Source organism: Triturus cristatus, chromosome 1_2 (genome assembly GCF_964204655.1).
Source record: "Triturus cristatus chromosome 1_2, aTriCri1.1, whole genome shotgun sequence".
In the NCBI taxonomy this organism is placed as follows: Eukaryota; Metazoa; Chordata; class Amphibia; order Caudata; family Salamandridae; genus Triturus; species Triturus cristatus.
The window spans coordinates 282,839,532-283,986,442 of record NC_140580.1 but is presented as its reverse complement, the minus strand read 5'-3'; the positions used below and the strand labels follow the sequence as shown (position 1 = coordinate 283,986,442).

General features: G+C 45.7%; 1 protein-coding gene and 1 long non-coding RNA gene across 3 annotated transcripts; one reads left to right on the top strand and one right to left on the bottom strand.

Moving 5' to 3' along the window:
- Nucleotides 1-349,367: 349,367 nt before the first annotated feature.
- On the bottom strand, nt 349,368-371,011 carry LOC146867174 (uncharacterized). Its single transcript, XR_014961094.1, has 3 exons — nt 370,881-371,011; nt 368,934-369,027; nt 349,368-349,504 (listed from the first exon to the last, which is right to left on the bottom strand). It is a non-coding gene; the product is annotated as an uncharacterized LOC146867174 (long non-coding RNA).
- On the top strand, nt 370,743-1,034,873 carry WASHC2C (WASH complex subunit 2C). 2 transcript variants are annotated; one of them, XM_085603764.1, is made up of 30 exons: nt 370,743-371,071; nt 444,718-444,882; nt 455,958-456,023; nt 487,127-487,300; nt 489,038-489,131; nt 503,899-503,960; nt 510,919-510,963; nt 511,820-511,918; nt 513,924-514,014; nt 523,695-523,769; nt 529,496-529,611; nt 550,838-550,904; nt 574,672-574,731; nt 578,686-578,847; nt 604,870-604,976; nt 644,817-644,903; nt 648,070-648,171; nt 649,414-649,536; nt 662,837-662,991; nt 671,229-671,337; nt 709,814-709,993; nt 738,723-738,905; nt 742,149-742,274; nt 768,981-769,082; nt 831,247-831,366; nt 880,535-880,612; nt 885,762-885,974; nt 890,734-891,357; nt 925,917-926,094; nt 1,034,144-1,034,873. In XM_085603764.1, the coding sequence occupies exons 1-30, from the start codon at nt 370,916-370,918 to the stop codon at nt 1,034,281-1,034,283; spliced, it is 4,059 nt and encodes a 1,352-aa protein (XP_085459890.1). In that variant the 5' UTR covers nt 370,743-370,915; the 3' UTR covers nt 1,034,284-1,034,873. The 2 variants fall into 2 exon arrangements, with proteins under 2 accessions (XP_085459890.1, XP_085459893.1); XM_085603767.1 differs by lacking the exon at nt 880,535-880,612.
- The last annotated feature ends 112,038 nt before the right edge of the window (nt 1,034,874-1,146,911 follow it).

Below are 1,146,911 nucleotides of genomic sequence, written 5' to 3'. Positions count from 1 at the left end.
TTTTCTTTCATAAACAATGCTCATTTTTGTATCATGTTGCAGCAGGTCTTTATGTCTGCTACTGTTGCATAGCAAGCTTCCGGTTCTCATCAGAACCGCCATGAAAACAGGCACTGGTGATACTATGATTGTATCAGTTTTGAGGATTGTCCCCAATAAATTGGTTAGATTGCTGCCCCATCACTGCCTTTAAAGAACTAGGCAACTTGAAATACTATGGAAGCTCCGTCTTTCTCAGCATTTTCTTTAGATAGACTTCAATCTACAAATAATTGTAACTGTTTACATTGACCAACCAATTTTTAATGAAATTGTAATGATTAATGTACAGGATTAAAAGTTTAATATTTATACATACTGTCAGCTAGTATGTCAATACCTCTCACTCAATCAATGTTTCTGTTAACCATGACTTTGAAGACAACCATCGTGGCCCTCTTAATCACCGCTACTGGTATTCCACTACCAGCTTTTTCCTTTTTCTTTCTATACTTACTTCTAATGCAACTTTTGTGACAAGTCAAAAATGTATCATATGTAGTAGAATTCATTTTGAATGAAATATTTTTCTATGCAAGCTAAAGAGATATGAACTGAGTTTGCTCCAAACAAATATTCATGGTGCAAAACTCCAAGTGGGTTTGTATACATATGACACAGAGCTTTTGGTGACCTATGACAACAATGAATCGAAATCCAGGTCATAATTTGCAGCTTGCAAGGTAGCAGTGATGGGATGGCTTAAAGCCAACTACCTACAATGTAACTCAGAGAAAATTGAGATCTTGTTGTTTGGTGCCAACTCCTTGTCCGGGTGGTCAGGGGTGTAGTATGTTATATTCATTGCATACATTTGACATGTCTTTAGTCAGCCATTAGATGAAAGCTGTAGAATGTTAGATGTAGAATGTTAGAAGTGTCAGCCGTGAGGTCATAGGATTCTGTGAAGAGATTCAGATGTAAACTGGGTGTTGCTGGATTACCAGTGTCTGGATGGATGGGATTACATTTGGAATAAACTTATCTTGGATCTACCCTTCAGTCTCCTGATCTCTCCTTCTGAGGATTACTTCACTGGCGTAGTCGGCGAGAATTTTCATTTGGAATCCCAACACAAGACACGAACATTATAAGGATTACAATCAGCTTTAAAAGGAATCTTGGTCAGTATTTAACTACTCTATATGCTCTGGTTGGCTGATTTATTTTTTACGACCAAGCTATCTATCTCCGCTTCGGTTTTAATACAAAAGAAGCATAAAGGAAGAATGAAATTTCATGACTGATGGAGTTTAATTATACGACTCGGTATGTTTAATGTTTGCGCGTGTGATTTCTATATCACTTGAGGATTATTCCATGCCCAGAATTGCCTGAAGGAGTGGTTTTATCCGTTAACATTTCCGTCCGAACGAAATTATTTAATTAATAATAAAGAAAGTAACGGACTTCACCTGTCCCGAGAACTGGAATAATCGTGTGCATCTCGTGGAATCAAAGCAGTTGCGGAATTCTCCATTGTTGATCTTCCCGGGAGAGGCTCTTCCGCTCAAGACCATTACGTGGTGATGTCACTGCATACGTGACGGCGTTCGCCCACGTTCCTTCCTGGAAGCTTTCTGGTATCTTAGCAACTAGATACAAGTCAAAAGACGGACTACGTTTTCTCGGAAGTCTTTTGAAGTGTTTTCCTACTACTAAACGCGCCTTATGGATTCCCCGATACGCACGGCTTTTACTTCTGAGTTCTTCAAGTAAGATTTTTAAAAACATTCTAACTTGCGTATCTGGACAGGAATATTCGCCGATACGCACGGCTTTTAATCAAGCAACGAGATACCTCTCAATTGTACATTCTCGTAACCAGTTTCAGCCAAGTTTAAATGATGACAAAGTCTCATTGTATTTCCTTATGAAAACGTGTGCAACAAATTGTTTTTTTTTTTGGGGGGGAATTTGATATTTTGAAGACCCGTGTAGTTTAAATTTCTACCTTTCAGTACTTGCTCACTTAACATATAGAGGCATTTAGTCAATATTTTTTTTTAGTTAACATTTTACTAGCAATTAATACCTACTCTCAACTTCTGCCAAGATGCAAAACGTCACGGCAGCGCCGTTTTTTTTATCTGATCCTGGTGAGCCTAATATAAAATGGAAAAAGTGGAAAGTAGTTTTTGAACGTTATGCTAGGGTGTGTGGTCCTTCACTCAGTGCAGAGAGGAGATCTGCGTTGCTATTGCACTGTTTGGGGTCAGAAGGGCAGGATGTATTTGATCACCTTCCTGAATTATCTCAAGAGGAGGCAAATGGTCTCAATGACTATGAAATTTGCATCAAGAAATTAGATAAACATTACTTGCCAAAAGTAAGTACTATTCTTGAGAGATATACTTTTGCAAAGAGGATGCAAGCAGAAGAAGAAACAGTGGAGGGTTATATAACCATTTTGAGGAAGCTTGCTTCTTCGTGCAAATTTGAGGGTCAAACAGATGAACGCATTCGAGACCAGTTTATGTTCGGATGTAATATAGAGAAGGTAAGAGAGGAATTGTGGTCTCGTGATGAACCAACGCTGGATGAAGTTTTAGTTGTAGCCAAGAGGATAGAACATTCTATCAAATGTGTAGCGGTCTTGAAGAAAGATTCTCCCAATGAATGCAAGGTTCAAGAGGTAAAGAGTAAGGATAAAGGGAACTTCAGAAACAAAGACATATTAAAGAAGGATTTTATCTCAACAAAAGGGAAATTAAGTGAAAGATGGGTTAATGGCAAGTGTTTCAGGTGTGGAAAGTTGGGACACTTAGCCAATAATCCGAAGTGTCCAGCTTTGGGATCACTGTGTTCAAAGTGTAAAAAGAAGGGTCATCTTACCTCTATGTGCAACACTAAATATGTATCTAAAGTAAAAGAGATAAAAGTTGATGATGATGATGAGGTACCCAACTCGGATGAGTATGAATGTGGTCAAATAGTCGTGCAGGTGGTGACTGGAGAAAAGAAAAAAAATTCCCCTTTAGATGATATTCTAGTTGAAGGAAAGAAAACTAGAGTTCTATTTGATTCAGGGGCAAAAATCACAATTGTTTCAAGTGAATTTTATACTAATAATTTGAAAAGCAAGGTAGAGCTTCTAAAACCTGACATAAGACCTCTGGCCTATGGTGGAGAGCCTATCAAATTACATGGATTCTTTGTAGGCTCAATCGAATATAAAGGGAGAATTATTTTAGGTAAAATTTATGTCTCAAGAAAAGGTGATAGTATCATCAGTTGGTTTCATCAGGGTGATCTTGGTGTTTTTCTTGATCCAAACAGTGACCCTCCCATTCAATTAAGGAGCGAAGTGAATTCTATTGAGAGGATTGGGAATGCTGGATTAATTGACAGTCTTAAAAGAGATTATCCAAATGTGTTTGGGGAAAAACTAGGTTGTCTCAAGGGATACAAACATAGGATCATACTCAAAAAAGATTCCGTACCAGTGTGTTGTAAGGTGAGGAGTGTTCCAATTTCTGAGAGAGATGACATGGAGAACGAAATTAAAAAATTAAAAAAGTGTGGCATCATAGAAGAGGTTGAAGGCACTGAATGGTTGGCCCCGGTTGTAGCTGCACGCAAACCTAATGGGGACCTGAGACTTTGCATTGACTTGAGGCAGTTAAATAAGTGTGTGGTGATCGACAAATATCCCCTACCTAATATAAATGAGTTGCTGACTTTGTTAGATGGAGCAAAAGTCTTTAGTACAATTGATTTAACTTCAGCTTATCACCAGATAGAGTTAGAAGAGCCGTGTAGGGACTACACATCTTTCATAACACCATTCGGCACTTTTAGATTCATTCGCATGCCGTTTGGGTTGGTGTCGGCCTCTTCTGTTTTCCAAACATACGTATGGAGAACATACTAAGAGGTCTACCTGGGATCCATGTGTACCAAGACGACATTTTAATTTTCGGCCAAAACACTAATCAACACGACATTAGATTGACATTAGATTGAAATCAGTACTAGGAAAACTTTCTGAGCATAATTTAACCATCAAGGCAGAAAAGTGTAGATTTGGCACCTGTTCCATTGATTATTTGGGACATAATATTACTTGTGATGGTGTAAAACCAAAAAAAAGAGTTAATTAAAACGATTCAAGAAATGAGCTCGCCTTCTAATAAAAGTGAACTCATGAAATTCTTGGGAGTGGTAGAGTATTACTCTAAATTTGTAAGGAACTTCGCTGATGGTGCAGCGAATATGAGGCATTTGCTAAAGAAAGGTGTAGAATTTCAATGGTCAGAAAGCTGTGAGCAAGAGTTTGAGATTATAAAAGAAAAGCTTAAGGATGCACCTTCTCTTGCTAGTTTTGATCCAAGGATCAAACCCATTCTTGTCACTGATGCAAGTGAAAAGGGATTGGGTGCTGTCTTGCAACAACACAGTAAGGATGGCATTCACACTATAATGTGCTTGTCGCGTAGCCTCAAAGACCCTGAGACAAGATATTCTGTGGTAGAACGAGAATCTCTTGCAGTATATTGGGCTATAAAGAAATTGAAGAAATTTCTCTGGGGTACAAGTTTTGAAGTAAGAACTGATCACAAGCCCTTAGTGGAAATATTTACTAAAAAAGGATTGGATTCTATATCTAGTAGGATTACCAGATGGATAATAGGTCTGCAAGAATATAATTTTGAGATGAAATACTTACCGGGGGCTGAGAATCATGTGGCAGATGTATTATCACGCCTTCCGCCTGAAAAATCTAGTGAGGAGGAGGTTTGGGAGGATTCGGAAGAATTGGTTTGTGTCATTGATCAGAATATGATTAGTGAAGAGAGATGGTGTAGTGAAATGGTGATGGACTCTGTTCTAATTGAGGTAATGGATTTACTTAAGAAAGGTTGGAATAGTAACAAACAAGGTTCTGCAGATACAAAGAAATTCTGGACAGTACGTAACGAGTTGTCTGTGGAAAATAATTTATTATTTCGAGGGACAAGATTGATTCCTCCCTGTAGTCTCAGGAAGGAACTCATAGATCTGGTTCATTCCTCGCATGCAGGCATTAGCAAGTCTAAGGAATGGTTGAGAATGTCCTATTGGTGGCCAGGCATGGATATTGAAGTGGAACGAGTTGTTCGTGAGTGTGTGCCTTGTACATTGAGTGATAAGTCTAAAAATGCGCGTGTCCAACCTATGGTTATAAGAAGGCGTCCTGCAAGTCCTTGGCAGGATATTGCTTTAGATATTCTCGGTCCCATTTATTCGAATGGATCTCAGGTGTTCATATTGGTGGTAATTGATATGTTTTCTCGTTGGCCTGTTGTTTTCTTTTTGACAAGCATTACCACAAATCATATCATTAAGTGTTTAAAAGACCTGTTTTCTGAAGAAGGGATCCCTGTTTCTATACTGACAGATAATGGGGCTCAGTTGGTGTCTAGTGAGATGAAAAACTTTCTTGCATCTAAAGGTATTACACATAAAACATGCTCTCTCTACCATCCCGAGGCAAATGGGATGGTGGAGAGATTTAATAGAGTTATTAAAGAAACTATTGGATTATCTAAGTCCATGTCTTTGAATTGGAAAGAGGAGGTGTTGAAGAAAGTGGAAGAGTATAGATTATCGCCTCATTCCACTACTGGGAAGACACCTTTTCTGTTGTTCCGGGGAAGAGTTCCAAATACCATTGTGGAGCCTACATGGGTCAACAAGTATGAAGTGGAAAAAGGGAAGGAAAAGAAATGTGATAATGAAATGATTCAAAAAAGAGAAGAGGAGAAAAGCAATGTGAGGAAACGTTATTTTGATGAGAAGAAAGCTGTAAAAGTGACCAAAGTTAAGGTTGGGGATTTGGTGATGATTAAACGTCCTGGTCTATTGGGTAATGCTGTTTCCAAGTTCATGGAACCTGTGAAGGTTATCAAGTTGTTTAAGAATGCTGTAAAGACTCAAGACCATAGGATTTGGAATTTAAACAGGGTCGTGGTAGTAAAGAGTGGGATGGATACATTCCATCCTGGTGCAGTCGATCCAAGTACATGTGGAAGTGGGAAGATTCGTGCTTCTAATAGGATTTGTAAGAAGCCGTCTTACTTGTTAGATTATGTTTAGAGTATAAGGCAGTATATATTTGTCTGAACTTGGAGTGCATTTCTTCAATATGTATATATTATGATTTGGTGTGTTTGAATGGTATATTTTGGTGTGACGAGGGGAGGTGTGTAGTATGTTATATTCATTGCATACATTTGACATGTCTTTAGTCAGCCATTAGATGAAAGCTGTAGAATGTTAGATGTAGAATGTTAGAAGTGTCAGCCGTGAGGTCATAGGATTCTGTGAAGAGATTCAGATGTAAGCTGGGTGTTGCTGGATTACCAGTGTCTGGATGGATGGGATTTTATTTGGAATAAACTTATCTTGGATCTACCCTTCAGTCTCCTGATCTCTCCTTCTGAGGATTACTTCAAGGGGCCTGGGCAAGTAGTTGAACTTTACTTCCCTTTCCCCAAGGAGGTGACTAAGAACCTAGGGGTGCACATTGAGACACATCTATCCCTCAAATTTCAAATCTCAGCAATGGTTAAAACCTCTTGCTGTAGACTCAGGATGTTAAGAAAATGTCTTAACCTCTTGCCCTGGGAAGCCCAGAAAACACTATTCCAGGCATTGATCCTCTCCAGACTGGACTACGCTAACATTCTTTACCTAGGTTCCTGGACTACCTAATACAGTGACTGCCAATGGTACAGAACATAGGCAATTCGCCTTTTAGTTAAACTCCTCAATCTCCCACTACCGGAACCAATTGCACTGGCTACCCGTGAAAAAAATGATAATTTTGAAAGCACTGACTGGCGCATTCAGCCTTTTACAAGACTGGTTCTAAATACCTGTCTAACAGGATTTTCGAATCCAATCCAAAAATACTTTTGCGTTCACAGTCTGCCCAGTTGCTTGCTGTTTCACACACCAAATGCAAGAAGTGGGGTGGTTCCACCTGCTCTGTGTTGGCAGCCAAGTACTGAAACAAGCTCCCTCCTTCACTCAGATATGTCCTAGAGAAAAACATATTTCAAAAGCAACTGAAAACGCATTTGTTCAAACTGTATGGTGGTTGATGTCCTCCTTTTTTGTCTGTCTGCCTTAGGGCCGGGACACTCTCGTAGTAGCTGCTATTCAACTTAACTTTAAGTCTCTAGTAAATGGTACTACATGTACCCAGGATCTGTAAATTAAATGCTACTAGTGGACTGCAGCACTCTTTGTGCCACCCACTAAAGCAGCCCCGTAAGACCTGTCTCAGGTCTGCCACCACCGCCTGTAATGCAGTTCTAAACTGCTATTTCAACTTGGAAAAATAAACCTTTTGCCAGACTTAAGTCTTCTTTTTTTAAACTCAGAGGTTGCCTCTGAGATAGCCCCTAAGTGCTCATAGGACAGTGTGCATGATGTTAAAGAGTAGGACATATGTACTAAAGTTTTACATATGCTGGTAGGGGAAAAACTCGTAAAGGCGTGTTTCACTTTTGTACGGTTTTCTCTCCCATAGACAAACACTGGGTTACCTTATTGCACTTAATGAAGGGACAGATAGAGAAATTCTTCTTCCACTCACATGAGCTGTAATGTAAAATCCTCTTTAATGGTAAAGTTGGATTTTAAGTTACTCTTCTGAAAATGCCACTTTTAGAAAGTTGGAATTTTTCTTCCTAAACCTAAATGTGCCTTTCTGCCACTGTCCAGGGTCACATGACTGTGAATGGCTCTTGTGTGGCATGTTGTGTATTCCCTATTGACTTGGGGACATAAGGGGCCTAGGTGCGGACGGAGTGGGCCTTTCTGACAGGATGGCTCGGGTGGAGCTGTGCCCTGCCATGGCTACACTTCAAAGGACTCTGCCTGCAGCCCACACAAAGAAACCTTTTTTGGAGTAGGTCAAGGATATTCCCCACACACAAAGGCTGGCACTGGGTATAAAGTGGTTCCGTCAGAACTTCTCATCAGGAGACTCCTGGAACTATGAAAGATTGATAAGAAGAACTGCTCTGCTGTCTGAAGAAGGAAGACAAAACCTGCTTCTCTTGCACCCAGGATTCCCAGCGGTGACTCCAAAGGCCAGTTGGCTGACATTCTGTTTGAGGACCAGGGATACAACAAGCTTCCAGAGGCCTTCCCTGCAACTGCCCTGCTGTCCAGCGCCAACTGGACCTGCCTGAGCCCTGCTGCTGTCCTCTCCTGATCCCCAAGGGGTGCCCCCCCAGGTCCTGGACCCTTGGCTGACATCGGAGTATACTCCTACTACAGCAAAACTACAAGTAAAGTAAAAATCCAGACATTTGGGGCGTTTCACGACTGCAAGCGGACATCTCGCACCAGCAAAGGTCACCGTGAACCCCACTAACTAGACTTTTAGATGGTGACCTGCTCTTTGTGCCAAACAGTGACTATACATGTCAACTGCCAACATGAAGCTCCATCGATGACTGCTCCTCATGCCGACATCAACCTCCTTGCAGCCCCTCCAACACCAAACTCCTGCTGAGGTTCCTTGTATGGACTTGGACTTTGAAAAGATAAAACCTCTACTGGGAGAAACCTGGCCCCTGTCTTCGACCCATGCTTCATCATGTTTGACTAAACTTGTGGCTGTGACTCATTTCAGTGCAACCAGATAACCGCGAGTCGCGCTTTCTGCTTCTAAGTGCTATTCTTACCCAAAACTTAAAGAATTCATAACTCTGGTTCTAATTGTGGGACTTTTGTTGTTTAACTGTAAATGTATTTATTCGAAGTTACTGTATTTTTCTTAGCTTTTCTTGCATTGTTTGTTCACTTTTTTACAGTTTGAGTACTGCATAAATATTTTACACATTGCCTCTAAGTTAAGCCTGATTGCTTTTTGCCAAGCTACCAGAGGGTTAAGCACATGTTTATTTAGTGGCTTTGGTGGTTCATCCTGACAAGGATTGTGTTTTAATACATGAGTGGGACTCACACCCCGTCAACTAATAACCCAATTTCTCACAGACACATTATGGAAATACTTGCAATCTTGCCACACTTTGTCAAGTGTGTGCATATTATTATGTACAACATCATCTCACTTTCACATGTGTATCTCATACAAATATTATTTAAAAAGCCTTGAAAAATAAAGCATTTCACTCGTATATCTGCTTACAGATTTGTCACTACTACATGTGGCGACAGTGGCACAGCAGGATGTTTGGGCCAAGTATAAGGTTATATTTTCATAATTTTATACCCAGGAATAAGATTTTGCAATGCCACGATGCGGTATTTTTTGCAGTTCTTATCTTTGTATGGACAGTACAAGGGTAAGTTCAGCTCCTGCTAGACACTTCTTATTGGAAATACTCATCTTAGGCCTCCTGAAAGACATCCAAGAGCATTCCTTCCTTGGCTTAAAAAATGTTTTTCATGCCAATACCAGATCAACAATGGCTCACTGGTTTAAGACCACTTTGATCCATAGGGTGCTTGGGTTTCTGTTGTGGTTAGATAAGGGTCTGCATCCTATTATGCTTCCTTTAAATCCCCTTGTAGTAGTTTTGACTTATAGAGCAGCTGCTCAGCTGCGAGGACATCTTGCAAACAAATATCAGCTATGGTTGTGCCATAATGATTTCTAGGATAGCTATACTCATAGAAAAGAACCTTAGGTGAAAACGTTTTTGCTTTCCATTTTTGGGGGGTATTTGGGGCAAAAGTAGCAAGGTAGACAGTAGGATACTTTGTGAATTAATTGTATGGCCAACCTGATGGACAACATAGATCTAGCATTTCATAATGATGAAATAGGCCAAAATATTTTGACTACTCCTCGCCTTCTTGAGAAACAATCTGCACAAAGCTCTGACAGTACAGATGACTACAACAAACTGAATGAAATGAAACAATAGCAAGTTAGGGTGTCCCTACATGGCACTATTATAACAGTATTTATGAAGCAAGACTGCACAACAGAAATTTATAGTCACTACAGAACCCTGTATTTTCACTGTAGATAACATTTTCAGAAAGGACTGGTCTCAAATCTCATGGCAGTGTCCTCGTGATCTACTGATCATGATCATAAATACTATAAAATGACTTTCAGGTAAACTTCTGATTGAGATTCAAGCAGTTCAGAATACTATCAATGCAAAAATGTCTTCCACGGCCTTCAAGAAGAAGCTGGAAGAGATTATTAAAACTATATCTGAAAATAGTGAATTTCTGACACAATCAAAATTAATAAACTGAAAAAAGACACTGAAAAAGTATCTCATAAAAACATTTACCCATATACCAGAGATGATTATTAGCTCAATCGGGATTGTCAACCCAAAGAGGACAAAAAATGGTTGCTTTCGCCAATATGAATTGAATTTAAGGTCCGACAACAAGAGTAGTGAAGATGAAAACAATTTGAGATGCAGAACTCAGGACCGAAGATTTCATCCAAGATTTAATCTGCCAGCTCCTATGTGGCCACAAGTACCGTGGCAGTATCCACCCCTATTCTTTCATGACCCTCTGCAATTATTATCTACAAATACACAGAAACCTTTTTAGTGAGAGGAGCCAGAAGAGGTAGCACAAGAAGAAAAGGACAACAAAGAGTCCACTGGGACAAGTCTAATTCTACATACAGGGCTGAAACGGGAAACAACGAGGCTTTAACATGTTGTGACTTAACCACGCACTTTTAAGCACGCATGTTTTTACAACAAATGCCTTTACCAAGCATTTAAGATAAGTTAGGAGGTGTGGTGAGTCTCCCCCATAAATGTATTGTTTTAAATAAATAAACAATGCGTGGTAATGGCATCTGTTGTAAAAACATACAAGTTGTAAACAAATGTGATTAAAAAAATTGTGTGGTTAAGACTTGCAATGTATTTACCAGCGTTGTTCTGTTGTACAACCGGCTAAAACATGTCAAGCAAATGAAGGGTTGAATTTCCCCCCTTTTATTTTTATTTATACCCAAATGGGGACAGGAATAAAGAGTTTGCAAGTCCACCATGAGGTATTTTTAGCAGTTATTATCTCTTTATGGTCAATAGAAGGGTAATTTCACCCCCCTACTAGGTAGTGTTTATTGGAAACTCATCTTAGGTCTACTGAAAGACATCCAAGAGTTCCCTGGCCTTGTCAGGGTCGTAGCCCGTGCCATTGGGCATGAGGAGGAACCTTATGGTAAAGCCTGGCACCAGATTGGCTGGTGAGGGCTACTATCCTTAAATGTTATTTCTTCATGCCAATGCAAGATTAACAATGACCTAATGGTTTTAGACCACTTGATTCGTAGGGTACTTTGGTTTCTGTTGTGATTAGAAAAGGGTCTGTACCCTATGTTGACTCCCTTTCCTCCCCTTGTATTAGTGTTACTACTCAGACTACTGGTCATTTGTTTTGCTGATTCCAGACCAGACAGCCATCTCCATGCGTTTTCATTGCCTCTGGGACCAATAGCAACATAGGAGAATACAAATGAGCAAATAATCAAGGAACCAAAGGAGATAAATGTCATACTTCTCTTCTGGCTCGTTAATATATTGTAATTTGCATTGTGCTATGTTGTATGCACATATATGTTTGAACAACTTGACTTAAGAACCAAGGATGATTTATTGTGTCTTTTCCATATATTTTAATGTGTATGCACACACTTAAGCAGATCTGTACTTTTTATGAGTCACACTGTTACTTGCATTTATATTGGAGGAGAATACACAACAGCAACAGAGACGTTCCCACTCTCATTGTCTGTTATATGCAACCCAAACGAGAATGTTCCATTTGGCTGTCTAAATAATACATTTGGTGTGTTTTTACCCTGATTTATACAAGAGGATTCCATTTTGACACAATGAGCGCCAAGTTGGACATAGAGGGTTATCCTTGTGACACAATACACTTATCAGGTGCAAGATGCACTGGGAAAATCTTGAAATCCTGGCACCCTCTCCATGTGGTCCTATTGCTAGGCAGTGAGGGATAAGTGGGTTTCACTGGAGCAGGATTACACCTAATGTGGCAAAGGCAATACATTGGCAACGTTCTTCTCATCCACAAACTACAATTGTTTTCAGGGAGGTGGGCATAGGAAACAGTATGTGTAGGCTAGCATGTCCACCGTGGCCTAAGAAAGCCAGCTGCAGGAGGGTCCCCAACTTGTGCAGCCCAGCACCGGGCTCAAATGTACCCCAACTTTCATCCATAGTAAACCCATCAGTAAACCATACACCAGAAGCGGCCGGTGTCAGAGGAGAGTGGCGGGGTGGAGCAGGTGATGGGGGTGGAAAGGAGACAACAACAAAATAAAGGGGGGGAAACAATAACCTGCCTGGAACCCGTCTTTACTCAGCTGCTGAGCAAACAATACATAATTCCAGCTAGTATGTCAGCAGCCAGGTAAAAAATAACGTGTATTTGCTATATACAGGGAATGGGGCAAATAGTACTTAATCTTTGCTATACAGCCAGGAGCCAGTTAAGTTGTGTTTTCTTTTTCTATTTTCAATGCCACTGGTCAAATTACACATAATGGCTGCTATTCTGACAGCAGCAGCATAAGGAATGAAGGCCCTGATGTACAAAGCCATTTTGCAGTCCCTAAGCCTGTGATTTGCAAAACCACAGGATCAGAGACCATAACATGTTTTTTTATTATGTATTAAATCAATCTTATGATTCTGTAAAAAGGAGTAGAAGCCTATAATGAATCACTGATTCCCCTCGGCACCCCTTCTCCTTTGTAAAGGTAAAAAAATGTGTCACACCCTCTTCCTTCAGCAGACCCTGTGTTACCTTCCTGGGAGCGCATCATACCTCTTAGCAGGTGAGAAGCAGGATGCCTCATGGGACAACTGATGTAGTTAATTAGAAGTAGCTACTAGACATTTGTAGCAAGAAAGTGGCAACTTTATAAAGTCTATTCTGTATTAAAGGGTATCTTAAATCGGACTACACCTATAATTCAGGTTATTTATTCATTTATTATTCTTTATTTCACAAGGAAAAGTTTTCTTTTCCAATACATTTCACGATGCGTAAATATTAGCTCTCCCAGTCCTCCCCGCTCCCCCCACCCCCTTTTCCGGATTGGATCCATTCACTAGATTTATTAAATATTTTTAAAAGGTGAAATGAAAGGAAAAAAAAGTAGAAACAGAAAGGGGAAATAGGTACTGCCAAGAAACAGAAAAAAAAGAAAAGACAGATCAAACAAGCATTTGCAATGCAATAGGTCTCGCATTATTAAACTTTGAGCTATTGGCATTGCTAAATAATGCAACACCAATAGCTCAAACTTTAATAATGCGAGACCTATTGCATTGCAAATGCTTGTTTTATACTGTGTGCAACAGAATTTTAAAAAATAATGACCGTCACATGCACAGTGATTTCAGTCATTTAGCTGGGACCTTGAAGCACTTTGAATGGTCACCACTATTCTACCAGTGCCCCAACCAGGATTCAGTTGGGTGACTGTCTAGACTAAACTAATACAGGATAGGGCCATTCAAGAGGATAATATTGTAAAGATGTGGCGAATAGGACATGTGGCAGCAGCAAAGATGTGCCTAAGAGCACACAGGGTGGAAACACAGAGACGGCTATGGGGCAGTGAACTGGACATTGGGGGAAGAAGAGTAGAGGTGGTGCAGCCCATAAAAGCTCGAGCCAGATGCCTTGCTCTGCCCAGGGTACTCTTGGAGATTCAAGCCCAAACGAGCAGAGCTTACATGTGCCTTCTGTCTGCCACCCACACTCTAATTGTAGGCGCCAAGAATTAAAGACAAGGCCTTTCACGTAAGCAGGCAGAGAGAAACCAAAGCCTATGTAGTGGCTGGATCCCACAAAGTAAAACCAGAACATTTCGGATCAAGCTCGTTTCTCCGCATAACCAAATTCTGAGATTCTAGTAGATAATTCTCGGAGCTTGCTAGTTCTTCACTAACACATATGGGAGAAGCTTCAGATACATGCGTTCGAGAATATGTGTTCTGTGCCAAAGCCGCTGGCACTTAAGATGAACTATGACGCTGCAGCATGTACAACAACAATCTAGGTCACATAAAGGATGCAGGACAACGGATAACCTAAGGTCATCATGGCGCTGAATAACAGATGTTTATTGTTACCAAATCAATGGTACTCATTTTATCGACCTCAGACGGATGAAAGGCTGAGTGGACCCGCCAGGATTTGAATCCCTGACCATGAGATCGAAGACAAGGGGTGCATTAGTCCACTGAGCCGCATCTCAGTTCACTATTGGCATTTCTGGGATGGCGGGTATGAATCTTTTAAAACTATTACTTTGTAATTAATAACTTCAATACAGCAAGAGATACATCTTGATGAGAAAACGTTATTTGTGTTTAATTTGTAAAAAGATTAAGCGCAGCCCAAAACACCGCTTAGTAGCCCCGGCCAGCAGATTAAATGTCCACCCCCGAAAAGTAAGGATGCGTATTCGGTGCCTCTGTACCACTGTCAGCACTCTCTGCCCCCTCATCTCACTCTTCCTGGTTCCTGCCGTCTCCCCTTTGACGTTTTTCCGCATTTATCTCCCCCTTTGTTCTCCTTTTGTACGTTTTCCTCCCCTTTAGCTCGTCATAAATATGAGATGAGGAAAAATAAGTGCGGTCAACAAAATGAGGTGCGCCCCATCAGCAACCACCGGCTCAAATTAAGTACTGACCCACATGTCAAAGCAATACACTTAAAAAAAATGAAGGGGCCATCATATTTTACAGGATGTGTGTTGTATGATTTACAGAAACAAATATTTTTCAAGGCTCGGCTCATGCACATGACGTTAGAGCCAGGCCATTGGCTCGGCTCTCTCATGTTGGTTTTTTTGGGCTCGCCCACATCGGTGTGGTAGAGCTCACAGGGCGGGTGTAAAGTACCACTGAGGCGATGGGGTAGATACTTCCTCGGTGCAGGAGGCAGCCGCAAGGATACAGCGGCGAGCAAGTCCTCTGCTCAGAGGCCGGCAGAGGACACTCAGCAGAGGAATTAAAGTAATATATTATGAGAGTTTGACAAACTAAAATACAAAAATAAGACATTTGGAAAGTAAAAATGCAAATAGCACGAACTAAAGAAAGATCTGTACTGGAGAAACTACGCACACGTGGTGCAGACAGCTTGAGACCTCGGAGAATGCACCACTGCAAGTTTGTAAGTGTGGGATCCCAAGTGCTCTCATTAAGCGCAATGAAACAACCCTGGGCACAACTAGGCGCTATAAACTCCTTACCCATGTGCACCTCATCCGCACAGAACATTACCTGGCTCCAGCACGCAAGTCACCGAGCAGCCCAACGATGAGTAGAAGCAAGTCCTGGCTTTGACGTCCCGCTCATGCGCTTCGAAGTCCGGGCTGGCACACCAGCTCCGCTCCATGGTCGGCGGGAGCAGCGGCTCGGTCTCCATTGCATTTGGGGACCGACTGAGCCAAGCAGTTCTGTGTTCTAACCCACGGAAGTCCTCCTCAACAGGATCGCAGTACTGTCAATTATTCTTTTAAAATATAGTGCTTCTATATCTTCACACTAGAAAAATAATAACAAGCGGCACTGAAAGTGATCGCGAAAGCTATCGCTATTGTAAAACACGCCGGCAAGTGGTGCGCACGCGCGCGCCACAGCCAGCCATATGGTTTCAATTATTGCGCCCGTGTCTGGGCACGATAATTGAAACCACATGGGCTTTGGTGCGCGTAACAGACACCAATAGGCCGTGGGCGGAGCAAAGAGCCCGCCTTTGGCCTATTGCGTGCTCTGTTGAAAAAACGCACGCACTCAAAGCCCAATAAAAGAAGACATCACTAAAAACACACGCACGAGCGTGTACAATTCCAGGGTCCATTTCGGAACCCCGGACAAAAGGACTCTCGCCTGCGCGAGCCCTAAAAACCATAGGTGCATGCATATACTTATGAATGCAAAATCAAATTCATAGCATTGCAATTTCGATCCTTTGTAATAACCAAGCATGTTCTCTAGTCCTCCCACTCTCCTAGTCCCGAAGTGCACCCCTTGCCCTAGTTCAACAAATCCATACTCTTCGATCTTTTTGATCCACCGGCTGATTGGTTCCCATATTTCCGCTCCCCTTTTCTGAGTGTTGGGTCCCCTGCGTTCATATACTGCCATTTCAGAACGGTATAGCGCTAGAAGTGTACCCAGACATTGTTGTCCAGATGGAGGTTCAGGATCCAGCCAGTATGTGGCCAAGCATAGTCTTAGGACAGTCATGGTAATAAACAAAAATGTCTGGATCCGCCATGAGACTTCTAGATCGCTCACCCCTCACCCGGGGAGATAGAACTAGCCAAAATCCCAACTGTGCTTCTAGCAGTTTACCAAAATCTCCTTTCAGAATATCGAGTTTATGGCAATTTGTGAACATGTGGGTGAGATTTGCCTTAAAGCAGCCACATCAGGAACAATGTGTACCTGCAGATCCGCCCCACTTTACTATCGAAGCCGGGGTGATGTGGAGATTAAACCAGGTTTTATAACCCTGTATCTGTAAATTGGCATCAATAAAAGATGTCTGAGCTAAATATAGAGTCTTCGCATTCTCCAGTCCCAACTGGCAAAAGCTCTGACCAGCAAGACGTATGCTTCGTGAGACCATCCACCTTTTCTTTGTTTAGTAATTTATATAGAATAGCTAGTGAAGGTCGAGATTTCAGCAGTGAGTCAACAAGTGCCGCCCGAGAAAAACCAGACCTTCCCCCGCCTTTTTGACCAGAAAATCTCGTACTTGTAGATACCTAAGGAATTGGGTATTCCAAATCCAAGACTTATCCCTAATTGTATCAAAGGATAAATTCCCTCCTTCTTCTACCAGGTCCCCAATCTTCCTCAACCCCATCTGGTCCCAATGTTTCATATATCCATCTTAAAAAATGTCTGGAAGTAAATCATTATCATACATATGGGTGTACCTATTCACCGACCTAATCCTAGTAGTTTTTTACAGACAGCTGGCCATAACTTAAATGCACCCATCAAGATTTTGAATCTGACCCTTTTGAAATAGCCAAAATCAATCTGGCTCAGAAGACGTCCTCTAGCTTCTGTACCCAGTACTAATTCATAAATAGAAGTTTAGGCCTCCCCCTCTAAGCCAACCTCTAAGTCAGGTTTAATGTAACAATTAATTTGATACTTTGGAGTGCTAGGTTTGGTGGACTCAAATAGAAAACCTCCATGTAAACCAATGGGAGCACCAGCCATACTACAGTGAAAACAACAATTTCGAGTTTTCACTTTCAAAACATGTAAGGAATAAAAGAAACATATGCTTCTTTTTAATATTTTAGGATCCTTCCTTGTGAGCTACTAAGGCCTTCCCTGGGGGTGACTTATACAAATTAAAAAGGAAGGTTTTGACCTGCAAAAGTGTTTCTTTTGTCATGTCAGGTTGGCAGTTTAATAAGCTGCCTGCTGACTAGGCTGCAATGGATGACCTAGAGTCATGTTTTCAATTTGTCACTTCAGTGATGTCACAATAAGTGCTGCAGGCCACTAGTGAAATTTAACATACTAGATCCGGGAACACTTTGTACCATATACTAGAGACTTACAGGTAAGGTAAATATGCTAATCAGGTATTAGCCAATTGTATACAGTTTGAGGGGTCAGAGCACATGCACTGGTCAGCATGGCCCAGTGTCCTTCAGAATCGAAAAACCAGCAGCAACAGTGCAAGCATTTGGGGGCATGATCATGCAAAAAGAAGCACTTTATTAGATGTCCCCCTCCTATATAGTAGGTGATAAGCAACCAACCTACAGCCTGATAGTTCTCATCATCTAAGTACAAAAACCTGCTGAAGCCATCTGCATTGGCATGCTTATACCATGGTCTACGTTCCACTGTAAAGTTCATACCCTGTAGGGAGATGGACCACCTCACCAGTTAGGGATTTTCCTCTCTCATCTGCATCAACCACCTGGGAGGCCTATGGTCAGTTTCAACTCTGAAAAGAGTCCAGAACAGGTAGGGTCTCAATTTCATGAGGGGCGAAAGCACAACAAAGGCTTCCCTCTCAATGGCACTGCAACACTGCTCTCTAGAGAGGAGTCACCTACTAATAAAGGTAATTGGTTGATCCTGGCCCTCATCATTTAACTGTGCCAGCACTACCCCAATCCCATGTTCAAAGCATCTGTCTGAACAACGGAATACCTGCCATAGTCAGGTACTTGGAGGGCAGGAGCTGAGCAGATTGCTTCTTTCAGGGTGTCAATGGCCTTCTGACTCTAAGGGGGTACAAATAATCTTCTTTGGCTGTTTCTTGGATGAGAGTTCTGTCAAGGGTGCTACAATAGACACATAGCCTTGTACACACCTCCTGTAGTACCCATTCAGGCCAATGAAGGCTCTGACTTTGGTTTAAATCTTAGCAGGGTCTCAAGCCAGAATTATCTGAATCTTGGCCTGGAGATGCTGTACATGGCCTTCACCTATAAGGAGGTACACAATAGCCCCATGCCAAATTTGGCACTTGCTTGCCTTGATAGTTTAGTCTTGCGTACTGCAGGGCCTGAAGCACTTCCTCCAGGTGGGTGAGGAGATCCTGCCAGGTGGAGCTTAATACAGCAATATCATCCAGATGTGCAGCACTAAATGCCTCCAATCCAGACAGAACTCTGTTCACCAACCATTGATGAGTTGCAGGGTCATTCTTTAAGCTAAAACAGAAAGTGGCTCTCTGGTGTGGAAAATGCAAGCCTCTCATTGGCTTTTTCTGTTAAGGTAATAGTGCATAGCTTGAAGTGGAAACAAATGTGCTCAGGAATTTGGCAGCCCCAAGTTTATATATAAGATCATCAGCTGTGGGGTGGAGTGAGCATTAGTCTTAGTTACTGCATTAAGTCCCCTGTAGTCCGTACAAAATCTCAACTTTGGTTTCTCAGCTTTTGGGTGGGGGTTGGGTACCAACACTACTGGGCAGACCCAAGGACTACCGGAGAGCTCAATCACCCACAACTCCAACATCTCAGCTTTGATGCTGGTTTTTACCTGGTCAGACAATCTGTACAGTTTACTTTTGGAAGGTAAAATGTCACCTGTGTCGATATCCTCAACCCTGTATCTTCATCACCAGACTTTTTCCAGTCAATCTCAGCACATGCTTTAATTTCAACTGCATCTACAAGTGCTATAAAGCAATCTTACCTTTCATCTTCAGGAGTTACTGCATCCTGATCATTGACAGGTAATCATGACAGAAAATCTGCTGTGACGTTCTCTTTACCTGGAATGTCCTTGACCTTGAAATCATACTGAATTAATTTAGTGGTGAAACGAGCTATGCGAGGGGTTGTGTATTTGACTTTTTCACTACTCAAAATGTACATAAGCGGCTTTTGATCAGTCTGCATCACAAATCTTCTACCCCACACATAACTTAGCATGCCAATAACTCCTTTTCAATTACTGAGTACTTTAATTCTTGCTCACGAAGTACTCTTGAGGCATAGCTAATGGTGACTTCACCCTCAATGGTACTCTGGGTCAGTACTGTTCCCAAACCACTGTGATGGTGCAAGGTATACTTAGATCATACGCACTCAATGCTTTAGCATTTGTCATTTCCATTTTAACCATGTCAAAATATCTTGGCAGATATCATACCGAATAAATGGAACCTTGTTTTTCAACATGCTAGTTAGGGCCTTCGTTGTAGTGGAACATCCAGGGATAAACCAGGCATAAAACCCGTAAACCCCGATAAATGAGCACCGTTCCCCATTATTCTTGGGGCTAGGACACTGTACCACAGGCCTAACAAACCAAGACCTTGGAAAAATGCCCCTACTCAAGATACTTTGCCCCAGAAATGTAATATCTCTTTTCCAAAACTCACATTTCTCTTTTTGCACCACACCCCATTTTTTTCAAATATGTGAAGTACATATCTAAGTACCTTATCATGATCTTCTACATGCTTGGCAAAAATCAAGACATCGCCCTGAAATACAAGAACTCCCTGAACATTCTCTAAAAGTTGGTGCAATATACGCTTAGAAACCGAAGAGGGAGACGCCAGGCCCAAAGGCATCCTACAGAATTGGAATGTACAAATTGGTGAGTTGAAAGCAGTGTAATGGCGAGGCATATCCTCCAATAGCACCTTATGGTACGCAGATGCCAAATCGATTTTGTAGAACCATTCAGCTCTTCCAAAAAATCACTAATCCTGGGTAGAGGTTGGGAGTCCACCCAGATCTCCTTATTGAGGCTCCTCAAATCAATGCACAAAAGATTATCAGCATTGCGTTTGCAGGCCACAACGAGAGGGGACACCCATAAACTGGACTCAATTGGCTTAATCACGCCTTGCAAATTTTCCAGCTCTTGTTTGAGATCCTCCCTAATGCTGAATAGAAATGAAATAATCTTATGTTTGACAGTAATTGCTCCTTGTTTGACTTTTATTTTGTGTTTGAAACCAACGATCTTTCCCAAGCTGATAGAAAAGACATTAACCCCTTCACTGCTAGGCCTTTCTCCCTCCCCATGCTAAGCCATCTTGGCTATTTGGGGTAGTTCGCGCTTAGGCCCCTGTAACGTTTTGACCACATAAGGTATCCACGCAAAATTTGCGTCCTTTTCTTCCATCATCACGGGGATTCTAAAGGTACCAAGGGTTTGTGGCTTCCCCTGATGGGGACCCCGAAATTAACCAAAAAACAGCTAAATTTAGGTTTTTTTGTGAAAAATGGGAAAAAAGTGCTGCATTTGAAAGCGTCTGTTTTTTTTCCCTGCAAATTGTATCAACAAAGGGTTTGTAGGGCTGAAATCAACATTTTCCCAGCTTTCAGGGACTGACAGACCTTTGTCGGAAAACCAACATTTTTTAAACAGTTTTGGCATCTTACTGGGACATAGCCTATTTTTGCTATTTTTTTGTACTTTCAACCTTTGTCCAGTTAAATGGGTAGGAAAGCAATAATGGATCCTGGAAAGCTATACATTTTAGAAAAGTAGACATAATGCTGAGTTCAGCAACAGGTCATTTGTGTAGATCCTTCAACGTTTCTTCGTAAAAACTAACTGTTGAAAAAAGGAAACATTCAAAATGAGTTGAAAAAAACAGACATTTGTGCCAACGTTTTCACCTGTAACTTCTTCTAATTATGACAGATGTTTGAAAGCAATATACCGTTACACCTGCTGGACCTTTCTTGTTGTCGGGATATATAGGACTTGTAGGTTCACCAAGAACCCGATGAACCCAGAACCAATAACTGAGCAGGTTCTTGCAATGGTTTTTATTATGTACTGTGCATATAGCAATTCATATGGGAAAATATATACCGTGAAAAATCGGGATGAAAGACACCTATGTATTTCAGAAATTGGAACAAAATATAGAGTTTAGAAACAGTAGGTATTTGCACATTTCCGAAATTGTGAGTACCCATACTAGCATGAGAATTATAGGACATTTTTCAATCTGACTTCTTTTTTACACATTGTCTTTCATTTGGAAGGCAGAAATGCATCAAAAGTCAATAGGCAATAACAGTTGCACTACAATTCTGTGTTATCCTAAGTCTCCCGATAAAAATGGTACCGCACTTGTGTGGGTAGGCCTAGTGCCCGTGACAGGAACGGGGCCAAAACGCAACGTGGACACACCACATTTTCACAGTGAATACAGACCCTTTTTTTGCAAAGTGCCTAGCTGTAGATTTTGAACCCTAGCTCTGCCGGCACCTAGGGAAACCTAGAAAACCTGTAAATGTTTCAAAACTAGACACCCAGGGGAATGCAGGATAGGCTGTCTTGTCTGGCTTCACCAGGTTCTGTTACCCAGAATCCCTTTGCAAACCTCAAACTTTCGTGAAAAAAAAGCACATTTTCCTCACATTTCTGTGGTGGAAAGTTCTGCAATCTGCGTGGATCCACGAAAGTCCACCCACCCAGCGTTCCCCAAAGTCATCCAAGAAAAATGGTACCTCACATGTGTGGGTAGGCCTAGTGCCTGGGACAGGAAATGGCCCAAAAGGCAACGTGGACACACCACATTTCCACAGTGAAAACTGACCCTTTTTTTGTAAAGTGTCTAGCTGTAGATTTTGAACCCTAGCTCTGCCGACACCTAGGGAAACCTAGCAAACCTATACATTTTTTAAAACTAGACACCGAGGGGAATCCAGAATGGGGTGTCTTGCCTGGCTCTCACCAGGTTCTGTCACCCAGAATTCCTTGCAAACCTCAAACTTTGTCAAAAAAGAAACATTTTCCGCACATTTCTGTGGTGGAAAGTTCTGGAATCTGAACGGATCCACAAATTTCCTACCACCCAGCATTCCCTCAGGTCTCCCAATAAAAGTAGTACCTCACTCGCATGAGTGGATCAAGCATCTGTGACAGGCAAGGGCCCAAAACATATTGAGGCGACATCAAAATTACCTATCACAAAACAACCTGGTTTTGCAAGGGGGTCACCTGGGTTTTTGGCTCCGGGCTCAGCGGACATCTTGGGAAACCTACCGAACCCACACATTTCTGAAAACTAGACACCCGGAGTAGTCCAGCGAGGTATGGCTTGCGTGGACCTCCCAAAGTTTTCCTACCCAGAATCCCCGGCAAACCTCAAATTTAGCTGAAAAAATCTAATTTTTCTCATATTTCTGTGTGGGAAAGTTCTGTAATCTGCATGGATCCACAAATTTCCTACCACCCAGCGTTCCCCCAGGTCTCCCAATAAAAATGGTACCTCACTCGCGTGGGTGGGTCAAGTACCCACGACAGGCAAGGGCCCAAAACCTATTGAGGCGACATCAAAATTACCTATCACAAAACAACCTGGTTTTGCAAGGGGGGTCCCCTGGGTTTTTGGCCTTGGGCTCAGTGGCCATCTTGGGAAACTACCAAACCCACACATTTCTGAAAACTAGACAACTGGGGTAGTCCAGCGAGGTATGGCTTACGTGGACCCCCCAAAGTTTTCCTTCCCAGAATCCCCTGCAAATCTCAAATGCTGGGCGCGTCTTGCTAGAGCTCCGCCGTTCGCTCCTTCCAAGGGCCAGAATCCTGCAACATCCTTGACCCCAATCACTAATCCCGGGGGCTCCTTACCGAGGTGCAAGCTGCGGCCCTGCGGGCGAAGTTTGGCGGCGGCAGAGGGCCGGGAACACCGCGACCGACCCTCGATCAGCAGTGGCAGTACACGCGGCTCAAGGCTGAGGAGGCGATTCCACAGCTGCAGCGTGCCTTCCCCGTCGGTGCAACAGTGGAGGAGTGGCGGCCTCGCTCGGTGCGGTCCTTGGGATCGTGGATGCCAGAACATTCCTGGAGTGCCACGGCGGCACACGGACAGGCCCGGAAGTCAGACAGTTGGCACGGCCAGCGGGCTGTTGCAGCGCCGCTCCTCCTTCGACATCGGCGCTGGTGAGGCCTCCGTTGTGGGCCGGACGGAGCTTCGCCTGGGGCCCCAGACTCCTCTCCCTACACACTGCCTGGCCTAGACGACGAGGGGTCCCGCCTGTCCGGCTGGGTGCTGCGGGGTTCCCCTGAGTGGGGCTGCCCGTGCAGAGCAACATCGTGGGACCTTGGTTGGGTGCGACCTGAGCCCGGACCAGGCCTTCCAGCTGCAAAGCCACTGCAACAGAGCGGTGGTCGTCAGAGACTCTACGGAGAGCTGGTGAGTGGCCCACCCTGTGCCCAGTGCCTACATTCCTGGGGGGAGAGACTGGACGAGAGGCCGGAGTCCCTGACACTGCCAGAATTGTGACCAGACTACGCTGTCTGTGCCTGACCCCCTTCCGTGTGAAGGCCACCTTGGGACGCCAGGACGCTCTGGAAGTGGGCCCTTTTGATCCGTGGGCCTAAGGTGGGGGATCCCACGGGTCCGCTGAGGGCCTTCATTGGCTGGGCCACAGAGGTCACTGACTCGGAGCCCTGTCCTTAGTTTCATCGAGGGGTGCTACCCAGTGCTGGCGGCTACACGTCCTCTCTACTGCCACCTTGCCCCAGCCGCAGGAGCGACTGACCTGGTGCCGACCTTCCTGGTTGGCACCTCCAGCCACCATGGGCAGGTATAAGCAGGGTGCGGCGGCCCCCAAGCAACACACAATGGACCGCTACACTACCAGCACCCCTCCTGGGGGAAACACAGAGGGCCTGTCCCTTGACACTGCGACGTTGCTGGCGGCGATTAATTAATCGCGAACTGCTCTTGAGGCCCAGATCGGGGTGCTGTAGGCTCAGAGGTGTAGTTTCTCCGTCAAGATCTGCGAAAGGCTGTGGACGCATCACTGAAGCGGAGACTAGGGTCTCCACTTTGGAAGACACAGTCTCCATCATTCAGCAAAAGGTAGACAAACTGACCAAGACGTCCCAGGAGCTGGCGGCGTGGGTCGAGGATGCGGAAGGACGGGCCCGCGCAACAATATACGCCTGGTAGGCTTCCCGGACGGATGCGAGGGTACATCTATGGACAACTTCCTCTCGGGTTGGCTCAGGGTGCTGCTGCCCCCAGGAAACATGTCCCCCTGCTTTATTGTCAAGAGGGCGCACCGCGCTCTGACCAAGAAACCGCCACCAGGGGATCGTCCGAGGCCTGTGATAGCTCGGCTCCTCAACCATGCTGATCAGGACGCCATCCTTCGGAATGCCCGGCTCCATAAAGACAAAATGGTCTTTGATTCACATCCCATTATGGTTTTCCCTGATTATACCAAGCTGGTGCAGCAATAACGCCAGTCCTTCGTGGCAGCCAAGAGACGCCTACGGGAAATGAACCTATCATATGCTTTACTGTTCCCAGCCCGGATGGAAGTGATATACAATGCAAAATCCTTTTTCTTTGATACCCCAGAGGAAGTCTTTGTTTGGACTGATGAGCGATGTAATCTTAAACCTCACTCGCCGCCCCCGTTGGCTCCGACTCTTCCCAGGGCTCACATCGGAGTGGTGGACAGGGCAGAGATGCGACCTTGAGATGCCACAGATCCCGCTCCAATTGGCGCGCCCTCGATCAGACGGGTGATGGGGACTGAGGTGGTCTGGGGCATGTAGACGCTCGTCTTTTCTTGATTTACCTTCCGGGTGGGACTGGGTCCTTGGCAGTATCATGAAGTGGTTTGCCTGGTGGTTTCTTTGAGGTTGGGGCCTCTAATACCTGTCCTGGTGGGAACCTGACTTGACACGCCCTGAACGTTTTGGGTGATGTTGGATGGGGGGGATCCATTGGAGGAACCGCTTGGGCCGTCATGTTGGGGGCCTGGGGAGAGAGTCCACTGTGACAGATACTTCATGTTCCTGGAAGTATGGGGGTGGGGGGTTTGGGGAAGCTCTTGTTTGTTTTTTGTTGTTACATGTTTCACACACCATACACACGTCCCAATGCTCTGTCTTGCGCGCTCCTGCCGTCATTCTATTCCCTGAAACATTGCAATGGCCCACGCAGCGGGTAATTCACCATTGGGGGAGCTGAACATTCTCGCCTGGAACGTCCAAGGCTTACTTAATAAGGTCAAACGAGGGGCAGTGCCCCATCAGGTAAAGCGCTGTGCAGCAGATGTCATACTACTCCAGGAGACGCATCTTCTGGGCACTAAAGCCCCATGCCTTGCCAGATATGGCTTCACTACAGTGTTCCATTTAGGTTTTACACGGGGGGCGCGTGGCACAGCAATACTTATTCTCTGCAGAGTACCGCTCCAGATCTCAAGACAAAGGCTGGATCCCGGTGGTCGCTTCACCGTGATATCAGGTACTGTAGCCGGTGAACAGATCACACTAGCTAGCATATACCCCCCTCCACCACTGGGTCAGACGTTTGTAGATAAGTTGACACACCTTTGGGGTGATCTCCCGGGTGGCCTGACAATACTGGGTGGCGACTGGAATGAGTCCCATTGACAGATACACCAACCATTTAATCCAAACTGAATATTCTAGCACACCCACTGGGTTGGACAGACTCGTGGCCTGCCTTTCACCCTCCCGAACCAGGGCTCTCCTATGTGTCGTCGGTCCATCCCACTTTCTCACGCCTCGACTATCTATTCCTCCCTTATAGCTACATACACAGGGTGACTCATGCTTCCATTCTGCCCCGGGGACTTTCTGATCACTCGCCGATCCAACTTAAGCTGCGCCTGCAGGCCTGCTGAGCCCCCTATAGGTGGCGCATGTCCCCATGGTTGCTCCGAGATGTGGAGTATCGAGAGATGCTACTTCGTGCAATCGCGGATTACCATAGCTTTAATGCTGGAACTTCTCCATCCCCGGTCATCCTCTGGGAGGCGTTCAAACCCACGATTAGAGGGGCACATATATATAAGCTATCGTATGGGAGAGAAGCAGTGCCGCTTGGCACAGGTACGGGACCTTGAGGACAGGCAAGCCCAGCTACAATCTCTTGCGGTGAGGGGCTCCGATCCCAATGCCCAGCAAAACCTTCTGCATGTCCAGCAGCAACTTCACCAGGCACACACCAACTGCGCCAAGGAGGCCTGGTTAGCTACTCAGTACAGGATCTATCAATGGGGCGACAAGTCCAGTCAGATGCACCATAGGTTCTGCCAGGCCAGAGCGTCCTGACGCAGGTCCCCCTCTTGAGGTCCCCAGATGGTGCCTTGTGCACCTCTCCCGAGGCAGTGGTACAGGCTTTTGCCGATTTCTACGTGGCGCTCTATGAGGAGTGCAAGGTCATTACAGCACCCCTTCGTGATGCCTTTTTCACCAATATCCCTCCCTGCTGCCTCTCGGACGAGCAACGCGATGGCCTGGACGAACCCATCTCCATGGACGAGTTGCGGTCAGCACTATCCAACACACACCCAGGATGCGCGCCGGGCCCGAACCGGTTCCTGTGCGACTTTTTGTGCACCCATATGGAGAGTCTGGGCACTTATCTGCTCCGGGTGATGCACGATGCCTCGGAACAACACACTCTGTCTCCAGATTGGAGACATGCCGAAATTGTAGTCTTCCTTAAGCCAGGCCGCCCACCCGACGAGCCAGGCTCGTATCGTCCCATTTCATTATTAAATTTCGAGCCTAAACTGCTTGGGAAGATCCTAGCCGACCGCCTCCGCACGCACATCCAGGATCTGGTGCATAGGAAAGCATAGGCAAACCCATTCCGGACACGATCTGGAGCCACATTCTGCGGAGGACATGGAAGGGTAGTGGGAATGCCCGCTTTCAGCAGGTGCATTACTTCATCCTCCATAGGGCATATTTGACCCCGGGAAAGATTAGTCGGTACTTTAAGGTGCGGGATGCCGCTTGCCCGCGATGCTTCACACTGGGAGCTGAACTAGACCATATGCTGTGGGGGTGCCCGAAACTTGGGTCGTACTGGGCTGAGGTGGGGGAGATCTTGAATGCAATAACTGACCGGGAGGTGGAGTTTGACATGGGGGCGTGTTTACTGCTTTGGTTCCCTCACACGGCAAAGACGAAAGTGACGAGCAAATTCATTGACTTGGGGCTCATGTTGGCTCAGAGAGAAATTACATGGCACTGGAAATCCCGGGAGGGCCCGTCAGTCGGGCGGTGGATATCCGAGTTGTTAAAATGGTCTAGATGCGAGAGTGAGATTAGAAGGCGGCAGGCGACTAAGGCGGATAACGAGAAGGGGTTAGAGTGGGTGAGGGCTTGGGAAATGATCGGGCAGGCTCAGCAGGATAGCCGGCTGGAGCGGGCGGAACAAGAGCGTGAGGAGAGCGGAGTTCCTTGAGGCTGGGGAGAATGGATGTAATCCCCGATGATTGGCACGAATTAGAGTTAGGGACCACTGGTGGGGCCTACATCAGCAGCAGTTGGGGGTGGGGTGGGCGGGGGGGGAGTTCATGGGGTAGGAGTGTAGTGTTATAACGAGTTGGATTTGGGGAGAGAACCTGACTGGACAGAAAGCAGAGGCTCTCATGGGGCATGGACCGGGCATCGCTATGAGGCGATAGTTGTGTTAATTTGACTAACTGTCTAAATATGCCGCCCGGCCCCCGGGATGTGGGCTAAATGGCTGTGTGCATTGTTACACCGTAGGGTGTGATCGGAGATTGTACGTGGATGCCGGTTGCCCCGATGGTTGTTTTGCTTAAAATGCTGCAATAAAAACATGTTTAAAAAAAAAAAGAAAAAATCCAGGATCTGGTGCATCCAGACCAGTCTGCTTTTATGCCGCAATGCTGTCGCGATCATCGGCCAAAAGAGGTATTACACTACAATCCCCAGAAGCCCCGAAACCCGTCATCCCGGAAACAGGAAATTGCCCCCGCCCAGCCGGAACTACAAAGAAGCGCCGCTCCCACAGGAGGGGGCTTGTCAATCCAGAAGTTCCGGATCCTTGAGCTGCTCGCTGTAAAGCCACAACCAGCGCGTCGCCAGGAGCGGCGCTTCCTCAGGCTTCGGTGTTTGTTTTCCTGGTGCCAAGCCTTCGGGATATTTGCCCCCATTCCACGAGACTCGGTCGGCGGAAGGTGTTGTCCCCGCAGGACGACCGAGTCTCACTCCTGCCACAGACCTCAGGACAAGGGTAGCGGTTGCAGACGCTTCCCTCCATCGTCGCCCCTGTACCTTGGATTCTGCGGTGACGTAACCGTATGGAATCCGGTATTCCTTTCTGCACGACGGACGCTAAGGTCAGGTAACGAACAGGCCCTGAATCCCCCAGGCCTTGCTGATTTTGGTTTTGTTTCTTGTTGTTTTTGTTTTGGTTTTCATTGAAGCTCACGGGCCAAAGTCACGTGTGATACTTCTAGCGCCTGCGCTTTTCCTCCTTGCTGATTTTTGGGTGCATTACCTACCTCGAGTTGCCTGTCCTGCCTTTGATTCACTTACTATTCCCCGGAGCACATTTCCTCCGACGTCACCCTGATTGCTGTTGGGAGAAACCGGTCCATTCATCCCCGTGCTTCCTTACCGGCTCCAGTCCAAGGGCACCCATACTTTCTCACAGGTACAGACAACATCAGGAAACCGAGGTCCCGCGAAAGGGAGGAACGGGGGTGGGTCTGCCTACCTTCTCAATTGTTCTTCTCTCTCTCTTCCCCTGTGCAGTTTCCTTCGTTGACCTGGCTGGATAATTAAGTTACCTGGAAGACCGGAGAAACGCTGTGGGGTCACATATTATTTCCCCTTCTTCCGTTCCTTCCCCAGAGGGCAGTTCCCATAGCGGAGAGTATTCCCATTTCCCTGTGAGGTGCTGCGCCCTGGGGAATCCAAGGGTTTATTCTTCAGTCATCGTTCCTGCTGGTGTTCTACCGAGGTTAGTGGCTATCACAGGTCGCAAGCTGCTAGCGTCACGACAGATTGACAAGCCCACGTACACCATCAGCCTGGACGATGGATACCAACACAGTGTTAGCCTCCTTAGTGGAGAGCCTGGCTGCCTTACAACAGGAGGTTCACACCTCCAGACAAGAATCCCAAGGGCTGAGAGCCGAGATTGGGACCTTACGCAGAGAAGTCGCAGGCATCTCCCGTAGTGGAAAAAACCCTGTACTAGGGAAAAGTCAGTACATCAAGGACTGGACTTTGCCCCCACCGACCACCTCTCTAGGGGCGGGTAGCCCGGCCCCGGGTTTCTTTTCCACACCCACTCTCAATCCTCCAACCGTAGGGACTCCCCCCACAGTGCAGGTGATACATAACCCAGGGATACCATTGGCCCCCCCGAACGGTTCTATGGGGAACCAAAGAAGTTTGAGTCCTTCTTGAACCAAAGTCGTCTCCATTTCCTCTGCAAACCCGCCATCTTTCAGGATGATGCGGCGAAGACTTCATTCATGATGTCCTATATGGGAGGGAATGCGGCCAACTGGACCATCCCCTTAATGGAAAGGAATGATCCCGTCCTACACGATTTTACGGCCTTTTGTCTCGAGATGAGGAAACTCTTCGACAGAAAGACGCACATGTTATCATTGGACAAAGAACTCCTCACCCTCCGGCAAGGAACACAGGACCTGTTAACATACATCACCGCGTTCAATCGTTTGGTGGTAGAAACCAGCTGGCCCCCCGAGAAGAGAACAACGCTGTTTTACCAAGGGCTCCGAAATGAACTCAAGGACGTACTAGCCCAAGTGGTACAGCTTCCCCAGTCATGTGAGGAATTAATCGAACTCACAGTGCAATTGGACCATCGAGTGCAAGAGCGGAAAGGGGACAGGAGCCGAGGTGACATACGCCCCTTCGCTGTGCGATCACGACCCACCCAGGGAGAAGCACAAAAACCCTCCGACAGGCCGGAACCCATGCAGATCGGAGGAATAAGAGGGCCCCTGTCAGCGGAAGAGAGAGAAAAAAGACGACAACAAAAACTCTGCTTGTACTGCGGGAAAAGCGGACATTTCATTAGAGAATGCCGAGCACGAGAGAGAGGTCCCGACAGAGGCTCCATCCAAAAGACACAGGCTACGATATTTCTGGAGTCGGAAAACTAAAGAACCCAAGGAGCGATGGGACCAACGCCTTGGGTTTTGCTTCATCTATGGTCCCTGCGCAACTGGCCAACACCATCCAACCGGCAGTAGCCCATATCACAGTAAATGTCGAGTTGTGGATCTTAGATGCCACCCCTCTCAGTACCTCAGCGATGCTGGATTCGGGGGCTACAGGAAACTACATCGACCAGCAATACGCAAAACAGGTCGGAGTGACCTGCGAACGAAAAAGGACCCCAGTAGCAGTGACAGCAGTCGACGGAAAGGCCTTGACCTCAGGACCAGTCACACTGCATACCCTGCCCATTACCCTACAGATAGGGGGGCATTTCGAAACCATACGATTCGACCTGATAGATGCTCCGCATTTTCGCCTCATCCTGGGAATGCCTTGGCTGACGCTACACGACCCAGTCATCCGATGGGCAGAACGATCCGTCTCTCTTACATCCACGTTTTGCCAAAACCATTGTACCCAAAAACAGGTGATGCCTGATCTACAGACCACCACGCAAGCAGAGTTGCTGGCGACGAGTTGCAGCCCTGGCAGGTACCAATGTCCAACCGTCTTGCCCGATGACTACCAGGAATACGGAGAGGTATTTGACAAACGAAAAGCAACACAGTTACCACCTCATCGATCCTACGATTGCCGCATCGACCTCGTTCCTGGAGCAGACATCCCCTGCAGTAGAGTGTACGCGCTTACTGAACCAGAAACGCAGTATCTCCAGGAGTACCTGAAGGAACATCTCGCATCAGGATTCATAGTCAGTCAACATCCCCGGCTTCGTCTCCCCTCTTTTTCATTTCGAAGAAGGACTGTGACGAGCTCAGGACCTGCATCGATTACCGGGCACTTAACAAGGTAACGATAAAAAATCGATACCCGCTGCCTCTGATTCCAGTCCTGTTGGACCAACTACGAGGGGCTCGGATCTTCACTAAACTGGATCTGCGGGGGGCATATCACTTGGTGCGAGTGAAGGCGGGAGACGAGTGGAAAACCGCATTTCGAACCAAATACGGCCTTTACGAGTACCAAGTGATGCCTTTCGGATTGTGTAATGCCCCTGCAGCGTTCCAGTATTTTATGGATGACGTTTTACGCGGCCTCTTGGACACTCACTGCATTGTGTATATCGACGATATCTTGGTATACTCGGACAACCTACCAGAACACATTATCCACGTCAAGAAGGTGCTAGACCGACTCCGTGCCCACTCTTTGTACGCCAAACTAGAAAAATGCTTGTTCCATGTGGAAGAGGTCACCTTCTTGGGGTATGTCGTGAATGCTCAAGGCTTTCAAATAGACGCGGGGAAGGTCGAGGCCATAACTGGATGGAATCCGCCCCGTACCGTAAAGGCAGTGCAAAGCTTTCTGGGATTCGCCAATTACTACAGGCGTTTTATCAAGGACTTCTCTAAGGTCATACATCCCATCTCAAGGCTCCGAAGGAAGAACGTCCGGTTCCAGTGGGACGCAGAAGCCAACCAAGCGTTCGAGACATTGAAACAACGATTCACTCAGGCCCCTATCCTCAGGCATCCCGATACTACCTTGCCGTTTGTGGTAGAAACGGACGCATCACAATATGCCTTGGGGGGCATACTATCCCAAAGACACCCCGAGACGGGACAGCTCCATCCTGTCGCATACTTCTCCAAAAAACTTGCTCCGAGTGAGATCAATTATACGGTGTCCGATAAAGAACTACTGGCCATCAAACGGGCCTGTGAGGAGTGGAGACATTACTTACTAGGAGCAAGACATACGGTGGAGATCTACACCGATCACCGCAACCTCCTCTTTTTAAAAACCGCTCGAGCTCTAACGCCCCGTCAGCTGCGATGGTCCCTGTTCTTTTCGGATTATGATTTCCTGATCAAATACAAACCCGGACCCCAGAATGGAAAAGCCGACGCCCTGTCCCGGCAAGAAGAGGAACCGAGTGGGACTCCGGAAGAAATCCCCGAACCTCCACCCATCATCCCGGCCGCAGCATTTCGGAATAAATGCATCGCCTTAGTGATGTCCCAGGATTTCATTGACGAAGTGAAAAATGCAGTAACCTACATCGACAGCCAGACCTGGTTACACGAAGTCCCAGAACACAGAACCTCCAACAGGGAATTGTTGTACCACCAACAAGCGTTGTACATACCTAATGCAGCTCTACAACAACAAGTGTTAAACTGGGATCACGACTCCAAGTTGGGGGGCCATTTAGGGGAAAACAAGACCATTACTAACATCGAGAGGTCCTTCTGGTGGCCTACGCTGCACAAAGACACATGAGAGTACGTGAAACAATGTGCAGTGTGTGCACAGGGAAAAACCATACATACCAAACCTGTAGGGCTCTTACGGCCCATACCAATCCCACCAGTTCCCTGGCACACGGTCTCTATGGACTTTGTGGTAGAAATGCCCCCCAGTGAAGGATACACGACCGTCCTCGTGGTGGTGGATCATCTAACAAAGATGGGACATTTCATCCCCCTTAAAAAACTGCCCTCTTCCGCAGAATTAGCTTTGCTCTTTTTCCAGCATATTGTGAGAGCCCATGGGATCCCCCGGATCCTCATAACCGACCGGGGTTCCCAGTTCACCTCCCGGTTTTGGAGGGCATTGTGCACCACGATGGACCTAGACGCCCGGTTATCCACAAGTTACCATCCCCAAACAGATGGGAAAACCGAGCGGCTCAATCAAACACTAGAGCAGTACTTGCGATGTTTCTCTCTCCAAAACAGTGAGGACTGGTATTCCTTGATCTGGACAGCCGAATTTGCGTACAACAACGCAGAACACTCCACGCTAGGGTGCTCCCCCTTCTTTTGCTTAAACGCGTTCCACCCAAACATGCTACCATTCGACTGGCCTGTGAAATCACGACACCCGTCTATACAGGAACATCACGCTCACCTAAGAGCGGTGCTCATAGACGCCAAACAGCATTTAGCCCAGGCCCAAACCACACAGAAACGGGTAGCAGACACCAAAAGAACACTCGAACCCGCATATCAGATTGGTGACAAAGTATGGCTGTCCACAAAGAACCTCCCCCTAAAAGGGGCGGGTAAACTAGCACCAAAATACGTTGGGCCCTATGGGATAGAGGCAATCATAAACCCTGTAGCGGTACGGCTCACCTTACCCCCCACATGGCGAATCCACCCTGTGTTTCATGTGTCCTTGCTGAGACCATGCCCTGGAACAATGAGGTTACCTGTCACACCGACTGCACTGGACATAGATGGACAGGAAGAATACGAAGTCCGGGCCATACTCGATTCTCGTCTCCTAAGAGGAAGAGTGCAATATCTCATCGACTGGAAGGGCTATGGGGTTGAGGAAAGATCGTGGGAACCCGCCGGTAACCTCAATTGCCCGCAGCTCTTAAGGCGGTTCCACAGAACACACCCCGGTAAACCCGGACGACCGCCGGGACGGCGGTCTGTAAGGGGGGGGTCTGTCGCGATCATCGGCCAAAAGAGGTATTACACTACAATCCCCAGAAGCCCCGAAACCCGTCATCCCGGAAACAGGAAATTGCCCCCGCCCAGCCGGAACTACAAAGAAGCGCCGCTCCCACAGGAGGGGGCTTGTCAATCCAGAAGTTCCGGATCCTTGAGCTGCTCGCTGTAAAGCCACAACCAGCGCGTCGCCAGGAGCGGCGCTTCCTCAGGCTTCGGTGTTTGTTTTCCTGGTGCCAAGCCTTCTGGATATTTGCCCCCATTCCACGAGACTCGGTCGGCGGAAGGTGTTGTCCCCGCAGGACGACCGAGTCTCACTCCTGCCACAGACCTCAGGACAAGGGTAGCGGTTGCAGACGCTTCCCTCCATCGTCGCCCCTGTACCTTGGATTCTGCGGTGACGTAACCGTATGGAATCCGGTATTCCTTTCTGCACGACGGACGCTAAGGTCAGGTAACGAACAGGCCCTGAATCCCCCAGGCCTTGCTGTTTTGGTTTTGTTTCTTGTTGTTTTTGTTTTTGTTTTCATTGAAGCTCACGGGCCAAAGTCACGTGTGATACTTCTAGCGCCTGCGCTTTTCCTCCTTGCTGATTTTTGGGTGCATTACCTACCTCGAGTTGCCTGTTCTGCCTTTGATTCACTTACTATTCCCCGGAGCACATTTCCTCCGACGTCACCCTGATTGCTGTTGGGAGAAACCGGTCCATTCATCCCCGTGCTTCCTTACCGGCTCCAGTCCAAGGGCACCCATACTTTCTCACAGGTACAGACAACATCAGGAAACCGAGGTCCCGCGAAAGGGAGGAACGGGGGTGGGTCTGCCTACCTTCTCAATTGTTCTTCTCTCTCTCTTCCCCTGTGCAGTTTCCTTCGTTGACCTGGCTGGATAATTAAGTTACCTGGAAGACCGGAGAAACGCTGTGGGGTCACATATTATTTCCCCTTCTTCCGTTCCTTCCCCAGAGGGCAGTTCCCATAGCGGAGAGTATTCCCATTTCCCTGTGAGGTGCTGCGCCCTGGGGAATCCAAGGGTTTATTCTTCAGTCATCGTTCCTGCTGGTGTTCTACCGAGGTTAGTGGCTATCACAGGTCGCAAGCTGCTAGCGTCACGACAAATGCTCCACCAGACCCAATATCAGGCGCGCCCATAACGCCGTGGCGGAGGCTCACCGCCTGGGACGCCCCGCGGCAGTCTTGCTGGTGGACATAGACACGTTGAGGTGGACATACCTGTTTAAGCTCCTGGAGGCAGTCAATTTGGGTCCTCGCTTCAGGGCGTATGTGAAACTATTATATACTGACCTCTCAGCATCGGTCCGTGTCGTAGGTCACTGCTCGGCTCCCTTCCCCATCCGCAGGGGCACTAGACAGGGGTGCCCACTCTCCCCGCTTCTATTTGCCCTGACTATTGAGCCCCTGGCTGCCTGGGTACGCCTGGACTCTGTCTTCCGAGGTCTTGATTGGTTACCGGAGTGCTCATACAGGATCGCGCTGTATGCCGATAACACTTTGTTTTTTATCTCAGATCCTTGGGCCTCTGGGTTCCGGGTGCTCCAGATCCTGCGGATCTTCAGGGGGACCTCCGGGCTCTACGCCAACCCTTCCAAGTCTATTCTGTTCCCTATATGTGGAGATCAATGGTCCCAAACCAGGGCCTCGCAACTGATCATTGCGGAGACGGGCTTCAAGTACTTCGGGGTATATCTCACACGGTGCCCTACTGAAGCGTGGTCCCATAATATCGCTCCATTTCTCCCTGCGGTTCATGATGAGACAACAGTGTGGTCCCAACTACCCCTCTTGCTCTACGGCAGGTCAGCCATTAGCAAAATGGTGTCTCTACCACACCTGCTGTATCGACTACAAAATGATCCCTATCCCATCCCCCGTCGTGGTTTCGACAAGTCAATGCACTTTTGAATAGGTTTCTCGGGGGGGTGCGGTACGGGTTGCACTTGCAACGTGTATTCAATCTACCTATTGCGGCGGGATAGCAGTGGCTGACGTTCGGGCATATTATTGGGCTTCGCATCTCCTGGTGATAAACGAATGGTGGCCCCGGCTTATGCAGTAGAAAGACTTTTCATGGCTGACACCCCGCTGCTCCACCTCCTGTATAGCTCCTCGTCCCTGGTGGAGCTTCCCCCGGCATGTAAGACAGTCTTTCGAATCTGGAGGCAACTAGTTCGCCAAATGGGTAGGTGGGGCAAACTGACCTGTGCAACGCCCCTCTGACAGGGCTCCCACCTCTTACCGGTCTCGACATTGGTGGGGTTCCGTAGATGGGACGACATAGGGATTTCCGTACTGGGGGATATAATGCAGGGGTCCACGCTCAAATACTTTCAGAAGTTGTAGGAAGATTACGACCACCACAAAACACAGTTCCACAAATACCTGCAGCTCTGGCATGCCGTGTCTCCTCTTATATGGGGACTAACTACTCTTCCCGAGTTCCACCCGTTAGATTGTCGGTTACTCATGGGAGATCTTGGTGCCCACAAAAATCGACAAATATACCAAACCCTCACCTCACCACACACTCCAAAACTAGCATACACCGGACCCGGGTGGCGTGGGAAGCAGACGTGCCAGCCCTTACAGACGATGATTGGACCGAGGCATTGGCTAGCCCCAGATACTCCACTGTGTCCACCCACTACCGTCTGATCCAGTTCAAGTATCTTCACAGAATTTACTACACACGCCTTCGCCTTTGGAGGATGGGGGCTATCCGGTCCCCTACCTGCCTCCGTTGTGACTCTGAGGAGGGGTCGTTTCTCCATACTGTGTAGAGTTGTGGGGCACTGCAACACTTCTGGTCGGGCGTTCTGTCTTCCATGGGGTAGGTTTTGGCATGGAACATTCCTGCAGACCCTAGGCTGACCCTCCTGCACTTCCCAGAAAAATGGTAACTCACTTGTGCGGGTAGGCCTAGTGCCCGCGACAGGAAATAGCCCAAAGCGCAACGTGGACACACCACAATTTCACAGTGAAAACTGACCCTTTTTTTGCAAAGACACATTTTTCGCACATTTTTGTGGTAGAAAGTTCTGGAATCTGCATGGATCAACACATTTCCTACCACCCAGCGTTCCCCCAGGTCTCCCGATAAAAATGGTACCTCATTTGCGTGGGTGGGTCAAGTATCCGTGACAGCCAATGGCCCAAAACATAGTGAGGCACCATCAAAATTACCTATCACAAAACAACCTGGTTTTGCAAAGGGGGTCACCTGGGTTTTTGGCCCTGGGCTCGGCGGCCATCTTGGGAAACCTACCAAACCCACACATTTCTGAAAACTAGACATCCAAGGGAGTCCAGCGAGGTATGGCTTGCGTGGATCCCCCAAAGTTTTCCTACCCAGAATCCCCTGCAAACCTAAAATGTAGCTGAAAAAATCAAATTTTTCTCAAATTTCTGTGGGAAAGTTCTGGAATCTGCATGGATCCACAAATGTCCTATCACTCAGTGTTCCCCCAGGTCTCCTGATAAAAATGGTACCACCCTCGCATGGGTGGGTTAAGCACCTGCGGCAGACAAGGGCCCTAAACGTATTGAGGCGACATCAAAATCACCTATCACAAAACAACCTTGTTTTGCAAGGGGAGTCCCCTGGGTTTTTGGCCCCGGGCTCGGTGTCCATCTTGGGAAACTACCAAACCCACACATTTCTGAAAGCTAGACACCCAGGGGAGTCCAGCGAGGTAGGGCTTGCATGGATCCCCTAACGTTTTCCTTGCCAGAATCCCCTGCAAAGCTCAAAATTAGCTGAAAAAAACACATTTTCCATATATGTTTGTGTGGAATCACCGTGCCGGCACAAATGTCCTACCACCCAGCGTTCCCCTTGTTCTCCCGAGTAAAATTATACCTCACTATTAGGAAGGGGTGTGTTAAGGGCGTCCCTTCCTATTAGTGAGTCGCACTGGTGTGTAGGACTGTTTTGCGACCAGTAATGCAGTTGCAAAACCTTTGCAGTTACCACCAACTTCCAGTTGGTGGTAATCCATTTGCAAACAGGAAGAAGTCCCCAATGGACCCCTACCCCTTTTTGAATGTGGGCGCCAACATTTTTAAGAGCTTGCAGTTGTCCCACGGACCACTGCCTACTCTTAAAAAATTTAAAAGTAGCTATTCATTTTTATTTTTGAAATGCATCCCATTTCCCTTTATGGAAAATGGCTGCATCAAAAAAAAGTGCTTTATTTAAAAAGCAATCACAGACATGGTGGTCTGCTGACCCCCGCATGCCACCATCCCTGTGATAGTAGCCATTCACAATTGGTCACAAATTGCAACCATCCTCATAAATATTGCTTAGGCAGGTCCATTTGCGACCCACTGCGAATCGCTAACAGTGTCAAACACCCTGTTGTACATCGCACATTGTGATTTCCTAATAGCGAATCACTAAAATTCGCTATTAGAATATCACAAACACTCAATTTCGTTCATCAGGCCTTTTTCAGTAATTAAATCAAGTCCACTGTAATCAATGTCCTGGCTTAATAAACGTGATTTACTAAGTAGTGTAGCAGCATTACTACTGCTGAAACAAACTGTCATTCATATCTAAGCACTAGATGTGCCATCCTTATAGGTGCTACACGATACACATAGACTCATACCATGAGTGCTCACCTGCTGTTTCTCCCTGCTAATGCAAAGAAAAGACTAGATTGCACACTGGACAGGGATGGAAGAGCTAGGGTGAGCATGTTCTGTTAGGGATGTAAGAGGTACGAGACGGACCATGTTATGGAAGGGGGTGATACACTGGGACAGAATTGGATAAGGCAAGAAGATGTTGAGAGGGGGAGAAATTTCCTTTAAGCTCCAGCCATACATGCACTGTGCAAAGGTGCCCCTGTGTTACAACAGAGATACTGGCAGCCTCACATTGTTGGATTACTCCCTTCTGCAGGATACACCAGGTTAGATTTCCTTAGCCCCAGAGTTTTGCCTGTAGCCACTCACTGCATCTGCAGCAAAATACAAACCAGAAAGATATCTCGCACCCACCCGTGTGTGGGTAATAAACATTTGTAGGATAGACATTTGGAGGAATGCAGACCTTTCTGAGGTGTTGCAGATTTTGTAAGGTTATTTCCTCAATCCTACACAAAAGTACAAACAATGGATAATATTGACCCCATAACTGCTGGGGCTTCTCCCTCCCAGTTTGAACACTTTTTTGTCTTTTTGGGGGAGTTGACGCATAGGGCTCCATAACTTTGTTTTCACATAAGTTATCAACACCAAATTTGCGTCCTTTTCCAACATCCTGGGGATTCTAAAACTGCCCAAGGTTTGTGGATTCTGCTAGAGGGGACCGAGAAAAAAGGCAAAATATAGCTGAATTATGAGTTTTGGGGGAAAATAGGAAAAAGTGCTCTAGATAAAGGTGTCTGTTTTTTCCTGATAATGGCATCAACAAACAGTTTGTTGTGCTACCATCTTCCTAACATTCAGGAACATGCAGAGCTGAATAAAAAAAAACATTTTTACCAGTTTGGCATTTTTCAAATAGGTAGACCATTTTTCCTATTTTTTGAGCTCTGAACCTACTTTGAGTTTATTGTGGAAACACGTATAAAATCCATGGGTGATCCAGGAAAGCTATAGATTACTGGAAAGTAAACACAATTCCAAATTCAGTAAGGGCTCATATGTGTAGATCTCTTGAGGTTTTCCCAAAGAAAATAACTGTTGAAATAAAGAAATATTGAAAACGAGTGGGAAAAACTGAACTTTGTGACAATGTTTGCATCTGTAATTTTTTTGTCACGATGGCCAATTTACAAAAGCAATATATATTATGTCTGCTAGATCCTTCTGGCTGTGAGATATAGGAGGTTTGTAGGTACTCTAAGAATTTACGGTACCCACATCCAACTACTGAGTTGCACCATACAATGGATTTTCATTATATAACAAGTATAGATCAATTCATATGGTGAAATATGTAGAGGGAAAAATGGGTATCAAGTAAACCAATTAATTTCTGATATGGGTACCAGATTTAGGAGCAGTAGTTATTTGGACATCTCTGAATTTGTGGGTACTCATACTAGCATATGATTTAGAGGGTATTTTTCAAAATGTTTTCTTTGTCACACACTAGCTTATATTTGGAAGGCAAAAATGCAGCAAAATATAATTGGTAATAACAAATGTTGTACTCTTTTATACTCCCACATATTTTCAAATAAAAATGGTACCCTCACTTGTCTGGCTGGACTGTGACAGTAAACGGGTCAAAATACAAGATGGACACATCACATTTTTCTACTGAAAACTGACCCTTTTTTGTCAATGTGGGGAGCTGTGGATTTTAGGCCTTAGTTCAGCCTGCACCTCTGGAAATCTAGCAAACATGCACATTTTTTAAAACTAGACACTTGGGGAAGTCCAAGGTGTGGTGACTCACATTGCTCTCACTGTTTGTTTTATACCCAGAATCCATTGCAAACCTCAAACTTTGACTAAAAAAACAAATTTTTCTCACATTTCTGTGATTAAAAGTTCTGGTATCTGCAGAGAGCCACACAATTCCTTCTACCCAGCATTCCTCAATGCCTTCCAGTAAAAAAAGGTATCTCACTAGCTTGGGTAGACATAATGCCTGCAGCAGAAAATGGTCCAAAACGCAACATGGATACATCACATTTTTCCACTCAAAACTGATTCTGTTTTTTTTTTTTGCAAAGTGGGTAGCTGGGTATGTTGGTCCCTAATTCATCCAACACCTGGGGAAACCTAGCAAACTTGAACATTTTTTAAAATTGGACACCTGGGGAATCCAAGGTGGGGGGACTTTCATTGCTCTTATTAGGGTTTTTTATCCTGAATCCCTTGCAAACCTCAAACTTTGACGGACAAATTGTAACTCAGTTGTGTGGGCAGGCCTAGTGCCTGCTCAAGGAAACGACCCAAAACGCAACATGGATACATTAACTTTTTCCAACGCTGGCCCTTTTCTTTGCAAAGTGGGTAGCTGTGGATTTTGGGTCCTAGCTCATTCGCACCTAGGGAAACATAGAAAACCTGCACATTTTTTAATACCAGACAACCAGTGGATTCCAGAGGTGCATGACTCACCTGGCTCTCATTAGGTAATTTTACCCAGAAGCCCTTGTAAGCATCTAACTTTGGCAAAAAAGTTCTGAAACTTCTGGGAAGCCACAAATCTCCTACCATCCTGATTTCCCACATATCCCCCGATAAGAATGGTACCCCAAGTGACCATGACACAAAAGGCTCTAAAGTGATATGTTGATATATAAGCTACAGGGGTAGTTGCAGTATTTTGGACCGTGCTTTGGCGTCACCAATGCAAACCTACAAACCACAGACTCCTTTGAAAGGTACGGATCAAACCAAGATCAATGGGAGCCCTTGCGAGGGGACTCCCATTGACTTAGGTTTGATCTGTTCCTGTGGTGAGCACTAAACCCAACCACACAAGAGGCGCAGCATTTTTATTGGCACAAGTGGGGCAAGTGGTAGGAAGTTTGTGGATTACTGTGGATTCCAGAGGTTTCCATCACAGAAATGTAAGGAAAATAGGTGATTTCAGACAACGTTTGAAGTTTGCAAGGCATTGTGGGAAAGAAAACCATGTGGGATCCATGCAAAGCACACCACTCTGGCTGTCTAGTTATTAAAAATGTCTGTGGTTGGTAGGTTTCCATGGTCGGCAAGCGAGAATGACCCGAAATCCTGCACCTGCCCCTATTGCTGATCTTTCCATGTAGCGCTTTAGGGCCTTTTGTGTCAAGGTCTCTTGGTCCAAGCACAGTAGTATTCCAGAAGTTTCCATCACAGATATATGAGAAAAATGGGTGTTTTTAGTCAAAGTGTGAGGTTTACAGAGCATTGTGGGTCAGAAATTGGGTGCATCCAGGCAAAGCACACCACTCTGCACCCATGGTACCCCCCTACATTGTCATGGACAAGGTGGCAGGCACCACGCATGACACAGCATTTCCAGCATTGTGGCAGGCGGTGCTGTGAGCCCCGCCCACCACAAGGCTGGGAATGGAGGATGCCATGGTGGCGGTGGCATTCTAATTGCTGGTGCGGGACCGCTGCACCACTGGCGCCCGGTCCCAGCACCGCTAGGGTGGCAGGCGGACTAAAGTCTGCCCGCCATCCTAATCGGCCCCATAGTGAGGGAAGACTTGTGTATGCAGAAGACAGCCTAATCATTTCCTAAAACAATCAGGCATTTAATAAACAAAATAAAAGAAGACGAAAAACATTTTAGTTCCTGTTAGACGGTGACCTCAGAGGAGCCCGGAAAGGGGTCCTGACTTCCCTGAGTCCCACCCGTGTTGTATTGTAGCCGGGCACTGGCGAGAGATTCCCCAGGGGGAGGAATCTCGCAACTAGGATCGTACTTCTGGCACCACACGACACAGGGAGACCACACTGGGTATCTTCAGAAACAAGCTTTATCAAATAGGTATCACTGCAAATATGTACAGGGTGAGCACGGGCTCAAGAGTCTCAGAAAGGTAGGGGGTAGCGGGACAGTCTCTGGTAACGGTTCAAAAGCAGAGACGTATCCGGCGCACAGCTCACACTCCTCGAGCTGGGGGATACGTGGTCGGAGTCGGGGTCCGGCGGGACCGTGAGAGGCTGGGGGAGCCGCGAGTCACTCAGCAGGGCTCAGGTACAAGTTCGGAGGTCTTACGATCTTCGGGGAGCCGCGAGTCACTCAGCAGGGCTCAGGTACAAGTTCGGAGGTCTTACGATCTTCAGGGAGCCGCGAGTCACTCAGCGGGGCTCAGGTACAAGTTCGGAGGTCTTACGATCTTCAGGGAGCCGCGAGTCACTCAGCAGGGCTCAGGTACAAGTTCGGAGGTCTTACGATCTTCAGGGAGCCGCGAGTCACTCAGCAGGGCTCAGGTAGGTTCCAGTTCCAGGAGCCGCGACCACGTCAGCAGGCTCTCGTTGTTCCAGCGTCGAATCTGCCGGACAGTCTCAGAGCACCCTTTGTTATAGGTCGACCCCGCTTTGATGTCCGGAGTCTGCGCAGGCAGGGGTCTTGTCACCTGGGGGCCGCTTGTCGGGGTTTCCTGCTATTGTCTTTTTGATCCTTTCAGGGCCGGGTCGGGAGGAGTCCCAGACACCCAGCAGGCACGGAGCCAGCCCGCAGGGAGGCCGGAGGGCCGATCGAAACCCATCGTCCCAGGGGAGTTCAGAGGTGCGATAGAAACTGCTCCTCCCTCTCTCATCCCCTGGAAGCGTGATGTCCTCCAGCCGGAGTGGCGCCTCGAGGCCCGGGTCACGCTGGGGCCGGGCGGCCATCTTGTTGCAGGGAGTGGGCACGCGGGCCCGGGGGGGCCGAAAGGAGGGAGGCCATGGACGGGGATGTCCGGGGTTGGTGCAGGTGTCCTGGTGGGAAAGGTCGGCTGGGCCGCGTGCTTGGGCTGCAGGCACCAGGTTTCGGTGGTGCGGGGGCACGGAGGGCCTTTCTACGAGGCCGGGTCCAACAGTTCCCTACATCAAGACACTACTGGCAGTTGCAAACACACAAAACATACAAACCAGACACCAATCTATATAATTCCAAAACACTGCATACATTCATCGGCTTTCTACATAGCCTTCTTCCACCCACAACTCTGTGTTCCTGCCCGGTACTAAATGCCTGGCAGCATCATTTGAGAGACTCGGCCCTGCACATGACACCCTCTGAAACTGTACTGCTTGCTACCTCTACACAGACGAATGTGAAGCAGCCATCAAAACAGCAACAAACAAAAAAAGTAAATGGATGTAAATGCGGGAACTGGATGAAAATCACGAGGAACGGTTCTCAGTACAAAACATTTTACCAAATTTTAATTTGTTGCTCCATTAAAGAAAATTAACACAGGTATGTAAATCAATATTGTTTCCAATCCGAAAAGGACAACCCAGCCCAATTAAGGCCTGGGAATGAGATTGGAGCACCCGGGAGAGGCTCGGGATGGGTCAGCACTCGATTGACTGGTCGAGGAGACTGCCATACGGCGGAGGCGGGCCGCGCTGTTCCCGGGGACGAGCGGCAGGGGATGGGAGAGCCTGCAGCCCATTGGCGAAGACGCTCCTGGATAGCACTTGCACACGAGAACTGGAAGACAAGAACCCGGTGATGGTGCGGCACCGATACTGAGGCACGGTGACAGACCTGAGGAATGACGGCGGATGAGGCCTAGATGCATACGGGTGGCTGCACGTGCCTGCGCGGCCCGATTTGCAAGGCCTACATCTGCAGTGATCAACTCGGAGCCTGGAGGCTCGTTTACAGCCCAGTGCACGACGCGCTGCGGTGGTGAGTGTTTGCCTGCGTGCTCCTGGTGGTGGTGGAGCACCTGATCTCCCCTGCGATGGGGTCCGGCCTTTGAGTTTGAGTTTGTCGGGGTGGGTGCACCCGGCCTGCGCTGGGCCCTGTGATCCGACCTCCCACTTTGCAGTGGGATCCCGGGGAGTGTCCCCCCTGACTTTCCTATAAAGCTGGCGCTTACAGAACATTGATGGAGGAGTAGCAGCCCATAGGGAAACAGAGTGAGAGTGGCCTACTGCGGGGGAGACCAGTGGACCTCCTGGTTGCCTGCCTGGTCTGTTACAGGCCTGCCTTGGCGTGTGGGGGAACAGGGGGCTGCCCTTTGCTGGGCCTGTCCCTGAGGGCCACGCAGTGGATTGGGAGCCAATCCGGGCATGCCCACTCTCCCAGCTCCCTGCACTTAGCTTGCTCTCCCAGGTCCCAGTATCGCCGGACTAGGAGAAACGTCACTAGCCACCTCAATCAGCAGAGACCGACTCCATCTGCCCTTGTCCCGGGTCCTTCTGATCATAAGGGGGTGCGTCGCAGATACTTGTGCGACTGAATAAATGACAAGATGGAACTGAGGGACCACATTGGTGGCAGGGTCCTCTGTGTTTCTGCTGTCCCCATTGGGACCTGAGAGTGGTGACTCTTGGCTCCACCGCATGGCCCCTGCTTCTATGCTTCCGCTCTGAGGCAGAACCTAAGGTGTGTCACTGACGGTCGCCCAGCACTATTGGATTTATCTTCCTGCATGGCTTTGCCGGGAGTGCGACGGTCCTTCCTGCATCGTCTGGTCCCTGGGCATAAGGGGCAGCGGCCATGGCTTCACGAAGGGAAAAAAAGATAGATCAGTTAAGGACATGCTGCTCAAGACCACTATGGAAGCTCATCAATGTCAGTACTCCACAGAGGTCCCCAAGCACATGGGATGTGGTTATGGTGCAGAGAGCTCAGTGACCCAGGAGTTTCTGGATGCACTGTTCGCTTCCCTTCGCAGAGACCTACAGATGGTTAAAAAAGACCTTGCAGCAGAGCTCAGGCAAGTGCGCCCCAACATCGATGAGGTGGGGGAGAGGGTAGCGGCTCTGGAGGAGAGCTCCCTTTCTAGAGATGTGGAGGTCGAGGCTCTTCAGCAGGAAATCATCTGGCTACAGGACCAGCAACTGGATCTGCAGGTCCACACGGAGGATCTGGAGAATAGGTCAAGAAGGAATAACATCTGCATATGTGGGGTCCCCACGGGGGCGAAGGGCACGGACCTCGAGGGCTATTTTCAAGAACTATTCAAAAGCATCCTAGGAGACGGTGCTTCGGCTGGTACTAAGGTGGACCGTTGCCACAGAGTCGCCCCCCCCCAGGGCTTCACCTCGCCCACCTGTGGATATTTTGGTCTGTGTCCACAACTTCACCTAGAAGGAGGAGATCCTTCAAGCCCCCAGATCTGAGCAGTCAAAGCAATTCCAGGGCCATTCTGTCCAGCTGTTCCAGGACCTGGCAGCCTCTACCCTGATAAAAAAGGAAGCAATTTCGGCCCGTCACCGCCCACCTTCGCACCCTGGGTATCATACTCTTGGGGCCATCCATTTTGCCTTATTTTCCAGTTAAATGGCAAGCTGCACCAACTGCGCTCCCTCGCAGAGGCTTGGAAGATCCTGGACCTCGACACGTCTGACTTGGACTCCCGACACCCTGAGCCGGGGCTCGGGGCAGGGCAGCCTCAGACCTAGGCACGGCTTCCTATCTGTGCCCCACCGTCCGGATCCTGCCACCATGGCTAAAGAAAGGTCTGAAGTGCTACGATCCCTCTGCGGTGAGAGTACGTCAGATGCTGACCCCCCATCCTAAGGTACTGTGAATCAGCAGAGGGGAAGCTACGATTGGGATGGGGCGGAGGTGCTAATACATACGATCCACTGTTGTCTCGCTTTCCTCTGGTTACACGACTTCCAAGTCATGAGGGACATCATGGACAATATGTTTATTCTTGTTTTTTGTTTTTTGTTCAGGTTTAGGGTTTTTGTTCTTGGACTACCCTTCTGACTGTTTTAATGTAGTCGAGATGACATCTCTATGACATACCACGGTCCCCTCATAGTGACCGCTCACACCTGCACTACACAGTCAACCCCTTGCGCCCCCCAGATTAACATGACTTGGCCTAATTTTCACCCTGAATTATGAAGATAAAATTACTTAGTCTTAATGAGAAAGGCCTTAATAGTCCCACAAAGAGATCAGTGATTCTTTCCTATTTAGAACATGATCAAGGAGATATCTGTTTGCTTCAGGAGAAACATTTGCTCGCACATGACACCCACAGAATCCACTCTAGGATATTCCAATACCAGTTTTGTTTGTCTGGGAGGGGGAAGAAGGGTGGAGTGGTGATCCTGTTCTCCAACCATTTTCAGGGGACGAGTCTGGGTATCTGTTAGGAGATCAAGGGCCATTTGTTGTCCGGGTTCAGCTAGGCCCTCTACACCTCACGATAGCCTCACTCTATGCCCCCAATGAGCACCAGGAATCCTTTATCACAGAAGCACGTACCATGGTCCTGCAATCGCCAGACCAGGCAGTTCTGGTGGGGAGAGACTTCAATTTAGTGATGGAGGGAGGGCGTGACCTCTCGGGACAGAGGATCGGACATTCAGGTGCCCTCTCATCCGAGGGTTCAGCTTACATAGCGGACTTCGGGCACTGCAATGTTTGGCATTTACAATACCCTGACGAGGGGGATTATACGTTTTATTTGGCTGCGCACAAAACCTATGCTCGCCTGGACCACTTCTTAGCATCTCCTGCAGCGTGGGACAGAGTTACATCTTCCTCCATCGAGCCCCACTCCTTGTCCGACCAATCACACTTACCTTTGCGACACACGTTCCCCCCTCAGCTGCCACCATGGCCGCTTCGAGAAACCCTACTACGCTCCCTGGATGTAGTGTCCTCAATCCGTTAGGTGATTACTAACTACTTGATCACCATTGACATGGGGCGGTTCCCCTCTCCTCGGTCCGGGAGACTACTTGGTTGTCCGGGACGGCCTAATAGGGAAAGCTGCGTTCGAAAACAAGACTCGGAGAAATAAAAGAGAGGAATTAGAACAATCAGTAGTAGAAGTCCATACATAAATGCACCGGGGCTCCTAGGGTCTGGCGAAAACTGGAACAGGAACAGCTTCAACTCAGACGTCTGGACCTAGACTGGGCGGAATACGCTATGCTTTGCCTCAAACATAAATTCTATATAGGCTCAACAAAAACGGGCGTATGCTAGCACACTGCTTGCGCAGCAAGCAACACGCGAAAGCAGTGAAGGCCATTCAAACACTCACTGGTGCGCTAGTATCCGATGCATGATCCATTGCGGTCGAATTTCTGGCGTTTTCTGCAAACCTATACACAGAGGACCGCGTTGGGGCCACGGACGCTCACTCCTATGTGCTGTCATCTGCGATCACTCCCCTTCCATCATCCAAGTCGGAATCCCTTGACCAATCCATTAGGATAGAGGAAGTGATATCCACAATTGCAAGGCTGAAATTAATGAAATCTCCAGGGCCAGATGGCTTCAGCGCCATCTTCTATAAGACGTTCTGTAACGAATTGGCCCCCCTGCGCCCCCTTCTTTTTAATTCTTTCTCAGACACAGGGACATTGACAGACCCCATGCTACAAGCATCAATATCCGTGATCCCGAAACCTGGGAAAGAACCACAATACTGTAGCTCATACCGCCCGACTTCCTTGCTTAACGTGGATGCGAAGCTCTTTGCCAGCATTCTGGCTCACCGCCTTAATCTCCTGATGCCTGGCCTTATATATATACATATACAGCATTTTGTAGAGCGCGAACAGCTACCTCACAAGGAGGTGTCCCGGCGCTGAAGACCGCTGGGGAACCCGTCCTGGCTTTCCCTGTGAGATGGTCCCTTTCTGGGTATCTCCAAGGTGAAACCAGGCATCCCCGGCGTCTGTGGGGGGCCGTTGTAGAGATGAGGCAAGCTTAATGCCCAGAGTTGCCGAGTGTGTTCCTGGTTAGAGTAGGTACCGAGGTGAGAATTATCGAGTCCGTTTTGACCCTGGTCCACAACCCTGCCACATCGGGAATTGAACCCTGGTCCCTGGCCGAATCTCTGCTTACGGGTCTGCCGCCTCTAACCAGTGAGCCACCCCTCTCCACTTGTCGCCAGCCTTGTCGACCCCTATCAGGCTGGCTTCATCCATTCACGTCAGTGTGGGCGCTACACCAAGCAGATATGTCACCTTATTGATAAGGTGCTCTTGCTGGCTATCGATGCTGAGAAAGCATTCGATACGGTGCACTGGTCCTACCTGTTTGCAACTCTCAGGCACTTTGGTTTGGGGGAGCTCTTCATCTATTGGGTAAACAGCATCTACAGCAAGCCCAATGTGGTGGTCCTGGTCAACGGTGTGAGCTCTTGCAGATTTCTGGCATAAAGGGGCACTAGGCAGGGCTCCCCTCTCTCCCTTCTCCTTTTTGCCTTATACTTGGAAACTTTTGCACAGAGGCTGTGGGATGATCCTGCCTTAGTAGGCTTCACTTTTGGTGCGGAACAACATTTGATCAGCCTCTATGCCGATGATATCATATTCTCCATTGCCCAACCCCTCTCCTAGCTACCAGCTATTACATCAGAAATGGAAGCATTTGCCTGGGTCTCGGGCTTCAAGGTAAACCTGTCCAAATCACAAATACTAAACCTCACAATGCACCAAGACACCAAAAGTATCATTTGCACTCAATTTGATTTTCAATGGGTGATTTCCAATCCCCCTACCTGGATGTGGTGATGGCACGGAGTCTCAACCAAGACTGCTCAAGTCAATTACACCTAGCTCAGGGCCTCAATCCACGTGGACTTGGAGTGTTGGTGGCGCCTTCCCCTCTCATGGCTGGGAAGGATAGCTGCAGTAAAAATGATTGTCCTGCCCCACGATCTTTATATCTTCCAGACCCTTCCCCTCTCTCCCCGCCAGGGGAGCCTCGGCAATTGCAAAGAGAGGTTGAGTGTTTTATCTGGGGCAAGACGAAGCCCAGACTCCGCAAACAACTATTGAAGCACACTAGGAGGAGGGATTGGTGGTTCTTAATGTGTTGCGATATTATCAAGCAGCCCAGCTTTGAAACCTGATTGAATGGAACCGACCAATGACAGAAAAGCACTGGGTTTTCATGGATCAGACAGTAGTGGGGTCACACATTTGGCGAGAGGTATGGGTTCCCCGCGCCCATAGAGCCTGGGGCCTATACTCATCTCCGGTCACCAGCCCCACGCTGAAAGTATTGGACAAGGTGGTAGTAACTGCTGGACTTTGGTTGTTTCCCTCCCCAATGACCCCATTGTTTGCTAACCCAGAGTTTCTACCCGGGTTGTCACAGGGGGTGGCCAAGTGCTGGACAGAGGGGGGTTGTAAGAGGGTGGGCTGCCTTTTAGATCATGAAGGGCTTATTCCCTTTGACCAGCTCAAAACTCAATACCCACTGATAGAACAAGACCGGTTTACACATTCCCAATTGACCCACGCCCAGGTGCGTCCTAATGCTGGCAGGCCTATGACTGCGTTTGAGAAGTGGCTGTTACTTAAAAAAGATAAGAAACAGATCACAGAAATCTATTGCTTCCTCTCGGAGGCTTCTCTTAGTCATAGGTCTCCCGGCCAGCTCCGTTGGGAGGAGGAACTTGGGCGTAAGCTCACGGACAAGGATTGGGCTGACATATTTTACAGGTCTCATCAGAATGCATATAACACAGGGCACACTGAAACTCTTGTTAAAATCACCTCATACTGGTATTACACCCCTGCACGCATACAAAAATGGAATAGGCAGAGAAACGGCCAATGTTGGCAGGGATGTGGCAGCCCCGGGACTTTGACACACCTTTTATGAAAGTTCCCCAAACTCATGAGATTTTGGGAATCAATACTAGATGACCTAGATAGAGCTTTTCATACTGAACTTCCCCAATTCCCAGCATACATACTCCTAGGACTCCCTAACGCTCTTACATATCCTCTCCGGTCAACCAGAGGCCGTCAGATTGCTCTAGCCCTTAATGTGGCTCACAGGGTGCTCCTGAAGAAATGGGGTTCTGATAAAAGCCCGGATCATAAACAATGGATTCACCAGCTTTGAACATTACTGGGGTTGGAGAGACTTTCTATGGCCTCCAACGCCGACCCCACAATGTATGCGAAAATGTGGTCCACATTAATTACCATCCTCTCCAGGGAGTTCAGGGACCTGACTTGCCAGGCGTACCTGCGCATTCTCAAATTAAATCCTCTTGAATGGGGTGAACCTGTGGTCTCATAGTTCTGAGGTTTTGGCCTCTCAGATAATTAGGTCTCAGTGTTGTGCAAGATTGCTGTAGTCCAGTCGGTAGGGGAAGGGGTGGGGGGTGGGGATGGGTTTTATTTCATGTTCATTGTTCTTTGTTTAATTCAATTATATTTTTGGCACACAAAACTTTCTGAGACATCCAGGAATAAAAGGTTTAGTTCAGGGATATGCCCAGCTGTCTCTGGTAAGCCCACAGTTTCGCTGAATTTACAAGACATAGCTTCCCTGTTACATTTGCAACGCCGGCCCACACTGTGATGCAGGCGAACGCTATGTATTAGCTCACTCCTCTTGTGATAGATCAGTCTTTGCCCTTGGATGTGCATCGAATTTTCGTGGACAGCCCATGAGGGGTTGTAGGCAGTTTGCTGTGTATGTGCCTTTCTTAACTGTCAATAAAAAAAGATTTGATATAATAATTCAAGCAATTCCACCTTCTCTTTGTATTTATTCAAGTAGCCTGCCTACGTTGCAAAGGTTTTCTGAGATAGGGTCCCCACAGGCAGTGAAAACATCCCTCATCACTGTGGCCCATAAAATCAAACATTTCAAATAATTAACTATGTCTCTCGCTACCCTATTTGAATCTACTGCACATGGCCACCCAGACAGTGAAGGAATTCCCATGTAACAACCTTAACATTAATTATAACATGTGAATGTTCAGCTTGTTTTGATATTGCAGGCATTTTGCTGGAGCATTAGTTGGCAAGTACTGTAGTGAGGATACGGGATTCACTGTGGACATTGCTAAGTTAGCATATGTTAGAACACGCTTGGCTGCCATGTTGCCGCTTTTGCACACGTTTCTACATGACTTTGTTTTCGCAAAACCAGTGCTTGTGCTCGTCTACATGAGAACCGTCTACCTTTCACGTTTCTTGCTGTACTCCGTGGGTCTCGTCTGCACAAGGTTGAAAAACAATGTCTCTTGTTAATCTACTTTGATCAGTCCCATGCATGTTAGACATAATACACACACAGCTGCACTACTGAAAATGGAGTGCTTTTAATAAAGCATTGCATGCATGTTAGGCACTTCAAGAATACCTTTCCAGAGAGAAAAGCTGTGCTTGAACTGAGATATAAACTTTTGCATCTAAACCTAGAGGTATGGGGTCCCCCCTGACAAAGCCCAGAGGTCTTCTATTTCTATGATAAACTAATTCCTAGCACGGGGAGGGTGGCAAGGCACGGTAATCCTTTTTTCCACTATCTTTATAGAATGATATCCCCATTTATTTTCTAGGGAATTGTAACAATGCTTACTATCTTGTGTTTATACATTTTGCTGCTAGTATTGGCTCATATACTGCGTTATAGAGCACGTTAGTTAAAATAAACATTTTAAACTATACTGTGTCTGTCTATGTGCAGAATCCCTGCAACATGGCGCACCTAACGTTTGGTTTGGTTCTTATCTGCGAGACACTTGAGTAGTGCTTGTGCTTGTCCACAATCCCCTCACTTCTGTTTCCGGAAACAGCTTTGACGGTGTAACCTCCTATATTGATGTTTTTATTGGTTTTTTCAAGCTTGAGATTATTAAAAGGTGTTTTCTATTCATTGTTAACCCTTTATTGTGCTGCCATGCATTAGATTGTTCTACACTTTTTGACTTCATGACTGAAGTTGATCTTCCGGCGCACAACCGCGCTGCGCTCCGTTGTCATCTGACCAGTTATGGAGTGCCAGACGCGGGTGTCGCCCTTATCTTTGTGGTTGGGGCTGACCCGGCTTACCACTTTGAGGTGTTTTATTCTTGGGTCACCTTTCCGGCAGTAGATGGAACCGACAATTTGTTCCACGTATACACATACGGCCCTTCCTAATGTGTATCGGCCTTATAGGACTCTTGAGGTTCTGTTGTCGGCATAGCAACACCAGATTTGGTTTAATGGCGTCCTCCCTCACCCAGTGACTACGATCCGTTTAGGCCCTTTCTCAATTAATGGGCCACTTGGCCCGTTTTGGCTGGGTGCACACCACATCCACGGCATCTAACAGTTCCTACAGCGGAGCTCCGCGTTTTACACACCTCCTTGATTAGGGTGCACAGGGCTGTTGTACAATATGTCTCTCGCAAAGTCCAGGTGGGAACACCTGGAGTTGCTGCGCAACCAGCTGGACCTGGCGGGGTGACTATCAGTCCTGTTATGGTTAATCCGGTGATGGGCAAGCGAGCACAGAATAAGGATGATTTACCTTATTGGTTTGCTGAAAACTTTGACCAGCTGGAGGCGGTATTTCCGAATAGCTCTCCTGTGGAAAAACACAGGATTTTGACAATTAGCTTGCAGAAAGACTTAATCCCTGAGTTAACCGATTGTAACAATTGGGGTAAGGTGTTTGCGGCAGTATATGCAAAGTGTTTCGGCACTCCCTCAATGACCGTACTCCCCTCCGTGATTAAGCGTGTTCAAGATGAGCACAGCCCTGAAGCGGCAGTTGAATTGGGGATGAGGTTGGTAGGGGTGTTCGACGTGGTTGCTGATCTCATCCTTGCTAACGTGAAGGGAGATGCAGTGAACTTTCAAGTAGCTAATGCCTTGGCTCTTGTCCCAGAGGATGAGAAGCCACGCAAATTACCAACAATTATTGCTCAGATTTATAAGACCACTGGCCGCAATAGTTTGGGTGTTAAGCCTTTTGCTAAAATACCACCTCAAACGTAAACACAACAGAAGTCTCAGTCTGATAAAGACATGCGTCCAATTTTTTCTAAGAAAAATTGGAGAACTAAAAAACAGGGCAAGCAGCAACAGAAACAGGGGTCGAGTGATGGGTCACCAGCCCCCGAGTCTTCAGAGCGCACTTATGATTTGCGCGACCGCGCGTGAATTAGATCTCCTGATAGGTTTCAGGTTCCTGATCAATGATCTTCTCGTTCTTTACAGGAAACATCAAGCTCACGAGCCGGTGGAGGGGACCGCCAGGATCGCGGCAGAGGTCGAGGTGCACCGCAAGGACGTGAGCAGCCTCGTCCCAAGGAAGGCAAGGGCAAACAAGATGATTTTCGTCGTCAACTCCCCCAGTTTCAGAAAGTTGCAGCTTTAACAGCGAGATATGCCACAGACGGTGAGATTGCGGCTCCTGAATTTAACATGGGCAGTGACTCTGCTCGACAGCGCCGCGGAAGTTACCAAAGTGCGACAGGCACTACTTCCGTTTCTGGAGGCGACAGCAACTAACACTTTCATTACAGTTGAAACTGCTCACACTCGTGTAGCTCCCCCCGACAGACTATATGACATAGTTCTTTTAATTGAAGGTGACGTACAGCGTGTCATTTAAGGGATTTTTGGGGAAAATCTGACCTCTTCCTACGACATTTTATTAGCAGAGGCAGATTGGCCCCCACCTTTTGTTCTTGCAGCTCCGAAAGGGAAAGAGGTGATACTTCCGAGCTTTTCAAAGAACGTCTCCAAGGAGCATGCAGAGGCTTTTGCAGAGGAGTGGGCTTTGATGCTTGCACCAGGTCTGTACCGTACTCATGTGGGCTGGGATAAAGATTCTCCACCCCATGGGATACCATTGCGGTCAATGCCACAGCCTCAACCCCAATAACCCCTCCGAAGGGAAGCAAAAGGTCCAGTTTCTGAGATTCTCACTCAATTAGAGTATCAAGGAGTGATTGAGACATGTGTGTCACCACTGAATAACCCTCTTTTTACAGTTACAAAACCCGATGGGTCGTACCGCATAGTTTTGGATTACCGGCATTTGAACTCTCATTGTCACACTTTTGCAGTACAAAATACCCACAGTTCTGCTCTTATAGACAGTCTTGTTCATAAAAAATATAAAACTACCCTTGACATTTCAAATGGATTTTTCAGTCACAACCTTTCTCCGGCATGCAGTCAATGGACCGCGTTTACGGCCGGCGGAAAACAAAAACAATTTAGGCGACTAACTATGGGCAACAAAACAGCCCTGGAGTTTTCGTCGCCTGTATTGTCCCTTTGCTAGACAGCATGGACCCTGATGCGTATTTGTACGTTGATGATATTTATCTAACTGATGACGAATAATGGCCGCATCTGTGCCGAGTTGACCGCATCGTTATTCTGTTTGCGGACTACGGTTACAAGTTTAACTTTGCTAAATCACACATTGCAGAGTATTCAGTGTTACTTTTGGGCTATGAGCTCAATAATGAAGGTAGAGGCTTGGCGCCTCACTTCCTGGAGAAAAGTGCACGTCTGCGACCTACAACAACCCTGAAAAAACTTCAATCATTGCTGGGATTTTTGAACTTCGATCGTACCTATATTCCTGAATAAGTCCAGTGTATCAAGCCTCTTTATGCTTTGATACAACCAACATTTTCAAAAGCCTGCTGGCTCCCGGAACATTCAGCTATTCTGCAATCTTTGCAGTCTGAGCTTCTTGAATCAAAATTCTTGTTAACTCGTGATAACCACACAAACCTAGTGATATGAATAGTGCCAGGCGCAGTGGGTTTCACTTACTTGACGTTTAATGAAGGTGACACAGTACCTTCTGCTTACAAATCACATTTATACACTTCTGCTGAGTTGCGGTTTTCCACCGTTGAAAAAGGTCTTGACAGCTGTACAGATGACGGTTCTGAAGGAACATGCACTGGCACAGGGAAAACACATTTTGGTGGTAACACCATGCCCTGCTCTTTAAGCAGTGACAAAGGGCAAGTGTACTAAACTCTAAGGCTTTGCATCCCCGTTGGATACAGTGGGCAACTTCTTTGACGTCTCCTGATGTCACGTTTATCTTTGACTCCTCTATTCAGACTCAGGAGTTCTTGCAGTATGAATTTGTTCATCCTCCTCCACTGTCTCTGCGCCCGCTTGAGGAGTACGACTGTATCATTTACATCGATGGTTCAGCGTAACCGGCCACCGGGTCTAAGCATGCTTATTCGGCAGCCTGTGCTATAGTGACATGTACCATAGTGAATGGTGAGTTCAAGTCCAGTGTTGTACATAACCAGGCGCTCGGTGACTGCACCCCCCCAATTGGCCGAGCTGCGCGCCTTGCTGCTTGCTCTTGAGTTTGCTGATCCTAATATTACTACTCTTACTGTGAGCGATTCTTTTTACTGTGTTCAGTCTTTCAATGACAACTTATTCCTTTGGTCTCAGAATGACGATCGTGATTCCAAAGGCAGCGCAATTGAGCATAAGATGCTTTGGGTTCGAGTGGCAGATCTGAAAGACCGTCTGCCTCTCACACAGGTGATTCACACTCTTGGCCAACGCTGTCGGTAACAGTTTGACTGATGAAGCAGCCAAATCTGCAGTAGCCACGTGTCTAGTAGCAGCCGTTACACGATCCATGACTCATATTGATAATGACATTTTAGCAGCTATTGCTGCTACTCAGAAGGGTGGAAATTACCCTCAAGGGTTCCCTTCCAAGTACTCTTATCGTTTAAGTCCTGACCAACTTCCTTATGTACGAATAAATAACGTTGGTGACAGGCTAATTCCCAACGCAGACCGCAGACTTTCTTTGATAACTGCCGCTACGTTACTCGTGGCGTGGTTTCTATAAACAGACTCGTAATTATGTACTATCTTGTGACATTTGTTAGCAGATTAAACAGTTAGAAGTCCACCACAAACACAGCTCTGCATTTCTAATAGACCTTTTGGCTGTGTATATCTTGATTACTGCAGTCCATTTTCTTCAGATAGTGCTTATAAGTATATCATAGTTGCAGTTGATTGGTACACACGTTTCATTTGGGTTTGGCCACAACGCAGTGCTGACGCTCAAAATGTCATTAGGGATTTGCGTGTCTTTGTGGGAATTTTTGCATGTGGCACCTTCCATTCTGACCAAGGTGCAGCGTTTGCCTCTAAGGGGTACAAGGATGCGATGAAGTCTTGGGGGTACTGGTGACATTTTCGTCTCCATACAGGCCTGAGGGCAATTCAGTTGTGGAGCGGATGAACCGTGACTTAAATCAATCTTTGATAGCTAAAGTCTTAGGTACTGGCAGCAACTGGCTAGACCACTTGTATAACGTGCAACATGCACTAAATAATCTCCCTAGAAGATCTCTGAGTGGGCGGACCCCATACGAAATGCTCTTTGGCATCAAAATGTTTGTTACGGACCTTGATGGTCTGGACATGGCGGCGGCAGCTGCCACCCTTGACATAGATAATCATTCTACTATGTTACAGGACTTACCAGAGACCTGTGACAGTCTTGCAAAAGAACATTCACCCTCGTCCGCTGATGCTGCACTACAGATTCTGGTAGTCGGCTGGCTACCGAAAAGTGGAGATCTGGTCCGAGAGAAGGTGGTGAACAAGAAAGAATTTTGCCCCTCTTTTCGTGTACCGGTTCCATTGCTTGGCGTGAAGGGTACTCGTACAGTCATTTTACCACCACTTCCTGGTCGCAAAGACAACAGATACATCTCAGTGGACAATGTCAAGCTACAACATCTGGCCGATCCTGAATAGTATCACACCAGCTGCATCATGTCCAGCAATATCCAGGAATCCTGTGTTGGCGCATCTGATGACACACAGCGTGACACTGCTGTCGAGATGAGCTCTGTTAACAATCCCATACTGACCCCACCAACTTACAACGGTACTGAGGAAACTGAATTTGCTTATCCCAAGCGAGCCATTGCCTGGTTTGCAACCAACTACACTTAACCAGTAACGATTTTCTTTTGACTCGACATCCACCTCATCATTTGACCCTCCCAAATTCAGTATTTGTGTCTCCTGGTTTAAAAATAGTTATTTTGTCCCTCCTTGGACATACATCTCTTTGGTGCTGATCCTAATTTTTCTGTTTATGTCCACTGGTTTTGTGACAGTATTTTTCCTACTCATCAATGGTCACTACTTGCCAGAACGCTCTGCTGTTCAGTTAGTAACTGGAACTTTGGCTCTGCACTCATCTTCCCACATCATGAAGCGAGACCAGACTTTTGTCAACATTTCTGCCTTTCCAGTCACTGATGGCATTGTCTGGGATGCTGTGGAGTTCCAAATTCATGGCCCGACAGAGATTATTAACGTACCAAATGTACTTCGTGTGTCAATGGGTGATGTAGTGAAACAGAACATACGTTCAGACGATTGGGATGTGCAAGCAGTACAGTCTTTATTTTCAAATTTGAAGTATTATGCTGCCTTTGATGCTGAAGATTTGTATTTAAATACTGCTAATTATCCCGATTTATATTGTTATGAGCATTTTGGACACCATTGCCTACATAAGGCTAATACATTTAGAAATGTTTTTGATTACACACAATGGGAACATTGCCCGACTCCAGTAGAAGGCAGCTCCAAAACTCATTTTCATCTACTTCCAAAGTGATGTTGACTCACACGAAATTGTTGTATTCCAATTCCTTTATAGATAAATTATCATTGGGTGGCTATGAACACTGGGAGGCCACCGTTGATTTGAAATCCGTCTGGGGTTCTAGACCCTGGCAGGTCCGCCGCACTGAAGCCACAAATTCTGTTTTTGAATGATTCCATATATCAAACAATCTGCTTTGGCTCGGCCGCTACAAAACAAATGAATGCCCCTACCATTCCTACCCTCGCTATGTATCATAACTGGAGCTTGCATACTGATTACTCCATTGAAGAACTGCAAGCTTTATTTCAGAATATGACATTTAATGTCTCCAGTTTAGACACACTAGGAAGGATTATTTTGGCAGACAACTTCGGATGCCTGCCAATTACGTTTCCATAACAGTTCCTGGTTGCAAACAGGTTAGACCTGATCCACGTTTTGCAAATACACGTTTGGTTACCACGTATACTGTGGGTAAGTTATGTCAAAATTGGTTACAGCACTCGTCCTTATCGTCCGTGAAACAGCATTTATCATTGTTATCCAATATTATTGATTTGGCCGACTTTATCAAGCGACCTGCTGGTTCTAGGAGTAAAAGATTCATTTACGCAGTTTACGATGAAATTTGGAAGCTGTCTCAAATTGAAGCTGCATCACGATCTATTGGGAAATAGATCAAGCTAAATTTAGAAAAAGTACTTGCTGTTGTTGACAATAGTATTAACACACTGTTTTCCCGCATTTACACCTTAGATAATATTGTTTCATCTGTTGTTGACATTGTTCAAGATGATGTGTCTGTGTTGTATCATGGTCAAAATCAATTGCGTTCTGTTATGCAGTTTGCATGGACTTTGCAAACTCTGAAAATGGGAAAAGTGCCATGGGATTATTTAAACGCATCAGCTTTCTTTTTGCCTTTTAATTTGACAGAGAAACAGCAATTTATGCCCATGAAAGATGCAACATACACTCTTTTAAATATTGGAAAGATAGACCCTTTACCCTTCTCCGTCGCCGAAATGGACTATGCTGTCTGGCTCATCCACGGGGTTATATCTTTACCATTCTCATTGTTTAAATGTAACTCCTGCACGAAGCATTACCCCATAGGACGCTATGAACCCCTAGGCAGCGCTTTCCTGCATGAGGTATGGTCCCTGTCTTTCATGTACAGATGTTTGCGAGATGACAAGGAGGTATATCTTACAGGGGAATCTTGTGATTCAACAACAGGTCGTTCCCTTGTCTGCAAAAACATACAGTTATACAGGGCTTGTAGTGTTACCGCCCAAATCTTGCATGTGTTTTAAATGGTAATCCAGTACCAGCTATAAAACCCACTTTCACTCTGCTTGTTAACAGTAGCTATCTTCTTTTAAATAACGAAAAATGTTGTAGTTTGCTGGCTAGCATCCCATATATTGTAACAGTTTCACAGCGCGTAGTTTGTTGTAAAAATGTGCTTTTTCCGCCCCCGTAGGGGAAGCGCGAAGTCTTGATTTGGCCTTGCATCCCGACTTTGAAAACAAACTTCTATAAGTTGAGCAGAATAAAAGCGCTATTATTTCAGCAAGAAGTCCTGCTCACTTCTGCACGTGAAACATTTGTTTTCCAGATAGCGAGCACTAATTCTGAAATTGAAGCCCTTTTAAATACCAATTTCCTGCTCCATTTCGGTGAATTAATTCACAGCATCTTCAATGCGTCTGATACACACGGCCTGGTTCATTTTTTTAAAGTAGTGGGCTCTGGCCTTGTGACCTCTTTTCAGACTATATTTGGTGTGATACCAGCCTTTATTCATTCTATTTTTTCCAGCGTCTTTGGAGGCTTGCTTCTGTTGGTCACCATAGCCGCTGGTGTCCTGCTATTGATTTGCCTACTACGCAATGCCTGCACCTCTTGTGGTCCCACACAACCCAGATAGGCTGCAAATGCTTTGTGACCGTATGCTTGAATGCTATGGTACACTGCCGCTGATGACACACAGCGTAGCTAATGGACTGTCTTTCCGCTTTGCATACTACACTTGCGTGCAACCCGTCTTCTCCTGCTTGGAATGGTCCACTTAATGGGCATTGTATCTCTGCCTCTCCAATAAGTCATCTCCCGACCCGGATTACGACCTGTTGATGAGTCCCTTAGTGGCCCATGAGCAAGAATGCTCCGGGGTTGGTTTTATGGCATGCGCAGATGCGCTTGGAGTGTTGGCACAATGGGATATCTGTGCGGCTGCGCAGGATCTCCTACAACGTAGCTACATTGAATATCACACAAGTTGTCCTACGATGGTCCTGGAAACTCCGATTTATGATGACCATTCTTGCTCGTTCTGCTTGCTGAATTGGATGGCATCTCTTTTTTTCTACCACTGAAAATGATTTTCTATTGAAGGCCGTGGCACCCATCTTGGCACAACTTTGCCTTTTTTGCTATGGCATTTTTGGCAAACTAGAGGTTTGCACCCAATTTACAAGCCCATTTTTTTTTCTCTCTCCACCATCCATCTTTTTCCTAACTCGATAGACTATAGACGCTGATGAACTCTGCTCATGCTTCTTGAACTCGGTGTTCGTCCTATGCTTACATCCAATGGACTGACCAGGGGAGGGTGTAGTGAGGATACGGGATTCACTGCGGACATTGCTAAGTTAGCATATGTTAGTATACACTTGGCTGCCATGTTGCCGCTTTTGCAAACGTTTCTACATGACTTTGTTTTCGCAAAACCAGTGCTTGTGCTCGTCCACATGAGAACCGTCTTCCTTTCACGTTTCTTGCTGTACTCTGTGGGTCTCGTCTGCACATCGTGTTCAAGGTCGAAAAACAATGTCTCTCGTTAATCTGCTTTGGTCTGTCCCACGCATGTTAGACATTATTACTCACACAGCTGCACTACAGAAAATAGAGTGCTTTTAATAAGGCATTGCATGCATGTTAGGCACTTCAAGAATACCTTTCCAGAGAGAAGAGCTGTACTTGAACGGAGATGTAAACTTTTGCATCTAAACCTAGAGGTATGTGGTCCCCCCTGACAAAGCCCAGAGGTCTTCTATTTCTATAATAAACTAGTTCCTAGCACGGGGAGGGTGGCAAGGCACGGTATTCCTTTTTTCCACTATCTTTATAGAATGATATGCCCGTTTATTTTTTATGGAATTGTAACAATGCTTACTATCTTGTGTTTATGCATTTTGCTGCTAGTATTGGCTCGTATACTGCATTATAGAGTACGTTAGTTAAAATAAGCATTTTAAACTATACTGTGTCTCTGATTATTGACGTTGTGGACAAGTATGAGTGAGTGAGCGAAAGAGTGTTTTTGCTCCCACAATTCCTGGGAGGATCTGAGTTACATGTTCTAGGATGTCTAATCATTGGTATCTTCGCTGTAGTACGGAGAACGAATGAGACACTATAGCTAGTCGGATTGGGGTTCCGGGCACTAAGGTGGGTTTTTGGTATACCACTACACACTGAGGTCCTGGTTTCCTGTGCATAGTTCTGCATATGTGCAGAATCCCTGCAACAGTTCTTCCTGCTGCTGTTTGTTCACAGAAACCCGCATGCCAGTTCTAATGATGCTAAGGAGCTGGCACAACTTTTAACACAACAAAACAGACTGCAGAGCTAATAGGATCATAAACTGCAGAAAGCATCAAAAGAAGAGGTTAACTGCAAGTAAAGCAAGGTTTCTGTGCCTCTGCCTCCTCTAGCAAAGCAACAAGAGCGCACTTGAAAGTGAAAGAACCTTCCTTACGATGACCCTCCTCATTCTGGCCCTTAGAGCAAGTTTCTATTGTCAAATCTAGCTGCAATTACTACAGAGCCATAACACTCAAATGTCACAATGCTACCAAGCTAGACTGTTTGCTTTTAATATCCGGTGTAACATGTAGGCAACAAGTATGAAACCAGGGCAGCGTTTACCCACACCCTTCTAAGGTCAGTAACATGAGTACCATTAAAATGGGTACTATGACTATTGCATACTATCAAAATGGGTACCAATAATACATGCATTTTGTAATAATAATACATGCATTTTGGAACAGCAACAATGTATTATATGAAAAGCCATGACACAGGAAGGGCTTCTAATTTTCAGAGGAGTCACATGTGACACTGACAACAACTAACAGGCAACCACTTTATTTTACACTTGGGGGTCTCAAATTGCAAGCATATTTACCTGCTAATTCCATGCCACAGAACAACATAATCCTGTAGTGTTCTGAACCTCCAGGCAGTTACAAATAGCCAATCTTACAGCAGCGTACTCCCTAGCACCAATCTTTCCAAAATTGTTTAAGCATACTGTCCTTTGAACAAATCTAAAAATAATGATAGCGCATTACTCACTGGAATGACGGTGGTCAAGATTCACTGATTTGTGTCGCGCTCACAGCGCTTTTGATATTTTTAACACTGGCTGATTGCTCGGTTAGTCAAACAGTGGCCACTGAAAAATGCAGCTAACAAATCACGAGTTTCAATCATTCCAAGTTGGGAAATTTTAGTGCCATTAATAAATGTAAGCAAAAACACAAGTTATTCACTGCTCTTTGAAACGCCATTCCTACATCATTGCGGGCTATATAAATACAAGGTAGAGACAAAATGTGTGTTTAATAGTTCTGGATTTAGAATTGCCCCAGGCGTGGAGTAAGTTAAGAATCATTGGGGGTGGTATGTCTGATGAGGAACTCAAGGGCGGCACACGAGGTAAAGAGACTGAGTATTTTGTTAATGTAATGGCGGATTTAAGGGTGAACAAAGAGAATGAGTGTTATCTGAATAACCAATGAGTGTCAAATGGCTTGAGCAGATCTCGACAGAGACCACCATGAGCATCTTCAGCACACAGAGACTGTCTATATATGGTAAGCAGCAGGTAGTATTAAAGTCCTTTTAGTGAAAGCACCTTGTCTTGCATACAGCGCATGCGCGCTGGCTAGGCTCAACCTAGACGGCACTGTTATTAGTGGTGGGTGGTGTGCGGCAGACAGCCATATACCTAATTAGAAACAAATTGAGCATTGTGTCGTCTTCTGGAGAGAGAGAGGGGATACTTCTATGGATTGTAAATTTGTAGTGTGTTGTATGTTTAGGCATTGTCCTGGTGTTGAACTGTGGGGAATGTAAGAGGGTATGTTTGAAATGTGGTCACGTGAGTTGTGCAGTGTGTTCTCAGCCTGGGTGCCCCTCATGACCTCACCCACTTTTCAAGTTATTGAGAGCTACATTGTGTATCCATCCCACACCTGCATATAACATCCAGCGTGGAGATCCGTGAGTTCAGCACAGCGACCATCAACAGCTGACACACTTCCTGTTTTACTCTCCACCTATACGTTGACTGCTCTTGTGCCTAGTTTCCAATTTTTTTTCTTTTAAATAAAACCCGAGTATCCTATCGCTGCATTCTTTCTCAGGACCAGTGACGTCATTTTGGAGAAACATCATTGTAGCAACCACGTCCTTATGTAACATGTGACTTCCTGATAATGTCAGGAAATGACGCATGATTGCGGGACTTTAATAATGTTTATTCAGTTCCAGGGTTCATACAGTGTTAGTATTATTTCAAACGTGCTCTGACAACTAGCGACTAAAACATGCAAAAAGTTAGAGGCATGCTTAATTCGAACGGATCAGTCAGCAAGATGATGGGCTTCAAACACCACTTCATCAGATCTGCGGCTCACGGTTCAAATTCTGCCAAAGTTAATTCAATGCAAGTACATGGGTACAACTAGCGCCTGTTATTTACATCGGTTATAAGTAGCCGCTAAGCACTATTTAAAAAAACAAGTTATTATCGTCACAGATGATTTCAAAGCAGTGGTGGTAACTGGTGTCTAGAAACGCTCTATGTGACACCTTCACTTATGGCCTGATGATGCTTCCTAATGAATTTGCTGGCACACTGTTGTATGTATTGTATCATTTCTATAGGCCTACCACACAGACACTGCCTATAGATTCTTTAGACCACAGATAGAGTGTAGTGGAGACGGAGGTCCAGGTACACACATTGCTATGTTAGCATAAGCGTCATAGAAGTTAAAACGCCATCTAGCCACTTTTGCTGCTTTTGCACACGACACTGCAGATAGATGTTATTATATGAAAACTGCTTGCTTGCCTTTTCTTCACATGGGAACGGTCTGTTGTTTACATCCCTAGATGTGCACCGCGACCTTGGTCTGAACATTGTGTGCAGACACAGTCAGGGCCAACAAACAATGTATGCTTTTGAATTCAGGTTGATCGGCACACGCTCTAGCCATAACACGCACACAGCTGGAAATATCTGAAATTCGAGCGCCTTTAATATTGCAGTTTGCATGCATGAGATACTCACTTTGGAGAAGACTTTTTCCAGACACAGGGCAAAGCTGATCCTGTGATGTGATTCACCTAAGCTGATATTTACGGTATGGGGTTCCCCATTCCAACCTAGAGACCTTCTATTAGTTTACTAATAGTAGCTTACTAGCGAAGGGAGGGTGGTTGTATTCCACTATCATTTGTAACATGATTTCTCCCTTCATTTTATATGGTATTGTAACAATGCTGATGGTTTTATTCTTAATCATTTGTCTGCTTATGTTAGCCAAAGTACTGCATCTTAGGACACGTAGTTAATAAAATAAACATTTTAAACTTTACTGTGTCTCTGATTACTGTTGTTGTGGACTGATAGGAGAATAATAACGAACAGGTATTTCTGATTCCCACCATTCCTGAGAGTACTCTAAGTCGCATGTTCTGGGTTGTCTAATCATTGGTAGCTTCGAGATGATACGGAGAGCGAATGAGACACTGATGCTAGTCGGATAGGGGTTCTGGGTACTGAGGTGAGTTTTTGGTACACCGCAATTCACTGAGGTCCTGGTTTCCTGCGCATAGTTATGTGCATGAGCAGAATCCCTGCAACATGGCGCACCTAACGTTTGGCCTTATGATTTGAGACGCCTTAGTAGTGCTTATATTAGTCCACAACGCCCTCACTCTTGTTTCCGGATAGCGGGAGTGACGTTTTAGATCTACCTAATAGTTACTCTATAGGTTCAATCAAGCTTGTAAATTAAAAAGGTTTTTCTATTTTGAACCCTTGTGCAACTGTTATAATAGATTGTTTTTCTTCTCTGTGTCCTTATGGCTGCGGTCGCTATTGCGGCGCATAGCCGCGCACCTCTCCGGCATCATTTGACGCAGTTCGGGGTGCCTGACGTGAAGTACTCCAATTTTTGAGACTCCAGAGGTGCTAGGGGTAGCACCCTATGACTTCGAGTACTTCCTGATGTGGTATTATAAAATTCTGCATATCTTGATAATATCACAAAGAACTTGGCAACAGAAGCTGAAATATGAAAAGGCATCTTTATTAAACTCAAATGAGTGAGACTACGTCGCACAGAAGCCTTAGCAACTGAATGAGGCAGTCTCTAGAACAGAAACCAGTTTCCTTTTTTATACAGAATCTGGGCAACACCGCCCTTCTCTTGCAGTTGGTCATTCACATATTTTACTTCAAAGAACAAGCAGAGTCATGATTGCAATCTCACATTTCAGTTCAGCCAGCCCGCAATTATTTACCCAGCAAGGCTCAGATCCCACATCCGATATCAACTGACCCCCATAAACATGAGCATCTCCTGTTTTGAGAAACAGGCCATAAAGCAGGAACAAGCAGGTGCGAAAGTGATTAGCCGGAGGCTTGTGTGCGATGAAAGGACTTTATGGTGTGTCAAGCCCTGATGCTAATCACAGGTGCCGGAGGAAGGGGAGCTCGTGAGACCGGACTGACCTGGGGCAGCGGAGACCAGCTGCCCAGGTCACGGAGAAGTCAAGCAGAAAGTACATGTATTCTAAAGGCCCGTACTTGCTTATAATGTGTTTGTCTATGTGAGGGCAATGACAAGATGGCCACCGCTCCAAGATGGAACCCACGGAGTCAATGTATAATAACGTATACATAGTGCATTTGGCAATGGGACGTTATGCAAAGCGCTTGTAAATACCGCATTGACCAATCGCGGTTTGCTAAGACATGAATAAACAGGGGTAGGGCCCTGTCTTCTACGTGGTCCCAAATACCAAAGTACGACAGACGATGGGATGGCTGTTATCTTTGTGGTGAGTGCCGATGCATCATATCCCTACGAGTTGTTTTACTCTTGGGTTACTATGCCGGCGGTGAATGCGGACGATACTACGTTTCACTCCTATACTCCCACACAGGTCCCAGCGAATTATACGCCATATAGGACGCAGGAGATTCCTATTTCGGCTTGGCAGCATCGTATTTGGTTTAATGGCACCCTCCCCCACACGGTTACACCGGTTCGCTTGGGCCCTTTGTCCATTCTAGGGGCCACTTGGCCGGTGCTGGCCGGGTTTACACCTCCTCCTCGTTATTTGAATGCTACGGTGGATGAGTTACGTGTCCTCCATACAGCTTTGATTACAGTACATCGGGCTTTAGTGCAGTACGTTTCATGCAATGTGCAGGTAGGGGCTCCTGTTGTTGCGGGGCAGCCAGCTGGCCCGGCCGGCATAGTCATTAGTCCCGTCATGGTTAATTCGGTAATGGGCAAGCACCCCATGAATAAGGACGATTTGCCTTATTGGCTTGCTGAGAAGTTTGACCAGCTGGAGGCAGTATTTCCGCACTCTACTCCTGTGGAGAAACACAGGATACTCACCATTAGTTTGCAGAAACACTTAGTCCCAGAAGTGGCCGATTGTGATAACTGGGGTAAAGTTTTTGCAGCGGTCTAGTCAAAGTGCTTCGGCACCCCATCTATGGCCGTGCTTCCCTCCGTCATCAAACGTGTTCAAGATCAACACGGTCCAGAGGCAGCGGTCGAGTTGGGAATGAGACTTGTCGGTGTGTTTGACGTAGTTGCCTCTCTCATCCTTGGTAACCTCAAGAGAGATGCGGTACACTTTCAAGTGGCGAATGGTTTAGCCCTCGTAAACGACGTCGATAAACCCCAAGAGTTGCCTAAAATTATTGCGGAGGCTTATCGAACTATAGGTCGCAGTAGTTTGGGGATTAAGCCTAATATTATCATTGCAGATGTGCAACAGCAAACTAAGGCGGGTTCGTCTGTCAAAGACGATCGTCCAGCTTTTCCTAAACAAAATTAGCGGAGTAAGAAACAAGGAAAGCAGCAACAGAAACAGGGATCTCGCCCCGCATCACCGGTACAGGCGTCTAGTGAACGCACATATGATTTGCGCGATCGCACTAGAATAAGGTCACCTGATAGATTTCAGGTTACTGAACAACGTTCTCCTCGTTCTTCACAGGAAACATCGGCCTCGCAGTCCGGTGGCGGAGAACGTGGCAAGCGTCAGGGTGCCCAACAAGGACGTGAGCAACCCCGTCAGCTTGACGGTAAAGGCAAGCAGGACGAGTTTGCACGTCAACGTCCCCCGTTTCAGAAGAAGAAGGTTGCTGCACTAACAGCGAAGTATGCCATTTGAGAACGCAGCTTCGGAACCTGACATGGGCACTAACGCTGCTAGACAGCGCAGCGGAGGTTACAGTAATGCGGCAAGCACTGCGTCCATATCTGGAGGCGACAGCAACTGACACGTCATTACTATAGAAACTGCGGATACTAGAGTGGCTCCCCCTGACAGAATATATGACATCGTCCTTTTAATTGAGGGTGACATACGATGTACAATGCATCGTATGTCCTGCTTGCCTTTACCGTCAGGCTGACGGGGTTGCTCACGTCCTTGTTGGGCACCCTGACGCTTGCCACGTTCTCCGCCACCGGACTGCGAGGCCGATGTTTCCTGTGAAGAACGAGGAGAACCCGAAGGGGTTCCCCAACTAGTACCAAATGCGGGAGAACACATGATTGAAGACTTTACGCAACCTGACATTAAGCTAGATCATTCTCCTAAGATGTCACATGTTTATAACCTAGAATCGTCTAGAATACTTATTCCTGCTACTTCACTTTCCTCCAAGGATTGCCCTGTTAAAATGCACTGTTCAGTAATATACCCAGCGGAACAAGGCTATTAAATTCACTGGGCTCCTTAACTCCTGATTTAGCCCCGATTTTTCTACTCTCAATTAATAATCCAGAGACAAAAAGGCTGATGTTAGAATCATTACTTTGCATAGAAAGAGTACTGTCCTCTAATTTAGCCTTAATGGAGAAATCAGTAAGTAATTCCGACTTTATTCTTGACTCTGTTTTGGCCCTGACAAAGTTTATAGCCTCTGAACAAAAATTATCGCCTGGCAAAGTTTGCATACTTCCCTCCCATACGTCTAATCTAAGGAAGGGATCTTCCGCTCCTCTACCTTTGGAGGATAACTCCGACAAGTTATATCCTACTCTAACAGACTCTCCTCCATATGCTAAAGGGTGGGACATCGGCATTCAGGCTGGGAAGCCTTTCTTTAGCAGGAAAAATAAAACCAAACTGAAAGAAAATGAAGATCTACTTGACAAATTAAACTTCTCTACTCTACAGCAGCTCTTCGATTCCGGGCCTTTAGATACAGTGGCTGTACCCACGTCTCGCCCGCAAGCTAAGACGGAAAATATAAATTCAAGTAAAATTCGAAAGGTTTTCCCTATCTTCTTAAAAACAGGTGTAGAATTTCCGAAGCAGCTTATAGAGGAAGGACTCAAAGTTGGTTGCTCTTCCACTAAGGAAAAGGTTATTGAGAACAAAGGTAATAACATCTGTAATAAAAAGAAGGAAAAAAGGGAAAAACGCCAAAGGATAAATAAAAAAAGGACAAAATGGTTACGCTTCGACCCCAACCTTATTCATAACATACCATCAAATCTGGAATAAAATGTTTTGAAGAAGGAAGAAGAACAATTAGAGTTCAATCTATCGGGACCTTGTTCCACTCTTCCGAACTTAAGTGTACCAATTAAATCTACTCAGGATGCAGTGGTATTAGATATAAATGTTCCCCCTACTGCCCAGAATATTTTGAACCCTAATGCTTCTCTATTTGTTTCTTCTTTAGGTAGTAATATCATTTATAATCCTCATGAAAATATTTCTGAGGTAACCAGTTTAGTCAATAACTCACATCTTGGATTTTTTGTTGAATTTATTTCCACAAACCGTGTATCAATAGGTCCTTTCTGTGGGTTGCTTTGCTGAAATTCCAGGCCTTCAATTGATCGAAATCAATGACATTGCTTTGGTTGAGGTTCAAAAATATAATAACCTTAGAGGTGCAAGAGTAACATTTACATCCAAAGCTATCTCCCACCTGATTATGGCACACAGTGATAAATTACGTCGTTGTGGCATTGATGTTTTAATTCCAGAAGAGGAGCTAGCATTAAAAAAAGTGGTCCAAAATAAGCTGTCTAACATCGATCTAGAAACCACCTCAAGGGACAAACCATTCTCGGAGAGAGAGAGTATATTATAGGTCTTCCTTGGTAAAGAAGGTAGGAGGGTTTCACTTCTCACAGAGAAAAATATTCAGCATGTGCTCTCTGTAGAGGAGGAAGATAAGAAACGGAGTTGGCTTGCAGGTGCTCTTAATACAAATAGACCCTTAGGTCTAACAGGTGGGAACTCTTCCTAGCAAGGATATTAGTGTGATATTTTGGAAAGCAGCCGGCTTAAGCACTAATAAAAACAAACTCTTGTTCTTAAAAGAGCAGAACCCCGATATTATATGTCTACAAGAGACTTGGATCACAAAGAACTGGTCCAGTGAAGATTATATAGTGCTGAGCCGGCCTGCGCTTCCTGTGAATAGAGGTCACGCCAAAGGAGGCATTGCCATTATGTTAAGTACAAGCCTTAGTTGGTGATATAAAGAAATTTTTCACGCCCCCAACTTAATTCAGGCGATTAAGCTAGATCACAAGGATGACCAAGATCATTTGGATTCCCTGTTGATCGTAAATGCATATTTGCCTCCCGGTGTATCTTACTCTTATCTATTAAAAGATTTATTCGTTTTCATCTCCTCTACCTTGGAAAGTGAAGACTGCAGGTTCTTAATATTAGTTGGAGGTCTGAACTCTAAAGTCTCATCTTATAGTATAAGGGTATTCTCTAATACCGAAAAAAACGAAGCTCTAGATTTTCCCAATGCACAATTTCTGAATCAAAGCAAGACAGACAAAAGAGGAGTCTTATTACTTGAAGGTTTGAGAAGTTTAGATCTCATAATCGCTAATGGGAGGTTAGAAAAGGATATTCCAGCAAACTATACTCATAAGGCGCCAACTGGGAGATCTATTATAGATTATTTAATTGCTTCTGCAGATTTCTTTTGCAAACTCATAAATATGGAAGTTCTGGGAAACGTTTTTAGTGACCATATGCTGATTTGCTTCGAATTTGAATTTAGTTGTGCTAAGGTAGGTCCTTGGAACTTCAAAGGCAGTACAGAAGGGTTCAATGCATCTATAATGGTAGAATTCACTGGAATACTCAAGCGACCGCCAAATTAAAAGCATACTTAATGGCTCTGATAATAGATCAGCAGCACTTAAGAACGGTTGAGTATGTTTCTACCCAATTAGATTTACTTGAAGCCTACTCCCATAATATATGTTCCTGGGCTAAATATTATAAATTACAGCAAGCTTCAGTTAAACGAAGATCACATTTTAACCCATTGCTTATTATAAATAGGGAAATAAATCAATTAGTGAGGGCCCAGTTCCTGAATTTTTCATGCGAACGAAGTAATTTAATACATTTACTGAAGAAGAAAAGACAGAAGAAAACACGCTCCTTAAGGCAAATAAAGGAACATGGTGTATGGGTGCAGCTAAAACAGGTGGCATCAAAAAATAATTCCAAAAGGTATTGGGAAAAAATCGCCGACTGCTGTGGCACAAGAGTGAAATCTCTCCCTACTCCCATTAAAGAAGAGGATTGGAAAGTTCATTTGTTAGAACTGTATTCTACGAATTTTAATTCCATCAGTACAATCACTGCGGCACCTGATCAGTTTAAAACCCCTGTATCTAATTATGTACATTCAATTAATGAAGTGGCTGGAGCAATTAAAAAAATGAGATCCTCAGGGGCAATGGGTCCTGATGAAAATCCCATGACGGTAATGAAAAAGGATCCACTTATGTGGGCCACTTATCTAGCTCCACTGTTTAACTTTTGCTACTCTCATGGGAAGACACCACCATCCTGGACTGGAAGTATTCTAACCCCTTTATACAAAAAGGGTCCTAGAACACATCCACGTAACTACCTGCAAATAGCCTTATTGGATGCGGCGGGAAAAATATTTGCTCATAGTATCCTCGATTATCTCACGGAATCGGTGATGGAGAAGAAGGTCCTCCCTATACAAAAAGCAGGTTTTAGAAAAAATCATTCCACCCTAGATAACATCTCCATGTTGAAAATAATTGAGAAGAAATACACAATTTCCCGTAGTTCAAACATATACATGGCTTTCATAGATTTTTTAACGGCCTTCGACAAGTTAGTTCGACCACTACTATTTAGAAAATTGCAAAAAATGGGCCTGCCCTCTCTCCTGCTATCCTTAATTATCGCAGTACATCGCAAACTTGGTGCCAGATATTAATGGGTGTAAATCAATGTTTATCAGATGTAATCCCTACAGAAAATGGTTCGAAACAAGGTTGCTTGTTAGCACCGCTGCTATTTTCTTTATATATAGCAGATTTACCCGATTGCTTTGTTCAAGCACAGGGAAATGTTCCAAAGATAAGTAGCCAGCCTATTGCATGTCTTTTATATGCAGATGATATAGTAGTAATGGACCTAACCACTATTGGGTTGACTTAGAAGGCTGATATCATTACAGAATTATACAGTGGACCATTTTTTTTAAATAAATGTATCTAAAAGTAAAATTTTAATTATGAAATGTAATAAAAGTAGAAAATCATGTAACTTTAATTGGCAAATTGGTCCTGAAAAGCTGGAGGCGGTTGATTCATATCTTTGTTTAGGGAAACTAATAGCGGGTAGTACGAAGAACAAACTTCATACTGAACATACCTCTTGTAAAGCTGTATCCCACGCTAATGGTTTGTGTATTTTTTATAGTGCTATGGGCAAAAATCCCACCAACACTGCTTTATGCCATTGAATCAATCCTTGTAAAGGACTGGAGTTTTTTTAGACAGGATTGAAGGTCAGATACTACGTAAATTGTGTAATTTTAATACATTCGTTCCAATGGCTGCTATTAGACTGGAATTTAGCTTGATAAGCTCCTATATTCAAGGTTTATCCAGGGTTTTACACTGGGGATACCAGTTACAAAATAGCGAGCCTGATTCATTAAGATGTTTCATGTGTCATGAAATCTTCGGTGTTCAGGCAGGTAATTACTCCTTCTATTATGATTTCTCATTGGCACTAAAAAACAATTGTGTACAAGAAGAATTAGTGATTACTCTCCTACCATCATAATTTAAATCTCTTTTAAAAACCTTAAGTGGCAAGATTAACTTTAATAGAGATATTAAATTTTGTAATTCGAAAGAGAGATTAAAGCTAATAGCCAGGACAAACTCACCGAGAATTTCACAAAAATATTTATACTGGAATTTAGAACATGGACCCCGACGTTTGCTCACTTTATGTTGAATGAATCTTCTACCCTTAAATGACCTAACAGCCAACTGGTCCCAAAAGTTGAAAAATGGAAAAACCTGCAACTTTTGTAAGCTGAGTGGTCAGACCCTGGATCATGTCTTATTTGCCTGTCCAGCATTGGTTTCGAGTCGTCGTCGCTGGCTTCGGCCGATGTTTCTACAAAATTGTGTTAAAGATGTAGCTTCAGCCCGCGATTTTCTCTTTTGCCCTGAAAACGAAGCTTTGTGTGTAAAACCTTTTAATTATTTTAAGGAGTTTATGTATATATTTTTAAATGTTTTATAAATTCTTTTAGATGGGCTGTTAACCCCCCTTTCTGTCATCTTCTTACGGAGTATTAATATCTTTTCTGTCAGATTGTATTTTGCACATTGATTGGCTGCTATTTACTGCTGTTTGCACAATAGGGATATCCTGTGCTCATCTCCCACTTTTGTTTCTGTTGTTATTTTTAAAACTCAATCGAAGTGGGATTTTGGATTGCATTTTTGCACTTGAACTGGCTGCTACTGAATTGCTCTTTGCACAGGTTAGGACATGCCCTGTTATTCCTTTTTTCTTGCTGCTAATTCCAAATTGAACTTTCTGCCGAAGCTGAATTCTGGACTTTATTTTGTATTTGAACTAGCTGCTACTTACTGCCCTTTGTACATTCTTTGCACATTCTAGGATACGCCTTGTTACACTTCAATCCATCTGCTGCTAATCCCAAATGTTTTTTTCTGTCAAAGCGTTTTTTTGTTGTTGCCCAAATGCTTGAGGTCGTTGCGCCTCTGTTTCCGTTTATGAGCTAACGATATTATTGTTGAAAATCGTAGCTTTTTTTGCCTATAAGGATAATTGACAATATTATCCAAAGGAATTCTAGACATGCTAATGCAGGCCTCTGATAATTTATGTTGCTTCGTGGAGTGAGTTTTTGTTATGTTTAATATTTTTATGCAATAATATGTATGTACTTTTATGTGGACCTCATACGAGTTCCAAATCTTTAATAAAATATTGAATCAAATTGAATTACTCCCTAATGAAGTTGATTAATTTGCATTCCACACATGGGTAACATCACAGCTAAAAAGCAAATTATTGTATGTGAGATGATTTTTTTCAAGCAAGGAAAAATCTACACAAACTAGGGAACGCAAACAAGCCTCTCCAAGCTCCCATAATCCACAAATCATTAAGAAGAAAATATAAAGCTGACATCATTGTGGCCGAAGCTGCATTTGAGCAAGAAAAAATAATTAGTTCTACTAATTGTCCCATAGAAGTGTTTTAATGGGGTACATTCAACTGCACCTCCACTGACACTACCTTTTCAACAACTACCCCTTCGAGCTGTAGTTTTCCTAAACTTCTTTTCCGACAGTATCTCATGAATCACAAATTCCATTCCTTCCTGAGAAATAGTTGCAGATGACCCTTCATTAACTGCACTAAAGGGCAGTCAACCTTCTGCACGATTTCCGAAGATAACCTAACAATCAGAATTTGTGATTTAAAGTCAACTTTTAACACCAAGACATCATTCTCTCTTATTTTATAGAAGTGAAATGTCATATTTTCCCCAATTTATACTGTCACTTAATAAATTCCACACTTAAAAAGAGCATCTTTCCTCACTGCCCTAAGTAGTCTACTCCTAAAAGAATGCAGGCAGATACTAACAATCTGGTAAACTATGAACCTAAAACCAACTGCCCCAGCTTGGAAGGATTCTTGAAAAATATGCTGGTCAAGAGACACAAAAAAGATATTAACGTTTGGCTCCATATCAGGAGCGGCTGTAGATCCAAAAATGCTACTCTGAACATTCTAAATGAGATCCTCCATGCTCGACAATGGCACTGCACACTTACACATCGTGTTAGGCCTCTTGGCAGAATTTTACATGATTGATCACCAGAATGAAACCACAAGGAACCTCCAATCCGGTTCCCTCAAGCTGCACTGCCACACTCTGAAGTTTGAATCAAATGAATCAATTTCATTATTTTACTCTCATTTTCTTCATATTTTTACGGTCCATTTTACTCTCTTTCTCTCATGTCGTGCTCAATTCATTTTACTCAATATTATTCAAGACGTGCATTTATTCACAGAAGCTCAGGAATTCAAATTGGGTTCCACGTGCCATGATTTTATTTTAGTAGCCCAATGCATTTCGAGAAATCAATTTCCCTTCATCAGGGGCATCTACAAACAAAAAAATATCAAATAAAGTTTTTAGCTAACATATTTCAATGTGTGAAGTCCTCAATTCCATTTAAGAACAAGGTTAACTAATTATGCAACAAAAACGTATTTACAAGCCTTTTGGAAAATGATTTCACCTGTAGAGACATTTACATTTCCTACTTGGTCTTACTCCTTAACTTCAGTACTATGTTTCCCTATGATTTCACCTCTCTTTGTAATGCTTAATACAACGATTTTTTATCCTTAACTTGCTTCTAAATATCAATTACTCTACCCTTACCATGGCTTGCGAGTCCCCGTATTTCTTTAAAATAAAAGCCTCCTTCCTTTCTTTCCGACGTGTAACCACACTGCTAGTGCAAGTGAAGTTTTCTGCCGTAGCGTCCTCTTTTATGTTCCCGCCCATATTCGATGTCAGCTGGTTATTTATTACACGTGCGTCTAAGACAGCTCTATGCTAACATTAACACCGAACTCACGCTGTTCTCATTCATCAATAATTTACGTTACGTGACACTACAATTCCCAGAATACCATGCGGTTCCTTTTCCGCTCGCTTTGTATATACGGTACTCTCGTTGGTATACTTATGTTTTCGATGCTTTCAATAAATTCAGTCAATATTTCTTCAAAACAGTCCTTGTTTTTCTAAAAAACATATAAATTTTGTTTGCAGTAAAAGATTCTCTTTTTCTCATAAACATGGTAGCGAACCCAGGACCTGTGCTTTTTCGCCTTTCTTAAATTCACGTTTCAATTACATTTTAGTCTCGTATTTCTTATGTTTTCTTATGTTCACAATTCAATCATGGATGCAACCTCGAAGTGAGACGAAGAGTTCATGCTAATGATTGAAGAAAAGAGATGCACTCCCTTTTGTAGTCCTGCGATTAAACATGTTATTTTCTTTGTAGTTTTTTGATGGCGTGCAATACCTGTTTTGCGCTTCGTCTCATGGCGCTGTGACAGTACTATGAAACCACAAGGAACCTCCAATCCGGTTCCCTCAAGCTGCACTGCCACACTCTGAAGTTTGAATCAAATGAATCAATTTCATTATTTTACTCTCATTTTCTTCATATTTTAACGGTCCATTTTACTCTCTTCCTCTCATGTCGTGCTCAATTCATTTTACTCAATATTATTCAAGACGTGCATTTATTCACAGAAGCTCAGGAATTCAAATTGGGTTCCACGTGCCATGATTTTATTTTAGTAGCCCAATGCATTTCGAGAAATCAATTTCCCTTCATCAGGGGCATCTACAAACAAAAAAATATCAAATAAAGTTTTTAGCTAACATATTTCAATGTGTGAAGTCCTCAATTCCATTTAAGAACAAGGTTAACTAATTATGCAACAAAAACGTATTTACAAGCCTTTTGGAAAATGATTTCACCTGTAGAGACATTTACATTTCCTACTTGGTCTTACTCCTTAACTTCAGTACTATGTTTCCCTATGATTTCACCTCTCTTTGTAATGCTTAATACAACGATTTTTTATCCTTAACTTGCTTCTAAATATCAATTACTCTACCCTTACCATGGCTTGCGAGTCCCCGTATTTCTTTAAAATAAAAGCCTCCTTCCTTTCTTTCCGACGTGTAACCACACTGCTAGTGCAAGTGAAGTTTTCTGCCGTAGCGTCCTCTTTTATGTTCCCGCCCATATTCGATGTCAGCTGGTTATTTATTACACGTGCGTCTAAGACAGCTCTATGCTAACATTAACACCGAACTCACGCTGTTCTCATTCATCAATAATTTACGTTACGTGACACTACAATTCCCAGAATACCATGCGGTTCCTTTTCCGCTCGCTTTGTATATACGGTACTCTCGTTGGTATACTTATGTTTTCGATGCTTTCAATAAATTCGGTCAATATTTCTTCAAAACAGTCCTTGTTTTTCTAAAAAACATATAAATTTTGTTTGCAGTAAAAGATTCTCTTTTTCTCATAAACATGGTAGCGAACCCAGGACCTGTGCTTTTTCGCCTTTCTTAAATTCACGTTTCAATTACATTTTAGTCTCGTATTTCTTATGTTTTCTTATGTTCACAATTCAATCATGGATGCAACCTCGAAGTGAGACGAAGAGTTCATGCTAATGATTGAAGAAAAGAGATGCACTCCCTTTTGTAGTCCTGCGATTAAACATGTTATTTTCTTTGTAGTTTTTTGATGGCGTGCAATACCTGTTTTGCGCTTCGTCTCATGGCGCTGTGACAGTACTATGAAACCACAAGGAACCTCCAATCCGGTTCCCTCAAGCTGCACTGCCACACTCTGAAGTTTGAATCAAATGAATCAATTTCATTATTTTACTCTCATTTTCTTCATATTTTAACGGTCCATTTTACTCTCTTCCTCTCATGTCGTGCTCAATTCATTTTACTCAATATTATTCAAGACGTTCATTTATTCACAGAAGCTCAGGAATTCAAATTGGGTTCCACGTGCCATGATTTTATTTTAGCAGCCCAATGATTTCCAGAAATCAATTTCCCTTCATCAGGGGCATCTACAAACAAAAAAATATCAAATAAAGTTTTTAGCTAACATATTTCAATGTGTGAAGTCCTCAATTTCATTTAAGAACAAGCTGGCACATGCATCAAGCAAAAATCCAGTTGGTAAAATACCGAATCGCTAAAATCACCCGTTAGCGAGTGTGAAAAACCGATTCCCAATGCATCAACCCAAAATGTGAGCAAATAAAGAATCGTTAAATAAATACCGGAAAAATAACTAATCTCAAAATTACCGAATCGCTAAATACCGAAGTCGCAATTACCGGAACTCACAAATAGCTCCCAGAAAGTGCCAATGGCTAATAACCAATCTCTACCCAATGCAACACCATTCGCAAATACCGAAAATCCCAAAATTCGCTATTTAGCATGAGCAAAATAAGGGGAATCAGAACCTGGAGGTAAAGTCAACAAAAAAAAATTTTTAAAGAGAAAAAAACATTTACACATGTGCAACTGATTGTGCTAATCAGCAAACCCTTAAATGTGGCCCAGGAGACCCTGTTGGCTAGCACAAAATGGCAGCCCTCTACGTGCTTGCAAGGAGGATGCGATCCAATGCCGCAGGACAGCGCAGGAGAAGGGTCCAGGAGAGAGTATTCAGACTGCGCATCATCTTGCTCGGACAGAATGAGGACGAGGTGTACGAGAAGTATCGACTGAATCCTGCCATGATCATGCGCCTCATTGCAGACCTGGAACCACTACTGCAGAACCAGACACATCGGACCAATGCAATCCCTGCGCACGTCCAGGTCCTATGCAGCCTGCACCTACTGACCTCAGGAAGTTTCCAGGGGGTAATCGCCGTAGCCGGAGGTGTATCGCAAAGCGCACTCTCACGCTTCTTCCAGAAATTCTTAGACGCCATGCTGACAATGATCCACACCCACATCATCTTCCCCACAACCCCACAGCAGTTGGACCGCACCAAACAGGCATTCTACCAGGTGGCACAATTCCCCCATGTAATTGGATGCATCGACTGTACGCATATCCCCATCTGTCCACCCTCTGCAAATGAGTACATATTCCGTAACCGCAAGTCATACCACTCAATCAACGTGCAGGTTGTGTGCGATGCCAAGCACATCATCACGGACCTGGTGGCACAATTCCCGGGGAGCACACATGACTCCTACATATTCCGACACAGTGGCATCCACAGGCGTCTACTCAACGGAGAATTTGGAGAGGGACTCCTGCTTGGTACGTACACATACCTCTTCCACACATGAGCACCACACATGTCTGAACATCACCATTGCTAAGTCTTTGCTTCTATCTTCTAGGCGACAGTGCATACGCCCTGCCTGAATATATACTCACCCCCTACATCAATCCAGCAACACCACAGGAGCAACGTTACAACACCGCCCACATAAGCACAAGGAATGTCATAGAGAGGACCTTTGGGATTCTGAAGAGTCGCTTTAGAATCCTACATAAGACTGGCGGCGCCTTGCTATACAAACCTGATACCTGCTGCAGGATTGTAGCTGTATGTGCTATGCTGCACAACATTGCGACCAGAAGGGGATACCCATAGAGGTTGACAGGAATGACGACCACCGGGATGACCAACCACCCGCCCAACACCGACAGGCACACGTCCCTAACACAGCAGAGGGCCATAGGAGGCGGACATACATCATGCAACATCATTTCTGAAGCAGGTAAGAATGAAACATTACAATTTCATTGGTGGTGCAACTGTTTAATGCACAGGAGCACTGAGGTATGTGCGACCAAACAAGCAATGAAATGAATGCTCCCCAGGAAAAATGTAACAACAAATGTCCGTTTCAGTCACGGCTGTGCAGCGTCAGGAAGGGGAGGACCATGGTTGCCCCACCACGGTCAAGTATGACTGTCATTCAGTCTAGTGGCGCTTGCCACGTACGCCAAGCCTCCTCTCAGGTGTCTCCGACGTCTCACCACGGCCTGTCCCCGTGGAGCACCACGAACTGCGGTGCCTGGTGCTGGCCTCTGCCACCGACACACTGCTCACACTCGAGGCAGCCTCACTGCCGTCTTCCCCTCCCAAAGCGCCAGCACTGAATGTGCCGCTCTGCAGGTGTTCTACTGCAGCGGTGACCTGCCCCAGAGCCTTGGCAACATCCCCGCAAAAGTGTCCAAGGTCCACCTGCAGTGACACCGAGCGGCGTGCCAACACTGCGGTGCTATTGCTCAGCCTTGTGATGGCCTTTGTAGAGGCCGCGGACCTCACCAAGTTCTGACGGTGCCTCCTCCTCTCGCTCTCATGGCCTTCCCTCATGGCACGGGTGAGCTCATGGATGTCCTCCCTCAGGTACCCATTGCCCTCTGCCACCACAGTGGTCATGTCCCTCATCGCCGCAGTCATGGCACGCATTTCCTTTGCAAGGCGCGCTATGTTGGAGCTGATTGTCGCCATGTGTCTTCCCTGCAGGCGCTGGACACGCAGCATCCTTTCCTCTATGCCAGCATTTGGGGTGATAGCAACGTCGCCTAAGGAGAGTGAACTGCGCCGAGACCTGCGCCGCTGTGGGAGTCTGGCACATGCAGGTGGTGCAGCAGGCGGTGTGATGCTGCGCAGACTTTGACCCGATGGTGTAGCGGGTGTTTCCATCACCTGCATGGGCGGAACTTGGGACCTGCGTCTCGGCGCTTTAGTAGAAGTTGTAGCAGGAGCAGGTGTAGCTGGTGCTGGTGCTGGTGGTGCTGGTGGTGCTGGTGGTGCTGGTGGTGCTGGTGGTGGTGGTGCTGCAGGTGGAGGTGGTGAGTGCGTATCCTGCGCTGTATCCATGTCGGAATCGGCAGGAGTCTCGGAAATAATCAGCCGGCCGCTGTCGTCCGAATCCCCAGGAGATGCATCTGTGTGTGAAACAGTGCATGGTTAGTGGGATAGTTACACCTACGTAGTATTGTAAACATACATGTCCCTCTGTGATCCACTAAATAAACAGTCTATATCCAGGTTCAACTGATGTGGTGATTTGTAATTATATTTTATCCTGTACATGCACACCGGGCTGACTTGACTACAACTCCCATGATGCACTAGTGTTAAGAGTAAAGTTGTGTGGGCCAAAGCTGCATGCACACTCTGATCTTACTGGGGGCATGGGAATGGATTTACGCTATGCTGGGTATGGGCACAGGCATGCATCTTACCTTGGGCACTTGTGGCTGCGCCGGAGGTATCCATCTGGGTTACTCCCACGACGGCCTCATGCTCGATCGACCCTTCCACCAGCTCCTCCAGGGCAGTGTTGGCTTGCACTGTAGAAGGTCCGCCTCCCGTCCTGGATGCCTCCCGGAGCCTCTCCGCAATCCTCTCCTTTGCCCGCTCCCTCAGGTCATACCATCTTTTTTTGGGGTCGTCAATGCTGCGGGGCGTCACTCCAACTGTATTTACCCTCTCCCGGATGTGCAGCCATATGCGCCGCTTCTCAGCCTCTGGCACCTTTAGGGACAGCTTACCAAAAAGGCGATCGCGCTTGCTGCTGACTCCCTCTATCAGGTGCTCCAGCTCCCGGTCGGAAAACTTGCGTTTCCGCTTGCGTGCAGCCTCTGAGCTGGATGGTGCTTCCTTATCCATCCTGGTTGTTTTGGAGGGTAGATCAGTTAGTGTGGCTTCAATGTGCTCAGCCAGTCTCCAGTCCCAGCTCCTGTTTGCTCCTCTGGCGAGGCAATGAGGGTGGGGCTGCAGTATTTCCTGGTTGGTGATGTCATAGACACGTTCCTGGAGCGACCCGATCTTTTCCGTAATCGCTAATAGCGATTTCGCTAATACCAAAATCGCTATTAGCTAATTCGGTAATACCGATTTTGCAATTAGCTCTTGGGTGTTTGCATTCCCCGCTATTGGATATTCGGTAAAAAATAGCGATTTTTAAGGAATCTCTATTTTTTACCGAATCTGTTGATGCATTCACAAAAGCGATTCCTTAATACCGATTCCTTATTTCTCGCTATTAAGGAATCGCTTTTGCTTTTGTTGATGCATGCGCACCAAGGTTAACTAATTATGCAACAAAAACGTATTTACAAGCCTTTTGGAAAATGATTTCACCTGTAGAGACATTTACATTTCCTACTTGGTCTTACCCCTTAACTTCAGTACTATGTTTCCCTATGCTTTCACCTCTCTTTGTAATGCTTAATACAACGATTTTTTATCCTTAACATGCTTCTAAATATCAATTGCTCTACCCTTACCATGGCTTGCGAGTCCCCGTATTTCTTTAAAATAAAAGTCTCCTTCCTTTCTTTCCGACGTGTAACCACACTGCTGGTGCAAGTAAAGTTTTCTGTCGTAGCGTCCTCTTTTATGTTCCCGCCCATATTCGATGTCAGCTGGTTATTCATTACATGTGTGTCTAAGACAGCTCTACGCTAACATTAACAACGAACTCACGCTGTTCTCATTCATCAATAATTTACGTTACGTGACACTACAATTCCCAGAATACCATGCGGTTCCTTTTCCGCTCGCTTTGTATATACGGTACTCTCGTTGGTATACTTATATTTTCGATGCTTTCAATAAATTTGTTCAATATTTCTTCAAAACAGTCCTTGTTTTTCTAAAAAACATATAAATTTTGTTTGCAGTAAAAGATTCTCTTTTTCTCATAAACATGGTAGCGAACCCAGGTCCTGTGCTTTTTCGCCTTTCTTAACTTCACGTTTCAATTATATTTTAGTCTCGTATTTCTTATGTTTTCCTATGTTCATAATTCAATCATGGGTGCATCCTCGAAGTAAGACGAAGAGAATTCTGGGAATTGTAGTGTGACGTAACGTAAATTATTGATGAATGAGAACAGCGTGAGTTCGTTGTTAATGTTAGCGTAGAGCTGTCTTAGACACACGTGTAATGCATAACCAGCTGACATCGAATATGGGCGGGAACATAAAAGAGGACGCTACGACAGAAAACTTTACTTGCACCAGCAGTGTGGTTACACGTCGGAAAGAAAGGCAGGAGGCTTTTATTTTAAAGAAATACGGGGACTCGCAAGCCATGGTAAGGGCAGAGTAATTGATATTTAGAAGCATATTAAGGATAAAAAATCGTTGTATTAAGCATTACAAAGAGAGGTGAAAGCATAGGGAAACATAGTACTGAAGTTAAGGGGTAAGACCAAGTAGGAAATGTAAATGTCTCTACAGGTGAAATCATTTTCCAAAAGACTTGTAAATACGTTTTTGTTGCATAATTAGTTAACCTTGATCTTAAATGAAATTGAGGACTTCACACATTGAAACATATTAGCTAAAAACTTTATTTGATATTTTTTTGTTTGTAGATGCGCCTGATGAAGGGAAATTAATTTCTCGAAATGCATTGGGCTGCTAAAATAAAATCATGGCACGTGGAACCCAATTTGAATTCCTGAGCCTCTGTGAATAAATGCACGTCTTGAATAATATTGAGTAAAATGAATTGAGCACGACATGAGAGAAAGAGAGTAAAATGGACCGTTAAAATTTGAAGAAAATGAGAGTAAAATAATGAAATTGATTCATTTGATTCAAACTTCAGAGTGTGGCAGTGCAGCTTGAGGGAACCGGATTGGAGGTTCCTTGTGGTTTCATAGTATTGTCACAGCGCCACGAGACAAAGCGCAAAGCAGGTATTGCACACCATCAAAAAACTACAAAGAAAAGAACATGTTTAACCGCAGGACTACAAAAGGGAGTGCATCTCTTTTCTTCAATCATTAGCATGATCACCAGAATGACACATGACATAGGTGGTGTAGTATTGAAATGGTTTGAGTCCTTTGTGACTAAACAAAAACAATTGGTTAGGCTTGGAATTTATACATGCAAAGATGAGGTCATACCCTGGGGTGTTCCTCAAGGATCAATGATAGCTCCTGTGCTATTCAGTCTCTACATGGAGCCTTTCTAAATTATTTTGGAAGCTCACGTGGTAGGCATTCATCAATACACTAATGATGCTCACATCTACCTTAAGATTTCAACAATTCAAAATGTGACTTCCATGAAATCTTGTGTCCAAAAAATTAAACATCAGACGTCCTCCAATCTCTTAACCCTTAGAACTGAGATATTCGAGTACCTCCTAACCAAAAAACTGTAGAATCACAGAATAAATAAGGAGTGACTCTCCAGAGTCAACATTGAGAAATTCACTTCATCTTTGGCCACCGAAGTGACTTCTTTGGGAAGCTGGCTCGACTCCAACCTCTCCATGTGTTATTGTGCAGACCAATCTACTGGGCAATGGTACACAACATCAAAAACCTTACACTCTTTTTTCAGTCGAATGTTGCCAGATCAGTGGGGCAATCTTCGGTGCTTTAAAAATTGACAAGGGGTAATTCTGTATTAGTTTTTATATGCTGCCTCATCTAAACTCCATTCTAGCAGTATGCAACTCTTCTGCCTGAAGGATCTCTGAATCAAAAAACATGACCACATTCTCATTACCAGTTAAATTACCAGTTAAAATGAAAACAGTGAAATCCTAACTGATCTTTCAGAAAAAATTGAAACTTTACACTTCAAAAAACATCTAAACTAATGACTATTCCCCTCTGCCATCAAAGTATCTTTAGTTCCTAGCTCAACTTTCTTTTCTTTCCTTTAGTTATCCTTAACCTCACTCCTCACCCCTTACTCATTTTTTGTTGTATATCACCATCATCAAGAATGTGATTGTTGTCATATCTTGTTCTTTTAATGTGGAAGGGGGTTAACTTCACCCTGTTGTGTTTATAGTGCATTAATATCCCCGGGAAGAACACTCTCTATAAGAATGCATAAATAAATAAATAAATAAATAAATAATACCTTAATTCACCCTAACATAATAGCAAAACAAAGCATGATGCTACAAAACACAGACTAACAAAACACAGTACAGCTCAGCAAGACAGTCTGTGATACCCTCTAATATAACACAGCATGACACACAACGTACCCCAATCCATCGTAGCGTAACACAGCACAGCAGAATAAAATGCAACATAACACAACACACCCTGATATAACAGAGCATTGCACAGCAGCATATTTTGACGATGACTTTGATGACGATCAACTTCGTTTGGTGTTGATTCGCTTAGGTTGGTGTGACCATTAAAGCCTTGCGGGAGCATGTCGTACAAAGTTAATGCAACACCTAGTCAACCATTTTGTCTTCATGCTGTGAGGCACTGACATTTCCCTTCACCTTGCAAACTGTCACAACATGGTTCGCTTTGCCACAGCAGGTGCAAATCTGCCTAATTACGCAAAATCTACCTTTGTGTGGAAATGACCATCCACATTTGAAGCACATTTTCTTTTTCTATGGAGACATCACTTTATGTCTCTCAGTTTTATGTTTGGGCTTACTGTTCATCACTGATGCTTTCTGGGCACCTCGGGCCTCCATGTCGGCCACTTGTCGATTAGCATGCTCTTCTGCGTGGGAAGTCGTGAGAACTTGATCTAAGCTCAGAGTTTCTTTCAGCATTTGTCATTGTAAAGTATCTTGACGAACATCCATCTATTACTCTGTGGCATACAGCCTCCTCTTTATTCAATTCATTGAATTTACAGTGCTTTATGAGGAGATCCAGTCTCTCAACAAATTCATCGATGGTTTCAACTACTCTCTGGTGTTCTTAACTGAAGATGCATCATTCAAAATCTACATTAGGCACTGGATTGAACTTGACATTCAAGGCTGCTTTAATGTGATTGTATGTCACTTCGCCATCTGTGGTATGTTTTTATGACCTCTTTTACACCTTCACCAGCCATGTTCAGAAATGTTTGAGTCTATGAAATCCTCAAAAGTGTCTATTCAAGCAATACTTTTAGTGCCAATTTTGTGTTTTGTAGCATTGTCAAATGATGATGGCGGTTTTAAGAAAGCAGCAGCAGTATAACAATTTGTGGACAGCAATGGTCTCTTTAACACTTCTTGGTGAACTTGCTCATACAAACCATCTCTAAAGCCTTGTGAAGTGCTGACTTCAGGGTCAACCTTGACAGTTAGGGGACCTTTGGCCTCATCCTTGCTCTCATTTGGAGCTCTATATTTTGATGGAAATCTGTAGAGTTTTTCTGAGCCCCCACTTGGCAGCTTTTGGGGGCGGACCACTTAGTTTATGGACAGCTCCAAACACTACCCTGGCCCTCTCTCTGGTGCCACTCCTGAGCTGGCAGTGGTATTATGACTCTCTTTAGTTGTTTCTGTAAGTAGACAAGTCTTCTCGTATTCAAATTATCTGATAAGCAAATAATATTATGTTATTCAATTGGTTTTGCACTTAAATGTCTCTTCCTAACCATCTGGTTGACCTCTGCTTCATTTAACATTAGATCACAGCTTAATTTGCACAAGAGTGTCATAATACGTGCTTTTCAAGACCTGGTTGCATCCGCCTTTAGCATTGTCACTCCGAATGACATATATCATCATCATCATCAAACATCTTTATTTCGGCATGTCAGCCATAAAACAGCAGATAAATAAAATATACAATACATGCACAATAAAAACGGTATATCAGTACATATTAGGTACATGATAAAACTGTCTATTAAAATAATCAGTTGGGATACCATAAATGTGTTGTAAAATTAATACAGATAAAAACGAGCAGGTTAACACTTTAGTACCACCGTCCATTAAAATTGTGCAAGCAGAAGCAGGTGCTGCATTATCTCAGTCATCAATAAGAGCAGTTTTTATCCCAATAAGCAAAAGTACAATTATTCTCTATGTTCTTAATGTGCAAAATTTGCAGAAAGAAGGGAGAAGTTGGAAAAGGAAGAAAATAGGAGGGGGCAGTGCTATCAACACAAAATCCAGTGATGTTTTGGTTTGCAATTTTCTACCTCTGTGACTGCCTATTCCTCGCCTAAATTTGCTGACTGGGAACAGTATTTATACCTGATTCACCACATGCAGTGCAGAAACCTGGAGACTGAAAATACTATATGCTGATGTGTGTCAGATTGCAAATCCTATAGGCATCCAGATAAAGCCTAACTTATATGTTGCGGCAAACTTGGATCAGCCATTTAAGCTTAGTCTTCTTTTAAGCTGGGCGAAAGAAGAGAAAGTGTGTTAGAGATTCAGTAGACATGCAGCAGGGCAAACAATCCCTCTCGCGGTGCGTGTGGCGCCAACCAAACTGGCAGCGAAAGAGCGCAGCGGCAAGGTCCCTAGTCTAAACTGAATGAACAGCTTCCTTGTCAGTGCAGGTTGTATCTCATCAAGAAACTGCTCTGCATTGTAGTTGTCCTTCAACTGAAGGAAGGAGGCAGTCAGGGAGCCAAACGAGTTAGTGGACAGTAGGGTGCTCAGTCTAAGCTGTGCATAATTTCCCTTTAAATCTAGTTTAGAGATGAGGGCAGATGCCCCCTCTTGGATTCTCTCACAATCTTTTATTCCCCATTTTCCTAAGGTTTCCCCTACATACTTAATCCAGGGAAGGTTATGGACCCTGATCTGCTGAATATTTCTTCAACTCTTGTCGGCAAGAGTGCAATTCAGGAATGGCCTAGTTGCTTCTCCAATATATAATTCAGAAAATGCCAGCCCCATCTGAGATTGGTATGAGCCCCACATCCAACCTAAGGGTAAGAAGAGGGGTACTAACCGGGAGACCCAACAGCAGCCTCAGGAAACTATTCTCGGCAACCACAAGGTCGTTCACATCCTTGTGCGCTAACAACTCAGCTCCATAAACAGCAGCCCACCCCAGCTTGATGTTTGTAAACTTGGATTACCGGGGAGATAGGTCTTGAGAGGAAACCCCATTGCACTTTCGACACCCCCCAATATAATGCGCCAGTTTGAGTCTGCACCTGGAGATATGGGTGGCCCACTCCAATCGTTCAGTAAGGGTGATCCCAAGGTATTCAATTGTTTGCATCAATTCAAGAGGAATCCCTTTCAGGGAAGGATTAGATCTAGATGTTGAGCAGGGATTGAACACCATGTATTTGGCCTGCGCTACATTGACATCCAGGCCCTCTGTATGCAAAGGTACTCAAACTATCCAAAATGAGCTGTAATCCCATTGGTGTTTTGGGTAGCAAAAGCGTTTCATTTGCAAACATTAGGGCAGGGACCGTCATGGTGGCTAATCTTGGGGCATCACTCTCAAAAGCATTTATGTGGGCTAATAGGTTCTTTATGTACAAAGAAAAAAGGGTTAGGGCAAGGATGCATCCTTGTCTGACTCCTCTAAGGACTGGAAATGGCTCTGTTACTTTTCCCAACCTGCCACATATGACCTGGGCAAAGTTGTCTTTGTGCAACCTGATAATCATCATGACGAGATAATTAGTAATCCCCATGTTGGCCAACACTTGTCACAACATGTTTCTGGGCACCAAATCAAGGACAGATCGTAAATCAACCAACACCACGTATAGCCTTCCGCCCTCAAGGGCCACCGTCTTCCAATGTAACAGCTGTAGCCTAAACACCTGGTCAATAGTGGAAGTATTCTCACAGAAGCCAGCTTGTAATTGGGTGAGAGTGTCGATGGCCTCCATCCACTCTTGTAATCGGTCAAGGATAATGCTGCAAAACAGCTTTTGTGGACTGTCAATGAGGCTAATTGACCTATAGTTGGAAGGTAGGAGAGGAGAACCCTTCTTGTAGATGGGATGAATTTTAGCGCCCACTCAGGTAAGGAGAATTGGGGTCCTGCACAGGATTTCATTGAAAGATGATGTTAATTATAGACCCCAGAAATCAATACTGGAGAGATACAAATCAGCAGAGATCCTATCCATCCCTAGTGCTTTGTTAGAAACAATCTTTTTAATTGCTGAACATACTTCCTGATTTGTGATAACTGGATGCTTAGTACTTGCTGTCATCACTTCAGTCCCTATTTCTGGGGGGTCAATCACTTCTATTGCAGGGGCATAATCTCCTTCTGCTATAGAGTAAAGGGCAGAAAAATGTGCTATCCAGACGGAAGCTGCTATGTTATTTTCTATAGGGCGATACCCCTCCCTGCTCCCAGTGGCAACTAGATTCTAGAAGTTGCGATGATCACCTATTTTAGCTGCAGTCAAATGGCCTTCCCACCTCCCTTGATACCAATCCTTTTTATGTTCATAAATAGCTGTTTTATCAGCCACCCTCCTCCTGGCTGAAATCAACCTTTTGTCATGTTGCTAAATAGATATATTATACAAGAAAAACAGGAGCAAACCCGTTAGCCCAGCTGAGACCGGGTATATATAGTAACAAAAAACAATGTCTCAACAGGGAAAATGAATAAGAGGACCAATCGATACACAATTCAATCAAGGGAAGGGAAGACAAGAGAGATCCAAGGATAGAAAGGGAACAGATTTAATAATTAGATACACAATTGGTATATACAATTCAAAATAACCATAACTAACACATGTGCACTGACAGTGAAGTGAAAAAGTGAACGGCGCAGTGACATAAGTGTGAGGGTGACAACAAAGTACGGCAAAATGATTCAAATAAATTCAAGGTCAAGGAGAGTTATATACAATGGATAATTTACACATAATCATGAAGGTCTCACAGGACCCTGTAGTTAGCCGTAAGTAATGCTGTCTGGTCGACGACGTTTCAACCTCCTTGCGTTGAGGTCATCATCAGGACTATGGTTATTGCAATCTTTTAAAATACCTATGTGTAAGAAGAAAGGGGGGAGGATAATGAATAGAGAAGCCCAGGCAAAACAATAACTTACAGCACAGAGAATGAAAAGTGAAGAGCAGGTCGGAGGGTAATAGTACCTGTGTCCGTGGTAAAACACCACCTCAATGTTAATTGCAGGAAAATGTGGAACAATTAAATAAGGTCCGTCACATTTAGAGGGGGATCTTCAAGTGTCTGAAATGATAATAAAGAAACTATAAAAGTGGCCAAATAGTTCAATACATGTAGTCGAGTAAAGCGCGATGGAAGGCGCTTACCTATAAGGGACACCAAAACTACGGAGGCCAACAGGAACAATTTAAGGTATCCTGGTTATGCTTCCAAATCAACCATCTATCATGAAAAGAAACGGTCTCCTTGACCTTGAATTTATTTGAATCATTTTGCCGTACTTTGTTGTCACCCTCACACTTATGTCACTGCGCCGTTCACTTTTTCACTTCACTGTCAGTGCACATGTGTTAGTTATGGTTATTTTGAATTGTATATGCCAATTGTGTATCTAATTATTAAATCTGTTCCCTTTCTATCCTTGGATCTCTCTTGTCTTCCCTTCCCTTGATTGAATTGTGTATCGATTGGTCCTCTTATTCATTTTCCCTGTTGAGACATTGTTTTTTGTTACTATGTTGCTAAATAGAGGCAACCAATTACCACTTTTCCTTTCTGCAGGAGCGCTTAAACCAAGAGAGGGTTGTTATCCTGCCTTCCACTAACTTAGTATCCACCAGGAAATGATGTTTGAGACTCTCAAACAAAAATATATGTAGCTCCTCTATTTTCTGCAGAGACTCACTCTGGACTAAAGCCAAGTCCAGGCTAAGTAATAGCCTCCACTAGGTTATATACTGGACCTAACAAATCTTGGAAAGTGGCCGTAGCATGCCATTTTACTCAGTGGCAGTTGGAAGCCCCTTGCATTCTGGAACGGCCATAGTGAGGACTAGGGTGATATTTGCTATCATGCCTGGGTGTTATTGTCATATCACTAGGATGCCTCCACAATCCTACATCCAGCAGTATATAGTCTATTAGACGGAAAGGATTCAGTTGTAGGTGTGTTTCCCATCTTTATCAGAAAAGGTTCTGCAGTTACATGCTCAGATGCAATGATTAAGAGCAAGGGTGTTTAATTGAAGGACCAGGGGTGGTCCATTTTCTAATAGAAGGAATTGTTAGATCAGGGATTAACTAGACATTGCTATCCTCCTGCGAGAGGTATTTATACCATTATCAAGTGGTTCAAATTGGCTATTAAAATTCCTGCCCACAATCTTGAATGTGGCTTCTGGCAGGGATGCTAAGTGCAATGACAATGTCTCAATAGTTGATGATTCCCATTTATTCCCCACTGGTCTGAGGTAGATGTTGTATACATAGATGACTAGCGAAGGGGAAAATGTTAGGGTGACACATAGGATATCATTGTTTGGTGAGCATAATCTCTTTGCCGACACACCTAATGGTTGAACCAACACATGTCGTAATTCCCATGACAGTCTTACAGTGACTGCTTCCTTCCTAAAATTAACATAAGAAACACAATGGGCCTGCATGGTGAGCCTACTCCCCTGAAAAAGACAGAGATCATGTGAGCCTATGATTTGGCCCTAATCGGAGCAGTCTAATTTGGAACCCATTCCTGCTACGTTCCACTACAAAATCTTAGTAAGAGATGGTGGTTAGATTGACCTGGGGACCGCACCAATTTTCTCCCTTAAAGTCAACCCCAAACTGTGTGATAAATTAGTAGTTAAGGGCAATTCTGTCCCTTTTAACTCCCACTCCCTTCCAGTAGTACTGGAGCATGACGTGCTAACCACCTGCTTTGAGTCTAATAGTTCCAAGCACAACTAATCTGAGATTAGGTTTTTCACCTTCTACTGGTGGGAGGGGACTGACTTCTGGGTGTGTTACTGCCCTGGGGGAAATATCAACATTGCCCCAAGTGCCAGAACAATGATCTGCTTGGATCCCTACTTCTTCAGCTTGAGGAGATGGACAGTCCCCTCGACCCCACCCTCCTTCGAGCAGTTTGCCACAGAACATCTGATACTAGTTAGATCATACTGGACTACACTATAGAATTCCCCATAGGCCTTAAATCAGTCTTGCCGGTCAGGAATGGAAAGCCTGTTGGAAACTAGAACATTAACCCCTTCGATGCTGCGCAGATTCCGCCGCTGTGCTGACGGAATCTTGCGCGGGCGTGGTCATGACGGAATGGTTCCGTCATGAGCACAGCTCAACCGTGGGTCATGACGGAACCATTCCGTCATGAGCACCGAAGGGGTTAAAGACCACATGATTACATTGTGGCTCACCAAATGTTTACATATTTGCAGGAGGAGGGCAGGGACTTTTCTTCAGGAGAGACCAATCAGGCATGTTGACAAAGCTAAGTTTATTAAAAAAAATCCTAAGGCAGTTTGTCAATACCCGTCCTACCTTCAGCTTTGCCCACAGAATCAAAAAGCAACCAGCAGACCAAATGTAGGCTTTTACAGTTAATTATGACACAGTCCCCTTGTCAGTCAACTGGTCCTGGCCCAATCTATCCCACCCTGTATGTTAGTAAAAGATAATTTGCCTTGGATAAAGGAAAGTCCCTGTGCCTTGTAAGCCAATCCATAATCTTATTCACTAGATCTTCATGGAATTCCCTGTGGTTTTCACAGAGCTGAGTAACCCCAGTCAGCATTGCCATGTAGGGGCAAGATTTGGGAGGTAAATTAATCAGGGAAGTTTCAGTTTGGAAGTGCGTCTATAGGGCGTGTGTGGCACAGTAGTATTTTCCAGTCGGACTTTGGTCTTCCTTGGCCGTTTTTTTATATTGGTGACAGCTGTATCAGACCTGGGTAGAATGAGTGGGGTCTGGGACGTGACATTTTCAGAGTGGCAATCCTTCCTGCTTGGAACAGCAGACCCTGTGATTTGCAAAGCAGCGGTCTGTGTTTTAAAAATGTCATCTAATCTTTTTTCCATAGCTGAAAGGCGTGCCAAGATTGGATCAAGTTCAGTGCACACAGTGTCTTTAACCTTAGCCTCTAATTCAGCTACTATCTGGGACAGCCAAGGGGGTTTCATTCCCATGCCCTCGCCCATGGGGGCACTTGGGGAATGATCAGGAGGTGATGAGTTCATAATGGGGTCAGCTTGGATACCAACATCTGTAAGAATGTTCTGAGTCCCCCTCTTGGTCTTTTTAGCTGCTGGTGCAATCCTGTGACACCCCTCAATGCAAACCGCAGTGGAAGATGCTAAATTTCTCTGGGGACAGTTCTTGTTATGAAGGTGTAAAGTGCTCACCTTGGTTGAATTGGGTAATGGGCTTGTGTGTAAACTTGAGCCTAGCGAAAGTCTCCTCTCAGTCATCAAAATCTCCGTAGAGACAACCCCCAGTGCTCTCTACAACATCCTATCAATTGAGGTGGCTTTGGAAGAAGTAGAGGTAGTAGAGGGCTCGGCACATTTTCTTTTAATCATGGTGATTTAGGCTGGATAAGCTGTACAAACTCCATCGTGGGATGTGTACCAATGTGTGCCGGTCACCAAGGCTCGTGGCATGCGCTTGAACTTTAAGGCATGTATATTATAAACAACAGGAAGTCTATATACCATATATTCACAGATTGTACTACATTAAGTAGGACAGGTAATAGAGACTGCAAAAAAATCATCAGGAATGCGAGGTATACTAAGTAGTAAAGCCCTCAGCCCAATTCATGAACAGAAATTAGGGCGGTGGCCCAGCCCAGCCTTGTCCGCCATGAACGGGCGCAGATGGGCACGACCTTGACCCGGGCTTCACCTGGGTGAGTCTTGCAGAGCAAGTATTATAAATGCACTCTGCGCTCAAAAACAGGAGCAGGTGTGGGTAATTAGGGCCGCCTCCCAGCAGCACTGTGATCTGGGACCCAAACTCCGTCCAGGGACTGCACCAGTGTCGTCCCGTGCCATGGGTATTGCAAAGGCGCTACAGCGCTAAACAATAAGAGCAGGTGCGGGTGATTATGGCCTCCTCATAGTCCGCAGTGATCTGGGACTCGAAGTCTCTCCAGTGACTGCACCTGTGTCGTCCAGTGCCCTGGGTATTGCAAATGACTGCACCAGCACCTTATCATTAATTTGCGTAGTAGTGTGATACCACTGTTTGCAGCCTTTTAATTCCAATGTGTAGTTATTTGATGACACTTTCTTTGTCCGCAAAAACTTTACACAGGTTGGTGTTGCGCTGAGATTCTACCAGTGCCCAAATCAATTCTGCACTTCGACTGCAGTACATGTGGCACACATGAGCAGCTTGCTGGATCGTGGCAAACTTTCTGGAGGAGCTCTGTCGGTCTCCGGGTTATTTATCCCCTACTCGTCGCCAGTTGTAGCATCTTACCCAACCCGGGCACTCATCAGCATGTAAGCAGGAACTCTCACTTTTCTGAAACTGCATTCACTTCATTACCCTCCAACGCTTATGTCACAGGCCTAAGGAGTCCATCAGGAACCAAAAGAATTCCGTCATTCTTTCTTCAAACAAAACTACACAATTAGCTGTGTCTCAATATCACTGAGTTTCCTACTCAGTGTTGTCTGTCCATATATTTTTGTCTCACTGTCCATGTATCCATTTTCCTGTGTTTGAATTGCCATGATTTGGGTTACTCCGTTGTAGTGACTATATTTCCCAATGTCTGCCTACTATCTAGCTCCCCCTGCCCTATTGCATCGGTCTACCTGTTCTACTGATGTCGGTGTCTCTTTGTGTCAGTGTATTTGTGTCCTGGTCCATGTGGTTGTGTCTCTCCCTTCCCTAGCGTTGGTGTCACACTGTCCCATGACTCATGCTTCCCTGTCCTCTGTGGCCCCTTGTGTGTCTCTCATTGGTCTCATTTCATTTTCTCTGTGTAAATAGAACATCTGCATCACTATCTTCAAATGTCGTGTTATCTTCCAAGCTCATCAAAAGATGCAGTGACGGCTCCTCCGCAATGGCGAAGGAGCGTCGCCACAATGCCTGGCTCAGAGCCAGCAAATGTCAAATTAAACTAAGTTCATGCATTGTTTTATTTTGAATTTGCCGGCTCTGAGCCAGCGTGTTGGGAGGGGCGGGCCGAGGCATGGGAGGGGGGAAGAGTAATGCTACGTGCACTCCACTCCTTGAGTGCTCATGTGTGTTTGGCCGGCCGTCTCAGGCCAACCAAAACACACATGCACTCTTAGGTTTTCTCCAGCTCAGCTGCATCGAACAGCCGGGCTGGCAAAACCCCCCAGACTCCCTGGTCTGAGCAGGACGTCTTTTCTGCCCGCTCAGACCAAACCCCGCGCTGATTGGACAGGGAGTATGTCCCAGGGGCTACTGGGACACAGGAGGAAGAGGACAGGCGGCACAAAGAGATGTGACCCTGGAGGCGGCCGGTTTTTATATATTGTGTTTCTATTTCTAACCCGCCCCCACCCCAGGTGAAGCGTCTTGTGCAAACCCACCCGCCCCACAACCTTTTATTTATGGTGGCCACCACTGAAAAGACATTGGGCAAAAATATGGTATTTGCATATTTGACTGGGGATAATTGATTCATAAATGTGTGAGCATTGATTTTCTGTTCATAAAAAGAGCACTACGATTTGAGCGTGTGCTAACATTAATTTGTGTTTACACTGTCTTCCATCTTCCCCCCAGTGTCACAGGATATCAGGTGATGACTGTTGTTGATTCTTTTTAAAAAACAAACATGTCTACTTTTGCTTGAATAAGCAGAAAATGTTCTCAGAGAAATGTCTTTGCTGCACTGAATCAAGGACAGGTCTTACTGTCCCAGCTATTGGATTAAGTGTGCAGCTAAAACTGTGAGAATGGATGAATCTTAATGTACCCCTATGTAGAGAGAATTTTCAAAAGTATTCAGTAGTAAAAATGTTTCTTCTAAGATGTCCCCTATTGGTCCAAACCATGAGAATCATGTATCCCCATCAAATGTATGAACCTCTCTGTCTAAAGTACTATGTAAGTGTGTGAATTTTGTTAGTAGGGTATCTCAAATACCCCATCAGCTTATGTATGTCAGAATTAATTTAGAACTGTACTGAGTTGTTTGTATTTATGATTTAAATGCTTTGCTGCTAGATTTGCTCATGGCACCTTTTCCATATTTTGCCAATTTATTCGTATATAAAGCATTGGAAAGAGAATCCTTTTCTGACATTCTTATGAGAATGTTTCAGTATCATTGAATGATTTCCTCTGACAAAATCGACGGTTCCAGTCAGGCAGCAACGAAGTCTGAATCAGAACTACACTGGTCCCTGTCCTAGATGTTGATGTGTCTTATGAGTTGTAAATTGATATAGATTTCCGTGGCAACAGTTTTGATAGCAGAGGTAATGGTTCTGCTTGGAGCCGACCTATAGCCTATAAATTGATTGGATGTAGAGCATGGTATGGTACCTTCATAGTCCAGAAGGTTTGCACTGAGATTTAAATTGACCAATCCCAATCCGATCCTGTTTCTAAAGAGGTGTAGTACATGCTGGGAGTTGTAGTAAGTGTAGAAAAGGGATGCAGTGGATGATAATTGAGCTCAAATATTGGGTGGTTTTGAATGTCAGATTTGTTGTAGTTATAGGTATTGGGATTATGATTATGTTTTTTACGTTTTGACGAGAGCTACCTCAAGTTGAATACTGCAGTAAACTTGCCTGCTAGGAGAGGTGTACTGTGAGACTCTATCAGATACACCAAATAAGACATTTTATTTCCTTGTGCAAGTTTAGTAACAGAGCTCAGAGGTGATTGGTTCCTTAGTGTGCAGGGAGTGGACAAGCTGAATAGTGACTTTTGCAGGTCACGAGCTCACATAGTGCAAGAGTAGGTGGGATTCTCATTCTTTAAAAACTTTTTGTAGTCAAAGCTGGTAAATGGAGTAAAAATTAAAACGAGATTTCAGAGCGAGAAGAGTGTTGCGTCAGTGCAGTGCCAGGCAGTGATTCACTGGTGAACAGCAAAAACACGCTGTGATAGGGTGAACTTTGACAGAGACGTGCTTTGATTGGTGGACATATAGGAGTGATTGTCAGTGTGAGACGAGTGAAAGTTTGAACTGGGACTACTTGTGATTGCTGCAATAATGGGGAATCCATTGTCTAAGAGAGAGAAGGATGCAAATAAGCAATAAGAGTTACACCCCTGCATGTGGCTTAACCAATAGCACTAATATACAATTTAAGATGGGGAGCTTCAGTTTCCCCTGAGTGGAACCTTCCACATTCCTCAAATAAAACATTTGTGGAGATGAATGTATGATCTAAAACCCCATCCTAGGCCCACACAATTTGAGGCGCTAAATCTTTGGAAGCAAATGGTATGTGAGAAAAAGAGAAAGGAATTTGAAGTTAAGATTCAAAGTAAGGCTCATTCATGGAGAGCAAGGAGGATGAGGACAGACGGAGAAGGTAGAGGGAGGAGGTCATCGAAACAGTAGGAGTATATCCTATATTAGAAAAGAAAGAAGAGAAAAAGGAGAAGGAGAAGGAAAATCCTGAGAAAGAACCAATTACATAAAGCAAGGGAGAAGGATGCTTTCATAGAAGAGCTTCTGAGTGTTAGACCACTCCCATACAATGCCACAACCACAGGTACTACAAGTATTACCTGGGCACGCAGTGTCTGCAGGATCCTCAGTGGAGTGACGCACACCTAGTTATACAGAGACACCTGTTCGATCCTCTAATCAGACCCCTGTAAAAGTTGTGATAAATACTATACCCTTGCCGAGCATCATTCCTGCTCTCCTGGCCGTGGCCTCCTTTAGTTTAGCTCAGAGACAACCTATCCCAAGTTTGCTGTGTGAATCAGTACCAAAGATAGGAAGCATGGCCATAGTTCCTTACCAAGGAGGAAACGTGATCAAGAAAGAAATTATGAGTCAGACAACCACCACAGACTTGTCGGCTAACTCACCTGGTGTAGGTCAAACTACCCCAAGAATAAACTTATCTCAGTTAAAGGCAGAATTTGCAGAGCTGGTAATAGGAAATGCGGGAATGGATTACTTAGGGTATTATAAGGAAAACAAAATGCTTTATATGTATAAGGAAGCAGCATATGTGGCAAAAGAGGCCCATGCCAAGATGGAAAACTTGGTGGATGAATGTGGTGTTGATATGACACAGCAGAAGAAGTTGCAGAGGAATGCTAGGATGGATACAAGTGAAGAATAATTACTGATGCTGAAGTTAAGAGCTTTACGAACGCATGAAAAACATTTGATTGAAAGTATTAGAGAGTGGAATGACACTAAGAAACTCAGAGAATTGTGGTCCAAGAAAGAAAGGGTCAAGAGGAAGAAGATGTAGTAATTGGAGAAGAGGTAAGTGAGTTTCCCTTATGAGAGGTACAAGGAGAAGAGTATTTATATGTCTCATGGCTCTGATCAAATCTATTTCTTTACCAATTCCTTTCCAAATCTTAGAGAAAATCCTGATTAGTGATACACCAGATTGAGCAGATTGTAACCATTTTGAAGGCATAGTGGGAAGATGTGGATGTGTTGTTTGAGGTAGCTGTCCCAAAAGATCTATGGGCAGAATGTAGGAGGGCTGTCAAATGGCCCACTCAAGAACCGCAACGGGTGCCAGCGACTAATGCTCCCTCACTATTGTGTGGCCCAAGGATGAGGAAGTTATTAAATACTTAAAGATGAAGGTTCACCAAAGGTAGATTAACTGGTGTAAGATCTACTGAACATTTCAGGAACCCATGTAATCAGTGAGTGCTTATTGTGAAAAACTAATGCAGGGGTATAGAGAACACAGTGGGATGAATGATCATTTAGTCAAAAATGTGGAAGGATTATTTTTCTCTTGTGTATGCAAATTGAGGCCAGAAATCAGCAAACAAATTACTCAGGGCGTCCTTTGTTGGCAGAGTAAACCAGTTGATGAAATCTTACAGTATGAGAAATATTGCAGCAAGACTTTAGATTCTCTCCAAGATTTCGCAGGGCTAAGGGCGCTAGGTGGCGCACAAGCGGAATGGCTGGACTTGTGTAAGGCTCCCGCTGTTCGGCACGTTTATCCTCCAATAATCTTGTTAAAAGGGGCCAAACTTCAGCGAAAATGACTCACATCTGCCGCTAACATCCTCCGGCCTCACTGGACAGACTTTGTGAGGCAGAGACCGATCCGATCCATCTCTAACAGAAGCCTGAAGAACCTGCCGCACAGGGACTCAGAGAGGGGTGTACGCGGCCAGCGGCGCTGGCAGCTACGTGAGCGCCGAGGCTTCCCTCATGGTATCCAGGCCCACACCAGAGATTTAATGTGGAGCCGCTGAAGCGGTGAGTGCAGTGGGATGCGAGCGAGGCAAGGCGCAAGAATGCGAGAAACGGCACTGCTTCCCCCAGCTAGAGTGCAAGGAAGGCGGTCAGGCTTCAAAACTGTGTAAGTGCGATTACAAGATAGTACACGCCGCGCGGGTGGCAGATCGGTGATTAGCGGCATCGCCATTACTCTGCCCCTTGTCAGGATTGTAAGCTACGCCCCAAAAAAACACACGGCAGCAGGGGAACATCCTGATTTACTGAAGAGCCTGCTAGCTACAGGCAACAGTGACCCGAGCAAGCGGCGTTGACATCGCCATCTTTACTGCCTTCCATGCTAGAGGTCGCCGTGAAGGGGTATCGGATACTGGTGAATTAGTGTCTGTGCATGATACTGACAAGGACATCGCAATAACCACAGAGGGATAAGATGCGAGGCCGCGCTACCAGACCCTGCACCTGGGGGCACCAGAAGCCTAGTGGTGTCCCTTGGGATGGTGGTGCGCACCCGACAGGGCGGGAGGTGTGTCCGCTACATCGATATCCCCGCTGCAGACGCAAGGTAACAGGAGGAGACTTTCTCCCCATAGTAAATCAGGGGACGATTACTACACCAGCCCTCAACCTCAGGCGACACCTTGCACTGAGAGCCAACACACGTAATGGGAAAGCCAGACGCCAACCAACCGCACCTCTAATTTGAGACTAAGAAAGTTGCGCGCTCACAGCAGCCAGATATGGACGCTGGCGCTGAATCCACGATAACTGAGAACAATACACCAGCAGGCGACGACGTGAAAGCGCTGGCTACCATTGCGGACAAAATGGACGCCATGAATTCCCGCATGGATAACATTGTGCACAAAATTAAAAAACATGATGAATGCATAACTGAAACAGAGCGACGCATCTCTGATACGGAAGACGCAACTACACAACTCCAAAGCACAGTTACCCAAATGGATAAACTCTTAAAAATAATAACCGCCAAAAATGAAGACATAGAAGCGAGAAGCCGCAGGAACAATATCCGAGTTCTAGGGATACCGAAGAGTACCAACACGGGAAGAATGGAGACATACATAGAGAAACTGCTGTTGGAAGTAGTAGGGGTGGAAGCTCTTTCCCCACACTTCATAGTTGAGAGAGCACTCAGGGCACTGGGCCCACAACCCCCTCCAGGCAACACACCACGCCCCATCATAGCTCGTCTCTTAAACTACCGGGACCGGGATACTGCTCTCCGGGTTGCCCGTGAGAAGAAACAACTACACTACGAGGGAGTGCCATTCACCATCTATCCTGACTTCACAGCCATTGTCCAAGAAGACAGGCGACGTTTTCTCCCCGTGAAGCAAAAGTTGCAACAAGCACAGATAGAATATGCGCTACTCTACCCGGCACGCCTGCGGATTACATACCAAAGCAAACAAATGATCTTCACCAAGCCTCAGCGAGCGGAAGAATTCCTGAAACGCCTCAAGAAACAAAACGTGACCCTGACCACTCCTGAAGTCCTTGACGAAGCGGATTAACTGCACCAAAGATGACAGCCACATGAACAATGTACTCTAACTGTGGCAAGATGCCCTTCAGATATGGGCAGGAGAGGGTAAGATTAATACACTGAGCCACACTGCTGCATTGGATAAACGGGAAGATGGTGGGCATATCTAGTCACATGGCACATGCCCACGAGGTACTTGAAGCCGGACACCCTTTGACCCTAGTAGAGGCAGACGCCCCCATCTTGTTGCCTCAGGGTAGGAGGGGACAGTGTGAGCCACCTTGACGCGACCCACACAAGGGAGAACCCCATTCACAGTTCGAAATGACGCACTGTTTGTTGGAATGTTATAAACGTGATGAGGAACACTAAGAGTTGAGAGTAGGGGAGGTGGGAGTGTTAGGATTCTCTGGCATGATTGGGATGCCTCATTGGGGGGGGAGTTGGATGTTGAAACTGATGTTCATTGCTTATATCAGCAACATAGGCAGGCGTATCAGAGCAGACAGGTGCTTCATATGACAAACATACACCGATGGACTGAGTGTCGCATACCTCACGAGTACAACTGGTGATACTACGCATACACAACAACTGGGGATCCTATCATGGAACATTAGAGGACTAGGGGACCCACGAAAGTGCAGACAGATCTTCACCACATACATGTGGCTATGCTGCAGGAAACTCACATGAACCCGCAGCTACCCCCTACCTTTGCCAACAAGTGGGCGGAACATAGGTTTTTCGCTTTGTATTCTACATATGCGAGAGGTACAGCAATTCTTATTAAGAAGCACACACCCATTGGCACACACACAGACCCCCAGGGTAGATACGTTTTGGTGTGGGGACGACTAGGCGCGGAAAAGGTCACACTGGCATGCTGCTACGACCCTAATGTGGATGCCCCTGAGTTTTTCGCTAGTTTGTGGGGGAAAATTCTGGAGGTGGGATCCACACAGCACATTTGGGGAGGGGATTTTAATGTGGCATTGAACCCTGTCTTGGACAGGTCAAACACGGCTCCACACCATTATATCAAAGCACAGGCTACACTGCTGGAGATTATCCATGAGGCAAACTTAGTGGATGCATGGCGCCATCATCACCCGATGACTCGGGAGGGAACGCACAATAATACTCACACTGCTACTTGGGCATGCATAGATTATTGGATACTCTCGAAGGAGTTGGTTCCCACTATAACTGCAGTCACACACCTGGCAAAGACATTCTCAGATCACTCACCTGTTAAGCTCATGATCACACCCCCGGGATACAACACACCCAGACACCATTGGAGACTACAACTTACAGCCCTATTAGATGCAGTCTTTCACGCGGAGCTAGGGTAGGAAATCCGTGACTTCTTCCAAAGAAATAAGGACTCAGTTGACTCAATAGAGATCTTATGGGAGGCCTTTAAGGTCACTATTCAGAGGTTTTGTATTTCGAAGAGCTTCGGGGTCCTTAAAGATCTACAAGGAACGCTGCACAAACTGGAAAGGGAACTTAATGCTCTGGAGACCGGGATGGCTGGGGGGTGGAGCGCAGCTGCAGCTCGATTTTTGGGAGAAATTGGCCGACTACACAGAGACTGCAGCACGGGAATCCAACTTCAGGGGGAAATATTGGAAAGCCAGGAAATACGGGGAGGGCGAATGACCCGGGAAAGTCTTAGCTGACATGATCAGGAAACCCAAAGGGTCACAACACGTCCTAGAAATTTTTGGGCCTGATGGGGAGACACACAGAGACACTGCCAACATATTAATGTGCTTCACGGCACATTACTCCACACTATACACGTCACAACGCCGAGACCAATTAGACTTTGACAGTTTTCTTGACGATGTGGCGCTGGGTTGGCTAGAGGACCATCAGAGAGAATTTCTAAGTGCCCCGTTCGAACTTGATGAAATCCGAGAGGCCATAATGCAACAAAAATCTAGTAAGGCCCCGGGTCTAGACAGCCTTCCCGCCGAATTTTACAAAACCTATATAGACATTATGGCCCCAGTGTTGAAGGAAATGTACCAAGATTCCCTGGAATGTTGCACGCTTCCCCCATCCATGAGGGATGCACTGATAACATCCTTACTCAAGCCTGGCAAGGTCCCTACCTCGTGTGATTCATACAGGTCATTATCCCTATTGAACTGCGACACGAAAATATTAGCTAAAGTTATCGCCAATAGATTAATCCTACTGATAGACAAACTTGTATTGCCTGTTCAATTAGGATTTGTGCCCGGTCGTGCCACCACACACAATCTCCGCACCTTATTTTCCATCATGAAGAATGTCGCGCCAAAGCTCCCTTTGGCAGCAGTGGTTTTAGATGCCACAAAGGCATTCAATTCAATAGAATGGGACTACCTCATTGGAATACTGCACCGCATGGGATTTCCAGCGCTATTCGTGTCCTGGATCCAATTGCTATACCAAAGCCCCACAGCCCGGGTGCTCATAAATAGGCATATGTCTACAGCAATCCCCATCTCGAGAGGCACCAAGGGTGCCCGTTATCGCCCTTGCTTTTCGCCCTCGAAATCGAACCACTGCCGATGATATGACATTATATGTCAGAGACCCTCACAATAACATCAATCCACTGCTGTGAGAATTTATAGTGTTCGGGCACCTTTCTGGAGTCCACATTAATTGGGCTAAGTCGCAAGTCTTTCCACTCACACCTGCGGTGGTAAGATTCGCCCTAGACTACCCTTTAGAATGCCTGATAAAGATGGTGATACTCCCGCAGTTCTTATATCTTTTTATGAATATCCCATATCATCCCGGGCGTCATTTTTTCACAGCACTCCGAACTGAGTTATTAAGACTATTTTGGGGAGGTAAACAACCCCGTCTAAAATGGGCCGTGCTCACGAGACCTTATGCGCAGGGTGGGTTTGATATACCAGACTTTGAACTATACTTTGAATGTGCGCAGGAACATTACGCATACTTCTGGATACACCCCCTTCCCGATACATGCCACAAATCGCGGCAGAACATTGGCTGGCGGACCCTCTCCCGCTAGATGGGATGATTCACACGCCACCCCCTGCCAGGAATATGGCACTCACAACTGTTACCAGTAGGGTTGCCGCATGGCATAAAATTGGCCTTCGACTTAGCACCACATTCCTCTTCTCGCCGTTATTACCCCTCTCCTACCTCTCCCAGATGTTTTTACTACAAGAAATAGGGTTTCGTAAATTATGTGACCGAGTGAACATTACTCCATGGGGGGACCTCTTCCATAATGGTAAATTCTGCTCCGCTGAACAATTCTTCCGACATGCGCCAAACACCCCATTAGACAACTTCTTATACGCATACTGCGACAAGGAATGTGAGCCATTAACCCAGTATTGCCCCAGGAACCCGCGCCATTGGTCCCGCTTCATCGCATGCTGAGTGCTATGAGCCCATGGCATCTGGTCTCCACACTCTACCATACTATACGCCTACAACAACCGGAGCCTACACATGCGGCATTACTGCACTGGAACACGGACCTGGGCATTGACATAGCACCCGAACAATGGAAATACTGCTGTCTACAAGTTGCGCACATTTCCGCTAGCTGCAGGTTGTGTATTATTCATTTCAAGTACATACAGCGAATATACTGCACCCCCGTCAAGCTATGTCGATTCAAATTGAGAGACACAGATAATTGCGACAGATGTGGTAGCCCAGGGGCTGAGTTTATGCACCTGGCATGGGAGTGTCCGCAGGTATTGGAGTACTGGGTGAAGGTATTTGAGGCATTGGCGCAAATGACATCCACTATGATAGAATGCAGTCCACTCATGGCTTTGCTTGGGTATACGAGCAGCTCCCCAAACCATATCGCCGCTATGTCACACTCGCACTGCTACTAGCAAAGTGCAGAGTGGCGTGTAGATGGTGCAGAGGCCAAGCCCCCAAATTCAAAGAATGGTTAGACGATCTTATATACTGTCAAGATCAAGGTGCCATATATGCAGAAACACTAACTCGCACGTCCCGACCCAAGGACATATGGGTACCCCTCAAACATTAGCTCCTACTACACACTGCCGAAGGTAACACAGACACTCCGGTGGAGGTGGAGGTGGGAAGAAGCTACAAATATGACAAAATCTGTAAATAGGGTTAACACCTGTTGAAAAGGCTCCTGTGACGTGATGTTTTTTGCTGTTGATATACCCTCCGCACGTTTCAAAATACTTGTAATGATGAGTAGATTGTTCATCTGAGGCTGGAGATCGATATCGATGATGTGTTGTGCTTACCCCCCCTGAAAGACTCTAAATCTACCTCTGCAGCGTATCACACAGGTGGGCACGAGAGGAAATGGCCCCACTGGATTATACGACCAATTGCTGACCCTAGACCCAATAATGTCTAAACACGCAATGTGGAATGTAAATGAAGTACCAATACTGTCTAATATTACATGCTGTAAACACTGCCTATTTGCTGCATACAATGTATGTTTTTATTAAAAAAAAATTAAGAAAACCCAATAAAAAACAAGTTTAAAAAAAAAAGATTTTGCAGGGCCAGATGGGGCGGTCGCTCCTTTTCGGTAGCGGCCGCCAAGCTCTGGAATTCCCTGCGCCCTTCCATTTCCAATCCAGAATCTCTCACGGTTTTCAGAAAATTGCTGAATTAATGGCTCTTCTCATTATAGTTTGTGCCTCTTTCCTCTCCTTCGTTTGCTCAGCGCCTTGACACCCCTGGCTAAACAAAAGAGATTGAATGAGAAGTTGACGATTGTTCAGACCCAGTTGGCTCAGAATGCAGGAATAAAGGGACCCAAGCTCCTGTCCCAAGTGTATGAATTAGACCCTAATTTTGGTATGTTAATGCAAGGAGTACTCTGACCTACAATAGGAACATACCTAGAATGGGGAGAGGACATGGAAATGCTGCAGGATCCGACATAAGTGCCCTAAAGAAGGTAACACAGTGTAATAGGGTAAGGCATTGGAAGAGGGAGTGTAGATAAACCAGGAATAGTTCCCCTCTATGCCAATTCAGAAAGTTCCAAAAGCTAGAAAATCGCCTAACAACTTTAATACACTACCAATGCAGGGAGGTATCCCAACCTCACAGCCAAATAACGGGGCTCCCCAAAATTCGATAATGTTGCAAAGAAATCCAATCCCCATGATGTTTGAAACTTTCATAGTTAAGGATCAATGACGGTGCCTGAGGGGGGGAGGAGGAGTGCGTGCTTGTTGCAGTCCTAGAAATGGATCAGAGTGGGCCATATGTGTATGGAGCTGTAAGCTGACATTCTGTATCTTTCCTAATTTATACAGGAGACTATCGTTCAACGTTCAGAACAGGTGAAGCCCCTAACCTACCTCTATATCGGGAAAAGAAGTCCAAGTTGTAGGTATCATGAATCAGCAGTGTACTAATCAAGTTACTGCCCCAGTGCCAGTAAAGATGGGAGACCTTAGTGAGCAACACCAATTTCTAATCTGTGATTGAAGTCCTGTGACCCATCTGGGCAGAGATCTTCTCTGTAAGCTTAACCGCATCCTATATTGTACGCAGGATGGAGTAGGAATTGAGACTCAAGGTGCTGGCACTGAGTTTAAGTGATATTAATCAGAGCTTGTTGTCAGGCTATACCCAGTCCTTACTACTCAGGATTTACCAATAGATTTAAAGGAGACGGTCAAAGAAGAGGTTTGGAACTTTAATTGGAATGAAATTGGATTGATCAAGGATTCCAAGGCCCTACAGATGGCCCTTCAACTTAATGCCATTTTCTCTTAGATTCACTCATACAAGATGACACCTGAGGTCACTAATGGGACTACTCCGGTCAATGAGAACATGTTAGAGCAAGAGATATTAAAGGAGGTTATTGGAAGCCCATGCAGCTCCCCTGTTATGGTATTACAGAAGTCCAATAAAAAGTGGAGAATTGTTCAGGACCTCTGAAATATTAACCAAATTGTCTTTCCATGCTATTCCGTGGTACCGAACCCTGCCATGATCCTATATTAAATTTCCCCAGAAACCGAATGGTTCACCATCATTGATCTTTATCAGGCATTCTTATTGGTCCAGTTGCACAAAGAGACCCAGTTTCTCTTTGCGTTCTGGTTCCAAGTGAAGACCCTCATGTGATGTCACTCCCCACAGGGCTATGAGACAGCCTTCCTACTTCAACCAAGTTCTTAAAAAGAACTTAGTGTTGTTGTAGCTGCCATGTAGCTAAGCACTAATATAATACATTGACGATCTCCTGATTGTCTCAATGACAAGAGAAGCTTGCGAGCAGGACACCATTGCTTTGCTAAACCAATTAGCTGAGAATGTGTATACGGTCTCACCAGAAAAGCTGCAATATTGTCAGAGGGAAGCCATGTATTTAGGACACCCAATGCCAAAGAGGGTGAGGCAAGTATCTCATGAGCGCATAGAGGCAGTTCTTAAAATGAAGTGCCCAACTACTCAGAGAGAGGTGTGGATGTTTTTGGATGAGGCATGGTTGGCTACTGCCGACAATGGATCCAGAATTTTTCCTTGGTGGCAAATCCTTTGATAAGACTGATGCACACTGATATCAATGACCCAGTACGAAAGGTTGACAAAAGCATAAAAGCTTTCCAAGAGCCTAAAAAAGTACTTTGCAGCGCAACTTCTCTTGGAAAGCCAGACTATACGAAAGATTTTGTGCTCTTCTGTCATGACAGAAATGAGTTTGCACTGTCTGTACTAACATAAGCCCATGGAGACACCAAGTGTCCCATCAGATATTTTTCAGCTACTCTTGATCCTGTGGCAACATCATTTCCTGGTTGTCTCAGAGCAGTTGCAGTGGTTAGCCTTAGCATACAACAAAATGATGGGAACATGATCAGCTATCCATTGAATGGGATGGTCCCACACTCTATCAATATCCTCATGACTCGTACCATTACTAAGTATTTGACAAATAGCCACCTAACCCACTATGAGAGAATCATTTTGGCAGCTGAGAATGTTTCCTTTTGGAGATGTAACACACTAAACCCAGCTTCCCTTTTACTAACCCCAGAGGGAGATGATGAGGATGATTTTAACCATGACTTCATCAGTGTGTCTGAGTGGTGCTCAAAACCAAGGCCTGATATACTGGATGTTCCCTTTACAGAATCTGACCATACCCTTTTCATTGATGGTTTGTGTCAGAGAGACTGATGTGGTATTTTGAGAGCTGCTTATGCTGTATGTAGTTTGAGTGGAGTAGTAGAAGCATCTTACTTGTTCTATGTACCTTCTGCACAAGTTGCTGAACTGATAGCCCTTATCAGAGCCTGGTATACTTCAGATGGTTTGCAAGTTACCATTCACACTGACAGCCAGTATGGATTTGGAGCACAATTTCTGTCAGTTATGGTTGCAGCAGGTATTTTTTACTGCAGTTGGTACCCCATTCCGCAATGGGCTGTACGTTTCAAATCTTTTAAATGCTCTCCCATTGCCAAGAGAGATTGTGGTGGTGAAGTGTAATGCTCACAAGAGCTGCAATGATTTTGGAAACAGAGGCCACTGCTATGCGGATAAAAGTGCCTGATAATGTCCTATTGAGTCCATTACCTTTCACCTAGACAGACCATGTAAAACAGAGGGAGAGACCATGACCAATATGCTATTGAATGCTGGACATACATTTAATGAGTTAAAGGTATTATAGCATGCCGCCCTTGAGATAGAAAAGGCCATGTGGGAAAGAATGGAATGCGCAAAAGATGTCTGTGATATTTGGGTTTCAAATCAAAGGAAGCCTGTTCTCCAAGACTTTACTACCAACGATGGTGAGACGCATGCATGTTCCAACTCATGTCGGAAGGGACGGAGAGATGTCTACCTTCCATTTTCAGTGGTTTAATCCATGGTGCAGAATGATGTCAGAAGATTTGTGCCTAAGATGTATGATATGTCCGAAACAAAATGTGTGCAAGAGAGTTGTGTGACTATGAGTCACATTGCAAAGTCTGATGGTCCATTTAATAGCCTTTACATTGACTGAGTGGAAATGTCACAATGCAATTAGCTGAGGTACATCCTTGTCGTAGTGTGTTTGTTTTCACAATGGGTTGAGGCTTGCCCCACCAGGAGATATAACAGTCTAATAGTTGCCAAACTATTGTCTAGGGAATTAATACTACAATTCGGAATACCAGTTCATCTTGAATGGGATCAAAGGGCACAATTCAAGAGCAAAGTCATGCAGTTGGTATATACAGCTCTAGAAATTGACCAAAGGTTTCACTGTAGCTACAGGCCAGAAGCATCAGAAATTGTTGAAAAACTGAACAGAACTATCAAAGCTAAATTGACTAGGGCTTCTGCTTCTACATTGCTTAGATGGCCCAATGTCCTTCCTTTAGTGTTCATGAAGATTCGAAGTATACCATGTAAAAGAACTGGATTATCATCACATGAAATGTTGATGGGGAGAGCTAAGAGCATACCGTCTGTCCAGGCACCAGCCCTTGTGAATATCACAGTTGACATGGTCCTTGAGTACTGCAAAAGATTGTCTGACATGGTACGTTTTATCTCCCATCAGGTGGACATCGTTAGTCCAGCTGTCCAAGAATTTCCATGGCATGACTTGAACCGTGGTGATTGTATCCACATCAAGAAACATGTTTGCATGTCTTGCCTAGAAGAGTACTGGTGTATACCCTACCAGGTGATCCTGGTTACAAACACTGCCGTCAAGTGTGCTGGTCTGCAAAATTGGAGACACACCTCCCACGTCAAGAGAAAGGGTAAGGTACGAAGGAGAAGAAGCAGAGCCAACATCTGCCAATCCTCCAAGTTCTCCTAGGTTTGAATTGTCTGAAGCTTTAGAAGAAAACAAGGAGAATCAGACTGGAGATTTGCCAGCTCCATCAAATGAACAGTCTGCTGAACCAGAGACTGATTCGGATGGTGTCATTCCAACAATTCTGTGATTGAAGATACGCATACACTGTCACAGTGAGAATTCCTGAGATTAATCTACTGCAACAATATTCCCGAGTACCAGAATCTGAAGCTGGACTGGAAAAATCTGCCTCAGGGAGTAAATCAACCCCATCAGAGCCAGAAATCTCGAGCACTTTGAAGGAAGGTTGGCCAAGAACAACTGCTCTTAGAAAGCGACTGTTGATACCTGAGACGAGACCAGAGACAAATAGGGATGATAATGAGCTAGATGATCAAGAACAATTAGACCAGATTATTGTTCATGACCTTAACTTGGAGTCAACCAATATTAGGTGACTAGAGATGGAAAGAAGAAGCAGAAAATGTTCTTAGAGAAATGTCTTCGCTGCGCTGAATCAAGGACAAGTCTTACTATTCCAGCTATGTTAACAATGTATCAGCTCAATTGTACAGTTAAACTGTGAGAATGGGTGAATTTGAATGTACTCCTACTTTGAGATATTCTTCGGATGGGTATTCCCAGACGTGGGACCCGTGCTCACTACGCCACTGGAGTCAAGCTATCCTGGCTGATTATGGCTGATAGCCAGAAACCGGTCCTAGGATGCTTGATTCCGGTCCAGGGAAGACATGGCTTGGCAGTTCGGGCTGGACTGTTCCCATGAGGCACAGGGTCAAGACTGATTTGCATATGGCCATGTCCAAACTGGGGTGGTGTAGTGGGCAAAAGAACGATGGATTTAACCCAGATCTCTTGACTGGGGGAGAATGTTTGCATTGTCAGCATTCCGTCCATCTTTTGTTTGTTGTAACGCTTTTCGCCCTAAGTGGGATGGGTATTCCCAGACGGATGTATGTCATTACAACGCACACTTTTACAACGCATGCACTTACAACGCATTTCTTACAAGGCAAAATCCATTACAACGCATTCCATTACATAGCATGACACTACAACGCATTTTTAAAAACTACCTTTACAACGCATTCCATTACAACGCATACTACCTTTACAACGCATACCATTACAACGCATAATATTAAATTGCATTTAAGGTAAGTATTAGATAGTATAGGGGTAAAAATTACTTTTCTAACTCCAGGGGGTGCAACAGTAGGGTAAGTGTTGGATAGTATAGGGGTAAAAATTACTATTCTAACTCCAGGGGGTGCAACAGTAGGGAAAGTGTTGAATAGTATAGGGGTAAAAATTACTATTCTACCTCCAGGGGGTGCAACAGTAGGGTAAGTGTTGGATAGTATAGGGGTAAAAATTACTATTCTAACTCCAGGGGGTGCAACAGTAGGGTAAGTGTTGGATAGTGTAGGGGTAAAAATTACTATTCTAACTCCAGGGGGTGCAACAGTAGGATAAGTGTTGGATAGTATAGGGGTAAAAATTACTATTCTAACTCCAGGGGGTGCAACAGTAGGGTAAGTGTTGGATAGTATAGGGGTAAAAATTACTATTCTAACTCCAGGGGGTGCAACAGTAGGGTAAGTGTTGGATAGTATAGGGGAAAAAAATTACTATTCTAACTCCAGGGGGTGCAACAGTACGGTAAGTGTTGGATAGTATAGGGGTAAAAATTACTATTCTAACTCCAGGGGGTGCAACAGTAGGGTAAGTGTTGGATAGTATAGGGGTAAAAATTGCTATTCTAACTCCAGGGGGTGCAACAGTAGGGTAAGTGTTGGATAGTATAGGGGTAAAAATTACTATTCTAACTCCAGGGGGTGCAACAGTAGGGAACGTGTTGGATAGTATAGGGGTAAAAATTACTATTCTAACTCCAGGGGGTGCAACAGTAGGGTAAGTGTTGGATAGTATAGGGGTAAAAATTACTATTCTAACTCCAGGGGGTGCAACAGTAGGGTAAGTGTTGGATAGTATAGGGGTAAAAATTACTATTCTAACTCCAGGGGGTGCAACAGTAGGGTAAGTGTTGGATAGTGTAGTGTAATATTATGCGTTGTAATGGTATGCGTTGTAAAGGTAGTATGCGTTGTAATGGAATGCGTTGTAAAGGTAGTTTTTGAAAATGCGTTGTAGTGTCATGCTATGTAATGGAATGCGTTGTAATGGATTTTGCGTTGTAAAAAATGCGTTGTAAGTGTAGTGCGTTGTAAAAGTTGCGTTGTAAAGGTTGTTCCCCTTCCCAGACGTGGGACCCGTGCTCACTACGCCACTGGAGTCAAGCTATCCTGGCTGATGACGGCTGATAGCCAGAAACCGGTCCTAGGATGCTTGATTCCGGTCCAGGGAAGACGTGGCTTGGCAGTTCGGGCTGGACTGTTCCCATGAGGCACAGGGTCAAGACTGATTTGCATATGGCCATGTCTAAACTGGGGTGGTGTAGTGGGCAAAAGAACGATGGATTTAACCCAGATCTCTTGACTGGGGGAGAATGTTTGCATTGTCAGCATTCCGTCCATCATTTGTTTGTTGTAACGCTTTTCGCCCTAAGTGGGATGGGTATTCCCAGACGTGGGACCCGTGCTCACTACGCCACTGGAGTCAAGCTATCCTGGCTGATGACGGCTGATAGCCAGAAACCGGTCCTAGGATGCTTGATTCCGGTCCAGGAAAGACATGGCTTGGCAGTTCGGGCTGGACTGTTCCCATGAGGCACAGGGTCAAGACTGATTTGCATATGGCCATGTCTAAACTAGGGTGGTGTAGTGGGCAAAAGAACGATGGATTTAACCCAGATCTCTTGACTGGGGGAGAATGTTTGCATTGTCAGCATTCCGTCCATCATTTGTTTGTTGTAACGCTTTTCGCCCTAAGTGGGATGGGTATTCCCAGACGTGGGACCCGTGCTCACTACGCCACTGGAGTCAAGCTATCCTGGCTGATGACGGCTGATAGCCAGAAACCGGTCCTAGGATGCTTGATTCCGGTCCAGGGAAGACATGGCTTTGCAGTTTTGGCTGGACTGTTCCCATGAGGCACAGGGTCAAGACTGATTTGCATATGGTCATGTCTAAACTGGGGTGGTGTAGTGGGCAAAAGAACGATGGATTTAACCCAGATCTCTTGACTGGGGGAGAATGTTTGCATTGTCAGCATTCCGTCCATCATTTGTTTGTTGTAACGCTTTTCGCCCTAAGTGGGATGGGTATTCCCAGACGTGGGACCCGTGCTCACTACGCCACTGGAGTCAAGCTATCCTGGCTGATGACGGCTGATAGCCAGAAACCGGTCCTAGGATGCTTGATTCCGGTCCAGGGAAGACATGGCTTGGCAGTTCGGGCTGGACTGTTCCCATGAGGCACAGGGTCAAGACTGATTTGCATGTGGCCATGTCTAAACTGGGGTGGTGTAGTGGGCAAAAGAACGATGGATTTAACCCACATCTCTTGACTGGGGGAGAATGGTTGCATTGTCAGCATTCCGTCCATCATTTGTTTGTTGTAACGCTTTTCGCCCTAAGTGGGATGGGTATTCCCAGACGTGGGACCCGTGCTCACTACGCCACTGGAGTCAAGCTATCCTGGCTGATGACGGCTGATAGCCAGAAACCGGTCCTAGGATGCTTGATTCCGGTCCAGGGAAGACATGGCTTGGCAGTTCGGGCTGGACTGTTCCCATGAGGCACAGGGTCAAGACTGATTTGCATATGGCCTTGTCTAAACTGGGGTGGTGTAGTGGGCAAAAGAACGATGGATTTAACCCAGATCTCTTGACTGGGGGAGAATGTTTGCATTGTCAGCATTCCGTCCATCATTTGTTTGTTGTAACGCTTTTCGCCCTAAGTGGGATGGGTATTCCCAGACGTGGGACCCGTGCTCACTACGCCACTGGAGTCAAGCTATCCTGGCTGATGACGGCTGATAGCCAGAAACCGGTCCTAGGATGCTTGATTCCGGTCCAGGGAAGACATGGCTTGGCAGTTCGGGCTGGACTGTTCCCATGAGGCACAGGGTCAAGACTGATTTGCATATGGCCATGTCTAAACTGGGGTGGTGTAGTGGGCAAAAGAACGATGGATTTAACCCAGATCTCTTGACTGGGGGAGAATGTTTGCACTGTCAGCATTCCGTCCATCATTTGTTTGTTGTAACGCTTTTCGCCCTAAGTGGGATGGGTATTCCCAGACGTGGGACCCGTGCTCACTACGCCACTGGAGTCAAGCTATCCTGGCTGATGACGGCTGATAGCCAGAAACCGGTCCTAGGATGCTTGATTCCGGTCCAGGGAAGACATGGCTTGGCAGTTCGGGCTGGACTGTTCCCATGAGGCACAGGGTCAAGACTGATTTGCATATGGCCATGTCTAAACTGGGGTGGTGTAGTGGGCAAAAGAACGATGGATTTAACCCAGATCTCTTGACTGGGGGAGAATGTTTGCATTGTCAGCATTCCGTCCATCATTTGTTTGTTGTAACGCTTAGTAGCCACACAGCATCTGGTCCATTGTTCATCTGTAATGGTGCAACCCGTGTCCGCCTCCCAGGCCTGTCTGATGCTAGAGTCATCCACCGGCAGCATCTTAGCACATGCTTGTACATTTTAGAAATAAAGCGTGTGCCGTTAGGGGCCTCCAATACCAGAGTGAGTGGGGGGAAGGAGTCGGGCTCAACTGGGTAAGAGGGAAGAGCGGCACGAAGTGCAGATTTCATGCGGCTCAGGAGAAATTGCGTCATAAAATTGCAACCAGTGAACCTGGCATCCTCATCTAATGAAAAAATATGGCCCCCCGGAAGGAGATCACCCACTTTTACAATTTTTAGTGTGGACAGCGTGTTCTGAACTAGCCTCTCTCCAGTGATTGGGAGCCATCGGGCATTAGGCAAAGGGAGGGAAGAGGAGTAAAGCTGCGTCGCGCCCGTGTGCTTTTTCAACTTGCCTCACGCCCAGGCAGTGGTGGACACTGTTCGTATGTCGTTCCTGTCTTTCGGAAAAACCCCCGGCAGCACCTCGCATAATTTCTTGGGGAGAACCAGGTCTACCTGCGGCCGTAGAAAGGGTATACGTGCATCGGGATGGAACCAAGCGAACGCGTAGTGGCATTGCGCCACTAGGTAATATAGGTGGAAGTCTGGCACATTGAACCCGCCCCTGTCATACGGTAGAGTCATTATCGACCAGCGAACACGTGGTCTCCTCCCGCCCCATATCAGTCGTGTCATGAGTGTCTGCAAAGTGTGAAAAAAGCCATCAGAAAGGGGGATCGGGATGTTGTTGAAGAGATATAAGAATTTGGGAAGGACCACCATTTTCAATATAGCGACCCTACCAGCCAGGGACAGCGGCAACCTTAGCCATCTGTCAACTTGTTCCTCCAATTTTTGAAAAGTCTGCCCGTAATTTAACCGAAAGATTTGCGTGGTGTCCAGATGAATAAGTATACCCAAGTATTTAACCGAGTCTTGGCACCATTCGAGAGGAAATTTGCATTTCCATTGGGTAGTGCATTCCGTATGCGGGAATATGATCGACTTTTGCCAGTTGATGCCCAGCCCTGAAAATCTACCAAAGTGAACAATTTCTCAAATAAGGGGGGACAGGTTAGTATGTGGCTCCCGGACATAAAGGATAGTGTCATCAGCATAAAGGGAAGCAAGGAGCGGACCAGTGTTGAACTGCAATCCACTATGTAAATGGCGTTCCTGGAAATGCCTCACCAAAGGGTCCATGGCTAGGATGAATAAGAGCAGGGACAAAGGGCAACCCTGCCTGTTCCCCCGGTATAGTCGAAATGGCCTGGACAAGGTGCTATTCAGACGGAGTCACACTGATGGCTTGCTTGAACTATGAATCCTTAACTTTGTTATATATATAGACGGAGTGATTAACATTAGGATTCTCTCTCCTGTTTCTTTTTCACTATTTTATCACGTTCCAATCAATCCAGTTACGTGCAAAGCTGACATTGACGTCATTTCATATCTATATCTACTTTACGAGAGTCATGTAAAGACGCTGAAGAGGTAGGCTCTAGGAATCTAAGTTCTTGCCCATGAGGAATGTCTTCACGCATTTTCCGGCCACATATCGGTGATTGTGTGCCATTCACTTATCTTCTTTGCAGTACATGCACTGTGGTGTGGGGCTGATTGGATCTCACTATGACTATCGCTATTTCTGTACACTCAAGCATAATGCTGGTCACACTAGCAATAGCTTTTCTTATCTTCTCCATCTTTAACTCCCCCTTTTTTTCATATTATCATGTATATAGTTTTTTGTATATAGACACACTATAGATAGACTGTGTAAGGGTATGTTTTCTTGTAATCAACAGTTTCATCTGTTGGAATATAGCCTGACAATAGCACCTGAAGCCTATACTGTATCTAGTATGTTTTTTAATTCTAAATTGATTCGTTTTTGGATTGGTCAACTCTAGATTGTAATTATGTCTTAAAATATTTTTTCATGTAGTGAACCACAATGAGCGGATTCCTGACGAAGGCTTTGCCGAAACGCGTTGTTTGTCACCCAACCGCCAATAATTTGTCAATAAGCCGCTAAGATTCCATTGTCTAGTATTAAGTACTGCAGATTTAATTAACATAATGTATCAAATTAAGATGTGATGTATTTAAGCTATGTCATGAGCATAAATTCAACCTCAATGTCATGAAAATATAGATTTATGTATTTTGCTTATGTCTATGGATGCTACCAATTGTGGTTATTTATTCTTTTTCATGTATTTATGTACATTTTCCATATACCCCCCAAAAAATTTATCTTGTGTATTTAAAAAAACGAGAAATAAGAATAAATAAATATGGCCCCCCCGGAAAGAGATCACCCACTTTTGCAATTTCTAGTGTGGACAGCGTGTTCTGAACTAGCCTCTCTCCAGTGATTGTGAGCCATCGGGCATTAGGCAAAGGGAGGGAAGAGGAGTAAAGCTGCGTAGCGCCCATGCGCTTTTTCAACTTGCCTCATGCCCAGGCAGTGGTGGACACTGTTTGTATGTCGCTCCTGTCTTTTGGAAAACCCCCGGCAGCACCTCGCATAATTTGTTGGGGAGAACCAGGTCTGCCTCCGGCCGTAGAAAGGGTATACGTGCATCGGGATGGAACCAAGTGAACCAGTAGTGGCATTGCGCCACTAGTTAATATAGGTGAAAGTCTGGCACAATGAACCCGCCCCTGTCATACAGTAGAGTCATTATCGACCAGCGAACACGTGGTCTCCTCCCGCCCCGTATCAGTCGTGTCATGAGTGCCTGCAAAGTGCGAAAGAAGCCATCAGAAAGGGGGATCGGAATGTTGTTGAATAGATATAAGAATTTGGGAAGGACCACCATTTTCAATATAGCGACCCTACCAGCCAGGGACAGCGGCAACCTTAGCCATCTGTCAACTTGTTCCTCTGTATCGTCGCGCAGTCTGATATTTCCCCAAATACAGTATCTCCCTATCAGCTGTGTCTCTATACTCTGCCAGGAGGACGAGTCTCACTGCCTGTGCTTTTGGATCCGGATGTGATGCGAGCTGGGAATCAAGCCTAGCTATGTCGTGCTCAATGCGAGTTAGCGTCCGACGCACATCCCTGAGGACACCAGATTGCTTGGAGATGCATACCCCCCTTATGACCACCTTAAACCCTTCCCATAGAACCGCCGCAGTGTCCACCGAGCCTGTGTTGTTTTCGAAATAGTCCTCTATTGCCTCTCGAACTTCTGCCTTGAACACATCATCCAGGAGGGCCTTACTTGGGAACCGCCACTGCTTTTCGTACCCTTCCGGGCGCGGTAGCAGCAGACGTAAGACCACCGGGGAGTGGTCGGAATACGTGCTAGGAAGCGTAGTGAGGGAGTCAAACCAATTTAACCGAATGATTTGCGTGGTATCCAGATGAATATGTATACCCAAGTATTTAACCACGTCTTGGCATCATTCAAGAGGAAATTTGCATTCCCATTGGGTCGTGCATGCCGTAAGCGGGAATATGATCGACTTGTGCCAGTTTATGCCCAGCCCTGAAAATCTACCAAAGCGAACAATTTCTCAAATAAGGGGGACAGGTTAGTATGTGGCTCCCGGACGTAAAGGATAGTGTCATCAGCATAAAGGGAAGCAAGGAGCGGACCAGTGCAATCCTCTATGTAAATGGCGTTGCTGGAAACGCCTCACCAAAGGGTCCATGGCTAGAATGAATAAGAGCGGGGACAAAGGGCAACCCTGCCTGGTCCCCCGGTATAGTAGAAATGGCCTGGATAAGGTACCATTCAGACATAGTCGCGCTGATGGCTTGCTATATAACACAGAGACCGTGGAAATAAAACCGTAGGGGAACCCGATGCGTTGCATCACCTCCACAAGGTAAGGCCATTCTAAAGAGTCCAACAACACTGCCGCCGCTGGGACATCGGGCTTTATTCTATGGAGCACGGAAAACAGCGTGCGAAGATTCAGGGATGTAGAGCGTCGGGGGATGAAGCCGGATTGCATTGGAGAAATGATGTACTCCATCAGCTGGGATAGTCTATTTGCGAGCACTTTAGCTAGGATTTTATGATCTAGATTCAACAAAGACAGTGGTCGGTATGCACCGCATTGCTTGTGATCTTTGCCAGGCTTCGGAAGAAGTATGATCACAGCTTCCCGTAGCGTGGGGGGAGAACTTGTTTCTCCAATGCTTCCGCATAAACCTCAATCAACTGTGGGGCCAGGATGTCTTTGAATTCTTTATCCCCCGTGAAGCCGTCAAGTCCCGGGGCGGAGGAACTACGCAGGGAGTCTATAGCCAATGTGACATCAGTGACTGATATGGGCACTGCCATAAAGTTCAGCTTGTCTTTTTCCAGAAACACCAACGCGATCTCATCCAAGTATGCAGTCTGGGCAGCTCCATCTGGGTCTGCCCTAGAGGAGTACAATGTGGAGTGGTAGTCCAGAAACTCATCTCTAATGACCGATGTGGAGGTGAGCAAGGCGCCGGAAACTGAATGTAACTCAGTAATGTATGATTTGCTGTAAGGTGGTCTCAGCATCTGTGCCAGTACTCTGCCAGGCCGCTCACCCTCTCCGTATCGTCGCGCAGTCTGATATTTCCCCAAATACAGTATCTCTCTATCAGCTGTGTCTCTATACTCTGCCAGGAGGACGAGTCTCACTGCCTGTGCTTTTGGATCCGGATGTGATGCGAGCTGGGAATCAAGCCTAGCTGTGTCGTGCTCAATGCGAGTTAGCGTCCGACGCAAATCCCTGAGGACACCAGATTGCTTGGAGATGCATACCCCCCTTATGACCGCCTTAAACCCTTCCCATAGAACCGCCGCAGTGTCCACCGAGCCTGTGTTGTTTTCGAAATAGTCCTCTATTGCCTCTCGAACTTCTGCCTTGAACACATCATCCAGGAGGGCCTTACTTGGGAACCGCCACTGCTTTTCGTACCCTTCCGGGCGCGGTAGCAGCAGACGTAAGACCACCGGGGAGTGGTCGGAATACGTGCTAGGAAGCGTAGTGAGGGAGTCAAACCAATCCGTCACGCTGGGGGGAAGGCAGCCAATAATCTAGCCTGGAAGAGGTGCCGTGTGGGCTGGAATAGTGAGTGTAGTCAGTGAGGGTAGGGTTACGCTGCCGCCAGATGTCTATCAGTGAATACTGAGCGCAAAGATCTGTCAGGGCACGCCTCGCCCGGGGTTTAGCATCAGGTACATGAGATGTGCTGTCCAGTGAGATGTTCAATGACAAATTGAGGTCCCAGTGAGATGTTCAATGACAAATTGAGGTCCCCCCCAAGCATTATCGCCTGGGGCTTGTATTTCGCAATCCGAGCATTCAGGTCATGGAAAAACTCAGGGGCATCAACATTGGGAGCATACACATTAATCAGAGCTATGCTGTGGCCGCTACTATCAGGTATCTGCCCAATGGGTCACAGAACACGCCAGTAAGTGTAAAGGGGACCTCAGTATCGCTGTACCCCTGGCGTAGTTGCTATAATTGGCAAAGTACCTATGTGTGCCCCAGCTGGTGCCAAAACGGGCTGAATCCGTTGGGGGTGGGGGGGTGTCTCTTGTAAATAAACAATATCAACCTTGTGTCGAAGAAGGTAGCGAATCACCTGGCACCTCTGACGTGTATTATTAAGGCCTCGGACATTCCAGGTCATTAGGGTGATGGCTGATGGCCCCTGGATGTTACCTAACCGTGACATGTACTTTCAATATAGACATTTTCCTGTCAGGACCGTAGAGTAAAGGAGCCTTGGCAAGCAATGCTGAACTCAAGCGCAAACAACAACAATCGCAATGCGTGAACTGCCCCCATCCCCCCTCCCCCCACCCAGCCACCTACCATCCCTTAGGTGGCCAACCCCTAGCAGGTTAACGTGCTCGGTAGTCATAGGGAACACCGAGCAGATAGATGCGGTCCAATAAGTGGGCCCCAGAATGAGATAAACCAACTTAGCGGATACACCTGAGGGAGCGGCAATCCAGAATCGAACAGGCCTAGTGCCGTATCTGTAAAGAAAAATCAGAAAAAACAATGCAATTTCCCATTTTGCAAACTGATATCACTCCAGGTCATGCAAGGAACCCTCATCGAGCACCAGTGTTCGAAAATAGGTCAGCACTAGCATCAGAGCCGCTGTGTGGCGGGGAAGCAAGCGTCCCCCCGTCGATGATTGAGAGTTCCGTGCCTTATACGTGTGGCAGAATTCCTGGGCCTCCGTCGGGGTATCAAATATACGAGATCTGCCGTCCACATCCACCCTAAGTCTCGCAGGGTATAGCATGCCGTATTTGAGACCAAGATTGCGTAGCGTAGCCTTGACTCCTTGAAATTTGCGGCGCGCCTCCTGGGCCATTGGAGTAAAGTCTGGATAGAATGCCAACTTGGACCCCTGCCATTCAACCGTGCCGCGCTCTCTGGCCAGACGGAGTGTGGTGTCTCGGTCCCTGAAATTCAGGAGGCGCGCTATGATGGGTCTGGGTGGCAGTCCAGGGTTGGGTCTGGGGCCCAGTGACCTGTGGGCTCTCTCTACCACAAAGCCTGGTGTAAAGGCCTCACTGCCAAACAAATCTGCAAGTAACTTCTCCACGAAGCGGTCCATGCGGCCCGCAGATGTCGCCTCCGGGACCCCCATCATGCAGACGTTGTTGCGTCGTCCGCAGGCTTCTTTATGTCTACTTCCTTAAGAAGACACTCCACCCGTTCCAGCCGCTTTAGGGACTGAGCTGCCCCATCCTCCAGATCTGAGACACGAGCCTCTGCCACATCGAGTCGCCTGTCGTGGCCTCGTACTTTGGCGCCCAAGGATGCAATTGTCTGGTCAAGGGAGTCGAAGCGAGAGTCCAGCGCCTTGAATCCTGCCTTCATTTCCAGCAGCAGTGAAGCGACTGAGGCACCCGACGGCTCAGGATGTGCCGTAGCCGGTTCCTTTTCCGCCATGGCTGGATTGTGAGATGGTGTACCTTCAGCTACTTTTTCGAAAGGCAGAGTTCTTTGCCTGGGATCCATGCGTCCCATTACGGGAGTGAGGGTGAAGGAAGGAGGGGGAACCGGGCAGAAACGCAGTGCGCACCGATAGAGGGCCAGGAATCCATGTTGTGTAAGCCCCGGGTTTTCCATGCCCGTAAGGGTAGAGGGCTGGCACAATCGCGCGTTTATGGCAAAGTCCGTGCCCCGTCGGCCAGGGCAACCAAGATGGCGAAGTCCCCTTAATTAAGGCGTGCGCGTATGTTGCGGCAAACTTGTGATCCCCAGTGCTGGCGGGGTGTGCATGCACAGATCATCCGTGCACAACATGCAGTACTGGCAGTGCAACCCGTGGTGGCTAAATGTCCTGTGTGTGCCTGCAGCTTGGTACAGAGGGACTGAAGTGGCAGCAAACATCAGGCAGCATCAGCAAGAGCCCCAGAGCGCCGCAGGGAGAACCATCCAGCCGGGAGCGCTCTCGTTGACTTCAGGTGCAGCTGGGCGCGCACCCGCCCCCCCACACACAGCTGCCGCAGCGCCAGACCAGCACCCAGCCCCCAGCAGTAAAGGTCCGAGGACCCTGTCCCCTCGCGCGCCCAGCTCAGCGCGGATTATCAACGGGCGGAGCAGCCAACCCAGCGGCCGCAGCGGAAGGGGGAGAGCGCAACAGGCACAGCCCGAATCACCTGGCTCGGAGCTGCACCACATCGGCGGGGTCCTCTTCCTGACACCGGGTGGGCGATCTACAGGATCCACTAGGACGCCGGATAGGGCCGCGCCGGCTCAGGCCGCGCCCCCGTCGACACGGTGATTCCCCACACAGGATGAAAGCCGGCACCCGGGAAGCAGATCATCCCGCGCCGCAGCTCTTCCGCCAAAAGGTACGCCGCTGCCAAAGCTAATCGCCGGGCATTGTTATGGGGAAATCGCAAATGCGACTGGCCGATTGCCGGAGCTTCACTCGCTGGCGGCCATCTTCGCCGCCGGATCGGCCACGCCCAAGAGAGGGTACAATAATTAATACAAAGCTCCTTATTCCGATGCACAGGGATCAAAATGTATCCCTTAATTTGTAATGAGGGCCTATGTAAAGAATGTGCAGACATTATATTGAAGAAGTCGCCTATTTCAAGCCTTGAACAATATTTTCAAAAATAGCTCCAAATTTTCCTGACCAATTGGCAACTAGGCGGCATATTTACCAGAAAATGATGCAGCGTGGCGCTGCAAGCCATCTTGCTGGTCCAAGCTTTGTTATTAGGTAAATGCAGGGATGTGTAGTATTTACAACAATATGACACTTTCCTCTTTGCTGGCACCCAGTTGGCTGGCCTCCTCCTATGTGTGTTACAGAATGCAGCACACATCGAAAGAGCAAAAAACGAGGAGAAATAGAGGTATTTCTCCTCATTGTGCCACATTAATGCCTCCCCTGGGTAGGCGGTAGGACTGATGCATTCCCAGGTTTACGGAACCTTGTAAATCTGGGAATACGTTAGATTCCATGGGTGTTGCGTAGAAACACCCACAGCAACACCTATGGAACATCAAAGTACATGATACAGAAGTCAGTGTAATGAAAGATTGTTGAAATGAACGAAACAGTATTACAAATTTTCATCATGGGCTCCTCATACCTTTGAGCTCTGCAAGCTGTTGTGCCTTATGTGGGGCAGACTAGTTGTTCAGCTTGGCACCAACATTTATTTGCAAAACAATTGGTCAAGGGGCCAAACATCTATAATATTTCAAAGGCACACATAGCCTTCCAAAAGGCATGCAAAGTAGGCACAATGGTTGCATTATAAAGCTATTGTGAGGTAAGTCCCTTTTACTAAAACTAGGAAACAAGGAGGATTGCCCCATTCCACTTTCGACAGCAGGGGAGGAAAAACACTGGCACACCTTTTCAACTTAAAGGGACATTGTGCAATACTGCCAGGCTGTGGATGCTCTAACCCTCTGCCTAGGCTTAGAGTAGTGAGAACCATGGATTTTATCCCCAGACTCTAGTTACTTAGCAGCACAATGGTAGGGTATCTGGGTCTCTACTTCATAAGTTACTGGTTCTACTAACAGGCAGAAGGATTTTAAGAGAAGGAGGTGTATACCGTATACTTATTCGTAACAGGAAAGGTTTAAAGACAGTTTTGTTAAGAAGCAAAAAGGTCTCCACAGTGTGGCCGAATATCCTGTAAGTAAAAACTGACAAGGAAGAGGGATAAGGTAATGTAGTGAGCTCTTAATATCTGGCAAAAATAGTACAAAGGAGCAAGCCCAAAACAGACAGGATCCCAGTGGAGAGCCAGAGTGCCATACTGTAACCGCTGCAGCAGAACCATCATTACACTCTGTTATTCCATCAACAATCTAGACTAAACTAATTTGAATTAATCAAAAATATAGAACAAAAGAATGGTACACAATACATTTCGGGCCAGATGTACAACCTGTTTTTGCATGCGAAAACATGTTCATAGAAAGTAATAGAAGAGAAAATAGCAATTGACGCCCCCAAATCAGCCATCACCTTTAGTGGCACTCCATCAATAGTGGCGTCACACAAATAGCCCTTAACCTTCATATCGACATTTTCACAAAAGTTATTGTAATGCAGCGTGTTGATGATATTACTGATACCCTCTTTACATTCATCCATTAGCCCATCGCAAATCTTTACCTTGTTGGTATCATACATACATACAACTTGAAAATTACCTATCTTTTTACAGTTATTGCCTCGCTTCACAGTGACAGGAAACTTAGGATACTACGGACATGATTGCTTGACCCACATCTAAAACATGACCCACATCTAAAACAGAAGAAAGATGTTCTCTTGTTAGAGGATCTGTTCTCCTGAGTAGTTACATTAAAAATACCTGCATCCTTTAAAATACAACTATGCACAGGTTGACTATCATGTGAAGCAATCGCTTTAGAAGAAATCTCAGATCTCTCAATATTTTTGGCTATGTCAATAACCTCAGAAAGACTCTAATTTTTACATATCTAGAAACCTTCCTGAGTCTTCTTAGAGCTATAATTAGAAAGAAACTGGTCACATTTGTAAGTGTCAATATTGACCCCAAATTTGCAGGTTTCAGCCGACATGCACAATGCAGCCACATACTCTTTGAATCAGCTTTGTCTCCTTTTGAAAAAATGGTGCCTCTTCAAAAGTACACTGTGTTCCTCTGAAAACTGTCTGATTCATTTTTACTTTGCTTCTCTGTACTCATCCCATGTGCCAAATTGTGCATCAGGTGCATTTACATCAGGAAGATTATGGAATACTTTCGGTAACGCAGCATTATGTTGAGAATCACATTTTAAGGCATCTGTGGACATAGTTTTCACAATTGCAGATCCACTGCCGCCATCCAATGCTAGGTTTACCTGGCTGCTGTAAAAAACGGGTGGTTGCATAACTTGTTGGATAGAGGTCATGGTGGTAAAATGCTAATTATGTACTGCAGAAAGTACTGGAACAGTCAAAAAGCTGATAAAGAAAACCGTAATCCACAATAGAGACCAGTCTGACACCATACCTCAAAATCTGTGAGAATCGATGGGTTGTGAGAGAAGATACTGTAGATGCAGCATGTCGTAGTTGCAAGTCGACACTGTGAGTCCTAAAACGGTGCATTTCACAGCACTTATCAAATCATGGCCAGATCTATATCGCCCCTCTGTCTTACATCCAATATAAATATGTAGGGGCAACCCAGTAATCCTGGGGATCTGGGTAATCAATGAAAAACAGAACCCTTGGAAAAGGAATTAACCTATACACCCTTGGCCAAATGAAAACTGTACCATCAAAGATGCAAATACAATTTATTGACCAAATTAAATATCAATATGTCAAAGCACTTATGAATATTTCATTGTGCAGATGCTCCATAAAACGGGGCAGTGAACAGTGACAAAAGTGAACCAGGTGCACAGGTGCTTATTTACATTATATACACACTCTAGGGGCTGATATTCAAAACTATTTCAACAGCAAGTCCGAAATTACAGTGTGTAAAAATATATTTCATCAATATCAGTCCACTAGTAATTAGTCGACGTTTCAAACCTACAAATGATTAAAACAGGGTCATCATCAGGACCATAATGGTAGCAACTTACAATAAAACATAAAATGTCCAAAGATTTAGGAACTGCACATAAAAAAAGTAAAATTGACATACATTCAGATATATCTAATTTGAAAGTAAAGCATACTAAACAGGATTAGGGCTGTATTCTACCAGACTCATAGGAAAACTCTTAGGAATGAATCAAAAGAAAAACAACAAAATGGAAAGGTATCACCAAATAATCACTATAATTATATGTGGGAGATGTATTAGTATCTGGCCAATCCAGAAGAAAAGGGGGGAAATAAGGTGGAAAAGACTATTTGAACTTACCTTTAATGTCAAAAGCACTGTTCAGGGAACGGTAGTGTAAGCCCTTATTGATCTGAACAAAAAAACAAAAAAACAATGGCCTGAATAAATCAAAGACTGTACTGAAAAGAGCAAAGCGGCCATATGCTGCTGACCAGCGGTTGAATAGATGTACTCACTTGGAGATGTGGGCGAAGAAATCTGAACTGGTCTCACCGTGCGTACACTGGCATCTAGAAATAGTTCCCACCAGCATGCGTAAATGAGCATGCCACATATGATTATAACACTATGCCTCGTCCATGGAAAAAAGGAAAGAAAGGGCAGGACAAATTGCACAGGATAATAGGAGAATTCAGGCAAGTCAAAAGCAAAAATGCATTGTTGCCTTATAAAATAGTAGTTCAGGAATACAAGGACTTCGATAGGCATAGGAAAAATACTATGGACCAACGAGGTGCATCCAAAGTAAATCTGTATATAAATACCAAAAAATAAATTTATTCAGAGGAAAAAAATGGGAAATAATTGGGAAGAGTGTGCAGAAGGCTATAAGTAAAAGGAATATGAATGAACGCTTCTGGGAATATATAAGAAAATTGTATAAAAGCAATAATTACAAATGAAAGGATACATATCAACATCCTAAAGAAATTATACACTATGTGCAATGAAAAATAGAATCTCTCAAGAAATGTTCCAAAAAAGGTCTCTAGTTTTCAGCCTTCTATGTTATTTAGGGCTACCTTACCATGGGGGACGGACTTCAGTCCGTCCCGCCATCGTCTCCTATTTGGGAACGCCCGCCTACAAGTCCGCAGTCCCACAATAGGAATTAGGATGTGACCGCCACCGTGGCGGTTGCATCACTCACCTTTAACATTGCGGCGGGTGCTGCTGGCTGCAGCACACGTCACAATGTTAAAAAGGGATGTTTTACATATCCCTGTACTACGTGACAGGCACCATGCGGTGCCTGTCACTTTGTACAGGGATATGTAGGGGGGGCTCCATAGGTGCCCCTCAACACCCAAAGGAATGGGCCAGGGGGGAAAGTGGGCCCGCTATGGGCCTCCAGTTTCCATCCCCGCCAGTATTTTCATGGCGGTTGAACCGGCATGGAAAGGCTGACAGGGATGGATATCATTATCTGAGCGGCGGTGCCTAACAGTCACCGCCACCATTCTGGCTAATGCGTCAGATTCTAACCGACTGCCGGGACCGTGGCGGTCAGATTTTCTGACCGCCACCAAATCTGACCGCCACCGATCCGACTGCCATCGTAATTTGGTGGTCTGATCGGCCCTCAGAATTGGCGGGCAGACCACAACTGATGAGCTGACAGTGGCGGTACTCCCGCCATCATAATGACCCTCTTAGACCTTTGGTGATAGAGCCCACTTTATCTAGCTGTTAAAGTTCTTTGTGTGCGAATCAGTTCAGTTGTTTCCGTCTTTGGTGCTCAGTGTAGGAAGCTAGCTCTGTATGTGATATTATCACTATGTGGTAATACCGTGCACAGAGTCCAGGGGTTCCCCAAAAGTGTACAGGGCTTAATGTAAAGCCCAAAGTGCTCTATTAGTGACAGTGTGGGTGAGCAAGCTTAGGCCTAACACAGAGGAGTGTAGCACATTTACTGAACACACATGATCAATAATGGACACAAGACTCAAGGATGAGATCAAGGCCAATTTTATAAAATTATAGTTTGTTTGTACTTTATTTTTAAACCTAGGTCTTCGTAATAAGGTAAGTACGTTTTTAATTAAAAGTACTTTTCAAGTTTCAGAAGTTTGACAGTGCAAATTTCAGAGCAGTTTAATATTATACTGTGGAGGAAAACATTTGTGGGGTGCAACAGGTACGTATACCCCTTACAGTTCCAGTCCTGTCTTTGGTGGGGTCCAGGCAAAACATTGAGGGCAATGTCGGTTGTGGGGGAATGGGGGCACCCAAGAGGTGTGGGAATCTGCCCATAGTAATTCGATACCAGCAATGAGATTTAACCAGGCGGTCCACGGAGAGAAATGAAGCAGGTCAGTTTTCAGCAGACTCTCAATACGGTTACCGTTGCAGTACACGGTGGCTGGCTGATGTTGATAGGATGGAGAAGTTCCACCGGGGAGGTCACGGTCGGACAGGCAGGGCATGAGGGGCAGTAAGAGGCTGACAGTGTCACTTGCAGGAGGGTGGGGGCTCTTGGGCACAGGGCTGGGCACAGCTCTGGTCATGGGGCTGAGAGGATCCCTCGAGGTCGTGGAGGCCGTCCTGCTGCGAGGTGTCCTCCTGACCGGGTAGAGTCATGTCGGCACAAGTGCTGCTCCTCTACCACTGAGGTCGTGAAGTTCTTTGGTAGCAGTGAGTTGCTTCGACACAAGGGTAGGCCCTCACCACTGTGGATCTGGTACCTGTGGACACCGGGGACTAGAGCCTGTAGTCTGAAGGGAGGTTCTTGGCACTCTGGTGAAGGTTGAAAGGTCCCAGGGATTTCTTTGAGACCTTGCAGAGGTCCTTTGGATGAACCGGTTGCAGGTGGCGGGGTTCTTGCCGGGGTTTGTCTGCAGCGGTTCAGTTCCTGTTCTGGCAGAGGTCGTCTTCCATCTTTTTCTTTGGTCTGTCGAATCTGAGGACCAGGTCTGAGGAAGCCACCGAACTACAACATTTTGGAGGCATTTTAGGGGAGTAGCAGGTATGACCAATGGGCACCTCATCTAGGTGACTACACCCTCTATAATTCCACCCTCCTGTGTGAGGGGGCAAAACCCAAGCCCTGATTGGAAGGGTCACCCCACCTTCAAGATGGCGGGGACGGAACATTTTGCTTCACCTTACTTCCCCCAACTTAGGGTTGGGGTTGGAAGTGATTGGTACACCCCCTATCTTTTCTAATTTTCCCATAGGTTTTCCCACCCAAAGTGGGGGGAGTGTAAACCAGGGGCTGCCATCTACTGCTAGCAGCAGAGGCTGTGGGTCATATTACAATGGCAGCAGGCCTTTGAAGCTTCCCTCTTCGAGCACTGGCCCATCCAGCGGGAGGAGGCATGATGCTTCTTCCAAGATGTGCATTGTTTCTGATCCCAGAGAGCAGGGTCCCTCTACCCAGGGGTCCAGAAACATGCCTGGTGGTGGCTAGCTGCCTACAACTGGTCATAGACCATGCCAGGGTTGGGAGGGATTCAGGGGTCACCTCTGAGGTGCCCTCTGGGTACATGGTACTATAAATCCCACACTGGCATCAGTGTGGATGTATTGAAAGGAGTAGCTTGGTACTAAGCACTCCTGTATTCAGTGACGCCATCACGGTGCTTTGGAACTTGAGTTGTCAAGTTCTCAGCTCATGTACGCTCTACGGCTGCACGGGCCCTTACAATTTTAAGCAATTGTGCCCAATATTGTAGGGGCCGATCTGCTCATGCAGATATGCCCTCACCTGTAGTACAGTGCACCCTGCCTTAGAGCTGCAAGGCCTGCTAGAGGGGTGACTTACCTATGCTGTCAGGCAGTGCTAGCTGGCATGTCACCCAGGCAAGGTGCCATGTTGACTTTGTCATTTTCTCCCTCACAAGGGCATGCAGGCTGCAAAGGCAGTGGCATTCTTCCAGTGAGAGGAATACCAAGGGACCCTCTTAAGACCCCAGGCCCTAGGTACCCAGGGTTCCATTTACCAGGTACTTACAGTGGAAAGAAGCACCAATTGGGGGTTTGTTTTAGGGAAGGAGCACTGGTTCAGGGGACCTGGTTGGCAGAGATCCTGTACACTACATTTGAAACCACGTCAAAACCAGGCAAAAAGTGGAGGGCTAACCAAGCAAAAGAGGCACATTCTCACACTCAGCCTTACTTGCTTGATGACTTGCCATGTGAGATCCTCTGAGGTGTGTTGTAGTTGGCAGAAATGCTCAGGTGGTGCTGCAGCAACAGAACGTTTAATTCTGCTCCAATGTTGTAATATCCGGCTCTTGGTTTGCTGTGTAGTTTGTCCAATGTTTATTAAGTCAAATCAACACCATATTGTATAGATTGCATTTCGGAAATTGCTGTTTATAAATAGATTCAGGTCAAATTTAACATTCTGATGTGTGAACACTTTAGTGTTAATACAATATTTGCAGGCCAAGCATTGCCCACATTTAAAGTGACCTAAAACTGTTGGTAAATCTCATTGTGATGTAAGAGTCACTTAGATTGGGCTGGGAAGGATGTCCTGAGATTGGTACCCCATTTGAACAAAAATAAGGGCATTTGATTAATTAATAACTCATCTTTAAACAAACCTCCATTTTTTAGGATAATCTATTTCAACTTATTAATGGCAGTGGTGACAATGCTGATACAAATAGTACCTTCAGTCACCCTTTCTTTGTTAGTGGGTTTGAGTAATTATTTGCGGGGATTGTACCACACCCTCTTGCATTCCTGTTTCACCAATCACTTAGGGTAGCCTCTTTCTAAAAGTCTAGTTATGAGTATGTCAGATTCTTGGGGGCGTGGCTTGCCGGCCAAGATGGTGGGCGTGCTTTGAAACAACTTCGCGCTCGAAGCCCGGTTATCCACCGCAATCATCCGACTGCCGGCACCATTTCCCCATGCAAGTCTACTCACGCTGCAGCGGACAACGAAATGCACCCTGTGAGCAGTTGAACACCAGGCAGGTCAAGCTCCTGGCCATACGGGCTACCAGAGTCGGGGATGCAGATGAAGTGACTCGTGGCGATCTTGTGGAGGCGAGTGGAGACCCCAGCACGGCCAGGCCTCTTCCCTGTCTTAGTCGCGATGCTGCATCGGCTGTGAGAAACCGGCAGCGGGCGTGGAAGAGCGGAAGGTGACCGCAGGAAATTAAAATTGAGAAAACGCGTTTTGGGACCCACCCTTTTCTCAGCCCCCCCTTAACGAATCACCGCGAAACTTTCAACACAGCAGCGGACCTGACCGCCTCATTAGATTTGAAGATTCGTCAAACGACGCCAAAGATATTGGCAAATCAAAAAACACTTTTCCTATGGAAACCAGGCCCTAACTATAACTACCTATTGGAGACTGCCAATAGGTAATATATATAGAAAGTTTAGACGAGATGAACTAGACTATGAAACAGAATCAATATTAACTAACACTCACAGAACCAGGAAACGCACATGTCAGCGAATCGGAGTCAGATCTAAGCGAAGAAGAACAAACACCGAGAATCGGTGGTCGCACTACTTTTTTAGATGAAATGAAACTCATATATTTGGATCAAAAGACCCCAAAAGCAAGAGGAAAGGGACGTGGTCGGGGGAGAGGAAGGAACAACAGTCAAATAACAACATCAAACGAAGGAAGAAAATACGAAGAGGAAAAGGAAAAAACAAAAGATTATCCACTACGCAACAGAATGACAAAAAAATAGATAAGATCAAGATAAAAGAGAATCTAATCATCAACCTTTCGGAACACATACTCACTGAAGCAGAAAAAAGTGTTTTAAATAAAGGCCTTTCTTTTTGCCCAGAGAAACATCATGATTATGTGGAAACCAGAACTGATCTATATAAATATATGAGGAAACTAAAACTAAAAAAGTTTTTTGCAAAGAAATTAAGAACAGAAGAACAAAGACAACCTATAATTGTTACATCAAAGGATACTCTGTCCATAGAAGATACTACCAATCTTAAAACTATCTATGACCTAGCACTCAATATCGATGAAGGGGAAATGACAGAAACACAAGTCTTAAGTGATCTGAACATAAATATTGACAAACACTGCAAATCTGGAATGAAGCCCAAATCAAAATTCTGTCCTGTTTTAAGTCCTGGCAATAGGATAGACCAATTCCATGAACTTGTAATAAATGAACTCGAAAAGATGGAGAATATCACAACTACCAAGGAAGAGAACATAACCAAAAAGGAACGTCTGGCACTAGAAAATTTGAGTAATAATGATTCAATAACTATCAAACCCACGGACAAAGGGGGAAATGTGGTGATCCTTAATACAACTGACTACATTAAAGAAGCCATGAGACAATTGGGAGAAGAACAAAATTATTCCCAACTATCATCAAATCCCATCAATGATCTAACCATAGATCTTGAAAAAAGAATCTACACATGGCAAATCAATGGTCTCTTAAATGATGATGAGGCCAAGTTCTTATACAATGAAAGTCCTGTTACACCCACAATATATTTTCTCCCTAAAGTGCACAAAACATTAATTAATCCGTCATGTAAACCAATTGTATCAAGTTGCCAATCCCTGTATGAAAACATCTCCATGTCTGTGGATAAATATCTAGCACCCATAGTAATGAACCTAAGCTCCTATATCAAGGAAACAGGGGATTTTTTGTGAATACTATCAAATATGGGATGGCAAAAAGGTTTCCAACTAGTAACCATAGATGTAGTATCTCTCTATACATCAATCGACCATAAAATCGGATTAAAAGCAGTGGAATACTTTTTACGACAAAGAAACATCCAAGAAAAGAAACACACACAGATGCTTTTGGAAAAGGTAGAATTATGCTTGACAAACAATATCTTCCTTTTCAACCAAAAAATTTACAATCAGAAACGCGGTACTGCCATGGGAATATCTTTTCCACCCAGCTACGCCAATCTAACTATGGGTTGGTGGGAACAATTTGTGGCATGGAATGAAGCAAATGAGGAATACACAACTAAGATTGAATTGTGGGTGAGATACATCGACGATCTTTTCATGATTTGGAATGGAAGTCAAAATGATTTAAAAAAAATACATCGACATTCTGAACACCAATGAAGTCGGATTAAAATTCACCCATAACATCAGCTCCAAATCAATTCAATATCTAGATGTTCAAATATATATTGAAGGTGAGCAAATACAAACTAAAATCTACCGGAAACCAACTGCTACTAACAGCATTCTCCATGGTAAAAGCTTCCATCCGACGAGCCTAATAAAAAGCATCCCGTATGGAGAGTTTATAAGAATGAGAAGAAACTGCTCTACCAACGAGATAGCTGAGAAAAGCTGTAAAGAAAGCCAAAAACGATTCATGGACAGAGGATACAAACACAGAGATGTGGAACAAGGTCTAAGGAGAGCTAAAACCATCTCTCGAGAAGAAACCCTCATTAATAAAAACAAAAAACAAACAGACGATTCCACAAGACTCATCATAACATACAGTAAAGAAAGCTTCAAGATCAAAAAAAATTCTACAAAAGTACTGGAATGTTTTAGAAAAAGACCTGGACATCGGGAAATCACTTGGAGATAGACCAAACATAACCTATCGTAAAGCCACATCTCTAAAGGACAAACTGATAAACAGCCATTTCACGACAAGAAAGCCAACAACATGGCTGACAGCGAAACAAAAGGGATTTACCCACTGCGGAAAATGCAAGGCGTGCAAAATTGGCAAATCAATGTCCAGTATTGAAGACTTTAGAGGAAAGATGTTTAATATCTCTGACAGAATAACATGTGAAACAACATATGTGGTATACATGATTGAATGCACATGTGGAATGCAATACATTGGAAGTAGCATATGTCCACTTAAGAAACGGATACTAGAACATCTAAGAGCTATCCAGAACAAAGACCTAACATATGCAATTTCCAAACATCTTCATGTACAACACAAAACCAATTGCGAAAACATTCGGTACTTTGGTATTGCTACTTTGCCTGCTAATGAAAGAGGCGGGAATCGCACAATGAAACTGAGAAAACTAGAATCACGCCTCATTATTCTTTTCAGGACGAAGACCCCATTTGGCCTAAATGGGGATGAAGAGTTACATGTACATCTGTAATATACATGGCATTAAAACAATGGGTACTACACCCAATAGAATTATCTTCCCCCCTGTGTCTATAATCAAGAAATGTTGAATTGAGTAATTTCCAAACGTGTACTGTAACCTGCAGTAATATGGTACTATACCTGACTATAACTGATGATCATCTAAAAATGAAGCATTATACAGATTGGGGACGATAAATGTCAGTAATGCCATCTATATTCCAACAAATGTCTAAATGAAAAAGGAATAATGCGATTCCGAAAACTACAGATCCCATCATACCTTGTAAAGGCAATATACACTATATAAGGGTGAAACTGAAAAAGGACTCACTGAACCGTGATAAAGAATATCTCTTGTTCGAAACGTTGGCGGTGGTGTTTGGTGGCGAAACTATGCTTAAATAAATAAGCTTTATTTAATTCATCACATTCTGGAGTGCGGTGTAATCCTTGGCTCAGCAGAAAATTTCGAGTTGTGTCTGACCTCGACATCAGCACCCGCTAGAAACGAGCGCACCAGCTGCAGACAGTTTGTTGAAAAAAAATATATATAAATATATATATATATATATATATATATTCACTGAAAAAACCATAGGTTTCACACATGTTATAGTTAGCGGAAATTTTACTGATAAAAAAACAGTGAAATTCCACCGTTATAGTTAGTGCAGGCAACTATAACTCACGCGACCGCAATCCTCTGCTGATGCTAATACTGTATTTAGACACTTATTTGCCCATGTCTTCTTCCATACATTTTTAGCTATACATATATTACAAATATTTTTTTTTTCATAAAGACACATATGTCATCAGCAGAAGATTGCGGTCGCGTGAGTTATAGTTGCCTGCACTAACTATAACGGTGGAATTTCACAGTTTTTTTATCAGTAAAATTTCCGCTAACTATAACATGTGTGAAACCTATGGTTTTTTCAGTGAATTTGCAAGGTTTTTTAAATGCTAATTCCTAACTATAACGTGTGTGAAACCTATGGTTTTTTCAGTGAATTTGTACGGTTTTTTAAATGCTAAGTTACTTTACGCCATTCGTGGCGTGCGCGCCCACTTAACGCAGTTCGTTCCGTGCGCGCACGGTGCGCTTCGCGCACCGTGCGCGCACAGTAAGCACGCGGTGTGCTTCGCGCACCGCGCGCCCACTTTACGCAGTTAGTGCCGTGCACGCACACCGCGTGCCCACGTTACGCTAGATGGGCCATGTACGCACGATGCGCTTCGCGCACCGTGCGCACATGGAGGACATATGATGCACTTCGTTTTGAAAGGTAATATTTTAATTTTTCGTAATTTTTATAAGCCATGCACAAATGGTGCCCTTCGGGCACCATTTGCACACGGGGTGGAGAGAGTGTGGATAATTTTTATTATTTTTGTTTAAAATATTGTGGTTTTTCACACCTCTAATAAGCCCTGCACATTTGGTGCCCTGCAGCCACCAAAAGCACAGGGGGTGGGGAGAGTGTGGATAGTGTTTTTTTTATTACATTTTTTACCGTACGCGTACGGTAAGCGTAATCGGCGAAATTAGCGAAAAAATAAAAATTCAATTTTTGGCCTTGGGTGGTTTTTGGGGACTCCCTCAACATGGCTATGTGTGTGGGAGCTGTCTAAACAGCCCCTTTACATGTTTATTGGTTTTATTTAACAACCTAACTCTCAGTGTGAGAGAGAAAATGGCGGCCGCCGCTTCCTGGTTTCGGCCGATTCGAATGTTTACTAAGATCTAAGAGCCAATCAGAATCGCGCTCGTGCACGCCACCGTACGCGTACGGTAAGCTTACGGTAAGCGTACCGTAAGCTGGCTCAGATATATATATTGATTTAAAGGCTATTTTCTCAAAATCTACTGAACAGATTTACACCAAACCTACAAAAGGCACTTCCTTGACCTGAGGACTACCTCTCTGCCAAATTTCTAGTAATTCTGTTCAGCCGTTCGGGCTGTAGCCCTGTCTAAAGGTCCTATGGAAAAATGCATGGGAAAAACGCGTTTTGGGACCCCCCTTTTATCTCAGACCCCGCTTGACGAATCACCCCGAGACTTTCAGGGTAGGAGCGGAGCGTAGCGCCCCACCTATTTTGAGAAATTTGCGAGGATTCGTCGACCGGCGCCAAAGTTATTCCAAATAGAATGTTGCGGTTTTCCTATGGAAAAGGGGTCCTAACTATAACTACCTACTGGCGACCGCCAGTAGGTAATATATATATATATATATATATATATATATATATATATTCACTGAAAAAACCATGGGTTTCACACACGTTATAGTTAGGAATTAGCATTTAAAAAACCTTGCAAATTCAGTGAAAAAACCATAGGTTTCACAGACGTTATAGTTAGGTGGACATTTCACTCGTAAAAAACCATTGAAATTCCCCCGTTATAGTTAGTTCAGCTAACTATAACTCGCGCGCCCGCAATCCACTGCTGATGACGTCACATATAACATCACTCATGACATGGTCACTGACATCACTCCTGACATCACTGATGATATCTCAAATGACATCACTGATGACATCATCCTTGTGAAAAAGTGGCAGACCTCCTCTTTCCCTAATATAACCTTTGATACACACATTAAAAAATAGAGACTAAAAAATAAAAAATTAATGGAAATTCAAATACTAGTTTCAACAAACTCTTCTGTAATTCTAAGAACCACATACACATCTACTCATTTACCAACAGTCCTATACAGTCACTCATACATGTACTCACTCATATGTACTCATACACCTGTACATCCTATTACACAATGCCACTCATCCATAGAGTTACTCACACACATAGTCACTAATGCTAATAAAGAATCAAACATCCATTTACCTTCATATACAGTTATACACACACCACCACACTTACTTCTACGGAAACTTACACATACTTGGTCTTTTAAACAATCACTTATAGAAACACATACTTATTGATACAGGAACTCTTCCAATTTCTCACTATCACATATACTCACTTATATACACCAATAGTCACATATATTAGTTTTAAACATATGTAGTTACTCATAAAGACACTATTGAGACAGTCATTCACTCACTAACACACTCATACACACACTCATCCACCCATACAGTCCTGCACACATGCTGTCTTCAACACATACAGTGAGTCACTCATTCATGCACCTATCCACTACGTAATTTCTTCCTCCAAACCATGCAGACACTCAGACTGATAGTCAAAAAACCAACTAATAACCTATATAGACACCCATGTAGCTACTCACCAACCCATGCAGCCACTTATACACAAAGTGAGAGACTGATACAGATATTTACATATTAAAACATTACTCACTAAGCCATGTATTCACTTTCATACACTTTATCAGTCAGTTACAAAATATATTTTTCTAAAAAAATCATCCATTTAGACACTTATATACCCATTTATTCTTCCATCGACCTTTAGATATACATATATAAAATATATTAAATTTACAAAAAAACACACATTCACTGGATGATGTCATCAGTGATGTCATCAGTGATGTCATTTGAGATGTCATCAGTGATGTCAGGAGTGATGTCAGTGACCATGTCATGAGTGATGTTATATGTGACGTCATCAGCAGTGGATTGCGGGCGCGCGAGTTATAGTTAGCTGAACTAACTATAACGGGGGAATTTCAATGGTTTTTTACGAGTGAAATGTCCACCTAACTATAACGTCTGTGAAACCTATGGTTTTTTCACTGAATTTGCAAGGTTTTTTAAATGCTAATTCCTAACTATAACGTGTGTGAAACCCATGGTTTTTTCAGTGAATTTGTATGGTTTTTTAAATGCTAATTCCTAACTATAACGTGTGTGAAACCCATGGTTTTTTCAGTGAATTTGTATGGTTTTTTAAATGCTAATTCCTATATTTAACGTGTTTTATTTTTTATTTTATTTTTTTGCAAGGTTTTTTACATCTTTTATTTTTAGTTTATATTCTCTTTAAACACTATGGTAAAATTTTAAAAATTCTGCAATATATATTTTTTTCACCTTTTTTTTTTAACCAAACAAGTAAGATATTGATTCTTTTTTTCCAAATTTTTTTTTTTTTTTTTTTTTTCCGTGCGCGTACGGTAAGCTTCCCGTAAGCGCACGTTTTGCGTCATGTACGTAATATTTCTACGCTTTTTGCGTATGGTTACGCAATTTACGTAGACGTGCGTACTGTGTACGCGGCGCGTAAGCGCATACGGTACACGCGCACGTTACGCGGAAGTGTTGGGGCGTGCCTGTTATGCGCATGCGCGTGTCTTTTATACGCGCATGCGTACTTTTACCGTAAGCGCTCCGTAAGCGTAACGTACGCGCACGGTGGGTCATGTGATCAAGAAACAACACTTTTGATTGGTTTAAACTACTTTCAGTTCTAGAACTCTCCTACACCACACCCATTCCCCTCATTTCTGCTTGTGATCCCTTAGGAGAAGGAGCTGAGTTGTCTTTGGGATACAATGGCAGACCAGCACTCCTCTTCTGAGAGTGAGGCTAGCAGCACCACCATGAGGCAGAGAAAGAGGAAACAAAAGAGCTCTTTTATATGGGAGTATTTTACGTTTCCTGATGGCCAAAAAAAGGTAAATGCTCCTTTAGTGACTTGCAAGCTTTGCCAGCGTGTACTTTCTAGAGGTAATCCTAACAAGAAGTATTCCTTCGGGAATCACACTATGTTAAGACACCTTGAGGATGTACACCCTAGGACAAATGCTCGACATACTGGAGCAAACCCTTCAGTAAGTCGACCAAGCACATCCACAGCAGCTCAGCCGAGTCCATCTTCGGAAGGTCAGCTGAGTCCTTCATCTGTGGGGGGAGAATCACCTTTTTCTGGTCCTCTGGAAACTAACCATCGATTTGCGAGGGTTACAATGCGGTGCTCAAATTGTCATGGTCTAATTGTTCGTGGGGAGACCAGTGTTCCCCTAATTAACAACAGAATAGACCAGCACATTTGTCCTACCAGCTAATACTCCCATTCTTTCTTTCCTCTGTCCCTGTATGAACACAACGGCTCTTTTAAGAGCCAACCTTACCTTTCAACTTTTTTATTTTTTTCAATCATTTTTTTTTCTTTTTTCTTTACCGTACGCGTTTTAAACACTAAAAAACAATTACCACATTACAAAGTCTTTTTTTGGCAAGTGATAAGTACTTTTACAGTCTGTCACATTTTCAATACACTTTTCAGAATCTGAAAACAGCATATGTCCAAACAGCTTTTTGAGACCAGGAACATGGGTGAATGACTAAACTCCAGCAAAGGCAACCAGCCTTAGTGTTGTTGAATGTTTTTGCATTACTCACTGCAACCTCAAACACCACTTGGTTGTGAATACTATGCATGATTCTACTGGATAAGCAGCTGGGTGTGTGCTAAGAGTCTGCTTCTGCAGAAAAATAGCTGCCCCTTTCCTACTAATGCCAATCTAAAATTACCAGAGTAATACGCAATAAATCTCTGTCAACAATTCCTCTTTGCACACAGAGTCATCTTCTGATTCTATGCAGAAAACAGTATTCCTCATTCATACCAGTACACCTTAATTTATGGTGAAAACATAGTCCATAATATTTTACATGTTCCTTACATTTAAATTTCTCCCAAAACACAAATTGAAAAACACAACTTCAACAAAAGGAATTCCAATTCTATTATTCATTTCTAAATTTACCACATACATCCCCTCTCAAACTCTTAACTCACCTTTAAAATTAGTTAGTTGTGAAAGAAATGTGGCACTCAAACAGCAGATTATCAGAGCCAGGATCTCTGTTCTGTACACCTCTCTCCTCTCAGCAGAACCAGATAATGGCAATGTTTCCCTCTCTTTTTCCACACATATACATGTTAATTACAAATCTCAGTGCTTCCCCCTTTTTTTCAAATGAAATCACACATTTCTATTGGTTGAAAACCAACCCTTTTCCAAAAGTACCCTTCCCCCAACTTGACTTCTGCCTGCTACCATAGCAACAGCTCATGGAACACTGCTGTGTGGAGTCAGGTCAGAAGTTCACCACACAATGTTTCATTTCCAAAGATCAAGGGTGCTTGACTTTTCAAGCCTAACAGCAAATCCACAGTAATGTTCTTTGGTAACACATTTTTCTGTACCAATACAAAACATGCTTCTATAAATTTACACATACAGCCTAGTTTTTAGTGTAGAATGGTGTGAAACAGCCAATGAGTTCTTTTTATTTTAAAAAAATATGTATGCCTCCATTTCCAAACTGTCTTTCATTTTTTTCCCCATTCTACTGAAATACACCTCCTGAGTGCATCCAGATCTCCTTGGAAGATGTTCACTGTGTGGATTGTAGGGCACAGCTATATCTTCTGGAGTGAAAAGTATGCAGAAAAAAGAGGTATGGTGAGAGACCTTGCTTTGCCAAATGTAGACATTAAATGGATTGGTCAGAGAGGGTTAAAGTGGCACCAATTGATGCCATTGGGAAATCCTTCATGCAAATCCAACACCCTGACCTCATAATAGTGCACTGTGGTGGCAATGACCTAGGCACTTTGACTGGGGTAGGTCTGGAAATGCTTATGAAGGAGACCTTTGCACAACTGTTTTCACTTTTCCCTAAAACTGCCTTTGCGTATTCTAACATATGCCAAAGGCAAAAATGGAACTGGTCCAATCAATTTTGTCCACAGATTGACAAAGCAAGAAAGCACGTCAACAAATCTGTTTCTGCTTTCCTCCGAGACTATGGTATGGGTTCCATTTACCACAACAACTTGCGTTACAACATGCAAGACATTTATAGAGGAGATGGTGTACACTTCACTGATGAAGGGAACAGAGTCTTCCTCTTGAACCTTAGACTCTGCATCGGTACTTACTTGTAAGTACCACTAAAAAATCACTTCATAAACACAACGGCTCTTTTTAGAGCCCCCTAATATCTAAACACTTAAATCTGAATTTTATTTATTTATTTATTTATTTTTTCTGCCGTACGCGTACGGTAAGCTTACCGTACGCGCACTCCGCGATTTGTTTTTAAAATTAATAAATGTATTTTTCGTACTTTTGTGTCCTTCTTTGACCCCCTTTCAAATGTTAGGGGGTCTGTAACTCTCTTCCTTGCCCCCTCTTCACGTTATCTCCCTTTTTTTTCCTGTGTGAAACACACGAAATGGCGGCCGACACTTCCTGATTTCGTTCGATTCGAATGTTTACAGTCATGTGACAACCAATCAGATTTGAGCTCGCGCACGGCACCGTACGCGTACGGTAAGCTTACCGTAAGCGCACGGAGCGCGCTTACAGATATATATATTGCTTTAAATGCTATTTTCTCAGGAACTACTGAACAGATTTACACCAGACCTACAAAAGGCACATCCTTGACCTACGGACTACCTCTCTGCCAAATTACAAGTAATTCTGTTCAGCCGTTCGGGCTGTAGCTCGGACTAAAGGTCCTATGGGAAAATGCATGGGGAAAACGCGTTTTGGGACCCCCTTTTTTTCTCAGCCCCCGCTTGACGAATCCCCCGAGACTTTTTTAGGGTAGGAGCGGAGCGGAGCGCCCCATTAGTTTTGAAAATTTCGCGAGGATTCGTCAACCGGTGCCAAAGTTATTCCAAATAGAATGTTGCGGATTTCCTATGGAAACACGGTCCTAACTGTAACTATCTACTGGCAACCGCCAGTAGATTATATATATATATATATATATATATATATATATATATATATATATATATATATATATATATATATATATATACATATATATATATATATATATATATTATCTACTGGCGGTCGCCAGTAGATAGATATAGTTAGGACCGAGTTCCCATAGGAAATCGGAAAATTCTATTTTGAATAACTTTGGCGCCAGTTGACGAATCCTCACAAAATTTTCAAAACTAATGGGGCGCTCCGCTCAGCTCCTACCCTGAAAGTCTCAGGGTGATTCGTCAAGCGGGGGCTGAGAAAAAAGGGGGTCCCAAAACGCATTTTTGCCATAGGACCTTTAGTCAAAGGTACAGCCCGAACGGCTGAACAGAATTACTTGAAATTTGGCAAAGAGGTAGTCCTCAGGTCAGGCATGTGCCTTTTGCATATATGGTGTCAATCTGTTCAGTAGTTCCTGATTGCAGTTAAAAGTACATAAATATCTATATGCGCGCACCGTGCGCACACCGTGCCGTGCGCGAGCGTAATTCTGATTGGTGGTTAGATGTCAGTCAACATTCAAATCGGTCGAAATCAGGAAGTGTCGGACGCCATTTTGTGTGAGACAGTGAAAAAGAAAGGTGGAGAACGTGAAAAGGGGGCAGGGTAGAGAGTTCCTGACCCCCTAGCCTTTGTCAGAGGGTCTCTGAAGGACCCCGAAGGGTGACATTTTTTTAAAAAAAATTCAAAAAATCGCGGGGTGCGCGCACGGTGAAAAACCCTTAAAAAAAAAAAAAAACATTTTAAACTGTTTATAAGTTTATAGAAGATATTAACTATGCTGTTCAACTTTATCCAAATTCAAAAAAAAAAAGCTGAGCCATTCCATATTACAGGATACAGTCAATCTATAACTATATACATAGGTAGTTTATTGTAAAATAAATATATAAAAAATATAATAATACATACATAAATTAGCATTTAAAAAACCTTACAAATTCACCCAAAAAAACATAGGTTTCACACACGTTATAGTTAGGAATTAGCATTTAAAAAACCTTGCAAATTCACTGAAAAAACCATAGGTTTCACACATGTTATAGTTAGCTGGACATTTCACTCGTAAAAAAACATTGAAATTCCCCCGTTATAGTTAGTTCAGGTAACTATAACTCGCGCGACCGCAATCCACTGCTGATGACGTCACATATTACATCACTGATGTGATGACATCATCCAGTGAATATGTGTCTTTCTGTAAAATAAATATTTTTTATATATGTATATCTAAAGGTTAATGGAAGAATAAACGGGTAAATAAGTGTCTAAATGGATGTCTTTTTTTGTAAAATTAATTGTATAACTGACTTATTAACAGTATCTTAGTGAATACAGTGATGTAATATATGACGTCATCAGCAGTGGATTGCGGTCGCGTGAGTTATAGTTACCTGAACTAACTATAACGGGGGAATTTCAATGGTTTTTTACGAGTGAAATGTCCAGCTAACCATAACATGTGTGAAACCTATGGTTTTTTCAGTGAATATATATATATATATATATTTAGTCAATGAATTTAGGTCAGCACAACGCTTACCTTAGCTGTGGCTCCGCCCATTGGTGGGTGTAATTTTGTACTTCATGAATTATGGAGCAATGCTTTTTCTGCCACTAATACAGCAAGTCATACTATTGTATGGGCATAAATATATTCTGTTGACAATATTGCATAGGAATTATACCTATTCAACTCTTTGGACAGTCATTATCATTTTATTGTATTTTTGCATTTGCGCATTTTGATCAAATGACTTGACACAACGTATTATATATGCTTTCTGTGTCTATGTGGAAATTCAAATATGGCCGCTGAGGTTACGATGAGTTTAGGTTAACCTTATGCGAAGTCCCTTGTCGATGTTGCTTGCCAGCCCTGTCGACCAATGAGTGTATTTATTATTTATATGTGTTTTTTGAACATGACAAACTAACACTGACGAAGGCCAGGGTGCCGGAACGCGTGTGTTAGTCTTCACGGAGAAGAACTAATAAAGCCAATTTCTTTTGACTGAGCCTGAGTGCGGGTGTTTGGGAATAATTATTTGCGCTATCGCCCGCGCAATCGACGCACCCGCACTGCAGAGAGCAAAGGAGAGGGGCGGTGTTGTTTTTTGCATATATATATATATCCACAACACCAATCCTACTTCCCCAAAGAAGAGGCACGCACTCCGGTCTGTAAGTATGGGGCTGATTTAATGTTGTCTCAGGTCACCCTCGACCCCGCAGAAAAGAGAGACGCGTTTCGCCTGCGCAGTAGGCTTTATCAATCTAAGTAGCATCAACATTTCAAAGATATATATAGCCCTCCCACTACTTAAAACATGTATAAACATGGTAGAAAGACTAAATGCAAAATGTCACTGGCAAATCCCAGCTTAGATTCACTCAGTACCAATAATCCGAATACCAGCTAATGTATAAAAATCTCGGCATAATATATCATTAACATACTTTGCTGAATAATTGTAAGCGGATTACTCTTCTACAGTGTGATGACACAGAGAATAGAAATTGCATTTACTCATTTAAGGTGGAGGCATATTATAATCAGATGTAGTGCCACTTCTCTCATCACGTTTAGCCCTGTTTATACTAGGCCTGGGCGAAGCACTACGCTACGCTCGCGTAGTTTGCGAAGTTCGCGCTACTTCGCACTACGCGAACTGCACGTAGCACAGTGCGAACACGCGTAGCGTAGTGTTGCGTAGTGCTGCAGTCATTTTTTGCTTGCTCGCGGTCCTCAACGTCAAGTTGGCGACCGCGAGCAAGCAAAATGACATGCTGGCGAGACTTTTTCCTTGTTCACGATCGCGAGCATGGAAAATAAACCTCCCGGCGAGATTCCCAACGCGAGGAGGTCAGGTTTCTCATTGCGAGGGGTCGCGTATGCTCGCGACCGCTCGAGATGAGAAACTACCAGTTCGCGTTGAGAAAGCTGCCGCTCGAGTAAAAATCTACTCGAGCAGCAGAAAACTACAGCTCGCACTGTGCAAGATGCCATTTTCAATGATTGCACAGTGCCGGTTGCTTGTCCGCACTGTGCAATCATTGAAAACAACATCTTGCACAGTGCGAACATGTTACTACGCAGTTCGCGAAGTGCTATGCGTAGCTCGCGTAGTGCGAACTTCACTTTGCGTAGCTTCGCGAAGTGCTACTTCGCGAACTACGCCCACCCTTAGTTCATACTTCATATCAAATAAAAACTGCCTAAATGCAGTACATAAAATCGAGCTGCTGTTATGGTACACAATGATCCTGTTATAACCAACTTGTCCCGTTACAAATAGAGCATAACTAAATTGCAGCATGCAGATGCACTTTAGAACAAACACATTGATGGCATAACATTAAAGGGTAGTCCAATGTCCATGGCGCTTCAATTTTGCTATCCTTTTTAGGTCTCGCTGAGACAGCGCAAGCTGTCTCTTTGAGACATTTTGTAAGTGGGCTTTCAAAAGTGCTACCCACATGATTTGGCAGGCCTAAAGCTTGAGTGCACGATGGCGTGCACGTGCACAGCTGCTGCTCGCACTCCCTCCTCCCTTCTCCCCCTCCCTTTTCGTCAGCTTCAGGCTCCTTTGATGCTGGCATTCCCCCCTCCCTTCTCGCCCAGCCCTTGTCACCTCGGCTTGTTATTCTCGCGGTCGTGTCACTTTCACGGCCAATGCTTGTTTTAGATCTCGCCTAGCCACGAGCGCATAAGCTGCTCGCTTACGTGATCTATTGTCAATTGGTGACCGCCTTGTCTCCCTTAGGTCTTGCCCACCTGGACTGGATATTTTGCTCACGCACGGCACTAGTCAGTGCAGGCACGAGCAATGGCGACAGCTTGTTAAATTAACTGTGCTTGTAAATTGTTTAAGACAGTTTTCTAGATTCTGCCACAAGGTGGCAGCAAAAGGCCGATAAGATTCTCATCCAGCAGCTCTCGCTTTTAAACCTTAGCCTTTCGCACCCCTACTGCCAGATAACACACAGAAAAAAGCGTGCCGTTTGTATTTTAACCCAAGGTAAGAAGACAAGGTATGCAGGAAGAGTAGGACACAGTGGTCCGCATACGCGTTCATCTTCATTCCACAAACCTCTAGATGAGTAAACTTGAAATGAAAGCGATGATATGAGGGCCTAGTCCCTCTATCCTATGGTTCAAGGCCAAGCCCACCCCCCATGTCATCTTTGCCAGAAGGCTCCTGCTTTTAAGTGTCATCCTGGTTATGACTCCAATGCTTACTGGAGGGGTTTGTGCTGCTCAGGGATACAGGACGACACCTTCAAGTCACCAAGTGAGTTTTATGCGGTTGCATCGCCACTCCCTCTGCTGTGGAGCAGTGAGTAGAGCTCTACCCGTGCACGGGTTCTGCGGTTTCACACTGCAGGGAGAAATACCAGTTTGTGTTTATCTTGATGCATTTGGAGTTTATTTGTAATTTGCATCGGTGAGAAATTTGGTGACTGTCTGTATGCAATTACGGGTAAATATTGTCAGCGCTTCCCTCGATGTCTCGCAGGAACGACATCACCTCAATGGCCTCAACAGCCTCATAAAATTCGCCTTTAAATTAGACTCCTGTACCTAGGCGGTGGGCAGGGGAGTTTTTCTGATGTAGTAACTGGTGGGCGTTAAGTCACTCAGCACATTTTTGTCTTTAACACCGTTCTGTCAACGACCAGTCCTGTGTTCGACCAGTCCTGTGTTCGTCATATTGTATTTTATTTAAACCCTTTTATGGCTTCTGCCCCCGAAGTGACGCCACTTCTGACCCTCATTTCACATTCAGACTATGTGCGTGACTCAGCAGAAACCTTAAGGGCCACGCGCAGGCGCTACCCCCATATGCTAAAGGCATTTAAATACAAGTATTTTAATATGCTTTCCCCACCTTCAGTGTTCTTTAGTTTCTACACATTATTGCCTTTAACACCGTTTTGTCAACGACCAGACCTGTGTTCGTCATATTGATTTTCATTTCAATCCTTTCATGGCTTCTGCCCCCGCTGTGACGCCACTTCTGACCCTCATTTCACATTCAGATCAGGTAGTTCAGTCATTGAGTCTGAATAGCAAGGCCGAGCCTAGCTGCCCTTCTCCATCCATTAGGCTTTTTTTCTGAGCAGACAAAACCCATCCCCCCCGTGGCTACATTTTAATGGCTGCATCCTGTAGCCTGGGGTTGCTTTGAATATATTTGCTGGGACCGATTTTAGTTTCCTCGCCGGCCCTGCTGCCGAGTGAGCATGGCATGGTGTCTGTAGCGTCCTCAGTTCTTTACCTGACGAGTCACTAGAGAGCCTTGCTGTAGAGGCCGTTTTATGTTAATCATAATAGGAGTCAGTTACCACGGCCTCCTGTGCGTTAGATAACAGCACATAGAATTAAAAACATGCATTTGCAATGCAATAGGTCTCGCATTTACAGAAGTTTAATCTATTGGCATTGTAAATGACAATGCTTTTATTTATGTTTTAAAAACCAGAACATAAATAAAAGGAATTGTGATTTACAATGCCAACAGCTCAAAGTCGCCAAATGCGAGACATGTTGCATTGCAAATGCTTGTTATATATATATATATTACCTACTGGCGGTCGCCAGTAGGTAGTTATAGTTAGGACCTTGTTTCTATTCCAAAAGCGTTTTTTCTTTTCCCAATAACTTTGGCGCAGGTTGACAAATCTTCGTGAAATTTTCAAAACGTTGGTCCCACTCCGGTCAGCTCCTATCCTGAAAGTTTTGGAGTGATTCGCCAAACGGGGGCTGAGAAAAAAGGGGGGTCCCAAAACGTGTTTTCTCCATGTTATTTCCCAAGGGAAACTTTAGACACGACTACAGCCCGAACTGCTGAACGGAATTACACCAAATTTGGCAAAAAGGTAGCCCTTGGTTCAGAAAGAGACCTTTTTTCAAATGGTGTGAATCTGTTCAGTAGTTGCTGAGATATTAAAAAAATAAGAGTAAAAAAATCAATTTCTCATAGGAAACTTTATGCAAGGATACAGCCGAAACTACTGAATGGATTTACCCCCAAATTTGGCAAAAAGGTACTGCTTGGCTCAGAAAGCGACCTTTTTAAGAATTGTGTGAACCCGTTCAGTAGATGCTGAAAAAATCAAAAATAAATGTTTCGATATTTCGATGTGCAATGCACCACAGAGCTGCATTGCAGAGTGGTGTAAAAAGGGGCGTGGCCTCTGAACACCTCTCTGCAATGCAGCTCCCTGGCGCATACTGGAGGTACCTAGTGGGCTAGTTGGCCCCCAGAGACCCTCAGGATTGAAGAGGAATTAATTCCCCAACTTAAAACGCGCCACAGGGCGTGTTTGCACACGTCACCTCAGGCCCCGCCCCCTTCCTTCACCACTGTGCAAACGCGTTCCCTGGCGAGTTGTAAGTTGGGGAATTAATTCCCATTGAATACTGAGGGTCCCTGAGGGCCAACTAGCCCACCAATCAATCACAATCAATCAATGACATAATTTGTAAAGCGCACTACATACCTGGGAGGGTTTCAAGGTGCTGGGGGGGTGATGCTGCTATTGGTCGAAGAGCCAGGTCTTGAGTTGTCTCCTGAAGGTCAGCAGGTCTTTGGTTTGTCGTAGGTAGAGGGGGAGGGTGTTCCAGGTCCTGGCGGCGCAATGGGATAAGGATCTGCCTCCAGAAGTAGTTCTCCGGATGCGTGGGACCGTGGCCAGGGCGTGGTCAGCAGAGCGGAGTTTCCTGTTGGGTACGTAGAATGAGAGTCGACTGTTGCGATAGGCTGGGCCGGTTTTGTGGAGTGCCTTGTGTGCGTGGATCAGGAGTTTGAAGGAGATTCTTTTGTCGACGGGGAGCCAGTGCAGGTTCCTCAGGTGGGGGGTGATGTGGTCGCGGCATGGGACGTCGAGGATCAGGCGTGCAGAGGTGTTCTGGATTCTCTGTAGTCTGTTGATGAGCTTGGACGAGGCTCCAGCGTAGAGGGCGTTTCCGTAGTCGAGTCTGCTGCTGACAAGGGCCTGGGTGACTGTTTTTCTCGTGTTTGTCGGGATCCATCTGTAGATCTTGCGGAGCATGCGGAGGGTGTTGAAGCAGGTGGAGGAGACTGCGTTGACTTGTTTGGTCATGGAGAGTTTTGAGTCGAGGATGACTCCCAGGTTTCGTGCGTGGTCGGGGGGGACCCCAGTGACGTGGGCCACCAGGAGTCGTCCCATGCGGAGGGGTTGGATCCGAGGATTAGGATTTCCGTCTTGTCTGTGTTCAGTTTGAGGCAACTGTCCTCCATCCAGTCTGCGACGGCCTTCATTCCCTGGTGGAGGTTGGATTTGGTGGTGAGGGGGTCCTTGGTGAGGGAGAGGATCAGCTGAGTGTCGTTGGCGTAGGAGATTATGTTGAGGTCGTGCTGTTGGGCGATGCGTGCTAGTGGTGCCATGTAGACGTTGAACAGTGTCGGGCTGAGGGAAGATCCTTGAGGGACGCTGCAGATGATCTCGGAGGCATCGGATCGGAACGGGGGGAGGCGGACTCTCTGAGTTCTGCCGGAGAGGAAGGAGGTGGTCCAGTCCAGGGCCTTGTCTCGGATCCCTGCGTCATGGAGGTGTGTGCGTAGTGTGCGGTGGCAGACGGTGTCGAAGGCGGCGGAGAGGTCCAGGAGGATGAGGGCCGCCGTCTCGCCGTTGTCTAGGAGGATCCTGATGTCGTCTGTGGCAGCGATGAGGGCGGTCTCGGTGCTGTGGTTGCTGCGGAATCCTGATTGGGAGGGGTCCAGGATGTTGTTGTCTTCGAGGTGACGGGCGAGCTGGGTGTTAACTATCTTCTCGATGACCTTTGCTGGGAACGGAAGCAGGGCGATGGGTCGGAAGTTCTTGAGGTCGTTCGGATCCGCCTTGGGTTTCTTCAGTAGGGCGTTGATCTCTGCGTGCTTCCAGTTCTCAGGGAAGGTGGCGGTCTCGAAGGAGAGGTTGATGATTCTGTGCAGGTGGGGTGCGATGGCGTTGCTGGCTTTGTTGAAGATGTGATGCGAGAGAGGGTCGGACGGGGATCCGGAGTGGATTGTTCCCATGGTCTTGATTGTGTCCTCGATGCTCACGTTGGCCCAGGTTGTCAGGGCGTCGTGGGCGGTGGGGTGCGGTGGGTTCGGTGCGGTGCGGTCGGCATGGGTCGTCCGGGGTCTGAAGCTGTTGTGGATGTCGGTGATTTTCCCGTGAAAGAAGGTGGCGAGGGAGTCGCACAGGGCTTGCGATGGTGGGATGTCGTTGGCGTTGGAGCTGGGGTTGGAGAATTCCTTCACGATGGTGAAGAGCTCCTTGCTGTTGTGTGCGTTGTTGTCAAGGCGGTCTGTGAAGAAGGTTCTTTTGGCGGTCCTGATGGGGTAGTGGTTGCGTATGGCGTCTTTGTGGGCAGTGCAGCTTTCTGGCGTCTTGTTGTTGTGCCATGTGTTTTCCAGTTTCCGGCAGGTGCGCTTTGAGTCGAGGAGTTCCGGGGTGAACCAGCTGACTCTTCTGCTGGTGTCTCTGCTGGTGGGATTTTTCAGCGGGGCGACGGTGTTGGCGCAGTGTTTCATCCAGCGTTCGAGGGTGAGTGCACCCTCATCGGGGTTGGTGGGGTTCGTCGGAGGGTTGAGTGCGAGGCTTGTCTGTAGTTGTTCTTGGGTGACTTTGCCCCAGCAGCGGCGGGGGGTCTGTAGTGTGCGGTGGTGTGTGAGTGGTTTTTGGAAGAAGAAGTGGATGCAGTGGTGGTCTGTCCAGGTGAGTTCGGAGGCGTGGCTGAAGGTGACGTGGAGGCATGAGAAGATGGCATCTAGCGTGTGGCCGGCGGTGTGGGTCGGCGTAGTGACGAGCTGTTTCAGTCCGAGGTTGGCAAGGTTGTCGATCAGGGTGGAGGAGTTGCTGTCGTTGTTGTTCTCCAGGTGATAGTTCAGGTCTCCGAGGAGGATGTAGTCGGTGGAGGTCAGCGCGTGCGTGCTGATGAGGTCGGCGATGGAGTCGCAGAATTGTGGCCGGGGTCCTGGCGGTCTGTAGACGAGGGTGCCTCTTAGGGTGGTCTTGGGGTCCGTGTGGATCTGGAAGTGCATGTGTTTGGCGGTGCTGAGAGTGTCGTTGGTGTTTGTTGAGACCCTGATGGTGTTTTTGTGGTCGATGGAAATTCCTCCTCCGGCCCTGTTGGTGCGGTCTCTGCGGGTGATCTTGTACCCGTCTGGGATGGCTATGGCGATGTCTGGTGAGGAGGTTTTGTTCATCCAGGTCTCGGTCAGGAAGGCGACGTCCGGTGATGTGGTGTCGTGTAGGTCCCAGAGTTCGACGGCATGTTTGTGTGTGGAGCGGGTGTTGATCAGGATGCATCTCAGCTGGTTGGGTTCCGTCGTGGCAGGCGTCTTGGCGCTTTCGAGGCAGGAGAAGCTGCAGTTCCGGCAGGTGAAGGGGCCGTGGGTGCGCCTCGGGGCGGCCTTGCAGCAGGTGTGGGTCTTTCCTGGATTGAGTACGACGAGGGTGTTGGCGTCATAGCGGAGGCGGTCTCCGTGGCTGCTGGGGGGGCCAGGGGTTCAGGCGCTAGGCGCGGGCCAGGCAGGGACGGGCGCAGACGGGCTTGCCTTAGGCGCGCCTTCAGCACGCCAGTTGCGCGGCCGCACAGCGGCCGCCATATATGGGGAGGTGGGGAGGGAGGAGCAGCTGGGAGGTGGGAGGTGAGGAGTGAATGGGCGCGGAGCGGGCAGGGCCGCAGGAGAGGCAGCGGCGGGGATGGGGGAAGGAGACAGGCACGGGGCACGGACAGAAAAAGAGCACAAGGGGTACAAAATCAAAGGGGCACAGAAGGCACAAAAGTCAGCACAGGGGTACAATATAAACAGAGGGACAGAAGTTGGCGGGGGTACAGAATAAAAGGGGGCTCAGAAGCAAAGCGACGAGCGGGGGGCAGGGGGCACAGACAGTTACAGGCACAAAGCGGGTACAAACCTAAGGCCACCACTGGCCACCAGGGATGAGGCGCAGGTGGAAGCCTGCAGGTGGTGGAGGGCCTCGATCTCACCGGCGTCAGCAGGGACAGCGGGGGTGCAGGCGGAGCTGCAGCGGGGGGAGCGACCTACCAGGAAGGTCACCAGGTACCTTCACTATGCGCCAGGGAGCTGCGTTGCAGAGAGATGTTCACAGGACATGCCCCTTTTTACACCTTTCTGCAACGCAGCTCTGTGGCGCTTACTGGAGGTACCTTGTTGGATAGTTGGACTCCAGGGACTCTCAGGATTCAAGGGGACTTTATCCCCCAACTCAAAACATGCCACGGGGTGCGTTTCCACAGTGGTGAAGGGAGGGGACGGGGCCTGAGGTGGCATGTGCAAACACGCCCTGTGGCACGTTTTAAGTTGCGGAATTAATTCCCCTTCAATCGTGAGGGCCCCTGGGGGGCCAACTAGCCCACCAGGTGCTTCCAGTAAGCGCCATTGCGCTGCGTTGCAGAGAGGTGGTCCAGGCCATGCCCCTTTTTACACCTCTCTGCAACACATAGGTTTCAGGCACATTATAGTTAGAAATTAGCATTTAATAAACCTTAGAAATTCACTGAAAAAACCATAGGTTTTAGGGAAAGTTATAGTTAGTTGGACATTTCACTCGTACAAAACCAGAGAAATTCCCCCATAATAGTTAGTTCAGTTAACTATAACTCGCGCCCCCGCAATACACTGCTGATGATGTCACATATTACGCGCAGGTGCGCTGGGGTACTGATGGCCAGAAAACCAGCAGGATCCCAGTGGCAAAAGGGGTGCGCCAGGGCTGCGTCCTGGCTCCCACCCTTTTTTCACTCTACGTGAATGGGGTTGTGGACATCTACTCAAACAACCTTCGGACGCACCATCATTGGCAGGGGAGAGAATTCCCACCCTTCTCTTTGCTGATGATACCCTTTTAATCTCAAAAAGCTCGGCGGGCCTACAGAGACTTTTAAACAACTTTCAGACCTTCTGTGACCAACGGGGCCTGGTAATAAATACAAATAAAACGAAGTACTTGGTATTAAATCCCCCCAAAAAATTAGGCCGTCCCCCTGTTCTTAGGGAAACCTCTCTGGAAAGGGTCACTGTTTTTGACTACCTAGGGATCCGTATCACCGACTCCATGCAGTGGACCCCTCATATATTAAAAATGTCTCTTAACCATAAAAGGGTTACAGGGGCACTTGTCAGAGAGCAGAGATCTTCTTCGACCAAGCCTATTGCCCCTGTTTTGGATATCTACAGGGCAAAGGGAGTTAGTTCCGCTTTGTATGGCGCTGAACTTTGGGGTACCTCTAACATCAGTGTCCTAACTAGGTCTGAGAATAAGTTCCTAAAATGCATTATGTCTCTCCCGGAGAGTACACCTATGTTACCCCTCCTTATGGACCTTGGTTGCCAGCAAATTAGCGATGTAGCTAGATTGCGTCCACTGCTCTTATGGGCCAGGCTGTGGCGCGTCTCCGAACTCGCTAAGTATGCTAAAGGCCTAGCAGAGGTGATGTCTATGGTAGGCTGGAGTAGGATCAGATGGCTTACTGATGTCAAGTCCATGCTTGGCAAACTAGGCCTTAGTGAAGCTTGGGAAAATAGGTCTTCCCCTCCGAAAGCAGCCTTGAAAACCTTATATTGGAACTGGGTTAGAAGCAGAATTTCCACGGATTCTACTCATGGTAGGCTCACAGAGGAGTTTTTAGTGCATAAGGATTCCCCCTGCCTGGAGCTCTACCTGGATTTGGACTGGAAGCCATACGACCGGGCCCTTTATTTTAGATTTAGAGTGGGGTCCCTCCCTGTGCGCGCCCTAACATCTTGCTGGAAACCGCCTTACCAGACAGTTGCGTTTTGTCCCTTCTGTAGTACTCCCAAAGAGTCAATTGAACATTTTTTGTTTGTTTGCCCGGCCTATACTTGCCCAAGGCAAACGTGGCTTAAGCCCGTGTGTAGGGCCTTGGGAACCAGGCATTCATCTGTGGCACTTCGAATTTTAATATCAGATACCCGGCCCTTGTATGTTTTTAGCCTTGCGAAATTTCTGTCATGGGCTTGGTCGATCAGGACAAAACGGCTGTTAATTACTGTTTAACTGGTGACTTTTAATCGTCTAATTGTTTGATAACTTGTTTCTTGTGTTGCTTTTATGATGTAATAATCGAAATAAAGCTGTATACATACATACATACATGTCACATATTACATCACTCATGACATGGTCAGTGACATCACTGGCGACATCACTGATGACATCACAAATGTCATCACTGATGACATCACTGATGACATCATCCATGTGATAATTTCATGCATCTTCTCAAACCCTAATACAACTTTTGATACACCCACTCTAAATTACAGACTGCCATTCTCAAAACCATAGACACTCCAGCCTCAATAACTACATACCCACGCACTGATTCTTAGGTCTACACACACATCCACTCACTCACCCGTACAGTCACTCATACTTACAGTCACTCAGTAGAGGACTATCATATACACTCATACACCTATATAGACAGTCACACACCACCACTCATCCATAGAGGTACTCACACACCTAGTCAGTCATGCAAATAATTAATCACACTCCCATTTACTCACCTATATAGTTATCCACACATCAGCTCACTTACTCATACAAATACTAGCACATTCTTACGCTCTTATACAATCACTGATACAAGCACACACTCATCCATACAGCTAATCTCATAATCACACACTCTCACTTATAGCCATTTATATACTCTAACACACATATATACTGCATTTCACATATGTAGTTACTCACACCTGTACCAATGAGATATACATTCACTCACTAACACACCCATACACACACTCACCCACCCATACAGTCCATCACAGATGCACTCTTGAAACCATGCACCCAGTGAATCACCCACTCACACATCTATGCACAGAGTCACACATACCCCACCCACACAAACACTCAGGCACCCATACAGAAACTCCGACAACTAATAAATAACTCATATAGACACTCATGTAGCTATTCACAAACCCATGGAGCCGCTTACACACAAACAGACAGACGAATACAGACATTCACACAGTTTAGTCACTAACCCATGCATTCAGTAAGATGCGTTTAATCACTCACTTATAGAGTCAGTCACGCACTTACTAAATCATCCATTCAGACACTTATACACCCACTCATTCTTCAATATGCCTTTCCCTATATATATTAAACATATTTAAACTTTACAGTAAGACACAGTCACTGGATGATGTCATCAGTGATGTCATTTGGCATGTCAACAGTGATTTCACTGGTGATGTCATCAGTGATGTCACTGACCATGTCATGAGCGATGTAATATGTGACGTCAACAGCAGTGCATCGCGGGGGCGCGAGTTATAGTTAGCTGAACTAGCTATAACAGGGGAATTTCTCTGGTTTTGTACAAGTGAAATGTCCAACTAACTATAACTTTCACTAAAACCTATGTTTTTTTCAGTGAATATATATATATATATATATATTTTATTTTTTGTCTCAAGGGTAATATACATTACAGATTAAGAATGCCCAATGGGGCAGAATTGTATTTGAAAACTGGTTGGTAATAAAGTTATATGAGTTTTGAACACGCCACTGGGGCAATTTTGGTTAACCATGTAGGTCACGATGAACTTTTAGTGAGCGATATCACATAAAAAGAGCCAATGATGCTCACTATGGCTGGACTGTGTGTTTATTACAAGTCAATTGTCTAATAAAGATGTGAGAGATGTAATCCTGCCGATTAAGACATGATGTGGCGAGTGGTTGGAGATGATTATTCCCCTCATGCCCTCTTCATTTAAACTAGTTAGCACTGAATTTAATTTGCTTTTTGAGTCTGACGAATGAAAATGTTTGTGAAGGCTGGGATAAAGTTTTCTTTATTCAAAAATAATCGGCGTGTTTACTAAAAACACATGTATGATGTTTATTCAATAATATATTTTTGATCTTATGTAAATATCAAATAGAATGGTATGATTCTTTCATATATGGCAAATGTTTAAACAAAGTATTTCAGTAATGTTGATTTTTTTATTGTCGAGACCCCACAGGGGGGTTGAAACACGTGGTGTAGTTAAAACATATATCCAAAAGTCATAAAAAGTTAATAAATAGTTCTTCCTATCTTTGTCGGAGGACCATATTTTTACCACTCTTTCTATTTATTTTAAAACGTTTTGTCACAATTCATTAGGAAACATTTTTCAAACACCTTTACGCGTTTTCTTGAGAATTTTAACAGAGCCGAATAACAGCCTGTTTGGTCCTTGAGACATAGTGTCTCCTCCATCTTGTGGCACACTATTTATTAACATTGTATGACTTTTGGATATATGTTGCACATTACAAAATGGCTGCCATGTTACCTTAAAGCGTAGCCCTTTGTTGATTACCATGAATGGGGGGTGTTGATTTGAATTAACTTATTTTAACTCACGTGAATTGCTAGCTGTTCGTGTGATCAAGTCTACGGACGAAACGCCTAACGAGCAATAAAACGGCTGCTTTGCATACCTGAAACTCCGAGTGCAGAACTTCAACTTCCAGAAGACACTTTGGTACACGCCCATTGGGGCGGGATGTTGGTATAAGTACTCTGCAATGCTGTTGCTGCTCCGTTTGTGATTTGCCTATGATTAAGAACGAGATGTTCGAAACGCGTCAGGCTCCCGAGGGAGGATTCCTGCTGTGAGTCCGTGTAACCTGCAAGTCCTCAATAAAGTGGTGAACTTACCGTGTGTGCGGTCCCATGCAGGGCAACCTTTTCTTCTCATAAATAGCGGCTCGCCTCAGCCGCGGGACTGCACTGCCGCAAGGAAATGCGGATTTGTGGCGACTTTGCAATGAGGTTGCCGACAGAGCGGTGAGGTCCCCTTATTGTTGGACTACATGGGCAGTGTACTTGAGACTGTCAGCTAAGGTTTTACTCATTGCTGGGGATTATTAACAACTTTGGATGTCAGCAACACCCACTGGGGTTTTATTTTGTCGTTGCAGAACTTCAACTTCCAGAAGACACTTTGGTACACGCCCATTGGGGCGGGATGTTGGTATAAGTACTCTGCAATGCTGTTGCTGCTCCGTTTGTGATTTGCCTATGATTAAGAACGAGATGTTCGAAACGCGTCAGGCTCCCGAGGGAGGATTTCTGCTGTGAGTCCGTGTAACCTGCAAGTCCTCAATATAGTGGTGAACTTACCGTGTGTGCGGTCCCATGCAGGGCAACCTTTTCTTCTCATATATATATATATATATATATTTATATATATATGTATATCAGAAACAGCTGCTTCTCGCCTCCGCAGAATTTTTTATCAGCAAATCAGACACAGACCCATAATTGCGTGCTTAGGTTTGCATTTTAATGTCGGCCATTACGCGTGTCAGTCCCGAACGGACCTTGATCACATGACAACGCTGTAAGTATCAGTAGACCATTTAAAGTGCTACATTTTAACACGTGATAGGTGAAATGCAATAGAACTGGAGAAGATACTCCTCAGTCTAAAATGCATAAGTCAAAATCTCACTTTGTCCCATTAAAAAAAATATTTATTTGCAGTGGAGAGTAAGACAATAAATACCGTCTCTCTTAGTTAAAAACTAATCTAAAATCCTTTATAATCAAACGGTTCAGTCATAATTGATAATTATAGTAAAAAATAGCCTGTAGAAACATTCCTGATTGAATAAATAATTAATATATTCAAACTTAATAAGAAAAGTGAAAATAATCATCAAGATTTAAAAGGTTTTCTAAAAAACCGCATATTTTTCTGAGAGACTTAATATAAAGGTATTTACATGTAAACAATTCTGGATCAATCCCCGATTTGACATAATACAATATTAGCTTAAATGCAATATGTGTATCTTAGACTGAATTTGAATAGATCAATTTTCTGTTCTATTGAAGAAAGTGCTGTGTGCTACCTAAAATGTATCAAAATAACCCAATCTTTCTACTCATCGTAGACGAATAAAAACTTAAGTGCTAATCAATAAAGTGCAATAGGTGTAGCTTATTAAAAAAACTGAATATTGACTGGTTAGAGTGGTTTGACACTTATGTCATAAGTGTTTTTCGCATGTATTACTGTTCTATTTCTACATTACATATCAGTTAGGTCAAGAAAAAGTTAGAATAGACGTGGGAAGACTTGAGAAAATAAAATAAAGTTATGCTGATCTAAAAAACCATAAAGATAATAAAAAATGTGTTATTATTTCATGAAAAAAGGGTACGCGATGTCTGGGGATGGGCAGGACATATTTACAAACAGGTGTATAAATCTCCTGTGTTGTTTAGCCCTCCTGGTGACTTACTATCTAAATTAAGAATGTAACGTGTCTTGAGTTTTCTAAGCTGATTATCCCTATCGCCTCCTCTTTTGGTTTTAGGTATAGCATCAATTACAAAGTACGAAAAGTCTTTTAGGTCATTCTTATGGACTTCTCGAAAATGCCTGGCGACCGGGTAGTTAGGGTCACAATTGTTGATAGCCCTAATATGTTGCAAAATTATTTTGCTAACCGGCAGCTTCGTGCTTCCTATGTACCTGAGATGGCATGTACATTCTAGTACGTATATTGCATATTCGATTTTGCAATGAAGGGGTTTGTTGATTTTAACCTCCTTATTGCAAAATGCAGTGTAATAGCTATTTCTGTTCATGCCATATTGACATGCCTTACATGTCTTGCATTTGGTAAATCCATTTGGAACAGTCAACCAATTGGTAGTATTGGATGATTCTGGCCTGCTGGAAACCAGACTGTTGTACATAGAAGGCGCTCTTTTGTACGTAATGCTGGGTTTTGTTGGGAGCTCATGACCTATTACAGGGTCATTTTTAACAATGACCCAGTTTCTATGTATGATCTTCTTTATGGATTTCTCTTGAGCATTATAGGTGATAATAATTCTCAACTCATCGGGGTTTTCATTTTTTGTTTGCATCGTTATTTTGGCTTTTTGGGGAATTAGTAGTTAATTTCTTACCAGATTTTGTGTATTGTTGATGGCCTCTTGTATGATATTAGTAGGGTTCCCCCTCGATAGAAATCTCATCTTGTTTTATGTTGAGCTATAGCTAGGTCCTCTGGGTAACTGCAAATTCTTTTGAGACGCATCATTTCCCCATAAAGGATGCTGCGTACTAGGTGTCGAGGGTGGAAACTAGAGAAATGTAGTACTGCATTGCCTGCAGTATCCTTTCTGTATAACCTAGTTTCAAGGTTGTTTCCCTTGGCATATATTTCCACATCTAAAAAATGTATACTGATATTGCTGATAGCAGATGTGAAGCCAATGTTGACACCATTCTCATTAATCTCAGAAACAAAATTCAAGGCTTGCTCTTTGGTTCCCTCCCAAACAATGAATAAATCATCAATATATTGATAATACAGTTTGACATGATCATCCATATATTTTTTGTACTTGTCCATGAGAACCAGCTCCTCCCACCAGCCCATGAATAAACAGGCATAGCTGGGGAAGAAGCTGGCTCCCATTGCGACACCTCGCATTTGTTGATAGAACATGTTATCAAACAAGAATATATTATTGTTTAAGCAAAAGTTTATCATGCCTAATAACATAATGTTGTGCTGAGGTAAGGTGGCCTTGTTTTTGTTCAGATAAAATTCGATTCCACGTAAACGGTCCTTATGATTAATACAAGTGTATAGGGAAGACACATCTAAAGTTAAAAGATAGAATTTGTTGTCCCATTTAAAATCCTTTAACTTAGAAATAAAATCACTGGTATCCCTTATGTAGGAGGGTAATTCTTGAACCCGTTCTTAAAGAAAAAAGTCTATATATTTGGAAGCGTTCTTATATATATGTAAGGTTGCCACCGATGAATGGTCCCATGCTGAAACCTGCCAGTCTCACTTTCCTAAGATTATCAGGCTTGTTTGAGTTTTAGCACCTTTGCCCATGAGGTATTGCTTGGTTTTATTACATGTCGGAAGCCCCAGGTGCCAGGGTACCCTTCTGTTTCTCCAGTGATTGCTGGTATTTGAAGGGAATAGGGGGCTGGTTGCATGGCGGGGAGGAGGGAATGAACTAAAAAAAAAAAACACTTACCTGTCTGCCGCTGCCGCCCACCGTCGCAGCTGCCTCCTCTTGGTTTTATTCCCCGCTTCCAGGGCAGGAAGCATGATGCACCCGGCTCCCAGCCTCCCGATATCCAATCACAACACGGCAATGCAGCATTGTGTTTGGTCTGAGGGCCATGGATTGGCGCTCAGCCAGAGAATGGGAGGCTTGGCATGTTCTCCATGCAGGCTGCAATGCAGCCATCATGGAGAACATGCAACGTGCACATTAATGTTTGTCCGGCCACAGAGGGTTGGGCTAACATTAATGCGCACTTTAGAGAGTGCAAACCACTCCTTCCCCCCCTGCTCTGTCAGCAGAGTAGCACCGCCCTGTCCTGCCCGCAAAGCTGCCGCCACAAGGAAAATAATTAATGATAATAACTTGGAGTTATCATTTTATTTTTCCTTTAGTGACACTGCTTAAAAGCAGTAGGGTGACGCTCCTCCGCCTTAGTGGAGGAGCCGCCACTGCGTTGCTCATACCTTTCTGAAAGCATTGGCAGTCATCAATTAACCCTTTTACATATCCTATTCAATGCGCTCATATCCAACTCTTTGTTATGGAAGGTTTTGTAAGTCATCAACATAAGGCCTATTTTAACTATACAAATGGTAGCTTATTTTAACTCCATGTTTCAGATAAGTGCCAAACGTGCAGGTAGGATATTTTAATGGAATACAGATAAACACTTCAATGGTCTCCCATAGAATATCATGAAAGCTGGCAATGTGATGCTCTTCAGAAAGTATGTGAAGACATGGCTGCTCTGACACCTTTACTGTCCTAACCTATCAGATGCCTTACGCAGGCCCTTTAGCACTCTAGAAAGGCTTCTGAATTTGGATTGGGATTGCACTACCTTACACATTTCTAGGTACAGATAAGGAATGAGAGACAGGTGAAAAGAAAATCAGGAAATATAGTGGGAGAGCTAGAATAAAACCTCGAAGGAACAAGCTGGATAAAGCTTTTACCGGCCCTGATAGTCCTTCTGGTAGGTATTACTGCCTCTTTGGCTAGGCATATTGTTTCGTTTTTCAAGAAAAGCTTTGAGTGTATTTATGCAGCTATTCTACACTCAGGCCATCTACTGGCCACATTTAAAGCACGGTATAACTATTTCTACATCACAAATAAGAAAATAATGTGAAATGCAAAAATTAATGTACTAAATAAGATGTTAAATTCAATAAAAGGTCACATGAAGTAACACTTCAGAAGGTCCTGGGGTTATTCATTTAGGGACAATGAGACATGGGATGTCTGGTCACAATTAGTAAATGTAATGGAATAAATAGCCTGTATTAGGACTAAATACATGTTCTGTTTTTTGAATGATTAACAATACTTTTGTGGGTGAGGTGGAACCCCTAAAATTGTACACCCCAAAATATTACCTTAAAAAGCTGCCCCCTGGGTAACGAATCTGAGACAATGTTAAACCTCAGTTGTATGAAGCAATGTGTCCCCGAGATTAGGCACCTCACAGCATATCAAAATAAAGTCTTTTAAGTAAGGGCCCAGTCAATGATTGAGTTCTAGGTCAGGAATTTGAAAGATCTATTACATAAATTCAAAAGATGTGGTCCACAGATCATAAATGTGAATACATAAAGTCAATGCAACTGAAGACTCTCATGATAAGGCATCACATTCTCAGCAAATCAGAGCACAGCTTTATAAAACGTCATATTGCCTTAGCATCTAAGCACTATCCCACTATGTGAATTTTGATTCTGCCCCCTCTATGCTAATGTAACCCAGAGATGACAGGATAAACTAGTTACATTAGCAACAGCAAACTAGTATGAATGAATAAAGTACAGTAAGCTAGTGGTAGATGCTTGAGAAAATAAACATGAATATGACTATGCTGGAAAGATTAATCTAAAAAAGCAAGAACAATGTCAATGGAAATAATCGAACATGACTCTGTACATGCAGCTGGAGACATCCATTTTGAACAAGACAGTGTCAAGGCCAAAATTGAGGCTGAGGTTACATTAGCCTGAAAAACACACTTATGTAAGTGGTAGCAAACCCTTTTCAAATGCATTAGCACTATATCAGTATATACAAATAAATCCAAAAGTAAATTGACGTTCTGCACATTGTTAATAGTATACAAAAATATGAAATGTAGAAAAACTTAAGATTGTGTCCGTGCACACACAGTGCTGGTGCGATCTGTATTACAGAAGTTGCAACACAGGTATCTGCAGCCTCTGCAGTAACAGAAAAAGGGCACACGCCCTTGCCAATTGTGGCACTATGATACGGCCCAAAGTGCTATTATTACCCAACTTAGGGATATTGATTTTATTGTCCTCAGAAGCATGACCAGCCTAGGGCTCCTGCGAACACTCTTACATGTACATATCCAGTTGCACACATATTTATACAGGGGTGCACGACCATTAAGGGACGTCTATCGTCCTCTAGTTTTATGCAGGATTCACATTGCTTCCCTTGTGTAATGTTTAAAAAATTGTTTTACTTTTGCTCACATCGTTTAAAATTGACAGGCAATAGAAAAGAATAATAATTCCATTCAACACAGGCTATAATCTAAACTACTTAAATTGAAAAAACACCCTTCCACGGCTAATCAAATTAGTTTTGCGTTTACCCTTCACCCACCAGCTTCCTTTTGGAAATTGACCAACATGAATTAATATTGTCTATATTTACTGTAATGACTTGACTTAAAGTAATAACATTATGTTTCATTAATGCACCCTCCATACATTACAATTTGTGTTTGTCTGTTATAGGTTTGACGATCCAGCCTGCAATCCATATTAATAAATAAGTGGACAATTGTGTGTAAATGGCACTGCTTCCAAAATGTGAGAACAATGGCCCTGCCAATCAAGAATCCGGCTATTTTACCCATTTTTCCGGCCAAACCAGCTCTTCGATGGTTCATACAAGCCAAACATTATTTCTCTGCATACTGATAGAATCATATTGTAAGCACCCCTGCAGTTCCCTGACATATCCTTCAAATAATAGATTATGAAATTTCATTTCGACTGATCTGTTATCGTCTGCAAATGCTTTGATAATATAATTGTGATAAAAAAGGCAGAGGGGGGCGTGGCCAAGATGGCATCTCGGTAAGATGCGCTTTCGGAGCTCTCCGCTCCCGCCTGACCTGTCGTGGCAATCCCGACAGCACGGGGTGCCGATCTCGGCTGAGAACCTCCATGAAGTGGTGCTGTCCCGAGTGGGGGGTGCAGCGGCAGCGCTCACGCTGACGCTCCGGTGCGAGGCCGCTCCACCACAGTGGAAGCACACGTGTGGTGCTGCCAGGCGCACGGAGGAGCCTGCGACGACTCCAGCAAAAGGGCCAGATGCCCAACCTTCTGTGGCAGTCCTTTGTGTGCTAGAGGGGACTGCTGCGCTACTTCAGCCGAGCGACACTCCCGGGGCGGAGCTGGCCTGGCCCTGCCAACACCACACCAGGGGGCCCAACACTGTGACTACGCGAGGCCCCGTGCCAGGGTGGAAGAAGGCACCGCCTCAGCAGTCTCGGTGAGAGAGGAGCCGATGCGACTGCAGCCTTCACGGCGCCCTGCAGCCCCTGCACCGCCCGTTGTGTCTTCTACCTTAGGGGCTCACTGGAGAGTCCCTGACTCTGGCCTCTTGGTCCCCCGACTGGCACGGCTTCAGCCCCTGAGGGCAGTGGTGGACGGGGGCTTGACGGACTCGTGAGGCCCCAAGCACAGGCCAGAGTATATAGGCCCTACAAGTGAGTGAGCATAGCGGGGGCACGTGGCCAGGCCCTACAGCACATCGGCCCGGCAGGGGGGACTGCCTGGACTGCACATTATTGTAATTGTCCCCACCTGCCCTAACGAGGCAACTGGCCCGGCTCAACACATCCCTCGGCGGCCTGGAGGGGTGGCGGTCAGCTTTACCCAGCAGGTACTCTACCGGAAGGCCCTGGTGGGCACAGAATTCTCCAGACCGGTCCATGAGTGCCACGCTCTGCAGACGCAGCCGCTCCCAGCTGGGGGCTGCAGCAGGGGCCCTTCCACACGCCACCCAGACCACCGAGCCTCCAGGGGCCACGGTCGCTAAGGCCAGCACCCTCTGTTAGCGGCAGGGCCCTAACAGCAGAAGAACACAACACTAGGCGCCCGGGATGTGAAGGTGGCATCAACGCAACAGCAAGGAGAGGACAGGGCCTGGTAGTGGGCCTCGGACACTAGCTACGATTCTGCTGTATGGTTTACCATGAGGCGCTCCAGGGGGTCCCAAGCGAGAGGCTGTGTGGCTGTGGCCTTCCTACCTGATGATTCCCTCCACTGCTTATTCACGGTCCTCCCCACCAGCAGCCCTATGTTCTTTTTGTTTCCCTCCTGGCAGAGGATCGCACGTACACAGGAACCATGGCTGCTCCCAAAGGCAGGAAGGACAGGTCTGTAAAAGAGCTCCTGCTCAAGTCTGCCCCGCAGCCAGAGCGCCAGACGAGCCCGGGGCGCGCAGATGCCGCCGAAGGGAGTGAGGGCCCGGAGGCTCCGATCAGCCACTCATACTTGGAGACCCTCTTTTCCTCCCTCCGGGAAGATCTGGCTACCAATCTCCAGGCGGACCTGCGGGACGTGAGACACGATGTGGACTCCCTGGGAGAACAAATTGATTCGCTGAAAGAGCATGAAGCAGGGAGGGATGAGGAAATCGAGTCCCTTCAGCAAGAAATACTCCGGTTGCAGGACCAGAACCTGGACTTGCAGGCCCATACCGAGGACCTGGAAAACAGGTCCAGACGGAACAACGTCCGTTTACGAGGTATGGTGCACCGCAATGGAGACAGCGACATCGAGGCCCCCGTGGCAGGCCTCTTTCGCTCCATTTTGGGGGAATCTCCGGAGTTTCTGATTAAGCTGGACCGCATTCACAAAGAGGGCCCACGCAGGGCGGCCCCTGCGCCACCGGCGGACATCTTGACTTGTGTCCACGATTACCAACTAAAGGAGAGGATTCACCGCGAGGCTCGCGGAAATCCAGACTTCATGTACGAGTGACAGAAACCCACTCTATTTCAGGACTTGGCAGCATCTACCCTGCTCAAACACAAGACTTTCAGACCGATCACGCACCACCACCAGGACTCAGGCATACAATATTCTTGGGGACACTTATTCAGGCTGATTTTCTCTTACAAGGGGGAGTTAAGGCAAACCCGCTCACTCTCGGCGGCCTATAGACTCTTGGGCATTGATGAACCTGCACCAGATCAACCTAGCCAGAGCTCACGCCCTCGTAGACGCAGAAGCGGCCATAGCTTGACTACCATTAAGCCCCAAACTCCACAGCGCATCCGGATTGGGACACTATGGCCAAGGAGCGGCAGACGGTGATGTCCCCCCCCCACAGGGGCATCTTCAGAATGAGGCAGCACCTCCATTAATTGCATGTGGACACTTTGCAAACGCACCCTCGCGTCTATCCGGGGATGTTGGAAGACTGTAGCTGGCCTCACTGGTGGGAGCAGGGAGCTACAGGCTACGAGTACCTTTTTCTCTTTCCTACGAGCAGGACGCTCTGGACATGGACTTTGATATCTCGCTTCACTCTATGTTTGTGTTCTTTAAAGGGTTTTGTTTGTTTCATGTTGGGGTCTCCTCCTCCATGCTGTTCTCCTCTTACATGCGTATCGGACAGCCACCCATGCATGCTCTCAGTGACTTACCTACGACCCTCCAGCTTACAGACGATTGCGGCCCAGCGGGCCTTTGGATACCCTTCCCCCATTCAGGGTAGATGAGTATTACGTTTCTAACATTAAACGTCAAAGGGCTCAACAACCCAGTTAAGTGTAGGGCTATCCTGTCTTATTTGGAAAACTCTGGGGCCCATATTTGTCTGCTTCAGGAGACCCATTTGATGACCAGCGATACCCATAGAATGCACTTCAAGGCTTTCCCACGCCAGTACTACTCTTCCTTTCCTTCCAAGAGGGCAGGGATAGCTATCCTATTTTCTCGTATGTTTCCTGGGAAGGTGGGGGCCAAGGTGTCCAAAACTAAAGGGCGGCTCTGTGCAAATTCGGTGACCATAGGGGGGCACACCTTTACCCTGGCCACTATATACACCCCTAATGGGGAGACCTTTTTGTGCAAGGCGATAGGCAACTTAACCTCTGCACCCGATCGACAAATCCTTCTAGGGGGCGACTTGAAATTGTATTTGACAGTTAGATGGATCGTTCAGCGCAACAACAGGGACAGACAGGGGCTCTTTCAGACACGCATCGCCAATGGCTACACGACCTGCGATTAGTGGATCTTTGGCGGCACTTCCACCCTCACACACTCGACTACACTTTCTACTCACAAGCCCAGGGAACATACGCCCAGCTGGACTACTTTTTAACAACTCACTCTCTCCTTCAGGCAGCGCAGACCTCAATTATTGAGCCTCAGGCAATTTCAGATCATGCGGCTCTGACCACGAATTTGCTGTTTCCTCCTACCTCTAGACCATCATACTCTTCGAGACTTAGGGATACCCTCCTTCACAGGCCCGAAGTCGTAGCCCGCCTCACAAAGACACTACAAGATTATATAGCTATAAACGACACGCAAGACACCTCCATTGTTTCACTTTGGGAAACCCTCAAATTAGTAGCTCGGGGCGACTTCATAGCTGCATCGGCTGCTGACAATAGAATACGCAGGGAGAAGAGAGATGATCTCTCCAAGCAAGTACTTAAATTAGAGGGAATCCACAAGAGGACGGGGGCCCCCTGAATCTGGAGGAAATTGAAAGCTGTCAGGGCACAACTAGCTAGCCTTGATCTTTGCTGTACTTTGCTTGAAACATGCATTCTACACTGGGGGTGGACAAATGCGGCCGTTTACTGTCCCATAAATTACGCGCAAAGGCAGGCAGTGACAGTCCCACTCATTCTCACTGACAAGGGTGCCGAGACCACACGGGGCAAAAACATAGCAAACGCTTTCCGGAGTTTTACGCAAAGTTGTATGCCGCACAGTCATTACCTGATTAAAACCCATCTAGGTATGTTCAGGTCATAACACACTCCAAGTAGATGGCCGAACAGGAAACATCCTTCGATAGCCCATTAGAGTTGAAGAAGTTATTTCGGCCATAGCCCGTCTCAAACTCCTTCAATCCCCTGGCCCAGACGGCTTCACCGCCCTTTTGTACAAAACGTTTTGCCCACTTGTAGCTCCAATATTGACACAGCTTTTCAATGCTATTGATGACAATAGGGAGCTTCCCCCTGACAATGCTTCTGGTGTCTGTAGCGGTCTTGCCCAAGCCCAGCAAAGACAATAGAAAGGCCGATATCTCTCTTGAATATTGACTTCAAGATTTTCACAGGGATACTTGCAGCTAGATTAGGGCCTATGATGCCGGGATTAACCCCTTCGACGCTCATGACGGAACGGTTCCGTCATGAGCGTCGGTTGAGCTGTGCTCATGACGGAACCGTTCCGTCATGACCACGCCCGTGCAAGCAGCGTTCAGCACAGCGGGGGAATCCGCCCCGCATGGAAGGGGTTAATAGAGCCAGACCAAGCAGGATTTGTCGCGACAAGGCAGTGCAGTGATAACACTAGATGGGTACTGCACCTCTTGGACAAGTCCCACCGACAGTTGGAGGAGCATGTCTTCCTGTCAATAGATGTCGAGAAGGCATTTGACAGGGTTCACTGGCCCTTCCTGGAGACAGTATTAGAGAGGTTTGGGTTTGGTCGCCGCTTTCGCCAATGGGTATTTAGCAGATATAGCCGCCCTTCAGCTACGGTCAGCGTGAATGGCTTTACCTCTGCCCCCTTTACTAGTGCCAGGGGGACACGCCAGGGCCGTCCGCTCTCCCCCTTATTATTTGCTCTCTACATGGAGCCACTGGCTCAATGGGTCAGGGAGAATCAGCAGATTCAGGGACTCTTTTTGGGGGGGGAACGCCGTACCATTAGTCATTAAGCTGACGATGTAGTAGCCACGTTGGAGACCCCCCATACTTCAGTCCCGCCGTTCTTGGCTGAATTAGAGGCATTCACAGAAGCCTCTGGATTCAAGATCAATGTGGCTAAGTCGCAAGCACTGAGCTTCGATTTGAAACAGAATACTATTACGGCTCTGTCCCAGGAATGCCCTATTAGGTGTGACCAAAAGGTCATGCCTTATCTTGGTATTAAGCTATCCTTGTCCATGGCAGAGTCAACATCCCTGAACTACTCCCGGCTGCTGCGCCAGACCAAACAGGAGCTCCAACGGTGGCGGCCGTTTAATCTCTCATGGCTGGGCAGAATAGCAGCTCTCAAGATGAGCATTCTCCCTAAAGTGATATACCTCTTCCAGACACTTCCAGTGGAACCTCCTTAGGGTATTTTAAAGCAGCTACAATCCGAATTCAATGCCTTTGTTTGGGCAGGCAGGAGACCGCGAATAAGTAGAGACCTGAGTTTTAGACCTCATGACGAAGGAGGGCTGGGATTCCATGATCTTGACCGTTATTATTAAGCAACACAGCTTCAGACTCTATTAGAATGGGCTCAGTCAGAGTCAGAGAAGAGCTGCCTTTTTATGGAACGTGTGCTAGCGAAAAAAGCTCTCTGGAATGTTCAGTTTCTCCACAAGGCTTCTATACCCTCCCCCGGGTTACATGGCTCCCCTATTGCCCGTGCCACACTGAAAGCATGGGATGCTACAGCTCTCTGCAATGTCCTGACATCTTTCCCCCCACCCCTCACTCCCATTGCAGAAAATCCGGACTTCTCCCAGGCCTCAACTGGGAGGCATTTTGTCAGTGGGACCCAGCTGGGCGTAGGTCTATCGGGAATTTTTTATATCTCGAAGGCCCCCAACCCTTTGAGGATTTCAAGTCTGACTTTCACATACCCGATCAAGAATGTTACCATTACTTGCAGATTAGACACTGGGTTATGCAACCCCAAATACGCTCGAGAGCGGAGAGGCTTCTCACTCAATATGAGCGTAGGTTGCTCTCGAAGCACTCCTCAAAGTGACTTATCACAGAACTTTACCACATCCTACGCCCCCCAGAACAAGCGGTTAAATCTGCCGGTCAAAGATGGTGGGAGGCTAGGCTTGGCCGGGCCTTGACACCTAAAGAATGGTCTGACGTTTATCATAGAGCCCGACACTCAGCACATAACACCTCGAGCATTGAAACGGCCATTAAAATCAAGACATATTGGTACCTTATACCCTCCAGACTTCATAAGCGTGACCCTGACCGCTCCCCTACCTGCTGGAGGGGGTTTAACGCTGAAGGCACACTCTTACACCTGTTGTGGGAATACCCTACTCTCACCACCTACTAGACAAGCGTTGGATGAGATCGACGGTTACTTTGACACTACGCTAATATGCTTTCCTGCATATGTAGTTCTGGGAGTGTCCGACAGGCTTACTTTTCCCCTCAAATCTCGTAAGAGTAAGCAGCTAGATATAGCTCTAGGAGCGGCACTACAGAATATATTATCACCGTGGGGCACAGATAGAACACCAACAGTGCAAGGTTGGTTTCATCGATTGTGGTATGTTTTAGGCATGGAGCGCTTTTCCTTTTCGCTTCAAGGTGACTCGGGCCTCTTTTGCCACGGTGTGGCAGCCCCTTTTCTCTCTGCTTTGCACTGAGTTCCAGGAGTTGTCCTGCCCTTGATACTTGCGGCTGCTCCGTCTTCCCGAGCTGAGCCAAAGCGAAACTTAAATGTCACAATCAGGCGCAATAGGGCGATGGGTCTGTATTTTAATTCTTTGCCTGGGCGCGTTAAACGGGGGAGGAGACGGGAGGGAGGAGGAGAGGGTAGGGATAGGGAGGGGGGCGGGACAGTTCTTTTTGATGTTTTTCTGATGCTCTGCGTAGCACCAAAATGTAAACAAAAATCCGATTGGCCGCACTCTGCTAGTCCTACCAGCGTGTTACCCCAAAGAATTGTGGTCCATGAAGTAGTGTCGGCGGGTAAGCCTATGCCAAAAGTTTAAAATGAAAATAAGTGTCTCGTTAGCCATCCCTGGACACGTGTTTCGAGGTAGTTGCCTCTTGTCAGCAGGGAGTAGGTATGTGTGTAGGGTTGCTGCGTTGGCACCAAAATGTATGCTGGCCCAAGACCTAGGCCTCTTTAAGCAGTGCATCTTGTCTGTTGATTATTCAATAAAAAGATTTCAAACTAGAAAAGGCACAGACCTCAACACCAATAAAATTAAGATATTTTTGTTTTAGCACTCTGTAGATGTGTCCTGGGAAGGTGCCTGTAATAACATGGGTCCTTTGGGACTGTGACAGGCCTCGATCTGTTTTGGGGAAGTAAGAATGGTATGGCCCACAACCTGGATGGACACGGTGCAATGGTAATGGCATTGAATAATAAGCATATCTGATGTGGAGGTCCTCCTGAGAATCACCAACTTTGCGGTTGGATTATGTAGCACAACACTCACTTACCTATTTGTTCAGGTTCAATGCTTGTTCTTTACCTCCCAGGTTGGGGGAGGGGAGGTAAACATGGTTAAATCTCCTTCGCTCCAAGGGGGTAATGCCAATATATATATGTCAATATATATATATATGTATATATATATATATATATATATATTACCTTCTGGCGGTCGCCAGTAGGTAGTTATAGTTAGGACCTTCTTACCATAGGAAAACCGCAACATTCTATTTTGAATAACTTTGGCGCCGGTCGACGAATCCTCGCGAAATTTTCAAAATAGGTGGGGCGCTGCGCTCCGCTCCTACCCTGAAAGTCTCGGGGGATTCGTCAAGCGGGGGCTGAGATAAAAGGGGGGTCCCAAAACGCGTTTTTCCCATGCATTTTTCCATAGGACCTTTAGACACAGCTACAGCCCGAACGGCTGAACAGAGTTCCTTGAAATTTGGCAGAGAGGTAGTCTACAGGTCAAGGAAGTGCCTTTTGTAGGTTTGGTGTAAATCTGTTCAGTAGATTCTGAGAAAATAGCCTTTAAATCAATATATATATCTGAGCCAGCTTACGGTGCGCTTACGGTGCGCTTACCGTACGCGTACGGTGACGTGTGCGAGCGCGATTCTGATTGGCTGTTAGATCTAAATAAACATTCGAATCGGTCGAAACCAGGAAGCGGCGGCCGCCATTTTCTCTCTCGCACTCTGAGTGGGGCAGCAAAAATAAAGCCAAAAAATGTCTAAAGGGGCAGTATATTGAGATCATAACCACCCAGCATTGATATAGGGGTCCCCAAACAACCCCCAAGGCCAAAATAAAAAAAAAAAAAATTTCGAAAAATCGCCGATTACGCTTACCGTACGCGTACGGTAAAAAATTTTTTTAAAAAGAAATTATCCACACTCTCCCCACCCCGTGTGCAAATGGTGCCCGAAGGCATATGTCAACTGGTGAAATTAATAAAGAATACATTTCACAACGATGCGCATAATATGTCCCCCATGTGCGCACGGTGCGCTTAGCGCATCGTGCGTACATGGCCCATCCCGCATAACGTGGGCACGCGGTGCGCGCAGCGCACCGCGTGCTCACTGTGGGCGCACGGAACGAACTGCGTTAACTGGGCGCGCACGCCACGAATGGTAACTTAGCATTTAAAAAAACGTACAAATTCACTGAAAACACCATAGGTTTCACACACGTTATAGTTAGGAATTAGCATTTAAAAAACCTTGCAAATTCACTGAAAAAACCATAGGTTTCACACAAGTTATAGTTAGCTGTACATTTCACTCGTAAAAAACCAATGAAATTCCCCCGTTGTAGTTAGTGCAGGCAACTATAACTCACGCGACCGCAATCCTCTGCTGATGACATATGTGTCTTTATGAAAAAAAAATATTTGTAATATATGTATAGCTAAAATTTAATGGAAGAAGACATGGGCAAATAAGTGTCTAAATACAGTATTAGCATCAGCAGAGGATTGCGGTCGCGTGAGTTATAGTTGCCTGCACTAACTATAACGGGGGAATTTCATTGGTTTTTTACGAGTGAAATGTACAGCTAACTATAACTTGTGTGAAACCTATGGTTTTTCAGTGAATATATATATATATATATATATATATATTATTCCCCAAATCGCCCTGCTGCAAGGACGCACTCCACAGGCAGATGGTTTCAAAAACCTTTATCTTTCAAAAACCGCCAAATGCATTCCAAGTGTTCATTTTTGCCGACGCGTTTCGAAGCACACAAGCTTCTTTTTCAAAGGCAATGCTTGTCGATTTACGGAGCTGTTGACGCACTGATATTTAAATTATATCTTGATTGCTGATTGGCCTATAGTAGACCTCCTTTGTAGGTAAGTTTAAAGTGCATCATGGTCTTGGTAGTGTGCGTCAAATTATTTATTCCCCTCAGTGGGTTCCGAAACGTCTGACAAGGTTCATACAATTATATAACCCTCAGTGGGCCTCGGGCAGCATTCCGGTTCTCCATAATGAAATCTGCTGTGCCGATGAGGAGCTGCAAAGTTTCCAGCTCCTCCGGCCTCACACTGTAATCTTGAGGTGGTGCAGCCCTTCACGGCCGGAACCGCTGTGTATAGATTATTCCCCAAATCGCCCTGCTGCAAGGACGCACTCCACAGGCAGATGGTTTCAAAAACCTTTATCTTTCAAAAACCGGCAAATGCATTCCAAGTGTTCATTTTTGCCGACGCGTTTCGAAGCACACAAGCTTCTTTTTCAAAGGTAATGCTTGTCGATTTGCGGAGCTGTTGACGCACTGATATTTAAATTATATCTTGATTGCTGATTGGCCTATAGTAGACCTCCTTTGTAGGTAAGTTTAAAGTGCATCATGGTCTTGGTAGTGTGCGTCAAATTATTTATTCCCCTCAGTAGGTTCCGAAAAGTCTGACAAGGTTCATACAATTATATAACCCTCAGTGGGCCTCGGGCAGCATTCCGGTTCTCCATAATGAAATATGGGATGTATGACGTTACAACGCATGCTATTACAACGCATACCTTTACAACGCATTTTTTACAACGCAAGTACTACTACAACGCATTACTTTACAACGAACACTTTTACAACGCAAAACCTATTAAAATACTGAAAAGTGCTCTTACAACGAAATCTATTACAACGCATACCATTACAACGCGATTTTTTTTTATTTTTTTTATTAAAAGTACAATAAAATCTGGCACGGGATGCAGGGAAATTAGGGGTTTTAGGGTGGGGAAGTGTTTTAAAATGTGGAGAAAAACTGAGCGTAAATCTACTGAAATGCATAACCAAATTAATACTCGAGTATTAAAATTAATACTCGAGTATTAAAATTAATACTCACAATCCCCAATAAAATTCCGTTTTCACACATTTCAAAATTTAACAAAAAGAACGATAGAATTAACAACAGTGCTTACACATTTTTATCATGATTAAATCGGAAAGTAAGTAAACACAGTAAAACAGAAGACACATACACATAGGCGCCATTTTAACCATCTCACTTGTAAAACTTGTCCTACAACACTTTCTATGAAAACAATACCAAAAGACATGTTCCAAAATGGATGCCAAAACGGAGCAAATGAGTGAAAACAATACATTTTAAAATGCATTTTTAAATTATCATTTTCCACAGTAAAATAAAGTATAAAAAAAACCACATCAAACGCAGTTTTTAAAAAAATTAATAGTGACACAGAGTAAAAGTTATAAATACCAGGAAGACACCATTTTGCAATCAGTTGATTATCAACTACCAGAGAGACCAGACGTGAAAACCTGACCCTCTGTCACCTCCACTGCGACCTCCTCAGAGAGAGCACTGAATTCCTTCGGAAAACCATTATTAGTAGACAACTACTAGTAAGTCAGTAAAATATTTTTAAACAATGGTTTTGCGTAAAATATGTCTACATTCCATACAAAATATTTTTTTAAATTTTTAATATTAACTTTTAAAATGTACTGTTTCTAATTTGTTATGACTAAAAATATATACTAACTAAAAACAACTACTATTTTTTCCAAAAACAGAAACTTGCAATACATTGAGAAGCTAAAATTGGTGTACCTAATTTTGCATCACCTCCACATAAACGACTCACCTTTAGTATTGTGAAGATAAATGTAATTTATTTTAAATTATTTTTGTTTAAAAATATATTTTTAGCATTAGCTAAAGTGTTGTAATGGCAAAGGTGATTTTTTTTCTTACCTCAATCTCACTACATCATAAACGAAATTATACCATGGTGCAGGGGTAACAATTACTAATAAGACTTCAGTTAGGTACAACACCTGAAAAAGCGTTTCAAGTTACTGAGGTAACTATTAGTATTCTAAGTCCCAGAATGTTCAGCAGTAGAGTAATTGAGTGATAGTGTAGGTGTATCCATTATTACTCTTAGTTTAAAATGCATTCAATGTGTATTATGTTTTGCTTAACCAATTTTTACTCATACTCATTTGTCAAATATCATACTTTTCAAAAACGATTTTTTTTTTAAAACCAACGATGGCTAAGTAACATTACATTTTTAATTTTTTTTTTTTCCAGAGTACATAGGTTACAAAAAATCTAACTTTATCCTGCAGCAAGCATTATCATAAAGGCACGACAACAAAAAACAACTGAAAAAGGTATTTTACATTATGAGTGTTATAATTTCCACAATTTAATAGTCATTCCTTTTGCTATTGTTACTCCACTAAAGTGCAGAAATAGGATAACTGATGGATAGTGTAGGGGTACAATTTACTATTCTAACTCCAGGAAGGTGCATCAGTAGGGAAAGTGTTGGATGGTATAGGGGTGTAATTTACTATTCTAACTCCAGAAAGGTGCATCAGTAGGGAAAGTGTTGGATGGTATAGGGGTGTAATTTACTATTCTAACTCCAGGAAGGTGCAGCAGTACGGAAAGTGATGGATGGTGTAGGGGTGCAATTTACTATTCTTACTCCAGGAAGGTGCATCAGTAGGGAAAGTGTTGGATGGTATAGGGGTGTAATTTACTATTCTAACTCCAGAAAGGTGCATCAGTAGGGAAAGTGTTGGATGGTATAGGGGTGTAAATTACTATTCTAACTCCAGGAAGGTGCAGCAGTAGGGAAAGTGATGGATGGTGTAGGGGTGCAAATTACTATTCTAACTCCAGGAAGGTGCAGCAGTAGGGAAAGTGATGGATGGTGTAGGGGTGCAAATTACTATTCTAACTCCAGGAAGGTGCAGCAGTAGGGAAAGTGATGGATGGTGTAGGGGTGCAATTTACTATTCCAACTCCAGGAAGGTGCAGCAGTAGAGAAAGTGTTATGTACTATATGTTAAAATGAATTTAATTTTTGCAAAAAGTTATTGTAAATTTGCATTTCTCTACAACGTTCATTTTTCTCATTTTCTCCTTTTATCACTTTTGCAGACAATTGTTTTTGTTTTACATATCCAATCAATACATAAGTGTCTACTCCAGCCTACAGGCCATTCCCACTTAAGAAGACTCAGCAAGAAAACCAATTTCAAAAAAACAAGGTATTTTAAAACAACATTTAAAGCTGCAGCAGTGGTGAAAGTGTTGGATGGTGTAGGGGTGCAATTTACTATTCCAACTCCAGGAAGGTGCATCAGTAGGGAAAGTGTTGGATGGTATAGGGGTGCAATTTACTATTCTAACTCCAGGAAGGTGCAGCAGTAGGGAAAGTGATGGATGGTGTAGGGGTGCAAATTACTATTCTAACTCCAGGAAGGTGCAGCAGTAGGGAAAGTGTTGGATGGTGTAGGGGTGCAATTTACTATTCCAACTCCAGGAAGGTGCATCAGTAGGGAAAGTGTTGGATGGTGTAGGAGTGTAAATTACTATTCCAACTCCAGGAAGGTGCAGCAGTAGGGAAACTGATGGATGGTGTAGGGGTGCAATTTACTATTCCAACTCCAGGAAGGTGCAGCAGTAGGGAAAGTGTTGGATGGTGTAGGGGTGCAATTTACTATTCCAACACCAGGAAGGTGCATCAGTAGGGAAAGTGATGGATGGTGTAGGGGTGCAATTTACTATTCCAACTCCAGGAAGGTGCAGCAGTAGAGAAAGTGTTATGTACTATATGTTAAAATGAATTTAATTTTTGCAAAAAGTTATTGTAAATTTGCATTTCTCTACAACGTTCATTTTTCTCATTTTCTCCTTTTATCACTTTTGCAGACAATTGTTTTTGTTTTACATATCCAATCAATACATAAGTGTCTACTCCAGCCTACAGGCCATTCCCACTTAAGAAGACTCAGCAAGAAAACCAATTTCAAAAAAACAAGGTATTTTAAAACAACATTATAAGGTGCAGCAGTAGGGAAAGTGATGGATGGTGTAGGGGTGCAAAATACTATTCTAACTCCAGGAAGGTGCAGCAGTAGGGAAAGTGTTGGATGGTGTAGGGGTGCAATTTACTATTCTAACTCCAGGAAGGTGCATCAGTAGGGAAAGTGTTGGATGGTATAGGGGTGTAATTTACTATTCTAACTCCAGGAAGGTGCAGCAGTAGGGAAAGTGATGGATGGTGTAGGTGTGCAAATTACTATTCTAACTCCAGGAAGGTGCAGCAGTAGGGAAAGTGTTGGATGGTGTAGGGGTGCAATTTACTATTCCCACACCAGGAAGGTGCATCAGTAGGGAAAGTGATGGATAGTGTAGGGGTGCAATTTACTATTCCAACTCCAGGAAGGTGCAGCAGTAGGGAAAGTGTTGGATGGTGTAGGGGTGCAATTTACTATTCCAACTCCAGGAAGGTGCATCAGTAGGGAAAGTGATGGATGGTGTAGGGGTGCAATTTACTATTCCAACTCCAGGAAGGTGCAGCAGTAGGGAAAGTGATGGATGGTGTAGGGGTGCAATTTACTATTCTAACTCCTGGAAGGTGCAGCAGTAGGGAAAGTGTTGGATGGTGTAGGGGTGCAATTTACTATTCTAACTCCAGGAAGGTGCAGCAGTAGGGAAAGTGTTGGATTGTGTAAATGTTATTTTTTTGGTATATCATTTATTTTGTCAGGCTAATTTTTTTCTCTTCTCTTCTCTTTTCAGATAATGTCTAGTCTGGAAGCTGCAAAATTTATTAAATCAAAGAAGGGCAAAAATTTATTAAACCATGGTGGATACATATATAGTAAGGAAAGAATAAGTTTAACTAGAAATCATTGGAGGTGTGTGCAATACTACACTACCCATTGCAGTGGCAGAGCGGTTACTGTTGATAATTTAGTTGTGAAAACTACAGAACATAACCACTCTGCCTCTGCAATGGAGGTAGAAATTAGAGAAACAATAAACGAAATGAAAGCTATTGCAAGCACCTCCAATGATTCTACAGGATCCATTTTAAGAGAGGTTGCACAGCATGTCCCCAGTCATGTTGCTAGTAACATGCCTATAATTCCTAATTTGAGAAGAATTATTCAGAGACAAAAGCAGGCAAGTAACATTCAATTATCTACACCACATTCTTTCTCTGACATTAGAATTCCTCATGATCTTTCTATTTCTTTTTCTGATGAACCTTTCCTTCTGCATGACAACGAAAACCCTCAGAAACGAATTCTCATTTTTAGTACCCCACGTAACCTTGCTAAGTTAGAAAGTAGTGAAATTTGGATGATGGATGGGACGTTTAAAAGTACACCCCATCCTTTCACTCAAATTTACACTGTACATGCTAAATTTAACAATAGTGTTATTCCCTTAGTATACAGTTTGCTACCTGATAAGACTTCTGCAACATACACTGAACTTTTATCAGTGATTAAAAGTAAAACATCTTCAAGTCCTCGAAAAATAATTATTGATTTTGAATTGAGCATGATCAATGTGATCACTAAAACGTACACGGATACCCAAATTCAGGGATGTTTTTTTCATTTTTCGCAGGCATTTTGGCGTAAATTACAGAAAACATCCCTAGTTGCAGAATATTCTCGGGATAGCAAACTACAATTTGAACTAAAAAAATTAACTGCACTTTGTTTTGTTCCTCCCGATAGTGTGGACGAGTACTACACTGCAATTATAGAATCTGTTTATTATACGAGTAACGAAGAAAAATTGGCACCCATTCTAAATTATTTTGAGGACACATGGATTGGACACCTAAGCAGATCGGGTCGCAGGAGGAAGCCACGATTCCATGTGGAGTGGTGGAACTGCTACACAAGTTGTTTAGAGGGAGAAGCAAAAACAAACAATGCCATTGAGGGATGGCATAACTCCTTCAACCACACAATTGGCAAGCCACATCCAAACTTCTACTCTTTTTTGGAAACTTTGAAGAAGGAGCAAAGTTTTCAGGAAATGAGAATAGCCCAAACACTCGCAGGTAGTCTAAACCCACGAGTAACAGTCAAAACAAGGGAAATGTCTGAGAGACTATTGGCAATTCTACAACAATTTTCGTTGTGTGTGGCTATAGACTACCTGGAAAATCTTTCTAACATTCTTTCTTTCTAAAATAATGTATTAACTTACTTTCCTGCTTTGCTTCAAAATTTATTATTTTTCAAATTACAATTGGCATACAATTTTTTTTTTCAAAAAAGTTTGACAAACAAGTCGGGTCCTTTTTTTTTTTTTAACAAATCTTCATTTCAAGAAAAAACTACAAATGTGTTCAAATGTACTGTCCCATAGTATTTGAACAATTTTTCTAAATCGGAACGCCATTACTATAATTATCGATAACTTCCATTATAATTTCCGTCCTATGAAATCACCAAAAGTCAAACGGTTCTAAATTCTACACGTCAAACCATAATCCAAAATGCACTTTGCTGCTTAATCACCATTTTTTAATCAATCTTTAATATCCAAATTTTCCAAGTGCGCTACTTTTTTACAAATTGAAATGAAGATCGACATTACTTTTGTTACTTCCTAAGTAAAGAAATCAACTTTCTGAACAGTAACTTTTAAATCTTTAACCGTTACAAACTTTTTTTAAATAAAAAAATAACTTTTCGCGACCCGACTTAGGCATACATTAATGACATTAATGTGGACATGTTTAAAAACATTTCAGACATCAATTAGTTTTCCCGCAACCTCTCCTTATTCTTTCCTCACTATATATGTATCCCTTTTAAAGGTTTAATCTATAATATCAAATGAAAGTATTTCCTACCTGACCGCAGATCAGCTTCCTGCTGCTTCCTCCTCCGATGCTCTGCAAAATGGCGCATTACGTCGACGCTCACGTCATTACGTCATCGCGTGCATCAAAATATTCAACGGACTACTTTATTTAAGTAATCTGTTAATAAATGTTTATAATTGTAAATAAAATATTAATATGTTTTCTGGAAAATGTTACTTACATTGCAAAATTAAATAAAAATATGGTTTATTTTATCAATATTTTTGTATAAATAAATATATTCAAAAAAACAATTGTTTGCTGTTTTTATTTATTAAAAAGTGATTTAAACTTCAAAATTGTAACAATTTAAATGTAAATTTATTAAATATGTTCCTTACCTCGACTCTTTTGTCTTTTCCCTTCAAATCTTCCTCTTTCTTCTCTTTCTGATCCTTCTTTTCTTGTTCCGCGGGTTCTATATTCTGAATCTGCCAAAATAAATGAAGGACAAATAAGCTCATTGACTTCAATGCAAAACCGTGGGAATTTTTTTTAAAAAGTAACTACTTTTTTACCTTCTCTATTTTTTAATATAATATTATTTTTAAAATGCATGTTTTATTACTCTTTTAATTTTAACAAAATTTTTAAATTTTTATTTTTTTAAAAAAAAATTCTCTTAATATTTTTATTAAAAGTCAAAAAGTACTCTTCCATTTTATGTTACATAATTATACTTTATTTTAGAAACTTAAAAATACTCTAGTATTAATCATTCTTATTACTTATTAGTAAAACATACACTTTTAAATTTTAAAAATACTCAAGTATTAATATTTAGTTACTCACTCTTTTTTTTTATTTTAAATATTAAATACTCTTTCTCTTTATAATAATTCTCAAGTATTAATTTAACTTTTTACAAACTCACTATTAACTCTAATATGTTTCAAATTAAATTTAAAAATACTCTTTCTATTTAGAGAAATACTCAAGTATTAATTTAAGTATCCTAAAAAACACTTCTATTAGTCAAAATACTCAAGTATTAATATTTTTAAAAACTAATCACTTTTCAAGTATTAATATTTAGTTACTCACTCTTATTTTTTTTATTACAAATATTAAATACTCTTTCTATTTAAAATAATTCTCAAGTATTAATTTTACTTTAATAAACTCACTCTTAACTCTAATATGTATCAAATTAAATTTAAAAATACTCTTTCTATTTAAAGAAATACTCTAGTATTAATTTAACTATCCCAAAAAACATTTCTATTAGACAAAATACTCAAAAATTAATATTTTGTAAAACTACTCACTTTTTTAAAATTATATTTTATTTAATAAAAAGTAATTATACGATATATATATTTATTTAAAATAAAATACCAACATTAAAAAATGCGTTGTAATAGTATATGCGTTGTAAAAGTACTTACCATATAACATCATGCGTTGTAAATGCATGCGTTGTAAATGCATGCGTTGTAAAGGCATTTTCAAAGAATGCGTTGTAAAGCTATATGCGTTGTAAAAGTACTTACCATATTATAGCATGCGTTGTAAAAGCATGCGTTGTAAAAGATTTTGCGTTGTAAAAAATGCGTTGTAATAGCATAGCGTTGTAAAAGTTGCGTTGTAAAGGTAGTTCCCCTGAAATATGCTGTGCCGATGAGGCGCTGCAAAGTTTCCAGCTCCTCCCGCCTCACACTGTAATCTTGAGGTGGTGCAGCCCTTCGCGGCCGGAACCGCCGTGTATAGATTATTCCCCAAATCGCCCTGCTGCAAAGGAGGCACTCCACAGGCAGATGGTTTCAAAAACCTTTATCTTTCAAAAACCGGCAAATGCATTCCAAGTGTTCATTTTTGCCGACGCGTTTCGAAGCACACAAGCTTCTTTTTCAAAGGCAATGCTTGTCGATTTGCGGAGCTGTTGACGCACTGATATTTAAATTATATCTTGATTGCTGATTGGCCTATAGTAGACCTCCTTTGTAGGGAAGTTTAAAGTGCATCATGGTCTTGGTAGTGTGCGTCAAATTATTTATTCCCCTCAGTGGGTTCCGAAAAGTCTGACAAGGTTCATACAATTATATAACCCTCAGTGGGCCTCGGGCAGCATTCCGGTTCTCCATAATAAAATCTGCTGTGCCGATGAGGCGCTGCAAAGTTTCCAGCTCCTCCGGCCTCACACTGTAATCTTGAGGTGGTGCAGCCCTTCACGGCCGGAATCGCCGTGTATGGATTATTCCCCAAATCGTCCTGCTGCAAGGACGCACTCCACAGGCAAATGGTTTCAAAAACCTTTATCTTTCAAAAACCGGCAAATGCATTCCAAGTGTTCATTTTTGCCGACGCGTTTCGAAGCACACAAGCTTCTTTTTCAAAGGCAATGCTTGTCGATTTGCGGAGCTGTTGACGCACTGATATTTAAATTATATCTTGATTGCTGATTGGCCTATAGTAGACCTCCTTTGTAGGTAAGTTTAAAGTGCATCATGGTCTTGGTAGTGTGCGTCAAATTATTTATTCCCCTCAGTGGGTTCCGAAAAGTCTGACAAGGTTCATACAATTATATAACCCTCAGTGGGCCTCGGGCAGCATTCCGGTTCTCCATAATGAAATCTGCTGTGCCGATGAGGCGCTGCAAAGTTTCCAGCTCCTCCGGCCTCACACTGTCATCTTGAGGTGGTGCAGCCCTTCACGGCCGGAACCGCCGTGTATAGATTATTCCCCAAATCGCCCTGCTGCAAGGACGCACTCCACAGGCAGATGGTTTCAAAAACCTTTATCTTTCAAAAACCGGCAAATGCATTCCAAGTGTTCATTTTTGCTGACGCGTTTCGAAGCATACAAGCTTCTTTTTCAAAGGCAATGCTTGTCGATTTGCGGAGCTGTTGACGCACTGATATTTAAATTATATCTTGATTGCTGATTGGCCGATAGTAGACCTCCTTTGTAGGTAAGTTTAAAGTGCATCATGGTCTTGGTAGTGTGCGTCAAATTATTTATTCCCCTCAGTGGGTTCCGAAAAGTCTGACAAGGTTCATACAATTATATAACCCTCAGTGGGCCTCGGGCAGCATTCCGGTTCTCCATAATGAAATCTGCTGTGCCGATGAGGCGTTGCAAAGTTTCCAGCTCCTCCGGCCTCACACTGTAATCTTGAGGTGGTGCAGCCCTTCACGACCGGAACCGCCGTGTATAGATTATTCCCCAAATCGCCCTGCTGCAAGGACGCACTCCACAGGCAGATGGTTTCAAAAACCTTTATCTTTCAAAAACCGGCAAATGGATTCCAAGTGTTCATTTTTGCCGACGCGTTTCGAAGCACACAAGCTTCTTTTTCAAAGGCAATGCTTGTCGATTTGCGGAGCTGTTGACGCACTGATATTTAAATTATATCTTGATTGCTGATTGGCCTATAGTAGACCTCCTTTGTAGGGAAGTTTAAAGTGCATCATGGTCTTGGTAGTGTGCGTCAAATTATTTATTCCCCTCAGTGGGTTCCGAAAAGTCTGACAAGGTTCATACAATTATATAACCCTCAGTGGGCCTCGGGCAGCATTCCGGTTCTCCATAATGAAATCTGCTGTGCCGATGAGGCGCTGCAAAGTTTCCAGCTCCTCCAGCCTCACACTGTAATCTTGAGGTGGTGCAGCCCTTCACGGCCGGAACCGCCGTGTATAGATTATTCCCCAAATCGCCCTGCTGCAAAGGAGGCACTCCACAGGCAGATGGTTTCAAAAACCTTTATCTTTCAAAAACCGGCAAATGCATTCCAAGTGTTCATTTTTGCCGACGCGTTTCGAAGCACACAAGCTTCTTTTTCAAAGGCAATGCTTGTCGATTTGCGGAGCTGTTGACACACTGATATTTCAATGATATCTTGATTGCTGATTGGCCTATAGTAGACCTCCTTTGTAGGTAAGTTTAAAGTGCATCATGGTCTTGGTAGTGTGCGTCAAATTATTTATTCCCCTCAGTGGGTTCCGAAAAGTCTGACAAGGTTCATACAATTATATAACCTTCAGTGGGCCTCGGGCAGCAATCCAGTTCTCCATAATGAAATCTGCTGTGCCGATGAGGCGCTGCAAAGTTTCCAGCTCCTCCGGCCTCACACTGTAATCTTGAGGTGGTGCAGCCCTTCACGGCCGGAACCGCCGTGTATAGATTATTCCCCAAATCGCCCTGCTGCAAGGACGCACTCCACAGGCAGATGGTTTCAAAAACCTTTATCTTTCCAAAACCGGCAAATGCATTCCAAGTGTTCATTTTTGCTGACGCGTTTCGAAGCACACAAGCTTCTTTTTCAAAGGCAATGCTTGTCGATTTGCGGAGCTGTTGACGCACTGATATTTAAATTATATCTTGATTCCTGATTGGCCTATAGTAGACATCCTATGTAGGTAAGTTTAAAGTGCATCATGGTCTTGGTAGTGTGCGTCAAATTATTTTTTCCCCTCAATGGGTTCCGAAAAGTCTGACAAGGTTCATACAATTATATAACCCTCAGTGCGCCTCGGGCAGCATTCCGGTTCTCCATAATGAAATCTGCTGTGCCGATGAGGCGCTGCAAAGTTTCCAGCTCCTCCGGCCTCACACTGTAATCTTGAGGTGGTGCAGCCCTTCACGGCCGGAACCGCCGTGTATAGATTATTCCCCAAATCGCCCTGCTGCAAGGACGCACTCCACAGGCAGATGGTTTCAAAAACCTTTATCTTTCAAAAACCGGCAAATGCATTCCAAGTGTTCATTTTTGCTGACGCGTTTCAAAGCACACAAGCTTCTTTTTCAAAGGCAATGCTTGTCGATTTGCGGAGCTGTTGACGCGCTGATATTTAAATTATATCTTGATTGCTGATTGGCCTATAGTAGACCTCCTTTGTAGGTAAGTTTAAAGTGCATCATGGTCTTGGTAGTGTGCGTCAAATTATTTATTTCCCTCAGTGGGTTCCGAAAAGTCTGACAAGGTTCATACAATCATATAACCCTCAGTGGGCCTCGGGCAGCATTCCGGTTCTCCATAATGAAATCTGCTGTGCCGATGAGGCGCTGCAAAGTTTCCAGCTCCTCCGGCCTCACACTGTAAACTTGAGGTGGTGCAGCCCTTCACGGCCGGAACCGCCGTGTATAGATTATTCCCCAAATTGCCCTGCTGCAAGGACGTACTCCACAGGCAGATGGTTTCAAAAACCTTTATCTTTCAAAAACCGGCAAATGCATTCCAAGTGTTCATTTTTGCTGACGCGTTTCGAAGCACACAAGCTTCTTTTTCAAAGGCAATGCTTGTCAATTTGCGGAGCTGTTGATGCACTGATATTTAAATTATATCTTGATTGCTGATTGGCCTATAGTAGACCTCCTTTGTAGGTAAGTTTAAAGTGCAACATGGTCTTGGTAGTGTGCGTCAAATTATTTATTCCCCTCAGTGGGTTCCGAAAAGTCTGACAAGGTTCATACAATTATATAATCCTCAGTGGGCCTCGGGCAGCATTCCGGTTCTCCATAATGAAATCTGCTGTGCCGATGAGGCGCTGCAAAGTTTCCAGCTCCTTCGGCCTCACACTGTAATCTTGAGGTGGTGCAGCCCTTCACGGCCGGAACCGCCGTGTATAGATTATTCCCCAAATCGCCCTGCTGCAAGGACGCACTCCACAGACAGATGGTTTCAAAAACCTTTATCTTTCAAAAACCGGCAAATGCATTCCAAGTGTTCATTTTTGCTGACGCGTTTCGAAGCACACAAGCTTCTTTTTCAAAGGCAATGCTGGTCGATTTGCGGAGCTGTTGACGCACTGATATTTAAATTATATCTTGATTGCTGATTGGCCTATAGTAGACCTCCTTTGTAGGTAAGTTTAAAGTGCATCATGGTCTTGGTAGTGTGTGTCAAATTATTTATTCCCCTCAGTGGGTTCCGAAAAGTCTGACAAGGTTCATACAATTATATAATCCTCAGTGGGCCTTGGGCAGCATTCCGGTTCTCCATAATGAAATCTGCTGGGCCGATGAGGCGCTGCAAAGTTTCCAGCTCCTCCGGCCTCACACTGTAATCTTGAGGTGGAGCAGCCCTTCACGGCCGGAATCGCCGTGTATAGATTATTCCCCAAATCGCCCTGCTGCAAGGACGCACTCCACAGGCAGATGGTTTCAAAAACCTTTATCTTTCAAAAACCAGCAAGTGCATTCCAAATGTTCATTTTTGCCGACGCGTTTCGAAGCACACAAGCTTCTTTTTCAAAGGCAATGCTTGTCGATTTGCGGAGCTGTTGACACACTGATATTTAAATTATATCTTGATTGCTGATTGGCCTATAGTAGACCTCCTTTGTAGGTAAGTTTAAAGTGCATCATGGTCTTGGTAGTGTGCGTCAAATGATTTATTCCCCTTAGTGGGTTCCGAAAAGTCTGACAAGGTTCATACAATTACATAACTCTCAGTGGGCCTCGGGCAGCATTCCGGTTCTCCATAAAGAAATCTGCTGTGCCGATGAGGCGCTGCAAAGTTTCCAGCTCCTCCGGCCTCACACTGTCATCTTGAGGTGGTGCAGCCCTTCACGGCCGGAACCGCCGTGTATAGATTATTCCCCAAATCGCCCTGCTGCAAGGACGCACTCCACAGGCAGATGGTTTCAAAAACCTTTATCTTTCAAAAATCGGCAAATGCATTCCAAGTGTTCATTTTTGCCGACGCGTTTCGAAGCACGCAAGCTTCTTTTTCAAAGGCAATGCTTGTCGATTTGCGGAGCTGTTGACGCACTGATATTTAAATTATATCTTGATTGCTGATTGGCCTATAGTAGACCTCCTTTGTAGGTAAGTTTAAAGTGCATCATAGTCTTGGTAGTGTGCGTCAAATTATTTATTTCCCTCAGTGGGTTCCGAAAAGTCTGACAAGGTTCATACAATTATATAACTCTCAGTGGGCCTCGGGCAGCATTCCGGTTCTCCATAATGAAATCTGCTGTGCCGATGAGGTGCTGCAAAGTTTCCAGCTCCTCGAGCCTCACACTGTCATCTTGAGGTGGTGCAGCCCTTCACGGCCGGAACCGCCGTGTATAGATTATTCCGCAAATCGCCCTGCTGCAAGGACGCACTCCACAGGCAGATGGTTTCAAAAACCTTTATCTTTCAAAAACCGGCAAATGCATTCCAAGTGTTCATTTTTGCTGACGCGTTTCGAAGCACACAAGCTTCTTTTTCAAAGGCAATGCTTGTCGATTTGCGGAGCTGTTGACGCACTGATATTTAAATTATATCTTGATTGCTGATTGGCCTATAGTAGACCTCCTTTGTAGGTAAGTTTAAAGTGCATCATGGTCTTGGTAGTGTGCGTCAAATTATTTATTCCCCTCAGTGGGTTCTGAAAAGTCTTACAAGGTTCATACAATTATATAACCCTCAGTGGGCCTCGGGCAGCATTCCGGTTCCACATAATGAAATCTGCTGTGCCGATGAGGCGCTGCAAAGTTTCCAGCTCCTCCGGCCTCACACTGTAATCTTGAGGTGGTGCAGCCCTTCACGACCGGAACCGCCGTGTATAGATTATTCCCCAAATCGCCCTGCTGCAAGGACGCACTCCACAGGCAGATGGTTTCAAAAACCTTTATCTTTCAAAAACCGTCAAATGCATTCCAAGTGTTCATTTTTGCCGACGCGTTTCGAAGCACACAAGCTTCTTTTTCAAAGGCAATGCTTGTCGATTTGCGGAGCTGTTGACGCACTGATATTTAAATTATATCTTGATTACTGATTGGCCTACAGTGGACCTCCTTTGTAGGTAAGTTTAAAGTGCATCATGGTCTTGGTAGTGTGCGTCAAATGATTTATTCCCCTTAGTGGGTTCCGAAAAGTCTGACAAGGTTCATACAATTACATAACTCCCAGTGGGCCTCGGGCAGCATTCTGGTTCTCCATAATGAAATCTGCTGTGCCGATGAGGCGCTGCAAAGTTTCCAGCTCCTCCGGCCTCACACTGTCATCTTGAGGTGGTGCAGCCCTTCAAGGCCGGAGCCGCCGTGTATAGATTATTCCCCAAATCGCACTGCTGCAAGGACGCACTCCACAGGCAGATGGTTTCAAAAACCTTTATCTTTCAAAAACCGGCAAATGCATTGCAAGTGTTCATTTTTGTCGACGCGTTTCGCAGCACACAAGCTTCTTTTTCAAAGGCAATGCTTGTCGATTTGCGGAGCTGTTGACGCACTGATATTTAAATTATATCTTGATTGCTGATTGGCCTATAGTAGACCTCCTTTGTAGGTAAGTTTAAAGTGCATCATGGTCTTGGTAGTGTGCGTCAAATTATTTATTCCCCTCAGTGGGTTCCGAAAAGTCTGACAAGGTTCATACAATTATATAACCCTCAGTGGGCCTCGGGCAGCATTCCGGTTCTCCATAATGAAATCTGCTGTGCCGATGGGGCACTGCAAAGTTTCCAGCTCCTCCGGCCTCACACTGTAATCTTGAGGTGGTGCAGCCCTTCACGACCGGAACCGCCGTGTATAGATTATTCCCCAAATCGCCCTGCTGCAAGGACACACTCCACAGGCAGATGGTTTCAAAAACCTTTATCTTTCAAAAACCGGCAAATGCATTCCAAGTGTTCATTTTTGCCGACGCGTTTCGAAGCACACAAGCTTCTTTTTCAAAGGCAATGCTTGTCGATTTGCGGAGCTGTTGACGCACTGATATTTAAATTATATCTTGATTACTGATTGGCCTACAGTAGACCTCCTTTGTAGGTAAGTTTAAAGTGCATCATGGTCTTGGTAGTGTGCGTCAAATGATTTATTCCCCTTAGTGGGTTCCGAAAAGTCTGACAAGGTTCATACAATTACATAACTCCCAGTGGGCCTCGGGCAGCATTCTGGTTCTCCATAATGAAATCTGCTGTGCCGATGAGGCGCTGCAAAGTTTCCAGCTCCTCCGGCCTCACACTGTCATCTTGAGGTGGTGCAGCCCTTCAAGGCCGGAGCCGCCGTGTATAGATTATTCCCCAAATCGCACTGCTGCAAGGACGCACTCCACAGGCAGATGGTTTCAAAAACCTTTATCTTTCAAAAACCGGCAAATGCATTGCAAGTGTTCATTTTTGTCGACGCGTTTCGCAGCACACAAGCTTCTTTTTCAAAGGCAATGCTTGTCGATTTGCGGAGCTGTTGACGCACTGATATTTAAATTATATCTTGATTGCTGATTGGCCTATAGTAGACCTCCTTTGTAGGTAAGTTTAAAGTGCATCATGGTCTTGGTAGTGTGCGTCAAATTATTTATTCCCCTCAGTGGGTTCCGAAAAGTCTGACAAGGTTCATACAATTATATAACCCTCAGTGGGCCTCGGGCAGCATTCCGGTTCTCCATAATGAAATCTGCTGTGCCGATGGGGCACTGCAAAGTTTCCAGCTCCTCCGGCCTCACACTGTAATCTTGAGGTGGTGCAGCCCTTCACGACCGGAACCGCCGTGTATAGATTATTCCCCAAATCGCCCTGCTGCAAGGACACACTCCACAGGCAGATGGTTTCAAAAACCTTTATCTTTCAAAAACCGGCAAATGCATTCCAAGTGTTCATTTTTGCCGACGCGTTTCGAAGAACACAAGCTTCTTTTTCAAAGGCAATGCTTGTCGATTTGCGGAGCTGTTGACGCACTGATATTTAAATTATATATTGATTGCTGATTGGCCTATAGTAGACCTCCTTTGTAGGTAAGTTTAAAGTGCATCATGGTCTTGGTAGTGTGCGTCAAATTATTTATTCCCCTCAGTGGGTTCCGAAAAGTCTGACAAGGTTCATACAATTATATAACCCTCAGTGGGCCTCGGGCTGCATTCCGGTTCTCCATAATGAAATCTGCTGTGCCGATGAGGCGCTGCAAAGTTTCCAGCTCCTCCAGCCTCACACTGTAATATTGAGGTGGTGCAGCCCTTCACGGCCGGAACGGCCGTGTATAGATTATTCCCCAAATCGCCCTGCTGCAAGGACACACTCCACAGGCAGATGGTTTCAAAAACCTTTATCTTTCAAAAACCGGCAAATGCATTCAAAGTGCTCATTTTTGCTGACGCGTTTCGAAGCACACAAGCTTTTTTTTCAAAGGCAATGCTTGTCGATTTGCGGAGCTGTTGACGCACTGATATTTAAATTATATCTTGATTTCTGATTGGCCTATAGTAGACCTCCTTTGTAGGTAAGTTTAAAGTGCATCATTGTCTTGGTAGTGTGCGTCAAATGATTTATTCCCCTCAGTGGGTTCCGAAAAGTCTGACAAGGTTCACACAATTATATAACCCTCAGTGGGCCTTGGGCAGCATTCCGTTTCTCCATAATGAAATCTGCTATGCCAATGAGGCGCTGCAAAGTTTCCAGCTCCTCCGGCCTCACACTGTAATCTTGAGGTGGTGCAGCCCTTCACGGCCGGAACCGCCGTGTATAGATTATTCCCCAAATCACCCTGCTGCAAGGACACACTCCACAGGCAGATGGTTTCAAAAACCTTTATCTTTCAAAAGCCGGCAAATGCATTCTAAGTGTTCATTTTTGCCGACGCGTTTCGAAGCACACAAGCTTCTTTTTCAAAGACAATGCTTGTGGATTTGCGGAGCTGTTGACGCAGTGATATTTAAATTATATCTTGATTGCTGATTGGCCTATAGTAGACCTCCTTTGTACGTAAGTTTAAAGTGCATCATGGTCTTGGTAGTGTGCGTCAAATTATTTATTCCCCTCAGTGGGTTCCGAAAAGTCTGACAAGGTTCATACAATTATATAACCCTCAGTGGGCCTCGGGCAGCATTCCGGTTCTCCATAATGAAATCTGCTGTGCCGATGAGGCGCTGCAAAGTTTCCAGCTCCTCCGGCCTCACACTGTCATCTTGAGGTGGTGCAGCCCTTCACGGCCGGAACCGCCGTGTATAGATTATTCCCCAAATCGCCCTGCTGCAAGGACGCACTCCACAGGCAGATGGTTTCAAAAACCTTTATCTTTCAAAAACCGGCAAATGCATTCCAAGTGTTCATTTTTGCTGACGCGTTTCGAAGCATACAAGCTTCTTTTTCAAAGGCAATGCTTGTCGATTTGCGGAGCTGTTGACGCACTGATATTTAAATTATATCTTGATTGCTGATTGGCCGATAGTAGACCTCCTTTGTAGGTAAGTTTAAAGTGCATCATGGTCTTGGTAGTGTGCGTCAAATTATTTATTCCCCTCAGTGGGTTCCGAAAAGTCTGACAAGGTTCATACAATTATATAACCCTCAGTGGGCCTCGGGCAGCATTCCGGTTCTCCATAATGAAATCTGCTGTGCCGATGAGGCGTTGCAAAGTTTCCAGCTCCTCCGGCCTCACACTGTAATCTTGAGGTGGTGCAGCCCTTCACGACCGGAACCGCCGTGTATAGATTATTCTCCAAATCGCCCTGCTGCAAGGACGCACTCCACAGGCAGATGGTTTCAAAAACCTTTATCTTTCAAAAGCCGGCAAATGCATTCTAAGTGTTCATTTTTGCCGACGCGTTTCGAAGCACACAAGCTTCTTTTTCAAAGACAATGCTTGTGGATTTGCGGAGCTGTTGACGCAGTGATATTTAAATTATATCTTGATTGCTGATTGGCCTATAGTAGACCTCCTTTGTACGTAAGTTTAAAGTGCATCATGGTCTTGGTAGTGTGCGTCAAATTATTTATTCCCCTCAGTGGGTTCCGAAAAGTCTGACAAGGTTCATACAATTATATAACCCTCAGTGGGCCTCGGGCAGCATTCCGGTTCTCCATAATGAAATCTGCTGTGCCGATGAGGCGCTGCAAAGTTTCCAGCTCCTCCGGCCTCACACTGTAATCTTGAGGTGGTGCAGCCCTTCACGGCCGGAACCGCCGTGTATAGATTATTCCCCAAATCGCCCTGCTGCAAGGACGCACTCCACAGGCAGATGGTTTCAAAAACTTTTATCTTTCAAAAACCGGCAAATGCATTCCAAGTGTTCAGTTTTTGCTGACGCGTTTCGAAGCACACAAGCTTCTTTGTCAAAGGCAATGCTTGTCGATTTGCAGAGCTGTTGACGCACTGATATTTAAATTATATCTTGATTGCTGATTGGCCTATAGTAGACCTCCTTTGTAGGCAAGTTTAAAGTGCATCATGGTCTTAGTAGTGTGCGTCAAATTATTTATTCCCCTCAGTGGGTTCCGAAATGTCTGACAAGGTTCATACAATTATATAACCCTCAGTGGGCCTCGGGCAGCATTCCGGTTCTCCATAATGAAATCTGCTGTGCCGATGAGGCGCTGCAAAGTTTCCAGCTCCTCCGGCCTCACACTGTAATCTTGAGGTGGTGCAGCCCTTCACGGCCGGAACCGCCGTGTATAGATTATTCCCCAAATCGCCCTGCTGCAAGGACGCACTCCACAGGCAGATGGTTTCAAAAACTTTTATCTTTCAAAAACCGGCAAATGCATTCCAAGTGTTCAGTTTTTGCTGACGCGTTTCGAAGCACACAAGCTTCTTTTTCAAAGGCAAGGCTTGTCGATTTGCGGAGCTGTTGACGCACTGATATTGAAATTATATCTTGATTGCTGATTGGCCTATAGTAGACCTCCTTTGTAGGTAAGTTTAAAGTGCATCATGGTCTTAGTAGTGTGCGTCAAATTATTTATTCCCCTCAGTGGGTTCCGAAAAGTCTGACAAGGTTCATACAATTATATAACCCTCAGTGGGCCTCGGGCAGCATTCCGGTTCTCCATAATGAAATCTGCTGTGCCGATGAGGCGCTGCAAAGTTTCCAGCTCCTCCAGCCTCACACTGTAATCTTGAGGTGGTGCAGCCCTTCACGGCCGGAACCGCCGTGTTTAGATTATTCCCCAAATCGCCCTGCTGCAAGGACGCACTCCACAGGCAGATGGTTTCAAAAACCTTTATCGTTCAAAATCCGGCAAATGCATTCCAAGTGTTCATTTTTGCCGACGCGTTTCGAAGCACACAAGCTTCTTTTTCAAAGGCAATGCTTGTCGATTTGCGGAGCTGTTGAGGCACTGATATTTTAATTATATCTTGATTGCTTATTGGCCTATAGTAGACCTCCTTTGTAGGTAAGTTTAAAGTGCATCATGATCTTAGTAGTGTGCGTCAAATTATTTATTCCCCTCAGTGGGTTCCGAAAAGTCTGACAAGGTTCACACAATTATATAACCCTCAGTGGGCCTCGGGCAGCATTCCGGTTCTCCATAATGAAATCCGCTGTGCCGATGAGTCCGAGATGTCATGAGTGATGTCACTGACCATGTCATGAGTGATGTAATATGTGATGTCATCAGCAGTGCATTGCGGGGGATTGAGTTATAGTTAGCTCATCTAACTATAACGGGCGAATTTCTCTGGTTTTATATGAGTCAAATGTCCAAGTAACTATAACGTCCCTGAAACCTATGATTTTTTCAGTGAATTTCTAAGGTTTTTTAAATGCTAATTTCTAACTATAATGTCCCTGAAACCTATGGTTTTTTCAGTGAATATATATATATATATATATATATATGAAACAACCAACACGTAAAACGTGTAAAGCGAAGAGCACTCGAAGCAAAATCCAGGGACAGTGTTTCTTAAAGCATAAATGCTTTATTCAGCAAGTTCCCCCCCGTGGTTCCCCCGAAACGCTGACAGACGCGTTTCGCCGACTGGCTTTTAAAAAAAAAAAAAAAAAATTTATATATATATATATATATATAGATAGATAGATATATATAGATATATAGAAGATATATAGATATATATATAGATATATAGATATATATATAGATATATATATATATATATATAGATATATATATATATATATCTCACACCACCAACATGCAATTAAACACTTGGATTATTGAACCCCAGGAGTGCGGCATAATTCTTTGGTGAATAAAATTGTGCATGGGCGTGATTCCACCATGAATGTCAGCACCTGCCGTGAGTGCGTTGTGTTGGAATTGCATTGACAATATATATATGTATATATATATATTCCAACCAAACCCGACTTAAATAAAATCGGACACCAACACAGGAAAGGCTTGTGTTTTATTCTTCTTTCGCTACCCGTTTCGGCACAACTGCCTTGTTCACACAAATAGTCGCAAACAAATCCATTACTTATAAACAGAAGTCACAAGGTCACATGATCACTTTCCAAATAAACACGGAAAACAGTCTAGTGCGCGCTTCGTGTATTACTGTTTCAGAATACAATCATTTGTTTTGTAGCATATTGTCTTACTCTCATTACTCTTAATTTGCTTGATTCCTATAAGTTTCATTCAAAATTATAAAAATTAAAAATTTAAAAATCACACATTTTTTTATAAGTTTCAATTGTCCAAAGGATTAATAAAAGAGAGAGAGAGAAAAGACACTATTTCAAACACAAGTGCATTAAAATGTTTGTACAGCAATACAATGTCTCTCTTATTGTTCTTTTATACATTCTGTGTTTATATTTGTCACACAAATTGTACTACATTACTAGTCTCCTGGGCTAGTGCCCCTGTCACGAGTCCAATTATTTATTTATTTTTGTCTCAATCGGGCACATTACAGAGACTATATCCTGTCAATCCGCCAATAGACCCTTGTCAAAAAAAATCAGAAAGGAGAGACATGTATTAACATCTTAATAGGTCATATGCTTATTAAAACAGTCAATCTATATCCTGCTTAACAACGTGCAAATCTCGCTGACATAAAGTGCTAGTGCTTTATTCAGTGCAATAATCGCAACACATAACGTGCAAACATTGCTCAATAAAGTGCTAGTGCCTTCTATGTGCAAAAACCTCAATTTCTAACAAGGTGCAAGTGCATCACAGTACTTTATCTTAAAAAAAGTAAAATGACTTATTGAAATTGTTTTTTATGACCTATCACGTCTCCACTACTAAAACAGACAAGGGATCTTATTCTGACAGAGACTTTTCAAATATAGGTATGGAGAAGACTATCTGTTCATTTGTAACTTCTGTGAATTAAAATATTTAAAAAAAGCTTAAAAAAGCTAAAATGTTCATAATGGATACCAAACTATACCAAATGCACATGTAAATCTTCCTCAACGTTCAAACCATGTGGACTTTTTGTATTAAACATCAGTATATATTTTGACTACAGTTTACGTAATTTTTTCTCTCTGTCACCCCCTCTTTGATCCTTTGGGATTTGATCAATAGCAAAATATACTAGTTCATTGGCATTGCCTTTGTGTATTTCGTTCATGTGACGTGCCACTACATAGTTTTTATCGTTGCTACCAATTGCCCTAAGATGTTGTAGAATGCGTACGTGGACCATATGAATGGTACTACCTATGTACATCTTTGGGCAAGAGCATCTCAGAATGTAAACAACAAAATCACTTTTACAATTCAATGGTTTTCTTAATTTCCATGGGCTACTAAGGAGAGGGGAAGTGACTTGTTGTACGTTCTTGCCATACCTGCAGGCCTTACATTTAAAACATTTGCAAAAGCCCGGGCTAACTTTTAGCCAACCACCTCCTTTCCTAGTTTCTAGATTGGCTTTGAACAAATCATCCTTCATTGATATGGCCCGATTAAATGTCACCATCGGCCTTCTTGAGACCGTCCCTTGCAATATTGGATCCTGTTTAACAAGGTGCCAGTGCCTACTCAGGCTATCTCTCACCTTAGTCTGGTATGCACTGAAACCTGTTATCATACGAACCTCACCCTGAGTGTGTTTTTTCTTTTCCTCAGCTTTTTTTGTATCTGGTTTTAATAGTGCACTTCTCTCCAAACGATCTACTTTTGATTTTGCTTGGTTTAATGTTTCCAAATGATACCCTCTTTGCAGAAATCTGTGAGTTAAGGCACCCTGGGCTTGACCCAGAGCGTCTACTTCACTGCAGTTTCGTTTCATTCTTAGATTTTCTGCATATGGGATACTCATTTTTAATTTGGTTGGATGGAAACTAGCCGCGTGCAAAATTGAGTTGCCAGCGGTAGGTTTCCTGTATGTACGCGTTTGTATTGATTTCTGTGCAATATATACCTCCAGATCCAGGTATGTCACACTATCTGTACTTATGTGCTCAGTGAATTTTAAATTGAGATTATTTACATTAATGCTGTCAATGAACTTCTGAGCTGATTCTCTAGATCCTTTCCATATGATGAAAAGATCATCAATGAATCGGATCCATTTGATGACATGATCCCTCCATTCACTAGTGTAGTCAACTCTGAGCACCTGCTCCTCCCACCAGCCCATATGCAAATTAGCATAGCTGGGGGCAAAGCAGGTGCCCATCGCCGTGCCCTTCAATTGTTTATAGGTATCACCTCCAAATAAAAAATGATTGTTATTGAGACACAACCTGCACATCTCCAACAGCATATTAGTATGTTGATATAGGTTTATTGGTCTCAAATTTAGGAAGTGCCTCATTGCCCTCAGCCCATCCTCGTGGGCAATGCTTGTATACAGGCTCACAACATCTAGTGTTATGAGGAGATAAGAATCTTCCCATCTTACATCTTCTATTTTATTCAAAAAATCTCTAGAGTCCTGAATATATGCTGGTAGAGCTCTCACATACATTTGTAGAAATGAATCAAGGTATCTAGAAGTTGGTTCAAAGAGACTACCTATGGCGGAAATAATAGGCCACCCTGGTGGTTGCTCTTTATGCTTGTGAATTTTTGGTATCAAATACAGTATAGGCACCACTGGTTTATCCACTTTCAGAAAAGAATATTCTGATTGGTTGATCAGACCAAGACCCCGCCATCTTGCCAGGTCTTTTTCATATTTAAGTTTAATTTCAACCAAATTACTTTGTGGAACCAATAAGTAACACTCTTTGTCTCTCAATTGCGCGGCTGCCTCACAATTATAAGCTTCCAGAGACCACAAAACAAGGTTACCCCATTTATCTGCCTGCCTTACTACTATATCATGTCTATTCTGAACCTTAATCATAACAGATTGATATTTTTTGCCAGTCGCCAGTAGATAGTTATAGTTAGGATTGTGTTTCCATAGGAAATCTCAAAATTCTATTTTGAATAACTTTGGCGCTGGTTGACGAATCCTCGCGATATTTTCAAAACAAATGGGGCACTCCGCTCAGCTCCTACCCTGAAAGTCTCGGGGTGATTCGCCAAGCGGGGGGTGAGAAAAAAGGGGGGTCCCAAAACACGTTTTCCCCATGCATTTTTCCATAGGACCTTTAGTCGAAGGTACAGCCCGAACGGCTGAACAGAATTACTTGAAATTTGGCAGAGAGGTAGTCCTCGGGTCAGGGAAGTGCCTTTTGTAGGTCTGGTGTCAATCTGTTCAGTATTTCCTGAGAAAATAGCATTTAAAAGCATATAAATATCTATACGCGCACACCGTGCGCGCACTGTGCGCGCACGGTGTGGTGCGCGAGAGAAATTCTGATTGGTTGTTAGATGTCGGTAAACATTGGAATCGGTCGAAATCAGGAGGTGTCGGCCGCCATTTTGTCTCTCGCACTGAAAAGGAAAGGGGGAAAAAATGTGGAAAACTTGAAAAGGGGGCAGGGAAGAGAGTTCCTGACCCCCTAGCCTTTGTCAGGGGGTCACAGAAGGATCCTCACGGGGAAAAAAACCTTTTTATTTTTCTCGAAAAAAATCGCGGGGTGCGCGCACGGTGCGTGCAGCGCACCGTGTGCCCAAAGAGCACTATAACTGTCACTCGCGCGACCGCCACTCTATCACAAGGATGATGTCATCAGTGATGTCATGAGTAATGCCACTGACCATGTCATGAGTGATGTAATATGTGACGTCATGAGCAGTGGATTGCGGGCGTGCGAGTTATAGTTATCTGAACTAACTATAACGGGGGAATTTCATTGGTTTTTTACGAGTGAAATATCCACCTAACTATAACCTGTGTGAAACCTATGGTTTTTTAAGTGAATATATATATATATATATATATATATATATATATATATATATATATATGCTTGCTCAAAGGTTGCCCTTGTGGTGGGAAGCACTCCAACGCTGTTTGTAGTACAGAGACTTTTAATGGTATAAGGGGAAAGGTGTCACCAAAAGCGTAGGCAGTTCAACGGCGTCCTTCCCGCCTGACGCGTTTCGAGGTAAAATCCTCTTCTTCAGAGGCGTGGACGTGGGTGAAAGTTCTGTGCCTTCAGGACTCCTCCTTTAATGCAGGTAAGCCCGCCCTTCATGGGCAGTTCCGATAGAACAGAGCAGGGATTGCTGGGCCACGTAGTCCTGATGGATTATTTCTTTAATCGCCGCACAGGTGATTAGCTGCCGCAAAGTTCCAAGCCCTCAGATGGGCCTTGATGCACAAGTCTCCCCTCTAAATCCATACAGCGTCCCCAACACGAAGATTGGCCCCCCATTTCCGGGGTGGTGCACTCCCGACAGGTGGGCTGCCGCCAAAAATGCTTGCTCAAAGGTTGCCCTTGTGGTGGGAAGCACTCCAACACTGTTTGTAGTACAGAGACTTTTAATGGAATAAGGGGAAAGGTGTCACCAAAAGCGTAGGCAGTTCAACGGCGTCCTTCCCGCCTGACGCGTTTCGAGGTAAAATCCTCTTCTTCAGAGGCGTGGACGTGGGTGAAAGTTTTGTGCCTTCAGGACTCCTCCTTTAATGGGGGGCCAATCTTCGTGTTGGGGACGCTGTATGGATTTAGAGGGGAGACGTGTGCATCAAGGCCCATCTGAGGGCTTGGAACTTTGCGGCAGCTAATCACCTGTGCGGCGATTAAAGAAATAATCCATCAGGACTACGTGGCCCAGCAATCCCTGCTCTGTTCTATCGGAACTGCCCATGAAGGGCGGGCTTACCTGCATTAAAGGAGGAGTCCTGAAGGCACAGAACTTTCACCCACGTCCACGCCTCTGAAGAAGAGGATTTTACCTCGAAACGCGTCAGGCGAGAAGGACGCCGTTGAACTGCCTACGCTTTTGGTGACACCTTATACCATTAAAAGTCTCTGTACTACAAACAGCGTTGGAGTGCTTCCCACCACAAGGGCAACCTTTGAGCAAGCATATATATATATATATATATATATATATATCACTGAAAAAACCATGGGTTTCACACACGTTATAGTTAGGAATTAGCATTTAAAAAACCATAGAAATTCAGTGAAAAAACCATAGGTTTCACACATGTTATAGTTAGCTGGACATTTTACTCGTAAAAAACCAATGAAATTGCCCCGTTATAGTTAGTTCAGCTAACTATAACTCGCGCGCCCGCAATGCACTGCTGATGACGTCACATATTACATCACTCATGACATGGTCAGTGACATCACTCATGACATCACTGATGACATCTCAAATGACATCACTGATGACATCACTGATGACATCATCCAGTGAATGTGTGTTAATCTGAAAATTAAATATGTTTTATATATGTATATCTCAAGGTCGATGGAAGAATAAATGGGTATATAAGTGTCTAAATGGATGATTTGTTTTTGAAAAATTGATTGTGTAACTGACTGATTAAGTGTATCATAGTGAATACATGGCTTAGTAAGTAATGTTTAAATATGTAAATATCTGTATCAGTCTCTCAGTTTGTGTATAAGTGGCTGCATGGGTTGGTGAGTAGCTACATGGGTGTCTATATAGGTTAAAAGTTGGTTTTTTGAGTATCAGTCTGAGTGTCTGCATGGTTCGGTGGGGGGTATTACGTAGTGCATAGGTGCATGAATGAGTGGCTCACTGTTTGTATGTGTTGAAGACAGCATGTGTGCAGGACTGTATGGGTGGATGAGTGTGTGTATGGGTGTGTTAGTGAGTGAATGACTGTCTCAATAGTGTCTTTATGAGTAACTACATATGTTTTAAACTAGTATATGTGACTATTGGTGTATATATGTGAGTATATGTGAGAGTGAGAGATTGAAAGAGTTCCTGTATGAATAAGTATGTGTTTCTATAAGTGATTGTTTAAAAGACTAAGTATGTGTAAGTTTCCGTAGAAGTAAGTATGGTGGTGTGTGTATAACTGTATATGCAAGTAAATGTATGTTTGATTCTTTATTAGCATGAGTGACTATGTGTGTGAGTACCTCTATGGATGAGTGGCATTGTGTAACAGGATGTATAGGTGTATGAGTACATATGATGAGTGAGTACATGTATGAGTGACTGTATAGGACTGTTGGTGAATGAGTGGATGTGTATGTGGATCTTAGAATTACTGAAGAGGTTGTTGTAACTGGTATTGGTATATCCATTGTTTTGAACATTGTAGTTTCTATTTTTGAATGTGTGTATCAAAGGTTATATTAGGGTGAGAGGAGGTCTGCCACTCTTTCACAAGGATGATGTCATCAGTGATGTCATCAGTGATGTCATTTGAGATGTCATCAGTGATGTCATGAGTGATGTCACTGACCATGTCATGAGTGATGTAATATGTGACGTCATCAGCAGTGCATTGCGGGCGCGCGAGTTATAGTTAGCTGAACTAACTATAACGGGGCAATTTCATTGGTTTTTTACGAGTAAAATGTCCAGCTAACTATAACATGTGTGAAACCTATGGTTTTTTCACTGAATTTCTATGGTTTTTTAAATGCTAATTCCTAACTATAACGTGTGTGAAACCCATGGTTTTTTCAGTGAATATATATATATATATATATATATATATATATATATATATATATATATATATATATTACCTACTGGCGGTCGCCAGTAGGTAGTTATAGTTAGGACCTATTATCCATAGGAAATCCGCAACATTCTATTTGGAGTAACTTTGGTGCCGGTTGACGCCTCTTTGTCGAAATTTCAAAACTGGTGGGGCGCTCCGGTCCGCTCCTATCCTGAAAGTCTCGGGGTGATTTGTCAAGCGGGGGCCGAGAAAAAAGGGGGGTCCCAAAACGTGTTTTCTCCATGCAATTTCCCATAGGAACCTTTTTAATCGCAGCTACAGACCGGACTGCTGAACGGAATTACACCAAATTTGGCAGAAAGGTAGACCTTGATTCAGAGTCGTGCCTTTTGGTTACATTGTGTAAATCCATTCAGTAGTTCAGAAAATTAAAATCAAAATCATAGATATATCTATGGGCGCGGTGGATCCGCGCACCCTTAGCGCACCCTGCTGAGCACGAGCTGTATGTTAATTGGCTGTCAACACTCCAAACTAGGAAGTGTTGGCAGCCATCTTGTGCCTCGGTAGAACCGAGGCACAAGAAAACATTAAAACAAATGCGCAAAACGCAAAAAGGGGGCAGGTTAGAAACACCCTGACCCCCTAGGCCTGCTCAGGGGGACCCACAAGGACCCCCAGGGCCCAAAAAAGCATTTTTTTAAAAGACAAATTGGCGAGATTCGCGCACCCAATTTGGGGACCGCCACCTCCCTGGTGCTCTAAATATTCAAATTGGGGGGTCCGTGATGGATCCCCCAGCCCCAGGGACCACCACCCCCGGGGCATTGTAAATTTTGGGGAGGGGGGCCACGCGGCCCCCCTCCTGGAGCCTTGTCATGGCCCTGGGGACTGCCACCCCCCAGGGCCAGCTTCTGCAGTGTCCCGGGGTGCCCACCCCCGGGACCCTGCTGTTTGCTATGGCAGTGTGGGAGCCTCGTTGCTCCCGCCCTGCCATAGCAAACTGTTTTGGTATTTGGAAGAGAGAGCAGGAAACCTGATCTCTCTTCCAAATACCAATGATGATTGCTTTTCCACATGGGGAGCTGCATCTTCGCAGCTCCCCATGTGGAAAAGCAATGCCGGCTCCCGCAGGAGGCGGGGAGCCAGCGGGACCGTGGGGGGATTGGGGACCCCCACGGCCCCCAACACAGAGGGCCAGACCCGGGGGATGGCGTCCCCTGGGCTATTAGTGGCCTGGGAGGGGGGCCACGTGGCCCCCATCCTCAAATAAAAAAAAAAATAGAATAAAAAAAATACAAATAAACAAAGGCCGGCCCTGGGGCTATTAGTGGCCTAAGGAGGGGGGCAAAGCAGCCCCCCTCCTAACATGAAAAGTAAAAAAACAAAAAGGCCAGGCCCCGGGGGATGGGGTCCCCGGGGCCAATTATGGCCTCGAGGGGGTGCCCCCCTTAAAAAATAAGATGAAAAAAAAGGTGTCAGGCCCTGGGGGATGGGGTCCCCAGGGTCAAAATATCAGGAAATACAGCCCCCTTTCTTAAAAAAAAAAAATAAGAAAAAGACCTGCATCGCGCCGGAGGCCACGCCCCCTTCTTGCAGCACTCTGCAAACGCACCCCCTGGCGCGATTGCTGAGGGGGAACAAATTCCGCTTGAATACTGGGGGTCCCGGGGGGCCAACTAGCCCACCAGGAACCTTCAGTATGCGCCAGGAGGCTGCGTTGCAGAGAGGTGTTCTGAGGCCACACCCCTTTTTACACCTCTCTGCAAAGCCGCTCTGTGGCGCTTAATGGAGGTAGCTGGTGGGCTAGTTGCACCCCAGGGGAGGTAATCCCCCAACTTAAAACACCACGGACGCGTTTGCACAGTGGTAAAGGGAGGGGTCGGGGCCTGAGGTGATATGTGTGCAAACACACCCTGTGGCGCGTTTTAAGTTCAGGAATTAAATCCTCTTCAATCCTGAGGGTTACTGGGGGCCAACTAGCCCACCAGGTACCTCCAGTAAGCGCCACGGAGCTGCGTTACAGAGTGTTGTAAAAAGGGGTGTGGCCTCTGAACACTTCTTTGCAATGCAGCTCTCTGGCGCATACTGGAGGTACCTGGTGGGCTAGTTGGCCCCTAGGGATCCTCGGGATTGAGGAGGAATTAATTCTCCAACTTAAAACGCACCACAGGGCGTGTTTGCAGACATGTCACATCAGGCCCCGCTCCCTTCCTTCACCATTGTGCAAACGCGCTCTGTGGTGCGTTTTGAGTTGAGGAATTAATTCCTCTTCAATCTTGAGGGTCCCTGGGGGCCAACTAGCCTACCAGGTACCTCCAGTATGCGCCAGGGAGCTGCGTTGCAGAGAGGTGTTCAGAGGCCACGCCCCTTTTTACACCTCTCTGCAACGCAGCTCTGTGGCGCTTACTGGAGGTACCTAATGGGCTAGTTTGACCCTAGGGACCCTCAGGATTCAGGGGCACTTAATCTCCCAACTTAAAGCGGACACAGGGCACATATACACAGGGGCGAAGGGAGGGGACAGGGCCTGAGGTGACGTGTGCAAACACGCCCTGTGGCGTGTTTTAAGTTGGGGAAATAATTCCCCTTCAAGCCTGAGAGCCCCTGGGGGCCAACTAGCCCACCAGGTGCTTCGAATAAGCGCCATTGTGCTGAGTTGCAGAGAGGTGGTCTAGGCCGTACCCCTTTTTACACCTCTCTGCAACAGCGCTTATTGGAGGTTCCGAGTGGGCTACTTTGACCCTAGGGACCTTCAGGATTCAAGGGGATTTAATCTCCCAACTTAAAACGGACACAGGGCGTGTTTACACAGTGGGGAAGGGAGGGGACGGGGCCTGAGGTGACGTGTGCAAACACGCCAGTGGAGTGTTTTAAGTAGGGGAAATAATTCCCCTTCAATCCTGAGAGCCCCAGGGGGCCAACTAGCCTACCAGGTGCTTCCAGTAAGCGCCACTGCGCTGTGTTTCAGAGAGGTGGCCCAGACCGTGCCCCTTTTTACACCTCTCTGCAACGCAGCTCTGTGGTACTTACTGGAGGTACTTAGTGGGCTAGTTTCCTAGTTGGACCCAAGGGACACTCAGGATTCAAGGGGACTTAATCTCCCAAATTAAAATGGCCACAGGGCACGTTTACACAGTGGTGAAGGGAGGGGATGGGGCCCGAGGTGACGTGTGAAAACACGCCCTGTGGCGCGTTTTAAGTTGGGGAAATAATTCCCCTTCAATACTGAGGGCCCCTGGGGGCTAACTAGCCCACCAGGTGCTTCCAATAAGCGCCACTGCGCTGTGTTTCAGACAGGTGGCCCAGGCCATGTCCCTTTTTATACCTCTCTAGAACGCAGCTCTGTGGAGCTTACTGGAGGTACCTAGTGGGCTACTTGGACCCTAGGGACACTCAGGATTCAAGGGGACTCAATCTCCCAAATTAAAACAGACACAGGGCGCGTTTACACAGTGGTGAAGGCTGGGGATGGTGTAGGAAAGTGGCTATATATATACTGGGCCAAAGAAAAATCAGCTGAACTACGAATTCCGATTTACTCACCTGTTATCAGGAGAGACTTCAGTGCTGCATCTTTGAGCCCAGTACTGATCCTGAAAAGTAATTCTAACCGTACTTACCAGTAACTTGAATTTCCTTCCATAGGATAACATTGCCTGCTTTTTGCTGAAAAAGTTTCTAAGTGTCGATTTTTGAAACTTAAAAATATTCCTCTAAAATCAGCGAACTACGAATTCCTATTTACTCACCTGCTATCAGGAGAGACCTCAGTGCTCATCTTTGAGCCCAGTACTGATCATGAAAAGTAATTCTAACCGTACTTACCAGTAACTCGAATTTCCTTCCATAGGCTAACATTGACTGGTTTCACTTGAAAATTCTTCTAAGTGTGGAGTTTTGGAACTTTAAAATATACCTCTCAAATCAGCCGAACTACGAATTCCGATTTACTCACCTGTTATCAGGAGAGTCCTCAGTGCTGCATCTTTGAGCACAGTACTGATCGTGAAAAGTAATTCTAACCCTACTTACCAGTAACTTGAATTTCCTTCCATGGGATATCATTGCCTGCTTTTTGCTGAAAAAGTTTCTGTGTCGATTTTTGAAACTTACAAATATTCCTCTAAAATCAGCCGAACTATGAATTCCGATTTACTCATCTGTTATCAGGAGAGACCTCAGGGCTGCATCTTTGAGCCCAGTACTGATCCTGAAAAGTAATTCTAACCGTACTTACCAGTATCTTGAATTTCCTTCCATAGGCTAACATTGACTGGTTTCACTTGGAAATGCTTCTAAGTGTGGAGTTTTGGAACTTTAAAATATTCCTCTAAAATCAGCGAACTACGAATTCCGATGTACTCACCTGTTATCAGGAGAGATCTCAGTGCTGCATCTTTGAGCCTAGTACTGATCCTGAAAAGTAATTCTAACCGTACTTACCAGTAACTTGAATTTCCTTCCATAGGATATCATTGCCTGTTTTTTGCTGAAAAAGTTTCTAAGTGTCGATTTTTGAAACTTACAAATATTCCTCTAAAATCAGCCGAACTATGAATTCCGATTTACTCACCTGCTATCAGGAGAGACCTCAGTGCTACATCTTTGAGCCCAGTACTGATTCTGAAAAGTAATTCTATCCGTACTTACTAGTAACTTGAATTTCCTTCCATAGGATATCATTGCCTGCTTTTTGCTGAAAAAGTTTCTAAGTTTGGATTTTTGAAACTTACAAATATTCTCTAAAAATCGTGCCAACGATAAAAACGTAATTACTTGCCTGTTTTAGATAGAGGTCCCACTGCTGAACGTAGGAGTCCAGCACTGGATTAAAAAAGTAACGTGAACATACTTTACCTGTAAATTGAATTTCCTTCTATAGGATAACATTGGTAATTCCAACTGAAAAAGTTTCCAAGTGTCAACTTTTAAAATACAATAATATTCCTTAAAAATCACTACTGTAACCAAAACGCTTTTACTTAATTGTTTACAGCTCATGCCCCGGGACTGAATCTAGGATCCAGTCCTGTGGTTAGAAAAGTAATCTACAAAGTAACTAATTGCATTTAACCAGAAATTTCCATTGAGCTCAATTATGCATTGTGTTTAAAATTGCGTTGCCTATTGCAACAAACTGTAACTATTGCATTCAAAAAGTCTATTGCCTATTTGAAAAGTATTTAACTAAAGTAACTCATCCTAAGAAAGTATATTTTGATACCTTGTTGGTTCTAAAATAAAACAACTATATCTTTTGATACGAAACAATTGGCCTAGAGTTCAGTTCTTTAGTGTGTGAAACCATTTGCTGACTGAGTGTGTACAACAAATGCTTTATACTGTCCTCTGATACTGCCTTACTGCTCGACCAAGCTACCACTTAAGAGAGTAAGGTTATATCTAACTTTAACCTCTGTCAAACCTCTGGGGACTGGGGACTCTATACACACTGTACCTTACTTTGGTCCAGTATATATAGAGCCACTTTCCTACACCATCCCCTCCCTTCACCACTGTGTAAACGCGCCCTGTGTCCGTTTTAATTTGGGAGATTAAGTCCCCTCGAATCCTGAGTGTCCCTAGGGTCCAAGTAGCCCACTAGGTATCTCCAGTAAGTGCCACAGCGCTGTGTTGCAGAGAGCTGTAAAAAGGGGCACGGCCTGGGCCACCTGTCTGAAACACAGCGCAGTGGCGCTTACTGCAAGCACCTGGTGGGCTAGTTGGCCCCCTGGGGCTCTCTGGATTGAAGGGGAATTAATTCCCCAACTTAAAACACGCCACAGGACGTGTTTTCACACGTCACTTCAGGCCCCATCCCCTCTCTTCACTACTGTGTAAGTATTCATGCAGTGAGCCAGGCCTTAGCACATGAACTGCCTCAAATGCCTATCCACTATGCATGCAGTCCTCTAACCACCTACACACTTGTCTTTCACACCTTCAATTTCCCAGTCAGTATTCATACACTTCCAGCAAACACCCTGTCACTCCCCTTGCACTCCTCTAGTGACTCATTCAGCATCATGTGCATTCACTGCACCAAAACCCAAACACGTATAAATTCACTCAGGCACTCTCCTTGCAGTACTCTAATCATTCAGTCAGTACCCAAGTATTCATGCAGTGAGCCAGGCCTTAGCACATGGACTGCTTCAAACCCCTATCCACTATGCATGCAGTCCTCTAACCACCTACACACTTGTCTTTCACACCTTCAATTTCCCAGTCAGTATCCATACACTTCCAGCAAACACCCTGTCACTCCCCTTGCACTCCTCTCGTGACCCATTCAGCACCATGTACTAATCCATACACTGCGCCAAAACCCAACCACTTATAAATTCACCCAGGCACTCTCTTTGCAGTACTCTAATCATTCAGTCAGTACCCAAGTACTCATGCACTGAGCCAGGCCTTAGCACATGGACTGCTTCAAACCCCTATCCACTATACATGCAGTCCCCTAACTAACCAACACACTTATAGTTCTGCACTTATACATTCAACAAAAAAAACTATATTTCAGTTTCAATATTTTAAAAAACATTTTCATTTCCATTTATATTAAAAATATATAATGTAATTTAAAAAATAAAATATGTAAAAACAAACAGTTAAAAAACTGTAGAAAATCAGTATCAAAAAAATACATATAACTATTATTACATTTAAAAATTATCATTTAAAAAACCTTCGAAATTCACTGAAAAAACCATAGGTTTCAGACATGTTATAGTTAGGAATTAGCATTTAAAAAACCTTAGAAATTCACTGAAAAAAACCATAGGTTTCAGGGCTGTTATAGTTAGCTGGACATTTCACGTGTACAAAACCATTGAAATTCCTCCGTTATAGTCAGTTCTGCTAACTATAACTTGCAATCCACTGCTGATGATGTCACATATTACATCATTCATGACATGGTCAGTGACATCACTGATGACATCTCAAATGACATCACTGAAGACATCATCCACGTGACAATTAGATACACCTCATCATACAGTAATATAACCTTTCATCACTCACTGTAAAATACAGAGTACCATATTTGATTCCATTGATACACCAATACAAATTTCTAAAAACCCACTCAGTGATTCCTAGATCTACACAAACATCTGATCACTTACCTATAGATTCACTCATACATGCTATCAATGATCAATAGAACACTATCAAATATACTTATACACCTATATCGACATTACACACCAGCACACATCCTATTCACTTATGCAGTCATCCTACTCACTTATGCAAACAATGGATCATACTTACATTTACTCAGCTACACACGTATACAAACACCACTTCATTTATTCATATAGATAGTAACTCATACTTAGGTGCCGATCACGATCCTGTAAAAACCGGGTACGAACCGTCAGACGGAGCATATTCTCCGTCCGACGCGTACCTGGTCGTCAAAATATACAACCAAGGAATTACGATTCGCACGGAAACACCATTTCCGTACGAATCGTACAAAACCCCGACCGACGAAAATAAACGTACAAATGCGATCCGGGAAAGTGCCGACGTGACGTCGGGACGCACGCAGCCTGCCCTTCACGAACCAGGAATCACGATTCGCACCGTCATCCCGCACGGTGAATATTTTCCGGCTGCCAAAAACTGCCGGGAAATCAGGACGACGCGAACAAGGAGTACCTGTACGCGACGGACAGACATTGACCCGAACCTACGTGTCATCCCAGCCCTCATAGCAGTCGACCTCCTCTACAGGTTCCGACGCAGACGCCGCAGAAGGTCAGAACAACACCGAGGGGCAAAGGGGGGGGGGCAGGGGCAGGCCACAAACCACCCACCAAAGTCACACAGCACACATGCCCTTGACATACCTGACCCTCAGGCCCTGGTCACTACGAGGGGGTGGGGGCGTGTCCAGCAAAGCCAGCGACCGCCACAACGGAAGTGCTTGACGACGCGAACCGGCAACACAACAATACAGGTACGTCCCGTACCCACGCCTTAAGAGCGTGGGTACGAGTCGTACCACGCCCACACCTACAATGGCGGGACGGCTCGTACACACGTGGCAAAGGCCTGAGTACGGCCCGCACAAGCATTCCACAGCATGGGTACGGATATGTACGGACTGTACCCCCACCCGCGTATGTATGGAGCGTACCCCCCACCCCAACAGTGTAAGTATGACCCGTAACCCACCCGCGTATGCATGGAGCGTACCCCCCACCCCAACAGTGTAAGTACGACCCATACCCTCACCCACGTATGCATGGAGCGTACCACCACCCCAACCGTGTATGTACGACCCGTACCCTCACCCGCGTATGCATGGAGCGTACCCCCACCCCAACCGTGTATGTATGACCCGTACCCTCACCCGCATATGTATGGAGCGTACCCCCACCCCAACAGTGTATGTACGGCCCATACCCTCACCCGCGTATGCATGGAGCGTACCCCCATGCCAACAGTGTACTTACGGACCGTAACCCCACCCGCGTATGCATGGAGCGTACCCCCCACCCCAACAGTGTAAGTACGACCCGTACCCTCACCCGCGTATGCATGGAGTGTACCCCCCATGCCAACAGTGTACGTACGGACCGTAACCCCACCCGCGTATGCATGGAGCGTACCCCCCACCCCAACAGTGTAAGTACGACCCGTACCCTCACCCGCGTATGCATGGAGTGTACCCCCCATGCCAACAGTGTACGTACGGAGCGTAACCCCACCCACATATGCATGGAGCGTACCCCCCACCCCAACAGTGTAAGTACGACCCGTACCCTCACCCGCAGACGTATGGAGCGTACCCCCACCCCAACAGTGTAAGTACGACCCGTACCCTCACCCGCGTACGTATGGAGCGTACCCCCATGCCAATAGTGTACGTACAGACCGTACCCCCACCCCGTATGCATGGAGTGTACCCCCCACCCCAACAGTGTAAGTACGAACCGTACCCCACCCGCGTACGTATGGAGCATACCCCCCATGCCAATAGTGCAAGTATGACCCGTACCCTCACCCGCGTACGTATGGAGTGTACCCCCATGCCGATAGTGTACGTACGGACCGTACCCCCACCCCGTATGCATGGAGCGTACCCCCCACCCCAACAGTGTAAGTACGAACCGTACCCCACCCGCGTACGTATGGAGCGTACTCCCCCACCCCAACAGTGTAAGTACGACCCGTAACCCCACCCGCGTATGCATGGAGCGTACCCCCACCCCAACCGTGTATGTACGACATATACCCCCACCTCGTATGCATGGAGCAAACCCACACACGTGTATGTTCTAAGCGTACATATTGTGAAATAGGAGGGGTGTGTGCAGAGTCCTCCCAGCAGTGCCCAGATGCCGGAGGGGTGTGTGCAGAGTCCTCCCAGCAGTGCCCAGAGACAGGAGGGGTGGGTGCCTAACACTCCCGGCAGTGCCCAATCATAAGAGGGGTGTGTGCAGAGTCCTCCCAGCAGTGCCCAGACGCCGGAGGGGTGGGTGTAGAGTCTTCCCAGCAGTGCCCAGCCACAGGAGGGGTGGGTGCCTAACACTCCCAGCAGTGCCCAGACACAGGAGGGGTGTGTGCAGAGTCCTCCCAGCAGTGCCCAGAGACAGGAGGGGTGGGTGCCTAACACTCCCAGCAGTGCCCAGTCATAAGAGGGGTGTGTGCAGAGTCCTCCCAGCAGTGCCCAGACGCCGGAGGGGTGGGTGTAGAGTCCTCCCAGCAGTGCCCAGACACAGGAGGGGTGGGTGCCTAACACTCCCAGCAGTGCCCAGACACAGGAGGGGTGTGTGCAGAGTCCTCCCAGCAGTGCCCAGACACAGGAGGGGTGTGTGCAGAGTTCTCCCAGCAGTGCCCAGAGACAAGAGGGGTGGGTGCCTAACACTCCCAGCAGTGCCCAGAGACAGGAGGGATGTGTGCCTAACACTCCCAGCAGTGCCCAGTCATAAGAGGGGTGTGTGCAGAGTCCTCCCAGCAGTGCCCAGACGCCGGAGGGGTGGGTGCAGAGTCCTCCCAGCAGTGCCCAGACACTGGAGGGGTGGGTGCCTATCACTCCCAGCAGTGCCCAGACACAGGAGGCGAGGGTGCAGAGTCCTCCCAGCAGTGCCCAGAGACAGGAGGGGTGTGTGCCTAACACTCCCAGCAGTGCCCAGTCATAAGAGGGGTGTGTGCAGAGTCCTCCCAGCAGTGCCCAGAGACAGGAGGGGTGGGTGCCTAACACTCCCAGCAGTGCCCAGTCATAAGAGGGGTGTGTGCAGAGTCCTCCCATCAGTGCCCAGAGACAGGAGGGGTGTGTGCAGAGTCCTCCCAGCAGTGCCCAGAGACAGGAGGGGTGGGTGCCTAACACTCCCAGCAGTGCCCATGGAACGCAAAGGGTGGAGTAGCCACAGATACCATGCCCACAAATGTCAGTCAGGTGCACAAAGACCCTGCAGTACATGTACCACATGTGTGCGAGGCTGGGAGTATACGCATGCATAGCGCCGAAAAGAAAACATGTCCACATGAAGTCATGTCAATAGTCCACATACACAAGTACAATGACTACAACGGATGCCACGAATGATGCAGGTGGAGACATCGCTCAGCATGCATGTGCAAAGTTGAATGAGTCCGTCACACACCCAGCTAATGTACACACAGCTCAGCGCTAAATATTGGGAACACCCTGCAGGGAAGATGTCAGGGTACACAGAGGAAGGAATACACCTTGGGACAATTTCACCATGCAGTAACTGCTTACATGAACAGAGAAACCTAGCTAACACCGTGTGATGGCACACAGATACCAAGGTCCCCCCTATGACCAGCACACTACTACATTTCCCACACACCCAACACATGATTACCACCCAAAATCATGTAGCAGTCCCACCAACAGCAACATCAGAAAAGCAGTGGTGTTCAAAGGAAACAAAAATGGCTTTAATCAGCATGATCTTAAATAGTGTGTTTGTAGAAAGTTCAATATTTACAAAGCCCATAGGGCAGTCCATGAGTCACAGCTGGATGGGGGACACAGTGGGACGCGTGTCCCCTAGCTTGCCTGCACAGTCAGACTCCTTCGTCTTCCGCAGCGGGGAGGGCATCATGTGGGGGGGAAGGACAAGGCACCGCAGGGACAGGAGGGCGAAGGGTAGGCGTCATGGGTGCAGAGATGGAGGACTCCACCACAGGGGGTGGGGCAGGGCCAAAGGCGGAGGCCAGGATCTCGCTGCACACCTTAGCAAGGTCCTCCAGCGTCTCCCCTGCACCCGAAGGAACCACAGGCCCCAAGGAGGGGGGCGGAGGGATGGGTCGCAGCGCCACTGGGGGAGGGTGTGGACAGGGGGGGGGACTCAACCACCCTGACCGGGGACTCCCTTGACCGCTTGCGGGGTGGTGTCACAGTGGGGCTCAGGGACAGAGCGGCCATGAAGGAGTCCTTGCCGGATATGTGGCCAGGAGAGCTGAGGGGAGGTGATTTGGAGGGAGTGGATTGGATGGAATGCAGACTCCCACTCTGGCTGCGTGTCTTATGTTTGCCCCCCGACCCAGTGGGTGTGCCTACTTCACCCTGTGTGTGCGTGCCAGGAGGTGTGCGTATGACCTTCCCTGCTGGTGTGGTGCCTGTGTCTGTTGTGGGGGGTGCATGCTGACGTCTGGGTGTACGTGGGACAGGCATGGGAGTGGGAAGTGTGGATGGGGCAGGGGTAGGGGGTGGGACGCAGCGCTGCAGGAGACCCACTGCTGCAGTCAGTGTCGAGTCTATGGACCTCAGCAACTGGCGTTGGTCAGCCTGCGACGAAAAAATGCCCTCCAAGTATGCCTCCATGTTGTGCAGCACTTGGCTGTGGCCATGGAGGACATTAAGGATCGCAGCCTGACCAACCTGCAACTGCCGCTGGATGTCCACAGACTTGGCATTGGCGGCAGCAGTGGAGACAGAGGCAGGGGGTGCGGTGCCTGGCAGGAAGGAGACATGTGGTGACCGTGGACGCTGTGAAGGGACACAAGCAAGTGGGAGGCGGCTGATGGCAAAGGAGGGGGCGGGGTGCGATGTTGTTCCGCTGTCAGCTGGTGGTGCAGCCTCCGCCCACTCGGAGAGATCATCCTCGGACCGTCCGCTTCATATTCGGTGGTGCCAGTGGACAGGTCCTCGGCCTCACTCTCCTCCGCCTCTGTACCACTCAATGTGCCAGCCACGATGTCAACGCTGGCACTGGTGCTCGGTCCCTCCGCTCCGTCTGTGCTCATGTCTCCCTCCGTGTCCCCCGACGATGCCGTGGGCAAGGTGAAGAGACAGCAATTAATCACACACATGTATACATATGTCACATGAGTCCAATCTACATAGGTTACAGTGCATAGCCTGCAAAGAAAGTTCAGTAACATCTACAAAACAAGGTACAGATGTAGGGCATGCAACACACAGTTGGTTGACCCACCATGCCAATGAAAATCCATGGAGAGCATGACACAAGAGCAAATGACATGAAATGGAGTTTGACATAGGAGCCAGGCCCTGGGGACAATCCAGCACTGCATCTGCACCACACAGCGTTGCCGACAATAGGGATGAGGAGGGACCAAATCCATGAACTTGAGGCACATGCTGCATAGGTAAAACTGAAAACATGCCCAACATGACTGGCTCGCTGCACCTTGAGTGTATGTCCAGACAAACATCACACACTGGCCAGACCTAGCAAGGAGAATTCTGGTTTTGACATGTAGGCTTGGCCCGCACCAACCACCCCCTACATGAGACAATTTGTTGAGACACAGGTGGCACTTACATCTCTTAGTCTGGGTGAAATACACAGGGGATGCATAAATGCAAGATTGGACGCCAAATGCCCGAGGTGCGCCTGTCCAAATAATCATGTACAAATGGCCATCATCAGATGATTGTAACAAGACACACAGGCACTGGCCACTGTGACTATGAACAAGGAAAATCAGGTCAGGCTGTACAGTGGACACTTGTACTACATTTCACGTCAATATACATGGTGCCAGGGGACAATGGCACAGAGCACAACCTATGCTGTAGACACTGAGAGTGTCCACGTTTTGTGATGACACACCTATGAAAATATGCCCCAGGGGACATGCACATCATGTCACAGGCCACAACATAGGACATGCGCGCTGTAAGGCATGACACTTGTGAGACTAACTCCCATGTCTGGACTCTGCATCAGTGCCAACTGACATGGAACCCACATGTACTGAACTGGACAGGGCACAGGGCACAGGCAAGGACCCCAAACCTGTTACACACCACCCCCACACATGATGCTACAGGCATAGTTCACATGGAGAAAGCGCCAGCCTACATTACCTTGGGACGGAGTGACTACACACAGACCAGGGAACACATTGCAAGGAGGGGAAGGGAGGCAGGAGAGCACAGCTATACTGTGGGTAACTGGATCTGCACAGCACCTGTAAACCCTGGCAGTGTATCCATGCAACTGTGCACTTACAAATGCTGGTGAAACACAACAAGCACACATGTACCTACCCCCTTCCTGCTGCTGCTTCTCCTGTAAGCGCCTCTCCAAGTCTGGAAATACCACCGGCAGCACACGCTTGTGGATGTGGGTCAGTCGGCGGCGCCCGCGGTTCTTATGGCTCTCAGGTGATTCCCCCAGCAGGACCCGTGCGATCCTCCGCGTCCAGCACCGGATATCCTGCCAGCGTTTCCTCACCAGGGACAGGCGCCGCTTCCGACCATCCGCACTCCTCACGGCGCTGACGGCGGTCAGCCATATCTGCTCCTTGGCAGAGGCGCCTACCTGTGAGGATGAACAAGTGACACTACATCAATACACCAGGCACATGTCACAGAGAGACATATTAGAACAAATTTGCTGTTTAAAACAAGGCATAGTATGCATCCAACGCATTGCACCTTTGTCATAGGGACATGATCCTCTGGGGAAGGGCAAAAGCAGTACGTGCCATTGAAAGTACACAGGTGGAATGAGGGAAACTACACAATCAATGATCCAGGCTCACACTGTGCATCACAAGCTACACCAGGATAATGTGCAGCACCTCTAAGCAGTCACATGCCACAGGCCACTGACGCTACCGCAGCAGAGTACACAGACACACACAGGCACAGGACATTCACCTGCCATTGCCAAATGCAGTGACATACCTCACTCTGCACATGTGCCACTAGACTGGGGGGGGCTCACAGGTGTGGGGCTGGCTCTGCACGTCAGACACACAGCACTGCTCCCTGCTCACATCACATGGCCAGGGTATATCCATCCCTCATGCAGCTGGGGTGATACACTCCACATATGCACCCACCCACATGACAGGGGACTTACACACACACCGATGTCCAGGGTACGAACACATCATGTGGACACTCTCAGCACAGGTACACAGAACTAACACACATCTGTGGGTACAGTCACCTGTCACACTGGGCTGACCACAGAATCACATGAGGACTGTAGAGGCTACATTCCCAGGAGGACAAGACAGGCAGAATGTGGCATGCACCATGCAGTGATTGTCACAGTAAACACCATGCTAGTGAGGACGGCAGACATGCACCACAGCATGCTCTGGCTGGGAGACATCAGGCATTCCCCCCCTGGTACCCCCCTGCAGTACATAGCATGTGTGTCACACCTGGACACAATGCCAGAAGTCACAGTCACAAAAAAGGGACACAGTCTGTGCCAGTGGACTCTGCACTCACCTGATACCCTGGTCGCCCATACGGCATGGGGTACTGTGGGAGAATCACATCCAGCAAAGCCAGGTTCTCCTCCAGGGTGAAAGGCTGTGACCTCTCCACAGCCCTTGACATGGTTCCAGGGAATCAGTAGCAGCAGCTGGGTCGTAGAATACAAAGATGTGCAGGCAAGTGCTCTCTCATGGGACCTGGCTGCCTTATATCTGCCTTGCTGGCCTGTTTCATGCACAGGAGTACAGAGTGATTGGTCACTCACATTTGCATCCTATGTTTCCTCCAATCCCTTCAAACCTAGCACAGTCAGTGGGTTCTTATTGTGTTTTTTTCTTCAGCATGATGTCAACTCCACAAACACATTGCAACAAAGTAGATTCATTCCAACTGACTTCTGCTGTGCACCTTCCGGAACAAATTCTAACTTTGAACTTGGTCTCCTTGACAACCAGCATGCATGTAGGCCTTTATACTTGTCCCTCATGTGTCCCCTATGTAATTTGGAGCTTCACACACAGGTACGGTGCGTTCCGGGGCCCTAGGGCACCCCAAATGCATATCAACGGCCCGTACAGGCGTGTGTACGCTCCGTACCACTATGGGTGTTCTCGCGTATGCGTACTCATAGTGATAGTGAGCGTACAGGCGTGTGTACGCTCCGTACCACTATGGGTGTTCTCGTGTATGCGTACTCATGGTGGTACGGAACGTACACACGCCTGTACGCTCACTATCACTATGGGTACGCATATGCGAGAACACCCATAGTGGTACGGACCGTACACACGCCTGTACGCTCACTATCACTATGGGTGATCTCGCGTATGCGTACTCATAGTGATAGTGAGCGTACAGGCGTGTGTACACTCCGTACTACTATGGGTGTTCTCACGTATGCGTACTCATGGTGGTACGGAACGTACACACGCCTGTACGCTCACTATCACTATGGGTACGCATACGTGAGAACACCCATAGTGGTACGGACCGTACACACGCCTGTACGCTCACTATCACTATGGGTGATCTCGCGTATGCGTACTCATAGTGATAGTGAGCGTACAGGCGTGTGTACGCTCCGTACCACTATGGGTGTTCTCGCGTATGCGTACTCATGGTGGTACGGAACGTACACACGCCTGTACGCTCACTATCACCATGAGTACGCATACGCGAGCACACCCATAGTGGTACGGACCGTAGACATGTGCGTACGCTCACCATCACTACGGGTACACATACGGCAGCACTCCCATAGTGATACGGGAACGTACACAGGCCCTCTTTGCGAAAGTACGGTGGTTTTCACACATCACAGTGGTGACAGGCAGCACACAGGAAGGAATAGGGCTGACATACTTGTCCATGGATGGACATCAAGGCATTGTCTGGCCAGTACTACATGTGTGGGGCACAGGTGTGAAAGGCTGTGATGTGGCACATTACTCCTGAGTCGAGAAGGCACCAGATGTATGATGAGATGTGTACACATGTAATGTGTGACGGTGCAATGTGTTCCAGGCATGCCCTTGACTCCTTTGACATGTGTGCATGTCGTACTGCACACTTGGGATGAGCGTCACTGGCATGGCACGGACAACAACACACGGGAGTGTCCCCTGAGGCCCGGTACAGGGGTTACCACACCTGACATGTCACTACCCACGGTGCACGATGTGACTATGTCATGTATGTGTGGGGGGTTCCCATTAGCTTGATGTTGGAGCTCCCTCAAAAGCAGCAGCTGTTGCAGCAACCAACATGTGTGTGTGTATAGATTGACATGGCACACTGTTCCGCACACCAGGCCACAAGTGGTATCGGATGTGAGGTGCGTATGTATGCATGAGACACGGAGTAGCGTAACAAGGACATGTCTGCATCCTCTCTATGAATGTGTGGTGAGTCTTCACATGTACACCTTCATGGCAAGGTGTGTGGGCTGTCCTAGTGTAATGTCATGTGACCTGTGGCCCTAGTGTTCCGCTACCAGTCTCTGCAATCGACATCCTACTTCTGCTGATGTGTGGATGTATGTCACTCCCGTCTTGCGTCTGGCTGTTCACTTACACTGGGACACAGCCAATCCCATGCCATGGCATGTGGAGGTTCACAATCTCCGTGTGTAGCTGGGTCTTGGTAGGAGTGTCACCTGGCAGCCATACGTGTCCAGGGCATGTGGCACATACCTGACTCCGTATGTAGCATATGTGTATTGACAGATTAACATGTGCTCAGTACAAATAAATTGTTGTTGTGGTGCACTCACTCTTTCTTGTCACTTCCAAATTACTGCAGAGTGCCGCCTCTTCCCCGACCAATTCCGGACTTGGCTGCCATGCGGGAGAATGACTGTATCCGATGCTACCGCTTCCCCCAACCGTTGATTCTGGAGTTGACGGCGAGACTGGCACCACACCTGCAACCGCTGCACAGGTATCCTACGGCTCTGACACCCAAGCTGAAGGTAATGGCAGCCCTACATTTTCTTGCCACGGGTACCTTTCAAAATACCATAGCTCATGTTGGTGGCATGTCCCAGAGCATGTTCTGCCGTGTGCTGCATGATTTCTTAGAGGCCATGTTGATTCACCTGGATGACTTCATCCATTTCCCAACCCCTGAAATGTTGACTGGGGTCAAGCATGGATTCTATGCCCTGGGAGGGATGCCCCATGTCATTGGGTCCATAGATGGGACACATGTGGCTTTGGTACCACCACAGGCACAGGAGGTAGCGTTCAGGAATTGCAAGCACTACCACTCCATCAATGCCCTTGTGGTGTGTCTGTCCAACATGGTGATTTCACATGTCTGTGCTCGTTTTCCAGGATCAGCACACGATGCCTACATCATGAGGCGTAGCAGGATGCCTGAAATGATGACGCAGCTGCGCAACAAACGAGCATGTGTTGTTGGTGGGTACAGTCTGTCTGTCCTGTATTTTGTGTAGACTTCCAGCACGACCGCTTCTCCTGTCCTACTTATGTCCATGTGCTTTCCATGTAGGGGACGCTGGCTATCCCAACATGCCATGGCTGATCACACCTCTCCGCAACCCCATCACGCCGGCCCAGCTCCGCTACAACACCGCCCATGGCCGGACAAGGCAAGTGATAGAGAGGACGTTTGGCCTCCTGAAGAGCCGATTCCGATGCCTCCACAAGACCGGCGGCGCCCTCCCATATGCCCCGGCGAAGGTCTGCAAGATCTTCATGGTGTGCTGCATGCTGCACAACATGGCAGTTGAGAAAGCTGTGCCACTCATCCTGGATCAAGATGATCAGGACCATCCACCCGTGGAGGACGAAGGTCTTGGCAATGGGGCTAGTGATGTGGAGGATGTGGTTCCGCAAGAGGACATCCGGACTCGGCTCATACGCGACTTCTTTGCTTAGTGGTGAGTACCAGTGTCTGTGTGTGCACGCATTGGTCCCCGTGTGGCATGTGTTGCGATGTGTGTGTCCATCTGCATGTATGCCACGTGAGTCAGAGGAGTGTGTGGATGTGTCACTGGAGTGATGGTGGCAGTGATGTGTATTTCCCCAGTCATAATTGTGACCTGGCATGTTGTCATCCTTACATGTGTCGAGTACATGCACATGCAAGTGGCTGTGCTTTTTGTGGCTGACTTCTGGTGTGTCTCTCATTCCCAGGTACTTGCGCATGACGTCTGCTGGTTGCATTGTTGTGGCACTGCTATTCCTCATGGACACGTCATCGTGTGCTGACTCAGCGTTACAGGCACGGACACGTTTGGAAGTCTCCTTAGGGTAAGGGATGCATCAGGGGTGTATTGGGTGTGGCAGTTGTTCACGATGTATGCACACTGCCCCTGTCGATGTTTGGTTCCTCTGCAGACATGTTGCATCACCATGGTACACATTACATGCAGCTGGGTACACCTGAATAGATGGTCAGACTTGTTGACAGTCATCAGTGATGGGATTGTGGAATGTGATGATGGCATCAATGTGTGTTACACTGCCCTCGGACACATACGGTTTGCCTTGGCTTGACATGCTGTGGGACTTCCACATCAGCGGATCAATGGTGTATGGCAGTCTCTCCGTGAGCAGCAGGGGGTGTTTAGCTGTTAGCCGACACTTGTGTGCCAGTTCCATGGCTATCACGCATTTGGGCTGCAGAAGGAGGGTTCCAGTGTTGGACCCACATGTTACTCCACATGACCCGTTCATGTGTACTCCGAGTTGCCTCTGCAATCCCGAATACATGACTAATAAAGGTGTCCCTATGCCTCCAAGGTGCCTCTTCTCAGTCAATGCTGGTGTGTTGCCACGGTGCATCCGGCATGTCTGGCATGGTTTTCCGTGATAGTGGCTATGTGTCTATGTGTAGAGTAGCAAGATGCAAGCTGTTTGTGTGGGATTAGACTCTGTATTGTGCATGTAGTCCATGACTGTGTGGGTATTGTGACATGTACCATCCCCATGCATCCAACGTTGGCCACGCCACCATTCACTGCATCCACCTGACTCAAGCTTGCAGGACATGGTTCTGCCACCTGTCCACACATACCTGGGTGCCCCCCAGGACACTCCACATGATCCCTGACCTCTGCGCATGGCTGTCGCTGTACTCAATATGTCTGTCGGCACGGTTGTGCGGCCACCCCCTCAGCTGGTTGGGCCCATCACGGGTGTGTATGGTGCTCCATGTCTGTCTTGCCTAATACAATGTGACCCATGTGTGTCCTGTGCCAGACTCAGGCCCCAGGGTGTGGATGGTTGAAGTCAAATGAGAACTCTGGCATAGTTAGACTTTACAAGACACATGTAAGGTAATAATGCAATCAGTAGGCATCTTCTCTTTATGGTGTGACTTTTTATTTTGATTGGGGTGTGGGGGGGGGGTTTGACATGAGGGGCATTCCGGGTGTGTGGAATCCAAAGTTCACTTGGGGAGTTGGTGTCCTTGCCATTTGAAATCCTCAGAGTCCATACCACAGTCTTTGTCAACATTGGTCAGACAGTGACCGGCAAGTCCATGTGGCAGAGATTGTCTTTTGCTGCTGTGCTGCTGTTGCTCCAGTGGGCCAGGTGCCAGGCCAGGTGTCCTGGGAGATGGTGCTGTTGCGCCGACCCTCACGGTCTTTTCCGCGGACGACCCGCCCTCCTGCGGGGACCCTCAGAAGCAGGCCGTGACGATGTTTGGGATGCTCTGTCGGATGTCTCCTCCTCCTCCTCATCCCTCCCTGTGGGTGGTGATGTTCTACGCCTGATGGCACAGGGAGGGTTGCCCATGTTGTCGGCCATCCGACGGAGTGTACTGTGAATTCCCGTGAACACCGTCACGAGCTCAGCCTGTCTGTCCTCCATCCTCTGTTGGTGTTGCAGTAGACAGGCATGTTGCTCCGCATGTTGCTGGGCCTGCTGGGTCTTGATCCCCTCGAGGATGGACACAACCTGGGCCATGCCCGTGGTGTCCTGCCGGTATGTGTCCAGGATGTTTTGGACATGGGAATATACCGGTTCCCCAGCCAACTGGTCAGGCTCGCGCCTCCGCCGTCCTCCACTCCCACCACCCCTGCCCACTTGCACCTGGCCTGGCCTTGTGGGCACATCGGGTCTCCGGGACCCCTGAGGGGTGGCATTGGCGTTGTCGCCTGCCTCCTCCTGGGTGCCCGGGACACCGTGTCCCTCCTGGCCAGCCTGGCTGCATTGTGGTGGTGGGGCAGGGATCCTGGGTGTCTCCTGGGATGTGGCAGGAGTGGGGGTGGTGGTTGGCCCAGTTGTACCTGACGCAGGTGCTGCAGGTCGTTGGACACCAGAGGGGCCAGGTTGGTCGGGGTCGGGTTCGTCCACAGAGTGGTGAGAGTCGTCGCTGCCGGTGGCTCCGTCATCCCGCCAAGCCGGATCCTGTGTGTCTTCCCCCCCAGTGTTGGGGGGTGATCGACGACGTTGACCTGTGTGTGAGAGAGACAATGTTAATTTTGTTCCATGCAACATCCATGTTTCATTGTTTTGAAAGTTGGCACATTTCCTCTGCGAATTTGTATGTGTCTTGCATTCCACTGACAGTGCACTTGTGCATGGGTATGTCCCTTGGCCACAGCTTTTGCGACTTTACCTATGTGTGGCACAGTCTTACTTGCTGCATCAATTGTGACAGCAGTCAGCAGTGGAGTGGGCAGGTGTGGCGAGCCATGCATTGGCGCCTTCTGTGTAGCACTGTACGTGTGCACATGGAGTGGTTCCACACACTTATATGATGCAGGTAGCTGTCGTTGTGCTCGTGCACAGGTTGTGACATGGCCCTGTGTTTTGCCATGGAGAAGAGGGGGGGTTCTGGCACTGGCCACCCTTGTCTACATGCACGCAGTCCACCTGCTGACGAGTAGATATCCCCACACCCCACAAGGCTGATTTGCTCTCCCTGTGTGTCCCTTTCTCGCTCCCTGTCTGTCCCCCTCTCCCTCCCTCTGTGTCAGCCTCCTCCCTCTGTCTGTCTCCCTGTGTCTCCCTCCCTCTCTGTCCCCCTCTTCCTCCCTCCGTGTGTCAGCCTCCTCCCTCTGTCCGTCTCCCTGTGTCTCCCTCCCTCTCTGTCCCCCTCTCCCTCCCTCCGTGTGTCAGCCTCTTCCCTCTGTCCGTCTCCCTGTGTCTCCCTCCCTCTCTGTCGCCCTCTCCCTCCCTCCGTGTGTCAGCCTCCTCCCTCTGTCCGTCTCCCTGTGTCTCCCTCCCTCTCTGTCCTCCTCTCCCTCCTCCGTGTGTCAGCCTCCTCCCTCTGTCCGTCTCCCTGTGTCTCACTCCCTCTCTGTCCCCCTCTCCCTCCCTCTGTGTGTCAGCCTCCTCCCTCTGTCCGTCTCCCTGTGTCTCCCTCCCTCTCTGTCCCCCTCTCCCTCCCTCCGTGTGTCAGCCTCCTCCCTCTGTCCGTCTGCCTGTGTCTCACTCCCTCTCTGTCCCCCTCTCCCTCCCTCTGTGTGTCAGCCTCCTCCCTCTGTCCGTCTCCCTGTGTCTCGCTCCCTCTCTGTCCCCCTCTCCCTCCCTCTGTGTGTCACCCTCTGTCACCTCAGCCCAGCTTCCTGGGCACAGACTGTTAGCAGATCTTTGAATGGCCCTTGGATTGTTGATGTGAGTTTGTTTCTGATCTCCAGGCACCCATTGGGTGTAGTGTGTGTGTCTGCACTGCTGCTGTGGTGGTGTGTGCTGCCACTCTTTCACAGTGTTGGCTGTTCATTAGCTGCTGTCATGTGCAAGAACGTGCCGTCACCCCCATGTGTTGATGCAAGGCGTCCGCCATTTGCTGGCGAGTCTTTCCTGTGTGGGGACACAGTGTTTGTCTGGCTGTGACCTAGGCCATATGGGCAGAGGGCATTGTTGTCTGCTTCTGAGTTGCACTATGTGATTTTTGGGGCCCACACTCCCGCCATCCGGGTTACCGTGTCTTGTGTTGGTGTTTTCTGTGGCCTGTGACTTGACATTGTCCAGCTGGGTGCATGGGGCATGGTGGCGCTAGTGGCATGTGCGTGTTCATGGAGTGTGGTTGAGTCATGCGATAGCTTGAGGTGGTTGCGTGCCTGTTTGTGAGTTTGGTTGTGGATGACGTTCCCCCCATGTGAGGTGAGTTGTTTGTGTACTCACCCAGGTCTCGGAGTCCTTCTAATCCGTCCACTGCCACCACCGGCAGTATGGCCATCACCCTCTCCTCCCAGGGATGGTATTCTACGCGTCTGCGGGGCGGCCCTCCTCCAGTGACGTTGGCCTGGTTGTGTTCGTCCGTCCTTTTGGCTCGGACCCTCCTCCGCAGATCGTACCACCTGGCTTGGCATTCATGCCTGGTCCTTCTGGTGTCCGCAACAGCATTCACAGCATCGACGATGGTCTGCCACATGGATGTTTTTTCTGAAATGGGGGTCTGTCTGACCAATGTTCCAAAGAGGTGTGGCTCAACTCTGAGGATTTTATCGACAAGGACCTCCAACTCTCGGCTAGTGAACTTTGGATTCTTGTTAGTGGGCATGGTGAGGGGTGTTGGTGTGGATGGTGGGGGGGGGTGTGGATGGTTGTGGGTGTGTGGGTGTGGTTGTGCAGGTGTGTGTTTGAATGTGATGTGGGGGTGTTTGTGAAGGTGTGTGTGTGAAGGTGTGCAAGTGTAAGGTGTGGTAAAGCTTCTAGTATGGTGCTGTAGGTTGTCTGTGGGGTCTGGCAGCAGTGAGTCTGTTGCAAAGGCTCATGGTTTGTGTGTGTGGGCTCTTTTTATTGGTCCATTGGTGGGTGTGGCTGTGTTTGAAGTTTGGGTGGGTGTGTTATAAGGAGTGGTTGTGTTTTGGGCCTCTGTTTTGGATTTTGGCAGTTGCAGGTCAGTGATTGTGTTGTTTTTGAGCTTGTTGGACATGTTTAGTGGCTTTGTGCCATTCGAATGGTGTATTCTTGTGTTGTTTTGCTTTGTCCTGGTTGTGTACGTGCGTTTTTAGCGTGTGTACGGTGTGTACTTCGGGCATTTTGTTGTACAGTGCTGTCCTTGTGTCTGGCTTGGTACGACTCGTACATGCGCGATGTTGTGTGGAGGTGCTGGTGTTGGGGCCTGGGGTACGCTGCATACGTCCGCGGGTGAGGGTACGGGTCGTACATACACGTTTGGGGGTATGACACGTACACGGGTGTACATACACGGGGGGGTACGACTCGAACGTACACGGGTGTACATACACGGGGGTAGGACACGTACACGGGTGTACATACACGGGTGGGGGTACGACTCGAACGTACACGGGTGTACCTACACGGGGGTACGACACGTACACAGGTGTACATACACGGGGGGTACGACTCGTACACGGGTGTACATACATGGGGGTACGACACGTACACGGGTGTACATACACGGGGGGTACGACTCGAACGTACACGGGTGTACCTACACGAGGGTAGGACACGTACACGGGTGTACATACATGGGGGTACGACTCGTACACGGGTGTACATATACGGGGGTACGACACGTACACGGGTGTACATACACGGGGGGTACGACTCGAACGTACACGGGTGTACATACACGGGGGTAGGACACGTACACGGGTGTACATACACAGGTGGGGGTACGACTCGAACGTACACGGGTGTACATACACGGGGGGGTACGACACATACACGGGTGTACATACACGGGGGTACGACTCGTACACGGGTGTACATACACGGGGGTACGACACGTACACGGGTGTACATACACGGGGGGTACAACTCGAACGTACACGGGTGTACATACACGGGTGGTAGGACACGTACACGGGTGTACATACACGGGGGGTACGATTCGTACACGGGTGTACATACACGGGGGTAGGACACGTACACGGGTGTACATACACGGGTGGGGGTACGACTCGAACGTACGCGGGTGTACATGCACGGGTGGGGGTACGACTCAAACGTACGGGGGCTGGGGGGGTGTTCGGCGCGTATGCGGGCACATGTCTCCATTGTTGCTATGGGTGTTCGGTGCGGACGGTGTTTTTTGCATACGGTTATAACATCGGACGCATGGGATGGATCGTGATTCCGCGGTCGGACTAGACTTTTCACATTTGTACGGTAAATCGTCAGGGGACATGTTGGACACAATTTCCGACTTGAGGACGTGTGGGGAATTGTTCCCAATGCGATTCGTATGGTCTTTTTCCCATGCGAATCGTAATTGGCAGTTTGTACGGCACTTGTACGATTCGTACGGTAAAAAGACCGGATGCGAGTCGTACGGGCTATTTTTTTACCGGATCGTGATCGCCGCCTTAGTGTGTTATAAAATCACTATTATGTATACTTATTTATATACAACAACTGTCACATACACTGCATTTTATTTATCTAGTTTGTTGGACATGTACCATTGAGAGATATATTTGCTCATCACCACACCCATAAAGATATTCACTCACCCAAAAAACTGTTATAACATGTAGTATTAACCTCATATACCTACTGAATCAACTATTCACACATCTTTGGGCAGTCACGCACCTCCCACCGAACCACACACACATTCACTCTCCCATACAAATGCTCAGTTAACTAATCAATAACTAATATAGACTTTCACATAGCTAGTAACCAACTGGTGCAGCAGTTTACACAACAACTGAAAAAGTGTTACAGATATTCACACAGTTTAGTCACTATCCAATATATTTAGTGAGACACTATAAATTAGTCAAGTAAACAGTCAATCACACTGCTACTAAATCCTCCATCTAGATATTTATATTTATATTCACTGAAAAAACCATAGGTTTCAGGGGTGTTATAGTTATCTGGACTTTTCACTTGTACAAAACCATTGAAATTCCCCCGTTATAATTAGTTCAGCTAACTATAACTCGCGCGCCCGCAATGCACTGCTGATGACGTCACATATTACATCACTCATGACATGGTCAGTGAAATCACTCATGACATCACTGATGACATCTCAAATGACATCACTGATGACATCACTGATGACATCATCCAGTGAATTAAATATGTTTTATATATGTATATCTCAAGGTCGATGGAAGAATAAATGGGTATATAAGTGTCTAAATGGATGATTTGTTTTTGAAAAATTGATTGTGTAACTGACTGATTAAGTGTATCATAGTGAATACATGGCTTAGTGAGTAATGTTTAAATATGTAAATATCTGTATCAGTCTCTCACTTTGTGTATAAGTGGCTGCATGGGTTGGTGAGTAGCTACATGGGTGTCTATATAGGTTATTAGTTGGTTTTTTGAGTATCAGTCTGAGTGTCTGCATGGTTCGGTGGGGGGTATTACGTAGTGCATAGGTGCATGAATGAGTGACTCACTGTTAGTATGTGTTGAACACAGCATGTGTGCAGGACTGTATGGGTGGATGAGTGTGTGTATGGGTGTGTTAGTGAGTGAATGACTGTCTCAATAGTGTCTTTATGAGTAACTACATATGTTTTAAACTAGTATATGTGACTATTGGTGTATATATGTGAGTATATGTGAGAGTGAGAGATTGAAAGAGTTCCTGTATGAATAAGTATGTGTTTCTATAAGTGATTGTTTAAAAGACTAAGTATGTGTAAGTTTCCGTAGAAGTAAGTATGGTGGTGTGTGTATAACTGTATATGCAAGTAAATGTATGTTTGATTCTTTATTAGCATGAGTGACTATGTGTGTGAGTAACTCTATGGATGAGTGGCATTGTGTAACAGGATGTATAGGTGTATGAGTACATATGATGAGTGAGTACATGTATGAGTGACTGTATAGGACTGTTGGTGAATGAGTGGATGTGTATGTGGATCTTAGAATTACTGAAGAGGTTGTTGTAACTGGTATTGGTATGTCCATTGTTTTGAAAATTTTAGTCTCTATTTTTGAATGTGTGTATCAAAGGTTATATTAGGGTGAGAGGAGGTCTGCCACTCTATCACAAGGATGATGTCATCAGTGATGTCATCAGTGATGTCATTTGAGATGTCATCAGTGATGTCATGAGTGATGTCACTGACCATGTCATGAGTGATGTAATATGTGACGTCATCAGCAGTGCATTGCGGGCGCGCGAGTTATAGTTAGCTGAACTAACTATAACGGGGGAATTTCAATGGTTTTGTACAAGTGAAAAGTCCAGCTAACTATAACACCCCTGAAACCTATGGTTTTTTCAGTGAATTTCTGAGGTTTTTTAAATGCTAATTCCTAACTATAACGTGCCTGAAACCTATGGTTTTTTCTGTGAATTTCAAAGGTTTTTTAAATGCTAATTTCTAACTATGCCTACAGAGATAGGACATGTGAAGAAAGAAGAAAAAATGCACAGAAAGAAACAAAAGAAGTGCAGAAAGAAGCAACAGAAGTCCTCAAATACGAAGATAAGTGCAGGAAGAAGGATAACGTGCAGAAAGAACAAAAAGAAGAGCAGAAAGAAGCCTTGTTGCAAAATCATCCTGTACCCTCAACTTTTTCAGACGGATACTGGTGGAAACTGAGTCTGACTAACCAGTCCTAGAGCCAGTGCTATGTTAAAAGACACTTAGAATACAGTGAAAACACCTACACACACTAGGGAACATTATGCGTTGGGGTCCCCCTGTGATTAGCATGACCTCCTCTGTAAGCCCCTAGTGTATAATAGGGCATGGGGATTAAGACTACCTCTTAAAACAGGCCACAGGGCGTTTTAGCACACGTTAACTCAGGCCCCGTCCCCTCCCTTCACCACTGTGTAAACACGCCCTGTGTCCATTTTTAGTTGGGAGATTAAGTTCATTTGAATCCTGAGGGTCCCTAGGGTCCAACTAGCCCACTAGGTACCTCCAGTAAGTGCCACAGAGCTGCGTTGCAGACAGGTGTAAAAAGTGGCACGGCCTGGACCACCTCTCTGCAATGCAGCTCAGTGGCGCTTACTGGAAGCACTTGGTGGGCTAGTTAGCCCCCAGGGGCCCTCAGTATTGAAGGGAAATTATATCCCCAATTTAAAACGTGCCATAGTATGTGTTTGCACACGTCACCTCAGGCCCCGTCCCCTTCCTTCACCACTGTGTAAACGCGCCCTGTGGCTGTTCTAAGTTGAGAGATTAAGTCCCCCTGAATCCTAAGGGTCCCTAGGGTCAAACTAGACCACTAGGTACCTCCAGTAAGCGCCAGAGAGCTGCGTTGCAGAGAGGTGTAAAAAGGAGCTTGGCCTCAGAACACCTGGCTGCAGCGCAGCTCCCTGGCGCATACTGGAGATGCCTGTTGGGGGCGCGTTTGCAGAGTGCTGCACGGAGGGGGCATGGCCTCCGGCACGATGCCAGTTTTTTATTTATTTTAGTTTTTTAAGAAGGGGGGCTGTTTGGTTCCCCTTCTTATTCTAATTTATTGGCCCTGATGACCCCATCCCCCAGGGCCAGTCTCCTAATTATATTTTTTTGACCCCAAACCCCAGGGCCGGCCACTGTTTTTTATTATTTTTAAAAAATATATATTTATAGACACACCTAGGACATGCTGGACAAACCGTACGTACCTATCACCATGACGATTTGCGTGATATTCATTAAAAGGCGACTATGCATGCAATGAATCCACGTGGAATGTATTTACACCACTAGTGAAGCTCTGACATGTCTGATGCCCTACCGTGCCTAATCCTGGTAGACACCCTTGTCGTTTATTTATACAAACATGGGTAGCTATTGACGGGCACATTTAACACACATGCACACCAAGCCATTCAAAGGGGATTCGACAAAAATTCGACCAAAACTATGCAAGAAACCCCCCTCACGGTTAATAAAACACACATCCACTGCCGGATGTGTAATACTTTTTATTTTACTCTCTGGAAAGGGGACGAACATCACTTGAGAGTCACAGCGTGCTCCTGACAGAGCCCAATGCTGTGTTACACCCACCATTGCCTGCCGAGTGCCACACACCTCTGTGTTGTATTCCACTAGCTAGTGCATATGCTATGACACTCTCTAGCCCATGTGCACTGTAACACCACCCCGTGAATATGTCATGCCACACTTGTCTTCGCACGGGTTATATTGCCCCATCTAACGTGCCTTTCTCGATGCCTATGTTATAACGCACAGTGCTATGCCATACATATTACAATCTGGGATCCATATCTTTGTCACAGTGCATATGCAACGTTACACTCCCCAGCACATATTTTATATTACAACTTTAGAGACTAGTTAGGTTACACAACACTGCCCTGTGCATATTACACTCCAAGGCGCATATCGCATAGCACGCGCTAGTGCCTGTGCTATCTCGCGCTCTCCCATGAATCTGTCATTGCGCACAATGTATTGCATATTATATTTCACGCCCGGTTCATCTTATATCACACTTTTTGGTGCATAGTTTATACCATACACTATATCTAGTTTTCATTTTCAATCGTGCTCTCAGGACTATGTTCTATATAACACTGTGTTCACCTACCCTTTTCACGGGCATTACATTTTGCGATAGGGGGTGGAGGGTCAGGGGGTGTTTCTGCCAAGTGAGCCCGGAGTCACAGTCACAAACGTCCTCTTCTTCCTGAAAAAATGTGAAATTATGCTGCATACTTGTTCATATTTTAAGTAGTTCGCACAGACACAATGTTTTAAAAACAATAAAGTTCCTAATACCCGCCTTCTCTGAACAGTTAGCTTGCTGCCCCATCCCCTTCCTCCCTATCCTCTGTTGTGTGAATCCATGGACTAGCCTCCTCCCTCCTGCCATGCATGGTCTGATGTGCTGCCACTGCCCTCAATTTAGTATGATGTACCAGTCCACTCCTCCTGCCCTCCATTGCCCAATTCTATGCCCCATCATTGACCTCCTGCTTAAACTCTGTGCTTAGCTTGCTGCCCCTATTCTCCTTCCCCCTGCCCTCCGATGTCTTTGTGCATGCCCCTGCTCCATCCTTTTTGCCCACCATGTCCCATGGACCTGCCACTCCTATCTACTCTGAGTGTTCTGTTGAGCTGCCACTCCCCTCCCACCTGCCTAGCATTGTCAGATGACTGTAACCTGTCCCTGCCACCTCCACCCTGCCTGTCCACATGCCATGCCCCTATCCTCTTCCTCCTGTCCTACATGGTCCATTGTACTGCCACACCCTTCTGCCCTCCCTGGTCTGTTGTGCTGCAACTGCTCCTCCTGCCTGCCCCGTGTGGTCTGTTGTGAGGTCCCTTTCCCTGAACTTTCTTGTCTGTGCACAGGTCCTGACCCTTCCTTCTATCCTCCATCGTCCTTTGTGCATGCCCCTCCACCCTCCTTCTTGCCCATCATAGCCATTGTGCTGCCACTAACCCTCCCACTTGCCATGCATGGTCTTCTGTGCTGCCATGGCCCCTCCCACCTTCCCTGTGTGGTCAGTTAGCTGCCCCTGACCCCCTCCCACCTTCCCTCCATGGTCTGTGTGTATGCCATCACAGTCTCACTGTTGCTCTTCATGGTGTGTCTTGCTTCTAGTGCCCATCCTGCCTGACCTCCATGGCTATCTTGCTGCTCCTGCCCTGCCCCCTTGCCCCCAGCCCTACTCCCTCCCTCTTGGCTTGTCTGTTCCATTGTAATGCCCCTGATCCGTCCCTCCTGCCCTTTATGGTCTGTTATACTGCAGCTTTCTCTCCTGTCTGTCCATTATGGTCAGCTAGCTACCATTGCCTCTTGCCCCTCTGTTCTCTGTTGTCCATGTGCATGGTCCTGTCCCCTCCCTCTTGCTTTCTATGGATTGTTGTGCTGCACTCCCGTCCTGCATGCCCTGTGTGGTGTATTGTGCTGCTGCAAACCCTGATGCCTGCCCTGCAGGGTCAGTTTGGTGCACCTCTCCATGTCCCTCCTGTCCTCTGTTATCCAAGTCCATGTCCCTATCCCATTTCCTTCCATGATCCAATGTACCATACTTGCGAACATTTTGAACTTGGTAAGAGGGAGATTTTGAAAAAAAACTGGGGTATTGATTTTCCCCTTTGAGTTACATTGAAAAAGAGGATATTGTAGACAGGAGACAGATCAAATACAGCCCATTTGAGCTTAAAAACATTGGACGTTTCCTGGCTGAATCGGGTCTGTTGGCATGTATGGTTGTACTACCATTGCCTCTTCCTTCTGCCCACAATGGTCTATTACATTGCCACAGCCTTGAAGGAGGGTAGATTTTGTATCACAGGGGGCCCCTGGCCCGTTCTGTCCACACCTGAAGTATGAGACCCTTGTCCTTGCCCTGCCAGCTGCATTTGTAGGCCGTATTAAATTGACCAGCGGGTCCTGTGTTGCTATATAATTATCCTGAGACATCCTTACCACTCAGCCAGCATAAAACCCCTGTGTAGGCCCTTCTGTTCAATATATAGGCCTCTTTGTTAAATTGACCATAGCTCTGCAATTTTAGTGTATAGCAGTCTGAAGGTAGGTCTGCGAGGCCTTCTGATCCAAACTAGTAGCCCCCACCCTACCCGAGTGCTCCGTGCTCGGTATCAAAGTTCAACATCCCCCTGAAGCTGTCGACATACAGTAGGCTGCATCCTGGACTGGTACTTGCTTCCTGGGCAGGTTTCCCGCTTTTAAGGAAGTGGCAACCGCAGAGCGTCAAGTTAGGAGAACTCAATCAATCAGTGACACTTATAAAGCGCGCTACATACCCGTAGGGTCTCAAGGCGCTGTGGAGATTTTATACATGAATATATTGAATTCCCGTACAATACCCATTATTTTCTGCTTGCTCTATGGAACTTACGATAAGCGATTGGCCTGAGAGACTGACCTTTTCACCCAGTCCATTGTCAGCATTAAGTGGGTAAATGACGAAATGTCTGGTAAAATCTGCAGACGAAGCTTTTGGGTAGCATACGTAGGTAGATGTAGCGTGCAAAGGAGCCCACAAAATGATATAAAAAGGGAGCACCCACAGATAGACGGACTACCTCGCCGTCTGTATGTAGGTTAACAGGCAGTGCAGGTTTTCCCCAAGAGCTGGGAGCTCTTGTCTTCCTTTGCTTAAAATGTCTTGCTCTGCTTTGCTTGAAGTATCTTATTCTATTTTACCTATATGAAATGTCATGTTATGTTTAACCATTGTTCTCTTTACTTTTGCATTTAAAAGATTTTGTATTGTAATTGCAGGAATGCTTGCTCTAAGAGTAAACGTGAGTGTTCCTAGGTAACATTTTCCTTGGTGTAACTTGTTTCTCATGATGCATTTATAGATGTGTTTTCTCTCTCTCTCTGTCAGTACATTAATTGAGATACAGAGAATATTATGACAGCTGTATGATTATCTGGATTCTGTATTTTGTACTTTATGTCTCTATTCTGCGGTTTCTTTGAAGTTGCATCTTCTCATTAAACTGCCATTGTATTCTGCCTCCAATTCCATGTCTCATATGTCTGTTTTCTTCATTTTTGGAGCAAGCGTTCCTAGGCACCCCGGCTCAAATTAAGGTGCCCCTTTTGTCCCTGACTCACTCTCCTGCTCAGTTCTGTGGTGGCTCCCGGGGATCTGGGGACCGCCCCTAGCTTCCTTGACCCGTAATAGATCTTCCCTCCAACAGCCTCTCTTGCAAGTCCTGTATTGTTGGTTTGTTGCCCCTGCCCCCCTTTCCACTGCCCTCCATAGTCTGTTGTGCTTCCACGGCCCTTCCTGCCTGCTCAGTGTGGTTAAATTGTTGCCTTTTCACCCTCCTACCTGCCTTCAATTTTCAGAGTCCGTGCCCCTGGCCTCTGCCTCTCAACAGTATCCTAATGAACAACTAGATTGCTAACATTCTATATTTATTACAAAAGTGTGGAACGCCTGACATCATCTTGATGTAATCAAAACTGTAATACCTAGAGCATTTCCTTTAGAAATTACATATATGAGAGGGTCTTATTGGCATCAAAATTATGGTTAGTGCTCTAAAAGACTAAAATAAGGACATATTTTCTGAGTTTTCAAATAGCGACAAAGCACTTTTAAATTATTTGTTATCTTTATGTTTTTTTATCCAGTTGACCACTTGATTAAATGTTGCACTTAGGGGAGAGGATGTGGTGTTACTTCCAGAACTGCAGACTTTGCAACTGGGGAACCAGGTTGAAGTTTCTGCTTCAGCTCGACATTCTGTGATTCTGGTCAAATCACTTAGTCTCCCCATGTCTACAACCAAAATGAATTTGTTCTTGTGTGATGTAACCAATGCTCATGTAAAGCACTCCAATACCTGACAAGTCTGCACTATATAACACTGCAAAAACACAAAATAATAAGTGTTTTGCACACTTATGTCATTGGGCTATATTTGGGCTACATCTGGGTGATTTTGGGCTACATTTGGGCTCTTTTGTCTCCGGTGGCCATCTTGGGAGATTTATTTGTTATGAAGTTTCCTAATTTCCTCATGTACTGCAGTCTCCTCAGTAGGAAATGCTTTCAGTTTTTTACTTTGATTCCATCATGAAGGTATTCAGATATGTCACACATTTGCCATAAATTCTGAATGTTAGCACCCTAGTTGCTCATTAGATCACTGTAGTAAAACTACTGCACCATGGAAGTCTGCTCCTGGTATTAAAAGTGCATGTTTCAGTCTGCATGTCAGAATTTTTTAATGAAATAGAAGAGGATTTGAGAAGTCACTCAAAATGTGCCCTCATTTTCTTTCTTCAGCATTAATCATAATTTCTATGGCAAAATGAACCTCCTCATTGTGTTTCTTTTTAAATTAAATGTTTTAAGTTTTACTAGTTTATTCCAATCAAGATGGCTTCAGGTGTGCCTTACTTTTGTCATAATGAAGACAGTAAGCGCTCTAGTTGTTTTTAAGAACATTCTGGGACATTCTGTCATTGGGCTATACTTGGGCTACATCTGGGTGATATTTGGGCTACATTTGGGCTCTTTTGTCTCTGGTGGCCATCTTGGGAGACTTATTTGTTATGAAGTTTCCTAATTTCCTCATTTACTGCAGTCTCCTCAGTAGGAAATACTTTCAGTTTTTTACTTTGATTCCATCAAGAAGGCATTCAGATGTGTCACACATTTGCCATAAATTCAGAATGTTAGCACTCTTTTTGCTCATTATATCACTGTAGTAAAGCTACTGCTCACCAGGGAAAACTGCTGCTGGTATTGAAAGTGCATGTTTCAGTCTGCATGTCAGAATTTTTTAATGAAATAGAAGAGGATTTGAGAAGTCACTCAAAATGTGCCCTAATTTTTCTTTCTGCAGCACTAATCATACTTTTTATGGAAAAATGAACCCCCTCATTTTGTTCCTTTTTAAATTAAATGTTTTAAGAGTTACCACTTTAATCCAAGCAAGATGGCTTCAGGTGTGCCATACGTTTATCATAAGTAGGACTGTTAGCGCTCTAGTAGTTCTTTGGAACACTCTGGGAAGCTGCAGTAGAACACAAAGGAATCAACTGACAGTCTCTGCCCTTGTTGGATGTACATGTTTTACTGAGAATGTCAGACTTCATTCTCACATGACTGAGAAAGATAATGTGAATTTACAGAAAATAAGCTCTCAGTTTAGCCTATAGATCACCTTCCAAACCTCTGTGGTAAAAGCATGAGAAAATATTTTTCTCTCAATCATGATATCCCAGCAGAAGGCTTTTTCACATGGTGAAATCACCTTAGAACATACCACAATTCCTAAAATGAGTATGGTACCATCAACAAATGATTTATAATGTAACTAAAGTCTTAAAACCTTCTATTAACTGCAATGCTTTTTAATGAGGTGCTATCATGTATATTGGTCCCAAGATGGCTGCCAACACTTCTTGGATGAAGTGCTGACAGCCAATCAGATCTCAGGATGAGATGTGTGGTTAGGCTCCGCCCACATATATATATGCTTTTAAATGCTATTTTCTCAGGAAATACTGAACAGATTTACACCAGACCTGCAAAAGGCACTTCCTTGACCTTATGGCTACCTCTCTGCCAAATTTCAAGTAATTCTGTTCAGCCGTTCGGGCTGTAGCCGTGTCTAAAGGTCCTATGGAAAAATGCATGGGGAAAACGCGTTTTGGGACCCCCCTTTTTTCTCGGCCCCTGCTTGACGAATCCCCCCGAGACTTTCAGGGTAGGAGCGGAGCGTAGCGCCCCACCTATTTTGAAAATTTGGCGAGGATTCGTCGACCGGCGCCAAAGTTATTCCAAATAGAATGTTGCGGATTTCCTATGGAAACAGGGTCCTAACTATATCTACCTACTGGCGACCGCCAGTAGGTAATATATATATATATATATATATATATATATATATATATATATATATATATATATATATATATGTCAGCAAAGCGACTCCTTCATGTTATCTTCTTCCACGAACAGAGAGTCACGGACCCAAACTTGGTGGCTGAAACAGTTTATTCAAAAAGCCGTATGACGCGTTTCGGGCACTCAGATGCCCTTGATTTCATGCGGAAATGCAGTCCGCTTTCTATTTTTATATCATTTAGTGAACTACACCCATGATGAACATAAATAAAATACTTCCGTTCGCACAGTTGGATGAGTCAACAGTTGTGGTATGTTAAAGTCTATATTATATCTTGGGCTCTTTTTGCTACTTGATTTTGTCTGTATATAGAAAGTTAAGCATATATGCACATAGTGTGAAGTTTTGCACAGTTGTTATAATATAGACTGTATCTAATTCGCACTGATACAATAGTCTATACTTCAGAAGTATACATATTATTAAAACCGTTTATATAATCTTGGTTAAATTAAAACCATAAATAAATATATATATACATACATATAAATATATATAAACAAATATATAAAAAAAATATTTATACACTCTTGCTTTCAATGGTAAAAACACATATTGTGAAGTGTAACACCCTATTGCTGCATAAATGCCTGAAAGACTGTGGACCATAGTTTTGTGCAAAAATGCTGTAAACTATTCAATATTCGACTTACTAATGACAATTTAAATTAAGTAGACATTAAAGGCATAGATATCTTTATTTTATTTGGGTATACATTTTCTCAACAAAGTTGGTATGTCTAATGTTGGAAAAATTGCCATAGACTTATCTACTCAGACCTGCTAGACTCTATCGGTACGATTGCGTATTGTTGTTAAAGTGCTGTGTGCTACCGTTTTTATTGGAAAGAGCTGGTGCTTGAATGCATTAAATTAAGGTGCTTGGCTGTGAACATAAAAATTAAGGGAATAGCAGCTGACAGTGAACTGTAATAAACATTATTAAAATTGGTTTTTAAATCTTCTAGTCTCATTTAGATCTTTGTTGCTAGTATGGTCATTGAAGAAACCTATATATTATGAATGTAGTATTGAGTATTCTTTGTTTATACCATATCTTGAGCTGGGAGAAGCTAATTGTAATTAGCAGTAATCTATCCAAAATTAATTTAATTATCATGTTTTACTCAAATTTCAGGCATTTTTTAGACATATTTTAGGACCATCCTACGGGGTTACAGAAAATTGTGAAGATCTTCTGTGTTATTGAGTCCATTAGGGTGTTTGCTATCTAACTCAATAATGAACCGTGATTCTGATTGGCGTAGGGAACGTTCCCTGTTGCCTCCTCTACATGGTTTTGGTATTGAACTGATGAAGAAATAACTTAGGTATTTGAGGTCATTGTTATGGAATTGTTTGAAATGCCTGGCAACTGGAGAGGCATCGTCATTATTGACAATTGCTCGAATGTGCTGCAAGATCCTGACATGCACCTGCAGCTTTGTACTGCCCACATATCTAAGCCCACAGGTGCATGCCAGGACATACACAGCAAATTCTGTTTTGCAATTGTAGTTGCCTGTAATCAGTTTAGGCTTGGCATCGAACGGGGTAATATAGCTGGTTGTATTGGTCCCAAACTTGCATGCTCTGCAACTCGAACATTTAAAAAAACCTTGTTTTGGTTGCAGCCACATTTTGTTTTGGTAAACCTCTGGGCTATTTCTAACCAGCTGTGTACTCATGGATTTGCCTTTCCTAAACGTGATCGTAGGGCTGTCCGGCAAGCGAGGTGCCAATACCGCATCCGTGAAGATTATAGGCCGATTACGCTTTAGAATAGATTTAATTTTTCTCTCTTGCTGATTGTAAGTAATAATCAGTCTGGGTGCAGAATCATCATTTTTTGTCATTCGAATATTGTCAATTGTAGGTTCTAAGAGCCCTTCTCTATTTCTCAATTTAACTTTAGCCTGTGCTTCTTGGAGGACCGCCTCACTGTAACCTCTTTCTCTAAATCTTATGATGGCTTCTTTTGTACATTTCTCCAAATCTTGTTCTTGGCTACAGATTCTTTTGATTTGGAGTAATTCTCCAAAAGGAATGCTTCTCACTAGATGTTTTGGGTGATTACTGGAGGCATGGAGAGTTGAATTGCCTGCTGTTGCTTTTCTATGCAGTGTTGTAACTATCTGACCATTCTTGATATTAACCTCAACATCCAAAAATTCAATTCTTTCTATATCTATATTGGATGTGAATTTTAGATTGACCTTATTATCATTGATGGTATTGATAAACATTTGTGCATTATCCACATTTCCCTGCCACACCACAAAAACATCATCAATATATCTGAACCAGTACTTAACATATTGATTATATACTTCCGCATGGGTGCCCCTGAGAACCTGCTCCTCCCACCAGCCTACCATCAAACAGGCATAGCCGAGAGAGAAGCAGGATCCCATAGCCACACCACGCAACTGTTTGCACACATCCGTACTGAATAGAAAGAAATTGTTATTGAGGCACCAACATATACATTCTAATAGCATGTTGTTGTGTTTGTAGGACTCAATAGGTCTTAAGTCTAGGAAATGTTTAATAGCTCGAAGACCTATTTCATGTTCTATGCACGTATACAGGGATTCAATATCCAAGGTCATAAGAATCATATCTTTTTCCCATTTAATATTTTTGATTTTACTTAAAAAGTCCCCCTTATCTCTCACATAGGTGGGTAAGCCCTTGACTAATTCCTGTAAAAAGAAATCAATGTATTGGGATAGGTGTTCGCCCATGCTGTTAATGGCTGATATTATTGGACGCCCAGGAATAGCTACAGTATTGTTATGTATTTTGGGAATGAAATAGATTATTGGAATCACTGGATATGCTACTCGCAAAAAATTGAATTCCTCCAGTGAGATCATCCCTTCTCTTTTAAACTGGTGTAACTTTTTATCTAAAGAGTCTTTCGCCTTGCTATACTCTTTCCAGTTTGTTTTCGCATAACATGTTTCATCCTGTAATTGTCTTTTTGCTTCTTCAATGTATTGGATCTTGGGCCAGATAATGATGTTACCTCCTTTGTCACTTTTGGTGATTACCACTTCATGGTTTTTCCGCAGTTTGTTCATTAATACTTGATATTTTAACTCGTTGTAATTCTTTTTGCGCCTTTTCTTGTACAACTGGAGATTTACTTTTTTCATTTCTTCCGTCACTGTTTCATGGAAAATGTCTATTGCATATTTTGGCATTACTGGTATGAATGTTGACTTAGGTTTGAAGGGGCTGCTCCCAGACCCTTTTTGTGTAATGTCCATACTCAGTAGCTGTTGCTGTGTAGACATTTGCGATGTTGCATCATCTGTTTGTGATGATGTTCCTTCTTTGAGTTCATGTGCGATTCGTAGCAGTGGGATGTCTGTGACTTGCAGCCCTAATCTTTTGCTAGGGTTGTGTTGTGCGCCTTGTTGTTGTTCTTTTAGGCCATGTTTTATGGTAAAAAACTTTTTTAGCTTAAGTTTTTGAATATAGCCAAATATGTCTATCCTGGTTTGAACATAGTTGAATTCGTTCGGTGGACAATATGACAGACCCAAGTTAAGCACTTTTTTCTCAGCTGGTGTTAAAACTACTGTTGATAAGTTCACAATCGTTTTGTCATCCAGATATTCTACTTGCGCCAATAGTTTCTGTTTGATTTTGCTTTTTGGTTTTTTGCGCCGCTCTCTTCTTTTGATATTACATTTTTTTCTGTGCATTGCTCTTGCTTCCGCGGTCTTAATGTGTTGCGTCGGTCTATAACTAAAAAATCCACTTCTTCCCCCAGACTCAGTCTTCTTTCTTCAGCATTGGTTGTAATGCTATCGCTGTCTTCTGAGCCTATGTCGCTACTTAGAGAGTTTATATCAGATAGTGTTAGCGAGTCTTTAGATGTACATGCAGTTTGTGGTCGGATAGTAATGTTGTCTTTTGTTGAGGCTATGTTTGTTTTTAATTTTTTGGCATAGATGAATTTCCGGGCAAAAGTATAAATCCTGCCTTGTTCGTAATCTGCTAAGTCACGTGCGAATTTGTAAACTTTGCGTGTTTTAATTTTATCCTCCTGTTTTCTGAGGCATCCAAGGATCTCTTGTTTTGTTTTGGCTATGAATTCGTTGGGTAAGAATGGTATGGCCCACAACCTGGATGGACACGGTGCAATGGTAATGGCATTGAATAATAAGCATATCTGATGTGGAGGTCCTCCTGAGACTCACCAACCTTGCGGTTGCTTGTTGTAGCACGACACTCACTTACCTATTTGTTCAGGTTCAGTGCTTGTTCTTTACCTCCCAGGTTGGGGGAGGAGAGGTAAGCATGGTTAAATCTCCTTCGCTCCAAGGGGGTAATGCCAATATATATATATATATATATATATATATATATATATATATATATATATATATATATATATATATATTACCTACTGGCGGTCGCCAGTAGGTAGTTATAGTTAGGACCCCTTTTCCATAGGAAATCCGCAACATTCTATTTTGAATAACTTTGGCGCCGGTCGATGAATCCTCGCAAATTTCTCAAAATAGGTGGGGCGCTACGCTCCGCTCCTACCCTGAAAGTCTCGGGGGGATACGTCAAGCGGGGGCTGAGATAAAAGGGGGGTCCCAAAACCCGTTTTTCCCATGCATTTTTCCATAGGACCTTTAGAACGAGCTACAGCCCGAATGGCTGAACAGAATTACTAGAAATTTGGCAGAGAGGTAGTCCCTAGGTCAAGGAAGTGCCTTTTGTAGGTTTGGTGTAAATCTGTTCAGTAGATTCTGAGAAAATAGCCTTTAAATCAATATATATATCTGAGCCCGCTTACGGTACGCTTACCGTACGCTTACGGTAAGCTTACGGTACGCGTACGGTGGCGTGCGCGAGCGCGATTCTGATTGGCTGTTAGATCTTAGTAAACATTCAAATCGGCCGAAACCAGGAAGCGGCGGCCGCCATTTTGTGTGTTTCACTCAGAAAAAAAAGAGTGAAAACAAGAAAAGGGGGCAATGAGGAGAGTTACAGACCCCCTTACATTTGTGAGGGGGTCAAAGAAGGACAGAAAAGTACAAAGAAAACATTTATGGATTTAAAAAAAAATCACGGGGTACGCGTACGGTAAGCTTACGGTAAGCGTACGGTAGAAAAAAATAAAAAAAAATAAATGAAATTCAGATTTAAGTGTTTAGATATTAGGGGGCTCTAAAAAGAGCCGTTGTGTTTATGAAATGATTTTTTAGTGGTACCTACAAGTAAGTACCGATGCAGAGTCTAAGGTTCAAGAGGAAGACTCTGTTCCCTTCATCATTGAAGTGCACACCATCTCCTCTATAAATGTCTTGCATGTCATAACGCAAGTTGTTGTGGTAAATGGCACCCATACCATAGTCACGGAGGAAAGCAGAAACAGATTTGTTGACGTGCTTTCTTGCTTTGTCAATCTGCGGACAGAAATGATTGGACCAGTTCCATTTTTGCCTTTGGCATATGTTGGAAAACACAAAGGCAGTTTTAGGGAAAAGTGAAAACAGTTGTGCAAAGGTGTCCTTCATAAGCATTTCCAGACCTACCCCAGTCAAAGTGCCTAGGTCATTGCCACCACAGTGCACTATTATGAGGTCAGGGTGTTGGATTTGCATGAAGGATTTCACCAATGGCATCAATTGGTGCCACTTTAACCCTCTCTGACCAATCCATTTAATGTCTACATTTGGCAAAGCAAGGTCTCTCACCATATCTGTTTTCTCTGCAAACTTTTCACTCCAGAAGACATAGCTGTGCCCTACAATCCACACTGTGAACATCTTCAAAGGAGAACTGGATGCACTCAGGAGGTGTCTTTCAGTAGAATGGCAATATGAAAAGAAAGACAGTTTGGAAATGGAGGCATACATATTTTTTACAAAACAAAAAGAACTGATTGGCTGTTTCATACCATTCTAGAATAAAAACTAGGCTGTATGTGTAAATTAATAGAAGCATGTTTTGTATTGGTACAAAAAAATGTGTTACCAAAGAACAGTACTATGGATTTGCTGTTAGGTTTGAAAAGTCAAGCACTCTTGCTCTGTGGAATTGAAACATTGTGTGGCGAACTTCTGACCTAACTCCACACAGCAGTGTTCCATGAGCTGTTGCTATGGTAGCAGGCAGAAGTCAAGTTGGGGGAAGGGTACTAGGCAGAAGTCAAGTTGGGGGCAGGGTACTTTTGGAAAAGGGTTGGTTTTCAACCAATAGAAATGTGTGATTACATTTGAAAAAAAGGGGGAAGCACTGAGATTTGAAACTTACATGTATATGTGTGGAAAAATAGAGGGAAAGTTTGCCATTATCTGGTTCTGCTGAGAGGAGAGAGGTGAACAGAACAGAGATCCTGGCTCTGATAATCTGCTGTTTGAGTGCCACATTTCTTTCACAACTAACTAATTTTAAAGGTGAGGTTAGAGTTTGAGAGGAGATGTATATGGTAAATTAAGAAATGAATAATAGAAATGGAAATTCTTTTTGTTGAAGTTGCGTTTATCATTTTCTGTTTTGGGAGAAATTTAAATGTGAGGAACATGTAAAATAATATGGACTATGTTTTCACGATAAATTAAGGTGTACTGGAAAAAAAAAGAATAGTTTAAGGGTTTGAGGTTGGACTCAGTAATGCAAATACATTCAGCATCACTAAGGCTGGTTGCCCTTGCTGGAATGTAGGCAGCCACCCAGGTTACACATGGTGGTGGTCTGAAAAAGCAGTTTGGACATGTGCATTTAAAAAAATCAAAAAAGTGGTTTCATAATGTGTCAGTCTGTAAAAGTGATTTTCACTTGCCAAAAAAAAAGAGCAGTAAGTGTGCATTCAAATTGGCAAAGAAATTTCGTTTTGGGACTAATGTGAAAACATGACTCTGTGTGGAAATAGGAATTACAGGCAGAGATTTATTGCGTTTTTTTCTGGTGATTTCACAGTTGCATTAGTAGGAAAAAGGGGGAGCGATTTTTTGGGGGAAGAAGCAGACTCTTAGCACACACCCAGCTCCTTTCCATGTGGAATCATGCACAGTATTTACAAGCGAGTGGGGTTTTCAGGTTTCAGTCTGTAATGCAAATACATTCAGCATCACTAAGGCTGGTTGCCCTTGCTGGAATGTAGGCAGCCACCCAGGTTACACATGGTGGTGGTCTGAAAAAGCAGTTTGGACATGTGCATTTAAAAAAATCAAAAAAGTGGTTTCATAATGTGTCAGTCTTTAAAAGTGATTTTCACTTGCCAAAAAAAAAGAGCAGTAAGTGTGCATTCGAATTGGCAAAGAAATTTCGTTTTGGGACTAATGTGAAAACATGACTCTGTGTGGAAATAGGAATTACAGGCAGAGATTTATTGCGTTTTTTTCTGGTGATTTCACAGTTGCATTAGTAGGAAAAAGGGGGAGCGATTTTTTGGGGGAAGAAGCAGACTCTTAGCACACACCCATCTGCTTGCCATGTATAATCATGCACAGTATTTACAAGCGAGTGGGGTTTTCAGGTTTCAGTCTGTAATGCAAATACATTCAGCATCACTAAGGCTGGTTGCCCTTGCTGGAATGTAGGCAGCCACCCAGGTTACACATGGTGGTGGTCTGAAAAAGCAGTTTGGACATGGGCTTTTTAAAAAAACTGAAAAGTGGTTTCATAATGTGTCAGTCTGTAAAAGTGATTTTCACTTGCCAAAAAAAAAGAGCAGTAAGTGTGCATTCAAATTGGCAAAGAAATTTCGTTTTGGGACTAATGTGAAAACATGACTCTGTGTGGAAATAGGAATTACAGGCAGAGATTTAATGCGTTTTGCTCTGGTGATTTCACAGTTGCATTAGTAGGAAAAAGGGGGAGCGATTTTTTGGGGGAAGAAGCAGACTCTTAGCACACACCCAGCTCCTTTCCATGTATAATCATGCACAGTATTTACAAGCGAGTGGGGTTTTCAGGTTTCAGTCTGTAATGCAAATACATTCAGCATCACTAAGGCTGGTTGCCCTTGCTGGAATGTAGGCAGCCACCCAGGTTACACATGGTGGTGGTCTGAAAAAGCAGTTTGGACATGTGCTTTTTAAAAAAAAAGAGCAGTAAAGTGAAATGCAATATATTCTGAAAACAGCAAAAATAAGGCAAAAATATTTTTTGAAAAATATGTAAATATGTGTACTGTATTATAAAATGTTTTAAAAATATTAATACTTTTTTCTTTTTTTTCAGATTGATATAGAAAAATTTCGAAAACTAGAACCATTTTTAAAGCTATTTTTTTAAAAAACAAATGAATAAATATTTTTTTGAGTGGGTATGGTAAGTCAATAATAATAATTGTAGTCTCTCAAGGACCTTGTAATGTGAATATTGATTTTTAGTGTTTTTTTAAAAAAAAAAAAAAAGTACGCGCACCGTACGCGTACGGTAAAAAAAAAAAAAAAGTTTTTAAAAACATATGTAAAAAAAAGATGAAAGATAAGGTTGGCTCTTAAAAGAACCGTTGTGTTCATGCAGGGACAGAGGAAAGAAAGAATGGGAAAATTATTCAAAGCGACAAGTGTGCTGATCTATTTTGTTGTTCACTAGGGAAACACTGGTCTCCCTATGGCAAATTAGATCTTGACAAAAGGCGCATCGAATATCAACCCTCCGAAATCGAGGGTTCATTTCCAGAGGGCCAGCAAAAGGAGATGCTCCCCCCACAGATGAAGGGCTCACCTGACCTGCAGAAGAAGGAGTCAGCTCTGCAGATGATGGTCCAGGCTGAGCTGCTGTGGATGTACTTGCTTGTCTTTCTGAAGAGTTACCTCCAAAAAGATGACCATGTGTCCTTTTGTGTACATCCTTGAGGTGTCTCTTCATGGTATGATTCCCAAAGGAATACTTCCTGTCAGGATTACCTCTTGAAAGTACACGCTGACACAGCTTGCAAGTTACTAAGGGTGCATTCACCTTTTGCTGGCCTTCAGGAAAAGTAAAATAATCCCATACATAAGAGGGCTTTTGTTTCCTCGCTCTCTGCCTCAAAACAGTGCTGCTAGTGCTAGCCTCACTCTCAGAAGAGCTCTGCTGTTCTGCCATCGTATCACAAAGCCAACCCAGCTCCTTCTCCTAAGGGATCACAAGCAGAAATGAGGGGAATGGGTGTGGTGTAGGAGAGTTCTAGAACTGAAAGTAGTTTCAACCAATCAAAAGTTGTGTTTCATGATCACATGACCTACCGTACGCTTACGGTGCGCTTACGGTACGCTTACGTCAAAAGTGCGCATGCGCGTAAAAAAGACACGCGCTTGCGCGCATGCGCATAACAGACACTACCCGACACTTCCGCGTAACGTGCGCGTGTAGCGTACGCGCGCACGCGTCCCACGCGGAGTACGCGCGGCTACGCAAATTGCGTAACTATACGCAAGCAGCGTAGAAAAATTACGAGCGTTGCGAAAACCGTACGCTTACCGTAAGCTTACGGTACGCGTACTAAAAAAATAATAAAAAAAAAAAAAAAAAGTACTGCAAATAAATTTTACATGTTTATTTTAAAAAATATATTAAAAAAAAAAATATTAAAGAATTTTAAAAATTTAGCCATAGTCTTTATAAAAGGTAAGAAAAATAAAAAAAAATAAGTTAAAAAAAATAGAAGAAAAAAAAAACAATTAGCATTTAAAAAACCTTGCAAATTCACTGAAAAAACCATGGGTTTCACACACGTTATAGTTAGGAATTAGCATTTAAAAAACCTTAGAAATTCAGTGAAAAAACCATAGGTTTCACACACGTTATAGTTAGGAATTAGCATTTAAAAAACCTTAGAAATTCAGTGAAAAAACCATAGGTTTCACACATGTTATAGTTAGCTGGACATTTTACTCGTAAAAAACCAATGAAATTCCCCCGTTATAGTTAGTTCAGCTAACTATAACTCGCACGCCCGCAATGCACTGCTGATGACGTCACATATTACATCACTCATGACATGGTCAGTGACATCACTCATGACATCACTGATGACATCTCAAATGACATCACTGAGCAGGACATCCTGGTCAACATCCCCATCGGAATCCTGCATTCCGCTTTACCACTTGGTGCAACATGCCCCCCACCCACCACTTACCTGAAGCGGAGCACTGCATTCTGGGTGTTGGAGTTCTCGTCCATCTTGGGAGCTACTAGCAGGGGGAGCTTCGTTCTACAGGGCGGAGCCTTCATGAGGACCAATAAAAGTGGCAGGAACACTTATCCGACATTGATGGAAGCCACCTGTGAACTTGGGCGCTGAGGAAGGCAGCCATTGCCGAAATGCATTCGCCATGTCATCCGTGTTCAATAAAGTCTTCTTTGAACTTCCCTTTTGGGTCCTGCTCTTTCGTAAGGAGGAGATTCGTTCTATTTGCCTGTGTCAGCCAGAGACACATTACTGCGACCCCCGCTTCACTTTGGACTGTACCTAAACTGGCGCTGCTTCGGCTAATCTGTTTATTTCACGGTAGTGAATTGGGTCGTGTCCGCCTCGATGACTGGGAGCTCCGGAGCAGTGGTGCGATGATTTCATTGCACTTTGGGCGGCGTGCATCCGCACAGCTGCCCCTGCTGATGTATATCCTGAGACTTGGGGCTGAAGCGGTGAGGGAGCTCGGGGAAGCGTTTCTTGGACACCACAAGCAGGACATCCTGGTCAACATCCCCATCGGAATCCTGCATTCCGCTTTACCACTTGGTGCAACATGCCCCCCACCCACCACTTACCTGAAGCGGAGCACTGCATTCTGGGTGTTGGAGTTCTCGTCCATCTTGGGAGCTACTAGCAGGGGGAGCTTCGTTCTACAGGGCGGAGCCTTCATGAGGACCAATAAAAGTGGCAGGAACACTTATCCGACATTGATGGAAGCCACCTGTGAACTTGGGCGCTGAGGAAGGCAGCCATTGCCGAAATGCATTCGCCATGTCATCCGTGTTCAATAAAGTCTTCTTTGAACTTCCCTTTTGGGTCCTGCTCTTTCGTAAGGAGGAGATTCGTTCTATTTGCCTGTGTCAGCCAGAGACACATTACTGCGACCCCCGCTTCACTTTGGACTGTACCTAAACTGGCGCTGCTTCGGCTAATCTGTTTATTTCACGGTAGTGAATTGGGTCGTGTCCGCCTCGATGACTGGGAGCTCCGGAGCAGTGGTGCGATGATTTCATTGCACTTTGGGCGGCGTGCATCCGCACAGCTGCCCCTGCTGATGTATATCCTGAGACTTGGGGCTGAAGCGGTGAGGGAGCTCGGGGAAGCGTTTCTTGGACACCACAAGCAGGACATCCTGGTCAACATCCCCATCGGAATCCTGCATTCCGCTTTACCACTTGGTGCAACATGCCCCCCACCCACCACTTACCTGAAGCGGAGCACTGCATTCTGGGTGTTGGAGTTCTCGTCCATCTTGGGAGCTACTAGCAGGGGGAGCTTCGTTCTACAGGGCGGAGCCTTCATGAGGACCAATAAAAGTGGCAGGAACACTTATCCGACATTGATGGAAGCCACCTGTGAACTTGGGCGCTGAGGAAGGCAGCCATTGCCGAAATGCATTCGCCATGTCATCCGTGTTCAATAAAGTCTTCTTTGAACTTCCCTTTTGGGTCCTGCTCTTTCGTAAGGAGGAGATTCGTTATATATATATATATATATATATATATATATATATATATATATATATATATGCAACCAACTCTGCCAAGGAAAATGATGACAGACGTAGACTCCGTGAGGATAAAGCAAGAAGTGGTTTATTTTACAAGAAGGCCACGACGCATTTCGACGGCAAGCCGCCTTTGTCACTACGACGGGCTTCACCTTCAGCGGCCATTAAATGCCGAGTTACTTGCAAAATCGTCATGACAACGGTAAGTGCATAGACATAGAAATGTGTCTTTAACCCAAAATAAACTGCTCAAAGAACAGACTAAATTCACGTTTCTCACATTTTCAGTAAAACTCCATTTACAATCTTAAATTACACATTGATTAGAGTGTATCATTACAACCTTAGTAAATCCTTTTATAAATCCTTTTTTCAACTTATTAAACTTTTCAAAAAAGAAACACCATGTGAATGCATAGGTAATGTCAAAAAAGAAAGGGAAAAAAAAGAAAAGGAAGAACAGCTCAACTTGATGGGTGACTGTACATTGACAAAGAAATATATTCCTGAATAGGATACAATAGTATAGATCAATTGGTCTCAATGTCGAAAGTCAATATATCGTCAACGTTATAGATTGTAACGCCCATGTGGGCTGTTGAGAATCATTGCATGGCTGAACACTCTCTTAACTAAGTGATTACTAAGAAAAAACGGAGACAGAAACACAAAGAGCATGAGAACAACGTGAACAAGTCTATAATAAAGATATCACATATCTAAAAGAGATTTCTCTAGGTTTAGTAACTAAACCAAGTAACTCACAAAAATGCAAAAGAAAAAACAGGTGAGCCTGAAGTAAAAAAGTTTAGAAGCTGGGTACGGAAGTGGACAGACAGAAATGGATTACAAATGTACAGACAGAGCTTCATCAGCATTCATACCATTGGGAATTTTGGTATTGAACAGAATTATGTACTTCGATTCGAGTCTACGGAGTGCCTGTTGTCTATTCCCTCCTCTCGGGTGCTGGGTACAGTATCGATAACACAGTAGGAGAGATCACTTGCATTCCCACGGTGGTGCTGGTTGATGTGTCTAGCTACCGGGTAATTTGGGTCATCATTATTGATGGCCCGTAGATGTTGTAGAATACGAACATGGACAGGATGAATGGTACTTCCTATGTAGCGTTTGTTGCATGTGCATTGCAACAAATACACAGCAAAATCACTTTTGCATGTAAAGCTTCCCCTTATGATAAATGGAGAGTGTCTTAGAGGAGAGGTGATTTATTTGATGTTAGTGCCATAACGACAAGCTTTGCATTTGGCACATTTGGTAAATCCCTTGTTCGGTTTGAGCCAATCCGTGCCTCTGCTTACACTAGGGGCGTTACATACTAGTTCTTGTCTCAGTGATTTCGCTCGCCTAAATGTAATAGGTGGTATTTTGGATATTTTCTGACCCGAAATTGGATCATTGCGTACAATTTGCCAGTTTTTGTATAGCATTTTGCGAAGTAGACCATGATATGTGTTGTAACCTGTTATTAGTCTAGGAGTCCCTATATCACAGTTTTTCTTTTTAGCTATTTCTTTCTTTTTGACACTTTCTGGGTTGGGGAACAAAAGTTCATTTCTGGTGATATTTTTGACTTTCGCACTTGCTCTGCCTAGAGTGTTAGCACTATAGCCCCTCAGTTCCAGCCTTTCAAAGAGAGTGTTAGTTGCTTTGATTAGACCGTTTTCGGTGCTATAATAACGCTTCATACGAAGACATTCAGCAAATGGAATACTTTCCTTTAATGTGGTGGGGTGGAAGCTGCTATAGTGCAAAATTGAATTCCCTGATGTGGGCTTCCTGTAAGTTCTGGTTTCAATTTTGGAATCTTCCACAAAAACCTCCAGATCTAGAAATTGAATAGATGAAGTACTAGTATGACAAGTGAAAATGAGGTTGAGAGAATTTTCATTAATCGCACTAGCAAAAGCAAGAGCCGATTCTTCCGTACCCTGCCAAAGAATAAAAAGGTCATCAATATATCTTACATATATTACTACATTTTCTGTCATCTCTTGTTTGTATTCGTTCATGAGTACCTGCTCCTCCCACCAGCCCATATGCAAATTAGCATAGCTCGGGGCGAAGCAGGTACCCATGGCTGTCCCACGCAATTGTTTATAAAACAATTTATCAAATATGAACATGCTGTTTTCCAAGCACCATTCAGACATTTCGAGCAACATTGTAGTGTGAGAATATAGTTCAATCGGTCTTTTGCCCAAGAAGTGTTTTAAGGCATTGAGTCCATCCTTATGTCTGATGCTCGTGTATAGTGTGTTAACATCCAGTGTCATCAGGACATAGTCCTCTCTCCATTGTAAATCAAAGATCTTCATTAAAAAATCCCCAGTGTCTTTTATAAATGATGGGAGTTCTTGGACATATTGCTGTAGAAAATAGTCGATAAATTTGGACGTGTTCTCAAAAAGACCTCCTATCGCAGCTATGATAGGCCTACCAGGAGGATTGGGTATTAGGTATAGCTGTGGTATGACGGGGTAATCTGTTTTAAGAAATTCAAATTCTTGTTTGGATATGAGATTTTGACCTCTCCATTTGTAAAGAGCTGCATGGTATTTCTCTTTCACACTATAGATAGAAGTTGGACTTATCCTACAGTAACACTCAGAGTCTTGGAGTTGATTGTGAGCTTCCGTATTGTATTGTTCTAAAGGCCAGAGAACGATGTTCCCGCCTTTATCTGACCATCTCACGACAATATCTTGACTTTTTTGATTTTGAGTGTGAGATTTTCATAATTCGATCTGAGATTGCGGTTGGAACGGATGAATTCTGAGCTAGATAAGATGGAAAGCTCTTTCAAGTCTTTAATCATGTTTTCTGTGAAAATGTCAATATTGTCTCTGGGCATATTCGGGAGAAATACAGATTTAGGTCTATATGGAGTGGAGTTTCTCCCATAGATATCTAATCCCATAGCATCAGCCAGTAGGTTGGAAGAATTGCTCTGAGTGTCTTCCCCAGATTCGAGTATTGCCATATCTTGTAGGAGCGACAAGTCTTCCACAGCAAGATTACCTTGTAATTCTTTGGTGTCTATATTAGCCCTAGATTGTGTAGCTAATTTGGGAGTCATCATGAAGTATTTTTGTAATTTAAGTTTTCTTATAAAATGGAAAAGATCTACCCGTGTTTGTACATAGTCAAAGTTAGTGGGTGCACACCAAGACAAACCTAATCCTAGGATTTCTTTTTCTTTTTCAGTCAGCATCATGTTGGTAAGGTTGATTACTGTATTGTCCATTGTTGCACTTAGTATTGTTTCTTTTTTGTGCGTCTGTTTGTTGATTTTGTTGCTGAGTTTGTTTCTTCCGCCCCATCTTCTATCCTTCCGCCTCCTGGTTTTTGATTTCTCCCTCTGTTTGTTTGTTCTTGTCGCGGGGGGCGGGGTCTCAGGTGTATTGAACGTTCTAGCCGTAAAAAATCAAGTTCTTGTATCACTGATGGGGCGTTGCTTGATGTTAGATCTTCAACATCAGACTCTACTTCTGAACTGAGTTCTGAGCCACTGGGTTCTGCTGGATTTTTCTGAGAGACGGCAGCTGTGGATAATTGCTGTCTTCGAATATTTTCAATTTTTTTTGAAAATGTATAAATTCTGCCGTTTAAATTATCTCTCTTGTCTCGTTGAAATTTGATTGCCTTGTGGTCTTTTATTACTTGCTCGTGCTTGAGTAGTCTTTTTTGCATTTCAGTTTGGACTTTGGCTAACTCCTCTTTGTCAGAGAACTTGTCTAGTTCTTTGTATATGGCATCTATTTTCAACAGGGCTTTCTCTCGATCGGTGATGGCATATTTAATTAGAATTTCCAACATATGCCTTGATGATGTGGCGCTGTTCTCCGCCCATTCTTTAAGCATATTGGGATCTGGGTTTTCATATGTGGGGGCTACAAGAATCCGCAATCCTCTCGGAATTCGTCCCACATCGAGATACCTCTGCAGCAATTTACACTCCCACCATTTCAATACTTCCAGTTGGCGTAGTTTCTCCAATTCATACATAGTCTGTTTGATGTCATTACTCTTGTTTTTAACCTCAGTAGTGTTCGAGGTTCGTGTCGTTATAATAGATGTCTCATCATTAAAAATGTCCAACGTTGCCTCTTCGTGCTCCTGGACCCACTCCTCGGCCATCTCTCGAAAAAAAGTTTCAGTTCTTGCTTCTCACTGCCCATACAGAAGTCTCAGGACTACCTCTCCCATCAGCCAGGCACGCATATGGAGTTCCTACCTGAAAATCAGACCGCCCTCCGGCTATCTTGAAAATCTGCAGAGAATCTCCGATGCGAGGCGTAGGCTGTGGCGGCAACAATCACTGCTGCGGGGGGCGCCGCGTTATCTTCACGATTATAGCCACTGGGTTCCGGTTACGCGGTGCTCCAGATCGAGGAGGGTCTACGAAAGATTCCGGAAAATCTTGTAATATGCAACCAACTCTGCCAAGGAAAATGATGACAGACGTAGACTCCGTGAGGATAAAGCAAGAAGTGGTTTATTTTGCAAGAAGGCCACTTCGCGTTTCGACGGCAAGCCGCCTTTGTCACTACGACGGGCTTCACCTTCAGCGGCCATTAAATGCCGAGTTACTTGCAAAATCGTCATGACAACGGTAAGTGCATAGACATAGAAATGTGTCTTTAACCCCTTCAGTGCCCCGCCCTTTCCCCGCCCTGTGCCGGGCCTTTCATTAGCGGGCGGGGTTCATGACGAGATAGTCTCGTCATGGGCACAGCGCAACCGCGCTCCATGACGAGACCATCTCGTCATGGGCACTGAAGGAGTTAACCCAAAATAAACTGCTCAAAGAACAGACTAAATTCACGTTTCTCACATTTTCAGTAAAACTCCATTTACAATCTTAAATTACACATTGATTAGAGTGTATCATTACAACCTTAGTAAATCCTTTTATAAATCCTTTTTTCAACTTATTAGACTTTTCAAACAAGAAACACCATGTGAATGCATAGGTAATGTCAAAAAAGAAAGGGAAAAAAAGAAAAGCTCAACTATATATATATATATTCAATGAAAAAACCATAGGTTTCAGACATGTTATAGTTAGGAATTAGCATTTAGAAAACCTTAGAAATTCATTGAAAAAAACATAGGTTTCAGGGCTGTTATAGTTAGCTGGACATTTCACTCGTACAAAACCATTGAAATTGCTCTGTTATAGTTAGTTCTGCTAACTATAACTTGCGCGCCCGCAATCCACTGCTGATGATGTCACATATTACATCATTCATGACATGGTCAGTGACATCACTGATGACATCACTGATGACATCTCAAATGACATCACTGATGACATCATCCAGTGAATGTGGTTTGGTTCATTATTTAAATATGTATTATATATATATGGCAATCTGCATTGAAGAATGAGTGGATATATAAATATAAATATCTGGATGGAGGATTTAGTAGCAGTGAGATTGACTGTTTACTTGACTAATTTATAGTGCCCCACTAAATATATTGGATAGTGACTAAACTGTGTGAATATCTGGATCACTTTGTCAGTTGTTGTGTAAACTGCTGCACCAGTTGGTTACTAGCTATGTGAAAGTCTATATTAGTTATTGATTAGTTAACTGGGTATTTGTATGGGAGAGTGAATGTGTGTGTGGTTCGGTGGGGGGTGTGTAACTGCTCAAAGATGTGTGAATAGTTGATTCAGTAGGTATATGAGGTTAAGACTACATGTTATAACAGTTGTTTGGGCGAGTGAATATCTTTATGGGTGTGGTGATGAGCAAATATATCTCTCAATGGTACATGTCCAACAAACTAGAAAAATAAAAGACAGTGTATGTGACAGTTGTTGTATATAAATAAGTATACATAAGACTCAGTGATTGGATGAGTGACTGTATGGATAACTGTATACTTGTAATAGTGATTTTATAACACACTAAGTATGAGTTATGAATAAATGAAGTGGTGTTTATATAAGTGTGTAGCTGAGTAAATGTAAGTATGATCCATTGTTTGCGTAAGTGAGTAGGATGACTGCATAAGTGAATAAGATGTGTGCTGGTGTGTAATGTCGATATAGGTGCAAAAGTATATTTGATAGTGTTCTATTGATCATTGACAGCATGTATGAGTGAATCTAAAGGAAAGTGATTAGAGGTGTGTGTAGATCTAGGAATCACTGAGTGGGTTTTTAGAAACTTGTATTGGTGTGTCAATAGATTCAAATATGGTACTCTGTATTTTACAGTGAGTGATGAAAGGTTATACTACTGTATGATGAGGTGTATCTGATTGTCACGTGAATGATGTCATCAGTGATGTCATTTGAGATGTCATCAGTGATGTCACTGGCCATGTCATGAATGATGTGATATGTGACATCATCAGCAGTGGATTGCGGGCGCGCAAGTTATAGTTAGCAGAACTAACTGTAACGGAGGAATTTCAATGGTTTTGTACGAGTGAAATGTCCAGCTAACTATAACAGCCCTGAAACCTATGTTTTCTTCAGTGAATTTCTAAGGTTTTTTACATGCTAATTCCTAACTATAACATATCTGAAACCTATGGTTTTTTAAAGTGAATTTCGAAGGATTTTTAAATGATAATTTTTAAATGTAATAATAGTTATATGTATTTTTTGATACTGATTTTCTACAATTTTTTAACTGTTTATTTTTACATATTTTATTTTTTAAATTACATTATATATTTTAAATATAAATGGGAAAAAAAATGTTTTTTAAAATATTGAAACTGAATTTTTGTTTTTGTTTTATATTTTTATTTTAATATATTTAGATTATTTCCTTATTTTTTTTTTCCAGTTGGAATTACCAATGTTATCCTATGGATGGAAATTCAATTTGCAGGTAAAGTATGTTCACGTTACTTTTGTAATCCAGTGCTGGACTCCTAGGTTCAGCACTGGGACCTCTATCTAAAACAGGCAACTAATTATGTTTTTATCGTTGGCACGATTTTTAGAGAATATTTGTAAGTTTCAAAAATCGACACAGAAACGTTTTCAGCAAAAAGCAGGCAATGATATCCTATGGAAGGAAATTCAAGTTACTGGTAAGTACGGTTAGAATTACTTTTCAGGATCAGTACTGGGCTCAAAGATGCAGCACTGAGGTCTCTCCTGATAACAGGTGAGTAAATCGGAATCGTAGTTCGGCTGATTTTAGAGGAATATTTGTAAGTTCCAAAACTCCACACTTAAAAGAATTTCCAAGTGAAACCAGTCAATGTTAGCCTATGGAAGGAAATTCAAGTTACTGGTAAGTACTGTTAGAATTACTTTTCAGGATCAGTACTGGGCTCAAAGATGCTGCACTGAGGTCTCTCCTGATAACAGGTGAGTAAATCGGATTTCATAGTTTGGCTGATTGTAGAGGAATATTTGTAAGTTTCAAAAATCGACACTTAGAATCTTTTTCAGCAAAAAGCAGGCAATGATATCCTATGGAAGGAAATTCAAGTTACTGGTAAGTACGGTTAGAATTACTTTTCAGGATCAGTACTGGGCTCAAAGATGCAGCACTGAGGTCTCTCCTGATAACAGGTGAGTAAATCGGAATTCGTAGTTCGACTGATTTTACTTTGGTTCAGTATATATAGAGCCATTTTCCTACACCATCCCCTCCCTTCACCACTGTGTAAACACGCCCTGTGACCGTTTTAAGTTGGGAGATTAAATCCCTTTCAATCCTGAGGGTCCTGGGGGCCAACTAGCCCACCAGGTGCCTCCAGTAAGCACCACAGAGCTGTGTTGCAGAGAGGTGTAAAAAGGGGCGTGGCCTCTGAACACCTCTCTGCAACGCAGCTCCCTGGCGCATACTGGAGGTACCTGGTGGGCTAGTTGGACCCCAGGGACACTCAAGATTGAAGAGGAATTAATTCCTCAACTTAAAATACACCACAGGGTGCGTTTGCACAATGGTGAAGGAAGGGGGCGGGGCCTGAGGTGACATGTTTGCAAACATGCCCTGTGGCGCGTTTTAAGTTGGAAAATGAATTCCTCCTCATCCCTAGGGTCCCTAGGGGCCAACTAGCCCACCAGGTACCTCCAGTATGCGCCAGAGAGCTGCGTTGCAGAGAGGTGTTCAGGGGCCACACCCCTTTTTACAAAACTCTGCAACGCAGCTCCGTGGCACTTACTGGAGGTACCTGGTGGGCTAGTTGGCTGCCAGGGACCCTCAGGATTGAAGAAGTATTAATTCCTCAACTTAAAACGTGCCACAGGGCGTGTTTGCACACATGTCACCTCAGGCCCCGCCCCCTCCCTTCACCAAGGTGGGGGATAAACTCCCCTTGAATACTGAGTGTCCATGGGGTGCAACTACCCCACCAGCTACCTCCATTAAGAGCCACAGAGCTGCGTTGCAGAGAGGTGTAAAAAGGGGCGTGGCCTGAGAACACCTCTCTGCAAGACAGCCCCCTGGTGCATACTGGAGGTTCCTGTTGGGCTAGTTTGCCCCCAGGGACCCCCAGTATTCTAAGGGAATTCGTGCACCATCTGCAAACGCGCCAGGGGGCGCGTTTGCAGAGTGCTGCAAGAAGGGGGCGTGGTCTCCTGCGCGATGCCGGTCTTTTTTTTTTTTTAAGAAGGCGGGCTGTGTAGCCCCCCTTCTTTTTCTCATTTTTTGGCCCTGGGGACCCCATCCCCCCAGTGCCTGCCCCCTAATTAACCCCTTCCATGCGGCGCGAATTCCGCCGCGGTGCTGACCGTTTCTTGCGCGGGCGGGCTCATGACGGAACGGTTCCGTCATGAGCACAGCTCAACCGACGCTCATGACGGAACCGTTCCGTCATGAGCACCGAAGGGGTTAATTTTTTTTAATGGAAGATTCGGGAAGGAGGCCGCGTGGCCCCCCTCCCGAGGCCATAATCGGTCCCGGGGACCCCATCCCCGGGGCATGGCCCTTTTTAAAAATATTTTTCATATTGGAGGGCGGCTGCCTTGCCCCCCTCCTTAGGCCATTTATGGCCCCGGGGACCCCATCCCCCGGGGCCGGCCTTTTTTATTTTATTTTATTTTTGTAAAAAAAAATTATATATTGGGGAGGGGGTGCGTGGCCCCCCTCCCGGGCCACTTGTAGCCCCGGGGACCCCATCCCCCGTGGCTGGCCCTCTCCGTTGGGGACCGTGGGGGGTCCCCAATCCCCCACCGGTCCCGCCGGCTCCCCGCCTCCTGCAGGAGCCGGCATTGCTTTTCCACACGGGGAGCTGCTAAGATGCAGCTCCCCCTGTGGAAAAGCAATTTGCTTTGCTATTTGGAAGAGAGTGCAGGTTTCCTGCTCTCTCTTCCAAATAGCAAAGCAGTTTGCTATGACAGGGTGGGACCCGTGAGGCTCCCGCCCTGCCATAGCAAACTACAGTGTCCCGGGGGTGGGCACCCTGGGACACTGCAGGAGCCGGCCCCGTGGGGTGGCGGTCCCCAGGGCCATGACAAGGCTCCAGGAGGGTGGCCGCGTGGCCCCCCTCCCACCATTTAGAAAGCCCCGGGGGTGGTGGTCCATGGGGCTGGGGGGTCAAATTTAAATATTTAGAGCCCCGGGGAGGTGGCAGTCCCCGGGGCATGTGGGGGGCTTGAGCCCCCCCACACAGGGTATTTTTTTAAAAAATAAAGACCCGGGGAGTGGCAGTCCCCGGGGCTGCGGGGGGCAGTGTGCCCCCCGCAATCAAAAATTAGAGACACCCCCATCATTACATTTATAAGCCCCAAGGGTGGCAGTCCCCGGGGCTGAGGGGGGGGCTGCGTGCCCACCGCAACTATTAATGCTTTGCCCCGGGGGGTGGTGGTCCCCGGGGCAGTGTGGGTGGGATTGGGCCCCCCACACTTTTTATGATCATGCCCCCGGGACTTGGCCTCCCCGGGGGCTAATTACCAACGAAGCTGGGTGCACATAAAAATGCTTTATTTGGCCCTGGGGGTCCTTGTGGGACCCCCTGAGCAGGCCTAGGGGTCAGGGTGTTTCTACCCTGCCCCCTTTTTGCGTCTTGCGAGTTTTTTTTCTGCTTTCTTGTGTCTCAGTTCTACCGAGGCACAAGATGGCTGCCAACACTTCCTGGTTTGGAGTGTTGACAGCCAATTAGCATACAGCTCGTGCTCGGCAGGGTGCGCGGATCCACCGCGGCCATAGATATATATGTGATTTCAATTTTGATCTTCTCAGGAACTACTGAACGGATTTACACCATTTAACCAAAAGGCACGACTCTGAACCAAGGTCTACCTTTCTGCTAAATTTTGTGTAATTCCGTTCAGCAGTTCGGGCTGTAGCTGCGATTAAAGGTCCCTATGGAAAATTGCATGGGGAAAACACGTTTTGGGACCCCCTTTTTTCTCAGCCCCCGCTTGACGAATCACCCCGAGACTTTCAGGATAGGAGTGGACCAGAGCGCCCCACCAATTTTGAATATTTCGCGAACATTTGTCAACCGGCGCCAAAGTTATTCCAAATAGAATGTTGCAGATTTCCTATGGATAATAGGTCCTAACTATAACTACATTATCTACTGGCGGTCGCCAGTAGATAGTTATAGTTAGGACCGTGTTTCCATAGGAAATCCGCAACATTCTATTTTGAATAACTTTGGCGCCGATTGACGAATCCTCGCGAAATTTTCAAAATAGGTGGGGCGCTCCGCTCCGCTCCTTCCCTGAAAGTCTTGGTGGGATTCGTCAAGCGGGAGCTGAGAAAAAGGAGGGGTCCCAAAACGCGTTTTCCCCATGCATTTTTCCATAGGACCTTTAGTCCAAGCACGGTACGCGCACGGTGAAAAAACTTTAAAAAAAATAAATAAATACATAAATTAGCATTTAAAAAAACGTACAAATTCACTGAAAAAACCATAGGTTTCACACACGTTATAGTTAGGAATTAGCAGTTAAAAAACCTTGCAAATTCACTTAAAAAACCATAGGTTTCACACATGTTATAGTTAGCTGGGCATTTCACTCGTGAAAAACCAATGAAATTCCCCCGTTATAGTTAGGTCAGATAACTATAACTCGCGCGCCCGCAATCCAGTGCTCATGACGTCACATATTACATCACTCATGACATGGTCAGTGGCATTACTCATGACATCACCGATGACATCATCCTTGTGATAGAGTGGCGGTCGCGCGAGTTATAGTTATCTGACCTAACTATAACGGGGGAATTTCATTGGTTTTTCACGAGTGAAATGCCCAGCTAACTATAACATGTGTGAAACCTATGGTTTTTTAAGTGAATATATATATATATATATATATATATATGGCTGTTGTTTAGTGGAACAAAAATAAAATAATTATTCAGTGCAAATTTCGTGGTCCGTGCTCCGTTCTTGTGTCCAGACGGCGGAAGGAGTAAGGAGAATCGTTGCATATATATTATCTACTGGCGGTCGCCAGTAGATAGTTATAGTTAGGATCGTGTTTCCATAGGAAATCCGCAACATTCTATTTGGAATAACTTTGGCGCCGATTGACGAATCCTCGCGAAATGTTCAAAATAGGTGGGGCGCTCCGCTCCGCTCCTTCCCTGAAAGTCTCGGGGGGATTCGTAAAGCGGGGGCTGAGAAAAAGGGGGGGTCCCAAAACGCGTTTTCCCCATGCTTCCATAGGACATTTAGTCCAAGCTACAGCCCGAACGGCTGAACAGAATTACTTGAAATTTGGCAGAGAGGTAGTCCTCAGGTCTGGGATGTGCCTTTTGCAGGTCTGGTGTAAATCTGTTCAGTATTTCCTGAGAAAATAGCATTTAAAAGCATATATATATCTATAAGCGCGCACCGTGCGCGTACGGTAAAACTTACCGTACGCGCACGCTGCCGTGCGCGAGCGCGATTCTGATTGGTTGTTAGATCTTAGTAAACATTCGAATCGGTCGAAACCAGGAAGTGTCGGCCGCCATTTTGTCTCTCGCAGTCTGAGGGGGTGAAAAACAAAGGTGGAGAGCGTGAAAAGGGGGCAGGGTGGACAGTTCCTGACCCCCTAGCCTTTGTCAGGGGGTCCCAGAAGGACCCCCAAAGGCGAAAATTTCCTTTAATTTTTTTGCAAAAAATCGCGGAGTACGCGTAGCGTGCGCGTACGGTAGAAACGGAAAAATTCCGCGAACTGCGTAATGTGGGCGCACGGTGCGCGTAGAGCACGACGCGCCCGCAGCGCGCGCACGGTGCGCGCACGGTGAAAAACCTTAAAAAAAAAAAAATACATAACTTAGCATTTAAAAAACCGTACAAATTCACTGAAAAAACCATAGGTTTCATACACGTTATAGTTAGGAATTAGCATTTAAAAAACCTTGCAAATTCACTTAAAAAACCATAGGTTTCACACATGTTATAGTTAGCTGGACATTTCACTCGTGAAAAACCATTGAAATTCCCCCGTTATAGTTAGTGCAGGCAACTATAACTCACGCGACCGCAATCCTCTGCTGATGACGTCAGATATTACATCACTGTATTTAGACACTTATTTACCCATGTCTTCTTCCATTAATTTTTAGCTATACATATATTACAAATATTTTTTTTTCAGAAAGACACATATGTCATCAGTGATGTAATATCTGACGTCATCAGCAGAGGATTGCGGTCGCGTGAGTTATAGTTGCCTGCACTAACTATAACGTGGGAATTTCAATGGTTTTTCACGAGTGAAATGTCCAGCTAACTATAACATGTGTGAAACCTATGGTTTTTTAAGTGAATATATATATATATATCTTTATTATCTACTGGCGGTCGCCAGTAGATAGTTATAGTTACAACCTAGTTTCCATAGGAAATCTCAAAATTCTATTTTGAATAACTTTGGCGCCGGTTGACGAATCCTCGCAAAATTTTCAAAACTAATGGGGCGCTCCGCTCAGCTCCTACCCTGAAAGTCTCGGGGTAATTCGTCAAGCGGGGGCCGAGAAAAAAGGGGGGTCCCAAAACGCGTTTTCCCCATGTTATTTTCCATAGGACCTTTAGACACAGCTACAGCCTGAACGGCTGAACAGAATTACGCGAAATTTGGCAGAGAGGTAGCCATAAGGTCAAGGAAGTGCATTTTGCAGGTCTGGTGTAAATCTGTTCAGTATTTCCTGAGAAAATAGAATTTAAAAGCATATCAATATCTATACACGCGCACCGTGCGCGCACTGTGCGCGCACCCTGCCGTGCGCGAGCGCAATTCTGATTGGTTGTTAGATGTCGGTAAACATTCGAATCGGTCGAAACCAGGAAGTGTCGGCCGCCATTTTGTCTCTCGCAGTCTGAGGGGGTGAAAAAAAAAGGTGGAGAACGTGAAAAGGGGGCAGAGTGGACAGTTCCTGACCCCCTAGCCTTGGTCAGGGGGTCACAGAAGGACCCCCAAGGGAGGAAAAAACAATTTGTTTTATTTTTTAAAATTCGCGAGGTGCGCGCACCCTGCGTGCACGGCACGAACTGCGAACCGTGGGTGCTCGGTGCGCAAAGCGCACCGAGCGGCAACTGGGCGCGCACAGTGCGCAAAGCGCACCGTGCGCGCAGGGTGCACGCACCGAGCGATTTAAAAAAAAAAAAATTCACGGTGCGCGCACGGTGAAAAACCTGGAAAAAAAAAAATTTTATAAATACATAACTTAGCATTTAAAAAAACGTACAAATTCACTGAAAAAACCATAGGTTTCACACACGTTATAGTTACGAATTAGCATTTAAAAAACCTTACAAATTCACTTAGAAAACCATAGGTTTCACACATGTTATAGTTAGCTGGACATTTCACTCGTAAAAAGCCAATGAAATTCCCCCGTTATAGTTACTGCAGGCAACTATAACTCACGCGACCGCAATCCTCTGCTGATGACGTCAGATATTACATCACTGATGACATATCTGTCTTTATGAAAAATAAATATTTGTAATATATGTATAGCTAAAGATTAATTGAAGAAGACATGGGTAAATAAGTGTCTAAATACAGTGATGTAATATCTGACGTCATCAGCAGAGGATTGCGGTCGCGTGAGTTATAGTTGCCTGCAGTAACTATAACGGGGGAATTTCATTGGTTTTTTACGAGTGAAATGTCCAGCTAACTATAACATGTGTGAAACCTATGGTTTTTTTAAGTGAATTTGCAAGGTTTTTTAAATGCTAATTCGTAACTATAACGTGTGTGAAACCTATGGTTTTTTCAGTGAATATATATATATATGTGTGTGTTATACAGATAGATAGATAGATAGATAGATAGATAGATAGATAGATAGATAGATAGATAGATAGATAGATAGATAGATAGATAGATAGATAGATAGATAGATAGATAGATAGATAGATAGATAGATAGATAGATAGATAGATAGATAGATAGATAGATAGATAGATAGATAGATAGATAGATAGATAGATAGATAGAGTGTGTGTATGTATGAACACATAGGAAGAAATAAAACAAAGATCAAAGTCACTAGTTCTTGAATGCCCTCTTCTTTATTAATCTTGAAGTTCAAAGTATGATAACTAGTCATAGTCTTCATCAATCTAATCTCTATATAAAATATTACAACCCTGCAGTCCATTTTCAATCTTTGCAATATTTGAGTTGACAGCCAACACGTGTTTTGCGATCTTGCCTCTTTCTCAAGGCTCAAGTTGTGTTTTAACAGCAACTATCTTCTTGTACATTGATTCTAGAGTTAGGTTGTCAATTTAGGTCTCAATTCAGAAATGATGTTGCATTCTCATATGTCTTTAACAAAGACTAGACTCTCATCAAATTTCCATAACGTTGGTGGGGTTCACTGAATCTCACAAAACTTTTCCCAAAAAGTTAGTCCACTTTGGCTTCTTCATGGAAGGTTTTGTGCTGATATATCGAGCTAGGGCCAAGAAAAATTGGGGGATCCAAAATGCTGATTTCCCATCTTAATCCCCATAGGAAAATTTGATCCCTGATACATAAAAAACAGCTGAACGGAAGTACACCACATTTGGCAGAAAGTTAGAACTTTACTTGGTATAAATCCATTCAGTAGATGAAGTGAAATTAGCATTTAAGAAGGTGCTTGGTGGGCCTGAAGGGTTTAACCACCAGAAACAGTTAGTGATAATTGGACCATTTCTGTCCAGATACGCTCTGATTGGTCAGTTTAAAAGAGATTGGTCAGTCCTGATTAGATAACCACAGCATAATAAATATGTTGTGGCAGCCACTGCAGGCCTCAGGTATGAGGTTCCTGCCTATTGAAAATGAATTTTTTTAAAACATATATATGGGGGTGAGGGGAACACACCATGACCCTAGAGGTATGGGGGAAGAGAGAGCCCCTTTGATTGGATGACTACAACAAAGACACCAGTTGTGAATGCCATTCCGTGGCAATCATTACAGGAACATGTTCCCCATTGAAAAGCATTGTAATGAAAGCCTGTTTTTGAGGTTCACAAAAAGAACACATACGAAGGGTAATAAAAGATTTTAGTCACAATGTAATTCACGTGTTGTTGGTACTACACTAATTTTTAGACCTGTAATGTGCTCTAATGTGATTTTACAGCATGAATAATGCTAATCCTCTGCTGGGATTTGATGATCCATGTTTTAGAGAAATAAGTTTTCTCTCATGGTTGTCTCATAGAGATTATAAGAGTTGCTCCATAAACTAAAATCAGAACACATTTTCTTTGAGTTCACATTGTCTTCCACAGCAGTGTGAGATCAAAGTCTAATATTCTGAGTAAAACGTGTAATCCCAACAGCAGCAGCAGCCTGCCTGTTGATTCTCCAGTGTTCTAATGGAGCTTCACCATAGTGTTCCTATGACCAACTAGAGCTCAAACATTCTGTATTTATGACAAGAGTGGCAGTTCTGAATGCCATCTTGATGGAATCAAAGCTGTATAATGACAGCATTTCATACAGAGATAACTGCTGTAAACAAAAACTAAATCTTATCATAGAAATTATGCTAACTCTAGAAACTACAATGAGGGCACATTTTCTATAATTCTCAAATAACTTCTTGATCAATGTTAGTAAACATGCTGGTATGCTGATTGAAACAGGGACTTCCCACACCAGTAGCTGCCTACAACTTGATTCCCCATTGTTCTACTACAGCTTTATCACAGTGTTATAATGGACAACTTGAGCACTAAAATTCATTATTGACAAAGTGCAGTGAAGCTTGTTAGACCTGACAGCCTTAGGGTGTTCTTCCCCAAACCTTTTGCCTGCTTGCCTCGTATTTTTGCTGACGCCTTTTTGTTGGCCTTAGAACTCTTGAGCACTTTACCACTGCTAACCAATGCTAAAGGGCATGTTTTCTCTCCCATAAACATGTTTTATTTTATGTATCCACAATTAGCACATTTAATTTACTTGTAAGTGCACTTCATGTGCCCAGGGCTTATAAATGAAATGCTACTAGTGGGACTGCAGCACTGGTTGTGCCACCCACTCACGAGCCCATAAACATGTCTCAGGCCTCCTAATGCATAGCCTATGTGTGCAGTTTTGCTGCCATGCCCTCCTGGCTTTTAAAATCCCTTACCAAGCCTTAATCTCCCCTTTTATTAAATTAAAGTCACCCTAAGGTAGGTGCTAGGTAGCTAATAGGGCAAGGTCCCATGCAACTAAAAGGTAGGAAATGTGTTTTCTAGTCTTACATGTCCTGGTAGTGAAAACCCCCCAAATTAGTTTTTCACTACTGAGAGGCCTACCACTCTCATAAATTACCATTAGGGATTCCTTATTACAATTAGTAATCTCTAATTCCTAATTCAGAGATGGTAGATATGTCATGTTTAGTACTTATGGAATGGTAATGATAACTCCTCTTTAATGTTAAACTATTCTGAAAATGCCACTTTTAGAAAGGTAGGCATTTTCCTGCTCTTTTGTGCCTGCTGCCTGTCTCTGATCCCTGGTTGGGCTGTGTGACACCTGGATTCTATGTATTCCCTCTAGACAGAAACACACAAAGGGAACCTGGCACAACTCCATACTTACACCTGAATAGACTGTGTCTTGTCCACACACAAAGGGCTTCACACACGCCTGTAGTGAATCTGGAGCCAGGAGAGGAAAAAGGACCTATGTGCACTTCAAAGACCCTTCCTTGAAGTCACACTCACTTCAAAGGCACAGCTGAATGCAAGTACCTCTGACCCTACCAACTCAATGCACTTCTGGACCTGAACCCCCTCTGTCAGGAAGAAGAACTGCTCTGCAAAGGACTGACACTCTGCTGGACTGCTGATCTGGAAGACTGCCGCCTTGCTGTGCTGCCCTGCTGCCTACTGCTCTCTCTACCTGGGTAAAGACTGGACCTCTATCACTGCAACCCAGAGTTACTCCCAGGGCTAGTTGACTAACCTCCTCTTTTAAGACTAAGAGACATCAAAGTCTTCCACCCTGCTCCTGTGCCTTGCCCATTGGAAGTGGACCCAGGTGCTTGCTCCAGCAGAACTGACACATACTCTGCTGCGAGGTCAGAATCGGCGCATCACCGCTGTTGTGGGAACAGAGCAGACGCACTGCATTCGTAACCAGCGCATCATCGTCGGAACCACAGCGTCGCTGCCACATCAGAGAGATGATCAACGCATCCTCTCAACTGTGTGGAAAAAGTCAGCGCATCAGCTTCAGAACCATTGCATCTCGGAATCGGAGCTTTGTCTTTGGAACCAGAACATCGCCATTGTTGCATGGAGAAAATCGATGCAGCACCTCAACTGCGGGTTTGACACCAACACATCTCTTGGCTTCATCCCGCATTTCACTGTTGTGGCGAGGATAAAGGTGCTTTTGTTCGGCGGTCCTTGCAGGGCCCCTGTATCCGGCCCATGTGGCCCTAACTCTTGACTTCGCCCCGGTTTAGCACAACCCGATAACTATCTTGACTTCTACTTATTCGATTTTTGTTGTTTTGATCATTTTTTTTATTTATTATATTAAGAGCTATTGTTCTAACATGGTGTGGAATCTTTTTGTGGAGTGTTTTCTCTGTTTTACAGTTTGTTGTGTTGCACAAATACTTTACACATTGCCTCTTAAGATAAGCCTTAATGAACTGTGCCAAGCTAACAGAGGGTAAGCACAGGTTAATTTAGGGTGTGTTTGTGATTTACACTGACAGGGATTCTGGTTCCAGCTTGGACACAATGCACACCTCTGCCAACCAGAAACCCAATTTTTAACAAAGCTAAGCTCCATCTTCATTGAATCAAAGCTGTAAAACTACCAGCGAACAAGTGAACAAAATGAGGCCGTCATAGAAATTATAGTGAGCGCTCTAGAAAGCTAAAATCAGGACACATTTTCTATGAGTTCTAAAATATCTTCCTCTCCCATACCAACAAAATATTCTGATGCGTAGAGTGAAACATGTACTTCCAACACCAGCAGCAATCTGTCATTTAACTCCCTAGTGTCCAACTACAGCTTCACCATAAAGAAGATCAGCGCCCGTATCACTAATAGGGCTCACTGTCCTTGTTTGCACCATGGCACACCTGGAACCAAATGCGCTCAAATAAGGACGGTGTACCCTATTACGACATATGTGCTTCCCTCAGGGCAGCAACAAACTTGCACTGCCATGGTTGCAACGCATTCATTGAAATACACAGTGGCAGCTTTAAAGCCGCTGCATGTTTTGCTGTGGAGGCAACCCGCCTGCACTTTAGGGAGCGTTAGCCTCCCTTGCATGAGGGATCATTGAGTGACTGCACCCACCTTCAGGGGGATGTCTGCGGTGTATATAAGACCACCTTTCACCATTTTGAGAGGGCTGCCTTTAGGTGCACACTAACAGTGCACCATCTTTTGATGGCGTACTGTCAGTGTGCCTCCTAAGAGCATATTTGCCTCTGTACCCGTTTCGGTAATACGGTGCGAACGCAGAAACAAAATGATTTCCCCGTTTGCATGGGGCCACACCCCCATGCAAATTAAGGAATGCCCTTTCTGGAGAGCGCTGGAACTACATGTGCACTAGCACTATCAATATTACAGAAGGGGATACACAAGCATCTGCAGCCCTTTCTGTAATACTGTAGTGTCCTGGGGGTGCAGAAATGGGTCACACATGCCCATTGCGCCCCTGTGGCACTATCTAGACTGCTAACATTTTGTACTGAAAACAAAAGCGAAGTACTCCTGAACACCGTTTTGTTGGAGTAGTAGCTGCTTTTGTGAGAAGGCTGAAGCAAACGAACACTGAGATGTTAATGCAGGTATGAAACCAGCAGGTTAAAAAGTTGAGGGTAGGTATTGGTTTTTAGTAATTTGAGGCATAATGTATTTTAAAGGGGTTAAACATTGTTAGAAGTCATAAGTATAGCAATCCTTTTGCACTTATGTTTACTTACCCTACCCATCTTCCCATCAACCCATCTTCCCAGTCGCTTAACAGCTTCATGTTTTTAAAGTAGTAAACATTTTGGCAGACAAACTTTGAATGGAGAGATGGTTGGGCGACCACAGATGGTCGTCAACTGAGGATTGGGTGTAGGTCCAGTGGCCAACCAAGGATGTGCACAGCTAGAGGCTTATGCAGGGAGCATTGACAGCCTGCTGAGGGTTGGGCAGCCTTGTGCAGCATGGGTTGGGTGACAGCGGTGGGCTGTTCCCAGTGCCTGACCTTAAGGCCAGTTACTTTGGCCAATACCCTCGCATAGCCTAAAGCCCTCAGCAGCAGGGTCTAGGCACTCACGGGAAATTGGGTGCAGTGCCAATTTATAACACGGTCAAAAAACCTTAAATATTCACAGAAAAAATCACAGGTTACATAGGAACTAATGTTAAAAAGCCCCAAAACACTAATATAAGTCAGTTAAAGTTTAGGCAAGTAACTATAACTTGCACCCCATCATGCACATTTATTAGTATTTGAATTGATTGTTTGTTTGTTTGTATTCGGATGTGGAAGACAATAACTGGAGAGAGTGTTCTGAAAACACAATTACTGCTATCCATTTCAGATGAACATAAACAGACTACACTGAATTTCAAGTAATGTTTTCTGGTTCTATGCTCAGTGGCTAGATGGATGAAGCTGGCGAACCTAAAGTTAAATGTGAGAAAACTAAGAGTATCATGTTTGGCAAGGCCAACAGCATATGGTCAGATGACTGATGGCCTTGGCAACTAGGTGAGACTCCTGTACCTAAATCAGTAGTCAGGACCCTTGAAATCTTAATAGACAACAAACTTAACATGAAGGAACAGGTTAAAGTGGTCTGTGGCATTTGCTACAGTACTTTCCATATGTTCCACAAGCCTTCAACTTGCTTCCACTGAAATGCAGAAAAAACATTACTCAGGCACTCATATTAAGCCAGCTGGAGTACAGCAATGCCCTTTACATGGAAGTGGAAGAACGGAACTTAATGCATCTCCAAGGAGTTCAAAATATGTCCGTCAGACTTGTATGCCATGTTCCAGCTACAACGGCTTTTTCACCCCTTTGTTTGACAGTGCACATGAGGGTTGTATTCAAGCTCTTGTGCCATGTGCAAAAGGCCATTTGTGAATTCGGCAAATTGTATATGTTTACTAAGGTGAGATTCTACACCCATACTAGACTATTCAAATCTTCCACCTTGGCTCATCCTCAGCCTTTACGCAACCACCATGCCAGTTCAATCACCTCTTGCCGTGTGGCACTAGAATAAGCACCTGAAAAACTATGCATAACAACTAACCACATCAACTTCAGAACACTATTAAAAACTTGACTTGTTCCCAACTAGATCTTGTGTTCACTACCTCCTGCTTCTAGTGCTCTTTTGACCTTTTTTAGTTTGCGCTGGTTTACTCCTTGTGTAGTGCACATATGTGTTGTAAGTACATTTTAACATAATATAACATGACTCGATATTGAAAGTGCTTTCTCTCTGGAAGACAATGCTTTCTACATGTCGACTTCAGTCAGCATATGTCTTCATCTTTTGTTTCTGAACCAAGTCCCTCATACGAGTTGCATTCTAATCTCTTTCTTGCTGAGTGGTCTCTACTGAGGTATCTTGGTTGTCATTGCCCTCCCGAACATCAATGTCACCGGACTTTCACCGGTGATCGAGTGAGGTGTTGAAAGGTGTAGAGTATCACACAGTTTGTAAATTGAGCTTGAGCTGCTAAAGCGTAGCATGCTGCGCAGCTTACTTTATTGCACTCATAAATCTTTAAATCAGTATGTTGGCTTGCGGCCACAGAGGAGTGCTCTTTTGATGCTTTATATTTAGATGCTCTAAGAAGTCTTTGAACTCCTGACTATTAAAAGTTGGGCCATTGTCAGATTTTAGTATGGCTGGAACACCCCATGTCACAAAGATGCCATTCAGTATCTCAATGGCTCGCCTTTGAGTGCTGGATGAGAGACCCTCAATTAATAGAAATCGAGAGTATTCATCCACAATCACCATCAGGTGATGTCCGTTGTCGAGTGGTCCGAAAAGGTCAATGGCTATTCTCTCTCAGGCATGATTTGGGAGTTTTGACATATTTAGGGTGTCTTGAGTAACTGTTGTGGATAGGCAGTTGCATAGATGGCAGGCCTTTAATTCCTTCTCAAGCCGGTCATCGAGATACAGAAACAAAACTTGGTCCTGGAGAGATTGTTTTGTGGCTGCGATTCCCCTATGTCCGTTGCGGGCCACTTCAATCATTTTCTGCCGCAGACTCTCTGGAATCAAGATTCTCAACTGTCACAATTGAGAGTGTGCTGGTTCCACGACTGATGTCTAATTATATCTTCAAACCTTAGCATGTGACTATTATGGCTCATAGCAGTGATAATCTGGGCTAACGAAATGGCAGCTGGTGTGGTCGATGTAACAATATAGTTGATAAAAGCTTCAGTTCACTTAGATGAAGTGCCATGACCTTGAATGGGCACTCTGGAAAAGTAGTCAGCAGGATTCTGAACCTTTTCCTGGATGAAGCACAATGTTATAATTGTACTCTTGTAGCTGTAATCCCCAACATTCCATGCGAGGAGGCAGCCTGGCCTTTGGATTGCCGAATATTGTTAGTAAAGCTTGATGATCAGTTAACAGCATAAAAGGCTTTCTGAACAGGAATACTTGGAAGTATTCACATGCCTATACCACAGCTAAACTTTATTTTTCAGGTAGTGAGTTAGCACATTCTGGTTGGGACAAACTCCTACTTGCATATGCCACAATATGCCTTCAAGAATTCAGGTGTCCACAGTGCTGTGAAAGGATAGCATCTAACCCAACTTGGCTAGCATCAACAACAATCTCTGTATGAAGCTTTGGATTAAAATAACCAATTTCATTACCATTCTCAATGGCTTGTTTGATTTTCTTAAAACTGTTTTCACATTAATGTGAGCACTGAAATTAAACATTCTTTTTTGTCAACTCTCTCAATGGAGCACTTACAATGGCAAAGTATTGCACTTATCTAGAACAGTAGGTGGCCATGCCAAGAAAGGAACACACCATTGAAACATCTTGTTGGGGATCAGCATTTGACAGCTCTTGTATTTATTTGTATTTATTTATTTATTTATTTATTTAAGAGTTTTATATAGCGCTAGCTAGACCTTGTACTTTAGCAGAATCAGGTATCATACCCCCATCAGAAAAGATATGGCCAAATAATGTTTACTTTGTCTAATGGAACTAACATTTATCTGTATTCAAAGTTACACCTCCATAAGCCAGTAATCAACATACCCGTGTGAGAGCCTTATCATGCTCTTTTTGGTTAGCTTCGAAAACCAATATGTCATCACTATAATTGAATGCATTCATGACAGGCTGTATGATACGTCGAATGGTGTCTAGAATAAGTTCTGCAGCTAATGACACACCGAAACTGAGCCTTTTGTATCAAAACATACCAACATTTGCAGAAAAGTTTGTAATGTACCTGCAGTTTTCTTCGAGTTCCAACTAATGATAACCTTTATTCAAATCCAGGCAAGAGAAAACCTTTGCAGTATTTAATTGTGTTATCATGTCAGCAATTTGTAGACCTGGATGTCCTTCTCATTCAATTGCCTTGTTTACCTGACGCATGTCAACACATATGCGTACTGCTTCCTTGCTGTCCTTTCTGGGCACTACCACAAAGGGAGAAACCCATGGCATTGGACCAGCAGAACACTCAATGATGTCACACTTAAGTAGCGATTCAAGTTCTTTTTCAACAGCATCTTGTAATTGAAAAGCAATTTGCCTGTGTCTCTGAGCAACAGGACGGATGTCCTCATTAATATGCATTTTTACTTTCATAGTCTTAAACTTTCACAAGCCATGATACAATGAAGAGAACTGACTTACTATTTCATGGAGATCATTCATGTTGTAGTTCACGGAAATCTGTACCACATCAGCAGCCAAGTAGACAGGCACTTAATGCTGTCCCTTGAAGCACATGAATGGGTGCTTGCACCTTCGTTTTCTTGTATTTCATGTCATGTGGAAATGAAAATCCACATCTAAAACATAACTTATTTTTACGTGTCGACATCACCTTCTGTCCATCAGCCTTTTGCTTTGACTTATTTTTCACACTCATGATTGATTCATTCTTCGCACCTCGGGCCTCCACAATAGCAGCTTGTTGATCGGCTCGCTTTTCAGCTCTAGCGGCCATTAACACTTGTTCCAGACTCAGAGTTTCTTGCAGCATTCGCCATCTGAATGAATAGGAAAAGCATCCTTCAATGACCCTGAAACATATGGCTTCTTCATCATTAAATCCATTGATCTTACACTGTTTGATGAGTGTCAAGTCTTTCTACAAATTCATTGATGGTTTTGCTAACTTTCTGACATTTTTTAATTAAAATATATGTTTTGTAGTCAACATTGGGCCTTGGATTGAACTTGAGATTCAAGGTTTCTTCAATTTGTCAGTATGTGATTTCTTTGTCAGTCCGGGGCTTTTTCTTTATGACTTCCTTTACACAATCACCAGCCAAATTTTTTAGGAATCTTTTTGTTATCAGTCTATTCAAGTGCACCAATTATGTATTCGAACTTTCTCCGTCTACGTAGTTCAACGTTCGCCAATATTTCTTTTTTGACAGTATCAAATAATGATGGTTGTTTCAAGAAAGCAGCAGCAGTGTAACCATTTGTGGGAGTGGCAAACTCTGAGGGTGGATTTCTCTCGGACACTGTCTACTGCCCGTATGGACCCGTGTCATCCGTACTATCTCTGTGGCCCTGTGCTGTGCTGGCCTCTGGGCCATCATGAACAGTCTGTGGAATGGTGATCCCTCTCTTGGTCTCCATTGGAGCCCTTCACTTCCTCAGAGGCCTTTGGAATTGTCGTGAGCCACCATCAAGCAGCTTTGATGGTGTGGCACTTCAGGTATTGGACAGCTCAGTAAGCACAATCCCTGTGCTTCTTCTTGGGTCTCTTCACCCGCTGCTGAGGTGGTAGAGCTCATCCTTTTCAGACTCTGTTAAGTACATGGACAGTATGTGATTGTCTGCTTCCAACCACAGCGTTCTCATGCACGTGGCTTTCAATTTGTACTTTTCTTGACTGGTCGATCTGTACCTTCCAGCACTTGTAATCGCAGTGTTAATCACACCATACTATGTATGGCTCGATATTGCATAGTGGCACAGTACCTTTATGTATGGCCTGACCAACAGGTTCTCGATCCAACGACGTGTAGGTTCTCTATAAATACTTTAATTTTCAACTGCTTCACAGCAGCTGGAACTGTGCTTTGACTCCACAAACAAAGCAGTGTACCCTCAGGCCGAGTACACGACTTCAGGTGGTGAAAGTAAAAACAGTCTCTCTATATTTAACACTCCCTCAGAGGATCAACTCAGAGACCTAATTCTGTCAATTAAATCAGGCTCTCCTTATGATCCCTGTCCGCCAAATATAATGCACCAAATATCTGCCCAGGTGCCAAGAAATCTGGGACAAATTCTAAACAACTGTCTTTAAAAAACTAAGAAGACAGGAAAAGGGCCTGGGTCTCCCAATAGATAAACAGTTACAGCGTTCCAACCAAGGAATGCTTAGTTTGATGGTATGGTTATGTGAGGCAAAAGATCAAATGAAGCCATTTCCATTTAATTATCTAAAGAGAGCATCAAAGGAATAATTGTTAAAGTCTCAAGTCCCAATGACATGGAGCAGCCATCTACTGTCGACATGTTCTTGAGAAGCCTTGCTTCTGTTTGATGACCGATATTTTGAGGCCCATTCCTTGTCCATACACATTCCCAAAGCCCTAAATCCAACAAGGCAGGCAGGGAGATATATTTTCCAAGAGTAACGTAAAGGAAAACTTGTAAAATGAACAGGTGAAATCAGATCTATTGGAAGAATTTTAAGTCTTCGGTTTTTGAAGAAAGTGCTATCCTGTCCTTTTCTCCATTATAAAGACAGACTTGGCATTTCCCTGAAGCCCCGAAGGCCAAATGTGGCATTGTCTAATCAAGTGACCTTGGTCTACATAGTATAAAGATATGCTATTCTTGCGTTGGGGGTCTTTTGCAGATTTGGAAAGAGGCCCATCATTAATCCAGTCCGCATGGGCTCCTTGTGTAGTGAAGATTTAAGGTTAAGGTTTGGCTCGATCACCTAAAACTTTGAGATGGAAAGATTGAGGATCGGGACCAGCCTTTTCATCTCCCCAGTCTTCTCTCCAGAAGCCTTTGTTAAATTAGTAAAACTTGATCTAAGGGCCTGGAGAAAGAAGTGGCCCTTGGAGTTCTAATTAGTTTCTGTTTTAGTTCTTCCTTGAGACCCCTCTGAAACAAAGTAATCTTATTGCTCTCCACCCAAGTGGTTTCAGCTGCCAACTCTTGGAAACTGGTTATATACGTGAGAACATTCGAGCTTCCGCTGAAGATTTCTCACAAGGCATACTCTGCAGAAGCTTCTCAATCTGGAAATTTCTCAAAGAAGTTGGACTAATTATTCAAGGTAGGGTGTTCAGCAGAAACCAGTGGAGTGGCTCAGCATAAGGCAGCATCTGACAAGGATCCAATGACGCAATTGGCCTTCCCTATCATAAGAAAATTGTCCAGGCTGAAAGGTGATGTGAACCACTAGGCCATCCAGAAATTCTTCAATTTAGTGGGATCTACCGAAAACATAGGCGTTGACAGACTAATAGCAGGTGCATTTACTGTTCTAGATAGGGATGCTTGACGAAGAGCAGCATTTTTTGTTAGTATTTGATTTAGCACCAAAAGCCTGTTGCGGAAGAAGTGTTGCTGCCTCCATGCCCAGATCCATTTCTAAACCTGCAGTCACAAAGTATTGGCTCTGCAACCTGTTCAAAGTTGGATGCAGAGTTAACTTCCAGAGCTAGAACTTGGACTGTCCAAGGTATGGTAAGCTACTTCATAAAGCCACAATATAATCACATAAGTGAAACATGTGATAATCATGTAATGAAAGTGCCCCACAGTTTGCGGCACGTTATGTTTTTCTCTAGATTTTATGTCTGTTTTACAAGATGCTATCTAATCCCAGCTTTGAGGGGCTCAGGGATAACCAGATGTAGGCCTGCCCTACTTCACCGACAGTCACTGAGCTCACTACTGATTTGCTTTGGTGTTAATTCATTTATTAAAAGCGCTCTCTGTGTTAGGAGTCATATGATCTTTTGATTTTGTTATGTACCAAGCCCAGAATTTTTAACGCATTGTTTTCATAGTTTTAACATCATATGTGTTTTTTTGCTTCGATGATCATATTTAATGCTCAAATAAAGCTGGCTGGCTGTGTGATACACAAGTACCCATTTGAAGGTTTCCTGCTCTCAGGAAAAAAAACTCATAGGCATAAAAAAACCTTTGTAAGAGGAAGGACTTCAATTGGCAAAATGGGGGATTACAGAGCACAGGACAAAATTTCAGCAGAAGCATCTCCTAGTAAAAGAAAGGGAACAAGAAGGCAGCAAGAGAAAAGAACTGCTCAAAACAATTGCTGAGTTGTGTCACCCTCAAACCAAACTGCAGCTATTCTATATGAAATATGCAAGAACAGGAAATGATGAAGTTCCCCATGTGTCAATCCCCATAATGGATTAGCAAACCAAATAGAAACTAAAGTAAGATGCTGTCAAATTGGAAGGGAAAGCGAAGGAAAAGAAAAACAGGCTTGGACTACCTGTAGTGCTCCTTTAATACCCACCTGCAAACTTTCGGGGCAAGTGATTGCCCTCTTGGAGTTAAGCCCCTCAGAGGAAGGCCAGCAGCACCCACAAGCAGCAAGGACCTGGGAAGCTTCAGTAAAACTAGCCCCAGGTGTATTTTCCCCTTGCCTGTAGCTGCTGGCTTCAGAAAGTCTCTTGGGATTCCCAGGTACTGTGGTTTTGCTAGTCTCTGGTACTGCAATGTAGCAGTATTGGAACACAGGTAAAAACCACTTTTGCAACAAGCCATTCATCTGAACCCCACAACACATTATGAAGTTTGTTATTGAACAATATTATCCAAGCCAAGCCAATACTCTTTATTTCGGTAATATACCATAAAAGAGATACAGAATAAAAATAAGGTAGCTAAAGGAAGATAAAATCAACATCAACAGGTTAAAAAAGATACAACAAACCACCAGGTAATAAGAATACAGATAAAATTCATGCATGGCCCCTGCAGGTAGCTAAATATAATAAGACCAAGAATAAGAACTAATGTAGACTAAATAGTAAGTGCATGGGTTATACAATCCAATAAGAGTGCCAATTTAGTTCGAGTTTACATTCTTTCTGTTTCTTATCAACCAAGCATGGAACAAAAATCTAGACAGCGCAAATACCAGATAAGGGGTTGTGTCAGCTTGAAGGATCCTGTAGGCTTCTTCATTTCTTGTAGTGCCTAGTTTCCTACACCTAGGAATCAACTATTTTACACGTGGTCTTTTGTAAGCTGGCAAAATAATAGCAAATGAGGTGTATCCTCCCTCTTATAGCCACACATGTGACACGCATGGTCTCTACCATCCAAAGGTCCTAACCACATTTTGACTTAAAACTATTCAGGGGGAGGTTTCCGTATCTGAACTGAACATACAATTTTTTTGCTTAATTCGGCTCTATGTTGTCACAGAGGTTTTCCAGATGGGAGTTATATTTTATTGCTAGAGATGAGGTAGATAAAGTGCCATGTATATGCATTAAAAAGTTGTTGAATTTGCAGTTTTTACATTGGTTTTTTAACACCTTCACAGGAATTAGTGAGCAGCAACCCACTAGATTGGCCATCTCCTTTAAGGAGTCTTTGACTAATTTAATTGAGGAGAGTTTGATTGCATTCAGGTAACTGAGAATTTCCTCCAGCCCACTTAGATATAACAAAAGTTCAGGGGTGGCCCAAATACCTCTCCAAAACTTTTGCGGGCGAAGTTCTATTTTGTCAGTGATTGGCCTGAGTCCCAGATCAAGCCTCAATTGTAGGAAAGGAGTGCTAACCGGTAAATGCAAAAGCTGCCTTATAAATCTGTTTTCTACCATTGTCAAGGACTTTTGATTTTTGCGTAATATTATCAATTTTCCATTTGGTCTTTCCATTCTATGTTTTGTTGCTAGTGTCACAGAGGTGGTAAAATTCTGAAAATATTAGTTGGTAGTTGCTAGTTTTCCATGTTTCTTGGAAGAAGACAATCTGGTAGTGTTGCAATTGGGTTCTTCCCATTCTGTATGCCCGAATGTTTTCTGCTTTTTGGATCACCCAGTTTTTGACTTTTTACTGCACTACTACACCTGGGCGAAATCGACCTGGGGCCTTGTTTGGTTCAACTTCCTCCCCTTTCCGCCATCCTTTACATGGTGGGGTTCCCACCATTAAAAGGCTGTGGGAAAGGAAAATTATAATTCTGATGGCAGTGCCTGGCTCGGCAACGCCGTCCTTCCCATCTGCCTTTATCTTCGCTGCACCACCGGGATCCAAGATCCTGGAAATGTTGGCAGTGTTGTAGCGGACTGGTGGCGTCCCAACAGCAAAACATGTAATCTGGCGGTCAGGCCATTAAGTTTGCAGCGGTCAGACCACAACCACAGGTATGGCGGTCCTGGGACCGGTATGGCGGTCCTGGGACCGCCATACTCGTAATAAGGCCCTTAATCTATATCTTGCTTCTCTAATCATGTTCAGATAATAACTTTTCACAGTGGGTTTGAAAATAATGGCCAAGTTTGCCAGTTCATGTTTCCTGATCATATCTTGGTACACCAATTATTTGTGGACCATGTTGTATTTAATGGTGTGAAAAAGTTGTGTAACTTGCGTTCCCATAATTATGCAAAATGTTGGCAAAATTACGCACATTTATGACAATTCAAATTCATAATTCAGGGCTATATTTTGACACAAGAACCAAATTTGGTGGCAAAAAACTAGTGCAATAAACAAAAGCACCACAAACAACAGCTGTTTTCATTCTGTTGTTCCCATACATTCATAATAAAGTCTTAACACAAACGGCTTGTTCGCTGTAAATGAATACCTCGAACACATATATTTATGCAAACTATCGTAATGGCTACATTTTGGAGATTTCACATAACAATCGAAGAAAAACTCTCAAAATATGCAAATTATGCTGACGTAATTCAAATTTCACCTAGGGCTACTTGTATGAGTGAATTATTTGCCTTTTTTACGATACAGTATAACTTCCATGCTTATTACATTTGGTGAGTTATTGTGGGCTACTTCCTCAAATGAATGCAACAGTCTTAGTATATTTTGCTAGTTTAATATATCTTGAGAGCCTTCAGATACATAGGTTGGTATGAAGTCAATCTTGAGGGAATTGTATCCTTCTTTCCAAGGTGTTGGCATGAACCATTTGTACATTCAATCAATCAATCACAGCATTTATATAGTGCACTACTCACCCGGAGGGTCTCAAGGCGCTCGGGGGGGGGGGGTCCGCTACTGCTCGAACAGCCAGGTCTTGAGCTGCTTCCTGAAGGCGAGGTGGTCCTGGGTCAGGCGGAGGTGGGACGGGAGGGAGTTCCAAGTCTTGGCGGCCAAGTAGTGAGAAGGACCTTCCTCCTGTGGTGGCTCTGCGGATCCGGGGGATGGCGGCGAGGGCGTGGCTGGTCGAACGAAGGTGGCGTGTGGGAGCGTAGAAGTTGAGGCGGCTGTTGAGGTATGCTGGTCCTTGGTTGTGCAATGCTTTGTGTGCGTGGGTCAGGAGACGGAAGGTGATTCTCTTGCTGACCGGGAGCCAGTGCAGGTCTCTCAGGTGTCCGGAGATGTGGCTGCGACGGGGGATGTCCAGGATGAGTCGGGCTGAGGCGTTCTGGATCCGCTGGAGTCTCTTCTGGAGTTTGGTGGTGGTTCCGGCGTAGAGGGAGTTGCCGTAGTCCAGACGGCTGGTGACGAGGGCCTGGGTGACCGTCTTCCTGGTCTCGGTGGGGATCCACCGGAAGATCTTTCGTAGCATGCGCAGGATGTTGAAGCAGGACGAGGATACGGCGTTGACTTGCCTGGTCATGGAGAGGGAGGAGTCCAGGACGAAGCGTAGGTCTCGTGCGTGGTCTGTTGGTTTGGGTGCGCTGCCCAAGGCGGGGGGCCACCAGGAGTCGTCCCAGGTGGTGGGTGAAGATCCTAGGATGAGGACTTCCGTCTTGTCCGAGTTCAGTTTCAGGCGGCTGCTCATCATCCACTTGGCTACTTCTGTCATCCCTTCGTGTAGGTTGGTTCTGGCGGTGGCGGGGTCGTTGGTGAGGGAGAGGATCATCTGGGTGTCATCGGCGTAGGAGATGATGTTGAGGTTGTGTTGGCGTGCGATGGCTGCGAGAGGGCTCATGTAGACGTTGAAGAGGGTTGGGCTGAGCGAGGAGCCTTGAGGAATGCCGCAGATGACTTCGGTGGCTTCTGATCTAAACGGGGGGAGGCGGACTCTCTGTGTCCTACCAGCGAGGAACGAGGTGATCCATTCCAGTGCCTTCTCCTGGATTCCGACGTTGCTGAGGCGCTGTACTAGGGTGCGGTGGCAGACAGTGTCGAAGGCCGCGGAGAGGTCCAGGAGGATGAGGGCCGCTGTTTCTCCGTTGTCGAGCAGGGCTCGGATGTCGTCGGTGGCTGCGATCAGGGCGGTCTCTGTGCTGTGGTTGGCCCGGAAGCCAGACTGCGAGGGGTCGAGGGATCCGTTCGTCTCGAGGAAGGTGGCCAGCTGCTTGTTGATGGTCTTCTCGATGACTTTAGCGGGAAACGGGAGCAGTGAGATGGGGCGAAAGTTCTTGAGGTCGGTGGGGTCGGCTGATGGCTTCTTTAGAAGAGCGCTGAGTTCGGCGTGCTTCCAGCTCTCCGGGAAGGTGGCGGTGTCGAGGGAGGTGTTGATGATGTCTCGCAGGTGGGGTGCGATGACAGCGTCGGCCTTGTTGAAGATGTGGTGGGGGCAGGGGTCGGTCGGGGATCCGGAGTGGATGGAGTTCATCGTGCGGATGGTGTCTTCGGTGCTGATCGGGGTCCAGGCGCGGAGGGTGGTGGTGGGTGGCGTTGGTGCGGTCGTGGGGAGCGTTGGTTGTGTGCTGAAGCTGTTGTGTATGTCAGCGATCTTGTTGTGGAAGTAGGAGGCGAGGGAGTTGCAGAGTTCTTGCGATGGTGTGATGTCGTTGTTTCCGGCGTTGGGGTTGGAGAGCTCCTTCACGATGTTGAAGAGTTCCTTGCTGTTGTGTGCGTTGTTGTCCAGCCGCTCCTTGAATGCTGTTTTCTTGGTGGCGTGGATCAATTGATGGTGCTTTCGGGTGGCGAGCTTGAGGGTGGTCATGTTGTCAGGTGTTGGGTCTCTTCTCCAGGCTCTCTCGAGGGCTCGGCAGTTCTTCTTGGAGCTCTTGAGTTCGTCGGTGAACCATGGGGCCAGCTTGCTGCCGGGTCTGCTGGGCGGGTTCCTCAGTGGGGCGAGGTCGTCTGCGCAGTTGCTGATCCACTTCGTCAGGTTGTTTGCGGCCTGGCTGGGGTTCGCTGAGCTGGCAGGAGGGTGCTGGCTCAGGGAGGCGGCGAGTTGGTCGGCCGTGATCTTGTTCCAGCTTCTTCGTGCGACCTGTCGCTGGTGGTGGTGGATCGTGGTCCTTCTGAAGCTGAAGTGGACGCAGCTGTGGTCCGTCCAGTGGAGTCCGGTGGCGTGGCTGAAGGCGTGGTTGTGGTTTGTAGCAGAAATAGTTAATGTTTTCATGTGGGAAAGCTCTCATTTAAATATACTGCATTTAGGGTATTACTTGAACATTCAGCGTTAATGGGTGAGCTTCATTGAGGCCATATCTTTCCATGAAACAAAGTTCAGCAACGTTTTCTCTGTTGCCGCATTTTTATGCCTTGGCCTGCTGTTGTAATTTGCTGAGGTTCTCTTAGTGTTTTAGCTAAGGCTGATATTACTTTAGCTATTCACTGTAGCAACTTATTGCTGATCTGTTAATTTTGTTCCAAAGGATGGGTTTCAGTTGTTTTCTGTGTTGTGCCTCCATCACTTGTTGGTGTTTCAGTTACATGAACTGTAACAGCAACAGAAAGCATGAATAGGTGTCATGATAAATCCATGTATTAACCATGTAATGCTCGATTTTTCATATGGAGCAGACAGTAATAATTACATTTCCTGTACTGAGACCAGCTAATATGTATAATGTGGGGTATTTACCATTTTTTGATGATTGTTCAGATTATATAGACAAAATATTTCAACATCAACTAAGTTGCATGGAATTCTATGCTATTTCAATTCATGCAAGGACGTTTTCAATGTAAATATAATTTTAAATTGTTCCTGTTCACAATTAATACTTTCCACCATGATTTCCATAACATTAAAAGCAATCAAAGTCATTTCTGAAATTTGATATGCTTTATTCATTATCATTTTTAACTCATTGTATTTTATTTCAAACATTCCCTGAATATTTTGCATCCTTTTCTCTTATTTTGTAAGAGCTTCTGTAGCAGATATATGGGTTATAGCCATCGCAGTTAATACATTCAAATCACATTTCATTCTTTTCTGTCATTTTGAACCTTTAGGAAAAGCATTAGCATGCAAGATTTTAAGCAATGTATCATTGTTTTGCTCCACAGCTTTTAATGAGAAATAATGTATCCAATCTTGGCCAAGTTTGCCTATATTAAAAGTGTCAATGTGCACTCTGATATACTTAACGCCTGTTTTATTCCCCAGCTGTCCCTCTGTTCCTTTAGCAAATCGCTCATAAAATTGATTTCATTGCAAACTCACACAGACGTTGACTAGATTAAGGAGGCACATTTTTTAAAATACCAGTAGCAATTAATGAGTGCATATCTTCTTTACTCAGTGCTTTTTCCCATTTCTGTTTGAGAAGTGAGAATAATTGTTAGAAATTGAGTTCCTGGTTGACTGGAGTATAAGCCCTAGTCAAGCAGTAACCACAATCCTAGCCAAGTACACCCTTAAATTAACCTGTGCTCACCCTTCGGTAGCTTGGTACAGAGCAGTCAGGCTTAACTTGGAGGCAATGTGTAAAGTTTGTGTGCAACACTTCAAACAGTCAAACAGTGAAAACACCACACAAAAATATCCCACAGAAGGTTAGAAAAATAGATTGTGATTTAATAAATAAAACAAGGCCACAACCACAAAAATGCTATCAGTCGAACTTGAGATATTCATTGTTAAAGATTTAACTCAGAAGGGGCGTGGCTTGCAGCCCAAGATGGTGGTCGTGTAGGCGGCGAGCTCCGTTCCCGGAGCACCTAATCCGTTCAGAATATCCATCATATGCCCTTTGTGGTCAACTGGCTGTGGCATCGTGGCCCCACATAAGCTGGTGGGGCTATGGAAAAGTCTACTGCCGGGGGCCATGGTGGACAGAGACGCATATACTGCCCGCAGAGATTTCAGTGGCGTGATGGGTCTGTGTGATGGGAGTGGCTTCGGATGCCAGGAGCTCTCCTGAGGGCAGTCCACAATGGCACTATCCGGCGATGGCGTGCGGCTACACCTAAGACCCTGGATCTGGGCCTGTGCATGTGGTCGCGGACCCGAGGACCGGAGGAGCCCCAAGTTATCCCTTCGGAGTTCGCGACATTTGCTGGGTGCATGTCTGCTCCTGTGAAGCTGCGGAGCAAGCAGCGGCTTCCCTCCCCTCCCTCCCCCTCCCTTGTTACAATGGGGGTTGGAGAGTTCAGCATTGACTGTTGAGGGCTTCTCTCGCTCTCCCTTTCCCCCCTTCCCTCCTCCTGACTGAGTCCAGATGTTTTCCGCAGCTGCCTCCCGGGGGTAATTCCTGGCCCTGCACTGACTCATGGGTCTAAGCTGGAGGTTTCATTGTTGGCCTCTCTGGGCTGGCCATAGCGCTACTGGTCTCCCGTGCTGCTGTGCTGTGGGGTTTGGTCATTGTAGGACTTGGCCTTTTTGGCTAAAGTTCCCTAAACTTTTTGCTTTCCCCCTAGACCGTTTTCCTGACATAGATTAGCCAATTTAGATGCTTTGGGTACTTTGCCACTGCTGATCAGTGTCAAAGTACAAGAGTTCCCTGTTTAAAGTGTAATGGTAATTGGTAGTCCATGATTGGTATGTTTGCCTTACTAGTAAAGTCCCTAGTGATGTGTACTGTGTGTGCCAGGGCTAGTAATGCAAAGGTGCGCGGAGAAGGGAACTCATGCCTGCAGTGTAGGGACTGTGCGCAGTTTGCAAAGTTAGCATGTTGTCCTGACAAGTGCAACCACTTGTTAGGCCTTACTTTCCCTTTTGCATACACCGAAGGTACCCCTATGGTAGGTCCCGGGTAACCCCTGGGCAGGGTGCAGGGTAGGTAAAAGGCAGGGCATATACTAAAGCGAGTGTTATGTCCTAACAGTGAAAAACACTCCATTTCGTTTTTCACTGCTGAAAGGCCATCCTGCCCATAGGACAGAATGGGGGAGGCTGGGTGTTGTGTTTGTTAGCCTAGTTTCCTGTAAGTTTAAAATGGAGAGGTGAGGTTTAGTATGTATAAACTCACAGTGTCATAACACATCTTTCTCTGAAAGTGGTTTTGTCACTGTGTTCAGAAACCACTCTTTTAGAAATTGGCTGAGTTTTGTGCTTTCAGCATTTCTGGGTGTCTCTGCTGAATGTGGATTGACTGTCTGGAACTGTGAGATGAGAGGAGCTGGGAGAGGTCTTGACCCAGGGAGGGATTGAGATGTAAATGTAAATGTAAATGTGCAGATATTTATATAGCGCAAATCACCAACCGGTCTCTAAGCGCTTGCTTAGGGAACCCGTCCTGGTATTCCCCTGTGAGATAACCCAGCAGGGCATCCACAAGGTGAAAGCCAGGCATCCCGCCGCGAGGGGCCATTGTGGAGATTAAGCAAGCTATTGCCCAGAGTCGCAGAGTGTGAACCCATGAATCAAGTATGCACTGGAGCGAGAATTGTCGAGTCCATGGACAATTTTTGGACTCAAGACCCAGCCGAGCCGGAAATTGAACCCTGGTCCCGGGCTGACTTCTGCTTCCAGGTCTGCCTACTCTAACCAGTGAGCCACACCAGGCTGTCCTGCATCTGGAGAGTAGGGGGAGGAGAAGCCTGGGAGGTGAAAAGGCCTGGGCTGGTGCTATAAACCAATTGACCTATCTCCAGCTGAGTGATTAAGGATCTAGACCCCCAGTATCAAAGGGAAAAAGGTGAAAATGTCAGGGAGTCACCCAGGACTGATTTAGGCAAGGGTAAGGGACCCCTGAGCACAAAGAACTTCAAAGACATGAAGGGGTATAACTAAGAGAACTGAAACCCCTAGAGTCTGCAAAGGCTTTGGTCTCTTTCGTGATCAAGAAGAACCTCTGCCAAGGAAGAAGTTGCTGAAAAGACTGCTGGATAGGACTGACCCTTGCTCCGTGATCTGGGGCTGGCCTGCAGTTTGTAGCTATTACCAAGGAAGAGACTGAAGAGACATTGCAGTGGGTGGTGTCCCCCCTTCTTGAACAGGACTGCGCTTTGTGCTGTGTCCTGAACCCCAAGGGCACGAGGTGAGTTGGCTCCCTGTTTGGAAACACAGGAACATAAAAGTTTCTGGAGAAGTCCCTAGCAACGTGGTGTGCGCGTGCTTTTGCAGCTTGAGACCCTCAGAAGTAGTGCCTTGTGATCGTGGGCACGCAAGAGTAAACGGAGACTCGGACACGTAGGATGCGTGTCATGGTGCAACCAAGGCATTGGTGAGGAGTGCCTGGTCGTTGTGTGCACTGAGCGAAGAAGTGAGTCTCGGACACGCAGGGTGCATGTCGTGGTGCAGCCAAGGCGTTGGGGAAGAGCGCCTGGTCATCGTGTGCACCAGGAGAAGAGTTGAGACTCAGACGTGCAGGGTGCGTGTCAAGGTGGAAGCCGAGGTGTTGGTGAAGAGCGCCTGGTCATCCTGTGCACCAAAGAAGAGGTGAGTCTTGGACGCGCATGGTGTATGTTGAGGTGCAACTAGTGGCGCTGGTGAGGAGTGCCTGGGAAGTGTGGACCCCTGGGGCAGGCAGTGTCGTACTGGGGCAGCTGCTGTGAGGATGGTGATCCTGGGGCACATTGCGCCCCTACCTGGTGAGCCCCATACCTAGTCTAGCCATTAGCAGCTATGGACAGAATGAAGAGCAGAACAATGTCAAGATCTGGCAAGGCTGGGTCCTGCTCCCCCCCTCGGAGACCTCAACTGGGCACTCTGGGCAGACGGACGATGGGGCAGCGTCGGCTCCCACAGTTGAGAAACTAGACATGATCCTGCACGAAATCCATGATTCTAGATCTGCACTTGAAAATCAATTGGGCACGATTTCGGTGGATCTTGACCGACTCAAAGATGGACATAGAAAACTAGCAGATAAAGTCAAGACCGCAGAGCAAGGCCTGGATGCAGTGATGCCCCAACTGAAAGACCATGATGAGCAGTTGAAACACTTGCGCCATCAAGTCGAATCCTTACAGGCCAGAGCGGATGATGCCGAACGTCAGGCTCGGCGTAACATCCTCCGTATTGTGGGTTTCCCGGAGGGCACGGAGGGGCCTAACCCAACGCTTTACGTGGAGGAGTAGCTGAAAACAAGTGTAGCTCCTGCGGGCGTATGCGCACTTTACTGTCGAGAGAGCCCATCAAGTTCCCGCACGTTGCCCTATTCCTGGTGCTTATCCCCGCCCGACCTTGGCCAGGATCTTGAATTATTGGGATCTTGATCATGTCTTACAGGCTGAGAGGGAGAATGGTCCACTACAGATCTACAATGCTAGAATCTCTATATTTCCAGACTATACGCTGGCGGTCCAGCTTAAATGCTTCTTGTTCATGGAGGTCAGGGCTCGGGTCCGTGCAGCGGGCCTCATGTTTGCATTGCTTTTCCCAGCGAAACTGAAGGTAATTTATAATCAGTGCTCGTTCCTTTTCGACATGCCGGATATTGCTTGGGACTGACTGGACAGGAACTTCCCAGTCACAATGCACTCTAAACACCCAGAGACTTCACAGTCGAAATCACAGCGGGGCCCTCGGAGGCGGCCACAGGGTCTTATGAAACAGAGCACGGGGTCCAGCACTCCACTCCACCAGCTGATTGTGGAGGGTAGACAGGAGGCCCTCCGGTCCGCCAAGGCCTTTCACTCTATCAGCCCGCCTAGCAGCACCAGTCCCTCCGTGAAGGTGAACTCTGATTCGGACTCAAGAGGAAGTGTGGCACTATTCTCTTCAGCATTCACGCAATTAAGTAATGATCCTTTGGGTAGACACCATGATGTACACGATGGTAGAGTACTACTCGTTTAAATGTTATATGTATATTTTATAAATCAGTACATAACCGATGTTAATTTGTCTCCATCCAGTAAATGCTTTTTCTATGCTTAGTATATAACATCAAAGAGGTATGTAAATAATGCTCAAATGAGTCCCGTGGCCCTGATAGTCCTGGGCAAATCCACTTATGGTACATGTTCTGTACGCAAACTAAGTTTGCAGCATACCCCACAAGCGTAAGCAATTGTTTACAATATACTATGTTAAGTTTTGTTGCACCGTTTGGTCGAGCGAAGTTGGATCGTTGGACCCAGTATTGGGATAATGTTGTTTTGTTTAGATTGTTGCTGCACTGCCCACTTGAAATCTAGGGCGGGGGCCCTGGGGGGATGGGGGTTGGGGTGGGACGGCATTTGATAATGTGTCCTTTTATACAATAATGATGTCATCGTTAAAACGTACACTATTATTTCCTGGAATGTTCAGGGGATGGGGGCGATTCACAAATTACAGAGATTAGCGGCAGAGTTACATCGTTGTAAGGCCCAAATAGTCTACCTTCAAGAGACACACTTAATACCATTGTAAACTAGTAAATTGCAGAGAGGCTGGAGAGGCCAGTTTTATTCCACGGCATACCCTGCCTTCTCGCGGGGGGCCGCGATTTGGCTGCGGGCTGGGGTCCCCTTTTCCCTTAGCGAGAGTAGAATTGATGAGCAAGGCAGATATGTGCTTCTACGTGGGGACCTGGATGGAACACAAGTGGTACTGGGATCCATCTATACTCCCAATATAGACCAGGAGGCCTTCATGTCCAGACTTTCACAGGCACTCTCAGGCTGAGCGTCTTACCCTTGGGTGTTGGGGGGAGATTTTAATGCAGTATTCGATGTGCATTTATATCGGTTCCATCCTCTGTTGCCAACCACTACTCCTGTCATTCAGGCTGCCACTCTGACACATTGGGCACAGGGGTGGGGACTTCTTGATGTTTGGAGATCGCAACATGTTAATATGCGAGAATACTCCTTTTATTCCCACCCGCACAAATTACACACCCGTTTGGATCACTTTCTTTGTTCGCCCGAATTATACCCAGGGATTAACCAGAGTACTTATCTGGGTAAGACCATATCTGACCATAATCCCTTAGAACTGATGTTAAATTGGGGCCGAGTTCCCACGCCTCTTCCAACGTGGTGACTGCAGCCCTTATATTTAGAGGATCAAGTGTTTCGTGATACATTAGCGACAGCTATTGCCACATACTTTACTGAAAATGAAGGTACTGCCACAACTAGGTCGCTGGAATGGGAGGCCTTTAAGGTGACGATGTGGGATTTCTTCATTGGGTCCCTGGTGGGGGTTCGGCGTGAAGTGTCCAGAGCCATAACAGACTTGGAAAATAATTTACAGTCCCTGGAGTTGGCAGCCCGGACAGGTACACAGGGGGTGGACAACCTGAAAGAGACCGAGCTCTTAGAGTGACTGAGAACGATTGACTCAAGTGCATACATGCTATGTACACACGCAGAGGCCAAAAGGGCCAGCACGTTGTTGGTGCGACTGATTAAACCACAAATATCTCCCACACCAATCCTGGCGGTCCACTATCTCCACCACACCCTGGTCACTTCCCAAGTTGATATTAATAGGATGTTTCAGGAATTCTACACTAGTCTATACATGGCTCCCTCCCTCGACGCTACGGATGCGACCGTTCTCTTTCTTGGAGCTACAGACCTCCCTACTATCACCGATTCACAGGCTGAGGAGTTGGCTGCCCCACTCACTTCAGCAGAGATCCGTAGTGCTATCAATGCATTGGCCCGTAATAAGACCCCGGGGTCCGTTGGGCTCCCCGTTGAATTTTATTCCACTTACGCAGCAGCACTAGTCCCGAAATTACTGCAACTTTATACCACTTCACTTACAGAGGGCACTCTGCCACCCACGACCAGGGAGGCAATTGGGACCTCCTTATTGAAACCCGATAAGGCTTCATCTGACCATGCGTCTTATAGGCCCTTGTCAATTCTTAATACTGAATATAAAATACTCAGCAAACTTTTAGCGTCTCAATTGCTTCCCCTCCTCCCCAAACTGATACATCCAGATCATTGTGGGTTCATACCCAAACGCAGTACCTCCCTAAATATCCGCCGTCTCAATGCACTGATGCACGCAGCCTCCACACTAGCTCCGCAGGTGGGTTGTTAATCGTTGGACGTGTGTTAAGCATTCAATACCCTAAGTTGGTCATATATGCTGTCTGTCTTAGCCAAGTTTGGACTACCCCCGGAGTACTGCCAATGGGTGAAATTGCTTTATACAAATCCTACGGCTCGGGCCAAAACGGGCGCCACCATCTCTCCAGCATATCAGTTATTTTGTAGGACGCGTCAGGGGTGTCCCTTGTCACCCCTCCTGTTTGTACTAGCATTAGAACTTCTAGCAAAACAATTTTGTCGCATTATGGCCCCATATGGTATATGGATAGGGGAGACACTTCACTCAGTTTCTCTTTATGCGGATGGCATGTTATTATACTTTACAGATTTAAGTGTGGACATGCAACCCATAGCCACCTTATTCTCACAGGGATTTTCTCCCGTGTGGGGTTCCCCAGACAGGTGGGGTCCGACAGGGGTACTAATTTCATGAAATCTCTGTGGAAGGAGTGCGTGGTAACTTATAAGTTTACCACCCCTTACCACCCCCAGGGCAATGGTTTGGTTGAGAGATTTAACCGGACCTTGAAGGGCATGATTATGGGTCTGGAGGAACCCATGAGGCGTAAGTGGGACATCCTCTTGCCATGCTTCCTGTTTGCCTATAGGGAAGTGCCACAGAAGTCTTTGGGGTTCAGTCCCTTTGAGCTCCTGTATGGGTATCCAGTCAGAGGACCTTTGAGTTTGGTGAAGGAGGGCTGGTAGAAGGCTCCTATTAAACCCCCAGGATGTGTACAGTTACATGCTGGCCTTCAGGAACCAAACTAGGCATTTCAGGCAGCTCGCTCAGGCAAACCTGGAAGCCAGCCAGGAGGATATGTCATGATGGTACGACCAGAATGACACTCTGGTCGAGTTTCAACCTGGGCAGAAAGTGTGGGTGATGGCACCAGTGGAGCCTTGTGCGCTCCAGGACAAATGGACTGGGCCTTATGAGGTGGTGGAGCGCAGAAGCTAAGTGATCTACCTGGTGGACTTACGGTCTCCTAGGAATCCTGTGAGGGTTTTCCATGTGAACTGCCTCAAACCACACTTTGAGAGGTCTGAGGTGACCATGCTCTTGGCTACAGATGACGAGGTGAAAGAGGAGAGTGAACCCCTTCCTGACCTCCTGTCAGCCAAGGAGAAGGATAGTTCAGTGGATGGGGTGTACCTCTCACCTACCCTGCCCCGGAACAACGGAAAGACTGTCACCAGGTATTGGGTCAGTTCGCCTCTCTGTTCTCCCTGACCCCAGGAGTCACCATATGGTGCGTCCATGATGTGGACACTGGGGACAGTCTGCCTGTAAAACAAAAAATGTACAGGGTACAAGGAGGAGGTTTCCAAGTTGTTGGCGCTAGGGGTGATTGAGCCATCCAGCAGCCCCCGGGCCAGCCCAGTGGTCCTTGTGCCAAAAGCTGCTGTGCCGGGTGCCACTCCCGAACTTTGGTTCTGTGTGGATTATCGTGGGCTCAATGCGGTCACCAAGACTGACGAGCACCCCAGCCACAGAGCTGATGAGCTTGTGGATCGGCTGAGGGCTGCACGGTACCTCAATACTTTTAATTTGACATCGGGGTACTGGCACATTGCCTTGACCGAGGGGCCCAAGGAAAGGTCAGCGTTCTCTACGCCAGAGGGGCACTACCAGTTCAGGGTTATGCTCTTCGGGTTGAAGAACGCCCCTGCCACCCTCCAGAAACTGGTTAACCAGGGGCTGAGTGGGCTAGAGGAATTCAGCTCCGCTTATCTGGACGACATTGCAGTGTTCAGTTCCAGTTTGGAGGAACATTTGTAACATCTCTGTGAAGTATTGAAGGCCTTGCAAAGGGCGGGCCTAACTATCAAGGCAAGTAAGTGCCAGATAGGGCAGGATTCCGTGGTGTACTTGGGACACCTGGTAGGGAGCGGCCAGGTGGCGCCCCTACAGGCAAAGATTGATACCATCCTGGCTTGGGACCCCCCAAAGACCGAGACAGGAGTGAGGGCCTTTCTAGGACTCACTGGGTATTACAGATGGTTCGTGAAGGGGTATGGCACACTCGTTGCCCCCTTGACAGAAATAACATCTAAGAAACAGCTCAAGAAGGTGGTATGGACTGATGCCTGCCAGACCACCTTTGATGCCCTGAAAACTGCCATGTGCACTGCACCCGTAATATGGGCACCGGATTTCTCCAGAGAGTTTATAGTCCAGACAGAAGCTTCAGAGCATGGGGTGGGAGTGGTACTCTCACAATTGAACAATGAGGGCTTGGGCCAACCTGTAGCTTTCATTAGCAGAAGGCTACTTCCCAGGAAACTGGGGGGGGGTCGTAGGAGAGCCCCCGGGTGGAGGCCTAGTGCCTAGTTGCCAGAGGTGTGAGGAAGCGCACCTAGCGTCAGGAGGGCGTGGGGAGTCTGTAGTCAGAGCTCCTGCAGTCCTGAAGTTTGTGGGTGCCATTCCTAAGTGGCAGGCCCAGAAGACTAAATGGAAGATCAAGAGAGGGTTGTGTTCCCCGGTATGAACACCAGTGGGACAGTGTCCAGCCAGTGGGGCTGGGTCCCCTAGTGTGACCAAGGTAGACCACTCTTAACCTAGAGGACAGGATGACTGGAGGTAGTATCCTGACCGATGGGCCTTCCCAGGGTACCACTCTAGGGTGGTGTTGGCAAGGAGCCAGCAACCCTGGAGGGCCCCCCCTGTCCGGGAGGGATCCATGGAATAGCATTGTTGGCTCAAGAGGTAGTGATCAAGAAGTCCCCTGGGGGCAGGAAGGCGAGGAACAAGAGGGTGTTCCTGTGGTAGAAGACCTGCGTCCTGGTTCTATCACCTGAAGCCGGGAAGTCCACCAAGGTAACGATTGGTCTACCCTGGCTTTTGGCTGGGAGGGGGTTGTGTAGGACTTGGCCTTTTTGGCTAAAGTTCCCTAAACTTTTTGCTTTCCCCTAGACCATTTTCCTGACATAGAGTAGCCAATTTAGATGCTTTGGGTACTTTGCCACTGCTGATCAGTGTCAAAGTACAAGAGTTCCCTGTTTAAAGTGTAATGGTAATTGGTTGTCCATGATTGGTATGTTTACCTTACTAGTAAAGTCCCTAGTGATGCGTACTGTGTATGCCAGGGCTAGTAATGCAAAGGTGCGTGGAGAAGGGAACTCAGGCCTGCAGTGTAGGTCCTGCGTGCAGTTCGCTAAGTTAGCATATTGTCCTGATAAGTGCAACCACTTGTCAGGCCTTACTTTCCCTCTTGCATACACCGGAGGTACCCCTATGGTAGGTCCCGGGTAACCCCTGGGCAGGGTGTAGTGTAGGTAAAAGGCAGGTCATATACTAAAGTGTGTGTTATGTCCTGACAGTGAAAAACACTCCATTTCGTTTTTCACTGCTGAAAGGCTATCCTGCCCATAGGACAGAATGGGGGAGGCTGGGTGTTGTTTTTGTTAGCCTAGTTTCCTGTAAGTTTAAAATGGAGAGGTGAAGTTTAGTATGTATGAACTGAGAGTGTCATAACACATCTTTCTCTGAAAGTGGTTTTGTCACTGTGTGTTCAGAAACCACTCTATTAGAAAGTGGCTGAGTTTTGTGCTTTAAGCATTTCTGTGTGTCTCTGCTGAATGTGGATTGACTGTCTGTATCTGTGAGGTGAGAGGAGCTGAGAGAGGTCTTGGCCCAGGGAGGGGTTGAGATGGCACAAGGCTGCCCTGCATCTGGAGAGTAGGGGGAGGAGAAGCCCGGGAGAGGAAAAGGCCTGGGCTGATGCTATAAACCAATTGACCTATCTCCAGCTGAGTGATTGAGGATCTAGACCCCCAGTATCAAAGGGAAAAAGGTGACACTGTCAGGGAGTCACCCAGGACTGATTTAGGCAGGGATAAGGGACCCCTGAGCACAAAGAACTTCAAAGACATGAAGGGGTAACTAAGAGAACTGAAACCCCTAGAGTCTGCAAAGGCTTTGGCCTCTTCGTGATCAAGAAGAACCTCTGCCAAGGAAGAAGTTGCTGAAGAGACTGCTGGATAGGACTGACCCTTGCTTCGTGATCTGGGGCTGGCCTGCAGTTTGTAGCTTTTACCAAGGAAGAGACTGAAGGGACATTGCAGTGGGTGGTGTCTCCCCCTTCTTGAACAGGACTGTGCTTTGTGCTGTGTCCTGAACCCCAAGGGCCCGAGGTGAGTTGGCTCCCTGTTTGGAAACACAGGAACATAAAAGTTTCTGGAGAAGTCCCTAGCAACGTGGTGTGCGCGTGCTTTTGCAGCTTGAGACCCTCAGAAGTAGTGCCTTGTGATCGTGGGCATGCAGAAGTAAACGGAGACTCGGACGCGCAGGATGCGTGTCATGGTGCAACCAAGGCGTTAGTGAGGAGTGCCTGGTTGTTGTATGCACCGAGCGAAGAAGTGAGTCTCGGACATGCAGGGTGCATGTCGTGGTGCAGCCAAGGCGTTGGGGAAGAGCGCCTGGTCATCGTGTGCACCAGGAGAAGAGGTGAGACTCGGACGTGCAGGGTGTGTGTCAAGGTGGAAGCCGAGGTGTTGGTGAAGAGCGCCTGGTCATCCTGTGCACCAAAGAGGAGGTGAGTCTTGGACGCACATGGTGTATGTCGAGGTGCAACTAGTGGCGCTGGTGAGGAGTGCCTGGGAAGTGTGTGCACCGAAATCGAAGTAAGTCTCCACAGTGCTGAGTGTGAGTCTCGGTGTCCACTGAGACCGCCGGAAGTAGGGCCAGGTCATCGGGCCCTCTGAGTTAAACAGGAGCGACCCAGACCAGCAGCCCCAGAGGAGCTGAGCCGCCGGCCCGAGCTCGCCGTGCCCATTGACGGAGTTCTGGATCAAGGCCCGAGTCACTGAAGGAGGAGAGGCGAGTAGGGTCGCGCCCCCCAGGTAACGTGAATCACCATCTGGGGTGGGGCGTGGGCTCGGAGGGACATTCTCTCGGCCTCTCGCTTCTGTCAGCTGTGTGAGCCTGTTGCTTCACCTCAGATCGAGGCCCCTGCTGGCCCAAGGAGGGGCAGTACTGGGGCCGGAGTGAGAAGCGGTACTTTTGTGTCATCATTGTTCCGTGTTGGGGGCAACTGTTAACAGAGCATCTAGAGTGTCTTATTACACTTTGCATTATTGCTGCTAACGAACTGTCGAACTGTCGTATGACTACTGACCTTATTTGTGCCTGCTGAACTACGTGCTGGGTGCGCTACGCACTGCGTTATTTTTCCCTTGCAGAGTACATGATTGTAACGTGGTGCGTTGCATTATTCCTTCAGTGGACAGTACATGATTGTAGCGTGACGCACTGCTTTGCTTCTTCCTTGCACAGGGCATGCTGGTAGAGATATGCATTGCATTATTCCTTCTGTTGCAAAGTACATGACTGTGGCGCTACGTATAGCATTGTTTCTCTATTGTACAGTACAGGAGTATATCATTACGCATTGAGGTATTTCTTTTCTTTTGCAACGTGTGTGATTCTAGCAATACGACTTGCCTAACCTTTTGAAAACGGTTGGAAGTAAGCTTAACTGTTAGTTAGAAGTGGTGGTTGGGATTAGAACCTACCAATCCACTGGAAGGAATACTACCCATTATTATATGTTGGTTTTGTATTGTGTGGTCATATAGTATATCTTCTTATATAAAGATTATACTCGTTTTATAAAAACTTGTGTGGAGTCTATTTGTGGTGACATCATTGGGTCGCTGTGAGTGTTGTTGCACGTACTGTACACTTGTGCCTTGGACATAAGCCTGGCTGCTCGTGCCTAGCTACTAAGGGGGTGAGCAGGTCTATTTCAGACAGTGTCCTTACTTAGCCTAACGTTGAAACGAGGGGTCCGGATCTCACACCTGGTGACAGCGGTATGGGACAGGGACTCCCGCCGCCAGCATTTAGTGGCGGCGGTGAAGGATAAGGATCCCCACTTCCAACAGGCATGGATGGCCTCCCCCTCACCCTCTCATTTGTGGCAGAGCTGAGTTCCCATCGGGCACGGAAGCGACCTGCAGGCCCGTAGTGCTATGTCGCCCTACCTGGTCCCTGGGCCGCTCTGCAGTAAGTGGCTATCAACTGCGTGTCTGCTGGCCTGTCTTAAGGGACGCCTACAGGGTCTGTGGTGTCCAGTGCTCCAAACTGTGTGAGAGCCGATTGCGTGCCAGGACCGTGCCTGAGTGGTCGAAGCTGGAATACTGACCGTGTTTGCAGTGGTTCTGCGGTGTGGGATCGCAGACACGGTGTGGATCCTTGAGTGTCATCCCATAATCTAACGTGCCTGGCTGGGGCCGGTGGACCCCTGGGGCAGGCAGTGTCGCACTGGGGCAGCTGCTACGAGGCTGGTGATCCTGGGGCACATTGCGCCCCTACCTGGTGAGCCCCATACTTAGTCTAGCCATTAGCAGCTATGGATAGAATGAAGAGCAGAACAATGTCAAGATCTGGCAGGGCTGGGTCCTGCTCCCCGCCCTCGGAGACCTAAACTGGGCACTCTGGGCAGACGGACGATGGGGCAGCGTCGGCTTCCCCAGTTGATAAACTAGACATGATCCTGCACGAAATCCATGATTCTAGATCTGCACTTGAAAATCAATTGGGCACGATTTCGGTGGATCTTGATCTACTCAAAGATGGACATAGAAAACTAGCAGATAAAGTCAAGACCGCAGAGCAAGCCCTGGATGCAGTGATGCCCCAACTGAAAGACCATGATGAGCAGTTGAAACACTTGCACCATCAAGTCGAATCCTTACAGGCCAGAGCAGATTATGCCGAAGGTCAGGCTCGGCATAACAACCTCCGTATTGTGGGTTTCCCGGAGGGCACGGAGGGGCCTAACCCAACGCTTTACATGGAGGAGTAGCTGAAAACAAGTGTAGCTCCTGCGGGCGTGAGCGCACTTTACTGTCTAGAGAGCCCATCGAGTTCCCGCCTGTTGCACTATTCCTGGTGCTAATCCCCGCCCGACCTTGGCCAGGATCTTGAATTATTGGGATCGTGATCATGTCTTACAGGCTGCGTGGGAGAATGGTCCACTACAGATGGACAATGCTAGAATCTCTATATTTCCAGACTATACGGTGGCGGTCCAGCTTAAATGCTTCTTGTTCATGGAGGTCAGGGCTCGGGTCCGTGCAGCAGGCCTCATGTTTGCATTGCTTTTCCCAGCAAAACTGAAGGTAATTTATAATCAGTGCTCCTTCCTTTTCGACACGCCGGATGGTGCTTGGGACTGACTGGACAGGAACTTCCCAGACACAATGCACTCTAAACACCCAGAGACTTCACAGCCGAAATCGCAGCGAGACCCTCGGAGGCGGCCACAGGGTCTTATGACACAGAGCACGGGGTCCAGCACTCCACCCCACCAGCTGTTCGTGGAGGGTAGACAGGAGGCCCTCCGGTCCGCCAAGGCCTTTCACTCTATCAGCCCGCCTATCAGCACCAGTCCCTCCGTGAAGGTGAACTCTGATTCGGACTCAAGAGGAAGTGTGGCACTGTTCTCGCATCCACGCAATTAAGTAATGATCCTTTGGGTAGACTCCATGATGTACACGATGGTAGAGCACCACTCGTTTAGATGTTATGTGTATATTTTATAAATCAGTACATAACCGATGTTAATTTGTCTCCATCCAGTACATGCTTTTTCTATGCTTAGTGTAAAACATCAAAGAGGCATGTACATAATGCTCAAATGAGTCCCGTGGCCCTGGTAGTCCTGGGCAAATCCACTTATGGTACATGTTCTGTACGCGAACTAAGTTTGCAGAATACCCCACAAGCGTAAGCAATTGTTTACAATATACTATGTTAAGTTTTGTTGCACCGTTTGGTCGAGCAAAGTTGGATCGTTGGACCCAGTATTGGGATAATGTTGTTTTGTTTACATTGTTGCTGCACTGCCCACTTGCAATCTAGGGCGGGGATTGGGGTGGGACGTCATTTGATAATGTGTCCTTTTTAAACAATAATTATGTTGGTTGTTAAAACTTACACTATTATTTCCTAGAATGTTCAGGGGATGGGGGCGATTCACAAATTACAGAGAATAGCGGCAGAGTTACATCGTTGTAAGGCTAAAATAGTCTACCTTCAAGAGACACACTTAATACCATCGTAAACTAGTAAATTGCAGAGACGCTGGAGAGGCCAGTTTTATTCCACGGCATTCTCTGCCTTCTCGCGGGGGGCCGCGATTTGGGTGCGGGCTGGGGTCCCCTTTTCCCTTAGCGAGAGTAGAATTGATGAGCAAGGCAGATATGTGCTTCTACGTGGGGACCTGGATGGAACACAAGTGGTACTGGGATCCATCTATGCTCCCAATATAGACCAGGAGGCTTTCTTGTCCAGACTTTCACAGGCACTCTCAGGCTGAGCGTCTTACCCTTGGGTGTTGGGGGAGATTTTAATGCAGTATTCGATGTGCATTTGGATCGGTTCCATCCTCTGTTGCCAACCACTACTGCTGTCATTCAGTCTGCCACTCTGACACATTGGGCACAGGGGTGGGGACTTCTTGATGTTTGGAGATCACAACATGTTAATATGCGAGAATAATCCTTTTATTCCCACCCGCACAAATTACACACCCGTTTGGATCACTTTCTTTGTTCGCCCGACTTATACCCAGCGATTAACCAGAGTACTTATCTGGGTAAGACCATATCGGACCATAATCCCATAGAACTGATGTTAAATTGGGGTCGAGTTCCCACGCCTCTTCCAACGTGGCGACTGCAGCCCTTATATTTAGAGGATCAAGTGTTTTGTGATACATTAGCGACAGCTATTGCCACATACTTTACTGAAAATTAAGGTACTGCCACAACTAGGTCGCTGGAATGGGAGGCCTTTAAGGTGACGATGCGGGATTTCTTCATTGGGTCCCTGGTGGGGGTTCGGCGTGAAGTGTCCAGAGACATAACAGACTTGGAAAATAATTTACAGTACCTGGAGTTGGCAGCCCGGACAGGTACACAGGGGGTGGACAACCTGCCAGAGACCGAGCTCTTAGAGTGACTGAGAACGATTGACTCAAGCGCATACATGCTATGTACACACGCGGAAGCCAAAAGGGCCAGCACGTTGTTGGTGCGACTAATTAAACCACAAATATCTCTCACACCGATCCTGGCGGTCCACTATCTCCACCACACCCTGGTCACTTCCCAAGTTGATATTAATAGGACGTTTCAGGAATTCTACACTAGTCTATACATGGCTCCCTCCCTCGACGCTACGGATGCAACCGTTCTCTTTCTTGGAGTTATAGACCTCCCTACTATCACCGATTCACAGGCTGAGGAGTTGGCTGCCCCACTTACTTCAGCAGAGATCCGTAGTGCTATCAATGCATTGGCCCGTAATAAGACCCCGGGGTCCGATGGGCTCCCCGTTTAATTGTATTCCACTTCGGCAGCAGCACTAGTCCCGAAATTACTGCAACTTTATACCACTTCACTTACAGAGGGCACTCTGCCACCCACGACCAGGGAAGCAATTGTGACCTCCTTATTGAAACCCGATAAGGCTTCATCTGACCATGCGTCTTATAGACCCTTGTCAATTCTTAATACTGAATATAAAATACTCAGCAAACTTTTAGCGTCTAGATTGCTTCCCCTCCTCCCCAAACTGATACATCCAGATCTTTGTGGGTTCATACCCAAACGCAGTACCTCCCTAAATATCCGCCGTCTCAATGCACGCAGCCTCCACACTAGCTCCGCAGGCGGGGTGTTTATCGTTGGATGTGTGTCAAGCGTTCGATACCCTATGTTGGTCATATATGCTGTCTGTCTTAGCCAAGTTTGGACTACCCCCGGAGTATTGCCAATGGGTGAAATTGCTTTATACAAATCCTACGGCTTGGGCAAAAACGGGCGCCACCATCTCTACAGCATATCAGATATTTTGTAGGACACGTCAGGGGTGTCCCTTGTCACCCCTCCTGTTTGTACTAGCATTAGAACTTCTAGCAAAACAATTTTGTCGCATTATGGCCCCATATGGTATATGGATTGGCGAGACACTTCACTCAGTTTCACTTTATGCGGATGGCATGTTATTATACTTTACAGATTTAAGTGTGGACATGCAAACCATAGCCACCTTATTCACACAGTTCAGTGGAATATCTGGCTTGTGTCTAAACGCCTCAAAGTCCACAGCATATTCCTTTTATGATAGTTTTAACAGGCCTAGTCTGCATTTTGGGACATTACAGTTCAGAATGGAACCCACTACCTTCGAGTACCTGGGTATATACATTTAAAGGACTAGCCCTGACAACATAGATGGTAATCTGATTAGGACCATAAACTCTCTCCTCTCTCAGGTGGCTTTCTGGACTATAACGCCCTTGACAACGGCAGGCCGGCTGGCAGTGTCAAAAATGGTTATGTTGCCCGGACTCCTATATCATTTTGGGAATCTCCCAGTGGCCCTCCCGGCTTGGATCTTTAAACCACAAGACACATTATTGGCGTCTTTGCTTTGGGGGATGGGCCGGCACAGACTTGCTCTGGCTAAAATGCAGTTGCTGAGTTCGGCGGGAGGTATGAGGGCCCCTGATTTTAAGGCATATTGCATTGTCGGGCAGCTACAATGGTTGGCGTACTGGTTGGCTGCCCTTAATCTATTTGAAATAGGTTACTCTCCTGAGCACCTGCAGCTAGGGACTCTGCGGGCTTTGTTATGCCCTGGAGCCACCAGAGTGAGGAATGCGCCCTTCCTCCTACAAATAGCATTACATTATTGGAAATTGGCGATAAAATATGCCAAAATACCTACTCCTTATGCCCTGAATATTCCACTCTGTGGTCTGCCTACCAGGCGCGGAGTGATATCAAACGCTAGACTGCGGAGCTGGACACAGGCGGGTACGGTGACTGTGGGGGACTTAATCCTGGAGGGCAACGTGATGCCCCATGCCGACTTTGTATGTAATAATGCGGTCCCGGACACCTTATTCTTAACACTTGCGGCTATTTTGCACTTCGTTCGGAGGTATTGGTTAGTGGATCAAAGATAACCCCCTACCTTTCAATTACTACGGGCTATTCATCTCATGGGGCATGGGAGCTATTTGGTTAGGTGGCTATACCGTGGTTTGCGGGAGCATCTGTGCACTCCCCTACAGGGCAGTAGTCTCAAGTGGGAAACAATGCTGGCCATGGAATTGAATGATAGAGAATGGGCAATGGCGCTGGAACACCCTAGACAGGTTTCCGATACAGCTGATGATATTACATAGGGCATATCTCACACCATTAGCGATACACAAAATGTACCCTACCGCCTCCGCGGATTGTCCAAGATGATCTCGGTCGGATGCTGATTTTATTCATATGATGTGGGCTTGCCCCTCCTTGAGGGTGTTTTGGTCAACGATCACCCAGGGTCTCACAGAACTTACAGCTAGCTCCCCATGGGCCACTATAGAAGCCTGTCTTTTGGGTCTCCTTCCCCTTCCGAAAAGACAAGCCTGCTACGTTGATTAGCGGGGCTGGCCTTGATGCTCGCTAAACGACCAGTCATGCAGCGGTGGAAATCCCGCACAGCCCCACACGAGGCTAGATGGCGGGACGAAGTACTTAAAGGGGCTGCAGCTGAAAGGGAGGCACTGCAGCATAAGGAATATAGAGGATTGAGGAAGAAGCATATCTCCTTAGACTAGGCTCAACTGTTAGAACAATTTAGATTAGAAGACATTGAGGAGGACGTAGATAGTCAGGGTACTCCAGGTGGCCCTACGTGACATGCTTGATTCATAATTCTGGTACTAATTACAATTATGTGCCTGTTCCTTCTCCCCATTCACTTCCCCCCTCCCCCTCCCCCCTGCCTCCTTTCTTATTTCTGTATTCCCCTCCCCTCTTCCCCGCCTCCCCCTCTCTTCCCCCCCTCTCCCCACTGCCAGGACTACGGCCTGGCTGGTGCTACTGTAGGATAGGACAGAAAAGTTCTCAGTCGCCAAGTTTAAGGGAAAGTTTGTGGGTGGGGTATATTTTCAGTGGGAGCTCAGTGGGAGAGACGTAACGTTTTATTAGTAATGTTTTTTTTTTTTTTTTTTTTTTTAATATCTTTATTATTCAGTTCGCAGCAATACATCATACATAAATCAATCATTTAAATCACCCAAGCTATTGGGGCATCACATATAATAAAACCAAATGGAAAACTCATTAAGTCCTGATGACACAAACATACTTGCGTAAAACATCTACAACTCCATATATTGTAACATTGGCTGCCAAATTTTAAGCCCTAGTTGTTTTTTCCTCAAAGATCTTATACGATAGAGGCTATATTCTAAATTAAACACATTATGAAACTTAGAGCGCCACATTTCAAATGATGGCACTTCTACTTGCAGCCACATAGAAGAAACACATAATCGAGCAACGGCCATCGCTATAAATATAAAATAACGAAAAGGATAGCATATATGGCTAGGTTCAATATCTTCACCCAAACCCAATAACATAACCTCTCTAGATATATTAACTTCTACCCCAGTAGTTTGTGATAGAAATGCTGAAATATCAAATATATCTTGTTTTAAGGCTATACAATCAAAAAATATATGTACAATATCTGCTTTATCCGCCTGACATCTGAAGCATTTCCCATCATGAATCCCACTCCACTTCATCATCTTAACAGGTGTACAATATAAATTAAACAAAGTTTTATAATGTTGGGTGCGTAAATTTGCCGTTAATATAACTTTACTTGCCATCGCAATTGAGGATTGCACATATAGACCAGCATTACCTAATCTATCCCTCCATTTCGCATCTTGCACCTCTATATCATCCCGCTGAGTTGCCAATAATATATCATACAAAGTCCCAATTTTGGCTTTTTTTGATAATGCCTCTAATAAGTCATTTGTTACCACACGTGTACATTTACAGTGTTTATTAATAAAGTCTCGGATTTGCAAGTATTTGAAGAAGTCATGTTTAGGTATTTTATACCGTTCCACCAACTCGGAGAAGGGAATAATTGACCCATCCCTAAAGAAATCACCTAAACGTCGTATCCCCTTACCCTTCCATATATACATTTTTGTATCCCAAAACACCGCAGGGAAAATTTCCATAGAGTTAAGTGGTGTGTAGTAACCTATCCGATTTATAGAAGTAGTTTTTCGTATCCTCTTCCAGGCTTTATATGCAGCTAATACAATTTTGAACCGAGTTCTTTTAAAATAGCTTGGTTCGTAAAACTTAAGCAGGGCCTCCCTCGCCTGAATTCCCAACAACATCTGATATACATCTGGTGTTTCAAAGGGCCTTGCTTCGGCCCCAATCACCAGGTATTGCATATTCTGCAAAAAACAAAATAAATAATAGAGCGTAAAATTCGGCACGCCCCATCCACCACGTATCAGTGGGAGTGTCATATATTTTGAGGCTCGTCGACTTTTTTTCCATCCCCATATAAACCTATCTACAATAGACTGTAGCTGCATTAATTGTACGCATGTCAACTCCAACATTACCGTCCTGAAGTAATACATTACCCGGGGGAGTATACACATTTTTAAAACATTACGACGTCCCACCATTGATAAGTGGAGGCACTCTATCTTTTCCAATTGGCGTTTTGTAGCATCGAGTATACCTGCCCAATTTACTTCAACTATATCTTGAGGTGACATTCTAATCTTTCTACCCAGATATCTTGCTTCCGATGTAACTCGAGCATCACCAGGACAGAGTCCCTCAGTACATACGATCTGGGTTTTAGAAATATTTAGCTTATACCCAGCAACTTCCCCATATTGCTGAGTCTGAACCTCGATCTCCCTAATTGCCTGCTCCGGATCAGATGTTACTACAACTATATCATCGGCATAAGCAAGGACACGTGTCTGTTGTTCCCCCACTGTCATTGACTTTATGCCATTATTGGTTTCCAATATTTGCACCAGTGGATTAATGTAGATAGCGAAAAGTAAAGGTGAACAAGGGCATCCCTGCCTGGTCCCCCGAGTTATATATACACAAGAAGACTCCTTCCCCAACGTACAAATTCTAGCCCGTGGACGTTTATACATAGTCTGCAAAGCTAACAAAAATTGCGGACCAATCCCCATCTTTTGCATTGTGGCCCACAGAAAAGCCCAGGACACTCGATCAAATGCTTTTTCAGCATCAAGAAAGATTAACCCCATATGCTCTTGGCGTGTTGTAGCATAATCTATCAATGAAATTACCCTGTGTATATGATTTACCGTACTCCTACCGGGCAAAAAGCCATGCTGACATCGAGAAACCAACAATGGTATAATTTTAGCTAGTCGTGTCGCGAGAATTTTCGAGTACACCTTGTTGTCAGCATTAATTAATGATATCGGCCTATATGACCCCGGATTTCTAGGAGGCTTGTCTTGTTTTTTAAATATCACTATATTAGCATCATCCCATGATGGTGGGGGATTACCCCGTTGGGCTTCTAAAAACGTAGCTAGCATATCATCCTTAATCATAGGAAAAATGATCCGATATACTTCCAAAGGAAGTTTATCCGGCCCTGCCGCTTTCCCTGACGCTAGCCCTGCTATCACTATTTGTATTTCTAACATTGACATAGGAGCTTCTAGTTCCTCTCGATCTGCTAGCCCTATCTCGATCAAGTCTAGGTTAGATAGAAATTCCTCTATAGTACCCTGCGTGACCAAGTCCTGAGTATATAAATCTTTGTAATATAGATAGAGTACCTCCAATATACCTTCAATAGTCTCTACTACTACCCCTTTCCCATCTTCCAATGCATCTATTCGCTGTGAGGTTTGTCTTCCCCGCAACCTTTGCGCTAGACATCTCCCTGCGGTCTCGCCATATTCATATCTCTCAGTTTTATAGGTTTTATACTGAACAGCAATATCTTGACTCCATATCTCGTTAATTCTAGCCCTGCATCGACCCATCTTTGCTAGGATCTCTTTAGTATCCGATTTTGCTCTAACCCCTTGAATAAATTCGTATTCGACCTGCTTTAATTCCTCACATAGACCCAACATGTATTCTTTCCGTTTCTTCTGCTTTGCCCATCCATAACTAAATGTTTCGCCCCTTATGCCAGCTTTCAAAGAATCCCAAATCATTGCCTGGGGTGCCGACCCTTTATTATTTTCTATAAATCCCATGGCCCACGTTTGAATATGTTGAATATATTCCTCATCACTAAACAATTTTTTATTAAATGTAAAAGATCGCTGTTCTCTTAAGAGGGCAAGACTAACAAGATCCATAACCACAGGTCCATGATCTGACGAAATCCGAGGCCATACCTGTATTTTTGAATCAGCAGCCAACAGTCGGGGTAAAAATATATAATCTAACCGAACACACTTGTTATGCAGGGATGAGTAAAAAGTATACCCAAGATCCCCTTCATCATGTTCCCCAATCCCCCAGCCATCGGCTAGCCCATGATTTTGTATCAATTGTTGCAAGGCCCTGAACACTTTGGGCTTGCGCCCTCTATAATTAATAAAATAAGGTTCCCATGTCTGTACATCCCCATGTATATTAAAGTCCCCAGCTAATATCAGCGGAGTCCCCCAGAGAGACAGCTCAACATTTAAAAACTCCAAGGTCTCAGCCTCATCCAAGTTAGATCCATATACTACACAAATGACAATTTTAACTCCCCCCACAATACATTCAGTAATAGCCCACCTCCCAAAATTGTCCACCCTCTCTTTACCCGTACTGACTATACCATGGCGTGCCATGATCGCCACCCCCCTATTCATAGTAGATTGCTTAGAGGTTGATAGTAAATTATACCCCAAATCTAATAATATGCTACGATTATCCCACGGGACATGCGTCTCTTGCAGACAAAGAATGTCAGGGTTAATCAGCCGCAACTCAGCAGCAACTCGTTTCCTCTTTAAACCATTATTTAGCCCACATATATTAAATGTACATATACGCAAGCTCCTATTAGCCATTTCTATAGAGATGCCCCATGTCCATCAGCTTTTCCCAAAAAATAAATTCTATAACTTCTACTTCTCATGCTGCGAACTGAAATTTTACCATTTGAACCCTTCCCACCCAAAACTCTACACCCCAAGTGCCCCTCTAAACCTCCCAAACTCCCTCCCTCTATTCCCACCTCCCCAACTCAACCGTGACCCACCCCAAACAATAAGGCATTAGGGCCAACTGCCCTTAAGATGCTTAGTGATCAGCCCATAGATGCTCGCCCCCCCCCTCATCATCCTGTACAGCAGCCAAATAAGAAAAACAATGGTTATACACATGATTATACACATAGAAGTTTACAATAGCTACTCCAAAGAAAGATCATCATTCAGCATAATAACCTTAATCAACAAAACAATAATTGTTCTTAGTCCTTAGCCCAAAGATAAAAGATATTCTTTGGCTTATTAGTAATGTTTTTGATGTCATTGGATTATTCGTAGGTATGAGCTGAAGGTAAAACTGGAAGTAGACGTATGTAACACTGCACCTTGATGCTGTATAGAATATGGACATAGGGGTTTAAAAGGGAAAACAACTCCATATGTATTGTGATGTCTGATTGCTATAACTGCTGCCTAATAAAGTATGTGTTAAAAAAAAGATTTAAGTCAGACTGGGACAGTCATAAGTTTATGTCGACCGCGATGGAGCGCAGGCTGGCTACAGGGACCCTGTTAGGCCTGCTGAATATAAGTACCTGGAATCCGTGTTGTGGAGCGATGTGTGAATCCGTGTTGAAGATGCGTCACGCAGCAGAGGCAAACCTTTGGTTCCGAGATGTGACAAGGCTGCAGTGCGAGTTCCTGATGCGTCAACATTGAGAATCCTGTCAACAGGGTTTGAGATGCGATGGCAGGTGTCCAGAATGCGAGGCGGAGTGAAGACGATGCATCGGTGATGATGAGCTCTTAAGCTGTGAATGATGGTTCACAGTTGTTGTTGAGACTGCAATCGGCAAGGGAAAGCGTTGTACAGTGTCGTTTCCGAAGGCGAGGCATCATGCCAGATGCGGGATGCAACGGTGATACGCTTCTTTTGATATGTGTCTAATCCACACAACAGCAGTGATACAGCAGTTCTGCTCAAAGATGCACCACTCAGCCAAGGAGAAGTGTAGGTTCTGCTAGGGGATGCGTAGTTCAGCACAGGATGTGGCGGTTCTGCTGGAGAAATGCCCTAAGCCCACTTTCAAGCGTCCAGAACAGGGGTGGCACCACTTAGCAGGGCAGACTCACACAATGTAGAGTCCAGATGCAGAAGCAGGTAGGCTAGAAGACTTTTATGTCCCAGAGACTTCAGATCAGGAGGCCAGCAGCCAGCTAGCCCTTGGAGTCACTCTGGGTTCAAGTGATGCAGGTCCAGTCCCCTCAACCAGGCAAGAGAACAGCAGGGCAACACAGCAAAGCAGGAGTTCAGCAAAACAGCAGTCCAGTAGAGTGGCAGTCCTTTTAGCAGCTCAGCAGTCCTTCCTCTTGGCAGGGTCTTCACAGGCCCAGAAGTGTTCTGAAGTGGTGGTGTCAGAGGTCCAGTACTTATACACAGTTTGGCCTTTCAAGCGGGGGAGACTTCAAAGACAGGCATTTGAAGATCACAGAGACACACTGCAGTGGGTATGCAGCCCTTTGTGTGGGGACATGACATATCCTATTCAGGTGTAAGTGAGGCTGAGTCCAGCTCCTCCCTCCCATCCTGCCAGGATTTCCCATCAAGTCACTCCTAAACTCCCATTGTGTGTGGCTGTCTGGGAGGAATCCAAAAAGCTCAACTGTCACCCACCCCAGACATGTGATCAGAGCCAGGCATCAGGCACAAAATGGCTAAAGTAAGAAAATGCCAATTTCTAAAAGTAGCAAACACAAGATGATGGACGGAGGGCTGACATTTTTCATATACTCACACCCAGTCAAGAGATCTGGGTTGAATCCCTTATTCTTTTGCTCAGCATACCCCCCTAGTTTGGACCCAGCCATATGCATATCTGTCTTGGCCCTGCTTCCCATGGGAGTAGTCCAGCCAGAACTCCAAGGCTTGGTCCTCACTGGACCGGAAACAAGCATCCTGGGACCAGTTTCAGAGTATCACCCCTCATAAGCCAGGCTAGCTTGAATCCAGTGGCACAGCAAGCAAGGGGCCCACATTTGGGCATACCCTTGTCCACTCACGGCAAACATAGCAAACACAACAAGATGATGGACGGGGTGCTGAAACTTTTCAAGCACTCACCCCCAGTCAAGAGATCTGGGTTGAATCCATTGTTCTTTTGCTCACCATTCCACTCCAGTTTGGACCCAACCATACGCAAATCAATTTTGACCCTGCTCCCCCTGGGCACAGTCCAGTCTGAACTCCCAGTCCAGGTCCCCCTTCGACCAGAAACAAGCATCTTGGGACAGATTTCGGGGTATGTAATACTCTATTTCTACTATATGCCTGTTCAGGCTTTCATGAACAGGTTTCTTTAAACATTCTGAGATGGAACGCCATGATTTATGTGGTGTTGGAACGTGAAGGGGTTTTACAGTAGAACTGATGTTATTGTGGAGGAGCTCCTGCTTGTACCCGCTCCACAAATGAGCAGCTCTGTTCATTAAATAAACGTTTGTTTATTTAACTGTGACTCAACTCAGTCTTTACAAAATTATTGGTGACGACTAGAGCTGCTCCTGAAGGACCTGTGTGTACTGGCCTGGGGGCACTATGATGCAGGTAAGGCCTATAATCTTTTATGGGTTGGCCTAACAATGATTACACACGCACATTCCGTTTTACAGTGCCAGGTGATAACCCCCGAGCAGACTCTCCCCTTTTATTTAAACCCCTCAGGCCACGCCTGGCCTGCGGATGATGTGGGCACAGTTCCGGCTAGCAGACTGAAACAACAGACTGCTAACCATTACATCCCTTTCCAACTTGGTTCTTGAAACACAATTTCTGAAAAGTCCAATAAGAATACCCAGTTAGGTTGCATCACTCTTTAGAGTCTTAACATGCAAAATCCAGAAGGTATTGGCTAGGGCGAGGATTAGGCCGTAGACATTAACGATGCTGTTGGCTTTGTAGGGGTGGTTCACTGGACGATCGCCATCTTGGAGGTGAAACAGGGGGTAGTGTGCATGGTGGGGTAGGTTCTGTTACATTGTCCCCATCTTCTCCCTGGCTCTGGATGTTTCTGCTTGGGCTCAGCAGGGGCTAAGGGCCGGACTCTTTGAACCAGGAGATGTTACACAATATTTCTTCACTCCCTTTCCGGGCTGTCACCATAGTTCCATTGCTGGCGACCACTGTCCAAGTGCCTGGTTCATGGGTGGTCTGGAGCTTCCTCCCCGGCCGGCGGTCTTTGATCATGACGGTGGCCCTGGGTCGGAGTGACCTGGGTGCCGCACGGCATTGAATGCTTGCTCGATGGTTTTGTCGCTCTCGCCTCACTTGGGTTTCCTGGATGTCCAGAGGTTGGGGTGTCCACCCTGGACATGTGGGGATCAGGTCCCTCCATGACCCGTTGAACATAAGAGACCATGGACTCCGCAGTGTGGTGGAGTGTGGGGTGCTCCGGTACTACCTGAGGAATTTGTGAAGACACTGCTCAGGATCCACTTGTTCCAAACTGGAAATGCATAGCATTTTGTTCAGGATCCTTATGAAACACTCTACGTCCCCGTTACCCTTGGGCCATTGAGGCGTGACAAAGCGGTGGTGGATCCCTCGCTGACGGAGGAAGGTGGCAAACTCAGCCCCGTGTAACGGGGGCCTGTTGTCACTCCAGGTCTCCAGGGGAACCCAAATGTGGCAAACACCTTTTCCAGGACCGGGGCCACGTGTGTGAAGGCGGTCGACATGACTGGTTCCACTATAGGTTATTTAGACAATGGTTCCACATGGACGAGTGTGTGTTTCTCTCCGGGGAAACTCCCAAAATCCATGCTTACTTTCGACCGCGGGATAGACCAGGCCTCTTCAGTGATCACTGGGGTCGGCCTCCCTGGAGTGCTGGTTATTTGGCAGGCAGGGCACCGGCATATTAGGTCTTCAATCTTTGCTTTGAGTTCTGGGAACGAGACTTTTTCTCTCATCCTCATTTTTATTTTGGTCACGCCTTGGTGGCCTCCATGGGCCAGTTGGGTTGCTTGGTGTCTCAGAGCTTGCGGTATCACCAGCCTTGAGCCTCTCAGGAGTATGCCATCTGTCGTGGCACTCAGCTCGCTCCTCACCCGCCATATCTTCGTCAACTCTTCTCGGTTTTCTGGTGCCCATGTGCTAGTCTATTGAAAGTAGTTCCTCCAAGACCCTTCTTGGACCACTTGGAGAGTCCAGGTGTATATGGTGTCTTGCTTGGCAGCTTCCTTTATTTCCTCGAGCATCATCGCCTGGGGGCACACCGCTGCTGAGATCATGTTTATGTATTGTTGCGACCCTTCGAGGTCATCCCCTTCTTCTTTTGGTGCTGAGTGTCGGGACAGAAAATCTGTGGGGTTCTTCAACCCCGTTCTATACACTACGTCCATCTGGTGTGGCTGAAGCTGTACAGCCCATCGCTCAATCTGGGGAGGTGGAGGAGGGGCTGACCCCTTGAATAGGGGAACCAGAGGCTGGGGGTCGGTGACCACGGTGAATGGCTGGCTCATCAGGTACAAGTGAAGATGGTACAGGTCCACTTTATAGTGAGCGCCTCCCACTTGATCTGGGCATACCTTGCTTCAGTGGGGTGGTCAGTGACTTGCTGGCAAACGATAAGGCTGCCCACCGGCTCGGCTCCTGTTCCTGGGCAAGCACCGCTCCTAGCCCTACCGGACTGGTGTCTACCAGCAGTTCTGTCCGCTTTGCCGGATCAAAATAGATGAGGGTAGATTCTCCCAGTAGCGCATCCTTGACGCTCTGAAAAGCCTCCTCTTCTCGCGGTCCCCAGTGCCACTTAACGTCTGTCTTCGTGAGTGCCCTCAATAGCTCGCCGCGGGTAGCGAGATCGGGGATGAACCTCCCACAATAAGCGGCCAGGCCAAGAAAGCTCCTCACTTCGGTAGGTGTGGTTGGGGCTGGAGCATTCCGGATGGCTTGTGACTTCTTTGGATCCACTTGAATGCCCTCCTGGCTGAACACGTACCCAAAGAATTCAAGAGATAGATGAAAGAATTGACACTTTTCTTGGTGGAGTGTCGTGCCATGTTCACTGAGGCAATGCTACGTGCTCCTCAGGTGTCTGTGGTGGTCAGCCGCCGTAGCATAGTGGATCAGGATATCATCGCTGACATTTATCACTCCTGGCAGCCCGGACAGCATTTCGCGGATGGTGTTCTGGAATACCTCTGCAGCTGAGGATATTCCGAAGTTCAGTCGTTTGTAACGACGCAGCCCCAGGTGGGTACTATACGTTATAATGTAGCGGCTTTCCTCGGCTAAAGGCAGTTGGTGGTACCCTGTGTTCAGGTCGATTTTTGAAAACCACCTTGATCCGTTGACATCCTCAATTATGTCATACATAGTTGCCGTAATATGGCGCTCTCTTATGATGGCCCGGTTGTGCAACCTCATGTCGATACAGAGGCGTATGGCACCAGGCTTTTCCACAATCACCATCAGGGATACCCAGGGCGTCTGTCCCGAGACCTTTTCAATTACTCCTTGCCTCTCAAGGTTTTCTAGTTCTTTTTCCACCAAGGGCCTCAAGTGAAAAGGGACTCATCGGTGTCGCAGCGCGACTGGGGTGAGGGACTTGTCAATATGTAGCTTGATAGGATCGCATTTACTGCGTCCAAGTCCTTGAAGAGTTCCGGGAATTGGTCGAGAATCTCGTCGACCTGGTGTACCTGGACACTCCTGGCAAAAGACACAAGGCCCAAGTCTTCCGCTGTGTGACTGCTGATTAGGGTGTCCGCTTCACAATCAATTACGTGGATAATGGTTGTGACCTCCTGGTCGTTTGACCTGATCGGGACGGATATTTTGCCCCTCAGTGGCAGAGGGGTGTGGCTTCCATATGTGAATATCTTGGTCCCGGACGGGGTGCTTGGCGGTCGAGGTCGGAGGTGCCGGTATTGCTCGAGGCCCATCACCTTTACAGACGCTCCTGTATCAATAATCGCCTTTACTTCCGATCCTGAGATTTTCACCGTGCAGGTGGGCTGTGGTCTTTTGTGATGCTTGAGCTCTCGTTCCCACCTCATCCGCCTCTGTGGATGAATCCTCCAGCCCTTGATACCTCCGGCTCGTCCTTGGTGGCGCCTCCTTCTGTACGGAGTCTGTAACGGACAGGTGACGTACAGCCTGTGATGGTGGTCTCTGCCCTCAGATGTCTCGGCCTCGATTTCGCCTCCTGCACACTGCTGCAAAATGGTTGGGGATCCCACAATTAGCGCAGGTTTTTCCCTGCGCTGAGCAGTCTTTCGCTCCATGTGGCTCATGCCCACAATACCCGCACCGCGTCTTGGACGCATCAGGCTTTGTCTTCCTTAGTGTGTCACTTCTTGGTCTCGTTTGGAGGGTGTCAGCCTGCTCCGTTTTGATTGTCTCCAGTCTCCCTTGAGGTTTTGTCAGGTCTTGGTCCATTTCATTGGCTCTAGCCGCAGATAGATCGTGGGTCCTTGCTAGTATGAGTATGTCTTCCAAGGCGATTTTTGGCTGGTGCAGAATGAGGCCTCGGAGCGTCTTGTCCCGGCACCCTTGAATGAGCTGGGCTCTTATCTCCTTTGGTTGATCGTCCTCGGTGCACGTGCTGGCCAGTTCACGCAGGCGGACGTAAAATGCATCAATCGACTCCCCTTCCATTTGGTGGGCCTGGCGCAATTTGAATCAAATCAGGATTCATTTGGAGGTCGAAGTGCGCGTCTAATGCTGCCACCGCAGCGTCGTAATCCGTGCCGAGGCCTGTATTTGGCAAGTGTTTAAACAGCTTAAATATTTCGTCCCCAACATAGTGGAGAAGTAACGACCTTTTCACTGCCCCGTCGGTCTCCCAGGTGGCTACGAAATTGTTATTCAGGTACTCTATCCAGATCTTCCACCTCTGGAACGCTGTGGCCGGATCCTCTAGTTCACTGAAGGGTGGCAATACCTCGGTAAGTGCGTGTTGGACTTGGATTCTAGGCGGTGCCGCCTGCGCTTGGTCCTCGTTACCCACCTCAACTTTGGCATCTCGAGCGCGGCCGAGGTGTTCCAGAACATTGTCAAGAATGCCCTCCAAGGGCAGGAAGGAGTGCTCAACGTGAGAGACAACATTCTGGTGCATGCTCCCACGTTGGAAGAACATCTCCTTCATCTTCAGGCTGTATTCTCCCGCCTCAAGGACAGTGGGCTGACTCTGCAACGAGAAAAATGCGAGTTCCTGGGAAGAGACATCAGCTTTTTCGGCTATCGGTTCTATGACATAGGCATCGGTCCAGACCCCGACAAAGTAAAGGACATCCAGGTAGCACCCACCCCGACGTCGGTGTCCAGAGTCCGCAACTTCTTGGGTATGGTCACATACTGTGGACGTTTCATCAAGAACCTCTCTGACTTGACTGGCCCCCTCAGAGACCTCACCAAATACCCCAGCCACTGGACATGGGGATCCGAACAGGAGGAGGTGTTTCACCACACAAAAGCGGCACTCTCTGCTGACACCATGCTAGTATACTTCGACCCCAGACATGAGTCCCAACTGCTGGTGGACGCCAGTCTCACGGGCCTAGGCACGGTCCTAGTGCAAAGACAAGACTGCAGAGAATGGGCCCTAGTTGCCTACGCTAGCAGGACACTTATGCCCACAGAACAACGATATTCTCAAATTGATAAAGAGGCCATTGTGATCCTGTGGGGGTGGCGCCATTTCCACATCTACTTGTATGGCCACGTTTTCAGATCTACCTAATTCAAAGACACCGTTCCACATCAGGCACACACGAGCTGAACAGTTGATGCTCTTTATTAGAGTTTGCTAATAAGTACCTGACCTCTCTAGGACCTGAAAAAGGAAATAAATGAGGACTGAATAAAATAAAGTCCCAATTACACGATAAGGAAGTAGGACTGATCACTGTTGTCCATAAGAGATGTGCATTAGCACTGTTCTAACCTGGAACATGGTCGTTTGTTTGTTTTTGTCTAAGTATTAGGTCACATTAATGTTTGTAATGTAAATAGTGGTCATGTGTTTTGTACCTGTGTTTAAAGTACTGTTTGCTTCCAAACAGAAGTGATCATATGTCTTAAAACATTATGTGGTGGTAACCTCTTTTTTCCATTTGAAAAACATTGAATGAATCCATAAATAAATGGTAGCCCGGGGTTAATTTAGATAACCACAGTGGCAGAATGAATAATTGATTGATGGTGTTAGAGGTATTTTGTTGTGTATATTGATGCATCCTTTCACAGGCATCACTGACCACAGGCCGCGGGTCCCACTCTTTCAGGGTTCATCGTCACGCCCTCCCCCAAGGATCGAAAAATGGGTCCTGCAGCTGCAAGAGTTCCAGTTCACAGTGGAATACAAGCCTGGCACCCAGAATCCAGCAGATTTCCTGTCAAGACATGCCCGTCCAGTCATCCTCCCAGAAGCCGCCGAAGCGGCAGCCACGGAAGACTACGTGCAGATAGTCGTAGAAAGGTCCAGACCTCTCCCGATATCCCTGAAAGAAGTTGTAGAAACCACGAAAGCCGACGACTGCCTCCAGATTGCCATCCAAGCAGTCGCCTCTGGAGACTGGAAGCCATTGCAATGCCCAACACCACTCCGCACCGTGACAGCCCAAGCCACCCCGAAAACCTTGTACCAAGTCCGTCAAGAGCTGTCCGTGTCAGACGATGGCTGCCTCCTGAGAGGCCCACGCCTCGTCCTACTGGAAAGCCTGACTCAGAAAGCAGCCCTCCTCGCGCATCCAAGCAGTCGCCTCTGGAGACTGGAAGCCATTGCAATGCCCAACACCACTCCGCACCGTGACAGCCCAAGCCACCCCGAAAACCTTGTACCAAGTCCGTCAAGAGCTGTCCGTGTCAGACGATGGCTGCCTCCTGAGAGGCCCACGCCTCGTCCTACTGGAAAGCCTGACTCAGAAAGCAGCCCTCCTCGCGCACGGAGCCCACCAAGGGATAGTCAAATCAAAAAATCACTTCAGGAGCAAAGTCTGGTTCCCTGGCCTGGACTAACGGATAGAGTCTATCGTCCAACGCTGCCCTGTTTGTCTCGCAAACAGCCTACCAAGCAAACCCGCACCAGTCATCACAGAAGCAGCCCCAAGCGCCCCATGGGAAAGAGTGAGTGCTGACTTTGGCAGTCTACCTGGAGGAAAGTACATGCTGGTAGTAGTAGATGATTTCTCGCGATATTCAAAATTGTCTCCTCCACAGCCGCAGGGAAAGTGATTCCCAAACTGGAGAAACTCATGGTCACACATGGGCTCTTTGGTGCCTCAACACGGACAACGGTCCACCATTCACCAGTGCAGAACTAACCGAGTATTTTGCCTCCCACAAAGACAAGCTCCACAGGATAACACCGAGATAACCCCAAGCAAATGGGGAGGTAAAACGCCTGATGCGGACCTTGAACAAAACGATCCAAATAGCCCTGGCCGACAGTCACAACCTGGAACAAGCCCTATACCAATTCCTCCTGGAATACCAGCTCACCTCATTGCACCACTGGCATTTCCCGGAGCAGATTGTGTTTTGGTCGGACTGTGACAGATGCCATCCCGCATCTTCCAGCGTGGGCCGAAGCACTGAATCCCCCGAACCGGTAACTCTCCAGGTGAAGGAAGAACAACAACGAGGCGTCCCAGGGAAGGCATGCCAAAGAGAGCCTGATTGTCGTCGGTGACAGTGTGTTAGTGCGAGACCGCCACCCAGGAGGCAAGTTCAGGCTACCCTTTGAACTAGACCCCTGGACTGTAACCGAAATCAAAGGTACTATGGTAACCACCCAAAGGGGACGCGTGACCCACAACATATCATTTTTTAACAGAGTCCCAGAAGACGACGCAGAAGACTTTCTGATGCCCGACGAGCAAGGTGCAACTGTCTCAGATGGGCCTCCAGGCAACAATGGTGAAGTCTGCCTGCCCACACCCCCAGCCGCTGAGGATAGGCAGGCCACACCAGCTCGTGAGATGACCCGAAAAACGGAACCTGAGGACAGCCAGCGATCCAGAGACTGTGACAACCTACCTGCAGCGTCGCCAGCACTCTAAGCGAAGCAGCCAAGGGCGATACCACCTGCGGCCATGTCCGAAGCTGTCCCAGAAGTACAGAGATTTTGTGGCCTGCTGTCGGTCAGCCACTACCAAGCTGACAGCGGACAAAAGAAGCTGCTGCGCCTGCAGACATAAGCGTTCCACTGTCATGGACTATATTTTTTTAAGTAACTGTTCTCCACTGTTTTCCATGCAAACTGTTGAAAGTTGTTTTGGTTTGCTATTCTCCTGGTAGAGGAGGAATGTAGTGTTGCGAGTAATGAGGAGGCACCACGCCGCCTATTGTGTAAGGGGTGACCCAGGCGGAACCCCCTTCAAGCGTATGACAATGGGCCGGCCTGGCGTATGCCAAACCAACGTGCCACGAGTTAATAAAAAGCCCGGGGTTCTGAGCGTGGCTCAGTTACAATCTGGCCACCACTGTAAACGAGGTGTTAGGTCTTAATTGCCAGTGTCACTCGGCCCTGACACTACAAAAGCCACAACGCGCGGTCCTGCCAGGTGCCACGCACATCACGTTAGGGTAATGCAACTTAAGTTAAGTTCCCGTATTACTGCATGATCGGTAATTTGTCATGCAAACAAGACAAGCATTTGCAATGCAATAGGTCTCGCATTATAAAAGTGTGAGCAGTTGGCATTGCTAATAATAATGCAACACTAGCTATTGGCATTTTAACCCCTTCGACGCTTATGACGGAACGGTTCCGTCATGCACGTCGGTTGGGCTGTGCTTATGACGGAACCGTTCCGTCATGGCCCCGCCCGCGCTCAGAACCTTCAGCACTGCGCGGAAATCCGCGCAGCGCTGAAGGGGTTAAATGATAATGGCATTTATTTATGTGTTTGTTTTATAAAATAGATAAAAAAGGCATTGTCATGAACAATGCCAATAGTTTAAACCTTTGTAAATGCGAGACCTATTGCATTGCAAATGCTTGTTTAAATAGAAAAAGTGCTGCCTAATAAGAGACCCGGCACCTCTTTCATCACAAATTAGGCTGTGGAAAAGCGGCTGTAACAACACTGTGAATGCGGCTGTGCCGCCTAATAAGAGCCCCAGCACCTCTTTCATCACAAATTAAGCTGTTGGAAAGCGGCTGTAACCAGCACTGTGAATGCGGTTGTAGCTAAGCCACAAACAACAAGGAACTGCAGCTGGCTGGACATAGGTGCATTGTAAGTGAAGTTGCCTTTTACAGTAAAATAAACACGAGTGCTGAGTGTCTCATTTTTTTGCCTTTAAGGAACATACCCTCCAGAATTGTACAGTTTCTAGGATGTTTCTTAGGCAGGCTAACACAAAAAAATTCCTTTAAAATCTGCCACCGGGAGGAGCCTAGCGCGGGACCAAGATGGCCGCGTGAGCACAGAGCTCCCGCAACCCTCGTTCCCACCGGCAATTATCCTGGAAAAATCCTGTGTCAAATATCCGGAATACTGGAGACGAACTACTGCTGAGGCGAGCGTCGTTGTCCGGACTGAAATCGTACACCGGAGACCGAAGTTGTGACAGGTTGAAGTTTGCGGCCTATCCCCCGGGAGGTGCCCGGGTCTCGCGTTGGCATGGGCCCGGACACTAATTGAACAACAGCGGCCGTGTGCGGTGCGGATCATCGGAGGGGGGCTGTTTCCACTTTCACTTTCGTTTTCTCTCACAATTACGTGCCTCGGCCCGTGAGTGTCTTGGACAACAGTTGCCTGTAGCTCGGCCTGCACATGCATGGGCTTGCATCGGAGACCCGGATCCAGCGGACCTCGTGTCAATTGCGTGGCTGAGCGGCCTGTTTTTGACGCTGACTGTTCCGGAGTTGAGGATGTCGACCAAATCGGAGGCCGACAAACAGAAGCCCAAGAATACCAGGCGGGGGGGCTACACCCAAACCAACAATATGGATCGCTATGCCCAGCAAAAGGGATCGCCAAGCGGACCGGGGAAGCTACAGGAATCATCGGGAGACGGCTCGGTCCCCGCACCGGAATTGACACTGCAAGATATTATGGGCGCCATTGAGGAGATGAAGTCCTCTATTGGGCAACAGTTTGAGGCCCTGGCACACAAAGTGGACACCATCTCAGTCGACGTTAATTTGCTCCGCGCCGATCTGGGGAAAACTAATGAGAGAGTAAAATCATTGGACCAAAAAACCACTAGCCTCACGGGGGACGTCTCTGATCTGCAAATAGAGGTCCGCACGCTGAGGACTACCAACGACCTCATTGCCCGCAAGATGGAGGATTTTGAAGGCCGGGCGAGGCGCAATAACGTGCGCATAGTTGGCGTTCCGGAGAAATCGGAGGAGCAATCAGCGGACCTGTTTGTCGAGGACTTGGTGCTTAACCATCTGGTGCCTAAGGGCCACAGCAAGTTCTTTGCGGTCGAGCGGGCCCACCGAGTCCCGGGCGGGAGGCCCAAGGTGGGAGCCCCCCCGAGACCGATCATCGCCAGGATCTTCAACTTCAGGGACCGCGATGCCATTCTGCAGGCGTCACGGGGGTCCGGACCGGTTACTTTCCAGAACACTGCAGTGAGTTTTTATCCTGACTTCACCCAGGCGGTGCAGAAGCAACGGCAGAGTTTCCTGGGGGTTAAGAGGAGGCTACGTGAGAGGGGCCTGAAGCATGCCATGCTCTTCCCAGCCAAGTTGCGCGTCGAGCACGAAGAACGAACCTTTTTCTTTGACTTGCCAGACGAGGTTGGGGAATGGCTCGACACATTGCCTCAGCGGCGGACTAGTGGGGATCATGCTGGCGGAGCGGAAGGAGGCCATGTCGCAAAAGAGTGAGGACTCTGGTGATCGACCAGTCTGGCCAAGCTCGGGACAGTGGTTCGCTGCTTTGTTTTCATTGCTAGCTATTGTCCGGGGGTGGCGAGGGTACAATGGGATCTCTTTCCTTCTACGGGGTTTCTTCTTGTAGATTAGCTTCTGCTAGGGCGACAGGCACACTGCAAGTTGGGGGGGCTTTTAGGCTTATGCAGGGGTGCAGGGTGGGGGGTGGTTTGGGCTTGTTGGAGTGTTTGTTGTTGTTTTTCGTTTTGCAAGGTATCGCAATGCAAGTCTCGTGTGCTGCTCTCGGGGATGGGCGGGGGTCTCTTGCCATTTTGTGATGGGGGGTAGGGGTTTGAATATACTTAGTTGGAATGTTAATGGCTTGGGGGATCGTATTAAGCGGGGGATTGTTCTGCAATTTCTGAAGAGGTGCTCTCCTGACATAGTTTTGCTGCAGGAGACGCACCTGATAGGCAACACGTGTCATGCTCTCAATAGAAAGGGTTATAAATTCATCGCCCACTCTGGGTTTTCCTCGGGATCTCGGGGGGCTGGAATACTTGTTAGGACCTCGCTGCCGTTGGAGATTGATTCTACTACTGTTGATGAGAGGGGGCGCTTTGCGGCGGCTGCGGGGAGATGGGAGGGCAGGACACTGGTTTTGGTTTCTGTTTATGTCCCTCCTGGCCTGCAGGCCGCCACATTTGCCGACTTGGGGAGGGCCATGTTGGATCTCCCCGAGGGAGTGTTGGTAATGGGTGGTGACTTTAATGCAGTTGGTTCCGGATTACTAGACAGACATCCGCCAAGGGACCCCGGGGGGCGCAGAGATGGCTCCCAGATTTTACTGATACACTAGGTTTGGTTGACTGCTGGAGGCTGCTACACCCCGCTCAGCGGCAGTATACTTTTCACTCTGGGGCGCACGGCAGTCTCTCTAGAATAGATTATGTTCTCAACCTTGGCTGCCCACGCTTCCTTGGTGTCTGAGGCTAGGCACATGGCCAGGGGCATCTCCGATCACTCGCCGGTGTGGATTAGTATGGATTTTGGCCGTGGCGCGGCAGGTAGGGTTGCCCCTATTAACCCCTGGTATTTCCGTGACCCTAAGACTCGCGGAGCGTTGTTGAAAGCGGTTGATCTTTACTTTTCGGAGAACCTTGGCTCGGTTACCTCCGCGGTGTCTTTGTGGGAAGCGTTTAAAACAGTACTGAGAGGGGAGGCCCTCTCCTTGATAGCGGATGTCAAACGTCGGAGAGATGCGGAGGTGGCGCAGATCGAGGCGGAGATAGTGGCATTAGAGTCTGTCCTGGAAGACGAGGTTACGGCGGAAACACTGCATAAGTTGAGATTAAAACAGTCTGAATATAAAGCACTGGTGACAAACGCGGCTAAGGTTCTTAGCAGGGACCAACAAGGGCGATTGTATGATGTGGGCGACAAGGCTGGGAAATTAATAGCGTGGTTAGATAGGAAAGAACGAGTGAATGGAGTTGTGCCAGAAATACTGACGGATGGCGGGGATATTGTCACTGAACCCGATGGGATAGTCCAGTGTTTCGCGGACCACTTCCGCATGGTCTATACGTCTGTGTCGGACAAGCCGGAGGAAGACTCGCATGAACTGTTGCGAGATATTGCCCTGCCTTGTCTATCCGACGTCGACAGGGAGGACCTTGATGGTGACATCACCGCGGATGAGGTTGCAGTTGCTATCCGCTCGCTACGCCCGGGCAAGGCCTCGGGCCCGAATGGCTTGCCGGTCGAGTTGTATAAACTCAGACCGGATAAGATTGCTCCGTATTTGCGAGATATGTTTGTAGAGGCGCGGGAGCATGGGTGTCTTCCATTTGACCAACGTCTGGCGACAATAGTGGCTATACATAAAGATGGCAAGCCCCGGAACAGATGCGGATCGTATAGGCCGATCTCCCTACTCAACTCTGAGCCCAAAATCCTCGCCAGACTGTTGGCTAACCGTCTGATCAGGGTCATTGGGGACTTGATCCACCCGGATCAATCCGGGTTTATCCCACACCGCAACACTGCGTTGAACCTCAGGCGACTTCATGGCGCGCTCGCGAGGGTTGAGACGCTGCGGGAGTCGGCCATTTTGGTGTCACTCGACGCCACGATGGCTTTCGACACTCTGGAATGGCCGTATCTGTGGGCAGCGCTCACAAAATTCGGCTTCGGACCGGGTTTTATAGGCTGGATTAGGCTACTTTATGAGGAACCTTTGGCTAAAATCGCGGTGAACGGTAGGGCGTCATCTCCGTTCGAGCTTGGGAGGGGCACCCGGCAGGGTTGTCCTCTGTCGCCACTACTGTTCGCTCTCGCCCTTGAGCCGCTCGCGGCATGGATTAGATGGCAGCCAGACATAAGAGGGATCCGATGGTCGCCAAACCACGAGGACCGCATTTCTTTGTATGCAGACGACATCTTGTTATACTTGACCTCGCCTCGGAAATCCCTCATAGTGGTCTGTGACGTTTTGAAGTCTTTTGGTAGTAACTCGGGTCTCGCCATTAATTGGGGAAAGTCGCACCTATATGTTCTCAGTGGGGACACCCCTACCGTCCCGCGGGATTGCTCCATCCAGATCGCCCAGCGGGGCTTTCTGTACTTGGGGATATATATTTCCACAGACCCCTCTGTCCGATACAAGAAGAACCTCCTCCCTCCGCTGTCACGCTTGAGACGGGATGTTGCGGGTTGGAGGCGGCTACCGCTCTCCCTCCTAGGCCGTGCCGCATTGTTTAAAATGATGTCTCTTCCCCGGTTTCTCTACGCCTTACAGAGCACCCTAGAGTTAGTTCCTGCCTGTTATTTTTGTGAGGTGGAGAGCCTCCAGCGTTCGCTGTTATGGGACGGTCGACCGCGTATAGCTATAGCAAAGTTGACCCTTCCATGGTATGACGGGGGGATAGCACTCCCTGACATCAGAAGATATTATTGGGCTACCCAATTGGGAGCGATCAACCATGGGGTTTACGGTCCGGCGTTGAACCCTGGGTTTGCTATGGATCGGTGGCTGTTGCGCGGGGGTAATTACCTTAGGGCGCTGTATTCCAAATCATTGGATGGGTCCCTCACAGGACCGACCAAGACGGCAGTGCATGTGTGGAAGGCGGTTACAAACTCGTTGGGCTGGAAGGACAGACTTACCCAGGCTACTCCGCTTTTTGAATCCGATATACTAGGGAAATTATGGCACACGAAAGGGTTTGAGAAGTGGGACCTAATTGGGATTTCTAGAGTTGGGGATTTGCTGACTAAGGGTAAGGTGAAATCGTTTGAGACGCTGCAGACGGAGTACGAATTAGGGGGTACTGAATACTTTCGATATGCCCAGGTGCGTCACGCTCTGCTATCTTCTCGTGCCGAGGGGGAGGCCGTGCCTGAGTCTTCTCCTTTGGAGGATCGGATTCTGGATGGTCATATGCCGGAGAGCACAATCTCCTTGATCTACAAGAAGCTTGTAAATGTCCGGACCGACCTCCTCCTTGATGTGCGAGAACAATGGACTAGGGATGGTCTCGAACTGGACGATGAGGACTGGCAATATGCCGTCTCCTCTCCGAAGGAGGTTGCGATCCCAGCTAGACTGCGGCTGGTGCAGCTTAAGATACTTCACAGGGTTTAAGTCACGGGGCCCCGCCTGATTCATATGGGTTTCTCTGACGATGGCTTATGCAAGAGAGGCTGTGGGATGTTGGGCACCTTTCTACACATTATTTGGGAGTGTGGGGAGATCGTAGAGTTCTGGAAACAAATTCATGATGTGATGGAAGAGGTCACGGGTATCGCACTCTTCCCGGAGGCAAGACGATGCCTGTTGAATGTCTGGGGCCCCACCGACTATGATGCTGCTCAGACCCAATGGGTGACTCTGGGGAATATGGTGGCAAAGCGAGATATTGCGCAGCTGTGGGGCTCCCAGAGACCTCCCACCTTGGTAACATGGATGGAAAATATGGACTGGGGCATGTTCCGGGAGAAAACGGTGTACAGTGCCCGGGGTCGCCCTAAGAAGTGGCATAAGATATGGGGGCAATGGAACCATTATAGGGGAGATATTTGTGTGCCCCCGGTTGCTGAGATGCTCGATGTGCAACTTTCCCCCTAGCTCTACTCCCAACTATATACGTAAACTGTTCATAACCTGGAGTCCGTACCCCTGCTTCCCCCTCGCTTCTTTGGCGTGGTGTACCGCTCCGCTGATGGGAGTGGGACCTCGCCCCAGCTGAGAACTAGCGCATGCTTATTATATGCTTTGCCTTGCTCGTGTTTTTATTTTTTGGTTTACATTAAAACTAAACCTTTGTTACTCCTGATGTACGGATATGGACCTTCCTACGTATTGTTCCCATCGTGCTGCCGAACCTCCGGGATGTCGGCTGAATAGCTGTGTACCATGTTAACGTAAATAAAGATTTAAAAAAAAAAAAAAATCTGCCACCTAATAAGAGCCCCGGCACGTATCCTGTCACAAATTAAGCTGTATAAAAGCAGCTGTAACCAGCACTGTAAAAGCGGCTGTAGCTAAGCCCAAAAAAACAAGGAACTGCAGCTGGCTAAGTACACGTACATTAAGAAAGAAGTTGCTTTTGAAATTTAGTTAACCACAAGTGCTGAATTTCTCATTGTTTGCATTTAAACGTGCCCTCCCCAATAATACAGTTTCTATTTTGTTTTTTAGGCAGGCTAACACCCAAAATTGTATTTAGAAAGCAGCCTCCTAATAAAAACCCTAGCCACAAAATGTACGATAAGGGTACATTTAAAAAGTAAATAACGCGCTCAGATGGACTTGTTTTGTGCTAACTTAATCACACGCAACAAACAAAAGAATAAAAAATTCTGTTAATTATCGGCAGGAGATACGTGCGAACAGAACAACTGTAGCCACATGTTTGCAACTACACACAACCAAAATTAGTAGCGTTAAATATTAGCAAACAAAATTGTAAAAATACGCTACAAATATTTAGAAAATACCTTGCACGTTGCTTTTGTAATGGGGTTAAAATAATGTAATAGATCTACGTATGTTTTGTGAATAAAGGTCTGATGAAGTGTGCGTTGCTGTGAATTTTCCGACACTTTAGAAAGGAAACCAGGCCAGGCTAATTAAGCGTAAACAAGCCGACCGAGAAAGATTGGAATCTATTTGTCTGCAGCATCTGTGGGATGCAAATTAATGACAGCAGGACACTAAAGTTCTTAAGGCAACAAAGGTCACTACAAAACATCAAGTAACTGTAGCTGCCTAGACCACGTGCATTGTGCGTGAAGATACCTTTAAAATTAATATACACGCAAGTACTAATTGTCTCATGTTTTTATGTACTTCAAATCATAGACATCAACCAACAATGAACCGCAGACAGCTGAACATTGCAAATGCTTGTTTCTCTAGATGCTCTTAGACTTGCTTCTAAGTCAAAAAAACCTCCAATGAGCAAAGGTCCGCTAATTTTGGACCTTCTCACTTGCTTCATTATCCGGCAGTGTACTGCACTACAGGGCTTAGGGAGCAGAAGCTGTGAGGAGGGCCCGTGCAACTCTCGGTTAATCAAACAAAGAAGGAGTCTATTTAGCTGATCGTAAATCGAAACACTGAGAGACCGCAAATTAAATATGGCTCACTTTCATCCTGCGCTGAGGAAAGCAGCTGGACATCGACGCACTCTCGAATTAACATATATTTCCCAATCTTTTATTTTGTAGTCAAGCGCCCGAGTGAGGGTGGGTTCTGTTCACATTGCAGCACTCTCTGGAGTGGCCTCCTGTTCTGTCAATGATTCACTCCCTTCTGTAATGACTGCTAGGCAGACCCTGCTCTAACCCGCAGGACAGATCTTTCAAGAGGACAGACGCGATTAACCTAGCCATGGAGTGTGTTAAAAGTGCACCATATAATCCAATCCAAATTAACTTTATTGTTTGCATTTTACAGCCTCATAGTTCTCTCGGCAAGAAAAAAATATTCTGGGCATGTTTTATTTAAAAAAGTGCAATAAATATAAAGATCAGCACATTAGTAACCACGCATATATGACATATTTCCATTAGCAGGAAAGCAAAACAGTGATGGATGGAAATGCATGAATGAGTCAAAACTATGGGTATGGGGTGGCAAATGGCGTGTACATTTCGCGGGCGCTTTGATGTTCGCCGTGGCCGCCCGGCTCACTGAGAACATCAAAGCGCCAGCGAAATGTACACGCAGGCTGCCAAATGGTGAGCGCGCTGTGTGAAACTGATCGCAATCGCGATCTCCGTGCGGCCCACGAAAGTGAAAGCAAACGAGTGCTTTCAGGCCTCCAAATGGTGCGCGCGCCCGGCGCACATGCACTGTATTTGGAGGCCTGAAAGCAATCGTTTGCACTTCCAAAACTCGCTTACTATAAGTCTCGCCAGAGCAGCGCTAAAGCGCTGTCTCAGGCGAGACCTAATAAAGAGAAAGCTAATCAGGATATCTCTTTTTCGCTTCCTTGTTATGGATGGCTTCACTCTTTTAATTAGCTTTCAGACAGTGACACCCAGTGGCAGCCATCTCCGTTGCTCAAAGCAGCCATATGAGCGCTGCTGGCATATGGGCAAGCTTGCACAATTACGTGGGAAGAGGCACTCTTACCGAACAAGGCCCGAGAGTGTTCCAGAACTATGTTGCGACTTCTGGGAAGAGTACTGGGGCCAGGTAGATGGGGTTGTTTAACACATGCTTACTGTAGTGAGCGGGTGGCAAAATAAATCCAATATATTGATGTTTGCAGGGCCAATTTAAGTAAATGAAAACAAATGTGCATATCTGAAATTCCTGTAGTTGGGAAATGCCATTGAATGAGAAACACTATTTATATTTTGCAGGGTTTTTGTTTGTAGGGGAGGCAGTGGTTGTAAAGTGGCTTTCTCTTATGTGATTTACGCTTACTGCCAGTTCTCACTTTGCAGCCTGACTGATTACCTATTAACCATATCAGGCTAAAGCCCTTCCAGATGGCTACATTAAATGCTGGTTTTAAACATCCTCACTGCATTAGATCACATGCCTAATTAGTGTCAAGGAATATAAACATGGTTTAAAACAAACCTGTGAATTGTATGTATGTGCAGGAGCTGGTACATCCCATACTACATCCAATACATTTTGGCCCATCATACAGGGGCGGTTCCTCCATTAAGGCAGAGGAGCATCGCCCCACTGCTCTGTGAGCAGTTGACAAAAGGAAAAATAAAATGATAATAACGAACGTTATTATCATTTTATTTTTTCATCTGTGTCTCTCCGATTAGGGATGGGGCTGCAAATTTCTGGAACAGTGGTGGCACTCTCTTAAGTGTGCAAGAATGTTTGGTCGGCCATCTTGGGCCTGCCAAAGATTCATGCGCACGTTGCATGTTCTCTACCCAGGCTGCATTACAGCCAGGGTGGAGAACATGCCCAGACCCCCATTCCCTCTCTGAGCAACCAACCACGGCGCTCAGGACCAATCACAATGCTGTAGTAAGGCAGCATTCTGATTGACTGGGAGAGTCTGGGTGCTTCCTTCCTGCTCCCGAACTCCACAAAAGAGCCGAACAGGACGGAGAGGAAGCGGCCAGCCGGTGTGCAGATAAGCAGGTAAGTGACCATTTTCTTTTTATTTAAACCCCCACAACTCCCCAACCCACCTCCCCCCCGCCTCACCACCCCCGTTAAGTAGCGACTGCAAATGCCTTCATAGGGATATTTACACAACTTACCTGAGCTATGCTTATGTTCAGTGTGTGTACAGGGTGGTCCTACAGTCACGCACTCATTAAATGGACAAATCTGCTTAACTACACTCACTATAAAATATCACTCAAAGTGTCACATATATGGCAATCAAATGTCATACATAAATATTAAAAAGACAGAAATCTCACCTTATCAAAAACCGAATACTTCATCTCAAGAATCAGTAGTTTTTGATCGAGAGTTAGATCCTACACGCACACCACTTACATCACAAGAAGAAACACCAGGTACAAATTCACAGTCATCCTTGAAAAAATCGCATTGAAACCTAACATGGACATTGTCAGGTTATTAGCCCAGAGAGAAGTGTGGTGGACCAAGTATTTGCAAACTTTACTGCCAGGTGGGCTTAATGATAAATTAGAAATGCAATGTTTTCTTTAATTACTTTGTTAGACTGTGAGTAGGCTTCCTCCCTGGCAATTATCATTTTGATGCTATTTATCTCCACTTTATATCATTCTCATTTTCATTTCTATCAAGATGGCAGTATTGTTCACTCTTTATCAGCATTAGTAGTTTAAGTTCACCACTTTTTTTCATTTATTGATTTTTCTCTTTTCATTTACATTGTTATTTTCTTGCTGTCAGCTTTTTCTTATCTTTTTGCATAACCGGACACATTTTGTTGACTTTTCATGCCCTCAGTGCTTGTTTCTGATGTACAGTTTTTATAATTTTTTATAATTTTTCATCATCATTCATACATTTATTCTGTCCATTTTGCTTTGTTTCTGTAACGGTGACCAGTCCTCGGGATCGGTTTGATGAATGAGTGGTCCACCTCTTGATCTAACCAAGCCTACAAGCCGTAATGGCACAGGTCATCGGAAGGATCAAGTGGGGAAAGGAAAGGAAGGGAACAGCGGGGAGGGAGATCTGAAATGAGAAAAAGAAGAACACACACTGTAAACACTTCCTTCATATAAAACACACTATGCGAAAGCCTGGTATATAAGCCAGACCCGGTGACTGTATCTCCTATACCTGCAAAGTAAAAGAATCATCCATGTAGGGATTGTAGTAGAAACAGAAGCCACGCCTTCTGTGTGGGCGGACTTGTTTTGGTATCACTGCAGGAATGAGAGAAAGAACAATAACTACATATACACGAACCCACTCTCTTTCTTTCAGTATCGCACTTCAATAGCCTGGCGCTGAAATCTCTTGCCATGAACCTACCCTTCTCTAGACTCCACCGTTCATCACAGGGATAGAGTGTAGACCTCTACCAATCTTACCAACCCCTGTTAAAGATAGAGCCAGAGACAACACCGTTAACAAGTCTGTGGGTATGTTTCAATCACATAACACAGTAAGCCACATTCATCCAGTCACAGTAGGAACATCCCCTTAAATGTTGCTTGACTTATCAACGTAAACTTTTGTTAATCCATACGACCTTAGCTGTATGGGGTTCTTGTGTAATGCGTCTTACATGGACTTCTGTGGGAACTGTAGCAACCCAATGCGAGTGGGACACACTTGGGAACGCCTATAGAGTGCACTCAGGAGGACCTGGAATAGACCTTAAGTTGGAGCGCATGTAAGCCGCTCTTCCTGGCAACTCCCCCCGCCAGCCGACAATGCAGGCCGAGCAAAACTCCCCCCGCCGGCCGACAATGCAGGCCAAGCAAATCCTCAGCGCTCCCGCGCCGCCAGCCAAAAACGCCAGCCGACACTCGCTAATGAGCCAGCCTCCGCACGAGCAGCCGCTCACCAACGGAGGTTGGCTAAGGACAAAGCTTGAGGTGGTGCAAGGCACCCTTACCAGACTAGGATACCAACGTTCAGAAACTTTTGTAGCAGTCCACGCCGATGGGGTCGAAGACGACATCACAGAGACACGGCTCCGCTCGCGACTCCGCTGACGTCACCGGCTCCATAAGAAGACCTCGTCGGCGTGATGATGTCAGTTCCGCCCTTTTTTCCGTGCCTTCGAGGCACACGGACGGACTGACAGCAATATATACACAGTATACACAGAACATAATATGCAAAGCAACACACACAGTGTGGAGAATAAGTAGAAAGGCAAAAGAAATAACACAATGCCTTTGACAGTAACAAATACCTTTTGAAACATCATTAATAGAATCGTAGGTATAGAAGGATGGACAACGGGGAGGCGGGTGGGTCAGTGAGGAATCCACAGGTAGATACTGTATCCACCAGAAAAAGCGTTACCGAAGGTAAGTAACTTGTTCTTCTGATGGATACATCTGCCAGTGGATTCCTCACCTTGTGAATAGATTCCCACAGCAGTCCCCACTCCCGGAGGAGGGTGTCCACCCTTCTATACCAGAAAGTCCTGAAGGACGGATCGAGCAAAGTGTCCGTCCCTCCTCACCTCAGTGTCCAAGCAATAATGTTTTGCGAAGGTGTGGAGGGAGGCCCAAGTTGCCGCCCTACAAATGTCCTCCACAGGAACGCCCCTAGACAAAGCAGAAGTGGAAGACTTTGCTCTAGTGGAATGAGCCCTTAAACCCTCTGTAGGTTCCTTACCAGCCAGGGAGTAGCATATCTTGATGCACAAGACAATCCACCTGGAAAGGGTGTGCTTGTGCACCGCTCGACCTTTCCTGCATCCAACAAAGCCCACGAAGAGCTGGTCATCAACCCTGAAGTCTTTAGTCCTGTCCAGGTAGAAGCTCACCGCCCTCTTAGGGTCCAAGCGGTGAAGTCTCTCCTCCTCCTTGGAAGGGTGAGGGGGAGGATAGAAGGAAGGAAGGGTAATGGACTGCCCCAGATGGAAGTGAGTTACCACCTTAGGCAGAAACGCAGCCCTGGTCCTGAGTACCATTCTTTCAGCATGAATGGTCAAAACGGGGGTTTTGAACTTAGAGCTTGAAGCTCACTTACCCTCCTTGCCGAGGTGATTGCAATGAGAAAAAACGTCTTAAAAGACAACAGTCTCAAGGGACACTTGTGTAAGGGCTCGAAGGGAGAACCCATAAGATAAGTCAAGACAAGGTTTAAGTCCCATTGAGGCACAATAAAGGGAGTAGGAGGAAACCTGTTTGTGAGGCCCTTAAGAAACTGAAGAACAATAGGTGATTTGAAAAATGACGGCTGATCCGGCAAGCAAAGGAAAGCCGACAAAGCCGATAAGTATCCTTTTACAGTAGCCACAGCAAAGCCTTGCTGAGCAAGAGAAAGGGCAAACTGCAGAATGTCAGATAAACGAGCCTTCAAAGGATCAATTGACTTTTCCCCACACCAGAGAACAAATTTAGACCACCTATAGGAATAGATTGATTTGGTGGAATGACGTCTGGCAGACAAAATAACATCTACCACATCAGATGGGGGAGAAAAAGAGTTCAGGTTGCCCCGTTCAATCTCCAGGCATGAAGGTGTAAGCTCTGGAGGTGGGGGTGTAGAACCTGCCCCTCCGATTGCGAGAGGAGGTCTGCCCTGAGAGGGAGACGGAGTGGAGGGAACGAGGAGAGGTGGAGAAGATCTGAATACACACCCTTCTTGGCCAATCCGGGGCGATCAATATAACTTGGGCCCGGTCTTGGCGAATCTTCCTCAGAACCCGAGGAATCAAGGGTATGGGAGGAAACGCGTAAAGGAGTCATGAGCCCCAACTCAACTGAAACGCGTCCCCCAACGCTCCCTGCATCGGATACTGGAGACTGTAGAATGACGGGCAGTGAGCATTCTCGCGGGTGGTGAACAGGTCCACCCGAGGAGTCTCCCACATCCGAAAGACGTGACGAACCACCTCCGGATGGAGCCTCCACTCGTGGTCGGCGGAGAACTGCCGACCGAGACTGTCCGCACGCACGTTCAGCACCCCGGCCAGATGATTTGCCATCAGACAAATCTGATGGTCCTGAGCCCAGGACCATAGACGCAGGGCCTCTCTGCAGAGACAAAGAGACCCCACCCCTCCCTGCTTGTTGACATACCACATCGTGGTAGTGTTGTCCGTCAGGACTTGAACAGACTGACCGCGAAGTGAAGGGAGGAAGGCCTTGAGTGCTAAACAAATCGCCCGCAATTCTAGAAGGTTGATGTGAAGCAACCTTTCCTCTGGAGACCACAGACTCTTGATCTCCAGATCCCCCAGATGTGCACCCCACCCTAAAGTGGATGCGTCCATTATCACTGTGGCCACCGATGGAGGTAGATGGAAGGGCTTTCCTTGGGACAGATTGCCCTCCACGCTCCACCAAGACAGATCCGCTGCAGCTTCTCTGGAGATCCTCACAGACTCCCTGAGATCTCCTTTGTGCTGATACCACTGCCTGCGGAGACACCACTGGAGCGCCCTCATGTGCCAGCGTGCATGGTTGACCAACAGAATGCAGGAAGCAAACAGACCGAGCAGGCGAAGGACCTTCAGGACTGGAATGACCGCTCCATTGCAAAATAACGGAATCATTTCCTGTATGTCGAGAATCCTTTGAGGCGGAGGGAATGCTCGACACACAGTAGTGTCCAGTACCGCACCTATGAACAGGTTGCGCTGAGAGGGCACCAGGTGAGATTTGGGCACGTTTATCGAAATACCCAATTTGAACAACAGCTGAGTTGTATCCTGCAGATGATGTAGCACCTTCTCTGGCGACTCTGCTTTGATCAGCCAGTCGTCCAGGTAGGGGAAAACGGAAATCCCCGACCTTCTGAGATGGGCTGCCACCACTACCATCATCTTCGTGAAGACTCGGGGTGCAGTAGTAAGACCAAACGGAAGGACCGCACACTGATAATGTTGCGACCCTACCGTAAACCGGAGATACTTCCTTTGCGACTTCAGGATGGGAATGTGGAAATACGCATCCTGCAAGTCGATCGACACCATCCAGTCCTCCTGATTCAGCGCTTGAAGAACCTGAGCAAGGGTGAGCATCTTGAACTTCTCTTGCTTCAGATAAAGATTCAAGATCCTGAGGTCCAATATCGGACGCAATCTGCCGTCCTTTTTCGGAATCAGGAAATACCGGGAGTAGTATCCCTGACCCCTCTCCTGCTCTGGAACCACCTCTATCGCACCTTTCTGTAGGAACTTCAGGACTTCCTCCTGTAGGAGAAGACGGTGGTTCTCTGAGCAAGCCCCTTGACAAGGAGGGTAATTTGGAGGAAATTCCCGAAAGGGAAGGGCGTACCCATTTTCTACCAGATCCAGAACCCAGAGATCTGTAGTTACAGATTCCCAATCTTGTAGACAATGGGTAAGCCGGCCCCCCACAGGACCAGCATGATCCAGAATGGCGGATCTAGGGCTGCTTTGTGGTGGTGGGAGGGGCTGAGGAGGAGGAAGAGGAGGAGGAGAGTTGACGGCCACGTGTGCGACCCCTGATTCTACCTCTGTATCCTTTGGACAAAGAGCTTTGCTGCTGCTGTTGCTGCTGGGTCTGTCTGTAGGAACTAAAGGTTGCCCTTCCGAAGCCTCTGTATCTTTTAAAAGACCCCCTCGACTGGGTTAAAGGCCCAAAGACCTAGCTGTAGCCTTGCTCTCCTTAAAGCGTTCAAGAGCAGCATCAGCCTTCTTACCAGCCTTCTAACCAAACAATCAAATGGCAGGTCCAGCAAAGTCGACTGTACATCCGGGAAGAACTCAGAAGACTTCAGCACCGCACCTCTCCTGGTGGCAACAGAAGACCCCATGACTCTCGCCACTGAGTCTGCCGTGTCCAGCCCACTTTGAATCACTTGGCGTGCTACCGCCTGGGCATCAGTCAAAACTTCATTAAAGCCAACTCTATCTTCCTCAGAAAGCTTTGGCGGCAATTTTTTCGCCGAGTCCATGAGCGCATGGATATAGCATCCCAATAGGCAAGTTGCATTCGTCGATATAACCGCGAATTTGGATCAAATCGTTAAAGAAAATCTGACTCCCCTTGCAGTTGACATGAAAAAAGGGCCATTGTGGCCGATGAAAAGACCTTTTTGGCCGACTGGTCTATCTTTTTAGCTTCTCTGTCCCCTGGAACCTGAGGGAAAGCACCCTTGGATTTACCCGAGCAAGCCGCCTGAACCACCAAGCTCTCAGGCGATGGGTGCGACGTTAGAAACTCAGGGTCCCCTGGAGCCGCCCTATACCTTCTTGCAACCGTCCTAGAGACTGCGGGAGCAGAAAAAGGCTTACGCCACACCTCCAATACAGGGTCAATAATGGCCTCATTAAAAGGCAACAAAGGCTCCGAAACTGTAGTGGGCGAATGCAGCACCTCAGTCAGAATATTTGATCTGAACTACGTAGTTGGCAACTGAAGATCTAGCAGCTCTGCAGCCTTCCTGATGACTGCATGATACGGAGCCACATCTTTCGAGGGTTCATCTGAAGGTGGAGTGATTTCCCACTCAGGAGACAAATCCAGTCCACTAGCCTCCTTAAGGTCCTCAAACACCTCATCAGACTCAACCAGCTCTCCCTCTTCAGCCTCTTCCAAAAGGTACCTCCTTTCATCCACCACTCTCTGTGCTTCCCTTCTGGAACGAATCCGTACAAGCGGCGTCGGCGGCGCCGTGTTCGAATCCGATGGCGCCGGCGTCGAACGTGGATCCGCAGGAGCAGCCGGCGTCGAACGAGGTCGAGCACGCGCCGGTGAAGATGGAAGCGGAGTCGACGTCCTCGGCGCCGGTAGATGCCAAGACGGCGTCGCTGGAAAAAACGGCATGAAAGGGGCCTGCGGATAGACTTGCGGCACCCCCAAATTAAACGCCATTGGACCCATTGGACCCGCAGGTGCACCAGTGGTGTACATGGCTCTCGCGAACACCCCATACATCGCATTCAGATAATGCGAGGGGTCCTGACCTGGTCCAGGGAATGCAGGGTACTGGTCAGGCATCACCGGACTCGGGCCAACCGGCGCCGACGGTGGAATAAGCGGCGTCGCAGGCTCACCCGAGACTTGAAGATCTTCAACCGGGGCCAGAGACGGAGCCGGAGATGGAGCCGGAGATGGTGCCGGAGATGGAACCGGCGTCGGGATGGCACCGGACCCGGAGATGTAGTCGGAGCCGGCGAAGTCACTAGAGAAGAAGGACCAGGAGGAGAATCCGGAACTGGTGAAGGAGACACGGATTCCTTTCGTCGTCGAGTCGGCGACTTCGACTTCGGAGCCGAACTCTTATCATGATGATGAGAAGAATGCCTCCTCTTCTTCTTATGCTTCTTGGTTCGCGAAGCATGCCCCGAAGTCGACTTCGACGCCGACCTCGACCGTGACCTCGATCTCTACTTCCTTCTTCCTCTCTTTTCCTTTTTCATCCTAGTGATGAAGAGCTTCGCCTCCCTTTCTTTTAGAGCTTTGGAGCTCATCTTGCGACAGAAAGAGCAACCATCCACATCGTGGTCAGATGACAGACACCAAACACAGTCGTCATGTGGATCCGTGATCGACATGTGTTTGCCACATTCCCGACAGGGCTTGAAGCCCGACTTCTTCGTTGACATCTTCTTCGAAGAGAAACAGGGAAAACCCAGAAGAAATACAAAGTAACAGTACAGCTACCAACAGCAATTCCCGAAATCCGTTGGCGTCGACGGCGCGGAAAAAAGGGAACTGACGTCATCACGCCGATGAGGTCTTCTTATGGAGCCTGTGACGTCAGCGGAGTCGCGAGCGGAGCCGTGTCTCTGTGACGTCGTCTTCGACCCCATCGGCGTGGACTGCTACAAAAATTTCCGAATGTTGCTGGCGCAGGGGATATTCACAAGGTGAGGAATCCACTGGCAGATGTATCCATCAGAAACAGGCGTTGATGAAGCCTATCATAATTTTCAGGTACTTTACAGCCGCAAAAGGTGGTTTTACTTGTGGATTTCACGACATTTAGACATTACCGACACTCATGTTTTCTTAATCAGCAGCTCCATAGAAGCCGTTTCACACATCGCTGTCTACGAGTTTACTACTGTGGTCGTTTATTAGCTGTAAGTTTATTTTGCATAGGTTGCCTTCATTCTTTAAGGTTTCCTTTCTGGGAGTATTTTCATCTAGTTAATGAACTTCCTCTCCTACTTTAGAGCATCTGCCAGTAGACACGTTCATCTACTGTCTAGAAAGTCTACAGCCAGCAGCAATTTTGGGGCTTCTTTTAACAAGTAAGCACTAAAGAGTAGTATATGCAGATCTTTATAAAGGTGTGCTCCTTATTAGGATTGGTCACTCGTTACGTGTTCACTTTGCTTCACCTATTCAGCATGTCCACTTTTTGTTTCTTCTGGATTCACACTTTCAAATCATGCACAAGTTTTTCTTTTCCAAATATTTCTTCACCTTGTGTTGATAATTGCTCTGGGTTGAATGCGTACAGGAACTATATTTACACCTCGGCAAATGACGATGCATCATTATCATTGTTATTATTCTATTATATTCCAGTTTAAAATGTGAATATTTTCAAAAATGTTTTTTCTGTTTCCTTCGCAGTGGCCCCTGAATAAGGGATTAATAGCAATCCCGAAATGCATTGGGCATGATGTATATAATTTCAACAATATTTGTTGTCAGCTGTATTACTTGTTTATGTTTTTTGATGTACACAAACAGGAAAATGTCATAGATTTGACTATTGTACATGTACGTTGTTAGAAAAACCCCACTCCCACACCGGAAGAGGTGGTGGTAACGGGGTCTTTCCAGACATACACAGTGGTAGCTTGGCTCGAGTAGTCAGGGGTCAGGCACCGTGTTAAGCATACGCAATACCCATACAATAACCATGCGTGCATCCGTTCCAAAAACGACACTACACCTTAAAAATTATACTGAAAATATATCTCTTTATCTTCTTTTCTCTTAGTTGCTGATTAAATAAATAATAATACAATCACAGAACACAAGGCTTTTCCTTACAAAGTGCAGGTCAAATAAATAATAATACTTTACAGGTGCAATAAATAGGTTCAGGTCAAATAAATACTGTGAGGGAATAAATACTGTGCAGGAATAAGTTAGCTCAGGACAATAAATACATTACAGGAATAATTTAGATAAATACAATAAATACAGTACCCTCAATAAATAATATCAGCCAACAATGACATTTGTAAAATCAGATCACATTCTAAATACTATGGGCTGATTCGGCCCAGTCACAGCTTGTGGTTAGGTGGATGGCCTGAGGGTGTCTCACCTAGCTTGGGTAAGGCTGAGGCTAAAACTGAGGTAGATCAAGGGTAATCTAGGAATCTGCTCTCCCAAACTACACAACCCCTCACAAAGGTCACTGTATTAGTCTCAGTCCACCCCTGGCACTTCCAGGCTGGTCCTAACACCTCTTCATCCCCTAGGATGGTCTCTTAGAGCTCCACAGGGCCTTAGGCGCCCTCTATTCCACTTACTGCCCTTTTTATGAAGCTCCGACGCCGCTGGAGTCGTGTCGACGCCGTGAGGCGGTTCCGGTTCGATGTCGGCGGCCTCGGCACAATGTCAGTTCTTGACGACGCCGGTAGGCGGTTCCGGTTCGATGTCGGCGGCCTCGGCTCGATGTCGACCTCCGGTTCGATGACGTCGGGCTGTCTTGGCTCGATGTCGACTTCGGGCAGCTCCGGTTCGATGTCGGCGGCCTCGGCTCGATGTCGACCTCCGGTTCGATGACGTCGGGCTGTCTTGGCTTGATGTCGACTTCCGCCGGCTCCGGAGTGCGACCTCCACTCCCGACCTCCGGCACGATTCTCTTCAGGTTCCGGCGACTCCGGAGTGCGATCTCCACTCCCGACCTCCGGCACGCTTCACCTCGGTCTCCGGCGACTCCAGAGGGCGGACTTCACTCCCCCGTCGACGCCGCTCACTCGACCTCGGGTGACTTCCTCCTCGACCTCTGGTACTCTCCACGACCTCCGTCGGCGCCCTCTCTCGACCTCTGGCGGCTCCGGGTACGACGTCTGCTTTCCAGTCAGCGCCGCTTCTCCACCTCGGGCTCCAGGTCTCAGGCTTCTCGACGTCGGACTCCAGGGAAACCAATAAACAGGTCAGATTCTTGCTTTTCTTTACTTCTAAGGCCTGTTCCTGCTGTCCAGGTCCTTAAGTTGGTTTTTCTTGCTTTCTCCCACACAGGGCTCCAGGCTGGGCTCAGTCAGTAGGGACTAGTATCAAGGGTGAGTTTATGGACCCCACTCCAGGCACAAGTTTCCACCCCTGCTGCCTCACTCCTTCCTCCTTCAGGTTTCTGCTGCTCTCTCTTCACCAGTCAGGTGCCAACTGCCAGCTCCAACTGTCAACTCTGGCTTAGCTTCCCAACATTCTAAACCGCCTCCAACTGTCACAGGGTTCTGGAATGTTCTGGAAGGTGCTGGTAGGTTCCAGTGGGTTCTGATGATGTCACAGGTGGCCACCATTTTGTGCTCCAGGCCCTCAGACAGAAGTTCCAGGGGTAGATAAAATGGCTCCCTGAATCTGCATCAATACTAAAAAGTCTGGTGTTTCCCAAAAAGGAAAAAATGCTAACAGGGTTTGAGGCAAAAGTGGGACAAAATAAATAATGATGAGGAGGGACTACCCAAAGGGCTGACAGGTCTAACACGCATCCCCCCCAGCTGAAAGTGGGGAGAGCAACCCAACCCCTTGGGAGTTCTCATCACTAAGGCGGAAATACCTTGAGAGACCGTCTGCATTGGCGTGGTCCACTCCAGGCCGATGTTCCACCTGAAAGTCCATTCCCTGTAGGGAAATAGACCACCTCAACAACTTGGGATTCTCCCCCTTCATCTGCATCAGCCAACGAAGGGGTCTGTGGTCGGTCTGAACCAGGAAGTGCGAGCCAAACAGGTATGGCCGCAACTTCTTCAGAGCCCATACCACTGCAAAGGCTTCACGCTCTATTGCACTCCACTTCTGTTCCCTGGGAAGTAGTCTCCGGGATAGGAAGACCACGGCTTGATCCAGACCCTCTTCATTGAGTTGCGATAACACTGCCCCAATGCCATGTTCTGATGCATCTGTCTGGACAATGAACTCCTTGGAAAAGTCTGGGGCCCTTAAGACCGGGGCCTCGCACATGGCTTGCTTCAGCTTTATGAAGGCCTGCTGACAAGCCTCCGTCCAGACTACCCGTCGAGGTTGTTTCTTGGACGTGAGCTCCGTGAGGGGGGCTACGATGGTACCGTACCCCTTCACGAAGCGGCGGTAGTATCCCGTGAGGCCCAGAAAAGCTCGGACCTCAGTCTGTGTCTTGGGGGGTTCCCAGGCCATGATGGCCTCGATCTTCACCTGGAGGGGTTGCACCGCTCCCCTACCCACCAAGTGTCCAAGGTACACTACCGACCCCTGCCCGATCTGGCACTTGCTGGCCTTGATCGTCAATCCAGCTTGTCTCAGGGCCTGGAGAACAGCTTGCAGGTGACGCAAGTGATCCTCCCAGCTGTTACTGAAGACGGCTATGTCATCCAGATAAGCAGCAGAGAAACTCTCCATTCCGGTGAGGATCTGGTTTACCAGGCGCTGAAACGTGGCAGGTGCGTTCTTGAGCCCAAAGGGCATCACACAGAACTGGTAGTGGCCATTGGGCGTGGAGAAGGCTGACCTTTCCCTTGCTCCATCAGTCAAAGAGATCTGCCAGTACCCAGAAGTAAGGTCAAAGGTACTTATATATTGGGCAGCTCCCAGCCGGTCAATCAATTCATCCGCCCTAGGGATCGGATGAGCATCAGTTTTGGTTACTGAATTCAGTCCCCGGTAGTCCACACAGAACCTCAGTTCCGGTTGGGCACCCGGTGGTGCAGCTTTTGGTACTAACACCACCGGACTGGACCAGGGGCTGCTAGAAGGTTCGATCACTCCTAGCTCCAGCATCTTAGTGACTTCACTGTTAATGCTGGCCTTCACCTTGTCTGACATCCGGTAGATCTTGGACTTCACAGGTGGGCTGTCTCCTGTGTCCACATCATGGACGCACAGGTGAGTCCTACCCGGAACAAGGGAGAACAACGAAGAGTACTGCCCCAGGACCTGGCGGCAGTCCTCCTGCTGTTCAGGAGTTAGAGATGGGGAGAGAATCACTCCCTCCACCGACCCATCCTTCTCTTGAGACGCAAACAAATCGGGGAGAGGCTCGCTTTCCGCGTCCTCTGCTCCGTCAGTCACCATCATCAAGATGACTTCGGGCCTCTCGTGGTGGGGTTTGAGGCGGTTGGCGTGCAGCACCCGTAGGGGCTGACGAGGGGTCTTAAGATCCACCAAGTAGGTAGCCTTACCCTTCTTCTCCAACACCTCAAAGGGTCCTGACCAGCGATCCTGGAGGGCGCTAAGCTCTCCTGGTTCGATCACCCACACCTTCTGGCCAGGCTCCAACTCCACCGGGTGAGCGTTGTGGTCATACCACGCCTTCATTACTGCCTGGCTGGCCTCCAAGTTGTCAGAAGCTTGCTTCCACAACTTAGCCATTTGGCTCCGGAAGGCCAGCATGTAGCTCACCACGTCCTGGGGAAGCTTTCTGGGAATTCTTTCCCATCCGTCTCTCACCAGGTTGAGAGGTCCACGTACAGGGTGCCCATACATAAGCTCGAAGGGGCTGAAGCCCACTCCCTTCTGTGGCACTTCCCTGTAAGAAAAGAGTAGACAGGGTAGGAGGACGTCCCATTTCCTCCGCAGGCTTTCAGGCAGACTTCTGATCATGCCTTTCAAGGTTTTGTTAAACCTCTCCACCAGACCATTGGTCTGGGGGTGGTAAGGAGTGGTGAACCGATAGGTCACTCCACACTCCTTCCACATGGCCCGCATGTACGCTGACATGAAGTTGGTCCCCCTGTCGGACACAACTTCCTTGGGAAAACCCACTCGGGTAAAGATTCCCATCAGGGCCCTAGCCACAACAGGTGCTGTTATGGTCCTCAGAGGTATTGCCTCTGGGTACCGTGTGGCATGATCCACCAAAACCAGGATAAACCTGTGACCAGCTGACGTTGGCGGATCTAACGGACCCACAATGTCGATGCCCACCCTTTCAAAGGGGGTGCTAACGTCAGGAAGTGGTTCCAGGGGAGCTTTCAGCTACACCCCTGTTTTCCCACTGGCTTGGCAAGACACACATGTTCGGCAGTAGGTATCGGACGACACTTTCATTTGAGGCCAATAAAAGTGTGGGACAAGACGGGCGAAGGTCTTGTCTTGCCCCAAGTGTCCTGCCAAGGGGATCTCGTGAGCCAACTCCAGAAGGAAGGCTCGATAACGTTGAGGGACTACCAAGGCTCGTGACGATCCATGTAGGGGTGCCTTGGGTTCACTGTAGAGGAGGCCATCCTCCCAGTAAACACTGTAGTTCCCTTCAACGTTCCCTGATGCCTGGGCTGCGGCCTGACGCCTCAGCCCCTCAAGGGTAGGGCACTCCCTCTGGCCCTGGCAGAATTCCTCCCTGGACGGGCCTCCCTCCACGTGCCACTCGGCCGGGATGGGTAGGTCCTCCAGTTCGGTGACATCCCCCACCGCAGACTCCTGGTCCACCACCTCCGGTGGCCTATCCGTCCTACGGGGTGTGGACGCCGAGGCAGGCTCCTCCTGTCCTCGGTTCTTCCCTTGACTGGCAGCTGGCTGGGCCTTTGTTCCAGGCTCCAGCCGAAACGAACTCCCTCTCCGGGTAGTCGCGGACCTTGTGCTCACACAGGCCCAGTCAGGTGTACCCAGCATCTCAGTATGAGTCCGGTATTCCACCTCCTTCCAAGCATTGTGCTCCATGTCATTCCCCAGTAGACAATCGACTGGCACGGCAGGGCTTACGGCAACTCGAAGTGAACCTGCAACCCCCCCCCATTCAAAGGGAACCTCGGCCACCGGATAGTGGCCTGTTCTGCCGTCAGCCATCGCGGCTGGGTGGAGTACATCGGGAATTACCTGCTCTGGAGACACCAGTTGGCTACGTACCATAGTCATACTGGCTCCTGTGTCTCTCAGAGCTCCCCTCTTTGGCCGTTGATGGTGACCCACTGCCCATACTTTACAGTATTTGCGGGCACCTGGATCTTAGGAACCATCTCCCGTTCTCCCAGGGACACTAAAGTGACACCCGCCTACTCCCTTCCCTTAATTAAAGGCATCTCCTCCCCGAGCACTACACTAGCTACTCCGGGGGTCTTTCCTCCAATGGGAGGGGGTGGTTGTTTCGGGCACTTCGCATCTCCCTTGTAGTGTCCAACGCCACCGCACTCGTAGCAATGGACAACCCTTGGCTGCTGACTCTGGCCAGGATTAGGGTTTCTGGGTGGGTTAGCCCTAGGGGTGAATCCTGTTCCCTTTCCTTGGAAATTATTTTGGGGGCCTTTGGAGAACTCCTTTTTCTTTTCCCCTCCCTCTTTCTTCTGGGGGGCGCCCTGTCCGGCCTTTTGAGTATCCCCTCCAGTCCCCCTTGTGGACACCCGGGTACTAGCCCAAATGTCCGCCTCCTCAGCAAGCTTCCGGGGATTGGTCAGCTTGCTATCCACCAGGTGTTGACGCAGTTCAGGGAAACATTTTTCGAGCAGGTGTTCCTTCAGTACTAAATCAAACAACCCCTCATAGTTCCTCACTTCACTGCCCTGAATCCAACCCTCTAGTGCTTTCTTTGCATAGTCCAGGAAGTCCACCCAATTCTGTGTGCCCAGTTTGTGACTACCCCGGAACTTCTGTCTGTACTTTTCGGGTGTTAGTCCAAACTTTCTTATGAGCGCCACCTTCATGGTGGGGTAGTGGGTCTGCTCATCCTCCTCTAGGGCCAATAAAGCATCCCTACCAGCTGGAGGCATGTACCTGTACAATCCCCCTCCCCAGTACTTCTCTGGAACCCCATGGGCCCTTAACGAGACCTCATAGGCCGCTAGCCACTTGGCAATATCGTCGCCCACTCCATAGCTAGCTACTATGTCCTTTGGCAGGTAGGGTTTGGGTTCCCTAGTGAACTCTCTTTCTTGGTCTTTGCTGCCACCATTAGGAACAGTGTGTGCCCCGACTCGTAGGATCTGAAGATCTATCTCTTTCAGCCTTAGCTCATGAGCCATCCTTTGTTCCTACTTCTCTTTCTCCAGCCTTGCTAAGTCCCATGTGAGCTGTCTTTTCTCCCTCCGGTCTGTTAACTCCACTTCAGACAAGCCACCGCTAGAGGCACTGCTGCCCTTCCTGGAAATGGTTCTGGGCCCCGCTACTAGGTTCCCCACCTCAGGTTGGTACATCCCAGCCCCCTCGCTGTCAGGCTCTCCATCCCTGTCTTCCTTCTCAGCCTTGCTTTCTCGTCGTGCCTCCCCCCAAGCCCTTAAGCTGGTTTGGAGTGCACCCTTCTTTGCTCCTGGGGGACAATACACCCCCTCCCGCTGACAAAACTCCCTGAGTTGGGCCACAGTATAGGTTTCCAGGTCTTCTAGCACAAACTCCATTTTGCCCACTCAGAACAGAAGACAGGTTTTTACAGAAGCAATGCAGGGGGGTACCTTTAATAATACCTCCTCCCACCACCAGAGTAAATTTGGAAAAAACAAAAACTCACAATTAGGAAGGCCGCTTTGAGAAAACTCCAGGTGTAGGCCTATGGACTACCCACAGTTATTGTCGAGTATGCGTAGGCACAGCTCAATCCCGCCGCTGAACACCAATTATGTTAGAAAAACCCCACTCCCACACCGGAAGAGGTGGTGGTAACGGGGTCTTTCCAGACATACACAGTGGTAGCTTGGCTCGAGTGGTCAGGGGTCAGGCACCGTGTTAAGCATACGCAATACCCATACAATAACCATGCGTGCATCCTTTCCAAAAACGACACTACACCTTAAAAATTATACTGAAAATATATCTCTTTATCTTCTTTTCTCTTAGTTGCTGATTAAATAAATAATAATACAATCACAGAACACAAGGCTTTTCCTTACAAAGTGCAGGTCAAATAAATAATAACACTTTACAGGTGCAATAAATAGGTTCAGGTCAAATAAATACTGTGAGGGAATAAATACTGTGCAGGAATAAGTTAGCTCAGGACAATAAATACATTACAGGAATAATTTAGATAAATACAATAAATACAGTACCCTCAATAAATAATATCAGCCAACAATGACATTTGTAAAATCAGATCACATTCTAAATACTATGGGCTGATTCGGCCCAGTCACAGCTTGTGGTTAGGTGGATGGCCTGAGGGTGTCTCACCTAGCTTGGGTAAGGCTGAGGCTAAAACTGAGGTAGATCAAGGGTAATCTAGGAATCTGCTCTCCCAAACTACACAACCCCTCACAAAGGTCACTGTATTAGTCTCAGTCCACCCCTGGCACTTCCAGGCTGGTCCTAACACCTCTTCATCCCCTAGGATGGTCTCTTAGAGCTCCACAGGGCCTTAGGCGCCCTCTATTCCACTTACTGCCCTTTTTATGAAGCTCCGACGCCGCTGGAGTCGTGTCGACGCCGTGAGGCGGTTCCGGTTCGATGTCGGCGGCCTCGGCACAATGTCAGTTCTTGACGACGCCGGTAGGCGGTTCCGGTTCGATGTCGGCGGCCTCGGCTCGATGTCGACCTCCGGTTCGATGACGTCGGGCTGTCTTGGCTCGATGTCGACTTCGGGCAGCTCCGGTTCGATGTCGGCGGCCTCGGCTCGATGTCGACCTCCGGTTCGATGACGTCGGGCTGTCTTGGCTTGATGTCGACTTCCGCCGGCTCCGGAGTGCGACCTCCACTCCCGACCTCCGGCACGATTCTCTTCAGGTTCCGGCGACTCCGGAGTGCGATCTCCACTCCCGACCTCCGGCACGCTTCACCTCGGTCTCCGGCGACTCCGGAGGGCGGACTTCACTCCCCCGTCGACGCCGCTCACTCGACCTCGGGTGACTTCCTCCTCGACCTCTGGTACTCTCCACGACCTCCGTCGGCGCCCTCTCTCGACCTCTGGCGGCTCCGGGTACGACGTCTGCTTTCCAGTCAGCGCCGCTTCTCCACCTCGGGCTCCAGGTCTCAGGCTTCTCGACGTCGGACTCCAGGGAAACCAATAAACAGGTCAGATTCTTGCTTTTCTTTACTTCTAAGGCCTGTTCCTGCAGTCCAGGTCCTTAAGATGGTTTTTCTTGCTTTCTCCCACACAGGGCTCCAGGCTGGGCTCAGTCAGTAGGGACTAGTATCAAGGGTGGGTTTATAGACCCCACTCCAGGCACAAGTTTCCACCCCTGCTGCCTCACTCCTTCCTCCTTCAGGTTTCTGCTGCTCTCTCTTCACCAGTCAGGTGCCAACTGCCAGCTCCAACTGTCAACTCTGGCTTAGCTTCCCAACATTCCAAACCGCCTCCAACTGTCACAGGGTTCTGGAATGTTCTGGAAGGTGCTGGTAGGTTCCAGTGGGTTCTGATGATGTCACAGGTGGCCACCATTTTGTGCTCCAGGCCCTCAGACAGAAGTTCCAGGGGTAGATAAAATGGCTCCCTGAATCTGCATCAATACTAAAAAGTCTGGTGGTTCCCAAAAAGGAAAAAATACTAACAGGGTTTGAGGCAAAAGTGGGACAAAATAAATAATGATGAGGAGGGACTACCCAAAGGGCTGACAGGTCTAACATACGTTCATCTTTAATTCTAATTGATGACAAATATAACTTTTTGATGCTATAAAAACCAATTCTAGATAAATATTGCAAATCCAAATTGTTTTCGATTGCTTTTGGTCTTTTTCATTAACGTGTTGAAATGGTAACACATTGTATCGTGCTGTGCATCCACTACACTGGTGGCAGTCCACCAGATCCTTATATTTTAGCACAGGTTGGCTACCTTTTTCTGGGTCGCACGTAATCTTTTGTATCAGTAGACGACGATTACTCATGCTAAATAATAGGTGTGCGCTGACTACTTTAGATTTTCAGTTACAATCTGGCCACCACTGTAAATGAGGTGTTAGGTCTTTATTGCCAGTGTCACTCGGCCCTGGGCCCGGACACTACAACGTGCGGTCCTGCCAGGTGCCCCGCATGTCGCGTTAGGGTAATGCAACTTAAGTTAAGTTCCCGCATTACTGCATGATCGGTAATTTGTCATGCAAACACGATAAAGAGAAAGCTAATCAGGATATCTCTTTTTCGCTACCTTGTTATGGATGTTTTTACTCTTTTAATTAGCTTTCAGTCAGTGACACCCAGTGGCAGCCAGCTCCGTTGCTTAAAACAGCCATACGAGCGCTGCTGACATATGGGCAAGCTTGCATAATTACGTGGGAAGAGGCACGCTTACCGAACAAGGCCTGAGAGTGTTCCAGAACTATGTTGCGACTACTGTGAAGAGTACTGGGGCCAGGTAGATGGGGTTGTTTAAAACATGCTTACTGTAGGGAGCGGGTGGCAAAATAAATCCAATATATTGTTGTTTGCAGGGCCAATTTAATTAAATGAAAACAAATGTGCATATCTGAAATTCCTGTAGTTGGGAAATGCCATTGAATGAGAAACACTATTTATATTTTGCAGGGTTTTTGTTTGTAGGGGAGGCAGTGGTTGTAAAGTGGCCTTCTCTTATGTGATTTACGCTTACTGCCAGTTCTCACTTTGCAGCCTGATCGATTACCTATTAACCGTATCAGGCTAAAGCCTTTCCAGATGGCTACATTAAATGCTGGTTTTAAACATCGTCACTGCATTAGATCACATGCCTAATTAGTGTCAAGGAATATAAACATGGTTTAAAACAAACCTGTGAATTGTATGTATGTGCAGGAGCTGGTACTTCCCATACTACAGCCAATACATTTTGGCCCATCATACAGGGGCGGTTCCTCCATTAAGGCGGAGGAGCATTGCCCCACTGCTCCGTGAGCAGTTGACAAAAATGAAAATAAAATGATAATAACGAACGTTATCGTTTTATTTTTTCATCTGTGTCTCTCCTGATTAGGGATGGGGCTGCAAATTTCTGGAACAGTGGTGGCACTCTCTTAAGTGTGCAAGAATGTTTGGTCGGCCATCTTGGGCCTGCCAAAGATTCATGCACACGTTGCATGTTCTCTACCCAGGCTGCATTACAGCCAGGGTGGAGAACATGCCCAGACCCCCATTCCCTCTCTGAGCAACCAACCACAGCGCTCAGGACCAATCACAATGCTGTAGTAAGGCAGCATTCTGATTGGCTGGGAGAGTCTGAGTGCTTCCTGGTTCCTTCCTGCTCCTGAACTCCACAAAAGAGCCGAACAGGACGGAGGGGAAGTGGCCAGCCGGCGTGCAGATAAGCAGGTAAGTGACAATTTTCTTTTTATTTAAACCCCCACACCTCCCCAACTCACCTCCCCCCGCCTCACCACCCCCGTTAAGTAGCGACCGCAAATGCCTTCATAGGCATATTTACACAACTTACCTGAGCTATGCTTTTGTTCAGTGTGTGTACAGGGTGGTCCTACAGTCACACACTCATTAAATGGACAAATCTGCTTAACTACACTCACCATAAAATATCACTCAAAGTGTCATATATATGGCAATCAAATGTCACACATAAACAATAAAAATACAGAAATGTCACACTTATGGAATTAGAAAACTTGACAGCTAAGAAGGCGGCTCACTCACACCCCTCCAACTGAGAGCCTTGGCACAGCACAAATTTCAAGCAGCCTCCGAAATAATTACCTCACATGCTAAACAGGTAAGAAGTGTGCTCTTGCTCCAGTAATTATTGTGTTTATAAAATCAATATTCAAACAAACAGCCTTTATAATAAGATATTTGTGATGAGGTGTGTGAATGCCATTTGGAGATAGACATACTTACATGTCAAAATTGTTTTTCTTCATAAGCATATTTAAATGTTAAACATTTTGAAGAATTAAACTTTTTTCCATCAATCTTTTTTCTTGCCAACATCGCTTTACAGGAAGATGACACAGACAACACTTGTAGCCTGTAAACGTTAAGTGAGAAATGCACTTTTTAAAGAAGTGAAGATTAAAAGGGAACAGTGACCAGAATAACCCAGATAATCTCAAGTTTGCAAGCGCATGCCATATGGTGTAATTTCTTACATACCTTCTTTGTTTTGCTACACAGAAAAGTGTTCCTCAAAGTGTCACACATTAAACATTGAAATGCTACACATGACCCTACTGAAAACCTGGAGATGTCACTCATAAACAAACTGAGAACTTGGCAGCTATGCGCTTGTGCTCATCTCATACATGCCAACATTTTAGAGGAGGAAAGGGGGAGATTTAAAAAAATAATTGTAAGCATGTATTCGGGCAATGAATTACATCACAGACCGATGGGGGTAAAAGGTCACTTTTATTTCAGCAACAAACAATTCAATTACAATAATGCAATCAATGTTTACACAACTTGAATGTAACTCCACCCCGCCACCCCATATTGATCCCCCATGAATATTCCCCCATATGGATCCCCCATGACTTTTTCCCCCATATTGATCCCCCATTAATTTTTCCCCATATTGATCCCCCATGACTTTTACCCCACATTGAACCTCATCCCCAACCCCTTAGTTTGTCCTCCTTCCTACCTCCTGCCTCATTCCTATGTCCACTGTTTTCACTCTGTCCTAACTTATTCTGCCTGCCCCAACCCTTCCTGCCTGCCTCAATCCCGTCTAAATCTGCCTGCAAGAGAAATGAAGCCTCAGTGAAAGCCCAAGAACCCAACCTAAAAATGTGGGTAACCTAAAACCTAACTAAAGGCAGGGTGGGAGGGGTGCGAAAACTGCTGCGCTGCCGCCTACCTGCCCTATGGACCCCCAACTGACCAGTAATTAGAACGCGGCATTTGAAAACCACCACGTTCTAAAGCAGGAGCCTCGCCTGCGCACGCTCGCTCTGGGCGATTCCACATGCCCGATGCAGCCGGGGGTGGACATTCTTCGAATGCCACCCCCAAGCTCCCCATCGGGTAATGAATTACATCACAGACCGATGGGGGTGAAAAGTCGCTTTTATTTCAGCAACAAACAATTCAATTACACTAATGCCATCAATATTTACACAACCTGAATGTAACCCCACCTTGCCACCCCTAATTGATCCCCCATGAAATATCCCCATATTGATCCCCCATGAATTTCTCCCCATATCGATGCCCCATGACTTTTTCCCCCATATTGATCCCTCATGAATTTTTCCGCATATTGATCCCCCATGAATTTTTCCCCACATTGAACCTCGTCCCCAACCCCTTAGTTTATCCCTCTTCCTACCTCCTGCCTCATTCCTCTGTCCTCTGTTTTCACTCTGTCCTAAGCTATTCTGCCTGCCCCAACCCTTCCTGCCTGCCTCAATCCCTTCCAAATCTGCCACCTGGAAAAAACACTGAACAGGCGTTTTTCCTGTCCCCCCCCTAAGGATTTGAATTGTGAAAAGTTACCCCTTTCAGTAAAGATGAAGTCAAAAACTCAACCCAATTCAGTATTAATAGCTGATTTAAATGAAAACGGCAGAACCTAAAATATTGTTGTCCACAAAGTCCTTCCAACAGAGGAAACAAGCATTGGCATAGACAATAGTTCTCGCTTTTGGGACCTTATAAGTATTTAGTTATGCAGCACAATATCATTGGTGCAACAACATCAACTGTTGCATGGCTAAACACTTATAAGTTCCCAAAGGCGAGACCTATTGGCTATGCCAATGCTTGTTAACTTTGCCGTTCACCCTCTCTTTACTGGCTCTGGGCTCCTGCTGAGCCTGTAAAGGAAGGATGAGCAACAGGCCAGCAGGCAGCAGAGGTGTTAAATTCCTCTTTAGCTTGCCTTCAAAATCCACAGAGGCGACTCCTGCACGATTAGTCTGCCCTCACACATTTGTGTGTCCCCTGCGGACTGTGATGGCCCTTGAAACAGGTGAGGGACCGTCACAAGACAGGTGTGCTGAAGAAGGTAGATCGAAATTGCCCTCCCCATACCAGAACAGCATTACCGATGCACCCCATCATGTGAAACTACAACAGACAACCAGATTGGCGTTTTCAGAATGTACCCATTCTCTGGCTGTATTTATTACACTCCATAAACAGGACATTAAAAATTCAATAGTTGTCTTCATATTGCATGACATTACCATATATTTACAAAAATTCATTCAGTTTAATACAACAAACATTTTACTAATACACCTGATCTCCTGCTCGCATGTTCTCACACTCCATTAGGAGTCATGATTGACCACCTCTCGGTTCCTAGTGGCATCGTTTACAAGGTGAACTCTTAAATCCCTCAAGATAGAGGGAGCTAGGGCCAGCATGGCAGCTGGCCCCCCAAAAAGAATCATGCCAGAGCAACAGTACTGGAGGACTGGGGTGGTTCCGGGCTATGGTTGAGGTGCATTATGAGAGCAGCAGTAACGGAGGGCTGGGGTGGTTGCGGCCTATGGTTGAGGTGCATTATCAGAGCAGCAGTACTGGAGTACTGATGTGGTTGCAGGCTATGGTTGAGGTGCATTATCAGAGCAGCAGTACAGGAGGACTGGGGTGGTTGGCGGGCTATGGTTGAGGTGCATTATCAGAGCAGCAGTACTGGAGGACTGGGGTGGTTGCGGGCTATGGTTGAGGTGCATTATCAGAGCAGCAGTACTGGAGGACTGGGGTGGATACGGGCTATGGTTGAGGTGCATTATCAGAGCAGCAGTACTGGAGTACTGAGATGGTTACAGCCTATGGTTGACGGGCATTATCAGAGCAACAGTACTGGAGTACTGAGGTGGTTGCAGGCTATGTTTGAGGTGTGTTATCAGAGCAGCAGTACTGAAGGACTGGGGTGGTTGCAGGCTATGGTTGATGTGCATTATCAGAGCAGCAGTACTGGAGGACTGGGGTGGTTCTAGGCTATGGTTGAGGTGCATTATCAGAGCAGCAATACTGGAGTACTTCGGTGGTTGCAGGCTATGTTTGAGGTGCATATCAGAGCAGCAGTAATGGAGGACTGGGGTGGTTGCAGGCTATGGTTGAGGTGCATTATGAGAGCAGCAGTACTGGAGGACTATGGTGGTTGTGGGCTATGGTTGAGGTGCAATACCAGAGCAGCAGTACTGGAGTACAGGGGTGGTTCCGGGCTATGGTTGAGGTGCATTATCAGAGCAGCAGTACTGGAGGAGCAGGGTGGTTCTGCGCTATGGTTGAGGTGCATTATCAGAGCAGCAGTAATGGAGGACTGGGGTGGTTGCAGGCTATGGTTGAGGTGCATTATCAGAGCAGCAATAATGGAGGACTGGGGTGGTTGGCGGGCTATGGTTGAGGTGCATTATCAGAGCAGCAGTACTGGAGGACTGGGGTGGTTACGGGCTATGGTTGAGGTGCATTATCAGAGCAGCAGTACTGGAGTACTCAGGTGGTTACAGCCTATGGTTGAGGGGCATTATCAGAGCAGCAGTACTGGAGTACTGAGGTGGTTGCAGGCTATGTTTGAGGTGCATTATCAGAGCAGCAGTACTGGAGGACTGGGGTGGTTGCAGGCTATGGTTGAGGTGCATTATCAGAGCAGCAGTACTGGAGGGCTGGGGTGGTTGCCGGCTATGGTTGAGATGAATTATCAGAGCAGCAGTACTGGAGGACCGGGGTGGTTGCGGGCTATGGTTGAGGTGCATTATCAGAGCAGCAGTATTGGAGGACTGGGGTGGTTGCGGGCTATGGTTGAGGTGCATTATCAGTGCAGCAGTACTGGAGTACTGGAGGGGTTCCAGGCTATGGTTGAGGTGCATAATCAGAGCAGCAGTACTGGAGTACTGGGGTGGTTCCAGGCTATGGTTGAGGTGCATTATCAGAGCAGCAGTACTGGAGGACCGCTGTGGTTCTGGGCTATGGTTGAGGTGCATTATCAGAGCAGCAATACTGGAGTACTTCGGTGGTTGCAGGCTATGTTTGAGAGGCATTATCAGAGCAGCAGTAATTGAGGACTGGGGTGGTTGCAAGCTATGGTTGAGGTGCATTATCAGAGCAGTAGTACTGGAGGACTATGGTGGTTGCGGGCTATGGTTGAGGTGCATTATCAGAGCAGCAGTACTGGAGGACTGGGGTGGTTCCGGGCTATGGTTGAGGTGCATTATCAGAGCAGCAGTACTGTAGGACTGGGGTGGTTGCGGGCTTTGGTTGAGGAGCATTATCAGAGCAGCAGTACTGGAGGACTGGGGTGGTTGCGGGCAATTGGTTGAGGTGCATTATCAAAGCAGCAGTACTGGAGTACTGGGTGGTTCCGGGCTATGGTTGAGGTGCATTATCAGAGCAGTAGTACTGGAGTACTGGGGGGGTTGCGGGCTATGGTTGAGGTGCATTATCAGAGCAGCAGTTCTGGGGTGGTTGCGGGCTATGGTTCAGGTGCATTGTCAGAGCAGACGTAATGGAGGACTGGGGTGGTTGCAGGCTATGATTGATGTGCATTATCGGAGCAGTAGTACTGGAGTACTGTGGTGGTTTCGGGCTATGGTTGAGGTGCATTATCGGAGCAGCAGTACTGGAGGACTGGGGTGGTTCTGGGCTATGGTTGAGGTGTATTATCGGAGCAGCAGTACTGGAGTACTGGGGTGGTACCAGGCGCTGGTTGAGTTGCATTATCAGAGCAGCAGTACTGGAGTACTGGGGTGGTTCCGGGCTATGGTTGAGGTGCATTATCAGAGCAGCAGTACTGGAGTACAGGGGTGGTTCTGGGCTATGGTTGAGGTGCATTATCAGAGCAGCCGTACTGGATGACCAGGGTGGTTCTGGGCTATGGTTGAGGTGCATTATCAGAGCAGCAATACTGGAGTACTTCGGTGGTTGCAGGCTATGTTTGAGGTGCATTATCAGAGCAGCAATAATGGAGGACTGGGGTGGTTGCAGTCTATGGTTGAGGTGCATTATCAGAGCAGCAGTAATGGAGGACTGGGGTGGTTGCGGGCTATGGTTGGGGTGCATTATCAGAGCAGCAGTACTGGAGGACTGGGGTGGATGCGGGATATGGTTGAGGTGCATTATCAGAGCAGCAGTACTGGAGGACTGGGGTGGTTGCGGGCTATGGTTGAGGTGCATTATCAGAGCAGCAGTAATGGAGGACTGGGGTGGTTGCGGGCTATGGTTGAGGTTTATTATCAGAGAAGCAGTACTGGAGGACTGGGGTGGATGTGAGCTATGGTTGAGGTGCATTATCAGAGCAGCAGTACTGGAGGACTGGGGTGGTTCCGGTCTATGGTTGAGGTGCATTATCATAGAAGCAGTACTTGAGTACTGGGGTTGTTGTGGGCTATGGTTGAGGTGCATTATCAGAGCAACGGTACTGGAGGACTGGGGTGGTTGCGGGCTATGGTTGAGGTGCATTATCAGTGCAGCAGTACTGGAGGACTGGGAAGGTTGCCGGCTATGTTTAAGGTGCATTATCAGAGCAGCAGTAATGGAGGACTGGGGTGGTTGCTGGCTATGGTTGAGGTGCATTATCAGAGCAGCAGTACTGGAGGACTAGGGTGGTTGCCGGCTATGTTTGAGGTGCATTATCAGAGCAGCAGTACTGGAGGACTAGGGTGGTTACCGGCTATTGTTGAGGTGCATTATCAGAGCAGCAGTACTGGAGGACTAGGGTGGTTTCGGGCTATGGTTGAGGTGCATTATCAGAGCAACAGTACTGGAGTACTGGGGTGGTTGGGGGTTATGTTTGAGGTGCATTATCAGAGCAGCAGTACTGGAGGACAGGGGTGGTTGCGGGCTATGTTTGAGGTGCATTATCATAGCAGCAGTACTAGAGGACAGGGGTGGTTGCGGGCTGTGGTTTAGGTGCATTATCAGAGCAGCAGTACTGGAGGACTTAAGAGGTTGCGGGCTGTGTTTGAGGTGCATTATCAGAGCACCAGTACTGGAGTGGTCGCGGGCTGAGGTTGAGGTGCATTATCAGAGCAACAGTACTGGGGGACTGGGGTAGTTGCGGGCTATGGTTGAGGTGTATTATCAGAGCAGCAGTACTGGAGGACTGGGGTGGTTGTGGGGCATTATCAGAGCAGCAGTACTGGAGTACTGGGGTGGTTGCAGGCTATGGTTGAGGTTCATTATTAGAGCATCAGTACTGGAGTACTGGGGTGGTTGCAGGCTATGGGTGAGGTGCATTATCAGAGCAGCAGTACTGGGGTGGTTGTAGGCTATGGTTGAGGTGCATTATCAGAGCAGCAGTACTGGAGTACTGGGGTGGTTGCAGGCTATGGTCGAGGTGCATTATCAGAGCATCAGTACCGGAGTACTGGGGTGGTTGCAGGCTATGGGTGAGGTACATTATCAGAGCAGCAGTACTGGGGTGGTTGTAGGGTATGGTTGAGGTGCATTATCAGAGCAGCAGTAATGGAGGACTGGGGTGGTTGCAGTCTATGGTTGAGGTACATTATCAGAGCAGCAGTACTGGAGGACTGGGGGGGTTCCGGGCCATGGCTGAGGTGCATTATCAGAGCAGCAGTACTGAAGGACTGGGGTGGTTGTGGGCTATGGCTGAGGTGCATTATCAGAGCAGCAGTAGTGGAGGACTGGGGTGGTTGCAGGCTATGGTTGAGGTGCATTATCAGAGCAGCAGTACTGGGGTGGTTGCAGGCTATGGTTGAGGTGCATTATCAGAGTAGCAGTACTGGAGTACGGGGGTGGTTCTGGGCTATGGTTGAGGTGCATTATCAGAGGAGCAGTACTGGAGTACTGGGGTGGTTGCAGGCTATGGTTGAGGTGCAATATCAGAGCAGCAGTTCTGCAGTAATGGGGTGGTTGCAGGCTATGGTTGAGGTGCATTATCAGAGGAGCAGTACTGGGGTGGTTGCAGGCTATGGTTGAGGTGCATTATCAGAGCAGTAGTACTGGGGTGGTTGCAGGCTATGGTTGAGGTGCATTATCAAAGCAGCAGTACTGGAGGACAGAGCTGTACGTCTTAGTACTATACTAGCAGCAAGTACTACAGGGCAGCAGCTGTGTATCAGTACTGGAGTGCTCATGTGCATTGACAGAGCTGTACGTCTTAGTAATGCAAGGAGCACTGGGGGCTGCAGGCGCGTCTCAGTACTGGAGCTGTGGAAGGCGCTTGATGGCTGCTTTGAGGCACACTGGCACAGCTGCATGTCCCAGCACTGGAGTGACAGAGGGCAATACTGGGAAGCACTGAGTTCTGTTTGAGGAGGGGAGCCTGGGTCTGCCAAGTGCGTCCCCTGGAGTCTGACAGGGACTCAGAGGCGCTAATCATGTGCCCGGCCAGGAATAGCCCTGTCTCTGAGCCCCGTCACAGGCAGGATCGGCCTTCAATTTATAACACTCAACTAGTGTTTTCAGTTGTGTTAGACCAATTGAAATGAATCAGTACTGCAGCTCCCAGAATGCACTAGTAATATGAAGCATGGGGTTGTAAAGAACGTTTTCCTGTACTATGGAGTCATCTGGGAGCCTTTGCTATAATCCTGCTGCTGTGATATGTTCTGATTAAGTCAAACCCACCACTGCAGCATTTTCAACATTTTCAGTACCCCTGCTGAGCTCCACTGCAAAGTTGTTTGTGACACTACATATGTCATTGCTGGAGAAGCTGTGAGTGCTATTGTGCTGTATTCCTCAGAGCTAAGATGGAAAGTGTTTGCTCCAATCTGCCGTGACTCTTTCAAGGTACTCCGCATAGTGCACTCAGCCATATATGGCATGGCTCCTCATTGTCTGGAAAAGACACTTGTAAGCTATAAGTCTGATCACAGCTGGCAGGGTGATTATTCATAAACGTCAGATTTTTTTCAGGTTTAGTGCAACCAAAAGTTCTCGGCTTGCCAAGCTGGTGTGATGCTTTATTTTTTTTTAATTTATTTTTAGAGGAGCACAGACCATAAAATAACAAGGAAAATACTAAGAAAATTGCTGACGACTAATTCTGGCAGCCATATACTTGCACTAAAAAAACGAAATAAAAAAATAATATTGACCATTAGATAGCATTTTAAAAGAAACGTACGGGCGCTTCTTAGCAAGCAGTTGCACTTAAAACAGGTATTTAGCACCTTTTTTAGTTTTAATACACAACACATAAAAATAGGATTCCTACTGGAAGTTAGAAACGGTACTGTTGGCTTTGATTTACTGTAATCTGAAGACAAAGTTTAAACACACTGAAACAAAAGCATAAAGAATGGAAAGAAAAAAGGATTTCGCAAAGAAAGTATTCACCCACCAACCTCAACAACTAAGAGCACTTCTTCGTAGTCACACGAGCAAATGGAAAAACAAGCGCGCGCGGCTCACGCTGACGAGGAGAGGAGGAGGCAGCAGGGGGAGGGGAGAGAGGAGGGGGCCTGTGGCTGTTTCCCTTGCGGGAGCGAGCAGGAACCATATGGTTTCAAAGCTCGGTCCCGCAAGGGAATCGCCAAACGTGCACGCGTTGCCATTGAAAGCAATGCAGCGCGTGCACGTTTTTGGGGCCAAAACTGAATCGATTACAAGAGGTCTTTTTCCTATGCAGCGCATGCTCGCTGCGTAGGCGAGACCTAAAAACCAAATGATACATCATAAGAAATTACTTTGGAATATAAAATTGATCACCAAGACACAAGTAAGAGACTGTCACTAATACAGCCCTTATCCCCAAGGTGCAACCCCAATATAATGAGTAACTTTTCGGTAATTCACCAAATACAATTCTTTTGGTATAAACGAAAGGTGAACCCCATCAGGTTTGAAAAATCTGAAAACAAGTAACACAAGGCCTGAAAGTTGTACCGAGTCATTTTCCCCTCAAATGAAACAAGTAGGACGTTTGGGCATGGCTTTATAAGAAAATAAATCATGTAACAAAAGCATCAATTGACCCCATCAATCAATCCTAATAACTCAAAGCTGAAAAATGTAGGTTAGATCTATAACGATTTCGTCCGCCCTTCATGACTGCCCTCTTTAGAAAGGAGTGTCCGGTGATCCAGACGCTTGCCATGTATGCCGGTAGGGTCAATGGGACACCTAAAAAGAGAAAGATATTAGGACGGCCAAAAAAGATTCATAACTCATCTACATCTCGAACATAGTTTAAAAAGCAATTTGACGACCAGCAGCCTAAACATTTTAGTTGTTGCAGTGAGAAAAAAAAACCCTCTAACAGCTTCTGACGCCGCGCCTATACTGAATGAATGGGCATTGAATTCCATAGGGTAGAGACCTAAGAAACTTAAAGCTTCCCGTAGGACTGATAAGATTTGTGAAGCTGTTAAAGTTAAAACTTTCTGGTGCTAAAAGCAAAATTCATGTTAAAAAAAGGGGGGGGGGGGAGGCATGTGCTGATTGAAGTTCAAACAAGCTGACAAAATGGGTAACGCGGGACGCTTAGCTTACGCGATACCACTGCAGCCCTTTTACCTTTTTTTCTGTTTTTTTTATCTGTTTATCAGGGTTCAAGTAAAATACGTAAAAAACGTTTTTTGGTTGAAAAATTGGAGACTTTTTGCCCTTGTGAATTTACTTACCTAATAACTCTGAAAACCTAAAAGTTCCAAGAAATAACCATACCATGCGAAGCTTGAAGAACACAAAAAAAACTCAAAATAGGAATATCAGGTTTGAGGTAAAAATGTATGAAGTCGCCCAGTAATGCCAGAGATATAGGCTTTCTCAGTACAGTACTGTGCAATTTAATTGTAAAAACAACACTGTAAAATTCTGCTACTCAATTCTCTTAAATATGGTTCGTAACCCCAAAAAACACTTACCATAAAAGAATAAACTGTCAGTATTCCAGCATATTGTAGTTGTTGAGATATTCTGATCAATATTTATTCATTACAAACTGTAAAATATCATTATTATGATTTATACAACCTAGTACCTCATTGTTTCAATTCTCCTACCCAGAAAACAGCCCAAGCTCTTCTGTCAGCTAAACGTGTACTGGAAACCATAGGAATTGAAAACTACATGCAGCATCTTTAATCTGTTAGCTCCCATACCCCTCGAGGAATCTGAGTTATTTCAGGGTCTACACTGGGTGTAAAACATAAGGAATCTCTGCCACAGGGGACGAAATAAAACATCTGCTATATTATTATCCAAACCTGGCACATGTTTTAATTTAAAAGTTATATTGAAAATCGGCAACCAAGCATGAAATCCTGTAATAATTTTAACATCCGTCATCTTTGGCCTTTTTGACCTTAGAGCAGGTCAACCACAGTTTTGTTAACCAAATGAGAAGAAACGGTTTTGTTTGCCAGACTTGTACCTCAAACGGCCAAAGCTACAATCAGAGGAAAGAATTCGAAAAAACGATACTACTTTTCTCTGTAATTCACCTAACTGGCCAAGATTCACCACACCATTTGCGATCCCAAAAGAGCCCAAAGCCATTGGCTCCTGAGTCATCAGAGAACATCTGAATTGACCATAAAAAACTTTGTCTAAAGACCAAATAGTAAATCCCTTGAAGACATTAAGAACATAATCCATAAATCAAAAATCAGCTCTCATGGAGACGGACACCCGAACTCTGTGATGAGGTAAGGTAAACGCTGACCTTGTAAATCCTGACCATCTACTAAAAGACCTGCAAGTTTTCACCACTTAGCGAGCAAAATTCAAATGACCTAATAATCGCTGTATCTCAAACAAGGTGAGTTTCTGAGATAATCTAGCATGTTCCAAGAAATCCAAATATCCCTCTCACCTTCGCCAATTATAATCTGGCATCCAGTTTTATGGTGTCAATTTCAAAGCCCAGAAAGATGAGACATGTCGCAGGGAACAGAAAATCATCCAGATAATGTGACACTTGAACCTGAGCTGATCTAAATGAGAAAACCCATTAACAAATGAGCTAAAAACTTCAAAAGGTCAACAAGAAAACTGCACAACCCATAGGCAAAACCTTATCAACAAAAATCTGTCCTTCAAAATGGATGCCAAGCAATGCAGAATCCTGTGGGTGTACCGGGAGTAATCTAAATGCAGATTTTATGTTGCATTTTGCCAACTCCACTTCTAAGCCGGCTTTCCTCACCTGTTCCAAGAGCCACAACTACTGAAGAAAACTGTATCATACTATCTTTTTAGCAATAATATCCTACCTACAAACCTTGTGGCCATGACAAATGTTGTGTCATACAAAACCCACCCTGTCTTTGTTTGGGGACTGTATGTAAGGGTGATGGTTTTTGTATTCAATGTACTTCCTCCCACAACACTTTAGGGTGTTGTTCGGACGCGGTCCCACTCATGAGTGACTAATAAACTTGGCTTGTTTTACTTCAACTCCAGTGCCGATCTCTCTTTGTTAGTCTTCGTACCCGTGGACGAGAGTGTGACCCTGCACCAGTGTGCCCTCACAGGGGTACATTTCCACACACTCCTAAGAGAGAAATGATAAGATCAGGAAGAGGCCAAGCAGAACAAGGAAAAGCCAATTCTGCTCTCAGTAATGCCTGAATGCAATTCCTTAGCGACAACGTGTAGAAATTGATTAGCGGATTTCAAATTTTTAGCAAACCTGTGGCATCTAGGACCATGGTAACCCAGACAGAAGCCTTCTTTGAAGCCCCACTCCAATTGTAAAGCTTTGTCCCGCAGATGATCAAACCGAAGCCAATAACATAGTCTGGGAATATCAATCAGGGCAACTGCCCTTGTTGTTAGGCTGGAATGGAGCACCCCAACCTCTACCCTGACTGACAGAAAAAACTGTGGGCTTGTTCGCTGAAACATTGCAAAATGGCGTGCTTACCATCGCATTTTGAACACTCATGTCTGTAGGAACAGAGATTCTTTTGACAGTACCCTCGGTTGAAGTTCCAGCACGCTCCTGGAATGAATTATTAAGGATTAGACAAAGTACCCACCCCTCCCGAGGCAGTTCTGTTAAGAAAGGGTTAGATAGTAACAGCAAGTCCACTGGCAGTATGCATTGTAGGAGGAGGCCTCTGCGGATACATCCACTGAACCCATAATTCATTGTCAAACTATCCTCAGGGTTTATCTGGAATAAGTACTAGCCTGGCTCTAAACCTCAACATAATGAAGCCATGTAAAAAATTCAAATTCGGACTAAACCTATCTGATTGTCCCAGTATTTATAAAATAGTTACTGATTGATCTTGAAATCTCTCGCAATAAACACTGGCAAATCAGAAAGGCCGAAGTACAAGAATCTATATTGTTTTTGACAGCGATATCGCAGCACTCCAAAATTATAGTTATTATTCGTATTGTAAAATAAAGCACGGTATGATAATAAGAGACTGGCTTCGGAACAGAAAGGTCCTCGCAATGATATATAACAAAGGATAATTTAATTAAGAATTTTACAAAAAAAGGCGGAAAAGAAATCGCAATCATAAATACAAATCAGAGTTCCCTAATACAATAGGTTCTAATCATTGTTTCGTGAAAGAGAGACCTATAGTCTCCACATCTTGATCCAGATGGATAACAGCCGACACGTGTTTCGTCACGTATAGTGACTTCCTCAGGGCTGCAGAGAAAATATCAACATCTTAGTTGGCTGAAAAAGATACATGTTGCGATTTATACATTTAGTTTTCTAGTTTCTTTCTAGTCTTTAAAAGAATCTTTATAGAAAAAATGAAAAATCGCAAAATAAAGAATGGGAAGAAAAGAAAAGCACGAGAAAGTTGAAGAGAAAAGACTCCTAAATTAAGAGTAAAAGGAAAAAAGGAAAAAGAAGAAAGTAATGTTTGTTTATTCAAAACAAAAAAGATAGACGGTGAGAAGAAAGATATTGTTTGTTCCATTACCATACCACAAGTGTAGAAAGTGATTTATTCAGTGAGTGTAACTGAAGATAAAATCCAAAATGTCCCAAAAGAAGGGTATAAATACTAACCTTCGATTATAATTTTTAGAGACGATATAAGTATCAGTCATGCGATTTAAGCTAGGTTTCGGATGATAATTCGATTGTTTGTTCAAAACGCGCTCATTAGTTCAAGAGATTCTATAGAAAAATCTGAGAGAGAGCAAAAAAAGTAAGAGTAAACAAGGTGGAAAAAACAATTGCTATTATGATATGTTAAAAAATAAAGAGTTAGATATTTAATAAAAGGGTAAATACCCGTAATCGTTATCCTTGTAGGTATTTGAGAATGTTGTTAATTAACATAGAGTATGGTCCTGGTATTTATTCTGCTTGCTTTTGAGGAATAACAAAACTCCGTCAGTTGTTTCTAATCGTGATAGAAAACAGTAAGGAAAATGAAAAATTACTGCAGTTAAGAAGATGACCTAGGTGGGCTAAGAAATAAAAATATCTATTACTATACCTAATATTTAGGACAAGTAGACCATATTACAGTTGATTATAACCCAGTAATTGGTGATTGGTCGCTATAACGATCTTCTTATAATCGTCTAAATAATGATTCCTGCACAGTGAGAAAAAACAGAAAAATAATATAATCTCCAAACAGAGAGTCAGTATAGGTTAAAAAACGTTAAAAAAAACTTCTTACTTAACATGGTTACTGGCTCCGCCATGTTAAGTGAGGTCAGAAAACCGGCTATGATAAGCTCTGAAAAAGTAGATATGGAAAAAGTGTATTTAAAATACAAGAGAGTAATTTAGTTTTAAGGACATATATCAGAACCAACGTCGCTTAGTTACAAAGATAGTACGGACCGTAATTATAACAAAGATAGACATGGTAATAGGGCACAGATGCCATGGACTAGAGAGTGTGCCCGTAATTGTTCGAATATAAATGATCAAGATATTTTACGATGTTTTACTGAAACTAAATATTTTCAAAAAATTACATTTGGGAAAAGGTGATTTATAACTATCTTTGTTAATGAATTTTTAAGAAAATGAATAACGCTGTGGCCTCATAAGGTATAGCATTGTATGTAGAAAATGATTCTAGAATCTACTAGGTCTCCGAAACTTGAACACAGAAAGGTTGTTGTGTGTTGAGACAAGTTGGAGAGGACAAATAGTCAGCAAACAAAATGGTTATTTGTGAATTTTTAGAAAAAACAAATAACACTATAGCTTCTTAGGGCATGGCATTGTATGCAAAAAATAATACTGGAGTCTGCTAAGTCTCCTTAACTCAAACACAGAAGATAATTATATGTTGAGACAACTTACAAAGTTATAGGGGACAAATAGTAAAAGTCTCCATGGGTCAGTCCTTCGTGACATGATCCACCCACTCATAGGGTGATCGTTTGCATTGGGGCATCAAAACAAAGACTTACCGCAATGATGTAAACGGTGATGTCCGAAAAGCGACTCCCGTGTCTTCTTCACAACGAAAGACCAATGAATAACACGTAGTGGTGGTTTTTATATGCAAAGTATTACAGAGGTGGCGCGAAAAACCTTAAAGTGCTAGAAGCAAGTGAGCGAAGCTCAAGTGATCTCTGATTGGCCATATGGTTACATTGTGGCCGATAGGTTGTACCGAAGTGATACACCGAGAAAGAAAAAAGAGAGAGCAGCCATGTTGGAAAGGTCCGGAAGCCCTCATGTAACCATCAGCGTGCGTGGTTGTTATACTCATTTGCTTTGAATCGCAAGTCCCGTGAAATAATTCGGATGGAATCTAGTACTCTTGTGTCCAAGAAATACTATTTGTACTTTTTAAGAATGTTATAAAGTATAATTAATGTGAACATTAATACAAAGTAAAAATCACCTTCTCTACATGGGTCAAATATACTACGAGTATTCGTCTGTGGTTCCCGCGGTGAGAAAGCGGCGGCCATCTTAGAAGGGTAAAAGGCTGTTGTTATCAGAATAGAAAGTGAGTCTTGCAATGTTTAAGTTGTCTCGGAGATTATATCTAATGTTTCATATGTGAGAACAGTTATGCATGAATATCTATTAAGAGTAAGAAGATGGTCATTTCAATAGCATACAAAGCTATATCATAACGCCACCAATATTTATGAGATAGGTATAAAAGAAAAATGATGAGCACATGAACAAATATAGGAAGAAATTAGAGAAAACGACTGGGAGAGAGAGACAAAAAGAGAAGTATAAGAGATTTTCTGATACAGATACAGCACAGAGATCAGCAATGTATACACAGTCAAAATTACAACGCATGAGCACTTCAAGAGCATTTCTGTCAGAGTATGAGCAAAGCACATAATACAGCACAGAGATCAGCAATGTATACACAGTCAAAATTACAACGAATGAGCACTTTAAGAGCATTTCTGTCAGAGTATGAGCAAAGCACATAGTATGTAACCTCAGAGTGGGTGTTAATCGTAGTTACAAAAAAAGGGGAAGGGGGAGAAAGGGGGAGATCAGCATGTTAGCATCACAGTTAGGGTTGTTTAGGTGACAGAGGGAGCTGTAAGAAACACATTCTTGTAACATTTTGATTGGCATAGAGAACAAATTTCTTTACATCAAATGATGACGGAAGATTGAAGTGCATTGTCAATGGGAATGTTTTTTTAAGAGAATGGTTTAGGCAAGGAAAACATATAGCTCTTTATCAAAATCGATACCCACTTCAACCGCTCGTAGTTTAATAATCCATTGGGTCTCTGTACTCCTCAAGTTGAGAGTCCTATCACCACCCCTTAAACCAGTCACAGTGTGGGAGATTCCATGAAACTTAATTTTTGCCATTTCGGCTAATGTGTGATTCTCATTGAAATGTACCGCAAGTGGGTAACTGCATAGGTTATTGCGTATTGCCCTAAAGTGTTCCTGGATTCTAATTCTGAGTGGGCGAATTGTACTGCCCACATAGATTAGCCCACAACAACAGATAATGCAGTAAACCACAAAATTAGTATTACAATTTATAAATTGTTTTATGCCATGTCTTATTGTGGTATTATATTGAAAATCAGTTGTTTTGTTGGCTGCAAACAGGCACATATTACAGTTAGCACATCTATAAAAGCCAGTAGGTTTCGAGGGTAACCACGTACCTTTATTCTTTCTGGGAGGTAGATAGCTAGGACAGAGAAGTTCTCTGAGGGTAGTACCTCTTCGGTGTGAAATCATGGGGTTGCTGGCCACATATTTTTCTATTGTTTTATCCAGTTTTAAAATATGCCAGTGTTTACGAAGAATGTTGTAAATTTGGTGACTATGTGTGTTATAATCAGTCACCATGGCAATTTTGCGTTCCCCATTTTTATTTCTTTCTTTCCGTCCTACTGATAGTAATTTTGATCTTGGTATATTTTGTATTTTGTTTTTAGCACAGTCCAGGATAGTCCTAGGATATCCCCTGTTTTCGAATCTGTTTTGTAAATTTTCCAGTTCTGTTAGAAATACTGATCTCTCACTGCAATTTCTCTTAAGTCTAGTCATTTCCCCCAATGGGATAGAGTTGATTTGAGACTTGGGTGCGCACTGCTGGCGTGTAATACCGCATTGCAGGCTGTAGGTTTTCTAAAAAGTCTAGAGATGATTTTGTTCTCCTTCACATATAGAATTACGTCTAGAAATTCTATTTCACGTTTGCTGATCTTATGTGTGAATTTGAGATTATAGGTATTATCATTGAGACATGTTAATAGGTCTGAGAGTAGTTCATCACTACCCGACCAGAGAATAAAAATGTCGTCTATATAACGACCCCAATAGACTAAATGTTCTGTGAGATGTGTGTTAGGTAGTTTCCATAAATGGTTCTGCTCGAAATGGCCCATGTATAGATTGGCGTATGAAGGCGAAAATTTCGAGCCCATAGCCACACCAATCGTTTGTTTATACCAGGTATCCTGATGTAAGAAAACATTGTTTTCTAAGATGAGGCGTGTTAAATCCAAGAGCATTTGGGTATGGTCAAAAAAGGTAGCGTCCCTATGGGAGAGACAGTCTGCTAAGGCTGATAAGCCTCTTTCTAAAGGAATACAAGTATACAAAGAGCATACATCCATTGTCACAAAAGAGAGATCATTGGTCCATTCTACATCTTCTAATTTGCTCAATAAGTCCCCAGTATCCCTGATATAAGAAGGAAGATTGTGTACAAGGGGTTGCAGGAAGACGTCCACGTATTCCGAGATGTGGTCCGTAGGGGAGCCTATCCCAGATATTATGGGTCTACCCTGAGGGAAGATACTTGGTTTATGTATCTTTGGTAAGATGTAAATGCAGGGTGATCTAGGCGTGGGATTGTAAAGATATCTGTATTCAATTTCTGAAATTAAGCCCAATTCCCGCCAACCTGTCAATTTTGTACAAATGAGTGATGTAATTTATTTGAGGGGATTTCCCAGTATCTTTGTGTAAGACTGATCTCCAGTTAGTTGTCTTTCAATTTCTTGTATATAGTCAATACCACGCATGATGACTATATTTCCCCCTTTATCTGCCTCCTTAAAGATAACATCTGGAAGTGATCTCAAGTTTTTTAAGGCTTTATTTTCTTCCTTGTTAAGATTATGGGTAATGTGTCCATGGTTACAATTGTATCTGTCTTCAAGTTTATAAAGATCGGATGTTACCGCTTTATAAAAAGTGTCTCCCACATTGTCCGCATGTAGGTTAGGGGTAAAGACAGACTTTTGTTTAAGACCACTATCCAGAGAGTAGTCAGGCATGATATCTAGATCTGAAAGCACATCAATCATAGTGGGGGGTGTATTGGAGAGATCATCAAGAGATAACAATAAATGTATGTCTTGTATTTCTTTAATAGTTTTGTTACAAGGTATCGAAACAGGTTTGGTAGAATACACAGGTACAGATTGATTTGCAAAAATTTTTTTCAATTTTAATTTTCGAACAAATTTAAACACATCAACATGAACATTAGTAAAGTCAGGTAATTTGGTTGGGCAAAAACTCAGACCCTTACTGAGTACCTTGTTGTCAATTTCAGTTAGATGGTAATCAGACAGATTAATGATTGAGACATTATCTGTAATGGCAATATTCGATGTACATTCTATCATATTTGGAGACTGACTCAGTTCTTCAGATTCCTTGCTACAGATCGAGTTGTGGCTTCTTCCCTTGGATTTACGTTTTGTGCCCCCCCTCCTAGTTTTTTTGTGTTTTGAGGGCCATAGTTTGTGCGATTCCCTTTGCGGTATCTCGCCATTACCTCTAAAAAAGAGGATGAGTTTATTTTAGGTACTGTGCCAATCGTAGTGGATTCTGTTTCATCTTCATTAGTGGTCTCACTGTGTATACTAGATACATCTGACTCACTCGTTGAGGGAACTATGTTTGCTGGCTTGGTAAGTTTGGTGACAGTTGGCTGTTTAGGTTGCTGTTTAGGTTGTATGTCGTCAAACTTTTTAGCAAACGTGAATACTCTGCCATTTTTATAATCATTCTCGTCCCTTTTTAGTTTTCTCAACTTCTTCTCTTTAATATAAAGTTGATGTGTGTTCAGCACATCTTTCAAAATGTTGTAATTTTTTGCAGTTGCTTCCTCTAAGTTTAGACCTTTAATTTCTGTCTCAAGTTTGTCTATTTCTTGTAGTAATAGCTCTCTTTTTCTATCAGCATGTCGTATCAAAATGTCCATCATTCTATGTGAAGATATGAGATTCAAATCTTCCCATTCTTTCAAAAGGTCTGCATCTAAATCTTCAAAGGTGGGGAATATAATAATTCGTAGTCCACGTGGGACTTGTTTGATGTCCAAATAACGTTTTAGGATGATGGAATCCCACCACCTGGACACTTCCTGTTTACGTGCCCGTTCTAATTTAATAAATTTCTGTTTGAGACCTTCCTTTTCCCCATTTTACTGGGATTTGGCACCCTCTGTGCCGAGCCAGTGAAAAGTTCTTGGAGCAGAGCATTTCTTTCTTCTTCAAAAGTTTCCATTGTCCAAACAGGCGATGTAATTGTCTCTTATAGAAAGGAGAATAATGATATGTTATTATTTTTGTTGCTAGGACTGATCTGACAAATACCCAAATCTGAAGAACTGAGTGCCGCTCTCTACATGAAATGTGACAAAAAGGATAATGGTAGTAATGTATATGAGGGCGCACATCAAAGACCGTTAGTAAAGTCGGATTGGGTATACAGTAACACTTGTCAAAACAGGAAGATAAACTGTATAGCAAAATTAATTTGTGGTGCCACTCGGGATAAAAAACACCCTACTACCTAGGTGCTACAATGCACGGGTCATGCAGAAGCAATCCCCGTGACGAACAAAGTTTTTGACAGCGATATCCCAGCACTCCAAAATTATAGTTATTATTCGTATTGTAAAATAAAGCACGGTATGATAATAAGAGACTGGCTTCGGAACAGAAAGGTCCTCGCAATGATATATAACAAAGGATAATTTAATTAAGAATTTTACAAAAAAAGGCGGAAAAGAAATCGCAATCATAAATACAAATCAGAGTTCCCTAATACAATAGGTTCTAATCATTGTTTCGTGAAAGAGAGACCTATAGTCTCCACATCTTGATCCAGATGGATAACAGCCGACACGTGTTTCGTCACGTATAGTGGCTTCCTCAGGGCTGCAGAGAACATATCAACATCTTAGTTGGCTGAAAAAGATACATGTTGCGATTTATACATTTAGTTTTCTAGTTTCTTTCTAGTCTTTAAAAGAATCTTTATAGAAAAAATGAAAAATCGCAAAATAAAGAATGGGAAGAAAAGAAAAGCACGAGAAAGTTGAAGAGATAAGAAGATCGTTATAGCGACCAATCACCAATTACTGGGTTATAATCAACTGTAATATGGTCTACTTGTCCTAAATATTAGGTATAGTAATAGATATTTTTATTTCTTAGCCCACCTAGGTCATCTTCTTAACTGCAGTAATTTTTCATTTTCCTTACTGTTTTCTATCACGATTAGAAACAACTGACGGAGTTTTGTTATTCCTCAAAAGCAAGCAGAATAAATACCAGGACCATACTCTATGTTAATTAACAACATTCTCAAATACCTACAAGGATAACGATTACGGGTATTTACCCTTTTATTAAATATCTAACTCTTTATTTTTTAACATATCATAATAGCAATTGTTTTTTCAACCTTGTTTACGCTTACTTTTTTTGCTCTCTCTCAGATTTTTCTATAGAATCTCTTGAACTAATGAGCGCGTTTTGAACAAACAATCGAATTATCATCCGAAACCTAGCTTAAATCGCATGACTGATACTTATATCGTCTCTAAAAATTATAATCGAAGGTTAGTATTTATACCCTTCTTTTGGGACATTTTGGATTTTATCTTCAGTTACACTCACTGAATAAATCACTTTCTACACTTTTGGTATGGTAATGGAACAAACAATATCTTTCTTCTCACCGTCTATCTTTTTTGTTTTGAATAAACAAACATTACTTTCTTCTTTTTCCTTTTTTCCTTTTACTCTTAATTTAGGAGTCTTTTCTCTTCAACTTTCTCGTGCTTTTCTTTTCTTCCCATTCTTTATTTTGCGATTTTTCATTTTTTCTATAAAGATTCTTTTAACCCCTTCGGTGCTCATGACGGAATGGTTCCGTCATGACCCACGGTTGAGCTGTGCTCATGACGGAACCATTCCGTCATGACCACACCCGCGCAAGATTCCGTCAGCACAGCGGCGGAATCTGCGCAGCATCGAAGGGGTTAAAGACTAGAAAGAAACTAGAAAACTAAATGTATAAATCGCAACATGTATCTTTTTCAGCCAACTAAGATGTTGATATTTTCTCTGCAGCCCTGAGGTAGTCACTATACGTGACGAAACACGTGTCGGCTGTTATCCATCTGGATCAAGATGTGGAGACTATAGGTCTCTCTTTCACGAAACAATGATTAGAACCTATTGTATTAGGGAACTCTGATTTGTATTTATGATTGCGATTTCTTTTCCGCCTTTTTTTTGTAAAATTCTTAATTAAATTATCCTTTGTTATATATCATTGCGAGGACCTTTCTGTTCCGAAGCCAGTCTCTTATTATCATACCGTGCTTTATTTTACAATACGAATAATAACTATAATTTTGGAGTGCTGGGATATCGCTGTCAAAAACTTTGTTCGTCACGGGGATTGCTTCTGCATGACCCGTGCATTGTAGCACCTAGGTAGTAGGGTGTTTTTTATCCCGAGTGGCACCACAAATTGATTTTGCTATACAATTTATCTTCCTGTTTTGACAATTGTTACTGTATACCCAATCCGACTTTACTAACTGTCTTTGTTGTGCGCCCTCATATACATTACTACCATTATCCTTTTTGTCACATTTCATGTAGAGAGCGGCACTCAGTTCTTCAGATTTGGGTATTTGTCAGATCAGTCCTAGCAACAAAAATAATAACATATCACTATTCTCCTTTCTATAAGAGACAATTACATCGCCTGTTTGGACGATGGAAACTTTTGAAGAAGAAAGAAATGCTCTGCTCCAAGAACTTTTCACTGGCTCGGCACAGAGGGTGCCAAATCCCAGTAAAAATGGGGAAAAGGAAGGTCTCAAACAGAAATTTATTAAATTAGAACGGGCACGTAAACAGGAAGTGTCCAGGTGGTGGGATTCCATCATCCTAAAACGTTATTTGGACATCAAACAAGTCCCACGTGGACTACGAATTATTATATTCCCCACCTTTGAAGATTTAGATGCAGACCTTTTGAAAGAATGGGAAGATTTGAATCTCTCATCTTCACATAGAATGATGGACATTTTGATACGACATGCTGATAGAAAAAGAGAGCTATTACTACAAGAAATAGACAAACTTGAGACAGAAATTAAAGGTCTAAACTTAGAGGAAGCAACTGCAAAAAATTACAAAATTTTGAAAGATGTGCTGAACACACATCAACTTTATATTAAAGAGAAGAAGTTGAGAAAACTAAAAAGGGACGAGAATGATTATAAAATTGGCAGAGTATTCACGTTTGCTAAAAAGTTTGACGACATACAACCTAAACAGCCAACTGTCACCAAACTTACCAAGCCAGCAAACATAGTTCCCTCAACGAGTGAGTCAGATGTATCTAGTATACACAGTGAGACCACTAATGAAGACGAAACAGAATCCACTACGATTGGCACAGTACCTAAAATAAACTCATCCTCTTTTTTAGAGGAAATGGCGAGATACCGCAAAGGGAATCACACGAACTATGGCCCTCAAAACACAAAAAAACTAGGAGGGGGGGCACAAAACGTAAATCCAAGGGAAGGAGCCACAACTCGATCTGTAGCAAGGAACCTGAAGAACTGAGTCAGTCTCCAAATATGATAGAATGTACATAGAATATTGCCATTACAGATAATGTCTCAATCATTAATCTGTCTGATTACCATCTAACTGAAATTGACAACAAGGTACTCAGTAAGGGTCTGAGTTTTTGCCCAACCAAATTACCTGACTTTACTAATGTTCATGTTGATGTGTTTAAATTTGTTCGAAAATTAAAATTGAAAAAAATGTTTGCAAATCAATCTGTACCTGTGTATTCTACCAAACCTGTTTCGATACCGTGTAACAAAACTATTAAAGAAATACAAGACATACATTTATTGCTATCTCTTGACGATCTCTCCAATACACCCCCCACTATGACTGATGTGCTTTCAGATCTAGATATCATGCCTGACTACTCTCTGGATAGTGGTCTTAAACAAAAGTCTGTCTTTACCCCTAACCTACATGCAGACAATGTGGTAGACACTTTTTATAAAGCAGTAACATCCGATCTTTATAAACTTGAAGATAGATACAATTGTAACCATGGACACATTACCCATAATCTTAACAAGGAAGAAAATAAAGCCTTAAAAAACTTGAGATCACTTCCAGATGTTATCTTTAAGGAGGCAGATAAAGGGGGAAATATAGTCATCATGCGTGGTATTGACTATATACAAGAAATTGAAAGACAACTAACTGGAGATCAGTCTTACACAAAGATACTGGGAAATCCCCTCAAAGAAATTACATCACTCATTTGTACAAAATTGACAGGTTGGCGGGAATTGGGCTTAATTTCAGAAATTGAATACAGATATCTTTACAATCCCACGCCTAGATCACCCTGCATTTACATCTTACCAAAGATACATAAACCAAGTATCTTCCCTCAGGGTAGACCCATAATATCTGGGATAGGCTCCCCTACGGAACACATCTCGGAATACGTGGACGTCTTCCTGCAACCCCTTGTACACAATCTTCCCTCTTATATCAGGGATACTGGGGACTTATTGAGCAAATTAGAAGATGTAGAATGGACCAATGATCTCTCTTTTGTGACAATGGACGTATGCTCTTTGTATACTTGTATTCCTTTAGAAAGAGGCTTATCAGCCTTAGCAGACTGTCTCTCCCATAGGGACGCTACCTTTTTTGACCATACCCAAATGCTCCTGGATTTAACACGCCTCATCTTAGAAAACAATGTTTTCTTACATCAGGATACCTGGTATAAACAAACGATTGGTGTGGCTATGGGCTCGAAATTTTCGCCTTCATACGCCAATCTATACATGGGCCATTTCGAGCAGAACCATTTATGGAAACTACCTAACACACATCTCACAGAACATTTAGTCTATTGGGGTCGTTATATAGACGACATTTTTATTCTCTGGTCGGGTAGTGATGAACTACTCTCAGACCTATTAACACGTCTCAATGATAATACCTATAATCTCCAATTCACACATAAGATCAGCAAACGTGAAATAGAATTTCTAGACGTAATTCTATATGTGAAGGAGAACAAAATCATCTCTAGACTTTTTAGAAAACCTACAGCCTGCAATGCGGTATTACACGCCAGCAGTGCGCACCCCAAGTCTCAAATCAACTCTATCCCATTGGGGGAAATGACTAGACTTAAGAGAAATTGCAGTGAGAGATCAGTATTTCTAACAGAACTGGACAATTTACAAAACAGATTCGAAAACAGGGGATATCCTAGGACTATCCTGGACTGTGCTAAAAACAAAATACAAAATATACCAAGATCAAAATTACTATCAGTAGGACGGAAAGAAAGAAATAAAAATGGGGAACGCAAAATTGCCATGGTGACTGATTATAACACACATAGTCACCAAATTTACAACATTCTTCGTAAACACTGGCATATTTTAAAACTGGATAAAACAATAGAAAAATATGTGGCCAGCAACCCCATGGTTTCACACCGAAGAGGTACTACCCTCAGAGAACTTCTCTGTCCTAGCTATCTACCTCCCAGAAAGAATAAAGGTACGTGGTTACCCTCGAAACCTACTGGCTTTTATAGATGTGCTAACTGTAATATGTGCCTGTTTGCAGCCAACAAAACAACTGATTTTCAATATAATACCACAATAAGACATGGCATAAAACAATTTATAAATTGTAATACTAATTTTGTGGTTTACTGCATTATCTGTTGTTGTGGGCTAATCTATGTGGGCAGTACAATTCGCCCACTCAGAATTAGAATCCAGGAACACTTTAGGGCAATACGCAATAACCTATGCAGTTACCCACTTGCGGTACATTTCAATGAGAATCACACATTAGCCGAAATGGCAAAAATTAAGTTTCATGGAATCTCCCACACTGTGACTGGTTTAAGGGGTGGTGATAGGACTCTCAACTTGAGGAGGACAGAGACCCAATGGATTATTAAACTACGAGCGGTTGAAATGGGCATCGATTTTGATAATGAGCTACATGTTTTCCTTGCCTAAACCATTCTCTTAAAAAAACATTCCCATTGACAATGCACTTCAATCTTCCGTCATCATTTGATGTAAAGAAATTTGTTCTCTATGCCAATCAAAATGTTACAAGAATGTGTTTCTTACAGCTCCCTCTGTCACCTAAACAACCCTAACTGTGATGCTAACATGCTGATCTCCCCCTTTCTCCCCCTTCCCCTTTTTTTGTAACTACGATTAACACCCACTCTGAGGTTACATACTATGTGCTTTGCTCATACTCTGACAGAAATGCTCTTAAAGTGCTCATTCGTTGTAATTTTGACTGTGTATACATTGCTGATCTCTGTGCTGTATTATGTGCTTTGCTCATACTCTGACAGAAATGCTCTTGAAGTGCTCATGCGTTGTAATTTTGACTGTGTATACATTGCTGATCTCTGTGCTGTATCTGTATCAGAAAATCTCTTATACTTCTCTTTTTGTCTCTCCCAGTCGTTTTCTCTAATTTCTTCCTATATTTGTTCGTGTGCTCATCATTTTTCTTTTATACCTATCTCATAAATATTGGTGGCGTTATGATATAGCTTTGTATGCTATTGAAATGACCATCTTCTTACTCTTAATAGATATTCATGCATAACTGTTCTCACATATGAAACATTAGATATAATCTCCGAGACAACTTAAACATTGCAAGACTCACTTTCTATTCTGATAAAAACAGCCTTTTACCCTTCTAAGATGGCCGCCGCTTTCTCACCGCGGGAACCACAGACGAATACTCGTAGTATATTTGACCCATGTAGAGAAGGTGATTTTTACTTTGTATTAATGTTCACATTAATTATACTTTATAACATTCTTAAAAAGTACAAATAGTATTTCTTGGACACAAGAGTACTAGATTCCATCCGAATTATTTCACGGGACTTGCGATTCAAAGCAAATGAGTATAACAACCACGCACGCTGATGGTTACATGAGGGCTTCCGGACCTTTCCAACATGGCTGCTCTCTCTTTTTTCTTTCTCGGTGTATCACTTCGGTACAACCTATCGGCCACAATGTAACCATATGGCCAATCAGAGATCACTTGAGCTTCGCTCACTTGCTTCTAGCACTTTAAGGTTTTTCGCGCCACCTCTGTAATACTTTGCATATAAAAACCACCACTACGTGTTATTCATTGGTCTTTCGTTGTGAAGAAGACACGGGAGTCGCTTTTCGGACATCACCGTTTACATCATTGCGGTAAGTCTTTGTTTTGATGCCCCAATGCAAACGATCACCCTATGAGTGGGTGGATCATGTCACGAAGGACTGACCCATGGAGACTTTTACTATTTGTCCCCTATAACTTTGTAAGTTGTCTCAACATATAATTATCTTCTGTGTTTGAGTTAAGGAGACTTAGCAGACTCCAGTATTATTTTTTGCATACAATGCCATGCCCTAAGAAGCTATAGTGTTATTTGTTTTTTCTAAAAATTCACAAATAACCATTTTGTTTGCTAACTATTTGTCCTCTCCAACTTGTCTCAACACACAACAACCTTTCTGTGTTCAAGTTTCGGAGACCTAGTAGATTCTAGAATCATTTTCTACATACAATGCTATACCTTATGAGGCCACAGCGTTATTCATTTTCTTAAAAATTCATTAACAAAGATAGTTATAAATCACCTTTTCCCAAATGTAATTTTTTGAAAATATTTAGTTTCAGTAAAACATCGTAAAATATCTTGATCATTTATATTCGAACAATTACGGGCACACTCTCTAGTCCATGGCATCTGTGCCCTATTACCATGTCTATCTTTGTTATAATTACGGTCCGTACTATCTTTGTAACTAAGCGACGTTGGTTCTGATATATGTCCTTAAAACTAAATTACTCTCTTGTATTTTAAATACACTTTTTCCATATCTACTTTTTCAGAGCTTACCATAGCCGGTTTTCTGACCTCACTTAACATGGCGGAGCCAGTAACCATATTAAGTAAGAAGGTTTTTTTAACGTTTTTTAACCTATACTGACTCTCTGTTTGGAGATTATATTATTTTTCTGTTTTTTCTCACTGTGCAGGAATCATTATTTAGATGATTATAAGAAGATCGTTATAGCGAACAATCACCAATTACTGGGTTATAATCAACTTAATATGGTCTACTTGTCCTAAATATTAGGTATAGTAATAGATATTTTTATTTCTTAGCCCACCTAGGTCATCTTCTTAACTGCAGTAATTTTTCATTTTCCTTACTGTTTTCTATCACGATTAGAAACAACTGACGCAGTTTTGTTATTCCTCAAAAGCAAGCAGAATAAATACCAGGACCATACTCTATGTTAATTAACAACATTCTCAAATACCTACAAGGATAACGATTACGGGTATTTACCCTTTAATTAAATATCTAACTCTTTATTTTTTAACATATCATAATAGCAATTGTTTTTTCCACCTTGTTTACTCTTACTTTTTTTGCTCTCTCTCAGATTTTTCTATAGAATCTCTTGAACTAATGAGCGCGTTTTGAACAAACAATCGAATTATCATCCGAAACCTAGCTTAAATCGCATGACTGATACTTATATCGTCTCTAAAAATTATAATCGAAGGTTAGTATTTATACCCTTCTTTTGGGACATTTTGGATTTTATCTTCAGTTACACTCACTGAATAAATCACTTTCTACACTTTTGGTATGGTAATGGAACAAACAATATCTTTCTTCTCACCGTCTATCTTTTTTGTTTTGAATAAACAAACATTACTTTCTTCTTTTTCCTTTTTTCCTTTTACTCTTAATTTAGGAGTCTTTTCTCTTCAACTTTCTCGTGCTTTTCTTTTCTTCCCATTCTTTATTTTGCGATTTTTCATTTTTTCTATAAAGATTCTTTTAAAGACTAGAAAGAAACTAGAAAACTAAATGTATAAATCGCACCATGTATCTTTTTCAGCCAACTAAGATGTTGATATTTTCTCTGCAGCCCTGAGGAAGTCACTATACGTGACGAAACACGTGTCGGCTGTTATCCATCTGGATCAAGATGTGGAGACTATAGGTCTCTCTTTCACGAAACAATGATTAGAACCTATTGTATTAGGGAACTCTGATTTGTATTTATGATTGCGATTTCTTTTCCGCCTTTTTTTGTAAAATTCTTAATTAAATTATCCTTTGTTATGTATCATTGCGAGGACCTTTCTGTTCCGAAGCCAGTCTCTTATTATCATACCGTGCTTTATTTTACAATACGAATAATAACTATAATTTTGGAGTGCTGGGATATCGCTGTCAAAAACTTTGTTCGTCACGGGGATTGCTTCTGCATGACCCGTGCATTGTAGCACCTAGGTAGTAGGGTGTTTTTTATCCCGAGTGGCACCACAAATTGATTTTGCTATACAATTTATCTTCCTGTTTTGACAATTGTTACTGTATACCCAATCCGACTTTACTAACGGTCTTTGATGTGCGCCCTCATATACATTACTACCATTATCCTTTTTGAAGAATCTATATTGGTAGGAACTCTAGTTCTCTTAGTTATTTCCCAAGCTTCCCTGGAACCCTCTAAGCTTGGATTACTCCAGGAAGCATTGTCCTGAGCAAGTTTGTCTGACCCCAGCAACTCATCCTTGTTCTTACGAGTACTATAAGGTAACAGCTTTTGTTATTCCGAAGGTGTCTCGCAATGACAGCAAACCTTAGCATCTGTATCTTTACCTTTTACTAAAACTCTTCTGCTTTGCGTTTTCTAATATTTCCAGTACTGCACCGATGACCAAAAGGCGACTCACCTGTCGGAAAGGGCTTGTCCAGCGCCAAATAATTTGTCTCTGCAAGCCTGTGTGCCTTTCGAAGTACTTCCAGCTCTTTTTCTGAATCCTTACACTAGAAAATATGAGGTTGGACATCTTATTAGTAACCCCCCCGCTTGAATGGTGAAAAGCTAGTAACAACAATGAAAAAAAACCTTGATAATCCCCACTGCAGCTTGACTGAACCCCATCACCTAACCCACCATCAAAATGTCTCCAGTTCACCGCTTTTTTGAACTGCACAATTTTGTGGTCATCCAAAAGTGTTGGGAAATCGCCACAGGATTTTCCTTTTGTTGCATAGGAAAACGAACAGGACACTTTGTACCTGTTCAATATTGAATCACTGCACCTGATGCCCTTCTGCAGCCTTGTCCCATCGTTGGCCTGCAAGACCCTAGAACTTGCTGACATAGGGTCCTCCAAAACTAGTGCTGATGAAGTACTGCTTCCCTTATACTCATACTAACCCACACCTATTTCCCTGACCTGTTGGCGCCATTCCACCCATGACTGAAACATCACCGTCATTATTAATGACATGCCCTGAAATATAATGTCCGCTAGCTGATTAGTGGGAAAAAACCTGACAAACCATTGATGCTTAAACACCCAAAAATAATTTAACTACAACACTGGAGGATTCACCAGTGGACAAATAGCGCTACGCAAAAACAACTCGCCACTCTCCCAAGAAACCACAGGAGCGAAAGACCGCACACCCGACGCAAAAAGCACACCGCCTCAAAACCTCCCAACGTCCGCAGAGGACTCAGACATAATTTAAATAGACAAGCAAACAAAAACGCTATAAAAACCACCACAGACAATACCAAAAACAAAGCGCTCTGCAATAATACGCATTTACATTACCGTCAACATCACCACTGTGCAATAGCTGTATATCCAATCCCCACACCCCATATGTAAATTACAAAACATGTAATTACATGTTGGAGAGCCAATTACATTATCACTGTAACAGTTATTCATTCACAATATGTTCAGAAAAACAAAATAAGCATAAAACATATCCGGTATCACTCACACCAAAATTGTAAAAGCTCATAATAAACAAACACCAGCAACATAAGCAATGGTGCATCTACAGTCATTTGTAAAGCATTTTGACACAATGTTTAAAAAAATACGCTATCTTCTGCGCAAAACGCACTATATCCACTAGGTGGCAGAGTCACACTACTTAGCAAATCAACTCCTCATTTGCTCAAGTGAAAGAACTCACGCTCAATACAAAATCATTAAAGAAAAGCATAATTTCAATAACAATAAAAGACACGAACTGCAGGAAAACTGCTGCCTACCTGCCCTGTGGACCCCCAACTGTCCGCAAACGCCGCGTTCTAAAGCAGGTGCCTCGCCTGCGCGCGCTTGCTTTGTTTGATTCCAGATGCCCGAAGCTGCCCGGGGTGGACATTCTTCGAATGCCACCCCCAAGCCCGCCATTCCCCCATGGATTTCTTTTGAAGCAAAGGCAATTTCAGGCAGGAGACAGACAAAATAAAGTCATTTTTTGCTTCATAAATCAGGAGGGTCCCATCTAAATTTGGTCTATTGCAGCGTATGCCATGATCTATAAATTGATTTTGGCATACATTATATTTGCTTTGACGTCCAAGGTCATATATGTTGCTTCAACACATCAAACTTCTTGGAATGGTAATTTAAGTGTATGCCATGCCGAACAAAATCCAGCTTTAGGGCTGGAAGGCCAGACCTATTGTCTTTACCACTGCTTATTTAATATTAGTTCGCTGCTCACTGCCTGGCCTTAAAATGGCCGTTCTCGAGGACACGCTCAGGCTACTGGCCAAGTTAGAAGCGGACCTATTTCCGAGTAGAAATTTCAGGTCATGTGTTCTCATTGTGTGGCTCACGTGACTGTTGCTTGAATCTTCGGTGTACCTGGAGCTGTTCTGTGACAGATCTAGGAGCTGCAAATGGATGGGCCAGTTGGAGCCCCGGTGCCACGGCACGAAGAGCAGCATAGTGGCGGTGGGGGCTCAGAGCGGAGTGAGGCCATCTGGGAACGGCCCTGGACGCTGGAGGAGATCCGCAGCAGCAGCGGAAACTGGTCACTGGCAGCTGACGCTGGGGTAAGTGCAAGTCCTTAAGTGTATTCCCATCCCTATACGCACGATGACATTGTAAGTCTTGCAGGCACAAAAGCACCGCCATGCCAACGAAAACCTGGACCTACCAAGCACCCTGGCCGGTACACCCCAGCACGCAGCTGATTCTGACAGCAACTCAATATCAGTATTTAGACCTCTGTCTGATCCTCACCATCAGTTCTACTTGACGTCTGTCTCATGACCCTGCGATCAGCACACATTGGGTGCTACTAGCGCATCATACCATGTGCACTGCCATTAAACCACGACTAGGGGTACTTCTAGTTCTGCAAAAAGGAACTCCCATTCCCTAACTTAATACCAGCACAGATCTAGCTTTACTGGGTTTTATGCATGCCCGGGCACTGGCAGACTCTCCCTTTCATTGCTTATAGGCCTAAACAATACCAGTCGTTCGTTATCGGCACTATGTGCTTGTCTGTAACTCTGTCAACTCCTTTATCAAGAAAAGCAGGACACTTACGACCCCTCATTAGCAGCACATCCTGACACTGCCAGTTCTTTCGTACGCCGAAGCACTAACAATATGTGCAGGCTGTCATTACAAACGCAGCACTGATGGCTTCTCTCAAACTGTGCAGCTTAGCACTGTCATGTCTTTATCATACCCAGTGGTCGAAGTGGGGGAAAAAAGTAGGGGAACTGTGGGCAGAGAATCAGAGGGCGGGAATAACCCAAGGATTGGCTCAGGGGGCGGAGCCAGAGGTGTGGCCAGAATGCGCAAATATCCCAATTTTTAGTATTTGTTTGGCATTTCACTGCCCAGTTTAATCAACCAATGGATACACATGATTATATAAGGTTATAATGAGTTATTGACATTAAAACACATTCACAAAGTGGGATATGCTTCTAATCACAGAATGTCCCACAAAATGTGGAAGCGCAAGCAATTTTTCACAGAGCCATGGTGTTTATCATCAGCACTTCTCCCTTTTTCCACAACAGCAGTTCAAACATGAATGGCAAAATATCCTAGTTTGCAAATGTTTTCTATATAACTCTGGCTCTGCCATATTTGCCTCCTAATGCAAGATCTGCTGCATGATCTGACCATTTAAACTAATAAATTGTTTATAGCTCAAATGTATCAAAAGTTAACAAAAAATGTGACTTGTTTTGCTGCGGAGTGGATGGCTTATTGCAAAGGTTGACTGATCATCTTTCTCACTGTTGCATTTGTATGTTACAGTGGTGCTAATAAGGCAACATCTTTCCAAAGACTGTTAGCATGTGTACACGTCAAAATAATAAAATATCAGAAAATATACTGCATTACGCTGCAGCCTTTTTTTAAATGCATAATTTAGTCAACACTGAGGCATAATTTTGTCCTCCTTTGCTGCATATTTAATTCCAGTGACCCCACAGCAAGCAGCACATGTTAAAAGTGCTTGTGAATGAAGCAGAGAGACTGTGAAGTTTGCGAACTTAGTTTGGTGTGCGTGCCAAATTCTGCATTGCCAATCCCTGGTGAGTTGCAGCTACTACTTCTGAAACAAGGCCAATGGAGCTAACTATGGTTGAGGCAGACTGGCCTCAAGGGCAGGGCCGGTCTTAGCACTGGTGGTGCCCTCTGCATTAATGTTTGTTAGTACCCCCCAATGACCACCTCTGCCATGGATTCCCTCAGTACCACTCTTTAACAGTGCCCCTCAAGTCTCCATAACCACACTCTCTCTCAGATGCATTTAATTTGATTTACAGCGCCACTCATACCAGTGTAGGGTGTCAGAGCACTTTACATCACACACATTACTCAGAGACAATCAATATGTGTGTAAATCACTGTATAGAAAATGTTACACAAGACTAAGGACTAGAAGGTGTAGGAGTCACATGACAACCATACTACTAGGCGGTATAGTTTAATAGTGATTGGTCTGGAGAAACAAACTCAGAATTTTAAAACATGATACCATGGTTGGGGGTTCTCTTTAATAATCAGAATTGATTTCTGTCCAAAAGAACACTTTTTGCAACATTAGGATAATCAAAGACTGGGGGGAAAAACATAACGCTCTAATCTATACCTTGCTGTTTGTATGCAGCTCTTAGATGAAAGTTAATAGCTCACTGTTCTATGTTAGGATTTTAACGTATAAACTTCAAGTAACAAAAAGATCTCTCTGACAAAAGCAGTAGCTCACTGACCTATTTACATTATGTGCACTTTGTGATCTGTGTAGGAAGGTGGAATCTGACTACATGGTTGCCCCCACTTTTTTCCTGGTGTTTTGCTGGTTTTCGACTTAGTCTGGCTGGGATCCTGCTATTCAGGACCCCAGCCTATCTACTTTCTCCCTTAAATTGATTACAAGTACTATAGGTACACTCCAGATTGGATTCTGGGGTACCCTTATAAGTCCCTAGTATATGGTATACTATGTACCAAGGGCATAGGTACCCCAGAGGCCTACCAGGGGCTGCAGCATGTATTGTGTCACCCCTGGGAAGCCTTCCAAAATGACACCACAGGTCTGCTACTGCAGCCTGGGTAAGGTGGTGCATGCACCCCTTACTGAGATATAGGTTCACTATATCTCTCCATATTACTGCACATATAAACCTATCAGTCACCCCTATGGCAGGCCTTACCAATACTGAAGGCAGGGTGCTGGGTTTTATGTGAGAGGGTGCCCATGCATGAGCAGAGCCCCTCAGCAGCCTTCAGAACCTTTATTCTGGGGTTGTTTGTGATGCTGCCAAACCATACACTCTTAAGTGCATTATAACCAAACGGTAAATGCTAACTTTGGAATGGCTGCACGGAAACATGTTGTATTTGGTGTCAAACACTTTGGAATCATACCTCCAGACAAGTAACTGGTGTGGGAGTATGATCCCACCCTTCTAGAGGGAGAGACATGACAGCACCGGTATACCCGGTACCAGCTAACAGAGCCCTGGCATCACAAAATGGATGCTGCCAGCCACAGACACGAGTCTGCCCTCCTGTTGCTGGACGAAACTCCGGCAGGGGAGGCCTAGACAATAGGTTTCCTGTCACAGGGAGGTGTCACCACCTCCCAGAAAGGCTTTAGTGTATTGGGGCTGGGTGGGTGCACTCCAAGAGTGCTTTGAAGTTCAGCACTGGGGGCACATTTGGTGTCCCTGTGCATAGTCCAGTTCAAACCGGTTGCAGGGGCTACCAGCCCCTGCTCTGGTGCGAAACTGGACAAAGGAAATGGGTGTAGCCACCCCTCTTTCCTGACCCTCCCATAGGTGGGTCCCTAGAGTTTGTCCCACCCCTTCCTTGGGTATAAGAAAGGAACCCCTGGCTACAGGACTTTAGATTACACCTGGACGAAACTCTGATACTGAATCCTGGAACTTCGACGATCTACATTGAACTAGATAAGTAAAGAATCTCCCTTGGAGTAAAGGAGTTACTCCCCTGCAAGGCAGGCACCGAAGACAGATCTCACCGGTTTGCAGCTCCGAAGCTCCCGCCAGACTCCGAAGAATTTTGCAACACAGGAGGTGGGTTTCTGTGGTCTTAGAGGTAGAACAGTGCCCACAGCAAGTCTGAGGCCCGTATTCCTCGTGGCGACCGTGCAAACCGAACCCCTGGACACCACGTCACTTTGCAGAAGCATCAGCTTTCCAACAACTCCTGCAGCTAAGCTTTGGATTACTTATAGCCCTTACCCCGAGCAGCATTTGCACTGAAGATTGCCCGCCTACACTCCACAAGTGTACCGTGAGCTGGCCCTTTGTGTTTTCTCTCGAGGTCCCTTCGCGATCCCTAGTCCGTCGACTGGTGGGTCCCTGTGAAGGCAACTTTACCTCTAATTAGGCTTACCTGATTGCTCCAGCCGTGTCCTGACTCTCCATTGCTTGGGGAGTACCCAGGACCTTGCTGGTACGCACCAAAGCATCTTTTCTCTTTCTGCGTGGGTTGCTGTTGCCAAGGCTTGTTGTGTTCAATACGAGGATCGACATCCTTTGTGGGACAGCTCAAATCCAGCTTCTGGTTGTCGTCGACGCCTCCTGGTCCTCGTGGCTGCAGAGTCAAGCTTCGCCTCTTCGCACTTGAATCACCCAACATCGGTGTGTTTTCGTCTACCGTGCCCCTGGTCACTGGCAAGTGACCCAGACTCTGTACCCTCTGCTTTCAGGTTCTTCTGATCTTCGATCCAGGCTTGGATCACACCGAACACTTTTCTCCTTCCCGGCAGCAGCACTTTGCAGTAGATCGCCATTGAAATCAACGACGATCCCCGACACCATTTGACACCTTTGCACCCGGCTTCCCTGGGTGAGGTAACTCAAGTACTCCGGTGCTCCCGTGGGTGCTGGCCCTAGAACCCCCTAAGTCTAAAGGGGTTTTCTCAAAGTCCTCTCCTAAGTGTCCTTAACTTCTAAAATTCCAACCATGACTTTCCCATAAAATAGTACGGGGCTCGCGCCTGTGTTCTCACACTGCACACGTCCCCTGTGGGTCTCCTGTGTCACTACCTTGGGTGGTTCCTTGGGGTCCCAGCGATTCTACGTGCTTTAGGCACTGTGTCTAGTGAAGTCGTGGTTCTTATACCACTTTCTTAATATATGGTTTGGTCCGCCCCTAGGGCCCATTGTATATTGTGCTATTTACTGTCGTTTTAGAACTGTATTATTGTGCATCTTGGACTCTAATCGCATAAAGAGATTAGTAGTGAGTGTTTAGAAATAAATACATATATTTTATATATACCTTGTGTGGATCTCCTTTCATTTAGTAATTCAAGAGGTTATAATCTGGTAAACCAAGCTGCTTTTCACTCCTTCAAGACTTAGCCTGAAGGCTGCTCTCCATAGTTACCACTAGGATAGCTTTCAATAAAGGTTGTCTTTAAACCTATCATCAATAAGGGTTGTTTGGACTGGTACACTATAACTAGTGGACAGCATATACCAGACCAACTTCTCACAATCTGTATGGTACATGTTCTTTGCAGCAGGCACATTAACCCTCTGAGCTACCTTTCCATGAATCAGAACTTCCACTAGACAAAATGATCCTCTCTCTAGGAAGAACATTAAACACCAGAGTCATCATGACATTTTTATTGTTGCCGAAAATTGCTGGAGGCCAGGAAGAAGGCAGCAAGCACTTTTAAAACCTTAATATACTTGCAAACATAATGCCTCCACCCAAAGTCAGCACCCGGTGCGGTCACACCGGTTGCACTGCCCTAGAGCTGGCCCTTCTCAAGTGTCCTGTGACCTCAGTGACAGAGTCACTGTCGCTCTAGGGTGTGCTGCTTCATAGGCCTGTCTGCAAGACTGGAGGTGAACTTCAATATGGAATGTGTTGGACAAACCTTGAAGGTTAACCCACATTTGCCACTGCTAGGGTCCACCTGCTGGTGCTAAGACACCAGGGCTTCTAAGGTCTTGCGCAGCCTTCTCAGGTCTAGCATGGGATTGTGCTCTCTCAGGAGAGTGGTCTGGTGGATTGGTTATTAAGGCTGAACCTGGTTCCCCAGTTACAAATTCAGTAGCTCTGGCCATAGTGCCATTTTCTCTCCCCCACTGAACACCATACTGCCCCACTGAGAAAAACTCACACTGCCTTCAACTACAACCCAATTGCTGCCGGCTATAAACACCTGGATGTGGCTCAATTTAAATGACGCAGAACAATATGCAGCCTACAAAAAAAAGTGACAACATCCTGGAAAAAGCAAACACTCATAGGGAATGCAAAACTTAGCAAACCATGTGAATTGTAAGCAGGAACAACATGGTTACCTTAATGCGTTTACACTCACTATTCAGAAATCAGTGAGTGCTCTTGCCTGAAAAGTTAAGGACATGACTACAGGGCCCTGAATGGACCCATTTCAATGCCCATTGCTTATATCCTTACAAAACGTAAACAGCATGGTAAAAAAAGACCACATCCCTGGACGCAGAGCCGCAGTACACATTTTGTTTTCCAATCCACACTTTGCAGTACCTCCAGGATTGGTGCACTAGTTGCAAGCCCAGGGAAAACAAAGACAAGAAAACAAAAATAGCGCCTCACTGGCAAACTCTGTAAAAGTGGCGCTAACGTGTTTGGGTGTGAATAAAATCAATCTGGTCAGTTTGCTACAAGCAGGTGCGCAACACCCATTGGACTCAAAGGGCTTCAGCCGCCCCCCCCCCCCCTCGTGTGTGGCAGCCCGGGATGAGACCGCTTCCCGGGCCGCACCCGAGCACTTCACAGGTCTTTTAAAGACCATTTGCATGTTAATGAGGCCTTGCTGTTGTTTCACCCCTTCTAAGAGCCCCTGCAGCTCCACTCTTTTTTCTTTGCCCTCTGGCTACCAGTCTGTCTTACTTTACTTCGTTATTTTTCCTATTTTTAACGTTTTATTCCAGATGCTGCACTTTGGAATTAAAATACGACATTTCCAGCAAAAATTATTTTCATTTTCGGATCCATTTCACAGGGGAGGAAATAAGAGACAGGAGAAGAAAGAGAGTGAAAACCCAGTCTTGAAGTCAAGGTTTTCAGTAAGAGAAGAACTGCTAGACAGAAAGAGAGGGAAGAGGGAAAGAGTTGGGGGGGAGGGGGGAAGGCAGCTGAAGCTACAGAGCAGAAGCGGACACTGTATTTTTCTTCTCTGGGTGAGAAGAAAAAGACAGGGTCCTGTTACTTCTCTGCCGCCCGTCCTCGAACGCCAGGAACGCCGAGCTTTACAGGCCATGCCGATTTCTTGCGTCCCGGGACGCATTTTCAAAATAAAAAAGTAGGGGAACGGAATCGCTGGAATTGAAGAAGTAGGGGCACGCCGTGCCCTGCCGTTCCCCCCCACTTCGACCACTGATCATACCTGTCCGCCATATCCACCAAACTGCCGATGAGTGGGAAACTGCCTTTATTAGGCTTCTCCGCTTATATCTACTTCTACTTCAATTGAAGCACTTTCTGAAATAATTCAGAAAGGTGTTGGTATATTAGAATGTCAGCAGATTGTATGGGAGACACATGTAGCTCCATTTGAAAGTTATCTCGACTCATAGGCCTATATTTTATTGGGCTCGATAATCAGGGGCGGTTGGTGGAATTTGAAACTGGTGTGGCGTATGCAGAACTAATCAACGTATGCGAGTGAAGCAAGCGAGCCCGACGGTAATCAGGGGGGGTTCTCCTCCGCGAAGATTTTTTTTTTTTTAATTGGCATCTTTTTGGTGCGATTTTTTTTTAGCACTATTTCTGTGATAAATGGACTAAAAATGCAGTTCTTCTAGTCATTAATTAAAGAAAACTCATACATTATTTCCGAGAATTTCTGGGTTGCCAAGCAAGTCTGACTTCGGAAGAGGGCTAGGGTACTAAGCAAGACTGCTTTGGCTCTACCCTTTCCAATAGAAAACACTAGTTAGCGATGTGAACGAGTTCAATGGACAAATCTGGGGTCTACTCTAGGGAGAGTCCATCTCCTGAGAAAGAAATTTAAAAAAGATTGCAAATGGTGCATTTTAAAGCAAATTAATGCAGCTATAAAGCAAGGCTTATTAAGCAGTGGGAACGTATAGTCTTGAAATATTAAACACATTAAAAACTGCCCCATGTGTGGGGGAGGGGGGTGGGTGGGTTGTCCTCAACCTGGGGGTTGAGGCTGCGGGGGGGGTGGTGTGGGTGGTGGTGGTGGGTGGTGTGGTATAAAGCAGCAATAGTGATTGATATGGGCTATATAAGCTTTAGTAGGTTGATTTTTATGTCTTATTTGAGCGTTTGTTGGCGAAAGGACTTTTCGATTCAACTAAATAGGTTATTATTGTTGGTGTTTTTTGAAGATTTTCAATATGGAGAGAAAAATCAAAATCTGTTCTCTTAACGTTAACGGTCTGAATGACTTTAAAAAGATGGGGATTTTGCGATACTTGATTCAATTTCTGCAAATCGATATTTTATGTCTACAGGAGACGCATATCCCTTGGTCTAAGAGAAATTTGCTGAAAAATCTTGATCTAGAGCTACTTGTCTGTTCTAAACAAATGGGAATAACTAGAGGCGTCGCTATTCTTATAAAACGTGGAATTGGGAAATGTATTAGATTTCTAGGCGATAGATGGGGGAGATGGGGGATTGCAGAAATTATTATTGACGGGAATAAACTGACTATTTGCTCCTTATATGGCCCGAACTTAGACGATAGGGAGGTATTTATTACAATCAATTCTGAACTAGCAGTTTGGGATCATCCTTTAATTCTCTGTGGTGATTTCAACATTAATATTAATGCTGATTGTAATATTAGGAATTTTGGGAAATATAAAGATCGCAAACCTCAAACGTTTAAAGCTCTTAGAGAACTAACGTTAAGTAACGGACTGATAGATGTGTGGAATAAACTTAGACCTCTAGAATCAGGCTTTACTTATTTCTCGGCTCCACATCAAAAATTTGTTCGCCTGGACTATTTCTTTATCTCTGCTCAACTTGTCTGTAATAGTAGTATTGATGTTTTACCCCAAATCATTTCTGATCATAATCCTATTGTTCTAGATCTTTTGCTTTCTTTTTTAGCCCACTCACAAAAAAGATCATGGTCATTTCAGAGAAATTTACTGCTAGATCAAGATTATCTAGCTCATATGGCTCTGGTAATTAGGGATTTTTTTTCGAATAATAATAATAATACTGCCTCGATACAAATGGTTTGGGATACTTTTAAATCAACAATAAGGGGTGAGACTTTGAGTTATTCGAATTTCCGTAAAAAAAAAAAAAAAGTTGTATTTAGGGAGAGTCTGGATCAAATAAGGCAAGCAGAAATGAAACTAGCTTCCTGTGTCAGGCTGGGTTCAGAGATACAAGAGGCTCAAAAATCGTTGGCCATTGCGCGGTCGACCGTTTATTCTTTTTTAGCCAATCAGGTAGCCGAGAAGTACAAACTATCTAAAAAAGAATGTTATGAATTAAGTGAACAAACTGGTAGAGTATTAGCTCAAAGACTGAGACAGAAAGCAACCGCTACGGAAATAGTTCAAATACTGGATATGGATGGGGTCATTCAGGAATCCAAGTCTGGTGTTTTGAAAGCATTCCGAGATTTTTATCAATCTCTGTACAATCAATCAAACGATGGTACTAGTGTTTGTGAAGATGCTTTTAATTATTTTCCGAATATTGAACATCTTTCCTCTCTTATGGAAGACCAAAAAAATACACTAGTTGCTTCAGTCACTTGGGAGGAGATAGAAGGGGCTATTCTTGGTCTGGCGTCTGGTAAAGCGGTTGGACCAGATAATATTCCTCTGAAATTTTATCGAACATTCCGTAATATTCTACAACCAGAGTTGCTGAAAATTTTTCAAGAAGCATTTAATGGTCGGCCGCCTCCATCATGGTCACTAGCCACTATTGTCGTATTTAAAAAAAAAAAGGGAAAGATCCTATGGATCTCGGGTCATATAGACCTATATCCTTAATAACGTCAGATAGTAAAATTTTCTCTAAAATATTAGCTAATAGATTAAATGACTTAATGCCAAATTTAGTGGCTGATTCACAGCACGGCTTTATTAAAAAGAGAGATACAACTGATCATGTCAGAAGGATTATTACTTTATTGGACTGGGCGCAGGCCACGGGATCCCCCGTCGGAATCGCCTTACTTGATGCTGAGAAAGCGTTCGATAGGGTAGACTGGGGGTTCCTTTGGCAAGTACTGACTTGGAAAAAGTTTCCTGTTGAATTTATTTATGCTTTAAAAGCTTTATATAAACAGCCCAGGGCTGTAATTCGCATAGCTTCTGATACATCTACTACACTATCAATAACAAGGGGAACTAGGCAAGGGTGTCCATGTTCCCCTCTTTTATTTGCACTTTATATTGAGCCTTACCTGCAAAAATTAATACACCAGGAGAGTATCCCTCCGGTTATAATCCATCAAGTAGAGTATAAAATGTTCGCGTATGCTGACGACGTCGCGATTGCCACTTCGGATATCAATTTAGCATTCCCTAAAATTATAGAGGCAGCCCGGGAATTTGGTTTATATTCTGGATATAAATTAAATATAGTCAAAACACAAATAATTCATTCTAGTGTTAGCCCACCAACTGATTTGACATATGCTACAACGGCTTTATATTTAGGTGTAATACTCTCTGCCAAGGTTGAAGATATTGTTGATCTTAATCTTGATCCATTACTCGTCTCAACCAACAGATCTCTTGAAAGGTTAAATAATCTCCATCTCTCCCTTTATGGTCGTACTAATGTTATTAAGATGCTCTTTTTCCCCAAATTTCTTTATTTTTTTCGTACTATACCATTATTTCCTTCTACTCTATTTACAAAAATAGATAGAATAATTTCAAGATTTTTGGGGGGATATAAGAGAGCTAGGCGATCCCTTAAATGGTGCTCACTTCCTACTTATAGAGGAGGCTGGGGACTACCAAATCTCCGCTTATATTACCTGGCGATATCACTTAAACTTATGAGAGTCCTAATTTTTCAAGAATTATCATCTAAGGACCCTACTTATCCAACAATTTACGAAATGATTTTAGGTGCTCAAGTACGTCAATGTCTTGTACGTTTTTCAGAACCAAGCTATTACAAAAAACAAGATTTAAAGTCATATTGACCGCTTATCAGGTATGGAAACAATGTAAGAAAAGATTTTGCTTTAATAACATTACCTATTATACACCATTATTTAATAATCCGATTTTGCCACCAATATTTTCAGACCAGATTCTTCAGCAATGGCAAAGACTTAATATGTTTAGTTTAGGTGATCTCTATCAAGAAGGACGATTTGTCTCATTCTTGTACGTGCAACAAAATTATAATGTACCCCAAAAAGATTTTTTCAAATACCTGCAAATACGTAGTTTTTTACTCACCAAGAATTTATTATATACTAACAAAATTAGGAAAATTGATATACTTGAATGTTGTAAGAAACAAAATAGAATTGGCATAATTTATCAAACTATGCTAACCCGGATGGAAGACAATCTCGATTTATTTAACTTAAAATGGCAAAAGGATTTGGGCATAGAGTTTGTTAATTTATCTGATGCTTTATATTTATCCGATTTAGTTTTAATTAATGGATCTTTAAAAAGCCAATTCTTTATGAGTATTTTTGATTTATATTATACTCCAGCCAAATTGATGAAATGGAAAGCCAATAGGGGTGATAAATGTAGTCGATGTAAATTTCTTGGTGCAAATGCTGCTCATATGTTTTTTTTCTGTCCAAGTCTAACCCAATTTATCTCTGAAATTCAAATGTTTTTGAATAATATTATGAATTCATCTGTTATCCTTTCCGCTCAATTTGTTATTTGTGGTGTCCAATCAAATCCTGCTAAATTGTGGACAATTGCTGAAGAAGGTTTTTTATTTATATCTATGTCTATTTTTAGATACTGTATTACCTCCCATTGGCTAGATTCTGATCCTCCTTCATTCCTTCAATGGCAATCGAAATTGCTGAACATTTATCAGCTAGAGCAAGCTGTGTATCGGCTAAAGGGGAGGAAAAAGAAAGCTTTAGGTTTAAATATTTGGGCCCCTATTAGTAATTGGACTCAATCTTAGAAGGTTAATTTCTCTTTTTCTGCTTTCTCTTTATTGCCTTTGTATTTTAATGTTTTTGAAATGAAATCCGGTCTGATCTTATTCAATTTATGTTAATTCTTTGTATGATTTGTAATGCTCGATCAATTATTCTTGCTGCTGTAAAAATCTAATAAAGATATTAAAAAAAAAAACTGCCCCAGACCACTAAAGTAGAGCAGCACGCACCATGATAACAAACCCCCCATCTCCCACAATCACCCACCCACAAGTTTACAATATTGTACCTCCCCCACACTTCTCTGACAATCTGCCTTAACACCCCCAAAAACATTCACAAATAAACTTGTAATTTTTTTAAACACTGAAAATGTGCATTACTGACCTAAGAAGCGGATCAGCAGACTGACCTTTTCCCTTGTGACCATAGTAACGGACGAAACCAAAAGTACCCAGGGTAGAGGGGTGGAAGGAGAAGGAAGTTGAGAAGATTTAAAGTTTGGGATTTAAGTATTGCATAGTGCTGCTAATTAGGGGAGTGTGTGGTGCATGCAGAGGGTAGCTTGTGGTATTTATTGTCAGAGGTTTTCCGTTTTGTGGCTTTGTGCGAAAATAACAATAACTTTTTTGCAGCTTCCTACTTGAAAGCTAATGAGCTTTCCCCACTTCATGGTAGACCCTGTTGATTCGTACTAGATCCTGCATTGTGGCATTTTTTTTATTTCCTGGGTAGCACTTTCCCTTCTTCCAGATGAACCCCACAGACCCCAAAGTAATGGATCTATGGATTTCTTTGGGTCACGCATTCACAACTACTGCCTGGACTCCATACGTCATTTACTAATGTGTCTGTGGATCGTCTTGGTTGCACCTTTTGCACTTTTGAGGGATCAACATAGACCCATTCAATTAAGTGTATCTGTGGTTTTCCTTTTGCTTTATATCTTCACTGTTTCTATGTGAGCCCACAAACTATTTCCTACAGTGGCTGTAGGTTTCCTTGGGTTTCACCTTCACCACTTCTAGGTAAGCCCTATCTACTCTCTACTGGCATGCTTGTGGATTTACTCGGGTTACACCGTCACAGTTTCTCCACTGTGCAGTGGGCATATGTTAGAGAACCTGCAGGTGGTTTGAGCAGTTACAATAATAAACCTGGTAATCTGGGACCGGTATTCCCACACCAACCAAAGTTTTGGGTTCAAGAAGACTGGCTCACTCATAATCAGCTGCAGTGGTATTGACCACCATTCTGTCCGACTTATAATGATGACCTTGGTGTCTGTCTGAGGCTTGCCATATTGAGAACTAAAGCAGAATGCAGAGTCACAATCTAGGTGGGGTGTTGAAGGCAAATCCAGAGCAGGACGCAGGATGAATTAAAAAAATGTTTTGATGACCAGCTTCTCAATTACAATTAGTCGAGGGTAGGCTCCTTGTTTGGAACCTCCCGTGAAGTACAATCACCCATGACTACATGCAAATTAACCCTGATCTTTTGTGCTGCACAGACAGTACCACTCATGCAGGACCATCACCCTGGAACCATCTGCTTAGCCAAACTTCATGGCCAGGTGACTGGAACATACAAACGCACAAACACATCTAAAATGGCCGGTACCAGTAATTTTATTTTTTACAATGCTTGGTAAAGAAATGCCCTACACTGTCGCGCGCGCGGGGTGCGGATTTGTCAAGCACACGCGGGATTTGTCGCACACGGTGGGATTTGTCGCGCGGGGGTGTTTAAAAATAAGGTTTAATTAAACAAGAGAAGTGAAAACTTACCTGACCACCAGGTCCGTGCCGCCTCTGCTGTGAGTTCCTGTGCCGGGGTCCTTCGCCGTATTGGCGCCTTCGTGAGTGGCTGGTGCACCGTGGCAACCCTCTCAGCCAATCCAGACGCTGCTCCTGCAGCATCAGGATTGGCTCGGGCATGGACTGTCCCCACCCATAGGAGAGCGGGGGCTGCGGCCACTGGCCAGTAGCAGCCCTCGCTCGCTCTCATAATGCATGGCACTGCAGGCTACACTAGTGCACATGTTCAGGCTGGTCATAAAAATGACCATCCCAAACCTGAACATGCGCACTGGGCCTGCCCTGCTGCTGCTGTCACTCAGTCTGTGTCTAACCCAACCCTCTAGTGCTGCCCCACCCCCTTCAGCAACGCTTCCTCCTCCTGACTGATTCCGGCCGGCGGCCGGTGAAGACGTCAATCTTCCTCTGTGTCAATGGTTAGTGGGGCTACGCCCCAACGCACCAATGGACGCACCGCCCTTGTCGATAATCCATTTTTAGGTGCCAACAGGTGCTTACACTTGAATCGGGTTTTACAAGTAAAGCGAAAGTACGAAACTTTTTTCTAAAGCAGAAATGTATCAAAATAATGCCTGGTGAAATCTGTACAAGGAAACGCCACACCGATACATGAAAACCTCTGTTGTGCCCTATGGCATGTGGTATTGAAGCTATACCTTCAGAGTTTGTACTTGTTTCTTTAAACTTTGCTGGTAGCATAATAAATATGACAATCACTTTGTGGTCGTGCGAGAGACCCAATAGTTCTGTGTTGCATAGTTTCAGGAAATTAGAAGGAATGAAATGTCTTCCCCCTCACAAAGGTGATATGAATTATTTGAAAAATTCTCTGTGGAGTTTGATTACTTATGATTTGTTAATTCCATAGTAGAAAGCCAGTATACACTAAATAATACATTGATTGAACGTTTATTGAATAATTAAATAAGCTGAAGAGATAAAGTACCTACCTCTGTTTCGTTATACCAAATATTGTGCTTGAAATTAGACATTATTTGATTATTGTCGCTGACCCTAATATGAGATGCCTCCCACTTAAAGCAAGATTAGGTCTGAACTGAGTCAAATTTTATGACTAAATATATTTTTTTAAAGTAACAATTTTTGGTAGGTAAATAACAAATTTCTCTTTGCTTTTAAATAAAGCGAAAGTGGAGGAAGTACAAGTTTATATGCATCTGGGCATGTTTATAAATAGAACACTTACCTGGAAAGACCATCTAAAAGCATTAAAGATCAGAGCTCTTTTAATCTCGGGATCATTAGTAAAATTTAATAGCAGATATAGAGGTTAATAATTTCTTCCTAAGATGAAAACGACTGAAATGAAAATACCTCCAGTGACACTTTATGGGCTAATATTTCTTGATGGAGGCAATGGCTTTGGGGGCATTGGAGGCTCTGGTTTAATAGGTGGGAGTTCACCTTTGAGGCATATTTGTTAATCGCCCCCTAGTAAGCGCCCACCAATTTTTTCCCTTTGTTTGGATTAAGCTTTGGGCAGTTAAAGTAACTGGGACAAGTCTCTTCTAAATGTTACTAATAATGTTAGAGCTAAATCTGAATTGTATGGTAACATTGAGTTGTGGAAACATTTCCCATCAACGAAAGTTCTGAAATCTAAGGTGATTAAGATTTCTTCCAAGTTGGATCATGAATACCTACTAAATATAAGTTTAATTGTATTCATTATGAAGTGAAAATACGTTCCAATATTTGTTCAGCTTTTTTGACCACCAGTTACTGCTAGAAATATTAACGTTATGGGTAGATTTTAATCCTTTGTTTTCTGTTTGAGAGCTTTGCATAGTCGTGAAGGAGAAAAGTGGAGTACGTTCATGTAATTTAATTGTAGAATGTTCATATAATTATTGATTGTCCTATATCTTGATTTTGTGGAAAGTTTTAAAATCCTTTGTTGTTAAAATATGCGATTTAAACGAGACAGCTTACAAATATCTTTCTAGTGAATATGAATTATTGTGATACTGCGATTGGCAAAGCTCAGTTTGAAACTAGTATAAAAGTATTTGATAATTTATACGTAATTAAATGTATTTTATCATAACATTAATTTTAGTATCGATTGTTGATTAGATTGTAGGTTTATCTTGATTGAATGATGGATTTATGTACTATTGATTGTGGAGTTTTATGGTTAAAACGACCTAATAAATGTAGTTTCTCACTCCAGATTAGGTCTGAATTAAGGCATAGTAAATGGGATGATATTACATTAATGGTAAATATGACTACATTTCTTGTCTCACATGCTACTTGTGTGTTTAAATTACACTGGCATCAGAAAACAAATACTGTATCAATTTCTCATGTCTAGTGGAATCCATGGGAGTCAAGTTCACCAAGACACAATTCATCTTATTTGAAGAGAACAAGAAACAATACAAACCTGGCTCAATATCATGAATCTTGATAGGTGCAAACTCCAACTTTCACTGAATGTCAAGTCACATGGATTCACCCTGGATACCAACTTCACCCTTAAGGAATACATTGCCAAACAAACAGATGGCCTGGAACCAACTCTCTCTTCAAAAGAAAGTGAAACAATTTCTTCCAGAAATATACCTCAGAACTGCTGTTCAAGCCCTTATGCTCTTGAATATGGATGAGGATAATACTCTGCTCTGTGCCCTCTCAGACTTCACACTGGCACCCCTTAATGGCACCCTAGAAGCCACATCCAGCGACTGAAAAAATATGATAACATCACTATCATCATTATTGATTTCCATTGGCACCCCTAGCCGGTCTGCACCCTCTCAAAACAAGCTCCATCATTTACACAAAGCCATCATGACCAGCACCCCCCATTCACCTTGCAGTCAAGCTCACCTTTACTGGTGGTTGTCGGCACACACACAGCCAGTACACCATCAGTCTGTAAACTAAAAAGTGTAAAAAAGAAGAAACAAGGCAACAGGCCTTTTCCATCTATGCACCTATGATCTAGAACTACACCCTTGATTCTCTCAAGGCAGCACCAGTGCTACTTCAATTTAGGAAAGTTTTGGAGCTGCACCTCTTTAAAGAACACTATAGCCCAATGGCTTATCATTCCAAAAAACAGCTATCTTTCTTATTAGTCATTGACTTAATGCTTGTCTCTGACCCTGTAAAAGCGCTTCACCATGCTTTGGCTAGGTTTGCGGTATAGAAATATCACATACATAAATACATACATTCACAAAATAATTTGCGGGCCTCCGGTCACATGACTGTACTTTGAATAATAACTTTAGGATGATTTCAGTTAGGAAAGGAATGTTGCTTACTCATGCATTAATTAACTGTATAAAGCTTTACACATTTTAATATTGGAAAATGCTCATAATTTCGTTGCCAATTCTCTGCTCCTGCCCTCTCTGAAGACACTCCCCCCGCAACGCATGCATTGCTATCTATGCCTCTACTTTGTCTGATCAACAGTGTGACTGCTAATCTTTGAAAATGGTGGGGTGTAACTTTTAATTGGCGTCTGATTCATGATACCACAGCCAAAAGGGTTAAGAGAAAATAAGTAGGGGGCCTGTTCGGCACCACAACACCGGCCAAAGCCACTTCAAAAGATAAAATGAGCCAGCAAGTAGTAAGTGTGATAAGTCCTCTATCAGTTGTAAAACATTTAGGAATGTGGATTGATGACAAACTCACTATATGTCACCAAATGAATAAGGTTGCTTCTACTTGTTTTGGCATCAAATGGCTTAGAGAAATCCTATACTGTCACGTTAAGGTTGCTCAGAGAACAGTCTTGCAGGCCTTGGTGATTTCAAGACTGGACTACGGGAATATGTTATATTTGGGGGCCTCGAAAAACTTTACTGAAACGCCTTCAGATTGTTCAAAATGCTGCCGTACAGCTTCTGATTTGCCCTCCTAAATTAACTATTACAGCCAACTTGCTTCGGTTGCTTCATTGGCTACCTGTTGAGCGCAGGGTGTATTTCAAGACCCTCTGCTACATGCACAAATGCCGTGCAAACTCAGGACCTTCATATCTTAGAGTGCTGGTGTCAACATACATACTGCTCACTCACTGCGCTCAAATGATTCTAGGTTGGCAGTAATTCAGAGAATCAGGAAATCGTGCCTTCTTTTTCCTTGATCTGAGACTATGGAATGATCTTCCTCTATTATTGAGAGTCTGCCAATCACTGTTTGCGTTTCGTAAATCCTTAAAAGCGTGGCTGTTCCAATGCTTGGATTTCCCCTTGCAGGTCCTAATCCATTCTGTAGATGAGTCTAGTGCTGGGAAACCCTTTATTGGTAGCCACTCACTTTATAAGTTATGTATAATAATCATAAATAGCTGCCTCCATTAATCCACCACCGTTGTGTCATCTGTCTGAAACCTTGGGAGTGTGGAGCACGATTTAGGGCTGCTTGAACAAAGTAGTGACTGCACTGCAGGCGGAATTATCCCCCATATTACTTTGGCCGGATGCCATTGAGTCCATGCTGATGAACCTAAACACTCATGGAAACTCTCTACTCAGTGCCCCAGTAGGCCCTCCGCCGCAAGCGTAGGCAAGATGGGGGGTGATGGTGCTCCAGCGCGGAGTGCAAAATCCCTCCCTACCGTCACGGACCAAAGATCTCACATACACACACTATCCATACATTCGCTGGTGGGGCCCATAACACCAACATTCACTCACCATCAGTCCGTGTGGGAGGCAATTATCCTTCTAAGCGCTGGAAATGAGAGAAAAATACCACTACTACCCTAATGAGCGACAAATCTACACAACCTTCTGATACTCATTAGGCCCCGAACTTCACCTTTAGTTTTCCTCTCTTAAATCGGGACAGATCAGTTAGTTGCAGGTTTAAGTGACTTTCCAATTCTCTAATTAACCTTCTCATTAATACATTTCAATGAATAAACAACCCAACTCATGTCTGTGGATATTCAATTCAAATTTTATATTGATATTGCAAATTAAATCATTCATTTGATCAAGTTGCCATCCATATTTACCTATTCTGGCTAAATGTCGTCCTCTATGTCAAATCTGGCAGTCTTGCAAATCTATGCCCATCAATTTAGTAGGTTCAGTTCATCAGGAGTTTGGGCATTAATTCAGTCCATCAAAGATTCAGGCTAACAGCTGTCCTGTAGTGTCACCGTCCTCTTCGTCAGCATAAAGTCAGGAAATCGAGAAAGGCCAGAAAACGAACCCCCCAACCTCTCTATTCTACCATAATTCATAGTAAAAATCATTGACAATTTGTATCAAAAACGGGTCTTCAAATGTTCTGATTGGTCCATTGAAATGACAGGATTCTCATCAAAATAAAGTCTCTGATGTCATTGTACTTGAATTAACCGGTTTTTAGTAGCACATTATTGTTCATTCAGGAAAGCTGGCTTGTGTCCCAGAGCAACCTTGAAGGGTACATGTTCATCAGGGGTCAGGACGAGGCCACTGTGTATCTGTTGTCAGCGCAGGCACTCTTCACCCAAGCCTTGTTCTGCGTCGGCAGTCGGGTTAGGCACCAAGGCAGCCATCTTTCGATAGGCCAAAACGGTCAACTTAAGCAAAGAAACACAAAACGTAATTAATACATAGAAATGACTAATTAAATGTTATTCCCTTGCTAATACCCATATGTGTGTGTATTTATCTAGCAAAAGCAACACTCAGTGCGGTTTATACTTACTAAATAAAGCACAAATCACAACTACATCACAAAAGCAACATATATCATGCAATATTCTAATGGTCTATCATTAATATGCGTACAGAATTTAATTCACGTATTAATTAAGCCATGCAGATGCAAATCCCACGTGTAATTTATATAGTAATAAGGTTGGTAAATATTTTCCACATCTCTCCAATCCATTAGTTCGATTATAATTAATTAATTAAACTAATTAATAAAACAACATGCAAAATGGGGTGGGTATACAAAATGTTGCATAACCCCCTCCAGCAATGGAGTATATCAAAGTAACCTTGCGTGGCACCAACCTGGCCCAGTGACGCCTACAACTCCCAGTGTTCCACCATGTTCGCCAAAGCGTGTTTCCAACACCACAAATTTTAAGCAAAACAGGGACCATTTTAAGCCTAATTGTTATGTACAAATAAATGGCAACACTGTTAATAAAGCCCAGGATATGGATGGCGATGGTTGGAGCCACCTTGCATAAGTGGCAAAGTAACCAGTCATAAACTTACCTTCAGCTTCATGCCCTTATTCGGTAATCCATGCTGGTGTACCCCCTTTGAGACTGGATCAAAAAGAGTCCCAGACTGATTTGTTCAATAAGACACTGAACTGGTTAGGTCACCATAGAAGGTTTCCACTAGATATGGCAAGTGGCATCTTGCTGACAAGAAGGGTAGGTTGGCTTGCCGTGGAACCGAAGGACAGGAAGGAGACTGTATCATTGTCCACTTCAGATCACTTCACTTGGTACAACAATTGGTTTCCAGGCGCATTAAAAGTCCGCAGGATCACAACAACATTGCCCTTTTGCCCCAGGGCTACTTTTATAAGCCTTGATCATGTGCCAGCAAGGATAGTAAATGGGTGCAGCACAGGGTCCTAAGATTGAACATTGTTCTGCAGAGTGGGATATCAACTTATAAACGCTTTGATGTATTAGCTGACATCGATTGATATGATTGGGGAGGGCCTGGACTATCTCAGACAGCCAACCGTATGAGTGGATGCCTAGACGGGTCTGAACTTGCCCCACCTCATGTTCCTGACAGTGATAGTTTGCTCCAGGTTGGGTCAGGGATCACTGTACTCTATGATATTACTAAGGAGAATGTGTGTACAGATGGGGACGGGCTCCACTTATTGAACTCCGCTGATGTTGAGGGTGTGTGTATTGACGGGGCTCATCCTACCTAAACCTTCAGACTGATATCTTGGAATGTAGCTGGACTACCATCTAAGTTGTCTTACCCTGAGTGGTGTGCCTTTACTGACGCTTACAATATATGTATATTCCAGAAAATGTGATGGACTGGCCCGGTGCATCGCTCCGGGTTTGTGTCACTTCACTGGGTAAGGGTACGCTAGTGGGGTGTGTAACAGTTTGGGCCAAAACAACTTTAATGCGTAGCATCAAGGAAATCAAGTTAGACTCTCCAGGCTTCACTTTGTCTTCTCTGGGTATGGCTATATGTTATATCTACAGTGTTTATTGTAGGTCCTCGGTAAGTAAATATGAGTCTGGAGTAATCCAAATGTTATCCGCCCACTTGTCTGAACTCTCTCTCTGGTGAGGCCGTCAAGATTGTGGGGCATTATTTCAGTTGTCAGTTTGAGCCTCTTAACGCCCACATGGAACTCCACTCAAACGAGGTTTATACCAACGCTGCCTATCTCCCCCATAAAAAGATGGCCCCCCTGCCCTGACACCCACCTTTGAACTTCTCTCCCTTACACTGAATTAGGGATTAAGAACTTGGAATGGCAGGTCATGGTCAGACAAAGAAGGCATTAAAGGGTAACCAGTTCCTCTTTTATAGCATATAAGGCATGGACATGGAAACTATCACTGCATGCCAAGGGGTCTTTGTCGCTGGGAGATCTGAATTTCAGATCATGTGGCCCTCACACACCTTTTTAGGGGTGTCATGCTTCATCATAGGGCGCTCCTCGTCGGAATGGCGCTGCAATGTCCGACGGGCCTGGTGGCAACTTTGGCGGACTTCTTTTGATCTGTAAAAACGCCGTATGTGAAGTGTGTATATGGGCAGTCAGTGCTATGTGTATCTTAACATGAGTAAGTGGTTTAAAAAAGGCCCCAGGTCTGTAAAAACTCTTTATTCAGTCTTAGAATTGGGTCTCAATAAAATCAGTAGAGCCACCTATAGGGCTTAAGGTACCTTGGTGGCTGCTAGGTGTATATCAGGTCGACATGTTTCGTGTCTTGGGGGCTCCAATATCGAGCGACACTTCTTCAGGACCTATGGTGTAGCTTGACGAGTCCGGTTAGAGTACGTCAAACAAATTACGCCTCCAGAGTTGGGGGGAGTTATAGAGACAGAGGCGAATCCCAGATGGGGACATCACCTACCCTTTCAACCTAAGTCAAAAATAGGAGACAAAAGGGAAGGGGTGAGGAAAGAGGACAAAGAAAATGAAAAGCGAAATGAGGAAGTATACTTCAAAGTAGGCGGGAGCTACAAATAGGTATAATTTCAGCATTGAGTGTCTGAGACCCATTATTAATGGTAGTGGTGAAGGAATAATAGTAATATTTTTGAATATAGGTCCCCATCACACAGGAAAGGTCCTGGACGAGGATATACTGTAGGTTAAAAGCATGTAGGGAGATAAAAACGGATAGTGAGAGAATAATACGCATACACTAACCCCAGAAGTCAACCCAGTCAAAGTGTGAAATTCCATGTTATGATGTGCAACAGTACATCAGGTAAATAAATGAGTTGACATGGACCATAATTGAAAGTAATACCAACTGGTCAGCAAACAAATTGTTTGAGACAGAACAAAGATGGATTTTCCGCTTGTCCACTCAAAAGAAGGGTCTGAACGATGCCATTCCCTGGTCGGAGATTCAGACCAGACACTAAATCGGAAGAGGTACCACTAATGCATGGTTCCATACTTTAAGTGTGTACTAACCTTGTTTGTAATGTACTAATCTTACTACACCACATAAGATACGAACTACCTGGTCAACTGATCAAGTGGTTCCACTACTCACTTATCTGCATTATATTATTATAAATTTTTTTGATATCCCATCTTTCACGTTTCATTATGTATAATTGCTGACCTCATATATCACTGTGAATACCAACTATTTTGGTATTTCACGTTTGAGCAATTTCTCTCCACAAACAAAACATCCATTTCTCTACTATAGTTGTTCTAAATAAAAACAACGTTTTTTAGTAAGTTACCGTCCTCTCTGACACACGTTGATCTACGGTATGGACACCCTTAGCGGGTCTTGATTTAATCGGCTCACTTCGGAGTTTGGGTTCCGGTTACCGCTTGAACCCCACCCCTCAGTTTCGCTAATGTTTGGATACTCTTGGTGAATCTTGATGGGACGTCCACCGTTACGTTATTAGAACTTCATTTAAGGCTAGCCCCCCTTTCTCCTGTGACACTTTAAACCCCGCACTTCGGACCTTTGCTACTTGTCACATGGATTGACGGATCTCCTTTGGAGATTTTGTTTCTTTCCAGCTTTGAGTGCTACCTTTGAGTACCTGCATAACCTTAGTCTAGACCCTTGTATGGCAATTTTTAATACATGCTCCTTAACGGGTATGGTCTTGACGCTTTACACTCTCATTAATCTTGTTTAGTTCGTTTTTAAGATTTAACAACTCTTTTCTTTGCTTTCCTTCTACTACTGCAGTTGGTTACCTTTTAATATATTGGACTGACTCCCCCTCCTCCATGTTACACAACCCACTGCCGACTATAGGTAAGACAAGCATTTTGCCTTTATTTACCTGATGTACTGTTGCACATCATGGCATGGAATTTCACACTTTGACTGGGTTGACCTCTGGGGTTAGTGTATGCGTATTATTCTCTCACTATCAGTTTTTATCTCCCTACATGCTTTTAACCTACAGTATATCCTCGTCCAGGACCTTTCCTGTGTGATGGGGACCTATATACAAAAATATTACTATTATTCCTTCACCACTACCATTAATAATGGATCTCAGACACTCAATGCTGAAATTATACCTATTTGTAGCTCCCGCCTACTTTGAAGTATACTTCCTCATGTCGCTTTTCATTTTCTTTGTCCTCTTTCCTCACCCCTTCCCTTTTGTCTCATATTTTTGACTTAGGTTGAAAGGGTAGGTGATGTCCCCATCTGGGATTCGCCTCTGTCTCTATTACGCCCCCCAACTCTGGAGGCGTAATTTGTTTGACGTACTTTAACAGGACTCGTCAAGATACACCATAGGTCCTGAAGAAGTGTCGCTCAATATTGGAGCCCCCAAGACACGAAACATGTCGACCTGATATACACCTAGCAGCCACCAAGGTACCTTAAGCCCTATAGGTGGCTCCACTGCTTTTACTGAGACCCAGTTCTAAGACTGAATAAAGAGTTTCTACAGACCTGGAGCCTTTTTTAAACCACTTACTCACGTTAAGATACACATAGCACTGACTGCCCATATACACACTTCACATACGGCGTTTTTACAGATCAAAAGAACTCCGCCAAAGTTGCCACCAGGCCCGTCGGACATTGCCGCGCCGGTCCGACGAGGAGCACCCTATGATGAAGCATGACACCCCTAAAAAGGTGTGTGAGGGCAACATGATCTGAAATTCAGATCTCCCAGCGACAAAGACCCCTTGGCATGCAGTGATAGTTTCCATGTCCATGCCTTATATGCTATAAAAGAGGAACTGGTTACCCTTTAATGTCTTACATATACACATAGAGGAGCACGGGTACAGGACCTCTATAAATATTAGCTCTTCAGCTCCCCTTCTTTGATTATACAGACAAAGAAGGCAAACATGTGTTTAATAGACCCCAGTGCACAAGCCTTATTGATTATTTTTTACTTGAAGTCGGACTTTGGTTCCCAACTAATAGACATGGATGTCCTACCACGCCATGATAGCTACCGCAATGTGCTTGCCCTAGAACTGAGGAGCCTTAGCCATGCTACGCAGGCAGATAACAATGAGCCCTTTAATAGAAGGTTAACCCTGACTCCTAATAGAGGACGGGTAAGATGGAGTGCACTATCGCACTCCAGGGAATCGATCGCTGAAGTTTACAAAGTGGTTACTGATGTGATTGGGGAGTTAATGCTATTACTAAGCATGTCTATGGAACATGGCGCTGCCCGACCCAGCTTTTGTAATATTCACACTCAAAAGTTCCTGAAATTGGGGGAGGAGCCTAGCGCGCAACCAAGATGGCCGCGTAGGTGCGAGGACCTCCGCGACCTCCTGCATAAATCCTGACTATATCCTGTCCTAGACGAGGGGACTGTGTTTGTGAGCCCGAGCTGAGGTGCCACCCGTTTTCCGTTTCCGAATCGGACCTCGGACACCGGCGGGAGCACCGATTGAGGTTTGCGGCCTTCTCCATGCCGGCCCCCCGGATTGGAGTTGTGGGGCGATCCGAAGACAAAGTGAACAACAGCGGCGGGCAAGGCTGGGCGACTCGCGTACCCCGCACTTTCGCTTTTGCGCCCTCCTTGCTGCCAGGCGAGGTAGGGTTGCGGGGCGGTGTGCGGTGGTGTGGCCTCGTTGGGGTGCCCTGCCGGCCCGCCAGCTGTGATCCGCCCTGCGGAGCTGTGGTCGCCCCCCCCCCCGGAGCCCGTGAACTGGTTTGTCGGCCCTTTCAAGGAGATTGGCACGATTTGGGGACTGGAACCATGTCCACAAAGCAAGATGGCGACCGGGCAAAGGTGAAATCGACCCGCCGTGGCACAGCCCATCAGTCCAACAACATGGACCGCTACACCCTCCAGAAGGGATCTCCAGAGGCGCCGCGCGGGTCCCCTGCGGGCCCGACTGATGCTCCTGCTCTGCCCGCGGATCTGACCCTCCGAGACGTCATGGGCGCCATCGCCGAGATGAAGGCCTCGATGGACCAGCGCTTTGACACTCTGGCGCAGAAGATTGACTCGGTCCTCGTGGATGTGGGCCTGGTGAGGGCCGATCTGTCCAAGACGAATAACCGGGTCGATACTTTGGCCCACACTACCTCGGGCCTTACAACGGACGTGGCGGCCCTCCAAAAGGAGGTGCGCCGGCTTGGCCAGGCGAGCGCCCTGATGGATCGTCGACTGGAGGATTCCGAGGGTCGGGCCCGGAGGAACAATGTCCGCATCATCGGGGTGCCGGAGGGACGTGAGGAGGAGGCGGCGGATCTGTTTGTGGAGGACCTGATCCTCACCCATCTCCGGCCCCGGGGGCTGAGTAAACTCTTTGCGGTGGAACGTGCCCACAGAGTCCCCGGAGGAAGACCTAAGGCCGGAGCCCCTCCGAGGCCTCTCATTGCCCGGATTTTCAACTTTCGGGACAGAGACGCTATCCTGCAGACTTCTAGGCTACAAGGACCGGTCAGACTCGACAATATGGACGTAAACTTCTATCCTGATTTTACTCCGGCGGTCCAGAAGCAGAGACTGAGTTTTCTCGGAGTCAAACGTCGCCTACGGGACCTGAACATCAAGTATGCGATGCTTTTTCCAGCGAAGTTGAGGGTAGAGGTGGATGGCCGCACGCACTTTTTTGATCGTCCCGAGGCGGCCGGGGACTGGTTGGACACTTTGCCCGGGGATCGGGGCCGGGGGGGTGGGGGGGGCGCGGTTGGCGGGGAGGGCTCGCCGGATCAGGACTGAGGGACTAATAGTAGGCCTTGCTCTGGACAACATTACTGTCACCATTGTCTGATTGTGTAAGTTCCCCTCCTGTGGAGGTCGTACGGGGTCTCTTGGGGGCTTTCCCTCCTCCTCTGGGGGACTAGTTAGTTTTCTCATTTATGGGGCGACAGGCACACTGCACTTTGGGGGGGCTGTCTGGGCTCATGCAGGGGTGCAGGGAGGGGGGAGTTTTGTTGGGATGGGTGGGTTGGGGTGGGGTGTTGTTCGTTTTTTCCGCAAGGCAAACCCTTTACTGTATTGGTGTTTTTGTGGTGCTCTCGGGGGGACGAATGATGGCTTCTGTGTGTGATGGGGGGTAGGGACCTGACTTTGTTGTCGTGGAACGTTAATGGACTGGGGGATAGGATTAAGCGAGGTGTGGTCCTGCAATATCTGAAACGAATTTCGCCAGATGTGGTCTTTCTGCAGGAGACACACCTTATTGGTAATTCCTTTTGTGCCATGAATCGGCGTGGCTATCGTCTGGTGGCCCACTCGGGCTTCACGTCTGGCTCGCGGGGGGTGGGCATCATGGTTAAGAACTCGCTCCCGCTGGAAATAGACGAGGTGCGCCATGATGAGAGGGGACGCTACACTGCCTTGGTGGGGAGAATGGAGGGCAAAGTAGTTGTCTTGGTTTCAGTGTACGTCCCACCGGGGTTACAGTCTACCACTTTTGCGGACCTGGGGCGCCTCCTCCTTGACCTTCCGGGGGGGCTTCTGGTGGTTGGGGGGGACTTCAATGCTGTGGCTTCTGGGACTATGGATCGTTACTCCCCTAGGGACCTCCCCCGGGCGCAGGCGTGGCTGTCCGGCCTCTTAGATACACTGGGATTGGTGGACTGCTGGCGTTTAAAACATCCCACGCAGCTGCAGTACACTTTCCATTCGGGTGCCCATGGTAGCCTCTCGCGGCTTGATCATATCCTTGTCCCTGCCGCCTATGCTGGGAGAGTGGGAGAGGTGCGCCATCTGGCGCGGGGTATTTCAGATCACTCCCCGATCCTGTTGCACTTTGGTGTCTTCCCGAGGGGGGAGGGAAGGGTAGCTCCAATCAATGCCTGGTACCTGCGCGACCCCACTATTCGTGCTGACTTGATTAAATCCTTGCAGCGGTATTTTGAGGAGAATGTGGGGTCTGTCCCTTCGGCTATCTCCCTTTGGGAAGCCTTCAAGACAGTTCTTAGAGGGGAGGCCCTCTCCTTCATATCCCATGCCCGGAGGCGCGAGCAAGAGGAGATGACCCGGGTGGAGGCCGAAATTACTGAACTAGAGGGTGATCTGGGGAGTGGGGTGACGGATGCTGCACTGCATGCTCTACACCTTAAGCAGGCGGCCTATAGGGCCCTAGTCACGGAGGCAGCCAGGGGCCTTAGTAGAGAGCAACAGGGGCGACTGTATGATGTGGGCGATAAGGCTGGTAAATTGATTGCGTGGTTGGATAAAAAGGAGAGAGCGAGTCGGGTGGTCCCGCTGATTGAGAGGATGGATGGTGTACGTGTCACCGAGCCAGAAGACATTGTCTCTTGCTTCGCGGACTATTTCCGCGAGGTGTATTCCCCGGTCTCTCCCTGCTCGGAGGCGGATTCCCATGCCCTGCTTCGGGATATCGCGCTGCCCTCCCTTTCGGTGGAGGACAGGGAGTCGTTGGATGCTGCTCCCACCTCGGACGAAATTGCCCTCGCCATACGCTCGGTCGCATCTGGCAAGGCCATGGGCCCGAACGGCATCCCTATCGAGTTGTATAAGCTGCGACCGGATGTACTGGCACCCCACCTCCGCGCGATGTTCCTGGCGGCCCACTCGCGGGGCTCCCTCCCGCCGGACCAGCGTCTGGCTACAATTGTGGTGATCCACAAGGAGGGGAGACCCCGAGACCGGGTTACATCTTATCGGCCTATCTGGCTCTTGAACGCGGAGCCCAAAATCCTCGCCAAGGTGCTTGCCAACCGGCTGGTCGGCGTGGTGGGCGATCTGGTCCACCAAGACCAGTCCGGCTTTATTCCCCATCGCAACACGGCCCTTAATCTGCGGCGCTTGCACGGGGTGCTCGCGCGTGTTCCGTTTGTGCGGGAGCTGGCCATCTTGGCATCCTTAGACGCCACCATGGCGTTTGATACGCTCGAATGGCCATACATTTGGGCGATGCTGGCGAAATTTGGATTTGGGCCGGGGTTCATCAGCTGGGTCAAATTGTTGTATTCGGGCCCATTGGCGCAGGTGGTAGTGAATGGACGAGTCTCAGCCCCATTCGCGCTGGGACGGGGCACGCGACAGGGTTGCCCCTTGTCGCCGCTCCTGTTTGCAATGGCCTTGGAACCCCTGGCGGAGTGGCTGCGGTGGCACCCCTCCATCCGTGGTCTCCGTTGGACCCCTGAGTATGAGGACCGCGTGTCCCTCTATGCTGACGATATCCTTTTGTACCTAGCCTCCCCGCGCAAATCACTGATTGTCCTGGTTGATGTCCTGCGCTCCTTTGGCCGTAATTCAGGCCTCGTCATCAACTGGGCTAAATCATGTGTCTATGTGCTTTCCGGGGAGGCTCCCGTTCTCCCGCGGGGCTGTCCGATCCAGATTGCCTCGCAGGGATTTCGGTACCTGGGTGTCTATATCACGCTGGACCCGGAGGCCCGCTACGAGCGGAACTTGCTTCCCCCCCTCCAGCGCTTGAAGGAAGACGTCGTGCGCTGGCGGCGTCTGCCGCTTTCGCCGCTTGGCCGGGCGGCATTGTTTAAGATGATGTCGTTGCCGCGCTTCCTGTACGCTCTCCAGAATACTATGGACTTAGTCCCGGCGCGCTACTTCCGCGAGGTGGAGAGTCTACAGCGCCGCCTTTTCTGGGACGGGAGGCCGCGTATAGCCCTGGCGAAGTTGACGCTCCCGTGGTACGACGGGGGGATTGCCCTCCCGGACATTAAGCGGTATTACTGGGCCTCCCAGCTAGCTGCAATTAATCACGGCCTCTATGGGCCCGCTTTAAACCCGGCATTTGAAATGGACAAGATGCTCCTGCCCGGTGGCGATTACAATCGAGCGCTCTACTCTGGCGCGCCCGATCCCCGCTTGACGGGCCCCACGCGTGTCATGGTGCGAGTGTGGCACGCGGCCAATGCAGCTATGGGGTGGAAGGACCGTTTGACCCGGGCGTCACCGTTGTATGCGCCGCAGCGGTTGGGTTCCCTGTGGACCTCGAAGGGCTTCGAGAAGTGGGACACGATAGGCATCAGTAAAGTGGGGGATCTCTGGACGAGGGGGGGATTCAAAACATTCGAGACGCTGCAGACGGAGTTTCAACTGCAGGGCAGTGAATACTTTCGGTACTTGCAGGTCCGTCACGCACTGGGCTCCGTCTTCCCAGACGTCGCCTCCATCCCGGAGTCCTCCCCCTGGAGGATAGAGTGCTAGACGGCCACGTTCCGGACAGCACGATCTCCCTCATTTACAAGAAATTGATCAATGACCGCTCGGGCTTGCTGACTGGCCTCCGCGAGGCTTGGGTTGCCGATGGGCTGGAGTTGGACGACGAGGACTGGATTTCCGCGGTGGCCTCTCCGAAGGAGGTGGCCATACCGGCTCGCCTTCGCTTCGTCCAGCTTAAGATACTCCACCGGGTTTACATGACGGGGCCAAGGCTTCTGCGTATGGGCTATACCGAGGATGGGTTGTGTAAGCGTGGGTGTGGTGCTTTGGCGACCTTTTTGCATATTCTGTGGGAATGCCCGAAGGTGGAGCGATTCTGGCGTGGTGTGCATGAGGTCCTGCGAGTGGTTACGCATGTCGCGCTGTTGCCTGAAGCGAGGAGATGCTTGCTGAATGTGTGGGAACCAAATGATTACTCGGTTCCGCAGACGCGATGGGTGACTCTGGGATATATGGTAGCTAAGCGTGACATCGCTCAGCTGTGGGGAGCCCAGAGGCCCCCGGCGGTGTCAGCCTGGACAGAACACATGGACTGGTGCATGTTCCGAGAAAAGGTGGTGTATGTGGCGAGGGGTAAGCCTGGGGCGTGGGTGAAAGTATGGGGCCCCTGGAACGCCTACCGCGGGGGCATTTGCGAGCCACCATTGCTGCCTGCTGTCTCACCAGCTCCGTCCCCCTAGTTGACCCCCTCCCCCAGCCCCGGGCACAGGGTTCCCCCAGTCCTTGATCTGCTCCCCTTCCCCTCTTTAGATTCCTGTGGATGGTTGGGGTCCACGATTTGAGGTGCACGTGCTGTTACTTTTGACTGCGGGTTGCCTTGCGGGTGTGGTTTTTTTGTGTTGTTGTGTTCGTATAAACTGAAACCGTATTGTGGGCTCAGAGTCATGTGGCCCACGTCCTTGATACCTCCTGATTTACTTCTCTGCTACGCCAAGTGCCTTTTTTGTACGTATGTCACATGCTCCTGTCATTCTAGCGGCCGGCCGGAAGGTTGTAGGCCCATACTTGTATATACTTGAAATTGCAATAAACGGTTTAAAAAAAAAAAAAAAAAAAGTTCCTGAAATTGAGGCAAAACATTTTCGTACAGGTTAGTGGATCAGCTAGGATGGATAGGTCCCCTACCTGGTACAATTCAAGTTGTAGTGAGTCCCGGAGGCACTAATGGGTGCAATCAAATCAAATATTAGAGCAGCAATCCAAGTAACCAGAGAGGCATACAAAGATGTCATACGGCCTCTAAGAGAGAGTGGGAAATTAAGAAATGGGAGGGTCTCTTTGCCACTCTCATTTTGGAATATCATTCCCACTGGTTCCTGTGAAGGGTTTATTCCTGTTGAAAACCATATCACAATCACAAAATGGGTTGCACACTTTTCTAATTTATATTCCTCTGAGGAGCAGTACAAACATTCTGAGCTGGACATTTGTGATGCAGACTTGGTCAACTCTGATGGGTTAGAACCCATTGCAAGATTGCATGCTTTGTTATGTGGCCCGCAAGAAGATATAAGCTTTAGTTTTAAGGAAATCAGCCAAGCCATTAATACAATTGCACAAAATAAAGCTCCATGGTTAGATAAGGTCCCTTTTCATTGATGCGATTGCTGTGTGGACGCCTTATTTTACCATTCTCTTTAATGCCATACTGAAATGGTCTCCTGTTCGTCCGTCACCCCCCCCCCTCCCCCCACTTGGGCTCGAACTGAGATTGTCCATATTTCTAAGAAGGGATCCTAAGATTTTCCCTTTTTTTATAGGCCGAAAAAAGCCAAATTGATAGTTCCCAAATGCTCTTCGCAAGGATCACCCTGAGTAGACCCCACTGCAAGCAGGTTTTAGAGAGTGTACCAGTACAGTTTAACAGGTCCTCTGCCTTCAGTTATTGTATTTGCAGATTCCACAGCTAGGGGGTGGGAAATTATATGTGGAGTTTATTTATCTTAGGTCAGCATTCGACCTTGTCCCCCGAATAAAGTCGTGGCAAATTCTAGCTGATATGGGGGTCCTGTGCTATCTCTTGCACCTGATCATAAGACTCCATGATAACTTCACCCAAGTCAGATGTGGGCAGATGGGAGAACTGACAACCCAATTTCAGTCAATAGGGGAGTCAGGCAGAGGTGTGTCCTAGCACCCACTTAAGTTTCGCTCTTTATAAACGATCTGCTAGTGTATGTGGACCATAGTGAGTCTGACGCACCCCGCCTGGGGAATATCAGAGGTGTACCGACAACAGGCTGCTCCTCTCAAAATCCCCTATGGGACTGTAAAACATCTTTGATAGTTTCTGTAGGCCAGGGGGCCAAGACATTAACCTAGCAAAACCAAAGTACATGGTTTTTAATCTTGCCATTCCACCCGCCCAAACCACATGCTGAGAGGGAGCCCCCCTGGAGCGAGTTCATACTTTTGAGTATTTGGGTGTTATCCTGACCAAGCGTTTCAATTGGCAGGCCCATATTGAAGGCGTGGACTAAAATTAGAATAAACCACTGGGGAAGGGGGGGGGGGGGTACTGAAGACATCGAAGGCCTACCAATACCAACCTATTTCACTGGTCCTGCACGTTTACAACTATCGGGCACTGGGATCCGCTTTGTATGGTGTTGAAGTTTGGGGACACAGGGGAGCATTGTCCTTGGTTGCTGCAAAGATCCTTTTTTTTGCGGCAACTGGTTGGTTTGCCGATACGTACACCATTGCTTTCCCTTTGGTTGAATCTGGGGCTTAAAAAAATGACTTTGATGTAGCTATGCTGGGGCCCATTTTGTTTTTGAGGAGGATTTGGGCAACGCCAGAATTGAGTTCTTATCTACTGGGACTGGCAGAGGTTTTGCTTCTGCCAGGAGTGTGAGATCTCCCGTGGGTTAGGCATGTGCGGTCAACACTTGTGATTATTGGTCTTACACGCTTGTGGGCTTATTGGTCATACCAAATGGGCTCACTGCAAAGCTGGCCAATTTGGGCTCTTTGACACTGGCATTTCTTATGCAAAAAGATTATTTTGTGATAGAGCAGTTTCTGGACAAAATAGAGCCCAGTAACACAAGAAAGCTCTACCTGCAATTTAGATACAGGACTATTCCACTTGCCTTGTTAATAACTAGGTGCGGCTGACTTGCCAACCCAACACTTGGTCATTGCCCATTCTGCACTTCATGGTCAGAAGCAATCAAACATGTTCTATTTTTTTGCACTACCTATCATAGTATGGGAACCAAATGGGTTGCTCCATTTTGTCGAAGCCTTGGGGGTAAGAGTATTTAAAGAAGCCTTGAGAATCACACAGTCTGATACCAGGCAACTTGTGGTTTGTGCTGTCTCGAGGTTTCTGATGGCCATGTAGAGGATTAGGCAAAGAGTACTTCAATACAGTGCAGCAATGTGTACCATATGGTAGCTATCGAGTCGACTATACTTAAAAAAAAAAAAAATGTATTAGTTTTATTAGCATGTTTTAACAACAAAAGGCAAAACATACAATGTCAACATGTAATCAACTTACAGGTCATGGTACAACAGCATCCTTCATCCAGCATGTAGAAGTATGCAATATCACTGACATCTCATCATACTTGGTGCCTCTGTGAAAATACAGTTAGTCAACTTGGTGCGTTTGTAAATATTGAATCAAATATTTCCAATAATCCCTAGGCTTGGACCCCATGGGTAGCTCTTCCTCGTATGTTTGCAGTGTATCCCTGCAGTAAGTCAGATCCTGAATCCAGTGTTTGACCCTGGGCGCCATGCTGCCACCCCAGCATAGTGATATTCTCCTCTTGGCTAATAGCAATGCAACCATACAAAACTTGCGTTTATTTGCTCTAACCCCGGGCAGTAAGCCCAACAGGCACGTGCGAACAGTGCAATCAATGTTTGTGTCCACCATAGCACCCAATACCCATACAACCTTTGACCAGTATTCAGCCACCGCTTCACAGTGCCATGCCAAATGTACAAAATCTGCCGACTCTGCCCTGCAGCGACGGCATTTGGCATCAGCCCTCAGCCCATATTTATAAAGCCGTGCTGGGGTATAATATGTCTGGTGGATGTATTTATAGTGTATCATGCGCAAATTCCCATTCGGTGTCAAAATACCAGTGAGTGAACAAACCTTAACCCATTCCTCCATTGTTAGGGGATCTATTAGGCTACAGTTCCATCTCTCCATTGCTTTATGCGTGGTGTCTGCAATGTCTGCCTGCAATGTGGCATATAGTCTGGACACCAATTTTTTAGCAGTGGGGGTTGTAAGCAGCAACTGCAAAGCAGTCAATTGGGGCGGCTCCGCAGGGTGCGCCGGATATAATTTCTTCAGTGCCCCTTGCAGTCTGTAGTATGTAAATTGAAATAATAGCGTTGGGTTGCTAATAAACGACAACTCCACATGTGATTTGAAGGATCCATTTTCATACAGGTCACCGATGGTATCCAGGCCCACCCGCCGGAGCAACCCCATGCCTACCTTTTCCTGAGTAACTGAAAGCTCAGGATGATGCTGTATCTGCAATGCCGGTGCATACAGTGCTTTCCCACCCATAGTTTGCCAAGCTTTATTCATCGTGTCGATAGTGTTTATGTCGCGATTGTGTAGCGGAGGCCTTTTATGCGTTATGATAGCACTCAGTGGGACAGGGTGCGCGTCGCCTTCTTCAATTGCGGCATGCCTAAGAAATGGAATTGGATGGTACCAAAAATGCGCATATTGCGCTTGTGCACATAAATAGTAAAGTAAAAAATCCGGAACCTGAAACCCCCCCTGCGTGTATGGTAATGTGAGAGTCCGCAGTTCGATCCTAGCCTGCTTGCCCGCCCATATAAGGCGGAGGGTCATGGCCGAGATCCTGCGAAAAACCTCTGACGGGAGCTGAATTGGGATATTGTTGAAAAGGTACAACAGCTTGGGAAGAATAACCATCTTTACAATGGCTATGCGCTCGGCCAACGACAACGGCAGATGGATCCAGCGCCCTATTTTGCCTTCCAACACCTCGAGCGCTCTTCCATAGTTTGTTCGAATTACAACTTCTGGATCACGATGATACCAAACGCCCAGGTACTGTACAGGATCTGACTGCCACTCCAGTGGATAGTCCGTTACAAAGGGGTCAGTGGTGTCTGTTAAGGGTATGATCACCGATTTGGACCAGTTGATTTTAAGACCGGAATGTCGGCCAAATTTGATATATTCCCTCAACGATGGATTCAGATGTTTCTCAGGGTCACGTACATACAGTGTCATATCATCTGCATATAGCGAGATGTGCAAGGGTCGTTGTGGGAATTGGAGCGCTGAGTAATGGTGTTTCTGTCTAATTTTACAGGCCAAAGGTTCTAGCGCAATCGCAAATAATAGCGGTGATAGTGGGCACCCCTGCCTTGTGCCTCTTGCAATATTGATCGGGTCGGATATGTATCTGTTAACCTTTATCCGCGCCGTCGGCGCCATGTAGAGTAATTTCACCCACTGCAGGAATAACGGGGGGAAGCCCATTCGTTGCAAAATTGTATGCAAGTATGGCCATTCGATCGAATCAAATGCTTTGGCAGCATCCAGTAACACTGCCGCGGCTTTGGTGTGAGGGAGTAAGTAATGTGATAGTGCGAAAAGTGTCCTGGTGTTATGGGCTGTGGATCTGGAGGGGATAAAACCCGATTGGTCTGGTAATATCAATTTAGGCATTAGAGGCTGTAGCTGAGTTGCGAGGAGTTTGGCCAGTATCTTGGTGTCCACATTAATTAGGGACAATTGTCGGTATGAATCGCAATGTTCAGGGTCCTTCTTTGGGTTTAACAATGCAATCAGCATGGCCTCTCGCAGTGTTTGTGGCAGTCGTTGTTTTTCATGGGCGTCCCCATACATCTCAACTAAGTGAGGTGCCAGCTGATCAACAAACGCCTTATAGAATTCACACGTGAACCCATCTGGGCCCGGGGCTTTCCCATTCGGCAGGGATTTAATCACCTCCGTGACTTCCTCTACCGTAACGGGCAGGGACAAATATTCTCTCTGCGTGTCTGACAACCACGCTATTGCAACGTCTTCTAGGTAATCCAGTATCACTTCAGGTGGTGCCGTATGTCGTGAGGTATACATTGTTTCGTATGTGCACATGAACTCCCTTAATATACCCTGCATGTCACGCTTCAGTGTCCCTGTGGCATCTTTGACCGCACGCACTGTGTGTGTCTGGGGACCAGAACATATTTTAGCTGCCAGGCTCCTACCCGGTCTACCACCTTCACCGTAGTGTCTCGCTGTTGAGCGTTTGATTACATATTTAAGCTCATCCTCAGCATAAGATTGATATTCTGACAGTACTTCCCTAATGTCACCCAGTATTTTAGTGTTGTGCGTACGCTCATATTCATTTTCCAGGGCGCGCAACCTGTCCTCACGCTTAGCCAGCTGCTGTCTTATATCTTTGAGGATACCGGCAGTAGTACTCCGGCATACCCCCCGGATCGTAGCCTTGAAGGCTTCCCACAAGAGCCCAGGATCATCCACCGTGAATGTATTAATGTCAAAATATTCCTTGATGGCCTGGTGTATAGTGTCTGTATAGACAGAATCCAGCAGTGCCTTGGCATTGAAGCTCCAGCTATATGGAGGTGGTGTGTAATGTGGTATGTTTAAGGACAGAAGCACGGGGTTGTGATCTGATAGTGTCCTGGGAAGATGGGCTACAGAGTTCGTCCACAGCAGCACCTCGTCCGAGCCCATCCAATAGTCCAGGCGAGACCAGCTACCATGTGCGACCGAGACGTGTGTGGCCTCCATAGTCTCGGGGTACCGGACTCTCCAAATATCTGCCAGGCGTTTATCAATCATGACATCCTGTAATTTACTTAAGGCCCTTTTGTGTGGTTCAGCGGACCCACCCGATATGTCAAGCTTATCATTAAGTGCGATATTAAAATCACCCCCCCAGATTAGCGGGATGTCTGGTAGTTCACTAAGTGTTCGCCATATTTTATGATAGAAGTCAGGATCGTCTATATTGGGACCATATGTGTTTAGCAGTGCTAGTCTCTGACCCCGTACCCGTTATAAGGACAGACCTCCCAGCTTCGTCCGTGATAGTGTCCTCTATACTAAACTGCACTCCCTTTTTAATCAGGATAATGACTCCTCTGGAATAAGAAGAGTATGAGGAGCCTCTTATTTCCTTCGCCCATCTCTTCCCTATGTGACCATGTGAGGTGGGTGCAAGATGCGTTTCCTGCAATAGGGCAATGTCAATTTTATGTCTATCTAGATATGCAAATACCTGCCTGATTTTTCTAGGGTTATTAAGACCGCTGATATTCCAGGTCATTAAGATCAAGCGATTGTCACGTGATTTCACATCAGATATCGGACACAAGTCATTTTCCGAGCATTGTTTCGATAGTCATTTACACCATAGCAACCAGAAATGATCAGCAACATAAAATTGTACAACCAAATGCGGTACTGGAATTCAGCCATGTTTCTCATGCACCATAACCTGCATAACAGTCCCCAACACCGGCACACCCACCCACCTCCCACTTCAGCAACCCAACCATGCCAAAGCCATGCCCCACCCTTATGTAACAACATAGTTTAACTGAGATTGGGGAGCACCCGCTTCGGGGGTCCACCGAAAGCTCACAACTCCATCCATTAGAATGGATGTGATCAGGCATCCGTGATCTATGCGAGGTGTCACAAACCTATCAGTCCATAGCTCCCTGATCCACTTTTGAACATAATAGACCGCAGCAGGCCTACAGCGAAAACCGACAGCCGTTATCCCCCTGCCCAGGAGTACCAGGTGCATTATACTAATCCAGTTTGATGCCTCGCCACCAAGTCTCACATCCCCGGCAACACGGCCATCCCGCCAACCGCCACCTGGGACCCGGGGCAGGCCAGCAACTGAGGCGAACAGGCACTGTGGCTGTAACAGTACTTAGTAACCCAAATTAGATGCTAGTGTAGTACAGACCCATGACCGCCCCCATTTCTGAAGCGCCCACCCTCCGAACACAGTTTACAGAAGAGATGCCCACGACACACCAACAGCAGTTTGGTAATTCAAGACCAGGAGGGCCCGGTATGGGCCAAGTCTATTCGTTTCTGTGCACCATTGCCACTTTTCGCGTATCGAACCTACCCCTGCTGGCTCACACGAGACCGCAGCAGAACAGTCATCTACAAAAGTGCATGTGCAGATCTTACCGGTACATTTTGACCTGAATGTATGGACCATTTCAACCTAGATCGGTATCCATATCCGACTCCCGGTTTTGCTACAATTGTCTCCGCTCTTTGCGTTTGATGCCAGTTTTCTTAATGAACTCTTGCGCCGCTTTCGGTGTTTGGAGGATTGTCTGCCGGCCTTCATGCGACACCTGGAGCCTCGCTGGGAAGAGCATGGCATATTCAATATGTAGATCACGTAGTTTCTTTTTGACTGGGTTGAACTCTTTTCGCGCCAATTGGACTGCCATAGTAAAGTCCGGGAAGAACTCCAGCGTGTTAACCTGGTAGGTGATTTGTCGTTTCTCACGAGCTAGTCTTAAAATGGTATCGCGATCCCTGTAGTTCAGAACACGGGCAACAATCAGTCGTGGAGTTGCGCCCGGCTTCGGCCGCGGGGCAAGAGTCCTGTGCGAACGTTCCACCACAAAAATAGTTGAGAGGCTTTCCGTTCCAAACACGCTTCTAACCAGCTCCTCAATATATGTTTCCATTCTACCTGTGTTTGTGGATTCTGGAATTCCCGCGATTCTGATGTTATTGTGCCTCGATCTTGCTTCTAAATCTTCCGTCTTGTTTTTAATAACTTCAAGCAACTTCTCCATCTCAACGCATTTCTGCGTTGTGCCGTGCGCCTCATCCTCCACCGCCGCAATCCGGGTTTCCGCCTCCGCCAGGCGCTCGCCGTGCCCGTCCAACTTGGCCGACATGTTGTCCACCCGTAGGGTGATGGTGTCCAATTTACCATTAATATCCTGCAAACTGCGCTGTATGGCCTGCAGGACTCCCTCCATGCCAGCAGGTGCCTCTGGATTGGGCACAGGCTCCGCCACTGGGGATGTCGCCGCATCCTTTGGTGTCGAATGGTAATTTGGATTGCATCTTATCCGGCTTCCCCATTTTTGTGCCGTATAGTCTCTCCTCTCGGTGGGGGTCAACGGGCCCTGTGTAGCCCACCGCACATAAACCACCAGACTCTCACAGCTTCTCCGATGACACTATGTAGCGTAACGTCGCGATTAACCAGCCCCCACAGCATATAGTAAAGGATCGTCAGTCGACAAGGGGATCCGCGTAGATCGAGTCACCTCAGGGCCACCAGCGATAGGCACCAGCACTATGATTGCACCCCAGCGGAGAGACGGTCCACATGCGTGAGCACCACACACCGAGGACAGCCCTTCAGCAGTTACTGCGTGGGAGTCGCCCTGCTTCCCGCTCGCCGCTGTTTCATCGCAGCCATCTTCATATATCGGTTGATACGTGCACAGCAGCGCCACCGCTCACACACGCATTCCGACATATGTCCCACTGACATCAGAATCCACACCTTCGATTAGTCGACAGTATGATGCGTCGCATCTGCATCTGGTAGGGCGCATAGCACAGCGCCAAATCACCATCCCCTCGGGGCATTAATCGCTGCAGAAATAGCCGTGGACAGCGGTATGCAGCAATCTCCACGCGCACACTCCACACACATTAGCGCGCAGTCGTGGTCTCACCCGCATAGTCTATCTGCATCTCCGTATCTGATGTATTCAGCTTGAGGGTCGACATCAGGCTACCGCGATCCCAGTCTCTGCGTAGTCCATGTATGGCAGTAAATTCCGCTCTCAGCGCTGTCCGCCATTTTAAACGGAAGTGCAGGACAGTCCCCCACAGGCGGCTTGCGTACCTCTCACTGTTCCGTTCGTACACATCGACCTCGCCACCTCAGCCATTACACCACCGCATCAAGGTCATCCGGGTGCCGGAGCACAGCAGCACAGAAGCTCGATCCTCCGCTCTGCACCACGTCTGTTTCGCTCCGAGTTGATCGCAACCTCAGGGCGCCGCCATTTTGTTCGCGCCCCTGCCGATATCACCGCTTCACCGTCGGACGCTGATCAGCGACTCAAAAGTACCACTGGACACGTTGCTTTGCACTCCTCACATATCCTAGATATTCCGACGTTAGAATATGTCGGCTGCAGGCAGATCCGAGCTCGCTTCGCCCATTTAATGCCGCTTTTTGAGCCTGATCGGCGGAGCTGTCTCAGGAGGCAGCCATTCCGCAGTGGGCTCTCTAGCGCCCCCCGAGTCGACTATACTTGGTTTTAATCTTCACTTCTCATATCATAATGTAATTTTTTCACACTAGTTTGTTTTTAATTCTTTCACTTTTATACATAATGTTATCTTTTTTCAATCCTTTGATTTTAACTTGTGTATGCACATGTTTTTATTTTTATGACCTTTGATGGCGAAATACGACGAATAAAGATAAAGTAAAGAAATTGCTTGATTTTGCGCATAATGTGAGTGAAATAGAAAACTTGTATAAAATAGGTGTACAGGATTCAATATTTGGGTTTACAAGAGGAGCAACCAGTAACAGTGTTTGAAGTGTAATAGACCACGTTGTGGAACTTATAAACGTATGTTCAGGTCATCTTTGGTCATTCATGACTTCTTCAGATAGTCCTGCCTCGTTGGCAGCGGTTCTACCTTGTCAATTAGAATTTTGGTAGTGAAAATAAACACCAGCGAATTGTATCACTTCTAAAGTGAGGTTTGCTTCCTTGAAAGTAAGTGCATTGTCTCTGAAAACAGCAACAGTGATTTGTTTTCTGTTATAGACAGGCTGTAATACTCAATCTTAAAGTAAACAGATTTCCCGCTGACATTGAACAAATGTAATCAAATGGGGTAATCCTAAATCTTTAGTCTCTTTACTCCTCTTCCTTATGCACCAAGCCCTTAACCCTATGCCCCAAATCTTGTTCCCTTTGTTCTAAACTATTTAGCCTTTACTCTTTATCCTATACTCTTAACCCTTGCTTTGGTACTCCACAAGGCAATTTTCTGGTATCAAAAGCCAGCAGTGAAAGTGTCATACATCCAATGGTATACTTGTCTAGTATGTTAAAGTGTTAAAAAATAAAGTTTAATTTTTTATTTATTTGTCTTTGTTGTTGAAAGCAATCAGAGGTCAATCTGTGAAGTACTGAAAGGTTGTGTCATGTAGTTTCCACTAATCCGTAGAATCTGCACGTTTGTTGGACAACATAAACTTTGGGTGAGGTGCCTAGACTGTTTCCGGGCACCCCTGCAGGATATTTTGGCCGAGAGACCAGCTAGCTCACAGTGCCACTTTAAGCTTCCCTAACCTTACCAGGGAGCGAATGGTTTCTCGCATCCACTGAACATGACAACCCTGACCCCTTGGGGATCGTGGAAACAGATCAAAACCTTTCGCTCAGTCATTCGTGCTTACTTGTGCTCACGGAAATATACCGAGAATACACAGTGGGATGTTTTCAGTATATTTATTGAACCAATGTTATTCTTGTATAGAATACATGTGCTGCTATAATCAGTAGACCGAAGCAGGTGAAAGTGCTTATAAGCACCAACAGCTTAAATAGTAGATACAGTTCTACCATGGTGCTAAAACAGTGTATATATGCAGGCATATAAACAAAGCAGTAATCTGGTGTACTCCTACAATGCAAACCCTTCTCTAAGTGTATCTAGAGTGTGTGTGTAGATGTAGAGGCAAGAATCCCCCAAGGGACGATCCAACCCCATTACCTGGAGAGAGAGAGAATGAAGGACCCCGTCTTGGTCACTAACTGGATACCCCTCATGAGATGTCAGACAGCTGCGTGGTGAAGTTTGAGCATGAAATGAGTGCCTTCTCTGCTAATCTATCTGGATGCTCATTATTTATAATAAAAAATAAATTAAAAAAACACACAAGATGATGGACGGAATGTTGCCCATTGGCAAGACATTCACCCCCAGTCACAGATCTGGGTTTAATCCATCGTTATTTTGCTCACCACGCCACCCCAGTTCAGACATGGCCATATGCAAATCAGTCTTGACCCTGTGCCTCATGGGAACAGTCCAGCCCGAACTGCCAAGCCATGTCTTCCCTGGACCGGAATCCAGCATCCTAGGACCGGTTTCGGGGTTTCACCCCTCTTCAGCCAGGATAGCTTGACTCCAGTGGCGTAGTGAGCACGGGAACCACGTCTGGGCATACCCTTCCCACATAGGGCGAACAGCAAAACACACAAGATGATGGACGGAATGTTGCACATTGGCAAAACATTCACCCCCAGTCACAGATCTGGGTTTAATCCATCGTTCTTTTGCTCACCATGCCACCCCAGTTCAGACATGGCCATATGCAAATCAGTCTTGACCCTGTGCCTCATGGGAACAGTCCAGCCCGAACTGCCAAGCCATGTCTTCCCTGTACCGGAATCAAGCATCATAGGACCGGTTTCGGGGTTTCACCCCTCTTCAGCCAGGATAGCTTGACTCCAGTGGCGTAGGGAGCACGGGACCCACGACTGGTCATACCCTTCCCACATAGGGCGAACAGCAAAACACACAAGATGACGGACGGAATGTTGCACATGTTGCATAATAGAAAGCAGCCTTGCGATGTAGGTTGTAGATTAGCGATGTTATGGATATGTAGATAGCTCTGTCGCCCAGTGAATGAAAATAGAATGACATTCATACATAGTGCGTAAAGAGGCCTTGTACATGATGGTTTAGGCATTGTGATAATGTTGTGCAAAGCTAGATGTGGATACAAAGTGGTTTCAGAGAAACTAATCCGACATTTTCCTGTATGCAAATATGTGGAAAATTTCACAGCAGAAATGTTATTGTGAAAAAGAGGACAATGTAGGAAATGAGCAGCTTCACTACATGGGCCTAACCCGGGAACGTAACACCCACTCCTCAAATAGGGGTCGATATATAAAAGCTATCTAAAAAGCCAACAGGCTATAATGAAACAAAATATAAAAGGTAAAAAAATAAAATACGCTTAAAATCATCTAACTGCCAGCTTCCCTTTAAAACATTCATATAAAAGCCTCAAAGTCATTATACTATTTGAAATTCAAAGCACTCCGAAAGCCACGGTGTCTAGAAAAAGCAAAAAGCTGTTTTGATTAATTTTGTTTAAAAAAAACAAAAAGGCCAATTTGTTCCTCCACAGAAAAAGCCTGTTGTTTATATGTTCCGAGTAGTAGATCCAACATTGCTGTTGCCACAACCGCATACGATGGTCCCAGAGGCGCACCTCGAAACAGGTTTATGGAGCAAAGGTGATTCCATCCAATTCCCATAGCAGCCACTGAAGGAGGGACTGTATCCTGTGAGAGTATCGTAGAACTGGTGTCAATTTCCCTAGGAGCTAAAGCATCCCTGGGTGCCTTGATGAATGCATCCATCAGCAATGGAATAGGGGACGACAATACCCATGGGCCTTTAAGGAGTACCACTAAACACAAAGAGAAAATGGGTATAACGAAACTGCTCCTGTCCCCTTAAGAATGAATAAATCAACAAATAAAGGAGCAATTACAGAAAAGGATTACTGCTTTATGTGATGAAAAGAAGCAATTCCTTATTTAAATAGAACCCTCACCCACCAACCTAGTTGGTGACATGCTTCATCATAGGGTTCCCACCCAAGGGGCCGAATGCCTCCTGGGTGTGCTGTGACACCTGAATTACAGCGGAGCGGGTGTTTTTTTGTGCAGAGTGAATGACATTGATTTAAGATTGCCTTTATGAAACTTTGAAATTTATTGGTGGGGCCATAGGACAAGATTAAAAAACAAAGTTGGGGGATGTCCTATATGGCTTAGTTGAGCATAGACATCCATGGTGTACTTGTGACAACATGTTTCAGCCTTTTTATTGCGTTGTGGCAAGGCTTTCTTCAGGACCAGTGAAAACAATACAGTGTGCACTCGCTTAGGTGCACACATACGGTGCAAGGTGAACCGCAAACTTACGGTTCAGCTATCAACGATTGGTTCTGAAAGACAAAATGACACATGAGATTTCACAATCCTACATTAAGGCAACTCACGCATTCGACATCAGTAATAACAATATTAGACTCATCAGGTCTGATATAAGGATCCACATGCCTGGATCTGCATTCTTATATTCCACCCGTGTCGCCATGTGACAGGAAGACATGGTTTGACAGTTCGGGCTGGACTGTTCCCATGGGTAAAAGAAGCGGTACGCCTCTTTTCGTAGGAGCGTCGAATCACACAAACCCTAATTATCAAAGGGGGACCAGAATCAGGATACCCGATCTAAAAAGGATTTAGATCTACTTTTATCTTTCGCCTTTATTTAGCAAAGATACACGTCTGGCCATTGTGAGAAGTTGGCCTGGTATATGCTGTTCACTAGTTCTAGTGACCACCTTGTACCATGCCAAGCAACCCTTATGGTGTGGTTGTAAGTCAACCTTTTCGGACTAGCTGCCCTAGTGGTAGCGTAGGCTAAGCAGTCTTTGAGGCTAAACTCGTGATGCGTGTTAAGCAAGCTGTTTTACCAATAGTAACCCCCTTTTATACCAATGAAAGGACACCACACAGATATATATTCAAAATATATATGTATTTATTTCTCAAAGTAACCCCTAGTCTCTTTATGAGCACAGGAGCACAAATCGTCAAACAAGATTACAGTAGAATACACAGAAGTTGCACTTTATATGGATAGGCCCTGGTGGCCACTCAAACCATATACTAAAATAGTGGTATAAGTACCACGAACAGAAAAGGGAAAAGGCCTAGGGCCTCTAGAATCGCTGGGCCTACAAGGAGCTAACGTCAGTTAGTGACCAGGAGGTCCACGGGTGGCGTGTGCAGAGCAAATAGTCACACGCGTGCTCCCATAGGTTTCAATGGGTGCGTAAAAAGTACAAAGTTACTGCAAAAGGAATCTTCCGGATGACCTAGGAACTTAAGATTTGGAACACAGGCACTAGAGATGTATTACTACACTTGGGCACAGGTGTGCCAGCTTTACCTCACCCACAGGAAGCGGGTGCATAGGCCTCGAAGTGCGTCGGGTTTCTTCTATCTGTTCCGTGGAGCTTGAAGACAAAGATGCTGCAGGCGGTCGGTCCGGGAGAGATGCAGTGGATCCAAGAGTGGATCGGAGATGTTGAAGACCTGTAAGCAGAGGGGACAGTGTTCACAGTCACTAGCCAGTGACCAGCGTGGCACCAGGTGGGTACCAGGCGATGTCGGGTGCAAACAGGTGATGAGGGGTAGCTTGTCTCCGCAGCCACGTGGTCCCTGAAGGTCGACGACGTCCAGGAGTCGGCTCACGAGCTGTCCCACGCAGGCTCTCGCTGTCGGCGGTGTCGGCGACTTGATCGAAGCAAACAAGCCTTGGCAAAAGCAATTGCAGGAGGATTCGGAAATCAGCTGTTGGTTCTGACCAGCAAGGTCAGAGGGATTGCTCCTTTGGAGGGGAGCAAGGGCCAGTCTGGAGCAACCAGACCAGCGGTGTTTGTCGTAGATTTCGTCGCCAAGATGGCCACTAGCCAGCGGGCCAGCAACCGGTTAGGCGCGTCGAGTGGCAAAATGCAGAAGGGCCCCACGCAGATCGTGGAGATGCTGGAGGGCTCACCTTTGGTGCAGATGCTGCTCGAGGGTTGGGCTTCTCAGGACCCAAAGCACAACTTGGAGGGGGCCTCGGTTGTTGCACTGGTCAGCTTGTCGTAGTCGTTCCAAGATGGCTGGCTCCACGTGTCTCGGTGCCTCCACGGGTCTCCTCTTTGCAGGGACTGCGGATCGGGCGGTGAGAGGTCTGGAGGTCCAGGTCTCGTCAGTCTCTGGGCTCGGGCTCCGGCGGGAGGCGGCGGCAAAGCAGACGGTGATTCGCTGGATGGTGCTTGCGTTAGCAAGGTGGTCACTCCCTGACCACAGGGGAGATTTTCTTCAGTCTTCTGTGCAGCAGAATGTCGAAGTTCCCGTCTTCTTCTTAGTTTCAAGTTGATTCCAGGATGTCTGAAGTCTTAGGACACAGCTCCTACCTTTATTCGGATTCTAGGGGCCGGACTACCTGCTAGGTCCCTCCCTATGGGTGGGACCAGGAAGGGGGGTGGTTACACCCCCAATCCTTTGTCCAGCTCGCCCCAGGCCCGGGACTGGTGTGCCCCAGGACCGGTTTGAACTGGCATATGCACCGAGGCTCCTTGTGAGCCACAGGCATGTCTGGTTTCTTTCAAGCCCTACCTGACCAATACACAAAATCCTGTCTGGGGTGGTGCACGCACCTCCCCTGGCAGGAAACCCTTTGTCCACACCTCCCAAGCTGGAAGGACTCCCAGCAGCAGGAGGGCAGACTTGTGTCTGTGGTGGCAGCATCCATTTTGTGGAGCTGAGGCTATGTCTGATTTTACCCGGGTTTCAGGTACTGTACATGTCGTGTCCCTCTAGAAGGGTGGAATGCTAACCCCGTCGCCAGAATTGGCGAGGGGTTAGTATTCCAATTCGTATGACACCTTACTCGACATGTTTTGATAAAGCCAAACCAAAGATAGCATTTAACCGCGAGGTTCATAATGCACTTAAGAGTATATGGTATGACGATATCTGGAAACAGTAGAAGGAAGTTGTTCCGACCACTGCAGACAGGCTCAGCTCATGCCAGAGCACCATCTCACATGGAACCAAGCACTCTGCCTTCAGGATTGTTAAGGCCTGCCATAGGAGTGACTTATAGGTTACCAGGTGTCCCATTTAAGTTTAGGTATAGGTATACTACACCTAAGTAAGAGGTGATTACACCAACTTACCCCAGCTGAGTGATCAGCCAGTTGTGTCAGATTGTTAGGCCAAGCCTGGGGTGGCATAATACATGCTTCAGCCCCTGGCAGGCCTTGGATATACCAATGCCCTGGGTACCTAGTGTACACTGGTACAGGGGCTGACAGGGTGATCCAACCAATTGGGTATGTACCTAGGGTACATGGAGTCCATTTTACAGAGAGAGCAGATAGCCTGAGAGCCTGAATGGCAGGATCTCAGGCCAACTAAGTCGAAAAACCAGCTAGACACTAGGCAAAAATTTGGGGGTAACCATAGTCAGATATCCACCTTCCTACACAACCCCCCCCCAAACGAAGGGAGATAAGGCTGACCTTGACCAGGTAAGCCTATATTGCCCAAGTGGCCATATAAGGAGGAACCAGCACTGGCATGGTTACCCCCTGTCTCATGGTCCACTAAGCAATCCCTCACACTAAGGGTATCAGAGGGTCTCCACCATAGGGAATCTCTACCTGTGGTGTGTCTTGGCAAAGTAAAAGGCTGGTGTTGAGATGGAGTACTGAAGTGAGTGTCCTCAAAGTGAGGCCTCAGCCTCCTCCAATCATCCTCCACCATGGATGCCTTTCTTTCTTTAACTGAGTTGCACTGTGCTCTCAGGGTCAGCCTCTGGCTACCTAAAGCTGGAGGCTGGGTCCCTTTTGTGGGCTTACTGGAGGGACAGGTCAGGTTTGGGGCCCTAAGGTCCCATGTTTGCCTGTGCCCAACAGAATCCCCCTGGGGGAGGTCCCTAACTACCTGTAAAGGAGATCCCTCAGGAATGTTTTTACCCATCACCTGACTAGGGCTACTAGCCAGGCAATCCTCATTCTTTTGATGGGGGGGTTCTTGTGGACAGGGGCCCTCTGGGGGTCCACTGGCCTCCCTGACCTCTGCAGCCCTGGGCTGACTGAGGCAGGGTAGAGAGAGGCAGGCTACCTGCACCAGACTGGATCCCACCTTGGAAGGGGCCACTGACATCAGAGGCTCTGCCAGGCCAGGCCTGGCTACCTCTGGGGCAGTTCCTTCACAAGGGGTGAGGTCAGATCCCTGAGGAGGCTGACCTTTTCCTAATGTCTGGGGAGAGGGAGACTTTTCTTCCTCCCCACTACTCTCAGTTTGTGTGGAGTGATCCATTGTTTCAGGCTTCACTACACCTATGTCAGTCTGAGTATAGGCTGAGACCATTACAGCCTTGCCAACCTTTTCAGGGGGGCACTCAGTTTGTGTTTGAGCTGTGACTGTCACAGCTCTGCCAGTCCCTACAGGGAAGTCTGTCTGTGCCTGGGCTGTGGCTACCACTGCCCTTCCAACCTTTTCAGGGAGGAAATCTATTTGGACAGGGGTTGTGAATGGCACAACCCCCCTACCCTTTTGTGAAAGGCCTACCATTTTAGAATGGGTGTCTTGTTCAACTCCAGCCCAAGCTGAGAGTTCTAAGTCATTCCCCAGTAAGCAGTCTACAGGCAAGGTTGGGGACACTGCTACCCTTTTAGGGCCAGTGACCCCTCCCCAGCTGAGACATACCTCTGCCATGGGATGACTGTTCTGTTTGCCATCAATGTTAGTCACCTGGTAGGAGAAACCGGGCAAAAGCTGCTCAGAGGGAACTAGCCAATGGGCCACCATTGTGATGCTAGCCCCAGTGTCTCTGTAGGCCTCAGCTTTTGTACCATTGATGTAGGGCTCCTGTCTGTACCTACCCAAAGTGTTGGGACAGGCAGTGAAGTTGGCAAACCCCATGCCACCATCACAGACAAGAGTGGTTGCTGTAGGGGAATTGGCTAAGCCAGGGTCCCCCTGTGTTCCCCAAGTAAACCCACCCAGATTTCTGGGGGCACTCCCACCACCTGGGGGATTACTGCTGACAGTAATAGGTGGTGTGACAGGAGTAATTGGAGGAACAGTTTTGTTTTTAGCCCTTGGGCAACCGCTGTCAGTTTTCCAATGCCCAGGAGTTTTACACTCATGGCAGTAGGGCTTTTTAGCTGTGGTAGAGGAGGGAGCTTGGGACCCACCACCCTGTGTGGAGTTTTGGGGCCCTGAGGAAGGTTTCTCTTTTTCTTTATCCCCACCCTTCTCTTGAGGCTTGGTGGTATCTTTCTTTTGGTCACCACCCTGGTTTTTAGGCCTGATCCTGGTCCTGACCCATTTATCTGCCCTCTTTCCCAATTCTTGGGGAGAGGTCAAATCTGAGTCTACCAGGTGTTGATGGAGAAGCTGGTTTTGACAATTACTTAAAATCTGCTCTCTCATCATCAAATTGTACAATCCTGTATAATCAGACACCTTACTTCCCAGCAACCAACCCTCCAAAGCCTTAGTGGCACATTCCACATATTCAGACCAGTCCTGAGTCTGTGTCTTCTGGGTGTCTCTGAACATTAACCTGTACTGTTCAGTGGTTAAGCCTAACCCATCAACTAGGACACTCTTCAGGACTCTGTAATTTCTGACATCCTCTTCTCTAACAGTGAGGAGTCTATCTCTGCCTCTCCCCTCAAAGGAGAGCCATAAGATTGCTGCCCACTGGTCTTCAGGAACCTGCTGCACTTTGCAGGCTCTCTCAAGAGCAGTCATCCATTTGTGGATGTCATCCCCACTTTTGTAGGGGGGCACAATCTTGGACAGGTTCCTATTGTCAAAGACCCTATCTTTGTCCCTAGGGACATTGCTGCCACCAGTGGGTATAGACCCACTCTCTCTATGCTGCCTAGCCTTGCTCAGTTTTTCTTCCATCAGGGCTACTTCTAGCTCCTGCTTCCTGATCCTCAGCTGAGCCTCTTGCATCTTGGCCTCATGTTCCCTCCTCTGAGGGGTGGTCATCCTTCTCCTGGAGTGACCTTGAGAGCCTCTAGAGCCATGGGAAGCATTGGAGTCACCTGAGCGATTCCTTTGCCTTCCAAGCCCTGTGTTAAGTCCACTGGGGAGATCCAGTGGGTTGAACCCACTGTCAGTCCCCAATAGCCTTGGTTTAGCTGGGCCAAGTATAATACTTGGCACTGGGCTAGTTCTCCCTTCATCCTCACTACTGTCAGTATCCTTTTCACTCTCATCCTCTGTGGTAGGCATCCCATCTAAGGGGTGACTATTGGGAAGGGGTACTTCAGTGGCATCTTCAGAAGGGGGGCCTCCTGTTCCTGACCCTAAGGGGGCTAACTGGGAAGCTTTCTTGAGTGCTCTCTGATTCTCATCATTCTGTAAGAGCTCTCTGAGCTCAGCAGAGTTTGGGTTCTTGGGCTGTTTAAGGCCTCTAAGAGTTGCCAAATGCCTGAGCTCATTCTGATTAAGGGTAGCAAAGCTGGATGGTGCCCTCTGGGGGTCACTCTCAACAGAGATGGGTACAGTGGACCCCTCTGCCCCGGCCATTGCTCTTAAGTGTGGGTGGATGTGTTGCAATCTACCTACACTTGGGTTTACCTACTAAACCTATCTAGTAGTTGTAGTCAGGGTGTGCTACTCCCTTTGCTCTACAACAACTAAGTTCAGTAGAACTTAAGTATATCTAATCTTGTTTTATATGTACCTACAGGTACCTATGTGATCTTTCAATTGGTAACCAAGAGATTACAATGGTAAAACACAGCAAGCTCAAATCCAACCGCTGCTCACCAATGTGAGAAGTTGGCCTGGTATATGCTGTTCACTAGTTCTAGTGACCACCTTGTACCATGCCAAGCAACCCTTATGGTGTGGTTGTAAGTCAACCTTTTCGGACTAGCTGCCCTAGTGGTAGCGTAGGCTAAGCAGTCTTTGAGGCTAAACTCGTGATGCGTGTTAAGCAAGCTGTTTTACCAATAGTAACCCCCTTTTATACCAATGAAAGGACACCACACAGATATATATTCAAAATATATATGTATTTATTTCTCAAAGTAACCCCTAGTCTCTTTATGAGCACAGGAGCACAAATCGTCAAACAAGATTACAGTAGAATACACAGAAGTTGCACTTTATATGGATAGGCCCTGGTGGCCACTCAAACCATATACTAAAATAGTGGTATAAGTACCACGAACAGAAAAGGGAAAAGGCCTAGGGCCTCTAGAATCGCTGGGCCTACAAGGAGCTAACGTCAGTTAGTGACCAGGAGGTCCACGGGTGGCGTGTGCAGAGCAAATAGTCACACGCGTGCTCCCATAGGTTTCAATGGGTGCGTAAAAAGTACAAAGTTACTGCAAAAGGAATCTTCCGGATGACCTAGGAACTTAAGATTTGGAACACAGGCACTAGAGATGTATTACTACACTTGGGCACAGGTGTGCCAGCTTTACCTCACCCACAGGAAGCGGGTGCATAGGCCTCGAAGTGCGTCGGGTTTCTTCTATCTGTTCCGTGGAGCTTGAAGACAAAGATGCTGCAGGCGGTCGGTCCGGGAGAGATGCAGTGGATCCAAGAGTGGATCGGAGATGTTGAAGACCTGTAAGCAGAGGGGACAGTGTTCACAGTCACTAGCCAGTGACCAGCGTGGCACCAGGTGGGTACCAGGCGATGTCGGGTGCAAACAGGTGATGAGGGGTAGCTTGTCTCCGCAGCCACGTGGTCCCTGAAGGTCGACGACGTCCAGGAGTCGGCTCACGAGCTGTCCCACGCAGGCTCTCGCTGTCGGCGGTGTCGGCGACTTGATCGAAGCAAACAAGCCTTGGCAAAAGCAATTGCAGGAGGATTCGGAAATCAGCTGTTGGTTCTGACCAGCAAGGTCAGAGGGATTGCTCCTTTGGAGGGGAGCAAGGGCCAGTCTGGAGCAACCAGACCAGCGGTGTTTGTCGTAGATTTCGTCGCCAAGATGGCCACTAGCCAGCGGGCCAGCAACCGGTTAGGCGCGTCGAGTGGCAAAATGCAGAAGGGCCCCACGCAGATCGTGGAGATGCTGGAGGGCTCACCTTTGGTGCAGATGCTGCTCGAGGGTTGGGCTTCTCAGGACCCAAAGCACAACTTGGAGGGGGCCTCGGTTGTTGCACTGGTCAGCTTGTCGTAGTCGTTCCAAGATGGCTGGCTCCACGTGTCTCGGTGCCTCCACGGGTCTCCTCTTTGCAGGGACTGCGGATCGGGCGGTGAGAGGTCTGGAGGTCCAGGTCTCGTCAGTCTCTGGGCTCGGGCTCCGGCGGGAGGCGGCGGCAAAGCAGACGGTGATTCGCTGGATGGTGCTTGCGTTAGCAAGGTGGTCACTCCCTGACCACAGGGGAGATTTTCTTCAGTCTTCTGTGCAGCAGAATGTCGAAGTTCCCGTCTTCTTCTTAGTTTCAAGTTGATTCCAGGATGTCTGAAGTCTTAGGACACAGCTCCTACCTTTATTCGGATTCTAGGGGCCGGACTACCTGCTAGGTCCCTCCCTATGGGTGGGACCAGGAAGGGGGGTGGTTACACCCCCAATCCTTTGTCCAGCTCGCCCCAGGCCCGGGACTGGTGTGCCCCAGGACCGGTTTGAACTGGCATATGCACCGAGGCTCCTTGTGAGCCACAGGCATGTCTGGTTTCTTTCAAGCCCTACCTGACCAATACACAAAATCCTGTCTGGGGTGGTGCACGCACCTCCCCTGGCAGGAAACCCTTTGTCCACACCTCCCAAGCTGGAAGGACTCCCAGCAGCAGGAGGGCAGACTTGTGTCTGTGGTGGCAGCATCCATTTTGTGGAGCTGAGGCTATGTCTGATTTTACCCGGGTTTCAGGTACTGTACATGTCGTGTCCCTCTAGAAGGGTGGAATGCTAACCCCGTCGCCAGAATTGGCGAGGGGTTAGTATTCCAATTCGTATGACACCTTACTCGACATGTTTTGATAAAGCCAAACCAAAGATAGCATTTAACCGCGAGGTTCATAATGCACTTAAGAGTATATGGTATGACGATATCTGGAAACAGTAGAAGGAAGTTGTTCCGACCACTGCAGACAGGCTCAGCTCATGCCAGAGCACCATCTCACATGGAACCAAGCACTCTGCCTTCAGGATTGTTAAGGCCTGCCATAGGAGTGACTTATAGGTTACCAGGTGTCCCATTTAAGTTTAGGTATAGGTATACTACACCTAAGTAAGAGGTGATTACACCAACTTACCCCAGCTGAGTGATCAGCCAGTTGTGTCAGATTGTTAGGCCAAGCCTGGGGTGGCATAATACATGCTTCAGCCCCTGGCAGGCCTTGGATATACCAATGCCCTGGGTACCTAGTGTACACTGGTACAGGGGCTGACAGGGTGATCCAACCAATTGGGTATGTACCTAGGGTACATGGAGTCCATTTTACAGAGAGAGCAGATAGCCTGAGAGCCTGAATGGCAGGATCTCAGGCCAACTAAGTCGAAAAACCAGCTAGACACTAGGCAAAAATTTGGGGGTAACCATAGTCAGATATCCACCTTCCTACAGCCATTTTTTCAGAACCAGTGATCTGGCCAGCACCTTGTATACCTTGAATGATAGAGTGAGTGACGCCCTCCTTTATTATCAGCCCTAACTAGAAGAATCATCCTTCAAGTTCGATTCCGCTAAATCATCCTCCTGCCTGTACAACGATGCAGAGATAATGAAGTGAATGGCCTTTGATCGCTACCGCCCGAGAAGCACACGCTCTGGGCCACAGTAATGTTGCCTTAATGCTTATTAGGCTTATTGGCCTAATGCTTATTGTTAAACGCCAGGTTGTTGGTTAAACACAGCCTGGAGTGCTGTCTGTTTATAGAGGATTATCAAATCATGATGGCTTTTATTACTGAGGCGTGGACTGATAACACCTCAGGCCCTGATATCGTGAAGGCCCTGCCTGCAAACTTTGTGTGCCACACGTTGGACCGACCCTCCAGAAGAGGGGGAGGGCTTGCTGTTACCTATCATAGTAGCCTTGAGCCCTCTTTCTCTATAGCCTCTAATAATGCATGTGAAGCGTTGTCCATCAGTGTCCGCCTCTCCCCCCAGAATACCTTGAAAGCGATGTTCATTTATTGTCCTCCATGGCCTAGAGGCACGTTTTTGGACTCGCTCAGCGCTCTGTTGGAAGAAGGGTTATGCGCAAACTCCTTCACGATTATGGGAGATTTTAATTTTTACCTGGAAGATGCCTTAGACACGGATAACAAAAGACTTATGGATCTTATGGGAGGAGGAGGGCTAGACCAAAGGGTGGTTGGCCCATCACATATAGCTGGGCATACGCTGGATGGTATTTTTTCCAACAATTCCGGCCTGGATATACTGGAAATTCTACCGCTTCCATGGTCAGATCATGCAGCTATCATTTTCACGCTCTCCCAGCTGCCTCAGAATCCAGCTATTCCCAAGCCTAGGGAAAAGATTTCTGTCCGGGCATGGAAAAATATAGATGGTGCCCAGATAGGTAATTTCCTGACATTGAATATTCCCAGCTTTCCAGCAAATGTAGATAAGGCAGAGGAGATGTACTCAAGGTGGATTGAAAGCGCGTGTGACAAATTCGTGCCGATAAAACTTTTCACTCCCAGGCGAGCCCAGCCCTTGGCACCTTGGTTCTCCGACTCACTGCAAAAGCACAAAACAGATTGTAAGAGGCTTGAGAGGATTTGGAGAAATGGATATTGCACTAACAAAAAAGAAAAGTATAAAGAAAGCCTCACCATATATAAGAAACTGATATCAGAGGCAAAAAGAGCTTATTTCGTTGAGCAGATACAGAAGGCCAACTCATCCTCCAGAGAACTGTTCAGGACCATCTCAACGCTGACTATCCCTACTAAACCCAGTTCTCATAGCAGCATTGTGCGAATCACTAGCCTCCTTCTTTAGGAATAAGGTGGAAGGGATCTTTTCCTCCTTTTCCAATGCCCAAGGGGAGGTGGGGGGAGCAGCAAACAGCCTCGAATCAAGGCAGAGGGTGTCTTTGGACAGATTAGAGGGTTTTAGTCCCCTACAGACCACGGAGGTCTTAAACCTACTGTGTGCGGTTCGGTCGGAATCCCCCAATGATCCTTGCCCGGTTGCGATACTTAAAATTTGCCCTGAGGTAATCGAATCCACACTTACCCCTGTGTTTAACACCATCACTGACGTGGGTGAGTATCCTAGGAGGTGGAAATCTGCCTCGATACTTCCCTTAATAATAAAAACCTAATTTGGATGAAAACGATCCTAGCAGTTACAGACCAATATCTCGACTCCCACTTCCGGCCAAGCTGCTGGAGAAGGCTATAAATCGGCAACTAAGCGCTTTCTTTCAGAGGACTAAGGCACTCGACCCCACGCAGTTTGGGTTTTGTGCAGGTCACAGCACGGTGCTGGCCCTTATCAAGGCCACTGAGGAGGTTAGAACGGCGGTTGACCAGGGTGGGGTGGATGTTTTGATTCTGTTGGATTTGTCGGCAGTCTTCGACATGGTCCACCATGGGGTGTTGATGGACCAGTTGTCGAGGGTGGGAGTGGATGACTCTGCCTGGAGCCTCCTGAAATCCTGTTTGGCTGACAGAATACAAACAGTTGACCTGGGGTTGGACAAATCTAAACCTTTTGCCCTCCCTTGAGGGGTGCTGCAGGGGTCCTCCCTGAGTCCAACGCTTTTTAATATCTATGTTAGCCCATAGGCGGCCTTGATAAGATCTTTTGGTCTGCAACTTACATCCTATGCAGATGACACACAAATTGTGTTATCCATACAACGAGGGTCCCAAGTGGATATGGCAGCGAGATGCCATGATTGTCTGAAAAACGTTGCTGGCTGGATGGCCTCCAACTGCCTTAAACTGAATGCGGGGAAGACCGAGGTCATCATATTTGGGAACAACCCCAACATCTGGACCCCTAATATGTGGCCTGAGGCCTTGGGAAAGCTACCAGTCCCCACTGGGAAGGCAAAAAATCTGGGTGTTATCATGGACCAAAATCTTGACTTCTGGGATCAGGTTAGTGGAGTGGTTTCGACTTGCTTCCACATCCTTAGGATATTAAGAAATATTTAATTTTTTCTTCCAGCCGATGGTTTCAGGACAGCAGTCTCAGTCCTCATTTTGTCGCGCTTGGACTACTGTAATAGTCTGTACCTGAATTTGAAAAAAAACACGTGTACAGATTGCAGCTGGTACAAAACACAGCGGCGAGACTGCTGACTGGGATCCCTAGATTTGCCTCTGTACGAGAGGGTCTCCGGCAACTACACTGGCTTCCTGTAACAAGACGTGCACAATTAAAAGCCCTGTGCACTGTCTTCAAAGCTCTGATGGGCAGTGGCCCAAAGTTTTTGAGTAGGTGTTTAAGTGGTACGTGCCTGGGAGAGCGCTCCGCTCTGCCGAAGGCAGACTAGTTGTGGTGCCACGGATTAAAAAAGGCCAGTTGGGCTACTGTGCAGCAAAAGCCTGGAATAGCCTGCCGGCGCATCTCAGGAATGCCTCGGAGCTCCTCTCTTCCAGAAAGGGGCTTAAGACCTTGTTATTCAGGGATCAGATCCTCGTATGTTCTCTCGGGAGTCAGTATGAAGCGCCAGGACGCCCTTGGGTATAAGTGCGCTTTATAAGCTCCTAATAATGATAATAATAAAAATTGTTTATAGGTGTATTATCCTCATACCTATTATATTTCGTTGAGAGTCTACAAAATTCCTTGTCTTGATAAAGATGGCGATATAGAAGTCCATCGAAAAGTGTCGACGCTTTACTGAACAATACACAATCTGTATAGTAGCTAGACCAAAGAGTATTTCATAAATTGGATAATACCCGGCACTAGCCTGCAAATAGTTTTCCTCTTACGGATGTGTATGCCACTGATGACATAGGATATTGTGTCTTGTGTTGTGTACTCTCTCTCCGTATCAATTTTATTTTTTATCATTGTTTTTTTTATGACATGTAATTAGACCTGTCTTAAGACTTTGACATAGTTGAATGTTAAATATAAATGATTTGATGCATAATAGTCTTTTTACCCATATGTACTTTTTAACTAAATTTATCAATAAATTGATCTTGTACTTTTCTACATCTGATGTTGTCAGGATTATCTATTAGGACTATATGGTCTCACTTCCAATGATTGTGGATGGTATGAGTGATTAAGGAAGGGTGGAATAGATTGATCTAATAGGTGATTCTTTCTCCAAAGGATACAACTTTTTGTGATATTTTGATATACTATCGTATTCCTTTGGATAGAAGGGGGTTCCTCTTAATTCTTAAAGATAAAGAAGCTGTTCCCATGAGGCACAGGGTCAGACTGATTTGCATATGGCCATGTCTGAACTGGGGTGGCGGAGTGAGCTAAAGAATGATGATGGATTAAACCCAGATCAGTTGACTGGGGGTGAGTGCTTGCATTGTTCAACACTCCGTCCATCATCCCTTTGGTTTTGCTTTGTTCGCCTTAAGTTGGCAGGGTATGCCCAGACATGGGTCCCTTGCTCACTTTGCCACTGGATTCAAGCTAGCCTGGCTGATGACGGCTGGTTAGCCAGAAACCGGTCCCAGGACGCTTGTTTCTGGTCCAGGGAAGACATGGTTTGGCAGTTCGGGCTGGACTGTTCCCGTGAGGCACAGGGTCAGACTGATTTGCATATGGCCATGTCTGAACTGGGATGGCGGAGTGAGCTAAAGAATGATGATGGATTAAACCCAGATCAGTTGACTGGGGGTGAGTGCTTGCATTTTTCAACACTCCATCCATCATCCTCTTTGGTTCTGATATAAAGATCCACATGCCTGGATCTGCATTCTTATATTCCACCTGTGTCGCTTAATCTGTGTTGTGGACACTCATGTTTCCAGGTGGCCCTCAATGATTATACGTCGGACGCATGCTTACACCCACACAAGTGACAATCGATGTGTGGTCTATTTTTTGGGGAGAATTAGTGCGAAATGCCGAAATTCTCCTGTCAAGGGAGAAAGGCCTAATCAAGCGTGCTCTCCAGCTTGTCGCAATCAGGGAGATAAAGTGATCAGTGAATCAGAAGTAGTGGTTAAAAAGGCTCACACTCTTGTTGTAGTGTTATAATAAAACTAACACGGCGGAGAACAAAAACTGTTTGAAAGCTTATGTTAAATGGCAAGTATGTGATACCCCATGGATCCTGCCGGGGGGCATTGCCTATAGTCAAGCCCTAAGAGTAAGATGAGTCATAAGGAAAGCCCAAGTAGGCTGGTGGACTGGCGTGCAGTCGAGCAGGAGCCCTATTTACTTCATTAAGGTTAGCGCACGCTTCTGGATACTCCAGTCCCGTCCCGGGATCCCGAGGATCGTTTGTCTCCCTTTTCTGGAATTGCTCCTTTTTTGTTGATTGCCTTTAAGGGGTACATCAGTACCTCAATGTCCAGTGGCGCAACCGATTGTGATCCTAGGCATAGATCCAAATCGCATTTGTGGCTGCAAAGCAGGCAGTGGAATACAGGTTGTACGTAGTGAAGACAAACAGGCCTGAAGGACAAGAACCAGTGCTCATTTAGTTCTCGAAGTGGAGATGTGCTGAAGCAGTGTACCATGTGCTAGCGGAAATGCAGCACCCTTTGATTTGAACTGGGACGTCCATTGTGGAGCAGAACAATTTAAATCGGCATTCCTGCCACAAGCATTTGGACAAGCTGCAGTGCTCTAAAAACGCTTCCCAACATGGAGTGTATGAAAGATGGTATAACTCCCAAAATCATCTGAAAGGTGCTAACCAGTCCAGAGCCGATACATTTAAAAATATGCACTATACCCTTCCTTATCAGACATATTAAAGATAAGTGAACCAGCTCCCCAAAATGCAGCAGGAAGTTAGTGTGGAGTAGTGTCTGTATTTCAGACGAGTACCTTGCAACCTGGAGATCAAACTTCTCGATGACTGAAGTTAAGGCCACATCCTTTTGAAAAAGCAGGACTTTCAGTTTGCTCAGAGAACCAAAGTGTATGTTGGAAACATTTATCGAAGGCCATAGCGTTGCCTCCCTAACTGTGTGGGCAGGTGGAAACAATACTTGTGTGCAACAAGTGATTATGGAATGAACTGTCACCAGAGAAGCAATACCGGTTCCATTCCACAGCAACCTTGATCATTCAGCATCACATAGCTCCCATTTGTGAGCAGCTTCAAAACTGGATGAATCACGGCAGCCGGTTAACCCTTCAGATAACAAGACGTGTGTTACGGGGACCTAAAAGAAAATCCCTGAGATCCAGGTTATCAGAAAGAAGGGACAAGTGTTGCTTCACCTCAGAGAGTGTTGAGGGTTTTAGCCAATCAAGGCACAACTAAACAATACCATATGATGTCACCACCCCAGAGTGTTCTGTTTTTACATATCGCTGAACAGGCCTATTGATCTTAAACCCTTTGATGTTGCCTAGGAATCGAGCTTGATACCCATTTTTGTCCACAGGCCAAACCAACCATCCCTTCCAATTGGGGTCTGATGAATTGAAAGAACCATTAAGTATCATGGTATCTAGTGTATCCTCACTGAAGTGTGTTAAGTGATGCCAGTTCTCAAAGCATGAAAATGCGGGAATACAATGCGTGTTCAAATCCTTCATTTTGGCAATTCCAAGACATTAAGTTTGTTGCACTGTTTTATTCAGGAAAATGCTCTGATGTAGTATGAGCCATGCTCTAAATAGAGCCTCCATTCCCTGAACCTGCCAATACAACCTTCACTTCTACAGTGGCGGTGCGTTTTACCTGGACATTACTTTGTACGCCCAGGACTTCATTGAGTTCCTTCATTGATTTCAAACGGTGTATCCACCGCCACTTTGTTGACATTACCGAGGTCTGGTATCCACATTCTCACACCAAACAAGAGTTCGACCCCAAAGGGATTTTCTTGGCATGTTATTGAGTGCCCTCTGGACCTCATGTAAGTGATTGACCCAACTGCCACCCGAGCCTAATACTCTTGCTGTTAAGAATTGCTTTAAGTCATGTTTTTTTCTCTCAACTACCGAATTTCCCTCGGGATAGTAGGGGAAAGAGTACCGCAAGGCCACACCCAAACTTACCATGCTTCTTTGTAAGCCCGAGAGCTAAACGCCGGGTCCAGGTCGGAATGCTGTGTGCCAATTGTGTATGTCCAGAAGAAGACTCTCAAAACCTTTAGAACAGTTCAGGTGTCAGCCGTGCGCTGTGGTCAAACCCACAGGAATCATCTAGAGCATGAATCCACTACCACCAAGATGTACTTGTAAGCCCAGTCTGAGTGTAAGGCGCTGCAGTGATCCAAATAAGCAACCGCTAGAGGCTTATCTGAGATTAATAGAGGTGTCTGAGGTGGACGTGCTATGGTCGAGCCCTTCCTCTGCTTTCAGATGTCACATTTGAGGACAAAGTCCTTGGTCTGTTTTGTAAGACCAGGCCACCAATAGTGATGCTTCAGCAAGGAAACTGTAGCAGTGACTCCTGTGTGTGCTGACCCCAGACCCTCATGTGCAGCTAGTACTAAACCCAATCTACGATCAATGTTAGTTATTACTCTATCCCCCACTCCTGGAATCTGAGCATACGGAATATTTTGTGCATTTGACTTGTAGGAGTACTTAATAGGAAAACCTTTCGGCATGTCTATTCTTGTACTTGAATGAGTGATTGCAGCAGCAACAGCAGTGTGGACTGTTGCCTTAGCGGCCTCATCTGACATCGAATTCCCTTCAACGTGAACGCCAACACGCTGATGACTCATCGTGTGTATAGCATGAGCCCATGGCAAGCATTCCATTCAAAATGATTGCGGTATAGAGTAGGTGCTAGCGCCAACGCCCACTCCTGCACATATGAATGTTTAACTGAGTCTGAAACGAGGTCAGAGAAAGCAGGTAAAATGACTGTTTCTCCCAGTGGGCATTCCATTACAAACTCCGGTGGCCAATCCTTTTCAGCCAAAAGAATGTTGTAACCATATGTCAGGTCCTCCCAAAAGAGAGCCTTTGTGTTCCTGAGTATGTCCCCCTCCATTTGTAGTGTTATTTTGCATAAACAATGTGGGACACTTACCCTTGTTTCACTTTGATATGCTCATTCAGCGCTACTACCACCAGATAATCTATCAGCTTCTGGTGAGCTATTGTGATTTCTGCTGCGCTGTCCAGCATCGTCACTGCCCACTCTCTGTTCTGAAGCAGAGTCCTCAGTAGTCGGGGCATGTCTTATTTTAATTTCTACTACCTTCTTCTTTCTGAATTGAGGTTTACCAGTCTTTTCTTTGTCCTCTTTAAGGATGTAGTCTGACATGTGATGTGTTTACCCTTTTGGCCTTACGTGCTCTTCTGATCTTCGCTCTGATGGTCTACCTCTCTCTGAACGTGTATTGGATGAATCCTGAAAGAAACAAGCGGAACGTTTATCAGAATCCTGATACCTGTCAGGCTTTCTAATATTATCACAGTTTCTTAAGTTATATTTCTAGTTGGCGGTTTCCTGCTAAGGAGACCCACCCCGTGATTGGGTTTTATTTTGCTTATTTTTTGTTTATTGTCCATTTCTACTTAGAAGAATCGGGTGCTTGCTTAGGGTTATCCTTTTCAGAATTACTTTTAACCTGTGGTAGCCCAGGTCTGGTTCCGAAATGATCTCTACCTAGAGTAGCATAGGTTTCTTCGATAATTCTAGGTAATTCCCCCTCCTGCTGTGCAGAAGTGAATTCTCTCAGATGTTGGTGTATAGCCAATGTTGCTGTTTCTCCTTTTATGTTACTTAACATAATGGTTGATACTGCTGCAAAATTGCCCATCAGTTTCATCCCTAAGTCTTGCCCCGTACTCTTTCTGTTTTTGTTTCAGTACCTCAGGTATAAATGCTACTGAGGGGGTACCATAAGTTCTGGTGTAAACAGCAGCAAAGACTGTACCCCAAGTGGCACAATCTTCCACTGGGAGGGCCATCCCCATTGGCAAGCAAATCCTTCGGTCCCGTATGGGAAAACCGCTTCAAGCTGGCTTGTTTTCTGTGCTATACAGAACGGAATTTGCTCCCGACTGGTGGTAACTTTTCCCATAACGGTATTCAGTGTTCAAGGGCTGATACCCATAGCGATAATGGCCGGAAAGGCACCTGGGCCAGATGGTATACCTGGGGATGTCTTCCTCTGCGATAAGGAAACATGGTGCCGATACATCCTCCTGTTGACTAATGCCATCGCCCAAGGAGCCCCAATCCCAGACTCCTGGAAAGGAGCAGAAATTATACCTGTTTAGGTCTCGACCTTGCTATCGCGTAAGCGATCGCAAAGCGAGACGGGTTTGAAAAGTGCTCCCAAAAAGCGGATTGCATGGCTAGCACGCGCACAATCACGTGCATCGTGCCGCCATGCAATCCGACTTTTGGGAGCACTTCAAAGGGTCCGCTCCCCCGCCCCCAAGCGCGCGCGCGCCACGCTCCGCCGGGCTTGTGTTTTTTTGGCGCATGCGCGCACACACATCTCCCAGGCTTGTTGCTCGCGCTTCTTGTTCTACATTTATGTTGAGCGCGGTGTCCACTTCAGGGACACGGCGCTCTGTTTATTTTTTTTTCATGTTATTTTAGGCGGAGCTGCATCCAGGTGCCTTACTCAGTGGCTGGCTGCTTTTCAAATGCAGAAACTTCGAAGGCAAGGCCGAATGTCTGCCCAGTTTAGCTGCTGCCCAACCCCCCGCAATTACAGACACTGTGCGGGAAAACTCCCTCCGTGTAATCAAGAGTATGAGATTCCTGTGTAAGTAGTTTATCGGATCCGTGTTTTTGCTTTCCATTCTGGGACTTCCCTGGACATCCTATTTACCGCACGATAAAATCAAGAATAAAAATATCCGAATGCAACGATAAAACCTCCTGGGCGAGTTACTCCACCGCAGAGATAGGAAATCCAGGCGTTCTGTTCAGTCTCATGACTAGCGCTCAGAAGATGGCATGCCAGCGCTACACAAAACGTCAGTGAGAAAGATATGGGAGGCGTCTCTTACCCTCCCAGTCCGCTGCTCTTGTGTGCCAGCACAAGCCCCCCTTCTCTCCTTCATTCATACTGTTTTTCTCCGCTGCCTCGTTCCTTTTCCTTCTTGCTTGCTGTCTTTCGCCTTTACTCCAAAAGTCTCTTTTCCCACTGGTTCTCCTCTAGTGCTGGGCTGTTTGTCTCTTCCCCCCCTCTACCTTTTTTCTTTCCCTCTCTCAGTACCGTCTTTCTTCCCCCTGCTATCTTCTTACTTTCTTTTTCATGTTGTAATTTTCGTCTTTTTCTCCTTACTTTTTGCGTCCGCGCCCTTTTCTTGTTCTGCCCTACTTTCTCTTTCAATATAAATTTCGCATCAGTTTATTTTTCTTTGCGCCTCTACTCTTTCTGCCCCCTTCTCTATCTCTCTTTCTATACCCTCCGTTACTCTTGCCTCCCCTGTTCTCTCGTCCTCCCGTCTCTCCGCCCGCCAATCGGTCTTCTTTCCTGAACTGTGGCGTTTGTCTGAGACTCACCTGACCCCTCCCTCTTTCACCACCCTGTCTTGAAGAGAAAACTTTTTCACGCATTGCTGCGCCAGCTTGTCGTCTTTCTCCTCCTCTTTCGTAGCCAGGGGGAAGTCACTTCCTTAACAATGCATTGTAAAGTATCCAGCCGTCGACGCAGATAGCTTGGTGGGTTAATTCACCTGGTGCAGTGATTTGCCTTTAAAGTGAGATGATAGGGAGGAATCGCACCTGCAGTACAGATGTGATACGAAGATTACATTTTCAATCATTTTCAATCGTTAGTTTGATATGTCAGAAGGATAACGTGCCTCCTGCAAAACACTGTGAATTGTGCGCGTACCATCTATGGGCCTCTGTTGGTGCCGAGCTCCTCAACCATCTGAGGTCGAGAAAATTAATGTCATGTAAATATAAAGTGCATTTATAGAGCGTCAGGTCAGCTAAAAGAGTTTGTAGGCGCGAGATACCTCAGGTTACCAGATCTGGTGTATTGGGAGAAGGGATTAAAAAAAAAAACAGACAACTAAATTTGATTAAAAAAATAATTGTTCATATTTAAGACTCGCGAGCTGTCCTACTTGAGTACCATAAACCTCTCGAAGCAGCGTGTTCTATAATTTAGCACCAATAAAAGGTAGATTCAGAAGCAACCTAGCCGCCAAGTTTTGATCCAACGGAAGTTTCCTATTTATGCAGAACCAGGTACAAATATGCTAGCGTAGTCAAGTCTGGAGGTGATTAGAGCATGGATTGCAGGTTTTCTTTTCTGTGGCTAAAGGCAGAAACCCCAAGATTTAAGTTGGTTAGCAGTGTTCTTCCCGGTTAGGTAGTTGAGTGTGGTCATGGTATGACAGAAGCCCAAATCACTGGTGCCAGAGAGCTCATATAAACTTTAAGAAGCCAGAGGCGTAGTTTACTCAGTAAGATTCGGGAAGGGGACTCACATTTCTCAACTAAAACAGTGGGCAACAGGGTGAGAATGTGTGGGGTGACCACGTTGTGGGATGGACTAGTCTCATGAGGAGCAATGGTCAGTTCTGATTTGCAGAATGTGGGCCTCTGGGACTAATTTAGAGTTTGGCAGACCTGTACTCTGTCTCGCATTTACACGAGTTTGAGCTATTGACTTTGCAAATAACAATGCCTTTTATTTTTGATTAATTTTTAAAACATAAATAAAAGGCATTGTCATTTATAAAAACCAATAGCTTAAACTCGTGTAAATGCGAGACCTATTGCATTGCAAATGCTTGTCTACAACCTGTTACCAGAGGCAAGTGTGAGCAGAAACCCTGCTCTTAAGCCGGCAGCAGCATGGAGACTGTGCAAAATGACCTCTAAGCCCTGAGGACACATTAATGTAGCTTGAAGGTCTAAAAAGATATACTGAAGTACATTTAGTTCAAAAGAAATGGTGAAGCATTCAGTTTGAAATTCTAAAGCAACCCTGGTAAATCATTGAGTAAACAAATGACTGACTGTGTTAGAGCCTGGGTCGGATACAGAAAGTGGGCAGGCCCTGGTGAAAGTCTGCAAGTCAAAGAATCTCAAAAAAGTTTCCAAGCCCGACCATAAAGAAAGGGACCTTGTCACTTTTTTAAAGAAAACCGCTGACGTTGCTTTCAAGTCCTAATGTGTCGTATTTATGGCTTTCTGCTGCTTGCTGTTGCAGGCAGGACACGCTGCCTCCCAACGCTTTCTGTTCATTAGAGCACGGTGCCAAGGGCATTTGAAATGCAAGATGTCTCGCATTTGCAAGAGTTGGAGCTATTGGCATTGTAAATGACAAAGCCTTTTATTTATCTGTTTTAAAAACAACACATAAATAAAAGGCCTTGTCATTTACAATGCCAACGGCTCCAACTCTCGTAAATGCGAGACCTGTTGCATTGCCAATGCTTGATGTTATACTTGACTCTGGGGAATGGGGTCCTTGGGGCTCCAGAAGACTCGGGTGGGGGGCTGCTTGCCCATCACTCGTTTAATTCCATTTGGCCCCGAGGAATGGTGCCCCCGGGAGCCAAGGGTCCCTCCTACGCAGCGTGGCAAAGGTTCACCCCCCACCTCAGATGGCCGAAGGCCCCGCGCGGCATGAGGGTGGCTGCCTTTGGGGGATGGCACAGGTCCTGTAATATGTTGAACAACAATGTGAATATTTACTCTTAACTGCTGCAGGCAGCTGCCACGCTGCTCATCAGAGGACGTTTTCTTTGCGTCTTTCCTACACTGGTGAGTTGTTGTTTCTTTAATCAGACCAGTGTGTGTGCCTGTTTGTTGTTCCCACCGTTTGTTTGCTTTAGGTAATAAGACAAGGAGATTAGTGTGTACATTTTGTGAAACAGCGATCAATAACTTGAGTTAGAATCAAGGGGAGAAATAGGAGTCAAGAGCAGGTTTACAAACTGGATTGGAATTAGAATAATTTATTCAAAAGAACCTGAATTCATAACTCCATTATACAGTCTCTGAATTAATATACAGCGCCGTGCCATCTACCCTTGACCAGGGCCGGACTGAGAACGCAAACCAGCCCTGGCAATGAAGTCAGACCGGCTGAGGGTTGGAAGGGTGGGGAGGTGTGGGGGGTTGCTGGTGGCCAGCTTTGCTGCTGCTTCTGTTACAGGGAGCCTATATTGCAGCACTGCTGCAAAATCGGACCTCAGTAACAACAAGCATTGAAAATGCAACAGGTCTCACCTTTTATTAAGTTAAAGCCATTTGCTTTGCTATACAATAGCATTAGCAAAGCAAATGGCTTTAACTTAATCAAAGGCGAGACCTGTTGCATTTTCAATGCTTGTTTTAAGAAAGGGTATAAAGTCATGCCCAGGGAACTATAGGCCAATCAGCTTAATTGATTGTATGCAAAAGGTAATGGGGAGACTGGTGCTTAATAAGGTACAAGAATGGATTGATGAGTTCAAGGTTTTATCTCCACTGCAAGCAGGGTTTAGGGCTTTTACTAGCACCATAGACCAGGTGTTTAGGTTCGTCTTGCTTTATTGGAAGACGGTGACTTTGGGCAAAGGTAGTCTGTACGCTTCTTTTGTTGACCTTAAGTTGGCATTCGACCTTGTACCTCGTGCCAAACTATGGAACACTTTACAAGAATTAGGGATGCCACCTGAATTATTGACACTTATTATCAGACTACACAAGGACAATAAGGCAAAAATCAGATAGGGCAGGCAGAGTGAAGTCACCGAATCGTTCCCCGTAGAAAGAGGTGTGCGTCAAGGATGCGTGATTGCACCAACGCTATTCTCACTATACATCAATGGAATAGTGAACTGTATGAGCTCCATCCCTTCAGATGCAGCAACATTAGCAGGCGAAAAAAATCCCATATTAATGTTTGCAGAAGACACATTGATTATCTCCAAGACCCCAAGCAGACTTCAGAAAGCTTTAAAAACTTTTGAAGAGTTCTGCTTACCACGAGGCTTGGAGGTCAATGTGTTGAAAACAAAATGAATGGCCTTTAACACGCATAGGGCTATAAGGGGGGCATCCAAATGAATGCTAGGCCGCTAGAACAAGTTAAAGACTTCATTTAGCTAGGGGTTAACATTCAAGATAATCTGAAATGGAACCATCAGATTGACTTGGCATCCCTTAAACACAGACAATTGTCAGGGGTGCTACATACGGAGATTTACAACATGAAAGTCATCAGCTCAGCCCTCTACGGATCTGAACTTTGGGGATGCGAGAACGTATCCATGCTTACTTCCTCAGAAAATAGGTTCTTGAGGAAAATCACTAGGTTACCACAAAGTACTCGAATGTGTCCGTTATTGTACGACCTTAGAAGGAAACCTATTGCAGCTACAGCTAAACTGCACCCCCTCCTGTATTGGCAGAGACTCTGGACTACACCCGAACTTGCAGGATACGCGGCAGGGTTTCTAGACATAATAAGGGCTGACACCTCTCACTGCATAAAATGGCGATGGGCGGTTAGAGACACTCTGTCAAGCATTGGCATGATTTCACTGTGGAAAGACCCAATAAATTCTAATTTCCCCACAAAAAAAGACTCTGAAAGATAAATATTGGGAATGGGTCCAGTATAACACACTTAGAACCAGAGAGTCAACTCCCCTAACTGGCCTTTTCTTGGAATGTAAATTCATCCCAAAGCTGGAGGCATATTGGTATCAAATTACAAAACCGCTTGACCGGAAACTGTATTTCCAGTTTAGGGTAGGCACATTGCCACTAAGAGCATTTACTGCTAGATGGAACCTACCCAGTGTTGATGAGTGCCCAGTTTGTAAGTCTAGTAGAGAATCATTAGCTCACCTACTGTTTGCTTGTACTGGATATGATGTCCCACGTCCTGTTTCCAATCTGTAAGCTTCTAGGGACAAGAAGGGCCAGTGATGCCGAAAGAATCCTGCGTTCTTATACATCAGCAACGATTTTCATAGCGATGGCAAAATACTTAGGGTGGTCGTGGGCATTAAGAGCTAACTCCCTACGTGTAGCCCAGGATAAGTGAGGCAGTGATGGACTGTCCCTTATCGAGTTACCACAGCAGATGTTAGACTGAACCAAGTGTCAAACTTGCTTAAATGCGCTCTGTAAATTGTAAAATTCAAAATGTTTTAAACTATGTTTTATTATATGAGATCTTATTAACTTTTAAGATTTTTAAGATATTTGTATATATTTTATCATCTAAAGGTTACTTTTTTAAGCGCTTTTATGACTTAATCTGTCGAATAAAGCTGTTTGGATTGGATACCCATAGCAGCCAATTGAGGTTGTGCTTCCTGAGCTGTCCATGCAGGGTTAACTGTGAGTGTTAGCATAATGTACAGCGTGAGGTTTCTGTACATTTTTACCAGATCTTTGTATAGTGTGGTTGTTTTTTCTGCTGCATCTAAATCATTAAGATTAGGATGCGGTATAAAAGCAGCTATGACCTGCCAAGACGCTCCTTCTTTACTGAGTGGACTGAGTCTCACATTTTCTATGGTAAGGGGGAGGGTGCCTTTAAACCAATTTATGTGTTCTTGGTAAGTTAATGGAATTTGTATGTCCACATATGGAAAATATTCTTCTGGTGTTTTATCTTCAGTGTAAGAGTGAAACAATTTTATGTGAGCATCTGTAGGTAGGAATTTAACCCAAGAGTAGAAGCGCTCTGTCACGCACTGCAACAACCAGGGCAGAGGAGGGCCAATGCAGCACGATCCGAAGCAGGCACCAGACATAATAAACCAGGAAGCAGGCTTAATTACCCCCAAACCGTAGCCCGAATATTCTCCACGTCAGTCAGGCCTTGCTGACAGCTCATCACTGATGATGACATTACAGCGAAGATGCCACAAGGATCAAATGCCAAGATAAGATCACCCATTATCAGCACTAACCCACGGGGGCAACTGGAGAGACTGCAGTTAGTTCCTGGGCACGGTCCCATACGGCACCCGGTTGGTGACAGTATAATCAACGCTAACTGGTTTCGCACCTGAGATAGCCTATATATGCCTTCAGCGCAAAAACTGGCCATGGGTCGTCTACGATCAAACAATCCACAGTCAGCAACACACTCTGAAGTGGGTGAGGCATCACAAGCAGAAAGCAACAGAAGACAAGAACCCCCGCTCTTGGCGCTGGCCACTAAATTAGATTCAGTCCTAGTAGCAGTCGAGAAAATTGGAGCAGCACTAGACCAAACGCGCACGTCCTTGGAGTCCAAAATCGACAAAGTTGCATCTGACTTGACGCTCCTGAGGGCCGACCATCATGAACGAGGAAGTGCACACCAATGAACATGCACTAACTAATCTACAACCAATAGCCACACTCACGTGGCACACTGCAAGATCTACTGGACCGGGTGAATATCCTGGAAGACAAACAGGAGGACGCAGAAGGGTCCCCCACTGCATACACATTCCCCCCCTACGGAAGTATATACAACCACCACAACATACGAATATCTTCACAAGTAACGTGAGCGGTATATATACATCCGCAAGTAGATACTTACAGCGTAGATCTACCAGCATAACCCTTCTACAAGAAACCCACCTGACATCGAATAGAGGTGGATCGCCTCGCCGTTGCTGGCGAGGGCAAGTATATAGCACTAACTACTCCTCCCAAGCTAGAGGGGCTCTGGTATGTATGGGTAAGGGCAGGGGTTCCTTATGTGGTGGTGGAGGCAGAGGCCAGATACATGCTAGTGAAAGGTAGACTAAACGGCCAAAGCCTCCTCATTGGATCCGTCTATGCCCCCAATGTGAAGCAAAATTTGTTCCTTCGTAAATTGACGGAGGTTCTGGCCCGTTGGAGTGGAATTCCTTGGCTGATAGGTGGCAATTTCAACTCTGTATTGGATATGACACTAGACCGATCATTCTCACTCCTGACACCCACCACAGCCGTATCGAATGCTCAGGCGCTAGTAGCATGGCTGACCCACTGGTCCCTGGCTGACATATGGCGTATTCGCAACCCAGACATGCGCATATACTCCTTCTATTCCCCAGTACATGGCGTACACGTAAGGCTAGATCGCATTGTGGGGTCGCCCACCTTTCTTCCCTTAGTCGGAGAGACTGAATACCGGGGGCACACGCACTCCGATCACAACCCCCAGCTCAAGTGGGAGGTGTGTCCGCTATCCTGTTCCCACCTGGAGCCTCCAGCCGGTGGCACTGGAGGATCAGGCATTCCAAGCGTCTTTGGGGGGTGCGACGGCGGAATACTTTGAGGTAAACGACAGCTCCACAGTTGACCCGCTCCGAGAATGGGATGCTTTTAAAGTAACTATTAGAGGGCATTGTCTCACCTGGAACGTTCGTAAACAACTGAGTAAGTTAATCATCAGGATAGAATGCAAGCTCCTACGACAAGTAACCAATGCTGTTACACGCATTGGGGATACTCGGCGACTGGAGGAACTACGCAGAAAACATGTAGAATTTCTGGAAAGGTTTAGGTGCCACAACTACGCTGCACATTCTGCATGCACACATGCATCATCAGATAGAGCAGGTCGGATGCTGGCATAGCTGCTGCGCCAAGAGCAGGTTCGCCAATCTATACACGCTTTAGGTGGCGATATGGGACACATGCTATAGGTGCAACACGAAATACACGCAGCAATGACGCAGCACTATACAAATCCTCGGGAAGCTGCGACAGAGAGCAGTGGAGCAACTTCCTGAATTCAGTGAGCCGGCCTAAGATAACCCCTGAACAGTGCACGACACTTGACGCACCACTTACCCCCAACAAAATGTGCGGCTCTGGCGACGGGTAAAACCCCCGAACCAGATGGGCTTCCAGCCGAATATTATAAGACATATGTTGCAACATTGATCGCCCCTACACACCCTTTGCACTGCAGCACTAGAAGAGTTGGAACTTCCACCATCGATGCGTGAAGCAAGCCTTGAGTCTCTACTAAAATCTTACAGTGACCGTACAAGCCTAGGCTCCTTTTGGCCATTGGCTATACTGAACGTAGACTACTAGGTAATAGCGAAAATCCTAGCGGACCAACATGCGCCCACAGTCTCTACCCTAGTCCATGTGGATCAAAACGGTTTTGTGCCCTCTCGTAGCATCTCCTTAAACCTGAGGCTTTTTTTTTTAGCGTTGCTGCATACTCGGCATGTCTCTGGCCACACTCGTGATGTTTAATATTAGACCTGGAGAAGGCCTTTGACTCTTTGGAATGGCAATTCTTGTTCGCTGCACTAGCCCGATATGGCCTTGGCGAAACGTTCATCAGCATGGTTAAGCTGCTATATAAGGAACCAACGGTACGAGTAAGAACGGGCCCATACATACCTGATCCAATCATGGTGCTATGGGGAACTAGGCAAGGATGCCTGTTATCCCCGCTCCTCTTCTCCTTAGCCATAGAGCCCTGGGCGGAGGCCATCCGCGCTGGAGTGGTCGGGGGTGTGGAGATGGAGTGCACACAATCTTACTGTATGCGGAGAATATCTTAGTGTACATCAGGGATATCCGATTGATCCACCCCCCCCCCCCATCACTAGTGTGCATCGTGGGAGACTTTGCTATCTTGTCGGGACTGAGAGTCAATGCGGCGAAGTCATGCTTGTATATCCCTTCAGCGGCACATGTTGGGAACCGATGTATGTACTTAATGGGGTACAGTTGAAGGCTGATATCTTTCACTACCTCGGCATAATAATATATCGACAGCAGGCAGACTTCTTGGATGGTAACCTAGGCAGAGCGTTGACAGCTGTCCGCTCTCACGTATCCTTCTGGGGCAAGCTCCCACTATCTGTGACAGACAGGCTGGGTCTCACTAAAATGGTGATCCTACCATGACTCCTATAATACTTTGCAAACTTGCCATTATACATCCCTCCGCCATCTTTTCACACCCTCGAGATGACAGTCGAAGACTTCATGTGGGGCAACTCTCTCCACCTGGTAGCCATCAAAAAGCTTTACCTACCTACAGATAGAGGAGTCCTAGCGGTACCAAACATGGAACAATATTATTTTGCAGCACAGCTGCAGTGGGTGGCTAGATGGCTGGCCGACCTCCTGCTATGCGACACAGCAACCATGCAACCGACATGGTCCCTAAATGCCCTAATTAACCTGTTTCACCCATGTGCAAAGTCAACAGTGCCGGAGCCTCTGTTGCTCAGTGTGGCATACAGATGTTACCTCAGGTGCTTATATATCACCCGCTTTATCACTGAGGGGCACGCCATGGTAACATGCCAGGGATTCAGGACATGGGGGGTTTGTTCCATGAGGGCGTTCTAATACCATATGCCAAACTAGCCGAGGAAGATGGGTTACACCCAGGTCAGTTCCTGTTGCATCGTTCGCCTCTTTTATCTCTGGCCACTAAATGGGGAGACATATCGAACGAACCCCCAACACACCTTACAATCTAGTATCTTTAGGCAATCTAGTAGGCACGGTGGACACCTCACGCGGTGGTTTGCCGCTTCCCTTAGATAGCACACCGCATACACACTGGTACCATTGAGGCTCCTTCGGGGGGGACCTGAACCAACCACTCACATACCCCAAATGAGGCACTGTATTGGAGAGCCCTGTATGTATCCCCAGGAACATGCGCTACATCATGCAGAGACCATATCTCAACCCAGCCAAGATTAATGGATATTTCCATCGTGTCGATGCTACCTGCCCTCGCTGTCGCCTTATCGATGCAGACTTGTTACACATGTTATGAGGGTGCCCTTGTCTTCGTGGATACTGGAGTGTGGTGGCAGACACCCTCGCCTGCTGCACGGAGCGCGCCACTCCCTTCCAGTGGGAGACTTATATCCTTAATCTCTACAATAAAATTAAAAAATACAAAGTGACGTCTTGCTTCGTAGATTTAGGACTAGCAGTAGCTAAGAGGGTGATCACTAGGAAATGAAAGGTCACTGAGCCCCCTCATGTGTTGGCCTGGAGGCGCTCCCTGTTGACGTGGACTAAAGCGGAGAGCGCTGCGCTACATTGGGAGGACACATTGGGCATACGTAAGACCCCAATTGCTACATGCTGGGATGTAGTATTGTTTGAGCTACAAAACACTCATAACGCTGAGATAGACATGCCAGCCTCAAATGACAATGGCACCTTCAAGCGTATGCTAGAAGAGGATTATGGGGCCTGATACGGCTGTAGTTGAGGGTTCATGGCTGGTGGACACGTTCAATCAACACCTGAAGCGTGTTTCTGAGCATACACCAAAATAACTTAACACACGAAAAGCAGAGGGGATGTAAAGACATGGGGGACAAGGAAACACTCCAGTTTGACTCACAACTACCTGTTATGTCTTTACTTTGTCCAGTTTCATTATAGTCTGCCTCCCCTGGTAACAGACCACCACACAGTCACTGAAATAACACACAAGATTCACTTAGTTACAAAGTGACTTCAGGTAGCACCAGGAGTCAACATGTGAGGTGTTAATAAGTTTGGCACGAACATGTATACATGCCTTGGTTGTATTTGTACCAATATATACTGTCTACCAAAGTAACAAACCAATAATGGCTGATGCAGAACTTGATTTACACTGTGTATGTCTCTGTTGTTAATTGAAAATCAATAAAACAGATTCAAAAAATTCCGTCCTAGCACACCACATCACTGATTAATGATCAGCACACCTCTGTACTCTGTACCTATAGTATCTACTTTCGCAGGGCCCTGGCAGATCTTTACTTTAAGCACCTCTAGGCACCACTACCCCCATCATTATCACCACATGTGAGACACTTCTAGCCTATCTTTTATTTAACACATGCTTCCCTTCTTGCTGTTCACTATCGGCATAGTTGGGGTCACTCCTAGCTCCAAAGAAGCAACAACAGCAGGCACTGCCATCATCTAACTAAACTAACGGCAAAGTCAGCTACTACCAACACTTCACTGTCAGCAACCACAAGATACTACTGGCCCTTTACTTTAGCATTCCTGGAGGACCCCTAACCCTGTGCCATCTGCACACCTAGGGCACTGCTCTTGGGTACTGCCACTTTCATCCATTATATCCGCATTCCCAGCACTGCTGTTCCCACCCATTGTCATCATACTGCCACCAGCATTGGCAATGTACTACCGGCTCCTCACTAACAACACATAATGGGCACTTCTAGACCCTTAATAAAAGAAAAAAAAAAAGGTTCTTGAGACCATTACAGTGAGGATACATGGGACACTTTTAATCCCTCACTTTTGGCTCGTATGGAAGCAACTGTCTCCCCTCCTCTGCTCTCCCAAATCTGCACATCTGTAGTACTTCAGTCTCTCTCCATCATCAATCCTTGTACACTGCCAGGCCATCAGCATGAACACATGGCCTTTCAAGCCTTTTGAAAGCTCATCAGTGCATTCAGTGGGGCCAGCAGTCCCTTATATCATATGGTGAATCCATTAGTACCTTCACACTGTCATTACCATGGCTGCTGCAAGTCTCTAAATAGCAGTTGCACTCTCAGAAGTCCCGGTATGTCATCCATGCAAATAGGGTTTCTGCTGCAACTCACCAGCAGCTTTTTAGTTAGGGCACAGCAAGCCTCTTACTGCCAGTGCACCAGGCCACTCGTATGACCTCCTTACAGACTTGTTGGCGCTGCCATCCCCTTAACATCATGGGACAGCCTTAACCATTCTTAGCCACTCAGCAGCACCAGCGTTTGCTGTGCTACATAGCAGACTAATTTTTCTGTTTTTTTGTTAAACAGCTCCTGAATTTTCTGCAAGAATTTTCCCAACAAACAATATCGAAAACACATGAAATCGAAAAGCAGTTGGATGGTCTGATTCGAGATACGAAAACCACGAATTGTCGCCTCCATAATGTCTTCAATGACTTTCTTATGCTGTCAAATACACAGTTCATCGAGAACGTAAGTATTCAAGATTGTGCAAGGATGTGGGCGCTAGTGTCCTTCCTGTCTGCGGGCAGAGAAATGAATGATGTGGTCGGTTGAAGGCCTTACCTTTTTGTGAACAGCTTGGCTTAACATGTCTGCTGTATAAGATGGATCAAATTATTCTGCCTCATAAAAGCAAGGACCCAAGGATGGTAGTCTAAACAAATGGCATGTTTGATTTTCAGAGTTTCTGTTTCAGTTTATACCCATGGCCCCTGGAGTTACTCAGCAACGGAAGACTGTTATTGTAGCCGAATTGGCTAAATCATGCAACCTAGAAAAGGCAAATGATATAACCATGACATTCAAAGTATGTGGCGTAAATGCAATTAAACGCACAGTACGCAGAACTTTCTATGGCATTATTATCTAACTCTTTTGACACCTCAACCATTACTGATACAGATGGGAACTCAATGCCTCAGAAAATACCTAGGTTTCTTAAGCTAGAAACCTTTCCAATCATTGCGGGAGAAATGGTTAAGGGATGGTATCGAGGTGTAGGACTAGGACTGGCAGGAGGCAGTGTCCTCCCCTAGAGTGGTTGCCATTCCAGCACGCCTTAGATTAGTATAGTTCAAAATCCTCCATAGGGTGTATATCACTGGACCCCGTCTGATACATATGGGGAGGGCTGATGGAGGGGAGTGCAAGAGACGATGTGGCCATATGGGAACATTCATGCACATCATAAGGGAGTGTGACTACATCAGTTCCTTCCGGCGCAAGGTACATGACGCAATCAATGCAATGCTCCCTGTCTGTCTCCGCCCAGAGGCGCGAAGGTGTCTCCTGAATGTATGGGAACCTACAGACCTGAACGCTCACCAGACACAATGGGTCACACTGGGGTTCATGCTTGCTAAAAGAAATATTGCAGAGCTATGGGGCACAGCTCAACCACTCACGATAGAAGCCTGGAAAAAAGACCTTGATTGGTGCATGTATAGGGAAAAGATGGTGTATTAGGCCAGGGGCTGCCCCAAAGTGGTCCCGTATTTGGAGCCCTTGGAATGTCTATCGTGGAGAGATATGTTCACCGCCTCGTAGTATTGAGCAAGATGATCTCCTCACCCTGTAGCATCCCCTCTCTACGTAACGCTGTAAACTATTTCACCGTATGTCATCACAGTGCACAATTTTTTTGATTCCTCTGTATTGTTTATCCAATACGATGTATGTTCAATAAAAAGATTTATAAACAAAAGATAGAAACCTTTACACGCATATTTACTGTCAAGTTGCCATTTAGAATTTTTGTCAGCTCTACACTTTGTACCTCCGAGTGTAAAATAATTAGTGTGATATAAATGGAATGTTTCAGTCACCAGAAAACACACCTATCCGTACACACTTCTCATAATGCCAAGCATTAGAAAAGCTAGAAGGTCTCACCTTTGGGACCTATTGGTTTTGCCACTGGGTTTCAACCATGCAGCATTATCTAAAGAATTAAACAAAAGAAAATATTTTGCTGCAGCTGACAAAGGGGGAAAAAGAGGCATGTTATTTTGTAGGCTTGCACCTACATAAAAAGCAGTTGCTTTTTTTTCCAGTTTAGTTACTGGTCCGAGTTTGATTGATAACTTAAAAAAATGATAGCAGAAACAGCACTGGGATGTGGGTGGGAGGAAGCAACACGGGCGGTGGTGGGGTAAAGCAACGAGCAGGGGTGCCGGGGAGAGGAAATAACCCAAGGGTGTCGCGGGTGAAGGAAGCAACATGGAGAGCATAATTGTGAGGAAGGACACGAAGAGAGAGCAATTTGGAGCACTGGGGAGAGAGCAACATGGAGCTGGCAGGGAGAAACATGCGTGAGAAAGGAACACGGATGGAGTTGGGGAGTAGCACACAGACTACAGAGCAGCACTCGAGGGGGGTGAGAAGTACATGATTGAACCAGCTAGAAAAGAGAAGCACTTTCTGGAGTGCTTAAACCGATAGAAAAAAGTAGTGACTGAAAAGCAGAGCAGTGGAAGGATACAGGTTTGCATCCATACTGGAAGAACAAGCACACAAAGAGGATGGAAAGACCAAACAAGCTAAACAATAACAAGCAAGTAAATGAGTGACAATGAAACCAAGTAATGGTAAGAAATGGGCAGACTCTAAACCCACTACAATGTGTTTCACAACAGACTGCTGTCTAGAAGACGAGACCTAAAAAAGCATATCTCGTTGATTTGGAGCAGCACACTTATGTTTGGGTTTTTTTTGTTCTCACAACAGGGCCTCTGAAAGCACACTTGGCAATTAAGAAACAACCCTGGAGAACAGACATTGTTTATACATTAACCCCTTCACCAGGGTAGGACTGGGAGCCAGAAGCAGCCCTGGCAAATGTTCAAATCATCCCACTCCCTGCTGTCTCTTTCTATTCATATTCTCTCTCTCTACATCTCACTTCCCCCCTCTCACTCTTCCTCTTCTTCTCGCTTTCCACCTCTGTTCTCTTTTTGCCCCCGTGCTTGCTGCCGAAACCCCAGGGAGATGGAGACAGAAGCAGTATGCGTTAACCTTGATAATCAGCATCCAAAGACTCCAGCTCCCAGGGAAAATGTCCCATGGGAGAAATGGCCTGTCCTGTCCTGCTTTCACTGACTTACAAATATATATGTTGGTGCCAGCATCCTCTGCACTTTGTTGATGCTGTGTATTTCTGCCTCTTAATGTTTTTCTGGACTTCGCTTGTTTTTTGGCTAGTTATCTCAACAATCATGGAAACTCATCAGAGTTGCTTCATCTTGTTTTTGATTTTGACCATCGGAACTGAGCCATGTGGAGTGGAGGGCGTGGGTCTGGGAAAGCAGATGATGCGACCCAAAGTGTACTCCCTTGCTGAGTGAGAAAGGTTACTACAAACTCAGTCTAGGCAAGATGGTGACTGTTAGTGATGGCAGTGCAATTCTAGTCCAGAGGACACCTCTTTTTAATCAGTATCTATGAGGGTAATCTACCTACTGGTGCTTCCCAGCAAAATGTCCGTCCATCCCCCATAACTGGGGTCCCATGGCTACATCATGTCTGGCACATCTATTAAGTGAGTGTGAGGTGTGTTGTGGGTCCTTTAGAAGCAGTGTCCATGCTGCCAAAGATGGTGGTTTCTATTCTGTAAAATGGATATGCCCCAGTCATCCTCCACAAACCATGTACAACCTGGTATGTGGTGGCAGTTCTCCATCCTAATCATTTGTCTATGGTAAGTTTCCCTTGCCCGAATAAACCTTGCCCATTCCCAGTTCCAGTCTTGTTACTTTCTCTCATGGCAATAGAAATAGATATTGGGCGTTGTCTAGGAGCCAACTACAACCCAGCTGTCACCAATTACATCTGGTCTTTCTAATCTGATGTGCAACTCTGGGCTCAGAAGCCCTAAAAATGTGACCAGCAACAGAAGGGGGTGCTACTTCAGGTATATGGGGAATAATGAGTACCTCTGATTGATTTGAGCTTTTTTTATTTTTTTTTTAAACACTTTATTGAATTTTGCATATAAGACAAACACGAGACTGAATCTTGTAGCATGACATTAGCAATTGCACACATCAATCATATAGCATAATTTATATCACCAAAGTGGTCAGGCACAACATAATACATGGCGTTTGGTTGCAAACAACTCATCCCCCCCCATCCTCCCTCTTTGAGCTATTTATTTCTACGCTCTTTGACGAAAACATCAAGTATCTGTATAGAGAAGAGACCACCTAGTCAGTTAAGTTGATATCACGCAGTTCCGGACTGTCCACTTCCGTAGATGCAGCGCCCCTCCCCCTTGTTTCAATGTACGTTTTATACAGCGCCCAAAAGTTCTTAGGTCGACTACGTGGCGGTAGCAGATTGCTGAAATTTTCCGTTTGTGTTCTGCAATATAACATGTCACTCGACCACTGTGGAATCGTAGGGGTCGGGCCCCGTAGCCAACACATTGCCACTCTACGTCTGGCTAACAGCAGCCCCATATCCACCAGCCTATGAGCACCTTTGGGTATCAACCTGTAGTAGCCCAATAACGTTAGTGCCAGTTCCGGAGAGAAGGGGAGCTCCACCACTCGTCCCAATTCCTTAAAAATGAAGTCCCAAAATTTGGCGATCCCTGGACACAGCCATGCCAGGTGTATAAAATGCGCTCTCCGTTCACTACATCGGTCACATTCAGCCCAATCTCTCAGTCCATATCTACAGAGTCTCTCCGGGGTGTAGTATACCCTATTCAAGTACTTGAAGTTAATGAGTCTGTGCGTGCCGTTTAATGAGATGCGCTTCGTACTAATACAGCAATAGGCCACATCGCATCATTGATCTCCCTGCCCAAGTCTAAACGGGCTTTAGTGTAATGATTTTCCCTGTAATCCATTGACAGCCTATAAATCTTCGATACCATCCACTGCGGTGACGTAGCCTTGATAACATAGGACAAGGAGGACAATTCCGGCGGTTCCACCAGGTCTCCACCCAGGATATGCAACAATGCCTCCTGTGTTCTGTGGAATGGAATTTAGTAAGGTAAGATGCCACCGTGTCCCCTGTTACCAACTTCTCCCAGCTCTTCGCCGTGCCCCCCTCAAATAAGTCCCCGACGGTCTGAACTCCAATGGAAGTGAGAGCCCGTGTAACCCCCTTTTCCCTGCAGGGGTGCAGCCAGTGACACCAATCTAACGGAGTGTGCGGAGTGTACAGTATAGCCCCCACCTGCAACTTCAGGAGGTGATGTCAAGCATGTGTTGTGGCGTTCACTGAGTCCAGTATCCCAGTTCTACAATCTGTGGATGAAAACATTTAAACAGGCATGGGCAGAGGGGAGGCTACCACTTTCTCAATATACAAGCGTGGGGTGTCTGGTAGGCCATGCATCCAGTGGAAAGCATGCGCACTCTGGGCTGCCCGATAATAAAGATCCAAGTCCGGAGCTCCCAGTCCTCCCATATGGTACGGTAAGAATCTCCCATCTGACCCGCGCCTGCTTACCTGCCCAAGCCAGCTTGAGCATTAGCGTAGTAAGTCGTCGGGGGGGAAAAAGAGGAAGAGAGAACCAAAGGAGAGGTGCTGTTCTGGGTCACGTACATAAAGTCACGTGTCGTCTGCATACCTGAAAACTATCAACTCCTACTTCGGGAATCTTATGCCCTTATATCCGTGGTATTCTCGAAGCGCACAGGCCAAGGGCTCTGCTACTAAGGCATATAGTCTGGGAGACAATGGGCAGCCCTGTCTCATACCTCTAGTGATACGTATAGGATCCGTCACTAGGTTGCCCGTTTTTATTCTAGCAGTGGGTGCACTATATAATATCCCTATCAACTGCAAGAAGACTCCCCACCCCCCCCCCCCCCCCCATCCTCAGTAGGACCTGTCGCATAAAGGGCCATTCCACCAAGTCGAAAGCTTTTTCCATATCCAGAAATACAGCTATCGCCTATATCTCCGGCTTGGTGTGCTGCAGTGCTCCGAATACTGTTCTCAAATTGTAAGTTAAGTTCCTATTTGGAACAAAACTCGCCTGGTCCAGCGCCATCAAAATCGGAATAAGCAGAACCAGCCGCGTAGCTAAGATCTTCGCAATTATATTAGTATCGACATTAAGCAGTGAAAGCGGGCGATAGGAGGGGCACTCATCCGGTGGTTTGCCCGGTTTCAAAATTGCCACAATTATTGCTTCATTCATCGACGGTGGCATAGTGCCCGTGACGCATATGTCGCCGAAAAGAGTAGCCAAATGTGGGACCAGTAAGTCCCTGAACGCCTTGTAAAAGGCAACAGTCAGGCTATCTACCCGCGGGGCGCTCCCCGACTTTATACTCAACAAAGCTAGTACGATTTCGTCCTGCTCCACAGACCTCATAAGGAATTCACGGTGCGTATTTGTAACCATGGGAGCTTGATATACGTCAGATAATCCAATATCTCCACTTCGGTGCCGCCACTGAAAGACGAATATAGCTCTGAGTAGTAGCTGTGGAACCTCCCCGCTATAGCCACCTCTTCAACCAGCGTGTCTCCCTCCGTGAATTTAACCTCAGTGACTATCGCCTTCTCCCGCCTCTTTTTAAGGAGCTGTGCTGATACTGCACCCGGCCTCTCACCTTCACCGTATGTGTGCGCCGTGGGATATTTACCCAGGTGATTAACTTCCACATCTGCTGCGTCATGATATTCTTCCAGCTGTGCTTTGAACTCCAGCATGAGCTCGTCGTCAGCACTGGCCAGGAGTCGGTTCTCAAGAGCCTTCAATGAGCCCTCCAAATCCGAGAGTCGTTTGCGGATCGCTTTCAGGACCCCAGAGTGTTTGGTCATTGTAATACCTCGGATATATACTTTAAACGTTTCCCAAACGACATGGAAACTGTTCACCGATCCTATGTTCGTGGTAAAAAACGTTTCGATCGCCTCCGCAAGTTCTTCCTTAAACACTGCGTCCAGCAGCGAGTAGGGTGGGAACCTCCACGTAAAAGGGGGTATGAATTTCTGTGGGGTGTTAATTTACCAACAGCAGTGGGGAATAATCCGAAAGTGTACGGGGGTGTACCTCACAGTGCCGGATCCGTTTCTGGATCCGTCTAGCGGCTAGCCAATAATCTATGCGAGTGTGGAGGTTATGGTACGCTGAATAATGCGTGTCTCCCCCCCCTTCACCGGATACCATTGTCACCACACATCACAGAAGTCAAGCTGTACCATCAAATCTGTGACTGTGCATGCTGATGGTGTGACTTGCCTATCAGGCCCCCCGACCTATCTTTCCTCTGGTTTAAAACCATATTAAATAAGCTCCCAAGAAGTGTGGTTCAATCGTGGGCAGATGTTGCACAACCTGTTGGTTGATAGAACCAGACCAGACCAGGTTCCGCCCCTGCGTGCCACACAGCCAGTACACAGCATCTGCAAATGGTCTCTCAATCACGCATCACCTCCCGCCTCCTCACACCAAGATAGGCGCAACACTCCTCTCAATAAACATAATTCTTGCAGTGTGGAGGATTTTACCCAAATTAGCACTGCAACATTTTCACTTAACTGTCTCATATTAAAACAAAGCAACTCGTCAATAGTCCCACACACCGCCACACCATTTCTAATTACCCTCCTCCAGGATGTCCCCCTTATCTGTAACATGCACAGTCTGTTATTCAGCCCTGCTCGACTAAGTGGCCTCCGACTGCCCCCTCCAAGGGACTTCGTTCCAGAATACTGCCCTTCTCCTTAGCCCACTCCTTTAGTGCCTTCTGTAGAGTTTTCGGTTCCGTAAAAATGTGAGATTGACCCTGTCAGTTAACACGCAGCCTTGCCGGGTATAACATAGCATAGTCTAAGATGAGATACCGTAGTTGGTGCTTTAGCGGTGCCACCTGCTTACGGGCCTCTTGCACCCGTATCGTGAAGTCCGGGTACAAGGATATGTTGGATCCTTCATACTGCAGCGACTGCTTTTCCCTGACCGCCTTCAGCGCCGAGTCTCTGTCACGGTAGTTCAGCAGTTTTGCTATGATCGGCCTTGGGGGGGGGGGGGGTGCCAGGGATCGGGCGTGGGTCCAGAGAGCGGTGCGCTCTTTCAACTATGAACATAGGAGAGAATGTATCGCTGCCCAGCAGTGTAACTAACAGCTTCTCAACAGATTTCTCCATGTTTCCAGTCGGGGTAGACACCAGAAGGCCCGTTATTCGTAAGTTGCTCCTACGATAACGCGACTCCAGGTCCTCCGCCTTGTCTTGTAAAATTTGCAACACCCTCCCCATCTGCTTGTGCTCATTGTCTATTGTCGTCTGCGCTTCTTCTACCTCTGTAATCCGTTGCTCCGACATGTCAAGCCTCTCAGCATGCTTGTCAATTCATTCTGTCCATTCTGTAGGAGAGGGAGTCTATTTTGGTCCCCAGAGCTGAAAGACGGCTCTGTAGGCCTTTTTCCATTGCAACGAGCATGGAACGAATATCTCCTTCAGCTTCCTCATGTACTGGGTCCGGCGCATTATCCCCATCTTCTGAGGTGGTGTCCCTCCCCTTGGTCTTCTTTTGGTCAAAAGTTAGTTTAGGCTGCGACTTATCGATCGGCACTCCGAGCAAGCGTGTAGCGTCGTCTTGGGCAGGTTCTTCACTGGTCAACTCCTCCGCACACTTGGTATCCCCGCTCTGGAGGACGTGCCGGCAGCAGCAGGGAGCTATACACTGCCTAGCCTTGTTGCACCACCGTTGAACAGACTCCCGTCACCACGAACCGGCTGACAGACAAGCTCCGCAATTTATCACTCCACTCAAAGCAGCGCAGACCAGGAATCACGTGCCACAAATGCCAAGTTACCTTTCCAGTAGTCCGCCAATGCGCACAGCAGCGTGCTTCACCTCAGCTCAGGGTCTCCCCCAGCCGCAGTTGCGTTACTCATGGGCGCACCCTACTGGGCCTTTCCTACAGTGTGCGGCACCAGCGTCTTCTAGTGCGCTCCCCAAGCTATTCCGCCGCTGCAGGCACCAAGCGCCGGTGTTCTCGATGCGTGCCGTGGTGCTGAAGCACAAAATGGCGTCACTAATACCTGAAAAAACACAGCAGCAAGCAGGCCACAGTCACAGCTCTTCAGCATCGTATAGAGGCGTCCAGCCCCAATTGGCAGCCATGCTGTAGGCCATACTGCGCACCACAAGTTGCACCTACAGCGTTAACAATTTTCCATGTGGGCCTGAGTGCCATCTTGTGCGGTGCTTCGGCCGTTCTTTCGGTCGCACTGGGGCCCGATCACCACCTCTTGGCCCTGCCGCAGGACACAGCAGGGTACCTCTCCGCACTTCCGCCAATGGCCACAGCAACACTGCGAGAGCCGCCCGCGATGCAAGGCAAAAGTGGCGCCTCGTGTCTCGCCAACTGCCTTACCACCTCTCTGGACGTCGGCTGTGGTCTCCCTCTGTCTGTCCAAAGCAGCGTGGGCTTGTGCGACAAGGGAATGCTGCTGTTACCTCCACAGGAGTTGTCGTAGTCGGCCGCCACCTCGCCGAGAGCGCCCCAGCAGCACCCGCGATGCCTCCTGGCGCCGGACCGTTCCCCGGCTATGTCGGGCTACTCAAGTCCGAGGATGTCGGGCTACTCAAGTCCGAGGATGTCGGCCTAGTACAGGGTCCTCCACCTCCGGCAGCCGTCGCTCACTCGGTTGTTGGTGCAGAGCGCGCCGGGACGGCTCGTCTCTTACCCCCAAGGCACTCTGACATCACCAGCAGTGCAGGTCGGGCCAGTAAGGTCCCGCAGATGCAGGATTATTGAAGGATTGTTTGATGGCTACGCAGAGTGGCCATCTCTGTTGCGAACAAGCTCCGCACCTCCCCGCCCCCCCGATTTGAGCTTCTTGCCTTGGCCTCTAGATGTGAACAAATACCGGCCTCTTTTCACTGCACTGGGTTCTTCATTGTTGTTTTGGCAAAGAGGAGGCCTGCACAACATTGTGGGTGAGAAAACAGAGCAGGAATAGAATCTCACCTGTATTGCTTCTCTCCCTCCTGTCTTCGTCTCTTGTGACTCATGTCAGAGGCGCAACTAGAGTCAAATTTCGGGGGGGGGGGCTGATTACTCAAGCAAAAGGCAGAGTGGAGCTGCAGGGGCTCTAAGCAGGGGTGAAAACCATCAAAGCCTCTTTAACAAGCCAAAGGTCTTTTAAAGACCTGCGAAGTACTCGGGTGCGGCTGTGTTGTGCCCGGGAAGCTGTCTCATCCCGGGCTGCCACACACGGGGGGGGGGGGGGGGGGGGGGGGGGGGGGGCGTTGCGCGCCTGACTCATGTACATTATATGTTTTCACTGTCTCCTCTGCCTTCATCTTATCATGAAACTTAAAGAAAGTTTTAATTTTATCGTTATAAAACCAACAGTTTTGTTGGCTGGAAAACCTCTATATAGCATTTGTTTTGCAAAAACTAGCCTGAATGTGCACATTTCTTTTGTTTGTCCCTCAGTTCTCTCTAGTATCCTTTCTATAGGCAGACCCCTAACGATTTATAGCATTTCCATTTCATTATCTGTTCCTTGAAATTCAGCAATAGTGATTTTTTTACTTTTGAAATAACTTGTTTTATATGTCTACATTTCTCGGTTTATGTGAACGTGTAATAGTGTGAGTGCAATGTTTGTGGATGGTTTGGGCATTTGATGATAGGTGCAATGGAGCTGTTCATGGCCGTGGATTTATAAATGTGGCCGTAGTTGTCTGTTGGGGGTGCGTGGGTGTATACTGGTGTTTGTGTATACAAATAATAGAAGGTGTTCGGTCTTAGACTATGTTTTGAGTGTGGTCATGTGATAATGGATGGACACATGAAAGAGGTTGGTTGTTTGGCATGTTATGGTAGGGAACATTTAATTCTACCTTTGTAAGGAGTTTGCCGTCTCATTCAGAGTGATACTTCTGGATGAACTGAGCACGAAAGATTGATGTAAATGACAGTTATTACCACTATAGCTGTCTTTACCAAGGGACAACACCTTTACCTCCTTAGGGACAGTGAAAACAAATTTCCTTTTCAGCTGAGTCCTGTATTTTCTTCTCATTCTAACATGTTGAGAACATTTCCTTATAATATTAGCTGTCTGAAGGTTATAGCAGTTGCAACACTTTTATTACATTGAAGGATGCCTGAACCATTTTTGCACAGAAGGTTTTGGCCACAACTACAGGACAGGCTGACAAATCTGCCATATGTTGGATGTTATGTGCATAATGTAAGGTAGCAGAAATGCCTGGGATCTCTACTAAGGATCAAAGAATGCAAGTTATTGTTATGCTATTTCACTTATTGCTAAACAAGTGCAATATGTCAGTGCTTTTCCATGTTCACTTATGGAAAAAATAACTAAAGCTGAGGCAATTTTGTTAGTTCCTTTTATGTTTAGTGAGCTGTGAAAATGATGGAAAATAGGTTTTCTATATTGTAGTTTATATGCAGACTAGGGCAAATGGTTCTTTATGTGTTGCTTCTCATTGTGGTGCAAGTGTCCGCTATCTGCAGCTTGATTCATAATATTTTATATTTTTATATACTACATTGTACAGCAGTTGAATATTTCTATCTTATGTACAGAGGGTGTATGACGAAGAAGTTGCAGAACCCATTCCAAAATCTGATACAGGAGATAAACAAGATCAGGTACTTTATTGGGTGTTGATTTTTAACTGAAGTTATTTTATTGTGCTTAAGTGGATGATGTTAAACTTAAAGGTACCTTAGCTTGCAAGTTTATGTTGGCACAGCGATCAACCTCAGATTTTCTTTGGTGTCAGAAAAATTAAAAGGACAACAAATGTAAAAATGTAACTGATAGTTTTACCTAAATTTCGTTATTCCCCTCTGTGTGCGCTCTAGTTTCTTTGTACTCCTTTCATGCCCTCTTACGATAACCCCCTACATATTTACTGCCTCTGCGACAGAGGTCTTCAATCTGTGGGGCGCGACCCTCAGGGGGGCCATGGAATCCTGGGAAGGCGGTCGCGCATTTCCAGACCTCACCTCTGCCGGAATCCAAAATGTGCTCTTCCTTTTGGCCAAGGACACCCACCCCGGACTCTTCATTCCAATCATTAAAATACTTCAGCTGAAGTTAATTGAGTTGCATGAGCTGTGTTGTGAGGTGCCAGGGTGCCTGCTTGCCTGAATGAAATGCCAATGTGCTCTAGGAGTTAATTTGCACATGTAAAGGGTGGTTGGAAGTGATTCTGGCTTTAATTGCTGGAATCATTCCAAGCACAGTGATGGCAAAGATGTGTTTTTTTTTAGTGCTAGTGCAAAGAGTTAACAACTGTGCTGTGAAGTTATGCAAAATAAATGCATTACTTATGGTCTGGTATTACTAAATTCCAAATTTTAAAAACTCAATTTTGTCCTAAAACTATTTGCACAGTTTCTACCAGTCTATCTTATAGTGTGTGCAATGCTAGTATAAAATAATGGCTTACACATTCACAGTGCTTTCTGTCACAGGCGGTGACCTTGTAGCACTAAAAATACACAAGTCCTAATTCTCCACTGCACCAACCAAATTTAATACAGTGGAGAATAGGGACTTGTGTATTTTTAGTGCTACAAGGTGCAGTGCAGTGCATTGAATAATAGGAGCTTCATGATGTACTATAGTGCATTTCCCACCGAGTAACAACTTTTTACATTTATTTTTCATTTAAGCTTTATTTTATATCTAGCTACCTGATGGTGAAAGCCAAAAAAAAAACGAGCAAAATATTTTTGGGCTGATTTATGAGCGGCTTGCACCACCGGAGTGTGACTTATTTTGAAGCTCCAGCGACTCAAGCATCTCAATCAGATCTATGTTTCCATTTCTCCTCATTTTTCCTCTTTCCATGTATGCTGCATTTTGCAGCATACATAGAAAGAGGAAAACCCCTCTCAGGATTGTTTTGTGCGGGAAGGTGACCCTTCCTGCACAAAAACAATCCTGCCTATGTTGGTGCTTGGCAACAATTTGTGTGCCAACACAGGGGGAAAGGACAGGAATGCACCATATTTCATAAATAAAGTGCAGTCCTGTCATTTTACAGTGGCGTAGGGCAGCACAGCAAGAAGCCTTGTGGCGATGCCCTACGTCAATGCCTCATAAATGTGGCCCTTTGTTTGTAGCCACACCTTTGACCACGCTCACTGATCTTTGCTTGCTAAACACTGTTTAATTTATTTCCCCAACGTAAAAATGATTTGCTGTGGGAATTGGCGGTGTTTATGGTTGTCGATAGTTGTCAATGATGAAGAGTACCAAGTTCTAGAAATCTTTGTCAGGAGGGGGTCCTTACGCCTAATAAATTTGACAGGGTGGTCTCGGCATCAAAAAGTTTGAAGACCTCTTCTCTCAGATGTGGTTCTATTGCTATCTCTCCTCTTTGACTTATCTGCTGATCTTCCTTTTCAGCTTTTAATTCATGCTTAGTTTGTTGCTACTTCCATCTCTGAACTCGCCACCCTGACTCTGTAATAACATCTTATTTCTGGCACCTCTGATGCCACGGTTTATTACTCTTATTTTTCGGATCTTTTCATCAATTTAGTCCAATGCTTCCTTAGCATAAATGTGTTACACTTTGCCTTTGTTCAATGGCCCCTTCTTCAAATGTTGCTCTTATATCCACTGCATTCAACTATAGATCTCCTCCTTTACCTGCAAAATATGTATTATCCACATATTGTTTATTCCAGCTGCCTTTAATGCTTTCAAGCACCTACATTAACATTTTCGTAAATTTCACCAGCTAATTAAAAAATGAATTCCCTTCAATTTCACTTCTTCTTATTGTGCGTATCTCACCAACATCACCTAACATATATCACGCTATTGTTTCTTGAAACTGGTCCCACTATCTCCTTATTATTCCTTCCTAAGAAACAAATTAAACTAACAGTGCACATTCCTACTGTTCAGTGTTTGAAATTAAACTCAACTGTCTCACAACCAGACCTCCTAACACTAAACTCCATGCCATTTGGACATGCAGTAATGGAATCCCTCTAACTCCTTTTCTCATTTAATTTATGAAGTTCCTCATCATCTGTTCCTATTCTCAACTCATGGTGGATCTTGCAATCTTCTAATTACAGTTCTCTCTTCTCCGCTTCCTTCAGCTAACCTTTAGCCTGCCTTCTGATGAACTCTGAATTAATCGCTAATGTAGGTTTACTAAACCAACGCAAACAAACTTCACTCTCCTGCTTGCTGTTCGTCACTGTCAATGCCCCTTTCATTCTCCTGACACCTGTAGTGCCATTTTTGCATATTTCACCCTTCTGCTAACACTTCGTTTCATTTTGGGATACATTGCATGCCTCTCTGCTTATTTTTCCTACTCTATTTCATAGGCCACAACACCTTCACAGCTTGCAGTCCTGCTGCTTTAAATTTGCTTTCTTTAATTCTTCCCCTACAATATAAAGCTGATCCCTACCTTCTCGTTCAGTTTCTCTAACTGAATTTTCAGCATTGACACTCCTTTTTCTATTGCATATTCTTTCTAAATCCTTCGGTTATATATTTTGATTCCCTTTGATCCATTCATTACTGAATAGACTTTTGGGTCTGGATAGCCTAAATGTAGAATTGTTATAAAAATGGCATTGGTGTGCAGTTTTGCTCGCACTACTTTGGCATAATGCAAGATCTTTGTATTTAATAATGAAACGTTGGTGCTAATGCATCCCTTTTTCCTCTAGAACAGATAGACATCTAAAATTTGAGTTTTTAGGTCCACTCCCACATATTTTTCAATTGTAAATTAAACCAGTGAAAACTGACTCTTAAGAACTAGGGATGTACATTCTCCATTGTGTCCCATTACAGTGAACATCCAGAATCCCACTGCGATCATCTGCTATGCCTTCAGAAGTTCACAGCTGTCATTCGCCTCCTATGTCCTTAAAGAGCCTATGATGCAATCACCAACTCTTTTGTACACCAGATAATGGTGGCATAGAGTATTCAATAGCACTGAAACCAATTGATGCTGTCCAAGAGCTGTGGCCATTGTATTTACTTCAGCAAATAGGTTTCAATGTCTTCCTAAAATTCTGATGGTTGGCATCCCAATGCATTATCAGCAGCATGCCATATTGGAGTTTAAATATCAGATGGGAGGTCTTTGAATTCTCTGTAACAACAAAGAAAAGAAAATCTCTCTTCTGGTCATGAAATGGGTCAAGAGTTTCTTTAGATCTGTTGGTGCTGAGGCCCAAGGGAAGTTTGCTCCAGCATTGAGGTTTTCAATAACACATATTGGAAGAGTGACAGCCATTATAGTCTCATTAATGTGGATAAGACGTGACTCCATCCAGGATCATTGCACAGTTGCTATCTTAGTATCTAACCGTAATTGAATCTGGCAAGATCATTGCTCTTGCACAACAGATTAGAGACTGTGGAACAGCCTCAAAGAATAACTCCAGCTTTTTTGTAAAATTGTTTATTTAGGTAATTTAGAAATAAGGCACACATTTGGTTCTAAATATAAAAAATGTGAAAAAGCCCCTAACCAATGCTTGCCAGTGAAAAGATGTGGGCCAGGCATCGTTGATTTTGTCTTGCTATTGTGAAGGACAGGCCTATTGGCACCCATTCAGGGATATTCACTTTGTAGTAAAGTTTCAGTGTTTACGAAACTTTCTTACAGTTTCCTGAAAGACAGAAGTACGTTCATGTATCATGTGCATAATTGTGAAACCCAACAAAGACTTGGGTCCAGGGAGATGTATAGGTATTAAACTAATGCAGTGAAATTGGTAAGTATTCGGGTCCTCTTAGACCAACGTAGCCAGGAAGGCGTGAAATTAACCTGAGCAGATCCAAGAAGTCTTGTCTTTTATGAATAATAAGAACCAAATAATGTGCTTTTTAAGTCCCATTTGACAGTTTCTCTTTCAAGCACAGTATCACATGTAATGGTGTCAAAGGAAGCAGACAAGTCAGGCATTACAAATACTGCAACATCTGTCTTCTTCTGCTGAGGTATTCATTGCCATCAACAGTGTCTGTTCCATTCCTCCACTAGGATAATAGCCTGCTTACCAGTAACCCTGAGATGGTTCTTCTTCCGGAAAATCCCAGCTTTTCCATTTGCACCATTTTTCCTAGCCTTTGGCTAGTAATTGAACTTTAGCCAGTGGAATGCAGCTTGCAGTTCTGCTCAGATAAAAGTAATTCTCCAGTATTTAGGGTGTCTTTCATAGATTCACATGCCTGAATCATTCCCCATCGTCGGAGTGGGAGTCCCACGGCACATAAAAACGCAATAATTATGCATATAATAACCAAAAAACCTTGGTAACATAAAACCAGGAAGTAAAGTAGCCCTAAGCTCCAAGAAAAAACTTCCACACGTATGACTATCATAGTCATTATGTACAGTCCAAACTGCAGCCAATCAGGCGACAGCACCCACCAGAATGTTCTCCTCAGAGGCTCAGGCTCTCAGATTTTCTACCGCACGTCGTGTGAAGGGAGTCTCCCTGAGCTCTGCTCAGTACTTCACAATTTTTTTCTGGATTTTTGCTTCTATTCAGAATGTCATCTTCTAAGAGATCTCTCTTTAGGCCTTGTGAATCTTGTGGGAAGCTCCGGCTATTTTCAGAAGACCCCCACAAGAAGTGCATTTACTGCCTTTATCCGGATCATGAGGTGAGAGATTGTAAGATCTGCAGGACCTTCCCTCAGAAGACTCTCAGAGATAGAGAAGGGCGCCTACTTCTGTGGCTACAGAAGATTAAGGACAAGCATAACCCCTTATCTGAGGTGGGAAGTGTGGCCTCTGGTTCATCTATATCCTCTAGAAAGAGGATGGCTGAGGAAGATTTATCATCTCCTGGGGCTAAGGTGTCGAGAAAAGTTCAGCCCGCTAAGGGTACTAGCTTCCCTTCAACTTCTTCTTCAAAAAAGGCTTCTCCACCTTCAAAGTCTAAGCCTGTTACGCCCCCGAGAAAATCTGGAAAGTCTCTGGCGTCAAAAAGACTTCTTGAGAAAGATTTCCCTCAGCGAAAAGCTCCGTCGTCGACGGTGTAGTCGACCGCTCCTCCGTCGACGATTATCATCGTTGACGCTACTTCTACGTCGACGGTTACCTTCTCGCCGAAAACCCAAGATGATCATGTCATCGGCTTCATCTTCGTCGACGCTGGTCTCTGTTGCTGTTCGACCCATCTCGTCGACGAAGGAGATTTCATCTATAGTCAGCGCTCCGTCAACGACAAAGGTAAAGAAGACCTCGTCGACGACTGCCTCGTTGCCGATTGGTTCGTTGATGAAAACTTCCTCATCGACGGCCACCTCGTCGTCGAAGACTGCCTCGTCGTCGACGACTGCCTCGTCGACTAAGACTGACTCATCATCGACGAAGATTGCCTCGTCGTCGGCGACCTTGTCGACGAAGATTGCCTCGTCGTCGACGACCTCTTCGTCGACGAAGATTGCCTCGTCGACGAAAACAGCTGCCTCGTCGACAATCACTTTTCTGACGCCAGCCCCATCGACGACGATCTCGTCGACTGCACACCCATCGACGCCTCTTTTGTCTTCTTGCACAGACTTGCAAGTTTGGTCTGCAACATCGGCTACTGCCTCCTCTGCCCTGCCTACAACGGCGGCTTCTTTGCTACAAAGACGTGGCTCCTCATTGGAAGCTCTTTCCCCATTGAAGTTGCCTGAGCAATTACTGGATTCTGAGGAGGAAGAAGAAGAGGAATCCGGAGAGGATGACAGAATCCGCACTGCTAGAAGTCCATCGGAATTGTTTATAAAGTATCAAGACGACGACCAGGAGGAAGAACCTTTCCCTGAGCCTGAAGCTCCAGCTCCTGTCACGGTTCCCACAGCGCAAAGGCCTTTTGGCCTTGCTTAATAATTTACAATATATGTTGGAAGACTATTATCGTCGTTTTCCACATTCTGAATCGGCGGAGTCTATTCCATCAACGCCTATGCCAAGGGTTCCTGTATCTTCTTTAGGATCTCCTAGACCACCTTCTCCAGTACCAACTCATCATTCCCATGATGCTAATACCACGGACCATGACAGGGAAGAGGGAGAAGTGGATGATAGGTCTGTTCTTTCGGAGTGGGACGAATACCAAATTCAAACTCCATCACCGTCTGCTCCAGCTCCCGTTGACTCTCCTCCTGTAGACATCGGAGGTTTTCATCTCCTTATGGAGAGGGCGACAAAACAGTTTCTCATACCAATGGAGACAAAGAAAGATGAATGCTTTCTTTATGATTTTAAAGATCAACCACCTAGGCAAATAAGGACAATTCCCATCATAGACTTCATCTGGAAGGAAGGGTTGAAGATCATGGCAGCACCGAATTCTCTTCCTGCAGTCTTGCCTCGGTTAGACAAAAAATATAAGGCACCAAGCAACTCACCTGCATGCCTCATAGGTCAGCCAAAAGCTGACTCTGTCATCGCCCAAGCGGTGCAGAGACGGGCCAGGAACCCCTCTTCGCCTATAACAGCTCCGCCAGACAGGGATGGCAGACGGCTGGATTCGATTGGGTAGAAGGTTTCCACTATGGCTGCGACGACTGTCTGTGCTGCAAATTCCCTAGCCATATTAGGGAGATATGATAGGCAGATGTGGTCAGACATCTCCCCCTACCAGAGCCTTCCAGTCTGAGGCCTTGAAGATTTTACAGGAAGGAGAGTGTACCTCTGTGGAAATCATTGACGCAGCCGTGGATGTTGCATCCACAGGATTCAGACAGTTAGCGGGTGCAGCAGTATTGAGGAGACAAGGTTGGCTGAAATCTACATCTTTTCGCCAAGAGGTCCAAACCAAAATTATTGACATGCCGTTTGATGGGGAGTCACTATTCGGCCAACATGTCGATGAGGCCCTTCAGGCTATTAAAAAAGACACGGAGACGGTGAGATCTCTTGGTAGCCATCAATTTCGTAAGTCGTCCTTTCGAGGTGCTAAAGGACGGTAGTCAAAGATATCAGCCCTACAGGCAGCAGTCATACAGACAGCGAGGTAACTCCTACTCGCAATCAAGAAGGAAGCCCTCCTATCGTGGACGGGATTCAAATAAAAAACAATGAGATCTGCCACCTGCCACCATCTCTGCCGTTTCCCCAGTCAAACGTTGGAGGAAGAATATCCCACTTCTACTCGAACTGGTCCGCAATTACAACAGACAAGTGGGTTCTGGATATAGTGGCCAGAGGCCATGCTCTGGAGTTCATAAAGATTCCCCCAAACTCTCCTCCCAAAGGACCACCTCCTGCTCATCTCAAAGAGCTTTTTTCCCAAATAAATCTGATGATTCGGAAAGGAGCAATCGAAAAGGTCCCTCCTTTACAAAGAGGAACAGGATTTTATTCGAGATTTTTCCTGATACTAAAAAAGTCGGGAGAATGGCGCCCCATTCTCGACCTTCGCGCCCTCGACAAAGTTATCTTTCCGAATGTTAACACTTCAAGAATACTTCAACTGCTTTCGGCGGGGGATCACATGGCCACCCTCGACCTCCAAGACGCTTATTTTCATGTGCCAATCCTATCCAGACACAAACCTTTTACAGTTCAGAGTGGCTGGTAGAGACTTTCAATTCAGAGTCCTTCCGTTTAGTCTACGATCAGCACCCCGTGTGTTTACGAAGGTCCTAGCACCGGTGACAGCACACCTTCGTCTGCAAGGAATTCAAATTTTCCCATACTTGGACGACTGCCTTATCAAGGCGAATTCTTTTCAAACCACAAACGCACATGTTCAGAAATGTCTGTCACTGTTCCAATCTCTGGGTCTCTCCATAAATTTCGATTCCATCCCAGAGAAAGACCTTTCTGGGAGCCACATTGGACACCCAGCTGACTCATGCCTTCGTCTCAAAAGAAAGACAACTCAAGATCTGCAAACTAGCTCGCTTATTGCTATCAAAAGAGCGCGTAAGTCCGTTTGTACAAGTCTTTCCTAGGGATGATTTCTTCCTGCATCTCTTTGATACCCAACTTCCGTTTCAGAATGAGACCATTGCAAGAATGGTTGCAGATTTCGGGGTCTTTCGACGATATCGTTCGCATCACTCCTCGGATGCGAGAAGCCTTCCATTGGTGGAATCAAATAAAGAACGTAAGGGAAGGATGTGCATTCCTGGTCGAACTTCCGGATTTCACTATAACCACAGATGCTTCCCTCAAGGGATGGGGGGCGCACCTTCAAGGGATGACGGTCATCGGCAAGTGGAGCTTCCAACAAAAGAAGTGTCATATCAACCTTCTGGAGTTGCGAGCCATTTTCTTGGCCCTGAAGTCATTCCGAACCATCATTCGGGGAGCCTCAGTACTAATTCGGACAGACAATACTACAAGTATGCATTACTTGAACAAGCAGGGAGGGACAAAGTCAGCCCTACTATCTCAACAAGCTCAAGAGATCTGGGACTGGGCGATTCGTCACAAGATCAGCCTTTCAGCTATTCATGTTCCAGGAGTCGCCAGTGTTCTAGCGGATTCCCTCAGCAGGTCAGCGATATCCAATCACGAGTGGGAGCTACATCAACCAACTTTAAACATAGTCTTTCGAGAGTGGGGCCACCCCGATCTAGACCTGTTTGCAAACAGCCAGAACCGCAAATGCCCATCCTTTGCAAGTTGGGTTCCCCACAACGACTCATGCGGGAATGCGTTTTCGATGAATTGGTCGCAAATATATGCCTAAGCCTTTCCTCCGATTCCGTTGGTTCCACAAGTTCTCCGCAAGATCAAGAAACAACCTTGCTGCATGATACTCATTGCTCCCAGATGGCCTCGCCAATACTTGTTCACCGAACTTCTCCTCCTCTTGGAGTGCGATCCCATTCAATTTCAACCAATACCGAACCTTCTGTCCATCCAGAACGGACGGATCTGTCACCCGGACCCAGCATCTTTGAGATTAGTGGCATGGCTCCTCAACACCTTGAATTCGCACACCTAAATATTCCTGCGGACTGTCAGGAAGTTTTAGCTAATGCTCGAGCGCCTGCTACTATTAAAACAAAACATACAAGCTAAAATGGAAGAGATTTTGCATGTGGTGTCAATCTGTCAATATACACCTGATTCATGCAAAACCGGAACAAATTTTACCGCTCTTTGAAAGTGTTCTTGGCGGCGATTTCAAGGTTTCGGCAGGATGGATCTAATTCTCTTTATTCAAATAGAGTCATTCAGCAATTTTTCAAGGGATTGTTTCGGATGTTTCCCCCTATTCGGCGTCCACCTCCATCCTGGCATCTTAATGTAGTGTTTACACAACTTATGCGGCACCTCTTCGAACCTATTCATAAAGTGGACTTAAATTTCCTTTCTTGGAAAGTTTCTTTGCTATTGGCTCTGACATCAGCTAGGAGAGTCAGTGACATTCAAGCTTTCACTATTAATCCACCTTTTCTTCAATTTACCTCAAAATCAGTAGTGCTACGGACCAATCCCAGCTTCATGCCAAAAGTGCCTGCGGACTTCCACCTTAATGAACCTATAATTTTAAAGACATTCTTCCCGAATCCGCTGACAGCTGCGGAAAGTGCCTTGCATTCCCTTGACATCAGAAGCTGTCTCAAGTTCTATTTACAACGGACTGCAACAATCCGTAAATCAGACAAACTGTTTGTGGCCTATGGTAGATTACGTCAAGGTCATTCTGTTTCCAAACCAACCATAGCTCGTTGGATTTCTGCTGCAATTTGTCTATGCCATGAACAGGCGGGAAGACCTTTGCAGGCAACCCCAAGAGCGCATTCTACGAGAGCAATTTCTTCATCTACCGCTTTCTTTGCCGGTGTGCCTCTTCATCAAATCTACAGAGCAGCAACTTGGTCCAACAGACACACTTTTACCAAGCACTACTGTTTGGAGGCCTCAAGCGATGCAGATTCATCAGTGGGACAAGCTGTTCTCCGCAATCTTTTCAAATAAGGTGAGCCTCTGTTCTCCCTCCTCCACTATGCTCTTTTTTATAAGACACTTATTACATACTGTTTCTATGTCTTGAAATTGTTTTGCATATGTTGAACACAAATGTAGTTATGTAGGATTATGACAAATTTTGGTACTTCATTGCATGATATATGTATGTATATATATATATATATATATATATATATATTTATATTTAGAACACAAAACATCTGAGAACAATATTGATCAATATATTCAGTGCTCCACAGATGATTAGCCTTCTCATTCATTTATTTCATGATGTTTTTATTCTTGTTTCTTTTTAGAAGTCAAAAGTTCACAAAGTAGAATCACAGACATTGCCAACACGTGTTTCGCGCCAGCTGCGCTTCTTCAGGGCTGTTATACAAACAAAATTAATAGACTCAGAATTAGCTATTCCATCTTAACCTCATATCCAAAAACATACATTTAAATAATAATGATAATATAGTTAGGTACTATAACCTACAGTGATATTTCCTGAAATGGTAAATAAAAATGTACAAGATATACAAAGTTAAACACAAACATTAAAAGTAAAAAAGGAAAAGAAAGTAAAAAAGATAAAAAAGATGTACATTCGAAAGAAATAGGAACACCAGGCCTGACATATTGTTATACAGTCTTATATCTTAATTTACTGATTTGCTGATTTGTACAACCAAGAGTCTGCACTACCTTAGCAATGAGATTTAAAGTAATATAACACAGGAGCTAAGGTTACCTCGTCTTCTATTGTGGATATCTTTATTTTTTATATATGAGGAAATCTTCACAAGTGATGCGATATCCCACTATTGTGGATCCATTTCCTAAAGATAGAGTTGATTCATTATAAGTAATTTTTATATTCAGATCCTAGTCACTAAAGGTTTATCCAAAAAAGGGTATATGATCTCACCTTATTAATAACTGTATTCCGCTGAATCTTGTGATAAAATTTAATTTGTTAGATAATTCTGTTGCCGATCCATGATAAGATCTATAAATAAAGTTATTGAACAATCTAATTAGTACCACTGTGGTCTGTGAGCAGAATTTCAAAAATTGCATTGAATAAAATGTCTTATACTCATTGATCAATAGGATCTCAAAACTGTTTCTAAGGATATAATAATAGCAGAAGTATTTTACGTGGTGGCGTAGAAGTGAATAGTGAGATATAAAAACTGTGTACTGTTCTCAAATTTAATGAGAAACTTACACATTCAAAAGAATATATTATGTTTAACCTAAAGAGAATTTAAAATCTATGACCGCTCATGTTATTGCTATTCAGATAGTTTAAAGCGACTTGGGCATAAAAAATATATTGTATAGTGGCGATAAAGTAAATTGCTCACTCAATCATTGTGAACACGCTACAATAGGACCTAGGTATTAATAGATGAAAAACGGGAAGTCAAAATCCTGTAACTGCTAGCTTAATTCACAACCATTCCTTCAAAGCGGCTACGATACAAAGCAAGTCTCGTGTGATGTCTAATATTGTTCCTAATCTACCATACGATGGCTACGAACTTTTATCAAGTTCTTAGTAAATCAGAGATCTTTTTATTCAAAATTAAGTACTTGTAAAGAAATTCTTTCCTTTCTCTTCGAAGCCTGAAACAGTTGATATTATGCACAGACTAACCTATTAAAACAAATACGACGCCAAAACAGGCTTTAAGATTGTCAGAGATCTGCTTACCGCTCAAAGAAAGATTAGTCTGGGTCGGTTAATCAGTAAGTTTTCGCACGTCCCGCGCTGTCAGAGCCCTTGCCGTTATATATACTCCCTTCTACAATTGGCTAATTCAAAAAAACTCAAAAAAGACGGCGGGAGGATGTCAACGATCACTATCGAATGAAACTCAATTACTTGCTTTATAATTATTTCATCAATATAAGTGTTTCAAAAACTTAATTAATTTAGTCAAGTCTTTTAAATTACTATTCTTAGTTGAGTATCTTGAAAATTATAAAGAAATATTTATTTTCTTTATTTTTTTAAAAATGAATACATTTATTTGATGCTGTTATGTGTGGGCTAGAATCGAACCCCGATCTTAGTCTGCATCGAGAGATGCCGTTTTTCATGTGAGCTAAACTAGATCCTGCAAAAGATGTATGTTGAATGGCTATGTTAACCCAAAATAAAGAACGGACTCAGAATATCCTACACCCAAATGTCTGTTATCAGTCATAGATTTATATATTTAGTCCTAATGATGTGGTTTTAAATCAAAGTCATCCAGATATTCAGTGTATTACTTATTAAATTGTAAAGATTCTCCATCTTATAGGGTAGACCTGCATGACATGCATGGATTAATTGATTTTGCTAATATCTAATCTCCACTTGATTTCTAGGCATTAAAAGCAAAAAATCAAGACTATTAATTTGGTGAATATAGAGAAATAACAAACATTCGTATTCTGAATAATGTATGCCATCACCCTGTGGATGGGGGCGAACCCGTATACGTTCACCTGGCAAATGTCGGTCATTAACCAAATGTGCTATCTCGTGAGTTACTTAAAATTGCATTAGTAATTAAGATATCACGTAATTGTTCGAAAACTTCATACTATCCTGTAAATCACTAGAAAATAGATTTTTTTTAATGAGGTATCTTTTTTAATTTTTTACATACTATTGAAAATAGGATATATAGTATGTTGATCTGGCTGAATCCAGAATTGACCTCCCTTAGCGTAGTCAATATTATCTTGCACAGAGGGAGAGGGACCTATGAACATATATAGGAGTAATGTCACATTTCTTGTTAGATGTCTATACAGCATGTTATAGGTCTGTGGACAATCAAGTTAAAAAATTAACTCAAGAGCGTATACATTTCTCGATCAGCATTCAGTCCATACTGGACCGCCTGTAATTTGTTAATCCAGAATGTTTCTCTGCATCTTAGTTTTGCTTCTAGGTCACCTCCTCTTCTATCCATGGTGACCTGCTCAATACCCATAAATTGGATATCTCCCAATTCTTTGCGTCTATGGTGTTCTTTGAAATGAACTGCCATTGGATATTTCGGATCACAATTTTTGATAGCTCTAAGATGTTCCATCCATCTTGTTTTAAGCTTTCTTATTGATGAACCAACATATATTTTCTTGCATACACAAGTGATTATGTATACACAATGACTGGTATTACAGTTTATAAATGATTTTATATTAAAACAGTTACTAGTGATATAGCCACCGAAGGTTTTTGTTTTGTCTATAACATGTTTACAGCAGATACATTGACTGCATCTATAAGATCCCGGTGTCAGTTGATTGCCTCTCCGTATTGATTCCCCACTTTCATATATAGGATAAGATAGTGTGTCACTCTGACTTAGAATGTTCCTTAACGTGGGAGCTTTTTTGTATACCATATTCGGTTTCTCTCCTAAGAACGCAGAGATATCTTTGTCCATAGTTAGCACATCCCAGTGTTTACAGAGGGATGTAAATACCCTGTTTTTGCCTGAGCTATAGGTTGTGATGTATCTAATTACTTCTTTTTGATCTTTGGCTGATCTAGGTCTATCTAGAAGCAATGTCTCCCTTTTAACCTTATTTGCTTTGTTTCTCGCAGTTTCTACAGCCCTTCTTTCATATCCTCTTTTAAGGAATCTATCGGTTATGTCACGACTGATGTTTTGGTATTCACTATCATCGCTACAGTTTCTCTTTGCTCTCAAAAATTCTCCATATGGAATGTTATCAATCTGTCTTTTAAGATGTCCTGACCTAGCATGCAAGATAGAGTTTGTTGAAGTTGGTTTCCGGTAAAGCTTTGACTCTAGACGTCCCTGACTGACGTACACTGACGTACATTTCCACATCTAAAAAGAATTATTTTTAGATGTGGAAATGTACGTCAGTCAGGGACGTCTAGAGTCAAAGCTTTACCGGAAACCAACTTCAACGAACTCTATCTTGCATGCTAGGTCAGGACATCTTAAAAGACAGATTGATAACATTCCATATGGATAATTTTTGAGAGCAAAGAGAAACTGTAGCGATGATAGTGAATACCAAAACATCAGTCGTGACATAACCGATAGATTCCTTAAAAGAGGATATGAAAGAAGGGCTGTAGAAACTGCGAGAAACAAAGCAAATAAGGTTAAAAGGGAGACATTGCTTCTAGATAGACCTAGATCAGCCAAAGATCAAAAAGAAGTAATTAGATACATCACAACCTATAGCTCAGGCAATAACAGGATATTTACATCCCTCTGTAAACACTGGGATGTGCTAACTATGGACAAAGATATCTCTGCGTTCTTAGGAGAGAAACCGAATATGGTATACAAAAAATCTCCCACGTTAAGGAACATTCTAAGTCCCAGTGACACACTATCTTATACTATATATGAAAGTGGGGAATCAATACGGACAGGCAATCAACTGACACCGGGATCTTATAGATGCAGTCAATGTATCTGCTGTAAACATGTTATAGACAAAACAAAAACCTTCGGTGGCTATATCAATAGTAACTGTTTTAATATAAAATCATTTATAAACTGTAATACCAGTCATTGTGTATACATAATCACTTGTGTATGCAAGAAAATATATGTTGGTTCATCAATAAGAAAGCTTAAAACAAGATGGATGGAACATCTTAGAGCTATCAAAAATTGTGATCCGAAATATCCAATGGCAGTTCATTTCAAAGAACACCATAGACGCAAAGAATTGGGAGATATCCAATTTATGGGTATTGAGCAGGTCACCATGGATAGAAGAGGAGGTGACCTAGAAGCAAAACTAAGATGCAGAGAAACATTCTGGATTAACAAATTACAGGCGGTCCAGTATGGACTGAATGCTGATCGAGAAATGTATACGCTCGAGTTAATTTTTGAACTTGATTGTCCACAGACCTATAACATGCTGTATAGACATCTAACAAGAAATGTGACATTACTCCTATATATGTTCATAGGTCCCTCTCCCTCTGTGCAAGATAATATTGACTACGCTAAGGGAGGTCAATTCTGGATTCAGCCAGATCAACATACTATATATCCTATTTTCAATAGTATGTAAAAAATTAAAAAAGATACCTCATTAAAAAAAATCTATTTTCTAGTGATTTACAGGATAGTATGAAGTTTTCGAACAATTACGTGATATCTTAATTACTAATGCAATTTTAAGTAACTCACGAGATAGCACATTTGGTTAATGACCGACATTTGCAAGGTGAACGTATACGGGTTCGCCCCCATCCACAGGGTGATGACATACATTATTCAGAATACGAATGTTTGTTATTTCTCTATATTCACCAAATTAATAGAGTCTTGATTTTTTGCTTTTAATGCCTAGAAATGAAGTGGAGATTAGATATTAGCAAAATCAATTAATCCATGCATGTCATGCAGGTCTACCCTATAAGATGGAGAATCTTTACAATTTAATAAGTAATACACTGAATATCTGGATGACTTTGATTTAAAACCACATCATTAGGACTAAATATATAAATCTATGACTGATAACAGACATTTGGGTGTAGGATATTCTGAGTCCGTTCTTTATTTTGGGTTAACATAGCCATTCAACATACATCTTTTGCAGGATCTAGTTTAGCTCACATGAAAAACGGCATCTCTCGATGCAGACTAAGATCGGGGTTCGATTCTAGCCCACACATAACAGCATCAAATAAATTTATTCATTTTAAAAAAAATAAAGAAAATAAATATTTCTTTATAATTTTCAAGATACTCAACTAAGAATAGTAATTTAAAAGACTTGACTAAATTAATTAAGTTTTTGGAACACTTATATTGATGAAATAATTATAAAGCAAGTAATTGAGTTTCATTCGATAGTGATCGTCGACATCCTCCCGCCGTTTTTTTGGAGTTTTTTTGAATTAGCCAATTGTAGAAGGGAGTATATATAACTGCAAGGGCTCTGACAGCGCGGGACGTGCAAAAACTTACTGATTGACCGACCCAGAACTACTCTTTCTTTGAGCGGTAAGCAGATCTCTGACAATCTTAAAGCCTGTTTTGGCGTCGTATTTGTTTTAATAGGGTAGTCTGTGTATAATATCAACTGTTTCAGGCTTCGAAGAGAAAGGAAAGAATTTCTTTACAAGTACTTAATTTTGAATAAAGAGATCTCTGATTTACTAAGAACTTGATAAAAGTTCGTAGCCATCGTATGGTAGATTAGGAACAATATTAGACATCACACGAGACTTGCTTTGTATCGTAGCCGCTTTGAAGGAATGGTTGTGAATTAAGCTAGCAGTTACAGGATTTTGACTTCCCGTTTTTCATCTATTAATACCTAGGTCCTATCGTAGCGTGTTCACAATGATTGAGTGAGCAATTTACTTTATCGCCACTATACAATATATTTTTTATGCCCAAGTCGCTTTAAACTATCTGAATAGCAATAACATGAGCGGTCATAGATTTTAAATTCTCTTTAGGTTAAACATAATATATTCTTTTGAATGTGTAAGTTTCTCATTAAATTTGAGAACAGTATACAGTGTTTATATCTCACTATTCACTTCTACGCCACCACGTAAAATCCTTCTGCTATTATTATATCATTAGAAACAGTTCTGAGATCCTATTGATCAATGAGTATAAGACATTTTATTCAATGCAATTTTTGAAATTCTGCTCACAGACCACAGTTGTACTAATTAGATTGTTCAATAACTTTATTTATAGATCTTATCATGGATCGGCAACAGAATTATCTAACAAATTAAATTTTATCACAAGATTCAGCGGAATACAGTTATTAATAAGGTGAGATTATATACCCTTTTTTGGATAAACCTTTAGTGACTAGCATCTGAATCTAAAAATTACTTATAATGAATCAACTCTATCTTTAGGAAATGGATCCACAATAGTGGGATATCGCATCACTTGTGAAGATTTCCTCATATATAAAAAATAAAGATATTCACAATAGAAGACGAGGTAACCTTAGCTCCTGTGTTATATTACTTTAAATCTCATTGTTAAGGTAGTGCAGACTCTTGGTTGTACAAATCAGCAAATCAGTAAATTAAGATATAAGACTGCATAACAATATGTCAGGCCTGGTGTTCCTATTTCTTTCGAATGTACATCTTTTTTTATCTTTTTTACTTTCTTTTCCTTTTTTACTTTTAATGTTTGTGTTTAACTTTGTATATCTTGTACATTTTTATTTACCATTTCAGGAAATATCACTGTAGGTTATAGTACCTAACTATATTATCATTATTATTTAAATGTATGTTTTTGGATATGAGGTTAAGATGGAATAGCTAATTCTAAGTCTATTAATTTTGTTTGTATAACAGCCCTGAAGAAGCGCAGCTGGCGCGAAACACGTGTTGGCAATGTCTGTGATTCTACTTTGTGAACTTTTGACTTCTAAAAAGAAACAAGAATAAAAACATCATGAAATAAATGAATGAGAAGACTAATCATCTGTGGAGCACTGAATATATTGATCAATATTGTTCTCAGATGTTTTTGTGTTCAATATTTTGAATAACACTGGTGGGCCAGTGTCTGAGACTAAAAGCGCCGGGCAATTTACCTGTTACCCAACCCTTTTTTCTGCATATATACATATATATATATATATAGAGAGAGAGAGAGATGTATATTTCCTATGGTACAAAGGGTGTCTTATGAGCATTATGTTCTGTACTGCTATCTACTCTGATTCAGGCCTGTGAATCTATGAAAGACACCCTAAATACTGGAGAAGAACAATAGTTACTTACCTGTAATCTGTGGTTCTCCAGTATTGGTGTCTTTAATAGATTCACATGCAACCCGCCCACCGCCCCTCAGAGGCTGGTTTAGGCTATTATACTTTGGTTCACTCCTGTGCGAGAAAATCTGAGAGCCTGAGCCTCTGAGGAGAACATTGTGGTGGGTGCTGTCACCTGATTGGCTGCAGTTTGGACTGTACATAATGACTATGATAGTCATAAGTGTGGAAGTTTTATCTTGTATCTTAGGGCTACTTTACTTCCTGGTTTTATGTTACCAAGGGTTTTTGGTTATTATATGCATAATTATTGCTTTTTTATGTATCATGGGACTCCCACTCCGACGATGGGGAATGATTTAGGCATGTGAATCTATGAAAGACGCCAATACTGGAGAACCACAGATTACAGGTAAGTAACTATTGTTCGTACGGTTTATCAGCTAGGGTGAAACCCATGCCCAAACGAGCTCCGTATGCATAGTAGCTTCAGGAAAGTAATCTTATAGTTTTGGTAACCTTTATGAAGAAGGTGTCAGTATTTTCTATTATTATCTTGGTTGATATTGGGTCTCTCTGTAGACTGATAGAGGAATTATCTAAAATGCTCAATTGGCACAATTTCTTCATATAGATAATCACCACCCTACCTCTCAGATCTTGTACTCAGTTTTTATTTTGTATAGTACAATTACTTGGTAGAATCAAGGAAGTGAGGGGTCCAGAGAGCATCTTGATAATTTTTGTGTCGTTAAGTAAAGATTAATGTTTTTTTGTACCTGCTGCTGCTGACTTGGGGCCTGATTATGTGTATGGTGGCGTGGAAGCGGGGCGGCATGCCACCGCCCCGCTCCCATACCGCCAAACTCTACCAGCGACCGTCCATCAGATTACAAGTTGTAATCCGAGCCGGCGGTCCTGCAGCGGCTGACCCACGACACTGCCTTTCAAAGGCTCATAGGAGAGTCTTGAAAAGGCAGCGCCTTGGGACCGCCACTGCATGTTCCAACACAGCATGGACTGCAAATCCCATGCAGTGCTGGAATTGGGGTGCAGAAAGACATGGAGGCACATCATGTGCCCCCCTGCATGCACCCCTATGCACCGAGGCACCAGGGGGGCCTGTAGGGCCCCCTTACTTTCCTCACTGCCACCCTTTTCATGACGGGCTCACCGTGATGAAAAAGAGGGCAGTGGGAAACTCATAAAAAATTGTTTGGTGGTGCAGCAGCTGCACCACCAGCATATTGTGGCCTCAGACCTCTGCAAGACCGCCAGGGTTCACGGATGCCTGGCGGTAGCAGTGGTCCTATTGCGGTCCAACCACCAAAGTCATAATACGGAGGTCGAACCTCCGCACCGCCAATGTGGGTTTGGCGGTCTATCGACTGCCAAACTCATAATCAAGCACTTAGAATTAATTATGCTAATTAAACAAATCCTGACTTCTCTAGCCCACCAAGTAGAATGTGCTATTTTCATATTATAGGTATCCACTTATTCAATTCAAATCTAAAGTTCTTTGTTTCGATACAAAGGCCATTAAAAAGCTAAACAGTTTAAAATACCAAGAATGCATAACATTTTTAAACCAGCTCATCTTATTGCAAACTTTAGTTAAATTGTAAGGTGCAAAAGGAAGGAAAAAGGAAATCAGCGGGAGCAGCCAAATAGCAGTATTCATGAACTAGACATACATTGCACAACATATCACATCAGTGCATCTGCAGTGGATTGGTAATCAGATGGGTCACACAACTTTGCCCTGATTCTCCAAATAGCCATCAGATAATGAGAAAGCCGGTTTCAATTTATCCTCCAAACTTTTATCAGACTGCTTTCACATTGCTTCAAGAGCCAAAGAATCTGCGGATAAAAAATTTCCAGTCTGGAATTCAGCAGACTGTTTAGGAAATACAGTCGGCGGCTGGATCCAGACAGGCAGTTGATTCGTAACACCTTTACTAGGGGAGGCATGTTTCCACTTGGCAACTAAGTTCTTTCCCAGTTGCCTTTTCCTCTTAACTGCTACCATAGGTACTTGCTTTGACGTTAAAGGGGTACGAGATGTAATTACAGCCACTCATGATTTATAGTCTTAAGGCCATTATCAAAACCAAAGGGATTCGATACATGAATACCCCGTGCCTCAGGTATGTTACTGCTATTCGCAGCACCAAGTTTGGGACAAGAGGTCAACTAAGCGCCCTGTTCAAGGGAATGTATGCATTCGGTTAATTCAGTTTCATTGCTTACTGTCCCAACTACCCGTTCAAGCATACTATCGATCAAAACAGAAAAGCCAGCAGCCTCTTCCCGTTGATGACGGGTGAAGACAGGCCCGCCCTTGGCCCAGGCTTTGCCTGGACGTGTCCTGCACACTGGTAGCCCACAACACACTTTGTAGTATGAAAGGGATGTGGCTGCCTCTTCCCCTGGTCTCACATCTTGCGTTGGTGTCTCTTGGCGTGGTCTCCTAGGACAGCGAGTTCCCTTCACAAGCAACAGAGCGAAGCTCCCCAACCACGGAAGCCCGCAACGCACTTTGTAGCACATGGGTTGTGGCCGCCTCTTCCCCCTATTCTCGCGGTGGCACCTCCTGGCACGGTCTCCTGGGGCACCGAGTCCCCTTCACAAACAACAGAGCGGAGCTCCCCAATCACAGATCCCGCAACATGCTTTGTGGCGTGAAAGGGGTGTGTCCCCTGGTCTCGCATTGGCGCCTCCTGACGCAGTCTCCTTGGAAAGCGAGTCCTCTGTACATACAAAAGAGCGGAGCACAGCTGGTCTTTTGTTGGTAGTCAATATGAGGAGTGTAAAGCAGGGGGGCGTGGCCAAGCTGGCTACCATGGTGGACGCTTTCTGCTGAGGCTCCACGATCGGGCCAGCATATTGCCCGTTTTCCAGCACCATTCTGGACTGCTGAGGCGATACCCAAACGTCGGAAGGCAAGCTACATCCAACGGTGCCCTCAAACCTCAACAAACGGAGACCATTCCAAGGGAAACTGCGGGAAACCTTACCCAGGCTCTCGGCGACAAGATGGCATCCGCCCGCTCCTGACTGCAGACCCTGAGTGACCGACCCTAAACCACGGGTCGAACACTGGCGACAGGACCTGCAAACCAACGGCGGGTATAGCGGCAACAGAAGACAACCCCCACATTGCCGACAACCGCCACTAACCCCTGGATCCCGCAGGAAAACTGACATTGCACGCAGCGATGGGGGCCTACGCACCATGTTCATCCCATCGGCCGCCACCTGGCATATGCACGGACCCGTGACGCCACTGTGAGGGGGTCCGAGGTGCAGATCACTACCTGCAGTACAGACGGACCGACCGTCACCCCTGATTCAGGAAAGGTCCGCGGGATCACTCTGCGCCGAGGCCGCCTGGACCTAAAATTGCGCCGAAAACTCACAACGGCTGACGAGAGTAAGACCGAATCCAAGCAGGCCTCCACGGACTTCCAGCGAAACGGAGGTGAGCAGCGCGAAGGTGAAACCCCCCCTCCTCTCACTTCGGCAGGACCTTCAAGCACCTAAGAGGGAATCTGCCTGACTTTAAAATGGCGGTGCGGTAATGCTCACCTGCACCAGCCCACATACTCTGCTGCAAGTGAAGCGCGGGAACCGATCACCAACTCCTTCTCCATTCGAACCTGCAGGGAGGTGAACCGGACACTAGGGCGGACGGACTAGGAGCCCCCCCCTTTCCCCTCAGAAGGCCCCAAGACCTCTCCCCCCACCAACATCACACACAGCTTCCCCCTCCTTTACTGGAAGCACCCACCCTTCATTCATACCTGCAGGGAGGTAGACTGGCAGCCGGAACAGGAGCTTTTTCCCCCATTAGAGGCCCACTGAACCCTACGACTCAGCGCCTCACCAATCGAAGATCAGCCTCGCACTGCGACCAGTAAATCCTACATCAGGACGTAACAGAGGCAGGCCCCAAGCCTCATAACCCCCGACAACGCCTGGGACAAGTGAAACTCACCTTGTCACCGCAATGGGGAAACCGCGAGCATTCCAGCAAACTGCAGTGCCCGAGACCGCCACAAAACACATGCCCAACACCCGGACATGGGTCGCATCTAATGCACCCCAGCCTGACCCATCAATTTGGACAAGCTGGATCAGGTACTATCGGCTATCGAACACTTCAGGATCTCCTTGGAGAAACGACTGGGCACCCTCGCGACGGACATCAGCCTCATACGGGACGACCACCGCAAACTCGCCGACAAAGTGAAGGAGGGGGAGAAGAACATGGCCGAGCTGCAACCTACCGTCCAAGCGCACCAGCAGACACTGCAAGACGTCCTGAACCGCTTGTCCACCATGGAAGAACGTACAAACGATTTGGAAGGACGTTTGCGATGCTGCAACATTCATGTGCTAGGCCTTCCGGAGGTGAATCGAAAGGCGCAAACCCGCTGGAATACACAGAAACATGGGTGAAATCCTTCACCCCCACGACGGACAGGACGGCATTTTTCTCCATTGAACGCGCCCACCGAGATCCGGCTCGCAAACCCCCACCAGGAGCCCCCCTAGACCAATGCTGGCGAAATTCCTACACTTTCGAGACCGGGACGCAGTACTTCGAGCAGCCAAACAAGCAGGCCCTCTGCATGTAGAAAACAAGCAGATAATGATATTCCCGGACTATGCACGAGCGGTGCAACAAGAAAGATCATCGTTTCTGGAAGTAAAACGACGACTACACGCGAACAATATACAATACTCCCTACTGTTCCCTGCCCGCCTCAAAATCCTCTACAATGGCTCCGCTTCCTTTTTCACGAACACCGAGGAGGCACATGAATGGGCAGACCTCACTGCAAGCAACAATCAAGATCTGAATCCGTGCGAGGCCTGACATTCAAATCGCCACGTGCTAGGAGGCTCAACTCGATGCAACAATGCAGGGAGACAAAGGGAAAGCTCGGGACTGGCACCCAAGACTCCCCGGACCTGGAATAAATTATGATGGAGAGACGGGAGGTCTTACAGGCGGTGATCGACCTACAGACATCCCTCCATACGGAGGACATAGACCGGGCCCCACATATCTTCTCATCAGAAGGGGAGGACGACAGCGACGGAACACTCTCTGGAACAGACTCAACTACACCCTCCCTGGTCACCCCCCAGACAGCTGACGCTATGTTGGATGGACAAATGAACTCCCAGCCTGAGATGGCCCCACCGACAATCCTACACGATTTATGCAGCCTGGACTCACTCATTGAGCCCACATAACATAGACATGATCCAGCATGCTCCAGACGACGCTTAATGATACTACCAAGGCCCGATCGATGGAACGCCTCGCAAGCCCCTACTGCCACCCCCACCATGTATTGTTGTACTCTCCCTCTTTGAGAGAGTAAGTTTGGACGTATCGTGGACAGCGATAGTCCCCAGTATTGGGAATGTTTCCCGACCCCAGTTTCACAGTTTATTGCCCTAATCAGACACACCCCACCCCCTCATGGAACTTCACATAACAGGGTGCTTGAAACGTGTATATAGGAGACAGGGGGTATTGTATGTGTTCCTCACACAATAGGTAACCCATTGGTCGCTGTACTCCGATTGTCACAATCCACTCTAACGAACACTGACATTACCTTATGGCTATAACGACACAGAATGCTGACATCAGCCTCCTAACACTCAACGCCCGGGCCGCCATACACAGAGCAAACGTTATGCTGTATACTCATATACAAAACGCAGGAGACACACCTCACCAACAAGGAGATAAGCAGGCTACAGACCAAATGGCAAGCAACCATATGCGCCACATCATATTCTGCCTATGCCCGTGGGGCACTAATATGGATTCGACCAGGGACCCCTTTTCAGGAGCTTAGACGGGTGGTGCACAAAGAGGGTAGATATGCCCTCCTAGAGGGACTCCTAGATGGGAACTCTGTGCTATTGGGTAGTATATACGCCTCAAACGTGGAGCAGGACAAGTTTTGGGATCATCTCACTGGGGTGCTAGCCCAATTTGCCTCCATCCCGTGGATTCTAGGGGGTGACTTCAATTGCACTCTAGACCTCACTTTGGGCCGTTCTCATCCCCCTTCCATACACTCTGCCGCCCAGAAGCAGACCAAACGATTCAAGGCCTGGGTCGAACACTGGGCGCTTACTGACGCATGGAGAATGCACCACCCACAGACTCTACTGTACTCATTCCACTCCATCCCACACAACCTACGAGTCCGACTAGACAGATTCTAATGCTCAGCGGCGGTTCTTTCCGAAGTGCAACACATAGACTATATGGGTAGGATCCTTTCTGACCATGAAGTCCATATTATGCGACTAAATTGGAGACCCCCGCATCCCCCAGTTCCCACATGGCGACTACCACGGGACTGCCTAACGGACCCAGTTTTCAAGCATGACCAGGGGCAAAGCATACAGGACTACTTCGCTAACAATGCAGGGACAGCGTCCTCCGCATTGATGGAGTGGGACACATTCAAGGTGGTGGCCTGGGGGGAATGTATCAAACAAATAGTGGGGGTAAAACGGACCCTAGAGCTGGCACTCACTAAAGCCGAAAAGCAACTAGCTACCGCCACTAAGCGGGTCGACTTATTGAAAGAAGCGGCGGCACAGATAGCCAGGGCCAAGACGGAATATCTAGCCACATGCGTTGCCCTACGTCGATATAACTTTAGGACGTATGCAACCCGAATGCATAAGGAACGGGACAAATCAGGCACCTTATTGGCATGACTAGCCAAACAAGACACCGATTTAAAGCCCATCACAGAAGTGATAGACCCCCACGGCAATCTAATACGGTCCCAAGATAAGATCCTCTCAGCATTCCATCAGTACTACTCGGAAATCTACGGTCACACAACCCTAACCGCGCAGGGCACAATAGACCAATTTCTCCATCCCCTGACAATCCCGAAGATCACAAAGGCGAATAGCACTGCATTAGATGCGGCGATACAATCCGCGGATATCACTCAGGCCCTCCACGCCTTAGCCTGGGGCTAGACGGGCTCCCCTTGGAATATTACATGAACTTCTCCCCCTTACTAGTCCCCCGATTGGTGGCAATGTTCACCACCGCACTGGAAAAAGGGGAGCTACCAAGATCCCTCCGGGAATCTTTTATCGTGACCTTCCAGAAAACGCACCGCGACCCACAACTTTTGGCCTCTTACCACCCCAAAACGCTCCTACTTACTGTAAGATTCTGGGTAAGATATTAACAGATAGATATGCACAACTCATACAGCCTCTAATCCATTCTGACCAATGTGGTTTTGTCTCGGGTAGGAACACATCTCAGAACATACGCCGACTATTCCATGTCCAAGATCAAGTAGGTGACACACATCCTTGGGCGGCCTGCCTTATCCTGAACCTCGAGAAGGCCTTTGACACCCTCACATGGCAGTATCTCTTCTCGGTCCTGCGACGAATAGGACTTGGCTCTACCCTCTTGGTGTATACCCAACTCTTATAAACCAAACTAACCTTGCGTGTTCGGATAGGACGCTACATCTCGTTGGAGTTTGCGGTGCAAAAAGGTACGATGCAGGGCTGCCCACTCTCACCTCTACTCTTTGCTTTTGCTGTAGAACCGCTGGGCATATGGTTGAGACAAGAAGGGGAACATTGGGGCTTCCCCATAGCAGATACTGTGCAGTGTTTCCATGTATGCCGATGATCTTTTAATATATATCAGAGACGTTACCAAAGATCTCACATCCATCTGGGCAACACTGACAGAGTTCGCGGAAGTCTCCGGGCTACAACTAAACTGGGATAAATCCACAGTGTATCCGCTACATCTGAACCTCCCTCCCCGGGATATCAAGCTGTGCAATCAGAGCATAGCCTGGAGCGCAGACGCCCCTCGATACCTCGGGATCCGTCTCTACCATACCCCAGCCGACATATATGAAGGCAATCACCATAGGGCACTAGCCAGCATCAGATCATCGATTGGTTTCTGGAGGAATCGCCCATTAGTCCTAATCGGCCGCATAACTCTCGCCAAAATGATAATAGTCCCACGATTACTATATTACTTCACAAATCTACCAATAATTCCGCCCAGAACATTCTTCCGGGACTTAGACTCACTCCTCAGCTCACTGATATGGGGGACACACAGGCATAGGATAGTACTGACTAAGCTACAACTACCCACCACACAAGGCGGATTGGGCACCCCATCCTTCGAATCCTATTTCCTAGCAGCGCAACTACAGTGGCTCTCCTACTGGACGGCAGGCAGACATTTAGGGGAAACATTCACCACAACTGGTCCAGTGCCCATCCCTGAACTCCGTTGTTTACTACTACCAGGCACCAACCCCAGATGTACACACCCCCTCCAAGTAGCAGTAGCACGCAAATGCATGCAAAGGATACACCGTATATCATCAGGGAGGCCCTCATACTCTCCACTGTTTCCGCTGGTTGGCTGGCCCAAACGAGACAGATATTACACATCTAACACGCTTCATACATGGACGGAATGCGGCATCATCGAAATGGTATTGTTATTCGAAGACGGACAACTGAGACCATTCCGACAACTTATAGATGACTATGAGCTCCCCCCTGGACAGTTCCTACTCCATTGCCAACTCCTTGAAAATTACCGCCAGCACCATGACCTCTCGACAGGGGATCCGGCTACACATCCGGTCATACACACAAGCTTGTACATGGGAGCGGGACGACACTTGACCACATGGCTCTATAAAGCCATCAGGGAACTCATGAACAGACCCCTAGAGACCCTACGGACCACCTGGGAAGACTAATTAGGGCGGCCACTACACAAGAAAGAATGGGAGAGAGCCCTCGAACAAGAAGGGGTCTCGAAACGCATGATTCAAAAATATACAATACTACATCCTCCATAGGGCTTATTTGACACCAGCAAGAAGCGCTGCGAGAGGAAGAGGTTAAAGGAATGCGTAAGCACCCTATATCTATGGAATGGGCTCTACTCTTGAATCACTTCAAACAATCAATACCCCACGCCGACACAGAGGGTGACCCACCTGCCCCAAGGGACCTACAATCGCAAGTGCAGACACAAACACATGTAGCAGATCTCCCTCCGCAACACACACCTAATGATAATTGATACTAATACCGCACAACAGGCCTTACTTGACAGCCAGAACCCGGAGCAAGACCAATCACAGTACCACTCAGGAATATCGTCAAACGAAGCGCATATTACCCTACTGCCTCATTTGACATCCGCACCCAGAACTCCATGAACGCATCCCCAGTTCTGTACCCCGGTTTTACATAGAAATTATACGTCTTAGGACCGGCTAGTTATTTGTCTAATCACAGTACGAATGGCAATGTAATATGGTATAAATGTGAGAAATACAAATCGACGTCCTGTATCCAAATGCACTTTGATACTGTAAACTACAAATGCCAATAAAAAATATGTTACAAAATAAATGAGTGTATGAGCAGAGCGTATCAATCTTGGTTGGAATATACTATGTTTAAAACCATGTTGTGATTTCACTGTCTCGTCGGACTTGGGCTTTGCCTTTCCAACCGGGTTTTACCCTATAAAGGTTTCTCATGACCATTAGTTGGCTATGTGGGAAATCTCTTTCTTGCCGCAGTTTGGGCCCCATTCTGTTAGGTGCAACAGTCACACTGACACTGCAGTTTTTCCCAACGTAAATTTTACCAAAAAGGAGCAGCAGAAAAAGCAATATTCTTAGGGTTTTTTTTAGCTCTAAATGGGGGAGACCAGGGGTTACTACTGTTTTATCCCCAATTCCAAACTGCCGAACTCAGATTGGGGAGGACTTAATTATACTAGAGAAAAATGTAACTCCTTGTATCGATATTGCTCAGGAAAGTATTACCTCCAAGAAATATCTTGGTCCCTGGAATGAGATCAACAAAGTCCTTTCTCTGTTGCCCATTTCTGTACAGTCCATATGCTGATCCTGGAGCTTGGGCAAGGAGTTAGTTTTCTATTAATTCTTTAGGACATTCTTTTGCCCAGATACAGCTATTTCAACCCCAAGTGTTACAGGGCTTCTAGCACCTAGGGCCAGGTGTACGACCCCTTCATTTAGCGCCTCGCAATTTGTGACACATTGCGAGTCGCAAATTGCGAGGCGCTAAATGAAATGTACAACAGTGGGCCAGATGTATGACGTGCAAAATAGCACCTCGCAAATTGCAAGTTTTTTGCAACTTACAATTTGGGAGGTGCTATTTTGGATGTACAACAGTGTGTATCACACTGTTTGAGATTCCCAATGAGGTCATAAATTGAGAGGCTCATGAATATTGATGAGCCTCTCGCAATTTGCGGCCCCATTTGGGAATGGCAGGGCCTCCCAGGTTTGTTGGCCTGCTGGGATCAGCAGACCACCATGTCTGGGACTACTTTTAAATAAAGCAGTTTTTTTTATGCAGCCCGTTATCCTTAAGGGAAAACGGGATGCATTTAAAAAAGAAAAAAAATTAACGTTTTCGTTTAATTTATTAAGGCAGTTTTATGGTCCCTGGGATCACTGCCTGCCCTTAAAAAATATTTTCCCCTGCATTTGCAAAGGGGAAGGGGTGCCCTGGGACCCCTTCCCTTTTGCAAGTGCATTACCACCCTCTTGAAGAGGGTGGTAATTTGCAACTGTTTTGCGACCGCAATTGCGGTCGCAAAGCATTCATACATGGGCTTGTGCTCGCTATTAGGAAGGGAACGCCTCTTCCTAATAGCGAGTCACAAAACCTATTTAGCGAGTCGCAAGTAAATTGCAACTCCCTAAATAGGATTTGTACATGGCCCATGCTGTTTTGCATGAGCAAACAGGTTCGCAAACTCGTTTGCGCATGCAAAAACGGTCGTACATCTGGCCCAGTGTGTTTACATTGTTTTGCGATTCCCAATGGGGTCGCAAATTGCGAGGCTCATGAATATTGATGAGCCTTTCCCTGGGACCACTGCCTTCCCTTAAAAAAATTATTTCACATTCATTTTCAGAGGAGAAGGGTGTCCCCTGGGGACCCCTTCCTATTTGCAAATGCATTACCACCTACTTGAAGTAGGTGGTAATTGCGAGTGTTTTGAGACTCTCTATTTGGAAGGGAACGCCCCTTCCAAATAGCAAGTCGCAAAACCTATTTAGCGTGTCACATAACAATTGCGACTCGCTAAATAGCCTACGTACATGGCCCATTATGTTTTTCCATGTGCAAACGGGTTCACAAACCCGCTTGCGCATGCAAAAGAGGTTCATACATCTGGCCCCTAATGTGCTTGGTTTGCATTTCCACCATAGTTCCCTATATGAGCTAACTGGCTTGCTATCCTCTCAAAGAAGATGAATCTGTGTTTGTTTTTTGTAGCACTATTTCACTTTTTCTCTTTATATTATCTATTTAGAGAAGAAGCATAGAACATTAATTTATGACGATGACAGACTGAATTAAACAGTGCCATCTATCGCAAATGTCAAATGTTAAGGAACTGTCGTGCAGCACTTCACCTGAGCTGGCAGACATATTCTTGTCCATGTCCCTAAGGATCGCCCTGCCTGGATCCAGCATGACTCTACTCTTATAGATTCAGAGCTTGGTGGATTAGGACTGCTTGCACTGGCCTCCTTAGGGGGTTATCAAGCAGTGGGGCCCACTCGGGAAAAGTGAGTCCTGGCCTGCTTCCATGTCCAAAGATAGATGCCCTTCTAGCAGGTCTATCTCCCTTGCATTAACATTCGCAGCCCATACCAAAAAAAGCATCCAAGGTGGTGCTACTCCTAGGTGTCTCAAAATAAGCTTTATTCGATATCATTATATGCAAATCAGTCTTGACCCTTGACCCTATCTCCTTGTGTTTGCTTTGTTCGTCCTAATTTGGCAGGGAATGCCCAGACGTGGGTCCCCTGCTCACTTTGCTGGTGGATTCAAGGTAGCCTGACTGATGAGGGGTGATACCCCGAAACCGGTCCCAGGATGCTTGTTTCCGGTCCAGGGAAGACCTGGCTTGGCAGTTCGGGCTGGACTGTTCCCATGAGGAACCGGGTCAAGTCTGATTTGCATATGGCTGGGTCTGAACTAGGGTGGCGAAGTAAGCTAAAGAACGATTATGGATTCAACCCATTTCTGCGACTGGGGTTGAATGTCTGAAAAGTTTCAGCACTCCGTCCATTATCTCCTTGTGTATGCATAGTACATGGATATACAGATTTTTTTGTGCCCAAAGTAAAACAAATGAATCAGCAGGAGTGATTGGTGAATAGTGTTAGCCCATTTTAACGACAAACAGGATGCACTTCCTAAACATAAAGGACAAAAACTTCAAGTCAAAATGTAATCATGTGAAATGTCTGTAAAGTAAATACATTGAACAACATAAACAGACTCTGAATTATAAACTACGTCATGTTGCTTCTACTTTCTAACAAAAAGACTACTTAAAATTATCACCAAAACCCAGTGGCAACACATATAGTGCAATGTAACCACACAAACAAACAGTGGCATTGATGGGCAGTCTATCCAAGCATTGACAAATCCTGATAAAAGTATGAAATCTATGTCTAAAATGGGCTGACCCAAAACCCACTCTCTCTGTACTACTTCTTACATATCCCTTATTTTTTTAAAGTGTTAGTAATATGAGGTCTCCAAGGCAACTAAAGTGTTGAGTTGGGTGTAGTTTAGACAGAACTGTGAATTAAATCATTGTACCAGGTTTAATTTGTATTAGAGGAGGTGAATGAATAGGACCACTCAAGTGGGTGCTCGCATGGGAGAATCATGGGTTGTAAATACTGGGCATGGGTCAGACATGGGGAGGCACCGAGTGGTGTTTGGACCCATGGGAGCACTGGGTGGTGGTAGGACCTGGGGAAGGTGCTATGGCTGTGACCTGGCAGAATGGAAGGGAGCACGGGGTGGGCTTCTCTTTCTTTTTTAAACTATGAAAGATCTGGTATGAATTTCTTGAAAAAATGATTACTGTTCTTAAAGGAGAAAACACGTGAACAAAAGGAAGCAGAACTTATCCCCAAAGTCCAAGAAGCTGTCAATTATGGATTGCAAGTGTTGGAGAGCGCATTTGAGCAATTGGACATCAAGGCAGGAAATTCAGATTCAGAAGAGGAAGAAGTTAATGAAAGAGTTGAACCAATACTTGAGCCTAAGGTAAGATCACTTTCTCTTTCTCTGTAGGGTCCCTTAAAAGATCACTTGATATTAAGGTTAACTCTTCCTATAGCAAGCCTCCAGATAGTGACTCTTGAACTCCAATGGTCATGCTAAAAAATCCCCTGTTATTTAAAACGGAGAGGAATGCACATATACAATTATATTGGGTAGCTGTTAAAAACTGGGTTGTGTTCCACCAAGGGGTTCCAAGTGAGAATTAAATAAACTAGGAGAGCAACTGTCAATTTGTCTATAATGTCATTTGGAACGATGACTTTGAAAAACTCCATGTTGGCTACAATTGTATTGTGCTCCCTCCAGATTCTGTTCTCTTGCTCAGTTGATCACATGGATCAGCTGTACAGGGATGGAGAAGTCCAGGGGGAACATTGCACAACATGCCCTCACCTCCCTCCCTTAACCCCCCCCTTAAAATACTACTGAAACGAAATGGTATACACCTTGTATGCAGCTTGTACCCCGTCCCCCACTCATCTCAAACAAGGGTCCGGCTCTCTTCAAACCCCCACCCAAATATTCAAAAAAGGACCAGCCATCCTACTGCTCTTTCCAGCAGTGTTAACAGTACTCTCCCCTAACTTGGATATACAAGAAAATACCTGGCCTCCTGCCAAAGCTCCTCCACTACCCCCAGTGCCACACTCCTATCTGTCTATAAACACAAAACAAATGCCTGAAGTCCTGCCACCCCCTCCCACTCCTCCCAATATTTAATAATTGAATGATTTGTATCCTACCACTTTCCTCACCACCCTATGTGGCTTCCCTAACCCTTCCCCCTATTGATGAGCAGTGAACTAGGGCCACACTGACAGTGGCTGTGAAAGATTTGTTTGTTGCTGTGTCCTGGAACCTTTTCTCGCCTTGGACCTATGCAGACTTATGCTGACAGGGGAGCTAGAGGATGACATTCCCCAGCCGAAAACCTGAGTGTGGTGGGAGAGATGGCAATCTGTCTGCCCCTATTCCACTGCTTCCCTCGAGTGTCTGGTGACCTTGGGGAGATGGCGAATCCACATCTACCAGAGCACAGCCTTTCTAGCCTGATTTTCCAGCTCTTCTTATGTCAGGGTTGTGAAAAACAAAGGTCATTTTTCACTGTTCTGACTGACTCTAAGCTGAATAGAAAGGTTTTGTAACCCATGTTCATAATAGGGGCTGAAGCCATACAGAACATGATGCATATGACAGTTCTGCTCTGTCTGCAGGGGTCATTGGAGAGCTTAAATGAGAACTTTTCTAATTATACCAGGAGCATTTTAAACACAAGGGAGTACTGTGTTAGGGATTTAGTCGAGACTTGATTACAAAAGCCAGGTTGGGTTACCAAGTGTGGATGAGCATGGAATTGGGACAGCACTGCATATCACACTGTACATTTCCCTTTCACGTTTTTATAGTACCCATATTTACAGATTTCAGAATAGTGATTTGTCCTGCACCAAACGACTTTTTCCCTGTGACCTAGCCCATACTAGAAGTCAAAGTTCCAAGGTTTTGAAGCCCTGTAAAAAAATTTTTTTTAAGTAAAATGATAGTTAAAGAAGAAATAAAACCTTGGGGTGTGGTAAGGAACCCTTTAACAGCTGAAGTAATGGATTCCTTCATGGACGCCCTACTAGGTGCTTTCTTTCCTTTTTATGCTAGCATTGTGCTTGAACTTAGCTGGAAGGATGAGATTTAATGAATATCATTTTCATTTTTTTCTTTCAGGATCTTTATATTGATAGACCTTTACCCTACATTATCGGTTCTCAGCTGTTTCTGGAACAAGAAGATGTTGGTCTTGGAGAGTTCTCAAGTGAAGGTGATTTGTTTAACCCATTTACTTCTACATTAGTTTTGAGCACTGCTACTGCATATAAGCCAGAAAGGCGGCACATTTGGTTAAAGGCTTGCTACTGATGTCCGCTGTGATTTGCAGGCCACTAGTTGAATTGCTACAAGGCCAACTGAAACGTCCTCTAATGTCGATCCCAGTAAATTGAGTACTATTACATTTGATGATTGTAACATCTATTACTTGCAATGCTTCAAATCAAATCAAATCAGGTGTTTGTTAAGCGCGACTACTCACCCGAAAGGGTCTCAAGGCGCTGGGGGGTGTGGGGGGGGGGGGGGGTTCGCAGGTTCCAGTCTATCAAGGAGGGGGTCTGTCGAAGAGCCAGGTTTTGAGGTTTCTTGTGAAGATGGGGAGCGATGTTCTCTTTATGAAGTGGAGCAGAAGGTCGTTCCAGGCTCTGGCCGTGCAGAAGGAGAAGGAGCGGCCTCCCGATCTGGTCTTTCTGGTGCGGGGTACCACGGCATAGGAGAGCTGGGCTGATCATAGTGTCCTTTGGGGTGCTTGAAATTTGAGTCCGCTATTCAGGTATGCTAGTCCGGTGTCGAGGAGGGCCTTGTGAGCGTGGGTTAGCATCTTGAAGGTGACTCTAGCTTCGATGGGGAGCTAGTGGAGTGTGCGCAGGTGCTGGAAGATGTGGCAGTGTCTTGCCAGGTTGAGGACCAGTCTTGCGGCGGCGTTTTGGATGTTCTGTAGCTTGCGGGTGAGGTTTTTGTTTATTCCGGCATAGAGTGCTTTGCCTAGTCGAGCCTGCTGGTGACCAGGGCGTGAGTGACTGTCTTTCTGTGTTCGAGGGGGATCCATTTGAAGGTCTTACGTAGGAGGTGGGGGGTGTGGAAGCAGGAGGACGAGACGGAGTTGATCTGGCGGTCTATTTCAAGCTCTGAGTCCAGGATGAATCCCAGGTTGCGTGCGTGGTCCGTGGGGGTGAGCGGGCTTGCGAGGGCGGAGGGGCCACCTGGTGTCGTTCCAGGCGTCTGGGTTTGGGCCCATGATGAGTACTTCCGTTTTGTTGGTGTTTAGTTGTAAGCAGCTGTTTTTCATCCATTTGACGACGGCTTCCATGCCTTCTCGAAAGTTGTCTGGCGGTGTTGGGTTCGTTGGATAGGGAGAGGATGAGTGGGGTGTTGTCTGCGTATGACACAATGTTGAGTCCGTAGGTTCTGACGATGGGGGCGAGCGGAGCCATGCAGACGTAGAAGAGCGTAGGGCTGAGGGAGGACCCCTGGGGGACTCCGCAGGTGGTAGGTGTAGGGTCCGAAAGGAAAGGGGGGAGTCTGACCTGCTGCGTTTTGCCGGAGAGGAAGGAGCGGATCCAGTCGAGGGCCTTGTCTTGTATCCCTGCGTCGTGGAGTCTGCGTATTAGGGTGCGGTGAAAGACTGTGTTGAACGCCGCTGAGAGATCGAGGAGGATGAGGGCTGCTGTTTCTCCTTTGTTCAGTAAGGTACGGATGTCGTCTGTTGTTGCGAGGAGGGCGGTTTCCGTACTGTGGTTTTTTCTGAAGCCGGATTGGGAGGAGATGAGGATGTTGTGTTCTTCGATGAATGTGGCGAGTTGGCTGTTGATGGCTTTCTTGATGACTTTCGCTGGGAACGGGAGCAGGGAGATGGATCTGTAGTTTTTGATGTCGGTGGAGTCCGCCAGGGGTTTCTTCAGGAGGGGGTTGATCTCAGCGTGTTTCCAGTCAGGGAACGAGGCGGTTGCCAGGGAGCGGTTGATGGTGTGTCAGAGCATGGGTGCGGCTCTGTTAAAAATGTGGTAGGGGCAGGGGTCCGTGGGGGCCCCGGAGTGGATTGACTTCATTGTCTTCATTGGTGAGGGCTGTACAGTTGTCAATCGCTGGCTTCAGGGTGTCGGGGGTGGTTGGTAAGGGTTCAGTGTGTTGGTTGTCTTCGTCGAAGATGTCGTAGATGCTCTTGATTTTGTGGTGGCAAAAGGTGCTGAGTTTGTCGCAGAGGTCTTGTGAGGGAGGGATGTTGGTGGACTCGCTGGTCCGATGGGCGAACTCCTTGATGATGTTGAAGAGTTCTTTGCTGTTGTGTGCATGAGTGGAGATTCTGTCTTCAATTGCTTTTTTCCTCGTTTTTCTGATGAGTTGCTGGTGGGCGTTGGTGGCGGCTCTGAAGTTGTTGTGGGCTTCTGTGGATTTGGTGTTCCTCCAGGCCTTTTTGAGGCGGTGGCAAGTGCGTCTGGACTCTCGAAGTTCGGTGGTGAACCATCTAGCTTTCTTGGCGTGGATGTTGTTGTTTTTCTTGAGGGGGTCTATGGTGTTGGCGCTGCCGGAGATCCATCTGTGCATGGTTCAGGCTGCGGTGTTGGTGTTGTCGTTTTCCGCAATGGTTGGGGTGGAGTTGCTGAGTGATGAGGTTAGCTGGTCGTCGGTGATTCTGGTCCAGTTCCTTCGTGGGAGCAGGTGCTGGTGTCTGGGGATGATGGGTGTTCTGAAGGTGAAGTGGACGCATCGATGGTCAGTCCATGGGAGTTCGGTGGTGTTGCTGAAGGTGATGGAGTTTCCTGTTGTGAAGAGGGGGTCGAGGGTGTGTCCTGCTGAGCGCGTGGGTTCGGTCACGATCTGGCGGAGTCCAATGTTGTGGAGGTTGTCCAAGAGAGATGTCGTGCTGGGGTCCAGTTGGTTGTCGAGGTGGAAGTTGAGGTCTCCCAGTAGGGTGTAGTTGGTGGACGCGATGGCATGCGGGGAGAGGATGTCCGTAATGGAGTTGGCGAAAAGTCCGCGGGGTCCAGGGGATCGGTAGATGAGGGGTCCTCAGAGGGTGGAGGTAGGGCTGGCCAGTATCTTGAAGTGAAAGTGTTCCATCAGGTCTGTGGGCTCGTCGGGGAGTGTGCTCAGGCAGAGGGTGGATTTGTGGACGATGGCGATTCCTCCTCCCAGGCGGGTGGAGCGGTCCTTCCTGGAGATCTTGTATCCTTGGGGAATGGCAATGGCGATGTCCGGTCCCAAGGTGGTGTTGGTCCAGGTTTTGGTAAAGAATGCTACATCCGGGGTACTGCTGTCGAGGAGGTCCCAGATTTCAGTGGCGTGTTTGTGGAGGGACCGGATGTTGAGGAGAATGCATTGCAGTTTGGTGGTGATCTTGTGGGCGGATTGCGCTGGGTCAGTGGTCTTGGCGGTGCTGCAGGTGTGCCGGCAGCGGTGACAGCTGAAGGGTCCGAGGGTGTCGGCTGGTGATGCTAGCTTGCAGTTGTTGTTGCGGCCTGGGTTGAGAGTGTGGAGTGCCGCTGGGTCGTAGCGTTGTCAGTGCAGAGATCCAGGGTTCCTGACGCTGGTCGCGGATGGGCGCAGACGAGCTTGCCTTTGGCGCCCCGGCGGCGCGGCCACCATTAAGTAGGGGTCGGAGAGGGCTTGACAGCTGGGAGGCGGGAGCGGGGAGGGGAGCAGGATTGGGCTGGTCGTGCTGGGGGGGGGGTTGCGGGGGCAGCAGCGGCAGGGAAAAAGAAAGAGTGGAGGAAAGACACAGAAGGAGAGTGAAGGGGGAGCTTGAAATGAGGGGAAAAAGACAGAAAAAGTGCAGGAAAGACACAGAGTACACAGGAGAGTGAAAGAGGGAGATTGAGATGAGGGTAAAAAACGAGTGAAAAACGGAGGAAGGACACAGAAGGAGAGTGAAGGGGGGAGCTTGAAATGAGGGGAAAAAAACGAGTGAAAAAGGAGAGGAAAAGCAGAGCAAGAGAATGGAGACAGAGGTCTACTGGACCACTAGGGATGAGACGCAGGTGAAACCTGCGGGTGAAGGAGGGCTTCGAACACCAACACTCGAGAGTGCAGGGGCTTGGGGGAAGGCCTCACTTAATGGTGGAGCTGCGAGGGAGGGAGAGCAATTTCACTGACAATGAGTCAGTGGTCTTGCAAAAGAGCAAAAGGGTGCAATGAAACCCTTTAAAAAATGTTTTTGTTTTTTTGTTATTATTAGTGTTGTTATTACTATGATCATTCACAAGTATAACCAGCATCTTCATAGCACACCTTCTCTCTCGGATGGACATTTCAGAAATGTTGCCAAGGCTTTCTTCTTGAATCAGTGTTTTCCTCTGGGTTACTCACCTGCTGCTCATGGGTTAATTCTTCAGGTCATTTATCATTGATGCCTGTAATCAAGTTTACACCTGTGAATGTTCCAATAAGTTGCTTCTTCTCTTGTACTCATGGCTAAACTCTTCAGCTTATTTACTGGTGGTCTCTCTTCAAGTGCATACTTCTGGGTTGTCGGTCCTGGGTTCACTCTATTGAGCTTGTCTGCCTGTAACGAGTACATGCCTGGGGTGGAAAACAAATGCTGAAATTTCCCGGGTGCTGTTTTTTCTTGCTCACCAAGGGCTGATTGTGACTTGTAAGGATTGGGCATTAGGCTATTTGTGACTTGGTACATTTCCTTCCCCAGTCTGTCTAGTTTTATGTGTTTGTAGACCTGCACCCCCATCATAGCCTTAGGGACTAGACTCGATCTTATAGCAAGTGCTTTGGCTTTTTGTGAAGGGTGTGAATAGGCATATGAATGCAACTACAAGACGAACATAGATGATCTTTGACCTTGAACTGTAAAACATGTAGTCTGTGATGTTGGCTTGTGGCACATATTCGGCATTCTGATTGGGTGCTGCAGTATGAACATTCCTATGCATGAGCAATGTCTGATCGTTTGTAGTATTGTTGTAAAATTTGACTCTTTTGGAGTGGTTAGATACTTTAAGAGTGGAATTGTACATCCAAGAAGTATAGGGAATCCAGTTTTCAATATCTGTAATCAATAATTTTAGGCGTTCCTTGCCATTCTGATTGTTTACAAAAAGGGACTTGCTGCAACTGTACCCTGGCGATGGATACTTCTAGCTGCAGATTTCTCACCTTAAAATATTCTCAAGGTGCCAGACTAGGTCTGGAGATTTTTCGAACTAGCTGTATTGTGTCCCTCTAAATGGCATTTGTGTGGCTCTGCGTTGGCTCCAGCCCGCCCTGAAAGTGACTGAGCAATCAATAAAACATCAAACAGGACATGCATAGCGCAGCTAATCACCCATGACGGTATCCAGGCGCTGAGGGCCTTGCTACGGAGGCTCAGTCGAACAGCCAGGTCTTGAGTCCTTTCCTGAATTACAGCAGTGAATATGAGGTCCAGAGGTGAAGAGGGAGGTCATTCCAGGACCGAGCCACCAGGTGGGAGAAGGAGGAACCTCTGCTGTGGCTTCGGCATATGTGAGGGGTGTGAGCGAGGTGAAGGGAGGCGGAACGCAGGTGTCTGAAGGGTTAATGGAAGTTCAGGCGGTGCTTGATGTATGCTGGTCCTTCATTGTTCAGCGCTTTGTCAGTGTAGATCAGTATCTTGAAGTGGCATCTCTTCTGAATGGATGGGGAGCCAGTGGAGCTTCCTGAGGTGGGGGGTGGTGTGAGTCCACTTGGGAAGGTTGGGGATGAGTTTAGCAGCTGAATTCTGTATGGTCTTTAATCTTCACTGGAGATGCAAGGTGATTCCTGAGTAGAGTGCATTGCCGTAGTCCAGTGACTGGAGGCTCAGGCTTGGGTGACAGTTCATCTGTTGACCATGACCCATTGGACGATCTTTTTTTTTGATAATCAAATTTTTATTTTCTTGTGAAAGGACAATAAACTCAAATATCACATACAACAGTCCAATTGAACTGGCATCAAAATGACATATCATGGGATCAATGACAATCAATAGCAAAACCCCCATCCCCCCCTTGGCCTCCCATTCCCCCTACCCGTTCTCTCCCCCCTAGAATAAGCCCCCTAACCATTTCCCCCACACCCTGCGAAACGTTTTGGGGCATCCCCTTGCAGCATACAACATCTGTTTTTGTGCAGCACACCAGTCCACGCCCCCTCTCCATTTAGCACATTTGGGTGGATCGATCTGCTTCCAGGAAGCTGCAATATCCCTTTTAGCCACTACCAGAGCAGTAGTTAGGAAATATTTTTCATTGATTGCGGGAGCCATCCAAACCATCTGTTATCCCCAGCAAAGCCATTTTGGGGTCATGGGGGACCTCCCACCCCAGGACCTCTGTTAATTCAAGTTCAATCTCACCCCAGTAGCTCTCCAAGCGCGGGCAATTCCAGACCATATGGAAGAAGTCCGCCGGGTCTACCCCACAGCGGGCGCATGAAGCATCCGGGGAAAGGCCTGCACGATAGAGGCGCGCCGGGGTCAGGTAGGCGGCATGCAGGTAATAAAGCTGGATGAGCCGCAATCTAGCCGATGTGGTGATCGTCCTGGGGGCCATAAGGGCGTCCCTCCAGTCAGCTTCATCCAATGGACCTACCCAAGTCTCCCAGCGCTGCCTCAGTCCATCCCAGTCCACCGGGGTGTTATTAACCAGAGAGCGATCGATACGGGAGATGCCTCCCTTCCCAAGACACCCCAGCATCGCCTGAGCCTCAGGCGGGCTGTGGTCGGGAATCCGTGACTCCAGAGGGACGTGAGTCTGGACCGCATGGCGCAGCTGGAGGTATTTATAAAATTGCGAAAGATGCAACGAAAATCGACCCTGAAGCTCCTGAAAGGAACACATACGGCTCCCCCGCCACAAGTCACCCAACCGAGAGATCCCAACCCATTAGACGATCTTACAGAGCATGCGCAGGGTGAGGAAGCAGGCGGAGGAGACTACATTGATCTGGTTTTTCAGGGTAGGCTTGCTCTCCAGGATGATGCCAAGGTTGAGGGCATGGTTTGTTGGCGTGGGTGAGGAATCCATTTCGGAATGCCTCCAGGAATCATTCTACAGGAAGGTGTTGTTCCCGAAGATCAGCACTTTCATTTTTTCTGTGTTGATTTTCAAGCACTTGTCATCCAGTGGGTGATGCTTGTCCTGCACATGTAGAAGTTGAGCCTCGTAGTGGAGGGCTCTTCTGATAGCGAGAGTATGAACTGTGTGTCATTGGTGTAGGATACGATGTTTAGTCTGTGGGATTCCGACTGACGGCTGGGGGGGGTCATGTAGGTGTTGAACAGGGTGGAGCTGAGGGAGGAACCTTTAGGGGTGCCACAGATAATGGTTTTGTGTTCGGAGTTGTAGGGAGGAAGGCAGATTCTCTGGGTTCTTCCTGTGAGGGAGGGGATCCATCTGAGGGCGTCTCCTTGAGTTCCGATGTGGTGGAGTCTTTTGATAAAGGTGTGGTGGGATACAGTGTCAAAAGCTGCTGAGAGGTCGAGGAGGATCATGGCCACCATTTCGCCACGGTCGAGGAGGGCTCTAATGTCATCCGTGGCAGCGATGAGGGCAGTTTCGGTGCTGTGGTTGGTGCGGAATTCAGATTGGGAGATGTACAGAAGGATGTTGTTCTCCAGGTGTTTCGTGAGTTGGCGGTTGATGGCTTTTTCAAGGACCTTGGCGGGTAAGGGGTGCGGAGAAATGGGTCAAAAGATCTTGAGTTTGCTGGAGTTGGTGTGTTTCTTTTTTTTACTTAATCGTGTTTCCATTCGTCAGGTAAGGTGGCCATGGAGTAGAGCGGTGACTTCAGTTCCATTCCTAACCTTCTGAGTCAGATCTGGAGCTTTTCTCCTCAATTTGTTGGATTTTCTGGTGACTTTCAGATTTTTCAGTGTGCTGGGGGACAATGTCCCCATCGAAAATCACAGGAATTAAGCCATGCTGCAACTGCTGAAAGCAGATGTCGGATTTTCGGTCACAAATCTGCAAGAGATGTGTCTTTTGTGCCTGGGCTCAGGACACAACTGTGTTGTGTGATAAGTGCACCCTAATGCACCCAAAGACTATTTGAGACCCGGAGGTGAAGCAATATGTCACTGAGCACAAGAAGAAGTTGCGGTCCTCGCGTAGATTCCACTTATGCACCAAGTCATATGCCCGGAATTAGTCCCAGTGTCGCTTCTGCCACAGTTCCGCTTCCCACTCTAAGTCTTCTAGTAAGTCCCAAGTCCAACTGCAAACATAAAAAAACAAAGCTGGACTCAACCCCATCCCATCACTCCGACTTCAAGGAAAAGAGAAGGTACAAGAGTGTCAAGATGTAACTCATATTCTGTCAAGGCCACATGTTACTGAGCCGATTCCTCAGCTGGTCCCAACACACACTGGGCTCCTCAGACTGTTGTCAACCCTGTAGCAGATCAAAGCTTTAAAAGAGGCCATCTGGCAAATATCAAGTATGCTGCCACTTCCCTCTGCCGTGCCTTCAGGCCCCAGTGAACAACAGTGTCTTTCAGTCAGGTTATCGCTAGCGGGTCCACCCTGGGCGCCGTCTGTCGCCTTTACCGACTTTTACTCCAGCTCAACATTACACAATGGCTCTGGCCACTCTGATGCCAGAGGATGATCTGGCACTGATTCCTATGTCAGACATACAACTGGCATCAGCCCAAGCTTGTGCTATGAGATTTCAAAAGCACTGCTGGTTGTCAGACAGCCTACTCTATTGTGCCCCAGCTATCAGCAGAGGCTGTTTCAATGTTTCATACAAAACCAACTCCACACTAGTCAATGTATTCCTATGGAGAAAAATGAAGTTAATGGTTTGCAGATAAGTACAAGGTTTTGAGAGGTGGTATTCTGGGGTTAGAACCAGGGTTCCCCCAGGGTCAAGGATGCACCCTCAAAGGGCCCTCAGCGGCACTAGGGCGGCTGAGGGCAGAGTACTGAGGTCCAATGTTATCCGATAGGGGGCCTCCGGTTGGTGAGTGCTCAAGAGCGGGCCACAAGGCTGTGGGAGCAAAGCTCCTGGTGTTAGGCTCAGAGCAAGGGGTGATCCGAGTTAGCACCCAAAGTACACCCACATCTAGTCCCTGCTGCTAATCCGCCCCTGAGGTGGCCACATTTGGGGGTGTGGGCCACCTTTTCTACTCCAAACCCACTATTTCTGCCCTCCTAAAGTTGAAAAAAATATATTTTGGGTGTACAGATCAAGCTGCTCACCCTGGAGGTGTCGCCAACCTTCCTGGCGGTGTACACCTCCTACATACCTAATCTCACACCTTGTCCGGGCACAAGCCCGCCTGGGGCAAGGTGAGGGCTGTGTCCGCCTCAGGGGGCCAGCCCAGATGCATATCTGAGGCGGTGCAGACTTTGAAGCTCACCGCTCTGATGTGTCGCTTCACTAGCCTGCCTGAGGGGGGGAGGAGTTGGGATCACCTTCCTGCTCAGGCCTTTGTTCCTGACTCCTGGGAGTGATCACACTGCCAGGCATAAGGTGAGAATCCTGTCTTGGTGGCAACAGGCGTGGGAAAGCATGGGCTGGTCAGCCAAAGCACAGTGAAGCTGGGGCAACTTAGTGGACAACCTCTAAGGTGCTACCTGGGTGCCGGTCAGCCTTCCCTTGACACCAGATTTGTGTCAGGGGAAAGAAGGCACATTGTTTTCCACCAAACTCAGCATATTTAGGTGGTATCTTAGTAGAGCTAGCAGCCCGGGACCAAGTTCCATATTATCCTACTGGCCACCTATCACTTATAGTGTACTTTAATGGTAAGGACGCTATAGAGACATATAAGCTTGCACTTTCATGTCTACACTCTTAATATACTGCACAGTGCCTCCTGGGCACAGGAGGCCTTCTCTAGGGGTGACTGACATATATTAAAAGCAGTGCATTTGACTGTGCCCCACATGGTGAGGGCACAGTCGAGTCCGAACAGTTTGCACAGGCCTGCTGTCAGTAGTTTGCTTGGGTCACCCAAGGTGGCACAAAACCGTGCTGCAGCCCTGGGGACCCCTTTACCACCTATGCCCTGGGTACCCCTGGTACCATATACTAGCGACTTATAAGGGGGTAAAGTTTCTGTCAGTTGGGATTGCCAATTCACACATAAGCTTTAGGGAAAGGGCACTGGCAGTGGTTATCGGGCTCCAGTGACCTGCCAGAGCCGAAAACCAGCATCTTAGTTTAAATGGGGGCAAAAAGTGGAGGGACTACTGCAAAATGACCGGTTTTATTACAATCAGAATCAACTGGGCCCAAGTCATTCTGGTGGCCAGGATGGGACCAAGAGAGCGTGCACTGACGGTGGGAAGAATGGGTAGCACTGACGGTGGTGCTGACGGGATGAACGGCTGACGTGGACCCACACACGCCGCCGCTATGCTTCCTGTTCCTTCCTTCGTAGCCACGCCCCAATGAGCGGAGCGCTGCTGCTACTGCTCCTCCCTCGCCGCTGCTGGATGCTGATGCCGATGTCGACGCAAACGCCGTCTCGAGTCCCGGAGGCTGTGCGGGCAGGAACCCAGCGGGGGTCATCGGAAAGGAGAGACTCCATTACCTCTGGAGTCAGTGGGGTCCGGGCGCTGAAAACGCTGCGGGACAAGTCGCTTTAAATCTGCTCTCCCGTGCCCCGCCTGACTTCTGTTTTCACAGTCAAGCGGAGTCAGGCAGTAATGCGCTGGAGCCCCCTCGCATGTGGAGCGAATTGAACTATCGAAGTGCAGGAGGTGAGCTGGAGGGGGCCGGGGGGACTGCTTGCTGGTAGCTGGTCGTCTCGGGAGGAAAGTGCATACCCCTGCGCCCTTACATCGGCGCGCTGTGGAGTTGGTCTGAGCTGGTTGGAGCTCGCAAGGGGTGAAGAGGTCAGCAAGGCTGCTGCCCCTTTTCAGTGCCTGCCCCGCTTGCCGGCACATACTATGGTGAATAACTCGATATTGAAGCCATTGGTCACTGGACGCTGGCCTGCTGGTTTTCTTGCGAGGTAAGGCGCGCTGGGATTTACCTAGCCCGCGCTCGCTTTGTCCTACTGCATTTTCCCGCGATTCCCTATCGGTGCATTCACTCTTATCCCGATGTGATGTGATTACTCTGTAAGACTACGAAGCTGACTCTCCCTCCCCATATTCTACGTTGTCGCTCCTATCCATTCCCTCACTCTCTCTTTCAGCAGTGACCTAAAAAAGTGAGATCTATCAGAGAATATCCCGGGCATCTAAAACAGCGTGGTTGATAGTCTCAGTTCTAGATGGCGTCAAGAGTGAGGGGCAAACAGCCCAAGTTAGAGCTGGGAAAGGAGGTTAAACCCTTAACCCCGATCAGATCTCCATCAACAACAAAGGGAGAGAGAAAAAATAAAAGGAAAAATCAACAAAAAGAAGCCCTAAAACAGAAGGCGCTGGAGTCAACAGACTTATACAGAAAAAATAAGTATAATGTACTAAGGGAACAGGTTGAGAATGACGATAACGAGGAAAATGATCAAGAGGAGGGTGAAGAAGATGAAGAGGTAGAGGTAGAGGCTGAGTGCTCGATTCTATCTGAGCTATCTGCAGAACTGAGCTTGCTCGCTGTAGGCGACAAAGAAGAGGCTGATGCGAAAGTCAAGGGGGTAAGAATGGACAAGAGGGGTAATGGTATGGAGAAAGCTGGCGAAATGGTCAAGGTTGCAAGTATGCCCTCCCCTGTCTGCCAAGAGAGTCGTTCTACCCCGAAACAATACCCTCTTTTCTCAAAACCCCTCCTCCAGCAGGGACAGTCTTCTAGTACCCCTATACACGGGGGGTCAAAGCAGGGGAGTCCAAGTCCTACTCTAGGACCTGAAGTTTTAATCACTGAAGGTCAAGTGAGTAGCCCTACTACGCAGAAGATTTCGATAAGGCTAGTAGATGACGCACCACTATTACCTACCTTTCCAACGGTTCCAACTGTGAGCTCTTCCAACACCTCCCCTCCCCTCCATCCTCCGCCACCATCAGCTACAAGCCGCAGCTCGGGCTCAAGCAACAAGCAAACCACGATAGCTCCAAGCCAAGCCCTAAGCCTAGAAGTCTCTCCGATCTCCCAAGATGATGGCTCGCTTGCTCTTTCAGGCGCTACAAAAGCAGGCAAGATGGAAGTTATCCTAGTTACTATCCTCCAGGAACTAAGAGACTTTAAGACCTCTCAGGCTCAGGAAATTTCACTTTTACACAGTAGGCTTACAAAGATGGAGGAGTGCCTCGGCAGCATTCCTTTGAGGGTCTCTGAAGCCGAAGTCCGGATTTCTTCTCTAGAGGACACTAACTACAACTCAGAGAAATCTTGCGGAGGTGATTAGAGAAAAATCTCACTTAGAGGAAAAACTCCAGGATCTGGAGAATTATAATAGGAGGTCTAATCTACGACTCGTAGGCATCCCGGAGGGCCTTGAAGATAAGGACGTAGTGAAGTGGACAGACTCTTTATTGAAAAAAGCTATCCCTGAGATGCAAGGCGACTTGACTATCACAAGGGCTCACAGAGTCCCTGCTTACAAACCTACTAACTTGAAGTACCCCCGTACAATTCTGCTTAATTTTTCAGACTGTAGGGTAAAAGAAAAAATTCTAAATACTGCATTTTCTAAAAGAATTTTCAACGTGGAGGGGGTGAACAATTTTCGAATTTTTGGAGATATGTCGGCAGAGTCTGCTCGCAGACGCAGGGACTTTGTAAAACTAATCGACTCCTTTAAGAGTAAGGGAGCTCAAGCCATGATAGTGCAGCAATCGAAACTCAAAGTCATGGCTAAAGGAAAATTCTTCATATTCTCGGTTGTACACGAAGCCCAAATATTTCTCGACAGCCTTGGGGGTTAATTAAATGATTTGCTGGCTCTGGCTTTTGCTGAAGTTATAACCACCAAAGGACGGTCATTTGATGGAAAACAGGAAGCACACAAGGATGCAATGAGATGGCATCCAAAAAGAAGATTCAACAGAGAAGGACGGAAGTGGGACACTGGGGTTTCCGTCCACTCATGGGGGGAGGGAGGGGGGGCAAAAAGGGTGGTGAAGGGGGGTGTAGCAAGGGGGGAAAAAGAGAGTTCAAAGGAACTAGGGTTTTTTTTTTCTTGCACTCGTCGATCCTGTTCATATGGATTATGTCAAGATGATAGGATTATATAAATACATCTGCCTATTTTGCACTAGGTTGGTTTAAATCCTTCAAGCCCATGCTGCTATTTGTATTATTTATACAGAACGTGCCGCTACTTGGTCTACTTCTTGCCTTTCTGCCTTCCTGCATATTTGCACAGATTCAAACCCATGCTGCTACTTGTACTATTGCTGCTCATCTGCCATTTTTTTGCACAAGGAGGGGCTTAAACTTTAAGCCCCGTGCTGCTATTTGGTCAATTTCTTGCTTCCCTGCATATTTGCACAGATTTCGGCACTTTAAATTTATATGGCATAATTTTTTTTTTTATTACTTTGGGAGGACTTTTTGTCTCAGCAACAAATTAGGGTCCTACACCTGAATCGGGACAACTCACACCTCCATGTGTGGAGTTTGTGTGATGGTAACTGACTGTGTACAGTTTGCTGACTGAGGTCATCTGCACTACTAAGTGCCCTTCCACAAAATCCACTTATGCCAGGTGCTTGGACAAATGTATGACTTGTTGCGGTGCATGAAATACAGACTAATTATGGACCAATTACTGGCAAAGTTGTTGGATGTACTTTTATTTTTTTTGTCTTTCATCTAGCAAGGCCTTGCAGTGGGCAGTGTAAATGGTTATTTGTCAATCCTTTTGACCATTCTATGTTTGCTGGACCAGCTGTCCTTGTTCAAATTACCTGTTATGATGAGATTTATTAAAGGTTTGAAACTTTTCCTCCCAAGCTCTTTGTAATGTCACTGTGGGACCTTATCTTTTCTAACTTTGAAGACTGTCTTCCTCACTGCCATTACATCAGCTTGTTGCTTGAGTGAACTATAGACACTCAGTGCAACTGTCCTACAACACTGTTTTCTCTGACAAATTGACACTGATTAATCGGATGACCTTCTTACCTAAAGTGGTTACCTGCTTCTATGATGGGCAATCCATCACTCTGCAAGTGTTCTTTGTTCCCCCTCACCTCTCGAAATAGAAGGAGGGACCCCAAAGACACTATAACGTTTTACATATGTTTACATATGTTGTACCAAGGATCAAGTGGGCAATCAACTCTGCGAGCTTTTTTAAGTATAGAAAGGGAAAGTGTGCAGAACAGGACTTTGTCGAGATGCATAGTCATCTGCAGTAAGCTCTGCTCTGCACTAGCCAAAAACCAAGGTCTGAGAGCCTATTCTATTTGAGCCATGGCTGCTACAACTTCGTTGCTGTGAAGGGTGCCTGTTATTGCAATGTGGGCATTGGTTTATATGTTTATAAAACACTACTGCCTTGACAGCCAGGTAGGGTGGGAAGGGCACTTCACTTGTTTGGTTCTGCAACGCTTTTTGGTCTGGGTACATTACACAAATCACCTTTGCGGGGGGTACTGCTTTGGTATCTGTTCTAAGGTGAGGAATCTACATTTAGAAGTATCCATCAGAAGAACAAATTACCTTCAGTAAACTTCTTTCTGGTGGATATTCTAACTAACCATAGATTCATTGGCACACTGTATCCAACAATTGTTCGCACTCTGCATCTGAGGGCTCTGAAAAAAACACACAAGGAATTAACATTAGTGTGCGGGCGTGGCAAATATATGTGCCATTTCATGTCATTTGCCAGGCCGGTTTGGAGCCAACTCAGAGCTGAATGACTCCACCTAGCAGTGTGTGCAAGCACTGCTTCAAAAATCTCCACATCCAGACTGACATGGGGAATATTCTAAGGTGCGGAACATGCGAAGAGTATCCACCAGAAAGCGCGCTGCAAAAACTAAATAACTTTTCTGATCACTAATATCCAAATGTGGTTGCTTCTTTACACTAAATGTGCCGCCTTTAACAGAGAGGTTATATATTCATGTTTAACTCGTTCATTTTGTATAAAAACAATGCATCTGCTTTATTTATAACAGAAGGCTCAATAGACAGTGATCGTGCCAGTGATGTTGACAGTGAAGATGTGAAGGAAGAGCAGGTAAGTAGACAGTGTGAGCTATTTCACAATTATTGTATGTTCTTGAAAACATATTAGCCAAATCCTTCTGACTAATAGTGTATTGTTTTGCGTAATGTTTTCTGAGCAATGATGCAATTTATCCCTCCAGCATAATCCTGGCTACCTGATACCTGCTCACTTTTCTTCATTTGGGAGGGACAAATACAAACATAGCACATCACTGTCCTTCTTTCGCAAGTTGGGATGTTCCCAGGTCTATGAGATTCTTCCTCACTTTGCTGAACTCCTGCGCACGCAAACGATGACAGTTTTGAATCTGTGTTGAAGCCCTTAAAGAGAGGCAGGTTTGGGGTAGGAGGAGCAGTTTTATAAATACCACAAGAGCGGGAGGGGGGGCAGGGACAGGTGGGGCAATTTCCCCAGGCCCTGCCCCTTGAAGAGGCTGTACTTAGCAGTTGATTTGCATATAGTTGGTTCGTGTCTAAGGTGACATAGTGGGTAAAATGGGGGTATATGTTTGATACGTTAAGGAGGATGGGACTGCCATTCCCATTCATACAATGATTAGAGATCCTTTACACAGCTCTGGTGGCGTGAGTGCGAATAAATTACTGTCATTCTAAACCTTTAAAATATATAAAGAGACCAGACAGGGGTGCCCGGTTTCCCCCATTTTATTTGCTTTTGTGATGGAGCCGCTGGCTGGCTTAGTGCGACAGAGATATACGAGCGCAGCACTACAGTTCAGTCAGCGCCCACTTATAATTTCCATGTATGCGGATGACATGGTTTTATATATACGAAACCCAGATGAGAATCTGCACATGTTAATTCGGGAGTACATCAAATATGAACGTTTATTGGGGCTCAGAATTAACTGGGGAAAGTCAGCTGTTTTTCCTCTAACTACCAGTACAATGCAATTTCCACTGGAGTACCTGCTCGAATGGTCGGTGGAACCTGTAAAATATCTGAGGGTGTGGGTGCATCGTGACCCCGAGATAATGTTGAAAGAAAACTTTGGAAGAGCACTGTACTCCACAGAGGAACAGGTGAACAGATGGATTGGTCTGCCTCTGTCCCTGGCTGATAGAATAGCAGTAATAAAAATGGGTATTCTCCCCAGATTCCTGTATCTCTTCACTAATGTTCCTTTCAAATTACAGAGGGTATTTTTTGATAGGCTGCGCTCAATACTAATATATTTGGTCTGGGCAGGCAGGAAATCCAGGTGTAGCTGGAACACTCTCACAAGGCCGTACTCGCAGGGGGGGCTGGCAGCGCCGGATTTGTACATGTATTATTTGTGCACCCAGGCTCAATTTGCACACTATTGGTTCTTTCCACCGCCTTTTCTTCCGCACGTAGCAGTGGAGGCAGATGACATGGCTCCAGATCACCTAGTGGCGTTACTTTCTAAGGCATATACAAACTACCCGCTTAAGGACATGTACACTGCGGGCTGCATGGCACAGGCATGGTGTATATGCCCCGGCCCTCCCTTTGGCACATCATCCTAACATTTCGGTGACGCAAGACAAACCGGCGTTGGAAACACTGGCGGGTATGGTTATATGTACAATGGGTGATGCCTACCCGGACGGTTACCTTTGTTTTGATGGCGGCGATACGTGACCGTATCCCTGTCCACCAATGTCAATATTTACATATTACAGGCTACGTGAGGCAGTGAAGCACATAAGGCCTTTAATGACAGGCACCCCGCAGAGCTAGCTCCAAACTTTATTGGCAAGCCCATCGCAGGTTAAATTGGTCACCAGACTGTACAACGTGATGCAAGCAGACACTGCACCTACTTCTAGTAATGCACGGAGCGGTGGGAAACAGCACTGGAGAGCACACTCAGCCATGAAGACTGGGGATTCAGCAGCTCTGTGACCCGATGACTGACGGCTAATTGCAATTTACGCATAATTAATTTAAAAAATGTACAACAGTTATATTACACTCCCCTACAGCTACAATGGTATGGCCTGGGAGACTGCTAGATGCAAAAGGTGCCGGGTACAGGAGGCAGATTTCATTCATCTCGCATGGTTGTGTGACAGGGTTCATGGCTTTTGGGTGTTGGTTACACAAGTATTAACCGCCATGATGATGGAGGAGGTGGGTTGCACCCCACAGGTATGTTTGCTGGGGTTGGTGAAGCGCTTGAAGCCAGAGAACAGACGTTTGGTGCCGATCGCATTATTACTGACCAAGAGAAAAGTGGCGCAGACTTGGGACAGCAAAAATGCACCTAGGTTTAAAAACTGGTTGCAAGACGTGGTGTTTTGCAGAGATCAACTGTCATGTTATGCCGAAGAACTTCCAGCAGCGTCGAGACCTTAGGACATTTGGTCTCCTCTTATGGCATATTTGCTGTCTAGGCCCCAGGATATCAGTCGACACAGGAATGACCTGGATGTTATTGTCCTAAAGTGTATAAAGGATTTGGATTATCGCAATACATATGTATGTTTAATGGTATACTTAAAAAATCATTGTATTTTGTCACACGGGGGGTTTGTTGTTGCGTATAATATGCATCTGTTTTATGTTTCTGGAAATAAATAAAATTAAAAATTAAAAATAAAAATAAAACAGGCCACCCATCACTTTTTCATTTTTCCTCGGCAAGGGTTTACCCTTGCCCTGCATGTTACACAGCGTGTAGGTCACTGTGTTTGTAGCCCATGGTATAAACTGGACTGTGAGGATGCTGATAAGCCCTGTTTGCAGTGGATTAGGTGTGGGCAGCAGGTGCATGTAATCCTTGAGACTACATCCTCAATGCCATGATTCTTCGGCCTCGCTAGCAGCACCAGTTGGGCATCAGTACTGAGGCACTGATGGTCAAGTGCCATTATTCTTCACAGCCCTCCAAAAGCAGCTGTCAGCTCAGTTGGACCTCCAACCAAGTGTTGCTGGTTGCACATTATTTATAACTGATGTACGCACTTTTAAATTACTATTTTTCCTCTTTAGCACTGTGTGGTCTTTATTAGAATTAGTAAATTACACCACCTTTAGCCTTGAAGATTTTATCAATGACTAAGGAAGGAAATTCAAGGGCCTTGTGCCTCTTTCATATGCATTTATTGTTATAGATGGAGCAACATTATGGTCTATTAAACCTTGTACAAGAGCGATTTTGTACAATGCTTATCCTTAACTGAATTATATCATGGGCTCTCCAATGTGGTGATCAAAGAAATTGAGGTACAATGTATAAATGTAATTGCCTGGGGTCAGACTGTTTAGTAGAGCTGGGAAACCGAGATTGAAACCAGCTTTCCTCATTGCACATTGTACACAGTGGTATTGCATTCTTTCTCACTTCTGTCTTGATGACCATTTTATAAGTGACCCAAGTCAATTGTCTTAGGTCTCCTATATATTTTTTTATTGTTATTGATAGTAATGTTGGTGTCTATGAAGCCATATAAAAGAGAGGTTCCTACACAGTGCTTATCTCAAACTGAATTATTTCAAGGTGCTGTCAGATTTGATGATTATGGCAAAGGAGGCATGGTCCCACAGTTTGGTTAAGCTGGGTTTGAAACCAGAATCTTTGCCCCAGGCCCCACAAATGTTTGACAGGCCTATGGGTGTGCATATTTACCTTCCGCACCACCAGTCTCCAAGGAGTGTCATTGTTTGAATGTTTGAATGTAGGAGGTAAGTAAATCTCGGTTTTCATAGTTCTCTGTTCCCATAGTTCTCTGTTCCAGATAGCATCAGAGCCTCCAGAGCAAGTCAAGACTCTTGCACTAGACAAACATGTTGCTGTTGTGACCACTGTACTAAAGCCTAAATACGAGGTACTGTTTTGGCTGTACACCTGTTCCTCCACTTCTGACCTGCTTCTGCTGCCTGTTAATGGAACTTCTAACAGTACAACACAAAAGTGGTTCTATTGGAATTTCTTAATCAGTACTTTTTTAATTCCTAAGGGGTTATACAATGCTTCTTCATAATCAGTGAATGCAAAAAGTTAAAAGAAACACACAAGGATAAGAAAAAACAAAGTATATATTCATGCTGAGGCTATTTCATATTATGTTGCCGTCTCCCTCATGTCTTTCTTTTCCTTCCTCCGCTCACTCACTCCTCTAGTAACCCCCCCCCAACCCTTGTGACCTGTTGTGACCCTTTTTTATTTATATTTTGCAGTTTTACACCAAAATCTGTTATGTTGGATTGGTAAATTTAAAACAAAAGGAAAGTCACATCTGTATCATTCTCTAGGTACTCTGATGCATTTTGACACATGTGAGTGCAGGCCTTGAATACCTTTAGTGGTAATTTCTTTATTCTGGTACTAGATATGGGGGACGTCCTTCCCTGAGTGTATCTATACCCAAGCAATAATGGCCAAAGCAGCAGACGTATCCGTGGCATGTGTTCTCTGCATAGTCTGTCCAACAGCCACTTGTTCTTCTTTATAAAACTTCTGGAACATTATGAATTGGCCATCAAATCTGCATCCAGTGCCCGTGCGGTAAGCTGTACTTAAAAATAATGTTGGCTTTATCTGGTACTGCCTCCCCTACTAGCTGTTTTGCAATTTGCAATGTTTTACAATTCTCCCATTGATCTGAAGGAAGGGGTGTTAATTCTAGGATTAACCACAGTGTACACACCATAGTGACTCTTGAAATCTTAGTCCTAAATCCATGGTGCTTCAGGCATCTGACCTACCAGCTCTCGGACTGAGCTACCAGTAAGCAGATTGGCACTTTTTTAGCTTTAGAGTGTTTGTTGGCACATGAATGTCCTTTGCATGTTTTGCGAGCGTGCACCCCCATGTTGATTTATCAAACTGCAAGTGTCTACAGCATGTTGTCATTTTTGTGTATATGCTGGGACTCCGTATCAGTAAATCATACTGAGGATCCAGAGCAGGGCTTTGAAGTCTGGAAGGGCACACAAAGCTTACCTCATTGGACACAGGACTACTGTCCTCATGCCAAATGACATAAGCTTGGCAGTTATGTGAGTGTATATTGAAATCATAAAGGCTTAGAGCTGTCGGGGATGAAGGCTGCACTCTTCTTTATGCTGGTGTAATGTCTGCTCTCCTTGGAGATTCTCCTCATCAGCCCCATGCTTCTGAACCATCACCTGAAGGCAGATACTGTCTACTCTGGAGAGAAGGGACACACAAAGTAAGTGTGCTGCCTCAAACTGCTTCCAGTCCAGAGCATGGGGATTTGACAGTCCTCATCTGGAAAAGTAGTAGAAGAGTAAGAATGAACCAGAATAATATGGGTGAAGTTCTCATTGTTGTTCGAGAAACCTTTGAGATCCAGGTCTCGTTTCTTTGTCAGCCAGTTTTCCAGAGGTGAAGGGACATCACCTTAAGAAGTGTTAGCTACTTGCTCGAGGAGAGCTGTGGGTCTGCTTTGGGACATACTCTGCTTGGCCTGCTTATAGTGGGGTGCAAAGGGCATCCCTGAAGCAGGAAGTATGCCCAGAGCAGAATACTATCTACAGTGCTGCCCAGAAAAAGCAGACTACACTTTACACAAGCTCTCTTAACTTGCATCTATGTTGTCAGCACAGAGCTGAGGAAGTGCCCCGCTGCCATAGTAAATGCTCCCAGTTGCCCAAATGACCCTCCAGTATTCTCTGCAATCTACCTGGATTGGGAGTTATCGAAGTGCTGGCTGGGATGGGATCACCAATGGGACATAGCAGGACTCGATTCTAAGTGAATCAGCCTGCATCCCAAAGAAGCACTGCATCAAGAAGAAAGCATGGCCTCATTCCCACAGTCAAGCCAAGACCTATTTTGCACCTATAGTGAATGGACCCTAAAAGAAATCAGCAGCCATTGCCCATGGTGAAATCTGCAACCCGCGCTAGCACTGGAAGCACCATTCCCCCAATGTGTCCTTAACTCCCAGCGTTGTGTGACACAGACTCTGTAGAACAGGATCCTAGAATCTACAGTGGTGCCCCCATGGGCTCCTGTGAGCATGCCATCAGATCCATGGGCTGTCTCTTCTCCCTCATTATGGTGATGGGATTTTCTTTGGGCCTAAACCTTACTGTAAACTAAAACCACTTCTCCAGTGCGACCATGTCACCTGCAACCTTTCTGACTGCATCTAGGAAGAGGCGGGGTCTGACGTGCCGAACAACCATAGCAGGGACCTCGAGACTGAAGTCCCCCACTGCAACGCGAAGGAAAATCTTCAAGCAGTGACATGCTAGAGAGACCCTGTGGTATTCCAGAGACCTTGTTTTGATTCTAAAACTATTAGATAAAAGGGTCCATGCACAGGAGATTACCCCACAGGTCATAGACACAGTAATCTGTCCCTTCCTGTGAGCCTGCATCTGTGAATTCCCTCTACATATTGCTATATATATTTCTATCCTATAGGACCCTAGATATACTGTATGTTCCTTACACCTATTCTTTTTGCATCATATTGCATATTTAGTTCATTAGAGTCCTTATAAAAACATTGGGTTGGGCATTTTTATTTTTTAAAAGCTATTGTTTTGATTGGAGTGTTCTGAATCTCTGACCCCACACCACCTACTTCTGAAGCCATTTGCTGCTTGCCTGCTATCATGAGAGACAATTGCTCAAGGAGTGTACTTGATGCTCAATGGTAAAATGATTCAGCCCACAAGGTTGAGGCCCAATAACTCTGTGTGCCCTGGGACCACTGAACAGGTTCTGACAGCTACTTGTTTACTTTTTATTCTTTATCATTGAGATACCAGATTTCAGCCGCAAAACTGAGTCCAACAACTTATTTGTATACTTTTTAGATATATAGTTATGTTCCACTACTTCAGCTATTCATTTTTGGAAAAGTTTTGTTATGCCTAAGGGGTATATTCGTGTATGCACTTGACACCTTTATGGAAATCTCAAGACCTAATTTTATTCGATAAGCGTCATGCCTCAATTGTTCTTTTAGCAATTTGTTTAACAAATTGTTATATTTTATAGGAATCAGATGAAGATTCTGAAACCAGGTCTGAGGAGCAAAGGCTGGTAAGCATTCTATACAGGATATGTTGTTAGAATTCTTGATGTTGTAATGTAATGTTTTAATCTCTTCAGCTATATGGGCAATGGTCTGACAGAGTGAAGTTGCACATTTTGATTATCATACTCACAGCTCACAAAACATGGCACTGTTCATAACAATTCTTCCCCAGTTATCCAGTATGTAAAACTAAGCCTCTTGGTCTCAAGTCATAACCTTGATTATTGGAGATACAATATGCTCTTCTCTCTTCCACTCTATTAACAGTAAATCAAAGATACTTTGCTCCGTCCTTTTTGATTATGACCACCAATCTTCCACACACGTATTCCCTTGTTCCTTCTCCCTGGCTTTTGCCTTCCCTCACCATCCTAAGAATGGCCTCTGGCTACAGTTCCCAAAACTTGATGGAAAACGTTTTAAAACAAAAATCTGAACCATGGCTCTTTTAAGCTCAAGCGTTAGTGTTGTGGAAAGGTTGAAAGATAGAACTATCTTCCAGGAAAGAAGAGTAAGCACAGGAGGGCAGTCCATTGTTACCTACATGCCCCAAGATGAGTACAGTTTAGACAAGACATTTTGAAGAAATATGAAAGATAATGGAGGAGATATTAGGTGTGTCAATTACATGAAACATGTTAAATGTCTTTCAACTTGTAATACAGTGTTTTATTGTGTGTACACATTTTAGAATTTTCAAGTGTTATGTCGCACACATATCAATATGGACGTGCCCTGTGTTGTCTCTCTCCCTGCTCTCAATCTCCCTAGGGGATGTTCTAGTTAAATTGAGCCTTTATGCAATTTGTCATGTATAAATTAATTTCTCATTTTTTTGCCTATATCTTATGATCTTATTAGCATACTGCATTGAGTGATGAAGATGATGATGACGGTTCTAACCTCTTTGATTCTGAAAAAGAAGAAGAGGAAGATAATGTTGAAGACCATGCAAAATCAGTAAGATTATTCATACTACATTTGACCATGCAACTGCCTTTGTTAAACAAAATGGTCTCCTTAAATTTTGTTACAGTTCATTTATGATAGAGAATTGCTTTGAGTTCACATCACACGAGGACAGCCATTTCTGTGATAACATAGCAAATTGAAAATGTAACATGAGTTTATATTTATAATTTTTCAGAAAACATATAGCATTTGTTCATAGCAAAATATCTTGCAGTTGTTAAATCACTTCAACTTGGAAAAAAAGTAATTATGTGACCAAGATATGAGAATTACTGTTTTGTTATTTTCCTCTTGATATTTCCGGCTTTGGCCATAAATCCTTCCCAAACTATGTTTCATGTTTTCTTTTCTGTGTGGTTTCTAAAACTTCTTCACATTTATAGGATATGAGGCATTTTAGTTCAATCACTGTTTGCCCTAAACTAAAAAGATTGCTCCTCTTGTTGCATCATAATTTGTGAAGCAATCAGTTCATAACCTGCATTCTGTTTATGCTATAATGTTCCCTCCTTAAACACAAAGTCTTGAGTGAAGACTACTCTTGACCTGAAGACCACTGCTCTAATTTATGGGAGGGAGTGTCTGATAGAACATCCTCTCATTCAGGTTAGGAACACAGTCTGCCAAATCTATCGTTATTCTAGAATATAGATCAAAATTGTCCCTGATTTAGTTGTAGCATCTGCAGGTCCACTCCGATCAAATCTCTAATTACAATGCTGTCCCCTATACAGCAAAACGTTGTGTCTACAAGCCAAGAACAGAACACTGATTTCTATCCAAGACTTTCTAAGGAGAGTCCCGGGATGCATTACAGAGACAAAAATACCACTGGTCACACCTGTTCTTCAGACACATGTATCATCCCACACATAGTTGTAGTGGCCTTTATGATACATGGTGTATCTAATGTTGAACAGTCTTATAGGACCGCTAATACCTTCTACAAATGCATCCTTTTGTAGTACTTGATATAGTATTCATTCATAGTTTTCTTTTGCCTCTAAATTGCCACCACTATACCTTCCATGGTGTGCACAGCTCTTCCTATACATAAATATAATTTTAAAGATGTAACATATTTTGTCGTAGAATAATTCTGATCGGACCCTAATGTAATAAATGAGGGCCTGATTTAGAGTTTGCCAGATGAGTTACTCCATCACTAACATGACAATATCTTGTTCGCTTTATTTAAAGTGTGTTATTTCCTGTGTCACTTGAAATAAGGTGACATGATATCTATCACATTTGTGACAAACCAACCCATCCTTAAAACTCTAAATCAAGCCCTTTAGTTATTTCCCGAGACCGGCAGAACCTTAGCCAAATTCTTCATAGATGTATTATTTAGAGATGTCGGCCTACTGGTTCACAGTTTAAAGAATCTTTCTCTGGCTTAAGTATTACAATGACTATTGCCTCTGTAAGAAAAAAATACATCAGGTTGACCGTGAATACTTTGTAAACGTTTTCAATAGATGATGGACTAGAATGTGAAAGTTGTTTTGTGAAGATCTTCACAAGTACTTGGAAACCTAATGACTTCCCTTTGGTCCCTTGTCATGAGACAATTGGCAACACCGATAGCGATGTGCAAGCTTATTGTAGTTTTACTAAATTGTTGTACACTTTACACAAAACTGCCGGCCTTCTAAACCTGAATATCTGAGAGTCCCTTTTTAGCTGAATAAGACATGTAAAATGTCATATTAGAATATTATCTTTGTAGAAAGTTTTTAATCAGTTTATTGGTCATTTTATTTATCCAACTCCTTATGACTATTTATAATGTAGGTAGTCGATGAAGAACTTTGATTGATTGGGTACCCCGAATGAGATGTTAGAATATTTAAAGGCAAAATTGATTGCCATTGCAAAAAATCTATGTCAGTAGATTTATTTGAATTATGCTGTCTCAAACCTGCATGTTTTACAATGTTGTTATCTTTAGCAACGTTTTTTACGTTTTTTTTTTTTTTTTTTTTTTAAGGAAAAGAGACCGAGACCAACTTCTTTTGCAGATGAATTAGCAGCACGGATCAAAGGGGATATCCCAAACAAACCAAATGAAGATTCAGAATGTAAGTCACATCCAAATGTATTACCTCTTTCTGTTGTCAGTGATGCCTGTGTAGCATGCTTAATCGTTTAGTGAAAATGTGTTGACTACAGCATGAACATGTGATCAAATGTTAAGTTGTTCTGCTGTTCCCATGATAATTCTTTGTTACATCTTTTATTAATCACTGTCCTAAATGTTATCCAATGCAGTAAATAAATGATTCGTGTACAATACAAGATTACAGCTTTTTGACCAATTGATGGCTGTTTTTGACAAATTCATAGTAATCCTAATCTACTTTAGTGAAGCTACCCAACTTGTTAAGGGGATTTGCCTTGAGCACAGCATCACTACTTTCTTGTGAGAAAAATCTACTTTGAAGACTTAGCTCAGGGTATTGCAGAAGGACACGTCTTCATACAAATGTGGTCAGTAAAGTTGAAGACAATTTTGTTTTGCTGAAATTGATAGGAATGTTTTAGGCCCTACTCTATGTTGCCAATATGATACAATGAGAAATGGTCGCGCATAAAGAACGTAACTAAATTAATTTATTTTAACATGCTCTTTTTTGTCCCCACTTTATTTGTTTTTTAATAAAATACAGGCACTAGACACTTATGCATTAATTTATCAGTTCCCTTACTATTATTTAATTCACCTTCCATTCCTTGCACCTCCTAACCAGCCAGTCATGTCTGTTTTTTCATAGACAATGGTGTTGTAATGAGATCTCGGAAATATTTCTGTTACGTTAAAATATCAATTTGGGAATACAGTTTCATAAATGTAATGGTGTAGAAGGCATTCACCCATTTTTATATAACCACTAATATAGTGCTTTTTGCCCTAAATTATTTTTTAAGGATTAAACTTTCTGTCTCATTCCTGATGTTTTGAACTTTTTTTTTATAATTTCAGCATGAACCTAGGTGCTTTTAAAATGTACCTTTATACGATGAACTGTTAACTGTAGGAAGCTGGCTCTTTATATAGCATGCCAAAAAGAGGTATACAATGGAAAGAGTCCAGGTATTCTCTTATGAGAGGACATGGGCTTGCTCTAGCAATCCGAAAGTGCTCTTTTTAGGGGGTAGCGTGGTGGAGCAGTCTTAGGTTTATCAGAAAGGAGTGTTAGACATTTGATGCATACACACAGATAATAAATGATGCACACGACTCAATAAGGAGATCCACACCAATTTATAAAAATGACACATATCTTTATATAAATGTAGGCACCATGATCATCAAAATTAGGTTAGTACGTTTCGAGTTTTGAATTTGTACAGTTTTTAAAAATGAACACTTAGTACAATTTCTGAAGCGGTTATGTTACCTTATGGAGGAAAGACATACATTGCATACAGGTACTTTACCATATATAGTATTATACACCACAGTGACCTGCGGGGCCAATCTTCTGGATTTGAGGTACGTTTGGGGCAGGGTCCAAGGCAGCACCAACAGGTCACCTCGGGCGGCTTTGCAGCGGCTCGGTGCAGAGGTGCTTTTCATCCTCCGGTACCTAATTTTAGTCAATGGGGACCGGTCAAGTCGGAAAGAGGCTGCAGGTTTAGACTGGGAGGCCAGTCGGTTTGAAACAACAGGGGAGCTCAGGCCTGACTATGCTCGGAGACATGGGGACACCTTCAGTCCACTTCCACTCAGGCCAGGGGCGACAGGTGCAGATGTGTCTTGAGGCACCATGTTTTTCACAGCCAAGTCACTCACTATCAGCGGAGGCTGCATAAAGAGGCTGCAGGCGGCATAGAGGAGTTCCCTCCTGGCAATACCAAGGTGGGCTTCTTCTCTGGAGGACCACATGGGCACCAGTAGCCCACTTCAACCCAGGCGTGGAGTGACGTGTGCAGTGGTGCGGGCCGGTGTCGGGTTCATGTGGCCCGTGGTCCTCGCAGTTCTTTCTTTGGTACCTGCAGGTTGAAGAGGAGCATCCCTGTTACTCCACGGGAGTTCCTGAGTCTTGGCTGAAGTGCTGGCGGTCCTACCAGGCTTTTGGAGACAAAGCAGCTTACAGGAAGAGTCAACTTTGGCACAATCATCAGGAACAACGAAGAGTCCAGCAGGGTTGGTGCCAAGTCAGTTGCTCCTTCCGCAGTTCTTGCTTTTCACGGCTCTTCAGTCTTTCTTCTTTTAAGTCAGAAGGATCTGCTTTCCTGGTGCCAGCGTCTCTATTTATTTACTAGACTTAGAGGTGTGCAGGGTAGTAGCCAATGTGCTACTTACCCCTGGGGTCACTACGCCCACTCTATGACCAATTGCTGTAGCAAGTGCGCATAAGCCTGTCCCAGAGTTCCTAAGCTTGCCGTCACAAAGATAACCGACTTCAGATTTTAGTATTCACTCCAGGTAGCCCACCTTAGGCGTGGAACTAGCCTGAAGGTGAACATGCCTCTCTGGCTACTAATTTTCCTGCCTGTCCAGGCACCAAATGGGCCCTGGACAGGGTGGTTGGCATCTGCTCCTGTGAGGGAAGCCAGATTTGCATACCAAAGGCGGTGGGCTCTTTGAAGCTCCCTGCCTTGGAATGCTAATTTGCAGGTCATCCTGTGGGAAGTGGTGTAAACACCCTCTGCCAGAGAAGACTTAGTTCCAGACTTCCTGAGAACAAAGGCCTTCACCCCTGGGAGTCAGAGACTCGTCTGTGTTGGCAGGCTTGCTAATACCAGTAAGTCAGCACTCTAGTAGTTAATAGGTTTTCAGAGGGCACCTATAAGGTGCCTTCTGGGTGCATGTATTAATTAATCCATCACTGGAATCAGTGTGGGTTTATTAATACGAGATATTTGATACTAAACATCTTGAGTTTCAGTGAAGCCTTCATGTAGCTGGGGAGCTAATTTTCACCAGTATCCAGCACATGTACCTAACAAGCATTGGCATAGCCAATAGGTCTCGCCTTTGGGACCTTATACGTTTTTAGCCAGTTGATGTTATTGCACCAAGGATATTGTGCTGCATAACTAAATACGTATAAGGTCCCAAAAGCGAGACCCATTGGCTATGCCAATGCTTATTTCTTCTTTTGCCCATGCTTCTTTCATGCCCTCTCCCCGCTCGCCATTTATTAATTTTCACAATGCTAAGCAGTTACCAAGTTCTTCTACACAGCTTGATTCATTATCTGCACTTCACACACACATACACACATATACATATATACACACACCCACACAAACAAATACACACACACTTTACATTTTAATATATTGTTCTAACATGGCCGTCTGTCATTTTTGAAAAATACATTACAAATGACTGCTTATGCTACGATGCATGCAAGCATTACTAACAACGAATATAAGCACACCTGTCATATCAAATGCACTGACATCAGCAGACATCTTATGAGTTTTCTATAACAGAAAACCTATTCCGAAACTTCTAGCCACACATGCATGTTGATGGATGTGCACACAGGCAATTGGAAAAAAACTACTGGCAAAAAAAACCCAATAGCTCGGCCTTTTAGAGTTAAGACCAATCGCCTTTGCCATTACTTGTTAAATATTGGTATCCGTGTACTGCAGCACCAAGAATCAGGGATCATTCCTGTGTTCAATATCGAATTATAAGACAAAAGCAAACCTTCTAGCCAGATATCAATCTCCAGTACTGCTGCGGGTACTGCATTTGTTCTGGAAGCCCTTGAAAACTTCATCCCTGATATTTTTTTAATTATTTCCCCCGAAAGCTTCCACTTTCAATAGCATCAACTGGTTTTGGGGATACCTTTTCCAGGCTTGTTCTGCCTGAACAGTCTGGCTATATGTAGTTGACATCAGAAGGCACGTGTGGTGAAGGCAGGGTTTTGGCATCGATTTACCAGTACCAGCAAGTGCACGACTGACAGTAAAATAACCACAAAACAAGGACTAGCGACTTAAAGAACAAGTATATGCTGAAAAAGAAAGTACCTGAAAAGTTGAAGCCGGTCGAATGCCTGAGCGAGTCACTGCAGTCATCAAGGCTCTGTTTGGTGTGCGGCGAAAGTGAAAGCAGCGCGAATTAATGCGAGACGCGGCAGGGTAGGGGGGGAGGAGCGTTCAGAGAGCAAGCAAGAGGAAAGACAGATGGCGCCTGATCGGGCGCTGAAAGCTGGCGGTTGCGCGCGTGCACGCTTGCGTGAACGCAAGCGCTAGGCCAGCCAAAGCGTGGGGTAGCACTTTGAAAACCCACCTACTAAATGTCTCGCAGTGCGGCGCATGCGCTGGCTCAGGCGAGACCTAAAAAATGACTTTCCTGGGCACTTTTACTGGCAGCAATTGAACTGACCAGAACAGGGGCATATCTGCTCATGCAGATATGTCCACACATGCGGTATGGTGCACCCTGCCTTAGGGTTGTAAGGCCTGTTGTAGGGGCATGGCACACAGGGGTGCGTGCCATATTGTATTTTCACTTTTGTCTGCACCGAGACACCAGCCTACAATGGCAGTCTGCCTGTGCTTGGTGACTGGTCTCTTAGGATGGTACACTTTATGTTACAGACCTTAGGGACCCTCTTTAGTAACCCATGCCCTAGGTACCATGGGTACCCTTTACTAGGGACTCACAGGGGGTGCTATAGGTATTGCCAATTGGGGTACAATTGTACAGTTTTAGGGAATGAGATCTGGCACTGGGGACCTGGTTACCAGGAACTCAGTGCACTTCTGGTGACAATTGCATCAAATACCAGGCAAAAAGTGGGTGGTGACCATGTCAGAAAGGGCACTTTCCTACATTAACATCATTATACTGGGAATTGCTGAACAATGAAGGAAACTCCTTAGTTCCATGTAATAGAAGGGTTAGGTGAGCTTTTCTATAGGCTTGCACGTTGTTTGTGAGCAGCTTTAGATGACTTCCTGCAGGTTACTGATCACCTGCATTATCACATTCTGCTGTGCCAGGCGTTGCTGGTTTTAGGTCTTATTCTACATAATATATAGGAACATAATCTGTTCACTAACGGGTAATGTCATTATTACAGTTTTCTACCTTGTCCCTGCATCGTGATGTATACACACACCCCAGTGACAGACATGCTGCTGCCTACCTTAAAGTTTATTATTTGCTCTTCAGGAGTGCTGCAAAATAACCTCCTCTATGCATAATTAAGCTGAGTCATCTACCAAAGCAGCCCAATAGACTGTGATGGAAGCCAGCTGTAAGGACTGAGGTGGGAAGAACTGGAGTAATGAGATTGCTGGGCATTAACTCCTCCCCAGCTTCTTCATCCTAGAGCTTGCATCTTGTAGATTGATTCAAGCACATGGACCAACATTGCTCACAGACCAAGACATCAAATCCAGACAGAAAAGAGAAAGGCCAACCTCAATTGGCCCCACCAGTTTGTGGTACTAGAGCAAAAGCAAACCGACAGGCACAGGAAGCCCAAAAATCAAGTAATAACTTGAGTTTTCAGATGAGCTAGCAGCCAATAGAGTGGGTGATGGCAGAAACCGACCCTCATGAGGCAAAAGGAGAATTGAGGAAGCTACAATAAGCCCTCAGCCAAGGAATCTCTTATACATAGCCACAAATGTGGAGAAAGAAAAAAAGAAGTGGCTACAAGGCAGCAGCACAAAGCCCTAGGAAAAAGCCATCAGGAAAGAAGGGACACTTCCATCACAGCAAAAATTAGAGGTTAAAGGTCACTACCAACATCTACTCCACAAGTGTGTGGGTCTAGGAGGATCCAGGACTGGACAGCAAATGAGAAGGACAGGGGGCAGTTTAAAACATAAGACTAGGGCCCACACTACAACCCGGATCCTAGGCACATTATGTAGTGTAGGAGGAGGGTCACAATCAAGTTACACACCCATAACAGGGGATTGTGGGAAGTGAGCACAGCAGTCTAAGTCAGATGCCGAAGGCTAACTAAAATGGAAACCAAGAAACCGGTTACCCATAAAGGAGCAGCCTAATCACAGAAAAAGGGGAAGACAGCACTCTGGATCAGGCACATCAGGTGTTTGGACAGGAATTAACTCTGCATGGAGAACAGGCAAGCATCCCTGTCCTGAGTGCCCGACTGCTTGTGAAACGTGTATCTTACTTTTTATTTTGGCCCTTGTATCAGACTAACCTAGTGGGTGCATAGAAGCCTAGCCCTGCCCCTAGTAATGCAAGGTGCAGAACCTGTTCTGTAACCCGGATGCACGCGCAAAGCGTGCCCTCATAATGGATGTGTGAAGGACTACTGCCAGTGCTCCGTGTGAATCGTGGAATCGGTGGTGGCAGTGTACCGAGCTATTGTGGATATGTAGTGTGGCCAGAGTTTGTTCTGCGTGGCGAGGAGAGTGTTCTAGCCCTCTCTTGTAAAGTTCTGTTTTTTTGCAAACCCCAGAGGTTTGCACTAATATTCTGTGTGCATGTTGAATGCATTTATGTGCAGTAACTGTGTAGCACAAGTATGTTAATAAAACTCCACGTGGTATGAGTCTGAGTATTAGGACCAGTGGGATCCATTTTGGATGGTCCTTGGTTTAGCATGGCACATGTTAGAGTGTGATTCAGTTTCCCCAGGCAGTGCAAGTGTATTTACTGCATTCCTGTAGCAGGAGATTGAAACACTGAAGTGAGGGAGTCTGGAGACAGGACTGCCTTTTGAAAATTCAATTGAGGACCATGTTAGTAAAAGGCTGCTGATTCTTCCTGAGCACTGCCATTTGTTAGATGATAGTGGTGAGGGGTGGGACTGTAGTTTCTGTTGTTTAAGTGGAGGAAGTTTCTTGGCAGTTCCTGCCCCTTTGACTATCTGTGATTACTGCTTCAGGAAGGCTAATGATAGTCATATGCAGAGATCTCACCCTTCATTGTGCACGTGTTTTGGATATTCATGCTTAGAGCCAGCCCCGTTGCTGCTTGCTGTGAGAGCCATCATCTTAGTCACAGGCTGTCTGAGGAGTAACATGAAGATTTGAAAAATAGGTATATAAGTGGAATCCAAATCAACATATTTTGTTCCAGTTCTACTTGACCAAGTAAAGGAGTGCTCCACAGACTATTCAAAGAGCTGTTGTGTGACCAGGGCTGGTGTATGCAAAACAGCTAGTCTCCCAGAGGTGAGGAGACATGGCCTGAGGCATGCAGAAGTTTCTAAAGGAGCTGAAGATCTGCCTAGCGCCTAGAAATCTGCTTGATCAAAGAGAGAGAGTGCCTAGTAAGGGGAATGCCTGGCCTGAATGGAGGAGAACCTGCTGAGGAGGAAAAGCCAGCTGTGTTCCCAGCATGCGGATACCCAGAAGTTGCTGACTGACTTTGGGGGCAAAGTTGGAGACATCAAGGCCCTCTCAGTGGACAACATACAGAAATCAATACAGAGGAGTATCCGCTTGCTGTACGGCACCCCTGCTACATCTGAAGGTGATGTCCAACTCCAAATTACTCCATTGGAGAAGCTGTCCTCTCTGTGGAATCCTGATCATGGCCCAGAGGTTGTACTTACAAGATGAGCGCTCCCATGTGATCCCAGCCTGGACATCACGACTGCCGGGGGTGGCATCTAGCAGAGAAGGTGTCCGCCAAGCAGGTCTGCTGTGCTGCTCATCCTGCAGGTTCCAAGTGAAGCTGCTGTGATCCCATGTCAGCTGAGCTGCTGCTGAAACGCACCAACCAGGAGTATGGCTGCCAGTGTAGTACAACCTCAGCAACCTGAGCAGATAGCAGGGCTTCACACATGAAACACTGAACTAGACGTGCAGACCATTTCCACAACGGGAATATTGACTATTTTGACTATACAATCCATGTTTGAGTGTTGAATTGAGCAATGAAATAGCCCACATGAGTAGCAACCTAGTGATTTGCACCTATTCCTAATCTCTGCTTATGCCTACACTTGGGCAGAAGTGCCATAGAAGCTCCTAGAGCAGGGAGAGGGCACCATATAGGGCATACACACTTATAGAGGGATCTCAGCTTGAATGACAACCCTGTAGCTGAGCCCCATTGAATTGTGTGGTATTATGTTTTTCTGTTGTTATTAAGGTAATTTATTTTTAAATAATAGTGGACACCGTAGTCGTGTCTGTTGTTTGACTTTTGAATTCTGAGCTCTTGCTCCCACATACCTCCCTTAGAAGCCCTTGACTGCTCACCCTGTCTACCCTTATAGTCAAATGTTGAAGTAGTGTACTTGTCCCAGGTTGTAGTGTCATAGTAGGAAGTACACCAGTGGAACACGATCTCAACCAACATGACTGGGGCCCATTAGCTCTCTATTCTACTTTTCTGAGAAACCCTTGACTGCTCACCCTCTCTTCTCTCTGAGTAAAGTGCTGAACGACTGTACTTGGCCCAGATTGCAGAGCCTCAATAGGAAGGGCCTCGGGACTAGTTCCAAACGACATCATCCAACAGAGGTGGGGCTCAGTAGCCCTGTCTTCCCTGAACCCCCTCCATCCCCTGCCAACACGGTCACCAGGGAAGAATCTAAATCCCCAAAAAGTCCCCAGGGGAAATCACACTCATACAGGCCAGTCCCAGATGTCCAGAAGAGGATGAACTCGGGTGCTGAAAAACATGCATGCCACCCACTAAGGTGTACCTACCCCCATTTAAGAACAGGTGATGCCATTCAAATGCAGAAACTCCTGAAAACATAGCAGAGACACGCTGAAAAACAAGAAGCGAGGAAACAAATAGCCCAAGCCACGAAATGGTGCCGATTAGGGTCCGCATGAAGCACAAGTTAGAGCATGGGACGAGACTATACTCTAAGATGTGAAAGGGAAGATGAAGTATTGAGCCGAAGCCAAGGGGCAAGCAACAAAGCCGCCTCAATTTCCAAATTCATCGAGGGGTAAATGACCCTACAAGAAAAGGTGCATTAACCGTCAGAAGTATGCTATTTGTGCTCTTGTTGTCATGGAAGAGGCTCACAACACAGGAAACAAGAGGACTGAGCTGCGCCATGGCAGGGGATACTTGCATAGAGATATAGAAAAATGGTCTGGAAACCCCTACCAGCCACCAGGTAAACAAGGCTGGGGAAGGGAACAGGGAGTGTGCACAAGCAGACTGGGATGCCCCAAGTAGACATCACAGACCCAGCACAAACGACACCACTATTTGGGTCTGCTACATGTTGTGATGGGTATTTTAGGTGTATGGGTACATTAGCATCCTCCTGTCCCTTCTCTATACCCGGGATATTGGGAGCATCCCTCTTGTGGTGAGCATATGCGTTGAAATATTGCATTTAAAAATGAGATGGGACATCGAAGCTCCATTGTACTAGATTCCCCCTTTCCAGTGAAATGCTAGAGCCTTTCTTATGTTCAACACTGACCTGAAGTTGGTTGCCCCTCATCTTGAAATATGTGAGTATCCCTGAAGTGTGAAATGTTTCAGCATTGTGCCACCGCAGTAGACACAATGTTAAGTATACAGAGTTTCTTTCATGCTCTCACAGCTCTGCAGTTGCTGGGGTGACCTTTAGACAATGACAGCGTTGTTTTTCTTCCACCCTCCAGCTATTATTTGACTCCAGTTCAAACATGCTACAGAAATACTTGTCCACTTTGTGCAGTGATCAGAGTGTTATTGGTGCAAATAAAAGCTTAAGCTATATGTTAGATACATTTGTTTGTAGTTCTGGAAGATAATAAGAAACTGCAGACATGCCATAATTTTTAAAATGCATATTGAATAATGTGATTATTTATATTTCCTTTTATTTTAAAGCTCCACCATCTGTGGAATCCGTTCCTAAAAAACAAGTGAAAGAAAAAAAAGAATTGAGAAAAGTTCCATCTGATGGTGAGTAAATTTGTGTATGAAATTCCCCTATTATGGCAACTATACAAAACGTGATACTTTCCTAAAATTGCATAATCAATGGGTTGATTTTCACTTACCACATTCATGTAATCAGTATAATGAACAGGAAACTTTTAAGGTGTAATTTTGAAATGAGAATTAATGCAAAGAAAGACACCTGAATTAACAGACTGTATTATGAATACAGTTATTGTATGAATACACTTCATAAAGGTAGCTGCTTCTTGTGCTCCATATATATATATATATATATATATATATATATATATATATATATATATATATATATATATATATATATATATATATATATATATATATATATACACTCCACAAGCGAATGGGAATACCCGCTGTCTCCAGATCAAAGGGCGCGTCGAAGAAATGACCTCCCAGTCACGGTCATCAACAATCCACCAAACTTTCACCACAAAAGTAATCGACGCTGTGTCTGTGCGCAAAAATCAATGTTTAATGCCAGCTGAAAATGCCAGACGCGTTTCGCCTGTCCTGCAGGCTTGTTCACTAGCTAGTGAACAAGCCTGCAGGACAGGCGAAACGCGTCTGGCATTTTCAGCCGGCATTAAACATTGATTTTTGCGCACAGACACGGCCTCGATTACTTTTGTGGTGAAAGTTTGGTGGATATATATATATATATACATATACACACACACACACATATATGATCATTAAAAAAAGGCAGTTGCTGAAACTTATTTGTGTGTACTTTTTAACCCAATAAATGTGGGATAATCCGCTCCTGCTGGTTATTCATAAAGGAGCATGTGTATATGTATATATATATTTGCATCAACAAAAAAGTTCCCAACATGGAGAGCCACGTACAGGTGTGTGAAAATTATTTATTCAGCCGGGCAGCCCTGCTAAAACAGTCTTTCAAGCACACAGAATACACAATGCCAGTAAATCCTTACGCGTTTCGAGCGTCCTTGCGCCCTTGGTCACAGGTACTGGCCGTTTGAATATAGGCAGGATACCGCCGCTCGTTAGCACCAGCTTATAAAGTTCCACTCAGTGGGCGTGACAGCTCAGTGCATGCTGGTGATTGGAGTCCGTGTCAATGTTAATCACAGGTAAGTGCGTCTGCCTTTATCCAAAAAAGTTTGCAGTCAACTTTTTTGTTGATGCAAATTGAAAAGCGGCCCACCCAGGTCGCGGAGAGCCATCCCGCGGAAGAGCGGGTCCATTGGAGTCATTTATAATTCAGAATATGGAACGATGTGTGCTCAGCTGGGAAATTCCTGTTCTGCGGCATTCCTGAGAGTCGCACAGCCCCACTGTGGTGACTGCAAACTTTTTTGGATAAAGGCAGACGCACTTACCTGTGATTAACATTGACACGGACTCCAATCACCAGCATGCACTGAGCTGTCACGCCCACTGGGTGGAACTTTATAAGCTGGTGCTAACGAGCGGCGGTATCCTGCCTATACTCAAACGGCCAGTACCTGTGACCAAGGGCGCAAGGACGCTCGAAACGCGTAAGGATTTACTGGCATTGTGTATTCTGTGTGCTTGAAAGACTGTTTTAGCAGGGCTGCCCGGCTGAATAAATAATTTTCACACACCTGTACGTGGCTCTCCATGTTGGGAACTTTTTTGTTGATGCAAATTGAAATGCGGCCCACCCAGGTCGCGGAGAGCCCTCCCGCGGAAGAGCGGGTCCATTGAAGTCATTTATACTTCAGAATATGGAACGATGTGTGCTCAGCTGGGAAATTCCTGTTCTGCGGCATTCCTGAGAGTCGCACAGCCCCACTGTGGTGACTGCAAACTTTTTTGGATAAAGGCAGACGCACTTACCTGTGATTAACATTGACACGGACTCCAATCACCAGCATGCACTGAGCTGTCACGCCCACTGGGTGGAACTTTATAAGCTGGTGCTAACGAGCGGCGGTATCCTGCCTATACTCAAACGGCCAGTACCTGTGACCAAGGGCGCAAGGACGCTCGAAACGCGTAAGGATTTACTGGCATTGTGTATTCTGTGTGCTTGAAAGAGTGTTTTAGCAGGGCTGCCCGGCTGAATAAATAATTTTCACACACCTGTACGTGGCTCTCCATGTTGGGAACTTTTTTTGTTGATGTGTATATATATATATAACTTGTGTTTGATGATGCAAAACGCGGCGCCCCCTCGCGCAGACTGAAGCACCACAGGGTGAAGTAACACTGCGTGGGGAGAGAGGAGCAGTATTAACTGCTGGGAGCATCAAGAGGTTTTCAGCGAGCATTTTCAATCTGGCAGCAAGCTGCGGTTGGGTGCAGTCCGGAGGCCACTTTGTTGGGACGCCACTGGGTGTTTGGAACTCCCACTTACTCAAGGGGGATCCACACAAGGACTGCGAATACCAGCATGCAGCGGTCTGGTTTTACAGCGCGAGCTGAAGTATCTCTTTAAAGAAAAAGGAGGGGCCTCAAGTAAGATTCCAGGAGTGGCCAAACGAACATCCAAATGGCCACCAGGTGCGAGGCTCTAAACATCGTAACAGGCACTGAGGAAAGCTGAACTGCTGAAACGCGTCTGCCGCACGTTACAAAGTTTGCGTTGTTAACTTACCTTGGAATAAATCCTCTTGAATGCATCCTGGCTGTGTCGGACCCTTCTTTGATTCAGAGTGGGGATTTGGACTTTATATATATATATATATATATATATATTTTCACTGAAAAAACCATAGGTTTCACACATGTTATAGTTAGCGGAAATTTTACTGATAAAAAACCAATGAAATTCCCCCGTTATAGTTAGTGCAGGCAACTATAACTCACGCGACCGCAATCCTCTGCTGATGCTAATACTGTATTTAGACACTTATTTGCCCATGTCTTCTTCCATACATTTTTAGCTATACATATATTACAAATATTTTTTTTTCATAAAGACACATATGTCATCAGCAGAAGATTGCGGTCGCGTGAGTTATAGTTGCCTGCACTAACTATAACGGGGGAATTTCATTGGTTTTTTATCAGTAAAATTTCCGCTAACTATAACATGTGTGAAACCTATGGTTTTTTCAGTGAATTTGCAAGGTTTTTTAAATGCTAATTCCTAACTATAACGTGTGTGAAACCTATGGTTTTTTCAGTGAATTTGTACGGTTTTTTAAATGCTAAGTTACTTTACGCCATTCGTGGCGTGCGCGCCCACTTAACGCAGTTCGTTCCGTGCGCGCACGGTGCGCTTCGCGCACCGTGCGCGCACAGTAAGCACGCGGTGCGCTTCGCGCACCGCGCGCCCACTTTACGCAGTTAGTGCCGTGCACGCACGGTGGGCACGCGGTGCGCTACGCGCACCGCGTGCCCACGTTACGCTAGATGGGCCATGTACGCACGATGCGCTTCGCGCACCGTGCGCACATGGAGGACATATGATGCACTTCGTTTTGAAAGGTAATATTTTAATTTTTCGTAATTTTTATAAGCCATGCACAAATGGTGCCCTTCGGGCGCCATTTGCGCACGGGGTGGACAGAGTGTGGATAATTTTTTTTATTTTTTTTTATTTTTTAAATATTATAGTTTATCTCATCTGTTATAAGCCATGCGCAATTGGTGGCCTTCGGCCACCAATTGCACACGGGGTGGGGAGAGTGTGGATAATTTTTTTTTTTATATCATTTTTTACCGTACGCGTACGGTAAGCGTAATCGGCGAAATTAGCGAAAAAAAAAAAATTCCGTTTTTGGCCTTGGGGGATCTTTGGGGACTCCCTCAACATGGCTATGTGTGTGGGAGCTGTCTAAACAGCCCCTTTACATGTTTTTGTGCTTTGTATTTTCATCATCACTCTCAGTGCGAGAGAGAAAATGGCGGCCGCCGCTTCCTGGTTTCGGCCGATTCGAATGTTTACTAAGATCTAAGAGCCAATCAGAATCGCGCTCGCGCACGCCACCGTACGCGTACGGTAAGCGTACCGTAAGCGCACCGTAAGCTGGCTCAGATATATATATTGATTTAAAGGCTATTTTCTCAGAATCTACTGAACAGATTTACACCAAACCTACAAAAGGCACTTCCTTGACCTGAGGACTACCTCTCTGCCAAATTTCAAGTAATTCTGTTCAGCCGTTCGGGCTGTAGCCCTGTCTAAAGGTCCTATGGAAAAATGCATGGGAAAAACGCGTTTTGGGACCCCCTTTTATCTCAGCCCCCGCTTGACGAATCCCCCCGAGACTTTCAGGGTAGGAGCGGAGCGGAGCGTAGCGCCCCACCTATTTTGAAAAATTCGCGAGGATTCGTCGACCGGCGCCAAAGTTATTCAAAATAGAATGTTGCGGATTTCCTATGGAAACGTGGTCCTAACTATAACTACCTACTGGCGACCGCCAGTAGGTAATATATATATATATAAATAGTGGAAATACCACATCACCTCTGCGCCAATTGTTCTTTTACTTTGAGCAGTAATCAGGGCAGTACAACTTAGTATGGTTATGTATGTTATCTGTATTGCTATGGGTGATTGTATAGATATATATTTATATATATATATATATATATAGATAGATATCCAGAACCCCAAGGTCCTGGATACTTGAAGGGCCAAGAGGAGAAAAAGGGGGAGTACACCCTCCTGATTCTAAATCTTAATCACATTACAGTACTCCACTAATATTCTTATCAAGTTGTTACTTGAAAGAAAAAGGAGAAAAGAAAGAGGTACTGGGATGTCTCTACGTGAAGCAGCCCCTAACGGGGTGGTGTAGGAAAAGTCCTTGCTTATATTTATTTTCCCTCTCACACCCTAGTGGTGTCATGCTTCATCATCGGGACACCGCGACCCCTATAAGTCGCGGTGGGCTCGACCAATATTTCAGGGAGCACTTAGATAATATAACAGACCAGGGGGATAAAGATGAAAAATTTGCTGCTAGACCCCAGTATCCCTTTATTCTTGGGTCTAACAGGAATATTAAAATAATTAAAGTAGGGTCGTGTGGAAAATTATGGTCCTAAGACCCTAAGGCCAACATGTTTCAGTCCTCATATGCCCAAAAAACCAAGTTTGGTGCTAGGACTTTCTTCAGGGCTGTATGATCCCGCTGGTACAGACAGAACAGATAATTACCCTATCCTATTTATATAAAGGGCAGATAGCTGTTCCTTTGTGTTCCGGTATTAATTTCAAGGTTGTGTCACTCCATCCCTTTTGGAGAGTGATAATAATCCACATGAAATCACGCTTTTGCAGCAGTATCCGGACTGCCCGGTCTCTCCCTTCTGATCACCTATGCGGCGTGGATTCCATTGGCTTGAAGCAGCAAATTTTTAATCTTTATCCCCCTGGTCTGTTATATTATCTAAGTGCTCCCTGAAATATTGGTCGAGTCCACCGCGACTTATAGGGGTCGCGGTGTCCCGATGATGAAGCATGACACCACTTAGGCAAGGACTTTTCCTACACCACCCCGTTAGGGGCTGCTTCACGTAGGGACATCCCAGTACCTCTTTTCCTCTTTCTTTTCTCCTTTTTCTTTCAAGTAACAACTTGATAAGAATATTAGTGGAGTACTGTAATGTGATAATGATTAGAAATATAACCATAAAGTACAGGATTCCTAAAAGTTTAAGTCTCCACTTGGTACCACATTTAAATAGTGGAAACCCTATGGTATGTGTGGTTAATCTTTATAATGTATTTTAATTTTTTTTTCTTTTTAATTTGTTTTTAGATGATGATGATGATGTCCTGTTCAAACCCCCAGAGTTAACAAATGAAGATTTCTCTCCTTTTGGGACTCAAGGAGGCTTGTTTAGCGGTGGGACCGGATTGTTCGATGATGATGAGGTTAGTAATTAAGGTGTCCACGAAAGAAGCTGTACATCAGAGAGCGGAGGTGAAAGATTTTGCAAATAAGAAACATAAAACTCTGGTCTGTTTCACATAATTAACTCTTTCTTCTGTTCTCATGGTGCATGCTCCATGTTAGAGCACCCAGAAAGGTGAGGTGCGAGGAAAGTGTGGGAATTTGTGTGAGGGTCTGCGCACCCATAGCTACGTAGGAAGGGGTATATTTCATTTTTAATAAGAAATATACATTGTTTTTCCCAGTAGCCTTTCAATTCACGTTTAACTTATTCTACGTATGCAAGAAGAAGTTTTGATTGCATACTTATAATTCCACAAGCTAAATTAACTCAAGAATTATAGGACTGTAATGCACCCAATTTTCATGCTATTGGTGATTTCAGGTTATAAGATGGAAAGGAGTAGTGCTAGTTGTTTAGGACTTTAATTATTCAAAATGTATGTGACATTCAGAAAACTTACATGCATTGGTGAGTATTCAAAACAGTTTGCTTACCCATTAGCACCCACACACACTTGTGAAGATATTCCCAAAAAAGTGGTAGCAACAGTCAGAAATGGAAATGTGGAAAGGGAACATTCATAGATTTCAAGGTTTTATAGAGCAAGGGGTTTCTCAGCAAAGAAAACAGAATAGGTCACTTCTGGAAATCTACAGCTGTTTCAGTTTTCCAGAGTTATGCTTTAGATTTTACATTGCTTTACGTTTTTCAGTACTACATAATCTAGATGGAAGTCTACAGCACTTCTTCGACAAAGCAGGACTAGAATAATTTAGAGAAGGTATATATTCAGCAAAATAGAATTCACCACATTCAATATGTCTTCATGAGTTATGACAGAGAAAGCTTGGTATCATAACATTTGCCACTCTTCTAGCATTTTTCAGCATCTCAGTTATGCTCTCAGATAATAGCATATCTCCACTTTCTCTTGTCTAAAGAATCGGTATATCTTAGAGCTCCTTCTCCACAACATCTGTCACATTCTTGGCACCCTAATGTCCAAGGTTGACACTGCAGTTTCAGCTGAGGCCATCCTTTGCTGCACCTTCTCCAAATGTGATTGTCTTTTTCACCTTTTCCCGCTTTTCCACCCTCTTAAAAGGACTGTAGCCATCACCATCTCCATTTTTGTTTCCTCTGACCAGTTTCTCTGCATCTATATCACCTGTAGCCTCATTCATGTCACTTTTCCTCCTTCATGTCACTTTTTCTCCTTCATGTCACTTTCCATCTTTCATGACCCTTTTCCTCTTTCATGACACTTTTCCTCCTTCATGACACTTTTCCTCCTTCATGACACTTTTCCTCCTTCATTACACTTGTCCTCCTTCATGACACTTGTCTTCCTTCATGACACTTTTCCTCCTGCACATCTTGGCTGAAAAAAGTAATTCTGATGGATAATTCTAAACACAGATTACTCACCTTTAGAATATCCTATGGCGCCAGACTGGATAAAGAAGATGTTTTAGCATTGTTCCTGCATGTGGGTAAGTGGCATTGTGTGGCTCTGTGATGACTTTTTTCCACCCTGGAAGTGATGAACAGAGCCACATATAAGTGCCACTCCTGCCCTCTGACGCCGGCTCCTTTGAGGATGCCCCGCTGTATAACTCTCAGTCCCCTGCAGAAGAGCCACTTCCGCAATTGAATACAATGCACCCTGAGGTTCCTGGTCCGTCTATGACGTTGCGGGCTTCCTGAAGTGTGTCTTCAGGCCCAAATGATACAAGAAGCCCTGCATTCCCTATGCTGCTGGTGAGCCCGCTCCAGTGCTGTTGGTCCCTTCAGAATCTTCCTCTGGTTCCGCCCTGACGCCAGAGCTGACTTCCAATCTGGCACCACAATCCATACCAGTTCCTGAGACATAAGTGTGAGTATTCACACCACTGGAGCCAGAGATGACTTTGTCCATATTATCCTACCTGACTCTGACCTGAATCCATCTCAACCTTTTCCGAGATCACATCTCGACGCCAAACTTATGCATCCTTACCCAATTCATTCTGATTCATACCAAACTATACCTCTAGCTCAGAGATGCACTCCACCAATGTCTTGGTTCAGATTTTTACCACAGCCAACCAGCCTTTTGGAATGACAATCATGATGATGTGGAGTATTTACCACAACATTATTGGGATGGCAATTTATATCTGGATTTGCAAGATGACAGTGGGTTGAACACTTACCCAGACACTGGGTTTTGGTCTCCTACCGTGTACCACCAACACAAGGGAGTGCCTCCTTTGCCATGGTGAAAAGATGTGCAATACCCACTATGAAAGTCAAAACCAATGTTATGAGGTTTTATGCCTGGATAATCTTCGTCGGAGCTCTTAATCCTATTTAATGAGGCCCTGACTGACAATCCTATGGGCACCTGGTCTAAGCCCTTTTCGTGCCATCCGTTAAACAGACAGGCAGACGCCACAGACCGACTCCAGGTGACCCTGATTCTGATTTGTTCTTAACAGAGCACCCTACATCGTATAGTTTGGCGGTTCAGGCTTCTACCAGTACTGTAAACCCCAATTATTTTCCAACAGCTGCCCCTGACAGACTTGAAACAACGTGAGACCTTTGGGAAGGAGATGTTTTCCTCAACCAACCCTTCCTTCCGGTGAATCAATGCCAACTGCTTGCTGCGAAGATCTACCCTTGCTTAATGGAACATGGTTGACGAAATCTTGCCAGCAGTCCATGAGGAATTTCAAGCCAGTTTGTCTCTTTCCATCCAGGATGGACAGGATGCAGCAAAGTACATTATCAACTCTTGACTGGACAGTACTGACTGCTTTGGCAGAGCAGTTGGCACTAGTGTGATGATTCGGCTGCATTCTTAGATGCAATCCATGGGCTTCTCTGGACACACGCAAACCTCTTTAATGGACATGCTGTTTCATGGGTCTTACCTGTTTGACGAGAAAGCCAATTTGGTGTTGGAAAGCTTTAAAGAAAGGCGGGCCATTGAAAATAAAAATATTTGAAAAAGGTTGTAAAACCAAATAAAAAAGAAAGGTAGGCCACTGTGCTTTCCCTAGTGCTTTCTACCCCTGTAAAGCAGCATCCTCACAAGTTTTCCCCTTTCGAGGTTATTCCACAGGATTGCCATGCCAAGGCCCACCACCCTCAAAGTAATCTCCTCAGTGCCTTCACGGTTGAGGGCATGGATCAAGCAGACAGTGACCAGGCCATTGTGTGCAGCAAACTATCCAGTCACCTGCCTCTTCGGCATCCTCATCCAAGCCACTTTAATTAGCTCTTGAAAGAACACAACCATCTTGTGGGAGACCCGATCAGACTCTTTCTCCAGGGATGACACAATATCACTTCTGACGGGTGGGTCATCCAGATTGTCCATTGAGGCTATGCCTTGCAATTCCTTTCAACCCGCCACACCACCCACCGGCGTCCGACAGTCTCGCAGAGGAGCACTTGTCCATTTTGATCCACTCCAAGAAGTACAGGCTGTTCTGACAAAAGGAGCCAGAGATCGGGTTCCAGCCAAGGAAATAAAGACTTGCTGTTACTTCCGTTATTTCCTTGTGCCTGAACAAGGAAATAAGCCTTCGTCCCATTTTAGATCTCTGCCCTCTGAATGCCTTCTTGAGGAAGAACAAATTAAAGATGCTTCTGCTGGCCCAGGTTCTGTCTGCCCTGGATCCATGTGACTGGATGGTGGCTTTGGACCTGCTGGGGGCCTACATTCGTGCACCCATCCTACAGTCCCTCAGACGCTACTTGCAGTTCAAGGTGAACCAGGAGAATTTTCAATATGCCATGTCCCCAACCCGTCTCACCAGTGCAGTGCCCCATTGGTGTTCACAAAAGCGATGAGGAGGTCACTTCTCACCTGCGGAGGTTGGGGATACCAGTTTTTCCACACCTCGATGGCTGGCTGTTGAAGACTTGCTTGCCAAATTACTCATAGACCACCTCCACAACGACAGAAAACATCCTAACATCATTGGGTTTCACTATCAATTTGTTGAAGTCACACCCGACTCAATTGCAAAGGCTCCGGAAACGGTAGAGTTTTGGGCCTTTCCTCCTCCACAATGAGTCCAGGACATTCTGCAAGTCCTCCTCATCCAATTCAAAGCCATTCCTCTCCCATTTGTGTTTAAGGGCTTGAAGCGGGTCATCCATGTTGTTGATTAACTTTTTATATATCAGTGAGATGGCTTTTTCGGGTAAATGGCTGTCAAGAATTCTGTCTTCTAGCGGAGAGGAAGGTGGCGGGGCGGAGCCCATGGTAAGATGGGCCCTAAGCGCATGTCTCACCTGGAGATATCTAAAGTGTTCCGAGTCTGCAAGACTATCTTGTTTCGGAAGGGAGGCGAATGGGACAACCCCACCCCGGTCCCAAATGTCTTTGATTTGGGAAATCCCGATTAGATCCCATTTATCAAATCCCTTAGTTTGCCACAAGTCCCCGAGATTCTGGGAATTCTACAAGGAGGTTGTTCGTGTCAGTCTGCCGTTCCACCCCAAATACTTATGAACTACGTGCCAAATATGAATTGAGTGAGCGGTTGGACCAGTCAAACGTTATCTACTAGGTTTGGAGTATAATGCCCTCCCGTAGTCCCCCCCCCCCTCCGCCCCCCCCCAGGGAGAAGCCATCTGTCCATGCCGTATCCAGGATCGCCGAGACCTCTATACGTTCCATGATCGATAGTCGCTAGGTGTGCTGACCAATAATATTTTTTGATGTCAGGGAGGCTGATGCCTCCATCATACCAATTCAGAGTGAGTTTAGCCAATGCAATCCGGGGGTGACCACCCTACAGGAGGCTCCTCTGGAGACTTTCTATTTCTCTGAAGTAGGAGGCAGGGACTGGGTCCATCGAGTTTTGGAGGGCATAGAGGAAGCGGGGCAGGGACATCATTTTAAAATGAGTTGCCCTGCCTAACAGCGAGAGTGGTAAGGCTTTCCAGGCCAGTATATCTTTCTTCAGCCGTTGTACAGGCGGTAGGAGATTGCGAGTGAAACCGCTCAAGGGGTTCAATGAGATGAAGATGCCGAAGTACTTGAAACCATCGGTCGCTTCCTGAAGAGGCCAGTTCTTCGGAATGGCTGGGGTGCTCCCCGTAGCGGGTAGATGACAGATTTCTTCCAATTCACAGTAAAACCTGAATAACTCCCAAACACCACTAATATATCAAACAAGCCTATCAAGAAGGCCTTTGGGGAAGTCAAATACAGTAGGATATCATCCGCGTATAGGGATATTTTATCCTCTCAATTTCTTGCCCAGCGCATTCAACAGATCACTGGATCTTTCCGGATCCACGCCGCCAGGGACTCCAGAGCCAAAGCGAACAGGAGGGGTGACAAAGGACACCCCTGCCTCGTTCCCCTACTCAATTGAAAAGTCCCTGACGTGCGATTATTTACCACCACCCTGGCCAATGGCTCTGAGTACAATAGCCAGACCCAACTTACATATCTCGGTCCAAAGCCCATTTTAGCAAGTACTGCGAAAAGATATGGCTATTCTACCATGTCAAAGGCCATGGTGGCGTCCAGCGAGACTAACACCGCCGGTTCTTGTATAGTTGCCGCTCTACCCAAGACCCGATGCAATTTACGCAGATTTAAGGCAGTATTGCGATGTGGCATGAAACCGGACTGGTCCGGATGCACCAAGCTATCTATCACTTTTACTAGTCTGATCGCCAATAACTTTGCAGGGACTTTGGGTTGTTTGTTAAGCAAGGAAATCGGTCTATAGGAGGCACAACTGGTCTTGGGTTTCCCTTCCTTGTGAATAACTACTATATTAGCAATCCGTTGATCTAAGGGAAGTGCACCCTTCTCCCTACTATCCTCAAACATCGAGCGAAGATATGGGGCTATTTTATCCAGCCGGAGCTTGTAGAGCTCAATAGGCAGACCGTTAGGGCCCGAAGCCTTCCCCAAGTTAATTGCCCGTATCGCTTGGGCCACTTCGTCATTGGAAAACTCGGACTCCAGATATTCCTTATTTTCATCTGACAGTTCAGGGAGCGAGATGTCTCGAATTAATTGCAATTCTCATCCAGTAGTTTCCTTCAGTACTATATATATTTTTGTAAAATACTCGGCAAATTGGTCAGCATTTTCCTGTGGGTCATTGACCGGCTCAATTCCTTCCACCCAGAGGTCAGGCACAACGCGACTAGCCCATCCCTTCTTGTCTAACCATGCTATTAGTTTCCCTGCCTTGTCCCCCTGTTCATAGATTCTACTCTGTGTTTCCCTTCCCTGAGCCTTGGCCCTATCTGTCGCTATAGCCCTGAATTCATCTTGTTTAAGATGTAACAGATGTATACTCTCAGGAGTCACCTCCGTTTCAAGTTCGGACTCCAATCTCAATACCTTGTCCTCCACCTGTACCAGTTCCCTCGTGTTTCGCTTTTTTCTGACCTGCTATCAAGGACAGGGCATGTCCCCGAATAACTGACTTATAGGCTTCCCACAGAATCTGAGCTGACTCCACCGTGCCCTCATTGTCAAGAAAATAATGATCCGTTTCTTGGATTAGTTTCTTACGGATACTGGGATCTCAAAGATACCTTGAGTTTATGGGAGCGATTCTACCTGCGCTCCTCTGGCCTAGGACGATATGTGTCCAGATCGGAGAATGGTCAGAAATACCTCTACCAAGGTGTCTTATGTCCATGATATCCCATGCTCATGCTGCCGGAACAAGTATATAGTCAATACCTGAGAGGCTGTGATGGGCGCTCAACAAGAAAGTGTGCTGAGTCATCTCCGGGTTGTGGGTTCTCCACCCATCTACTAATCTCATTGTGGCAAGAAAGTCCGTCAACCACCGACATGCGGGTCTAATGTCTCGCGGAGGGTGACGATCCAATATGCCTGATACTACAGCATTAAAATCCCCTCCCACCATAATAAGGCCTTCTGGGAAGGACAGCATGATTGCACCCCGGTCCTTAAACGTCTCACTCTGGAGGCCAGGGGGAACGTACACTGACATAAATGTGACAACTCTCGTTTCCAAGAGGCCCGAGATACCCACATACCTGCCCCTATTATCGGACCAAGTGGACTGCAAAGTAAACTGGAACGAGTTTTTCAATGCTATGCCCACTCCCCGTGATCCGGTTGTAAAACCGGCGTGCGCCACCAGTTTATAACCTCCCCTGTTCATGGCCTTGCACATGTTTCCGAACAGGTTTGTTTCCTGCAGGAGAACAACATCCGGGGACTGCCTCTTTATATATTGAAGTACCATGCCACGTTTGAGTTTATCCCCAAGCCCGTTGACGTTCCAACTGAGGACCTTAATCCCCGTATCCTACTGTGTACCCATTTGGACCTGTATTTCCATACTGCTCCGCTCTGTGCTATGTTGTGTTGACGTCAATAGAACCATTACAAACCTAAAACAAAAACTCTCAAAACAAATCAACCCTTCCCAACCACCCCCCTCCCTGCACCCCTGCCCTCTGGGCTTCAAACTGCCCATGATCAAACTTGCAGAGTGCCTGTCACCCACACACACCAACTAAATGTAGTAAACTGGGGTACGTGGTGTCCTTCCTCCCCCAATCATAGAATTACCATACTAACTGTCTCAAAATACAGAGCTACAAATAACCTGATTTACAGTAGACTCTTCTCTCCACTTAACAATGTACGGCATCCCTAATCGTATCCCCGGTTCCCACCCACGGCCAATCACATCACCAACAAACCTCCAAGGCCCCTGCTGGTCCCGCACTCCCCCTCGCCCCCATACGTTACCCCCAGTATAATGTCTCTTGACGATCAGCGGGCCTCCAACCAGTCCACTGCCAAAGCGCCAGGACGCCCCTTTGCTGGGGCAGCTGTGCACGGTACAAATAAAAATAACATAACATAACATAACTCCGGCTGATCAAAGAACCTGGCTCTGCCATCCGCTTCCACACGGAGCCTAGCCAGAAAAAGCATTGCATATTTATAACCTTTATCCCGCAGCGCCTTTTTGATCCCAAGGAAGGAGCGCCTCTGTCTCTGCACCATCTGGGTAAAGACCGGAAAAAAGGTGATTTCTGCGCTGTCATATCGGAGCAGGGGTCCTACTCTGGCATGTTGAAGTATGACATCTCGATCTCTGTAGTTTAGTACTCTGGCGAGGATTGGGCATGGAGGGGCCCCCGGCTTCTGACGACCACCCGGCACTCTGAGCTCTTTCAATGACAAAAAACTTTCCGAGTCCCTTCGGTTGCAGGTGTTTAAGAATGAGATCCTCCACAAAGAGATCCATAGCCTGTCCCTCCGATTTTCCCAGAACTCCCAGGATACGCAGGTTATTACGTCGCAGCTTCCCTTCGTAGTCCTCTAACTTCGTTTCTGCGTACTTTCGAAATGCTTGTAGTTCTTTAATATCGGTGTGCACCTGGAAAGTATCTCCCACCAGATTCGCAGTTGTATGTTCCAGTTGCTTGATTTTCTTACAGTGTTTGTTCTGGGCTGCCCTAAGCAAGTTGACTTCCACTTTATGCTCCAGGGATGTCTTGATGCCCGCGATTGCCTCCAGCACGTCTTTGAGGGTAGGTTCCAGGTCCGACTCAGACTGCGCTCGATCAGTGTTGCCCTTGGGGGAAGGATCGGGCAGTGATGTCTTGGGGAGAGTGTAACGGTCCAGCCTATTGTGTTGCACCGGTTTGCTGCCCCTTAACGATGCCATGATATCACCTGCGTCTGTTCCGCTCACGCCAACCAAACCAACCGATAAGCCGTCAAACCAGTTAGGGTCCCCCCCCGGGAGCAACGGCCACCCGGCGTCTCATGCACTATCATCGAAGCAACTTGTAGTTCTGGCAAGGCCGTGACCGTAGATTGGATGTGTTTCAACCAGGAGTTGTGTGGAGCTGTGTGATTACTGCGAGGGGTGCCAGGCCTACACCTCCTCGGATCTCTGGCGCAGCTGCGGTGGGGTATGACTCAATCAATGGGGGGCCGCTACCATTACAGGGCCCGATGACCGGACCCTGCGAAGGCAAGATTGCCATTGAAAGTCAGGTTGTACCGCCCACACACTGCGATGACTCCACACAGTCAGGAGAGCACTCTATCCGGGGGCCGTACACCCCACGTTACGTCTATTTAGCAGGTTTGCGATCTCTAGGACCTCTCTGCATGGACTACTGCTGATGGACCCTGATAATAGAGAAATGAGTGTCACTCGTCACCTATGTTTGCGAGGGCCGCCCAATCCACCAGGTGCCACCTCTCACCCGCTCGGAATCTAGCCCCGTCCGGGCACTATATCCACTATGGGTGCCTGCTGCAATGCTGACCTGAGAGACCCAGGGCAGACCAGTGAGACCTCTTCAATTGTTTAGGCTTCTGTTCCCCAATGCATCAGCTGGACCCCGTTTGCATGGATTCCCCACAGGGCAATACTCCATTCACCCTCGCCTCGATGCCTGAAGGCACATTAGTGCAGCCCCGGGACAGGCCCAGCCTCTGTTGATCTTCACCACCGGACTGTTTTCCTCACTCAGTGGCGTCCCCGCTGCCTGTACCAGCAATCGCCGCCGTTATTCCCAGGCCAAGTCAGTTCCCGAGGGCGTCTCCTCAGCTACACCACTTGTGCACGGCCTCCGCGGTCCCGGAGGCACTCGGGAGAACTGCCGATAAGCACCGCGTTGCAGACGGTGTCTGGGGGCCGAAGAAACACTCACCCCTTCTTTCGACCTCAATCTCCTGTTCCCGACCTCCGCTGGCACCAACTAGCGCCAATGTTGCGGCCTACTCCACCACTGTTGCGGCCTCCGCCTCCACGCAAGACCCCGGCTTTGCCCTGCCGGGAGGCCCAAAGTACTTTCCGGCCCGCGCGCTGCCCGGATGTGTTGCAGCGCAGCAGGGGGACACACACCGCTCGCGTTGTTGTCCTGGTGCCAAGAGGGGGCTCAATACGATCTCCGGCGGTCGGTGCCGGTCCTCAGTCTCCCGCTGGCCTCACCAAGAGCAAAGCCCCGGTTTTGTTTTCTCCTCCCACAGCCTCTATCACCACTCGAGGCACCTGGCGCCACTTCTCCAGGTAGGGCCGATGCCGCCCTAATCTGCGCCGTCTGCGGGTCAGCGACGCTCCCGCAGACTCAGACACAGCTGCACCAGATGGTAGTGATGTTTCCGACACACGGGAAAGTGTTCTGGCTCACGGATATATGTCATGGATATGCGGGGGAAGGGGGAAGACACGGAGGTCTGCTAAATCGCGGCCATCGCGCCTCCTGGTGGAGATTTTAATAATTATCCATGCGGGGACCTGAGATTGCAAGGTATGCGGGTTTTAATTGTCCTCGTTATTCTTTGGCACACCTTGAACATAGTGGTCAGGGGGACAGTCTAAACACCCTAGTATGTGATCACACGGTGTCTCACGACATTCTGATCCGGCGCTTGGAGGGAGTGGGAATTGAGGGGATTGCTCTCCAATGGTTTCGCTCTTTCCTCTCGGACCGGTTTTTTAAAGTGGCTATTCCACCTTGTCAGTCCTCTTTCCATCCACTGGGGCTGGGGGTTTCGCAGGGCTCTGCGTTGAGCCCCACTCTGTTCAACCTATATGTGAAACCGCTGGCTGCACTCGTCACACAATGTGGCTTAACCATGACATCGTATGCCGACGACACGCAGCTGGCGGTGACACTCAACGGTGATCCCGAGGTGAACGCTCCCAGATTCCGTGCAGGACTCATAGCCGTGGCAAATTGGATGCGAACTAACTGTCTGCAGTTAAATGCCAAAAAAACCGAGGTCCTGATCTTAGGAAAGCAGGCGGAGCTCTGTGGAGACCAGTGGTGGCCTCCAGAATTGGGGGTGACTTCCATCCCAGCTGCCGAAGTTAAGAACTTGGGGGTCTGGCTGGATCCTACACTCTCCTTCACCAGCCACACGAAGAAGGTTGCAGCTACCTGTTATGGTATTCTGCGAGGGCTGAGACCGGTCCTCAAATTCTTCGACCCCCCTACTCGGCAACTGGTGGTCCAAGCCTCCATTCTTTCTCGACTGGACTATGGGAGTGCGCTGCTGCTCGGAGTGAATCAGGCGGAGGCTACTAGATTGCAAAGGGTGCAGAATGCCGCGGCGCGAGCCATCGTTGGCCTTCCTAGACAGTGCTCTGTCTCTGCAGTTTTGACCTCTCTCCACTGGCTGCCGGTCAGACAGAGAATTAAATTGAAGGCTCTCTGCCTGACATTTAAAATCTTGAAGCTTTCCTCTCCTCCAGCCCTCGCTAAAATTGTTTCCTCCTATGATCGCGGTCTCTTAGATCGGAATTTCTCCATCTGGCGGCCAATACACGGTTTAGACTGAGTAGGATGGGAGGTCGCTCCTTTCGAGTATTAGCGGCAGGATTATGGAATTCTCTCCCTGTCCATATTCGAGCCCTGAACAGCCTTACTTCTTTTAGGCGCGCCATAAAAACTTTTTTGTTCCCAACTGCTGACTGATTCCTTCCTCTCCTTCCCAGCATCGATTTGTTGTGTTGTGGTACCTGATCAGGCGCCGGGACGCCCCTTGGCTGGGACAGCTGCGCGCCTTATAAAAATGACTAACATAACATAACATCCCGACCTTCAATCAGCTATGGGTAAACTCTACCCAGAACAGAGGGTCATCGTTCCCACCTTGAAAGGGCAAGGTTGTGTTTCCTTTATTGATTATATCTTTGTCTCTACCCCTCTCTTTTATTTGATAGCTGACTTTAGTATCAAAGCAAATATTTTTAGCGAACACATCTCGCTATATCTTAAAGCCAGCTGGCCTCTATTGAGCATGGAGAAGAGATGTTGGGGTGGTGCTGCACTTCAGACAACAGATGGGGGAAGAAGGCTTAAATGGTCACAAATTACTCTGGACTCTTTTCTTGCATCCCTTCAGGTTAAATGCCAGAATAAGATCCAGATTTGCCTGGCTGCTCAGTCACAGTCGGATGAGATAATTGTTAAAGCTTTTGAATCTATCTCCCGCACCATTGCCGATCAGTTGTTGGTCCCATCGACCAAAAGCCAACATATCCGGGCACCCAGGTGGTTTGACTGTTCAGTTTATACCGCTTGGGGTAGGAAATGGAAAATCAGCCCTGATAGTCTCAGAGGGTGAAGTAAGGCAGGGAATACGTGGTATGACCCGAAATAAGGCTCTTGGCCCAGATTGAATCCCCCTGACGTCTACATGTCCCATATAGATTTCTGGGTGCCAGTACTCACCACTGTTATAAATGCAGCCGTTAGGTCTGGCCCCCGGCCTCATGGGCCACCCTCATTATTGTTCCAGTGTTCAAAAAGGGAAACAGAGACAGCACACATTGTTACAGGCTGATTTCCCTATTGGATTCGGTGGTTAAAGTTGTTGGTCGGATTTTGTTAGACAGGCTGTCCATATGGGCCAGAGAGAATAACATTTTGACCTATGTACAATATGGCTTCTGCCCTAGTCATTCAACATTGGACCTATGCCTGAACCTTTTTTTTATAATGAACAAATATACAGTTGCGCGCCCTGGTACCATCTTCTTGGCATTCATGGACCTCCCTTCCGCATTTGATTATGTGAATAGATGCAAGTTGTGGCGGATTCTGCTCTATCGGGTGTGGATAAAGACATAGTTCTCTTTTTACAACATCTACACCGGGATACTAATGCGGTGTGCGATATTCAGGTGATCTGAAGGTCTCGCGTACCTTTCCCATATAGACTGGGGTCTGTCAGGGCTGCATCCTGGCCCTTTTTTTATTTAACATCTACATTAATAAGCTAGAGAAGACCCAACTGGATACTAAGACGGATTTCCCCCAGGTGGGATGGCGAGGTCTCCCAATTCTGCTGCACTCTGACAGTGCCGTTTTAATGGCCAGGACTGAACGGGGCCTGCAAACTCTCCTTAACTCTTTTGTCCAATTTATGGGGGAGCAGGACCTGAAGGTCAATAATTCCAAGTCCTACATTATGCAAGTGGGGGCCCGTACTAGCAGTTCTTACACCTTTAAGGTAGGGTCGACCCCAATCCCAAAGTCGAGTGTCTTTTCCTACCTGGGGGTTTTGATAGATGCCAAAATGAAATACCGCAGCCATATTTAATTTTGCCTCTAGATTGGGGTAAAGACCGGTAGGGGCCCTATTAAGGCTTTACAGGGCCAAGTGTATTTCCAAGGCACTATATGATAGCGAAATCTGGGGGTACATTAACTCAGATGATCTCCAAATTGCAGAAAACAAGTTTTTGACACAAGTTTTATCCATCCCTCAGGGTACCCCCTCCTTCACCATTCACGAGGAGCTTGGTATGACCTATATTACTGTCCTGATAGCATTTCGCCCGGTGGCCATATGGTTAGAAAATTGGGCGGGCAAGGGGAGCATGCCTCTTGTGTACCATGTCTTAAATACATTGAAGGGAGTTTAACAAGCATGGGGAGAGGAGATCTTTTTACTTACCCGGACTGGGTCATTAAGACGGACCTAAACACCATAAAGGCGGCCTTCTTCGCGCAGCAGATTGTGGCCAGGGAAGAGAAGGAGCTGTTCAAGGCCAGTTTTCGTCGTTTTATTATGTTAAGAAAAACTCAGATGGCGGAGCCAAACTTAATGGGTTTTATAAATTCATACGACAGATTCTTGTTGACCAGGTTCAAGTTTGACCTTTTTTTTATCTCCTTCTTGCTCACCCTAAGGGACAGAGTAAGAGCCACATACTACCATCCTGTGGTTGCGATGGAAAATCCCCACAGGACATTGTCCATTTTACGATGTTCTGTAGTTTTTATGATACACCCAGGAAGTCCTTTTTAACCCCGGTTCTGAAAAAGGCAAATTTTAGGCAATTGCAACCCGCTTTTATCTTTTTACAAATGCTTGCGGGTAGCACTGTTTTTTATATACTTAATTTCTTAAAATCTGCCATTAGGCTTAGGTCTAGTTGTGAATAATTAGGTTGCGTTATATACACCTTTCTTGGCACTTTGTAAGGGCTGACTCTTAAGTGGCTATATACTGTGCTACCCGAACAACCCCTTATCACTATGGTACTGTATGTAAGCCATGTGTGGTTTCACATTTCTGTGTTGGTCTAACCTATGTTCTTGTACTTTGGTATGCTGTTGTATGGACTGTTTTTATTGTATTTTTATTTGTGCTTTCATATTTTTAAAATCTGAAACCGAATAAAGAAAGAAAGAAAGATCTGGTATTTACTCTAAAGGTGAAGAATCTGTGGTTAGAAGTATCTATCAGAAGAAAAAGTTACTTACCTTCGCTAACGCACTTTCTGGTGGCTATCTAACTGCAGACTCCTCACCGCCTCATTCTGTGGCCTGGTATCCCTTTAGCCCTAAAAGGGTCCCAATCTAGGAACCTGCATACTGGTTTTGAGTGATCATTGTTGGGCTCTGCATCTGACTGTGCAGAAAGAGACGAGGAAGAAAGTAACGCCTGCATGCAGGGGTGACGCTTAGATAGTGCTCTGATCATTGCTCCCAGGGTTGGACGATGTCAGTGTAGAGGTGCACGGTGCCACCTACCTATGCGTGACAGCAATGTTGAAAGATCTTTCAGATCCAGTCTCGTAACTGGGGATATTGTAAAGGTGATTAATCTACTATTAGATACAGGTAGAGTATCCACCTAAGGTAAGTAACGTTTACTTTCTTGATTGCTTGTTGGTCATAATGGAATACCCCACTGATTCGACCCAGAGGGAAACTGTGACTAAGACCGAGAGAGGATTTATTTAATTATTTTATTTTGAAGGTTTTATAGAGCGCTTTACAGGGCAGATGTAGGACACAGATACATGCATAGAAAAATATAGGAGATTCAAATACATAGTGATAATTAATACAAACTGGTAATCATATTTTAGTGATACGTAAATAGTTCAAGTAAATTTAGCCATGAGAATCGATTTCACTTCTTTTTAGGTCGAGCCTAGAGCAGCACATGTGTTGCTTGCTCGACTTCTAGTAAGGGGGTTTTCAAAGTGGTACCCACAAGTTTTTCCTGGCCTAAAGCTTGCGTGCATGTGCGTGTGAACGTGCGCAGCCGCCATCTGCCTTTCTTATCTACGAGCCGTCATGGCTCACTAAGTGCTTTCGCGCGCCAATGCTTGTTTAAAGAATGCAGCAATACTTCTGAAATACAGCAGAGGGCGCCATTGTTCTTTTTCTGCAAACTAAAGAATTAAACACGGTGCCAAGCTTATAACATATATTTTGTCTGTACTTTATCTGAGAATGTGACTTATTTGAGGAATTTACATAGTTAAGAACATCACCAAAGAAATGCCTGATTGACAAAACGAATATCTCTAAAAGAGCCAACTGTGAACAATCAGCAATTCATGTACCTTTTTATTTCTACAAATTACTAACATCAGCCAGTTCATATTTGGTAAGGTGCACTTTTAAAATGCTAGAGATCTTTCTCATGTTATCGAACATGAAAATTGATCTGGGGCACAGGTCTGGGCCAAAGGAAGCTGGTGACAAATAATTAGCCAATCAAGTAGAGTAAATATGCGAATATGGAAATGAAGCCATATAAGGGTTGCATGCCTAGCTTGTTTTGTACCAAGAGCTATGTTTGTCTATGCTGTTATCTTTTCTGTAACAGCAAGCCTATCGCATACAATATTCAAAATCTCTGGTACGTGTAAATCACCCAATCTACTTTGTCCCATGTACCACTTCCGTGTCCTTTTGTACTACATGCCTGAACAAAATTTTACTTGCCGGATCAGTTTAAAATTATTTATATGGGTACAGCAGATACATTTTTTTCAACCAGAATCTTCCAATGACAAATAGTTACCCCTCATTTCAATTTGCTAGCTAAATTTTGGCACAAACTCACAGAGTTGAAAACTGAGTGGGTCAGTTGTCTAATAAAAACATTTGAGATAAGAAAAAAACTTGTCAGGTCTTTTCTGATTCAAAGTTTTTATATACAAAAAAGTCTGAGAGGACATTCACCATAGCGGTTGGATGCAAGTGCAAGGTATAGGCACTGTAAATCAACTATAGCTACCACGTAGTAGTTTTGGAGGTCAAAATCACGCTGCTCTAAGAATGGATTTGGGAATGTCGACATGTTGTGATTAATAAAACAATTTCGACATCCACCATCATAGAAACGTGACCGGACAAGGACCATCAACCTCCAGGACTGGCCTAAGTATGCACATATGACACGTGGCCTACGCCTGTGGTCTGGTCTCTTGTGCAATCCTACTGAAACCGTAAATCAGGGCAGCTGTCTCTTTAAGAAGATGAACTTGTTTCACATTTCACAGGTCCCCTTCCTTCACTGCACCCCCGTGAAAGAAAAGCTTTCTGCAGTCCTATTCCACCGCACAGCCCACCTAAAACAACCCCAACAAGCATTGGCATAGCCAATAGGTCTCGCCTTTGGGACCTTATAAGTGTTTGGCCATGCAACAGTTGATGTTGTTGCAGCAAGGATATTGTGCTGCATAACTAAATACTTATAAGGTCCCAAAAGCATGCCTGGTTCATGCATATTTAGCCAAACACCAGGTGCATATCTGTTTCCTTTAGTAGCTCCACCTTACGCACTCCTCTTTCCCGGGGATGCACGCCAGATGGTGCAGCGGCGACTCCTATGTCTCTCTGTACTTGGGCTATGCCCGTGGCAATTCTACTAAAAGGCATACCATGGCAACTATGTTGCGCCATCTGCAATGACGGCGGACACTATGTCATCCTTGCAGGCACTCTACGTAGACCGCCGTTGCAGTCTACTGCCCCAATGCCTACGATCTGGGTTTCTTCGCGGAGATCTGGCAGTTGATTGCTGACCTCGGTCTTGGGGCAATATTATGGGGTGGTGACTTCATTGTAATACTAGACTACCAATTGGATCAGTCGGGCGTTTCCAGACGCCCTCATCCCAGTGCTGCATTGACACTCGGCACGATCATCCTCGGCAACCACCTCCAAGACATATAGTGACACTTGCACAAAGATGCGACAAAGGGTACCTGCATCACAGCTAACCACAGCGCATGGTCTAGAATAGATTATTGGTTAATCTCTTGGGACCTTCAGACCTGGGCTATAAAGGTGGCACATATATCCTGCACACTCTCTTACCACGCCTCCATTTTTCTAGAGCTCCTCATTCCCCAGAAAGATCCTTGTACCTTCTCCTGGCGCCCGCTGCCTGGGGCTCTGTGGGACATGGTATTCCGAAAGGAGATTCACAAAGAAATAGTTTAGTACTTCACTCATAATGTGGGCTTTGTGGACTCTGCTTCCACTCTTTGGGAAGCCATGAAGGTGGTCATTTGCGGCACATGTATCGCAAAACAATCTGGTGTATTAAAGGCCATACGTGGGAGGCTAGAACGTGATGTTCATGTTCTCAAGACTGAATACTTCCAATACAAAGATTCGTCCAAACTGGCAGGCATCAGGGACAAATTGACGGAGTTTTCCGAGGATGCACTCTGCAAGACCAATTTCCTGAATTGGGACTCGCAGGTCCAGCGCTACGGGGAGGGTAATCACCCTGGGAGGACCCTAGCCACAATGCTCCATAAACCACATGTATCCTCCTACGTGGTGAAGCTGCTAGACGCTGATTTAAATCTTCCATCCACCTCCGCCGAACTCCTGAATATGATGACTTCAGTCTTTGCTAAATTATACACTGCTGCTCCCACGCTCCACAAAAGTGACTTACTTGCATTTCTAGAAAGCATTCAAATATTATGGTTGGACCGTGCCCACGGAGCCTACCTAGACCCTCCGTTCAAAGTAGAAGAAATAGTACAGGTCATTCAGGGTCTCCCGGGCGACAAGGCGCCAAGTCTGAATGGTTTAACCACCGCCTTCTATAAAGAATATGCATCCATCCTGGCACCCCATATGCTTTCTATGTTCGAAGAATCCCTCGCTCAGGGTTCTTTGCTACCCTCCCTCTGGAAGGTGGTCATCGTGACGCTTCTCAAACCGGATAAACCTGCCTCTCACTGCGACTCTTACAGGCCGCTCTCAATGATCGTTGACAACAACATTTTTGCAAAGTTTTTGGCCAATCGCATCCTTCCCTGTTTGCCCCAGATTGTGAGGCCATATCAATCCGGATTCGTCTGTGGTCACTCCACATCACATAATCTTCGCACCATTTTCGTTGTTATGCATCATCTTCACACCCAGGTTTCGGCGTCGGCTGCCCTACATGATGCTACTAAGGTGTTCAACTCGTTGGAGTGGCCCTACCTTTTCACTCTACTTGTGTGTATTGTGTGAGAAGTTGGCCTGATGTATGATGTCACTAGTTCTAGTGTACACCTTATATCAGTCCAAATACCCTTATGGTGATTGGTTGTAAAGTCAACCTTATAGACCAGCTATCCTAGTGGTAGCATGGACAAGAGCAGTCTTAGGCTAAACTCTGAATGGCATGTGAAGCCAGCTGTGATACCATATATAATCCCTTGAATACCAAATGAAAGGACACCACAACAGATATATATATAAAATAAAGTGTATTTATTCTAGTCAAACCCTCAGCACTCTTTATGAGATTAGAGGTAAGTACAACACAGTCTTATTTAAGCATACATTAAGTCACACAGGTAAGTAATACAGTTAGGCCCTAGGGGCCACGCAAACCATATACTAAGTAAGTGGTATAAGGACCACTGTCACGGAAATAGAATAGGCCTAGGCCTAGGGAATCGCTGGGGCTACACTACACTAGCGTTAGTTAGGAAGTGGGAGGCCCACGGGATTCGTGTGCAGAGTGGAAACACTCACGCGTAATGCGTAAAAGTCACTAGCAATAGTACAGTTTAGAAAACGATAGATTTAGGACACTTCCGGAGTAGCTAGGAAGTCGAGACTGGAAAACTAGACACTAGGATAGTCACTATCCTGATGAGCACCGGAGTACCCAAGTTACCTAGCCCACAGGCTGCGGGTGCATAGGGGTGAAGATGCGTCGGTTTTCGTCGTCGACTCCTATGGATGCCTGAAGAAAGATGCTGACAGGCAGTCAGTGAAGAGTGTCCGGTGGATCCCAAGGCTGGGATCAAGAAGAGAGGAGACCTGCAAGCAGAAGGGACAGAGTCAAGGTCACTAGCCAGTGACCACGTGGAACCAGGAAGGAACCAGGCGATGTCGTGAAGATTGCAGGTGAAGGTGAAGCTTGTCGCTGCAGCCAGGAGGACCAGGAAGCGTCGAGGACGACCAGGACCAGGAGGCGAGCTGTCCCACGAAGGCTCTTGCTGTCGGCGGCGTCGAAGTTGGACTAGGACTCACCAAGCCTTGGCAAGCGGAACCCACGAAGAACGGAGGACTTGCTTCTGGTGCAGACCAGGAAGGTCTGGGGTGCTTCTTCTTTGCTGAGAAGCGGGAGCCAGTCTGGAGGAGCCAAACCAGCGCAGAAGATTTCAGGGTGCGTCGTCACAAAGGCCACTAGCCAGCGGGCAAGCAACTGGACAGACGCGGCAAGCAGGAAAATGCAGAAGGGCCCCACGCAGGACTCGTGGAGTGTGGGGGGCTGATCTTCGGTGCAGATGGTGCTTGGGGTTGGGGCTTCTCAATCCCCGGTGTACAACTTCGAGGGTGCCTCAGAAGCTGCGCTTGAAGTTACTAGCCACTTTTCCCAGGTAGCCGGTCCCACGTCGCTCGTCGCCTCCACGGATCTCAGCTTTGCTGTGGATGTGGATCAGGGTCGGAGAAGTCTGGAAGTCAAGGCTCTGGTCGGGCTCTGCAGTCGGTTCCTCGTAGAACGTGGGCAAAGCAAAGGGTAGTCTCTTGATGGTGCCTGTTTGCACAGGGTAGCCACTCCTTGGCCACAAGGGAGATTCTTCAGTCTTCTTCTTTCATCGAATGTCGAAGGTCCAGAGTTTCTGTTCAAGTTGCAGGTTCAGGATAATCTAAAGTCTTGAGGCCCAACTCCCACTCTTATACTAATCTGGGGGGCTGGGATACCTGCTAGGTCACGCCTTATGGGTGGGACCTGGGAGGGGGTGGTTACACCCACTTCCCTTTGTCCAGTTTCGCGCCAGAGCTGGGGCTGGAGTGCCCCAGCGCCGGTTTGAACTGGACTATGCAAGGAACACCTTGTGTGCCCCAGGCATTTCTCATTCCTTTCAGCCCACCCTGCCCCAATACACTAAAGGCTGTCTGGGGAGGTGCTAGCACCTCCCCAAGCAGGAAACCTATTGTCCAGGCCTCCCTGGCTGGGATCACTCCCAGCTGCAGGAGGTCAGACTTGTGTCGTGGCAGCAGCATCCATTTTGTGATGCTGAGGCTTTGGTCAGAGGCTAACAGTGAAGTATGATTTTAACATGTCTTTCCCTCTAGAAGGGGGGAATAATATCTTCATGTCCAGAAATGGCATGGGGGTATTATTCCACAGTGTTAGACACCTTACACGACATGTTTCGATAAAGCCAAACCATAGTTACCATAACCGTCTAAGATTATAAGGCACTTTAAGAGTATATGGTAGGCGATATCATAGAACAGCTATAAGGACTTGGTTCCGAAAGCTGCAGACAGGCTCAGCTCATGCTAGAGCACCATCTCGCATGTTACCAAGCACTCTGCCTCCAGGATTGTTAAGGCCTGCCATAGGAGTGACTGATAGGTACACATGTGTCTATATATAAGGGTAGATATAGGCATACTATATCTAAGCAAGGGGTGATTACACGACCTTGCCCCAGCTGAGTGATCAGCCAGTTGTGTCTGATTGGAAGGCCAGACCAGGGGTGACATAATACATGCTGCAGCCCCTGGGAGGCCTAGGGTACACCTATGCCCTGGGTACCTAGGGTACACTGTACAGGGTCCAATAAGGTGATCCTTACCAATTGGGAATGTACCTAGGGTACATGGAGTCCATTTTAAAGAGAGAGCAGACAGCCTGAGACCCTGAATGGCAGGATCTCAGGCCAACTAAGTCGAAAAACCAGCTAGACACTAGGCAAAAAGTTGGGGGTAACCATAGTCAGATATCCACCTTCCTACATATTGGTCTCAGCTCCCGCTTCCTCCATCAAGTACGATTATTAGATACTCTGCCGCGTCCGTCTTAATAGCATGTTATCTGATCCATGTGGTCATGTAATATACAGTCTGAAAAATTATTGAAAATTAATTATTTGCTTCGGTAAATGTATTTAATTTAATAAACTATCATTTTGTATTGTTTTTAGGATGATCTTTTTGTTGATGTTCCAAGGGTTAAAAAGGTTAAAGAAATTAAGACTCCATTAAATGAAGGTAAGAATGAGATATTGCAAGTTTTGCTTTATGGGTGGTAATGGTTGAGCAGACAAATGGAAGTGTTGTTCTATCAGGTTTCCTCCTCCCCTGTAAGAAAGGATGTGTTTGTATTGAAAAGTTTCCTTTGCATGTTTTGGAAATACGTGCAACCAGCAGATTTTTGAGCCCCAACCTCAGCATACATGACAGTGATGCAGGTGCTCTGGAGTCCATTTTGATCCTATTGAGACCAAGAGTAGAGCTCTGTGTTCTGAAGAGGCACCATGTAAACTCTTCTTCACATAGTTACTGGGCTCCAGAGGGATGACATTGGTGGCTGCAATGACATTTGTAGTGGAAAGGCTAATTTTTACCTGCCTTTGTAATTGGAGAGTCGTAACTTGCCATGTGGGACATGGATAATTTACATGTGCACCTTTTTGTGAATAGAGGATGTGTGTATGGAGTTATGTGATACATGTGGCCTTAGTACTGGAATCCATTTTGTATTTTTTACATCCAAATTGTATTTATGCAGTTGGGTTGGAGAGAACCTAGGCAGCAGATGTGAATTGCAGGGCTTTTGCAGGCAGTCCAAGGATGATTTATAGTGGGCCAGAATTTTGGTTGTGGAGAAGAGAACACAGAGGACCCCTTTGAAGCTATGGAGTTTTTATTTGCCCTCTGGCTTATTGTTCTTTGAAAGATTTGTAGTTATGGGGGAAGCATCCCTTGCTTGGGTGCCTTGGCTTTGAATTTCTCCTGTTTGCTGGTTCCCAGCCTGCCCCCTCCTCCAGTTCCTACTCGTACCTTTGAAGTTGAATGCAAAAAGAAAGAAGGGGCAGAACTGCCCAGAGCCAGTCTCCGAGCTTAATGTTGGATTACACAACTACTGTCTGCAACTTTAGTTTACGGCTGTAGTGAGAAACTTTCATCAAGTATGTCGAGATTTCTCTACCAAAAACTGGGGTCTGCATAACAATGGTGACAAGAAACTGCCAACTCCCCTTTCCAGGTACAGAATTAGAAACCTGACATCTTTGACCTAGACTGCCAGGAGGCACTGCTTGAACCCTGCTTCAGGGGAGACAGCTGACTGACTTCTCGGGAAGGACATTGTAGTTGCCCTTGCATTAGGGAGATAGTGCTCAGAAGATTCACAGAAGGTACCAGTTTCATATAAGAAGAGGAGCTGCACCTATATGTTGGGGTGACACCCAAGAGTCGCCAAAGACTCAGCACATTCATAGAATATGTACCCACGTAGACAGTGGGTACTGAGGAACTTGAATTTAGCTGAGTTCCCCCTGAGCACCACAAAGCCTTGAGGCGCTAAAAGAAATCTGATAAGTCAGCTGTCCCTACAAAAGATATGCCTACGTACTGCAGGAGCACCACAATGAAGTGTGGGCCTGCATCATGATCTAAGTACTCATCAGGGGTGCACACACAGCTTGTTGGAGTGGTGAGTTTTGTACCTGGGCCAGAGAAAGATCACTAGGTTACAAGATCCGCGGTGCAAGCAGTGTGACTCCACCACAGTCTCCTCAAAATGGTAATAATGCTGCCCCGGCTCATCTAAAAACCATGCGAATGCCCTAGATGCCGATCGCACAACAGTTGCCCTGGCGAACACAAGGTCTTGGCTTCCCGTGTCAATGCCCAAACCTTAAAAATTCATAAGCTTGTTCTTTGAGAACAAGCTTTTATTTAGCTGGACGACATGGGAGCTCCTGGAGCTCCAGCAAAATGTCCGACAAAACTCTAAAGCAAAGAGAGAGAGATATACCCTCTATCAGTGATGGAAATGTACGCAACAGTTCAGTTTCTATCCGTGGCAAACTGTCATATATTCATTATACATTTAACTACTCCTTACTGGTACATTTGATAACATTTGTTAAATAGTGCATTCTTCCCACTGTAGATATTAACTTGAGAAACACTTGCAAATGCCAAATGGAGAAACCCATATCTCACTACCTGGTCTTTCCACACCATCCTAAGCTGAGCTCTTCAAATGATTTTAAGCAAGATGGAGTTGGTTTAGTTTTTAGCCCAAGTACTCACAACTATGCTCTGTCATACTGTTCCTATGAATTAAGTAGGACTGTGTATCCTGACTAAATAATTGTCAGAATATGGGGACTCAGTCCTTACACACCATCAGAATATGATGCCCCAGTTCCTAGCTAGCTCAGAGTGCCCCATCTACACGCCTAACCTTCTAGGTTGCGGGGTGGTATCTGCAACCTCAAAACATGACCACACTAATTCCCCAGGGAAATCGTTGAAACAGATTTTACCCTCTGTTATTACTTAGGCATGCCCAAATGGAGACACAATAAATATACAAATTGGCTTTTCAAACATTCATTGAAGCAATTGTATTCTTGTGTAAAACACATGAGCTTCAATTATTAGCAGGAGGAAACAAAGCATTGTAACCAGCATTACAGGAATGGTAAAAAAAGATTAACAGTTCAACCATTATACCATTAGTGTGTGATTGTAGGAATATATGATTATGCTAATACTTATACTCTTATCTAATACTTCCCACACTATTGAGAGCATGGTGGGTGTACCCTCTGCCAGATCTCCTGGGACAACCCAACCCCCCCATACCTGTGTCTGATGTATCAGTAAGCCGATCAGGTGTAGACCAGGCTACCTTCCTTGGCAGGATAGATATTATAGTCAGTAGGGCTGCATTTCAGTCACTGGCACAGCATTCCAGGATAATCCGTAGAAGGGATCCTCTGCCTCATTTGGCTCAGAGTTGGTTCATATAATAGAAGCACTGTTTCAATCGTACTGTGTCAGAGGTGCAGCACTGATATGATTGTTTTTCTTGCTACTCAGACCTGTCTCCTACCTGAAAACCAAATGCAAGGGCATCACGCTCAGTGTTCCTTAGCCTTAGACAGAGTATACAAATTACATGATAAAATGCTTACTAAGAAATATGCTGTAAGTATGTTATTGTGTATGTGCAAAGTATGTACAAAACTACAGTTATAAAATATGTCAAGTTTAAACGTGTGGTTTGAAATGGAGACTTTCTATGCGGGCCCTGTCGAACATCTCCAGGGGCTGTGCAGTGCAGACCTCACAAGCAACATGACCCAGATAAAACATCCGAACAACGCAGGAGCAATCTATGCTATGATCAAACGACAGCAAAAGGTAATGTGCAATCTAATGGAAACCCATAAATGGAAGAACGGGGCCCATACTAACAGGGATGGAAATAACGGATCTGTGACCAAGCCGGTCACATTTCAAGGACTTTCCAAAACCCCAAGGTCAGAGGAAATTGCAGAGGCTAAACAAGGATATTGTGGCACAATGAATTTCTTACAAGGTTGGCCCATGGGATGGGAGTCCCCATAGTATACTTCCCGCAGTAATTACTGAAGGGTGTTAGTAATGTCCACTTTATTGCTTCTGACTCTATTATGTACTGTATTACATAGTGTGTGATTTCAGTAAAGGTCTTTTTTCATTAAAGGCTAAACATTGAGGTTTTGACTGTTATTAGTTAGTCTGTTGAGTTCCATTCTGAGTCTCTAAAACCACACCCATGCCTTGAGTAAGCCTTGAACTCGTTAACTTCACTACCCTGGGGATTAATTGCTAAAGAGACGTATTGGAGTTAATTTTTTGGCTAAGTAGTAAGGTTGAGCCTTAGGAACCAGTGGTAAAATGTTCTGATTGGGGGCATGGCTTGGCACGTTAAGATGGCAGTTGTACTCTAAGAGTGCTCCGGACGCCTCCGTCTTCCGCCCAAGCATCCTTTGCCATCGGCTCGATCAAAATAGCCCGACGCAGGCTGATACCCCACTGAAGTAGCACAGACTGCCCGAGCATGCGACGAAGCCGCCGGGTGGATGTGGATGGCCGGTGGTGAAGAAGGCGAGGCCTGTGGACCTATGCAAGATGGCGGTGCGGCCTCCGATCAGAGGCCACAGACACCCGAGGGCCGACGAGAGCTACCGCCTAATTGAGGGCGACCCACACCTCCTGACCCCGTGATACCGGGGGCGGAGACCTGTGGCGACAACTCCCGGATTGCTGGTGGACCCTGCGGCCGCTCCACGGCCCTGATGATCCGAAAGCTGCGGCCTGACAACGAGCCGGATCCACCCCAGGAGAGACCCGGCTGTGGTGGAGCTGGAGACCTGCCTGCGGCTGAAGTGGCAGGAGTGGGACTGGACCCCTGGGGCTGTGATCTGGCCGAGCGGGTGGGACTCGAGCGACCTGTGGCAGCCCGTGCCCAGGCTACCTTAGGCGTGGCAAACTCTGGGCCCCAGACTTGGCCTCCACGGCCCCGGCCCCCCTCCTGCAATACTGCGCAAGCACTGCCCTCTACACAAGAGGCCCACATGCGATTGTGGTGTTGGGCGTGGCCCTGGGAAGAATTGGACCCCCAGAGCTATGCCCTGGCCGCGTGGACGGGCCCTGAGCTCACTGGAGAGTGCTTTATGCCTGCAGGTACTCTGGTCCGGCGCTGCCCCGCCCACCACCGGCTGTGGCATCCTTACACCACGCTGACAACCCCACGGTACAGGACATGGCCTGAATCCGGGTGGAGGAAGAGCAGCGTGAACACCTGCGGCCAGATTGCTAGGCACACAGTGAGCGGGGGCCCTGACAGATGGTGTAATGGGGCGGCCCTGGGGATCTGAACCTCTGACCCTCACCCCTGGCTGTGTGACTGAGGCCTGAAAGCTGTGGCAGCCCTGCAACCCTGAACCCTCTTCCACAGTACCTGGCCAGTAATAACCCTCTAAGAGAGACTTGTGTCTGTACAGCCTTAGACCTGGCATATCTCTCTGTGCTTGACGCGCATTAACACAATCAGGCGGTGTATGGGGGTTTAGGAGGACCGGCAGAGCCAACAACCAGTGATCCAGATTGGGCCACCTCACCGCCCTGAAGAATCTGCCTCCTGTAACTGAGTGAACGGTGGGTCAAGCCCTACCCCCCCCCCCCCTCACAAGCCCTGAGAAGCGGGAGGACTAAAAACCAGGGAAGGGCAGGGTGTCAGAATCCCCTCACCCCTGAGGGGCTGAGGAGGAGCTGCGACACCAAGGGACGCCCATTGTTCACGAACTGAGTCACACCAGCTTTCTTACCTTGCACCATGAAAGTCACAAACATCACTCGTCGAAATAACGTCACAGTTGCTGTCTTGCATCCAGAACAGACCCCAGTCAATCCCTCAGTCAGCCCTGGTCCTGTAGGCCTCCGAACCCACTCACACCCAAAATGACATGCATGAATAATAACAGAGGCTCCATCCGCATACTATCGTGGAATGTCAATGGGCTCCTCGACAGGGTTAAACGAACGAAAGTCTTGCACTATGCCCAGCGACATGCATGAATAATAACAGAAGCTCCCTCCGCGTACTATCGTGGAATGTCAATGGGCTACTCGACAGGGTTAAAGGAACAAAAGTCTTGCACTAGGCCCAGCGCCAGACATCTGACATACTTCTTCTCCAAGAGACCCACCTCATGGGCACTGCCCCTTTCTAGCGAGATATGGCTATCATAGAGTTTGGCACTCGGGGTTCAACCGGGGATCACGAGGGGTGGCAATCCTCCTGTGGCGTAATCTCCCTTTCGTGCTCACGCAGGCTACTAACGACCCTCAATCAATCAATCAATCAGTGACACTTGTAAAGCGCGCTACATACCCGTAGGGTCTCAAGGCGCTGGGGGGGGGGGGGGGGTGCCGCTACTGCTCGAACAGCCAGGTCTTCAGCTTCTTCCTGAAGGAGAGGTGGTCTTGGGTCAGGCGCAGGTCGGTCGGGAGGGAGTTCCAGGTCTTGGCGGCCAGGTAGGAGAAGGACCTTCCTCCTGTAGTCGCTCTTCGGATGCGGGGGACGGCGGCGAGGGCGTGGTTGGCTGATCGGAGGTGGCGTTTGGGAGCGTAGAAGTTGACTCGGCTGTTGAGGTAGCTCGGGCCTTGGTCGTGTAGGGCTTTGTGTGCGTGGGTGAGGAGGCGGAAGGTGATTCTTTTGTTGACGGGGAGCCAGTGAAGGTCTCTCAGATGTCCGGAGATGTGGCTGGTTCGTGGGATGTCGAGGATGAGTCTGGCTGAGGCGTTCTGGATCCGCTGGAGTCTCTTCTGGAGCTTGGCGGTGGTACCGGCGTAGAGGGCGTTGCCGTAGTCCAGTCGGCTGGTGACGAGGGCCTGGGTGACGGTCTTCCTGGTCTCGGTGGGGATCCACCAGAAGATCTTCCGTAGCATGCGTAGGATGTTGAAGCACGCCGAGGAGACGTTGTTGACTTGCCTGGTCATGGAGAGGGAGGAGTCCAGGAGGAAGCCCAGGTTGCGTGCATGGTCTGTCGGTTTGGGTGCGGTGCCCAGGGCGGGAGGCCACCAGGAGTCGTCCCAGGCGGAGGGTGAGGAGCCCAGGATGAGGACCTCCGTCTTGTCCGAGTTCAGTTTCAGGCGGCTGGTCGTCATCCACTCGGCTACCTCTTTCATCCCTTCGTGCAGGTTGGATCTGGCGGCGGCGGGGTCGTTGGTCAGGGAGAGGATCAGTTGGGTGTCGTCGGCGTAGGAGATTATGCTGAGGTTGTGTTTGCGTACGATGGCCGCGAGGGGGCTCATGTAGACGTTGAAGAGGGTGGGGCTCAGAGATGATCCTTGAGGGACGCCGCAGGTGACTTCGGAGGCCTCTGACTTGTACGGTGGTAGGCGGACTCTCTGTGTTCTTCCGTCGAGGAAGGAGATGATCCAGTCCAGCGCCTTGTCCTGGATTCCGATGTTGCTGAGGCGCCGTACTAGGGTGCGGTGGCAGACCGTGTCGAATGCCGCAGAGAGGTCTAGGAGGATGAGGGCCGCTGTTTCTCCATTGTCCATCAGGGCTCGGATGTCATCGGTGGCGGCGATGAGGGCGGTCTCGGTGCTGTGATTGGCTCGGAAGCCGGACTGTGAGGGGTCGAGGGATCCGTTCGTCTCGAGGAAGGCGGCCATCTGCTTGTTGACGGTCTTCTCGATGACTTTGGCTGGAAACGGGAGGAGCGAGATGGGGCGGTAATTCTTGAGGTCGGTGGGGTCCGCTGTAGGTTTCTTTAGTAGGGCGCTGAGTTCGGCGTGCTTCCAGCTCTCAGGGAAGATGGTGGTGTCGAAGGAAGTGTTGATGATGTCTCGCAGGTGGGGTGCGATGACAGCGTCGGCCTTGTTGAAGACGTGGTGAGGGCAGGGGTCGGTCGGTGATCCGGAGTGGATGGAGTTCATCGTGCGGATGGTGTCTTCGGTGCTGATCGGGGTCCAGGCGTGGAGGGTGGTGGTGGGGGGTGGTTGTTCGGTCATGGTGTGCGTTGGTTGGTTGTTGAAGCTGTTATGTATGTCCGCGATCTTGTTGTGGAAGTATGAAGCGAGGGAGTTGCAGAGGTCTTGCGATGGGGTGATGTCGTTGTTTCCTGCGCTGGGGTTGGAAAGCTCTTTCACGATGTTGAAGAGTTCCTTGCAGTTGTGTGCGTTGTTGTCCAACCGGTCTTTGAATGCTGTTTTCTTGGCGGCGCGGATCAGCTGGTGGTGTTTCCGGGTGGCAAGTTTGAAGGAGGTCCTGTTGTCCGGTGTCGGTTCCCTTCTCCAGACTTTCTCGAGGGCTCGGCAGTTCTTCTTGGAGCTCTTGAGTTCGTCGGTGAACCATGGGGCCTTCTTGCTGCCGGGTCTGCTAGGCGGGGTCCTCAGTGGGGCGAGTTCGTCCGCGCAGTTGCTGATCCACTTCGTGAGGTTGTCGGCAGCTTGGCTGGGGTTCGCTGAGCTGGCAGGAGGGTGCTGGTTCAGGGAGGTGGCGAGCTGGTCTGCTGTGATCTTGTTCCAGCTTCTGCGGGCTGCCTGTTGCTGGTGTTGGTGGGTCATCGTTCTCTTGAAGGTGAAGTGGATGCAGCTGTGGTCCGTCCATTGAAGCTCTGTGGCGTGGCTGAAGTCTATGTCTGTGCTGGATGAGAAGACTGCGTCGAGTGTGTGTCCGGCGAGGTGGGTGGGGGTGGACACCAGTTGCTTGAGTCCCAGGTTGGCGAGGTTGTCGAGCAGGGTGCTGGTGTTGCGGTCGTTGTTGTTCTCCAGATGGAAGTTGAGGTCTCCCAGGAGGATGTAGTCGGCGGAGGGGAGGGCATGCGGGCTGACGAAGTCGGCGATGTCCTCGCTGAATTGTGTGCGTGGTCCAGGGGGTCGGTAGATCAGGGTGCCTCTGAGGGTGGTGTTCGGGTTGGTGTGGATCTGGAAATGCAGGTGTTCGGCGCTGGTCAGGGTGTTGTCGGTGCTGGTCGTGAGACGGATGGTGTTCCTGTGGATGATGGCGATGCCTCCTCCCATCTGGTTGGCGTTTCGGTCCCTCCGGACGACCTTGTAGCCCTCTGGGATAGCGATGGCGATGTCGCGAGCTGAAGAGGCGTTCATCCAGGTCTCCGTGAGGAAGGCGACGTCAGGGGCTGTGGCGTCTAGAAGGTTCCAGAGTTCGATGGCGTGTCTGTGGACGGAGCGGGTGTTGAGCAGGATGCACTTGAGGTGGGTGCTGCTGGTGTTCGACTTGGTGGGTGCTGGTGCGAGGCTGGTCCGGATGCAGGTGAACTTGCAGGCGTGGCAGCTGAAAGGTCCGTGGGTCCGTCGTGGAGTGGCTTGATGGCATTCTGGGAGTCGGCTGGTGTTGAGAGCGGTGAGGGTGGCGGCGGAGTACGTCAGGCGGGTCGGTCGGGATCTTCGTTGGCCAGGGGTCCTGGCGCTGGGCGCGGTCCGGTCGCGGACGGGCGCAGACGGGCTTACCTTTGGCGCGCCTTCGGCGCACAATCGGCGCGCCCGCTGCGCGTGACCGCTGCGCGTGACCGCTGCGCGTTCGCACGGTCGCCATATAAGGCGAAGTGCGCGGGTGGGCGGGGCAGCTGGGAGGCGGGAGCGGGGAGGGAACAGAAAGGAAAAAGGGGCGTGGTCAGCGGTGGTGGCGGGAAGCGGGGAGCGGGGAGGGAAGGCGGAGGGCGGCGAGGTAGGCGGGCAGACAGGCAGGAGAACGCAAAGGGCTGAAACTGGATGTTTTATGGCTCTGAGTGGAATGTTAGGAGGGAACACTCAACTTAGTCTCCATAAATTCTCCTTCATCGATGCTCGCAGCGGCCTTGAAACGCGCCGCCAACCTCATCACGTCCCTACCCCTGGGAATGACAATAGTCTGTGGCGATTTCAACGTGGTTATGAACCCAGACCTTGACACCGCAAGCGCACCTTCCGCTGCAAGAGCCACGCACGCTAAGCACATGGCGAACTGGGCAGATTCCCTGGGCATTTGTGATGCTTTGAGAATATGGCATCCCTAGAGTAAGCAATTTACTCACATATCAGCTGCACACCACACTCACACACGAATAGATACTATATTTTTGCCCCCTATCGACTGCCAAAAGATCAGAGATATCATTATCCTTCCCAGGGGCATTTCGGATCATTCACCCGTATTCCTGAGCATTGGGGACCCCCCCCCGACCTGATCCTCCCAACTTGGAGGATGAACGTGTGGTTCCTCCAAGACCAAGAGTTCAAAAAAGCGTTGAGGAAAAGCTTCAACAGTACTTTCTCACCAATAGCGGTTCTATTTCATCCCCGGGTACCCTATGGGAAGCAGGCAAGGCCACCATCCGCAGCTTCGCCAAGGACCAACTCAAACTCAAGCGTCTGATTCAGACCAGTCAGATTACCTTTCTAGAGACCCAAGCGACCCTCCTCGAGAAACACCTGCCTGAAGATCAAGATGAGATCCCGGTGAGGCAACTCGCACACCTAAGAGATGAAATCAGGCAACTCTCTATGGACGCTGCCAAACTACTATGGAGATCCTCTATAGCTAGGGTGTATGGCTGGGGAAACAAAAATGGGAAGATCCTGCATAGGTTAACTACATATCCCATGGCCCAGATCTCTGCCTCCTACTATCGCAAGCTGCACTCAGCACAGCACCCTGAAGTCTCCCTCACAGAGGTGCTCAAATCGGAACACCTCTATCTCTCCTGCCTCAGCACGACTGAGTCTGCCAATATAGACCTCCCCATCACCCGTAAGGAGATCAACGAGGCCATCACACGCACCGCTGCGGGCAAAACCCCAGGCCCTGACTGTCTCCCACAGGAGTACTCCACTACATATCGGGAGATACTCGTCCCACACCTCTCTGATATATTTGCTAAAGCCCTCGAGCTCATTTCCCCCGGAAACAGATGCTGCCACATTTGTCATTATCCCTAAAACACAACCGCCTTCGTCAAATCCCTCTTATAAACACAGAGGTTAAAATATTTGCTGCAGTCCTAGCCCATTGGTTGAGGCCCTACCGTACCAAATTGATCCACCAAGATCAATGTGGGTTTATGCCATCATGGGGGACTAGAGACTGCCTCTGATGCCTCCATCTGGCTCTAGCAAACCGCCAACCCCCTATTTAGCACTACTTCTAATTGACTTCGAGAAGGCCTTCGACTCCGTGGATTGGCAGTACTTGGATGATGAACTGGTCGAGATGGGTCTAGGTCTATATTTGCGCAACCTGGTTAAGGTCCTCTACTCTCGACCTCAAACACGGGTGCTCGTCAATGGGGCACGGTCAGAGGCGTTTCCCATTAGAAGAGGAACGAGGCAGGGATGCCCCCTCTCACCTCTCCTTTTCGCCTTCGCAATGGAGCCCCTGGCATGCCTCATTCGGTCAGATGACCGAATTCAGGGTTGGAAATGGCCAGGCTCTGAAGAAGACAAAATCGCTTTGTACTCGGATGACGTCTTGCTCTTCCTTGCAGAACCGGCCCAATCTGGTCCCCACTGTCTCCAGGCACTACACTCATTCGGACGTGTCTCCAGCCTGCGGCTGAACCCAAGCAAATCGGTTCCGGTCCCTTTACACTTAACAAGAGACTGCTTCGACTGGCAATCCACAATACCCATCAAGCAGCAATCGTTTAAATACCTGGGAATCTGGATCGCATTGCTCCCTGACCTTGCCTGGTCACTTAACATAACCCCACTAGCGAAGAGAGCTAGAGAAGACCTCCGCAAATGGCAGACGCTACCACTTAACCCCCTAGGGAGAGTCGCCCTTTTTAAAATGATGATCCTCCTTAGATTCCTCTACGTAATCCAAAATACCCCCTTTTACTTCCCACGTACATGGTTCAGGGAGCTAGATAGCCTAGCCACTAAATTCCTCTGGGTGGTCGTAGACCTCATATAGCTTTAGCCCAATGCCGATTCCACCCTTTGACGGAGGCATTGGTATGACCAATTTATATTTATACTATCTGGCAACCCGCCTACTCATACTACATGACTGGTTTAATGGGGGCTGGTCCGACCCGGCATACAGACTCGAATTGAATGATTGAATGAATTGGGCCTACCTAGGATCCAAACGATTATGTACGGGGGACCCATACCCAGAACTCTACCTGTGGTGATGCAGGCTGTTCTCCTGACCTGGCGGGTTTCTTTGCGCCACACCCACTGGACAAACAAACTGACCCAGTGCACACCACTCTGGCAAGGCACTTGGCTTAGGGAAGTTAGCGAATTAAAAGGATTCCGGACATGGGACCTCATTGGGGTTTCTCAGCTTGGGGATGGGTGGGCCGGTGACCACATATGCTCCTTCCACGACCTACAGACCTGACACTCCCTACACCCATCACAATTCTACAGATACTTACAGCTGCACCATGCCCTCCATATTCATATACCGGAAGGAACAACACTGCCGGAATATAGTCCTCCAGAGGTACTACCAATGATGGGAAAATTTGGGGTGGGGGAATTTCGCGTATTTACGGTTCCCTAACCAACAACACTCCAACTACATTAGATTGGCTCAGAAGCCAATTGAAGAGCTGGGTGGGACCCCTTGAGGAGGAAGATTAGAGGGAGGCACTGATGGCACCCAACACAGTCACCACATCTGCCAGGCTCCCCCTGATCCAACTATACTACTTACATACAGCCTACTTAACCCCCGAAGCGCCTCCACAGTACTGGTTTGAACTCGAATGCATCCTACACTCGCTGTGGGCAAGAACAGGCAGACTTCTTCCACATGGTATGGGCCTGCCCCGTCTTAGCAAAGTATTGGTAATCTATAGAAAGAGAGCTCACAGAGGTCTTGGGTTGGGAGGTCCCGCACAATCCACTAAACATGCTCCTGGGAATCACAGATGGGCTGGATGGGCCTAGGAATGACAAACTGTTCTTCAACACGGCCATGATCGTGGCCAAAAGAGACATAACTGCCAACTGGAAGAATCCCAGCCCACCTAGCATCACAAAGTGGCGCAGTGGAGTGGAATGGTGTGTGGCACATGAGAAATCCCTGTATGAAGCCCAGGGCTGTCCGGCCAAACATCGCAGGGTCTCGGACAAATGTCTGGGTCAGATAGAATGAGTACGTCTCACTTGATTGACTGTACATTTTATATGGGACCTCACTGGGTCATGGCCTGCCAAATACATAATATCCAAAGATAAAATGTGGTGACTTCGCATCATTACTTCAGTGCATTATACTATGATTATTGCTGGTGTATTTTTGTTAAAAAAGCAATAAAATTGTTTATCAAAAATGTTCTGATTGCCACAAGCTGAGGCAAGTATGCTTGTCGGCCCTGGGACCCCTAAAAAAGCTTCCAGAGGAGGCATTTGTTTCATATAACCGTTGCAGCACAGGAAATCTATTACAAATACAATACACGCCCCATTCCAGCAATTCCCACACCTACACAGCCTGGAAAATTATGTTTGCTTATTGTCCATATTTGGATGGATGGATGGCTAATTAGAAGTCAGTCCACCCGCCTGGAACCATAGGACATTCTCCTCATGCACTCTTTACTCCTCTTGGCCATTTCTAAACCAGTCAAAGGTTTGTTAACAGTGGACATAAAGAATTGTTTTATTGTCTGTACACTTGAAAGACATTGCCTTTTGGTCCCTCAGCAAGAGTAGATATAGGGTTGTATCCTGGATAAATATTCTTATTTCTCCTTTAAGTCCCAGTGCTAAAAACCACTGCACTCCAATTGGACAGCCATTGGACAATCGATCTATGCACTTTGACAGCCTATGAGCAGTAAGTCTAACAGTCAAGGCTTACTCTGAAAAGAAGTAGGGTTAGAAAGTCACATGGCAAATAAATTATAAACTCAGTTTTCAGCCACTGTTATATCTTCGGTGAAGATGAGGACTTTGATTACCAAGTAATCAACTCAAGCTATTAAAGTATGAATGACATTAGAATCTACAAGGTGTTACAATTTTGAGACATTGGATACAACTCAAAATGCGTTTATAGCATAAAATGTATGTACTGAGGTTTTTTAATCGCTGGTTTGTGATTCATTTCCACTTTTTAGCACTAAGAATTGGTAAAGTGGGATGCAGTCCTGTGTACCTGGCCTAGCAGTTCGGGCTGGATTACTTCTATTGGAGCAGGACCAGGATCAAGGCTTATTTGCATATGGCTGGTTCCTGTATGAAGTGGCATTGCGGGAAAGAAGTTGATGAATTGTGATGTGGCCTAAGTAATTACCAGTGACTGCAATCAATTCCAAGTATTTTCTCCATCACTTTTTTGTATTTCTCATTCAAGGAGAGATAGGTGCAGTAATTAAATCTAATCTAATCACCTATTTGTGATGCTGGTATACGTCTCTTGCACTCTCATGTCATTCATTCTGAGCCTTCTGTCAGCCCAGTGTCATCTTAGCCTTCTGGTCAAAGCTTGTCAGGCCCACTCTCACTGAATCCTTCTGGTTACCCTAAAACTGCGCAGCTAAATGGATACCTAACAACCCTTTGTTCTGTTGACCACCATGCATCTCAGTGTGGACCCAGCCATGTGTAATTCAGTCTTGGCCCTGCTCCAATAGGAAGAGTCCATCCCAAATTGCCAGTCCAGGATCTCCCTGAACCGGAATGCAAGCAAGCCAAGACTGTTCAGGAGGCCAACCATCTTGAAGTCCTCGAAATGAGTTGCATTGAGTTGGGTAGCAATAATCTATTTAGGCCCCCTTAATTTGTTTGGAGTATGTTGAAGTATGTGTGTTTGGGACAGAAAAGTCTTGGCCTGGTATGCATGTATGTTGTATATATTGGCATACTGTGAACCCTAGTCAAAAGCTGTACAGGGTCAAAGAAACAGTCAGCACCTAATTGGAGACGTAGCTTTGTGCAGATAGCATAAGTGGACTGTTACTGCATTGTGATGTACTGTTCTTTTATGAGGTACATCTTTAGATCTTTTCTAAATTGATGCAGGGTTTGGGCAGTCCTGATGGAAATGGGGATATTTTTTCACATTCTGAGGTGGAGAAGGTCTGCTCTCTTAATTTTTTAATTAATACGGACGCCAAGATATTTTCAAAGATCTTGGCGACTCGTCTAGCTCCGCTTATGCCTGGATTAGTTTCCGAAAGACAGCATGGGTTCATTTTGGGGAGGGACACTACTGCCCACGTCAAGATGGCTATTGGAGCATTCGACTTTGCAGAGAAAAAGAAAATTGACTTTGGAATGATCCTTCTAGACGCCGAAAAGGCGTTTGACCGCGTCAGGTGGGAATTTTTATGGGCTGTATTGGCTAAGATTGGTTTAGGCGTACAGTTCCGGTCCTGTGTACAGGCTCCATACTGTAACCCTCAGGCCAAGCTGTCCTATATGGGGTCCCGATCAATACCATTTCGGATCTTGTGTGGGACTAGGCAGGGATGCCCCCTGTCTCCGCTACTTTTCGCCCTATATATAGAGCCATTTTTACGCACTTTACAATCCTGCATGCATATTAAGCCATTGGAATCTGGGATTTTTAAACTTAAGCTCACGGCATACGCTGATGATATAGCGGTCTATGCAACTAACCCAAGCGAGGCCGTGATAAGGATTAAAGAAGAAGCAGAGAAATATGGCAACTGTGACTTACTTGGGGGTAAAGATAATAGCCAAAGTTAATCAGATTATTGACTTAAATTATGTACCACTCCTAAACGCAACTATCAAACTGTTCAAAATTTGCATAGGCTTCCTCTAGGACTGCTTGGCAGATGTAACCTAATTAAAATGAAAATACTCCCTAAATTCTTATACTTGTTTCGATCGATTCCCATAAAAGTTCCTAACATATTTTTTTTAAAACTTGAGGGGATCTGTAGAAGCTTTATTTGGGGTTATAAAAAATCTAGGAGAGCAATTGAGCTACTTAAATCTCCATTTGAACAAGGCGGACTTGGCTTTCCGGATTTTAAAATTTATTTTTGGGCTTCATTTACAGGTCGTTTCCGTTGTTTGCTGGGTCTGGATCAGACAGGCTCAGTGTTTGAGTTTATTTTAGGAAAACAGAGGGACATGTTCTTATATGGAATAAGGGACCCAAACTATTTCAAGTTTAAGACTGCGAGAGAAACGCGTCACAGTAAAGGTGCTGGATTGTGCTGGACTGAATTGCCCAGAGGACCGAGGGGCTGCCTCACCTGCTTCCACTGCTGAACTCCGCCCAAAGTGCCTTTAAATCAACCTAGCGCTTCCCGCTTCGCGGGAAACGCGTCGCAGTAAAGGTGCTGGATTGTGCTGGACTCAATTGCCCAGACGACCGAGGGGCTGCCTCACCTGCTTCCACTGCTGAACTCCGCCCTAAACATTATTTAAAACGTATTGAGCACCGCTACGCGGGACGCGAGCGGGCGTGCCGGACGAAGCCCGGACAAAGGGCGGACCGTCTGTGGCCGTCCGGGGCTGGCCAAGGCTGGGCTGGGCCACCCCCCTGATAAGTTGTTTGCGGTTGTATGTGTAGTTTGTGACTTTTCGTGCTTTGTTGTCTTCTAGCTAGGAGGTCCTTACTATAGGCACTTTCCTTACATACTGTTTAGAGTGGCCAGGCTTATGTCTACCCGCTCGGGTAAGAGTTTGAGAGGGGGTGGTGGGGGAGGCCCTGGTTCTGTAACGGGTACCATGGACCAGTTTATCACCCGTGTTGTCACAGTCATCGAGAAGGAAATCGCCATGACAGAGCGGCGTCTTTCTCGGGGACACCTTGCAGACAAACGGTCATCGCTGGGTCCGCTGGCTCTAGTGCCATCCCCAGTACGTCCACTTAATCCCTTGGTGGCTGCTTCACCCTCTTTAGACCATCCTCGGGTTGCATCCCTAAGGGCCAGTTTGGACAGGCTGGAAAATTTAACAGATATAGTACAGCTTAACGATGATAATGCTGCATTAGACCCACTCCCTAGTGAGACTCTAGTCCCAATGCTCCCTCTTGTTATTCCTTCCACCAATGGGATTTCCCTCCCTCAGCCAGTATTGGCATCGCTGGCAGTAAACAATCCAGCCCTTAGTAAAAGAAAAAGAAGTGCTAGCCCACGCAAAGGAAGTCATGCCAAACTCTACAAGAAGCCTAGGAGGTCAGGTGCTAGGGGGGGAGGGACCCATAAGAGAGTAGGGCAGGGTGGTAGTTGCCCTCAGGGGGAGAAGGGGGAGGAACCCCAAGGTGTTATAGTAGAGAATACCTGTGTTGACCTGACTGCTGGTTCTGTTGAGGCTCCATTCCATGAATCTCTCTCCATTGCCAACTTACAGAAAATGATGAATTCATTATTGATTCCGGTCCTGGAGAGAGTTAAGGGGCTCACAGAGCGGTTCGATAGGTTTGAACAGGTAACCCTGGACAATTTTTTCTCCATAAAATCCCTTATTAAATTACATTCAAGAACTAGGGAAGATGGTCTAGGGGTGGAATCTGTATCCCGGGCGACACCGACGTCCCCACAAGGCCCCACCACTGTAGCTGCACCAGTACCCGGGATGGTTGTGGCAAATGCTCCTGTTGTACATCCTGTGGCTTCCTCTGGGGCTGCCCGGAAGTCAGGGTTGGCCAAAACGGATGGCATAGTGCGCCCCAAGACACCTAAGGCTAGTACCGTCCCTACTAAAAGGTCTGCATGGCCTAAGGACTCTGGTAGCAGCTGTCCAGCCAACTCAAAGAATTCTGGAAATAGTATTGGCCCTGAGACGAATAACGCTAGTATAGACAATCCGTTGATAGTTCCTACCCTTCAACCAGGAATGGATTCTGACGCAGGGCTGGCCCTTACTGTCAATTTACCCCCAGACTGCCAGCCCTTTGTGGCAGTTCTTACCGGGGTGCCAGTCCTTAAGCCAGGTAAATATGAGACTTATGCCGAACTTAAGAACAAAACAGTTTTCTGGCTAAAGGAAAATAGACCCTTGCCTAGCTCGATGGGTGGCCGGGTCATCCACGTAAGGAGGGTCAGCTGGATTGGCACTAGGCCGAAAGATATAAGGGGGGATTGTATTATAATGAACTTTGATGATCCTAGGGTTGCCAGCTATGTGTGTAGTTTTCCTACTAGAGAGGGCAGTTTGATTGGAGATAGCGGAGGTATTGGCATGTATGACCTCAGCTACTTTAATCCCCGATAAACCTTTGCTATGCCAGGCAAAACCCCCATTTGGGAGGGATGGACGGGTAGACAAGCCCACCAAAACCTGTCCCAATTAGCCTGTTTCGTAAAAATCCATGTCCGGTGCCAAATTGGTCATGGCATGGCTACTGACACACTCAGCCAACCAACAGCGAAGTCATTCGCAGTGCCTGGGGAGGACGATTGCGGTAGTCTAGTTACAAGAATGGAAGTAGTGAGGCCATCTACTTACCATCTTCCGCCTCCTCTTATTAATGCTGGCCTCTCAGATTGGGAGTGCACTCAACATCCTGAGCCTGTTACGCCCATCTTGGTGGTCCCTAGCGGGGAGGGCCTAGTTACAGGAGTGACATCTAACTCTGGCCCTCGGGATAGCTCTTTTGTAAAAGGGTCTTCATCGGGGCAGGCTGTAGATGGCAACAGGGCCCTGAAGGTTGTCAGCTGGAACATAGCTGGTTTGGCACGTAATATCGACATACCCGAATGGAACTCATTTATTGAATCATTCGCGATATGTATGTTTCAGGAAACCTGGTGCTTGGAGCCACGACCCAAAGTGGGCTACACTAGTTACTTTGTACCGGCTATCCCATCGCCCGGAGGGAGAGGTCGCCCCTCTGGCGGCCTACTAATCTGGGTAAACATCTCTTTGGGCTATTCCATTCGGTGCATAGATACTAAGTCCCTGGACTTGCAGAGACTAATAGTTAGAGGGCCACGTGGGGGGAGGGCGCTTGAGATTCTTAACATTTATGTTAGAGGTATTAGGGGTGGTATGCCGACATTGTCCCTTACGGGCGTTGATGACGAGCTCAGATCTTGTGGTGCTGACTCGTTCGTCATGCTCGCTGGGGATTTTAATTGTACCTTTGAACCCCTAGCAGTGGAAGATATACTGGGCACTCAAGAGGACGATGCTAGGAGAGACATCCCCCATCTCTCAGTATCACCAATTAAGAGATGGACTCAAAGCGCCATTGATCTTAATGCCCTCTCCTTGGAACATGGAGTACGGGCTGCAAATGGCAGGACAAAGTCAGATTCTTGCGGGGCACATACGTTCAATAGGGTAGGTCAATCCTCCAGAATTGATTATATCCTGTTGAACTATAAACTTTGGGGTCACTTGCTGGACATGGTGGTTCTCCCCTCTACTGATAGTGACCACAATCCCCTGTCCTTGTCACTGTCCCCTTTGTGGACGGCAGGGACTAATGAACAAATTCCACATGATTGGAAGTCAACACGCTAAGTATGTCCTTCAAATTGTGGGAGGCGGCTAAAATGGAGGAATATTGTTGGCAATGAGGACAAGATGCTGGAAGTAAGATCAATCATGGCAAACGTCCTGCCCAGTTTGGACCTTGCCACAATTAGTGCTCACGAGATCTCCACGTTGTTTGTCCAAACTACCAAAGCCCTAGGCGATCTCTTTTCAGTTCGCAATGCAAGCACTAGGGCTAACAATAGATGTCGCCTTAAGGGCAACCCTGGTTGGTATTCGCCTGCCTGTCGTAACTCCAAAAGGGACCTAATTAATGCAGTTAAACTTAAGGATGGTGGTATGATTAGTATTGCTAGGAAAAGTTACAGAGGTGCCATCTCTAGGGCAAAGCTAGAGTGGGAGAACCAGTTTTGGTGTGATTTAAAACTGGCAAGCTCCGCTAGGGACTCGAGAGGCTTTTGGGAACTGATTAGAGCTAGAGACAAACCTGTGGACTCGCTTATAACATGTAATATCCCTGAGGCCTCGTGGTTCGACCACTTTTCCCATTTATACAATGTGGTAACGGGTAATGGGGAAGCTTCCATTGATGCCCTTCTACTAGACCACCTTGAGCTGAGTGTAGACTCTTTTTTTACGGTTAAGGAAGTGGTGGACGCAATTAAGTGTCTTGTCCCCAACAAAGCTGCGGGGCCGGATGGCCTACCAGGGGACCTGTTACGCATCAACCCGATAGAATGGGGGAAACTTATTGCCTCATTATTAAATGCTAGTTTTGCAGACGCAGCTCTTCCAGAATCCTGGAGGGGTGCCGAGGTTGTCCCGATTTTTAAGAAAGGGTGTCGGGACGACCCAGCAAATTATCGCCCTATAAGTTTACTAGACTCCACACAGAAGGTGGCAGGAAAGGTGGTCCTGGGGAGGGTCTTGCAGTGGGCAGAGGAGAAGGGTATCCTGTCCGATTTCCAAGCAGGTTTTAGAACAGGTACTGGGACCATTGAGCAAACATTCCGGTTGATGATGCTCTACTGGAAAGTGGTCGTACTGGGCAAAGGCAGTCTGTATCTTGCTTTTATAGATTTGCGGACTGCCTTTGACCTGGTCCCCCGTAGCCATCTCTGGAGGGTGTTATCTGGGCTGGGTTTGCCCCCATACTTACTGTCCCTGTTAATTAAGCTGCACGCTGAAAATTTTGCGCAGATCAGGTGGGGAAACCAGGGTCAAAAGACACCACGAATACCTGTAAACAGAGGTGTCCGTCAGGGATGCGTTTTGGCCCCCACTCTGTTTTCACTGTATGTCAACGGAGTGGTGGACCATCTTTTACAAATCCCTTCAGATGCCCCATCGTTGGCAGGCAGGAGGGTACCCACCCTTCTGTTTGCAGACGATACCCTCCTGATTTCCAAGACCCCGGCAGGGCTACAGAGCCTTTTAACTAGCTTCCAGTCTTTCTGTGATTCGAGGGGATTGGAAATTAATACTGGAAAGACCAAGTATTTGGTCCTGAATCCCCCAAAGAAGACTGGTAGGCCACCCACACTAAAATCAGTTCCCCTAGAAAGGGTCAAAGAATTTGACTATTCAGGAATTCGTCTCTGTGACACTATGAGATGGAATGGCCACCTCCAGAAGATGCTGTTGAGCCATAAGAGGGTGGCGGGGGCACTACTTAAAGAACAACGGGCCTCCTCCCTTAGACCAATAGCTCCGGTACTTGATATTTATAGGGCAAGAGGCGTGAGTGCGGCGCTTTATGGGGCGGAACTTTGGGGTGCGCAGAATGTGGACCAGTTGTCTTGCTCAGAAAATAAATTTCTCAAGGACTTAATGGGGCTTCCATACAGTACTCCAACCTTACCACCACTGCTTGACATGGGTAGCTGTCCCATTAGTGATCAGGCAAGATTGCGTCCTCTCCTTCTTTGGGCTCGCATTTGGAGAGACCCCGAACTGGCTAGCTACGCAGACGGTCTGAAAGAGGTCTTATCGATGTCTGGTTGGCCTAAAATTAGCTGGTTGAGGGAAGTCAAGCGACTTCTGGTAGAATTGGGTCTAGAAGAAGCTTGGCAGTTAAGGACTGCTCCCCCCAAGTCTGTTTTGAAAAAACTGTATTGGAGATGGGTGTCAAACGGGCGAAACACTAATCCCAAACAATGTAGGTCCACTGCTGAATTTCTTTTAGTGAAGGAGGTCCCTTTTTGCGAGCCCTACCTTGATATTATATCAAAACCCAGAGACAGGGCATTGTATTTTAAATTTAGAGTAGGAACTCTTCCCGTGGGCGAACTAACTGCTAGGTGGAAGGCCCCGGCCCAGACGATTCCTTTTTGTCCGTATTGTATGACAAGGATAGAGTCAGTTCCCCACCTCCTATTCGAATGCCCTGCTTACGAAGCTCCACGTCGTAGGTGGTTGAAACCTCTTTGTAGAGAGTTAGGCACCAGACACCATAGGGAGGCCTTGCGAATTTTGAAAACAGATTCACGGCCCCTTTTTGCCTGTGGCTTGGCGAAGTTCTTAAGCTGGGCATGGCTGATCAGATCAAATAGGCTTTTGTATCTTGTTTAATTCTGGTTTTACAATGTATCTTTTTACGTAATTTATTGGCGCCTTCATATTATGAATCGTATGCATCTCTTGCTATGAACCGGCTGCTTTTATCTTTTTTTTTTTTTTTAAATGTGTATTTATGTACTACTTTTTAAGACATGTTCTTTGTCGAAATAAAGCCTTGACTGACTGATATTGTATATATTTGGAGAGATATGTCTGCTAGGTGTAAACTACCAATATTTCACGAAAAATTTCCACTATGGGGGAATCCTCTGCTCCCTGAGGTGTTTCAGGACCAAGCAGGCAAATCTTGGGCGAAGTACGGAGTTACATGTTTGGGCGAAATGTACAATGAGAGAGGAATCAAATCATTTGAAAATCTGCGCCTAGCGTATAAACTCCCTGCTCATTTCTTCTTTAAATATCTACAGATTAGAGATTATTTGGTTCCTAATTTGGCCGTAACAGAGATTATGCAGTCAAACATTTGGGATTGTATATATGGAGGGAAAACCAAATCTTTGATAGGGCTAATGTACGTATATTTACATAGTTTTAGATCAGACGGTAGTGCGAAATTAGCTGAACGCTGGAGTCAAACCCTGGGTATAGCGGTTTCATCTAGAATGATTAAACAAGCCTTAGGTAACGTTAAGGATTCGATCCACTCTGCTAGCTTGCAACTTCAGCAACTACGTACTACTTGTATGTTGTACTATACCCCGGCTAAAATAGCCAAATGGGCTCAAGGTAATACGACGGGGGATAAAAAAAACTGCCCCAAATGTGGTCTTTATGCTGCTAATCTACTACATATGTTTATTGCATGCCCAGCACGGACGGGTTATTGGCAGAAAATGGAACAGTTACTCCAGTCTAAACTTGGGCTGGATCATCCACTTACTGATCTTGAAATTATGTTGGAGTATAAGGAGGATAACCCCGCCATCGCACGCCTCTTCTCAATCTTGATGGCTTCTGCTAGACTGGCTATTGCGAGGGTATGGGTTTCCTCCGCACCGCCCTCGGTTGAGGAATGTTGGGTTATTATTAGAGAAATGTATGGTTTAGAGTCAGCCTTGGCGAAGGCAAGGGGAATTCGCTCCCTAGCCAAATTAGAAGCGCTATGGAGACCGATGGCTTTTGATGGAATAATTTAGTATTTGCTAGTATTATATGAAATAATTTGTGTCTCCTATGATCTTTTCTCTTTTGCAATTTTTATTTTTATGGTTTCTGCCTGATGTATAAATCCTAAAACTCCAGTTTATGTTTTATTGTATAAATGTGCCCTTTTTGATGATGAAAATAAAAAAAAGAAAAGAAAAAGTATGTGTGTTTGGGACAGAAAAGTCTTGGCCTGGTATGTATGTATGTTGTATATATTGCATACTGTGAACCCTAGTCAAAAGCTGTACAGGGTCAAAGAAACAATCAGCACCTAATTGGAGACGTAGCTTTGTGCAGATAGCATAAGTGGACTGTTACTGCATTGTGATGTACTGTTCTTTTATGAGGTACATCTTTAGATCTTTTCTAAATTGATGCAGAGTTTGGGCAGTCCTGATGGAAATGGGGATATTTTTTCACATTCTGAGGTGGAGAAGAGCTGCTCTCTTAATTTTTTTTAAATTAAATTTGACACTTCTTTGCCTCCAGTCTGATAGTGTCTTGCTGAAAGCCATCAGATATGGTGAGCTTGTCTGCCGGATAAGTGTGGATGCTAATCGGGATGGCTTTGCAAATGGTGAGGGAATAGTCAAGATATGGGCCAGCAAGGGAAGCCAGCGGAGTTCCATCAGGATGGGGTCATATCTCTTTAGTTCTTGGATAGACATGTTGTGGCGTGTATGAGGCTGTAAAGAGGGTTGCAAGTATGAAGCCGAGCAGGACAGGATGTTGCCATCATTCAGCTGCAAGAGTACAAGGGCGTGCTCAGCAGTTCTGAAGTCGTTTTCTGGGAGGAGGAGGTTCACTTTCTTTAGTAGTCACTTTTTTTAATAGAGAGAGATGATACCACGTCATTTTTCTTCATGAAAACATGTCCTTTGAGAGTGAGGTTGGTGTTCAGGGTGAATCCAAGTGACTTGGCATAGGGTGAAAGTTGGGGTTTGAAGCCATCAAGGTTCATGTCATGGAACCAGGTTGGACCAATTGTTTACTTGTTCTTTTTGGGAGTAGCAGATATTCTGTGTTGATGGGGTTGAACATCAGGTAGAGGCTCAATATCCAGGTCTTTTTGAGGGGCAGGTATCTTTGGTAAAAGAAAGCCAATATGTATCATAGAAAAATAATAACCCTATTCTTTCTCTTGGGAAAACTTTCATTTAAATTCTTAGCTATAGCAATGTCACAGCATGGTATAAACTGCACAGAATTTGATGACTGAAAACTTGCTTAAAGCTTTGCTATTTAAGGCAAGACATTTATTAGTCATTTTATATAGTTGAAATGGAGTTTTGTAACTAATGATGTGAAAATGGATACATGTTTGTGAAAAGTACGTTTCATGTAATTCTAGAACCTTCATCATCGATTGCCACTAAGAAGATACCAGTAGGTGGTGTTTCACTATTTCCAGGTATGCACAATGAATGCATTTTCTCGTTTTACAATTTTTATTTTTTATATTTAATTTGAGTAAGAGAAATCTTTGAATAGAATAAGCCAGAATAAGAGCTTAAACTTGTAGCACCACGTCTAAGCAGTGTGCAAAGGCGCTTTACAATACAGAATTTGGAATATTTATTTCTTCAAGGGTTTAGTGATGTTGTGCTAGTCCAAATAATACTCCTACATGTTGTATTTTATGGCAAATTTTGTTGACACAAGCAAGGAAATAAGATGATTATAGTATATTGTCTTTCAGGCCCTGCAGACAGTGCTCACACCAGAAGCTGTGTGCTGGGTCCTAAAAGCTATAGATTTGCCTCTTTTGCAGGCCCGGTAAATTGTATTGCATTTGCAACATGCAGAATTGCTAACCGGGCAGCCAAAGACCTCTAGGATATCTAGAAACTAGCACATGTCCGAGAGACACAATTGGCAGTTGAATGACAAATGCTAAAGAGATTTAATATAATTAGTAGTATAATAGCTTCTATTATAACATATTTGTTTTAATGTGAGGAGCCACGGCACGCGTTACCAGGTACAAAGGCATTGGGGTTTAAAAAAACATTCTTAAAAGGGGATTAACACAAACCTTGATTTACCCATACAAAGAAACATTTGGTACTTGACGATTTTGATTTGCACAGCCTCAGAAACCATTACCCAGATCCTCGTGCATTGGCTTAAACTGTTAATCACTTGAAAATCAAGAAAATGCATCAAAGTCATAAAATAATGACTCCTGGAGGTATGTAAGTCTGACACAGAGATCCAAGATGCCCAGGAACACAAACATAGGCTTTTTTAGATATGGATTTTTAAAAAAAAGATGCTAGACAATCTTACAGTACCCAGACACATGAGGATGTAGATTTGAGATATGGAATAGTTGATTCGAGTGGAAGTGGGATAGAGCCATGACAAATCTAGGCAGAGAACTGTGAGTTTTTTGTGAAAAAATGCAGTTAGAAGGGATATGAAACTTGATCCATACTGATGTGTATAGGCCTGGAATCCAGTTCTTGAGAATGATAATGATAAGAAGCAAAGTGGGAGCAGTCTACCAGAAACATTCACAACTTAAACCAAATGTGCTTCGAGGGGGGTAGAGCTCCGGTATGTACATGTGTATACCCTGGAGTATTGATGGGAGTGGAGACACTGTGTTGTTTTCGTGTTTTAAATAATGCAAGCTGAACTACAGGCAGCTGAGATGTGTCCCTAAATGTGGATTACACTTGAAAGCAAGCAGTTTAAGGATACAGAAGGGAAGTGGGAAGAAGGAGGTACACATGAACAGGAGATACATTGGTTATACTATCATACTATCGGTCAGTATAGCATGAAAGGGAGGGTGATTTTTTTTTTCTTCAAACTTGGCCAAGGGTCATTGAAGTGCTTTACAATAGCACCAGTGACATTACTCAAGATCAGATTCATTTGTTAGACATAAAGAGATTAAGTGATTTTGCCCAGAATCACCGGGTGTTGAGCTGATGCCAGGACTCAAACCGGGTTCCCCAGTTCCAGAGGTGGCAGCTCTGGCCAGAACGCCAAAAAGCTCATATGTTATGTTGAAAGAAGTTTGTCAGCAGTGTTTATTTCCTTTTTCCTCTGAATCCAAGAACATCATCTGCGGCATCCCCTAGGGCTCCTCCCTCAGCCCCACCCTCTTCAACACCTACATGATGCTTCTGACAGACATCTCTGGCACTCAAGGACTTAACATCATCTCATAAGCCAACGACACGCAGCTCATCCTTTCCCTCCCAGAAAACACCAACACCACCAGAGCCAACTTCCAGAACACCCTGTCCGATGTCGCCAGCTGAATGAAGGCAAACTGTCTGAAGCTCAAATCGGAGTAAATGAAGGTGCTCATCTACAGTAACAACCCCTCCACCTGGAACGACTCCTGGTGGCCTGCCTCACTCCTGGTCCCTCCAACCACACATGCAATCTCGGAATCACCCTGGACAGCTACCTAACCATGAAGAACCAAGTCAACGCTGTCAGCTCCTCTTGCTCCCGCACCCTCCGCATGCTCGGCAAGATCTTCCACTGGATCCCTATCTCCACCAGGAAAAGTCACTCAAGCCCTCTTCTCCAGCCACCTTGACTACGGCAACGCGCTCTACGCCAGAACCACCAAACAACTACTCTTCGGCCTCCAGGCCATCCAGAACACTGCAGCAAGACTCGTCCTCAGCCTCCCCGGGAGAACCAGCACTGACCCCACCACAGAGCCCTCCATTGGCTCCCCATACAGGAGAGATGCCTCTTCAAGCTCCTGACTCACTCCTATAAAGCCCTCCACGACTCCGGGCATGCATACATTAACCACCCCCTGATGTTCCATCCACCCACTCTGGAACTCTGCTCCACCTCCCTTGCCCTGGCCCACACCCCCAGCATCTGTCAGAACTGCTGTGGAGGTTGTTCCTTCTCCTGTCTCGTCGCCAAGTCCTGGAACAACCTCCCCCTTCACTTACGCACCTGTCCCTCACTTGAAGAATTCAGAAAGAAGCTCAAGACATGGCTCTTCGACAAAGGACGTTAAGCTTTAGCACCTGGAGACCCTCCGGGGTGACAAGCTGCGCTTTACAAGAACGCTTTGAGTGATTGATTAATTTCAAGGGGAGCCCAGTAACCCAGTGGTTGGCCACACTGTGATGATGTGTTGTTTATAGAAGCGACCCTGCAGCTCATTTGAAACAGGAGATCTTAATTCTTTTTCATCTTAGAACTAACACAACAAAACTGAAGAATTTTCCAACAAAAAAAACCAAATATAAGTCACGGTATGCATCTAGGATGGAGGCTTATTGGAAACATCTAAACATTTTCTTCGACTTAGAGAAGTGAAAGCACTCCGAAAACTCTCAGCATAAGTAATGAATCAGTGGCGCCAGCAAGAGGGTGGGAGGTCTGCCCCAGGCGGCACACGTGTTTTGGGAGCGGCGGCCACACCCCATGCTCTTACCTGCGGTCGTTGTGGGGTGGCAAACGCTGGACTCGCCTGCACCCCCTCTTACCTGCGACCATTGGGGGGGCGGCAAACACGGGAATTGCCTTCACCACACCTACCCACACTGCTCTTACTAGCGGCGGCCGCCTGGTGGCAAAAGCAGGGACCGCCATGGGTGGCAAAAGGCCTAGCTAGACCACTGTAATGAATGCCAATACACTAGAACGATTTGAGATGCCTTGTGTGGCAGAAACGCAAGGGCCTTCTAGTGAAAGGGCCATTCGATTCATGGAGGCATAGAGTAACAGTATTAATGCCATTGGTAATTAATGGGGAATCTCACATAGTGCAAACCTGTTTCTGCTGGAGGTTACTATGTTAATGCAGCTTCCATTGGTGCATGTGCAGTGTAGATCCAAAGAAATAATTAAGAGATTTGCAGAAATAAGGGATCACAGTTCCCAGTCTTGAGTGTGCAAAGTTTCAGGGAGATGCATATTTCCTCATTACTGTAAATGCCCTTGAGTATATTTTCTAAGATCTGTTTGAAATCCCCATCAGTCTCTATCTGTATTTGTTTATTTTTTAAAGCAGGGTCCAAGTAAGATCTGGAGGTGGGGTAGTTTTACTTATTTTCTTAAAGTTGGTCATTAATAAATTCATAAGTAGTGAAAAAACTGTTCTTATTTGCTGGCTGTAGGTTTCATTTTAATTCATACCTGCCACATGGAATACGGAGAACTATTGTTTTAGTTATTAACAGGTGTGCTGCTGATTCTGTTCTTAAATTTAAACATCTATTTTATTTACTGTAGATTAAATTACTAGTTACTACCTTTCAGTTTTTTTAAAAACTATTTCCATCACCCATTCATATAAAGGCACTTGTGGCTGTCTGTACCATTTTCATAAGTTCTACATAGGGATTTGAATATTACCCCATTTATTTTACAGGTGGTGATCAAGTTTTCAATCCATCATCTGTTCGTGCTGAAAAAGACAAGAGTAAACCTCCAACACCAAAATCTGAAACCGCTTCTAAAGTGCCCACAACTTCTGGTCTTTTCGATGATGATGATGACTTCTTTGGTGATCGTAAAACGAAACCAACAGCAGGTACTTTCTGGGATAAAATATATTTTTCTAAAGGTGTTAGCCCTCGTTACATACAATCCAATGGCTGTCTAAATGTGTGCCAAATTTCTTTTTATCAAAAGATAATACCCAGGGACAGAAGCATTATAGAAAGTAATCCCTCTCCACCCGGTTGAGCAGGGTTGAAAGGAGTTGAATGGTGACTCAACGGTGTAAACGAGTCCCTAGTACCTGTAGGATTTGCATTTCCACTGATCGCTGACAGTGCCTTGGTCAAGGGTTGGGTTTTGACATAATCCAACTGAAAATAGTCTGGAAAATCAGTGAATCTTATGTTTGAAAATACATCAGGTGGAGGCCTCTACGCAAAAAAGCAAGAGTCACTGAGTGATTGGATCTGTGTTCATCTCACACCTAAGAAAAGCACCCTGTATCCTTCTCCCATTCATCTATCAGATTACAGATTTTTTTGTGGCATGACAGATTGTTTTGTTGGCCTGCTCCTAGACCTATACTTTCAACTTACGCAATTATAGTGTTTGATGACTGGTGACCACAATTTTTACTGTTAGTACATCTGTGTGCAGCTGCTTTCTGATCTCAACTTCCTGAAGTTTACTCCCACCTAGTGGTAGTACAGGATAATCTGGTATGCATGTTTAAATGTTAAAAGGAGTTGTGATTTGGCCTTCTTACTCCCTATGACCTGCCCAGAACTTACTTCATCTCCCTTTTTTATGCTATGATCATTTTTTTTAGCCACATGTAGAAATGGTCTGGTCTTTGATGTCCTGGACAGAAGACATCTGTATACTAGACATCCGCAGAAAATATTTACCTAAAATGTAGTGTGTCATTACTCTAAGATGCTGACGCTCGCTTCCCAGAAAGGTCAGAACTCTATATCATTCCAGAAATTTGAGGTATAGAATGTGTGTTAACAATAAATTAAAGCTAGTGTCTAATGATATAGCTTGTGGGGAGGGTGGGTTTATGTCAGAGTTTTATAAAAACCTTTTTTATGGACTTAGTGTAGGTGTTTCGGGGTTCGATAAAACCTTGCTACTCATAATTCTGATATTGGTGGTTACAGGAGTTACAACACAAATCAGAAATGATTGGGCCTGTCAGAATGAGAACTTCAATCTGCATAAAACACAAAAGTAGAAATGTGTTTGGTAGTTAAACTGTATCAGAACCGACATGAGCTGTGGCAAAGTAAATGTGAACCTCCCCTTTAAAGTGCCTTTTCAAATTTAAAGAAATGGCATGAGGTTCTCGTTTCACTTTTTGGAATAATAAATCTTGTAAATGTTAACATTCTTCTATCATTTCAGTATTTGTTATTTTTTTAGCTTTTATCAATTTTCAATCCCAATTCTATCCTTTTGAAATTTCATACAGCGATTACATTATTTTTCTGGTAGTGCAAGCACGAAATTCATATAAATGGATGAGATTAAGCACAGGAAGATCAGATATTACTGCCGGGCATCCATGGGTCACACTTGGCAGAAATTGTATCCTACAACAGACTGAACTATCCACCACATCTCACCGTGCTGCTGTTCTGTGATGCTGCAGTTCGGTGCCAGAATCTGTTTAAATTCAGTGACCCATTTTACTTTTACGAAATAAACCTATGTGCATATTTGGAATGATAATTGTGGGGAATTCAGGATACTAAAATTAGGCTGACTGTCCAGTTAAGAACAACTTGGCATGTTTTGAGTCTATGTTAAGTAAAAATGGCTTTTAACAGAATATAGGTGCACCACAATTAATGACAGTAGAAAGAAATTCTAGAACAGATTCCAGAGTATATTCAATTATTCTCTTCTAAAAAGCATCTTTAATTTACAGTGTAAACAGTCAACGCATTTCGTCCAAAGCAATAGACTTCTTCAGGTCTGGAAAGGCAAAATATACAAACAAACATAAATACATATGCCCATGACTTATAAATACCAAAAACCCAACATAAACCGTGTGTTAGACTATTTTATGACACATTTAAAATACATTTACAGTAAAACTAGGACAGCAGATCAAACCATTATTGCACATTGATACTCCTAGAACGAAATGTAATTCAAAACAAGAACCCCTTTCCTCCCATAACGGACAGATAACAAACACTATAGACATTTCAACAAACATTACATGTAAAAAACACAAAGCACACAGAAAATTCTGCTGTCTACATCTGTGGGTAACTAAGCACATCTCATATCATCTTGGTTTGAATAATACCAAAATCCTATTTACCAACAATGTATCACTATTTGCATACAATTCACTCATCATCGACACTAATACCACAGTAATAATATTATGGGACTGCAACCTATTTATCCTTATCCACACAAAACTACGAATGATCTTGCTTTTCTGAATCATAATTGACTACATGAACTTTTGAACACATTCTGGTAGGTTTTATTTTACGGGCTAAAATTTGAAACTTATTAATATTTAACACTGACACAGACTCTGGCTACTTTTCAGTTTCTCTGTCCCTCTGATTTTGAGACACTGTTGTTCCTTATCTCAGTCTGTCATGGCGTGGGCACTCAGGTTGTTCATGCCACAATACATATGACATGTTTTGTTCTTTGTTGCATTTCTCTCCAGTCTCCTCTTCATGCAGTCAATGTTTTGATTGTGGTATTAGTGTCTTAAAGTGAACGAATGGTTTGCAAATAGTGATAAATTGTTAGCAAATTGACTTTTGGTATTATTCAAACCAAGATGATATGAGGTGTGCTTTATTGCCCACAAATGTAGAACCCAGGCATTTCTATGTGCTTTGTGTTTTTAACAGGTAATGTTTGTTGCTATGTCTATATTGGTTACTATCTGTCATTTATGGGAAGAAGTGTTCTTGTTTTGAATTATATTTCAGAATAAAAAAATAAAGAGAAGAATTGAATATACTCTGGAATCTGTTCTTGAACTTCTTTCTACTGTCATTAATTGTGGTGCACCTATATTCTGTTAAAAGCCATGTTTACTGATTATAGACTCAAAATATCCCAATTTCGCTTGAATCACTGGACAGCCCCAGAGCAAGTGCATAAATGTACCCATTGTGCCATTGCATCTCACACAGTCCGGAGACAAAACACTCTCCGCATTTTTTGTAATCGTTATGGTCATAGTAGACTCTATGTAGGAACTTGAGTTGAATCATGCACAACCTGGACTTAATGGCCACCTCCCTTGGGTGCATTGGGACCTCTTCCCAGTCTGTGTTCTCCACCTCCCCCATGTCCCTCACCCATCTTTCTCTCAGCTTACCTAGTGTATCTGGCATGTTATTGTTTAGTATTTTATAGGTGAGGGAGATCGCTTTTGATTCAAGCTCATCCATGAGCAACCTGCAACTCAATGGGAGCGTATTCTAGTATATCTTGCTGTTCCAACCCCTCTGCTCGCCAAGCGTGCTGCAGCTGTGCATTCTTTAAATTTGGTTTGGGTGCATTTGGTACTCCGTCTGAAGGAAGGAAAGAGCATCAGATCTCATCCTCAAAAGGGCCACACCTGGGAGGTCCCAAGTATGTCCCAGGCCCTAAAGCCCTTGAGTTTTCCCAGTTCCCGCTTCATTGTTCCTTTCCAAACAGGCGTTACTGAGGTTACCCTACCCACCCAGCTTGTTCATCCGGTGGATTTCCTCCAGGCCGCCAGCTCCACCTGGGTTGCCGGCAACAACTGTCCAACACCCCTCCCCCATACATGTGGTGTAAATGTGACCGTGTAACAAACTGTGCACATTCCAACCTATATGTGGAGTGTGCCTGTGTCGCGAAAATCCAATCATGTATAGCCACCATGTACGCAGCCCATTAGTAAGCCCTCACATCTAGGAGAGCAATACCACCATTAAATGGATTGCGTTGAAGTGTCTTGAGTGCTACTCTGGGGTGCCCCCTGATCCACAGTAGAATACTCAAGTCTCCCTCTAATTTGGCAAAAGTAGCCTCTGGGATTGGATTGTATGTGTTCGAGGCATGTGAGCTGTAGATCACATGCTTTGCATACTCCTGCCATCTAGTGTTGGGTCCGGATGTTTTCAAGTTTTTTTTTTCCCGAAGAGGGCTTTCCAGTCACGAGGTAGGTGACTCCTCCTTTGGGTGATAGTGCGCATGGGCATCGACTTCATTGTTAGATAGTTTTTTTCCACCATTGGTTTTGGACGTGTATTGTTGTGCTCCGCTTCGAAACCATTTCTTCAGGGTTCCCCTTGATGCACAATCCACTCTACCCGCATCGGTATTGTTTCAAACGTGTATCCCACTTCTCCGCGTATCGTTACCGTCGAGGAAAACCTCTATTTCGATCTGAGATCTTGGAAAGGCCGTCCGTCAGTCCACTTTGCAGTCGATGGAACGGACTCCATTTAAATTCTGCCCTCCATGTCGCGCCTAGTATACGTGCACCGGCTTGCACGAAGTGTGCAACTTGTGCTTGTCTCCGGAGCACAAAGAAGAAGTCTGCGACGCTTGCAAATCATTCCGATCGAAGAAAACGCTCCGTGATCGTCTGGCTCGACGTGTCAAAATGTAGAATACTTGACGGACATTTTCAGTGAAGGATCCGAGCAAGAATTCAACGCACAAGGGGCCGAGGAATCACAAGAGGAACTTGTCTCCATCCCGGAATCGTACCGTGAGTACCGAACGCCCCTTAACCCAAAATCTCGTCTCAGCCAAAACAAAAGGCTTCTGTCCCACACCCGCCTTCAGGCCACCGTCGGCACCGAAAAGATGTTTCTGACGCCCCGCCTTCCGGCTCGGCACTGAAACACGTCTCTAAGCACTCCGGCTCGGGATCGTCGGCCAGACTGGCACCGAGCCCAAACCTTCAGGCTTGAAGCCTAAAAGCAATTCGGAGCCGAAATCCTTGATGCCCAAGACCAAGCCTCCTTCAGCACCAAAACCTTCGGCGCCCAAAAATTGATCCCACCCCAGCGCCGAAATCCTCAGCGCGAAACCTAAAACTGTGCTTTTGAAGCGGCAGGATCTGATTTTCGACGTCCCCAACACCCAAATCGGACCCAAAAATGGAAGGAACTCTACATAAATCCTGATACAGGAAGTGTTCTTACTAAGTCACCTCAGAAATGCAAACCTGAGTCAGAAGAAGAACCTTTATTTATTCCTCTCTCTCTTTACCACGTTCCCCAACACCAGCCTCTCCACCTTTTGTGTAATTTACTAATTAAATCAACTAACTCTCCACCACCACCACTACCTGATGATGATGATGATGATGATGATGATGATGATGATGATGGAGAGGGTGGGGACAATATTGTACCGATAGATCCCTGGAAGGATTATCACATAGATTCACCTACAGATAACGACCCAGATCTTTACCCTGCAAAGCCTCTCCCTCCTGACGACAATGTAGGAAATCTAGAATTACTTGCTAGAGCTGCAGAATATCATGGGTGCAGATACACAAGGAATCTTTAGAGGAAGATTTCCTATTTGAAAACCCTCAGTACCGCACATAGGGCTAGTCACACTCCGCCTATGCTTAAAGGCATGATGAGACATGCTGAGGACATCTTCAAAGATCCAGTGCGGGCTTGCATTCTCACCCCTAGGATTGATAAAAAAATCCCTCAGATCCAGTCTTTATTAAAAGTCAGCTACCACTCTCTGGTGGTCTCTAATGCCAGTAAACGGGCCAGTTCACAGACAACAGGTGATGCTCCTCCTCCAGACAAGAAGTCAAACTATTAGACGCCCCTGGTAAACGAGTAGCTGCCTAAGCAGCAAATCATTGGCGCATTGCCAACACTCAGGCCCTGCTAGCCAGATATGATAGGGCACACTAGGACGAAATGGAGTAGTTGTTACAACACCTCCTAGATGAACACAAAGCAAAAGCCCAAGATTTAGTCCACAAAGGGAAGCTCCTATCCAGTTCCTCAATAAGATACGCTTTAGATGCTGCAGACACCGCGGCTAGAGAGATTAACACTATTGTGTTATTAAGGAGACGTGCATGGTTGAGGATTTCTAGTTTCAAACCAGAAGTACAACACTCTATTTTAACTACTCCTTTTAACAAGGAACATCTCTTTGGGCCTGAAGTAGATAAATCATTAGAAAAAATAAAAAAAAGACACAGAGGTAGCCAAGTCTATGGGAGCTCTGCAGTCTCCCTCTAATCGGGGCTCCTTTTGTTGCTCCTTCTACCGTTGGGGTCCAAGACCATGTCCTCAGACAATACTGCTGCCTCTTACAAAGGCAACAATCAATCGTCCTCTACAAGGAGTTTCTGTAGAAGGGAGGATATAGAGGTAACCACAACAGAGGTCGAGGCAAGGGTTCCGCACCGCGTAATTCCCCCTCCCCAAAAAGCAGTGACTTTCCTACACTTCCCCCCGATCATCTAACACCTGTATGGGGACTTCTTCTACAATTCCTCCCCATTTGGCAATCAATCACTACAGACAAATGCGTGTTAGTAATTATCTAACATGGTTATTGCCTGGAGCTTACCAATAATCCTCCAAACATACCACCACGTTCTCACAAAATGTCACCAGAACATTTACTTCTACTTCAACAAGAAGTGGAGTCTCTCCTCACCAAAGGAGCCATAGAACTTGTGCCGTTACAACATCAAGGCCTCGATTGGGAAACAAGGAAACCCTACCAACAAGGAGCCTGGGTATTGTGTGCTGTAAGGAGACAATAGCTCATGCGGATTAATACTTATCAATATAGTATATAATCTAAAATAATAATCAAAAAAAAGGAAACGGGGATTGAAAAAGATGTCAGAGGAAAAGGCAAAGCCATACACGTGGGTTCTTTTTTATGAAGAATGATCTTCGTTTATATTACTAGAATATTTACACACAAAGTGCACATAAATATACAGTACAGTTTTGACATAAAACAAACAAATTACAAATTAGTGTCCCACTGAAGAAAAACCTTAAACAGACAATTAACATACCATACAACATACAAACAAGGTTTAGATTTCACTTTACAAAAGGCAATCACGTCCAATCAATAATTCCAATTAACAACACTTAATTGATATAGGTGTTGATTAGTGATTTGCCTATCGCGTCAACGGCGTTTCGACCCTGTTCCAACTTAGAGGGTCTCGTCAGGACTGTCTAATATAGGGACACCTTAACGTCCAGGAATGGTGTATATACAGTGACACCGTGTTCGAAGTGAAAGGATAAAAAATACTCACAGGTACCCAGCCGGGTGCCCTGTGAGAGGGAACTCACACGGAGGCAGTGGCCCACTGTGAATCGATGCAATCTTAATTATGCGTGATGTCTGGATCCTTCGATATGCCAAACCGACCGCAGTTCCAAACTTAAGTATAGCTGTCACTTCGTAGTGGCGAGTCCGATCAGCTCTATCCCTTCTATCGGGTTTCCGAGTATCCCGCGAAGTGCTGCAGCAGGCGAGCGAGGTCCTGTCTGCGAGGTACGATCACCTTTTTCTTCAGTGGGACACTAATTTGTAATTTGTTTGTTTTATGTCAAAACTGTACTGTATATTTATGTGCACTTTGTGTGTAAATATTCTAGTAATATAAACGAAGATCATTCTTCATAAAAAAGAACCCACGTGTATGGCTTTGCCTTTTCCTCTGACATCTTTTTCAATCCCCGTTTCCTTTTTTTTGATTATTATTTTAGATTATATACTATATTAATAAGTATTAATCCGCATGAGCTATTGTCTCGTTACAACATCAAGGAACAGATGTATACTCCCTGTTCTTTCTCATCCCCAAAAAGGTCTGCTCCTTGAGACCTATTCTGGATCTCAGAGAAAACCTCTACTTACTGTCACAGCATTTCCACTTGGTAAAACTTCAACAGGTGCTCCCACTTCTACAGTAGGGCGATTTTATGTCTACTCTAGACTTAAAAGACGCATATTTCCATATTCCAATTCATCCCGCTCATGGCAAATACCTCCGATTCATTATAGCAGGTCACCATTACCAATTCAAAGTGCTAGCGTTTAGAGTCACCACTGCTCCTCGGGTATTTACCAAATGCCTGGCAGTAGCCACAGCACATCTGAGAAGACAACACCTCAATGTCTTCCCATACCTGGATGACTGGCTCATCAAAGCCAGTACTTACTAAATGTGCCTCCAACACACTCAAACCTTATTCACTTACTTCACCAACTAGGGTTTCCAGTGAATATGTTGAAGTCTCATTTACAGCCTTTCAACACGCAAACGTATCTGGGAGCCACAATAGATATTCACAAAGCTCTAGACTCTCACTCAATTTCAGCTCAACCAATCAATGCCAGCAAGAGTCTTCATGCAACTGCTAGGCATGATGGCGTCTTGCATTACGATTGTTCCCCACGCAAGACTTTACCTGCATCCCCTTCAAGAATGCTTACCAAGTCAGTGGTACCAGTTGCAGGGTCAATTAAACGATCTAGTGTTGGTAGACGGTCGCAACCATCGCTTTCTGCAGTGGTGGAACCCTCAAAATGTATCCAAAGGGCGGCCCTTTCTCGACCCTGCTCCACAGACAGTGCTAACACCAGACGCATCGCTCACTGGTTGGGGCGCTCACCTACAAAGTCACACAATCCAAGGAATATGGACTCTAAAGTACAGGAGCCTTCATATCAATCACCTAGAGCTACTAGCAGTGTTCAAAGCCTTTCAAACTCATCTAATAGGCAAAACTGTCCTAGTCCGCACAGACAACATGACAGCTATGTAATACATACAAAACCAGGGGGACACACACTCTCCAACTGTCACGCCTAGCACAAGCCATTTGGAAATGGGCCATACATCACAAAATGTATCTCCTAGCAGAACACCTTCCAGGAGTAACAATCAATTTGCAGACCTTCCCAGCAGACAGCGGCTGCAAATCCACGAGTGGGAACGTCATCCCCAATTCCTTCTTACCTAGTTTTAAAAATGGGGGTTTCCTCACATAGACCTGTTCGCTACAGGTCAAAACGCAAAATTCCCAAGCTTCGCCTCCAAGTTCCCACACCCGCTCTTCAAAGGCAATGCCCTATGGATGAACTGGTCAGGGATATTTGCTTACGCTTTTCCGCCTCTCCCACTCATTCCGCTGGTATTTCGGAGGCTCAGACAATCATCCCTCAAACTCATTCTCATAGCTTCCACATGGGCACGTCAACCTTGGTTCACCACCCTGTTAGAGCTCTCAGAAGTTCCCCACCAAAAGCTGCATCTCAACTCCAGTCTCCTCACTCAGAGCCATGGAGAAATCAGGCATCCAAATCCCAAGGAACTCTACCTGGCGATTTGGCTCCTAAAGTTCTAGAGTTTGGGTATTTACAATTACCACCAGACTGTATGAAAATCCTAAAGTAGGCTAGGAGACCTACTACTAGAACATGTTATGCAGCAAAATGGAAACGTTTTGTTATATACTGTAAAAATAACAACATCAATCCCCTTGATGCTTCAGTACAAAACATCATATGTTATCTTTTATACTTGCAGCAATCTGTATTTGTTTATACATGTTGATGCGTCCCAGCCATGAAATATGGAAGGGTTTCCATTTCTGAAGGTCCGCTAGCACTGAGCGGCAAAGAATCACCTAATTTATACGGGACAAGGCGGCGAGTGTTGGGGTAATCTGGAGCCCTAAGTACTTGATGGAACCCTCTGTCCATTGGAAGGGGGTCAGCCCCTGCAGCAATCTGGCCTAAGGGACCGGGATATTGATGTTGAGGACGAATGATTTAGAGAGGTTGATTTTGAAGCTAGAGACAGCTTCAAAGGTCTACAGGGTTTCAACCACGCATGGGAGCGATACTTTAGGCTGGGTCAGCGTAAGCAACAGGTCATCAGCAAATAGGTTGACCTTATGGATTTGGCCTGCAAAGGTTAAGCCCTTGATCCCCTCTAGCTCCCTCACCTGTATGGCAAGGGCTCTACTGCTAACGCAAAGAGGAGGGGCGAGAGTGGGCACCCTGTCTCATGCCCAATGTAATGATATCGGCCTTGTAGCCCATCCATTGAGTCGGATACAGGCTGTTGGGGCCACATATGATGCCATGATCTTCGAAATGAACTCCCACCCCAGGCCTATTTTACTCAACAGGACGCGGAGATTGGACCAGTCTACCTGGTTGAATGCCTTCTCCGCGCTGAGCGAGAGGAGGCATGTAGGGATGTTCAGGCCCCGTGCTTTTTCAACAAGGTGTGCTATGCGACGGACATTGTCCGCACCCTGCCGGTGACTGATAAACCCCACCTGGTTGGGGTTAATGAGAACCTGGAGGTATGGCTCGAGGCGTGAGGCTAATATTTAGTAAAAATCTTGGCATCAGTGTTGAGCAAGGCTATCGGGCGGTAAGGAGAACACTGCGCAGGGTCCTTGACTGCCTTAGGGATAAGGGTGATCTCAGCCATAGCCATGGTGGGGGTGTCTCCCGTGAAGGAGTTATAGACTCGCAGGAGATGTTCCTGCAGCTGTGGGAGGAAGACATGGTAAAAATGCACAGGAAGCCTATCTGGTCCTGGGGCTTTACCTAGGGGGAGACTCTTGACGGCTGGACCTAATTCCTCCATTGTAATGGGTCTGTCTAATAGGGACACTTGATGTGTGGACAGGGGCTCCCATTCACAGTCTGCTGGGAGTATAGCCTCTGATATCCTTTTCTGCCGTTGCCCACGCATCTCCTGTCTGAATTTTGGCAATTTGTTCTTTTGCCTGGCGCTGTCGCAATTTACAAGCCATAAGCCTGCCCACCTTGTCCCCCGCTTCATAGTATTTCTGCTGCAGCGCCAGCAGGGCCCGCTCCACCTTTTCCGTGCAATGCACACACAACTGTCCATGCAGCAGGGCAATTGCCTTTTGATACGGCGGGTGGGGGCCTCTTTGTCCGTATGCTCTAACAGTTTGATGTCCGCAGTGAGTTTAGATTCTACCAGTTTTGCTTCCCTCCCTCTGGCAATGGCAAAGGATGTTATTATACCCTGGATCTTTGCTTTGAACCCATCCCACAGAGTGTGCAGAGAGATCTCGGGGGAGGAGTTAAGGTGAAAGTATTCTTTCTCTTGTAGGGGATTTCCGTGTATAGTCATAATCATATGAATAGTCCCGCCCATGTGCGTGGACCCCGCAGCACTTCATTAGATATATCTTCTTAAGTGTCATCTTCTGAGTTTCTTCAGGAAGGCCTGTATAGACACTTAAGAGATAAAAAGACAATAATGCAGCCTAACCAACCAGGCTACACTGGCCATCACTTCATCTTGAAGTGAAAAAAGATAGCCAGATTAACTTTTAAATTTAGCAATTTGCTTACTTTGCAAATGGACTGTTTGAAGCTCCAGCAAGTTGATGTGGTACTTGGTCTCTTTTGGGGACCACGTGCCCTGTATCTGAAGATGGTCGGAATGTGCACCCCATCCGTGGAGAGAAGCATCCGTCACTATTGTCTGCATGGATATCTCCTTGTGGAAGGGAATCCACAGGAAGAGAGTGCATGGAGAACACCACCATCGGTTAGATTGACCAGTCTGCTGCGACAGTTGAATTCTGTCTTCCCAATCCCCCAGCGTCTGGTCCCACTGATCCTCCAGACTTCCTGCAGGGGTCTCATATGGAGGCGTGCATTCGGAGTGAGGAAGATACAGGTAGTCATCGAGCTCAAGAGAGACGATACTTTCCTCACCGTTGGGGAGGGCATGATCATGAGAGCTTGAGCCTTCCGAAGTATCGATAAGTGTCTGTCCTCCAAAGGACACACGTTTGCTGTGCGTGTGTCGATGGTGGCTCCCAGGTACTGTAGACATTGTACAGGAGTCGAGACAGACTTCGTGAGGATGATGTGGAGGCCCAAACGAAGTAGAAGATTGGAAGTCCGATTGAAATGCAGTTGCGCTTCCTGAAACGTAGCTGCCTTGATCAACCAGTCATCCAGATACGGGTAGACGAATACCTTGTTCCTTCTCAGATGCGCAGCTACCATGGCCATACATTTGGAAAATGTCCGAGGCGCTGACTTCAGGCTGAAAGGGAGCACGGAGTACTGATATTGGTTGTTGCCCACAGTGAAACGCAGGATCTTGCGATGTTTTCTTGCTATGGGCACGTGAAAATATGTGTCTTGCAGATCTATTGCGCATTTTCAGTCTCCCTGATGAAGTTGAGGGTAGATTTGATGCAAGGACAACATCCGAAACTTTTCTCTGCTAACCCATTTGTTGGCCTGTCGCAAGTCGAGGATGGGTCTGAACTCATTCTTGTCTTTCTTGTGAACGAGAAAGAACCGAGAATACAGTCCTGTGCCTTTCTGTGCCAGAGGAACCGGTTCTATCGCCCTTTTCTGTAAGAGGGTGTTGGCCTCTGTCTGCAACTCGCGTAGCATGTAGCGTGATCGAGTTGGAGGGATCGATGGAAGAGGACAATATTCAGCACCCAATTGTCCTGAGTTATTTTCTGCCACTCTGCCAGATGGTTTTGGATATTTCACCCACCGGATTGGATAACAGACGAGGGGGAAGAAATCCTTCAGGACTTGGAACCAGCAGGAGCCTTGTTCCCTTGTCCAGACTGCTGGTTGGATTGTCCTCGCTGTTGGCGTTTCTGAAACAACTGAAAAGACCGCTTAAACTGCTGCTATTGGTTGAACTGACGGCCCTGAGAATGCTGAAACCTCTGAGAAGAATAACGCCGCAGGAAAGGGTGAAAGGTCTTTGGCTGTTCTTTAGGTTTCTCCAAACCTACAGCCTTCAAAGTCTACATTTCGGTCTTCATGCTGGTCATCTCATCGTAAGCATGGGAACCAAAGAGTCGTGCCAGAAAACAGGAAATTGGAAATGCGTTGTGTCAGAGACGTAAGACGAAGCCAAGCATGTCGCCGTAGAGAAATCCCGTGGCAATACCCGTGGGCTGCCAGGAGCGAAGTATCTGCTGCCACGCTGATGACTTGGTTCGAGACCATCAGGCCCTCGTTCACTATTTCCTGAAAGTCTTCCCGCTTGTCTCTGGGTAAGAGATCCACAAATTGTTGAAGGGACTCCCACAGGGATCTATTGTAATGGCTCAGCAAGGCGGTAGAGTTGGCCGCCTTCATGGAAGTCGCCGCGGTGTTGCAAGCCTTTCTACCCACCGAATCCAGCTTACGGCTCTCCTTATCCAGTGGCACCATGGAAGTCGGAGCCGTAGCATGCGGTTTTCGTGCAGCATCCACTATGACAGAGTCCGGAGTGGGGTCCAGTCGGAGGAAGGTAGGGTCCGACTCCGGTGGGCGATACTTCTTCTGTAACCTAGAAGGTGCAGATTTTATAGAAGATTGCTTCAAGAACAGCTCCATAGCCGGTTCCTCCAAACCCGGCACCAACGGGAGCAATGGACGTGATGTTTGTCTCTTCTGTAGAGTCTCAAATATCACCGATGTCGACGGTACAGGAGCCGACAGGGAAATGTTCAGTTTCGAAGCCCCTCTGACCAGAACCTCCTGGAAGATGGTGGTATCGTCAACGGGAGACACCCTCTGAGGAGGAGAGTCCGTGAGAGTAGGAGAGTACCTCCCCGTACTCTTGGAAGATGTATCCCTGGTATGTCAGGATCGAGACCTCTCATAACGATGACAACGGGATCTTGAGGAAGACCGGTGGCATCTATGCGAACGATGTTTCAAGCGAAACCATGTGCTTGGTCTTCGAGGTTCCACAGGACGCATGGGCTGAGGAGACACGGGCCCATGCTGAGGCGGTGGAGGAGGAATCGGAGGTGGAGGAAGAGGAGGCGGAGGAGGAGGAGGAGGAGGAGGAGTAGCCAGAGGTTGGAGGAGGCAGAGGAATTAGTGGTGGCTGAGGTATCATTGGAAAGACCACCGGTTGAAGAGGAGCACGAGGCGACCTAGCTGGTACGCGAGTACTCCGAACCTGGCGAAGAGACCAACCTTCTCCACTTACGAGCTGGCCGCGAGGAAGGGGCCCTGGACTCCACATCAGACATCCCCCTCGACGTTCGTTGATCCTCTGCTCAACGTCGAGCATTGACGTCGTCTGGAACGCGAACTCCCTCTCAATGACTATAGACTCACAACTCAGCAAGACCCAGAACGGGACCTCGACGTCGTATGTCGGTATCGACCCCTCAACGTCGACCTTCTCATTGTCTTCGATCCTCTCCTCGACGACGACCGTCTCGTAAACGTCAATCTTCTCCTCAACGTCGATCTTCGCGATGACGTCGATGGTGATCGCCAGCGACGTGTCGGTGGCGACCGCTGTTGCTTGTGAGACTGCGATCGATGACGCCTTGACTGCGATCTCCGTGGAGTCGACGTCGATCGCGGGAAAACCCGCTACGGCGATCTCGTCCGAGACCTCGCCGTTCTTCTCCTCAACGTTGATCGTCGACATCGCTTCGACCCAGAGCCCTGGGTCGACGGAGAGCATATCGTTGTCATACCTGCTCTCGACATCGTTGTCGCCGTCTTTGACATCGATCGGGACCGGCGTAGTTTTTTTGTCGTTTTTCGGCTGGGGAGCCCCCCAGAGGCCAAAGCATGGGACTTGGTAGAGGACTTACCCTTTCCTTTCCCAGAGGCTGAAGATGCTGCCTTCTGTCTTCTCTGCTCCAACACTTGGAGCCGTATCTTCTCCCTGTCACGCAGGGTGCGCCTGGAAAAGATCTTGCAGATAGAACAGGTGTCAGTCACATGAGACACAGACAAACACAGGATACAGACTCTGTGAGCATCAGACTTGGCCTTCTTCCTACCACAGTCAGGGCACTTGTCAAATCGACATGGCATTTTGACAAGAAAACTGCAGAAATTCTGCCAAAAAACTACAGCAGAAGGTAGACAAAGGCCAAAGACGTCGAGTGAAGCTGCAAAAATCCAGATATAATCACTAATATTGAATGAAATACCAAAAAAAGGTAGAGCTCAACGCTCCAGGGTCCTGCTAGCAGGAGCCAGAAAAACAACCTGAAAGTAACTGCCTCTTGCTGTGCCTCATGGGATACCGGGGTTCTCTGGAGACTCTTAAAGGCATGGTACCCATTTGCAGACACTTAATGGCAGCCTATGCGGGCTTGTCTATCCATTCCTTTTCATCTCTATCATGAAAAAAGGAGCTTTGTGAAGGAGAGTTTTCTATGTGTAAAACTAAGCAAATTGCTAAATTTAAAAGTTAAACTGGCTATCTTTTTTCACTTCAAGATGAAGTAATGGCCAGTGTAGCCTAGTTGGTTAGGCTGCATTATTTTTTGTTATCTCCTAAGTGTCTATACAGGCCTTCCTGAAGAAGGGCAGAAGATGACAACTTAAGATCTATCTAATGAAGTGCTCCGGTGTCCACGCACATCGGCAGGACTATTCACATGATTATGACTATCATGGAAATACCCCTTCAAGAGAACTGGATTTACAGGTAATGAACTACTCCTTTATACCCTTCCGTATCTCCTCCACATCAACCGGGTCTCGCAACAGATGTGAAGGCTTATGCCATCGGGGCAGGCAGGCCAGGCGAGAAGTTCGATTCTCTCATGTGAGTTCAAGGTGCGCATGATCAGAGATAGAGATGTCAGAGAGCTCAGCAGAGTGTTGGCATGTGAGGAGTATTGGCGTAATGAAGGCGTAATCGATGCGTGAATAGGAAGTGTGTACATGTGAATAGTAGGAGTAGTCCCTGACGCCTGGGTGTTTGTTCCACCAGGCATCAACCAGGCCTCATCCTTCAATGTCTCTCTTAAGATGTGCCGGCATTACCCCCATATTTTGAAATGTCACATTGCTTGTGTCTATGGTAGGGTGCCAAACTAAATTGTAGTCCCCAAGTCTCCGTCCACCCGCTTGAGTTGTTCAGAGAGTACGCGCCGCATGTATGTGTTTTGGGCGGTGTTTGGGGCGTAAACATAAGTAGCATCAACTGTTGCTGTCCCCGTAGCAGTTGCACTCTCAGATATCGCCCCCCCATCCCGGGACACATGTGTTACAGAGGTGCAATAATTGGTCTTGCACGCACCCCCACCACCAGGGTCTTAGAGTCAGCATAAGCCCAGTAATGGAGTGGATACCTCAAATGCATCATGCGGTGTAGGTCTAGAACAGAACAACAAGATACACAACAGCTGACCAAGGTCAAGCACTTCAATTCCAAAAGTTGCATATATCAAAAGTCGAGTGCAACAACTCCCCGCACCCGCTGTTGAGAGATGCCAATCAATAAGTCAGTCCAAAAAAAGAATGGAAGGTGCACTCTAATAGAAGTCGAAGAGGAAACACACTTGAGGTCCAAATCAAATTCTTCTTTTATTCACAGTTGTTTTGTTAAAAAAGGGCACACAGCCAACGCGTTTCGTTCCCCAGTGCCACGGGAACTTCGTCAGGGCTGTAATAATCATAAAAACATTTTTTTGCACATAAATATACATATAATTTCATTGAAAGTTACAGTAGAAAAAACCAATCGACAGTACAACACATTTAAAAATAATAATACAAAAATCATGAACACATATATAAAAACACAAAAGAACCAAAGAATGGATGACCCAAAACCAAGATGAGACTTATGTTGACAATGACAAAATACTATACATATTAAACACAACTGTAAAGTTCGAGCTCGCAGAAAAAAACATGTTATCATATTTATTAGTCAAAGAATAGTGCGCAAGGAATAATACGGATAAGAGATAGAGAAAAAAGAAGAAAGGAAAAATGAGAATATGAAAAGAAATTAGAAGCCACATACATCATAATTCAGTTCGGATATGAACCGACCCAAGTACCAAGATAAAAATACACAGCGAAAAATGAACTATAGAAGAATAAAGACAGAAAAAAGAACAGAAGTTTTAACTTAAAAAAAAGGACAGCCAGAAGAATCAAACCCAAAGAAGAACCAGAAAGAATAATAAAACCAATCTCAAAACAGAGACAAAGAACTAACGTCATTTAAAAAGATAATGGGATAGACTCTGAATATTCGACAGAGTCAGAAAGTTCTGAAATGGTAGGAAGGGGCATCTCACCTTACTAAGAATATTGAAACGATTTTGAAGAGAACATCAAAATTTAAGTTCAGTGCTTGTGAAGTATTCAAACACTACTACGGATAGTTCAATTCAATCAATCCGTGTATTCCTAAAAAGTTACAAAAAAATACCATGTCATCAATAGAAGTCCGTATTGAAAAACGAAAGCACCAAAAACATAAGAAAGAATCTTTAGAAATTAAAAAAAGAAAAAAGGTTCAAGTTGATGGCCAACCTAGCAGCATAAAACAGCACTAATATTTGTTATTGAAGATAAGTACAGAGGTCAGTATTAGTCAAGATTGAATAACTAGCAAGGTAAAAATAACAAACGGTCCTGATGAAAAACATCGATGGGCCCTATATGATGTGCCTCACCTGAAGCGTAAACCAATGATAAGGAATATTTGACTCGTATCAAATAAGAGTTACTAATAATAAAGGAGGGCAACTATATAACAAGTCTGAGGTGATCCCTGAAAGTTATTTAATTGACTAAGTATATAAAAATCGATATGCAATGTAGATAGAACACTAGTTTCAGGCACGGGATATACGTAGGCCAAAAAGCAAGAATAAGAAAAAATAATAAAAATCAAACACAAAAATCACACCTTAGTAAAGGGAGAATTAGATACACAATAAATCGCCAAAACAGGAGCAGTAGTTTCACGCATGTAATACTAAACGAGACTCTTTAGATCCCGCTATCAGTGTTCTGGAAATAAAATAAAACCAATTAATAAACCCTAATTATCCTTATTAATTCGCTCATCAAAGGCAAAGGCATAAAGTCAGGCACAATATCAAGAGTTCCTGGTTGCACAAGTTAACAGCAACAGCGAAAGTATCACCAAAATGTCCTATTTTAAGACCAATGTTTCACTAAGTGCATTATAAGTAAAAGTGCACATCTTCAAACAAGAACAACAATTACATTACTAGTAGGTGCGATATACGCGATCAGTATCCGATGTGAGACAGAATTGTTATACTGAAGGAGAAATTTAAACTATGACCAGCATAATGTAATGTGAATACAATAGTCAATTTCACAATGTACGAGTGTAAATGTGTAGGCGGGAAAAACGCCCGTTTCTAAATTTAAGACGCAAAGGTACAAAGTGAAATGGCATATAAAATGCGGATTGTAAGGGGCAGTGGTAACACTAGACATAAGGTTTTCACGGGGCAAAAAGATAGAAAGTCAACAAAGGCAGGCACTGCTAACCCTGACGTGGCGAGGGAAAAAAAATGTTAAATGGCTTACCTCGTCAGCAGTAAAGAAAAACGGACAGCCTGGTAACTGTAGACGGCGCAAATAGGTATAGAGACGCCGTAACTTTTCTTTCTGTTTTAATAGACGCGCTGTCAGGAGTGATGACGTAAACGCGCTGTGCACAAAGTCGACATAAACGAAGGACCAAGGTCGATAAATGGAAATGTCCATTTCATAGCGGCCATATTGGAATGCCTAAATCTTATATTATCGCTATCACCAATAGCTTGGAAGACTACAATTCTAAATAGCTAGTCTACCACAAAAGGAACGTCGTTCAGATTTATGAGTAGATGAGCAGAAGTATAATAATAGCTATTAGATAGTCATACCCATGATGTAAAAGTCGATATGTGGCGAGAGGACATGATAAGACGACCATCAATGGGAAGACGAAAATTCGTATCCTAAGGCGGCCATCTTGAAGTATATAAGTATTATAGTAGGGTGAATATAAAAAATATAATATATATCCTAAGCTATAGTATGAAGTAAGAACCTGGCCCATTTTGCATAAATTTACAAGAATTGAATAGATGGACACTGCCATCCTCCATCCCATTATTTAAGAATAATGTAAAACTACATAGATGTTTTAATAGTATACAATTCAAATGGCCATAGTAATGTTGATTGATGTCTATTATAAGATAAAACATCAATCACAATACCAAAATTGGGTGGCTGGAAAGTCGAACTTAGTAGGTCTGAACCCCCTTATTGATGAAAAGAAATATAATTGCTCAATATATCATCTCGCAGTAGAAAAATGAAAATATGATCGAGAAATAAGGCAAAAGACCGCAATGGAAAAAGAAAGGAAAGGAAGATAACTAACATTATAGTACTGTTTATGTACTTCAAGGGATGGTACTTGGTCTAAAATATTCTTATCTCTACATTCCTTTCAATATTTCTAATCAAGGAAATAAAGAAATTCTGTATCAGTATTATGACCCATTTGGGTCGCTTTCAAACGGCAAATCCATTTAGCCTCCCTCTGTCTGACTTGTAGCTCTCGGTTACCACCCCTGGCCCCAAGGGGTACATGGTCAATGCCATGGAACCAAAAAGAGTTGTCGTTGGGATGAACTCCCATGTAATGTTCGCTTACAGGATAACGGCTGTCTCTGTTGAGTATTGCCCTGCGGTGTTCCTGAATTCGAATCTTCAGTGGACGTACTGTGCTTCCCACCTAGATAATATTGCAATTGCATCCCAACACATATATTACATGCGTTGTGTTGCAGTTGATGAAATGTGTAATATTATATGATTTGGTAGTATTGTAAATAAAATTAGTAATTTTATTTCTCCCAAATGGACATACATTACAGGACCCACAGGTAAAGAAGCCCATTGGCTTTGGAGGTAACCAGGTGTTACTTTGATTGGTCACATAGCTAGGGCACAGCACGTCACGTAAAGATCTACCTTTACGGTAGGTAATGGATGGTCTATTGGACAGGCATTCATTGCAACTAGGAATGTCTTTCAGGAGGCTCCAATTCTTTTTTAATACCCCATAAATTTACTGCTGTTGGTATTGTATTGAGTGATAAACCTAACTGGCTTATCCTTGTGAGTAGTGATATTTGTTATAGGTTTGTCACGCAAAGTGTCTTCCCTTTTAAGTTGTTGTGCCTTTTCAATTGCCCTATCCAGTACTTTTTGATTATAGCCTCTTTTCAGAAATCTCCTTTTCGAGTCCAGCACATTCTTATGGTAAGTGTTTTCCTCACTGCAGTTTCTTCTTAACCGTATCATCTCCCCATAGGGAATATTGTTGATAACTGACCGGGAGTGTGCACTTTCAGCGTGCAAGACTGCATTGCAAGCAGTTTCTTTTCTGAAGAGGGTACTTTGTATAACCCCTTCTTTTATGTAAAACTGTATGTCAAGAAAATTGATCTTCATTTTATCATATGTCATAGTCAGTTTTACATTAAAAGTATTGTCATTCAGATAGGTGTAATATTCATTTAACAATTCAATGGATCCAGACCACAGAACGATGATATCGTCAATGTACCTCCCCCAGAACACGATATGTTTGGTCCAAGGGGAGGCACGTCTGTGCCAGGCATACTCCCTCTCAAACCCCTCCCATGAAGAGGCATGCGTTAGAGGGAGCAAATTTTGAACCCATGGCAGTCCAGAGTATCTGATGAAACCAAGCAGTACCAAGTAAAAAGAAATTGTTACTTAAAATGATATCAATCATTACTAATAACATTTCGTTGAAATCATAATGTTCCGCACCTTCTCTGTCCAGGAAGGAGCGGACAGCCAGTATTCCAAAATCCTTAAGTATACATGTGTACAAACTTTCTACATCAAATGTGACGAAGCAAAGTTCATCTGACCATTGAAAATCATTGAATTTGACCAGAATGTCTTTACTATCCCTAATGTACGAGGGAAGGTCTAAGACATGTTTTTCGAGTCTCCGATCAACAAATTCTGAGAGTTTTTCAGATGGTGAGTCAATTCCTGAAATGATAGGGCGGCCGGGTGGAAAAGTACCGCCCTTATGGATTTTGGGTAGAATGTAAATGCATGGATATTTAGGATTATCAATTCTAAGATATCTGAACTCATCTTCCGACAATAAACCAACATCTCTCCATTCACACAATCTCATATTTATCATTGTTGTTACTTTTTTGATGGGATTAGTAGCAATTGGCTCATAGCAATGAGTGTTGCTCAACTGTCGATCAATCTCAGACATGTAATCACAATAATTCATAACCACAACATTACCGCCCTTGTCTGCTTCTTTTATAACAATAGATTTATCTGATTGTAATCTATTGAGTAATGCGGTGTAGGTCTACCTTCATCAGGTGGGTCTTCTGTAACATTACGATGCCTGGGTCGTGGTGGAGGATGTACCACCATATTTGCTTACACTTATTTGGGGAATTTAGGCCTCAGACATTTAGTGAGAGCAGTTTAGTGTCTCCCCTAGGTAGTGGGTGATCGGGGGGCAACCCTGTCTGTTATAGAAGGTCTAACTGTGCTAGGTTAACAGAGGTTGCGTTTCAGACAAAAGTCATCATCCCCGCACCAGACGCCTGCCCTCACACCTCCGCAAAGTCATGTGATCCCCATCCCGCTGGACCACCATCTATGTACCCAAAGCATTTATGGAGAGGAGAGTGCCAGTTTACCTGTGTTTCTCCCCACCCACGTCCACATGTACCCCACTACCATGTTACTAGTGGTGTCATAATCGAGCTGTAAAAACAACATAAAAACCAACAGCGGGCCAATTGAGCCCAACGAGGCCTTCTCCGGGCGCGAAGACTGGCACCGAGGTGCTCTGGTCCCGTTGGAAGAGTCACCCCTTTAGGAGAAGGATAGGGGGGGCTGGCCATGAAGGGCGCTGTTAGAGTGACAGAGTACAGTCAAGGCAGGCCCCGTGAGTCCCCGGAGCCCACCAGTTGCATCTCTAGATCCCGGACAAGGGACCCCTCCCCACCCTCCATCTGATGCCAGTGCCGCTGTCCGGTCCGGTCTGGTCTCGCACTGTGCGCAGCTTGTCTGACAGATAGCATGGCAGATTGTGTTCAGAAGGACTACTATCCTTTTCTGTCGCTTGAGACTATAGTTTTGCATGCTGTTTAGTGGGGCAGCGCTAGGGCACTGCAGGTATATTGCATATCTTGCTATGTAGTCACTTCATAGTGTCTCATCCTTATTTAGTGTTGCATCCTTATATAGAGCCAGTGGTCGAGTGTGCAGGCGAGGGTCCTCCGCTGAGGCTTCGCAAGTGGTCAATAACATCCTTTCTTGCGTCCTGGGAGGATAGACCTGTATGCTGCTTATTTCAGTGTCGTGGAGGAACTGTGACCTACCTGGTCTTAAGATCACGGCCCAAAGAAGAAGAGCTGCCGTCCTCCGGGTGGTCATCAGGTATACCCAGTAGGGCCTTGGCCTCCGCCAATGAGTGCAGTGATCGGCGCTTGCCCTCCCACTGAAACAAGAGCGCAAAGGGGTGGCCCCACTGGTAGCGGACGCCCTGTGCTTGTAATTTGTCCGTAACAGGCTTAAAGTCTTGCCTTTTACGGAGAGTGACAGCGGAGAGGTCCTGATTGAGTTGGATTGCGTGTCCCTGATGTTTGATCTCTGTCTTGTTGCAGGCCGCCTGCATGATTGCTTCCTTCTCTGTGTAAAAGTTCACCCTGGTGAGGATATCCGGACCACTGTCTTTACGAACCTCTCCCCCGTAGACTCTGTGGGCCTGATCAAGGACGGGCGGAGAAGCATCGTCATCTCCATGTACCGTCAGCAGAAGTTCAGCAGTAAACTCCACTATATCCATGCCTTCAGCACCAATCGGGACCCCACGTATGGGAATATTGTTGCGGTGGCTCCTATTTTCAAGGTCCTCCTGCTTGGTCTGAAGTTCAATGTGCTGATCTTCTAATGTACTTATGCGCCGCAATAGAATCTCGTGGTCCTCTGACCGAGCATCAACAGTCCGCTCTAGGTCATCCACCCGGGCCACAACCTCAGTTACGTCTCTTCAAATATCATGGAGACCAGACTCAAATTCCTCTTTGAGAGAAGAGATATTGGTGCATATCTCCTGCAAGAACCGGTCCATGTAACCCTGTGAGCCTGGCGCCGAGGTTTCCCCACTCATCGAGACCGGCGTCGAGACTGAGGTCAGCATTGCCACTTCTGGCTGGGTGAACTTGCTCCTCAGAGTTGTCACCGGGGTTTCCTTACGTGCCAGAGAGTGCGTTATAGCTGGAGTCCAGAGGCACCGAGTTATGCAGTCTCACATAGGGGATTGTCGCTGCGGCAGAGCTCGTCCATCTGGCGCGTTGCCCGGGGGTTGTGGGAGTGGCACTTCCTACGCTGTATGCTCTCGTGCCCCGGTCCGTCCAATAGCTTCAGTCCACAGTCTATATGCTAGGGTCAGTCACACATCCAACACGCGCTGTAGTGGCGGCCCCCTCCGCAGCCGCACAGCCCGCAGTCGCTGTACCCGCTCACCAGGAGAGGGTGAGTCCGCCCCCAAGGCTCACCGCCCAGACGTCTTCCGCGTGCTGAGGGAGGGGGTGTTTCTAGCCGGCCCAGGTGAGGCAGAGAAGAGCATGGGGTGCGTGTGGTCACTCACTCTCAGGACTAAATGCATCATGCGAGCTGCTCCCTGGTGTCAACAGCGGTCCCGGGGCCCAGTCCAGGCCGTCACGGAGATCTGCTCTCCACAGCCCCCACTGCAGACAGTGTTCTCCTCCCAATTGTCACATCTGCCATGGTGCCCCCAAGTAAGCAAACGCTAGCTCCCCCCGGAGCGCCAGCCAAACAGGTCTCAGTGCCTGCACGATGAGAGAGGAAACGGGCCCGCCGTGGATGCCTGTTTGATGATGGCGGCAGCCAATCTCCTCCTCAGCTAGCGCCCAAAAGTACAGGGTGTTGCCTACCGGCTCAAGCGGGTAGTCCGAAAGGCTTCAGGCAGGTTGCGGCAATTTCCTAAGAGCACTTATGATGTCCAGGGGCCGCCAAGAGCTCCTAGGGGTCGAGTACAAATCCCGAGCTCCAGCCCCAAAATGGCCACCAACAATTACCTCTTACGGCGTAGATTCAGCTGTCTGGAGCGCATGTCACGAGCAGGCGAGCCCCCACAGACCCCGGGAACAGGTATCAGCGCCCCCAAGTATCTACCATGGAGAAACGGGTGCAAGCTCACCTCCTAGACGCTGGTCCGACCGGCTGCTGTATCGGTGCGTTGGTGGAGGGGGCGGGCTTGCCGCATGTGCCTGCTGGAAGATGGCAGCTGCCGGTCCCCTCTGCAGCTTTTCAAAGTTCAGGGGGGTAGATTAGCGCCTTCCGGCTCAAGCGTGGGTGCTGGCCGCCCTCAAAGAAGCTGCGGCAGGATTCTGAGGACTCTTGAGGCACCCAGGGACAGCCGACGCTCTCCTGAGCCTGTCCACGAGCCTCAGTTCCCTGCTTTAAAATGGCAGCTGATAATCATCTCTCTCCGTCGCAGGGCATTGCCACTGCGATTTGCTGGGAATCCGGCCATCGGGGGCGCGATTCGCGAGCAGGCAAGCCCCCACTGATTCCGGGAGCTGATACAATCTTCCCAGCTCGCCGCCGCCGCCGCTCCGATGTGCTTTAATCAGTATACCGGGCCCCGGGAGAAGGAGCCCTTCAAAGGCACTTCCTACTCCATCGCTCCCGTGGGCACGCCCCCCTTTAAGGCATTTTTAGCATCTCCTTCTAACCTATGGTGGGATTTCACCAGACATCTAGGCTGCTGTGCTAGATATTCACTTGCAATCACAGCTGCTACAAGACTTAACACTCATTCCACCAGAGCCGAGGAAGCAATTGTGGCTTTCCACAGACAAATCCTAGTATGAGACTTTTGCAGGGCAGCATTGTGGACACAGTTCTTGAGAAAAATTCAGTTTTCGGCCAAGTTGTTTTAACTCCAGTAAAGAGGCGTGGTCTTGCCACACAGCATTGCACAATTTCCTACTTTAAACGTTTGTCTCCAGTTACACTTCTGGCTCTTTCTATTTCTCTGGGGCTACTCTATATATGACAACTAGTTCTTCAACGACACTACTTACCTTGGGTAAGAATTCTACTGTATACTCTCCCTTCTCTTTTCAGCTACAAAATTCCATACAGCCACCCCTCTCGTTTTTTTATTTTTATTTTAGTTATTTTTAGCCTTTAATTTAATTGTCTCTTGTCTGTGGAAATTAAGTCAAATGGACATTGTGGATGCAGGTTGGGCCTTTAATGGGACGGATGTTACTTCCGATGACACCCTCTGTGCCACGAGCAAATTTGGGAACCTCCTTTCCTAGCTATTGCAAATGTTTTGAGTCCACAGTAGCCTATTTCTCCAATCTGCAAGTAGAAAAGGTACCCATTCGAAAAAGCATTGGCAAAGGTAAGTCATTTGTTATGGCAAAGGCTTAGAAACCCTTTAAACTTTCTGAATCACATTCACCCCCAAATTTGTTTTACGCTTGATAATTATCCCAAAATGTGGTAGTCTAAATGAGGTTGACTGCAAGTGTGGGACCAATTATGTGTGCCTATTCATAGTTTCATTTATCTATAGTCTCTATTTAATTACCATCTTCCTAATATTATCCAATACTCAGCTCCACATTCTGTACCTGTATTTCCATTGTGAGTTGCAACGTATAAGTCCATTATACCTTATTAAATGAAAATATTTTAAACTCACAATATCAGAGCTATGTAATGCAGGGCATCTGCGGATTAAAAGAACGTCTCATCATGCAGATACCGTAGTTGTTCCATGTATACGCAGGTAATGGCATACAATAAAACGACTAGAATCTAGCATCTGTGTTTTGTTGAGTTGCTTATCAGTTCATTATAACTTGAAGGAAAGGTCTCTGTTCGCACTTTGTCATTTTTGCAATTGAACCTTTGCACACGCTGTGCAACCTTCTGGGACCTCCAGTGGTGCTAATACAGTCTCTTATGCTTATAAATACCTATATCCTCCCCCCCACACTAAGATATCGTATGAGATTGACAAAGGAATGTAAATAAGGGTTTGAGATTTCTCTCTTAAATTCTTTGCAGCAATGCTGTATCGTTATTACTTTGAAGTGCTTTAGGTTTTCTAATAAACTGATTTGTAACTGGTAATGATCACATTCATTTACAATTTGCATCGTTGGTATTTCAAGTAAATTAATTAATTAAGTTTTTGTTTCAGAAAGTGATAGCAAATTATTCAAGGAAAAGTCTGATATCCCTCCAGGCACCAAAAATAATACAGTCACACCATCACAAGAAACCAAAGAAACAGTTGCCAAGAAAACGGTAAATGATTGCTACTTTTTACAATAACAGAACTGAGAATATTTTAATTTTAAATACTCATGATCGAAATTACATCAAAACTGACCTGTTTAGCATTTTCAGTCATTGATGATGAGCAATTGTATAACAGTGCTACTTGTTACTAATGTTTCTGTCTGAGAATTGAAGGTCATTCTGAAGCTTTTGATTGACACAGAGTAGTCGATGGCAGCATTTCTGTTTACCCATACTAGGCCTCCTATGCCAGTGGATAGTCACTCTTTTGTAACACGAGAGCAAACTATATAAATTGCATACCTACTCAATATGCTTACTAACCTACATAAATGGTTTGCAGCTCACAAGCAAAAGAAATGCACATTGCAGTCACAAAAATGCATTATTTATTGCTATATTTTTAATGAAAAAATCAACTCCATAATTTTAATACCTACCAGCAACAAATGCAAATACTGAAATTCAAGTTCCTCCTATATTTAAAAGCTAACATCCATAGTGACGCCAATATATCATATAAAAAAGATGCTCAGTCATCTACCAGTGAACAATGCATGTTTGCTAGACTGCAGATCATGTAATAAGCCACCTTTTTCAGGACATACAACTGCAGTAGCTTATATTGTTATAGATACCACACATCATTAAATATTGGGTGGTTAATAGGACCATCATACCTAATTAAGATGATGCATTTCTTCCTTAATAATATTAATCCTTTAAATTCATATAGTACCTCTGGACTCCATAATATAGTAAGTCATATTCAATTATGCCAAAAAAAACTTCTCACTATTCACTGTTAGTTAAATTTTAAGGGTTGGTATGCCAATATTACATCATCTTGTACTTTCTTGATTACTCAATGAAAGTACTTAATTAATTGTATACTTCTGGTGGAAGATGCTGCCTGTTCAGCACAACTGACCATTTTAACATATAAAACCCAGGTGACAAAATTTTTCATGATCATAAGTGAAAGTTAATGACCGCATAAAGTGTAATTTCCTAAATCAAGATTTGTGGAGTTTTGTTCTCTTTAACTTACTACTGTGCAGAATTTGCTAAGTTAGCAGGAGTGAGAAAATGTCATTTCAAATGTGAGTGACTTTTGGAAATGGTGGGTAAACCTTAATGCACAAATCATGTTTTATCATGGAGAATTATTAGGAAATCAGATGATATTGGTGACAAAAATCAATCATTCCTTTATTTCTTTGTTTCCCTGAAAATAAGAGCAGCAGTTTAAAAAGGTATTGGACCTGGCTCTTTTTGCAGGGTTACCCCCAAACATTGTGCCTTCTTCCTCCTATTTGTTCTGACCTGTGTTTGTTGGCGTTAGGACTCCTGGCACTTTACTACTGCTGATCAGTGCAGTGCATATACTCTCTGGTGTAAATTGAGATTGTGATTGGTTATCCAAGATTTGCGCATTAGATTTACTGACAAGACCCTAGTAAAATTCACTGTGTGTGCCCAGAGCCTGTAATTCAAATGCTACTAGTAGGCCTGCTACGCAAAAAAATGATGGACGGAATGCTGAATAAATCATACATTCACCCCCAGTCAAGAGATCTGGGTTAAATAAATTGTTCTTTTGCTCACCATGCCACCCCAGTTTAGACTAGTAGGCCTGCAGCACTAACTGTGCCACCCACATGAGTAACCCCGCAGCCATGTCCAAGACGTGCCACTGCAGTGTCTGTGAGTGCAGTTTTAAACTGCCATGTTGACTTGGCAAGCGTTCCCTTTTACTACATGTAAAACACTCCTAAAGTAGGCCCATGGGCAAGGTGCAGTATATTTAAAAGGTAGGACACGTGCTGGTGTGTTTTACATCTCCTGGTAGCGAAATACTGCTAATTTAGTTTTCCTCTATTGCAAGGTCTATCTCGCCCATAGGTTATCATTCGAGCTGCCTTGTAACCTCCTACAAGTGTAACTTGCAGTTGGGAGGAGATAGAGATTTGGAGTTTGGGGTCCCTAAACTCACAATTTAAAAATACATCTTTTAGTGAAGTTGGTTTTTAAATTGCGTGTTGCCACTTTTACTGGACTGTGGTGAATGTATGACATTGTTCTGCATTGTGTAATAATTGTGATTTTTGCATTTGTCACCCTGAGTGGGAAGGGGTATGCCAAGACGTCGGTCCTGTGCTCTCCATGCCACTGTAGTCAAGCTAGTGTGGCTGATGAGGGGTAAAACCTTGAAACCGGTCCTAGGATGCTTGTTTCTAGTTCAGAGAGGACCTGGCCTGGCAGTTCCGGCTGGACTGTTCCCATAGGGAGCAGGGTCAAGACTGATATGCATATGGCTGGGTTCAAACTGGAATGTCATAGGGAGCAAAAAACCATGGACTGGGGTGAATGTATGACATTGTTCTGCATTCTATCATCAATTGTTCTTTTTGCACTTTTAGAAAGTAGGAATTTTCTTCCTTTACGCTTCTCTGCCTGCCTGTGCAATCCACATCTGGTTTAGACTGACATTTGGGCTGTTTGTGCATTCACTCTAGACAGTCACGCAAAGGGAGCTGAGGTGTGCCCTGCGTATCCCGTTGGCCCATCACAAGGCTGATGGGTTTTCCTGAGCTAGAGTGGTGGGAGGAGTTGTCACTGACACCTGAATAGGGATGTGCCTGTTCTCACACAAAGCTGTCTCCATCCCCCTTTAGTGTGTTTGGAGCCAGGTCAGGGCAAGGCAGGATCTTGTACACTACAAGGGCTATTCTTTGTTGGAAGTCTCAGGGAGATCAAAGACTTCATCCACATCTTGTTTCACCACTGGGACGCTTCTGCTGTGAGTCCTACATTGCCAAGTGATGCCAAAACCAGTCCTGGTCCCTTGGAACTGAGAGGGTGTGTTGCAACTCCCAGAAAAACAGCCCAGACGCAGTCTGTGACGCCGCTGCCTGCACCCAAGCCGTGGTCACTGCTCGTGAGAAGCATGACTCATCGACCGCAACGACAGCGCAGCCCCGACCTCACCGACGGATGACACTTCACACCATCATCGATGCCGTTGCTGCACCTGTGGTTGAGGGCACCGCTCACAAAGAGCACAACGCATTGTCCTGTCTTACATCGTAGCCCTGGGTCTACTGACAGTGTGTCTGCATCAACGCTACGCCCTGCCTGCACTGAAGCCATGGTCCCCGTTCATAAGGAGCACAATGCATCAATTGCCACGACATTGCAGCCCTGATGCCTGCCAACACCAGCGCTCCCGACTTCGCATCATGATAATTGACCAGCAACGCATTTGACTTCAAGGTCTCACCGACTTCAGGAACCACCTCATCTTTGGATTTCATCGCAAGGTACCCGAGGCCCCTTCGTTTCCAAAGGTACTGTTTTGTGGATCTTTCCAATGCTGTACCACTGAACTGTTAGATTTGTGCTTTTCACGATGCCGCAATAGTCCCAGTTAGCGCTATCGACTACAAGGAACTTTATTTGTAGTTTATTCTTGCAAAATTCATATCTTTACTTGTGTATGGTGGATTTTTGTCGTTTTGGTCTTGTTTTATTCAGATAAAGATTGCAATTTTTTCTAAACTGGTGTGGTGTCCATTTGTGGTGTTTTCACTGGGTTGCTCTGTGTGTTGTCTGCAAATGCTTTACCCATTGCCTTTGAGATAAGCCTGACTGCTTGTGCCAAGCTACCATGGGGGTGAGTAGGGGTCACCGTAGCTGTGTAATTCCCTTACCCTGACTAGAGTAAGGGTCCCTACTTGGACAGGGTGCAAGCCACTGCCAACTAAAGACCCCTCATTTCTAACAAAAAGTAGAACACAACATCCAGATACTTTAATCAGGCTAACTAAAAGTTTTTGTTGCTAACTTACAAGACCACATGATCCTTTCCTGGCAGGCATGGCACAACAGAAACTGATCCTGGTTTAAAGAGAGACACACTCTAAATTATAAACTGTGTAAGGTGAAATTAGCAGTTAAGTACAGGTTAGATATCAACTTGTAAACGTGTATTTGTTAGTTGAATTCATTTAATTCCATCATACAGTGTGTGACTGTCTAATGCAAGATTTGGTAATATCTGAAAAGAAGTAATAGTCATGTACTTGTCAAACAGAGTGTTACTTGCAACAGTGGGTGTGTAATATGCAAATTAATATACTCCCTCATTCCTGTTTTACAAAACCATCTCTTCCACCTGGAGGTAATATCTGCTTCAGCTATGCAATAACTTCATGAAGTAGTCATTGGTGTTGTGCTTGATTTTTAATTAGAATCTGTACTTTTCATTTAGCTAACACAGTGCTCTTCCTTCCATAAGGCTTAATCTTCACCTGATAATTTATCACTACACAAAGTTGTCAACATAACGGAGTCCAGATTTTAAGACACTGTCCTCTTTTCCAGTAGTGGAATGTCACACAAAGCTCTGTTAATACACACTAATATGTTTTTAACGTGTAACTGCCACACATTTTCCAGTATGAGGATCCCCTACAGCCTCTGGTATTGCAACAGCTCTCTTTTCCTTTAGTATTGCGAATGTAATTAGTTTTTGAGATTATTACTATTAAATCAGGTGAAGAAGAAAGTGGCCTCACTAACTTCTACTTCTCCTCTAAAACCCTGCCCTGTACATCAGCTGAATAAAGTTAATAACAACACTCCCACAATGGCCACCTTATGCAATTCCTTGCTCTTTTCTGGAAAGGTTCTGGTAGCTTGGAAATCCGTCTGTTTCCTTACTCCCTCTATTTGCCATACTAATAGAATTAATGGTTAACAGCGAATTAACGAACTACCTACAAGAACATAATCTTTTTCACCACATTGTATTATACCCTAGAAAATATGCCATTATTTAATTACATTACTAATTTTGAAATATGCAAAGGCACTCAAAGTGACCATTTGCCACAAGCTTTTTTTTTTGTTTACTTGAAAGTGTAGGTGCCACTTTTGTCCTATGTAACTGCCAAATGGTATTCAATGAGCGTTAAATAAAAACCTAGAGAAACTGAAATGGGATGGTAAAATATCAGAAAAAAATACTAACCTATAGCTCTATGTAATTACATGCCCGACTCAAGCAAAAAATAGCCTACATTTAAATACTGGGAGAATTTCACAACAAAACTCAATAGGAATTTAGTTGTCATAATTCAAGAAAGGGCTTAGCTTTGAGTCCAACAAGAGCAGCAAATAGATGGTTTATCAGCTCTCTTCAAATGGGAAAGAAAAAAGTGATTCTAGAATTAAGAAAGCTATACAGAAACCAATCGAGCACTGCACAGTAAGAGAAAGTATACGATTTAAGTTATTAAAAATAAAAAAACTCTCTGGACGACCACAAAATTTTGATTATGTGCACTTCTGATATTATCTACTTGGTATCTTTAGGAAAAAGAGAACAAAATAATTCTGATCACGCATCAACAAACTAGAAAACGAGAACACTTAGTGAAACTATTACCCAAGCTGGGCTAACCCTGTAACAGTGGCTGTGATTGTGTTCTATGTAAAAGGAAATAAAAATTTATATATATTAAAAAAAAAAAAAAAAAAAAGGTTTAAACCTGATTGATGCATTGGTGCAGTTAACTTTCATATATGGAATATGTGGTGGAAATACACCCATGGCATGGAAAGTAACACACGTAGGTTATAACATAAAGCTGTGACACAGTGCCGTTTTAACATGATCAGTAGATATTAATAATATCTACCACCATTTTTCCATATCCCTCGTTGATCTGTACAACTGGCCCCCATAAGTATCTTACTTTTTGTTTATAACTTTACTAAAGTCCCCACTTGAAAGGTCACTGGTTCAAAACTACCACTTTCGCCTCAACTCCCCCGTTCTAACAACCACGTATGGCAAAACCTATAAGGCAATGTGTAGTGATGGGAACTACGTGTCCCAGGGTACCCTGCCTGTGGAATTCGCGCTCCATTTAGAGCCACATTACAATGAGAGTCACAAATACACTAAAATACATATGTTTGTTAGTGAACCGACTGTTAACCCCTTGGCGGAATGTAAGTTTAAGGATAACTTCCTCATCACATTCGCCGTTTTCTCCGCACTTTCAGCCGGGTGAGCACAGTAGCGTGGACTACAATTCCCATCTTTAAATACATTTCCCAGCATACTGGGCTCGGGCATGACTCACCACGCTTGGCGTTGTTAGTAGTTTTACCAAATACGCCTGACTACCGGTGCGTGCCACCTATGCTCAGTACTGGGCAAATATTCAGTGACAGTAATCTGGTTGGTTGTTCGTTTTCGTATTTGTTTCCTTTACATATGGTTCCTCAACTCGTTGGGCTATGTTTAATTACCATGCAACAGTGTGTGACTACAAGGCTACCCCGTTTTATGTGAGGTCTCCTGTGAGACACTTCTCCTCTCATACTGGGGTAAGGATTGTAGGTGAATGCATTGAATGCATGTGAAAGCACAGCGAATTATAGCGCCGTTTTGCTGTTTGGAGTGAGAGACACGATGTATTTCACAATGATTTTACGTTCACAATAAGGTGGCTATGGACAGTATGTAACGGTTGTCGCCACTTCACTAGTTGTAGCCACCTAGCTAAATGTGGTAAAACTAAAAAACAATAATATCCTACACACACCAAATAAGTATGTTGGATGAGGTGCGGTCCTGACTTGCCTGTCAGAATTCCACAGGTATATCTACAAGCACATCTCACATGGGAAGCAGACATTATTGTTGTCATCAATGATACACTATGTTTGGTTTATTTTTTCTCTTACAGATGGAGTAACAGACATGCTAAATTATTTGTGTCCAAAAAAGGAGCAGCTACCTGCCCTTTGTTAGAACAACAGTATAGGGAAATCCCCAGTATTATTTCTAGTTCAAGTGAGGATTTTCCATTGCCCTGAAGAAAGTCCAGCACCCTTCAGGGGCATAAGCAGACTGAAACATGTTGGCACTAGGGTCTTAGGACCATAATACCCTGATTGACCCTCTCATTTTTATTTTTAATATCCCTGACAGATCCAAGAATCAAGGGAAACTGGGATCTGCCCGTGGATTTTTAATCTTTAACTCCCCCTGGCCAATCTTTTTACTAAGAGCTCCCTGGAATATGGTTGAACCCACCCCGACTTTTAGGCGTCAGGGTGACCCAATGATGAAGCATGACACCACTAGGGTGTGTGAGGGTAAATAAAACAAAAGGATTGATTTCCTTCCCCACTTCCTAGAGGGTTATCACCAGTAGCTTCACATAGGGACTTCCCATGATTGATGTATCGGGGTTTACCTGAAGTAAATCGTGGATACGATTTACGTACCGGAGGAGTACTTTTTATGGCTCAATGGAAAGTTAAATGCCACTTGTGGACTGCAGCTTCTATTGTATCATCCACTACATTGACAGTCAAAAAAAGTCTTCAAGGCTACCCTGTGTAACCTGACAGGAGCAGATTAAATCCTTCTGCACAAACCTGTCAAAATCACCCTTTTGACAGGTAGGAAACCCTGATTTAAAATAGTGAATGTCACCCCAAGCAGTTTGAGAAATGTGCATGACATTAGGAATGACAGGTTCTCCCGGTGTTCAGATCTGGATGCTTAGCCGTAATCCGATCCATATCTTCCTCTGTCCGTACAACTGTTTCCATAAACCACAATGTCACCAAGCACTGGAATATGTGGTAGATAAGTGCCCTCAAGAAGCTGCCACCTTCTCAAGATGTAAAGGAAAAGAGTATGGAGAGATCAATCACTCGTTTATTTTTGCTCAAGGAACCAAAAATTACCTTGGCAATTTAGTATTTTTATGAATGTAATTATTCATAGTTTTTTAAGATACAAATATCAATCGGCGAGACTCTAATACATAAGTTTTCACGTGAACTAAACACAAAACATAATATAAATATAGACATACTAATCAAACATAAATCATGATCACAACAAAAGTACATATACACAATATATACAACATATACACTCCCCTAACTAACTCCCCTAACTATTTCATATCGTCATGTACACTTCTAAATCAGAGTGTTACATTCAGAGGTAGTCCTCTTGCTCTCATTCACTTGTGTGCGCATATTAACTAACATCTAATTCAAATAAATGGTTGGACTCCTACTATATCTGTCGACGCGGTCGCGTTTCAGCCCCCAATTTCTTTTCGGCTTCCTCAGGACAAGGGTACACACTATATACAATGATAATTAAGGTTGGTAATTACATAAATATACATTTGTTCTACCAATCTAGCTCTATCCCATATTTGCCCATACAGTGCTCAGAAGAAAGGTTTAGAAATGCAAATCTCCACTTCCATCAGTGGTAGATGTGGGAATATATTGTGCGTTTACTAAAATCACCACTTTCATAGTGTGAATGCTCATGCGTGTCTAAGATCACCCAGTGACAACGCTAAATACCTAGATCTAATAAAAGGTAAATACCTTCAGTCTTATCCAGACTATCAGAAAAAAGACAACTCCTTTTTCAATGGGGGGTCTACAATCCTTCCAAAACTATGGTCCATGTTTCCTCTGGGTACCTACGGTAGTAGCATATAGGTCAGCATAGTCTACTACAGTGCCATCTTTTATATTCCTGCGCAGCAGCGCGTAACACAGGATCTTTTACCTTCAATTGTGTCTGTCTCATTCACTATGGAAGACACCGGCTCTCTTCTAATCCCTCGCCGTGCCTGCACCTTACTCCCTAGGTCGAAGATGTATATCAATAAATAAATAAATGAAGCTACATCATTTCAAAGATATGCAATTATGTTCAGCATATTGCGCAACAGCAGATGCCTACTCTAATTACCTGTCAAACGATTTTGCCGTGATTAAATCTGGTCCTTACTTCTCCCGCCTCATTACGATCGTACTCCCACTCTCCGAAACAAATTTAAACGTATACGCGTCATACGCTACCGGTTGGCGACATAGACAAGAGACTAATCTTAGGTCTAGGAGTAACTGCAGGGCGCTCTCTTGGGAGAAGAAAGACTCAAAAGAGAGTCTATCATCCATCAACCAATGAGAGCAAATGTCGCTCTAGTTTCCAAATCTAAATTTCGAAATTAATAAAGAATAAACAACCTCTTTGGGAAAAAGGACTATCGTTATGTGAGTACCTTCCTTTTATAGTGTCTTGATGTAAAAGTTGATGTGAACCCACCACGACGCAAGTCCGCCCACCCTCACATACAGGTGGGAGTGTATTCAATTCCTATGCCACACTTGTCTGCAGACCTTTCTCTCCCAGAATGTATTAAATGGCATCCCCACTCACACTAACGACAATACTCAGTTAAAGACACCACCATATGGGTACCACACTCCCTGCTCGGTCCAAAACGCCACTACATGGGTCACACGACTCCTACAAGTCAGTGCAAGTATAAATACCTGCATCTCTATGTAGCGAATATACCTTTCCTTATTCTCTCTCATGTCAAGGCTTCTTGTGCACTGTATGTACAAAAGGCAGGGCTTACACTCTAGACATCACTGTATATACTTATTCTCTCCCCTTATTCTCTCCATTCTGCGGTTCTGCTTTTAAATAGAGAACATCACTACCTCATTTATAAAAGCTGTCCTCGTAGAATATAAAACATACAGGATTGAACAGTATAGTATATAACAATTTCTTCAGCTTCATCCATATTTTCAAATTTCAAATAGATGACCATGCCCCATACATCTCTGTTGAGATACATTTCATCTAAATCAAGGCCCATAATTCGTCGCAGTCATTAAGACCCTCTGTAGCTGTACGGTATCTTTCTATGAGGCGCGCTTCTATACGGTTCAATCTCATTTCCAATTCTCCTTTGTTACATGCCTTAATTACAACCAGAACTGACCATTCCATATCATTCTCACTATGGCCACACTCAATGTAGTGCTGTACAACATCTTTTTTGAATTAGATGTTAGTTAATATGCGCACACAAGTGAATGAGAGAGAGGTGTGATACCTCTGGCGCAAAGAGGACTACCTCTGAATGTAACACTCTGATTTAGAAGTGTACATGACGATATGAAATAGTTAGGGGAGTGTATATGTTGTATATGTTGTGTATATGTACTTTTGTTGTGATCATGAATTATGTTTGATTAGTATGTCTATATTTATATTGTTTTGTGTTTAGTTCATGTGAAAACTTATGTATTAGAGTCTCGTCGATTGATATTTGTGTCTTACAAAACTATGAATAATTACATTCATAAAAATACTAAAATGCCAAGGTAATTTTTGGTTCCTTGAGCAAAAATAAACGAGTAATTGATCCCTCCATACTCTTTTCCTTTACATTTTGTAGATGTTCTATGCCCAGGTATAGGAGGGTCATTTCGGCATACCCCTTTCTCTGTAGCCACCTTCTCAAGAGGCAAAAGCCAAAGGAAAAAAAAAATGCATTGCTGGACGAACACTTCAAAGGATAGAAGAAAACAAGGAATTCAGAATCCCATAGTGGAATTCTTCAGGATCAAGGAGTCTGGATCAGCAAGTGGTGGACGGGAGGGGGGAGAAGCAAAGGGCCACGACTATGTTGTGATGCACCCTCCAGCCAGCCTAAAGCCTTTATATAGTAAAAGAACCATACAAGGAAATGACATCAAACATCACACAACAGGAAACAGAATGGATTGGGTAACCAGAGAGGACTCAAGAAAGAAACAGTCATGATGGAAAACGGAAAGGGACTTCAACAAAAACTTAAACTGTACTTGCTGTGGAGCAGCTTAAAAAGTTATCTGCAAATGCTCAGGCAGGTGATTGCCATTTTAGAGCTGGTGGAGCAGCAACTTGGAACCCAAGCGCATGAAGGAATGCAGCTGCAGCTGCGGACTTCATGCGGCGTTTCCTGAGACCCGTAACAGTGAAACTACACAAGCTGTCAGATTTGGCTGAGACATTGCAATTGTAACACTCAGTGACTAGGTTCAAAAACGTCATTGTCATTAGACAGGCTTGTAACTGGCATATATGAAAGACCAAATGTAAAATATATTATTCAATCTATAACGTTTGAAATGTAGCAGCTATAGACTTCATTCATAGATTTAATAATCTAATGGTGATGTTGAATGTTTATTAAATATATTTAAAATGCTACTTTTAGAAAGTTACCATTACCCTGCCTGAAGCTACTGGAGGCTAATTTGCATTAGCTCTTCAGCCACTTCCGAGCCTGTACTTGGCCTGAATTAGGTGTTAAAGAAGTGTGGCAACTGCTCCCAGAGCAGTCTCAATGGCCTTGGTGTAGAGAGGTGCTTTCTTCCCATTGCAGGAAGGACAGTTACGGTGGGACCAAGAACTTAATTAACTTCAAGGGGGGCTGCCCTGTCACAATAATATGGTAGTTGATACATGAAAAGCCTCAGCCTTTGTCCCTATAGTCAGGCTGGCACCCGACCCAGTAGGAGGAAAGCTACCCACAAAACCGGTTTCAAGTGACCACAGAAAAGAGTAATGTGTTTTACCCTGGCCACACCTCTGTATGGGCACATTAGCTCTGCACAAGGGGAGAAGGTTACTCCATCTTGGATTTTGAAAGTGAGGGGCATTGTGGGATTATTTGCAGTAGGGCGTACAGAACCGCTGAAAAAAGTGGGTAGGGTTTCCCCCAGGAACTTTTAGCTCATTGGCTATGGAGACCCCAGAAGTTACACCCACCCACTAGCTTGTGCCAGGTATAAATGTGGCACCCTGAGGCACCATCCTTAAAATACTTACTGGACCTGCAAAAGATCAGAAGAAGATTAGACCTGCTGTCTTTGACCTAAGAGGAGCCTGGTGGACTGCATGTGTCATCTCTTATACCTAAAACGAAGAATTCCAAGGATCAGTTAGCTGACCTGCTGTGTGTCTACAGTGACAACTGGACCTGGACTGGGCTTTGCTATTGACCTCTGCCTAACATCCTGAGAGTTTCTAAGGGCCTTCCGAAGAGGCCATGGGCACCTTAGATCTGTGGTTGTTTCAGCACCAGAAAAAGCTTTGGATACTTTTCCTCCAGAGCTTCAGTGAAACCCACCAGAACAAGCATTTGCAATGCAAACGGCCTCGCCTTTGAGACCTTATATGTATTTAGCTATGCAGCACATTAGCCTGGATGCTGAAACATCTACTGTTGTTTAACATGGAGGGAAAGTAAGCACCAAACTGCGTGACGCACCCTTTGGGCTCTTCACTGGTTGACAGTGAGGAACAGGGTTGAGTTTAAGGCCCTATGTACATGTCATCATATTCTTGTTGGGAAAGCGCCAATACCGCTCCAGCATTTGATCACCAGGTACGTACCTACACGCTCCCTTCGCTCCTCCCACGGAGGCCTTTTAAAGGTTCCGAAGATAAGGCGGGCTCGTATGGGAGGTAGATCTTTCCGCTACCTGGCGGCTAAGAGCTGGAATGCCTTACCTTTGGACCTTCGTCTTGAGACATCTGAACTTGGCTTCAGGAGGAAGTTAAAAACATACTTATATACACGTTAGTTTGCACAGTCCCAATGGCTGAGTCTGGTGGGAGTCTTTCTGTTTTAGCGCGGGGACACGCTTTGAGCGTAACCATGCGCTTTATAAAATTCCCTTATTATTATTATTATTATTATTATTTTTTTAAACATAAATAAAAGGCATTGTCAATTACAATGCTAATAGCTGAAACTCTCGCATTTGGGAGGCCTATTGCATTGCAAATGCTTGTGATGGTTTTTGCAAGTTGGAATGCAATCTCAAAAAGAAGGAAATCTGGTGTGAACCTGATCATGGCAGAAGAGCAATTGTGTTTGAACCTTCCCGAACTCAAAGTATTAGACCCCATTCAATAATAGTGGAAACATAAAAATGGACCTGGTCAGAGAACTAACGGGCTAATTTGCACCCAGCATGTCCAGTAAAATAGTCCATTACTACATTAACATTTAAAGTTGATACAGGAAAAGTGTCCATAGCTATTATTTTGTAATGCCATGTTAAAACAACATTTAAGAAGCTAGCAACTACACGTCAGCTACTATTTCCTACAAAGAGCTCTTCACTAATTTAGGGACAGGCTGTACTTCAGCAGACACAACATGACCCGATGAACATCTATACTTCCAGCATCACTGGTATATATATCCCATGATGCAGTGCAGCTCACCAAAAGAAACAGCTATGCCTAAATGTTGCCTTAAAAGTCTCATCGGGGACCAAATATATCCAATGACATTTGTTCCAGGGACATTGAAAACGTATCCAATCAAGAAGAGGTGATTTGTGGGGGGTTCTTATTTGAACGGGCACCAGTTGGGAAAGTTACTGTCAACAAACACCACCCATCATAGTGCTGCACAAAAAATAGAATTAACGGATATTGTCCAGCGAGGACAATTTGAAATATATGCCATTCGACTTCTGCACACCGGTGACACTGAATAAAACTCATTCTGAAACTGAACTCTGGAATATGGGGAGACAAGAGTCTTGGGGAGAAATGCTTCGTAAATAAAACAAAAATGATCACCACGTGGGTCATGAACAGTAACTGACACTGCTTGGAGGATATTTACATACATACATAAATACAACTGGGGAGCACAGACCCCCCTCGAGTTATTAAGAAAATGGGAGACAATATCGTGGATTATTGAAGAGGTGCTCAAATATCAGACACCTGATAACTCTTTCGATGTAGCAGAACCCAGGGTTTTCAACAATACACTGAAAACGTTTACTATACACGTTAATTGTTTGCATTTCTTGCAGTGTACTGCAAGCTCCACTTAAAATGCAACTCCGGCTGTATCGTAAACTGTTTTATGATGATTTACAAAGGTAAGGGGGCGCATGAGTTAGAGATCCTGGTATCCCTGGACTGGCTACCTCGTTACCACCCACATTTATCAGCTCTGTGTGCGCACACAACTACACACCGTGAAAGCACAAATTGACTCTCAATGGCGCCTTCAGGCTCACTTCGGAAATTAATTTCCGCAGTTAAAACAATAATTTAGGTTTAGGTATACAATGTTCCAGATATCAATCCGTCCAGTACGGCGAGTACAGAGAGCACTGATTGCTTAAGAGTGACAGCGCAACCCTTCTCAGTGCTCTAAATATTCTATTATCCATTCAAATCGATAGCCAGTTTCAGAGTCAGTGGCCCAAATCCTGCTGCTACCGCAGGCTTTGTTTCAACAAATAAATATTGTTCCTCACAGCCTAGTTATAGCTTCGTTGGGAACCGAAAAGAGCCGCAGGGAGCCCTGCCTTTTCTAAAGCCTGACGTCCGGTTCAGAGCCTCTACTGACAGCCTACGACTGCCTCGACGGGAAAGATTTCAGCCCGCCACTCCTGGTGCTTCAGATCGCAGGGCACGGGGAAGATGACACTGCATTGTAATTTGGTAACTATTAACAGACACCATCAGTTTCTTGCCTGCACTCCGTTATGGCGGACACACCGGAAGGTAACAGCCGAACTGGAAGTGTATGTTATGAAATCGCTAGGACTTGGAAACAAAGAAAGGACTTCAGCCATGAATATCGTGGTGGCCGTAGGAGCCGCTGCACTTAGAAAGTTTTGCGGGTCTCCAGTGCCACCGCGCATAATCATTTCCCTAAAACAAGCATTTGCAAAACAGAAGGTATTGTACTGGGAGGGTGGTGAGGGGCGCACAGGAAGAAACTGCACAAATGGGACTGCGGGAGGGGGGGTAGGGGAACAAAATAGTGCCGGAGTGAAGGGGCCAGTAGCCGTGGCAGGATACAAATGACGACATGGTAGTCATGAGGCGGGACTAACAAGCCTAAAACCTTTCAGAAGGCTGCATTTAGGAAATAAGCCAATAAAAAATATGGGCATAGAGTGGGCGGAGCTTCCACGAAGCTTCCCCACTATAGTGTATACTGCATGCCTCGCAAAGCGAGAAGCGCATGCGCTGCAACGCTAGCCGAGGCCTAAAAAGTATCTGAATGACAGTTCCATAGTGTGGATTGAACTTCACCTTCGTCCCACTTAAGGATCCCAGCACTTCAGAAATAAAAACTAAGTCCCATTTTATGTTGGGACTTTCAGCGAGGAATCTCCAAAGTTCCATTGGGACCAACCTACTTCAAGTATCTGGCCTTCAGTTCCACATCTGCAGTTACAATTTTAGCCGCGGCCCAAACGGGAAGGATTTTTCTTCTGAAATTGTGACAATGGCCCTTTCTGCTTTGGGACTTAAAATAAATGTCAATGTTTTTCATCAAAACAGTGACTTGGGGCCTAATTTATATAATGGTGGTCAGTCCATTTTCCCTTCAGGGAGACCGAGTAAATTACTCTGTCAACCTGATGGAGGTGGTGCCCACCAAATTTCTATATGACCAGCAATCTGGCGGTCATTACTAAAGCATTGTCGGAAACCGCAGTATCAGCGGTTTCTGTCAGTGCTGTTTACAGTTTGGTGCTGGGCTCTATTACCATGAAGAATCCCTGCAAAAAGCTGTTTTCTTTTTTCTTTTCAAAAAGAAAATCCCAAAGCTGGATTTTCTTTTTGAAAACAAAAAAATGCTCTTTTCGCCATGGGAGTCCTCTCCCATGACTAGGGGCGCATTTAGCAGTTTTCCCTACATCCTTACCGGCAGGGTTTCCTGGTGGTGACTAGCAGTGGAAACTGACCTCTAATTCTGCCCTTCTAAATTAGGTGGATTGAATAAGAGGTCTGCCTCAACTCCGCAGGGTCGTTGGAGGGGTTTAATTACGGTGGAGACGGAGTAGTCTCCTCCATGATTAAACCACAGGTTAGCCCACTTTTGAATTTGGCGGATGGATTATTATCTTGCCGGTATGTATACTCCAGCGCCTTTGCAACGGAGTATACATACTGCCAATATATAAACTAGGCCCTAATCCCCTTTTGCATGTTGGACTTTTTAACTAACTTTTTGACTTCCAGATTTTCACCTGAGCCAGTCCACTTGGATTACCCTATCAGGACACTATCTTAATCGACTTCAAATTCCACTCATGTCCAAGTCTACCAATTCCATGGACTATCATTGGTGCTTTGTGCTATTTCTACTTTTAAATTATTCTCTTTGGTTCACTTTATTGAATTTGTCATTTTGGGGTCATTTTTCTAATTGAATTTAACTGTTTTCTTCTAATTCAGTTTAGAATTTTTATTATTTGGTGTTTTGACTTTACACATTGCCCTAAGGTAAGTCTTACAATTCTGTGTCCTAATGAACAGGGATTAAACTCAGGTTAATTTAGTGACTTTGAGGGATCTTCCTGACAAGACGTTTTATGATTCCTTGAGATGCGCACTCACCCACCCGAAATAATGGTTCACTTTCTTACAGTGAATCCATAGGAAAAGGAATTGAATCATTCATTGTAATCCCTAGAGGAAACAGCAAAGAAATTGAAAATGAACCACATTGGCTTGACTTGATAGGTACCCCAGAAAAAAAGGAAAGGATGTATATTTGTTCTAGCCAAAGCCCATTCGCTAGGACTTGAATTTAAACAATTATTAAAGAAATTGAGAGGGCCTTCATTGGAAGGTATTTTAAAAGTCAGAAGCTGCAAACTTCTCCCACAACTGAGTCTTTAATGGTAAAGGATACCGCATTGCAGGACACTATTCCTTAAAAGATTTATAGACTATTCCATCTGGGCTAAACGCTTCTCATGTGCAAGTGAGTGTAGAATTTGACATAGCGAGACAATTCTTGATGTGCCAACTCACCTATTCGGAATTGCTAAGGGCGGTCCTCTCTTAAACACTGAATAGAGTTTGACATGAACAGAAATCCTAAAGGCTAGAAGTAACCACTCATGACTGAGTTACCTGGAAACAGCTTTAACAAACTTAAAACTACATTAAATGTGAGAGACATTGTCAAGTTTAAGTGGTTTTAAGTAAATTGAAAACAAATCCTTTAAAATTGCATTCCTAGTTCAGGATAACATTAACTTTTGTAAAAGATCTCATGCATTAATGATTATTAACAGCTATGGCCTAAACCGATGGCAGTCTTGCCTTCACAAACATCTCCTGTCTTGGGTATAAATTGATGTCCTACAAATTTTGACGATTCCTTTCAGTTATTCAAATTCTGCAACTGCATGAAAGAAATACTATTTCATACATTCTACACGTGTCCAGCTGTTGGAGAAAATCGCAAAAGACTACTTTATACCTGACTCAATCATATAAACAGTAATACTTGTCTACACAGTTTAATCCAATGTCTTGTTGGAGACAATGCTTTGCTAATTAAAGAAATTGTGCATTTTATGGCACTGATAAAAAAAACATAAAAATAGAAGGGCAGTTGAACTGTTAAAGTAGCCTGTACATTTGCCACCCCAGGTAATAGAACTGCAGCATTTTAACAGTAGCAAGTTTAAAAAATAATAATTTGATAGTACATTTACCCTCACATCCTTTAGATTAGTTAAGCTGAAAAGAAGAGACAAGGATAATTCTTTTAACATATTTTATTAGTGGACAATACATTTTTTTACATTATTTAACATATGTATATTTCTCTTCTGGGGCCAGATGAGCAAGAAAACCCTAACGTTTGATCATCTATATAATTATGACAGTGCTTGCATGTTCTATTTTTCGAGACTGCTAGACATAAATAATGTCTAAGTTCTTAAGACTTAATCCATTTGATAACGTTTGCCTGATCCATCGATATTTGTATGGTATTTCCTGGGTTAGTCAAACAAGAAAGAAACCTCCAGTCTAGGTATCACAAAATATCGGTCTCCTCAATTAATTAGTTGGAGTAAAAAATGAATTGCCAACATTGTAAAATATTTACTGATAATTTTAAGCTTCTTATAATAGTTTCATAAATTGTAATTATTTTAATTAACTGCATAACCAAGAATTGAATTGGATTAACTGCATTGCAGCAGAAAAGTGTTCATCATGAATTGAAACAGCTTTGTTCTAAGTGACAGTGAAACTGGTCCCACTAGCTAGTTTGATTTATCTAAATCCACTAGACGTCCCCATTTTGTATCTGGAATGGAAGCTAATTTATCATTATGCAAGACTGACACACAATAGCCATCAAACGCCTATGTTGAAGTGATATCAGAACCTGAGTTTGGGTGTCCTCCTCCACATTAACCCAGCAATTCTGAATGATTTTATTCCCATGAGTCACCAGATGTGAGCTTGAAATAGTTCCAGGTTGTTTCTTCAAAGACCTGAAACAAACAGCCACTAATTCCTAGGAAATGATGTACCTATGTAGTATATCTTCAGTCAACTTCACACACATTAAAGGAATGTGCTATTTGTTGTCACCAGGGCCGGACTGGGAATGCAAACTGGCCCTGGCAATTGAGTCAGGCCAGCTGTGTGCGGGGGCTTCACGTTGAAAACACTTCAGTTGCTTTTGTTACAGGGGGCTGAAAATGCAGCTATGCTGTAAAACTGGCCGCCGTAACAAAAATGGCCCCCAGGTGTCCAAAACCGGCCCCCAACCTGACGGCCTACCGGGGAAACACGCAGTGCCTGCTACGGCCAGTCCTGCCATGGTTGTCACCTTAAATGATTTATTGACCACTCTCATTACCTTAAAAACGTTTTTCAGTGTGTCACCCCCTAAAAAGGACAGGTTTTAAGATGAGTATGGACTGTCGCAAACAAAAGTCTATGACAGATCCCAATCAGGTGCCTGGGGTTGAGACATGACTCCAAGGCCTGCAGCGACTGAGTGTTGATGAGCACAAAGGCCATCAGGGAACGCAAGACAAACCTTTACATCACCAAGCATAATAAGATTCCTCGCCGGGACTGTTCCAAGTTGCACTCAGTGTCCGCGGTGCGATCCTGGTCTTGATCCCTGAGTCGATGGAGCTGCTCCATAGGCTGGTCTCCGTCCCGCTGTAAGTCCCCCGGTAAGCAAAAGAAACACAAGAAGTCGATATGGGGTTCTGCTTCCTCATGCCTCACACATTTGCCTGAGCAGATGCAGGGGTGGCGTAACCTTTCTTGATCTCGCTCCCGAGGCCGGCCGACTTCAGAGCCGAACCCGCAGTTGGATCTGGCACAACTCAACTTTTGGGGGCCTTTAGCCATGCTGTATCAGACTGAAGAGTTCCATGAAGCCATGCCCCGGCTCTTTAGGTCCCTGCCAACTCCTTGTGGTGGACCTTCGAACCCCAAGGAGCCCAGAGGCCTTCCGCTTGACATACTGCTAGCAGGTTCTCCCTCCGCACCAGCTGGACCCTTTGATCCCTTCTTGACTCTGGGTCTTCTTCTCACCACGCTTTCGGCACCACAACCTTCGCAGGCCCCAGACATGTTGACATCAATGCCGACTTCACCAATGCCAGAGGAGGCAGCCCTATAGTTCTGTCCAGCACCCGTCAGGCCTCAAATAAAGTCGCGCCTGAGTCTACCTGAGGCACCACTTCCCACTCTTGAATTGTCACAAGGGTGACAACACTTTCTGCATTCCCTTTTTGGGACAGATTCAGATAATGACTGTGACACAGGTAATGAGTTCGCTCAGCCCTACCAGGATGGCAGTTGGTTTGAGAGCTCACAGGCGACTAGTAGTCTAATTACGTTTCGCTAAGATAGGTCTTCTTTCTCCCTCTGGACCAGCCACAGAGGAATCCACATTCTCACTTCCTATGCCATGGTGATTCGTAGAGTGGCTGAAGTCCTTGATCTCCAGTGCCCCACCTTGGAGGGTAAGATTAATGTTTTGACTGAGGTCCTTAAACCAGGGCAGACATCATTGGAGCCCCTTCTTCCTTTCAACAAAGCACTTTGACAGATCCCTTATGGGGGGCTGGCCAAACCATGCTCCTGCCCATCAGTCAGTCGACAGATTGCTAGGTTCCATCGCCCTGCTCCAGGCGTCCTGACTTTTTTTTCGCAGCATCCCTCACTAGAAAGCCTGGTGTTGCAGGCTTCCACCAGCCTCTCCAACACATTTCCTACCACTCCCTCTGATAGGAAATCTAAGCGAGTGGAAATCTTTGGCAAATGGGTCTTTTCCTCTACCAGCTTGTTACTCTGCTCTGTTAACACCAGCTACTTTCATTTTGGTATTCTGTATCTTAAGTCTGGCCTGGTGTACCCGAAGATCTTCGCCCTGTGCTCTCTACAGCAATTCAACATGGTTGCGATGCAGCCGACTTCACTATTCGTTGTGGCTTGAACACCACTGATTCCAATGTGCGGGCTATAGACATGAGCATTGCCTTTCGCCGCCATGCGTGGCTGAGATCAACTAGGGCCCCCAGCAATGTCCAGTCCTATCTGATGGACATGCCCTATGATGGGACTCGCCTGTTTGGAGACCAGTCTGATTCCTCTCTCTAGCATTTTGAGGAGGGTAGGGCTACCCCTCGCTCACTGGGTCTTTCCGACCCTCTTCACCAAGCACAATAGTTCCAGCGCTCCTTTTGAGGCTTTGGCCGAGGTGTCCCTTACCAAAAGCCTGAAGAGCCCCCACAGGGATCCCATCAGTTTTGCTGTAGAGGCTGAGGCGCCCACTGCCCCCGTGGCCCCACCTGTCAAACCTCTTTATCGTACCCCCATAGGGACACGGCCACAAGGTGGGAGGCAGAACCCACCGATTCTTCAGGTGTTGTTAGGCGATTTCGTTGGACAGGTGGGTCTTACAGATTGTTCTCAGGGGGATACGCTTTACCCTTCCTTTCTTCCCTGTTACATTCCCCCCCCCCCCCCAGCAGAGCACTATCTCTTCATTTTCATCATCATCAAAATACTTTATTCAATTGCCGTAACCATAAAAGTGTACAATAAAACAACAAGGTAAGATATAAAACTCAATTATATAAATATAAAACATACAACTATAAATGCTCGAATCTCATTACATTAATCATTACATTTGACTTCACAGAGAATAGTCACAAAGTAGCCCAGAACAGGAAAGTAATGCATCCTCTTCATATGTACAAAGTGATCCTTGAAATATAATATAAAATTAATCAACTGCTTAAATTGTAGCATGGCAAATACAAGTAAAATGCAGAATTCATAAAGTGCAAAATCATCACGAGATCAGCAGGTCCCAAAGAATTCAAACACAGTGCGAGAATTGATAAAATGCAGGTACCTGCAAAATCGTTGATACTTTATTTTATACCTTTAAAAAGGTCTCCTCAACCAGTGCAAACTAGTTGCTCAAATAAGCCGACCAGGATTATAAAAACTGGTAAGTTGGCTTGATCTTTTAAGTACCACTAATTACAAATATAATTAGGTCCAGAACTTTGCTTGTCTGAACCAAACATTTAATAGGAAGTGGCTGACCAGAAGTGTCAGATCTTAAAATTCGCTGGGCAACTGAGTAATGACTGATCCACAAATTCAGGCACACCGGTCGTATCCACTTTTGACATGACCCCGAACAGAAGAACAAAATGTGTTCCTCTGTTTCAGGGCCAAATTACATGCTGGACACATGTCGGAGGCTTGGTCTTTTTTTCACTTTCTTCTGAAGGCCTTCAGGGGAAAACCTGCCTAATTAGAAACTCATGTATAAGCTTTTGTCCAGGGGTGCAGTAATATTATGCATGTGCGAGCTTGTTTTGAAATCAATAAACTGTTTGGCTAGCTGCCCAATAAGTACCCTTTGTAGTTTGTTGGTCATACAAGTAAGCCCAGTATGTTGATTTCAAAAGAGCAGTCTCTAACTTGCAAATGTTTCTATAATCCTTCCAAAATTTGACTAAGCCTAGTTTCTTAAAGCAGCTAAAGAGAAACGCAACCAAGGAACCTTCATGGCACTGCCCATTTTCATCAGATCCCCTAGGGTGTCCCTATACTCTAGCAGCTCAGGTGTTGACCAGATGCAAATCCAGTATGTTAATGGTTTCAACTGTGCTACAGCCGAAATACATTTTAAACCTAAATCAAGGCGGAGTGAGATAAGAGGAGTGCTGGTCGGAACCGAGATAAGTGATCTTAAAAGATTATTCTTGGCTACAGGCAGCTTTTGGATGTCAGCATAACCCCAGACTTCAGCTCCAAATATTGCTGCACTTTGAGCTTTAGCACAATATGCTTTAAGGGCTGGTGAAATTGAGCTGGAATATGTCCTCTTATGCAGTCTGAGTATGGTGTTGGCTCTATGGATGTTAGGAGGGAGCTTTTGTTAATTTGGGATTCCCATTTGAGCTTGTCAGGCAGTTTGATTCCCAGATAGTCAATGCATGAAACCCTTTAAAAGGGTTTGCTGGCAACCTTTACAGTTATTCTTCTAATTGTGCCTTTACCAAAAACCATGTATTTCATTTTAACGCATTTAAATTACGACCCCTTGCCATGCAGATTTCAAGGAACTCACCAGTCCAGTTTTGGAGACCCATAGGGTTTTTTTTTTTTTGATGTTTCTTTTTATTGATATATAACAAAACACAAATCAGCACTGAAACAAAAAGCATATTCATAATTTACAGTCAGGAGGAGTTAATTCAATGACATTCGATAAATCAGAGCAGCAGTCAGAATAGAGCCCTAGGGCAGGGTTATTACAAGTTATGGTGTGGCCAGGTCATCCAGGTCAATGCTACGAGGCAAACTGCAAATCTTCCTGCGGTACGTGTTCCAGGCCCCTGAAATTAACAACCATTTCTGCGGGCACCCTCTTGCAACATGGACTGTCTTTTCCCGGAACATGCACCAATCGATGTTTTTCTTCCATTCTGTGAGTGTAGGGGGGTGAGTGGCTCCCCACAAATTTGAGCTATGTTTCTTTTCGCCAACATCAATCCCAGTGTAACCCAGGTCCTGCCCATTCTTCCCAAATCTGTAGGTTCCCACAAGTTCAACAGGCATCTCTTCGCCTCAAGACGGATATCAAGTCTCAATACTTCGCTTAGCACCGTATGGATTTGGCGCCAGTATCTCTGAATGAGGTCGCACTCCCATATTTTATGCATGAACGTTCGCTCCGAGCCACACTGACGTCTGCATTCACTCCCCTCAGCCCTCCCTATTCAGACCAGACCGGGCCCAGTGACATACACTCTGTGGAGGATTTTAAGCTGAACTAGTTGCAACCTGGCCGATATGGCCACTTCCTTTGGGGAGGATAAAGCCTCTTGCCATTCCTCATCATCTAGTTCGAGGCGATCCCTCTCCCACTTTGTCCTTGGAGGGGTTCAGCTACGTTGTTAATGAGTTTTTTGTAGGTGAGGGATATTGTTTTCTTCTGGTAGGTAACCGTCAAGCAGTCTGTCCTCGAGAGGAGTGTAAGCTGGGAGTGAAGAGCCTGTGGGTATGTGTGTCTGCAGTGCCTGGCGGACCTGCAGGTAACGGAGGTATTCTGTTTTGGCAAGTTCATACTTCTGTTGTAAATAGGCAAAAGGCACCACTGCCCCGTTAACCCACACATCCCCAATGGTCGAGATCCCTATAAGGTCCCATTTGTCGAATCCCTTTGACTTCCAAAGATCGCCTAGGATCTCGGAGTCCCAGAGAGGCGTGGTGGACGTCAGTTTCCGTTCCCAACCCAAACTCCTAGTGGCAGTGTGCCAGACCTGTACTGAGTGCTTCTTCGGCCCAGTTAGGGGGAAGCCTTTTGGTCGGGAGTAAAGTGCGTCTATAGTAGTTCCCCAACTGGGAGAAGCCACCGGTCCATTGCGTAACCTGGGGCATCCATACTTCGGTACGTACCGTGATTAATAGCCGCAAGGTGCGCCGCCCAATAATATTTCTTGAGGTCGGGGAGACTGATTCCACCATCGTACCAGTTAAGGGCAAGTTTGTGGAGTGCTATCCTAGGCTTCCCTCCCCATACCAAATCCCTCTGCATGCCCTCGATTTCTTTAAAATAACTGGCAGGTACCATGTCTGGAAAATTTTGTAGTGCATATAGGAAGCGAGGCAGGGACATCACCTTGAAGAGTGCCGCTCTGCCCAGCAGCGATAAAGGGAGCGCCCTCCATGCTGTAGTATCTCGCTTCAATCTTTGTAGTGGCGGGAGTAGGTTACAATGGTAGCAGATCTGGGGGTCGGACGTCACATATATTCCCAAATATTTAAAGCCCTCAGTGGTGATTTGGATTGGACAGTCTTTGGGGACAGCTGGGCGGTCCCCATTCAGAGCGTATAGAAGGGATTTGCCCCAGTTAATGGAATAACTGGAGAATCTCTCAAAAATTGTGAATATATCCAACACTGCAATCAATGACTTCTTTAGAGCGGCTAGGAACAATAGAATGTCATCTGCATACAGCGAGATGCGGTCCACCCATGACGGAGCCCACCTCAATCCACGTATGACCGGGTCCCTCCGGATCCATGCCACCAGGAGTTCAAGCGCTAGGGCAAAAAGGAGGGGAGTGGACACCCCAGTCTACTACCACGCCCCAACGAGAAAAGCGTAGACTTTCTATTGTTCACTACGACCTGCGCTAAGGGTTTGGAGTAAAGGAGCCTGATCCACTGGATAAATCCCTCCCCAAATCCCAGCTTCGAAAGCATGGCTAAAAGGTAAGGACATTCTATGGTGTCTGTTAGACCTACGTCTAAGGGGGTAGCTTGGCTCAAGTCACTTGGCTGAACACTCCTTTTGGCTTTTCAGGCCTGCATCCCACTCAGCTCGCAATCCTGCGTCACATCACCCAAAAAGAACACTACACCGATTTAATTTATGGAATACTCCAAGTCTTTATCTTTTTCTAACAAACTTAGTTTTCTGGTTTCTCACATTGGAGTGTAGCGGATAATTACATTACAGGTTGAACAGCTCCCTTCATTTAGGAATAAAACATGGCATAACATCTCACCACAGTTCAAAGATTAACAGTTCATATGTTTCAAGTAAAGCATTTCGCAACCTTTCAAGTTAAACCAATTCAGTACATTTCCCCAGGGCCTTCCCCTTATTCTTACAACACAACTGGCCCTTGCAGATCAGTATTAAGTCTGACTGGGTACGAATTCCTCAAAGTATGAACATGTCCCGGGAAATCATTTAACGCCAATTCATATTTAGCAAGAACAGTTCATTCCCTATCACTGGACATAAATCCCTCCTAGTACAGGCATGACATTAGGAATATCCTATCATAAATTCCTCATTGTAAACGCCTAACATTAGGAGTATTTCAGAATGAATTCAGTACAGCAAGAACATGTCATTAGGGACTTCTTGGCGTAAACCCGATATAGCACGAGCCTCTCAGTTAATTTAACTTGGCCTGAAGTCTTCCTAAAGCGAGCAGGACATTTACCCGCCTTGATAGAGACACAGCCACGGGCTTTATCCCCTTTGTGAGGAGAGCAGCCTGATGGATAACTTCCAGCTCTCACAGTCAGGGGGGGGGTTCCTTGTGGGAGTTGAATTGATGGCCTTATGATTTCCCCCTCCTCTCATACGCTCGGTGGCGTCAAGGCCCTCTATGTCCCACTCCTCCCAGTGTCGCCTTAGGCACTTGCGGCCCCGTCTCAGTCTTTCCCGGGGAGGGGCGGATGCGGGGGCTGCCTCCGGAGGAAGGGGAGCCTTCTCGGTAGCCCTCCCGCGCTGATGACTCTCCGCCCCCCTCCCCGGGACCTTTACCTGACTTCTTCGGCCTTCCGGGGCCCTTGCGCAGAACACACTGAGATCCAGAAGGTCCTGAAGCCGCTTCACTCCCACTAGAGCGGCACAGCTCGCGGGGTGGTAGGATGAGAGTCAGAGGAGGCGGGCCGAGGGCGGAGGAGGCAGGACGAGGGCGGGGGCGAGGCCTATGACACGGCCGGCACCCCCGTCACGTGATGGGAAGAACTTCCCTAGATCTGGCTTCAATCGCCGGTGCCCTCACGGAGAGGATTCTCCACAGCTGATGTGAGGGCCGCGACCGGCGCGGTCAGTTCCCCCAGACAATTGCAGCTCTTCCGGGCAGCGGCGGTGAGTTAGGGGCAATCTGCAACCTTCCTGATAACCCGCTGACAGGAATCTGGTAATCGGGGAGTCAGTCAGAGGCAGAGGGCAGCACTCGGGAAGGAGGGGGGTTGGCAGGACCCGGTGCCGTTCCTCTCACGCACCAAGCTAGGGCAGATTAGGACCCTTAGGCCAAGGGCATAGATGCTGTCCACAGCCTCGTTAACGGGACAATCCCAGGCGCCAGTGGAGCTGTCCGACACTAGCCCTCCCCTGCAATAGCCCTTCTCTTCGGAACGAAGGGATTAAGGATGCGCTCCGCCTCAAGTCCTCCTTACAATGGGATGATGGAACCCCCTGGCAGCTTTCAGGGACCGGTCAACAGATAGGGGGGGGCATCACTGGCAAGGGAAACACCGCAGGCCTAGAGACCTGTCACTCCCTGACTAGCGCAACCCCCTCCCCACTCAGGTGCCTTACTCCTGATGCCACCCAGACCTCTTCTAAAATGGCCGCTCACCTGTCACCTCTATTTATCACCTTGGGCCCGACCTGCCAGAAGGGCCCAGAAAGTTCCGGAAACCCCCATGGCAGTCATGGTCCAGGTGTTGAGGTGACAGTTGGTGCCACCATTTTAGAATCTCACCTCCTTTCTCTAGTTTTCCTCAGAGGAGCACCTTGCGCCTTTCCCTCAGGTAGTGAGAGAAAAGCGCCCAGAACCTCTACATTAGCACCAAAAAAGTTAGGTAGACAGAAAATATGAGAAGGGGGAAAGGGACAAAAATAATAAAATGAGGAGGGAACCGCCAAAGGGCTGACAGGTCTAACACGCGACCCCCCAGCTGAAAGTGGGGAGAGCTACCCAACCCCTTGGGAGTCCTCTTCACTAAGGCGGAAATACCTGGAGAGACCGTCAGCATTGGCGTGGTCTACTCCTGGGCGATGTTCCACCCTAAAGTCCATCCCCTGTAGGGAAATGGACCACCTCAACAGCTTGGGATTTTCGCCCCTCATTTGCATCAGCCACCTGAGGGGCCGGTGGTCGGTCTGAACCAGGAAGTGCGAGCCAAACAAGTATGGCCGCAGCTTCTTCAGAGCCCACACCACCGCAAAAGCTTCCCTCTCAATTGCACTCCACCTCTGTTCCCGGGGGAGTAGTCTCCTAGATAGGAATACCACTGGTTGGTCTAGACCCTCATCATTGAGTTGCGACAGCACTGCCCCAATACCGTGCTCCGACGCATCTGTCTGGACGATGAACTCCTTAGCGAAGTCAGGGGCCCTGAGAACAGGTGCCGCACACATGGCCTTTTTCAAGGTGTCAAAAGCTTGTTGACATCCCTCGGTCCAGATCACCCGCCGAGGGTGCTTTTTGGAGGTGAGCTCAGTCAAGGGGGCCACGATGGTTCCGTACCCCTTGACAAAGCGTCGGTAGTAACCAGTGAGGCCCAAGAAGGCCCGAACCTCTGTCTGAGTCTTGGGGGGTTCCCAGGCCATGATGGTTTCGATCTTGGCCTGGAGGGGTTGCACCTTGCCCCGACCCACCAAGTGACCGAGGTACACTACCGACCCCTGCCCGATCTGGCACTTACTGGCTTTGATCGTCAGACCTGCCTGCTGCAGAGCCTGAAGTACAGCCTGAAGGTGACACAAATGGTCCTCCCAGCTGCGGCTGAAGACAGCGATGTCATCCAGGTACGCAACTGAAAAGGCTTCCATTCCAGAGAGGACCTGGTTCACCAGTCGCTGGAACGTAGCAGGGGCGTTCTTGAGCCCAAAGGGCATCACACAGAACTGGTAGTGACCCTCGGGTGTGGAGAAGGCTGACCTTTCCTTGGCTCCATCCGTCAGGGAAATCTGCCAGTACCCGGATGTGAGGTCAAAGGTACTGAGATATTGGGCAGCTCCCAACCGGTCAATGAGCTCATCCGCCCTCGGGATTGGATGAGCGTCTGTCTTTGTCACAGAATTCAGTCCCCTATAATCCACACAGAACCGGAGTTCTGGGGTAGTGCCCGGTGGGGCAGCTTTGGGTACCAGTACCACCGGACTGGACCAGGGACTTCCTGAAGGCTCAATTACTCCTAGCTCTAGCATCTTGGTAACTTCCTCATGGATGCTAGCCTTCACCTTATCCGACAGTCGGTAGGACTTGGACTTCACAGGTGGGCTATCCCCTGTGTCCACATCATGGGTACACAGATGAGTCCTTCCCGGAATAAGGGAGAACAAGGAAGCAAACCGCTCCAGTACCTGGCGACAGTCCTTCCGTTGTTCAGGAGTAAGTGACGGTGAAAGGATCACTCCCTCCACCGATCCATCCTTTTCTCGGGACGCAAACAGATCGGGAAGAGGTTCACTGTCCTCTTCCTCTGACCCATCAGTCACCATCATTAACGTGACCTCGGGTCTCTCTTGGTGAGGCTTGAGGCGGTTGACATGGAGCACCCGATGGGGCTGCCTGGGGGTCTTAAGATCTACCACGTAGGTAACCTTGCCCTTTTTCTCAACCACCTCAAAGGGGCCTGACCAGCGATCCTGGAGGGCACTAAGCTCTCCAGGTTCCATCACCCACACCTTCTGGCCAGGCTCCAGCTCCACCGGGTGAGCGTTTCGGTCGTACCATTCCTTCATGACCGTTTGGCTGGCTTCTAGGTTTTCAGAAGCTTGCTTCCACAACCTAGCCATTTGGCTACGAAAGGCCAGCATGTAGCTCACCACATCCGTGGGAAGTTTTCTGGGAGACTTTTCCCATCCTTCCTTCACCAGGCTGAGGGGTCCACGCACAGGGTGCCCGTACAACAATTCGAAGGGGCTGAAGCCCACTCCCTTCTGTGGTACCTCCCTGTACGAAAACAGCAAACAAGGTAGGAGGATGTCCCATCTCCTCCGCAGGCTCTCGGGCAGACTCCGGATCATGCCCTTCAAGGTTTTGTTAAACCTTTCCACCAGACCATTAGTCTGGGGGTGATAAGGAGTGGAGAACCGGTAGGTAACTCCACACTCTTTCCACATAGCCCGCATGTATGCCGACATGAAGTTGGTACCTCTGTCCGACACCACTTCTTTGGGGAATCCCATCCGGGTAAAAATTCCCATAAGGGCCCGTGCCACCGCAGGTGCAGTAATGGTCCTCAGAGGAATAGCCTCTGGGTACCGTGTGGCATGATCCACCAGGACCAGGATAAACCTGTGACCGGCCGATGTTGGTGGATCCAATGGCCCGACAATGTCGATGCCCACCCTTTCAAAGGGGGTACCAACGACAGGCAGTGGTTCCAGGGGAGCTTTCAGCTTCACCCCTGTCTTCCCACTAGCTTGGCAGGTTACACACGTCCTACAAAAAGTATCGGACGTAATCCTCATCTGAGGCCAGTAAAAATGAGGGACAAGTCGAGCAAAGGTCTTGTCTTGTCCCAAGTGTCCTGCCAAGGGTATTTCGTGAGCCAGTCCTAATAGGAAGGCTCGGTAACGCTGGGGAACTACCAAGGCCCGGGATGAACCATGCACCGGAGCCTTGGGTTCGCTATACAGGAGTCCATCTTCCCAGTATATGTGGAAGTTCCCCGAATCGTTACCCGCTGCCTGGGCTTCGGCCTGCCGCCGTAAACCCTCAAGGGTAGGGCACTCCTTCTGGGCCCGAAAAAACTCTTCCCTAGTAGGTCCTCCCTCCACCTGCCAGTCTGCAGGGGTAGGCAAGCCCTCCAGGGACGTTACATCCCCCTCCGTAGACTCCGGGACCACCTTAGTTGCCCCATCCACCTTTGGAGGGTCAGATGCCGGGGCAGGCTTTCCCCGTCCCCGTCTACCCTTTCCGGCAGCTGGTTGGGCCTTTGTCCCAGGCTCCAACCTCTGTGAATCCCCTCTTCGGGTGGTCACGGACCGAGTGTGGGCACACGTCCACTCAGGGGTCCCCAACATTTCCATGTGGGCCCTGAACTCAACCTCCTTCCACGCCGAGTGTTCAAGGTCATTTCCCAACAGGCAGTCGACCGGCATGGCAGGGCTGATTGCAACTCGTAGAGGACCCGCAACCCCTCCCCACTCAAAGGGAACCTGGGCCACCGGATAGTGACCCTCTCGGTTGTCAGCCATCACAACCGGGTGGACTACATTGGGGACCACCTGCTCTGGGGACACCAGCTGACTCCTTACCATAGTCATGCTGGCTCCTGTGTCCCTCAGAGCCTCCACCCTCTGGGCATTGATGGTGACCCATTGCCTGTACTTAGTAGTATTCGAGGGCATCTGGGTCTTAGGAACCATCTCACAATCCCCTAAGGACACTAAGGTTAGCCCTGCCCACTCACCTCCCTTATCTAGGGGCAACTCCTCCCCGAGCACTACACTCGCCACCCCAGGGGTCTTTCCTCCAATGGGAGGGTGTGGTCTCTTGGGACACTTGGCATCCCCCTTATAGTGCCCAACCTCACCACACTCGTAACATCGGACAACCCTAGGCTGCTGACCACGGTCAGGATAAGGGGGTTTGTGGGGAACAACCTTAGGAGGGAATCCTACTCCCTTCCCTGGTGAACTCTTTTGGGGGCCTTTAGAGAACTCCCTCTTTTTGTCTTCCCCCCCTTTCTTCTGGGGGGCGCCCTGTCCAGCCCCTTGGAAATTCCCTCCAGTCCCTTTTGAGGATACCCGGGTACTCGCCCAGATATCCGCCTCCTCTGCAAGCTTCCTGGGATTAGTGAGCTTGCTGTCTACTAGGTGCTGACGCAGCTCTGGAAAACTTTTCTCGAGGAGATGCTCCTTTAAGATTAAATTGTACAGTCCCTCATAGTCCTTGACTTCACTACCTTGCACCCAGCCCTCCAAGGCTTTCCGGGCATAGTCCAAGAAGTCCACCCAATTCTGAGTGGACAACTTCTGACTACCCCGGAACCTCTGCCTGAATTTTTCAGGGGTCAGTCCGAATTTCCTTACTAGGGCTACCTTCATGACGGGGTACCTGGTCTGGTCTGGCTGTTCTAGCGCTAACAAGGCATCCCTCCCCACCGGAGGCATATACCTATACAGGCCACCCCCCTACTGGGCTTCAGGGACCCCATGGGCTCTTAGAGAAACCTCATAGGCAGCCAGCCATTTTACAATATCATCCCCTATGCCATAGCTAGCAACCACGTCTTTGGGCAGGTAGGGCCTGGACTCTCTCGAGACTTCTCTCGGTATGCTGCCACCATTAGGACTGCTGGGGGTTCCAAGTTGAAGGACTTTGAGCTCTAACTCTTTTAATTGAAGCTCGTGGAGGAACCTCCTCTCCTCCCTCTCCTTTTCCAACCGGGCCAGATCCATTCTAAGCTGTCTCTCTTCCCTCCGATCCACTAGGTCAGCAGAGGACAGGCTCCCCCCTGAGGCGCTACTTCCCACTCTTGATGGGGCCCTGGACCCAACGTCCATATTACCGCTCCCAGGGGGTAGAAGGACTTCCGGTTCTTCTAGGAGATCTAGTTCTGGTTCTTCTTCCCGTTTCCCGCTAGGGTGGGCCATAACCCAGGCTCTTAAGCTTGCCTGGAGCTCTGTCTTCTTCACCCCCTGCTTAAAGAATACCCCCCGTTCCTGGCAGAACTCCCTCAATTGGGCCGCTGTGTACTCCTCCAGCCTACCCAATTCGAATTCCATCCTACCAAATGGGACCCCAACACAGGAACTTTACTCAAGAAGGGAACATACACAGGACAATTTCAAAAAAAAATCCTCCAATTAGAAAACAATCTGGAGAAAACTCCAGTCAAAACAATCCAGTGTAGGTGGTGATGCGCGCAAAATTGCCACTAAGCGGATGCAAGCACTGAATAAGTAATCCCACCGCTGAGCACCAATTTGTTAGACCTACGTCTAAGGGGGTAGCTTGGCTCAAGTCACTTGGCTGAACACTCCTTTTGGCTTTTCAGGCCTGCATCCCACTCAGCTCGCAATCCTGCGTCACATCACCCAAAAAGAACACTACACCGATTTAATTTATGGAATACTCCAAGTCTTTATCTTTTTCTAACAAACTTAGTTTTCTGGTTTCTCACATTGGAGTGTAGCGGATAATTACATTACAGGTTGAACAGCTCCCTTCATTTAGGAATAAAACATGGCATAACATCTCACCACAGTTCAAAGATTAACAGTTCATATGTTTCAAGTAAAGCATTTCGCAACCTTTCAAGTTAAACCAATTCAGTACATTTCCCCAGGGCCTTCCCCTTATTCTTACAACACAACTGGCCCTTGCAGATCAGTATTAAGTCTGACTGGGCACGAATTCCTCAAAGTATGAACATGTCCCGGGAAATCATTTAACGCCAATTCATATTTAGCAAGAACAGTTCATTCCCTATCACTGGACATAAATCCCTCCTAGTACAGGCATGACATTAGGAATATCCTATCATAAATTCCTCATTGTAAACGCCTAACATTAGGAGTATTTCAGAATGAATTCAGTACAGCAAGAACATGTCATTAGGGACTTCTTGGCGTAAACCCGATATAGCACGAGCCTCTCAGTTAATTTAACTTGGCCTGAAGTCTTCCTAAAGCGAGCAGGACATTTACCCGCCTTGATAGAGACACAGCCACGGGCTTTATCCCCTTTGTGAGGAGAGCAGCCTGATGGATAACTTCCAGCTCTCACAGTCAGGGGGGGGGGTTCCTTGTGGGAGTTGAATTGATGGCCTTATGATTTCCCCCTCCTCTCATACGCTCGGTGGCGTCAAGGCCCTCTATGTCCCACTCCTCCCAGTGTCGCCTTAGGCACTTGCGGCCCCGTCTCAGTCTTTCCCGGGGAGGGGCGGATGCGGGGGCTGCCTCCGGAGGAAGGGGAGCCTTCTCGGTAGCCCTCCCGCGCTGATGACTCTCCGCCCCCCTCCCCGGGACCTTTACCTGACTTCTTCGGCCTTCCGGGGCCCTTGCGCAGAACACACTGAGATCCAGAAGGTCCTGAAGCCGCTTCACTCCCACTAGAGCGGCACAGCTCGCGGGGTGGTAGGATGAGAGTCAGAGGAGGCGGGCCGAGGGCGGAGGAGACAGGACGAGGGCGGGGGCGAGGCCTATGACACGGCCGGCACCCCCGTCACGTGATGGGAAGAACTTCCCTAGATCTGGCTTCAATCGCCGGTGCCCTCACGGAGAGGATTCTCCACAGCTGATGTGAGGGCCGCGACCGGCGCGGTCAGTTCCCCCAGACAATTGCAGCTCTTCCGGGCAGCGGCGGTGAGTTAGGGGCAATCTGCAACCTTCCTGATAACCCGCTGACAGGAATCTGGTAATCGGGGAGTCAGTCAGAGGCAGAGGGCAGCACTCGGGAAGGAGGGGGGTTGGCAGGACCCGGTGCCGTTCCTCTCACGCACCAAGCTAGGGCAGATTAGGACCCTTAGGCCAAGGGCATAGATGCTGTCCACAGCCTCGTTAACGGGACAATCCCAGGCGCCAGTGGAGCTGTCCGACACTAGCCCTCCCCTGCAATAGCCCTTCTCTTCGGAACGAAGGGATTAAGGATGCGCTCCGCCTCAAGTCCTCCTTACAATGGGATGATGGAACCCCCTGGCAGCTTTCAGGGACCGGTCAACAGATAGGGGGGGGCATCACTGGCAAGGGAAACACCGCAGGCCTAGAGACCTGTCACTCCCTGACTAGCGCAACCCCCTCCCCACTCAGGTGCCTTACTCCTGATGCCACCCAGACCTCTTCTAAAATGGCCGCTCACCTGTCACCTCTATTTATCACCTTGGGCCCGACCTGCCAGAAGGGCCCAGAAAGTTCCGGAAACCCCCATGGCAGTCATGGTCCAGGTGTTGAGGTGACAGTTGGTGCCACCATTTTAGAATCTCACCTCCTTTCTCTAGTTTTCCTCAGAGGAGCACCTTGCGCCTTTCCCTCAGGTAGTGAGAGAAAAGCGCCCAGAACCTCTACATTAGCACCAAAAAAGTTAGGTAGACAGAAAATATGAGAAGGGGGAAAGGGACAAAAATAATAAAATGAGGAGGGAACCGCCAAAGGGCTGACAGGTCTAACAGTGTCGAACGCCATTGTGGCATCTAGTGAGGCTACAATTGCTGGCTCTTGTAACGTGCCCAGTCGCCCCATCAAGCCATGGAGTCTCTGAAGGTTCAGGGCTGTGTTACATTGGAGCATGAAGCCCGACTGGTATGGGTGTTCCAGGTCACCAAACACTTTAACAAGATGGTTGGCAAGTAGTTTAGCAAGAATTTTGGGCTCCGTGTTTAAGAGGGAGATGGGTCTATATGACGTACAGTTCGACCTGGGTTTGCCATCTTTGTGGATTTTGACTATTGTGGCTATCCGCTGGTCAAGCCGCAACTCCCCTCTTTCCCTACTCTCAAACATAGGGGCCAATTTGTCAGGCGCCAGTTTGTACAGTTCGATTGGGAGGCCATTGGGGTCGAAGCCTTGCCTGCCTGGAGGCATTGAATTGCTGCCACAATGTCGTCGTTTGTGAAGTCACTATCTAAGAACGCTCGCTCCCCAGGTTGTAGGAGGGGAAGGACAATGTCTCTGAACAGGGGTTGGGAGACTTCTTCCGAGTATTGAGTGCGCGTGCCGTATATGTTGCTATAGTGAGCTGGTAACGTGTGAGCAATGGCTTGCGGGTCTTTGAATGATTGACAGTCATTACTGATAATTTCCGGCACCAGTCTGGATGCCATCTCTTTCTTGTTCAGCCACGCCAGGAGTTTCCCGGCTTTATCACTAGGTCATACACCCTACCCCCGGATTCCCTTGCAAAGGATTTCGCCCTCCCCGTGGCTATCGCCTTGTATCCATCTCTTTTGAGCTGTAAGGCGTGGGTCTTTTCCGGCGTCACCCCCTCCTCCAACTCCTTTTCTAGTCCAAGGACTGCACTCTCAACTGCCACCAGGTCCTTCATTCTATCTTTGCGCGTACCAGCTATTAGGGAGAGCGCCTGCCCTATGATCACTGTTTTAAATGCTTCCCCCATAGGGGTTTTCGAGATAAGAAGCGAATCGCCAGCAAAAAATAGAATAAGGATTTTTTCCCCATTTGAGATGGGACAATAATTTTTTCATGCCAGATCATTAATATACTGGGGAAACAAGAATGGTAATGCAAGTAGTCAGTTTGCCCCTTCTAACTCAATGGACCTGGGCATAGTTCTTTTGTGTAATCTAGCAATAAGACTGATCAGGCCACCAGGGGCCCCCATTTCTATGAGCACTGTCCAGAGATTCTTTTGGGGAAAAGGATCAAATGCAGCCTGCAAGTCAATAAAGGCCATTTAAAATCTTTGGTTGCTGAGCAGCGCATAATTCTAATCTATAAGAACAAACCTAAAGACTTGGGCAGATGTACTTGTTTTAGCTCGAAAGCTTGAAGTGGGGACATGACCTGTTCATTATCTATCCAGTTTTGCAGTTTATCAAGAATCTGCTTTGAAAAGACTTTCTGCAAGTTGTCTATAAGGCTTATTGGCCTATAGTTGGATGGACTGCCGATGTCTCCCAACTTAAAAACTGGAATTATTTCAAATCCCTCCAGGTTTATGGTATTTGTCCCCCAGCAGCTATTGTATTTGACAGAGGGTTAACCTAACTCGCTCATATCTGTGGTTCAGGGTTATACAAGTTAACCGGTATTCGATCTGGTCGGGGAGCTTTTGCTGACTTGAGTCTATTAATAGCAGAGAGGGCATCTTCTAAACTGAAGAAGGATGCCTCAGTAATCTTCCGGTGGGCTGGATTTAATGCATCTTCAGTAATGCCTCTAGGTTTCGTGCAGGGAGGTTGCGTATTTGAGGTTTCATGGACATACAATATGGAGAACTGGTCTACCCACTTCTTGGTCTCAATATGACAATGGTGGGTATCCATGCTATCTATTATCCTGTGTGAAATTATGTGCCAGAAGGATCTGCTGTTGTTGATTTTAAAAGTCTTGTAGCAAATCCTCCTATTTTGTGACAGGAAGAGCAAACCCTTTTGGCCAAAGCGGCAGTAAAGAGGGTACCAGCACCAGAAGTAGGATGTGGTTGTTATTCCTGCTATTTTCTGGTGCCCAAGAAGGACAGAGGTTTTTGGCCTATTCAATGCCCTCTCAGCATCTTCCTCCAGAAGGAGAAATTCAAAATGCTCACCCTTACCCTAGTCTTGTCTGGAGACTGGATGATGGCATTGGGTTTGCAAAATGCCTTTTTCCATACATCTGTCCTGCCGGCTCATTGGTGCCACCTTTTGGCCCTCTCGTAGTTGCCTAATCAGCCCTCATTGTTCCAGTCACCTGTTGTAATGTGATTTCTGAAAGGGCTGCAACACGTTTTCCCCTTCTCTTTTTGTAATGACTCAAAATGACTCTAATCTGGTCCTTACTTAGTTGATGTTCCCTCTGTTCGAGCTGCTTCACAGCTGTCTTTTGCGACTCCTTACCATGAAGACTGTGTTCCGCATCGCTAACACCTTCGTACAGGGTGTGATTTAGATTCAGGCGCTTTGTGTCTCTCGACTGTCCACTGCCCTCATCTCGGACAAACTGTTACTGCGGACGTGAACTTCTTTTCTGCCAATAGTTGTGATGCTGTTCCATGTTGGCCAAACCATCACCCTGCTGGCATTCCATGCTCCACCTCACCCCTCTTAGGAGGAGGGGAGACGCCATTGTTTGGACCCTAAAGGAACGCTGAGCTTCTACACTGATCTTACCAAAGACCACCGGGTGGATAATCAACTGTTTATGGGGTTCTCTGAAGTGAAAAAAGGTAAGGCAGTGCAGTGCAGAAGAGAACCATCTCCCTCAACATCATGCTCTACATTAAGATCTGCTACGCACTGGCCAAAGAGCACTCTCCAGACGACTGCATGCTTATTCTACTTGGGCCAAAGCTGCTTCAATTGTATTGGAATGCAGTGTCCCTGTCCTAGAGATATGCCAGGCGGCTACTTGGACTTCCCGCCATACGTTCACCAAGCATTATTGCCTGGACGGTCAGGTTCGCTGGTAGAATAACTTCCTAGTTTGAGTCTATTCACAGACCCACCTCCAGATAGGTATTGTTTTGGTATCTAATCAAAAGGTGAGGAATCTGAGGCTAGAGGCCTATCAGAAGAACAAGCTACTTACCTTTGGAAAAAGCTCTTTCTAGTAGAGACTATCTAGCCACAGATTCCTCACTGATCCTCCCCCTTCTGTGACTGGAATGTATCCAGTAATAAAATCCCAAGTCTAAGAATCTGCACACTGTCTACCAATTTGCTTTTGGGGCTCTGTGTCTGAGGGACAGACAGTGTAGATTTAAGCCCTTGGGAGTGGCACCTAGATAGTCCCTGCATGTCATTTGTAGACCGGATCGGCATCATTGTGGAGCCACACCGTGCAACCTTCCGGCTCACAGAAGTACTGCTGAAAAGTTTCTGGATTCAGTCTGACGGCTGGGGAATCTTCAAAAGGTGATTAGTTTGCAGTTTAATAGGGTCTCTACCAGAAAGAGCATTTCTGAAAGTAAATAATTGTTTCTTCATATCCCTGACACTAAAGATTGGAACAAGTCCTTCTCATACCTTCTCAAGTAGACAGAAAATTCTCAAAAGACTTAAACTGCCTACCCTGGAGGACATGTATCTAGGATGAATTTGTTGTAAGTCAATATGAATTTGCTTAATCATAGCTAAGCTTATGTATTTCAGTTTATCAGTGCTTGTATTGCACTTTTTTTTAAACAGAGGCTGCAGTTCTCTCCAGTTGCTTGTACGCCACCAGTCCTCCATTCTTCAGAATTTACTGGCAGTCATCTATAGACCGATTTCTAATCAAGAAATATTATAACTGCCTCTCCGAGGTTCCAGACTCCTTCTTCGCTGCAGTCAATGCGGTCACTTGCTCTTTGCTGTGAGACGGGGGCGCACCAAGAATAGCACTGACTACACTTACAGTATGAGGGCAGTATCGCACGGCCAGACCTCTGACTTTACCATTGGGAAAAACAGCTCTTGCTGGTAAACGAGTGAGCTATTGCAGACCAATCTGAACCGTCCTTGCTGGCAGATAAGTAGGCAATGTCAGAGGGTAGCAATATGAGTGACCTATACAAAAAGGGGCAGACCAGGGCCCCCCAAAAGTGCTCATTAAAATATTCAAATAGGCAACACAGGAAATAGGATGGCATGAGAAACTGAACATGAAAACTCCCTTATGGGAGATGGATGGCCTAGAGGTTCTCCAAAATTGGAAGGATTACAAAAGTGAGACCTGCTGGGAATCAGCCGATTGGGAGAAATTTGGACAGCCCAGGGTATGATCTTGTTCCCAGACCTGCGGATACAATACAAACTAGCTGACATGCAACAATTCAAATACATACAACTGAGTCATGCATTGCAAAAATACTTTAACTAATTACAAGACCTATCGGAGGAGACCCCTCCTGGAATATAGAGTGCTGGTCTCACCCTTGCATGCAAATGCAATATCCCACCCTTCTAATGAACAGCAGAGGTCCCTTTGGCTACCTTCAGAACAATGGGATTGAGATCTGGGTTGGATGGAGGACTCAGAATGGTCCGATGCATGTCAGTATCCAAGGGAGGTAGCCATTAGGGCAGACTTTAGACTAATACAGTTAAAAATCCTACACCGAGCTTACTGCACCTGAACACAACTTTATCGCATGGGGACACTGGATAATAATAAACGCCTGAGGGGATGTAACCAGACGGGTACACTCCCCCACTCGCTGTGGGAGTGCCCGAGTTTGCAGGAGTTCTGGTCGGCTGTGGAGGGCCGTCTCTTGAAGGGAGGGTCGTAGATTTGGACTTGATCCTGAATGGTGTGTGTGGGACTCTGGGGAGAGCTAACGTTTTCAAAATATACCCTACGGCTTTGTAATGTTGCGCTGATGGAGGCACGCAGACACATCATCTTGACGCGTGGTAGTGACGCGTGGTAGTTGGTCGATCCCGCAAGTAACAGCACTAGAAACAGAATGTTGACTCGTGCATGGTGGCAGAAAAAAAGGTGTACCAGGCCCGGGCCTGCCAGCAAAAATATGAGAATGTGTGGAGACCCTGGAGAGACTTTAGAGAATATGAGCAATGAAGAGGAATGTCACCTAGTCAGGAAGTGGTAGCAATGCACCTCAGCACGGTTACCCTAGTGAATTAACTTGGTCATTTGAAAACTTTGAACTCTACCAACACAATTGTGGCAAATAAGGATCCATTGGTGCCTGGATGAGACTCTTGTCTGTAAGAGTATAGATATGTCTGCCAAACAGGAATGTGAGATACCAATGGTCGCCGGTGGGATCAGAGGTGAATGGAGGGGTGTTTATTGTTGTCAGTGCATACAAAGTGCATACTACTGTATGTTGCTGAGGTTGTCTTAAGAGAATTGTTATTCATTTACTGCTTTGGTGCCTTTTTCATTCCTTACATTATTCTATCAAATATGATCTTGGTTTAGCAGCACAAAGTTAATGGTAGCACTCTGGGTTTCCTTGCCTTTTTAGTACTAAATTACAATAGATGCTCTTAATCATGCTTAGGATGGCTACACAGTTGCCCCTATTGAGGTGTCTGGCATACGGGTTTTATCTGCTCTTCTTACCCTGCTTGTCTGTCAAATGCTACAGTGTTTTCCAAGAGTTTACTCCTGTGTACTCTTCTCAATAGACATTAAACTGCACATCAGGTAAATTAAGGTACTTTTTCTTAAAAATGAATGTTATTTCATTCAGCACAGCAACCCTTCTCATTCTCTGTGATGGGTCTTTTTAAGTAGATTACAGTCTGCACACATAAATATAATGTTTATTAGCTGGTCATTTTATGACCCATTTTTTCTTTGAAGTAGGAAAAGGACTTCCATAGTTCAGTTCTAGATTTGTATTTTGTGAGTTTTGGGTCCTCCTAAATAGTGTTGTACTTGAGTATCATAGACACTTGTGATTTATGAAAGGTTGTGGAGTATTGTTGTTGAATAGTAGTTAATGAGCTGGTGTTTTTTTTCTCAATTTTCACAGCCTTCACCAGAGGAATCCAAATCTTTATTGCAACCTTCCAATAAAACACACACTAAAGGCTTGTTCTCAGATGAAGAGGATTCAGAGGTAAGGGCATGGAGTGATCACGAGCCTTGGGTTGCAGTACTGAATAAAATCTTAAAGTTTTTTGGACTCACCTTTGTTGTTTCTTGATGTCACACCAGCAACCAATGTTAAACACGTAACTGTAGCAACACAATCCCTGTACATCTCTGTTATTCTCGTTAACTTGACATAGACATTATGGCATTGAGTACTTTAATGTTAATATTCTCTTTATGGATCAATGTTTTCTAAAGATTTTGTTCCCATGGTCCTAGTATAGGGCTATTTTATTATAAGTTAAATCTTTTTGACATTTCCTTAGCATGTGGTCTGTGGCCATATTCCTGTGCATTTGGAGGCAAGTGTAGGATTTGACCTGTGAGACCTCTTGCTCTAATGAACACTAAATACTGTTTCTAAGTGGCTGACCCTGTGGATGCCCTTTTGGGATCTTACTTGCCAACACATATTGCTTTCTATTCTTACACTCTATTAATGCCATCTACCATGTCCCTCCCCCTCTTCCCTAAAGGGTGTTATTTAAAAAGGTTGCCCTGTTCCCACATTCTGTACACTTTCGTAGTAACTGTTTACTTGAGTGAGCCTGTCGGCTGGTGTTCTGTCTCTTAGCCATGGAGTTTCTTGCTGTGCCATGGATTCCTATTAGTTCAGATTACCCCACACTCCTCTCTTGATCTCTGTTTCTATCCCTTCTCCATCAGTTCCTCCCACCCACCCTTTTCCCCACCACTATACTTCGTCCTCCACTTCAAAATTCCTTTTCTTTTCCTCTTGCCTGCTCCTTCTCACTATCCCCCTCCTGTCTCCATGCCCCTACTCCTCCCACTGTCCACATCTATACCTCCTCTTTCCATATAATTACTAGGTTTATTTTATTCATCAAAATGAACAGGTAAAGCTGTATAATGATTTGAAGAGCAATTGAAATGAACTGTCTTATAATTGCGTGCCATGCTTGTTTAAAATAATTTAGTGGTACTTTAAAGAATAATATTTAATAACCACATCAGTAGAGTGGGAAGTACAGTACTACTTTGTTATAAGTCCAATTTTTTGCCAAATGAATCGGTGTACTAATATATGTTTTGCTCTTGTGTTGCTTGACTAAAGCATGCTATTACAAAATGTGGAGCAGTTTCAGTGTTCCTATATCAAGGCTGCACAAATAGGATCCAGCTATTAGGCCTGGTAGCGACTCATCTCGTTGTGCCTGCCCAAACTTCTATACCTCAATATGTGGTAGGACAATCACACCACAAATAACGTGCATAATTAAGTATGCCTTGACCAGAGAGACATGCCCTCCCCATTTCTGTCAATAAATGACTTTTCTAGATTCTTAATCGGCCCAAGAGAAGTGTAACTGGTTATACAGTTATTTGCAGTAAGAATGATTATCAATCCTAGTAATGCCCAGAAGATCTGGGGCCATTTGTGAATCATTTTATGAAGAAATTATTGGAAAGAGGTGAAGGGGTTCCCCAAATAGAAAAAATGGTACCTCGTGTACATGTGTTGTGCATGTATTGGGTGAGCTGGGAGCCTTGACTGGGTGTGCTGTTATCCACTGTCGGGGTCCAAAACCAGCATCCAGTCATCCAAATGGGGGCAAAATCTTTTAACCTCTGATGTGCCTCAGAGATTCACCTTGAGTCCTCTTCTCTTTAACTTATATGTCGGACAAGTGGCAGATATAGTGGAAAATTGTGGCCTTACACTTTTTTCATATGCAGACGATATGCAAATTGTGGTATCTCTGTCATCCAAGACAACCAGAATATAATGGCCTTCCATTCTTGTCTCTCCCACGTTTCATCATAGATCTGTGTTAACTCACTAAAGTTAAACGGAGGCAATATGCTGGTCTTGTTGGTGGGTAACCCCACTACCCCTTAGGGCTCACATTAGTGGCTTGTGACTATAGGTAATCCCCGTTATCCAGTACCAGTCGTAAAGAATTTGGGAGTCTGGCTGGATTACAAACTCACTGTGAGTCAGCAGATTAACAAGGTAGCAGCCACTTGCTTTTGCATACTGAAATGGTTCAGGAAGAACCTTTGTCTCCCCACCTCTTCCCAGAGAATCGTAAACCAGGCCCTAGTTATTTCTAGGCAGGACTATGGGTCTGTCTTGTACCTGGGGGTTGCAAAATCACTACTCAAATGACTTCAGATTGTGCAAAATGCTGTTGCTCGTCTCTTGCTTCAATACCCCCGCACACAAGTTTTCCTCTCCAGCCAGTCTGTTAAGGACTCACCACTGGCTACCCACTGAGCGGAGTGTGCAATTTAACACATTGTGCTATATGCAAATACCAGACCTCATTGTTTAGATCATTGGTGTGTCTGTATTCCCCCGCCGCCGTTATGCTCTAGTCATTTGAGGCTGGCCGTAATTCCCAGAATTAGGGAATCATGCCAAGGAGGCCAAGTATTCTCTTATCTTGGACCAAGAGTCTGGAATGATCTGACTGCTACACTGAGAGAATGTAACTCACTCCCTGTGTTTCGGAAACTTTTAAAAAACCGGGCTGTCCTTCTCCGGATTCTTATTAATTTGGCTCCCTTCTTAAACTGTACCCTGTAGTGACCTATCACCGCATTTGAACTAAAAGTGAGGGGACATTTACAAAAGCCCTGCTTTCTTACAGTCTGCATTTGTCCAACACTACTACCTGAAAGGAGATCCCTTTTAAAATTCTATTTTAATATACTGGGCGTCTGTTCATGCACATAAGCTTTCTTTACAAGTAATTATTAGGACTCTCACTGATGTTTAAGGGCATTGAGGAAAATAAAAATAATCGCTTCAGCTACAGCAATTGAATGATTAATTTTTTACAGATGTTATATAACAAGAAGCACTGCATTTCATTGTATTCCTTACATTTTTTGTTACAGTTTCTAAAGTAACCAATGATTGGCATGTATTTGTTAACAGGGATCAGACATTTTATGTAATGATATATATTGTTTCTGATTGTCAGGATCAATGTTTGAATGTTTTGCATGTGATGGTTTTAACTAATAATGATAGAAATAAATTTGAAATTTGAATTTGACCAAAAAATAAATTCAATCGTATTCCTTTTGTTCAAATGTAAAACGTTATTTCACTATCCTGTTATTGAGCAATTTGTTTCAATATGTTGCTTTGCTTTGAACAGGATTTGTTTGCTCCTGGTCCAAAAGTGAGTCAAACAAAATCTGCATCTCTGCCTGCAAGCAAAGCAGTTAAAGCCCTTTCTCTATTTGATGATGAAGAAGAGGTACTTCAAGCTTCTTACTTCTCTTGTATTTTAAAATGTTATCTTTCGAGTATTAGAATTGTGAAGAGCGGTGGCAACAGGTTTTTGGTGGGTAAATGGAATAAATTTAAACCTGTATTTTAGGGGATAAGATGTTTTAGAGAGCAGTGATTAAAATTACACAATTTTAGAAATGCTAACCATTATGCATCCTTTGCAAGAGATATTTCAGTCAGTATGGGCTTGCCAGAGAGACCGTGGGCATGTTTGTTTAATTATACTTAGTGGTTTCTCGCATGCATATTTCACTCTGACCCTTCACTGCTAAACTTCTTTTCCAGCTTAGTTTCTTTCATTATATTCACCTCCCTTTCTGTATTTTTAAATCCGTTGGTTTGACCTTCAAACTTTAGTGAGTCCACTCTGAACATTCAGTTCAATTTTCTGAGCTCTTCAACATGGTGTATCAGTTCTCTCTGCTTACTCTTTATTTCACTTCTAATTTTTCATCTCCTACTTCTTGACTTCTTAGCTGAGTGATCGGTCTATGTTCCTTGCTTTTCTCTACTTTTATTAACGCTTACCTTACTCAGTAACCCAGCATTCATTTTTACTAAATGGTTGATTGTAGAAGGACCTTCCATTGACATCCCATGACCATGGAGGAGTACTTTGTCCTACCAAAGGACTTCGATCAGACTGTATACAAGTTCTGGCTGGAAATCACAAAAATTGAAATGATACATTTGTGGATATTAATATTTTTTCTTTCATGCATTTTGCTTTTGGCTGGGTTGCATTCTCCTAATATTTCTATTGCTATCCTCCTACCTTTTTTTAATTTAAAGAAAGCAAAGGTAAAACCCCACACAGGTTGCAAAATCAGTCCCCAACCTTTGAGATAAAAGTTTTTGCCGGCTGTGGTAGGCTGATTTTATTTTAATTACTGTACACAGCCTTTTAACAGTTACTTCTACTGCTTATTTATGTCATTTATATCAAATAGTCTTCTTTTTACTATGCGGTCTAATTCTGAATTCTGGGAATAACTATAATTGTGATTAGAGATAAATGTTCCTCTTCTTTCAATATTTATTACAGATAAGGCGTACACTGTATTTAAAGTAGCATACACAAGTAGCTTTTTTATAGCAAATCTTTGTAAGGTTAAAAAAAGGCAAGGATGTATTGTAATATATAATAGCCAAACTGAACAGTAATTACATATTTGTCATTAATGTAATTAATGTTGTACTTCTGTAGGATAACCTATTTAACATTGCACCAGCAAAATCGCAAACATCTGTAAATCCACCACAAGAGAAAATAAAAGCAAGTGAGCCTACAACAAAATCTGCAAGTATATTGTTCAGCAGTGATGAAGAGGTACATGTTCCTTATAAGGGGAATATATATTTTTGTTTATATTGTTAAATTTTAATAGAATTTTGGTTTCCATCTCTACATTGTCATGTATTGTTTATTTTCTGTGATTTGTAGTACACAAACTATGAAATGGCTTATCTATATACACATTGGTTACATTAACTTCTCAGTTTGTTGCTTGTTTGTGGGTATGATATCATACCTGGTCGATTAAGGTTGGTTGTAGGGATTCTTTTGTCTAAGATGCTTGAAGGTGTAATCTGAGGTTGAGAAAGAAGATATGCCATTGTTTATTATTTTGGGGTGGGAAAGCCTCTGTCTCCTCAACTTTTATTTTTTTGATGAAGGAGTACTTTGGCGATTAGTGTAACACAGTGGAGATGTGTTAGGCATGGATGGCTTGCTCCTTGGCAGAGATCAGAAAGAACTTAGTCAAATGGACATTTAAATGTAGTTTCAAGTGTTTTGAATCTTGTAAGGGGTGTATTTAGTTCCTGTGGAGACTCTTGAATTGGTAGTCCTGCAGAGATGTGTGTGTGGGTATTTCTGTCCGTATCTGTGTGTGTAAAATTCACAAACACCCTGATTATGATGGTGCTGCAAATTTGTGATAGTCAATAGCTGGGATGGGCAGAGTAGAAAAACAAAGACTTTTTACGTCCATATAAGTTCTGTTTTTAGAGTCTGGTCAAAAAAATAGATATCTTAAATAATTAGCAAATATACCAAGGCCAAAAGGGGTAACCTTTATCTGGCCTTCGTGGATTTAACCGCGGCCTTCGACTGTGTTATCCACGACAAACTTTGTTTATCTTGGAGAGTATGAGTGTGGATATCTCTCTTATCTCTTTTATGAGACAATTTTATATTAGGGCCAGGGTTCGCTATGGGGCAGGGGGTGAGTGCACTGATTCCTTTACCATTGGTAGAGGAGTGAGACAAGGCTGTGTCCTGGCACCTTTCCTATTTACTCTGCACACCAACAATTTGGGAAAGGTCTTGACAGACGAGTGCCAGGACCTACCATTGGTGGGGAAGCGCTCACTCCCTGCGCACCTGTATGCAGATGATGCGGTCCTTATGGCCCGCACCTCGATCAGCCTTCACAAAGTGATTTCCAATTTTGCTAAATTTGTCTACTTTGGTCCTCTCTGTTAATACCTCCAAAACCTTTATATTAAAATGCGGTCCAGGGAGCAAGAATAGCCGTTCGTTTTTCCTAGAAAAAAACCATCTAGAATGTTCCAACATCTTCTCTTATTTGGGGATTTTATTCGATCGTACTGGCTCTTGGTCCCAGGCCGTTAAATTAAGGAAACTGTTATTATCAAAGGCCCTGGCAGCCCTGACCAATTTTAGTAGGAAACTGGGTAAACGCCCCCCCTCCTGAATTCCTTCAAATTTATAAAGCTAAATGTGTTGCTATTGTGACCTATGGGGCGGGCATTTGGGGTCATGTAGATGTGACTGCTCTCCAGACGGCTGAAAATAGATTCCTTCGATTTTTATTGGCCGATCCTGAGAGTTTTTCTACTTTTAATTGTCACATGGAACTTGGATTACCACATATAGTGGATGTTATTTGCATCCAACCAATTCTTCTCTGGTTCTGTATTAGGACTACTGAGAAGACTACTTTAAATCGCCAAATAATTAGCGATTGCTGTGGGTTAGATGGGGCCCTTCATATAGGTTGGCTAAAATATGTAAGGGATCTTTTGTATAAATTAGGCCACCAGGAATATTTCGATAACCCTATGACCATGACCAATGTAAATAGGAATGTTTTTAAACACAGATGCCTTCATTTTCATGAAAATATCAGGTTTAACCAAGAGATTACTAAAATAACTGTCCTTGCTCACCAACATACTCTGATCACCTTAAAGATGCACAGATGATTTATGTTTTATTCTTCTGCAAATTTTACCAGGTACAGAGGAAAAGATGGCTACTCCCGGTGCTCAGATCAATTGGTCTGCGACAATGTTACCCTGCTTTTATGGTCATGCAATCTCTTGGGGGAAAAGCTTGTAATTTTATCTGTCTCCACGTTTTTAAAGTTGTTTTTTCCTGTAGAAAGGCCATCTCTATACGATCATCTGATTTAAACTGTATATTATAAACATGAGTCCCATATGCTGCTGTTCACTCAGTTTTCCTGGTACATGTACCTTTTTAACATGTTATTTTTAGATGATTTTTAATGTGCTTTTATGATGATTTTACAAATAGTCGAATAAAGCTTGATTTGATTTGATTTTTTTTTATATATCTTAATTAAGTCGTCAATGGTGTCAAAGGATTTAAATTAACGGATAATATTGGCAATGGCAACAGTAGGGAGATTTGTTTTGCCAATACTGCTGGTGCAGACTTTTTAGGACCTAATATGTTTGTAGTCAAAAGGTCAGGGTTTTTGTTTGTGGAGAAAATGGGCATTGTTGGGGATATGGGTGAATGGTGAAGAGGACTGTATGAGCTAGTTTTGTAACCTTAGGTTTAGAGGTAGTACAGTCTGTTTGATATGTGTTTTTGCAGTTTGGCATTAGGATACTTATGATAGCTTGATGAGGATCTCTGGGCTTTTTATTTGAGTTATGTGCTTCTGTTGCCAGGAATTTGATTTTCCAAGCTGATGGCTTTCTGGCATTTGGTTTATATCAAAGGAGGATTGTAGGGTTTTTGTGTATGATTGTTTGGGAAGGAGCCTCTGTAAATGTTTAGGTTGAATAATTATTTGTGCACATATAGTGTGAAAGGAGGCCATGATGTGTTGGGGTATTATGCTGTCCCTGGTGGAAAGGTTGCTTTACTCATTGTAGAAGATGGAGAATGTGAGAACTCGCACAATGAGTACTTGGTAATTGTTAGAAAGCTGTGGCTTTGTTTTTTTGAATTGGAAGGACATTCTGTTTGTCAAGGCAGGATGGGTCCATTTAGATTGATACTTAATGCTCTAGTCTGCGCTGATATACATCACCAAAATGCTTTTATTTAAGAGTTAAACAGATTCCTACTAATCTCTAGTAGTGATGCTTTCCCAATATTGGGTACAGAATTCATGGGCCAGCATATAGGTGTGCATTCTCATCTCCGTGCTCACAGAGCTCATCGCTTGCTGTAATTTACAGAGTCTTTGTGCCAGAAGCCACTCAAGATTATGGGTGGTTTATGGCCACTAATACTCAGTGTTCAGTCAGTCAAAAGGTGGTTTCTGCATGATACCAATGTCCACAAACCAAATAATGTCACAATGCCTTTTGTGTGTTGTTCAATCAATCAATCAGGCATTTGTTGAGCGCGACTACTCACCCGTAAGGGTCTCAAGGCGCTGGGGGGAGGGGTGGGGGGGTGCAGGGTCCAGTCCATCAAGGATGAGGGTCTGTCGAAGAGCCAGGTTTTGAGGTTTCTTGCGAAGATGGGGAGCAATGTTGTCTGTCTGAGGTGGAGCGGAAGGGCGTTCCATGCTCTGGCCGCGAGGAAGGAGAAGGAGCGGCCTTCCGATCTGGTCTCTCTGGTGCGGGGGACCACGGCATAGGAGAGCTGGGCTGATCGTAGGATCCTTTGGGGTGCGTGGAATTTGAGTCGGCTGTTCAGGTATTCTGGTCCAGTGTCGTGGAGGGCCTTGTGTGCGTGGGTGAGCATCTTGAAGGTGATTCTAGCCTCGATGGGGAGCCAGTGAAGTGTGCGCTTTTGCTGGGAAATGTGGCAGTGTCTTGCCAGGTTGAGGACCAGTCTTGCGGCGGCGTTCTGGATGTTCTGTAGCTTGCGGGTGAGGTTTTCGTTTATTCCGGCATAGAGTGTATTGCCGTAATCGAGTCTGCTGGTGACCAGGGCATTAGTGACGGTCTTTCTGTGTTCGAGGGGGATCCATTTGAAGGTCTTACAAAGGAGGCGGAGGGTGTGGAAGCAGGAGGACGAAACAGAGTTGATCTGGCGGTGCATTTTGAGCTCGGAGTCCATGATGATTCCCAGGTTGCGTGCGTGGTCCATGGGGGTGGGCGGGCTATCGAGAGCGGGGGGCCTCCAGGTGTCGTTCCAGGCGTCGGGGTTTGGGCCCATGATGAGTACTTCTGTTTTGTTGGTGCTTAGTTGTAAGCAGCTGTTTTTCATCCATTTGGTGACGGCTTCCATGAGTAGGGTCCGAGAGGAAAGGGGGGAGCCTGACCGGCTGCGTTCTGCCGGAGGAGAAGGAGCACATCCAGTCAAGGCCCTTGTCCTGGATCCCTGCGTCGTGCAGTCTGCGTATTAGGGTGCGGTGGGAGTGCTGGAGGGGAAGGGAGTGATGGAAAACACCACCACACTGCACCACCACCAGGTGTCGCTCGCTGCAGTTTAAGCGAGAAGGTCACCACGGCATGAGCTCTTTATGCGGGGTTCCTTAACCCTTTCCCACCCTGACTAGGGGTCCCTTGTCGCTAGGCTCCCCCTTCCCGAACCACCCCCGAACATGGTTGCGTACCTCGGATAGCCACGCTCCTCCAGGAGCTTGGCTGGCTTGCTGATGATGCCATATAGGGTCCAGCTCCCTCTTCTTCTCTTCCGGGCGCTGTCCCCCTTTGCGGTCTCCTCGATCAGCCCGATAGATTCGCTGCTCTGTTCCTTCAGACACGCTTGCTTTGGTCCCTCGTTGTCTCCAAACGCCCAGCTCTCTTTCTCAGCTGTCCAAAGTCCTGTTAAATGGGCTGCTTACTCGTTTGCCTCAAAGCCCATTGGAGCATGTGACATGGTCACATGATACGGGCCGAGCTTCGGAAAATACGGAGAGTTAAAGGGGCCGCTACCAGTTTCTGCCATCGGTGACTGCAAACAAAACACTGGGGAAACGTAAGGGGGAAATTGGTCACCACACCCCTCCTCCGGATCCTGGGACGGGATATCGTGATAGCTGCGTATGAGTGTGTTATTAGTTTTCGACACCCAGCTAAGTCTAGTAGCCATTAAACTACAGTATTTCCCGAGGACTCTCAGGCAAAGTACTCCAGTTCATGTGCACCATATACTCTAACTTTGCATACTGCATTGAGTGTTCCAGCCCACTTCAAACTGCTCCTGCGTGAGTGAGATAAATCTATTATTTAAAAACAAGTCTACCACTTGGTCACAACCACCTTCGTAGACATATCTTTTAGCATATGTTGTAACGGTTGCAGTGGGCAAAAGGGTATCTTCACCACAATGGGCTATCTCCTTAATATTTTACCCACTACCCTATGCCATATTTTTACCATTTGTCGAATCAGAAAGGGGCGTTCATTGAAGATCTGCTATATCATCCTGAACAGTGTAACGGGGACGTGCCTCAGCTAGGAGTGATTTTTCCCAATTGGGGCCACCCTCAAACCATCTAACCACATGTTGCAATTTTGTAAAATAATAAATCGGGGACTCCCAGGCTACCATCCAACCACAGGAGTGTTAAGGTATCTAGTTTCACCCAACTTCTTTTCCCATCCTACGCCAGAGTTCACATCAGCTTGTCAAGTCTGAAAAATGTTGAGGCTGCTCTAAAACACATAACATTCTACATCGCATACAGACAGAGGGATCGGGAGACCATCTTGGTCAAAGACATACAGTCCATCATAGAAAGTGGTAATGATTTCCAAAAGTAGACCCAGCAATTTAATCCCTCTAGCAGCCTGCATATATTGAGATCATACCGTGCCAAGCACAACGTCATCCAGATCACCATATATAGAAACTTCTTCTTTTCCCATTATATCCCAATATTCAAGGTTAAGTCAATTCTAGTGCGCGTTACTCTGCCCAAGACGAACAATCTTGACTTATTTGGGTTTGTATATAATCCTGAGACAGGGGCAAACTCCTTCAATTTGTCCACCATGTGGGACACCAAACCTGCGGGGTCTTTTAAATACACCAGGGCATTGTCTGCATATAGCAGCACTGTGTAGGTGGTGCCGCCAAGTTGTATAACCCCACAGGAGGAGTCTCTTACTCTGTCTGCAGGCCAGCAGCACAACTGCAACATAGTGGATTGTGGGTATCCCTGTCTAGTTCCCCTTTCCATGGAGTCCATCTACAATAGTTGCATCTAGCGAATGTAAGAGACAAAATTCATGCGCAGCCCACCGCCCACATATTTTGCCAACTCACTGTGTTAAAGATACATACTCCAGCATACAAAAACACAAACCTCTCCTGAGGCCTTAAGCAAATGCATCACATGTGTAAGTCTTCTATTATTGAACATCGTGTTCCTCCCAGAAATAAAAAAAATGATTGATTCCATGTATATAAGCACACCAACCAACCTCAAAAGTCAATTAGCCAAAACCTTGCAGAGTTTCTTAACGTCTGTATTTAACATCAATAATTGTCTACAAGAGGATAGCATGATTTGGTCTCAACCTTCTTTGGGGATTAACACCATCACATCTTCCCTTTGTGACAGCCGGAGGGAACCTTCTCCCTTACCTCCAGGAAGACATCCGGTTGTCTTTCTTAGTTGGGGGTGGGGGGGCACTCAAGATACAATTCCACCGGGAGGCCATCGGCCCCCTGAGTCCTACCAGACATTATTCTTTCTAGAGAGCCTTTTGAATCTCCCAGTTCGAGCAGGCTGTCCAGGCTCTACCTTGGCTCGTCTGTAAACCTTGGCAAGTTTGCCTCTCGCAAGTAGCCCTTCAGGGTCTCATCGAAGATAATATTCGATTGGACAAACCCCTTTTGCAGATATGCTTTACATGCCACATTAATATAGTCACTAGTCACAATGGCCGGGCCATCCCCCGATGCAGTATCAAAATTTGTGATTGTGGTTATCAGCATTCATTAACCAGGACAACATTCTTTCTGATTTGTCCTCCTCTCAAAACATTTTTTGTCTATACTGTGTGTGGGTATTTCTAAAGTCTTGACGGTGTATCCTCTACGCGGTGTTTCAAATCAATAAGTCTTCGGAAGTTGTCTGGTCCCTTTCCTGTCTTTTTGTCTAAGTGTGCCTGCATCTGTTCTAAATCAGATGAGGTTTGTTCCAACTGCCTTTGTACCCCAAATATCTGAGCTATACACTTTCCTGTAAGCTCCACCTTGTATGCCTCCCATCCCACTGCTCTACTATCTGTGGAGTTACGATTGTTCTGACGGAATTCTGTTTTTTATTCTTTAATATGGATCAGCAATGCACTGAATATCAGCACTTCTGCCTGCAGCATCCACAGCCGTATGCTCGGCCTGACACATCTGAGTGTTACTCTAATAATCAGTGAGGAGTGTTCTGAAAGGAAATAATTTGGATTCACTGAGTTTTTTAAAAATAAATTTCAGTACTTTCACTACGCCGCAACATATTATCTAACTTTCTATATGCTCTGTGAACATGGGAGTGGTAAAATGATGTCTTCTCTAATGGGTGTCGGTGTCTCCAGATCTACAACAAGCACAGGTCATCCATTACACTTCTCAGTGTTGTCTCCTTATTAGCCTTAAGGTCAGGTCTCAGTGGGAATTTTTCTAACTGGCAGTCAAATATACCATTTAAGTCATCCACCCGTATCTCTCTCATGTTTATGTACATTGTTTTTAGTCTAATTTCTTCTCAGAAGAAGAGGTTGTGTATATTAGATGCGTAGGTGTTCACCATGCAGGTATCTAACCCATATAACCATGTGTGCAATAACATTACTTCTCATTGGGTCTGAGATCATTGTATGTTTCATAAAGGAAACCCCACCTGCAATCCATGTTACCACCCCTCTTGCCTACACAAACAAGGAAGAGGGTCAGAGCATAAAGGTCCAGCACCAGACATTTATTGAGTGTAACATCCTCTAAATCCTTTCGATCACCTCGATGCGTTTGGTCTGGGATGTGACCCACATACACCCCAATTAGGCGGTTAATGAACCACCACTAACAAAAGCACAAAATTGACCCTGCACCCGAGAAACACAAATAATCTATCTTGTAACAGCAGTGTTGCATGATATTTCAAAGGCAAGACAGGATAAAAACAAATAGCTTCCCAATGAAAAAGACCAAACAATGATATTTTGATTGTAGAAAACACGGTCCTTTTATTCCAAAATTTCTTTTTTTTATTCTTAGAAGACACAACAAAATTGCTCGCCAACGCGTTTCATCCCTCTTGGGACTTCTTCAGGGCTCAAAGAGGTTCCTTTAATTGTTGTCTTTTATTGTGTAGACAGTTTAGATAATTAAACCCGCAAAGTACATGTGGCGTATCTGAGGTCAATGTTGTACCCATACGAACAAATAACGTCAACAAGGCGTCATGTATCCCATCATTAAGTTGTAAAGATTTGGGAATAAGTATATCCCTCCGCCTGTATACGGGTGTCTGGTTCTGACAAAATTACTCTTGCGTAGTTAGAATTTGTGGCTGTAAACATGTGGCCCCTGCATTTCTTCCCCAGATTGCAACCTATGCCTGGAGTAAATGGGTCTCCTGCGGCACTGCAATCGGAACCTTCTAGCGACAAAGATAGGATTAAGACCCTGGCAGCCGCAGATGTCTTAGCCATTCTCCCTGCCTTTTGGTCTCATATCCCATCCATTATCATCCCAAGCAAACAGTCTGGTCACATACTACTATCGGAATACCACATTTCCCTCTATACACAGGTGATTATCCAACCCTCACTTACCCCTTTGGCAGACACTAAAACCTCCTCAACTAGAAGTCTGTCCAGATAGGTCACTTAATAATCTAGAGATATAGAGGGATTGCGAACAACCACTCTCTGATTCCTCTAACTAGTACCAAACCCTTAACCTCAAGTTAACTCTTAGAGTTACTGTGGGCAGTCATCGGCCAGCTAAGGGCCTATCCAATATAGCTCCAAGGCCCTAAATAAGAGCATAGAGGAGCACACAATTCACCCCCCACACCTAAGTTGGGGTAAAATATTATGTCCCATTGCACATCTGTCCCAGTTATAGCGTACAAAGAGACCGTCTTATTCAAGTTCCCTCTTTGGTCCAGCAGACCAGTAAAGAGAGTATGTGCACCACATACTGATACAAATCTAAACATCACAATACCATTTTCCCTCAGCATAAATGTGGACTTCAATTTACTTTAGACGTTATCATACAGTCAGGGAGGGAATAGATCGATGTCCATCTTGCCTATTCTACCCTCCATCGAGGATCCAGGGCGATTACTAGAAGTCTCACCCCCCCTCTGAGGACTCCTCCTCTCTCCCCATTGTGCCACCCTCCTGAATCGTTACTCATGGTGTCAGTCGCACTCCAGCTCCGCAACCTCTAGATGAGTATGTATTTCCTCAAGCTCCACTACCCAGGGCAGAGTTTTCCTGAAGGGGGAGAAAATGTATCACTGACCCGAGACCTGCCTTGTCCATAGTTCAAGCCAGGCTCACACCTCCTTGGGGTGTAAAAAATGTGGCTCCTGCCATTGCATATAACTTTCAAACATGCCAGGAAAAACAACATGTATTGGTGGTCCAGCATCTTGAATTTTTGTTTCACCTCCAAGTAAGATTGCTTGCACTTTTCTGGTATGATCAGTAAGTTGCAATGCTGCTGTTCTCAAAGGTGAGTTTTGCTGTCACCCTAACTGCTCAAAGGATACTGTTTCTGTCTTTATGGTTAAGTCTTAAAGGTATCAGGGCTTTTAGGGAGCCCCAGGAAGTGATCTCATTACCACTACTCTATGGGCTATTTCAGCCGCAAACATGTCAGACAAACCCATGGTTCTCATTTCTTGGCTGATCCTCTTCTCCAGGATGGATTCTGCATTATCTCCCTCAGCCTATTCCAGGAAGCCAAGAAATCTTAGAGTATTGCAACATGAACAGTTCTCAGCATCTTCCACTCTAGTGTCTCAATTTTTGTCACCGTTATTAGTGTCATCATCTTATCTTCCGACACCTTTACGTCTGTCTGTAGTTCGGATACTGTGCCCTCAACCCTGTGGACCCTGTCAGCAACCTTTCTCAGGTCCACGCATAAAAGGTTGACCTTCATAGAAACAGTTTCTATATTCCATTCCAAAGCTGTTCGTGAGCCATGGATCGACAGGATTTCTGGCCTAGAGGGCTTCTCTATTTGTGCCTCTTGTTCCAGTGTTTTTTATGCCTCCTCTAGGAGTGTGGTCCTCTGCAGAAGTGCCTGCGGAGTTATAAATTGTGTAATGCTATTACTCTGCTGCACCTTAGGTAGATAGCTTGTTGTTAACCATGTCGACGCAAAATCTTTGCCCATCCAGCATTATGCCATAGGCTTTGCTGATAGTGCAGAGGGTGCTTCCATTTCAGCCTACTATCTCATGTTGCACACAATGTTTGCCAACGGTGGCACCCCACTTCAGGACTTTTATGGAGTCAGCGTTCATCCCCTGTTTTCCACTATTGCTAGTCCCAGACTGCATCGTCTGTAAGGACACTGCAAGCCTGCAACGCTTATAGTAACAAGTCAGCGGGAGGGGAGGGGAGTGGGGGTCGGTGTGGAATGGGGGGAGGGGTGTGTGTCTGTGTGTCTCTGTGTCTCTGTGTGTCTGTCTGTGTGTGTCTGTGTGTGTCTGTGTGTGTCTGTGTGTGTCTGTGTGTGTCTGTGTCTGTGTCTGTGTCTGTGTCAGTGTGTGTGTGTGTCTGTGTCAGTGTGTGTGTGTCAGAAATTGCACACCAACTTTCTGATCAACCTAACCTACCTCATCAATATTAATGAGCTAGGTTGTAGATTGCAACTCTCTATGACTGTATGCCATCACAGGGATGGTGGTCATTTGGAGTCAACAGGCCACCATAGGTGTGATCACAGTTAAGTAAACATTTTTGTTAATTGGAGCTTATTTTTGCTTAAGGGAAATAAGGCTGTATTTAAAAAGAAAAGATTTTCTGTTAAGTTTAAGAATTTGTCGTGATCCATTGGACTGCCTACTCACCAACAGACTTTTGCAAATGTGTCACCATCCGAGCTCATTAGTCCCTTAACGCCTATAGTATATCTTAATTGTTCTTTCTAAACTTATATCATTTCTCTACATGTAGGGCCTGATGTAGAAAGTGTTTTAAGGGTCGCAAGACCTTAGATTAGGTAAATCTGAGGGTTTGTTACTGCCAGAACACTTTTTTTAATGTACTAATCCCAATTATCAATTCAGAAAAGGTTCCCCAAAATTTTAAATGGGTTAAGTAAACATTAAGGAATCACTATTTGGAAGGAGCCTATTAAGCGCATCCTTGCGAAATACGGATTCCAAAAGGTATGTAGTAATGTATTGCACCCGATTTTGGTTGCAAGACATTATTATTTTACCACAAATGCAAAATTGATGCTAATCCATTAGCAAATCGAAAGGTGTCCCAAGGAATCCCTTCCTCTCTGGGAATGTTGACAAAACTTTTTATTTAGGACTAGACAGTGGTCTATGGGACCAGTGCCTACTCATGATAAAACTTTGTGTAAGCTGTCATTTTTTTAAACGCATCACATTTTCCTTTTAGGAAAATGAGTTGTATTAAAATAAATTACTTAATTTAAAAGCAATCACAGACATGGTGGTCTGTTTGCTCCAGCAGGCTACCATGCATGTCACCTTAGCCAATTGTGGTGGGTAGCAATATGCAACCAGCCTTATGCATATTAATGAGGCTGGTTGCAAACCAGCCTCATTAATATGACCCACTACGATTCTCAATATTGAGAACCAACCTATTGGTACATGGGGTGTTTCCATTTGCAAAAAGTCCATTCACTGGGAGAGAATTCATTGCTTGTTCCGTTTTGGGAGATTGAATATGTAAAATAAACAACTTTTCAGTGCAGACGCATTGAACGTGGTGCTCGTACAGCAAAGCTCTACAGTGTCTCTACTGGAGACACCTTAGTGGCAGTTCCTTGGACAGCACAGAGATCGCCACCAGACAGGTGGAGTTCTCTGAATGTGGTGGGCTTTAGTCCTCAAAGACAGCAGAGTACAGTCCTCCACTGCCCTGGCCTTAAATCTACAAACTCCTTTAATGCCCTCAACTGAAAGTCAAGGTCCACCACTTCTGTAAAATATGCCATAGTGAAATTCAGACAGGCTTTCCTATAACAAAATGACTAACATGGTGCACTTCCACCAAATCTTTGACTAATTTTCAGAACAGCCCTTTATAACCTGAACATGAACGTTGTTTATCGTGCCATGACCCAAAAGATGGATGACATTTTGAAACTTTGCAAGAAATAGGACTTTATTATTCTACCAAGGTGTCAGACCAGTGAAAGCGCATAGTGATCTACTGATGATGGCAGAGAAATGTTCCTTTAAAATAAGTTGTCCATCAATGAAAATAATGTATGTATTTTGATCATACCCAGAAGTAACAGTCCAGGAACCAAAGTAGCCATTTTTTAAAAAGAGTTGAAAGTTGTGTTATCCTACTCCTAGCTCAGCCTACAACTACCCAATCGTAAGTCCTATTTGAATCACATGGATGACACTTTCAATACAGCTGACGTCTCTGCAAGAAGCATCTCCAAGTGATAACACTGTCATACTGTTGAAAACAGCACCAAACTAAGATCACACCTCATGATGAGAGAACAAACTAGGAAGGTTGTAAGATGGATTTAGAAATACATTTTCGCACCATTTCTTTCCACCACCCTAATGATCAGTTTTGGTCTATACCTGCTTTGAAGATCATACCCTTCATACACCATTAACACATGCCATCAAATTGGTGATATATAATACAAACAGTTTCACAGACAAATGCTAAAAAGATACTGCAAGCAAAAGAGACACCATCTGCCAGATAGTGGAACTATAGATAAGGGCTGTATTTCTTGATGCCCACTAATTTTTGCTGCCCCAAAGTGGACTCGTCCCTGCAAAGAACTGTTAAATATCTCTGAAACAAACATGATGAATCTGGTGCCCAAATACAACTGCAGCCCTTGAATATCTACACCAAATGACTATTTGCACTAGCATCAAGCTTAGTGGGCAGTTCTATTATAAAAATTTTAAGGATATGCTTTTAAATATGCCTAGCAACGTATCTTTGCCTACCATCCAAACCTATTTTCTAATATTTTTAGAATATTTTGTACTGCGTTTATTTTGTAATGTGCATAAGATTTTGCTTACACCATTATTAAAGACTTCAATTGACTAAATAGAAGCGTCTGGTTGTTGTGTATCGTTTTTAATTAGTGAAAGTGTTTTTTTCTAGTATTTTTTTTACTGTCTTTGGCAGAATCAGGAAAGCATGGTAGGCGTGTGGTTTGGTAAACAGGGTTGATTAAACTTCGTAAATGTTTGTTAAACATGTATTGTATGTATGTTTTTTAGGACCATTGGAAACGCAGTAAGCCCGTTGCGGAACAAAAGCAGACAGACGATCTTGCTAATCCAAGCTACTCAATAGGACAGAGTGGAAAAGTTGAGAAAAAGACAAGTTTATTTGATGACGAGGAAGAAGATCTGTTTGCTATTACTAAAGATAGGTGAAGAATTGTCTTTATTTGGAAAACAACTCCTATTGAAATAATTGTGATGCTGATTAATCTCTTTTAGTGGAATTAAACCTCTATCTATCTCCAGTCCAGTTTTTTTGTTACATGGCGTTTGTGTGGAAGGACAATAAGAGGCTTTTGATTGCCTTCAGAGTACTTCAGAAGACAAACGCATAGTATCCCGGAACTTTAAGTAACCAAGATTACCATTCAGGCTAGGAGCAGCTGTTCAGTAGAGATCACAGACAATGCTGGATAGATTGAATTATACGTTTGAAACAAAAAATCAAGCGCAACACAATTTTTCCACCCCATCATTGATTTGGTTGCCACTGTCATCCATTTGAATTCTCCTCATCACTAGCATTTCTCATTTACCTTCCATGAATCACTTATTTGTGTAAAGTAGCTAATTGGGAGCCTCTCAAAATGCTGTTCTTTTGCCATCCTCTAAACCTTCTTACCACACCTAACATTTGTGATGTTATGCATATGCATTTGTGTGCTCAGACACATTTTGTAAATTTTAACTTACTTTTTGTTAGCATATTTTTATTAGATTGTTCGATTGCTTAACAAACATTCTTGTAGTCAGATACCATAGTGCATATCGACACATATTAGTGTAATTCTCAATTGAGATACAGATGGCAAAAAAGACGTACATGCTCACATTCTTGTTAAGGATGTTCTCATTCCGACTGCATGTTACAAAAGTAGAACAAATTTTCGAGCCTCACATTGTCCAATGCAGTTACTGATAATGCTTGCCTGCTCATCAGTGGCAAATCGCTAAGTGCAGCAGTGACATGACCCAACAACTTCTAAATGCTGTAATTTTATTTGTTAAATGGTAAACAAACATGAGACTAGAGTCTGAAATGGGAGGGCTAGGAGCAGTTGTCCCTAAGGGATTTGCGGTGTAAGGTAGTATGAAGTAATCAGCCACGTCAATGAAGGCTGCAAGGACTTCTGCCCATAATCCAGTTAAGGGCTCCCTATCGACCCTTGTAATTGCTTAGCTAGAATGGCATTCCCCTGAGCCATAGCCCTGCTCTCCACCTCTCTTTTCTGCCAATGACGCGCTGTGTCTCTTTGGGCAATGATTAGGGCCAGGTCAAGGAATCTATTGCCTACTTTTTTTTGCCTGCTGCCACAGGTAGAAACCCAGTATGCAGATCACTAAAGTTTGCAAGTCGCTCCTACTTAATTTGCACTCCTTGTCTCCCACCACTCTGTTCCAGTATCGTTTTGATGGGCAACACCATGCCATGTGAGTGAAGTCGGCATCTGCCAGGGCACAGTGTGGGCATTGCGAGGTGTCTGTGTGTAGTAGGACCTTTAGCCTATGTGGAGTGAGATATGTACTGTGTAGGTAATTGAATTGTGTATTATTGTAGCATGTGTTCCGTGACACCTTGTGCACCCTCTCCAGAGCCTCCCATTTCTTCCCCCAAACGGTAACCTAGGTCGGTTTCCCATCTGGTCTCTAGAACTTATAATTTATTGGTTTCTATGAACAAAGCAGTCTGATATTCCATGAGACGAGACTGCGTCCACCACCGAAAGTCAGCAGCGTCTGCCGCAGGTCTTGTGTAGGTTGCTCCACCGGGCCCCCCCACGCAGAGGTGATGCAATGACCTCATAGGTGTGACATAGGTCAGAAATTCTGATGGTGATAGGCTGTCTTCCCTGTCTAGGGCATATAGGTTGCAAGCCCACCATCCACATGACAGTCTTCTACTGTTTTGAGCCCCATTTTAGTCAAACCTCACATCCTGCGATCCGTGAATAATCCTTCCCCAGATTTGGGCAACCCAACCACTGTCAAAGCGTGTTCATATAGTGGACGGTGGACCACCAATTTCCAGCAGTGAACGCGGTAGTTAGGAACTCTGGCTGCCGCAACAACCTCAGTTGCACTCCCAGCAACAACATAATTAGGGCACAAGACACCCAACATCCCCTAGATCCGTCTTGTGAAATCTGGCCAGCCATCTAGCCAGCCACTGCAGCTGGGCCTATAACAAGTATCCCCATTGAGATCCGGTGCCTATCCCCTTACCAGAACAGGTCACGCAGCAAGGTGTTTAGTTCCCTGAACCAGCTCTGCGGTATCCACACAGGCAGGTTCAAAGTAGTATAAGACTCTTGGCAAGATTATCAGTTTAGGCAGTGCAATTCTGGCCATAATTGTCAGTTTAAGAATTGCAATAACTCCACGCTACAGACTAAGGGTGGAAGCACCTACTTCGGGTTCCCTTCCCTAATGTCCACTCTGGAGTGATCCCTGTTTCATCCCTCTGCATTTAGGGAGTCATGAAGCCCTTTCAACAGTGTATTGAGGATCAAGCCGCAAAGGACCACGTTACTCGTGGGCATTGGGAAAGAACAAGATTTCCTTCAATTAGCGCGTAGCTCAGAGACAATCCCCAGGGTGGTCAGAATGTTGATGCTCCAGGGAACTCGTATATCTGTGTCACGGAGGTACAGGAGCATGTTGTCCACATATAGCGATAAAATGTGCTCAGTGTCTTGTAGCAGGATGCCCCTTCCTCTTCCCTCTATTCTTATCACACTGGCTGAATTTTAACCTCTAACACAAAGAGTACCAGAGTTAGGGTACAGCCCTGCCGCATCCATCCGTATAATTTAAACCCCTTTAATATACGGCAGCCTGTCCAGCCCCACAACCGGGCACCAAAATACAGCAGAGTGACCCATTTTTCTCATGCTGGGCCCACATTTATGCAGCGCATGACCACTCTTGGGTCCAGGGATCAAAAAATCCTTACATAGTCTATCGAAAGTTGTCGTAAGGCATATACTTTCTCAGTAAAACTGTGCATTTGTTGGAGAACATAAATGTCAAAACTGTGCAAGACTGATTTTACGCACAACATCAGGATATGTTGGCCTTTGTCCTGCTAGCTCACAGTGCACAATTTGTACCCCTTAACCAAGTAAGGAACGGGTGAAATGTGCAACCTCGGAACATGACAACCCTGACTCTTCAAGGAAATCATAGTAACGGATCTAGAACCTTTTCGTTTGGTAACTCATGCATACCCAAAGAGATGCACAAGAAATACACAACATGGCATTTCAATATTTATTGAAGCATTATGATTCTTGCGTAAAATATGTGTGCTGCAATAATCAATAGATGGAAACAGAACAGTGGGATCAGCATTACGAGAATGGTGAAGAAGATGAACTGTTCACAATTTTGCCTCTACCTAGCGCTACCTAACCTAGGGTGGGTGAATCTACAAGAATCCCTGTAGGGTAATATAACTCCCCAGTTACCTGTGGGTAAGTGACATCAAGAAACCCGACTTGGTGGTGAGCTGGGCTTCATCCCTCTTAGGAGGTAAACTGGAATCAGCTGAGCTGGAATTCCAGCATTGGTTGACCTTGCAGTGCCAGCGAAATGTTCCTCTAACTAAACAAAGGAGTGATGTTTATATAATATACATCACCCATGTTGCTGTGCCGAAGTCCCAGTCAGGCTGCCATTAATGATTCTACCCTCACAAAGCTGTCACTGGGCGAACAATAATAAACAACATTTTGCGCAGTGAACTTTAGCTTTAGTACAGAATGTTCAAGGTTTCTGATTATTTGCCTACGAAGATGTCTAGGTTTAATCAAAGCTATTTCTTGGAACAGTATCCGTACAAGCACGCAAGCAAAAAGTGTGTCAAATGTCAACATTCAAGAAAAGATGTCAAGTTTTAAGGTGAGCATGTAAAATCGTTGTGTTTCTGCCCGGGCCTAAATGTGACCATATGGCAGAATATCAGTGCTGTGGCATGGTACTGGGCCAGGGGGTCGTCCAGGAACTGAAACAATTTCTTGATATTGAGGTAGGTGCTACTCTGCAGAATGAAGCCTTTCTGGTCATAATGAAACCGAGCATTCAGGTGTGGCAGTAATCAATTAGCCAACACTTTACTGAGGATTTTGTAGTCTGTATTTTTCACAGATAGCTCCCTATGGTCTGACTGTTGTGGCCATTGCCTTTATTTTTGAGGATGAACACTATAAGAGTTTCTTTAGTAGCATCTGGCAAGGAGCCACTCTCTAGAGCCCACGCATACATTGTGGCCAGCTTAGGGGCAAGATGAACTGCAGATCTATGTTCAGCTGATAGGCCATCTGTTCCTGGAGTTTTTACTACGTGCCAGCTCCGCTATGGACTCATTGATTTCCAGTTCCGTGATGGGTCCTTCCCATGCTTTGCTGTCTAGCATTCCCTGCCGGGTCAAAGGTGCCCTGTTCAGGAAAGCTTCCATCTCTATTGCCAACACCTGCGGTTGCTCCCTATATAGATCACAGTAGTAGTTGATAAAGAGGTAGTGGCTATTACGCTGGTCGAAGACAGCATCGCACATCGCGTTCCTTATGCGGGTAACCGGACGACCACGGTCCGCAGTCTAGGTCCGCAGTCTAGGTAAGCCATGCCTGCAGCCAGCCCATGCTTCCATCCTCCGCATCGTAGTTGTAGCCCCATAGTTTAAGTACTCACAGCTGTTCTAGGTTGACTGCATATTTTTTCCCTCTCTGCAGCTAGTTTTGGGTCTATCCTAGGGGTCTGTAATGGACAGAGTTCTCACATTCTGTTAGCTCTTTCTCTATTGATTCTGTCCAACTGGACGTTTAAAACGTGGTCCCCAGGAATAGAACAGTACTCCCAATTTGTCCCATTCCATAGTCTCCAGACATTCACTAAGTGCCCATTCCCACGATGTTGCTACAAGTTTCACCGTGGGGGCATCTGCCAATGGTGACGTTGACCTATCGAGGTATATGTCCTACACGCTGTTGTAGTTCCCCTTAGGATCATAAGTGAACCCACTTTGGCAGACAGTAGTGACATTGTTGTTTCAAGGAACTGTATTTCCCCTATATTCAGGGCATATATGCTACCCAGCATTACCGGGAGGTGGCAAAGCGCACCTAGAGCAGGAAATATCTGCCTTCCTTGTCTATATGCACAGTGATGTGCTCAATCAGCACACCCGGCTTAACCCATCTCAGTTTCCTCACCGGAAGAATGCAGAAGGTCCACCTACCCCCATTCACGTCCTAACCCAAGGATATCATCTGCAGTGTCCCTCAAGGATCCCCCCTCAGCCCCGCCCTCTTCAATATTTACATGACCCCTTTGCCAACATCGTCCGATCCTAGGGACTAAACATCATATCCTACGTATATGGCACTCAGAAGATCCAGCCAACACAAGAACCAACTTCCACAGGTGCATGAAGAGTGTTGTCAACAGATGACGGACAAGGGACTGAAGCTCAACACGGACAAACCAGAAATGCTGATCTTCGGCAACAACACCATCCCTTGAAACGACACCTCATGGCCCTCGGAACTAGGACCATCACCCAAATCGACCAACCACACCAGAAACCTCGGCATATTGACGTTCGAGCCATTCAAAAGTCTGGTGTATTAAAGAATCAGGTCTGATCATCTCCCATGATCTTGAGCCTGGCAGGGAACTGCAGCACATAGTGCAGTTCTTCCTCCCTCAGCGCTTTCTTGTCTGCATCTCCAGGGTATAGTCCAGGAAGATCGCCACATTGATGTTATCTACTTGGAAGCACCCCGACACGAAGGATTGCTGCAGTTTGAGATCTCAGTTACTGTAGTGCATGCCACCACAGGCCTTGGTGTGCCCCTGGAGGCGGGGGCCTGGCGTACACTCTGTGCGCTCTCTTGAGAGCAAAGAAGTTGGACAGGCCCGCGACCCCACATCCCTCATCAGCCATGCCTCAAAGAGGGCCACCATGTCCGTACCCTCAGTTTTTTCAGGCAGCCTCTCTTTTCAAATATTGTTCTTGCAGCTGCGCCTCTCCACATCCTCGATGTACAGATCGAGAACATTGCCTCTGCGCTTGAGGTCTGTCAACTGGCTATGCTGCGTCACCATGTGTTGCAAGAAGAGGGGGCCACCAGTTTGCATCCTCTTCCATATAGGGCAGGATACCCTCAGCATCAGAGCTGCTGCCCGCTCCGGTCCCCTTCAAAGTTCTTGGGCGTCCCATTGCACATCAAAGCAAGAAACTGTAGTATGTCAGGGAGGCTCACTAGTAGGATTACTGTCTCTTGGCGAGTGCTCGAAAGTGCCGCCAGTGGCGAACGCCAGCAGTCAATAGAGGCAATTATGGCCTTGAAAATTTGCAGATTGATACCTCTGCAGTTTAGTGGCTGAAGAACCGGCCCTATTGGAATGATGGTCGTCTGGCAGTCAGTGTGGCATAGCAAAGTTCGTGCCACCCAAGAATGCCCTCCAAGATATGGGAAGAAGTGTCCTGGGGACTGGCTTGTCCTGATGCAGGTGGGGTTTGGCAGCTGATGTAGGCGCGGAACTCTGAGTCACCAGCGTGGAAGGGGAATTTCTTTCACTGGGGATGGGGGGCTAAGATTTCACCAGGACAGGTTTGCATTCCAGCCACCCCACAGTAAGTAGTGTGATTCAGGGTCCCTACACCTCTATCCGCATGAGGCTGTCCTCTTTTTTGACTGCCCTCCGGCAGTGCACATTTCGTGGCCTCTCAAGGAGAGAGGCGCCACAGTGTGCAGGCTCCTCACCACACCACTCTCAGATGTTGCTAGTGCGCTGGAACCACTTCGGGGGTCCAGGTCTCAGCACCCCCTCACCCCGTGCTGCCTTAGCCTGCTGTCCTGGTTCCAGTAGCAGCCGGCCACCATCTTGCTTCCATGCATCAGTGCGATAGTATGTGGGTTGTGGTGTACTCTACAGCTCACTTGCCTCGTAAACCTGCGCACCGTCCACTCACCGCCAGAGTTGCAGTCAGGCAGCGGCCTTTGGCTCGTCCCACCAAGGAGAAGGACGGGGGTACATCGGTGCAGCCGGACCGAGCTCTACACAAATGCGGCCATCTTGCAGTGCAACTGGTCACGCATTCTACATTTTTGCTTAAATGTTCTCATTCAAGCATTATGCAAAACCTACAAGCTATGAATAGAAGTGACATATGTATATGGTAACCCTGCATTGGTTCACAAAAATGAGATTGAATGTGCCCTACCTAATGTTTTGGCGTGAGAAGAGCGCAGAAAGGTCCTCACACGACAATGGGTTTTAATGCATTTCTACTTGCAGTCACTCGAATCAGAGGACAGAGAAACTTTGGCTAGATCAGTTGTACTCATTACACAGTTAAGGTTCATGCACATTGAATGGCTAATATACTAAAGATCAGTCCCCACTTGGTACACATTGTTTTCTTACTAGACGATCAGTGTTAGCTATTGATGATTCCAAAATATTTCCATGGCGGTAAGTTACCGTTTGCCTCAGCCAATAGACATTACCTGCAATCACTCTCACCTTGAGATAAGAAACCTGGCAGGAACCATTCTGGCCTTGGAAAGTTGGGGAAATGGTCCTCAGCTAAGAAGCGAAAATAACCTGCATGGCGTAATAGCGCGTGTGTGTGTGTGTGAGTGTGTGTGTGCGTGCATGCGTGCACAGGTTGGAGTGTGTGTGTGTTTCTATACATGGGGTTTTTGTGCCCAGATCCCAGTTGTGGTAAAATGCTGGCCCTGCAAAAATGATGGTTATTCCTGACATATTTTGTCAATCCATTCTGGTCCTGGCACGATGGTTCCAATTCTTGACATATGTAAGTTTTCTTGGCACAGGGTGCCGACCCATGGTATAATGGTGGCCCTGGCACGTTAGTGGTGATTCTTGATGTATTATGAGCATCTGCACAGTGGTCCCCACCCCGGCAATAGTGATGACTCTGGCACTAGGATGCTAAATCATAGCATTTTGTGGGCATCCATTACACATTGATGCATGGTTCACTGTTGCCCACACATTATATAATCTCAGCCCCTGTATTCTGGTGGTAATTATTGACATTCCGGTTATGGATGTCATCAAAAGGCCTACTCTGTCACAATGCTGGCTCTAGCTTGGTTGTAACTGTGCAAAGTCATAAATGTGACTCATTTTTAATGCATTAAAGTGAAGGAGCCTCAGAGGAAAGGGTGATCATTGCATAGGAGCAGTCTTAATGTATATACATGTTTAGCCAGCACTCTCCAAAACCCAGAAAGGGCCTTTGTTGATATCTGGGTTTTGGTGTGTCAGTACCAGGTAAATTTTTGACCTTATTAGCAAATCATTTGTTACTGGTAAAGGTATAACTCCAAAAATGTTATTTGTTTTGTTGCAGTAATAAAAGAACGCAGAGGGCTTCCCTTTTATTTGAAGACGATGTTGGTAATGAAGGCATGCTTTTTTCTAATAAACCACTGTCCGCGGCACCTGCACTTCATATTCAGGTATGTATTTATTGAGCATAATAAGATATTGCATCAAAAGCAGCCAACTGTGCTTATTCCCTAATATACGCACACAGTGCTATGCATAACAATTATATTTATATGTAACTTTCCCACAGTGGACGGAATAAATTAATCCCTAACTGCTTATACATGCCCCAATCTTTCGTTTTGATACTATTTTTTGGCCCAACTTTATTTTCACAAGACATCCCTCACTTATCTTCTATTTATTGTGTTTTTTTTCACCTCAATCTGAATTTCAAAACAGACTTCAACATCTTTTTCTGTTACCAAAATATTTTCCTGTGGCGAAAAAAATATATATGGCCAGCTGCATATTTCTCCATTATGTACTCATGCAGTTTTTTTCACCTGGCTGAACATTTCATAAGAAATATTGTGCATTGGAGTACTCCTGGTCATCTCATGGAATCCCAAGGGTACTTCTGAGATTCTTTGAGAATCCCAACAATTTGGAAATATACTCCAAAATTAGGAGTAAGCTCACAGGAGTAAATTACTGAACTGTAAACCTGGGCATTGTGAATTGGGCCTATAACTCGTCTACGTTTTACAATGCAATTGAATGTAATATTTTTGGGCTGAGGTTGAGATTGCCTGTGTTATAAAATAAAAACATAGATTGGCAAAAAAATATTGACTCAAAGTTTCTGACTCTAACAGCATGAGGAATCTCAATGTAAGCTCCAGCTTATTGCTTGTACATTTGTTGCAAACACCGGAGAGGGGTGGCTTCCCTTACTAATATTGTAAAAGATGTGGAGAATGAGCGTGATCAGTGCTGACCTTCAGGATGTATTTTCAGCAGATTTTTTATTTTCTGGTTACGAAAGAGTCGGAAAAGTTTGCTTTGGTGTGTCTCTTGATGGGCAAACTGAGATATTTTGCCCCCGGGAATCTCTTTTCTAAAAGTCTAAAAAGGTCAAATACGAGTTGGTAGACGGCCTTTAAAAGTGAGTATTTGCCATGGGGTGAAACATGGCAAGAATCATTTGCAATGTGTTTTGTTAGTTTTATTTTTCATGGCAGGGCGCAGGTTATGATCGGTTTAGCTAACCTGAACCTGTAAGTTTCAGGGATTTTTTTAGTTTGATTTTTGTGACCACAGCTTCACTTTAGCTGTGGTGTTAAGGGAATTTCTAATATAGCGTTGTGTGTTGTGAGCATATGAAATTGCACTTCCTTCAATTATTTTTCTTTTTTAGTTGTCTGACTTGAAAGAATAGCTGCCACCAAACAATTATTGTAAGCAGAATTAGAAAGGAACTTTGGCTCTACCCACATGTCGGGGGAGCCATGAGTACATGTTTTGATTGGATAGAAGTTGTGTGCCTCCACAAAAATGTCCTCGCCCTCCACACAGCTGAGATCATTTTGTTTACCTATCCAGCTGCCTGAGGTTGAACTTTCAGGGGCACACACATAACTTTGTAATGCTATTAAAGTGTATTACATAACTAGATAATTGATGGTGTTTTTCTCTGACAGTAGCACAGATAGGAGGGCAGTCCTTAACCTACATATAATTTTAAGTCTGGTTGACAATATATTCTTAAGCAAGACCTATTGGCATTGCCAATGCTTGTTTATGTTTTTGTTCTATATTACATTCACCTCTTCAGCAACCCCTGTTGTGCACTGCCTTTGTCTATGCGCAGTGGGTGGTGGCCATAGGGTGCTGCATTTGGCCAAGCCCCTGCTCTCAAACTGATGATCTGGGAACCAGAGTGTTAACACCTTAACATACAGTTCTGTTTTGCAGTCAGAACCTCACCCACTTGCTTAGTGGAATGCCTCATCGTCTGGTCTCATCCTGGTACCCTAGAAACCAGGATGCGCTCAACCTCACTGGAGGGAGCACTTTGATATTTCTTTTTTGGGGTGATTGAGAGAATAACACTATTTAGAGGATACTCTGGTATCCCTTTATTTGGGTGCATCTGGTAAGGTTAAAATGGAAAGTAATGGATGCCTATGGATTTGATTCTCCTAGCATCCTTTGTGTGAGCATGTTTCACCCATCTACTTAGGTCCGTAAATGGTGCACAACTTTCATCAAGACTTATGGATATCCCCTTTTGATATGTTATTATTTGTTCTTTTCCTGCCATCTGGTGTATGGGTAGGATATAGGTAAATTATTACATTTGTGCTTACTTAGCAGGAACAGATGAAGTCCCTTCTAATGCATGCGGAATAAAAATATGTACAGAGCACGTATAATTAGCAACACTCCACTCAGTTTCCGTAATCCTGCCCATTCTGAATAAGGAAACATAATTCAATATAACAATCAGTAACAAACAAATACCACACACAGGCACACAATACTACACATATAAGTGATAAAAAGTGATAGTCTCTTGTCTGCTGACTCCTACCCTAAGCCTATGAATCATAGGTTTCTTATGAGATTGAGGATAACCTGCCCCTGTAGTCTAACTCTGAAAGTAACAAATATAGGTAGTCAATACACCACAACTCCATGATTTGTAAGTCATCAGGATAAATGTCAAATACAACCTGCCAGCGTGCACTCATATAATCATACAAGTGTGCCTCCTCAAGGGTGTCATGTCACCAGAAGCCCAAGTACTGTCTCTGCCTCCTGAATGGTTGTCAAGTGATCGGGACCGGTTTCCAAATGTATTGCCTGCGTCTGACGCACGCGCCCCTGTGCTGCATACTTGTCATCACGTTAGCATTCGTCGTCACCTATGTCCAGGAGTTGCCGGGATGTCCAAACACATTCTGCCTGAAAACTACAGCATATCATGTGCTAGGAATATGATATCGATTTTATTTTGATCATTGTCCAAATCCTTTGGTCACTGCATATTTGAAAATTCTTTGAGTAAAGAAATGTGAAGAGAATATTAGTATTCAAGCTACATTGACAAATGCTTGTACTCAGTTGTAACTAGCTTGTCTTCTATGGCACAATTGGTATTGGTTAGCATTGCCACACATTAATTATGTATGGGAAATGCATGTGTGTTAAGAACCAAGTATGTTATCATATATTTACATTTAATTGTGACGGGGCAGTCTTATTTAACACAATAGGTTTTAGTTAACGAGGATGTGTATTAACTAAAAGAGAGACACGTGTATCTTCAGAGCCATCAATAATAAAAACAATCATAGTCTAGTTGATCTGACATCATTGACTAAGTTCTAAACTCATAGAATTAAGTTGGTTTCAGGGTATTTCATTGGTTATCCTATGATTTTGGTTTATGGTGGTATGCTTACCATTGTACTCTCTCCAGGAGCATTCTTATTTGATTACTACGTATCTGAAAGAGACACGTTAGTGATAGATTCCTTACCTTAGAATATCCCCAGGCGTCAGACTGGATCCGGAAAGTTGTCGTCAGCAGTACCCCTGCGCATCAGTAGGCGTCGTCGTACGGCTACGCGTATGTCGCTGGCGTCGTAGCCGCCGAGATGATGTTGTCAGAGCTACTTAGACGCGCCCACGCGCGCTGACGTCAGTTCTTTCTTTTTCCGCGCTGCAGCACAGATCCGAGAGAGAGCAGTACCCATAGTTAAAAGTTTTAACTTGGTTTCTGACAACTTCTTTTGTCATGTACTTGACCCCTGGTGCAATAGAGATGTCCGGGTTTAAGTCCTGTAAGGCATGCCGTCGAAGCATGTCGGTGTCGGACCCTCACGACGTGTGTCTCTTCTGCTTGGGGCACGCCCATGACCCCGAGGCGTGCCCCAATTGCCGGGCCATGGCGCCGAAAGCTTTGCGGAAGCGCTCCCGAAAGTTGTTGGAGTTCCGGCAATTAGTTTCCTGCCGATCAAGGTCCCGATCCTGTGGGAGGTCAAGGGACCGGTCACGGAGCCATCAGCATCGCTCGTCGGAATCGGGGACAGGTAAGTCTTGGTGCCATAAAAAGTTGTAGAAGCGTCATCGCTCTTCTTCTACCCCTCACCGGTCAATGGACGCGGTGTAGGGGGCGGGCAGTAACTCCCCCGCGGCTCCGTTGGAGGCCCCGTCGTTGCCTGCGGCCTACCCTCCCTTTCCAGGGCCGCACGCGACTTCGGACGAGGTGCAGGCCTTTATGTCGGCCTTGCACCATTTGTTTGCCCCGCCGGGTCCCTCCGGAGCGCCTTCGGGTCCAGCGGATCCGTCGGAAGGGTTTGCCCCCGTGCCGCCGCCTCTGGCCTCGGCTACGCAGGCACCATACCCTGTGGCACTGCCGGCTCTGGCCTCGGCCCGGGCGCTGGGTCCGGCACTGGCTCCGGCCTCGGCGCTGGCCCTGGATCCGGCTCTGGCACCAGGCGCGGCATCGCCGCTGACACCGGACGGTGCCGACCCGGGTCTGGGATCTTACCCTCCCATTCTATTTCTTGGAGGGGAGTTTATCCCGTTTCCCAGGGCACCCCGTCCTTACCGGCCCCTTCAGCAACCGGTGGACGAAGGGGAATACTGGGAGTGGTCTGAGGTCCCTCTTGCAGCTCAATGTGAGGATGAGCCTGAGTAGGAAGGCGATGGGGAGGGTCCAGTGGATCTGGATTCCTCTCCACACCCTGGCACTCTGTCCCTTTCTTCCATGGCCACGGAGGAGGTTGGGACTTTTTTGGTGATTTTACGTCAGGCAGCTGAGGCTCTTAACCTCGAGCTCCCTTCTGTACCTATCAGGACCAATCTCCTGACTGAGGTCCTGCTGCCGCAGTCCTCCTCTGCAGAGCCATTACTGCCCTTCAATGAAGCGCTTACTGATATCCTGTTGGGCACCTGGATTAAACCTAACACAGCAGTCCCTGTACAAAAGGATGTATGCCGCTATTCCCATTCTCTAAGGGACACTGTGGCACAGCTGCTGCCTCAGTGCCCTGTGGAAGCACGGGCGGTTCTATCCCAAGCCATTACCGAAGGGAGAGATGATGCGAAATGTACTATTAGTTGTGGGCTTGACACGGCCGATTTGCTCGGTAGGGCACTTTCCACAACTGTGGCGCTCCGTCGTTATGCTTGGCTCCGCACTACTGGCTTCTCTGGGGATGTCCAAAACACCCTGTTGGACATGCCCTTTGATGGTACACTCCTCTTTGGTGATAAGGTGGATAGCACCCTGGAACGCTTTAAGGACTCTCGGGCTGCGGCCCAGTCTTTGGGTCTCGCCACCACGCATACTCCCTCTGGGTCCGCTTTTCGGTCCTTTCGAGGTCAAGGTCGGGGCGCCCTGGCGCATTCTTTTTAGACCCGCAAGTCTGCGCAGCCACAGTCTCAGCGCGGACGTGAGACCCGCAGTGGTGGATCCCGGGGACAGCGGACAGGTCAGTCCACCACCTCTCCTGCCGCCGCCTCTAAACCTTCCTTGTCAGGTGTTTCAGGCCCACCTGACGCCAGTGGGTGGCAGGATTCACCATTACCTTCCCCACTGGCGCTCCATAACCTCGAGCATGTAGGTTCTGCAAATAGTCCGCAGGGGCTACTCCCTCCCCTTCGAATCTACCCCTCCAGCCATGCCACCTCAGTACCACTGCATGTCGGGGGAACACTTGGCACTTATCCAGCAGGAAGTTACAGCCCTCTTGGCCAAGGGGGCCATCAAGCGCGTTCCAACGCCAGAAGTAGGTCTTGGTTGTTACTCCCACTACTTCTTGGTTCCGAAGAAGGACAAAGGTCTGCACCCTATCGTAGACCTCCGTAACGTCAATCGCTTCCTCTGGAAGGAGAAGTTCAAAATGCTCACGCCAGCTCAGGTCTTGTCTGCTCTAGACCCGCAAGACTGGCTGGTAGCGTTGGACTTGCAGAATGCTTATTTTCATGTTCCCATCCTGCCAGCCCACCGGCGTTACCTACGGTTCACGGTGGGCCACGAGCACTTTCAGTTCACCGTGCTCCCTTTCGGCCTTACCAGCGCCCCTCAGATGTTCACGAAAGTGATGGCGGTGGTTGCAGCTCATCTGCGCTGATCAGGGGTTTCAGTCTTCCCCTATCTCGACGACTGGCTGTTGAAAGCGGACTCGCCCAGGCAGTCGTCTCCCACCTCCAGACTACGGCCGACCTCCTGCATGTGCTGGGGTTTTCCATCAACGTGCCAAAGTGGCACCTGATTCTCTCTCAGAAGCTCCTCTTCATCGGGGCAGTTCTGGATACGGCACAGTTTCGGGTTTGACCTCCCGAACAGCAAGTCCGGGACATTCAGGCTATGATTCCGATCTTTCAGTCCTGGTCTTGGGTTTCGGTCAGGAAGACACTGAGGCTGCTGGGCCTCATGGCCTCCTGCATCCTGTTGATCGATCATGCCAGATGGCATATGCGGGCTCTGCAGTGGGACCTGAAGTTCCAGTGGATGCAGCATCGGGGGAACCTGTCCGACTACGTCCGGATCTCAGAGGGCACTGCACAGGACTTGCAGTGGTGGCTCACGAACCAGCGTTGGGTCAGCGGCAGATCCCTCTCCCTTCCCCAACCGGAGCACACAGTAGTGACGGACGCGTCCCTCCTGGGATGGGGTGGCCACATGGGAGAGGCGGAGATCAGAGGCCTCTGGTCTGCGGCGGAGTCCAAGCTCCATATCAACCTTTTGGAGCTCAGGGCGATCCTACTTGCACTCAAAGCATTCCTTCCCTCTGTCAAGGGGAGAGTAGTGCAGGTGTTCACAGACAACACCACCGCCATGTGGTACTGCAACAAACAGGGCGGGGTGGGGTCGTGGACCCCATGTCAGGAGGCTCTACGTCTCTGGACGTGGCTGGAACGTCAAGGCATTTCCTTGGTGGTTCAACACCTGGCAGGTTCACTGAATGCCAGGGCGGACGAACTCAGCCGACGGTGCATGTTGGATCACGAATGGCGTCTTCACTCGGAGGTGGTGCAAGGTCTCTTTCAGCAGTGGGGAGAACCTTGGTTAGATCTATTCGCCACCGAAGAGAACGTGCAATGTCAGCAGTTTTGCTCGTTGTAGTTTCCAAGGCGGCACTCGCTGGGCGACGCTTTTCGTCGCGAGTGGAGTTGCGGTCTGTTGTACGCCTTTCCGCCTATACCAATTCTGCCCAGAGTGCTGAAGAAGATCAGGCGCGACCGGGCCCAAGTCATTCTTGTGGCACCGGACTGGGCTCGAAGAGTTTGGTATCCCGAGCTACTCAGTATGGTTGTGGATCCCCCGGTCCGACTGCCTCTTTGGGAGTATCTCCTGTCACAGCAACAGGGGATGGTCCTCCACCCGAACCTGTCCAGCCTCCACCTCCTTGCGTGGAGATTGAGCGGCGACAACTGATTCCATTTGACTTACCTCCCGAAGTCTGCAATGTGATTCTGGCAGCCAGACGTCCCTCCACTAAAACGGTATACACCTGTCGGTGGAAAAGATTTGTGGCATGGTGCACAGCAAAATCTGTTGATCTTCCTGCTGCCCCTCTTTCTGAAGTCCTATTGTTCATCCTTTCTTTGGCCCACCAGGGCTCTGCTTTGGGCACTATCAAGGGCTACCTCTCTGCTCTTTCAGCCTTTCTTAGGTTGCCTGATCAGCACTCTCTTTTCAATTCCCCGGTTGTCAATAGATTTCTCAAAGGCATTACTCACCTTTTCCCTCCTATTCCTTTTGTGATGCCTCAATGGGATTTGAACCTGGTTCTCACATATCTGTTGTGCGCACCATTTGAGCCTCTTCATAACTGTCCATTGCGGTTATTGACTTTGAAAACTGTTTTCCTGGTGGCCATCACCTCCGCTCGGCGGGTGAGTGAGCTTCAGGCTCTTTCCTGCAAACCTCCTTTCCTGGCGATTCATCCGGACAAGGTTGTGCTTCGACCGCGTCCCTCCTTTCTACCAAAAGTAGTCTCTGCCTTTTATCTTGGGCAAACTGTAACTTTGCACACTTTCTTTCCGCCTCCTTCAAGAGAAGAGGCTCCACCGCCTGGACCCAAAACGTGCGCTCTCGTACTAACTCAACCGCACAAAACAGTTCCGGGTGGGTGACCAGCTCTTTGTTGGCTACGTGGGTGCCAAGAAAGGCCGGGCTGTGAACAGACTATCTCCCGTTGGGTTGTCCTGTGCATTAAAGCCTGTTTGTTACTCTGGCTAAAAAGGAACCTCCGGTTGGGCTGCGCACCCATTCTACCAGGGCCACGGCAGCTACCACGGCATTGGGACGTGGTGTCCCCCTGCAAGTCATCTGTCAGGCAACCACTTGGGCCTTGCATACTTCCACTAAGCACTATTACCTTGACAGTCCGGTCCGGAGAGACGGCTTCTTAGGCCGTTCAGTTCTCCGTGACTTTCTGGTGGAATCTCACTTTGCAGACCCACCACCGGGGTTGGTATTGCTTGGGTATGTATTCTAAGGTAAGGAATCTATCACTAATGTGTCTTTCAGATGCACAAGTTACTTACTTGTGTAACGATATATCTTCAAGAGACATTAGTTAGTGATAGATTTCTTACTGCCCGCCCATCTTCCCCGTTCTGCGAACTGTTCTCTAGGGTTCAGGTTATCCCTTTCAGGACCCTAATTCTATTGCACCAGTAGTCGGTCTCTGGCATGGCTCTGCGTTTCTGGCGTGGAAAAGTTGTGTACAGAACTGACGTCAGCACGCGTGGGCGCATCTAAGTAGCTCTGACGACGTCATCTCAGCGGCTACGACACCAACGACGTACGCGGAGCCGTATAACGACGCCTACCGACTCGCAGGGGTACTGCTGACGAAAACTTTCCGGATCCAGTCTGACGCCTGGCGATATTCTAAAGTAAGGAATCTATCACTAACTAATGTCTTTTACAGCTATATCGTTACACAAGTAAGTAACTTGTGCGATAATACCTTTTTTATAACCAAACACGCTAAATCATCTTGAGAGTGATAATGAAAATCACTTGTCGTTGTAATTGTGATGCTTGCAGATGTGAACCCAAGTCTTCCTGGATGTCATTGTGATGTATTAAAAGCCACATGGACATGTAATATTATAAACCACATTGGTGGAGATGCATTTCTTATGATTGTTTAGTTTTGACAGGGTATGAGGCCTAGGTCAAGCATCTTTGTAGTTTAAGTAAACTAAATACTTAAACATTGCCCACATGGCAAATGTCCCTGTTCCGGAATTAAACCTTATTAGAGGGTTTCTCCTGTGGAAGCTTAGTTACACTCACCCTTATGCATCAAGCCAAAATCCAGTCGGTAAAATACCGATTCCTTATTAGCTCCCGGTATTAAGTAAAAAATTCCCAATCCCAATGCATCAACCCAAAAGCAGAAATCGGTATTTAAGGAATCCTTAAATAGCGATTCTTTAAATAGGGATTCCTTAAATACCGATTCCTTAAATAGCGATTGCATTTAAGGAATCCCAAAGTGAGATTCCTTAAATGCAATGCATCAAAGTTAAAAAATTAGCGATTTCGCTAATAAGGGGAGCAAATTACCATGAAGATGAACTGCATGGTAATTTGCAAAAACTTTGATAAATGCACTTTTGTGCATTTTTCAAAGTGTCATGTTGCGCACACACATGCCCTTAGAGCATGTGTGTGTGCAACATATGTGCACATATCATTTTCAGGGGTGCAACAGGGTGTCCTTTTGACACCCTGGCACCCTTGAAAGTGCTCCAGCTATTAGCGATTCGGTAATACCGAATCGCTAATACAGAATGGCTTTACATTCATTCCTATGGGCCTCCAAGCCCATAGGAATGAATGGGTAGGTATTCCTTATTACCGATTCGGTATTACCGATTCGGTAATAAGGAATGTTAAGGAATCGCTATTTGAATAGCGATTCCTACATGCATAGCCTTTTGCTATTCCTTATTAGCGATTCCTTATTTTTCGCTAATAAGGAATCGCAAATGCTAATGTTGATGCATATGCCCCTTGGTCTGCTATGAACTTTTAAGCATGTCTTTTAAATTCCCTTTCTGCTTGAAAGTGAACATAGGTTTTCAAATGATAACTCATTGGATTTGAGTATTCGTTAATGTCTGTTTATTACTCTTTTTTTTTACCTTATTTGATACATTGCAGTATGTGGTAGCACAGATCAGTTGGGTCGGTTCTATCCTAGTCGTACAAGTATAAAGTCCCTATTATTGCTCTGAGCTCTTTTTTCACTCTTACAATGATTTTGTTTTGGGGGTAGTGGCAGACAATTTGTTTGAGACAGCCTCCACCTCTGTTTCAAAGGCTCACAAGACTGCGCAGTTGCACCTTATTCTTGAAAACAGATTGAATGGTAAGTTTTCCCTTGGTTAGCGCAGACGTGCTATTATTTTTTTGTTGTCAGTAATTTGTTAAATACCTTGGTGTGTAAACCACTCTCTTTTGGCTGTAAAGTATGGTCAAGCAAGGAAATTTCTGCATTATTCATGGTGTGGGTAAATTTGAGATATAGGTTCTGAAAATTCTGGCAACTTACAAACTCAATTGTTATGTCATAGGATATCAAACTATCACACAATGCAGGAGCCATAACACTTAATAAAGGCTCTTCGCCTTTGTCTCAGACGATATACATCCTTGGGCCATACAAAACATAGGTGGGTGGGGCCCTGACCCACTAAGTGTGGCATTCTTCATTGTCGTATTTCCCCTATGCTAAAGTGTACCTTACCACCCAGAGGCCTTAAAACAGCCGAAAATTCATAGGAGTTGAACTCCGTATTCCTTACTCATGTGTCCCTGCCATCGTTAAAAACCTGGACAGGGCCTATCTCATTCCTATAACTGTATATATGTGTTTGAGGCATGTGAGCTGTAGATCACATGCTTTGCATACACCTGCCATGTAGTCTTGGCTCCGGATGTTTGCAAGTTTTTCCTCGAAGAAGCCTTTCCAGTCACGAGGTAGGTGACTCCTCCTTTCGGTGATATTGCACATGGACAACAACTCCATTGTTAGATTGTTTTTTTCCGCCATCGGGTTCGGACGTGTATTGCTGCGCTCTGCTTCGAAACAGTTTCTTCGAGTTCCCCTTGGTGCTCAATCCACTCTACCTGCGTCAGTAGTGTTTCAAACGTGTATCCCACTTTTCCACGTATCTTATCCATTGAGGAAAAAGCTCTGTTTGAGGCAAATGAGCTGCAGAATACATACTTGTGCATAGATCGCCATCTGGTGTTGGGCTCGGATGTTTGCAGTCTGTTGTTTTAGAAGAAGTCTTTGTAGTCACAAGATAGGTGACTCCTCCCTTGGACGACAGTGCGCATGGGCATCGACTCCATCCTCCGATTGTTTTTTTCCGCCATCGGGTTCGGATGTGTGACTTGCTGTGCTCCGGTTCGGTACCGTGTTTCCAAACCTCTTTTGACACGCAACCCATCACACTCAACCATATTGTTTTGTTCGCGTGCCTTTCGAGGCGCTAACACCCAAATCCTCGATTCCGGTCGCTGACGCGGGCTGCTGGGCCTTTCGGCGCCATTAGGGCCTACAGCTAATGGAAAGGTCTCCATTTCCAAAGAGCCCCCAGTGTGGAGCTAAATTTCCACACAGTGACCACAAGGTCTGCAACCTTTGTCTCTCGCCAGAACACGAAGAAAAGGATTGCCAAGCCTGCGCCTCTTTCCGATACAAAAAGACCATCCATGATCACTGTCCTCGACGACACGTTATGGCGCAACAGGCTGCACAGGTGCCAGACGACATTTTCGATGAAGGCCCGACGTTCCAGAGGCAGAGGATTTGGAGGAGCTCGACATGGTCTCCGAAGCTGATGACTCCGATGACCACATCACTCCAGGTCAACGAGTGAGTACAAACGTCCCTCCCCCACCCGAAAAACAGAAGGCTCTGGTCAAAACTTCGCCTGAAGGCCTTAGTCGAGACTAAAAGAAAACTTCAGAAGCCCCGCCTCCGGGCCCGGCTCCGAACACAAAGGAAAAGGCTTTCGGCAGCTCGGGACCGAGCAAGCCGGATATCAGTTCCCATAAAACACCTTCGGTACCGAAATCAGGGATACACCCTATTGCCGTTGAATCCAAAAAAGCCTCGGTATCGAACCCTTTGGCACCGAAAGACCAAAATGTCTCGGAACCAGACAACACCGAAAATCTTCGGATCCAAAGAAGAGTTTTGACTCTGCACCTACTTCGAAGCCAAAGGAGCATATGGCTCCAGAGACCAAATCAAAGTCACCCTCGGAACTGAAAAAATCAGCACCGAAAGGAGACAAACAGGAAGAACTGTTTCGGCCAGATCCTGTCGATCCCAAAAAAAAGACATTACATGTGGACCCTAAAACAGGCCATATTGTCAGTCTCCCAACATAGAAGAGGAAATCTGATACCTCACACACACCTGAGGTACCTGTGAAGAAGAGAGACTTGCAACTTCACCCCTAAGATCCTCTTCTCCTTTTCTTCCTGCTAAATCTTTGTCTCCTATAAACTCTCCTATACACTCTTCTAGAATCTCTCCATGCTCACCCTTACCACCACAGGATGAGGATGATTTAGGGGATGGGGGTTGACAAAAATAAGGATCACTTAGATGACCCTGATGATGATGACACTACCCCACCACACGATACATGGGACGATTACAACGATCCCACAGATCCTCCAGACCTTCCAGATCCATACCCATCTAAGCCATCCCAAACAGATGACAACATAGGATTTAGTCAGCTCATTATTAGGGCTGCTCAATATCATGGCGTTGAACTAAATTCAGACCCTATGGATGAAGACTTCCTACTGGACTCTTTTGCTCAGTCGCAAAACACAATACACATATTGCCCATGCTCAAAGGTGTCATTAAACATGCACCAGACATATTAAAAGACCCTGTCAGGACCAGGATTCTCAATCCTCAGATTGATAAAAAAGTATAAGCCTGCCCCTAACGATCCAATATACATTAAAGGACAACTCCCCTTAGATTCTTTGGTAGTGTCCAATGCAAGAAAACGTGCTACTTCCCAAACCTCTGGTGATGCACCACCCCCAGACAAAGAGTCTAAACTGCTGGATGCATCAGGTAAACGAGTTGCCTCCCAAGCAGCCAATCACTGGAGAATAGCTAATGCACAAGCATTGCTTGCCAGATACGACAGAGCTCACTACGATGAGCTTGAAGATCTGATTCAGCATTTACCTGACCAATACAAAGCTAAGACCAACGATTTGGTCCAAGAGGGCAAGCTAATTACAAATGCATCCATCGAATGTGCCCTTGATGCAGCAGACACTGCATCTAGGTCTATTAACACCAGTGTCTTACTTAGCAGACATGCATGGTTGCGCATTTCTGGTTTCAAACAGGAAGTGCAAACAACTATCTAGCCGTTCGATCAAGAACACATCTTTGGCCCAGCTGTGGACACAGCTCTAGAGAAAATGAAGAAAGACACAGACATTGCAAAATCTATGGGAGCATTACAATCACAGCACGAGGTTCCTTTCGTCACTCCTTTTATAGGGGCAGATCCAAAAACATAAGCACAGACACTACTTCCTCCTCTTACAAGAGTCCCACACAAACATCCCTCAACAAGGGATATTTTAGGGGGGTACAGAGGAAATAAGAACAAGGGGAGAGGTCAAGGTAACTACAACCGAACCTCCCCTACTACCAAGCAATGACTTCCCTCCAGGCCATTCCGCTCCGGTCGGACGAGGACTATCACAGTTCCTACCTGTCTGGAACTCCATCACTGCAGACAAGTGGGTAAGACAAATTATCCAGTATGGTTACTGCCTGGAACTTACTGCAACTCCCCCAACCATACTGCCCAAACAACGTCCAATGTCCATGGAACATCTAACGCTCCTCAAACAGAAAGTTCTATCACTTCTTCAAAAGCATGAAATAGAACCAGTTCCCCTCCGAGCATCAAGGCACAGGGGTTTACTCCCTTTACTTTCTCATCCCAAAAAAGGACGGTACTCTCAGACCAATGCTGGACCTCAGACCCCTCAATATCTACATACAATCTGATCATTTCCACATGATCACTCTTCAACAGGTCCTTCCACTACTCCAACGAGGCGACTTCCGTGCCACTCTAGATCTCAAGGACTCCTACTTCCATATTCCCATACACCCTGCCCACAGGAAATATCTAAGGTTTGTAGTGGACAGTCAACACTATCAATTCAAGGTCATTCCATTCGGAGTGACCACAGCACTCAGAGTCTTCACAAAATGTCTGGCGGTAGTATCCGCCCACTTGCGAAGACAACAAATTCATGTGTTTCAATACCTGGACGACTGGCTAATAAAAGCCAAGTCATACAGTCAGTGTGTTCACCACACTTACCAAACAATTCATCTGCTTCACAACATGGGGTTCACGATAAACCTCACCAAATCACATCTCCAGCCGTCCCACATACATCAGTATCTAGGGGCCACAATAGACACTCCCAAAGCCCTTGCATACCTCAATCCACTCAGTATAGCCAGTATGCAAACCCTCATAACTAAATTTCAGCCCCAACACTCACTACCAGCTCGAGTGTTTATGTAGCTCATAGGGATGATGGCATCTAGCATTTTCATAGTACATCATGCGAGGCTGCAGATGCGCCCTTTACAAGAATGCTTAGCACGTCAGTGGAACCAGGCTCAAGGTCAACTTTCAGATCTGGTGTTGGTTGACAACCGCTCACATCGCTCTCTGCAGTGGGGGAACACACAAAACCTTTCCAAATGGCGGCCGTTCCTAGACCCAGTTCCACAGATAGTGCTAACAGCGTACGCATCACTTACCGGCTGGGGAGCCCATCTCCTAAACTATACAATTCAGGGCAGGTGGACCCCTCAACAAAAAGTGCTCCACATCAATCACCTCAAATTACTAGCAATCTTTCTAGCATTAAAATCATTCCAGAAACACATCTAATCAACAAAACTGTCCTTGTCCGCACAGACAAAATGACAGCAATGTATTATATAAAAAAAAACAAGGAGGAACACATTCTTTGCAACTCTCTCAACTAGCGCAAAACATATGGAGATGGGCCATCCCACAAAGGATACACCTTCTAGCAGAACATCTTCCAGGCGTACATAATCAGATTGCGGATCTGCTCAGTCGTCAGACACAGCAGATACACGAATGGGAACTTCATCCTCAAGTTCTTCATCCATTTTTTCAGATGTGGGGCCACCCAGACATAGATCTATTCGCCACACACGCAAAATGCCCAACCTTCGCCACCAGATATCCACACCCATTGTCCAAGGGCAATGCGATATGGATGAATTGGTCAGGCAGATTTGCGTACGCTTTTCTGCCACTCCCGCTCATTCCATTAATAGTACGCAAGCTCAAACAGTCTCTCAAAATGATCCTAGTTGCTCCAACATGGGCCTGGCAACCATGGTCCACAACACTCCTGGAACTCTCAGTAGTTCCACACCAAAAACTACAGCTCTCCCCAAAGCTTCTCACACAGAACCATGGAGAGATAAGGCATCCAGATCCAGCTCAACTGAACCTGGCAATCTGGCTCCTGAAGTTCTAGAGTTTGGTTACCTCAACCTCCCACCGGATTGTGTGAACATTCTTAAAGAAGCTAGACACCCTACTACTAGAGCTTGCTATGCAGCCAAATGGAAAAGATTTGTCATTTACTGCAATAACAACAAAATTTACCCACTAGATGCTTAAATTCAAAAAATTATTTGCTACTTACTGCATCTACAAAAATGTAATCTAGCAAATACATCCTTAAGACTACATCTTGCTGCCCTTGCCGCTTACCTACAAAACATACATGTTCGAGGCATATGAGCTGCAGATCACACACTTAGCATAGATCGCCATCTGATGTTGGGCCCGGATGTTTGCACTTGTTTTTGTCCTGGAAAGTCTTTGGAAGTCACAAGATAGGTGACTCCTCCTTTGGATCATAGTGCGCATGGGCATCTGCTCCATCCTCAGATTGTTTTTTTCCGCCATCGGGCTCGGATGTGTTTCTCGCGCTTCAGTTCGGGACCGTTACCGATTCTATTTTGACGCGCAATCCTCCACCCTTTCTATGGTATTGTCTCGATCCCGAACCCTACTCGTCGCGCATCTCTCCAAGTCGAAGTCTTCGATTCCGGTCGTTGACGAAGGCCTTCGGGCCTACCTGGGCCTAAGCATCTGGCTCATGGAAAGGACGCCATTCAAGATGTGTCCTCAATGTGGGTCGAAGTTTCCCCACACCGATCTGCATGAGGTGTGTAACCTCTGTTTGTCACCGGAGCACAGGGCCGAGACTGTCCAGCTTGTGCCTCTTTCCGCTCCAAGAAGACCATTCGGGATCAGCGAACTCGGAGAACCATGGCTCGCTCGTCGACATCCATCCCCGACGACATCTTCCAAGAGGGCGTCGACGTACCGGAGCGGAAGCGGGTCGAAGAAGGCCTTGTCAGCGCCTCCAAAGCAGATGACTCCGACATCGAAGAGATCACTCCGGTGCAGAGGGTCGTAAGTAAAGAAGTCGACCCCGACCCCCTCCATACAAAAAAGGCTTCGGTCACACCTTCACCTTCAGGCCCAGGTGCACACCGACACACCGCTTCCCACGCCTCGCCCTCGGGCCCGGCAAAGAAGCCTACCAAGCCTTCGGGCAACTCGGGCTCGAGTCAGCCGGCCTCGGGTGCCGAAACTCAATCTTTGGCACCGAAAAAGAAACCGCCCTCCTCCTCCGTGTTGACCGCTGCTTCCACCTCAAAGCCTTCGACACCGAAAACAACGAGCACCGACTCGCCGGCACTGAAAAAACACTCGGAGCTGACCAAGAAGCCACTCCCCAAGAGTTCGGACTCACACTCTTCGGAGCCGAAAAAATCATCGGAACCGAAAAAGCATACAGGGACTGCAAAACAACACGGGACCAAACCCAAAGACACTCCAGATCCAGTGCCGAAGAGGCCCCTGGAACCGAAACAGTTGGCGCCGAAAAACCAAACTTCATCAGAAGAGCTTTTTCGACCAGACCCTGCACAAAAAACTCTTGTTAAAGACCCTAAAGCTGGTCAATTGACACTAAGTTCCAGGTGAAGACCACTGGACAAGCCTACACCTGCTCCACCACCTAAGAAGACGGACATTGCTACATCCCCTCTTAGAGTCCCTTTTCCACCTCCTCCTCCCCCTCCCCACCACCTTGTTCTCCTACACCATCTCCTACACCAGTAGACGATGATGACACCTCAAATGACACGGGGGGTGCGGACGATGTGCCACTAGGAGATCCCAGTCCACCTGGTTCCCCTGACCCCTGGGATGACTATAATACACCTGATGTACCTAATCTCCTGCAAGATGACATCTACCCCTCTAGGCCTTCCTCACCAGAGGACACCATGGGCTTTAATCAGCTCGTACGCCGAGCTGCCCAGTACCACGGGGTCGACCTACACACAGACCCCGTCGAGGAGGATTTCTTGTTGGACACTTTCTACACCACCCAAAGGTCAACATCTACTTTACCCATGCTCAAAGGAGTTATTAAGCATGCTCCTGATGTATTTAAAGACCCTGTTAGGGCTCGAGTCATCAACCCTCGCATAGAGAAAAAATACAAAGCTGCCCCTACAGACCCAGCCTACATTAAGGGCCCTGTTCCATTAGACTCCATGGTGGTATCCAATGCCAGGAAGAGGGCTAACTCTCAGACATCAGGTGACGCAGCCCCACCCGACAAAGAGTCTAAAGTCTTGGACGCCTCCGGCAAGAGAACAGCCTCACAAGCGGCTAACATATGGTGCATCGCCAACACTCAGGCCCTGCTAGCCAGATACGATAGGGCACATTATGACGAGTTAGAGTCCCTGCTGCAACACCTCCCGGACAAATACAAGAACAAAGCCAACGACCTCATACAGGAGGGTAAACTAATAACCAATACCTCCATTCGTTGCGCTCTCGATGTGGCAGATACCGCCTCCAGAGCTGTAAATACAAGTGTCCTTTTGCATAGGCACGCTTGGCTACGCATTTCTGGCTTTAAGCCTGAGTTCAATCCTGAACCAACCATTCGACGAAGAGAACCTCTTTGGTCCTAATGTAGACTCATCCCTGGAGAAAATTAAAAAGGACACGGACACAGCCAAGTCAATGGGAGCCTTGCAATCGCAAGCTCCCAGAAGTTGCTTTTCGTCGCTCCTCCTGCAAAGGCAACTCCAGAGGCTACTCCTCCACCTCTTACAAGGCTCCCACCCAGTCAACCTTCACCAGAGGTTACCAGAGAGGAGGTTACAGAGGCAAAAATAACAAGGGCAGAGGCAAGACTAATAACACCCGCTCTGCCTCCACCCCTACCCAATGACTTCCCTCCGCTTCCTCCGGACCATCACACTCCTGTCGGGGGAAGATTACAACCGTTCCTTCCTGTCTGGACCAACATCACCACAGACAGGGTGCGACAAATAGTTCAATCGGGTTACTGTCTCAAACTTACCTCTATCCCCCCCAAACATACCACCCAAACAGCGTCCAATGTCACAAGAACATCTATCACTGCTAAAGCAGAAGGTAATCTCCCTCCTACAAAAAAATGCAAAAGAACTAGTTCCTCTGCGCCAACAAAACACGGGAGTTTACTCCCTGTATTTTCTCATACCAAAGAAGGACGGCTCTCTGAGACCTATTTTAGACCTCAGACCCCTAAACCTATACATACACTCAGACCATTTCCACATGGTCACACTTCAGCAGGTCCTTCCCCTTCTTTCACAAGGCAACTTCCTTGCTACAATAGATCTCAAGGACGCCTACTTCCATATTCCGATTCATGCAGCTCACAGGAAGTATCTCAGGTTTGTAGTGGACGGGCAGCACTATCAATTCAAAGTACTCCAGTTCGAAGTCACAACAGCACCAAGGGTATTCACCAAGTGCCTAGCGGTAGTAGCAGCCCACTTAAGAAGGCAACACATTCACGTCTTCCCATATCTTGACGACTGGCTCATAAAAGCCAGCTCATACAACCAGTGTGTACATCACACTCACGCGACTATCCAACTACTCCACGACCTGGGGTTCACAGTAAACCACACCAAGTCTCATCTGCAACCGTCCCACACACAACAATACCTCGGTGCCACCATAGACACCTCAAGAGCACTATCCTATACCACTCCAGCCAGGATAACAAGCATGCAGGCTCTCCTCCCCAAATTTCAACCTCAACACTCCCTTCCAGCTCGAGTGTTCATGCAACTCATAGGGATGATGGCCTCTTGCATATTTATAGTGCCTCACACAAGACTCCAGATGCATCCACTACAAGAGTGCTTAGCACGCCAATGGAACCAGGCTCAAGGTCAGCTAACAGATCTGGTGTTGGTAGACGGTTGCACTCATAGCTCTCTGCAGTGGTGAAACACCAAGAACCTTTCCAAAGGGCGTCCGTTCATAGAGCCTCTTCCGCAAATTGTCATGACAGCGGACGCATCGCTCTCCGGCTGGGGAGCTCACCTATTACATCACACCATGCAGGGCAGATGGACACCTCAACAAAGGTTACTCCACATCAACCCCCTGGAGTTACTAGCCATATTCCTAGCCTTAAAAGCATTCCAAAAGCAAATATCAGGCAAAGCTGTCTTAGTCCGCGCAGACAAAATGACAGCCATGTACTACATACAAAAACAAGGCGGGACTCACTCTCTGCAGCTCTCTCAGCTACCACAGAGCATATGGATATGGGCTATACCTCAGAATATATTTCTCCTAGCCCAACATGTCCCGGGAGTCCAAAACACCATAGCTGATCTGTTAAGTCGTCAAACACAACAGATCCACGAGTGCGAACTTCAACCGCAAGTTCTTCAGCCATTCTTTCAAATGTGGGGGCAACCACAGATAGACCTCTTCGCCACCCACGGAAACGGCAAATGCCCAAGCTTCGCCGCCAGATATCCACACCCATTGTCCAAAGGCAATGCGATATGGATGAATTGGTCAGGCAGATTTGCGTACGCTTTTCCGCCTCTCCCACTCATTCCACTGGTGGTGCGCAAACTACAGCAACACTCGCTGACTCTCATTCTAATTGCTCCAACTTGGGCGAGACAACCGTGATACACCACATTACTAGAACTGTCCGTAGCTCGGCACCAAAAATTACACCTCTCACCACGCCTCTTAACCCAGAACCGTGGAGAGATCAGACACCCAGACCCAGCTCAGCTCAACCTTGCGATATGGCTCCTGAGGTCTTAGAGTTTGGTTACCTTAATCTTCCCCCTGACTGTATGAAAATCATTAAAGAAGCTAGACGTCTCACCACTAGAGCCTGCTATGCAGCCAAGTGGAAGCGATTTGTGATATATTGTCATAAGAACACCATCAATCCCCTAAACGTGTCTATCCAACACATCATAGGGTACCTACTACACCTTCAAAGGTGCAATTTAGCCTATACGTCTATTAGACTGCACCTAGCTGCCATAGCAGCATATCTACAAAATAGACAACACTTATCACTTTTCAGGGTACCTGCCATCAAAGCATTTATGGAAAGCCTTAAACGGATAATTCCTCTCAGAGTTCCACCCTCACCTGTGTGGAATTTAAACATCGTTCTCACAAGACTAATGGGCTCTCCTTTTGAACCTCTACATAAATGGGAGCTACAATTCTTAAAATGGAAAGTTGCTTTCCTAGTGGCCATTACTTCTCTTAGGAGAGTTAGTGTGATACAAGCACTAACTAACCAGGAACCTTTCTTGCAAATCCATCATAATAAGGTTGTTCTACGAACTAATCCTAAATTCCTTCCAAAAGTCATTTCTCCCTTCCACCTCAATCAGTCTGTGGAGTTGCCCGTATTTTTCTCGCAACCACACAGTAGCAGAAAGAGCTGTTCATGCTTTAGATGTTAGAAGAGCATTGCTTTATTACATCGAGAGAACACAACCCTTTCGTAAGACCAAACAACTTTTTGTGTCTTTCTCACCACCACACAAAGGCAACCCCATATCAAAGTCTAGCATACAAATTTGCTACCACAAAGCAAAACATACTTTATCTGTTCCTCCTAAAGCCCACTCTACACGAAAGAGAGGGGCTTCTATGGCATTTTTAGGGAACATTCCCTTAGATGACATCTGCAGAGCAGCTACATGGTCTACACCGCACACAAAACACTATTGTGTAGATGTGCAAACAAAACAACAAGCTAGTGTGGGCCAGGCTGTCCTCAAAATACTATTTCAAACTACTGCAGCAGATACTGGTGGTCGCCGCTAAGGATGGGTATTGCTATACAATCTATGCTAAGTGTGTGATCTGCAGCTCATAAGCTCCAAACGGGAAATTCTACTTACCAGTAGGCATCTGTTCTTGGCATGTAGAGCTGCAGTTCCACACACGCTCACCCGCCTCCCCGGCTACCTTTATCTGTTCCAGTACTACCTTATTTAGATACAGCATACGTGGGCATCTTTCCTGTTTCTTACAAAGCTCCATCATTTCCCTGCTGGCGAAAAACAATCTGAGGATGGAGCCGATGCCCATGCGCACTATGATCCAAAGGAGGAGTCACCTATCTCGTGACTTCCAAAGACTTTCCAGGACAAAAACAAGTGCAAACATCCCGGCCCAACACCAGATGGCGATCTATGCTAAGTGTATGGATCTGCAGCTCTACATGCCAAGAACAGATGCATACTGGTAAGTAGCATTTCCCTTGTCATTGTTTAGGGTGCCTGCTATCAGAGCGTTCATGGAAGGACTTAAAAGGATAATTCCTCCCACAATCCCACCCTCTCAAGTGTGGAATTTAAACCTTGTCCTTACTAGGGTCATGGGTCCTCCATTTGAACCTCTACACACATGCGAATTGCAGTTCCTTATATGGAAAGTAGCATTTCTAGTCGTGATCACCTCTCTCAGAAGAGTAAGTGAGATCCAGGCTTTAACCATACAAGAACCATTCTTACAAATACATCATAACAAGGTGGTTCTCAGAACAAATCCAAAAATCCTTCCCAAAGTAATCTCTGCTTTCCATCTTAATCAATCTCTGGAATTGCCTGTTTTCTTCCCAAAACCAAATTCTGTATCCGAGAGAGCTCTTCACACACTAGATGTCAAAAGAGCTATACTTTATTACATTGACAGGACTAAACCCTTTAGGAAAACAAACCAACTGTTTGTAGCTTTATTACCACCTCATAAAGGAAACCCCATCTCCAAAGCTGGAGTTGCCAGGTGGATAGTCAAATGTATTAAAATATGCTACCAGAAAGCAAAACGCACATTAACAATTCCCCCTAGAGCGCACTCAACATGCAAACTAAGGGCTTCTATGGCATTTGTAAAGCAGCAACATGGTCTATACCACACACCTTCACCAAACACTACTGTGTAGACGTACAGGCAAAACAACAGGCTTCTATAGGCCAGGCTGTTCTTAAAATACTTTTTCAGACCACTGCAACAGATACAGGTGACCACCGCTAAGGAGGAACACTGCTATACAGTCTAAGCACAAGTATGTATTCTGCAGCTCATATGCCTCGAACCGAAAATGCTACTTACCAGTATGCATTTGTTCTTGGCATGTAGAGCTGCAGAATGACATACGCCCACCTACCTCCATCATTTCCCTTCATGGCGAAATACAATCTGAGGATGGAGTCGAAGCCTATGCGCACTGTCGTCCAAGGGAGGAGTCGCCTATCTCGTGACTACAAAGACTTCTTCCAAGACAACAACAGACTGCAAACATCCGAGGCCAACACCAGATGGCGATCTATGCACAATGTCATTCTGCAGCTCTACATGCCAAGAACAGATGCAAGTAAGTAACATTTTCCGTTTCGATTGAACATCTTGGAAACGCTGTCTGGCCTAACCGCATCGGTCCACTTTGCAGTCGATGGAACAAGCTCCATTTAAATTCTGCACTCGGTGTCGTGCCAAGTATACGCACACCGACTTGCACGAAGCGTGCAACTTGTGCTTGTCTCCGTATCACAACGAAGAAGACTGCGACGCGTGCAAATTATTCTGATCGAAGAAAACGCTCCATGATCATCGGGCCAGACGTCGCGAAATGCAGAGTCAAAACGTCGAATACATGCCGGACATCTTTGGTGAAGGATCCGAGCAGAAATTCAACGCACAAGGGGCCGAGGAAGAACAATACAAACTTGTATCCATCCTGGAATCGGACTTTGAGTCAGAAGAAGACTTCCATAAGGCCAACGTACCGTGTGTACCGAACGCCCCTTAACCCAAAATCCAACTCAGCCTAAACAAAAGGCTTTGGTCTCACCCCCGCCTTTGGGCCACGGGCGGCACCGACAAGATGTTTCTGACGTCCCACCCTCCAGCTCGGCACCGACACACATCTATAAGTCTTCTGGCTTGGGATAGAGTCAGCCAAAGACCACTTTGGAGCCGAAATCCGTGACGCGGAAGACAAAGCCTCCTTCGGCACCGAAACCTTCGGCGCCCAAAAGTGGTTCAACCCCGACACCGAAATCCTCAGCACCAAAACTGTGCCTCTGAAGTGACAGAATCTGATTTTCGACACCCCAACACCCATATCGGAACCAAAAAAGAAGGAACTCTACATAAATCCTGATACAGGACGTGTTCTTAATAAGTCACATCAGGAACGCAAACCTCAGTCAGAATTAGAACCTTTCTTCAGCAAGAAGTACAGTCTCTCCTCTCCGAAGGAGCCATAGAACCTTTGCTGTTACAACATCAAGTACTCCCTGTACTTTCTCATCCCCAAAACAGGGTGGCTCCTTGAGACCTATTCTAGATTTCAGAGAACTAAACCTCTACATACTGTCAGAACATTTCCACATGGTAACACTTCAACAGGTGCTCCTGCTTCTACAGCAGTGCGATTTTAAGTCTCCTCTAGACTTAAAAGATGCATATTTCCATATTCCAATTCACCCCACTCATCGCAAATACCTCAGATTTATCAAAGCTGGTCGCTATTACCAATTCAAAGTGCTACCGTTTGGGGTCAGCACTGCTCCCAGGGTATTTACCAAATGCCTGGCAGTAGTTGCAGCACATCTGAGAAAACGACACATCCATGTCTTCCCATACCTGGATGACTGGCTCATCAAAGCCAGTACTTGCCAAATGTGTCTCCAACACACTCAAACCACTAGTCACTTACTTCACCAACTAGGGTTTACAGTAAATGCTTTTAAGTCTCATCTACAGCCTTCCAACACGCAAACTTATCTGGGAGCCACAGTAGATGCTCACAAAGCTCTAGCCTCTCCCAATACAGCCAGGATTCACAGTATTCAGTCCCTTCTCACTCAATTTCAGCCCAACCAATAATTGCCAGCAAGGGTCTTCATGCAACTGCTAGGCATGATGGCGTCTTGCATTACAATTGTTTCCCACGCAAGACTTCACATGCGTCCCCTTCAAGAATTCTTAGCAAGTCAGTGGAACCAGTCGCAGGGTCGATTAACCGATCTAGTGTTGATAGACGGCCGCACCCATCACTCTCTGCAGTGGTGGAACCCTCCAAATTTGTTGAAAGTACAGCCTTTTCTTGAACCTGCTCCACAGACAGTGCTAACAGCAGATGCATCGATCACTGGTTGGGGCGCTCACCTACAAAGACACACAATCCAACGATTATGGACTCTAAAGTACAGGAGCCTTCATATCAATCACCTAGAGCTACTAGCAGTGTTTCTAGTGCTCAAAACCTTTCAGGCTCACCAAATACGCAAAACTGTCCTAGTCCATACAGACAACATGACAGCTATGTATTACATACAAAAACAGGGGGGCACACTACCTCCAACTGTCATGCCTAGCGCAAGCCATTTGGAAATGGGCCATACATCACAAAATGTATCGCCTAGCAGAACACCTTCCAGGAGTAAACAATCAAATTGCAGACCTTCTCAGCAGACAGAGGCTGCAAATCCACGAGTGGGAACTTCATCCCCAAATCCTGCTTCCCTACTTTCAAGAATGGGGGTTTCCTCACATAGACCTGTTCGCCACAGATCAAAACGCAAAATGGCCAAGCTTAGCCTCCAGGTTCCCACACCCACTCTCCAAAGGCAATGCCTTATGGATGAGGTGGTCAGGGATATTTGCCTTCTTTTTTTCGCCTCTCCCAGTCATTCCGCTGGTAGTTCGGAGGCTCAGACAACCATCCCTCAAACTCATTCTCATAGCTCCCACATGGGCACTTCAACCTTTGGTTTACTACCCTGTTAGAGCCCTCAGTAGTTCCACACCAAAAGCTGCATCTCAACTCCAGTCTCCTCACTCAGAGCCATGGAGAAATCAGGCATCCACATCCTAAGGAACTCAACCTGGCGATTTGGCTCCCCAAGTCATAGAGTTTGGTTATTTACAATTACCACCAGACTATATGGACATCCTAAAGGAGGCTAGGAGACCTACTACTAGAGCGTGTTATGCAGCAATGTGGAAATGTTTTGTTATATACTGTAACAATAACAATATCAATCCCCTTGATGTTTCAGTACAAAACATCATATGTTGTCTTTTACACCTGCAGCAATCTGGATTATCTTATACTTCCATTAGAATACATTTAGCAGCAGCAGCTGCATAATTTAAAAAAAAGAGAACACTTATCTCTATTCACAGTACCACTGATTAAAGCCTTTATGGAACGACTAAAAAGAGTAATACCACCAAGAGTTCCACCTGCGCCTATATGGAACTTGAACATAGTCCTTGCAAGGCTAATGGGTCCACCTTTTGAACGAATGCACAGGTGTCAATTACAATTCTTGTCATGGAAGGTTGCTTTTCTTATTGCAATCACTTCCCTAAGGAGAGTTGGCGAACTGCAGGCACTAGCTATTCAAGAACCTTTCTTTCAACTTCACAAAGACAAGGTGGTTCTTCGAACCAATCCCAAATTTCTACCTAAAGTGGTTTCTGCTTTTCATATCAATCAATTTGTTGAGCTACCTGTGTTTTTTCCTCAACCTGATTCTGAAGCAGAACGAGCTCTACACACACTAAATGTTAGAAGAGCTCTACTATATTATGTAGAAAGAACAAAAGATTTTCGTAAAACAAAACAGCTTTTTGTTACTTTTTCGCCAAAACACAAATTCAATCCCATCTCTAAATTAGGCATTGCAAGATGGATCGTGAAATGTATCCAAACATATTATGTGAAAGCCATAAGAACCGTGACAATATCCCCTAGAGCACATTCAGCACGCAACATAGGGGCTACTATGGCCTTCCTAGGGAATATTCCCTTAGCTGACATCTGTAAGGCAGCAAAATGGTCTACACCGCACACATTCACCAAACACTATTGTGTAGATGTGTTAGCGAGACAACAAGCCAATGTAGGCCAGGCAGTACTATTTTTCAAGCAACTGCAACAGCTACAGGTTAGCTAACGCTTTGGGAGAATAATGCTGTATAGTCTATGCAAAGCATGTGATCTACAGCTCACATGCCTGGAACTGAAAATGTTACTTACCCAGTAAGTATCTGTTCTTGGCATGTAGCTGTAGATTCACATGCGCCCACCCACCTCTCCGGGTACCTATACCTGTTGCAGTTCTTTCTTATATTCCATACATATACATGGACATCTCTATTCTTCCCTTACTACATTCTCACCCTCTGCGGGAACAGATCTAACAGTAGTAAGGCCGCCGGCCGTAATGAACTTAAGCTCCATCAGCAATCCCTGCGCATCCTGGCCCGTGGGGGCTAGAAACGCGTCTGTACTGATGTACATACGCGGGAATGATTGCCCGAATGCTGCGAACAAGCAACCGATGACTTTTATGGGATAATATGCAGGTGCAGGTAATTGCCCAGTGTTTGAAGGTAGGCCTGATGGGCGGCCTGGAATCAGCCTGTATCTGTGCCACTGAGGAAGTGATGTGGAGCATGATGGCCCTGCCCACGACCCAAGAACATCTGCGGCTCCGAGAAGAATGGGAAGAAAAACAGAGGCAGAGAGAGCTCGAAGAAAAGAGATTAGCATACGAACACGAGCGCAAACTGGCAGAAATAGAACTACGGAAGCCGAACAAAGAACCGGAGGTGCCCGAGCGACCGCGCACCCCGGGAGCGACAGAAAAGAAAGTCCACATCCCCAAGGATGTCGTTCGAGAGTATGTCCGAGAGGACAGTGGTTCAAGGCCTACGAAATCGCCATGACCTCCCACCGGATCGATCGAAGTGACTGGGGAGCCGGCCTATGGGGGAGGTTCGTCAACGAAGGCCGCGATGCCCTGCTACAGCTCCCAGACCATCAGATGTCATCCTATGACCACATGAAGGCTGCCCTCCTCACCCGATATGGGCTCACACCCGAAATGTACCGCCAGAGGTTTCGGGATTGCACCCGGATCCCGGGTACAACTTGGGTGGAATATGTCAACTATTTCAGCCGAGCCTTCGAGGGTTGGATCAAGGGAAGCCACGTAACGACCTACGAGCAACTTTTTAATCTCATGGTGTGGGAGCACCTCTCTAACAACTGCTTCGTCGAGCTCAGGCAGCACCTCCTCGACAGTAAATTGACTGACCCACGGCAACTCGCCGCCGAAGCTGACCGGTGGGAAAGCACCCGAGTGGGCCGGAGAGGGCCACACGAGCAGAACCGGAACAACCAAGGTCAGCACCGTCCCCGAGGAGGAGGAGGAGGCCAGGGGCGAGGGAGAGACACCGTCCCGGCCGCTCCCGCTGCCAGCACCCCGCCCCCGGCCAGCCGGGGCAACCCCCCGATGCGCCCGGGGTTCCGAGCCAACGTCACGTGTCACCGATGCCAGCGAGTCGGCCACTACGCCAATGACCCGAACTGTCCACAGAACCAAACTCCAAAACCCCGCCAGGTAGCTGCCGCCGCCCTGGGGGGAGAACAAATCTCCGAAGAACAAGAAGAATACGAGCAGGCACAACAAGAGTGGGAACCGGCCGCCATGGTTCTAGCGTGCCTAGGGGGAAAAGACATGGTCCCGCGGGCCCCCCTACCCGCCAACACCAGAAAATATAGCCAGTGGGTGAACATTAATGGGCGCCGGGCCGAAGCACTACGTGACACAGGGGCCAGTGTGACGGCCGTCCGCTGTCACCTGGTAAAACCAGAGCAGATCCTGCCGAACATTCTCTGCCCCGTCCGTTCAGCCGACAATTCAGAGAGTCTATGTCGAATGGCCTGCGTCCCCTTCGAATGGGGAGGGGTCTCCGGCATGTTGAAGGTGACGGTCCGGGATGATGCCCCCGTGGACTGTCTCCTGGGGAATGATCTTGAGAGTTCCCCGTGGGCCGCCGTCAAAAGAAGAGAGCACCTGGGGATGTTGGGCCTCCCGGACTGGGCGTGCGTAACCACCCGGTCAATGGCCGCCCGTGCCATCCTCCGACCAGAAGAACCAGAATGGCCTGCACCTCCTCCCCCGATCGCTCCAGTAGAGGACACCGACTATACCGACCCCCCAGAGCAAACCCCCGAAGGGGTCGCCCAGCCCCAGGACCTTCCCGACCTGGCTCAGTGGCGTCAAGAAGGGGGGCCCACCCAGGAACAGTTCCGTCAAGAGCAGAAGACCTGTCCCTCCCTCGAGGGACTCCGCCAGCAAGCCATCGCCCAGAGTGCAGGGGACACCACCGGAGCCCATTGGATCTATTGGGATAACGACCTGTTATACAGTGAACAGAGAATCCCGGAGTTGGGGGCCAGTCGAGTGCTGGTGGTGCCCCTCCGTTTCAGAGACTTCCTGTTAAATTTGGCCCACGATGTCCCTCTGGCTGGACACCTGGGCCAGGACAAAACCTACAGTCGCCTGGTGACCCACTTTTTCTGGCCGAAGATGAGAAACGACGTCCTCAACCACTGCCGGTCCTGCCCCCCGTGCCAGGCCAGCGGGAAGAGCGGCCGCAAACTCAAAGCACCTCTGCAACCCTTCCCAGTTGTCACCACCCCGTTCGAGAGGGTGGGAATAGACATTGTGGGGCCCCTGGACCCCCGCACAGCACAAGGACATCGGTTCATCCTGGTACTGGTGGACCACGCCACCCGCTACCCCGAGGCTGTGCTCCTGCGAACTGTAACAGCCCCGGTGGTCGGCCGGGCCTTAATGGGGATCTTCTCCCGGGTGGGCTTCCCCCGAGAAGTCGTCAGCGACCGAGGCACAAACTTTATTTCGAAATATATGAAGTCCCTCTGGCAACAGTGCGGGGTCACCTACCGATTCACGACCCCCTATCACCCTCAAGGAAACGGACTAGTTGAGCGATTCAACCGCACGCTCAAGGGAATGATTGGGGGATTGGAAGAGCCCCTCCATCGCCAGTGGGATGTACTACTTCCGTGCCTCCTCTTAGCCTATCGAGAAGTTCCCCAGAAGTCCCTCGGTTTTAGCCCTTTCGAACTCTTGTACGGGCACCCTGTGCGAGGGCCCCTCAGCCTAGTCAAAGAAGGTTGGGAGATGGCCCCCCTAAAGACCCCTCCAGACGTCTTCAAGTACCTCCTGACACTACGCAATCAGACCCGGCGATTCAGGGAAATGGCAAAAGCGAATCTTGAGGCCAGTCAGGAGGACATGAAAAAATGGTACGATCAAAATGCCTCCTCCGTCGAATTCGAACCTGGTCAACAAGTGTGGGTGATGTCCCCCACCGAACCATGTGCCTTGCAGGACAAGTGGACGGGGCCCTTCAAAGTGGTCGAACGCAAGAGCCCCGTCACCTATCTCATCGATATGGAATCTCCCCGGAACCCCCTCCGGGTCCTCCACACCAACAGACTCAAACCCCACTTTGTGCGCTCGGAACTCAGCCTCCTGATGGCTACAGACAGTGGAGCGGAAGAAGACTCCGAGCCTCTCCCTGATCTCCTGAAGACTCAGGAGAAAGATGGTTCCGTGGACGGGGTCCGGCTCTCCGATGCCCTCACCCCAGAGCAGCGCCAAGGCTGCCGGGACCTCCTGCTGCAGTTTGCTACCTTGTTTTCCCTCACCCCAGGGGTCACCCCCTGGTGCTTGCACGACGTGGACACTGGGGACAGTCCCCCTATCAGACACCGGGCATACCGCGTACCAGATCGGGTGCGGGCCTGCATCCAAGAGGAAGTATCCAAGATGCTCACGCTCGGGGTCATCGAGCCCTCGGACAGCCCCTGGGCCAGCCCGGTCGTGCTGGTTCCCAAAGCTGCTGCCCCCGGCACCACTCCTGAACTCCGATTCTGCGTCGACTATCGGGGCTTGAATGCTGTCACCAGGACCGACGCTCATCCCATCCCCCGAGCGGATGAATTGATCGACCGCATGGGGGCTGCCCGCTACCTCAGCATCTTCGACCTGACAGCGGGCTACTGGCAGATCGGTCTCACACCCCGGGCCCAAGAACGGTCCGCCTTTTCTACCCCCGATGGCCACTACCACTTCAAAGTCATGCCCTTCGGCATGAAGAATGCCCCAGCTACTTTTCAGTGACTAGTGAACCAGGTCTTGGCGGGGCTCGAGGAGTTCAGCGCCGCCTACCTGGACGATATCGCTGTGTACAGCCGCCACTGGTCCGACCACCTCCACCACCTCCGAGAGGTCCTGCAGGCCCTCCAGCGGGCCGGCCTCACAATCAAGGCCGGCAAGTGCCAAATTGGTCAGGGATCCGTGACCTACCTCGGACACCAGGTGGGAAGCGGTCTGGTGGCCCCTCTGCAACTCAAAATCGCTGCCATCCAGTCCTGGCAGCCCCCAGTCACGCAGACCGAGGTCCGAGCCTTCTTGGGGCTCACCGGCTACTACCGGCGGTTCGTGAAGGACTATGGCAGCATTGTGGGGCCCCTCACGGGTCTCACATCCAAAAACCACCCGAAGAAGATTAACTGGACCCCAGACTGTCAAGCGGCCTTCGAGAAGCTGAAAGCCGCCCTGTGCACTGCCCCTGTGCTCCAGGCCCCCGATTACAGTCTGGAATTCATTGTGCAAACGGATGCCTCCGACCATGGCATCGGGGCGGTCCTCTCCCAGCTGAACCCCGAGGGACTTGACCAGCCGGTGGCCTTCATCAGCAGACGCCTCCTGGTCCGAGAACAGCGCTGGAGCACAATCGAGAGGGAGGCCTTCGCAGTGGTGTGGGCCCTCAAAAAGCTCCGGCCCTATCTCTTCGGTACCCACTTCCGGGTGCAAACAGATCATCGACCCCTGCAGTGGCTAATGCAGATGCGGGGGGAAAACCCCAAACTATTGCGCTGGTCCATCTCCCTGCAGGGGATGGACTTCACTGTGGAACATCGACCGGGCCAAGACCACGCCAACGCAGATGGCCTGTCACGCTTTTTCCGCCTTGACGAGGAGAGTCCCCAAGAGGATGGGTGACTCTCCCCGCCTTCAGCTGGGGGGGGACGCATGTTGGACAGGCCACATGAAGGGCTTGCTCCCTCCCCGCATGACAGGGCCCAAGCCCCGGCCCTCCAGGTGTTACCCACAGAAACAACCCGCACCCCATCTCCAGACGGAGCTCCTGCCCCCGGACATCTATGTATCATGGGGCCGAACCACTACCGGCTCCCCAGGCCGGACCAGTCGCCATCTTGGACACGGCACCACGAGGCCGCGTGGCCTCAGCTCGACCCTAACCCTGGGCCTGGCCAGGCCCCGACATCCCGGCACCACCATCCACACAGGAGGTGAACGGACCACTTGGCAGGTCGATGGGAGAAAGAAGTGTCGATGGCTCTCCCCCGCCAGGTGCCGATCGCCCTCCAGCTCCCCCGGGCGCTGGCTCCACCCCCCTGCTGGGTGTCTGGACTCCCTCATCCCGGACCTCCCGACCTCCAAGTGCGAGGGTCCGGACATCAAAGGGCGCCAGACCTATAACTAGGGCAGCTCCAGAGCAGGAAGGCAGTTGTATCCTGGAGTCGAGAGACACCGAGAAGAACTCAGCCTTGACGGACTACCGGCGCTGCCGTAGCCCTGCCTTGTGAACTATCGTCCTGCCTGCTGGCGCTGCCGCGGCCTTCTGCATCCTCCATCCTCGTCGGGACCTGCTTGCGCTGCCGCGGACCGTTGTAACTACTACCTTCATCGGGACCTGCTGGCGCTGCCGCGGACCGTGTAACGACCACCTTCATCGGGACCTGCTGGCGCTGCCGCGGACCGTGTAACGACCACCTTCACCGGGACCTGCTGGCGCTGCCGCGGCCCGTCCAAGCTAGAACACCGAGCTCGAGGATTGTGAGCTATCCATCATCACATCTACCAGATTGGTAACCAGACTGTCCCGCTACCCCCTTTCCCAAACCAGGAGACTAGAATCGAGGGGACCCCTGAGTCCAGACCTCCTTGTACCATTCCATCGTACCTTAAGAAATCGCTTATAAAGAACGTTAAATCCTATCCTTGTGTGGTGTACATCTGTGGGGGGGAAGTTACTCATCTGTACGATCGCTGGAGACGGCTCTCCCCGGAGACCTCTCCCCTTGTCCTCGGCCGACCCTCCCGGTCCGTCTAACATTGATGGTTAAGGGATGTGTTTGGTCGACAGCCGCCCAGCACAAGAGGGAGGGAGGTGGTAGGCTAAAATGTTTTTTTCTAAACAGGGCACAGGTTTTTTCCATCAAGCAGCTTCCCAACCTAGAGTGATAAAAAAATGCATAACAAATAACAATGCTGGCTAATGTTAAAGCATATGCAAACATAGAGTTCATGTCCTGGAACATCAGAGGATTAAACAATTTGTGAAAATGCCGACCGGTATTCTAATAAATACGCGGACATGCAATTGACGTAGTATTTCTGCAGGATACACACTTGGTGCCCACCCATTCATCCTCATTAGCTTCCACATGGGGGACTCTTCGATTCTTTGCTAATTATAGTTCATATTCACGCGGAGTATCTATTCTGAAACCCTACCCTTTTGGCATTTATGCACGGTTGCAGAGCCAAAAGGGCTCTACCTATTGGTATTAGGGCTGCTCTTAGGCCAACGCATACTGTTAGTTAATATATACTATCCTAATGTGGACATCCTCAAATTCTTTCATAATCTACAGGCACAAATTGACCCAATCGATACGGACCATATTTTATTGGGGGGTGACTTGAACATCCTTCTAGATCCAGTGCTAGATGGCACAGCAACAGCCCCATTTAATAAACCCCAATCCTGTATTGCACAGTAAGATTTGTTCGAAACTTAGACGCTGCGTAACAGGTGGCGCCTTTTGCACCCTTCTGAATCAGCCTATTCGCACCACACGGCCCAGTACAACACATGGACCTGGCTAGATTATTGGTCTCTGTTGCATACCATGACCCATGGATGCAATATATCAAGCACCTACCCCGAACATTAGCTGATCATTCTGCAGTGATCCTGTCTATGCAAATACCTGGGGCGAACTCAGAAAGCTGATAAATGAATATTTTGAGTGAGGGGTCGGTTACTTTGCAGGCTACCCTGTATGCAATTTAGGCATGAAACATGTCGACCCCACTGTATCACTATAATCTGTAGCTATCAAGGTATATTCCTACTGGAGGATAGCACCACTGCTTTTACTTAGTCAAGGTATCTTCACCTCATAAAAACATTCTTCTGGGTACCTTAGTCTATTTTATATACACTGCACCCTTTTCACACAGTTCCCTCTCATGCATTCACCTGATGGTGATTATGGATCAAAAGATCTCCGATAAAGAGCCCCCAGGCTAGTCAGGCATTGCAGCGTCGGCTTGACGAGGAGCGCCCTATGATGAAGCATGTGGTTCAACGGAAAGGGGAGTGATTCTGTTAAGGACCAAAGAGGCTGGAATCGGTTATGCAAAACAATGAGCATTTGCCTCTTGGACCATCAATACTCTATTCTTTTTAATACCTCGGGTCATCTACTCTCACCTGCAGGTAAGTTTTAGTTAGTCAACTTCATTTAATACATTTTAGTTTTGTGCGAAAGGGTTAGAGCCATCATACATACATTAGTGTTAGAAAACCAAAACACAGGGTTCATCTTATCAAAAAGGATATATTTGTTTTTTTTTTCTTTCAAGACAGAAAAACTGTTATACAAACATAGTGAAAACTTTTTTCAACAGACAGGTGTGTGAGGGCATTAAGATCTGACCATTCAGATTCCCTGTGATCCAGGTGGTCAGCTTTGGGATTCCACCACCCTGTGACTCCACCACTGATGAGGAACTACTCTACCTTTGTGGTTAGTCTGCTCTGTGTGAGGCCTTCAAGGCATACATGAGCGGGATATGCATCTCCAAAAGCACAGGGATATTAAAAGATCTTCAACGCACACTGACCGGATTGGAGGGTGAACTATTAGCACTATACCGTGGACAGGCTGATGAGGCAACTCCAGAATATCTGACTAGAAGTGTGACCTTAATGACATAGTATCGGGAATCCACAGAGAGAGAGACTCACTTTCTAGGTAAATATGCCACAGCCAGGAGGTATGGAGAGGGTGAGAGGCCATGGCACACATTAGCACGACTATTGCAACCACCACGCGGACTGTCGTATATTCCCGGACTGCGGGGTCCAAATGATGAGTATATAGATGCCTCACCTGGAATTAAAAAAAACTGCTTAGATATTACACTGACATGTACTCAACAAAACAAACGGAACGCCATAGTGACATTACCAACTATTTAGAGGAGATCGCAATGGTGTGGCTCAAGTCTGCACAACATTTTTTAAGTGAGCCATTCACTATTGAGGAGCTCAAGCAAGCACTAGTGAATGGATCAAAATAAAAAAGCCCCAGGTTTAGATGGGTTTAATGGTGCTTTCTATATGGCCTACAAGGATCTGTTGGCACCACACTTACTGGAAGTATATGCGGAAGCATTGCAAGAAGGAATACTCCCCCAATGCTCCCGGAGGCTGTTATTATACTACTTCTCAAGCCGGGGAAGGATCCAATGCACTGTGGCTCATATAGGCCTCTGTCATTGTTAAACTTTGATACCAAAATATTGGCCAAAATGGTGACGACCAAACTTGAGTTGCTATTAGGGAAAATGATATCAGCAGCACATTCTGGAATTGTCCTACATAGGTCCACCGCTTTAAATCTCTGTACGTTTTTCGCAGTCCTTCATAGAATAGCTCCTACTGTCCCGGTTGTGGTGGCGCTGCTGCATGCCGAAAAGGCCTTTGATTCCCTATAATGGCCTTTTCACCAAGCCATACTGTGGATGCCCCACAGGTTTTATATCACTTATCACTTACTATATAACCAACCGACCGCACGCATCAGAGTAAACGGCACAATACCATGCTCAATTAACATAACTCGAGGCACTAGACAAGGCTGTCCACTGTCACCGCTACTTTTTATCATAGTGATGGACCCCCTGGTGAGACAATCGCACAAAAAACATCTCCATCGAGGGTTACAGTCCAAACAGGACCCAGTACTGGTGACGCTTTATGCGGATGATATTATATGTCAGATACCCTGCTGAAAATTTAGCGCCGCAGTTGCGCAAAATTGTGCGTTTCGGGCAGCTATCAGGACTACATATTAATTGGAAAAAATCTTTTATCTTTCCTCTGAAATGAGTGACCGCACGTGTAAAATGTTCCCACTGACTTGGCGTGAGTCAGAAACTCAATACCTGGGGATCACCCTGCATAAAAACAAACAACAAATATTACGACTCAACTATGAACCACTTCTAGATAAACTTAACACTAAAATAAATAGATGGATTAAGCTGCCGCTCTAGCCATTATAAAAATTGTAGTTTTACCACAGTTGCTTTATCTGTTCAACAATATCCCTATTCCACTCGCTAATATATTCTTTATCCAATTACGTTCACAACTGACACATCTCATTTGGGGAGGGCGACAACTGCGAATTAGATTGGACACCTTGGTCGTTCCATAAGACAAAGGGGGCTTTGGAGTCCCAAATATACAGCTGTATTATCTAGCAGCACAATGCAGCTATGCATGGCACTGGTACCATCCAGATGCACGCATACCATGCTCCAAACCGGATGCTGATTTGGGGTCTCCAGAGCCGCTACGGGTGCTCTTTCCTGCGGGATTGCTGCTAGACAAAACGACATTCAAACAGTGTCCGCCGCCTGCTGGGCCTGAAGGAAACAATTGCATGTTACGGGGGTACAGTGCTATATGCATCATCATGCCCCTTGATTGACAACCCATAGATGCCTACGACGAAAGAACCATTAGTGAAACGTACGCTTCGGCGTTATGATTTATAAACATTCAGAGATGTTTTTCCTGGAGATCACATATTCTTGCTTCCGGAGGCCCCAGCTTTGTAGACGCACCCCACATAGTCCATTTTGTGTTGGCCAGGCTCCAGAATGCACTAAGGAGTCGACTGCCTACTTACCCACTGGAGCATGACAACTCTACACTCCTGAAGCTGCTTTTCACAGCTAGTGAGGTAGACAGACTGGTCTCAAAACTGGACCGTACAAGCCTAGAATGAATGCCTGTACACAACACCAAATTGAGAACTGCATGGGAGGCAGACCTAGGGCATCCACTTACAGATAAAATATGGCAAGAGTGCAGTAGGCTTACCCGCACATTGTCCTGCAATCACCGAAACAAGCTGCTCAATTACAAATATATACGTAGGGTCTATATGACACAGGTAACAATGGCCCGCATAGACCCTTCCTGCTCATTGCAATGCCCTAAAGGCCAGGCCCCTACAACAGGCTTTATTCATATGATCTGGGTATGCAGCAGAATATTGGAGGAATTTTCTTTGTTGAGCTAGAACACGACACAACTACAGATTAAACCATCCCCTCATTAGCCCTGCTGGCATATGCCGCTGATAACCCTAAGGCGACTGGCATATATGTTGCGATAGCATTACTCATGGCAAAGAGGCAACTGGCCATACACTGGGAGCGTAAAAGCACGCCAGTGGTGGCACAGTGGATGCAAAATTTGACTTACTGTGACACCAATAGTGAATTATATACCAAGATGCAACCTCCCACGTCAAGACCGAAGGATATTTAGAAACCCCTAAGAGATTATTTGCATAGTAAATTCTGTGAAGAAGACACCCAGTAAACATGGTGGGACATTGAATCACTGGAAGTATGGCCAAGAATGCACGGTTGTGTATGGGTGGAAATGTGCAAAGAAAGAACGCATCCCAGTACCAGATTGATGTTAATATTTTACACTTGATAAATGGTTGTGTTTTATTTTAACCGCTATGACATTGGACACACTATCACGTAACATGACAACTGTTGATTTAGGCACCACGCTGCTGACACCAAAGATGCAGGGATAGAATGTTATTATATTATCTATGTAACACCAAGAGCTGTAAAGCAATAAATAAAGTTATTTAAAAAAGTGTCATCAGTCTGAATCTCGCAAGCTGTGGGAAATGTAGCCTGCTTCAAATAGAAGTAGCATGCCGTCCAAGTTTATCATCTACTAAATTCATTTTAAATAATTTTTGTGTGTATTGCTTCTCCCATCTGTATGAATTTTATTCTATGGTGTAACGCTTGTGAGTTTAGGTGAGTTTATGGATTTCAATTTGGTGGTAAAAACGTGATCAAGCGTTTCATCAGCGAATCACGTGTCTTGAAAACGCAAATGTGATTTGCAAACCTCATGATTTTCCTGTGCTTCAGGCAAATGGCAACATATACATTAACGTTTCAAACCCGCTCACTGTTTGTAAAGCTATTCATTGTTTGTAAATCGGGTTCAAAGTATGGTTTTTTTTAAAAGAAGAAAGCTGTCTGCCCTTTGGAAAAGTGGGTGGGTGGGACCTACGGGGCCCTTGAGTAATGCCGGAATAGTAAGGGCAGGCGGTGGGCATGTCCCTTCCTGCCACCCCTTTGATTAAGAACAAGTAGTTTTAGTGAAGGTTCACCCAAGTTTTCAGTGTATGCATTAACCTCTCGGGATGTGTGCTTTAACAGGTCAGTATTGTATGTATGATACATGGCTTATATGCATCTTTTCCTCACTCTTGCCATAAAAGCTAAGGTGTGTGATAATCAGGCAAAGGTGCATCCTTTTTTCAATCTGTGACAGTAGGCTTTTCTGTCATTTTTATTAGTCTCTACAATTTCACTTAAAACAGTTCTCTGGACATAACCTTTGTATTGTCACTAATATTGCCTTAATTACTTATAATAGTACTGAGACCTTCATTCTTTACTCATAATGAAACAAAGCATAGTGTGTCCATCTGAGAAAGTTTTCTGGGAATCCAGGATCTTTTTTTCCAATATCTGCTGTATATTTGCATATCCTGACTCGGAAGTCTTTGTCTGGGATGTAGAACTACCACCATATAAAGCAAAAACCTGTGTATGAAGGTAGTTAGTCTGTATCATGTACATTCTTTTTTCTTAACAGTAGCCACCCAACATGGTCAATGCAAATGTTTTCAACTTTGATACGCCCAACATTTTATCTGTTTTTTAAGTGGCAGTACTCTTTTTGAATTTTAAATGCTTTAATGCAATTTTTTAATTTTTTCGCAACAATGTTCTTTCATGGATTTGAATGTGCTTTATTTATTTTCAATGTTATAGGTGAAAAATACTCCTGGTCAAATGCCATCATCCTTGTTTGATGAAGATAAAAAAGATGTGCCAGTTAAACTAGTAGAAAAAGAAACATCACAAGTAAAGAGTGGGTTTGAAACAAATCCTGATGAAATAGTGGACGTGTTTGGTGAAACAGATGGGTTTGCTGAGCCGATAATAGAAAAGGTAAGGGAAAGTTAAAGAGCCATATAATGATGTGAGATTTTAGTACAAGTTGTAAAGTTCTATCTTAAGGCTTGAGAAAGAGAGTTGTCTTTCTTGTTCTTTGTGTAATGCTTGTATCTGGGATCTGTAGGAAAGTGGCTTATTATTTGGGGTGAACAGTTATCCACTTCAGAGGACATCATCACCACATACTAAATGTCAAACAAAATAAATAAAATAAACCAATGCTAGTAATTTGCCACAGCAGTTAGGCTTAAATCAAAGGCAATGTAAAAAAGTATTTAATCAGTCATATAAAATGCAATAAAACTCCACAACCAGTTTTAAAATAAAGAGAATATGTGTATGAGTAAACAAAAACCAAAACAACTGAAATGCAATGAGGGAAACCGCAGATATGAATTTTTAAAGAAAAAAAAAAGCTCCCAATGTAAGTCAGTGGTCGCTGTAGACCTTGACCAGTTGCCATTTTGGGCCAATGACTAGAGTCCGGGTGGCATGCTCCAAGCGGTTCGGTCCCATTGAAAGTCTGGAGCTCAAAAAGTTTTCAGAAAAATACTGTTTTGAAGCAAAGCATTGACATTTCTTCTAAGTTTCAATGCAGAGGGGGCGTGGCCAAGCCGAGCAGCAAGATGGCCGCTCACTAAGAGGGCTCTGCCGGCCGAGACTCATAATCCGTAATTAATCCTGCATAATCTCGGAGCCCACACAATTTAACACACTGAGAACTCACCTGGAGGAAGGAATGAGCTGAATTCTGGAGCCTCGGAGAACTGGAGTGGCGCCATCTGCATTCCCGATTAGACAAGCCGCTCCGGGCCTCCTGCAGCCTAGTACGTGCGATTCCGGAACACGCCCGCGTACACCACTGCAGAGTCGGAGCCCCCCTGCTTGCTGTTCCTGAGGTCGGCGGTTGCTGACCCGTCGGGACGCCCTCCCATGTCGCCGGGCCCCCTTTGGGGGCGATCTGGCCTGCTGGCGGGATTGGAGACAAAGCAAATCTGCTGGAGCGGCCTAGAGGGTGTGATTCTGAAACACGCCTGCGTTGGACGTAACGCACCTCACTGCGGAGCCGGAGACCCCCTGCCTGCTGTCCCCGCAGTCAGCAGCTTCGAACCTGCCGAGGTGCCCTCCTGTACCACCGTACCCCCGCTGGGGTGATCTGGGATGCTGGCGGAAGCAGAGACACGCGGGCCTGCTGGAGCTGTCATGCTGGTGAGTCATGCGGTACGATCCTTGGCTTGCGCTGGATGGCCGGACGCCCTTGGCGGAGGGGCGGAATGGGTGCAGAGGACCCCAGGGGTTGCGACGCTGGCCCCTCACCAAACAACGACCTATGTGACTGCTGTCAGGCTTGTGGGCAACACAGCTGGGGCTGCGCATGGCATACTACTCAGGAAGAAAAAAGGGGAGATTTAAAAAGCAATGGATTAAAGTTTGCGATATCGCTATCGAAGAGACCCGCACTGCTGTGTGACTTCAGTGGAGGCTGTGGCAGTGCGCTAACACTGATCCTCAGATGCCCCACCATTGAATGACCTGGAAGGGGTGCGTGTGAGCTAGCAGCACCCCCAGGTTGCCGGTTAAGAGCGAACGCAAGAACCACAAGCTTGCACACAACAGGCGACTCACAGGCTACGACGCAGCGAGCGCGTTGTTTGCCCCTTGTTGGCACACGGAGCCAAAGAGAAGTCCTGCGGTCTGGTGTACTGGCTGGGAATATCGGAGTAGGCCCCAAGGCAACTCAAACATCTGCAAGGACAAAATTGCGACTTTGGCCCCTGGGCATCCACCCGCTTATCAGATTGCCCATCAGACAACTAAATTATGGGCAAAGCCGATAACAAGCAGTCAAAATTGTCATTTGATAAGCGAACAACACAGCAATTACAAAACAATACCACGGCTATCACTGCTGCGGGAGAAGTCGAGATGGGAGCAGCACAAGAGACAATCTTCGAGCCATGCTAAAGGATGTAAAAGTCAGTCTATTGGCAATTGACTCTAAACTAGACTCACTTGCGGTTCACATGGACCAGGTGATCCAACTGGTTGAAAAGCATGAAAACCGTATAGATGCCCTAGAGACTTGAATATCTGACTCAGAGGACTGTCAAGTCGAGACACAAGAACATCAGCTATGGATGGACAAGGTACTGAATCAATTAAAAGCCAAAAACAAAGATTTAGAAGCCAGAACTAGGCGCAACAATGTCATAATCATTGGAATACAAGAGATGATCATCATACCAAATATAGAGAAATATGTGGAGACCATGATGAGGGACCTCTTTGGCAATGAACTCTCTAACATGTTCCTTGTGGAGCAGGCGCATTAAACTCCCAAGCCACCTGTCGGGGCTCAGCCGCATCCAATTCTGGCCCACCTCCTAAATTACCAGGACACAGCTTTGAGGCTAGCCCGTGAACGCGGATCCATTCAATACCAGGGCAATACAATATCTCTCTACCCGGACTTCACCCAGCTGGTCAAGGCGGCACGCAGGGAATTTGTCCCAGCCAAAAAACTGCTCCAACAATCTGGGACCAAACATGCTCTTCTTTATCCAGCAAAGCTCAAGGTACAAACCGGTGGTAAACCTCTAATCTTCACGGACGCTAGACCTGCATTGAAATTTGCTAAGCAGATGGGAAAACCACAGAAAACCCAGCAGTCACTGGGTGGTGCATCACTGGAAGACCACCTGAGTGACAATGACTGATCGAACTATCTCCGAAATCTGACACTGTTTGTTCACAAAAATGAAGATCATCGTTGATAAGGGCACTTTTCACATAACGGCTTAAGGCAAGCCCAATCACAATGCATGCTGTGTACTCCTCCACAAAACCAAATGGCTGTAATATTAACTCTTATTCACATAACGAATGTAAACAAATCTGAGTCATTTCATGGCTCGGCCACCCATCCTTAACTGGCAGGGTTGTAAGCCGGCAACTCCTCGTTCCCCCATGGGATAATTCCCTTGCAGGCTCTTGGCTTTCTTGAAAACCCTGTTTTGCCATGGGGTAATGGGCGGGATAATTACACAACCTACTTGGGGGATTGGTATGGGTAGGCGGTGGGAAGGGGTAAGTTGCTGTTGTTATATACCGCAAAATGTACTATTGCACATGAAGTTGTTGCATGATTTTACAAAAAAACGAGACACATGTAGCCGACCCATAGGTACATACTGCTATGACATGCACATCCACAGGCCTACTCTACCACATAGGACGGTATCCATTGGGCCGTCAGTCCCCATCTCAGACCAGAACCAAATCTGTGCAGACTAATATGGCTTCATTAAACTGCATCACTTGGAACATACGTGGTCTGAACGATAATAGAAAAGCGCGCCTGGTGCAAGCATACTTGGGCAGGCACAAGGTAGATATTTGCCTCCTGCAAGAGACCCACCTGAGAGACTCATCACAGTCCAGGCTGAAGTCCAATAGATGGAGACACACACACACACATACAGCTACTCTAATTACTCAACAGGAGTGGCGATATTAATCTGCAGAGGCCTTTCATGAACAACTGAGCAAGCTATAGTTGATCCGGAGGGCTGCAGCATTATATTAAGGGGAGTCCTCTTTGGGCAGCATATACCAATAGTAAACACATATGGGCCCATCACAGACAATCCTGAATTTTTTAACCAGGTGTGGCTGGGGATCCAAACAAATGGGAGCTCATGGATTCTTTGGGGTGGAGATTTCAATGTTGTATTGACGGAACATGCTGACAGGGTGGGCACGTCTCGTACTCATCACCCGCAGTCTGCCACAACACTCTGCACCATAATGGAAGATCATTACCTCGTGGACACATGGCGCGCACTGCACCCGGATGCCAGAGAGGGCACATGTGTGGCACAGCAACATGGGTCGTGGTCCAGACTGGATTTTGGATCACGTCCAGAGATGTACACTCTTGGCAAAGCACCATCCGCGCACACTGTCAGACCACGCACCGGTGCTGATTAGGCTCCACTTCTTAAAACCATACATACAGCCCTTCACATGGCGCCTACCTCCAAATGCACTACTCAACACGGTATTTAAGGAAGAAATCTGGAAAAATACAACGGAATACTTTGAACACAACACGGGGTCCATGGATGCAGTGGGCACAATATGGGAGGCCTTTAAAGCTGTGATACGCTGTGCTTGCATAGCATTACAATCTGGGGTGCTGAAAGATATTCGTAACTGCCTCACGAAACTTGAGGAAGAGATCCAAAAACCTGGAATGCCAGTACTTCCAATTCCAAGCATCCAAAACATTGGCTAACATACAAGGGAAACTTAACAGCATTCCAAGAGGAAGCCGAGAGAGAAACCAAATTCTTACACAAATATGTGCAGGCCCGCAGATATGGGGAGGGAGATCGTCCTGAAAAAAACGCTAGCAAATCTACTAAAACCGCCCGAATGCTCCTCTTACATCACGGAGCTCCATTCCCCTGACGCACCACCGGCTCACTCGCCAATAGACGTTCTGGCCACAATGAAGAACTTCTACACCCAATTATTAACCTCACAGTTAGCCCCATCAGACCCAGAAATATTAGGGTATCTGGACTCACTAGAGCTACTATGGCTGATCAGGGCTCATCTCGAATATCTGGATGAGCTATTCACAGCTGAAGACATTCAGCGAGTCATCCAAAGCCTTCCAGGAGAAAAAGCCCCGGAGCCGACGGGCTTACTCCTGCATTCTATAAAGATTATGCTTCACTATTGGCCCCTGTCTGCTAGAGGTTTATCAGGAGGCGCTACAAAAAGAGTCCCTTCTTCCATCTATGCGTGAAGCAGTCATTATCACACTGCTCAAACTGGGCAAGGACCCAAGGTTATGCGACTACTATCGACCACTCTCTCTCATAAACATAGCTAATGACATTTTCCCTAAATTACTGGCGAACAGGCTGCAGCCGTTACTACCTCTCATTGTGAGGCCGGACCAAACCGGATTTGTGCCGGGCCGCTCCACATCACACAATCTAAGGACAATTTTCACAGTGTTGCACTATCTCGCCCCACATGTCTCGCCGATTGCCGCATTGTTGGATGCCACTAAGGCATTCGATTCCCTAAAATGGAAATTGTTTTTTACTCTACTGGCCAGACTGGGAATGAGCAGCACCTTCATACAGCAAATTAAACTATTATATACGTTATCCACCACCAGAGTCAAGATAAACAGGATAATATCCGACCCCATCACAATTTCGTGGGGCACTCGCCAGGAGTGCCCACTATCCCCCCAATAATTCGTCATCACCACAGAGCTGCTCGCGGCACGATTGAGGCAGCATCATGCGAATAGGGGCATAGGATTCACCTCCAGGGGCCTTATAATGTCTATATATGCAGATGATATTACCCTCTATATAATGGCTCCCGCTGTCAACTTCGCACCTGTCACCAGGGAACTCGTGAAATATGGGGGTATATCGGGTATTCACATTAACTGGGCCAAATTTACCCTCTTCCTGCTGACAGATGGCATAGCTCCCTTTGAATCTGAGTTCCTGGTGGCCTGGGCGGATGGTCCTACACGATACCTAGGCATCTGGATAAGCAAGGACATACAGGAAATCTGTTTGGCCAACTATGGACGAGTAATGGCCTGGATAGAGGATAGGATCCAAAGGTGGAAGACCTTATCCCTGTCCCTTACAGGCCGCATCGCTATCACTAAAATGGTAACCCTCCCCAAACTGTTGTATCTCTTTGTAAACATACCCATGCCCATAACTGCACAGTTCTTAAAGCGCCTCAAATCAAATATGATCAAACTAGTTTGGGTAACAAAACAACCCAGGGTGGCGTCTTGGGAGCTCCTTCCACTAACAAGGTGGCTCCGGGCCCCTGATTTTGTGCTAATGCACATTGCGCTCAGGCCCAATTCCTGCACTTCTGGCAACACCCAACATAATTTCAGCCCTATGTAGCCATTTAAATAGATCGGGTTGCCCACCTACCGTTAACAACAACGTTTTATCAGAAATACAAACGCCCTAGGCAAGAAATAGACATGACAGAAATGCTGCTGGGCTCGGTGGAATATGCAAGAGGGCACACTTAGAAGCGATATATGCCCACTAATCCCCCCATTAATGGAGCAGGGCGCACGGTTACGCGTACACAAGAATGGCATCACCACATTGAATTACCTATATCCAGAAGGTCAATTCCTCACACAACAGCAAACGTGCGGTGCACCACAGTGCTTGCAACTAGACACATTGCTATATTTCCAGCTCTGGGCAACATGTCGCGCAAGGCACCACACATTCCCCGCTGCCCCACCGCCACTTCCAGCGCTAGAACCTATACTTATGGAAACATCGTCCCGCAAACTAATTACCCGTATTTATATTATCACACAGAGGGAATCTCCGATCACTGCTCCTAAGTCGCGCAGGGCATGGGATGCAGACATTAATGCTGCTATCTTGGATGAACAATGGACCTTCTACTACAGGCAACTAGAATAACTCTCCCCGAACTACCGCCTCAGACTAATACACTTCAAATTTTTGCACCTCTTATACCGCACCCTGGTTCAACTGCATCGCATGGGCCTAAGGCCTGACACTAAATGCTGGTGCTGCGGGACGATGCAGACAACCTCCGTACACCTGGCCTGGGAATGCCGGACTGTGACTGGATTCTGGGCGGGAGATCCTACTACACATAAAAAACATAACAGAAGCTGCAGAGGACACCAGTGGTGGCATTGCTGGGCTATGTACGAGACATTCCGACTGCAAGTCGGAGACTCACAGCACATCTACTTCTACTGGCCAAAAGGCGAGTGGCTATACACTGTTAGAAGCCATCGTGGGCAGTGCCATTAAAGCCTGGGTAGCAGATGTTACATATTGCAGTGACCAGTTAACATGCTACTGGGAACGCTTTTTCCGGCCCAATCCCGCCCCAAGGACATTTGGCCCCCATTCACAAGTTTGCTCTGCTCTCTAGATGGGGATTCAATATAGCAGGCACAGGTCCAATACAACACACCCTGATCTGCAAACACTGCGGTACAAACACTAGCACAGTCTGGTAGCCAACTCCTGCAGGTGTGGTTCGCCCCACGAGTATGTGTGAGCTCCACGGTGCTGGGTCTACTGGGGGGCCTAGACAAACGTATAGAGACGAGGTTGAGTGCACTGCGCGAGGATGTTCTAGTAGGGTACAGATCCCTAGGCTGTAAACAATCAAACCTATGTACTACGATTATATGTCAGGCAAATATGTGTAATGTGTGTCTTGTAATGCAATTGTATTATTGTAATGGACAAGTAATTGCGGTTGTTCTATGCTTATAACTGTAAAACTCAATAATAAAATAACATTTAAAAAAAAATAGTTTCAATGCAGAAATGGACTTTGGCATGTGCGTCTGCAAACAGTTCCAAAATTCTGGTGCCAGGGCAGTGACAGAATTGCTGAAGTGTTCAGCCACACCGAACTTGGGCTCTGAGAGGTGGGGATGTATGCGGGAGGGTAATATGTTAATCACCAGTGTCCTCCCACATGTAATACTAAAATCCAATTTGAAGCAGGCCCTTTAGCCATAACAAAATAGGAGACAGAAATTCCATAGAACAAAAGCACAGTTCTTCAGCAACCACACACGGGATACAGAAGAATTGTGTTCTGGTCCTGTTTGATCCCTTTAAAGGGCACAGAAGTTGTACATGTTCCTCAGACAGATCTGTCAGGCAAGATTTGTTACGGCTGTGCCAACTGAATGCCCATAGACCCCACCCTGAATATTCTTCTAAGCTCCTGGGAGGAATTTCACAACTCAGTCACACCCCATTCAGGCCAAGTATAGGGCGAAAAGCTGTCGGAGGCAAATGCCAGTTAGCCTCCCAAAGGCTCAGGCAGGGAAAATTAACTTTCTAAAAGTTAGTTATCTTCAACATTTATTAAAAATTCAACTTTACCATTAAATTGGAGTTTTAAAAAACTATTTAAGATAGTACAATTAGTTTTTCTAGCTGGTCCCATTCCAGAGATATCAGTATTACTATTTTAACCTGCACTCTGGTTTTCTGTATAGGACAGCTTGGCCTGCCATAGTGAAAATAGCTGTTGGAGCCTTGTCACTGTAAGGTCTTGGTAAAATTAGTTTTATGCAGATTAAATACAATGCACCCTGCCTTGTGGGCCACAAAACCTGCATAGGGGTGACTTACTAATATATAAAAGTGAACCTTTGATTCTCAGAAAGGGATATTTTGACAAGGCAAGTCACACTTCATGTGTTACACTGCAGCAGTCAGGCCATGCAGGCTAGGCCTAGGAACATGTTTTCAGTGCCTCTGTAGTCCATGGCACAGTAGGTTCTGCTAACCACAAGTGGCATTCAACTTTACATGCCACTGGATTATTTCTGCATCCTATACTGTGGCCTTATAGGAAAGTAAATTGTGTTGGTTTTTTTAGCCAATTATGACACGTATTGGGGATCAGAGCACATACACTGGGCACTTGATAGCAGTGTCCCAGTGTTAGAGTTCAAGATTACCAGCCCGTGAGTCCTAAGAAAAAATGAAAAACTGGGAGTGACAGCCCAAAAGGGTCACTGCAACAGGACTGTTTTGTTAAAACATAGTGTATTGTTATATAAAAAGATAAGTGTAGTAGAGAAGCATTCTTGATGATTTGGCACACAACACGTAACCCAACTGCACTACCTTATCATGTGATGTAACCCAACTATAAAGGCACATAGGTGGAAGCTTTACTTTATTAACTTCATTTCGGCTATATGGCATAAAACTAAAACCAATAAAAACATAACATGAATTAAACCCCGTAGAATATTTAAAAGCAAATGAATACAGAATACATATGACAAGATAACACTGGTTTCAAAATAATAAAATTCACTAGTTAAAATAAGTAACCATTTTGAGGCACATATTTGCCTCATAGGCCCAGATCTATTTCCAAAAAAGTAAGGACCCGATCACCGTCCCCTCAGTAATAGGCCTTACTCCCAAGTCAAGACTAAGTGGTAGTAGTGGTGTACTATTAGTTAGTCCCAGTAGCTGATGACGGAAGTGGCTCTCACTAACTAGTAAAGCAGAAATATCCTTATGCCCCCAAAGCTCGGCCCCATACAAGGCAGCTACAGGTCCCTGCATTTTGTAGATTTGGATTGATGGGGAGATTGGACAGAAATGTGAGTTTTTTTGTGTCTTATCAACACTCCACTATGTTGGGTTAATTTAAGCCTTCTCTTTTCAGTATGACGTCTCAAATCAAAATCTTCGGTAAGGGTCAGCCCCAGGTAGTCAAAAACACGAACACGGTATAAGGGAACACCACTTAGCTTGGGATTAGCTCGAGTAAAGTGTCCGGGATTTAAAAATCACACATTTTGTTTTGTCTATGTCTATCTCAAGACCCCTCTGGGCGCAGAATCTCTCAAAACTACAGAGACGTTTTTGTAACCCCATCGGTCTTTTAGATATGAGGAGGGTTTAGTCCGCGAACATCAAAGCTGGGATCTTAGTATTAGCCAACCTTGGCACATCACCTCCACAATTATTCAAGAACAAAATCAAATTGTTTACATAAAGGGTAAAGAGTGTGGAGGCAAGGACACAACACTGCCTTAACCCCCCAAACCCCCCCCCCCCCCCCCCCCCCCCTCCCGATCAATAGGAAGGCATCTGTCAGCTCGCCCGAAGGTCCACAGCGGACTTGTGAAATATTATTTCTGTGTAATCTGATTAATAAAGTCAGCAGGTACACCCAAATCAGCCAAAACCTGCCATAGTTTCATACAGGGCACTAAATCAAACGCCAAACCTAGGTCAATGAATGAAATGTATAGGCTGCCTTTATTTAGGACCACCGTCTTCCAGAAAATTATTTCAAACCGAAAGATCTGGTGCACTGTAGTGATATCCTCCCTGAATCCTGCCTGGAGGGGAGACCGTATTTCTTTTTCTCCCATCCATAGTTGAGACTAATGAAGGAGTATACTAATACAAATGTTTTGAGAACAGTCAATTAGACTGATGGGTCTGTAATTGTGAGGATCAGCTCAAGATCCCTTTATATGGATTGGGATACTTTCAGCCCCTCCCCAAGCAGGAGGGATTGGTGCTCCACCCAGGATGTTGTTAAATATTAACATAAAATATGGTCCCAAACACCTATTTCCCTCCTGTATAGGTCCCCTGGTATTTTATCTAACCCGGGGGCTTTATTAGGGGCTATCCTAGCAATTGCCACTCTTACATCCACCAGGGATATTGGGTTAGATTTAATTCTATGTGTGGATCTCCGCCCCCCCCTCCCCTCCATAAGTTGGATGCCCAGCAACCTTTGCTAGAAAATATTTGCATTCTCTTTCAGAGAGCAGAGGGAGGGGGGACCCAGTCTGCTGCCAGCACATTGGGCATTACAGGGCATACACCCCCTTACACCCAGTTCAGACCAAATTCCAGAAAGTGCTTTGGTCCCCTTTCATGGTGGTGGCCAGCATATCCTCCCACCGTTGCTCTTCCCATTCTCTTTTCTTTCGCTATTCTGATAGACAGCTATACAGTGCCCTCTGGGCTTTGATTTCCACCTATTCTTGTTTCAAAATTTCTAATAATGTGGCAGACCTAGCTTTCTTGCACTCTCTATTATACCAAGACTGTGGCCGCATCCCTTGGAGACTTTTTGGATGTAACACAAAAGATGTTCTTTAGCTTTGCAGGCAAATTATTATGGATTGTACAAATTGTATCCCTCTCTATCTTCTTATCCAAACCTCTCTCTACATTTAAAAGATCCCTTAAACCATCGGCTACCAGGGAATAGAGTCCATCATACTAGCCCATTTTACTCTGTGCATGTTACTTGTCACATAGGTGGAAGCACATAGTTTACAAATTTTATTGAAGGGAAAGCCAGTTTTTTAAGCTTCATGTACAGCCGGCAAAAGCAAAGAATGTCATAATCAAACAACTGTTAGACTTTAGACCCTTAAATTCCCTTTATGGTGTAGTATTAAATCAAGCCTTGTGATGTAACCTAACTATTGAGGCACACAGGTGGAAGCATATAGTTTATAAATTGTATTGCCAGCAAAACCAGTATTTGTAGTATGTGTTGGTTGTAGATACATATGCTTAGCAGTATCCTGCCATCTAGTGTTGGGCTCCAATGATTACAAGTAGTTTTTCTTCGAAGACGTCCTCGAATACCGAGGTGTTGTGACTCCTCCTTTGGTGTGTGTTGCGCATGTTGCTTGGCTCCTTTGTTAGATTGTTTTTTTCCTCCATCGGGTTCGGGCGTCGATATTGCAGCTCCGGGACCAAAGCTTCATTCCTCACCGAGGCCTTAGCATGTGCTCAGATTTTTCTTTCCAGTCCAACATCTTTCATATCCAAACAACAACAGCAGGTGTTATCGACTACTTCACAGTGCCTGCCCAGGCTCGGGCCCGGCATTCCACAACTTCTTCATGTCCATTCCACAGGACTACGTCCACAATGAATGGAAATATGCCCTTCAGCTTTTGCCCTAATTGCCATGCGTAGAACTCCCGGCAAGACAAACACCAAGTGTGCAACTAAGGTGTGTCACAGGAGCAAGAAGAGACCTCCTGTGAGGAGTGTTTAGCGTTCAGGTTGCAGAAAACACTTTGGCTGTGGAGGGAGCGTCATTGGGTCCACACAACCATGCAGCGACACACAGAAGATGCACTAGATATCTTTGGGGATCAGTCACCAGACCCCAGTCAAGAAGCAGAAGACAAGGATGCGTAGACGGCGCCATCAGATGTGCAGGTATTGCTGGATAGCAGAGAGGATATCTCGGACTTCAAGCCCAATTCTATACAGGGGGACACGAGTACCACAGTAAAAGCTGCACAAACCCTTACCAAACCACCCAAACAGGCTTTTGGAGCCCCACTGCCTTTGAGCCATGGAGGTCTCCATCAGCAGGCGCACAAACACAAATCCTCTCCACCTTGAAAGCCTTTGACTAGCGTTGAAAAATAAAAAGCATTAAAGTTTGTTTCAGCGCCAGCACAGAAACAAGCCACATCGGCACAACCAAAGTCAAGCGAGGACTCTGAGCCGAAGGAACGTACATCGGATCTTAAAAAATCCTCGGAACTGAAAGATGGTCCTTCTACAAAGACTTTGGCATCAAAACCGGCACATAAGCTGTCCACATCAAAACCACAGATTCAAAAGACTGCAACTTGTATAAAAGGCTCTTCGACATCTTCCACATCTTCGATGTTGAAAAACACAAAAAGTAGAACAGAGCCACGGCAGAAACGATTGCAGCCCTTTCTTCAGCGCTTGCAAGACAAACTAGACGAAGTGCAAAAGACTCTCTTTGTACACCCAGACACTGGGAAACTAGGCACTAAGGGGCAGATGTAGCAAGCGAAATAGCGATCGCAAAAGCTGAAATTCGCAGAATATCAGAATTTGCAATCGCAATTCAGCTGTGTGCTATGTAGGTAGGCAAATACCTACTTGCAAAATAATGAATCGCAAAAATTGCTATTCCTTATTTTGCGCAAGCATTTAGAGAATCGCAATTTGCGATTCCCTAAATGCTATGCTAGTAGGCATCGCACATTGCGATAATGCTTTAAGGAATCCCAAATTACCACCAACTTTAAGTTGGTGGTAAGTTGCGATTTCCTTTGAAAAAGCACTTTTTTGCTTTTTTCAAAGTGCAATGTGTCACACATACATGCTCGTACGGCATGTATGTGCTCCACATGTGCACACATGCACAATTCAGTGGGGCAACAGGGTGTCCTTCTGGAACCCTTGCACCCTTGAAATTGCGCGCACAATTCCCATTCATTCCTATGGGCCTCTTGGCCCATTGGAATGAATGGGAAGCCATTCCTTATTTGTGACTCGCAATTTGCAAGTCGCAAATAAAGAATGTGTAGGAATCGCAAAAATTATTGCGATTCCTACCTACATAGCATTTTGCGAGTCCTTAATATTGATTCCCTAAAAATCGCTTTTAAGGACTCGCTAAACTGCTTTTACCTACATCTGGCCCTAAGCCACCACCACCTGTTTCTCTTACGCTTCAGTGAAGAAAAAACTAGTTTGAAGATGACATTGCTGGGTCTCAGTCAACCCATCAGCAAAAGAAGAAAAGGAAGAACAGAGGCACAAGTCCTTTTTTGTTTCCCTCCTCTTCCTCCTCCTCCTCCTATTCCATCTTCACCTACTCTACCTTCAAGGCCAGCGCAAACACCCTCTCCAGAACACTTGCCTTTTGAGCAACCACATTTTTCACCAGATCACTTAAGTACTGGCGATAACCCGAAGAATACAATATCCCTTATTTCAAAAACCCACAGGGAAATCCCAAAACAGCCCTATGGGATATTTATGATACTGGTCCACTGGATAATACATTTGCTAGTATCTACCCATCCAAACCCTCACCTCCAGATGATACATCATCCTGCCATGACACTATCAGTAGGACTGCTGCATTCCATAAAGTAAGCTTACACCCTTTCCAACAAGATGATTTCCTAGTTGAGGTCACAAAAAAGAGCTCAATCGCTCCCTATGCTTAAAGGTATATTATTGTCAACACACAACATATTTAAGCAGCCAGTTAAATCTAGGGTAGTCTCCCATCGCATTACAAAGAAATATAAGGCATACCCATTGGACCCTGAATATATTAAGGGCTCGGTCTCACCAGATTCATTGGGGTACACACAGCCAGGAAAAGAGCAAATTCACAAGGCACAGAGGATGTGCCTCCTACAGATAAAGAGAGTAGGAAATATAATGCCACAGGTAAAAGTTTTGCAGTGCAAGCAGCCACCCACATGCATATTGCAAATTCTGAAGGGCTACTCTCCCGTTACAATCAGGGCACATGGGATGAAATGCAGGAACTACTGCAACACCTCCCAGATCAATACCAACAACGTGCAACAGAATTGGTAGTGGCAGGCAGGGCTATATCTAATGCCACTATACAATGTGCCTTAGACTCTATAGACACAAGCGCCCATTAAGTTTACACCAGTGTCCTCATCAGACGCCATGCGTGGCTCTGATTCTACGGTTTCAAACCGGATGTACAACAACACCGGCTCAATTTACCTTTTGATGGGCAAAATCTATTCGGGCCACTGGTGAATGAAATGCTAGAGAAGTTAAAAAAGGACATAGAAACCGCTTAAGCAATTGGGGCCCTACAAGGATATCAACGCGATGGTTGTTTTTGTAGGAGTCAATTCAGGGGTGCAACCAGAGGAGATTCCTCCACTGACTCCGGCAGTGGCAATAAACAGCACGACTTTTATCAGAATCAGTTTACCAGGGGATCTTTCATAAAACAAATTATAGAAATAAAGGTAGAGGCTGCTCTACCAGTACCAAAACCCCCACGCCTCCAAAACAGTGAGCACCTACATCTCCCCCAATCACATATAACGCCAGTCGGGGGAAGGTTACAAAATTTTTATCCACAATGTCAACACATCACCACAGACCAATGCGTGCTATCCATAATCAAAGACGGGTATTGTTTAGAACTCAAACTCCACCCACAATTTCACCAAAACCTCAAATGTGCCAAAGGATGCTAAGAACGGGAGGGGGTGGTGGGCAAGGAGTGTTTCGGGCTGGGAACCTGATTGAACTGTTGAATATGTTACAAACATTTATATGTTACAGAATGTGTAGTACGGAGATGAAGATGTATTAACGAACATTGCCTATTGTGATGCTGTATATTGATACTGATGAATGTTTAATAAAAATAAGTTTAAAAAAAAATGTGCCAAAGGAATATCCTACACTTTTACAGGACAAGGTTCTTTCTCCTTCAAAAAGGGCAATAGAAATAGTACCCTTACATTATCAGGGGCACGGAGTATACTCTGATATCCCCATCTATCCAGCACATTGCTGTTATTACCGTTTTCAACTAAACAGGCAACATTATCAATTCAAAGTATATACCGTTTGGGGCCACTTCATCTCCAAGGGTTTTCACAAAGTGTCGTTCAGTATTGACAGCTCATCTCCGAAGGAAGGGATACATTTTTTCCCCTACCTAGACGACGGGCTCATCAAAAGCCCAACCTTTTCTGCACAAACTAGGGTTTACCTTCAACATACATAAATCTCTTCAGCAACCATCGCAAATGTAGCCTTTGCTAAGTGCAACTCTCAATTCAGTTCCAGTCAAAGCTTATCCCAGTCCAGAAAGAGTGAAAAAATTTGCAGAAACATTACCTCTTTTTCAACCACAAGCTCATCTCACAGTAAAAGTACTGATGTGGCTTTTAGGCATGATGTCTTCTTGCACAGCCATAGCACCACACGCTCATCTACATATGTGTTCTCTTCAACGCACTGTGCAATCTCAATGGTCTCAAACGGAGGGGCATCTACAAGATCTAGTGGTTGTAGGACCAGCAACTCATCGGTCTCTGCAGTTGTAGAACAGCAATAACTTGTTGCAAGGCCGGCCCTTCAAAGCCCCAATTCCTCATATCACATTACCACGGATGCATCCCTTCAGGGATGGGAAACACATATGCAAGATCTCAGTTCACGGTCAATGGACAATAGCTCAGACACATCTCCACTTGTTTGCCACTCACCTTAACACCAAATACCCAAACTTCGCCTCCAGGTTCCCTCATCCACAATAGAGGGACAATTCCCTATGGATAAATTGGTCAGAAATATTTGCTTATGCTTTTCCTCCTCTCCCACTCATTCCATATGTAGTTCAGAAGTTAACACACACATCTCTAACACTAATCCTAACAGCTCCAACATGGGCCTGGCAGGCGTGGTTCACAACCCTGCTACGACTATTTTTAGTGCCACACGAGAAACTACCTCTTTGGCACACCTACTAACTAAAGATCAAGGAAGAGTGATGCACCCCAATCCCACACAACTCAATCTAGCGATTTAGCTTCTGAAATCCTAGTATTTGGGCATTTAAAATTACCGCAAAAATGTATGAATATCCTTAAACAAGCTTGAAAGGCTACAACTAGAGAATATTACACTGCAAAATGGAAACTATTTGAACTTTTGTTTTTCAATAAACAAACTCAGCCTTTAGCACCTACAGTACAAGACATCCTTTCCATCTGCACCAAACAGGACTTGTCTACACATCTGCCAAATTACACTTAGCAACTCTAGCTGCCTACAAGCAAAACAGACAATATGTTCCTTATCAAATACCAGTAATTAAAGCATTCATGGAACGACTTAAGAGTTATCCCGCCATCCACTCCACCATCCCCAGCCTGAAACCTAAATATTGTCCTTACCAGGCTTATGGGGCTACCATTTGAACCACTTCATTCGTGTCAACTCCAATTTCTAACTTTGAAAGTTGCCTTTCTAGTGGCAATCACTTCTCTCAGAAGGATAAGTGAATTGAAGGCACTCACTCCAAGAACCTTTCTTTAAAATGTTCCCATACAAATTAGTTCTACGAACTAATCCAAACTTTCCACCTAAAGTGGTCTCAACTTTTCACACAAGTCCCAACTGACTTGTTCCTGTGAAAAAGACAGGCAATATCATTGATTTTTCTTGGTAATTTCAAGGCAGTTCTTTGGATTTACCATACAAGAGGTGGGGAATTTGCTACTCACCAGTAGATTTCTTTTGCATGCAAATATTAAAGTTGGACCTGGTTAGACCACAATCCTTGTAAAATACAATTCCATCTTTGCTGTTCCCGTGCTACTAACATTCAGCATAGCTTTTCCCTGTCCAGGATTTATATTTTTCTGTTTGAGAAACACTAATTCTACTGAGCAGTTTTGATGGGCAAAAATCTACAGATCTTCCTTTATAATCGCAGGACACAAACACATATCGATGTGAGAGCAGCGCCAATAGATACATTTGCTTGCACTGAAAAAAACATGTCTTGTCTGGCTGCAAGGAGCAACACAAATGGACAGCAGTTGTAGCAGTATTTTGAAAGAAATTCTGAAAGAGAGGCTGGACAACCCATCGCAAAAGAAAGGTTAAAGGTGACTTTTTTGGCCATAGAAAGATATCTCTCAAAGATGTTGAACTATTGCAAATGGTGCATAACAACCGTTTTTTCCACAAGTTGATTCAGTTTACAATTGAACACACTAGTCATTGTTAATCACTTCCCCTTTGATAATTTATTCAGATTGCAGTGCATGAGATTCAGGCTAGTGTGCACAGTGTTGGTTTCAATTTCAAGGAAGGTGCTCTGGCTTCTATCACCTGAGGACTTCAGCCATTCCCGCAGTATCTATGTATATTTACATGTGGTTAATGGATAGTGAGATCGTAGCCAAAAGACAGCGGAGCATTTGTGCAGGGTCAAAGGCAAGGATACAGTCCGTGAGAAAGTTGGAGTTTTAAGCTGTAAAGGTTTATGTCTCTGAACTTGTTTATGACTATTTCTTGCTTGTTGTTCTTGGAAAATAACATTCTGTCTTACTGAGGTTTAGCTTCAGTCAGGTGGTGGACATCCAGGTCTGGTTGAGGTGCAGAAGTTGTAGCTGAAGCAGAGTAGATTTTCAAAGAGAGTTAAGTATCAGCATGTTGGTGAATTGTGATCCTGTTAATGGGGAATAGAGCTCCAAGGGGCAATGTGAGGAGTTTGAAGATGACAGACGACAGGATGGAACCCAGGGGAAGTCTGCAGGTGATGTAGATCTTCTTGGACCTTGAGGTGCCATGTATCCGTATCAGAGATCTGCATACAGTGCCCCTCCTCTATCATTCTGTCAGCTTTCTGCCAGCTTGTACGTATTCATTTAGGCCTGGCTCTGCAGTTTACACATGATAATTCATTATATGTGGTTAGGATTTCCTTGTGTTGTAACTTGGTGTCCTTGGAAATACCTATGAGGTATCAAATGTACTATCGTCCTCCAGACAACTGCCACATGTGTCTGTTGTGGGTGGTTCCGCCTTCAAGTCTATCTCAATGTCTTTCTTTCTCAGGGTACCAGGTTTGCATAATTTATATTAAACATGATGTACAATTTCTGTATGCAGCATTTGTTTTTGTTCTTTATGGACTGACTCAGTCTTCTCTTTTTTATCATTCCTACTTCCAATATGGCCACTAGGGCCAGATATAATCTAATTCTTTCATAGGGCATTCTCCTTAGTCCTACTTCTCTTTCTATACCACCCTTCCACTGGTTTGCAGTACCAGTCTGGGTGGATGCTGGACATTTGTTTCCCTTTGGTTGGCCTGGGCTGGGTTACTTAGTCTGGGTTCACCAGCACATATTTGCAAATCTCAGCATTGGATATGGAATATGGTATCTGGGGGGTGCCCTCACAGCTCAGTAAGTTCTTCCACCTTTCCTATCGCTGATGCGCCACAGTGCTCAGGGTTTCAGCATAGAATAGGAACATGCTAGGAGCCGAATTTTGTACAGATCCCTGTCATTGTGTAAGGATATCACAGATATTTCACTGTTGTTGCGCTAGACCAGCTTTTCGGAACCAGGCATCAGTTAAACTGATTTGGTGAGGAGTTCTGCTTTTTTATATCTGCTATGGGCCATTCTCCCTTTTTTATATCTGCCCTGGGCCAGTCTCCCTTTTTAGGTCTCGCTAGCGTAGATTTAATGTTTTGGGGATTTTTCAGTAAAGGTCTTTAAGCCCCGCCCCTCTTTCCCATTGCCCGGCGTCACCGTTTATGCTAAACGGTAGCCAGCCATTGGGAAAGAGCTGTTGGTGACGATTTCGCTCGGCTTTTTCTGCCGTCCCACTTGGACGGCCTCGCCTGCTTTCCTTCTGAAGTAAAAGGTTTCTTATCTTTATGGGGCCAAACACATGGCCCCATAAAGATCAGAAGGAAAGCAGGCCGTCCAAGTGAGATGGCAGAAAAAGCGAAAAGTCGACGTCAACCTCGGCTGCCTGGCGAGTGCTTACAGATTTGTTTACTTTACTCGAAAAGGGCAGCTTCTCTTCGCAGAACGCAGCATGGCAACAGAAATCTCAAGGCACAATGCGTGGTGTTTATACGAATCAATCCATAGCACCTTTTACTGTCTAAGCTAGATGAAAAAGTACGCACAGCTGCAGTCCATTTTGTAAAAGAACCTGCGAGCATTCGTGGCACATAGTAAAGGGCAGAAAAAAACAAGCCAAGCATGTGGCACAATGGTCCAAGCTGCCGACCTTGCAGTTGGGGAACCAGGTTCGAATCTCAGCGTCGCTCTTAATATGCTGTGATTTTGGGCAAATCGTTTAATCTCCGCGTGCGTACCAAAAATGAACGTGTCCTTGTGTAACGTAACTGGTGCTCATTTAAAGCGCTCCAATACCACCGGGACGATTTCGCGCCATATTAAATTAAAGTGCAAACAAAAAAAAATGCTGCAATTAGTCCTGGCAGGTACGTGGCGGACGCTTAATCGTGGCAATGCACATGGCTGTGCACAATGTTTGCAACCACACCTACTGCCACAAAGCATGGCATGGATTCACACTGTGAAGGCAGGGGGTAACAGCGGAGCTCGCTCTCTCTCTGCCTGTACCGACTTGGAAGGAGCCGACATAATGTGTAATTCTTTGTTGTGGCTGCTTACTATAAGGGTCATTATCTGCTCTGTTTCTTTAAGGAACAGGGATCTCAGTGCCGACACTGCAAATTCAGATGCTGAGAGGAATGTCTGATGTCGCAGGCAGATCACTGTCCCGTCATTGACTTTAGTGTGCCATTACTGCCCCATTCATAGCATGGGAGGTGGGGGGTACATCACTGCTCACAGCCCCACTCCACTGTGAAGGATTAGTGAATCTTTTGCTACACAAATGCAGCTCGCAGCAGAACGGAAAGTTCTGCTCAGCAAGCTCCCATGAACCCTCCTGCTGACATCACTCATCTGAACAACGCATGTGTTTAAAGCTTTATTTATATTCTTCAGATATTTGAATATCTCTATCCAGGGGTGTTCCGGAAGTTCGCATACAGACTTGTTTACTTTACTCGAAAAGGGCAGCTTCTCTTCGCAGAACGCTGCATGGCAACAGAAATCTCAAGGCACAATGCGTGGTGTTTATACAAAGCAATCCATAGCGGCTTTTACTGTCTAAGCTAGATGAAAAAGTACGCACAGCTGCAGTCCATTTTGTAAGAGAACCTGCGAGCATTCGTGGCACATAGTAAAGGGCAGAAAAAAACAAGCCAAGCATGTGGCACAATGGTCCGAGCTGCCGACCTTGCAGTTGGGGAACCAGGTTCGAATCTCAGCGTCGCTCTTAACATGCTGTGATTTTGGGCAAATCGTTTAATCTCCGCATGCGTACCAAAAATGAACGTGTCCTTGTGTAACGTAACTGGTGCTCATCTAAAGCGCTCCAAAACCTCCGGGACGAGTTTGCGCCATATTAAATTTTAAAGTGCAAACAAGAAAAAATGCTGCAATCAGTCCTGGCGGGTACGTGGCGGGCGCTTACTCGTGGCAATGCACATGGTTGTGCACAATGTTTTGCAACCACACCCACTGCCACAAAGCATGGCATGGATTCACACTGTGAAGGCAGGGGGTAACAGCGGAGCTCTCTCTCTCTCTGCCTCTACCGACTTGAAAGGAGCTGACAGCGGTCCTACCGACTGATTAATGCTGCCTCCCATTCATAATGTGTAATTCTTTGTTGTGGCTGCTTACTATAAGGGGTATTATCTGCTCTGTTTCTTTAAGGGACAGGGATCTCAGTGCCGACACACTGCAAATTCAGATGCTGAGAGGAACGTCTGCTGTTGCAGGCAGGTCGCTGTCCCGTCGTTGACTTTAGTGCACCATTACTGCCCCATTCATAGCATGGGGGGTACGTCACTGCTCACAGCCCCACTCCGCTGTGAAGGATTAGTGAATCTTTTGCTACACAAATGCAGCTCGCAGCAGAACGGAAAGTTCTGCACAGCAAGCTCCCATGATCCCTCCTGCTGACATCACTCATCTGAACAATGCATGTGTTTAAATCTTTATTTATATTCTTCAGTCATTTGAATATCTCTATCAAGGGGTGTTCCGGAAGTTCTCCCCAAGGGAAAACAAGCATTGAAAATGCAATAGGTCTCGCCTTTCATTAAGTTAAAGCCATTTGCTTTGCTATACAATACCATTAGCAAAGCAAATGGCTTTAACTTAAAGGCGAGACCTATTGCATTTTCAATGCTTGTTTTATATCTGCTCTGGGCCATTCTCCCTTTTTAGGTCTCGCCTGACCCAGCGCATGCACTGGTCTGGCGAGACTTATTGAGAGGGCTCCAAAAAGTGGTACCAGGCCAGCCTAGAGCTCCAGTTCATGTGCGTGGGCGCTCGCGCGCCGCGCTTTACCGCGATTACTTTCACTGTTTGATCGCGCTCGCGATCACTTTCACGGTCGCACAGCCGCTTGGCATAGCCAATAGGTCTCGCTTTTGGGACCTTATAAGTATTTAGTTATGCAACTGTTGCATGGCTAAACACTTAAAGGTCCCAAAGGCGAGACCTATTGGCTATGCCAATGCTTGTTTATATCTGCTCTAGGCCATTCTCCCTAAATGACTGCATTTATAATGCAGGCACCAGCCAAGCATCCTCAAGAAAGGAAAACTGTAAAACTGAAAATCAAGATTCCCCAAAGACTTTATTTGTGGTTTTGCTGCTGTGTCTGTTAAAGAGTTAACTTATTGCTTAAGGCCCAAAGTACAAAATATTGATGTGGGTGACTTCATGACTTAGCTGTTAAAGAAGAAACAACATTAGAGGAGCCAGAAATAACTAGTCTGAAACCAAACTCCCAAGTATTGCATTGCAAGTATCTCGAATATTATTCACTGCAAAATATTTTGCTACAAGCAGTACCAAATGATGAATTTTACAACGCAATTTTCACGTTATTGAGCTAAAAACCCAGACGTTCTGAAAAGACACTAGTGAAATATTTCAATGGTTTTGTAGTGTGACAGCAGGATTAGACTGGCTATGCACCTGCTCGAAATAATTGATCCTACATCCATTGTTCCTTCATGTGATGCTGCTCTTCTGTACCGCATTGTGTGCCCCCCTTCTAGCCTGCTATTTTCCTGCTTATTGTATCTCTCTCCTTGATTCATTTGTCTGGGAATCAAGCGATTATTCATGTTGTGTATTCCTACTTGATGTCGATATTGGATCTATGCTCTTCTTTTCCGCATGGTTTGCCCCCTTTGGAGCCTGCTATATACCTGTTTATTGCACTACTCTCCCTGATTCATTTGTCTGGGAATTATGTAATTATTCCTGCTTTGTATGCTTTCTTGATGTTCGATTTTGGATTTATGTCCTTCCTTCCATTCTTTGTAATGCGCTCTGATATCCTTCGGGATCTTGTTCGCGCGATATAAAACTTTATAAATAAAAAAATAAAATGCATCCTTAGCTGCAATTCCCCTGTGACCTGGAGCCAATGAAGTCTGGTTTTAAGGGCCACCGTCGCTTCCTTTATCACTCTTGCCACCTCTCTGGGGTCTATGGGAGCAGGTACAGTGAGGGCAAAGCAAAAGAGGAGAGAAAGCAAGATAAAGAGAAAAAAGTAGGACTGGTTTGAAGATTTTTACCTGGTCTCCTTTTGATGCCCAGTCTGGCCCCGTTTGCCAGGCAAGCCTTATCCTCCCCATGGGTTATTGTGACTTATCCCCTCCAGGAGCCCTTTAAAAACGGTGGCAATAGTCCCTAAAATGGACTAAAGTGTTATACAGTATAAGTACTCGCAAATATGATTTTGAAACTTTACATGCCTATTTTATCTAAAATAATGTAACACTTGTCTTCTCTTCATTTTGATATCACTTTATTTTTCCATGTACATTCGGAGAACATGCTTGGAAAGTCCATGGCGGAGAAATCAAAAGTTATACAAATCTGACCATTCCATACCATAGGCAGGAGAGCAAAGCAAATCCTACAGGCTCATACAGCAGAACTACTGCCTAATTACAGAGTTTAAAAGATCAGAGAGCAGACGTTACCGCAATCTTACATGCTTTTTCACCAGACTACATTCAGTGTAGAAATTTCGTTTTCCAAGTCGTTCCAAAGTTTATTTTATGTATTTGTGCTTTCTCTATACTGATTTCGCTACAAATATTACATTTGAGCATTTTCTCAATTTCCTTATAACAGTGTTTCTATAACAGGTTTTCTATGTGCTGTGGATTCTCTGTAAAGGTGCTGATTGTAATTTCAATGAGCTTCAAATAAATGTTTCACCTTGGGTACTGTGAAAAAATATGCTGTCAATTAGGGATCATTTGAATAGAAATTCGATTTCAATGTGTCATCATAATGTAGGATTTTTGTTTCAGAATTGGGGCTTTTGGACCTTGGGAACACTATATCGTATGCTATGCCATCTCTTTGCATATTCTGCATTGCCTAGGCGCTGACTTTCCTAACTATAGTTTAAGCTGTTTTATGGCCATTACAACAGTTTAGCCTTTGCCCTCTCATTTGGAAAATGTGAATTTCTCACAGTTGCAAAGGTCCTGATGTCTGCTTTTGAATCCGCCCTCGGCGCTCCAAAGGTAGCATTTATGTGCTCAGTGTGGCCCCTCTGCCCACCAATGTCCTGGAAGAGTCACGGAAGGCTTTGTAAAGAGGGATTTAAAAATAAAGGTCTGAGGAACAGGTGAAATGTGTTCAGACTTTGACTGGACTCTAAGATGCACATCCCACAGGCCCAGCTCTGTATCAATGTAATCAATTTTCGAGCATTAAATAAATCAGTACTGTAGCAGTATAAAACATTAACGTTTCGGTCACTGAGAAAAACACAAATATGCACTTGATTACTTAGAGAGAAAGTTCAAAGGAACCCACTCAGTGTTAAGGTCTCGTGAGTCCCTAGACCAGTTCACAGCAGCTAGCACAATTTTACCTGGCTCAGGGGAGCGGGGTGTTGAGGTCCACTTTAGCTGTCAAATGAAGCTGTCAATCAGACTTGCGGTCTTTAAATGGCTACCTTAGCAAAAAGGTACTTGCGGGATGAGTTGAGCAAAGCCCTTTGGAACATAAGCAAGGAACTGGCCCTGGACCAGGAGTCTCCAGGCAGGTCGACTCCTCCTGGCCCAGGGGACTCTGGCGCAGAGCTGCTCTTCGCTATCCATGGTGCTGAACAGATCCTTGGCCACTAGTGCTGGCAGGCGTTACAAGAGAGCGTGAAAACAAATGCATTATCTTTACGATGAAGCCACAGGGGTGGCTGGTCATTTGTGCTGATGGATCTCGCCTCTTGGAGCCTGGAATGAAGCAGGTAGTAGTCGGACTGATCAGCAACAAGCCTTGGTAATTGCAAGCCCGCAGTTGAGGAAATCTTCTTCCAGAGGACCAGGGGAACGTTCTAAAAAGCTACGTTTTGCTGAGGGTCTAGACTACAATTCCGAGAAACTACCTGTCCAGTGATTTTGAGCGGCCACGCCTGACCACTCGGTGAGCAGTACTTCAAGGTTGTGCATTTTAGCGGTTTGTGCCTGCTGACTGTAGGAGACTAGTTCCTCTAGCACAAGGGAGATCTTGAGAAGTCTGGAGTTTGTAGAGGGGTTTACCTCCCTTTTGGAACCAGCCCCTTGCCTTGATCAAGTCCGAATCCAGCGGGTGCAGGGTAGCTGCCACAGGTGCAGATCAGCACGTCTCTTCGTGGAGTCCTGCGTTGTCATGGAAACAGGTCTTTTCTTGATGTCATGTGGAATATAAGGTTCTGGTGTCAGGCGTTAGTGGGTATGAGGACCAGTAGCCAATGAGCATCTAGTGCTGCGGCTAATCCGCCCATTTAGTGACTACGTCCTGTGGATGTATGTCACTCAGGGTGGCACAATAAGTGCTGCAGCCCTGGTGACAATTTTACATCCCTGCCCTGGGTACTACTGGTACCACCTACTAGAGCCTTACAGGGGTTTAAAAGTACTTGCCAATTGGGTGTACGAATTCACATTTACAGTTTAAGGGAAAGAGCACTGGTGCTGAGGCCTGGTTAGCAGGACCCAACACACTTTCAGATCAAGTACCACAGCATATAGCAGCAACATGTGGGTGGATGACCATTCAAAAGGGCACTTTACAACAGTCCTTCAGCTTGCCCTCCTATTCCTTTCTGGATCACCACATCTTCCACACACATTAGAGCAAATTTCAGTGCAGAATTTTGTTTTAGGAAACATGGAAACACGGCTCTTTCGGCAAAAGGAGTTGTTGAGATTGTCCTTGCCTCCCAAAAAGTCACTGGATGTTACTGCCACTATTTCTTAGTGCTAAAAAAATGACTGAGGCCATCATCCTATTTTAGATCTATGAACTATAAATTACTTCCTACAGAAGTAAAGAAATCAAGATGCTCACTCTGGTCTATGTTCTTTCTGCCCTCAATCCAAGATTGGATGGGAGGGTTGGACCTGCAGGACGCCTATTTCCATGATCCCATTCTGCAGGCCTTTTGGCACTACTTGCAGTTCAAATTGGGCCAAGAGCATCTTTAGTTTGCTGTTCTCCTCTTCAGGCTCATCGGTTCTCCTCGAGTAATCTCAAAGGTGATGGCGGTGGTTGCAGCATGTTTTCATAGGTCCGGCATACCAGTCTTTTCCTACCTCAATGACTTGCTGTTCAAGGTGGGCTTTCCACAGTCAGTCGTGGACCATGCCCAGTCAACGGTGAATCCCCTGACATTGTTGGGGTTCACTATCAATGTTCCAAAGTCACATCTCACTCTATCGCAGAGGCTTCCGTTCTTGGGAACCTTCCTGAATACAGGGCATTATTTGGCCTTTCCTTCAGATCAGCAAATCCAAGACATTCAGGCTACGATGCCAGTGTTTCAGCCTTGGCCGTAAGTTTCAGCAAGGATGGCTCCAAGGTTTTAGGGATTATTGGCTTTGTGCATCCCTCTTGTCTACTATGCCAGATGATAGATGCTGGCTCTGCAGTGAGATCTGAAGTCTCAGTGGGCCCAGTACCTAGGGAACCTGTCAGATTCCATCCAGGTTTCAGCGGAGACTTCAAAAGATTTGCAGTAGTGGCTACTGGGCTGCAATTGGGCCAGCAGAAGAACCCGCTCTACCCAACTGAGAAATATCAATGGAGACCGATGCATCGCTAGTGGGTAGTGGGTTGGGGAGGTTATCTGATAGGTGTTGAAAGTCTTCCTACTGTCCATCAGGGGGAGGCTGGTTCAGGTCCTCATGGATAACACTACTGCCATGTGATATTGCAACAAGCCAGGGATTGGTTGGGCTCTGGACCAGGAGGGCTGCACCTTTGAAACCAACTGAATCATCAGTGAATTTCCCTGATTATGCACCACCTGGTGGGTTGTTTAAACACCAGGGTGGACAAACTCAGTCTGCAACACCTCGTGGATCATGAACGGCAGTTACATCCAGAAGTGGCATAGGGCATCTTCCAGAAGTGGTTAGAACCCTAGTTTGATCTTTTCGTCACTGCAGAAAACATGCAATATCAGCACCCAAAAAGTCAGGACTACTTTGTTCCTTCCCACCGCCACCTTTCCTGCCTCATATTCTGAAGAAGATCAGGAATGACCAGACCCAAGTCCTCCTAATGGCTCCAGATTAGGCTAAGAGAGTGTGCTACCTGGAACTTCTGGGCAAGCGCATCTGTCCTCTGATTAGCCTGCTGCTTCAGAAGCATCTTCTTTCGCAGTAGCAGGGCAGGGTAGGGTCTTGTATCTCGGCTTGTGCAGTCTACATCTCTATGCAGGGAGGTTGAGCGGCGTCAGTTGACAACACCCTCTGTCCTGACTTTTGGGATGTTATTCTTGCAGCCAGGCGTCCTTCTACAAAATCTGTTCATACTGGTACAAGTTTGTTGCTTGTGTGGCACCCATAATATGGGTCCGCTGCATGTCAAATTGTTGTATATATTTTAATTTTTTGTTTGACCCAGCAAGGACTTGCAGTGAAAACTGTTAACGGTTATTTGTCAGCTTTTTTGTATTTACTGGACCTGCCATCCTTGTTAAAATCACTTCTTGTGATTCCGTTTCTTGATGGCTTCATTAATGTTTCCTCCTAAAACCTTTCTGATGCCACAGTGGGATCTTAATTTGTTCCTTTCTTTACTTATATGCATCCGTTTTTAGCCAAAGCACAACTGCTCTCTCCATCTCCTGACTCTGAAAACAGTCTTTCTCATTGTGAAATTTTATGTGAGTTAGCTTCAGGCTGTTTCAGTCCAGCTTTCCTAGGCCACTTTCTTTCAGGACAAACTTTTGTGGAAGACTAGGGTGGCCTTTCTACCAAGGGTTATGACTCCCTTTCATGTCGGACAGTCCATCTCAGTTCCAACGTTCTTTGCTCCACCTCACATCTTAAAGCAAGAGGAAAGATGCCATTGTTTGGAATCCAAAATAATGCTGAGTTTTTACATTTATTGCACCAAAGACCATGGTGTTGAAAATCAGCTGTTTGTTGTGTTCTCTGTAGCAAAGAAAGACAAGGTAGTGCAGAAAAATAATTTGTCCTGGTGGATAGTCCTAAGCATTAAGATCTGCTACACATTAGCCACGAAACAGCCCTTGAAGGGCCCATTCCACCAGAGTCAAGGCTGCCACAACTGTGTTGACACCAGAGTGCCTGAACTGGATATTTGCTAGCCCACAACGTGGGCATCAGTGCATACTTCAAAGCCCTACTGCCTTGACAGCTAGGGTCATTGCTAAGGCATCTCTCCCTGTGTGTCCTGTAAGATTTTCGCAGACCAACCACCTTGGGGTAGGGAGGGAGGGGAGGTGAGGTGAATTACTGTATTTGTATTTATTTTGAAGGTGAAGAATCCATGGTTCGAAGTATACATCAGAAGAACAAGTTATTTAGCTTCAGTAACGTTCTTACTGGTGGATACTCTGACGTTAGATTCCTCACCCCTGTCCTACCTCCCTATTCTGTGGAATTGCCTCTTTTCCATTTGAAATGTTCCCAAGCTAGAGATCTGCACACATGTAATTGGTTTTTGATCTCCACATCCGAGGGCACGGACAGTATCAAGGAAGAAACTGACAGCGCTGTTTGGTGTTGCTTATATGGGGTTCAGACAGTCATTTCTGGAGTGTAACATGGTCGATGCAGATTCACACAACGCCACCTACTGGCACTCTGGGCTTTTGCTGAAAAATCTTCATGATTCAGGCTGGTGATTAGGGATATTCTAAAGGTGAAAAATCTGTGGCTCCATAGAGTATCCGCCAAATAGAACGTCCCTGAAGGTAAGTAAGTAACTTGTTCATCTAATTGTAAAAATGCCTCTTCTTTTTCATATTGCAGTTACTGTTTTATGTTTGCTGTGCATATAAGAGACATGTCTTGAAATGTTAATCCTGGATCCCACAACTTATCTTACTGTATATACTCTCAAATGGTCCCATACATATCAGATTTATTTATATTAAACTATTTGCATATTGTATATATATCCCTTTTTTAGTGGTCTTGTATCCTATCCTGGGGGTGATTTGCTTCTTCCCAGATAAATTACAGATCCATTTTTACTAAAGTTCAATATTCACTTACCACCGTTAAGCCTGTCATTGAAGCTAAAATGCAGGTGTGTCTAATTTGATGATGTTTTCTTATAGGGCTGTGTTGGAAAGTTGGAACTTAACGAAGAATTATGATTACTTCTGTATACATTCAATTTTTATATTTTCTGCAGGGAGAGACATCTGTTATTAGCCAGCAAAATGATGACAACAGTCCAGTTCCTGGAATGCTGACACTTGGAAAAGAAAACAAGACCACAACAAAAAATATTTTGAGCTTGTTTGAAGAAGATGAAGAGGAAGGGACCTTTGAAGATCAACTCAGTCAAAAAGACCCCCAAAAAGAAGTACAAAAGGTTCGAGTGTTTTGATTAGAGGGGGTGGATGAGCGGGTACCAAGTAGAGTAATGTGGAATCTATTACTAAAATGATTTGCATTGGTGAAACTCGTTAGCACTCAGAAGTAGTAAACTAGCACCCTGTCTGTTTAGGTTTGAATATTTCTTCTTTCACCAATAGGTTGTGATCAGTTGTCTTTTTTAAATAACATTTTATTAATTTTCAAAGGATCTAAAATCAATATAGCACAGAATCATAAGCCAAGGAGAAGCCACCCATTGTTTAATCATCATTAAAATGTATAATCACAAATATGATCTTCCTTCCTGACATCTCTCCCATCCCATATCTTCCTCTCTGCTTCACTCATATCTGATAGTGCAGCCAGACATGGCCCATGGGGTGGCTTAGAAATCCCACAGTGCTCATTGTGTTAAGCACATTTTCCTCTTTATGGCCTAAGCAGCCCTCCAACATCATTTTCAGCATCCTGAGCCTTGGAGGGAAAGTCACATCCAAATCACCTCTCACCATATATGTTAAAAACAGGTTACCAGAAATCTAGAAATGTATACCCCTGGTCGCTTACATGTAATGTCAGATGTCACTTAGCCATTGTGTCCCAGAGTTTCAGTTATCACATGTGCATCAAGGGTGCTAGAAGCTTATGTCAGGTCCTGACAAAGATCAGTTTTGCTGTTAGGAGTAGTAGGTAGATTAAATTAGTGAATCTCCACTACTCAGATTCTGTGTTGAGGATCACTGAAGTTGGATCATCCTTTGTAGGGATACGTGTTATTTGTTTTATCACAGCCAAAGCCTCCTTCCAGAACTACCTTAACAAGAACACCAAATATGTCACATTATCTCCTAGCCCCCACAATGCCTCGAAATATTTTCTGACGTGGTAGGGTACCACAAGTGTAGTATGCAGCCTTCTCATTGCAGACTGTACAGCACCAGAATTTCCCCACCTCCACTGTGGTGCAGTTTGCACTACGCAGCGAGTAAAGATGGGGGAATGACTGCATGGGAGGAGGCACTTGGGTTGCACAGTAGGGTATCTTCCCCTCCAAAAAAAGAGGAAAAAACAGCTAGCAGGTAAGCAAGTTCAGAATCGGAAAAAGCAATTGCTTCCAGGTCGTACCCAAGCCCCTTCAACCGGCATGCTGAACAGATGCTCTTCCCCAGAAAACAAAGAAAGCTTGGGAGGAGTGTGTAGGAGAGTAGGATCTACTTCACATGGGTACCACCACTTTTTGCTGGTGTTTCACTGTTTTTCGACCTTAGTCTGGCTGTGGCCCTGCTAAACAGGACCACAGCCTAGCTGCTTCCTCTCTAAAATGGTTTCCATGTACATTAGATATATATCTAATTGGATTCTGGAGTGCCTTATAATCCCCTAGTATATGGTATACTATGTACCTAGGACATAGGTACCTCAGAGGCCTAGCAGGGGCTGCAGCATGTATTATGCCACCGCTGGGAAGCACTCCAAAATGACACCACAGGTCTGCTACTGCAGCCTGGGTAAGGGTGTGCTTGCACCCCTTACTGTGGTATAGGCTACCTATATCACTACCTTATACAGACACATATAAACCTATAAGCCACTCCTATGGCAGGCCTTGACAATCCTGAAGGCAGAGTGCTTGGTTTTATGTGAGAGGGTGCCCAAGCATGAGCTGAGCCCCTCTGCAGCATTCGGAAATACTTCCTTATGGCTGTTCTGTGATACAGCCATACCATATACTCTTAAGTGCATTATAACCTCGCGGTAAATGCTAACTTTGGGATGGCTGCATCAAAACATGTCGTGTTTGGTGTCAAACGCTTTTGAATACTACCCCCCCCCCCCTGCCAGTCCTGGCGGCGGGGGTAGCATTCCACCATTCTAGAGGCAGTGACATGTTCACACTGGCTAAACCCGGTTAAAACTTTCCAAAGCCCTGGCATCACAAAATGGATGCCACTGCCACAGACACGGGTCTGGCCTCCTGCTGCTGGGGGAAACTCCGGCAGGGGAGGCCTAGACAATAGGTTTCCTGTCACAGGGAGGTGTAACCACCTCTCCAGACAGGCAGATGTGTATTGGGGCAGGGTGGGTGCATTCAGAGAATGCTTTTGAGACACTGCCTGGGGCACACAAGGTGTCCCTGTGCATAGCCCAGTTCAAACCGGTTGCAGGGGCACCCAGCCCCTGCTCTGGCGCGAAACTGGACAAAGGGGTAGGGGTGTAACCACCCCCACCCCAGGTCCACCCATAGGTGGGGCCTTAGAGTTAGTCCATCCCCTAAACTTAGTATAAGTATAGGAATCCAGTCCCTAGGACTTTAGATAACCCTGGACGAAACTCTGCAACATATATCTTGGACCTTTGACTTTCTATCACGACTAGAAGACGGACGAAATCTCCCTTGGGGTCAAGGAGTGACTCCCCTGCTTGGCAGGCACCAAAGAAGCAACTGACCGGTCTGCAATTCTGAAGCTCCCGCCGGACGATGAAGCTGTGGACGCGCTCCTCCCCAGGATCGCATCTTCCTCTTTCACAACAAGAGGATCACATGACTCTGTCACGTGATCGGCAGGCTGTTCCCGCAGGGAGAGTCTCTTAAAGGGATAGCTCAATGGTTGTCCCACAGTTGGTGTCTGTGAATAGAGGAGAGGACACGGAGAAAGGTAAGGGGGAAAGTGTTCTGTCGCAAGGTCCTCTGTTTCTACTGTTTGCGGCATCACTTTGTCACACAAAGGGAAAGGGGTCTCCTGAGAACCCCCTTCCCGTTTGCGAATGGTTTACCATCCTTTTGAAAAGGATGGTAAACTGCAAGTGTTTTGCGACTGCAAATGTGGTCGCAAAACAATGGTACATGCCATTTGCACTAATAGGTTAGCAACTCGCAAAATAGGGTTAGTACATTGGGCAGAGCTTTTTTACGGTCGCAAACGGGCAGAATTCCCCTTTGCGACCGTAAAAAAGGTCGTACATCTGGCTCAGTATGTTTTAACAGCCATTCAACATCCATATTTGTGAAAGAAAATTCCGGAATTCTACACATATTTAAAATGTAAAAAGTTAGTATCTGACTAACATGATCATAACAGATATTCCTATTTCTGAAACAAACTCACTAATCTGGAACGTTTTCGGTAACAACCAATGTGCTGTATCAACACACATGTAAGGCATAGATCAAGTTTGAAGATATTCTGTTCTTTGAATTTGTTTAAACATATAGGTTATTTTTTCTGTTTCTTTTTAGCCACTTGAAAGAGCCCCACATTCAAAGAGTACAGGTGTCTTCCAAGATGAAGAACTTCTCTTCAGTGACAAATTACAAAAGGACAACGACCCAGATGTTGATCTGTTTGCAAGTTCTAAAAAGAATGTGGGTAGTCGCAAACAATTCTTATTTTTTATAAAACAAATTTATTAAACTGTGCAATAAATGTCAGACTAATAGATAAGTATGTATCTTTGATTCAAGTTAGACCCTTAAAATACTACTCCGTACAATGCCACCACTCACCTCGGTGAAGGGCCATTGGTAGTATAAGCAAGTTCAATGTGGCTTGTACAAATAATATGAGCAATGCTAACATATTTTTTGTGAAATTGTATAAATTACAAATATTTATTTATGTGAATTCATTGTTAACCAAACGTGCTGTAGTTTAAAAGGCTCTTTAATTAAGACCAATGTTTCTTAAGCTGAGGCCTGTGGGCCCCTGGGGGTCCCACTACACCTATTCAGGGCGTCTGCGGACCCATTTGACCTCTAACTATTATTTCTGCCAATAATCATAAGAAGTTTGAGCTAATTGCATCAAGATGGTTTCTTCTCTGAGGATAATAGTTTCATCAAGTAACAATTATATTTACTACAGTATTTCCCCCTACATTTTTTCGATATACGCATTAAGAAAATCAATAAATATGTTTTAAAGCAATATTCATAAGCAATTTACAAACATTTTTAATCAAAAGCTTACTGCTAGTTCAAGACAGAGCTTATGTAAATCTACATAATCACTGTATGAGACTCTCCAACCTGAAATACCAATAGGCTTCTGACTAAAAAGAATATTTCATTGCCATTTAGTTCTCTATGCATGTATACACAGGTAGACTGCCCAAAAAGCCCTTCATGTCATGCTATATGTTATATTATTTTTAGTTGTAGTGTCAGCATAACAACCAGGCGGGTATCCTGTAGCTTGCGAAGGGAGGGGGTACTGGCATGTTTAGGTGCCTATTGTAAGAGCCAGGTTTTGAGTTTCTTCTTGAATTCAAGGACAGAGCTGGAAGCTCTGATGTGGTGGGGAGTTCGTTCTAGGCTTTGGGAATGAGGTTGGATTAAACTAGACCTCTGGCTCTGTGAATACGTGGCAAGTGGGGGAGGAGGAGGCTGGTTTAGTGGAGACGTCTGGCAGGGGTGTGGAAGAAGAAATGTTTGGAGGGGTATCAAGAGGTTGAGATCGAAGTCAATAGTGATTAAGTCTTGATTGGATGTTCTATTTGCAATAATGGAAGTCTTCGCCAAGTTGCAGGGCAACGTCCCTTCCAGGAAGAAATCTATACAGGAGTGGGTGCCATGAACGCAAGATGTAAAAGTGTAGTCCCTTTCTTGAGGGTACGTCAATCACCAGTGTTTCGATAATGGATGGTCACTGACATTGTCACATAATATGTAAGTATACCGGGGTAGTCTGGTGCCATGGTTTCCCGATTTATCAGGGTACTTTGCAATTGCACCTCATCGAACCTTGGTTTTACAGAAGAAATGGAGGAGTCTGGATAGGGTGGTGAAGAGATCACTGGTACATATATGGAACCGATGAAGAACTTCTTATTCTGTTATTTTAAGTTTTGCAAAAATGTGTCTGGCCTGTGGGTCTTTTCAGGTTTGTAGCGTTTATGGTGACAGGGATTTGTGTAAGAGGATAGCGACTCCAATCTTTCTATGCTCCAAAGCCGTGGCAGAGTGCATAGGAGTGTGTCGAGTTCTGCTAGAATATAAGGAGGCAGGGAGCACACTGACTCTCATCCCAGCACAGTTTATCCCATTGAATTTTAGTAAATGCAGTATGCTTACTCCAAAGCATTGTGTTCCCTCCTCCCTTGTGTTTAAAAGGGCTCCCTTGAGCCGGCAAGCTGGCGAGCTCTCCTGTGATGCACCTGTGGAGTGTTACTGTGACCTGTGAAGACTTGGGCTGCATTTCAGCAACCCCAGATGACTTTTCTCTGCTCTCTACTAGTTTTGCTCTCTACTGATAAAGGGCTTGAATCCAGAAACACACGTCCAGAGAGAACAGCCCTACCTCCACCAACTTTGGTGAAAAACAACAGCAACTTTGAAGTAAAATACTGCATTTACCAGAATGCAATAGGTTGAATTGTGCTGGCATGAGAGGTAGTATGCTCTCTCCCTCCTTGAGTTCTGCTAGAATATATATTGTTGGGCCCACCCGTTCCCTTCACAGTTTGTCGTGTTCAGCACCTGTCAAATGAGTTTCTTGAACTAACATCAGATCAGGGTAATGAGATTTGAGAAATGACAGTATTTTCTTTCTCTTAATAAAGCGCATCAGTATGGTCACATTGAGTGAGACTATCTGCGGAGACTGCAGCATGTGAAGCAGAAAATCCATCCAACCTAATTAAGTTGGTGTCAGCTGGAGGGTGGTCCGGGGGGAAAGGGGACAGAACCTAAGCGTATGTCTTCCGCTGAAACTGTGGTACTGTTAATGTGCAGATTAAGAACTAAACACTACGCGTCAAGTATGGATGTACAAAACCCGCTGATTTCCTCCCTGCTCAGAAGAGAGTGGATATCCTACCTGTGGATCTGAAGCTAAGTCAAGTACGCCTACCACTAGCCATGGACCCCAACCACTGGGCCACCTAAGTATCAAACTAAGGCCACACTAAAGTAGCCTATTTCCCACCAGTTACCACATATCCCCTGTGGGATTTACATTTCTTAGCAGTCACTAAACAATGTTAGTAGGCAACAATACACAGCATGTATGACGGGTGTAACGAGGAAAAAAATGAGATTTTCCATTACAGATACTAAAGCGGGGTAGCACACATCCCTCCTCAGTCCCAAGTAAGTGGACCCCTGGGTCCCTTCTCTTAACCAGTAATTTGTACCTTACAGTAGAGAGGGTCCATGATTGCCAGCCCTGTGGTCGGACAATCAACACGCTTACCCCATTTGTGTGTAGAAGACAACAAGCCACTAGTGAATGGGTATATAAGGACGAGAAACTGTCAAGGTTTTCATTAGGTTTTCTTTCGGCTGTGATCGAGATATGTCTCTGTGTGTGCTTTGGCCTTTCACTGGGTATTCCCCCCTCTCAGCAACCACCACTGTGTGAGACTCTCCAGTTTTTGGCATTGATCCTAGTCATCAGCTGGTCGGTTGTCTCTTGTGTTGGCAATTGTGGGTGCCTCATGACTGTCCGATTGTAGGAAGCGAGCTCTGTATATACTATACCAAAGTAAGGTATAGTGTGCACAGAGTCCAGTGGAACCCCAAAGCTAGGCAGAGGTAAAAGTAGATGATACCTTACTCTCTATTTGTGGTAGTGTGGGTGAGCAGTAAGGCTTTATCAGAGGGTAGTGTTAAGCATTTATTGTACACACTTAGGCAAGAAATGATGTCACACGCTCAAAAACTAAACTCCGACCAATTTGTTTGTATCAAAATAATATTTAGTTGTATTTTATTTTCTAGAACTAAGCCAGGAATGGTACTGGTCGGCATAATAATACTTTGCAAGATTTTTGCAGTGAAATACAATTTGAATGCAGTTGTATTGGTTTACAAGTAAGTCGTTTGTTTATAAAACAGTTGAATTACTTTCAAGATTACGATTCAAGTTACTTTACAGATTACTTTTTAAGTTACTTTTTCTACTCAGTGTGATATGCCTAGCTATCACACCAGGACATTTCCTAGAGAAAAGGTAAGTAAATCCGTTGTTGTACATTTGCAGTTTCTTAGGTTTTCCTACATACCAACTCCACACTTAAAAGACTTTTCACAGAAAAGAAGTCAATACAGTCCTATGAGAGAAAACAGTGTTATCGGTTTAACGTTAAGTACTTAGGTTTTGAAGTTGGTATTCTGGGGTTAGATCCAGGGTTCCCCCAGGGTCAAGGATGCACTCTCAAAGCACCCTCAGCGCCACTAGGGCGGACGGGCTCAGAGTGCTGAGGCCCAATGTTTTCCAATGGGGGATAAGGGGCCTCCGGTTGGTGGCTGCTCTCGAGCAGGCCACAAGGGTGTGGGAGCAAAGCTCCTGGTGTTAGGCTCGGGGCAAAGGGGGATCTGATTTAGCACACAAGGTGCACCCACAGCGGCACAGGGGCGGCTGGGTGCATGGTGCTGTTTTGACGTCAGGTGTCCTGTTGATTTCAATGGGGATTCCCCGGTTGCAACAAACACTGCAGGCTCGGAGACAAAGATCTTCTGGAGGCGATCACAGGTTGGACAGGTAATTTGGCATTCCGGGACACCCAAGGCCGTGGGACGTCCGGTGCAGGGGTGTCTTTTGGCATCGGGTTTCTCATACCAGCTCCGGTCGCAGTAGGGGTGGGGGATCCAGAAAGGGGCTGCAGGCGTCGATTGAGACTTCAGTCAGACCAGGGATCACCATATCCCAGTTCAGGATCGCTGGGGAGATCTCCTCGTGGTGTTGGGCCATTCGAACTCGGGCAGTGGGCGTCTGGTACAGAGTGAACCAGGCTTGCGGATTGGGCCGGAGTCAGAGTCTGTGGGTGAGCAAATCCGGTGCTCACGGGAGACAAAGTCTGTTTTGGGAAGGCAGGGCAGGTCTGGGTTCTTGGGGGCTGCTGGCTGCAGAACACACCAGGATTTCGCTGTAGCAGGTCGAGGTCCTGACAGGCCGGTAGGACTGGGGCCAAGTCAGTTGGTGTCTTCCTCTTCTTCAGTGCACATCCAGGACCGAGGTGCCAAGCCTCTCCCCCAGGATGGGCAGGGTTCATGAAGGGGAAGCTTCAAAGGCATGCCACCTTTGTGAGCCTCCCCAGACCATTTGCTGCTTTCAGCAACTGGTCCCCACAGGTTCTCACCGCCACTTTGGGCGGGAGAGCCGGACAGAAAAACAAGTGAGAGAAAGAGGTGTGCCCACCTCTGCCAACTCCACCCCACAGGTGGGGGGGAGGCGAGGTGAAGCACAACTCTGAGTCCCCGCCATCTTGAGGATGGGGAGACCCAACCAACTAGGGACAGGCTCCTGCCCCCCTCCCACTGCAGGGTGGCACGATAGGGGGTGTACTCATCCCTGGAAAGGGAGTCATTGGCCCATGCCCTTACCTACCTGTAACACCCCTTAATCCAGTATTTAGGGGGCACCCTGAACCTTGCTTCCTCAGATCCAGCAACGACAAGAAGAAAAGAAGAAGGACCGAACAGCCGTGCAGCCAGCTAACAAGACGAAGACGCCCACTGACTTTGCCCCAGCCCTATAGGCCTGTCTCCCCTCAAACCTGTTCCTGCGAAATCCCGGTGTGTCCTGTAGCCAGCAACCTCGAAAACCCCAGAGGACCTGCCTGCCTTCACTTCCAAAGACTGCTTCTCCTGTGAACACCGGATTTGTTAAAACTGCAACCTCTGGCAGCAGCCAGAGACCTCGAATCCAGCCCACTCTGCACCCACCGAACCAGGTCCGAGCGCGAGTGAAAAAAACCCTTAGGAGGTCACCCCAGCGATCCTGGCCCGAAATCCAGTGACCCCCTGACCTGCCTCAAGCCTACAGTAGACGTCTGCAGTCTAAATCCAGAAGGCCCCCCTAACCGCGACCAGGAGCTGGTAATAAGATCCGACCCCAAAAGGCACCCCTGCACCCGACGCCCCACGGCCTTGTGTGCCCAAACCGACGGTGCCTAACCAACCCTTAACTTCCCAACTTACCTATCCAAGTGGTGGTCACACCCAGAAGTCCTTCGTCTCCCTGCCTGCAGTGCTTTCTCAAACCGGAGGTTCTCCATAGAAAACAGGGTGCCCGACTTGAAAGAGCACTCTGCACCTGGCCGCCTCATTGCCGCTGAGGGTGCACCTTTTTTGCTACTTTGTTTCCCCATTCCATCATCCAGCCAAAAAGCACACACAACATCTGAGATGCTAATCCCCAGAGCGAGCTCTAGTTTTTGCTTTGGTTTCATCATAATCTAAAGCTAAATACAAAATACTTTAGAACAAGCCATAATAATCAATGTACTAGGAGCACATCTTCTAGAGCAAGAAAGAGATTGTTATCTGGTGCCCTTGGCGAAAATAGTTAAGAGTTGTGTTCTACTGTTGAAAGATGAACTTTGAGGAGAGACTTCAGCAGTGAACTTTCCTGCAGGAGAACGTAAAATTACAACGAGCTGATTTTTTCCAAACAACACTTTCCTTTCAAATTGAAGATGAAAGGGGTGAAGGAGAGAGAAGTGCACTGTCAGTCACTTAAGCCTTGACTTGCTTCTCTCAGGAAGAGTCAGGGTGTGGGGATGACAATATATGCTTCTTTATTGTTACAAGCAAGCTTAAGTCTGCAGTAATGGCGGTCTGGTCTTCTAAGGCTCTTCCCGGGCTGCAAATATGGTACAAAACAGCATCCTGGTCAGCTGGTTGGCCCAAGAAGCTAATAAACTGAAACTACCTAGTCTACTGAAAGCTAAAATAATCTCTTCTGACAGAGTTTCGAAAGCTGAAGGAAAGGGAACCAACTGTGAGCCAGACACTGTTCTCAAAAACTCTTCAGCGCCAGGAAGCCCGGGTTAAACAGCAAATACGATAGACTCGGGAGTATTGCCCTTTAAAGCCCAGCTCCTCCGCATAGAGAGCGCGGCAGCTACAGCTACACGCTCTTAGTAAATATGCCAAAAATATCATAAAATAAACAATTTTCAAAAAACAGTAAAAAGTAACATTTCGACATGACACGGAAATGTAGAAAGACTCCTTGTAAAATAAACACATACTAATGCACACTTCAGAAATAAATAAATTAGTTTACCCATCCAACTTGATTTAGTTCCACCCTGTTGAAGAGAGTCAATCTCGTGAGTGTGCTATGGATGTGACTTAAAGCAGATGGTCTGGGATCAAAGTTCACACAGAACATAAAGGTGCAGGGTAGGAGCATGATTACTATTGATTCTGATGTTAAAGACTACCATTGCGCCCCTTCTTGGGGGGGGGGGGGTGTATATATATATTATCTACTGGCGGTCGCCAGTAGATAGTTATAGTTAGGACCGTGTTTCCATAGGAAATCCGCAACATTCTATTTGGAATAACTTTGGCGCCGGGTGTCGAATCCTCGCAAAATTTTCAAAATAGGTGGGGCGCTCAGCTCCGCTCCTACCCTGAAAGTCTCGGGGGGGATTCGTCAAGCGGGGGCTGAGAAAAAAGGGGGGTCCCAAAACGCGTTTTCCCCATGCAATTTTCCATAGGGACCTTTAGTCCAAGGTACAGCCCGAACGGCTGAACAGAATTACTTGAAATTTGGCAAAGAGGTAGTCCTCAGGTCAGGCATGTGCCTTTTGCATATATGGTGTCAATCTGTTCAGTAGTTCCTGAGAAAATCAAAAGTAAAATCATATACATATCTGGGCGGAGCCTAACCACACATCTCATCGTGAGATCTGATTGGCTGTCAGTACTTCATCCAAGAAGTGTTGGTAGCCATCTTGGGACCAATATACTTGATAGCACCTCATTAAAAAGCATTGCAGTTAATAGAAGGTTTTAAGACTTTAGTTACATTATAAATCATTTGTTGATGGTACCATACTCATTTTAGGAATTGTGGTGTGTTCTAAGGAGATTTTACCATGTGAAAAAGCCTTCTGCTGTGATATCACGAACCATGTTTGAGAGAATGGGGTGGGGGAATCATATCGCCCGACGCCCGAACCATGTTGTTTATATTGATGGGCAAGAAGATTTATTGTCTATTTATGTCCGACGGACATGTAGACATTAATCACGTTTTAATCACGTTAAAACAACAGGCTGTGGGCACTCTGGGGCTCACAGCCAATCCGAAGCTTGCAGAGAGCCTTTGGCGGCATCTGATTGGCTAGCAGCCCATGACTGGGCTCTAGCCAGTGATTGGCTGGGGGAGTGAAACGTCACTCAGCCTCTGCAAGCAGTAGTCCGTGGCCGCCACGAGGCTTGCAATAAGCATTCAGGTAAAATAAGCAGTTTTGCCCGCTTGAATTGTGTGATATTGTGACGGAGGTGCTGCGATTTTCTTTTATTTATATTTTTAGCAACCGTGCGTGGGTAGATTAATTAGTACAAAAGCCTAGGCCTGGCCCGCCTCGGCGCCTCAGATGAGGAAGTCAAAAAAGCGTATCGCAAGCAGGCGCGCTGCGCTACCACCGCTTCATGGGGGAAACACCCATTACAACAAATTCAGATTCACGCGCTGCCATCGCAACGCGGGTTTAACATCGCGGGTCCGGAGCCTTCATACCGCAGATGGAAACAGATCTGCAGATTAATGCTTTCAAAAGAGACATCCGTTGGTGACTTGCAATTTATAACTTAAAGTCCTAATATAGAATAGTGAACTATTAACTTTCAGCCCAGAACTGCATAAACACACCGACAAATATACATTACAAAATTGATTAATGCTGCAAAGAGGGTACATTTGGCGAAAAGATCCGTGTTTTGTATAGTTGAGGTTGTGACCTCGGTGAAGTTAGTGCAGAGGGTTAATATGCCTGCTGCAAAGAACATGTACGAAGTCGATTACATAGTGCATATAGGATGGGAACAGATCTGCAGATTAATGCTTTCAAAAGAGACATCCGTTGGTGACTTGCAATTTATAACTTAAAGTCCTAATATAGAATAGTGAGCTATTAACTTTCAGCCCATAACTGCGTAAACACACCGACAAATATACATTACACATCTGATTAATGTTGCAAAGAGGGTACATTTGGCGAAAAAACGATTCTTATTATTAAAGGAAGCTCCCAACTTTGCTGTTTCTTTTTCGATACAACTTACCGATTCGCAAGGAACGTAGGGCTCACGTCTGGCAGCTGCAAAAGTGAGGGGGAAATGACAGGAGGCACGCTGGCTGACACCATTTATATCCCACCCATACGTTTTTACAAGGGTGACGGTAAATTAGTACATTACGTATGGTTTGAGATGTACGTATTTTGTGGGAATAAATACACAGCCAAGGGTGACGGTAAATTAGTACATTACGTATGGTTTGAAATGTACGTATTTTGTGGGAATAAATACACAGCCAAAAAAAATGGAAAAAAAGGGGAATAGAAATAAAAGAATTGCCGTCAGGGTTAAGGGGAGGGGGCGCAGGGGGGCAGGGACGTGATAATATCGCTTGACAAGTTTTCCTTTAGCATTATTATTGCACAGCATTCAATGGTTTACTGATTTTAATAAAGCAAAAATATATTAATGTTTCTCTGTCAGCCGGAGCCCTTAGGTTTGATGTGGAACGGGGGTAGGTGGGACAAGTGTATTTTACAGGACATGTAGATCTCAGTGGCATTTTGTCCCTTGGACAACTAGATTATTTGGAAAATTCCCCACCCCTGTAAATAAAAGACCGGCATCGCGCCGGAGGCCACGCCCCCTCCTTGCAGCACTCTGCAAACGCGCCCCCTGGCCAGTTGTAAGTTGAGGAATTAATTCCCCTTCAATACTGAGGGTCCCTGAGGGCCAACTAGCCCAACAGGTATCTCCAGTATGCGCCAGGGAGCTGCGTTGCAGACAGGTGTTCTGAGGCCACGCCCCTTTTTACACCTCCATGCAACGCAGCTCTGTGGCGCTTACTGAAGGTACCTAGTGGGCTAGTTTGACCCTAGGAACCCTTAGGATTCAAGGGGACTTAATCTCTCAACTCAGAACGCCCACAGGCCCTGTGACCCGTTTTTAAGTTGGGGAAATAATTCCCTTTCAATCCTGAGGGACCCTGGGGTCCAACTAGCCCACCAGGTGCTTCCAGTAAGCACCACTGCTCTGCGTTGCAGAGAGGTGGTGCAGGCGTACCACTTTTTACACCTCTCTGCAACGCAGCTCTGTGGCGCTTACTGGAGGTACCTAGTGGTCTAGTTGGACCCTAGGGACCCTCAGGATTCAAGGGGACTTAATCTCCCAACTTAAAACGGCTACAGGGCGTGTTTACACAGTGGGGAAGGGAGGGGACGGGGCATGAGGTGACTTGTTCAAACACGCCCTGTGGTGCGTTTTAAGTGGTAGTTTTAATCCCCTGCCCTATATACTAGGGGCTTACAGAGGAGGTCATGCTAATCACAGGGGGACCCCAACACATAGTGTGCCCTAGTGTATGTAGGTGTTTTCACTGTATTCTGAGTGTCTTTTAACATAGCACTGGCTCTAGGACTGGTTAGTCAGACTCAGTTACTACCAGTATCCGTCTGAAAAAGTTGAGGGTACAGGATGATTTTGCAACAAGGCTTGTTTCTGCTCTTCTGTTTGTTCTTTCTGCACGTTATACTTCTTCCTGCACTTTTCTTCGTCTTTGAGGACTTCTGTTGCTTCTTTCTGCATTTCTTTTTTTTCTTTCTGTGCGTTTTTCCTTCTTTCTTCACATGTCCTATCTCTGTAGGCATAGCTAGAAATTAGCATTTAAAAAACCTTTGAAATTCACTGAAAAAAACATTGGTTTCAGGCACGTTATAGCTAGGAATTAGCATTTAAAAAACCTTAGAAATTCACTGAAAAAACCATAGGTTTCAGGGGCGTTATAGTTAGCTAACAGGATGTATAGGTGTATGAGTACATATGATGAGTGAGTACATGTATGAGTGACTGTATAGGACTGTTGGTGAATGAGTGGATGTGGATGTGGATCTTACAATTACTGAATAGGTTGTTGTAACTGGTATTGGTATGTCCATTGTTTTGAACATTTTAATTTCTATTTTTGAATGTGTGTATCAAAGGTTATATTAGGGGGAGAGGAGGTCTGCCACTCTATCACAAGGATGATGTCATTTGAGATGTCATCAGTGATGTCACTGACCATGTCATGAGTGATGTAATATGTGACGTCATTAGCAGTGCATTGCGGGCGCGCGAGTTATAGTTAGCTGAACTAACTATAACGGGGGAATTTCTATGGTTTTGTACGAGTGAAAAGTCCAGCTAACTATAACGCCCCTGAAACCTATGGTTTTTTCAGTGAAAATATATATATACATATATATATATATATATATATAACGTCAACACGACAGGTAACACTGTTTATTTTAAAAGGCAAGCAAGAAGAAGGCTAAGCGCCGAACCGCGTCCTTCCATTAAAATATGTTTTGACTAAAGAAGCCTCGTGAGTGCAGAGTTCCTTTGGGACAGGAGCTTGTAATTAGTAAATGGACCCACCTCCAATTTATCTGCACCCGTCCTCGAGAGTGCAGCAGTCACCTGAAGGTGGATTTGGAGCGTTTTTTTTATATATATATATATATTATCTACTGGCGGTCGCCAGTAGATAGTTATAGTTAGGACCGTGTTTCCATAGGAAATCCGCAACATTCTATTTGGAATAACTTTTGTGTCGATTGACGAATCCTCGCGAAATTTTCAAAATAGGTGGGGCGCTCCGCTCCGCTCCTTCCCTGAAAGTCTCGGTGGGATTCGTCAAGCGGGGGCTGAGAAAAAGGGGGGGTCCCAAAACGCGTTTTCCCCATGCATTTTCCCATAGGACCTTTAGTCCGCGCTACAGCCCGAACGGCTGAACAGAAAACCTTGAAATTTGGCAGAGAGGTAGTCCTCAGGTCAGGGATGTGCCTTTTGCAGGTCTGGTGTAAATCTGTTCAGTATTTTCTGAGAAAATAGCATTTAAAAGCATATATATATCTATAGGCGCGCACCGTGCGCGTACGGTAAGCGCACCCTGGCGTGCACAAGCGCAATTCTGATTGGTTGTTAGATCTTAGTAAACATTCGAATCGGTCGAAACCAGGAAGTGTTGGCCGCCATTTTGTCTCTCGCAGTCCGAGGGAGGTGAAAAATAAAGGTGGAGAACATGAAAAGGGGGCAGGGTGGACAGTTCCTGTCCCCCTAGCCATTGTCAGGGGGTCCCCAAAGGACCCCCAAGGGCCATAAATGTATTTAATATTTTTACGAAAAATCGCGGAGTGCGCTTACCGTGCGCGCACGGTAGAAATGTGAAAATTACGCAAACGGCGTAACGTGGGCGCGCGGTGCGCGAAGCGCACCGTGCGCGCACGGTAGGTGCACGGTGAAAAACCTTAAAAAAAAAAAAAATAATTTAAATAATAAATACATAACTTAGCATTTCAAAAACCGTACAAATTCACTGAAAAAACCATAGGTTTCACACACGTTATAGTTAGGAATTAGCATTTAAAAAACCTTGCAAATTCACTTAAAAAACCATAGGTTTCACACATGTTATAGTTAGCTGGACATTTCCCTCGTAAAAAACCAATGAAATTCCCCCGTTATAGTTAGTAAAGGGAACTATAACTCACGCGACCGCAATCCACTGCTGATGACGTCAGATATTACATCACTGATGACATATGTGTCTTTCTGTAAAATAAATATTTATTAAATATGTATAGCTGAAGGTTAAAGGAAAGAAAAATGGGTAAATAAGTGAATAAATACAGTGATGTAATATCTGGCGTCATCAGCAGTGGATTGCGGTCGCGTGAGTTATAGTTCCCTTTACTAACTATAACGGGGGAATTTCATTGGTTTTTTACGAGGGAAATGTCCAGCTAACTGTAACATGTGTGAAACCTATGGTTTTTTAAGTGAATATATATATATATATATATATATATATATATATATATATATATATATATATATATATATATATATATATATATATATATATTACCTACTGGCGATAGCCAGTAGGTAGTTATAGTTAGGACCACGTTTCCATAGGAAAACCTCAACATTCTATTTTGAATAACTTTGGCGCCGGTCGACGAATCCTCGCGAATTTCTCAAAATAGGTGGGGCGCTACGCTACGCTCCTACCCTGAAAGTCTCGGGGGGATTCGTCAAGCGGGGGCTGAGATAAAAGGGGGGTCCCAAAACGCGTTTTTCCCATGCATTTTTCCATAGGACCTTTAGAACGAGCTACAGCCCGAATGGCTGAACAGAATTACTCAAAATTTGGCAGAGAGGTAGTCCCTAGGTCAAGGAAGTGCCTTTTGTAGGTTTGGTGTAAATCTGTTCAGTAGATTCTGAGAAAATAGCCTTTAAATCAATATATATATCTGAGCCAGCTTACGGTACGCTTACCGTACGCTTACGGTAAGCGTACGGTGGCGTGCGCGAGCGCGATTCTGATTGGCTCTTAGATCTTAGTAAACATTCGAATCGGCCGAAACCAGGAAGCGGCGGCCGCCATTTTGTCTCTCGCACTGAGAGAGATTTTTAAAATCGGAAGCCCAAAAACATGTAAAGGGGCTGTTTTGACAACTCCCTCCCACATAGTCATGTTGAGGGAGTCCCCAAACATCCCCCAAGTGCAAAAACGGTTTTATTTTTTTTTCGGCAATTTCGCGGGGTACGCTTACCGTACGCTTACGGTAAGCGTACGGTAAAAAAATAAAAATAAAAAAAACACTATCCACACTTACCCCACCCCCTGTGCTTTTGGTGGCCGAAGGCCACCAAATGTGCTGGGCTTATTACAATGGAAAAAAACACTATCCACACTTACCCCACCCCCTGTGCTTTTGGTGGCCGTAGGCCACCAAATGTACAGGGCTTATTATAAGGGAAAAAAACTTAGCATTTAAAAAACCGTACTAATTCACTGAAAAAACCATAGGTTTCACACACGTTATAGTTAGGAATTAGCATTTAAAAAACCTTGCAAATTCACTGAAAAAACCATAGGTTTCACACATGTTATAGTTAGTGGAAATTTTACTGATAAAAAACCAATGAAATTGCCCCGTTATAGTTAGCGCAGGCAACTATAACTCACGCGACCGCAATCCTCTGCTGATGACATATGTGTCTTTATGAAAAAAAAATATTTGTAATATATGTATAGCTAAAAATGTATGGAAGAAGACATGGGCAAATAAGTGTCTAAATACAGTATTAGCATCAGCAGAGGATTGTGGTCGCGTGAGTTATAGTTGCCTGCGCTAACTATAACGGGGCAATTTCATTGGTTTTTTATCAGTAAAATTTCCACTAACTATAACATGTGTGAAACCTATGGTTTTTTCAGTGAATATATATATATATATATATATTCACTTAAAAAACCATAGGTTTCACACATGTTATAGTTAGCTGGACATTTCACTCGTAAAAAAACCATTGAAATTTCCCCGTTATAGTTAGTTCAGATAACTATAACTCGCGCGCCCGCAATCCACTGCTGATGACGTCACATATTACATCATTCATGACATGGTCAGTGGCATCACTCATGACATCATCCTTGTGATAGATTGGCGGTCGCGCGAGTTATAGTTATCTGAACTAACTATAACGGGGAAATTTCAATGGTTTTTTACAAGTGAAATGTCCAGCTAACCATAACATGTGTGAAACCTATGGTTTTTTAAGTGAATTTGCAATGTTTTTTAAATGCTAATTCCTAACTATAACGTGTGTGAAACCTATGGTTTTTTAAGTGAATTTGTAAGGTTTTTTAAATGCTAATTTATGTATGTATTATTATATTTTTTATATATTTATTCTACAATAAACTACCTATGTAGATTGACTGTATCCTGTAATATGGAATGGCTCGTTTAAAATGGTTTTTTTTTTTAGGGTTTTTCACCGTGCGCACACCCCGCAAATTTTTGAAAAAAAATAAAATGTTTTTTTCACCCTTCGGGGTCCTTCAGTGACCCCCTGACAAAGGCTAGGGGGTCAGAAACTCTCTACCCTGCCCCCTTTTCACGTTCTCCACCTTTCTTTTTCACTGTCACACACAAAATGGCGGCCAACACTTCCTGATTTCGACCGATTCGAATGTTGACTGACATGTAACCACCAATCAGAATTGCGCTCGCTCACATTAGGGTGCGCGCTTATAGATATTTATGTACTTTTAACTGCAATTTTCTCAGGAACTACTGAACAGATTGACACCATATATGCAAAAGGCACATGCCTGACCTGAGGACTACCTCTTTACGAATCACCCCGAGACTTTCAGGGTAGGAGCTGAGCGGAGCGCCCCATTAGTTTTGAAACTTTCGCGAGGATTCGTCAACCGGCGCCAAAGTTATTCAAAATAGAATTTTCAGATTTCCTATGGAAACTCGGTCCTAACTATAACTATGGATGACAGTCCGTTATTTATGTTGGTACGTTATACGTAACGTGTTAAAAACCACTTGGCAAAATGTTTTGTTTACCCGTGACCAAGGCGAGTGTATCGCTGAAACGCGTAGGGTATTTGCTGGCTGGAAACTGATAAAAAGAAAAGAATAAACGATTATTTTCACTGAATGACGGATGGACTCTGTGCGGTGATTTTTTCACCCTCCAACAGTACCTCTTATCTCTCCTGCAGTCTGAGATCCGTTTTGCTGCCATTGCCCCTCCCACCTGCTATCTTCGTTTTGGATTTCTAGATGTGTTTCCCAAACTTAGGACTCCTGAGTTCACTACTGGAAGATGGGACCACCAAGCAATTTGTACTATTTAAATTTCAAACATTAAAACAGTATTTCACAAAAAATACACAAACAAGTGCACACCAAACAAATACTCGAATTACTAAAGATTATTTTATATTAAAAAAATCTGAAAAAAATAAACAAAATTTAATGGGAAGGTTGGGGCTGTATCTCGGTGACTACCTATTCAGTGTTTGGTTTTATTTCACAGTACGATGCTCCTGCCAGGGTCTGAGTGGAAACCCAAAGCAACCCTGGCAAATGTTGTCAGAACAGTTCCTGTACGGTGCACACCAAGTGCTGCGAGTGAGCCTGACTACTACAATTGGAGCTCTAGGGGGTTCCCCCCCCCAACCCAAGAAAATTAGGGAAATATGGTGCATTCTGCAACTCATTTGTCATATATTGAATTGCATTAGCTTTTAATGCATAGTAAATGATGACCTTACAGTGCACCAGGATACAGCAGTCTTTGTTGGGGCTCCTCAATGATTCCCTCACTATCACCCTCTAACAGTGCCTCTTATCACTCTATAGACCCACTGACACGTTTTTCATTTGTTTTATATCACCTGTCATACCAGTGTAGAATGTCAGAGTACTTTACATCACACACATACAGAGCCAATGAATCACACATGTGTAAATCAGTGTCTAAGAAATGTTACATAAGGCAGAGGGGACTACAAATGTGTAGCATTCACTTGTCATCCATACTGGAGTGCATGTTTTAAGAGTACTTGGTCTGGAGAGGCACACACTCAGGATTCAGAACATAACATAGTATTTAGCATGCAGTTTAATAATGAGAATGTATTTCTACCCAAAAAACCTTTTTAGCAGCTTCAGTATAATGAAGGACAGGGACAAAACATAACTTACTAACTTGTACCCTGTAGTTTGCATGCAGCTGTTTGATGCCAATTCATAGCTCACTGTGCTAGATTATGATTATGAACTGCACAGTAACAACAGAATCTCTATGCACATAAAAAATATATATATATTTCTTTTAATGCATGGTACACATTATTTGTAGCAGGCATACTAATCCTCTGCAGTACCATAGATGAATCAAAGCTGCCACCGGGGAAAACTCCCATCTCTCTTCAGCAGGTGCATTGATCACCAGAGGTATCTTGACACTTTTATTGTTGCCAGAAAACTGCTGATTTCACAAGGAACTTTGCAGTGCTTTTAAAACTGCTGCCGGCGGATTGCTGTGAATGTGTCACAGACCCCAGGGGGTCCTTGGACTTCAGTTTGGGAACCATTGTTCTAGACCATAATTTCTATGGCAGGAAAAAACCCTAATTTTGTTCATTTTAAAGGACTGTTTTGTTTTATGGCTTTGAATCCACAAAGATAGCTTCAGGTGTGCACACTGATTTCATAAATAGTTACTGCTAGCGCTTTAGTTGTTAATTAGAACGCTTTAATTTTTTCTCAGAATGTCAGACTTTATTGTAACATTGCTAAGGACGATATTGTGAATTTAAACCCAGTGTTCTCTCATTTTAGCTTCTAGGGCAGCTTCTCTAACCTCTATGAGAATATCATTAGAGAAAACAGTTTTCCCTCAAACATGGTTCATCATATCCCAGCAGAGGGTCGACATATTTCACTGGGTAAAATCCCCTTGGAACTCACCACAAGTCTTAAAATGAGAATAGTGCCACCAACTAACGATTTATATTGTGATTCAAATCTATTATCATATATAGGTGCTTCTTTTTGTGACCCTCAAAATTTGCCATTCGTTACAAAGCATTTCACTGGAGACCATGACCCTGGGTCCTGTAATGGCTGCAACGACTTGTTGTCCATGTTGTGGTCAGACAATCAAAGAGTAGTCCCTTTGGGACCCCCACTGCATATAATCCTTGGGTCCAGGGTGCGTTATATATTTCTTTTATTCATTTTCTGGTTGTTTGTTTAATATCTGTGAGTCCTGTAATAGCTGCCACAACGTATTGTTGAGGTTCTAACCAGTCATTTGAATTGACTTGACCCATTTCACGTGGTCATATCTGCACGCCATCAGCCCAGGTATACCCATTTTAAACCCCTTCATTACCACATAAAGCACTTGTTAAAAGGAAATTTCTTGAAACAGCTGAATGGATTTACATCAAATAACAAAAAGTGTGCTTTCTGACTAAAGTTCTAAATTTTTGCCAAATTTTGTGAAATTCCATTCAGTTGTTTCTTTCTGTATCTCTTCTCAAAATTTCCTGCTGAAATTATCATGGGACATCAATGTTTAGCAACCCCCTCTTTTTCTTGGCCACTGCTTGATAGATAACCACAAAACCTTCTAGGAAAGAGCTGAAGTTGTATTGTGGAGTGGTCTCTTTTCAACACCTAAAAAGGTCTCAAGTTAGGAATAAGGACACTGGTACCAACAATTGTCCGCACTCTAAATATCTGATGGCACAGAAAGTTAAAAATAAACACCTGATGTCAGCATTCAAGGGTGGCGCCTATATGCGGCTCCAATCTGCTACTTTTTAGTCAGTACAGACCCAGCATGGAGCCGCTTGGCACCACCTAGATGTGCATGGAAGCGCATGGTTGTCCAGGTCCCCACATCCAAAGACAACCCTGGTCATCCCAACCACACCACTAGATAAGGAATCACCTTCAGTAGGAGAATTTTCTCTTTCAACAGACTTGCATTGCTGTCAGTGAACGCAACGTGTCTTGTGAGCTGGTATTCCCACACAGTTTGGGATTCGGTTGACAAGTGCTGCCCTTGGTCTTAGAGGCAGCCCAAGCCACCCTGTCCCAGGCTATTGCCGATTCCACGGACCCGCAAAGTTAGCTATAAGCTGCAGACTAGATACGACTGACGTCAGAGCAAATGCTTCATCAGTGGCATTTGGTCACCATGCCTGATTGAGGTAATCTGACTTTTAGGGGTATGTACAGGCATCCCTTATAGATATGCCATTTGATGGCACTCACCTGTTTGGTGATAAGGTAGATTTGAAGCACGAGTGCTTTAAGGACTGCAGGGCCACCGCCCAGTCGGTGGGACTCTCCATGGCCCTGTGCCAGACCCACTATGCCTTTCGCCCCGTCAAAGGCTGTGGTATGGGCTACCAACCACTTTCATTGTCACAAATCAATCACAGGCAACAGGCTCCCCCAGTTTTTTTGTGCCAGTTGAACGCAGTTCCCGCAAGCCCAGTGGGACCCAAGACGAGAGATCTACCCAGTCCACAAGAGCCCCATTTCTTCCCACTGCCAAACCCCCAGCAGCCACAGTCTCCAAACCCCTTTAATATGCCCTCTCACCATCATGGGCTACCAGTCGGCAGCAGGATCAGGCACCACCTGACCCAATGCCACTCCATAGCCATGGACAAATGGGTGTTCCAAACTGTTTAGCAGGGTTACATTAGAAGTATGACTTAGTTGCCATTCCTGCTATTTTCTAGTGCAGAAAAAGGACAGAGGCCTTCAACCTTTACAAGAACTGCAACCTCTCAATGACTTTCTGAGAAAGGAGAAATATCCCCTGCTGCCTGTCCACAGACGTCCCCTGCAGTTCACCGTGGGCTAATAGCACCTTCAGTGTGCTCCCCTTTAGCCTTACCAATGTCCCTCAGGTGTTCATGAAAGTGATGGTGGTGGTTGAAGCTCATCTGCAGAGGTCAGGGGTTCCAGTCTTTCCCTAGATCGACAATTGGCTGTAAAAGGCGTGTTCACCGCAGGCAGTCATCACCCACCTCCAGACTACAGTAAATCTTCAACATTCATGGTGATTTACTATCAACATGCCAAATTCATACTTGACTCCTTCATAAACGCTCTGATGTGAGCTATTCTGGGCATGGTGAAGATTTGTTCCTACCCTCCGGCACTGAGAGTCCAGGACATTTGGGATATGATCACAATGTTTCAGCCTCAGTCCTGGATCTTGCTGAGACTGACTTTGAGGCTTCTGGGTCTGATAGTCTCCTGCATCCTGCTGGTGAAGCACACCAGGTGGCACATGCAGGCTCTTCAGTGGGACCTGTGTGCACATCACCAGGGGAATCTCTCTGATTTTGTCCAGATTTAAGAGAAGGCTGCACGAGATCTGCAGTGGTGGTTGCAGAACCACGATCTGGTCAGTGGCAGACCACTTTCTCTGTTCCCAGAGCTGACAATGGTCACCGAATCCACACTTTTGGGGTGGTGTAGGCATCAAGGAGAGGTGAAGATCGGACGACTCTGGACTCTGGTGGAGGCTCGGCTCTACATCAACCTGTTGGTGTTGAGGGCCATCTGCTTCTTGTTGAAAGCCTTTCTGCCATCCATCAAAGGGAGACTGCTTCAGGTGTTTACAGACAACACCACCGCCATGTGGTACTGCAACAAGCAGGGCCTGCTGGGGTTGTGGACGCTGTGCCAGGATGGCCTGAGCCTCTGGGAGTGGCTGGAATATCGGGACATCTTCCTCAGCGTACAACACCTGGTGGGATCTCTGAACACCAGGGCAGACGAACTTGGCTGTCAATGCCTTACGGACCACAGATGGCATCTCTACCTGAAGGTGTTGCAAGGTCTCTTCCGCGACTGGGGAGAACCTTGGCTCAATCTGTTTCCCTCCGCTGAGGACGTGCATGGTCCGCACTTTTGCATAATTGAGTATCCAAAGCAGCTCTCGCTCGGAGATGCATACAGCTTGGAATGGAATTCAGGACTCTTGAGCGCCTTTCCACCAATACCACTCCTGCCCTGAGTCCTCAAAAAGATAAGGACGAAGTGGGCACCAGTTATCCTTGTGGCTCCAGATTGGGCACAGAGAGTTTGGCATTCTGAATTCCTAGACCTGAGCATCTTCCTTCGTTAAAGCTGCCCCTTCAGGAGGTACTCCTGTCCCAACCTACGCATGCTCCATCTCTATCTTCATGCTTGGAGATTGAGCAGCGGCAGATGCAGTTGTGTAACGAAACTTGCAGAGGCCCCCCTGCAAAGTGCCAGGAGTGGACCCCCATTTTCCCCACCCATCCAGCCAGGAGCTCTCAGGCCCGCCGTGATCTGCGCCAGAGGGGGCTTCCTGCACCATGGGGGCTGCCTGGGCTATTGTTACACCACTGGGTAGTTTAATGTTTTCGATCTTCCTTCTGAGGTGGTTGATGTTAATCAGACAGCCAGGCGTCCTGTTATGAAATATATATACGCCTGCCGGTGGGTCACGTTTGTGACTTTGTGTTCCTCTCAATGTCAAACTGTATGAGGTGTTGCTGTTTATCTTGTCAGTGGCTTGGCAAGGCCTGAGGCTGGGCAATGTTAAAGGATGTTTGTCAGCTATTTCGACTTTTCTGCGGTTGATAGATCAGCTTTCACTTGTAAAGTCACCCGTTGTGACTCATTTCTTGAAAAGTTTTCACCTTTCATTATGCCCTATTTGGACCTAAATTTTGTTTTGACCTACCTGATGTGTTCTCTCTTTGAACCCATGCATAATTGTCCTATCTGATAGAGACTACTAGCCGCAGATTCCTTAACGTAGAATTATCCCCAGCCGTGAGACTGGATCCGGAAATCTTTGCCACAGCATCTCTGCTCGCTGGGGGGCGGTACCACGCGACCCCGCCCTGATGTCATCCGTGGACGTGACGTCAGCGAGGTCACATAAGTCCCACCCCAGCGCGCTGATGTCAGTTTCCTTCTTTTCCGTGTGCAACGCGGATCCGGAGTGTGTTCCCTTGACCTGTTTTCAGGCCTCTTTTAACGCCTTTGGAACAGTGTGCAATGCCTTCGGGTTTCAAGACGTGTGCATCTTGTGCGTGTCAGATGTCGGCGACGGACCCTCACCCTATTTGTATATGGTGTTTGGGCGAGCACCATGATTCTGCGGACTGCAAACCTTGTCAGCATCTCAAGCCGAAGTCCCGGCGGGAGCGCCGGATAAAATTGCTTTCAGCCCGCTTGTCCAGATCGGTCTCATCGCAGCGTCCGTCTCCTACCTCGGAAGGGTCCAGAAGCCGCTGTTTCCGGCTGCGGCATCGTCCTTCACAGAGGCCCCACGGACGTCGCTCACCCGCCAGTAAGTCCTGCAGCTTGCCACCGAGGCCCTGTCCTCCTTCTGCAGAGGGCGCAGGTTCCTCTCAGGACGTGCGCCCTCACCTGTCGCCACCCTTTCCGCTGTTTCCAGGCATTGGGGCGACAAGGGCCCAGATGAAGGCCTATGCTGCGGCTCTGCAGGCTTCTTTAGCCCCCCTCCTCTTTCTGAGACGTCCGTGGATCCCTCGCCATGCACTGGGCCTTCTGCGGATTCGCCGGCAGCTTCGCCCCCGGTGCCGATGAATTTGGATTCAGGTTTTGAAGTTGTGGTGTCATCGGGGTGCGGCCCTAAGGGGTTCCCCTCTTCGACCAACGGCGTCCCTGCCTCGCCGCAAAACCCCGCGGAGTTCCCTGCGGTGTCGCAGGAGGGCGCCGGGACTCACTGCTCGTCCCCCTCGGTCCTCTGGGCAGGCGGCTGCCTTACCGGAGGTCGAGCCGACGCCTGTCCGGCGTCGACGGCTTTCCTCCCCGGCCCTGGCGGCGCCGCGGGTGGAGCCCGGTACCCGGAGCGCCTGCCCGGGCCCCTTTCGGTCCTCGGTGCAGGCGGCTGCCTCGTCGGAGGTCGAGCCGGCGCCGTTCGGCGCCGTTCATTGGCTGCTTCTGCTCTGACACCGCCCCCTTCTCCGATGAGGCACGTGGTGGTGGAGGTCGACTCGGCACCCCTGGTGGACACTTCGGCGCCGATCGAGGACTCGCCGGTGCCTGTGGTGGACTCCCCGGCGCTGTCCCGACGACGGATCGTCGACTCTTCTCTGGATGTTCCTTCTTCACCGGAGGATTGTCGTCTCCTTGTCTCCTCTTCACCGGAGACTGGACGCTGCATCGTTGCTTTTTCCCCGGCGGCTTCCAGGGCGGGTTCTACGCCGTCTCCGCGTCCACAGCCCCCAGACCCGCTCTTCCGCTCCCTGCAGTTGTCTGCCCCACAGGCTTCTCCACCTTCTCCGGAGACCCCTCAGGTCCCTCACTCATCCATGGGTCTTCCATCCTACAGGGGCTGGCCTTTTCTTCCTCCAGCAGGGCACAGGGACGGGCGACTTAGTTTGCAGCCTTCGCCCACGGAAGAGTTGCTTTCCCCCCCACGACGTCCTGCGGAGGCGAGTGTGGCCTTTGTTCGGGCCATTTCCACGGCCACCGGTATTTTGCAAATGGGCAATCCGGTCGCTCCACTCCCAACGGACCACTTGTTGGAGGTTATCCACCAGGGCTCTGGTGGAGGGGAGCCGCTTCTCCCATTTGAAGTTTCGCTCCACAAGTCTCTTCTGGGGGCCTGGGGGCGTCCTGCTACGGGGGATCTGGCGCCTCAGCTGCTCCTTCACCGCCACCGTCCTGCCCCACACAATCCAGTCTGCCTTTTTTCCCACCCATCTGCCCAGGGCCATGTCCTGCAGGCTGCTTTTTCTTCCTTGCCTTCGCCTTCACGGGAGGCCCGGTGGTTGGACTCCTGGGGGTGTAACATTTTCGCCTCCACTAGTGCTGCTCTGCGTGCGCTCAACACACTTTGTGTGTTGGCCAGGGCTACTTCCGACCTGTGGGATTCCGCAGAGTCCCTTCTGTCTTGCGCCTCCCACGAGGGTGCCCGCTCTGATCTGCGGCACTATGTGCGGGATGGTCGGGAGTTAGCTACATTTATTCTCCGTTCGGCCTTGGACGTCTCTGATTCTCTCGCCCGCGCTATGGCAAGTTCTGTGGCCCTCCACCACCATGCTTGGTTGCGGGATGGCGTCTTTCCGGAGAATGTTCAGGAGCGTCTTGTTGACCTGCCTTTTGATGGGACTCTGTTGTTTCACACCCATGCAGACTCCGCTATTCAGCGACTCCTTGCGGGGCTCCCTCCCCCTCCGTAAGCTTCAGCTTGTCGGTCCTCCGGTGTCTTATGGGAGGTATTTATCCCAACTTTCTCTTTGGGGCCTTGCATTTCGGTTGGCCCGTCTGTGTGCTGTGTGCGGCTTGGAATGCCTTTAGGGTCCTTCAGTTGGCCCTTCTTTTCTTTTGGCTGCTGGTTCAGCCCTTCAGTTTTGTGGTGAGTGATTTTGGCTGTTAGTGAAGCTGTATAGGTCCTCAGGTTGGACCCTCTGTGTATTTTTTGGCTGATTGGTAAGCCGTCTGTGGTGTTTTCACAGGTCTTTTATGTTCTTGACCTCTGCTCCGGGTTTCCCTAAGAGGTGTTTCCCTGTTTTGTTTTGGGACGAGTCATACCCTAGGTGGGGTACTTGTTGGCTATTGTATAGCTCTGTCTTAAGCTGGGCGGGTGTGGATACCTTCTCAGGTTCCTCGCATTTCCCTGGCGTCACTGTATACCGCTTGGTGCGGTCTCTCTTTTTCTTCCTCAGCACAGCTTGCGCTGCTCTAGGTTCTGTCCCGCTCAGTATCCGATGGTGTGTCTATCCTTCTTCTACAGGGTTTGCCTGTCATCCAATTTGCCCTTTGTTCCTGCGGGATATCGGCTCCTGGGCGTTTTGCCTTGTGTTCCAGGGGGGCTAGGTTCTTCCTGGTGCTCTCCTGTGTTCTGGTTGCCCGCTTTCGGTCTGTACTACATATGTCTCTTTATCTTCTGGCCGGTCCCACTTCTCTTCGTGTGCTGGGTGGCGCTCCTGGGACGGTCCTTCTCTAGGGCTTGTTCTGAGGTTTCCTTACCTCTGTCTTCGTCTTGCGCTCAGCTTGTTCTGGGCACGCTGCTTCATAGTATTTGCCAGTTGTCTGCTGCGCACGCCTGGTAGTTGTGGTCCACCTCCGAGGGGTGTCAGCGTGTTCTCCTGTCCCTTGCTTGCTGGGGCTTTGCGCGTCTGTGTCTTCCTTCTCACGTCTGCGCTTATCAGCTGTGGGACTGTTCCTGCCTTGTTCCCTGCCTCGGGACGGACACCCGTTCAGCTGTCCCCTTCGCTGTTTTTGTTCACCTGGGGCAGACTCTGCCTCCGTTCCTCCTCTTCTCCTTGGATTTGAGGATGGTTCTTTTCTTCCTTTGGTACTCGCTGGGTGCTGTCTGTCCCTCCGGGTTTTCTGGCGGACGCCCTTTGCTCCTCGGGTAGGCTTGTGGTATCCTGGCCGTCCCTTCTCCTTGTTCTTGCTTACTTCTGCCTGGAGGGTGCTGGGCCGTCCTTCCTGTCCCCATGACACATCCCCTGTTGGGGCCCTGTGTTATTCCAAGCTGGTGAGGTTCTCTCGCACCCCTCCTTCCCTCAGGGTATGGCTCGGGTATCTATTCTACGTTAAGGATTCTGTGGCTAGTAGTCTCTATCAGATGTACACATTACTTACCTTCGGTAACGATGTATCTAGTAGAGACGATTCTAGCTGCAGTTTCCTTAATGGCCCGCCCTTCCTCCCCGTTCTGCGAGGACCCTTCAGCTTGGTCTTCTGCACTTGCCTCCCTCCAGGTGGCATGTGTCTTCTGTGGGTGCTCTCTTTCTCTTCCTCCCTGGAGGGATGCTTCGTTCTCTTTATTTGTTCCACTCCTTCCTTTCTGGTACTTGGTCGGTAGGTTCATATGTACTGTTGCATCCCTGCACCCTGGCTCTTCCAGTTTGGGGCCTACACATAATCTTCTCCCTTTTTTCGTTGCTTTGGGTTTCTGACTCCTCTGGGTTGGGGTCTCTTGGCTGTGCCTCAACCCTTAGCTTTTTTACAGGGGATACGACACTCCTTGCCGGTGTTGTCTTGGGGGGATTTGTCGTTCCTCATCTGTTCTGGACTTGTTGCCCTTCACTGTTATAGATTGTGGTTGCTGACTTTCTGTCATCTGCCCCGACATTTTTCACATGTTTTTCTGTCTCCAGGGGGAATATCGCCTTCACTTTGCAGGGTTGCTTCTCAGCGCGGTGCTCTGCTCCTTCCTTTCCATGACTTTCAGTAACGCAGTGCCTGACACCGTCCCCAATGGTGCTGTTTTTCACCATTCGCTTCTTCCCTTTTTGTTTCAATGTTTTTTCGCACACTGTTCCCATACTCTCACAGTTTTTTTTGTGATGGCTCCGGGTTGTGGCGTGGGAAAGTTCTCCCAAAAAAACTGACTTCAGCGCGCTGGGGTGTGACTTATGTGACCTTGCTGACGTCACGTCCGCGGACGACGTCAGGGTGGGGTCGCGTGGTACCACCCCCAGCGCGCAGAGATGCTGTGGCAAAAATATTCCGGATCCAGTCTCACGCCTGGGGATAATTCTACGTTAAGGAATCTGCGGCTAGAATCGTCTCTACCAGATACATCGTTACCGAAGGTAAGTAACTTGTACTTCAGACTTTTGACTCTTAAGACGGTCTTTTTGGTGATCATTACATCGGTCCAGAGGGTGAGCGAGCTTCAGGCCCTCTCAGTCCACCCACCGTATTTTACCTTCAACCAGGGCAAACTGGTTCTCAGAATGCGTGCCTCCTTTCTATCAGCTACTTGTGCATTGCTCAATACATTTACAAAGCTCTACTTTCTGGACTGTCAGGCCTGTTGACGTAGGTATTTTGCCCACTCGGCCCTGCATGAATTTCTGATTTAGGTCAGTTTGCAGGCCCTCCTCCGTAGAGGTTATTGCTGGGGTATCTATTCTAAGCTAAGGAATCTGTAGTTAGAAGGCTCTTTCATAGTAACAAATTAGTTACCTTCGATAACACCTTTTCTGGTAGAAACTCTATCTTACTGCAGATTCCTTACAAACTCTCCCTTCCTCGCTGCTCTGCGAACGGTACTCCTTCCTTTGTAATATTCTCCTTTCGTCCTAAGCTTCAGCACACTTCAGCTTCAGCACACTGGCCAAATTCATTGTGATGTAGGTGTAGAATGTGTCACGACAGAAGCTGATATCAGTGAGCTGGGGTGTTGCCTAAATAATATATAGGCACCGTGCATGTCACATCCAGCGCAGAAGACGTCAAAGTAGAGCCATCGGTGCCACCTACCTGCGTGCAGAGGTACTGCTCAAAGTTTACAGCTCTAGTCTGATGCTTTGGGGATATTCTAAGGTTAGATAAAGTCTCTACCAGAAAAGGCACTACCTAAGGTAAGTAACTTGTTCCTTAGGTTAGGTAGCTACTTGGACCTCCTCCCATTCGTTTATGAAACATTATTTTTTGGACATGGTTGTTTGAAATCAGTCTAATTTTGATCAGGTAGTGCTCCAGCATTTTTTGTTGTTGGTCTTCAATTTTTTTCTGTTGACATACTTCGTACATATGATGCTACGGTAGTTTGGAATCAGGTGACCCTTTTGAGTTAATCTTCCCCTGTGAGTCTGAAGGACTGAGAATAGCACTGTTCGGTTCAATATACATTGAATTTATTTGAGTAACTACATTAATAAGAAGATAATGTACTCAATCAAGCACAAAAAACTGATTCTGTATTGTTAATTTGTTTCATTCATTCCAGTCTGAAAAACCTGGGCATCCACAACTGTCCTTTGGTTCTTCGTTGTTCGGTGATGAAGAGGATGATGATCTGTTTTCAACAGCTAAAGCAAAGAAACCCCCGGTATACATATTTATCTTTTTTTCTATGATTCTTTAAATTGAGGTGAAATATATATGCAGGCTAGGAAACAGCTCAGAGGATCACAATAAATGAAAATACAAGAAAATGTTACTCTGGTCACATTTTAGTTAAGAATGCAGTACATTAAAAAGAAGAGCTAAATTTAAAGCAACTAGACAAAAACATAATGAAGAAATGTGTGTGTTTTTTTCTGTCATCCCTCCATGCACAAAGCAGCTAAGTGTCCTATGTGATGTCTCCGATCGCTTCTACTAGTTCAGGCTTTTAAAGAGTAGATGGGTGCATATATGGACATGCAGTTTAGCTCTTAACAGTCCAAGCAGCCCGCGCCAGCAGATGATAAATACAATGATAAAAACACAGTTATTATCATTTTATTTATGCTGTTTGCCTGAGCCCCGCAATAACTATAGGGTGGGGCTGGGTCGGGCATTTCAGGGAGGAGGAGTACAGTGCACTTATAAGTCTGTATGTGTGTTTGGCCAGCCGTCCTAGGTTGGCCAAACGTCCTAGGTTGGCCAAACACACAGGCTCCAATAAACCATTGGAGAACCAAACGAGACCGCTCAGAACAATCCTGGTGCTACTCTCATGTGAGAGGGTGTGGAGCCTGTGTCCCGTGGGTCCATCCCCTTCCGGGCCCAACGCTGACGAAAGGAGCAGAGGGGCGGCCGTCAACGGAAGCAGAGCGGCAGGTAAGTCTTTTATTTTTTTCTTTTATATTTTTTCTAACTGTTTTTGCTCACCACGCCACCCCAGTTTGGATCCAGCCATGTGCAAATCAGTCTTGACTGAATGATGGATTAAACCCAGCTCTGTTCCTTTTGCCGCCCTAAGTAGGAAGGGTATGTCCAGACGTGGGTCCCGTGCTCACTGCACCACTGGATTCAAGATAGCCAGGCTGATGAGGGGTGATGCCTAGAAAGCGGCCCCAGGATGCCTGTTTTTCGTTCAGGGAGGACCTGGCTTGGCAGTTCGGGCTGGGCTGTTCCCATAAGGAGCGGGGTCAAGACTGGTTTTCATATAACTGGGGTGGCATAGTGAGCAAAAGAACTATGGGTTAAACCAAGACCTTTGTGCTTGGGGGTGAATGTTTGCATTATTTAGTATTCGGTCCATCATTTGTTCCTTTTGCTATTGTCACCCTGAGTGGTAAGGGTATGCCCAGACGTAGGTCCCGTGCTCACTGCACCACTGCATTAAAGCTAGCCTGGCTGATATGGGGTGATGCCCCTGAAACAGGTCACAGGATGCTTGTTTCTGGTCCAGGGAGGACCTGGCTTGGCAGTTTGGGCTGGACCGTTCCCATAAAGAGCAGGGTCAAGACTGATTTGTATATGGTTTAGTCCGAACTGGGGTGGCGTGGTGAGCAAAAGAAAGATAGATTAAATCCAGATCTTTGTGACTTGGGGTGAATGTTTGCAATGTTCAACATTCCGTCTATCATTTGTTCCTTTTGTTTTGGTGCCCAAAGTGGGAAGGGTATGCCCAGACGTGGGCTTCGTGCTGGATTCAAGCTAGCCTGACTGATATGGGGTGATGCTTGTTTCTGGTCCAGAACTTATAAGTCCCTAGTAAAGTTCATTACATGTGCTCAAAGCCTGAAATTAAATACTACTAGTGGGCCTGCAGCACTGTTTGTGCCACCCTTTTAAGTAACTCTTTAAACCTGTCTCGGACCATCCATTCCAGAGCCTGTGTGTGTAGTTTTAAACTATCATGTTGATCTCACAAAACAAAACTTTTGCCAGGCCCAAACCTTCTTTTTAATACATATGTCACCCTTCAGGTAGGCCATGGATAGCCCAGAGGGCAGGGTGCAGTGTATTTAAAACATGGGACATTTACTTTTAAGTTTTTCCTGTCCCAGGACGTGAAAAACGCATGAATTCGGTTTTCAGTACTTCTAGGCCTATCTCCCAAAGGATACCATTGGAGTTGCTTTAGCACATTTTATAAGGGTCATTTCCGAAAAGGGAAGAGATGACTGGATCATGTTTGGTGTCTTTGGAATTCTAATTTAGAAATCCGTTGAGCCCCTGGCGGTGTGGGTACGTCAGAACACGCTGATCCGGGGGTTTGATTGGACGCAGGAATATTCAGACAGAATCGCGCTTTACGCCGATGATGTTCTCTTCTTTATGACGGATCCATGGTTCTCGGGGTCTCGTGTCCTCCAGATACTTCAGATCTTCAGAGAAACCACTGGGCTGAGCACCAACCCATCCAAATCCACACTTTTCCCTATATGTGGGGATCAGAGGCGCCAGGATTGGGCTTCACAACTATCTATCACTATGGAAGGCTTTAAATACTTGGGGGTCATCATATCGCCATGCCCCACGATCTCATGGGCACATAATATCGCCCCACTACTCCCTGCTGTCCGCAATGAGACAACGGTTTGGTCCCAGCTGCCCTTATCATTATATGGACAATCCGCTATCTTTAAGATGGTATCCTTACCGCATCTGCTATATAGACTTCAGAATTTTCCATATAATATTTTTCCTTCATGTTCAACTTAACGCGATTTTGAATAGATTCTTATGGCAGGGGGGAGTGATCCGGGTTGCACTCCGTACATGCACACAATCTACATACTGTGGCGGTATTGCAGCAGCCGACGTCCACGTATATTACTCTGCCTCTCACCTTTTGGTGATCAATGAATGGTGGTATGGGTCTCGGTCAGATCCAGCATACGCAGTTGAACAGGTGGCTATGGCTGGCATCCCCTTGCTACATCTCCTATACATCAGCACGTCCCTTGAAGCACTACTTCCAGCCTGCAAGACAGTTATATAAATCTGGAGGCACACTGTCAAATCCATGGGTTGGTGGGGAAGATTGACAAGTTCCACCCCCCTCGGGCAGGGCACATATGTACGGTCCGTTTCCACCCTGGTCGGTTTCTGTAAATGGGACCTTATTGGAATCTCTACGCTTGGGGATGTTATGCAAGGCACTACACTTAAGTCCTTCCAACGGTTACAAACCGACTACAACCTACAAAAATCCTAGTTTCATCGCTACTTGCAATTACGGCATGCCTTAGACCCCCTTATTCGTCATTTAGAGGCTCTGCCAGAATTCCACCCGCTAGAGGGCCACTTGCTGATGGGAGATATTGGGGCTCATAAAATTAAACAAATCTATCAGACGCTTGATACTCCCACTCAGACCACCATTCAAAAACCAGAGCGGCATGGGAGGCCGATCTGCCGGCCTTGATAGTTGATGATCAGGCAGAAGCCCTGGCTAGTCCTCGGTATTGCGCAGTATCTTCACTCTACCGTCTCATTCAGTTGAAGTACCTCCACCGGATATATTACACCCATTGTCGGCTGTGGAAAATGGGTGTTATTCAGTCTCCTAAATGTCTCTGCTGTGGTAACGAAGAGGGCTCCTTCCTCCATACTGTGTGAAGTTGCACAGGGATTCAACCATTCTGGACTCGGGTGACGTCCTGCCTAGGTCAGGTTTTGCATGGACCATCCCGCTCGACCCCAGATTGTTGCTCTTACATAGCACGGATGACATTGGGAGGAATCACTACAAGCAGCACCTCCTGTTCCTGTGCCTCACCCTAGCCAAGAGGGATATTGCACAGAATTGGAAAGCCACGTCCCCACCCAGTGTTGCGGGATGGAAGAAGGCAATGGACAGGTGTATGACAGCAGAAATTGTAGTTTTTCAGGCAAGAGGGTGCCCACAGATACAAAGGAAAATGTGGACCCGCTGGGCAGCATACCGGGATATTGATTTGCCCCCATTGCCTTATTCAGACTTCCACGATCCTATTGAACAATTGTTGGTCAGAAACTCACTTGTATAGTCCGATGATATTGAATTTTTGCAGCCAGCTATTTGTTAATAATGCACAATTAAGACTCCCTGTGTGTGCGCTCGATGTAGTTTGTTATACTTTTGGTCTGACGTTCCGTAGGTCATGTGGTTTTTGTATAATATAACTAGATACTGCAAGTCAAATACAATGTATGTACAGTCTCTGCAGGGCTCTGCCCAATTTGTACCTTTCAAAATGAATAACAATTTGTTGTTTAAAAAAAAAATCCTAACTTATGGTGAAGTAGAATTTTAAATTACAATTCTCAAAATGTCACTTTTTTTTTACGGCATTTTTTTGTTTTAGCCATTTGGTGTTTTGCAACCTGCCTCGGGTCATATGACTGGGTGTAGTTGTCAGTTACGCTTTGTGTATTCGTTCAAAATAGCCACACACAATGGGAGCTTAAGTGTGACTGGATGGGCCATCACTAGCAGGATGGGAGGGAGAAGTTGGGCCCAGCCTCATTTACACTTAAATATGTTGTGTCCTGTCTCCGCACAAAGGGCTGCATACCACCTGTAGTTAGTCTGAAGCCAGGGCAGGCAGGGCACCACCTCTTCAGTTCATCTCTGGACCTGTGGATACTCTGCCAGGAAGAAAAAATGCTGTGTTGCTACAAGAACTGCCACTCTGCTGGAATGCTGCTCTGAATGAACTGCTGACCAGCTGCCCTCTTGCCTGGGGAAGAAGAACTGGACCTGCAACTCCATCTTGAACCCAGGACCCCAGAGAAACTCAAAGGGCTAGTCTGCTGGCCTCCTGATCTGAGCCTCAGTGACATTAAAGCCTCCGCAACAGCTCCTGGACCACACTTCAGTGAGTTCCTGACCCCCAAGTGGTGCCACTCCGGTCCTGGACCCTTGGTGTGGGTCTAAAGCTCCTGAAATCACTATTTTTGGCTCTTTGTGACTGAGAACAGGCCAGTTCACAATGGACCCGTGCCACTGCCTCGGGAAATCAGCACGAGCCTCCATTAGCCTGTCTCTTCACACAGCAGCATTGACACCCCACGGAGACTGCCAACGCGAATCTCCAGCCCACCTGTCCACAATGCCTGGCCTGCTCTTTGCACCACGCCCACTTCCACCTGCAGCACTCAACTTGCTCCTCGTGACCCTCTCCAACACGAACGGGATTCTTGGCACAAAGGTTGAGAAGGTAAAACTTTAGCAGGACTTAACTGGCACTGTGTCCAACCCACGCTCCATCACATTCAGCCTGAACGTTTGACTTTGACCCGGTCCAGTGTGACGAGATAGCCGCGGTTGGTGCTTTACTCTTTTAGGTGCTACATTGCAGTTTATTCTTCATAAATTTATAACTCAGATTTACTGATTGGATGTTTGTCATTATTTTCATGTTTTATTTATTAAATTAAGCCCTATTTTCTAACCTGGTTTGGGGGGTTTTTGTGTGGTGTTTTACTGTTTAAAGTGTTGCACAAATACCTTACACATTGCCTATAAATTAAGCCTGACTGCTCTGTGCCAAGCTACCAGGGGGATGAGCACACATTAATTTGCAGTTGCTTGTGCCTTACCCTGACTAGGATTGTGGTTACTGCTTGAGCAGGGCTCACACTCCAGTCAACCAGTAACCCAATTTCTAACATATTGCATTAAAACAATGGTCATTCACAGAGGACCAACTGATCAGTGCTACTTATGTATGTTTTGGTAAACGCTGGCTGCCTTTCAAGTCCACAACTCAATAATCTGAGAGTGTGGTCCTAGACTAGACTGTCCTTCAGTGAGGGAATAGAGACATTTTCAAGGATATGAGATACACTCTCTCTATTTGATACAACAACAATAAAAGGTATCCCACATCCAGTAGTATCATCGAAGGCTGGTATCTTATGGGTTACCCCCTGCTTTCTGGGAACAAAAGGGTTTCTTTGTTAGAGCCTCACTAACTCAGTTAGTGGCATGCTTCATCATCGGGCCTCATTCTCGTCCCTAAAAACCAGGATGGACTTGACCATATTATAGGGAACACATTAAATTTAGTTGTAAAGAAGAATAAAAATACCTTAACCAAGGTATCCCCTTAAACCGTGGTTGTTCAGTTTTAATTAAAAACTAATGTGAATATAAGATAGGATATAATGACCCTGTTACCCTGCTAGCCTTTTGAGATGTTTCAGCCCTCAAGCTAATGGCCTCTTGAGTCCAGGGCTTTCATCAGGACAAGTGTAGTGCCCTGGAGTCTACTTCCTGTCTACCTATCTATTTAGAAAGGACAAACAACATGCAACACATAAACAGGCACTTATTAAGGTTTGCCCACCCAGTGGTTGAGGAAATAGTATCTTGATTCCTGTTAGGGAGAGACAAAACATTCATAAAAGAGCAGGGATGAAGTTGCTCTCATTGTGTGTTTAACATCACCAATTGCCAGTTGTGCAGATCATGTGGCATTCATGAGACATAGCAGACATGTACCATTTCTGTAAAACATAACTCAAGTTAACACTTCTCCTCATTTGTAGTAGCAACGTACTGTGATATATCACACACAAGTTCTCCTTGGAAGCGTGGTAAGGTGTCTAAACAACATGTGAGCTCTGACAAATATAGTGCCTAGCAAGCATAATATTGTGTGAACGAAAGTCCGAAGCACATGTGGATTATTACCCTCTTTGGGAACCATATAATGCAACTTGGGGGCCATGCCCCCTGTAGTTCCACACTGGGATTCGGTAATCGTAGGTATTGCTGTTGCATGGTTGTAAACAGGCGACAGAGGGAGATAACATAAAGAAGGTCAATTATAGTTAAAGAATTCCTAATCCAAAATCATTGAGGGCTAACAGAAGCCCCAATCGGTGCCTGCTTACATCGTCAAGGGTGCCAAATTATCCTACCAACTTGGAGGAGCACCGGTATAAATGGAAGTTGCCAGCTGCACCTTGCTCCGTGAGCAAATGCGGGCAGGTGCAGTGGCGTGCTGTCATAATCGAGGTGTGTGCGTTCCCGCAGGACTACATTTCTCATGACCACTTAGGTCACTTAAGTGGTCATGAGAAATGTAGCCCTGCCGAAGCCTTTGAGTCAGGTGGCAAGATTAGAAACCCAGTTCCCAGGCAGGGAAATACTGCCTTACTGAGCACTGTGTATTAGCAGTGACCTATTCATGGGTGAAAAGTATAGTCAACTGCCTAGACAGTTATTTATAATGAATGTGGAATACAATGTAATGTGCCATATGTGTAGATTAGGATGCCTTTGAAGTCTTTCTTCAATGTTAGCTACACTAGTTTAATCTGTCCTGAATTTGGTAATCAGGAAAGTACTTAACATAGTGTGCAGCATGCCTGACTGCCATTGCATATGCTGAAGCAAGGCACTAAATGGGAATTGAAATGGGCATGTTTCCTGAGCCTCCAGTAAACTTACTATCATATAAATAACTCAGTGGAGTGGGGCTTACCATTTAGCAGTGCTCCCGAAGTGTTGACTTCATCATGTAACTTTCCCAGCCACTGAATCATCACAGTGGAAACACAGGCTCTCCGGATAAGTCGCTAACCTTAAACTATCCAGTCAGCTGTACCATAGTAAGGCTTAAGTGCCTCGTCCTGACCCACATCCATTGTGCCCAAAGAAACATTTTTCTGTTTCCTTTTCTGTAATCCCAGTCAGCTGTTAGTCATGTTCATTCGAATCCTCCCTTATAGTCTTCCCCTTTCAATTTTTTTATCTTCTCTCCCAGCACTGAGAGGAAATCTTTCATTGCTATTGACTGTGATTCAGTTATCCTATGAGTTAAAGGAAACATGTGCTGCTGCTGTCTGTATATGATTTGTATCTAAGGGAGTTGCACTTCTGTTGACCACACTGTACCTGTCCTACTTGTGAAAACGTTTTAGGGTGAACTGTGTTTATTCACTTTTTCTTATTTGCGCACAACCAATCAGCTGGCAAAATATTAAAAGATTACTCCTGAACTATCTTCATCGAAACTTCTTCTCTACCTACGCTCCACAATCAATATATTCTTCAGCATATAAGTAAAAAATGGAGACCAGTCTGTAACAAAGACCTTGAGCTTGTGTTTAGTAGACCAGATTGTCCATTGCTAGAGGCTCTTGTATATGGATTATCCAGTTTCTTTCAGTTGATACCCCCTGTCTCCCACGCAGTGCCAATATTGTCTTTTCTGAAAGCCAGGTGCTTATTTTACCTCTCTACAAGAGTGGTGACAGTGGCACTCAAAATGGAAGACCCAACCAAACCTCCCACTGTCTCTTCAGATATCTCTATGTCAAACTTGTTAACCATCCCTTTGACAAAGCTCCAAAATCACTCCAGTTTTGCCGGCATCCCAAGAAGTGCAGAAGCATTCCTGTCATTCCAAAGCCCCTTCGGCACACGTGTAACGTCTTCCCATCCCGTGCCAGGGGTTTCTCATGACAGTGGTATTCTATGACAATTTAGCAAAATCTTTCCTTCCCTTGCACATTCTTGAACATTTTATGTGAACATTAGGATATTTCATCCATAATTTTCTCACTGGATTCGTTTCCTAACTCCCTCTCCCACCTCTTCTGCTCTGGTGTCTTCCCAGTTAGAACTGCAGGCAGTATAAGCGTATAAATGTTATCTAGAAAATGCATATCATGGTCTCCTCCCTTTATCCATTTCTCAAAGGAGGCGAGCTATCATGAAGCCCCACCTTTCACCGCTGGATGCATGGCCCAGTCTCTTACTTGAAGACACTGGGCCTCCTCTGGCAGACTATTTACCTTTCTAAAATCCTTGAAAACCCCTATGAAACAGACACAAAGATAATACACCCCTTCTCCCTTCAGGCCTTCCACTCACCTTCCAGATTGCATGGGGTGAACAAAGGATTGCACACAGTGGAAGAGAATGTAGCTAAGGAGAACGTGAGCCCTTTTGATAAACCAAACTTGTCTCATGATCCTTCTGTAGGCCAAGTGACGGGTGAGGACTGTAGCCCGCAGCTTTTGCTAGGGGTAATTCATAGAGGAGAACCAGCTATGAGATGATCACTAAAGGGACCATTCCTTCTCAGTTTTGAGTTTCACTACCCCTATGAGATAGCAGATTGTTGCCTGGAAGTAGCAAGTTTGGCTGTGGTGCACTACTTTGCCCATTGTGTAGCAACATTAGAGAAACTGAAAAGCAGTTCTAGGTCTTCATACTCCCAAAAACAAAATGTTCAATTTCTATTTGGAACTGCTTATATGTAGAGTTGGAGGAAGTGGCAAAGGAATTGTTTGGAATGAGTTGTGAAGCCTAGGCATGATAACCATTGTCCATGCATGTAGATCCCTGCACAGCTTCCTCATGAGGGTAAAATAATTTAAGGATATGACTTAAGTGATCGAAGACGTCCTGCTTTAGCTGGGAAAGTGTTTGTAACATAGTTAACTTGATCCGAGGGCAGGCCCAGGGACAGTGCTTCTGACTTTTATATTTTACAAATTGATTTTAAATCCTGATACCTGTTGGGATATGTGGACACTCTTCTTTTGACCTTATTGCAGCTGTCAAAGACATCTATACTCCATTGGAACACAAAATTGACACATCTCCGAAGAGACGACCCTGATCAGAACAGACTAGCTCAAAGTAGCTGAAAGAAGAAAAGCAACTGCGGGAATAGTATAGAGAATCGCTACTAGCCTCTCAGAAACATGTAGAATATTACTTATAAACTCCAATAAACTACAAACATGTTGGCAACCAGAGTGGGAGATGGTGAAGGGAGATCCCGCAACATGAACCTGCACTTTGTAGGACGCCTGGAAGGAGTGCAGGAACATCAATGACCTATTTCTGAAAAAATTGACTGAAAGACAATGCAACCGAAGGTCTCCTGAACAATCACAAAGAGCCTTGGCACCATGGTCTCAAGCAGAAACCCCATCAAGGTCTTTGTTTGCTCAGTTTCTCAAATTATAAAAATAAGATGTCATACATAACCACAAAATAAAGGCCTTGCCATTAGGATATTTCCTGATTGTACAATAACTTTGCTAAGTAAAAACAAAAAAAAGTATTAGCTGGTGAACCAAAGACTCTAAAGAGACCAGCCTTAAGTAATCACTTATTTTGCTTTCACAACTGAGACTAGTCAAAGGAAGTCTGGCCTTTACATGTTCCCAGAAACAGTCTGAAACTTGATAGATGGCGGGGAGAACCCCCATTGTCAACTTGGGAGTGATATCACTGGAGACACATGGGGAGGCCAGGACATGTTGAGGGATGCATCACAAGACATTGAGAATAAAGACATCCTTCACGTCATGACGAAAGTGAGTTTCTGATATATGTATATTATCAGTGAGCCTTTTAATGTAGCCTACACTGATTGAATTTCCCCATTTATCTAATACAAGGTAGGAAAATAACTTTTTGATTGAGTCTTGTACCTCAACGGTAGCAGTATGTCACATAAAAAATGGAGGCTCAGGGTTGATGAAAACCTTGTTTCCATAATGTTACCATCTGACAATTGTGGTGAACGGCAGATAACATTTCCCTGGTGGCCTACTCAGCAATGGAGTCATAACTAAGGTAATAGGAAAGTCATGTCCTGCTCTTGGTATTTATTGATATGGCTCAGTCAGTCAAAATATATTATTTGGTTGATAAAAACCATAAAAGCACAAAAGCACATCACATATAAAAGAAAAACAAGAATAAAACTCACATTTTTGGTAAATATACATCCTCAATGATTAAAATGCAATTACAAGATTTAACAAGCATTTACAATGCAATGGTCTCAGCATTGTTAAAGTTAGAGCTATTGGCATTGCTCATAACATTATTTTTGTTTATGTTTTTGTTTTTAAAAAATTTAAAGAAACGGCATTGTTATTTACAATGTCAATAGCTTAATCTCTCTCAAATGCGAGACCTATTGCATTTGCACCCACACACAGAGCCACACACACAAAGCCACCCACACACACACAGAGCCACCCACACTGGAGCGGGACACTACCGATTTCGGGGTTTCAGCAGCCAGGGCTTGGTATTGTGTAATGTGCTAATTCTTCCAGCAATAGTCAGTGGCGATGCAGGGGCACTAGCAGGGGTGAAAAACCAACAAAGCCCCATTAACAAGCGAATGGTCTTTTAAAGACCTGTGAAGTACTCTGGGGTGGCTCTGTGTGTGCCCGGGGTGCCACACACAGTGGGGGTTGGGGGGAGGGGGTTGGTGTATGCACTGCCAGCAACCTTCCAGGCCAGTGCACAACACTTGCATCACCCTCTCTCTGCCTGCCATTGCGCTCCATGCTTCTGAAAGGTAAGAAAAAAATGTGCGTTTCAAATGTCCAGTCCTGCAGCTGCACACTTCCAAAGCCCATACATGACATTAACCTGATTCAAGGCCTCATTCTCCCGATTTTTTTTTAAATCTCCCACTTTGCTCTTCTGAAATGTTGGCATGTATGCTGTATGTAGGGACAAATGCCATTTACACTGTGTAGTTCTACTCCCAAGAACGTCCTTAGAAGTAGAATAACAGTCCTGTGTTCGGGGGTTAGCGGCCAGGATGTGAGGACCTCTCGTGAGTAGTGCGGACACAGCACAGGTTCAAAAGGGCTCGGAGTCGCCGCGCTCCCCATGCCGGGCGGCGCTGAGCTGTTGCCCCTACTGGCGGGTGGCCGGCGGCATCGGGGCGGTGTGGAGCGGAGGAAAAAGCTTAAGCTTAAAAAAAAGTGGGGAGGAGGGGGTCGCCGGTGGCGGTAGGATCGGAACCTGTCACCGCTGCCGCCGTTACCGCCGCTGCTGCCCCCGCAGGCCTACGTGCGCCCGAGGGAAGTCCCTCTCTCCTTCAGCCTGACTGCAGCACACTTCTAAAGCCGAGACCTAAAAAGGGCACGGTGGCCCCTTCTTTGCAGGCACGGTCCAGCCCTCCCCCCCCCCCCCCTCTCTGTCCCCTAGTTTGTTTTTCACCCCTCGGTGGGAGTCCAAGGAGGGGGTTGGTTTCGGTTTGCTATGAAAGAAATGTTTCGGTTCTTGTCCTAGCTGTCGCTCGGACAATATGTTATCACTTAACAGACAAAATGAAACTTTGACAGATCGCTCAAAAACATGATGATTCGCAGAATGCTCTAAAAAAACACTGAAGCGTGAAGGAGGAGGGACGGAAGTCCCGCCAGGGGTTTTCCGTTAACCGAGAGTTTCACAGCATGAAAAACACAGCATGGAAACTGGCAGTCACTGCAAATGCGCTGCGTGGACACTGCGTGCGCACTGTGTGCGTACTGCATGGACGCTTCACATACTCCCGACAGACAGACATTGCATGACCCTGTACAGGCATTACTTTTTAAAGACACTGCCCAGAGACTGCACAAAGGAAACACCGAACCCATGCTGCCCTCGCACTGCCAAACGCTACACTGCTGAGCCACGCGCTATCATAAAACACTTCGCAGGCACTGCACAAACACACACAACGGGCACTGTACAGTGGAGCCACCGCAAAACAATGTTACTGACTCGGATGACAAAAACAGTCATACCGAAGACCACAAAACAATATATTGTTCAATGCCTTTCTCATTTATTGAGTGGCAGTCCTTCCTCTTGTGTGTATTAGAGACACCGTGTATTCTCCTGTACATTCCTGTGCATTCCCTACCTCGCCATCGTCCTCATCAAGCTCGTCCTCGGGAGGCAGCGCTGCCAGTGGGCTTGGAGTCTCCATTTTAGCGAAGGCTGGTGGAAAGGCAGCTTCAATTCAAGATCCTCGGGTTGCGTGCAGCTCAGGGTCAAGGGAAGTACGTCAGTCGTTGAGGGAATCGCCTTGAACACCACCGCCTTTCTCCGAGGTCAAGCAGAAATGCCTCGGAGAAACGCAGCGGCATTTTCGGATTCGGGGCGTGTTTTTCTTTCTCTCCTCTTGCCATTGGCTGGAATGTTTACATTCCAGAGGAGAGAAAGAAAGTAAAAAACACGCCCCCGAATCCGAAAAAGACAGGGCTTAAATGGACAGACGTGCCTCTCCTCCAATGGCTGGCCTCCGTTTAGGAAGCCAGCCAATGGAGAAGAGGGGCGGGTTCAAGCCCCATACCTAAAAAATTAAATCTCGCGAGCGAGACTGCGCAAGCGCAGCCTTCGCTAGCCGAGACCTAAAAACAATATCGCATATCTTCAGCAACTCAAGTGTTTTTTCCTATTTCTAAGAAGGCCAGACAAAAAACTGGCCATATTAAAACAAACATGAGGGAGCTGCAGCATTTGAAGGTAGGCCAGAACTGGTTTCCCTTCCTTCTGAGCAAGGGTAAAATAGAACGCTGTCTTAAAATATCGTAATGGTCACAAAAAACGATAAGGTGCATTATGTCTTGATTTGAAAAGTTATCACATGAACATGAGCCCTGATCTTCCACATTGTGATGCCAATGCATTAAGATGAAGTTGTGGTGAGGTAATGTCACCGCACTCTGGTAGAGTTCCATAAATGTATCTGATTTTAAAAGTATATGTGCCCTAACCTGGGTTTTTGGAGTTCTTTCCTCTCTATCACCTTTAGCTCTTATCATAAATTGCTTTTTGATCCAGGACAGGTCTTTTTTGTTGATTTTATCAGGAGTCCCATATAGCTAGCAGGTGTCTCTTGACCCTTCTTTTCGGGGCCCAGGATCCCCCCTCATCAGAAATGACCCCCCAAGTATAGAAATGTAGAGACTCTGGTCACTTCCTGATTCTTTCCAATAATGACGGTCTACCGCAGTTCTGGTGAGCAGGACTGTGTCAGCATCTTGGTCACTGTGTATTTGTCAATTATCAAATGAAGGTTAAGACACTGATCAAGTATACCTCCCCCCATGTCTAACCCCATACTGCAAGGAAAGGATCACATTTCTTTGTTCCAACCAACTTGATACTCTAGCCAGAATCACTCTGCCCAGAACTTTAACTGATGAATCAATAAGGGAAATCAGTCTATAACACCTAGGGTTCGACCTATCACTCTTCTTGAACACATGCTTAGTGAAAACTTTCCTAGCTAAGTCGTAATGGAAAGTTTCAATTCTATTAAGGACTCGGAGGCGAGGATTATGCTATTCTTTCTTCACTGTATTGAATAGCAGCCATTTGTAGTCAAGCAAGTAAAAAAAACACTATTCCCATGAACCATAGGGAATAAACAGACAAAACAATAGAGAGTCCATGGCTAGAGTGTCCCATCCTCTGCACCTGGTAGTCCCTTGTCCCTGTCCATTCCTCCTCTTTCGTCGCTCAGTCAGCCACCGGACACTTCAACAATCCTGTTTGTTGGAATCGCCTGCAAGGATCAAATGTATAACATCAGCGACAGAAATGGTTAAGGATTACCCATGTGGGAAGAGAGCTTTCAAGACGAGCACAAAAAACTGTCAAGCAAGCAAATTAAATAAGCCAAAACTTTATTTACTCCAATACGAGGGAGGGAGAACAGCAAGAAACTTGTACCCTGGCTGGGATAATCCTCACCTCAGAGTCCTTAATAGAATTGAAACTTTCCGTTACAATGGCTAGGACATTTTTCAATCTATGTCAGGACCGGAGGCGAGGATTATGCTCGTTTAAAGCTTGCTCACCACCAAGTGAGCCATATCAATCACCGGTTTGAAGTAAAACCGTTTAAAGGTAGAGTCTGAAGACCAATCTGCTGCGTTAAGAATGTCTTCCAGACGTGCTCCCAGGGTAAATGCTTTGGAGGCCATTGCTCCTCTAGACGCACGCAACTCGATCACGGCTTCGTGCATCACCCACCTTACCCAACAAGCAATCGTGGGGGAGGACGCAACCTTATGAGGCTTCTTAAATGAAATGAGCAATTGGCGTTCCCCAGGAGGACGAAACTCCTCCGACATCTCCTCATATGCCTTGAGGCAAGAAACCACACACAGTTTAGGGGAATCCAGAAACACGGGATAAGAGATGGATTTCGTCCCACATTTGGTGCGTCTACGGATAGTAAAAGTAACTCGCGTAGGGGAAAAAATCCTACCCGAGACATCCAGGGCTCTAACATCCTAGACCCTTCTGCAATAGACCAGACAAAGCAGCATGGCCAACTTCGCGTAAAGCTCCTTCCTAGAAAGGAATCTATTCGGTTGCCAGGAGAGCAGCAAGTTCAAAACCCTATTGACATCCCATAATTGGGAATAATGAGGTTCAGGACGCAATGAAAGACGAATGCCACGGAGCCAGCGACAGACCAAGGGATGCTCCCCGACCGGTGAGCAATCAACCATGGCATGCCCAGCAGATATAGCGGACCGAAGGGTATTGACGGTCCGATTCGCCAAACCCCCTTCCGCTAGAGAGGCCAAAAAGTTCAAGATGGAGGCCACATACGCTGCCACTGGATCAATACTCCGTCATAAACACCAATGACACCACAGTCCCCAGGAGGATCTTTTGATGGTACTGTCAGCCCAGGCTCTGGCCATGAACGCCGCAGCCAGTTCCGAAAGGCCCGAGACCGCCGATCGTCCCCTGTAATTCTCCATGCCATGAGGGAAACAAAGGGAGTGTGATTGGAAAATCCCAAGAAAGATCTAGTAGAACCGGAAACCTGACTAGCAATCTCCAAATTGGCGAGATTAGCACCACGTCTGCTAGTTGACGCCACACCTGGGCTGTCACCTGCATGATCATGGCAAATGGGGGAAAGGCACAGCCCGCTTCCTCCCTCCAATTCTGTAGAAACGCGTCCGACCTCTCCTCAAGGAGATCCGGCCTCCAACTGAAGAACCGGGGAAGCTGGTGATCCAGGCGGGATGCAAAGAGGTCCACCGAGAAGTGACCCCAGAGGCTCTGGAGGTCCACGGTCACCCCCGGATGAAGCTTCCGGAGACTCACATCATGGAAATGTCGCGACTGGAAGTCTGACACCCGGTAGTCCTTGCCCGGAAGGTATTCCACCGTGACCGAGACCTGGTGATCTAGGCAATATTGCCAAAAATTTGCTGCAAGGTCCGAGAGAGCTTTGGAGCGCGCGCCCCCTAGATGGTTGATGTACCGGACCGCCGACACATTGTCCTTCCGGAGAAGGACGCAGGACTGGATAGAGTCCTTGGTACAGCACTGGATCATGAATGAGCCCGCCAAAAGCTCCAGACAATTGATGTGTAACTTCTGCTCCGACGGAGACCATACACCTCCCGTGGTGAAGTCGCAACACCTCGCGCCCCAGCCAGACCTGTTCGCGTCAGACTCTATAACAATATCTGGCGTGGACCCGAAAATAGCTCGGCGATTCCAGGCCTCCATGTGCGAGAGCCACCATTGGAGCTCCTCCCTGGCGTCCGCTGAGAGAGCCAGTTTGTGAGAATAGGAAAGGCCTTTGCGCAGGTGTGTCGCCTTGAGACGTTGGAGGGCTCTGTAATGGAGAGTGCCTAGAAAAATTGCCTGAATGGAGGCCAACAGAAGACTGATATTGTGGTCTGAGAGAGATCTGTGACTGGGATAAACACCTCCGAATCTCGTGACGAATTTTCGTCATCTTGCGAGAGGGAAGGCTGAGGGGGGACTCCACGGAGTCTATCGTAAAGCCGAGAAAAATAACGATCTGAGACGGGACCAGAATAGACTTGGCCTCATTGATCACAAACCCGAGGCTCTGAAGGAGGTTGACCGCTAACTGAAGATTGCACCTCTTGATCGACCATAGCGGAGTCTGCCTTGGAAAAACAAAGCGGACGGGGGGGCCACAGGCTGCGAAGGAGCCCAGAGAAACTCTATGTGGAAACCCTGCACCGTCTGCAGGGCCCAGGCGTCCCCGGGAAAAAACACGCCAGACGGCCACCCACCTTTAGAAGGGAAGAAGGGAGAACATTCACCGGAAGAACTGGAGATGCCACTGCCTCCTCTGTTTTTGCCTCGCTGGCCTCGGGTGGGGTAAAAGTTACCAAAGCAGGCCTGGTCTTGGTATTACCCGTTACCGGAGCCTTGTCCCCTGTGTTGATTGGGACAGACAGCCGGACGAGTGGCCCCTTCCTCGTCCGGCCCCTCGGTAAACCCGAGGGCGAAACACCTTCCTGATGGAGGACTGTGCCCGGTCCAGGGTGGTAAAGGTATTAACAAACCGCCCCAATTCCTTTATAAAGGGTTCGCCAAAAAGGCCGCCCTGTGCCACAGGGCCCGCCTCTGAATCGCCTAGGTCCCCCAGCTTCGGGTCTACCTTTATCAGGAGGGACCTGCGCCGTTCTGTGGATATTGCACAGTTGCCGTTCCCTAGGAACACCACCACACGCTGAGCCCACGGGGACATATGTTCAGGAGATATGAGGGAACCGGAAGTTTTGGCCTCTTCCGCCATGTCTAGGATTTTGGTAACTGGGCCCAGGATCTCAAGGAGTTTGTCCTGGCACGCCCGCCAGGACCTGTCGATGCCCTTCTTAGGATCCTTGATGAATTTCTGAAGGAAGGTGACCATTCTTGGGTCAATGTCTGGTGTGGCGGCCACCTTCCCCTCCAGGGAGGGGCGAGGACATTCTGCCCTAAGACAGTTGCGAGTCGCAGGTTCAAGCGGGCGGCGGATCCGACTGGCCACATATTGGGCAACCTTGTCCGAGGGGGCCCAGTCGGAGGAACGCGGATGAAGGATATCATCCAGATCCAACATATCCGCACAGAGATTCTGCCCGTCTGAGGCAGGGTCTGGGCGAGAAGGGCGCCAAGGATGCGAGGAGCCGGCTGCATCATCATGATCCCCTTGGACATCCTCCCCAGTGGGAACAGGGGACGCCGGAGAGGTAGTGGAAGGGGTCGGTTGTGGGGCAGTGCAAGCTAGAAACGCCTGCTTATGGTGGTCAATGGCATCGGTGCCCAGGCCAGCAGGCTTGGCGCGCTTCGCCGGGGGCTGCGGGTCCGCCGAAGGGACACTAAAAGGGGGGGCAGTAGATAATCCCTGAGAGGCCTTGGCCAGCCGATCACAGGCTTGGTCTGTCTTACGAACCAACTTCTGTTCAAGGGGCGTCATGGCCTGCACCACCTCCACCAGGATGGACGCATCCACTGCGTCATAAAAGTCATCGTCCCATTGAAGGGCCATAAGGGGGTCTTGCTCCCACTGAACATCTTCGTAGAAGTCATCATGGAACTTCTCCATAGTGAAAAGCTGAACACCAGGGGAAATTAGACCTTGACAGTGAAAGGTAGCTGTGAGGTGGTATACCTCAGGATATAGGGGGGCTGGGTGTCAGCCTGATAAAGGGCGGGCAATGCACACAATAAACACAAGGGACTAAGCCCTGGACCTCAACAGCCCTGGTGCCAAAAGATTATGAGGGCAGCCTGCAGCAAACGGGTCCCCAGCAGACACGGTCTGCAATACTGACTCCTAAGAGGAGCGTTTTTGGTCTTTTAATACGGACCCCCAAGGCAGTAAGAACTGCTGGCAACTGCCTAACGGCAGATACAGACCCGGATTTACGGGCATTCAGGGGACGTAACAATTAACTTCAACACACAGGGATAACTCACCAAACACAGACTACCGACAGGGGTGTAACGGCAGGCAGAAGACCAGACCAGTCTCGCGTGGCAGCGGTGCTCCGGATCCAGACGCGCTGAAGAATGCGCGGAATCTGCAGCACGCACGCCGCGTCAAGCGCGAGACCCAAGCGCCCTCTAACGAGGCAGCGCGGTCACCGTGGGTCGCAAGCACCAAAAAATGCGGCCGCTAGGGAGCTCAGACGCTCCAACGGCCGAGCGCAAGCTGCCTATTAGTGGCGGACTCGCTAAAGGATGAAGAACCTGAAAGTGAAACAGAAAGCAAACAACAATCTTTAAATCAGAGGTGGGCGCGCGTTCCCCAACGCGCGCAGCCCGCCGTGAGGTAAACGGCACGGAAACTCAATACGGCGCTACGCTCCTAAGGCAAAATAACAAGCACACACAGTAACCGCGCAATAAAGAAGGCGCAACGCGCAGCAATAGTAAAATACAGCAAAAACACAGTATAACCCAGAAACTGGTAGAGAATAAAAGTTGGACTTATCTTGGCTGCAACCAGCGAAGAAAGAGGAGGAATGGACAGGGACAAGGGACTACCAGCGCCTTGGGTGCCTGTGATTGGTGTAGAGGATGGGACACTCTAGCCATGGACTCTCTATTGTTTTGTCTGTTTATTCCCTATGGTTCATGGGAATACTGTTTTTTTAGTTGCTTGACTACAAATGGCTGCTATTCAATAAAGTGAAGAAAGAATAGCATAATCCTCGCCTCCGGTCCTGACATAGAATTACAGAGCATCGCCATGAAATAGAGGGGGCCCTACTCAACGCAGCATTGAATACTTGTGTTAAGAGTTTTGCCCAGACCAGAAGGTTATGTTTAAAAACATCAGCAGGAACCCAATACGGCCCCAGGGCCTTGTTCTTAGTCATAGTTGCGTTCCCTACCTCCTCCTGTGTAAAACCTTAGGCAGAATCCTCCCTCAGTAATCCCAAACATTGAGTGGGCACGGTCTCCTCTGGCCTACCATAAATTCTCTGAGAAATGCTTTACCCAGGCATCTGCGGAGATTGTGCAATCTACAACCCTATTTGCTGCTCCAAAAATGAGAGGGCTGTTAATAATTTCCCAGAATATCGCACAATTGCTAAGAGTGTTAAGATACAGAAGGTCCTCCCAGGCTTTCTCCTCAATCTATCTCCTGCATGTTGACTTAGCATGTTTGTAATCCTTACATCTATTTGCTATCTCAGCCCTGTTTTTGGGAGTTTTCTTTAATGCCATTATCAAATTTTTATGTGCTTTTGAGCAATTGTAGTCAAACTATCTCTAGCCTGTGCTAAGGTACTGCTTGCCAGTGGTCCTAAGGTTGTCATTCATCTGTTCACAAATTCTTCTACATGCATTAAGAAGTAGCTTATCATTCCCAGAGTTATTTAATCACCGCAGAAGGTCAATGCCACAAGTAGCATAGAGGGAGTTAAAGAAAGAATCATGTGAAACCTTGCTTCATTTTAACCTGCGTCCCTGATCATGTGTTATAATTTCACTATTACTTGGGCCGTCATTTTTAGTCAAAGTTTTCGATTTGCCCCATTCCAAATATAAAGTTAGGGGCTTGTGGTCACTAAACTCGGACCACTGAACTCTAAAGCTATACACAAACTGAGCTAAGGAGGCTGAGATAAAACAGATAATCAATAACCGTATTAGCCCCTCTGCCCTTAAAAGTGGGGATAACGGCCCCTTCCAGACCCAATCTTGTGGATACCAGGTTAAAATCTGCCAAGACATCGTTGAGCATGCTTCCTTCAATAGAGTGTTTGCCCCAATTGTAATATATTTAAGGCATATAGATGTTCAGTTGCGGCTACCCGATCAAAGGAGTTGTAAAAGTTTACCAACAAAATGCTCAGTCGGCCCTCAAAATGTAATCGGACAACAAGTAGGTTGTTATGACCAGAAACAATCTGAGTTAGGAGTACACCTTAAACACAGGGATATCAGTGTGAGCTGACCACCCTTTTCTCTGCCTGCGGGGGAGGATTTAGCCGGCAGGAAAAAGGAGATTCACCCATCTGGAAAGAAACAGTTGTCTGCGTCCCATGTCTCTTGCAGTCCCTCAATCTGATACTTTCTGATTTCTTCAATCCAAGCGCGCATACCTGCAATCCCCTAACCGTTGCACAACAGCAGAGGGGTAGAAAAAGTCTATTGGGAACACCTGCATACCCACATATTGCACTGAATCAATCGTCTAGCTACGTAAGATTGCCTAAAATCTAACACAATACAGTTCCCCTCAAATGTCTTTTGGCCAGGTCCTAACCAGTCACCTCGTCTGGCCATGATTATATTGTCTGAATCATAACCACTTACTCCCCTGTTAACAAGGCACAAGTGTTTAGCTTTGCAAATAAGTTCATGTGTCGATTCCACCACACTCATGGTTGGGGGGACGCTGGTCAGGATAGCAACATAGGGTGTGGTTTTGGGAGGAAGGTAGTCTCCTATGCCGACGACACGCAGATATTGATGTCTCTCGCCCAACCTGTCATCTCCGCTGCCTCCAATTTTAGACACTGTATGGAGGCAGTTGCTCAATGGATGATTTGCAATTCATTGAAGCTTAATGGCGAAAAGACAGAAATTCTGGTGTTCGGAGGAAAGGAGGACATTTGGTCGGCGGAATGGTGGCCTACATCGTTGGGCGTGTGTCCGGCACCCACTACCTTGGCCAGGAACTTAGGAGTCATGATTGACCCTACCCTGGGGATGGGTCAGCAAGTAAAGAGGACTATCTCCACATGTTGGGGCTTACTAAACATCTTGTGGAAGATCAAACATTATCTGTCCCTTCAAGCCAGAAAGCAAATTGTAATTGCATTAATAGGCTCAAGACTTGACTACTGTAATGCCTTATATTTAGGCATCAACAAGGGTCTGTTAATGCGACTTCAAATGGTGCAGAATGCCGCCGCCAAGTTTGTACTGGATCTACCTAAGCGGGCTTCTGCTTCGGCTGCTAGAAAGACACTGCACTGGCTTCCAATTGAGGCCAGGATTTCTTTTAAGTCCCTATGTTTGATCTATGGGGCTTTGGCTACTAACAGATCTGGAGGCCTAAGGGACCTGTTGGCCCCTTATACACCTTCCAGAACTCTGCGCTCCGCCAATAAATCCTTGTTATCAGTCCCCCGTGTTCGTAGAGCCAAGTGGGGTGGCAGAGCTTTTTCAACTTTGGCTCCAAAGCTGTGGAATATTCTGCCGGCTGAGATCAAATCCCTTCCCTCAAAGCAAGCCTTTAGGAGGGCTCTCAAGACGTGGCTATTTGCTAAAGCCTACCCTTAGTTCTGGATTTGCCTTTTATGATTTTCTTTGGTTAGGCGCCTTGATGCCTTCGGGCTTAGTTGCGCGTTTATAAATTTCATTTCATTCATTCATTCATTCAGACTCTGAGCAGAGGGACATGGCTGTCTATGATCTTGATTGGGGGGGACCACGTTTCTTGTTTGCTTTGTTCAGTAGAGAGGTAGGATGCCACTGTAGACTGTTGCCAAGCGGAGGTGGTTAAAATATATCCATCGCGATATTTTTCACAAATAGCTCCTGAATGAACCCTGTCTTTCTAAAAAGGTAATGTCTGACATGATGAGATCTGTGTCAGGACTTGGGTTTCTCCAGGGTTTGCTCCTACATTCTTAGGGTGCCTCTTCCCAGAATCAGACAAATTCAGGGTGTCAGAGTTTTGACTCGCCATTGGAAGAATGATGTAGGATTATATGTAATGATGCTAAACATGATTATATTAAATCCAAACGAGCTCTGATAGGACTTAATTAGTTGTCTGATTGTCCCAAACCGCTTAAACAATAACTCTGGATCAAAATTTCTCAATGTCAATCGAACCCTTTCCAGGGCCAGTTGAGTCCAGCTGTGATTTCACCCTTACAGAGCTTCTACTGCATTTCTTTTGCTTGGTAGGTGGTTCGGGAGGGGATGTGGGGCTATTGGGCCCCAGGGGTACCAGCGGAGGTCCCATGATAACTAAAGAGGGAGGGGTATTGTGTGTGGGTGGTGGACCACAGCAGACTGCTGTTATCTGTTTCCCTTGAAGCGACCTCCTCTGCCAGGCCATGATTGCCTGGTATGTCAGAGTGATCCACTGCTTCCTCAACGCTGTTTGCTTGTCCCAGCGACAGCCTACGTTCAGTAAGGTCACTTTCATTGGGCACAACCCCAATAACTCACTCCAACATGGCGTCAATACTGGTGGGTTGTCGTGGCGAGGTGGGGCCTCCAGTTGGTTTGCACTTGCCCATTCTGCAGAGTAATGCGGGGAAAGGCAAAAATTACTCCCCAGAATGGAGCAGGGGCTTGAAGAGAGGGGTGGCCCAGCCCAGCCTCTCGGCCGCGGACTGGCACAGATGGGCCCACCGTTTGCCCAGGCGCAGCCCAGGCCTGCCCCCGTGGGACTAAGAAGGTGCTTTTATATCGCTTAAGGCCAACCAGGTGTGTGCAGTCAACGTTGCAGGGCTCCATCTCCTGCCCTGATTCTGCCTGGGACAAGTAGTCTCCAGAAGAATGTGGGTGCGGCTTCCACGCTGTGGGTCTAGGATGGCTCTTTTATAGTGCTTAAGGCCAACCAGGTGTGTGCACTTGATGTTGCAGGGCTCTGCCTACTGCCCTGATATTGCCTGGGACAGGTAGTCCACAGAAGAATGTGGTTGCGGCTCCTGCACCACGAAAATAGGAAAGCGATTTCATAGCACTTAAGGCCAACCTGGTGTTTTCCTCCTGCCATGATGCTGCCTAGGACAGGTAGTCCCGCAGAAGAACGTGGCTGCTATATGTCTGATCTGTTCTTCTTTTGGGGATGGGTTCTAGGTAAGTTGACAGGATTCCTATGTTACTTGTAGCTATCCAGGGGGATGTCTTTCTTTCATAGTAGCCAAAGGAATTGGGGATTACATTAATATTGAAAAGTGGTTCTCTGTGTGTGGGGTAGGACAGGGTGGTAGATGACTAGGAAATGTATCTTTTTTGTGTAGTAAAAATAATAGCATGGAATGCCAGAGGATACAAGGCTAAATAAATGTTACAGAGTTCTAGCATTCCTTAAATCCCAAGGGATGGGAATTGCTTTCATACAGGAAACCACCTAGATGTACTGTAATATTAGAAACTAGCCAAAAATGGAGGGATAAAACCGCATTACTTGTCTTACTTAACCTACTCTGCCAAAGTCGCACTTTTGATTGATACCACGGTTCCTTTAAACTGGCTACTATCGAGATATTTTGAGTGTTGATTTGTCCTGGTGTAATCCTCCTTAAACAGACTGGAGATTTGCCTGCTAATTGTGTATACTCCTAGTATCCTTCCTATGACTTTGTCCCTAAACTATTAAGAGTGGTGCCCCACTTGGTGGACACTCCAAAGACATGGATGGTTTTCAGGTGATAGCATGTGTATGATGGATAGATTCCCACAAAAAATGTAAGTCCTGTGCCCCGCTTAGTTCAACAGCTGAACGGCACTATCCCAGTTTGTGACTCCTGGATCTATGGAGGAGGCATCTTCCCAGAAACCTACTTTGTTACCTTTAACAAACGTATATTCCTTTTACTTAATGGGATAGTATATATTACTAGTTAGTGAGGCTAATTCTGCTGAATGCAGTGACTCGCAGTACTTGAGTAGGATATTGTCTAATCATTGCCCTCATAGCCTGCAATGCACACAGCACAATAGTAGACCCAGTATTCCAACACAGAAACTCACAGCAGAAACATAGAGTGATGCTATATTTCTGGAGACATAGCTAACAATTGTTATTGCTTCTACAAGAATGATTGAATGGGAAGCAGTGAAGGTGACTGTTAGGGGTTCTATGCAGAACATATTTGTGGAGTGAGTCAGAAACTCAGAGCTGAAATTGTAGACTTGAGGAGGATAATCACAAATTTGGATTACAACAGTGTCCATCCTGCTAAGTTGCTTTGTGAACTAGCTAATGCCAATCTGGAGCATGGAATGCTGTACACATCTCTAGGCAAATTCTCCTATGTGTCTTTCTGATAAAAGTGCATGAAGAAGGAAATAATGCAGGAAAATGCGTGCATGGCTATTAATAAAGGTGCAGAAACAACTTCTTATTTGCATTATTGATCAGAAAGGCAAACCTTAATGTACACAGTTAGCAATCAACTTTGTTTTTCAAACATACCTGAATACATTTGACAAGAAACCAATGATCCATATGTAGTCAGCAACTATTTGAAAGGCAGATGACTATTAAAGCGGACTCTAAAAGTGAAACTAGTGCCAGATAGCCTTTCAGCTAGAGAAGAATTGCTATCTACTCTTGAAAATATGAAGAAGGCAAATACACCAGCTACAAGTGAACTTCAAGTCGAATTTTATGCTAAATATCCAGGTTTGATCAGTGATAAATTACTGAAAGTTTGCAATGAAGCCTTTGAGAAAGGCCATCTCCCAGGTTCAAACAGAAGGGGATTTATTGTTCTGTCTCCTAAGCCCAGAAAGGATCCAGCAGATTTTAGGTCCTACAAACCACATTCAATATTGACACTGCAGGGGGGCGTGGCTAGCAGCCGAAGAAAATGGCCGCAGCCTAAGGAGTCTCCATCACCCGATTACCTTCCCCAGAGATCCGTATAGTAATCCGTTGGTGTTGGACATTTTGAAGGAGCGCATGAGGTGTCGGAGCAACTCATGCTTCTGATACCCCTAGTCCTAGTCCGGAATCAATCAGACGCTCCACGCCGAAATAGCGCCGAGTGAAAGAAACGTGGCCTACCCCAGAAGTTTGAGCCGGGGACTAAAGTTGGCCCGGAGCTGACGGCGATAATCTGGGCGACCTGATAAACACTGAGGATCGAGCGCCCAGTGCAAGCAAAGACGGCAGGCCGACCATACCCCGAGGTGGCATTCAATTGGGCGGAGTGAGGCGGTGAGGAGCACTCCGCGGAGGTGGCGATTGAGAGGAACTGGGACGTTGGCGAAGGTTGCTCTCCTTAATGCGGCCGGAGCTTGCTGAGGGCCGGGAGAGACTGGCGGGTGGAGTGCGAGCCCAGAACACGACAGCACGAAGGACGTGGCACCGGCGGGCATCCTCCTTCATGAGATCGGGCTGCGGGGCGGCCAGTGAGCTGCCGCGAAAAGAGGTTGAGAGCTGCCAGGAGAGACGCGACCAGCCAGGAATATATGTGTACAATCCTGTCTGACTGGATGGAGCATGCACGATAGTACATTGTCACCACTCCTTCACTGCCGCTGATGCCGTGGACCGCTCTGCCCCCCCACCCCAAGGTGGCTGAAGGCTCTGGGGGCTCCGGGTTGTAGTTGCGAGAGAGGCCGCCCGTTACAGACCAGACCGTGCTCCGTGGCATTGGGGCACAGCTACAATCAAGACATGCCGAAGGCACCGGCTCGATATAGATGAACTGCAAAAAAGTCCACCAACTTCACAACTAATTGCGCCAGCCACGCGGCGCACCCGCCACGTGCCACACAACCTCACGGAGAAGTGACAAATAGTCTTGATTCACACGACCCGCCGCGGCTTCCTTGGTCCCCCGTCAGCCCAGCAGTGAGACGACAGGTCGGGGGTGGAAAACCAGATAGGCCGCGTGTGCGGTGACAGCGCACTGGCAGGCAATGGTGAGTACCACCCCAGTACCGTAGCGTTGCGAGTAACTCTGACCACGGCTGAGATGGGGAGCAGAAGCCAAAGGGGCCCGAACCAGGTGAAACTCGAAAAATACGCTTACACCAAGACATAGCCGGAGTCCGCGGACCAGAACACCACACCCACGCCAAGTTCTGCGGCCACAGGGAAGCAAGAAATCACATTACAAGACATTATGACCACACTAAACAACGTTCATACGTCTCAAGATTCACGCATTGGGTCGCTGTCAATTGAACTTTCCTTGATCCGCGCTGACTTTAATAAAATGTCCACTAGGGTATCAGAGGTAGAAACCACATCTGAAAGAAACACGTTAGTTAGATTCCTCACCTTAGAATATCCCCAGGCGTCAGACTGGATCCGGAAGATTTTTCGTCAGCAATACCCCTTGCGCGTCGCTAGGCGTCGTCTGCGGCTCCGCGTCCGTCGTCGGCATCGTGCGCCGGAATGACGTCGTCGGAGTACTTAGACGCCCCCCTCGCGCGCTGACGTCAGTTCTTCTTTTTTCCGCGCCAGTAAGCGCAGATCCGGGAGAGCTACCCCTTTAGTCAATTTTTGACTAACTTTTTTGACTCTTTTTGGTCAATTCTCGACTCTGGTGCCGGTAGGATGCCTGGTTTCAAGGCCTGCGACGACTGTCACCGACTGATGTCGGTGACCGATCACCACCGCCGGTGCCTGTACTGCTTGGGCCTCGACCACGACGCGGCGTCGTGCTCCGATTGTATGGCCCTGACCTCGAAAGCTAGGCGGGAGCGGTCCCGCAAGCTTCTCGAGCTTCGCCACTCGGCTCCACGTCGCTCTCGATCCCGGTCCAGGAGGAGGTCCAAGGATCGGTGGCGGAGCCGCACTCGACATCGTCACTCGTCTGGCTCGAAGTCTTCGGGTAAGTCGAGGCACTCCAAGAAGTCCAAGAAGCGACACCGCTCTTCGGACTCCCCTCGCCGGTCGCGCGACTCAGCCGAGGGTCCGGGTGGTTCCACCCCCGCGGCTCCGCAGGAGCCGCAGGCGCCGCGCAAGTCCCCATACCCGACGGTCCCTGGGACTGACGCGACGCCGGCGGAGGTCAGTGCCTTCCTCTCGGCCATGAGGAGCCTGGCCCCGCCGTCGACGCCCGCTGGCGCGCCTTCGGGCCCCGCGGACTCGACTGGGCGACCTCGCATGCCGGCGGCTCAGGCGCTGTTGGAGGCTCCGGCCCCAACTCCGCAGGTCCCCGAGGGGCCCGAGCCTGGGCCCCCGTCGACGCCAGTCGACCTCGTTACGCCTCCTCCGCCGGCACCGACACCGATACCACCCCCGACGCCGGCTCCGGTCGACGTCGATCCCCGGTTCAGCCCCTGTCCGGTCCCGACGCCGATGCGGCACCGCCCGACGCCGCATCCGACGCCGCTAGAGACACATATTGTCTATCGACCGGCTCCGATCATTCCTCCTGTTTACCAGGAATCGGATGACGGGGGCGACTGGGAGGGGTCTGATGACCCTATGGCCCTTCAGAGCCAACTATCACAGGACTGGGCAGATGAACTGGGGGAGGCCAGTGGGTTGGATACCTCACCGGACACTGGATTCATCTCTCCTCCGACTGTGGCTTCGGAGGAGGGTGCAGCTTTTTCTGTGGTGCTGCGCAAGGCGGCCGAAGCCCTTGGGCTTGAGCTGCCTGCCCTGGCTGTGAGGACTAACATCCTCACTGAGGTGCTTCAGTCTGCCGCATGCTCCACTGAGCCTCTGCTGCCATTCAATGAGGCCCTCACTGACGTTCTGCAGGGCACCTGGTCCAAGCCCTCCACAGTCCCTCCTGTGGATAGGAACGTTGCCAGGCGCCACTGCCCTGCTCCGGGCGACCCCAGTTTTCTGTCCCAATACCCCACCCCCGAGAGTCTGGTTATCCAGGCCTCTACCTCCTAATCCTCCTTCCCGTCTGCTCCTCCTGACCGAGATTCCAAGAGACTGGAACAGTTTGGTAAGAAGCTGTTCTCTTCGCTCAGTTTGGGCCTGCGGTCTTTGAACACCACCTGTCTCTTGGACCGTTATTCCCACTCTCTGTGGGATGCGGTGGACGACGTGCTGCCACTGTGCCCGGAGGAGGCCCGGGCGCGGCTTTCCTCGGCCCTGGCCGATGGGAGAGATGCAGCGCGCCATGCAATCCGATATGGGCTTGACACTACGGACTCGCTGGGTAGGGCGATTTCTACCACGGTGGCGCTTCGACGTCACGCCTGGCTGCGGTCCACGTCTTTTTCAGGGGATGACAGAGCACCCTCATGGACATGCCTTTTGATGGCGCTCGCCTTTTTGGAGAGAAAGCGGACAGTGCGCTGGCTCGCTTCAAGGACTCCCGGGCTACGCCCACATCCTTGGGCCTCTCGGCCCCGCGGCCACAAACTTCCGCTTTTCGCTCCTTTCGTGGCCAAGGAAGGGGCACCTCCTCACGTCCGCTTAGCCACCGGCCGCAGAACCAACCTGCACGCGGTCGCGGACGTGGTTTCTGCCGAGGCGGTACTGGAGGACGACGCGGTCAGTCCACATCCACCCCGGCAGCATCTGCCTCAAAGCCTTCCTAGTCCGAGCTTTCAGGCCCATTCCACGCCAGTGGGCGGCAGAGTTCGCCATATACCTGCTCCACTGGCGGTCCATCACGTCGGACAGGTTGGTGCTGCAAATCGTCCGAAGGGGCTACTCCCTCCCCTTCGAGACGACCCCTCCAGCCATGCCACCGCAGCACCACCGTATCTCGGGGGATCATTTGAATCTTCTCCACGAGGAAGTTTCGGCCCTCTTGGCCAATGGGGCCGTCGAGCGCGTTCCGAGCCCAGAAGTAGGTCGTGGTTGTTATTCCCACTACTTTCTTGTTCCCAAGAAGGGCAAAGGGGGCCTACGCCCTATCTTGGACCTCCGGAATGTCAATGCCTTCCTCCGGAAGGAACGGTTCAAAATGCTAACTTTGGCTCAGGTTCTAGCTGCCCTCGACCCTGGAGACTGGATGGTAGCGTTGGACTTGCAGGACGCATATTTCCACATCCCCGTCCTGCCGGCCCACCGGCGTTACCTGCGGTTCACGGTGGGTCAGGAGCACTTTCAGTTCACCGTGCTCCCCTTCGGCCTTACCAGTGCCCCTCGGGTGTTCACGAAAGTGATGGCGGTGGTCGCAGCTCATCTGCGCAGATCAGGGGTTCCAGTCTTCCCCTATCTCGACGACTGGTTGTTGAAGGCGGGCTCTCCCCAGTCAGTCGTCTCCCACCTCCAGACTACGGCGGATCTCCTGCATTTGCTAGGGTTTTCCATGAACGTGCCGAAGTCACACCTGAGCCCCTCTCAGAAGCTCCTCTTCATCGAAGCGGTTCTCGATTCGGCGCAGTTCCGGGTTCATCCGCCAGAACAGTGGGTCCGGGATATACAGGCCCTGATTCCCATCTTTCGGCCTCTATCCTGGGTTTCGGTCAGGCTAGTGTTTCGGCTTCTGGGGCTGATGGCCTCCTGCATCCTACTAGTGCATCACGCCAGGTGGCGCATGCGGGCTCTGCAGTGGGACCTGAAGTTTCAGTGGGCCCAGCATCACGGCAACCTGTCCGACCACGTCTTGATCTCGGAGGGCACTGCACAGCAGTTGCAGTGATGGCTCACGGACCGCGATTGGGTCATGGGCAAGAGCCTCTCCCTACCCATACCGGAGCATGTCGTAGAGATGGATGCGTCCCTCCTGGGATGGGGTGGCCATATGGGAGAGGCGGAGATCAGAGGCCTCTGGTCTCCGGCGGAGTCTCGCCTCCACATCAACTTGTTGGAGCTGAGAGCGATCCGACTTGCACTGAAAGCCTTCCTTCCCTCTGTCCGGGGCAGTGTCGTGCAGGTGTTCACGGACAACACCACCGCCATGTGGTATTGCAACAAACAGGGCGGGGTGGGGTCGTGGACCCTTTGTCAGGAGGCTCTGCGCCTCTGGACATGGCTGGAATACCAGGGCATCACCCTGGTGGTTCAACACCTGGCAGGCTCTCTGAACGCCAGAGCAGACGAACTCAGCCGCCGGTGCATGATGGATCACGAATGGCGTCTGAACTCCGAGGTGGCGCAAGGTCTCTTTCAGCAGTGGGGAGAGCCTTGGTTAGATCTATTCGCCACCGACGAGGACGAGTTCTGCGCGTTAGAATTTCCAAGGCGGCACTCGCTCGGCAACGCTTTTCGTGGCGAGTGGAGTTGCGGTCTGTTGTACGCCTTTCCGCCTATACCACTTCTGCCCAGAGTGCTGAAGAAGATCAGGCGCGACCAGGCCCAAGTCATCTTGGTGGCTCCGGATTGGGCACGAAGGTACTGGTATCCCGAGCTACTCAGAATGTTGACCGATCCTCCGATACGTCTGCCCCTTCGGGAGGATCTTCTGTCGCAGCAGCAGGGGACAGTCCTCCACCCGAACCTGTCCAGCCTCCACCTCCATGTGTGGAGATTGAGCGGTGGCAGTTGATGCCATTTGACTTGCCTCCTGAAGTCCGTGATATCATTCTGGCAGCCAGGCGTCCCTCCACTAAAACGGTAGACGCCTGCAGGTGGAACAAATTTGTGGCATGCTGCACAGCAAAGGCTGTGTATCCCCTTTCCGCCCCTCTTTCTGAGGTTCTCCTCTTTAATCTTTCCCTGGCCCAGCAGGGCTCTGCTCTGGGCACCGTCAAGGGATATCTTTCAGCTGTTTCTGCCTTCTTACGGCTTCCTGATCAGCCTTCTCTTTTCAAGTCCCCTGTTGTGAATAGATTCTTAAAAGGCATTACTCACATGTTTCCTCCTGTCCCTTTCGTAATGCCTCAGGGGGACTTGAATCTGGTGTTAACCTATCTGATGTGCGCTCCTTTTGAGCCACTCCATAACTGTCCTCTTCATCTCCTGACTCTCAAGACTGCTTGCCTGGTTGCCATCACCGCTGCCAGAAGAGTGAGTGAGCTCCAGGCTCTTTCTTCTAAACCTCCTTTCCTCTCTGTCCATCCGGACAAGGTTGTTCTAAGGACTCGTCCTTCCTTTCTTCCTAAGGTGGTTACTGCCTTTCACATCGGCCAGTCTGTTACATTGCCCACCTTCTTTCCGCCTCCGCATCTCTCAAAAAAGGAAGAGAGGCTACACCGTCTGGACCCAAAACGTGCGCTCTCCTTCTATCTGGACCGCACAAAACAGTTCCGGGTGGACGACCAACTCTTCGTTGGCTATGTGGGCGCTAAGAAGGGACGGGCAGTGCACAAGCGGACCATCGCTCTGTGGGTCGTTTTGTGCATTAAGGCCAGTTATTCCTTGGCTAAGAAGGATCCTCCTGTGGGGCTGAGGGCCCATTCCACTCGGGCCACAGCGGCTACTACTGCTTTGGGACGGGGAGTCCCTCTGCAGGACATTTGTCAGGCAGCAACGTGGGCCTCGCTGCACACGTTTGCCAAACATTACTGCCTGGACAGCCAAGTCCGGAGAGATGGCTTCTTTGGCCCTTCCGTTCTCCAGGACTTCCTGGTGTGATCTTGGTTCGCAGACCCACCACCGGGGTTGGTATTGCTGGGGTATCTATTCTAAGGTAAGGAATCTAACTAACGTGTTTCTTTCAGATGAACAAGTTACTTACCTTCGGTAACGATATATCTGTAAGAAACATTAGTTAGTTAGATTCCTTACCACCCCACCCATCCTCCCCGTTCTGCGAACTGATATCTAGGGTTAAGGTCATCCCTTTCAGGGCCCTAGATTCATGACACCAGTGTCGGTTTCTTGCATGGCTCTGCGTTCCTGGCGCGGAAAGCGATCTACAAGAACTGACGTCAGCGCGCAAGGGCGGCGTCTAAGTACTCCGGCGACGTCATCCCGGCGATCACGATGCCGACGACGGACGCGGAGTCGCAGACAACGCCTACCAACGTGCAAGGGTACTGCTGACGAAAAATCTTTCCGGATCCAGCCTGACGCCTGGGGATATTCTAAGGTATTCTAAGGTAAGGAATCTAACTAACTAATGTTTCTTACAGATATAGTGTTACCGAAGTTATGTAACTTGTTCGACAATGCCATTAAGACAAACTATGAAGCAAAGGAAGGTACAAAGGGGATGCGGATGACTCTCCCCCATTACGGTATTGGGGATGGGCACTAAGCACTCTGCACTTGGGGAGGTGGGTAGTTCGGATTCCGTCATGCAGGGAGGCAGGGAGGAGGGAGGGAAGGGGGGGACAGTTCCTTGATTTATGGTAATTGTTGTTTCTATGTTTATTATGGGCAGCAGTTGACCACCACCAAATGGCCATCACACCTCTGACACAGTACCACTACATCTTCGGTGACGAACAAACGAGACATGGTAGAAACGGTAGTACAGACTCAGCGGGTGCCTGATCCACCTACATTCCCCTACGCACCGAGTACCCCCCTGTCACATTACTCACATGGAATGTCCACGGACTTGGCGATAAGATTAAGAGGGTGCTGGTTCTACAATACTTGAAACGACACGGCCCGGCAGTAGCCCTGCTTCAAGAAATACACCTGGTGGGCTCTTCCTGTAAAGCCCTTGATCGGTGGGGATTTCAGATGGTGATACACTCCGAGTTTACCTCAGGATCACTGGGGGTGGGTATCCTAATACGGAAACAATTTCCAATAGTAATTAAACGGACATGGAAGGATGCACAGGGCCGATTCGCAGCCATCACATGCCAATGGGAGGGACGAGCTTATAACATAATGTCAGTATATATCCCTCTGGCATTCCACTCAGTGGCTTTCCCATCCCTCAGCGCATTTTTACTTGCCCTGCCTGAGGGAGAACTCCTGATTGGTGGAGATTTTAATGCTGTGGTCTCTGGTACTCTGGATCGCCAGCCCCCCAGAGACTTAAGTGGTGGGTCCCCTCACTTCACGGGGTTCCTTGAGGTGCTCGGCCTCATTGATGCTTGGCGTTTCCGATACCCCGTGACCCGACAGTTTACTTTCCATTCTGGAGTACACAATAGCCTCTCACGGATCGACTACATTTTAACATCAGCGGACAGTCTGAGGAACATATTAGACATCACTACCATACCCAGAGGTATCTCAGATCACTCCCCAGTGGTGTTAACATATGCCTGACAGCCTCCAACCCGACGCCGTATCTACCCCATATACCCAGGGTATCTACAAAATCCGTAAAAGCATCACTACTGCAACGCAACACTATTTTCACGACAATGAACACTCAGTAGCTTCCTCTATAACACTCTGGGAGGCCTATAAGACAGTCAATTGGCCCACACAGAGGGGCTTCATGCCCAACACCCATCGAGAAAGACGGCCCAGCTCTTAATCTTAAACAACAGGAATATAGGAGGTACCTGGAGAAAGATATTAAGATCAGGCTTCAGGCCACGCAGCACAAAATATACGTGGTTGGGGATAAGGCGGGTAAACTTCTGGCCTGGCTTGACAGGAAGGAGCGTGCCAGTCGGTGGATCGCACAACTGCATACAGCTGATGGAGGTATCATCACAGACCCACAGGGTATAGTGAATGAATTAGCAAAACATTACCAACAGGTATACACACCGACGTCCTCGACCACGATCGAGGAACCACAAGCTTTTCTCAAGTATATTAAAATGCCCACACTAACGCCGGAGGCAGCCCTAACACTCGAAGCTGACCTCACCACAGATGAGATACAATTAGCTATTGGGCTCCTGTTCACTTGCTCAGGGCAAAAGGGGAAGTAGGTTAGAGTAGAAGTTGCACTGCCAGGGCCACTCGGGCGGCTGTGTGCAGGGTGCTTTTGAGCCGTCCGGCGCTCAATAGATTGCAATGGAGAAGCTCAAGAACGAACAAATGCTGCAGGCTCGGGGATGAAGATTCTTCAGGTGCGACCACCACTTTGAGAGGTAAGTTGGGTAGTTGGAGGATAGGTAGATACCCAGGAGTTGGGCACAGGGGGCCGCAGTGCGCCGGGTGCAGGGGTGCCTTTTGGTGTCGGGAAATCTTCCCCTCTGTTGATCGCGGTTGGGGGGTCCCTGGTTCTGAGGCTGCAGACGTCGCCAGGAGCGTCGAGATGGGTCCTTGGGTGCTGGATTCGGGGTCACAGTCGCCGGGGGCACGTCCTTGTGGTCTTTGTCCACTCCAGCACAGGCCAGGCTTGGCGGGTACAGAGTGTTGCGGGGTCGCGGTTCCTGGCTGATGCCAGGGATCAGTTACTTGCTTTGAGCAGTACCACTGCTCATGGGAGTCCCAGATGCTTAGAGTCCCAAGGTAGCCAGGTCCTCCGGGGTTTGTGAGGTTGCTGGCCACGGGAGAGGCCGGGATTTAGCAGGAGCAGTTTCGAGGGTCGACAGGCCGGTAGGGCTGGGGCCAAAGCAGTTGGTGTCTTCCTCTTGTTAGCAGCTGCACGGCAGGTCTTCTTTCTTCTTGATCTTCTTTGCTGTTTTGGAATCTTGATCTAATGAAGGAAGGTTCAGGGTGCCCCTAAATACTAAATTTAGGGGTGTTACAGGTAGGTAAATGGCAGGGACCACTGGGTCCCTGTCCTGGGGTAGGTACATACCCTATCCTGCCACTCTCCTGTGGAAGGGGGACAGTGGCTTAGTCCTGATTGGGCAGGGCTCCCCGTCTTCAAGATGGCGAGAGCCCGGAGATGTGCTTCACCTCGCCTCCCCGACCTGAGGGGTGGGATTGGCAGAGGCTGGCACACCCCCTGTCCTTTCTTGGGGTTTCCGGCCAGTCTTCCCACCAGAGTGGGGGTTTAGAACTGGTAGGGGCCAGTTGCTGAATACAGCAAGTGGCCTGGAGAAACTCACAAAGGCGGCATACCTTTGAAGCTTCCCCTGCCCATACTGGGGGAAGAGACCTAGCACCTCGCCAGGATGTGCATTGTTGCAGGCCCTGGATAGCGGATGGCTCTCTACCCAGGGGTCCAGCAACATGTCTGCTGTGTGGCAGCCTAGGCAGCCCCTCAGACCAGACGTGGAGTGTAGGTTAGGTTCAGGGGGCATCTCTAAGATGCCCTCTGTCGTGCATTGTACATTAAATCCTGCACTGGCATCAGTGCGGGTTTAATGTGCTCTCTGGCCAGCCACCTTACTGATCTGTTAACGAAGAAGTATTCCTCTCACATAACCTCCTGGAACCTGGAACACGAGAACAGTTTTCTTGCCTTAAAGGATGCTATTTGCAGGGCTCCGGTACTACATTGCCCCGATTTCAACAAAACATTGGTCTTGCAAACAGATGCTTCTGGACTGGGTCTAAGAGCCGTATTGTCTCAGCCGGACATAAACAATGAACTCAAACCACTCCTTTTCATTAGTAATCAATCAATCAATCAGACTATTTATAGAGCGCAATACTCACCCGTGAGGGTCTCAAGGCGCTGGGGGTGGGGGCTGCTACCGCTTGAACAGCCAGGTCTTGAGAAGTCTCTTGAAGATCAGCAGGTCCTGGGTCTGTCGTAGGCGGAGGGGGAGGGTGTTCCAAGTCTTGGCGGCGAGGTGGGAGAAGGATCTGCCGCTGGCGGTCGATAGTCGGATGCGGGGGACGGTGGCGAGGGCGAGGACAGCGGAGTGAAGCTGGCGGTTCGGGGTGTAGAAGGTGAGTCGTTCGTTGAGGTACGCTGTTGTGGATTGCTTTGTGAGCATGGGTGAGGAGCTTGAAGGAGATCCTCTTGTTGACGGGGAGCCAGTGCAGGCCTTTCAGGTGGGCTGTGATGTGGCTGTGGCACGGATGTCGAGGATGAGGCGTGCAGAGGCTTTCTGTATGCGTTGTAGTCGTTTCTGGAGTTTGGCTGAGGTTCACGCGTAGAGGGCTTTGCCGTAGTCCAGCCTGATGTTGACGAGGGCCTGGGTGACCATCCTTCTCGTTTCGGTGGGGATCCATCTGTAGATCTTGCGGAGCATGCAGAGGGTGTTGAAGCAGGAGGAGGAGACTGCGTTGACTTGCTGGGTCCTAGACAGCGAAGAGTCCAGGATGACACCCAGGTTGCGTGCGTGGTCGGTGGGCATCGGTGCAGCTCCCAGTGCGGCCGGCCACCATGAGTCGTCCCAGGCGGAGGGTGTGGATCCGATGATGAGGACCTATGTCTTGTCCGAGTTCAGTTTCAGGCGGCTGTTCTCAGTGCTTAATTTGTAAAACATTAAGTGCAGGTGCTCAATTGTTTTGGGGAGGCCACACCCACGTTTGCAGCTCCGCCCACTTCCTCCAGAGGCTCCACCCACTTTCTTTCTTGGTTCCACCCACATCCACAAGCCTCAAAACATCATAGCCACCTCTTTACATCTTGAGTTCCACAAGAACCTGAAGACCTGGCTCTTCACATAAGCACCTTGGGGACCTCCCACCTACACACCTGCCCAAGTGCCTGGATACCCTCTCAGGTGATTAGGGGCTTGTAAACCTGCCCCATAGTTTTCAAGTGTTGTCTGTCTTTTAAGTTAAGAAAACAAGTGCATTTTCAACTTTTAGAAATCGTACACATCCCTTTAAAGTTTTGTATAGCATCGTTTTCCAGCTACCTACATGATTTGTAAAGTAAAATTGATAATATGCCACAATCTGTAACTATGAACTTCCTGATACTGATTATTGTTTTTTTTTTTATTTAAAGAGTTATGCATCCAAATGTAGTGGCCATTATTGTATAGCAACATCTAGACTATATGATACACTCTGGTGCTTTAGCTCTCACCCCGCCGAGAGCCCGCTTCAATAGTTGAGGCGATGCATCCAAATGTAGTGGCCATTATTGTATAGCAACATCTAGACTATATGATACACACTGGTGCTTTAGCTCTCTCCCCACCGAGAGCCCGCTTCAATAGTTGTGGCCCGCTACGAGAGCAAAGAGAGGGAGAGTAGCAGCAACCAGCAGCCGGCAACGGCGGCGGCAGAGCGGCAGGGTTCCGAGAAACGCGATCGAGAACTGAACCGCATTGAAGCCGCAAGAGGCTGCTGGGTCCTGGATCCTGCCGACCCCCGGCGAGCCTCTGTGGGAGCGGAAATGAGCAGCAGTAAAGCGTCAGTGGAACCACGGGGAAAGACAGGACACCGCAACATGGTACTGGTGGCGTGAAGCAGCGGTTGGTGAGGTTGAGTGGGAGAAGTAGGAAGTAACCAAGCCGAGGCAAGCCGAGCCCGAGCGGACAGAGCGGGCTGTGTGGGGTAGTGTAGTGTGGTGGCATTATCTTAACCCGCTCCTGCTCCCGCACCTTAAAATACCTCGAGCAGAGTTTAAGCAGGCTGAGCGCTCCTGTGGTTGACCCTCTCCCTCGCTCCTCACTCCCCCAGTTTCTCACCTTCTTATTTCCCAGTCTTATATATCAGTTAACCGCAGTTCATCGGTGATATGTTGCTGGAGGAGCTGACTGAGAGCTGACTGATGCCCACGCTGAGTCTGGCTCAGAGAACAGAAACAGTGCTGAGTAAAGACTGCTGGGGGGACACTGTTTGTTGTGTAAGGAGCAAGGAGGAGAGAGCACGTACCTTGGGGCCCGCAGGCAGACACCGCCTCCACGCGCGTTGGTAATCCCACAGCCGCGTTCTGCCATTCACGACACCGCACCTTCGGACTACATTCCCCAGGCTCCCGAGCGCCACTGGGGCACTTTCGCCCGCCGTCGCGCCAGGAGGCGCTAAAAAGCGAGAGGCTCCCTCGCGGGACGCCGGGAGAAGCCCGGGACAAGGGCTGGGGCCTCTGTGGCCCTCGGAGGCCTGAGGAGACTGGACTGGGCCAGGAATTTTATATTGCCTTTTTCGGACCTCTAACGTGCTATGAGCATGTAAGACATTTTTATACATTATTATTATGTTATTTTCATTTGTTTTTTCTTTGTGAGTGTTCAGACTTAAGGGTACTTGCGTGGAAGTTTAACATCATTACTGCTCATAATGTCTAAATCCAAAACTGACAAAGTGATGGTGGGCCCTGCTACCCTAGACAATTTCCTGGTTAGGAAAGTAAATCAGATTAATAATGATAGACGTGTATCTCTGGGGAAAGGCACTGTGATAGGGGAAACACTATCTGAAAATTTCCCTATTAGTCTGACCCAAGACTGTGAAATTAACACGAGTGATGTCATCTCTACTGACCCTCCAGCGCCCATTTTAGTGAATGTGGAGGTTCATCCTGACTCACGGGCGCTGTCAAGTCCAGACATTGGTGTGCTGAATGAGATCCAACCTGAAATCAGGCATTTGAGAACTTGTAGAACACTGTCTCAAAGGGAGAATGGGAAACATAACAATTCTAAGTCTAAAAAAAAGGATGGTAAGGCAATTATCAGTCCTGCTATAACAACCCCTTTTGTATTTACGGGCACTAATGGTAATGGTAATGGAGTAAATCTAAATCCTGATTTGCTTGCTTCACTTATGAAAAACTTAGAAGTCTCTTTAACAGCAAAAATGGAGGTGCTTATTAAACCATTAACCACTAAGATAGATAACCTAGTCAAGGAAGTGACAAGGCTGGGTGGTCTGTTATTGACACAGAAGATTGTAACATCTAGTGAAAATGTCCACTCTGGGGGGAAAGGGAGAGAAAATGCTGAAGTTAATGATACACGAAATAAGGGGAGGGGGGATATTGTTGTTGCAGTGGCCTCAGGATCTGTAACATCAATTCGACCGGATATCCCTGTGGCAACTGCAACTGCCTCGCAGCAACAACCATCTACAAACCCCCAAAGCAGTAGAGCTCCCAGTCCCCCGAGGTACAACCGCTATCTTAATTTACCACCAGACTGTGCTCCGTTTGTGGCAGTACTGACTAATGTGCCCCCCTGTGGCACCCATCCCGCATCTCCTTTTGATGAATCTCAAACCTCTTTGAAAAATAAGACAGTGTCATGGCTCAACAAAAACTGTGGTTTTCCCATCTCATATTTTGACCAGATAATGACAGTAAGGCGTGTAAACTGGGTGGGGCCGTCTAAAAAGTCTGGGTCTGGGGATTGTATAGTTGTAAATTTCAAACACCCCCAGCATGTGGCAACTGTTCTTTTGAGAGCTTCTGCACTGGTATATAATATGAACAGTATCTGTGTACGCCCCCTGGGTTACTTTTATGCGCATTTGTGCAAACCGCCACCACAACAGAGTCTAACCAGGCGGGGGCTTGAACCTTATACTCCTGTGCAAGAGACTCAATTCCCTTACAACATCACTAATCCTTGTGGGTCAGGTGGACCCATTGGATCTTATAATAGGAGCCCCAGTGCTGGACACTATCAATATGGATCGAACTTAAACACACAGAACAGGTATGAAGTGTTATCCGGTCTTGAGCTGTGTGATTGACGGGGGCACCTGCGGCTCAGGATACTAGGGCTACAGGTGAATCTATAAACTCAGATAACCCGGTGGACAAAATGCCAGGATGTCTTGCTGTCTCTTGGAATATTGCTGGTCTTGCGGCCAAAATGTCTGATGCAAATTGGGTGACTTACATTAAGCAATTTTCGATTGTCTGTTTACAAGAGACCTGGGAGTTTGGCTGTAACCTCTTCTTAGAAGGGTATAAGGCCTTCTCTGTGCCAGCCTTGCCATCTTTGCGGGGTAGGCCCAAGGGGGGGTCTTGTAATTTTTGTTTCCATACTAATACCCTGTGAAGTACAAAGAATTGAAGCACATCATACAGGTGTAATGGGCTTAACTCTAACTGGAGGTAATGTCCTTGTGGGCCTGGTGAATTTTTACAATGCTGCTTATGATAGTGCAGGCAGGAATCACATTCATATATTAAATTCTTTTGTCTCTAATTTTATGAAAAATGCGGGCCATAACCTCATGATTATGGGGGATTTTAATTTGCATCCTTGTATAGACCCATTGCACAAGTGCTTACCAGAAATGACTTGTGAACGTGCGGACTGTCTCCATATGGAGCACACTAAGGAGGGGGAAATGTGCAATGACCTACTGAATGACTATGACCTCTCTCTGGCTATGTCATTAAAGGACCCGTTATATTGCTTTGATACCCCTACCTTTAAGGGGCATGGAAGGGGTACCTTTATAGACCACATACTTGTTTCGCGGACGATGCAAACTTTTGTAGATTCTTTTTGCATTGTTCCTAGCGAATTCAGTGACCATAACACTCTAAAAATCTGTTTAAAATGTCCCTTGTTAAAAAAAGGTAATAAGATCATCAATCAAGGTAGATTGGGCACAACAGATGGGAGGAGGCGGTTAAAATGGTCTATGGTCTCTGCGGATATCCTCTATAAGAACATCTCTGTAGGGTGTGCAGAGGATATTAAAGTCTGTACCAATGGGGGGGGGGGTGAACCTAGGCTGGTTCTAGAGGCTTATCAAAATATTTCGGAGAAGGTGTCAGCGTTTCTATCGGTCCCAAATAAAACTCAGGTTAATAGAGGCCTGAGATGGTTTACCCACGACTGCACTATAGCTGCTCGCAATCTGAGGCTTGCACTGTCAGCCTCCCCGAGGAATCGGGAGGTTGTAAAACTCTGTAGAAAGGAATATAAGGCTATTACTGTTGCCCGCAAGGAGTTTCTGAGGAAAGAGGCCTGGGAGGAATTGCTTGATCCCTCCACCCTGAATAGCAGCACCAAATTCTGGGCCCTGGTTAAAAAACCTTTTTTGACCGAGGACCCTGGAGACGGACTTGTCTGTTGCATAACCAAAGAGGAATGGGAAAGTCATTTTAAAAGTCTGTATTATTCTGAGGGTTCTGGAACCATGGCTGCTGCCCCCCATGATAGGGACAGCACCATTATTTTTGACAATAGTGAGGTCTTGGCTGCCATAATGGGTCTCACTGCAAATAAAGCGCCAGGTCCTGACGGAATACCACCGGATCTTTACAAATCTGATCCAGTTCTCTGGGCTCCCATTCTGGTTGCTGTATTTAATGCTGCGGCCATAGTAGGTTGTCCGGGAACATGGGGTCTGTCAACTATAGTTCCTGTCTTCAAGAAGGGAGATAGGGGAAGTGCTCTTTGTTACCGACCAATATCCCTAATCGATTCAATGGTTAAGATCATGGGGAGAGTTATACTTCAACGCCTAACAAGCTGGTCGAATGATAATAACACCATGTCGATTTCTCAATATGGCTTTTGTGAAGGGCGCTCTACCATAACTCAGTGTCTCAACCTGTTTCTTATTCTGAATAAATATACTGTTGTACAGAAAGGAGTAATTCACCTTGCCTTCATGGATCTGTCCTCAGCCTTCGACTGTGTTAACAGAGGGAGGCTGTGGCAGACCATGAAGGATAAAGGTATTGATAAGGGGATCGTGGAGTTCCTAGCGGATCTGCACATGACACAAGAGCCAACGTGAGGTTCTCATCGACCGGGGAAACCACAGGAAGTTTTAGTACTAATAAAGGAGTACGTCAGGGGTGTATCCTGGCCCCTTTTCTTTTTAATTTTTATATAAATGATTTAGAGGCTGAACTACAAGAGGTAAAATCAGATTGTCCTAGAGCTGGTGCGAGGGGTATTCCTTTACTTTTATATGCCGACGATGCGGTTTTAATTTCACGAACAGAATTAGGTCTCCAGGCACTTTTGAATGCTTTTAATAATTTTATGTCTGACAGGGACCTTTTGGTCAACAATTCTAAATCTTACATAATGCATGTTGGCTGTCAACCAAAAAAGAAGTTCAATTTTAAATTGAATGATGTTCTGATCCCCATCACCCAGACGTTCTCTTATTTGGGTGTTTTATTTGATACGAAGCTTAGTTGGGCCCCACATTTGGCCTAGAAGAAGGGGGAAATGACTAGAGTAAATGCCTCCATCTTCAACTTTGCCTCTAAATTGGGGAAAAAGCCAAATGTGGCTATGATGAAATTATACAACACTAAATCCATAGCCACCGCAGTATACGGAAGCGAGATATGGGGCTACATAAATGGCGAACAACTACAAATAGTTGAAAATAATTTCTAAAAGCGTCTGTTATGTGTCCCAGGTAGCACACCGAACTTAGCTGTACATGAAGAACTTGGTTGCCTGCATTTATCCGACATTGTTGGACTGAAACCACTGTTATGCTGGGTAAAATTATGGTTAAGTGATGTAATTCCTTTAACACACCAGATAGTGGAAGATCTTGTATCACTCGATCATGCAATGTGTGTACCTTGGCTTAAATATTTGAAGTCCCAATTTTTGAAGCTTGGCCGCCTGAACTTGTTTGATAACCCGAGGGATATAGTTATGGGTGATGTTGCAGCAATCAAGAGAGCTTTTTTCTTGGATTGTAATGCCCTAAGAGATGAAGTTGAGCTTTCGAAACCCAATGTTAGAAAGTATATCATGTTGAGAACTTGTGTTTCTATGGAAATGTACCTAACATGCTCCTTTACCTCCCATGAGAAATTTTTGCTGACCCGATTTAGGTTTAACATCTTTCATCATCTTTTAATTAGACCCAAGTCGGACATTTTTAAGAAACCTGCAGCTCCCTGTGGCTGCGACGGGAAGTCTCCACAGGATATGCTGCATTTTATATTTTTATGTACATTTTATGAATATCCCCGTAGGCGGTATCTTGTTACTCTTTTAAAGAAATTAAATTTTAAACAAATTAGACTCGCCCTTATGTACTTACAGCTGCTACACTCTGATAGTGTCCTCCAGGTGCTAGAATTTTTAAAACTAACCATGAGACTAAGAAAATGTTTAGATGAGTAACTGTGAATCATCTGCAGCCCAATGCACTAATGCACTTTTTCTGTATATGGGCACTATTTGCACTTTTCTTGTACTGATTTCGTCTATGCACTCTTTTAAGAAATATATGTGTTGTATGTAACTTAGATTGACTTTGTAATTATTGTGATGTTTCTTAATATGAATTGTTTAATGTTGTGTACTTTTATGGATTGCAATATATCCGAAATAAAGTCAATTTTGATTTGATTTGATTTGATTAGTGTGCTATAGAAAATCAATATAACATAACATATGGGAAGCCTATGACAACAACTTAAAAGTTAACTCAAATTGGAGAATGTGTGTAAATCTCAAAATGCAGCTGTAGGAAAGGTCATTAGAGGACTTGAGGTAGCTTTGCAAACTAAAAAGAATGTGCTTGTACTGTGCTGTTTAAAAGAAAGGAAGGGGTGAAGGGAGGAATACATTAAAGAAGGCAGCAACAAATGCAGGCAGGAAGGGGAGAGAGGAAATATATGAGTAATGGATGAAAGAAAGGAGGAAATAAGAAAAGAATGTGAAAGGAAGAAATAAAGGAATAGAGAGAAAGCAAGTGAATGATGTGTGATGGTTGAATAGAAAGAAGGGAAAGGAGCAAGATAAGCATAAGGAAGGGTTGATAAGAAAGGAAGAAATTAAAGAAGAGGTGAAGGAAGGAGCAGGAAAAAAGAAAGAAAGGAACGAATGGAGGAAAAAGTATTAAATGCACCAAGGGAGGAAGGATGGGGAATGAATGAGGGCATAGGAAGCAAAAACGGAATTAGGGTGTAAGGAAGCAAGAAGCAAGAGGGGAAAGGAGGAATGGTTGGAGGTGCTGAGGGAGAGAAAAAAGGACGGAAAGAAAGGAGGTCAGGGGAATGGATGAAGTGTACTGGGTCAAGGAGGGACAGAGAGAATAATGACAGTGTAAAATTGCAAAGAAATTGAAAAACAAAAGATTAAAATACATTTGTGTCCTTAATACATGTTTGTAAAGCACATATTCACCTAAGGGGGCCTTGACAACAAATTTAAAAGGTTATTATCCAGCTCAACGGCACAAATGTTATCGACCTCAGAAAGATGAAAGACTGAGTTGCCGCACCAAGATTGAAATTTATGACCTTGAGTACAAACGCAGGTTCCTGGTTTGGTTTAAAGAAATGCGCAAGAAGGAAAAACATAAAAGGGAGAGTGAGGAAGGAGGAGCGGTCTGAAGGCAAAGATATATACAGTAGACAAAGAATGTGAAGAAAAGTGAGGAAAGCAGAGTTAGGGAGTGCAAGACTGTGGAACATGATGAGAATGAAAAAGGAAAGAGAAGTTTGGGAAGAAGAGCAGATAGCAGGGAGTGCGTGAAAAGAGAGTGGAAGGGAAAGATGAGAATGTGAAAAATGAAAAGCAGTTAATGAGGGGAGGTGGCGATTAAGAAGAAGCGTGGACGTAGGGCAGAAAGTGAAAGAAGAATGGAGAGAAGGGAAGGAGTAAGGTGTGAAGGGGATGAAGAGAAGCAGATATTGAGGAAGAGGAAGTAAACAGTTCACCACAGCTTTATTAAATATAGAGTAATTAATTATGTAAAGTTGAGGGGTGACAGGGCTGTATCATTCTTGGCCTGTCTCATCATTGCATAGCAGTGCTTTCCAAGACACCCAATAGCGATCTAGGACACCATATCACTGAGTGGCAAGCTTGTGAGCACACCATTTGCGCAAGCACGTGCCATTGTTAGTTTTAGGGACTCGTTCTTTCAGAGTATATGTGAACATGGTGGTCCCCCCCACCTCCTCAAGTTTGGTGTACGCTGCCGCCAAAAGCGATTGTTGCACCTGACTCCAGGAGCGCTAAAGCCGGCGCTGCCAACACGTTCACTTAGAAACTCATTAATTCAACCACTCACATTGACTTGAGTATTGAACAATACATCACAAATTAACTCCATCTGAAGATAGAAACAATGTCATATTTTTAAATTGCGGCTTCCTTTTACATTTTGTCCACTTCAGGCTTGTATACACAGGTCTGCCTGTAGTGTATCCTAAACATTCTACATTTTAACAAGTGTGCACAAATCATTTGCACAACATGAATGACTCTACAGTCCTCAAGAGGCAACAGTGGTGGAAGAACGAAAAAGTCATATATGACTCTTTCAATTTAGCTCCTAAATGATCATTCTTTTTTCAAATCAATTAACCCTTTCCATCTCATAATAAGCCAAATACGTACAGTGTAGTGGGTTGCATTTTACCATAAGTGAATTTAATAAAGGAGACAAACAATGGTTTCCGCAGCATGCTATTGCTCATTTTACTTTTGGCCAATTTAATCAACCTGCATGTATGTTTGGATCAATCAGTTTAAGCTTCTGTGTTCATTCATCTAGTAATTGAATTTAGTGGAAATGAAATGAAAGGAGACACTTGCAGAGACAATGAGGTAACTATGTGAAATTCAAAAACACAAATACTTTCCTGCTATTAACTAACCTGTTTCAGCCCACTGACAACCACGTTTTAAAGCACGTACACTTGCGATTCTGGATGATGGGTATCATTTGTAAAAGCTTTCTTTGGTTAGTGTTCTCATTAGCCAGTCTTTTTAATTTGGTAAAGTCAAAAGAAACTTATAGATTAGAAACTGCCTTCTTTTCAGATATTTGCTATTTCTTTCATCTATTGCTTCTAATAAATATAAGCTTTTTGTATCCTACTACTGAGCCAGTGCAAACTATCTGTCGCAAAGAAAAGAAAACACTACAAAAATGCACATAGTCCTCATTTTCAAGGCAAACACAGTACCGACACTTCTCATCTCTGGAGCAATCCTTGTAATGGGAGAGTGCCACCACATCTCATTAGCAAAGATGTACTCTTAGACAGTGAGTACCTGCACTTCTGCATTTCTATTTGAAGTACTAGTGGTACCGGTAGTAAAAGGGGAGCATGGTGAGATGGGAGATGTGCAACAAGAGACACTTTCACGGGGGACAGCACTGCCATTGAGTTTGAGGCATACTCACTAAGTGACTCCTGTCACGGCGGCGTAACCCTAAAGTCCATGGCTAAGGTTCACAGGTGTATGCATTATTTAGTTACGTTTTTTCACAGAAGTTCCCCTATTTGGCCTTTCCCTTCCTCACCCCGAGCCCACCGCAGGGTCTAAGTGTCCCCTGACAGAGCCCACCCTGCCGTTGGTGGAGTTGGACACCCAAAGACAGAGTATCCTCATTTGAGGGCAAGGGCCCTCCCAGTGCCGAAAATGATTTGCTCAACTTACGACTTACCTGATCTTTGAGAGGTGATGGGCTAATCACATTGTGTTGCGTCACTTTGTGCTGACTGGGTTCAGCATGCCCTTCTATGCCTGCTGCCCAGCTTCCCCCCGTAATGCTGCTACGGCCTGTGCCACGCAATTAGAGTGCTGGCAGTTTCAAAGTGCAGAGGAGCATGTTTACACAGTGGTTAGTGGTGGGCCATGAGCACTTCGAATGCAGAATTACAGACAGCTCCTGGTCAGTGTGATAAAAATGCATGCTACTCACTCTTTTTTTATTTCAGAAAGGCATGGCAGCAAAATAAATCTACGGAGGGTTTCATAGCATCCTGCTATCAAACCCAAACTATGTGATTCAAGCGCAGCCTCTGGCAACCATTGGTCGGATTTTAAAAGGCACTAAATCTGAAGTGCAGGCCCTCAGCACGAAAAAAACTGAAGTTTAATGGAATGTGCCTTAATGCCGATATGTATTAATTTTTTGTGCAGCTCTTGTTGCTTTTAAGAAGCAAGTAAATCCAAACTATGTTGTATGTGTGAAGCAGAACACTCTGCCAAGTGTATTTGTGCATTGGCGAATCTTGATGTTGTTTTTTGTGAACAGACCACCGTGTGGTGCCAGGGACAGACCCGTCTGTTATCACAGAGTGTAATTGGCATTTACGCTCTCATTGGGTGCACAGTACGCACTAGGGCTTTGCCAGGCTACAAAGTTTTTATCTGGTAACCTTTAAAAAGGTTGTATAGTTTTTTCTGCTTTGCCATATGTGCATAACAATCATGACTTTTACCACCATTTATGTCACACATATCCTTATGTAACATTGACAAGATGCTTCTGCGGAAGACGTGCTTCGCAAAGAACAGGGCGCGCGCCACCGCTCATAGACAAACTCTACAAAAAGGGAAATCTTCAGAGATAAAACCTGTAAACGTTTTGAAGATGTTCACAGAAAAGCTTTGCAAACAGTACACATGCAGAAAGAATACTCTGTAAACAATTCCTAGGTTTTGAATAAAGTGAACATCACCTCACCGTGCACTGAAAACTATCCAGCAGAGTGGGAAACTCTTCGATCTGACGAAGGCAAACCGGGAACCTTTTCAGATGTCACGAAGGGCGACAATCAGGAACTTTTCCAAACTTTGTTGGTGACAAAATTGCAAAGCCTTACCCTACTACCGTTGTCACTGCTCCTCACGTGGTGATCCTGCCGGCACCAAGATAGTGCCAGGTCCCTTGAGGTACCGCCTGCCCCATGAGTCTCTGTGTCACTCACGGCTCAGCCTGGCATGTCCGGTTCTAGCCTGCCTTCCCCAGTTCCGCGAAAAGCCCACCTTCAGCCATTCTCAAGCGAAAATGAAACCATGTTCCTTGTGGAAGGCAGGCGTGATCTGCTGACGTGACATCACTAACGTGATGATCACGCTCTTTCAATATGCCTGGACCAGGGTGGGCCTTCCTATGAGGACATACCAGGAAGCAACAGAAGAGCATGATTTTTAATAATTACCGGACCATCTGCCTAGGCGGGAGGAGAAAAATCCTATAGAACCGGCCCGGTGAAATAAATGCTGGTGCTGAGCACCGGCACAAATTAAGCACTGGCTGTTCTTCATCCATTCGGCAATGGCCTTCATACCTTCGTGGAGGTTGGTTTTGGCAGTGGTGGGGGCCTTGGTGAGGGAGAGGATGAGCTGAGTGTCGTCAGCGTATGAGATGATGTTGAGGTCCTGCGATCGGATGATCTTGGCGAGCGGTGCCATGTAGATGTTGAAGAGTGTCGGGCTGAGGGACGATCCTTGGGGTACGCCGCAGATGATCTTGGTGTCTTTAGATCGGAATGGAGGGAAGCGGACATTCTGGGTTTTGTCGATGAGGAAGGAGGAGGTCCTGTAGAAAGCTCTTTCCACATGAGACCCTCTACTCCACCATTGAAAAGGAGTGTTTAGCTATCAAATGGGCCATAGAAGCCCTACAATACTATCTGCTAGGGTGCACCTTCCTTGTACTCACCGATCATGGCCCCCTCACTTGGCTGGCGAACAAAAAAGACACCAACCCACATATGCTACGCTGGTTCTTAGCCTTGCAACTTTTTTCATTCCAGACCATCCACATGCCAGGAGCGAAACAGGTTTCTGGTGATTATATGTCACGTCACCCCTCCTCTGAATGGCCACAATGTCCATTCCTGAGGGGGGAGATGTGTGAGAAGAACGGAGGCGGCACAGACCGGAAACAGCCAGCAGACAGCGCCGACTCACCAGCCGAGCTGGAAGAGGTTAGCGGTCTAGCTACAGCTGGGAGAAGCAAGGAGGATCTCCTGACGTCATCAAGGTGGGACGTGAAAAGAGACTGAAGGACGGAGCTGAGGGTGGTGACACCGGAGGAGGAGACAGTGCACGGAGAGGCGAAAAGTGCGGAGAAGACAGCGAAGAAAGACGAGGATGGCAAAACCGAGAGGAGAGAGTCCACAGGAAAAGCTTTATACAGTTCTACCAAGCCCGGCGGCCCGCAGGGGAAGGAGGACGCCCCGGGTCCTTTCACCACGGCCTTGGACATTGGTCGTGGCTCAAGGCAAGTTCCTTTCCTGGGATCGTTTTGGTGGGGGTGGTGGAGAGGCACCGGGAACTAGGGCATGCGTGTGTTGTTTGGGTTTTACACCGCGTCGGCTTTCCTCACGTGTCCCCTCCCTCACTACCCAAGGGGCTTTGGTGACGGCAGCACGTACAACTGGAAAAAGAAAACACAATAGTAACCCCTGGTCATTTTTTTTCTTTATTTCCTTTCCCTGACCCACGGACCGAGGGAGTCATCAGGTACACCCAGACGCCACAAGAACCAAGGGCACCATAAACCACTCTGTGTTGACAGTGGTTGCGAGACTGGACACCTTTTCTGTTACATAAACATATTTGCTTTGACCTGGTCAAAGGGGGAAACTCCCTACTAATAAACCACCTTGCTAACATAACTGACGTTTCCCTTGGTCCCTTCTATGCAACTGCTACAACTGCATACAAAGATACTAAGGGAAGCTATAGCCAAACGTCTATAAAACAAAATCATAGAACTGATATATCCTGATCAGCCAGGCTTTACCCCCGGGTGAAACATCATAACCAACTTGTGGTGATTAGCTCATGTAGAGTATTAATGCGATATGACTGAATGTAAATGCACACTGGCTTCTCTAGAAAGCCTTTGTCACAGTAGACTGGAGCTTTGATATCGAGAATTTTAATTTTGGCCCTTATATTTTGGGATAGATTAATCTATTATATTTCAACCAACAAGCTTGAATGAGAACAGGAAGGGTAATATCTGAAAAATGGATGATGTGCCCTGGTGTCCATCAGAGCTGTCCCACGTCACTGCTCCTTCCCTTGCACAAAAACCTTTAGGTGTTGGGGATAGAGTTGAGACAATGGGGGCTAAGGGTTGGTGAAATTCTACACTCTGTCTTCTGCGCTCATTATATGCTATATTTACTACTTGATATGCAGCCTTTTGGGCCTCTTTCTACATTGGCATGTGTGAGTCCTGGCAAACGATCCAACCTTGCTTTACAGTGCCAGGTCATAGATATAAAATATCTCAGGATAAAGTTGACTCATGAAAGAGAGACTTGCAAAGATCTGAATGTAGGGTTTGTATTGTTTAGCTTATGTAACTCAGTTTTATTCCTTGTCTAAGCTACTTCTCTTAAGAATCGGTAGAATAGCATGGATAAGGTACATTTTGTCTTAGGAAGCCTATTCACTACTATAATAGTAAGTGAGAGCTTGCCCTAGTGTCAAACTAGACACATGGAAGCTTCTCTAGAGAGATGGACTGAGTGTGCTGCGATAGCAAGTTATTAACCTGGAGTCCCACTGCAGTATCTCCCAGAGAGGATTGATGGAGTACCAGATAGAGAGAGCCAACTGTTGGTGCTGTGCTGTTATGGAATTAAAATATACATTTCTCACCCCTGTGAAGGCATGTCAGGACATATTCCAGTTGGATTCACTGGTGTCCCAAGCATGGGACTGGGCATCTAGATCAGTGGTGAAGAGTTCTAGCTTTGCTATAAATGCACCCCTCTGGCAAATGAGAGTTTTGAAATACTTAGCCATAAGCCAAGACAGCCAAATTGATAAAGTTGGATACCTAATCTTGGGAGATATCTGTCATTAACAAACCTCTGTCCTTTTGTGGAAACTAAGACACAATTGGCAATCTGGGCAGGACATTGCCTGTTAAATAGAGGACTGTCTAGGGCTGCACATAATATATGGGAGGGATTTCCGGGAAGACCAATCTAAAACACGTATAGAAATAGTTTTATTGACCACTGGCAGTCACATGCTATCTACACTATATACGGCACTTTTATTGACTGCCAGAGAGCTGATCTGCTTATTAAATTTAAGTGGGAAAGAGACTATGAACTGCACTTATCAAAATTATGTATTAACACATTTGTCCATAGACACAGAATGGAGAAACCTCTTTGATACATCAGGCCCTAAATTGCCCTAAAACTGTTATAAGCAACACTAGTTTATTGCACATTTTAAATGCATGCACCATTCCTGTCTTAAATCTTTAGTCCTTGATAAGAGATACCCTGCTCATTACAAGGGGGTGGGGGGCAAATCAACATCACATGGACATAATGTGTAATTACATTATATTAAACACAAAGTTGTAAGAAATCTCCGAAGAAGTGGTGGTAGATATTCCGTTGCTAATTCTGGTGCAGTTTAACTTAAATTTACACCCATGCTGAAAATAAAGTTCATGAAATTCTAAAATGTAGCTCTTAGCTGCATAGTGGCAAACTGTCATCTTGCAGTTCACTGGAAACAAGATTGTCGCCCTGACAGGTGTAAAGTGAGGGACAAAACAGATTTGATTATTGACTATAAAGTAGATGATGATGATGAAAAAAAATGCAGAGAACTTATAAATGTATGAATGAACAGTTATAAGGTCGGTTTTAAGATTCACAATATTAGTGTACGGTTGTTGCACATCCTGATATAATCTGGGATGCTAGCTATCCTTAAAAACACTTGCTGAACACCCCAGCTATATATAGAGAGTAAAGTTGAATTCTGAAAACTAGTATCATTATAACAAGTCAAAAATAACCACCCCATCTTCTTCCTGATTTCTCTCCTCCCCGTTCTAGAGATTTGTTACCCATCCATGCATCTAAGTGTCCTTAGAACTACCGGCTCACCCTTTTGGCACAGTGGCCAGCTTGGGGTGATAGCTGATATTTCACGTCCTGCTCTAGAGCGATCGAGCATTAGGATTCTAGAATTAGACTTTTTTTAATGTCATCCACCCCAGAACCTTCTTTACATTCTGTTAGACATTGTGCTTGGCCTTTGGTATACAGTCATTTTTTGAGCACTCAAACCTCTGCTAATATGTGTCAGTTTTTGCTTGTCTTAAATATCCCTTGCAGGCCTCTGCACCTCTCCATCATGTGTCAGACCGAAAAAAAAATTCACTTCAATAAGGGTGCAGTTTGCCGGCCCTAAGCCCTATTCCAGATAAAAAGAAAGCCGAAAGGGTGCAATACCTGATATGGCGTTCTCATTTTAGGAAAAAATCAAGGAATATGTGGACCATGCAACCATCGGAGCTGAGGAAATCTTTGATTTGAACTATAGCCATGAAAAAGTATACTCAGGCCAAGACATCAGGGGGCTGGGGCCTAACTTTCATTGGCCCCAGGCCAAGCAATTTGTGTGCCTAATTAAATTTGATAGGTTACTTTTCTGATTGATCTCAGATCTAATGCAACAACCAGCCTACATAGACCTAAATGTCCTACCCCTCCACTTCTCTTGGCACACATCTGATGCACATATTATAAAACCTAGACCTATTTTTAAGGTCTCCCCGTTCCACTAAAAACTCTTGATATTTCTCTTCGGGCCTAAGCACCATGCATCCCAAATGATGATGTTTTTGAGAACAATCATCAGTTGTACTTTACAAGTCCTTTACTAGATCATCTAGGGCCGCTAGGTTGCTCCTGAATTATTGAAGGAAGGGTTTCAAGTCTGCTCTCAGACTACCTACTTCTGATGCAGTCTCGTTTAAAAATTGCTGTAGGAAGGACATAATTGTGACAAGCCCACTTTGAGTAATCCTTTTTATTTTGTAAAGCTTGTGGCTGCCAATATATCTCGATGGGGAGCTTTATCTTTTCTTTATTCCCTCACAAAGCCTTTATGGCTGATATTCACCGTCTTTTCCTCTTAACAGCCTCTTCAGTGCAACTATCCAGCATGTAATGTTTGGAAGTCTCCTTGATAACAGATGTTTTTAAGCTTTTCACTGTGTGTGTTATGTTGCCATGGGGTCCTCTCCTCGGGATGACGATGATGCTAGTTATGGGTCCACCTCCCATCCGTCCCCAGTCCGGTGTATGTATAGCACCCTCGGACATGGGAGACAGGTGGGCGAGGGAAGGAAGGGTAGGGACCGCAGGGAAGGAGACCTGAAAAGAGAGAAGAAGACCGGTTACTCCAAGGCGGTCTTTTCGGGTACAGAACCCCCCACCCTGGGCCTGGGGCCACTGCTCACCTGAGCTCCTGTTTTCCCTGCGTGGGAGCACACCAGAACTGTTCAGTCTCGTGTGTGGATAGGGGAACGCCACCAGGCATGCAGTGGACCGCGGAACTGGGTCCGAAGTCTACCTCGTTGCTTCACGGGTAGCCGGGTGGTGGGTCAAGGGTCTCGAAGAGGTGTTTGTAGTTTCTAGGTAGGCGCTGCCACTCTACGCCTCTTGGAGTATAAAGGGCGGAGGAGCGCTGGGAGTGCTCTGGGTTTCTACCGTTCCGTCACGGGGAAGCCCAGAGGTGCACTATGTCTGATCCTAGCGCTACGACGTCACGCCCTCAATCCTTGGGCGGAGGAGCGCTAGGAGCCGGATCGGGATTCTCCCGAGCCGGGAACGATGGAATCCGCAGGGAATGCGGTGAGGAAGCCCGGCGCTACTACGTCACGCCCGGAATCCAGGGGCGGAGGAGCGCGGTTTGGGCTTCTCACCCGAAAGCGGAAGGAAGCCTTGTTCACTTCGCGGTCACTGCATGAGAAGCCTCGCGGAGACAAGTCTTCGGTAGAGCAGACGGCGTCTACGGCGAAGGAGGGCCACTAGGCGCAGCATTCTCTGAAGTCTGAGAACGTTACCTGTTTCACTCGCCAGCGGGGAGTCACTCTGGAAACGGAGGAAAGCGGGTAACCAAGAAAGCGTCCGTGTTCAAACGCTCAGCCTCGATGAAAGGAATCATTGGCCCCGCCTCCTGGGAGGAGCCGCGTTATGTGCCTTTCTGGAGACCACGTGTTGTCGGCGGGCTCCGGGAACTCCGGATGTTGGTGTCTTAGCGCCGCTTGGGTGCGGGGCGCGATTCGAATCATGACAGCACACCCCTCCTCACACCGGCGCCCCCGCGACAGCCAGGGCCCCCCGGCCGGGAGGGCGCCCGGCGGTGGAACGCTGCGACCAGGCGAGGAGCATGCACGGCTGAAGCCGGTTCCCAGGAGTCCTCCTCCGGGCCATACCCCTTCCAGGCCAAGAGATACCACAGCTTGCCCCGTGCCACCTTGGAGTCCAGAACACGCCGCACCACGTACTCCCGGTCCTGGTGGACCCACACTGGAGCCGGCGCCTTCCGAACGGGGCACAGCGAAGGTTTGAGCAAGGACACGTGAAACACCGGGTGGATGCGCAGATGAGGAGGCAAGCGGAGCTGCACCGCCACCGGGTTCACGTGTCGCACCACAGGGTAGGGACCGATGTACTTAGGATTGAAGATACTGGGCCTCCGGAATCGGATGTTCTTGGTGGACAACCACACTCTGTCCCCTCTGTGGTATACTGGAGCAGGTCGGCGATGTTTGTCTGCTTGGGCCTTATACCTCCCTTTTGCAACAAGGAGGTTAGACCGAGCTTGGCGGAGAGCAGAGCGGATGGCCCCAAGTCGTCCCTGGAGATCAGGAAGGGACGTGCTCTCCCGAGGGAGTAGGAAAGGAATAAAACGAGGGTGGAACCCTGAGGCCAGGAAGAAGGGGGTGTGACGTGTAGCGGAGTGTTGTGCGTTGTTGTATGCCACTTCCGCCACCCAAAGCAAATCCACCCATGAGGTCGCCGCCCGGTCCACATAACAGCGCAGGTATTGTTTTAGCGTCTGGTTAAGCCGCTCGGTTTGGCCATCCGTCTGCGGGTGGAAGCTTGTGGAGAGGGAAGAGTGGATGCCGAGCTGTTCACACCATACCTTCCAGAATCTGGCCGTGAACTGGGAGCCTCGGTCAGACACTATTCCTAACGGAAGTCCATGTAGTCTCACCACGTGTCGCAATAGAAGAGACGCCAACCCCCCGGCCGACGGTACTTGTTTACAAGCGATGAAGTGGCCCATTTTGGTGAGGTAATCCACCACCACGATGATGGCGGTGCATCCCTGGTCTTTGGGTAGCCCCACCACGAAGTCTATCGAGATCCTTTCCCAGGGGTTCATCGGCGTGGGGAGAGGCATCAGGAGTCCTTGCTTCCTCAGATGGTCGGTTTTCATTTGCGCACATATTGTGCATTGCTGGACCCACCGCAGCACGTCAGGTCTAACAGAGGGCCACCAGAATTGTCTTAGCACTCTTTCCAGGGTTTTGGTCCCTCCCATGTGCCCCGCACAGGGCTGTTCGTGGCACCAGGAGAAAACGGTCTTGCGCAGCTGGGGCGTGGGTACTAAGAGTCTGGATCCGCACAGGGGAAGACCCTGATGGAGGCGCCACTCCTTATGGCTCTTTAACCATGTGGTCCAGGCGAAGGTGCGGAGTCCTCGTTTCACCTTCTGGAGGAAGGAGTCGGTCTCTACCCGACCTATGACCAGGTCAGGAGAGACAAGGGACTGTTCGGGGGTGCTCCTGGGAAGGTCCCGGGTATTCAGGCGAGATAGGGCATCGGCTTTTCGATTGAGCGCTCCAGGTCGATATGTGACCAAGAAGTGGTACTCAGCAAAGAAGAGCATCCACCTCTGTTGCCTGGGGGAGAGGTGTCGGGCCGACCGTAGAAATTGCAGGTTTCGATGGTCCGTATACACCGTCACCTGATGCCGGGCCCCCATCAGCCAGTGTCGCCATTCCAGAAACGCCTCCCGGATGGCGAGGAGCTCCTTCTCTGCGATGTTGTAGTTGAGTTCGGCTGGACTCAGCTTCTTGGACATGTAGGCGACCGGGTGGAGCGCTCCTGTGTCGGGTTGTCGTTGAGACAGGATGGCTCCGACTGCTTCGTCCGAAGCGTCCACCTCAACCAGGAAAGGCAGGTCAGGGTCTGCATGTCGCAAGATGGGAGCGCTGGTGAAGGCTCTCTTCAGCTGATCGAATGCTCTCTGGGTTTCTACAGACCATAGAAAAGGAACCCCCTTCCGCGTTAGCTTGGTGAGCGGGGCCACCAAGTGCGAGAACTGATGTATAAATCTTCTGTAGAAGTTTGAGAAACCCAGGAAGCTTTGAACGTCTTTCACTGATGTGGGCTGGGGCCATTCGGCTACCGCCTGTACCTTGCGCTCCGTCATGACCTGCCCCTCTGGCGTAAGGAGGACCCCAAGGAATTCCACCGTGGTAACATGGAACTCACACTTGGTGAGTTTGCAAAACAGTCGGTGTCTTTCCAGAGCCCCCAACACCTTTTGGACGTGACCGACGTGTTCTTCCTGATTAGATGAAAAAATCAGGATGTCGTCGATGTAAACTACGACATATCGGTCCAAGAACTCTCTCAATACTTCGTTGAGGAAGTATTGGAACGCGGCCGGGGCGTTACACAGCCCAAAAGGCATCACTAGGTATTCGTACAGGCCGAACCGCGTTTTAAAGGCGGTCTTCCATTCGTCGCCTGCACGAATCCTAACCAGGTGGTACGCTCCCCGGAGGTCCAACCGCGTGTAGATCTTCGCCCCCTGTACTTGTTCCAATAGTACCGGAATGAGGGGCAAGGGGTATTGGTTCTTGACGGTCTGGGCGTTGAGCGAGCGGTAATCGATACAGCATCGACGTTCGCCGTTCGCTTTGGGAATAAAAAACAGGGGTGAAGCTGCTGGTGAGCTTGAAGGGCGAATGAACCCCAGTCGAAGATACTCTTCCAGGTATGCTCTTAGGTGGTCGGTTTCCGGGCCCGTTAAGGCATACACTCGACTGCAGGGCAGTTCGGCTCCGGGAACCAGGTCGATGCGGCAGTCGTACTCCCGGTGGGGTGGTAGCTCCTCGGCCTTTACTTTATCAAAGACCGCCGCATACCTGGCATAGCACTCTGGGAGAGCCACCTCCTTCTCTACCGCTGTGGCCACGACTTGGGAGACCCTGGTAGTCTCCTCTTCCGTGGTTCTTGGTAAGCGGCACTGGGTCTGACAAAAAGAGGAGTCGAAAGCGATGGAGTTGGAGGACCAGTGGATGGAAGGTTCATGTCGCCGCAGCCAAGGTAACCCCAGGATGAGCTTGCATCTAGGTGCGTGGATGATGTTTAGGGCCAACCATTCGCCATGGTCTCGTCCTATGGTAATCCATAACAACGGGGTTATGTGTCGAATGGGACCTGAGTCCAGCTCCTTGCCGTCTACCGCATATACCATCTCGGGCACGGGTTTCGAGCACAAAGGTATTCCCAACCGTTCTGCCTCGGTTATGTCCATGAAGCAGCCCGTAGCTCCCGAATCGATCATGGCCCTAACCGCCATAGGGTTTTTGTCCAGGGTAACCTGTATGGTGAGAAACAGGTGGTCGGGTTCTTTGGTACCGTCTGCTTCCAGGGAAGGAATGAAGTGACAGCTTGAAGGCTTCCTTCCCAGGTCCTTCAAGCACGTAGGTTTCCCGATGCCGTTTCTCCCACTCTGACTGTGGCTAGGCTGGCTTTGGACCTGTTGGTCTTGGGACGAACCGGACATTCACGCAAGAAATGACCCTTCTTGCCGCAGTAGAGGCAGAGGCCTTGCTTTCGGCGGTAATCACGCTCGGTCAGGGTCAGGGACGCTCTCACCGTTCCGATCTCCATGGGATCACCTCGAGACGCTGGTGACTCCGACATCCGCGGAGCTTCCCGTTGCAAGGGGTGCTTGTCCTTTCGATTAGTCTCCCCTTTCCTCTCCCGGAGCCGATATTCCAGGCGGGAGGCCAGCTCTATCATGGCCGCGCAATGGACTGGTTGCGGGTCAATCTGGGCGATGACGTCCTTGAGGTCCTCCGTCAACCCACGGTAGAAAATCGCGGTCTGTTTGGACTCCGGCCAGTCGGTTTCTGCCACCAACCGACGAAAGCTGTTCACGTACCCCAAATAGTCCGAGCTGGATTGTCGTAGGTCAAGGAGGTCTCGATCAGCCGAGAAGGTGTCTGCCCGGCGGTCGAAGGTTTTTTCAAACTCCTGCCGGAAAGACTCCCAGTCGTAGAGTAGTGCATCGTCTCTTCTTACTAGAGGGACTGCCCACTGTGCTGCCTCTCCGGTTAGGTATGATATCAGGAATGCCACTCGAGCCTGGTTGGTGACGAATAGCTTCGGTTTACAGTGAAAGTGCAGTTGTATTTGGGTTAGGAAGACCTGCACCTTCTGTATATCCCCTTGAAACCTTTCCGGGGGGGCCAGGGGTATTTGTGTAGGCATCTCTACCACTACCGGAGGGACAGGGACCGTTTGGATTGGACCTGCGTCAAAAGGGTTACGCTGAAAGCGATCCAATCGTGAATGTAAGGCTACGGAATCAGCTTTGGAAGCTGCTAACTCCAGCTGCACTTGGGCCAACGCGGCTAACACGTCATCCAAGGTGGCCGACATGACCAACACCACCGAAATCAGGAGGAGGATATTTCGTGGGCCAATGATTCTGTTATGTTGCCCTGGGGTCCTCTCCTCGGGATGACGATGATGCTAGTTATGGGTCCACCTCCCATCCGTCCCCAGTCCGGTGTATGTATAGCACCCTCGGACTTGGGAGACAGGTGGGCGAGGGAAGGAAGGGTAGGGACCGCAGGGAAGGAGACCTGAAAAGAGAGAAGAAGACCGGTTACTCCAAGGCGGTCTTTTCGGGTACAGAACCCCCCACCCTGGGCCTGGGGCCACTGCTCACCTGAGCTCCTGTTTTCCCTGCGTGGGAGCACACCAGAACTGTTCAGTCTCGTGTGTGGATAGGGGAACGCCACCAGGCATGCAGTGGACCGCGGAACTGGGTCCGAAGTCTACCTCGTTGCTTCACGGGTAGCCGGGTGGTGGGTCAAGGGTCTCGAAGAGGTGTTTGTAGTTTCTAGGTAGGCGCTGCCACTCTACGCCTCTTGGAGTATAAAGGGCGGAGGAGCGCTGGGAGTGCTCTGGGTTTCTACCGTTCCGTCACGGGGAAGCCCAGAGGTGCACTATGTCTGATCCTAGCGCTACGACGTCACGCCCTCAATCCTTGGGCGGAGGAGCGCTAGGAGCCGGATCGGGATTCTCCCGAGCCGGGAACGATGGAATCCGCAGGGAATGCGGTGAGGAAGCCCGGCGCTACTACGTCACGCCCGGAATCCAGGGGCGGAGGAGCGCGGTTTGGGCTTCTCACCCGAAAGCGGAAGGAAGCCTTGTTCACTTCGCGGTCACTGCATGAGAAGCCTCGCGGAGACAAGTCTTCGGTAGAGCAGACGGCGTCTACGGCGAAGGAGGGCCACTAGGCGCAGCACTCTCTGAAGTCTGAGAACGTTACCTGTTTCACTCGCCAGCGGGGAGTCACTCTGGAAACGGAGGAAAGCGGGTAACCAAGAAAGCGTCCGTGTTCAAACGCTCAGCCTCGATGAAAGGAATCATTGGCCCCGCCTCCTGGGAGGAGCCGCGTTATGTGCCTTTCTGGAGACCACGTGTTGTCGGCGGGCTCCGGGAACTCCGGATGTTGGTGTCCTAGCGCCGCTTGGGTGCGGGGCGCGATTCGAATCATGACAGTGTGCTTCAGGTGAGATTTTCAGTCCTCACAATCTCATTTCACAAGCCTAAAAAGATCACCCTATTCACACCAGATGCACTCATGGTTGTAGTTCTAAGTTTGAGAAGCAGAGTGTCTACCTTTATCAGCTACACAACTGTTCCCCTCTCAGCCACTTTCTAATGTGAGATAGCTTTCACCCTTATTAATGTGCGACAAATGCTATACAGCTGTTTTTTTGTTTATTCATTACTGCGCTCTAAAGCCCTCCTCATCCCAGGAGAAAGTCATTGCACGCTTTTAGGCACCTAATTCCATGTGTCATTCAAAATACTTATTGGCCCAAGATAAGTTATGTGTTCCAGTGGACCCACCTTTTGGGATTCTGCAGGCCTCAGAGCCCGTAAAGTAGGAACAGCACCATGATTCAAAAGTACACTCCACTGCCGCTTGCTTGCCAAGTATAGGGTACTGGGCTGGCTTTAGTGCTGGTGGCGCCCGGTGCGAAAATCTGTTTTGGCGCCACCCCATGGCCTCCTCTTCGGGTTTCCTCACTACCACCTGGCAAAAGTGCCCCATAGCCCCTCTCTCACATACATTTCATTTGTTTTACAGCTCTTATAAAGGCTGGCTTTACTAATCCACTCAGCTATCCACATAAAATGCAGATCTGTTCTTTACAGCAGGCATATTGACCCCATGCTCTAATTCATGCTGAGTCCAACCTGCGACTAAACAAAACTCAGATCTCGCTCTCTCTAGCAGGAATATTATTCACAAGAGTTCTCTTGACATTGTTCTTGCTGCCTGAATGCTGGATGCATTAGCAAGCAATAATCTGTCTCATTTGGGGCTACTGAGCACCTTACTGAGCTCACTGCCCCCAGATCTGCTCTCGCTGGAGTTTGTATGTATGTAGGCATCCCCTGATGATCCCAGTCCATATTAAAGGTCATCAGAGGTGTCAAAAGTGCTGCTTCTCTATCCCTAGTCCACATCCCCACCCCTCAGAACCCTTTGTCGCTGCCACGCATAGGACCAAACCACTGATAATCTACGTTTCCCCATCACTTGTTCAGACTTCAGTCGTGGCCTCTTCTACTTTGTCTCCGATGATCTCTGTCACAGCTCTCTATTACACCCTCTGTTGTACATGAAATCTTCTGTTTCTCTCATCAGCTTTTGGCGTTACCCACCAGCTAGCCAAGATATTGCCAATGTGGTGTGCTTGCTCCTCTTTTGTGTAAAGGCCACTCTCCTCTCTTTTGTCACCTGAGCACCAGCATCTCTAGTCTCTTTTGGTTGAGTCTTGACTGTCATGTCTGCACCGTTCATCCACCGACCTTTTCCTGGTCTCAGGGTTCTCACTTCAGCAGATTACAGCAGAGGCCATGGTAGAGGACCAAGGTGTTCAAATACTCCATTCCCCCACCAGCCCATGCCCCAATGTGTAAAACGTTTCAGTACACCTAAGCCTCATTTTGAGCAGTCAGTAATCCATGATTTGGCTACTGAAAGGTTACCGGCATGCAAGTTGTACATTTAAACCATAAACCTTTTTCTTTTCTCCCTGCAGACATTTTGGAAGGTCAAACCTTCCGAAAGGCACAGATGGGAATAAGGAACCAATTATATGAAAAACATATGCCAATGGGTGCTCAAACAACAAATCTTCTGGGTAATCTTCTTGTGAGGGTGAAAATTTATAATCCCTTGGAATGTTGCCCAAAGAAAGTACTGACCCTTACATTATCAGTATTTTTCTGAGGGAAAATTCAGATCCAGTTTCTCTGCAAACATATATTGAGGGCCCTACAAGAAACACTAATGGGCTCAGTCATTATTTGGCAAGTGATTCACTAGCCTGCCGAGTGTTCATAAGTTATGGCTCCATCCTCCAGTACAGGGTTTTCTACCTCGTCCACAGCTGCCACCCCCATCTACATGGATCACTCTGTTGATACTGCATCCTCCAGTGAGCCAACTTCACTTTCATCACAGTTGAATGCTGAGCAGGCCACTGTGTTTTTTCGATCCACTCAGTATTCTCGTTTTCCGCAACAAACCCAAAAGTGGGGATTTATTGCTGAAAAGCAAAAAAGATATTAAGGATTTTAGGGATTATATTTTCCTTTGTGATGGGGACATTTTTACATTTTCTTTCTATGGACCTCCATGCTTTGAATGTCACTCCTGAGATGGAAAAATATGTGGTGGTAGCCACACCCTGAACTTTGTAGGGTTAATGTTATTTTAAAAAGGTGTTCCTGTGATGCTGGTGCAGGAGAACCATGAGTTCTGCCCTTCCAGTTTATGGAATAGCTTCCACTCTGCCAAACTAAATGATGACCCACTATGGTTGATAATGAAAATGAAAATAATGTAAATGAGGAAACACCTTCCATAAAGAATAGTATACAGAAAAGTATATGAATATAAGTGTCAACTTTATTTTGAGTTTTTACCCTAATATTGATGTGGAAGCTACCTTTCTGCTTCACTAATAGGGTGCAGAAGTTTGAAGCCTTGTTATGTTTTAAATTTTAAAAAAATAAGCAAACAAAAAAACACATGAAAAAACATGTTGGCGTTTCACTCTATTTGAGACTTCACTGTAGGTCAACATGTGATGCTGAGGTAAATCAAAGAAGTTAGGCCCTCACTACAAGTCGGCCTGATTGGCATTGACATTTCCTTTGCCATCCCAGCCTATTATGAGTGACCATTTGCACCTTATTAATGATTGCACGAGTAAAGGGCCAGTTTCACCAGGTACATTTTCACTATTGGTAAAACTGCATGCGGGTCTGCTGGCACTTTCCACCCCCATGGAGCAGGTGTCACCTGTTAACGGAAGAAGTGTGGAATTGTGAATTTGCAAGTGGTCAAAGATCCTGTGCTCTTTTATTATGGATGCTGTTTTTCTTTCTGGGGCCTATTCACTTGCAATGTCTGAATTCTAGGGTATAGGTACCATTCCCAAATCTTTAATTCCAAACCTTGTATCTTCCTAATGAACTAAAGGCAACTTGGTGATAACACAAATAAAGTTCAAAAAAATAATTGTTCGTTTATGTATTCACCTGTAACAAAATAGTCTTCCGATAAGTAAACTTGTATGAAACCTGCGTCTAATTAAAGGCATGAATGCCTCATATGTACATATAGGTTGTCCTCCTATTTTATTGCAACTTTACTTTTTTAACTGTCCTAATACATGCAATATAATGTATAGTGTATTTTCATCTTTTATGTGTTCTAGATAATACCAGGAAAGAAACTAGTAGTCAAGAAAGACATCTCTGAAACAATACAAGCAGTCAGTAAGAATCCCAAAAAGAAACAAGAAGTCAGAGAAGTGACTGTTTCCAAGTCAGTTGAGGTTTGTAAAAACAATGTAAAAATCAAGGCATTTTGACATTTATTATATTTTTGGAAAGCAGTCTCTCAGAAATGCATAAAAGTAAAAAATGTTTCCACAACCTTTTAGCTGTCATTGTGTTTTTCACCTTGCATTGGTTTGTTATAGAGCCCACTCCTGGGTGATACTTGAGACAGTTAAAAGAATGTTATTCTAAAGCACCATATCACTTAGATCTAGTACCTAGGTAGGATCCCTGATTCTTGATAGCTTTGGGTTACATTCCTGATGATCCATGGATATTGTACCTATTGGAATTGGGATATCTGCAAACAAGCAACTTCTAGATTCATTAGGCTGGTTATCTTATCCATACTTAATCTAAAGCTCTTCAGGTTTTTAAATATATGATGTGCTTAGCAAGCTGTGATGCGTAACCAATTATTGCTCTCTCAACTCTAAAAACCGCAGTTCCCTGGCATCAAACTTGATGCCTGTACAGGTTCCTTATGTGTTTACATTTCTAGATCAATTCCAGAGGGATCCCTCCTCCAGAACAGCAGTTGGACAAAAGCATTTCAGGGCCAAAGTGGAAAACAATTCTTGCCTATTTGCTAAAATTGATTTGCTGAGCAGATTAATTCAGTTATCAAATATACTGGTCTTCCTTTAAAAATGTATGGCTTACAGTGGTAAATGTTGGAATTGCAGTAGTGTAATGGGGACATTATGTTCGAGGCATATGAGCTGTAGATCGTATACTTTTGCTTAGATCGCCATCTGGTGTTGGGCTCGGATGTTTGCACTTTGTTTTTGTCTTGAAAGAAGTCTTTGTAGTCACGAGGTAGGTGACTCCTCCTTAGGACGATAGTGCGCATGGGCATCGACTCCATCTCCAGATTCTTTTTTTCCGCCATCGGGTTCAGATGTGATTTTCTGCGCTCCGGGTTGATATTGGTTTCGAATCTCCCTTCGACGCACAATCCTTCTTCACTCGATGATATTGTCTCGATCGCGTTTCCCTTTCTACGCGCATCTTTAAAACAAACTCCTCGACCTCGTTCTTTGACGCGGGCCATTGGGCCACGATGCGCTGACCACGCCTGCAGTCAAAGGAAAGGACTCCTTTCAAAAAATGCCCTGGGTGTGGTGCTACGTTCTCACACATGGACTTGCACGAGGTTTGTAATCTCTGCCTCTTCCCGGAGCACAAAGACAAGAACTGCAAGGCCTGTACATCGTTCAGGTCGGACAAAACCATCCGTGATCGTCGAGCTCGACATCACGAAATGTCTTGTGGAAGCAGCTCGATTCCGGACATCTTCGGAGCAGATCCCAATGTCCAGCCGGAGCAACAGGGTGATGAAGAAGACATCTCCATCTCCAAAGAAGACAACTCCGATGTCGAAGAGGAGACAGTCACCCAGGCTCAGCGGTCCGTGAGTTCCGAAACCCCTCTCCCAAAACCAAACCTAAGGCTCCGGTAACACCCTTGCCCGCGGGCTTCGGTCGGCAGCATGTTTCAAACGCCCCGCCGTCGGCCCGGCCATGAAACCAAAAGATAAGCCTTCCGGCTCAGGCTCGAGCCAACCTCATTCCAGCGCCGAAAAGCCACCTTCGGCACCGAAGCAGCAGACTAAGGAGGTTACATGCCCTTCTTCGTCGACGCCGAAGCCCTCGGCGTCGAAGCCTACCAAGGACAAACATTCGGAACCGAATAAATCGTCGGAGCTGAAAAAAGTCTCATAGCCACAAACTCTCAGAACAAAACCCAAGGAGTCCAAGATCCCACAGAAAGTTTCAAACTCGGCCCAAAGAACATTTTGACCCAAAATCTTTGGCACCGAGAAAAGACACATTACCCATGCAACCTGTACCTGATTTGTATCCAAAACAAACAAGCAATAAGTCTTGCATTTGCTAGATTTTGACCAATTAGCATTGTAAATGACAATGCCATTTAGTTATGCGTTTAAAAAAACCTGCAATAATAAAAGGCATTGTCATTTACAATACCAATAGGTCAAAGCGAGACCTATTGCATTGCAAAGGCTTGTTGGCTACGCCACTGCCTGTCCCTTCAATATGTTGTAGTTGATGTGATTTGCTGCTGCCAATACTAAAACCACCTAAACAAATAGTTTTTTTGCTAAAAATGATTTGCTTTGCCAAGAAGAACACGTTTTGCAGAACTTGTTTGTTCCTGTGTTTAGCCATAGGAATGTGGCCCGCGCAACCCTGCATCGGAAGTGTCCGTTTTACCAATGGCCCTGGCCCTGAAAAACAAAACTGCAATCTGAGTCAGTGGGCTTTGAAAGGCAGAAAGATGAGTGTGAAAAGCTGTGGCTCTGATATAGGCTTGGGAGAGGCTTGTTTCGACACGTCACACGGCAAGGAATATGGGGGAAACTGATGTCTGCTCAGACCTAAACTCTGCCGCCTGATCCAAGGGGGTCTGGGGGAACGAAAATACAAAAATACTCTGCTATAGGGGCGACGCCGGCTGTGCACATGAACACAGGTACACACCAATGGGACACAAATTACGCTGCTTGTATTAAAACCAGCAAATACGAGGTGAAGAGTGGTCATCTCAGATTGCATTGCAAGTGGTGGTGCCAGAGCCGTGGCTTCCACTTGTGCAGCAGGAGAAGTGGCACCGGGACTCACTGATGATCATTGCTGTACTGCACACTTCATACAGAGGCCATGGGGCCCACACCACACAGGCAATGCCACAGCCTGATATAATGTGACGGTTTACGGTTTAAGATGAAGAAACAGTAGGCTTGACAATGACCAGTATCAACCAGGTGACACTAGAATTCAGTAGCCTTTCTGTTTTCCGCTTTCGAATGATACAGCCCGCAAAATGCTTCATACACACAGACACGCATGTGTGACCATCGATACATCATCTACTGAACACCTTATGTTTTTTTCCAATGTAATTTTCTAGCATTCCTTTCTCGTGGACGACTGAAGTACAGTATCTGGATGAACACAGCCCGATGAGTGCAAGGGTTACAAGCCTTAACTCGTTACAGACTGAATAGAGGCGTCTGCAGACTGAGGCCCAGGAGAAACCTACATCCACAAGAAAATGAACAATTGATGGACGGCAACACCTACAACTCCGTTACCTGTCCAAACAGCCACCCCACCAGGACCCCAAACGCACAGAAACACAACAGCTAAGAAAAAAAATTTAAATGCAGCACCAAAAAACAACTAGGATATTGTGCTGCATAACTAAATACTTATAAGGTCTCAAAAACGAGTCCTATTGGCTATGCCAATGCTTGTTTGTTTTGTACACACATTTGTATTACTTTGTACTGACACAAACTGAACTCAGCACATCTTACCTGGGCACATTGTGCTATCAGTGGACAGCGCCACTCCTTACAGGTAATAAGAAAGCTGAACTAGTAGTTGTTTCAAGTGTTTAATTCGATAGATTTTTTTCTTAAGGAGCATGAGGCTGTGTGTTAAAGTGACAATTAATCGATAAAATAGAGAGCAAAAGCAAGGAAATTACACACACATGGATTACTTTCAGCCCCACGTTAAGCGCACTGTACACGACAACTTGAAACATACAAGGCAGCCATCTTTGGGATATTAGTGGCAGTGAGCTCTGCTCCTTGGAAATATGGTTGATCTGTTTACATGAGATGCTCTTGTCATTGAAAGCATCAACCATAGTTGATCAGGGAATCGACCTTTCTTTCAAGAAGTTGGAATGAGGGATCTCTGAAGACAGGCTACCAAGATAGGGCAGATTTTGCTAATTCAATGACGGGAAGCATTTCTGAACAAGCATTATGAGGCCTCCTGGCATATGCTCCACATAGACGGACATAATGCATAAATGCAGAAATATATATGCCTTATCCATGAGTATGCCCTAAAAGAAAACTCAGTGGTGGCTCCCTTGCATCAGAGCTCGATCAGCATCTAGGTACATGGAGAGATTTTCCAATGAGGTAGTGCCTCTGATAGGCCAGCTGGAATCAGTCAGCTTCAGTGGCTGACTGACAGAGGAGGCACTGTCTCCAGACACACCAGCCTTTCAAAGGCTCAGACAATCACACAACCTCCAGCTTCAACTCAGCAATGGGAACAGGGATACCTGTGGACAACATTTCCTCAATGAAACACCGGGGCCGGCAGTGCTGGCCTGTAGGAGCCCAGTATCAGCACAGCAACCTCCCCACAGGCATGGCCTCGCTTGAAAACCAAAAGAACAATAGCTCTGCCAAAGAAACATGGGGAGCATCCATCCACTGAATCAGCCAGGGTTTAGGCGGTACCTTTGATGGATGGAGGCTCCAGTGTGCACATGATCACCAATTCCACCACAACATCCCACGTCAGGAAAGCCTAGCTAGTCCAAGGGTGCTGCTTCCATATGGTGTGCCATGGCTCCACTGCCAGTGTGAAATAAACAGCAACACAGGAAAGTGCCAGCATCCTAGCTGCTGGTACCAACACCGTGGAAGAAGCCGCTAGCTGGTATGCTGCATGGAAGTACAGACAGTATGTCAACAGGTTGGGAAGGAACTCCTGCCAAACCCAGACGTCCCTGGGCCACGGCCGCATCCATAACAAAGACTGAGCTCGGCCAGAGGGCAGATCGTTAGGTACATTTCGATACAACAGTGTGGTTGTGGTGCGTTGAAGTAATGGCTGCACCCTAGGTTGGAAGGCCTGACATCCGACACAGATGCTTGGTTGGGGAATGTCGGCTCCATGCAGCCCTGATCTACAAATGACCTCCTTCTGGCCTGCCATCCTGTGCTTTCTAAAAGCTCGTGGGCGCGCGGGTGGAACAGCAATGGTCATTGCGCTTTTCAGAGCCTGCGGCGTCATCCTGTGCCTAGGGATGGGCGTGCTCGTGCAGCACTGACCTTGGCCTCATACTATACACAAGTGCCCGGTGCTCTGGAACCCAGCACAGCACGGCGCTCTGAGGGTGGCGCAGCTGAGGGCGAAAACGTTGTTCATCTTTGCCTGAAGTACCTGGGTATGGCAGCTCCACACACATCTGTTGTTTGCTCCTGGGCATGGCACGCCCAGGTGCGTTTTGTCTTTGCCACTTTGGTAACACATCCAGACATGTCGCCCACTCCTGCTGTCACGTCTAGAGACATGTGCCATTGCTGATCACACCCACACACATTTTCCACTACACATAACATACTCAGACACTATTCACCCCGCAGATGGGGCGCTTGAATATTTTTTTGAACTGTGCTTTGAGAGCCCAGACACAACTGTTTGTGGTGAGAGCCAGCTCATGGACTTTTGCTCCTGTTGTCCACACCCAGACACTATTGGCTGTGGAGTGGGCAGGCCCACATACATTTTAAGGACGTGTTTACACACTAACATATGTTTGCTTCTGGTTGTGGTGCCTGACCACTCTGCCCTTGTCATCTAGGTTTTTGAATGGCATGCCCACACAACAGAGCCCTTTGTGATGGGGCTCGAGCGCGCCTTGACACAGGGGTGCCACACACCCATGCGCGTATGCCCTGGGCTATGTAGCATTGTTGCAGGGATTCTGCTCATGCACAGAACTATGCGCAGGTAACCAGGACCTCAGTGAATTGCGGTGTACCAAAAACTCACCTCAGTACCTAGAACCCATATCCGACTAGCATCAGTGTCTCATTTGCTCTCCGTATCATCTCGAAGCTACTAATGATTAGACAACCCAGAACATGCGACTTAGAGTACTCTCAGGAATGGTGGGAATCAGAAATACCTGTTCGTTATTATTCTCATATCAGTCCACAACAAGAGTAATCAGAGACACAGTAAAGTTTAAAATGTTTATTTTATAAACTACGTGTCCTAAGATGCAGTACTTTGGCTAACTTAAGCAGACAAAGGATTAAAAATAGAACCATCAGCATTGTTACAATACCATAGAAAATGAAAGGAAAAATCATGTTACAAATGATAGTGGAATACAGTCACCTTCCCTTCACTAGTAAGCTAGTATTATTAAACTAATAGAAGGTCTCTAGGTTTGAATGGGGAACCCCATACCGTAAATAACAGCTTAGGTGAATCACATCACAGGATCAGCGTTGCTCTGTGTCTGGAAAAAGTCTTCTCAAAGTGAGTATCTCATGCATGCAAACTGCAATATTAAAGGCGCTCGAATTTCAGATATTTGCAGCTGTGTGCGTGTTATGGCTAGAACGTGGGCCGATCAACCTGTATTCAAAAGCATACATTGTTTGTTGGCCCTGACTGTGTCTGCACACAATGTTCAGACCAAGGTCGCGGTGCACATCTAGGGATGTGAACAACAGACCGTTCTCATCTGAAGAAAAGGCAAGCAAGCAGTTTTCATATAATAACATCTACCTGCAGTGTTGTGTGCAAAAGTAGCAATAGTGGCAAGATGGCGTTTTAACGTCTAAAACGCTTATGCTAACATAGCAATGTGTGTACCTGGACCTCCGTCTCCACTACACCCCCCCTTGATCGGACCAGGAACAAATAGGGATATCATTTACGAATGCAGAGTTCAAGTTCGACAGTGACAGAACCAAGTGCATGTATTGTAAATCCATATAAATGGCAGTGAAAGTTCGAAAAAACAGCGTAAAAATGGAAAAAATAAAAAACGTGTGACGCAATATCTCGCAAAGGCTCAGCACAGCCTAAATAGCGAGTCAAAAAAGAGAAAGGAAAAAAAAAAACCTCAAACTAAAAGTTAACCCATCAACGTGTAAGCACAATAAGTAGCGACAGCCTCCAAGAGGAAGTCATTATAATGTTCGGTAAAAGTGTCTGCCATCCAGTCTAACAAAGTAAATGAACCTACATGTTCTTCGATAACTGGAGTCTCTAGCACAATCAGAGGGCAACTTGCGTGTTCCTCAATGTAACTTCTCGCCAAGAAGTCATACGCTGCAGTATAGATGTCCCAATTCCCCAGGACTCCATGTGCCGCTCCACAGGCCATAATCCTGATACCAGAACAGTCCAACTCATGAGCCACTAAGGGACTCATCAGTCGATCATAATCCGGGGCAGGAGACACCGAGTTCGACAGGCACAAATCCAGAGCCCATTCGAAGGGACAATCTAGGCAATGAAAAACAGGTTGCATGTAAGAAAACCAGAAGGACAATCCATAGGCTATGCTTAAAGTGGCCAGTGGCAATGTTCCATAATATTCAAGCATCCGGTAACGAAGATGAAGCAGCCGGGGCAGGCTGTCGTGTGACACATATTGTGCAGCCATTGCACAGCAGGCAGACCAACAGGAGCACACCAGCCGTGAGGGCGAGAATGAACGGGAGCCCACCGAAGACGTTGGAAAAAATAGAATGAAAAAATGCCGGTATCACACCAAAGATTGTTTGGAAAGAGGTCACGAGGCCGGAGCCCATAACTTTGAAAAAATGCACCAAGCCAGTTGTTGACGAGGCATTGAATAAAGTGTTAATCAGTGCACCGAAGTGAAGGGGGAGATCAGTATTCAAAAGCGCATGCACCTCGCTGCGGGTGTTTGCTATGTAAAGGACAAATGTTTCACGGGAGGAAGTCAGAGCGACTTCTTTTTGAGACAATAGAGCCCTTATTCTGCTCATCTTATTGAACTCTGATTTCAAGGTTGGGATGGAAGGCCAGATGGATAAATCCAGCCTCCCATGCGGGGGCGGAAAAAGGACATTCTTACAGCAGACTACTCGTTGTGAAACAGTCACAATGTAGGGAATTCCCACTAGCATCCCGCAGCAAGCCTCACTATTTAAAAGCAAATAACTACCGTTAGCTAACAATGTAAAAGTGGGCGTAATAGCTGGCACTGGAACCCCTTTCAGAACGCAAGCTAAATTTGGTGCCTGAACGTTGCATGCACCATGCAATTGGATGTGCCTACAGACTACTGAGTGATCAGGTGTGGAAGTGCAATCCTCACCTTTGAAATAAACTTCGTTACCTTCTCTCATGCATCTGTATGTAAATGGGAGTGACCAAACTTCATGCAAAAAGGCAGTACCCAGTGGTTCATACCTGCCTAGTGCATAATGTTTCATACAGGAACTGAACTTAAACAAAGGAAATGGCAAGGTGATTAAAACGTGGATAAGCCACACAGCGGAATTCAATTCGGCCACAGAGAAAGGCAAAGGTTCCAACTTTTCAATATGCAGTAATGAGTATGTTGCATCTTTCATAGACATGAACTGTTGTTTTGTAGTCAGATTAAACGGCAGCAATAAAGAAGATGTATGTAGTCCCAGGGAACTTTCCCAGCCTTCAACATTTGCAAAGTCCATGCAAACTGCATTATAGAATGCAATTGATTTTGGCCATGATATAAAACAGACATATCATCCTGTACAATATCCACAACAGATGAAACAATATTATCTAATGTATAAATTCTGGAAGAAAGGGTGTTAATGCTATTATCGATAACAGCTAGCACTTTTTCCAAATTTGCTTGATCAATAGCTCTCAATCTGGAGGCCGCTTCAATTTGCGATAATTTCCAAACTTCGTTATAAATAGCATATACGCATCTTTTGGACCTGCCACCCACAGGACCCTTAACAAAATCATTCAAATTTTTTTTCTCATGCGATTTTGATAAATGAAGTTTAACAGATGCCAAGGTGGAATGTTGCAGCCAGTTCTGACATAACTTCCCTACAGAATATGTAGTAACTGAATGGGAAGATTCTAAGCGTGGGTCCACTCTAACCTGTGTATATCCAGGGTAAAGACCCAGAAAACGATGTTGACAGGAATCTGAGCTCTGCTGCCATATCAACCATCCTTCACGATTTAAATTGGAAATGTTGAAGGATGCGTTAGTAATATATGACTGCAACACCTCAAGGGACAGATCTGTGTAATTATCCCAATTTGGGTAAGCACCCAGATCAGGAATAGAGGGGGAATTTATCTTTTTAGAAGAAGCCAATCCAAAGCAGGTGGTTTGAAAAATGGTAGAATTCAAAAATAACATGTGGTTTGGGATAAGGCAAGCACGATGCAGAGCCTCCATTCCTCATACCTGCCACGGTTTAGAACCCCAAAGTGATTTAAGATCAATGGTATCTTTCCACAGCTCATACCCCCTTATAGTCAACTCATCCATAAAGGATTTGGAATATAACAATTTAGTCGAAGTCAGTCTAACTTTAGACGCTGGCTCTGCAGCTAATTTAAAATAAAATGCTTCAGGGTCAGATACACTGAAATCCGTAAAATATGTAAACTTGTTCACTAAAGTTTTAGAGCTGCCTTCAATTGTTGCCGGACAATGTTCCAATTGCGTATAATTAACAAAATTTCTAAATGTATTGGCTTTATGTAGGAAGTGATTACCATAGTGTTGGTAGCAAAACAGCTCCCCATAATTAGCCGTGTCTAAATACAAATCTTCAGCATCAAAGGCAGCATAATATTTCAAATCAGAAAACAGTGCCTCTATGGCCTGGACGTCCCAATCATCAGAGCGGATGTTTTGTTTCACAACATCACCCATAGAAACACGAAGTACATTTGGGACACTAATCACCTCTGTGGGAACATGAATTTGAAATTTAACAGCATCCCGCACAATCCCATCCAGGCCAGGCAGTAATATTCACAAAATTCTGGTCTCTTTTCATGATGTGCGATGAGGAGTGGGGGGCCAAAGTTCCATCAGTTAGTCTAATTGCAGATCTTTCGGTGAGATAGTGTCCATTTACAAGACGAAAAAATACCACCACAAATCCAATGGACATAAGCAAAAAGATACTTATGAGCAACAGCCAAATGTAAGTCCAGGGGGGAATTAAAAAATGTCTCTTAAACCAAGTAGCAAAGATAGAAACTTTTGATGGGGGATTGGAAGTCATAGAGTTAGTATCAAATGAAAATCGTGACTGGTCAACTGCAGTTGATTGTAAACCAGGCAACGATACGTCTGTGGGATAAGCATACTAAGTATCTTCAGATTGACCACCAGCCGGTGGAGGCAACAAAGGATTAGTAACTCTATGCATCTCAATGGCAATGTCATGCCTGTTGGTATTTGCCGGAGCCAAAACAGAATTCGCTAGAGAAGAGACCGCTGGAGTCATACTAAGAAGAATCGGCCACTCGCTGTAGTTTGACATTGTCAATGGAGATGTACCTGTTATCCTTGCGACCAGGAAGTGGAGGTAAAATGACTGTTCTTGTACCCTGCACGCCAAGCACTGGTACTGGTGCACGATAAGAGGGGCCGAACTCCTTCTTGTTCTCCACCTTCTCATGGACCAGGTCACCAACTCGAGGTAGCCAGCCGACTACCGGAATCTGAAGCGCAGCATCAGTTGTGGAGGGCAAGTGTTCCTTTGCAAGACTGTCTCTGGTCTTTTGTAGATTTTGTAATACAGCACAGTGATCATCTACGTCAAAGGGTGCGGCTGATGGCGCCATGTCAAGACCATCAAGGTCCGGGACAAACATCTTTATGCCAAAGAGCATTTCGTATGGGGTCCGCCCACCCAGAGACCTTCTAGGGAGATTATTAAGTGCACGTTGTACGTTATACACATGGGCCAACCAGTTCCTGCCAGTGCCTAAAAACCTAGCTGTCAGGGATTGCTTTCAGTCACGGTTCATCCGTTCCACAACACTATTGCCCTCAGGCTGGTATGGAGATAAAAATGTGACTAGGACCCCCAAAGATCTCATGGCTTCTTTGTACGCCTTAGAGGCGAACGCAGGACCTTGGTCAGAATGAAGGGTTCCACATGCAAAGATTCCCACAAAGACACGCAAATCCCTGATGACAGTTCGAGCATCAGCACTCCTTTGTGGCCATACCCAAAGAAAACGTGTGCACGAATCTACCGCAACTAAGATGTACTTATACGCAGTATCAGAGGAGAAAGGACCGCAGTGATCTAAATAAACACACCCAAGTGGTTTATTAGATATATACAACTGCGTTTGTGGCGGGCGCGTAGCAGTCGAAGGTTTAATCTGCTGGCAAATGTCACAATTAAGAACATAGGCACGAGTTTGTTTATACAATCCGCGCCACCAGAAACGTTGTTGTAAAAGAGTAACATTTGCTGAAACGCCGGCATGGGCAGAGGCCATACCTTCGTGAGCCGCTGTTATCAAGGAAGGTCTGCAGTGCGCGTTGGGAATCAACCAGTCACCAACGTCGTTCATTCTCACATAGGGAACTTTATCAGGACTTAAATGATAAGAGTACCGAGAAGGGAAACCTCTAGGGTAATTACTTCCCTTCTCCGTTGCAGCAATTGCTGCCAAGATGTCATCATCAATCTTACTTTTGGATCTTGTAACTGCTGCTACTAGATATGTTGCCACTGCAGTTTTCGCTGCTTCATCAGCTAAGCTGTTCCCGACAGTGGACACCATCTCGCTGGTACCCAAGAGTGTGAATCACATTCACGAGAGGCAGATTCTGTTTAAGTTCTGCCACTCGAACCCAAAGCATCTTATGCTTAATTGTTCTACCTTTGGAATCACGATACTCATTTTGAGATCAAAATAATAAATTGTCATTAAAAGACTGAACACAGTAAAACGAGTCACTCACTATAAGAGTTGTAAACCGTGGATCAGCAAACTCCAGTGCAAGCACAAGAGCACGTAGCTCTGCCAACTGGGCGGTAAAGTCACCCAGTGACTGCATATGCATGACATCAGACTTGAATTCATCATTCACGAAAGTACCAGCCACAATTGTGCAGGCCGCTGAATAAGCATGCTTTGATGCCGTTGCCGGTTGCGCTGAACCATCTGTGTATATGACACAATGGTAATCCTCAAGTGGGCGCAAAGACAGAGGAGCGGGATGAACGAATTCATACTGCAAGTACTCCTGAGTCTGCAATGAGGCATCAAAGATGTATGTGACATCAGGTGATGTCAAGGAAGTGGCCCATTGTATCCAGCGGGGATGCAGTGCTTTAGAATTAGGTACACTGGCTTTCGTCACTTCCTCAAGAGCAGGATACGGTGTGACAACCAACATGTGTTTCCCTTGTGACAGCGCTCTCTCTTTAAGAATCGCCATCTGCACCGCAGTCAAAACTTTTCAGACCGTGGAAAAGCGCATTTCAGCCGAAGAGTACAGGTGTGATTTGTAAGCAGTGGGGTCTGTATCGCCCTCATTAAACGTTAAGTATGTGAAACCTACTGTGCTGGGCACAATTCTTATTACCAGGTTAGTGTGGTTATCACGTGTCAGCAAGTATTTCGAAGCAAGAAGGTCAGCCTGCAAAGATTGCAAGATAGCTGAATGCTCGGGCAGCCAGCTCGATTTGGAAAAATTAGGTTGTACCAAGGCGTATAGAGGCTTGATACGCTAGGCATAATCGGGAATGTAAGTACGCCCGAAATTTAGAAAACTCAGTAGTGATTGTAGTTTCTTCAGCGTTGCCGGAGCACGCAAACATGCGCACTTCTCTAGGAAGTGAGGGGCTAATCCTCGACCTTCATTGTTGAGCTCATAGCCCAAAAACAACACTGTATACTCTGCGATGTGAGACTTCGCAAAGTTGAATTTATAACCAAAGTCCGCAAACATAACAGTGATGCGGTCAACGTGACACAGGTGCGGCCATAATTCATCGTCTGTGAGATAGATATCATCAACATACGAGTACGCATCAGGTTCAGTGCTCTCTAACAGAGAGACAACATGTGCAGCAAAGACGCCAGGGCTATTTTTATAGCCCATGGCCAATCTCTTAAACTGTTTTTGTTTGCCGCCTGAAGTAAAGGCTGTCCATTGACTACTAATAGAGGACAGATTATGGCTGAAAAAGCCATTAGATATGTCAGGTGTGGTCTTAAACCTTTTTCGCACAAGACTATCAACGAGGGCAGAACTGTGGGTATTCTTTTCAGCACAAGTCCGACAATGAGAGTTTAAATGCCGGTAATCCAAAACTAAGCGGTACGACCCATCAGGTTTAGTTACAGTGAATAGAGGATTATTCATCGGTGACACACAGGTTTCAATAACACCTTGATATTCCAATTGTTCAAGGATTTCTACGACGTGAGATCTAGCTTTGCGGCACATGGGATATTGGGGTTGCGGCTGAGGCAGAGACCGTAAAGGAATCTCATGGCTTGGCGACAACTTATCCCACCAACCTGAGTACGGTACAAAGCCGGAGCTAGCACCTGGGCCCACTTTTCAGCAAACTTCTGAGCGTGATCCTTTGGCACAGTGTGCGCGAAAGATGGGAGTATTACCTCCTCCCCTCTAGGAGCAGCCAAAACGAAAGCTGGGGGCCAGTCTGCCTACGCCAATAGAATGTCATATGTAGAGGTCAGATTATCCCAAAAAGTCCCTCGTATTGTACGTTGTATGTCACCCTCAATTAAAAGGACGATGTCATATAGTCTGTCAGGGGAGCCACTCTAGTATCCGCAGTTTCTACAGTAATGAACGTGTCAGTTGCTGTCGCCTCCAGAAATGGACGCAGTGCTTGCCGCACTACTGTAATCTCCGCTGCGCTGTCGAGCAGCGTTAGTGCCCATGTCAGGTTCTGAAGCTGCGTTCTCACTATCTGTGGCATACCTCGCTGTTAACGCAGCAACTTTCTTCTTCTGAAACAGGGGACGTTGACGTGCAAACTCGTCCTGCTTGCCCTTACCGTCAGGCTGACGGGGTTGCTCACGTCCTTGTTGGGCACCCCGACCTTTGCCTCGTTCTCCGCCATTGGATTGCGAGGCCGATGTTTCCTGTGAAGAAAGAGGAGAACGTTGTTCAGTAACCTGAAATCTATCAGGTGACCTTATTCTAGTGCGATCACGCAAATCATATGTGCGTTCACTAGACGCCTGTACCGGTGACGCGGGCCGAGATCCCTGTTTCTGTTGCTGCTTTCCTTGTTTCTTACTTCGCTAATTTTGTTTAGGAAAAACTGGACTATCGTCTTTGACAGACGAACCCGCCTTAGTTTGCTTTTGCATATCTGCAATGATAATATTAGGCTTAATCCCCAAACTACAGCGGCCTATAGTTCTATAAGCCTCCGCAATAATTTTAGGCAACTCTCGGGGTTTATCGACGTCGTCTACGAGGGCTAAACCATTCACCACTTGAAAGTGTACCGCCTCTCCCTTGAGGTTACTAAGGATGAGAGAGTCAACCACGTCGAACCAAGTCTCATTCCCAACTCGACCGCTGCCTCCGGACCGTGTTGATCTTGAACACGTTTGATCACGGAGGGAAGTACAGCCATAGATGGTGTGCCGAAGCACTTCAAGTAGAACGCTTCAAAAACTTTACCCCAGTTGTCACAATCGGCCACTTCTGGGACTAAGTCTTTCAGCAAACTAATGGTGAGTATCCTGTGTTTCTTCACAGGAGTAGAGTGCGGAAATACTGCTTCCAGCTGGTCAAATTTCTCAGCAAGCCAATAAGGCAAATCGTCCTTATTCTGGGGGCACTTGCCCGCTACCGAATTGACCATGACAGGACTAATAACAATCCCGGCCGGGCCATCTGGCTGCCCCGCAACAACAGGTGCCCCCACCTGCACATTGCGTGAAACGTATTGCACTAAAGCCCGATGTACTGTAATCAGGGCTGTATGGAGTACACGTAACTCATCCACGTAGCGTTTAAATAACGAGGATGAGGTGTAAATCCGGCCAGTACAGGCCGAGTGGCCCCTGGATGTCAGGAATCACGGGAGGTTTCCTCCTTTTACCTCCACCGTGGCTACTATTTTCTCACTACAAACTCATCAAGGAGCAAGTAATCCCTTTAGCTGGAGTGCTAGTTGGCACCGCAGAAATTCCAATATGGCCGCCAACATCCTGACACTGCAACAGCATACCGCTGTTTAGCAGCCTAGTCTTCTAGGTATTGACTGTCTGAGAAGTGTGCTTTAACATTCTACTGCGCACTTCACTGAAGAATTCACTGGAAGAGCACCTGTTACCAAGTTAGTCAGGGTAGAAGCGGTATTATCGGGGTTAGATTCGCCGGTCAACATACATTCGCAGAACCAGGTTAGCATTGTTTTATTAGCTTTCATAATCGATAATCCTGTGAGAAATTATTCAGATGTTACAAAATTAATTTTAAGGTTGACATGCGACTAGAGACTAATAGCAAATGCTCAAATAGTTCCAGTTGCTTACAGGAGCATTCTGATTAGCCCTTATAATAGCCATTCAAGGGCAGCCACAGATTCAGTCAGGCGCGGGCGTGACCTTTTCCTTCACGCCGCGTCTATCAGGAGAATTTCCCGAATTAGCGTTCAAGGACGCAACCACAAATAAACTTGGAATGCGGGCACTGTAAATGCTTGTGCCGCGTTGGAAAAAACAGGATTGAAGTCTAGTACTTCAAGCGCGTCAGTCGGAGCCTTCCGAGGACAGCGTTCGAAGTAAATTAACCAGCAATTAAATTAAAACTTAATCGCGTGCACTTCGCTTGCGTGCCGCGTTAATAGCAAGTACCCTCTTAGTCTTGCGCGTCTGTCGGAAGGTTTCCCCGGGCCGCGCTAAGATTGAGTTATTGGAAAATAATAAAAGAATCTAAAACGGCAGCACTTCTCATATGCTTGCCGAGGTCATTGGGGAGAGAATATCAAACGCGTACTCTTGTCTTTTCAGCCGCGTTATAAATCAAATGTTTCCCCTAAGACTCGGGCATATAATTAAATGCTTGGAATCGAGAATCTAGTGCATCTAAAAGAATTTATATAAAATCTTAGGCACCGCCGTTACTCGCCGCGCCTCCTGCAGACCTAAATTAAATTATATTAACAGCTCATTCTAAATTGGCAGAAGAGTTAGGTATTGCTGAAAGCACAGGCCCAGCAGAATTAACAGAAGACCAGAGAAACCAGCGACTTCAATACAAGGCTTCATTTAGTTCTCTTTCTGTGAGTAGGCAAGGAAGAGAGGAGTAATAGAACCACGTACATTTAATAGATAATGAGGAATTATACTCACCTTGTTTTTCTTACCTCACTACAGTGCAGAATCAGGAGCAGAGGAAACCTGTAAATGAAAAAAGCGAGAGAACAGAGTGAAGGCTTCTCTAAACATTTAGTTAAATAACACATGAGAAGTAAGAAGAGCAGCTAGCCCAAAACACCTTGCAGGTAAGATAAGTAATCTATAGCTTAAAAATAAAGTAAGTTTAAGGTGAAGGACAGTTATTGACTAATGTAAATGTTTTAGCCACAAGAAGGAGAGTAATACGTAGACTAAGCAGAATTGGCGGAGTTTTGGAGCTGTCTCTTCTCTGTCCCAACCCCTTTCCCCCCTTAGGACTTACTTGCGATGGAATCTTAAATACCTAGCAGGGAAGTTCTGAGAAGGACATTGGTACTTAGCATCATTCTGCTCCTGTGCGGTCTAACACTAGTTGGAGATACAGACCTGACAGAGTGAAGTGCCCACGTTGGTATAAGCACCCGGGCAGAATGGCGGAAGGATTAGATCTGAAAAAATTAGGCGAGATTTTGAGTAATATACAAAGGGACTTGGAGGCAGTCAGAGAGGAAAATAAAGTATTAAGACAAGAGATCATAACATTTAAGACAGGAGCTTCAGTTCAAGGTATTAGTCAAGGTACCACACCCTTCGGAACCCAGAATCCCAACCCTAATACTTCGTCCTTTGCCCCCACTCAAGTCATCCATTCCTTATCCCCAGTAATTCCTCTTGCCCCTCCAGAGCGATTTAATGGAGACCCACAAAAGGCTCAAATTTTTTTGACTCAATGTTCACTCCATTTTATGTTCCTCTCCACAATTTTCCCCGATGCTCAGTCCAGAGTGGCATTCATCCTATCATACCTTAGCGGAGACGCCGCCTCCTGGTCCATGCCATTGGTGACCAAGGATGGCCCAATATTATATAGTTTGGATGATTTCAAAAAAGAATTTCTTCGAAATTTTGACCGAAGAATGGCAACTCAGACAACGAATTGTTAGAGCTAAAACAGGGAAACCGGGAACTCGTGGCTTACCTAGCCCAATTTAACAAGCTAGTAGTAGAGACCAACTGGCCCGAAGATAAAAGAGCAGCAGTATTTTACAGGGGATTGCGAGAGGAACTGAAGGACGCTCTATCGCAAATTCCAAACCGTCCCACTGACATCTCAGCATTGGTGGATTTAACATTAGTGATTGACTATAGGCAAGGTGAACGAAAGAGGGAGTTTAGATCAAGTATTCCTCGCTTCGACCGAGTCAAGACTGAGTCCACACGGACAGCAGAAAATGCTTCAGGAACAGAGCCAATGCAAATTGGAGTAGTCAGAGGTCCACTTTCTAAGGAGGAAAAGGAAAAAAGAAGATTAAACAAACTGTGTTTGTATTGTAGCGGAAGTTGGCAGTTCGTCAAGAACTGTTAAAAAGACCTACGTTGCCGACAAAGGAGAAGGGAAACTAGAGGCACCACAGGTAAGCGGAGTTGGACCTGTGGATGCGAATGGAACTACAACTCCAATAACTCACCAATTGGCAAACACACTACAAGTCTCTTCACCCCATTTGGTAATGACAGTAACACTAAAATTCAGGGGGAAAATTTTTAATGGAGTAATCGTCATGGTTGATTCAGGAGCAACAGGAAACTTTTGCGACCACAAATTCGCTGCCCAAATTGGATTACAAGCTGTCAAAAAGGAGAAAAGCGAGAAGGTTCGCGCAGTGGATGGACCGAGTTAACTTCAGGACCTATTGCCAGTCACACAGAATTAGTACACATGACCACGATAGAAGGACATCAAGAGACATTACAGTTTAATTTAATAGACGCCCCCCAATTCCAACTAATTTTAGGACTACCATGGCTGACTGAACACAACCCCTTGATTGATTGGGGAGCCCGAACAATTCAATTAAATTCAGAATATTGTACAAGACATTGTTTTGAAAATTTGGCAAATCCTACAGTAACCGGTGCGGTTACTCAGTTATGCGCTAATGGCAGTTCCGTATGTGTGATTCAAACAACTGAGATACCAGAACCATACCAAGATTTTGCAGATGTTTTTGATGAGATCAAGGCCGAGACACTACCTCCCCATAGGCCCTATGACTGCAAAATCGACCTGGAGCCTGGTGCTAACCTACCCTGCAGCATAGTTGATGCCTTAACTGAGAAGGAAAATATCCACTTGAAGGAATATCTAACGAAGAATCTGGAGACTGGATTTATTAGACCGTCCCAGTCCCCAGTCTCTTCCCCCCTTTTTATTGTTCCGAAGAAAGGGGGGGATCTCAGGACTTGCATTGACTTTAGGGCAATTAATAGGATAACTGTCAAAAATCGATACCCATTACCTCACATATCAGTACTGATTGATCAAGTGAAGGAAGCAAAAATCTACACTCGCCTAGATCTACAAGGAGCAGACCATCTCATTAGACTTCAAGAAGGCGACGAGTGGAAGACCGCGTTTAGGACCAAATTTGGGCTTTACGAATACTTAGTAATGCCGTATGGTCTTTGTAACGCACCCGCAGCCTTCCAGTATTTCATCAACGATGTTTTAAGTGAATTCATTGATCGGTGTGCTATAGTTTACATCGATGACATCCTGATTTATTCAAATACGACTGAAGGACATCACGACAAGGTCAGAGCAGTTTTCCAACGTCTACGAGAGAACTCGCTATACGTAAAATTGGAGAAATGTCTATTCAACACCGATACAGTGGAATTTCTAGGCTTTGTGTTATCACCTAATGGAGTTCAAATGGATGCGCAGAAGGTGAGGGCAATAACTGACTGGAAATCTCCTACTTGTATCAAAGAAGTTCAAATTTTTATCGGATTCTCCAATTTTTACAGACGATTCATTCATGGGTTCTCTTCTAAAATACTGCCTCTGACTCGTCTCCTGAAGAAAGGCGTCCCGTTCCAATGGTCCGAAGAGGCGGAACAGGCCTTCCAGTTGACGAAGAACAGTTTCATCACAGCACCAGTATTACTCCATGTGGATCCCTCTGAGCCCTTCTATTTGGAAACAGACGCTTCAGACCTAGCCATCGGAGGAATACTCTCTCAGAGGCACAAAGACATGGGACAGTTGCATCCGGTGGCTTTTCGGTCACGCAACCTGAACCCTGCGGAATGCAACTATACAATTATAGAAAAAGAACTCCTGGCTATTAAGGATGCCTTCAAGATTTGGAGGCATTACTTAATGTGGGCTAAACACACTGTAACGGTGTTTACAGACCACCGCAACCTAAAGTTTTTGCGTCTGCTCGTACTCTCACGCCATGCCAGTTGCGTTGGTCTTTGTACTTCGCGGATTTTGACTTTGTTATCACCTTTCGTCCCGGATCTAAAAACGGGAAAGCTGATGTTCTTTCTAGATTAGATACCGAAAATCAAACTTCAGTCATTGAAAATCAACAAATCATTCCCGAAGAAAAATTCATCTGAATAATTTCAGTGGAACCTTTTGAGCAGCTTGTTCGCAATTCACTGTCGGACCTGGATATGGAGACTTGGGCCACAGAAGATCCGCAATGTTCCATCCGCAATGGCCTTCCCTACCAAGGTTCCACTCTGTATTTACCCACCAAGGAACTTCAGTTAAAAGCAGTGCAGGAATGTCATGATAACCCTCTGGCTGGTCACAAGGGGATTTTAAAACCCGAAGATTTACTCAAACGGCCATTCATGTGCCGAGATGCTCGTCAATATGTTTTAAGCTGTGAACTTTGTGCATGGGTTAAATCGGATAGGCAGGCCCCAAAAGGTCTTTTACAACCCATGCCCACTCCCCCATTTCTTTGGCACACGGTTTCCCTAGATTTGATTATTGATTTACCTTCATCCCATGGCTATGACACCATCCTGGTAGTTGTTGACACCTTTAATAAAATGGCACACTTTGTACCCTTCAAGGGTACACCCACTTCCAAGCAACTGTCACAACTTTTCAATCAACACATAATTCGCCTTCATGGGATCCCTAAGGTACTCATTTCAGACAGGGGCTCCCAGTTTCTATCCCGATTTTGGAAGGCTTACATCAAAGGCCTTCACATTGACCATCGTTACTCTACTAGCTTTCACCCAGAAACCGATGGTCAGACTGAACGCATTAATCAAGAACTAGAACAACACCTTAGGTTATATTTGTTAGATGAGGAGGGTGACTGGCCTGACCATTTATGGACTGCTGAGTATGCCTACAATAACGCCCTCAATGTCTCCACAGGTTATTCACCTTTGTTTATAAATTCAGGCAGACATCCTAATTCCCATGTTAATTTTGACAATGCTAACATTCCTGCTGTTGACGATATTGCCCAACAGTTTACTAGGATCCACCACACTGTAACCCAGAATTTGACAACAGCGAAGGCTCGTTGCAAACACTTCGCTGATCGAAAACGTAAAAAGGCACCTGAGCTTCATGTGGGAGATTTAGTCTGGTTGTGTACAAAAAATCTTAGACTCAAGGGTCCACGTAAATTCCAGCCTCGTTTTATGGGTCCTTATCCAATTGAGAAGGTCATTAATCCAGTCACTTATCGTCTATCTCTCCCTGGTTCCACCAAATTTCATCCGGTCTTTCATGTCTCTTTCCTAAAACCAATTCTCCCGGGTTTGCGTAGGTCTTCCCCTCCTGATCCTTTAATCCTGCATGGTGAGGCTGAGTATGAAGTCAAACGGATTTTAGATTCAAAATTCATCCGTGATGAACTCTTTTATCTCATTGATTGGAAGGGTTATGGTCCGGATGAACGTTCCTGGGAAAAGAGTACTGATGTCCATGCCCCACGATTAATTAAAGCATTCCATGCCAAATTCCCTACCAAACCCCGACAGGAGGAAACCCCGTTGGGAGGGGGTACTGTCAGGAATCACAGGAGGTTTCCTCCTTTTACCTCCACCGTGGCTACTATTTTCTCACTACAAACTCATCAAGGCGCAAGTAATCCCTTTAGCTGGAGTGCTAGTTGGCACCGCAGAAATTCCAATATGGCCGCCAACATCCTGACACTGCAACAGCATACCGCTGTTTAGCAGTCTAGTCTTCTAGGTATTGACTGTCTGAGAAGTGTGCTTCAACATTCTACTGCACACTTCACTGAAGAATTCACTGGAAGAGCACCTGTTACCAAGGCGTCGTGGAAGTTAGTCAGGGTAGAAGCAGTATTATCGGGGTTAGAATCGCTGGTCAACATACATTCGCAGAACCAGGTTAGCATTGTTTTATTAGCTTTCATAATCGATAATCCTGTGAGAAATTATTCAGATGTTACAAAATTAATTTTAAGGTTTACATGCGACTAGAGACTAATAACAAATGCTCAAATAGTTCCAGTTGCTTACAGGAGCATTCTGATTAGCCCTTATAACAGCCATTCAAGGGCAGCCACAGATTCAGTCAGGCGCGGGCGTGACCTTTTCCTTCACGCCGCGTCTATCAGGAGAATTTCCGGAATTAGCGTTCAAGGATGCAACCACAAATAAACTTGGAATGCGGGCACTGTAAATGCTTGTGCCGGGTTGGAAAAAACAGGATTGAAGACTAGTACTTCGAGCGCGTCAGTCGGAGCCTTCCAAGGACAGCGTTCGAAGTAAATTAACCAGCAATTAAATTAAAACTTAAAGGCGTGCACTTCGCTTGCGTGCCACGTTAATAGCAAGTACCCTCTTAGTCTTGCGCGCCGGTCGGAAGGTTTCCCCGGGCCGCACTAAGATTGAGTTATTGGAAAATAATAAAAGAATCTAAAACGGCAGCACTTCTCATATGCTTGCCGAGGTCATTGGGGAGAGAATATCAAACGCGTACTCTTGTCTTTTCAGCCGCGTTATAAATCAAATGTTTCCCCTAAGACTCGGGCATATAATTAAATGCTTAGAATCGAGAATCTAGTGCAGCTAAATGAATTTAAATAAAATCTTATGCACCACCGTTACTCGCCGCGCCTCCTGCAGACCCAAATTAAATTATATTAACAGCTCATTCTAAATTGGCAGAAGAGTTGGGTATTGCTGAAAACGCAGGCCCAGCAGAATTAACAGAAGACCAGAGAAACCAGCGACTTCAATACAAGGCTTCATTTAGTTCTCTTTCTGTGAGTAGGCAAGGAAGAGAGGCGTAATAGAACCACGTACATTTAATAGATAATAAGGAATTATACTCACCTTGTTTTTCTTACCTCACTACAGTGCAGAATCAGGAGCAGAGGAAACCTGTAAATGAAAAAAGCGAGAGAACAGAGTGAAGGCTTCTCTAAACATTTAGTTAAATAACACATGAGAAGTAAGAAGAGCAGCAAGCCCAAAACACCTTCCAGGTAAGATAAGTAATCTATAGCTTAAAAATAAAGTACGTTTAAGGTAAAGGACAGTTATTGACTAATGTAAATGTTTTATCCACAAGAAGGAGAGTAATACGAAGACTAAGCAGAATTGGCGGAGTTTTGGAGCTGTCTCTTCTCTGTCCCAACCCCTTTCCCCCCTTAGGACTTACTTGCGATGGAATCTTAAATACCTAGCAGGGAAGTTCTGAGAAGGGCATTTGTACTTAGCATCATTCTGCTCCTGTGCGGTCTAACACTAGTTGGAGATACAGACCTGACACTGGAATGGACAAAGGGCCCAAACGAACCGGTGTAACCGTGTGGGGAAGGGCGCCATTAAACCAAATACGATGCTGCCAAGCCGAAATAGGAATCTCCTGCGTCCGATATGGCGTATAATTTGCTGGGACCTGCGTGGGAGTATAAGAGTGAAACGTACTATCGTCCGCATTCACCGCCAGCATAGTAACCCAAGAGTAAAACAACTTGTAGGGATATGACGCATCGGCACTCACCACAAAGATAATCGCCATCCCATCGTCCGGCACCCCGAACTGCGTAAAAATGACGCCGGAGAGGTGCACGGCTATGCGCCGCAATAGCGACTGCAGCCATAAGGACACAGAAAAGAAAAACAATCTATTATAACAGTAACACAAGGGTTCAAAATCGAAAAACCTTTTTAATTGACAAGCTTGAATGAACTTATAGAGTAACAATTAGGTAGGTCAAAACCGTCACTCCAGTTATCCGGAAACAAGAGTGAGGGCGTCGTGGACTAATATAAGCACTACTAAGGCGTCTCAAATCATAAGACCAAACGTTAGGTGCTCCATGTTGCAGGGATTCTGCTCATTCACAGAACTATGCGCAGGAAACCAGGACCTCAGTGAATTGCGGTGTACCAAAAACTCACCTCAGTACCTAGAACCCCTATCTGACTAGCATCAGTTTCTCATTCGCTCTCATCTCGTATCATCATCGTATCATCTCGAAGCTACCAATGATTAGACAACCCAGAACATTCGACTTAGAGTACTCTCAGGAATGGTGGCAATCAGAAATACCTGTTCGTTATTATTCTCATATCAGTCCACAACAAGAGTAATCAGAGTCACAGTAAAGTTTAAAATGTTTATTTTTTAAACTACGTGTCCTAAGTTGCAGTACTTTGTCTAACATAAGCAGACAAATGATTAAAAATAAAACCATCAGCATTGTTATAATACCATAGAAAATGAAGGGAGAAATCATGTTACAAATGATAGTGGAATACAGTCACCTTCCCTTCACTAGTAAGCTAGTATTATTAAACTAATAGAAGGTCTCTAGGTTTGAATGGGGAACCCCATACCGTAAATATCAGCTTAGGTGAATCACATCACAGGATCAGCTTTGCTCTGTGTCTGGAAAAAGTCTTCTCCAAAGTGAGTATCTCATGCATGCAAACTGCAATATTAAAAGCGCTCGAATTTCAGATATTTGCAGCTGTGTGCGTGTTATGGCTAGAACGTGGGCCAATCAACCTGAATTAAAAGCATACATTGTTTGTTGGCCCTGACTGTGTCTGCACCCAATGTTCAGACCAAGGTCGCGGTGCACATCTAGGGATGTGAACAACAGACCGTTCCCATATGAAGAACAAGCAAGCAAGCAGTTTTCATATAATAACATCTACCTGCAGTGTCGTGTGCAAAAGCAGCAAAAGTGGCAAGATGGCGTTTTAACGTCTAAGACGCTTATGCTAACATAGCAATGTGTGTACCTTGACCTCCGTCTCCACTACAGCATCAATGTCCCACACCTTTTAGTCCCGTTTCATAGCAGTGTATACAGCATTGCCCAGAGGATCACTCAGCCATACACATTCCTCAAGCTGATGCCCCTATACACCAGACACAGACCCATACACCTCTGATCACAAAGACATGATCATGGCCATGGCACAAAGACACATTTGCAAATGAGGACAGCACGCCGAGACACTAAACAATAAATACTGTGCCCCCTTGAGGATCACGCCCCCTTTGGTGGGATAGCGCTCGCAGGTACCTTTGCCCCTCAGAAGCAGGGTTACACAGTCTGCCGCACCACCCGCATCCACAGTGCTTAGGTGGGACTGGGTCCCGCACTCACCTGCTCTGGACCTTGGAAGCAGATCCGGCACTGGGGGGTCCTCATGCCGCTGTCCAGGCTGCTGCTGAGCGACACCGCGTCCACGGGAGGCGCCACCTTCTCCTCCAGGCCCAGGCTGCGGGGCAGCGGGGGTCGGCCACCCCAGGCCCATAGTACTGTTCTTCATCGTCCCCCCGGGAGGCGCAAGGTGGCCAGCCGCCGACACCCACCCCCAAACCCTGCATTGCTCTGTTTCTGCTGCTGGGCTCCGGGTCTGACCCCGAGCGCATCAACACCAGGACCTTCAGTTCGTTGAAAAACATCTGGATCCGGTACTTGAACATCATTTACCGGCCCTGCCTCCTCCCCAGCCCAAGTAGTCAAAACAGACCCAAGAAGAAACTCGAAAAAATAGCTTTGGTGTTTACTCCCAGCCTTTTCGGCAGCCCACGAGTGGTGCCCGCGCCACTGCAAGCCATGTGGTTTCAATTATTGCGCCCGTGGCTGGGCATGATAATTGAAACCACATGGCCTATTGGTGTCTATTACGCGCACCAAGCGCGTAATAGACACCAATAGGCTGTGGGCGGAGCAATGCGCCTGTCTTTGGCCAATTGCGTGCAGTCTTTTATAAAAAGACGCACGCAAAGGCCAATGGGGTTGCACAAAAGGAAAAGCACAAGCGTGTGCGATTCCTAGGTCAGTGCTAAAACCCAGTTTTTCACCTACTAAATGTCTTGCGCTACGCACTGCAACGCTAGGCGCAAGACCTAAAAACTCTTTCTATTGATTCAGAGACTGGCAAAGTCGTCGCCAAACCTCCAAAACAGAGGAAACTGGACGCTTCTGAAGAATCTCCAATACCCTTGAAAAGAAAGGGGATGAGTACTAACACCTCCCCACCTCCTTCTCCTCAAACATCAGATACTGAGGATGATCATACCGATGGGGTTGGGAACATCAATCCACAAGGGGATGATGACGATGCACATACCATCTCACACGACGTAGACCCAGATCCTGACCCACATAATGACCCTGACCTCTATCCATCTAGGCCATCACCACTAGATGACAATATTGGGTTTGCGCAACTCATCAGTAGAGCTGCCCAATAATACGGGGTACAGTTACATTCTGATCCCTTAGAGGATGTTTTTTTACTTGAGACCTTTGCACTCTCGCAAAAGTGCACGCACACTCTACCAATGTTAAAAGGCATGCTCAAACATGCCCCGGAAATTTTTAAAGACCCTGTCAAAGCCAGGATTCTAAACACCAGGATAGATCAAAAGTACAAGGCAGCTCCCAATGACCCAATTTAGATTAAAGGTCAGAACCCTTTGGATTCTCTTGTGGTGTCTAATGCACGCAAGAGGGCAAACTCGCAGAGTACAGGAGTCCAAACTAATAGACGCATCTGGTAAACGTATTGCGTCACAGGCAGCAAATCATTGGCGTATTGCCGATGCCCAAGCTTTACTGGCCAGGTACGACAGGGCTCACTATGACAAGCTTGAAAAGCTCATGGAACACCTCCCTGACCGGTACAAACAACAGGCCAACGACCTTACACAAGAGGGTAAATTAATCACAAACACCTCAATCAAATGTGCGCTCGACGCTGCTGATACTGTATCTTGCGCCATTACACTAGTGTTTTATTGCTCAGGCAAGCTGGCTCTGAGTCTCCGGATTCAAACAGAAAGTACCATATGCTATTCTAAATCAGCCCTTTGATCAAGAGCATCTTTTCGGGCCCTCAGTTGACACATCTTTAGAAAAGTTTAAAAAAGACATGGAAACTGCTAAGTCCATGGGGGCCCTACAATTCCCTTCCTCTAGAGGCTCTTTTCGCTGCTCCTTCTATAAAGCTTGCTCCAAAACCATTGGCTCAGACCATCCCTCTACGTCCTATAAAAGCCCCAGTCAGACATCCTCCAAAGGATACTTTCACGGAGGCTACAGAGGCAACAATGGTAAGGGAAGAGGTTGCGGCAACAACAAACGCACCTCCCTACCACCAAACAGTGACTTCCCTGCACTTCCCCCCCCCAAAGATCCCACTCCTGTCAGGGGACGTCTCTCACAGTTCCTACCTGTCTGGAATTCCATCAATAAGGTATTTCAGCTTTGACCGGCATGATATTAGCGCACAGCTCAGCGCAGCGCTGTTTGTAGTAGTATTTTAAAATCTCCTCTTTAATATTTGCGTTTATTTTTTATTTCGTTTTTCCTTGTTTTTAATTGCGCCGTTGTCCACTCACCTGCACCTTAAATTGTGTGAGCACCGCTGTTTGGCGGGTCCTGTCCTCGTGGGGTAGCGTCGGGGAGTGTTTGCTCGCCATCTTTGATTGGGGTAGTGGTGGGACTTTGCCGGGCGCCATATTGGGGGAGGAGACCTGCAGCCTATGCTCGGACGGTGCATTTAAGGCGGGCAGTTGCACGGGTCAGCCAGATAAGGTATTTCAGCTTTGACCGGCATGATATTAGCGCGCAGCTCAGCGCAGCACTGTTTGTAGTAGTATTTTAAAATCTCCTCTTTAATATTTGCGTTTATTTTTTATTTTGTTTTTCCTTGTTTTTAATTGCGCCGTTGTCCACTCACCTGCACCTTAAATTGTGTGAGCACCGCTGTTTGGCGGGTCCTGTCCTCGTGGGGTAGCGTCGGGGAGTGTTTGCTCGCCATCTTTGATTGGGGTAGTGGTGGGACTTTGCCGGGCGCCATATTGGGGGAGGAGACCTGCAGCCTATGCTCGGACGGTGCATTTAAGCCAGCCACCTGCACGCACAGCGGTGACGCGCAGTGGTGGGCGCCCTCGCTGCGGCTGAGTCGCGCCAGAGTCCTGCCCGTCTGCGCCCGTCAGCGTCTCGGAGGCTCCGGGGCGACGGTGGACTGCGGCCCGGCAAGCCTCAGTCGAGGATGATTTGTTACTCCTCGGCGACGCTGTGCGCCCTACAGACTTTTTCTTGCTCCTGTCGTTCTGTGTTTCCGGGCCGTGTCAAGGGCAAAAGGCGCTGCCCGGGCTGTGGCTGGTCGCCTGTGTGGACTTCGGTCACCGGCTGCCGACCAGCCACGGCTCGTGTTAAACATCTCTGCCTGTTGCTCAATACGAGGTCAGTAGGCAGCCATGCCCTGTACATTTACGATCTTCTTGTCAGGGAAAATCCATTATGTTTGCTACTGACTGAAACCTGGCTGGGTGAGGCGTCCAATCCGGACATCTTTTCTGCCATTCCTCCGGCGTATAATATCTTTCGGCAGGACAGAGCGAAGGGTCGGGGTGGTGGGGTTGCTGTGGTGGTGAAGAAGAGCGTGTCTTGTTCAGTGCTCCCCCTGATTTCTATCGGGGGTTCTGAGTCCCTTGCTTTCACGCTCAGATTGTCTTCATGCCAAGCTTTGAAGGGGTTGCTGGTTTACAGGCCCCCTGGTCCTATGGGCTCCTTTTTGGAGGACCTGCAGATGGCCATTTCTGGTCTGGCGCTGTCCACACAGCACTGTGTGGTGGCAGGCGACTTCAATTTCCATCTCGATGTGGCGGAGGATTCGGACTCAATTAAATTGCTGGATATTACATCTTCGCTGGGCCTTGTACCTTTTGTGGTGGGTCCTACACACGAGAAAGGGCATACCCTGGACCAAGTGTTTTCGTCGGTCCCGATTGCTGATATTGAAACTCTGCCTGTGCTCTGGACGGATCCCAGGCTGATCAGGTTCTCCGTGTTGGAGAACGGGCAAACGAACAGTAGTGCCCCCATACTGCCCAGACCAGCTGCGAGAGCGCTGCATAGAGTGACGCCCGATATGTTGGAGCAGGCGCTTGCGAATCATCCATGCCCCTTTTCGGGCGTTTTGGAACAGGACACTGAGGCTCTGCAGCTATGGCTGACTGAAAGGTTAAACGATCTTGCCCCTAGGACGGCCCCCCGGTCCACGGCAATTCAGCGATCTGCGCCGTGGTTTACGGAGGTGCTGCGATTGGCTCGCAGCCAATGTAAGGTTGCTGAGCGGGCCTGGCGCCGTCAGTATGACGAGAAGGCCAAACTCGCCTATAGGTTGGCTAAGAAGGCGTATCACCGGGATATCCTGTGTGCTAAGAAGGAATATCTCGCTAGGAGGATTGAGGAGTCGGTGAACTCCTGCAAGGAGATCTTCACTGTTGTGAAGGAGTTCACGACCCCCAGTTCCAACCTGCCCCTACCAGTTTCACCTGACTTGTGGGCGCATGATCTTGCCAGTTTTTTTACTGACAAGATTAAGGCGATTCAGGCCTCTTTCTTGGACAGGTCGAAGGAGGGGTGTTGCGGCCCTGGGGCCGGATGCGTTCCACCGCCCATGCCTGCCGCTGTACTGTCGGTTTTTCCATCTGTTTCCAGCGATGCGTCCCTGTTGTTGTTGACCAGCCTGAAATCGGGCTCGCCGTTAGACCCCTGCCCTGCCAAATTTTTGGCTAGGATGGCAGCGGTGGTGAATCCACTGGTTAATTCTCTTATTAATGCCTCTTTGAGGGAAGGGAGTGTCCCACGCACCTGGAAAAGGGCGATGGTGATCCCCCTCCTGAAAAAGCCCGGTTTGGATACTGAGGTCCTGGCCAACTACAGGCCTATTTCTCTTCTTCCGGCTCTGGCGAAGATTACAGAGAAACATGTGCATGGCATCCTGTCTGGTTTTCTTGAAACAAATAATCTACTGCACCCATCCCAATCCGGATTCCGCCCTAATTTGAGTACGGAAACGGCTTTGTTGGAGGTCTCGGAGGTTATTCGCGAGACTCTGGATGCTGGAGGTAAGGCCATGCTTGTCATGCTAGACCTGTCGGCGGCCTTTGACACCGTCCCCCATGCGGCGCTCCTCGCCAGGCTCCATGCCATCGGCCTCAGGGGGACGGTGCTCAAATGGTTTACATCTTTTCTTGAGGGCCGCCGCCAGATGATTTGGGTTTCCCAGAGCGCCGCCGAGATGCCGCCATTGGGAGGCGGAGTTCCACAGGGTTCTGTGTTGAGCCCGACATTGTTTAACATCTTCATGTCTCCCCTGGCGGCCTTGGCGGAGGCTCATGGGGCCCAGATCGTGTCTTACGCAGATGACACGCAACTCCTCTTCACATGCGGGAAAGATCAGGCATTTGATGGAGAGAGTATTCGGGGGTGCCTGGGGATGGTCTTCGACTGGTTCCAACAGAATAGTCTGAAGGCCAATTCCAGTAAGTCGGAGGTCCTATTCTTCGGCTGTGCCACCGACCCGGAGTGGCAGGATTGGTGGCCGTCGGATATGTGTCCTCCTGCACAGTCATCGCTGGTTGCCAAAAACTTGGGAGTTAAGCTGGACAATAAATTTTGCTGAGAGCGCATGTTCTTGGTTTGGCTGTCTCCTGTTTTGGCATTCTGAAGATGCTCCGCAAGTTTTTACCATTGCTTTCTGTGGAGCACAGGCGGATTACTGTGCAAGCTTTGATTTGGATCCAGGCTGGATTATGCGAATGCCCTTTTCCTTGGTCTCCCGGATTATTTGGTTCAGCGCCTGCAGGTGGCCCAGAACTCTGCTGCTCGTGCCATTTTTGGCCTTCACAGGCGAGCGCGAGTATCTGGGCTGCTGCAGACGCTCCACTGGCTGCCTATCCGGAAGCGGATTATGTTTAAATCCTTGACGCTGATGCACAAAGCACTCTTTGGCACTGGTGCAAGATATTTGCAACAGAGGTTGTCTTTTTACCGTCCAGCCCGTTCACTGCGGTCAGATTCTCTCTTTCTGGCCGTGGTTCCGCGGGTTAGGAAGGCGCGCACTGGGGGGCGCTCTTTTAGCTTTAAGGCTCCCCAGCTTTGGAATTCGCTTCCGTTGGCTCTACGCAGCTCTGCTAATTTGCTGCAGTTCAGGAAGAGCTTGAAGACCTGGCTTTTTAACCTTTAGGTTTTTTTCCTCCTGTTGCCTTGTGCTCTGCTGTTTGTTTGTTTTGCTGTGTTACACTGAGCTGCATGTGGAAAGCGCCGGGACACTCCTCTGGAGTAGCCGTGCGCTATATAAACACACTATAACATAACATAACATCACAACAGACAAGTGGGTAAGACAATTTATCCAGCATGGTTACTGCCTGGAACTTACCTCAACCCCCCCAAACATTCCTCCCAGACAATGTCCAATGTCCTTGGAACATCTAACACTTCTCAAATAAGAGGTTCTCTCTATATTACAAAAACATGCAATAGAACCAGTCCCCTCTCACCAAGGCACAGAGGTTAATTACCTCTATTTCCAAATTCCAAAAAAGGACGGATCTCTCAGGCCCATATTGGACCTCAGACCGCTAAACCTTTACATTCAGTCGTATCACTTCCACATGGTCACTCTCCAACAGGTGCTCCCACTACTTCAACAGGGTGACTTTCTCTCCGCTCTGGATTTAAAGGACGCCTACTTTCATATTCCCATTCATCCCGCTTACAGGAAATATCTCAGGTTCATGGTAGATGGTCAACACTACCAATTCAAGGTCCTCCCATTCGGGGTGCCTACAGCACCCAGAGTCTTCACCAAGTGCCTCGCAGTAGTGCCGCCCACTTAAGAAGACAGCACATTCATGTCTTCCTTTACCTGGATGACTGGCTCATAAAAGCCAAGTCACACAGCAGCTGTGTGCAACACACATACAAAACAATCCAACTGTTTCACGACTTGGGATTCACGGTAAACCTCACCAAATCCCATCTCCAATCCTCCAACATACAACAGTATCTAGGAGCTACAATAGACACATCAAAAGCTCAGGCATAACTCAACCCAGTCAGGTTAAGCACCATACAAGCTCTAATGCAAACTTTTAGCCTCGAAACTCACTACCAGCACGAGTGTTCATGCAACTAATCGGGATGATGGCCTCTTGCATCCTCATCATCCCGTATGCACAACTCCAAATGCTCCCTTACAGGAGTGTTTGGCACGGCAGTGGAACCAGGCTCAAGGTCAGCTAACAGATCTGGTGTTGGCAAACGACCGCACCCATTGCTCTCTACAGTGGCGGAACACACAAAACCTTTTCAAAGGGCGGCCGTTCCTCGACCCAGTTTCACAGATAGTGCTAACAGCAGACTCATCGCTCACCGGCTGGAGAGCTCATCTTCAAACCCATACCATTTAGGGCATCGGGACCCGCTCAACAAAAACAATTCCACATAAATTACCTGGAATTGCTCGCAATCTTTCTAGCGTTGAAACAAAGCTGCCTTGGTCCGTACAGACAACATGACAGCAATGTATTACATACAAAAACGGGGGGGACACACTCTCTACAGCACTCACACCTAGCCTACCTAGATGGGCCATTCCTCAAAACATATATCTCCTTGCAGAACACCTCCCAGAAGTACACAATCAAATTGCGGATCTACTCAGTCGCCAAACACAGCAGATCCACAAATGAGAACGCCATCCTCAAGTTCTACTTCCATTCTTTGAAATGTGGGGACACCCAGAAATAGACCTGTTCGCCAGCCAAAACGCAAAATGCCCAAGCTTCGCATCCCGGTATCCACACTCATTGTCCAACGGCAATGCACTATGGATGAACTGGTCAGGCAAATTTGCTTACGCTTTTCCGCCTCTCCCACTCATTCTGCTCGTGGTTCGGAAACTCAAACAGCATTCCCTTACAATGATCCTCATTGCTCCAACATGGTTCACAACCCTCCTGGAACTATCAGTAGTTCCTCATCAAAAGCTACGCCTCTCACCCAATTTCCTCACTCAGAACCATGGAGAGATCAGGCATCCAGATCCCAGTCAACTCAACCTTGCGATCTGGCACTTGAAATCTTAGAGTTTGGCTACCTTAATCTCCCCCCAAACTGCATGAACATCATTAGAGGCAAGACGTCTTACCACTAGAGCTTGCTATGCCGCAAAGTGGAAAAGATTTGTAATTTACTGTACAAATAACAAAATCAACCCACTAGATGCTGCTATTCAAAACATCATCTGTTATCTTTTGCATCTACAACAATGTAATCTAGCATATACATCCATTAGACTACATCTTGCTGTAATAGCAGCCTATCTCCAAAACAGACAACACTTATCTTTGTTTAGGGTACCAGCTATCAAGGCATTCATGGAAGGATTTAAAAGAATAATTCCACCTAGAAATCCACCCTCTCCGGTATGGAACCTAAATGTGGTACTTACCAGGCTCATGAGTCCCCCATTTGAACCTATGCATAAAGGCGAATTTCAATTTCTCACATGGAAAGTAGCTTTCCTGGTTGCCATCACCTCTCTCAGAAGAGTCAGTGAACTCCAGGCATTAACCATAAAAGAACCATTTCTCCAAATCCATCATAACAAAGTGGTTCTTAGGACTAACCCCAAATTTCTACCTAAAGTCGTCTATGCTTTCCACCTTAACCAGTCTGTAGAACTCCCAGTATTTTTCCCTCTACCAGACTCCGTAGTAGGCGGGCTCTTCACACGCTAGACGTAAAAAGAGCCATACTTGACTACATTGAAAGAACAAAAGCCTTTAGAAAAACGAAACAACTTTTTGTGGCTTTCTCCCCACCTCGTAAAGGCAATTCTATCTCAAAAACAGGGATTACAAGGTGGATTGTTAAATGCATCCAAATATGCTATGCTAAAGCCAAACGCACCTTAACCATTCCCCCTAAGACTCACTCCACACGTAAACTAGGGGCATCTGTGGCATTCTTAGGAAACATTCCCCTAGATGACATCTGCAAAGCAGCAACGTGGTCTACACCACACAGGTTCACAAAACACTATTGTGTAGACGTGCAAGCAAAACAACAAGCTAATGTGGGCCAGGCTGTATTAAGAGCACTTTTTCAAACCACTGCAACAGATACAGATAGCCACCGCTAAGGAGGTAACTGCTGTATAGTCTATGCAAAAGTATACGATCTATAACTCATATGCCTCGAACGGAAAATGCTACTTACCAGTATGCATCTGTTGGCATATACAGCTGTAGATTCGTATACGCCCACCCACCTCCCGGATACCTCTAACTGTTCCAGTACTATCTTACTTAGATATATTACACATGGACATCCTTTTCTATTCCTTACTAACTCCATCATAACCCTCCATGGCAAAACAATCTGGAGATGGAGTCTATGCCTAAGCGCTCTATCGTCCTAAGGAGGAGTCACCTACCTCGTGACTACAAAGACTTCTTCCAAGACAAAAACAAAGTGCAAACATTCGAGCCCGACACCAGATGGTGATCTATGCAAAAGTATACAAATCTACAGCTCTACATGCCAGGAACAGATGCATACTAGTAAGTAGCAGTTTCCTTCTCATGATGCTATCCTGCGCAAAATAACACCTGGATGTTTGCTTAAAGGATTAATGTGGTTGCAGGCTTAAAAGGAAAATCGATTTGCGAGCCCTTCTATTCAATGAACTTTCTAAATCGGAAACTGAAAGCAAAACTGTTTCTGCCTGATCAATAAATTGCTTTTGGCAGGTACATGATTGCACTTGATACCCAGGAAAAATCAAAAAAGCTCCAAGTAGAAATAATAATGCTCCAAAGTGGAACCGATCACCACAGACCAATAGAAATATTTCAAAATATATAATCCATTTTCTCAGCGTATATGGTTAGTTGAGAGAGATATGAAACTCTACATTGAACTTTTTTTATTTTTTACAAAGTTTTATATAGGGCAAACTTCACCCGGAGGTATCTGGTATCAGAGCACTTTACAGAGCACCAGTTTCGTTACATGAGGACACATTCATTTTTGTTAGGCACGTTGAGATTAAGTGATTTGCACAGAATCAAAGGATGTTCAGCATCATTGCCGAGACTCGAACCCGGTTCCCCAGATCTGAGGTCGACCTCCCTAGCCGTTAGGCCAACTCCCCTTTGGTATACTTTTTTTTTTTTTTTTTTTAAACCGTTTATTACAAGTCTTAAGAGTATACAAGTATGGGCCTACAACCTTCCGGCCGGCCGCTAGCAATGATAGGAACATACGACATACATTTATGGAACACGTGGTGCCACGGAGGAGCATTTCTCAGTAGGTAACAACGTCAAAAGCCACATCATCCAGACCCCATTATGCGGTTTCATTTTAAATTAAGAACAAGAAAACCACACCCACAAGGCAACCCACAATCGAAAATAGCAGCACGTGCTCCCCTAGAGGGGGGATCCCAACTATCCACAGAAGTCTAAAGAGGGGGAAGAGAACAGAGCGAGGACTGGGGGAACCCAATGCCCGGCAGCGGGGGAATGAGTCGGCTAAGGGGATGGGGCTGGCGAGGTATCAGGCAGCAACGGTGGTGCACAGATACCCCCGCGGTAGGCGTTCCAGGGGCCCCACACTTTCACCCATGTCGCAGGCTTACCCCTCGCCACATACACCACCTTTTCTCGAAACATGCACCCCAGTTGAGCAATATCACGCTTGGCTATCATATATCCCAGAGTCACCCACCACGTCTGCGGCGCCGAGTAATCAGTCGGTTCCCACACATTCAACAGGCATCTCCTCGCTTCAGGCAACAGCGCCACATGCGTAACCAGTCGCAGCACCTCATGTACACCACGCCAGAACCCCTCCACCTCCGGGCACTCCCATAAAATATGCAGAAAGGTCCCCAAAGCACCACACCCACGCTTACACAACCCATCTCCAGCATAGCCCATACGCAGAAGCTTTGGCCCCGTCATGTAGACCCGGTGGAGTATCTTGAGCTGGACGAAGCGAAGGCGAGCCGGTATGGCCACCTCCTTCGGGGAGGCCACCGCGGAGGGCCAGTCCTCGTCGTCCAACTCCAGCCCATCGGCAACCCAAGCCGCACGAAGGGCAGTCAACAGGCCCGAGCGGTCGTTTATCAGCTTTTTGTATATCAGTGAGATCGTGCTGTCCGGGACGTGCCCATCCAGCATTCTATCCTCCAGGGGGGAATATTCCGGGATGGAGGCAACGTCCGAGAAGACGGAGCCCAGCGCATGACGGACCTGCAAATACCGAAAGTATTCACTGCCCTGCAACTGAAATTCCGTCTGCAGCATATCGAACGTTTTAAATCCTCCCCTCGTCCAGAGATCCCCCACTTTACTGATACCTATTATGTCCCACTTCTCAAAGCCCTTAGAGGTCCACAGGGAACCTAACCGCTCAGACGCGTATAGTGGTGACGCCCGGGTCAAACGGTCCTTCCACCCCATAGCTGCATTGGCCGCGTGCCAGACTTGCACCATGACACGCGTGGGGCCCGTCAGACGAGCGTCGGGCGCGCTAGAATAGAGCGCTCGATTGTAGTCGCCACCTGGCAGGAGCATCTTGTCCATTTCGAATGCCGGGTTTAAGGCGGGCCCGTATAGGCCATGGTTAATTGCAGCGAGCTGGGAGGCCCAATAGTACCGTTTAATATCCGGGAGGGCAATCCCCCCGTCATACCATGGGAGCGTCAGCTTCGCCAGGGCAATACGCGGCCTCCCGTCCCAGAACAGGCGGCGTTGCAGACTCTCCACCTCACGGAAGTAGCGCGCCGGGACTAAGTCCATAGTGTTCTGCAAAGCGTACAGGAAACGCGGCAGAGACATCATCTTGAACAATGCCGCCCGGCCGAGCGGCGAAAGCGGCAGGCGCCGCCAGCGTGTGACATCTACCCGCAGGCGCTGGAGGGGGGGAAGCAGGTTCCGTTCATACCGGGCCTCCGGGTCCAGAGTAATGAAGACACCCAGGTACCGAAATCCCTGCGGGGCGATCTGGATCAGACAGCCCCGCGGGAGAATAGGAGCCTCCCCAGAGAGAACATACACGCACGATTTAGCCCAGTTGATGACGAGACCGGAGTTACGACCAAACGAATGTAAAACATCAACCAGCACTATAAGTGATTTACGTGGGGAGGCTAGGTACAGAAGGATGTCATCAGCGTATAGGGATACGCGGTCCTCATACTCGGGGGGTCCAACGGAGACCACGGATGGAAGGCTCCCACCGCAGCCACTCCGCCAGGGGCTCCAAGGCAAGCGCAAAAAGAAGCGGCGACAAGGGACAGCCCTGTCGCGTGCCCCGGCCCAGCTCAAACGGGGCCGATACTCTTCCGTTCACGGCCACCTGCGCCAATGGGCCCGAGTACAACAATTTGACCCAACTGATGAATCCTGGGCCAAATCCAAACTTCGCAAGCATCGCCCAGATGTATGGCCACTCAAGCGTGTCAAACGCCATGGTGGCATCCAAGGACGCCAAAATGGCCGGTTCCCGTATAAATGGGACGCGCGCGAGCACCCCATGCAAACGCCGCAGGTTAAGGGCTGTGTTGCGATGGGGGAATAAAGCCAGACTGGTCCTGATGAACCAGATCTCCCACCACACCGACCAGCCGATTGGCCAGTACCTTGGCGAGAATTTTGGGCTCCGCATTCAGTAGTGAGATAGGCCGATAAGAAGTAACCCGGTCCCGAGGTCTCCCTTCCTTGTGGATCACCACGATTGTTACCAGACGCTGGTCAAGCGGGAGGGAGCCCAGCGAGTGGGCCGCCAGGAACATTGCGCGGAGGTGAGGCGCCAATGTATCCGGTCGCCCTTTGGTATACTTTTGATAGATTATTCTAATCCCAGATTGCTCACTTTAAGAATATCTCAAGGTGCCATACTGGATCCGAAAGATTTTTCAGCAGAGCACCTTCATGCTAGTAGGGGGCATTGTGCAGCTCGGCATCAACCTTGTTCTACCCTGAAACAAACAGTATGAACGATATATAAGCACCTCCCTAGTGCACTAAAGTCAGTTTCTTTCTTTCCGAGCCTTCATTTACAGATCTGGATCTAGCTCCTAACTTTCTCATCAATTGACAAGTTTTTCTGAATATTCTTTTCCAGTATTCAAGGGAAAATATCCCCTCCTAAAGCTACAGGATTTAAACATTGTAGGGACAGTTGCAAGCGGATGTCTGTGACAGATCATTACGAGGTGTGTCTCTGGTGTTTGGGTTCGGGCCAAAACTCTTACTCATGAAAGGAGTTTGCCCTTATGAATCCAAATATGATACAGGATCGCAAAGCCAAGCTGTATGTCGTCAAATACCGAATTAACTCGTGTAGCTCCCATTCGAAGTTGAGGGCTCAGACCAATTGGCACTCTCGGGACATTCTCACAACAGGTGATCATTGTGGTCCTAGTCTTCAGGTAAGTTGAGGCCCAAGAAGAAGCGCAAGAAGGCCAAGTGAGACTCAATCCAGTCTCTCCACTCTCTCCGATTAGTCATGACGACGTCAAGGTGCTCTGTAATGTCACTCCCAGTCCCCCACTGAGGAACCAATTCCAAAGCTGATCCAGATGCACCCTGAATTTCTGGTGTCATTGGTGACATTTTAACAGATTGAGGCTTTCAAGAAAACCGTGTTGCAGATCTTTCGCACCCTACCAGCTCTTTGTGGTACACTTTCAGGCCACAAGGATCAGCGGAGGCCTTCAGTCTGGTTACCACCAGTAGATCCATCCTCAGTGCAGTCTGTGCTTCCTGAACCTGCTTTGTGTTCAGCTCTGAGTTTGTAGCTAAACCCACATCTCGCACCAAGATCCATTTGAAGGTCCTGCCATTACAATGCTGGCCCTGACGACGCGTGCGCCGCAGAAGGATGCTGTTCCTATTGTCCTGTCCCAACTGAATTTGTCTTAACCTTGACCAAGGTTTCTTTCTGGAACAGGTCCAGCAACTTTTTGGATAGGATTTTGACCAAAGTCAACCAGCTTTAGGTGATGATGGTAATACATTAGCCCCCACTATGATGACGACAATTTCTGTTTGAAGCTACAAGAGGCTAGTGGAATAGATACTTTCCCTGTCATGAGGTTGGGCTGCCCACTTGGCCATTTAACTGAAGTTTAATTTGTAGTAGTCATCAGACGAGCAACTCAAGTGCCAGAAAACCAATGTCTCCACAGAAGTTTAGCAGCTTGGGCAGGCTTTGCATGAGCACTTGGTGCACTCACTGAAACAAAGCCCTGACTGACACTCATGGGTACCTGGGCTAAGCCTTGCTCTTGCCCACCTCTAAATGGACAGGTAGCACAATGCCACAGACCTGTTTGAGTAACCCTACTTTCCTGCCGCTGGACCCTGCTACTGAGAGGCAGACAGTTCAGGAATCTACTAGAAGGATTGATCTCAACTCTCTCCCACCCAGACAGAGTTCAAGAGAATTGAGAAATTCTTGAAATGGATGTTCTCCTGGGCTAGCCCAGACCTTTAATCAGTCAGCCCCAGCTGCTTGCAGTGTGGGTACTCCCACACATAATGGGACATGGTCACAGAGAGCTTGCCAGCAGTCTCGTCGCGATTCCATGCCAACCTAGTGCAAACTATTCAGGCTGGCCAGGACACAGCCAATTCTGTAATAAGATCAAGGCAGAACTGGCAGGAGTAACGTGGTGCTCCATCACCACGTATGCATGAGATCCACAGGCTTGTTAGGTGATGTTCAGGCATAAGTGATGGATATGCCTTTTGACAGATATGGATTTCACCCATTTGGTGAGAAGGCTAATTCCATACTAGAGCACTTTGAAGAAAGTAGAGATAGCGTGCTTCCTCAATTTCTCCATGCCCACAAAATAGTATCCCCTACAGTTTCATCCCTTTCGAGGCCTCACCATGGGTTTTTGCACACAGTCAACACCAAGATCCATCAGAGACTGTGATCCGCTCGACAATGTTCAGGCCCGCAGGACAGCAAACAGCAGTCCCTCACCCTTCTGGCAGCAGCTTCTAAACCTCTTTAGTTTGCCCTAAGCAGCACACGACCACCCTGTGAGAGGGAGAATCAGTAATTTTGTCCAGTTGTGGCAGATCATAACATCCGATAGGTGGGTCCTGCAGATAGTTCAATAGGGCTACACTCTGCTATTCTTTTCCGACCTGCCACCTCGTCCGCCAGCATCAGAGCATCTATTGAAGAAGAACTTGTCTATTTTGACGCAGGAAATACAGGCTCTTTTGGCGAAAGGAGGTATAGAGAGAGTCCCAGCCTCTGAAATAGAAACTGGGTGTTACTTCCACCATTTCCTGGTGCCAAAAAAAAGCATAGGCCTTTGTCCTATTTTAGATCTCACTTCTTGGCTTCTTGCAGCAGAAGGACAATTCAGGATACTCACACTGGCCCAAGTTCTAGCTGCCCTGGATCCAGGAGACTGTATGGTCTCCTATTTCAGGTTTCCTATTTCAGTGTTATTGATTTGCAGACCCAAAGGCGCTACTTGAGGTTCAAGGTGTGGCAAGAGCATTATTTTGTTTTCTGTGCTCCCTTCGACCTCACCAGTGTCCCTAGGGTGTTCCCGAAAGTGATGGCAGTGATTCTATGATGTTCACTGAGATTTATAAAACACATGGCTACCCAACGGGCCTCCCAGCACTGGTACCAGCCTCTGCTACCTTGCATGACTTAGAATAAAATATTTTCAAGTTGGTTGCAGTGTATATGTGGATACCAGGAATACTAGTCTTCCACTATGTCATTGGCTAGCCATTGAAGGCAGGCTCACAATAGTCAGTTGTGGACCACCTCCAGACAGCAGTGATCCTTCTGACACCTTTGGGATGTCGAAGTCAGACGTTACTCCTTCACAGAGGCTCCCTTACAACTGAGCCACCCTTAATACAGTTCCTTATCGGGCCTTCTATCCAGATCTGTGAGTCCAGGACATTTGGACTATGATTCTGATGTTTCAGTTTCTCCCTCTGTGAGGGTAGCTCTGAGGCTTTTTAGCCTATTGGCTTCATTCATCTTGCTTGTCAACCCTGCCAAATGGCAAATGTGGGTTCTCCAGGGGCATCTGGTCTCATTGTGCCCAGCATCAAGCAAACCTGTCAGATTCTATCCAGATTTTGTAAGAGACTGGAAAGAATCTGCAAAAGATACTGCCGGACCATAATTAGACCACTGGAAGATGCCTCTCCCTACCCCACCCAGAGCAGATGATGTTGACAGATACATCACTGCTGGATTGGGAAGATCATCTGGGAAAGGTGACAATCACAGGACACCAGTCTCCACATCAAGCTGTTGGAGTGGTGAGCCATTCGCTTGGCATTGAAAGCTTCCTTTCGTCTATCAATTGGAGGCCGTTTCATGTCTGCATGGATAACATCACCACCATGCGTATTGTACTAAGCAGGGCGGTGAGGTGTCCTGTGCCAAGAGGCCATTTGCTTCTGGAACTAGCTGAATTGTCAGAGCATTACTCTGGTCGTGCACCACCTGGCGGAATCTTTAAATGCCAGGGCAGACAAACTCAGCCGGTGATGCCTTGTGGATCACAAATGGTAGTGACACACAGAGATGTCACAGCACGTCTTCCATCAGTGGAGATAGCCCTGGCTTTAACTTTTTGCCACTGCCAAGAACACACAGTGTCAGCACGTCTGTGTAATGGAATTCCTAAGAAGGCTCTCTCTCTGTGACGTATTCTGCATATAGTTGTGCAAAGGATTCCTGTAAGCCTTCTCTAGCTACCTCTCCTGCCCCGAGTTCTGAAAAAGATTAAAATGTCCGGTCCCAAATCATTATAGTGCCTCAGGATTTGGTCAAGAGAATGTGGTACTCTGAACTTCTGGGCATGAGCATCTTAACTCCAATCAGGCTGCCTTTTCAGGAGGATCTTCTGTCACAGCAGAATGGCAGAGTCTTTCACCCAGCCTTGCGCAATTTGCACCTTCATGAGACTGAGGTTGACTGTGCTCGATATCCCTCCTGGGTTTGCAGTTGTTTTTCTTGCTGCAGAACACCTTTCTACTAAGTACATTTATGTCTGGGATACATTTGTGGTCTGGTTTTAAAACACAGCCCCTTTACAAACCATACTGTCAGATGTGTTATTGTTTGTGTTTTATTTGGCCCAGCAAGGACTTGCTCTGGGTACCGTTAAAGGTTATTTGTCATCCCTTTCGGCCTTTTTGTGTTTGCCTAGCTAGTCATTCTTGTTTAAATCACATGTTGTGATGAGGTTTCTAAAATGCTTAGCACACTTTTGCCCCTAGACACTTTGTGATGCCACAGTTGGATCTCTTCATGGTCCTGACTTTGCTCATGTTTGCTTCCTTAGAGCCGAGAAGTAGCTGTTCATTGTGTCTTCTGACTTTGAAGATCAAAGCAACCAAAAGGCATGACTCCTATTTCATTTTGGCAATCCATTGCCCACCCAAATTTATTTGCTCCGCCTCACCCTTCGAAGGAGGAGAAGCTCCATGGGCTGGCCCCCAAAAGAACCCTAAGCTCTTAAATTGATCATGCCAGAGATCATTGGGTGGGCATTCACCTTTTGTGGGGTTTTCTGGGGCAAAGAAAGCCAAGGCAGTGCGAAAAAGGACTTTGTTCAGGTGAATAGTGCTTTGCAGAAAGGTATGCTACGCAGTGGCCAGGAAGCAGCATCTAGAAGGACTGAGGGCTCATTCCACCAGAGTCAAGACTGCTACCACTACGTTGGTATATATAATGCCTGTTCTCTACATTTGTCACACAATGACGTGAGCGTCCATACACACGTTCACCATGCACTACTGCCTTGAAATCCGGGTCCAAAAGGACGGGCATTTCACTCTTTCCAGTCCTGCAAGACTCCTTAGTTTGAGCACATTACACAGACCTCCCACAGGAGGTACCTTTGGTATACATTCTAAGAGTGAGGAACATGCAGTTAGAAGTATCCATCAGAAGAACAACTCACTCACCTTCTGTAATGTCCTTTCTGTAGGATGTTGCAGGGATTCTGCTCAGGAACAGAACTATGCTGGGACCATAGAACATCAGTATGTAGAGAACTGAGTCACCATGTCACATCAGTATCTATGAGCCCGAATCCGCCTAGCTATTCTGCCTCACTTGTCCTCCTAACCTTTCCAGTGAGAGAAGTGACTTGGCACCCAAGAACATGACACTCTCAACCCTCTCAGGGATCGCGGTAACAGGACACACACTTTCGCTCTCTTTCTCATACTTGTCCTCAATAAGCTAAAAAAGAGACACAAAGGAAGTTTACAATGTGTATTTGAACTATTGTGCTCTAAGATGCAATAATTGTGCCACAATATAGAAAACAAATACATGTCAATAATGTCATCAGCATGGTTAATAAACCATTTACAATAAAAAGCCCTATCATGTTATGTGACAGATCCCTCCCGCACTACTGAAGCAAAGTGGTTATAAACTATAGATCTCTGGGTTTAGTGGCAGATCCCATACCTTAGCATACATAGATGGATGTTCTATGCATCAGCTTACACAGCACTTTTGTCTCCGGACCTTCGCTCTGTGTGTTTGTTTTTTCAGAACCCTTGTCCTCAGTTATATGACAAGATATATGTATTCAAAACAGCAGCTGCATTTCTTTATTATGTCTAGGTGCTTGTAACTGACCAGAGAGAATAACTAGGGGCAATGTTTTACCGTGACTAGTCTGTTCAGACTTAATCCCAGGGAAAGAATAAAATACGAAAAGATGTGCTGGTTCTGTGTGAAAATACAATGTGGCACAAAAGCAAGAATGATATTTAGTAAGGTGTAAAAAATAAAAGCGGCCTACAACATGCACAAATTGGCTAACATAGGGAAGACGGCAACAGGTTGTAGAAGAAACACACAACACTCTCCCTTTGGTCAGGATAATAGCACAATAAATCACAAAAAATATAAATGTATTTGAGAGATAAACAAACTCAAAGCATAATTCATAAACTTACATTGGGAAAGCTAAAAACCTAATTGTCAATTTAGAAAAATAATAATTATGATGCTTTGGAGGAATCCATTGTGTCACTCGCAAATTTAAAGGCCAGGGACTCCAAAAGGAATACGACTTTGAAAAAGATGATTGATTAACAGCGTCACAAGTTCCAAAGAATAGACACGATCCTCGGTCTTAGACAGTGCTGAGATAGTTACCGTGTAACCTGCATCTGTGTTAGCAGAGCCTGTATTCTATGATCCATTTGCAGATGCACATATTTCCTTAAAAGTGAGTGGCTTAAACTTGGCATTGTGGAGGAGTCGCAAATCTAAGGGACAGTCCTGAAAATGGATCACTAAGGGACTCCTTAGCAGTTTAATGTCCTTGGCAGGGGGTGGCTGCAAAGCCAGGCAAATATCCAGTGCCCATTCAAAGAGGTTCCAGAGCCAGTGGAACACTGGTTGTACGCAAGTAAACCAGGCAGGCCGGAATGTTAAGGACCAATCAAGGTTCAGTTCTTGTAGTAGAAATATTCGAAAAATACTGAAGCATGTGATAGTGTTGGAGCAGTTGTAGTTCCAGAGAGCTTTCAAATGGAACATTCATTACTGAGAAGCAGAAATAGGATGAGAATGCTGCAAATGAGGAATAACAGCAGCATATTTCCTCTGAACACACTAGAAAAAATGAAATGAATAAAAGCTGATATTTTTCTAAAGACAGTTTGGAACGAACTGACGAGGCCACAACCGACACCTTGAAAAAAGTGTGTGAGACCAACCGGATTAGAGGCATTAAAAATTTGATATACTAATTCATCGCAATGCACGCAAAGGTTAGTATTTAACAATGAGTGTATTTCACTAGAAGTTCTAGCCACCTGCAATTTGAAGGTTTCGCGAGCAGATGTGAGAGCTACCTCATTTTGAAATAATAATGCTTTAAGTCTGTTTATCTTGTTGATATCTGTCTTCAAAGTTGAAATGGAAGGCCCCAACGAGCTTTCTATGATCCCATGTGAACAGGACCTTGTTGCAACAAGTAACGAGCTGGTAAATGGACAAGATATAGGGGACTCCAGCTAACATTTTAGCAACAGTCTTGATCACTAAGCATTAAATAACTCCAATTTGAAAGGCCCATAATAAGCGAAAGAATTGCGGGAACCGGTATTCCTTTAAAATAACAGTCCAAATTCGGGGCTTAAGCATTACGTGCACCGTGGTTCTTAACATGTTTGCAAACGAGTGAATGTCCAACAGAAGAGTCGCATTCCTCTCCAGTAAAGAAAACTTCCTTATTGGCACGTTCTCAATGATAGGAGAAGGGAAGTGACCATAACTCATGAATGAAGCTGCCTCCGAGGGGTTCATATCGACCAACAGGAAAATATTTCATGCAGTGTATTTACCACAATGCTGAAGGTGTTTCAGCTATAGTGATTGTAAGTTATTCTAAATGTAGCAAAGTGTAGGTGTAGGTGGCGTCTTTCATTGCCAATAGTTGTTGGCTGTGTGTTAAATTAAAGGTCAAGAGCAAATTACTGCAATCCAAATAGCGCCATGGTAGGCACCCATTTTTAAGGGTTTTGAAGCGTCCTTCTAAACTGCGTAATAGGTCTAAGTTGACTTTACTCATAATACATTATTGACATGTCACTTTGCATAATATCAATAACAGACGGTGCAATGTTATTTAAATTATTAATACTATTATCAACAACAGCAAGCACGTTATCCAAATTATCTTGGTCAATTTTTCTTAAACGTGTGGCAGCTTCAATTTGGAGTAAGTTCCAAATTTCATAATAAGTAGCATAAATGAATCTTTTGGAACGTGGAGATTTGGGACCCAAAAGAAAATCTGAGAAATCCATGTCTTCAGACAGGAGAGAAAGATGTTGTTGCACTGCAGATAGTGTAGATTGTTTCAACCATTGTTGACACAATTTTCCCATCTGAATACGTGATAACAATACAAGAATTGATTTGAACCCAGGTGTGGAATTAAGAAAATGAGCATGACAACCATTAGTGTTTCCTGGCCACTATAACCGCCCAATAGGACCTGAAAGTGTAAAATTAAATGTACCATTCTGTACCATGCTATTGAGTTGTTCTTCAGTATAATTTGCCAATCTCAGACATGTAGTCTTCTGGACGGTGTCATTCAATAAGATCATTTATGTATTTCAAGCAATCATAGCCTTTAAGGGCTAATTGGTTACCAAACAAAGCTGTATACAGTCTTTGGTCTGTGTAAGCTTTTTTTTTTTTTTTTTATGGGGTAGCGACTAATTTGAAATAATATGACGAGGGTCTAAAGTGTCATATCCTGTGAAATACTTGAATTTGTCTATGCGTTTTAGACCTCCCTTGTGGGGGAGTCGGACAATTTCCCCATTGTGTATCATTAAAAGGTTGACGTTGACTTCTGGCTCTGCGTAGAAAATGATGGCCATAATGGTGATAACAGAACATATCAGCATAGTTAGTCGAATTGAGGTACAGGTCTTCTGATTTAAAAACAGTATAAAAAGCATAGAATTTACGGTTTCAACATCCCAATGATCTGAGTGCAACCCAAGTACTATTACATCATTATAGAAACTTTGAACCAATGTCGTATCTGCAGGATCTCCATAGGGCTGAATATATTGGAAGGAACTTTATCCCAAACAATTCCATCAGTCACTGGAGCGGCTGAAATGTTGACAAGGGACAAGTCTCTTTTCAGTCTATGCGAAGAAGAATGAGTAGCCAACACCCTGTTGACTAGTTCCATTGAAGAACATTCTGGGAGTTAGTGGTCATTGATCCAGCATGTGGAAACACATGCTGTAGGGAATCCTCTGACTGATGAGGCAACCAAATCTGCAAATGTGCATCGACTACTGGTCAGCTGTTAGCCGCAATATCAATTGTTTGCGCCATGAGAAAACAAGGGGGGATTAAAAGTGTAACACAAACTGGGTTTAAACCTTTTAATATTCAAGCTTGAAAAACCAACAGAACTAGGTGATTCCTAAATACTGTGGAGGATAATTCCCCAACACCACCGACGTCTCCTGTAAAAGGTGCAAGAGTATTGTGGGCAAGCAGAAACACTACTCAGGGTTCCCGCAAATAAGTACCTGACCAAACGTTGGCGGAGCCGTGTTGCCAGGATGCTGCTCTGGAATAGAACTATGTTGGGAACCATAGAACTTCAGCATGTAGGGGACTGAGTTACCAAGCCACGTTAGTATCTATGAGTCTGAGTCCGACTCAGTATAGTGCATCACTTGCCCTCCTAACCTATCCAGAGAGACATGTGATTTTGCACCCCACAACATAACACACTCTTCCCTCTCAGGGATTGCGGTAACAAGAGACACCGTTTCGATCTCTCACTCGTACTTGCCCACAATAAAATAAAGAAGAGGCACAAAGGAAGTTTACAATGTTTATTTAAACTATAGTGATCTAAGATGCAATAATTGCGCCACAATTAGAAAACATATACATATCAATAATGTCTTCAGCATGGTTAATAAACCATATAAAATAAAAAGCTCTGTCATTTTATCTGACTGATCTGCCTAAACCCTCCAGTACTACAGAAGCTAAGTGTTTATAAATTATACATCTCTGGGTTTAGTGGCGGACCCCGTACCTTAGCATACATAGGTGGATGTTCTACATCTCAGCTGATGCAACACTCTTGTCTCAGGACCTTCGCTCTGTGTCTGTTTTTTCAGAACCACTGCTCTCAGTTATATGACAAGATATGTGTATTCAAAACAGTAGCTGCATTCTTTTATTGTGTCTAGGTGCTAGTGTCTGACCAGAATGAATGTTGTTTGCCTTGCATAGGCTGTTCAGACTAAATCCCAGGAAAATAATAAAATACGAAAACATGTGCTGGTTTTGTGTGAAAATGCAATGTGGCACAAAAGCAAGCATGATAATTAGTGTACATAATCAAAGCGGCCTACGACATGCACAATAGGCTAACATCGAAAACAACAATGGGCTATACAAGAAATACACAACAATGATACCTAAGTACAGATTCCTCACTCTCCTTCCTCCTCCCTGTTCTCTGGCATGGTCTCTTTTTCCATCTACAGAGGTCCCAAGTTATAGAACTTCACACTGGTACTATTACTGTTTTGGGGGCTCAGCATCCAAGGCCATGGACAGAGTAAAAAAAAAAACTGATGTCAGCGTGCGGGCGAGGAGCTTATATGTGACTCCGGTGGCCATTTCCAGCTGAAACGAAGTCTGGCATGAGCAGCACGCTGTCACCTACTAGTGGGCCGGGCACTATCGTGTGAAAAGTTTCTTGAGCCCATCTGATGCTCAGGGATATTCTGAAGGGGAGGAATCTGCTGTTAGAGTATCCTCCAGAAAGAGCATTATTTAAGGTAAGTAACTTGTTCTTTTTTGCAATCTAAGTACACAGGCAGTCGTTCTTCTCAGACCGGTTTATTTGCTTTAATTTCTCACAAACAGTGGAGCTTGCAACACAATTTGTCAGCTCATTCCAAGAGTGTTCACCTAAGATTGTCACAAGCTGAGGGGAATGATCATTCTCTTCTCTGGCTAGGATTTCAAAGTGCAATATACATTTGAAAGTTTCTGCAGACACAAAAGTGCAATCTAGCACTGATTGTCTATGGAATGACGAGTAAGTATTTATTATGTTATGTTAAGTGATTTGTAGATTGCTATGTTGCCCAGGCAAAGGTGTCCTTTCGCTGGATTTCCATGAGATTGTTCAACGAGAAACAAGAGTTTAAAGGGTAGAGGAACGTCACGTTTTCCGGCTTTGTCACAAACTGTTTAGGATTCATTTGAAGATGAATATGCAGCGGGAGTTTGTTGACTTTTTTATGCAAGTTTGGAAAATTCATGGCCACTAGATCAATTGCAGTGCACCAGTAAGGCAGAATGTTGTCCCGAAAGCATTTGTGAACATTACCATTCAACACTTTCTAAACTACGCAAAGCGTTTAAATTGGATTGTCTTTGCAACTGGAAGCTAGTGTAATGCCTGAAGAAATATATGGACACGCTGGGGTAGGTTGAGGTTCAGTCAGTCAGCATGCAGGATGGCCTTTCATTAATACCCTTTCAGTTAGCAAAGACCCAAGCTATGGATGACAATCACTAATTCTTTCCCCAGTTTGTCTCCCTTCTGATTAGCTTGCCTGCATACAGGAAGAAATGATCATGAAAGATCCAATTCTTGTTACCATCACACCCAAACAGGTTTACATTAAAATCCTCTGTTAGCATTAAATTGGCCTCACTATTTGGCTTTCATCTTAATGATAGTTTTAGGTAATGCCCTTGGTATCTCTTTCTTTGCTACGCTGATTAGATTAATGGTGATGTTACACAGTATATAACAGTCGTTTATGGAAGCAGGAACAAGATAGAGCTTCTGTTTAGCTGCCAATATGTGTAGAAGATATTATGGTGTTAATAAACTTATCGGAGATATAGATGGCTAGTCAAATAACAAGATAACATAGATAACAAATAGAGATTTTTTTCATCCTTCAGAATCATAATAGATTCATGAAATATATATTTTTGGGAACTAATGAATGGCAATCGGTAAAGAAGAAATTATCAAGTTCTTTGTCCTTCAACCTGTCCTCTCTATAAAGCCAGTAATGCTCTGGGGTAATGTACATGGAGCACACACAATGCAATTGAAGTGTGAAGAAATAGCACGAACAAGCAAAGGTAAATCCTTTTTGTTTGTGCCTATGAAGGTCAAATTGTGTGCTTTGGCCTGCACCTTTACACTTAAATGGGCAATGGTGTAGGATTTGTTGTTGTGCTTTGGACAAAACCAAACCTTTGAGAGCAAGCAGAACATTTAATTTGGCAATTTAGCCTCCATAACGAGCACTACATCACTGGTAAGTAACATTTATCAATTTAAAACAACTTAGCCAGCTGAAGGAATAAACACAAATGAACATTATTTGATTTTTATTGACATAATGCACCCAGTTAATGTATCCAGCTTATCTGTTTTAACCCAGGATAATTTTGAAGAAAAACCTACAGTTCCAGTCCCAAATAAAACAAAAGAGCCTGCTTCTCGGATTGGAAAATTACAAGTAATTATTTTATTGGACCTCTATTCTTCCTTCCCTTGCATCTTTAATCTTATTACATGTTTGTGCTTCTTCTGACCTATTATTTGTGTTTGTTTTTTTAGATTTTATTTAAAACTGTGAAACTTCTATCAAGTTAACGCTTGCCAAATTAATCCTAATATTGAGCTATTTTTAATATTTTCTTATATGGTTCTTTTATCTGAAAGAATGTCCTTATCAGTTGAAATGCAGCTAATGTGCAAATATACATGATAAATAGTATACATATAAAATCCCAGGCTATTGGTAAAAACTGAAATCCCCCACACAAATCTTCAGCTCAGATACTCGATCTTACATTTGTCTCCTTAACATTTTTTTGTCTGGTATTTTTCTCCAATTCTTACTCTGTCCCCGCTTCAACACAAACCCTAAGTTCAGTACGCACATGGTTCTTGTGATGCTTCGAATACCTAATTTCTTGACCTCCTGATATATAAGAGATAATTATCAAAGAGAGATCATGCTACAGCATGAATCTGCTTCTTATTGCTTGGAACCAACCTGGTACCTGCTAGGTCTGACACCAGATTTAGGTGGCTGCCTGATGGACTCCTTCCATCCATGCGATTAATCCGTAAGGACTTTCTACAGTGTGACAGACATCATTTTAAATTACTGTTTATCTCGCAAAAGTAGGAATGTTCCATTAATGATTATATTAACACTCTTTTTATAGGATGACATTTCCGGTCAGTTATATTCTAACAATCTGCTGTTCAGGAGACTGCGCTATCTCCCCTATGTGAAAAAAAGAGGCTTACAATCAAAACATAAATACTGTTTGATAAGCTTTGGTACATATGCTTCAATTCATGCACCTTCCTTCTTTTTCCTCCCATTCCTGACAGTCAGCGTGGTTCCAGTGTTCAGTCTATGTTTTAATCTAGCCCTCCCATACACCAACTTGATAGTAATTTACCGTTGTTCTTTCCAGGTCTTTCTGGGTAGGACTGAATCATGATGCTGTGATTTATAGGCCGTCCCAAGATCCGTTGGTCATAAGGATTATAAGAAGACTCATATCTTTTTTTGATACTAGGTTGCTGAGCTAGCGGTATGTTGTAAATGGGTACAGTTCTGGCCAGTAAAAGCTGCAGTTTTGACCTGTTTTCTCAGTGGGCTGCTGTAAGCACACAGCAAAGGGAAAGCTATTTTTCTCACCTATACACATTGTAATTCATTATTAAATGTATATCCCCTTTTCTAAAATCATTGATAGCTAATTAGGTTTCTTTAAACCCAATACTCAATACGGTGTTATAATGTAGATTTCTTATGTTTTGAGGAGTATGTTTTATTCTGTAGCTACATGGCTTTCAGAACGTGAATTACTGTGCATACTACTTGATATACTCTGTGAAACAGGAGGCTAGTATCAATGTGTCAAAAAGCACCTGCTGTAGATCTTTGTAGAGGTCACTGATGCAATGACTCTGCAGCTAATTACTTTATCGAAAATAGTGTTGGTGTACGCTAACTAACCATCACACTAGTTCAATTCTTAGATTGATTTTAGTGAGCAGCATAATGGATCTCTTAAAAGACAGAACTTTTCAAGAACTTCACATCAGTCATATTTTAAATGCTTCCAAAAATGTTATAAAAGAGTAAATACAGATTCTCCACAATCTCAAAGACGTACCGCTAGAGGTTTACCAAGGCCATTTTGACTTTGTAAAATGTAACTTGTTTAACCTAACAGTATCTGCCATGAAGAAAAAAGCACAAACACTAGTACACAGAAAATGTAGAAGAAAGACCGAGCTCCCTCAAGATAAATAATTTTACATTATTCACATGAAATGATTCACAGTGATAATCATGAGAGTCAAAAAGTTAGCAACTACCCAAAATATTAATCACTGCTTGAAATAATCAAAAGGGGGGCAGAACAGCCAACAGTGAATAGAAAGGTAGTAGAACATAAGAGAAGAGTCGTAGTGATACAAGAGTTGAGAACTTATGAGTCTTCAAGTCTTTATGGAATGGAAGAAAAATATGATTCAATCTGATCTTTACAGGGAGGCTTTTCCAAGTTCATGGGTGGAGAAAAAAGCTTGTTTCCTTGTTTCCATGTTTACATTCCATTGCTTTCAGAGTTTCTAAAATGAGATATTTCACTTTAGATAGTCAATGCAATCTTGTGTGTTTAGTTATCCTTCGGTTTTATCAGTTGATACAGGTGAATCGCTATAAAAACTGGATCTTTTTATGTCCAGCTCAAATTCTAGCAGCTGCTTGAAGAATTGCTTTGACTGAAGGAAGACAGCATAGGGAAGTCTTCCCAAAATGGTATTTTCTTAACCAGTGTGATACATTTGTAAGTGCAGAATAGATAATCTTAAGTCATCGCCATCAAACCTTAGATGCCCCTCGTATGACTATGACCATGACCATTAAGTATTTTGAAGAAGGTACTTTGCACATTATGTCTTGCATTATAAATGCCTCACTTAAAAAAGTAGTTACCATTGAACTGCTGAAAAAAATCCAGCAACTCAACCCCACCCGCCATCAAGAAGCCAACCCCATATACTAATTAGTGACATGAAACTCTACTACCTTTCTTTACTAAACTACTAGAAAACAACAGACGCCCTATTTGTCCAATACAGTGCGCAATATTGATTCCAACTTGAGTGCAGTATCAGTCTAGTACTGCCTATTTGAGAGAAGGGCACTGGTGTATTCAATTTAGTTGTGTAGAACCCTGAAATCTGCATGGTCACCCTCACCATTTACCATTAACCTTAGATCCCCTAAGATCAATTGTTGATATAAAATGTAAGATTTTTCAAAAGTTGTCTAGTTATAATTGGTTTAAAGAAAAGATAATGCCAAAGCATGAAAAATAACTTATATGAATGTGCATTGATTTTCCTAAGTTGGAGAGCCTCTCACCTATTTCGCCTTAGACGATTCCAGATATTGACCAGACTCTATCCCACATTCAATCACCAGCTATCTTTCAAGATTCAAAAGACCGTTAGAATGACCTTCTTTAACTGAGCTTTGCTGTGCAAAGTAAACACACCTTTCCATTAATTTTTTCAACGTATCGTCAATTGTGTTGAGTGCCCTTTGACAATTTTCAATATCTGAGGGCTTTCGAGAAAAATGATAAAAGATATTCTTTAGACTGCCAACCGTTGCTGCACAGTGTGGATGTCTATAGCCTCCTCGGACTTCAAGTCTTGACAGCATACCCAATTTAAGACAGTACATGCCCAAATCAATCTAAACAACACAGATAATGGCATAAGAACATGAAAATACGGATTCTGAACCATACCATCAAGATCTGTAGCTTTTAAAGTGTGCAGACACGACTCACTACTGTAGGAAATGCACACAATGTGCGATTTTTCCACAGACTTAAATGTCAGAGTGGTAAAAAAAAGTAGCTGTTCCAAGAGAGTGACCAATGCCATGATGTGAACACCTAAAATCCATTTACCGTGAGTCTATTACCTTCGAAAGAAATGTTCTGACAAACCAGATGAAATCACCCTCAAAGTTTGGAAAAAAGGCATGTAAGAGCCTAATGAAGCAGAAAGAAGGTATTCACATTAAAAATGGCTTTCTATTAAGAAGAAAAGCATAGAGTAAGTGTAAAAGTTCACATTTAAACTAGCTGTACTGCATTACCCACAGTGTGTGAGAAGGGTTAGGTTGCACATGCATTTGTCAGAAAATATATATGAGTCCTTGGTAAGCACTTTGTGCTTTTGAGAATTTGGCAACAGCCTGAGGTCTCTCCTTTTTGTAGATTCAATCTATAAATGGGAAATTTACAATGTAATTAATAAATAAGCCGCCATGCAGCATGGACCTAGCAAGACAAAAGTCTATCCGGTTTTGCCTGATAACTTAGTCCAAAGAAATACTCTCATCCAACTAAGGCTGCGCTCTTACTCATGAAAATGTAATCTACTCTGATTGTGGAGAATGCTATATGTTAATAGCTTTTTTTACATTTTCCTTTCCACCACAGCGTAATAAGTAGATTTGTGTATGATTTACCAAATAGATCTATGGAGCTTGATTATTGAATGGCCTTTGTAAATTTGACAGTCACCAAGGTTCTTCTCTTGCTTCACTGGTGTCCAATAGGCAAGGATTGTCCTCTCAAGGTCCTTTCTGTTTTTCATCAGGGCTTTTTACTAATAAGTAAATTCTCTAAACACCATCCAAAGGACAATCTTTGATTATACACTAAGCATCTGTGAAAGAGTTCATATTTCTGGGTAAAAAAGCTTGGGATGTAGAACTTCCAAAGTCTAATGAGCTAAATGTGGGATTCCCACAAGAAGCACTGAGGCATGAAGCCAAACACTTGAAAGTTTGTAAGAATGTGATTTCATTTCAGGGGGGTCTTGTTTACAACTGCAGCTTCTTCTGGTTGTTATCGAAAGAATGATGAATTCTTTCAGAGGTGAAAGTGTGCCTTATAAAAGTGCCTTATAAAAACATACTAATTCAACATATTGCATATGTTTGAATTCATTTTAGTTTCTTAATGATTTCAAATTAAAAGCCTTGCTGCAAGAAAAATACGTATGAATAGCAAAACTTTTAATTCAAATAAATTGTCATTTCCCCCAATTCCTACGTTTTTATAAGATACTGGATTTAATTTAATAGCCAGTGGTCTTTCTTGTTGATATCTGACAAGTTGCTTTGAACTATCAGTTTTCTGTTTTTGCTCATTGAGTGAGCAAAGACATATCTCCAAGAAAATATTTGCAATTTCTGTATTTGTTTCTGATTTGTGCCTCTAATTGTTGTAACCTAGCTTCAAAGTTCTCTTTTTTATTTGCACAGCTTGGCTCCTAATAGCGTTACTAACTGTCAAAAGGCTCCTTCTTGAGGCTTTTCACAAAGTGGTGCACTCTAGTTCTCCTTCACAATATAAAATAGATTTTGTATTGAGTCATCTGACAGAAATTGGTTCTGTAGCATGTTCTTTATTTAAAGCACTTTTTCTATACCCTTGCTTTTCTGTTTTTTCTTGCACAGCTGCTTGCAAATACTCACCATGTTCTTCTGTCTTCTTACAGAAAAGGCTCATATAATCTAAAAAATATCCTTGTTGTTGCTTTCACAGGCAAATTTGTCAATAAACCCTGCGACCATGCTGCCAGGTGCAGTTTACAAAGTCCCAGGGACTTCACCCAGTCTCCCTGGTTTAAGCACCTCATCTCATCATCATAATGAAGCACCAAGCATTTGTACGTCATATGCTAAAAGTAACAATGAAGATGTTTCATCTAGCTTTGACCAACCTGCAGAAATATCCACTTTACACAGTGCTAATAAGGTAATCAGAAAATTCCTGCATTTGCGTATACCAGAAAATAAACTTCTTAAATAGTTATTTTAAGCCTAGTTTTGATTTATACTTCTTTCTGTGAATTTCTTGTCTTGTGCAATAAATTTCAAGGACACACAGAACTGAAAATTTGCAATAGTAGTCCGGGAAGAGAGCCAGGGATACTGTTAACATCACTTAAAGTGATGTCTCATAATACTGAAGGTCCTGGCTTCGCCTTTGCCATATTTTCTTTTCCCATGTGTCATATATGCCAGTGTATTGGAACCTCTGTCGCTATTTCACTTAAACAATTCAACAGTTTCAGATATTAAGGTGTGCAAAAATGTAGACATGCTATGTTAGGGATGTGCACTCACAGAAATGTTGTGGTACCTGGAACAAAATTATAACGGAGAGGTGCATTGCTCCCATCAGGCCCAAAATATATTTGAGAAAGGAGGGTATAGTTTCCATTGCCTCCCACTATTCTGATTGGAAGGTATGTCCTTATTGTTTTGCTGGTTTGGATTAAGGGGAAAATGTTACTTTGCAGGGTGTCGAACATTCAAAGTCACCTGACTTGTAATTGTAAATTGTATTTATATACCACTTACTACCCCTGACGAGGCGTTGAAGCACTTTGTGGCGATTTGCACGCTACTCTGGAACCTAACACTAGAGTTAAATCGGTAGAAGAATTAGAAATATATGCTTCCTTTTTCCTTGTGGATTAGATGTGGTAGGTTTTTAGGTCTCGCGTGCGTTGCCTCCGCGAGACATTTTGTAGGAGAGTATTTTCAGAAGAGGGTTTTATTCTTTTCTGATGAGCTTTTTGTTGCAGATGATTGCGATGGGGCTTTAGGCAGCATTTAAGCGTCTTTTAAAAACATCCATTCAGCACTATTGTTTAGCAACGGTATGGGAGTGAGGAGTTAATATAGTCAGTGACTTTATCAAAGTGTGATGACATTTTGAAAGGATAAAAGTAAAAAAGGTGGCAACTCTAGAGAAATGCAGGTATGGGAATGCAGCTCGATGGTTTGACGATTTGAGCCCTGCTGCAGAAAGAGGTGTGTTTATGTGAATGCTTGCACACCTCAGTACATCAATTCCACATATTGATTAGAAAACCAGTCCGTTGTGTAGCCTAGACACAATGTACATACAACTCATTTGTAGTGAAATCATTTGCAGCCATGCGATGGATTGTTTTTGTTTTGCTTGGCCTTTTGAAATCACTGATATTGACGTGTTCTAGTGCTTCAAACACTATAGCAGGGTTGTGAACCAATGGGTGCATGGATTTGACAGCCAGATCGGTGTTGCTCGTCGTTGTTGGCTATCGTAATCTTTTTCTTTGAGGACAGTTTGTTACTTGGTGGAACCAAGTAAATTCTTGGAGGATTGCATTTGCAATAGGTCTCGCATTTGCGAAACTTTCAGCTACTGGCATTGTAAATGACAAAGCTTTTATCTATGTGTTGATTTTAAAAACAGATAAATAAAAGGCATTGTCATTTACAATGGCAATAGCTTAAAATTTAACAAATGCGAGACCTATTGCATTGCTAATGCTTGTTTAAGTAATGTTCTTGAGATATCAGGCATTTACTGTAGTGTTTTGGAAGGGATAGCTTAATTGAGGTGAATTAGTAAAGGGTAGCTGTGAGATGTTATTACGAGTGGTGGACTTGAGGAACTGTAAGCTGGATGAATTAGGTAAAGGAGGGAAGAGTTTTGAAAGGATGTTTGCCGGTCCATAGTTGTCAGAAGGATTTGGGATGAGTCAGAGAGTGGAGGGACGGGAAAATGTTGATGGGAATTTTGTTTTGAAACATTAGAAAAAATATACGTGTATAGAGAAAACCCCACACATCTAACTATATAGGGAAATATATACATACAGACACACATATACACATTATACTTATTATATTTTCTGTATAAGTTCTCAAATCTTACTAGATATGCGCACACACACCCCCATGTGTGCATACATGCAATAATATATACATGATCAGACATTTACATGTGAGTTGTAAATAAATATACATAGATTTTAAAATAATTAAATATTTTAGTTTTTTCTATATTCATGTAACTGCTTATAAAAAGGAAGCATATGCCTATGTTCGTAGATAACAAAGTTTGTTAGTGACCCAATAGCGTTTGTGGCCCCCAAGAAAACGTTTTGTGGAAAGTCTAAGCAAATCATATGAAGATCATCTGTTTCCCCACATATTCTTATAGTCTGAGAAAGACAGAGTACTGTGCAGAACCTCTTTTCCCCAGCTAATCTTTTAGTTTTAGAAAGATGGGGATGCGGAAATGTAATAAGACATGAACTGATGTGTTGGGATGGGGCATGGCCAAAGGAACATCTTCTGCCTATAGCATGATCTTCTTCAATAGTCAAAGGTCAGATTAGTTCATTACATGGGGTTTGTAGATTACAAGTGCAAAAGAGGTTCGAAAATGAACTGAGCTTGAGGGCCTCTCATACCCACCTATTCTGGGGGTAGACTTGTCAACCTTAATGGCAACAAAATAATTAGTTGGCCTGAAGATGATGGCAATGATTTTGGTGTTGCCTTTGATCTTCTTCACTGAAAGGTCAGTTGTCCAAAAGAGGTCTATGGGCAGGGCGGAGTCTGACCACAAGGAAAATTGTTGACTCTCCATAGGCATCCCTCTTTATGCTTATAACCCCTCCAAACGTTCTCTTAACACCCATTACCAAGTTGGTGAGGGAGCGCAGTAATGAATCTCAGCTAAACTAAACCTTATGTCTTGCACCTGGGGATCACTAATAAGATTCCTTGGGATCGTAAATGCGGGAAGACAATAGCCCTACAGGACACACCACCATACTTTCCCCAATGGCCTCGGTGTACCAAATCAGCCGACCTCTGGGACCACCACCACTGCCTGTCTTCCCCCACCAGGTACGTTCACAGCCCTAGTGGGGTGACCACAGGACCCTCAAAAATGTCAAAGTGAGCTCGCTGGAGCAGATTCTCCATTTGACTTAGGTCCTGCTCCCTGTATGTCACAGTATTTTTCAGGGGAGCCTGCGGTTTCATCTTTCAGGGTGGGACGGCCAGCCAGAGCTCCCAGTCCAGTGTTGTTCCCCCTGTGTCCTCCAACTCACCCAGCGTCTCTTCTTTTCTGTTGCTCTGACAGGTGTACCATTTCACAAATGTGTGGCCAAATGAGGACATCAGGCAAGGCCAGGAGGTTGCACCCAGTTCCCTCTAGAGGAGCAGAGAGGATCAATGCTTTGCCAGACCAGCGTGGTCTATCTTTTGCAGCAGCTGGGGGAGCATCTGCGAGGCCCCACTCTGCCTCTTCCAGCCATAGGACTATAGTGTTCAAAGTGCGCTGCCCAGTGCTTTCCCAGCTCCCCGGGCTCTCTGTATGCGAGACTGCTCACTACATCTGCAGCCACACATGGCTCCACAGCAAAGCTACCCCGCCCTTCATGCTGGTCCAGATTGGAGTTGGGGTCTCAGCCTGAGCACCCTACGCATGATTTCACCAGGACCAGAGCATGCGTCCCGGGTACCCTGCCTGCCTCAATCAGCCAACTTCTTGCCCAGGGTGTAACTGCGTTGCACCCAAAGCACAGTCCGTGGCCCAGAGAGGAGCAGCCTCCAGCATCCACCAGGCCGTCTGGCAGTAGTAGTCCTCCACCTGAAAAGTTGGGCTCGCAACACAGGTGAGTGTCCATTGTGAACAAGGAGTGTGAGCCAGGAGCGCTGTTGGGAGGTCTGTCAACCACTGCACGACCCCTGCAACCACCATCCGCATCCTGGGGAACAGTGGCCACCAGCACACGAAAGCTTCCTGCAGCAGCAATTCTCCAACTAGAGAGGCAGTTCTGCCCTCCAGACAGTTGTAAGGTGGGCATTCTGGGTGTCAGGGGGCTCGCAGGTTACTCCTTTGTGCGGGCGACAGCTGCAGGCTCAGGCTGTAGCAGGATTAATGGATGGGAGGATGGCGCTCTCCACTCTTACATCCTGTCGGCCATGTTCCCAGGCCACGCCCCCATATGATGCAATTTCCTAATTTGTATTCATAAGCTTTTATAATGGTATACCTTCTTCACCTTGCCCACCAAGTATATTTTCAGTCACAGTACATGATGAAAATGTTTGCATACAAGGATTACTCAACTGCTTCTAAATGTCATTGCTTTGTAATCACTTGCTAGGTACATTTGACTGAATGATATGTTATTTTGCCACATATCTTTACCACATTTTCTTACGAGGATAAACCCTCCAGCACATTTGGGGAGAACTAGACTTGTCTGCCCCCCCTAGAATGTATTTGGCCCCATTGTCTCCTGGGGTGCACCCCCCTGCAGAATCCCACACCTTAGTAAGCAGTCTTTAATTTCTTATATTACTTCATGAGTGTCCATTCAAAATGAGTGTCGATTCAAAACATACTGTATACTTGTAATGTTTATATTGAATTATTTAAATATTGTGCTGTAAAAAGCACCATATTACCCTTTTTTGTTACAGTTTACTTGGAGAAGACTACATCAACCCCCCTTACTCCCAAAGATCACTCCAAGTCCGGGTTAGACTTTCTCACTCCACTCACTCACTGTGATATCCTAAATATGGTTAATTGTGGGGCATGGGGGAGGCATTTTTTGTTGTTATTACTAACTTATATACTATGTCTAAAAATACAGGTGTTAAGATGTGTAATCCTATTAACATTGTGTTGTATTGGTTTGATTTTGTAATAGGATCGCATTAAAGTAACTGGAAAAAGACGACCACCTTCAAGGGTAGGAAGACGATTAGCTTCTCAAGATTCTGATGAGGTGTATCCTACAATGGTATCTAATCTATCACATGGTGAAGAGACTGCCACCATATCAGATATAAAACACCCCAAAACTGAGGAGTCGAAAGAAAACACTTCCAAACAGAAAATAGATGAAAATGTTTTTAGCGTAAGCTCATCCTCTTTACCGAATGACTTCACTGTGAAGAACATAATGGTGGCGGAGAAGCAACAACCAACTGCCATTGATGACATTTTTAGCTCCGATAGGGTTTCTTCAAAACCTGCAGTGTCAAAGATATCTACTGGATCAAAAGCAAAGGGGAAATCTAGCGAAGAGGTGATAAAGAAACATGTGAAAGCGGAGAAGAAATCTGCTCTATCTGTTTTTGATGACCAAGAGAGTGATGACGATCTTTTTCTTTCTGCAAAGAAATCTGCTTCGAAAAAAACAAAACCATCTCCTTTCTTGGACAATAAAGGTGAAGAAAATCTCTTTGGTGATAAAAAGTTAGTGCAGAAACCCGGTGCAAAAAGTGCCTCACAGCAAGACGTTAAGCCGAAAACTCAAAATATATTTGAGGTAAAGTAAAAAAAAATGTTTTAAAAATGATATGATGTATATAATGTTGCGTCACAAAAAACATTGTATGGTGTGTAGTGGTTAATTGTTTCACCTGATAAAATTATTATGAATGTCATATAAAGGTTGAGTGTTATACAAAAGTGAACATAATTAAACTGTAAAGGTAATTATCAGATATTAACGTTATTAACACTTTGTCACCTTTATGTGGCAAACAGAAACAAATCTTTCTGATGGTTAATTCTAAATGTAGATTCCTTACCTTGTGAATATCTTCTGGAGCTAGACTGGTTCTGGAAAAGTTTAAAAGCAGTGCTCCTGTTGCTTTGAGCTACTCCACATCTAATCCATTCCGCTCTAGAAGTGATGAGCAGAGATGCATATCAGCACCACCCATGTGCACTGGCATCAGTTCCTTTCTTTCCGCTCCTTCAGACCCAGATCCCAAGCTCCACTCCTTCACGCTTTAAGAGATTTTTCATCAAAATGTTCCACTGTGCAAGAGAATACGTCACCCCCTAAACCCACAGTACTTATTGAAACTTGCAGGGACTATTTCAAACAGATGTTTTTGGCTGATAACCTCAAGGTGTTTCTCAGGAATTTGGGTTTGTTGTATGACTCTAAGGCCTGCGACAACAACAGGGAAGACCTGGCTTGGCAGTTCGTGCTGGACTGTTCCCATGAGGCACAGGGTCAAGACTGATTTACATATAGATGGGTCTGAACTGAGATGGCGAAGTGAGCTAAAGAAAGAGGATGGATTCAACCCAGATCTGTAACTGGTGGTGAGTGTCTGAAAAGTTTCAGCACTCCGTCCATCATCTCCTTATGTTTGATTTGTTTGCCCCAAGTTGGCAGGGTATGCCCAGCCATGGGTCCATTGCTCACTTTGCCACTGGATTCAAGCTAGCCTGGCTGATGAGGGGTGTTACCCCGAAACCGTTCCCATGATGATTGTTTCCGGTTCAGGGAAGACCTGGCTTGGCAGTTTCGGCTGGACTGTGCCCATGAGGCACAGGGTCAAGACTGATTTGCCTACAGCTGGGTCTGAACAGAGGTGGCGAAGTGAGCTAAAGAACGATGATGGATTTAACCCAGATCTATGACTGGGGGTGAGTGTCTAAAAAGTTTCAGTGCTCCATCCATCATCTGCTTGTGTTTGCTTTGTTCGCCCCAAGTTGGCAACGTATGCCGAGACGTGGGTCCCTTGCTCGTATTGCCACTGGATTCAAGCTAGCCTGGCTGATGAGGGGTGTTCCCCCGAAACCGGTCCAAGGATGCTTGTTTCCCGTTCCGGGAAGACCTGGCTTGGCAGTTCCGGCTAGACTGTTCCCATAAGGCACCGGGTCAAAACTGATTTGCCTATATTTGGGTCTGAACTGAAGTGACGTAGTGAGCTAAAGAACTATGATGGATTCAACTCACTGGGGGTGAGTGTCTGAAAAGTTTCACCGCTCCGCTCATCATCTCCTTGTGTCTGCAACATCACCACCCAGATGAATCTTTTAAAAGTGATAGTTTTCAAACATGAATTTAGATACCTCCATCCCACCCGACAATGCCAATAGTGAACTAAGAAGCAAGTCAGTTGTTATGTGCATTCTTTGTGTGGCCTGAGTTTCTATTATACATGAACAACATCATAGTTTATTATATCGGTGAACACTGCATGCCTTTTGGGCCATTATTCCCTTACACTATGGGATTCAATTTCACAAGTGCTGCCTTATGGCCCAGGCCATACTCTCTTGTCACCACTGGAGGGATGCAGCAAAGTTTTCTATCAGATGTAGACTTGACACAACCAACTCACTAGGTAGAACAATTTCATTGCCAGTGCCCTTATGGTGCCAAGCCTGGCTGAGAACATCTAGTTTTTCTGGGGATGTCCAGGTTTCTCTCATAGACATGCTCTTTAATGGGTATCGCCTCTTTGGAGACCAGGCGGATTCAGCGCTGGAGCGCTTCAAGGACAACAGGGCTCCGGCCAGGTCCTTGGGTTTGTCTACGGCCCCTTGTCCAACCCAATCTGCCTTTTGACCCTTTTCGTGGCTACGGAAGGGGACTCCAGCCACTACTAGTCCAGCAGGTTAGCCAGCGCTTTTGTGACAGAGCATGCGTATCCCACAGATCAATTGGAACAGATGGCCAGCGGCCAGGTCAGTCCACCAACCACCCAGCAATTGCTGCCTTCAAGCCTCTTTAGTCCGCCCTCAGACCATCATGGGCACCCAGTGGAAGGCAGGATAGGCCATCACCTCCGCCACTGGCAGTCAACAACATCAGACCGTTGGGTACTACTGATAGTCCAAAGGTGCTATTCCCTCCCCACTGTGACACCCCCGTCACTCACGCCACCCACTTACAATCAAAAGACAAAAATAGGAGACCCACACTGGCCATAAATCAAGACCAATTTTAATAAAGCACAACTAAGGACATGAATCCCGTCGGAGGACGGAGAATAACTTGTGCTGCTATTTTCTTTGTGATTAATCTTATCTGAACCATTTGTGTTACTTTGTAAAACGAGGAATGTTTGAACTATTCTATTTATCTGTGTCATTGATTTGTATTAATGTATCTCTATCACCAATACGTATGTTCTATATTTGTGGTGCACATGATTGTCTTTCTGTTTGAATTATTGATTTTGTTGTATTATTGTTAGTCCTATTCATAATCAGTGCTAAATCGAAAAAAGACCAAAGAAGTTAGAAATAATTTCAAAACGTTTTTTGGTACACAAGATTTGTGTCCTTAGTTGTGCTTTATTAAAATTGTTCTTGATTTATGGCCTCTGGGGGTCTTCTATTTTTGTCTTTTCTATATACGGATCCCTCCCCCAAGTTGGCCTTATAGGACCAAACCCCAGCCTTTTTACCCACTTATGATTAGCTGAGGGAGCAGGGCGTGGTTGCTATTCACTGTACTTTCTGGTACTAAAAAAGGACTGAGTACTTCGTCCTATCCTAGCTCTGTGCCTTCTCAATCTCTTCTTGAAGAAGGAGGAATTCAAAATGCTCACAGTCACTCAAGTTTTGTCTACCCTAGATCCAAAAGACTGGATGGTATCATTGGACCTGCAGAATGCTTATTTCCACATTCCCATCCTGCTTGCCCACAGACGCCATGAGCACTTTCAGTTTGCTGGACTACCTTTCAGCCTTATCCACACCAAGGTAATGGTGGTGGTTGCAGCTCATATACAGAGGTTGGGGATTTTAGTCTTTCCCAAACTCACCGACTGGTTGTTGAAGGCGGACTCACCCCAGGCAGTCATCACCCACCTTCAGACTACTGTGAACCTCTTGCACTCCCTGGGGTTCACTAATAACATGGGGAAGTCACACCTGACTCCCTCTCAGATGCTCCTTTTCATCAAAATAATCACTGGCCTAGAGGCACTGAACCTGCATCAGATTGTTTACAAACCCACACACATCGCTGGACATATCCTAGATGACATTTTGCTAATACTGAACTAGTTACCTTTCAAACTATAACTCCAGTCACATGGTCAGACCACCACTTGCCTTGCTGGCTTTCCAACATAAAACAACACTAAGGGGCTCACCTAAAACTAGCTTACATCCATCCACCTATCGGCCGTGGAACAAACTCAATTTGGAACACTTGAAAACACAACTAACATGAAGTACAAATCTGAAAACAATAACTTTGGTTCTAAAATCTATATGAGTGGCTACAGGAAGCTTTTGACATCCTGATGCCACTCAAAACCACACAACAGCACAAAAGAAAAAAAGCGCCTTGGAGAAACTTAGAAATAAAAGACATAAAACAACAAATTAGAAAGCTGCAACGTACCTGGCTCGAAACAAACACCAAACGAGACAAACTTCACCTACAAAAAATTTACAGATAATACAAGTCAGCTATCAAAAAAGCTGAGAAAGGGTACTATTCAGACAGAATTAAAAATGCTAAATGTGTAAATAAAGAATTCTATAAAATACTTAATGAATTTCGCAAACCAAATTGCCTAGAAGGAACTCATCCTGGTGCTCAAGATTTCACTGACAAACTGGCAAATCATTACTCAAACAAAGCAGACACATTGGACTCGTACTTAAAACAGACACAAAGCACCAGCACTAACCCCTGTACAAAACAACAATCCAAGAATAACCCAGCCTCTCTGTTCCTTCCAACATATCTCACACGATGAATTTATGGACTTGGTCAAAGCAAGCAGGCCTGCCGGCAGCCCTTCTGACCCCTGTCCACCACAAACTTTCAAGATAATTATTTTAACAACCTCTGCTGCCGTTCCAGTAAGAAGAATCATCAACAATTCCTTAATTACCGGAATATTTCCAGAAGAACTCAAAAAATCACACATACGCCCTTTACTGAAGAAAACAAACTTGGACCCGCTGAACCCTGACAACTACAGACCCATTACAAATGGACGATTCCTGGGCAAACTGATAGAAAGAGCAGCGTTCGCCCAGATGTCACAATTCATTGAAGAGAATGACATACTCTCAGACTTCTAAACAGGATTCCGTCCTGGAAGAGGCACTGAATCTGCCCTCCTTGCCATCTGGGATGACCTGAAGAATACAGTTGACCGCAGCGTGGATTTCTGCGCTACTCCTCTTGGACCTCTCGGCTGCCTTTGACACGTTTGACCATTACACTCTGAAACAAAGTCTCAATGAAGCCAGCATGGAGAGAACTGCTCTAGACTAGATCGCGTCCTACCTTCGAAACAGAACTAATGTCATCCATTCCCCACCTTTCTCGTCCAAACCATACTCCACAAAAGCAGGGGTCCCTCAAGGTTCTATCATCTCGCCCATGCTTTTCAACATCTAGATGAAGTCATTACCGGTACTGATCAATCAATTTCACCTCATGTGCTATAACTATGCAGATGACACGCAAATACTCCTTCAACTGGAATGCCCCAAAAGCATTGAAAAATCCCCACTTTTCAGTTGTCTCAGAGCCGTGGATCAGTGGATGACTTGGAGCCATCTCAAATTGAATGCTTCAAAAACAGAAATACTCGCGTGTGGCGATTGGAAACATTACGACCCACTTGCCGCCTGGCCTGATGAACTGGGATCACCACCTAAATTATCGAAGGAAGTAAGAAACCTCGAATGACCATAGACTCCAAGCTGTCGGTGAATGCCCAAGTGGACAAACTAGCAAGATCAAGCTTTGTCACTATAAAAACGCTGCAACGAATTTTACCTCATTTGGGATTTCCACACAAGGTCCAAGCTTCCATCTCCCTTGTTCTGTCCAAACTCGATTACGCCAATAGCCTCTGCTATGGATCACCTTTAACGACCATGAAAAGACTACAATGGATTCAGAACTCGGCTGCCAGACTACTCTTGTATATCAAACCGCGAGACCACATCTCACCTGCCTTGAAAGCCCTGCATTGGTTACCGGTTGCCAGAAGATCCACGTTCAAGCTACTTTGTATCACCCACAAATCAATACATAGAATGGGACGGCTCTTCATCAGGAATAAAATCACCAAACACATTCAACAAAGGAACCTACGCTCTAAAGGGCCATCTCGCCTCAAAATCCCAAGATACAAGAAAAAAAAACATGGGTGGCACATCCTTCTCTGTTCAAGCAGCCAAACTATGGAACTCTTTACCCCCAACATAAGATCCACCGACAACCACCTTATCTTCAGAAAACTACTCAAGAATTGGCTCTTCCCCACATAAGCACCATACTCAAACAGAAATTTAAAGCATATTCCACTGTATATAAGCATTTATTATCACTATAGATATGTACCTATCTTTGTGTATTGCTTTGTATAAACATGTAAAATAATTATGTTGTTGTAAATAAATAAATAAAAATCATCTTTGGTCTATATGTACTTACTTCCATTGTGCATCTATGTACCTTCCATGTACTTGGATCTGTGTGTCTGTTACCTTTCTCCTGAAAAAGCACATCCAATGCACTACCCTATTTCTCATCCTGTACCTCTATCAATATCTTTAATCTATATGTACTTACCTCCTTTATGCATCTATATACTTTCAATGTACTTATGGATCTATATATTTATCACTTTCTTCTAATTTAGCATTTCAAATGCACTACCCTATTTCTCAGCCTATACTTCTCTCAATATATCCTCTGGCCCAACCTTCTGACTCATCTCAAACTTCTTTCTACTACACTTTCCAATGCACTACCCTATCTCTCACCCTATACATTTATCAATATATCCCCTACATCCACTCTCTCATTTATCTCAAACCCCATACCACTTCCATGATCCCCAAAATAACCCTTTCCAGACTCTCTCCTACTCTACCCCTCCTTGCATCATCTGACACCTCTTTTTTACAATACCGATCCTCCAAAACAAACCTTTATAAACTCTCCCCCTCAAAAACCCCTTTTTAACTCATCCAAAAGCCTCCTCCTACTGCTATGACCTCGAAAAAAAAATATCTCACTCTTCTGTCCCTCCACTATCCTTTTCAATCAAATAACAGACTAACATGTTCACTTCTCAGTTTCAATATTCTACTATACTAATTCACCACTAATCCTTTATGGGTTCCAGAGTAGCGTGCTACTCACCAATGAAGCGTTTCAACACCCCATTAGAGTTACCAACGCTATATAAATGCAAACCTTTTTCCCTTTTCTACCCCTCCCCAACCCTTCTCAATCCAAATAACTGACTAACATATCCACCACTCAAATTACTTTCATGTTTCGCCATACTAATTCAACAGTAATCCTTATGGGTTCCAGAGTAGCGTGCTACTCGCCAATAAAGCGCTTGAAAACCCCATCAAGGGGTAGCAAGCGCTATATAAATACAAGCCTCTTTCCCTCTTCTATCCTGCAACCTACCCTTCTCTATCCAAATAACTGAATACCATATCCACCACTCAAATTACTTCATACTTTACTATACTAATTTTCAACACTAATCCTTTCTGGTACCGGAGTAGCCTCCTACTCGCCAGAAAAGTGCTTCAACACCCATCAGGGGTAACAGGTGCTACATGAATGCAATCCTTTCTTCCCTTTTATCCCTTAGCTACCCTTCTCACTCCAAATAACTGACTAATATCCACCACTCAAATCACTTTCCTATTTCACCATACTAATTCAGCACTAATCCTTTATGGGTTTCCGGAGTAGCGTGCTTCAACACTCCATCAGTGGTAACAAGCGCTATATAAATACAAACTTTTTTTTCCCTCTTCTATCCTTCTGCTATCTTTCCCAATCCAAATAACTGACTAACCTATCCACCACTTAAAAGTTACTTGCATGTTTCACTATACTAATCCAACACTAATCCTCTATGGGCCCCGGAGCAGTGTGCTACTCGCCGAAAAAGTGCTTTGATGCCTCGTCAGGGGTAGTAAGCGCTATATAATTTCAATTACAATACAATACAAAGCTGTTCTTGACACAGTGCAGTTTCGGGCCTATTCTCCCACGCAGCGAGTCCAGGATATACAGACTATGATACTGATGTTTCAGCCTCTAGCCTGGATATCGGTGAGACTGACTGAGACTGACTGAGGCTGTTGGGCCTCATGGCCTCCGGCATTCTCCTGGTGACACATGCCCGCTGGCATATGTGGGCTCTGCAGTGGGACCTTAAGGCCCAGTGGGAGCAGCATCAGCTAAATCTTTCTGAAATGGTACAGATCTCAGAGGGAACTGCAAAAGACCTGCAGTGGTGGTTAACAAACTGCAATTGGGTCAGTGGCAGACCCCTCTTCCTTCCCCAACAAAAAATTGACTGTAGTGACCAATGCATCAATTCTGAGCTGGGGTGGCCAGTCGGGAAGAGGTGGAAATTGGAGAGCTCTGGTCTCCGGCAGAATTCAAGCTCCATATAAACCTAGTGGACCTTCAGGCGATTCGCTTGGCATTAAAATCCTTTGTTCCTTTCATCAAGGGAAGGCTGATGCAGGTTTTCACAAACAACACCACCGCCATGTGGTAGTGCAACAAACAGGGTAGGTGGAGTTGTGAATCCTTTGTCAGGAAGCTCTGCACCTCTGGATATGGCTGGAACGTCGGGGCATTTCCCTGGTGGTGCAGCATCTGGCAGGCTCTCTGAACATCAGAACGGACGTACTCAGCCAACAGTGCCTATTGGATCACGAATGGCGTCTCCACCCGGAGGTTTTGCAAGGTCTCTTTTAGCAGTGGGTAGAGCCTTGTTTAGATCCGGTCCCCAACACAGAGAATACATAATGTCGGCAGTTCTGCGCTCTGGAATTTCCAAGGTAACTCTCGCTCTGATACACTTTTCATCTCAAGTGGAGCTTTGACCTCCTGTACGCCATTGCATGCATACCACTCTTACCCAAAGTTTTCAAGAAGATCAGGAACGACTGGCCCAAGTCATTCTTGTGGCTCCAGATTGGGCATTGAGAGTAGGTATCCTGAGCTGTTGAGCATGACCATAGGTCCTCCAGGCAGGCTTCCTATCTTGGAGGTTCTTCTGTTGCAGTATGTTGCGGGGTGTAATGACGGGGCAGGAGACTAGGTCGTGATAGGGATGGTTTTATTAGGTGCAAAACATGTCTTCGCCTGGTAGCCAGTCCTTTGAGATACTTGAGATACGGTGGGGGAAATGTCTGTTTATCTCCGCCCTTCATGTCCTCTGGTGATCTCCAGCTTCTCATCTATTTCGGTTGGATCTCGGGGGGGGGGGGGGGGAGGGGGGTGGGGGGGGGGGGGGACAGTAGTTTCAGCGAAACAATGGCCGTGAAGCAACAACATAGAAAATAAGAAAAGAAAGGGTGGTGTCAGTGTGAGGAATCAGCACAAAGAATCAGGAAGGGGGTGAAGGACCACTCAAAAAGGTGAAGCTTTTATTTACATCAGTGAGGTGCTCGGGAAAGGGTAACCGGGGGGAGGGGGGTCCCAGCAGGCTGCTTAAATCCTAATCGTCCGGTCTCTGCCTCCTCCCCACCCAACCCGTGAACCGCTTGCGTACCTGCGAGAGCCACGCTCCTCCAGGAGTGTGGCTGGGCGACTTGTGGTGCCATTGGCCTTCTGGCTTTCTGCGACTCCGCTTCTCCTCCTTGGCTCGACTGCGTCCACACCTCTCCTCGTATGTCCTCCTCTAACTCTCCTTCCGCGCCTACTCCTGTGATACCACACGTCCCTTTACGGATTCCCTGCGCTCTTCTTGGGAGGAACTCCATGATGTCATCGCTGGGGGTGTGCTCCTCCGGTTCTGCCTCCCAGTTAAAGGAGCCATACCAATTTCCGTTGTCTCCTGCCTGAGTGTTTTCAGTGGGCCAATTCCAGTCACTCTTCTGTTGGGAAAGAAGAGGGGAATCGGGGGATGTCACGCTCCACCAGTCCACCGTATGTCCATCATCCTCCCTGGTCTCCCTCACCCCGTGACACAGTAACAGGACAGGGTTCTGCGCCAAACCTGTGCACCCACCACCTTCATGCGTGGAGTTTGAACAGTGACAATTGTCAGCTTTCAACCTTTCTCCCGAAATCTGTAATGTTTTTCTGGCAGTCAGGCGTCCCTCCACCAACTCAGTATTAGTCAGCTGCTGGGACAAGTTTGTGTCATGGTGTAAGTCCCACAATGTTGACATCCTCTCTGCACCTTTATCAAAACTTCTCTTGTTTGTATTGTCTTTGGCCCAGCAGGGATCTGCTTTGGAGACAGTTAAGGGTCAACTTCTGCCATCTCAGCCTTCTTGAAGGTTGTTGGCCCAACAATCTGTTTTTAAGTCACCCATTGTGGCTAGGCTTCTTAAAGGCCTACAACATATGTTTCCACCAACATTCTTCATGTTTCAGTGGGACCTCAACCTGGCCCTCACCTGTCTCATCTGTCCACCATTCACACCTCTGCACAATTTCCCTCTTAGGCTATTGAGCTTAAAAACTGCCTTTTTAGTGGCCATAACATTAGCCAGGAGGGTCAGCAAACTGCAATCGTTCTCTGTGCACCTTCTTTATACCACCTTGTTCTTCGAGTAGCTCCTTCTTTCCAAAGGTTTTTACTCCAGTCCATGTAGGTCAGAACATCATCCTGCCCACTTTCTTTGCTCCACCTCATCCCTCTAAAGGATTGGAGAGACTCTAGACCAGAAATTAGCATGGTTGTTCTACCTTGACCGCACAAGAGAGGTCCGGGTGGCGAGAAAAGCTGTACAGAAGAGAACCATCTCACAATGGATTTTCCTGTACATTAGTATCTGCCACACATTGGCCAAGAAACCGCCTTTGGAGGCTTGCGGACTCACCCTACCAGAGCCAAAGCTACAACCACTGCATTAGCACGTGGTGTCCTTCTCCTGGACTTCTGCCAGTCAGCGACATGAGCATCACTATACACTTTCAAAAAGCATTACTTACTGCCTAGACAGTCAGGTCTGTCGTGACAGGCACTTTGCCCGTTAGGTCTTTCAGGACTTTTTAGTTTAATCAGGTTCGCAGACCCACCTCCAGGGAGGTATTGCCTGGCTATTTATTCAAAAGTAAGAAATCTGTAACTAGAATCTCTATCAGATGAAGAGGTTATTCCCCTTCGGTAACGCCTTATCTGGTAGAGACTCTATCTAGCCGCAGATCCCTTACCAATCCTCCCCACCACTCTGCAAACTGGTTCAGGTGTAAGTGACACCCTTTTCAGGGCCTTATGTTTTTTCCACAAAAGTGGTCAGTACTCACAGTAGCTCCATGCTCCCGATGTGGAAAGTCATGATAGTAACTAACGTTGGCGTGTTGAGGTGGCGCCTATATTTGTACCGGGCACAGCAAGGCCAACGCAGTACAGAATGATGCTCCTTTCTGGCATTCAGTGTTACTGCATGACATTTTTCTGGTTCCAGTCTTATGCCTGGGGGTATTCAAAGGGAAGGAATGTGTGGCAAAATAGAGTCTCTACCAGATAAAGCATTACCAAGGGTAAGTAACTTGTTCTTTATTTAACATCTTTTTGATGTTCGTACTGAGTCGAGTAAATAGCAGCTCAATGTGCCATCATCAAACCATGGGCGATCTGGACTTCTTGACCCATCACGCCACTCCTTGGAGCCTAGTTGTGCAGGTATAAATGAGTACAGTCAACCCTGATGCATTCCCTACCACACCACCGGACAGGAAATCAAAGCACATTGAAAACTTTGGGAAATACATTTTGTTTGAGGCATGTGTGCTGTAGATGCTTTGCATATTCCTACCATCTAGCGTTGGGTCAGAATGTTTGCAAGTTGTTTTTCTTCGAAGAAGTCTTTTCCAGTCACGAGGTGAAGTGACTCCTCCTTTTGGTGATAATACGTATGGGCATCAATTCCATTGTTAGATTGTTTTTTTCTGCCATGGGGTTCGGTCGTGTATTGCAGCGCTCCAATTAGAAACCGTCAACGGGATCTCTTCAGTTCACTTACCCTCGTCAGTATTGTTTTGGATCGCATTTCCTACCTTCTGCGTTTCAAAGAACTTCTGAAAACTTTCACTATCCAATAGAATACTTTAACTGCGGCCTTCGGGCCTAGCTCGTCTCCTGTTTCCACTCGAAGATCCTGCACCGAGTCTTCCGCCAATGGAACGGAAGCCATTCCAATTCTATCCGCGCTGCCATTACAAATACCCGTGCACAGACCTTTATTAGGTTTGTAACCTCTGTCTCTCTCCGGAGCACAAAGAGGAAGACTGTGACTCATGTCAGTCGTTGCATTCTTAAAAGACTCTTAGAGACCGTTGTGCTCGATGCAGAGACATGCAGCGACAAACTATCACGGAGACTCTCAATATCTTCGGTGAAGATGTCGAGCAAGAAGAGATGGAGGCGTCGGCAGCAGAAGAGGAAAAGGCTTTTTCCGTCCAGGACTCAGATTCAGAGTTGGAGATCGAGCTGGAGTCCCACGATGTTCCATCTGGACTGGGTGCCGTGAGTAACACAGCCTCTTTGCCCACCAAACCCACTCTGTCCAAAACAAAGGATATTGGGCCACCACTGTCATCAGGCCATGGAAGGCACTGAGACTCTGATTACAATGCCTCGCCTCATGGCTAGGCGCCGAAACAGAAAGTCAAGCCTTCGAGTTCGGGCTCGAACCGAGATGACAGCCCCTTGATTCCGAAGACTTCGTCATCGAAAGATAAAAAGGAAAAATCCAGTTTGGCGCCGAACATTTCGGCACCAAAAACAGAAAGATGCTCCTCTAAAGACACCGGAGCTGATTCTGGAGAAAATGCAGCATAAGCTGGATCCAAAACCGAATATAATCCATATTAACCCTCAAACTGGACACATTACCACTACACCAGTGATTCCACCTCCCAAAAGGAAAATAGACACTGAATACAGAATATCTCTCAAGAAGAAAAAGGACATAGCTACTAGTCCTATTAATATTCCTCAAACCACTCCACCCTCTTCACCAGTGCCTCTCATACCAGCTTCAGACCCTTTACATATTACACCTCCAGGATCTCCTGCTATAAATCCAGATACAGTAGATGATGAGGGCAAGGATAATCAGCCACTGCCTGACCCATGGGATGACTATAACAAAGATCCACCGGGAGACACAGATCCCGATCTATATCCAGCCAAACCTTCTCCTGATGATAATAAATATCAGGACCTAAATGCTAGAGCAGCCACTTACCATGGGGTCACTGTAGATAAAGAAGACCTAGAAGATGGTTTCCTTTTTTAAACTTTAGGAAACACTCAGAGAACATCTCAATCCTTGCCTATGTTAAAGGGTATGATGAGGCATGCAGACGATATTTTTAAGGATCCGGTTAGGTCACGTATACTAATACCTGGAGTGGATAAATAAAGTAAACCCCCTCCATCTGAACCTGTCTTTATTAAGGGTCAGTTGCCTTTTGATTCCGCAATAGTTTCAAATGCACGGAAAAAGGGCAAATTCACAAACCTCAGGAGAGTCAACTGCTCCTGATAAGGAATCAAAATAGATGGTTCTGGAAAAAGAGTATCTTCTCAATCAGCCAATCATTTGCACATAGCCAACACGCAAGGGCTGTTAGCTAGGTATGTGTCATGGGGTTGATACGACCCGGGAGGGCAAGGAGCGGACAAGGAGTGGTAGAATGTGACGCCTGCCGATCTTCCTCTTGTTTCCCTACTGCAGGACGACTGGAACTGTCCCTTTAACCCCACGCAGGAGGAAGCGGGTGAAAAAGGTTTGGCTCCTTTAACTGGGAGATCACTCCCGAGGATACCGCCCTCGATGATGACGTCACGATAGCTGGGCCAACAAGAACGCCGGGAGCCAGGAAGAGGGTGTGTGTCATCACCAGAGCGTGAGAGGACGAGGAGTTGGAGGAAGACGTGTGTGGAAAGGAGTGGAAGCTGCCTAGCAAAGACTTTACTGCGGAGCTGCCGAAGGAACCAAGAAAGCCAGCAGGACAACGACAACACGGTTCACCCAGCCACGCTCCAGGAGCAGCGTGGCTCTCTCAGGCACGAGAGAGGTTTGCGGGTTGGGTTGGAAAGAGGGAGAGACCCGACATATAGGGTAACAAACTCCCTACCGGTTCCCGACTGGTTACCCCTTCCTGAGCACTTCACCTTCCCATTTAGACGTGCGGTATCCACTGGTGATCCTTCACTCCCCGCCCTTAATTGTGGGCTAGTTCCCCTCATATACACGGTTTCCGTGTTTTCTCTTTTCATTTGCCCGTCTGAACTCCGGACCCCCTGCCCCAGCAAGCCCCAATGAAGGTGGATGAGAAAGGGGTGGAGAACGCCGGAAGACCCTGAGGGCTGGGATAAGACGCTATTATCCCCAACTCTTAGTAAAAGACTGGCTACCCAAAGGAGACGAGGGTTTCGCAAAATAAAACCATCCTTAAGCCGACCTGGTCTCCTGCCCCCTCATTTCGACCAGCTACAGTATGATAGGGCCCACTGGGGTGAGATGGAAGAACTATTACAATATCTCCCAGTAGAACACAGAAAAAAAGGTCAAGAAATAGTGCGGGAAGGCAAGCTCCTTTCCAATTCATCCATTAGATGTGCTTTGGATGCTGCAGATACTGCAGCTAGAGGACTCAATCCCAGCATTCTGCTAAGGAGACATGCATGGCTACGAATTTCTGGTTTCAAACCAGAAGTTCAACAAACTATACTTAATTCACCATTTGACAAAGAACACCTTTTTGGGCCTCAGATAGACCAATCGCTAGAGAAAATGAAAAAGGACACAGAAGTGGAAATATCCATGAGCACACTTCAGTCTCCATCTAATAGAGGTTCCTTTTGTCGCTCCTTCTACAGAGCGGGCTCCAAAAATAATACCATAGATGCCACCACATCTTCGTATCAAACACAGGCATAGTCTTCCTCCTCTAGAGCATTCTATAGAGATGGATGCAGGGGTGACAACTTTAAAGGAAGAGGTAGCGGTACAACATCACGTATTCCCCCCCATCCACTAACAAACAGTGACTTAATATCACTTCCCCCCCGAACATTCATCACCTGTTGGGGGAAGATTACATCAGTCTCTTCCCATTTGGCAATCAATAACAATAGACAAATGGGTTTTGACATTATCCAATATGGTTATTGCCTGGAGCTCACAAGCACCCCTCCCAACATTCCACCTTGTATTCACAAACTGTCTTTGGTACACAAGCATTTGTTCAGACAAGAAGTACAAGCTCTTATTACAAAAGGAGCTATATAACTCGTCCCATTACAACAACAATGAACAGGAGTATATTCACTATACTTCCTAATTCCCAAAAAGGATGGTTCGTTAAGACCAATATTGGTTCTGAGACCTTGAAACCTGTACATATTATCAGAACACTTTCAAATGGTCACTCTCCAACAAGTACTTCCACTTTTTCATCAAGGTGACTTCATGTCAACTCTAGACTTAAAGAACGCATACTTTCATATACCCATTCACCCAGCACATCGCAAATACCTCAGATTTGTGATAGGAAAAAATCATTATCAGTTCAAGGTACTTCTGGTTGGAGTAGCAACTGCACCCAGAGTGTTCACCAAATGCCTGGCAGTAGTAGCAGCACATCTAAGACAACAACAAATATATTACTTCCCATACTTAGATGATTGGCTTATAAAAGCCAACACTCATCACAAGTGTGTGCATCACACTTGAATCGCCATAGATCTTCTAAATCAGTTAGTATTCACAGTCAATACACAACAATCCCATCTTCGACCCAATCAAACACAACCATATCTGGGAGCCATTCTAAACACTCAAATGGCTTTAGCATATCCCAATGCAGCAAGGATTCAACGTTTTCAAACTTTGTTACTACAGTTTCAAAACAACCAGTATCTCTCAGCCAGAACATTCATGCAATTACTAGGGATGATGGACTCATGCATTGCCATAGTGCCTCATGCAAGACATGCGTCCCCTACAAGAATGCTTATCATGTCAGTGGAATCAATCACAGAGTCAGCTAACAGATCTAGTGTTGTAGACGGCCGCACTCATCGCTCTCTGTAGTGGTGGAACACACAAAATGCATCAAAAGGTCTGCCATTTATCAACCCTATACCACAAGTTGTACTCACAACAGACGCATCTCTCACAAGGTACGGGGCACACTTACAACATTTAACATCCAGGGTCATCGGAACTCCAAACAACAGAACTATCCCATCAACCACCTAGAGCTGCAAGCAATTCAATTGGCGTTAACAGCATTTCTACCTCACCTAGTAAAGAAAGTTGTAATAATCTGGACAGACAATATGGCAAAAATATACTATGTACATAAACAGGAAGGACACACTCTCTACAACTGTCACGCCTCTCTCAGACAATATGGCATTGGGCAATTCATCAGAAAATCCAACTACTGGCTGAACACTTCCCATGCACGGACAACATCTTTGCTACTCAGCAGAATGAAACAACAAATACACGAATGGGAACTTCACCCACAAGTTCTCCTTCCGTACTTTCACAAATGGGGATTTCCACAAATAGACCTCTTTGCCACAGCACAGAACTCAAAATTCCCATATTTCGCCTTCGGGTTCCCACAGCCTCTATCCAAAGGCAATGCCCTATGGATGAACTGGTCAGGGATATTTGCTTACACTTTTCTGCCTCTCCCTCTGCTTTCATTTCTGGTTCAGGAACTCAGGCAGACATATCTCACTCTGATTCTCGTAGCTCCCACATGGGCTCGTCAGCCTGGGTTCACCACACTATTGGAATTATCAATGGTTCCACATCAGAAGCTTGACATAACGTCAAACCTTCTCATGCAGAACCCTGGATAAATCAGATATCCAATTACTAAGGACCTCAACCTAGCGATTTGGCTCCTGAAGTCATAGAGTTTGATTAGCTAAACCTACCAACAGATGATTGTATGGCCATTCTTAAAGAAGCTAGACCTACCACTAGAGCATGTTATACAGCAAAGGGGAAAAGATTAGTCATATATTGCAATAATAACTCAATTGATCCGCTAGATGCATCTATACAAAATATTATTTGTTATCTTTTGCATCTACAACGCACATCTATTCAATCACACCTGGCAGCAGTATCTGCATATCTTCAACACTGGCAACATTTATTAAAGTTCCAGTAATCAAAGCCTTTATGGAAGGAGAAAGTAGCGACCCATGTAGAAAGACTGAGCTGCATTGACTATAAGGCCTATATGGACAAAACACATGCCAAAAGAGACAAAACGGGATCACTGTTAGCATGGTTGGCTAACCCCAACAAGCAAGGCTCCCCTATCCTAGAGCTGGAGACTGCGGGAGGAACAAGGGCCCACACACCAGCGGAGAGTAATAACATATTTGTAAATTACTATTCCACTCTTTATACCAGCTCGGCCACCCATGGGTTGCTACAAATGCACACATTCCTGGATGACCTCCAGATCCCGTGGGTCACGGGGGGCGAGGTGGACGACTTAGGGGGGAACATAACCCACAAGATTTCTGCTTCTATCAAACATATTATGAACAAGAAGGGGTGGGGCCCATTTAAAGCACCCACACTAGGCCTCAATTATATATAACAGAACTATACAGTGTATGGGTGCTATAGTTCATTTGAAAACTACAAATATCAAACATATGGCACGTAATAAAACTCTTGGCACCGACGGGCTCCCGGTGGAGTTCTACTCCACATACTCAGCTGAATCAACCCCCATCTCCTAGCACTCTACGAAACAGCTAATGAAACAGGCTCGCTGCCAGACACCATGAGAGAAGCAGTAATAGTTCCCATTTTGAAACCAAATAAAGCCCTGCACGATAAGACGGCTTGCCAGCCGCTGTTGATGCTTAATATCGATAATAAGATTCTAAGTCGAATTCTGGCCATGCGCCTCTTGCCCCTCGTGACTACACTCGTACACCAGGAGCAGGCTGGGTTCATCCCAACACGCAATACAGCGTGAAATATTAGCCGTTTGCTATCCATCAAAGAGGCACACAGGGATAACCAGCAGCATGCCACGAGTTTTGCCATTGACATTGAGAAAGCTTTTGATAGCTTAGAATAGCCCTACCTGTACGAAGTGATGGGACTGGGAAAGGATTTATCAAGTGGACTAGGCTGTTGTACTCTGGACCTATTGCCATAGTACGCACGGGAAGAACAGTGTCGTGGAGCTGGCCGATAGGGTGTGGCAGCAGATCGGGATGCCCGCTCTCCCCCCTACTATTTGCTCTGGCCATAGAGCCGCTTGCCATAGCGGCCAGGACAGGACAATCGTAAGACGTCCTGAGAGTTCAAACATTTATCTGGGGTAATGGCTGCCGCAGAGTGGCCCTTACACTATTACAGGGGCCCGTGATGGAGGGCAGCCTGGCGACCCTGAACTTCGAAACAAACTACATTGCAGCCCAATTACAGTGGCTATTACGCTGCAAAGTGTCAGAGAGATGGCAGAGAGACGTTACCGGACAATCTGGAGTAGTACTGAACGATCTTCTGAAAGTATTTCCCAGAGTGCATAAGCCCTCCGGGGGGGGACCCTCAGGAGCTTAGAGTGCAAGCTAAGTGCTGGAGTCAGGTACTGCAGAAGATGGGAGTGCGGGCCCCATACTCGCCAGACATTCCTTTGGATGCGCTAAGAGCACTCCCACATGGCGGGAACTGGCGGGACCTAAAGACGTGGATGGAAATGGGGGCGACAAAAATGGATGACCTCTACGGGGACTCGGAGATGCTGCCATTTGAGACGTTGCGGGCAGAGTTTGGACTTCCGCGGGGACACTTTTTATTACATACGGCACTAACCACAGCCATTCGCAAGCACTGGCGGACGAGATCAGTGGAACCGCCGCCGCAACAAACCAGCTATTATATGGCCCCCTCAGCAGGTACTATCAAAGCAGTGTCTTGCCTATACAGAGCGTTGCGTGCAGATGGACTACAACCACTGGAGAAACTCTGCCTCCTGTGGAAAGGAGACCTAGGTGTACCCATACCGACTAAAGAATGGGATAACATACTAGCAGGGACAACAAGAGTATCCAGAAACGCACGCTTCAAATTGATAAACTGCTATGTCCTGCACAGAGCATACTTAACCCCCGACCGTATAAGCAGATACTTTCAGGTAGCGGACGCAGCTTGCCTACGATGTGAGGTGCCCCAGGCCTACATACTGCATATGTTCTGGGATGGACCCCAATTGCAGGAATTCTGGACACAAGTAGTGCAGACAGTGAGCGAGATTATAGATAAAGAACTGGCTTGCACTCCAGCCCGTTTCCTCCTGGGCTGGTTTCCCCACTCGACTGAAACTAAGGCCAATAGCAGATTTCAAGACCTAGCATACATTTTTGCTAAACGGGAGATAACCAAGAACTGGAAGGCGAGAGGAGGCCATAGAATAACAGCCTGGCATAAGGAACTCCTGACGTGGGTGGGATGTGAAAGCCGAGTACTGATGTGAAAAGCCAAAAGGAGATTAAGGTGCATAAAGTTAGCTGGAGCCTGGGAGACCCTAGTACACAACCTAGAATACCCAGAACCCTAGCCCCCAGATGACGAAAGAGAAGCAGAAAAAAAACTAATACTCCTGACATGAACACGTCAACCGTGAATAGCATATGCATTGGTACCAGCTGCCACGAGACTACCGAACGTCATGCTTCACTGACAACACCCCATCCTACGCACCCAGTTAAGGAACTGATAACACACTTGACCCAGCACTGTACTAGAGACTTACTGACACAGTGACTCGGGGGAGGTAGGGAAGGGCTCAATTATTATTACTAACCTATTTGAACACACCTATCGACTATTTCTGTAGCAAATGTAAAGAATATGAGAAAGCTAATGTGAAATTAATCAAATTGCCTTATGTCCATGTATTAAGGTGATGCTGTAGAAATAATCAATAAAATGTGTTTACAAAAAAAACCAAAGCCTTTATGGAAGGCCTTAAAAGAATAATACCACCCAGGGTACCACCTGCACCTGTCTGGAACCTCAACATTGTTCTTACAAGACTTATGGGCCAACCTTTTGAACCATTACACAATTGTTCATTCAGTTTCTTTCATGGAAAGTTGTCTTAATCGCTATCACTTCACTAAGACAGGTTGGTGAGTTATAGGCATTAACCTTAGAAGAACCATTCTTTCAACTTCATAAAGATATGGTAGTTCTTTGTACAAATCCAAATTTTCTTCCTAAAGTAGTCTCTGCTTTTCATATTAACTAATCAGTTGAGTTACCTGTCTTCTACCTGATTCAGTAGCAGAAAGAGCTCTACACACACTTGATGTCAAAAGAGCATTATTATACTACATTGACAGGACAAAAGATTTTTGCAAAACAACTTTTTGTTGCCTTTGCTCCACCTCATAAGGGAAACCTATCTCTAAATCCAGTCTTTCAAGATGGATTGTCAAACGTATTTAAACTTGCTATGTTAAAGCTAAAAGAACGTTAACTGTACCTCCTAAAGAACATTTGTTGGACTTGGCCCTTTTGGCAGGTTCACCCCTAAACCTTTTGCCTTTCCTGTGACCTGGTATTGGTGGTCCAGTGTAAAGTGTGGGCGCTCTCTGAGTGCGTGTGGTGAGATTGGCCTGTCCTCCCATAGGAATGCATGGGGGATATGTGTGTCCATGGTAATTCCTGGTGTGAGAGAAGTGCAGGGTCGAGTTTAGTATGTGCGTACCCGTGAGAATAAATGCTGCGCAATGGTGTGCGCAGATTTATTGTGACTGGTGGAGAAGTGCCACTTTTAGAAGTTGGCATTTCTGTGAGCTGTGTGTCTGCCTGCCTGATGTGGAGTGCATGTCTGGCTTGTGATTGACAGGTGCTGGATGAGGTGTGGAATTCCAAGAGCCAGGTTGAGTCAGCCCAGTGGTGAATAGAGAGATCTGCATCTAGATGGGAAGGAGGATTTGCACCTGGGAACTGAATAGGGCTGTGCCTTCCCTCTACAATGCCGGCTCTGCCCCGTGTGGTGCGTCTGATCCCTGAGCCCCCACCTAACAAAGGAGAGATGAGCTGAGCAAAACAAAGTGCTCCAAAGCTCCCCTATACCAGTTCTAAGTGGTATCCCTAAACCCTGTGCTGTGACACAAAGGAGAAAAGTGGTATAAATGCAGGGGCTGTGACCCCATGAAAATGTCCTCTGCTGTGCTGGTCCCGACGCTGGGGGCTGCTGTTGCTGGGCTCCAGGAGGAACCGCCACAAGGGACTGCCTCCCTGCTGGATGGCCCTGTGTGCTGGTGTGCCTGAGCCCAGCCTTGTGCCCCCTGAACTTTGCCTTTATTTGGAAGAGCACTTTGCTCTTTATTGCTGGGAAGAGTGCTCCATTTTACCCTGGACTTGGACTAGAGCGCTTCCCTGATTTCTCCAAGCACTGTTATTTCCAGCTTGCAGCGTGGAACTACGATCATTGTGGAGGGAATCCCGACGTGTGGATTCCCCCGTTTGTGCTGATTCTTTAATCCCTTAGCGGGAGCCCACCCCGCATCTTTGCTGCTTTTTGGCATATTTAAACGGCGGGTGCCCAGCCCGTGTTTCTGCCGGTTTTGAGCGGGTGCCCACCCCGCGTTGCCTGCATGCTGAAAGAGCAGGTGCCCACCCCGCTGATCATTACTTTCTTTGGCGGGAGCCCACCCCGCAGTGAGGAGCTGCCAAAGGAAAATCACCGCCGCGACCTGGGTGCCGTGGAGCGCGGCACCGGAAGTCAGGTGTCTGTTGCCTGAACCGGGGCAGGACCATCAGCAGAGTCAATCCCTGGCCGGCGCCAACGGAACCCTGGCAGCGGAAGCCTGAGAGTAGGCGTGGCCAGGAAGAGAAAGCCGTGGGGAGCTCGGTGCCTTGCCGGCTCAGTATCGAAGTCCCGGGTCCCAGAAGGGGCCCCGGGTGAAGCAAGGCAGACCGAGAGGCACAGCCTGGGCTCCCGTATGGTGAGGAGAGCCCTGCGATGTGCCAAATCGGCCGGAGGAGCAAGCCTGCCGAAGCAGTCAGCGCCCAAGGAGCCCGGTGAGTAGGGGCTTCTCTTCTTGCTGTCTGAGCGGTCCCGCACCTGACAGCGGGCCGCTCCAATGGTGGCATATTTGTTTTTAGAGCCCGTGGGGCTCCAACGTTGGGGCACGTTGGTACCAGCGCAATTTTCCACAGCTGCCCTGCCGGACAGTGGGTAGCTGCAACGTTCGGGGCATAGTTGATCTTCAGAGTCCCCGAGCGGGACTCCCATGCGCACAGTGCCCATGCTCATTTTCACAGCTGCCCAGCAATTAGTGGGCAGATGCCACGTTTAGGCTTGAACAATTGTGCTTTTTGCTTTTGCTGCATTGGCAGCTCATGCCCGGACTGTTGTGGACAATAGGGCATTTGAGTCCCTGGGAGGGGCCAGTTTCAGTGCGTTGTTCCCCCGATTGGGGCACACTGTTTTTAGGCCACTTATTTGCTAAGGTGGTTCATGCTTGTAATGCCTATTGCGTAATGTGTGATGCTATCGGGTTTGGGCCTAATGTAGTTTCATGCCTAAGGTGATTCATGCGCAAGGTGATTTATGCATCCTCTGTTTTACATTGCAGGATCTCATGCTAAGTTCCTAACTTAACGAGTAGTTACTGGTTGTGCACTACATTTACTATTTGTGCTACATTTACAATTAGTGATTTGTGATGGTTTTGACAGTGGCCCCATTGGCCCTGTCGTGTGTAAATAGTCCCCTGTGAATATTGCCTAGTGCCAGTTGGCACAGTGTATATTATGTGATTATGCTTCTAATGTATTTATGACAATACAAAGGCTATTTTTATATATACCTTTGTGTGGAGTTCCTTTTGTGGTGTACCTGGGGGGGTGTTGCTGTGTGCGTGCGCAAACGCTTTACACATTGCCTCCGGGATAAGCCTGACTGCTTGTGCCAAGCTACCAAGGGGGTGAGCAGGGTTATCTTTGACGTGTAACTCCCCTGCCCTGACTAGAGTGGTTGTCTCTGCCTGGCTTTGGCGCAAGCCTTAGCCAACCAGAGATCCCATTTCTAACAACATTCTACTTGCAAATTAGGACCATCTTTGGCCTTTTTAGACAACATTCCCATAGCTGACATATGTAAAGCTACATGGTCCACACCACCCTTACCAAACATTGTGTGGGTGTCTTAGCACATCAACAAGCTAATGTAGGACAAGCAGTGCTAAAAACACTTTTTCAAACAACTGCAACACCCACTGGTTAGCCACCGCTTTGGCAGAAGTTCTGCGATACAGTCTATGCAAAGCATGTGTAGCTACAGCACACATGCCTCGAACGGATTATGTTACTTACCCTGTAAGCATCCGTTTTTGGCATGTAGAACTGTATATTCACATGCGCCCTCCCTCCTCCCTGGATACCTATGGTAGTTGCAGTTCTTATTATTCATATTACATATGCATGAACATCTATATATTACATTCCCTTACTCCATTCTCACCCTCTTGCGGGAAAAAGATCTAACAATGGAATTGATGCCGATGCGCATTATCACCGAAAGGGAGAGTCACTTTACCTCGGGATTGGAAAGACTTCTTCGAAGAAAAGCAACATGCAATTATCCGGACCCAACACTAGATGGCAGGAGTATGCAAAGCATGTGAATCAAGAGCTCCACATGCCAAGAACAGATGCTTATGGGGTAAGTATCCTAATCACTTTTAATAAATACATAACTAAAGCATAATGTTGTAGCACACTGTCATTTATAATCAACAGATTTTACATTGAAATGGCCACAAACTTTCCCATTGACATGCAGCCTAACTGATATATCTATGTAGTGCACAAACAATAATGTTTGGAAATAGAGTTTCTGCAAATATCTGTCATTTGCACATCACCAAGTAAAGTGTTCTGGTTTGTTTGGCTCCTTTTTAACTCTTTGTTTGCATCACACTTCTTAATTAAAAAAAAAAAAATCCTTTTGTAATTCCTGATATATTTTGAAATATTTGTAATATTAATTTACAGGCTATTTATTTAAATGCTATGTGAAAAATAACCGACACCTTCAGGCAGCTCACTTGACAAAAACCTCTAACTCCAGTAAGAGAGAAAAATAAACCTTATTTTCCAAGCAGCAATTAGTTAAAACACAAACTGACATTTGACCTCTTTCCTTAGACAGCAAATGTGTCAAGATTAAAACAAGATTTAATGGCATCTTTAGTACTCATTCAGTTTCTGAATGAACAGAAATGCCTGTTCCTTTCCAGCCTAAGTTTACTCGCCAGATGGGACTAGTAGGTGCTAAAAATAGCTCGACCTGATAACATTTTACTCGCAATTGCGAGTAGATTATTCGAGGCCTGGTGTGGGAGCAGGATGAGGATAAGGCGTTGCTCTGGCGGTTCATTGTGAGCAAGGAGTCCAGTATGATGCGGAGGTTATGTACATGAGGTTATGTACATGAGGTTGTGTGCATGGTGCATGGGGGTGGGAGGGCTTCCCAGTGTGGCAAGCCACCAGGAGTCGTCCCCAGCTGAGGGGGCGGGTCCTAGGATGAGTACTTCGGTCTTGTCCAAGTTGAGCTTGAGGGAGTTGTCTTTCATCCAGCTGGCAACTGCCTTCATCCCGCTGTGAAAATTTTAATTAACCTTCAAAAGGTTTCAGTTCTGAAATTTCAATAGTATTGAGGCTTGTGGAAGGAGTTTTGGCCTTCAGTTATGTGTACTTTATGTTAGCTATATATGTCCTTTTTCTCTGCACATCTCGTCCATCTGCACATCTTTAAACACCTCTTTCCTCTTCAGTCAGCAGTGGTTCTTCAAAAGGGCTGTCCCCCGAGGCGTTGGAGAACAGGCGGGAAGCAAGGAAGTTTGAGCTTGAGAAACTCCAGTTGGAGAGTGAAAGGGAGGACAAGAGGCTGGCCATAGAGGGGAGAAAGATTATCTTAGACCATGAGTATGGTATAAAGGAGCTGGAGCTGAAGAACAGGTCCAGCCCAGATGGTGGCAAAATTGCTCAGTGTAGTCTGAGAAAGTAGTGCACAGTCCAAAGAATATAAGTAGAAGAGTACAAGCAGGGAGATGGTTTCTGGACTATGAGACAACTGTTCACATGAATGGGGTCCCTGAGAGAAATTGGGGAACGGGATTGTGAAATCACTTCACAGAGGAGGGGAGGGACACATTGTTGAATTTGGGTAAGGGGCATAACCTCACCTATTCTGACATGAAGGATGCTCTCCTCACCAGGTATGGTCTCACTTCTGACAAGTACAGGGATCAGTTTAGAGGGAGTAAGAAACTTGAGTCCCAGACATGGTTGGAATGTGTGGTTTCTTTTTGCAGATCACTGGATGGTTGGGTGAGGGGCACTAATGTCACAGATTTTCTGGGACAGTACAATCTGATTGTGTTAGGAGCACTTGTCTGTACTGTCTGTTGCAGAGCTGCACCAGCATTTGACTGACAGTGGTCTTACTGACCCCAGGAAGCTTGCTATGGAGGCGGAACACTGGGTGAGTACGAGGGTCCACAAGAAGGTGTATGAGGGAGACTCCACCAAAGTGGGCAGGGTTCCCATCAGAAGAGTGGGGGGACAAGGATAAACAAAAGGAGTTCTCAAAAGGCCCCCCAGATTCACACCCCCAGGAGATAAGAAGCCATGTGTCTCTTCAGGAAAGCCTGCAGAGACGGGACCCCGGAAATGTTTTGCTTATGATCAGGAGGGTCACATGAGAGGTGATTCCAAGTGTCCCAAGTGGACACAGCCATCCACCAGTGGGCAGTCCAGGGTGTTGGCTAGTGTAGCGGGTGTGGAGGAGTTGGTCCCAGGTGGATGTGGGGACCCAGATGAGATGACCCTTGTCTCACTGAGGGACAGTGAGATGGTCCAGAGAAATCTAGTGCCTGATGACACTAAAATGTCCAGGCAATAGGTGACCTTCAATTGTTAGAGGCTCTAAGAGATACTGGAGCCAGTGTGATCACGGGCCGGTGTCACCTAGTGTTTGAGGAGCAGGTAGTCCCTGGTGTGTTCCACCAAGTAGTTGCAGGGGACACCTCTGAGCTCCGTTGTAAGGTGGTGCAGTTTACCTTTGAGTGGGGGGAATCTCAGGTTCCTTGAGGGTAGCTGTGACTCCCACCATGCCTGTTGACTGTCTGCTGGGCAACGACCTGGAGACTTCGCCTGGGCGGAGGTGGAGCTCAGGTCACACTTGGGGATGTTGGGGTTACCAGAGTGGGCGTGTGTGGCCCAGGTCAGCGAGACAGAGTGATCAGAAAGACCTGAAAAAGTGGCCCAGGTGCCTGCCAAGAGAAAGGGCAAGGGGCACTGGAAGCCCGCTCCTGAAGTTTCCATGGTCCGGGAGGAGCCTGACCTCAAGGGGGACGCCCTGGAACCTACAGGTTCCAGGGCGTCTCCCTTGAGGTCAGCCTTCTCCCAGACCATATAAGTGGCCTAACTGAAAGACTTGCGTGAGCTGGCCCATTGGCGGCAAGAAGGAGGTCCCACCAGGGAGGAGTTCTGTGTGGAGCAGAAAGCGTGTCCTACTCTAGTGGGTTTTAGATAATAGCAAGAAGGAGGTCCCAGCAGGGAGGAGTTCTGTGTGGAGCAGAAAGTGGTGCAAGTGGGTTTTAGATAACAGGATGAAGACATGGCAGCTGGTGGCGAGTCCAGATCTCACTTGGGCTACTGGGAGAATGGTCTCCAGTATAGTGAGCCTAAGGTTGCTGAGCCTGGGGCAGCCCTTGTGCTGGTGGTACCCCTGCGCCTTAGAACCGTCCTACTGGGTTTGGATCATGATTTGCCTCTGGCAGGACATTTGGGCCCAGGGAAAGACCTTTGACAGGCTTGTCACCCACTTTTAATGGCCCCAAAAGAGAAAAACTCTGATACCTTCTGTAGGTCCTGTCGGATTTGGCAAGCATTTCCTTGTCATGAGCACCCCCTTCTGACAGATGGGCATCGACATTGTGGGGCCTCTGGACCCCAAGACAGCCATGGGCAACAGGCTCAGCATGGTCTTGGTGGACAATGCCACCCGGTACCCAGAATCTATCCCTCTGAGGACAGTGACGGCGCCCGTGGTGGGCTAGGCACTAATGGGAATTTGTTTTCCACATGGGTTTCCCCAAGGTGGTATCTGACCTGAGTACCAGTTTCATGTCCAAGTACATGACAGCCTTGTGGGAAGTGTGTGGCGTGAAGTACAAATTCACTACCCCTTACCACCTCCAAGGAAACGAGTGGTTGAAAAGTTCAATCATACCCTGAAAGACATGTTTGGAGGTCTGTCAGACTTCATGAGGCGTAAGTGGGATGTCCTATTTCCATGCCTTCTCTTTGCTTACTGGGAGGTACTGCAGAAAAGAGTTTGCTTTAGCTCTTTTGAGCTACTGAATGGGCACCCTTTAAGGGGACCTGTTAGACTGGTGAAGGAAGTCTGGGAACAAGCTCCCAAGAAGCCCTCCCATGATGTGTTTAGTTACATGCTGGCCTTCAGAAACCAGACTGTGCGCTTCAGGAAACTCGTTCAAGTGAACTTAGAAGTTAGCCAGGAGGACATGAAAAGCAGGTATGACCAGAATACCACGCTGGTTGAGTTTCAGCCTGATCAGTTAGTGTGGGACTTGGCCCCAATGGAGCCCTGTGCTACACAGGACTAGTGGTCCAGGCCTTTTGAGGTGGTGGAACGCAAAAGTGATGTCACCGACATGGTGAACTTGCAGACTCTGAGGAATCCTTTTTGAAAGTGGGCATTTTCTTGCTTAAGCATGCAGTTCCTGCCTGTGGAATCAACGTCTGGTTCAGACTGATAGGGGTCTATTTGTGCATTCACACAAAGGGAGTTGAGGTATGCCCTGCATATCCTGGTGGCCCATCACCAGGTTGATGGGCCTTCCTGAGTTAGAGTGGTGGGAGGAGTTGTCACTGACACCAGAATAGGGCTGTGCCTGTCCTTGCTCAATGCTGTCTCCACCCCCCTGGAGTGTCTGGAGCCAAGATAAGGCAGAACAAAAACGTCTGCACTACGAAGACAATCCTTTGAAGAATGCCTACTTCAGAGGCCAAAAGGGGTATCATTATTGGACCTATAACCCCACATTGTTAGAATACTCCGGACTAAGGAACCTGCCAAGAGGATGAGCTGAAAATGCTTTCAGGAGAGACTAGCACTTTACTGTGTACTTTGCTGTACTGTCCTGCTGTGTGCTGCTTCTGTCTTGGCAGTGAAAGGACTGGACTGAACTTTCTTGATCCTGTTGTTTAAGTTTCTCCAAGGGCTTGAGCCAGAGCTTGCCTCCTAAATTGGGTGTTTCCATCCATCTTGTGAATGCCTCTAGGTCACATCCAGTGTGGTCTAGGTTATGGTATATGGGCATATGGGTTGAGGTATATGTGGTCAAATCTCGAGCCTTAACTATCGAGTCACTTACATCAAGAACAGTCCTGGCGGTGTATCTACAGTAAAGACAATAGGATCTATTAATCTTGGACATCCAAATAGTATGCATCAGGGCCCTTTCAGTTACAAAAAGTTCGATGTGCAGCCAATCCTTGGATGATTGTGTGCATGGCCATTCTCCAAATATACATGGTTGTGCTGTTCTATAATAATAGTATGTGTTAGGGAGGCCCCTACCTCACTACTTCGTGGTGTCTTTGAGTAGTTTGACAGTTATGGTGGTTTAATTTGCTCAACAAAGTCTACGATTTTTTTATCACTTGGAATGCTATTTTCTATATGCATATGAGGTGTGCCTGGAACAAGCACAGCAAATGGGGAAGGACATTCATCTTTAAGTCAGTAATTCTGCACATTCTTGAGATGTAAAGGTTTCCTCATCTCCTCTGGTCTGCCTTTAGGCATCCTACTATCCGAAGTGTTTTGGCTCCATGAAGGACTGATATTTTAAAGGTAATATGTACTTACAAGTATTTCACTGATTTTATTTGCGATTTTAAATAGGCTATACGCATAAATATTCCTTTGTAGTCCTCTCGAAATTAATAAGTAGAATTGTCTTTTGTACATCAATTTTTGTACCCAGATGCTACTCCAAAGCCCTCTAGGACTGTCATCAGAACAGGTTATGAATGCAGTAGATACCTTACTTACAGCAGTATGTTATTTGTAGTAAATGATATGAGATGGTCACCTCCTCCAAACTGCATTCCTTTAATATCTTTGGAAGTCCTTATTGCTATGGCCAACAGTTCAATTACAGGTAGAAACATCAGGGGGACTAGCAGGATAATTGTGGTGTGAGGATGCATCCTTCGCCAAAACCCTAGACCATTAGAAGTGTTATTTTGCAATAACCATCTTTATTAATGATTATCCCAGCTTGAACCCTATTATCTCTTTTGTCATAAAAGACCAGCTTGCCCTGTTTAATGCATTTTCCACAATAATTAGAATGCACGTAATTTACATTTTTTTCCTTGATTATTTTCCTACAAGATGAGCCGCATACTGATATTATCTAATGTTTTTCTTTTCTTGATGAAATCTGCTTGGTCTTGGTGAATCAAATCTGGGAGTATGTTAGTCTGGCAGTTGGGATTCTCATGCGCAGTCTGTTGTCTGTAATTGAGGTGTATTTTTAGTCTGTAAGCCTCACATTGCAGAGTTCCTTTCCAGACTTGGGAAAGACTACTGTCTGCCTCCGTCATTGAGCGGTTGACTCGTCAGCTATTGCCGCATTTTGTAACGACCTTTGTCAACGTAGAGTCAAGATCAACGCAAGTGCCTTGCAAAAACTCTTCTGTGAAACCATCAAGTCTGGGAGCTTTAAATTATTTAGTTGATTTAAATTCATCTTTGGCTTTGACTTCTTCTCGTATAGGTGAAGACATGGCCTCTCTTTTATAAGTGTTGCGTCCAGCAGTGGTTGGTTCTACAGAACTCTGATGCACCTGTATATTTTAGTTCTGTCAGCACTTCTCCCTGGTTCTCTCTTCAGCTCAGGGTATTAAAACAGAAATGCCGAAGGTAGGAGGAAGTATGGAGATGGAACTATCACATTAAAGAAAGTTTAGATATAATCAGTACACTCAAGACTACAAAAAAATTGATAATTATTGAAAAAACTAGATATTTCTCTAAAAAAAAAAAATCCATTCAGCCAAGAACTCCACAAGAGAACTTTTTAAAACAGTCCAGGTCCTCTCCATTTATTGTCTAGCTGCACATTGTCCCCATGTCAAGTATTTTGTGACAAGCTATCGGAATGTATTAAAAACAACGTGGAGGATATACATGGAAAATTGAATTCCATCAGTATGGTCTTAAACCTGGCTATGGGGTTATATGAGACAGCGCCTGATAAAATTACATTTTGTAAGTTTCCTCCTCTTACTGTGGAAGGAGTAGTTGAACTTGTAGGCCAAACAAAGTCTTGGGCCCCATCCGACCCCTGTCTGCCAAACATTTTCCATGATAAAGTAGGGGCAGTAGCTCCTCCTCTCACTATATTACTGAATACCATCATGGACTCAGGTTATTTTCCTACTGAGTTGAAAAAGGTCTCCATCCTCCCATTGCTAAAGAAACCTTCGTTAGACTCAAATGAGGTAAATGATTATTGTCCCATTTCTCGCCTCGCCTTCTCGACAAAAAGTATCGAGAAGCATATGAATATCGCACTCTCTGAGTTTCTGGAGGTGAATGGAATTTTGGGTTCTGCACAATTTGGTTTTAGACCAAAACATAGCACACAGTGAGTCACTGTCATGCTGGAATGCCTGACGGAGATTGGAATTGGTGGTTCAGCTTTTGATCTCCTAGGCTCTTTTCTTTTGGGTAGGGAGCAACAGTTGCCCTGGGGTTCTTGAATCTTAGTTTTTTTCATTTCCATGTGGCGTTCCTCAGGGTTTTGTTTTTTTCTCCAAGTTGCATACACGGATGACAAAGAAATTGTGTCTTATCTCTAGTGATGCAGCTGACACTGCACATCATGTCAACAGCTGTATGGGTGCACTAGTTCAGTGGAAGAGTAATAACAGCCTCAAATTGAACTTGGATAAAACTGAGGTTCTCCTTTTTGGCAGGGACACTGCCTTTTGGGACCAATCTTGGTGGCCTCAGACTCTGGCCCTCTCTCTATTCTGGTATCTTCAGTTAGGAATTTGAAGCACATTTTTTACCCTAGTCTTTTTTTCAATACTCAGATTAATAAACTCACCTCTTCCTGTTTATTTTTGTTATGTACCTTTAAAAAGTTCTCCTTTTCATCCCATATGCACATCAGAAGTCAGTGGCCACTTTCCTAGGTCTGTCTAGGCCGAATTACTATAATGCAGTGCTTGATTTGAACCTGTGGTTTCCAGTGCTTGGGGCCGGCACTTCATTGCCATCTCGGGGGCAATAAGGGAGTTTCATTGGCTACCTGTGAAGAAAAGAGTAGTGTTTAAGGCACTGTGTTTGGCACATAAGTCACTACATGGTGGAGGCCTAGATGATTTGAGAAGGAATTTCTCCTAATATACCTCCAGAAGAGCTCTGGGTTTGACAACCTCTAGAAGAGTTAATGTCCCAAAAATCAAGAAAATGAAGTTGGGTGGTAGAAGTTTTATCTACACCACTTACCAACTTTTGATTAACTTACTGGGACATCTCAGATCTCAGACCAATGTGTCCTGTTTTAGAAAATTCCTCAAAACCTGGATACTTTATTGCGCGGTGTGATCAGTTACAGGCTATTCTTAGTATTTAATCTCAGTTCCTTGTCCTTTAGCTTTTAATGTAGCAGATGTCGGTGCCGAGATGCCCGTGGGCAATTGCGCTATATAAAATTATTCAATATCAATACTGTGTAAACTGCTTTCCTTTCTTCCTTTCTCCATTTCTAGTTTCTCCTCTGCTCTCTCATGTACCCTATTATATTGGAGTTCTTCTTTCCATTTAGGGTATTGGCAAGCAGGGTGTGTGTTTTTTTGCCTGTTGTGTACACCTAGTGCGTCAGAGTCAAATAGGTCCTTTCCTATTTATTGACCAATTGTGTATGTAGTGGGCCCTAAATAATCATTTGTTGTCTAAAGTCCTTTCTGGCACCTCTTATGCTTTTCCTCTCTCCTTTTTAGCGCTAGTTCTAGTTTGGGTTGACATAGTTCCTTGTTTCTCTTAACTGCAGAGGCTAAATCAATTAATTTGCCTCTAACCACTACTTTCAGTGTGTCTAACAGTACTGTTTTAAGTAGTGTTTTAATTAGACCCTTTTAGCTGAGTCTTGTAAGACATTCCTCCCCAATTGACACCACTTGCTTCTTAGTGGTGGTGTTATGCTATATAATATTATTGAGACCATTGCATGGTCAGACATTGGGATGGAATGTAGAGTGGCATTCTTTACTTCTGCTATTACCTCCTGTGATCGGTATATTTTACCTATCCTGGAATAGGAGCAGCATATGTTAGTGTAAAATGTGTAGTCTTTTTTTGTTGGGTGTAAAGGTCACCGCAAATCCAACAGCCCCAGTTCCTTTATGTCCTGTCCTACTTACATGGATGTTACTTGGCGTGTCCTGCCCTGCCCTCCCCCCCACCTATTCACCTCCCTGTGGCTCACCTCATTAAAGTCCCCTTTTGAGACACTTTCAGCTTCCTTTTTACACTGCAAATAAAGGGGTTATGGCCAGTGTTCATGGTGTACACTAAAGCAAGCCAATCCCTATCCGACTTTTTATTAAAACATAGCTCCTAATACTGCCATGCCCATCCCATACATAATTGCTACTCCACATGTGTTGGTCAATGCTGTGGCGTTGACTTGTACAGGATAATGTCAGTATGAGAACCTACTGAGTTACCCCTTCTCAGATGGGTGTTTTTCAAAAGGACAGTTATACAAGATCTCTTTGAGGAGCATGTAGACTCTCAACCTCAGCCTTCAGAGTATTGGAAAGGTTGCATAGGTTAAATCTCAGACGATCCCTAAAGCAGTGTATTCTTAGATAGGCAGATTTCAGGACAATGATAATCTGTTTATTGCCTTTGAGGTTTCCAGGGTGAGCAAGGCAGCTAACAAATTGTATATTGATTGATTTCCTTATGTACACCATTGTGAATTAGTGGTTAAAGATCTACATGAAGCATTCTGAACCCACTCAAAGGGCAACTTTGGCTTTATTTAGTGGAGTTCCTTTACAGTTAATCTTTCAGGCAGATACCAGGTCCTCTGTGTATTCTTTTGCCCAGTATTATAGTTTAGATGGGCAAGATAGAGCCCAATCCCAATTTGGATGTGTGATCCTCCTTTGTAGTTACTTGGGTGTCGGTCTAATAAAGCAATCTGTGGAAGCCTGTATTAATTATAAGAACAAGTCGCTTAGCAATATTCATTATAAGAAGAGTGCCTTACCTTTGACATCCCATTGAAAAGTTTGGAATAAATTAATCCGTGTGGGAGACTAAGAGGCCTAGTAGAATTAACAAATCATGGGGTGTTTAAAATAGGAGATCTTTTATAACAATGGGTAGCTATTATCATTTGAGTATTTGGCAGCCTCTTTTGAGATCCCGAGAGGGTAATTTCTGTTACATCGGACAGTAGTAGCTAGAGCTTCTTCATTAAGGCATGGGAGTAGAAGAGACAAAACTACATAGTGCTTGTCAGTGCTTTTACAATGTCAGGCTGTGTGAAAGCAGTGACGTGTCTTTATCAGCCACTATAAGATGATACTTTAATACCTCTAGTAGGTCTCAAAGAGAAATGGGAGGAAGATTTTGCACATCCCATATCCGAGGCAGTCTGGGCAAAAATACTTGTGTGTTGAAATACTGTATCTAGGAATGCTGGATTTAAATTGATTGCATTTTATTATTTACATAGGGCTTATCTGACTCTGGGAAAAATATCTCGGATTTTCCAAATTGGCAAATGTTGCATACCGTTGATGCGATCAAGTAGGAGCGAAAATGCTACATATGATGTGGTCATGTCCACTACTGATGGGTCTCTGGAGGGCTGTTGTGTCCTGTATAAATGAGGTGATGCAGAGAACGAACGATTGTGCTCCTTTGACCTGTTTTACGGGGGATTTCCATGATCCGCCAAGCCCAAAAGTGCTACGGGGTTTATTGATTTGGCTCTGGTTCTTGCTCAACGAGAGATAACTATGCGTTGGAAGGCAACTTGGGCTTCCAGGGTTGAAAAATGGAAGATGGAGTTGATTAGTTTGGCAGCCTATGAAAGCATTGTACTGAATAGAAAAGTGAGGAAAAGAAGAGGATCAACTGATAAGGCTCGAGCATGCAATCTATTTCTGGACTGTCTTAAAGATTCTGACAAGGAAGATGTATCTGGGGCAGAAAATAATTAGTAGTACTTTTATTAGAACTCTGAAACTAGATAACTAGAATAGTGAATATGTTGTTGCAAATACTAACAGCAAAATTATAAACGAAGGGTAGAGTGTATGTAGTAACAAACTGTGAGAGGTGTATAGGCTATGATTTTATCATATAAATACATGATGTCATAGGGACGGGACGGTAGGAGATGGGGGAGGGAAGGGGTTTATGGATTTTGGAATGATTGAGATTTTACTGTGAATTGTCTATTTTATCATAAACGGCAATAAAAATCTGTTAAAAAAAAAGAACAGTCCCTTACCTTTGGTTGCTTTCCTTCTGATGGATACAGTAGCTCCTGTGGGTTACTATCACCCTCTACCCTCTTCTCCTAAGATTGTTGTGAAATAACAAGGGCAGAACAGGTGTTGCTGGCTCCCAAGGCTTATTATTTGTATTCCCTACATCACTTCTGACAGTCTTGCTACTCCACATACAACTTTGAGTGCTATTACAAAGCGCCATTTATTTGCTCCTGCTGCTATAAAAACATTCTGGTCCACTTCTACTCATGGAAAGGAATCTGCAGATGCCATCATATCTAGCAGAAAGAACACTACCAAAGGTATATCCGTTTATTTAGCAACTCTATAAAGCACTGTACATTGTCTTTTGATCAATTCAAAGTACTAAAATGTGTTTCTGACATAGTATACTTCACAATACAAGTCTTCACCTAAACAGTGAATGAAGTAGCCTGACAGTATGAAATACTTATAAGTGTTTGATTTATTTTACAGGATGATATATTTGCCAGTGAAGCTATTAAACCACCAAAGAAATTAAAAGAAAAAGAGAAAGCAACCGACTCTAACATATTTGATAACGCAGATATATTTTCTGATCTAGCAGTGAAGCCTAAAGAAAAGAAGAGTAAGAAAAAAGTGGATACCAAATCCATATTTGATGATGATATGGGTAAGATCCAAAAGATGAACAGATTAAATAGTACTGTACTAATTGGTTTCCATTCTGCTCCTGATTAAAAATTCAGACCAAAAATAGGGTTCTGAAAACTCAGTTGGATAGTTACCTAAATTTACGGGGCATGTCCTAGTGGCCTGCCAAATGAGTTTATGATAATATAAGCAAGAAGCACAAGGAGGAACTCTGATATCAACGTGATGAGCACAATTATTGATAGTGTGTTGAATTTGTTTTTTGTTGGTTTCTTTATTAGAAATACTATCCATATATATAAGGCTGAACCCTCAAAGCACATACAATAACTGATTGCATAATGGTTTAATCCACTGCTGCTTTAGTATGGATTCCAGACTTTATACTGTAGATAAAGGAAGCATCCCATACAGGATCTAAGGTAGCCCTTTTCACCTCTGGACCTTTTATGCACCTTGTTCTCATAGTGTTTTAGACTTTAAAATGCAGACCATTCTGAAGTTGCCATGACTGGGTTTAATCTCACACTTTTCCCAAACACTTGCATACACATAACCATATGCTTGTAGTGACAAGGTTGAACAGTCTCAGTAAACATGCACGTCGCAACAGCGCTTTCCATTATAGATCATGTTTTCCTTGCACACACTACCCATTCATGCACCAGCTTCTACTGCTTAAGTGTGCTATCCCTAATGCCTTTTCACCTCAACTAGGTGTAGAAATTAAAAAAAATATAAAAACAGGTCTTTGGTCCATCTGTATGACATCGGAACACTACCCTTATAAGCCCCATGACCAACACACCTTCTGCCATGCACAGCACTTACAGGGACAAGAGGACTACTAGTCTTCAAATGCTTTCTGGTACCTCATCAAGGGGAGGAAACTCTATATAAAGGCAACTAAAATACAGTACCTATCAAAGAACAGTTTTAAGAAGTCATAAAAGGGGACTGCATTAAGTCACTACTGACCTTCTTTCTAAGAGATGTTTTACACGGAGTTTCTACCAGAGGCGCACTGATATCATTTTTGTGGAACCCTGATTATGAGTGGCTATAACTGCCCACAGCAGATCCAGGACCACGAATTGCATTAACAATGCAGACCTAACAATGACTTCACTGCAACAACAGGGTAAGTTACTACATATTACCTTTACAAAGCATGGGTAATTTGCATCATGGTTTTTAGGGGCTTGGGTGGGTAATGTTTTGGGCATAGAGGGGTTTTAGTGTTCAGTGCTGTGAAAAGTTTTTAGTTAAGGAAAAGTTTAAAGGTTTGACAGTATGTTTCTGGATGAGATATTAAGATTTTTTTTAGGTAAATGGGTATTATTTTGGGGGCAATGGGTTTTTGGGGCTTAGGGTGGGACAAGGGTTTTGGGTGAGTTTAAGGGGCTTGGGACCTATTTGAGTGTAAATTATTGAGATTTGTCAAATGTAAGGGGGTATTGTTTTGAGGAAAGTATGTTTTAGGGTTCAGGTCTGGAATAGAGATTTATCTTAAAAGAGTGTGTTTTTTAAAGCGGTTAAGAGGTTTTTTTCATTGGTGTCTTTGAATAATGGTTTATTTGAATTTTAGGAGTAATAATTGGATAGTGTTTTGTGGACAGTAGATTTTTCATAGTTCAGGGCTGGTAAAGGGATTTGGGTTAAGTTTGAATTTTACGGTTGTGCTTGGGGATGTGCAAGGTTTTTTTTTCTGTTTACAGGTGTGTTTGAGTAATGGGGTATTAGTATTTTCAATTGTAATTGGTGGGTGGTGTTTGAAATGGTTATGGGTTTTATTTTTAGAGTTTAGGGCTGGAACATGAAATTTCCAGAGGATAAGTTTCTTTTTGAGGATGGGCTCATGGGTTTTAAAAATAGGAATTGTTTGTTGTTTTTTATCTAATTGCAGGGACGGCTTGGGAGGGTTAAAAAAAGAGAAATAAACAACCATTTAGTTTCAAGCACATCTTTATAATAAATTGCATTATTTATTGTTTTTAACAGTATTTTCAATTTTTTATAAAAAGATAATTTAGTTTAATGTTCATCATTTTATCAAAATTCTAAATGATTTTAATGCAATCTATTCTTTCTAGAACAAAAACATTCATATATTCTGTTTTTTAAATAAAATATGTAAGAGTTACAAGGTTTTTCAGTACTTGTTTTAACTACATATCAACTACATATCAATGAAGAAAAATAGTAGTGAAAGTTCTTTTCTTTCCTTTTTGTTTTTCTGTGTTTAGAAACGTATCTTTTTTTAAAACATTTTTGGACTGATAAAGTAAATAATTCTTATTTAGTATTTATTACAAGTTACTTTAAAAGTAGTCATTTATTTTCTTCTGTTTTTTTGTGTCAGTTTTATATTATTTTTTTATTACTTTAGCAGTATTTTAAAATATAATTTAATATTGTTTCCTGTTGTAAAAAGTGAGATATTGTTAGTTTAATTCATTTGTGTATTTATGTTTTAATAGTGTGAAATTTATCTGTTAAAAGTTATATTTAGGTTAAGGTATTTAAAACATTTTTATCAATAGTACATTTTAGACCTTTTACTACATGTTATGTATACCTCTTTTATACTTTTTTTTCTGTACTTTTATAGTATGTATAATTCAGTGAAATAGTCCTGTTCATAAGTTATTTATTTCTGCAATTTGCTTTTCAATCACTTTTTTTCTGTATTAGGCAATATGGATGGGGCAGCAGTTGGTCGCTGTTATGTTTCACTAATTCATAGTTGTGTTAAACTATACATTTTTGTTTTACAGGTAGCATACATGAACAGAGCACAGTGGATGCCATGCTTTGGATAAGAAATGGAGTTCAATCTTTAAAAATTTAAATGCTTTTGAAGTTTCCATTTTTTCCATGTTTTCCTTGGAGTGTTCTGTAGAAATACAGAGCATTTTTCGGGTTTTTAAGAATTTCTAGATTGCATTGGCTTTAGTGTTTCCTGGAGCATTTTTTTGTAGATCTTATTGTTTTTCATGTTTTAATGGCCATTTCTGGAGTCTTTTTGTGATACTTTTGGAGAGATTGTGAGTAAATATTTAGCATTATTTTGTTTGGAGAAGAAAGTATTTAATTTTAGTATGTTTAATGTAGATGTTTGAAAGTAGTAATACTTTTTGTATTCCAAATTAAATGCTATAATTTCCACGTAGTATAACCCTAATATTGTACCAAATTGTCCGTATTTTGTTATAAGTTGCACCTGATTTTCTTTAGTTGTTTGTGAAAGTTTATGTTTATACTACCTACAATTGATTGCAATTGATCACATTTCTTGGAAACTCTACCCTTTTTTGAGAACTTCCAAGAAACTGTAAAATTGAAGCAATTGTGCTATCTCTTGATAACATTATTGTTTTCTTTCCTCATCATCTAAGCAACTCCAGTAACAGTTTCAGCATGGTATTTGAACCTTGGGAGGTCTTCTGTTATCCAACCTGTTTGTGTGACCTATCTCTATTGCTTAGACATAATTGAGACATTCTGCCAGATTTCCTAATTTTCTGTCTAATATTTGCTCAGACATAAACTGTTGTAATATTCTTCTACTTGGCTGGGTGGGACAAAAGCCAGTGTTGTAATTTTGTTAATTTCGTGTTGAAGTTTGCTTTTTCAAATGCACTCCTCTGCTAAGCTTGTTTTTTGTATCTTTTGCCATACAGTTTGCCCAAACCAGAAATAAAACAGCCGTATATTTGTGTTATTGATACACTTTTCGAATTGTGCATAAAATCAGGATTTCAAGGTCAGTTAAGTTTTAGTAGGCTATGACTTGTTTGTTTTTGTTTCTTACCCAGTTGAGTAATTTGTTATATACTTGAATACTCTTGTCAGGTAGTAAAGTGTAGATTAATGGTGTTTCAGTGATTCTGCGGATCCTTAGTGGGCAGGGATTGAGTCATCCTACCACCTGAGTACCCATGAGCCCGGGAACCAACTAACTATAGTGTCTCACTTGCCCACCTACTCACTCACAGGGGAACAAGTGGTTAGACATCCCAGAACACAACACTCCCGACCCTCTCAGGAATCACAGTTACAGGCACACCCTTTCGCTCTCACTATTGTACCAGTCCACAATAAGATTAGACAGAGACACAACAAGAGTTTCCATTTTTTATTTTAACTAACGTTCTCTAGTATGCAGTATACGTGCCACAACAAGTAGAAAAATGCCTGATACAAATACGGTTAGCATAGCAAGTAGTCCGTAAAACAGTGCTGTCATTGTATTAGACAGTGGGGCCGAACCTTCCTCCCCTGTTTATATATTAGAAGATCTCTGTGAGTTTAGCAGCAGACCCTGTACCTTAGTCTATAGATGGAAGATCTACATCACAGGTGCTGTCACGCTCCCTTCTGTGGAAAGATCCCTCTCCAAACTGTGTGTTGCCCACCCGTGTATACTCATAGGACCAAAGTACATGTTCCCAAACAACAGCTGCATCTGTGTGTTTTGTCTAGGTGCTAGGGCCTGACCAGAACAGAATAACAAGGGGCATTGTTGTTTGACCTTGTCTGCAGCATTCAGACTAAATCCCAAGAAAGAACAGAACGTAAAAACAACAGCAGGTTTCTGTGTGAAAGTTGCAGTGTGGCACAAAGCAAACTGTTTGTTTAGTAACGTCTGCAAAGCCGAAGACAATCTGTCACGGGCTCATGCTAACATAAGGGAAATGACAATGGCCTCCTTGACCATGTGACACCCTCCCTTTGGTCAAGACAGTAGCACGTAATGGCTACAGAAATCACTGGTAAGCAGAGCCAAAGTGTTATAGGTAAGCATCCAAGGTAGAAGATGGCCAAATAAACTGATAGGATAATTTTTGTACACACAAATATTTCCAATTACAGCGTGTCATCAGGGCCCAGTATGTATACAGCCAAGTGGAACGCCATCAACCGCAGTAAAGCATGAGAATCTTCCTAATTGTGAATAGTGCAGCCATCCAATTGAGCAAGTGAAATGAACAGACGTGTTCCTCATATCCAGTGGTTGCCAGGACCATCCAAGGAGTCTCGTTATTGACTTTAATGAAACTGAGATCCAAGAGTCTGTGTACACCTGCATAGTAAGCCATGTCGACCACTGGCCCCAGCAATGGATTATACACAAGTCGCATACCCAAAGAATAGTCCTGGTTATGGGACATCAACAGACCCATCAACAGTTCATAATCCAGGGCAACGTGTGACGGTGTAGCCAGGCAGATATCCAGAGCCCACTGGAAGGGGCAGTGAATGCCTGAAAACACAGGTTGCACTCAGTTGAAATAGGCATAGCGGAAGGTCAGTCAAAAATCGTCATCCTGAGCATCTTGTGGCATTAATCCAAAAAGCTGACGCATCCGCTCACGCTGCAGCTGTTCTTGTCCGGACAGAACTACAGATCGAGCAGCCATTGCAGAACAGTAGGAACAGGATAACGATGCCACAAATCTAGAGGAGCAGCAGTGGGATTCCACTGGAGAAAATAGAATGTATAAAGGCAGGAATTACTACAAAATCGTCTGGAAAGAGGACATGAGGCCAGAGCCCACAAGTTTAAAAAAGTGTGCTAGGCCTGTCATATCAGACAAATTAAATATTTGATGTATCAATTCCCCAAAAAGAAAGCGGAGATTCGTGTTTAACAAAGATTATGTTTCACTGGGCGTTCTTCCCACCTGCAATTGGAAGGTCTCAAGGGCTGACGTGAGATCTACTTCTTGTTGAAACAATAGTGCTTTGAGTCTGCTTAGCTTATTGAAATCTGTTTTCAGGGTTGGAATGGAAGGCCACAACAAACTTTCTACAATCTCATGTGGAGGAGGAAACAGGATGTTGCTGCAACAATCACCACAAATGGGGATCCCAGATCGCAGAGTTCAGCAGTCCTGATTATTATGGACTAGATAACTGTCTTTGGAAAGCAAAGGGTGATATTAGAATAATAGCAGCAACAGGAGTTCCTTTTAGAAAACAAGCCAAATTATGGGCCAAAAACATTACAAGCACTGTGCAGTTTTAATTGTTGACACACAAGGGAAGGGCCGGCAGTGGAATCCCACTCCTTCCCCGTTAGGATTACCTCTCAAGTTTCAAAGTTCAAGTTTATTTATTTATGATCTTGGAACTCCAAAGAGATCCACATAAACTGAAAGACCAACAACATATAAAAAATGTTGTGCAACATAATTTCTACAATCATAAGCGAAACCCGACAGTAAAAGATCTCCAAATACAAAACATTTGAATATTTTATACAATAGGAAATAATTAAAATATCCATCTAAAAGAGACACGTTAGTGATAGATTCCTTACCTTAGAATATCCCCAGACGTCAGACTGGATCCGGAAAGTTTTTCATCAGCAGTACCCCTGCGCGTCGTTAGGCGTTGTGCAGCTCCACGTACGTCACTGGCGTTGTAGCCACGGAGGTGACGTCATCGGAGCTACTTAGACGCGCCCACGCGCGCTGACGTCAGTTCTTTCTTTTTCCGCGCCAGCAAGCGCAGATCCGAGAGAGAGCGGCAGTCCTAGTCATATTTTTTTTTTTTTTTTTTTGAAACCGTTTATTACAAATCTCAAGAATATACAAATATGGGCCCACAACCTTCCGGCCGGCCGCTAGGAATGGCAGAAACATATGGCATACATTCATAGAACACTTGGCGTTACAAAGGAGCATAAGCAGGAGTTATCAACATCATGGGCCACAGCCATAATACCCCACTGTACGGTTTCATTTTATACAAACAACAAGAAAACAACACCCACAAGGCTACCCACAGTCGAAAGTAGCAGCACGTGCTCCCCAAATGGGGAACCCCAACTATCCAGAGGAGTCCAAAGAGGGGAAGGGGAACAGAGCGAGGACTGGGGGAACCCTGTGCCCGGGGCTAGGGGAAGGAGTCAGCTAAGGGGACGGGGCTGGTGAGGCAGCAGGCAGCAACGGTGGCGCGCAAATACTCCCACGGTAGGCGTTCCAGGGGCCCCCCACTTTCACCCATGTCCCAGGCTTACCCCTCGCCACATACACCACCTTTTCTCGAAACATGCACCAGTCCATGTGCTCTTTCCAGGCCGACACCGCCGGGGGGTTCTGGGATCCCCACAGTTGCGCAATATCACGCTTAGCAATCATATATCCCAGAGTCACCCACCACGTTTGCGGAGCCGAGTAGTCAGTTGGTTCCCACACATTCAACAGGCATCTCCTCGCTTCCGGCAGCAGCGCAACACGCGTAACCACTCGCAGGACCTCGTGCACACCGCGCCAGAATCGCTCCACCTTCGGGCATTCCCATAAAATATGCAGGAAGGTCGCCAAGGCACCACAACCACGCTTACACAATCCATCCTCAGTATAGCCCATACGCTGAAGCCTTGGCCCCGTCATGTAGACCCGGTGGAGTATCTTAAGCTGGACGAAGCGAAGGCGAGCCGGTATAGCCACCTCCTTCGGAGAGGCCACCGCGGAGGTCCAGTCCTCATCGTCCAACTCCAGACCGTCGGCAACCCAAGCCTCGCGAAGGCCAATCAGCAAGCCCGATCGATCATTAATCAATTTTTTATAAATAAGGGAGATCGTACTGTCTGGGACGTGGCCATCTAGCACTCTATCCTCCAGGGGGGAAGACTCCGGGATGGAGGCGACGTCTGGGAAGACGGAGCCCAGTGCATGACGGACCTGCAGGTATCGAAAGTATTCACTGCCCTGCAACTGAAACTCCGTCTGCAGCATCTCGAATGTTTTAAATCCTCCCCTCGACCAGAGATCCCCCACTTTACTGATGCCTATCATGTCCCATTTCTCGAAGCCCTTCGAGGTCCATAGAGAGCCCAACTTCTCAGACGCATACAGCGGTGACGCCCGGGTCAAACGGTCCTTCCACCCCATAGCTGCATTAGCCGCATGCCATACTCTGACCATGACACGCGTAGGTCCCATCAAGCGAGCGTCGGGCGCGCCAGAGTAGAGCGCTCGATCGTAGTCGCCACCGGGCAGTAGCATCTTGTCCATCTCAAATGCCGGGTTCAAGGCGGGCCCGTAGAGGCCATGGTTAATTGCAGCTAGCTGGGAGGCCCAGTAATACCGTTTAATATCCGGGAGGGCAATCCCCCCGTCATACCATGGGAGCGTCAACTTCGCCAGGGCAATGCGCGGCCTCCCGTCCCAGAACAGGCGGCGCTGTAAACTCTCCACCTCACGGAAGTAGCGCGCCGGGACTGGGTCCATAGTGTTCTGGAGAGCGTATAAGAAACGTGGCAACGACATCATCTTAAACAACGCCGCCCGGCCGAGCGGCGATAGCGGCAGGCGCCGCCAGCGCACGACGTCCTCCTTCAAGCGCTGGAGGGGGGGAAGCAAGTTCCGCTCGTAGCGGGCCTCTGGGTCCAGAGTAATGTAGACACCCAGGTATCGAAACCCCTGAGAGGCAATCTGAATCGGACAACCCCGCGGGAGGACAGGAGCCTCCCCAGAGAGCACATACACGCATGATTTAGCCCAGTTGATGACAAGGCCTGAGTTCCGGCCGAATGAACGTAAAACATCAACCAGGACTATGAGTGACTTACGTGGGGAGGCTAGGTACAAAAGGATGTCGTCAGCGTATAGGGACACACGGTCCTCATACTCGGGGGTCCAACGGAGACCACGGATGGAGGGGTGCCACCGCAGCCACTCCGCCAGGGGCTCCAAGGCCAGCGCAAACAGGAGCGGCGACAAGGGGCAGCCCTGTCGCGTGCCCCGGCCCAGCTCGAATGGGGCCGAAACTCTTCCATTCACCACCACCTGCGCCAATGGGCCCGAATACAACAATTTGACCCAACTGATGAAGCCCGGGCCGAATCCAAACTTCGCCAGCATCGCCCAAATGTATGGCCACTCAAGCGTGTCAAACGCCATAGTGGCGTCTAAGGACGCCAAAATGGCCGGCTCCCGCACGAATGGGACACGTGCGAGCACCCCGTGCAAGCGCCGCAGATTAAGGGCCGTGTTGCGATGGGGGATAAAGCCGGACTGGTCTTGGTGGACCAGATCGCCCACCACGCCGACCAGCCGATTGGCCAGCACCTTGGCGAGAATTTTGGGCTCCGCATTCAAGAGCGTGATAGGCCGATAGGATGTAACCCGGTCCCGAGGTCTCCCCTCCTTGTGGATCACCACGATAGTAGCCAGAGGCTGGTCCGGCGGGAGGGAGCCCAGCGAGTGGGCCGCCAGGAACATCGCGCGGAGGTGGGGTGCCAGTACATCTGGTCGCAACTTATACAACTCGATAGGGATGCCATTCGGGCCCATGGCCTTGCCAGAGGCAACCGAACGTATGGCGAGGGCAATTTCGTCGGATGTAGGAGCGGCATCCAGCGACACCCTGTCCTCCTCCGAGAGGGAGGGCAGCGCGATATCCCTAAGCAGGGAATGGGAGTCCTCCTCCGAGCAAGGAGAGACCGGAGAATACACCTCGCGGAAATAATCCGCGAAACAGGAGACAATTTCTTCTGGCTCGGTTACACTCACACCATCCGTCCTCTCAATCAGCGGGACCACACGATTCACTCTCTCCTTTTTATCCAACCACGCTATCAGTTTGCCCGCCTTATCACCCACATCATACAGTCGCCCTTGTTGCTCCCTACTGAGGCCCCTGGCCGCCTCCGTAACGAGGGCCCTGTAGGCCGCCTGCTTAAGTTGTAGGACATGTAGTGCAGCATCCGTCACTCCGCCCTCTAAATCACCCTCCAATTCAGCAATTTCGGCCTCCACCCGGGTAACCTCCTCCCGCTCGCGCCCCCGGGCATGGGAAATAAGGGACAGGGCCTCTCCTCTGAGAACTGTCTTGAAGGCTTCCCACAGGGAGATAGCCGAAGGGACGGACCCCACATTCTCATCAAAGTATCGCTGCAAGGATTTAATCACATCAGCGCGAATGGTGGGGTCGCGCAGGTACCAGGCATTGATGGGAACTACCCTGCCCTCACCCCTCGGAAGGACATCAAAATGGAACAGGAGCGGGGAGTGATCTGAGATACCCCGCGCCAAATGGCGCACCTCCCCCACCCTCCCAGCATAGGCCGCCGGGACAAGGACATAATCAAGCCGTGAGAGGCTACCATGGGCCCCCGAGTGGAAAGTGTACTGCTGCTGCGTGGGATGTTTTAAGCGCCAGCAGTCCACCAATCCCAGTGTATCCAAGAGGCCGGATAGCCACGCCTGGGCCCGGGGGAGGTCCCTAGGGGGGTGACGATCCAGAGTCCCAGAAACCACCGCATTGAAGTCCCCCCCAACCACTAGGAGTCCCCCCGGAAGGCCCAGGAGGAGGCGCCCCAGGTCTGCAAAAGTGGTCGCCTGTAGCCCCGGTGGGACGTATACTGATACAAAGACCACTACTTTGCCTTCCATTCTCCCTACTAAAACAGCATAGCGTCCCCTATCATCATGGCGCACCTCATCAATTTCCAACGGGAGCGAGTTCTTCATCATAATGCCCACACCCCGTGAGCCCGACGTGAAGCCCGAGTGGGCCACCAAACGATAGCCACGCCGATTCATGGCACGAAAAGAGTTTCCAATAAGGTGTGTCTCCTGCAGGAAGACTACATCGGGTGAGATTCGTTTCAAATACTGCAGGACCACACCTCGTTTGATCCTATCCCCCAGTCCATTAACGTTCCAAGACAACAAAGTCAAATCCCTACCCCCCATCACACACAGGAGCCATCAGTCGTCCCCCGGAGAGCACCTTAAAAACAATACAAAAAAGGGTTTGCCTTGTGGTAAAAACGAACAACACCCCACCCCAACTCCCCCACCCCAACAGAACTCCCCCCTCCCTGCACCCCTGCATGAGCCCAAACAGCCCCCCCAAAGTGCAGTGTGCCTGTCGCCCCATAGACGGTGAAACTAACTAGACCCCCAGAGGAGGAGGGAGAACCCCCAGGAGACCCCACACGACCTCCACAGGAGGAGACTTACTCGAACAGACGAACAGTCAAAAGTGACATCAATTTTGTCCAGAGCGAGGCATAATATTAGTCCCTCAGTCCTGATCCGGCGGGCCCTCTCCCCCCACCGCTCCCCCCCACCCCCCGATCCCCAGGCAAGGTATCTAGCCAGTCCCCGGCTGCTTCGGGACGATCAAAAAAGTGCGTGCGGCCATCCAACTCCACCCGCAGCTTAGCCGGGAAAAGCATAGCGTACTTGAGATTTAGGTCCCGTAGACGACGTTTGACTCCGAGAAAGCTTAGTCTCTGCTTTTGGACCGCTGGGGTGAAGTCAGGATAAAAATTTATATCCATATTGTCGAGTCTGACCGGCCCCTGTAGTCTGGAGGATTGCAGGATAGCGTCTCTGTCCCGAAAGTTGAAAATCCGGGCGATGAGAGGCCTCGGAGGGGCTCCGGCCTTGGGCCTTCCCCCGGGAACCCTGTGGGCCCGCTCCACCGCGAAGAATTTACTCAGCCCCCGGGGCTGGAGATGGGTGAGAATCAAGTCCTCCACGAATAGATCCGCCGCCGCCTCCTCACGTCCCTCAGGCACCCCGAGAATACGGACATTGTTCCTCCGGGCCCGACCCTCAGAATCCTCCAGGCGACGATCCATCAGCGCGCTCGCCTGGCCGAGCCGGCGCACCTCCTTTTGGAGGGCTGCCACATCCGTCGTGAGGCCCGATGTGGTGTGGGCCAAAGAATCGACCCGGTCATTAGTCTTGGATAGATCGGCCCTTACCAGGCCAACATCCACGAGGACCGAGTCAATTTTCTGCCCCAGTGTATCAAAACGCTGGTCCACCGAGGCCTTCATCTCAGCGATGGCGCCCATTACATCCCGCAGGGTCAGATCCGCGGGCAGAGCAGGAGCATCAGTCGGGCCCTCAGGGGACCTACGCGGCACCTCGGGAGATCCCTTCTGGAGGGTATAGCGGTCCATGCTGTTAGACTGGTGGACTACGCCACGTCGGGTCGATTTCACCTTTGCCCGATCTCCATCTTGCTTTGTGGACATGGTTCCAGTCCCACGGCCGTGCCAGGCACGTCGTAAAGGGCGGGCAAGCCGGTTCACGGGATCCGGGGGGGGGTCACCACAGGGCCGCGGGGCAAGTCACAGCCGGCGGGCCGGCAGGGCACCCCAACGAGGCCACACCACCTCACAGTGCCCCGCGACCCAACCTCGCCGAGACAGCAAGGAGGGTGCAAAAGCGAAAGTGAAAGTGCGGGGTACGCGAGCCGCCGCGCCCAGCCCGCCGCTGTTGTTCACTTTGCCTCCGGATCACCCCACAGCTCCAATCCGGGGTCCGGCGTGGAGAAGGCCGCAAATCTCAATCGGTGCTACCGCCGGAGTCCGAGGTCCAATTTGGAAGCGGAAAGCGGGTGCCACCTCAGCTCGGGCTCACCAACACAGTCCCCTCATCTAGGACAGGATATTGTCAGGATATATGTAGGAGGTCGCGGAGGTCCTCGGGAGCCTCGCACCTACGCGGCCATCTTGGTTGCGCGCTCCCTAGTCATATTTTTGACTTGTTTTCTGAGACTTGTTTCTCTTGTTTGTCGAGTACTCGACTTCCGGTGCAGTAAGGATGCCCGGGTCTCTGTCCTGTAGGGACTGCTGTCGAAACATGTTGGCGGAGGACCTACTTATTGTGTGTCTCTTCTGCTTCGGGCACGTCCATCACCCCGAGACGTGCCCCAGTTGTCGGGCCATGGCGCCGAAGACTTGCGGGAGCGTTCCCGGCAGTTCTTTGTGGCCCGGCAATTGCTCCGTGCCACTCAAGGTCCCGCGCCCGTGGACGGTCGAGGGGCCGCTCGCGGTGCTTACACCATCATTCGTAGCATCAGGGTCAGGTAAGTCGAATCGCCATACCAGGTCGAAGAAGCGGCGTCGCTCTTTGCCTACCCCTCGAAAGTCGCGGGACGCGGTGGAGGGGGCGGGTGGTCACTCCCCCACGGCTCCGGGGCTGTATGCGACTCCGGAAGAAATACAAGTGTTCCTATCGGCCATGGGCTGTTTATTTGCCCCTTCGGGTCCCTCCGGAGCACCTTTGGGCCCCGTGGAACTGTTGGGTGGTTCTGCCCCCGTGCCGCCGCCTTTGGCCCCGGCAACGCCGGCAAGATACCCTGGGACGCCGTTGGCTCCGGCCTCGGCCCTGTCGTTGGCTCCTGGCCTCGGCCCCGCCGATGGCTCCGGCCTCGCTGCCGGCTGGATCCTGCCTCGCTGCCGGCTGGATCCGGCCTCGGCGCCGCCTCTGGCTCCGGCCTCGGCGCCGCCTCTGGCTCCGGCCTCGGCACTGCTGGCTGGCTCCGGCCTCGGCGCCACCGGCTGGCTCCAGCCTCGGCGCCGCCGCTGGCTCCGGCCTCGGCGCCGTCGGCTGGCTCCGGCCTCGGCTCCGTTGGCTGGCTCCAGCCTCGGCTCCGCCGCTGGCTCCGGCCTCGGCGCCGCCTACTTCGGCGTCTATTGTCCACCAATTTCTAGCCCTGGGAGGGGTCTAGGGACCCTCTTGCAGCTCAGTGTGGGGATGCACCACATTAGGAGGCCAATGTGGAGGATATGAGTGATCTGGAATTTATCTCCACGCCCCGGTACACTTGCCTCTTCCTCCGTGGCTACGGAGCAGGATGGTGCATTTTCTGTGGTGTTGCGCAGGGCGGCTGAGGCTCTTAACCTCCAGCTCCCTACGGTGTCTCTCAGTACCAATCTCCTGACTTAGGTGATGCGGCCAAGGACCTCCTCCACGGAGCCGCTGCTGCCCTTTAACCATGCACTTACAGACATCCTCTGGCCACCTGGTCCGCGCCTCCCACAGGCACTCATGTGGATAGGAATGTGGCACAACGGCATCACCCGGCCCGGGTGACCCCAGTTTCCTCACATAACACCCAACGCCGGACAGTCTGGTTGTCCAGGCCTCTGCTTCTCCCAGCGCATTCCCTTCCGCACCTCCGGATAGGAAATATAAATAAAAGGTTGAGCGGTCTGGGAACAAGGTTTTACCTCTGCCACTTCGGGACTGCGGACAGTGCACACTGCATGCCTTTTGGCCCGCTATTCCCACTTTGTGTGGGACACAGTGGCGCTGTGCTGCCTCAGTGTCCAATGGACGCTCGGTCGGTACTCTCCCAAGCAATTACCGAGACGAGAGATGCGGCAACGTTTACTATACGTGGTGGCCTTGAAACCGCCGACTTCCTTGGCAGGGCAATTTCCACAACTGTGGCGCTCCGCCTATGGCCTGGCTCAGAGCCACTGGCTTCTCAGGGGATATCCAGAATGCTTTGTTGGGCATGCCCTTTGATGGCACGCGACTCTTTGGTGACAACCCGGATGGCACGTTGGAACGTTTTAAGGACTCCCGGGCAACGGCCCAGTCCTTGGGCTTTTCCGCCACGCACACTCCCTAGGGGTCTTCCTTTCGTTCCTTTCCTGGCAAGGACGAGGCACCCAAACACGTTCCTTTCAAATATATAGGCCTGTGCAGCAGCACTCTCTGCGCAGCCGCTGAAAGGGGATCCGCAGAGGTGGGTCATGAGGCAAGCGGCCGGGTCAGTCCGCTGCCGCCCCTGCCACCACGGCCTCCAAACCTTCCAAATCCGGGGTTTTCGGGACCACCAAACGCACGTGGGTGGCACGATTAGCCATCGCCTCCCCCACTGGCACACCATAACTTCAGACAGTTGGGTTTTGCCGATAGTCCGAAGGGGCTACTCCCTCCCATTCCGGACTGCCCCTCCGGCCGTGCCCCCTCCGTACCACCGTATATCGGGGGATCACTTGGCGCTTCTCCAGCAGGACGTTCCGGCCCTCTTGGTCAGAGGGGGCCGTCGCGTGCTTTTCGACGCCAATAGTAGGTCGTGGTTGTTATTCCCACTACTTCTTGATTCCAAAAAAAAAAAAGGACAAGGGCCTGCATCCTCTTTTAGGCCTCCGGTACGTCGCTTACTTCCTTCTGAAGAAACAGTTCAAAATGCTCCCGCTTTCAGTTTACCGTACTCCCTTTTGGCCTTACCAGCGCCCCTCGGGTGTTCACAGAAGTGATGGCGGTGGTCGCAGCTCATCTGCACATATCAGGGGTTTCAGTCTTCCCCTATCTCCACTATTGGCTGTTGACGGCGGGCTCGCCCCAAGCAGTCGTCTCACACCTCCAAACTGCAGCCAACCTCCTGCTTTTGCTGGGGTTCTCCATCCACGTGCCGAAGTCGCATCTGGCTCCCTCTCAGAAGCTCCTCTTCAGTTCTGGACATGGCGCGATTTTGGGTTTATCCTCCCAAACAGCGCGTCCACGAGCGGCAGATCCCTCTTCCTTCCCCAACCGGAGCACACAGCGGTAACCAATGTGTCCCTCCAGGTATGGGGCGGCCATATGGGGGAGGCAGAGATCAGAGGCCTCTGGTCTCCGGCGGAGTCCGAGCTCCATATCAATCAGTTGGTGCTTTCGGCGATCCTGCTTGCACTCAAACCATTCCTTCCCTCGGTCAGGAGGACAGTAGTGCAGGGGTTCTCGGACAGCACCACCGCCATGTGGTACTGCAAGTAGTGAGGCGGGGTGGGGTCGTGGACCCTATGTCAGGAGGCTCTGTACCTCTGGATGTGGCTGGACTGCCAGGGCATTCTACTGGTGGTTCAACACTTGGCAGGTTCTGTGCACACTGGGCCAGACGAACTGAGCCACCGATGCATCATGTATTACGAATGGCGTCTTCACTCGGAGGTGGCAAAAGGTCTCTTTCAGCAATGGGGAGAACCTTGGTTAGGTCTATTCGCCACCAAACAGAACGCGCAATGTCAACAGTTCTGCGCGTTGAAGTTTCCAAGGTGGCACTCGCTCGGAGACGCTTTTCGTCGTGAGTGGAGTTGCGGTCTGTTGTATGCCTTTCTGCCTGTACCACTTCTAACCAGAGTGCTGAAGAAGATCAGATGTGACCGGGCCCAAGTTATTCTTGTGGCATCAAACTGGACTCGAAGAGTTTGGTATCCCGAGCTACTCAGTATGAGTGTAGATCCTCCGATCCGACTGCCTCTTTGGGAGGATCTTCTGTCGCGGCAACAGGGGACGGTCCTCCGCCCGAACCTGTCCAGCCTCCACCTCCTTGCGTGGAGATTGAGCGGCGACAGTTGATTCCATTTGACTTGCTTTCTGAAGTTTGTAATGTGATTCTGGCAGCCAGGCGTCCCTCACCTAAACTGTATACGCCTGCCGGTGGAACAAATTTATGCATGGTGCACAGCGAAAGCTGTGGCCCCCCCTTTCTGCCCCTCTTTATGAGGTCCAATTGTTTCTTCTCTCTTTGGCCCAGCAGGGCTCTGCTCTGGGCACTGTTAAGGGCTACCTTTCTGCTCTTTCAGCCTTTTTCAGGCTGTTGTCCATAGATTTCTCAAAAGCATTACTCACCTTTTTCCTTCTATTCTTTTTGTGATGCCTCACTGGGACTTGAACCTGGTTCTCACATACTTAATGTGTGCTCCCTTTGAGCCTCTTCATAACTGTCTTTTACGGTTATTGACTTTGACAACTGTCTTCCTGGTGGCTATCACCTCCACAGGCTCTTTCATGCAAACCTCCTTTCCTGGCGGTTCATCCGGATAAGGTTGTGCTTCAGCCACGTCCCTCCTTTCTACCAAAAGTAGTCACTGCCTTTTATCTGGGGCAAACTGTCACCCTGCCCACTTTCTTTTCGCCTCCGCACCCTTCGAGAGAGGAAGAGAGGCTCCGCCGTCTGGAATCAAAACATGCGCTTTCATTCTACCTCAACCGCACACAACCGTTCTGGGTGGATGAGCAGCTCATTGTTGGCTACGTGGGCGCCAAGAAAGGCCGGGTTGTGCACAAGCGGACTATCTCCCGCTGGGTTGTCCTGTGCATTAAAGCCTTTTACTCTCTGGCTAAAAAGGAACCTCCGGTTAAGCTGCGCCCACATTCTACCAGGGCGACGGTAGCTACTACTGCATTGGGACGCGGTGTCTCCCTGCAGGACATCTGTCAGGCAGCCACTTGGGCCTCGCTGCATTCTTTCACTAAGCACTATTGCCTTGACAGTCAAGTCCGGAGAGACGGCTTCTTTGGCCGTTCGGTTCTCCGTGACTTTCTGGTGTAATCTCACTTCGCAAACCCACCGGGGTTGGTATTGCTTGGGTATGTATTCTAAGGTAAGGAATCTATCACTAATTTGTGTCTTTCAGATGCACAAGTTCCTTACTTGTGTAACGATATATCTGTAAGAGACATTAGTTAGTGATGGATTCCTTACCACCCGCCCATCCTCCCCGTTTTGCGAACTGTTCTCTAGGGTTCAGGTCATCCCTTTCAGGGCCATAGTTCTATTGCACCAGTAGTCGATCTCTGGCATGGCTCTGCGTTCCTGGCGCGAAAAAGTTGTGTACAGAACTGGCGTCAGTTGTGACAATTTCCAAACAGCAGCATAAACAAAACACTTGGCACAAGGGTATTTTGGACCTAAAAGGAAATCAGCAAGATTTATGGACAAAAGAGAAAGATGTTGTTTTACAGAAGACAACGTGGAATATTCTAACAACTGTTGACATAATTTTCCAACAGGATAAGCGGTGACAGTATAGGATTGGGGGGGTCTGAGAGTAGCGTGGATCAGGTCTATGTAATGAAAACACTGAAGTAGTATTCATGAAACGTAAATGACAAACATTCATGTCCACTGGCCACAAAGCCCACCCAGCTGGATTCATTGTAGAGGAATTAAACGTGCTGTTCCTTATCATGCAGTTAAGTTGATCTTCAGTATAATTTGTATAAATCTGCCAGTTATCATAAAGGGCCAGTGATGGAATAGTGGAAGAATTGAATTCTTTAACGTTAGCCAATCCGTATCAAATAGTTTGTTGAACTGTATCATTGAGAAAGATGATTTGGGTCGGTATTGGACATGCACGGGACAAGGACTCAGTGCCTTACACTTACCAAGGCTAAGTGCCCCATACTGATTTTAAATTGGTGTGATCTCTCCAATAACCGTATCCCTTTAACACCACATTTTCAATAAAACAAGAGGAGTAGATTAACTTGGTTTGGGTAAGCATTTACTTTTTTGAAGAAATGGGAACTAATTAAAAAAATATGAAGCTGGGTCTGAAAGGTTATAACTGGTAAAGTAAGTGTATTTTTCACTTTTGTGTATTTGAATTACCCCGAGATGGAGTAGGGCAATGTCGCATTGAGTATATTTAAAAAGGGGACAGAAAATGATGTTACCAGAATTCAAATTTAAATCTTCTGTATCAAAGACAGTGTAATATTGTAACTCAGAAAATAAAGAATTTACAACATTGACTATCCAATCATTTGACTGTAACCCAGGTATAATCGCAGCACCCTTAGAAACACGGAATACAGATGGTATCTGTAGGTTCTCCGTAGGACCATATACATCGAATAACACTTTATCCCATACAGTTCCATCAGAAAATGGGACAGCTGAAATGTTAATAAGGAACTGCTCTCTTTTAATTCTATGTGAGGAAGAACGTGGGGTCAACACACCGTAGACGGATTCCACATTGGAGCGCTCAGGAAGGTAGTGGCCATTAATTAGAGGGAAGAACACAGTCACAAATCCAATTCACATGAACAGGAACACCACGGAAAACACGATCCAGACATATGTTCAAGGGGAAACCAGATAACTGTGTTTCAACTAAGAGATAAGAACACAAATCCTTGCCGGTGTAGGAGAGAGGACTGTAGACATAGAACAACTGTTGGAAGAAAAATTATCCTGATCGACATAGTAACCAGAAGAACCCTGCCGAAACAGCGGAGGCTGAGAGTCCGAATCCAGAACAGAGGCATGCAAGTCAACAGGGCTTTCACAGGTGGATCAGAATAAACAATTTCTGTTGTAGAAAGGTAAAGCTGATACTTGGTCAGCTGTAGACTCGACATCCCCCTCCGGCAGCCAGGGAGAATCAGAACGAACAAGGCTCACAGGCCATAAAGACATGTCTGTGAGAGACATCTTGACGCAGATTCCCGAACTCAGAACATCCCCAGGTGTCAGACTGGATCCGCAATTGTTTTCCCCAGCAGTACCTTTGCGCGCCAGGGGGTGGCGTCGCCTGGCTCCATCCGGTCGTTGTCCATGGATATGACGTCAATGGAGCCATATAAGTCCATTGTGGCGCGCTGACGTCAGTTTCCTTCTTTTCCGTATCCCAACGCGGATCCGTGAGAAGTTGTAACTCTGGCCTGTTTGTGGATTTTTGGCCCTCTCAAAACCTTTTAGCATTCGGGAATAGTGTGCGATGCCTACAGGCTTCAAATCGTGTGGGACCTGTACGCAGCAGATGTCGGTGATGGAGCCACACAAGATCTGTATGTGGTGCTTGGGATAGCACCACGACTCCGTGGAGTGCAAAGCTTGCCGGTAGCTGAAGCCGAAGTCCCTGCGGGAACGTGGAATAAAGTTGCTGTTCGCCCAGATATCCTGTTCAGAGTCCTTGCGGCACCAGAATCCATCGCCAGCGGAGGGAGTCAGCCCCCACCTGCCCACCATTCCCTGGTGCTGGGGCGACTCGGACCCAGATGGAAGCCTATTCTCGGGATTTGCAGGCCATCTTTGGATCAGCCCCTCTCCCTGGTGCACCTTCAGGCCCCACAGAGGGGGTGGGGACTAAGGTCGGGGGTTCGCCCTTGGCGCCGATCGACTGCCCTGACTCCAGTTCCATAGTTGCTGCAAAGTCGGAACATGGTCCGGAGGGGCATCCCAGCCAGACGTCGGACCCCTCCTGTAGCATCGCTGCACAGCCCTGTGGGGCTCCCTGCGTTGACGTCGGATGTGGCTGCAGCGTGGAGCTCGACTATGAGTCGATGCTTTTCCTCCCCACATTTTCCCACTTCGGTAGAGGTCAAGTCGACGCTGGCTCGACACTGGGATGGGTCCTCTTCGGTGGTCATCGACGTCAAACTGACACCGTCTAAATGTCGGTCGACGTCCATTCCGTCCCCGGCTGTTCCTCTGTTGGTAGAGGACGAGGCCCCAGAGGGTTCACCACCCCCCAGGGTTGTTTCACTGCTCCTTGGATCAGGTGCCCATGGAGCACGGGCTGGCTCTTCATTCTGCACTGTCGTTTGGTGGAAGGATTAGCCTGAATCTGTCCCCTACAGATGAGTTGCTGTTGCCACCTAGGATAGCCACGGACGCTAGTGCGGCGTTTGCGAGGGCGGTTCGCAGGGCTGTGGATATCTTGGAGATGCATCCGCCCTCGGTCTCTCTGTCTTCTGATCCTTTGTTGGATCTTCTCCACCAGGGCGCGGCAGAGATGGAGCCCTTGCTACCTTTGGCGGGTCATTACATGACATCCTTCTGGGTACTTGGGTGAGGCCCTCATCAGGGGACCCTGTGGGTCATGCCTTTGTGCATCGCCATTGCCTGGCTCCGGATGTCCCTGCCTGTCTGTCACTCCATCCTGGGGCTCAAGGACTGGTAGTCCAGGCAGCCCTCATCTTCTTCTCCTCCTCCATTGCTTCCTCCCACTAGGGATTCTAGATGGTTGGAGTCCTGTGGCCGCCATGTATTTGCGTCCACCAGCTCGGGACTTCAGTCCCTGAACACGTCTTGCGTGTTTGCTTGGGCTACTTTTGCCCTTTGGGACTCAGTCGAGCGCCTCCTTCCATCCTTGCCAGAGGGCCCTCGTGCTGACCTGGACCTGCTGCTTTGTGATGGCCGCGACATGGCTCAGTTTTCCATCTGAACGTCCATGGACATCACTGATTCCGTGGGTCGGGCTATAGCCAGGTTAGTTGCCCTGCGTCCCCATGCCTGGCTACGCGATGGCAGTTTCTCTGAAAATGTTCACGAGTGTCTCGGGGATCTCCCCTTTGATTGGGGTCAATCTGTTTGACAGTCATGCTGACTCGGGGGCCCAGCGCCTCAAGTCTGGGTTCCCATGACTTCCATAGTTTTTTTTTCCTCTTTGCGGACTTTTAATTTCAGTGCAGTATTGTCACTGCTTTTCTGGTATCCGTCTATGGGTTCACGGCGTTATTTCCCGGATGGTTTGTGCGGCTAATCAGCAGTTTTTTCCCTTAGTTTGGTACAACTAGGCCAGCAGTTTTCAGCATTTCCTTTTTGAGCCCTCTGTCTACGAGCTTGTCTCAAGAGGGGTCCCTTGCATTTATAGGGATGTGACATACCCTATGTGGGGTATTCGTTGGCTGTATAGCTGCTCTTCCTTGCCCATGAAGTTTCGAAGGCTCCCGAGCCTTTTCTGTTCCTCTGGGGACGGTTGTATGACGTTACAACGCATTCCGTTGCAACTCATGCCTTTTCCACGCATGCGTTACAACGCGAATGCCATTACCACGCTTATGCTTTACCACGAAAATGCCTTTACCATGCATACATTTACAACGATTTTTGTTGTATAACTATGCATGATATTGGCATTTTCATGGTAAATGCTTTCTCCGATCCCTGCCCCAATTCCTTTCATGTTCCCTTGTGCCCTCCTTTTGTATAATACCCTTTCCCTGTACCCTTGTGCTATCCTCTGCCCCCCAGCCCCCAATCCTACCACCCCCTTACCAACTGCAGGGCTGATTATTCATATTATAACTATAAATATATTTTTATTTATGCCTAACATTAAAAATTAGTTTGATAAAAAAAATATACTCACAGTTTTTCTTATTTTTCTATGGACGGACTTCTCCTTCTTCAAACTCTGTGTTAAGTGGTATTTTTTTGAAAATGCAGTACGTAGACGCACGTACGTTATTACGTCGTTAGGTAAGCTCATTGCACGAAGGACAAGAAGCACAGAAGAGCGTTTTTTAGGTAAGAGTTTTCTTTCTTTTTTATAACCCACTCAAGAGAGACCCCCAGGCCCCCTTTTTTAATTCTACCTTTAACTCACATATCTTTACTACGTATCTCGTAGTAAAGGAATGTGTGGTAAAGGCTATATGTGGTAACCACGCATGCGTTGTAAAGCTTGAGGTCTCCGACTCCTACTCCAAAGGTTCTGTGTTCAGATCCTGGTGTTTCACTGGTTGTGAGTCGTCCGTCATAATTGCTGGCACTGTTGCTTCCTCTCTTCCTACTGTTGTAGGACGGCTCCTCAGGTGAGACCCACTGGTTTGGCGTGGCTCTCTCCTGGAGATTCTGTGTTGTGCCCTACGGTTGATCCGTGGCGCTCTCCTGCCTCTCCGGATGCAGCCTTCTCCAGTTTATTGTTGGGTTTCTGCCATACCTGGCTCACCCCGGCGTGTTTATGTTTCCTTTTCTTGCCTTTGGCTATTCCTTCAGCTTTGGCTAGGTTCTTTGGCCACGTTGGCTATCTTAAACGTAAGCATGTGTCCCTTGTGGGCATATTGTTCTGTCCCGCTCCGGAATAGTTTCTGTCTGTGTTCTATGCCGACATGGCATGTTATTACACACTGGGCGTGTGCGCTGTCACAGGATACCGTGGTTTCCCTTGCGCCACTGTCTTGGTGGCGTACTATTCTTGTGGCTTTGTCTACTCTTCTTCCCTGGTGTTGGGAAGGGCTTAGGTGTTTTCTCACGGCTCAGACCCTGTTGGGGTTTTTGCCTATGGGCAGTGGAGTCTACGTCAGACACGTCACTGCTGCGTGTTGCCTTGTGCCCTTATTTCCCTCTGCCCATCTCAGGCCGGGGCTCAAGTCCTTCTATTCATTACTGCGCAGAGCTCTGGTACTTCTGCTCCTGGCTCCCGCTCCTGTTTTCAGTGGACGTATTCTGCCTAGGTTACTCTCTGGCATCATGCAGTCTCTGTATATGGCTATGTACACATTCTTTTTGACACTCTGTCTGTGTCTTGCTGACACATTCCTCGTTTATGTGATGGTCAGTACCCCCGCCTGTCACGAGGGAGACCAGGTTTCCTTCCTAGGTGGGAAAAATGGTGTTTACATTGGTGCCGTTGGTTCCTATTGTGCTGCTCCCTATTATAAAGGGCTGCTCTTTGAGTTTCCCTTTGTCTTTCATTGTTCATGACATTTCCATATATGTCTATATGTATTCTGTCATGAGGCGGACAGACGACCAGAAGGCCAGCATGAGAAGTTTTCCATGCTGCGATTCCTGGAGTTCTTGCCCCAAATTCTCATTCTCGCTCGCTCGCTCTCTCTCTCTCTCTCTCTCTCTCTCTCTCTCTCTCTCTCTCTCTCTCTCTCTCTCTCTCTCTCTCTCTCTCTCTCTCTCTCTCTCTCTCTCTCTCTCTCTCTCTCTCTCTCTCTCTCTCTCTCCCTCCCCGCTCCCCGCTCTCTCTCTCCCCCCTCTCATGGGAGATAGATTTTTCTACGTGCCTGGCCTTGCTGGTGTACTTAGCCATTGTACCTCTGGGTACAGTTGGTTGCTTGATTACCTGGTGATGCACCAGTCTTCTCGGCAAGGCGCACATGGTGTCGCTTTTCCATTTCATTGGCCTTTTGCTTTTGAGTGGTGTGGTTATGTGTATTCCTGTCACCCCACTTGCAGGTGTCTCTTGGTAGTCATGGTTCTGTGTATGTGGGCATGGTGTCAACTGTCCCCTGCCATGTTATTTTAAGTATCCACTGTTGTGCATGCTCAGTTGTATGCTTGACTATGCCATACTGTTTTTGTCCCATCTCTGGGACATTGTCTCTTGCTGAGCCATGGGATCCTGTGCTGAATTTCACTACCTTTGTAGATGTTTGTGGCATTCTTCCATTATGTACTGGCCATTCTGTTCTGGGCTTTGATTTCATCCCTGTCTGGATGAAAGAGGGGTTGTGTCGTCCTCTGACTGGTTGTGGTACCTTTGCTTCCCTTGCTCATACTTCCGTCCTGAGCTTAGTGGGTCTGGAGTCAGCAGCGCTGTCATTTTGGTCCCAATCGTGTTTTAGTCAATATTCTTGACAGATTAGTTCTCTTTGGAACTTGGTGGGTTTCAATTGCAGACCCTCCTCCAATGGGGTATCTATTCTAAGTTAAGGAATCTGCAACTAGATGTCTCTATCAGATGTACAAGTTACTTACCTTAGGTAACAATGTATCTGGTAGAGATATGGTCGAGCCGCAGATTCCTTAACGCCCATTCAGGCTCCCTGTTCTACAAATACCTTACCGGGTTGGGTTCTACCCACTTGCCTCCTTACAGGTGGCCATGGTCTTCCTGCAGGGTGGTCTGCTTCACCTCCCTCCATGGCGGGATGTCTCATTCTGCTTATCTGTTGCTTCCACACCCATTCTCGTCCTTGGGTGGTGAAGTTATGTATCCTTCCACGTTCCTCCACTCTGATTCTTCCAGTGTGGGGATTTTTCATGTTCTTCTTCCCTCCCTCCCACCCTCATCTATTTATTTCCCATTACTTTGGGGTCTCCTTGACTACGCTGTGGTCAATTGGTTTGAGGCTCTCTTTGGCTGTGTTACAGTCAATCTGTCATTTCTAGGGTGTGGTTGCACATTCTCTGATGTTGTAGAAATGTGGTCAATTCCCATCAGTCATATTGTTCTAGTCTTGTTACCCTTTAGAGTTACATCCTGTTGTTGCAAACACCCTATCGTTTGTCATGACATTCATTTCCAACGCTATTTTGCCACATAGGAGGGCATGGCTTTTCGCTTCTGCGAAATTGTCTCTAGGGGCAGGTACTCTGTTTTCTCTCTTCTGTCCCTTACAGCTTTAAATACTCTATCTCTGACATACATGACAATGTTTCTCATCATTCTATGCATTATTGTCATTGTTGTTTCAAAGATTTTTTATCTTTTTGGGCACACTGTTCCAGCACGCGGAAAAGTTTCACAGTCAGTAGAAAACTGACATCAGCGCGCCGGGAGGGACTTATATTGCTCCATTGACATCATATCTGTGGACAACGTAAGGACAGAGCCGGGCGACGCCACCCCCCGGTGCGCAGAGGTACTGCTGGGGAAAACAATTCTGGATCCAGTCTAACGCCTGGGGATATTCTAAGTTAAGGAATCTACGGCTAGACTGTGTCTCTACCAGATACATCGTTACCGAAGATAAGTAACTCGATCATCCCGTTGTGGGACACTCCTAGGCATGCTATTAAGAATTGGCCATATGGTGTAACTTGACATATGCAATTGAGATAAAGCGATTATCTTTGCATCCAGGTAGTGGAGGTAAAATCACTGTCCGGGTGCTCTTAAGACCAAGGACTTGGACAGGAGCCCGGTACGAGGGTCCAAATCCTTTCTTGATAGTTACTTTCTCACGAACCAGATCACCAACTTTGGGGAGCCAGCCAGAAACAGGAATCAGAACGGCTGCATATGGTAGTGAGGTGGAGGGCAAATGTGTTTTTGCCAGAGCGTCCCCACCCTCTTGTAGATCCTGTAATACAGCATAGTGGTTATCTACGTCAAATGTTACGGCAGCCGCCACAACTTCTAGACCCTCAAGGTCTGGAAAAAACATCTTAATGCCAAAGCATTTCGTACGGGGTCCACCTACCCAAAGATCTTCTAGGGAGATCATTAAGTGCACGTTGAACCCCGTAGAGGTGAGTTAACCAGTCACGGCCAGTACATGATACCCTTGCTGTTAAAGACCTCTTTAAGTCACAGTTAGTCCACTCCACAACAGAATTGCCCTCTGGCCTATATGGAGATGAGAAATGCACCCACACTCCCATAGACTTCATCGCATCACGGTATGCCATAGAGGCAAAAGCTGGACCTTGGTCTGAATGGAAAGTGCCACAGGCATTAGTCTTGACAAAGACATGTAAATCATTTATAGCAGTACGAGCTTCAGCCGAGCGTTGTGGCCAAACCCAGAGGAACCTAGTGCAAGAATCCACTGCAACCAAAATATATTTGAAATCATTATCGGATGTCAAAGGACCGCCATGATCGTAGATAAATACACCCGAATAGATGGCTAGAAATAAAAAGATGAGTCTCAGGCAGATGCAAGACAGTAGAACTTGTAATTTGTTGAGAAATATCTCAACAAAGCACATATTTACAAGCCTGCTGGTATAACCCGTGCCACCAATAGCATTGTTGTAAAAGAGAAACCATAGCCGACACTTCTGCATGAGTGGCCACAATGAGAGATAGTCTGCGGTCATTGTTGGGAATCAAGCGATCACCAACAGTAGAAATCATCACAAATGGCACATTTTCAGAAATCTTGTATCAAGTATAACGCGAAGGGAAACCCAGCGGAGAAGGGGTACCCTCCCTGGATGTGGCTATAGCCGCTAAAATGTAATCGTAAATTTTAATCATGGACCTAGTAACTGCAGCTACTTTAATTGTGGCTACTGCAGATTTGGATGCTTCATCAGCCATTGAATTTCCAACAGCACGCGCTCCTGTACGTTACTGTCTCAAAGTATGGACAACATGTGCAAGTGGCAAATGATCTTTATGAGCAGCTACCTGGACCCAAATCAGTTTATGCTTGATTGTGCTCCCTTTAGAATCCCAAAAGTCATTCTGTTTCCAAAAAATCAAATTTTCATTGTAAGACTGTACACAATAAAAGGAGTCACTCACAATAAGTGTGGACAAATCAGGATTAGCACATTCATGAGCCAAAAGTAGAGATCGCAGTTCGGCCAATTGAGCCATACAGTCACCCAGGGACTGCATTTGAACTAATGTAGACTGAAAAGCTTGGTCTATTACTGCACCTACCACAATAGTGCAAGCTGCAGAATAAGCTTGTTTAGAACCAATGGCTGGTTGAGCTGAGCTATCAGTGTAGATGATGCATTTGTACTGATCAAGAGGAAGAACCGTCCAAGGGAGAGGGTGAACGTGATCATACTGAAGAAACTCTTGAGTTTGTAATGATGGGTCAAAAACAAAATGGACATCAACCAATGTCAAGGAAGTAGCACATTGTTTTCAACGAGGATTCAGAGCGTTAGAGTTAGGAACACTAGCTTTCGTAACCGCCTCTAAGGCAGGCACGGAAGAAACATGAAAAATCTGTTTACCTTGTGCAAGAGGACGTTCCTTTAGAATCGCCACCTGCACAGGATTTTTAAAAATTCAGTAGAAGTCAAACACAATTCTGCAGAAGTATACAGATGTGATTTATAGGAAGTGGGAACTTTGTTACCCTCATTAAAAGTCACATAAAGGTAGATAGGGTTGCAATTGAGCACACGTCTCCAGAAAGTGGGGTGCTAAACCCCTATCCTCATTTGTCTGTTCATATTCAAGAAAAAGAATAGCGAAAAAGGCTGTATGCGATTTTGCAAAGCTGACTTTGTACCTCAAGGTCGCGAAACGAGTGAAGAATGTGATCTACTCATGCAAGATGAGGATTTAATTCATCATGAGTCAGGTAAATGTCATCAACATATAAAAAAGCATCTGGATCAATTTCATTTAAAAGGGACAAGATACGTGCCGCAAAAACCCCGGGGTTATTCTTATACCCCATGGGTATTCTCTCAAAGCACTTCTGAGAGCGGAGAGCACTGAATGCGGACAACTCACAGCTCTCCGGAGCCAAATTGTGACTAAAAAATCCATTTGAAATACCCATAGTAGTTTTAAACTTTTTACATATGTTAGACCTGGCACCATTGGCGTGGGTCTCCCTTCCCTTTTTTCGCTGTTGGCTGCTATGTTTTTTCTATGTTTTTGCTGGTCTAGATGCTTTGGGCACTTTGCCACTGCTGTTCAGTGCCAAAGTGCATGTGCTCCCGATTGTAAATTGTTGTAATGGGTTAGTGGCTCCATGATTGGCTTATTTGATTTACTTGTCAGACCCTAGTACAGTGCACCATGAGTGCCCAGGGCCTGTAAATGAAATGCTGCTGGTGGGCTTGCAGCACTGATTGTGCCACCCACAGAAGCAGCTTGTAAAATATTTCTCAGGCCTGCCATTGCTGAGCCTGTGTGCAGTCTGGGACTGCCATGTCGACTTGGCAAGTGCACCCACTTGCCAGTCTCTAAACCTTCCCTTCTCTACATGTTATTCACCCCTACGGTAGGCCCAAGGCACACCTATGGGCAGGGTGCATTGTATGTGAAAGGTAGGACATGCCCTGGTGTGTGTGGCATGTCCTGATAGTGAATTACAGCCAATTTCGTTTTTCACTATTGCAAGGCTACCTGTTCCCATAGGCTAGAATGGGCAGTTTGGTTATAACATCTTATAATCCTAACTGACCCAGGGAACCAGGTAGAAAAACGAGTTTAGTATGCCTGAACTCAGAATGTTAAAATACATCTTTTAGTGTGGGTGATTTTTACATTCTGGGTTTGAAAATTCCACTTTTAGAAAGTAGGTATTTTCTTGCCTAACCACCCAGTATGCCTCTGCTAGGTTTGTGTATTACATTTCTGGTTTGTGAGTGACAGGGGGCTGGAGAGGGCTTTGGCTCCAGCAGTCTGATGAGTCAGGGCTGGGCTGAATAGGACCTGGGTTGAATAGAGAGTAAGGGGAGGAGATTTCCTTTCACTTGCCTGGGCCTACATTGAATAGAGAGTAGGGGGAATAGATTTTTCTTCCAGCTACCTGGGCCAGGTCTTCTTTCAACAATGCTGTCTCCACCTCCTGCCAGGAAGCTGCACCAGGAAGGACAGAACTGGTTTGGGCTGGGTACAGACACTCTCTGCCTTCAGAGAACATAGAAATTGTGTGTATAAAAAGAGGGGCCCAGACCCAAGAACTTTAGATCACTTCTGGGAATCAAGACAAACCTTTGCCAAGGAGAGAAACCAAGGAAGCTGAAGGAGGAGACTGCCCCTGCGCTGACTACTGTTGGGGTTTGTGTGTACTTTTATAATCTTGAGGAAGATCTCCAAGGGCTTGAAGCTGTGCTTGCCTCCTGTTCTGAAGTCTCAGGGTCACAAAGACTTCACCACCAGCTCCCCCTGAATTTTCTTGCTGGGAATTCTACCTGCAGAGAGGTGCCCGCTGTTCTTTTAATACCTCTAGAGACTACGTGTCCCTAGGCGCTGGAAGCGCGACGCAAGAAGGAAGAAGTGTGTCGCCACCGCAGCTGTTGCTGACGCATCGCCGAAGATGCGTGCTGCCGACGTTGCATCGCCGAAGAAGCGTGTTTCCTCGCCGGACAAGTGTGCCGCCGCCGCAGAGGTTGCCGTTGCATCACCGGAGAAGCACGTCGCAGGGCCTGTTGCGGTTTAAGAAACCACCGATTTCGCCGCACAGCCGTCGGGCGTGCACACATTCTATCTAAGTTGCTGCCTTTCATCAAAGACACCATTTTGTCGCCTCACGCGGGATCGTCGCATCGAAGCCCCATAACCGAACGCAGTAAGAAACCGACGCATCCCCTCCTCTCCGGGAAGGAACCGACGCATCACCTCCCCTGCGCTGCAGTAAGGAACCGATGCATCACCTCCCCCAAAGAAAGGAACTGACGCATCACCTTCCCTGCGACCCTTTTGTTTATATTGCGTTACGCATCCAAGGTACTTGAGAGTAAAGTTCCATCTACATTGAACTAAGCTATTCTACCACCTGAAAGTCATATTTTTTAATACTGTATTGTGGATTTTTTTTGTTGCTTGGTCTTGTGTTAAATCTAGATAAAGATTACTTATTTTTCTAAACTGGTGTGGTGTCCATCTGTAGTGTTTTCACTGTATTACTGTATGTGTTCACAAATGCTTTACACATTGCCTCTGAGAAGAGCCTGCCTGCTCGAGCCAAGCTACCAAGGGGGTGAGCAGTGGTTATTTTAGGAGTGTAGCCCCCTTACCCTGACTAGAAGCAAGGGCCCCTACTTGGCCAAAGGCACCTACCTCTGCCGACTAGAGACCCCCATTTCTAACAACGTATGATATTAGTAACCAGTTCTGCAGCATGCTTATTTTGTACCCCAAAGGTACGAGTATGCCTATTCAAATGTCTGTAATCGAAAACAACGTGATAAGAGCCATCAGGCTTCAAAATAGGAAAAAGAGGATTATTTATCGCAGAAATACAGGGTTCAATTACACCCTGGTATTCCAATTGAGTAAGAATTTCTTTAACCGATGCTTTTGTGTCACGTTTAATTGGATATTGAGTTTGAGGCTGAGGACTTGAGCGAACAAGCACAACGTGGAAAGATGAATCCTTTTCCCAACCCGCGTGGTTGGAGTATAAGGCAGGTGCTAAGGCAAGAGCCCACTCTGAAGCATAAGCATGTTTAGTCTCATCCGGGACACATTGAGAAAACAAAGGAATAATCACCTTCTCGCCTTGAGGACAAGCAAGAACAAACAGGGAAGGCCAATCCACCTCTACTAGTAAAATGTCATAAGAAGAAGTCAAGTTGTCCCATAAATTAGCGATTTTGGTTTGTTTAACATCACCTTCGATCTGAAGGTTCACATGATAGTCTATCTGGGGGAGCTAAGCGGATGTCTATGGTTTCTACAGTTAGAAATGTGTCAGTTGCTTTCGCCTCCAGAAACTGGCATAGTGTCTGCCGCACTACGGTAACTTCGGCGGTGCTGTCGAGTAGAGTCACTGCCCTACTCCCGTCCAGGAGAAGGGTTCTCAGCTTCTGGGGCATACTTTGTAGTCAAAGCAGCAACTTTCTTCTTCTGAAAAGGGGTTGGGTTAGGAGGTGGTTCCTCACGTTTTACTTTTACGTCAAACCGGCGCTGTGTGTCCCGCTTAGATTGCGTGGACTCGCCTTGTCTTCGATCCTGTCGTCCCCTTCCACCAAATTGTTGATCCGACGATTCTTGAAAGGAACAAAGATCAGAAACCTGAAACCTCTCTTAGAGTGATCGCGTAAATCATATCTTTGTTCAGAAGCGTCAGGTGGTGGTGACCCAGCACGAGATTTAGGCTTCTGTTGCTGTTTATTTCTGTCCCATGACATTTTAGGAAAGACCGGACGTCCCTCCTTGTGTGGAGGTTGTTTACCCTGAGACTGGGTAGAAGGTCTGACTCCCAAATTATTGCGACCCAAGGATGTATACACATCGGCAATAATAATCGGTAACTCACGTTCCAGATCAGCGTCGGCCACCGCTGAAAGGCGTTGGCAAACCTGTAAGCTAAGTACTTCACCCTTAATATTAGAAAGAATCATTACCGAGACAACGGGAACAATGCCCACTAATTTCATCTCCAAATCCAAGGCAGCACCTGCCCTGTGTTCATTCTGTATTTGTTTCAGAATGCTCGGAAGAACGCTCATGGAGGGGGTGCCAAAACAAAGTGTTTACACTGAGGCAAACACCATCCACTAGGTGTTGCAATCTGTTTGTGGAGGAATCAGACCACTTGGTAAACGCATAGGATCCTGTGTTTCTCCACAGGACATGTATGAGGGAAGAGAGCATCAAGCTGTTAAATCTTCTGAGCAATCCAAAATGGAATGTCCTCACGAGCCTGAGGAAGTTTACCCATCACCGAGTTAATAAGAACTGGGTTAACTACAAGGGCTCCACCATGTGCCTGTACCGGAGGTGCAGCGCCATGAGGAGCCACCAAAAAGGCATGTGAAATAAACTGAATGAGGCGTCTATATAGAAGACACACCTGTCCATACAGTAAACCAACTTCAGCCAAATTAGCATAAAGATAATTAGGATGCAGAGTAAAACCGATCAATACTGGCCATGTGGCCTCGTCAGTGCTTAAGGGGCCCATACGAACAAATGAAAGAGTGTGGGGGAGGGCGCCATTAAACCAAATCTGGTGCTCCCAGGCTGTAGAGGAACTTTAACCACTGCATAAGGACGATATGCTTCCGGACCCGCAGCAGCTCTATAAGAATGAAAGGTATTGCCGTTCACAACCTATGAGTAAAAAACCTTGAAGCAGTATGCTGCATCCGCTTCAACAACAAAAACTATAGTAGACCCCGCATTGGGGACCCCATGTTGTAACAAATGTTATGTAACAGTTGCGCGGCAATGTGCCGGAAACTAAACTAATTGAGCCATATCAAAAAGTTTGTAAGAGAACTATCGGTAGCACAAAAACGGGTCTAAAGCATTAAAAAAAATTCAAGCTTGAATATCCTTCAGCAATAGGTATATCCTCTCAGCCGAGGAGGCAAAGCCCTCCCACCACAGACGTCTCCGGAAACTGGTGTGAGGGTATTGTGGACCAGCACAAGCGTTACTCAGGCATTCCGTGAATCAGTACCAGATCAAACATTGGCGGCGCCTTGTTGCAGGGATTCTACAGAGTCACAGAACTATGCTTGGTATCATGGAACCTTAGTGGGTAGGGACTGAGTCATCCTACCACCTGAGTATCCATGAGCCCGGGGACCAACTAGCTGTATTAACTCACTTGCCCTCCTACTCATTCACAGAGAAACAAGTGGTTAGACACTCCAGAACACAACACTCCCGACCCTCCGAAGAATCGCGGTCACAGGATACACGTTTTCGCTCTCACTCTCGTACCAGTCCACAATAAAATTAGACAGAGACACGAGGAGAGTTTAAAATGTTTATTTTAACTTTTAACTAACGTGCTCTACTATGCAGTATACGTGCCACAACAAGTAAAAAAATGCCTAACACAAATACGGTTAGCATAGAAAGTAGTCCGTAAATCGTAAAAAGGTCCTGTCATTGCATAAGACAGTTAGGCCTAACCCCCTCGCCTGATTATATATTAGAAGATCTCTGGGTGTTTAGCAGCAGACCCCGTACCTTAGTCTATAGATGGAAGATCTGCATCACAGGTGCTGTCACACTACCTTCTCTGGAAAGGTCCATCTCAAACTGTGTGTTGCCCACCCGTGTATACTTATATGACCAAAGTTCATGTTCCCAAACAACAGCTGCATCTGCATGTTTTTTCCAGGTGCTAGGGCCTGACCAGAACAGAATAACAAGGGGCATTGTTGTTCGACCTTGTCTGCAGCATTCAGACTAATTCCCAAGAAAGAACAGAACATAAAAACAACAGCAGGTTTCTGTGTGAAAGTTGCAGTGTGGCACAAAGCAAAATATGTTCGTATAGTAACATGCGCAAATCAGAAGACAATCTGCCACGGGCTTATGCTAACATAGGGAAAATGACAATGGCCTCCTGGACCACATGACAATGACATGTTGTTATTTTGTAGTTTATTTTGTTTTTTGTCATTAATTGTATAAATCTGAGCTATTGGGCGGTTGGCAGACTTTAAATGTACCATCCATGTTTGCTCCAGACTTAATATATTTTTAGTAGTAAAAAAAATGAGCACTTTTTGATCCATGTTTTCATTATTGTAAAGTAAAAATGGTTTATAGTATGTGTTAATTTTTGAAAAAATTAATGTTAGTTTCGGTGTAACATATTGTAGTTTGTAGGGCACCTATATCGGAGAGGCTGTTGAAATTTTTTATTTTAGAAATGCTTTCATAGTGGTTTTGTTTTTTTATTCATATCACTTTCCGTTGCTCAGAAATATTACGGGAAACACGCATTGTAAACAGGGCATATCTCTATATGTATTGTAATGTGTGCTTATGCTTGTAAAGCTTAATTTAATATAAATAAAGGAAATGCATTGTAGTGGCATGCTTTGTTTTCCATGCACTGTAAATTACTGTGTTGTAGTAGTTTGTTTTGTTGTGATTTGTAGTCCAAGTGGCCGTGGCCAATCTCGTAGGGTCCATCAATGATGGTGGACTCATTTAGCATCCTGTGGGACTGCCACTGTATTCTTTTTACCCCAGCAGATTTGATGCCTACAGATATCCTGTTTTCTTTTCTGTGATGTCTACACTGGCATACTTAGAACTGATATGACTGAGTGAGCAGGCCCACAGGTTCTCGTTCTGTCAGTGTTGCTCCCAGTGGGCTCCTGGGTCTTGGCAAGAAGACAGCATGGAGCCCTCAAATAAGAGTTCCCCATCCCTAGTTTCTCCTGCTACAATCCTAAATCTGACAACTAGACTGTGCCTTTCTGTGCCCCTTATAAGCCCAGGCTTCAGCTGCTTATTCCCTGCCAGCAGGCCAGTGTTCGTCCAGCAGCTTTTCAGGCACTGACGGGCCAGTAGTCTCCCGCTGCAGGTGATGATAGATTGGGTCTTAGATAAACATTGGTTCCCTGTAAAGCCAAACAAATGTGTAGGAACCATTACTGACTGGAATAATAAGCCAGAGGCCAACTTGGAATGGTCTGTGCAGCTAAGTTCCTGACTCGCAAGGAGGTAGGACTGGCATACAGCTTATATATAGTCAACTTTAATGATGAGGCATCAAGTTTCAGGAAATGGGCAAGCCCTTATAGTTTTCAATGTATCAAATCAGAATGGTTTTGTTTGCCAGAAGGATTATTCATGCACAATCCAGGACTCCGGATTGAGGAGTCTGGTGAAGGAGCATGGAAGAAAGGAATATCAGAGTCATGAGATGAATCAAGTGCAGGATGTCAAACATTTAGTTTCTCTTCCTGTGCCCACCGTCCAAGTGTAATGCCATTTTTCTGAGAAGGTGAGCATGTTTAAGCTTGTATCTACTCCTAAACAGATGCTCGGCATTCCCGTTTGTGGTGCAAGAGCGTCCTTGTCCATAAAGGTGCTCATTGAATTTTCTGTGATCTAATTTCCTTCCTGGCTCATATATAAGAAGGCTTACGTCTGCGAATGATATGCCATACTTTCGAATACCCTATTTTTCATTCTGTTCATCACCAACCTTAGATGCTTTCTAACCCTGAGTTTTGCCCTTTTCTGCAGCTCTTTTCCAAGTGAGGTAGAGCTAGATGGTAGAGACACAGGGCTCAGAGAGAGGTCCAGTAGATGTAGGTGAGATATAGAGAGGTGAAATGCAAACAGATCAGTTAAGGAACTCATATAGGGACGAAATAGAAAGAGTGGAAATAGAGGGCTGGAGGTCGGCACAGAGTGTGGTTGAGAGAGAGGATAATATGTCCTGGTACTATGCCCACAAGGGTTCCTGTTAGCAATGTTTGTGAGCAAGATTCCAGGATAACAGATAGATTGTCAGAGTCAGTTTCTCCTGTTTCCCCTCCACACTTGTAGTAAATAAATATCTTTTTGGATGAACTTGCATACACGCCGTGTCTTACATAAGAGAAGTTATGTCGGAGGTGAATGAGAGACAGGAATATTGAGAGTGAGATGAAGTAGACATAGGTGAGATAGAGCATAGATAGAAGAGATGCTGTTACCTAGAAATGTAACAAGAGATAATGAACGTGTGAGGTTCAGGCTGAACACATAAGCTTGCCCAGCTGTCAGTTTAGAAATATTCCTTTTTTTGTGTATATTGTTATTATGGTGAAACATTTGACTATGCCAATCATTTTACCAATGGACCGCAAGAAAGGCAGACGAGGCAGGTCAAGTACGAATGCCCAGGTAAAACAATTACAGAAGTCTTTACAAATGATAGCACCAGAGTCCATGAAATTCCTCACGTTAATTATGTCTACAAATCATCTGTCAGGCTATAATACAGATGGGGTTGCATAGAAAATAGCAACTCCAGCCTAGCTCAAGTTCTGCTGACATCCATTGAGTGGGTTATTCCATATATCTTGGACCCTCATTTGAGTCAGGTGGAGCAGAATTACCAAATGCAATTCCGCTCCATCTGTTTCCAAGTCTGTTTGGTTTTCCTCATACGGTTTTCCTGGGTGCCGAAGAACAAAACCCCATTATACTATGTGGTAATTAAGCATGGTAAAATCGCATGAGGCTTTGGCTTCAGCAACAGGGAAGTCTCATTGCTTGTCTTTTTTTCCCCCTCTGCGAGGGGCAAGCATACAGTGCTTCTCCCATGGGAAATAACCTTCCCCTTCCCTCCGCTCCACCCTTCACCCCCCTCCCTCACACTTCACCCCACCCAGTGGTCCCCCGAATACAAAATACCGCCTGCTCAGAGCAGTTGGTAAATATATGCATTAAACCCCATGGAATTGGGAATTCTGTGTCCTATTGCTGACAGTAAAAAATCGGTTTCACACAGTAATTCCACATTCCTTGTGGTCTATCTTGTAATTGCAGTGTACTGGGTCAGTCTTACTGCATGGTAAAAGTAAATTTGCACGTAAATTTTGGAGGGTATGGCCAAGAGCAGTGATATACCCCCCTCTCCTCCACTTGGTGGCCAAAAACCAGGCTCCGTCTACCCAACGTTGGACCCACGCACCGGGGCTGCTAGAATGCAAAGGTGCTTGGAAGAATGGTTTACATCTTGCAGCCTGATACACATATAAATGCTGGCACATACAATACAGGCCGCCTGAAATGTAACTGATTCAGTTTGTGTCAAGAAAATCGAGTGCCGCAAGCGGCTGTGCAAGGGGCTACCACTGAATCGTCCGCACAAGGGCAGAATACAACACACTGTGCAGGGAGGAGTGGTGCACTGACCTCTCCTTCTCCCCCTTCACGCTGGCAGAGACCCCTGAGCTTTTTGAGTGGCTCCTGCTGCATGGTCAAGTGAATGGAACCGGGCCCACACATATAAAGATTGGTGCTGATTGATGAGAAAAGGGGTCATCCTAAAACATCCAACCATTGTAGACTGACTGCATCGCTTCTTGAAGACACAGATACTGGCCAGCACAGAATACAACGTTACACTAATGCCATTGTTTTTGTGAAGAACAAGGGAGATTTAAGTGTATCGAACTGGTTCATTGGACTGTGCGCACTGGATCGCACTGGATCGGGCTTCGAACAAACAAGCTACAAGTTTCTGCTCTTCAAACTCTCCTATTCCAAAATGCTGCAGACATTGAATTGTACAGAGCCCTCCCAGGGGAAAATACCTTGATACGACTCTTGTCACACACCCCCCACCCCCTCTAGCATCAAAACATCTGATCTCAACTCATGTTCATTGAACCTACCCATTACAGATGCCTCTCGGCACCATGCTCTGACATGGACCTCACAGGGGTGTTGGCTATAGGGGAAATCACTACTGACCGTGACTCCGCTATGGTGAAACCCAAAGGTTCAAGAGCTGGGCACCACCTAGGTGGACATTGGGCTCATAAAGTGGAGAAAACCCTACAAGAACACACAGGTAAATATCATATGATCTTGCAAGCAGTGCAAGACATTACGACCGCCTTCAGACCCAAAATCATCACATTGGTGGTAGACGTATATTAGCTTTGAATGGACCACAAGAAGCTCATAGAACAGGAGTAAACTAATGTCACCTTAGAGACAATAGGGCGCTAAATGAATGACTTGCACAGACAAATCAAAGGTCTTCAGAGACAAGTTATTTTGTGTTGTAATTCTTTATGAGCAATGTTGAGAATCGTGGACCCTCTGGAGCGATCTGAAGGACCCAGCATGTACCTGTTTTTAGAGGAATGGTTGGCAGCAACAGTTTTGAAGGTTAACGCCCTTATCATTCTTCTCAGTGGAAAGGGCTCACAGGGTACCAATCAAAACCCTACTGCTAGGGGCACCTCCCAGACCCGTGGTGGCCAGACTGTTCAATTGCCCCACCAAGGACCACCTCCTGAAAGCTGCCAGAACAAAAGGTCCTTAGTGGAAAATAGCAAAATGAATATCTTCCCAGATTATACTGTGGAGGTTACAAAAAGAAAAATCATTCCAGGAGGTGAAGAAGTGGCTTGACATCTAGACTTACACTGCACCTCTATGCTTCTAGCCAAGCTGAAGGTCGTGATGGTGGAATGACAAGGTTTTTTCTAACACTGAAGGAAGCCTAGGCGTGGCTGGAGGCCAAAGATGTGACTACTCCTTCTGACACATGACTGGTGATGGATAGACAAACCGACAGAACAAACAACGGCAAAGCAGGAAACCTTGGGGCAACCCCATCAAAGAGGGCCCAGGCGGTAGCCAAACTTGAACGCCAAAACAGCTCTAATGTGGGGTACCATCACAGCTTGAACAAGGCCAGAGGGATCTGATGACTCAGTGTTAGAAAACATTGCCCTGCAACTGAGGGCTCTCAGACATCATGCCTAAGACTGCGTACATTTTTATATGAGTTTAAGTGCATGCATCCCTTCTTACTTGCCCCACTTCTTATGCTTAAGGGGAGCTGTGATGGAAGTGCTGGAGAGAGGCAGTGGAAGGTTTACACAAGTGATATGCAGGTACCAGGGATGGGTAATACATCCACAGGGTTGCGGGGCAACACCAGTGCGTAAGTATTTGCATTTGCTGCAGGTTGGCCTTCCACTTGTTCCGAGATGGAAGTGTTGGTTGCACTACTTTATAGTGCTAAGTTATAGGATCTATACATTTCTCAGCCAGCGAGAGGGATTTGGATGTTTGTTTGTGTTTACACCAAAGCAGTTGATTATTATTGCAGACTTCAGGATACTATGGGTGCACAGAGGCATTGGACTTGTGATTGGCTCCCAGTTCGAGGCTTCCATATTCAAAGTAACCTGATATTGACAACAGACTTGTGACTGTTAGATACTATGTACTGACCTGATATGTACAGGGTATGGTTACACAGACAAGGATGTACAGAATCAATGCTTATCTTAAACGTAGACACATACATTTTGTGTACTTGCAGGAAATCCATCTCAATGCTTTAGAACTGACAGTGCTCCATAAGAGGTGGTGCAGCACTATAGTTGGGACTACATATTCAGGGTTCGCTATAGGAGTGTTGTTATGGATTGAACCCGATTGCCATTATTAGTGGTCTATTCTCTGACAACTAATTCAGTCTACTTTCTGAATACCTTAGCCTGACCCTGATTAGGAATACGCATGCCCCTGTATCTGGGTGGATGTTAAATTTGTGTTCCTGACATCAACCTGGATAGGTCCACTCCACTGCTACAAGGCGTTCAGTCGATTGCAGCTAACAAACCATTGGCCATTAGGCAGTAAATAACAAGGTGAATGAGACATGGAGACTACTACACCCATTGGCTAGAGAATATTTGTTTTATCACAGCCTACACTTTGCACTATGGTACAAAAAAGAAATGGTCACAGTGGCAGTTAATTGCACTTTGACATAACAAGAGCAGACTTAAGCATGCATAAGAAAAACAATTTAGATATCACCACAAGGGATCAATAAATGAATGTGATTTAATTTCATCCCCAAAAATTTGAAAATAGTAAGAATGAATGAAACGAGTATGACAAATGTACGAATTGAACCTTAAACTTGGTGCTCAAGGGGGGAGAAAGGGGTGAGTGTTCGGGAAGGGTTGAGAGATGGTGTAAAGGAAGGGGAAGGCAATGTGTTTTATATACATCCAAAGATTGTTAGACCTATCCTGCCAATTTCTGGGCAAAAACATATAAGGCAAATCATAACATAGTAGGTACAGATACAGGATCTCTATTGCCTATGTTTGACATAAAATAGCACAATCTGTCAACGTTCTGACCCCTGAAAGCATAAAGGTGATTTCCACCTTTTTGGGGGGTCTTCATCAGGACCATGGGGGACTTGTGATGAGGGGACGCAAGCACCTAAAATCAATTAATCAAGCATTAATCTGGTGACGAGAGCAAGAGGAAACGTCATTGTATGTAAAAATTAGTGAAGAAATTACCAATGTAAACCAGCACAATGGATCCTGCTGTGTAGTAAATGAAGGGCCCATAAGCTCCTAAACTGTCAGAGACATACAAATGGACAAAAATGCCAACATGAAGGACCAGTAACGTGAATACGTATACCAGATATTACAACTCTCTGTGGAAGACTCACTGTGAGAAATGACCACGTTCCGCAATTGGAGGTGTTTGGTGTCAAAAAGTACACGGTTGTATCCGACAAGGTTGATTAGTAGCCTGCAACGAAATGCAGGTCTTGATTAAAACCCCTGTAGCTTAGCTCATGTGTCCAGTGCAAAGGAGCCAATATAATGTGGCAGAAAACCATTACAGTGAATAAAAGGCCTTTAGTTAATAGCGGCCGATGCGCTGGTTATCCGACATGCATAGCCTTGAGAAGGATGACGTAATAGCAGTATGTGGTGACACTAATATATTAGACTTGTTATTAGTCAGAAAAAAGAAACATGTTAATGAAAGTGGCGAGATGGAGCGAGTATGAGCAGCTGAGGTCCAAATCAATTCCTTATGCCTCGGACCTACTCCAGTGATCACTACCTGGATGTGCCGGTTAAAACTGGCCATAACATCTGCCCTTGTGGGAGAGGGAATAAGCATGTCGGCTGAACTCTTTGATAATCAGATGCTAAACTCATGTGAAGACCTGAGTGCGGTACACGATGCGGGTCCTGCCACTTTTCTATTCTATAACTCCCACACCAGCTCTCCCAGCCTTGGGCAGCCATACAAGAGAATCCCAGCACCTTATCAGTGCTACAGGTAGTATTACCAGATGAGTTTGGTCATAGAGCAATAACAAATTAATAGGTTGCTCTGCTGCAGATGGGCAATATCCAAATGAAACCACAAGGTATGGTGGGAGACTCATTTGTATCTATAATTGTTAGATGACTAATAGTTGAGATACCTGAGTAGTATTAAGTTGGTCTTGGAAAAACGCTAGGTTGGAAGATACTCAAGAACATTTTGTTCACCACACTTGTTTAACCCCAAAATGAATAAGGCAGGCATATTTATCGAGCCTCGAATGTGTACCCATGGTGCCACATGGTCTGGCAGTGTCCTGCTGTATCCCAATTTTGGGATGGAGTAATGAAATTTGTGACTGAGTTAACCAGTAGGTTAATCCCTAAGGAGGCAACACACTGTCTATTAAGTCTATTGGCATAAACAAAAAAGACTAAATGTTTGTGTCCTAGCGAAGCGGTGCGTAGCCATGACATGTAAAGCTCCTGCTGCATGGCTACTATGGGACGGGCTGCACTCACAACAGGTAGCAAGATATTTTTTTTTAAGCATCCAGAATGAAGCAGGAAATTATATTCAAGTACTCCTGAAATAGCAATGCATGTTGAGAAAGAAATCTGATAACTCTGTGACTGTTACTCAGTATGCTGATTTTCTTATTGTTTAAAGTTTGTTACGTGCAGTGATCTTAAAAATTCTCCACAAGGCCCCAAGGGACAAGCATATGTAATATGTATGTTGAGGAATTACATTTGAAAACATCAAACAATCAAATCGGTTAATTAGTATATTTGTGTAACTATGTCGGTTGTGGGGAAAAAAAGAATTTGCATATGAATTTATTGTGTTGATTATGCCCAGTGGCTGTCAACTCATAATGAGGGCCTTAGAAGTACTACTGAAACTGAACAATGTGAAAAGGCTGTCAAATATGTTAAGCTTCATTAAGCCCCTTGCCCTTTGAAGTTACATTTTTAATTCCATTTTCATACATATTATGCAGAAAAACTCATCCCCACAGCCCGAAAGTCTACTTTGACTCTATTGTCACTGGCACATTACTAGCCTACAAACGGAGTTCAGATGCATGCAAAGGTATAACAAAATTGCCTAAATCTTCTTTAGTTGAACCACACAATTAACACTTGTTTTGTATGTGTTGTTCTCCATGTTTCGTGGTGCACGATACTGCAATGTGATCCTGGTCAAAAATCAACTTGTAGAAACCACTTTAGTGAAACCTATTCCTTCAAACCGGTTTCCTTAAAATCTTCCAGGTAAATGCCATTTACCAAGAATTTAAAGCCAGCTTAGCCCATGTAGACTTTTACCCAAGAATCACAAAGATAAATGTCCTCTGGCATGTTCAGATCCTGACTCCCTCTTCTGTCATTGTATCCCTTTTCCATTTTTCTATGTAATTCTTTTTTAATTGCTGATTGTGGAAAGACCCCCGTCCCGATTTCTCCTCCTCTTTCCTGTTTTTTTTTCATCCACGCATTCCTTTCCCTTTCGCCACTTCATTTCTCCTTCGCCTGTCTTTTATTGTTTTTTCAATGTTTTCTAGGAACATCCACCTAACCTAAATAACCTCCGCCCCTCTTTTCACCCTCAAAGACTTTTCTTTAGCTGCTGCCTGCTTCACCATTCCCTCCAGCACCTTGTTTGATATTTTTTTTCTTGCGCTATCCACTGGTCCCCCTTTTTGTTTCCATCCTTCCCCCTTTCTTCCTTACCCTTTAAGTTCTGAACCACTGTCCACACGTTGTTCCCTTTTTGTATTTCCTCCATCTGACAGAGACATCTAGCCGCAGATTCCTTACCTTAAAATATCCCAGGTGCCAGGCTGGATCTGAAAAGTTTTGCTCGAGCAATACCCATGTGAACCAGTAGGTGCCGTTGGTCGGCTCCGCGGAATGTCGTCTATATCGTCCACGCCAAAAGTGATGTCCGCGTCAACTATATAGGCGCCACATCGGCGCGCTGACGTCAGTTATTTTCTTTCTGCGCCAGCTAGTGCAGATCAGTGTCACTTTTTGACAGTTTTTTGGGGACATTTTATCAACGATTTATTGGTGTGAATGTTTTTCCCTCAATGTCGAAGAAGACTTCTGGATTCAAACCATGGGGTGCCTGCCTCCGTGCCATGTCGGTGACGTAGCCACACTTAATTTGTCTCTGCCTGGAGCATGACCACGATGTTGTGCTCCGACTGCCAGACCATGGCTCTGAAGGCTTTGAGGGAGCGTTCCTTAATGCTGCTTGTGGCCTGGCATTTGACTCCAAGTTGCTCGCCCCAGAGGTATCGTTCCAGTCACGGTAAAGAGGAACGTCCAGGCGTCGCTCCTGGAGTCCTAAGTCCTGGTCAGGTAAGAGGCATAAGCAGCACAAGAAGTCGAAGCATACTTCCTCTTTTTAATGTCTGTAAGCCGACGCGCCGGAAGAGCCTCGACGCTCTATACCTCATTCTGCGGAACCTGCGCCCGGGTCGGCTCTGCGATGTCCTGCATTTCCAGGAGCAACACCCGCCCAGCTTCAAGATTTCTATGAAGCCATGTACCTCATGTTGGGCTATTATCACAAGGGAGCTGAAGGGGTTTTAAGGAACAGGGCGCCCCCCACTCAACATATATAACACAATAGGACCTGATCCTGATCTCAGAATAGTCAAACTTGGATTTCTAAGTATCACTATTTAGCTCCCACAATTTTGTGTGCTGTGCTGGCAGTTACATATATATACTGTCTCTCACTGAGAATCCCTGTTCTGTTTTCTTTAAAAATCTAACTCGGCTCCCCTTGTTTACAACCCAGTGAGTGGTGTAACAAAAAATAGAAAGGGTATGGAAAAGATTAGAGAAAAAAGATTAGAACAAATGGTGAAGAGGTGTGGAGTGCCTCACGGAAGTAACACCATGGGAACCCACTGATAGGTTCTCACCAGTGGGCTCAGTTTCTCATCATCAGCACTACCAAACCATAACAGAAAACGTGCAATAATTGTGAAAGTTGATAAATCATGTGGTGAGTATAAAACAGTTGTGACGCAAGCGCTAGGATGAATCTCCCTAGTGCTCACGGTTTCTGACCCCTAACTAATAAAGTGGAACCTAATGCTTTGGGACCACCTCATTAAATTAAGAACAAGCTAAACAACCACTAGCTATCCTTCTTTATTTTGAGCCGTGGGCCTGCTCACATTAAAAAGTCACTCTGTTGCCTTCTATCTCCATAGAAGGCCAACATGTTTCATTGCCTACTGAATTTTATGGCAATTTCTTCAGGGTGAGGGTCAGTTTTCACCACACTGCAGAAAAATCATGCGTGTATTTACCACTTCATTGCGCCAACTGGGCATACCGGTGACCCCCTCTCAATTTAAGCGTTTATGTGGTCACACTCCATCGGTATGTCCCTTGGACTGCTTGTTGTCAGCCGAGTCCATCGGAGTGCTCATGTTGGGCTACCTGGCTTCTTTGAGCCCCGGATGCTCAGGAGGGGCTCTATCGGGTTTCGTGCCGGCGGCTCTGGCCCAGGCACCGATGGCCGCCAATGGATCTGGTGGTGGTTCTGAACCAGTGCTGGTCGTACCCCTGCGGCCTTTCCCAGTGCTGGTCCTCGTGCCTAGACTCCCCCACCAGGCCAATCCTTATCCTCAACGACCCAGAGTCAGATTGGCTCCGACAGCACCCTTGGGTCCTAGGTCAGTTCCTCAGCCTTATTTTGAGGGGCTAGGAATGGAGGAGGATTGGCAGGGGTCGCTGAACCCTTTACAAGACCAGCCTGAGCACGAAATGGACTGGTATGAGGAATTTGGTGAGGCCAGTGGACTGGATACCTCCATGGATTCTGGCCTGATTTCTCCCCCTACCGTGGTAGAGAGTAGAGAGCTTCATATGCTAGGGTGGTGAGATGGGCAGCGGAGGTCCTAGACTTTCAGCTCGCTTCTGTGGATGTCAAGACGAACATTGTGACGGAGGTCCTGCAGCTGGGTGTCTCCTCCTTGGAACCCATCCTGCCTTTCAGTGAGGCCTTAGCCGATGTCCTTCTCTGCACCTGGTCCAAGCCCAACACTGGGGCTCCTGTGAATCAGCTCATCACCCGCTGCCATCACCCTGCACAGGGCGACCCGAAATTCCTCACCAATCACCCTACCCCTGAGAGTTTGGTAGTCCTGGCCTCTACCTCACAAGGTGTGTTCCATTCCTCATGCCTGGACAGGGAATGTAAGAGGCTGGATTGTTGGGGCAAGAAGATTTTCTCTTCCGCCAGCCTTGCATTGTGGTCAGTGAACACTGCATGCCTATTGGGCCATTACGCCCACTCTTTGTGGCAAATGGTTGCGCAGGTGCAGCCACAGGTTCCGAAGGGGACCCGGGCCTTTCTTTCCTAAGCGCTATCAGATGGGCAATATTCAGCCAAATTCACTATTCATTGTGGACTTGACACCACTGACTCGCTGGGTAGAGCAATGTCGTCAACGGTGGCTATTTGACGCCACCCCTGGCTGAGGACTTCTGGCTTTTCTGGGGATGTCCAGGCTTCCCTTTGATGGCACCCATCTCTTCGGAGACCAGGCAGACATGGTCCTGGAGCACTTTAAGAACTCGTGAGGTACAGCCAAGTCCTTGGGCCTCTCGGTGACCACCCATCCCCTGTCTGCTCTTTGTCTCTTTCGTGGTCACGGAAGGGGCTTTCAGCCACGCCGCCGTATACCAGCCACAAGACAGCGCAAGTTCAGCAACCTCTGCTCTTCCATGGGCGTGTCTCCTTTCGACCCCATGGATCAGGCAGCCAGTGGTCTAATCAGTCCACACCTCCCCGTTCAGCCTCTAAACCTTTCTAGTCCGGCCCTTCAGGATCATGGGTGGCCGGTTGGTGGCAGGATCAACCATCACCTCCACAACTGGCAAAACATCACATCGGACTAGTGGGTTCCCTACCTTTCGAGACTACCACTCCCTCTGTGCCTCTGACTTACGACTGGCTGTCGAAAGACCACCTGACTATGCTTCAGGAAAAAGTTAGGGCTCTCTTGGCCCAGGGAGCCATGGAGAGGGTTCCGGCACCAGAAGTCGGTTGTGGTTGCTATTCCCACAACTTTATGGTCCGGGTCTGCGAACCCTCAACTACTTCCTCAAACAGGAAAAGTTCAAGATGCACATTCTGGCTTAGGTCGTCTGCCCTATACCCCAGAGACTGGATGGTAGCGTAAGACTTGCAGGACGTTTATTTTCAAATTCCTGTCCTGTCTGCTCATCGGTGTTACCTGCGGTTGACGGTAGACCATGACCACTTTCAGTTCACTGTGCTCCCCTTTGGCCTTACGAGCACCCCTCTGGTGTTCACCAAGATGATGGCGGTGGTCCCAGCTCATCTGCGCAGATCAGGAGTTGCAGTATTCCCCTATCTCGACGACTGGCTGTTGAACGAGACCTCTTCCCAAGCTGTTGTCTCCTACCTCCAGACTATGGTGAACCTCATGCCTTCCCTGGGGTCAGTATCAACGTGCCTAAATCACACCTTACTCCCTCTCAGACACTTCCTTTCATCTGAGCTGTTCTGGACACAGTACAGTTTCGGGCCTATCCTCGCAAGTGGCGAGTCTAGGATACTCAGGCTATGCGTTCTTTGCAGTGGGACCTTAAGTTTCAATGGGCGCAGCATCAGGGAAATCTCTCCGACATGGTTCAGATCTCAGAGGGAACTGCACAGGTCCTGCAGTGGTGGCTGACCAACCGTGATTGGGTCAAAGTCAGACCTCTCACCCTTCCCCAACCACATCACTTAGTAGTGACAGATGCGTCACTCCTGGGCTGGGGCTGCCATCTGGGAGAGGTGGAGATCAGAGGACTTTGGTCTCCGACGGAATCCGGACTCCACATCAACTTGCTAGAACTCCGAGCGATTCGCTTGGCATTGAGAGCTTTTCTCCCTTCCATCAAGGGAAAGCTGGTTTAGATGTTCACGGACAACACCACCACCAGATGGTACTGCAACAAACAGGGTGGGATGGGGTCGTGGAACCTTTGTCGGGAGGCCCGGCATCTCTGGACATGGTTGGAGCAGCATGGCATATCCCTGGTAGTTCAACACCTAGCAAGTTCCTTGAATGCCAGGGTGGACAAACTCAGCCATCAGCCTAGCGAATCATGCATGGCCTCTCCATCTGGAGGTGGCCCATGGTCTCTATCAGCAGTGGGGAGAGCTTTGGTCAGATCTCTTCGCCTCCACTGAGAATGTGCAATATCACCAGTTTTGCATGTTGGAGTTTCCAAAGAAGCAGTCGCTCAGAGGCACTTTTTGTCTCCAATGGAGACCAGGCATACTATACGCCTTTCCACCCATACCACTCGTACCCAGAGTGGTCAAGAAGATCAGGAGCGACCCCGCCCAGGTCATTCTTGTGAACCCGAGGCACGGAGAGTTTGGTGTCCCGAGCAGATGAACGTTGATCCTCCGATCAGGCTGCCCCTTCGGGAGGATCTTCTGTCGCAGCAACAGGGTAAGGTCCTCCACCTGAACCTGTCCCCTCTACGCCATCTTGCGTGGAGATTGATTGGCGGCAGTTAACAGCATTCCAACTTCCTTACAAAGTCAGTGATGTGATTTTGGCAGCCAGGCCTCCCTCTGCCAAGACTGTGTATGCCTGTCGGTGGCAGAAATTTGTGAAATATTGTATTGATCCTCTTTCTGCTTCCCTCTCTCAGCTCCTTTCTCTTTATTCTGACCCTTGCCCAGCAGGGCTCTCCTCTGGGCACTTTTAAGGGGTTCCGTTTGGCCTTGTCTGCCTACTTCAGGCTGCCAGGCTAACCCTCTTTGTGTAAATCACCTATTGTAAATAGGTTTCTCAAGAGGTTTGTACATATGTTCCCACCTGCCCCATTCATCATGCCTCAGTGAGACCTTAATTTTGTTCACACCTTCCTGATGTGTGCACCATTCGAACCTCTGCACAACTGCCCCCTCTGGCTGCTTACCATCAAAACAGCCTTTTTGGTGGCAATAAATTCTGCCACAAGGGTGAGCGAATTGCACGCTCTGTCATCCAGGCCTCCTTACCTGACCATCTTCCCCGATAAGTTGGTGCTTTGCACTAGGGCCTCTTTCTTGCTGAAAGAAGTGACAACATTCCACATGGGTCAATCCGTCACTTCGAACACTTTCTATGCTCCTCCTCACCCGTCTAAAGAGAAGGAGCAACTCCACCGTCCAGACCCAAAAAGAGCGTTGTCCTTCTACCTTGACCGCACTAAAGAGTTCTGGGTGGATGACCAACTCTTCGTGGGGTACGTTGGATTAAGGAAAGGTCGTGCAGTGCAGATGAGAACTATCTCCCAATGGGTCATCCTCTGCAACACAATTTGCTACACTCTGGCCAAGAAACAACCTCCTGAAGGCATAAATGGCTCTTTCCACCAGAGCTAAGGCTGCGACCATGGCATTGAAACAGGGTGTCCCAGTCCTTGACATCTGTCAGGCAGCAACGTGGGCATCACTAAACAAGTTCACCAAGCACTACTGCTTGGACAGTCAAGTCTGCAGGGACGGTCTTTTGGCCATTCTGTCCTGCAGGACTTTCTGGTCTAAACTTGTCTGTAGTCCCTCCCCCGGGGTTGGTATTGCTGGAGTATCTATTCTAAGGTAAGGAATCTGCAGCTAGATGTCTCTATCAGATGGACAAGTTACTTACCTTCGGTAATGCCTTATCTGGTAGAGACCTAATCTAGCTGCAGATTCCTTACTGACCCACCCATCCTCCCCGCACTGCGGACAGGCTTTTCAGGTCAGGGCTGATCCTTTTCAGGGCCCTAGTTTTTTTGTGCACACCACTGTCAGTGCAATTCATGGCTTTGCACTCCTGGGGTGGAAAGTCCCGAAAAGTAACTGACGTCAGCGCACCAAGGTGGTGCCTATATAGGTGACATAGATGTCACTTCTGGCGCGGACAAAGCTGACAACGTTCCATGGAGCCAACCAACACCCCCTACTGGCTCGCAAGGGTATTGCTTGAGCCAACATTTCCGGATCCAGCCTGACGCATGGGATATTCTAAGGAAAGGAATCTGCAGCTAGATTATGTCTCTACCAGATAATGTGTTACCGAAGGTAAATAACTTTTCCTTTATGGTTACAAGCAGATTACAAATACAGAACAGATTACTGTGACCCTAAACTACTTTTTTCTCTTTGTAGTTTTGACGTGTATTGGCGCTGGCACCATTCATGAAGAACTTATTTATATATATTTTTACAGGGCTTTGGTTCTGCTTCCTTTAGCCATTGGCTTCTTTGACTCGGAAACCTTAATTGGCTTGAGACATTATCAATAGCATCTTGAATCCGCCCACAGAAATATTTTAGTTTCACTTTCTTTATGTTTGATGTTTTGGTGTATCCTTCTGCTTTCTTTGGAATGTATAAGGGACTATTGTACATGTGTAAAGCACACTGGCAGCACAAATCTAATTCTTTATCTCATCCTTGCATTATATCTTCAACTTTATTTCAAGTTTTGTGCAGGAGGCACTGTTTTTTTCAGGTCTTGAAAGCCAAACCTATTGGCATTTCCTGTGCTTATGGTTTTGTTTTAGAGGTGGGGGAGGCGGGGGGAGGGACGTTGCTTTTTTTGCCATCTGTTGTTTCTTTTTTTAGTTTTTTAAAAAATCTTTACTTTTTGATTTTTGCAACATCCAGATACGGTACTGCGTACTGGTTCCATAAACGTTTTCCCAAATTTTGGAACATTTTTGTCATTCCCTGAATGGAAAAGTCTCAATCAACTTCTTCTGAAGTGTCGTATTCACAAATCTTGTGTGCTTCAAATTTATAATCTACAAAACCATATTGAACTCCAAAATAAAACATTAGAAATTTGAAATGTAAATTTGTATTAGGCAAATAAGTAGTGTGGCAGCATAAGAGCACCAAAGGTTTTTTGTTGTTGTTATATTTAGCCTTCTGCCTAACAGATTTTGTTTAAAAGAGGCACTGATCATTTCAGTATGTCTTGAAAAGGAAGGAGACTGATTGGTTATACTTTCTTATATTCGATCTCTGTAAACCTTTCAAGACTTTGCTTCACATGTCTGGCCCAGGAGTTGCACATAAATTTAGGGCAAATCAACTCATCCCAAAGCAGTCTTCTCTTTTCACAAAGAAGGCTATTAGCCTACAAATGCTTGGGGCGCATTAGTCACGCTTCTTCAATATTGTTTTGATATTTTCCCATGATTTACGCAGAAACTCATAGTCAAGTACAACACCATACAGTGAAAGGATGAATGTCCCCAGAACTCCTCCTTAATCTTAAATAAGTTACATAGAAGCCCATTTAAGACCAGAGGTCTAGGTTACTTCACTGTAATTGCTGAATCCCTGAGCAAGAGTCCAGCTAATCTTTAGAGGTTCTCAAATGCCATACCGGATCCTACAAGGGACAGATGCTTGGTGCAAGCTCTTCATATGTTGCTCCCACTGTAAGTAAGATATGTATAAGCAATCAGTATGCATGTGCTTGCTGTCACATTCTTTGACTAACCGTCAGTATTTCATGTAAACCTTCTAAATGAGTATTGAACAGATCCAGACGCTATATGTGCCATGTATACTCCTTTATATTTTGGTGGCTTGGTGATTTTTATCCTTATTTCTTCAGTAGTTGGTCCTTTGTTCAATATTTGTGACAAGTGTTGTTTTTCTTTCATCACTTCTTGTATTAGTAAAACAGTTGTTGCATTGCGTAATGACAAGAGACTTCTTTGTCTGTAACTGACTTTTTGTAATCTATTGATAGAAAGTAAAAAATAAAACCTGCATTACAGCCTCATATGGTGCAAATGTAAGATCAAGAATTTGTAAAGATTTTAAGTATCAGGTAAAGAGTTCTTTCGTAGGGAAACACTTAGCAGTATTTTCTATCCATTTAAAAATATTATAATGAGCTGGCACCAAGTAAATTATCTCTTCTCACGTTTGCCTAAAGTTCCAAACAGAGAAAAAACTTGTAGGAGGTGGTTACATTTCAGTGGAACCATTATCCTGAAATTCATAAACCATTTACAATAAGAGAAAGGAAAAAGTATATTTCATAATGCTATCATACTGAAACATCTGTTTGTGGTTATTGTGTAAAAACCAAAGGAAATGATGGACGGAGTGTTGAACATTGCAAGCACTCACCCCCAGTCATCTGATCTGGGTTTAATCCATCACCGTTCTTTAGTCCACTCTGCCACCCCAGTTCAGACAGTCCAGCCCGAACTGCCAAGCCATGTCTTCCCTGGACCGGAAAAGTGGGCTAAAGAACGGTGATGGATTAAACCCAGATCAGTTGGGCTGGACTGTTCCCATGAGGCACAGGGTCAGACTGATTTCCATATGGCCATGTCTGAACTGGGGTGGCAGAGTGGGCTAAAGAACGGTGATTGATTAAACCCAGATCAGTTGACTGGGGGTGAGTGCTTGCAATGTTCAACACTCCGTCCATCATTTCCTTTGGTTTTTGCTTTGTTCGCCATAAATTGGCAGGGTATGCTCAGACATAAGTCCCTTGCTCACTTTGCCACTGGATTCAAGCAAGCCTGGCTGAAGACGGCTGAAATGCAGAAACCGGTCCTAGGTAGCTTGTTTCCGGTCCAGGGAAGACTGAAGAACCAGAACCTTTTGGGTCTGGCGGCGCAGGGTACGCCTTAATCTCCTGGGTTCTCCTGCTTCAGCTAACAGAGACACGGGGACACTCCGTCAGCGTAAAAGATCAGATTTTATTAGCTGCAGCTAGTACAGTTGTCCTAGAAGTACACACGGTATGTTCTCCGTGGCGCACAACCTTATATAGTACATACGTGAAATATACATTAACCAAAGACACACCTAAAACATATAAAAAGAGCCAATAAGAAAGGTTGGAGAACAGAACCAATAGGAAAGGTTTGAAAACAAAGTATCAAGTAACTCGAAGAGCCTCTCCTCCAACTGTGTTTGTCACCCCTCCCCAAGAACTAATTCATTAACAGGTTTGTAACCGACTTGCAGGTGGCGAGATACGTGTGTGTGTTTTGGAGGACAGTTGTGAAACGAGAGAATACGAGCAGAAGACAGCGAAGGCCAGACGATAAGATAAAGTCAGAAGAGAATAGTGTGAACCAACAAATAGTTGAGACAGGGATTAGAAAAACCAGACGGGGATTAGTGTACTCGGCCAGTGCTAACACCAGCTTTGTAAATAGAGGCAGAAGGCTTATTTTGACACGAAGCTGCAGGAAAAGCAGAAAAGACTTTGCTCGCCGTGCTGCCTGAGTGAGGGCAACACAAAATGGCGGCGGAGCACAAAATGGCGGGTCGATTCGATCACTTTGCCACTGGATTCAAGCAAGCCTGGCTGAAGACGGCTGAAATGCCAGAAACCGGTCCTAGGAAGCTTGTTTCCTGTCCAGGGAAGACATGGCTTGGCAGTTCGGGCTGGACTGTTACCATGAGGCACAGGGTCAGACTGATTTGCATATGGCCATGTCTGAACTGGGGTGGCAGAGTGGGCTAAAAACGGTGATTAAACCCAGATCAGTTGACTGGGGGTGAGTGCTTGCAATGTTCAACACTCCGTCCATCATTTCCTTTGGTTTTTGCTGTGGTTATTGTGTGACATATTTTTTTATTGTAAATCACAATTATTCACAAAAAAGCCACAAGATATACTAACAATGCAATGTCTTCCCAAATGAAGATAGTTTTCCACAAGCAAACAATCGCCACCGGGTTTTTACATAACTGTCTGAAAATAATTCACTGCAAAGAATATGACATCCTCACAATCAAGAGCTGGTTGACTTTTAAAGAGGGTCCACATTACATCTAGCATCTTATTATGAGAATGGATCACAGGGAACCCAAAAACTCTGATGTTAGTTGCTCTTCTTACGTCCTATATTTCTTCCAGTCTATAATCCAGCTTGATTTTATATATATATATATATATATTCACTTAAAAAACCATAGGTTTCACACGTTATAGTTAGCTGTACATTTCACTCGTAAAAAGCCAATGAAATTCCCCGTTATAGTTAGATCAGGTAACTATAACTTGCGCGCCGACAATAAACTGCTGATGACGTCACATATTACATCACTCATGACATGGTCAGTGACATCACTCATCACATCAATGATGACATCTGAAATGACACATTGTGGATTGCGGTCGCGCAAGTTATAGTTACCTGATCTAACTATAACGTGGAATTTCATTGGTTTTTTACGAGTGAAATGTACAGCTAACTATGACATGTGTGAAACCTATGGTTTTTTCAGTGAATTTGTACGGTTTTTTAAATGCCAAGTTATGTATTTATTTTTTATTTTTTTTTCTGATTTTTCACCGTGCGCACACCCTGCGAGCACGGTGCGCTTCGCGCACCGAGCGCCCACGTTGCGCAGTTCATACCGTGCGCGCCTCGCCTTTTTAGCTTTGTTTTTCAGTGCGAGAGACAGAAAATGGCGGCCGACACTTTCTGATTTCGACCGATTCGAATGTTTACAGTCATGTAACCACCAATCAGAATTGAGCTCGCGCACGGCACCGTACGCGTACGGTAAGCTTACCGTAAGCGCACGGAGCGCGCTTACAGATATATATATTGATTTAAATGCTATTTTCTCAGGACCTACTGAACAGATTTACACCAGACCTGCAAAAGGCACATCTCTGACCTGAGGACTACCTCTCTGCCAAATTTCAAGTAATTCTGTTCAGCCGTTCGGGCTGTAGCTCGGACTAAAGGTCCTATGGGAAAATGCATGGGGAAAACGCGTTTTGGGACCCCCCTTTTTTCTCAGCCCCCGCTTGACGAATCCCCCCGAGACTTTCAGGGTAGGAGTGGAGCGGAGCGCCCCACCTATTTTGAAAATTTCACGAGGATTCGTCAACCGGCGCCAAAGTTATTCCAAATAGAATGTTGCGGATTTCCTATGGAAACACGGTCCTAACTATAACTATCTACTGGCGACCGCCAGTAGATAATATATATATATATATATATATATATATATATATATATATATATACACACATATATATATATATATTATCTACTGACGGTCGCCAGTAGATAGTTATAGTTAGGACCGTGTTTCCATAGGAAATCCGCAACATTCTATTTGGAATAACTTTGGCACCGGTTGACGAATCCTCGCGAAATTTTCAAAATAGGTGGGGCGCTCCGCTCCGCTCCTACTCTGAAAGTCTCGGGGGGATTCGTCAAGCGGGGGCTGAGAAAAAAGGGGGGTCCCAAAACACGTTTTCCCCATGCAATTTTCCATAGGGACCTTTGGCTGAACAGAATTACTTGAAAATTGGCAGAGTGGTAGTCCTCAGGTCAGGGAAGTGCCTTTTGCAGGTCTGGTGTCAATCTGTTCAGTAGTTCCTGAGAAAATCAAAAGTAAAATCATATATATATGTGGGCAGAGCCTAACTAAACATCTCATCCTGAGATCTGATTGGCTGTCAGCACTTCATCCAAGAAGTGTTGGCAGCCATCTTGGGACCAATATACATGATAGCACCTCATTAAAAAGCATTGCAGTTAATAGAAGGTTTTAAGACTTTAGTTACATTATATATCATTTGTTGATGGTACCATACTCATTTTAGGAATTGCGGTATGTTCTAAGGTGATTTCACCATGTAAAAAAGCCTTCTGCTGGGATATCATGATTGAGAGAAAAATATTTTCTCATGCTTTTCCCACAGAGGTTTGGAAGGTGATCTATAAGCTAAACTGAGAGCTTATTTTCTGTAAATTCACATTATCTTTCCCAGTCATGTGAGAATGAAGTCTGACATTCTCAGTAAAACATGTACATCCAACAAGGGCAGAGACTGTCAGTTGATTCCTTTGTGTTCTACTGCAGCTTCCCAGAGTGTTCCAAAGAACAACTAGAGCGCTAACAGTCCTACTTATGATAAACGTATGGCACACCTGAAGCCATCTTGCTTGGATTAAAGTGGTAACTCTTAAAACATTTAATTTAAAAAGGAACAAAATGAGGGGGTTCATTTTTCCATAAAAAGTATGATTAGTGCTGCAGAAATAAAAATTAGGGCACATTTTGAGTGACTTCTCAAATCCTCTTCTATTTCATTAAAAAATTCTGACATGCAGACTGAAACATGCACTTTCAATACCAGCAGCAGTTTTCCCTTGTAAGCACTAGCTTTACTACAGTGATCTAATGAGCAAAAAGAGTGCTAACATTCTGAATTTATGGCAAATGTGTGACACATCTGAATGCCTTATTGATGGAATCAAAGTAAAAAACTGAAAGTATTTCCTACTGAGGAGACTGCAGTAAATGAGGAAATTAGGAAACTTCATAACAAATAAGTCTCCCAAGATGGCCACCAGAGACAAAAGAGCCCAAATGTAGCCCAAATATCACCCAGATGTAGCCCAAGTATAGCCCAATGACAGAATGTCCTAGAGTGTTCTTAAAAACAACTAGAGCGCTTACTGTCTTCATTATGACAAAAGTATGGCACGCCTGAAGCCATCTTGATTGGAATAAACTGGTAACACTTAAAACATTTAATTTAAAAAGGAACACAATGAGGGGGTTCACTTTGCCATAGAAATTATGATTAATGCCGAAGAAAGAAAATGAGGGCACATTTTGAGTGACTTCTCAAATCCTCTTCTATTTCATTAAAAAATACTGACATGCAGACTGAAACATGCACTTTTAATACCAGGAGCAGACTTCCATGGTGAACAGTAGTTTTACTACAGTGATCTAATGAGCAACTAGAGTGCTAACATTCAGAATTTATGGCAAATGTGTGACATATCTGAATACCTTCATGATGGAATCAAAGTAAAACACTGAAAGCATTTCCTACTGAGGAGACTGCAGTACATGAGGAAATTAGGAAACTTCATAACAAATAAATCTCCCAAGATGGCCACCGGAGACCAAAGAGCCCAAATGTAGCCCAAAATCACCCAGATGTAGCCCAAATATAGCCCAATGACAGAAGTGTGCAAAACGCTTATTATTTTGTGTTTTTGCAGTGTTATATAGTGCAGACTTGTCAGGTATTGGAGTGCTTTACATGAGCATTGGTTACATCACACAAGAACAAATTCATTTTGGTTGTAGACATGGGGAGACTAAGTGATTTGACCAGAATCACAGAATGTCGAGCTGAAGCAGAAACTCCAACCTGGTTCCCCAGTTGCAAAGTCTTCAGTTCTGGAAGTAATACCACATCCTCTCCCCTAAGTGCAACATTTAATCAAGTGGTCAACTGGTTAAAAAAACATAAAGATAACAAATATTTTAAAAGTGCTTTGTCGCTATTTGAAAACTCAGAAAATATGTCCTTATTTTAGTCTTTTAGAGCACTAACCATAATTTTGATGCCAATAAGACCCTCTCATATATGTAATTTCTAAAGGAAATGCTCTAGGTATTACAGTTTTGATTACATCAAGATGACGTCCGGCGTTCCACACTTTTGTAATAAATATAGAATGTTAGCAATCTAGTTGTTCATTAGGATACTGTTGAGAGGCAGAGGCCAGGGGCACGGACTCTGAAAATTGAAGGCAGGTAGGAGGGTGCAAAGGCAACAATTTAACCACACTGAGCAGGCAGGAAGGGCCGTGGCAGCACAACAGACTATGGAGGGCAGTGGAAAGGGGGACAGGGGCAACAAACCAACAATACAGGACTTGCAAGAGAGGCTGTGGCTATGTAATAGACCATTGTGGGCAGAAGGAAGAGGCAATGGTAGTACAACCATACATGCCAACAGACCCGATTCAGCCAGGAAACGTCCAATGTTTTTAAGCTCAAATGGGCTTTATTTGATCTGTCTCCTGTCTACAATCTCCTCTTTTTCAATGTAACTCAAAGAGGAAAATCAATACCCCAGTTTTTTTTCAAAATCTCCCTCTTACCAAGTTCATAATGTTCGCAAGTATGGTACATTGGATTATGGAAGGAAATGGGGTAAGGACATGGACTTGGATAACAGAGGACAGGAGGGACATGGAGAGGTGCACCAAACTGACCCTGCAGGGCAGGCATCGGGGTTTGCAGCAGCACAATACACCACACAGGGCATGCGGGATGGGAGTGCAGCACAACAATCCATAGAAAGCAAGAGGGAGGGGACAGGACCATGCACATGGACAACAGAGAACAGAGGGGCAAGAGGCAATGGTAGCTAGCTGACCATAATGGACAGACAGGAGAGAAAGCTGCAGCATAACACACCATAAAGGGCAGGAGGGACAGATCAGGGGCATTACAATGGAACAGACAAGCCAGGAGGGATGGAGTAGGGGATCTGCACTTGTAAACAGACGGCTGGGGGCAAGGGGGCAGGGCAGGAGCAGCAAGATAGCCATGGAGGTCAGGCAGGATGGGCACTAGAAGCAAGACACACCATGAAGAGCAACAGTGAGACTGTGATGGCATACACACAGACCATGGAGGGAAGGTGGGAGGGGGTCAGGGGCAGCTAACTGACCACACAGGGATGGTGGGAGGGGCCATGGCAGCACAGAAGACCATGCATGGCAAGTGGGAGGGTTAGTGGCAGCACAATGGCTATGATGGGCAAGAAGGAGGGTGCAGGGGCATGCACAAAGGACGATGGAGTATAGAAGGGAGGGTCAGGACCTGTGCACAGACAAGAAAGTTCAGGGGAAGGGGCCTCACAACAGACCGCACGGGGCAGGCAGGAGGAGCAGTTGCAGCACAACAGACCAGGGAGGGCAGAAGGGTGTGGCAGTACAATGGACCATGTAGGACAGGAGGAAGAGGATAGGGGCATGGCATGTGGACAGGCAGGGTGGAGGTGGCAGGGACAGGTTACAGTCATCTGACAATGCTAGGCAGGTGGGAGGGGAGTGGCAGCTCAACAGAACACTCAGAGTAGATAGGAGTGGCAGGTCCATGGGACATGGTGGGCAAAAAGGATGGAGCAGGGGCATGCACAAAGACATCGGAGGGCAGGGGGAAGGAGAATAGGGGCAGCAAGCTAAGCACAGAGTTTAAGCAGGAGGTCAATGATGGGGCATAGAATTGGGCAATGGAGGGCAGGAGGAGTGGACTGGTGCATCATACTGAGGGCAGTGGCAGCACATCAGACCATGCATGGCAGGAGGGAGGAGGCTAGTCCATGGATTCACACAACAGAGGATAGGGAGGAGGGGGATGGGGCAGCAAGCTAACTGTTCAGAGAAGGCGGGTATGAGGAACTTTATTGTTTTTAAAACGTGTGTCTGTGCGAACTACTTAAAATATGAACAAGTACGCAGCATAATCTCACTTTTATTCAGGAAGAAGAGGACGTTTGTGACTGTGACTCCGGGCTCACTTGGCAGAAACACGCCCTGACCCTCCACCCCCTATCGCAAAATGTAATGCCCGTGAAAAGGGTAGGTGAACACAGTGTTATATAGAACATAGTCCTGAGAGCACGATTGAAAATGAAAACTAGATATAGTGTATGGTATAAGCTATGCACCAAAAAGTGTGATATAAGATGAACCGGCGTGAAATATAATATGCAATACATTGTGCGCAATGACAGATTCATTGGAGAGCGCGAGATAGCACAGGCACTGGCGCGTGCTATGCGATATGCGCCTTGGAGTGTAATATGCACAGGGCAGTGTTGTGTAACCTAACTAGTCTCTAAAGTTGTAATATAAAATATGTGCTGGGGAGTGTAACGTTGCATATGCACTGTGACAAAGATATGGATCCCGCATCGCTGCTGGGGGCATTTGCATACCTGTGCTCTGTTGTACCTGGAGGGGCTGTGCCTGGAGCCGCTGGCCGACGCTGAGGGTGTAAGGGGCTGCTGGATGGACTACAGCTCCCAGGAGCCCGTGCCTGACCGCACCTGAGTCGCGGCCCGCCCACCATTGGCCCCAGTATCCCTCTAATTTCATTCGACTCCGCAGCGCGGGACGCGCCGCGGGACGCCCAGGACGAAGCCCGGACAAAGGGCGGACAGTCTGTGACAGTCCGGGACAGGAGGGGTTAGGAGGGGGCCATAGTCTGGCTTTTTTTGTATGTTGTTAACCTGCCTAACCTGTTGTGTGATCCGCCGCAACGTAACTGCTATTAGGATAGGGCAGTGAGTTATATGGTGGTATAACGGGAAGTTATTATTTGTGCTAGGCAGCCATATATAGCACAGGTTTATAGGTTGTTGCATGTTGTGGTGTTAATCTGTTCTTGAATTTTGGTACTGGTCTAGCCCGGCTTATAAATGTCTAAAGCCAAACCAGCGGCGGTATCGATCACTATGGATAACTATTTAGTTAAGATGGTGGATAAAATCAACCAAGAAAGGAGGAAGTCCTTAGGACGGCCGGGGCCTCAAAGCTTGTGCCCTTCCTCTCCTATCAGATCGGCCACCCAGTCAATTACCAACTCTGATGTTAGTGTTTCTTTAGATCCAATGGATAGTCCCATCTTGGTTGATTCTAATGATACCATAAGCGAGGCCATTGTTATTTCCGGGCCCCCCAATTTAGAATCTGGTGCAGAAACTTTTATTTTTCCAATAGTTCCAAATGTGCAGGCTCCGAGGCCACAAAGATTAATATGCTCATGCAGGAACAGTAGTAAGATTAATCAGCCTAAACGAGGGGGGAATCGCCCCGCCAAAAGAGCCGACCCTTCATTGTCTAATGCTCAACGTGACCAAATAACGGTACTGGATGGTACCACGATCAGTTTAGACAATGAGCAACTTGATTTTTTGTTTAATGCTATTGATGCCAAGCTTGATTTACTTGTTAAACCCCTATTGACCAAACTTGCTACTATTTCAGATGAAGTAGTCAGATTGGGAGGTTTAGTGGATGCATTCATTAATGTCGCCACGGGAGTAAAAACTAACGATAATGAACTTGGACCTGTTGAGGTTCCCTTTAACTTTCCTAACCTAGTTCTAACGTCGGACGTGAGCAGTAATCTTAGTCCTGGGAATGATTGCGAAGCTGTTCCTGCTGTCCCCAACCCTCTCCCGCAGTTGTCGGCCCAAACTAAACCTTCCTTTAGCTCTGTACTAACGAAGCAGGTGGGTTCCAATGCAAATTTTAATAGTTCTAGTAGCCCTCAGCCGGATTTACCACCGACCTGTGCACCTTTTGTGGCAGTTTTAACCAATGTTCCTCCATTAAGAGTGTCCGGAAGCAACCACGGCTCTGATGAATCGCATTCATCACTAAAGAATAAAACCGTGGATTGGCTTCACCGGCAGTGTGGCTTCCCCGTAGCTCTATCAGGGGATATCTTAAGCACCAGAAGAACTAATTGGGTGGGGAAATCCCGCAAGACCTGTGGAGGGGACTGTATCGTTATCAATTTCCGAAACCCACAACTTACCTCCACGGTGTTGATCAAAGCTGCATCTCTTCCTATACGAGATCAAGGAATTTCTCTACGTCCCCTTGGGTTCTTTTATAGAGACTTTGATATTCAACCTGATGCTGAGCGTCATCGAGGGAGGTCCAGAGATTTGAACTTGTGTGCTGGTCCTACCATTTCCACGTTTAATAGATTCCAGCCCCTGAGTGGGCTTGATTGTAACGACTGACTGGTGTTACCTCTGGTGGACCCAGGGACTGTGGTCGTTCCCCTGGGAGAGGGGAGGCGTAGTGTGGCCCCCGGGGCTCCAGAATCAGTGGAGACTATTGGTATAGATGGTTCCAGTGTTAATCATATTGATGTCCCAGTCGATTGTGGAATTGTAAGACCGACCACTGGCGATAGGGATAGGGTTGTATCAACTAAGCCCACTGTATCAGACAATAGGGGCCGGTGTTCTATTGCCTGTTGGAATGTTGCTGGTCTCTCACAAAAGGATACTTGTTTAGGATGGTTTGATTTTATTAATAATTTTAATATTATTTGTTTTCAGGAAACCTGGAGTCTGGTCCCCATCAATTATATGGGTTTTGTTTCTTACCATTTGCCGGCTGTGGCTTCCACTTCGGGCAGAGCTAAGGGTGGGCTTCTGACTCTGATTTCAGTGGAAGTACCACTTATTGTTAAGAAATACGTACCCATTGGGGCCCATTCCCAGATTTTATGGCTATATCAGGAGCTGGGTAGAAATATCCTTTTAATTAATTTTTATAATAATGTATTTGATAATACTAGGCAGCAGGTAGTGTTTGCTTTAGAGTCCGCTTTGGCAGATAAAGTCACGGGAAATAATATAGTGTTTGATTTCATTTGGCTAGGGGATTTTAACATTGCTGTGTGTCCATCCCCCGCCCACAGGGTTTGTGGTTTTGTAAATTGCTGGGGGGAAGGCGTCTCTCATTTTCCCCATAATCCCTATGGAGATTCATTAAATAAAATCTTGATGACTTATGATTTGGAATTGTTGGAGAATTTGAAAGGTGCCTCTGGTGAAACCATCCCTACATTCACGGGCCGAAATGCAAACACGGTGATTGATTTTATTTGCATTTCATCTAGCCTTAACCCGTGGTGTACAGCCCCTTTGGTAGTTGATAATTTAATTAGCGATCATAACTGCCTAACTATGGAGGCCGTACTCTGGAAGGCGAAACAAGGCCCCAATTCAAACATAATAGCTAATATTGAACCCCACCGACCTAATGGAACCAGAATTAGGTGGAAGGGGGATAAAGCTGATATTTTGTCCAACTCCATTATTATTAAATGTGTAAACGAAATTGCTGTTATTTTAGAGAGCAAAGAATTAACGGATGTAATTATACCCAAGTTTATTAACATTAATCTCATTATTGATGCAAAATTTACCAAGCTTCTTAAGGGTAAGTCGTGCGGGCAAAGGGGGTGGTTCGACCACGCTAGCACTATTGCCCTTAAGGGTCTCAAAGAGGCACTTGTTGCCAAACCAAGGGATATAACTTTGGTTAGGGAGCTCAGAGCCACCTATCAGGCTGCAGTTAAAAATAGGAAGGCCGAACTAAGACAAGAGGCTTGGGACAAGTTAGACCAGGCGGCTGAAACTTCTGATTCCTCCCTTTTCTGGGCAACAGTTAATTGTCCCTTTCTTAAGAACGAGGAGACGCCTGAACTGACGGCAAATGTTAGTGCAGAATGTTGGGTCTCCCACTTCTCCATGATTTTTGACTCGGACAAATCTTTGGATGTAGGTGGAGGTGACTGGCCTGTCATTCCTTTAGATATATCCACTTCCGAGGTTCAGGATTGTATTTCTGCTAGTAAGTTAGGAAAGGCCCAGGGGCCTGACGGGGTGCCCATAGATGTTTACAAAAAAGAACCAGAGATATGGGGCCCGTTATTAACAAATGTGTTCAATGCAGCAGTCTGTTATGGTGTCCCACACTCTTGGGAGGAATCTATTATAATCCCTATTTAAAAGAAGGGAGAGAGGAGGGATGTTAAGAACTACCGTCCAATCTCCCTTCTAGATTCCTCTGTGAAAATCATGAGCAGGGTGCTTCTGGTTAGACTAGAAGAATGGGCCGACTCAAACAACATATTGGCAAATTCCCAATATGGTTTTAGGAAGGGACGAGGGACAGTAGAACAGTGCCTCAACCTAGAACTTCTTATAGGGAAGTATACGAAGGCCAAGAAAGGTTCTCTTTTCCTCTGCTTTGCAGATTTGAGCAGTGCCTTCGATATGGTGAACCATAAGATCTTATGGGAGAAATTACTAGAAATGGGGGCACCGGAGGGCATTGTCTATTTCTTGGCCCGGTTATACGCTAATCTTAGATCAAGTGTCCGTTACGGCCCGGGAGGGGAGTGCACCCCTAAGTTCCTTATCAGACGCGGTATTAGGCAAGGGTGTGTGCTTGCCCCTCTACTTTTTACACTCTTTATTAATGAGGTCGACTCTGTTTTAAAGACTGTTGTGGCTGACACCCCTAAAACTCTTGATTCCCACGTCCCAGTTTTACTTTACGCGGACGATGCCGTTATTTTATCTAGGACCCCTATTGGCCTTCAACGCCTAATGGACAGGTTTTCTCTGTTCATTAAGGAAAGGAAGTTGAAGATTAATAAAACAAAAACTTTTGTTATGGAGTGTGGTAAGAGCTGTAAAAAACCGCATTTGTTTTTTATTGAAGGGCATAAGGTCCAAACGGTGGACTCTTTTAACTACCTAGGTATTACCTTTTCCAAATCAGGTAGCTGGTCCAGTGAGATCAACCATGTTAGGGCTAGAATGGCGAAAAGTGCCCACGGGGTGTTTCAGTTCGCATCTAAAATAGGGGATAAACGGCTTAAAGATATGCTGAAAATTTATCAAATGAGGTGTCTTTCTATTGCTCTTTATGGTGCTGGTATTTGGGGGCATGTTCCGAGCGGAAGTCTACAAGTGGAGGAAAATCTCTTCCTAAAAAGACTCCTAAGTTTACCCACATCGGTTTCTACCGATTTAGTGCACAGGGAGTTTGGAATCCAACATCTTTCAGATTCCGTTGCCCTAAGACCACTTATGTTGTGGCGTGCAATCTGGGCAAAGGAAGAGACCTCCCTAAATAGAGCTATCATTAAAGACTGTTTCTCTATTGACAATCATTTAAAGATTCCATGGGTCAAATTTGTCTCGGGTAGTTTTTTGGAGATTTATGGTCTTAATGTAATAGAGGAGTACTATGCAGCCTCTTGTTTGACCAAAAATGAGATGAAATCTGTTTTTATGAGCCATAAGACTGAGAGGCGTGGGAGGGCCAGTGGTAACTTAACTACCTGTTTGTTCTACGGAAGCTTCAGTGAGACGACAGGGTTCCAACCGTATTTGAGTTTTGTTTCCAGACCCTCCCATCGGTTCGTACTGACAAGATTGCGTTTTGGGATCGTTCACCATTTGGTAGCATTTCCAAGTATCAGAAAACACCCGATTGGTCCTTGCCCATGTGATAATACTACCGTACAAAGCACCATGCACTTTTTATTGTTTTGTCCACTTTATGACAATTTTCGTTCAGCTTTTTTAAAACCTGTTTTTAAGAAGTATGGAGTTAGGACTGTAAAAGATACCATGAAATTGTTATTTAACCCGACACCCGATGTCTGTTTCTTTACTGCCACCTTTCTTCTCCGGGCCATCAAAGCAAGGCCTAGTATGATATTTTAAATTGTCTTTTAATGTATTTTTAACTGTCTGATTGATTTTGTTAAAATGATAATGTTTTATAATGCAATGTATGTGCTTTTATGGACTTTGTGTTTAAGCTCCGAATAAAGCCTTATGAAACTGAAAACTGATATGGATCCCAGATTGTAATATGTATGGCATAGCACTGTGCGTTATAACTAGGCTTTCCTGTTTTCAGTTTCTATTTTTGGTAAATTCTGGTGGGGTTTTTTCAGTTTTTTCAGTACCTTAAAAAAACAGTGGTTATCAGTGGTTACACATTTTCGCCCACTTAAAAACAGCAGAAAAAGTGTTTTTCCGGTGTTTATGGAATTTTATTTTAATTTAATTATTGCTTCCTTTCTGCACTGATTGTGCATGTGTATAGATACCGTGTGCACAGGGTATAAGAGGTCCAAATACATTTTTACTGCACCAGAATGAACTACAAAGTCAATAGCATTCTTCATTAACTCTGAAGATTGAAAAGATGCTTTCAGCATACCATCTAGCAAGTTACAAGGATCTCTTAAACGAAAGCACTTCAGCTCAGGTATCGATTTTGATAGACCATCATACAACTTTTTCACATACATAGCTGAATTATTGCAAAATACAAACAATGTCACTCAAATCTTTATTGAACTTGGTAGGAATTTTTTTCAGCAGCATTCCAAGTGACACTGCGCTCCATGTTTACCAAACGTCTAGTGTCATGTTTTCACCACTATCTTAGATGCTTGGTGACAACATTCTTTTCAAATATTGCTTTCACTACATCTTGCATTGAATGTTTAAAGCTTGGGGTGTTTGACAATTCACTTACAGTCAGTACTGACTCACTAGAAAAGGGGCCTGATGTATCAAAGGATTTCACCCATTCTCTGTCTGTGGGGAAATGTGATGGTACATATTAGGATAGATTCTTATGAAACCAGCCGTTTTACCTACCACTGAAATCAAATGTAGCCAAAATATCAAATATGATTTTGACATTTCCCGATTCTCTAGTTTATAAAAAAACTAAATAAGACCTACAACATGCTTCTATACTCTGCTTCTTTAAACCAAAGACCACACAACTTAAAAAAGCAAAAGGAAGAAGAGACAATGTTTTAGTGACATTCCTAAACAACAAAACTCAAGCAGAATAATGTTAGCCCAGTCTTTCTTGATGCTACCTTGTATAACAAAGCTATATTTTATTGGTCCCTTCAGGAAGAAATACAAATGTCTCTTTCACTCATCTTTTCCTTTCTTTGAATGGCACTTAGTTTGTGGTTGCAAAGGTGTTTTTTCAGTGTTTATATGTTTACACCAGTGATGGCTATTTTCCTTTCAGTGGGGTTTTATCAGTTATTATAGGTTTAAACGTAAAACCAGATAGCCTAGTTATAACATAGGCATCGAGGAAGGCACGTTAAATGGGGCAATATAACCCGTGCGAAGACAAGTGTGGCATGACATATTCACGGGGTGGTGTTACAGTGCACGTGGATTGGGGTCAAAAAAATATAATTAGGTGACAGGCCCTGGGGGATGGGGTCATCAGGGCCAATAAATTAGAATAAGAAGGGGAACCACACAGCCCCCCTTCTTAAAAAATTAAAATAAATAAAAGACTGGCATCGTGCCGGAGGCCACGCCCCCTCCTTGCAGCACTCTGCAAACGCGCCCCCTGGCGAATTGTAAGTTGGGGAATGAATTCCTCTTCAATACTGAGGGTCCCTGAGGGCCAACTAGCCCAACAGGCATCTCCAGTATGCGCCAGGGAGCTGCGCTGCAGACACTTGTTCTGAGGCCAAGCCCCTTTTTACACCTCTCTGCAACGCAGCTCTGTGGCATTACTGGAGGTACCTAGTGGTCTAGTTTGACCCTAGGGACCCTTAGGATTCAAGGGGACTTAATCTCTCAACTTAGAACAGCCACAGGGCGCGTTTACACAGTGGTGAAGGGAGGGGACGGGGCCTGAGGTGACGTGTGCAAACACGCACTATGGCACGTTTTAAATTGGGGATATAATTTCCCTTCAATACTGAGGGCCCCTGGGGGCTAACTAGCCCACCAAGTGCTTCCAGTAAGCGCCACTGAGCTGCATTGCAGAGAGGTGGTCCAGGCCGTGCCACTTTTTACACCTCTCTGCAACGCAGCTCTGTGGCACTTACTGGAGGTACCTTGTGGGCTAGTTGGACCCTAGGGACCCTCAGGATTCAAATGAACTTAATCTCCCAACTAAAAACGGACACAGGGCGTGTTTACACAGTGGTGAAGGGAGGGGACGGGGCCTGAGTTAACGTGTGCAAAAACGCCCTGTGGCCTGTTTTAAGAGGTAGTTTTAATCCCCCTGCCCTATTATATACTAGGGGCTTACAGAGGAGGTCATGCTAATCACAGGGGGACCCCAACGCATAATGTTCCCTAGTGTATGTAGGTGTTTTCACTGTATTCTAAGTGTCTTTTAACATAGCACTGGCTCTAGACTCAGTTACCACCAGTATCCGTCTGAAAAAGTTGAGGGTACAGGATGATTTTACAACAAGGATTCTTTCTGCTCTTCTTTTTGTTCTTTCTGCACGTTATCCTTCTTCCTGCACTTTTCTTCGTCTTTGAGGACTTCTGTTGCTTCTTTCTGCACTTCTTTTTTTTCTTTCTGTGCATTTTTTCTTCTTTCTTCACATGTCCTATCTCTATAGGCATAGTTAGAAATTAGCATTTAAAAAACCTTTGAAATTCATAGAAAAAAACATAGGTTTCAGGCACGTTATAGTTAGGAATTAGCATTTAAAAAACCTCAGAAATTCACTGAAAAAACCATAGGTTTCAGGGGTGTTATAGTTAGCTGGACTTTTCACTTGTACCAAACCATTGAAATTCCCCCGTTATAGTTAGTTCAGCTAACTATAACTCGCGCGCCCGCAATGCACTGCTGATGACGTCACATATTACATCACTCATGACATCACTGATGACATCTCAAATGACATCACTGATGACATCACTGATGACATCATCCTTGTGATAGAGTGGCAGACCTCCTCTCACCCTAATATAACCTTTGATACACACATTCAAAAATAGAGACTAAAATTTTCAAAACAATGGACATACCAATACCAGTTACAACAACCTCTTCAGTAATTCTAAGATCCACATACACATCCACTCACTCACCAACAGTCCTATACAGTCACTCATACATGTACTCACTCATCATATGTACTCATACACCTATACATCCTGTTACACAATGCCACTCATCCATAGAGTTGCTCACACACATAGTCACTCATGCTAATAAAGAATCAAACATACATTTACTTGCATATACAGTTATACACACACCACCACACTTACTTCTACGGAAACTTACACATACTTAATCTTTTAAACAATTACTTATAGAAACACATACTTATTCATACAGGAACTCTTTCAATCTCTCACTCTCACATATACTCACTTATATACACCAATAGTCACATATACTAGTTTAAAACATATGTAGTTACTCATAAAGACACTATTGAGACAGTCATTCACTCACTAACACACCCATACACACACTCATCCACCCATACAGTCCTGCACACATGCTGTCTTCAACACATACAAACAGTAAGTCACTCATTCATGCACCTATGCACTACGTAATACCCCCCACCGAACCATGCAGACACTCAGACTGATACTCACAAAACCAACTAATAACCTATATAGACACCCATGTAGCTACTCACCAACCCATGCAGCCACTTATACGCAAAGTGAGAGACTGATACAGATATTTACATATTTAAACATTACTCACTAAGCCATGTATTCACTATGATACACTTAATCAGTCAGTTACACAATCAATTTTTCAAAAACAAATCATCCATTTAGACACTTATATACCCATTTATTCTTCCATCATTGTTTAGATATACATATATAAAACATATTTAATTTTCAGAAAAACAGACATTCACTGGATGATGTCATCAGTGATGTCATTTGAGATGTCATCAGTGATGTCATGAGTGATGTCACTGACCATGTCATGAGTGATGTAATATGTGACGTCATCAGCAGTGCATTGCGGGCGCGCGAGTTATAGTTAGCTGAACTAACTATAACGGGGGAATTTCAATGGTTTTGTACAAGTGAAAAGTCCAGCTAACTATAACACCCCTGAAACCTATGGTTTTTTCAGTGAATATATATAGATAGATAGATAGATAGATAGATAGATAGATATAACTATATTACCTGCTGGCGGTTGCCAGTAGGTAGTTATAGTTAGGGCCTATTTACCATAGGAAATCCGCAACATTCTATTCCCAATAACTTTGGCGCCGGTTGACGAATCTTGGCGAAATTTTCAAAACTTTTGGCCAGCTCCGGTCCGCTCCTTTCCTGAAAGTTTCGGGGTGATTCGTCAAGCGGGGGCCGAGAAAAAAGAGGGGTCCCAAAATGTGTTTTCCCCATGCAATTTTCCAGAGGAACCTTTAGTCGCAGCTACAGCCCGAACTGCTGAACAGACTTACACCAAATTTGGCAAAAAGGTAGCCCTTGGTTCAGAGTCGTGCCTTTTGGTTAAATGGTGTAAATCTGTTCAGTAGTTCCTGAGAAAATCTAAAGTAAAATCACAATAATATCTGGGCGGAGCCTAACCACACATCTCATCGTGCGATCTGATTGGCTGTCAGCACTGCAGCCATCTTGGGACCAATATACATGATAACACCTCATTAAAAGCATTGCAGTTAATAGAAGGTTTTAAGACTTTAGTTCCATTATAAATCATTTGTTGATGGTACCATACTCATTTTAGGAATTGTGGTGTGTTCTAAGGTGATTTTACCATGTGAAAAAGCCTTCTGCTGGGATATCATGACTCATGTTTGAGAGAAAACAACAACTGAATCACTTATACATGCAGTCACTAATTAATAGAACACTATCAAATGCACTTATACACATATATAGACATTGACATTGACACATCAGCAGTCATCTTAGTCGGTTATGCAGTCATCCTACTCACTCATGAAAAAAATTATTCACACTTACATTTACTCACACAATTATACACACAACACCTCATTTATTCAAACACATAGTAACTCATAGTTAATCTGTTAAAAAATCACCATTACAATTATACACTCATTCATATAGTTACTCTCACAATCACTGACTCTTATATATACTTATTTATATATACCAACTCTCACATACAATGCCTTTCATTTTTAACTTGTTGAAGATGTACAACTAAAACATATTCGCTCACCAACACACAAATAAATACACTCAGTCACCCAAACAACTGTTTACACATGCACTCTTAAACCTATACACCTAGTCAATCAACCATTCACACATCTATGCATAGAGTTACACACACCCCATCCAACCACACACAAACTCAGTGTCCCATACAAATACTCACCCAACTAATCAATAACTAATATACACACTCATGTAGTTGGTGACCAACTGATGCAGCATGTTATACAACAACAGAGACAGTGATGCACACATTCACATAGTTTAGTTACTAATCCAGACAGTCAGACAGCTACTAAATCCTCCATCCAGACAGTTATATATCCACTCAATCTCAATACAGATTGGTATATATATAATACATATTTAAATTTCAAACTAAACCACATCCAATGGATGATGTCATCAGTGATGTCATTTGAGATGTCATCAGGGATGTCACTGACCATGTCATGAATGATGTAATATGTGACATCATCAGCCTTGCATTGCGGGCGCGTCAGTTATTGTTAGCAGAACTAACTATAACGGAGGAATTTCTATGGTTTTGTACGAGTGAAATGTCCAGCTAACTATAACACCGCTGAAACCTATGTTTTTTTCTGTGAATTTCTAAGCTTTTTTAAATGCTAATTTCTAACTATAACATCTCTGAAACCTATGGTTTTTTCAGTGCATTTCAAACCTTTTTTAAATGCTAATTTCTAACTATAACGTCTCTGAAACCTATGGTTTTTTCAGTGAATTTCAAAGCTTTTTTAAATGCTAATTTCTAACTATAACGTCTCTGAAACCTATGTTTTTTTCAGTGATATATATATATATATATACATATATATATATATATATATATATATATATATCCTACTGGCAGTCGCTAGTTACCATAGGAAAATCGTAACATTCTTTTCCCAATAACTTTGGTGCCGGTTGACGAATCTTCGCGAAATTTTCAAAACTGGTGGGGCGCTCCAGTCAGCTCCTATCCTGAAAGTTGGTGATTCGTCAAGTGTGGGACGAGAAAAAGGGGGGTCCCCAAACGCGTATTCCCCATGTTATTTCCCATAGGAAATTTTAGATACGGCTACAGCCCGAATTGCTGAACGGAATTACACCAAATTTGGTAAAAAGGTAGCTCTTGGTGCTGAAAGCACCCCTTCTTTTAAATGGGGTAAATCCGTTCAGTAGTTCCTGAGAAATTCAAAAAATAGAGGTCAAAAAATCAATTTCCCATAGGAAACTTTAGACACAGTTATAGCAAAAACTACTGAACGGCATTACACCAAATTTGGCAAAAAGGTCCTGCCTGGCTCAGAAAGCGAACTTTTAAACAAGGGTGTAAATCCGTTCAGTAGTTTTTGAGAAATTAAGAAATAAAAATATCTATGGCCGCGGTGGATCCGCGCATCCTCCCAATCACGAGCATCATGCTAATTGGCTGTCAACACTCCAAACCAGGAAGTGTTGGCAGCCATCTTGTGCCTCGGTAGAACCAAGGCACAAGAAAAGAGAAAAACAAAGGCGCAAAGCAAGAAAAGGGGGCAGGGTAGAAACAGGGCCAAAAAAAGCATTTTTTTTAAAAGAAAAATCGCGGGATGCACGGAGGATCCGCGGAGGCGGCCAAAAAAAACAAAGCGCGCTTTGTGTTAATAAAGCTCCCGGGTGGGCCAGGTCCTAGGGGCAGTTGAAAACAAAGTGTGGGTGGGCCCAATCCCCCCACACTTGGCTTGATGAAATAGGCGCGGGGGGCCCCCCAAGCCCCGGGGACCGCCACCCCTGGGGCTTTCCTTAATTGTAAGCAGGGGGCACATGGCCCCCCACAACCCTCGGGGCTTTTTTTAAATAATAAAATTAACCTGTGTGACACGCCCAAGAGACCGCCACCTCCCCGGGGTACTAATTATTCAAAATAGGGTGTCTGTTATGGATCCCCGAGCCCCGGGGACCACCACCCCCCCGGGCTTTGCATTAAGTGGGGGGGCCCGCGCAGCCCCCTCCTGGAGCCTGTGGTGGCCCTGGGGACCTCCACCCCCCAGGGCTGGCTCCTGCAGTGTCCCGGGGTGCCCACCCCGGGACACTGTTGTTTGCAAAGACAGGTTGGGAGTCTCACGGCTCCCGACCTGTCATTGCAAACTGCTTTGCTTCATTGAAGCGAGAGCAGGGAAACCAGCTCTCACTTCAATGAAGCAAAGCAGATTGCTTTTCCTCATGGGGAGCTGCAGGTTAGTAGCTCCCCATGTGGAAAAGCAATACCGGCTCCCGTAGGACGCGAGGAGCCGGCAGGGACCGTGGGGAAATTGGGGGTCCCACAACTGTCCCCAACGTATATCCCATAGGCCCCGGTGGATGGGGTCCCCGGGGCGAATAGAAATGAATGGTGGGAGCAGTTGTTCTTTTTCACAGAAAAATAAGGAGTCGCGTACCTAGTGTGGCGTTCAGCGCTGCCCTCTAATGTGCACGCGAGACATACGTGACTCCAAGCGCGAAAAGCTATGCCGGCTCCCGAAGGTCGCGGGGAGCCAGCGGGACCGTGGGGGCATTGGGCCTCCCCCCACGGTCCTCAACGTATCCCATAGGCCCCGGGGAATGGGCTCCCCGGGGCGAATAGAAATGAATGGTGGGAGCCGTTCTTTTTTTTTTACGGAAAGATAAGGATTCACATACCTAGCGCGGCGTTCAGCGCGGCACCCTAGTGTGCAGGCGAGGGGTACGCAACTCCAATTCGCGCTCGGTGCACGACTCCAAGCAAAAATATATATTAGGATATTGGGTGGCTCTAAAAAGAGCCCTTGTGTTTATTGGGAGATTTTTGTAGCTACATGTAAGTGCCAAAGCAGAGTCTTAAGTTGTTGAGAAGGACTCTGTTTCCCTTATCTATGAAATGTACACCATCAGTCCTGTAGATGCCATTTATATCAAAACGTAGATTGTTGTTGTATATGGACCCCATCCTATGGTCTCTGAGATAAGCAGAAACAGCTTTATTGACATTTTTTCTAGCTTTCTCAATCTGTGGACAAAATTGATTGGACCTTTTCCATTTCTGTCTGTGGCATATGTTAGAGTACACAAAGGAAGTTTGGGGGAAAAGCAACATCAATTCCGTAAAGGTGTCCTTCATTAGCATTTCCAGTGCTACCCCAGTCAATGTGCCTAGGTCATTGCCACCACAGTGCACAATCATGAGGTCAGGTGGTTGGAGATGCAAAAAGGATTTAACCAATGGCATTAATTGGTGCCACTTTAATCCTCTCTATTTAATATCCACATTTTGCAAAGCTAGGTCTTTGTCAATACCCCTGCTTTCAGCATACCTGTTGCACCAGAAAATATAGCTGTGTCCAATAATCCACACAGAAAGCATCTTGAGGGGATTTCTGTAGGTAATCAGAAGATGTCTGCAGCTGAGGTAGGCAAGTGGAAGAATAAAATCTATCTAAAATGGTGGACAAGATGCTGTTTTTAAGAAAGTAGAGATTTGATTGGCTGTTTAAGAACACTCTACATTCAAATATAGGGTGCATTTTACTTTGTTTTCAAAGTATGTTACTTATTGGTTATTAACATATGCTGGAAAGGTACAGCATAAAGGATAAGGTCCAGCATTGCAAAGCCAACCACACCTGCTATTGTATTGCAACATTGTGTTTTGAACTTGTGACCTGACAGCTAAGTTGAATGTTGCATGACCTGTTGCTATGGAAACTGATACTAAGGAAAATGAGTGAAGATGTCAGTTAAGAAGTATTATTCTTTGTGACCAATGGAAAATTGTTTTTCTATTTGAAAAACACTGGAAAGCAATGCCATTTGTTGCTTATGTCTATATGTGTTGAAAATTTGAGGGAAAATTTGCCAATACTGGCTCAACCTTGCAGAGTCTGTTGATCTATATTCTCTGTGTGAAAAAGAAAATCCTGATTGAGTGTGTGAGATGTTGCATTCAACAGATATTTCTAAATAGGTGAGTTACATATTTTTGTGGTTTATTTTAAAAAAAAAATTGAAATTTTTATGAAACTGTGTTGTTTGAGATATATTATTAAATGCAGAGATGTATATTGGGATTATTTTTATTTCAGTTCAAATTCTTTATTTCGATGGTTAAAAAATCATCATAAAAAGTACATGTTAAAAACACAACAACACATATAATCATACAATTCATTAAAAAATGACCATCAACTGAACTGTTACACTTTATCACAATACGAAAAGTAAGCTAATCTCTAGTGTTCCTTAGTCTTACGGCAGCTTTCAAGAAGCTTATTACTGAGCATAGAGTATACATATCATTTGCTCTTTGAAGGAACAACAAAGCTACCTTCGCATGTCGAAATTTCCCACATTTTAAAATATTAATTAAAAACATGCGTCTAGGAAGACAATAAAATGGACACAACAATACAAAATGAAGGGTGTCCTGCGGAGACAAATTGTCGCAGCCGCAGGCCCCCTTCTGCTCAATAGTCGCAGAAAAACCCGATGGATAAGATAAAATATTATACAACAAATTGAGCCTAAAACGACACATTAAAAATCTCTCTTGTTGATTATGCAGCAGAAATAGATAGGGTTCCATACCCACTGTCTCTTTAGCTAAACAGTGGGCTACCACTGAGCGTTTTGATATGAGAGCTTTAGTTTCCCTATGGGATTCCATTTTGTCCAGCAACAATCTTTTAATTTGCATTTTACTATTTCTTGTAATTGAAGTAGGGGTACTAAAAAGTGCGTGTTGGCCTACAGATTCTAAGGTTGCTTTAACATATTTCAGCCATGGGATTGACATTCCTTTGTCCCTTTGTAAACAATCATTAATAATTTCCTTGCTTAGTTCAGCATCCGGGTTAGCCCATATGCTGAGCCACGCCAAAACTGGCTTAGTTTTAACCAAATCGGCAATATATGGGATACCGAGTTCAGAGTGTGCAATTTCTGCTGGTATCGCGTGTGGGATCTTCAGAATTCTACGGATGAATTTATTTTCTTCCAGTTGCAGCTGTTTAACATCCCTGAAGCCCCAGACCTCTGCTCCATATGCCGCTTTGGCTATACTAATTGAATTGTATAAGGTCATTACTTGCTCAGGGGACCAGTAGCCTAATCTTTGTGCAAAATTCATGATTGCACCACATGACGAAGCTAATTTAGTGCAGCGTTCCTCCAACAACTTATCAAACTGAATTTTGCAGTCAAACAGTAAACCTAAGTACGGGAAGGTGGTTACTATTTCCATAGCATGGGTCCCAATGTTAAATGTCGGTTTTTTGATCGGTTTTTTGCCTGCGATCAGCGCAAAGGATTTAGTCAGATTGACTGACAGATCTAATTTTTTCATAAAATCTACAAATCCATTGATCAGTATTTGGAGACTACGCGGTGTCCGGGCAAGGAGAACCGCGTCGTCCGCATAAAGGAGGACTGGTATTTGGCGCTTTCCTACCCTGGGACAATCGGCTGCCTTAGCTATGAGGGTTGACTCCAGGTCATTTATGTATAATGAGAATAGGAAGGGGGCAAGAATGCACCCCTGCCTTACGCCACTGGAACATTGGAAGGAGTCAGTTTGCCCCCCCTCCATACTATATCGGACCCTCGCTGTTGTGTTCCAGTGTAACTCTCTCAAGGTGTTTATCAGTCCTTGGTCAATCCCCAGGGAGGTCATCATTTCCCAAAGCTTACTTCTATTTACGTTATCAAAAGCAGCTGCTAGGTCCATGAATCCCATGTAAATGGTCCCATTACTTGCAATAGTGTATTTAGCGACCAGGAGATATAAGTTTAGGCATTGATCACTGGTCGATTTTCCTGCTCTAAAGCCATACTGAGTGTCAACGATTGTGTGCTGCTCTTCAGTCCAGGCCATTAAGCGATTTAGGACCACCCGCCCCAGTATTTTAGCCGAAACATCAATTAATGATATAGGTCTATAGCACTGGGGATTGTCCTTATTTCCTTTTTTAAAAATAGGAACTATTAAGGCAGTGGACCATGACCTCGGGAGGCCTGTTTTGATAGCTGCATTTAGCACTCTCATTAAAATTGGTGCCCACAAGTCAACATTGCTTCTGTACAAATCTGGGGGAGTGCCATCAGGTCCAGGAGCTTTATTTGGTGTCAAACCGTTAATTGCTTGCACAATCTCGGTGAGTGTAAAGTCCTGAGCCTTATTCCTATTACCAACCCATTCCCCTTCTTGTTTGCAAGCCTCGGTATGATTATAAAGCTTCTCAAAGTGAGCTACCCATTGCTGTGGAAGGATATTTGTACTAAGAACCGGTGTATTGCAATCATAGAGAGAGGGCCTATTTATAATCCTCCAGAATTCGGTGAAATCCCTGTTTTCACCAGCCTCTCTTAGGTCAGCCCATAATTCCACTTTTAAGGTGGTTTTTCTTTCTTTAATCTTAGTTCTGTAGATTTTCCTATTTTTTGCCACCTCCACTGAGTTTCTCGGGATTGTCTTAAGACTTGACTTAAGATTTCTTAGTGCTCGCGCACATTCTACATCAAACCATCTTGGGTGGGTCACTAGTTTTCTAGGGCCTTTTGCCACTAATAGTTGCCCAGCACATTTAGTTAGCTCCTTAAAGGCGGCAATTAAATCGACTCCCTCTATTTGCAGATCTAAACACTCCTCAAACCACTTTCTCCCCTTTTGTACTAATGCAATATAAAAATCAGGGGCATTGATTTTTGTCCATTTTAAACGCCTTCCTTGATCGGTGGGTTTTAAAATGGTATCCAGCTGCTTATTTATTTCGGGAAGATCCTTATATGGTATTTCTATAACCAAAGGGTTATGATCGCTAAAGGCACTCCATTTAGCGTTTACCTTCCTGATCCGATGTTTAGCAAAGGTGGATATAAAGATGTAGTCTATAATAGACGAACATCCCCTTCCTTTAAAAGTTGGTATCAGAGTGCCCCCTGGTTCAGGAGTTACCAAATCAATAGTATGCGCTAGTGAGTGACTCCCTAATATTTTTGTTATTAATATACCCTCAGCTGTATGCTCCAGATGTGGGCCCTTTTTAATTGGGCAGAGATCCCAGTGGGTAGTTACCGGTGTCAAGCGTGGGCAAAGATGACAATTTATTATTTTTATTATACTTGAAGTTTGTTTAAAAAACAGTATGTACAGTAATATATAGATTTTTAAGTGTGTTGGAAGGTATAGTTGAACGAAGGCTCTTATTTACTATTAATTGGTTAAATATGTACTAAGAAGGTGTATTTTCTAAAATATTCATATAATGTGTAGTTTATTAGGCATGATTATTTCTTCTGTGAAAAAAGGTATAGTTTGAAAATATTTCATTATTATAGATAGTGTGGTAAAATGAGGTACAATTGTGCTGTTTGCAAGATGATCATATAAGGTGTTACTAATTATGATTCTGTTATTGGTTAGTACAGATTGTGCAGTTTTAAAAATCCACATAAAAAAAGTGTTCTTTATTGCTCTTCTTCATTAAGTCTGTTGAGAGGTACAGTTTGACGATGTTGCATATTTCTAGATTTAATAGACAATATGTAGCTCAAAAGAAAGTCAGTACATTTCATTATTTCTGGTATGTAGTAGTTATCTCTTTAAGTAGATAGTATGTTATGAGTCATGTATTTGTTTAAATTGTATTTTTATACTTGTATGTATATTTATTGAATTAATGAGAGGTACCGGATACATTAGAGGACTGCAAAGGTAGTGGAAATGTGATTTTATAAGTGCATGAGAAGTGGTTTTGTGGTTCTAGAATGTCTAATTTCGTAGTCAGTATGTAAGGAAATGTGCACAATCTATGCGGTCCCCTAACCACCTGCACACTACTGATTCACTATTCATGTAGTGCCCCAATCAGACTGCCAGTCTCTGTCCATTCCTGCAATCATGCTGACAGAACCATGTTCTTATCTAATTTCTGTGGCAACACACATGCACTTATAAACTCTCCCTGCTGTCAAGTACCAGCACTCTAACTATCCACTCAGTATCCATGCACTTGTAGAATGACTCAGGCATTAAGACACGCAGTGTTACAGTCAAATGTGCACAATCTATGCAGGCCTCTAACCACCAGCAGACTATTGATTCACCCTTGCAATAAGCCAGGTAGTATTCATGTAGTGCCTCAATTACCCTGTCACTCTCTGTCCACTCCTGCAATCATTCTGACAGATCCATGTCCTTATCAATCTCTGTGCCAACACACATGCACTTATAAACTGTCCCTGCAGTCAACTACCAGCAGTGTAACTATCAAATCACTATCCATGCACTTGTAGAGCGACTCAGGCATTTAGATAGGCAGTGCTAGAGTCAAATGTGCACAATCTATGCAGGCCTCTAACCACTAGCAGAGTACTGATTCCCCCTTTGAATAAGCCAGGAACTATTCATGTAGTTCTCTAATCAGCCTGTTTCTGTCTGTCCTGTTCTGTAATCATCCTGACAGAACCATGTCCTTATCTAATCTCTGTGGCAACACAGAAGCACCTAAAACTCACCTTCCTGTCAACTACCAGCACTCTCATTATCTACTCAGTATCCATACACCTGTAGAATGCCACAAGCATGAAGACACATAGTGCTGCAGTGAAATGTGCGCAATGTATGCAGGCCCCTAACCCCCAGCAGAGTACTGATTCACCCTTGCTATAAGCCAGGTAGTATTCATTTGGTGCCCCAATCAGCCTGTCATTGTCTGTCCTGCAATCATTCTGACAGAAACATGTCTCTATCTTATCTCTGTGCCAATACACAACCACTTATAAACTCTCCCTGCAGTCAACTAGCAGCAGTGTAAATATCCAGTCACTATCCATACAGTTGTAGAGCGACTCCGGCATTAAGATAAGCAGTACTACAGTCAAATGTGCACAATCTATGCAGGCCTCTAACCACTAGCAGACTACTGAATCACCCTTGCAATAAGCCAGGTAGTATTCATGTAGTGCCCCAATCAGCCTGTCATTCTCTGTCTACTCCTACCATCATCTTGACAGAACCATGTCCTTATCTAATCTCTGTGCCAACACACATGCACTTATAAACTCTCCCTGCAGTCAACTACCAGCAGTGTAAATATCCAGTCACTATCTATACACATGTAGAGCTACTCAGGCATTAAGATAAGCAGTGCTACAGTCAAATGTGCACAATCTATTCAGGCCTCTAACCACTAGCAGACTACTGAATCACCCTTGCAATAAGCCAGGTAGTATTCATGTAGTGCCCCCAATCAGCCTGTCACTCTGTCTACTCCTACAATCATCTTGACAGAACCATGTCTTTATGTAATCACTGTACCAAAACCTAGGGATTTATCAATTCGCCATTCTCTTGTGTTGCAGTACTCTAATCATTCAGTCAGTATGTATGTACTCATGCAATGACCCTGGTAGTACTTTATCAATATTACAAACATCTATCCAGTATTCATGCAGTCCTCTAAACACATAAACTCTACTTATTTAGTCCTCCATTTTTCCAATTGGTACCTCTGTATTGCAGTAAATGGGTTGTGATTTCTTTAACAAAGCATATAAATATTTTTTAAGTAGAAGATATTTGTTTAATAATACAATACATTATTTTATAGATTTATTTTAATAATATTATATATATATATATATATTGTCCAAACAGGCAGTGTTTATCATCATTACAAAAAAAATCACCATGACTAAAAAAACAGAAAGAAGGAAACAACAAAAAAAAGGAGTATTATTTGAAGAAAACAGAACAGCAAAAATTAGATGAACAACAACATGTGGGGAAAAAAGAAAAAGTGTTCTGGTAAGAGAACAAAAGAATTTATTTAAAAAACTTTCAAAGGCTAAAAACAGTGTGCACAATGTGGAATGTACAAAAAATGCCCCAACAACAAAGAAGAATAAAAAGAAAAAAGGAGAATCCGTTTGAAGAAATTAGAAGGAGAATGTTTTACAATAGAGTTGTTTTTAATTTGTTAAAAGATGTGAAGAAATATCAAAGAGAATCTGCATTTTATAAAAAGAAAAAACAGATTGAAACTGTAGTTGAAAAGGCTTTTGAATTAAATGGAAATTATTCATTGTAGTATTAAACAGAATTCCATCATTAGATAAGCCAATATGTTTTATGAAGGCCAAAAGTAAAAGGAAGAGAGTAATTAATAGAACTAACATTTCTGATGTTTTTTTGGGTGAATGGAAACACTGTTCAAGTTCAGAGCCCTTTTTTAATGAAGAGAGCTATTTTCAAGCCAATTGTTTATTGTATGCAGTTGATACCACTGGTTGTGCTTATGAGGTTAAAAACGGTTGTCCAATTGAAAAAAAAACAAATGGTTCCTAGAAATGTAGAAGAAGTGGTAGCTGATGAAGTTCTAGGGAGATGTACTAAAGCCCCAGTGTATACTTGGGATTGTAGTAGTATATGCAGTATACGTCAGGAATCTATTGATATTATTCAGAATTTCTTACGAGAGTATAGTAAAAAAAAGTCTTAAATAAAAGATTAAGATGTTGCAAGGACTAAATCCTTGCAGAGCGAGAAAAAATACTGGTTTGCAAGGTCATTCTCTGGCTTGTCTTTCTAGAAAAGTATGTCAAAGTGTTTTTCATCATTTTAGAATGTTAGCAGTACATCATTCTCAAATGCGGAAGTTAGTCAGAAGATTGTATTACGCAAAAAGTCCAGCAATATTTTTAAATGAATTAAACAGTGCTCTTGTGCATGGCTCAGTATCAGATGTAAAAAAAAGTTTGTGATGGAATAGAGTTTCGTTACTTTGGTCCTGAAGATAAAAGTAGACAAAGTGAGACATTGATAGAAGTAGGCGTTAAAGAAAACATGGGAAAAGATTAGTACAGAGAAATTTGAAGAAGAAATTACAAAGTTTAAGGTAATTTCGTGTGAAAAGCCAAATTATACTTGTATTTGTTGTCGACGAACTCACTATGAGAATCAGACTAGGACTGTTGATCTGTATTTAAAAAGTGAATAATAAAACAATGATAAGTGGAAGGAATTTGCTACTTATTTGTTGGTAGAGGATTGCATTGATTTGGGTACTAATCAACATATTTGTAAATATTGTTGTAACAAATTAGAGGATAATAAAATGCCAGGAAGAGCAGTCCATAATGATCTGGAGTTGGTACCCATTCCTCAAGAACTGATGGATTTAAACACGTATGAGTGTATTCTAATTCAATCTGTCCACCCATTTCAGGCTATTGTTCGTATGGAGCCTAAAACAGGTAAATTGCCTCCTACAGATTTACAGAGAGGATTAAAAGGAAGAGTTGTATATTTGCCTCTAGATTTAAAGAAAAATATTGAAACTATTGGTGTAGATAAAGAAGAAAGTGAAGCTTTAATTATTCTTGTGAATGGTGTTCCTACTAAGAGTAAGAAAATCTGGCAGGAATTAATGGATGTCAGGAAAGTGCAAAAGGCAACATTATAACTTACAAAGAATAATGAATACTACAAAAATGTGTATGTGGCAGAAGAAGAAATACTTTTAGGGGAGGATAGTGAAATGTCAAGTAGTCAAATTGAGAAAGTGGACATATCCAAAAGTGAAGACATTTATGAACATTATAGTGTACATTCTTTACATTCTAAAGAAGTGTTGGGGGATACTATTGAATTATTCCAAATGAACAAAGCGAAGGGGAATCCCTTGAGTGTTTGGGAAAAGGGTTTGGAAGCTCGTTGTTTTCCCCAGCTGTTTCCAACTGGAAAAGGTGGACGATATGATGAATGATCAATACAGATTCCTGCATCAGAATATCGTACAACAAGATTGTATGCAGAAGATCCTAGATTTCGACAATGTATCCCATATATATTTTATCTTTTGTTTGAGAGTGACTTGTCTGGACTTTCATATGCAGTCAACCATATATTATAAACAGGAGTACATCTTCGAAATGTTTCTGCAAAGAAGTTTATGGAAAAAGTACATCAGAGAGATGATCATTTGGAATCTCAACTGATTAATTTGATGGCATGTCAGCATGGTACTAATGAGTATTGGCATCGTCATCATGGAGAACTTAAATGCATGCTAAGGAATTTAGGAACTCCAACCTGGTTTGTTACACTAAGCTGTGCTGAATATGCATGGGATGATTTACTTCAATTTCTTCGAGAAGCAAATTCAAATATTAAAAACATTGAGTTCAAGACTCCTAGAGAATTTTGTTCTTTGGATCCTGTAAATGTATGCAGATATTTCAATCATAGGTTTGAAGCTATGATGTCTTTTATCTGCAACAAAAAGAATCCTCCTCTTGGAGAAGTTATTGATTTCTTATGGAGAAAGGAGTATCAAGCTAGAAGTGCTCCTCATATACATATGCTTATATGGATCAACGATGCACCCAAATTTGGAACTGATTCGGATGACACTGTTTTATTTTTTATTGAAGATTATGTTACATGTGCTATACCTAAAAGAACAGAAGAAAATACCTTAAGGCAACAAGTGTTTATGATTCCAAAGTCATCAATGTGGGAAATTCTGTCGACTGAAATACAAGTCGAAGGAAAAGTTTTATACCAAATGTCGTTTTGGATTTCCACATCCAGTAATATCCAAAGGAAGAGTAAACAGTTTCATGTCAGCAGTGAGACATACCATCAATAGAAAATCTCCCAAAAATACGTACAATTTGAGAAGAAGTGAAGAATCAAAGTATATCAATGATTATAATCCAGTTATTCTCTCAATGTGGAATGCTAATATGGATATCCAGTATGTTGCTGATAATTCCATTGCTGTTGCTCGGTATGTAACATTTTACATAACAAAATCAGAAAAGACCGAGCTGAAAGAAATGTGGGAAGAAATTTCCCACGAGAAGACACTCAGTAAGAAATTGTACAGCTTTAGTTTGAAGATGCTATCACATTGAGAAATTGGACCGTACGAATGTTCGGATCGGTTATCGTCTGCAAGTTTATATTCTAAGTCAAGAGGAATTATTTGGGTTAGTCTATGTCTTGCTGCAACGCGAAATCGAGTACTTAAATCTATACAGGAAATTGAATATTTAGCATTAAATTTACCGGAAAACACAGATATAGTCAAAACAAACATGTTGGATACATACTATCCAAATAGAAGTCCTCATCTTGAGAACACATGTCTCTATGAAGTACTGCAATATTACAATTTTAAGAGAAATACTACAGAGACTATAAATGAAGGAAAATATGCAGTGATTGGTTCAGAAGTGAAACATACTAAAGGAAATTTAATTAATCTTAGGAAACTGACCTGTGATACTTCTGATAAAAGAGAATTTTACTATTTGGCACTTTTACATCTCTTCAAACCTCGGCGTACGGAACTGGAATTACTTGGAGATTTTGAGTGCTATGAAGATTCTTTCAATGCATGTAAAGATATCTTTGAATGCACAGTTTTTGCAAATTATCTGAAAATGTTGAATGAAGAAATTGATCAAGAAGCTACTATTGCAGCTGAGATTGCTATAGACATTTCTCAAGATAGTCAAAGTTCTGCTCCACTAAGTCAGGATCCTCTAGGACAACCAGTTCTTGAAAATGAAGCAGCCATCGCCATGAGTGAAGTGGAAACAGCAATACATCAAGATCAAGAAGATATGATGGACTTGGGAATCTTGGAAGAACAACTAAATGTTGAACAGAAAGAAATATACCAGCAAGTGAAAGAACAGATCGACCATGGTTTTCTTCATGAAAAGAAAGAATGTACATGCACATAATTTCAACCCATCAGAATGTATGTCAGTGGTCAAGCTGGTACCGGAAAAAGTTTCTTAATTAAAGTTTTGACCACTTATCTACAGAAAACAACAGACTCAGATGTGTCTTGTGTTGTAACTGCTCCAACTGGGTTGGCAGCACACAACATTAAAGGAATTACATTGCATCGTTTACTTATGCTACCTGTAGAGCATGAAAATAAATTGGAATATCTCAAGCTATCTGGAGAAGCTTGTTATGAAGTTTCAAGAGTGCTAAAGAAAATGAAACTTCTAATTATTGATGATGTGAGCATGGTATCAAACTTAATGCTTGCCTTTGTGCATTTAAGAATGCAGCAAATTTTAAAAACAGAATACGATGTGTTATTTGGAGGAAAACATGTCGTCATAGTTTTTGGTGATCTACTTCAACTCACTCCTGTAAAAGGACAACCAGTATTTAAAACACTTCAGGATGAAGATACCAGACATTCTTTGGGAAGCATTGGAAACATTAACATTTGGTCATATTTTGAATACAAAGAACTTACTAAAAATATGAGACAGGCAAATGATATAGATTATGGAACTATTCTTCAAGATATAAGAATTGGAGTATTGAAAGAACATGGCAAACAAGCTTTGGAAAGCTGGCTACTTACTACCTTGTTTGCAAATGAAAACATAGTTCCTGAAAAAATATACAAGAAAATTGCAGAAAAAAAATCCGTAATCTGCCTAATGCAGACACTACGAGAGTGTTCTACATTCAATGAAGAACTTTTAAAGCTTGAAAACGAACAAATAATAAAAATGGAAGCCACTGATAAAATAGAGCATAAAGGAGTTACTATTATTTTAACAGAAAAATTACAAACAAAATTGGCTTCTTTAGAAAAATCTATATCTAAAACTGCTGGTTTAGAAAAAAACGTATATGTATGTGTAAATTGTCAGGTCATTTTACGGCGCAATTTGAATGTGGAAAAAGGTTTAGTACATGGAGCAATGGGAAAAGTGGTTGAATTTGTCAATTATCAAAAAAGAGATGGGATTGAATCTTTAAAAATCAAATTTGATCAGATTGAAGAACTAAAGCAAATTGGTCGTTGTTCTGCTAGTTTTTTGCTAGTTAAAGATTTGTATGTTCGTAGGAAACAGTTTCCTCTTTCCTTGGCATATGCAGGGACTATTCATAAGTCTCAAGGTTTAAGTGTAGACAGTGCTTTGGTAAACATTGGGAGTACCGTATTTAAAGAGGGTATGGCATATGTTGCTTTGTCACGAGTCAGAACTTTAGCTAGATTGTATTTGATTGATTTTGATGAGAGAAATATTAGTGCAGATTCAAATTGTGTAAGAGAGTATAATCGGTTAAGAAGACTATGTGCTCCCAATTTAGGTGAATATCCTGTATATGAAAAGCGTGTAGTTGGTCGAAAACGGAGATATGAGAATATCTGTAGTGAAGTTAGAGAGAAGAAAAGAAATCAAGATAATGTTGAGATTCCAAGCAAAAAGCACAAGGAGAGTATTGAAGTGATTGTTGGATATCAATTAGGAAATAGTTCAGGTATCAACTGCTATGCAAATGTAGTGGTAAATGTTGTATTTTCTTCAGAATATCTGCAACAGCAAATTATGGAGCAACGAGAAAAACGGTTTTGTTCTTTGTTGCATTCTATTTTTGAAAAATTGAAAACTGATAAAAGTAAAATCCAAAGTGTTTCTGATATTCGGAATCTTCTGGGTATATGTAGTGGTTGTACGCAATTTACACAGAATGTGCAACAAGATGCTTCGGAATTTCTAATGTATATGCTTACTGTATTGGAAGATGAAGGAATAGAAATTGATAATCTATTTGGACTTCGTTATAAATGGGAACATCAATGTGAAAATTGTATATTTACTTCTACCACTAACAGATACACTGAGAGATATATATATTTGACAATACCGGACTGTAAAGCGGTATCATTCAATAAATTAGTTAAAGCAGCAAATCAAAACATGGAGTGTAGCCAATGCAAATCAGAAATGTTATCAACATTATTTATAGAAAGATTTGGACAATATATAATTATAATGATACAACGTTGTACAGCTGATGGAAGAAAATTGGAAACTTTAATTACATTTTTTGTAGCAAGTCAACTATCAATATCAGGAAGAACTTTTGTAGCAGTAGCAATTATTTTCCACGATGGACCTTCAACAACATCTGGACATTACACAGGCCTTTTAAAATGCAATAAAGGATGGACATATTGTAATGACGCTCATTTGGTTTTTAAATATCGTTTGCCTAAGGAATTACCAAATTCATACTTAATATTTTTACAGTCAAAGTTCTAAGAACATAATTGGGCCTATTGGGAACATGTTAATATGTATTAATACCAATACTTTGGACAATTTCAGTATGAAAGATTTCAGGAATATCATTAGGCCTACAGGAAAGATATTAAAATAAATTAAGCAGTTTTTCTGCGATATTTTGACAGCAAATATTTTAAAGAACATCATTTAGAGTATATGGGAATTATAGAGAATTGTTGATTGAATTATTGTTTATCTTCTTTGATATTATACTGACAACATTTTCTTTAAAAAGCATTTTATATATGCGAGACTTGTATTATATGCTTTGATATTGAGGATGTTATTTTTATGCAATATGCAGAGATATTTGAATATGTTGAAAATATTTTTGACACAGATTTTTTTTTTTTAAACTATCTTATTGATTGTTTTTTTTTTTTGGCCCGCTGTTATGTGATGAGTAACATTGAAATCACTATTAATAGTGAAATTCAATAATTCTCAGAACAGCAAAAAAGGCAAACTAAGTTATTTATATAATGGTAAAATTATGTTGTGTTGTAAAAATTATAATATTATATATTATAACTTTTCTTTCTTCTCTTTTACAGATCTTAATTCTAAAGTTCAAAAGTTTTTTTAACTTTACAATCTAACAAACAACTGCAAAAATGTTTTACAACATTTTGATATCTACTACTGTAACGGTAAGGTTAAGTAATCCAAACACTATCCATCCACTACTACATTCATCCAGGCACTATTCATACACACCTTTAAACACCTACTCACTGCTTATTCATGTTTAAAATACCTCAGGTATTAACCATTCAGTCCACCAATCACGATGTTACTGATAATGTAGTTTTTAACTCATTATCTACTAGCATGTACTAATTCAATACCTCTGTCAATACCCAAGCAGTCATGCATTTCCTCAGGTGAGCTCCTTGCAATACTGTAATCATTCAGCAGAACGATGTCCTTATCTAATCACTACACCAAAACACAAGCACTTATAAACTCTCCCTGCTGTCAACTACCAGCACCTCTAACTATCCAGTCACTGTCCATGAATTTGCACAATAACTCAAGTATTAAGACATGGAGTGCTCCAGTCAAATGTGCGCAATCTATGCAGGCCGCTAACCACCAGCAGACTACTGATTCACACTTTCAGTGCCCCAATCAGACTGTCGCTCTGTATCCACTTCTGAAATCATCCTGATAGAAGAATGTCCTTACCTAATCTCTGTGCCAACACACAAGCAGTTATAAACTCTCCTTGCTGTCAACTACCACCACTCTAACTATCCACTCAGTATTCATGCACTTGTATAACGACGCTGGTATTAAGACAAGTAGTGCTACAGTCAAATCTACATAATCTATTCAGGCATCTAGCCCCCAGCAGAGTACTGATTCACCCTTGCAATAAGCCAGGTAGTATCAATCAATCAATCAACGGCATTTGTATAGCGCAGTACTCACCCGGAGGGTCTCAAGGCGCTGGGGGGGGAATGTTACTGCTCGAACAGCCAGGTCTTGAGTTGCTTCCTGAAGGCGAGATGGTCCTGGGTTGTCCGGAGGTGGATGCGGACGGAGTTCCATGTCTTGGCCGCCATGTAGGAGACGGATCTTCCTCCGGCGGTGGCTCTGTGGATGCGTGGGACGGTGGCGAGAGCGAGGCTGGCGGATCGGAGCTGGCGGGTGGGCTGGTGGATGGTCAGGCGGTTGTTGAGGTACTTGGGGCCCATGTCGTGGAGGGCCTTGTGTGCGTGGCTGAGGAGTCTGAACGTGATCCTTTTGTAGACGGGGAGCCAGTGGAGGTCTCGCAAATGTCCGGAGATGTGGCTGTGGCGGGGGATGTCCAGGACGAGTCTAGCTGAGACGTTCTGGATCCGTTGCAGTTTCTTCTGGAGTTTGGTGGTGGTGCCGGCGTAGAGGGTGTTCCCGTAGTCCAGCCGGCTGGTGACGAGGGCCTGGGTGGCCGTCTTCCTGGTCTCGGTGGGGATCCACCGGAAGATCTTTCGAAGCATGGGCAGGGTGTTGAAGCACGAAGACGAGACGGCGTTGACTTGTCTGGACATTGAGAGGGAGTAGTCCAGGATGAAGCCCAGGTTGCGTGCGTGGTCCGTAGGCTTGGGGGTGGCGCCCAGGGCAGGGGGCCACCAGGAGTCGTCCCAGGCGGAGGGTGATGACCCCAGGATGAGAACCTCCGTCTTGTCTGAGTTCAGTTTCAGGCGGCTGTTCTTCATCCATTTGGAGACGTCTTTCATCCCTTCGTGTAGGCTGGCTCTGGCGATGTCCGTGTCGTTGGTGAGGGAGAGGATCAGCTGGGTGTCGTCGGCGTAGGTGATGATCTTGAGGTTGTGCTGGCGTGCGATGGCTGCGAGGGGGCTCATGTAGACATTGAAGAGGGTGGGGCTGAGCGATGACCCCTGGGGGACGCCGCAGACGACTTCAGTGGCCGTTGACCGGAATGGGGGGAGGCGGACTCTCTGGCTTCTTCCAGCGAGGAATGAGGTGATCCACTCTAGGACCTTCCCCTGGATTCCGGTGTTTTTCAGGCGTTATACCAGGGTGCGGTGGCAGACGATGTCGAATGCTGTCCAGGAGGATGAGGGCCGCTGTTTCCCCGTTGTCCAGTAGGGATCTGATGTCGTCTGTGGCTGCGATGAGGGCGTTCTCCGTGCTGTGGTTGGCTCGGAAGCCGGACTGCGTGTGGTCGAGGGAGCAGTTGGTCTCAAGGAAGGCGGCTAGTATTCATGTAGTGCCCTAATCAGACTGTCACTCTCTCTCCACTCCTGCAATCATCCTGACAGAAGGATGTCCTTATCTAATCTCTGTGCTAACACACAAGCACTTATAAAGTCTCCCTGCTGTCAACTACCACCACTCTAACAGTCCACTCAGAATCCATGCACTTGTAGAATGACTCACTTATTAAGACACGCAGTGCTACAGTCAAATGTGCACAATCTATGCAGGCCCATAATCCCATGCAGACTACTGATTCACTCTTGCAATAACCCAAGTAGTATTCATGCAGTGCCCCATTCAGACTGTCACTCTCTGTCCACTCCTGCAATCATCCTGAAAGAACCATGTCCTTATCTATTCTCTGTGTCAAAACACAAGCACTTATAAACTCTCCCTGCTGTCAACTATTCAGGCATTAAGACATGCTACACTCTCCTTGCAGTACTCTAATCATCCAGTCACTACCCATGTACTCATGCAATGCCTCACACCCTAATGCATACACTGCTACAATAACATGTGCACTATCCATTCAGTCCTCTAACTATCTACACGCTACTCATTCACACCTTTATTTATACAGGTACTACCCATGCAGTCCAGAAAACACACAGTCACTCCCCATACACACCTCCAGTCACCCAGGCAGTATCCTATACTTATCTAACCACTCCGCCAAAACCCAAGCACTTGCAAATTCACGGTACACTCTCCTTGCAGTACTCTATTCATCCAGTCACTACCCATGTACTCATGCAATGCCTCATGCCCTAACACATGCACTGTTACAATAACATGTGCACTATTCATGCAGTCCTCTAACCATCTACACGCTACTCAGTCACACCTTCATTTTCCCAGATACTGCCCATGCAGTCTAGCAAACACACTGTCACTCCCCATGCACACCTCCAGTCACCCAGGCAGTATCCAATCACTCCGCCAAAACCCAAGCACTTGCAAATTCACTGTACACTCTCCTTGCAGTAGTCTATTCATCCAGTCACTACCCATACACTCATGCAATGCCTCACGCCCTAACAGAAGCACTACTACAACATGTGCACTATCCATGCAGTCCTCTAACCATCTGCACGCTACTCATTCACACCTTCATTTACCCAGGTACTACCCATGCAGTCCAGCAAACACACTGTCACTCCCCATGCACATGTCCAGTCACCCAGCCAGTACCCTATACTTATCCAATCACTCCACCAAAACCCAAGTACTTGTAAATTCACCATATACTCTCCTTGCAGTGCTCAATTCTTCCAGTCACTACCCATGCACTCATGCAATGCCTCACGCCCTAACACATGCACTGCTACAATAACACGTGCACTATCCATGTAGTTGTCTAACTATCTACACGCTACTCATTCACACCTTCATTTACCCAGGTACTACCCATGCAGTCCAGCAAACACAGTCACTTTCCATGCACACCTCCAGTCACCCAGCCAGTACCCTATACTTATCCAATCACTCCGCCAAAACCCAAGCCCTTGCAAATTCACCGTACACTCTCCTTGCAGTACTCTAATCATCCAGTCACTACCCATGTACTCATGCAATCCCTCACGCCCTAATACATACACTGCTACAATAACGTGCACTATCAATGCAGTCTTCTAACCATCAACATGCTACTCATTCATACCTTCATTTACCCAGGTACTACTCATGCAGTCCAGCAGACACACTGTCACTGCCCATGCACACATCCACTCACCCACATGCACTGCTACAATAACATGTGCACTATCCATGCAGTCCATACTCTCATGCAATCACTCCGGTAATTTTTCTTTTTTTAACCAGTAGGTGTGGTTCCGTAAGAACCGTTTTCTGGGGTGTCTTTTAAACAATTTATTTTTTATTTTTCTAACCTTTTTTAGTTTTTTTGTGTGTTTTTTATTTTAAAACAAGAGAAAAAAAGAAGATCAGGTAATGATCTGTTGAACAAAAACAAAAGAGCATTAAAAAATTAACATTTGTGTGCTTTAAGGGCAGCTGAAATAACATCTATGCACTACTCGCCAAAACAGAGTTCAGTGGTGCACATAGTGCAACTAATAGAGGCATTTTGAAATTCTGGCATAATGTGTGGCCTTGATGTTGATGGCATTTGTCCAGAGTTTGATGGAGAACTGGGGTCTTCAACAGCAGCAGCATTCAATTGTCGCTTGCTTTCCTCTCTAGCAAGGTGCCCTGGGTGGATGGTCTCCAAATGCTTTTTCATGCTGCTTCTTCCACAAGAGTACTTTTTGTCAGACCCTCTGGACAGTACTCTTTTGCAAATGATGCACGTGACTTTGGTAGCATTCACCTTTTTCGCTCCCTTGGGAACACTAAAAAAGGCCCACACAATGCTCTCCTTTCTCTTCCTCTTCTCCTGCAGTCTCTCTTTTCCTCTTGCAATGCAACTTCATTCATTTCAGCAAAATTTGAAGCCATACTTGGTTTCAAAATAAAGAAACACACAAAAAAAGTAACACTATGAAGACAATAAACAAACAAGTCTTCTCTCAATGAAAGTCAAAGAATAAGGGAAATATCATAAGGATGGATCCTCCCTCTCTCATAATTACATTGATTTAAACCAATCAGATTCCTTTTTTCTCTTGCTGATATGAAGTCGCGTAGAGTGCGCGCACCGGTCACGCACCCGTCGCGGACCCGCGAAACATATATATCGTTATATACTATAAATAGAAATTTCTATAAACCTTTAATAAGTATATTAGCAAAACTGTTCAGTATAATATCATATTCTAACTTTCTCTAGTAATTTTTTCAACTTTAAAATTATGCCGAATTCGCGACTTCGGCACGATGTCGGCACGATCGCGGCGCGACCCTGGAAACACGTGCGTGGAGAGTTTGCGCACAGTACGCGCCTACACCGCGATTTTCGAATTTTTACTTTCATCAAAATTATCTTACAAATAATACTTTTAAAATAATTTATAATTAATTTAGACAAACACTCAAACTAAAAGTTTTATTTATAATTAACAAATTCCGGCAAAGTCGTGACACCAGCGCAAATTTTCAAAATGGCTACCTTAATGCGCGTAGCCATCGTGCAGGATGCGTGAAGGGGCGCAACTATTGTGTGATATAAAAAAAAATGTATATCGTTTTTCAAATTAAAGGTTCTCAATTGAAAAAATATATATATATATATATTCACTGAAAAATATATAGGTTTCAGGCCCGTTATAGTTAGGAATTAGCATTTAAAACTTCGAAATTCACTGAAAAAACCATAGGTTTCAGGCCCATTATAGTTAGGAATCACCATTTTAAAAACCTTTGAAATTCACTGAAAAAAACATAGGTTTCAGGCCCGTTATAGGTAGAAATTAGCCTTTAAAAAAACCTTATAAATACACTGAAAAAAACCATAGGTTTCAGGGGCGTTATAGGTAGTTGGACATTTCACTCGTAGAAAACCCATGGATTCCCCCGTTATTGTTAGTTCAGCTAACTATAACTTGCGCCCCCGCAATGCACAGCTGATGACGTCACATATTACATCACTCATGACATGGTCAGTGATATCACTGAAGACATCACTGATGACATCTCAAATGACATCACTGATGACATCATCCAGTGACTGTGTGTTTCTGTAAAGTTTGAATATGTTTAATATATATAGGGAAAGGCGTATTGAAGAATGAGTGGGTGTGTAAGTGTCTGAATGGATTATTTAGTAGGTTCCTGACTGACTCTATAAGTGAGTGATTAACTGTATCTTACTGAATGCATGGGTTAGTGACTAAACTGTGTGAATGTCTGTATCCGTCTGTCTGTTGGTGTGTAAGCGGGTGCATGGGTTTGTGAATAGCTACATGACTGTCTATATGGGTTATTGATTGGATGTCTGAGTATCTGTATGGGTGCCTGAGTGTTTGTGTGGGTGGGGTGTGTGTGACTCTGTGCATAGATGTGTGAGTGGGTGATTCACTGGGTGCATGATTTCTAGAGTGCATCTGTGATGGACTGTATGGGTGGGTGAGTGTGTGTATGGGTGTGTTAGTGAGTGAATGTATATCTCAGTGGTACATGTGTGAGTAACTACATAGGTGAAAGGCAGTATATATGTGTGTTGGAGTATATAAATGGCTATAAGTGAGAGTCTGTGATTGTGAGAGTGGCTGTATGGATGAGTGTGTGCTTGTATCAGTGATTGTATAGGAGCGTAAAAATGTGCTAGTATTTGTATGAGTGATTGAGCTGGTGTGTGTATAACTGTATAGGTGAGTAAATGGCAGTGTGATTAATTATTTGCATGACTGACTAGGTGTGTGAGTACCTCTATAGATGAGTGGTGGTGTGTGAGTGTCTATATAGGTGTATGAGTGCATATGATAGTCCTGTACTGATTGACCATAAGTATGAGTGACTGTACGGGTGAATGAGTGGATGTGTGTGTAAACCTAAGAATCAGTGAGTGTGTATGTAGTTATTGCTGTTGGAGTGTCTATGGTTTTGAGAATGGCAGTCTGTAAGTTAGAGTGGGTGTATAAAAAGGTTATGTTAGGATGTGAGAAGAGGCATCAAATTATCACGTGGATGATGTCATCAGTGATGTCATCAGTGATGTAATCTGAGATGTCATCATTGATGTCACTGACCATGTCATGAGTGATGTAATATGTGAGGTCATCAGCTGTGCATTGCGGGGGCGCGAGTTATAGTTAGCTGAACTAACTATAACGGGGGAATTTCATGGGTTTTGTATGAGTGAAATGTCCAACTAACTATAACGCCCCTGAAACCTATGTGTTTTTCAGTGAATTTGTAAGGTTTTTTAAAAGGCTTATTTTTAACTATAACGGGCCTGAAACCTATGTTTTTTTTCAGTGAATATATATATATATATATTCACTAAAGAAAACATAGGTTTCACACACGTTATAGTTAGGAATTAGCATTTAAAAAAACCTTGCAAATTCACTGAAAAAACCATAGGTTTCACACACGTTATAGTTAGGAATTAGCATTTAAAAAACCTTGCAAATTCACTGAAAAAAACATAGGTTTCACACACGTTATAGTTAGGAATTAGCATTTAAAAAACCTTGCAAATTCACTGAAAAAAACATAGGTTTCACACACGTTATAGTTAGGAATTAGCATTTAAAAAACCTTGCAAATTCACTGAAAAAAACATAGGTTTCACACATGTTATAGTTAGCTGGACATTTCACTCGTACAAAACCATTGAAATTCCCCCGTTATAGTTAGTTCAGCTAACTATAACTCGCGCGACCGCAATCCACTGCTGATGACGTCACATATCACATCACTCATGACATGGTCAGTTCAAAGTTTATATTAGGATAAGAGGAGGTCTGCCACTCTTACACAAGGATGATGTCATCAGTGATGTCATCAGTGATGTCATTTGAGTGTCATCAGTGATGTCATGAGTGATGTCACTGACCATGTCATGAGTGATGTAATATGTGACGTCATCAGCAGTGGATTGCAGTCGCGCGAGTTATAGTTAGCTGAACTAACTATAACGGGGGAATTTCAACGGTTTTGTACGAGTGAAATGTCCAGCTAACTATAACATGTGTGAAACCTATGGTTTTTTCAGTGAATTTGCAAGGTTTTTTAAATGCTAATTCCTAACTATAACGTGTGTGAAACCTATGGTTTTTTTATTGAATTTGCAAGGTTTTTTCAATGCTAATTTCTAACTAGAACGTGTGTGAAACCTATGGTTTTATTAGTGAATTTGTAAGGTTTTTTAAATGCTAATTTATGTATGTATTATTATATTTTTTATATATTTATTTTACAATAAACTACCTATGTATATAGTTATAGATTGACTGTATCCTGTAATATGGAATAGCTCAGCTCTTTTTTTTTTAATTTGGATAAAGTTGAACAGCACAGTTTAAAATGTTTTTTTTTTTTAAGGGTTTTTCACGGTGCGCGCACCTCTGTGAGCGCACCGTGCGTGCACCGCGCAATATTTATAATTTTTTTTTTTTTTTTGGGGACCATAGGGGTCTTTCATGGTCCCCCTGAGAAGGCCTAGGGGGTCAAGGACTCTCTACCCTGCCCCCTTTTCACGTTCTCCACTTGTGTTTTTAGCTCTCTTCTGCCTCTAAAACTCAAAATGACGGCTGGGGGTGCGCGCACCGTGCGAGCACCCCGCGATTTTTTTTTCACCCTTCAGGGTCCTTCAGGGACCCCCTGACAAAGGCTAGGGGGTCAGGAACTCTCTACCCTGCCCCCTTTTCACGTTCTCCACCTTTCTTTTTCACTGTCACACACAAAATGGCGTCCGATACTTCCTGATTTCGACAGATTGGAATGTTGACTGACATCTAACCACCAATCAGAATTACGGACATTTGGTGCGCGCACGGTGCGCGCATATAGATATTTATGTACTTTTAACTGCAATTTTCTCAGGAACTACTGAACAGATTGACACCATATATGCAAAATGCACATGCCTGACCTGAGGACTACCTCTTTGCCATATTTCAAGTAATTCTGTTCAGCCGTTCGGGCTGTACCTTTGACTAAAGGTCCTATGGGAAAATGCATGGGGAAAACATGTTTTGGGACCCCCCTTTTTTCTCAGCCCCCGCTTGACGAATCACCCCGAGACTTTCAGGGTAGGAGCTGAGTGGAGCGCCCCATTAGTTTTGAAAATTTCACGAAGATAAGTCAACCGGCGCCAAAGTTATTCAAAATAGAATTTTCAGATTTCCTCTGGGAACTCGGTCCTAACAATAACTGTCTACTGGCGACTGCCAGTAGATAAAATATATATATATATATATATATATATATATTCACTGAAAAAGCCATAGGTTTCAGACATGTTATAGTTAGTTGGACATTTCACTCGTACAAAACCATAGAAATTCCCCTGTTATAGTTAGTCCAGCTAGTAATGCACTGCTGATGACATCACATATTACATCATTCATGACATGGTCAGTGACATCACTGATGACATCTCAAATGACATCACTGATGACATCATCCATGTGAAAATCTGATGCACCTCCTCACACTCTAATATAACCTTTGATACATCCACTCTAAAATATAGAGTATCATTTTCAAAACCATCGACACACCAAAACCAGTTACTACATATGCACTCACGGATTCCTAGGTCTAGACGCACATCCACTCATTCACCCATACAGTCCCTCATACATGCAGTCACTCATGAATACAACACTATCATATGCACTCATACACCTATACAGACACTCACACAGTGCCAATCATTCATGGAGTTACTCACACACCTAGTCAGTCATGCAAAGAATCAATCATACTTCCATTTACTGACGTATAGAGTTATACACACAACAGATCACTTATTCAAACAGAAACAAACACATAATTACTCTCTTATACAATCACTGATACAAGTAAACACTCATCTATACAGCCGCTCTCACAATCACTGACTTTCACATATAATCATTTATATACTCCAACTCTCACATACACTGCCTTTTACATATGTAGTTACTTGGACATGTACCACTGAGACATTCATTCACTCAGTAACACACCCATATACACACACTGACCCACCCATACAGCTGTTTCCACACGCACTATTGAACCCATATAGCCAGTGAATCAATCACTCAAACATGTATGCACAGAGTCACACACCTCCCATGCACCCACACACACACAATCAGGCACCCATACAAAAACTCTGGCAACCAATCAATAACCCATCTAGACACTCATATAGCTACTAACCAACCCATGGAGCAGCTTATACAACAGCAGACAGACTGATACAGACATTCACACAGTTTAGTCACTAAACCATGCATTCAATAAGACACAGGTAATAACTCACTTAAACAGTCAGTGATGTACCTACTAAATCCTCCATCCAGACACTTATACCTCCACTCATTCTTCAATACACCTTGGCATATATATAAAACATTTAAACTTTATAGAAATACAGTCACTGGATGATGTCATCAGTGATGTCATCAGTGATGTCACTGACCATGTCATGAATGATGTAATATGTGACGTCATCAGCAGTGCATTGCGGGGGCGTGAGTTATAGTTAGCTGAACTAACTATAAGAGGGGAATTTCTATGGTTTTGTACGAGTGAAATGTCCAACTAACTAGAACATGTCTGAAACCTATGGTTTTTTCAGTGAATTTCTAAGGTTTTTTAAATGCAAATTTTTTTCAGTGAATATATATATATATCTATATATATTACCTACTGGCGGTCGCCAGTAGGTAGTTATAGTTAGGACCCTGTTTCCATAGGAAATCCGCAACATTCTATTTGGAATAACTTTGGCGCCGGTCGACGAATCCTCGCGAAGTTTTCAAAATAGGTGGGGCGCTACGCTCCGCTCCTACCCTGAAAGTCTCGGGGGGATTCGTCAAGCGGGGGCTGAGAAAAAAGGGGGGTCCCAAAACGCGTTTTTCCCATGCATTTTTCCATAGGACCTTTAGACACAGCTACAGCCCGAACGGCTGAACAGAGTTACTTGAAATTTGGCAGAGAGGTAGTCCTCAGGTCAAGGAAGTGCCTTTTGTAGGTCTGGTGTAAATCTGTTCAGTAGTTCCTGAGAAAATAGCATTTAAATCAATATATATATCTGTGGCAGCTTACGGTGCGCTTACCGTGCGCTTACGGTAAGCTTACCGTACGCGTACGGTGACGTGCGCGAGCGCAATTCTGATTGGCTGTTAGATCTTAGTAAACATTCGAATCGGTCGAAACCAGGAAGCGGCGGCCGCCATTTTCTCTCTCGCACTCTGAGGGGGGGAGGAAAAACAAAGGGAAAAAACATATAAAGGAGCTGTTTAGACCGCTCCTAAGCACCTAGCCTTGATGAAGGTGTCCCCAAAGAACCCCCAAGGCCAAAAAGTCAATATTCATTTTTTTCGAAAAATCGGCGATTACGCTTACCGTACGCGTACGGTAAAAAATATAAAAAAAAAAAAAATTAACAATACTCTCCCCACCCCGTGTGCAAATGGGTGCCGAAGGGCACCATTTGCGCATGGCATATGTATGCAATGAAAATGTAAAAGTTTACCTTGCACAACGAAGCGCGTAATATGCCCTCCATGTGCGCACGGTGCGCGAAGCGCATCGTGCGTACATGGCCCATCCAGCGTAACGTGGGCACGCGGAGCGCAATCCTCTGCTGATGACATATGTGTCTTTATGAAAAAAAAATATTTGTAATATATGTATAGCTAAAATTTAATGGAAGAAGACTTGGGCAAATAAGTGTCTAAATACAGTATTCGCATCAGCAGAGGATTGCGGTCGCGTGAGTTATAGTTGCCTGCACTAACTATAACGGGGTAATTTCATAGGTTTTTTATCAGTAAAATGTCCAGCTAACTATAACATGTGTGAAACCTATGGTTTTTTCAGTGAATATATATATATATATATATATTCACTGAAAAAACCATAGGTTTCACACATGTTATAGTTAGCGGAAATTTTACTGATAAAAAACCAATGAAATTCCCTCGTTATAGTTAGTGCAGGCAACTATAACTCACGCGACCGCAATCCTCTGCTGATGCTAATACTGTATTTAGACACTTATTTGCCCATGTCTTCTTCCATAAATTTTTAGCTATAGATATATTACAAATATTTTTTTTTCATAAAGACACATATGTCATCAGCAGAAGATTGCGGTCGCGTGAGTTATAGTTGCCTGCACTAACTATAACGGGGGAATTTCATTGGTTTTTTATCAGTAAAATTTCCGCTAACTATAACATGTGTGAAACCTATGGTTTTTTCAGTGAATTTGCAAGGTTTTTTAAATGCTAATTCCTAACTATAACGTGTGTGAAACCTATGGTTTTTTCAGTGAATTTGTACGGTTTTTTAAATGCTAAGTTACTTTACGCCATTCGTGGCGTGCGCGCCCACTTAACGCAGTTCGTTCCGTGTGCGCGGTGCGCTTCGCGCACCGCGCGCCCACTTTACGCAGTTAGTGCCGTGCACGCACGGTGGGCACGCGGTGCGCTATGCGCACCGCGTGCCCACGTTACGCTAGATGGGCCATGTACGCACGATGCGCTTCGCGCACCGTGCGCACATGGAGGACATATGATGCACTTCGTTTTGAAAGGTAATATTTTAATTTTTCACACATGTTATAAGCCATGCACAAATGGTGCCCTTCGGGCACCATTTGCACACGGGGTGGGGAGAGTGTGGATAATTTTTTTTTTTATATATATTTTTTTACCGTACGCGTACGGTAAGCGTAATCGGCGAAATTAGCGAAAAAATAAAAATTCCGTTTTTGGCCTTGGGGGATCTTTGGGGACTCCCTCAACATGGCTAGGTGTTTTGGAGCTGTCCAAACAGCCCCTTTACATGTTTTTGTGCTTTGTATTTTAATCCACACTCTCAGTGCGAGAGAGAAAATGGCGGCTGCCGCTTCCTGGTTTCGCCCAATTCGATTGTTTACTAAGATCTAAGAGCCAATCAGAATCGCGCTCGCGCACGCCACCTTACGCGTACGGTAAGCGTACCGTAAGCGCACCGTAAGCTGGCTCAGATATATATATTGATTTAAAGGCTATTTTCTCAGAATCTACTGAACAGATTTACACCAAACCTACAAAAGGCACTTCCTTGACCTGAGGACTACCTCTCTGCCAAATTTCTAGTAATTCTGTTCAGCCGTTCGGGCTGTAGCTGTGTCTAAAGGTCCTATGGAAAAATGCATGGGAAAAACGCGTTTTGGGACCCCCCTTTTATCTCAGCCCCCGCTTGACGAATCCCCCCGAGACTTTCAGGGTAGGAGCGGAGCGTAGCGCCCCACCTATTTTGAAAAATTCGCGAGGATTCATCGACCGGCGCCAAAGTTATTCAAAATAGAATGTTGCGGATTTCCTATGGAAACGTGGTCCTAACTATAACTACCTACTGGCGACCGCCAGTAGGTAATATATATATATATATATATATATATATATATATATATATATATATATATATATATATATTCATTGGAGAAAAAAAAGGTTTTAGGGGTGTTAAAGTTAGCTGGACATTTCACTCGAACACAACCATTGAAATTCCTCCAATTTAATTAGTTGTACTAACTACATCTCGCACGCCCGCAATCCACTGCTGATGATGTCACATATTACATCATTCATGACATGGTCAGCAACATCACTGAAGACATCTCAAATGACATCACTGATGACATCACTGATGACATCATCCAGAGAATGTGGTTTGGTTCGTTATTTAAATATGTATTATATATATATAGCAATTTGCATTGAAGAATGAGTGGATATATAAATATAAATATCTGGATGGAGGATTTAGTAGCAGTGTGATTGACTGTTTACTTGACTAATTTATAGTGTCTCACTAAATATATTGGATAGTGACTAAACTGTGTGAATATCTGTATCACTTTGTCAGTTGTTGTGTAAACTGCTGCACTAGTTGGTTACTAGCTACGTGAAAGTCTTCAGGCACATGCATCAAGAAAAGCTTTTGCGAGTCCTTAATTGCGAATATTAAGGAATCGCAATTAAGGACTCGCAAAAGCCTATGCATGTAGGAATCGCTATTAAAATAGCGACTCGTTAACATTCATTAATTGCGACTCACAAACTGCGATTCGCAATTAATGAATGGCTTCCCATTCATTCCTATGGGCCTCCAGGCCCATAGGAATGCATTGGAGATTGTGGGAGCAATTTGCGAGTACCAGTAGGTACTCGCAAATTGCTCCCGCAATTTCTAGGGTGCAAGGGTGTCAAAATGACACCCTATTGCACCCATGTATTTGAACTCTGCACACATTTTGCATACACACATGCTCTATAGGCATGTGTGTGCGCAACATGAAACTTAGAAAGATGCAAATAAGTGCATTTTTCTAAGTTTTAGCAAATTACCATGAAGTCCAGCTTCATGGTAATTTGCTCCCGCTAATAGCGAAATCGCTATTTTTTAAACTTTAATGCATTGCATTTAAGGAATCTCAATTAGGGATTCCTTAAATGCAATCGCTATTTAAGGAATCGCATTTTTGAGATTCCTTAAATTGCGATTTTTGCATTTGGGATGATGCATCCCAAATGCAAAAATACCGGTCGCAAAGGGGCAGATTCTGAGAATCTGCCCGTTTGCGACCGGTTTTGTGGTTGATGCATGTGCCTGTATATTATTTATTGATTAGTTAACTGAGTATTTATATGGGAGAGTGAATGTGTGTGTGGTTCGGTGGGGGGTGTGTGACTGCCCAAAGATGTGTGAATAGTTGATTCAGTAGGTATATGAAGTTAAAACTACATGTTATAACAGTTGTTTGGATGAGTGAATATCTTTATGGGTGTGGAGATGAGCAAATATATGTCTCAATGGTACATGTCCAGCAAACTAGAAAAATAAAAGCCACTGTATGTCAGTTGTGGTATATAAATAAGGATACATAAGACTCAGTGATTGTATGAGTGACTTTATGGATAACTGTATAGTTGTAATAGTGATTTTAAAACACACTAAGTATCAGCTATTATCTATATAAATAGATGAAGTGGTGTTTTTATAAGTGTATAGCTAAGTAAAAGTAAGTATGATCCATTGTTTGCATAAGTGAGTAGGATGACTTCATAAGTGATTAGGATGTGTGCTGGTGTGCAATGTCGATATAGGTGTATAAGTATATTTGATAGTGTTCTATTGATCATTGACAGCATGTATGAGTGAATCTATAGGTAAGTGATTAGATGTGTGTATAGATCTAGGAATCACTGAGTGGGTGTTTAGAAACTTGTATTGGTGTGTCAATGGTTTTAAATCTGGCACTCTATTTTACAGTGAGTGATGAAAGGTTATACTAGTGTATGATGAGGTGTACCTGATTGTCACATGGATGATGTCATCAGTGATGTCATTTGAGATGTCATCAGTGATGTCACTGACCATGTCATGAATGATGTAATATGTGACATCATCAGCAGTGGATTGCGGGCGCGCGAGATGTAGTTAGTTCAACTAACTATATCGGAGGAATTTTGATGGTTTTGTTCGAGTGAAATGTCCAGCTAACTATAACACCCCTAAAACCTATTGTTTTTTCAGTGAATATATATATATATATATCAGCACAAAGTCCTGTAGTAACTGCAACCAGCAAGGGCACAGACCACAGTTGCATGTGAAATCCAGTGTTTATTACATGCCAAGAATGGTCCACATAACGCGTTTTGGCCGCCGACCTGCGGCCTTGATCACATAGCCACGCTACGTACAAATAACAGTTTAAATAGGCAGGTAAGTGAGAGACGTTGCAATATGCAGTAAAACTGACAAAGTGCTGGTGCTTTACGATAATGATCAATACTGTATGACATTGACAAAGCATAAAAACTCTTTACTCTATTTTGTGACAGTTTTGAGGCAGTGACTATGTGAAAACACTGGTTTACTGTAATGCCAGGAGTAGTAGACAAGAGCAAATTGCTTCATTGCCCTTATAAATGGTAGATTTAAAACGGTTCGACCTCAGAGTTTAGTCAAACCGGGAGAAGTGACAACAGGCTCTCGAAGGCGGCGTGATGCAGAGCAAACACGGAAATGTAGATACATTATCGTATGCTAATTATAGACACGCATTCCTTGCTGATGGATAAAATGAGTCATCCAATTGAGGTATGGGGGGCGAGTGCCCAAGTGACATTAGTTACAGGCATATGAGGAGCACAATCGGGTTAGCACCCTGGGTGGGATAAAAGACGATAACTACTAAACGAGGAATGTAATTCAAGCAACAAAGTATATGGAAGCAAAATAAAACAAATAGCATCACGATTTCCTCGGTATTAAGTTCATACCGAGAAAGAAAAAGGTGAGAGATATAAAAAAAAAAAAAAAAAAAAAAAAAATTAATAAAAAGGGCATCGACAGTGTATGTCAGACTCTCAATATACAGCTACTCGGGACTATAAGAAGTGTGACGCCGCAAGTAATAACCCATAGGTATTACTTGCATGTGGCCATGTCTAGTCTGTGTAGCAAGGAAGTGCCTCATTAGCTGCCGTAAATAGTGGCAAGTGAATTGGTGATAAGTGGTGCAACATAGTATATTGTGACAATAGTGTGTGATGCGATGTCTAAACAAATGTAACTCTAAAATAAGCATATGTAATGCAATAGGTCTTGCATTTACAAGAGTTTGAGCTATTGGCATTATAAATGACAATGCCTTTTATTTATGTGTTGTTTTTAAAACAGATACATTAAAGGCATTGTCATTTACAATGCCAATAGCTTAAACTCTCACATGCGAGACCTATTGCATTGCAATGCGCGCTATAAAACATTTTTTAAAGCGTTAGGAGAGTGTCCGACAAGGCTATTTGAGAAAATAGAGGCTATAATTAAAGCCTACCAAGTAAAAACATGCGTAACAGAGGGTGTTGCCATGGGAGGTTACAAAATGAGACAAGGCAGTACTAAGGAGGGACTACTAAGCCTTTTGACTAATGAACAGCCACAGTTTATAGTGGACTTTGACACAAGCTAATGAACAATAAGGGTGGAGAGTGGTTGGAGCTTCAAGTCCTTACCTCAATACAGAATGCCTCGCCGCGCATGCGCTGCCCAGGTTCGACCTAAAAAACGACCTTATTAAAATTGCATAAAGCATACATATATGGAAACCCAACAGAACAGCTGGTATGCAAGTGTTAAAAGGATTAATCCCCAAAATACAAATAATTAAAACGTATAGTCACTTCTGGAAATTGAAAGTACTTATTAAAAGATTTTAAAAAATTATACTGAGCTTCCCATGGATCTGTAAATAAAGTGGACATGCTTTGATTAATTGTCACATTGTCCTCATGAAGCGAATACCTTGTGTTTTAACTGGACTTTGTGGCATTAATCCTGGTCACAAAAATACGGGTACCCACAATGGGTTGTTAACACTTGTTCCTGAAAATCCACTAGTCACTTTATTTACTTGGAGTATGAAACACAGAACCTAAAACTAGCTGCCAGTTGTCAATGCAAAAATTGACAATTAGTAATCTGCACAGAACATTTTAAAGCTTTTCTCTCTTAACCACACCAAAAAAACATGTCCCCCTGACAATTCGCTGAATGCAACTTACGTTCACTTTTATCCATCTCTCTGACTGCCAGGACCAGATATTTGTTCAGCCGACAAACAGGTTGGAAGCCTGCACCTTGCAGACTCCTCCAGCAATGCTGATTTGGTTGTTCGTACACCAAGTATGAGGCAGCAAGAGCATAGAGGATTTCTGCACAGATTAAGCAGGCAGGGACATAAACATATCATGTGTTCTAATGACTCGTTGAGACAGCAGCACCTTCTGCAGCATATTCACTTGTGAGGCTTCTGCTTTGACCATGTTTCAGCGATGCCAGTGGGACCATTGGAAATCTCAGCCTCACAACTTTGACTCGGGTCTCATGTTTCAGGCTCAATCCCATGAACCAGAGTAAAATGTGGAGCAAACAGGTTTCAGACCATTTTTACTATTTATACAATATGACATTGATACAATAATAGCACTTCACCTTTCAAATGCACTTAAAGAAAAAACACTGCCTTTCCTTTTAATAAAATTATAAACAGAATGGTCCAAAATTACTTTGTTTTTTACTCTATAAAGGATTTTAATTTAATTAATCTCTTTCTGTTAAAATCTTGGTGACTTCCTAATAATAATCAAGATCGTGTGTTGCAGTTGATTTCATAGCCTGTTTTCCTGTTTTTGTATGGTACAAAATTATGTAAGTGACATAAACGGGAGCAAAAGCTGTTTGGTCCATTCCATACAACACAAGTAGCAAAAATGTGCACATGGATTTGCCCTGTATTTTTCTGCACTAGTGCAATGATTCTGTGATATGGTGTCAGCTCTCAGCTGAATTCACATATTATATTCCGATAGCGTGAAACACTACCTTTTCATCCCAGTGCCCTTAAGAGAAAAATATAGATGAAAATAAATAAAATGAGATAAAGAAACAAGTAGCCAAATAAATATAGAGCCAGAGAAAAAAAGGCACATAAAAACAAAATACTAGAAATAATCAGGCATATACAAGGAAAGAGACACATAAAGAAGCAGCAAGAGGAAAGGATAGAGAGGGCATGGAAAATGAGGTATGTGTTTATGTGTGTGTGTGTGTGGATAAAGGGAGAGAGAAAGCAAAACGAGTTTGAGCTATTGACATTGCAAATGACAATGCCTTTTATTTATTTTTTCGTTTTCAAAACATAAATCATTTACAATACCAATAGCTTAAACTCGCGTAAATGCTTGTTGAAACTAAGGTATGAGAAGGAGGAGTAATGTTGCCCAGGGGCACACGTGAGGCTCTACTGTGAGTGAGCCGAGATCATAACTCATGTGTTTGATTCGACCGCCCATAATTAACCCCCTGTAAACACAAACAAGCGCTTCCGTAAACTGTTATGCACCCATACACATGCTACTGTGGTTAATATGTCTCTATTGACTTTTGGTTTTGGAAGATATGAGAATTCGGGAGCACAGACAAAAACGGAGGTAGCACTTCAAGAAAACAAGTTAATAACAAAAGAAAACAAAACAATGCACAAAGTAACAATCTTAAGAACATAAATAATGCAACTCATCACGTAAAGTGATGAATGAAGCAAAGAGTTAACAGATCCTTGCAGACCCCACTCGATCTCCCACCTGCTGGTAGCCTGAAGCATGGGTCGAAAGAGCGCATCCACCCACCCATCCTCCTCTTGTTTGTGCCCATGTCCCTACCCCGTCAATACCATCTGGAAACAGACAGTGTAACCACAATCAGTCCACCCGCAGAAAAGGGCAGCAACCATGAACCCGTTTACTGTGTATGTTGCCTGCATGTGCCTCGCCAGTGTGTCGGCTAATATGCTTTGTCAGTCTTCTACTGGTGCCTGTCAGTGCAACCATGAGTGCCCGGCCGCGGCATGCATGGACAGAGTCCTGACCAACCACGGTCTTACCTGGCCACTCTTATGCCTGGGCTCATCGACAGTGGTTGGATGCGGCCAATGTAACCAAACAGACCAACTCAGCGGTATTCAAATGCAACCCTCACTGTGTAAACCGTTTTCATGCGCAAGCGCCTAGAAGCAACTGAGTTTTGCATTGTGCACGGTGTTAGAAAAATAAACATAACTATGAGAACTGGCCTAGGGCTGAGTCACCACACAGGTTTAAACGACCTTTTTAGTTAGACAACACCTGTTATTTAAGCGCTAGAAGGCCACTGTAGTTCAAGTGTCCTCTATGTAAATAGTGAATAAATATGACGTATAGAGAGTGCAGTCCGTGAGCAAGGCCAGACTTTCTGCCTGACAGTTAAGTATACACAGACTCAGAAGTGCTCCTCGAAAGGAACCAGCAGTTATGTGGTCATTATAATAATATAGAGAGCCCGTTAACCTTAATTTGCATTGTCGTTATTTCATTCATAAAGAGCATTCACCTCTCTTACTCCCCCGTATTCACCCCTCCACTACGGACACAAACACCCTACTCAGCTCCTTCTCATGCCCAGAGTTTCACCTGCGTCACATGACGGAAAGCAGGCGGTATGCCAAGCACGAATGTGGGGAAATATCATGCAACAGTCTGTGTCTCGCTTTACCCCCGAAACGCCAACCTCACATCTGTCGCCTCTGCCCTCGGGGCCACGCACCTTCGAACACGCCACTCACCACGCGCCCACTGGAGCCACTCGCTGCCACCTACCGGCCACACGCTGCCACCCACCAGCCACATGCTGACACTGCTTCCATCCAATCCATCAGTCTCCGCGGTCTGTGGCTGCGTGTTCATATAATGGCAGCATGTCTTAGAGTGCGCTGTGACTTTTTAAAAAAAAGCACTGGCAAAGAAAATAGCTTTGGTGTTTACTCCTAGCCTTTCAGCTTTTATTGCTTCTGTGTGAAATGGATCCAAAAATAAAGAAGAAGCCCGCGAGTGGTGCGCGCGCGCCACTGCGAGCCGTGTGGTTTCAATTATCGCGCCCGTGTCTGGGCACGATAATTGAAACCACATGGCTTATTGGTGTCTATTACGCGCACCAAGCGCGTAATAGACACCAATAGGCCGTTGGCGGAGCAATGCATCCGCCTTTGGCCTATTGCGTGCTGGCTTTAAAAAAAGCACGCACGCAAGGGCCAATAACGTGCAACAGAAGGAAAGACACATGCTCATGCGTGTGCCATTCCTAGGTCAGCTCCACATCCCCGTTTTTACCTACTAAATGTCTCATGCTGCTCAAGCACTGCTGCGCAGTGAAACGCTAGGTGCAAGACCTACAAATTTTATAACGAATCAAGAGACATGGTTCAAAATTTGAATTATGCTCAGAAACCCAACCGGATTTCTAGATATAGCAATAAATCCTAGATGGGAGATAGCTCCCCTAGGTGCATACAATGTCCGCATAGTGCGTGAGAGACCATAACTCCAAAGTAGATGGGGCAGGCAAAATACAGGTACATGAAAGTGTAAAAGGCACTACAGACAGAAAGTAGACAAATGTAAGAACCTGAAAACAAGATACAGCTCTTTCATGAAAAATTTGCAATAAAATAACGCAGATGTCATAACATGAAAAGGATGGTCATCATGTCTCCGCAAGTAGCGTTGAGTACTAAAGGAACGATCGGTCAGTAAATAGGAAAGACAAAAGGAGACTGCTAAAGGAAATAATGTCACAACTTGTATTACACAACTGAATAACAGCACAAGTGGAGTTACTTCAAAGATAGTTGTACCGATCATTGCTACTGCTTAACCCATAAGGGGCCTTGGTGTCAAGCTCTAAAATGTAGCGGGATTCGAGTTGCCTCAGTTTCTTTTCGCGGTTGCCTCCGCGTCTCAATGTTGATACACTATCAATCACAAAGTACTGTAGGTGATCAAGATTATTGTTGGGTATTTCTCTGAAGTGTCTAGCTACAGGGTATCTAGGGTCATTGTTAACAATTGCCCTAAGATGTTGTAGACTCGTAACATGTACTTGGAGCTTTGTGCTCCCAACGCACATGAGGTTGCAGCTGCATCGGAGGATGTAGATCGCAAAGTTAGTCCTGCATGTGTATTTGTGTTGTAGAATGATGGGCTTGTTACAGAATTTGGCAATTACTTGGATGGTGTTTATGCCAAATTTACAGGCTCTGCATGAGGTCCACTTAAAGAAGCTTTTGACATCAGAGAGCCAGTTGGATTTAAGCTTAACTTCAGGGCTACTCTTGACGAGAGCATATCTCATGGAAAAAGCTCTGCGATAGGTGACTGTCGGTCTATTGGCAATCATAGGGCCAAGAACTGGATCAGTTTGGACAATACACCAATGTCTGTTGATGATGGCCTTAATGGCCCGCTCCTCTCTGCTGTAAGTGATAATCAGACGGGTGTATACCGTGCCTTTGACTTCCTCATCAGTATTGTTGTTTTCATTGCCGTCTGATTCAATGAGAGGCTTAGGAGCTAGAAGTGTGTCTCTAGGTACTAAGATAGCCCTGGTTCTGGCTTTGTCAAGTGAGGCTGGGCTGTACCCTCTGGCTATAAAGCGAGCGTGTGCCTCTTCCTGACAGGTGTTAAGGTCAGACTCTGAGCTGCAAATTCTCCTCAACCGGAGCATCTCTCCATAGGGTATGCTAGCTATTAGGTGTTTGGGGTGATAGCTAGAGGCATGGAGTGTAGAATTCCCTGCTGTTGCCTTGCGGTGAAGATTAGAACGTAATTTACCTTTCTCAATGTATACTGTGACATCAAGGAAATCAATCTCCCTTGCATTGATGTAGGCATTGAATTCTAGGTTAGAGGTGTTGCAGTTGATAGAATTGACGAATTCACAGGCACTTTCAATGGAACCATTCCATACAACAAAGACGTCGTCAATATAGCAGAGCCAACTGACAATGTTAGTGTTCCACGTCTCACTGTGATCAACCATGAGTACCTGTACCTCCCACCAGCCAACGTGAAGGCACGCATAGCTGGGAGAAAAACAGGCACCCATGGCCACACCACGCATTTGTTGGTATACAGTTCTGTCGAATAAAAAATAGTTATTATTGAGGCACCATTCGATCATAAACAGCAGTAGATTATTGGGACGATAATGTGTAATCAGACGTACCTGTTGAAAATGTTCACATGCCCGTAGGCCATCACAGTGATTGATGCTTGTATATAGGGACGTGATGTCCATAGATATTAAGATGTCGTTTTCAGACCATTGTATACTCATAATCTTATTGAGAAAGTCACTGGCGTCATATATATATATATATATATATATATATATATATATATATATATATATATATATATATACAATATATATACAATATATACATTTGTTTATGTTATTTATGTAGAGATGTAAATTAATGGGTATTTAAACAACATTATTATTGTGGTGCCTTAGAGGTTTAAAGGATATCAATTCATGCTCCGTAAGTGTAACTGTTCTATATTCATTTTCTGTTGAGGATACTTTGAATTAAGCAAATATTTAAGATATTGTCAAAAATGTTGTTTTTTTTAGATGATATTTTCTCATCCGCAAACCAAGTGAAGACATCCAAATCCAAAGGGCGGCCTGAAAAGCCTGATTTAGAAACAAAAACTGAAAGTAATGCTTTTAGCGCATTTGATGACCCTTTAAATGTCTTCGGTGGCCAGTGAAAGTTGGAGAAATAAAACAAAGTTAAAGATATTTTTACACTTTTATATTGTTAAGAAAGTCATATCTTCATAATATCTCCCAACAAAAACTTTCAATGTGTAATATAATGTATGCCTTGGGTTAAATCAGCTCTTCTATATCAAGATGTTTATAATGTGTAGTTGACTTAAATCATGTTGTTATTGAGCAATAATGTATAAAATATTGTGAACATTTATGCTAGGTCTCACATTTCTTTGAAGAAAATACATCACCTCGGAACTTTGTAGATGAACTGGTTTCAGTAGTTGTAACAGCTCTCCAGCCATATGTTTCACATATGTCGGAACCACACAGTTGAAATTTGTATTGTCTTCGTAATGGCTCTTACAAAGTTAATAATTACTTGAATAGACATATCAACTTGAAAAATGGACTTTGGGGTGTGTATCTTAATGTGTGCACAGCTTAAGCATCTAATCATGATTAACACTAATACAAACCTGTTTCTTTTCCATCATACATGAAGGCACTATGTAAGTGTAGTGCCAGAAAAATGAATAAATGTTATCCATATTAAATAACTGAAATATTTATCATGTTCTATAAATCAAGTTGACTTTTTTATTTCTGACTTTTCCTGTGTATGTGATATGTACATTTCTTGTTGGGTGTGAAATAACAGGTTTACTTCTCCAAAAGCTGTCTTGCACAATAATCAGCATGTATGCGTTTTTTTGTCCGATCAGTCAGATGACAACAGCACTTTAACTGAAACACTTCTCTCTTTGGACATCAAATCTGAGTTAGTCAAAGCTCATTCATAGTTTTAGCCATGCTTGTGTTGCATGGTATTTATATCCTATATAAATGGCTACCTGTGGGGATCACATCGGAGTTTGTTTTTCCTGCCTCAAGCTGGTGTGTCTGAAAATGATGCTTCCAGAATCTTGTGTTTTTGTTGACACATAGCCATAGCTGCAGAAATGTAGAATTAAAGTGCCCCAAATGAGACTGGGTATAGAGACAATTAGAAAACAAGCATTGGCATAGCAAATAGGTCTCGCCTTTGGGACCTTATAAGTGTTTTGCCAGAAGCTTACTCTAGCCACGCCTAAAAACTGGGACTCGCAATGACTATTAAGATGTTTTGAGAGGGAGTGGGGAGTTTAAGCGTGACTTAATACGTCACAAAGAAATATCCGAAAGCAGCCATAGTCTGACACACAAAAGGAAAAGCCCTGTCTAAAAACTTCTTCAACTGAGCAATAGAAACTACAGCTCCGCCCTTCACACTTCCCATCTACAAAACCAGCAGTGCTGGGGAAGAACAATTATTGTGTTTTTGGGGAAGTGGTGTAAAGAGTAGTGGTCAAAGCCATGTAGTTTCTTGGCGCTAATAAGAAGGAATCTGCAATCTAAAGTGCTGTTCCGTGGAGATGCAAAGGTACACATTTTAGTGCTGCCTTTGAAATGGTCGGCTGCCCACACTATTGTAAACTACCATGCTGCGACGCCCCACCTTCTTTTCCCTTTCAGAGAGAAGAGTGCACAGAAGCTAGCTGCTGCACGCCGCTGCTTAGTGAAATGATAATGTATCAATGCAGCCATCGACTCATACCCTCCCCTTCATCTAGCTATTGTTCAAAAGGTCACATAACCTCTTGAACTCGTACCTTCGTGGTACAGCGTTCTGCCATTCTCCAGAGCCTAGGTACAGTGGGCTATAAGTGGGATGAAAAAAACTAGTGGTCTTTCAAAGGGGCGTGGCCAGTGTAATTAACACAAGCTAAATATCTGTGTTTAGCATAGTGTGCTGCCCGACTGATATTTTGCTGTTTCTGTCATTGCATCCAGATATATGATAACACGCGTAACATTATACCTACAACAAGCCAGGACTATTAACTTTGTCAATGGTTGTTAGTTGCATAAAATAAATAAGCAAGAACTGTGACTTTGTTGTATATAATATTGAAAATGCTTCCGTTCTGAAACGACGAGACTGTAAAAAAACTATAACCAGTCTCTTTGAGGTACATCAAAGGCTTTGAGAAGTGGTGATACTGCTGCAGGGTTAAGATTTTTATTTCACCCTTAGGGTGAAGGCAAAAATAGAGAGCCCGAAAGGTGTCGGTCTCAGCACCCGCTTTTAAGAACTGGCCGTGCTGAGCAATGGCAGGACACGGCCCTCTTAAAGCACTGCCTAGGAGCGCTCATATGAAACTAACACCTCAAATAAACTGACCACATAAAATGAATGGGCATACCCATACTACAACACATAAAAGGGAGTGTATTTAGTGTGGGTACCCCGTGAGAGATGCTGGTTTCAGCCAAAGCCGCAACGGCCCAATACGAGTAATATAAAGTGATTTATGGTTGAATGGCGGAGCTACACAGTTGGAACACTCATCTGACCTGCTTTGCAGGCTGCACGCTCCTCAGGGGTTCCTCCCATCAGGCAAAATGTCTTTGTAAACCAGCAAAGCAGACAGTTTAAGAGTTCTTTTAGTGTACCCTCACCAAATGTTGCGGCCGTGGAGGGGGGGGGGGGAGGCTGGTTTTGCATCACTGTGAGTTAATGCACAGGATAGGCAAGCTCAGTTGTTACATTATAAAAAAAATCTGTTATACGCCCACCATTATCACTTCTTCAGGTGACTCTTCCACCTCCTGGAAGGTGGTGGCCTGGGTATTTGTCCATGCCCTAAAACTGTTCTGGTTGTAAACTATGCTTATGACACAGGGAGTGGATTTTAAAATTACTGTAGTCTTCTACTGTGTTTCAATTTGGCAGCCACACAAAAAATTGAATTTGTCGGTGCTAATGGATAATAATACTCAGTGGCTCAAATTATCCATCACCTGCTCAAAAAGGGATTTGTCTCCAAAAATTAGCACCAAAGGAAATAGTGAGAATGCCAAAAGTCAGAAAAATGTATGTAGTACTCCCTGCTAAACCCTCAGAGTCTCTAATCCATTCTGTATTTTCAAAATAACCATGGACTATGCAAATGAGTTCCATTTAGATTTGCTATATGTTCTTATGTGAACTTCAAGCCAGTCTGGATTTTTCCATCTCTAGAACCAAGTCTGCTGGGACTCGTAGTTAACGTTCCCGTCTACGGCTTTTAAGCTGCAGATTACTTTACGCTGTTGGCTACTAAAATTAGGAGTGGCTACTGTTATCTTTATTTCCTTGGGCCAGTGGGCAGCGTTAAACGCAATATGCTTAACACTGAGAACATCCAACATTTTTACTCCTGAAATTCGTGGCGATCCTAGTGAAGCGGCAACCTGACGGAACCAAAATCCGGCTCAAGCATTCAAATACCTTGATGCTTAAGGACTCTGTAACGGGAACGGGGTCAATGCTCAGACTTACAGAGGTGCGAGTATAACATCTACTGTTTACAGTTTTTTCCCATGCAAGCCACAAAGATATTAATCTCCCTCTCTGCACTTGAGCGAAAAATATCTTTCTGACGCAGGAAAACACCCAAGGCTGATCCACTCCATATATTTGAGACGGTCCGACTTTGGAGCTGGGGAACCAGGTTCGAGTCTCCGCATCGGCTCAAAATCCTGTGGTCCTGGGCATATCACTTAATCTCCCTGTGCCTACCAAAAATGAAAGCATCCTTGTGTAACTTAATTTGTGCTCATGTAAAGCGCTCTCATACCTTCGGGTCGAGTTCGCGCTACATAAAACTGCAACAAAAAAATTAGACGATGGCCTCTAGTTCTTATATGGCTGGCTATGGTTCTAATCCCGGCTTCCTCACGTGATCGCACAGCGTGACCCTGGCCAAAGTGATTAATCCCCTTGAGTTTCAGTTGCCTTAGCTGCCAAAATTGGGAGGGAAATTTTCAGCACTGCTTGCTGAAAACATCGGCACACTCAATATCCCTTGTTCCTCCTCAAGCACAAAATAATGAGCAAATTTCAGCAAAGTTCATTTGTGTACTTTTTAGGAGGTATAGTTAAAATGCAGTAGTTTAAGCCGTTCGTTTAGAAGCGCACCCCGGAAAATAAACAGATGCTCAGCGCATATACAACCACTGGACCGATTCAAAGCGCTGCGGGAGAATGGGATAAATAAAGGTACGCATGGGTAGGTTTTCGGGGTTCCATATCCCGTTCACAGTTCCATTTGATGACATACCTCTCATAGAGCCAAGAAGAGAAGTGCCCACCTAGTTGAGCTGTTCGCCTTCATAAGCGAGTTACGGAGGGGCCACCCTGAGCCGAACACTAAAAGGCATCACAATTAACTTTATTACGTATTGAAAACTTATTGCAATAACCCCTGGTCAGTACTGGCTGACTACTGTCTCTTGCACAAAGGCAAATATTTTTCTACTCACAATTTGCTCCCACGAGTATGGGAAAATGCAGGGCACCGTAACTGTCAAAATAATTCTACGGGTTAGAGCCAGATTGCATGGGAAACTTTCAAGTAAGTAGCTATAATCCCACCAAATACGTTTCTTAAACGTGCTCTCAATTTAAGCATGTAAGGGAACTGAAAGTGATGTGCTCAAATTGGTGTTGAGACGGAAGCAAAAAGTCAACAACAACAAGCCCGCGAGTGGTGCACGAGTGTGCGTGCGCGCTTGTGTGAGGGATCTGTTTCCAATTATCGTGCACGTGTCTGGGCACGATAATTGTAAACAGATGTCACCCGTGCGGGTAACTGCAAGCAATAGGCTGTGGGCGGAGCAAAGGCGGGACATGCACCTGCCTTTGCCCAATTGCATGCTGTCTTTCTTAGAAAGACGCACAGAAATCCCAGTAGCCTGTGAGAAAAACAAAAACACATGCACAAGCGTGTTGTCAGCTTTCTGAAGCTCCTCACTAAAAGTCTTGCAGGGCTGCGCATGCGCGCCGCGCTAGGCTCGACCTAAACAATTGATTAATGGATATGAAGGGACATCATTGCAAAAATCTGCTCTCCGCATGCCGTGCCCTACCAATAGCAGAATTTGCATGCATCAGATAATATCAGATAATGCTTCTCCAGGATGAGCCTACTAAAGGCCTAAAAGTATTTTGTCATGTAAGAGTTGCTATGCAACCACCTGTATAGTTTCCAGGCAGATCTCCCATCTTTTAAACAAAACTTTTGGTATCAAAACTTTATGGGTTTTCTGTAATGTCTTTTGTATCTTGAGAACTGTTCAATAAAAGGAATTATAAAAAAAATAAGTCTTTATGGGTTTGAAACTACATACCATCACCTACATCCAGTGACTGGCGAGGGGCTTTAGACTGATGTAGATCATAGAAGGATAAAAGAACCCTAAAGAACACCTATATCTGCCCTGGCAGATATACGGGCTCTATCATGTATTTTGAGCCATTCTTTGCCTGTTATGGTCTTACCTAATATCCTTTCCCACCTCTTTTTAGCCAGTGATTTAGTAGTGAATTGGGCATCATTCAGACATGTGTATAGAGTGGAAATTGTGTGCTTATTGGTTTGTGTACTCGTGAGCCATTTTTCAAAGGCAGTCAACGGCATGGATGCTCCTGGCTTCATGTCAGGATAAAGGAGCCAGTGGAAAACCTGAAGGTAAGCAAAGTCACTTTCTGGAAGTTTATACTGGCATTTTAGATCTTCAAGTGGTTGAAGTTGTCAAAATAAAAATCCCGCCATGACGCATCTATAGTCTCTCTATTTTGTGAATGCAAAAGGGCCCATTGTCGGAGAAAGGTCTGGATTGAAGCTTATGGCAGTAAATGGCAAGGGGAAAGTAATGAGGCCCCTCTTCTTCTCCACTCTCTACTAAGCATCTAATGTGGCCCTTGTGATTCACCCTAGCTCCTGTGTTTGCAGTGAAGCTATGGTATTTACCATGTGCCCATTGTAGCTAATAAGTGGTCTTAACCACTGCACTGTTTGTCAGTCTCTGTTTTCCTCATTCTACAAAATATTGCAACAATGCAGCCAATGGTAATTGTTGATATGTGGGATCCCTAGGAATCCTACACTCTAAGTCTTGTAAGTTTGTTTAGCTGCATGATGTGGCTTTTTGACCGCACCATATATAGTTACTTATCAGAGATTGGAGCTGAGTTAGATATTGTTCCAGAACTTTTACTGTAATGGTTTGATAGAGATGCAAAATTCTCAGTAGAACATTCATTTTGACAACAGGTGCTCGTCCAAGCCAAGAAAATGCTGTAGATTACATCTTCCCACATCTTGCCTTATCTCTTTGAGATGAGCAGAATAATTAAAAATGCACTACCTGTGTGATCAAGGGGGATAACTTTCCCCCCAGATAGTTAAAAAAAATAATTTTATTGCCATTTGTCAAAATAATAATACAACAAGAGTTGGGATGGGGAGGGTAAGAAGGGCAGGAGGAAGAAAATTAGGACATGGAGGAAAGACAAGGAAAACAGTCAGGGGGTACCATGGTTGTACAATTTCGATCATGAATAAGTATAAAATACGCCACTCATAATGTCCAATACAGGCATAGACACGGACACATGCCAAGAATGCAGAAGCTAAAGTATTAAAGGCACATAAGAAAGGTCACAGAAGCACAATGCAGAGGGAGAGTTGAAATCACCCAGGAAGACACTGAAATAAAGGCAGTAACGGCATAGGTATATATACGCACAATACCCCTGATATTCAAAGAGGGGGAGGGAACAAGAGGCTACGGGGCAGTCAGGGTAAGCTGGCTTCCAAGTGACATGTAAAACACAAGAAGAAGCTACCCTGGCTCAGTGTCTGATTCTTAAAGAAAGTAGTGGCACACTATGTGGTGTTGGGCATCTCCAAAAAATTTAAGGACTATCCTCACACACCATCAGGTGTCATGCTTCATCATCGGCAGTCCTCGCTCTCTAAAAACCGCTTTTGATAGAGAACGGGCCTTCACCTGGAGACAGGGAGGCACATCTACAACTAAGTGGGGGCCCGTGCTAAGAAAGTGAATGAGTGGTTTTAAAAATCAATGCAAATGCCACAAATAAATTTTAATTGCGGAGCATTTGCTCAATATTAAAATTAGTAGAGGAAACTCGGGGGGGGGGGTTTAGTACCCCATCCCCATCAATGTTTCCACTGATGGGGATTGGGTACTCATCCCCATCAAACCACTCACTCACTTTCCTAGCACGGGCCCCCGCTTAGTTGGAGAAGTACCTCCCTGTGTCCAGGTGAAGGCCTGCTCTCTATCAAACGCGGTTTTTAGAGAGTGAGGACTGCCGATGATGACGCATGACACCTGATGGTGGTGTGTGAGGAAGGTCCTTACATTTTTTTAAGATGCCCAACACCACATAGGTAATAGGCATAGTGTGCCGCTACTTTCTTCAAGAATCAGACACTGAGTAACGGCATAAGAACAGCACATTGTGTTGCGAAAAACAGTGCATAAAGACAATTGCTTTTCAGCTACCCCCATCTGGTTGCTCCCCATTTCCAGCCACATCCAACACAGGTGAGTCCGAGTCCCTGACACAGAGGAAAGATGCATACAGCTATATCCCTGGGGTGAGAGTGCAATGGCATAAGCTCCCAAAAAATTGGAATTGTTCCTGGCAATATGCCACATCACTCCACCATGCCCAAGAGGAGGGGTGAGCCTCCTACCCCAGTGCATGGCGACCCTGTGTTTAGCTAGGATTAACATGGTGTTAAGCCAACAGTGGGAGCTGGGTGTGTAATTAACATAACCCATTAGCCCCACCAAAGGAGTAAGGGGTGGTAAATGTCCTGTGATCGTGTGGATGGTGGTTAACACCTCCGTCCAGTAGGATGCCACCTTCAGACACTGCCACGCGAGGTGAAAAAAGGAAGCGGGGGTGAAATTGCAATGCAGACAACATTTTGAAGAGCTGCATTGGGGAGCAATACAGATGGTGTGAAACTTTTAAGTGGATGAACTAAAGTCTATAGCTGGGGGAAGATGCTCCAATTGACCACTGCAAAAGGACCACTGAGTATCCAAAAGGGACGGAGAAAGGTCCTCCTCCCATGCCGCTCGTGCCTTAGGAGATACAGCTAGAGAAGAACACTGCATGGTTTTATAAAGCTAAGTGATCACTCTGCAAGGAGATAGTGAAGTGAGAATGTGCTTTGGAGCTGGGAGGGGCGGTGACAGAGAAGGAACTGTATCGTGTAGAATGCGGCAGGTGGCCCATAGTTGTTAATATAGCAGTGCGTCAAGAAGAGTAGGGGGTAGAGCTGTCGCAGCATCAAACAATGGGAGGAACTAGTCTTCAGGATCGAAGTCCGACTGCCCATCAGACCTCCTGCAGTCCACAGAATGGCAGCGGTGCCTACCAGGCACTGCCGTAGGGATAATTATATCCCTTTCTGCCTGTCTGTCAGCGGTGGTTAACCTGCCATGACCAGGCAGGCGTAAACGGACTTGGAGGCTTGTAGCAGGCCCCCTGGGCCTAGGACATGGGCCCTGTATCCCAGCACCATGTGGCAGGCACCGTATGGTGCCTGCAACTTAGTGCAGGGATATGTGAAATGTCATTTCATTGCACTGCAACGGGTGCTGCACCCACTGCAATACAATGAATAGACATTGCGACTGCCGTGGTGTTGGTTGCATCGTAATTTGGCGTGTGGGACCGCTGCCTTTTAGGCGAGCATCCCCATTCCGAATGGATGGCTGACAGGCAGACAGAAGTCCGTCCGCCATCCTTCTGAGGCCCTGAGTTTGGAGACGGAGTGTCACCATGTCATCTGCTGGCATTGGCTAGGAATGTAAGGATTAGTTCAGAAAGGAGAGGGGAAAGCCTTTCCTAGTTCCCCTTTCTGTAGCACAGGGCTCTGAGTTTATGCCATTACTCCTGACGAAATCAATTTATATCCTGCCATTGCCCTGTCCAAAAACAGAGTCCCCAACCCCAGTAACTGCTAGACAACCTCATCCATCTCCAATCCACTCTATCAAATGCTTTTTCAGTATTGAGGAAGTGAAAACGTACGTTCTTGGGTCTTCTCTGGGTATTTTCGATGATATGTATGTAGTACATTTTTAGTAATGTTTTCACACTGTCTTTCAGATATGAAATCAGATTAATCGGCATGAATAATAACCAGTGTCCCGTAGTGGCAAGAATGCCAAGAATAGTTTGTTGTCCACATTCAACAATGAAATTTACCTATATGACATACATTTTGACCTGTCTTTGCCAGGTTAGGACTCACCGTAAGTCTGCCTCTTTTATGGCAGTAGTTATATCGCCCATTTCACCTATTCTGTTAAATAGTTTGTTGAGGGTGGGTTCAGTCATGAAGCAAAACATCTTATAGAAATTTCTCATCAATCCATCTGGTACGGGAGCCTTGTGCACTTTTAAGCTCTTGAAGGCACTAATCACCTCTTCTGTCTCAATGGGTTAATCGAGCTTGTGCCTCCAAGCCTGGGGGAGAGCCTACATTCAATGTACTTGAAGGTAAGCCTCCCTCTCTGATGCATCTGCATCTTTCCTCTTGTAACATATGGAGTACAAGTCGCTAAAAGCATCTCCATTAGGCGATCTTTTTCATCTTTGATGCCCTGCACACTTGCCTATGTAGTTTTAGCTTTCATTTGGGCAGCCAGGAGCTTACCCGCTTTGTTACCCATGGCAACACCCTCACTTTGGCTTTCTGTTTGGAAGGACCAGCTGTCCTAGTACCAAGGTGAGGTGTTACAACAAACTGCCACAATCTAAACCCCCATGTGTTGAGATTGAGCTGAACCAGTTTGGAGGATTTGATCCTCCTTCAGAGGTAATGTCATTTTGGCCTCTCACTACCCTTCCTCATGCTGTTGGTCCATGTTTATCATCTGGTGTGAAGAGAAAAAGTTTGAACCTCTACTGATAAGTTGTATGATATCCTTTTGTTATTTCTGTCATTGGCCCATCAAGGCTTTCCTGTGAGCACCTTTGAAGGTTACTTGTCGGTCCTTTCAAGCTTTTTTCACCTATTGACCTCAAATTTCCTGTTGTGATTCACTTCTTGAAAGGGTTTTTTGCACTTATTCCAGCCTTTCTCCTTCATTATGGCCCATTGTACCTTAATTTAGTACTGACATTCTTTAAAGTGTGCTTCATTTGAGACTCTTCATTGTTGTACCCTGAGACTTCTAACTCTTAAGATCATGTTTATCATTGCAGTCACTACTGCATGCCATGTCTGGCCATTGCAAGCATTGGCAGTCTGACCTATGTACACAATCTCCCTCCTTGCAAGCTGGTGCTCAGGACTTGTGCATTCTTTATTCGAAAAATTGTGTCATTCTCTCATATGGGACAGTCCATCACATTCCCTTTTTTCTCTGAGTCACATCCCTCTAAGACATTGGAGAGGCTACACCCGTTGGATCCGTTAGAAGACCTAAGCTTCTATATTGTTAGGAGTAAGTAGTACCAAGGGGCTGATTCACTGTTCATTGGATTTACCGGTGAGAAGAAAGGGAAGGTGATTTAAAAACTGACCTCATCATGATGCTTTGTCTTTTGCATCAAAATTGTTAATACCTTGAACAAAAAGTTTAATCCTAAGGGCCTTGTGGCACATTCCACCCAGCAAAGGCATTGACCACAGCCTGGCTCAGTATGTCCTTGTTTTGGACAACCATATGGGTATGCTTCCAGATTTTCACCAGGCACCACTGTATCAATTCTTCTACAGGGAAAGACATTTCCCTCCTTCGGTCCTGCAGGATTTCCTTGTGTCAAGTCTACCTTTGAGATTCCCCTTCTTTGAGAGGTCATTGGTTTGGTATTGATTCATAGTAAAAAGGGATCTGCGGTTAGAAGTATCTACCAAAATAATTAATCTAATAGATATCTCTAGCTGTGGATTCCTTACCTCAGAACTTCCGTGTCAGGCTGGATCTGGAAGATCCTTGTTAGCAGTACCCCTGCGCGCCAATAGGTGGTGTCGGTCAACTCCACATGGCGTCTGGTTCGTCATCGTCATTGTGAGTCATCTATATAGGTGCCACCCCGGCGCGCTGACATCAGTTCTTCTCTTTCCGCGCCAGCCAGCGCAGATCCGTTGAAAAGAGCTAACCCCTTTCATTTTTAACTGACTTTTTTCTGGACTGTTTGTTAATGTTTTTGGTGTAGGATGTCAATTAAGAAGACCTCAGGGTTCAAACCATGCGGATCGTGTCACCACGCCATGTTGGTCATGGACCCCCATCAGATATGTCTTTGGTGCCTGGAGAGTGACCACGACCTGAAGTAATGCTCCGACTGCCGGGTCATGGTGCCGAAAGCTTTGAGGGAGTGGTCCCTAGAGCTGCTTGCTGCCTGGCGTCGGTCAAGAGGAAGGTCTGGGATCGAAGTCGTCGACATTCACTGGAGGCATTTCCCCATCATTATTCCGGCGACATGGAGCCAGCTGGGTGTCCTCCAATGCCGAGACCTGCGTCGACAGAGCCGTTGGGCTCCAATTTATGTCCTGTGCCTTATTCTGAAGGGTTAGGACTGGATGAAGATTGGGAGGGGCAACAGGATCCCTTAGAAATTCCACTTTTCAACGAGGAAATTGACTTTTATGGGGACCTTGGTGATGCCAAGCGGGTTGGACACTTCCCCTGAGCCAGGCATGCTGTCTCCTCATAACCTGGCTACCGAGAAGGGGGCTTCCTTTGCAATGGTGGTGCATAGGGCTGTGGAGGTCTTGGACCTGCAGCTTCCTACAGTGGCAGTCAAGACCAATGTCTTGATGGAGGCCCTGCAGCCTTGTGTTTCCACCTCAGAACCCTTGATGTCATTTAATGAGGCCTTGATATATGTTCTACTGGGCACCTGGTCCAAGCCCAGCACATTGGCTCCTGTGAACAGAACTATCGCCCGCCCCCATTGCCCTGCCCTGGTCTTTTCTCTCTAACCACTCAACCCTGGAGAGCTTGCTGGTCCAAGCCACTACCTTCCGTAGCGCGTTCTGTTCCGCACTCTGATAGGGAATCCAAAAGGCTGGAAAGCTTTGGCAAGAAGACCTTCTCTTCCACCAGCCTAGCATTGCGGACAGTAAACACTGCATGCCTTTTGGGCCGTTACTCCCATTCGCTATGGGAAGCGTTCATGCAAGTGCTGCCACAAGTCCCGGGCTGTCCTCTCCTAGGCTGTTACCGATGGGAGAGACACAGCAAAGTTTGTCATACGATGTGGCCTATACATGACAGACTCGCTGGGCAGAGCGATTTCATCGACCTTGGCCGTTAGGCGCAACGCCTGGCTGAGAACATCTGGCTGTTCAGGGGATGTTCAAGCCAACCTTATGGACGTGTCCTTTGATGGTTCTCGTCTCTTTGGAGACAGGACAGACGTGGTGCTAGAGCCCTTTAAGGAGTCGCGGGCTACAGCCAAGCCCTTGGGCCTCTCAATGTTATCCCGGCCTGCATCCGCCTTTCGTGACTACGGAAAGGGCCTCCAACCGCGCCAGCCCTACTCCAGTCAGAGGACCGCGCAAGTTCAGCAACTTCTGCGTTGCGGTGGTTCACCCCGACCATGCGGGTCGGGATGCCAGAAGTCCCTCCAGAGCCTAGTCTGATACTCCTAGATCATGGGTGTCCAGTTGGTGGTAGGATACGTATCGCCTCCACCACAGGCGGGATATCACCTCAGACAGGTGGGTTTTGCAAATAGTCTGAAGGTGCTACTCTCTCCCCTTCGAGACTACCCCTCCCTTTATGCCTCCAACTTACGATCAGCTGACAGAGGATCACCTTGCCTTACTTTGCGAGGAAGTCAAAACTCTTTTGGTCAAGGGAGCTATGGAGACGGTTCCCAGGCCAGAAATAGGCTGTGGTTGCTATTCCCGCTATTTCCTGGTTCCAAAGAAGGAAGGAGGCCTTTGTATTATCCTTGACCTCCGAGTCCTCGACTACTCCCTCAAAAAAGAGAAATCCAAGATGCTCACTCAGGTCCTGTCTGCCCTGGACCCAGGAGACTGGATGATAGCGTTGGACTTGTAGGACGCCTATTTCCACATTCCCAGCCTGCTTGCCCAACGCCACTACTTGTGGTTTAGGGTGAGCCATGAGCTTTTTCAGTTTGCCTTGCTCCCCTTCGGCCTCACCAGTGCCCCTCGGGTGTTCACCAAGCTGATGGCGGTAGTCGCAGCCCATATGTGGAGATCAAGGGTTCCAGTCTTCCCCTATCTCAACAACTGGTTATTGAAGGTGGGCTCGTCCCAAGCAGTCGTCTCCCAACTCCAGACTATGGCAAACCTCTTGCACTCTCTGTGGTTCACTATCAACGTGCTGAAGTCACACCTGACTCCCTCTCATACTCTACTGTGCATCGAAGCAGTTCTGGACACAGTGTAGTTTCGGGCAAATCCAGGATATTCAGGCTATGTCTATCCTGGAATTCGGTGAGAAGGACTCTGAGGCTGCTGGGCCTCATGGCCTCCTCCATCCTGCTAGTGGGTCATGCCAGATGGCGCATGCAGGCCCTGCAGTGGGACCTGGAGTTCCAATGGGCGCAGCATCAGGGGAATCTCACCAACCTCTTTCAGATATCGGAGGGCACTGAGAACGATCTGCAGTGGTGGCTTACAAACCACGATTGGGTCAGAGGCAGGCCCCTCTCCCTTCCCCAAACAGATCTCACAGTGGTGACGGATGTGTCAGTTCTGTGATGGGGCAGCCATCTGGGAGAGGTGGAGATCAGAGGACTCTGGTCCCTGGCGGAAGCCGGGCTCCACATCAACTTGTTTGAGCTTCTAGCGATCCGATTGACACTGAATGCCTTATTACCATCCCTCAAGGGAAGGCTGGTTTAAGTTTTCATGGACCACACTACCGTAATGCAGTACAGCAACAAGCAGGGTGGAGTGGAGTCATGGACCCTCTGTCTAGAGGCCCTGCATCTCCGGACTTGGCTGGAACAACAGGGCATATCCCTGGTGGTTCAACACCTGGCCAGTTCCCTGAACACCAGGATGGACGAACTCAGCCGTCGATGCGTAGCGGATCGCGAGTGGCAACTCCATCAGGAGGTGGCACAGGGTTTCTTTCAACAGTGGGGAGAGCCTTGGTAGAATCTGTTCGCCTTCAAAGAGAATGCGTAGTGTCAGCAGTTTTGTGCATTGTAGTTCCCAAGGCAGCTCTACCTGGGCAACGCTTTTTGTCTTGAGTGGAGCACAGGCCTCGTATACGCCTTTTCACCCATACCACTCCTGTCCAGAGTGCTCAAGAAGATCAGGAGCGACCAGGCTCAAGTCATTCTTGTGGCTCCGGACTTGGCATAGAGAGTTTGGTATACCGAGCTGCTGCAGATGAGCTTCGATCCTCCGATTAAGCTGCCTCTTTGGGAGGATCTTCTGTCACAGCAGCAGGGGAGGGTCCTCCACCAAAACCTGTCCACCCTCTGCCTCCTTGCATGGAGAATGAGCGACAACAGTTGACAGCTTTTGACCTTCCTCCTGAAGTCTGTGAGGCTATTCTGGCAGTCAGGCGTCCCTCCACCAAGCCGGTATATGCCTTGCGATGACAAAAACATTGTAAATATTGTGCAGAACGGTCTGTTGACTCCCTGTCTGCATCCCTTTCTGACATTTTTCATTTTCTCTATGGACCCGCAGGGCTCAGCTCTGGGCACTTTGAAAAGGTGCCTTTCGGCCTTTTCTGCGGTTGCCAGATCAACCGTCACTTTTTAAATCCCCCATTGTACAGATATTCTTGAAGGGGCTTATACATTTGTTTCCCCCACCCCTCACCTTTCATCGTACACCAGTAGGACCTTAACTTGGTTCTCATCTAGTGTATGTGTGCTTTGTTCAAGCCACTGCATAACTGCCCCCTCCGGCTTCTTACTATCAAAACAGCCTTCTTAGTGGCCATAACCGCTGCCAGGAGGGTGAGCGAATTGCAGGCTCTATCATCTCAGCCTTACCTGACCGTCTTTATGGACAAAGTGGTGCTCCGTACTAGGGTTTTTTTTTTTTGCCTAGGGCAGTGACACCTTTCTACCTAGGGCAATCTGTCACTTTGCCTACCTCCCTTGCTCCTCCACATCCTTCTCCATACACCTCTGTACCCTTCCAAAGAAGAAGAACGCCTCCACTGTCTGGACCCAAAAAGAGCGTTATCGTTCTACCTTTATTGTATTAAAGAGTTCCCGGGTGAATGAACAACTCTTTGTAGGGTGCATTGGAGCAAAGATGGGATGTGCCATGCTGAAGAGGACCATCACATGTTGGGTTATCCTCTGTATAAAGATCTGTTACGCCTTGGCAAAGAAACAGCCTTCTGAAGGCCTTAGATATCATTCAACCAGGGTTAAGGCAGCCACCACATCTCTTCTGTGTGGTGTTCCAGTCCTTAACAGTGGTGGTGCATCCATTGGGGCACTGGGGCGTTGCCCCACTAATGCCGCCAGCCGCCATCCCCGCCATCACATGAATTATTAAATAATAACTCGCGCTGACTGAGTTGCGCACGCTCAGTGATACTGACGATTTTATTTTCCACCGGGCCGCCCAAGGCAATCGGAAGCTGAAGGGGCTGGGGCTAGTGATGGGCCCTGCGGCAGCATGCAGCAACTGACAGTCACAGACTGTTGTAAGGGTACTGTTACAGTGCTCTAAGCACAGCAGGGAAGCAGCAATAGTGCGCATGTTCGGCTTTGGGCTCGTCATTTTTACGACCAGTCCGAACATGCGCACTACCTTCCCCTTAGGAGAGCGAGGGTTGCTTCATGCCGCAGCCCCCGGTCTCCTAATGGGCAGGGAGCATCCCTGCTCAAGCCAATCCTCTCGTGCACTGCCACTGCACTGCCGTAATACCTCCTGCTCGTGGCTCGTGTCGTGTTGTGTACCTTGGATCACCTCAGTCAGCCGGCCTTGGTTGGTACCTAAATCGTTGGATCATTTCCGTCGCCAATCGGAGATCCGATCACCCTCATCGTTACTTGAGGTCATATTTACCTTATTTTTTATCTGTACCGAGTATTATTGGCATGCATGATCTTTCGCACCTTCTAAATCAATTTGTACCTTGTCATTCATTGCCTGTTTTTGAGTGGCATTTATTTTATTTCAGTTTTGTTTTAAACGCTTGTGAAAGTAAAGTGGGTTTACAAGATGACTCACATATGCTGGTGGGTGCTGTTAAAATGCAAGAGCCAATATGTTACACAAAAGCTCTGATCAAATTATTAATTTGCACTGAAAAAAAAGGGACAAGAACAGTGCAGAGTTAACATTGTACTGCTGTTATTTTCGTTTCTGGGATATGTCGTCCTCGTTTTGCACCTACTGGTTTCTGGGCTGACTGCACAGGTGTTTTATACTTCTCTAGGTCCCATCGCACAGTGTGCCAATCAGTGAAGTGTAAAATAGATGTTTTCGTATTAGTTGTCATTTTCCACATATTGGTTCCTCTGTGCATCTCTTGTTTCTCTTCGAAAGGGTCAGCAGTAAACATGGTTGGAGGACAGCTGTCTGGCTTGCTGATTATCATTTTTGTCCAGTTTTTTTCCATCTTTAGTTTCAGTCAGAAGATATCTGCGGTGCCCTGCGACGATCAGGCTTTCAGGTAATACACTCTAATTTTAGTTCTGCTGAGAGGAAATGGTCTTTCTCTATCTGACTGGAAATAGTTTTGCTGTGTTTGTATTTTGTACTTTATATGCTGTATTTTCAGTTTCTTGACAACTTGATTGATTTCTCGTGCGAGCCACATATGTTTTGCTTTGTTTTTTATTTTGTTTAGCAAACAGTGTCCCTTTTATCCATAACAACTGCACTTCTGGTGCAGTTCGTGTGCATTGCAAGATTCAAGATGGTTTACCATTTTATCTGATAGAGACTACTAGCTGTAGATTCCTTAACGTAGAATTATCCCCAGGCATGAGACTGGACCCGGAAAACTTTCTTGCCCAAGTATCTCTGCGTGTCGGGGGGCGGAACCACGCGACTCCTCCCTGACGTCTTCCACGGGTGTGACGTCAGCGAGGTCACATAAGCCCCACCCCGGCGCGCTTACGTCAGTTTCCTTCTTTTCCGGGTGCCACGCGGATCCGGATCGTGTCCCTGGCCTGTTTTCAGGCCTTCTTTTCACGCTTTGCGTTTCTGTTTTGAGAGCAGTGTGCGAATGCCTTCGGGTTTTAAGACATGCTCGTCTTGCGCACACCAGATGTCGGCGATGAACCCTCACCCCATTTGTATGTGGTGTTTGGGGGAGCACCATGACTCCACGGACTGCGAGGCTTGTCAGCAGATGAAGCCGAATTCCCGGCGGGAGCGCCCAATGACGCTCCTTTCAGCCCGCATGTCCAGGTCGGCGTCGTCACCGCGTCTGTCCCCCACGGAAGGGTCCAGGAGCCGCCGCTTCCGTGTCCGACATCGACCACCTCAGAGGCCGCAGGGGCGTCGCTCGCCCGTTGGTAAGTGTCGCAGCTTGTCCCCGAGGCCCGGTCCCCGCCCTATGGGGGAACAGGTGATTTGCGGGTCGTACACCTCAAGCGTCACCATCCTACCCGCCGTTTCCCGGCGTGGGGGCGTCCAGAGTCCAAATGGAGGCCTATGCTTCGGCCCTGCAGGCCTCCTTGGCTCCTCCACCCCTTCCTGGGATGTCAACGGATCCCTTGCCATGCGCAGGGCCTTCTGCTGTGTCGCCGGCGGCTCCGGCGCCGACAGGTTGGCTCCAGGTTTGGGGGGGTGTAGTGTCATCAGGGTGCGGCCCAAGTCCGTCCTTCTCCTTGTTCGCTACGTCGCTAGACCAGTCTGGCCTGCTGTCTGCGACATCGTGTTGTGGCGGTTCCGCACTTCAGTCTGGTGTTTCGGCTTGGTCCTCTGTCTGGTGTTCCAGAGGGACTGGCTTTCCTTGGCTTCTGTCTTCTGGTGGACGGCTTGGGTCCGTCCTCCGTCTCTCTCTCTCTCTCTCTCTTTCTTTTCTGCCTGGTTCCACTTCTTTCGTGGGTCAGTGTGTGTGTTTCTGGACCGGCCCCTCCTTTGGGGTGTGTCCTGGCCCTCCCTGGCCTCTGCCTTCGGCTGGCGTCTGGCTTGTCCTTGGTGCACTGTTCCATGGTGTTGCCTGCTGCTGGCGGAGCATGCCCATGCAGACCGGCTTGTTCTAATCCACCGTTGTGGCCTTTGATGTGTTCCCTTGTGCCCCTGCCTCTGGTTCCGCTGGGGCTTTGCGCAACTGTGCCTTTCTTCTTCCGCCTGTGCTATTGGCGGTGGAGCCGTTCCTGCCTTGTCCGCTGCTTGCGGCCGAGGTGTGTTCAGCTATTTTCTATCACTGTGTATGTGTTTCTTACGGTGGGCCCTGCCTCCGGTTCTACCTCTTCTCCCTGGGGTTTGAGGTGGTCCTTGTGTTCCCTGAGGCTTTTAGGACGCTGTCTGCCCCTGTGGGGTGTTGGGCGGTTCTCCCTTGGTTGAGCTTAGGATAACCTGGCCTTTCCCTTCTTGTCCCTGTGACATGCCCCCTGCTGGGGCCCTGTGTCTCTCCTGGTGGGGAGGCTCTCTCGCAGGCCCTCCTCCCTTCTCGGTATGGCTAAGGTATCTATCCTGCGTTAAGGAATCTGCGGCTAGTAGTCTCTATCAGATGTACAAGTTGCTTACCTTCGGTAACGATGTATCTGGTAGAGACGATTCTAGCCACAGATTACTTCACGACCCGCCCTTCCTCCCCGTTCTGCGAGGACCCTCAGCTTGGTTTTCTGCGCTCGCCTCCCTCTGGGTGGCTTGTCTTCTGTGGGTGTCCTTTTCGTTTTCTTCCGGTCAGGCATCCCTCCAGCTGGTTTCTCTCCAGTGTAGGGGTCTACTTTTGCTCTTTTTCCCTCTGTTGTTTGAGTTTCTGATCCCCTTGCGGTCTTCTACGTTGGGGATTCTTTTGCCTGTCCTTTGGCCTCCTGCTCCTTTCAGGGGATATGGCCCTCCTTGATAGTGTAGTCTGGGGGTGGATTGCTGTTGCTCCTCTGTTCCGGACTTTTGGCCCTTCGCTGTGTGGTTTGTGGTTGCAGACTCTCTCTCTCTCTTTTTGTTACGGCGCTTTCACATGCTTGTGCCTCCAGGATGGCTATCGCCTTGGCTTGCACAATGGTTCCACGGAGTGGTGCTTTGTGCTTTCCCTGCTCTGGCTTCGCTGCTATGGCTTTCTGGTACTTTGGTGCCAACTGGTGCTATCGCCTTGGCTTGCACAGTTGTTCCTCAGAGTGGTGCTCTGCTCTTTCCCTGCTATGGCATTGCTATTGTAGCCTCCTGGTACCTTGGTGCCAACTGGTGCTGTTCCTCACCTTTTGTTTCTCTCTGTTTTGTTTCTCTGGTTTTTTCGCACACTGTTCCCATGCTCTCCTCAGTTTTGTTGTGATGGCTCCGCGTTGTGGCGCTGAGAAGTTCTCCGAAGCAAACTGACGTCAGCGCGCAGGGGTGGGCTTATGTGACCTCGCTGACGTCACGCCCGCGGAAGACGTTAGGGCAGAGTCGCGTGGTACTGCCCCCCAGCGTGCAGAGATGTTGGGCAAGAAAGTTTTCCGGGTCCAGTCTCACGCCTGGGGATAATTCTACGTTAAGGAATCTGCGGCTAGAATGGTCTCTACCAGATACATTGTTACCGAAGGTAAGTAACTTGTACATTAGGACTATCTCCAGCTTTTGTCCGTGTCATACTCACTCCTTCTCTCTAGCCCATAGTCAGCCGCCTTCTCTCTAGGCCATCCTTAGGCCTTCTCCCGTCCCTCTCCTCACTCTTCTCCCTAGCCTCATCCTCAGTCCTGCCTAGTCTATCTTCAGTCCTTTTCTGTAGCCCACCCCTACCCTTCTCTCTAGCCATACCCAGTCCTCCCTCAGCCCATTCCCATACTTATCCATAGTCCATCCCCAGCTTTTGTCCCTGTCATAATCTGTTGTGCATCTGATATAACCCAGTGCAATGGCAGATGCACAACCCTTGGCAAGTGGAGGAGCAGCAGAAGGCCAAGAAAGATCAATCGATGAGATAGGAGATCCACTCTTTGGCTTTACCATCAAACAAGGTGAGATCTGCAAGTAAGGTTGGGTGGCCCCTGCCTGCGCCAGCCTATCAGTGTCTAAGATGTGCTGAGATAAGGAACTTGTAGATAAGCCTGTGAGGGCAGTTTCGGCCCAGCACTAATTGCTTTATTAACCTTCCTGCTTTCTCACATTTGCTTAAAAATGTACGCTCGCTCGCCGCAGTGCAGTACGACAATAATGTTACGCCCCACCACTTTCAACTTGGGCATCCCTACACACGTTTGCCAAATATTATTATCTGAACAATCAGGTCCATTGGGAAGGCCTGTTCCACTGTTCAGTCCTACACGATTTTCTTGTCTGAAACTTTTCTGCAGTCCCTCCTCCGGGAATGGTATTCCTTCGGTATCTGTTCTAAGGTAAGGAATCTGCGGTTAGATGTCTCTTTCAAATGGACAACTTACTTACCTTCAGTAACGCCTTATCTGGTAGAGACATGATCTAGCTGCAGATTTCTTAGCGACCCACCCATCCTCCCCACACTGCGGATTAGTTTTTAGTGTCAGGGCTGCTCCCCTTCAGGGCCCTAGTTTTTTAACACACAATGGTCAGTCACTGCATGGCTCCGAGCTTATGGCATGAAAAGCAGCGAAAAGTACTAACGTCAGGGTGCCGGGATGATGCCTATAAAGATGATGCAGATGTCAAGACGACAAACGCGACCCCTGTGACATCACGTGGAGTCGACGGACGCCACCTATCGGCGTGTGATGGTACTGCTATCAAGGATCTTCCGGATCTAGCCTGACACCTGGAAGTTCTAAGGTAAGGAATATGCGGCTATATCATGCCTCTACCAGATAAGGAGTTACTGAAGGTAGTAACTTGTCCATTACCTTCGGTAAAGCTTTTTCCGATGGATATTTCTAAATGAAAATTCCTCACATTTTGAATACACCAGGTGCCGTACTGGATTTGAAATCTTTTACTGCAGAAGCCTCTGACGTACATCCCGAACCTATACCACTCTGTTTTTGGTACCTTGGTTCCAAACATGACTTGAAGGCCTGTGACAAATGCCCCCTGATACATCTGAAGGCCTTTGCAAGTACAAAGCCAAGCTTTATATGACTAAGCACAAGCAGCACGGCTGATCCCATCCAGTCCCATTCGAGGTCTCAGATCTGTTCCTTACACACTCTATTTCCTAGTCGCTGTTCTTAGTTAAGTCCAAGACCAAGTCCAAATATATGTCTCCATACATGCATAAGACAAAGCAGAGCTTGACTCCCTCCTGGCTTTTCTGCTACAGGAAAAAGTCGGCACTCAAAAGCCCCGACTCTGGCATCACCATCCCACTTAAATGGGATTCCAAGATTGAACCTAATGCACCCTGAATTTGCTGGTCCATTGCCTACTCCTCAGCAACTAGAAGCCTTTAAGGTGGTGATGCTGTAATTATTCCGGATAGTTTTGGGTCCCTCTCCTGTTCCTTCATGCCTCACAAACCCGTTGAGGCACCCAGTGGGACCTTCACACCGAATGACCGCATTCGACCTCACTCTGCCTCTCAGCCGAGGCAGGCCCTTGCCTTGACACTGTTGCCAAAGTTCCAACCCACAGAGCCTACTTCGGCCCCAAGCTCCGCCCCAGAGAGGCTGGTTCTGGATTCTACCTCAATTAAATTGTCAGATCTGAAACTGATTTCAGTGAAATCTCAAACTATATCACACAAGGAGACAGCAAAGGCACAATCTTACTTTTCCATTGCCTCTACACCAGTAATATCGAAGGTCGGAAGCCAGTTTTGATTTTGACTCCAGCACCATTCAGGGGCTCAAACAGGTTTCCTACAATGGCGGTGAGGATACTGACAGTTATCTGCCCGCTCATTATGCAGATGAGGCGAATATCTCAGCCTCCAAAATGCTTGCAGACTAGACAATTCACCTAAGACTTTCAACTGGACCCTCCAACTGAGAGTAGTGCACTTTTTGGAGTTGGTGTTGCTGGTAGACAGGTGTCTACAATTGAAACCAAAGAGATGTTATTGATGACATTTTTTCAGTGTGACCTATTTACTATGGAGCATATACCTTTTAATAAGACTTTGAATGACACCTTAATGGCTACCTGTCCCGAACACTGTCCAACACCAGCTGTAAACTACCAGAGTGCTTGATTACACTGGCCTGCTATGGGGGATCCATCCTTTGTAATGAAATCCCCAACACTAGAGAGTCTTGGGGTTCAGGCCTCAGTGAGCAAGATGGACCCTAATGCTTTTCCAATGGCTCATCCTGCTAGAGAATCTAAAAAGATTAATGTTCTAGGCAAAAGAGAGTGTTTGTTTCTTCTAGTTTAGCCCAGTGTTCATTAAATGCTGTGTGCCTCTTAGGCACTTAACGGAAATGCTCAGCAAGATCTTGCCCACTCCCCCAGATGATTTCAGGGCTTCGTTCGCGCAAACTGTTATGAGGACGAGGTCAAATGCATTCTCTGGTTCCTCCTGGACACTATGGACTCTGTCACTCATATTGTTAGGCATCATGCTTGGATACTAGCTACCAGGTTTTCTGGTGATGTCCATGCATCATAGATGAATATTCCTTTCAACAGAGCAAGCCTCTTCTGAAACAAAAAGGTGTCAGGCCAAGACTTTCAGTGGTGGATGACAGATGCCAACCTAATGCCAACCTATCATGCAGCAGACAATTCTGCTGCCCCATCCAGAGCTCACAGTAATGAGCTTCCTCACACACACTGACAGGCATATAGTCCTTCAGACACATAATTAGGAGGAAACATTTTGAATATTTTATATACAGTTTATCTGTCCAGAGTGGCCAGGCAGAGAAGGGGAACACATCTTACAGACCTTTTGTGGTGCTTTGGAACATATCTGTCCATTTGCGTTCTCCCAGGCTGAGTCTCATTTCGTAGCGCCAACTCTGCTGTCCATTTTCTCCACATCTACAATTTGTCACTTGATATCGTCGATGGTGTGGTTCCTGTCCAGAAAATGTTTAACCAATGGTGCCCCTTTCAATTTGTGTGTCACAGTGTTCCGATGTTGACAGATTTTTTTGTTGATCATTTGTGTAGTCTGACCTACACAAAATCTGGGTACTTGGACATCAAATAACTAACATAAATTACATTCTTTTAACTCTGTCCTGACCACTTTGGTGCTGTAGGTAAAGCAACAAACCTGGCAATTATTACACTGATAGTGTCCTAGAAAATCTAGTATATTCCAATGTGATCTAAGTGTCTGTTTTGTCGGGGTTTCCATATGTGCCTATACCAGATGATCCCTTATATTTCTATTACGGTTAAATGCAATAGGAGATGGTGATTTACTTGTAACCTCTACCAAAAACCAATGTCTTTTAATGACTTATTGTACTTGTTTACTCGTAGGCTTGAATGTTCTGACCATCACCAGTCGGTCATTATTGTCTTCCTAATTTACGGGGTTAAGGAGGAACTCCCTTGGGCAGTACCACAATCTTTTAAGCTCCCTGTTGACCACCCTTTTGCGGTATCCTCTTTCCAGTAGTTTATTTTTCAATCCACCAGCTTTCATAAGGTAGTCAAGCTTACTATAACAGGTTCTTCTAATATTTAAAAATTGCTCAAAGGGTAGATGGACTAGTGTAAAGGGCCCAGTGATGGTAACCATCATAGCGTAGGAGGGGGATTTGTGTCTGTTGGTTTTTTGTACAGGGTGTTATAAAGAGTTGTGTCTCTATACTTGATCGAGAGATTAAGATAGTTGATGTTTCTATAAAAGCTATGAATTTGAGGTCAGGACACTGTCTGTTTAGCCATTCTACTAACTCTTCAAGTTGCTCTTCTGCACCCTGCCATATGAGGAATTCATTGTCGATTTATCTTTTCAGGGTGACTATATTCCGCTTAAAAGGGTTGTGTTTCAGTGTTGTTTTTCTCTTTTACAAATTCAGTGAGGAGAGATATGCTATGTCTGGGGCAAAGCATGCCCTTCATTGGTTTGTATATAGGAATAATGTTTTAACAAAGTAATTTTTCTTCAAGGCAATGGTAAATAATTCTATGATGAACTCAATTGGGATTAAGGTGAAGTGTATACCAAAATCTCGTAGTCTCATCTTGGGAGCTATAGTGTACAATGATTCAACGTCAAGAGTCACCAGGAGGTTATTCTGTACGTCAAATGCATTGCCTTTTATCATAATGATGAAATGCATACTATCTTTAACATATGACTCTATTTTAGAAACTTCATATTTTTTTTTTTAATAATTCTTTTTATTGAAACATACATACGTTCAAATGGACAATACAGGGAACATAGCCAAATTACATATTGCAATGGCGTACAGGGGAAGAGGATTATATCTTGACATAGGAGAGGAGTGTCACGGGGTAAGAGGGACATTTGGTTCAGCACAGACAGGTGGCACACAGATTTCCCCACGATAGCAATTCCAAGAGCTCCAAATTCGGGCCCACTTTTTGGGGCATCCCCTGGCAACATACACCGTCTTTTCCCTAAACATACACCAATCAAGGTCCCTTTCCCAGGCCTCTAGCGTAAGTGATTTAGTAGCTCCCCATAATTGTGCAATGTTTCTCTTGGCGATCATGTACCCCAGGGTGGCCCATTGCTTCTGGTGAGTGTTCAGGTCTGTGGGTTCCCATATGTTTAGGAGGCAGCGTCTTACATCTGGAGAAAGACGGATGTGTAGCACTGCAAACATTGTCTCGTGGACCTCGCGCCAGAATGAACTGATGTGCTCACATTCCCATATGATGTGCAGGAACGTTCCCAGGTGACCACATCCTCTCCTGCACTCCCCACTATCGGCTCCACCCATATGGATCAGACGTGGCCCGGTGATATACACACGATGAAGGATTTTTAGTTGTATCAGTCTAAGGCGCGCCGGTATGGCGACCGCTCTAGGGGATTATACCGCCTCCCACCAGTCCTCATCGTCTATCTCGATCCTATCCCCCATCCATCTCTCCCTTAATGCGTGTAGGGGATCTGTCATGTTGTTTATCAGTTTTTTGTATATTAAGGAAATTGTCTTTTCCGGTAAGTGCCCATCTAAGATCCTGTCCTCTAAGGGCGAGGCTTCAGACGGATTTGAGCATATCGGAAATATTCGGTGTTGGCTAGTTCATATTCAGAAAAAGTACCAAATAAGGGAGTAGAGAGGTGTCTGGATAGAATCTACCTCCTGTATAACTTTTAATAAACAATGTGATTCTACCCTATCTAAATAGAAACTATTTAGTATTTTCGTTTTTTGTTTTAAGTGATGTTAAATGAGGTGTGTTTTGTGATCCATGGGAAGTCATGGAAGAGCACTAAGTGGTTTTAAAATACCCCTCACACACTATGAATCCCATAGTGTCATGCTTCATCATAGGGGTCTTCCCGTCCCTCTGCAGGGCGGGGCGTGCTACAACCTGCGAATACGGGGGAGCACTGTTGTTATGAAGGAATAGGCTATGTGTGGTGAGGGAGTGAGAGTGGTAGGGTTAGTGAAAATTATAATAGTTAATTAAGAATTCCCTGGCTAGTAGAAAAAACAATTTTATTCATTTCTCTGGCTGAGAACATTAAAAAAGGGGATGTGTAGGGGGTGTGTCTTAATGCGTTGCCCCCTACCGGGTCAACATGTTTCGTAAGCAGTCCCCACTGCTTTACTCATCAGGACCGAATGTGATCCCTACTACACTCAGAATATTAAACTAATTTATATGTTTAGTATGCCTATTATTCCAAAACCAAACCCCAAAAAATGTGGGTCTGGAGAAAGTTTTTTACAAGGGTACACTGACCCCTGCATTTTATAACCAACTTGGTATCTGAAAAGATAAGAGAAAACAATGCAAACAAACTTATGATTGTTTCATTAACACATCACCATACTGTGGAATGTCCTATTTGGATTAATTCTAGTGATATATTTTTCTTGATATATTTTTCTCTCAATGGCAGCGTAGGTTTTTGTTCTAAAACCGGTGAACTACTGCCCGTTGATTGCAGAGTATTATGGCAAGTTTGTTAAAAAAGTGTATTTCGTTAGACAAGAAACGACATTCACACACATTCATCAAAAACACTCTGTTTAGGTTCGTAAGAGTAATCAATCATTCACCCGTAAAATCAGACATGCCGCTAGATATTAGATTGTTATTGCCCGTTTCCGATTATACAAAAAGCATCATTATGTAAAATCGTTAGGTACATACACTATTTGGATAATACTCGGGCTTCATGAGCTCGCACTGGAGGGGAGGATGCCTTGAATGAACAATGATTCTGGATCTTTCCTCTCCTCTATATGCCTCCGTGTTGCTCCGTGGATGGCAATACGGAAGTAAATGCTGAGTATTTAACTGGTTAGTTAAACAGGATGCAGCGGGAAAACGCTCCTTTCTGATTGATTAGAGCGTAAAACATCTTCAAAATGGCTACCTGTTTTTGTGCCAAGGTGAGGATTCTCGAGACATCACTTCCTGGTATTGCGATGACCGTAATGAAATAAAAATAAAGGCATGAAGCGAGAGATTCTTAAAATGAAAAGTTCATAATGTGCCACTATTGTGGGGCCAGAAAGATCCTTCCTGGTTTTGCGCGTGAATCCGGAAAATAATAAAAATAGAAAAAAGAAGGAAAAAAGGACGAACAGGGCGTTGCCTAGGAGATGTGGGCGGAGCAATGGCCGAGGAAGATTTTATATAATCAAAAAACTTTAGGATTGTTAAGAATTGTTAAGAATGCTCGTCTTACTACCAAAAAAAGGAGGGGGAGGGTGACTTTCTGGTCGTTCTTTTTGGAAAGTCATTGAGCCTGGGAAAGCAGAAGGGAAAAATGAATTAAAATGAAAGTTTCTTTGTCTTGTAAATGAGATTTATTTCTTTGTGAAGACTCTTTTAATTGTTGATCTGTTGTTCTGGCTGTGCGATATATGCGGATGCCCCTTCACAGGGTTGTCTGACATTCTGGAAACAGGCAAATGGTGAGAGGATATATGGTAGTCTCTCATTGTGGGTAGCATAATGTTTCATATACAGTGAAAGTGTCCGGTTCCTAATGTGGTCATAGCTGACCCCATGGAATTTCTTCGTTCAGGCCTATGATATTTGTCTTAAGGCGGAACACCCATCTTTGTTTTTTTTCAAAAAGGTATCTTTCATTTGGGACTTGTTCGATTACTGTCCAGGATATACTTCGGGTGTATGGCCAAGTTCTATGAAATGCGATGCCATTTTGGTTGTGCTTTTTTTACACCTGATGTTACTTTTATGTTCTCCTATCCTTGTTTTCACTGGTCGTGTTGTCATCCCTATATATTCTAATAGGCATGGACCGGTAATGAGGTATACCACATTGCTACTGTTACAAGTGGTAAATTTTCTCTGTTCCCATTTTGTACCATTAAGGAAGGTGATTCTTTGCTTTTCTTAGTGAGTGGGCAGACTTTGCATTTCCCACATGGATGATGTCCATGTATGTTGGCCATAGCTGTTGATTGGCCTGTGGGTTCATTCCTGCGAGGTCTTGTGTGAACAATCATGTTGCGAATACTTTTTCCTCTTCTGTGCGAAAAAACTGGTTTAGGGAGATTCAGACCTCCACTGTTAAGAATCCGCCAATGTTTATTAACAATTTTAGTTACTTGGTTAGAATTGGTGTTGTATTTTGTAATATAGAATGGCCGTTTCTCATCTGGCTTGGGGTTGGCAGGTTCAAGGAGGCTCTCTCTGCAGTTCTTACGCGCCCTTTTGTAAGCTTTTTCTATGACCTGTTGTGGGTATTGTCGTTTTTCAAGTTTGGCTTTAAGATCTTCTGATTGGATTTTGAAATTATTAACTTCTGTGCAATTTCGTCTCAAACGTAAAAATTGTCCATAGGGGAGGTTATCCCGCAGGTGTTTAGGGTGAAAACTTTGATACCGTAGGAGGCAGTTTTTAGATGTAGTTTTAAAATGTGTTGTGGTCATGAGTCTCCCATCTTTGGGTGATATATTTAGATCAAGGAAGACTAATTCCTTATTGGAAATGGTGCTGGTGAAATGTAGAAATTCATCTTGGTAGTTAAGCCAAGTGATGAAACGATTTGCAGTGTCCTCGTCTCCATCCCAGATGATCAATATATCATCTATATATCTTTTCCAGGTGTTAATGTGACTGTGAAAAGGGTTGTTTGGATGGAGAATTTTCATTGTCTCCAAGTGGTGTACATAGAGACCAGCTATGCTAGGAGCAAAGGTGCTCCCCATGCTGGTCCCGTGCTTCTGGAGATAAAGGATTTGGTTGTATTCAAAGAAATTCTCTCTTAGTGCTAAATTGCAACATTCCATGATGATATTTCTAGGTGTTTGATACTCCCATTCGGTGTCAAAGAGGACTTCTTCAATGATGTTTAAGGTCTCAGTGTGGGGGAGACTGGTGTACAGGCTTTCGACATCACAACTGATAAGGAGTTGGTGTTGGGGTCAAATGAGAGGTCTTCTAGTAGTACGAGGACGTCTTTGGTATCTCTCAAATAAGTTGATGTTTTTTGAACCATCGGTCTCAAGTATGCGTCTGCAAATTTTGAGACTGGTTCTAGGATGGATCCTATTCCAGACACGATCGGACGGCCTGGAAGGTTTTCCAGTTTTTTATGTATCTTGGGGATGGTATACAGGTAAGGTGTTCTGGGTGAATCTTGAATCAGGAAGTCTCCTTCTTTTTTCGTTATCCATCCATGGGCAAGGGCTTCTTCTACCATGCTCATTATTTTTATCTTTATCCTTTCTGTTGGATCTTGATCTAGAACTTCATAGTTTCTTTGATCTTAGAGGAGGCGTCTACATTCTTTGTCATACTGGTCCTTTGATTGTATGACAATCGCTCCTCCTTTGTCTGCAGGTTTTATCACCGATTTGGGATTGTTGCTTAGCTCTCGTATTGCTTGTCTTTCGTCATTTGTTATGTTTCTGGAATACTTGGTTAGTAGTAGGGTTCAGATTCTCTAAATCCTTCATCACTGCTTTCTCGAAAGTAAGCAATTCTATAGGGAGAGTAGAGTCCAATGGTGTGAAGCTTGATTTAGGTTTCAGACCTGTGTCACCTTCTTGTGTTTTGGTTGTTTCCTTATCCTTGAAGAAGATTTGTAATTTCAATTGTGTTATAAATTCCTGTATTTCTTTGCATAGTAGGAATTTGTCCATGTTCGCTGTCGGCACAAAACCCATTCCTTTTTCCAAAACTGAGATCTGGGCCGCTGTGAGTGGTTCGTTGGTGAGGTTCACTACCAAGTTCATTACCTGCTCGTTGATGCTTTTGTCATGCTCCTGGTTGATACTCTCACTTGTTCCTCTTCTCTCGGTGTCCAGTGGACACTGTTCCCTCTCCGGTTCCTTCCTCTGTTTCTTCCTCTGAGCAACACGGAGGCATACAGAGGCGAGGAAAGATCCTGTATCATTGTTTATTCAAGGCATCCTCCCCTCCAGTGCGAGCTCATGAAGCCCGAGTATTACTCCAAATAGTGTATGTACCTAACGATTTTACATAATGATGCTTTTTGTATAATCGGAAACGGGCAATAACAATCTAATATCTACCGGCATGTCTGATTTTACGGGTGAATGATTGATTACTCTTACGAACCTAAACAGAGTGTTTTTGATGAATGTGTGTGAATGTCGTTTCTTGCCTAACGAAGTACTCTTTTTTTAATAAACTTGCCATAATACTCTGCAATCAACGGGCAGTGGTTCACCGGTTTTAGAACAAAAACCTACGCTGCCATAGAGAGAAAAATATATCAAGAAAAATATATCACTAGAATTAATCCAAATAGGACATTCCACAGTATGGTGATGTGTTAATGAAACAATCATAAGTTTGTTTGCATTGTTTTCTCTTATCTTTTCAGATACCAAGCTGGTTATAAAATACAGGGGTCAGTGTACCCTTGTAAAAAACTTTCTCCAGACCCACATTTTTTGCGGTTTGGTTTTTGGAATAATAGGCATACTAAACATATAAATTAGTTTGATATTCTGAGTGTAGTAGGGATCACATTCTGTCCTGATGAGTAAAGCAGTGGGGACTGCTTACGAAACATGTTGACCCAGTAGGGGGTAATGCATTAAGACACACCCCCTACACATCCCCTTTTTTAATGTTCCCTGCCAGAGAAATGAATAAAATTGTTTTTTCTACTAGCCAGGGAATTCTTAATTAACTATTATAATTTTCACTAACCCTACCACTCCCACTCCCTCACCACACATAGCCTATTCCTTCATAACAACAGTCCTCCCCCGTATTCTCAGGTTGTAGCACGCCCCACCCCGCAGAGGGACGGGAAGACCCCTATGATGAAGCATGACACTATGGGATTCATAGTGTGTGAGGGGTATTTTAAAACCACTTAGTGCTCTTCCATGACATCCCATGGATCACTAAACACACCTCATTTAACATCACTTAAAACAAAAAATACTAAATAGTTTCTATTTAGATAGGGTAGAATCACATAGTTCATATTCAGCCTGCAGTGTGGTCAAGGACTTGACTCCCCCCTCTCCCCAGATGTCTTTGACTTGTGTAATGCCGATGAGGTCCCATCTGTCGAAACCCTTTGACTGCCATAAGCTGCCCAGTTTTTCAGAATTCCACAGTGGGGTTGCTAACGTCAATTTATGTCCCCAGCCAAGAGAGTTAGTTGCATCATGCCAAATTCGGACTGTGTGGTTAGTAGGGCCCGTCAGGGTGTACCTTTTAGGTCACGAGTAGAGTGCCCTTTTGTAGTTGCCTCCGGGGGGGAGCCATTTATCCATGGTATATTCAGGGTCATCACCTAGGCCATAAGTGCCATGGTTTACGGCAGCAAGGTGTGCTGCCCAGTAATATTTTTTAATGTCCGTGAGGCTTATCCTGCCGTCGTACCAGTTTACAATCAGCTTATTAAGGGCAATACGCGGTTTTCCATCCCAGAGCAGGTCTCTCTGAAGGCCCTCCACTTCCCTGAAATATTGTGCAGGTACCGTGTCCAGGGCATTTTGCAGTGCGTAAAGAAATCTAGGCAAGGACATCATTTTAAATTGGGCTTCTCTGCCCAGTAGGGAGAGGGGACGCGATTTCCAGTTGGCAATATCTCTTTTGAGTTTACGCAGGGGCGGGAGAAGATTTTGGGTGTAACTGGTTGAGGAATCGAGAGTAATAAAAATTCTCAAATATTTAAAACCAACAGTGTTGATCTGAATTGGGCAATTCCTTGGGGGGTTGGGAGGATCTCCCTTAAGGGCAAATAGTAAGGATTTACTCCAGTTGACTGTGAATCCAGATAATCTACCGAACACTGCCAGAATATCTAACACTACTATTAGGGATTTTGTCGGGGAGGCCAGATAAAGTAAGATGTTGTCCGCGTAGAGTGAAATGCGGTCCTCCCAATCCGGAGACATCTCAGCCCTCGTATCATGCGATCCTTTCGGATCCAAGCAGCTAGTGGTTCTAGGGTGAGGGCAAAGAAAAGTTGTGATAGTGGGCATCCCTGACGTGTTCAACGACTAAGTGGGAACGTGGCCGACAGTTTATTATTAACCACTACCTGGGCCAGGGGTTCTTGATATATGAGACGTACCCATTGTGTGTACTTTGGGCCGAAGTCCAGTTTTGCCTGAACTGCCCAGAGGTAGGGCCATTCCACAGTGTCGAACGCCATGGTTGCATCCAGGGACTCTATCACGGCTGGCTCCTGAATGGTTGATGCTCTGCCGAGCACTCCATGGATCCTATGCAGGTTCAGAGCTGTATTTCTGTGGGGCATAAAGCCAGATTGGTCTGGGTGCACCAAGTTACTTATTATTTTAATCAGGCAAGTAGCCAGGAGCTTGTCCAGAGTTTTAGGTTCGGCGTTCCGGAGGGAGATCGGCCTATATGAGGCACAATTAGTCCTGGGCTTCCCTTCCTTATGTATGGTGAATATGGAGGCTATTCTCTGTTACCTCGGCAGAGCCCCATGTATTCTGGATTCCTCAAACAACGATTTCCGGTATGGTGCAAGTATATCAGGCCGTAGTTTGTACAGCTTGATGGGGATACCATTTGGACCGAGAGCCTTACCTGATTTTAATGCACAAATTGCTTGCGCAATTTCATCTGTGGTCAAATCACTGTCCATAAAGTCACGATCCACTGAGGAGAGATGAGGGAGCCTGATGTCTCGAAGGTCTTGCGAGTCTTCCTCGGTGTGCAAGGAATACGCTGTCGTATATACTTTCTGGAAGTGAGTGGCGAATCTATCCACTATTTCTTGAGGTTCAGTGATAGAGGTATCTCTTTCAACTTTAAGCTCCTGGACCAATCTGCTCGCCCATTCTTTTTTGTCCAGCCAGGCTATTAGCTTCCCTGCTTTGTCACCCAGATCGTAGATTCTACTTTGGCGCTCCCTGCCCAGGAGTTTGGCTGTGCCAGTGACCAGGGCTTTATAATCGTGTTGCTTCAGACTCAGTAAGTGGAGCTTTTCCGGTGTCACACCAGATTCCAGGTCACCCTCCAGTCGATAAATGTCAGCCTCCATAGCGAGGACTTCTTTTTGCCTATCTTTCTTTGGCCTGTGATTAAAGACAAAGCCTGACCTCGAATGACGGCCTTGAAGTCCTCCCATAGGGACTGGGATGAGGATATAGACCCCACGTTTTCGGTGAAGTAGTCGTCTATGGCTTTATGAATAATTTTACCAAGTATTGGGTCGCGAAGGTACCAGGGGTTGATCAGAGCCACTCTACCCACTGTAACATGATTGAGTGCTATGTGTATCCATAACGGGGAGTGATCTGAGATGCCCCTGACCTCTTGTATGTGAGAAATTTGTGCTGCAGGGACCAAGCAGTAATCCAGACGTGAAAGACTATGATGGGCGCCGGAATGAAAGGTGTGCTGTATCTGGTCTGGGTGATATACTCTCCAGCTATCTACCAAACCCATAGCGTCAAGAAAGTCGGGCAACCAGCGTGCAGAGGGCCCTATCTCCCTGGGGGGATAACGGTTGAGTGTGCCCGAGACTACTGAATTAAAATCGCCTCCAAGGACCAAGAGGCTGTTTGGAATAGAGAGCAGGACTGAGTCTAGGTCATTAAAGGTGGAGCCCTGCAGCTGGGTTACATAGACTGACATGAACGTGATTGGACAGCCCTCCCACGTGCCCGAAATCCCAGCATATCTGCCTCTCTCGTCCGTCCTAATAGAGCCTACGTCCGGGGGAGTGAAGTCTTAACCATGATACCTACTCCTCTGGAGCCATTGGTGAATCCCGCGTGTGCAACCATGTTATACCTCTCCCTGTGCATTGCTTTACAAAGATTCCCAATCAGGTGCGTCTCTTGTAGAAGGACGATATCTGGGGCCTGTTGTTTAATATATTGGTGAACCACGCTACGCTTGATCATGTCCCAGAGCCCGTTAACATTCCAGCTCAATATTTTAACATTTTTGTCCCCCATGACGCTCATAGTTTAGGTTGCTAATGGCAATTTCCTCCGTGATAGTAATGAAATGAAATACCGATGTACAAATCATGATGAGTAAACATAACCCAACGACCCCCCTCCCTGCTGCCCTGCACTCTGGCCATAAGAAACTTGCAGAGTGTCTGTCGCCATGAAATACAACTAGTAGTAGAAAATGCAAGTACGTGGCAGCCCGTATTCCTATCTCCCCCCCCAGTACCGAAACAAAGATATCCTCTATGTGGGCACACACCAAAATTCCGAAAATCAGTCATAAAGAGGGAAGGAGTCTCTCCGGGATCCGGCCACCACCGGCCCGTTACCTGTTTCGGCGAGATGCAGTAGTTATTCCGAGTTGGGGAGACCTCGTGTCCGGGTCAGCCTCGTCAGCCATGGGCCTGGGAGGCAGCATCGTCCCCAGAATTGCAATCTTGTGAGGCCTGCTCCGTCTGTTTTTCAAGCCAGTTAGCCGCCTCCTCCAGTTGTTCGAAGAACCAAGTTTTCCCTTCGGCTTCCACTCGAAGACGTGCCGGGAACAGCATGGAGTACTTCAGTCCCTTTTCCCTAAGTTTCTGCTTCACCGCAGTGAAGGACCGTCTTTGCCGCTGGACTCGTTGCGTGAAAAGGAAATGTCGGCATTCTGGAAGCGAAGTGGGGTCCCCGTTCTAGAGTTTTAGAGGATCACGTCTCTGTCCCGGAAATTTAGCACACTCTCCAGCATTGGGCGTGGGGGGGCTCCCGACTTGGGACGACCACCAGGGACTCTGTGAGCCCTTTCAATAACAAAAAAACTTACTGACGCCCTTAGGTTTCAGGTGTTGCAGGATAAGGTCCTCCACGAAAAGATCGGGGGCCTGCCTGTCAGCTTTCTCCGGCAATCTTAATATGTGCAGGTTATTGCGGCAAAGGCACCCTTCATAATCATCCAGCTTGAGTTCAGTGGCTTTGCGAAATGTTCGCATGGCCTGCAATTCTCCTTGGAGCTGGGCGACATTGTCTACAAGGCTGGAAGTGGTGAGCTCCACCTGTTTGACTTTTTCATTAAGTTTGTTGAGGTCGGCTCGGATCAGGTTGACCTCAATAGCAATAGTGTCCATTTTATGCTCCAACGCGGATTGGCCAGTGGTGATTGCCTTCATAACATCTTTCAGGGACGGTTCCTGGTCCTCGCCTACATACTCACCGGCGGTGCAACCCCCAGACTGTCAGCCCTGGAGCATGTCTTTAGGGAGGGTGTAGCGGTCAAGCCTGTTTGTTTGTACCGCTTTCAGTCCTTTCGCACCTGCGGCTTTGCTTTTCTCTGTTGCCATTTTGCCTTGCTGTTTGTATGCCTCTAGTCAGTGTGCTTTTATGTCTGGTACCAGCTGTGGGCTCACACGACGTAGTGGAAAGATCCAGTCTTCGTCCGACTGCCGTCTATTGTATTGAGCAGGGATACAGTGAGGAAAGACAGCACCACCAAACGACCCCCAAATGGTCCGTTTCGCGTGTGACTATTGGCCAAAGCAGGTAATCCAGGTGCCTCCAACACTGCCAGGACGTCACTCAGCTCCCTCTTAGCGTCAGTGCAGCTCACCATCGAGCAGGGTAGCTTCCAGCCTCGCCAGCAGGATCATGGGCAATTGGGGTCACTCACAGCCTCCACCGCCAGCCATCTGTTGCCAAGCCTCAATGCGATATGTGGGAGGGGATCGTCCCCCCTTCCTGCAGGGCCCCTGCGAGGGCCACCTGATTGTTCCTCTGGATTCAGTCAGTGGGGGAGGGGGGGGGGAGAACTCGGGCCCCGCTTCTGCTGCTACACCTCAGGGCCCCACCTGAACTTCAGCCCGACCCAGGTCTGGTCTAGATGTACCGCCGGACTTTACCTAGGCGCAGCTTCCGGACCGGCCGCCGCACGCCATCCTCTCGGGTCCCAGCCGCTTCCTTCAGGTCCCCTGTCGGGGCAGGCACAGCTCCGGGGGGGGCTGCTGTACTGCGGAAGTGCGAGTTTTGGCCCGCAAGGATGCTTCGTGCTCCGGGCCCGCTGGGGTTGTGAGCTGTGCTCGGGCTCCTCGGCAGCAGGACCTACGAATTGAGCCCCCAGCCTTCAGGCCCGTAGAGGCCTGCTGCTTCCAGGACCCAGATCTTGAGGCTCAGATGGATTTGTGCAGTGGGAGTCGGCCGAGCAGCCTCCGCTTGTTGTAAGGTGTGTTCCCCCACCTTGGGGAATCAGTATGTTAAGTCAGGATAGACGGAGGAGGGATAGGGCTCGCAGAGCTAAGGGATCAAGCCGCCATTCCGCTCCGGGTCTTGACCACGCCCCTAGAAACTTCATCTTTGATTAAGTTATCTACTAACCTACATACGGGTTCTAAGGCAGACCCACAACCTGATGCAATGGGCCCAACCGGTACTTCTTCCAAATTTCTGTGTACCTTAGGCAATACATATATCACAGGTGTTCTGCGGTATGGTTTGTTAAGGCAGAAATATTCCTTGTCACTAATCCAACCTTAATTTAGACCCAGGTCTGTAATTTTACATATGTCCTTTTGTATGTCTTTGAAGGGTTTGCTAGTAAGTTTTCTAAAATGATCATGGTTGATGAGTTGTCTTATTTCTGCTTCATATTTTTCAGTTTCTTGGATAACAATAGCTTTTCCATGGAGATATTGTAAGGTTGGACGTACTCTGGTTCTCCAAGGCATTTACCTGTTTGAGAACAATATTTTCAAACACAAGTATCTCAGAGGGCATGAGATGTGTGGTAAGGTAGAAGGTAAATAGAAGTGATAAACCTGTGATACTTGTGTTCCTATATTCGCCCTGTCCTTTTGAAGGGATAACCATTTTGATTCAATGAGAACCAATTTAAATTTAAACTTGTGTACATCGTTAAATAACAAAATCAACTTTAGTCATAAATTGACAGCCAATTTGGTGAATTGAGTGTGTGTGTGCACAGAGGCATGAGTTGCTAATCTTTTAAGTCAGAAAGTAGGTGGCAATTGATTTCTCAGCAGATTCTTTAAGATACAAGCTATCCTATTTGAAGCGAGTTCAGCTGTGTACTCAGGATACCTTGTGGCGAGTGTCTACCATTGGCAGGTGCTGGAATTATTTATCAGACTAATTGAATTTCACCTAAGGGTCTCTTACTATTCTCTCTTTTTGTGTTAACAATAGTCAGATGACGTCCTAATGAGACCCTATACGTCCGTGGTACTCTTAGTACGGCCAACGGGCCGCCAGTGGCCCAGCAAGCCTTCATTTGCGGCCCGCGGACCTTGCCTTGCCATTTCTACTTTTCCAATTAGGCTGGCAGTAAACACAGAAGATGGCTGCAGGAGCGTGAATACGTATTCACTACGAATGCTCCTGCGGCCATCTTCTGTATTTACTGCAGGCCTCTGTGCCCGCCTGTGTGACGTCACACATGGACTGGCGGGAAGCTTCCCAAAAGGCCCTTTAAAAGTCAACTGTTAGCGCTTTCACAACTGACTTTTAAAGGGTCTCTTGGGAAGCTTCCTGTTTCTGTGTTGCTGACGATGTCCTCTTCACCAGCAGCCTCTTCTTCTCCTGCAGCCTCTTCGTCACTCGCTTCATCTTAGAGTGTGTCACAGATATTATTTACAGTAATATTAACTGCTGATGTGTTACAATATTGATAACACACATCACTTCCCCTGAACATTAGATGTACATATTTAGAATTTGGACAATTGCGAGTGTATACGGTCAGTGCCCTGGCCTAAATGTAAATGTCAAGGTACTTATAGAGCGCACTGTCACCAGACGGCCACCTTGCGGTGTCGCCTTTTTGCGGTTTCCTGGCGCTGATACTCATATCGCTGTGGAACCCCTCCTGGCTTTCCCTGTGAAGTGTCCACTCCTGGGCACCCCCAGGGTGAAGCCAGGCATCCTTAGCGCTGTTGGGGCCGGTGTGGAGGCTAAGCAAGCTATTGCCCAGAGTTGCAGCGTGGGGCCCTTGATTAGAATAGGCACCGAGGCGAGAATAGACAGGTCCGAGGAAATTGAGCCCGAGCCCCGCCGAGGCGGGAATCGAACCCTGGTCCCTGGCCAGAATTCTGCTTCAGGGTCTGCCGCTCTAACCATTGAGCCACACTCCTCCACACCTAAGAGGCCTAAGAGGGCATGAAAGAGCTGATATTAAATCATAAATTCAAACCTGTTCTGAAGAGCGGCCCCCAAAATAGGTTTGGCCCAGGGCCCCCCAAAATCCTTAAGATGGCCCTGTTTCTTTCTCCACTCCTGCTGTCATATATATATATATATATATATATTTTTTTTTTTTTCTTTCACTGAAAAAAACATAGGTTTCAGGCACGTTATAGTTAGAAATTAGCACTTAAAAAACCTTAGAAATTCACTGAAAAAAACGTAGGTTTCAAGGACGTTGTAGTTAGTTGGACATTTCACTCGTACAAAACCATAGAAATTCCCCCGTTATAGTTAGTTCAGCTAACTTTAACTCGCGCCCCCGCAATGCACTACTGATGACGTCACATTTTACATCATTCATGACATGGTCACTGACATCACTGATGACATCTCAAATGACATCACTGATGACATCATCCAGTGACTGTGTGTTTCTGTAAAGTTTAAATATGTTTTATATATATGCCAAGGTGTATTGAAGAATGAGTGGGTGTATAAGTGTCTGGATGAAGGATTTAGTAGGTGCATGACTGACTGACTGTATAAGTGAGTGATTAAATGTGTCTTACTGAATGCATGGGTTAGTGACTAAACTGTCTGAATGTGTGTATCAGTATTTCTTGTTGTGTAAGCTGCTGCATGTGTTGGTCATTATCTACATGAGTGTCTATATGGGTTATTGATTGGTTGCCTGAGTATTTGTATGGGAGACTGTGTGTGGGTGGGTGGGTGGGAGGAGTGTGACTCTGTGCATAGATGTGTGAGTGGGCTTCTTATGGCTCCGGTGACGTCGTACGGAGTCGCGAGCGGAGCCGATGCATTGTGACGTCGCCCACGTCGACGTGCAGTGCTGGGAAAGAAAAGTTCAGTGGAATGCTGGCGCAGGGGATATTCACAAGGTGAGGAATCCACAGGCAGATACTGTATCCACCAGAAAAAGCGTTACCGAAGGTAAGTAACTTGTTCCTCAGGCCAGTTATGACCCCGGGGACCCCATCCACCAGGGCCGGCCTGCCTTTTAAAAAAAATTTTTTAAAATGTATTTAAAGGGGTGGGGCACTAGGTGGCGCATGACCAAGATGGCCGCACGCCTGTGAGGCTCTGGAAGCTTGGCAAGAACTCTCCAATAAAAATCCTACCCACTGCCTGTCATGATCACGCACGCGCTCGGTGAGGAACCGAGAAGAAACAATCTCCGGCATCCACAGAAGAAAACTTGCATACAACTACATCTCCCAGAGGCCTTATCAATCGTACGCTTCACGTAACACGCGTCACGTCCAGGAAGCGAATAAAAGCCGAGACGACATGGGGGGGCGTTGCCAATGATTCCGGATGTGTTTGTTTCCCGTCAGCACCGAGTGTCTTCGCAGCTCCCAGCCTGCAGGTCCTCGTTCTTCGAAGTCTCCCCGAGTTCCAGTCCATGCCCTCATCTGCTCCTTCTTCCACCAACAGGAGGTAAGTGGTAGCGATTACAGCGACACCAGAAAGCCCACGGATTTCTGGGCCAACGTTCCAAGGTGCGCGCTCCTCTGCCCCCCAACAGCGAGCATTAGAGTGCAGCGCGAGCACCGTCAAGCGGGCCTTCCGAAATCAGGGGGCCCTTTCGTATCCGCTTTGAGCTCTTTCTCCCCCAGACGGTCAGAGTTCAGAGAGAGTAGCAATAAGAGTTGCTACGCAATCGGTCCAACTCCTTTGGCCAAGAAAACCTCAAACTCGGCGCTCCTCTGCCCACGGATATTCCGGGCCTGATGTGGTAGCGCCTCCAGCAGTTACCTCCAGACCATTCCGCGAAACCCAGCCACGACAAGATCGAGGCCTTGCCTTCCGTGAGTGCAACAGGGCAGCACGCGTGCAGCGTGCTACAAAGAGAAGGGTAAAGTCGTGGCACAGGGGCTTACGCTCAAGACGTATTGAGCTGCCCTTGTTTCTCTGGCCCTCGCTTCAGTCGTTTGCTGGTGGGGCTGCTCCTGAGACGTTGAACCTCCACCCAGTGAGATCAACTGGGCAGAAACCACGACAGTTGCAATTCCTATAAAAACCAGATAACGGGAGAAAGATAAGCAGGTAAACGAGGAACAGTAGACGAAACTCTAGCACAGAGGGGAGGGGAAGAAGTTAGCAAGCTACGTGTCTGAACATTTGCTTGTTTCGTTTCTGGTCCTTCTCCCTGCTGTTCCATCCCTTCCTTCCCTCACCCACCTGTCTCCTGAGTCCGTGTGTATTATACATATTCCGGGCTGGGGACGGATGGGAGGTGGACCCCTATATAGCATCAGCATCATCCCGAGGAGAGGATTACAGGAGCCCTCGACAGAATCATTGGCCCACGAAATATCCTCCTCCTGATCACGCTGATATAGGGTCATGGCCACGTTAGAAGACGTGTTAGCCGCTTTGGCCCAAGTGCAGGTAGAATTAGCTACATCTCGAGCGGAAACCGCCGCATTACACACTCGCTTAGACCGCCTCCAGAGAAACCCCTTTGATGCGGGGAACGTATTCCCTACCCCGACACCTCAAGTAGCTGTAGAGATGCCGGCTCATGTTCCCTTAGCCCCTCCTGAACAGTTTCACGGAGACATACAAAAGGTTCAAGTTTTCATGACTCAAATACTATTGCATTTCCATTGCAAACCCAAACTGTTTCCGACCAACCAAGCCAGGGTGGTGTTTCTCTTCTCATACCTGGCAGGAGAAGCCGCGCAATGGGCCGTTCCGATCGTCCGAAGAGACGACGCCCTCTTGTACGATTGGGACACATTCCGAAGCGAGTTCGAAAAAACCTTTGATCGACGGGCGGACACCTTCTCTGCTGACCGCGACCTCCTTGACCTTCGACAAAGCAGTTCCGATTTTATTGGATACATCAACAGCTTTCGGCGGTTGGTAGCCGAAACCGACTGGCCAGAATATAAGCAGGCCGCAATCTTCTATAGAGGGCTAACAGAAGAGCTAAAGGATGTCATAGCCCAAATAGACCCGCAACCTCGGACTTGTGCGGCAATGATTGAACTGGCTTCCCGATTGGAACACCGGCTAAAGGAAAGAAAAGGGGACCACAGACTAAAAGAGAAGGCTGTGTCCTACGATCACCCCCATGTTCCAGACCATGTGCCAACCCGAGCCGACCCCATGGAAATCGGGACGGTGCGAGCATCCTTAACGAGATCACCGTCGGAAACAAGGCCTCTGTTTATACTGTGGCAAGAAAGGCCATTTCTTGCGAGAATGCCCAGTTCGGCCTAAGAACAGCAGAACACGCGCCGGTCAAGCAGCAACCATAACCGGGGAAGGACCGGCGGGAAACTCAAGCGCTTGACGGTGCAGGAAGGGAAACCCTCAAGCTCTCATTCAATCCCTTCTATGGAAGCAGACAATACCAAAGAGCCCGACCACTTTTTTATCTCTTTACAGGTAGTGATAGACCAACAACCCCGAAGCATTAGGGCTATGATTGACTCCGGGGCCACCGGCTGCTTTTTGGATAAAGCAGAGGCAGAGAGGCTGGGTATTCCACTCCTACTCAAAGACACTCCAGAACTTGTCTACGCGGTAGACGGCAAAGAGCTGCAATCAGGACCCATCAAGTACGTTACGCCTTCCCTTTGGGTTACCATAGGAGGGGATCACAGCGAATGGCTCACCCTCAACATCATCCAAGCACCCCGATGTAACCTCATCTTGGGTTTGCCATGGTTGAAACTACATGAACCCCTCATATGGTGGTCGACTAACTCGTTATTATTCTGCTCTGCCTTTTGCCAAATCCACTGCAAACACCCGGAGCCCACTCCTGACAAGGAAACCGCTTCCGCTCACCAAGTGGCCACCGCAGCCGAGAAAGATGTGACACTCCCAGACTGGTACGCCCATTACAATGAAGTGTTCGACAAGCAGAAGGCGGAGGAACTACCTCCACATCAGGACTACGATTGTCGCATTGACTTGATACCTGGGGCCACCATCCCGTGTAGCAGAATATACGCCAACACAGGTCCCGAAACCTGTCATCTCCGTGAGTACTTGGATACCTACTTGGGATTGGGATTTATTTGCCCCTCCAGGTCTCCCGCCGCGTCGCCCCTCTTCTTCATTCCGAAGGCCAACGGCGAGCTTCGCTGCTGTATCGACTACCGCGCCCTCAATGCGATGACCATAAAGAACCAATATCCACTGCCGCTGATTCCCGTATTATTGGAGCAAGTGCGGGGAGCACAAGTCTACACTAAACTAGATCTCCGAGGGGCTTATCATTTGGTGAGAATAAGAGAAGGCGACGAGTGGAAGACCGCGTTCAAAACGAGATTCGGCCTGTTTGAGTATTTGGTGATGCCCTTCGGGCTATGTAATGCCCCGGCCGCATTTCAGTTTTTCCTCAACGAGGTGTTGAGGGACTTCTTGGACAAATTCGTCGTGGTATACATAGACGATATCCTGATCTTTTTATCCGATCAAGAAGAACACATTGGCCACGTGAAGTTGGTACTAGGGGCCCTGAAAGAACATCGTTTATTTTGCAAACTCACGAAATGTGAATTTCATGTCACCACAGTGGAATTCCTCGGAGTCCTGTTAACCCCAGCCGGACAAATCATGACAGACCGCAAAGTACAAGCGGTTGCCCAGTGGCCCCAGCCGAGAACCGTGAAAGACGTACAGAGCTTTCTTGGCTTTTCAAACTTCTATCGGAAGTTCATCCACCACTTCTCCCAGATGGTGACCCCTCTCACCAAGTTGACACGGAAAGGAATCCCATTGATATGGTCGCCTGACGCAGAAGCCGCCTTTGAATGACTCAAGAAAGCCTTTACGTCCGCTCCCATTTTACGTCACGCCAAGCTCGATCTACCCTTCATCGTTGAAGCCGATGCCTCTGATGTGGCAGTAGGAGCCATCCTCTCCCAGCGTCATCCGGATACCGGACAGCTCCATCCGGTCGCCTTCATGTCCAGAAAATTAAACCCGGCAGAGCTGAACTACACGATCTCTGAAAAAGAGCTACTCGCCATCCGAGAGGCGTTTCTGGAGTGGCGACATTGGTTGATGAGAGCTCAACATCAGGTGACTGTGTTCACAGACCACCGGAACCTCCAGTTCCTTCGATCAGCCCGACATCTCTCCCCTCGTCAAAAGAGATGGATGCTCTTTTTTGCAGAGTATCACTTCCTCGTCACATATCGGCCGGGAACTCGAAACAAGAAAGCCGATGCCTTATCTAGACAGGAACTTCCTTGTCTTCCCACAGAGACTCCCGACCAACCCATTCTGTCACCAGAGCAAGTGGTGGGCAGTATAAAGACCGAGTCCTTTCTGCAAGGAGTGAAACGAGGAATACAGACGGTCGCCTGAGCCTCCTGGCTGAAGAGCCATAAAGAATGGCACCTACAACATGGTATACCCATGTGTGGCTCCAGAGTGTTGGTCCCTACCCACAAACTCCGTAAACTCGTCTTCACGTGGTGCCACGATCTACCATGCGCAGGGCACATGGGGGGAACAAAAACCCTAGAAAAAGTGTTGAGACAGTTCTGGTGGCCATCCGTTCGGCCGGACATCTTACAGTGGGTGAAAAGGTGTTCCGTGTGTGCTCAAATGAAAACCGACCACCAATGCCACTCCCAACCCCTATGCATCCCTGGGAAAGAATTTCAATCGACTTCATAGTGGGTTTGCCAAAGGACCAAGGCTGCACGGCGATAGTTGTCGTCATAGACTATCTCACAAAGATGGGGCACTTTATCGCATGCAAACAGGTGCCCACGGCAGGTGCGTTGGCGAAGCTTTTACTAATACACATCGTGCGGCTACACGGCCTTCCTCTCGGCATTGTATCGGACAGAGGCTCGCAATTTAATGCCCGTTTTTGGAAGGTATGGTGTGACGAACTAGGCATCAAGTCCTCCCTCTCCACGAGCTTCCACCCTAAAACAGATGGGCAAACTGAGAGGCTCAACCAGACTTTAAAGCAGTACCTACGATGCTACGTGGACCACGCTTCGGAAGCATGGGTTGATTGGTTATGGGTGGCCGAGATAGCGTACAATAACTCCATGGACTCCTCCACTCAACAAACACCCTTCTTTCTCTCCTCAGGGTATCACCCCCGATTTGTCCCTTTCATACTCCCTCGTACGAATGTGTGCCTTCCCGATTTACAGAGTAGGCTCAACACCATTCGCTCAGCACTCAAACAAGCCCGTGCACACCTTCGCTTAGCTAAAACACGTTACAAAACCCAAGCAGACAAACACCGCAGACCCACTCCAGTTTACCACAAAGGGGATAGAGTATGGCTATCTACGAAGAATATTAAATTCAGGAGACCCAGTGTGTTTGATCCAAAATATATAGGTCCCTACTCTGTGGTTCGACACGTGAACCCCGTGGCAGTGCAGTTGCGGCTACCACAGCATCTGCGCATCCACCCAGTGTTCCACGTCTCGTTACTCAAGCCCTCGCTATGTCCCGTTCGGAAGGTCCCGGCTCCGGTGTGGGTGAAACATGAACAAGAATACGTGGTACGAAGAGTACTGGATTCCAAGCTGGTGAGGGGCAAGTTGTGGTACCTCCTGGCCTGGAAGGGGTATGGCCCTGAAGATAATTCATGGGAACCTGCTTTAGCGATACACGCGGACCGCCTGGTGGTGGCTTTCCACTGCCGTAGTCCAACCAAGCCCGGTGGCTCTCTCGGCACAGGAGGCGGTGTGAAGGGGGGTGTGCTGTCATGATCACGCACGCGCTCGGTGAGGAACCGAGAAGAAACAATCTCCGGCAGCCACAGAAGAAAACTTGCATACAACTACATCTCCCAGAGGCCTTAGCGATCGTACGCTTCACGTAACACGCATCACGTCCAGGAAGCGAATAAAAGCCGAGACGACATGGGGGGCGTTGCCAATGATTCCGGATGTGTTTGTCTACCGTCAGCGGCCAGTGTCTTCGCAGCTCCCAGCCTGCAGGTCCTCATTCTTCGAAGTCTTCCCGAGTTCCAGTCCGCGCCCTCATCTGCTCCTTCTTCCACCAACAGGAGGTGAGTGGTAGCGATTACAGCGACACCAGAAAGCCCACGGATTTCCGGGCCAACGTTCCAAGGTGCGCGCTCCTCTGCTCCCCAACAGTGCGCATTAGAGTGGCAGCGCGAGCACCGTCAAGCAGGCCTTCCGAAATCAGGGGGCCCTTTCGTATCCGCTTTGAGCTCTTTCTCCCCCAGACGGTCAGAGTTCAGAGAGAGTAGCGATAAAAGTTGCTACGGAATCGGTCCAACTCCTTTGGCCAAGAAAACCTCAAACTCGGCGCTCCTCGGCCCACGAATATTCCGGGCCTGGAGTGGTAGCGCCTCCAGCAGTTACCTCCAGACCATTCCGCGAAACCCAGCCACGACAAGATCGAGGCCTTGCCTTCCGTGAGTGCAACAGGGCAGCGCGCGTGCGGCGTGCTACAAAGAGAAGGGTAAAGTCGTGGCACAGGGGCTTACGCTCAAGACGTATTGAGCTGCCCTTGTTTCTCTGGCCCTCGCTCCAGTCGTTTGCTGGTGCGGCTGCTCCTGAGACGTTGAACCTCCACCCAGTGAGATCAACTGGGCAGAAACCACGACAGTTGCAATTCCTATAAAAACCAGATAACGGGAGGAAGATAAGCAGGTAAACGAGGAACAGTAGACGCAACTCTAGCACAGAGGGGAGGGGAAGAAGTTAGCAAGCTACGTGTCTGAACATCTGCTTGTTTCGTTTCAGGTCCTTCTCCCTGCTGTTCCATCCCTTCCTTCCCTCACCCACCTGTCTCCTGAGTCCGTGTGTATTATACATATTCCGGGCTGGGGACGGATGGGAGGTGGACCCCTATAAAGCATGAGCGTCATCCCGAGGAGAGGATTACAGGAGCCCTCGACACTACCGCATGAATCCAGCCTAAAATGGTAGCTGCCTATTGCTGAATATATTCTTCAATGGTGTGGCGAGTTTCCTGGCTCCCTGACGCTGCTGGGAAATTCCGCTGGACCTTTGGGTCTCGAGGGGCGAGCGCACTGCACATTCTGGAGGCCTCCTCGGCAACCGCGGCTACGAGAGGTCTGGGGATCCCACGTGGTGGCAGGCCTCCTTCGCCGGCGGCGTTCGCTGGTTCCAGATACCCACTGACAACCTGCCCACCTGAATGCCCTGCTGACGCTGCTGAGAGGGGAATGCGGTACGGTGACGTGGCTGAGCTACTGGAGACACACGGTGAGGTGCCTGCTGCCCTGCACTAATCCCCGTGCTCCGGATTGTGAGCCGCGCCTGGGCTTCCCGCTGACCCTGCTCCGACACTCCCCGGGAGCCTCGTTAGCACTCCCGTCCACACCGCCTGCAGACATCGGGCCTATAATTACTGGCTCCTAACTTGATAATTACCCACAGCGGGTTGCTGCTATCGGTGGTGGTTCATCTCCCCCAGAAGCGCTAAAGATTTCCTCTGCCACACGTCCGCCGCCTTTACTGTATCTTCCAGTGCTGTCCTCCTGCGGTGGCTCAAGGGGAGCCCTGCTGTTCTACAGTGGCGTTGTCATCGTCCATGGTCTCCGCTGTACTACTCTGACTGTTGCCCCCACGCAGGATTGTTTGAAGTGCCTGGCGCGCTGTTGTTAGTCACATTCCCAGACACTACTCTGGACGATATCGCGAGACTAAGCATCAGGCGGGGAACAGCTTATGGTAATTAGCTGGCTGTAGGAGATTTCGCATCACTATGGAGTCCCTTGCTGTGCCCACAAGATGCAGTTAGATGCCTGATCCTTTAGTAGCTGCGCCTAAGCCTTACAACACCGGGCACTTGCTCTGCTGGTGGTGACATTGCCCTGATGGCCTACGCGACTGCCTGCTAGCTGCTCACTAGTGGGATCCCCATACTGGTTGCTGGTTATGCGAGTCACCACATCCTGCACCGCACCCACACCCTGCCACCTCTTTGCAGTCCCGCGGTGGGGCCGTCAGCCATTCATATAGTAGACTTTTGCTACAGCATGCTTTAAACCCTCACTGTGACTGCATCTACTGCGCTGCTGTTGCCCGCCTTGCACACGGGGGTTCGCGGATTGTATATCGTCCCTTACTGTGGATCGTTGGGTGTACCTAACATCGTGCTGTCCTCCTATACTACTGCCACACTCCTCCATCCAACTCTTTGGCCCAAACAATGGGTAAATCTGATGGCCACCAGCCCAAACTGGTCTTTGACTCCCAAAAGAAAGTGGCTACACGGTCTAATGCGGACGGCAATAGCCAACAAGGCTCCGAACAAACGCTGGAGACTTCGGGGACGACCCCAACGGATGAGGTAAAACGCTATTATTGGCTATGCAGCATAGCCTCACTGACTCATCCGGAAAAATGGACACCATGAATAGGTGCCTTGACTTTTTAGTGCAGAAGGTGGACAAACATGATGAGCAGCTAAAAATGGTGGAACACGAATTTCCGACATGGAGGATGCAAGCTCCCAGATGCAGCGCCAAGTGGCGCAGATGGACACGCTCCTGAAGGTTATCGCGGCAAAATATGAGGATCTCGATGCTCACAGCCGCCGCAATAATATCAGAGTCATGGGCCTCCCGGAGAGTACGAACACGGGCCAAGTTGAAGACTTTATGCAGCACCTCTTGTGAGAAGCCTTCGGATCTGAATCCTTCTCAACATAACTAATTGTGGAACGTGCGCATCGATCTCTTGGACCCCGTCCTTCTCCTGGTGGCCCTCCACGCCCCATCGTGGCAACACTCCTCAATTACCGCAATAGAGATAGCGCGTTGAAAATGGCTCGTGAAAATAAATCACTGTACTTCAAGGTTAATGAGTTCACCTTATACCCGGATTTTTTTTTTTTTATTTATTTTTTTTTTTTTGAAAACCTTTATTTCAAAATTCAGGACACAGCTATTCAGCCGACAGCCCGAAGGTTCGGCAGCATTGCAAGTTAGATACAGTGATGTGTCCCCAATGCAGTTCAAAGAATAATGCAAAAGGTTCAATTTTAAATAAACACAGAAAAAACTAACAACAAACCCCAGCAAGGCAAGGACATTGTGAGCCCATGGCGGAGGCCCCCAGGGGAGACCGGACCCCACTCGTCTACTAAGTACAAGACTGTGTACGGAGGAAGAAGGGGAACAGCAGAGGCCCAGAACAGTTCCTAAAACCAAGCTGTGCTGGAAAGTAGGTCAGGGGGAAAGCTGTTCCTCGGGTGGTTCCAGGTCCGGGGCAAGACATATTCCCCCCCTGTATTGGTTCCACCGCCCCCAGATGGCATGCCACTTCCGGGGGCGACCTCTAGAGCAGTAGACCGTCTTCTCCCTAAACATGCTCCAATCCATGTTTTCCTTCCACGCGGTCAGTGTAGGGGGTCCCGAGGAGCCCCATAGCCGCGCGATATCCCTTTTTGCTACCATGTTACCCAGAGTCACCCATTGGGTCTGCGCCTCATCGAGGTCAGTGGGCCCCCAGACGTTCAGGAGGCAACACCGCGCCTCCGGCTGTACCGCAGTGCCCGTCACCTCCCCCATAACTGCATGGACTCTCCTCCAGAACTCCACAATGACACCACATTCCCAAAGGATGTGCAAGAAAGTACCCACCATACCACATCCCCTTCTGCACAGGCCGTCCTCCGAGAATCCCATGTGGACCAGCCTTGGCCCCGTCACATACACCCGGTGCAGTATTTTAAGCTGCACCAGCCTCAGACGCGACGGGATCGCAACCTCCTTAGGCGCAGAAACCGCTGACTGCCAGTCCTCATTATCCAACTCAAGACCATCCCTGGTCCACTGTTCTCTCAGCCCCAATAGCAAGTCTGCCCGGACGTTTATCAACTTCTTATATATGAGCGAGATCGTGCTCTCGGGCATATGACCATCAAGGACTCGGTCCTCGAGGGGAGAGGACTCCGGCACCTTCTCACCCTCAACAAGGACTGATCGGAGGGCGTGACGCAGCTGGATATACCTGAAATACTCTGAGGGCCCTAGCTCAAACTCAGTCTGCAACTCCTCGAAAGACTTCACCCTCCCCTTATGCAGTACATCTCCCACCTTGGATATACCTATCAGATCCCACTTATCAAAGCCCTTCGTGTGCCAGAGTCTTCCCAATCTTTCCGATTCAAACAATGGGGTAGCGAGGGTTAGCCTATCCTTCCAGCCCAACGAGTCAGTCGCCATCTTCCATACGCGCACCGCCACACCTGTGGGCCCCGTGAGGGACGAGTCTAAGGACCGCGAATACAACGCCCTGTAGTAGTTGCCGCCGCGCAGCAGCCACCTATCCATGGCATACCCAGGGCTGAGGGCAGGGCCATAAAACCCATGGTTGATCGCGCTCAGCTGCGTGGCCCAATAGTACCGTCGGATGTCTGGGAGCGCAATGCCCCCATCGTACCACGGGAGCGTCAACTTTGAAATAGCTATTCGCGGCCGCCCATCCCAAAGCAACGTCCTTTGGAGGCCTTCGACCTCCCGAAAGTATTTGGCCGGTACCCAGTCCAGGGTGTTCTGGAGAGCGTAGAGGAAGCGGGGAAGAGACATCATTTTAAACAGGGCCGCACGCCCAACGAGGGAGAGTGGCAGCCTCCGCCAACCTTCCACATCTCGCCTCAAGCGTGCCAAGGGGGGGAGCAGATTCCTCTCATAGCGCACAGCAGGATCCAAGGATATAAAAATCCCCAAATACACAAAACCCTGCTGGGCAATCTGTATCGAACATGTTCTAGGGATCGGTGGGACCTCGCCTCTAAGAACATACAAGTACGATTTGCCCCAATTAATCACAAGCCCCGAGTTCCTACCGAACGATGCGAGTACGTCACAGACCACTATAAGTGACTTCTTAGGTGAGGCAAGATACAGCAGGATATCATCGGCCTATAGCGAAATACGGTCCTCATGATCAGACGACCACCGAAGGCCCCATATATCCGGGTGCCAACGTATCCACGCAGCCAACGGTTCAAGGGCGAGGGCGAACAACAGAGGCGACAGGGGGCAGCCCTGCCGGGTACCCCTACCAAGCTGAAACGGAGTAGATGCCCGTCCATTCACCACCACATTCGCTAGTGGCCCCTCGTACAGCAACCGAACCCAACTCACAAAACCGCGACCGAAACCAAACTTGGCCAGCACGGCCCATAAATATGCCCACTCCACCGTGTCAAAGGCCATCGTGGCATCAAGAGATGCCACAACAGCCGGTTCACGCAGCGTGCCCGCCCTGGCGATGACGCCATGAAGACGCCTAAGGTTCAATGCTGTATTTCGGTGCGGGATAAAGCCAGATTGATCCGGGTGGACCAAATCGCCAAGTACCCTAATCAAACGGGTAGCCAGGAGTTTGGCCAGAATTTTCGGCTCAGCGTTGAGGAGTGAAATGGGTCGATAGGAGGAGCATCTATCTCGGGGTTTACCCTCTTTATGTATGACCACGATCGACGCCAGCCGCTGGTCCAACGGAAGGATCCCATCCCCCCGCGCCTCCAAAAACATGGCGCGCAGATGAGGGGCGACCCTATCCGGGAACAGTTTGTAGAGGTCGATCGGCAGTCCATTCGGTCCAGAGGCCTTACCCGAGTTCAACGCGCGAATCGCCCCCGCCACCTCGTCAACCGTGATGTCACCATCCAAATCGTCCCTATCTATGTCAGAGAGGCAGGGCAACTCGATATCTCGGAGGAGATCAGACGAGTCCTCGGGCGGCCTGTCCGACACAGAGGAATAGACCCTATGAAAATACTCCCCGAAACACTTCACAATCCCCTCAGGTTCCACGATCGCCTCTCCCCCCTCTCCAATCAACTCTGGCACCACTCTATTGACCCGTTCTTTCCTGTCCAACCACGCCAGGAGTTTCCCTGCCTTATCCCCAACGTCATACAGGCGGCCCTGTTGTTCCCTGCTGAGGGTCTTAGCGGCGTTCGTCACCAGGTCCCTATATTCCGCCTGCTTCAGGCAAAGCTCATGCAATGAGGACTCCGTAACCTCCTCCTCCATATCCCCTTCAAGGGCCGCAATCTCCTCCTCCACCTGCCGCACCTCGCCATCCCTCCGATTCTTGGCAGCCACCACAAGGGAAAGGGCTTCCCCCCGAAGCACGGTCTTAAAAGCTTCCCACAGCGACACCGCCGAGTCCACTGTTCCCAGATTGTCCTTAAAGTAATTATCTACCTTCTTTACCAGGGCGCTGCGCATCTTGGGGTCTCGGAAGTACCATGGGTTGATGGGGGCCACCCTCCCTCCTCCCTCCCGACCTAGATCCAGCCGGATCCACACTGGCGAGTGATCAGAGATACCGCGTGCCATGTGCCTCGCCTCGGATATCAACGAGGCATGTGCGGCCAGAGTGAGCAGGTAGTCAATCCTGGAGAGGCTACCATGCGCCCCGGAGTGAAACATGTATTGACTCTGTGTGGGGTGCCGGAGCCTCCAGCAATCTATCAGACCAAATGTATCCAGGAAGTCTGGAAGCCATTTCTGAGCCCCCCCTGTGTCCCTGGGCGGGTATCTATCCAACAGTCCGGAACCCACAGCGTTGAAATCCCCTCCCACTACCAGCATTCCCCCCGGGAGAGTCAGCAAAGCCCTGCCCAGTTCAGCAAATGTGGAGGCCTGCAGGGCCGGCGGGACATAAACCGAAACCAAAACCAAAGTCCTTCCTTCCCACCGCCCCGCCACCGCCACAAACCTCCCCCTATCGTCAGCAATGGTGGAGTCCACCTCAAAAGGCAGCGATGCTCTAACGAGGATGCCCACACCCCTGGACCCAGAAGAGAATCCCGAGTGTGCAATGAATTTATACCCCTTCCTATTCAGGGCATAGCACGTATTGCCTATGAGATGCGTCTCCTGCAGCAGGACAACGTCTGGCATTGAGCGTTTCAAAAATTGCAAGACAATCCCCCTCTTGATGCGATCCCCCAAACCATTAACATTCCAGCTTATAACACTTAAGCCTCTACCCCCCATCCTCAAACGGAAAGAGGCCCACCCCACACCCGAGGCGCCACCATGGAACAGCCCTGAGGATAATCATCATGCCTTGCAGAAATAAACCCCCCAACAACAAACTCAAAATCCCAAAAACTCCCCCCACCCTGCACCCCTGCTGCAGCTTAAAAAGCCCCCCCAACTTGCAGTGTGCCTGTCGCCCTACAAAAACAAAAATCTACAAAAAGTACCCTAAGGGAGGAAAAGAGCACCCCTCGTCCTCCCGCAACCCTCCACAGTTACTGCACTCTGTTCAAATCTTCAAGTATGGTTAAATCAAGTCAGGTCGGCTTTGAGATATCAGCCCTGTCCATTCCGGCCACTGTCTCCCTGCTCGGCTGTGTCGTCCCCGGTCCGTCGCCGGGGCAAAGCGTCCAGCCATTCGTCGGCCATAACAGGAGAGTCAAAAAAGAATGTCCGATCTTCATGCACCACCCGTAATCTGGCGGGGAAAAGCATGGCATACTTCAGGTCCAGCTCCCGAAGTCTCCGCTTCACCCCCAGGAAGCTCTGTCTCTGTCTCTGCACATGCTGGGTGAAGTCCGGATAAAAATTCACCGACGCATTCTGGAAGGGGACTGGGCCCGTCACCCTCGAAGCTTGCAGGATAGCGTCCCGATCTCGAAAATGAAAGAGCCGGGCGACAATCGGCCGCGGCGGGGCACCCGCCTTGGGCCGCCCGGCCGGCACCCTATGGGCCCTTTCCACCGCAAAAAACTTTCCAAGGCCCTTAGGCTTAAGATGATTGAGGACCAAATCTTCCACAAGCAGGTCCGTCGAGACCTCATCCGAGGACTCCGGGACCCCGATGACGCGCACGTTATTGCGCCTGGACCGGCTCTCGAAGTCCTCCAGCCGGCGGGCGGCGAGGTCACTCTCGGCCCTCAGCTTCCGGACCTCGTTCTGCAAATCCGCGACATCATCAGCGAGGCCCGTGGTCTTGTGGTCCAGGTTCTTAACTCGTTCGTTTGTCTTGCCCAAGTCCGAGCGGATCAAATTGACATCCACCAGGATGGCATCCACCTTATGCGCCAGGGCCTCGAATTGCCTCCCCATCGAGGTCTGCATCCCATCAAGCGCGCCCATGACATCCTGCAGGGATAGCTCCGGTGTCCCAGGCGAGTCCTCCTTCTGGGCATCCGGCGCCTGGCTCGGTCCGCTCGGCGATGTTTTCAGGAGGGCGTAGCGGTCCATACTGTTGACTTGGGAATACGTTCCCCGCCTGGTGGACTTAGTCTTCAACCGATCCCCTTCTGCTTTGCCCGACATAATGGACTCCAGGCAGTCCAATGCAGTGAAGACCGCTCCCTCTCAGAGAGAGGAATAAGGAGTGAGCAGGTCCGCCTTGCGCTGCCAGAGTAGCCCGCCGAGCGTCTTTGGGGTTATAAAGCCACCCAGAGCTCTACAGTGTCCGGGCAGACAAAGGGAACGAAACCGAAAGTGAAAGAGCGAGGGCCTCCGTCCGACAGTTCACACCTCACCAGGCCGTTGTTGATCAACTAGGAGTCGGGCATCCTGCCAACTCTAGCCCCTGGCATCTCCGGGAGTTAGGCCGCAATCTTTCGCCCGTCGTAAGTCCGGTTCCCGATGGGCGATCCGACCGCGGATAGTATCAATCGCCTCCCTGACAACTCAGCAACACGGTGCCATGCATACCGTCAGGATTAGAGACAGGATAGTCGACGGAGGGCGCGAGGGTCTCGGGAGCTCTAAGCTCACGCGGCCATCTTGGTCAAGCGCTAGGCTCCTCCCCCCTTATACCCGGATTTCACCGTTGCAGTTCAAGAGGCGCGCCGGAAATTTCTGCAAGTTAAGCAAAAACTGCGCAAGGCTCAGATCGACTATGCCCTCATCTACCCAGCACGGCTGCGGATCACTCATCAGGGGAAAACCATCATCTGTACTAATCCACAGTAAGCCAAGGTTTTTCTCAAATCCATTAATCGCCAATCACCAAGCCAAGATTTAACTGACCAGGTTTCCAGATCATCATCTCCTGCAGAGAACTGAACTGCAAAACTTGCTACACAAATGACGTGAATAGTCAACGGCCCCTCCGGCCATGTCTATTGTCCAGTACATCTGGCTGCGAACTCAACTGCTGCATTCAATCCCTACACCTGATATGGACACACTGACTGTGATCAACTGTTTGTTATTTCTTTGCGTTGCTCTCCTGGGGTAGTTTTTGAGTGTGACCATATCACCTATTGTGGTACCTATGGGTAGATGTTATTGTACAATACTGGTGGGTTTGTTCTGGTCCTTGGCAAGCTCCCTCCCTCTGGTGTTCTCCCTTCCTTTACCCCTGCAGATCTAGGACACTGTCTGCAGTCTTTGGTAGGGAGACGGGAGGGCATTCCTCCACATTTCGTACTTTATTGTTTCTTGTACTGGTTTTTGATTTGAAAATGATGGCTCCACCGGTCTTCGGGGTAGGGGCGGGTACTCATGCAACAGCACAATTGGGGTGCTGCTGTGGGTGGGTTTTGTCTTCATTGTCCCACTGTGTTGTCGACACAGACGTTGCATCATATCGAGTGGAGCTTTTTCTGGGATTGTTGAATCTTTTTTATTGTTTAGTCGTCACATCGGCAGGTAGACATATGTGAATGCAGTACATGACTGATAAGACTACCACACAACATGACATCACTTCTATGCTACGGCAAGATTTAGAATGGCTACAACACCTGATCAATTACGTTTGACCTTGCTTACATGGAACGTCAGGGGCCTCGGTGATCCACGTAAACGTAGGCAAATTCTCGTATACCTTGATAGACACCATATACAAGTTGCATTACTTCAAGAAACACACCTGGACCCCCGTCGGCCCCAGTGCTTCGTAAGCAGGTGGACTTCTGTTCGGGTGTTTTCCTAATACTCCACATACTCCCGGGGTACGTTGATTTTAATAAAGAAAAATACCCCTTTTGTTCTTGGGGGCACGTACAGCGATCCTTCGGGGAGAAGCTGCTTACTCTGGGGCACACTGGGCACGCAATTCGTCACACTGGTCTGTTATGGACCCAACACGGATGATCCGGATTTTTTTACTACCCTTCGGGGGCGAATCCTCAAGGTGGGATACACACACATTTTATGGGGGGGTGACTTTAACACTACCCTATGTCCTTCAGCTGACCGGTCGAATCCCCTCCCACATCATTATACTAAAGCCCAGGACACCTTATCCCGGTTGACTGTGGATCATGGCCTTATTGATGCATGGCATCATGTCCACCCACTCGTCATGGTCACACCTCGATTACTGGTTATGTACCCGGGTGGTGGGCCCTTGGATTCTATCAGCCGAACATTTGGCCCTTACCTTTTCTGACCACGCACCGGTCTGTGTCACTATTGCACCTCCCAATCTGCTTGCGTCTCCACGCTGCTGGCGGCTCGTTCCTGAGGCACTGTTAGATACGGTTTTTCGGACAGAGCTCAGCGAGGAAATTTCCGATTTCTTTCAGCGCAACAGGGGCACTGTCACCCATGTAGGCACGGTCTGGGAGGCCTCCAAAGTAACGATGCATGGCACCTGCATGTCAAAGAGTTTTGGAGTCCTTTGCAATATCCGTCGAAATTTGCGCAAATTAAAGACTGAAATAAAACAACTTGAGGACTGCCTTTGGAATAGGGCATCGGGTGCTCAAGGAGCACTACTCCGAGAGAAACTCACAGACTACACCACCATGGCAGACCGCAAAGCCAAGTTTAGGGGCAAATACTTCGTAGCCCGACGATATGGAGAGGGATCCAGACCCGATAGGGCGCTGGTGACCGAGATTCGCCTTCCCCGGTTCTCTAATTATATAACAGAAATTGTAGATGAAACTGGTGTGCGTCACCGAGACTCTTGAAATCCTACAAACGTTCACCGAATTTTATACTGATCTTTACAGTTCTCGTAGAACTGCTCCCCCAGATTTTTCACATGACCTTAAAGATATCGCTCTGGGATGGCTGGGGGATAGTCAGAGAGAGTTCTTTGCAGCCCCATTTGAAGACGATGAGTTTCGTGAGGCTATTATGCAAATGCAGTCTGGAAAAGCTCCGGGATCCGACGGGCTACCAGTAGATTTTTACAAAACATATCTCAATCAATTACTCCCTGTGCTAAAGTAGGTCTATCTCGAAGCGCAAGAGAATCAAATCTTACCAGCAACAATGAGAGAAACACTCTTTACCTCGTTGCTGAAACCCGGTAAACCTGCGGACCAGTGTGACTCCCATCGCCCCCTTTCCCTAATCAATACTGATGCAAAAATACTTGCCAAATTGTTGGCTAACCGCCTCAGTCTCCTGATGGAGAAACTGGTCTTACCAGATCAAGTTGGGTTCATACCTGGGAGAGTGACCTCTCATAATCTTCGGATGCTCTTCTCTATTCTCCAAACTTTCAATCCCCAAATAGCACTGGTCGCGGTTTTCCTAGATGCCGCCAAGTAATTCGATTCGGTTGAGTGGGATTACCTTTTTACAATTCTTCAGTGCATGGGGCTACCTAAAGGATTTCTAGCGTACGTTTGCCTCCTGTACACTTCCCCGACGGCAAAGGTTTTAATTAATGGGCATGTTTCACCCTCGCTGTCTCTCTCACGTGGCACTAGGCAGGGGTGCTACTTATCTCCCCTCCTATTTGCCCTTGCTATAAAACCCCTAGCCGCCAGGATTCGGCAACACCATCAGGAAAAAAGCCTACGGTGTTTACTGCACCTTATTCTCATATCATCATACGCGGACGATGATACTTTATATGTTAATGATCCCCAGCAGAACCTTAACCCGTTACTGCGGAAGTTTGTCAAATTCGGGGGGCTTGCTGGTATTCATATCAATTGGTCTAAATCACAAATGTTCCCACTAACTGCAGCGGCGGTACCATACGCCACCGACTACCCCATAGAATGGTGTTCCGAGGAGGTTAAATATTTAGGGATACGTGTTACTGCGGATCGTGAGGAACTGATGCAGCTTAACTATGGGAGAACACTAGATCAAGTAAAGGGCTATGTTACTAGGTGGAACGCACTCCCACTTAATATGGCTAGCCGTATCTCCCTTATAAAAATAGTGATCCTCCCAAAAATTTTATACTTGTTTTTAAACATTCCTTACGACCCCGGTCGGCACTTTTTCTCCATGTTCCGGACTGAACTGCTTTCACTCGTTTGGGGCGGAAGACAGCCTCGTATTCGCTGGGACACGTTGACAAAGCTGTACTCCCAAGGCAGCTTTGACGTCCCCAATTTTGAACTGTATTACTTAAGCGCCCAGGCTCACTATGCCCATTACTGGTTTCACCCTCCAACATATATGGCACATGTAGCAACTGAACATTGGCTCGCTCATCCAATACCGCTGGACGGGGTTATAATGTCCACAGTGGCACCACGAACCCCCTGCCCAAACTCAGTTGAATGCACAATTAAAGCTTGGTCCCGCTTGGCTCACCGTCTTCACGGTCCCATGCTATATTCCCCACTGCTCCCACTCACTTATCATCTGAAACTGTCCTTATTACAGGAGGGGGTGTTTAAAAAAGTTAAACTGCAACAACATATACAATGCTGGGGGGATCTTTACCTGAATGTCACATTTCGTACGCTCCAACAGTTGTGCTCAGACCCTCTGCCCACCACTATGGAAACATTCCTCTATGTTCGCTTATGTCAGGGGATTAAGGACTGCACTCCTTCCTACCCTCATGAACCTCCAACGGTCCCTCCTTTGCATCGAACACTGCGCGCAACCACCTCCTCCCACGTGGTTTCTATACTTTATCACAATCTTTACAACGACGATGAGACTCTACCATGCGCTGCTCGTGACAAATGGTCAGCGGAGCTAGGGATAGACATTACAGATCAGAAATACTGCTGCTTACAGACGGAGCGAGCTTCCTCTAGTAGTCAGCTTCGCCTTATCCATTACAAATTATTACACCGCACCTATTGTACCCCGGTTACATTGCACAAATTTGGGCTAAGGGACACTAACAGATGTGACAGATGCCGAGCGGAAGGGGCAGATTTTTTACACTTGGCGTGGGACTGTCACTCAGTCAATACATATTGGCAACAGGTGTTTAGCGCACTGGAATTGATGCTTACCGCGCCAATATAGGCCTCCCCTCTCCTTGCACTACTTGGGTATACTGAACAACTGCCAGTAGCCTCCCGTAAATTTGCATCATTCACCTTATTGCTGGCCAGACGACGGGTGGCCTGCAGGTGGGGGCGTGGTAGGGCACCTAAATTTAAGGATTGGATTGAGGACCCGATATTCTGGTAAGAACAAACGCACACATCTGCTGATCTATTACCAACTTTCTCACGTCCCCAAGATATTTGGGGTCCATTACAATCATACCTTGTGGCACATCCTGTTGAGCACTAGAGAGGGGAATGCAAATTTGTCTTGTGTTCAGTGGTGTACAAAGCCATGGTTGGGATAGCCCTTGCCGTTTCCTCGCACATGTTATCAGTTAGCACTTCAAGTTTCTGAAATTGAAAAGATGTCGTCAAATATTCTGTATCACCGATGTGGTCTACTGTGAATCACTGTCTATTGCATGCTTTTATTGGCGTTAGTTCACTGCTTCTCTACAACTGATTTGTTAAAGCTGTGCTTCATTTAACCTGACATGAAATATAGATGTAATGTGTATAGTCTTTCCTACCTGATGTGACTGATTTCCTGATAGAAAATCAATAAATAAAGTTTTTTATTTTTTTTAAAAAGGGGCGGGGAACCGCGTGGCCCCCCTTCTGGGCCACTTCTGGCCCTGGGGACCCCATCCCCCGGGGCCGGCCCTATCCGTTGGGGACTGTGGGGGGAGCCCCAATGCTCCCACAGTCCCACCGGCTCCTCGCCTCCTGCCGGCATTGCTTTTCCACACGGGGAGCTGCTAACATGCAGCTCCCCTTGTGGAAAAGCAATTCTGCTTTGGATTTCAGAAACGAGAGCAGGTTTCCAAAATCAAAATCCAAAGCAAGTTTGCTATGGTAGGGCAGGAGCCATGCTCCCACCCTACGATAACAAACAGCAGTGTCCCGGGGATGGGTACCCCGAGACACTGCAGGAGCCAGCCCTGAGGGTTGGCGGTCCCCAGGGCCATCGAAGGCTCCAGGAGGGGGGCCGCGCGGTCCCCCTCCCAACGTTTGCAAAGTCCTAGGGAGGTGGTGGTCCCCGGGGCTCGGGGTCCGTAACGGACCCCCGCATTTACATAGTTAGTGTCCCGGGGAGGTGGTGGTCCTCGGGGTGTGTGGGGGGGCTCGAGCCCCCCTACACAAGTAATTTTTTTTTTTAAGAAGAGAGCCCCGGGGAGGTGGCGGTCCCTGGGGCTGCGGGGGGGCTAGGTGCCCCGCCATGTTTTTATTATCCTTGCCCCTTGAAGGTGGTGGTCTCCGGGGCGTGTTGGGGGCTCGAGCTCCCCCACACACATAATTATTTTAAAAAATAGAGCCCCGGGGAGGAGGCGGTCCCTGGGGCTAAAACATAGATTTAACCCTGGGGAGGTGCCCGCGCTTCAGTTTTATTTTTATTTTCTTGGCCGGATTCGCAACCCCAGCGCGAATTCGGCAGTTTTTTTTAGTTTTTTATGCTTTTTTGGGTCCTGGGGGTCTTAGTGGGACCCCCTCAGCAGGCCTAGGGAGTCAGGGTGTTTCTACCCTGCCCCCTTTTCTTTTTTTCATCACCTTTGTTTTTCTGTTTCTACTGAGTCACAAGATGGCTGCCAACACTTCCTGGTTTGGAGTGTTGACAGCCAATTAGAATAAAGCTAGTGGACGGGAGAGGTCGCGACTCCACCACAGCCATAGATATCGAAACTTTTATTTTTTTAATATCTCAGCAACTACTGAACAGGTTTACATCATATAAAAAAAGGTCGCTTTCTGAACCAAGCTCTAACTTTTTGCCAAATATGGGGTAATTCCGTTCAGCAGTTCGGGCTATAGCCCGTCTCAAAATTTCCTATAGAAATTAACATGGGGAACACGCATTTTGGGACCCCCTTTTTTCTCAGCCCACGCTTAACAAATCACCCCCCAACTTTCAAGATAGGAGCTGACCTGGATAGACTTGTTGTTGGGAGAATTTCACGAAGATTTGTCAAACGACGCCAAAGTTATTAGCAAATCAAAAAATGCTTTTCCTATGGAAACTAGGTTCTAACTATAACTACCTACTGGCGACCGCCAGTAGATAATATATATGTGTGGGTGTGTATATGTGTGTGTGTGTGCATATATATATATATATATATATATATATATTACCCACTGGCGGTCGCCAGTAGGTAGTTATAGTTAGGACCACGTTTCCATAGGAAATCCGCAACATTCTATTTTGAATAACTTTGGCGCCGGTCGACGAATCCTCGCGAATTTTTCAAAATAGGTGGGGCGCTACGCTCCGCTCCTACCCTGAAAGTCTCGGGGGGATTCGGCAAGCGGGGGCTGAGATAAAAGGGGGGTCCCAAAACGCGTTTTTCCCATGCATTTTTCCTTAGGACCTTTAGACACAGCTACAGCCCGAACGGCTGAACAGAATTACTAGAAATTTGGCAGAGAGGTAGTCCTCAGGTCAAGGAAGTGCCTTTTGTAGGTTTGGTGTAAATCTGTTCAGTAGATTCTGAGAAAATAGCCTTTAAATCAATATATATATCTGAGCCAGCTTACGGTGCGCTTACGGTACGCTTACCGTATGCGTACGGTGGCGTGCGCGAGCGCGATTCTGATTGGCTCTTAGATCTTAGTAAACATTCGAATCGGCCGAAACCAGGAAGCGGCGGCCGCCATTTTCTCTCTCGCACTGAGAGTGTGGATTAAAATACAAAGCACAAAAACATGTAAAGGGGCTGTTTGGACAGCTCCAAAACACCTAGCCATGTTGAGGAAGTCCCCAAAGATCCCCCAAGGCCAAAAACGGATTTTTTATTTTTTCGCTAATTTCGCCGATTACGCTTACCGTATGCGTACGGTAAAAAAATATTAAAAAAAAAAAATTATCCACACTCTCCCCACTCCGTGTGCAAATGGTGCCCGAAGGGCACCATTTGTGCATGGCTTATAAGAGGTGTGAAAAATGTAAATATTACCTTTCAAAACGAAGTGCATCATATGTCCTCCATGTGCGTACGGTGCGCGAAGCGCATCGTGCGTACATGGCCCATCTAGCGTAACGTGGGCACGCGGTGCGCGTAGCGCACCGCGTGCCCACCGTGCGTGCACGGCACTAACTGCGTAAAGTGGGCGCGCGGTGCGCGAAGCGCACCGCGTGCTCACTGTGCGCGCACGGTGCGCGAAGCGCACCGTGCGCGCATGGAACGAACTGCGTTAAGTGGGCGCGCACGCCACGAATGGCGTAAAGTAACTTAGCATTTAAAAAACCGTACAAATTCACTGAAAAAACCATAGGTTTCACACACGTTATAGTTAGGAATTAGCATTTAAAAAACCTTGCAAATTCACTGAAAAAACCATAGGTTTCACACATGTTATAGTTAGCGGAAATTTTACTGATAAAAAAACAATGAAATTCCCCCGTTATAGTTAGTGCAGGCAACTATAACTCACGCGACCGCAATCTTCTGCTGATGACTAATGTGTCTTTATGAAAAAAAAATATTTGTAATATATGTATAGCTAAAAATTTATGGAAGAAGACATGGGCAAATAAGTGTCTAAATACAGTATTAGCATCAGCAGAGGATTGCGGTCGCGTGAGTTATAGTTGCCTGCACTAACTATAACGGGGGAATTTCATTGGTTTTTTATCAGTAAAATTTCCGCTAACTATAACATGTGTGAAACCTATGGTTTTTTCAGTGATATATATATATATATATATATATATATGTGTGCATGTGTATATATATTTTTTTTTTCACTGAAAAAACCATAGGTTTCATGGACGTTATAGTTAGTTGGACATTTGACTCTATTAAACCAGAGAAATTCGCCTGTTATAGTTAGTTGAGCTAACTATAACTTGCGTCCCGCAATGCACTGCTGATGACGTCACATATTAAATCACTCATTACATGGTCAGTGACATCACTGACAACATCACTGATGACATCTCAAATGACATCACTGATGACATCATCCTGTGAATTAGTGTTTCTGTAAAGTTTAAATATGTTTTATAAATATATATATACCAAGGTGAATTGAAGAATGATTGAGTGTATAAGACTCAGGATGGATGATTAAGTAGGTGTGTGACTAACTGTATAAGTGACTAATTAATATTGTCTGGCTTAATGCATGTGTTAGCGACTGATATAGACATTCACACAGTTTAGGTTGTTAGTTAGTGTGTGAGCAGTTCCATGGTTTGGTTAGCAACTAAATAAGGATCTATCTGAGCTATTCATTGCTTGTCTGAGTACCTGTATGAGTACCTGAGTGTCTGCGTGGGTGGGTGGGGGGTATGACTCTCTGCATAGCTGTGTGAGTGGCTAATTCACTAGGTATATGTGTTCAAGTCTGTATCTGTGAAGGTCGGTATGGCTGAGTGAGTGTGTGTATGAATGAATGGATGCCTCAGTGGTACATGTAAGTAACTCCATATGCGAAAAGCAGTATATATAAGTGTTGGACTATATAAATGACTATATGTGAGAATGAGTGATTGTGAGAGTGCCTGTATGAATCAGTGTGTCCTTGCATTAGTTATTGTGTTAGAGTGTAAGTATGTATTAGTATATGTTTAAATAAGTGTAGTGGTATGTGTATAACTTTACAGGTGAGTAAATGAAAATGTTATTGATTATTTCCATTACTGACAAGGTGTGTGAATAACTCTTAAGAATGAGAGGCAGTTTGTGAGTGTCTGTATAGATATATGACTGGATATGATCATGCTGTATTGATGGCTGACTGTATGTTTGAGTGAGTGTATAGGTGAATAAATGGATGTGTATGGACCTACAATTTAGAGAGTGGATATGCACTAACTGGTATTAGTGTGTTCACGGTTTGGAAATTATAGTCTGTATTTTAGACTGGGTGTATCAAGTATTATATTAGGGTCTGATCAGGTGCATCTGATTTTCACGTGGATGATGTCATCAGCAATGTCACCAGCAATGTCATGAGTGATGTCACTGACCATGTCATGAGTGATGTAATATGTGACGTCATCAGCAGTGCATTGCGGGGGCGCGAGTTATAGTTAGCTCAACTAACTATAACAGGTGAATTTCTCTGGTTTTATATGAGTTAAATGTCCAACTAACTATAACGTCCCTGAAACCTATGTTTTTTTCAGTGAATTTCTAAGGTTTTTTAAATGCTAATTCCTAACTATAACGTCCCTGAAACCTATGTTTTTTTCAGTGAATTTCTAGGGTTTTTTAAATGCTAATTTCTAACTATAACGTGCCTGAAACCTATGGTTTTTTCAGTGAATTTCAAAGGTTTTTTAAATGCTACTTTCTAACTATAACGTGCCTGAAACCGTTGTTTTTTCTCAGTGAATGTCAAAGGTTTTTTAAATGCTAATTTCTATTTATAACGTTCATTAAACCTATCTTTTCTTCTGTGGTTTTTAATTATCATCCCATTCTCAACTTGGTGAAAACTGCAAATCTCACCACTCTTCCATCAATACCTTACACCAACAAAATCGCCACAAACAAGAGCCACATCTGACGCTAATGAAATGCACAGTAGGCGTTCCCGTGCAAAAAAAACACGAAAACACCTCTTCCCCATATTTTGAACGACCAGCCAAATCTGCAATGCGATCCAAAAAGCAGGCGATAAGCCGAGTTAGCAGTAACAAATTAACATCAATCTTTAACTGATGTAAGGAGGTCGACTATCTACTCCGTTATTTCGACCCAACTCACAGCCACATCCAAAGACCAACATGTGATACGGCTACTGATCATGCAGCTCCGACACCCAACAACGCCACAACACCCAGCCCCACCACCACCAGAACCTCTCCCCCAGACCACAACCCTACTACCACCGAGGCAGCACAAAACAGAACAACGGACCTTCCCAAAACGCCATGCCCCTCAGCCACACAATAGCTGAATGTTGGGAGATGAGCAACCAACTATATATGAAGGAAGCAAGTCACCCATCACTTTATAAAGCACACAATGCCAAGTGTAATGCTCATGTGCTGCACAGACCTCACTATGGAAAGCACAAACCTCTCCATGTGGAGATATACTATTGATACTTGTAGTGTAGTGCACAGTGGACGCAACCATATTACCTCAGGCAGTGGGGAAGATCTTGGTCATGTAGCTGTGTTGTCCTCCCCTGGAAGCGGAGTGGGCTGCTCCAACGTACGCCACTCCAGCGTAGGAGTATGAATAAATAGACCAGTCCCTAGGCGTGGTTCACTTGTGGGAAGACCAACGAGTCTGTCAGAACGGCAGCCCTCACCCTGGCATGTGGCAGCCGCCATAACCGCGGGCCTCCTCGACACAGGGCCCCTGCGAACCCAGCGGCACAGTACCACAGACTTATCTCTGTACCGACTACTGCCTTCGATCTACACTACGGACAGCACGGCTCACAATTCAGATGTAGGGGTGATTGCAGATATCGCAGTCCAGTTCGCAAGACACGATGCTCCCAGTGCGGCCCACCCAGACCACTGTGTGCTTCAGGTACTGCTAGCTCACTGCACCATAAGTCATCGCCAAGTGGCCTTATCAACGCAGAATTCACGTCTCATCGCAGGGTGCGGAAACGCTGAGTACTCCAGGTGCCACTAACTGTGCAGCTCAACTCAACGCCACGTGGCTGTGCGCCTATCCTGACTGCTGCCTCCACCCTACACTGGAGTTACATGGTTCACAATTCAACATTAGTAGAGACGCAAATTGTGTAAGAGACTATCATGCGTTAAGAAGACCAAACGCTCCCAATCGGTGCAGTTCAAGTCAACGTCGTCTGCCTGTGGGCCGTTGCTGACCGCTGCCTCCGGCCTACACTGTGGAAGACCCGCGACATGTGGTGCCAACTAACCCTGTTCAACACAGGACGATCCCACATGTGTAACTGTGTCCTGAGTCCTCAATGGCAGCGACCACAGCACCAGACTCCCTTCGATCACCAAGGGGTATTTCCACATGGAAGACCGGCGACACGTGGTGCCACTGAACCTGTACTACGCAAGGTTTATTTGGGTAACCAACGTATGCACGTGGCTGTGGACTCTAGCTCACCGCTACCTCTGCCCTACACTGTGGGCGACCCGCGACAAATGGTACCACTAGCCGTCTTCAACGCAAGCCGATCCCACATGTAGAACTGTGTCCTGAGTCCTGAATGGCAGTGACTCCAACTTGCCATCGACCACAGCACCAGACTCCCTTCGATTAGTGTGGCGTATTCGCATATCGAATTCATCAATGTGGAAAGTATTGCCGACAAAAAGATAACGCAAAAGATACATTTTACACAAACTTTCGATTTCCCTTTCCACGTCCAGTAATTTCCAAAGGAAGAGTGAACAGTTTTATGTCAGCAATGAGACATACCATCACTCGAAAATCACACAAAAATGCGTATAATTTAAAAAGAACAGAAGCATCGAAGTACAATAATGATTACAATACGGAGATTTTGAAGATGTGAAATGCAAATATGAACATACAATATGATGCACATAACTCAATTGCTGTTTCTCACTATGTCACGTCATATATTACCAACTCTGAGAAGACAGAATTGAAAGAAATTTCACAGGAGAAGACACTTAGGAAAAAAATGTACAGCTTCAGTTTGAAGATACTTTCACATCGAGAAATTGGATCCTACCAATGTTCGGATCGATAGACATCTGCAAGTTTATATTCAAAGTCAACAGGAACCATCTGGATAAGTCTAGGTTTTCCTGCGGCACGAAATCGAGTTTTAATATAAATGTTATAAAACAAATTTGTGATAATATAGACTTGCGTTTCTTTGCTAGTCAAGAGAACTGTACAGAAAATAACAGTTTGATATGTCTAGGTGTTGATCAACAAATGGAAGATAATACTGTTGTGAAGTTTGAAAAAGAAATAACAAAGTTTAAAGTAGTTTCTGGTGAAAATCCCAACTAGGTTTATATTTATTGCTAGGAATGTAGATGTACTACCACTATACCTGTTCAACACAAGTCGATTCCACATGTGTAACTGTGTCCTGAGTCCTGAATGGCAGTGACCCCAACTCCATACCACCACACTCACTTTCATCAGTGAGGGGTATTTCCATATGCAACTACAGACTCCAGTAGGCAAGTAAGTATCACAGTCCTACACCCTACATAGTATCCTTTTAGTATCCTTGCTTCAAGAACTTTTTTTTTATATCAGTTATAGCTTTACTACAATGACCAAATTAATCTTCAAATGAAAACTAAAATGGAATAGCAGTCTACACTGCAGGCAGTACAGCTCGCAATTCAATTTTTAAATGCTAATTTCTAACAACAAGATTGTACTCAGAAAATACAACACTTCATCAGTGTATTCTATACTTATTTCATCTTTTCATCATACGCCTACACTGCACTCACTTGCACTCCCAATGGAAATTATTTCTTCATTCATTAACTACAGAGTCCACTAGGCAAGAAACTATTACAGGCCTCAAATCTACATAATATCCTTTTAGTATCCTTTCTTCTTGAACATTTTTTATATTAGTTATACCTTTAGTACAATCATCAAATTCATTTTCAAGTACAAACGAACACTCAGTAGTCTACACTGCGGGCAGCAAACCTCGCAATTTGAATTTTGGACACGTGGTGCCAACTAACACTGTCCAACACAAGCCGATCCCATATGTGTTACTGTATCCTGAGTCCTGAATGGCAGTTATGTTATGTTATGTTACTGGGTATTTGTTGAGCGCACGGCTACTCCCAAGAGTGTCCCGGCGCTGGTCATAGGACCCGTAACAAAAGCACTCAGCAATCGCATACCACAGACACAGATCAGAGGAACAGCAATGTTTTTAGTTTGTGACGAAAGCACAAAAGATAATTTTCCGGGCGCAGTGTAATAGGAAGGTTATTCCATAGTGCGGACACAAGTACCTGAAAGGAACAACCTCCCCGTCGTGTGAAGTAGAACCTGGGAGTGTGGAGCAGTTGGGTGGATGAAGACCGTAGCGTGCGTGAAGGTACGTACTGTTGGCAGCGAGTACTTAAATAGGGGGCGCCGATGTTATGAGATGCCTTAAAGGCCAGTACCAGTGCTTTAAAGAGTATCCTCTTGCGTACTGGGAGCCAGTGAAGTGATCTCAGGAGAGGGGTCGTGTGGGAACGCCGATCCGCTAGAAAAATCGCTCGGGCAGCGGCATTCTGAGCCACCTGGAGACGATTGAGAAGATATTCTGGGAGACCTAGATATAGAACATTCACATAGTCGAGGCGAGAGAGAATCAGAGCCTGCACAACTATCCTTCTGTGAGACTGGGAGAGCAGAGGAAGAAAGTTTCGCATCATCCTGAACAGGCCAAAGCATGTGCCCACCACTGATTGGACCTGGTGGTGCCAACTAACACTGTCCAACACAAGCCGATCCCATATGTGTTACTGTATCCTGAGTCCTGAATGGCAGTTATGTTATGTTATGTTACTGGGTATTTGTTGAGCGCACGGCTACTCCCAAGAGTGTCCCGGCGCTGGTCATAGGACCCGTAACAAAAGCACTCAGCAATCGCATACCACAGACACAGATCAGAGGAACAGCAATGGTTTTAGTTTGTGACGAAAGCACAAAAGATAATTTTCCGGGCGCAGTGTAATAGGAAGGTTATTCCATAGTGCGGACACAAGTACCTGAAAGGAACAACCTCCCCGTCGTGTGAAGTAGAACCTGGGAGTGTGGAGCAGTTGGGTGGATGAAGACCGTAGCGTGCGTGAAGGTACGTACTGTTGGCAGCGAGTACTTAAATAGGGAGCGCCGATGTTATGAGATGCCTTAAAGGCCAGTACCAGTGCTTTAAAGAGTATCCTCTTGCGTACTGGGAGCCAGTGAAGTGATCTCAGGAAAGGGGTCGTGTGGGAACGCCGATCCGCTAGAAAAATCGCTCGGGCAGCGGTATTCTGAGCCACCTGGAGACGATTGAGAAGATATTCTGGGAGACCTAGATATAGAACATTCACATAGTCGAGGCGAGAGAGAATCAGAGCCTGCACAACTATCCTTCTGTGAGACTGGGAGAGCAGAGGAAGAAAGTTTCGCATCATCCTGAGCAGGCCAAAGCATGTGCCCACCACTGATTGGACCTGGGCATTCATGGAGAGCTTACTATCCAGTTTCACCCCTAGGTTTTTAACCGTAGTAGCCAGGTCAGTGGGCGGAGGCATATTTAATGGCCACCAATCGTGCCAATTATCATCCGGTGCGTCACCGAAGAAAATCATTTCTGATTTATCCGAGTTACATCTCAGGTGGTTGGCATTAAACCAGTTAAAAACCGCAGGGAGGCAGAGCTTGATCTTCTTCCCGTCCAGGACTTCACCCTTAGCACATGCGAATAGCAGTTGTGTATCATCTGCATAAGAGACGATTCTGGCGCCGAAAGATTCAACCAACAGTGCCAGAGGAGGAGGAGCCTAGCGCTTGACCAAGATGGCCGCGTGAGCTCTGAGCTCCCGAGACCCTCGCGCCCTCCGTCGACTATCCTGTCTCTAATCCTGTCTGCATGCATGGCATCGTGTAGATGACTTGTCAGGGAGGTGATTGATGCTACCCGAGGTCGGATCGCCCACCGGGAACCGGAGTTATGCATGGCGGAAGATTGCGGCCTATCTCCGAGGGATGCCAGGGGCTGGAGTTGGCAGGATGCCCGACCTCTAGTTGAACAACAGCGGCCAGGCGAGGTGTGAACTGTCGGATGGAGGTCCCCGTCCTTTCACTTTCACTTTCTCTCCCTTTGTCTGCCCTGCCCCTGGAGAGCCCTTGGTGGCTTTATTTTCCTTTGGACGCTCTACATGCTACTCTGGCGGCCCACTGCAGACCTGATCACTCCTGATTCCTCTTGCTGAGAGAGGGCCGTCTTATCGGAACCGAACTGCTTGGTGCCAACCATGTCGGGCAAAGCAGAGGTGGATCGGCTGAAGCCTAAGTCAACCAGGCGGGGAGCCTATTCTCAAGCTAATAATATGGACCGCTATGCTCTGCAGAAGGGGTCACCGAGTGGGTCGAGCCAGTCGCCGGATACCCAGAAGGAGGTCTCGCCCCTGGCCCCGGAGCTCTCGCTGCAGGATGTCATGGGGGCGCTCGAGGGGATGCAGACCTCGATTGGGAGACAATTTGATGCCCTGGCGCATAAAGTGGATACCATCTTGGTGGACGTTAACCTGATCCGTGCAGATTTGGGCAAAACCAACGAACGGGTTAAAACCCTGGACCTCAAGACCACGGGCCTCGCCGATGAGGTTTCGGAACTGCAGACCGAGGTTCATAAGCTGAGGACCGAGAGTGATCTCGCCGCCCGTCGGCTGGAGGACTTTGAGAGCCGGGCCAGGCGCAACAACGTGCGCGTTATCGGGGTCCCGGAGTCCTCGGATGAGGCTTCGGTTGACCTGCTCGTGGAGGATTTGGTGCTTAACCACCTGCAGCCTAAGGGTCTTGGGAAGTTCTTCGCGGTTGAAAGGGCCCACAGAGTGCCGGGTGGGAAGCCCAGGGTGGGAGCCCCGCCGAGGCCGATCGTCGCCCGGCTCTTTCATTTTCGAGATCGGGACGCTATCCTGCAAGCATCGAGGGTAACGGGCCCGGTCCCCTTCCAGAACGCGTCGGTGAATTTCTATCCTGATTTCACCCAGCAGGTGCAGAGGCAGAGACAGGGCTTTCTGGGGGTGAAGAGGCGCCTTCGGGAGAGGGATCTGAAGTATGCCATGCTCTTCCCTGCCAGATTACGTGTGGTGTACGAAGACCGGACATTCTTTTTTGAGTCTCCCGCCATGGCCGATGAATGGCTGGACGCTTTGCCCCGATGACGGACGGGAGAGGACACTGCCGCGGATGGGGACAGTGGCCGGGATGGGCAAGGGTGATGTTTTCAGAGCTGGTCTGACTCGATTTGACTTTATCTAATGACTTGAATAGAGTGCAGTAAATGCGGAGGGTTGCGGGAGGATGAGGGGAGCTCTTTCCTCCCTTAGGGTACTTTTTGTAGATTTGGGTTTGGTAGGGCGACAGGCACACTGCAAGTTGGGGGGGCTTTGTAAGCTGCAGCAGGGGTGCAGGGTGGGGGGGATGGTTGGGACTTTGGGTTTGTTGTTGGGGGGTTTGTTTCTGCAAGGCGTAATGATCATTCTCGGGATTGTTCCATGGTGGCTCTTCGGGTGGGGGGTGGGCCTCTTTGTGTTTGGGGATGGGGGGTAGAGGTTTAAGTGTTATTAGCTGGAATGTTAATGGTTTGGGAGATCGCATTAAGCGCGGGATAGTTTTGCAACACTTGAAACGGTCAATGCCAGATGTTGCCCTACTGCAGGAGACACACCTCATAGGTAATACGTGTTATGCTCTTAATAGGAAGGGTTATAAATTCATAGCTCATTCGGGATTTTCCTCCGGGTCCAGGGGTGTGGGCATCCTAGTCAGGGCCTCGCTACCATTTGAGGTGGACTCCACAATTGTTGACGATAGGGGGAGGTTTGTGGCGGTGGCGGGGAGGTGGGAAGGTAGAACTTTGGTTTTGGTTTCGGTTTATGTCCCTCCAGCCCTGCAGGCCTCCACGTTTACAGATCTGGGTAGGGCCTTGCTGGATCTCCCTGGAGGTATGCTAGTGGTGGGGGGGGATTTCAATGCTGTCGGCTCTGGGCTGCTGGATAGGTACCCGCCCAGAGACACTGGGGGGGCTCAGAAGTGGCTCCCAGACTTACTAGACACACTCGGCCTGATAGATTGCTGGAGGCTCCGGCACCCCACACAGCGTCAATACACCTTCCACTCCGGGGCGCATGGTAGCCTCTCTAGGATTGACTACCTGCTCACTTTGGCTGCGCACGCCCCACTGGTGTCTGAGGTCAGGCACATGGCGCGTGGCATATCGGACCATTCGCCAGTGTGGGTCAGGCTGGACATAAGCCGCGAGGGAGGGGGAAGGGTGGCTCCTATTAACCCCTGGTACTTTCGAGATTCTAAGATGCGCAGCGCACTGGTGAAGACAGTGGATAATTTCTTCAAGGACAATCATGGGTCCGTGGACTCGGCTGTGTCGTTGTGGGAAGCATTTAAGACCGTGCTGCGAGGGGAGGCCCTCTCACTTGTAGTGGCGGCCAAGCGGCGGAGAGATGGCGAGGTTATGCAAGTGGAGGAGGAGATCGGGGCTTTGGAGGGAGCGTTAGAGGAGGAGGTAACAGCGGCCTCACTGCATGAGCTGAGCTTGAAGCAAGCCGAGTATAAGGACCTTGTGACAAATGCCGCTAAGACCCTCAGTAGGGAACAGCAGGGCCGCCTGTATGATGTTGGTGACAAGGCCGGGAAGCTCCTAGCTTGGCTGGATAAAAAAGAAAGGGTTAATAGAGTAGTGCCGGAGTTGACGGGAGAGGGGGGAGAGGTGATTGTGGAACCTGAGGGGATTGTACAGTCTTTCTCTGACTATTTCTGTAAGGTTTATGCCTCAGTGTCGGATAGGCCGCCCGAGGACTCGCGTGACCTCTTGAGGGATATCGCTCTGCCCTGTCTCTCTGATGTAGATAGAGATGATCTTGATGGAGACATAACGGTCGATGAGGTGGCGGGAGCTATTCGCGCGCTGAACCCGGGCAAGGCCTCGGGCCCGAATGGCTTGCCGATTGACCTGTATAAGCTGTTCCCGGATAGGGTAGCCCCTCACCTGCGAGCCATGTTCGTGGAGGCGCGGGGGAGTGGGACCCTTCCGTTGGACCAGAGGCTGGCGACAATTGTTGTGATACACAAAGATGGTAAACCCCGAGATAAGTGTGCCTCATATAGGCCCATCTCACTCCTCAACGCCGAGCCGAAGATTCTGGCTAAAATCCTGGCGGGCCGATTGGTCAGGGTACTTGGAGACTTGATTCACCCGGATCAATCCGGTTTTATTCCGCATCGCAACACCGCGTTAAACCTTCGGCGCCTTCATGGTGTGATCGCCAGGGCTGGCACGCTGCGAGAACCGGCTATTGTGGCGTCTCTTGATGCCACGATGGCCTTTGATACGGTGGAATGGGAGTATTTGTGGGCTGTGCTAGCCAAGTTCGGCTTTGGCCCTGGTTTTGTGAGTTGGGTGAGGTTGCTGTATGAGGGACCCCTTGCGAGTGTGGTGGTAAATGGCCGAGCATCGACTCCGTTCCGGCTTGGGAGGGGGACTCGGCAGGGCTGCCCCCTGTCGCCTCTGCTGTTCGCCCTTGCCCTTGAACCGCTGGCGGCGTGGATACGATGGCATCCGGACATACGTGGCCTTCGCTGGTCGCCCGAACACGAGGATCGCATTTCACTATATGCTGACGACATCCTGTTGTATCTTGCCTCGCCCAAGAATTCATTCATAGTGGTTTGTGACGTCCTTACATCTTTCGGTAGGAACTCGGGTCTCGTCATCAACTGGAGTAAATCGTATTTATACGTCCTTAGTGGTGAGGTTCCACCGGTCCCGCGAACTTGTTCGATCCAGATTGCTCAGCAGGGCTTCATGTATCTGGGGATCTTTATCTCCATGGACCCCGCTTTGCGGTATGAGAGAAACCTGCTCCCCCCCCTGGCGCGCCTGCGGCGGGATGTTGAGGGCTGGCGGAGGTTGCCGCTCTCCCTCGTCGGGCGCGCTGCCTTGTTCAAAATGATGTCCCTTCCTCGGTTCCTCTACGCATTGCAGAATACACTGGATTGGGTGCCGGCCAGGTACTTTCGGGAGGTCGAAAGCCTCCAACGAACGTTGTTGTGGGATGGGCGGCCGCGGATAGCGATTGCTAAATTGACGCTTCCATGGTATGACGGGGGTATCGCTCTTCCAGACATCCGACGCTATTACTGGGCCACCCAGTTGTCCGCGATTAACCATGGTCTTTATGGCCCGGCTCTCAGCCCTGGTTATGCCATGGACAGATGGTTGCTGCGTGGTGGGAACTATCTTAGGGCATTGTATTCGCGGTCCCTCGACTCGTCCCTCACGGGGCCCACTGGGGTGGCGGTGCGTGTATGGAAGATGGCGACTGACTCTCTGGGCTGGAAGGATAGGCTCACCCTAGCTACCCCGTTGTTTGAATCTGAAAGGTTGGGTAGGCTTTGGCATACGAAAGGGTTTGATAAATGGGACTTGATCGGCATCTCCAGGGTTGGAGATGTGCTGATTAAGGGGAGGGTGAAGTCCTTTGAAGAGTTGCAGAAAGAGTATGAGTTGGGGGCATCCGAGTTTTTCCGATATGCTCGGGTGCGTCATGCCCTGCGGTCAGTCCTTGTGGAGGGTGAGAGGGTGCCTGAGTCCTCTCCTTTGGAGGACCGGATCCTTGATGGCCATATGCCAGAGAGCACGATCTCGCTCATCTACAAGAAACTGATAAATGTTCGGGCTGATATGCTTCTGGGGCTGCGGGACCAGTGGACCAGGGACGGACTCGAGTTGGATGATGAGGACTGGCAGTCTGCTGTTTCCTCTCCTAAGGAGGTTGCGATCCCGTCGCGTCTGAGGCTGGTGCAGCTCAAGATATTGCATCGAGTGTATGTGACGGGGCCGCGACTGGTTCATATGGGATTCTCTGAGGAAGGCCTATGCAGGAGGGGATGTGGTATGGTGGGTACTTTCCTCCATATCATCTGGGAATGTGGTGTCATCACGGAATTTTGGAGGCGAGTCCATGCGGTGATGGGGGAGGTGACGGGCATTGCTATGCAGCCGGAAGCGCGGTGTTGTCTCCTGAATGTCTGGGGGCCCACTGATCATGATGAGGCGCAAACCCAGTGGGTGACTCTGGGTAACATGGTTGCTAAGAGGGACATCGTGCGCTTGTGGGGTTCCGAGGGGCCCCCCACGTTAACCGCGTGGAAAGAAAATATGGACTGGAGCATGCTCAGGGAGAAGACAGTCTATCGCGCTAGAGGCCGCCCTCGGAAGTGGCATGCCATCTGGGGGAGGTGGAATCAATACAGGGGGGGAATATGTCTTGCCCCTGATCTGGATCCCCCCGAGGAACAGCTTTCTTCTTGATCTTCTTTCCAGCTTAGTATGCAGATGTGATGGTTAATTAACTTCTTGGGCCTCTGCGTTCCCCCCGTTTTCCTCTTTTCACAGTACTGTAACTGTTAGACGATTGGGGTCCGGCTCCCCCCTGAGGGGCTAACACCGTGGGTATTCAGTGTTGTTGCCTTGCTGGGGTTTGTTGTGTGTTTGTAATTATTTAAAAATGGAACCTTTTCACTGCTCCTTCAATGCACTGTGGACGCATCTTTGTCCTCTCCTACCGAAGCTGCCGAACCTCCGGGTTGTCGGCTGAATAGCTGTGTCCAGATTCTTGAAGAAATAAAGGTTTTATTAAAAAAAAAAAAAAAAACAGTGCCAGAGGAGCCACATACACATTAAACAATGTGGGGCTCAGGATGGAGCCTTGGGGGACCCCTACATTCATTGCTTGAATGCAGGCCTCAAATGGGGGGGACCAGACAGTTTGCTGTCGATTGGTTAGATAGGACCGAAACCATTGTAGGGCATTGTGTCCGATACCGCACCTCCAGAGACGCTCGAGAAGAAGGTCGTGGGGTACGGTATCGAAGGCTGCTGATAAATCGAGCAGTACCAACACAGCTCGCCCGCCGTTATCCAAAGTGCCTTTTATTGATTCCGATACCTCAAGGAGAGCGGTTTCGGTGCTGTAATTAGCACGGAAACCAGACTGACTGAGATGGAGAATATTGTTAGATTCTACAAACTCTCCGAGAATTTGGTTAACAAATTTCTCTAGAGTTTTGGATAGGGCAGGAAGCAATGAGATAGGTCTGTAGTTGCTAGCTGTCCAAGGGTCCGCGGAAGGTTTTTTTAACAGGGGAAGAATTTTACCCAGTTTCCAATGCTCTGCAACTGTCCCTGTGGATAGAGAGAGATTCAGTACCCTATTGACTGCCGGATTAATTACCTCGACAATCAAGGCCATGATTTTTGCAGGGCAGGGGTCTGCTGGGGAGCCTGACTTAAGGGAGTGGAGAAGGTGAAGAGATTTCTTTAAAGGAATTGCAGGGAAATGTAGTAGGCAGTTTACCGTAGGAGGTGGTTGCTGGAGAAGCCAATCCAAATTTGTATCACAATTAGGGCTAGCTACTTCAAAAGAGGTTTGTAGAGAGGAAATTTTATTGAAGAAAAATAGGGCAATGCCATCAGTCCAAGCTTTGGTAGGAGTGAAGGGATTTTTTAAGGCATTAGGCATTAGTGACCCCAAGTCCATACCACCACACTCACTTTCATCAGTGAGGGGTATTTCCATATGGAACTACAGACTCCAGTAGGCAAGTAAGTATCACAGTCCTACACCCTACATATTATCCTTTTAGTATCCTTGCTTCAAGAACTTTTTTTTATATCAGTTATAGCTTTACTACAATGACCAAATTAATCTTCAAATGAAAACTAAAATGGAATAGCAGTCTACACTGCAGGCAGTACAGCTCGCAATTCAATTTGTAAATGCTAATTTCTAACAACAAGATTGTACTCAAAAAATACAACACTTCGTCAGTGTATTCTATACTTATTTCATCTTTTCATCATACGCCTATACTGCACTCACTTGCACTCCCAAAGGAAATTATTTCTTCATTCATTAACTACAGAGTCCACTAGGCAAGAAACTATTACAGGCCTCAAATCTACATAATATCCTTTTAGTATCCTTTCTTCTTGAACATTTTTTATATCAGTTATACCTTTAGTACAATCACAAAATTCATTTTCAAGTACAAATGAACACTCAGTGGTCTACACTGCGGGCAGCAGACCTCGCAATTTGAATTTTGGACACGTGGTGCCAACTAACACTGTCCAACACAAGTCGATCCCATATGTGTTACTGTATCCTGAGTCCTGAATGGCAGTGACCCCAAGTCCGTGGCAGCAACCACAGCACCAGACTCCCTCTGATCAGTGAGGCATATTTCCATATGCAAGGCCGGCGACACGTAGTCCCACTAACCCTCTTTAACACAAGCCGATCCCACATGTGTAACTGTGTCCTGAGTCCTGAATAGCAGTCATCCCAAGTCTGTGGCAGCGACCACAGCACCAGACTCCCTCTCATCAGTGAGGCATATTTCCATATGCAAGGCCAATAGCACGTGGTGCAACTAACCATGTTCAACACAAGCTGATCCCACATGTGTAACTTTGTCCTGAGTCCTGAATGGCAGTGACCCCAAGTCCATGGCAGCCACCACAGCAGCAAACTCCCTTTGATTAGTGAGGAGTATTTTCATATTGAAGGCTGGAGACAAGTGGTGCCACTAAACCTGCACTACGCATGCCGGTGAGGCCACCAACGTATGCACGTGGCTTTGGGCCCTTGCTCACCGCTACCTATGGCGTACACTACGATCAGCAGGCCTCACTATTCAGATAGAGTCGTGATTCCACATGACACAATCCTATAGCCAAGACCTATTGCTCCCCGTGCGGCCCGTCCACACCAAGCATCATTACAGCCTCATACACTCTCAATACTTCTGGTGCCACTAACCCTCTTTAACAGAAGCCGATCCCACATGTGTAACTGTGTCCTGAGTCCTTGTTGGCAGTGACCCCAAGTCTGAGGCAGCAACCACACAACATACTCCCTTCGAGTTGTGAGGCATATTTAGATATGCAAGGCCGGCGACACGTAGTCCCACTAACCCTCTTTAACACAAACCGATCCCATATGTGTAACTGTGTCCTGAATCCTGAATGGCAGTCACCCCAACTTCGTGGCAGCGACCACAGCACCAGACTTCCGTCAGTCTTATTTGTTGTTCTTTTCATTAAATAATTTTTTTATATGTAAATCTATACATGTCTAAGACTCTTCTTTGTCCAACGGCACAGGGACACTTCCGGGCCCAAGAAGGTTGTTGGGGGTATGATGGTAATGGGGGAAGAGGGTGCATTACCTGCTGATGTGGGGAGAGGCAGCGTCAAAGGGGTATCTCACAGAAAGAACTCCGATATGCTTTCACAAATACCTCGGATAAATGCCAGCTGACGGACTGAATAGCAAAATGATTTTTAAATACTTATGTAGTGTGAGTTATGAACAGTTCGCACCCAGGCTCGCAGAGGGACAGCTGCCGCCCGTCCATTCCACTCACAGACATAATACTACGAGCCGTCCGTGCTATTGTAGCTATCCCTGCCCTGTTCTGTCATACGGCACGCCGCCCAGATTACGTTCTGACGATTGCCCCACATACCAAACTGTTGCAGGCATACTCGCTGTTCCTGTGCAGGTCAGTGGTCTAGTTCTCCACATCTCCCGCCCACTCCCTGAGGGCAGCTTTACCCACACACCACACTCGTCCGGCACATGCGTCACAGGCCATGTGACCACGCAAATATAATAGATCGACAACGTCACATCCTTTATTGCCGGTGCTGACTAGATGCCGGACGCTCCACGTGTCTCAACCATAAAGAGTCTTTCAAAACTTGCGCAGAAGGTTACTTGCACCCTATTCTGTATAGCCCTCAGGGGCCTACCACCCCCTTGGCGCGGACTTCAGATGCACAGGGTTAGTGCCACCCGAAGCTCGTATAGGCCATCAGGGCCCTACCACCACGTGGCACGACCTTAACTTCCACAGGCTTAGCGGCCCCAAAAGCTGATGTGGTCTCCGCCATTGATGACTCAGGACTCAGCGACATGTGTGAGATCTGCCAGGCCGTGGCGAAGATGATGTGGTCCCCGCAATTCATGACTCAGGACTCAGGACTCAGTGACTTCTGTGCGATCTGCCAAGCACCTGATGTGGTCTCCGCCATTCATTACTCAGGACTCAGAGACATATCTGGGATGAGTTTTGATGGGCACGTGGAGTGCCCACTGCTGCACACTTCGGTGGCACCAGGTAATTATTTGCTCATGAATGCGCAGGGGCGGCAGTGTCTCTCTCCCTCTCTCTCTCTCTCTCTCGCTCTCTCTCTCTCTCTCTCCCCCCACTCTCTCCCCCTCTCTCTCCCTCTCTCTCTCTTTCTCTCTCTCTCTCTTTCTCTCTCTCTCCCTCTCTCTCTCCTCTCTCTCTCTCTCTCTCTCTCTCTCTCTCTCTCTCTCTCTCTCTCTCGCTCTCTCTCTCTCTCTCTCTCTCTCTCTCTACCTCTCTCTCTCTTCCTTCTTTTCCTTCTATCTCTCTAACTCTCTCTCTTCCTTCTCCCTTTCTCACTCCCTTTCTTTCCTTCCCTCTCTTTTTCTCTCTGGCTTTTTTTTTTCCTTCTCTTTTTCTCTATGTCTTTCTCCTTTGAAATGCGCATTACACACGTCTTTATTTTGTGCTTTTTTTTCCAGGGTCCGTCGTCCACATCCATGGTCCCCACAGCAGTGTTCCACCTTGGTATTTTGTATTTTTTTTAATAAATGTTGTTTATTACTTTATCATTGATATATATTAATAAAACAATAAAGTTTTTCGTTTATATATTTATTATTATAAAAAATAAAGTTTGAAAAAAAAATTAATAACGTTTTTGGTTGTTCTCTTAACTGCTGTGTGACTCTTTCTTGTTCTTATTACTGTTATTTGATGAAGTCCACCATGGTCTTAAATTTTGAAGGACTTATCGCGGGAATACTAGTGATGTCTGCAGTTTCTACCACCTTCTGAATAGTGTGTTAGATTTATCTCAACTTTACTTCCATTAAAGTGCTGATAATGAAATGCAGACTAGCCGTTCCCGTGCAAAAAGACACGAGATGCACCTTTGAAATTTATTCTAAATACTAAAATCCTGTATTGAATTGCACTGACGTAGTGGCTGCACTCACAGTGTACACCCAAAATCATTACGAAACCTCATTGTATTTATATTGATTGGGAATCGGGCATCAGGTGCTGGATCTTGATGAGATACACTGCCCAGTTCGTATATTGTCCTGCACACGCAAAAAATCCCATCACATCTTTCACACCAACTGCAATGCGAAACAAATTCCATCGATAAGCCACGTTAGCACCAGGGATTTTGCACCTGCTTTCTGATGGTGTTAAGCAGGACGACTACCTGCACCATGAAAGAGAACACAGCCAAGAGCCACACCAGAACACCCACAGGTGCCATATAATAAATGAGCATGATACCGGGATACCCATGAGGGCCACAAAACTCTTCAGAACAACTCCGGGACCGCCAACGCCCCCCAAACCCGCAACTGAGCAAGTGTGTCCATCTGGTCATTGTGTTAACATGATAGGCACCAGCCCTGCAACATCACAGTGTGCTATCACCTCCGTGTTGGCAGTGAGCCTGGACATGTAGCTACGCACGCATCCTCCTGCATGCACAACCAGAGTGTGCTGGTCCGGAGTACACAGGTCAGCGCAGGTGTGTGCCTATCCGCCAACGGGAACGGGGTGTCTCGGACATCTCCGTGTACAGTGAAGTACGGTAACTGTGATGGTGTAGTTGGAATGTAGCAGCACATGCACAAATTGGCATTACAATTGTGTGCCGTACAAGTGCATGAGATACAACAGCGCACCGTACAAAAGTGTGGGAGGGAGGAGCAGCTGTTTGCAATGTAACAGACAGTGAACTCACCCAAGTGCCACGTGCTGGGCATCTCATCCATGATGACCACGGTCGCAGACATCCCACAGCAGCAACGACCTGCCTTTGTACACATCCTCTATGAATGCAGCGTGGTTTTCAATTCTAATGCTCGTTCACTGGTGTGATGTTTGCGAGTTGTGCGACTTGTGCTCCTTGTTGGTGTGTTTCATTTTGGCCATTGTTTGTCTATACTTGTGTTATACTTAATTGTGCATGTCTGCCATTCTGCCCTTCTCCCCCCGTCCCCCCACTCCCTGCTTCTTCCTCTTCCTGGTGCTGTTCTGTCTATAATCTTGTTGCTCCACACATAAATACATGTAAAGACCAAATTAGAATAGTTCCTTGATTCTTATAGGTTTCAAAACTTCTCTCTCTTGGTTTCTTTTTAATTTTCCATATAAACAGTTTTTTTTAATATTCAACAACACATAGAAGTCAGAAGTGCAACGTATTTTATCAACACACTTTCTAGAACATCCTATAGCACGTGCAGGTTAAAAGTTCATCAATCTTTTTAAACGTAACCATATTTTTTTGCAACATTTTCTCGAACATTTAACAGCACGTGCAGGTTAAAAGTTCGCGATTGTTTTAAGTTCGAACACTGCCTTCCAAATGCAAGTAGCAGGTGTGGTTGGGTTGACAACTTTTATCCTATGATATGTACTCCACGTTGAAATTGCTTTTTCTTAACCAATCACAAAGATGCTTTTCCACAAAATGAATGTGCACCTTACTTTTTTTTAAAAAATGCTTTTCGTCTCCCAATCACGTATCGTTTTTAATGGCAATAAAAAGTAGTTCCCCATCTTTAAACATATCTCTTATTCTACCAAGGAATAGCATGAGCTACAGACATCTTTCCATACCTTCCAGCCATACCTTCAAAATGCTAGTGTGGATCGTAGGACATAGCTTTATTTTCTGGTGCAAGAGGTATGCAGAACAGAGACGTATTGACTTAGACCTAGGTTTACAAAATGTGGACATTAAATGGTTTGCACAGAGAGGACTGAAGTGGCACCAATTGTTGCCTTTGGTTAAAACCGGTTTGCATCTACAACACCCTGACCTCATAATTGTGCACTGTGATGGAAACGACCTAGGCACATTGACTGGGGTAGGTTTAGAAATGCTTATGAAGGACACCTTTGGACAATTGATGTTACTTTTCCCTCAAGCTGTCTTTGTATATTCCAATATATGCCAAAGACAGAAGTGGAAATGGTCAAAACAATTTTGTCCTCAGATTGAAAAATCTAGGAAGAAACTCAACAAAGCTGTGTCTGCATACCTCAGAGACCACAAAATGGTGTCCATCTACAACAACAACAACATACATTTTGATATGGCTGATATCTACAGAAGTGATGGAGTACACTTCACAGATCACGGAAATAGAGTTTTCCTGAATAACTTGAAGCTGTGCATCCGCACTTATATGTAGCTCCAACTAATCAACACAAGGGCTCTTTTTAGAGCCACCTTATAACTGACAACGTAGGCCCGCTATTTTAGGGCCAAGTAATGGCAACTCCTGGACCCTCACCAAAATTTATTCTCCACACCGCTGTGACGCAGCGGCCAGACCATCTGACTTTGCAGCACAGAGCTCTCGCTTTGATCACCACCTCTACTCCCCCATAGGGGTGAGTAGTTTGCGCTTTACAAATACCGTATTGATTTACCTTCGCACTCCCTGTACAACACCACCTAAGCACCATATACAAGTTGGAAAAGTGTAAGTAAGTAAGTAAATTTTATTTGCAAAGTTAATAAAAACCATTGCAATTTCCACATTTAAAAAGGGAAAAAAGAGAGCATGTGCATACTGTACAATTTCCAACATAAACTTGATTATCAATCTAAAATGATACAATTCCCCATTTTTTTATTAAAAAGAAAAAACTTCCAAGTTAAATATTTCAGTAACTCATTTCCATCACTGTGATAATTATGATAATAATAAACAGTGTATTGGATATAGTTCATACTAAACAAGTAGCTACAGGCTAAGTTAAAAGTCAAGTTCCTGCATCCTTTTCTCCACCACCTTCATAAACTTCACCAAGTTGCAGTTTAGCTGCAAGTCGTCGGGGAAGAAGCAGGCAAGCACGGCATTCCTTTGCGTGCGTATTCCTCGTTGATTAAACAGAAATTTCAACAAGCGTTTTCTTTCTTCTAACAATTTGTCACAGGAGCGCAAAAGGTGTGGCATGACCTCAATTGCCTTACCACATAAACGACATAGGGAGCCCCCTTTGTCCCTCTGCCAGTGTGGAAAATGGGATCTGCAAGGTATCAGGCCCATTCTGAGTTTTAAAAACTTCAGTTTTATAAATCTTGAGTAACCCAGATTGAGGTAGCTCTGTTGGCCTTGATTTGAGTAAGAGTTTAAGACAAACCACCTATGTGACCTCCTGGCAACTGACTCCTTATCTTCTATCCATGAAAGGTATTTTGTTGTTTTCTTTACCAGTCTTTTGACTAGTGGATGGTTGATGGGAGTGTTCCACAGCTCCTTTAGGCCTAGATTCACCAGGCTTTTGGCCAAATAGTTGGCAGCTTGCGATGCTGGGTTCCGCTGTAGTTCTGACCATAGAAGGCTATTAAGGGTCCCTTGTTTTGCCTTCCTGATTTTGTCCCACGTAGTTATGTATGGCCCCTGTCTTGCAAGTGCCTGTTTCTGGTCACCAAACTCTAGCCTCAGTTGAGCCGGGGAGGTATATTTGGGTAGGCCGAAGATAATTCTATATACTGATGTCACAGTTTTGTCTAGAATTCCTGCATCTCTTCTTCTTTGAACTTCGCTGCCATAAGTAATGGTAGGCAAGAGTTTGGAGCGTATAACTTGTACCAAGGGGAGAAGAGATGGGCTGGTAAGTTTTCCATTTAGTTTTTTTAACGACACTGCAATAGCAATACCTTTTCCTCTGATGCTTTCTTTTTGTAAAATAAACTGGCCACTACTATAAATTTTGACCCCTAGATACTTATACATTTTTGTGTCCTCTAAACGGTTGTCATTCCAGAACCAACTGTTTGATGTCTTTCTTTTTTTGTTGATTTACATTGTTTTGGACTTTTCCAAATTTATTGTCAATTGATTCTCATCAGAGTATCTTTTTGTTGCATCGATAAGATTTTGCATCCCTATTTTCGTGTGACTGATTAAGACCAAATCGTCTGCATATAGTAACGAGGACCGTATTTGGCCTCCTAGTTTTGGTGCATGAGAATTACAATTGTTGAGCACCGGGGTAAGATCTCCTAAGAACAAGTTGAAGAGTGTTGGGGCCAAGACGCATCCTTGTTTTAGACCATTGTTTGTTGGGATGCGGCTTGACAGATGGGAGCCATCACCCAGCTTCACCTGTACCCATGTGTCGCTGTGTAAGTTAATCAGCAAGTCTAATAGAGGCTTTGATATCCCCCATCTCTTTAGTTTTGCCCATAAAAGGTTCCGATTAATATGATCGAAAGCTGCCTTATAATCTATGAAGCACAAATGAATTGGCATTTTTGTTGTTTTTGCCTTGTCAATTAGCAGACCCATAGCCAAGATGTTTGTTGATGTCCCAACAGATTTAGCAAAACCTATCTGGTTAGCAGGAATTAGAGAGTGTTCTATGGCCCAAGCCTGCAATTCCTCCAAGAGGATTCCAGCAAAATATTTTGCTTCGTTATCCATAAGGGCAACCAGTCTGTAATTGCTTGGTAAAGTTTCGTCCCCTGCCTTAAATATTGGGGAGATGATAGAGCCCTTCCAAGAGACAGGCAAGACGTTGAAATGTTTGATTTCCAGAAACAGTGGCTCAAGGACTTCAGCCCATTTCTTTTCGTTCAGTTTGTAAAGGATAGGAGGGATACCATTCGGACCTGGTGCCCTATCCCGCTTCCCTTTTTTGATTTGGCGCTCAATTAATTTTTGGAATTTTGTCACACCTGTACTCGTAGTTCGCGCTGGCTGATTATACCAAAAATCGCACAAAGGAATTGGTTCGTTGTCATCAACAGCTGTCGTCAAATTGTTGATTTTGTGTTGTGTAAAGTGACCTTTAAGATAGTTTACCCATGTTTGTTCGCTGATGTTTGAAGAGACTCCTTCATGCCTAGGATTCATAAAGGAGTTAATTGTTCTCCAAAATTTTGCCCCGTCATTCAGCTTAATATCGGAATGAAGTTTTGCCCACAGGTTATCCTCAATTGCTCTATTTGCTTCCCTTTTAGTTTTTTTTTGTGATTTTTTTAATTCTTGCAAATGGTTATGTCTTACCATGTCGCTTGGGAGGTGTCTAAGTTGACGCATTGTTCATGCGATGTCTTTTTTTATACCTTTTATTTTTATTCTATGGTCTTTTGTAAGAGGGAGCGAATTGCTAGCCTTCTTTGTATGTTGGATTTTCAGGGTTGTAGTGTAACCTGCCATAGTGGTTGTGAAGCTCTCCCATTTCTCAACCTCGCTTGCTCCAATTCTCCCCTCGAAGTGTTGTTTTGCCATTACTTCTATGTCTCCATCCGTGACTGCCGAGTACTTAATCCTTTTATAATTGATGGTGTAAATTAGCTCATTCGGTACCCGCGATTGTTCAAGTTTTGGTTTCATGATATTAAGTATAATTTCCTGAAGACAGTGATAGTGGCATAAAAGTATAGTCCAGTGTTTTGCTTACTCTTGTGGTGTAGAATGTGCACACTGGTGGAGTGTCTCCGCTAAATCTCCCGTTCAGTGCTCTGAGATTATAGCGCTCGAGATTCTCTAAGACCTCCTCTCCAAGCTTTGATTGTATGGATGTTAGTATAGCCTCTTGATGTGGAATATTCCAGGCTATGTTTTGATTGCGATTCTCGTCGCTCGTTGAGATTCCCATCAAGTTGAGGTTAAAATCCCCGGTGATCATAACATCTGTTATTGAAGTATCAGTTATGATTTCGTCTAGGCATTTATATAGATCTTTTGTGACCTTTCCTTTCCTTTTTGGATGAATATAAGCGTTGATCAGTGTAAGATCAAGGCCTTTCTTACTTTGGGCGGAGGAAGTCAAATTTATTATTTTTAGATCTGAAGTAGAAAAACCTAGGTCCTTGATATCATAGCCACTTACAGCTGAGACGTAAGTTACTAGACCCTCTTGTAGGTGAGCAAATTTTGCTGTTTTCACTGCACTGGTGAAAAAGCGAAGAAATCCATGCAAATGTGGAGGTTCTAGTTGCCATGTTTCTTGCAGGAATATAATTTCAAAGGATCGTAAGTAACTAACGAATTCCAGGTCGGTCATTTTAGAGGTAAGACCATTAATGTTCCATGAGCATATATTCAGTTGGTTTTGCCTTTTTATTTCCATTTGGTTTTCCATTTGTCAGTTTGACTGATTATTTATTGTTCTTGAGATCCATCTTAAATCGGAATAGCTTTGTGATGTACCGGCAGAGGTACAGCCCCTGGCACTAAGATCTTCCGCGCTTCTTGCTCCTTCCATCCCTTTGGCGCCTCTAAGTACTGTTAGTCCCTTCCTGTTAGAGAAGTGCTGTTCTCCATCTCCTGCCACAGGAATTAATAGGTCAGGATATTTTGGCTTTATGTATGGGGCAATTGTTATTCCCCAATCTTTAAAGATCATAATTTCTGCCAAAAATGTTTGTGCAACTAAACATGTTGTCCATGTTGCTTTTGTTTTTTCGGCCTTCGTTCCGGCTTCTGATCGAAATTGAATAGAATCCAGATCCTGAGTTGTGACACCTGCTAAAGATGGAATATCAGTTAGCAGCCGTAAGATGTTTCCTCTATTCAATATATCGTGCTTGCCTTTTGAGATGTAGTCCAGAGTAAACCAAACAATATTTGATGCATCTTTTATTGTATCCATACAACTAGTTTTGTTGTTGCACTCGTTATTGTGTCCTTGTGCAAGTTCATGTCCTTGCGGTATTCTCACTGGTGCTTGCTCTGGTAGGGGTGAAGCAACTTTCCACCCTCCGTGGCGGAGAATTTCCTCTCCAGTGGTTGATTTTGGGTTCCCATTTCCAATTCCTTCCTCCCTTGTATATTCTTTAATATCATTTCTATTAATTATTCTTGTGTCATTGGATTGTGGTATGTGTCTGATGGGGACCGATCCATTTTCGTGTATTTCTTTAAGTTCCCCATTCTGTATCGCCTGCTGTATTATCTGTACGTTTTTTATCGTATGCTTTATTCCATATGTTTTGGTGGCGGACGTTTCAGTAACCATGGTCGATGGATCCGTGATGTACTGCTTTACTATCTGGTTCTGCGCTTGCTCCTTAGTTTTGCTGCCGTTCGCCGATATCACTGGCGATCTGCTAGATTCTCTAGATTGTGAAGCATTTAGTATTACGGTTTTGTTGGTTCCTTTGTCGGTCTCCGCTTCTTCCTTTTTACTGATCTTTTCCAAAGGATTGGGTTCGTATTCGTCAAATTGAGACGTTGACCCAAAGAGACGCCTGAAACCTTCTTGAGCCACGTTTGTTTTTTGATTTCTACCTTTACGTTTCTTTGCCCTCCTTTGTTTTGCGTTGGATTGCTTCTCGACCTTGTCTTCCATTTGAACTGCAGATCGTTGATCTGCTGTTACTACCGTGTCTTTTACTTCTTTATTTGGTTTTTTATAAATCAAATTGTCCATCTCCCCCCGATGACCATTTGTCCCGGTCGTTGTCGATCCTGTACATTTTGTTTTGTCAATCGGGATTGAAATACAGGTTTCAAGGGAGTGCTTGTCTGCTTCTACGTCCATTTGTCTGATGCACGAATAACTGTCCTTTCTTAGCAAGGGCTTTTTTAATTGTATGCATAAGTCAGACAGCATTGATGGTAGTGTAGCCAGTTTGTCAATAACCGGGCCGCATCCACATCCCACGTCCCTGTTGTGGGTTTGGTCCTGTTTATTTTGTAGCAGTGTAGTTAATGCTCCCAGTTTCCCGTCGATAGCAACTACAAAAACAGCCAAAGTGTCTAAAAGAGTCAGCTGGGCATCCATCTTATCTGACTGGTAGTGGAGTGCTTCTACAAGAAGTTGTATTGTATTTAGCAAGCTGGCCCACGCCGTTCCCTGACTGGAATTTTTTGATGAGTCATCTGTGCAAGCTGAAGCTACCATATCCTTTTGGTCTTCCTTTTTCCTTTCCTCTCCGTCCGATAGGTCGTGTGGTAAATCAAATATATTGCCTGTGTTTACCGTGTTCGGCCCATTCCTGTTTGTATCTTGGCTATAAGCTGCCATTAGGTCATTCCAGTCTTCTGTTCCCAGATATGAGGAGATCTCTATGACATCTGTGTCATTAGCGGCGTTTTCTGTTGTGGTTGGCTTCTTAGTTCCCCCCCTCCCCCTGCTTGACTCCGGTTGATAATTTGATAGGACTTTATTTGTGGGAAAGATAGGCCGTAGCACTTTTAGACCAATGACATCCTGTGCCTCGTCCTTCCTTGTTTGACTGCAGGCAGTTCCCTTGAGCAATGATTTTTCCCCAGGACTTGTTTGACTTAGTTGGCTTAGTTGGTTTGATTGGTTATTAATTGTAAAATTGTTAATTGTGTCATAGTTATCATGTTTATTTTCGCTGTTTATGGATCTCCTATCACCATTTAGATTGAGGCCAGTTGCTGATATATCATAATTTTTATCTTGACCATCATTGGTCATCTTAATTATCTCAATTATCTCCTCTTGTCTATATACTTGAGCTTGCTCGGTATTTCTAGTTAAATTTCTTCCTGTTGTTACGCAGCTTATCCGTGATTTACCATTTTGAGGTGTTGATGTTGTTTGTAAGGGGCTGGTGGTTGTTATGTTTACACTTCTTTTTGTGTCAGGACTTTTCCTTTCATGAATTGATTTCAGGTCTTCAATAGCTAGTGTTGATTGACTTAATTGTAAGGGTTGAAGAGGTGATTGAAGTCCTGTAACGTTTGTTATGTTTGAAAATAGGGTGTCCCCTGCGTTTTTTATGAAGGAAAATTTTGTAAAGATTTTAGGTTGATAAGAAGACTGCTTTTTTTTGTTGTTGTTGTCCAGTGGCGTTTCCAGCTACTGATGTCTCTATTAGAGAGCAATTATTCATGATTGCTAGCTCTATTTCTGATGGTGGTACAGTTCTTTCTTCTTCCAACATCATGATTTTCCGCCTCAGTTTTTTGGACTCTTTTTTGAGTATTACGCTATCCCGAACACGACCTGACCTCATGGTACCCTCCACTTGATTGTGCTCTAGTTTATCTCCTTTGCCGCACGCAACTTGCCTTGATGATTTTGCCTTGGTGGTTTTACCTGCGATTTAGTTACAAGATCAAGATCAAGAACTGAAAATGGAGCCCGAAGTCAGTACCGCAATGGCCCAAGAGCCTGATGGCTCTGTGCTTCCTGTTAACCACAAGATCTCCTTTCAGCAGCCTGATTTCTCAAGCTCCTTTCAGCAGCTTTCAGTAAAACGTGCAAAAAGACAAAAAACAAAAGGCAAAAAGGCAAAAGGCAGAGGACAAGCTCCCTCTTTCTTCTTACCTCCGCCTCCACCTCCACTGCCCTTTTGCCTATTCTGCTTGTTTCCTCGCAACACTGCCCAGCCTCTGGGCCATCAGCTCGTCTCAGCCAGCTCAGCTCCACAACTCAGCTCCACAAGAGGGGATGCCCGCTGATACCAATGATCGCCCGCCCGCCCGCCCAAGTCAGCGCGCAGAAAGATGGTGGAGTCAGTGGGCAATGGGCAGCGGGCGGCCAGCAGACGAGTGGCAGATGAGATAAGTGGTCAGGCCAAGAGGAAAGCCCAGAGGAAAGCCGAGAAGTCAAAATCCTTGGACTTGTAATGGAGCCGAGGTGAACTGCAGGGCAAGCTGCCCCTGCGAAAGTCGGCGGAAGTCGGTGGGAGGGATAACAGCGTTGATGCCGCAAATGAGATGTGCCGGTGCCAAGAGAACCTAGTTGAGGCCCTGAGCGAGACCTGTACCCAGTTGAACTCGGGGTCGGGTCAGCTATGCTGGGCTCGGATCGGCTCGCTTTTTTTTCCCTTTCTGGCGTCTGGCGTCTGGGATCTTCACAGCATTCCCGCAGCGACCAGCTCAGCAAGATTTTCCTCGTAGCTCGTAGCTCCTCCCCTCTTCCAACAACAGCAGTCCGGATCGAAATTTACAGATATCCATATTTGGGAATTCTGCCATATTGATTGGCTGAGGCGTTACGAGCAAGAGCTTGTTGCTGATTGGCTGCGAGCGCTGCGAGCGTTTGCAACTAGGAAGTGTTGGCCGCCATTTTGTGATTCCGTTGAAGCGAGTAAGGGGGAAAAAGGGCAAAAAATGTGGGAAAGAGGAGGGTAGGAGCACTGTAACCTTTGTGGGGTGTTTAGGATGTGCTATAGAGGGGGTGCGAAGTGAACTAATCATACCTACCGGTGTGAAAGTTCTAGGCTACGAAAATTAAGTGAGGTATTGGCTAGTGTGTGATGTTTCTAAGATGAGCATGTGCATGACTCGAGGATTAAAGCGTGAGCCCACACTGTGTGTCTTATGCTGTGAAGTCATGTGCCCTGGCTGCTGCAGTACAGTTATGGAAGTAGTGTCAGCATGTGTTTATACCTACTAGGATGAACTACTGACCCGTAGTGGTTTGAAAGTCCTGTGTACGGAAAATATGTGAGGTATTGTCGTGAGTCTCATGGAAGGAGGAAGTGTTGGCTGCCATTTTGTGATTCCGTTGAAGCGAGTAAGGGAAAAAAAGGGCAAAAAAAGTGGGAAATAGGAGGGTAGGAGCACTGTAACCTCTGTGGAGTGTTTAGGATGTGCTATAGAAGGGGTGCGAAGTGAACTAATCACACCTGCCGGTGTGAAAGTGCTAGGCTACGAAAATTAAGTGAGGTATTGCCTAGAGTGTGATGCTGCTAAGGTGAGGTGGTGCGGGACTCGGGGATTAGAGCGTGAGTCTAAATTGTGTGTCTTATGCTGTGAAGTCATGTGCCGTGGCCGCTGCAGTACAGCTGTTGAAGTAGTGTCAGCATGTGTTTATAACTACTGGGACGAACTACTGACCCGTACTGGTCTGAAAGTTCTGCGGTACGAAAAATATGTGAGGTAGTGTGTAGAGTCTCAGGCTGCTAAGCTGAGCTGCTGCCGGACTCGGGGGTGAAAGCGTGAGCCCAAACTCTGTCATATGCTGTGAAGTCATGTGCTCTGGCCGCTGTGCCACATCTGTGCAAGTAGTGTCAGCATGTAGTTATAGCTACTTGGAGGAACTTTTGTTTCGAACATTGTAACTTGTGTATGGTGCTTAGGGGGTGTTATATAGGGAGTGCGAAGGTAAATTTGTGTGTATGAAATGAATTTGGTATTTGGAAAGTGGAAAGCACTGACTGTTACGGGTCTGATGGCGCTGGGGGCGTAAGGTGAGGTGCTGCTGGAGTTGGGAATAAAGCTGATGAACTACTGACCCCTATTGTGAACTTTTAACGTGCACGTGCCGTTGAATGTTTGATAAAATGTTGAAAAAGTATATCGTTGGGTTAAAAAAAAATGATGAACTTTTAACCTGCAGGTGTCGTAGAAGGTTCCCGAAAGTGTGGTGATAAAATAGGTTGAACTTGTGACCTGTATGTGGTGCGGAATAATAAGTAGCTTTTCGGAAGGAAAATTCAAAATTAACCAATGGAGGTAAGTTTTGGAATGTCGTTGAAGGAATGAAGTATTCTGATTTGTTCTTTACATGTATTGATGTGTGGACCGACAGAGAAATTGTGCCATTCCTGGTTTCATTCTTGATGAAGTTGGAGCTTTACATGTACTATCTGAGAAAGAGATAATTGTATGCGTGTGTCATTTGAAATCTGGATAACAACTACAAAGGTGAGTTAGAAATGAACAAGGTGTGTTATGTGTTTTATAGTATTGATTAAGTATTTGAGGTGATGTTTTAAATTTTGAAAGTATTTTTTATTTCAAAGTGATATAGTGTTAGTAAAGTGTGGTGTTTGATATTGGTTATGAAATATGCATACAATTTGAGCTGTTGTTATATATTTATATATGTTTAGGAATTTTTCACAGAGAAGAAGTGTAGTTTGTCATCTTTATAGGACTATATTGTTTTGAAAATGAGGTACAGCGTTGAGTTTGTAATGTATTTGGGGAGATAAAGAAAATGTTGCACGTTTGCAACTGATACTTTTTGTGGAAATAGTGGGGTGGGGGTGGTGGTAGGAGACGTATGTGTTATTAAGTTAAAAGCGATAAAACGAAATGCAGAAATGTTATGTGGGCAGGTTGTGGTCTTATTTTTTACACTGAGAGGTAGGTTTGAATGTAAGTCAGGGTAGGTTGTTGTACAGTGGGGCCGTGTAGAGTGTTTGGAGATTACATGGAGAGGAGATGGAGATAGGAAAAGTGATACGTTCCTTTTATATGTACACATAGTTTGAATCATGTGATCCTAAGTTGAGATAAATATGAATATGGTTTCTGGTTTGCATTTGGGTATAGTGAATACTTTTTGTAGTTTCTGACTAGTGAATAATAAAAAGGTAGATATACTAAAATATATGGTAGTAAACATATCAATTATTGTCTGTTCTTATGGAATAGAAGAAGTTGGGGAGTGCGTCTTTAGAAGAGAGGTTTTATAAATGTGTGAGAGATAAAAAAAAAATGTAAATGTGCGGTATATTTTCTGTATGAGATTTTTGACATTAGAGAACTACATGTGATTATAAGTGATACTATTTGTCAGGTTGTGTCGCTGTGGCGGATATATGTAGGTGATGAAGTGGTTCGTGTTTTACTGATGGTGAGCTTCACTATCCCTTTTGAGACACTCGTCAATGTATTCATTCCATTTAATATCTTTACTATAGATACAGTAAAGGGACTGTATATCAAAAGTTTGGGAATTAGAACTTTGTTTACTCTCCCCATGCCCTGCTATACACTCTACAGAGTGTTTAAATGACTTTCGTAACATATAGATGTCTAGCTAGTAAAGGTGGTGTAGTTCGACTGGGCCCACTTATAAACCGTGCTATGGGATGGTTTATATTTTACCCGCCAATTTGTATGTTTGAATACTTTTTGCTGATAAGTGTTCTGGCAGACACCTGTTAAAATTAACGTTGTATATGGGTATAGTGGCGCTACTGGGAATGGTGGGGGTTTCTGTTTGATTTCGTACTGGTAAGCAAGGGCGGGTGTGGGTGTGGGGGAGGTGGTTATGTTGCTGATTGAAACACAGAATATAGTAACGTGGAGATGTGGAGCTACTAAAGGTGATGTAGTACCACTGGGAGCACTTATAAAGCGCCCTATGGCATGGTATATGTTTTACCCACAAATTTGCCTGTTTTAATACGATTTGCTGATGAGCTTTTCAGGCGACATCTGTTGAAGTTAAGGCTGTGTATGGCTATAGTGGCGCTTCTACGTTTGCTTGGGCTCTTTCTTTTATTGCGTAAAGTTAAGCAAGGGCGAGTGTTGAAGTGGTGTAGTGTTACTGTGACTATTTATAAACCGTCTTATGGTATTGTGTATGTTTGAGTTGCAAAATTGTAAGTTTTAATAGCTTTTGCTGATGAGCGTTCTGGCAGACACCTGTTGATATTAAGTCTATCTATGGCTATATTGGCGGTAACGGGAGTGCAGGGGCTCGTTGTTTGATTCCGTAAGGTTAAGCATGGTAGGGGTGGGGGATGTGTGTATGTTGCTGATTATAAGACGGATATTTGTAACGTGGGCATGTGTAGTTAGTAAAGGTAATGTAGTTTGAGTGGGCCTATTTATTAACCGTGCTGTGGTATTGTTTGTTTTTCCCGCGAATTTGCATGTTTGAATACTTTTTGTTGATATGTGTTCCGGCACACACCTGTTAAAATTAAGCCTGTGTATGGGTATAGTGGCGCTACTAGGAATGGTGGGAGTTTCTGTTTGATTTCGTACGGTTAAGGAAGGGCGGGGGTGGGTGTGGGGGAGCTGGGTATGTTTCTTATTAAAACACAGAATTTAGTAACGTGCAGATGTTGAGCTACTTAAGGTGATGTAGTACCACTGGGAGCACTTATAAAGTGCCCTATGGCATGGTACATGTTTTACCCGCAAATTTTTATGTTTTAATACGCTTTGCTCATGAGCGTTCCGGTAGACGGTTGTTGAAATTAAGTTCTTGTATTGGTATAGTGTGTTTACTACGTCTGGTGTGGCTCTTTCTTTAATTTTGTGAAGTTAAGGAAGGATGGGGAAGAGGGTGGTGCAGTGGCAGTGTGCCCATTTATGAATCGCTTTATGGTATGTGTTTTTCTGGCAAAATTCCCATGTTTTAATACGTTTTGGTGATGAGTGTTCCAGCAGACAGGTACAGAAATTACACAACATTTCTGTGGATAAGACATGTTCGTGCTGATAGACAATCTTGTACTGTGGTAGAAGGCTGATAGCATTGATGGAAAATTATGAAACTTGGAAGTTGTTAGTGGAAGTTTTGCAATTGTATGTTATTATTTTAGCATAGTGAAGAAATGTGAAAAATAATTGAATCTATTTTTTGTTTTTCAGAAAATTATTTCGTTTGGATTGAAATTTGGAATTGCCTAGAAGGAGTGAAAAAAAAGAAAAGAGAAGAAAAATATATATTTGACGAAAAGGAAAGATCTTGAAGTAGAAACAAATGTGAGCAGTAGAGAAACTGTTTGTTTGAGTAAAAGCAAAAGACAATTTTTGAGAAAAATATTACGAACATTTAATGAGAAAAACATCACACAAAGCAAAAAGAAGAACTTTTCAAGTAAGGTGAGGCAGAGTTCAATTTCAAATATGAGGAAAAGGAAAGATGATAAAGAAAGAGTATCTGGTACTTGGAGACAAAAACAATTTCAAGAAATTCATCAGACTTTTTCGATCTAGAGTGATTTAGAATTTATTGAAAACATGCTGCAAATATAAAAGAAGAATGTTCCAATTCAAAGAGAAGCAGCGTATTGAAAGTATGGTGGATACTGCTTTCAATTTGAAACAGAAGTTGTTCATTTTGATTTTAAAGAGATTGAAAGTATTGGATAAAATAGTCAAAGTATTGAAAGACAAAAGTAGAAAAAAAAGACTTGTGAACAGAACCAACTTTTGTAAAATCTTTAGTGGACATTGGAAACATACGTCTAGTACTGAGCCTTTTTTTAATGAGGAAAGTTACTTCCAGGAAAATAGTTTATAATTTGCAGTTGATACTGGAGGCCGTTGCTACGAAGTTCAGGATGGTGTTCCTCTTCCAAAGGAGGAAATGGTTGGTAAAAGTGCAGAAGAGTTAATAGCTGAAGAAGTGCAAGGGAAACGTCCGCGAGCTCCTGTGTATAAGTGGAGTTGTATTAGCATTTGTAGTATTCAACAGGAATCCATTGATATAATGAGAATATACTCAGAAAAGTATAAAACAGAAGATTAAGTTGTTACAAGGACTAGATCCATGTAATGTAAGAAAATATACTGAGAAGTATGGGCATTCCATGGCTTGTCTTTCAAGAAAAGTTTGTAAAAGTGTTGTTTATCATTTGAGGATGTTAGCAGTCACCAGTCAGAAATGCAGAACTTTATAAAGAAACTGTACTATGTAAAAAGTCCTGCATTAAGTTTAAGTGAACTGAATGGAAGTTTTTTATGTGGTTCTTTATCGGATGTTCAAAAAAAGTGTGATGATATTGAAATGCGATATTTTGGTTCAGAAGAGCAGTTCATAGAAAGTGAAAGTTTGACAATTACAGATGTTGGAGGAGATGAGAAAGTGATTTGCACTGATCAGTTTGAAGAAGAAATTGGAAATTTTTATGTAGTATGCTCTGAAATACCAAACTATGTTTGTGTTTGTTGTCGACGTACTCATTATAAAAGTCAAAGTAGGAATGTTGATTTGTACTTGAAAAGTGAAAATGAGAACAATGGTAAGTGGGAAGAATTTGCAACTTACTTGTTTGTTGAAGGTCGATTTGAGTTAGGTAGTGATCAACGTATATGTAAATATTGTTACAACAAATTAGAAGAGAACAAAATACCTGCTAGAGCAGTGCATAATAAGTTGGAGTTAGTAGCTATTCCGCAGGAACTGGCCATATTGAATACATATGAGTCAGTTCTAATTCAATCTGTTCATCCTTTTCAAACTATATTTCGGATGGAGCCTAAAACAGGTAAACTGCTACCAACAAACTTGCAAAGAGGGCTGAAAGGGGGAGTGGTGTACTTACCTTTGGATTTTAAGAAAAACTATGAAACTATTGCTGGAGAGAAAGAGGAAGATGAGGCAGTAGTTATTTTAGTAAATGGTGTACCCACAAAGAGTCGGAAAATATGGCAAGAATTTGTGGATTTTAATAAAGTTGAAAAGGCTACCTTATATCTTATAGAGAACAATATTTATTACAAAAATGTAAATGTGGATGAACAGGTAAAACATTTAGAAGATGATTTTGAAATTTCAAGTGGTCAAATAGAGAAAGTGGACAAGTCAAGGACTGAAGAGATTTATGAACATTATACAATATGTCCTTTGCATTCAAAAGAAGTGATAGGAAGTAGCATTGAGTTATTTCAAATGAAAAAAGCACAGGGAACTCCAATGAGTGTATGGGAGAAAATCTTGAAAGCTCGTTGTTTTCCACAGTTGTTTGCTACTGGAGAAGGTGAACGATATGATGACCGACCTCTACGGATTCCAGCTTCAGAATATCGGTCAACAAGATTATATTTTGAAGATCCTGGATTTCGACAATGCATTCCATACATATTTCACCTTTTGTTTGAAAGTGATTTGTCTTCTCTCTCGTATGCAGTGAATCATAAACTTAAAATTGGAGTTCATGAATCACTTCTTTCTGCGAAAGAATTTGTGGAGAAAGTTCAAGAAACAGATGAAAATTTAGAAGCACAGTTAATCAATTTGATGGCATGTCAATGTGGAACAAATGAGTATTGGTATCGTCATCATGGAGAACTCGAGTGTATTTTACAGAACTTAGGTACACCAACATGGTTTGACACACTTAGCTGTGCAGAGTATGCATTGGAAGATTTGCTTGAGTTTTTAAGAGAAGCAAATTCTAATATAAAAAATGTTGAAATAAAGACTCCTGGTGAACTGTGTTCATTGGATCCTGTAAATGTGTCCAGATATTTTAATCATAAGTTTCAAGGTATGATGTCTTTTATCTGTAATAAAAATAATCCACCTCTTGGAGAAGTTACCGATTTCTTTTGGAGAAAGGAGTACCAAGCAAGAGGTGCACCTCATATACATATGCTACTATGGGTCAAGGATGCACCTAAATTTGGAACTGATTCTGATGAAACAGTGTTGTCTTTCATCGAACAGTATGTGACATGTGAGATTCCAAGAGAAGAAGGAGATAGAAGCTTGAGACAGCAAGTTTTAAGTTTCCAAAGTCACCGTTGTGGAAAGTACTGCAGAAGAAAATACAAGTCTAAAGGAAAATTTTACACCAAATGTTGGTTTGGTTTTCCCCGTCCAGTCATTTGTAAAGGAAGAGTAAATTCTTTTTTTTCTTCTGTGAGGCACACAATAACTCGGAAATCTCCAAAGAATACCTAAACTTAAAAAGAACAGAAGTGTCAAAGTATATCAATGACTACAATCCAGTCATTTTAAAAATGTGGATTGCGAACATGGACATCCAGTATGTTGCAGATAACTCAATTGCTGTTGCACGTTATGTTACATTGTACATAACAAAATCTGAAAAAACAGAGATGAAACAAATGTGGGAAGAAATTGCACAAGAGTATAGTCCTAGCAAAAAATTGTACAGCTTTAGTTTGAAAATGCTTTCCCGCCAAGAAATTGGATTGTATGAATGTTCAGACTGCTTGTGTTCTTCAAGTTTATATTCAAAGTCACGAGGAATCATTTGGGTAAGTTTAGGTCTTGCCTGCAAACGAAATAGAGTGTTGAAATCATTGGAAGAAATTGAACAATTAGCAGCAAATGAGCCAGATAGTACAGACATTCTTAAAACTAATATGTTGGACACATACTATCTGAAAAGGAGTCAACATCTGGAACAGCAATGTCTGTATGAAGTACTTCAACATTACAGCTTCATAAGAAATGTTAAAGAGAATTTAAAAGAAGGAAAGTTTGCAGTTGTTGGATGTCATGGTTGTTTAGTAAAACATGCAGAGGGTAATCTTATAAACCACAAGAAACTTAGTTGTGAAACTCCAGATAAGCGAGAATTTTACTATTTAGCACTTCTGCAGCTGTTTAAACCATGGCGTAGCGAAAGTGAATTATTTGGAGAGTTTGACTGCTACGAAGATTCTTTTAAAGCTTGTAAATATAGCATTTGATGTCCAATTTTCCCTACATATTTAAAAATGTTTTATGATGAAGTGGAACAGGAAAAGACTATTATAGCTGAAATAGCTCATGAAAGTTCTCAAGATAGTCAAAGTACTGGTCCATGTAGTCAAGATCCTCTTGGACAACCAATGCTGGAAAATGAATCAGCGATTGCTATGCATGAAGTCAAAATTGCAATGCAACAAGCACACGAGGAGAATATAACATTGCAAAAGATAGAAGAACAAGTAAATGTTGAACAGAAAGAAATATATGTGCAAGTGAGAGAATGGCTAGAACATGGTTTATTGCATGAAAAAAAGAATGTTTGTGTTCATCTTTTAAACCTCTTCTGATGTACATCAGTGGTCAAGCTGGGACAGGTAACGTTTTTTAATTAAAGTTTTGACCAGTTATCTTCAAAAAACTACTGGTTCACATTTATGTTGTGTAGTAACAGCTCCAACTGGATTAGATGCACACAATGTTAAAGGAGTTACTTTGCATAGATTCTTGATGTTACCAGTGGAGCATGATAATAAATTACAATATCAGAAGTTGTCTGGAGAATCTTCTTATGAAGTGTCAAGAGTGCTGAAGAAAATGAAACCTTTAATTATTGATGATGTGAGCATGGTCTCAAACTTAATGCTTGCTTTTGTACACTTAAGAATGCAACAGGTATTAAAAACAGATTACGACATTCTCTTTGGGGGAAAACATGTAATTGTATTTGGAGATCTGCTACAACTAACTCCTGTAAAAGGAGAACCAGTGTTTAAAACTCTTCTACATGAAGACACTAAGAAATCTTTGGGAAGTATTGGAAATGTGAATCTGTGGTTACATTTTGAATATAAAGAACTCACTCAGAATATGCGACAAGCAAGAGATGAAGATTATGGAAATATTCTAAAAGATGTAAGAATTGGTGTTCTAACCAAACATGGTAAACAAGCTTTTCAAAGTTGTCTACTAAAGAACTTGTTTACAAATGAAAACACACCAGCAGAAGTAATGTACAAGAAAATGAAAGAAAAAAAGTCTATAGTTTGCTTAATGCAAGAGTGTTATACATTTAATAGAGAGCTTATGAAAATCAAGAAATAGTTCACATTGAAGCTATTGATAAGATAGAGCAACAAGGAATAACAATTGTTCTTTCAGAAAAACTACAGACTAAATTGGATTCTTTGGAAAAGTCTGTATCAAAAACTGCTGGCTTAGAAAAAAATGTAGATGTATGTTTAAACTGTCGGGTAATTTTGAAGCGTAATCTCAATGTAGAAGAAGGTTTAGTGAATGGAGCAATGGGGAGAGTTGTTCATTTTGTGAAATATCAAAATAGAAATGGAATTGAATTTTTGAAAGTTAAATTTGATCAGATTGCAGAGGTAAAACAGATTGCATGTTCTGCTGCACATTTTTTGCTTGTAAAAAGACTTGTATGTTCGTAGAAAACAGTTTCCCTTCTGTTTAGCATATGCAATAACTATTCACAAATCACAAGGTTTAAGTGTAGATAATGCTTTGGTAAATGTTGGAAAAACTGTGTTTAAAGAGGGAATGGTATACGTTGCATTATCTTGAGTTAGAACGTTGTCTGGTTTGTATTTAATTGATTTTGATGAGAACAAGGTTAGCGCTAATGTTAATTGTGTAGGAGAATATAATCGTTTGCGAAGGCTTTATGCTCCCCATTTAGGTGAATATCCTATTTATGAGAAACGTGTTGTGTGTTCAAAACGCAAATATGTTGAAGAGTTAACTATGGTTGAAAAGCAGAAAGAAAATCAACAGAAAAGAAAAGATGTAAAGAAGCAGAAAATACAAACAAGTGATGATGTCAACTGCTATGGTAATGTCATTCTAAATGTTATATTTTATCTTGAAGATGTTTGTGGTGAAATTATGGAAAGTCAGGAAAAAACTTTATGTTCTGCACTCTACACTTTATTTCAAGAATTGAGAACTGATAGAAGTAAGATTCATTCTGCTTCTGGTATTCACCAACTGTTGGGTACATGTACTGGTTCTTTAACATTCAATGCTAATATACAGCAAAATGCACAAGAATTTCTGATGGTTATGCTTGGAGTACTAGAAGATGAAGGAATTCAGATTGAGAGTTTATTTGGACTCAATTACAAATGGGAACATAAATGTGAAGAGTGTTTGTTAACTTCAAGCACTATAGTTGACAGAGAACGATTTTTATATTTAACAATACCTGACTGCAAATCCGTACCATTTTCCAAATTAGTAAAAGAAGCTGATCATGAGATGATGTGTTCTCGTTGTAAATCAAGAATGCTATCTGCATTATGCCTACAAAGATATGGAAAATATTTGATTATAATGCTTCAATGCTGTCGACCAAATGGAAGAAAAGTGGAAACCAAAATGAAAGATTTTGTTGCTAATCAAGTATCTATTTCTGGAAGAACTTTGCAACAGTTGCTATTGTTTTCCATGCTGGAAGTACTAATACAAGTGGACATTATACAGTTTATTTAAAGTGTAATAATGGTTGGAGTCACTGTAATGATACACACTTGGAAATGAAACCAAGATTGCCTTATGAATTACCCAATTCTGACTTAATTTTTCTGAAAGAAAGATTTTAGATACACTATTCGGCTTTAATGGGAAGGTGTATAGATCTTTAAGGAATTCATACTGGATGCTTTCAAAGTGAACTTTTTGATACATTATCTGGCGTATTGGGAAAATGTGCAGAAAAACTACATAAGATCTTTAAGGAATTCATACTGGATGCTTTCAAACCGAAATTTTTGATACATTGTCTGGTGTATTGGGAACATTGTGCAGTGAAACTGCGTAAGATCCTTAAGGAATTCATACTGGATGCTTTCAAAGCGAAATTTTGATACATTATGTGGTGTATCGGAAAAATTATGTAGAGAAACTACGTAAGATCTTGAAGGAATTCATACTGGATGCTTTCAAAGCGACATTTTTGATACATTATCTGGCTTATTGGGTAAATTTGCAGACAATCTACGAAGTAAAGGTAAGCTTTTCACATTTGAAGTACTATTGGATGTGTTATTTGTGTTGATTTTGTATTACATTTGAGAGAATGAGGGTTTTTTTTTTTTAACAATCTAGTTGATTGTTTTTTTCACCCTGCTGTTTATGATGAAACTACACTGGCATCACTGTGAATAGTGAAGTTAAGTAGTAGCTGATGACAGCAAAAAAAGGGAGAAAAATTGTTATCTGAGTGTTAAATTGTTTTGTATTATTTAAAAACTCATTGTAATTTGTGAAATGTATTACGTTACATAGTACTTTTGGAGTTTATTTTATGTAGCTGAAAAGTTCGAAAAAATAGTATTAATGACAAATACACAATAGTAGTTCAATATTTAAAAAACCGTTGAAATTCATTGAAAAACGATAGGTTTCAGAGATGTTATGCTTAGAAATTAGCATTTAAAACACCTTCGAAATTCCCTGAAAAAAACAGAGGCTTCAGGCACGTTATAGTTAGAAATTAGCATTTAAAAAAGCTTTGACATTCACTAAAAAAACCATAGGTTTCAGGCATGTTATAGTTAGAATTTAGCATTTAAAAAACCTTAGAAATTCACTGAAAAAACCATAGGTTTCAGGGACGTTATAGTTAAGAATTAGCATTTAAAAAAACCTTAGAAATTCACTGAAAAAACCATAGGTTTCAGGGACATTATAGTTAGTTGGACCTTTGATATTGTATAAAACCAGAGAAATTCGCCTATTATAGTTAGTTGAGCAAACTATAACTCGCGCCCCCACAATGCACGGCTGATGACATCACATATTACATCACTCATGACATGGTCAGTGACATCACTAATGACATCACTGATGACATCTAAAATGACATCACTGATGACATCATCCACGTGAAAATCAGATGCACCTGATCAGACCCTAATATAACACTTGATACACCCAGTCTAAAATACAGACTATAATTTTCAAAACCGTGAACACACCAATACCAGTTAGTGCATATCCACTCTCTAATTTGTAGGTCTACACACATCCATTCATTCACCTATACACTCACTCATACATACAGTCATCCATTAATACAGCATTATCATATCCAGTCACATATCTATAGAGACACTCACACACTGCCTCTCATTCTTAGAGTTATTCACACACCTAGTCAGTAATGGAAATAATCAATAACACTTTCATTTACTCACCTGTACAGTTATACACATACCACATCACTTATTTAAACATATACTAACACATACTTACACTCTAATACAATAACTAATGCAAGGACACACCGATCCATACAGGCACTCTCACAATCACTCATTCTCACATATAGTCATTTATATAGTCCAACACTCATATATACTGCCTTTCACATATGGAGTTACTCACATGTACCACTGAGGCATCCATTCACTCACCGAGACACTCATACACACACACACTCAGCCATATAGACCTTCACAGATACAGACTTGAACACATATACCTAGTGAATTAGCCACTCACACATCTATGCAGAGAGTCACACCCCCGCACCCACCCACACAGACACTCAGGTACTCAGACAAGCAATGAATAGCTGATATAGATCCTCATTTAGTTGCTAACCAAACCATGGAACAGCTTACACACCAACTAACAACCTAAACTGTGTGAATGTCTATATCAGTCGCTAACACATGCATTATGCAAGACACTATTAATTAGTCACTTATACAGTTAGTCACACACCTACTTAATCATTCATCCTGAGTCTTATACACTCATTCATTCTTCAATACACCTTGGCATATATATATTTATAAAACATATTTAAACTTTATAGAAACACACATTCACTAGATGATGTCATCAGTGATGTCATTTGAGATGTCATCAGTGATGTCACTGACCATGTCATGAGTGATGTAATATGTGACGTCATCAGCAGTGTATTGCGGGGGCGCGAGTTATAGTTAGCTCAACTAACTATAACAGGCGAATTTCTCTGGTTTTATATAAGTCAAATGTCCAACTAACTATAACGTCCCTGAAACCTATGGTATTTTCAGTGCATTTCTAAGGTTTTTTAAATGCTAATTCCTAACTATAACATCCCTGAAACCTACGTTTTTTTCAGTGAATATATATATATATGTGTGTGTGTATGTGTGTCTATACATATATATATATATATATATATATATATGTGTGTGTGTCTATATATATATATATATATATATATGTGTGTGTGTTTGTGTGTATATATATATATATGTCTGTGTGTGTGTGCGTATGCCGGGTCTGGTGGCTCAGTGGACTAATGCGCCCACTGCAGGGGCCTGTATTCGACCTCATGGTCAATTTTTTTTTAACTCTAGCCCCGCCCCTACTGACCCTTCCCCCCCCCCCACGAGCCCCCCACCGGTGTGGCCCTCAGCCACAAACCACACTGTAAATTTGGCCCCCTAGATAAAGTTTGGGAGTACTGATGCTATAAGTAATCACAAGGTTGAAACAGCAAGAGCTTGGCATATGAAAAACACTCGTGAAACATTACTAGGCACTCTTGATTATTATATGAACCAGGAATTATCTACAGAGTTATGATTTTATACGTATATATGTCACTTGTTCACTTTTTTCACACACTGCGTTGTCTGCACTTTTGTCAGAGATAGGTTTATTGTGTTGTAAACCTGAAAGTAAATTGTATAGAATAGAACATGTGTTCAAATTCTCACAAAAAAGGCCTGGTTGTTGATTTTCTCAGTGAATGACGTTTACAAGTTTAAATTAAATTTGGTATTGTTTTATTTTAAAAATAATTTTATTTGCTTTTAAACGTTGATACATATAAACATTTACGTCATGAGTACATGATGCCGAGCAGTCTACAGACAGTGACAGTAGATGGGAGACAGAAAACAGTACTACACTCCATCCAAAAGAGAACACCATCTAAGTTTGCAATGTTACAAATATTAATTTGCTGAAGATCATATCAAAATCAATCATTTCCCACAATAGGTAAGGTATTAAAGAGTGTAAGGCTCTTTTCCCAATCAATCCATTCCCAGTTCTAGTGCCTCCCCCTCTGTTCCTAACTCCAAACCATAATATCGTAGCCATGGGGTCCATATCTTACGGAACTTTCAAGGACACCCCCTTGCCGCGTATGTCACTTTCTCTGCTACCATATACAGATTCAGATTGTTTCTCCATTCCTGCAGTGTAGGGAGTTGGGATGCACCCCAGTAGCGAGCGATATATCTTTTAGCTACAACCAGCCCCAGCTTATATCATGGGAGGTCCACCTCAGTGGAGATTCCCAGTAAGAGGTATCGAGGTTCCAGCTCAAGTTGAGCCCCAAGTATATTATTTAATTCTTGCACCACAATATTCCAATATGTTTGAATCCTGGCACATTCCCAGAGGGTGTGTATGAAAGTACCGCGTTCTGTGTGGCTTCTCAGGCAATCCGGGTTATCTGCCCTACCCATAGTATGTAGTCTCGCTCTATCGAAATAGGATTTTGTATTGTATGAGCTGGAGCCGTAGTTTGATCACCACCTCACGTGGGTGCATAAGGACGGCCTCCCAGTCAAGGTCCTCTAACGGACCAGTAGTGCTTTCCCATTTAGTTATGAGTGGGCGAAGGTTGTCAGGGATATTGTTAATTTGTGTCTTATATGTTAATGAGATAGCTTGACTCGGGATCTCCTCCTGGAGGAGTCTACCTTCTAGGGGGGCATATTCCGGCAGCGTACCCGCGTCCAATCCTTCAGCTCGCCAGGCATGTTGCAGCCGAAGGTAAGCATAGGACTGGGTCCGATGAAGTTGGTATATAGCTTGGAGCGAGGCGAACGGGGCCAATGTGCCTCTTTCCATAACGTCTCCCACCTTGGAGCTTCCTATTAAATCCCATTGCTTAAAACCTCTCAGTTTTCCAATTTCCTTCAATCTATTTCCCTACCATAGAGGAGTTTCCTTTGTGGGTTTCTTATCCCATTTCATATGCTTCTCAGCCTGTTTCCCTGCCTCTGCTGTTCGTTGGGTAGCCGGGAGGAGCCGGCTACAGCCTTTACCACCATAGAGATAATGTAAATGTGTGCGGTCTCTGAATTGCAGTCCTTCAATCATATAGGTGGGGTGATCGCGTGGTGCGTGAGTCCATTCATTAATTATAATGAGGTGTGCCGCCCTATAGTAAGCCCTGATATCCGATAGTAACCGAAGTTCACTATTAAGGTTCGTAAATATGGTTTCTGGTAGTTTGCAGTATGAGTTTTGCAAAATGTATAAAAATTGGTATTGTTGAGTCACATACAGCGTTACCCCTTCAAAAGATTCCCACTTGACCATTGCTCTTTAGAAATGTATACCCAGGCCCGAGTGTGCTTACTGGGTTGGTCTTTCTGATAAATATCCTACTCTGCCAGCGCCGCCCCTGGAACAGGTTCCGGTGCCGGTCTCGGACCCCAATTGACATGATGTTGTTCCAGGCCAGTGCCACACTATGAGATCACAAAAGCACAACTGGTCAATGTGCAACCGGACTTTAATCCTCGGCCTCAGATTCAGCACCAATACTGTTAGAGACCTTGTTTGGATGTGACTGAAGCGGTTCAGAGTATGCAAAGTGTTCCACATTTGACTGGCTATGATGAGAAGTCGCACAATGTGTTCCTCCTTACTATATTGATGACGGTCTCTACCTGGATTTACAAAATACCAATGAGCTGGATACATCCCTAGAGAGGGAGCTACACTCGCCAACTGGGCCAGCAATGGAATAAAGTGCTTCTTTCACAGTAGTTATACAGCAGAAGCACTTGATGCATGGTTTTCTACTGTTGAATCTAAGGCAAATGAGTTTGTGAACATTGAAAAGTAGTAAATGTACTCAAAAGTGTAAGTTACATTTGTGAATCAGGCCCTTGATATCTTCTGAGCAGGTGCACCCTCAGTGCCTCACTGGCTTAAACAATACATGATGGTCTGGAAGCTCTGAAGTATGTCTGACTGTGTTGGCAAAGCTATTGGCACCCCCGCATCAAAATTTGTTGTGCAGTGGCCAGGAGGCAATTCACTGAGGGCCTGTGGACTCCTTCCCCCAGTGCCAAAAGCACTTTGACAGCATTCGCATGGGTGGTTACAGTTTTGAACATCTGCCGGGCTACAATATGGGTGTCTGTGCACTACTGCCCTGACAGCCCAGTTTGAAGGGAGGGCTGTTTTGTCTGCTCAGTCCTACAGGGCTTTCTGGTCGGAGTACACACCCCAGACCCTCCACCTTTGAGAGCTACTGCTGTGGTATCTATTCATAAGAAGAGGAATATGCGGTTAGCAGCACCCATCAGAAGTACGTGTTACTAACGTTTAGTGACGCTGTTTCTGGTGGATCTAACTGCAGATTTCTCACTCTCCTCCCAGGTTCCAGGCTAGATTTTTGCACATTTTCACCTGCAGTTTTTTATAGACCTATGCGCGTACAGAAGAAAAAAGATAAGAAACCTATGTGGGGTGGTACTAATATTCAGCTCCACTCCATCTCTTCGGGGTGGCGCAGAGTTGTGACAGAGCCACATGAAGCCACTTAACAGCTTGTGAGTGAAAAGCTAAAAACATTCTCCAGGGCCAGTCTGACATCTGACAATATTCTTAAAGGTGTCCACCAAAAATTGTATTACCAAACGTAAATCACGTGTTCGACATGTCAAGAGCAGTGATGGATTTGCAAAAGAGTTCACTGGTGCCACCTGCTGGTGTGCAGGAGCTTTTGCAAGAGTTTGTAGCTCCAGTCTAGTGGCTGGGGAGACAGAGTATCCATATAAACAAGCATTACCAAAGGTAAGTAACTTATTCAACATGGCTATAATGTTAGGCATGAGAAAATAAAATCATGCAAACAGGTCAAATGCTCAGATGTGTTAGACAACTGTGAGGATTTGTTTAGGAAAGCTAGAGTTCAAGGCGTAATATAGGTACAGGTACAGAGCACTAGGGCCGGATTCTAGGTACATCTAGCCCTAGTAGTACTAAGAATCAATTCGCAAAAAAGGTGGTTGCAAATGGCACACCAACGTCTTGCTAATTGATTCTGATTTTACTAACCGACCTGTGTACTATTAGGTTTGTTTGCAAGATCGACATTCATGAGTTAGGTTGCAGATTCCTAGTCACTTTAATTGGGTGCCATTACAGGAATGTTGTCCTGCTGGGGTAAGCAGACCACCATGCCTGTGAGCACATTAAAAAGTAGTAATCCTTTTCTTTTTTAAATGCAACCCATTTTCCTTTTGGGAAACGGGGCTGCATTTAAGAAAAAAAACAATCTTGTATTAGGTGCTCGCAGGGGTCCCTTGGACCACTGCCCACTCCCAAACATTTCTCTTTTTTTTACATTCACAAAGGGGGAGGGATCCCAAGAGGAACCCTTCCCCTATGGAGATGGTAGCCACCTCCTTTGAGGAGTCAGTAAAATATCTTTTTTTTTTTACAGAAATTAACACAGACCTTCGTTACATAGCATTTTGAATCGGAAGGGATGCCAAAACACCCCTTCCGAGTTCAGTGTGCATTTCTTAACACATTTTGCAATTCGTTAAGCAAGACTTGCCCAATCACAATTTGGGTTTAAAACACACTAAAACGCCACCTAGCAGCCACACACCCTGTGTTTTAGCAAATCGCAGTGTTTGCGACTGCTAAATGGATTCATACATCTGGCCCATAAGTTCCCTATCGATGTGCATATATGTCATGAATAGCACTTCTATTGTATATGTGTCCCTTTTTTAGGCCTGGTGATAACAAGTACCTTTTGATTTTAATAATATACATGTATATTACACACTTACTTACAGGGACTTTCAGCCAGCCCTCTTCATCCATTGATATGTTGTTGTCATTCACATTTTCCTTCCACCCACTGCAGCATACAGCATGGCCAGTGGTCAGCCTGCTTCTGTCATTGGCTAACTTCACTGTGAGTGACAGCATTCTGCTCCTTCTCTAAGAGCCAATCCAAACAAAGTAGTTCCTTACCAACCAGGGACTGCTATGGTGAAGTGGGCAGCTTCTCAAAAATATTGTTTTTACAAATACGAGCATTCGCTAAGCCATAGTGTTGACAGCCAATGCCAAACCTATTGGCTTTGCCAATGATTTTTTAAAGGTTAGATCAGCACCACCTGACTTGGACTGGGGAGACTGTACCTTTAAAAGTCTCCTGCAATAAGAACCAGGTCACAAGAACAGGTAAAGCGTGTGAGATTTGCACAGTTAATTGGACGTGTAAATTTGTTGTTTTCACTATGAATTGTGCATTTACTGGATGTGCATGGATTCTTACATAGGCAACCATGAGACTAGCCCCAGTAGCACAAAAGAGCCACATACAAATGCAGATGAATGCAAACTGCTCAGAAGGAGTCTGACTGACCTGTGAGTGTTGTCACAGATAAACACCCTGGAAAAATCACAGGCCACGAGCCTTACCTGTGAACCTTGTGAAAACCTTATGAAAAATATGCTGGAAATACCTTTGTATGTATGTTTTTGTGTGTGCATATCTTTGCCAGATACTTAAATAGAGATGTTCATCCAAATACTCACATAGAAATGCTCATCCCACCAATCAGGAGATGATTGCTGGCAACTAGAACAAGCTCTTGCTTCTTGTTGTATATAATTGATTACATACCACTAGTCTACTTCATCTTAAGTTTTACGCTTCCTCATAAGACGCCTGGGGTGTGGCTTGGGTATGCGGGGTACCTGCATCCCAGTAGCTGCCCTACAGACTTGTGCCAAAAATGTAGCTATATTCAGCTCAGAAAAAATGCCAACAAAGGAGCCTACTCATATGCTAAAACATTACCTTCCCAAGATATTCAAGGTAAGGTACACTGTGTAAGCTATTCTCCCTTTTTAACTTTGGCTAAAGGAAACATAATTGCTATGGATACTTCTAACCACATATTTCTCCTTGTGAATATCCTCAGGCTGAATCCAGGGAATTTTCGGAACCATTCCCTCGCACATCTTTAGGTGACGTCGTGTGGTTCCACTTTGGGTCCATTCTGCTCTGGATGCGACATTGTGGCCCCTACATAGCCATATCCACGCCCTGATGGCAGTTCCTTTCTTTCTGCACCTTCAGATGAAGATCCGTATCTCACTTCCCTCAATTTTGTCAGAGCCTGACAGAAAGTTCTCTCAGTAAATAAATAAATACATTTCCAGTGTAAAAGGGACATGTTCCCTCTGTAAACGACGGGTTTCAAACCATGTAAGAATTGCCACAAAAAATGTTGGCGACAGATCCTCACGAGGTCTGTCTCTGGTGTCTGGGCTCCAAACACAATTCAACATTGTGCAAAAAGTGTGTGACGTTGAACTCAAAACCCATCAAGGACGAGAAGCCAAGTTGTACATGGCAGAACACCTCAACCAATTAAAAAAACCTGGTTGAGGGTGCCCATGCACTCGCGTTCTGAAGGCCGATCCTGTGATCAATCATCTTTGAGGTTGAAATTTTCGGGTAGGTTCAAGGAGAAGAAATACAGGAACTCAAAAGACAGCTCTACTTTGTTCTACAACGTGGACTCGTGTGACTTTCCAGGTAATTGCAAGGGACAAACTCAGTCTCCAACTTCAGAACCAATTCAGGCTCTCATCCCAATGCACCCCAGTTTTCTGGGTCCCTCAGCAACGCTGCAACATCTCAGAGTTCAAAGAGACCTTGAATAGGATCTTTGGTGCCCGACCGAATTCCTCTGGAGCACCTATGGGCCCTAAGTATCCGAGGTGGCCTCCAGTTGGTTTACCACTGGCAGATTTATCCGCAAAACCGCTTGTGCCACTCAACCCCACCCCAAGGTCTTTCCCAGCTCCAGGCACAGCACCAGAACCAATGCCTCATAATGCATAATGCATGATGCCTGACACCCCAACTCCAAGTGTCTACATCGTCGATGTCATAGGGGGAGCCTATGGTCTTTTTGGGCTAAGAAATCTTCACTTCAACTTCTACCGACTTCGCAGCCACGCCTGCCGCTTTCCCACTCTGACTCGGAGACGGTTCCAAAACCATACAATAACCCTGACCCTGATGACTATGAGAGGTAATATGTGAATGAAAACCTATTTTTTTAATCTTCAGGACACTAGTAGACTCAACACGTCCCCTGACACTGGCATCCAGTCATGCACACCGGCTACAGTTACTGAGGAATCTGCCTCCTTTGCCAGCCATAACAAGGGCAGCAGAGGTCCAGGAACTTGTATTACTAACCACTGACATCAAGACCAATGTCCACAGATGTCCCACATCCAAGACACATGTCATAAGAGAATCTCCTTCCATTCAATGAGGCCATCACAGACACACTGCAGGTCACCTGGGCCAAGCCAGGATCTTGCCCCCAATAAGGATTGCAAGGTAGCATAGTCCTGCACCAAGGGACCCTGCCCTCCTCCAGTAATATCCAATGCCTTGTAGTGCAGGCCTCCACAAGCAGGCTAAATCCAAATGCATTCCCGACCACAACAAAATGGAGAGTCGAAATTCATGGAGGTATTTGCAAACGTATGTTGTATGAAGCCAGCCTTGACTTCAGATCAGTGAACACCAGCTGCCTCCTGGGGAAATACTCAAATAAACTATGGGACAGGATGAACTACATCTTGACAAATGCCACAGAAGACACTAGGGCCACCCTCACATGCCTCTTCCAAGATGGCGAGGACGCAGTAAGGTGCTCCATCTGCTCGGGACTGGACATTACTGACTGTCTAAGTAGGGTAGCCGGGACCAGCATGGTGCTTCGGGGCCATGCTTCCAACCACTCAACAGGGTTTTTAACGCTGTCCAACAGTCCCTTATGGATGTGTCATTCAGTGACACTCAACTCTTTAGAGACGAGGCAGACTCAGCACGGGAGAGCTTTATGGAAGGCAAGGAAACAGCACGGTCCTTTGGATTTTCACTGTCTGTATGGCAGTTTCACAATTTCAGGCCTTCCAAGGCTTAAGAAGGAGATTCCACCAACAGCAGCGTCAGATCTTGCCTTCAAAGCAGGAATTCTCCCATGCATTCTAGACAGCTGTTGGGGTTCTGGTCATTAGCATCTAGGCCACCAGGGGCAAGGAACTACTCGAACCTCCACCCCACATTTCCAATGCAAACCCACTTTAATTTACCCTCCACTGCACCAGTCGTTTTACCTCCCTGGGTGGAGGATCATGACATCGGACCAGTAAGTTCTCCAAATTGCTCAGAATGGTTACTCCCTTGCCTTTTTGTCCAACCCTCCTGACATGCCTTCTACACTATACCAACTCCTGGATGACCATTTCTCCATATTTTGAGGAGTAGTTCAGGCTCTTTGACAAGGGAGCAATAGAAAGGGGCTGGCAACAGAAGTCATCACTTCTTGCTCTACACTTTACTTTTTGGTGCCAAAGCAGAAAGGAGGTATCCCCCTATCCTCAATCTTCGCCCCCTGAACTTTTTCCTCCAGAAGAACAAGTGCAAAATGCTCATCGTAGCCCACGTTTTTTCCTGCCCTGAATTAACGAGACTGGATGTTGGCATTCGAGCTACATGATGCCTATTTCCACATTCGCATCCTACACTCCAACAGGTGCAACCTATGGTTTCGGGTTGGCTACAAGCACTTTCAGTTCTCAGTGTCCCCTTCAGCCTCATCACCTGGGGTGTTGACAAACGCTATGGTGGTCACTGCTGCTCACCTACAGGGTTTAAAAATACCAGTCTTCCCATACCTCATGATTGGCTGCTGAAGGAGGACTTGACTCAGTCGTAAACCACCTCCAGATGACAGACAACCTGTTAAATCATTGGGTTTTTCCATAAACTCACCGAAGTCACACCTAGCTCTGTCACAACAGTTTCCTTTCATTTTTTAAATTATTTTATTTTTGCTATTTTATATAACGCGGACATGGACCGAGGGCATCAGAGCGCTTTACGACAGTAGCAGGATACAGGGTAAAGCAAGTTACAGGTACAGTAATGAAATTCTGACATTAGCATCAGTAGCTGTGACCAAGACAGATGCAGCAGATTTTTTGATGGTCAAACACAGATCAAGCAACGATTAATTTGGTGGTGTCACATTATGCGGTTAGTTTGTATCCTGGTGGAGAGAATACTTAAGTCTGGTCGAGGGTGAATTAACCAAGGTGTCTGTCGAATTGGAGCCATCCTGGTCGTGGTGCTCTTCCGGGTCTTCCCTCCACTTCAGGGGGTCCAAAGCGTTTGGTTATGATCCAGATGTCTCAACCCTTGACCTGGATCTAAGTGAAAGCAGCCTCCTGAATCCTGCTTATGGACCATGCCAAATGGCACATGCATGTCTGCACGGGATCTAAAGTCTCAGCACCAAGGGCACCTTTCAGATTCTGTCTAGGTATCAGAGGAGACTGTGAAAGATCTGTAGGGGTGGCTGCTAGACTGCAGTTACACCGATGGCAGATGTTTTCCCTATCCTACTCAGAGTTAACTGTCACATGGGAGAGGTGGAAATTGTTGGAGTTGCAGGCAATTCGCTTGGCACTAAAAGTGTTCCCCTCATCCAAAAGGGGGGATCAAGTGTATGTGCTCAAAGACAACACCACTGCCATATGGTCCTGCAACAAACTGGGCGGAGTAGGGTCATGGGTCCTGTGTCAAGAGAGTCTGGGGCTCTGGAAGTGGTTGAATCGTCAGGCCATCTCCCTGATGGCACAGCACCTGGCAGGATCTTTAGACCGCAGGGCGGACAAGCACAGACGAGAGTCTAGCGGATTATGAAAGGCATCTGTATTCAAAGATGGCACAGAGTGTCTGGCTCGATCTTTTTGTCACCGTAGAGAACACGCAATGTACAAGCTTTTGGTTGTTGGAGTTACCAGGGCTGTTCTAGCTCAGAGACACCTCTTGCTTGGATTTTGAGCTTGAGACTCCTGTACATCATGTCACCTCTGCCTTTACTGCCCAAGGTTCTGAAGATGGTCAGGAACGACTAGGCCCAAGTCATCCTAGTGGCTCCGGACTAGGCAAGGAGATTGTGGTACCTGGAACTTTTTGGCCATGAGCATTTCACCTCCGATCCAATTGCCCCTTCGGGAGGATCTCCTGTTTCAGCAGCAGGGCTGGGGTTGTGCACCTGAGCCTGCACCTCCATGTTTGGAGATTGAGCAGCAAGAGTTGATGACTATTGATCTTCCTCACAAAATAGTTGGGGTCATCTTGATAGCCAGATGTCTCTCTGTCAAAACAGTTTGTGGGACACAAGGAGAAGTTTGTTGTTTGGTATTCTTCCTGTAATATACAGCCTGTACAAGCACAGTTAGCTGACATACTTCTATTCTTTCTTTAGCCCAGCAGAGTCTTGCGGTGGCAACAGTTAAATGTTACTTGTCAGCCCTTTTCAGTTTTCTTGCAACTACCTGAACAGCCAACTTGCTGTGGATCACTTGTTGTAGTGCAGTTTTTGAAAAGGCTGATTCATATGTTCCCACCAAGACCATTTGTGATGCCTTAGTGGACCATAATTTGGCTCTCACTTTCCTATGTGTGTCTCATGTAAACCAATGCAGAGCTGTTTCTTATGTCTCCTGACACTGAAAACTGCATTGCTTATAGCGATCATGTCAGCGTGTCACATGAGTAAATTAAAAGATCCGTCTGTCTATTAGTCATACACAAACATTTTTATGGACAAGCTGGTTCTTAAAACAGAAGCTGCCTTCCTTCTGAAGGTCATTACTCCATAAGTCACACAAGGGAACGTTAGGTGGACGATCTTCTCTTTGTGGGTTTTTTGGAGTGAAAAGGAAGAAGTGGTACACAAAACAACCATCTTCAGATGCATTGTCTTGTGCATCAAGTTCTGTTATGGGCTGATCAAGAAACAGCCTTTAGAAGGCTTACCCCCGAATTCTACTAGAGCAAAGGCTGCTACCA

Excerpts from the sequence above, each read along its gene's own strand:
- WASHC2C (XM_085603764.1), top strand. The coding sequence starts at position 370,916 with ATGGATGGGCCAGTTGGAGCCCCGGTGCCACGGCACGAAGAGCAGCAT. Across the intron at positions 503,961-510,918 it reads AAGATGTGAAGGAAGAGCAG|GAATCAGATGAAGATTCTGA; the intron begins GTAAGTAGACAG and ends TATATTTTATAG. Across the intron at positions 738,906-742,148 it reads CCCAAAAAGAAGTACAAAAG|CCACTTGAAAGAGCCCCACA; the intron begins GTTCGAGTGTTT and ends GTTTCTTTTTAG.